The sequence below is a fragment of the Vulpes vulpes genome, chromosome 5 (assembly GCF_048418805.1).
Source record: "Vulpes vulpes isolate BD-2025 chromosome 5, VulVul3, whole genome shotgun sequence".
In the NCBI taxonomy this organism is placed as follows: domain Eukaryota; kingdom Metazoa; phylum Chordata; class Mammalia; order Carnivora; family Canidae; genus Vulpes; species Vulpes vulpes.
The window spans coordinates 118,421,494-119,574,926 of record NC_132784.1 but is presented as its reverse complement, the minus strand read 5'-3'; the positions used below and the strand labels follow the sequence as shown (position 1 = coordinate 119,574,926).

Here is a 1,153,433-nt window from a genome sequence, read left to right as displayed (position 1 = left end):
TAGATGGATTGCAAATTATCTCGTGAAGTATAATACGAGTAAAGGATTGGTCTTCGATGAGTCAAAATCAGCCTTGGGATAATAAAATTGTTCTGTGAACATGATAGTACAGAAAACATGTAAGATTATAAAGACATTACCCCTCATCTTTAAGCTTATGTGTCTAAGCAGCCATGTCTTTAGGATTAGTTTTCAAAATTCATATTAAGTCTAAGGCATCTGATGTCTACTTCAAGTGCTTCATTGGTGGTTTAAAAATCTTTTTATTATTCTGCTACACATCATGAAACATGGATGCGTAAGTGGAATGAATTGATGAAAAGATTGGACAGAGTTATTTATGGACACTTTCTCCCTTCTATTCTTTTACTCATGCATTGTTTATGTTGCAATGAGAGTAAAAAATAGTGTTATAAATTAATGTGATTTATGGATATTAATTCTGGGTTTTTTACTATGGAACTCTATTTGCTACATGTGATAGTTTCAGGAATTTTGATTCATAATCCATTGGGGATTATATTTGCAGGAAATGGTGTCTAGCCAGTTACCTCATTGTCTCTTTAGCCAATCTGGACTTAAATTGGACAAGTTTAATTCAGTTCGTGAAACATGAGTTAGTTTCTCTCCTCTCTACCTGCCCTGAGACAGACCTCTGAGTAGGCAGGTATGGGTTTAAAGATGAAGGTTAATCAGGAGACAATTTACAGCAGTTCTGTTTATTTTACTTAGTCTGGGGTTGGGTTTATTATTATAAGCTTCTTTGACTAAGTCTTTCTACATGTAAGATAAAAGTATTTCTTCTTATTTTCTTTTCTAAGCTTCAAGGTATTATTTACTTACTATAATGTCTATAAAAGCATGGCAAGTGTTAACATATATAAGAAATATATTATGTAAAGTTTTCTCTATATTTATTTTAGTGGCTTATATTGCTGTTTAATTTATAATAATAGAAATATAATTTGCTCATGCAAACTTTTTTTTTTTTTTACAAATTCACAAGCAGGAATAAACTCTTGTTTTTGGTCAGGATTTCTTAATTTGGGTTCCAAATTAAAGCCTATAAAGTTGAATATAAAAGTGTAGTCACACATACATGTGCACATTGTTCTGGAGAGAGAAACCATAGCTTTCATCAGATTCTGCAACAGTTTATGAATCCTCCCTGTCCCCAATTAAGAAGGATCACATATCTTTTGTATAATGTATGATATTGGTTCTTATCAACTACCATCCTTGGCATTGTAAAAATTGCAGAAGTCTTTATTGAATGCCTTTATTAGATTACAATATATGAGATGTCCTGTTTTTTTTTCAAGAGTTTAGAGTAATTTTTGTTAAAAAAAAATCTGCATTTATAGTGGATTTCATGTTGGAGATGCCCCTATAGTACTTATAATATAATTGGATTTATTTTCAATTACTTTGCATTTTTTATTCTCAGACCTTAATTTCTTTATAACTCATAGATGTACATTGCTAGCAATCTGGGTTCAAGAATGTTCTATTTTTGTAATGGATTTTATAGTTATATTTTAGAAGTAGATAAAATTCTGGCAGTATATTCTAACCACTTAGAAATGTTTTTAAGTTTTCATATCTCATTCAACATTCTAAGTTGAAAGATCTGCCTTGTTAAAAAAAAAGTCTAGGGTAATAATAATGGCTAAGTAAGAGAAAATTTCTTTCCCACAATATATTATAATATACAAATTGCAGACACAATAAATGGTGAATATTACTGTTTGTGTATATTTCAGATCTAGCACTTTATTTCCACATGAAGTATCACCACCTTATTATTTTAAGACCTAACTTTTTTATCTGGATTAAAAAAATAAGATTCTAACTGGTTTAATGGGCACTGCTTTCTTTATTCTCTAATCTTTCCTATGTGTATTCTAAATTACTTATACTGTTTGAATGATTCTGATATCCTATCACCCTTTACTTGTAACACTGCTTTTGATCCTTTCTGATTAGAAGATAAAGCCATATCCTTTAGGCTGATATATAGATATCTCCAAATTTTTTGTCCTAATAATCTACTACATTTTTGAACCTTTTTATTATTTCAACCACTTCAAACTAGATATGCTATTATTTATAGCAAGAAGGTTTTCCCTGACTTATTCAGCTTTGTACTCCAACTAGCACAAGGCTTGGTCATAGGGTTGATAGATAGATAATCTAAAGACATAGGTGATCTCCACTGGGTAATTTTATAACATACTCAAATATAAATAATAGCTAGTCAATAATATATTTAAAAAGCCTGTAGAAATGTTATCTTTTTAAAACCTATCTTAAAATATGCAGATGTCTTTTTCTGCTCACTGTCAAGAACATGGAAGTTATGACTTGTTTGGATATCATTTCCCCTTCCTATGCAGTTGGTGGACTGAACTATAGAATTTCTAAGGTTACCTCTGATTTGGTAATATTTTTTGCAAAGAGAAGCATAATATCTCCCTATAGAGATGTGTGTATTATGTAAGTACACATGTAAACATAAAAGCTGGTATGGCTTATGGAAAATAGCAAAGACCATTTGCCACAGTCTTTGGGAGTAATTCGTAAGTCACACATTTGTAATCATTTCCAGGCAGCATTAATTGGTTTGCCTCTTTTAGCAAGACTAATGTAGTTTGTCAAGAGATTTATATGGATTACAGGACCACTCAACTATAAATCTGAAACTCCTTTCACATCTTGTTACAGAATTTGTTTATTCTATTATGTTTTATTTTAGGCATTCTGCTTTGCTAGAGTTTGTTTTCATCAGAAATTTAGATGGTAAAAATCAATGTGTTGATATAAATTAGATTTTTTTCCACCATGGTACAGGCTAAAGTGATCTGTCCAAAAGAAGCAAGATCCAGTAGAGAAGGTTGACTCAAAATAGAGAGATGATGTTCATGTTGAGTCAGAAATGAAAAAAGAATACATTTTAATGGTTGGGATGCTGCTATAACATCTTACAATATTACTTATGTTATAGATTGACCTTGAGTAATATTTGCTTGACTTATAAAATGATTTGAATATATATATTTATGGAACGTGAAAGAAAGTTCCATGGTAATATACTCTAGGTTGGGCTAGGGGCTAAGAATTATTTTACACAGTGACCAGGAGAATATTCATGCTTAAAATAATTCCAGGGTTTGACTATATAAAATATGATTAAAAGCTCCAAAGCAGACAGTTTTAATGAAACTCCAAAAAAAGTGAGAATATTTTAGTCATGAAGGGCATTTGGGGAAAAACTTTCAGCATTAAATAGGAATAGTTTAAAAAAGTACAAAGGAATCTCATATTAATTTCCTTTCAATTATTTAACAACTATTATTCCATGATATCTAACATATATACAGATGTATAAAAAAGTAGTATACTAACTCACCAGACACCCATAACACAATCTCAGTAATTGCCAACTTATTCCCGGTATTGTTTAAACTTACTTACACTTGGTCTTCTCAACTAAATTATTCTGGAGCAAAAGTTACATAATAAAACATCCTACTATTTTATCCATAATAAAAAGTTCTTAATTCTAAAGGATTCAAAAATTTTCCTTATGGCTAGTTGTTTTTCTTTTTTTGGCCTTATTTAAGAAATCTTTCCTTATCTCCAAATTATTTAGATTGTGTCTTAAATTCTTTCTAAAGTGTAGTAATTTTGTTTATTTTTTTTAAGATTTTATTTTTTTTAACTATTCTCTACATCCAACATGGGGCTTGATTTCACAACCCTGAGATCAAGAGTTGCATGCTCTACCAACTGAGCAAGCCAGGCACCCCTAATTTTGTTAACTTTGCCATTTAAGTCTACAAATTCATCTGGGCTTAATTTGGGCTGGGGATCATTCTTGTTTTGTCTATATGCATGACCATTACCCAGTATAATGTATTGAGCCTATCATCCTTTTACCGCTGCTCTGTTATGTCACTTTTGATATAAACTGTTTGTCTATATGTTGTGGATCCTTACCTAGAATTTTTATTCTATATTCTTGTCTATTTGTCTCCCATGAGCCCATACCACATCATCTTGCATCATTGCATTTTATATTAGGTCTTTATTTGAGGTAAACAAAGCCTTCCCACCTTGATTTTTCTTCATCAAACATCATGACAAAGTTATTTATTATATTCTCTTAGGTTTTTCTTTCTCTCTCTCTCTCTCTCTCTCTCTCTCTCTTTTGGAATAGTTGCCACACAGCAGTGTTCCCTTTTCCTTCTGACATTGATAAAATGTAACTTCACTCTTCACCTTCAACCTCCTCAGGTATTGTCATATATAGATTATAGCCTTCAATTATATTTTAACTTAATGCATCTCACAGTTTTATTATGTAGTATTTTCATTCATTCATTTAAAATATTCTTTATTCCTTTGTTTTCTAAATACCTGTTTGTTTTGACCTCTAGTGTAATTTCTTAAAGTCACAGATAATACTTATCATGATTTCAATCAAATGAAATCTGTTCAGATTTGCTTTATAGACTAATACATGATTAATTATTTTTACACATTCATGTGTGCTCAAAAATGTATATTCAGTAATTGTTGATTTCAGTATTTATATATTCTATATATCAATATGGTCAGGACTTAATTTCAGCTATTGTATTTTTAATTTCTAGATATATTTGATATGTCCTCAGATATTCTATATTACTTATATAGTCTCTAATATAACCTGACCAAAGTTCAAACTTGACATTTATATTCCTTGAACTTAATAGGGATACTTATTTTGCAGTTTGTTTTTGAAAATTTCTGTAGTTACTGTGTTTCTGTTTATGCTCTTTGTGGTTTTGTTGCTTTTTGGTTTTGACATCTTATTTTCTCATGTGCCTAGCTATATTTAATCATGTGGTGTTCGCTAGATTGAAAATTGTTAGAAATAATTGGAGGCTCGGGATACTGTATCTTCTCACAGAGAGAATTTAAATTTCCTTCTGCTAGGCCCTTGGGAGCATTACCAGTCCCACACCACTTTAATCCAATGTTTTGTTTTCTTTGGATCAGGAAGATCCAAATTGCATTATGATGATTTTGTACAGCTAATGCAAAACTTCTTGACTATAAAATCAAGCAAGGGAGAAATTTTCTATAACTTTTCAAACAAATGGCTATTTTAATTCAAACATATTTTACTGTATTAGCTCAGTTACATAGGGAGCATCATAGTAATGTGAATGAAGGCATGGATATGACTTCCTATGTGGATTTCAAAGTCCACCTGTTTGAAATCAAACAGTATAATCCACACAAATCCATCCTATACATCATTGATTTTCTCTTTATTTCCATACTAACAAGGTTTATGAGGCATTGTGAAGCAGTCTTCCACTGTTAAACTTAGTAACTTTCTGTTTTCAGTAATCATCCAGACTTCTAATCTCTGCATTCAGGATGTCCCATGCTCACATATTTTACATTATCTACAATGAGCTTCATTTTCCTGACATAAATCTAGCTTCCAGCTTCACTACCTTCTTAGCATTTCCCAGAATAGAGTACATTCTTCCTAAGTAATTCTATACCTTCTCCCTGCAAAGCTTTTCTTCTCTTAAAAAAAAAAATCTGTTCTTAAAGAAGTACATTATCATTTTCCTTCTCGATTTATAGAGAACTTATTGCGTATCTCAGCCCAAATAAATTTTCCTTATTTTCAACCTCAAACTTAAGTAACAATTGGACTATCATTTGACATTGTGTAGCATTTATTTAATTTGTTTTTTTTTTTTAAGATTTTTTTATTTATTCATGAGAGACACAGAGAGAGAGAGGGAGGCAGAGACATAGGCAGAGGGAGAAGCAGGCTCCCTGCAGGAAGCCCCACGCGGGACTCGATCCTAGGATTCCAGGATCATGCCCTGGGCTGAAGGTGGCTCTAAACCGCTAAGGCACCAGGGCTGCCCTATTTAATTTGTTCTAAGTGTATATCTTCCAGTGAGACTGTATGCTTTTCAAGGAAATAAACTTATTTTTGCAAACCTTATTGAGTGCTATATACATAAGGAAACCTTATGAGTGTTCATTTAAACAGAGAAAAGCATCCTATGTAAAAACAGAATTATTAAGAATCTAAACTAAATAATATCCAAAAGGCCTATAAAAATGATTAACATTCATATTTACCTTGACTCAAAATTAGTATCTAACACCTCTAACAAATTTTCCTGACTTTGATGATGGAAATTCTAATTTATTCTAATGTAAGTAACTATTCCATTGTCTTTTATTGCCAAAATATAAAAATAACTCTTGTAAGGGTTCCCAAATATTTTCTACATTTATGACTAATTCAGACTACTTTAGAATTATATTTCATCACTAAATACTTACTGTAGTTGTAGTTTTTGTGGAAAAAGTTGGATGTACTGTGGTTCAAGGAAACATATGAATTATGACTATTGTAGTGGCTGACAGCTGACTAGCTTTATTCCCACCTAATTCATCAGTAACTTCAATAAGTAGCTGGAAAGTCATAGGTTCCTGAATCCCTTGAAACACATCATACTGGAAATTCTGAGTGGTAGCCAGAGAAGGAGGCTCAACACCTAGTCTCTGAAGTACAAATTGATTATTTGTATTTCCTGAGAATGGTGAGGTAATAAAACAGAAATAAAAGTACATTATATATTACTTCTATTGTCTGGTTTAAGTTCTTGCTTTAAAATATGTTTCATGATAATATGCTTCTAACAGTTATAAAATATCCTACATGGGTATCTTGTAAAATAGCACAGAAGTGACTTACTTAAAATCTAATGTCTTACCACTTTCAATTGAATATCTCAGCTGTTCCTGTGGAAAATCTTTATCTGAACAGTTGAGCTGAATAAAAGGAATCCTAGTAGGGGAATAAATCTGAATTTCCAAATGTGGTGGATTTCATACAAGAGGTTCCATTTATATTCAATAATACAAAAATATTCTCTGTTTTAGCTTATGTCTTAAAAATCTTGCCATATCTGTCGATTTCTTGTTTCTTTTTATTACTCATCATTTTCACCTTTATAATATCATTCGAGCTTACTTTTACAATCCATCTTAATTATTTTACATTTGAACACTATATATTAGTGTTTTATCACAGAAGCATTGTTGTTTGGGGTTTTCCAGCAGTATAGTCCATGTTCCATTCTTAATTTTAAGAAATGAGGAATTAATTTTTTTTTTAAAGTAAGGTCTACTCCCAACATGTGGCTTGAACTCACAACCTTCAGATCAAGAGTCACATGCTCTGCAATTGAACAGCCAGATGCCCTATGAATGAGGATTTAATTTTTTTAAAATGTCTATTTCCTGCATAATTTTTCCATGACATGTACTCATGACATTCATGAGATTGCTAAATTTTAAAATTAGATTAGAAACTAAATGCTATTTATTCTGTTTCCCTTTAATCCAGAAGATACATGCCATCAAGTCTCCTCTTAAACAATTACTCAAAATGGGTACTCACTACTTAAAACATATTTCACTATTGGACTTATTGGAAATATTATTTTTTTAACTCAAGCATTTTCTTCAGTTTAGGAAAATGAAGTGCCTAATTTCATTTATGCTTTCCTTCCTTTCCTTACTAATATTTCTTAAACATTCCTGGGTTCCTTCAGTTTGAAGTCAGTTCCCTAAGGAGTCATGGGAGAGTGCAGAAAAAATTCCACTCTCTCTTTTGTCTTTCTTCCCAACGCATTGCAGCTTGCTTTGTTGGATTGTCCAGTGGAGATCATAAAGGGGTATTGTTAATATTTAAACACTGGTTCACTAAGTACTGGTTTCTTTAAAATTAAAGCCTTGATAACCATATTACCCTGTAAATGAATCGTCCTTAGTTTCCCTTTCTCCTTCCAAATATAACCTAAAGTAGGGAAAGATAGTATTGGTTCTTTCACAATTTCTCATAATTCTTTGTAATAGCAACTAATAATAACTATAATTAATACTTATTGAATGCTAGACTCTAAAATACCTACATTAATATATTTTAACTCCCCATGAAAAATGTAGTATTATTATTATCCTAAAATGGAAAGTGAAAAGAGATAAAATCGCTTAGACAGCTTTAAAGTGTATAGGAACCAGAATTCTAAAATATCTCCAGAGCCCAAGCTTTTCACCTGAGAATACTAGTTTTCTATTTAATCATAATCAGTGTTTACACTATTACAATACCAGTCTACTGTGTTATGTGTTCTCATATAAAGTCCCTTCCACTCTTTAAAAGATATTCTGAATGATATTAATTCATTGAAAGAGGATTTTTCTTCATCTTTTAAAGGATCGTTCAGTTTTATGCACTCAAAGTATTTCTATTCTAATAAACTATGGTTTGTGTTTTATAACTTCTTCATAGTTGAGCTGAAATTTTAACAAAATCCCAAATTGAGTTTTCTTGCTAACTGGACATTTTTAATTAGCCAAATGCATTTTAAGTATTATAAACTGAACGTTGGTTATAAAACAATATATTTTGAATATAAATGTAGACATCTGTGTTTGTCTATGAGGGAAAAAGTCATTGTCCAGTATTCAATCTAAATTTTCATTTTTTTCTTTTTGTTTTTTTTTCCATTGTTGTGGACAAGAAAAATATAGAGAGATATATTTGAAGAAAATGCACATATAAAACTGGATATAGAAAAGATATTGGAAGCACAAACAAAAATATCTATATAGTATATATGTGTGTATGTGTATATAGTGTGTATGTATATATGTATATATGTATATATACAACAAATTATATATATACACACAGAAGTACTATATATATAGAGTGTATACATATATATAGTAGTAAATATGCTATATGTAACAAAATATAGCAATATATATAGCTAAACATACACAAACACATGCACACACATACACTCACACATGCATATCTATTCTCAGTGGCTCAAATCCTGTGATTGCCAAATAGCCAAGATAGTTTAGATGCTCAAAACTGGATGTTGGCAGAGTTCTTCACCTCTACAACTTTGCACAACATTCTCTCTTCACAGAAGATTCTTGTTCTACCACTTATTTTCCTATTGGATTTGTTCATTCAAATACCTTTTTTCCTCTATTCTCAAGTTACTCATTTGTGAAATAAAACAGATATAGTCCGGATATACTGGACTACTAATACTATTGATTTGAATATGCAGTAGTACTTTAATAAAGGATAGGAAAATGTATTACTTAACTTTAAGGTGTCTGACAGTAAAGTGGTATAAAATAATACTTAGGAATCTGATGGCTTTATTTTGAATGTCCTAATATAGTACCATCATTGCAGGAATAGTGTGAATTAATGAAGAGACAACCAGGGTCGTTGAAGAATTTTGAGAAAAAAAAGAAGCTCTTTGCGGTTACAAGGACAAGATTAAATGTAAAGACATGAAATAATTAATTGAGTTGAAATTATTCATGAATTTTCTTGTAAAGTTTTTTACCTTTAAAAATTAATCCATCTCACAATATTAATGAAGAATTAACAAACCAAAAGATAGTAAAAGCATTACCGGAAAGGATAAAAGGTAAGGACCAACACACAGTCCAGTCCTCAGATGGAAGCTGTCTAAATAGCTTAATTAAAAAAAATCTTCCCATGATAACCTGAGGCTTTTATTTATTGGTGGTTTCCGAGTTCATCTCTTGACCTTTTTCCTACACCTGCATTTTTCAACAATCTTTGAAACCTCCATTATGTTTTTGAACTTGAAGAACATGTATGAAAGAAGAGTTCTTCCTTTTCAAACATTGTTATGGCCAGCCTTTAAGTTAGTTTTTAACACTGAGCACAGGGGACTGTGCCAAGCTTGAATCATCAGCTCCTATTTCTGGGGTGTTGTTTCTATGGCTTGGCATTTAATATATTATGCCAATGTTCCTTGTCAGAATTAATTTTGGCAAAAGACCATCATTATACTGACTAACTGAATCTCTAGTTACAGAATAATGTAGCACATTCACTTTTCTAAATGTTCCCAATTAAAATATTAGAAGTATAGCTATTGAATTATGGAAATTTCCTCAATCCGAAGTCTACAAGAGAGAGAAAAACTAAGTTTTAGTTGTTTTTATATTTCAAAAATGTAAAATTATTGAGCTTTTAGAATGTAAGAAGCTCTTTCCACTAAGAAAAAAAATGGTAGTTAATGTTTCACCTTGCTCTTAACTTTCAATACAAAAATATAAATAAAACAAGGTAACATAATTCATAACACTATTGCTCATAATCTAGAATTTTGCAATATGTATTTATTAACTAAAATTCAATAACTAAAAACAAACAACTAATTTATCTGGGAAATTCTTCCAAACCTATTCCCAATTATAAAGAAATAAGATTATCTTTAAGAAATAAGGAAAAGTTGGCTAGAAGGCTTTACGTCTGAGGATAACTGCTTGGATACTGTGGGCAGCAAAGATATTGGTGACCATGAGATCTCAGTGGCTGCTCAGAACCCCTTCCCATGTGGTCTACTCCAGGCTGTTTGAGCTCCAGGTGCCAGACTGAGGAGCCTGGAGGGAGCTTCTCCCATCCTGGCAACATGGGCCTGGATGAGAATATAGTGCGTGATCAAGAGCATACCATGAAGCATCTAAAAGATGTCATTAACAAACCAGAGCTGGAGATGTCTCCGCAAGAACTGCAGCTCTGTTATTTAAAATGCTTGATTATGATGGCGATAATTTATGGGATGGCCTAGACCTTTCCATAGCCATCACTCGGGTCCATTAAGACAAAGAGAATGAATAGACACCACCAAAGAGTGAAGCTGAGCTGATTAACTTGATGGTGTTTTGAGAAAGGAAGATAAGAACAATAATGAATACATTGACCATATTGAATTTGCAAAATCACTGCAGGTGACTTTGTTTGGCAATCTAGTTATATGTAAATGTGACCCATTATAGTGTGATTGAACACTTTGGGTAATGCAAAATAATGCATTTGAACTACTGCTACAGTATTTTAGTATAAACCTGTAGCAGTTTATTACACTAGAGTGAGAAAGAGAAATCAAGATAAATAGAAGAGAAATTGGACACATTGTAGTCCTCAAGTACTGTTAAATCTCTTATTGGACAAGGGTTTGGTGAATGAATCCTTTTAAGAATGATGGATAACTGAGGCAGCCTGGGTGGCTCAGCGGTTTAGCGCTGCCTTCAGCCCTGGGCCTGTTCCCGGAGATCCAGATCAAGTCCCACGTCGGGCTCCCTACATGGGGCCTGCTTCTCCCTCTGCCTGGATCTCTGCCTCTCTCTCTCTCTCTCTCTCTCTCTGAATCTCTCTCTCTCTCTCATGACTAAATAAATAAAATCTTAAAAAAAAAAAAAGAATGTTGGATAACTGGATCAGAGTAATCAGGAACTTGACTATGCAATACCCCTCGTCTCTTGGTTTTTATTCATGTTACCTGAAAAGTGAGACAGACTGCCAAGTGGACATGCTTCTCAGTAACAGTGAAGGAATGGTATGGATGCCAAATGCTTCCCCTGGTGTGTCTCGTGTCTTCAGGTAAATGCGGTCAGGATTTTGCAAAGTTCCCTGGGCCCTAGGCAAGTGAGTTTTAGAATATTTCAAAAGCCACAACATAAGAAGAATGTCAGATACCAAGTTCGGGAGCTATAGTTGAAGATTCTGTATCTTCTGGCCCTTTGGAAACGATACACCACTAACCTAAGTGATTAGCATTATTTTAGTTTTTCGGTATTTAATAAAACTGCTGCCTTTTATTTTATTTATTTTATGTCTTCTTAGGAGACATGTCAACTTAGGAGAGACCTTAAATTGAAAAATGTTCTTTATTCTAATCCTTAGCAAGTGTTTTAGCTTTCCTAATATTTGTATTTAACCCTTATTTCTAGGGTTTGTTTTTGTGGTTTAGAAACTATTAGGAATGCAAGAACTTTATCCTTTCCGTTTGGTACAACAGGCGTGAAGCTACTAACTGGTCTTGCCTAAGTGAGTAGGAGAAGATCAAGCCCAGAGATAACCTGATGCAAGATATATTTAGAAGGAATGGCATTTAAAGTACATCTTCTAGCTTAAATATGTAAATTATTTCAGGTCAGGAAAGATTAGAAAAGGCCTGAGAACTTTTAACACTGTGAATCTCAGTAATGGTTGAAACTTATAATTGTAATTCATAATTTGGTTTACTGGTTGTGGTAGACATGCTGTGATAGAAAACCTGAGGGATCCCTGGGTGGCGCAGCGGTTTGGCGCCTGCCTTTGGCCCAGGGCGCGATCCTGGAGACCCGGGATCGAATCCCACATCAGGCTCCCAGTGCATGGAGCCTGCTTCTCCCTCTGCCTGTGTCTCTGCCTCTCTCTCTCTCTCTCTGTGACTATCATAAATAAATAAATAAATTAATTAATTAATTAAAAAAAAATAAAAAAGAAAACCTGAAATGATGGTTGAATGAGAAAAACTGCATAAAATTTTCTGTAAGACATATAGAGACCTATTTTCTTTATTAAAGTATTCTTATAAGTGAATAAATTATTTACTTATAATTATTCTTATAAGTAAATAAAATTGCACAAGTAACTGTGCAATCAGAATTGAATTGTAAACTATTGTTATAATACCTAGTTATTTTGAAAGATGTATATAATAAATCCTGGATGTATATAAAACTGATGAACCAAACAAAAAGAAGAAATAAGAAAAAGTCTTTTTTTAATTACTCTCTTGCTAGTGTTGAAACCAAAGCTATTTATATTTTCTTATTTTTTTATTTCGGAAATTATTCTCAATATAAAGGTTGTAATTCTTAAAGATATTTAATATCTTTATTTTACATTCTAGAGATAGATTTTCCTTAAATGTAGAATGTATATTGTTAAAATACAAATAAGGTAAACTCTCAGACCCTAGCTATGAACTGTTTTCTTAATACAAATTGCAGTTAAATGAAAAATCTCAAATGGGAACTTAACTAAGTTAACTAAGTTAAGCAAAATTTCTAATAGTAACTGTGCTATACTAATAGTAACAGTGACTTCTAATCGTAATGCCATGCTGATGTGGGTGCTATAAGCTGATTCTTATTATGCAAAACAGAATAGTAATATAAAATAATAAAACTAAGAATTAACTCTGCAAGAGGAAATTAAGAGCTTATGTATCTTTAAACGGGGAATTCTCTCACCTTCAGGGAAGGTGTGAGTCTTTAATTTCTAATTTAAAATGCTAGCCAATTATTTGCATGAATATTCATGCAATTCATGGAGAGAAAAACAGTTATGTATTGTCCAAAGTGTTTTTAAAATCTTGCTTTTCAAAAAGAAAAAAAAATAAAATAAAATAAAATCTTGCTTTTCATAGATAGATGAAACAAATAATGATAGTATTCAAGAAATGTTGGGATGCCTGGTTGGGCCTCATTTAAGCAACCAATTCTTGATTTCAGCCTAGGTCACAATCTCAGGGTCATGGGATAGAGCCCCACCACATGGAACCCTGCCTTGGGCTCTTCTCTGGGAATGGAGCCTGCTTGGGTTTCTCTCTGTTCTTCCCCTCATGTGCACATGTGCATGTGTGTATACTCTCTCAAATAAAAGAAAGAAGAAAGAAAGAAAGAAAGAAAGAAAGAAAGAAAGAAAGAAAGAAAGAAAATATGTAAAGACTTTTAAAATATACATTCTGCAAACTTTATCACATGCAAGTTTGTGACAAGTTCTTCAAATTTTGATTTTTAGTCCCTATATATATTTATACACACCGAGAGAGAGAGAGAGAGAGAGAGAATGATGAATTCACCAAATGGGGCAGAGCGATTTGCAAAATTTCCATTTTGTAAAATGATAAATTCTAGTGACAAATTACACTGTGTTTTATGTAATTTTAATTGTATTTTATACAAAGCCTCTCAACAACTAATCTGTCATCAAAAGTGAAGCATACTAATACCTTATAAAGATTACAAACACAATTCTTCCATTTATTTATTTTATTACGATTTTATTTGTTTATTTGAGAAGGAGAGAGAGAGAACACATGCAGGGTGTGGTGGAGAGGGATAGAGAGAGAAAGAGAAGCAAACTCCCCATTGAGCAAAGAGCCTGTCATGGCTCCATCCCAGGGGCTAAATCTAACAACCCAGAGATCATGACCTGAGCTGAAGGAGATGTTTAACCAGCTGAACCACCCAGGCACCCTATTTAGGTAGCTATTAAAAAGAATCATCTGGGACACACATTGAAATGTCTCTTCAAAAAAATAATAATAAAAAAGAAATATCTCTTCAAGTTAACATAACTTACAAATTTAAAAATTTCAAAAGGAAATTCAGGGGGAAATGGTGATGTTTATGCAGAGAATGTTGGGAATAATTCTTAAAAATTTTAATCAAAGTGCATAATTTTTACCCTACAATGTTTCTCAATACCTTGACTATGTACACCAGTAATTCCTCAGTCAGTGAGTTGTTGCAGAATTACCTTCGTAGATTAGTTTAAGTAGTCAAAAAGTCTGCTTGAGAATTTTGCTTTGTGCCATAATCAAACCAGTTTCCCTAAAGGTCTGTGCTGCAGCAAATAAATTGATTTTAGATAAAATATGATGATTAATGCATTCATGTTCTCTACATAATATTTTATGATGAAGACAGAAAGAAAAAGAGAAATTGGTACTCAAATTTATAAGTGAATGCTAAAGCTAGACAGGATCATATCAGCACTGAGGTCCTGAATCTCAGACCTGAAGCTTAAAAAGCTGAACCTAAGCATTGTAAGCCAGGTTCCATGAAGAAGATTATGGTGGTTTTTAATGGATAGTTAGCCATTCCTCAAAGCAGAAAAAGTAAATCTTTTTGGAAGAAAGTGTACCTAATTTTCACTCCAGTGTTCCCTAAGAGTAAGATCATTCACTTTGAGTGAAAAGCAAAGATCACATAGAGAAAAAAGCCTAATGAGAGAGCATTTGCTGAAACAACCAACAAGAGGGCATATCCAATGAACTCTTACTGTTGGCAGAGATCCCCATCCATCCTCAGTGGTGTCTGGTTTCCCTGATGTCGTCAGATAGATTCCTATTCCATCTTGCGGCAGAATGAGCATATCTGAGCTAAGAAATGAAGAATCTGGGTTATTTTCTTCTGTTGAATAGGGAAACATAGATAAATTGCCATTTGTTCCTCAACTCCTGGGGTTCCAAACAAGTATGTCTTCTTAAAAACTTTGAGAGTTCTCTTTTGGTTGCTTCCTGTGTTATTCTGGGGTTTACAATTGTGTTTAAGAAGAGAAGGGCAGGAAGAAAGAGGATTATGACATTTTGACTAGAAGTTAACAAGCCAGTTTTGAAAATGTACCTAATAATTAGTCTATTCTTGAAAATTTCCAGAGACAGAAGGCTGGGAGAACATTCTGGAAGTTAGAGAGAACACCTTAACTTATAATCACTTCCAGGATATGTTTTGCCCAATCATAAATTTCCCATTCACCAAACTTAATTTTTTTCCCTCTCTGTGAAAAAAAAATGAGGCTAACAAATTTATCCTGTTATTTTTTTCACTATAAAAACACATTGAGATTTTTTTTTCACCTTTGTAAAAAAGTTAATTTCATATTCTTTCTACAAATAGTGTATCCTGGGCTTGCAAAGTTTCTGTGAGACAACCTTGGCCAAAAATTGTGTCCATTTACTTTCATATAGTCCTATGAAATGTCTGCTCCCCCCCCCTCAAAAAAGAAAGAAATGTCTGCCCAAACCAGTGACTCTGCCTCAAATGAAATAAAGGAGCTATGAATTGATCTCATTATTGCATCATTTCAGCTATAAAAAGATCTGTATGGAAGTCAAACTTATCCTATTTTCATCCTATGGGAACCTCAAAAAAAGATAGAGATTGATATAAAATTTGATCCAAAACCCATGACAGTCAGAAAGTGCAAAGCAGAAATAAAGGTAAATGTGTTCTAGAGGGATCATTTTACAAGCCAGTCAATGGACTTTTCATTTAGAAAAAAAAATCTCTTCAAAACATGAGCACACAATGAAAAATTTCAAAACACAAACAGAAATGACTCTTCAGGAAATGATAGAATTATCTGAAAGGGACAATATGTAAGTATGCTTAAATTTGCTAAAATAAAATTTTTAAATATTATAAATTATAAGCAAAGCATAAACCCTATTAAAAATACAAGACTTGATAAATGCCATTTTTTTCCTTCATGTGGAAATAATAGTAAAGATCATGTAAAAAATATAATTTTATATAAGGGTAGAGTTTATGCTAATTGTACTTTATGATCTTATCATTGACATCTTCTCTGCCTTAGTAATTATGAGCAAATACAATAAATAAATAATTTCCCAAATATGACCTCTCTATCCTCTCTATATAGAGGCAACTTCTTAGAAATTAAGATAAATTTGCTACCATCGTACAGTTTTACTTGAAAGGAAACATAAACACTCACCCACAATACCACACAATACAGGAAACCAATGAAAGTAATGGTTTTTCTCTCCCCCCGCCCCCTTCTGTCTCATACTGGTTTATTTTGCAAAATAACAAGACAAGGTAAGAATCTGAATAAGGTTTACTAAGAGAGTGAGAAATAGTACTTCAATTATTTGTTAAATCTTCCCCTTTAGTTCAACCATAATTTTTTAGAAATTAGGATAAAAGACTGGATTATAGCCCTTAAATGGCATAGTGGGATTCAAAAGCCATGCCTTTATTATGTTTTTCTTCTTAGTTTATGGGATCAATTTTCCACATGGTATTTGCAGTTCTTACAGGAAAGTTTGTATTTTGGCTTTCTCTCTTGTAAAACACATGTTCTTGAGTTCTTGGAATCTGATTGAACATCCTCTGTCTCAGAGGATGCCCAGAAGGCCGTTTTTATGTTATCTCTGGGGGTTATACACGCACAGCCTCCAGCCAGAGACTGGGCTTTAATTATTTTAACTTAAGAGAGCTTTTCAGTTGTGGGTGGGCACAGACATAATTTTCCCTTTGTCTTTTTTTTTCCCATATAGATTGTTTTTGAGCCAAAATAACAAAAAAAGTAAGAGTAATACTTCCCACCCATGCTTTCATCATGCTGTTAAGATTTCTGCATCGCGAAAAGAAAAAGTAAAGTAGTTTGGATTAAACAACAATAGCATTGAAAATAGAAGCAAATTCATATTCAGGTTCAAAGAAATAACAAAAATAAAACCCCAAACCCCCAGGCTTTATTTCTGCATTTTCTAGTCTTAGCCAAAGAATAAAAAGAGAAAACTCCGAAAGAAAAGCTCTTGTGTGGGTATATGTATCCAACGTTGCTGTCATGCTAATGTTCAGAATCTCATGAGAAATCTTGGTTTCCATAGTGAGTGCAATTGTATGTCTGACACACTGCACTAATATAAGATGGTATGAACGTTGACAGACTATATAGAAAGCGAAAAGGCACTGAAGCCAACATAAGAGTATCTGCTAAATCATAATCTGGAATTTCCTTTGTTATGGTCTGGCAAATTTCCCATTATCAAACTAGAGTAAAAATAGTAGTACTACTGGGGATTATCCAGTATTAACTTGTCCAAATTTTTTTCTTGCCCCTTAAGCTTCCAATACCGTTTGCCTCTTTAAGTATCTGACCCTGTCCATGCTAATGAATAATCAAGAGCATTCAAGATTAAGACCTTTATTTTTTTCCTTTAAATTAAAACTTTATATGGCCATTTGTCCATTTTTAATAAAAATATACTGCATATGTACCATAATTTACCCTTTACAAAGTAGAATTTCTCAAGCATGCTTCAGAGCAGTTGTGAAAGTTAGATGGGAAAGAAACTATTCTGCTTGTTTGATGAAAAAGGCAACAGAGGGGCAGAGTAGTAAATGGCTTGGCTAAGTAACTAGTCTTAGTGATCAAACTACGGATTTCTGCCTACCAGCCTACGCAATCTGGAGTCAGAATTTTGAGTCAAAATCCTGTCACTGTCACATCTTTCTGGGCAAGGAACCCCTGAGTTCCTTAGCTGTAAATTTTTTTTTAATTTTTAATTTTTATTTATTTATGATAGTCACAGAGAGAGAGAGAGAGGCAGAGACACAGGCGGAGGGAGAAGCAGGCTCCATGCACCGGGAGCCCGACGTGGGATTCGATCCAGGGTCTCCAGGATCGCGCCCTGGGCCAAAGGCAGGCGCCAAACCGCTGCGCCACCCAGGGATCCCTTTTTTTTTTTTTTTTTTTTTAATTTTTAATTTTTAGCTGTAAATTTTTTAATACAGACTTCCTGTGTTTAGATTTTTGTGAGATAAACGATTTATGATATGCAAAGCATTTAGGACAGCACTTGTATAGTACATTCTTAATAAATGCTAACTATTATTATTATTTCTTAAGAAATAATGATTTTTTTCACTTGTGTGAAACCGTAGTACTCTTACTTGTAACTTAGATTCCTTCCCCCAAGCCAACAATTTACCCACGCCCTACCTTGAATCTTTTTGTTTTTTTCTACCAACATGATCAGGACTCTCATTATATGAGAAAGTAGTCATTGTTAATCCCTCAAGCATCATCTTTTTCTCCCTCACTTTTACCATCCCCCCCTTTTTTTTCTCAAAAGACACACACCATTTGACTTTCCAGCTGGAAACGACCTGTTAGTTCCATCACTCTTGTTTTTACAGGTTAGGCACATAAAGCACAGAGCATTGAGCACTTTGTGCAAGGAGAAACAAGGCACCAACCTAGAGGAGCAGACCAAAGCCCTGAAACCTGGTCAGGTCCCTTGAAGAGACCAGTGGTCTTTCACACACCCTTACTTTTCCTGCTCCCACTTGTATGCTGCAACTTACTCACCAGTTTCCTGACTTTGGGATTTTGTTCCATAACTAAAAATTAAGACTTTGACTCACTCTTTTCAGCATGTAACACTCTCGATTTTCTTTTGCATATTTGCCTTCGAAAGTAATGCACAATATTGAGTTTCCTGCTTTATTCCTCCTTTTAAAATGCATTCTTTTATGGTTTCAGGTCTCACATTTGGGTCTTTAATCCATTCTGAGTTTATTGTTGTGTATAGTGTAAGAAAGTGGTCTAGTGTCATTCTTTTCTATGTGACTGTCTAGTTTTCCCAACACTACTTGAGGAGATGGTTTTTTTCCAATTGCATATGTTTGCCCTCTTTGTCTAAGTTTAGTTGATCATATAATTGTGGGTTTATTTGTGAGCTTTCTATTCTGTTCCATTAATCTATGTATCTGTTTTTGTGACAGTACCATACCGTTTTGATTGCTATAGCTTTGTAATATAACTTGAAGTCTGGATTTGGACACCTCCAGTTTTTTCTTTCCAAGATTACTTTGACTATCCAGGGTCTTTTACGGTTTCATACAAATTTTAGGATTGTTTGCTCTAGTTCTTACCGGAGCTAAGAGAAAAGCAAAGATTATCTATTAGAGCTTCCAGAGAGAACATGACTCTGGTGACACCTTGATATTGAACTTTAAGACTCCAGATTATGAAAGAATATACTTCTATTGCTTTGGGCCATCTAATTTGCGGGACTTTGCTATGGCAGTCCTAGGAAACTAAAAGCAGTGAACAGTTAAATACAGTATTTAAAACTAATAGGATAGCCATATTTCTCATATTTGCAGAGATATTTACAGATTACTAGGAAATGGTTGATATAGATTATATCTCATCCCCCAAAATTGCAATATAATTTAAAATAATTAACACTAAATGTTCAAGTTAATGCATCTAAAATAAAATATAAAATAATAATAATATATTAATTTATATATTCATATGTGAATATATGAATGAGTATATGCATTCTCATTCAGGAAATAAGTATACATGTATTCATTTAAAAGCATGTTATATATATGCCTATTTGTTATCAACTTTGCTCAAATTGAAATTAAATTTAAAATTTTGCATTTATGACTAACAACATATTATAAGGAATAAATCCTGTGACTTATCCCCTCCAACTTGGCAAAAGAACTACTTACAGAAGATTTTTTTAAATGTCAAGACAGGAAACATCATTTTATGTTCATTTTTATGTCTTCTGTGGTTCTTATTTAAAGTAATCATCAAATCTTCCTCCTGTTCAAAAAATTGCATTTTCCCAGAAATGCACTGGTTTCTTGTAATCATATATAACAATCTTGTATAATATTGAGTCATTACCCCCAGGACAATCATATTCCAGTAAAAATAAAATATGAGGACATTAGAGACAGCCTTCATCTCAAGAAGTTGATCCCATAAATTGCTTAATATTGGAATAAACATACCAATATATATAATCATTTTAACTTTGCACAGATATTTCACCTCAATTTTTGTGATTTTTCAAAGCACATTATTTACTACCTTCTATTATTGTTGAAGTTGAAATAATGTTTACTAACAAATAATTATTAAATTATTAAAGAAACTTGGGTTTCTTTTTATTTTATCATTCAGTGATACTGGAAAAATTATCAAACAATTAGAAAAGCACAGAATTGTAAAGAATATTAACTGGTAAAATTTTATATGGATGATTTTTCCAACAAACAGTTCATCATATAAATATTTATGTACTCAGAATCTAAATAAAACCATAAGAGCATGTAAGAAGTACATCCTAATGTTCTAAAAATGATCATTGGTTACTGTTAAAGCCTTGGAAAGAAATTTGTAAGAATTCCAACTATTTGGAAAATCTGGCTGTCATCTAGAAAAATTCTGCATCAGGCACAATAGGCTAGTTTATGTTGTAGTAACAATTAAACCATGAAATCTGATTGACAACATGAAACAAAATAATTATTGCCTATATCACAATCAGACATGTTAGATGGATCTTCTTGAGACTCTTCCAGGTAGTAGCTTACATTTTGTAATGTTTCTATTTTTGAAAGATAACTCTTAAAATCACCTTGCAAAGGGAAAGTGGAGTTTTTACAGCCACACTTGGGAAAAAGCATCAGCCTACATGTAGTCACATGGCCCTAATCTCACTGAAAATTACCCTGAGCATATAATCTTCCTGTGTACCTAGAAAGTAGATCTGGGAAGCACATGGCAATGTGTCTGCCCTGATCTCAAACTTCCAGCTTACACATTTGAGGAGCCATTGATAATCACATTGCTTTTTAACTTCAATAAGGCAAATATCTTTTGTATAAAGTGAGGGAGAGAGAGAGCGAGAGAGCAATAAGTTCCTGTTAGGTTTTCTCCAACCTCAGATTCCCATACTCAATGACAATAAGTACTTAGATACTGATATATTTCTTCCTACTCATGCTTCTTATCAAATTTATAGTTGTATATATATTCAGTAAATAATTAAGGGAATCTCATATGTCATAAGATGAAATAAAAGGTACTTAAGAAAGAATCTTCCTTTAGACTTAACAATTTAGTATAATATAAATGTTTTTTATGATGTAAGCCACAGAGATTTAAGTGACAAAGTGTAGACATAAAAACATTAGAACACTATAAAAAGAACAATTAATTTCTAATTCAGAGAACTACTAGACCCATGGTGAGATGGTTAATTTTAAGTGTCTACTTAACTGAATTATGAGATGCTCAGATAATTGGTTAAACATCACTTCTGGTTGTGTCTGAGAGGGAATTTTTGGATGGGATTAGCATTTGAATAGGTACATTGAATAGAGCAAACTGCCATCTTCGATGTAGGTAGACATCATCTAATGCACCGAGGTTCTGGGTAGAACAGAAAGGGTGAAGAAAGCAAGAATTTACTCTCTGCATGACTGATGAGCTGAAACACTGATTTTCTCCTGTCCTCAGACTGGGATTTATACCTTTAGTGCTGCTGGTTATTACCTCAGACTCAGACTGGAACTCACCACCAGCTTTCCTGGGTCTCTAGCAGGTCATGGGATTTCCCAGTCTCCATCATTATGTGAGTCCATTTTTTTTATATTAAATCTCTTAGATAGATAGATGGATGGATGGATGGATAAATGGATGGATAAATGGATGGATGGATGGATGGATGAATGGATGGATGAATGGATGGATGGATGGATGGATGGATGAATGGATGGATGAATAGGTCTAGATAGATATTTCTTTGGAGACCTCAATGCAGTGTTTTTGTTTTGGTTGGGTTTTTTGTTGTTGTTTTGTTGTTTGTTTGCTTCTAACAGCTTGCATTGTTTTTTTTCCAAACTGTGATTTCACACATTTTATAAATAAAAGCTGCAGTAAGTTAGTTCTTTATCTATATTTTAAATTTTTTAAAGCTGTGTTATATCTAGTATATGAAAGTAATTGGATTGCAGTTTCAGTTTCATAATAATATAAAATAATTCAAAAAACATTATTCTTTTTTAAAAAAATATGCAATCTTAGTGACTTCGATGCTGTAGCTTTATTTATTCCACAATCTGTAAAAAATAAGAACATTTTGAAGTGCTTATCATTTATATTTAAGTGGTTTCTGGCCTTTGTTTTGATGAGTAAATGATAAAAATCCAATCTTAATCAAGTATGTTCACTCAACAGAACAACAATTACCACCATTTTCTTCTCCAGCTGTGGAAATGGTTTTAGTTTATTTACTTACCAAACACTTATATGGCACTTAAATAACCAAGTCAGTGCTTTACAAATATTCATTTTATAAAACCTATATCTACCTTCAGGGGTAGACACTATTATTAATATTCTATAATGAAGAAACAAGCAGGAGAAGTTAAATAACTTGCCCAGGTCACAAAAACATTTAGTGCTAAAGCTAATATATAGATAATATAATAGTGGTAGAGGTTAGTGGTAAAGCTAATATAATCTGTCTATCTATCATCTATCTATCTATCTATCATCTATCTATCTATCTATCTATCTATCTATCTATCAAGATAGATCGATCTATCTATCTATCAAGAGAGACACAGAGAAAGATCCATTTCTCTGGCACAAAAAACTTTTCAAGGGAAAAACAACCACACAGACAAGGCTTGATAATGCCTTGCCATTTCAGATGGTTATTTCTGTGCTTTCTAATAGGAGTTAGAAACTAAGTTCCTTGTTAGAAATCACATCTAGTAAAATTAACCTACCAAAATAGACAGTTTATTTCTGAAACTTAATAGTATTAGTGTGACCATTACCATGCTTGTGGATACTAGTTTCTTTAGAATCTAGTGAGTTCTAAGAGTTTGGCTACTCTTATAGCCGTATTTAAGGAAGGACAAACATTAATTTTTAAATTATTGACCCTATTAATATTGTAGAGGTTAAGAGAATGACTTATATTTTTACATATTCTAGAAATGAGGTAAGTATCTGGCCATGGAAGAGCCACTGTACTCTGATTTGGAAACAAAGGGAATATGTTTGGTAATAATTTTTTCAAAAGAATCACTGAAGAGACAGTGATGATTTAGCAGTTATCCTCTAAGGAAATTTATCATGCTCTTTGCAGGAGACAAGCAGCCTTCAATTCTGTATGCAAATTCTTGTCAGCAAGTACACAATGGTGTAATAGACAATGTATGATCATGCTAGCAAATTGGTTTTATCACTGTTACTATTTATTTTACATCAGTAAGGAAATTCCTGGTTTGTTTTTCCTCAAATCTAGGCAGGAACAATATTAGTGAACATTGACTCACTTACCTTGAGTGTTCCAGGTGCAAAACTTGTATTTCTAATTAGATACAAGCATATTTCTTTTTAGTCATTTGCTTGGCTGTGGCACAGGCCTATTTCTGTGTTCATTTTCTAATTGATAAAAGGCATATCTCTAACAGCAGACTAAAGCCGCTCAGGCCATATCTACATAAAAGGACAAGTTTGTCTCTCTTTCTAAAAATGTGTTTCAGGTAGCATGAAACATGACACTAGATTTGAAGAAAACAAACCAGGAATTTCCTTACTGATGTAAAATAAATAGTAACAGTGATAAAACCAATTTGCTAGCATGATCATACATTGTCTCATAAATTATTATTTGATAAGAAAACTTGTTGAAATTTCTTTGGCATATCTGGTCTCAACACCATTTTTCAATTGTCCGAAGAATATGTTTCTCTAGCTTTTTAGGTACTACATGAGGCCCCTCGTCACATAAAAACAACTTTGTTGGATGCTTATAATAACTTTGCAACCAACACATTACTAAATGACCTCCAGCTCCTTTGTTACAATAAAACAGTGTCCCTCTAAACACCAGACCACATCTAATTTTCACTAAAATGTGAAAGGTGTCATGTAAAGATTTTGGTCATGAATGCTACCCATTCCCATTGTATACATGATCTATTAACAATAGAGTTATTTTTTATATTTATTCCTTCTCCAAAAGGCATCCCCAAATATGCCAAAATTACTTAGAATTCTTATGCAGATTCAATATAAAAGAAACATGCAATATGTTAATAATTAGCAGCTAAATGATATGATTATTAGCTAACTAATATAAAACAAGACTCTAGCATTGTCATATCATCTTCTGTACATCAGTCAGAAATGGACTCCATGATAGAAGGAAGTTTCAAACCATCTCTGATCAGGGAGGGAGTCACCTCATAGAAGTATGCTTACCTTTGCAATGCACCCAGGCCCCAAATCTCACCACAATCATTTAACCTCACAACCAGTGAATTGGGCATAAAATAACTGTGCATTGGAGAATTTGCTATTCTTTACATTCTGGCCTTTTTCAAAGAGTTTGTGATTTTTAGATTCTGAGCTTATATTCAAACAAGGGTTTTCTATAAAAATCTTCTACAGTTTAAGTGGAGTTAGGCCTCTCCAGAGACGTTTTGATAATGTTTTTTTGAAACCTCATCAAAATAACACACCTAGACTACTTTTTTCTAATGTCTTGTCTTGGGTTTCCCAAATCTTGCAGTATGTATCATCCAAGCCCAATATATTTGCTTCAAATTTCAGAGGATTTATTGTTCCCTTTAATTCAGAGCTTAGGCTGGGATGGACAAGCTTGCTTGTTGCTTTCCTGGGCCAGTACATGAAGGTGCTCTTTCATTTTATCATTGTTAAGGCCCTCTTCTTGTTTTTTTTTTTTGTTGTTGTTGTTTATTTGTTTTTAATTATTATTTTTAAATTTAAAATTGATCAGTAAGCATATAGAACGAACATCATTAATTTCAGATGTAGAGTTCAGTAATTTATTAGTTTCATATAACACCTAGTGCTCATTACATCATATGTCCTCTTTAATGCCCATCACCCAGTTACCCTATCCCCACACTCATCCCCCCTCCAGCAACCCTCAATATGTCTTCTGTAGTTAAGAGTCTCATGGCTTTTCTCCCTCTCTGATTTCTTCCCATTCCATTTTTCCTCCTTTCCCTATGATCTTCTGCACTGTTTCTTATATTCCTCATATGAGTGGAACCATATGATAATTGTCTTCCTCTGATTAACTTATTGTGCTAAGCATAGTACCCTCCAGTTGCATCCACATCAATGTAAATGGTTAAGATTTCATCCTTTCTGATGGCTGAGTAATAAATAGTCCATTGAATCTATAGACCACATCTTTATCCATTCATCAGTTGATGAACATCTTGGCTCTTTCCGTAGTTTGGCTGTTGTGGACATTGTTGCTATAAACATTAAGGTGCAGATGCCCTTTGGATCACTACATTTGTATATTTGGGGTAAATACAAAGTAGTGCAGTTGCTGGGGTGTAAGAGGGTTCCCCTTTCTCCACATCCTTGCCAACATTTGTTGTTTCCTAACTTTTTAAAAATTTCATTAAAACATTTTGACATACATTTCAAAACTAGTTTATCTTGGAAGATATATCAAGAGGTTGCATACATGCTTTTTAACTATTGTGCTGGGGTGTTTTTCATTGTCCTTTTGTTCTGTTGCTGTTTCAGAAACAAAAGACATTTTACATTATTATCATTTTAATTAAAATTTTCAAAAGACATATGTCAAGAAGAATATTTAATGACATGGAAATATGTCCATGAGATATTTTCAAATGAAAATGTATTTTAGAGAATAGTACATTTGCTATGATTTGAGATAATTTTTCGTCACAGGTTATTAGGAGTATAGTCTTTTATGTTTATCCGTTTGAAAAAAGTTGAATTGTATAGGGATTAAAGGTTGACTAAGGGTTGGCTATGCTTTTGGTAATCATGATAAACTGGTTAATTAACCTCTGTAGATACAGCTTCCTCAAACATAAAATGTGAACATTAATTTGTATAGATTGTTTTCTATAAATTCTGACAGAAATTCCTATATTTCTGTCAGAAAACTTGTGCCAATTTAATTTAAATTTCCAGAGGAGTAAATTGTCCACTCCTTATGCAATTTCCAGCACTAAATATCTTTATTTTTTTTTTTGCTTAATTAATACACAAAAATAAATCAGGTGGTTTTCATTTCCATTCCGTTGCTTACTACTAAAGTTACTAGGTTTTTATTTTACCTTGGAATTCATATTGAGATTTTTTTCTTTCTGATTACAAGGAACTCTTTATTTATTGAATATATATTATTTGAAAAATCTGTTATAAAAGCTGTAAATATATTTTTGTCAACTTTTGTTTGCCTTTTAGCTTACTTTATGCTATTTTTTGAAATGCAAATGATTTAAATGTCTTTGTAGTTAAATTTAGCTATCTTGTCCTGTATGATGCCTGCCCTTTTATGAAGCTTAAAGGACCTTCCCCAAATTCAAGATTTCGTAAACACATTTACTTACATTTCTTTATTTATATTTAGAGTTTATCATTTTATATTTAAATCTTTAACCTTTTTAGTTAATGTAGGAAGCAACATTTATTTTATGCCAAAATGGTTTATTAATTATTCTAACCTCATTTATATAAAACTTACCATCTTATATCTTGGATCCTAGGCTTCCTGGTATTTTATTGATCTAGCTAGTATTTATTATTAACTGAGAATATATATAAAATTGTTTTTTAAAGATTTAAAAATTATTTATTTAAAGATTTAAATAATTTTTTAAAGATTTATTTATTTATTTGAGAGAGAGAGAGTAGGGATGAGGAACAGAGGGTGAGGGAGAGGGAGAGCCTCAATCAACTCCCTGCTGAGCACAGAGCCCCATGCAAGGATTGAGCTAAGGACCCTGAGATCATGACCTGAGCTGAAATCAAGAGTCAGATGCTCAACTGACTGAGCCATCCATGTGCCCCAGGAACATACATTTTTATATAGTTTATAACATTTTTGTGTTTATGAAGTTAAATTGCTATTTGTCTTAGCCTGGGCTGCCATCACAAAATACTATAGACTGGGTTACTTAAAAAAATACAAATTTATTTCCCCAAAGTTTTGTAGACTGGAAAGTCCAAACTCAAAGTTCAGCAAGTTTTGCTTTCTAGTGAGGCTCCTCTTTCAGGCTTGCAGATGGCTGTCTCTTTTCTGTATCTTTATATGGCTAAGAGAGAACAAGCTCTCAGGTATCACTTCTTATAATAAACTAATTCCATCCAACCAGGGCCTCACCCTCATGACCTCATCTAACCCTAATTACCTCCGAAAGGCCCCATTTCCAAATAATATTACACTGAGGATTAAGATTTTAACATATGAATTTTGGTGGAAACATAAACATTAGGTCCATGACACCATTCAGTCTCATTTTATACAGTATATGTGTTTTTTATTGTTCTTTCATGCTTACTGGTGAAATATATTCATTCATCTACATCTAATTTAAGTAGAATTGCTATATTGTGTTTATCTTTTATATCAGATTTAATCTTTCTGGGAAAAAAAAGTGTAGTATGAAATAGAATACTGCATTTTCCTTGGGAATTTTAGTCTTGACTCTTTTTCCTAAATACCATATATTGACAATTTCCACCCAAAGCTTAGTTGGAAGTATCTTTAGAGGAGAAGTGTTTGAATTTAATATCAGTGCAAAAGTTAAGCCCACCTGTCCAATAGTGGGGAATCTATAACTTTTTATCTAGTCCCAAGAAAATAAGTAAATATTCCTCAATAAATCTTTCTAACCCATAAAAGAAAGAAAGATGAGTACTTATAAAGCTGAATAGCAAAGATCTTTTGTTCTATCCTGGGTATAGGAATTCACAAAGAGAATGAAAGAAATAATCAGTTATAGAAATACAAATGAAAAGGACATCTACTGAAACTTATAATGTAATTTAGAGTGCACTTGGGGTGTGTTATTGAAAACTTGCATAAAGACAGCAGGTTCATTAACTTATGACATCCTCTGAGTCATGGTTGAAGCCGTTCAAATCACTTTATTAAATTTCTCTCCACAAAAAATTTTGGCCTGGTTTATTGTATTTTCCAGACATAATGAGCCTATAGTGGGGACTGTAACACTGAATCACGGGCACCACTAAGGTTAGCTCAGCAAGAACACATATGAAAGTGTTCATCATATAAGAGTATACACAGACTCTAAACAATGTTTGTGGTTTTAAATCATTTTTATTAGAAGTCATTGCCTGCTTTGTGGGACCCATTGTTGGAATTCTTGCTGCTCTCAAGTAGCAAGATAAAGCACAAAGTCATAAGATAAAGGAAATTTGGCACTATCTATAAAGGAAAAATTCTCCTTTTGTATAGTTCTGCCAATAAAAGTAAATGCACAGAGCTATATTGATGTAAGTCTTGAATAAGCCAAGTCAAATACAGTTTTCCTTAGAATATTTTAAAAAGCATTTATAAGTGAGAAGTTCTTGCCTGTATACTTTATGTTTAGATTCTCTGTGGCTGATCTCTCAGAATCTTTACTAGTGAAAATATTAATTATTTCTTAGGTGAAAATTAGAATAGGAGAGAATAGCCAGATGAGCAGAAACATAGACTTTTAAAAAATATCAGCTTATCTCTAGTGTTCCAAGATGGTGGTGAAGGCAGATCCTGAACTCACTTTCTCCCACGGACACAGGGAATCTATAGCTTCTTGTGGAACAACTTTTTTTGAAAAAGACATGGAGGGGTGTCTGGGTGGCTCACCAGTTGAGCATCAACTAAGCCTTCAGCTTAGGGCGTGGTCCCAGAGTCCCGGGCTTCCTGCACGGAGCCTGCTTCTCCCTCTGCTTACGTCTCTGCCACTCTGTTTGTCTCTCATGAATAAATAAATAAAATCTTATTTTATTTTATTTTATTATTTTATTTATTTTGTTTTTATTGAAGTTTGATTTGCCAACATATAGTATAACACCTAGTGCTTATCCCATCTAGTGCCCTCCTCAGTGCCTGTCACCAGTTACCCCAAACCCCCATCCACCTCCTCTTCTGCAACCCCTTGTTTGTTTCCCAGAGTTAGCAGTCTCTCATGGTTTGTCTCCCTCTCTAATTGTTCTCACTCAGTTCCCCTCCTTTCCTCTAAAATCCCTTTCACTATTTCTTATATTTCCCATATGAGTGAAACCATATGGTGATTGTCTTTCTCTGATTGACTTACTTCAATCAGCATCATACCCTCCAGTTCTATCCATGTCGAAGCAAATGGTGGGGATTTGTCCTTTCTCATGGCTGAGTAATATCCCACTGTATACATAGACCACAGCTTCTCTACCCATTCATCTTTTGATGGACACAGAGGCTCCTTCCACAATTTGGCTATTGTGGACATTGCTGCTGTGAACATTGGGGGGCAGGTGTCCTGCCATTTCATTGCATCCGTATCTTTGGGGTAAATCCCCAGCAGTGCAATTGCTGGGTCGTAGGGCAGGTCTATTTTTAACTCTTTGAGGAACCACCATACAGTTTTCCAGAGTGGCTGCACCAGTTCACATCCCCACCAACAGTGCAAGAGGGTTCCCCTTTCTCCACATCCTCTCCAACATCTGTGGTTTCCTGTCTTGTTAATTTTCACTATTCTCACTGGTGTGAGGTGGTGTCTCATTGTGATTTTGATTTGTATTTCCCTGATGGCAAGTGTTGCAGGGCATTTTTTCATGTGCTTGTTGGCCATATCTAGGTCTTCCTCTGTGAGATTTCTGTTCATGTCTTCTGCCCATTTCATGACTGGATTGTTTTTTCTTGGGTGTTGAGTTTGGTTACTTCTTTATAGATGTTGGATACTAGCCCTTTCCCTGATAGGTCATTTGCAAATATCTTCTCCCATTCTCTAGGTTGTCTTTTAGTTTTGTTGACTGTTTCTTCTGCGGTGCAGAAGCTTTTTAATATTGATTAAATCCCAATATTTCATTTTTGCTTTTGTTTCCCTTGCCTTCCTAGATGTATCTTGCAAGAAGTGGCTGTGGCCAAGTTCAAAAAGGGTGTTGCTTGTGTTCTCCTCTAGGATTTTGATGGATTCTTGTCTCACATTTAGATCTTTCATCCATTTTGAGTTTATCTTTGTGTCTGGTGTAAGAGAATGGTCTAGTTTCATTCTTCTGCACATGGCTTTCCAATTTTCCCAGCACCATTTATTGAAGAGACTGTCCTTTTTCCAGTGGATAGTTTTTACTGCTTTGTCTAATATCAGTTGACCATAGGGTTGAGGTCCCATTTATGGGCTATCTATTCTGTTCCATTGATCTATGTGTCTGTTTTTGTGCCATTACCACACTGTCTTGATCACAGCTTTGAAATACAGATTGAAACCTGGCATTGTGATGCCCCCAGCTCTGGTTTTCTTTTTCAACATTCCTCTGGCAATTTGGGGTCTTTTCTGATTCCACACAAATCTTAAGATGATTTGTTCCAACTCTCTGAATAAAGTCCATATGATTTTGATAGGGATTGCATCAAACGTATACATTGCCCTGGGTAGCATGGACATTTTCACAATAATAATTCTTCCACTCATGAGCATGGAATGCTTTTTCCTCTCTGTGTCTTTCTCAAATTTTTTCAGAAGTGTTCTGTAGTTTTTAGGGTATAGATCCTTTACCTCTTTGGTTAGGTTTATTCCTAGGTATCTTATGCTTTTGGGTGCAATTGTAAATGGGATTGACTCCTTAATTTCTCTTTCTTCAGTCTCATTGTTAGTGTATAGAAATGCCACTGATTTCTGGGCATTGATTTTGTATCCTGCCACACTGCCGAATTGCTGTATGAGTTCTAGCAATCTTGGGGTGGAGTCTTCTGGGTTTTCTATGCACAGTATCATGTCATCTGCAAAGAGGGAGAGTTTGACTTCTTCTTTACCAATTTGAATGCCTTTTATTTCTTTCTGTTGCCTGATTACTGAGGCTAGGACTTCTAGTACTATGTTGAATAACAGTGGTGAGAGTGGACATCCCTGTCATGTTCCTGATCTTAGGGGAAAGGCTCCCAGTGTTTCCCCATTGAGAATGGTATTCGCTGTGAGCTTTTCATAGATGGCTTTTAGGATGCTGAGGAATGTTCCCTCTATCCCTCCACTCTGAAGAGTTTTGATCAGGAATGGATGCTGTATTTTGTCAAATGCTTTCTCTGCATCTATTGAGAGGATCCTTGTTTTTTCTCTTGTTGATGTGATCTATCATGTTGATCGTTTTACAAGTGTTGAACCAGCCTTGCATCCCGGGGATAAATCCCACTTGGTCATAGTGAATAATCTTCTTATTGTACTGTTGGATCCTAGTATCTTGGTGAGAATTTTTACATCCAAGTTCGTCAGGCATATTGGTCTATAATTCTCCTTTATGGTGGGGTCTTGGTCTGGTTTTAGAATCAAGGTGATGCTGGCCTCATAAAACGAGTTTGGAAGTATTCTGTCCCTTTTTATCCTTCAGAACAGCTTTATTAGAATAAGTATTGCTTCTTCCTTAAACGTTTGATAGAATTCCCCTGGGAAGCCATCTGGCCCTGGACTTTTGTGTCTTGGGAGTTTTTTGATGACTGCTTCAATTTCCTCCCTGGTTATTGGCCTGTTCAGGTTTTCTATTTCTTCTTGTTCCAGTTTTGGTAATTTGTGGTTTTCCAGAAATGTATCCATTTCTTCTAGATTGTCTAATTTGTTAGGATAGAGTTGCTCTAATATGTTTGTATTTCCTTGGTATTGGTTGTGATCTCTTCTCTTTCATTCATTTCATTTATTTCCTGGTTGACCCTTTCATCTTTAGCCGGATGCTCTTTAACCTCCACGTGTTTGAATTTCTTCCAAATTTCTTCTTGTGATTGAATCCTAATTTCAAAACATTGTGGTTGAAAATATGCAGGGGACAATCCCAAACTTTTGGGATTGGCTGAGACCTGATTTGTGACCCAGGATGTGGTCTGTTCTGGAGAAAGTTCCATGTGCACTTGAGAAGAATGTGTATTCAGTTGCATTCGGCTGCAAAGTTCTGTTAATATCTGTGAAATTCATCTGGCCAAGTGTATCATTTAAGGCCCTTGTTTCTTTGGTGATGTTCTGCTTAGAAAATCTGTCATTTGCTGAAAGCACCGTGTTGAAGTCTCCCACTATTAGTGTATTATTATCTAAGTATGTCTTTACTTTGGTTATTAGTTGATATACTAGGCAGCTCCCACATTAGGCGCATAAATTTCACGATTGTTAGGTCCTCTTGTTGGACAGATCCTTAAAGTATGATTAGTGTCCCTCTTTATCTCTTACTACAGTCTTTGGGTTAAACTTTAATTTATCTGATATGAGAATTGCTACCCCAGCTTTCTTTTGAGGGCCATTTGAATGGTAAATGGTTCTCCAACCTTTCATTTTCAAACTGGAGTTGTCCTTAGATCTAAAGTGAGTCTCTTGTAGACAGCATATAGATGGGTCTTGCTGTTTTATCCAGTCCAATATCCTGCGCCTTTTGATGGAATCATTTAGCCCATTCACGTTCAGAGTAACTATTGAAAGATATGAACTTGGCGTCATCATATTACCTATTCAGTCCCTGTTTTTGTTGAAAGCTAGTTTGGTGGTCACATATTATTTCAGTTTCTGCCTGTCCTGGAGGCTCTTTATCTCTCCTTCTATTCTGAATGAGAGCCTTGACGGATAAAGTATTCTTGGCTGCATGTTCTCATTTAGGACCCTGAATATATCCTGCCAGCCCTTTCTGGCAGCCAGGTCTCTGTGGAGAGGTCTACTGTTAATCTGATATTTCTCCCCATATAAATTACGGATCTCTTGTCTCTCACTGCTTTAAGAATTTTCTCTTTATCTTTGAAATTTGCAGGTTTCACTATTAAATATTGAGGTGTTGTATGTTTTTTATTGTTTTTTTTTGGGGGGGGGGATCGTTTCTATCTCTTGTATCTGAATGACTATTTCCTTCCCAGATTAGGGAAGTTCTCAGCCACAATTTGTTCAAATATACTTTATGGTCCCCTCTCCCTCTCAGCTTCTTCGGGGATCCCAATTATACATAAATTCTTCCTTCTCAAACTATTATTTATTTCCCTCAGCCTTTCCTCATGGGCTCTTTTATTTTTTTTTAAGATTTTATTCATTTATTCATGAGAGACACACACACAGAGAGAGAGAGAGAGAGAGAGAGGAAGAAACAGGCTCCATGCAGGAAGCCTGATGAGAGAGAGACAGAGGGAGAAACAGGCTCCATGCAGGAAGCCCGACGCGGGACTTGATCCCGGGTCTCCAGGGTCACACCCTGGGCTGAATGCAGCACTAAACTGCTGAGCCATCCAGGATGCCCTCCTCATGGGCTCTTAAATTGTTTTACTCTTTTCCTTAGCTTCCTTCCTTACCATCCACTTGTCTTCTATGTCACTCACCTTCTCTTCCGCCTCATTAACCTTAGCCGTTAGGACATCCAGTTTGGATTGCATCTTATTTAATCTATTTTGAATTTCAGCCTGATTAGATCTCACCTCTGCAGTAATGAAATCTCTCGAGTCCTTTATGCTTCTTTCCAGAGCTACCAATAGCTTTATAATTGTGCTTCTGAATTGAAATTCTGACATTGTATTGAAATCCAAATTCTGTGACTCTGTGGCAGAGAGTACTATTTCTGGTTCATTCTTTTGTGGTGAATTCTTCTTTCCTGCCATTTTGTCCAGTGCAGAGGGGCTGTATGAGTGGGCTGAGTAAAAATATCAACCACGACCTAAGTAAAATACACCCTAGATGATTCTGAAGAGCTCAGAGACCAGAAAATAAAAGAAAAAGAATAACAGAATGAAATAAATCAAAAGGACCACTAAAGTGAAAAACAAAATTTAAAACCATGTAGTAAAAATAAAAAGCCAAAAGTCACAAAGAAGAAGAAAAAAGAAAAAGAAAAAAAGTAAAGAAAGAGAAAAAAATGGGAATCGGGGGATGGTGGTGGTGAAGAAGTGGTAGTGGAGAGAGAATGTAGTCTACCTGAAGGGTCCTATAAGGTGATCCTCTTGGTTCTGAGTATATTTTGTTTTGTATGTAAGAAGATGCTTTTGTATTTATCTGAAGCCCTTATTTTTGCAACTGTCACCTAGAGGATACCTCTAGACTGTCTGGTCTGGAGACCAGGAGGGTTTATGATTGTGGCCCCATAAGACAGTATATTTTGCATTCTTAGAAAGCTGCTATTTGAGGATCTGGTTTCCAGTCATCCAGAAACTAGATATTGAACGAGACCCCCTTTTTTTGAAACACCAATGGGTCTTGTCACAATGGGGACCTAGAAAGTAAATCAGGGTGTTTAGACAAACATCAAGGTTTGACAACAACCAAAATCTAGGACAAGGTTGAAAGATAATGTTCATTTCCTACAAAAGTCCACTCCTTCAAAATCAAGAGGGGTAGTTGTTTCACGTGATACACCAAAACACAGAGAGTCAAGAAAAATCAGGAAACACAAGTATATGTTCCAAATGAAAGAATAAGATAAAACCTTAATAAAATGAAGATAAGTAATTTACCTGATAAATAGTTTAAAGTAGTGGCTATTAAGATGCTCACAGAACTTCACAGGATGGATGAATGCATTGAGGATTCAAAAAGTGATAGAAAATATAAGAAGGTGCCAAACAGATGTCCTAGAAATGAAGAATACAGTAACTGCACTAGAGATCAACCACAGACTAGATAAAGCAGAAGAAATTATCAGTAATCTACAGGACAAGACAGAAGAGCTCACCCAAACAGAGCAGCAAAAAGAAAAACGCATTTTTAAAAAGTAGCTACTTTAAGGGCCCTATGGGACAACATCAAGTGAAATCAAGTGTTGTGTGTGTGTGTTTTGTTTTTTGTTTTGTCCAGCTTGGAAGCCAGTTGAATCTCTGATCCTTATGATTGGGGGGCTGGGCAGGCTATGGCCAGACTCTCTTCATGCTGCCTGGGGTTCCGGGGTATGAGCAGAAACAAAGCTTAAGGCTGAGGTTGCCACTATATACTGGATGCAACAACCTGGAAAATAATATTAATCAAGGAGACAAAAATCTCTCTAAACTCTGATACTGCACTCAAAATCAAATGAACAAAAATAGGATGCCCAAGCCACAGCTCTAAGGATGATGGATCCCTGTCCCTTCCACAATGTTGTTGCTGTCATCAGGAGTCCTCGATCAACCCGGGACTCAGTCATCACTTGGGGTCATGAGGAAATAGTATCTCTCACCTGGTCCCCCCATCCTTGCTTGGTGTGGGTTCCAGTGATATCCCAGGGGACTGGCAAGGGGCTAGATCCCAGTTATCCTTGGATCACAAAATATTAATTTATGTGAAATCACAAACCATATAAATGAAATAGTCACAAAATAACAAATTGAAATGGACTAATACAAATTAACATAGGTTATATATTCATACTCATAGAGTATAATTCATTAGCAAAATCATGGTGGTTGTTAATTCACATACCATTTTAGCCACCTTTTTCACATTCTTAGGTATAAGGAGGAACATACATATATATAGACTTTCTGAAGATCTATATAGCTAAGATCAAGTCTTTGATGATTTTCCTGCAGTAACTAAGAATTTATGGATACAGCTTACAAATCCAGATGAACATTATAGAGTTCAAGAGAAAATTATTTTTAAGATGTTCTTATATCCACACACAATAAAATAAATTTCAAATGAGTGTAGGAACTCTTTATTTGTGATATTAATTGATACAAGTGTTTTTATCGTACCTGTGTTTGGTTTAATATAAAATTTGGGAGGTGATCCCAAATTGCCTCCAACAATGGTATATTTTGTATTATTAAATGGCCAATTTGCATCTGTAAATGGAATTTTCCCAACCAGGTATCAGCTGGACTGTTTCCAAATATACTGAAGATAAATGCTGATGTAGTTCCAATTGGATTCAATTCATTTATGCGACTCACTCTAATGATGATTATAATAATTGCTGTGAAGAAAAAAATACATAAAAATTAAGTTAAGGTGATCACATGTTTTCTATACTTTTATTTTCCCTTTCCTTTTTAATTGCTGTCTAATATACAATTGGCTCTTGAACAACATGGAGATTTGGAGCACCAACCCCTGTGCAGTCAAGAATCCACATATAACTCTTCACTCCCCCTCAAATTTAATTTTAATTCCTGTAGGAGCCACATTCCCATTACATCAACAAGCTAAAAAAGAAAAACCATGTGATTATATCAATAGATGCAGAAAAATATTTGATAAAATCCAATATTCATTCATGATAAAAACAATAGGTAAACTAGGATTAGAGGGGAACTTCCTCAACTTGATATAGAAAATCTATAAAAACCTTCAGCTAATATCAAACTTAATGGTAAAAAGCTCAAAGCTTTCTCACTAAGATCAGATAGATGATAGGGATGCCTCCTCCCACCTCTCCTTTACAACATAGTATTAGAAATTCTAGTAGGCACATTTAAAAAATAAAAAGAAACAGGAAAAATTAATTTTAATAAAGCATTTTATTTAATAAAGTGTATTCAAAACTCTATCATTTGTACATGTAATCAACATCAAAGAAATATTGGTGAGATGTTTCCGATAAATCTGTTACTAATTCCAATAAATCTGTTACCAGATTCACACTTGCAGCATAAAACCATTCAGACAAGCCACAGTTCAGGTGCTCAAAAGGACATGTAGTTAGTGGCTCCCATATGGAGAAAAAATTTTATAAAAAGTAACCTACACACATTGCAAAAGCTGGTATAATAATCCTGTATATTCTCGTATAGGTATATAATTATTACCTTATATTACAAAAGCATACTAAGAGCAAAAATAGGGTATGTTTTAATATACCTTTGTTTACACTGACTCATTTGCCTAGTTCGTCTTTTTCATATTCTATAAGTAGCTGCTATAGGTTTCTTAAGATTTATAAAACTTAGTTGTCATGAGTTTATTTGCACTTTTAAAAAGACTTAGATATGGATTATCATTACCATGAATAATTTCTCAGAAACAAGCTTTAAATTGCCAATTTTGAAGTCATGCAAAAACAGAACCTGAGATCCACTCTGTGAGAGGTCATAGTATCTCATATTTCACTGTTTCACTTTATTCTCTAGGGAAGGATGTGCAGGGTAGTCATGATGCATTCAAGGTCTTTCATTTCATAATGGTAAATGAAAAGAGTGATGGTAAGAGTCTCCACCTTCACAGCCCATGCATAATGACATAATCTTCAGTGTGGTTATAGTTAGAGTAGGTCTGAGGCCATCCAGGAAAAGTAGAAGGAATGTGGTTGTGCACTGTTTCCAGTTCTTCTAATGTCCTTTTTATGCCTTAGCCACATTCCTGTTAGCTATTTTCCTCAACAAAGAGCGAACACCTATTAGGGAGGTAAGTTATGTGTAGCAACTAGGTGATGTGTTGCAGAAAAGCATAGGTGAGTAGAATTGTTTTGTTTTGTTTTGTTTTTAAGATTCTACAATATTCCAAGAATTGCAGAAATTGAGGACGGTAAATTAATTGCCAAATGGCAAAAAAATAGTTCTGCATAAATAGAATATTGGGTGATCTCTAAGGACTTTCCAATTTTGTCTTTATTCTATGTAAGGAGAGGTAACACATAGAACACTAATGACACTGAACCAAATATCAGCCAAGAAGTGAGTAATTCACATTCATAATGCTCCTGATAATAACTGCATGTCTTTCCTCATCCTGCTTATATCTAATGATACAGAAAAACTGGAAATAAATTGATCATTGATATGAACTACAATAAGAAGAAAGTAATCAGAGGTAGATACAAGCATGCATAAAAGTTCCATATATGTAAGAGATGGCATTGCAGGTCACTGTAGAAATACCACTGTGCAAATTGGTATTACAAGTGCAAAAAAAAAAAAAAAAATCAGTCAAGGGACACCTGGGTGGCTCAGTGGTTGAGCTTCTGCCTTTGGCTCGGGGTGTGATCCTGGGGTCCTAGGATCATCAAGTCCCACATCAGGTTCTCTGCAGGGACCCTCCTTTTCCCTCTGTCTATATCTCTGCCTCTCTCTGTGTGTCTCTCATGAATAAATAAATAAAATCTTTTTTTAAAAAAGTTCAATCAAATTCATACTTCACTTTAAACCATGAAATCATTTCCCTTGTATTTAGAAAATTTAAATATGAAAGACTACTTGCTACAATATTTACAGGAAAATAAAGGATATTTTCCGGAATAGATGAACATACCACACAAATCAATAAAGAAAACAAAGCAGAAATGGGTAAATACATGTTTATACTTTTCACAGACACATATGAAAGATTTTCATTTTTTTAAACATTTTTTTTAAATCTTTATTTATTTATGATAGTCACAGAGAGAGAGAGAGAGGCAGAGACACAGGCAGAGGGAGAAGCAGGCTCCATGCACCGGGAGCCCGATGTGGGATTACGATCCCGGGTCTCCAGGATCGCGCCCTGGGCCAAAGGCAGGCGCCAAACCGCTGCGCCACCCAGGGATCCCGATTTTCATTTTTTTAATGAAATTTCTTAACGAATTAAAAGGTAAGCAACCTCATTACTAATCAGGCTAAAAAGCATTTTAAACAGTGTGGGAGTACACAGTTTACAATAGGGATATTGGCCAAGAGGAATGCTTACACATTGCTGGTGAGAGTGTAATGTGATGCAACCACTTTGGAAAACAACTTGGCACCATGTCATATAGCTGACTATTTACATACATTATGATATAGCAATTGTTTTTAGTATATACCTTAGAGAAGGGGTTGCATGTAGGCACCAAGAGAAGCACAAAATAATGTCTGCTACAAACTTAAACAAAATTCAGGAAGAAATACATATCTCTATCCATGGGAGAATGGCTATAGTCACAAGGTGGAATATTAAGGAATATAATGGAACACTAGAGCAAGTAGGTAGGAGGGGGGAGTTGCCATATATAGATGACTTCTCAGGACATAACATAAATGAAAAAATTAAGTCCTAGAAGACTGAATAGAGTATGATATCATTTCCTTAAAGCTCAAGAACTAAGCTAAGTAACACTGTTGTTCAGGAACATATCCAGAGGTGATAAAACTATAAAATTCACTCAAATATGACAAATACAAAATTTAGGATATTGGCTGCCTCTAAATGATGAGAAAAAGAAGGCGAAAGAGTAGTAACAAACCTCTTAATAGTGGTCTAATTCTAAAGGGGGTGATGGGTTCAGGGTTCATTGTATTACTCTGCCATAACATGCAAATATGTTAGTTATGTTATCCTGTAAAAATCAAATATTGCATCATAAAGCAGTATTTAAAAATGATTTGACTAGTAAAAATATATTGGGGTGATTTTTCAGGTCAATGCTCATTAAAGAGAAATGACTTAATAAAATACATGATTAGCAATACTAGTATAAAGAAATATACATTTTATTATTTTATTAATAAATTAAATATATTACATATGAAATGTTTGGATTCATTATCACTGGAACTCTGATGAACATCACTCCACAATGAATTAAAATAAATTAGAGGTAATGGTGTCTGCTAATCTATTAGAGTTTTATTCATTATTTTAAAATAGAACTCTTGGTGCTTATTGTAAATTCTAGTTTTAAATGGCTGTTAGGACTCTTTTCTTTCACTTTTCACTATAATATTTGGCCATCTAAGAAAAAATCAATTTTATACTTTAACATTTAGTGTTCGTATCTTAATTATGCCCTTTGGTGAGTTTAAAACTTAAATATAGGTTTGGAAGCCAAATACACATGTTTTCTGTGCTTTCATAATAAAGATTTTATTCACTAAGCATTAAAGTTGTATCAGTTTCTTGTTTTTCTATAAATTGGCTTCTCCTGCTTGACTTCAATAGAAAGATAAGACTTGCCATTTTAATAACCCTTTCTTAACTTAATCATCTTTTGAGAAAATATGATTATTCTCCTTCCAATAATATTTTTATAAAGAAAACAGGGTTATACCATACATTAGTGAGTTTAATGGATGTTGATATTATATATTTTGCAAGAAAAGGTAGGAAAAGTCATCCTTGGTTACTCTGATTTAGTAACTTTGTTTCTAGGAAATTTGTGTGGTAGGTTTTATGATTTTTTATCAAAATTAGAGCAGTCCCATACAACAACTTGTTGTTGTTTGTTCATATATTTTGTGTGTTTGTTTTGTTTTATTCTTGTTGAAATTTGTTTGAATAGGAGGTATTCAAAGTAATTTTATATAGTGCCATGATCTTCGTATTGAGTATTTTTTATATTGTATTCTCTTCCAAAATTAACAGAGTATAAATTAATATGTATAGTTTATGAGGATCTTTTTTAACATTCTGGTCATATTAACTATATCTTTTAGCTGCAAAAAAATTGTGAAAATGTGATGCTCTGGGAATAATTTGTTACTAAATCCTTTCAACGTCTTACAAACTTTCATAGTTTGATTTTGTTTATTCCTCTCTATTGTAGTAATTTCATTATTGATTAACATATATCTAACAAGTACTGAATATGTGCCAGGCACTAGTTTAATGGCATATTTTTTCTAGTCCTGTCTGTCTTCTCAGTAAGATAAATGATAAGTACTATGATAGAAGAGAAATGAATTTCTGTGAAAACTCAAAGAGAAGCACCTGACCCACAAAAGAGGGAGATGAAATATCAGGGATTGTTTCCTAAAAGAAGTGATGTATCAACAAAGTCATAAAGGCTGTGTGGGTATTCCATTACACAAAATACACACAAAATAGGCAGTGGACATTCCCTAGCAGTGTAACAGTGTGAGCAGCAGGACTAGAAGCCAGAGCTAAAGACAGCATAGTGTCCTCATGTGAAAGTGATTCTGTGTACTCTAGTCACAGAATCTGAGGTAGCAAATGGTAAGGATGTTAGGGTTTGTACGAAATGTAACCTGGGGCTTGAGTAGTACTCCAATTGTAAGGGATTGTGTCCAATGAAGGCAAAAAAAAAAAATCCTGTTTATTACCTATCTATGGGTTACTTATCCAGATCATGTCTAGTATCTTAGCCAATTGGTTAGATAAGCAACTTTTTATCATAACATATAGCTATGATCTGTGAATCCTGGTTAAGCACAAGGCCTTATCCAACCTCGCCTATTCAGTTTAAAAATACGTGAATATAGCAACATGTAGAGATTGCTCTCAAAAATTATTAAAAATAAAATTTAGAGTTACTGAATGGGTAAAATATTTAACCTATTGTATATTCCAAGATACATTAATAATGTATGAATATTTATTCTATTTTTTATAAGGCTCAGTAGTTATTTAATATACTCATTCATGGCGATTATGGTGATTTGAACACATTGCAAAGGAATAGTCAGCATTTCATCATAGAACCATTTGTTCCAGGAAATTTGTAACCTTCCTAGTTCAGTTCTCAAGATCAAAATTGTATTCCAGCAAGAAAGTTTGTTGGCGATTTAAGGTTCATTTGAAAATACAGGAACAAATTTTGCCATCAGCTATTTGAACTACTGTAGTTCAGTAAGAATTTTATAATGATAAAAAATAATTTTGTTTTTAATCTAAGGTTAGTCACAAGGCCACAATTAGAGAGCAACTTTAAACTACTTTCAGTTCATTGTGTGTGAGGGTAAGCGTTTCATTTGAAAAAGTATCTGTAATCAAATGATAAGTGATATTGTTGTTGGGAACAGTTCCATCCTTATCTGTACAAGTTAGAGACTAAGAGAGTTGCAACTGGGGTGTTTTCAGGAAGTTCAATTCTGTAATGAGTAAAATATGAGAAAAATAGGAGGTAGCATGTTAAGGTAGATTTATACAGATAATAATATTTAATTTAAAATGTTTTAAATGTGCTCATATTTTAACTAACCACTTCTTTCATTAATAAAATTATACTGTTGGTGAAAAATTGTGAAAGGTAAGAAATTATTTGGCATCCTTACTAAGGCCTAAGGAAAATGAACTTCTTTTATGTTGGATAATAAGAGGCAAATTTAGGGATCCCTGGGTGGCGCAGCGGTTTGGCGCCTGCCTTTGGCCCAGGGCGCGATCCTGGAGACCCGGGATCGAATCCCACGTCGGCCTCCCGGTGCATGGAGCCTGCTTCTCCCTCTGCCTGTGTCTCTGCCTCTCTCTCTCTCTCTCTGTGTGTGACTATCATAAATAAATAAAAATTAAAAAAATAAATAAAAAAAATAAGAGGCAAATTTAGTAAGGCACATACATATATTATCATTGGAACAATGGCAGTCTGTACATCGGATTCATATTTTTTTAAAATCTACAAATCATAGATCTACAAGTGATCTGCAATTATTTGCTCCATACATTTGCCATTAGGAACATAAATTGTTACCACTTAAAAATAAGGAAACAGGGCAGCCTGGGTGGCTCAGCGGTTTAGTGCCTGCCTTCAGCCTAGGGTGTGATCCCAGGATCCTGGGATTGAGTCCCGCATCAAGCTCCCTGCATGGAGCCTGCTTCTCCCTCTGCCTGTGTCTCTGCCTCTCTCTCTCTCTCTCTCTCTCTCTCTCTCTCTCTCTCTCTGTCTCATGAATAAATAAGTAAAATCTTTGAAAAAAAATAAGGAAACAGAACTAGAGAAGTTAGATGACAATTTAAAGGCACAGGCTGGAAAAATGAATAAACCCTTGATCTCTCACCTCCATGTGCAGCATGATTTTCTTTGTTTTCCTATTATTTAAAACCATCTTTTTGTTATTGGAAGTTTCTCAAATTAATATCAGACTTGAACTACTGCATTGATCTGGTCCAACATAGTTCAGGTTATGGTAGTCCTACTACCATACTATAGGACTTTCTCCTATATCAACTCAAGAGTAGCAGGCACTGTTACATCTTGCCAGTGTTTGCATACCTCTGTATATTATCCCAGTTTCCCCTACAACTTCCACAGTTGGCTCTGGGGTGGCAGGGAGAGGAGGATGTGCTAGCAAATGAGGTGGGAAGTGGAAAGGCTATGTATCAATCTAGGCAAGGTGGGGTACCTTCCACAGGCTCTCCCTTTCTTTAGCCTCTTTACGTGGTGGAAACAAAAGGCAACAAACACAACAAAGCTAAAGAATACAATAAACCAGGACCCCTGAGTCAGACTATAGCTTGCCACTCATTCTACTCTGTCCAGTCAACCAACCTCCACAGCTCTTTGCATAAGGGACAAAGAAATGTTTAGTAGGTTTAGCCACTGATTTTTTTAAAAAATCTTTTATTTGTTTCAGCAACTAGTGTTAAGGAACCTGATTAATAAAGGCAGTTATAATTGTAATTATTTTGTTGTTTTCAAAGAACATTTCTAATTTTAATTACTTAAAATACCTTAGATTTGGGGGAAAATAATAGAATAAAAGTTGAGTTGTCTAATTTGCTAATAGAAAGAATGTTCTAGAGACCAAAACTCATACTATTCCTTCGGGGACAATCTATAGACTACTATCTGAAATAGCAATGGAAAGCAAACTACAATTAGAGTAGCAACAGAATTACTGTTTACAATTTCTGTCCCTTGATTTTTTTAGTAAAACATATCTCTGGCAAAAGTTTTATGAACTAACAGTTTATTTTTGATGTATGACAGAGCAATAGCATTGTTTCTATGTGTGGATTTTGGCCTACATTTTGTTACTACAAAGTGATAAAATACATGCCTGCAAAATATTTGTAAAATATTGCTTTAAGTGAGAGATAAGTTATTCAAGAGCAAACCACCAAACACTTTTACGGCATTGTATAAAACCATGGTTCTGCTATGTAAGTGAAAATCTGCTTGAGGGGGAGCTGTCGTTGCTCAGTTTGCAAGACTATTGAAGTTCCGGTCTGTATAGTTATTTTAGCTCCATCTAAATTGTGTTTGGTTGCTTGATAATATAAAACACACATTACTTTGGTTTTCCTCAGAGGTGGGTTATTACACACACTATTGGAATGAGGTAACGTAACTAGAATGCCAAAGAAGAGTGTGTTATTAGAATACTCCCAGGCTAGGTGAAGAGTTCTAAGCAATCAGGTATTCTATAAAGAAAAATGTACCAAGACTCAGGAAATCTGGGTTTCAAAATCTAGTTCCTTACTAATTAGTTGTATAAACTTTGTGAGTAAATTAAATCTTACATATGTGTTACTCCATTTATACAATGGGAATAACCTAGCAAAACTATGTTTTTAAATATCTAAATAATTTTAAAAATACTGGGAAAGGCATGTTTGCCTGTGGCTTTAGAACTACCTTTAAATTAAAGTCAATAAAATTTTAAAAAATGATTCATAATTTTGCTATATACACAATGTGCATTTTTAAACGTGAAAGTTGCTTTCCTGAAAGCAAGGAGCTAAACAAAGGTGATCCTTTGGGGTCCATTCTAGTTTGAAATTTTCTAATTTTTGAGACAAAATAAGAGAGGCTCAATTGTTGCAGGGAAGAAAAAAAAGAAGGGTTCTTTGACAATATAGTAAGGACAGGATGAAGGGATTATTCATTCCAGGAATAGTATGTTGGTTATCCATTAATTTTACTCTTTTTTTCTCTCTCTATGCCAAAATCTGAAGGCTGTATTTGCTGTAATAACTTACATGTAAATATCCTAAATGCATTGGGATAGGCTGTCATTAACATCTTGAAGAATCAATATGAGTATTTTAGTTGTGGAACGCACTCATCCACAGTCATAAACTCTAAAATACAATATCCACGAATGTGGGATGGCTACATCTTCACAATCAACAAAGGATTGGCGATTGTGACCTCTTCTGTCTCTAAAAGACAATTGCAACTTTGTTCAACGTTCACAAGCTGAATGTGTTAAGGATAAAATAATAATATGGATAAAATAGTTCTAGGGATAAATTAAAGGACATTTCACAGTTGCTGACCTGATGATGCTCACAAGCCAGTTGCCACTGAGGATCTACGGAGAATGGTTTATGACGGAAAAAAGAAGCCTCCTCAACTGCACAGATCAGAAAATATTTCATAGAAGGGTCATGGTGAGTGGAAGTGAGGAATGCACAGTGAAGCCTAGGCTGAGTATTGAATGAGCTCAGGACATTTAGGCAGAGAAGACTGGGATGGAACAAAGGTTGCAAGGAGGAAGTTAGGGCAAAGGGATGCTAAAGAAGAGGAAGACATAGAATGATGGATGCTCTAGGCAGGTGAATAGCACATGATGGAAAGGCAAAAACAACGCAAGAACAGAGCATTCTGAGAAAGGTAAAATGCACTACTGAAGACTGAAAGATGTGGAATACCAGTAGTGATGGAAAGAAAGGATTTTAACTCATATTTAGCAGGTAGAATTGATAAATATTTTTTGGCTAATTGGACATGTGCATCTGGGAAACAACAGAAGTAGAGTGAAGGCAATGAAAGAAATTCTTACTATCTTTATTCTATCAATTTTTCAAATTACATTATTTTAAAGATAGAGCTTATTGCAATTAAAAATATCAATTATATACTTCTGTTATCATGGGGCATAGATTTTCCAGAATAATTTTTTTTTTAAATTTACAAACACCTGGTGGCTCAGGGGTTAAGTGTCTGCCTTCGGCTCAGGGTGTGACCCCAGGGTCTGGGGATCGAGTCCTGCTTTGGGCTCCGTGCGAGGAGCCTGCTTCTCCCTCTGCCAGTGTCTCTGCCTCTGTCTCTGTCTCTCTCATGAAAAAATAAATAAAATCTTTAAAAAATACTTTTATTAAAAAAATAACATGTAACAAAACCAAGAAATAATACAGTAACCTCACATGTTCACATCACTAGCTCCAATAATTACAACACTTGGCCAGTTTTTTCCTCTGTAGCATTGTCTACTTTATCTTCTACCTGGATTATTTATGATCCCAAACATGTTATGTCGTCTGTAATTATTTTCTTATTTACTCTTAAAGGTCAAGGACACTTCTTTTAAAGTATAGCTGTGATATAATTAGCATATCTAAAACATGACATTAATTTCTTATCATTGTCATCATTGCCGGTAATGATCAAATTTATTGGATTGTCTTTGAGGTTTTGATGCATTTCAAATTATCATCTGAGTAAGGCCAAGACTTTATAATTGGTTGATATATCTCTTAACTCTATAAAGTCCTCCCACATTTTAAAACTTTTCTTCTATAATTCTGTGTTCTTTCCTTGATGAATTAAATGGTAACACACTATGCACACTTTTCTCTACCTTTCCCTCCCAGATATAGCTTGGATATTATTATATAATAATTCCAAGATAAATTTCTCACTTCTTTTTCTAGGTACAGATTATTTCATTGTTGAGATGTACAGTTTATACAAACAGTACCCTATGTATATTTTCAGTCTTGCTATTAAATAATGCTGAAATGAATAAAATTTGCATAGGTCTTTCTATTTTTTTCCAAATTATTTTGGGATATTTTCTAGAGGTGGAATTATAGAGTAGAAATGTAAATGTATACGCAATTTTCTTTGATTCTGCCAAATTTCCTCAGCAAGGGTTGTAGTATTTCTCAGTTCTCGCCAGCAGAATATGGAGTCTATTTTCCTACTGTCTCACCAACAGAAGATCAAACATGAAGTTTTGCTCATCTGATAGGTTAGAAACAATAATGTAGGATTATTTTAATTTTCAACCTAACTATGAGCAAAATTGAGCATTTTTTTCATATGGTTGAGTCATTTGCAACTCCTCTAAACTGTTGATTCTTATCTTTTGTCCAATGTCATAGATGATTGTTACTTTTATTTCTTCTAAGATGCCAATATTTTCTCAATATCCTAATTATATTTTTGCTTTGCTTATGGTAATTTTGTGGGTTTTTTGCCATAAAAATGTTGTGATGATGATATGATGATTATGTTAGATTAATCAATTTATTATCATATAATTTCTGGATTTTGAGTTACAGTTATAAAGGCTTTCCTTACTCCCAGATTACAAAGAAATTTATTCGTATTTCTTCTGTTACATATATGGTTGCATTTCTTAAAAAAATATAATCTATTTGATTTTTTTGGTAATCAGTATAAAAACATTACATTTTCCCTAATGCTATCCAGTTATTATATCATTTATTAAAATGTCCGTCATTTCTGCAGTTTTACTGAATACGCATTTTCACGAACTCTTACCAATATTTTATATTCTGGGGGCACCTGGGAGGCTCAGTGGGTTGAGCATCTGCCTTCGGCCCAGGGCGTGATCCCGGGGTCCTGGGATCGAGTCCCACGTCGGGCTCCCAGCAGGGAGCCTGCTTCTCCCTCTGTGTCTTTCATGAATAAATAAATAAAATCTTAAAAAAAAAGATTTTTTTATTTTTATTTTTTTTTGTTTAAAAAAAAAGATTTTATATTTTGTTCCCTCTATCTATTTACCTAATCATTTGTCAGTACCACAGTTTATAATTTAGAGGCACTATGCTTTATATCTACTAAGATCAGTTTCTCCTCATTGCTCTTCTGTTCCTTTCTTTTTGTTTTTTCCTTACTCTAAAAGCTTTTGTTCTCCAGCTCCAGGTAGGGTGAGGATGGCGTAGAGGGCTATATGCAAAGAGAAAATAAAACATAAGAAAAATCAACAAATATAAAAACTAATAATATTTCACTTGCGAATTGCTGGTTAAATTATTTTATTTTATCTATATTTGCGGAACATGCACCATCTATGTGTCTTTGTCCTTTCTAAACATTATTTATTTTTAGCTCTATAAGTAACTATACATTTAATTCTCACCATTTCTTATGCTGATATCTCTCCAGCTATTTTGGTTGTCTGGAGTACATTCTCTAGTGAATTCCTCAGGAAGAAATCATAGGAACAATATTTCCTTAATGCTTTCATATTCCTAAAATTTTATCTGCTTTCTTTATCTATGAGGTAATTTTCTTATGTATAAAACTCCTAAGTCACATTTTGTGTCCTCAAGTTTCCTAACCATGCTATTCTATGAACTTGCAGAAAAGAATACTGTTTATAATTTGATTATCACTCTTTTATGAGCGACTCAGTCTTTCTTCCTAGGGACTCAATTTTTTTTCTCTTTTGTTAATAGCTAATAGCTTGCTAGAGTATGTCTTAGATTCAACCATCTGTATTGGTTTTCCAGAAACTTATTTTGCCTTTTTTAACAGGTATCCTAAAATCTTCTTTTTAGGAACATGATATTGAATGATACTTTTTAGTATTTGTTCTGTCTTCCTGCTTTATGTGTGCTTCTTTGGGAATTTTTAAAATATGATTTAAAATATTATCTCTTCTCTGCATATCTTCTGTATCTATCTTTTTTCTTTCTTTATATTTTTAAGTCTTCATAATTATGAAATATTTTAAATAATCACACATGGGTGGAGATTTTTTCCTCCTTAACCATTTAAGAATAAATTGGTGATGTGATGTCTCATCATCTCCAAATATTTTAATGTACATTTCTTAAGAGCATTCTCCAACATTATCACAACAAAAACAACAAAATCTTGAAGTTGACATCAATATATCTAATTCTAAGAACCTCTGCCTTTCAAGTTTGACCAGTTGTCTCAATAATATTTTTATAGCAAAAAGATCCAGCCATGTCTCTCTAGTCTCCTTCAATCTGGGAAGTTCTTCAATATGCCCTTGTTTTATGAGCATTTTGAAGATTTAAGGCTGATAATTTTGAAGAATATTCCTCAAAATAGATTTGTCTGATATCTGCTAATGATAAGATTTGGTTATGAAGCTTTGTATTAAATACCACAGAAGTTATAGTCTATTCTTATTATGTGCTGTCTCATTACCAAAGCCCACCTTAATTTCTTGACTAGGATTGTGTCTGCCACTCCAAAGTTCTAGTTTATCCTTTTTAATTAATAAATATTTTGTGTTGAGGTACTTATGAAAATATATAAGCATTATTTTACCATCAAATTGTCAATTTATTTCTGTATTTGTATCTATATGGAATCATGGTATCCTATTTTACATAACAGCTGTAATATGCAACTGGTATTTATTTTGGTGTTCAAATTGCCCTTGAATTGGCCAGGGGGAGCCAGTTCAAGCTGAGTTCTGTGTCTTTTCTTAACATATTCTCATTATTATTTTTTAAAAGATTTATTTACTTATTTTTAGAGAAAGAGAAAGAGAGAGAGCACAAGTGGGAGGGGCAGAGGGAGAGGAAGAAAGAGAATCTCAGTTAGACTTCACAATGAGTGCAGAGCCCCACATGGGGCTAGATCCCATGACCCTGAGATCACAACCTGAGCAGAAACCAAGAGTCAGAAAATTAACCCACTAAGCCACCGAAGCATCCCTCTTATTCTTTGAGCATATTCTTTCTTTTTTAAAAAATATTTTATTTATTTATTCATGAGTGACATAGAGACATAGGCAGCGGGAGAAGTATGCTCCTTGCAGGGACCCCGATGTGGGAATCGAACCCGGACCCTAGGATCACACTTTGAGCCAAAGGCAGATGCTCAACCACCGAGCCACCCAGGCATCCCATGTTCTTGCTTTCTGTCATAAGACATTTCAAGTTCATCTTGTAACTCCTGTGATTTCAAAAAAAGCCATTTCTCTAAGGAGCTCCTATAGGATAAAATGGTATTTAAAAGTCAGTATCTGCATACTAGGTGTGTTCATTTCTATTAAAGTATCATCCTTCTAAGCCTTTTCACTCTTGCAGTAGACATAACTACAGAAATGTGTTGTGTGTGTGTGTGTATAAGCATGTACACATACAATTACATCAATATTTTTTATGTAACTACAGACATACACATACACATCTTCCTGCACACATACATACAATCAAAAACTAACATTTACTCTGAAATCTTTGATTTAAATTCATCCTCATATTGTTCATTCGATGTTCATATTTTCTACATTTGTAACTCCCATGTTAGTAGGAGAAACCCGGCTCCATTTATATTTAAGATATTTATTTTATCAATCTTCCAATCTGTAACTCCTCTCTGATTTCTACTGCCCTTCTGTTTTCCTCACTACAAGTTGGGCAGCCTTTTCCCTTTGCTTAAGCTCTGACAACCATAGGTCTTGACTTCCACAGATCACCTTCCTCCTCAATCTCAGAGTCTACTTCTTACATAGGGCTCTTTCTGACGATATAATAGATAATGGGTATTTAATCCTGTTTCTTTTCATGTAAAATGTACATAACCTTTTAAGTCGATGAGAAATCTTTTCTTCTCTCCCTTTGCTTTATGCTTTGGTTGTTAGAAGCATGGACTCTTAACTTTTGGTCATATAGAATGTACCTATATTTGCAAGTATCATAATCAAGCAGACTGATTTTGGTGCAGTTTCTACCATGTAAAGTAGCTGCATGAGCTTGGGTAACTTAAGATCCTGTCCAGGCATCATAACTTAAATGGGGATTAGGAAAGTAAAACCCAAAGAAATCATTAGATATACAAAGTGCTTATGAGAATGTGTGATGAGGAATAAATATTCAGTTTATATGACCAGTATCATGAGTTTCCTGGGAAAATACGCTTCTCAGAGAGAAATCATACAATAAAGTCCCAGGGAACCTTGCTGTGGGTCTAAATTGTTTGGAAATCCACTGGAGCAGACACATTGTGCAGTGTTTCCATACTTGTGAGAAAGAAAGAATGATCACATTTTACCTCATACAAAATATGTTAAATATGCTACTGAATAATAAAAAAAATTTTTATCCTAATGAAAGGTAATCAGGCTTATTATAACTAGTGAAAATATACTTTTTGTTATACTTTATCAAATGGTTAGCAGCAAAAAATACTTTACCTTCATTTATTAAAAATTCGTTTTGTGTACCTATAAACTCAATGTACCGAGTCCCCTATGTCTCTATCGGTTGCTGTCAACTTGACTCACTTTGTTCCAAGAGGCAGATTTTCATAAATATTTATAGGTGCATCTGGTATGTATCTGTGGGACAAAAGGGATTTTTTAATCACTTAGTGTAAACAAATGTCTCTTTTCATCTATGTCACACAATAAGTATTTTAAATTTATGTGATATATATTTTGTAATAGTCTTAGGCCCCTTGCTTTAAGAAATTTCTTTACAAATCATTATATGCGTATATATATATATATATATACACACTATACACATATACATGTATACACACACATATAGATAGATACAAACTATCTAAAAGTCAAGGGCAAAGGGCTATTTAAATGAAAAATCTGTCCTCAGTTTTGTTAATTTTCCCTTTCTTTGACACTGTCTTTAAAAATGGGGTTTCCTATGACAGCATAGCTATTCTGAATTAACCACCATTTATTTATTCATTTTTAGTACATCCATTATCAAACACTGATATGTAAAATAAGTAACACATAGTTTTTGCCTATAAGAGCTTACATCAGAACATAAAAGCCTGAGGGAGGATCATAATAGCTTCTCAGAAGAGATGACAAGACAGCAAGTGGTGGAGCATAGAGTGGTGATGAACCTTACTAAAGTTAGACTGCTTGTATTGAAGTCATGATTCATTCATTTACCAGCTAGATTATCTTGGGTGACTTACTTACTTGGACTTAGTGTCTTCATCTGTAATAATAGTATCTTCTTCATAGGGTTTTCAGAAGCATGAAGTAAATTATTATTTGTAAAGCACCTTATTGGTGCCTAACACATACTCAGCATAATGTAAATATCCTGTCTCTTTAGAAAACAGGTAGAAGACAAATATGCAGTGCTTTAGAAATCAAGGTAAGGGTGCCAGCACAATAGAGGTATACAACAGAGAATTAATAAAATGTTTCAGACCAATGGATTTATTGTTTCCAGCTGTTTTACACCAACAAAACACACAGACCCTTGAAAATGGTATAGTTCATGCTTTCCCACAAGAATATTTCCTGAGCACCGACCATACGATGCATGGTGCAGTACACTAAAGACAAGAACTAAATTAGAAATAACCTTACCTGGGGAAGAAGAGAAAATGAGTGAAAATATCAGTGAGGGAGACAGAACATGGGAGACTCCTAACTCTAGGAAACGAACAAGGGGTAGGGGAAGGGGAAGTGGGCAGGGGGTGGGGGTGACTGGGTGATGGGCGCTGAGGGGGGGCACTTGATGGGATGAGCACTGGGTGTTATGCTATATGTTGGCAAATTGAACTTCAATAAAAAATAAATAAAATTTAAAAAAAATTGAAGGAATGGGGTACAGTATCAGTCCAAGAAATATTTTTCAGTTACATTAAATGATGTAAGATGATTAAATAAATCAGACATGTGAAAAAAAAGGGGGAAAGAAAAAAGAAAAAGAAATAATCTTACCATGGAGGAAATATAATTCTAATGGGAACAGTGACATGTAAACCAAAGGACAGTGAAAGATGATCAAATGAAAATCTTCTCTGAGATCAGGTTGGTGGATAGAATAAAATTATTTGCTATAATGCTTCCAGAGTATCATGGAAATAAAATTATGACAGAGGGAGAAAAAGATTGAAAGAAGAAGGAAAGAGAGAGAGAATCCATAATAGTTAAGACTATACTGATTTGGTCCCAAAATGGCTAAGCCATGAAATTAGTAGATAAACTGTCCTGAGACCAATGATACTTGAGGGATTCCTGGCAGAGTCAAAAGATAAAAACTCCTTTGAAGAGACATTTGCTCCACACTCTCCAAATATGTAAGCATGTAAAACTCTTTTAAAGATGAGCTCATGTGTGGGGAAAACAAACAAAGAAAGAAAAGCATGAGTGAACAAACTGTCTTGAGCTTTAGTCAGCAAAGGCAGGGAGGAAAAAATCAAGATTAGCATCCCAGAATTAAATTAAAATATTAGCAAATCAAATATAGCAATCTATATTGAAAACTACCTTATACAGGGTAAATTATGTGCCAGACACACAAAGATGGTATAATAATAGAAAATATCTTACAGTAACTTAGAACTTTAGTAGATTTTTAAAAATTGTATAATTATCAAAGCAATGAAGTAAAATGTTAGAATAGAAGTAGCTGTCATTTTTCATAGATATTTTATGAATGTTAACACAGAAAATTAAAAAAAATCTATAAATTATTAGAATACATAAGACACATTAGTAAAATTGTTGTTTGCAAGATCAACACATAAAAATCAATGGTTTCCTCTATTACCCTGAAGAATAATTAGAAATGGATAGTTAGCAACAAAATCCAAGTAATCTGAGAATGTCATATATGCAGTATAAAAATACAGAATTTTATGGAGAAAAACACAGATGTTACTGAAGTTTTGAATGAATGAAGAAATCCTCCAGGTTTATGGTTGATAAAGATACTAATTCTCTTCAATCTAATTTTAAAACTCAATGCAATTAAAATCAAAATGTCAACTGGGCTTTTCTCATAGAGTTAATCCTGAATATTATATGAAAGTAAAGAAACAGGAGAGCCAAGGTACTTCATTTGGGAGTGAATGAAAAACAGCAAAGTTGAATATGAGAGATGACCCTAAAATACCAGAGGGAATAAAGTATGATAAGACCTTAGCCAATGGTCATGGAGAAACAGTTGTTGCTTTTTATTTTTTCTCCAACTCTTAAACAGTGAAAAAAAGTCGTCAAAATATTTGCAGTTTATAAAGGCTTGTTCTAGGTAGGATGATACTTTTAAACAGTGCCCAGTAAGTGACCACTGGAAACATTGAGAATTGATTAAAAAAACTGGAAAACATTTGAAATTCAAGTGGTCCCATTCCCCAGAATAATTTGGTAGGAAAAGTGGTTTGTTTGGTGTTTTCTATCCCCTCATACCTGTCTTTTCCAAATGTTTACAAATTTAAAATTTGACCAGAACATTGAGGGGAAAAAAGACAGGCTAGATCTCTACAGGAAAAGCCAAGGATGGAGGCAATTCTCTGCATAATTCATGACTGTAAAAAGTGTAATTTTATTTACTTGATGAGAACAGTAATTAAACAACTCTGTTTTTGGAAGTGGAGATAATTCCTTTCTCCAACTTTTATACATACCTGAAGAAGCAAATACAAAAACGGAAATAATATTTAAATAAAGTCTTATGGGAAAAGTAAATTGAATCAGATAAGCTTCTAAATTTATTGTCTTAAACAGAATTTCTGCTTTTTACCTATGTGAATATGAAAATGAAACTATATGAATTTGATATTTTTAAAATTTCAATTTATGGGTTTTAAAAATTATTCTTATTAAAAATACTGAAAACTATTCTTATTGAAGGATATTTAAATATATTTATTATTTTAGAGTTAAACTTTATGTTACTTTTCACCTTAGGATTTGTTTTATAGTCCAAAAAAGGTTCTATGTTTTTAGAAATAACACCATTATGCAAATCCAAAGCAAAGTAGGCAGTGGTGCTAAGTGAGGATTTAATATTAAAAATTGAAACACATGCACACACAAATAGTTAATACATTATTAGAAAAGCAATGTAGAATAATACATTATTAGAAAAAACTGAACTGACAGTTTTGATGGAGTGATTTGCCAAGACCAAAATTAATTTGGTAAAGACAATGCCCATAAGATAAAAACTAAACGTTCTTGCAGTTCAGACTTTAAACCAATCTGAAAATTCCTTCATAGCTTTAGTTGTATCTTTTCCCAAAGATTTTTATACTTAAGTATTAAGCTTTTTTTTTTTTTTTTTTGGTAAATAGCTATCATTGGTTTTATAATTTTACTTTCTAGTGTTGCATTTATAGATTTTTCTAAAATATAAAAAAATCATTCCCTTTGTATGCTCATGAAATGTATCACAAGGAGGCACATGTACTGAATTATTTGAAAGAAGCCGTTTGATCTCATCTCTGTAATGATTTTCTGTATGGCACAATAAAATACTGCTTTAGACAAAGATTTTTCTTTCTTTTTTTTTAATGGACATCATCATATTCCTCTCTACTATTATCATCCATGCTTATAGCTGGGCTCAGTTTCAAGACAAATATTAAAGATTTTGAAAAGGATTCAGTAAAGACATTATATTTTTAAAGATTTACATCCAGTTTCTGGCCTAAAGAAAAACAATAAAACCAAGGAGATGTGGTATCCAGTGCCATTTCCAAAATCCAGCCATTTTGAAAGGCGTATTAACTGATTTTTACTTGTCTATAAGTGAACAACCAAAGTTGGCTTATGTTTGACTAAAATCATTAAATGTTCCCACGAAAAGAAAAATTTTCTTCTTTTCTTCGTTTCTCCCCTTATTAGTTTACTGTTGGATTTGTTAAAAAATATCATTTCTCAAGATTTTGTATTTCTTTCCCAGTGACTTTTGCAATAAAATCTAGAAATTATAAGTTTTAGTTATGGAAAATATACATGCAAACATATAATTAATATTTACATGGACCCATCCTCCATAAACACATATATATATATATATATATATATATATATATATATATATATATATACCCTGGCCTAAACCCGACCTACACCCACGTACCCTAAACACACACATCTCCCTTCCTTTACCCTGCACACATCCACACGCTCCACACATGGAGCTTCTGAACCTGGTAAACCAGGTTTTAGCAATAAATAGTAAAACACAGTAAATTAATAAATAATAAGTGACAAAATAATAACAGATTAAAAGGTGATAAAGAAGAAGAGGGCAGCCCGGGTGGCTCAGAGGTTTAGTATCTGCTTTCACCTCAGGGCCTGATCCTGGAGTTCCGGGATCGAGTCCCTCAGTCTAAAAATCACATGACAAAAAACCTGAAACTGGGAGAGCTGATCAATCCTCATTACAATCAGGTTACCAGAAATGTATATACAGACTAATTTCTCCAGTAAGCTACTCCTTACACTTTTGTTCCCACCATGTTCTCCTCTCCAAGCTCTTTGTAAGACAGTTGTTAAGGGTAAGTATGAATAAATGGGAAAAAACTTAGTTTGCTTTAATGAGAATTAAAGGGAAAAATACAACATATGGGTCAGAATATTCTAGTGTATTAGTGATTTATAATATATTGTATAATCAAGAAACCAAAATTTGTCTTACAAATTAGAATAGGGATCACGTGTATACCATACTCAGAAAATCGAGAGCGATGAATTATATTGTATTTCTTCTTCTTTTTTTAAGATTTTATTTACTTATTCATGACAGACACAGAGAGAGAGTGTGGCAGAGACACAGGCAATGGGAGAAGCAGGCCCCATGCAGGGAGCCTGATCCCAGGACTCCAGGATCATGCCCTGGGTGGAAGACAGATGCTCAAGCACTGATCCATCCAGGTGTCCCATGAAAAAGATATTTTTTTTAAGATTTTATTTATTTATTCATGAGAGACACAGAGAGAGAGAGGCAGAAACACAGGCAGAGGGAGAAGCAGGCTCCATGCAGGGAGCCCGACATGGGACTCGATCCTGGAACTCTAGGATCAGGCCCTGGGGTGAAAGCAGATGCTAAACTGCTGAGCCACCCAGGCTGCCCTCTTCTTCTTTATCACCTTTTAATCTGTAATTATTTTGTCATTTATTATTTATTAATTTACTGTGTTTCACTATTTATTGCTAGAACCAGAAATAAGATACCCTTAATTCAAGTTATATGTATAATAAAGAAAATACACCTGATCTCGGAGGAGTAAAAGGCAGGAAACATGGAAGGTTATTCTATCCAGTATGTAAATGTCATCAGATAAATGGAAATCAATGTAAGCTCGAGTTTTTCAAAGTGCCTTCAGACTGCTATAGGTCTACTGCTTTCATCTTCAAGTCCTGTTATGTTTACTTTGTGTTATGATATTCAAAGGTTTGAATTTCTTCTTTCACCTCAATGACTACCATAAGATATAAAGAATACTTTAATTCATAGCCTGATTAAATAATTTTTTTTACTCACTGAAAATTTGAGTCCTTTTTTTTTTAAGTCAAATTTGGGTTAAAAATAGATGATTATAAAACATTTACTTCAACTTCTTGTCCTGGATCTGGGTTTCTTGCAAAATTCTTATACGTTAAAGTAGATGCAGGTATATTTTTCAGGAACAGACACTGTAACACCTGCACAGTTATATAAACTATAAACAATAACTTAAATTGAGACATTCTTGGGACACCTGGGTGGCTCAGCAGGTTAAACATCTGCCTCCAGCTCAGGTCATGATCACAGGGTCCTGGAATCCAGCCCCACATCAGGCTCCCTGTTCAGTGAGGAGCTTGTTTCTCCCTCTCCCTCTACCCCTTCCCCTGCTCACTCTGTCACTCTCTGTTTCTCTCTTTCTTAAATAAATAAATAAAGCCCTGAAAAAATAAAAATTAAACATCTTTCATCACCTCTCGCTTCTTATTGGTGCCAAAAATTACAGTTTTCTTAATGATACTTCAGAAAGAGAAAAAAAGTCCCCAAATAATTTTTCTCATTGACATCTATTTTAAGAGAACCGCATTACAGTATCAGTTTCATATTTTTACATTTAAATTTTGGGCTGGAGTGTAGAATGGGATATAATTGCTCAGTATTTGGTGCACTCAATGGTCATTAAGATATGATTTCAACTTTGATTCCCTTATTTTAGATGATTTAAGTCTTTTATATTTTCACACTAATGTGCAAAATAAAAACAACACTGACTGTGAAGTCAGAAAGAAATGTTTTGAATTTCTGATCCATCAATATTCTTATTTGTACAATAGGGATAAAGTACATTTTAAACCTTAGAGTAGTTCTGAGGATTAAATAAAATATATATAACACATTTCACAAGTGCTCTTGAAATGTTAGTTCCTTTTCTTTCTTCAACCATTGCTCCTTATATTTCTTTCAATGTTACCTGTGATTGTTGTGATTTTGTCTCATCTCAAAATTGAACCATAAGCAATATCTTCACCAGCTAGGTGATTCTACAAATGATATTCTTTAAAAAAAAAAAAAAGAGTATTCCTGTTTTCTGTACACTTGAATCTTGGATATCAAGCCCAGGGACTATAATCTAGAGTAGATCTTTATGAAAAAGCTTCATATAGTTTGACTATTTCTGAGAATTAATGAAACAATTTTTGTGTAAGTGGATCTTGCTTGTTTTGAACTTTGCTTCAAACTGAACATATGTAAACAGATTCTCTGTTTGCTGTAGTTTAAGGCAACCGGACAATTTAACACAGTAAGTGAATTGGTTACGTGGGTGTCACATCAGCCACCTGATAATTGTGCAATATCCTATTTGGGGCAACTTTGCAGAGACTCACAGTTACCCTATTTCCTTTCCTGATATCCTGCTGTCCTAAGGATCATAAAATCATATGATGAAAGAGAAGGGCGTCTTGATCTTGATGTTGCCTGAGCAGTTTATACTAGTTGAGCCAAGTGTGTGGTGGAAATCAGGTCAGAACGACCTCCTTGGGACCCATGTGTATCTTTTTAAAACTTTCTATAATTTGGGGGAGACCAAAAGGAAATTACAAAGAACATTAGTTAAATTGTCTCAAAGTGATCCAAAGGATAATGTTTTCATAAACACCAGCCCTATACGATGGTACACTGCCAAGTCCTTCCCGGGAGACTTTTCTTTCTTAACTTTGGCCTCTGTGAATAGGTCCCTTCAACACAAACTCTTATTTCATATAATGTTTTTATTCCTCATACCAGACAGGTAGGCAAGTAAGAGGCTTTAAGGTAAGAAGTGTGTGTGAGAGTGTGTGTGTGTGTGTGTGTGTGTGAGAGAGAGAGAGAGAGAGAGAGAACTTGGAGTTCCCAAAAGAGTGATATTTAAAATAGAGAGGAGATAATGCTGGTGATAAGAAACAGACAGATACTATAATGAACAGGAATCTGGGGGTGAAAAAAGAAAAAAAAAACAATTTTAATGAAGTTTGCCTTTGTTCCATTTGCCCTTTCTCTCATTTTCTGCCCGTTAGCTGGGTAGTTTCTCCTAATAGAAACAGTGAAAAGAAGAAAAGTGCTCAAAAAAACAGAGAAAGTATTTTAATATGAATGATAAGTGAGCAAGTAAGATTAGAAATAAATGGAGGGAGAGGAATGGAGAAATCAAACTAGCAGAACAGATAAAATTGATGAACTCCGGTTGACCCAACTAAATCCCAATCAAGCCAATGCTTATTTTCTGAAATCCTACTATGTGCGAAGTTTCAAGTTCATTCAAATGTTTAAGTTTTTATTTTCAGAGCATCCTCATGAAAAATACAAACAAATACAACTGAAGTCAAGGAAGAGTACATGGCACTAATGAGAAGAACATGCTTTATTATTTTAAATACATGGGTATACTGATTCCAATGAATATATTATGAATCTTTTGAGTAGAATTTTAAAAATGAAATACATATGGCATTTTAATTTATGCCAAACTTTTCAGGAATACCTATTTTACTCATACTGAAGAGTATGAGTAAATCCTGATCCAATAAAAGAGAAAGGAAAAAAAGAACAGAAAGGCAAACAAACTGACAAACAAAAACTGTAAGCTTGGTTACAAAGAAAAAAGAAAAAAGAAGGAAAGGAAAAAAGAAAAGAAGAAGAAAGGAAAGGAAAAAAAGAAAAGAAGAAGAAAAAGAAAAAGAAGCAGCCGCCTAATCTAAAACATGAGAAAAGGAAACAAACAAACCAACAAATGAGCAAAACACTATAAGCCTGATTCCAAAGAAAAAATAAGAATAAAATAAAATAATAAAAAGTAAAATATTTAAAAAAACAAATGAATCAAAAGGAAAGCCTGGTCCTATTTCCAACAGAACTAAAGCTGATGCTTTGGAGCACCGTATAATTGGCAGACTTGGTGGGTGTGGCGTCCTTTGTTGGTCTTCTGAAGGAGAGGCCCACTACTGGTTGCAGTGAGAGTTCCCTAGTGAAGATGCCCCTGTTGGGTGCACGGTGGTGGGGTGTGGTGGAAGGGACTCAGCTTCCCCTGGAGGCACTCTTCTTCTCTTTGAAATCGCTCTGTACTGGTGGGCCAGTGAGGGAAAGGGGTGGTGGTGGATGATGGCATTGCCCTGCCCTCTCTCCCCAGGCAGGGCCAGTCATGGCCACTGCTGTTTAGGAGCCGCTCAAAGAAAAGCAAAAAAATGTCTCTCCTGTGTCCCAGGCTTTCCTCAGATCCCTGCCCTCAACCTGTCCGTGCCTGGGCTATTTACAAGCTCAGTGCCATAATTCTCCTGTGTTTTATCTCTGAGCATTGGCTGGGATTCAAAACTCCAAACCTTAAAGGACCCAGCTCCCCAACCCTGGAGGAGAGCCCTGCTGCCCTGCACCCAGCACCGTTCTCAGAGCAGCAGCCACACACCTGCACGGATGTCGCAGTCTGTGGTGAAGCACAGTGAAGACCTGCAACCAGGCTACCGACCCTCTGTGCGTGCCTGTGTCCCCTGATGTTGGACAGCCGCTCAGTGGTGCCTGGTGGGCCTTTCACCCTTGCAGAGGCCATGTGTGCTCCAGGAAGGGGAATGTTCTCGCCCAAGGTGACCCAGGGGATTCCCCACACCACAGCATCTTACTCAAACCCTATGAGCTGTTCTCTCTCCTTGTCTCTCCCTCTCTCCCTGACTTTGCTCTGTGGAAGGGTTCCCTCCCCTCCACAGCACCATGGCCTTTCTTTCCCCTAATTCATGCCTCTGAACTTTGCATCTGCTACATTGGCTCCCCACTATTGTGCAAATTGTTTTCTTAATCCTCAGATAAATATCCTGGTTGTTCAAAACGATTTGTTGTTGATCTAGCTGTGGTGGTGGGATGAGGCAAGGCCAAGTTTCCCCTACTACTCCACCATCTTAACCCCTCCCTCCTCTAACAATTTCCAAGGTTACCTTAGTTAATTCATATGTTACAGGTAAATTTAAAATAATTTTGTATTATCCTAGAACCAATCTGCCACATAAATAGTTTGAATGTTAATTTAGATTACTCTAACTTATATATATATAATATATATATTCTTTATATATATTCTTTTTAGGAATTTATCTCTCACTTTATTCGTTTTGTATACATCTCTTCTTTAAAACAAAAAAATCATTATATTTTCAAGGTTTAATTTGTTTTTACTTTACCTTTATTTCATGAATGTAATCAGTAAAATTGATTTGTAATATACTTATTCCTGGTAAAAACTTGAGTCACAGACAATAGGATCATCTACATTCTCCACAAAAACTGGTATTATTTCCATTATCTCTTGCTTCAATTTCCAAAGAATAAGTTTTAGGGTTATGTGGATTGTTAGGATTCAAAATCTGAAGAAGAGTGAATAGGCCTTTGACTAAAGAAAAGAAAAAAGTGAAGAAAATTAGCAAGAGCCCAGAGCTGAATGAAGCATATATTAATTTATTCAAATTGATGGTATTTTACTTCACTTAATTATATATGTTTTTAGTGAGTGAGAAAAGTTAATGTTTAACAATCCTACATTAACTGAAATTGTTTCTTTAAAAATGCCCATTTCTCTTATGCTTATTTTAAAAATATAACTCAATATATTTTCAGAGATTTTGTTTATTTATTCATGAGAGACACAGAGAGAGAGAGAGGCAGAGAGATATGCAGAGGGAGAAGCAGGCTCCTTGCAGGGAGCCTGACGTGGGACTCGGTCCCAAGTCTCCAGGATCACGCCCCAGGCTGAAGGCAGCTAAATCGCTGAGCCACCGAGCCACCGGGGCTGCTCTTAATTAAACATTTTTAAAGGTTTCATCATATTTTCCTCCAAGTCTCTCTCTAATTTGCCATATATGGGTTTAGCTAGCATAGAAGCATCTCTATTTTTAAAATAACAGAAACCACTATGATTTTACCACTTTGATTTTAATTAGTAATAAAGAATTATTAGTATTTTTGAGCCTGAAAAAAGAGCCAAGCCATATTAGCCAATCAAATTTAAGTCAATCCTGTTGTCTAAAGAGATGGAAATGAGCTTAAGGGTCAAACTCAGGGAAAGTTGTGAAAATGGAGATGATTATTCATCCTTGGTGCCACCATGAGAGATTTTCTGTTGATTGGGGTGGGAGAAGATGGCAGCAGCAATTTCATCTCTTAGAGATTTTTTTTTTTTTTTTTTGCCAGTCCCCATTTCACCATTGGCTTGAAGAGTCTGCAACTGCTCTACCCACTTCTAGATTCTCTATCAGCTTCTCTGACTCCTGGAATAGATAAGTGTGTTCAACCTTGTAATCAAAAGCCCCAACTTTTGCAGGATACCTACAATACCAAGATCAGACACACACACACACACACACACACACACACACACACACACTGAATAGTGGTTTAGTCCACCTTCGTGGAGTCCAGCACTTAATGTATGTTCAAGTCTACCCTTAATCTTCCCTACTTTATGGGGAGATTCTCCTTCCTTGCTTCCAGTCTTAGCGGGTTTCATGCTCTGGCATTAGGCACAGAGACAGCAGCCTTACAGGGCCTGCCTTAACCAGCTCTCACTGTTACACTCCTGATGATACTTTTGTCTCTGGTTGAATGCTGACCAATCCAATAAGGTACTGTGACAGGCCAAAAGGAAACAAGATCTCAGAGTAGTAATCCTGTTCCCACAGGCAGAAATCTATCTATCCATAATCGAATATTCAAAATATAGATATGAAGGCATCCCGATTTCTACACATGAAATTAAAGAGACAGATATGACTTATGTGTCCTATAGTCTACAAGAATTTTACAGAAGCATTTGTATTGATTGCTTATGAAAAATGATGGCCAGTTACAAAAATAAGGTCCTGTGAAACTCATTAATTCACAAGAATGTCATTTTAACGTATAGAAAAACAGCACCTGTCAAGATCCACATATTTTTAGTGTTTCCTTTTCCATATTTAATTTAGTTTTGAAAGACTAGTTTTTACTTACCCAAGTTTTAAAGGAAATGAGGAGAATAGTGAATGATTAACCAAATTAGGCTAGAAGTATGTGTTTAAAACTTACAAGAGTGCAAACCAAACATTTCCTGCTGAGTTTTAAAGGAATAAGTGATGGGGCTATCTTCATCTTGATCTGGTGCTTTTACTCTTGCCAATACATTTTTTTTCAGTCACATTAACAGAATTCAGAGGAAATGGTCTACACACACAAAAATACAGTGATATAAAATGTTGAAAATGCAAATTTATATACACATATCTACTGACTTATGATAACCTGCAAAAAATATTTTGGGGTTTGTGATGATCCCACCTTCGTCTTGTCAAGAATTTAGCAGTTCCAAAAGCATTCAAATGTTGAGACAAAGATTTTTGGCACAAAGTTACTTAATTTTTGCTTAAGCAGTAATTTTAATCATTTAGTCTCTGGCATCATGCCAGACATCAAAGATATCACATCAAAGAGATGAAAACTGAAAAGCAGATAGAAATAGTGCACCTCTATTATTCCAAATATTACATATATGTAATAGTTGGCAGTTGAACATAAGAGACTTAATATATTCATTTTTATCTTATTATCTGGTGTGATGAAATGCTGTCTAAAATCATAGCTTATTAAAATAAACTATCAGGACATTTTTTTGTGTAAATATATCGCTCATGTCTTTAAATCATACTTAAATTCCCTGATCAATTTCCATAACATTTCTGAAACTTGAATTTATTTCTTATTCAGCCTTCTAGTCAAGCATCAGACATTTATCAGTACATGCATGCATCATTTCAGTCTATACACATATGAATAAGCCTGTTCCTGGTCTTTAGGGTCTCACTGCTAGTAGAGAACACAGATAAAAATAATTACAGTGATCTGCGATAGATATCATAATTTTCCTATAGATTTACAGCCAAGGAAAGGGTAACTTTGGGGTTAAGAAAGATATTCAAGGAAGTTCTCAAAGGAATGTTAAGTAAAAGGGAATGGGAAGTGACTTGGTGACACGTTCCTCGAGCAACCTTCTTCACTACCACAGTCTAATGTGGTTTCTCCTTTACAGTATGGTTTCTCCTTTATACCATAATATAATTTAACTCACAATATTTGCATTATGGACCACTTTAAATAATTTTCTTTTCTGTTTCATTAACTGTAATTTAACATGCTATATCTCCTAAGAGGTAAAAATAATATTTTCAGGCAATATTTTAATAATTTTGGTAATGGTTATAATATCTAGCATTAAATTCTACCAAATTAGTAACAGCAATAATTCATGCCTATTGAAGGCATGAAAGCAGCAGAAAATTGTTTCAAGAAATTGGTGGCACGTCTACTGCAAATGTAGGTAGACAGGACAACTGTCCCCAGAAAAAAGGGATAAACTAAGCTCCATATTTGCTTCTATTGTTCAAATATAAGTTAAAGTGGATTTGGAGAATCAAGCAATGAATTACTCCTCTTAGTTATCTATAGAGATAAAACTTAGTGATAGAAGTAATTTGAATACTACCATTTTTTCTTCCTTTTCTATAGTCCACAAAGTATTTGTTTCTTTTTATATTGTAGTGATATATTTGATTACTACACTTTGAATATAGAAAAATATCTAATACACACTCATAATCTGCAAGTGCCACATTTGTACCTCCGGGTATGGAAGTGAAATAATTTAAATTAAATTAAATTAATTAAATTAAACTATATAAATATTATTATAATATTTGTATATATTATATATGTATATAAACATATATTATAGTGTATATATAGGATACAATGTAATAAAATATAATTAAACTAAAAATAATTAAGTGGTTTAAATTAAAAATTTCAAATTATTTTTAAGGTCTTACTTTTGCCTTTACTTAAAATCAATGTACTTATTAAAAAACAATACAACAACTTTACAAAATCTTTGGGAAAGAAAACAGATGGAAAAATACATGAAAATCCTCTTGTCATATTGCAATGTTGGTCACTTCCATATATATCTTTCAGTATTTTCTAAAATGCATTTACTTTATATTAGCACATGTATCAATTATGGGTATATAATCATATATTTTTAATATAATGCCATAAAATACTTTCTATGTGGCTACATAATCTTTACTATTATTATTTGTAATGTATGTGAAAAGTTTAGTCATTCTCCTGTAGTTACAGCTTAACATAAATATACTTATTCAAATTGAAGTTTCTCATCATTTATGTTTCTAATTGTGACAAATTCTAATTTTTTTTCAGGTTGTAAAGTTTTATTTTTTTAAAAAAAGAATCTGTCATTCAGTTATGTATTTCAAGATATATGACACTGGGACCATCAATCTTTTAAGAAAAATGTAACCCTTCACCTGACATTTGACAAAAACCTTGAGAAATTATTTTAAAAAAATTAAATAGCATAATAGGTTCAGCAACACAGTGTTTACCTTTGCCAGCTAGATTCTATTTGTATGGCTGGTATTTCTGAATACCTCAATCCATACACATTACACAATAAAAATAATTCCACATCATTTTTATATTGTTCTGATTTTTATAGTATATTTAACTAGATACTGAAGTAACCATAATGTATAGCCTCCTTCAGTTCATGTAGAATATTACCCCAAAAGTCCCCCAAACTGCAAAAACGTAATTGTTTAAGAGTAATACCAAAAATATTTTTAAATTTTTGCTAAAAAGAGCCTGCCACATTTGCTATAGCATAAAAATAATCTCAGCCAAGTAAAGGTATGCAGGGTCTCCTTATGATTCCAGCCTCCAAATACCACTTCTGTACAAGAACAGGCAATATTGTTGTAAGAGGTGTGACACTTAATGTCCTTTGACAGAAAAAACCTGTTTTAACAGTTGCTCTCAGTGCAAACTGGAAAACAGTTTTTTAAAATTTTACAATATACTAATTGGTAATACACGTTTATCTTTATGATATGTCTTCTGTTTGTTTTTGTTAGTTTTCCCCAATTAGATGTAGTTTTTAATTTTTTCTTATAGGTGATTAAGACATGCAAATGCTTTCTAGCTAACTAGAATAGCTGTATATTTCAAAATAGCTTCATTCTATACTTTATTTAAATTCATTCAAAATCTGTGTAGCTTGGCTGTATAAATACATGTAGATTAACTTGAAGAACAAAAAAGAAGGAAGGAATTCCAGATTCAATCATAAACTCAAGGTACAATGCACTATTCACAGTGCAGGCTGTTTGGTCCTAATTCATAGAAACAAGACCACGAGTTACTCTTTGGGATCAAGAACAAGAGGGAATTTCTGAAGACTTTGAAATGTCATTGGACCTCAAATATTTTCTTCATCATCCTGTCATACATTTTACTCTTTAGATATAATTTATTCATATATATATTCATATATTTCAGCAAGTGTCCTTCGAAAATCCCACCAAGGCAGTAAAATATCCACTAAAACCTTTCTTCAGCAAATATTCAATAAGGCTTTACAATACATAAGAGCCCCTGCCAAGTGAGGGGGTTGATAGTGATTGTATTTATTAAATCTCTTGGCTGGACACTAACATGTCAAATATAGTAAAATAAATTTCTTAATCAATGTAGTTGAAAGATGAAGTAGGTTTTAAAGGACAAGTAGAAGTTTGGTTGAATGTGTGAGTCAACACAAGAAGGGAAAGTGAGGTCGGGGATGTCAAGAGTGTGAAGCTGAACTGGTAAATATGTGGCTCATACAGATAATCTCCACTTCTTCCCACCTAATTTTAACTGCATTTTGTAGTCCTAATACTCAGATTGCTTAAAACATGTATCATCAGCTTTTCCATCATCCTGTAATATTCAACAAACCCAAATTGAAATAGAAGTCGCTGAATAGTAGTCATTCTTCCACCATTTATCTTATAGGCTAGTAAGTTGATATCATCTTTTATTATCACTGTTTTTTTTCCTCCTAACTATCTATAAGCAACAAATTCTCTATTTAAAAAAAACAAAAACAAAAACTCATGCATTTGTCCCCAAATGGCTATTTTCTTAATCACTTTATTAAGATAACACATGCAGGGGATTTTTGAAAATAGAAATGTTATAATTATTATAGTAGTAGTAGTAGTAATAATAATACAACACTTATCCTTTTATTGCTCAAATCTCACCCCTTGTTTCTGGGTGGACAGATAATCTCAACAGCCCTTCAGCTGCTTTCTTTCCAGTCAGTTGTTCCTACCTATGCATCCTTCGTTTTCCACTGAGAAAAATCTTTCCAACAACGCTTTCCTTAAATTGTCTTTCTCTTGGGAATATCAGAAATTGTTCTTTTTTCCTACAATATTAGTTTCAAATTCATTTATAAGTTGTGTATCGGATCTCACCTTGGCTATGTGTTTGCCATTCTAAGTGGGGTGGAGTATGAAAACTGGAAGTTTCAGTATAAAAACTTGTTTCTTCCATTTCTTTAATGTTCAGAAAGATTTAAATTTTAATGATTTACTGATTTATTTTTTCCTGATTACTAAACTATTTAATGAGATTTCCCAACCCCTAAACTTCTTTAAATAACTCTAAGATGTGATCTCTATGCTTAGAGTAACGACAAAGACCGGATCTATACTTTTGGTTAACTGCACAAATTCTCATAAATGAATCACCCAAAATATTACTATTTTTTGAAATAATAATGCATTTTTAATTTTTGTCAAGAATTCTAAGTTTTAAAAATTCATATCACTCTGTACAACATAATAAATAAATGAATGTATTAATTACATGATATCCAACATCAAAGTTGAGGGATCCTTTCCTCTCAAACTAACAATGCCACTTATCAAACCTACTCCAAAAGATTTTGCTCATTTCTTTGGCCCAGATAACTGTGTCTCATTGGATTACTAGAAAAATAAAATATACATTACTCACACCAAAATAAATTAAAAGTTATCTGTAAGATCATTAAGATATAATAATAGAGTTAATATGTAGAAAGTTCCCTATTTTCACACTAATTAATTTCAGTCTTTATGATCTAGCTTGTGTTAAAATCACTAGCACATACTTATGCAGAATACAGGAAAAATAAGACTTGTTTAACCTGTCAACAGAAGCAAAGAATTTTCTATATTTTTATAGAGCTGTACAATACATATTTTCCCAAGAGAATTAAAAAGCCTTAATCCTGATTCTTCAAATTAATACAATTCTGTATTAAATTAACTCATCATCACTGTTTGTATTTTAAGAAATAACAAAAATTATGTTAGAAACCAACTTCACATTTATATGGTTGAATATGAAGTTTGTAATTTACCTTACATCTTGATTCCACTTTTTTTTTTAATGTGCCACTACTTCTGAGAAGAGATGAGAGTAGATAAATCTGTTTTAAAAAGCATCTGAAAAAAAATTAATTTGAAATGAGGTCAAATTTGATTAAAGAAAAATGTGATTGTATCTGTGCATTTTTTAAAAAATCTGATAAGGATCTATCTTCTAACAATGTAACTATTTCCCAAAACACTGACTTTTTAAACAACCACTTGCTGGGTCCCTATCCTTTTTCCCTGCAAATTACAGACTGGTAATAACTATTTTCAGCTGGATCATAGGTTATTTTTTTAATCTATTAGAAAGACTAATAGATTTTCTAATAGAAAAAAGTCTCATATTTCCTAACAATTTTATATTAATTTCATATTGGCTAGTCTGCAATAAAATGTTTTTGAGCAGGAATTTTGAGTAACTTCACTAACAAGAGCCTGTATATCACTGAAGGTTAACTGTATAAATCAAGGGCAAGAGGGATTAAATAACTTCCCCAGATTGTACCACTAGTTTGTGTTAAAGCCATAAATTGACTCAAGTCACATGATAGCTCCATTACTTCACCCCCATTTAGTGCTCCATTACTCCATACTGTGAGTTACTAAATTAGAACTAGTAAACTCTTTCAATACATGTTTGAAAAGAACAGCTGCAGAGCAAGCATGCTGGCTTAGTCCAGTGTACCACTAAATACTCCACAAGAACTTTATAGGTTCTTTACATTTTGCCAAATTTCTAAAGACTTTACAACCATGAATCAATTATGAGAAAAGCAAATCTCTTACAGTTAGATATCTAGTAATTAGGATACTGAAATATTTAAAAAATAATCATATTCACATGTGTCATTGAAATTGCTAGAAAAGTAAAACAGTTCTGAAAAGAATCCAGAAGGCAAAGCCCCAGTTTCAGCTCAGCATTGACATCTTCCTTTCAGCAGCCCACCTTCATTAGAAGTCATATAATTTTCTTGTACAAATCAAGGAAACATCTTCTAAAAATACTATTTCCAACATTAACACAAATATGGCCCTATAGTGGTCGTCAACTTCATTATATGCTCTTTAGTTATCAAATTAAATGTCAAGTACTTTTGAAAAATGAAGCATAGTCCTGTATCCCAAAGCAATATATTCATCCCACACAGTGATCACTACCTACCATCAGTCTATCACTATTTGAAGTCATCATCCATGGCTGTCACTCTATAAATGGATTGAAATAATGGATGATTCTCATCAATTTCTAAGGTAGCTGTGAAGCAAAAATCAAAATGTATAAAAATTAAACTATATGATGACTTCATTAGATTTTTGTATGATAAAAATAGAATGATACTAATTTTAGATTGGGTGGTAGGGTTGAGATAATAATTCAAGATAGCTATCTATTTTTTTCTTATTTTTTTAATTTTTTCCTTTACTTCTTATCATCTTTCCTACCCTTACAGAGTGTCTTTCCTTACTTCTTGTCATTACATATATGTTGACAGATTGTCCTATAGGGAGCCAGAGGCAACCTCTGTAAGATTCCTATACTCCAATTTCTGGACCTGGTACAACCACGCATGGAGGAACTCTTTCTTCCAGAAACACATTTGTAGAGAACTGATTGACCTCCAACTCCTATATACCTTCTAACGTCTCCCCATAGATCTGACAGTGGGTAAAAAAAAAACCCAAACTACAAAACAATATGGATAAAGCAACCTTAGGAAAGACTTGAGTGAATCATTTGATAGTTTCTTGATGGTTTGTGTGTCTCTCAATGGGTGCACTTGTACATGTGTGTGCCTATGCGTGTGTGTGTGCATGTGTTTCATCACAGCCCATGGAATATTAGTTAAAAGTGAAGTTCTGTGCAAAGAGTTGACTAAAGTGTTAAGTACAAAGAAAAGTTCTTGAAGAAAATTAAAACTGCTACTTCAGTGAACACACAAATGATATGAAAGCAAAATGGCCCTATTGCTGTTATGGAGAAGGTTTCAGTAGTCTGGATAGAAGACCAAGCCAGCCCCAACATCTGCTTCAGCCAAAGCCTAATCCAGAGTAAGACTCTAACTCTCATCAGTTTTATGAGGGCCAAGAAAATTGAAGAAGATACAAAATAAAAATTGGAAGGTAACTCAGTTTGGTTCATAAAGTTTAAGGAAAGAAGCCATTTCTATAACATGAAAGTGCAAGGTAAAGTAGTAAGTCCTGATATAGAAGCTGCAACAAGCTATCTAGAAGGTCTAAGATAATTAATGACAGTGACTACACTAAAAAACAGATCTTCAATGTATACAAAATAGCCTTTTATTGAAAGAAGATGTCATCCAGGACTTATATAGCTGAAGAGGAAAAGTCAATGCCTGGCTTCGAAACTTTGAAGGACTGGATGACTCCCATCAGGGGCTAATGCAGCAGGTGACTTTAAGTTGAAGCCAGCACACATTGACCTAAAAAGGGCCCTTAAGAATTATGCTAAACCTACTCTGCCTCTGTTGTATCAATGGAACAACAAAGCTTGGATGATAACAAATCTGTTTACAACACTATTTACTCAACGCTGAAGTCCACTACTGAGAACTGCTCAGAAAAAAGGATCCCTTTCAAAATGTGACTTCTCATTGACAATGCACCTGGTTACCCAAGAGTTCTGACGGAGATGTACAAGATTAATGTTGTTTTCATGCCTGCTAGCACAACATCCATTCTGCGGCCCATGGGTTGAGGAGTAATTTTGACTTTCATGTGTTATTATATAAGGAGTGCATTTTGTAAGGCTGCCATAGAGAGGGATTCCTCCGATAGTTTTGAGCAAAGTAAATTGAGAATTTTCTGGAAATGACTCACCATTTTAGATGCCATTATAAATGTTTGTGATTCATGGCAAGAGGTCAAAATATCAACATGATCAAGAGTTTGGAAGAATGATTCCAACCCTTGTGGATGACTTTGAGGGGTTCAAGACTTTAGTAGAGGAAGTAACTGCATATGTGGTAGAAATAGCAAGAAAAGTAGGATTAGAAGTGGAGCCTAGACATATGAGTGAATGGCTGTAAAACTTTCATGGACAAGGAGTTGCTTCTTTAGGATGAACTAAGAAAGAACAGTTTCTTGAGATGGAATCTACTCCTGGTTAAGATGCTATGAAGACTGTTGAGATGACAACAAAGGATTTAGGATATTACATAAACTTAGTGGCTAAGGCAGGAGTGGGACTTGAGAACATTCACTCCAATTTTGAAAGAGCTTCAATGTATGTCAAATGCTATCACACAGCATCGCATGCTACAGAGAAATTATTTGTGAAAAGAAGAGTCCATTGATGTGGCAAACTTGGTTGTTATCTTATTTTGAGAAATTGCCACAGTCACCCCAACTTTCAGCAACCACCATGCGATATCCATCAGCAGCCATCCACATTGAGGCAAAATCCTCTACCTGAGAAAAGATACCAACTCCCTGAAAGGTCAGATGATGGTTAACATTTTTTAGCAATAAAATATTTATTTATTTACTTATTTATAAAGCTTTCTTTATTTTAGAGGGGGGAGGAGGCAGAGGGAGAGGATCTTCAAGCAGACTCACCACTGAGTGCAGAGCCTGACCTGGGACTCCATCTCATGACCCATGAGATTATGACTTGAGCCAAAACCAAGAGTCCTTCTCTTAACTGACTGAGCCAACCAGGTGCCCCAATAAAGCATTTTTTAATTAAGTTAGGTACATTTTTTTTTTAGATATAATGCTGTGGCACACTTAATAGACTAAGTATAGTTTAGATATAATTTTACATGCACAGGGAAGCCAAAAAATTTCATTTGACTCACTTTATCGCAATATTTGTTCTGTTGTGGTGGACCAAACTCCCCATATCTTTGAGATGTGCCTGTAATGTCTCAAGCTTCCATCCCACCATAAAGCCTTGTGTCAAGCAAAAGGTGATGCAGGAAAGTTTCCAATAATAAAGGAGAAAGGGAACTACAGCCCTGTAATTGATGTTAAATTAGTACCAGAAAGAGCAAGTCAAAGTGTGAAAAAAACAAAAACTTCTACTATGTTGAAAGTACCCTGATTAGTACTGTAGTGAAATACATATGTGAGGAATGCCTGGGTGGCTCAGCAATTGAGCATCTGCCTTTTGCTCAGGGTGTGAACCCAGAGTCCTGGGATCAAGTCCCACGTCGGGCTCCTCACAGCAAGCCTACATCTCCTCTGCTTGTGTCTCTGCTTCTCTCTCTGTGTCTCTCATGAATAAATAAAATCTCTAAAAAAAAATAAATACATATGTAAAAAAAAGCTTCATCCCCCATTTTTTCTTTTTTTCTTTTTTTAGATTTATTTATTTATTTATTTAGAGAGAGAAGGCACCAGTGGAAGGGGCAGAGGGAAAGGTAGAGCAAATCTCAAGCAGACTCTATGCTGAGCACAGAGCTTTTCCACAGGGCTTGATCTCATGACCCTGAGATCATAACCTGAGCTGAAACCAAGAGTCAAACACTTAACTGCACCAGTCTGGCACTCCCTCCCCATTTTTTTCCCTTAAAAGCAAATAAATAATTTTTAAACATTGATTTCAAGATAATAATTTTTTAACAGAAAATGAAATAAAATGTGTGTTAGAAATATGCTGGCATCTCTAAGTTTTTTTAATTCAAATAATCAGAAAATTGAGCTTAAAAGCTTTTTGTCAATGGTTAGTGTCAGTTTTTGCGACATTTCATAAGTATAAGTCTGAAGTATTGATTTAAAAATATAATAAAGGAATAAATATCTTAGACCCTTAATTATTTTAGGCATGTCTTTGTTGTATTTATTCTTCACCTTTCTACACTTATTTTAAACCTTGCCTTCTTACATCTCACCTTTTACCCTTTCCCTTCTATGTCAATTCCCCCTGTGCGCCTCCCTTCTTACTGTACAGAGTAAATAGAAACCATTAGACCAGTAATAGTTCACCTTTTCTCATAAGATATACGACCCCACTTATATCTGCAATTTTCCCCTCCTTTTAGACTAAAAGGAAAGATCTTCTTGTCATTAACGATAATCCCTTTCCACTGGGATGTATCTCCCCTACTTCTTTCTCAAGAATATGACTTTAAAGACTTTAAATTTATCTTCCATTTTCAAATATTCCTTCACTTCTATTTTCTATTAGCATTTAATCATGCTCAGATCTCTTTAATTAAAAAAAGCACCCTAGCTCCAAACATACATTAACTATGGCTCTCTCTTTCCTACGCTTCAGATCCAGAGTTCTGTATATTTCCTAACCTCCAGCTCAGTCTTTAGTCCACTCTACTAGGGGTTACTGCTGGTTACTGCTCAAACACCAAAGCTTATCCCAAAAGTTATCAAAGGCCTCTATGCTGCCAAAGCCAATCAACACTCAGCGTTCATCTTATTTTACTTCTCTTTAACATTTACAATTGACTCTTGCTTTTTCTCTTGGCAGAAAAAGATTATTGCAAATCTATAGGGTTCACTCTAAAACTTCTAAGTACCTCTGGAACAATTGCCTGGGAAAATCAAACTTGGCAAAGTTCCTGAACAGCCATTAAGTTCTCAGATTGGACAAAATACTTATTATAGCCTTTCAAATCCTAACCAACAACTTAAAATCCGCAGTCTCCTTTGCCTACCACCCTACTCTGTCATCCCTGAGTACACACCTCTTACCACCTCAAGCTGGGACAGAGCCAGCACTGGAAATGGAAAACAGGAAGGAGTCATAGGCCTTCAGTGTGACACAGAAGAGAGCTAAGAGCCCAGGAGAACTTGGATGAGATGACTTACTCCTTGATCAAGAGAGGAAGAAAGAAAAAAAAATAGGAAAAGAGTCTTGTTCCTTATTCATATCCATAGCCAATATCATGTTTGAATCTCTATATATGTGTGTGTGTGCGTGTGTATTTGCTTTGAAAAATAACTATACATGGTTACCATGGAACATTGCCTTTAATAGTGAAAATTGGAAAAATAAATGCTTTTTGTATCAATGTAATAAACATTACATTTTAATGTAATCAGTGTAATCAGCTTTTAAGAAAATGAATGTGGTATTTGAGCACAGCATAACAGAGATACATATAGAACATCTGAGTTTATTTTTATAATGCAATTAAAAGGTACTAAATATGGCAGTTTAATTAACTGCCTAATAGGTTTTGGTTTATATGGTTTATATTAATTTTTTTTAAAGGGAAAGCTTAAGAGAGTTGCTATCAGGGTTTCTTTTTCTTTTTTCTTTTTTTTTTAAGATTGTATTTATTTATTCATGAGAGACACAGAGAGAGGCAGACACACAGGCAGAGGGAGAAGCAGGCTCCCTATGCGGACTCGATCCTGAGTCTCCAGGATCAGGCCCTGGGCTGAAGGCAGATGCTCAACCGCTAAACCACCCAGGCTGCCCTGTTTATATTAATATTAATGGTAACTTAAATTTATTTTATAGTCTTAAAATAAATTTATAGTTTACATTCATGATTTTTCAAATAAAGGGATACCAATGCATATTTTTGAAATTTATATTTCAATTTCAATGATAGAGAAATTATCATTCCAACACTTACCCAAATAAACTGGGGCCCTCAATTCACCAGTTCTTGTTCAGAGATCAAAGTTACCAGTACAGTCTCAAAGGAAAAAACCTAATGCTTCGAAGCATTGTGAATTTGTTAAATATAAAAATAAGTTGAGGATCCAAATATAGACATATAGATGTCTATAAGATAGATGAGGAGATTAGATTGAAAAGTGATTGATAATTCCCCTGGGCTTTGATCCCATCTCTCTTCTACTTTTCCCTTTCAGGTCTTCACACGCCCCGTCAAATGGATTCTCCCCACTTGTTTGTAAAGTTATCTAAGTCTCACTTTAAAACCAAATACACCAGACAAAGCTGTTTCAATTCAATGTTGTTCTGCCAATGCCTTCTCTCCAATTTCACATGCAAATTTCTTTAAAAAATGGTTCCTACTTTCACAGTCTCACTCCTCAATCTGCTCCATTCTGGCTTCCACCCTTGTAACACCAATAAAATAGTTCCCAGGCCCATTACCTATCATTATGCCCACATCATTTGGTAAATGCAGTGGACATTTAATACCTCATTTTACTTGGTCGTGGAGTTCCAGTCTACCACCCACTGGCACTCTCTTCCTTGGTGATGTGGGCATAACTCTCTTTTTTTCTACCAACACTGTAGCTGCTCCTTAGTTTTCTTGGCAGGATGGGCTTCTTTCCCACGTCATTAAGTGTAGGAGTACCTCAAGGTTTGGCCTTTTGTCCTCTTTTCTTCTAATTCTCTACTCTCTAGCTGAGTAATCTCATCCAAATCCATGGTTTCAATTACAAAACATTTATAGCCCTAGGCAGGACCTCTGAGTTCAACTGCTTATTTAAATCTCTCCTTTGATATAACAAAGGCATATCAAACATGACATGTTCAAAAGTGAACTCATAATTTTTGTCTCCAAGTGTGGCGTATTTCTAGATTTTCCTATCTTAACTGAGGATCTCCAAACTAGTATGCAAATCAGAAACCTCAGAGTCCTCCTCTCTTCCTTTATGGTTAATTCAATACCAGATTAATTTACTATTTAGTTTTCTCATGACTATTCTTTTATCTTTATCTCCATCATCTTGTTAGGCCAAACTATACTGTTCCTTGCCTGGATTACTGAAATAACCTGGTAGCTGAGCTTTCCTAATCCGTGGTTCTTCAAACTACTGCCCATGAGCCAAATCTAGACTGCTGCCTGTTTTTGTATGGTCTATGAGCTAAGAATGTTTCTGTACATTTTTAAATGGTTAAAAAAATCGAAAGGAAGAATAATATTTTGTGACGTGAAATTTAAATGAATCCAAATTTCAGTGTTTATAAAGTGTTAACAGAATATGCACATAGCCACTTGTTTGTGTAGTATCTGTTGTTGCATTCTTGTGCATGTGGAACTGAGTAATGGGGATAGAGACCATATACGGTGCTTTCATAGCTTCACATACTATATATAAACTGCAGTAATCCAGTTATAACAGCATTTTGAGTACCATGTCATTTTTTATTACTATGCCTACCCATCATGGCCAAATAAGAAACGAAAGGAAAATATGGACTTTGAATGCCACACTTTTAAGGCATGATAGAGTGTGGATTACTTTAGTATTGAATTATGTGGCAAAGCATCGTGTTTATTATATAAGGCACTATAGCTGTGATAAAAGAATATGATATACATCAGAATTATACGGCTAAGCACTCATCACAATATTCCCATTTGACAGGAAAATAATGGCCAGAAAAAAGAGAAAATGTAAAAAAAATCCCATGATGAAGGACTATATTCACAAATATAAATCAAAATGAGGCTATAACCCAAATAAGATTCTGAGTGGCTCATATGTTAGCCAAGCAAGGAAAATCATTCGAAGATGTTAAGTTACTTAACCCCTCCATCTGATAAAAGGAAATTCTATCTTCCCAACGGTAAAATCTGTTATTTTTATAATTTATATTTTTAAGAAGAGACTTCCATGAAAAATCTATTTTAATGTTACTATTATTGTTATATATTTTTTAAATTTGTAAATAGAACTTTTTTCCCTCTGTTACATAGGTACTACATAAATAATATTCTTGATTTTTCCTTTCAGCCTTAAAAACCCCAAATATTTACTAGCTGGCCCTTTACGATATCTGTTGATACCTCTTCTACCTTTGTCATCTTTTATACTCAACAGGGAGAATCTATTTAAAACACCTATCTGCCTAAAATATTATGAATGATTCCCACTACCCTTTAGGCAAAGACCAAAATTCTTAAAATGCATCATCTTTCAATAATTATTTTGTATTCTCTTTTTTTTTTTTTTAAACCCTACACTCCGCAGGAGATTTTTTTTTTTAAATTTTTTTTTTTTAATTTATTTATGATAGTCACAGAGAGAGAGAGAGAGGCAGAGTCACAGGCAGAGGGAGAAGCAGGCTCCATGCACCGGGAGCCCGACATGGGATTCGATCCCGGGTCTCCAGGATCGCGCCCTGGGCCAAAGGCAGGCGCCAAACCGCTGCGCCACCCAGGGATCCCTGTATTCTCTTTTTCAATTATACTAGACTTTCTCCTTTAAAAAGAAAAAATATTTTATTTATTTATTTGAGAGAGGGAGAGCACTAGCAGGGAAGAGAGGCAGAGAGGAGGGGCAGGGGGCAAGAGGGAGAAGCAGACTTATCACTGAGCAGGGAAGCCCCTTGTAGGGCTCCATCCCAGGACCCTGAGATCATGACCTGAGCCAAAGGCAACGCTTAACCGATTGAGCCACCCAGGCGCCCCAGCACACTAGACTTTCAATTCTTCTTACTCACCAAGCTCTATACTGTCTCAAGACATTTGTACATACAGTTTCTTCTACACAAAATAATGTCCCTTCTCTTCTTGCTCATTTACTCATATTAGAGTTTGGATTTAAAGTAAATTGTCTATTATTTAGAGAAAGTTTCCCTTGTGTCTCTGGCTTGGTCAGCTCCTACAAGCAAACACACACATTATTTGCCTACATAACATGAAACCTTTGAGCTGTAAGGATATTAAAAATAAATTGCTCACTATGGCATTTTCACAAGTAATGACTTAAATTTATATATTAATTACCAAACCTTTTATTTTTTCTCTCTTCTGCCTCATTTTTCTTAGAAGTCTTGAAGGGGATCCCTGGGTGGCGCAGCGGTTTGGCGCCTGCCTTTGGCCCAGGGCGCGATCCTGGAGACCCGGGATCGAATCCCACGTCAGGCTCCCGGTGCATGGAGCCTGCTTCTCCCTCTGCCTGTGTCTCTGCCTCTCTCTCTCTCTCTCTGTGTGACTATCATAAATAAATAAAAATTAAAAAAAAAGAAGTCTTGAAGAATTTCTATTGCTATTTTTAATTATTTGCTTTCTAACCTAAATCATTCATAAGAATTTCCACATGATAACCCCTTTTTCCAATTTCATAGAGAGGTTATGTATTTTCTTATATATGTAAATATCTGCACAAAATTTTTCTACATTTATATAAACACAAATTATATACATAACAAAAGTCACTCCAATATCTCCAACTGGAGAATTTTATATAGTTCTTTCATTATATATAGTCATTGAGAGTAAACTGTAAGAAAATGATGTATTGTACAAGTGCCTGAGGAAAACCGGGGATCAGCAGTACAGTCTGGAGATTCTCGAACATTAATGATATTAATGATCAAAACATGTCTCAAGATCCCTCCGGTATCAACTGTCAGTAAAAACCTTCTGAGATCACTTTCATGGTTAAATATCTTGGTATATTTAATTACAATGGAATCTAGCTAAGAGATAATGCATAAATTATAATAACCATAAGTATATAGAAACATATCTTAGTCTTGAAAGATTTTACATATTTAACTTTTATTTTACAAAGAATGTAAGTGGGAAATAGATGGAGGACAGAGATGGGTAAAACTGGGAGAATATAGTATCATAGGAATCAAAGGACAAGGGTGTTTCAAAAAGTATGCTACTAAATGTTCTAAATGTTAAAGAGAGGTTATATGAGATGAGGGCCAAAATATGGCATTGTAAGACAAACCATGAGAGACCCCTAACTCTGGGAAACAAACAATAGGTTGCAGAATGGGAGAAGAGTGAGGGGATGGCATAATGTGGTGATGGGCACTAAGGAGGGCACTTGAGAGGATGAGCACTGAGTGTTATACTATATGTTGGCAAATTGAATATAAATAAAATATTTTTTAAAAAGGGATTGCTGTGGTTGGCTCCATAGCTCAGGGGTTAGAGCTCTGGTTTTGTAAAAAGGGGATTGCTATGTGTGGTGACGTGTCTCGGTGGAGTGATCAGTCAGTCAACATTCATCCTTAACTTTATTTAAGAATAAATGGACAATGCAGAAGTGGAAAAATTGTTATAGAGAATTCTTTAAAGAGTTCAGCTACTTAGAGGAAAAGTGAGACACTCTATAAAAGGTCAAAGGGAAGACAGTAAAAAAAGAAGGATGTCGATCAAAAGTGAATTTTGTCTAAGGCAGGGAAGGCTCACTAGACTACTTAATAGAAAGGAACCAGCAGAGAAGAAGATAAAACATAGAGATAATGGTATAAACAGTTCAGCACTGTAAGAAGGGGAGGAAATGGAACTCAGAACAAAGCTGAAGGGAACAGAAGTAGAGAAAAGAAAGCAGACGTCAACTGTGACAAGAGAGCAGAAAGAAGGGGTAAATCACAAAGAACTACTCTTTAGGTAATAGCAGAAGGGAATTCTTGCCTGATTGCTTTTATTATTTCTCAAATATGTGAGTTGAGTTCATTTGAAAAGAGAAAAGATTTTAGGTGAGTAGGAAACTTGAGATGAAACTGTAGAAAATTTTAAATAGCCAACTTGGCAAATGAAAGAGTGGTCTAACTAGAGAAATGTTGAATGATTCCCAGAAGGTATAGAGGGCCAAATAAAATTTAGAGTTAACATGCTGGCTCATATGATTTTCCCTGACATTCTTCATCAGCCCAGGCATAGCAGGAAATAACTGTTGGATTTATCTCACACTGGAGTTTTCCTGGGTAAAAGATATAGAAGAATAACAAGGCAAGTTACCTGAGCTATTGTCAAGAAAGGTTTAAAAGATGGACCATAATGCTGTATAGAGAAGTAAAGAGAAAAAGGTGAGTGATAGAAAGAAAATAAATCAATGGATTTGTGGCCTTCATGATGCTGACCAAACCGTGTAGTGGAGACAACAATAAGAGAACTGAAGAGAGGCTAGGAACAAGACATGAGATTAAGAGTGCAGAAATGGAATTGTTCTGGGTGCTGCCGACATTTTGACTACAACCAGGGGGGTGTGTGGATGGAAGTCAATTTTAAACACACAAGGATTTAGGTATAGGAATTTACAGTAGAGAACATCAAGGGATTGAGCATGTGAGGCCCTGGTTGGACCATACTGTGAATATTGAAGTAACCTAAGAGATGGTGGCAAGACTTGAGATGGAGAGAAACACTGGGAGTGATGGATTCAAATGCCCAGGGCTTGAAGGAAAGTGATTAGTGTATTTGGTAAAGAGCCAAATATCCTGAGCTCCAAAAGAGCAAGGGATTTTCCAAGGAAGATTGGTGTAATGGTCAGGAATCAGCTTGGGAAGTGAGAAGAATGCTGACTTCCCACTTCCTGACCAAGAGATATGAGATGTGTGGGTGAATGATTAACATCAGCTTGAGGCAGGCTGTGGTTGTCTCATAGGGCAACAAATTACAGTTAAAGCAAGAGATAGAGAAATGTCACAAAAGAAGTTGCGAAAGTAAGAGATGTATGTGTGTACGTACGATGCATGCATTTGCCACCTACCAGGGATTTACCATAATTAAAAGGTACGAGAATGATGCAAGTATGTGCAGTTAGGTTAGGAGAGAGGAAGGCTTGGAGAAGAATGGTGACAAGAATAGAAAGAGGATAAATTCATATTTGTAGGAGATTTCATCTTAGGCAATTACTAAGGATAACAGGGAAATGAAAAGCAAGGAATTTAAGTGGGCACACATTCTCCATATAATTAGATTCAGATATTTTTATATTTTATTAAGAAAGTAGTGCACAAAGAGGATGGGGAGTGTGTCACACTCCCAGTGAGGGTTAGGTCCAAATAGCAGGTTATCAGGGAGCCTGAGAAGGTGACATTATTGCAGTCTGACTACAAGGAACCAGAAATGTCCCACCAAAGGTAGGCTTCCAGTATTTTGACCTTTATCAGGAGAAAACAGAGGGTCTATGGATGTTCAGATATTATTTGGAATTTGGAGGTGTAGAGCCCAGTCCTGGTGACAGGAAGGGCAACAGGTGAGCCAAAAGAGAGCTTAGAACAGACCTCTGTGGAAAGGAGCTGGACTTCCTCTCAGAGTGGGGGGCTCTGCTGAGCCACAAGCAAGCATTCAAGTCAAGCATCACTGGGTTAAGAGTAAGACAAAAAATTGTCTATTCGTGTTTTAAAAATTACTTTCTTGAGGCACGTGGGTGGCTCACGGGGTGAAGCATCTGTCTTCAGCTCAGGTCATGATCCCAGGGTCCTGGGATCCCACACCACTGCTCCAGCTCTCTGCTCGAGGAGTCTTCTTCTCCCTCACCCTCTGCCCCTCCGCCCCCCCCCCCCACTTGTGTGTGCCCATGCTCTCTTGCTCTCTCTCTTTCTCTCAAATAAATAAGATCTTTTGAAGAACCCCACAATGTCTTAAATTAGAAAAAATCATGTCAGGCAATATTTCAACATTTCCTGAGCATACTACTCAAGCACTTGGCACCCACAATATGACAGCTCTCTAAAATGCCGGCCTTGATTTAAAATGAGCATCTAGTTAATTGTATGTAACTATAGAAATCATAATCTGAGTAAAAGCACCCTGGTAAGAGAATCTACAGGCCCTATTTCAGAGGCATTTAGAAACATAATTTGTATCTGCAGTTGGCCCTGGCTGGATTGATTATAAAAACAAAGGTTCCTTTGAAATTTGGGTTTAATTAAGAGACACTTTTTCTTTGAACCTACTGAGGATCTACTGTGCAAACCACCTGGTTAGGCACAAGTGCTACGGGAAGTGCAGAGCACTGAACATATTATCTGCCTTAACCAACTAATTGATTAGTTCTTCCTTTTTTGGAAAAAAATAAATTCAATTGGCCAGATTTTTTTAAAAATATTTTTCTTGAATTTAGTACAAAAATATGTATTTTGGATCATCTTTCCTATTATTCAAAGAACATTTTTTTTTCTCTGAAAATAATGGGGTGAATCTCATGCCAAATTAACAAGCACGATATTTATTTTTTCAAGAAACCTTTGTGGCAACATTAGAGTATCAGGAATGTGGGGCAGAGTAGTAATGGGAAGCCCCTTTAGAAATTATGTGTTTATGTAACTATCTTCAGCAGGTTTTAACCAAGAAATCTAGTATGACATTTAGGTTTAATTAAATATTTCTGAAGTCTGAATCTTAAAGTTAATCAGTATAAAATACATAAAAATATAAGTGCTAAAATTTATTTCTTTTCATTGATGATAAAATCCTTATTTTACTCAGAAAGTGGTAGACATCTGCTTTTCCAGCTACATCCTTATCATAAGCTCCACTTAGTTGTTTCCCAGGAAGCATATTTTCAGGCAAATTCACTGGGTCAATTAACATCTGAATTTCTGCTGCAGTGTGTGAAAATACTGCAGAAATCACATAGAGACTTTTAAGTAACACCAAGTTAAAATATAAAAATAATTTTCCAGTTTCTTTAACTTCTCATTTCATTTTTTATCATTTCAATCAAATCATTTTGCATGCTCATGTAAGTTATATTTTTCATGTAAAAGTTTGTATTATAATTTTAAATGATAGTTGAAAAATTAGTGAAACATTTTTGCTTATTTATTTATTTATTTATTTATTTATTTTAGTTAGAAAGAACTGAACTCTGTTTTGGCCAAGTTGTGACTTACTGCAAATTGCATTATGGTGCATCTCAAGAGGGAAAGTACACTTTGGCTTATCCAGTAACTCATTCCCAGAGTCTGCAGTCTGATTAAAAAGCAATATAAACAATGTGAAACTAGCCCATAATAAAAGTAGTCCTAAGATAGTCAATATTTCACATAATGGAGAAATATTTTTATGTAGCAAATTACTCTGAGGACTCTAAAGTAAGAAAAAAATACCAAAGTAGAGTCCTTTTTGAAATAAGATTATGTTCTGAGTTTTTGTTCTTTATTCACATACATGGGCAGACACACACGCGTGCGCACACACACACAGAGTAAGAATGTAAGAGTAAGAGAGAGTATATAATACTCAATAAAAGGATCTCAGAAAGTATCAAATTCCTTAACTAATACTTACACTTAAATTTCTTAAAAACCAAAAAAAAAAACCCCAAACCCCAAAATTAAACAAACCTGTGTACCTTAATAAAATCTTGAAGATGCTCATATCTCATTTAGCTTCCCAATTCTCCTACTAACAAATGCAAAGCTTTGGCTATTTATACAAATTCAGTACCCAGAATAAACCAAAGGCCAATAATTGAATAATTGTAGTCAACATTGAAGCCAACTGTTTTATTCTGTTTAATTGAATGATTATGCACATGGGTCATATATCAGCTTGCGTGTGTCTTTCCCATATGCATCTGTCTGGCAAGAAGATTATCCACAGAGCAAGGATCGTTATATAACATCAATTTATGTTTTAAGATTTAGAGTTGATGTGAGGTATCTTCGGGAGAGTATTTGGCAGGCAGTCTATGTGATTTGCTCCTTAATCCTTATTTACAGAGTTATCTCTAACATGAGTGTCACTAGCTGTAGACTCACTGCTCAGTTGATGTCTGAGGAGACACAGGAAAGAACCATTCTTCGGGACTCCTGGATGGCTCAGCAGTTGAGCATCTGCCTTTAGGTCAGGGCGTGACCCTGGTCCAGGGTTTGGGTCCTGCATGGGCTCCCTGCAGGGAGCCTGCTTCTCCCTCTGCTGTGTCTCTGCCTCTCTCTGTGTCTCATGAATAAATAAATTAAAAGTCTTAAAAAAAAAAAAAAAAAGACGGAACCAGTCTTATGTAGTTTGTAGCACTAGGAAATATAATGGATGGATTAAAATAAAATAATTACGCTGTAGCAAAGTGCGTGAGAAGTGTCAGTAAAACAGTGTGAAAGTTTAGGAGAAAGAGACACTTTTAAAAGGAGGTAAAGAGAGAAACCTTTAAGGAGAAGGTAGCTTCTATGAAATGAGGCTTTAAAGCTCCAAAATCTTTTAATTACAGAACCTTAACAGTTAAAATGATTTTCAATAGGTATCTCTCAATATATGTACAGCTATAAATTTATAAATTATTCACATGTAACATGGCATAATATATTACATGCTCATAAAATATAAACGGGAATTAGAATAAATTTAAAAGAACAGTAGAAGGATGGAAAATCATCATTTTTTTAAAAAAAGGTTTTATTTATTTATTTATAAGAAATCCAGAGAAAAAGAGGCAGAGACACAGGCAGAGAGAGAAGCAGGCTCCATGCAGGGAGCCTGACGTGGGACTTGATCCCGGGTCTCCGGGGTCGTGCCCTGGGCCGAAGGCAAGCACTAAACCACTGAGCTACCCGGGCCACCCAGTACATCATTTTGTACTTAATAATCACGAACTCATCTTTCATCAATATCCCTAATTCTTACTGTCAGTCAGATTTTATTTCAAACTAAATGGAAGGTATAACATTTTACAGTTTTAATCAGTTTAAAATCTACTGAGACTTTCATGTGGAAGATTTTTAAACTCATTGGAAAATTCTGTTTTCCAGTACAAGTGGGCTGACATGAGTTTTTGTAGGTGACACACTTGCAATGGTTTGAATCATACAACGATGGAAACATTTTGAAATCTGTCTCTCCGTGGAGTGAGTTTTTTTCAGAAAGCAGTTGCTTTCTTATTCATTGTTAAAGGCCACATTAATCTTTAAAGGACTGATACATTACTTTTTATTATTATTATCTTCCATGAAGAACTTGCATATTATAGAAATGGCAAACAAATTTGGAAGACTTGTCCTTTTGCAAGGGAAAATATGTAATTTGTCCCTAAATTTGACAATTCCTTAAACTCTGTGCTATTTAGTAACAAGTAAATACATATGGTAAAAAATATTTTCATTATCATCGCCTACCTTTTATACAAAACATTATGATTCTTAAAGATCAGTTTTCTCATCCCAACCCCCCAGTAGCCACTTTGACGATTACTTTCCATTTGTGGCTTAAATTTCTCCATTTTCGATGCAATCACTTGACTATGAATAATGCAAGTGAATATATTTTACATATGATTCCATTTCTACAAGCTAATTCCTGAATCCTTTATTTCTGATACAAAACAGCCTTTTCCTCACATCGTTTCCTTAGATTTTTCCCTCATTAATTTTTCTTTGCTTAGAGTAGTCATATTTTCTTTTATGAGAGCCTTTTTTCCTTAGAGAACTTTTCCTTTAGTGGTTTAAGAAGAGTGATTCTTCACACTTCTCATTGTCAAAATAGAATCTGACAAACACTATCAGCTAAGGCATATTTAAAATCTGCACTTTCATCAACTAAACTGCATATTCTCACAGTAAATTATTAGTTCTAATAGTTTTTTTAATCTTTAATATTGCTCTATATCTGCCAAATAATAATTATTATTTCACATGAGCTCTTTTAGCCATTTTTCTAAAACTGTATGAATACCAATTATTACCTTAATCAAATATGGATTTTGACTTTTGCTATTATACTTTTACAGCTGAGTTGGTAAAATTTTCTAAGGTTCCAAATGTACCCCTAAAAATATTGCATCATTTTAGCCTCATGTTGTAGGTACAGAATTTTTTTTTTTTTTGTAGGTACAGAATTTTAACTTTAACTGTGATGTCTTCAAGCTCCCATGATGAGCTAATATCTCCAAGAGAAATATGCTGTTTAGTTGAAGTTCGTCATTATTAATAGTACATGCAAATCCATCCTGCAAATATTTTTTTCTGAATAATATTGAATGTTTTTTTGGCTAACTTGTTGGCAGATCAATTTTTAGTTCCTTATACTAGCAGGAGGCACGCATGTCCAATGTCATTTCTTGCCATCCCTCTACCCCATTTTTTTCTTCATTCTTGTCTCATTGAATTTAAATCTCTCTCTCTCTTTTTTTTTTATTCAGGGAAGAGAGATTTAGTTTAAACAAGATTATATAAAACAAAAATCCACTTCAGCCACATTTACATGAAGCACAAGTGAGTGCAATGTGTCGGACATGAACAAACAACAGAGAAGGCCCTTGTCTGTACAGAGGACTTTCCACTCTGGCCCCAATGTGGCCCATGACTATTTGACCCAGTAAGAATGCCAGGGCCTACATGAATATTAAGGCTTAGTTTCTCTGTTATATTTTATTTTATTTGTTTGTTTATTGATGTATGTATGTATTTACTTATTTTAGAGAGAGACAGAGAGAGCATGCACGAGCAGACGGAGGGGCAGACAGAGAAAGAGAATCTTAAGCAGGCTCCTCATCCAGTGAGGCTCAATTTCAGGATCCTGAGGTCATGACCTGAGCTAAAATCAAAAGTCAGATGCTTAACCAACTGAGCCATCTAGGCTCTTTTGTATTTTAGATTTAAAAAACATAGTAAGTGTAATAAAAGGTTTTATATTACTTTTCACTCTTACAGTAAGATTGTTTTCCACATTCCCTCATGCGTGAGAATCAACACTTTGGAGAATATCACCTTAATTTACTTAGTTTATAAGAAATATTCCAGCAGTAAATATTTGCTCATTTATGCATTGATGTATAGATTCATGTAATAAAGGGAAGAGGAAAGAGGAGCCTGACACATAAATGGAGAGGACACTATAAGCAAAAATAGGATAGTGGAAAATAGTGGGAAAAAAGTTTCTTAATGAAATACACAGCAGTTTCTCATTATATGCTTTTAAGTAAGGCTGTGACATGACTGCAAATACATTTTAGAAAGATCCACATGAAGGGAAATGAAGAGTTGACTAGCAAGATGAAAAAGTAGAAAGTAGAATGGTGAAAAAACTTCTACAAATACCAAAATATGATGTCCAGAATATAGAAAAATAGGTATACTTCATACTTACTGAACAATCACTGGTATGTGAAATATGTATTTATATTATAAATAATCATGTAGGAACAAGGATAAGGAAATCCTTTTTTGTGCAGTATCACAGGACTGTAAAAATGCCTGTGCAAGCTGAAATCAAACAAATTAATCTGAATAATAAAAAAAATCAGAAAAAATACATTTGGTCCAATACGTTAAAAATTTTTGTCAAAATATTAAAAATTCTCTTAATATAGGTTAAAGATGGATAGGGGATTAAAAATAATAAACTAATATTTATTTGATACATTGTAATTTAAATTAGAATGTTTTTATTTCTAGCTAAAAATACTTACTGAGGAGTTTGAATGATGTTTGCCATCTTCTCATTATATGATTTAAGATACAAAGATCTTTTCTGGGCCTTGTAAATTGTCCTGTTCCTTTCGAGGTTGGATCAGCTTCCCGTGTTTTATATCTTGTACTTTCAGTGTCATGACATATTTTGAGATTATCTTTAATGTGAATATTTTAAAAATATTTTATTAAAATTCAATTTGCCATCATATAGCATGACACCCAGTGCTCATCCCATCAAGTGCCCTCCTTAGTGCCGTCACCCAGTTACCCCATCACCTATCTCTTCACATCTTCTGCAATCCTTTGTTTCCCTCTCTAATTTTCCCCGCTCAGTTCCCCTCCTTCCTCCGATAATCCCATTCAATATTTCTTATATTCCCCCATGAGTGAAACTATATGATGATTGTCTTTCTCGATTGACTTACTTCACTCCACATAATACCCTCCAGTTCCATCCATGTAGAAGCAAATGGTGGGGATTCGTCGTTTCCAATGGCTGAGGAATATTCCATTGTATATAGAGACCACATCCTCTCTATTCACCATCTGTCGATGGGCACCGAGGCTCCTCCCACAGTTTGGCTATTGTGGACATTGCTGCTGTGAACATCGGGGTGCAGGTGTCCCGGCGTTAAACTGCATCTGTATCTTTGGGGTAAATCCCCAGCAGTGCAATTGCTGGGTCGTAGGGCAGATCTATTTTTAACTCTTTGAGGAACCTCCACACAGTTTTCCGAAGTGACTGCACCAGTTCACATCCCCACCAACAGTGCAGAGGGTTCCCCTCTCTCCACATCCTCTCCAACATTCATGGTTTCCTGTCTTGTTAATTTTCCCCATTCTCACTGGTGTAAGGTGGTGTCTCATTGTGGTTTGGATTTGTATTTCCCTGATGACAAGTGATCCGGAGCGTTTTCTCATGTGCTTGTTGGCCACGTGTAGGTCTTTGGTCTGTTCATGTCTTCTGCCCATTTCATGACTGGATTGTTTGTTTCTTGGGTTTTGAGTTTAATAAGTTCTTTATAGATCTTGGATACTAGCCCTTTCCCTGATAGGTCATTTGCAAATATCTTCTCCCATTCTGTAGGTTGTCTTTTAGTTTTGCTGACTGTTTCTTGTGCTGTGCAGAAACTTTTTATCCTGATTAAGTCCCAATAGTTCATTTTTGCTTTTGTTTCCCTTGCCTTCATAGATGTATCTTGCAAGAATGGCTGTGGCCAAGTTCAGAAAGGGTGTTTCCCGTGTTCTCCTCTAGGATTTGATGGATTTTTATCTCACATTTATATCTTTCAATCATTTTGAGATTATCTTTGTGTCTGGTGTAAGAGGATGGTCTAGTTTCATTCTTCTGCACATGGTTGTCCAATTTTCCCAGTGCCATTTATTGAAGAGATTTTATTCCATGGGACAGTCTTTCCTGCTTTGTCGAACATCAGTTGACCATAGGTTTGAGGGCCTACTTCTGGGTTTTCTATTCTATTCCATTGATCTCTGTGTCTGTGTTTGTGCCAGTACCACACTGTCTTGATGATCACAGCTTTGAAATCCAGCTTGAAATCCAGCATTGTGATGCCCCCAGCTGTGGCTTTCTCTTTCTACATTCCCCTGGCTATTCGGAGTCTTTTCTGATTTCACACAAATCTTAAGATTATTTGTTCCAACTCTGAAAAAAATTCCATGGTATTTTGATAGGGATTGCATTGAATATGTAAATCGCCCTGGGTAGCTTTGACATTTTCACAATATTTATTTTTCTAATCCATGAGCGTGAAATGTTTTTTCCATCTCTTTGTGTCTTCCTTGATTTCTTTAATAAGCATTCTGTAGTTTTAGGGTATAGATCCTTTACCTCTTTGGTTAGGTTTACTCTTTGGTACCTTATGGCTTTGGGTGCAATTGTAAATGGGATTGACTCTGTAATTTCTCTTTCTTAGTCTCATTGTTAGTGTATAGAAATGCCACTGATTTCTGGGCATTGATTTTGTATCCTGCCACACTGCCAAATTGCTGTATGAGTTCTAGCAATCCTGGGGTGCAGTCTTTTGGGTTTTCTATGTACAGTATCATGTCATCTGCAAAGAGGGAATGTATGACTTCTTCTTTGCCAATATGAATGCCTTCTATTTCTTTTTGTTGCCTGATTGCTGAGGCTGGGACCTCTAGTACTATGTTGAATAGCAGTGGTGAGAGTGGACATCCCTGTCATGTTCCTGATCTTAGAGGAAAGGCTCTCAGTGTTTTGCCATTGAGAGTGGTATTTGCTGTGGGCTTTTCTAAGATGCTGAGGAATGTTCCCTCTATCTCTACACTCTGAAGAGTTTTGATCAGGAGTGGATGCTGTGTTTTGTCAAATGCTTTCTCTGCATCTATTGAAAGGATCCTATGGTTCTTGTCTTTTCTCTTCTTGATATGATCTATACCACACTAATTGTTTTATGAGTGTTGAACCATCCTTGCATCCCGGGGATAAATCCCACTTGGTCATAGTGAAGAATAATGTACTGTTGGATCCTATTGGCTAGTATCTTGGTGAGAATTTTTGCATCCGTGTTCATCAGGGATATTGGTCTGTAATTCTCCTTTTCGGTGGGGTCTATGTCTGGTTTTGGGATTGAGGTAATGCTGGTCTCATAGAACGAGTTTGAAAGTTTTCCTTCCATTCCTATCCTTTGAAACAGTTTTAGTAGAATAGGTATTATTTATTCTTTAAATGTTTCATAGAATTCCCCCTGGGAAACCATCTGGCCCTGAACTTTTGTGTCTGGGAGGTTTTTGATGACTGCTTCAATTTCCTTGCTGATTATTGGCCTGTTCTGATTTTCTACTTCTTTCTGTTTCATTTCGGTTATTTGTAGGTTTCCAGGAATGCATCCATTTCTTCCATATTGCCTAATTTATTGGCATATAGTTGCTTAATATGAAGTTTTTTCACAGTGTCACTGTCTCTGGGACCTCCTCATCTTTTTTATTGTTGTAACCATTTTCTTCATTTATGTTAATATTTTACCTTCACTGAGTTCTTCTGGGTGTTTATCTAGAGTTTCCAAAATGGCAGTAGTCAACAGCTCCCACAATTAGTTATTTCTTCTATTAATTTTATTTCTGTTTGAATGGAATCCTGCAACATTAATTGCACAGTGTGGTAAATGTTTCTCCCGTACCATATACATTGTATTTACTATTTATTCCTTGGGTACTCTCATGATTTCAAATGCATGCTTCATGTCATATTTCATCCAAAGATCAGCTAAGGAAATTTCATGATGTTGTGTCAATAGCCTGTCTGAAAATTCATCTAAAGTCATAGGTTTTACAAGTTGAAATAATCCCCTTTGCATATTGATTGGGATAATGAAGTTTTGTTTAGTGGTAAAAAGAAAATTTTCACATTTTCATTCATGACTCTAAGAGAATTAAGATGACATGGAGCATTATCCTGATTAGAGTACTTTAAAAGTTAAATTATTTTGCCAATAGTGTCTTTCTACTACTGAAAACAAACAATGGTATATATGACTCAACCAGTCACAATCCTAGGAAAATACTTAAGCACATTATTCTTTTTTTTTTTAGAGATTTTGTGTATGTATGTATGTATTTATTTAGAAAGAAAGAGAATGCATGCATGTGCAACCAAGGGGAAGAGGGAAAGAGAATCTCAAGCAGATTCCACGCTGAGCACAGAGCCTCACATGGGGCACAATCTCACAGCCTTGAGACCATGACCTATGCTGAAATCAAGAGTTGAATGCTTAACCAACTGAGCCACATAGGAGCCCCAAAGCACATCAGTTTTTAACTGTGGTATCAAAATCTACCAAGAAGTGAAAGTTTTCTATAATTTGATTACAAATCAAGACACACAGACTTATTAATCATGTAATGAAATCGACAAATTTCTATATGCCCTGGCAGTGGACTCAAACTTGGCTTAAATTATCCAGGTCAAGTTCTAAAAATTGTCTCCCTCTCAAGTCTGCCATGGGATTTCGAGAATATATGGTAGATATGGTACTTGGAAAGACTTCCTTATATACCCTCTAGCACAAATACCTTCAGAGTGAGATGGTAGGAGACAAATCTTCATGGATTTCTTGCATTTCTGTAGGTGTTTGAACTTAGAACCTAACCAACTTTGTTCTATAATATCTTCAAGTATTTTTTTAAGATTTACTTATTTATTTAGAGCATGGACAGGGGCAGGGGGAAAGAGGGAGAGGGAGAGAGAGAGAGAGTCTCAAGCAGACATCACAATGAGCACAGAGCCTGATAGGAGGCCCAATGCCAGGACCTTGAGATCATGACCTAAGCTGAAATCCAGAATCCAGTGCTTAACTGACTGAGTCACCCAGTGCCCCTTCAAGGATTCTTATGTAGAAAAAAGGTTTGAGAGATAGTGATAGAGTCTCCCTCCAGAACGAGGGGCTGATTTGTTTACTGTCTGATATAATGAAGACAAAGTCTTCATCTGAGGCAAAGAGCAGGCAAACATAATGCCCTTTATGAAAGATTGGAATTCACTGAACTCAAAGATCCTCCTTTATAACCCAACCTATTGCATGTCAGGCATCATGTGTCTCTCTTTGAACCCCTCTTTGGCGATGTGGACTTAAGGATCTGGTGTGAATGCTGACACTCTGACCTTTGTAATTCCCTTGAGTAATAACATCCTTTATCTCTAACCCAAGAGTCTCATATCTTCTACTAGTAACCATGAAACTGTGGGAAGCTAACCTCTTTCAATTTGCAAATAAGGCAAAATTGTACTCTTGGCCAATTCTTGCCTTGAGAAACCGCACCTTTCTAGGCACTAAAACAGATTTTAGTGCATAAACTACAACAAGTTCAAAATACTTCAGATGTATGCTGTGCCTTAATGACCACATACTAGAGACGAACATAGGCCATATTTTCAGAAACATAGTATAGCAAAGCCCTTGTAATCAAAAGTACCTGATTGTAATAAAAGCCATTTTATCTATGGATGTTATTGAACGTTCCTAGATATTATTTACCTCATTTATTATATGTGGAAAGCTACAGTAACTACCTCAGAGCCGTTGTGAAGAGTCTATGAGGTAATGCATAAAAGGAACGAGCACAGTATAGGATATACGAGAAGCACTCAACAAATATTTTATATTGCTTTACAGTACTTAGGATACCTCATTAAAAATCTCAAAGTCTAGAATGAAATCTTGTAGACCTTCCTATTGTGTACCCCATGGGATTGTGATTTGAATATTTTCGGAAGTAACCTATCCGTTTCTGAGTTCTGTTCTACATCAACACTAGCAGTAAGATTCCTATGTAATGTTATAAAGATTTCCCTGAAGAATTAAAGCCTCTTTATTCATGTATCTATAGGGATCTCTTATGAACAGCTGGTAACTGTAGATGGTTGCCTGAATGGTGCAATCCATCCTCCACACCCACCATCAAATAGCTCTAACTTACAAACCTGATTATGTCAGTTTTCTATTAAAACATTCTCCTTACAAAAGAGAATCCAAACAGCTTAACACGCAGCATTTCACATTTTGCTCAGTTCTCTTTTTCCCCCTCTCATGTACCATACATCCTGTAATATCATATTCTTTTTCATGTCCTCTTCAGTACTTCCATTTTTACGGATATGATTCTGTGCCCAGAAATGCCTGTCTTTCATTTCTTACTTGTGAAATCTTACTCATTCTTCAGGAACCAAATCAAACATCACTTCCTTCAGTGAAGCCATTTATGACTTTCCCAGGATGGTTAGTCACCCATTCTACTATCATCCAAAAGAGTTCTGTACACACTCTATTATGATATTTATAATGTGGAATGTAAAGATCTGCATACATGAATGTTTCCTTGTTGGCTAACTCATGTTTGTGGTGGTTCTAGTGCTGAGACAATAAAAAACTTACTATTTATCTGCTTGATCTTTGAATGAATGAATGAATGAATGAATAAAAGACTCTATCTACCATGATACTATAGATTAAATTCTATCATGAGAAGGTACTTCCTTTGAGTCATAAGGATATATATTCTCATAGAATCTTATATTAAAATCCAAAATTATCTGGCCCACACATCTTGCCAAACATACTGCTGCTATGGTCCCTTTGAACTGACCATTTTTTCTGTCTGGAATATTCCTTCCCTGGATGTTCACATGTCTTGATCTAGCCCCTTTTTAATATTTTTGCTCAATTATCATTTACATATTGAGGTTTACTTATACCATCTAACTTAAATAGCAATTCATCATTCTCCTCTTTTTTGTCTTTTTTCCTCCACAGTACTCCTCATCTTTTAACATACTATGCAATTATTTAAACTATACCTATTATCAATTTCCATTCACTGCATTGTAAACTATATGAGGTCAAGGATGTATTTTCTCCTTTTCTTCAAGGAGACATCTCTAGTGGCTAGAAGAATACCTCACTCAATGATTATTTAAAATAATTACTAGAAGAAACAAACTGTAGCAAGGATTTTTTATTCACATCACATTTTTCCAGAATTTAGCATCCTGTAACAACTAAGTCAGACTAATTCAGACTTGATTTATGACATTGAGATAGATTTTGGTATATAGATTTCATAGTTCCTTCCAGGACCTGGATGGATGGGATGGATAGTTTAGATAGATAGACTTATTTATTTATATAATGTGTCTTTCCACCTCAGTGATTATGTTAGTCAGATCTTTTTAGAATATAGTTTAATGTATGAGCTGACTGTAGTTTTTTTTTTTAAAACATCTTTGAAAGTCAGAAACTAAGATAAGCAACAGAAGGGCATGTTGAAAACAGTCAATTAATTTGTGTGTTCTGGCTAAGCAGAGAAGAACAGAGAGGAGAGAGGAAAGGAAATAAGAGGACTGGTTCTGTTTGTTACTCATCCTGTGAGTCACTGGTTGCGTGTCTGAAAAATACAGATCTTTCATGAGTAACGCAAGCTCTTTTGAACCAAAGGCTTAAGTAACCCCTGGAGGAAATGAGAGTTTATAATTGGTTTCTGAATTACTATTTAATCTTATAACTGGAACAAACCCATTGGTATATGAATCCCCACAAAGAAGATATCGAGCTAACAAATACAGATTCAAGAAGTGATAGTCTGTTTTTCCTTGGTTTATATGTTTATTTAGGACTACACAATTTATTTTACTAGGACTAAAATGTCATTCAGGTATTTGTTTATTATTTTGTTGGGTGAGGGGAGTTCATTATCTTTTATTCTAAAATCTCCTAAAATACTTAAAAAGCCTAATTAAAAAAAAAATCTGTCAGATTTACCTCTGACAGAAAATATATAAAGTTAAAAGGCATTCTGTTTTTGGCTTTGTTTTTCCTGAATAGAGTATTCAGGTTGACATAGAAAGAATATTTTTTCCCTTTCTGCCTTTCTAAAATGTTCTTTTGGAAATTTTATTGTTTATAAACAATAAAAAGTTTTGAGAAGTAGTCAGGCCTTGAATTCTTAAAATTATCAACCAGTATATGGTTGTGTATGGCCCAGTCAATGCAAAATGAAAATTAGAAATGATTTTGCTGAGATCTAAATAGATACCCCTAAAGAGTCAAAGTTAATTACACTAGTCCTTCAACTTCCTTAGATAAATAAAAATGTACTGTTAATATACTTAAATATATGAACTGAACATATGCTATCTTGGTTGATTTGGTGTCGTACAAAGAGGTGATTAATCTAATAGAATACGAAGCCATGAGGCATTCTTTGGAGCCAGAGTTTTTCAGCATTCCCTTTGCACATAAGAAAATGAAGATCTTGGGTGGATATGTTGGACATTTCACTCTATTCTTGAAGAACTCAATTTATATACATGGTTTGATGGGAGAGAAAACTGGAAAGCTGCTTTGCACTTAGTAGCTCTGTTATTTAAAGCTTCTCCAAACTCCTCACTTTTCTTCTCTTTAAGATAAAAAGAAAAATATCTCTCTTCCAAGTTTTAAAATAATTCTATGTATATATTTATATGACATATATGACATTTCTTGGTTCATAGAGCTATTAAATATGTTCAACTCCATTACGTTTCTCTGTATATTGAGTGAAAACTGCCTCTTTATCTTCCAATTCATCATTCAACATTTGCTCTCTGGAGCTACATTTAGCAAGCCTTATTGCAATTCTTTTTATTGTTTCATGGATTTGAAAAACACTATCATTGTTTTCCTTAATTGTCCAGTTGTCCTATTATATGGGTTAAACATCCCTAAATCTATAATTCCTTATTAGGTCTACAGTTTCAACTGTTCTTCATAATACAGCTACTTTTTTCAAAGGTACATCCACAAATTTCAGAAATGTGGTGCCCCGCTGTCTACTTAGTACCTACCTGCATGAAAACTTGATTAGTTCCCAGCAGAGTACAATTATCCTGAGGTATATCTTATACTTAGATGATAGTGATAAGATTGTAATGAAATTTTATTCTTTACTAAGTTTTGCTTATATTCTTCTATATTTGAGAACAAAATGCTTAGTAATTCTATTCAGAGAGGGGTTCGGGGAGGGGGCTGCTCAGTCCACTAAGCATCGGACTCTTGTTTTCCACTCAGGTCAGGATCTCAGTGTTGTGAGATGGAGCCCAACACTGGGCTCCTCACTGGGCATGGAGCCTACTTAAGATTCTCTCTCTCCCTTTGTTCCTCCTACCTCTCTTAATAAATAAATAAATAAATAAAATCTTAAAAAATATATATTCAGAGAAACTTAGGTTTGAATGCTAACTGGATAACCTCAAAACCTACAATGTATCCCATAATATCTACTATATTATTTTGGAAAATGCTGACTTTGTTTAAGCCTCATTGGTCTTTTCTGTAAAATGAGTGTAATAAAAACCATCATATACATTGTGTTGATTACGGTATCTGGCACATAGACACACACAATAATTAACAGTGATGTTAACAGAAAATTATCATGTCACATTATTTTTATCATCAATATTATAGAGGGCTCTAAGAGGCAACTTTTTAAACTGAACTTATTATTTTCTTGAAGGGAACTAATCTTGAAATTATAGGTTTGAAATACCCCCTTTCTTCCTTAGCCACAAAAATTTTAAGCTGTCAAGACTTTCTCTTGAAGTTGGAGAAGTCCATATTTCTAATATAAAGGAATATATATAAAGGATCTAATATGTTTGGTCACATTAGTGTTTTTGACCTTGACCATGATATACTAAAATAACTTGGTCACTTTTCCCCAAATAACACTAATATTACCTACTTCTTGTTTTTTCAGATTTAAGTCCAATATAACAATTCTACTAGTCAGTCACTCCCTTTTCCTCTTTAAGAGAAGCAATATTAATACAGAATAAAAATATATTAAGTGCTCATCTTTTAGTAAAATAAAATTTATATTTGTTGTCTGGATTATTATATTTCCATATCACAAATAGTTCTTGTCTGTGACTCACTTTTATGATATCATATAGCTTACCCTTCAATTGTTCTTATTTTGTGTTTGAAATGACTGGTACATCTACTTTAATGCCAGGCAGCCTAGGGCACATTCCTTTTTCTTTTTTCCTTTCCTTAGATCTTTACCAAAAGTTTTCCTCACCATCCTATACCTCTTTATGTACATGAATATTTTATTGATAGAAAGTTTTTCAAGTTTTCCAACTATATCCTACTGTTTTAAACCATCTAGGCTTTCTGTATGCTGTTCCTGCCATGTCCTTTTTCCCCTGTCAAGTTTCCAGCCATCATTCCCAGATAGAGTTAATTACTCTATTATTAACAGACCCATCAAAAAACATTTTAATTGATTGTTAATATGTCTCTTTCCTATGTCAAATTATGAGAATGTTGAAGGTAAGAATAATTTGTTTTCATCTTTGTACTGTGTGCATTGCAGGTAATATGGAATTCATCAAATAATGGAATAATGAATGAGTGAATGAATGAATGAATGATTAAGAGTGAGTGAATCACTATATGTGCAGTGGTTATTAAATCTGGAACACAACCAACCATGGATAATGTAAGTCTATTTCTTTCCCATCCATAAAAATAACCGAGAGGCCAAATGGACCTCATTCAGGCATTGCACATTAGAAACCCATTTTGTTTAAAAAAAAAAAAGTGAGCAAAATGCCAATAATTAAAAATCTGGACATAAAAACCAAATTCCTAACTTCCCTTGGAAAATCATAAGATTTGGCAACACATAGTATGCATTCCTATATGACAACTCTTGGCTCAAGTTAGATGTCAGTTGCCCCCTTTAGTCTGGCACATGCACCTTCTGTCCCTATATTCTTATTGCACAGCCTTCTCTCACTCACTACTGGTATATGAACTTCACCTTGGGATTCAGTGGGTTTTTAGAGCACTAGCCTGGGATTGTTCTAGGTTGAATTTTATTCTCATAAAAAAGGAGTGATAAGACAGGGAGGGAAGGGAGAGACAATGGAGAAATATGTAAATACGAGGCACATGTAATAAAAAGAAAGAGAACGTAGAGAGCCTTACGTGAATCTTAAAAGCAGTGTGGTGCAGTGCTTAGGGGCCTGGCGGTTAGATTCAGAGATCTGGCCAGGAATCTCGTTAGATTGAACAAACCGCTTACGTCCTTAGAGGTTAAGTTTCCTCATCTGAGAAATAAGACGGATAGTAGTTCTCTTATTTTAGGTCTACCTCTTAGATTCATTGTAAGGATTAAATATGACAAACTATATGCAGGCTCTGTTGAGCATAAAGAATTTAGTTGTGCCTAGACAGATGCAGACATTTAAAATAGACCAAGAGAAACACCTGAGTCCTACAGAGGGGGGGACTGCAGGCAGAAAGTGAGGGAGATGTCTTGGGCACACAGCAGAAATGCTTGTGAGGAGTGGAGGACTACACAACCCCAAAATACACCACAGTAGGGTAAGGGTTATTTTGAGCTAGATACATCGGATGCAAGGAGGGCACTGGGACCTCGCCTTTTGTTTCTGGAAAGACTACCTCCCTATACCGGGAGGAAAGAAACACGCATATCACCAGAGATAGGGAATCGAAGCCAAAAGAAAGCTGTACAAACAGACCTTGTTAAAATTACCTTTATCTTCCTTCAATTTTCCCATATATTTTAGTTCTTTCTCCACAATTGCTACTCTGTTTTCATCGTAGTATAGAATATCTCAGCATCTGAGTCTATTGGCTTTTTGCATCCTCATTTTCCTGTGGGAGCTCCCATGTGCATGTAGAAATGTACATGCTTTTTTCCTGTTAATCCATTTTATGTTCATTTAACTCTCAGGCTCAGGCAAAGACCCTGAGAGAGTGGAGGTACAATTTTGGCTCTTCTACTCCTGGATACATTTTTAGCAGCCTTTTCCCAATTTTGCAACAGAACATTGTGTACATTGTCATCCCAAAGATCTATACAGTCTTGTCTTCAAACGTGCATGGTGTGCTTAGAGACAGCGAAGCCTGCAGATGCCCCGTTAGGAGATGCCAGTTGGTGTAGCAGGAGGGATACGTGATGAGTGGCGCTGGTGTATCCGGAAGCTGCTAGAAAGTACAAAGTGGTGTGGCAGCGGTGGTTTTGCTCATGAGTGCCTGTGAGACACTTTCAGAAGCATACTTGACAGTTAATTTATAAGTAGCCAATACCCTTTGTGAAAAGGAGAGGCGAAATCCAGTGATATTTATCATAAAATTGTTAATATGACCCTGTTCTGATATTTGTATTATTTGTCTATGACATATAAAATATCACATTTTAATATTTGAATTTTCTACCTAACTACCCCCCCGCCCCCGAACATAGCAGAGATAATTTTGCATCCACCAAAACCCATATTTTTTTTTTCTGGTTCACAGACAGCTAGAGGACATTTATGAGCCTTCCCCTCATGAGGTGTGGCCAAGGAGATGTGGAAGGAAGTGCGATACAGGATTCCAGGCCTTTCACATAAAAATCTTTTATACTCTCTCTTTAAAATCCTTAACCTTTAAATTCTCTATGATGATCAAATACAGAACACCCTTCAGTAGTCTTGGAGCCCTGTCGATGGGGAAGGCCACTGGATTGAAAGGATCTGGATCCCTGGGGGACAACAGGAAGAGCTTCCCACCAAGCAAAACATCTGCACTAGGTTTGAATGAAAAAGAAACTTGTACCGTGCGAAGCCACTGATATTTGGGAGTTGCCTTCCCTCACAGATAAACCTAGTCAATCAGATAGTCTCAAAGTCTATCTCCTCACAACTTTTCAGTTAATTATCTCTCTGAGTCAATGTAAATGAGAAAAAAAAAAAAAAGGTAATGAAAACTAGCTGAAACCAGGAACCACAAGCAGCCTTTGTTCACATGTAAATAGCTATTTGATCTGTCCCACAACCGTCATCCTTTCAATCTTTGCATTGTCTACCTGAGAACTGTCAAAAGCACTGTGGGCCATAGGCTTTCTGTTCCTTGTCTGGAAGAAAGTAGACATGTTCAGTCTCACGGCCATTCCAGCAGTATTGTTAAAAATTCACCACACACTCACAAATCTGTACTTTCCTTCCTAAAATAGGGTGTTGACCTCAAACAAAAAAAAAAAGTTTTAGGCTACATCTACATGGGTGACCATGTGTGGCATAAAATAGATTTTCCAGCATGCGTTTATTTGGCAATGACTTAAAAGTACAACCAGATGTTTTCATGGAGAACAGCTCTTTTAGCCACAAATGTTTCCAATTTAAATACGTTTGTTTTGACTCTATTTTGCTGCAGATGGAAAACATCCATTTTCTCTCTTTCCAGTGGGGATAGACAGTGAACATTGGCACATCTCACAGAGAATGATTACCAGTGTAGACAAAACTTCAGGGAAAGCTCCGTTTCCATACGGATCACTTTTAAAAGTCAATTTTGTATTTTAAACAGGTTGGCTCTTTCAAAAACCATTTTCCCTCTAATTTGTACCATAAGTCTTAAACATCTGTATGTGTTTGATCCACGGGAACTATCTTACTTTTAAGTGATAAGCCAGACGGGTCTATTCAGGATGACAGCGTAGCTCCTGGGTGTGCCATCAATAGCTACTGCACATAGATATTTAAGAATTTCTTATCAAAATGTGCGCTATGCAGAACTTCTTTATCAAATTTACTTGTAATTGGCAGGTGGGGAAATAACGGGGATTTTAAGTATCATACAAAACAACAGAAAAGGTTTTCTCATTTTTTTCAAGAGCAAACTAACATGTACGTGACAGACTATAAAATAATCTTGGCAAGAGCGTAGATTTCTGTTTTAAGAAGCTACTTTTATTTTAAGTCAACAAAGATAGCATTTTTTGACCAAATTATTCTTAACATTTGCTGTTATAGTTTAACTCTGATTTGTGAAGAGCTTCTTAAAAGACAAGATATTTTAAAATTGTGTTCCCTCTCTTATGTATATAAATGAGTTTTTAAAGTCCAAATACTGTTTCGAGCAGCAAAATCATAATTATCATTTTTCCCCTGAAATAGCACAATCTCTACCAGTCAGATTATAATACTTCCATAAACTGAACACTGTGATGCACAAATGCTATTTTGAAAATGTAACACCTTTAAAAGGGAGATAAAAATGCTAAAATGAATATTAACTTTTATGTTAGTCATTAGATTAATGAAAGAACAATTGCTTGTTTTCTCTTGTATATTTTCCCACTCTAGAGTGTTTTCATTTAATATGGCATTCTTTGTGGAAAGTATTTATATTTATGTTACTCCGGGTTTTCTTCCAGATGGCATTAATCTATTCGTTAGACATCTTTCGATTTTTCTATCACTGGTTGTCCAATGAAATTTCAACAAATCTGAACACAGATCACAGTCCTAAAATACATTTTCTATCCTATGCTAACTACTGAAGTCTTGTCACTTAATGTATGAATACTTTGGCTTTGTTTACAGGATACTGGTCTCATGAATAGCTACTTGTTGGGGGAAAATCTGGGGTTCTCCTAGATTCCAGTTAGGGAAAAGAACACTGAGATTTTGGCCTTCTTCCAAAACCTCTCCAGCAGCTCTCCCAGTTTAAGATCACTGAGGGAAAGATTTTATTTTAGGAGGCCACAGAACTAGACAGGGCCCTAAGAGTGTAGAGTAACCATAGATTGTTTGAATGATCAACTGGAAATGGCTTAATATGGATTCGAAGACATTCTTCAGCAGCAGAGTGAAATAGATGTTCTGAAATTATTTGGTATTATGTGGAGAAGGAAGAGCAACAGTTGCACATTTATATTTCTGGTTAATAGCACTATTCTCCTTTATTTGCAGACTACAGTAATAAATAGAAAATATGATCACTTCACTGCTACCTCAATCTGGTAGACTGCATATAGTTGGAGTTTTGATGGAAGAATAAGAGAATAATATCTCTTTGTTTCATTCAAACTAAAGAGATGATTTTATGCTGCACTTAACTAAGAAATCCTACATTTCTACTTTATTTCTAGAAAACTTACTATTTTAAATTTTTTATTTATTTATTTATTTATCTATCTATTTATTTATTTATTTATTTATTTATTTATTTATTTATGATAGTCACAGAGAGAGAGAGAGAGAGGCAGAGACACAGGCAGAGGGAGAAGCAGGCTCCATGCACCGGGAGCCTGATGTGGGATTCGATCCCGGGTCTCCAGGATTGCGCCCTGAGCCAAAGGCAGGCAGGCGCCAAACCGCTGCGCCACCCAGGGATCCCCAAAACTTACTGTTTTAATGTTATTATAAGTTCCTGTCAGTAAGAACACTGCACGTTATCATAAAATATTATTCCTCCCTTTTAAACCTATTGATAACTGCTGATAAATCTATACTGGATTCAAGCAAAGTGTTTTGTATTTCTTTTATGATAAGATGACTTCAAAATTTTGTCTATTTTAAAATTTTATTTAGCATATTTTCACTTTTTATGTCCAAGTTTTCAAATTTACTAGCATAAAATTTTATAATCTTACCTTGTTTCCATTTTCTTTACATAAAATTGACATAATGTGTAAATTTAAGATACAGGCTGTGTTGGTCTGATACACTTATATGTTACAAAATGATTGCCACACCTCCATCATCTCACTTAATACCATTTCTTTCCTGGGTGAGAACACTCAACAGGATTTATTCTCTTAGCACTTTTGAGTATATAACACAGTTTAGTGATCTGTAATCACTAATTATCTATAATGGTATACATTAGATCCCTAAAACGTATTCATTTTATAATGGATGTTTGTACCTTTGACCAGCATCTTCCCATCTCCCCAACCTCCAGTCCCTGGTAATCACCACTTTACTCTCCATCTCTAGCTTTTTTACATTCCTCATATAAGTGAGATCACAAACGATTTGTCTCTCTGTCTACCTTATTTCACTTAGTATAATGACTTCCAAGTCTATCCATATTTTTTTTCTAAATGGTAAGACTTTCTTCTTTCTCATGGCTGAATTATTCTCTACTGTACACACTCCCCATCGCCCTCCCCACATTAAATCTTTATCTATTCATCCATGGACACTTAGATTATTTCCATACTTCAGCTACTGTGAATAATACTGTAATGATATAGGAGTGAATATATCTTTTTTAGATCTTACTTCATTTTTAGACATATTCCTAGAAGTTGAATTACTGAATTACATGGGAGTTTTATTTTTGGGGGGACCTTCATACTATTTCCTATAGCAGCTGCACAAATTTTCATTCCTACCAACAGTGCACAACGTTCCCTTTTCTCTACATCCTCACTAACACTTACCTCTTCTTTTTGATGACAGCCATTCTAATAGGTGTGAGGTAATAATTTTATTGTTGTTTTGATTTGCATTGTCCTGATAATTAGTGATATTGAGCATCTTTTCAGGTACCTATTAGGCATTTGGATGTCTTCTTTTAAAAATATCTATTCAGTTTATCTTCCCATTTTTAAATTACATTGGCTTTTTTACTATTGAGTTGTATGAGTTCTTCATGTATTTTAGATACTAATCTTATCAGATATCTGATTTGCACATTTTTTCCCATTCAGTAGGTTACATTTAAATTTTCTTTATCATTTCTTTGCTCTGCAGAGCTTTTAAATTTGATATAGTCTCACTTAACTGATTTTTGCTTTTGTTGTTTGTGCTTTTGGTGTCATATCCAAATATTATTGATAAGACCTAAGTCAAGATTTTTCCCTGTGTTTTCTTCTGAGATTTATAGTTTCATTTCTTATGTCTAAGTCTTTAATTCATTTGGAGTTAATTTTTCTTAGAGTTGTAAAATAGAGATCTAACTTCATTATTTTGTATGTAGTTATCCAGTCTTCACATTACCATTGATTGAAGAGACTCTCCTTTCCTCAGTGAGTATTCTTGGCTTCCTTGTCAAATATTAGTCGACTGTATGTAGGGGGATTTATTCTGGGCTCTGGATTCTATTCCATGAGATTATGCTTCTATTTTTATGCCACTTTCATAGTGTTTTGATCACTAGAGCTTTGAAGTATAGTTCTAAATCAGGAAAGAGCTGCCTCCAACTTGGTTCTCCATTCTCAGGATTGCTTTGGGTGCCTCAGGCTTTTTTGTGACCTCATGCAAATTGTATGAAGTTTTCTTTCTGTTTTTGTAAAAAAAAATGCCACCAGAATTTGATAAGGATTGTGTTGAATCTATAGATGACTTTGGATAGTGTGGAAATGTTAGCAATATTAATTCTTCCAATCCATGAACATAGGCTCTCTTTCCATTTGTTTAGGTCTTCTTCAGTTACTTTCATCAGTCTTACAGTTTTCAGGGTATAGGCATACATGAGATATCACTGATTTATTTCCAGAACACCACTATTATATGACTATTACAATAAAGTCAATTTTTTTGTTTATTTCCTGGTGCATATAAAATTTATATTTATACTGTATTATAGTCTGAGTGAAATAGCCTTATTTTTTTTAATTTTTTTTTGAAATAGCCTTATGTTTAAAAATGTATATACCTAAATTTAAAAATATTTTATTACTAAAAATTGCTCATTATTATGTGACCTTTTTGCTGGTGGAGTGTCTTGCCTCAATCAATGTTGGTGGCTGCTAATTGATCAAAGTGGTCAGTGCTGAAGATTGTGGTGGCTATGTAATTTTTGGTGTATTACATTTTCTTAAAATAAGACAACAAGGAAGTTTGCCACATTGATTGGCTCTTCTTTTCAAGAACAATTTCCCTGTAGCATGGGATGCTTTTTGATGGCATTTGACCCACCATAGAACTTCTTTCAGAATTAGAGTCAACTGTCACTATTGCACTTCACTTTATTATGCTTCACAGATATTGCATTTTTTTGATATTGCATTTTTTAAAAAGATTTTATTTATTTATTCACGAGAGACACACATAGAGAGAGAGACAGTTAACTGTCTCACACCCTGCCACCACTTTATCAAATAAGTTTATATCGTATTCTAAATCCTTTGCTGTCATTTCAACAATATTCATAGTATCTTCAGCATGAGTAGATTCCATCTCAAGAAACTGTTTTCTTTGTTTACCCATAAAAAGCAACTCCTCATCTGTTAACATTTTGTCATGTGATTTCAGAATTCAAATACAATACTAACAGAAATGTTTGTAATATTGTGGGAATTATCAAAATGTGACACAAACACACATAGTAAGCAAATACTGTTGTAAAAATGGTGCTCGTAGGCTTGCTTGACTCAGGATTGCTAAAAACCTTCAATTTATAAAAAATGCAATACCTGGGCGGCCCGGGTGGCTCAGAAGTTTAGCGCCTGCCTTCAGCCCAGGGTGTGATCCTGGAGACCCGGGATTGAGTCCCACCTTGGGCTTCCTGCGTGGAGCTTGCTTTTCCCTCTGCCTGTGTCTCTGCCTCTCTCTCTCTTTCTCTGCGTGTGTGTGTGTGTGTGTGTGTGTGTCTCATGAATAAATAAATAAAATCTTTTTTAAAAATTCAATATCTGTGAAGCATAATAAAGTGAAGTGCAATAAAGCATGGTATGTCCGTATAGGTGTTTTACCTCCTTGGTTAAATTCAACCTAAGCATACTATTATTTTTGATACTATTCTGGATGGAATTATTTTATTTCTTTTGCAAATAGTTCATTGTTAGTGAATAAAATGCAACTGTTTTCTATATATTAATTTTATATCCTGTAACTACTGAATCCATTGATTAGTTCTAACAGTTTTTTTCACTGAAAATTTAATTCTATATACAAGATCTACAAACAAAGATCACTTTACTTCTTATCTGATATGAGTATCTTTTATTTCTTTATTTTGCCAAATTGCTTTGACTGGGTCTTCCAGTTCTGTATTGAAAAAGAATGATAAGCACAAGAAGCCTTGTTTTGTTCTTCATCTTGGAGGAAAATCTTTTACCCTTTCATTGTTGAGTGTGTTGTTAGCTGTGAGCTTACACATATGAGGTTTGTTGTTTTCATATTAAATTTAACAGTTTTTATCATGAAAGGATGTTGTATTTTGTCAAATGCCTTTTCTTTCTACATCTGTTGAGATGGTCATATGATTTTTGTCATTCTGTGAATGTGGTAAATCACATCTATTGAATTGGATATATTGAATCATATTTGTATCCTAGGATAAATCTTGCTTGTTCATAGTGTGTAGTCCTTTTAATGTGCTATTTATTAAATTTGGTTTACTGACATTTTGTTAAGAAATTTTTACATCTGTATTTATCAAGGATATTGACCTGTGATTTTCCTGTATTGTCCTTATCTGATTTGGGTAGCAGGGTAATGCTGGCATTATAAAATAAGTTTGGAAATGTTCCTTCTTCAACATTTTTGGGAGGAGTTTGAAGGGTTGGTGTTAGTTCTTTAAATGTTTGAGAAAATTCACTAGGAAAGCCTTTTATCTGGTTCTGGACCTTTCCTTCTTGGGAGATTTTTGATTACTGATTTAGTTTAATTACTTATTATTAGACTGTTCAGATTTCCTTTTTCTTCATGATTCTGTTTTTGTAGGTTGTATGTTTCTAGGAATTTACTTCTAGTAAATTCTAGTCTAAAAAATTCTAGTCCAAAGGTTTTTTTTTTTTTGTAGTTTTTGTTTATTTTCTGTCTGAATTATCTACCCATTATTGAAAGTGGAGTATTGAAGTCACCTACTATTATTGTATTGTTGTCTGTATCTCTCTTCAGCTCTGTTAGTGTTGGCTTAATATATTTAGATGCTCCAATGTTGGTGCATATATATTTACAATCATTATGTATGTTTGATAAATTGAAACTCTCTATCATATGTAATGATTTCTTTGACTCTTGTTATCATTTTGGCTTAAAGACTATTTTGTCTGATATAAATATAGCTCCCCCTGTACTCTTTTGGTTTCTATTTGCATAGAATATCTTTTTCTACCCCTTCATTTTGAGTCTCTGTGTGTCTTTAGAGCTGGAGTAAGTCTCTTGTGGGAAGCATATAATTGGATCTTATTTTTAATCCATCCAAGCACTCTATTCCTTTTGATCAGAGAATTCAATCCATTTATGTCTAGAGCAATTTACTTATATATAAAGACTTACTAATGCTGTTGTATTCATTGTTTTGTTTGTTTTGCATTTCCCTTTTTCCTTTCTTCCTCTCCTGTGACTTCCTTTGTGAATTGATGTTTTCTGAAATGATTTTATTCCCTTCTCTGTATCTTTTGTGAATCTAGAATTTACGTTGTGATTATCATGAGGCTTACATAAAACATAGATATAACTCACTTTTGTGCAATAATACTTAATTTTTTTTTTTTTTATCCATGAGAGACCCAGAGAGAGAGAGAGAGGCAGAGACACATGCAGAGAGAAGCAGGCTCCATGCAGGGAGCCCGGTGTGGGACTCAATCCTGGGGCTCCAGAATCACTGTCCTGGGCTGAAGACGGATGCTTAACAGCTGAGCCACCCAGGCATCCAGAAAGCTCTATCATTTCACTCACCTCTCCTTTTGTGATTTTGATGTCACTATTAACCTACTTTTATATTGTGCATTTATTAACAAATTGTTAGGGCTATGGGTTTTGGTTTTTTTTTTTAATACTCTTGGGATTTGTGGATTTGAAGTTATTCTGATGTGAATTAAATTTTCCTTAGAATGTTTGCATTCCCTGTTTCTTATACACTTAATAAATTCGAATGGATTTTAGGACTTCGGAATCTACTTATATAGCTTTCAATTATTTTTGTAAATGTATCTATGCTTTTCTCTAATCAGAAATTCAAAGGCATCCAATGTATTTTGGAATACATTGTATTTTATAGTTACAAATGTAGTCATAAAGCAGGGAAATGATATTTTAATGATTATTTGCATTACAAAAATAATCTCCAAGGAACACAGATGTTGAAAAGTGATGTCCCATGTCTCTGAAAATAAATATAATTTTACTAAATTTAAATAAATGTAAATTTGTGACATCATTGTCCTTTATACTAAGTTCAGAAAACAGTTTTTGAAATATATGTTGCAAAAAAGGCTATCGTGATGAATTTATAAACAATAGTTTCTTTTCATAAGTGATCTCAAGGAACTATAAAGAATTACCAGGCTCTACATCTGGTATATAGTGACTAATACTGAGCAATCAAAATAGCAGAACTTGATTCAATAAAATTGAGTAACCTTAAGGAAGTTAAAACTTTTATTGGAATTCAATGTTAATTCATAAAAAAACATGGTCCTAAAATTAAAACACTTGTCTTTGAAATGTATTTTAAAAATCCTTGACGCCACCAAAAGTCCCTATTACTTTCAGCACAAAGAATTAGTTAAAACTGAATGAATCAGGAACAATAAATTAAAAAATAGAAGGTGGTCCATAACATAAACTCTAATGGATAATTGAGTAGAAACTAGATAAACAATAGACTCTTCTTAGTCACTGATATATAACTATATTTAGATTAATTAAACTTTGCAGTAAATGAGAATAAATTAGTAATACAATAGGTCATTTAGGAGTAACCATGCATATTCATCATATTTTATTCTCCTGTATCCTCTGTCTCTAGATGGAAACCATGGGAGTTTATACCCTTGAAGTCCAGACTGGCCTAGGCCTTTGCCCTCCTTTAACTATAATGATTTCTCCTCTATGAACACATTTCCCTATCACTACTTCCAGAAATAAAAATAATAATAATAATAAGCATTAAAAAGTATATTTGCAAGTTAATGTACATGACATTCTATTTTCATTTCTACATTGGTAAGTCAACCATAAATCTGTATCAACTGATAATGGGTGTGATAATCATTAGAATTTAAGGCAAATAGAGAGCTAGATAATAATATATAATTATATATTGGTTATTTATGAAAATCATAAAACCCTGACTTTAGCCTTGGAGGTTAATTATAAGTAAATGTTGGTAATGTTCTTCCTATATGCAAATAGTCCAAATGACTCAGGACTCCAAGAACAATTTATCTAGTAAACAAAGTGCCTAATTTTTTAGACAGCTTCCAAAGTCACATAGTATTACCTCTACCATACTCTTATGGTCAGACTGTCATAACCAATTCATATTCAAGAGGAGGAGACATAGACTCAACTTCCTAATGGGAGAAATGCTAAAGAATTTGCTGTCATTTAAAAAATTATGCCAACATACCTTCTGACCATAAATATATAATTTCCATGAGCAAAACACTCATTTCCTTCTATAACTCCCCAAAATATTATCCTATCCTATCCTACCCATCATGTTCATGGTCAAGGATACCATCATTTAAATGAGACCCAGGTATAGGTGAAGCTTCTCAGGTGCAATTTTTTAGTTACAATTCTTTTGATCTGCTCATACCTCCTGTCACCACCACCACACCTATCAGTGATAGGACAACCTATCAACCTTCAGTGATAGGACAGCATAGGTATATTATCAGGGTATATCCTGTAGTTTAGAATTGGCTTACATAGCTATGGAGGCCAAGAAGTTCCACAATCTGCCATCTTCAAGCTGGAGAACCAGAAAACTCAGTGGTATAATTCAACCCAATTCAGAAGGTCAGATAATCAGAGTATGTGTGTGTGTGTTGGGGGGAGAAGGAGGATGCGAAAGTATAAAGTCCTAGTTCCAAAAGCCTAAGAACCAAGAAACACTAGTGTCCAAAGGAAGAAGATGGATGTCTCAGTTCAAGCAGAAAGAATTAGTTCACTCTTCTTGCATCTTTTTGTTCTACTCAGACCCACAACAGATTAGATGATGCCCAAGACCCTTCTTTACTCAGTCTACTAATTCAAGTGCTGATCTCTTTCAGGGACATTCTCACAAACACACTCAAATATATTTATATTTTAGTTTAAATAAATATACGTTTATTAAGCATAAATGTATATTTATGTTTTAGTAGCTATCTGGGCCTTAACTCAATCAAGTTGACAAAATAAAGTATCACAATAGGATTATAGCAGACAGTATTTAGAATCTTAAGGTAAATCTTAAAAGTTATCCTTATAAAAAAAATTGTAACTATGTGTGTTGATGGATGTTACTAGATGTATTATAGTGATCATTTTATAGTGTGTGTGTATATATACATATATATATACTGAACCATTATGTTGTATAATTGAAACTAATTGTTTTGTTTTGTTTTTTTATGAGAGTTCCAAGATTTTGATTCCAGTCACAAATTATGTTATAGTTTTCTCATTTTTAATAACAAATCATCAAATCTTAATACCAAAGGAGACTAATTTTAATTTTCTAGTGGTTCTACAGATCATATTTTTTTAAATTTATTTATTTATTATAGAGAGAGAGAGCACAAGTAGGAAGAGGGGCAGAGGGAGAGAGGGAATCTTAAGCAGACTGCTCATTGAGCATGGGGCCTGACTTGGGAGCTTGATCTCACTACCCTAGTACAATAACCTGAGCCAAAATCAAAATTTGGCTATTTAACTGACCCTAGGCACCTGTATGAGTTACAATTTTAAATAGACCTCTGAGTCACAGTATTTGGGATCGTCACTAGAGAGACCAGAACAGCCGGGAGTTACTAAAAAAGCTAGAGATTAAAATGACCTGGCATCTTCTTTCCTCATATATCTAGCACCTGGATTTGGAGGACTCATTGCTTAGGTTCTGCAAAAATTATTGAACAGAAGAGCTACACAGGTTTCCCCATTCAGCATGTGCTTGGGATTACTCACTTTATGTTATATTTAGGGTGGTCAAACTTCTTATATATGACATATCCCTAAGAAAAGCAAAAGATGAAAACCACACAACCTTTTATTACCTACCTTTGAAAGTCACATACAGCAACTTTTGTTATATTCTTGTGGGTAAAGTAATCACAATCTTGGACAGAATCAAAAGGAAAAGCTAAAATTTACCTCTCAATGGGAAAATTATCAAAAAAAAATGGTGCATGTTCTAAAACTACCATCATAATGTAAAGTAGTTTGTTTGGTAATGTGGAATTAATATTTTAAGGGACCTATATTTTTATTATTCATACATTTATGTATTTATTTTTGAAAAAAACTCTAATCTAGATTTTTTACATGAATATCCATTATTAAGATGGATACTTCTTTAGTTTATATATATATATTTTAAAAGATTTTATTTATTTATTCATGAGAATCACAGAGAGAGAGGCAGAGGGAGAAGCAGGCTCCATATAGGGAGTCCACCGTGGGACTCGATCCCAGGACTCCAGGATCATGCCCTGAGCTGAAGGTGGCGCTAAACCACTGAGCCACCCAGGCGTCCCTCCTTGCTTCTATGTAATATTATGCTTGAGGTTTTTCCTAGCCAATGTAATAAAGCAAGTAAAAGAAATAAAGTAGAGGAAATAAAACTGTCATTCCAAATTATGTAAATTTGCATGAGAAAAGTAAACAGAATCTATTCTAAATTATTAAAATAAATAGGTAAAAAATAAAATAATTAGGTAAATCTAATAAGTTCACAGTATATGATAGTTAATTGTATTCCCATAAACCAGTACAAGCAGAAATTCATTTTTAAAAATCCTATTAACAATTAGATCAAAAATATAAAATACCTATTAATAAATCTAACCAATATTTTATAAGACTATAGAGAAAACAAATCATTCATTACAGGGATATTTTAGATTTTAAAATTAATATTAAAATAAAAAGGCCAAAAGTAGAAAATATTGAAGGGAAAAATATTGGAGGACTTAGCCAATAACATGTATATTAATGTAAAAGCATAACAAGTAAGATTTTGCTATATTGTTATAATATTAACTAAAACAATACAGTATCATAGAGTCCAGAAATAGATGCACATAAAACAAAAGCAAAGTAAAGAATAACGGGGGAAAGGATGATTTTTCTAATAAAGAACCAAAGTATCTATTATGATAGAGTAGGTTAAAAATTAAATAAAATAAATGTATTCATTTAATGAAATAGTATACAGCATAGTGGTTCTGAAAAGGTGGTTAGGGGTACCTTAGTAGTCCCTGAGGCTCTTGCAGGTGGTCTACAAAGGGAAATTTATTTTGACAATAATTCTAAGATGTTATGTGCCATCTTCACTGTTATTTTTACATACTGCTCACTTTTCACATACAAAAAAGTTATGATTTAAATTGCTATATTAAATTAATAAATATTGAAAAATTTTAATATTTAACACAAAGGATGTATATGTTTATTTTGTGATAATCTGTTGTTCTGTACACTTATGACATGCTTTGTGTGTATATTTCAACTGAAAGTTTAAGAATATTTACTCAAAAAAAGAATATTTAATTAGGGTAATAATTTTATGTTATAGAAATTTTCTTTTTGTAATATGGTAATATGAATTTATTTTTTATTGGTGTTCAATTTTCCAACATATAGAATAACACCCAGTGCTTATCCCATCAAGTGCCCTCCTCAGTGCCTGTCACCCAGTCACCCCCACCTCCCGCCCACCTCCCTTTCTACCACCCCTAGACATTTTCTAAATCCTTTTCCATTAAAATATCACCCATTTTTAGATTATAAGTTTTTTAAAAAAATCCTTGGATGTTTACCCAAATAATGTAAAAACAGTAACTTAAAAGGATATATACACCCTTATGTTTATTGCAGCATTATGTACAATAATCAAATTATGGAAGCAGCCAAGTATACATCAATAGATGAATGGATAATGAAGATGTGGTATATATATATATATATGTGTGTGTGTATATATATATATGTATAAAGGAATATTATTAGGCCATAAAAAGAGTTCAATCTTACCATTTGCAACAACATGTATGGATCTAGAGAGTATAACACTAAGTGAAGTAATTCAGAGAAATACAAGTACCATATGACTTCACTCATACATAGAATTCAAGAAACAAAACAAGTGAACAAAGGGAAAAAAAAAGACAAACTAAAAAATGGACTTTTAACTATAGAGAAAAAAAAACCAGGTGGTTACCAGAGGGGAGGTGGATGGGAGAGATGGGTGAAATAGGTGAAGGGGGTTAAAAGTAAATTTATCATGACAAGCACTGAGTAATATATAGGATTGTTGAATCACTGCATTATACACCTGATACCAGTATGACCAATTCCAGTATAGTTAACATATATTGGAATTAAAACTGAAAGAAAAAAAGAGAAAGAAAAGAAAGGAAAGAAAGAAAGAAAGAAGAAAGAAAGAAAGAAAGAAAGAAAGAAAGAAAGAAAGAAAGAAAAGTTAGTTTTAAAGAATTCTTGATTACTATTATCAGAAAATAAATAGAGCCTACTAAGATTAGAAACATCAACTTTATTTCTTCTTCATTACTCTTTTCCACAATTAATCAGAGGTAGAGATTAAAAAGTATTACTAAAGCTTTCACAATTTTTCATGAGATAATTATTTGGCTGTCTTTGAACCATTCTGTTATCTGAATTAATAAAATAAAGCAATCATTGTTTTTTTTCAAACTCAATTTCAGATTGGTTACACAAACTGATCTCACTTGAGATGATTACCAGCAGCGGAGTAGTATTTCAGTGCAATCAAAGATTAGCAGTGGAACACAAAACATATCCTCAATTTTTCTAGATCCTAGTACAAAAATGTCAAGGATAATAAACTAAAGTCTTGGAGAGAAAGAAGAGATGAATTGATATTGGGAATGAAGAATAAATATTTTTATCCCCTACTATGTACAGAAACTGTTTATATTTATATCAATGCTGAAAATAACACCGACATAGGTGATTTTCTTTTCCTTTTGGAATTTGTCAGACGTTTTCATATAACTATCAACGATCTAACCAACATTGGTAGTCTTCCAGTTCATCAGAAGTGTATCACAGTTACCAGAAGTGATTTAAATTGGTAAATCTCTAATCATGGCACAGTAAATATTTTGAAGTCAGCAGAATTTGAGGTTTAAAGACGTAGAAACTAGATTGGTTCTGCTTGAAGAAAAAAATATTCAATAAGTCAGCCAATACTGGAGATCTTTGGTGCCCCGCAAATGATCCATAAACTAAAACATGAGAACTAGTATTCTAGAAGATACTTCCTTAGCCAAAAGTCTTTTGGATTCCATATAATCACATTTCAGCAAATTTATCCTTTGGGTGAGTGAATTCTTGTTAGATGTAAGTGACTCTTCACTGTGTCTCTTGATTTGGACACACTTATATAACATATTTCATTTTTAATTTGCAGAAAATTGAACAGATTAAAGAGTTAGAGGTAGAAAATTAAAACAGGAAAGCTATTCTTTTTCCATTTTCTCTCTCTTTCTCTCTCTCTCTCTTTCTATACTTTCAACATTTTCTGTCAGGATCAGTATTAACTTTCACTTAACAGCAATCTCAAAAGTATGCCTCTTAGTCAGTTCCCTAGGGAAAATGGTAAACCAATAAAAACAGAGACAGTACAATCATTTTTGGCATGAGAGCATAACTTATTTGAACACATCAGGAAGCATCAATAAAATATAGTGATGCACAAGACAAATGGAAATATGATATATTGTACAGTTATAGATTAAAGAATGTTTCTCCTAATATACATGTCAGTCTAGCAAGGAGATGGTCTAAAGGTCTCTGGTGTCTGTCAGGCCATAGGGTCACCCTGAGAAGATATAGTGCAGATTATGTAGAGATCTGCAAATAGAATACTGCAGATAAAAGAGGGATTTATGGATTTCAATATATAACATTTCAATTGGAGAATTATAGTGTTTAACCTTGTGGGAAGTCACAGATTACAGATTTTTTAAAATACCTTAGTTGAAGTAGCCATTTATTAGATACCTAACTACTTTATTTTAAATATATATATAAAAGAAAACTCCAGATACATATCATAGAACATCAATAGGAAAGTTGACTAGATCATCTGAGATAATATCTATGTTCTAGATAAACCCTGAAACAAAATGCTTTCTATCAAAGTAATATCAAGCCCCATGTTGAGCTCCATGTGCAGCATGGAATCTACTTGAGATTCTTCCTCTCCCTCTGCCCTTCCTGTTCATGTTTTCTCTCTATCTCTAAAATAAATATATAAATCCTAAAAGAAAATTCTTTTTAAGTAATCTTTTTAAGTAATCTCTATATCCAACATGGGGCTCAAACTTACAACCCTAAGATCAAGAGACACGTGCTCTACCAAATGAGTGAGTCAGGTGCCTCTTGCTTTATTTTGAATATTACAATATCATAACCCACATGAGAAATGACATGCAATCGACCATTAAAAAAAACTGAGGTTTGGGTGCCAATCACCCATGAAGTTGAAAAATCCATGTATAAGTTTTGACTCCCCCTAAAACTTAACCTCTAATAGTCTACTGTTGACTTGAAGAAGCCTTATCCATAACATAAACAATTGATTTATACATATTCCGCTGGTTATATGGATTATGTACTGTATTCTTAGAATAAAGTGAGAGAAAAGAAAGTAACTAAGAACATCATAAGAGAAAATACATTTACAACATTGTACTGTATTTATTAGTGTGGTAAGTTTACATCCCTGTTTACGAGATAGATCATCTGTCAGTCAGTATCTACAACCATATTGTGTTATATGATGCAAAATACTGTAGATATTACACATATTACTGAAATTAGCATCAAAAATGAAAAGATAGTGTGAAAGAATTAATCTTTATGCACAGGTATAACAATTCATGCATTGATAATGAAGAAAAAGCAGTATGATTGCTGGTAGCCTAGAGTAATCTCTACGACTGCTTCAGGTAGCCTCGCCTATATAATAACGAGTGAATTGTTTTAAAATTTTTGTGGCATACACCATTACGGTCACTGATAATAGAGTATTGGAAACAATATTACATTAAAAACATATATAGCTGTGATGTAACACTAATGCGCAGTTTCTCCAAATATTAGGAAAGCTTTTCCTATTAAGAGAAATGCATACTGTACAATAATATAATTCTCTGAAAGCAAACTTATAAAACAGTAAGTAAACCAATAAATTATTGATTTTACATTAACTATCACTCACTTTATGTCTGTATAAGTATAGGCCACCCATTTCCAAATGTCTTGCACACAATTTCTATGCTATGAATACTGAGGTGATAAAGATGATGACAATGATGATGATGATGATGATGATGATGACAGAAACATCGCATACAGTTCTTGCCTTACAGTTATTAGATTTTCATACAAAGACACACATAGACAAGTTTATTAACTGTACAGCATGATGATTATTTACTGCTCATTAAGTGGAAAAGCATCATCATAAAAGTCTTTTTTCTTTTTTCTTTTTAGTGTATCTAACAATGTTTCTTTATGGTACCAATCCTTATTCCACCATCTGCTTTAGTTTTCAGTGCCCATATCATAGAAGAGGCTATGTCATAAAAGAAATCAAAAGCAGTCTTAATAATCAGAACCCTTCTGCCAGATTGTCTAATGTCCATTTGTTTTCTGGCACTGCTTCTTCTATGACTTCTTTCTCATCATCTGGTACTGGTATGAGAGCACTCATCCCCATCAAGTCATCAGTTAATTCCTCTGGTATGGTGTCAGTTAGCTCTCCAGTTTCTCCAAGATCCATATCTTGAAACTCTTCACCACCCACCTTTTTTGTCATATTCACAATCTCTTTCATGATTTCCTTGATTGACTCTGTCTATAAATTTCACGAAGTCATACATAACATCTGGACACGGTTTGGGGTTTTTGTTGTTGTTGTTGTTTTCATAAAGGAAACAACAGGCTTTTGTTTCAGGCTTAATAGCTTTCACAGAATTTTCTGTAACAATGATGGCATCTTTAATGATATCATCCTTCCAGATTTTCATTGGATTCTCTTCCAAAGTGTTGACAATTTTTTTCCATAGAGTATTGTGTATAATTATTCTTAAATGTCTTATTACCCCCTGATGTAGAGGCTAAACTAGAGTCATTGTGTTTGAGGGCAAGTAGACCATCCCAGAAACTTTGGTGTTGAATTCATGGGGTTCTGGGTGACCAGAGGTATTGTCCAATATCAAAAGAACCTTAAAAGTCAGTCCCTAACACCTGCACCCCAATGTTTATAGCGGCAATGTCCACAATAGCCAAACTGTGGAAGGAGCCTCGGTGTCCATCGAAAGATGAATGGATAATGATGTGGTTTATGTATACAATGGAATATTACTCAGCCATTAGAAATGACAAATACCCACCATTTGCTTCAACGTGGATGGAACGGGAGGGTACTATGTTGAGTGAAGTAAGTCATTCAGAGAAGGACAAACATTATATGTTCTCATTCATTTGGGGAATATAAATAATAGTGAAAGGGAATATAAGGGAAGGGAGAAGAAATGTGTGGGAAATATCAGAAAGGGAGACAGAACATAAAGACTCCTAACTCTGGGAAACGAACTAGGGGTGGTGGAAGGGGAGGAAGGCGGGGGGTGGGGGTGAATGGGTGACGGGCACTGAGGGGGGCACTTGACGGGATGAGCACTGGGTGTTATTCTGTATGTTGGTAAATTGAACACCAATAAAAATAAATTTATTATATAAAAAAAAGTCAGTCCCTTACTGGCAAGGAATTTCCTAACTTCAATGACAAAACATCAGTGGAACTAATCTGGAGAAAATATTCTCATTGTCCAGGGCTTCTTGTTGTACAACCAAAAGACTGAGAGCTGATGTTTATCTTTTCCCTTCAAAGCTCAGGGGTTAGCAGCTTTACAGATAAGGGAAGTGATCATAAACCCAATTGCATTTGAATAAAACAGTAGAGTTAGCTTATCCCTTCTTGCCTTAAATCCTGGTACTGACTCTCTCTCTCTTCTCTCTCTCTCTCTCTCTCTCTCTCTCTCACACACACACACAGAAGTGCATGACATAAAGATGAATTATTAAATTCTAACTGCATAAAAATGTAGACTTAACACCTTTATGTTTATTTCTATTTCTCTGTGTGGCAAATGGCACCAAGTACACTCCGTGTGTGTGTGTGTAAGCTTTGATAAATTTTAACTTTTCATAAGAGATTTACGTATATTTTATGGTAGTAAAAGATAAAATAGATTAGTACCTGCACATATTTTATGCATTCATGACATACCTAATTTTTTTCTTTTGTTATTGTTGATATTTCTAGGCCCCATGGTTCCTCTGCAAATTTTTTTCAAATCATTGTAAAGCTCCAAAAATATTTTCCAAAACACTTATTGGAAAAATATCTCTGTATAAATGGACCTGTATAGATCAAACTCATGTGTTAAGGGGTCAACTTTATTATTATTAAAAATCTATAATATAAGAGCAATTAATAAAGATTTATTTTCACTTAAGCTTGAATACTTCGATTATGTATTTTTCCTAAGGTAGTATATAATACATATTTTTGTTTTCTTGATATTCAGTTCATAATGTAAACCTTTATTAAGGGCACATTACCTACCTTACTGTTGAAGTAGTCATCTAAGGAAAGAAAGATGAATAAAATGCCATCCCTACCACAATGAAAAATGGGAATATATGATTTAAAAGCATTTTTTTTTAAAAAGCATGTAAAAAGAATCAGAAGAAAAATTGTCAAAAAGCTAAGGAATAAGAATTCAGCCATTGAATTTGACATCATGGAGGTCATTGGTTAAATTCCTTTGTGAAGATAGTTTGAATGGTAGATAGAAAGGGTGATTATTGGCTCTCTCTAGAAAGAATTTCTCTAAAAATGGAGAGAAGAGGAGGCCTAGGTGCTTCAGTGATTGAGTACCTGCCTTTGACTCAGGGAGTGATCCTGCTGTCCCAGGATCAAGTCCCACATCGGGCTCCCTACATGGAGCCTGCTTCTCCTTCTACCTTTCTCTCTGTGTATGTCTCTGCCTTTCTCTCTCTCTCTCTCTCTCTTTCTCTCTCTCTCTCTCCCATGAATAAATAAATAATTTTTAAAAAGAAGGGGGGAGAGGATAAGAGAAAGGCGGGGGGTGGGGAGCAATACTTAGAAGAGGAGAAACAAGTTACTCAAAATACGAGGAGGTTGAACAATGAGAGAGAAAAGAGCAGATGAGCAGTGGTTCACGTGCCCTGAGATGAAGGAGAGTAGAATCAAGAATTTATTAGCAGAAATTGGCCTCCATGGGAAAGGTCTCTTAAGTTCTGAGGCTAGACAAAGAAATATTACATAAGGGCAATGTAGATAAATTGGCCTGTGGAATGGGAGTAGAGCTGATTTGTTTGTGATCATGAATCTCATTTCTTTAAAGAAAAACATGAGAGACCATAGAAGTTAAAGAGAGTAGGCTTGAGTGGAGGGCTTAAAGAAAGCAATGAAAAGTGTGACAGGGAATTAGCAAAACATAAGAAGGTAAAGAAATCAGGATTTCATGGATATTTAATTTCTCTATTACATATATTTTGTTATGACTTTTGATTCTAATATCAAATTCAGCATACTCCATCCATCCAAAGGATAACTTCATGACATACATAATGTACATATGATTGTATATAGTCACTATGTATATAAACACACACACACAAATGAAAGGAACTATAGAAGTGTTAGAAAAGAGAACCCTAAGCAATATAGAAATTATGAGAAAATGCTGGAAGATGTAAAATTAATGGAATTGAATAACAGGAGAAATGGAAGAAGGAAAATGGCAGCTCAAAATCTAATCTAAGAGCAACAGAGCTCTTAAGAAGCTTCAAGTTGGGAGTCATGAAATTCAAATCTTTGAGCAGACTTTAGGTTAATCATCAGAGTTTAGAAAGGGAAATATATATATACACACATATATGTGTGTATATATGTAATGCTTATAAATCACTATATGTGTATATATATTATTAATATTTTACTTTTATCTTATGTTTATATATGTATACATTTATTTGACAACTCAAGCTCCTAATCTATAGTCATATTATATCCCTTAAACAAAAACAGTCTGCTGTAAAACGTGCATTAAATAACCAGAAATATTACTCGAAATTAAAAATATGATTGAAATTAAAATAAGAATACATAATAATTATATAATAAAGTGAATCAAGCAGGTGATATGCAAGATAAAATCTAGTAATCTTCCCACACATAAATCAGACAGAAAAAGACATGAAAGATATCTGAGAAAATTTAGAAAAGATGGAGGGTAAATCAAGAAATTTAAACAGTGCAGAGACAATGTAAGGGAGGAAATACTCAAAGAAGTACTCCTGAATGAGATTGATTAAAAGGGTCCCCTCAGTTATTAGTAAAATGAATGAAAATAGCCCATACTATACAATTTGAAATGTATCTTTCCCAGCCCATACCTCTGTCCTATTTATCTCAAATTATTTTTTTCTGTTCCCTCCCAAATATACATATGAAACTATTACTTCATGTGTGAATAGTCAAACATTTTGTCAAAGATATTCAATTTAAGAAAAGATTTTTAATTTAGCCATTAAAATTATTAAAAGATAAAGCAAATTAAGATTACTTTAAAAAGGCAACATAACAATAGTTTCCTACAACTTATTAAAGAAAAATAACAAGTTTATTTTCAAAATCAGGAAACAACTGGTAGTGAAAGAGCAACATAAGTGAACATTTCATTATGTAATATTTTATTTGGAAAGAACAAATCTCAACAGATAATAATTAAATGATGAATAAGATATTCTTTTAAAAATTTTTTATTTATTTTTATTTATTTATTTTTATTTTAACATTCTGCATGTCTGTGCTCACTGGGCCTTGCAGGGCGGAAGTTTCTAGCTAACCTAACAACCACAAGAAGGCTCTCAAAGGTATAGGGGATAGTGGATGAGTTGGGAAATCACTGTTGCCTTGCTGTGGCGCGATGAGTGGTGCGTTCATGAGAGACACAGAAAGAGAGGCAGAGCCACAGGCAGAGGGAGAAGTAGGCCCCATGCAGAGAGCCTGAGCCCAGGACTCTAGGAGCATGCCCTGGGTGGAAGGCAGATGCTCAACCACTGAGCCATCCAGGTGTCCCATGAATAAGATATTCTTTTTTTCTTTTTAAGATTTTGTTTATTTATTCATGAGAGACACACAGAGAGAGAGAGAGGCAGAGACACAGGCAGAGGAAGAAGCAGGCTCCACGCAGGAAGCCCGATGTGGGACTCGATTCTGGATCTCTAAGGCTCAGGCCCTGGGCTGAAGGTGGCGCTAAACCACTGAGTCACCTGGGCTGCCCCAAGATATTCTTATATAGGAATTATTTTATAGATACAAAATTATAAATTTGCCTTTAAGTTCAAAGTGAATTTTTTTGATGCAGATAGTATTTAAGTATAGTTGAAGCTAAAATAATATCTAGTTTGAGAGGAATTAGGCATATGTAGAGTTTCTTATAAAAGAAAATACTTTATCAAAAATGTTATTCAGATAGAACAATTTAAATATATCAGACAGTTTTATAACAAGAAAATTTTACGTGTGAGCAACATAGAATGAAATTAGAAATATTTGGTTTTATTGAATTATAGATTTGGTGTCCTCTTAAAATTTGTGTAAAATGTGTGAATAGAATAGAAAAATATTCCTAGCTTATAATGAATATTGCTTTTAGATAGCATTTTTAGGCCTGTGATTTTTTTTTAAAGATTTTATTTATTCATGGAGGCACAGAGAGAGAGGCAGAGACACAGGCAGAGGGAGAAGCAGGCTCCATGCATGGAGCCAGACTGGGGACTCGACCCGGGTCTCCAGGATCACACCCTGGGCTGAAGGCAGCGCTAAACTGATGAGCCACCCGGGCTGCCCAAGGCCTGTGATTTTTAATGAAGCTCATTTGGAATGGTGGAATATGAAATAGACAATTATATAAAGATAGTACGTTTCTTGGAATATCTTTTTTTACTGCATAGGTGGCAATGCTATGTATTATGGCAACGCTGTGTATTTCCTGTTACATCTCATCAGGAGTCATATAATAATCAGGTCGTTCCAATTTTAATGAACTTAGCACTGATTGGAGGAGTTGTGAAACTATATGAAACCCCGGTGCAAGATTTACCAATTAAATCTGAATTTCCAGGCTGAGTAGGAGTCAGACGTCAGTAATTTTTAAAATTCTGCAGGTGATAACAATATGTGATAAAGTTTGGAAACCTCTGAAGTAAAGCGACACTAACTTTATCTTTTTACAGAATTCCCCATTAACCTTTTAGTTAATGATTGCAGTATAATAATCATCAATCCATTATTTCTTTAGGGTATGTAAATGAGGACTATTTAAAATTCTATCATTAAGAGGGCACTGGATGGGATGAGCATTGGGTGTCATACTATATGTTGGCAAATCGAACTCCAATAAAAATAAATTTTAAAGAAATCTATCATTATTTCTGAATTCATTCTTCATCCACTATTTGGTTACTATAAAATACAGTTTCCACAAGAAATCTAGAGAAAATTTGTCATATTTACCTTATTGCTGTATTCTTTTTAAAAAGATTTTATTTTTAAGTAATCTCTGTATCCAATGTAGGGCTCAAACTTACAACCCTGAATTCAAGAGTCATGTGCTTTACCAAACGAGCCACTGAGGAGCCCCATATTTTCTTATTCTTTGGGTAAATATATAGTAGTGCAATTGCTGGAACCTAGGGAAGTTTTATTTTTAACTTTTTAGGAACCTCCATACTATTTTCTAGAGTGGCTGCACCAGTTTGCATTCCCACCAACAGTGTAAGAGGGTTTCACTTTCTCCTCATCCTTGCCAATAGCTGTTTTCTTGGATTGTTGGTGTCAGCCATTCTGACAGGTGTAAGGTAATATCTCGTTGTAGTTTTGATTTGTAATTCTTTGCTGATCAATGATGTTGAGCATCTTTTCATGTGTCTGTTGGCAATCTGGATGTTTTCTTTGGAAAAATGTCTATTCATGTCTTCTGCCCATTTTTTAAAAAGATTTTATTGATTCGTGGGAGATACAGGGAGGCAGAGACATAGGCAGAGGGAGAAACGGGCTCCATGCAGGGAGCCTGATATGGGACTGGATCCCGGGACTCCAGGATCACGCCCTGGGCCAAAGGCAGGCACACAACCACTGAGCCACCCAGGCGTGCCTTTTGCCCATTTTTAAAAAACATTTTTACTTATGTATTTGACATAGACAGAGACAGGGAAAGAGAAAGAGCATGAGCAGTGGGAGAGGCAGAGGGAGAGGAAGACGTAGTCTCCCCATTGAGCAGGGAGCCCGTGTGAGTGTCGGTCCCAGGACCCCAGGATCATGACTCGCACCAAATGTAGATGCTTAACTGACTGAACCACCCAGGTGCCTCTTTTCTGCCCATTTTTAAGTTGGATCATTTGGCTTTTGGGTGTTGAGTTTTAGAAGTTCTTTATATGTTTTGGATACTAACCCTTTATCAGATATGTCATTGGCAAATATCTTCTCCCATTCTGTAGGTTGCCTTTTTTACTTTGTTGATTGTTTCACTGTGCAGAAGTTTTTTATCTTGATGAAGTTCCAATAGTTTTTTTTTTTACTTGTTTCCCTTGCCTCCAGGGACATATCTAGAAAGAAATTGCCATGATCGATGTCAAAGAGGTTGCTGCCTGTGTTCTCCTCTAGAATTTTTATGGTTTCAAGTCTCACATTTAGGTCTTTGGTCAATTTTGAATTTATTTTTATGCATGGTATTAGAAAGGGATCCAGTTTCATTCATTTACATGTAGCTGTCCAGTTTTCCCAACGCCATTTGTTGAAGAGATTGTCTTTTTCCCACTGGATATTCTTTCCTGCCTTGTCAAAGATTAATTGAACATGTAGTTGTGGGTTTATTTCTGGGTTTTCTATTCTGTTCTATTGATCTATGCGTCTATTTTTATACCAGTTCCAGAGTGATTTTTTTTAATGTTTTATTTATTTGCTTAAGTAAACTCTATATCCAACATGGGGCTCATACTCACAATTCCAAGATTGAGTCATGTGCCCTTCTGACTGAGTCAGCCAGGTGCCCCTTGATTACTACTATTCTTCTTATTACTACTACTATGTGATATAGCTTGAAGTCCAGAATTGTGATGCCTCCAACTTTGTTTTTCTTCTTCAAGATTGCTTTGGTTATTTCAGTCTTTTGTGGTTCCATACAAATTTTAGGATCATTTGTTCTAGCTCTGTGATAAATGTTGTCACTATTTTGATAGGGAATGCATTACCTCTGTAAATCTCTTTGGGTAGTATAGACATTTTAACAATATTTTTTCCTTAAATCTGTGAGCATAAAATGTGTTTTCCATTTCTTGTGTCATCTCAATTTCTTTGAGGGTACAGGTCTTTCATCCCTTTGGTTAGGTTTTACTCCTTGGCATATCACTGGTTTTGGTGCAATTGTAAATGGGATTGATTCCTTAATAACTTCATTTTTGGGGTATAGAAATGCAACACGTTTTGATACTTTAGTTTTCTTATCCTGTGACTTTATTGAGTTCATGTATCAGTTCTAGCATTTTTTGTTCGAGTCTTTAGGATTTTCTATAGAGAGTATCATGTCATTTGCAAAGAGTGTAAGTTTGACTTCTTCCTTGCTGGTTTGGATGCCTTTGATTTCTTTTTGGTGTCTGATTGCTGGGGCTAGGACTTCCAGTACAATGTTAAATAACAGTGGTGAAAATGGACATCCCTGTCTTGTTCCTGATCATATAGGGAAAGCTCTTAGTTTTTTCCCATTGGGGATGATATTAGCTGTGGGTTTTCCATAGATGACCTTTACTATATTGAGATATGTTCCCTTTAAACCCTTAAAAATTGAGGCTCTTTATCATGAATGGATGTCATACTTTGTCAAATGCTTTTTCTGTATCTGTTGAAAGGATAATATGATTCTTTTCTTTTATTAATGTAGTGTGTCATGTTGGTCAATTTGGGACTACTGAGCCACCCTTGCAAACCAGGAATAAATCTTATTTGATCACAGTGAATGATTCCTTTTAATGTATTGTTGCATTTGGTTTGCTAGTATTTGATTGAGAATCTTTGCATCCGTGTTCATCAGGGATATTGGCCTGTAGCTCTTTTAGTGGAGTCTTTATCTGATTTTGGTATCAGGGTAATGCTTCCCTTATAGAATGAACTTGAAAGTTTTCATTCCTTTTCTATTTTTTTGGAATAGTTTGAGAATAGGTATTAACTCTAATATTTGGTAGAATACCAAACTCTAATGTTTGGTAGAATTCATCTGTGAAGCCATCTGTTCCTGGATTTTTGTTTCTTGGGAGTTTTTTGATAATTGATTCAATGACTTTGCTGGTTATTGTTCTGTTCAAGTCTTCTATTCCTTCCTTCTTCAGTGTTGGTAGTTGATAAGTATCTAGGAATTTTTCCATTTCTTCCAGGTTGTCTAATTTCTTCACATGTACTTTTTCAGAATATTCTCTTATAATTGTTTGTATTTCTATGGTGTTGGATGTAACTTCTCCTCTCTCATTTGTGATTCATCAAAAACAAAAGAGAAAGGATGTCTATTTACCTGGACTTACACTATTTTAGAAGTGGTATTGGCTAACTAAGCCCCATGGACCACATATGGCTTAGGCCTCTTTTTGTATGACTGATAAGCAAAACTTGATCTTTTTTTTTTTTTACAAAAGTTTGCCAGGGGATCCCTGGGTGGCGCAGTGGTTTAGCGCCTGCATTTGGCCCAGGGCGTGATCCTGGAGACCTGGGATCGAATCCCACGTCGGGCTCCCGGTGCATGGAGCCTGCTTCTCCCTCTGCCTGTGTCTCTGCCTCTCTCTCTCTCTCTGTGTGTGTGACTATCATAAATAAAAAGACTTAAAAAAAAAAAAAAGTTTTCCAGGCCCTGTTTTAGAATAAAGAGTTTGAGAGTTTATGTCCTAGCAAAACTCCAAAGTAAAGATAACCAATAAGTTTTTTTTTTTTTTAAGACACTCATGGTCTTTAACATAACTTGTGGTTTCAATCATTCAAGTGATTATTTTCTTTGATGCTATAGCTGTCTTATATTTGAGTCCAGTGGGAACACTTTTAAGTGGTTTCCTAGATTTGTTTAGTTAGTTGGTTTCATCGTTGTTGTAGTTTTAATTTTAATTGGACTCTAGTGACATTTGAAAATTGCCTTTGTTTCTGATACAAGATGTTCCAGAACCATCTTGTCTTTTCTTGCCCCAGACTTGGAATTAACCATGTCTTCAAGGAGTTCTGTCTTGTTTTAAGTTTGTTTGTTTTATTTTATTTTGTTTTGTAGTGGGAAATCATATTTAAAACGCAAATCTGGATGTTAGAGGTGGTGACTACTACTAAATTGTCTTTCCTTTAGGCTAAGTTGTTATTTTTCTAAGCCTTTTAAATGATCAGAGCTTGAGAATACATTTTAGAAACATAAAAATAAATTAAATATTTCTGATATTTCCAAATCAACTTTAAAAGTATGGAGGTTTTTCTTAATTTAGTTGATTTTATATCTATTTTCTTTTATGCTGAAATTTCAATGCATAACATTAACACAATTTCTTATTTGTTTTATCTATAATACATTGTAAAGTAATAATGACTCTAATTTTAAATTATGTAACATTGCTTTATGTGTATTTCTGTTTAAACACCTCATTTAATAAATATTGTTGATTCATTAACCTTGAACTCACAGCAAACAGCATAATCACTTATTTCTGAATGAAGCTTATCTAACAGAAACATTTTCTCCATAAGGCACATCATAGCCTGCTTGCACTTAGGAACAATCTATACAGCACTTTATCACCGTGATTGAGGTCCACTGTAAACAGCAAAATCACCAACAAAAAAAAAGCACAGAAATATGAAAAAAGTGACACTAAGAGGACATGAAGAGAACACTTGTTTAGAATAACAAAGCTGAAACAAGGCAGAGCATCACCTTCTTTGACCTTCACTGGGCACTCGTACTTTAGGCAACTCAACTTTTTTGCCACTCTGTGCACATCTGTGAATAATTATAAGATCAGTAAGAACTGGTTCAGGGGTTACAAATAAATTTTAATGAGTAGATGGATTATCAAATATGGAATCTGTGAACACTGAAGATTGGCTATATGTGAAACATTCATAGGTAACATACAGGAAGGAAAGAGACATGAGGTTGAAAGATGGGGAAGAGTGATAATTTGTTGAGTTCCAGTTTAGAGGTATTAACCTAGAGGAGTTTAGAAGTATTAACCTAGAGAAATTTGGATATGAGGCAGAAGCATTCAATAATTTAAACTGAAGAGTAAAAAGACCGTATTCTCATTTTGTAATGATCACTTTATATGTGGTAGGATGAGGGAAGTGGTGAGAAAGAACTTGAAGACTGATAAGAACTAATCTTGGTAAGAAATTCTAAGTCCAAAAAAAAAAGGAAGTGACAATGGCATGATCTGAAGGGATGACTGATTCAGGATGAAGAATAAATGAGAAGGAGGAATCAAATTTGACTTTCTGGTGATGGAGGTGTTATATACTAAGACAAGAATTAAGGGGAAAAGAGCCAGTTTCAAGAGGTTAAAAATGGGTAATTAATTTTAGCTAGTGTAGAGGAGGAATTCTTTTTCCTCTGTTCTCTTAGGTTTTAAGAATTACACATAAGACAGATTTGCAGGAGAAAACTATAAATGTTTTAATTATTACTATAATTATTATATTTTTCCCATTTATATTATATATTTCCCATATACTTGAGAAAATTTATCAAAATATAAAGATTCAAAGAAGCAGTTAGAGTTGATTGCTTATACTGAATGGAACAAATGGTAGTAAATTTTGAAAATATAATAAGGCAAAGAGGCTTAGGCTAGGGTAGTTAACTGGATGGAGAAGTGACTAGAAAGATGAAAGATAAAGGTTAGTTTAAAAAATTGATTTAAATTTTTGGTTTAAATTGTTTTAAATAAAATTGGTTTGTATAGATTTATCTTGGTCTCAGTGTCCCATCCTTGGTGAAAAGAATGTTACTTTCCTTCCAGTATAGGAAGGACATGTTTTGCATGGGAATTTCATCTGCTTTTAAGAAAAAAAAAGAAAGTTCAGAGTGTCCTTCTTGCATCTGCTATTTTCCAAATACCTTTAACACATTATAATCAATATACCAGAGTAGCATATTGGGGGCTGATATGTTTTAAACTCCTTCACCAGATTGAGCTTTAGTTGCCTATATAGGATATCCAGATGTAGGTTTTCAGAAAACGTTTATGCTTATGAATCAACTTTTAGATAAAATTTAAGTAAGGAAATCTGTGAAGGAAACTAAAGGCTGAATTAAAAACAAAACAAACAGCAACAGCAACAAAAAAGCAAAATAAAACTAAGATGTTGAAAGAGGTAGAAGAATATGTGAAAGAAACAGAAAAATAAAAAAAAGCCAACACAGAAAGAAAGAAGTAGAGAGCATTTTGTGGAAGCTAAACAAGAGAGAAAAAGTGGACAGTAATGTTAATTATGGCAAAGAAGTGAAACAAGTTAAGCTCAGAAAGATATCCAAGAGATTTGGCAATTAGGAAGGAACTTGGTGACCCTAGCAAAGAGTGTTTCACTCTAACGAAAGCCAGATTGGTTTAGACTGAGGGAAACAGATGGTAAGAAATTCTTGGTGGCCTATTTATGATCAAGCACACACACTCAAGCTTGTCAACATTTAAATCTTAATTTTCCATTTGAAAGCTGGGTAAACTTTGAAAATTTATTCAGTGTCTCTGTGCTTTTGTCATCTATATTATAGGTTTGATAATTACTTAACTTGTGGAGTATTGATCTGAAGGAGAAATGAGTTAATGCAAGTGAAGTGCTTAGAACATTACCTGGCACTGAATAAGCACTTAATAATTTTTTTTAAGATACACTCTGATAACATATTTTTATAATAAACGTACTGGTAAAAGAAACATAATTAAAAAGAACATCTCTCTATTTTTAAATCTGTTTATTGGAGAAGAAGGAAGACCTATAAACTCTGCAAATATCTATAAAATTGGGGAAATCCTTGTTTATCATTAAGCAGAGATTGCAGAAAATTTAATTATGTCGTATACTTTGACTTCACAAAGCTAATGTTTGTTTTTAACTTTAAAATCATGTTCCCTTCAAAGAGCCTTTATAATAATTCTTAGACATACATAACTTTAGCATTTGTCATATTAAAATGCATCCTGTATCCTACCTTATATCTCAGTTTTACTTAGGCTTAAAACATTTAAACTTCCCTAAATTAAAAAAAAAAAAAACGATGAAAAATTGTACATTTATTTTATTTGGTTTCCAGTTTAATCAAAATGCTATGTTTCATTTATTTATCCTTTAACATCGTGAAGTGCTGAAAAAAAATTTTAATGCTGTGGTTTTCTTGGACATTACATTGCCATGAAACTGTAATGTTTTAAGTGTGAAAGCATTAGAGTTTCAAGTTTGATTTGGCATGAGCACTCTCTTTGGCAAACCTTCAGCCTCAAAGACATACATGCCTATTTGTGGTTTCTTATGGTTTAAGACTCTTTGTGGGAAAAGAGATTGGCTTAACGTGGTCAAAAATATCTTTGTGGGGTGCTGGCAGGTAGAAAGGGAAACAGACAAGAAAAAACTGACTACATAAAGGATTCCCAAAAAGATCCCAGGAGGAAAAAAAAAAATTAGTCTCTTAGTCATGTTAAACAACATACCCATATTAGGTACAGTTCATACTTGAGAAAGCTGAGCTTGATATTTATTTTAGCTAGATTTGCCTCGGTGTATTATTCCCAGCTATTCAGTTTTCTATTTCTAGTACTGTTAAAGTTGTCTTTACATAAAAAAGAAAAATCTTATCTCTTCTGAGCAATCCACAGTTGTCCCACCAGATCTTTGAGCTCAATCGCTCCAAGTGCATAATTATCGACTCTATTGTGTTGATCTGCTTCTTCCTATAAAGTGGATTTTTATCACTTTGGGGGGTTTAGGATTCCTTTTATTCTTTTATCATAAAATTTCAATTAAAAAATATTGGGTAGCTCATATGTGTTGTACTTTATTTATATGTGCTGGGGACAGAGAGATCAAGAAAATCTGTTTAAAGCCCAGTATGAGACATTCAACCTACATTGCAGTCAGATCGACAATGCAGGCAAATCTTAGAGATACTGCAGGTTTGATTCCAGACTACCATAATAAAGCAAATATCTCAATAAACCAAGTCAAATTAATTTTTTGGTTCCCCAGTGCATATAAAAATTATGTTTACAATACTGTAGTCTCGTTAAGTCTGCAATTATATATTAAAAAAACAATGTGCATACCTTAATTTAAAAATATTTTATTGCTAAAAAACATTGACAATCACCTGAGCTTTCAGTGAGTCATAACCACTGATCACAGATCACCGTAACAAATATAATTAAAATTTTGAAATATTGAAATATGCATATAATAATGAAAAAGCTTAAAATATTATGAGTTTGAAATATTATCCAAAATGTGACACAGAAACACAAAATGACCAAATACTGTTAGGAAAATACTGATAAACTTGTTCTACACAGTGTTGCTACAAACCTTCAGTTTTTAAAATATGCAATATCTATGAAGTGCAATAAAGTAAGACACAATTAAAGTATGTCTGTAATTATTTATTTCTTTAATTTTTAAAATTTATTTATTTATTTTTGTGTCTGTAATTATTTAAAATCATTATGATCACATTTCTTTAATGAAGCATGATGAAAACAATATATAAGAAGACCTAACCTTGTACTGAAATCAAACAGTAAAGCTAAATCTTGGACGTGAAAGCAGAAGTAGTAGATGTGAAGAACTTAAGGAATAATGACCTCTAGGTATCCACAGAGCTGTAAAAAGCCTAGGCAGATTGGCGTTAAATCTCAATTGGCAGGCAGAGGATTGGGATTGTATTTGGTAAATATAGAGATGAAAACATGAAGTTATCATGCAAAACATAATACCTGTTAAGATATTTATTAATTGCTAGGTAGTGTTCTAAATCTACTATTATTCAAAATCACTTAATTTTCATAATATTTTTGTTGTGTGGATACATTTTATCCCCACTGTATAGAGGAAGAAACTTGGCAAGGAGAATTAAATAACTTGCCCAAAATTACATAGTAAGCAAGAGAGCTAGAATTTGAAGTGACTCCAGAGGCAGCTTGCTTAGCCAAAGAGTTTTACGGTCTCACTAGATGGACTGCGGGGTGATGCTAAGGATTTAACATTAAGTTTACATTATTCTAAATGCATTTTAAAAAGTGGCATGAGAATTTACTAAAAAACTGTCAAGGAGAGAAAAGAGAAACATAAATATTTTATATTAAAAATACTCTGATGACTCATTGAGGAGTGGAGTCAAGAAGCTCAGTATATCTCTGGGTGCAATAATGGTGGCTTAGATTTGGATGCACCGGAGATGTTGTAAAGTGAATAGACCTGAGAGCTACTCAGAATTTAGAATTCAAAATGGTTAGTTATTGGTTAGATTTGGATGAGGGAGATATACAAAAGAACTCCGAGGTTGCTGTCATAAACAAATTTGATTACTAGATTATGCACAATACAAGGCCTTAACCCCCAGAAAGTAAATATTCTAGCATGTACATCTAAACATGGGTATTGTTTTTATACTCCATGGAGCTAATGACTGCATAAAGCATGTACAGTGGACACTCAAGGACTCAGGGACCTCAGATTAAGAAACTCTCTGTATCACAGATTACACAGAAGTTAGCTCCGCTGCTAGTGGAAACAAGTTTCAGTCCTTAGAGAATAGAGTTGGATCATCAGAAATTAGTCCAGATCATGAAAGTAGTGTTCAAGGCAGGATGAAGTATGGATTCAATCCAATAGTAGAAAACTCCTAATGTGAATACAGCGACCCCAAGAACCAAAATCCAAAGAGTAAATTCTGTACTTGAGCTAGCAAGCAAAGTTTAGAAATTAAATGTCATGATTCTAGAAGTTATGTAACAGCTGTGGCAGATACCCAAGAAAGCACATGGGCCAATGCTCATTGGTATTTCTCAAATATCCCTGTAGGTAACATATAGCCTCATACCACAAATTTATATCACTGCACATGATTCCTCTGAAAAGTCACTAAAAATTTGTCTCATTCTTTGCCTGCTGTGACTGTCCTAGTTCACTAGAGCGTAAGTTCCATGTAGCAGAGATTGTTGACTGTTGTTCACTTCCGTATCTCCAGCATTTAGAAGAGTATCCAACCTCCGAGCACTGTAGAAGTCCCTTGGTAATATTTACTGAAAAAAATATGAATTTCCTGCCTCCTTTGTCTTGAATACAATATAGCAAGATAATTTCCTCCTCAGTCACATTTTAACTATACCTTCTGGCAGGTCCCAGAGAACAAGACATGAGTAGATGCTTTCAATTTTTTTTTTTTTTTTTTGTCTTGTCCTTCCAGCTGTTATAGAGTAGCTTGTAAGACACAACCTCTCTTGTTGAGAACAACTATAAAAGCTATATAAAGTTGTTTTAAAGTTATTTTTTAAAGTTGTTAGGAGGATTTAAAAAAGCAACTAAGGCAGACAGGATTTGAAGGGCTAAGCTGTTGAGATAGTAAAACACATTAAGGTAAGCTCCAAATTCTTCAGAGTTTCAACCCCAGGTATTTGTATATATGTAACATATGCAGGCTGATCAGTAGCTCAGCCCTCTTGGAAGCTTGAAGAGGGTGGGTAAACAAAAAATGAAATTGAGAACTACAAATTAGTGCTACAAGTCATAATGATAATTTACAACTGAAGGGCTGAAATTGCAGAAAAAACAAGACTATAGGGAAATCAGCATGAATTCCATGAATTCCGCACTTTTTTCTGGAGGTATTTCCTAATCCTTAGGTTGCATATAGTAAATGGCCAGGAAGCCAGGGTTAAAGCAGTAGAGGATAAAAAGCTAAGCAAATCAGTAGCAGTAACAGTGTTAAGAAGACAAAAATTAGAGCTAAATGCCTAATAGAAAAGAAGACACCTGGAACACAACCCAGACCTTTATCCGACACTTCTGAAGGACTTGACCAAAAAAGGAAAGACAAACAGGATCACTCTCCTCAATGCTGAAATGTAGCCTCGAGTCCTTTGATGTTAATCTGAACCTATTCTGATAAAATGCCAGACCAACAAAGTCTTCCCTGAAATAAGATAATAGGACTCAGAGAATGGATAATTTGCATATACAATAGCTACTGAATCAAGAATAATTGTAGACATATGAGGAAGACCAACCAATCAAAACAAAAAACAAAAAAAAAAAAACCAGGAAGACCTTGAAGTCATTGGAAAGGCGATCCATATATAACTTTAAGTCATGAATTTTAGATGTGGTCAAGATAATAGATTTTTTAAAGCTAAAATATTTCTCCAGGGAACCTTAGACTGACTGTTAAAAAGAATCAAATAGAAGAAATTCTATAATTGAAAAATACAATAATTTTAAATAGGAATTCGGTAGATTGAGGTTAAAAGCCAAATAGACACTGCAAAAAGGCAATTAATAATCTGGGAGGGGGCAGCCCGGGTGGCTCAGCAGTTTAGCGTGGCCTTCAGCCCAGGATGTGATCCTGGGGACCCGGGATCAAGTCCCAGTTCGGGCTCTCTGCATGGAGCCTGCTTCTCCCTCTGCCTGTGTCTCTGCCTCTCTCTCTCTGTGTCTCTCATGAATAAATAAATAAAATCCTTAAATAATAATAATAATCTGGGAGACTGAGCAGTAGAAATTGTTCAAACGAAAGGTGAGACAAAAACCACAAAAAGTTTAAGGGATAGTTGCATCACAGTTAAAAGTTCTGACATCCAGACAAGTGGAATCCTAGAAAATGAAAAAAAGAAGGGGGCAAAGCCAATATTTGAAAAAATACTGGCCAAAAATATTTCAAACACTGAATCAGACCATCAAGCCACAGAGTAAAAAAGCTGTACAAATACCCAACAGAATAAATGCCTAAATCATGCCTAGCCATAGCTTAATAAAACACTGAAACCCAAACACAAGAGAAAAATCTGAGAAGCACCCTTTATCCCTAATGGCCAATAATAAGGCTGCTGACAGTTTAATAGAAACAGTAGAAGACAAAAGAAAATTGACAATTCAAAGTGATAAAAGAAAGTAACTGCCAATCTAAGACTTGATCCAAATGGGGTTTCACAGAGTATGGCGGGAAACCGTAGATGGCTGAGCGTTCTGGGCACCAACACAGATTTTTACCATGTGAAGCAAGTGGCAGCAGAGGCTAGAGGGAGTGGGAGGGGCTCCCTGGGCCCTCACGTGTGCGAGGCCTCATGCTCTCTCTGCCCCCAGGCACTGGCCACAGAGGGACGCCTGGGCCGGGGTTCAGGCCCTACGTAATGGAGTACGGAGAGTTCCCTTCCAGGTGTCCACTGAAAAGAGACATTGTCACTCTGTCCGTGTTTTCCATAAGCACGGCATCCCTTCAGTCACCTCCTGGAGGAGACCCTTTCTGCACCAGCTGAAAGCAGATAGTGTACCTGCTGACAGTTTCTCTGGGTGGGAGCACTCTGGCTTCGTGGGGGGCGGGGGGAGGGAGGGGAATGAATCTATTCTGCTTCCTTGGGCAACAATGCCAGGAACTGCAGACCCATCAGGCCCAATGACCTCCGAGTACCGATTCTAGTTTTGCCAAATTTGGGCCTTGCAACAGTCAACCCTGCCTCCACTCAGGCATTCGCCTTTCCTTCCTCTGCCTGCCTCAGTCTTGCCATCTCTGCATCACCAGTGTCATCACCAGAACTTTTACCATGTGTCCTCCGCTCCTCCAAGCCACGCATCTGCTCATCGTCCATCCCAGGGCAGCAGTGTCACGACCTCCAAGAGGACTAAATGCCATGTACTTGTGCTTTCAGCATTTCCTACTTTCCAGTGAGAGGCCCTTCAGCCTCCTCAAAGGAGACTGACTGAAATCCTATTTCAGAAGGATCCAGCAGGGTGGCATCCAGCAGTGGCCCAGAATGGCTTGTTGCTTACCGATGCTGGGCATCGAGCAGCCTTGACTGTCTGTCTTTGGTCTAAGGTATGGCAGCAAAGATGTCAGTGGGTGCAAACAGCTGTTGTTTGCTTTGTGCTGTTGAAGCACAGCTGCCTGATGTGAACATTCAGAACCGAATATATGGTTAAAACTCTGGTGGGCAGCCCAGGGGGCTCAGCGGTTTAGCGTCGCCTTCAGCCCAGGGCCTGATCCTGGAGACCCGGGATCGAGTCCCACGTCTGGCTCCCTGTGTGGGGCCTGCTTCTCCCTCTGCCTGTGTCCCTGCCTCTCTCTCTCTCTCTCTGTCTCTCATGAATAAATAAATAAAATCTTAAAAAAAAAAAAAAACAACTCTGGTGCTTCAAGGATAGAGACATCATCCTCATTGACAGCCTGAGTTGTGGTCTGGTCAACACTGATGTTGTTTCTGCAATAATAACAGGCACTTTATCAGCAGGAATGTGGTATTCTGTGAGAAGGGCGTCTGAATAGGTTGACTGCCATGTTTTGTTTGGGTAAAGCTGACAAACATGGACATCAGTTAATCTCTGGATTTGATAAGCATTGCGATCCACATGACACGTAAAAAGATATAAGATAGCTGCGCACCATGAGATCCATCACCTGGTCTCACCACTCACTCTACGTGCAGCACTTCTCTCAGCTTCTTAAATAGTTGGATGGCAATTTCCATAATGCTTCTGTACCCGACCTGGGAACCATTAGTGCGAAACTGGGAGGGGGTGCTCCAGACACAATATTTTCAATGGAACACGCACTCGGCCCAGGTATGGCTTTGCTTAACTGATGCAGATAATCTTGTGATCAGCAAGGAATCAGCAGAGTGGTTATGGGAAAGTATCCAGGCGAGGTGGTCATCAAAATAGCTATAAACCATACTAAATCATTCCATTTGCAACTTATCCCCAACAGGTGGTGAAGCAGTGTTTTCCAATTTGAAGATTCATTTGAGGATGGCTCCTGCCACCTGCTAATAGCAGTTCAAACTAAATTTTTTGTATCAAGTCTCCGAATGAACGTATGATGTTGGGTCCCTCTGAAGTTTATTTCTGAGTACTCATTAAAAGAAGTCTGCTTTCATTGTTTTATTTCTTAATTGCTATGCTTCAGAATCCATTCGTTTTATGCGCCTCCCCCCAGTATTGTAGAGCAAGTCTTGTGTAAAAAGCCCAGTTGTGACAGTGTCATGATGTAGTAGTGTCTTACTGGTTTTTTAATAAATCCTTTTGTATAAAAAAAAAAAAAAAAAAAAAAAAAGAAGCACCCTTCAGTGCTCAGGAGCTTTTCTTAGTTTAGACATTGTTTAGCACTCGGTACAAATTTCTGATTGAAGATTGAAGATTCATGTTCTCCAAGGAACAGAAGAGAGAGATAATAATAATAATACTTTGAAGATTTCAGAGACATGATATTCCGTCCCTCCCAAAGCCACACCAATTGCCATCAGGAAAGCAGAACACTCCCTTGGGACCCTCAAAGGAAGAGAAGCTCTTGCTTCCCAGGGAACATCAGGCAATGGAAGGTGCAGAGGAGTCTTAGCTAAGGGTCAGCTTCAGGCCTGCAAAACAAAGCCTGGATGCCTCCGTTAGGAAGGTGGAGATTCAGCCCCACCCACTATGATTTGAGCACAGACTATTGAAGATGGAATTTCTAAAGAAAAGGAGAACATTAAATGCACTAATTACTGAAAAGAGTCTGTATTTTTAATTATTTTGTTTAAATACTTTCTAATATGGGCTGGGGAACATTTTGAACGTATTTATGTTTGGTTGCAAGTATAGTAAGTAATTTCTTAAGACCCGGAAGAAAAGATTAGAGTGAGTAGTGTCTCTGTTTAGTTTTGTTTTGCCATAACAACTAGGAGAGGCAGGGACGCCTGGGGGGCTCAGCAGTTGAGCATCTGCCTTCGGCTCAGGGCGTGACCTCAGGGTCCTGGGATCGAGTCCCATTTGGGGCTCCCTGCAGGGAACCTGCTTCTGCCTCTGCCTGTGTCTCTGCCTCTCTCTCTCTGTCATGAGTAAATAAATAAAATCTTAAAAAAAAAAAAATTTAAAAAAAGAACTAGTAGAGGCAAAATGCCCCCTGGTCAGGGTTTTCTTTCTTCACATAATTGTTGCTAAAATGTGTCAGGAGAATTCAAGACAGGAGTCAGTTGTGTAAACTGAGTCAGAAACCTTCAACTTTAGTTCTGAGTTGGCTTTTTTGTGTGTAAACAGAGTCAGTAAAGGCTATTTCAGATGAAGTGTGTCATGTGTGAAAGGGGCTACAGTTTTCATTTGGGCCTTTATGAGCAAGTTTTATGGTACTACGTAAAAATATTTTTTTTTCAGAATCTGTGATTTGTTCACAGTAATATTATGCAATTCTGCTCCTCAGGAATATGATGAAATATCCATTTATAATATAAAGAATTGTGTTGTTCATTCCTGAATATAAATTTTCTCTTTTGATTTGAGTAGAGGAATGGAATTGCTTTCTTCCAAAAGGGAAATAGTAAATATTTTAGCAATAGGATTTACTTTTTCTTTGTAGTAGTTAATATTTGAGATTACATGGCAATGTTTCAGGGAAGATTAGTGCTTTGCAAAGTGGGTAGATCTACATTAAAATACAACATTTGTAACTTTTAAAAAAAATTACATGCACAAACTTATTGCAGATGTTTTTATATGTTTGAAAATGGTTTTGTCTCATCCCCTGTGTTATGAGAAAAATACACTTTTGTTTAAAAAAAAAAAAGATTGAAGGGGCCCTCGAGTGGCTCAGTTGGTTTAGCATCTGACTCCTGGTTTTGGCTCAAGTCATAATCTCAGTGTTGTAGGATTGAGCCCCATGTTGGTGTCTGTGCTCAGCATGGAGTCCACTTCAGATTCTCTTTCTTTCCTTCCCACTTTTTCTCTCACTCTCAAGTAAACAAATAAAATAAATCTTGAAAAAAATGAACGCAAAATAAAGATTTTTCAGAAAAAATAAAACCTGAGAAAATTTGGTAAGGTAGACGTCTTCTAAAAGAGCTCTTATGGCAGAGGAAAAAATCAACTGTGATGGGAGCATAAAAATTCAGGAATTAATAAATGAATATCAGAAAGGGGAAGTAAGTAAGCAAATCTGAATTAATTTTAATTGTATAAAACAATAATAACATAAGAGTCAATAGACCTGCCAAAAAGAGCACAAAAGACAAGAGATCTAACTGAGCTAGGTCCTGGCTTTGTCTTGGAAATGATGGAAATACAAATGCACTTCCCATGGGCTAAGTCACAGATGTATACTGCTGTCCCCAAGGTGACCGTCAAAACAAACGTTGAAAAGACTGTATCATCAACAGCTATCAGAGGGCAGAGTTAGAAGATAATTAAAAGAGAACCTTCACAAGATGAGGAAAGAAAGGAGCAAAGAAGCAAAGAAAAGGAGCAAAGGAAAAAAGGAACATAGAAAAAAATAGTGCAAGGAGATAAAACAGTAAAGGGATAACTGTACAACTAAAGGAATCACTAACTGCATTACAAGTAAGTAGGTTAAAAAGCCCAGTGAAAAAACAAGATCGTCAGATTGCCCTAACAAATCGACTACGTTGCTTACAATAATACACATTAAATCTACAGATGCAGAGGGGCACTGGGTGCCTCAATCGGTTAAGTGCCCCACCCTTGATTTTGGCTCAGGTCAGGATCTCAGGGTTGTGAGATAGATCCTTGCATCAGGCTCTGTGCTGGGCATGGAGCCTGCTTAAGATTCTCTCTCTTCCTCCTTTTGCCCCTTCTCTCTCTCCCTTTCTCTCTCTCTGCCTCCCCACCCCCATCCCTGTCCTGCTCTCTCTCTTTCTCTCTCTCTCCTTCTCTTAAAAAAAATTTAAAGATTAAGAAACATTTACAATTCAAAAAGAAATATTTAAAACTTTTCCATGCAAACACTAGCAACAACTATTGAAAATTTGTGTAGCTATACAATATTAGACAGACTTGTGGCAAAAAACATTATCTGAGACGGCAATGGATTTTACCAATGATAAAAGAGTCAATCTACCAAAAGATATGAAATTCTAAATTTGCAATTAATAACATAGTCACAAATATATAAAACAAAAATCAATGTAATTATAAAAAACAAATAGAAAAATCAATAATCATTGTGGGAACTTTTATTTTTTTATTTCTTCAAAGATTTTTATTTTTTTATTCATGAGAGACAGAGAGAGAGAGAGAGAGAGAGAGAGAGAGAGGCAGAGACACAGGCAGAGGGAGAAGCAGGCTCCATTCAGGGAGCCTGATGTAGGACTCCATCCCGGGTCTCCAGGACCACACCCTGGGCCAAAGACAGGCGCTTAACTGCTGAGCCATCCAGGTGTCCCATATTGTGGGAACTTTTAATAGTTAATAGTTCAAGTAATTGATGGAACATGTAGAAGAAATAATCAGTGTAGATTTGAATGACATTAACAAACTAGCCCTACTTGACATGTATAAAATAATTGTAGCAAACTCATTATTTTCATGTGCAGATGAAACATTTACCAAAATGCTGGAAGCAAGTCTGAATACATTTAAGTACATAGATAGTATAAAGTATACTTGTAAATCAACCAAATTTAAACAAGAAAACAATAAAAACGAGATGATAAAATTTTTCAAAGAATTTTAAAAAGGGAAAACTTCTCATCATGCTCTATGAGATATGCATAAGTGAGATACCAAAACTTGACAAGAACATCACAAGAAAGGAAAATTATGAGTCAGTCTTTCTCATAAGCATCATCACAAAAAAATCAAAACAAATATCTGCTAATTGAATACAGACATATATGAGAATTTCTGAATACCCAAAAACAAGTAATTAAAGAGTATATTCTTAATCTGAGATAAAGCATGAATGAAACAAAAACCTACAGAAAACATACATATTTATATATTTGTTATTATAACATATAACATTATAAATATGTATGTTTATAATTTTCAAAAACAAATACATATACATTTGTGAAATATTAGAAGTATCCCCCACAGCCCAAGTTTAGAGACAAGGGTACCCATTATCACCATTTCTACTGATTATTGTTCTAAATATCTTAGCCAGTAAAATAAGGAAGAGAAACAGTAATACTGTCATTGTTTATAGTCAACATGGTTATATACATAAAAAATCTAAAGCTATCTGTAAAGTGTATGACTATATCTATAGATATAAAGTCTAGACTTTATATCTATAAAGTGTACGACTGTACTACTTTTCTATAAGAGTACAAACTTAAAAAGTGCTACTTATGGAGCATAGCAATACAATATTCACAATACCTCAACATTGAACACTACACTTCCAAGGAAAATTAATTACCCCGAATGTATAATGGCAATAGATATACTTAATAATTAGCAGAATATTCACATTTGTTTCCTGCTCCATGGAATGAGGACCATTATGATAGCAAACCAAAAAAGTGACATCAATTGCAACCACCTCCATTCCCACTCCACTTATCCCTGAGTCAAAAAACAAAAGCAAAAAAAAAAACAAAAAAAAACAAAAAAAAAACCAGCAATACCACATATCTGGATTGTTCAGGCCAGGATTTTAGACTCTACCCAATTCCCATGTGCACTCTCGGGCACTCTGAGTGAGGTTCTCATTTAAGTCATTAGTGTCTGGCTTGGCAGGCAATGCTAGACTAACTGTTCCACATTCCGCTGGCATTTTCATGTGTAGAGAATGCAGAAGCTAAACCCTAAGATGCATGGGACTTGTCTACAGGATTTTAAGGTTTACCATCCATCTTATGGTCTCAAGTTGCCCCTGGATTTGTGAATTACATAAATTGTGGTAACATCCTAGAAATCAGAGACTTTTAGATCTCGGCTTCACTGAGAGAAATGTTATAGTTTTTATCAATGAATAAATGAAAGGAAGATAAGTCTATATTTTAAAGGAATGGATAGTCTTCTTGGGTTAAAATAGAACTGACAGAAATTACCCAAACTTCCATCTAAGAAGATAATTAAATGGGGCTTTGATGTAACACTGTGCCTAGGAACCAGGTTTCCTCAAAGAGAAAATATAATGGTTTATAAAAGATGCTGTGGAGAGAAAAGACCAGTTGATAATAGAGAGTGGGAGGGGGTGAAGAAGACAGGGTGATTCCGTTGCAAGAAAAGAGATATCATTTGGTAAAAGTTATCAGTTGGACATACAGACTAAAAAAATTACATAATGAAGGGAAAATTCGACATGTCCAGGCCTAATTACTCTTAAAAAGACAAGTAAAGGAGGAAAATGTGTTCGGTGTCACTAAATCATATTGAGTCGGATTGCCCTGTTGGAGCAAAGTCTGAAAGAACACATTGGATCATTCTTTCAAGGCAAACTTAGATCCAAAACATGATTGCAAAGTACCTCATAAGTCTTCACAGCAAGAGCAATTAGGAAACTATATCCTTTAAGACTGAGACATCTAGGCCACATGATTACAGAAAATATTTCACTGACTTGAGAAGGGAAGGCCAGGGATATTGGAATAAAATATCCAAGGGATTAGTAAGGTTACCTTCATATTATAGATGGGGCTACAGACATTACCTATACAGAAGGGCTATATGACATTAGGTCCCTTAAAGAAGTCCAGAAAAAGAGATACGTTGAAGCATAGGAGCTAGAGGTAGGAAGAAAAAGACAGGTTGGTTCTAGACCTGGGTGATGTCCTGATGGAAGGATATCTGCTGGGTGTGACTCTTCTGCATCAAGAACTTTAAGATAGAGAAGATTGACTTGGACAGTAAATGATTTTCAAGTCCTTGAACTAATTTTCTCTCTCTATCCTATGGAAGCTGACACAGAAAAATAAACAGAAGCTATTGGAGTGCAGGGAGGGGCACCTGGGTGGCTCAGTTGGTTAAGCATCTGCCTCCAGGTCATGATCATGATCCCTGGGTCCTAGGATAGAGCCCACATTGGGCTCCCTACCCAGTGGGGAGCCAACTTCTCCCTCCCCCATCTCTCTCCCCCTGCTTGTGCTCTCTCTCTCTCTCTCTCTTTCCCTCCCTCCCTCAAATAAATAAATAAATAAACAAATAAATAAATAAAATCTTAAAAAAAAAAAAAGAAAAGAAAGTGCAGGGAGGAACAGATACCGGGGCAAGAAAGAAAATGAGAGAAAGCATTCTGACCCAGTTTTAGTCCAAATATACTACAGATGAAAAAGAAACAACCGGAACTTGTATTTACTCAGCTAAACCTTCCTTACACAAATAATGGGTACAGAGAAGCAATAGTGGGCTCACCTCGCTGAGGCTGAAAATGACGCAGCTGAATGAATGCTGCTCGAGGCCTCATGCTGCACAAATTTTTCAAAAACTGAAGGAAGTCAGGGTGTGAGGGAGCCAAGCAGCACCATGGGTCTAACATGCACCGTGGAGCCCACGCTGCAGAGGCATCAGCTGCAGACTTGGTTCAGAAGTCTCCTGAGAACAAATATGCAACTGACACCAATGTGAAGATGAGGGATAAACCCCCAGGAGTGAGGTCTGATGCTTGGGATGCCACCTCACATGAGGAACGGGTCAGGTGGGGGGGTCTGAATGTGCTGGGCAGGCACATTTAGTGCAGGCTGCCCAAAATGCCATTCTCTGAGGGGAGAGAGAGTAGATGCATCAATGACTTGCCCCCACCCACCCCCCCAACGGGAAAATGCACAGTGCCAAATGGGCCATTTGAAAAGAGAGTCTGCTAATTAAGTGTAAGAGCCCAAGTTGTAAACTAGGGACAACGAGCCCAGAAAAAAATTTTATTGTTTGAAGCAAAAACTAATTTTCTCCATTTACTTTCTCATGTGAGACACACAGCATCTCCACTTTATATTTTGGAATTACTCTACAGTCTCCTGTGTGCCTGAATTAATTAACTTTAGGAGCTAGGGTTGGACATTTTTATTTTTATTTTTTTATTTAATTGAGTGGGCAACGGGACATGTGATAACCATCTTATTTACTCTGCTGATTCCTGAGCTCTTTTAAAGTGAGGCCCCTGAGAAATGAATTAGGACTCTGAGGCTCTAGAGAGACCCCTCTGATCTCCTGCAAGAGAAGCCAGACTGCAGATGCTTAGAAGTGCTCTGTGCAGGCATTGGGAACATATTTGGCTGAAACTGAGCAAAATAAAAAATCAGAGAGAATTAGTTTTAAACTCTAATTTCAAACTTGACCTCTCATGGCCAAAAAAAATTTAATTTTGTTCTTTAGCCATTCTTTATTTTTCCTTTAGCCATTCCTACTCTTGCAACTAGTAATCGACAACTCAGCCAAAGTCAGCCACCTAAGACTCCAGAAAACTGGCCACAAAGAATTTCTACTCTTGCATGTTTGTGATAGGAAATGTTTGGTAAAGCAGGCAGTTTATTGTGGGTTTTTTTCCTCCTCAAAAAACATTTAAAAATCAAATTTAAAAAATCAATTTTTTTTCTGCTCATCTTACTGGTCTTGTGTGTGTGTGTGTGTGTGTGTGTGTGTGTGTGTGTGTGTGTATGAACAGGATGAAGCAAATTTTTTTCTCTTTTAAAAGATGACCAGCTGGACACACTTATATTTTCAATGTTTCCTGGTACAAATTTGGAAAAAGGTAAGATAGCTCCTGAAATTAATTTAATACAATAATGAACAATAATGGCTAACATTTATTAAAGCACTTATTAGGGTGGCTCAGTCAGTTAGGCATCTGCCTTTGGCCCAGGTCATGATCTCAGGGATCCAGCTGAAATCCAGTTCCTTCCTTGGCAGGAAGTCTGCTTCTCCCTGTCCGTTTGCCCCTCTACCCTGCTTGTGCACTCTCTCTCCCTCTCTCTCTCTCTTTCTCTCTTGCACTGTCTTGTGTGAAAATAAATGAAGAAAATCTTTTTAAAAAAGCACTCAATACCAGATGCTATCTTAAGAGCTTTATAAATACTAACATATCAAATCTTCATTACACCAATATTAAAATTTCACTCTTACCAAAAGCCTCTGTTTTTGAGAAGATGAATATTAGAGTCAGGGCAGTACCTTTGCTGTGCATAGAACTTGATAAAAGACATTGTAATTTTCAGAGCCTGGCTAGAAATTTCTAGCAATGCTATTCTATGCTGTTTTTTGTTGGTTTGCTTTGTTTTTTAATATATGGTCACTAAAAAGAAAATCATCTTGGGTGAGTTAGTGCACATCTAGTCTAACAAATTACTAATTATGAGATCTTAACAAGTTCATGATTTCTATTCTTTCATTCTTCAATGGTTTTATGCAAGAAGGTATTCCAAGCACTGAGGAAATGTCTATGAAAAGACAGAGGTGGGTGGGGCAAGATGGTGTAAGAGTAGGGTCCCCAAGTCACCTGTCCCCACCAACTTACCTAGATAACTTTCAAATCATCCTGAAAATACAGAGAAAAGTCACTGCTCTCTTGGAGACTATATTCTATGAAAAAGATGTATAGCAATCAGACAAAAATACAGTTTCTTTTTCTTAATTTCTTTTTTGATGAAATTTTAAAATGCTACCTACTTTATGGCTGTTGCTGAGTTAAATAATATATGGAAAGCATTTAGTACAGCAAAAATTATAGCTCTACTGTGGCTATTACAGAAATACATATTTAACTTTTGTTTGAATCTCTCTGTGTATACAGCTTTTTTCCTGCTTACAAAGCAACACATGCATACTTTAACAAAATTTAAACAATATAACTGACTTTCTGAAGCATTACACAAGGAGTCTCAGTTTATCTTTGAAATTCTAAGTCCTCAGTGTCCCCAGGGTTCACAATATTCTATTGTCTGTTCAAAATTGTTGCCTTCATTAGTAGTTTTATGGAATTTAAGATAAATATTTGCATTAGAAAGAGTTTTTATTGAAATGATCCCAAATCAACATATGCTTTGTCATTTGTGATATTCCCCCTAGGAAGTAGAATGAATCAAAAACTGCCAGCCAGATGTAGAACTTATTTAGTACTTAACAAAGAGTTTATATTTGAGGCATTTAGCCATAACCATACTTCAGCTGTGTTTTTGTCTTAACACATTTTTTTTCTAACTCTATGCACATAGAGAGCTTCAAACATATATCATCTATTTTGACTCTCCCTCTTTCTCTTTCTCACTTTTTTTTTTTTTTTTTTTTTTGGCTGTAACAGATTTTGGTAGTGACAGCACATATAGTTAAAATATAGTAAAGAAAACTCAGTAAATTTGCTTTAATCTGATAAATGACGTTGCTCATAGGGAACTACCTCAAATTCAAATGGTCATTTATTTATGAGTATAAAAACATAGTGAATTGTAAAATATTGCTAAAGGTACTTTATCCTGGTCAGAATTATACAAAGGACTGTAAGTTTACCCTTTATAAATTAGCAGGTAAGTTTATTTTTAAATTTTTTGTATAAATGAACTGAGTTCATTTTTAAAAACAGATATACTAAAGGTTTAATTTATTAATTTAATAGTCATTTTATGACACTTAGTGTGGACCAGACAGTGTTTTGAACAATTTACAAATATTAAATCAATTAAGAATGAATCTTTATAAGAACCTAAAGAGGAAGGTCCTAACATAGCCCCTATTTTACAGATAAAGAAACTGAGGCAAGAGAAATAAATTTTCCAAGGTTACACATAAGTAGCCATGCCAGATTCAGCACCAGCAAATGGGCTTCAGAGGCAAGGTTTTTAATCAAAGCCCTCTGTTGCTTTTCACTTGAAAATCATGTAGACAAGGTCCCTTATGGTAGTAAAAGAAAAGCCAAAGTTGGTTTTGTTTTATACTATAAACCTCTGAACATTCACTGTCCCTTTTTTAAATTATTATTATTTCCATTAGTAGCCATGTTCTAAAATAATTCTTGTATTTCTTGTTGGGGAGAAAGACTTTCCTTTGCCCTTCTAGGTCCTTCTAGCTGGGCTAAGAATCGAATTGACATGAGACAGGGTAAAAACAGAAAAATGTAATAGCTTATGTATGGGGAATCCATACAGATAAGAAATTCCAAAGACAGTCTGACAAAATGAGGAATATATGTCAATTAGAACTAAGGAGAAGGGGATGAGGGTCTGGGACTTCAAAGGGAAGGAAGTCAATTCACAGGAAGATGAAAAGGAATAAATGTTTGGTAAACAAATGTTGGCTCCTGACTCACAATGAAGCATAGAGGACTGATATCAAGCAGGTCTTGCTAAGTTCCTGCCTGTCTTCCCTATGTAGTTCATAGTATAATGTAGTTACTGATGTGGGAAACAAAGGTAGAACAGAAATTATTAAATTTCCTTACTACCTACAGCCCACTGACCAGTCCTTGAAACAGGCAGAATAACATTCCTCTAGGAGCTCAGCTCCCTTAATGTTGAGACTTTGCTAAGGGCAAAAGGCAGTCCTAGCCTGATCCCCAGGATCCTGTAAGTCTGCTTTAGTATATAAAAATTCCTTTAAAAAAATAAATAAAAATTCCTTTAGAAATTTCCTTTATCTCTAGACGCCAGGATACGTGTTGGCGATCATTCCCTAAGCATATGGCCCACTACATACATCTGAAGGGTCTCATGACTGAGGTTTTTATTAGATGGTAATAAATGACCTTTTCCCAACCACAGCCTCAAGGTCCTAGAAACCTTGCTTCCAAAATCCCTTAGAGATTTACAGTATCCCTGACTCCCTCCCAACTTGAAAGTATATAATGGGCCCCTCCTCGTGACCCCAGCACAGCTCTTTCTGTCCATGAATCCTGTCCCTATGCTTTAATAAAATCACCTTTCTGCAACAAACAATTCTCAAGAATTTTTTCTTAGCCATTGGCTTCAAGCCCTAATATCTTTTCCTATGGTGATATGTGTTTTCCAGGAGTAAGTGCTCTATCTAAATTATTTTTAAACAATTGTGGAAGAGGTAAAGTACTTTTTCTGGATCTGCTGGGTTTTGGTCAGTTTTAAACTCAAAAATAATCTTCATACAAAAGTGGTCTATCTTGGGGCAGCCTTCTTTGGCCCCTATCTTCTCAACAGTTATCATTTGATCTGCATAGTTACAGAACTTGACGTTGTAACTGAACTAACTTGAGCTTCCTCTGGTGAATCACGGATAGAAACTACACCAGGTGGAGTTGTCATACAAAAGAAACTTTATTTGCAACAAATTAGGAGATCATGGGGAATAAGTTCAAAAGCCCTGACTCCCCGAGCAAGTGTAAATGGATTTCTTTTATTTAAGGTTAAAGTGAACATAGATAAAGGAGCCTTGTTATCATATGTAGAGGGAGCACAAGGTGGCTTATGTTCCCTAAGGAAACAGCCTGTAAGTACATTGTGTGTTATCTGAATGAGGGCTGTGCTCCTCCTCGAATGGAGATATTAGTATTATAATGAGGTAAAGGTAACCATTGGTCATTCCATGGGTGGCTCCACAGTCCATCTGTGCAAGAGTGAGTCAGGGATTAAGTTCAAACTACTCTTAAGGACAGGCCTGGACTCTTTGGGCAGTTGTCACTGCTTAAAGGGTGGTTTTGGTTTCCATCGCAGGGTCTTTTGTCTGAGTTAAGAGATAAGCTAGAAAGAAGAGCTTAAGGAAAAGTGTGAGACAAAGGTCTGGGGCACAAGCAGGTGAGCAGTAAAGGTCAGGTCTAGCTGGCGACAGCACGACTGTGCAAAGAGGCATGGGTTGATATAACAGCACTAATTAGAATGTTCAGATATCTACTCTCAGACTTTTTACATTCTCGGTAAAAAAAGGTAGGATGTAAGAATTTTACATGTAATAGCAATTTAAAAATGCACTGTGTGAGAATTGGCAAATAGTATTCTCAGAGATTTGGATTCAGACAACAGTAATTATAAGTAAAGGGGAGCAGAATTTATCAACCCCAAATATGTAACTCTGACAGGAGGATTATTCTGAGCTAAAGGCAATCAAAACCCAGCAGATTCAGAAAAAAAATCTATTTACCTCCCTCCTCACTGCCTACATTTATATTGGAAAGGGATTCTATACCAGGAAGAAACTGTTACCAAAGATACTTTTACACCTGAGAAACTTATCTGCTTAACACAGGAATCTTGGTTTTCTAAATATCTCTTCTGCCTTCCTGTGAGTGACTTTCTTCCCCTTGGAAATCCTGAACCCCTATTTCTTTCCTCAATTCAGTTCACTATATAAGCCTCAATTACCTGACTGCCTTGTGAGTCTTCCTCTCTCCATGGGCCTCCACCATGGGTCTCCACCGTAGGTAAATGTGTTCATTTTTCTCCTACTACTCTGTCTTATGACAATCTAATAGAGCAGCCAAAAGAACCTAGAAAGGGAGAAAGAAAATTTTCTCTGCTCCTACACAAGCTAATTTATCTCATTAACACTATAGCCAAAGGAAGGTTGTATAGGCCTGGATATTGACTTTAAAGTTCAAGGTTTTTTTCTTAGTTTTTGTGAATCATCATAGCTCCCTAGCAGATTTTAGCTATGACATACAGTTATTAGCAATAACATAATAAGATCAATTGCTTATATTAGAAACCAGAGGGTTTTGTAACCCTGGTCCACATACTGATTAGCTGAAAACTTTGGAAAAGAAGAAAAGAAAAAATGTCAAAGAAAAGAAAGGACATATCTCAACTAATTAATAAACTGAAAGCTAAGGATTATTGGCTAAATTATAGGTCACACTAATCTGGATAATTTTGCGATTCTAATGGCAAGAGGAAGGGGGGCAGGAACATACTGTTTCCTTCAAGCTCCTTCTAGCTGGACTAAGAATCAGATTGACATGAGACCAATTAGCAGGAGGAAATGAAACTTAATAGTGTACGCATGAAGAATCCACACAGGCGTGGAAATTCTGAAGACACTCAGGCAAAATGAGGCATATATGTTATCCTGAACTAAGGAGTAGGATGTAGGGCCTGGAACTTCTGAGGAAAGTCGTGCAGGTCACAGAGCAGTAAGAACAGATGTCTGCCCTGCCATACAGATGGGCCATTCAGATAATATTTATCTCTGCTAATAACACTTATTGTGGGAAAGACCCCAATTTTGACTCTTCTATGTTGTAAAGGGAGGGGCAAAAGTTTCTTTTGGGTCCATAGGGTCTCAGTTCCTTCAACTCAGAATAATATTTGTACCAACATGGCCCATTTAGGGGCAGCCTGCCCTTGGCCCCTATACTAAAGAGGAATGAAATAACGAAATCAACATTAGCTATGAATACCTTGGCATTTTTAGCACGGTAATGTAGATACACCATTAATCATTCGCCACTATATCCTCACTTTGGGACATCGTGTTGTTATCCAATGATCTATCATAGCTGCTAACTCAGGAAATGAATGGATAAGACCTAGCACACTACCCTGGCCTACCACTCCATCCTGGGAATCCTGGGGGAATGGGATGGATCAAAAGCTTAGCTCCTGGCTGGGTTTGCCAACACTGTTGCCAAACAAACTTGGATAAACTCATCACAAGAAAAGCCAGTAACTCAAGAGACCAAGATTTGGAAAAGGGCAAGGGAGGAATTTATTTTGGGTGTCACCAGCTGGGGGAGGTGGCAGGCTCCAGCCTTAACCACTGACCTAGAGGTTTATAGGAAGAGGTTCAGGGGATGATATGCCAAAGAGCACGTGATCGTGGGTGGGCGTTGGCCTGTGTCCAGTCCATGATCATGGGCAGGGACAAGGATGTGTGGGGTGTGGTCTTCTAGGCATTTTATTGCTATTGGGGCTTTTCTGGCTGGCATGTTCCCATCACTGTAAAACATCTTCATCAATGCATCAAGAAAGTGCAGTAATAAATAAGCACCATGAGTTAAATGGTCTTGTCTCATTATTGACCAGCAATGATGGAATGGCATCCCAGTCACCTTCCTAAATTGGTCCCCTGATTAATATAGAATCTAGATGACCAGAAAACAGTCTACTTGGATCTTATTAGGTGTATTTTCCCCCTTGGAAGAGTCTCCCTGGAATGTTTTTCATTCAACAGTATTTGTTTAGATCTTAAAATATTGTGAGGAATGAAACTCTTTACTACAAGGATTTGGAGAACAGTGAGCATTACTTTAAGCTATATTTTCTTTATTAGAACACTTAGAACAAATCCTTTTCTGGTTTTGGCATCAAGAAAGCCCTGCCTCTCCTGAGTAATTTTTGAGACTAACCTATATGTCTACCTATAGGTTCCTCTTTGTGTTGTTTGTTAGGAAGCTTTTAAAAACGGCTGCCTCCATTTATCATGCTTCTGAGGCAGAGTTTTGCATGTTTTATGTTGGTCTCAGCTATTGGCTAGGAATGGCAGGGCCACTCACTTGGGCCTGGACTGCTTGTGCTGAGTCCCCATAGACATTTCTCCAACAGGAGACAATGTGCGTGGAGCAGCCCTCGTGATTCTCATTACTACTAAAGATGGACCTCACCAATAACCATCAGGGAACTTTGAAAAAACTTTTATTACTCACAAATCCTGGAAGGTGCATGGCACACCCAGGGTCACACAAAAGAAAATCATGGGTAGAAAGAGAGAGGGCTCTGACCCGGAGTTTTGCTTTTATTGGGGTCAAGGGCGGAGTGCGTAGGATTTTGTGGGTTTACTTTTTATTGGTGAATTTAAAACCTAAGAACGGGAATTAAAATGTGGGAATGGAAAAGTGGAGGTCACTCAAGGGGTGAGTTATCTAGGTCATCCAGAGCTTTCTGAGAGGGACTTCATGGGTGGGGTGGCATGGTTGTTTATCTAGTTGTATAGCTAGCGATGTATTTATTTGAGATAGATGTCTTTGGAATGGATGCCTCCACAGTCAAAGGCTTAATGTCAAACACTTACATTATAATCAAAAAAGCTAATTGTCAGGCACTTATGCTACATTCCACTAACCTCATCTTTGCTAAGTGTTATGTTGTTCTCATTTTCTTCCTTTGGAATTCTCTCTCATCTATTCCTTTTTATTTTTCTTTTTTCCTTTTTTTTTTCTCCCTGGGAAGATTGTGCAAGCCCCTCCAGGGGGAGATATCACAGATGCAGTCTCCATCATAGGAGTGGTGCCCATAGAAATTTCCAGCACTGATGGTATGATGGTAGCACTGACCTGGAGAAAGCTGCCAGATAGAGCAAGGTCCACAGAATGGCCTGGTAAGGAGAGAAGAGAGAGAGAGCTTGGTGATTTAGTCTTTCCTGGACCCCAAACTAGGGGAAAAGAGAGAGAGAGAGAGGGGAGTATGAAATCTGAGGGGAGCCAGTGTATGAGAGGAGCAGGAGACTTGGGTGGCTGGTTTTCACCTTCTGGGCTGGTTTTCAACCCCTGCCCTTCCCTATATTCATCCAATAGATGCCACGATGTTTCTCATAAATGCACATAACAACTCCAGCCAGCCCCGCCAGCCTGGCAGCTGGAAGCCGGCTGTGCCTCTGTGGGGCTCTCACACAGATCCATTGTTATTTTCCCCCATCTGTGTTCTCCACAGAGGGAGACCCCTGCAGACTGCACTTCCCAGCCCGCACTGTGTTGAGCCACTTTTGGAAGACTAGTTGGAGTCCAGGGGATGCGAGAAGCCAGAGGACTTCCCGTGTCTCTCTGTCTCCAGGGATGTCCTCAGTGACCCTTCTTCCCTGTGGCCCTGCTTCCTGCCCAACGCACCTGCAGTGGGTCTAGCTCCTTCAAGACTCCAGTCCTTACATCCCACTAACACAGCCTCATCCCCATGTCTTTCCAGCTGCTTCCTGCTCTTGCTAATTTCTGGGTTGCCTCACTGTCCCCTACCTAGTTGGCTGCCCTTCTAGGTGATCACCTGCATAAACAATTTCTTCTATTAAATTTATTAAAACCTGATTAGAGCCGGTTCAGTTTTCCTGGTAGACCCCAACATTATCTTGCTGGATTTTGTGTATTTCCATATAAGGTAACCTAAATCCTGTTGGAACACAGCAGAATCTGGATAGATAGGGAGAGAGGGAAGAAGAGGATGGCAGAGGTGGGGAGAGATGGGGTGATGGTGGGGGGCAGAGAGACAGAGACGGGGTACTCTACATTTGGGTGTATATAGATTTTGATGGCATAATTGATTTCAGAGCTGCATTATTCAGACTCAGGGTTTTAAATTCATTTATGCTTTCTTCATATTCTTCATAAGGTTGTTTTGAGAGAATGTTAAGAAATCTAACTCATGAAAAGAAAAGATTAACTGTTTTTGCGTGATTCTGAAAGTAGCTGCAATCTTATAATACTTTCCATTTCTCATTTGGATTTATTTTCAGCATTCTTCAGTCTTGCTTAAAATAACATTTCTTGCTTACATACTCTTACACTTTGAGTCAATTCAAAAATTATGTGCAAAATCTGAGTTTTTCAAAGAAAGACACACTTGTTTCTTTTTAATGTCATTAATATTAATCATTCCTAGAAGCTCCTGATATTAACATATGGAGAGCATAATGGAGATATTATAAATCTGTTTAACCTTACAGCAACCTAACAGCTGTCTTATTCCAAATGTAATCCAGATATTTTTTTCAGGATCTTTTAATGAGACATACTTGTATTATTATGTATACATGATTTTAATGCTTTGTTAGGAGTTTACATTTTTTCTTTTTCTTTTTTTTTAACATTCCTTTCTGACATGCCATATGTCAAGAAAAAGCATGTGATGTGTGAGTTGTAACTCTTCAGTAGCAGATGTACGTCCATTGGAGACCTTGGGTTTCCTTTTGTTAAATATTTATGTGACATTCACACTACAAACTGCCTGTCTCAACAGGCAGCACTATTTTTTTTCCCTTTACACAAATCTTTATATAATAAATATATTGACAAAGGCAGCTACCATTTTGCTAAATAATAATTATCAACATAAAAATCAGCAATCATTACAAATTATAATTTTAAACTTTCGAGATAAAGACTCTTTCCTTCTTTAGAAGCAAGGTTAAAGTTTTACAGATTTAGGGACGCCTGGATGGTTCAGTGGTTGAGCATCTGCCTTTGGCTCAGGGCTTGATCCCATGGTCCCGTGATCAAGTCCCCCATCAGGCTCCCCGCATGGTGCCTGCTCCTCCCTCTGCTGGTGTCTCTGCTTCTTTCTCTGTGTCTTTCATGAATTAACAAATAAAATCTTTAAAAAAATAAAAATAAAATAAAGTTTTGTAGATTTAATTATGGTATGTATTTCAACACAGCATTTAATTCTTTTTTTTTTTTCACAATACATGAATTTTTCTCATCTCAATTAACTTACAATATATACTCCGTATCTTCCAGTAAGATTTTGGAAGGAATAAAATTAAATATACAGACATTATAAAATTTTAAAATAAACTTAAGACTATAGATATAGGAGTTGTTAAGCCCTAGACAAACTAATAACCAGTATTAAGTGATAGGGGTGCCTGGGTGGCTCAATCAATTAAACCTTTGCCTTTGGCTAATGTCATGATCCCAGGGTCCTGGTATTAAGCCCCACATTGGGGTCCCTGCTCCGTGGTGAGCCTGCTTCTCCCTCTTTCTCTGCCTGTTGCTCTGCCTATTTGTGCACTCTCTCTCTCTCTGTCAAATAAATAAATAAAATCTTAAAAATATATATATTAAGTGATAAATAATTACTGTGCATTTCCCAAAAATTAAGGCCGAAGAAGGCAAATATTATATCATCCACAATACTATATAATTCACATTTTTTTCCAGAAATCAGCTGGGAATTTACCTTTTATGCCATTTAAAAATAGAGTACAAAATATCTTTAACTACAACAAAGTTATATTAAAATTAATTTTGATTATTCCATTAATACCTGTTTACCTAGAATTTTCCAGAAGATCAAATCACTCTTTTAATGGTAATTATTCCATTTTATAGAAATTCTATGAGGTAGAGGATATGATATAAAATCAACATAGAAGACTAAGATTTAAGGTCCAGGCACTTTACTTTTTTTATGTACTCTTACTTAATACTGGAACAGAACTTGGAAAGTGTATTCAATGGATAGTAAAAATGTCCATTAGGCTGTCCTCATATGTCAGTGTCTTAAAAGAGCCTCTGGCAGGTATTGGATGGCAGTCGAAACATGATTGAATTCTCTGATAATTATATTGAATTTAGATATGTTGCTAATGTGAAATTAAATTGCTGTATATAGCAGAAGCCAGGGAGACAAACTCATCATTCTACTTTAAATTCTTAAGAATTGGATACTTAATCTCCAAGATAATTCAGAATTGTTGCTGACATTAGGTATCAGTAGTTGGATGTTAACTTGTATTCAGAAAAGAGCTTTGGATCTTCTTAAATGCTATGAGAAAACGTCAGAAGTATGAACTTTAAACCACAGGAGATATGACAGTGTGAAACAAAAAATTAGGGGCGTGTTCATAGTTCTGTGGAACTCACAAAATGTCTAAACCACATAAAGAATTATACAAGGCCATGAAAAAAACAAACCATAAAGCTGAAAGAAAGTTTTTTTTTTTTTTAAAGATTTTATTTATTCATTTGAGATACAGAGAGAAAGAGACAGAGAGTACAAGCACGGTGAGAAGCAGAGGGAGAAGCAGACTCCTGCTGACCAGGGAGCCTGAAGTGGGACTGGATCCCAGGAACTCGGGGTAATGACCTGAGCTGAAGGCAGAGGCTGAATGGACTGAGCCACCCAGGCACCCCTGAAGGAAAGTTTTGATGCTATCATTTAAAGTCTATTGATTTGAATATTGGAGGACACGTATGGAATACAACCATTTTTGATTAAGTAGAATTGATACTAAGATGCCTTTGTTTTGTTTTTGTATTTTCATGGAGGAAAGACATTTTTTCAATTCACTAGGGATCTACTGATTATAGATTATACAATAAAAAGATACACTGACAATCATTTAAGGTTGGGATTTTATCTGGGTATAACTGATACAATAATGTAAGTATGAAAGGTAACTAGTAAAAATTAAAAGATTAAATAAAAATGTGTACAGAGGAAAAGAATGAGAAAATTAATGCTAATGTTTAAAGAATTATTTTGATAAATTATTCTGTGTTAGCTAACTCAAGAGACTGGTTCAAGGAATTTCTGGGTGTTATAACTATGCAGAAGATAACAATCAATTTGTAACATTCCCAAGAGTAATTTTGGTTTATATCCAAGGGTTGACATGGTAACTGACAAAAAGTACCTTTTTCTATCAAGCTTTAACTTTGTACTGGTTTGAAGGACTGATAGTTGGCCAATCCATTAGGCTGGCTCCTTTTTAAACTATATTTATTGATAATTTACTTGCAATCCACTTCCAACTTTCCTCTTCAAAGATCTATTTTGCGATATTTTGTGATAAATTTGTGTATATTTAATGCCTACCGAGAGGGTGATTATTCAAAGAATGGAGGCAAAATCTTAAGAAAAAACAAATCCATGTGTTTTGGGGAGATGCCACAATTTAAAGAGGAGAATTGCTTTAAGCTTCAGTATTTGTAACACTAAATCTTAAAGACTTCTCTTTAAGGGATGATTCTAGCTTTCTTTTTCTCATATAAACTTAATTACCTTACAATCAGCTTCTAGTTACCTCTGCCCAATCCTACCGGATCAGAGTGCCCTACTGCTTCACTGCTATCTTTTGTCACTAATAATTTGATTTGGAAAAATCATAACTATGAATGCATGATTGGGACCAAGAAAAATATTTCATAATTTTTAAGTAGTGGTATTACTTAAATTCATCTATTGTGTGTTTATTTCTATTCTATGAAAAGGTGGACCACAACTAAAATACAATACCAGGGGCAAACTCTTATCCAAGGATTGTAGTCTCCTCAAGGACAAAGGTGAGGCAAATTCATAACTTTAACCACATCAACTATGAAGAAGATTGGTTAAGAAGCAAAGCAGTTAAATTTACACAAGAAAACCACTGAGAAAAAGTTAGTGGTTAACATGCAAGTCCAGAATCCTCACATTTCAAATTTCTAGAAAAAATTAACTCTAATCTAGAGTAAACTCTGGAGTTAATTAAAGATGAAATGTGTGCCTTTAAGCCAAAGGTAACAGAGTTAGAGAGTACTACAGGAGTCAAACTTGGTGATTTCTATTCTTCTGAAAGGACAGGAAAAAAAAATTATTCCTAAGTTTAGGCATACTTTCTTTTATTGAGATTTGCTTTACTGTGCTTCTCAGATACTGTGTTTTTTAAACAAGCTGAAGGTATGTGTCAACTGTGCATTGAGCTAGTCTGTCAGCCTATTTTTCCAATAGCATTTGCTCACTTCATGTCTCAGTATCACATTTTGGTAATTCTGCTAATATCTCAAGCTTTTTCATTATTTTTATATTTGTTATAGTAATTTGTGATCAGATGTTTGATGTTACTATTGTAATTGTTTTGAACTGTGCCCATAGAAGATGGTGAACTTAATCTATAAATGTTGTGTGTGTTCTGATTGTGACACCAACCAGCCATTTCCCCATCATTCTCTCTCCCTCTCCTTTGGCTTCCCTAATTTTGGAACTACAACACTTTTGAAATCAGGACAATTAATAACTTTATAATGATCTCTAACTGTTCAAGTGAAAGGAAAACTTACATATCTCTCGCTTTAAATAAAAAACTAGAAGTTATTAACCTTAGTAAGGAAGGCATGTCAAAAGCTGAGATAGGCCAAAAGCTAGATCTCTTGAGCCAAACAGTGAGCCAAGATGTGAATATAAAGGAAAAGCTCATACTCATTTGCTCGCTCTCTCTCTCTCTCAAATGAATAAAATGATCTTAAAAGAGATCTTATATCTTAAAAGAGAGAGAGAGAGAGAGAATTTCTGTAAATCTACCCTACCTGTGTTCTCTAAGTGGAACAATAAAGCTTGGATGACATTACCTCTGTTTGCTGCATGATTTACTGAATATTTTTTTTTAAGGCTGATCACCCTTTTTTCCCCCCCAAAGAATTTAATATTTATTCATGAGAGACAGAGAGAGAGAGGCAGAGACACAAGCAGAGGGAGGAGCAGGCTCCATGCAGAGAGCCCGATGTGGGACTCGATCCCAGAACTCCGGGATCATGCTCTGAGCCAAAGGGTCAGGCTCAACCGCTAAGCCACCCAGGCATCCCAATTTACTGAATATTTTAAGCCCCCCATTGAGACCTACTTCTCAGAAGAAAAAGATTCCTTTCAAAATATGACTGCTAAAAAAAAAAAACAAACAAACAAAATATGACTGCTTATTGACAATGTACCTGGTCACCCAGGAGCTCTGACAATGATGTACAGCAAGTTTAATGCTGTTTTCATGGCTGCTAATACAACATCTATTCTGGAGCTCACAGGTTAAGGAGTAGTTTTCACTTCCATATTGTATTATCTAAGAAATACATTTTGTAAGGCTACGGCTGCCATATGTGGTGATTCTGCTGATGATTGAAATAAACTGAAAATCTTCTGGAAAGGACCATCATTTTGGAGGCCATTAAGAACAATTGTGATTCATGGGAAAAGGTCAAAATAACAACATGAGCAGGAGTTTGGAAGAAGTTGATTCCAACTTTCATGGATGGCATTGATGGGATTAAGACTTCAGTAAAGGAAGTGACTGCTTATGCGGCAGAAACAGCAAGAGAAGCTGGATTACAAGTGGAGTTTAGGGTGTGACTGACTGGCTGCAATTTCAGGATAAAACTTTTACAGGTGAGAAGTTGCTTCTTAGAGGTGAGCAAAGAAAGTGGCTTCTTGAGATGAAACCTACTCCTGGTTAAGATGCTGTGTGAGGATTGTTGTTACAACAACAAGCATTTAGAAAATTACAGAAACTTAGTGGATAAAGCAGCAGTAGGGTTTGAGAGGATTGAATCTGATTTTTAAAGAAGTTCTGTGGTGGGTCAAGAGCTATCAAGCAGCATCCCGTACTACAGAGAAATCCTTTGTGAAAGGAAGAGTCAATTGATGTGGCAAAGTTCATTGTTGTCTTATTTTGAGAAATTGCCACATTTATTGCAACCTTCAGGAACCACCACTTTAATCGGTCAACAGCCATCAACATCAAGGCAAAAAGATTTCAACTTGTTGAAAGCTGACATACATGGTGGTTAGCATTTTTTAGCGATAAAGTATTCTTAAATTAAGATATGTATTTTTTTAGACAAAGTGCTGTTACACACTTAATAGACTACAGTATACTGTAGACATAATTTTTATAAGCATTGGGAATGAAAAAATTTATTTGACTCATTTTCTTGTGGTGGTCTAGAACTGAACCTGCAATACACTTGAGTATGCTTGTGCTATTATAATTTAAGGCAATTTAGCTTAATTTACCACTTGATCTCAAAATGCTTAATTAGGATATATACATATATTTTTATATTAATTTATTTCTGAAGGAAAATAATTTTTGCTCAACTATGGTTATGTTCTCTTCTGACAAAGAAAAGAAAAGAAGGAAGAGGGAGGGAGGGAGGAAGAAGGAAAGAAATGTGAAAGTTGGGTTAATGAAACGACTTGAAAATGTACTAGATTTCATTATATATCATTATTTGTGCAAATGAAAAATTTGTTACTAAAATATTTCCCAAAGTGAACAAGAGAGAGAGAGAAAAGAAAAAGAAAGAAAGAAAGAAAGAAAGAAAGAAAGAAAGAAAGAAAGAAAGAAAGAAAGAAGAAAAAGAAAGAAAGAAATAAAGAGAGAAAGAGAGAAAGAAAAAGAAAGAAAGAAAGAAAGAAAGAAGAAAGAAAGAAAAAGAAAGAAAGAAAAAGAAAGAAAGAAAGAAAGAAAGAAGAAAGAAAAAGAAAGAAAGAGAAAGAAAAAGAAAGAAAGAAGAAAGAAAGAAAGAAAGAAAGAAAGAAAGAAAGAAAGAAAGAAAGAAAAAGGGGGCAGGGAGAAATCGATTTGTGCCTGTAAATCCATCAGGAAAGTCAAAGCAATGAGCTAACTGGAGCCAAGGATAACAAATTGATGTGGCAATCTCAAAATTTAAGATATACACTTCTAAGCCTCATAATGCAGAACTATTTGTTTATTTGCTGCCTTCATCACTGTTAGGATTTATCTTTTTCTCTTCTTTGTTTCTGTTTTGTTTTGTTTTGTTTTGTTTTGTTTTTGCTCCCCTTCTGAAAGGGAACAGGAACTTCACTCTTGAATTGCCTTCCTCCAAGGAGCCAAAATATATTCTCAGAACTTTCTGGGGGACTCCTGGTTGCTAGAACAAGAATAAAATCCAGCAAATGGATTTATCAATTGCTACAAAAATAAAAATATAGATGTTTATAAGCTTAATAGCCACTACAATATTAGCACCACTCCCTTGATCATATTAATTGCATATAATCAACTTTATTGCAATAACCATCTTATTTCTGAAGCCAAAAGAACTTAATAAAATGGCCTTATATTTTTAACAGATAAATGTGCAGTATAGCTGCACTTACACTTGATTGAAAGCTACACTGAATTATATGCCATTCTTTGGAGAGAATTTTACTTTTAGATTTATTTTTTGGAAAAAATCAAACAGCTGCTTTTAGTTTAAATTGTTTATTCTTGCTAAAAGCGATGGCAGTCCAGAAACATTTTTCTATCAAGGTTTATCTCCACTTGTTAAAGTGTAGATAAGAGACTGCCAGATTTTCTGCTTCAAAAGAGATAAGAACAAATGTAACCACAGACACTGCTCATTTATCACTAGCATGTATGGTTTTACAGAACAAAGTAAAAATGTGTCTATCTTTGCTTAGAAAGAGGATACATTTGAATTAGACCAAGGAAACATCAGATATTTAATTTCAAAAGATAGTGGCACAGTTTTTGTACAAGATGAGAGAATAATTCATAACTAATACAATAATGAAATTTTAAAGATAAAGTTGATAAATTAGTTTTGAACTTCACGACACTCAGGTGTTAAGGATTTTTGGAGAAGACTGAATGTTTTAAAACAGTCACTTATTTTTATTCTATTGCTCAGGAGTAAAGTATAGTGTTTTTTTACACAAGAAGGTGGCAAATATTTTTGATATCAACATGGTATCCTTTTTTCTCAGCCTTTTATATGCACTTAAATAAATTACTGAAAACTATTAATTATTAAAGACAAAATATTTCTTGGGAATTATTGTGCATATGATACAGTCTAGGCATGATGTTAAGCACAGAGGATTAAAAGACAGTAAATAAAAAATTCCAGAGGGAGAGGATATTAAAAAAAATAAGAATGTAGTAAGATAAGGATTATGGGAGAAAAATGAGTGATCAATTTCTGGATAAGGCAAGATTCATGGAGAGGAGAACATTAAATCTGAGACTTGGAAAATAATCAGGATTTCAACAAATAAAGAATAAGAAAAGGAAAGGCATTCTATTTAAGGGACATGACCAAAGTCACTGAATCATAAAATATATATATTTAATTTATATTTATTTAATATATTATATAAATTATATTATATTATATATTATATATTATTATATATTATAATATATTATATATTATATTAATATATTTAATATATAAAATAAATAAATATATATATATATATTTAGAGAGAGAGAGAGTTTGGGGACATGAATTTAATATGACTTTTACCAAGTGCTGACAAGATCTAGTAGGAAACAATGTAGAAGATAGAGTTTTGGGCCAGGTAATGAAGATAACTTAACTGAACCTTTGGCACTGTAGCATGATAAATTTCTATCATAGCAAATAGGTCACTATGATAAAATATCGTCGGGTAACCAAGGGAAAAAAAGGCAGATAAAATGACTGGAGAGATATGTATATATACACACAGAGAGAGAGAGAGAGAGAGAGAGAGAGAGAGAACAAACTGAGAAGGGTTTACACATCACATCATACTAAAAAACTTGCATTTAACTTCAATCCATGAAAGACCACTGAATTTAAGCTAGGAAATAACCCTATGATATCCATCATCGGGAAATTGCTGTGATCCTGTAGAGTATAAGAATGTGAAGGAATTGAATTGGACAAGACCAAGAGAATGTTATTTTGGTCTTCTCCTCACTCTTCTTCCCCCTTTTAGTAAAATCACTTTTTTTCTGATTCTGGGAGCGAGGAGCATTCTCTCCTACCTTGGCTCATTTAATGATAGTATCCTTTATCTCTGGCTACAGTGAAAGGACCAGAGAGAGGTATATATGCTTTTGCAAAGAAATTTGGGCTTACCCCTAGATTATTATTGTTATTGTTTTATCTGTTGCTGCTAGGGAATTATTTACTTTCATCATAAGGACAAAACACTTGCAACCTTGGAACAGCCCTTATGGAAATAGCTGCCTGAAAATTAGAGATTAGAGATAAAGAGAAAGAGAGGGCCTGATTCCTAATAGAGCTATATCTTCATAACCAATCTTCTCTAAAAACAGCCCCATTCCATCTCTCAATTTTGTTTATGTGAGTATAGCAGATGGAGTGTGAAACTGGCACCCATTCTTCCTCTGCCTTTACCTGTGGCCTTTGCAATGTGAATATTCAGCCTCTTTCATTAGGAAGTGAGTCTATCCGCCCCACCCCCTTTGAACTGGAATAGCCTTATGACTTGCCTTGGCCAATGGAATAAGGTGGAAGTGACAGTGTGCTAATTTTGAATCTGGGCCTCAAGAGGCATAGGGCAAGTTATTCTCTTGAAACCCTGCCATTCCCTTGAGTACAAACCCAGGGCAATCTGCTAAAGGTTGAGAGATCACATGGACAAGAGCTGAGCCAGCCTTGCTGGTTGGTAGCCAACCTGCCAGCCTACCTCAGAAACACAAGCTAGCCCAGCCAAACCCAGTTCATATCAGTAGATATTGCTCACCTAACTCAGACTTCAGAGAAAAATGCATTTTAGTCTTACATTCCATTGTGATTTTATGGTTGTTTCTGATACAGCATTATTGTGGCAGTACATAATTTATATGATAAGTTAATAAAGTTCCCTTTTTCAATAAGTTAACTGAATTTGAGATTCTGATATGACTAAATGAGCCCTAATATAACTGACTGAGAAGGCATTTTGATACCTAGAAAAGAGTTCAACACTAAAACTCCATGGAGTGCACAAGATATTAATATTAACAACCAATCTGTTAGGTAATACAATTGGATATGGTTTGGGACAAAGGGGGCATTTATTAAAAATGAGGCTAAGATTTCAACCTAGAAAGAAATCTGGTGATTTGTAATTAAAATGGAGAATAAAGAAGCAGAGCAGATAAGTATGGCCTGGAAAAAAAAAAAACATAATTTAGGTATATTGTATCTGATGTCATAATGGACAGAAAAGCAGAAGTGAGGACAAGAGTAAACATTTAATGTTTCAAAGGACTATGGGAAGGTCAAATGCAATGGAGTCTGAGGTGAAGTCATTGGGCTTGAAAATTAGGAAGGCATGGTTGAATTTTCTAAGAACAATTTCAATGAAAAAATAAAGTCAAAATGTAAGAAAAAGAATAATCTGTTTAAATCATCAACAGTTATCATCATATTCTATATATCTACACATAGATTTTTTGAAAGGCAGGATACACATGCATTTTCTTATTAATTAATTCATTTAACATATATTTATTGCCTGTCTTTTGTCATGTTTTTAACTAGCGATGGAAATAGAGTCTCCGATCATATTCTAATGAAGGAGACAGCATGTGTACATATACATCATATGTATATGTACACATGTATAAAAAATACAAAAAAAATGATAAAGGAAAACATTAAATATTATAAAATGCCAGATTATCACAGAGTTAGAAATAACCAACTATACCTTTCATAAGGCTTTTAGAAGGATAATATGCAAATTGTTTTTCTTCGAGATTTCTTTTATTTATTTATTTGTTTGTTTATTTAGGAGACCATGAAAAGGAGGAGAGGGAAAGAGAGAGAGATAATCTCAAGCAGGCTGTGTTGAGCGCAGAGCTCATGACCCTGAGATCAAGACTTGAGCCAAAATCAAGAGTCAGAAGCTTAGAAGCATAACAGACTGAGCCATCTGGGTACCCTACATGTAAATTGGCTTTTGAAATATGAATATAGATTCTCCATTTGAATAAGCAAAATGATCACCCAGGCAAAACAGACAAGCAAAAAAACCAAACCAAAACAGAACAAAAACCAATTTCCCTGAAAGAATAGTTGTCAAATTACAGGGGATATAATCAAGGAATTTAATTATCTTCATTTTTCAAGAACACAAATTGTGCTGTGAAAGTTGTAATCAATGAGGGCAGGGACAAAAACAATGAGGTAAGTAACAAAAGCAGATCATGGAGAGTTTGCACATTCCTAAGATTGAGAGTTGTTCTATAAAGAGTCTTAGGAGTGGAGGATACCTAAGGCAGGCGGCTACAGGATTAGAATTTTGTTTAGAAAGGTAACGCAGAGGACAGTATGAAAAGAAGTAGAGAATAAGGCTGGACTAAAAGACAGACAGTCCAGATAACATTTTTCAAATGTGAGTCATTCCCACAAGTGATCAGAATGCTTTGTATATCAACATATTACGTACATATGTCTCAACCTAATGCTTTGTTTTATATCAACTTGCTTTAAAATTCAAGCCTATTAAAAAAAAAATTAAAAAAAAAAAAATTCAAGCCTATTCAGGGCAGCCTGGGTGGCTCAGCGGTTTAGAGCCGCCTTTAGCCCAGGGCGTGATCTTGGAGACCCTGGATCGAGTCCCACGTCGGGCTCCCTGCATGGAGCCTGCTTCTCCCTCTGCCTGTGTCTCTGCGTGTGTGTGTGTGTGTGTGTGTGTGTGTGTGTGTGTGTGTCTCATAAATAAATAGAATCCTTAAAAAAAATTCAAGCCTATTCATTCAGAATGAAAATTTGTTACCTTAAAATAAAGAATTACAAAATAAAAATATAAAATAACTAGCTTAATTTTTGTGATTTTCTTACATACCATGTAAAATAACCTTCTGTACTACTAGTGGCACCTGAACAACTTGGAAAACAATACCCCGTGTCATTATCAATCATAACAAAAAAGAAAAGATAGACACTAAAAGAGAGAATCACCGAGGCCTGGAACTAGTTGGGAAATGGTGGTAAAATTAGCTAACTTTATGTTGGACACTTTATGTATCCTGAACACAATTGTAAGCACTTCACCCTACGAGGATTTTATTACTGTCCCCCATTTTATGAAATTATAGATGGGAAGTGATCCAGAGAGTCTAGTAGGATGGTAGTCAATTTCTCATACTATTGGTTTTCTCTAAAGACTCAGGTGGATAAAATAAAGAAAAAATCAGTATCACTGTGAATAAGCCGACATTTATTAGGCACTTTCATATTATTATTAGATATTTTAATGGGATATCGATGATATTTAATGACATTAAGCTTAGGCACAAAGAAATAAACATATTCTCCCCTGCTCATAAAAACTAACCCCTTTTTTTCCACTACTACTATGTACATTTCCCTGTGGAATTATTCTTTAAAAATGACAACAAAGTGAGGATTAAAGTGCCCATTGAAACACGATTCCATTATCCCAAGGGATAACTGCTGAAACTGAGTTGGAATGTATCACTTGGGCATACACTCTCCCTTTTTCCTACCTATGGTCTTTTCCCCTCACCCATTTGATAAATAAATATTGGGTACCTACGCTGTGGAAAATACTAGAATTACAGGGTTGAACATACACCTCCCTACCTCCTGGAGTTTACATCTTATTGCTAGAATAGAGGCAATTAACAATTAAGTTAGATTTTTAGTATGTTTGTGATCATAAGTGGTATGTGGTAATAAATAAAGCAGGGGAAAACAATAGGGAGAGCCAGAAGGATGGGAATAGGGTTTGTAATAGGGTAGGCAAAGAGAAGTTCTCATTGAGAGCTTTGTACTTTAACAAAGACCTGAGATCATGAAATAACTGAAGTGAAAGTATTCTTTGCAGAGGTAAAGAGTGAGAGCTGGAAGGCTCAGCTGGGATCTTGGCTTACGAAGAGGAAGAGAAGGATCCAAACAATGACAACCACCCTTAAGTTCTAGTGAGTCCACGTGCTGGTTAATGTGATTTGTGATAACCTGAACTCTGAGCAGTCAGGCCAGCAATAAGCTCCTCATTGAGGAAGACCAGAAATGGGTTTAACAGAAGAAAGCATGGCATGAGAAAAGGGCAAACGTTCTCCCCAATGCCAGTTTTCAGTTACTAATGGTGAATAGAAGACCTTTTTACACATAACTCAAGTGCATGTCAGATCATGTTCAAAGGATCGCTTTTCCAAGCTGATGCGCCTGCGTTATCATCATGTACGCATCTGCCTCACTTAATTCATTGCTGAAAGAAAACCAATACTATGCTTAAACACAACCAAGTCGTTCTGGAATAACTGGACGTTTAGCAGCATAATAAGGTAGCTAATCACTATTTTGTTAGAGCTCACTCATGTAAATGTAACTTATTTTTAATGAAATACTTGACTTTCAGTTTATAAAAATAGCAAGTCTTTGGAAAATAATTTTATGATGGTATAAATATGATTCCAAAGCAAAGTTTCTCATCAGTGGAAGGCAAACCCCAAATACAAGATATTATTGCGAGGAATTTCTTGTATCTCCCATTGGAAAGACTTTGTTTCTAAAATCATTAGAAGAAGACGCTTGTAAAATGAATCAGAAGCCCCTCAAGTGTCAGCGAGATCCAATAAAGAGACACTAGCATGACTTTCCAATGTCAACTTCACCAGAAAGAAAAGATTATAAGTAAATAAGGTATGGCTCTCATGAAGCTACAAGAGGTTCTGCTGCCTTTAAAAAGAGGTCAGAGGAGTCTTCCCTCCTGTCTTCTTCTTGTGACCAACAAAGCAATAGATGTGACTTGGACCTAAAATTATAGTAAACTCTGCAATATCTGTTTGCTTCTTTGAATTGTTGTACAGTGAAGAGATGTCTCTCCTGCATTCGCATCTTCTGCATATCAGCTCTGGGGGGGAACAGGCCACAAAACTGATAAGCTTTAGACCATAATAATATCATCCCACAAGGTACAAAAATACCCTCCCCACAAAGTTGCAGATTTGTATTAAAGCTGAAAGATATTCTCTCTGTAGATCCGATAATTTTTAATTCTATGGTCAGGGTTGGTATATATCCTTTAAGTAAGTATTTTATCATATTTATTTAGCTAGACAGCAGAGAAAACAAACCAAAGCCTCAAACCCAAATCTTACTTTCCAAAAGTTTGTGTTCTAGTGGAAGTAAAAACATAATTGTGCTATATTATGATATGTATTGTAGTAAAGGCATGTCCAGATTGCTCTAGTAGCTCATAGTAGAAAGTGATTATTCTATGAGGAATCCAGGAGGGCTTTTCAGAGGTGGTGACAATTTAATGGGATATGAATATGAACGTGAGTGAACTCAACATTTGTAGAATGGGGTAGCAACTGAGAAAGCATATGCAAAGCTGTGAAACAATGTGTCTGGTTTGAATGAAAATTAGGTCTGCATAACTGTGATATGGGGAATCGGGGGACAAAAGTTTGGTTTTTAAACATTGTTGATGATTTAAGACTAGGTCCTTTTAGAGAGTTTGAAGCCATTGTGGTTCTTAAGTAGGATTACAAAACTTTAGGTTTAGAAAGATAAATTGTGGAGTGATGTAAAACATAGTATTCATGACATACACTTAAAGAGTGACATTAAATGGTTTAATGGAAAGAATAAAGGCAATGTATTTACACAGCCAGGCTCAGATACTTTAGTAATCATTTATCACCTTTACTTTTTAACTGTTAGAACCACTTTTCCCTCCGTTTTGTAAAATGTAAAATGATAATATATTATTACATATCATATAACATGTATCATTATATCAATTTTGTATAATGATAATATATCTAACTTGTGTGATAGTTAAACAAAGTTCACATGGTAGGTATTCAAGAAATGTTTTACCACCAATTTTTTTTTAAAGATTTTATTTGTTTATTCATGAGAGAGTGAGAGAGAGAGAGAGAGAGAGAGAGAGAGGCAGAGACAAAGGCAGAGGGAGAAACAGGCTCCATGCAGGGAACCCAATGTGGCCTGATCCTGGGACAACTCCTTTATAGGGTTGTTACAAAAATAAAAAATAATTTATACACTTATACATTTAAAGTTCCCAGTATTGACCCTGGCACATATGAGACACACTGTTTCATTTCCCTTTCTCTTTATGTTTAAATTGAAATGAGTGTTTCTTGATTTCTTGACGTCAGTGTTAGAAGAAAAGGCAAAAAAAAAATCTCATTTTGAAAATGCCATAAGGATATCTTAGGAATTAAGTAGTATGATTTAAAAAAGTGACAAAAATAAAGTTATGTGATATCCATTCACACACACAAAATAATAGTTTTCAAAGGAAGTGCTGACCTCCGTATGCACTACTAAAATATAGAATGATTTCAGATATGAGGGAGTGAAATGGCCTGTGAAGACGCTCATGGAAAGATGCACATGATACAGTGTTGAACACACAAAACAAATTATAAAATAATATGGACAGGCTGATCAAATTTTAGAAACAAATATACATTATTACAAATAGAATACTATTGGAAAGATATATGCCAGACCATTGATATTTCTATGATGATGTGTTACTTTCCATGTGAGCTTATGCTGTTCTGCGTGCTTTGCATTTTTTATAGTTCTAGGCATGTATCACATTTTTATTATACACACAAAACGTCATCATGCACAGACACAGAGCCCTCAACAAGCTATTTGTTTATTGTGCACTGAGATAATACCCGAAAGACAGCATTAAAGAACAAAATGCCAAGTCCTTTTATGCAGTGACCCAGCTCACAAAAATGCAAAGGGGAAGTGGTGGCTTTACCTTAATGAAGATAAAGCTGCGGCTGAGAAAGCGCAGGGGAGGGTAATTGAGGAGATGGGCAGAGGGGCCTCGGCTCCTGTGAGCTCCTGACTCCCAGCCTGCAGCCCAGCCTGCAGCAGGCCAGCAGAGGCGATCCGGGAGGCTTCCAGCTCAGTAAATAAAGATAAATCTCACCCTTTATCCTACACGGAATGAGAAGCAGAGGGGCTCAGGGACGGAGGTGATAAATAGCATAAAACTAAACTTCAGCATATGGCACCCACAGCCGCTCAGAGACTTTTCAGAGAACCCAGCTAGAATTAAGTGAGTTTGTGTCATTTTCAAGCAATAAATTGAAAATATAAGATTTTGAAATGGATTAATAGGGAGTCATAAAAAGTTTTATTCTAAGTTGCACACACAAAAAAGTTGGCAATCGTTAAGGGGAAAATGCTATTTTTTACGTAGAGGAGATCTCAGATTTTTCTCTTTTTAACACTTGGTGAACATTTTGCATTCGCATATGTTATGTTTTCTGCTTAGATAAGCCCAAGGCTGAGAGAGAGCATTTGGAAAAACACAAACTTAAATTACCTGCTAATTCAACACATCATGTTTAATTTATTTTCTCCTTCAACTAAATCTTGGCCTTCTCCGATCAACCATAACACTACCAGCCAATCCCACTGCCTCTTTTTTTATCTGTATTAAATGTGGGTGCAGGCACATACAACTTAGTAAAGTGGCAAGAATAATTTAAAGTCATTTATCCATGGGGATCCCTGGGGGGCTCAGCGGTTTAGCACCTGCCTTTGGCCCAGGGTGTGATCCTGGGGACCAGGGATCGAGTCCTACATCGGGCTCCCTGCATGGAGCCTGCTTCTCCCTCTGCCTGTGTCTCTGCCTCTCTCTTTCTCTGTGTCTCTCATGAATAAATAAATAAATAATAAAATCTTAAAAAAAAGTCATTAATCCATTATCTTGTGATTATAGATGTTGCCATTTTGATTTCTTGCCATTCTACAGTTTCCTCTTTCACTTTTATTTTCACAGTAAGCACAAGTATTTTATGTGTAACCTCAGCAATGTGACTTATTTTGATGGCCGTAAAATGTATGTGAGTTTATACCCACGTCATTGTAAAGCTGGATATCTATATTTTGCAGTGTTTACATCTTATAAAATTGCTTTGATAAACATATTTGCATGCCTTTTTTTCTCTGTTTATATAATTGTTTCCTTAACACTAGATGAATTAGCCTGCTTGGCCACGCTCTCAAGAATCAGTATAATACAGTGTAATACTCTCAAGAATCAGAATAACAATACTTAAATAAACCCCTGAAGCCACTCACCCTTCCCTAAACCAGACATGATTATAGACTGAGTGGCAGGTCAATTTTCAATCAACGCGTCATTTGAAGTGTCTGTCGGTCTGAATTTTAATTTTGGTTCATACGTGAAAGCACCATTTTTTTTCTCATCCTGCAGAATCTTTTTTCCATCTCTGTTGTCATAGAATCTTAAAGCATATTGTGCACTAGGACTTACTGACCTTCATATAGGATTTATAGTGTGTCTTAGTTGTAATCCTCAGAAGCATAATTATATCAATCCAGATAGGCTAGGTTATAGCAATGGCATGGTAATAGACAACATTAATATTCTAGTGGTTTCTGAGACAAAAAAGGAGCTTTATTTCTTTTCACCCCACATATCCACTGCTAGTAGGGAGGGCATGGAAAGGGCTATCTTCAGGTATTCAAGTTCTAGATCCCCTTGGAAGCCAAAGCAGAGGAAAGCGTCCCGTTATACTATATGAAGAAACCAAAATATATGAAACCAGAAAACCAGCTACTAGGGATGTTCCAATGACACTGAAGCTTTCATATAGTGTGGATGGAAGCTTAAATTCATGCAACCCTATTTTAATGGTAATTCAATTACATGTGTAAAGAGCTCCAGAAATTGTCATGTCAATAATCCTCATCCAGTAATTCTTTTCCTGGGGTTTTAAATAAATGGAGATTTCGACCTATTTGGTGGATCTGTTTGTTTCAGTGAAATAGTTGGAACTTTTTCTTCCTCAAATTGGGAAAGTGTCTTTTAAACAGTATGATTTAAATTTTGTTGTATGAAGTATATGAAATTCATTCAAGGAGTCCAAAGGGCCGTCAAAGTAATAGACAGTCCCTGTGGTAGGTCATGTTATTACTCACGAATGTTCCCTCCCCCTCCCTGAGGAAGGATTACCCTGTCTGTCTCACAGATGCGGACTTGGCCACATGGCACACACTCTTCAATGAGCTGAACACAGAAGTGAGATGTGTTGCCTCTGGGCAGCAGCTTGAAGTCCCTTCTGCAACGATGACTGGCCGTGGGCCCGACTGAGGCTCTTCCATCAAGCTGAGTAAGCAGCTCCTTAGTACATTTAGAAAAGAAACACCGAAAAAGCAAACTCCTAACCAAGGCCTACAAAGTTCTCCCTGTATGATCTGGCTCCTGTCGCTCTCTGGCCCTCATCTCCCACTACCCTTCAACTCTTCTCCAGACTCCAGGCCTCTTTGTGGCCTTCGTTCACCATGCACCTGCCACTCCATGTCATTTATTCGCACTTCTCTACCCATAAAGCATGTTTGTTTTTTCCCCTTGTTATGTTTTCTGTCTCCACTCAAATATCCTCTTTAAGAAGGAAGAGGTCTTCCCTGATCGTAGATCTAAAACCTCAGGCTATTCTTCTGATTCATCTCCCTGCGCCTTTGATTTCACTTCTAAAGCCGCCGTTTTTATATTTTTAGAATTCCTGTCTTGTTTACTGCCTGAATGATTCACTGTTATGTTCTTATTGCTTAGAAAAGTACCTGACACGTAACATCTGTTCAATAAATATGTGCAGGTTAAATTAATTAACAAATATTATAACCTAGAGCAGGGCCAAGTTTTACATTCTTCAATGAATGGCTTGTTGTCTTGCTGCAAGGAATAAATATCAACAAGCGGAAAATGAATTAACCCCTTGAATTATCTATTGAAAAGCCAGGAGTGCAGAATGTATGAAGACAGCAGCAACCCTAGCGCATCTGTCAGGAGAGATGCTTAGCTATTTCATGCTGATAGTATGACAGAATGTGAATGAAGCACATGTCACCGCAGAGCAAGAGAGAAATCTGTGGTAAAGAGCACAGGTTGGATGCAGTTACTTCATAGTTGCCACCACACCTGGTTTTTCACATTCTGTTAACTCGTAGGTATAATGAAGATATATAGAGTATCCTGAAGATGACATTAGAAATCTATATTCATTTCTTAGTATAGTGGCATATAGAAAGCGCTCAAAAACTACTAGCTGTTATATATTTAATAAATATGTTTTAAGTTGTGGGTGTGTAACACATCATTCTTTGGAAGTAGATTCACTTTAATCATAAATATTCTTTAAATGAAATATCTACTTAATAATGAAAAAGTACGGGGCACCCAAGTGGCTCAACAGTTGAGCATCTGCCTTTGGCTCACGGCATGAACCTGGGGTCCTGGGATCGAGTCCCGCATCGTTCGGGGAGCCTGCTTCTCCCTCTGCCCGTGTCTCTGCCTCTCTCCCTGTGTCTTGTGGATAAATAAATAAAATCTTTTAAAAAATAATGAAAATGTAGACATTACATTAGATATACACTGTGAGTTGAGAATTTGGCCATTGTAAAATAAAATCCCCTTTCTCATAAGTACATAAAATCCATATAAGAAATTCCTCTGGAATATCAGGCTTTAGTGGCATTTTTTATGTACTGCATTCTTTATCACAAGAATATAAATATGTTTAATTCAATTTGAAGCATTTATAGAACATGCTTAAAAAGTACTGTTCCACTTTCTGTCCTGCATTAGATCCAACTCTTTCATAACTATCCAGTAGATCATTGACTCCCGTGAGTATTTCCTGAAGTACTCATGTGAGATAAATAGAATTTTGTCTTCCTAATTTCAACAAGATATTATTTTGATTTTTCTTGTCTTCTTTAAAACTCATTGGTAGATTGTATATTTTATGCCCACAAAGTATACAAAATTGGTTACAATATGAGTATATGTAACAACAAGTAAAATATATTTAAATAGCAGGAAAGAGGAAGAAAGAAATGATGGAGGGCCCCCTCCCTTTAATACCGTCCCCCCTGCAGTTCCTTGGCCATAACTCAGTCACATGGCAAACGGAGCTGAAAGGGTCACTGGAATACATGGTGCCTCGGGCTCCTCGGGCCCAGCTAAGTGCTGGGGATACTCCTACAGCCATGGTCTGGACCACGGCAGCCATCCTTGCAGAAGGGACTTAAATCCATTACAAAATGGATTTGGGGGAGCACTAGCAAACTCTGTGATAAAGGAGATTTACTCTTCTGAAGAAGATCTTTAAGTCTTTTTTCCCCCTTCTTACCAACCATTCAAAATTGTTCGCAACTTTGAGGAGAATACTTAGCATGTAGCATCACCCTGTCATTTCAACAAAATGCTACTAGCACTAGGTGAGTTAGAGAATTGCATCAATACTTACTTTAAGTGTGTATTGTAGTGATACTAGTTTGTTATCTCTCCACCCTGTTGCTACAGGGAAAATAGGTTCTTTAAGGATATCCATCTAAAAACAGATGGAACAGATCTAGAGCAGTGTTTTGCTCCCAGACGATGAGGCTGGCAGGAACTGAACAAGAATGTGGGATCCAGCCAGCCAGCTGGTTGGGATAAAGGCCAAAAAGAGGTTACACCTAGGGTCAAACTCAAAAACTTAAGTAGAACATAGCAGAGAGTGGAGATGGGAGGAAGAACGATTTCAGGAAGACAGAAGATTCATGACAAAGTTATTGAGGCAAGAGACAAAGGAACAAATGAAAAGAAACAAACATTAAAACAAAACAAATCCCTTTCTTTCAAGCAGCTAACATGGTATCTTTTTGTCTGAAATGCAGTTAGCACGGAGGAAGGGGGGGAGATGCACTGAGTGAGCTCTGAGGTCACTAAGTGGTTTGGGGTCTGTACCCCGGCAGATGGAGAGCCAAAGAACGACTGTAGGCATGGGCTGCGTGTGTCTAATGTGTCTTTTATGTAGATCATTAAAACAGCACAGAGGATGATGGTTTAAAGGAGAACAAATGTGAATTTGGCGCTTTAGGATACTGTAACGGTCGAGAGACATCAGGAGGGCTTTACCTGAGCAAAAGGAGGTTAAAAAAGAAGAGGAATAATGATTTTTCAAGGCATAATTAGGTGTCAAAATCAGAAGACCTGGCTGGCTGAGCTGTGGGGAAGTGAGAGACGGATGGGGTGGACCGTGGCTCTCACTCTAGTTTCAGGGGTTTGCAGGTGATACTGCCACAACTGGAATATGAAACAGAAAATATTAGAGGAGAATCAGGTTTGGAGGGAAGCCACATTTCCAAACACGTTCTGAGCTTGGAAGATAACATTTGAAGTACCCGTTGGACCACCAGGTGGAGAGGTGCACAGAGACCTTGTCTTCCTGAGTAAAACCCAGGAGAGGATTCGGGATTCTAGATACGCTAACCTCCAAGCATAACACTGTAAGAAAGGTCCAGAAAATTCAACTGACTAAAATGCATGCCACATTATTGTGTGGTTAATAAAAACAACATTTTTTTTCAGTTTGTCTTTGCTTAAAAAAACACACACATGAAAGTCAAGTTTTTGCAACTGTGCATTTTTAACTCCAGGCTGAAGGGATAAAGCTTCAAATGAGCAGAGGCCACATTAACCTTCCTCTTGCCCATCAGAACAATTCGTGAAGGAAAGACACTGCAGTTTGTAGACAGGAGCACTGGACTAAGGGGGGCTTCTCGTTTTGTTTTAAGGCATGCGAATGTCCTGCGGATGCTGATGGTATTCCAGGGCACATAGAGACAGAGTTTAAAGGTTCAAACTGATGAGTGAAGGTGGCTGAGGGATCTACGGATCATGTGTATAACAGCAGGAACTAGACTACTATTGAATAAGCTTTTAAACCCGTGTGTGACCTTATCTTTAGGAAACTTAGAGCTAGACTTTCAAAGTCACAGGTTGTACAACCCCAGGACACCCCTGGATTGATCTGAGGAACAGGAAGCAATTCTAATCTGCAACAGAACCAACCTCCTCCTCCTCCTCCTCCTCCTCCTCCTCCTCCTCCTCCTCCTTCTTCTTCTTCTTCTTCTTCTTCTTCTTCTTCTTCTTCTTTCTCTTTCTTCTCTTTTCAGAAGCAATCTTCTAAAGCTGCTTTAAGAAATAGAATCACCTCTCTGGGTGAGGAGCTTTCGCAGATTCCTGAGTTGGTTAGCCCCAGCAGGTTTACTTCCCCACCACTTGGGAAGTATGGTCCCACAGTCATTCCATTTTTGTGAGAAAATTAATCCCCCAGCTTGTCCTTAGAAGGCTTCTTCCCACCAGGGATGGGATCACATCACAAACTGCACTGGAGAAGGAAGCCAAATGACCTCTGCATTGGCTCATTCCCTGTGAAGGGTCCTAGATCTCTACCTGGGACCCCCTCTCTCTACCAGGCCTTCGCCCACATGCCCTTAGGCGAGAAAGTAAGTTAGACCTCCCTTTTGCTCAGGTAGTATTTTAAGGTTTTCTTTTTAACTCTTCTTTTAAAATTCTTTTTAAGTACTACAGTTCTTCTGAGGTTTTGACCATTATGTTTTTTATATTTACAATCTCAGTTTCAAACTAAGTAAATGATAAAATCAAGGTGTTGAATTAAAAAAGGAGTGCATTTATTTCCAGCACTGGCCGTACCTCTAGCTGTGTGACTGGGCAAGTCATTTCACTTTTCTCTTCCTTTTTTTCCCCCCCTGTAAATCAAAGGGGTGATTTTTAGCATGTCTTTGGAGTTCTCAAAGTCTCTTATTCCATGTAATATAATGCAAAGATAAATATGTAAATCATGGTTTTTATCTGGGACTGCAGTGACCCTATGTAAAAGATTATAAATGGCCTTTGAATGTGTTTCCCTCTTTCATAAAACACCCCTGGGATATCTACAATAAAGGGCAGGCACTATTCTTTTCTTTTTTTTTTTTTTTTTTGCTTCATAATAGGTTCTGGGCTTTTTCCTCCCCATATGGGTGCCCTCTGAATTCTTACCATACCTGTTTCTCTGAAGTTCTTACTATTTGTATCTCACAGGCATGTTGCTTTTCTTTGTCAATAGCTATATCCCCCTCCCCCATCAAAGATAAAGAAGCTTCCCCTTCTAAATTAGCCACCTTACCTTCAAACTTCAATTCCATAGTAATTAGTATTGCAAGCAACTCATACTTTAGCCATTCATATTTGAAGGTGAGAAAGCCATAGTCCTCTAGTTGATGCCTCACAGAACTCTGGGCCAGGAGTACTTGAAAAACAGTTTGACCTCTGAATAGCTTCTTGCTCATATCCTGCACAGATGATAGCAACGTTTTCTTGTTTAAATAAGAATTTCCCCTTTTAGCCTACTTTTTGGGAAAATAATTAAATTAAATGTTCATTCAACATAATGGAAGGAAAGGGTCAAGCAGATTTAATATTAAAAATAAGCCCCAAGTGTGTTCATATTACGGATTATTTGAACACTTCCTTTTCTCTAAAGTGGATATAGTTGTAGAACTTGCCTATGTAACATTGTAATGATGATTAAATGAGATAAAACAGAGCCTGGCAAATAGAAAGCACTGAATAAGCATTATGTATTATTATTAGATCATCTTCAAATATAATTAAAAGCTTATGATGATAAAACATTGATCAGTCTTGTGCTAGCAAAAGAAACCTTTATAATTTCATCTCAAATAATTGCTCATTTTCTCTCTGCTTGAGAAGTTGTGTTATTCTCCTGATGATAAATGTATAAACCTCTCTGAATCTACTAAAAGTGTTATGAGATTCTTGAGAATGTAACGAAGAAAGGGCAGGATTTAAAAGATTAGGAACCTGGAAAAACTGAACCAAGAAAGGGGAAGATAAAAGAAAAGTAACTCTAAACTTAGTTAAACAAATAGTAATGCAATGATGGAAGTGTTCAAAAAAAGAAAAATAATATTCAAATTGGCAGACTTTAAGACTACAGCAATATAGAAGGATTAAGAAAAGACAAAAAGCTCTGCAAAATCTGGTATGTTCCAGAAGCTCTTTGCTCTTCTCAGATATGATTTCATGTTCTTGTTTTGTGTTTGTCTCCCACACTTCTCTGTATTTATAATGAGGGTAGGGGCCCAGTTTTATTTATTCACTATTATACTTCCAGTGCCTAGCACATAGTCAATGATCAATAAACATTTGCTCACATAATACAAAAGTGTATGACGAAAGCTAGTAGAAACCACCTCCCTGATACTACCATGAAAGGACTTTGAAGATACTACTATTTTAATAGTAAACAAAATTTAGAGGTGTATATGTCATTATATTTTGGAACTGATCAGAGGGGAAAAAATGCTGCAAGCAGATAATTACTGACACATTCATGTAACAAATATTTATCATGTAGGGTTTAGGCAGTACGGAAGATAAATATGTGAAGAATTTAAACTTAGCCCTTCATGTTCTCACAGAGCTTACAGCCTAACAGGAGAGAAAAATATATATTTACAAATATCAGTGTGATTAACTGAGGTAAGTACTCCGAAATAGAAGTGTATCATACTTTCAGATGTGTAATGTGTAACTGGGTCAGGAGAGTGGGTGGGGGGACAACTGGTGACATTTAAGCTGAGGATGAAATAGACATTAGACAAAAACTAGTGTGGGGGGGTTGGGGGGGGGTAATTCCAGGCAGAAAGAATAGCATAGACAAAGACTTCAGGGAAGTCTTAACATACTCTTAGGATGGAAAGAGTCTGCTATAGATAAATGTAATAGGCAAAAGGAGAAGTGCTGGGTGAGTCGGACAGTCAAGGACAGTCCATAGAGGTATCAGCAGGCCAGTGGGAAATCCCTGAAGGATTTTAAGCACTAGTATGATGCAGCTATATTTTAAAACGTGTACTTTAGAAACAGGATAGAAAATGGTTTGGAGTAAATATGGAGAGATGTTTTGATATTATTGTAGTAATTGAAGGCAAAAGAGAATTGTGGCTTGGGTCATGGCGGAGCCATTGGAGATGAAGACATGTGAAAGATGAAGCACATATTTGGGAAATGAAACTGATCTCTTAGAGTTTGTTCAGATAGAGAGAGGGAGACACAACACAGGTAAAAACTAACTTTCTGGATCCTGGTTTGAGTAAACCAGATCCATGTGCCTTTTGTGGAGAAGATCGAAGGGACGGAAGGTATTGTTGTTTGGTTTTGGATACATGTTTAGACGGTGACAGCACATCCAAGCAGTGATGTCGAGTAGACAGTTAAGCTCTCGCCTTACATCTCCATCTGGCACCCCAGCTCTTTCGTGTTTAGCTGCGGTGCAGAGGCTCCAGCCAGGTCCACCTGTAAGTTATGGCAACGGAAAGATGCTGATGCCCTTGAAGCTGAGAGCAGTGTTGTAAAGCTTTAGAGAGTGACGTTGATTTGGGACAGCTTTGTGTTTCCCTGTTACTTTGGATCACAGTTAAGATATAATTGATGGAGGCGGCAAATAAAAAAGGTGGAAAGAATGAAAGAATAAAAATCGGACATTGACTGCGAAGGCAGACGATCCATGCTCAGACTCTATGTTTGTTTATTTTAGGATGACTCATTACACTTAGTGATTACGCGTGGATCTGGGAAATGCAGAGAGTTATGACTAAGAAGCAAAGAGCCTAATAAAGAACAATGCTTTAGATCTTTTTCTGACTTTACTTCTGGGTCCCTGTAAAGACCCACAGAAAATGTCGCCCAGCTTCCCTCCAGGTTTATTTTCCTTTCCTTTTCCTCTTTTCATTTTTCTTTCTTTTATAACCTTTACTTACCATTTTCCCCCTTAGCTCCCCTGTTTCCAACACTGGAAATTTCAGCTGATGTGGGGACATTGTGAGGGCTAGCAAGATGGGAAAACACTATGCTGTTTTGGCCTTTTTTTTTTTAACCTTTGGGTGTGAAACAGTATCGCTTTCATATGTTTGTGTCATCATCCTTTTATGTTGATAATATTATATGAGAGGTCAAAGTAGATGGAATACATATGTCAGGAAAAATATGCTTCAACTCTTCCTAAGTGTCTGAATTTTACTCAGATTGAGTGTAAAAAGGCAAAAATTTGCCAAATGGGAAGATTGCTGGGAGATTTTTTTTAAGAAAAGAAAAATCTGGATTATAAAAGACAATAGAAATCTCATAGTATGTAGTTACCACTGACTCCTTTTCAGAAAATAAATATGTAAATCAAGTTTTCCTGCACAGTATTTAGCAGATCTGTAATGCTAAGGGTGTAACTATTGTTTACATAATTTTAAAGGGGTAAAGTTCAAGAATATGTCATACCATGCTCTCTCATGGAGCTTCAGAACACATATGATCGTCCAAAGGTCCCTGAGAACTCTTCAATAAGGTGACCTGTATAAAGTAGCCCAGCATCCCTAAATGTTAGTCAAGCCCCAAACATTTTGTTTTCGTTACGGCTTTAAAGCGTCCTGCAGAATAATGTCCCATGAGAGAAACGTTTGGGTAGAGCTTACCTAAGTCATTGAAGAAATATTTCCATTTTAAGAAATATGCACAGTAAGAGCTTCTATGAGTTTTCATATTCATTTATGCATTATGATGTCTTCAGAATGTGAAGATTCTGAATGGTGCCTAAACTATCTGACTGAAGTATCAAGCTTATTTTCCCCGTATTCTTACTCTCTTAACCAGAAGAACCTGAGCATTTCTTCTTAGAATAACTCTTGGAACAACCAAAGTGCACCTTCTTCTTTCTCCTCTAAAGATCTTTAATGATTTTTATCATTCCATAGTGTCAAATTTTTCATTATTTTTCTTTGATAGGTTATAAAGTTTTCACTTTAGGATATAATCCTATATTCTAAACTATCACTGCATTTGAATTTTAGCAACTTAAAAAAATTAGACTCTGAAAACTGAACATCTTTGTAAAACTTTAAATATGTATGAAAAAATATGAAAATTCATCTACCCTTTCATGTCACTTCGTTGCAACATGTTACCCAAGTTGATTTCTCTCAGTTAAGAAAATTCACCAAATGAAAACCGTTTGCTAATTGAATAACAATATTGTGAAACTACTCAATGCACAGCAGATGGCATATTTGCATATATCTAATGAGTAGACTATTGCTGCCTCAGAATATTTTTGCAATAATTGGTATGATCCTTTTCCCCTCAATGTTATGACATCAGTGCTTTGTGGAAGGATGTAAAGGGGAAAGCATTCAGATGGGAAAACATTCACAGACGTAATCAAAACTGTATCAGGTTTCGTATCAGGTGTTTACATGAAGTACACACCTGCATCCATTAGCAAGCTACAATCTAGTTCTCCATTTTTTATTTTTAATAATTACATTTACAAATATAAAGGTATAAACTCTTCAGAGTTGATAACTCCTCGCTTTTCTAGATGCATGCTCTAGTGTATGAAATACAATAAACAATTGAAAAAGTCTCATTTACTAATTGAAATCTAAATAATGTAATTAAATGTGAAGCCCTAAGATTCTTAACCTCTATTGAAGTTGCCTAATCTTTACAAAAGTTGCACATCTCGGTGTAATACTGATAAACCTTCAAAAAGAGGGTGGATGACAAAATATTAATAATTGCAAAATATTTTAAGATATCATTACAGGTGAAGCATTGTGCAAAATAAGAAACATACAAATATTGATAACAAGACGTTGCTGATGTCTCCAAGCAGCCCAAACTGAGTGGAGACATTTTACACATTAAAAGTTAAGCAGAATAAAACAGGGGCCCCTGGGTGGCTCAGCGGTTGAGCGTTTGTCTTTGGCTCAGAGTGGGATCCTGGGACCTGGGATCCAGTCCCACATGGGGCTCCCTGCAGGGAACCTGCTTCCCCCTCTGCCTATATCTCTGCCTCTCTCTGTGTCTCTCATGAATAAATAAAATCTTAAAAAAATAAAAATAAAAGCAAAACAGAAAACAAAACAAAATAAATCTCATGTGGGCAGTCATAGGCAGACTGATAACAAGTGGAAAGAAACCATCAGCAAACCCAGCAGTAGAGTTGAAGAAGTAATGACTTCTAAATAAAGATGTTGAGGATGGATCACAAGGGAAATTGCATGACCTTTGAAGGTTGGGAGAGTTAAAGAGAAGCCTGGTATTTACAAGAACTGTTTGAACACAGACATGAAGTTTTAAAGTGAAGACATTTATGATGTGAAATAAAATGATGAAAATAAAGTGATGGGTGTTCAGGAGTGTTTGAGAAAAATGAGGGCCCAAAGTCAGTTTGGAGTTAGAAAATACGTCAGATTGATAGGTTTTGTTTGTTTTGATGTTGTTCTCTACCTTTTAAAAGCATACAATAATATATATATATATATATATATATATACATAATCTAGGCGCCGGGGTGGCTCAGTAGTTAAACGTCTGCCTTTGGCTCTGTTGATGATCCCGAGGTCCTGGGATTGAGCCCCACTGGGCATCAGGTGCTCTGCTCAGTGGGGAGTCTGCTTGTCCCTCTCCCTCTGCCCCTCACCCTGCTGTGCGCACGCGTGCTGTCAAATAAATAAAATCTTTAAAAAAATACATGTACATAATCCATAATCACACATTCTTTTGAATTATTTCCTTTATCCAGTATTTTCTGTCTTGCTTAGTGGTGGTTTAGGCTATAATGTATTCTTCATAGGACTGTAAACTTTGCCCGAATTACTACAAATATTCTTTTTATCTTGAAGTTACTTTTAAATTTTGGCTTTCCTAAACAATACGTGCAATTAAGATAAGTTGAGATTTGTAAATGTAAGAGTCTGGATAGATGATAGATAGATGATAGATAGATAGATAGATAGATAGATAGATAGATAGATTATCTGATACTGCTATCAGAAATACTGATACCAGAAATGAATAAATGCATATATTCTTCTTAGATAATAATTATTAGGAAGATCAGATACTATCAAGGGCTATAGAATTAGATACACTAATTATCATTTGATATAGGCATCTATGCCAGAAAATTAATAGTACAACTTTTTTGAGGAAGAGGCAATATAACTTGAAATAATCAGTAGGTTACAGAGCTCTTTTTGGTTAGATTGGTTGATATTCTGTTCTTCCAAACTTGCTTTTGATTTTAATTAGGTGAGTCTGGTAGATTCACATTTATTCTGAATTTAATGCATACTTTAAAGCTATACTACAAATTGATTTATTGAATCATTTACAATTACTTTTGTGATATATAGTGATATAGTAAAGGAATTTAGATGATCAATCATAACAATATTTTGCTTTTATTAGCAAGTTATATCATAGCACCATGCTAAGCAAATATGAAAATGACTAAATAATTATATATTAGAGTGGGAGAAATCAAAATGCATAGATATTAATAGTTTACTGAAGACCGCTGATAATGCCATGGATAGAAGTTGGAATAAAATAATGATTACTTGTCTTAGTTCTAGTCTTCATTGCGACAAAGTATATGCAATTTCTGTCAATGAGATCATTGTTGTTTTCTCCAGTAAGCCCTCGAGCAGATTCAAATATGTCCATGTAGATAATTATAATAAGAGAAAGGAAGCATTTTGATAAAATATTTTATTATTATTAAGAATAATAATATAATCATGGTTATAAAAATAGCAACTTTATTAACTACAGAAACTTTATACACAAGTCATAACCACAGTGTTCCCTTTTTGGGTAAGCATCCAGCTATACCACTCAATAGGCAGCTTATCAATTTCCTATTTACACCAAGACAGTCATAACATCCACAGTATTCCATTTTCAGTTTCCTAAAGAAAGAAACTTTCTGTGCAAATGGAAATGAACCTACTTAAAATACACTGTCAAGATTTTTGGAACTGGAAAATTTTAACATTTTTTTGTATTAGTAAATTTTTAGTACAAAACTCACTTGAACATTGAAAGATAACTTCTTTTTGTACTTTATTGTGAAAAGTATTTACACATAGACTATGTCTTTTTATTCAAGTTAATTTTATTGTTCTCATGAGTTTGTCTATAAAGATGGGACATACTTAAAAGTTTATTTGGACCCTTAGTAAACAATTGAAAGGTTTTTAGTATTAGAGTTTATTAAAATTTTTTACCTCATGATTTCTATATTGCCATACCAGTTTTCTTAAAAAAAAAAAGAAAGAAAGAAGATATTTAGCAAACAACAAAAAATGTCTGACAATAATTTCTCACTTCTTGACAGTGTTTTTTTTTTTTTTTAAGAGAATGTTGTGGCTATAACATTCACTTTGTATAGTACCATTGGTACCAACAAGAAATATTCACAGGAATAAGTGAAATACAATTTTTCTATCACATGCCATTATTGTTATTATCCTTGCCTTCCAGTGTCTCATGGTTCCCATAGTTTGAAACACTTAGATAGCAAGCAAGAGCCTGTTAATACTAGAAATTGACTCAATATAAACCATTTTACTGAGGACCTGCCCACAGCAAATAGGTAAAACTCATTACATATTTTACAATAAAATTAAAGAAGTATACAAAAGGATTATCATCCCTTCTGCACGGCAGAGGCATTATGACAAATATTTTAATTTTACATTACTATTCCTGGCAGACATAAGAAAATGTCCACAATTACAACAGCACATCACCATCATTCAAACAGCCCAAACAAAAATAGCACTGCAAACTTCTAATTTAAAAGATCTTTTTGTCCATTACTCAAAATACAATGGATTTTGGATAAGTTGGATTTTCATTTTTTGTCATTTATTAAGAAAAGAATGACCAGGAAATAGTATCTTTTTGCCAGAGAAAAATGATATGATTATTCATTGTCCTACCACCTAAAAACAGTGATTTTTCATTGTCCTACCATGGATCTTGCTCATCTTGCTTTTATTATTAATTTTACTGATCTCCCTCTATTACAAAGGGAACTTCCCAAAACTAGGACTCCTTTGTGCACCATGTCGATGATTTTATTGGTGGTATGTTTTCACCCTATAATAAAATGGAAAACATTGAGTTCAAAATATCTAAAAAGTTAGCTGCATCTTATGTCTAGGTAATCCCATCTCTCTGTGGAAATTTAGAGGAAAAGACAAAAAAGAAATATTTTAAAATGTGAGTATTTAGACATATTAGAATTTCATAAATGTTTAACAAGTATCATTAATATATGACTTAATCAAATTTTGCCAGTTCAAGAAAAAACTGAAAAATACTCTAATTTAGGAACAATATATCTTTGAAATTCCCAGTGTTTTGATTAAAATGATATATTGCATAAAGAAAGAAAAATGCAATCAAAGAAGATGGTGTGGACTGATGACTTTCTGGATCTCTCTTTGCTTTCACTGTTCCTTGATACCAGAACATATTTTATTACAGTATGTTCAATTTGTATGGCACAATTCAGATATACATTTCTGGATTTGCATAGGCATTTCTGGATTTTCTGTCCTATACTCTATGGACTAAGCTTCAAATAATTTAAGAGCATTTTACTCAAGATCGAACAGTGTCCTTTGAGGCGTTTAGAGCATTGTTTGGATCTCTGGCCTTAATTGATACCATTTAAGAGAAATGAATTAGAGAAATGGATTGGAATCACTCAAATAATTATTTTTAAGTTTGTATAGAATGATTTTGTGAAAATTCACAGCCTATTCTACTAGTCCTTGTCTCATTTCTTGACAAATACATGATTTTTTAGCTAATCATGTCAAACATAACAATAAATATGATAATTTGGTTTTATGAGACAGAATACAAAATTTGAATGGATATTCCCGATGGCATTAGAAAGATCTATGTAAAACAAAATAAGATAAAATGAAGACATCTTGATAAAATATTTCATTCTGCAGATTCAACTCCACTTTAAAAAATAATTGAATTCAGAGTTTAGATAAGCTAGCTCCTTTCCTTTCCTTTCCTTTTACAGTTTTTTCCTTTTACTTGAGTAAAATTTTATTAGGCCAAAAACTTTCAGGTTGATAAATGTATTCTGATTTTTTTCTTCAAGATATACTTTAATTCATAGTTTGATGAAAGTCTATTTACAAACCATTGGGGATATATGGAAATTTTCCTCCAAAATAATTTTAAAAAATTTAAAGAAAGTGAGCTACAAGCCAATCACAGCAGCAAGTCTTAGAGTTAACCTACTTAAATACATTTTTAAGCTTCAATTAGACAATTGCCTAAGAATAATAAAGAAAATACTTTAGGAAAGTGGATATAAAAGTATCTTGCATAAATAAGGTTCCCTAAATTTGAAGGAAAGAAATAATACTGATACACATATACCCTCTTCCCTTTAAGAATTAGAAACTACACAATGACTAGGATGATAAATATATTTAAACACCTAGATTAGATGTTACTTAACTTTGTGGGTCATGACCACACCTTAAATGCCAACCAGTAGAGGTCATCTGCAGATTATTTACAGAGAATGAGCTGATCACTTCTATTTTGCATCTTTCCCTAAAATTTCTACTAATCTTCAGAAATTTCTATTTTTCTCTTAAGGAAAAACTACAAATACATACTTTCAGAATATTTAGAGGTTACATACATATACCATGATTTGAACTCTAGTGCATGCACATTGTACCCAGGTCTGAATATATGGGTACATGATTTTGTAAAAAGTATGTGTACCAGTATTACAGGATACACAGTGAGGAGAAATGAATGAAATATAATGTATGGTATATGAAAGGTAATATAATTTAATATAGAGTTACAATTTAAGGACACAGGTATAAATTGTCTTTGTGAGGTTAAAATAATGTTTAACTTATGGTTTATTCATAAACTAACCTTGGAAAGCAGCGTAGAGAGATTAATTGAACTTTTCTGTTAAATCTTTTATCATCCAGCAATTATACCTTTGCAATTTTTAATCCATTCAAGTATCTTCAGGAGATATGTTACTACACTTGCATGTACCTTAATTCACTTCAACATTTACAAAATAACACTGACAAACAAAACAACAGAAAACACCCATAAATATTAATGAGTATCTTAACAAACATGACACTCAAGTAGTTGTCTTAGGATTGTTTTAAGTGACACTTTAATTCCATGTTCTCCGAAATCTTCATGTAAAAGAGAATTGTATTGATGGAAGCTTCGGACACAGTTACATCAGCTATGACTGTTGTATCTTATACGTTAATATAATTTTGTGTATCCATTTTGCATAATATGCTACTCGGACAAAAATGCCAGGACGATTTGGAATGGCACATCCACGACCAGGAACAATGACGCCAAGAACCATTCTCATTTTATGTTGTTCGCAAACAAGTGGGCCACCATAATCTCCCTAAGAGAAAGACATGCAACAATAACAAGGACAACAAAGTATTATTTTAGAAACAAAAGTTAAGAATTCATGAGTATCTTCTATATAGATTTATATCTCAAATATACACATACAAAAAAAGAGAATAGCTGCAACTGAGATATGAAGACACCAAGAGATGTACTAGACCATTGGTCATCTTTCTACTGAATTACCCAAGTCAGAGTGACAGAAGTACAAAAGTTCAAAGTCTTGTCCTGTGGAGTATTCATTTAAAAATGACTTGCTTAGGGGCCCCTGAGTGCTCTTGAGTTCAGCTCAGGTCATGATCTCATGGTCATGGGATCAAGCCCTGCATCAGGCTCCACACTCAGCACAGAATTTACTTGCCCTTCTCCCTCTGCTCCTCTCCCTGCTTGCACACACACTCATAAATAAATACATACACACATACATACATACATAAAATCTTTAAACAAAAAAGAATGATTTGCCTTATACAAAATATTTACTCATCTTTTAAAGAGGGTTTTTCTCTGTTGAATGCAGATTAACACCAAACAACTAGTAGCTATTTAGAGGGTACACTTTATATTTACTTTTATTTTCTTCTCATGTTCAAAATATGTTCAATATAGAAATTTTAGAAAATGTTGAAAAATATAAGAACTTTTGTATTCTACCTATAATCATACAGTTTTAATGATTAAATTTCATCACAAATTCGCTTATTTCTAAGGCTTTTTGTTTTCCTTCCTTCAATCTTGTCCCCAGAAAGATTTTAGCAAGTTAAATATAAATTCTAATTGATAAAATAATTCTATTTACTGTTGGCAAATTACATTTTCAGGCATAAAGAAAGAGTATTTTTGTATTTACTACTGTATTTGTAGTTAATATACTTATATATATTATATCTCATAGTTCCCTTTGTGGAAGGTAGCCTATAATTTCATGGCATTTCTTATATAGTTACCCTATTTTATCATCAGACACAGATGACAGATGAAAGATGATAAACTGATTGATTTGTGCATATATTTTTATAAACATGTATATACTAATGTATATTATTATATATAATTATTGCAAATATGTTACATCACTTTCATGCATGATGTAACCTTCTAAGATTGCAATGATTGGCTTCTGGCATCCTTGTGTGAGAAGAGTGAGACTACCTTGAATTTTCCCTAACAGTGATGTGATGAGATGAACTACTGCAGAATTTAGTTCTGTAACAAGTGTAAAGAAGAGTGCTATGGGCATTGTATGATGGGGAAAATCAAGGTGCGGGTGAAGTAGGAGATAACACAATAAGGGAAAAGAGTTTATTCCAGAAGACATTGTATGAACCATGCCATATGAGTTAATAAATCTGATTTTTAAGTAAATGCACCAGTGATCACTGATACAAATAATTCTCCAAAGCAATTCACTTTGGCAGACTTTCACCAAATGTGATCCTATTGCTATTAAATAAACATTTGGGAGATTTTCTTCAGTGTTTAGATTTCAGCGGCTTCAGGGATTATATTACCTTATTTGAAATATAAGTGATATTAAGATTTAAAAAAAACATTCTGGAAGATAAATGCATTTCTAGGAAGTGACAGAATCAATTTAAAATTTTCTTGTCAATATGGATAAAAAATAAATATATGATACTATAATAAATGATTCAATGCTAAAATTAGAATTCTAAAAATATACAGATAATACATCACCTTAGAGGCTGTTCCTGCTGAGCAGTTGCTGAAGCATTTTTAGTAACAGCAAAAAGGCCAGAAAAGTGCATGGCCTCTTAAATGATCTTGAAGCTGTGTTGAACTCAAAACTTTATGTTTAAAGGGCTTTTGATGCACTACTGAAAGGGCACCTGGGGGTCTCAGTGGTTGACTGCCTGCCTTTGGCTCAGGATGTGATCCCAGGGCTCTGGGATCAAGACCCGCATCAGGCTCCCAGCAGGGAGCCTGCTTCTCCCTCCCTCTGCCTGTGTCTCTGCCTCTCTCTCTCTGTCATGAATAAATAAATAAAATCTAAATAAATAATAAATAAACAAACAAACAAACAAATAAATAAATAAATGGCTTTTAGTATAAGTAGGTAGGTAAGCAAGATCAATCTATCAATCAATCAATCAAGCTTTCTCCTAGCAGATTTTCAATTCTAATAATGAACATAGTAATACCGGTCTACTGGAAAAACATCAAATTTGAAAGTGGTTATAAAAACACAATCTGTTTCTGACTATATCATTTTAAAGCAGTTTTTAAAACTCTGACTTAGTAATAAGCTTTTTTTTTCAGGAATAGAATCTCAGATCAATATATATAGCACATGCATGTCAGCACATATTTATATTCCATATTCAGAATCTTTTCCTACATGTCAAAAGATATTTCACTATTTATTTTCCTCATTCCATGCCTTACCTCACAGAGTATTCCCCAACTCCATAGCTCCTAGGCTTAGAGACTGTGTCTCTTACATTCAAAATACATCTAAACATTCCAATCAAAAGACATAAGGTAACAGAATGGATAAAAAAGCAAGACCCATGTATACGCTGCCTAGAAATAATTTCACACATAAAGATATGTAGATTGGAAGGGAGAGGATGGAAAAGCATTTATCATGCAAATGGAAGTGAAAAGAAAGCTGGGGTGGCAATAATTTTATCAGACAAAACAGACTTTAAAACAAGAACTGTAACAAGAGACAAAGAGGGACACTATATAATCATACAGGGAACAATCCGACAAGAAGATATAACAATTGTAAATATTTATGCACCCACCATGGGAGCAGCCTAGTACATAAAAAAGCTAATAACAAACATAAAGGAAATAATTGATGGTAACACAATACTAGTAGGAAAACTTTTAAGACCCCACTTATATCAATGGATAGATCATCCAAACAGAAAATCAACAAATAGTGGCTTTGAGTGACACAATGAATCAGATGGATTTAACATATATTCAGAGCATTCCATCCTAAAACAGTAGAATACATATTCTTTTCAATTCTGCATATGACATTCTCCAGAATAGATTACATATAAGGCCACAAAACAAGGCTTAACAAATTGAAAAAGATCAGAGGTATACCGTGCATCTTTTCCAACTGCATCACCATGAAACTAGAAATCAACCACAAGAAAATATTGGAAAGACGACAAATATATGTAGGTTAAATAACACACTACTAAAGAGTGAATGAGTTAACCAAGAAATCAAAGAGGAAACCAAAAATACATGGAGACAAGTGAAAATAAAAACACATGGTCTAAAATCTTTGGGACGTAGCAAAAGCTGTTGTAAAATGGAAATTTATAGCAACACAGGTCTACCTCACAAAGCAAGAAAAAACAACCTAACCTCACACTGAAGGGACCTAGAAAAAGAACAAGCAAAACTCAAACCCTGCAAAAGGGAGGGAATAATACAGATTAGAGTAGAAATAAAACAGAAAGAAAAAAAATCAATAGAACAGTTCAATGAAAACAGAAGCTGGCTCTTTGAAAAGATCAGCAATTTTTTTTAAGATTTTATTTATTTGAGAGAGAGAGCACTAGAAAGGGCAGAGTATAAGCAAGAAGGAGGGGGGAGAGGAAGAGGGAGAAGCAGACTTCCCACTAAGCAGGGAACCCAATGCGGGACCCAATCCCAGGACCCCAAGATCATGACCTGAGCCAAAGGAGACACTTAACTAACTGAGCCACCCAGGGACCCCCTAAAAAGATCAACAAAATTAATTAACCTTTAGCTTCATCATAGAGACAGAGAGAGGACTCAAATAAAATCAGATATGAAAAAGAGAGATAAAAATTGACACTACAGAAATACAAACAATTATAAGAGAATGTTATGAAAAATTACATGCCAACAAATTGGGCAACCTAGAAGAAATGAATAAATTCCTAGAAACATATAACTTCTCAAAACTGAATCAGGAAGAAATAGAAAATTTAAGCAAACCAATTACCACCAATGAAATTAAATCAGAAAAAAAAACCTCCCAACAAACAAAAGTTGAGGAGCAGAAGGCTTCACAGGGGACTTCTACCAAACATTTAAAGAAGAGTTAATACCTATTTGCAAAGAATCCCAAAATAGAAGAGGAAGAAAAGCTTCCAAATTAATTCTATGATGCTAGCTAACATTACCTTGCTATCAAAACCAGAAAAAGACACTAGAGAAAAAGAGAACTACAGGCCAATATCCCTGGTGAACATAGATGCAGAAATCCTCAACAAAATATTAGTAAACCAAATTCAACAATACATTTAAAAAATCATTCATCATGACCAAGTGAGATTCATTCCTGGGGTATAAGATTGGTTCAATATTTGCACATCAATCAACATGATATATCACATGAATAACAGAATGGATAAAAACCATATGATTGTTTCAATAGATATAGAAAAAGCTTTTGACAAATATGACATCCATTCATGACAAAAACCTTCATGAAAGTGGGTTTGGAGGGAACACACCTCAACATTATAAAGGCCATCTATGAAAAACCCATAGCTAATATAATCTTCAGTGGGAAAAAACTGAGAGCTCTTCTTATATAGTCAGGAACAAGAAAGGGAAGTTCACTCTCACCATTTTTATGTAACATAGTACTAGAAGTCCTTGCCATAGCAATCAGATACCAAAAAGAAATCAAAGGTATTCAAATCAGTGAGGAAGAAGTCAAACTTTCACTATTTGCAGATGACATGATACTCTAAACAGGAAACCCTAAAGACTCCACCAAAAAAACTACTAGAACTGACAAATGAATTCAGTGAGGTCACAGTATACAAAACCAATGCATAAAAATCTATTGTATTTCCATATACTAATAATAAATATAATAATAATACTAATAATAAAGTATCAGAAAGAGAAATAAGAAAACAATCCCATTTACAATTGCACCAAAGATAATAAAAGGCCTAGGAATAGACTTAACCAAGGTGGTGAAAGACCTGTGTTCTGAAAACTATAAAACAATGATGAAAGAAATTGAAGATGACACAAAGAAATGAAAAGATATTCCATGTTCGTGGCCTGAGAGAACAAATATTGTTAAAATGTCCATGCTATAGAGGAATATATAAATATAATGCAATTCCTATCAAAATACCAATAGCATTATATACATAACTAGAAAAAAGAAAATAAAACCTCTAAAATTTGTATGGAACCATAAAAGTCCCTGAAGAGCCGAAGCAAATGAAAAATTAAAAGAACAAAACTGGAGGTATCACAATGCTAGATTTCAAGATATATTACAAAGCTGTCATAACCAAACTGTATGGTACTGGCAAAAAATAGACACATAGATCAATGGAACAGAATAGAAAATCCAGAAATAAACCAACAATTATATATAGTCAATTAATCTTCAACGAAGGAGGAAGAAGATGCAATGGGAAAAAGACCATCTCTTCAACAAATGGTGTTGGGAAAACTGGACAGCAATATGCAAAGAATGAAACTGGACCACTTTCTTACACCATACACACAAATAATTCACACAAATTCAAAATGGATTAAGAACATAATGTGAGACTTGAAATCACTGAAAGCACTGGCATTAATTTCTTTGATATCAGTCATAACAACATTTTTCTAGATATGTCCTTTGAGGCAAAGGAAACAAAAGCAAAAATAAATTACTGGGACTACATCAAGCGTCAAAATAAAAATCTTCTGCACAGTGAAGGAAATAGTCAACAAACTAAAAACGGCTACCCAATGAATGGAAGAGGATATTTGCAAATGACATATCTGATGAAGAGTTAGCATCCAAAATATATAAAACGTATATAGGTCAACACTCAAAAAATGAATGATCCAATTGAAAAATGAGCAGAAGACATGAACAAACATTTTGAACAGACACGTGACAAGAGGTTCAACATCACTCATAATCAGGGGAATGCAAATCAAAACTACAATGAGATATCACCTCATACCTATCAGAAGGGCTAAAATCAAAACCTCTAGAAGCAACAAGCATTGGCCACTATGTGGAAAAACAAGGCATTCTCTTGCACTATTGGTGGGAATGTAAACTGGTACAACTACCATGGAAGACAGCGTGGAGGTTCCTCAAAAAATTAAAAAATATAACTACTGTATGATCCAGTAATTCCACTACTGGGTATTTACCCAAGAAGTATGAAAACAATGATTCAATGGGATGGATACGTGCACCCCTATGTTTATTGCAATATTATTTACAATAGCCAAATTATGGAAGCAGCTCGAGGGTCCCTTAATGGAAGAGATGAATGGATAAAGAAGACACACACACACTGGGATATTACTTGGCCATAAAAAAGAATGAAATCTTGCCATTTGCAGGAACATGGATGAATCTAGAGTGTATAATGCCAAGTGAAATAAGCCAGTCAGAGAAAGACAAGTACCATATGATTTTTGAAATCATTTATATGTGGAATTTAAGATACAAAACAAAGAAAAAAAAAAACAAAAAAACAAATCTTAACAATAAAGAACACACTGATGCTTACCAGAGTGGGGTTGGGGAGGATGGATGACATAGGTGATGGGGATTAAAAGTACACTTATCATGATGAGCACTGAGTAATGATGTATAGAATTTTTGAATCACTATATTGTATACCATAGACTAACACTGTATGTTAACCACACTGGAATTAAAATTTTAACAAAAGTGTAAAAAAATGTTCTCAACTTCAGAAATAATTTAAAAATAACAAAATGTGTATAAAAATTGATTAAAAATTGATAAAATTTAAAAAGTAAAGAAAATATTACACATAAAAGAATGGTTTAACAGCTTGTCTATGTACAATAGGGATAGGAACACTGTCAAGTTGAAAGAACAGTTGCCTAACAAATGAAAATGTTCAAGCTCTTAAAGTCACCAACTTTGACCTTTTGGTTTTTTAAAATATAATTTGTTTAACCCCCCACCTCCCACACACACATACACACACAAGCATACACACGCTGGCTTAACCAAAAACACATTTAAAAGTTTAAAATCAGGCATAGAGTTCATTTAGGGAGAACTTGGGGAGATCGGATAACTTTAGAAAACATTAGAAAAATGCAAGCTATTGTATCAAACTACATATTGGAGACTTTTAATTTGAACAGCTTTCCATTAGAGTTCTGGCTGTATTAGGTTATTGCTGTTTTGAGAGACAAATCTCATCATAGCTTGCTGATAATGAAACATGGTTTTTCTTACTATTTAGTTAAAATAAGTGCACAAGAGTAATGAAGGGGATTATCTTTCCCCAATTTCTCTCTCTTAGAACAAGTTGGTAGACAATGATTTTTATTTGAGAAAAATGGACCAAACAAACAAAAAAGAAACATAAGTATCTATGATATTTACTATATACTTCTTATTTTTTAAAATGCCCTTTTTACCTCACATGGTCCTGATACAATATTTTCAGCTCCAGCACAGATTTCAGACTCATTCAGCGTCACCTTCCCTTGATGGTATTGGCTGCATTTCTCATTCCCCATAATATAGAGATGTGCTACTCGTAATAGACCATCAAAGTTGATCGCTAGAATGGGGTAAAAATGTACAGTTAATGAACATAGGGTAAGGTGAGAAAAATGAGAAACAAATAGAATTGTTTTAAATAAAATAAGTATGATGTTGTCTTATCTTTTTAAAAATAGCTTACATCCAGTATAACCCCAGCCATAAACACTGCAAGTGGTTTTTTCAGGAATGGTGCATCCATAATTAGGTAAATCGATTGTACTAACAAAATCATCCAGGATAGCGGGCCTGAAAATAGAAAATGCAATGGTAAATACCCTTGATTGAATTCAACACAGAATTAATAAATTTAAATTAAAAAAAAATAAATAAAATAAATTTAAATTTAGTGTTAATCTTTAATATGATATTGAGAATAAGCAGTCTTGTTTCTCAAAAAAGAAAAAGGGAATGTCTATTATATGTTTGTAGTAGAAGTAGGAGTAGATAGCAGAGAAATGAGTCACTTACTTGTTAATATTACTTGCTAAATGGTCACTGCTTTTTTATGCATTATTTTACCTATTAAAGTTACCAGATGATTATTTACTAAGTTTTGGTTTTGGAGCAGGCTGATCAAACTATTGGTCAAACTTAATTTATTAAGTTTTGAAAATTTTGAAGATGACTCTGTCTCTATGTAATACACACACATATGACATGTGACATATGCTTTTATAATAAATTTACATAAAAAGAGAAAGAATAGCCACATATATAAAGAAAAAGCTTCACTAATTCCATTGTAGGTTAAAAATATAAAGCCTTCTTAAGCAACTAACCTAGCAAGCTTCAGTAATACCAGATCTGATCCTTCAGGCCCATATACCAGCTGGGAAACATTCAGAACCTGTTTGCGTTTCTCATCTCCTTTTCCGTGGACGTCATGAATCCCAAGCCAAGCTTCATAATCTTTCAAGTCTCTGTTTCTAAATTAAAAATTTAAATGTAAAATATAATTTTAAATTGGGTGATATTGTTCACCCATATTATTATTTTAGCTTATAAGAGCAAATAACTAAATTTAAAATTTGCATCAAAATATAATAAAGGGCAACATATTTGTTATGAGAGATCTGGAATGCTACAAGTACACATAAGCAGAAAGAGCCTTTAAACTGCTCAAATTCTAAACAGTTATTTAAAACAAAAAACAACCTTTTGATTATGTTTAAGAGTAAATCACATGAGAAAAATTCTCAGGTAAAGCACATTACATGAATTATAATTTTCTGTAGATTTTCCTTCTTATCTTCGCTTTGTATATGTTTGGCTTATCAATGATGATTGAAAATTTATTCTAACAAAATCCAAGTGACTTTGATGAGAATCTGGAAGTAAGCTTACAAATGCTGCCTCCTTAACTTTTCCTTAGGCTAATTCTCATTAAAAACTATTCCCCGGATGATTTGGAAGCTGTATCTACATAAGAAAGGGGAAGTGAGACTTGAGAGAAATTTGTTGATAATTCAGAAAAGAATTTCTATCTAGAAATGCAGTATTGCAAGGAAGAGGTTGAGGAAAAAAAATTATTTACATAATTCGAGCAAAATTTCCCCCCAAATGAGAATAATGTCAATTGTGGAAAGAAGTGAACAGAAGTAGTATCTAGTCACAGATGTCAATTAAGTCAAAGTGAATTTTGTGAGTTAAATCTAAAGAAAGAAATTAATTTGTTCATGCCGTGCTGGTGAATCTGTTAAGTGAATACATATTCTAAGTCTAAAAGCTAAATGGAGGTTTTACATATTTTTAAGTGCTCAAAACAAATATTGGCTTCAGAAACACTTTACCGAGAGGGGAAACATTGTCTTGCGGTAAGAATCCAACTTTCCTTTATCAATGATCCTCCACAGATATGTTTATTTCTATGAGAGAGAGGAAAGAGAAACAAGTAACATCTGTGCAGAAAGGGTGCCTGCCAATTAATGCTAAACCTATGTCTCCATTTGTTAAAAATAAATGCATTTGAGAGGAAAATTTAAAAATTAACTAGAATAAAATGAATAATCCTTTGACTGGAAAGATGATATTTGAGGATTGTAGCATTAGCATTTTTCATAATGTGATTACAATTTTAGGAAATCAACTTTATTTTTGTTTAAGGAGCCCTGTCACTACACGCCAACATGCACTGCCAACACACACACATTCACCTGTGTGTGTATCTATCCTTGGGAGAGCAAGTATGTACTACAAAAATAGGATATTTAGAATAAACAAAAAAAATGCAAAAGAACAACAAAAACAATGTAGACTTATTTTAAATTCAATGTCTGATTACAAAAACGCAAATTTGAGTTTTTACCTAAGACCCTGAAAAGTATCTGGTGGTAGCAATATAGATCGGTACACTATTCCTTTCTTTCATCACCATTACTTATTTTTGATACATTAACTTAGGACATTGTTGAGTTTCAGTAAATCTGTTTAGCTTAAAATAAGCAATCTAATATTTCACTTATAAAAGAAAACAATTTTGTAAGACATATCATCTAGGAAATTATAAAATATTTATAGAGAGTGAAAAATACTAGTGCATTTATTTGATGATATCCTAAATCTGTAAATGCATTATTTTTTTGGCGGAGAAATAGAAAAAGCACAACTTTTCACAATTTACAGTTCCAAAGAGTATAGATGTTCAGTGCTTCAGAGGGTAAAAGAAGAAGGTTCCCAGACTAAGACCACAATTATTTATGGCCTGTACCACAGAGGAGGATGAGAGTATATATCGAGTTTTAATTTCTATTCCTCTCAGTATGTGTTTTGGAAGAATAACTAAACAGCTGTTTTTACTGAGGACTTGGACTTAAAAGAAAATATGTTTATCTAAAAGTTTATAGTACTCTAATCTGATGCAAAAAGAGTTTCACCTGCTGCTCCAAGGGTGTAGACTCCCAAAGGAGTATTCTTATACAATCTCCCATGGGTAATAATAAATTAGGAAGTATATGCCCCCTTTTTTTTTCCTGGACTTAGGAGATTTGCAAAGAATCACTAATTCATTCAGATATGTGGATTCCTAGAACATTTTCTATAAGGCAAATGAAACACTCTTCCCCCTTGGAGCCTTCATTAAACCTTTATATTTCATAATTGGCTCTAAATTCTGGTGAGTCTCACAAGTCTCTTTCAGTACTACACACCCAGGACAGCTACACTATAATTATTGACATAAATACTTGTAAAATTTGATGGGTTACTCCTTGCAAGGATATACTAAAAGAACTTTAGGCTGTCCTCTACATGGTATTTAAAGTCTTATCTGTATTTATAGTAAAGGATACAAACTCCATGCTTGCTAAGAATTGGCTTATTCATAAAAGAACTTGAGTTTCAAGTGTCTTTATTCGACTTTAATGTCACTGTGATTTAATTGTAGCAAGGATGCACTTTCTTCCTTTACTCTAGGACGTTCTAACTTCTTAAAACTGTTACAGTGATGTCAAGGTATAAGCAGGTTGTCTATGTAGTAGTGCTTTCTTAATCACTACCGAAGCATCACTTGTAATCAGAGATGGAGCCAACACATATGGGACCTCCGTGAACATTTAAAAGGAACTCTCTGTGGAGGCACAAATTGTAAAATCCAGGGCTGTTAACAAGCAGAATAGGTCAGTCTCCTCTTGTATCCTGCTCAAATGAGTGCCTGCTTGTGTGGATGGCACAAACATCCTGTTGGGAATATGATTTTTGCAAGTAGTCCAAATACATCTGATTTGTGTCTATTAATAATTACCTGTATTTCAAACTAACCATCCATCCTACATTAGTCCGCGTTGGAATTCCATTTACAACTCGTAATTGTTTTGTTTTGGCACAAGATATTACAGGATCTAAAAAGAGGACCAAAGATAACATTTTGACAAAACATTCTGAAATAATCAGTGCCTCTCAGTTTTCTTAAAGCAATGGTAATTAAACAAATGTAACTACTACTATAATTTTGTCAGAAGAATATATGGGAGGAAAGAAGGAAGGTGTTATGACTAGAGTGTCACATCAGGCCTAAAATGTTTGCTGTACTCACCTAGGTAAACAAGTAACACAGAAAATGAATCAACTCAAGGTATTGCCATAGTGACAATGATTTTGCTCACCAAGCACTAAGTACAGGCTCTTCAAGTCTAACATTAATTGAATTTCCCTCACAAACCTCAATATAAAACGAAAAAATGTTATTTATAGTAGTTATTTCTACATGCCAATGGAAATCAATAGCCTCAATAAAAAATTCTATTTGGTTTTTTATTACTTCTGAATTTTTATGATTCAGAAACAGGCTCAGAATTTTTATGGTTCAGAAACCCATTTCAAAATGTAGAGTCATTTGGAAACAGGTTACCAACACTATATTGAAATTGTATCCAAGTGACATATTTATTATGTCCAAATCAGTGTACCCAAATGACACAATACCAAGTTCTTTGGAGTCAACTTTTTCCTGACCCCTCTCCATATCCCTTGCCTTATCCTTTCTACTCTTATGTATGGTCTAAAATTTCCATTTGCTTCCTCAACCTGGGACACAGCAGGTGGTTTCTTAAGTCAAAACACTTGAGTATCTTCCTTCAGCCCAAGAAGTATGTGAAAATCAAAAACAAGCTGCTCCAAGAAGATTTTGTTAAATTGAGGATTAACTGAACCTCTTAGTTTATATCATTTTCACCTAGCAGAGCATTTGAAGAGCCTTAAAGATAGAACAGGTTAGAGCAGGTTTTAGTCTTTTAAACTTTAGCATCCTGGTTTAATTTAAAGAATGGTGAACACCCATTACATATATTTTGCCCAAAATCACAAGCAAGATAAATGCTCTTTCCAAAATTAAATATAACTTATATGTTCTGAGAATTGAATATCGATATTAAGTATGTAGTTACCTTTGTAGCCACTTTTACACATGCACATAGAAAAAAATCAATAAAAAACAAATAGATTATTTTTATGATAGAAGTTAATAGAGTGATAATTTTCCATAAAGAAAATGATGACATCATCTCTGACACATAGAGAGTCAAATAAACTATATATTTTAAAAGATTACTGGGTCACCTGGGGTGGTTCAGTGGTTAAGCGTCTGCCTTCCGCCCAGGGCATGACCCCGGAGTCCCAGGATTGAGTCCCATATTGGGCTCCCTGCATGGACTCTGTTTTTTGCTCTCTGCCTGTGTCTCTGCCTCTCTCTCTGTCTCTCATGACTAAATACATAAAATCTTAAAAAAATAAAAAAGTAAAAGATTACTTACGGTCTAAATTGACTATTGTAGGTGTGGTATCACCTTCACCTGTAAAAATAAATATATACACATATACACAGTTCATAATACACATTTCTGTCATATAGAGCCAAAGCTATATATTGAAATGGAAATGTCCATGAATCAGATAACTCACTAAAATTCTTGACATTTATTTAAAGATAGAATGTAGTGGTATGCTTTTAGTAGTTACGTATCACTTTTATGGGGCAGTAATGAAGATACACACCTACTTGCAGTGGATAATGTGGAAAAAGCCCTATTTTATGACTGTGGAGGCTCTCAGGTGTGTGGTTTGCTGAGTGTGCTGGCAGCTTGGATTACACTACTGACCTCAAAGAGCTGTATCCCTCTACCTAGATGCCCAACATGGCACACAATGAACAAATAGCACTAATGCTTATAATAGTTTGCTTGAGCCATTCATAGAGACGGACAATGTGTTATACTGTAATTTGAAACCTTTATGTTTGTTTTCAAAAATCACTTGTATTTTTTTCTATGATTGAGGACAACTGAAACATCACATGCTTCTGAAAACTCTTCAAAAATTCTAGAAGATAGAAATCAATGTCACTAATGGAAGAAGAGAGATAACAAAATGTAATTATATTTTGTTAGAGTATTTCAAATATTATTTTTCCACATGGTAATAAAAAATATGGAAAAAAAAAGAGAACTGCAAGTTGATTCTAACTAAAACTTCATAACTTACTCTTTTTTCATAACATCCCAACTGCGGTTTAATGGCTGCGAAAAGCTTGGAAGATACTAGATTTGCAAATACTTATGCAATAATGAATGAGGCATAGGACATTTCCTGAAGTTTAATGTCTGAGGAATTGATGGCCTGGAAGTTAGTCAGGCACTGTTTAGACCCAGCTGATTATCAAGCCCTGGAAATACCCTGAGCTCAAATAAACTGGCAACAAAACAATAATAGCATATGGATTCCCTTGTAATATATGCAAATTTGATTGTTATTAATAGCGAATCTCATGAGAATTAATATATGCTAAAGAGTCATCTTTATTTATGTTCATTTTCCAGATCACGATATTTTAAATGAATAAGGGTAAAGGAAAACACATAAATTTCATTGTTTCCCTTTCCCTTTAGCTTAGTCTGGGGGAGGATTTTGTCTTAAAGTCAGCTGAGGTCAGTGTTTTAGCTCATAATACAAATTAGAATTGAGGCCAACTATGGTCATTAAAACATCAAGGATATTGGTTTTTCCACTCAAACCAATTACTTGAAAATTCTAAAATTAAAAACTAGATTTTTATTCTTTCTGGTATTGCGATGAAACAGACTAGACTTCTCTATCCTTAATTGTATATCAACTTTCTATTTCTAAGCATCAAGTTAATAGGTCAACAAAATGGTTAGCTCATTATTGTAATGTACTGCAGTTTTTAAATTTTAGAAAATTTATAGATATTGTGTATTTGGGACTTAATAATTTATAATTATTTTATACATATATATTTTTCCTTTGAACTAATATTTCTCACACTTTGGAATAAGCTGAAATATCAAATAAATCAGATTTCTAAAGATTCTGAATTGGTAGATAGATTATGAGTTTTTAAAAAGCATTCTAGGTTATTCTGTTGCACACTTTGAGCCAAACTTTGAAAAACTGCGCTCTAGGATTTTGCCATTTTACCATCAAATACTATTCTTACTTCTTTTTTTTTCTTTCCCCCTATCTCCACCAAAGTACTGAAATCTGAAATGTGTGTATATAGATATATATACATATAAAATCACACAAATATTTATCATATATATACATATATGTGAAACAAATCTTCTGTATTGATTCAACTTGAATTTGAAAGGAAATATGTTGATGATAGAAGTTTTACCTCTGGAAGGGTAGGTAGTGTGCGTGTTATGTGTTTTTATGGCCTCAGAACCAAATATGAGTTCTTACTGAAAAAAACTTTATTTAATACATTCTTAAAGCTTCAACCAAGTTCAAAACCTTATGGACATCACATATTTCTTCAGGCAGATATCTATATTCCTATTTTCATTACATATGTTATTTTGAATATATATTTATTAAACCATTATATTTACATAAATGTCTCTACACTGAAAACTAACCAAAGGTAAAAACATATCATTTATATTGCTGCATATCTAGCAGGTTATAATATAGAGCTTTGCACACAATAGCAACTCAATTTAAAGTTATTAATAAATGAATAAATAATATAAACTTAGATGGAAGTTAAGTTATCCAAGACACTTACAGTGAGAGAACTGAAATTCTTAACTTGGAAATTGGAGTTGAAGCTTTTAACTACTACACTGTAAGTATTTAATACTGAAGATTTTTCTAAGATCTACAAAGTATGTATGTGTATAGATTAATATATAGGCATTTCTCTAGTTTTATTTTTACATATCTGATAATCTTAAAAATGTATACTAAGTACTATTCTGTAAGCATTTTTTATTTTTTATTTATCTTAAGATTTTATTTATTTATTCACAAGAGACACAGAGAGATGCAGAGAGAGAGGCAGAGACACAGGCAGAGGGAGAAGCAGGCTCCATGCGGGGAGCCCAATGTGGGACTCGATCCCGGGTCTTCAGGATCACGCACTGGGCTGAAGGCGGCGCTAAACCACTGAGCCACTCGAGCTGCCCAGTAAGCATTTTTTAAAAAGAAATAAAAACTTTTGTATGATTTGTAATACAAATGTATAGTGTGAAAATGACTTATATAGTCTCTACAGTTAAGTAAGAACTCAAATCTTCTAAAGACAAATTTTATTAGCCTTTCACCAGCAGGAAAATGTAAATATATCCTGGCTATAAATAATAGTTAGAAAAATGACAGTATAAAAATATTTATTGAAATTAATGTTCAGAATGTATTGAAATAAAAATGAGTTATCTGCAGTAGCATTTAATCAAATGCCAGCAACACTCTGAAATCTTTCAATAGCACAATACTTTTAGTTGTAAAATGTTAGTTAAAAATGTTTTGAAAACTTTTAAAATTATTAGAGTCCTGTGTCAGGTTTATAAACCAAATCACCGTTCCCTGAGATTCTACAAGAGCATTTTACTCTTAACTATGTCTATGTTAGACATAGACCTGTTTTAAAAGCCTGACTTTTTCCTTCTTCCTAGACCATTGGATATTTTATTAGCCTCCATTATTCTTAATCATAGAGACTTCACAAAAAGGTATCATCAAGTAAAGCTAATACTTATAAAAATTATCCTTGAACCATTAAAAAGATTTATGTCCCAGAGAGGTAGGTTTCTTTGCTTTGTAATGTTAAACCTAGAAAGACATCTAAAGAAGAGCATTTTCAGGACCTATGCAAACCCTAATATGAGAAAAAAACAAAACTAAGAACACACTAACTAATTTGAATGGCTATGATGATAGCTGATGAAATATAATATGATATGCTATGTCTTTGCAAACACGTAAGGAAGGTGTTTATTTGCCATTATAGATAATTTATTTATTAAACATAGGTTAGGAAGCTCCAAGATGTTCATATTGCCATACTAGATGAACATTATATTTAAGAAGTTTGCTTTTTTATGCTAAAAGTTCACAAAACATAATTAGTGTTTCTATTTACGGCAATAAATTATCTCTTTGATTTGCCACAGAATATGTGTTTGTATTTCATGTTTCAAAGCAAACATGAGGGGTGCCTGGGTGGCTCAGCAGTTGAGCATCTGCCTTTGGCTCAGGCCGTGATCCTGGGGTCCTGGGATCAAGTCCTGCATCAGGCTCCCCTCAAGGAGCCTGCTTTTCTCTTGGCCTGTGTCTCTCATGAATAAATAAAATCTTTAAAGAAAGTTTTAAAAATAAAGCAAACATGATATCTTCAATCTAATCTTTTTAAAATGGGCACTACTTTTGTTTCTATTTTCAAGGTACTTGCCACTAGCTTTTCTCACATGAAAAACATTCTTTTTTGATATATTGCATTTTTAAAATTTTAATTTCAGTAGAATTAACATACAGTGTTGTATTAGTTTCATGTGTACAGTATACTGATTCAACAATTATACATATTACTCAGTGCTTATCATGATATTTACTCTTTAATCCCCATCACCTATTTCACTCATCTTCCCACGTACTGAGAAAAACATTCTTAAAATAGGACTCTTATTGAACTTATATAAATATGTCTTTTTTAGACAGGAGATAGTTTAACATAGTGTTTAAAGATGTTTGTTATAAACACAGAGCTATGAGATACACAGTCTAGTAAAATGGTCTTTTGCTACTGACACAGCTTTATAACAAGCCTTTTTCACTCAATAACATATGGAGGATATACTTCCATCTAAATATATACCAATCAGTGGTACTTAGTAGAGATGACTTTGCTCCCCAGGGGATTTTTGGCAATGTCTGGAGATGTTTTTTGGTTCTCACGACTGGAGGGAGGGGTGGTTTTATTGACATCTAGTGGCTAGAGGCCAGGGACATCACCAAACAGTTTATAGTCCACAGGCCAGCTTCCTACACCAAAGTTTTATGCAGTACAAAATGTCAGCAGTGCCAAACTTGAAAAATTCTGAGACATTTATCCAAATCCTTGTTTGACTTCCAGACAAACTTTCCAATTCATAAAGTTGCACAGTATTGAAAGACCCTGACTATGCAGACCTTCACTAATATTGAGCATTAATGATTATTTTCTTATTTGCCAACCTGATTTATGAAATGATCTTATGCTTCTACAATTTCATTTTTTTCTTACTAATAAGTTTTAATGTATTTTGTTTGTCTATTAATTATACTTACTCTTTAAAATTCATTTTATTCATTGTTCTAAGTTATCTTATTTTTTCTTATTGATATATAGGGGCTCTTTTATATGCGGTGTATCAGAAATATGTATTTTACATATATCTTTTACTTTACACATTGATACTCTTTAAACAATATCATCTTTAAAAAAATCATCTTTGACTCAGAGATGTGGATGGAATGCTCTAGGCTTTCTAGCTTTAGGCTAAGATACTGAGAAGAAAATGAAGGGAACACTATCTCAGGTCTATCACTGGGTAGGGGCTTTGTTGGAGCGCTCCGTTAGTATTGGGGGGTCTTTCTGGTACATATTACAATGACAGCCATTTATTGGTTCTGGACTTCAAATGAGGATTTTCTGAGGAGGAAATCTTCTTTAAAAGGTCAGCAGAATGTCTCCTTGTCTACAAGAGAGATGAAGAAAGGTCTCTCTGGTGTGTGTGTGTGTGTGTGTGTGTGTGTGTGTATTACAGTTTAGAATGCATCCCATTTTAGGATCAGCTCTAACCCTCCTATATTTCCACCTCTGACTGAGGTATCAATTTAAAGGAGATTCAGTGTATTTAAAATATTTCACCTGAAGAAGATCATTAAAAGTACTTACAACGAGAAATAGGACAATAATCCCATGGAATGAGAGGATTTCCCGTGTAACACCAGGGACCATGGGCATCGTCATCAGGATTCCGGCAGTAATTCTTATTCAGCTTACTAGCATCTGGTTCCCAGAAGATATGCCTGCATAAACAACAAACTCTAAACATCACAAGCTGCTCATTGTGTCCAAGAGAAACAAACTGTCACCAAGAAGATAAATCCTAGCATGTAACTTTCATTATAGATACAACACAAGCTTCTACTTCATGTGAATTTTGGTAATTTTGTTTTAGACATATTTTGTTGTTGTTCTTGCAGTTTGGAAGTGTGTTTTCTATTCAGGATTATGGAATAGGGCTACATAATTAGCATAGATAAAATGATGAAAAATTTTGTGATTTTGCTTCTATTTAATGATTACAGTGGCAAGGTAACAATACTTGTAGGCACAGAAATGGAGAAACACTGACAGAAAAAGAGCAGGTGACAAAGATCAAGGTTATAAAATACATAGAAAATGCAAGCTATTGCAAAAGTATTTTTCATGTTTCAGAAACATAAGAAGCATTATTGGCAACATCATTCTGACAAAGGACAGAAAGATACACTGAACAATTAATAATAGTGTGCTAATGAAATAATTTAAATCTAAAGTTTCACTGATCATATAGTTAGAATATAGGAGTTTTTGACAGATAACTGAGTAACACTTTCTTATTTTACATCTTAACTAAGTTTTTTTATTTTTAAAAAAGATATTATTTATTTATTTATGAGAGACACAGAGAGAAGCAGAGACACAGGCGGAGGGAGAAGCAGGCTTTATGCAGGGAGCCTGATGCGGGACTTGATCCTGGGACTCTAGGACCACGCCCTGGGCCAAAGGCAGATGCTCAACTACTGAGCCATCCGGGTGCCCCTTACTAAGTCTATTACAAAAGAAAAGCAAAAATACTGTGCATTATTTTATAAGACTATGCCCACTCATATAACATGAGTATTTATATTTATTTTGATAAGATTAATAAAGCCAAACTCCAAATGACCATCCCAATCAAGTTATGAAAACTATATAAGTGACTGAATTTGTTTTGGATTACTAATTCTTACCATACTTACATGTAATTAATGGGCATTAAAAAACTGGAAAGTTTGGACAGGGAAAGGTGGACTATCTTTCCAAACTCAGTTTCATTTTCTGAACCAATAATAACATTAAATATAGTACTTACTATGTGCCAGATTCTATTATGTGATTTACATATATAAGCTTAAACCAACCTAATGAGATGGGCTTTAAGATTATGCTATTTCATACTTGATGAAATAGAAATCCACAGAAAATGATTTTTCTGAGGTCATATGGCTTATAAGCAGTAGAGCAGAGGTTTGAACAAATACCTCTAGAGTCAATGTTCAAAACCGCCGTTCTATACTATGTCCTTACTTAGTTGTGGTTTCTTTTTTTTTTTTTTTAAGATTTTTTGTTTATTTATTCATGAGAGACACAGAGAAAGAGGCAGAGACTCAGGCAGAGGGAGAAGCAGTGAGCTTCTGCAGGGAGCCTGATGCAGGACTCGATCCCAGGACCTGAGCCAAAGGCAGACATTCAACCACTGAGCCACCCAGGCACCCCTAGGTGTAGTTTATTCTTAAACCAAAGTGGTACCATGCAACTTAATGCAATTGGTACCATGCAATTTACTGCAATTTGTTTTCAAATGACTTTTAACTAGTTCCAAATATCTAACCCAAACTCAGTGAATTAAGGGTTTTAATGATGAGTTCCCTATGTGAATATGCCACGTATTTCAGTGGTATGCTGGTAATGTTTAAAAGAGTGCTCTGAGATGTGTATGAAGACTTATCTGTTGTCCTTGCTAATTTCTGAGGTGCAAATTCTTCCACCACAAAAACATCAAGTTTCCAATGTCCAAATCTTCAGAGATTTCTAATGGCAGAGTTGGTACTATTGTCTCTCACAAGTCCGTAAGAGCTAGATCCACCACATGGCAGTGTTGAAATCAGCATTTCATCTTAATCATTCTAATTCTCACTTAAAATTCTCTAATGAATCTTAATGCTTAGGATAAAATCCAAAGTTCCTAGTCCAGCTTCCAAGGCTCTATATGGTCTTGCAACTAGAGAATTCCTTTTCTGTGGGCATTAACCAAATTACACCATCTTTCAACCTTACCAAAATTATTGCGGGCACTTTGCATTCTCTTAGCATAAAATATGCTATTTTTCATGATTTTTATAGTATGGCATTGGCATTTGCTGTTGGATGGCATTTCGGAGCATGATATCCTGAGGTTGCAATTTGGCTTATCTTTGAAATCCTAGAGCTACAGTGTCCAATACAGTAGCTACTAGCCACAGGCAGCTACTGAAGAATTGGTATGTAGCTAGCCCAAATTGAGAAGTGTTCTAATTGTAAATATACACCAAATCTTGAAGCTTTAGTATGAAAAAAATGTAAAATATCTCATTAATAATTTTATATTGGATACATAATGAAATGAAAAGGCTTTAGATATATTGGATTAATAAAATATATTATTTAAAATAGTCTTGCCTGTTTATTTTCACTCCTTTAAATGTGGCTAATAGAAAACAAAAGTACATGTGCAATTTACATATGTGAAATGCATGTTTATATTGGAGAGCGCGGCTTTAGAACTATCACTGTTTGTGAAGTAAGTTAATTGAAACCATATCATCCACCAGTGAGTACATTTTGGAAGAGAATAAAGTTAAAATTAAAGTATAACTAGAGGCAAAATAACTCAACCTCTCAGAGCCCTTAAATTCTTATTCACACATATAGAAATATCTTCCACATAGGATTATGATGACCAAATAAGATTATAACTCGTGTAAAGAAACCACAGCATAAGCACTTGATCAAATGATACTAACCTTTTTTCCTTCTATTCTACTGCATATTATATTCTGGGATATTTATTAAAATCAGTTTTATGTCACCACTATGTCTCAGATTTCTATAGGAATTTCAAACACACCAGCACTATTCCTAGGGTTGAGTAGCAGACAGTTTTTTTCTGTGAATATGTTCAATGTCAAAATCTCTAATCTTTAAAATATATAGTCTTTTTTTTCAATTGCATATACACTCCTTTGGTTGTAGAAAAATTTAGTGTTTCAAAATAAAGTTATAGCAGGAAACCTATGTCTATAAGTTGTTAATAGTTAAGTGGATATTTAAGATATGTATGTACACTCATGGTCACACTGATTTTTCATAACTGATATTAACAATTAGTAATTAACTGTGAGAACACAATCATATAATGTACTATTTGAAGCACTAGATTAGCCACTTAATTATGCACTGTCTTATCAGGCTGTACAATTGTTTTCTCAATATGGCCATATCATTCGTGATGGTGAAGTCAAAACTTGTGCCCACTTTTTATTAATGTCTCCCATGGACATCTTATCACAGAACAGAACACATAGTAAATATTCAATAATAATGTGCTATATTTAATTGCTTATTTAAAAATTTGGGGGTGCTTGGGTGGCTCAGTGGGTTAAGTTGCCGACTCTTGATTTTAGCTCAGGTCATGACCTCTAGGGTAGGGCTCCAGGAAAGAGACTGCTTCAGGATTCTCTCTCCCTCTGCCCCTCCTCCTCTCCCCACCCCCCTCAAATAAATAAATCTTTAAAAAGAAAAAAAGCTTGTTACATGAAGGGAAAATACTAAATTGAGTTGCATAGAATAACAAATCTAATGTTTGTCTTAGCTTACTATAATATATGAGAATGGAAAGAAATAGCAATGTGCATATCTGTACCAGCAGATGCTGTTATAACCACATATAATGTATTGATAGAAAGAAATCTACACACCTATGTAGGTCTTCCATGTTCTTCTCCCACATTGAACATGTTAGTCCAGATCGTGTTTTGGATAAATTGCCCATATAATTTTTGCCATTCCCACGATAACAATCTAAACATAAAATATATTAAAGAGGACTAATGAATACAAGGAAGTATAGAAGAAAAACATTATTTACAAGCATGAAAATTCATGAAAGTCAACATAAAAATTAAAACAATACTCTGTACAAATATTTCAGATTAAAGTATCTTTATTTTCAGCCACATTTCTTCTTCCTTAAAGGTTTATGTATCTTATTACAAACTCAAAAAAAATCAAAGAAAAAAATTAAACGAGTGGCCCTTAGGGATACCTAAGAAATGAGAATTTTTAGAATCATGTATATATTTCCCAGCATTTTCTTCTGAAAAACTTAGCTCCACAGAAAAGTCAGAAGAATAATATAACAAACACTCATATACTCGTCACATTCGTTGTGTTTGGGTTTTCATCGTTCCCAAGATTAACATTCTGAGTCACCCAAGCCAGCTGTTTTGCAAATGCTCTTTAATTTCATTTTGTCTGATTATTTTCTCATGATTAAAATCAATTTAAAGACAGGATTATGGCATAGATGATATTTTTGTCCTTTTCAGAGCATTTTGTCATATGACATATGATGTCAGTTTGTTCCATTATTTGGGGTGAGTTTGATAACTTGGTTAAGTGATGTAAAGGAAAATTGTCGGGGCCTCTGAGATTGAGTAAATATCTTATTTCCAAATTTTCATAAAATGGTTTAGGCATACTTTGATTACTTTTACATGAATCAATTATGATTCATTGTTTTAAAATAGTTGTTCTTCAATTTCCTACATTTCTTTATTATCATTTTTCTGTAAATCAGGGCTTTTCCTTCTCCCCTACTCCTTCTGTGTAAGTATTCTACTACCACTGGTGATGGTGATGCTGCTGCTGCTGCTGCTAGTAATACTAGTGCCTGTAGTAGAAATGGGAATATACAGGGATCCCTGGGTGGTGCAGTGGTTTGGTGCCTGCCTTTGGCCCAGGGCGCAATCCTGGAGACCTGGGATCGAATCCCACGTCGGGCTCCCAGTGCATGGAGCCTGCTTCTCCCTCTGCCTATGTCTCTGCCCCTCTCTCTCTCTCTCTCTCTGTGTGACTATCATTAAAAAAAAAAAGAAAGAAAGAAGGAAGAAAAAGACATGGGAATATACATAGAGATTCCGAAGTCCTCTTTTTACTCAGGATGATATCTAATCTATTCCTGTTGCTCATTTGGATACTCAAAGTTGTTCCAAAGTTAGCTGATGGAAGCCACTTTTAACTGGCTTCTGTGCCTTTTACTGTGTCCCATGTGGTTTTATTTCTCACTTTTTTTTTAAATGAGTAATTTGTGTTTTATTAAACATTGAGAGAAGTGTCCATATTCCTAATTTTACAATATCATAAAAAGGAAGTCAAGTAAAAAAACCAGTTCTTCCAGATATGTGAGTTGCAGTTTTATATTTGAAAAGAAACACTATTCCATAATTTAAATAATAACACATATTTAAAAAGTGACTATTAAACATTCCTGATTTTTAGATGACTGAGAATTGCAGATATGGCTATAAAATATTACCTACAAACATACATCAAGATTATTTCTGTTTAAAAACTTGGTAAGCCCGGCGCCTGGGTGGTTCAGTGAGTTAAGCACCTGCCTTCAGTGAGGTCATGATCCCAGGCTCCCTGATAAGCGGGAAGTCTACTTCTCACCTTGCCCCTCCCACCTGCTCTGCGTGCTCTCTCTCTCTCTCTCTCTCTCTCTCTCTCTCAAATAAATATGAATGAATGAATGAATGAATGAATGAATGAATAAATAAATAAATAAATAAAATCTTTTTTTAATAAATAAAATCTTTTTAAAATATTTTAAAATTTGGTAAACTGTAGTCTACTACCATTGGCTTTAAATATACTTTAATATCATAATAAATAGATATAAATCTTAATAAAAATTTTTAAATAATTCAATAATTTGTTCAAGAATCAGCTAACATAGTGAAAAATAAATATAATAAGGATACTCAATAGTCAGGTTTTCAAATCCATGCGTAACATTTCATAATAGCACTATAAGGAATTGGGGCTTAAATATAAAAACTCAAATAGGAGAAGACTTGATACAGATAACATAGCAGCCATTCCAGTACACAATAAAATTCTTTTCAGAAAGCATAAACTTGAAAAGTCCAATACTTGTACATAAGCAGAATATACTAATGAAAACATTTTCCTCTGATGGTGCTTTTTTCCTCCATATTAGGAAAGTTTAAATCTTTAGCTGTTAGGTAGTAAATTCTTTAGATGGATTCTTACTGAATAAAGCAATTGTGCAATGTAGGACACGAGTACTGCTCTTTTACGTATTTTTGGATTTTCTGCATATATTTTTTTCTATATTGGTGGAAGAGATCCTCCTCACCACCACTACGCTTTTACTTGAATAAAGCCTACGATATACTTTTTCTTCTAAAACTTTATTTTAGAATAGATTTAATTTATAAGAAAGGAGTACATGTTACAGAGAGTTCTTATATACCACACAGTTTTTCCTACTTTTAATCTTACATTAGTATGATAGCTTTGTCATAACTATTGAGCCATACTGATGCATTATTAACAAGACTGTATTTTGTTGAAATATTTTTAGTTGTTACACTAATATCCTTTTTTGTGCCCTAGGCTCCCACGTGATACCCCATTATATTTAGCTGTCATTTCCTAAGGCTTTTCTAAATATGACAGTTTTTCTGATTTTCTTATTTGATGATCTTGTCAATTTTGAGGAAAATTGTTCAAATATTTTTTGATCATTTTTCAAAAGATTTATTTATTGGATGGGGAGGCAGAGTGGGAGAGAGAGAATCTCAAGTGGACTCTCCTCCTGAGCACATAGCCTTACATGGACTCTATTGCAGGATCCCATGACCCTGAGATCATGACCTAAGCTGATATCAAGAGTCAGACGCTCAACTTACTGAGCCACCCAGGTGCCCCGGTCAAGTATTTTTTTTTTTTAAATGCCCATCAGTTGGCTTTGTCTGATGTTTTCCTCATGATGTGATGTGGGTTATAGGTTTTTGAGAAGACATGAGTTTTTTAGCACTTTTTAACTTGCTGGTGAAAGATACTCCAGCCTCACTTTGTCTCAGGCCTCCTGGAATCATCAATTTCTCCAAGGGGAATTTGTTTATTTTCGTGATGAAAGCTAAGGATGAGATAAGAAATAGGTGCCAAGGGACGCCTGGGTGGCTCGGCAGTTGAGCGCCTGCCTTTGGCCCGGGCCGTGACCCTGGAGTCCTGGGATCGAGTCTCATGTTGGGCTCCCTGCATGGGGCCTGCTTCTCCCTCTGCCTGTGTCTCTGCCTCTCTCTCTCTGTTTCTCATGAATAAATAAATAAAATCTTAAATAAAAAAAAAATAGGTGCCAAGTGTGCTTTTGTTATGTGTGATTTGAAGCATAATTTCCATGTGTTTGAAGAGAATTTACATATGCGTACTTTATTTTTAGAAATCTAGAATTCATATATTTTATTCATTACTTAGATTTTTTTATCCTTCACTTTTTAGTTTTAGAATTTTTATATTTTAAAATATTTCCCTTTATCTATAAGATACATTTTAACACTTACTTTCAAATATGTCATTTGTCTTTTGAATTTAAATACGGGTTTGGGGGGCACCTGGGTGGCTCAGTTAGTTAAGCATTTGACTTTTGATTTTGGCTCAAGTCATAAGGCTGGTGAGATCAAGACCCATGTTGGGCTCTGCACTGGGCATGGAGCCTGCTTGATTCCCTCTCTCTCTTTCTCTTTCCCTCTGCTTCTCTCCCAACTTCTAGCTTTGCTCCTGCTCTTCCTTTCAGACTCTCTTTCTCAATCAATCAATCAATCAATCAATCAATAAGAGGTGTGTGTGTGTGTGTGTGTGTGCACGCACACTTGCTGTGGTAGATTTTTATTTTTTTTTTCTTTTACGGCCTCTAGATTTTGAGTGTTAATTAGATAGCTTTTCACCATATCTAAGTTAAAAAAGAATTCTTCCACGTTTACTTCTAGTATCTATGTGGTTTCCTTTTTTACATTCAGAGCTCCTACACATTTGGAGTTTATTTTAGGGATGGTGTAAGGCATGTATTCAATTTTATCGTTTTTAATTTTACCCATTATTATATTTCAAAAGTTCATTTTTCACCCAGTGATACATAGTTCCACACTCTTAATGTAATAAATCTCTGTAAGAAATCTATTTCTGAACTCTACATTTTTTTCCAATTGCCAATTTATTCATTGCACTAGAACTAAAGTCTTAATTACAAGCTTTTTATAAAATGTTTTAATATCTGATAAGGTTAATTGCCTCTAATCAGCCTTATTTATAAAGATCTTCCATAGTGTACTAACATGTTTATTCTTCCAAGAGAACTACAGAATCAGTTTGTTTGGAATGAGAAAAACAACCTATGGATCTATTTATTAGTATCACATTACATTTATAAATTAACTTAGGCAGGGGTGCGAGGGTGGCTCAGTTCGTTAAACATTCGATTCTTGATTTTGGCTCAGGTCACGATCTCAGGATCTGAGATCGAGCTCAACTTCAGGCTCCGTGCCGAGAGTGGAGCCTGCTTAAGATCCTCTCTCACTATCCCTCTGCCCTTCCCCTGCTAGCACTCTCTCTCAAATAAAAATTAGGTTATGTAGAATTGATGTATTTATGATGCTGAGTTCTCATATCAAGAGCAAGGAATGCTTTTCCACATTAAAGTACACTTTAGTGGCCTGAAGTAGTGATTTTAAAATTTTATTACATAGATTTTGCAGATTTCTTTCTAAACTTATTCCTGTTTCCATAAGTTTTGTTGCTATTATAGATATAGTTTTCTCCTTAATTAAATCTTCAAACTCACATATGAATGCTACCTTAGGGATTTTTTATTACTTGAATTCATTTTTTAAAGTACATTACTATTACATCTTTCCATAAATAAAGATCTTTTCCTTTTTCACCCAATCAATATGTTTTCTTATTTATATGGAATAATCTCTCCAATACAATATTAAAGAGGAATATGTTAAACCATGTTAAATTATATTTACGATGTTAGATAGTAAAAATAGCATACATTGTTGTTTTCTTTTTTAATGTCTATAATGTTTACCATCAAGTATAATGGATATATGTGTTTGTGTATGTGGATACGTCTGTGTATATATATGTGTATATGTTAAAATGTGAAAACATATTTTAGGGAAGTCTCTGTCTCATCTGTGTTTATATAGATAGATGTAGATAGATACAGATATATAGATATAGATATATGGATATGTGTGTATAGTATATATATTCCAGAAATTCTTATTTAGGTATTTTTATGAGAAACTAGTGATTTTTGTAACAGGAATTTCAAAAGCTGTTAACATTTATTATATGATCGTTTTTTTTTAGATCTAAGATGAATGTTAATGGGTATCTAAAACTGAATCATTTTTGTTCTTAGACTCAACTCCATTAAATCAGTATGTATTATTTTTAAATTGTTTTATCAGACTGTTCATTCAAATTTCATTCAAAAATTTTATATTCACAGGAATGCCTGGGTGGCTCAGCCATTGAGCGTCTGCCTTTGGCTCAGGGCATGATCTCGAGTCTGGGGATGGAGTCCCGCATCCGGCTCCCTGCAGGGAGCCTGCTTCTCCCTCTGCCTGTGTCTCTGCCTCTCTCTCTGTGTCTCTCACAAATAAATAAAATCTTTAAACAAAAGTAAAAGTAAATAAAATTTTTATATTCACAAATGAGATGTTTACTGTTTTTATTTGTAGTACTTTCATCATGTTTAGGTATTATAATTTCATCACTACTGATGGAAGCTTTAATATGTGTGTTAAGCTAGATGGAAATTTATGTAGCACTGAGATTAAATGGTCTGTGAATGCACGTAGGCACAGTATATTTTTGATGGAACAGTTTTCATTAATACATTTCTGTATTTCTTCTGTAAGAATAGATCTAATTCTTTGACTAACTGAATTGACCAGCATCAATTCAAATCAAATAATTAGAAATTCCCTAATAAATTATCTATTTTGTTTTTATTTCGAAAGTTTTCTACACGAAGTTAAATAAAATTGTCTTTTATGATTTTTTAAAAAGATTTTATTTATTTATTCATGAGAGACACACAGAGAGAGGCAGAGACACAGACAGGGGGAGAAGCAAGCTCCCTGTAGGGAGCCCAATGTGGGACTCGATCCCAGGACCCCAGGATCATGCCCTGAGCCAAAGGCAGATGCTCAACCGCTGAGCCACCCAGGCATCCCATCTTTTATGATTTTCAATTTTCCTGTTTCAATCCTTATTGCCCTCTTGATAATTATTATTTTCTATTTTTGTTTCTTTTTTTTTTTTTTTGAGTCAACTAGCTGGTAATTATTTATTTTGTTAGTTTTTTCAAAGAACCATCACTTTGCTTTATTCATTATGTCTAATATTATTAGTTCTAGACTTTATTAATGTCTGCTTTATCTCGGTGGTTTTCCTTTGTATACTTCTTTTGGTTTATCTTTTTCCCCAACTCTCAGTTTGTAATTTAATTCACTTGTCTTCATTATTTATGATATTGATATAATCATTTAAAACTATGAATTGCATCCTGCTTACTGCTTTAAGTGTTTATTATATAATTCAATAGTTGTATTTTAAAAGTATTTTTAAAGAAAGCCTATAATTTCAGTTTCCAAGTTTTGATAGTTATTTCACATTCAATCCAAAGAGTATTTGTATATATGCTAATTCAGATGTTGCAAGTTTTAAGAAAAACGTTTCTAATTCATCAGTCCGTATGTGTTTATATTTTTTGTTATATGGAGAAGGATAAGAGCAATATCCTTCCACATGTATGCATGTGCATGCATGCATACATGTCACATACTAACACTTCATACCATTAGCTTGGCAGTATCACACAATGGCATAACTTTAAAACTTCACGGCTATATGTTGAATTGGCAAACAGTGTCTCTTGAGTGGACTTCTTCATTTTTAACACTTGTCTCTCAGAGTCTAGCATACTGTTGCATGCATCAGGTATAATGTATTGTTGAAAATAATATAATATTTTGTTAAAAGTAATGGATAGATCACTTTAAGGAAGGTTGTATTCAATCCTAGCTGTGCTAATTTGAGAATTTAGGTAAGTTATCTAAATTTAATAAAACTAATTTCTTTATCTATTAATTTGTAGATTTATTAGGTAAGCAATACCATCAATTGAATTTGTATAATCTAAAATTTTCATATTCTACTACCTAATCCTTTGGTAAGTGATATACATGTATATAAAAGCATCTTAATACACGTAAGAAGCTTATTAAACAATGGTTCTCGTTTCCTCTATCTCAAATTATCAGCACATGTTTAAATGAACAAGTCAGGGACAAAGAAGATCCAGCTGGTACTAAACCTTCCTTAAACATTGGTTTCAACTTTATTTCCAACTGACCTTTAAAATCTGCCAAATAACAGTGAAATTGACTGAAAAGGAACTTACCCCTTCCTCCCTCTACAACTATTAACAGTTGTTCATGAAAAGAATGGCACTGAGGGAAAAGTTAAAGCATGGACAAAGTATGGATAGAACAATAAATCTATGAAATGGAGCTTTAAATTTGGCTTGGGCTTTTTAGGATGATTTTGGACTATGACCATCATAATTAATTTTATGGGAAAGAATGTGATTATTTAAAAATCATAACCCTCAACTCATTATATGCTAATAAATGCCCACATTCCAACATCAGCATTGATCTTTAGCAAATGATTTCTTTTTAAAACCTATTCCAATCTGACTTTTCTCTACTACTGCTCCCCAAAACAGTGATCTTCAATGGCATCTCTGTTTCCAAAGACAGTTGTGATTTATCCCACCCCCCACTGCTACACATCATCTCCACTGCTGACACCCAGGTCCACATCACTCTTCTCTCTTTCCTGAATTACTGAAAGAGCCACGCAATAGTTTCTCCCATTTGGGAGAAGTTGTCAGAAGTTCAGAAGCTCTGGCTGTTTTTCCATAATGCACCCAGAGTCATCCTGTTAAAATTTAAGCCAGACCGATGATCTAATTTATCTTTTCAAAATCCTACAACAGAATGCTTTCTCTTTCAGAATAAAAGTGTAAATCTTTCCAATTCCTACAAGGCATATTTGATTTTAGACTGTTCTCTAACTGTACCCCAAGGCTCTCCCCCTTGCTCTTTGGCTGGCCACAGTGATAAGCTTGATGTCTCTAAGTGATAAGTGATAAGCTTGCTATCTCTTTCCTTTACCTTTTTAAACACTCTCCCATCTCATGCCATTTGCACTTGCAGTTTCCTCTACCTTGAACGCTATTTACAAACATATGCACATGGCCCGTGCTGCTCCTTACCTCTTCCAGGTCCTCCTTAAGTGTTCCCTTAATATGTCAGATCATCCCACACTATTAAAATATAAAATAACGACACCCTCTCTTCTTACTCTAGGACATTTTTCTCTCTGGCACTTACCACAAACTAATGTAGTCCCACTTCCATTTTGTTTGTTTTATTCCTGTGTTCTGTTTCCTGGACTTATTGGAGTTCCATGGAGACAGAAAATTTTGTTTTATTTACTAGTATATCCCCACTGTCTAAAACTGTGCCTGGCACTAGTATACGCTCAAATAAATAAGTGATTATTGAGCAAATGAATGTATAAAAGAAATGCAATTTCAGAGTTGGCGATTCTGTTTGTGAACCAGTAAAACCAGGGTAACACGAAGTAGGTCTCTCTAAGCATTTCCCCTGACTTTAATCGTGCCCACCCTGCAAAATGTCAGTTATTACCTTGTCCACTTGACACATCACATTTTGGAATTTGGGAGCAGTAGCCAACTCGGATGTTTGGATCAGTGGTAAAACACCAGGGTGACTCAGCCCCATCTGGATTTCGGCAATAATTTTCTCTTAGGTCCCTATTGAGAACAAGCATGTTAATGTAAATTGCCCACGTTCTTACAAATGGGTAAGTTAGCGCTATTACATCTCTAGAATCCAAGAATGCATGCATGTTTATAAACAGCGTTCTAAGTTTCAGATTTAGGATAGTTATAACAATTTAGAGCTCAGTATACACAACTGACACTGCCCATAATACTGAAATAAAGGCTGTCAGATATCAGTATTCTTTTCGTTCCACAGGCCTGGAGTTCCACACAAGCACTACTGCTTCATGAAAGGGAAAAAACAGGACCATTTCATTTTTCTCACTTATTCTCAACACTTGGACTCTCAGCTATTATAATTTTTTAAAACTGGCCTCTTATTTATTATGTTTTCAAGGCCCATATATAATATAGAAACAACATGTATCTCTCTTTGCTGAAGAAAGGCTATTTTTAATAGTTGTTAACTACTCTCATTTAAAATGGAAGTTCTGGATAGTCTGGGTGGCTCAGCGGTATAGTGCTGCCTTCGGCCCAGGGTGTAATCCTGGGGTCTCGGGATCGAGTCCCACGTCGGGCTCCCTGCATGGAGCCTGCTTCTCCCTCTGCCTATGTCTCTGCCTCTCTCTCTCTCTGTCTCTCATGAATAAATAAAATTTAAAAATAAAATAAAATGGAAGTTCCACATATCCAAATATTTGATACCAAAAAAAAAAAAAATGGTAGCTATTTCTTCCTTGAATTCTGTATTTAACTTATTTAATTTACTGCATAGATTTCTTTCCCTTATAAAATACTTCTTTGTTGATTTACAATAGTTATCTGAAAACTTTATGTTTCTATAAAATTAAGGCCTAATTTTAGTATAGAAGACCTAACTAGAAGAAACCACCAATGTAGTACAAGCACATCCCTTACTTTAGCAGTGATTTAATTAGCATTTAAAGTTCTCAACAAGGAAAATGTCTATACTCTCTATATTCTCAGTATGTAAAAGAATTTTTCCTTAATATAGGGCTCACATTAAATAATATGTGTACTTTATAATTCACTTTTCTGAAAAAGGCTCTCTAATTTGAAGCAAGCATGGGTTTTCTCTTCATAGACTCCTGGCTAGTAATTTGACAAAATTAATACCCAATCTATTGGAACTACATTATTTATATTACTTAGGTCCAATTGGAAGTATTACAATTTTATTAATGCCCAAGTTCACCATTGGAAATGGACAAACTTTTTAAGGAAGAAACTTGGGTTTAGTTATTTAGTCGAAATATGTCCTGACATAAACTCTTATTTAAGATTATGAGAACAGTGATGGCCAATAGTTAAAGCCATTGTATAGCAAATGTTCATAGTTACAACCCATATTAAAGTCATTAGCCTTCTTATAAATTATAAAATTATTAAGATGAAGAAAATCTTTTATTCTTTTAACTAATATATACTTATATTTACAAAAATATGTCAATATAAAATATGTGTGTTAAGTTTTACACCAAGTTTACACAAATTTGCTATTTTAGATAAATAATTGCTTAAATTCTTTTGAATATTTGTACATCTACAATTTCTTGAATATTATTACCAGTCATTAGACATTAACAAAATATGTGAATGGCGCTGATACTGTCTCCTTTGTCTGTGTTAACTAATCTTTTCCCATTTTCTTTGCTTTCTCTACTTTGGTATTTATTTCTGAAGTGTGAAACACATGGGTCAGGAACAGAGAGAATCGCTATGAAGGAAATGAGTGAAGCAAACCCACAATGACAAGTAAAAATTTGTTATTATAAGATAATGAAAGAATAATAAAATGATTATTTACTATCTAAGCAAATACACTGAATTAGCTAAAACAAACAAACAACAAAAAGCACCTATAAAATATCTCCTCTCTCCAGTGGATGGGCCAACTAGTGCTCATAATTCTCCATCTTGAAATGTTAAGCTCTCTTATTAAAAGCCAATTACATAAAGCCAATATATGTTATTTATAGGTGCTATTTCAGCAAAGCCACTATGAATGGCACGTCTGTTATAAATTTCAAAAGCAATCATTTTATGTTCCTCATAACAAGGTGGACAATTTAAAAACACATGGTATTGTGGCTGTTCTGTGTAGCTAAAGTCAAGTGGTGAAAAAAAACAGCTACGGAGAAGGTACATAGCAGCAATATAATTGGTATTCAAGGGCGGTTTCTTTGGCTTGATTTATCTAAACAATTGTTTTACTTTCCCACTTTTGAAAGGAAATCTAGAAACAATAGAAAACATATTTAAATTTTTAAAAATAATATTACTTCAAGGCTGAGAATGCATTAGTTTACAATACTGACTGAAATCAAGGTATGCCTCTTCTTGTGAAAGAAAAAATATGTAATCCCCTTAAAATTAATGTGAAATTTTAAGAAGGCACTAATTAGAAACTTGCCTGGTTATCATTACCATTAATGATTTATTAAGTGCACCTGCAAAATCAAAGCTGTGATCAGAAACCTAGAGATGTGTTTTACAAGATATGGTGTATCACCATCTGATTCAAAATCACCTAGAGTGTTCATTAAAATGCAGATTTGAGGTCCAGATCCCAGTCCTTAGAAATCAAAATATCTGGGGGCATGAATCTGCCTTTCAAGTCCTGATTGTCCCTCAGCACACCAAAGTATAAGAATTACTAACACAGAAGTTAGTAAAGAGTAACTATTCAGCTTCATTTCCTGCAGAGTCTACTGAAATGTGTATGTACCTAATATACTCACTTGCACTTGAAATTTTCAGGAGTTATGTCATGCTGGTGAGGATACTGGGAATCCCAACGCTGACATGGAACTCCATTCCAAATGGTATTGATGGTGCCCCGGTAACCTTCTCCTTGACCTTGAATGCATTCAGTTGTTTCCATAGGGACATCTGTATCATTCATAGTACTGTGAGCTGTTGATAAAAAGAAATATTAAACTTAAGCAAAATCTTTCAATTTGTCATCTACCTCAGTGTTAATCTGCATATGTATTACTAGGGTTTTCTGTCACATAGGTTTTTATAAAAATTGAATAGAATAAAAAATTCAAGGGATCAGTATTGCTACCTCAGTCCACCTAAAGGAATGATGGACTCAAGGATTTCTCTGCTCATGAAATAGAAAATTCTAGCTTGGCTTTATACAGATTAGTTTGAAAGAGCATCATTTAATAACACTTAAATTCCCTGGATCTGTCTACTCATTCATTGACATCAGATATAAAATCTTTCTATTTATTAATAAACATTTATTTATAAATATGTTTTTAATTTTTAATCAGTTTTTTTTTTACTTTAGAAATTGAGAAACATCTACTATATGAGAAACATATAGTGATCACATAAGGAAATTAAAAAAGCACTAAGCTGGGATGCCTGAGTTTCTCAGTCGCTTAAATGTCTGCCTTTGGCTCAGGTCATGATCCCAGGGTTCTGGGATCAAGCCCCTTGTCAGGTTTCCTGCTCATCAGGGAGTCAGCTTTTCCCTCTGCCCCTGTCCCTGCCTCTGCTCAAGTTTTTTTTTTCTCTCTCTCTTTCTTAATAAATAAATAAAATCTTTTTAAAAATAAGTAAATAGGGTATCCCTGGGTGGCTCAGCAGTTTAGCGCCTGCCTTTGGCCCAGGGCATAATCCTGGAGTCCCAGAATCGAGTCCAGCATCAGGCTCCCTCCATGGAACTTGAGTCTCTCTCTCTCTCTCTCTCTCTCTCTCTCTCTCTCATAAATAAAATCTTTTTTAAAAAGTAAATAAAAAATAAAAAGCACTATGCTGTAAGGTTGGCCATAAAAAAAGTAAGAAAGGGAATAGTTGATCTAGAGAACATTTAAAAAAATCAATTTATCATTATTACTATCTCTATTCCAATTTTCTTTTCATTCAAACACTAAAATAGTATATTTGTGAAAAATTCTTTAAACACATTTACTGCCATGTGTCACTTATAACTAATATATGCTGAATAGATAGTATTTCTGAATGACTATACAATTAATCCTAAAATCAGTTTGTTTAAATACACATAAAAGTTGATAATGGCATTAACCACAGTTTTCTTCCAATACAATAAACATATTCTAAGCTGGTATGTTAATTTTTTAAATCAGTTTGTTAGCATTAAAAGAAATCAGTTGTTCCTAGGCAGATTTATTTACTTATTTTTCCTAGCCCAAATACAATTCTTACCGCATTTCATACAGATCACAAAAATCTCCATAACAAAGTAAAAAAAGTACAAAACTTAAAATTTTATTACAACTTGGACCTGCTCTTTTGTCTTTAATGATGTTTATTCAAACAAAATGTAACTGAAAACTTTCTAGAGCAACTAAAATTCGTATACCTTCTCAAAACATACTTGAAAATATATATGGTTCTGTAGAGTGAGGTCAATGTATACTCCCCAGTAACCTTTACAATCTAAATGGTCATTGAAAATGCCCCTGGATAAAACTCAAACTGACAATAAAACTCCAAACTCACTAAGACAGTCTAGGATTTGAACAAATGCCTTTAATTTATACATTCTGGAATTTTATGTGTCATTTCTCAAAAGAAGTCAGAATTAGATATGCCTTCAGAGGCTAGGGATGTCTATAAAAGTGTTCCACATGTAATAGTGTAAATTCTTTTTTAAACTGCTCCTCATTTTATTTAAATTTCTTTCTGTGTGGAGCTCCTGCGTGGTTCAGTTGGTTAAGCAGCCAACTCTTGATTTTGGCTCAAGTCATGATCTCAGACTCAAGGGACTGAGATCCATCTGGGACTCAGTGCTCAGCAGGGAGTCTCCTTATGATTCTTTTTTTCCCTCTCCCTTTACCTCTCCCTCCACTCACACTCTTTCTCTTTCTCTCTCTCTAAAACAGATAGATATATCTTTAAAATAAAGGAATGAATGAATAAATACATTTTTTTAACAAATAATTACTCTTTATGGGGCTTAATGTTTTATTTCACTGAGTTCCATGAAAACTAAGTGGAACCTAAGCTTGGAGTTATTTTATGAAACTCAGTAAAAAAGAAGGAGGATTAATCAATGAACATGTCAACCACTGGAATATGTTGTATAAACAGATTTCCAAAAATTGCCCTTAAAATAACTTTTCTTCAGTTCCTTTTAAAATATGTTTTTATTTCTTATGTATCCACTGCAGGGAATGAAAATTTGACTCAGAAATACCTTAAATTAAAAGGAACTTCAAATGAAGATAAGCAAAATGTCCAGAGATCGATTTTCAAAGTGCTCATTGAGAGTTGATTTCTGAGAATTAATATGTTCTGATATTGGTAACATATATCAATTCAGGAAGCACAAAAATTATTGGCCTGGAAGAAATGACTTGTATAGAAAGAGTCAGTGCTAGTTAACTAAGTCCTTTATGATTTTAAAATTAAAGTTCTGGGCAGCCCGGGGTAGCTCAGCAGTTTAATGCCACCTTTGGCCCAGGGCATGGTCCTGGAGACCCGAGATCAAGTCCCACGTCGGGCTCCCTGCATGGAGCCTGCTTCTCCCTCTGCCTGTGTCTCTGCCTCTCTCTCTCTCTCTCTCTCTCTCTCTCTCTGTGTGTGTCTCTCATGAATAAATAAATAAAATCTTAAAAAAAAATCCTAGGCAGTGATAGTAAAGGGGAAAAAAAGCTTTAAAATTAAAGTTCTTAGATGAAATAGAAAAGTAAGATGGATTTCACAGGTCCTCAGGAACTATATATTATTGAAACAAATGTCACCAAGCTACCATTTCTGATGATTTAACTGTTAAATGATCTGGGGATACTGGGTATATATGAAGGGGAACATCTTTAAAGGATGATAACTTTAAAACAGTTAAAAGTTCAAGCTTTTACTGACATATTTCATACCTAGTTACAAAGCTATGATATAAAAAAAGACAAAAACAAGTGTCTCCAGGAACCCATCAATTCATCACCCTAACATTTTAGGAAGAAAAGTTTTTACTCCCCTGCTTCTTGGGCACAAGTTCTTGGGAAGCAAACTGAGTTAGGACTTCGAGTCCAGACAAGGGGAGGAAGGTCAGAGTTAGGACAGCTAGAGCAAAAGCGCTTCAATTAATCTTCTTAGGGACTTCATTGTCTATCTTGGGTACTTCTACTGTCTTACTTTCCTATGTATTTATGTGTGTTTGGTTTTATTTGTTTATTACTGACCCATTTTTTCTCAAGTATTACTCTGACATTGTGAACATGTAATCAAAAAACTCAGTCTTAGTGAGTTTCAAGGTCAATCAAGGCAGCCTTTGGCTAGATATGGGTCCACCACATCTCCCTGAGAACATAGCTAGAGGCTGAGCCCATCGGAGATTAACATGCTCTGCTTCTTGGACACTAAGATGTCAATATAAGATTAAAAATCAGAGATAATTTCTAGAATGTGTTATTAGACAAGAGTAATTGGATTTTCAAAGTAATTTTTTTCATGAATACCTTTATTAAAGCAACATTTTGTAAACATAACTCATGACAATTGAAATTCAGAGCCTTAAACTCAAAACAAATTTAATTGCACTTTTTGAATAAAAGAGATAATTAAACAAATATTATCATAATTCTTGAAGAAATCAATACCTAGAAAACTCAATGAGTAATTACATGTTCATCAGAAAATTTTAAGAGGAAACATAAAATCTTAAGGCTCGTAGAAAATGAAAACTTTTCCTAATTTGAGTATCTGTGAAAACCCCAAGTAAAAAGCCCCAGGTTAAAAAAAAAACTTGAATAAAAATATTAAGGAAAATATTTCACTGTTGATTGATCCACTGAAATTCCAGTGTCAAGTTCAGAGTCCTAATTGTTGGTACTAATTTTGCGCCTCAACTGCAGAGGTCCCCAATAAATTTTAATTAGTGATTCTTTCACTTTTAAAAGTAGCAATCATAAAATCCTCATTTGAATAATTTTGTTGAACAGTTTTTTCTAAACTTTCATTAGTATAATTTAAAATCTTTGATGTAATTTAAGAAATCACTAAATATTCACTTAAAGACAGTATAAGTTAAAATGAGTAAATAAGGGGCGTGTGGGTGGCTCAGTCAGTCAAGCATTTGCCTTTTGACTTAGGTCATTATCCCAGCATCTGGGATCAAGCCCCACATCAAGCTCCCTGCTCAGCGGGGAGTCTGCTTCTCCCTCTGCCTTTATTCCTGCTCATGCTCTCTCTCCCTCTCCTCTGTCTCTCAAATAAATAAATAAAATCTTTTTTAAAAATGAGTAAATAAAAAACACAAGTTTGGATTTACTTTAAGTAATTTGATTCTTTAACAGATTTATTTAAAGATTTTATTTATTTATTCATGAGAGACACAGAGAAAAGCAGAGACATAGGCAGAGGGAGAAGCAGGCAGGGTCCCTGCAAGGAGCTGATGCAGGACTCGATCCCAGGACCCCAGGATTCATGACCTGAGCCAAAGGCAGAGGCTCAACCACCGAGCCACCCAGGTGTCCCTATTTAACAGATTTTAATGTGTTGGTGGAAATTCAAACTTTTTGAAATTAAAATTCATATGTTGAAAACCTGATCACAAATGTGGTGATATTAGGATATGAGGTTTTTGGTGGGTAATTAGGTTATAGGGGCAGATTCCTCATGAGTGGGATCAGTGCCTATATAAAAAAGATACCAGAGAGCTCCTTCACCCCTTCCACCATGTGATGAATCTTCTGGAACCTTGATCTTTGACTTCCCAACCCCCAGAACTGTCAGAAATAAATACTTGTTGTTTATAAGCCACTCAGTCTATGGTATTCTGTTACAGTAGCCTAAGATAGGCCTCAACAAAATATTTAAAAATCTAATTAATAATATTCTATTAACTATTATTTTAATAAGCATCTATAACTTTTAAATACATAATCTCAAGCAACTTGATGATTTATTTATTTTTGTGTTTTAATTCAGTGGAAATATTTCTTATGATTTTAACTACAAAATAGAAGTACTGAGATAATATTTTTCATTAACTAACAAGTGCCCTTCTGAAGTTAGCATGTCTGTATTTACCCGATCTGACATTCAGCTGCTAAAAGTGAACTTATAAACAAAAACTACATGATTTCTGGTGGTAAAATATAGAATAAATATCAAAGGCCAAAAAAAGATATATTAGTACAAGATCACTAGTTTTCATCAGTAATAGGAATTATGAAACTTCATGCATATTATTTGAATACATATTATCTGATGATTTTTCATAGACCCCTCACCTGGGACCATGTGAATGATTTTTATTAAGTCTTTCATTAAGACTCCTTACTTGGGGTGCAAATGTTTCATCTTTGTTACCTACATACATAGTCCCTTTTCAAACACAATTATTCTTGAATTGCAATTAAATGGACTCCTTTATCCTACTGTATAAATAGCAAAACTTGATGCAAAAACAAATGTTTCATACCAGTCAATTTGGGAAAAGCTACTACATTTTGGGAACGCTATTCCTTTGGACTTAAAACTTTGAAGTGGGACCTGAATAAGGGAAGATGTTGAAGTGTCCAGTGGCCAACCGAAGTGTTAAAGATACACAGAAACACCCCTGAATATCAGCTGAAGTTGATCAAGTTGTGTGAAGCTTCATATGAGGCTTCATACATTTTTGCAAGTATGTCTACCAAGCCACTGAAAATACTAGAAACTGACAAATAAGAGAGTTCCTCACAAAAAAAAAAAAAAAAAAAAAAAAATTTGTTCAAGGGTGTCAGTAGTGGCTATCCTTTGGAGCAAATGCAAAAATAGTTATATGATCCTTAGTGGCCTATGAGTGAAAAAGTGTTTTTCTTTGATGATTGACACAAAGTTTTCTATTTGAAAATGCTTTACAAAGAACATGTGCTACTGACATTTTTCACTGTCCTTTTACAACATAATCAAATGGGTGCCTCTTGGAACACGAATTTCACCCTGCTGGTATGGATGTGTTATGATGATTGCTATCATATCTGGTAGGGAACTTTGAGGTTTAAATAGATTTTGTTTTTGAGAGAGAATGAACATTAAACCTTGAGATGAACATCTTGCCACTAACAGAAAAACCACTAGAACAAGATAACTGGTAACAACTCTAATTATTTCTCTATGAAAGGCTAGTCAGATTTTTGCTGAGAAACTACCCGGCCCTGGAAGAGGTCTGTGAAATGCCACTGGAGTGTATGAGTGCACATGTATATTATAGAGAGCCATGCCCAGAGCTCCGTAACCTTTACATGAACAATAAGTAAATCCTTGCATTTATAGTTCCCCATCTGCCCCAGCCGTATCAAACTGTTGCTGTTCTTTTGCCGATAGCCAGAAGCAAGCTGTCCAATAGGCCATTGGACAAATATCTGATTATTCCTTGGAATACTTCAGCCCAACGAACTTCTATTCCCATTTCAGCTACTGAAGAGCCACAGAAACATAGGATTTACTTTATGGAGGTCCCTGGAGATGGAGAACAGTGTGTCAAGCTATTCTCCCATCAACAGACTTGGGCTCTTTGGGCCATGAATGTCAAGATCAGGCTCAATGAAAATTTAAAGAACTTCTGGTTTTAAAATTGACATGCAAAAGTAGTATAAAGACCTCCAAAGGACAAACCTCAAATTGCTTGCACGTTTGGTTTCCATATGGACCTAGAATTACTATCTGAAATTTTTCCTTGGACTTTATCCAAGACTTTTCTGTTGTAAAATGCTCAAGAGAAGACTTTCATTAAAGATCTTCAATTTAGGATGCCTGGGTGGCTCAGCGGTTTAGTGCCAACCTTCGGCCCAGGGTGTGATCCTGGAGACCCCGGGATCGAGTCCCACGTCAGGCTCCCTGCATGGAGCCTGCTTCTCCCTCTGCCTGTGTCTCTGCCTCTCTCTCTCTCTCCCTCTGTCTCTCATGAATATGAATAAATAAGTACAATTTTTTATTTTATTTATTTATTTTTTTTAAACATTTTTTTTAATCTTTATTTATTTATGATAGTCACAGAGAGAGAGAGAGAGAGGCAGAGACACAGGCAGAGGGAGAAGCAGGCTCCATGCACCGGGAGCCCGATGTGGGATTCGATCCCGGGTCTCCAGGATCGCGCCCTGGGCCAATGGCAGGCGCCAAACCGCTGCGCCACCCAGGGATCCCTAAGTACAATTTTTTAAAAAAAGATCTTCAATTCTATACTCTATTCCTTTTTCAAGTTATCTTGAAAAAGACCTCCAAGTATAAGACCTTTCGCTTGAGAGAGTCATTGATGGTATTGTTTTTTCCTGACTCAGAATATAATAAGATTTTATTTCTATGAATTTCTGTTCTAGCCTTGGATAAAATAGTAAACTACAGAGGAATAAAAGCTTTCCTTAAGAAAGAAATAACTAGGGGGAGTACTTGGGGGGGTTCAGTCTGCTAAGCATCTGCCTTTAGCTCAGGTCATGATCCTGGAGTTCTGGGATCGGGCCCCACTTCAGGCTCCCTGCTCAGCCGGGAGTCTGCTTCTCCCTCTCCCTGCTACTCATGCTCTCTCTTGCTATCCCTCTCTCAAATAAATAAGTAAAATCTTTAAATAAAAAAAAGAAAGAAAATAATTTGCTAAAATTATTTTTCCAACATATAAACACACAAGGTTACATATTTTTTTAAAATGACACCAATGTACATTGGTTACTGGAAGAAAGGATTATTTTATTTATTACCAATGGCAACATGCCTGTATTAGTCTGCTTGGACCACCATAACAAAAATACCATAGACTCAGGAGCTTAAATAACAGAAATGTATTTCTCACAAATCTGGAGGTTAGGAAGGTCAAGATCAAGGTGCCAGACAATTTGGTTTCTAGTGAGAGCTGTCTTCCTGGCTGGCAGATGGTCACCTTCTTACCATATCCTCATATGGAGGAGAAAGAGAGAGGTCTGTCTTACTCTACCTAAAAGGCTACTCAATCCATCCAATTAGCATCCCACATTTATGACCTCATTTAACCTTAATTACCTCCTAAAAGTCCTATCTCCAAATATAGTCACATTGGGGATTTAAGCTTAAATATGTGAATTTGTGTGTGGTGGGGGTAGGGTTGGGGGAACTGCATAGTTCAGTCTCTAACAATGGTTTGAATAGAAAGCTATCAAAGATCTGCCTAGGTCTCGTTTCTGAATGGAGAGTCGCTCTACAGGTATAAAGTTTCAGTTAGTCAAGATGAGTAACTTCTAGAGAACTAGAAATCTGTACAACATAGTATCTATAGTTAAACAATACTACATCATATGCTAAAAACCTGTCAAGAGTAGATCTCAAGTTGTGTTCTTAGACATACATAAAAAAAGCGGAGGGCAGGCAGGAGGAAACTTTTGGAAATGATAGATACGTTTAATACCTTATTTGTGGAAATGGTTTCATGGGTTTATGCATATGCTTGATCCTATCAAACTATATAAATTAAATGTATGCAGATTATATCAACTACACTATAGTAATCTGTTAAAAAATTAATAAAATGGTCTTGGACACGTTTGTATCTAGAATTTAAAAATAAAGAAAGAGGAGGAGAAGAATAAGGTAGAACATAATGAAATTTGTCTCTCTTTTGGTAAAGAAAAAGTCATCAAGACAACCAGGAACACTCATTTTTTTCTCCTATCCCCTTTATTCCCCTTCACTATTTTTTATATTCCCCAAATGAATGGGTGGGACATATCAGAAATGAAGACAGAACATGAGAGACTCCTAACTCTGGGAAACAAACTAGGGGGTGGTGGAAGGGGAGGTGGGTGGGGGGTGGGGGTAACTGGGTGACGGGCACTGAGGGGGGCACTTGATGGGATGAGCACTGGGTATTATTCTATATGTTGGCAAATTGAACACCAATAAAAAATAAATTTATAAAAAAAAAGACAACGAGGTACATATGACCAACAGTAGTTCAGGGAAGTGTGAAACCTCAGGATGAGTAGGATGATAAGAAGAAATCTTCCTGGGTGGCAATGTCTGAGAATAAGTAAGTTGTCATATGCAAATCTAGAACCATAGAAGAAACTCCAGGAGACGTACATACCCACACACACAAATTATCACTCTGTAGGAATAACATCCTTCAAGAACAAATGTAAAGACCAGAGTCTGAGAAGTACTTAGAAGGAGAGGTCTATGGTAGTATAAATACATAATAAGGAATTTGACCAAGTCAGGGGAGTCAAATGAAGAAATAACTGAGGAGATAGTAACTGAGTTGAAATTTGAACAATGAGTAGCTGTCAAGTGGGTGAGTAAGAAGAAAAAAATGTTCAAGGCAGAGGATATGGCAGGGGCAAAGGAACTGTAAAGAGAATATGGAAAATATAAAGTACAGGAAGTGAGCGATTCTAGATGGAGTAGATAGAATGGGGGGCATATAGGTGGTTGGGGATAAGTTTTTTTAGTAAGATGATTTTATTTTGTCTTTGTTCTGAGGTCAAAGGAAATCACTGAAGAGTTTTTACCGTGTGTGTGTGTGTGTGTGTGTGTGTGTGTGTGTGTGTGGTGTGCTACGGATGGGAAATGACATACTCAGATTTTTATATCATTCTATTTGCAGTGTGAAGAAGGGATTGAAGGGAAAAACTAGTAAACATGGATTCATCTCCTTTCAGAAGGCCACTTAAATATTCAAGAACACAACAGCACTGTCTCGGATAAAGGAGATAGAGAGCAAAATGGGCAGATTTGAGAGGTATGTACAAGATGAAATGGACAAGTCTTCGTGATGGACCAAATGTGAGAGGTGAAGGAAAGAGCATGTCTAGAATTATTCTAGATTTTTGGTTGTTAAACATAATGGTGGTATAGGTCATACAAAAGAGAGTTGAACCTCAGATTAGACCATCTTACAGGATAAAAGAAGAATACCAGAAACAAGTGACAGGTGACAGAAATCTCCAACTGGATAAGTCACTGGTGGTGAGAGGCGGAAAACAATTGGAGGAGCCAACACGTATACGCCAGTTAAAGTATCTTCCAATGAGACCACATCAGCATTACGTGGCTGACATGTAGGAAAAAAAAGATGTTTGCAGAAGGATACCTGGGGTTCCAGAGAGCCTTTCAGAAGATCAAAGCTACTTTCATAACAATGCTAAGATGTCATTTGTCCTTTAGAGAGTGAAATTCCTAGATGCACTTGGTGTTTATGTTCCAAAAAATTGAATGCAAAAGGAAACACGAGATACAAAGCTATCTTCTTCTAATTAAGTAACACTGAAGAAATTTGCAAAATATCTGAGTTTGCAAAAAATCTAAATACCATTTTTCTCCCAATTTTTCTGAAAAAGTCAGTTATTTTTCACTTTAAATATGTTGTATTGAGTAGCATCCAATGAGATTACTATTTTTAATGAATGAATATTTTTTAATTCATAATTTAACTTTCAATACAGTCAACATTGATTCGTATAGCCCGCATACACAATTTGGGTTCTCAAAAAAGGTAGAGTGTAAAGATATCTTCAGTTCAAGAAGTTTGTGAACAACCGATTTGAATAATCAGTAAGATTTTCTATGACACATCAACCAAAAGATAGCTTTTTAATTGCCAGGGAGCCATTTTCACTTCAGAAAAATAGAATGACTCCCTACAAATATTATTTCTCTCTGAAAAGCCGTGAACTAATCCACAGAACAAGCTGTTATTCAGAATATAAAATTATTACAGAGGAAAATCAAGAGAAACTGAGTACTTCATTCAGGTACTATGCAGGATTTCTGGTCTAGTTATATATTTGCAATGTCTTAAAATTCCATATACCTGGAAATCTGTTAAAGTTTTATAGCCAGGTAGACCCAGACATGGATGGTGCAGAGCAAAGTCACTGTGTGGAGCACATGTGAAAGATGGTCATGGAGTTTTTAAGGGAGAATATCAATAAAAACAGCCCTACTAGTGGGTAGCTAGTAGCTCCTTCAGGCCAGGATTTCAGAGTTCAGTTACACCCAGTTCTGCTCACTGAAGTTTCTCAGCATAACTTAGTGAAATGACTCTCTCTATGGGACTCTGGAGTCTACTTCAACAGGGAGAGATGATGGACTTGACCCGAAACTCTGAACTGGAGTGACACTGACCCCTGAAATGAAGGATTGCCTACTACATGCTCATGTTGCCTGAGGAAGGAGCCCAGTAGGGGAAGAAGAATATAGGATTAGGAGTCCGAATTAGGATGACATTCAGGGGTGGGGCACAGAATTCTCTCAGAAACAACAGGAATGGCTGGACTCTGCTCACAGGGCCTTGGGCAGTGATGTGATGTTGAAGAATGGTAGGAACCCAGTCACTTTGGGTGAGGACCACCAACCTCCAGAGGATGGGATCTGCCCTTGGGTATGTGCATTTTCCCTCTGTGCCTCTAGGGAACCCCACACTGATCGACTGAGATAGAAACCCTGTTGGCTCTGGAATGGAGAGCCTCACAATGCAGCATCTGGACTTTACACTTGCCCCTTCTTCAGACGATCTGCTTACTTCACTCTACATCAGGGGTGGTTCCAGAGCTAAAGTGTGCAAGAACCTTCTGGCAAATTTAAGATATTCAATTCCCTCCTTTCCACCCTTGTCTGTGCTTTTGATTCAATAATTCTTAGAAGAGACCTGAATATATGCATATTATACTGTTCCAGACACACTCAGAAGGAGGCAATCTGTTCATAAAATTTTGAAACTGCTTTTCCCCAGTTTCTTGAGGTATAATTTTCAAATAAAGCTGTAATATATATTTTTAAATGGTATATGGCTAGAATATTTGTGAGCGGTTGCCATCTGGGTAGAAATCATCTTGTGAGGAATATGGCGTGAAGGGTAACTGAGAAGGCCTGCCACTGGACACCATGGCCCACATTTGTCAGGCGACGAGCCACATTTGTCCTGCACTTTCAGGGATGCAATCATTAATTGTAGGATTAAAAGGTTGGATGCAAAGTGCCAGGAACACATCTGTGGTTCATTTGGCTTTTTAACAAATAAAAGGAACAATGGGCAGTATTCAAAACTTTGGCCCTGAAAGGTGTGAGTATGCCATTGTCAAGGCAATGTCAGCTTTTACCCTATTAATTGGAGCCAAGGCCTTGAAATTTTAATTTCATCATAGGCCTTCAAGTGTTTTATTCACCTCTATATCTCCAGACTCTAGAAAAGTGTTTGAGGTGTAAGAACTAGCCAGTAAATATTTATTGAATAAATCCTATGGAAAAGGGGCCGACAATCTGCCTTGTATCTTTTGTACGCTCCCTGGAATTGCTGGCTCCGCAGAGGTTTTTGCTGCCACTATTTACTTATGATTTTGCATGACCTTCAGAGAAGATCGAACTTAGATGTGTTCTGAGCAGAGATTAAGCACCTGCATAAGAAGAACTACACTTTCTTGACTTTCTCCTCAAAGTTACATCTTCCTCAAATAGGCAATGACTCAGGAAATTTTTAAGACTCTCCTCTTTTCCTATCTCGTTTCCCACTACATCCCATTTGTCATTACATATTGGGCACTCAGCCTCTTCAGTACTGTTCCCATCCTTCCTCGCCTTGTTATCCTCACTGCTTGCTGCACTAATTCACATTACCGGCCTGTTTTCAAATCAGCTCTGCTCACACCCACCTGCCTCGTTTCTCAGTCCCCTCCGGACCAATTACTGGGAATGGAAAGGATGCTTCTGGTTCAGTGGTCTTCAGCTGGTGATGGTGTTTTGGTTTTGCTTTTGTTTTTTTGTTTGTTTGTTTCTATTACTAAAAGAATTTTGAAAAAGTATTTTGCTCTCTCACGTGTTTCTAAGTTGACACCTACATTTTTAATGGTAAGTTTAAATAGCTGCAAAAGATGTGATTTCTAGCATATGTTAACTACTGACATTTTTGAAACCAAAATTTTTATATCACACTTTTAAATGGATTAATAGACTCGAAGTAGGAGTGATTTGATACCTACCTGTTCCTAGATAGGTGTACATTATCAAGCTCTTTTTCTCCTGGAATCATTTTTTTTTCCACTCCACTTTACCCATGGAATGTTATTTGAATTTAATGCATTTTATATTGGAGAGATTTTTATTCTTCACCCCATCATACTTTTCTGAAAGATTTTTTTATATTTTGAAATTAATTATTTAAATTTCTGTTGCCACAGAATTCTGAGATAAATACACGTATATACCACACACATACACACACATACATATATGTATATATTCTGGATACAGTTATGTGATTATTAATAACACATAAATGATCAGCAGCATGAATAATATTTTCAAAGGTCCTTTGGCTTAGTGTCCCCAAGGTTTTTATACCCCAAGACAATGCATTGCATTAAAATTCAGGAAGGATGGGCAGTTTGCTTTTGCTCAGTAAAGCAGGAAAGGGCAATTGTGCATGGAAAGGTAGGATTTTGAACTTGACCAACCCCTTAGGAATACATGCATCTCAAGCAGAAGATTTTGGGCAAGAATTCACAGGGAAGTAAAGGCGCTAGAATTTGAACCTCCAAGTTGTCCATGCCCACAGACTCCAACAAGACTCTGTTGTGTTCCCGTGAGTTTCACAGACACGAATTTGGAGACTTCTGTAATTAGTTTATGTCATACAACGGAAGTGAAGAGATTCTGCTGATGCAAGTAAACTCCCTAATCAGTTGACTTTAAGTTAATTAAAGGGAACTTACCCTGGGTGGTTCTGACCTAATCAGGTGAGCTCTTTAAAAGAGAATACAGGAAGCAGAGGCTCAAATCAGCAGAAAGCTATGCTGTTAGCCTTGAAGACGTAAACTCCTCTACTGTGGAGAGGATCATGCAGCAGGAAGGATCAGGCAATCTTTAGGAGCTAAGGACCTCGGCATTGAAACCACAAGAGACTGAACCAGTGAACCAGTGAACTTGGAATGGAATACTGAGTCTTAAATAAGACAGTCGGACTGGTGGGCACCTGTGTCACAGCCCTGGGATGTCCTAAGCAGAGAACCCACCTGAGTCATGCCTGAACTTCTGACCCACAGAAATGATGATGTAATAAGTATGCATTGTTTTAAGCCACTAAGTTGTTGGTAATTCATTATGAAGCGATAGAAAACTGTTACACGGTTGAAACCATCACCACATGTCTCGGTTTTGCATTCTAGGCTGTGCTATAAATGTAAGCCAAACTATTTGGAAGCATACTCATAAAACATTATCTCATATGCTCTCCAGAATTGCCGAATGTCAACCTTTATTCATTTGAATAAAAATGTAATCTCCGTTTATGATTTTACAAACGAAAAGCTTTCCTGTAATGAAACAGTTCTAACATATTCCTGATGCTTAAAAGATTATTTTGTTCTTAACTATATAGGCTTGGCTTACAAACTCTACCACCGTTTTCTTAGAACTAACATCCTATAAACATCATCCTCTGTTTAACAAAGCCATCTGAATCACTGCCTGTTAGTTGCATAATTAGCCAACTCTTCTTTGGACAGAAAAGAAAAAGAAATCTATCTAGTAGTGAGGATGAGTCATATTTATTTTATTTCCTTTCTCTCACAACATCTTTTAAAATAACCAAACACTGGTTGGTAAATTAATAGGCAACAGTGACTGTGAGTATACACGTGAACATGTCTGTGTGTGTTTGTATTTATACTGATTTTATTCCAGAGACAATTTGTAAGAGCACCTAAAACACACACACACACACACACACACACACACACACATGCACACATACACACAGCGGAAGGGAAACATGTTGGTTTGCTGTACCTAAATAGTCTGTAACAATGTAAAGCCTAACAAGATTTTCAAAGTCAATGAGTAAAACTAACCCAATCTATACAGAGAAACACTGTCACAAGAGTCATCTTTTAAGGGACCAAACAGACGATTCAGTGTCCTTGGAACATTGTGTTCACACGGAGAGCCTACCACATTCTGCATATTTCACATATGCCAGACACATCCTCTTTCTACGGGCTTTATTTGAGTTGCCCACAACATTTCCTTATATCAGCAGGTCTCTGTGGAGAGAAATGTACCTTGGCAGTATCACAGTGTGAACATTATTGAATTAAGTTTATTCAAAGGGATATCCCCATCAGGCCGTTCTAGAGAAATAGGCAAATACCTATCCCTATGCTCAGAACTGTCCACCCATCATTTTGGGCACTGGTACTTAATCTTATGTAGACATTTGTCTTTACATATCCCTCTCTATATGCATATCTTTATATCATCAAGCCAATTCATAATGTAATTATTAAATTACATTACTTTACTAAATTTGTGTGATTCTACTGGTCTTAAAGCATTTTAGGATCCAGCTGAAAAAATAAGACCTGTACTCATAGAAATAAAAGCATGTCTACATCTGAGTATCCAGTATTATTTCAAAGAGCAAAAATGTGTAAGTTAACCACAGAGGAGAGGACAAAGTATACAGATCTAAAGAGCTACCACAAAGCCAATGAGGAAGAAGCTTCTATCATAAGTTCAGGAGTGTTGGTCAAAGGCCAGTACATACAAAACAACCACAGCACAGCTAAAGACAGGTTAGAACAGAATACAGGCTGTGGACGAGACAGCCAGGGAGATGGGCATCAGCCTCTAGAGCTTCACGATGTCTGGGAGATTATTCTATCAGACTTACTATTCTTCAGTGCGATTCTATCATTCATCAGAAGAGGTTCATGGTCAGTTGACAGCTCATGTTATGTCTGGGGAGGAAAGATATGGAAAGAATACCAGACTGGAAGGTAAAAATCTGAGTTCCTGGCTTTTATGGCCCTAATGACATTAGGATACTGCACTTAATCCCTGATCTTTTTCTCCCTCCGTGGATATTCTTTTAAATAACATGAGAATGTTGAGACCTTTATACCATAAGTATAAATGCTTTGTGTATATGTGTTCACTGGAGTATTTATCGCTCTCAAAACAACGACTCTGAAAATGCAAAAGATTGGGGTAGAATTATGCAACACATTCTTAAATTAAATCCTACACACAATTAAAGCATCAAGTGAAATAGCTGTTAACCTGTCTCCCTAATAATCGCTTGCTTAGATCCAGTCTGCGAGAGGAAAAGGAAGCAATAAATTTGACCCTAACTTACCACACATTTTAATTGCACAGTACTCCCAGGGGGTGTCAGGGTCAAGAGTATAGCACCATGGCCTCGGCTTGCCATCAGGGTTGCGGCAATAATTATCATCAAAGCCCTTGTTGGGATATCTGCAAACCACACCAAGAAAAGTGTCATGTAAATCTGCCTGGAAACACCACCCACCCCTCAGCTCACAAAATAACTTTCGACCTAGCTTGGATACTACTAGATGGGGGAAGAAGAGAGTTTCTTTACAGCACACAAGAACTGCTAATGATCAACCATTGCATCTGCTAGCTTACCGATCCAGTAAGCACAGGATACATTCTGTTTGCAAATAACTTAGACCCATTGATACCTGTCCACCAGTTGAGGGCCCAAACTGAATCTCCTTCTCACAAAGCCCAATTAAGGACAGATTATATAAACATGACCTCAGGTAGAACACTCATTAAGAAAAAGGGTCCTTTTCTGGGACAGGCTTAAAGTTCAAACTGAAAGTTATGTTTCAATAGTTCTGTTACTAATGATTGCTCAATTTTGAAAATAGAGCCCTTCTAGGTCATGCCCTCACCTCCACCACGGCAAGAGAGAAACTCCATCACACCACTTTCTCTCTACCCTCCTCCTTTTAAATTAACAGGGTCCTGAATTGGTGACTTGATTTTAATTGCTACCATATTCCTTCTGCACTCACTTAAAAGACAAAGAGATACACTGAAACCCACAGCACACAGTTTTAATTTAAGAGAACAACAAATAAACAAAAAGATGAGAAAAACACCTTTCAGAAAGGGGGGGGATAGAGCTTTCCCTATAATCGTTTGTATTTTAATCTTTATAGTAAAATCAGGGAATTTTTGTCAACTAAAATATTTCATATGAAATGAATGAGCCAAAGTAGACATGTTTTTTTTTTTTTTTGAACCATTTAAGCTTAAAACTTATTCCTGAGGAGAAAAGTAGACTTGTTTGCCTGACTTCTCCAGATTAGCAATTTCAAAATACACTAGGATAAAGCAGCCAAGAAATTGTTTGCTCCACCTTCATTCCCTTTCTATGGGCATGACCTAGATCATGGCGTCACACACGTGACCCCACTTTACCTAAGTCACTGAAGATGTGGCTTTAGAAGGACAATGGCTTGTATTTAGCAATAATGCCTCCTCTCATAGCTTGGACTGTGGTCATTACTTAATGAGCCACAGTCGTGGAAGAAAAAGAGGAAGCTTCTGTTAGTGCTCCCCTTCTGCACCCCACTGATGCTCCTGTGTTCAGGACCATTATGACTTTGCGGACTCCATCTACTCAGCAGAGACTAGTCAAAAGTGCAGCCAGTATTCCCATATACCTTATACCTCGTCATAAGTCCTTTTTGCCCCAAGACTATCCAGAAAACATGATATAAAGAGAATTTCTAAGGCAGTTTGTCACGGAGCAAATAACAGTTTGCAAAAAGAATCACTGAAAGCATGATTTGGTAGTGTTTACCTTTCTGGCAAGAATTTGTGCCGGTGCGGTGTCTGATGATCCCAGCGCTGACAAATCTTGCCCGATTCTGTGTGATCCATGGGACCTCGATAACTTTCCCCATTGCAGGTCATGCATTCAACTAATAAAATTAAAGTATGGCATGTTAATTGCTTCTGACAGCAAAATCAAGAACACCACTGTTCCACTGAGCTGTAAGTCACCTGTTTAGCAAAAAGAGTTTTTAGAACAATTTATGTACCATTTTAATGTTGAATGCAGGCCTAATGTCCATAAAGAGTGGCATAAAATACTCCCTGCAGAGCTCTTCCTATAGTTTACCTGGGATTTGTGTGGTTAGTGTCATACAAATTTACCACAGGGCCAGAATGGCTCTGATTTTTCCATAGCTGTCCAAAAGGTGCCCAGAAACTGGAAAGAGAAGAGAGGCCCTTGAGATCTACCCTTTGGTGGTCTAAAATGCACAAGGTTTCAGTGTCAGTCTTGACAGCAGAAGAATTCTCTTCTCTCAACTTACCCCCCCAACACATAAACAGGAAATGCACAACTTAAAATGAGTACACATCACACCCCTATGGTGAATGCCCAAATCAGGACCCGGTTAACTTGAGAGATCAGCTCCAACCATAAGTCTGGTGCTATTCAAAGAACAGGGATATTTTAAAAGAAGTCATAGCTCCTTTCTGTTACTGAGCATCCGTGTTGAATAACTGGGCAAGCTTACGTTCCTATCTAGACTAGGACAGAAGACGCCCTGCTATTGAACTCCTCGCACTCACTGTTTTAAAATGTATAAGCTCGTATTATTATGTAGGATCCTACTGATGATTCTGTGAGGTTAATTCATAGTTCTCTATCGGCCGGCCTCTTATGTCCCACTGAAACCTCTGAATCACATCAGCTCTCTGAGAATGAGACTTCCCCAATGGACAGGTTGATTTGTAGCAGAGCAGGCATCCTGTGGAATACATCACTGCGTGGCTTTCTGACGAATCCGGCTAACTTCCCCACACACATAATTTGTATCCTGTGACTACTGATCGTCTAGCTCTAGCCAAAGCAAAGCCAAGATAGCAATGTTTTGCTTTATCTGCTGCTATCTAGCCTAATAAGCTATTTGTAATAATTTGGAATGTAATATTAGAGTAATCACTTCTGAGCCTTTCATTTTTATCATCTAATAGTAGGACGTTAACTATTAAGTTTCTGAAACAGGAGACTACTTGGCTTGATCCATCTACTTCTTTTTATGTAGCTTAATCTATGAACTAAGACAAGGGACCGATTCAGCTTCCTCTCTTTTGACTCTGAGATTCCCCAGACTATAGTCCGTAAGCACCTGAACTATAAATGAGAGGTGCTCTGTTTGGCCAAGGTCATTATTTCCACATTAAAATGCTCAACATAGGTTATGCTTTATCACATTTCAGCTTTCTGGTCGAATGGGGTACAGATTTACTTCGTTCTCTTTTTCAAAAGAATGCAAGGTCTGACGTCTTCACGGAAAATGATGTGGTACCTGTCATTCTTTGTTCCTTCGTACTGAACGAAAGAGTGGAACAGAATGTTATGGTTACACATGAGAAATAAGTCCTCCACGTGTACAGTCTCTAAGCTTGTAAAGGAGACTATAGCTCCTTTTGCAGATGCAGTTGATAAGACTACATCCCTTTCTAATGAGATTGAATGAAATGATTTTCTGTGAAGCTGTACTGTGGGGATTATTAGAAAGCATTTTTCTTCAAATTCAGAATTTTTAATTTTCTTAAGGAAAAATAGTTTTACAGATGAAATGGATGATTCTATAAGACACCCGCTTTACAGAGTGAGTGTGGTAGGTCAATGCTTCTCCAAACCTTAATGTGCATAAGAGTCACTTTGAGATCTTGTTAAAGAACAAGTTCTGATTCAGAGGATCAGGACAGGAGGGCATCAGTCATTAGCTCCCAGAGGATGCTGATGATTCTAGTCCTTGGACTTCATACTGAATAGCAAGTTTGTGGATAATTCATTCTATTCTAAAAGCTCTAGGTGTTTGGTGGCAATGGCCTTTAGAAGACAACAGATTTTACTTGGATATTGAAGTATGGATGAGATTTGAATAAGTTATTATGGAGCAAAAAAAAAACCCATAAAATGGTACAGAAACATAAATTAGTATGTTATGTTTATAGCAAGGTGAAGAGAGAGTTATGGATGCAGTTGCAGACCTAAGGAGATTTTTTAAAAAATAATAAGTCAGCAAGAATAATGTAAGATTTTGGTAGGCAATGAAAGTTGTTGTTGGGGTAGGGATAAAATGTGTCCTGTGATAGAACTGAGATGACAAATATATTATAGTTATAATTCTTTGATTACTCGGAACTTTTAACATTTAAGAAGTCATTTGATCAATGACTTCCTTGTTTGAGGAAAACAAGGCTCACACAAGTTTTAAGGGACTTACCTAAAACAGAAAATATCAGAGCTGTGCCTGGAACACAGGTCTTCTGACCCACAGTCCAGTGTTCATTCCATTCTTCCTAATTATCTTTTCGTCCCATGTATCTTAATTTGTTTCCTATGCATTCTAATTGGTCATATTTTTAAGACAGACTCCTAGCAATAATTTTAAAAAGTCACCCTCTTGCCTTTTCAACATTGTCTTCGTTACCCTCTGCCTTCTTGTTTACAATAGTAGGTTGCCCTGTTGTATTCTCACCTATTGGAGGATGAGGAGAAGGGAAGCAAGCAGATTGACCATCTTACTCAGGCTGAACAATTTGTTGTTTTACTATTGCATCAAACCATCAGGTTACTCGTAAAAATTACCTTAAGAGAGCTGAATTTTAAACTCACAGTCACTTTCCAAACTTCTGGAATTCTAAGAAACTTCTAAGTTGTCCAAGCTCAAAGTCAAGCAGTAGGGATGGAAATCAAGGACTTGAGTAGGAGGTAGGTGAAAGTATGATCTATAGAACACTGCATAGGGTGAGAATCACCCTTCTCGCTCTATCTCCTTTTGGCTCTATTTTTGCCAGTGTATTATTCGAAGGCTCCACCAAGTTTATCCTTTTAAAAACAAACAACAAAAGCAAAATACTTTGCCAGATCACATAAACTCAAGCTAAATAAATGTTTCTAGTCATAACTAGAGTAGTTTTCCTAAATATATCTCTGGCCTAAATGAAAGTAGAAAACTATATTAACTGCACATGAATTGTACTATAAATAGGATTAATTTAGCATCTTTCTTGTCATACTACCCAACTAACTCAAAAATTATTGTGTTCTGTTTTTCTTAGTCATAAAACTACCAGTGATTTGAGTTTACAGACTAAAATAACTCTTTTGGAAATATCTCTCAGAAAAATCCATGCTGATGATTACTTCAGCAAAACTAAATGTCTGAAATATGAATAGCTTCACAAACCCACATTTATAAATAATTGCTTTATTTAAACCTTTGTTTTTAAAAATCTTTCCCCACAGAATATGAAATTATGCACATAGAGTTATAGCAGTATTATTTGGGGTTTTAAGTGTAAGGTATTAAAAATAATAATTATGGCTTAATAAAATGTGTTTACTTGAATATTTGACAGTCATTTAAAAAGACATCTGTTCCAATAACTGGTGATTGCTTTGTTCCAAATCCCAAGCAAATGTTAAAGCAAGAAACTGGATTTTAGACACTTCAGTTTTTTATAATATTTGAGTTAAACATTAATGCTATTTTCTTTACATATTTTTTAAAGTTCTAAATGTGCTAAAAGTATTCATTTTCTTTTAGAATGCTTCATATGTTTAAAAGATTAAATTATGAAAAGATAATTTCAATCATTGGATATCAGATACACTTCTTTTATGAACAAAGCTCTCTGATAAATTTCAGATGATTATTTAGCCAAGAGCTTAATAGCGTTTATGAGAATTTCAAAAAAGTGCATTTACACTATTTTGCATATTTTGTATTATCCATTTTATAAATAGCTCTGTTTTTCTCTATTAATGTATTGACAGGGCTTCTTATTTTAGAACCTCTTCAGTAAAATCCCACCAACTCATTGTTTAATATAGTATGAATTTAAATATCACAGCTCAATTCACACTTCCTGAAATATGTTTAGCCTATAGGGCAGGTGTTGGTTTACTTCTCTCACAGGACAGTTATTCAACTACTGTCAGATTTCTAATTCCTTCCAGAAAAAGCTTATCTTCCACCGTGCTACGGTGACCAACAGCATCATGTGCCATTAATAGTAATGAGCAATGCCCTTTTCTAAGGGACGTGTAATGACCTCAAATTATTAAAGGATGATAGAGATGTACATTCTACAGAGATGAGGATAACTGGAAATATAATTTTTCCAATTATTTCTTTTCTAGCAGATTTATCCTACATTGTCTAGCCGTCCAGATCTATGCCAGTGTGTTTTGGTGAAGGTTCTTAAAAACCACATTGTTGAGAAATCACATTCCCACATGAACGAGTCAAGTAACATACGTTCTAAACTATTTAAGGTTGGACCAAGTTACTTCCCTCGCAAACACTTTCCCAGGTCAAAAAAAAAAAAATCAATAAACAAAACTCCTTGCAATGACCTCCAGCCTCAGAAGACTGTGATAGTGGAGAGTGCCCCCCAAAAAGTAAGGTTTTTTTCTTCCATGTGTACATTTAAAATATTAATTACAGATTTACTCATACAAAACAGACTTGTTCATAACGTTATCACAGATCAGTTTATTATTTTTAAAAGAGAAGAAAACAATGAAGAAGTTATAGTGAACAGAATATGATATGGAATGGAAAGTAAGAATTTACAAACAGAGATGGAACTGACTCTAGCACATGAAGTCAAGAATTTTAAATTAACTAACAACAGAAAACAAATTCACCTTCTCCATGACAATTCACTCACAATGGCCTTTTCATGTGATAAATATCAACCTAATATTAAATGGATATTTATGGAAAAATAGTTCAAAAAATGTGGTTAATAACAAACAGGTAAGGTATCTTACTATAAAAAGTGGACAGCATTCCAGCAGCCCCCTACCCCCAAGTATTTCCAAATCCTACTAAATTTCTATCAGAACTGAATCCATGTTTCATTTGGATTGTTAGAATTTTAGTTTCCGACAGAACTAAAAAGCCAGCTACTGGGTGGCCAGGTAATTAAGAAAAATGAAACCACATACAATGCTGAAGTGGTTACTCTTCCTTCTTGTCAGGCATTCAGTCTTCCAGTGCAAGAGTAAGGACAGTGCCCCCTTCTGCTGGGAGAGGAGGTCAAGACACACATGGCCTTGGGGGCCGGCCTTCAAGACCCACTGGACTCTACCGCTTTGATCTCTTCAGGTCCTATTCTCAATGGTGTTTAACGTCAGTCTACGTAACAAATCTGCTTTTCACCAACACGCACACAGGGGTAAGGCACTTCCAGCGACCCCTTCCCATATTCTCTTCTGGGCTCAGACACTCTTGCCACACCACTTCAGAGTAAGTTTGACACAAGTTCTGCGGAAGCAGGTGCTGGCTGAATAGAATTAGCATCACTCTTAAAGAGCTAAGCGTCTTTCAGCTCCTCTCAGGTGACTTTTGGGGACGGATTGAAGGATGTGAACTCGGGACAGTAGATGAGGAAGCCCAAGCTTTTGCTCTCCCCAGAGGGATGCCTCAGGCTCTGGTGAAATTCAAACTGACAACCCTTCTGTCTTAATCTGATGAGAATCAGTTTTGCAAACATCGTGTAAAAAATGCTCAAGTAATTGTCTACAGTCGCATTTGAATGAAGGACATATTTATTATAGTTGGATTCGTTTCTGTTAACTTTAATGCGAGTTGCAGTTCTACACAAAGCGGGAGCAGAGCGCCCCCCACGGCATTCAGGCTCATTTACCTTCTGAACACTGAGGAATGTCACAGACTTCGTAGCGTACCTCTGGATTGCTTGTGAAACACCAAGGTCCCCCTTCTTCCCCTCGAGGATTTCGACAGTAGTTTTCCTGTAGGTCTTTACCCCGATAGCTCGAAGGCAAAAAGCTAGTTTTAAAATGATAATCATTACAGTATAAGAGCATGCAACTTTATTGTTGGCCTATTCATTTTACTCATTAGTGGGTAAGTCTTTCCTACAGTACAGAAATCCACTGCTCTCTCTCCACCTTCCATACAGAGTAACCCGAACTGTCATTTTCATCCATTCTTAAAATACTTGAATGTCCTACAGATTGACCTGACCGAATCCCCACGCTCACCGTCATTCACAGTGACTCATCTCTGGATTTGCTAATAGCCAATCATTCTAGAGCCGAACTGTTCAAACCACAATTTCAAAGCTCCATGCAAAGAAGGCACATGATTGAGTGGGGGGCGGGGGGGGGCACTTAGCTGAGAAAGTTAGAAACCCTGCAATTGCCCTTGAAATCTCCTGATTACGCGGCTTCTCCAAGATAATTACTTGTTTTTTTATTGCTATTCTTATAAGGAACAGCCCCCTTTTTCTCCCGCACTGTTTAGAAACAGGCTGATCAAGTGACACAAACAAAAGGTCTAGAATCAAATTAAACCTGGGTTCAAATTTCAGTTCTCTCTTGTACTAACCAGAGACCCCAGCAGGTAAGTTAGACTCTCTCAGCCTCTAGCTTACCTGCACACGGAGTGTGACCGTGACTCACAGTGTCTTACACTCTACATGGTGTCCTCAGGAGTTCATAGACATGACAGGGTAATGGACATTCAATAAATGCTACTTATTATTAACCTCAGGCCACTTAGTAGTCTTTACCCTGTCATAGCAAAACCCAGAATTATTTATTCTTTTCAAAAATTTTGGTAATGTTCACTGCTACTGGGGTTTAGTGTTTCCAAACTGAGTTTGGAACAGTTTGCCACGGGGTGCAGAGACTGCAATGCATTACCTTCACTTGAAATTTCTAATGCCCTAGTTATAGTTTTCTTATCAGCATAAAATATTTCAACACAAACTCAGAAAAATGCAAAAGCCTTCTTTATTCGTCTGTGCTGCTTATGGCATTGACCTCTATGATGCTTTTATCTGAATGCAAAAAAAAAAATCGTAAGTAAAGTAGAATATACATCTGTGGGTAACACTAAACTTTTTTTTTCAAAATCCAGTTACGCTTTCAATATCCAATCCAATTGTTGCTACAAAGTTTTATCTCTATGCTTAACAGTTTTTGAGTTCTAGCTGGCACTTCTAATGAAGTCAAAGGATTTTAGTCTCTAGGTAAAAACCATCCAAATGTGTTTCTGACCCATGGAAACTTATTTAGAAGTCATCAGGTTTTTTGTTGTGTTGTGGCACAAAATGTGTATGAACGGGCTTTGGGTACCAAGCAATATTTTGTAATGGAATTCTTTCATTTGGACATGAAATAAGCCAGAGTTAAGTTCCTCAGAAAACATAAATTATTTTTTTCTGAAAATATAAATTATTGGTCAAAAAGAAAATCTATTCTAAGAGACTTACTACTAACCAAACATTTTCAAGGAAACCGGTATTATAAATACTTTGTAACTGCAAAATGTCTTTAGGTAGAGTTTATATCCTTACTTCTTTAGCATTTTAAATATGGGGAAACAAAAATTAGACTTTAGGCCATATGACCAGCATAAATTATAATATAATTAAAGCGCATCATGCTTTCACAGTTCTTAACAGTATATTTAATTTTAAGAAGAAAAAGAAAGCATCTTTTTTCTTATTTTTGGCCCTTTTATTCCAGAATAGCTTTGGATACTTTTGTTTGTTCCGTTGCTTGAAATTTTCTTTCAATTTTGCCAGTTTTCCAACTTTTCATAGTAAATTTACAGTGAAATAGTCATTTTTCTGATAGAATCAAAACCGACTTTTACTTCAGATTGGTTTTTGTAAAGTATAAATTTACCCAAAAAATGCTCTGATAACTGTATTTTATGAAAAAAAAACAACAAAAAACCTTGGTACAGTAGTAAGAATAAGTTATTGTTAATCACGAAATCTACATTGTTGTCCCATATATATCACTTGGCTACTTATATGACACAAGTCCTTAGTCCCTACCTAATTTATTTACTCTTTGGGTTCTTTACTTCTTCACTTATAAAGTATATGGAATGAATTTGATTAATATAACATCCTCTTGTGTCATTTTATGTATTCAGCCTTCTTAAGAGAAATTAAATACACATGTTATCTATGATTTTAGAGATTGTTGTTGCACACACACACACACACACACACAACACATATTCCTTGCCAGTGGATTTGTAAAGCTAAAAAGCTGTGAAGTAGTGAATGAATCAGTCAATGGCTTAGTAGTAAAAATATAAGTAAGGAAGACAGAAAAAGTAGAAATCAGAACTAGATAGGGCAGAAATATGAATAAAGTTTTCTCACTGGAGTTAATAAAATGAAACTGAAAAGAAAAGGTGCTGCTTTCCATATTTATGTCAAAGCATACGGAATTCCTTTTTAGGACATTCATGACAGTCTAGTCCTCTCTTTCCTTCATTCTTTGGCATGTATGGCTTTTTACCCACATTTGCTGGGGGGTACTTTGTGTGTGTTCTGAAGCATAGCCTGCTTCTCTTTAGTGTGCTATACTCGGCCAAGGGATGAAGCCAGCCTGCTCTTTTCACTTATATGTGTTCATTCAGCAAATGTTTATGAGAAACTATCACACACAAGCCCTTGGCCAGGCAACAGGCTCTGTAATAAACTTTTATTCACATTTATACTATTCATGATTCTTTGTCATTATCAGCCAGGCTTTAAGAGAGAGAAGTAAAGAAATATTTAAAACTTAGTTAAATCCAAAAATACTTTGAAATATAAGTTAGGTCTTTTGGGTGCTAGCCATCTTTTCTTTTCTTTTAATATAAAGTGCATTCATAGGAACCTTGATCTATTCCATCATCTGCTTCATTAATGAATGCTGATGGCCAGTGAAGGATATAGATGTAGATATCAAGTCACCTGATTTTCTGGTTAAGCTTCTATACTAATTTCATCATCTATCATCATCTTCCCATTAAATCACTTGTAAAATATTTCAATTTAGGAGTCTACAAATCACTCCCCAAGACACACATATATTTTTTTTCTAGTTCCCATAAAGTTAATCTTTAAGTGTTAAGTTGTCATGCAGATAAGCCAGTAAGCTGTTAATTGATGAAAATTGTTACCATTGTTATACAAAAAAAAGAAAAAATATTTGATTAATATACAAGATCTTCTCTCAGCCCTAAACCTCTATACCACAAGGAAATGTTTGCTGGTAAAAAAACTGATTGGACTGGGAAGCCAGTTCCCAGGGAGATCTATTTCACATGTACTCTTCTAGCACAGAATCACAATCATAGAGAATTTGGGTTGAAATTAAGACCTCTACTAGGTCAGTCTAGTGAGCTCAACTATGGTAGGATTGATTTCAAATGCTATTCCTTTGTTCATGAAAAACTTAGATCTGCCTACTTAAATAAAATGTTTTCCTCTTATCAAGTCATGAGAGTGACACCATGCAAATCCTTATGATGGAACAAACCAATTATATTGGTTTTTTTGCTTTGTAATATAACATTATGTTTCAGAGGTATTTGTGTATTATTATAAGTAACTAATTTGGGAAAAAATTAGTTGTTTTCTGTCATTAAAACTCTGTAAACTGATCAGCGTGGACACTTACTAGCTGGTGTTAATTAGGCAGGGACCACAGATTTGTTCCCAGTGTAGAGCAACTAACTCCTTTTCTTTATAGTGGGCCAATTAATTCATGTCTATTTATGGAAGTAAAATCATCTTGCATAATTATGTTCCTCAAAAATGAATAATATGAACTTTTAAAAAGTGAATTCATCAAGGCAAAGTCATCACCATTACTGCAAAACAAGTCACAGCATGTGTCCTACTGCTCGTGCCCTGTATCATGCTAAAAACACAGCTTATACACTGATACTGGCTGGGCTCAGATTCTGGCCAGAGCACTTACTAGTTGTGCATGACCTTGAAAAGTCACTAAGGCTCTTTGTTCTTCAGTTTCACTGTATATAAAATAGAATTAATAAAACCACCCACTATGTGGTTCTTGAGAGTATTAAACAAGATAAATAAGAGAGACTGCTCAGCAAGGAACCTGCAGCACAGTAAACTAAATCTTCCTATGCATTTCCTGACCAAGGAGAACTGTTTTAAACTACCTTAGCTCCTGTTGAAATTTTTTCTGAAACAGGTCCTGAAAAGCTGTGGCTACATTTAGTTCTTTAGTGAGTATTCAAAATCTATGTTTCCCTTCCATGATGATTAAGACTCTCAGACTAATGAACCCGTGGATTCTTGTGTTTATCCATTTTTAAATAGCATTCATCTGTTGTAATGAACACAATTCTTCTCTGAAGTGCAGACATTTAATTTCCAAGGAATGAGAAGTTTTCTCCAGTCACTAAATAAGTGAAATGGGAAAGCTGGTCAATCTCTGCCATGAGTTATTAGCAGAGGTTCTAAATTTTGGCTGTACTTGGGAATCATCTGAGAAGCTTTTTAAAAAAAAAAAAAAATACCAGTGCCTGGGTTACTCCCCTAAAATATTCTAATTTAACTGGTCTGTGTTGATGCCTGAGTGGTGGGATTTGTTAAGGGCTCATAGCAGGTAATTCTAATGTTTAAACCAGGGTTGTGTACCAAACAGTCTGGCCCTGGGTCAGGTAAGAATCTGATCCGTCATGTTTATACCACAGTCCACCTCTCCACTCTAGCTCCAAAAGGCATAGAGAGGAGGAGGAAAATCTTTTTTTTTTTTTAATCACATTTTCATTATTTCCTCAACAACACCAAGATGTATAAGCTGACATTTTTGAGGTAAGATACTGTTAGGCCTCATCTTAACGATAAATGTATTCATCTTTGTATATCAGTCACAAAGCCACATGACCCTTGGCTTAATGCAATTCAGCAAAGTTTGCTAAGTTATTACAAAACTGTAGGACTATACCAAAGAACTAACATGAGGTTGCTAACACACATATAAAAAAAGAAAGCCTCCACCCTCTTTTTTTCATGCTTTTCTTACCTGTGTTCATGTGGTATCATGGAATTCCAGGGCTGGCATTTGATGCCACTCTTAGTGATAGACACTGTCCCCTTGTAGCTACCTCCTTTACCAATGATGCAGTTCCTAATGTAGTCTACCAGGAGAAAGCAGAAAAAAAATTGTATAACTATGTGTAACATATGCTACATATTAAAAAAAATCCGATCCAAATCTGTAGGAAATTAACGTATGTAAGTTATCTCAAATCATACTGACATTTCTTGCCTAAAACTTCTACTGTTTTCAAAATCATTCATTTCAGGATAATATAAAACAAAAAAGACTACTGAGAAGTTTTAATTTTGTGAGTATATTTCTAGATAACAGCATATGTTAGTCTATGTTCTTGGTGTAGATTAGTCAATGTACACAACTGGCCAGGCAAACTTAATTTGACAGAATGATGTGCTTACATATATAGACCACTTTAAGAAAATGTTAAGAATAAACATTAAGTAATTGGTAAAATCTATTCAATTCAAAGGGTAACTTCAAGATAATAAAATAACCTGTCTTTTCTCAATAAAATCATTTAAGTTTTTGTATATGCATGTACGTGTATGTTTAGGTGACAGTAATATTATGTCGATTATTATTTTCAATATTTTTGGTAATTTTTCAGCTGCAAAACTACAGGGCAATTAAATTTAAGCAAGCTATGGGGATCTCTGGGTGGCTCAGCAGTTTAGCGCCTGCCTTTGGCCCAGGGTGCGATCCTGGAGTCCTGGGATCGAGTCCCATGTCGGGCTCCTAGCATGGAGCCTGCTTCTCCCTCCTCCTGTGTCTCTGCCTCTCTCTCTCTCTCTATCTCTATCACAAATAAATAAATAAATAAATCTTTAAAAAAAAAAGCTGCATGTTCCTATCAAATAATAGTATATACAGCTGCTAGCAACCTAGAAAAATTCTTAAGATGGTCTTATACTAGGTTTTAAATTATGCTTAGGCTTTGTAGAGTTATTGGGATATATGGAGATCATCTTATTTTTTTTAGGCCATCTTATTTCTACCATAAATTAATTTTAACTTAAATTCTACTCTCCTAATAAAGACATATCTGTGCATATTACCAAACAGAAATTTAATGACATAATATGATTTAAGAAAATAAACTTGAAATACTATTATCATAAATACAATCTATAATTATTATTTTGTGTGATAAGAGATTTATTTTGTAAAACTCATATTTATTTAACATTCTCCAATTATTTCATTGATATAATTTGGCTTTGGATAAAAGTAAATACCTGTGAATATAGTATCAGAGAAACAAAATAAACACATTAACAAATACTATGACCTCAATCTTCTTTTAAAGATTTTTAAAGTAAATAATTAGGGCAGCCCAGGTGGTTCAGTGGTTTAGCACCGCCTTCAGCCCAGGGCGTGATCCTGGAGATCCAGGATCAAGTCCCACATCGGGATCCCTGCATGGAGCCTGCTTCTCCCTCTGCCTGTGTCTCTGCCTCTCTCTCTCTCTGTTGTCTCTCATGAATAAATAAATAAAATCTTTAAATAAATAAACAATTAGGAAAAGATGCAACTAATATTTCAAAATCTCCAAATTTTACTGTCAGCAATCACCACTAAGACAAATCAGTTACCCAAAGTTGTTAACATTCAAAATGCTATGTATTGGGATCCCTGGGTGGCGCAGCGGTTTAGCGCCTGCCTTTGGCCCAGGGCGCGATCCTGGAGACCCGGGATCGAATCCCACGTCGGGCTCCCGGTGCATGGAGCCTGCTTCTCCCTCTGCCTATGTCTCTGCCTCTCTATCTCTCTCTGTGACTATCATAAGTAAATTAAAAAAATATGCTATGTATTAAGCTCAAAATGTACTATAATATAAGGTGTTTTAAACTATGAATTTGGAATCCCTGGGTGGTGCAGCCTTTGGCCCAGGGCGCAATCCTGGAGACCCGGGATCGAATCCCACGTCGGGCTCCCGGTGCATGGAGCCTGCTTCTCCCTCTGCCTATGTCTCTGTCGCTGTCTCTCTCTCTGTGTGACTATCATCAAATAAATAAATAAATAAATAAATAAATAAATAAAATAAAATAAACTATGAATTTAAGGTGGCACCCTCTAAAATGAACATGGACAACATCAGTTCTAGGAGATACTCCTAGAAATAAAGAGGGACAGAGCAATCTGATTATGAAAAATTTGGGAAATGCTCAATTTAAAACTACCATATTGAAAATAGTCAAGACACTAGTATTCTCCGCCTTTATGAAAGAATTGACTGTAACAGAACCAGCATATAATAGAAAAATTACTGGGAAAGAGCACTGTGGCAGGAAAATACATACATTTTATGCTTTATTTTATTATGAAATATTTAGGGAGAAGCCAGTTACCTTTGTTTTCATAGAGATCAAATTCATGACCAAACTCTTTTTTCACTCCACTTGTCATGCTATTGAAAGGGAACCAGAGGCATCGTTTCCTTGCTTTATCAAAAACAAAGGCCCTGAAAAAAATATCTAAATGAAAAGAAGGAATACTACTATTTATACAGTTTTTAAAGAATGGGCACATGGTTTAACCAAGGAGGGCAACATAAAAAGACACATGGTTATATATGCATAATAAAAACATGAGTGATTTTTAACCTACCACTTTGATAACCAAATAAGAAAAAACAAAAATAAGTTTTCATATGTGTGGATTTAAATATCAGAATACTATTTGGAATGTTCTCATGTTATTCTAAATGATGCCTAGAAATGAAGTCTTAAACAAGCAAAATCAATATATAACCTAACTGCTTGAATTATTTCTGAAGACTTTTTTTTTTGTAAATACACAGCAAGTGGGAAGATTTTGTTTATAGTTATATACAAATGATTATAGCTGAAATATCATGATTAATTTCCAAAGCTTGTAATTGTGTAAAGTACATTCTAAAGTGACATTGCCTAAAACACATTAGAAAAAACACAATCCAAGAGATTCTCCTAGCAAAAAAAAATCTGAAATCAAAAGTCTGGAATGTTTTGCATTATATCCCTTCTTGGTGATTTGTAAAGAATGGAAGCTTATTAAAGGCTATAAAAATCTTGCTATCAGGATAACTGTTTATGTAAGGCAATGTTTCTTAAATAGATTTGCATTCATGACATTTTTAATTTAAAAAACCTATTAATATCACATTGCATATGCTTTTGATATCTCTCTCTTGAAGAAAATTACTAAAATGTACCACTCCTACATTCATCCTTCCTATAGCTAAGCATTATATTGAGTTTTCTTGTCCACTAAAAAAAGTCTTTCTAAACAAGATGGTAAGTAGAAAAAAAAAACCTGAGAATAGAAAGAATTGATAAAATTTTCAATATATTAGATGCTACCACGTCTTACAATGTAGAAAATCAAGTGGGAATTCTGACCTGTTCACCTTCCTTTAAGAAATGGTATTAAAACTCCTTCTCACTATGTTCACACTAATTACAATGCCACCAAGTACAAGTATCTAATTAAAAGAAATACACATTTTCTGAGAATAAGGATTTTTCACTTCTAATCCATAGAATATGTTTTGAGAACACATAGTTTTCTTAAAATTTTAGATATTCCAAGCTAGTCATTTATTTTTTAGTAGTTTGCCAATTTATAAATAAGTTTAAAGAAGAGGAAATAACTTTTATGAAACATATAAAAATATAATATTTAAAACATTTTACCTATTATCTCATATTTTTATTTAGCACATTTTATTCTATATCCAAATAACTCCAAAAAATTATACACATAAACTTTGAGCTTTGACTTGAACACAGAGATATTTTTAAATATCTACCTACAAGAACATCTTGCAGCTGAAATAATAATTAAGAGCAAATCATAAAAGTGTATTTTTTTTGCAGTGGTGGCAGATACGAGAGGACTGGCTAATAACAGACTTGAATTTTGGTCTGATGGATTGCAGTCTTATGCAACACATGCTAAATTCTCTATTAAGCTATTGTAGCATGTTGGGGGAGAGGTTGTCAAATGACTTTGAATGCACAGTAATTAGAAAAAGAACACATATAAAGATAAAAACTAAACAAACACCTAAAAACAAAATTTAAAGTTGCCACTTAACTTCACATTAAAATAAAGTGCACCACACATATATAAGCTACTCTTCTATTGATCCTGTGGCTTTGACATGAGAACACCTTGGCGGCGACTCATGAGCCCCATCAGGAACATGCAAGATTTGCCTCCATGAATACACAGGCGATTCCATCTGAAAAGTGGGTAACCAAGCTTCCAGTTTGCTGACCTTACTTCACCCTTTCCACTCATTCCATTACAATGCCATATTTTCTCAGAAAAGTGTTTCCTTGAATCACTTCATACCTCCAAATAGACCAGATCCAGTCAGATTCTAGAGTTACATCTTCTTTTAAGTTTGATTTTAAGAGTCTTTATCTTATCCTTATTTTAATTATCATATTCCTTTCAGTAATTTATTTTGTCTAGAGTCCTAGTTAATTATGGCAGGAAGGCAATTCCAGAACCAGTTACTCAGTCATAGATGGAGGAAGAAAGCCTCATATTTTCTTCTTTTGTGTCAATTCATGGATACCCATTTTCTGAGGAGCTTAGAATCAGGCATTCTGGTCATCTTTCCTACCCAGCAGAAAAGAACTTCAATCTCTGTTAAGTCAATATTGTTGATACCTTCTGAGGAAGAGATGGTGTTTTAGAATGTTCCACCCCACACCCACTGAATCACAGATGCTTTCACACAGCATTGTTGGTATTTTCCAAGCATTTTAGTATATTTGCCATCATCTTTCAGTGATTCTAGTCTTATTATAAGCCTGAAAGAAGATCCTTTAATCCATTAAGAATCTAATTTCAGAGTATCACCATTCAATTCTATGCATTCAATTCTGAATAACTAATGTATTTAGTGATTCCAAACACATGCGCACATAAATTTGGGATAGACAAGTGAGATGGATGACATATTTCCAGGCAGAAGAACTCTTTCTGTACAAAGGTATTACATATGTGGTTTTCTGTACAGGTTGCAATAAAATTGAAGGCTAAATGTAACTCAACCAGAAAATAGGAGGAAAGTATGAAACCTCATATGTAAAGATTTTTAATCAGGTCACATGTGTTCTCTAATGCAGCAAAATTATTTTAGTTCCTCCTTAATAAAACAAAAGGACAGGTTTTTGTTTTGTTTTGTTTTCTAGACAGAAGGCAGACTAATGTGAAAATCAAGAGGTAGGAATACTTTCCTTACTTGTGGATTCAGAAGAGTCTTGTTTCAGATTTAGAATTAAAAATCAATAATGACATGAGATTCTCTTGTTTCCTTTGCCCCACCTTCCCAAGCCTGTGAGGGGAAACTATAATAAATCTAACCTCCTCAATTTTGAGAAGAACATCACCATAAATCTACATAACTATGATGTTGATTGAGAGTAGTTTCTTCTAATTTATTTTTAACAATCTCTAGGCAGGAAAGTCAGGGAAAGAAACAGAATTGTCATAGGGATATACTTGCAAAGTCAATTCCCCACTCTCCTTGCCAGGAAACACCTCCCTGGAAGTGGCAGTTTAGAAATAAAAATACTTCCAGAAGAGTTATGAATGAGTAGAAGGGAGACAGTCTCTCCTTCCCTACATCTGTTGAGGATCTTCTCTGACCAGGTCGCTTCCCCCAGGCCCATAGCACTCATTTCTCTGAAAAAGGTAAGATGAAATTAGGATCGCTTGCCATGGCATTACTAAAATTTGTGTTCACATCACTGCTCAAATGTAATGGAGCAGAATTCAAAACTGACAGGATGTCATGCACAGTCCTGTAAAAAATAGAATGCCACAGAGAATAACCGGGTATAAAGTAAATGAGGGGATGGGAATGTTTATGAAGAATGAGGAAATGCATTTTCTTTTGGGAACTCAGAAAATCATTCAGATGCAATGGTCTCCTTCATGGCCTGAAACTCCCAAGTTTTATCCTTAGATCACTGACAAAGTAGGAAGGAATTCTTCCCTGTGAGGCTGCATGGGGAATTTCAAAAGATAAGAAAACCCTCCATTTGAATCCCCTCCTGCCTCTTTGAATTTCTCCGTCACTTTTCACCTAAAACTTCATCATCACTACCTCCTAACTCCTTTTGAACAGCCTTCGCTGCTGACACCAATCCCTCTACTTTTTTATCTAATTCTCTCAACACCTTTTATTTAAATCCCTGAAGACAATGATGTAAGTTGCAGCAAATTCTGGCCCAACTTATATTCTGAAAATTCCTCCACTCTTCTTGCAAGAAAACAAACAAACAAAAAAATGTTTATTCTAAATAGAATACTTTACATGTTGGATAAAATACAATCTAATGGAATTTTGGTTTCTAAAATTCAACTGTTCATAAGATGAGAAAACACAAATTCCATAACCAAAGGCACTGTGGATTCTAAAAGATATGTTTACGTGCTCTCCCTTACTCATATTTCCATCAGTAGAGAGCTACATTTTCTGTTATGATGAGTTAAAACTAAAGTCAAGCTTATACTCTTAAGGGCAAATTACACTGAATACAAAAAAAAAAAAAAAGAACATGGTAATAATTAGTAGATGCTACATTTAGAAAGTTATCCTAAGAACAAAATGAAGCAACTTACTTGCAAGTGAATGGAAGTCCTTTATTCCTAATACATCTATTGGCACATTGGTCTGCAGTGTTCATTTTTTTTGTTTTTATCTTCAGTAATGGGTCTTCTTTAATTAGAGTAGTCTTTGCTGACTTTTTGAATTCATGAAGTGTGTTTCTTCTTTTCTTCTGTCCTTCTATTAATAATAAAAATTTTTTTTAAAAAATGGAGGAAAAGCTTTTCAGGCTCATATAGAAAAAAAAAAAGTCCTTAAGGATCATCCACAAGATAGTGATTTTATCTGACAACATACCAGATAGATAGATCTCCAAGGGTTGGGGGTGAGGTGAGTTAGGGATTGATACTCTCAGATAGTTAAGAGCAAGAGAAGAATATTGTAATCAGTGAAGAATAAATCACTTGTCATGTACAGTCACTCATCTACATTCTTTAAAATGAAATATGCTTTTAAAATTAGGACAGAGTTCACTGTAAAGAAATAAATGACATGATAGTCTCCAAATGGTATGAAACCAAATGCCCAGGCATGTCATATCATGCTCTATAATTAAATTTGTCATTTCCTTCTGCAGTTGGTCCTTATGAAAGTTATAGTATTAATTAGATAAGTCAATTCAATTACATGTGAGAAACTTCTCACTAAAAATGGTGCAGTGGATAAATTATGCTGGCTGTCTTTAAAGTATTGCATATTATTCATATTTTGGCCCCTCTCATTTCCTACAGAAGTGTTTTCTGTGCTTGGGGGCACTATTTCTTAAGTATCACTGAATTGTTTGTCTTGAGATCAAGCCAAACGCTATAAATCAAAAGTGTGTAAAACTTCAAGCTTTAGTGTAGCAATATCATTTTTCTTCATGAGGGAATTCTACAAGGCCCCTAGATAGCATGAAGCCTCCCATTAAACACATGAAAACAGAGCTAAAACATCCTAAAGGACTTAATCTTATAGATGACTTTAGAGGATCAAGAACTATTTCTTTATTCTCAATGTGCCCGAAGTTACCTAGTTTCTGATGATGGTCACCATCTTCACAATGAGGATCAAAACGTCTAAGGGACTGCACCTATTATACAACAAGGATGGGCATGATTGTGCCTCTCCTCTGCTCTGCTTGCAAGTTCTTTTGAACACCCTTATAACAAAGGCAGTGATAATATATTCATTTTAAAGATGAAGAAACCAAGACACAGGGAAAAATTAAATTGCTTATTTAGCAAACCTCATGTAAAACTCAGCTGCCTAGCTTCAGAACCCCCGGCCCCCACTCTTAAACACTCATGACACCATCTTTTTCTTTTTAAGAATTCTAAGTATGTAGAAATATGGCTTATAAAAATTTTCTGAAGATCTGGTTTAGAGCTATCAGTAGAAAAGAAATTTGGATGGTAGAACAGGAAATGCATTCCTGGTCTTTATATGTGGTGAAATGTGCCAAGAAAAGAGGGTGAAAATTTTTGTGCAGAAAATTTGGAAATATGGCTAGCAGAGTGAGGTACAAACAATGGCATCATACTCTCAAGTTTGCCAGCGACCACTGGCTCCAGCTGGTTTATTAAGCATCCAGACGCTATTCATTAATGTCTATACTAACCTGAAGTCTACAATAAATAAGAGAAAACATGAAGTCCTCTGAATTTCTGGTTCTCTGTAAAACTCCAGAACACAATCCCCCAAAGACTGGTACTAATTTCTGTAATAATGTTTTCATTTTTAACTTTTCTTTGCCCTACAAGATGGAATGGCCATGGTACAACAGATATAATTTAAAAGACATTTTAACATAGAAATTCAATCAACCAAATAATCTATCAACATGTTATTTATTGAGTGTGGAGCAAATGCCTTGCATAACGTTGGCAGACAGATGATAATTCTGGCATTCTTACCGACTTGCCAAATGACTTTGCTTAATTACCTGAAATGCTAATATACCAATGACTCAGTCTACAAAATAAGTTATATTATATTTGCATCTATTTAAATTATAATTATTAAGTAAATATTCGGAAATTAATTCAGATAAAAAACGTTACAAATATGCAAAGTTTTAACTTTGTTTTTGAAATTCCATTCTCTAATTCTGGCAGAGAGAAGAAATTGTTATTCTCCCAAGCAAAGAAGTGGTATAATTCTTTTCACATTTTGGTTTCTGCCACAGGATCACGTTAATGGGAGATATGTCTCTGCATTAGGAGTTTCTCCCTTTGAGCATAGTGCACTATTTCTTAGGTTCTGTGAAATGTTTCACAGAATAATAATCATCTGATTTCCTATATAAATTGGAGTATTTCTTAGAATCCAATACTAGTTAATGGATGCTGAAAATCTATTAAATAAGATTCTTGACTAAAATGGAAGATATATAGATATATAGATCTATATCTAAATCTAAATTTATATATATATAAAAATTATATATATTTCTCAAATAAATTCAGTTAATTAAAAATATAGAATTAAAACTGGCATGATGAACAGTGTGTTTATTATGCATATCTAAGAGCATAAAACTAAATTTTAAAAGTCTGAGGCAAACATTAAATTCAGATATATACTTTCCTAATTATCTAATAAAACAGAATCCCTTGTCAATGGTCTGGTTTCTTGGCTCAGTACCATGCACTATGAAGGCAAGTACTGAGGCCTGTAGAGAGAAGTCGTCTCTGTGGGACTGTTGGTTGTGCTTAATTCTATAGATCCTCAGCTGTCCTACTGAGATGTGTTAATGTGTGGCTGTACCCTCATAAAAGTAGTCTAACTCTTGCTTGCTGCTAAGTTTCTCCATCACTACCTCTCATCTAAAGATCAAAAAGCATTCAGAAAAGCAAATAAATCTATGATTTCCCTTTACTAGATAATAGATAGGAGTGAAAAGCTTGTCTGGGGCTACAGAACTAATCAAAGGCAATGGGAACCAGGTATCAGGATTCCCTTTTCACTATTTCTCATTATTTAGAAGTTTCCCTTTATAATTTACTCATTTCTACTAGGTCAGTAACAAATTACTCAAAAATGTGAAGTCCAAGCTAGTTGTACATCATGTAGTCCAGTCATCTATAAAACTAACTTCTTCTTAACATTTCTTCTCCCTTCCTTTATATTCCCTTTCTTAAATAAAAGAAAAATTCGAAACAGGAGTCTAAAAAAAGCATGTCAAAATAAAACTCCTTTTCTGAAAATAGTTTCAACTTTTTCTTCCATATGTATTAACAACTGATGGTTGTTTTACTGAAAACAGTCAAAAGATCAGCTTAATTTGGTAAGAAACTAAAAAAAAAATATATCTTTGGATCAGATTTTTCCCTACTATTTTTTGTGCATGACTATTGAAGTTTATAAACAAACTAGAAATGAAATCAAAGGGTAAGAGATCACTGCAACTTTGTCATGCTGGCTTGTACTTTGAATTACAACTCCTTTCTCCTCTTCTCTCAGTATGGGAAAACATTCTGGAAGCTATATTTCCTGAAGAACCTGAAATCCCTGTTTTAGAACTGAAATCATTAGGATCTTACTGAAAACCTACAAACACAAAGTAGGGTCAAATGTATCAAGGTGCTTGAAGAGAGACACATTTCTCCCTCTGGTCCCTGGCCTCACACTCATTTCTCTCAGTACCTCATATATTTTCTTCTCTGTATGGACTAAGCATGGACTTCAAAGGAAAATCATGCAAGGAAAGGATTTGCAGGGTGTGGAAAGAAGCAGGAATCTGGCTCCACATATTCTGAGAAACCTACCCACATGATTAGTGATTAACAGCTTGAAGTGGCAAGATGTTAAGATGAAAGTACACAAGTAATTAATGGAAAGAACGGTTGTGACTGGAGACTTTAACCTTCCCAAAGACAAGAATCATAAATACTAGTTCATGGTTTCATGGCTCTTATCTAAGACTTGGATGTCACAGTTGGTGTTCGAGAAGCAAGCAAAATTCTCTCTTCCAAAGAGATTCACACAAGGAAGTGATAGTCAAGGTGAGATTCGGTGCCTCCCTTCTTCACCTTTAATCGGCTTCCTTGTCAGGAGGTCCTTTCATAGACCCCTCCTCCTGGTCTCTTCCCTGACCGGCTACCTCAGAGACCTGGTGCAGGCCTATAGCTAGTGGAGTCACTAACAACTGGTTCTTGCAGAGTTTTTCCAGAAACAACTCTCCCTCCACGCAGCAATCAAAACAACCACACTGAAGTTCAACTTCATTTGGGTCTCTTGTCAACTCGAAAATTTCCAACTGCTACCCGCGGTGTTCAGAATAGTTTAGCACAACATTCGTACTTAGGCACGCTACCCTATCTCATTTTTCTAATCACAGGCCATACCACTCCCCCCTTAGGTACTCAGTAACCGGTCCCACATGGTTACCTGTCCTCATACTTTCTCTCCTCTAGGCCTTTGGCCACTTTGTGGCCACTTTTCCACCTGACTTAGGTACTGACCATGCTACTATCCATTTTTTCATACTCAACTTGGGTACCGTATTTTCCTCAAACTTCTTCAACTAGAAATGAACTCTCAACCATAGTATCATAGTATTTCTAACACAGAGCTTTTCATACATTACTTAACAAAACAGATTTTTAAAAGGCAATTTCAGTTGATTTCACTGCTTCCAGCTTCCATATAAATAGAAGAAGAAAAAACAACATATTTCCTTCTTGTGGATTTGGGTAGAAATCTCAGCTCTATCCCCTATGATAAGATAATTAAGGTCGTTAACCTCAATTTCCCCATGTAAGACAATTTGAATAATGTTGATCTTTTTAGAATTAAATAAGCTCTTTTTTAGAGCTTAGTCCATAACAGTTACTTAACAAACATAGGTTTCTTTCTCATTTGTTCATCTCTATGGCCGCCACAGGTTCCTGGACATTAGATGCTTATTTAATGCTGCTTTTGTACAGGGGATTGGATATTTGTTTCCAGTGTAGGCGGAAGTGGATAGAGGATAATTCTATGTAGACTAACACCTATACGGATGGCTTAGGTCCACTATATTGCATATTTCTTAAGAAATGCTGCAATAAATGATCTCCATGATACATTCTGTTCATAATTGGTTGTCACCTCGTTATAGGATCCACTTCTTTTTGGACATTGTATTATGTCACAAAATGTACAACTACAGACTCATAGGATAAACCTAGAAGTATAACTAAGGCAATTTAACAACAGCAAAAAACTCTAAGTGTTGGCTGATATAAAAAAGAACAAAGTTTGGATGTTCTAAGAGGACTATCCATGTTCTCCATTTCGGAGAATGCTATTTAAAAAAAAAGAAAACTATCAAAATAAACTTGCCACCCAAACGAAGCCAAGCCCTCTTTTGATGACAATTTTAGCATTATCCACTGCAGGAATTATTCACAGCATATCTGTAATTCCCAATTGGCCTCGCCTTGCCTGCCAGCACACTCTTGGGCTTCATTCTCCCTATACTCAGGAAACGCAGTCATTTCAACATTAGCCAAAGTGAAATATAATTACGAATGTATATCTCCTGCCAAAACTTCGTAATGTGTGCCAAAAACAAATAGACATTGTCTATGGTTGATCTACTGTTTGGGTTTTCCACGTTATGTTTCCTTCGCATTAGCACAGATGATTGCAGGTAACAACAGTATTATATTTCAGATCATCGACATTTGAGTCTTTAAAAATGAAAGCCCTCCAAATAAGTAAGTAAGTAAGTAAATAAATAAATAAATAAATATTTTTTAAAACAAAATAAAAATGAAAGCCCTCCAAATAAGTAAGTAAATAAATAAATAAATAAATAAATAAATAAATATTTTTTAAAACAAAATAAAAATGAAAGCCCTCCAAATATTAGCCCTGATTTCAATTTATGCTCAAAATCCCCTAAAATCAGCAATGTCTTATGAGAGTTCATTTCAGCACGATACACCTCAGGCATGACAACCTGCCTGATTGCACTAACTTCTTGTTCACCTCTCTAGAAATCTTACCTAAGTGTTTTCCAACAGGTCCTTCCTGCACAGTGTTGTTTTTCACGAAGACCACTTCGCAAAACAGTAGAAGAAAGCCAGGTGGTTTGAATCCTTTACCTTGTCATTTAGCAGATTCTTGATGTTTTCAACCCTTGTATTACATCAGAAACTACATCAGAGGTCTGATAAATTTCATAGTTAGCTTATCTCAGAAGATATGGCCAGTTGTCTGGTTTGTCTTATGAAAAGGCCACGTCTGCCATGTGGGCATTTGTTCCATTCTTCTACCCCCCTGTGCCTACCCAGGGTGCTCACTACCTTGTCCCCATTGGCATCTCAGCCACTACAATGATAATACAAACAAATACAGATGTTTCCTCTTGCCCTGATAACAGCAGAAAACTTCTCAAAGCGCCAAGTGGAATCTCTATACTTCCAGAAAGGTAGTATGAACTCACCAGCCATCCCTTCCCAACCTGCAAATTCAGGGGAGAACTTGGGAGGCCGAAAGCAGCCGTTGGGCAGCTTGAATCGCTGTCACAGAATTTGCACCCCCCTTGCACTGCAGTTGCAAAGGGCAGGCGCCCGCACCCACAAAGAAGGAGGTCTTGGAGGACAGGCTTTCTCTTTCATTTTGATAATACGCATATCCCCAGAGTTTAATCTCCTTCTCCCAATGAAAACCTGCAGAAAGTCATCATTTAGCCCTGAATGTTGACGGAGCGACGTGGGGTCCTGAAAAGTCACGGAAAACTGTCCTCTGGAAAGAAGTGCGTCCCTGCTGGACTGACAGTCACTCTCCCCCTTTCAGAGCAGACCTTCCGTTCAGCTTTAAACTTGGCCAAACCAGCAAAATCCCAGCCAGTGTTAGCCCTTCATTCCTGCCCCAGGGTCCACGCCTGGGAGACTCTAAGGGGGGGCGGGGGGAGCCCGGGCTGGGGACTGGGGTGGAGGACACGCATTCAGGGGGTGTTAATGATCGTTGTAAATGCCTTGCAAACAGAAACAAGAATGTCACAAGAAAGCCCACGGAGAGGTCTACACCGCACCCAGGCCCCCCGCGGAGCCGGGGCAGGATGCTGGGATGGGGTGACGGGGGTGTGCGGGAGGGAGGCTCAGCCGGGAGGGAGCAAGAGGGCGAGGACGGTGGAGAAGGAGACTGACCTGCACGGGGGACGGCGACGGGCAGCAGGAGGAGGTGCAGGAGGAGCTGCTGCAGCACCAGCAGGGGCAGGAGCTTGGTCACCCACATGGCGCTGCTGGGCGCCGCCGACCCGGAGCCCACGGCCGCCTGCGGCTCCTGGGCCACTCGGTGCTGAGGAACCCGGCGCCTCTGAGCCGCTTTTTATTGCGATGAGCTAAGTTTGTTGTGTGATTAACTGGAAAGATCGAGGTCTGAACTCCCTCTTACGGTAAGAAACTGTTTAACAACATCCCTCCGCTGCCTTCCACCCCTTCCTTTCCCCACCGCCCCCCCCCCCCCCCCCCGCCAGCAGCGGAGGATGCGGGCTCCCCGCCCCCGGCTCCGCTTCGAGGGGGCCCCCCCGCCCCGAGGTCACCGGCCCCGGCCCGCCGCGCGCAGCTCGGCCCCAGCGCGGCCGCCGGCGGGGGGGGGCGCCCCAGGCCCGCGGGGACCCGCTCGCTCAGCGCCCCCGGGAAAGCGCCAGCGTCCGCGCGACGGCGGCGGCCGGGAGGGGGGCAGAGCCGCCCCGCAGTCCGCGTGCGCGGGCCCCACGCCGGGGCCGCGGGTTCAAGGCCCGGCCCCGGCCCCGCGCGACGCTCGGGCGAGGGAGCTCCGGGACCTCGGAGGGGGGCTCGGGGAGGCTGGGGGGGCGGGGGGCTCGGGGAGGCCGGGGGAAGCTGGGGAGGCTCGGGGAGGCTGGGGGAGCTCAGGGGGGCAGGGAGAGCTGGGGGATCGGGGGGAGAGGGGGAGCTGGGGGGACTGGGGGAGCTCAGGGGGGCAAGAGGGGGCTGTGGGGCTGGGGGGGCTCAGGGAGCTGGGGGTCCTCGGGGGGGCTCGAGGAGGCTGAGGGTCTCGGGGGTGCTGGGGAGGCTCGGGGGGACTGGGCGGCTGGGGGGGCGGGGGGAGCTGGGGGGCTGGGGTCTCGGGGAGCTGGGGGTTCTCGGGGGGGGCTCGAGGAGGCTGAGGGTCTCGGGGGTGCTGGGGAGGCTCGGGGGGGCTGGGCGGCTGGGGGGGCGGGGGGAGCTGGGGGGCTGGGGTCTCGGGGAGCTGGGGGTCCTCGGGGGGGCTCGAGGAGGCTGAAGGTCTCAGGGGTGCTGGGGAGGCTCGGGGGGGCAGGGGGGACTCGGGGAGGCTGGGCGGCTCGGGGGGCAGGGCCGGGCCGGGCCGGGCAAAGGGTGAAGGCGCGGAGGCGGGCGGGAGAGCTGCCCCTCGCGCGGCCCGAGCCCCGACGGCTTCCCCGACGCCCGTCCGACGCGCGCTCCGCGACCAAAGCTGCGCGCTCGCCCCGCGGTGTGCGCCCCCGCCCGGCCCCGCCCCGCCCCGCCCCGCGCCCTGCCCGCCGCGCCCCCGCCCCGCCCCGCCGCACCCGCACCCCCAGTCCCCCCGCACACACCAGCCCCGCGCGTCTCCGTGAGGCGCGCGCCTTTCTAAGACGGACTTTCCCCGGAAATCTCGCGCATCACCTTAGTTCCACACTAGCCCGCCTCCCTCCTCCTCCCTCCCCTGCGCGCACCCACAGCCCCCCAGAACCTAAGCGGAGAGATCGGAGATGGGGGGGCTCGTGTCTGCAGAATCTGAGACCCCGGGGCTCAGCCCCAGCCGCTTGCAGGACGTGTCCTCGCACCTTCAGGGGACGCTGGATGCCTCGGGCCAGACCCCGCTCGCCGCGGACGGTCGGGGGTTCCCCGCGCAGCCCCAGGTGGGTGCGCCCAGGGCCCGCCCACGGCCGGGAACGGGGGGTGACGGGCGCAGTCCGCGGGGACCCCCCGCGTCCCCCCCCCCCGCTGCCCCCGGACCCCCCCAGCCCCCCGGGGAACGCCCGGGGCGAGGGAGCGGGGCCGCGGACCTACTTTCCGCCACCGCCTCCACTGCGCCCCCTTCTCTTTAATCACCGTCTCGGCCTGGACGCACGAGCCCGAGAGGCCTTTGCGGCCGCCCGAGCCCCCGAGCCCCCCGAGCCCCCGACCCGCCGCGACCCCCAAGCGCCCGCAGCATCTCTTCGCCTCAGTGGGGATTCATACTCCTCTTTAAAGAAGCTAGATTTTTCTGTGAGTAAATACTTGTAGGTGAAGGATAAGGGAGACCGGTCTTTCCATTTCTTCCCTCTCCCCCCCCCCCCGCCCCCCAGCAGAATCGGGGCCCGGAGCAAGGCCCACCTGCGGAGGGGATGCAGAGCACCACAAGGAACCGACAAGCTCATTTGACAGGTCACACATTTTCACGATCTCTATCGTCACCCTAAATACAGCAAATGCTTAAACCTATCTATTACTACGTTTATAGTCCTCCTTGGACGCGTTATTTAGTTTCCCTGAGTTAAATGATAGCGAATTCGTGTTAAGCTTTCAGTGTATGCAAAGCATTGGGTCAAATGCTCTCTGAAATTTGTCTTGTTTGATCCTTACAATAAATTCATATTAGGAAAGAATTATAATTCCCATTTTATAGTTGAGGAAACTTAAGTTTAAATTATTTCTATCCTAAAATAACTCCCACAAGATCCCGAAGGAATGAAGATCCAGGTGTGGGACTTGAATATGTGGTCATATCCCAGAGAATGGAGAAAGTTCTGTAATCCCCATGAGAAGAACCACCTGTCTTTTGTTTAAGATTATAGTCACCGAAGTTAGCCCACGATGAACATATAAGCCATGCTCAGTAATAACTTACAAAATAAACGAATATATGAATAACTTAAAATCTCCCTAAACTGTAAATAAATATGCACACGGAATAAATCATTAATTGTGCTACTGTTTTACTTTGTCTTGATAACACACTCTCTTTGTTCCTTCTAAATTATAGTAATGATGAATTGCCCATCCCTTGACCTTATCTTTATACTTTTAGTTGTTAAACTGTTTGTATAAATCCCCAAAATGTGTCTGAAAATTTTTCGATGAAACAGAGAATCTTGTAAGGAGGATTTTTAATTGCTACAACCTGTGTTAATTACGTAACTACAGGATGAGTGCTCACAACCAGTACAATATCCTCTTAAATCTATTATAACTTTGAAGTCAACTAGATGGATTGAATGGAAAAGTGTACATTATTGTACTTTATTGTTCTAAAAGGCTGTTCATAGTTCTAAAAATTTGTATCTTCAAAAGCCCCATGTTTCTCAAGCACAAGTGATGTTTATATTTGTGTAAATGGGGAAGAAGCTGATGTGGCTTTATGCTTTGCAGACCACTGATGAGCTCTGTGCTCTTGGGCTAGTCATTTCATCCGTTAGGTGACTGGCACATGTGTGGTGCTGTTCTGCTTGCTGCTCCTACTCCTATACACTCAGTTCAGTCATATACCTGGTTTCAGATCCCAACTGTTTCACAAAATGTGTCACAAACTAAGAAAATTAATCAAGCTCCTTATATCTGTTTCCTTATATCTCAGTTTCTCAGTATCTCAATGGGACACCATGTGCCAGATACTATGTTAAACGTCTCAAATATATTATCTCACCAGTGCCTCCCCCTCACCTGAACAAAGGGGAATATGTATATCTAACAGGTATTTATTTCTATTGTCACTAATTTATAGATAAGGAAACTGAGATTTGGAGGTGCCATGTAACTAGCGTTAGGTTAAACTGTGAGTGCAGTGTGCATGCAGCTGTCCTGGTATCCAGCCGCCACATGGACAGCAATCCAGACTGAGAGATTTCCAGCATCCTTCCCAGCTTTAAAATTTGATTATTCTACTGAATTCTTTAGTGGTCACCTTACTGTTATACAATTCTTACCTTCCACATCTGAGAAAGAAGCACCTGTGTAATTAATTTATGGTGGTGCTTCTCTTTCCCATGCAACCGTATTCTCTCATTCTTTCCCTCTTCATTTGTTCTGCCCTCTAGTTGGTAATTTGTCATCTATAGGCCTCACCACGGAAGAATTCATGTTGACTACCTTTCATGTAGGAAATATTGCAAATATCAATGTAATTTGTATTAATATCCTTTATATAAAACAGCTCATGTCAGAGCATGTGTATAAAATGTTGGTCAATACATTAATCTGCCTTGGTTTAAATCCAAGATGCAATCATCTGAGTTTTTGTGTTCCCCCAGAGTACAAACTTTGAAATCCTAACCCCCCAGGATGACAGTAGTATCAGTAGAGGTGGTTGCTTTGGGTGGAGCCCTCATGAATGAGGCTCCAGAGAGACCCCTTGGTCCTTCCACCCCGTGAGGGCACGACAAAGCACCATCTGCTGGTGCCCTGATCTTGAACTTCCAGGCTCTAGAACTCTAGGGAATAAACGTCTGTTGTTCGTAAACCATCCCTCTGCAGCATTTTGCTGTAGCAGCCCGAAAGGCCTGAGACACGGCATCTACAATGGGGGCTCCTGATGAAGAAGGAAGATATTTTCCAGGGATGGAAATGGCCATTGAGTAGCTGCTGTTCAGAAAACAAAATCTAAAAGTGTGTCTACTGTCTAACACTGAATAGTCGTTCAACTAAAACTTTGGATCAGACAATATTTCTAAATCCATGATGCAGAATAAAAAAAAAAAACAGTATGACACAAGCAGGTATGATGGCATATTTATCTGAGAAGTTGTTGAGGAGTGGGTACAAGGATGGCACAGAAGCCTACATCTGAGTTGTCACTGTGACAGCCGCTAGGCAGTTAGGGCTATGGAAATTCATACTGAAATTTAGTAAAACTAAAAATAAACTTTAAAGTTGTGCTTCCCTTGTTTCAAGTAGTTAATAGCCAAATGTGTGCGGCTACTGGCTCTCCGAGTGCACAAAGCAGATATAGAATTTTTTAAAGTTTTTTATTTATCTGTTTTTGAGAGAGAGAAAGAGAGAGAGAGAGAGAGAGTGTGGGGGAAGGGGCTGTGGGAGAAGCAGACTCCTTGCTGAGCAGGGAGCCCAATGCAAGGGCTCCATCCCAGGATCCCTGGAAAAACCCCAAGACCATGACCTGAGCCGAACATAGATGCTTAACCAACTAAGACACCCACCCAGGCCCCCTAGAATATTTCCACCATTGCCAAAAGTCCTATTGGACAATATTGATCTAGTCTAAGGGAATTACTGTAAATGCCATCTAAATGTGATTACAGGCTCAACAAGAGGGGCACAGCAAGACAACGTTAAGGATAAAATAAGATACTAACGAGTGATCTCTATATGGGTGACATGCAGTTTGAAGAGCCCTCCTTTCTCTCTACTCGTATTTTACATGGTTTGAACATGAATAACAGGACTTCAATTACTTTGTTATTTGAACATAAAGGAACTATGACTGAATACAGCTCATTGTTTGAAGGATAAGTCAAGCACAAGCACGGAGAAATTGGTCACGAGAAAAACTTTTTAAAATGGGCATGTTTAACACAACATCTGTTTTCTAAGGAATCAGATGCAATCTATACTTTCAAGTAGAGGGTCCTGGGAATGTGGCAAGTTTTTGCCTATAATTTAAAAAAAAAAAATGACCTAACTGAAAACAATAGACGTGACTCTAGGACACACTACAGGCATAATGTAAAGTTTTGTTGGCTCTTTTTTTGTTGGTAATTCATCATGGATTAACTAGTAAAAAGATTCTGATGTTTACTCAATCAAATCATAGACTCAACCACTCACTCATGACTTGCCACACTCTCAGGAAATTTGTTGCAGAGTTTGTGGTGAGACCACAAAGCAACATCCAGGGAAGTGACAGTAACAGTCAAAGTACATCATTACAAGGTAGGAATTGTCAAGTGAGTAAAAAAGCAGGGCTATCTTTTCTCTAGAAATATGTCTTGTACACTTTAGCAGAAATCAGCAATTTTTTTTCATGCAGTTCACTCATGGCTATAAAGCAATAGCGGGGTGCATATTAAAAGAAATTCTCCGAAAACCAACAGGACAGTCCTAACTAGAGCTGTTTCTTGCCCTTTGGGAGTAGAGAAGATAGGCGTTGAGAACACCAGGAAATCTGAGCTAAAACTAAACTCTGTGATGCTGCCTTTCGGGTTTCTTTTCTGAGCCACAAGGGGCCATTCTCTGAATCCAGGGGGCCTAGTTAACTAACACTCATCACCTCGCGCGTAGAGGCCAGCTTTTATGTATTTCCAGGTGTTGGCTGCTTTGTTAAATCTGCAGTGCCCCCAAACTTATAAAGCGTAAGCATTCTGCACCTGGTATGCTGGGCACTGGCCTATTAGTAAAATGTATGAACTTGGGGAATCGATTTCTTTTTCCTGTGTTGAGAATCCAAAGAGGATAAAATCATTAGTGTAAGAAAAATGAAATAGTCACAATAAGGCCCTTTTCAAAGCAACTGTTTAATCCATTTATTTAGCATCTTAAAAGCCACATAGTAAAAGTGAGGTTTCCCTTTTATTATATGTACATGTTGCATGTTTATTGTGGTCTTGGGGATATCTGAGGGCAACTCCATTTACCAGATGGCACTCAACACCAGGAATTACATTTCAAACCTGAGAGAAAAAGGCTTCACCTGGTGGAGCGCTGCTTTTATGTGAATCTATATGTCTATATACGTGGAGGGGTGCATGTGTGTGTATGGGGGGTGGTTCTTTATACTATACTGTACATCATCTAGTCTACTGGCCCTATACATGAATTGCTTAAAGAGCTATTTAATGCTATGATAGCATGGTCCCATATAACATAAGAAACCTGGTGATCTTTTTTAAATGACTGAATTTATATTCAGTTTGTTTGTTAGTTCAGTTCAGGCAATATGGTTTAGCTTTTTTTTTTTTTTTTTAATCTTACATTTAAATTCCTAATCTACGAGCCTGGGACTCCTCATTCCGAATGATAGGGTACTTGGCAGACTTCTTACCTCTCTCAAGTTCGGGAGTATTTGTCCTCCCTGGACTCCTGGGACTTTATAGAGCTAAGGGACTATCAAATCCATCAGAAACATCACTTTTCTCTAGCCATGTAGTGTTGACTATGAGGAGGCTAATTCATGGTTCTTGAAACTGTCTATATTCCTTAATTAATCTTGCTACATTTCTATGCTTTTATAATTCACAACAATGTTAGGGAAAAAATAGCAAACTTATGAAAATTGCCAAGCTTAAAGGACAGATGAAGTATGTTGCTCAATGTTTTAATCTAATTCTGAATAAACGGAGAAAAATGAACTCTAGAATGAACAAAATGTTCTCACCCTGCAACTCTAAAACAGAATTATACCTCATATATTGACTAGGTGATGACATTTAGCAGAACACCCACAGTGAAGAACACCAGATTATAACTATCTCAAACTTACTTCTTTTTTTTTTTTGCCCTGATAAAAGAAAAAATGTTCATAGAGTTTTCTGAATTTCTTTTGCATGGTTGGTTTTTTTTATGTTTTATTTTTATTTTTATGAGTAATCAGGTTACATCCTTCTCTTCTAAAAGTAAATAAAATATTTTCTTTAGCTATCTCTATCCTTCCCCAAAAGAACATATTTATTTCTTATGTTTAAAGGTATACTAATATTTTTCCCATGGTTTTTTCCCCCTTTTCCTCATAAATGAATTTCAACTTCCCCAAAAGGGCTATATGCCTTGTGGTTACTCAGCAGGATCATAACAGTTACTTATCAGAAGAAAATATTGTAAAAATTAAAAAAAAAAAAAAAAAAAAAGGGATCCCTGGGTGGCGCAGCGGTTTGGCGCCTGCCTTTGGCCCAGGGCGCGATCCTGGAGACCCAGGATCGAATCCCATGTTGGGCTCCCGGTGCATGGAGCCTGCTTCTCCCTCTGCCTGTGTCTCTGCCTCTCTCTCTCTCTCTCTCTCTCTCTCTTTCTCTCTCTCTGTGACTATCATAAATAAAGAAAAATTTAAAAAAAAAAGAAAATATTGTGTCTTCCTTAATTTTTAATTCAGGATTTCTGTACAATATACAGCTTTAATACCCTATGATTTAATGTTTCTCATTATGAATTTATTTAATTTTCTTAATGTATGCAAAGAGATAAAGTCAAGACCAACTGATTCAAGCCCTACATAAACCACTAACCAACTGAGAAAGACTGAACAAATTAATCCACTTTACTCTTCTGGAAAATGATTATAACAAGGGTGTGACAGTGATTTATAATTATATTTATCTTATAATTATTAATTATAGTAATGATTGGTTAATCATCATACAAAGCACATGGGAAATATTTAAGAACATAATACAATTTTAGTTATTATCCTTATTCGTACTGAAGTATTTAAGGTACTCTTTTGGTCACTTAATATCTCAAATAGAAAATACCTAAATTAGGGCAGCCCAGGTTGCTCAGTGGTTTGGCGCCGTCTTCAGCCCAGGGCCCTATCCTGGAGACCCGGGATGGAGACCTGGGATCGAGCCCCACATTGGGATCCCTGCATGGAGCCTGCTTCTCCCTCTGCCTGTGTCTCTGCCTCTCTATGTGTGTGTCTCTCATAAATAAATAAATAAAATCTTTAAAAAAAGAAAAAGTACCTAAATTAAAATGCAAAATGAAGACATGCTCTTGGCATAATGATATTAGGAAACCCCCTAGTGTTTAACAGTTATTTAATCTAAAATTCTGTTATTATTTTACTATAAATTTTCAGACGCTAAATATGAATTAAAATTTTCCAGATGCATCATTGCATTAACTAATCTAGAGACGTAGGAAAGGCCACAGAATTCCATGTGATAAAATATTGCTAGCGAAAAATTCTACGTAAGTGAAATACTTTGATTTTTTTATTTTTTTTACTTTGATATTTTAAAATGTAAAAATGTGGGGCATGTTCAACTTTGCCTTGGCATCTTGCCTAGATGTATGCCATTAAAATATTTTCTTGAACTTAATTAAGGGAAATATAGTATCCAGAAACTAATGGTATTTGTATTTTGTTCCATTAAATCAGTTAAAAAGGAGATTGAATATTGACATGGTCTATGCAAAAAAAAAATCTTATTGACTCAATTTCTCAATGATAAAGTATTAATTTTTCTTATTTAAAAATAATTCAAGCTAGCCCATCATGTTACGTTCAAGTCTATAAAGCACATAATTAAAGAGATATTGTCCACTTTTCAGTTTATAGCAAGTTGCATCTAGAATATCTTAGTGACCACTAAGAGTAGGCTCTGGGTAGCCTTTGTTCATTTTTCCTTAACATGCCCCAAATGTGTGATGTTTGTCTTCAAGCAATATGACAAGATTAGTAAGTGGCAGCAAATGTACTATTTAATTTTATGCACATAAACGCACATATACACACAGATATGAATTCATAAAGAAAATCTCTTGGTCAAAATCTCCATAAACTACTCTAAAGAACACCAGTTTAACAGCTAGTGGGCGGCTAGATTTTTAAGTGACCCAGGGTGTGTCAATTTGCAAAAGAAGAAATTGAAACTGAAAATAAATACAGATCTACTTTTCCAGAACTCTTAAAAGATCCCTCTATACCCTCATACACATCTTTAGACATTAATTTAAGGCAAAACCCAAGATCCATGTCCATTGATGCTCTATTGAGATTGATTTCAGTTCTAATAAATACCATCTTAGTAATATATAAATTGTAATAGCAAAATCTAGGAGCTATTCACATTCGTTGACATTAGAATTTATTACTGATAGCCAGGCAGCCCAGTGGCTCAGCGGTTTAGCACCGCCTTCAGCCCAGGGCCTGATCCTGGAGACCCGGGATCAAGCCCCACATCAGGCTCCCTGCATGGAGCCTACTTCTCCTTCTGCCTCTCTCTCTCCCTCTCTGTGCGTCTCACATGAATAAATAAAATCTTTAAAAAAAAGAATTTATTATTGATAATTATAACAATGCCCAACAATATCTGTATAAGCATATACTTATAATAAATTCTAAATTGATATGTTTAAGTCTTTTGACTTAGAATCTTTTGATTTCAAACAATTAGATATTTCTGTAGCCATAATCAAGTCCTGTAAATTTATGTACAGGTGCTGCATATTTCCAAATACCTAAATACACTTTCCTTATATCGTCAACACATTGCTTTATGTATCTTTCTATTCGTTCCTTGATTCAAAACACTGATGGAGACTCTGCTAGGTGCTAAACATGCCACATTGATTTTATGTGTTGTGATAGGCAGATGAATGACCCCCCTTGTCCCAATTGCTCCACTCAATGCGTGTTACCCTACAGAGCAAAAGGGACTTGCATACCTGATTCAGGTTGAAGGCTTTGAGGTGAGAGATTATCCTGGGTTGTCAAGGTGGACCTTACTTTATCATATGAGTCCTTTAAATCAGAGAACCTTTCCCAGCTGTGTTCAGAGAGACCTGGCTATGATGGCTGAAGAAAGGTCAGAGAAATGCAAATTGCTGACGTGGAAAATGAAGGGAAGGGCCACAAGCTAAGGAATGGGGCAACCTCCTGAAGCTGAAAGCAGCAGGAAACAGATTCTCCCTTAGAATCCCCAGAAGGAACACTGGTAAGCCATCGTCTTCATTTTTCCCCAGTGAAACCCATGGCAGACTTCTGACCTACACTAACAAAGATAATAAACTTGCATTGTTTTAAGCCGCCGAGTCTGTAGTAGCGATTACAGTAGCAATAAACATCCGCACATGTGTGTCGTCTTAGCTCTCCAAGTAGTTCATAAACTCATTAAAGGTAGAAGTTAAGCCTTACATTCCCTTGAATCTTTCAAATTATCTATTTCTATGCTTTTCACTTAGTAAGTATTCAAGAAATCTTGACCAAATGTTATAACAAGGAAGTTTAAAAAAATTATTTGTACTGATTGGGTTGTGATGGCAATCTTAACCTCACAGCGGTTTCAGTCTTGCCCTGCGCAATGATGCATCAACTGCTGCCCCAGAGAAGCATTTGGCAATGTGCTGTTTATTCAAGTAATCAGGAGAAAGCACAAAAATTACACTTGACATTGCAGGAAGATTAGCAAACAATAGTGTTGTTATGAAAGACAGAGATCTGTATCTTTGAAAGGGGAAGTTGCAAAACTGTCTTTTCCTTTATCTGTTCAGATTCCTAAGGAAGGAGGACTTTACAACCAGTATTATCCTTGTTGGAGGCTCTTTTATATGTCTGGCTCTCCTCCAGTCCCAGTTTATCTGATACCCTAAGGCTTCCCAGAGGCTCCTCTGGGATGCAAATCCAAAATTCTTGTGCAAAATATAGCTGAAAAATTGATGTAGCAGTGCAAAAATTTTTGCCAAATAATTTATTTAAAAGGAGCAGAAAAGTAGTTAGAGGAATTACACAGAGTCTGTCAGCCACAGATGGGTTTTGCTAAAAATCCTGGCCTACATCCTCTAGGACCTGTGGGTGTAAAGTGGGTAATTGAAAGTATTTGTCTCCGCCCCCCCACCGTATTGGCCCATTTACTATTTCTTGGATGACTGTTGTATTTACACATCTTATTACAAACATAAATCATATGTTAAAACCTACTCCAATTCTCTTGCACCTGCCGGAAAATGACATTAATAATCTTTGAGTGCCCAATGTACTAATAGATATGAGGTCATACAAAGAAATAGGAGACATGCTCTCCATCCAAAGGAGAAATTATCTTCCACCAATAAGCCTAACAATGATACCTGTGAGAGTCACTAGAGATATATAAACTTATTTCGTGTATTTTTTACATTTCATTTTGTTTCCTTTTTTTTTTTTTTTTTTGTATTACATTTCTCATGAGTTTTAAGCTGTTAAGTAAGTAGAAGCGGATTCATTCTCTCTCTTCCTCAGGTGTCCTAGTTTTTGGTCATCGTGATGGCTAGTCATTGATGTTCATCTGCTTACAGTTTCTACAACCCTATTATTTTCACTATATTTTTTAAAATTTAAAAATAACTAGAAATACCATCTTCACTAACTTAAGGAATGTGCCTGAGGAATCACCAAGGTATCTCCCTTATTGATTTTTGCTGTAAATAATTTAAATGCATTGACTCCAGATCATAAATAATAGTAGACATTTATCAGAGCACTATTTTAAGCATATTCCACATTTTATACTTCTTAAGTATTTTTGTAAATCCTCACAACAAACATATGGATAAGTACTATTATTACCTCCACTTTACAGATGCAGTGCTGAGTTTTGCTACACACATTTAGTACATGCAAATCTAGGATTGGAAATCAAACCTGTGTTACTAACCTCCATCAAGAAAAAAAAAAAGAAGAAAGAAAAGACAAAAAAAAAAAAGAGTAAACTACTGCATAGCAGCTTACAATAGAGGATAGAGGTTTTCCTTTGATTTAAATTTGAATTAAATGTGGAAAATGAGGAGAAATCTCTTCCTTAATAATATAATTGATTTCTCCATTCGGTAAGTGGCAGTATGGATCCATCATTTCTCTTAATCACAACTGAAGACTGCCCTGTGCCCTGTGTACATTTATGTCATTTTCCATTTCTTCTGAACCCTATTGGTGGTTACAAGTTCCTTGGGCATTGAAATAAAACCTGATTCTAAAATCCTAGTAACTCATTGCCCCAAGTGCCACCTTCAGCTAGTAGTCTTTCATCTTCTCTTATTTCTTCAAAGAAATTTACTATCATTTTAGGTGGTTCTTTCTGCTATTAAGCATTTGCATCATTGGACAATGTTCCTTCTTTCAAATTTTCTTTCCCCACTTTGATCTGAAATCTACCACCTTGTAATTTGCAAGAATTTGGTCCTGATTCTGAGTTAAAGACGATAAGACTATTCTCTTTCAAATACATGAAGATGTGTACCACTTCCAGTGATGAACCTCACCCCTGTCCTTTCAACTACTCATCTTCAGCTCTTGCTTCTGTTCAAATGCTCTCTTAAATCACTAAGTTCAGAGGAGAATGGACACCGGGAACATGACCTAGTCTACACAGAATAGAAATCAGCTTAGTTCTGCTCATGCACTAAAAACTAAAGGGATGTCAATTGGATTCAATTCCCATAATGCAGAATCCGCCATCTATTGACAGGATATTATATGTCCAGGACTGGGAAAGAATTTTCTCTAACATCATGCCATTTAATCCTCATAAAAACCCCCTCGGGTGGGTACTTGGGGTGTGGGGTGGGCAAAGCATACTATTTCGGTCCAGATGCAAATTTTCTTTCCCCACATTTTGTTCAGTGCGGTCTCTCGGTGCCCACCCAGTATCACTTCTTCAAGCAGCCTTGTGAAACTTCTCGTACATATTTTGTAGATATTTAGGAACAATAAAATATAAAATGTACATAAATATATTTTATAGCAGTATTAAAACAATGTAGTAAAACTATTCCCACATAATAAATCCTTACAAATGCAGTAATTTTGAAGTGTCATTTTCCCATGTAATCCATTCTTTAGCTAATGTTTCTGAGGTTATGTCAACCCATATATTTACACATAATTTGATTATGTAATATTTAAAGATAAATATCTGGCCATAGAATTTTTTTTTCAAAATTGAAATCCACTGTAACTAGAAAAAAATACATATTGTTAAAGAAAAGCATTTGGAACATAAAAATAAAAACAACTAGAACAAAAAGTATCCATAAATCACAAAGAAAAGCCTTTGAAATATTTACCCACCTTTAAAACCGGAGACCTTGTTTTTCAAGTGGAATAAAATTTAATTATGATGCCATTAGGATCAAGAGTAACTGTCCAATAATGTGTTTTAAATTAACTAAATGACACCTCACACTCCTTTCACATCTACTCCAGGAACCCCTGATCTTCATAGTTCACGAAAATATAAACAGACTTGTCAGACCTCACTAAATTTATTAAGGTTTGGCAGAGTGCCTATGGGGGAAAAATCATATTTCAGAATAAAGCTTAAAATGAGCTAGAAAAATAACCTCTTGAAAGCTAAGCAGCAGAGCAAAGCTGATTGCAGCTAACTGGTAAAATAATGAGTTCCTTTAGTATTTATCAGTCATATATTTACCATTCCTTTTTTTTTTTTTTAAATAAAGTTCTAAAACAGATTTACTGCAGCCTGAGTTCTGTCATTCTGGTAGGTGCAATCAGGAATCTTACTGAGGTAAATATGTGTCAAGAAAATGAGGGAGCAAGATGAAGATAAGCATATGAGCTAGGTGATGCTGGCACATACCCTGAAGCCTTCAATTTGTTTTCACCTGTGTCTTGAATTTATGTAATAATTGGTAAATCACCCTCTGTTATGTGGGCTTATCAGACTTTAGGTGTAGGACATTAGACTGTGGTTACTTCAAAACAGTAAAACAATGGATAGGTCTTGAATAATATTTATAGAAATCAAATGCATTTAAATTACCATTCTTTAATCTCCTTATAAAGAAATTAAAACAATATTAATGAAAATGAATGCACTTATATGAATATGCATTCCCACGTTCAAAATGTGTGCAGAGAAATTACAAGTAGTAAATTCACAAGTAGTCCTTAAAGTAACTGAGTGTGTAATATCATTATTCTTGAAGGGTTGTCTCCCCAAGACTGTATTTGCTTTTACTTACAAAGATTTTGACTCTATTCATTAAGAATTTCTGCTCTTTAATTTTTCCCAGTCGAACTTCAATAAATATATATATATATTTTTTTTAAAAAGATATAAAAAAAGAATTTCTCCTGGAAAGCCCATTTTAAAGTGTAATGACTCAATATATTTGATTTGAGGATGAAAAACTTTTTCAGTATAGATTACCCAAGGGCGTATCAATGTGGCGCATTAATTATCTTCATGATTAACCTAATGTTCTGCTCCTGTGGTTAAAAGTGTGTGTAGGTGGATACAAGTGTGTTATAGTCCCATAAACATTGGATATGGATTTTTCAAATTGATCTACAATTTAAACTGATTGCGTTTAATGACAGGAAGGAAAATATCTTCTGGGGAAAAAATACAGAATTGTTTTATAAATTCTTCTTCTTTTTTTTTTCTACTTTAACTCCTGAAATAAAAACAAAGAGGAGTCAATGTTCTACCTCCCATCGAATATATCATAACAACAAAGACATTGGAGATAAAATAGTCAAAACTCAAACAAATTTGAAGACTAAACTTCCAAGTATATAATTACCCCATGAGTTACAGATTAAGTGTAAGTTTCACTAAAATAAAATTTAAGTGGTAATAATTAAAATGTAATTTTAATTTTCTGCCAAAAGAAATATTGTTTTCATTTTTGCTAATCTTTTCCAGCTATTGAACTAACACTAATGTTACACTTACCTCCAAATAGGGCCACTGATTTCAGGGGAAGATGGTAATATATAACAGGCCAAATATTGTGTTCTGATGTAGAGAACGGGAATTCCACTTAACCGTGCAGATGTACCACAGACGACTATACTTTTTTCTATTATTATTATACATTCATTATACTATACAAATATGACATAAAAGCACATGCAAATTTGTTTTAAAAATATCACCATAGGAACAGTTTAGAAATGTTTGGGCCAAAGGCAAAAATACTGTAAAATTTTAACTTCTTACTCATCTTTGAATAGGACTACAAGTAGAGTTAATAAGTTAGCATCTAAGTAGGTCCTACATATTTTTTATGATGTCTGAAATTAACCCGCAAATTACATTTTAATTTTTACATCCAACACCACAGTGTTTACCAGGAAGCATTTTTCTCACTCGGTTTCCATGATAACTTTACCATGTGCTTCTAGTCATGTCCTCCACTGCTGCAGTTTGTCCCTCACATTGTACCTTCGGCTGCTCTCCAGAATGTAGTCCTTTATTTTGTTCCTACACCTAAACACCTTCCCTCAGAAAACTGCCCTATTGTCAGAGCTTACTTCTTTCATGAGGGGTAACATGCCTCATGAAATTACAAATCCTCAGTATTTAGCCCAGAGACCCACATACATACACTTGAATTATCTACATTCATTCCTTTTTCCTTTAATTTTTCCTTCCCATGAAAATGTATCAAGTGCCTACTTTCTGCCAATAATAGCTCTAGGCTCTGAAGATACACTGGTGACAAGATAGATGAAGGTCTCTGGTGATGTGGAGATGATATTTTGGTGGGAAGAGACAGTGACAAATAAATAACGACTGAGATTATTTCAGATGTTTAGTGCTATGGAGAACCTAAGCATGGTGATGCAGTGGACTGGTGGGGTAGGTAAGGATGGAAAATCTAGATTGGACTACGGAAGACTACGTGGGAGGGGTGACAAGATAGACTAGAATATCAAAATGAAATAGTTTTGAAAAACGTGGGACAAGGAATTTCAGGCAGAGGGAACAGCAAGTATGATTTTAATGCTGTATTTCCAAAATGAGCTCCCGCCTGACCTACCCTTTCAATTATTTTCTGTTACCTTTTGGTCATTTAATGAATATTTGGACAATTCAGAGTCAGTTTAACCGACCACCATATTAACTAGCCAACCCTTTTAACTTTAAAATGTTTTTGATGACATCTTCATTTTCAGATCACCAGGTTCAGAATCTTGTATTAGCTGAGACCCACATCGTGTTCAGGAAGCATTGGCCATTATTCTTTTAAAATGCTCTCCTGGGTGCTCGGGTGGCTCAGCAGTTGAGCACCTGCCTTCAGCCCAGGGCGTGATCCTGGGATCCCGGATCGAGTCCCATGTTGGGCTCCCTGCATGGAGCCTGCTTCTCCCTCTGCCTATGTCTCCGCCTCTCTCTCCATGTGTGTCTCTCATGAATAAGTAAATAAAATCTTCTAAAAAAGAAACTTGTTAAAAAAATAATAAGATGCTCTCCTATTTTTCTTACTACTTCCCTGGATATGTTGACCTAGACCAGTTACATAAGTTCCTTAAAACATAGTTTCTCATGTGTAAAATAGAGGTAAAATATATACACATTTCTAGTGGAAATAACATGGTTTTAGGAAAGAGATAAGCAAATTTAGAACATGACCCACCACTTATTCACTATGGCATCAGGAATGTGACAACCTATGTTAATAGCCATCGCCTTATAGAGAGAGACTCCATAAAATAAAATTGATGTACTTGGTTCACAGGATTTTTGTGAAGAATAAGGGGACAATATCACAGAAAAAGAACCTAACAAATAATTAATGAGGGTTAAGTAACCTTTCTTTTCCCTTTTGGTGATGGAACTAAAGGAATTAATATAAAAGAGTACTGATGACACAAAGCATTTTGTCAATTTGTTTCCTTAGGGTTTTTTCCCCCTTATAATCTCACCATCTCATCTCTTCCCACTTAAATTTTCACTAATCTTTGGATGTCCATTAAAAAAATCAGAATTCTTCTGCCTTTAGCCTTTTCCCATCAAGCTGATTGAATCTAGGACACTGGAGCATAAAAGTCTGGAGATTTTTCTCTAGAATAGATTATAGGAGACAGAAACTGTCATGAGAGCAGAATCTTGGCAGTTCAAGTAGCATGTGATTCTTGCTCTACCACAAAGTTCCTTGGGAATGAGAGCCTAAGTTTAGGATAAGGTAGAAAGAGGATTCCAACTACTTTATTAGAAGAATTTTCTCCATTAAACCATGCTCTCCTGGAGGTCAAAGCCAGGCCTCATTCATCTCAGTCTCACCAGCACAGTTCTTAGTACACAGTAGGTGCTTAATAAGGGCGTGTATTTATTTTCACATGATGCTGGTAGAGTCAAATGAACCTTCATATAGGAGGAGGATATATCACTGAATATAAAACCATCAAGACTTCATCACACCGCCCGTAATTGAGTTTCTAAGGGTGCTTAGGCTTACATGGAAAAATCTTTGATTCCTGCCATCATGTGGCATGAGTGACTGATTATTCTGAAAGGACTACAGTCAATGAGTCAATTGGGAAGGGAGTCCTCGCCTCCTCCTGTAAACCCCCCCTGCCACCCATGATCAGAAGCCCGGCAGCTTCCTCTGCAGACTTTACCAACACAGTGACTATAATATCAAAGAGCAGGTCCTAGCCCTCAAAAATCAACAGAGAATCTCTTTTTGAAGCTATCATTCCCTGCACTGGGAGGTCCAGCAAAGAGGGTCCTTTGCTGTGGTTGCTATATTTGTTTTCATTTTGGTTTTGTTTTTACTTTTGCTTTAAAAAAAAAAGTTCAAGGCCAGAGAAGTGTATCGCCCATAAAGTAACCCCAGAACTTCATGCCAGAGGAATTTCTGACAAAATGAATGGTTTCAAATGCAACAGCCTGCTACCAAGTTCCCAGCTTGCAATCTCCCTGGAATCTGAAGTCTTGGATTAGCCCTCAGCAAAGAAAGCTCCTCATTCTGATGCCTCTGCCATCCCTATTGTCTGCTCCAATCCTATGGACTCTCCAGGCTGGGCAAGCTAATTTGGACAACTAGATGTGTGCTCATACTCAAAAGCCATTTTGTTCTATTCCTTCCAAATATATTTTTAAATGAATCTGAGGAGAAAGTAGCAAAGCCTCTTTAAAAACCCAAATTTAAAACGCAGCAGAAGGAACACAGGAAGTTTTACTGAGTAATTGAAGTGATTACATGCAAAGCACTTTCCCATAATCAAGGAGTTTCAAAGGAGGGTAGAGGGTGATTGACAGTGTTGGCCACCCTTGAAACTACATCCTGATTGGAGGAAATAATTACAAGCAGGGAGAAAGAGACCCAGTACTCTACATTTTCCTTATTTTCAGATCTAATATGGGAAGAAGAAAGGCAATAGTAGAAAATCAAGTTTCAAAAGGTTGGAAATCTTGTTAGTGGGGAATAAGAGAGCAAGAGACCCTGCTTATACCCACAATAGATTTCTCTCCTTTTATTTATTTACTGAACACCTACTATGCTCCAGGCTGTGGGAAGGATCAAAAGATGTGTTATGAAAACCATTCTTGTGAATTGTAAACTATAAGAAGATATAAGGTGTCATGAGGGATAGTAACTCTTCAAGAAAAGTAGTTAGAGGAAAGTGACGATCTATGATGGCACATGAAGCTCGCTCTCCGTCTGCCAGGGTGGACATCTGTATACACAGACGCACAGATAAATGCAGGGCACTTTCAGTTGAAGCGAGCATGGGGTCACTTGACTCCAAGAATCGCAGAGCTCCAGGAAATCACTTGAAAACCACTGGGCTAGAAGAAAATATTCATGAATTTCGGTCTGCTATTGATGCTTTGGCCCCCCAGAAAGATTCGGGCTCTTTTCCTGGTGTCTTTGAAATGCTTCCGCCTCCTTCCTTCTATCTATCTTGTTCTTTCGCACAAGTGTGCCTACCTTAATTACTGATCTCTTTTTTTTATTCTAAAAAAGCAAAAATCCTGACCACCTTCTTTGAGGATTCCCGATCCCCAGTTTTCTTTTGATTCTCTCCATTTGCCTGTAGCAGCTACAAAAAATACAGTTTTTAATTGGACACTTTATTACTCATTCAATGTATGAGTTTATCATAAGCCCCGAAAAGCTCATGAGATGTTTATCTACATCTTTTGGAGTACTTACCACAAGTGCCCAGTCCTTGGAGTCCACTGTAGAAGGCTTGAAACCTGGTTTTACCAGGTACTTGTACCTGGTACCTGGTTTTACAGGTACTTGCCATTACCTGTAAGTAAGCTACTTACCATTTCCATGCTTCAATTCTTCATCTATAGAATGGTCATAATATTAGTAGTTTCCCTTCATGACTGTTTTAAGTGTTACATAAGATAATGAATGTAGGGTGTTCCCCATAGTGCCTGGGCACATAGTAAGTACTCAATAAATCGCAGCTACTACTATTATTAACAGTATTATATTATTTCCTTAGGAAAGGCTTACTAAACGGAATCCCATTGAATAAAAATTAGAATAGGTCTATGTTTCACATTCTTTCTCAAGGAGAAAAATGGAAACTTTTCAGAATGCCACCCATTCACAAGAATGCGTTGCCAAAGCCAAATGGGAAGGAACTAGGAAATCCTGAATGGAACTAGCTAAGCAGAAAGTATATTAGACTAAACAATGAGCTGGGTGATGTAGGGGAATAAGGCATTTATAAGAAAGCATTGGCTTTGAAATCCCTGGTCACCCATGGTCAAGTTGGATGAGCAGAACGTGATATGGCCCAGCTGTCTTCCTCTCCATGCTCCTTCCGTGTTGCAAGCATTTTCTTATGATAGGCTTAACACCAACAGTATTTAATGCTGCCTTTAGGTATTCTGACCTATTCTATGATTAAATCATTCTCTAAGATTGTTAGTAGATTTTGTGAAATTAATTATAGTTGCCAGAATTTAGTTGGTCTAGAAGCAAGTGCAGAACTTCGATATTTTGAGAGACACACATAGCCAACTACTCTCGGTGTAAGGCTGGACCACTGGTTATGCCTTAGGTCTTACCTATTAATATAGAGAGTGAACCATCACATGCTGAGCAGAACTTTAGATCCTACCAAATAAAAAAAAAATTATGACATTTGCAAAGTGAAACATTTCATAAATAGTATATTACACAGAAAAACACCTTAAAAGGATTTCTTTTAACCGTGTTCATGTAAAATTTTTAGTCTTGTAAATTGTTCTAATTTGGTTGACATATCCTGAGCCATCTTGTTAAGTAAAATATGTTGGCTATTGGTCCAATACCATCTTGTGTATAAAAAAATCTGCTTTGTAAATAACTGATATTTTAACTATTTCATCCTGTGTGTGACATATAAAATAAAAACAAAAAAATAAATAAAATAAAAACAAAATGCTGAATCTCATTTTTATTAAAAAAAACTGTATAAATTGTATAATCCACTGGAGACATTCGTGATCACACAAGTAATTAAATTTTTCTAGGCTCAGTATGCAGTAGTCATTTTGAGGAGCAGAAGAGAACAGATAATATTTTTAATTTTTAATTCTTTAATTATTTTCCTTATTTTAAAGCCTTATTTTAAATCATAGGATAAAATTAAGCCATTCATTTAACATGCATTTGTTGAACTCCTTCTATAGCACTGACAGTTATAATTATCTGGTATACAAAAAAAGTTAACACACCTTTTATTTTATATATATGTAGGTTTACCCACACAACTGTAGAACTCTTTTCATAAATTGCTCAAAACACTTTGCCCATTTAATAATTCAAACAACCCGAAGAAATATATATCATCTACCATTTCGCTGATGAATAAACTGAGACTCAGAGGTGTCAAATGAATGCCTTAAAATCACACAGCTCTTAAGCACCTGTAAACCTAGCCAGTCCAGGGTCCTGGGTGGCTCAGCCATTACATGCCTGCCTTCGACTCAGGGCATGGTCTCAAGGGTCTCAAGGGTCTCAGGGTCCTGAGATAGAGCCCCCCATAGATCTGCCTTGGGACTCCCTGCTCAGCAGGCAGCCTGCTTCTCCCTCTTCCTCTGCCCCTCCCCTCACATGCTGACATGCTCTCTCTCAAATAACTAAAATCTAAAAAAAAAAACAAAAGCAAAAACCTAGCCAATCCGCATCCACAGAAGAACGATGAAAAGAGGAATTTTAACTATGAAAAGAACTTTTGATCATGAACAAAATAGAACATTGAATTTGTTTTTGTGAATTTTTTAGCTGTCTGATGGCAGAAAAGAAATTTTTGTTCTGAGTTTGAACAATGGGAATTTATGTTCAAGAGAAACATGTTATCTATTTATTTTTAAATTTTTTATTTATTTGAAAGAGAGAGAGAGAGAAAGCATAAGCAGTGGGGAGGGGCAGAGACAGAGGGGAAAGCAGGCTCCCTGCTCAGCAGGGAGCCCGGTGAGGGGCTTGATCCCAGGACCCTGGGATCATGACCTGAGCAGAAGGCAGACGCTTAACCAAATGAGCCACCCAGGTGTCCCAAAGGAAACATTTTTTTTTTTTCCAAGAGAAACATTTTAATCATTACTTATAAAGCTGATTTCTCTCTGGTTCTTAAATCACCCTTGCATTGATAATATATTTGGAAGAGGCCTTGATCACAGCACCTGGCATTTATATAAAGTTTATGAAAGATGGCTATCTTTTAACAGTCACAACACTTCAAAAAAGAAGATTTGAGAAAGATTCTTCAGCTTGGATTTGAAATTTTTCTTGCTTTATCGCTTCTCGGCCTTTTGGCCAAGATCAAGTGTGAAATTTTTCTTGCTTTTTTTTGTTGTTGTTGTTCATTACACCAAATTACTTCCCAGGCAACAAGACAAATATTGTTTTGTCCATTTAACAGATAGAAAACTGTACTGTAGAGACTTCAAAAAACTTGCCAATCCCATTACTTTGGGCGAAGATGAGACTAAAAGCCAAGTCTCTTCATTCCTCTTTCAGTTTTTCAGCCATTTCATGCTCCTTCACACATCAAATAGTGCCTAATATTCTACCGACAAATCCTAAAATAAGCACTGGGAGAGATGATAGTGGGGATGCTGCTGCTGCCCCATCCAGTGTTTGCCCTTTTATCTGCCTCCCCATTGGATGATTTTACTTTCAATATCCAGCTCCTGTAACTCTTTCTGAGGTGACTGCTAGGGCTTGGGAAGTTTAGTCCTCTGGAATGGCCTATGAGCAACCACGCTTGCTTGCCTGAGAGAACAATCAAGAAGCAGGATTTAAACTTCAAAGTCCCCCTACAGGGGCGCCTGGCTGGCTCTGTCAAGGAGTATGTGACTCCTGATCTTGAGGTCATGAGTTCAAGCCCTATGTTGGGTATAGAGATCACTTAAAATCAATCAATCAATCAACCAATCAACCAAAGTTCCCCTGCAGGAGAAAGCAACTCTTTGCAGGACTTTGTGATCACTCTTTTGTTTGGCTTATTTTCCTTCCCTGCCTTGCCTTCCCCCTCCTTTGCCATGTTCCCCTAGGGCGCCTCCTTAATAAATTACTCATACCTGCATCCTTGTCTCAGAGTCTGCCTCTGAAGAACTGAATCTGACAGATGGCACCTGTTTATCATTATCATGTTGTTGTTATTACGGGCATAATAACTATATTTTTGCTTTCCATACAGCCCCATTGCCCACAATGCTCTTATGACACCTCCCTAACTGCCCTTGAGATCTAGATTCAGGTTCACCGCGACTGGGCACCATCTATGTGGATATTTTGAAAGTCCTCCCAATGTCCAAAACGGAGTACAAAGCTTCTTCACACATTCTTACTGCCTCTCCTACTTATCTCTGTTAGGGGACATTTCTACAGAAGAAACACCAGTTGTTTCAACTTTTTTTTTTTTTTTAATATTCTTCTATTAGATCTGTCCCCAGTACCTACCCATTCATACATTGTTCAAGTAATTTTTATTACTTTCCTTTTCATTACTACTTAGTTTACATTCTCATCAGTTGCTTCTTGTCCTACTCTAATACTCTTCTACATGTCTTCATTGTCTTCATTATGCATCCTCAAATTTATCCTACACCAGAACGATCTTGAAATGTGACCATGTTAAAAAAAAAATGTGACCATGTTATCTCTTTGCCTGAGGAACTGATGACATTCCAGAGTCTGGGAAACAAGCACCTTCCCAACCCAGCTGTAAGCAAAATCTCCAGTCTCATCTCCTGACAAATTCCTCTACCCTATGCAACAATGCCAAAGCTAGTCAGAATTAAAGGCAAGCTTTATAAATGCACTTCGCACTTTGCATGTGCATGTGTATGGAGTGTCCTCTCTTCCTGGGATATACTTACTTGTCCAGTTCACCCGGCTTATGATTATCCTTTATCATTCTATGTTACAGCCTAGCACCCTCCATTGAACTATCTTCTCTGTCTTCACCAGACAATAGTTCCTCCCTCCTCATGTGTACCATGCACAGATTATAATATCTGTCACATGGTTTTATCTACAGTATCTCTCTCTCTTTCTCTCTCCCATCTTAGGCTCTTCTTAAAGCCTTAAGGGCAAGGTCTGTATTAATCATCCCTGTATTTTCAGTGGGGGACACATAAATGAACAAAATGTGAATGTTAAAACAATAAACGATAGATATTTTATGAATAAAAGACACATATTTTTAAAGTTTTCTACTAAGTCTGAGGTCTGTCTTATAGAACTCTGCTAAGTTACTTTCTTGAGTTAGAACTTGTCTAACCTACATTCCAGTTCCAAGAAGCCCATTAGCAGTGTCCTTAACATGCACGGTTCACTTACAGTGTGCTTGGACACAGTATTCTGAGTTTCACTTCCTTGTCTGAAAATGGGGATAATTATATCCACCTCACAGATAATATGTAGAATAAGCAAACAACAACAACAAAACTCAAGGCACTAATCAGCTTTTACAAGTGCAGACATGACTGTTGGCCCTAAGGAATAACAGCACGAGAAGCGATAACCTTTGAGAGAGTTCCTGCTGAAAGGCCTTTCCAGAAGAAAAGACTTGTATATTATATTTGAACAAACACGTGTTTTTAGGAAAGCTCTAACTCCACATTTCAGTCAACAGTGGTCATCCACTTCAAATGTTTTTGAAAGTGCCAGATAGTAAGCTTTCAAAGGACAAAAAAGAACATTTACATCTCCAGAATTCTTAGAGACCTCTCATTACATCAGATTGAATCATTCAAAATATTTCATTAGGTGACCAGCGGGTTGCTATAGAGTTGGCGCTTTCTAGATTTCTTATTAAGAACTTCTGGGTTACCTCGGGATCTCATCTCATGAAAACAACATATTTTCATTAAGAACCAAGTTAAACATTATAGAGTCTATGTTTTGAAATTTATTTATGTCTAAGGAAATACCATTCTCTTCTAAATATTCTTTGGCTCCATGTAATTCTTTGATCCCTTATAACATAGCAATCGATGTACAAATTGCTCCACTGATTGCAATATTTATATATGTTCTTTGCATCAAAATACATGAGAATACTTAAAATTTCCAGATTTAAATGATAACACATTTAGCCATGCTTATAATTCCTGCAACCCCTACTTCTGATTTTTAAAAAGTTTAAAATATACATATTGACAGGTAGATACTTTTATTAAAATGTCCAGACTGATCTCGATCTCCCTAAGTAATGCCTTAAAGATGTGCATTTCTTTGTTATATAAAAAATGCAAAAATTGTTCCAGTGAATTATATTATGTGTGCTGTTTAGTGAAGTTTATGAAATGGTACAAATGGTAAGGACTTTTATCTAAATTACTCTCGCTGGAAATACTGAGAGGGGTTAGGAAATAGCCAAGGTGCAATAGGAAATGCGTTACCTTAAAACGTAGTGTATATATATTTCTTTATGGGTGGGAAAAATAAGCTGGAGTTACTGCACTGTGCTCTAGCTCTATATTGAAAAAGTTCGTAACAGGCTTCCACTAATTAGATAGTGGCTAAAAAGAATCCTGTACGGAATTTTAAATCCATTTAACCAGTGTTGGCTAGAAAATCTCCACCAGCACCAAAACACGAAATCAAAATGTAAATAAAGATCAAAGGCTTTGCACAGCTGGCGACGGTGGCCATCAATTCACACCAGGCCTCACTGAGCAGTTAGCGAAATCATGGTTAATGGCTGTGCTGAGTGTCAGTGTCACCCTGAAGGCAGTGTATGGCTGGAGATCAGGGAAGGGAAATGGACAGGGGATTATAAAGAAGAGAAGCTGGAAAAATCAGCAAAATCCCCAGGAAAACCTTGCCCCACAGAGAACAAAAATGATTTGGGCTTTAAAGCTTGTTTCACCCTTAATTAAGCAGATTCATTTTGCAGACAATCGTTCTAAACTGTTTCTTGAATCAGTAAACATTTTATTTTCGAACAAAGCCACAGGGCATTATCAAGTAAATTTAAATAAGATTCGCCACACTGTGCATCATCAATCTCTCTCTTTAGATCAGGCATGCAAATTCCAAGTCTCTTGCTAGGGATCGAGACTGAATTATGTCTTGCTTATTTATATGAGGTTGCTTTGTGCATAGACTCTTCATTCATGGAATAATTTCAAAGAGTATAATGATAAAAATGAATTGAATTCTTCCAGACTGAGATTATTATACAAAACAACAATGGGTGGATCCCACAACTTGAGAAATAGAACATTCTCCCCTTGCCTTTATAATGCCCTTTAAAGTCTGTCTATAATACATCTGGTGTTTGTTCTCCTAGACTGAAAATAACTAGTAGACCACCAGTAATTTAAATTGTACCCTGTTCCAAGGATATTTGACATGTGGTCCCTTTGGAAGAACTAATGCAAAAAACTGGCTCTAACCCTGGAAATAAGGTTACTATAGGCTCACAGAAGGTTGTAATTAACTAATATCAAGAAGGTTAACCTGCAAATTTCTCTCTCAAATACATACTAATCTCATTTTAAACCATTTTATGCAGTTACAGAGAATGAAATAATAAGGGTTATAATGTTTAATTTTAAATTTGATTTCTTTTCTCTAGGAAGAAAACTAAGAAGGAAATGTCACATTAAATTAATAGTTACCAGTTCGCCAAAGAACACACACATGGTGAATTTATTTAATGTCTAAAGTTTATAGAGAGAGAGAGAGAGAGAGAGAGAGAGAAATTCCTTCTGAAGACCACCATACCAGTTTTTACTTAAGCAATTGAAAGAAAGAAAGAAAGAAAGAAAGAAAGAAAGAAAGAAAGAAAGAAAGAAAGTGTTTTATACTTGAAGGGCTTCTTCCATCATTCTCCAACATTTCCATTTCCCAGCCAGGAGGGGAAAGGATAGACTCCAGAGTCTACTGGAGCTCCAAGGGTTGGACGTTGTGTCATTTACCCAGTGCACTGCGCTTCACAGATCAGAAGGCAGACTGTCGTCACCGCAGTGACTTGCCGCAGCCAGCACAGCCACTCACTGGCAAATATGAGCTAGAAATCTGTTTTCCTGATTCAAAGTCCAGAACACTTTTTACAATACCATAGTGTCTCTCATAAACTATTCTGCGTGTATCTCCGTAATTGATAAAATGTGGCTGTACTTAACCAGAAGGCTAAAATGGAAGCATATAAAACTTGGTGACAAATTTAAATAAGTTCTTGTATAGAAAAGCTTCTCCTTTAGAATTAAAAAAAAAAAAAAAGAATTTTTTTTTTTTTAATGGAGGAGGGCAAAGAAAGTGACTTTTCCAATGAAAGGAATTCATCCATTTACTTGAGTTTTAAAAAGAAAATAAAGAAATCTAACTATGAAACATTTAAGACTTACCAATAGTTTAAAGAATTACCTTAGTTTCATGGGGACAGTTTGGAACAAAGTGCTTAAACTAGAATAGGGAAGCACATGTTACTCCAGTAGCCTATGAATTATGGTGTGGTCCATCCTTACATACTGTGACCAGGAGAAATCCCTGGGATATTTTCTTTTCTAACCTCTGCTACTTAAGACGCACGTTATAGAACCACACCCCAAGCTTAAAAAAAGCAAAATAAAATAAAAAATTGAAATGGACCTGGAACATTAAGGTATATGACAATAAAATAGAAGATTTGTCTATAAAATAATAGAGACCAATATATAATTATCCCCTGAATAAGTAATTGATCATTTTAGCCATTTATATTCACCCTGTAGACCTGTAGCACACTCTCCCCAATAACCACCCTCTTTCTGTGTCTTCCAGTGCTCTTTTTCTCTTGGCTTCTCCATCTTTGGAAAAGTAGATAATGTATTTGTTTCCCCAATGTAAATATTAAATACTGAAACAACTCATAACATCATTAAAGCTAAAAGCATAAGTTTTTTTTTCATTGAAATAATTCTTGATTTTTAGAACATAGTCAAAATAAATAAAATCTAACAGTGGATTTGACACTAAAAATGTGAACACTTTGGCTGACATGCAGATCTTTAGCATGGGGAGGGAAATGAGCATTTGAAGGACTTATATAACATTATCACTAATAATATAGTTAATAATCCCCATACATAAACCCATCAGTATTTATAAGTGACATTTTTACAAAGAAAAATATTTCTTCTACAAAACTATACAAAGTGAAAATATTAGAAAGTGTTATTTTCTAATCATGAAATTTTGATATATTATTGACAAAATTTTACTCATGGAGTTATGAAAAGTATCAAAAGTCAGAGAAGATTTAAAAATCTGAGAAGATGAATGAATAAAACCAATATTTAGCAATTCCTTCATATATGATCAAATTAATTTCCAAAATAGGTCTAGGTAGTTTTACTCTTGAGACAAAGTTGCTTTAAAGGGAGTATCGAATTTTATCTCGAGTTCCCCTTCAAGGCCTGGAAAGAAGGTCTTCTGGAAGGTGAAGTGACAAAGTAGCTATGAAATCATAGAGATTATCAATGTGGCTCACTGGTTCAATCTCTTAAACCACACTTTCTTCATCCAAAAAATATGGAAACTAATAAATGCCTTACAGAGTTGTGTAGAGTTTCACCGATAGCATATGTAAAATGCCTGGTGCACAAGAGGAGTATAATAAATGATAGCTAGTGTTATTAATGTGATAGGAGGACGCAGGCTCAGCAAAGCATGGGGGAAGCTTCAAACAGAGGAAACGAATAGAAAACACCACAATTTTGCTGGGTTTGGCTCTATTAAACGTCATCTTGGCAAGAACAAATCATTTGGACAATGCAGCATTTTTTTATGCAGGTGCAAATGCATGATTTATGGACTTATAAATAAATCTGGCTTTACACAAAGTTAACTATGTAAAATGGGACTTTTTTTCCTGGGGATTCGTGATCATGATATCTGTGTATAAAAGAAAGTGGAATTGTTGAGAACTCGTAACAATAGGAACTGCGGAAATGATGATGTTAGGAAAGCCTGGGATATTTGAAAATGCATTTTTTAAAATCCTGTTATACCCAAGTCCAGGCTTATGGTTTACTTAAAAAAATAATACTGGTATGTAATGCACTATAATCAGCATCAGTGTGAAAGAAATAATATTCTTCAGGTAACTAGATGAGCAAAAAGAAGTTTATCATTAAAATCATAGGCAGCGTGCTATCACAGAAAGATCTATATGGAAGGGGATCATTGAACCGAGGGTAAAATTTTTGGCTGTTCCATTGCTAGATAAAACACTGCACTTGAGTTTTACTAACAATAATTAAGTGGTGTTGCTGGTTTTCATTTATTTTCCTTTCCTTTTCTTTCCTGACTTTTTTTTTTTTTTGCCATGAATGTCTTCCTTCAGAAGCTAGTTTATGTATTCGCCTGCTATTTCAGGCAGATAAAACTCCATCTTCTCTGAATAAAGCAGAAAGGGTGCCCCGGCATGCTTCCTGCTTCCAGATTGGCCCGCATACCCTCATCCTGACCATTTCAGTGTACCATGGAGCCCATTTGAAACAATCTTTTCAGGAGTCTTTCGACAGTAAAAATGTTTGGCCCAATGGTTCATTTACTACAAATGTTATGCTTTCCTTAAAAGTATAACTCCCTTGGGGTGCCTGACTGGGGAATCCATTACGTCTCACTCTTGGTTTCAGCTCAGGTTGTGATCTCAGGGTCATGAGCCTGAGCCCCGAGTGGAGCCCCACGTCTGCTGAGAGTCTCTCCTTCTCCCTCTGCCCCTCCGGCTGGTGTTGGTTCTCTCCCTGACTCTCTAAAATAAATAAATCCTTAAAAAGAAGAGTATATCCCCCTTTTTGATTATTCAAAGAAGAATAATTAAGCTTTATTTATAAAGATAACCTTTGACATGAGTTATCCACAGTTTTGAAAAGATAGGATGGTATGAAGTAAGTAGCAGTGGGTTTGGAGCAACAAAATTTGCTTTGGTTCCATTTGCCTCCATTTACACCCTGGGTGACCTTGGTCAAATCTGCCTTCTGTGAGCCTCAGTGGTTTCAAGTATCTAGTGCACACAACGATCTCTACTTACCTCAAAGTATTGTAGTGAGTTTCCAGTAAAATAAATATACACAATTGCTTGTGGTATTTATAATATGTGTAGTCTCTCTACTATATACAGTACATTCTGTACATAATATAGTACATTCTGTACTATAACCTCAGATTTCCACAGATTCCGACTATAGATTTGTGTTCAATATTCAAATTGATCGCCAATTCACTTCTCTCTTTAAATCTTGGAAAATAACTCCTTTGGGGGATAAAAATCCTAATTGATAGTTATCATTAATAAGGAAGAGTTGTTCGCTCACAATAATAAATATTTATACTTTAAAAAAATTGTATTTATTTATAAGAGAGAGAGAGCAGAGGGGGGAGCAAAAGGAGAGGAACAAGCAGAATCCACACTGAGTGCCAAGGCCACACTGGGGCTTGATCTCAGGACCCTGAGATCATGGCCTGAGCCCCAAGCAGGGGTGGCTGCTCAGCGGCAAGGCAAACAACTGAGCCACCGGGGGCCCCAATACTTCAATTCCTAGAAGAATTGCAATATGTGAAACACACAGGAATCCTTGACTGGGAGGAAGGTCAGTATTCGGATACGTAAAGTAAATGTTAATGACGTGGCCTGTTTCTTTTATTGACATTGATATGGGCCATGAGATTTCACGGGAATCCAATCACCCCACAGACACAAACTCAGAAATATCATATTCACCGTTTTGGCTTTGCAAAGGCCAACCCTGAAGATAAAGCCAATTAGCACATTTGAGCCAAATTTAAGGCCTGAAGGAGAACTCTGACATGTCTTTAAATACATTTGTATTTAAACTTCATGAGTTCTTTCTTGTTTTCCCTTTGTTCTTTTCTTTCTTTTTGTCTTATTCTTACACTGTGGAAATGATTATCGTTTCAAATCTCTCCCAGGGTAATTTATACAGATGTATTCAGGTTGGCTTCCCTGTTCCAAGAGGGGAAGGCCTGCTGCAAGCATGGGATGTGGGAAGCCTCACAGAGCCCTGGGCTCAGAGCCGCTCTCGGTTTAACTCGGCTGTGGCTATCTTGAAATCTTTGATGAGTTTTGAATGAGGGGACCTAATTTTTTTAACTGAACCCCCAAAATTTCATGACTCTTCTTGGTTCTACTTTCTTCTTGGGTCAACCTTATTTTTCTCATTGTTTACTTCACTCTCTTATTTTGATGTTGTTTCTTCACTGCCTCTCTGTAGACATCTCGGTTGCTAGTCATTTTTTTTTTTTAAAGGAGCCAATTAAAAATATTCTTGGTATTTGTGTGTTAGAGGCAGAGCTTTGCCTAAGGAAACTTTCCCTCCCTGCGGGGGCATTTACCCTGCTCTTGACATTCGATTTCTCCACAGAACAAATTTCTAGTTAAATGTAATACCGATACGGTCACCTTTCAAGTTAGGGTCACTCCAAAGTACAAATGAAAACAGACCCTTCATTATCCTCCCCATCCAGAAGAATACATCTGTATAAAATATTTTCTCAGAAAATTCATTTGCTATGGCTATCTGCTGGTTATTTTATCATCAAACACCTAACAAATGATTTGTTTCAAGAATTAAGCAATATAAAATGTTAAGATTGATTTAGTGGGAGAAATGAGTTTTGAGTGGTTAGAGGAAAGCCACTTTATAAGTGAGGTGGTTCAGGCATAGAAAATACTTGAGTAAACCTCAAGATAAGGTACTTTGGTGTTCCCTGGACGTGAGAAAATGTTAATCCTTCTAAGTCCATGCACATCTATATGGGTACCTCCACCTGCATCTATTTCATAATGGAAAGTAGATGAGTTAGGAGAGTTGAGATGTGTAGAGAAGCCTGAGGAATTTGTAGCAAAATAACATATCATTTTATATGTTATATTATATATATATGGATATGGATATGTTATATATATGTATAGCACAGAAATCATGGCTTATAATGGCCAGAGCTCCTGGTTTAATCTCTCAGTACACATTCCCAGGAGTAAATTCAGAAATAAAAAAATACCAAATTAAAATGAGAGGTCTAATCATAGAACTTGGAAGGCTTTCTGTGTCAATGAACTTCCCAAATTATTTATAGGCCTGTGGAAGGTATATATATATACATGCAAGTGTATCTATATACATATAATATTTTTTTTTTCCTGAGAGGAGGAGACAAAAAAGATTCAGAGTTATTATCAAATTCTTCCGTGGTTCTTAAACTCAACAAAGTTAAAACAAAACAAAAACAAAAACAAAAATGGTAAGACTAAGAATAGAGAGCAGTGAGAGAAATTGGAATATAGTAGAGGAATGTATTTCTCCAATTTCTTGTCCTTGCAACTCTTAAATGATTTCATGATCATTATCTCAGAGAAAATTATAAGAGATATTTAGGATTTGGTGCTATGAAAGTTCAGTTGACAACTTTCTCTTTTATTTGGCTTTAGTATACTTGTTGCCTAACAGAGCACTCTTTCATTTGCCTTTAATTGTTGGCTAGAAATATGACACAGAAGTTGAACAGCCCACTTGCTCTTTGTGAAGAAGGGCATTTTAAAAAATTATACCTTACTACTTTCATCTAGGGAATAGGACTAGCAGATTTGGGCATGAGTGACAAGGAACTTTTGCTTTTTAAATCAGGAATATCTGAATTTTTGTAAAATTATTGGCAACAGATATTTTACTGTTCTTGTGTTTTTTTAATATACAAATAGCAAAACAAAAATAACTAATTAAATTAACATACCTGGACTAGAAAGTTACATTTATCAAAGTACACAGAGGAAGCAGTTACAACCTCTCTATCTAAAAAATAAACAACAACAAAAATCACCTTTATTCTTCCTGAAATAATATTGACCTTCATCTGCATGTATTTAAGTTTGTTTTTGGCATGATCTTGATCCTTCAGGGCTTTTAAAATAACATACTTAACATAAATTTTCACAATATATTTGATTATATACAGAATGTATTCAAGGAGCTCTGATTTTGCATTTATCTTCATGGCCATGGGGATTCTGAGTCCTGAAGCCAGATTCAAATCCCCATTCCATCACTGACCATCTGGGTGTCTTTGGCAAATTATTCATTAAAATCACAATTATAAATCAGTGTACTGCATCATAGGGAGGTTGTGAGGCTGAACAAGTGTAAAGCACGTACCCCGGTGTCTAGCAGGTAATAAGCACCCACTGAACGTCAGATAAGATACTACTACTGTTGTGGCTGCTGCCGCCCTTTGTATAGGACATGGATCCATTTGGGATTGGTGGCTCAGCAACCCATTTCCCCTCGTGTACGAGAACACGGATTCCTTTTAGGGAATTGCCACTCTTCGCTTTGTTGTAGCCTCGGACAGATTGGTAGTTAGGATGCCTCCTTTCCCACCAGGGAAGCCCTGAGGTCCCTGCAGGCTCCTCCTGCTACCCCATACAGCAGCCACAGGGCTTGTGCATCACCCAAGCTCAGCCAACACTCTCTTGGGTGTTGACATCCTGAATATCTTGCGGATTTGGAGCTGTGTTTAAAAATGTCTGATATCCTTTTTGCTTTTTTAGGGGTGGCTCTTTACGTTCTCCTCCCTGAAGGTGGACTCTCCCTCCTTCCTCCTGCACTCTGGCCTGAGGGTAGGGGTGAGGAGGAGAGAAGACTAAGATTCCTTTACAAAGGGCTTCATTTTCTCCTGAGAAACTGTGTCTCTAAGTGCAATGATTTGTAGTCTTACCAGATTATTAAATTTCATTCTCATTTCATTCTCATTTCTCTCTCGCCTCAAATTATTTTGCTGAACCATATGAATCTTGACCCGCCAAGGCCCACTAGCCATTGACATGGTGGGAAGAGGTCGGGGGGACTCCGATGGCAGCAGAAGGACAGCAACTGCAGGCCTCAGGTGACCGGGACAGGTAAATCCCTGTTAGGAGAAGCAAGGGCGACAGAAAAGTTGGGCCAATTCGTTAGGATTGTGCCTGGGAGAAACTGTCAAATTCTGTGATGGAGACACAAGTCACCTTGTCCTAGGAACAGACCCCGGGATGGCAGGGAAGTGGCCTCTTGAAGAGCTATTGCCCATGAAAGACTGTCACACAGTTCCAGCTGCTGAGACTCAAAGAAGCCTGGCTCCTCTTGGGTCCAAGCCTGGTTTTTCAACCTTCCCTTTGATTCTGAGAGCTCCCTCACATCTTTTCAATAAATTTCCTCAAGTTACCCAGAGGTGGTTTCTGCTGTTTGAAACTGAAGACTAACTGAATCAATGCTGCACAATGTCACTTATGAGATAAACTCTTAAAATTTAGTGCAACGAGAAACTGTTTTCCTGGCGTTCTATTATACTTCCCATGAGATAATTTATTCTATTTCTCTCTCTGCTTAGCTGCTACAAACTTAGGGCTAAAAATAGTTCAAAACTACCCTAGCTCTTTTTAATGTAGGGTTTTTTGGGGAAAAAGAAGGCCCTCTTTTTCTCCTATTAGTACTTATTTGCCTTATTTTAATTATGTTTTACCTTATTTTAATTTTAACTACAAATTTACTTTTTATCTTTAATTTTATGCTTTAATTTCTTATGCTTAATTTTAACTACAAGTTGCTTCCCTTATGCTTAGATAGATGAATAAATAAAAAAAATTCACCTTTAAAAAATTAGCAACTCAAAGAGATGGTACATTTTAATTTCAGACTCTTAAAGCATTGCCCCATTTCCATCTACTCTGCTGTTCTCCTACACATAACCCCAAAAGAATCAGCTGTGGATACATAAATTTTTGTTCAATGTAATAAATTAAGTTGCTTTTATCATATTTCTTTTAAACTTGATATTTGCATATATGTATAGGCATGAACTTTTGTGTCATTAAGTCAGATTATCATGAAAATTTGTACAATTTTTTCCATCTGATATTTAATGTCATTGGGCTCTTTTCATTATATTTAAACTCTTCAGTGACACTCACTAATGATTAATGACCCACTGGCTCGTGCTGCCTTATAACATGAAAGTCACCGAAATGCCTTTTCCCTAGAGAGCAATTATTCTATGGAACAATATCCCTTACCTGGTGCATTGAAGTCCCCAAGGCTGGCTGTTAAACTTGCAGTTGTAATTCGTGAAAAAGTCCAGAGAGCCAAGTTTTGAACTGCTGGGGATTTTATGCAGTTTCATTTTACTAGAAAACCTTGTTCCTTTTTTACCTTTGCTTGCAAAGATTTTGAATAAATGGTAGAAATGGTAAAAACTTAAATTAGATGTTTTCTATTTAAGTCCAAGGACACCTGACTGGGATCTATATACCTTTCAGCTTTTTGATTTGTGAAATTATACACTGACATGAAAAAAATATGCAGAAATTCAGGTATGCATATTTATTCAGATGCTCATTAATTTTGATACACAATTAGACAGGATGATGCAAATCAGACATCAGAGTTACATTTTAAAATAGGAAAGAATTTCCATATATAACTCTTCACGGGAACCTCCAGTCCTTAAAGTAAAGGATGTTTCCTATTCTGATACTTCCCTTGTCAGCATAAAATTCAGAATATTTGGCTCAGGATAAGTATATAAGTAAAGCCAAAATTATTAGACTTGTAAAATCTAAAGAAGTCGCCCATTTCCTTGAGATATTTGATACTGAGGGATGCCTGCCTGCTTATCCTGTCTGCTTATAAAAAAAAAATAATGCATGTTCAACAAATCAGCCAGTTGGTAAAATATCCCTTTAATGTGTCTTCAACTGTTTTGATGCTATTAAACGTGCAGGTGATAGTTTTATAGCACTTCTGATAAGGTAAATACGTTATGTCCAATAGGGTACAATGGAGACCCAAAGTCTATGATACTGCTGAACATCATATGAATTCAGGAAATAGAGAAATCATCCTGAACTTTCCAAATTATTGAAGACGACAGACAAGGATTTTGAGCTGAGCTTCCAAGTATGGTTATAGTTTGAATAAAAGAGGAGAGATAAGAGGGAAGGAAGAGAAAATTATTCAAGACAAAGTTTGGAAGCAGAAATAAAGTAACTTGGGTAGGAACGTGGAGGGAAAGTGGCCTCCCTCAGGCTGAGGGTTAAATGTTAGACTGTCGTAGATAACAGACAGATTAGAAAGACTCAGAATCCCAGAAGAAGTGTTTGGACTAGCTAGTGGCTGGGAATATTGAAGGGCCACTGATCTAAGGCCAGAGTGGTGGATGATGGAGTGTAGGCAAGGGAGCCTATCAGTAATTTAAGTCTAAGGTGATGAAAGCCCTGAATATGGGGTAGCTGTGGGAATGAAGCAGGGGAGGCAAAGATGAAGGGATGATAACCCTTGGGGACAGATCATAATTAGACGATGAAGGAGCAGAATGAATAAAAGATGACTCCAACATTTCTAGTCTCATTCAGATGACTAGAAGAATAACAGTATCTGTGAGAGATACGATGCAGTTAGGACTTGATAAATTGAATGCAGTGGCAAGACAGTTCAGTGGCAACACCATAGAAGCAGTTGGAAATATGACTCAGGAGAACTGCTGAAAGATCCCATGCACATATATATATACATGTATATATATCTACCTTGAGATGTGTTTCTATGACACCATGACACTTGGATGAGTGCCATAGACCTTAATAAATGGGGAACTAGGAAACCTAATTTCAATTTTAATATAAGTAAAAATAAAATGCCATAGTAAGAAATCCATTTATTCAAACATAATACCTGGTGACCCCAGATAAGTACCTCAGACATTTTAAATATTAGACTCCCTATCTATAAGCTGGAGTTGATAACTGTGGCTGTTTCTAGCTTAAAAGAAAGTATCTAAACTTTTCATCTGAATTATACTTTATACTTGTAAAAAAAATGCCTTCTTAGTCCATTAGCCTATAAGTAGAAAATCTTTTTTTGCATGCCTATATTTTGTATTATCTCTTAGTGATATAAACGTACATATGTAATATATAAGCTATATTTGACAATTTCTGACTAATATTCACATTGCACATCTACATTTGTTACTTATTGTCAGCTACCTCAACTGGCCAACTGTGGGGCTTACTCTCTGGTTACTATAGACTATATCATTTACTTTCTCCAACTGATGGATAACATGATCCAACCAATGCCTAACAAGCCTATTGCAACTCACCACCATCTGCCCAGCAGCATTTCCTCCTGCTTCTCCCTTTGAAGAGGCCTGTGGGGAGCAGAGAAACATGGTGGCACAGACAGTGGTGTGAGGAGGGGCAAGTCTTGAGAAGAGCATGTACTGTTTCCCAAACACCATCGGGCTGAGAGCGGCCATAGCATTCCATGATTCTCCTGTTGCTGTAGAGAGGAAGTGGAATGAAGAGAAGAAAAAGGCCAAGAGTAAAGTTGAGAAGGAGAATAAATCATGGGGAAAGAAAAAGATGAAATCCTTCTCAATCTCCAGCAATTGTTCTATAGCCCCTCCTTACTTTACCACTTTAATATTTCACCCCTATTTCCTGGCCCCTCACCTCCAATACTTGAATCTGCTGTGTCTCTTCTCTCCCCTATGCAGACCCCTTGCTTTCCACAGTCCTCAGGTCCAGGGTACTGAAGCCATGACGTTAGTCTAGAGTTAGGGACAGTTCTCTTCATCGACTTCTATCAACATCCAGCAGGACACAAAGAGATGGAACAGCGAGAAACAGAGGGATGGATTTTGGTCCTTGGAACTGTTTGTACAATCATAACAGAGACCTTCTTCACCTTGCAGGTCACCGTTATAAAAGAAATTGATGTCACTAAAAATGTGAGGATTTTACTGTCCTTTTTCTCTCCGCTATATTTGATGCACCTTCAAAAGTTTGTTTTTACCTTTTAAGCCTTGGGAATTCTATTTTTTATTGTTCAGTTCATAGGTTATTTATTCCATTTTTTAAACCTCTAGGCTAGATCCATTTATTTATATTTTCTAATTTCTTGACTTTTAATTAAACATTTTAGATCTTCTCTGTAATTCTGTATGAAAGAAAGCACCAAATTATTATTATTTTTTTAATTTTAGGTTATTTTTGTCCCAACTCTGCCTCAGTGGCCTTGGGCAAATCACATTGATGTCAGTCTTTTTAAGTGTATGTCATCTCTGAGATTCAGTTCTCTCAGTGTAAACTTGTGATAATAATATTTGTCTTACTAGGCTCCTGTGACCTTTAAATTAGGTAATGTACTTAGAGCATTTGGTAACTATTATTATTTAGTAATAGCTTTAAAGTTGCATTTCCTATTACTCTTTTTAAAGATTTTATTTATTTATTTGGGGGAGGGAGAGAAAGAGAGAGAGAGAAAGAGAGAAAGCAGAGGGTGAGGGACAAGCAGATTGTACTGTAAGGACCCTGAGATCATGATCAGAGCCAAAAGGAAGAGTCAGATGCTTAAGCCACTGAGCCACCCAGGCATTTCTCTCCTATTGTTTTTAATGAGAGAATCACATATATTTTGCAATATGGGGTGAATTCATTAGTAGAATGGGTAATGAAATTTAAAAATCAAGCCACATTCTGAATTAAACATTTTTAATTCAAAAAATCTTGATTTTTATAAAGATCCAAAAATTGCTTTCAAATTTGAAGGTTGAATTTTGAGACAAAAGAAAGTTGGATAAAAATAGCGTTAACAGATGTCTAGAGCCTCAAACAAGTAGACAAATACCTCTGTGTTCTTGAAAAATAAGGCAATGAAACCATCCTGCTGGTCCTGATCTACTGTCAGCTTGCCTTTTGCTCTCCCAGTTGTCACCTGGTCTGCATTCAAGTAGTGTTTGAGTCCCATTATCAGCATCAGAGGAACAGATATGTAGGCAACGCCAGGTGCCTGCTTACGCAGGTATAGTAGAAAATAACTAGATGGTCTTAACATTGTTGTGAAAGAGCTTGTGAATATATTTTTAAATTTAGCTCTAATTTTGGTTATTAAAATCATGAGGATTAAAAATAGAAATAGAAAATTTGAATTATACTAAAATGAATTCAATACTAGAAATACTTTGAAAGATTTACAACACTCTCTTTTCTTTCACTATATGTTAGTGCATTTGGGTGCCAAGTTCATTTTATGAATAGAGGAATTATAAACTGCATCTGGATTCAATTGACATTTAAATAAATATTTTAATAATGGAAAAAGAGATACTCCATTGTAAGAAGTTCTGCTTCAATTTTGCCAAACTTGTGAGTTTCTGCAGGCATTTCCATATTTAATCAATAAGATGTACAAGTGTCTGTTTATTCATCTGAAAATTCGTAATGTCATTTTCCTCCATTCACATTCTGAGGGAAATAATTGTGTTTTATGTTGTAATATCTATAGTTTGCAAATATCCTACTATCAACAACCTTGAAGGGAAAAGATTAGATTGGCTCTATTCCAAAGTTTGGGACATCGAATTCTCTGTAAAAATATTTATTGATTTCAGAGGTTTGGTCTTTACCATGTTTAGAGATAACATAGAAAGTGGAGTAAAGCCGAATTAGTCAAATATCAGTTCAGCTCTCAGGACAAATCATTTCATTTCCCTTTGCCTTGTCTATGAAATAGGGCCAGGGGTGCATGGATGGGTTAAGTTCTGATTTTTGATTTCGGCTCAGGTCACAATCTTGGGGTCATGATATCAAGTCCCATGTTGGGCTCTGCACTGGGTGTGGAGATTCTCTCTCTCTCTCTCTCTCTCTCTCTCTCTCGTTCTGTCTCTCTCTTTCTCTCTCCCTCTGTCTCTCTACCTCCACACTCTCTTGCACTCTCACTGTGTAAAATAAATAATTTTTTCAAAGGGCACCTGGGTGGTACATTGTTTAACCAACTAACTCTTGGTTTTGGCTCAGGTCACAACATCAGAGTCATGAAGTAGAGTCCTGCATCGGGCTCCATGCTCAGAGTGGAGTCTGCTTGAGATTCTCTCTCCCTCACCTTGCCCCTCCCGCCTGTGTGCTCTCTCTCTCTCAAATAAATAAATCTTTAAAAAAACATAAAAATTAAAAATAAAGAAATAGAGCTAATAATGCCCTTCCCATTAGGTTGTTAGGATCAACGTAGCATGTGAAGACAGCACGTGATCTAGGGAAACTGTTCGACACCCCTAGCATGCTTGGCATTGACCTGGAATGACTGGGAGGTTAAGGGCCTGAGCATATGCACACACAGCACACATCCTTTCCTCCTCAGCACCAAAAGATGCAATGATGTTATTCTGAAAAGCCTCTCTTTTCTTCTCATGAAACCACAATTTATAAATATAAACCCTGTGCACACTAACATAACATGCAACAGATTTGAACTAATTTTCTCTTTGGACCTCCTAGACCTTACTCTACTGATCACAACTCAAACTGCAGTCCCTGAAGTCAGTGAAGCAGGGGCAAGGTGTACTCCTTACACAGCCCTGCACAGTGGGCATGATGCATCATCCCAGCTCCCTGGCAGCTGGTTTGTAACAACCTCACTCAGGTCTCACTTAGAAGAGTGCAGAGCCGACGGAAAGTCATCCTTTTGGGACACTTCCCAAAACATATTAGACTGAACATTAGAACAAGTTTTAAAAGGGAAAGAAATTTTAGGAGGCCCAGCTTGTGTCGCTTTGCTCTGCGGCTCTGGGCCTGTTTGGCAGCCTGCCAGTAGGCACCTTACATGCTCATGAGAGAGGCCTTCCTAGACTTTTTAAGAATAGTTTCATCCTCGAACTGGGATGAGACAATACAGGACAGAGACTTGACCCCTTCTGCAAGAAGCACTGGGTGGGGGAAGTTTAAATAATGCTGTCAGACCAGAAATACCGAAGTTAATTTAAGGAACTTAGCAAGGGATTATGGCAAAAATATATTTCCAGTGGCATAACTTTTACATTTTGCTAGTTTCGAGAGTTGGTTTTGCCATGCAGCAAAGAGCCTGGTTTCAATTTAAACACAAGAGCAATGGTCTTTTGCTTGGGGACAAGGGAGGGGAGTGATACTCTCCGCACAGTGAGCCTCGTCGCAGGGATTCAGGGGTGGGGACAGACCATGAGACTTGCTTACAGTGGTCAGTGCAAGACGCTGAACTTACCCCACCAGGCTGTATGATCATGTGTCCACCAAAGCCTTACGCTGACAACACAGGGATTGCTTGCTGATGCAGCAGGATTATTTTTAAGTATTATTTAATGGTCTTGAGTCCCTTGTTGGGGAAAAAAAAAAAAAAAAAAAAAACAGCAAGTAAGAGAATAATTCCTCTTTTTCTTCTAAGTAAGGCAGTGTGTTCGTGGAGCCTCTGGTCAGATCACCAGGACCTGATGCAGTGGAGCTAAGCCTGTGACACAAAGTGCTGCTTCTCAGCTGACCCCTCGGCTCCCACACAGACACCTCTGCGGGGACAAAGAAGGCAGCGTTTCCTCTAATATTCTTCCAAACACATTCATTTCTGGAGTTCCTCACAGTCGTTTGTGAAGGAAAGAAATCATGGGATGGCAAGCACCTGCGGACTCTGAGGGAGGTGACCATAGCACAGGGCAGTCCCTGGGCCAGCACCGTTGACCTTTGAAAAGAAGGAAGGACTGGGTTTTGCCAGTCACGTGACTTTCTAAGAGGTTTCACAGTTTGGCCATTCCCTAGGGGAATTGTCTGGTCTTTGTCATTGAGAAGTGTGGGAACTTTATTCAGTCAACACACCGTATATCAATCTAGTTTATGGTAAACTCGGGATAGGCCAGAGTGACAACTACCAATTTATAACAAGAAATGCCATTGTGCTGCCCATCTGATCAGCTCGTCCTCGCTCTGTCCTAGACGGGCACGGGGACCCACGGGGACCCAGGCCACAACCCCAGGGAACAGCACAAGATCAGAATAAAGAGCATTACCTCTACCATCTAGACTGGGATGCATGTCTGGATCATAAGCTAAAAATACGGATTATCTAGCCATAGCCTAGGGTGTCCAAGTGGAGCATGGGAATTGCATTTTAAAAGCCCCCCAGATAATTCTGCTGCATTTGGGATCAGTGAAAGGCTTATCTGACGCGTGCTAGACTTGCTCTGGGACAATGAATGTGTTTACCTCCACATCAAACATACCCCGGCCTCTTGACTGAACAGTTCATATCCTCATCTCCTGTCCCCTGGACTCAGGTCTGGAACACTGCCACCAAGTGCTTCTCAAAGTATCTATGAGTAACTGTTCTTGTAACCAATATTTTGTTTATTTACATGTATAATTAACTTCATTTGATTTCGTTATAACCAGGGATCTAAGCTGTTCCTCAAAGGCAGATTTCTCAGAAAATATTAATTATAGAGCACCTATTCATAATGGAAGATCCAATATATTTTACATACAATATATTGTATATTTTACATACATTTTCTCATTTAACCCTCACAATTGCCCTAAGAATTTATTTCAATTTTTCTGATAAAGAAAATGAATTTCAGCTAATTTACCTGATTTTCCCAAAGTAAAAACTCATTTAAAAAATGGTGACACTGGAAATCAGCTGTATTTTGTATTACATTCGATCCCAGTGCCGTAACCACAGGGCATATTGCCTTGTACACTGACTTTACACTTCAACTTGTGAAGGACACTATTAATTCCAAACACTGTGTATTCTCCTGCTGCTTCTCTTTCTCTTCATGTATTGCCTGCCTAGAGACTTGAGATAGCTGATTGTCTAACAGCATTTGCCTGATCCAAACAAAGGAGTCAGGAATTGTATTTTTTTTATTTATTTGGTTCATTTCCTGATTCTATGCATAAGCTCAATGAGAAAATACTTGTATCAAGCTCACATTAGATTTAATGGAATATTGGGAAATATCTAACAATAAGAGATAACCTTTAAATAGGTTGTTTTAAAAATGGAGATTAAATAGTAGTATATTTGGGATGCCTGGGCGGCACAGTGGGTTGAGATCCAGACTCCTAGTTTCCACTCAGGTCATGATCTCAGAGTCATGAGGTTGAGTTCTGTAACAGGCTTGGGCTCAGCTCGAGGTCAGCTTGAGATTCTCTCCATCTCCCTCTGCCCCTCATGCCTGTGCTCTGTCTTAAGTGAATAAATCAGTCTTTAAAATAAATAAATGGGATGCCTGGGTGGGTCAGCGGTTGAGCATCTGCCTTCAGCTCAGGGAGTGATTCCGGGGCCTGGGGATCGAGTCCCACATCGGGCTCCCTGCAAGGAGCCTGCTTCTCCCTCTGTCTGTGTCTCTGCCTCTCTGTCTCTCATGAATAAATAAAGTATTTTTTAAACATTTTTTTATTATTTATTTATGATAGTCACACAGAGAGAGAGAGAGGCAGAGACACAGGCAGAGGGAGAAGCAGGCTCCATGCAGGGAGCCCGACGTGGGATTTGATCCCGGGTCTCCAGGATCGCGCCCTGGGCCAAAGGCAGGCGCCAAACCGCTGCGCCACCCAGGGATCCCTAAAGTATATTTTAAAAATTAAAATAACATAAGTAAGTACATAATAGTATAATTTTAGGAGGAGAATGGGTCACATAGGATGGAATAGGAAATGACTAATAAATATTGAAGAAAATGTGTTCTTAATTCACCACAGCATTCTTGGAAAAATATAAATTGCTTAATCTTGAAATGCAAGAGGTCAGAGTACTCTCCTCCTTACTTTTGTTTTTTTTTTTTTTCTTTTCCCCACCCATGTGGCAAGGTAAGATTAGGGCAAGGTGTCTTGGTAACAGGAGGATAATACAAGCAAAAACAACACTGGCTCCCTGCATGGAGCTTGCTTCTCCCTCTGCCTATGTCTCTGTCTCTCTCTGTCTCTGTCTCTGTGTGTGTGTGTGTGTCTCTCCTGAATAAATAAAATCTTAAAAAAACAACAACAACAACACTTACTTAGTTTTCATGAAACTCCAATTGGAAACATATGAATTATTTAAAACCTCTTCCACCAGTGGAAAGTAAGGCTTTGCTACCTGCCCACAAGGAGCATGATTTAGAGTCTCCATTGCTGCAAGGTCATTTCCCCTTAGGATCACATCATGAACTTCAGGACTTGACAGAGAATTAGAAAGAGTTGTGAGGATGGTGGGAAAAAGACATAAGACAGTAAAAGTTTGTGGTCAAAAGACTTCAGAACATAGGCAAAAAAATTCTAATTGAGCAAAAATTAACTCAGGTAATTTTTGGACATGTGTATTTGACATTCATGAATGTTTGACAGCACTGAACAGCCCCTAGGCGCTCCCAACATCCTGTGTCATCTAAAATGATTGTTTTCCTTGCAAGTAGAAAACTATACCTAAATGTCTTGCTAGATGTTGAAGAGTGCAAGTAAGAGACTGCTTATATCATCCACATTTTCTTCTAGAAGCTTGTCCAGCAATGAAAGTGGTATCACTAAATCTCAAATCCTGCCAAGTTCTACCTTTTAATTTCGCAAAAAGCGTCCATGTACTTGGCTAATGCCCAAAGGAGAAAAGTGTTTATTCTACTCCTCCCTAATTCTACACTTAATTCTTCCCAACTTGATTGGAAATTGTTCAACTTTTATTCACTCGACAAACTTTTATTGAACAACTACTATGATCTAGACACAGTTGTATAGTGATTGATCTGCCCGGCGAGTAAAGTTTGCCACTTGATGAGCTCAGAGCAGATAACTTCCCAGGTTGTTTAGCGTCTTTATACTTTAACTCCTGGTCTCCCTTCTTGCTGTCAGGTCTTACAACTTTAGTCCAAAAATTAAGCATTTTGTTTATATTTTAAAACTTAGGTCAAAGTTTATCTACTCTCTTAAGCATCCCTTGACCCTTCCCAACCCTCTAGAACGTCGAACATCACTTCCTTTGTTCCTTGATTAAGCTCACCTCTGTTTCTACAATGATTCCCGTGTTACATACATACCCTTTTAAATGTCCATAATGGACATATTTTATCTTTCTTGTCAATTTTTGAAAAATTATTTCTTCCCATTTTAGTCCTTGTTTGGGGGGAACTGCCTCCACTGTCCTGCTTGCAGGAGAGACACACAATCCAGATCAAAGCCAATCACAATACTACATTTCCCTGGCTACGCTGAGTAACTTAGAGAAAACAAATGACCTAAGTGGCAAAAACCAGATTCCACTCTGAAATTGATACGGACACTTGAAAAGAAAGTGTCTTTTTTCTAAGATCACGACTGCTAAGCATCCTGTAAGCACTTGAGTAAAGACATTAGGGAGTAAAGAACAACCAAGAAGTCAAGAAAAAGAGGGCAAACCCTAAAAACACTATTCCAGCACCTAGACTTAGCTTTGGCAGAAGCCATTCAAACCCCAGATATCTCAGCTACTCTTGCTGATGCACAATTTTGTTTGAGTTGTTTCATCATTTGCAACTGAAAGAGTCCGCATGAATAGGTCGAGTCTGTCTCTGTCACTCCACTATGATGTAGAAATTGCCTCTTTCCTTTTATGACACATCTGGGAACAAAATGGGCACTAGCTTGTTCATTGATTAAAGAAGCGAAGAATGAATGAATGAAAATAAATAAATAAATGAAGTACAGCCTAGGAATACAAGAAAAATACATCCCTTGCTAGAGTCCCAGCATACCAACACTTTGATGCCATTCTACCAAAACAAACAGAAATCTCCCTGGTAAAAATGAACTATTTTCTAATGATGATATTGCATAAGCCAGCTCATAATGGGTGTCCCCCAAAAAAAGAAAAATTGGTTTCCTCAAAAAAAAATGGTTTTCTCAAACAAAAATTCCTTAATGTGGCTGAGTCAGGTGGGGTGGATTTGGTAAATATCTCGGGCTAAACATGCCCTTTATTTCCGTCCTAGTACCAAATGATACCCTCCAGGTCCTGAAGTTATTTTAAGTGGCACGTGAGATGGTGTGTCCCTCAGTTCCCTCGGGACTGGGTTCCATGGTCTAATCAGCCTCCCCAGTAACAGTCTCCTCCTGGACAGGAGCGGAGCTAATCCAGCGTGATGAGAGAGTGTTGGCCGGTGGCTCAACTGGCTCTACAAGTCTGCACATGTGGATTCTATTTTCGGGCCTATGATTGATTTACTTTCTGACTATGGCAAACCACTCCATTCTCCCATATGATGCTTATCAACAAATGGTGTCTGCTTAACTCATTTATTCAGAAAAATATAACCGCATTTCAAAAATTGGGAATTATTTCCCATGAACAATCTTTGCTTTTCTTACCACCAGGTTGTTCTGCGTGTGTGATTTACTACCTGGTCAAAATAAAGTTACTTTGGGGCAGTTACTTAAAATTTTGGAAATTTATTATTTCCTCCTATAAAGATATTGACCTCTTTTGATAATTCGATATTTCTCTCATCTCAATTCTTCTGTTATTTATGATCTCTATGGTAAAAATACCTTTTGAGTATTTAGCGTTTCTAGAAGTTCTCCAGTTAGTTCTCCACAGATTGTAAACTACTCAGACAGGGAGGGATGAGTACTGAACAAGCACTTGTCGATTTGACTTATTGACTTTGGAGCTTGATGCAAGAATTATCAGTTTCACATATTCATATATAGTGATGTGTGTGTGTGTGTGTGTGTAATTTACAAATGCAAACTACTAGAAGGAAAAGGGACTTATTTGGGATTTGTTTTTTGATGTTACAAGTTTGAGCCCCCTGTGTTGGAAAGAAGTGCCACTGGCTGTGAAAAACACTTAGGGCTCCTGGATTATCGCTACACCTTAAAGCCCAGAGGCAGGACAGATGACCGTAAGGGATACTTTAGAAGTGATCCTCTTATTGGAAAACTGATAGTGGGTTATGGGAGAAATTGTATAACACACTATCATGCATCCAAAGTTTTCTTTCATTTTTTTAAATCTGCATTACTGTATAGGGATTTATGGTCAGAGTGATGCGGAGTTACTTTCTTGTCTCTGTGTTATGGAACACACTAAGTGAGATTACATCATGTCAGTCCCTTCAAGAATTGATAAAGAAAAGCTACTTGGTCATTGTCTGAGCCTGACACTTTGCAAAGAGTATTTTTTTTAAGGATTTTATTTATTTATTTATTCATGAAAGACACAGACAGAGAAAGGCAAAGACACAGGCAGACGAAGAAGCAGGCTCCATGCAGGGAGCCTGACGCAGGACTCGAACCCGGGACTCCAGGATCCTGGGTGGAAGGCGGCGCTAAACCACTGAGCTACCCAGGGATCCCCTGCAAAGAGTATTAACTCGTGATTCTGTGGCCATTTTTTTTCCATGGTGAATAAATGGAACATTTACTTGTTATTTTGGGTTTTGTGGAGGTTTTAGCTTTTTTATGTCTATTGATTTTTTAATAAAAAATGTATGTTTTCTAGGTTTTTGCATTTACTTACCTATACTTTTGCAAAAAAACTTTAAATTGCCTATGTTTGTACTGTCACTTTTGTTTTCTACAATTGTTTAATTTTATTTCTTTATTGTAAATTGATCTAAAAAGTGGCTTTTCACTTTATTCCTCCTTTTTCATCAATTTATGGCTATTTAGTTTTATTTGCACCCTTCATTATTCTTTTCTTGGGTTTCTTTTGTGGTCTGTGTCTTGTTCTATTAAACAATTTTATCTTGTATGTTTATTTTGTATCAAATTAAGTAGGATTAATGTATAAAGCTCTGAATTTTTCATCTGAGTCCAAGTTTAGCTCTACCTCATATATTATTTCATAAGTAATGGTTTCATTTTTGATATTTTCTATTCCAAATATTAAATATATTTACATACATACATATTTACCCACATATATGTGTAAATATGTGTGTGTGTGTTTGTGCTGGATACTCTTTTATTGCATTGGTGTTATTTATTCTATATCACATTTTGCAATGTATCTAAAATATACTACTTGTTTAAATATTCTTTAAAAAATTTCTAAAAGAAAAAGTTTTGTTCCAGTGCCATGGTGATTATTTACACATATATTTGGATGAACCTTAATTACTACATACATTTATATCTTTTTGTCTACTTGATTTATCTTGAGATACAAGATTTCTTGAGTTACTCTCTTAATTCTACTGAGTTTCTCTAGACTTATCTTTGAGAATCTGTCATTCTTGTTTTATATATTTGATTGCTTGCTATTTGCTACCTAATGATTCATTTTCTATTTCAGGAACATTTGTTTTCTATAAGCTTAGAATTAGTTCTGCACCCAAAGAAAAACATCTTTTTTCTAACCACCTTAGAAACATTGTCTTCTTATGACATGATTTTAGGCTTTAAATATGCATATTTTATTATTTCCTAATAGTGCCTTCTTTGTTAATTCCATAATGATATGGTTTTGATTTTCAATTTGTTTCTTTTGTTGCACAGTCTCTAATTTTTAAATTACTCCATTGTTTCATTAGCTCATCCTTGACTTCTTTTGATACATTTTTTTGTTTCACTGGTTTCATGTTTCTTAACGTACTTCTTCTGGATTTCAAAGTACTCTTTAAGGAAACATTTTTCAGTATCTTGTATAAATTCTCTAAGAAGTGTATTTAATCTTATATTGCATTTTATATTCTTAAAATTTTTGTGGCATCTCTTTTAATATTGGTGAGCAGCTTTCCAATTTCTCATATTTAACATGGGTAGTTGTGTCTCAAAATTTTCCTTTAGATTAGATATAGTTTATATGAGCACCCCATGATTCTTTTACTTCCATTTAAAACTTCTTAGTGTTCATCTCAGACTGTCATGTAGTTGAGGGCCAATTATGGCTGGTTTGTGTCTTGTGTGTATTTGAGTGCTCTTATTTTATTTTTTTTAAGATTTTATTTATTCATGAGAGACACACACAGAGAGAGAGGCAGAGACACAGGGAGAGGGAGAAGCAGACTCCATACAGGGAGCCCGATGTGAGACTCGATCCCAGGACTCCAGGATCACGACCTGAGCCAAAGGCAGATGCTCAACTGCTGAGCCACCCAGGTGTCCCATGAGTGCTCTTATTTTAGAAGGTAGACATGGGTTCGTCAAGAGGCTGTGTGTTGACCTGCTGGTGGATTTGGTCTCTGATTTATTTATTTATTTATTTATTTATTTATTTATTTATTTATTATTTATTCATTTATTTATGTATTTTGTCAAAGGCTTTATACCGCTTAGAAGTCTCTTTTAATCTAATAGAAGATGCATTTGAGTTTAATATAAAAGTCAAATCATGAAGGCTTCATCTTTCATGGACTCATTTGGAGGGGTTGAGTTCCTCCCCTTTGCCAACCTTTCCCCAGAGCAACCCATCTCCTCTTCTCGCCAAAGGGGACAAAAAGAGACAAACTTTGTAGACTCTACATAGAACTTTCTTTGAGGCCTTTCCTTTCGGTACTTACACAAACTCGGAGATTCTTGTATAACACCTTCTCCTTTGTGTTTCTGGCAATCCCATCTTTATTATGTCGGCCACTATCATTCTATGCTGTCTCTCCTTCCTATCCTCAGTAGAAATCTGGGAGAGGACAAACTCACCTACTTTTCATGGATCACTCTTAAGATGATGATGATGACATTTGCCTTCTCTTCTTTTTAGTTATCTGTCCGCAGACAATATTAATTATTCTGGAAATGAGGTTTGCCAAATTATTTAACCCGAAGTAATCCCATTTTCCACAGCTCAATCAAAATTCTGGGAGGTAAAACTTCCAAAACGAATTCTTCATATCCACAATGATAAACCCATCAAAATACTCATTTTTTTCTGAAAATATTCATTTTGTTTTCTTCTGTTGATTACAAGACATGCAAGTCCTATAAAAATTTTTCAGATTTTTCTATGATTTCTTCAAGACTAAAGGCAAAGCTGTTTTTTTAGCTTTGCCACACTAATTTGTCCTGGTCAAGCCAAAATATCATTTTAGTTCATGTGGTATTTAATTGTGAACAGCAATGGCTGGAGAATTTTAAGGGTCACTAGGTCCAGATGTTTGGTCATTAGTCACCACCATATAACCCACCTTCAATATAATAAATATGGATAAAATAAGGAAACACTTCAACCGTCAACAAGATTAGTGTTCAAGACTAATAGGAGCCTGATTTCTGCTTTTCAACTTTGTTAACATTTAACCCTTTGAGGGCAGAGGATTTCACTTGAAGTAAATCTCTCCTCACACACTCTGCTCTTATTTTCTGAAGTTTATATACCTTCATTAATGGCACGTCCATTCACCAAAGAAGTGCAGGCATGCTTTTAAGTATTTTAATACTTAACATCACACTTCATATCTTTTTCTTAACAACATATTGGAATGTTTAAGAAGGTGGTTTTGTTGGACAGTCAGGTAATTGTCTGATAAAGTGACCTATGTCTGTGGCTATGGAGCAGCCTATTTAAAAGAATTTATTGGTCATATTGGGCTGATCTGTGCTCCCCCATACAATAAAAAATCCTTTAAAACCTTCTTTGTGTGTTTATTTTTTTGGTAATTATATAGAATGAAAAGTAAATATCCTAAAATCTTTTATCTCTACCATAGTGTTTCTCACCTGGTACAATGGAAATAAAACCTGCAACCATATGTTGCAGACATTGGAATCCCCCTACACCAGAAGCCGTCTCTGTGGGTTCCTCCGTAGAAAATTGGGGATGATGATAATACTAACCAGGTAGAGTTATTGTCTGGGTTTATTTATTTACTTTTAAAGATTTTATTTATTCATTCATGAGGGACACAGAGAGAGAAGCTGAGACACAGGCAGAGGGAGCAGCAGGCTCCATGCAGGGAGCCCGACCTGAGCCAAAGGCAGATGCTCAACCACTGAGCCATCCAGGCGCCCCTGTTGTCTGGATTTAATGAGATTATATAAGTGTCCAATTTATGCTAATTTTTGTTTCTTATTTGCAGAGAAATACAACATATACCTATGCTTGCAAATCAAATAATGTACTTGAAAACAGTGGATAAGATTAGTGACTACAAAGTACATAGTACTCAGCTTGGATCCTTTTGCTGGTATTTTGCTGATAATACCTATGATATCTATTATTTTACATCTAACCCTTTATGAAAATTCTTAAGTTTTAGTATTAGATGAAGTATCTCCTTGACTCTGTACTTGGAAAACTTTCATTCTGTCAAAACAGTCCTCATTCAGTACTATTAATAAGTGCCTGAATTCTAGCTGTATCTTAAAACAAATTCTTAACTGAAAACAAATTTAAAGGAAAATACATATCTTTGGTCAGTTGGTTTGGATTATTAAGATATATTTTTTTAAGATTTTGTTTATTTATTCATGAGAGACACACAGAGAGAGAGAGAAAGAGAGAGGCAGAGACACAGGCAGAGGGAGAAGCAACCTCCATGCAGGGAGCCCGACATGGGACTCGATCCCAGGACCCCGGGGTCACAGCCTGAGCCAAAGGCAGATGCTCAACCACTGAGCCACCCAGGTGCTCCAAGACATATTTTTAATAAAGACATAATAGCAACTGTGACCCCCTTGATTACAGATTACCTTCCTACAAGTCTCTGGCCCCAGAAGCTTCAGCCTGGTCCTGTCAGAATCATAGCTTGCCTCCGCCAGGCTGTTGAGGCCTCCCTGACCTCACAGGACGAGGAGAAAGGATCCAGGGGAAATGAATTGTTCGATGGAAGGAAAGCAGTGGAAAACCACTGAATCACCCAGTCGGAACAAAAAGTGAGAATCCATTTACTAAATTCTACAAAAGCAACAGAAATCCTCTCTTTATGAATTGTAGAATTTTATGTTTTCTTCTAGTTCCTCCTCTCCTTACCCCTACTTCCACTTCTCTCTTTCTATAATTTATTCTTTCCTCTGCTCCATGCTTTAAGGCAAGTAATCTCATACCGTATGGTCTATTCTCGTGACGCAACACATTTTATGAACACATTTTTTATATTTATTTTAAGAAAAAAATAAGGAATTTATTTCCATATCAACTATATGATTGTAAAAAGCCAAATATTTGTAAGCACCTATATAATAATTGATTATTCAATAATTGATTGAAAACTCAATCAGCTTTTGGTCTTATTTAAATACTAATCGAAATTATGTGGTCACTTATCTATATTTGTCAAGAAAGTTTTGCAAGACCATTTGCCAATCAAAATATATAAAATGGTCACATTTAGTATGTATGTATAATACATACCTAAGTATATATTGTTCGCACCAAAATATACATGTATGCACATAAATATGCAAATTAACATTCATTTGCTCTTATAAATCTGGAGACAAAAGTTCCAATGCTTGCATCTATTCCTATTGAATCTGGGAACATTGTCACAATTCATATTATGTGCCACTATATGAGGCTAGGAGAAAATATCTAGTTTCTTTTTCAAATGTCAACCAAGCACTTTATAGATTTTTTTTTCTCCATTGCCTCCTGTAACCCTTTTGGTTAAATTAGTACAGCTGTCTGAAAAATCAGATTTAAAGCCTTCAAATGTTTCCTTGGTCTTAGAACAGATGCCTCAGGAGACTTTCTATCAGAAAGGTACATTGGATTAGCACAGCCTGTTTTCCTACCACATTCTTTAAACAAAACTGACAGCCCCCAAATAAGGAGGACAATTTATTGTCAGGACATGTGTGGAATTTAAAAAGAGGACATATTTTCACTCTACAAAAAATACATTATTTTGGAAACAATTTCATACAATTTTGGTGAACTATGGGAGGTCAAATAAAATACTTAAAACTGGCAGGCTTCCATCAACGAAATGGATGCTTGCAAAGCAAAAAGAGGTTTAATGGCAAAGAAAATTAGTGTTTTCAGCTTAGAAGAGCTATCAGTACAGGCACAATCCTGTGCTAAAGATACTTGACATGTAACAGCAATCTTGAGTGCACACGCTGCGATCTGGTTCTATTGGAAGACACACTTCGATAGAAGCTGTTTGTGTTGATTACGCAGAAATGAGGCCGTGTGAGATCTGAGACGGGATCTGCAACCCCTCCAGAGAACAATGGGTTTAACTGTGAACACAGCACCTGCTGCTTTCCACCAAGTGAGACTTAGGGATTTGTTTTTTGTTTTAGTTTTTGGGTGTTTTTGTTTTTTCCCTTTGTTTGTTCATGTGGGGTGTTTTGCTTTTAACTCTGACCTGAGAAACTCTGTAAACTTTGTATAAAACCTCAGAATTGGGAAACACAACTCTCAGATGACAAGTAAAGGTGTGTCACCAATTATAGAGAGGTCACTCATAAAAAATAAGTAGGAAACATAAGCAAAATAAAAAGAATTTTATTGCACTCTTCCAATTAGGTGAGGGGGGAATGTGACTGAGTACAAACTTGTGTTTGGAAGATCTACAAAGATCTTCCTATTTGGCAAAGAAATTTTCCTTTGTGAAACAATAGCTTTTGTATACTGAATTTTAGATTCTGATTTAGTTTATGCAGATGCCAATCGTACTAATGGTCTTACTCAAACGCTGAAACACATTCCTCCAGATGAAGATCAAGAATCCCCACACAAACAACTGTGTGTGCATTTTCACTTCATTATTTTACTAACAAAATACTCATTTTATACATGTAAGGCAAAAAATGCATCTAATTGTGACTTGGTGTACAAATCTAAATTTTTTTTATTATAGAGCTATACTGAATAGTCTTCTTTTTAAAAATTTTTTTAAAGATTTTATTCACTCATGAGAGACACAGAGAGAGGCAGAGACACAGGCAGAGGAAGAAGCAGGCTCCTCATAGGGAGCCCGATGTGGGACTCGATCCCAGGACCCCGGGATCATGCCCTGGGCCGAAGGCCGACGCTCAACCACCGAGCCACCCAGCTGCCCCTAGAATAGTCTTCTTTAAGGCAAAAAAGGCTACACTTTCAACAACAGCAAACAAACAAACAGATAAATAAGAGGGGACAAAATATTTGTTGAGTATTTTCTATGGGGCAGTTGGCTTCTGACTTCTGATACAGCATGTAAAGAGCTTGGAAATCATCACTCCCATCCAGACATGGAAAATGCCAAATAAGCTGAAAGTCAATAGTTTTGTTATATACCAAAGAATTCAGGTCACAGGTCTAGCTGCTACCCTAAAAACTGAGAGATGGAGAGTCAGACACAGAGAATCCCTTCTTAATCTGAAGCAGAAGCACAGGAGCAGGACCCTACAACTGGACCCAGTATCAGTATCAAGATTTTAAACTATAATTGATGACTTGCTGGAGGCACAGTAAGAGTTAAAAACTCAGATGTGACCCATTCCTGAGGGTGAGGGGTATGGGGATTAATCATAATCACTTTTATGATTTTTACTTCCAGTTGCCTTAACAAATCTAATAGTGAAGATTTAGTTTTTTATAATTATAGTTTGAGATTTTTTTAAAAAAAAGATTTGATTTCTTTATGTGAGAAATAGAGGGAAAGAGAGAGCAGGAACAGTGTGAGGGGCAGAGGGAGAAACAGACTCCCTGTTGAGCAGGGAACCTGATGTGGGGCCGGATCCCAGGACTCTGGGATCATGACCTGAGCCAAAGCCAGATGCTTAACTGACTGAGCCACCCAGGTGCCCCTACTTGTGAAGATTATTTTTTAATTACTTCATGTTTCCAACAGAGGGAGGGGGAAAGTAACCATTTTGAAATATGTCCAGAGCTCTCTGTTTTCAACCAGGTCTGGCCCCAAGGAAATTATTTTACCACAGCCTGACTAGGGTTTTACCAGAGTCTATCCAAACTTGGAAAAGGAAATACCCAACGCAAACCTCTGCTGGTTTTTGATATTGGGAAGGGAAATACCCAACTCGGACACTAAAAGAATGAGACGTTATAATAGTACTAATAGATCACTTTCCTTCTCCTGCATTTTACCATCATATTAATTATGTCACCTGCATAATAACAGGAAAAAGCTAAAAGAACTTCAAACTCAGACCTTTTCTAAATGTGTCTAGGAAAAGCAAAAAAACACAGAGGAGGCAAAAACATGGACACAAAAGAAAAGTTTAGCCTCTGAAAGCCCTGCTACAGCAAATATAAATACACCCTACACTCAGAAAAACATAAAACCTCATACTAAAGGCCTATATACCTCACTTCCTTTTACTACATACCTCACTTCCAATCATGTCTGGCTTTTAACAAAAAATTGTAAGTCATGATTGAGACAAAAACACATTCTGAGAGGCAAAGCATCAGGACCAAAATTAGGTATATTGCCCCTCTCCCCCAATTCACAGGAGATATATTCCAAGATCACCACTGGATGCCTGTGATGGTGGACAGCACTCAACCCTAGATATGCTTTTCCTATACATAAACACCTATGATAAAGTTTAATTTATAAGTTTGATACAATAAGAAATTGACAATAATAAAATAGAACAATTATAACAATAAAGTTATTTAAACATGGTAGCTCTCTCTCAACATATCTTACTATACTGTACTCTTTCTCTTAAAAAAATATTTTATTTATTTATTCATGGAAGACACACACACAAAGAGAGAGAGAGAGAGAGAGGCAGAGACACAGGCAGAGGGAGAAGCAGGCTCCACACAGGGAGCCCGACGTGGGACTTGATCCTGGGACTCCAGGATCAGGCCCTGGGCCGAAGGCAGCGCTAAACCACTGAGCCACCGGGGCTGCCCTGTACTCCTTCTTCTTGTGATGATGTGGGCTGGTAAAATCCTGTGTGATGAGGAGAAGTGAGGTGAATGACACAGGCATTACAACACAGCGTTAGGATGCTCTTGACCTTCTGACGATACATCAGAATGAGGATCATCTGCTTCCGGGCTGTGGTTGACCACAGGTAAGTGAAACCACAGAAAACAAACCCACGGAAACTGAGATCATGGAAAGCAAAACCATGGATAAGGGAGGACCACTATATACAGAGATTTTTAAATAATCACCTTGGGAATTTAAAATCATTATGATTAATATGGTTAGGGCTTTACTGAAAAAGGCAGACAACATGTAAGAATGGATAGGTAATATAAGCAGAGAAATGGAAACTCTAAGAAAAAAATCAAGAGGACATACTAGAAATAAAAAGACTAAAATATAAATAAATAAATGCTTTTGATGGGCTCATCAGCAGACTGAGCACAATTGCAGAAAGAATTAGTAAACTTGAAGCTATGTCAATAAAAACTTGAAATGCAACGAGTAAGAGAAAAAAAAAAAGATGGAATAGAATAGCCAATAACAGAGATGATTACTAAAGATATAACATTTGTATAATATTCTCTCTCTTCCCAGGATAGTACTGTTATTAACCAACTTAAGGATGAAAAACTGATGTCCTCCCGTGGTCTGAAAATGCTTCCAGATCTTACTTCCCAATACAGTGCAAAGGTTCCTTCATTCCTTCCAAAAATTTTATCCACCAGGTAGAGTATGTCCTAAAGGGGAAGACCCTCCGGGATTTGTGTAGCAGAAGAGTTCTGATTTGTTAGAAAGTTCATCTTTACGACATATTAGAAACTACCTTCTTTGGTCCTAACTCTGCCTTTCAAATAAAAACCAGTATCTTTGCCACATGACAGTCTTGGCCATATTTGAAGTACGTCTTATGACTTGTCAGAACTAAACATTCCCATGCTTTCCCTTTAGGAGGAAGAGTCATCACTTCCATTTTTTCTAGCTGTTACCTTGAGGCATGGTTCCAGATTGATGGCCCATGCTTACAGAATATTTTTCTTGGCCCACACAGTTAAAAACATTGATTGCCAAGATTAAAAATCAGAAGATAAACATAATAATAAATCCATCTCACATTTTGAGAAATATCTGAAGGTGCTCAGATCAAAGGCCCCTAAAGTGGTCACCACTTAAGTAGGACATGCACTACCCAGTTCCTCACACCCTTCACCAGTTACTGCCTGAGGCAGGCCCAGTGGCAGCTGCCATTTCAACATTTTGTTCTTTCTTCCTCTCTTTCACACGCTGTCTGCCTCCCTCCCTCGCTCCCTCCCACTCATTTCCCTCTCTTCCTGACTTCTTTTTTTCCTTCTTTGTTTTCATTCTGGGTCCACTTGACACCCTTACAGTACGTGCCTGGCACCATAGGCCAAAGCATTTGTTCCTAAAGCATCATGTAACTATCCTTCACAAAACTTTAGACCCAGAACTAAGCACAATTCCAGCCTTTTCTTAGACCACGCTCTTTGATCATGATGAAGATAACAACTGCATTACATCTCTTGCACTGAATTCACAGTCAAGTCAAATTCTCCATCCTGAAGTGCTGCTCTCTACACAGCTGGAATTCCTTGAAAACCACTTGCAGACTCAACACTCCCCTTCATCCTAGAGGGATGCTTGGAGCTCCAGCTAACGGAGACAAAACATAAGTCACTCCAGCAATGACTCATAGCTGTGTTCCAATAACTCAGATTTTCCCTTATTCTCACTTGAACCTTTATTGTGATGATTGGGTCCCTGACTCTTTAGCTGTGCTGAAGCTCCTGCTTGGAACCTTGCCATTCTAGAACACATGCCTGGTCTTCAGACTTAGACTTTAAATTGATGCCATGACCGACTTTAAATGGACAGCAAATTGCTTGTATCTCAGAATGAAGATACTGTTGGGTTTCCCTGTGACACCAGCACCATCATTTATCATCGTCTCCATTCTAGCTGCTGGGTTCATATCAGCCTCTGCACAGGGCTCTGGTCCGCTCCGTGGCAACCCTATGTCTCAGACACGGTCAGATCCAGGTCCCAGGCACTGCTAGTAGTCTGCAGGATGCTTCTGTTAAGTTTGTCACATATACTTTTTTTTTAGATACAAGTAGTAGTTAAGTAATTCTTTGTCCTGTAATAGTTTGAATTCTAGCGTTATTAGTGATGTAATTGACAGTGTAGCATGTGACTGTTTATACATTAGCGTGGAGTTACATTCACAAAATATTCACAAAGAGCCACATTTCCAATTGTTCTCTATTTACTACCAGCCTCATGTTGCTCACCTGAGCACTAAACCATAAGTTACAGTTGGATTTTTTTTAACCAAATGGTGGAGTTTTATGTCCCTACTGCATTTATCTAGCTAGCTAGGACCTTTCACTTCATTTTATAAAGGTTTACAGCTTTGATTAAATCACTCCATATACTACGAATGCATTCTAGTTGTAAAGCTCTAACTTTAAACATCAATTATCAATTTAAATTGATTATTATCCCTTTCTTCTCTACAAAGTAATTAAAGCAAACTTTGAACACACCAAGTACAATTATGTCCTTAGGACTTGACTTTTAGTCTTTTCTGCTCTTCTTATAACAGTGATGTTTTTAAGAGTTGGAGAATATTCAATAAATAAATGTGGATTATGGTATTTAAAATTCAGAGTTAAAAATTTCTTCACCAAATACTCTAGGTAGAAGTGATAGGAATCTGATGTGTAAAAGATGTAAGTAATTGGATGCAGAGTCTGCAGAGCTTGGGGGCACTTGGGTGGTGGAGACTCCTGGTTTCGGCTGGGGTCCTGATCTCAGGAGGTGAAATCCAGCCCCGTGGGCTATGCACTCAGCGTAGAGTCTGCTTAGGACTCTCTCCGGCTCCCTCTGCTCCTCCCCCACTGCACGTTCTCTCTCTCTCTAAACTAAATAAATGAGATCTTTAGAGAAAAAAAAAAAAGAATCTGCAGAACTTGGGCTAATTCAAAGTGATGCAGGGATAAAAAGCAGAATCAAGGCTGACTCCTAATAAGTCTTTGAGGTGTGATGGAGTATGTGGAGTACACAGCTACTGGAGGCTGGGCCTTAGGAAGGGGGAGAACAGCAAACTCTATTTTAGATGTGCGGTGTGTCAGAGCCCTGTGGGAAATCCAGATACAGATATATAATGCAGATAGACATACTAATCTGGAAACCTTGAAGTCCTGTAGAGGAGGGAAAAGATCTGGAATTCAATAATGAACAGGCATGATGTGAAGCCATAGGAAATGATTAACTTGCTCAAGAAGAATATGCAGATGAGAAAGGGGAACATGCAGAAAAAGAACATTGGGGGACATTACAGGACTTGTTTAAACTGTGACATTAACTACCCCACTGGGTAAACGATATTAAAAAATTTTTGGAAAGCTTGCCAACAACTCCATACCAGTCCACAAAAGAAGCCACGTTCCAAAAGGTTTCATAGGGAAGTTTCCACAAACATTAAGCTTTTCCAAAGCTCACACTGGTAGATTTCAATTGGGGGTGATTTTTTTGTGTGACAAGGGACATTTGTCAATGTCTGGAGATATTTTTGATTGTCACACTGGGCAAGGTGGTGAGGGAATGTTCTATTGGTCTCTAAAAGGCATGAGCCAGGAATGTTGCTAAAAAATCCTACATGCACAGGACAGCCCTCACCACAAAAAGATTATTGGCCCAACATATCAAGAGTTGAGAAACCTTGACATAAAGGAAAAATTTTAAGAAGAAAGTAGCTTATTCTTAGTTTACATTCGAAAGTAAATGAAATTCCACTTGAAAACACCCAAAGAGAGCTATGATAGAATTATGGGTACAGCTTACTTACAATCGTTGATCTACATACATCAATAAAATGTGAGCAAGTCCTGTGTTCTTATTAAAATAATATGCCATGACTGAGAAGGCTTTATTTCAAGTGTACATGGATGATTCAACCAAAGCAAGCCTGATAATGAATTCTAATTTCAAAAATAATGGAGAAAAACTTTATCTCAACATATGCCAAAAAGTGTTTCATAAAATGCAATATCCAACCCTAATTAAAAAATAATAATGCCAGCCTAATGATTAAAAGAATATTTCTTAACATGGTAAATATAGATATAATAAAAAATTATATTGGACAGTGAACTACTAGAAGCATTTCTGTTAGAATCAGGAACAGGAAAAGTGTGACAATCGCTACTGATTAGGTTATATTCTAGAACATAAGAAAATAACTAAAATAAGTGAAAGAGGAAAAAATCATTACATAAAATAGTTTTGAATGCTTAGAAAGTTCAAGAAAAAAGGTAGAAAAATATTCAAATTTTGAAAGAATATTAGAGAACTATATTAAAGGAACATTTTAAAAATCATTGGTTCATTTTACACTGGGACTTAGTTAAGCTAATCATCACAAGTTAAAATTGTCATTCTATTCGCTTGATAATAATGATAGTTTAAAATGGAGGCTATATTTTGGTTTTGGCTACTCACTATCTCTCCCTCCTGTTTTATATAGTGACCTCCCAGCTTTACGGCAGGGACCTGGAGATGTCCATTACATGCTGCCATCTAGGTCCCAGAGCCACTCTGGCCATCTGTTCTTTCTGAACCCATTATTTTCCTTTGTTTATAGAGATACCCTATAAAGGTTTATGATTTGATACTGTTTATTAGAGGAGTTTTATTGCTTTCAACCAAAGAACTAAAAACTGATATGTGGGGGACCAAAAGAAAGAAAAATTTAATCACAAAAGCAAAAGAATATGTGGCCATTAGGCATATGTTGTTCCTGGGAGGGGAGACCTAATCAATAAAGATGTAAGTTTTCTCCCAAATTAATTATTATAGCCCTATGCAATCACAATTCCACTTTTGGAGGTGTGACCCTTAATTAATTAATACTGCATTTAATTCAAAAAGCAAATGCACAAAAATAGGGCAATTTTTACAAGTATAATGCTGTGGCTCTTCCCTTCAGATAAAAAATAATGATAATAAAGAACAAATAGGTCCTGTTTATTTTAGGAAGGAACAAGAATAAACACATAAAGAGACATTAAAGAAATTCTCACAATAACCTCACCTCATAAAATTCTAATTGAAAAGCAGTAAAAAATTATATAGTGATATGCTCTCCCCCTATGTAGCACACACATGCACACAGATTCCAGTTTCATTAACATTTTTAGATTTGAAGTATAAAATTTAAGAAACATTGAAAACACAATTTTCATCCCCTAGTTGTATGATAGGTTTAGGTTTGGGGAAAAAAAACAAACCCAAACATCATAAAGGACTGAAATGTATTCATTTAAGTGAAAATATAAAAATAAAAATCAGTACATAACAAAATTCACCATTAACAAAATTTAAATATATTTGGCAAGTGAAAAGACATTTTACCTTATTAGTAATCCAAGACTGCAATTGTAAGCGAACAATCAAATTAAGATTAAGTGAACAAACCTAGTGAGAGGAGGACTCTGAACACATTCATTGATGTGAATAAGACATCAGTACATTTCTGAAGGGCAATTTGGTAAAAAGAGATTTTAAGTTCTAAGTGCATAACAATTTCTACTCAGCAAATTTACTTCTAGAATTTATTAAAATAAAATAATGTGACAAAAAACCATATATGCTTGGTTCTTTGAACATGATAATAATAGTTTGGAAACAACCTGAATAACCAATGGCGGTGGGTTATTTTTGAAAAAAAAAAAAAGAAAATATAGCATACACACAGAAAAATACTATTCAGTGGTTAAAATGTCTCAATTATAACTAGTGGTAATGAAAAGATATCCACAAGATATCAAGTAAAATAGAGAAGATTGCTATATTCAATATATAAACTCTATGCAGTGTAATGACAAATGATTAGACCAAAGTTTGGAAGAATATACAACAAATACTTAGAGTGATTACTGAGGCATAGGAAATTAGACTTTTTAATTTTTTTCACTTCATACATTTTTGTGCCGCTTGTATTTTCACACTGATCAAATATTATTTTGTAATTGTAACATTAATATGAGTTCGATTTTGAAAGAAAAGTTGGGTCAGAAAAAAATAAATCATACATTTGGACTCAATGATCACACTTATTATAGTTGATCCAAAGAAAATGATTCAAAAGAAGAAAAATCTATAGAGCTATTTTATTGGATCAAAATTTGTAATTGTTCATTATTAAAACCAACAATGTTTCCAACAATAACAATATTCCATTTGATGTAATACTGTAAAGCTATTAAATATATTTATGAAGTTATGTAAGAACTTGACACAATCGGGGCCCTGCGTGGCTCAGTGGGTGAGGCGTCTGCCTTCGGCTCAGATCCTGACCCTGGAGTCCTGGGATCGAGCCCTGCACCCGGCTCCCTGCTTAGTGGGGAGCCTACTTCTCCCTCCCCACCCCACCCCCCGCTTGTGCTCTCTCTCTCTCAAATAAATAAAATTTTTAGAAATGAACTGACATGTTTGACAAAAAGGAGTGACAAGGCAGGACATAAATTGTACGTGTATAAACATTACACTGAGTCCATATAAATGATAGATTTAAACAGGCATTATTAAGGTTGATAAGAATCTTGTTAGTGTATATATTTATTTCACTTTTTCACACCTTCATAAGTTCTACTTTTTCCACTTTTACTAACTTCTAGGCAACATGAAGGCAACTATCATGCCTGTTTATAGGTTTCAAGTAAAATTATTACCCTACTTCCACATTTACACCTAAATGGTACTAATCTCAGAAAAAAAATATCACCCAGACAGGGAACTATATTTATAAAGAAGAGAGAGGGGCACAGTAGGGGGCAGTAGTGGCAGCACCAGTTAGCACCTGAGCAGGTCGTTGCTAGGTGCTGGGCACTGCTGTAAGCATGTTACGTGGATTAACTTCTTTAATCCTCATCCTGGGATGTAGGCACTATTGGTAAACTATTTTACATATGACAAAAGAGGACTTATAAAAAGTGAAGGACTTGGTAAACAGTCCTTAACTGCATATGAACCCAGGTAGTCTGGAACATTCTGGTTCCAGAGTGGGCCATTTTTAACTACCTGTCTTACCTACTATGGCTATCACATAACATTCCTTTTCTTTAAGTCCAAAGTATGACTTAAAATTAAGAAATAAAATTGCATATATTTAACTTATGCAGAATCTAGACTACTTGGGGAGTTTATCAGTTTTCATTGTGTTTTGTTTTTTGTTTTGTTTTGTCTTGTTTTGTTTTGAGACAGACCAATAGATAAGTAGATAAGACTGGCAATTGCAAAATACAGTTGGTCGAATTTTTCCTGAATCATCTTAATGGATCGCTGGCATTGGAACAGGAATTTCCATTATATAGAGAGAAGCAGCCACTGATTCTCCTTAAAGCCAATCGAGTGAAAGATTTTGGTCAGAAGTGTTGTAAAGTCATTTGCAATGCAGTGCTACAAGTATTTTCAGGGAGACAAATGATTATTTTTAGCAGGTAGATTTTCCACCTGGTACAAATGTGTTCCTCGCTTGTACTTCCTGTGCTTTGGTAAACTGTAAACTTTACAGATTAAGCTTTACACCTACCGCCAATGCAGTGCAAAGCCAGCTATTAAGCTGTTTAAACTGTAAGGATGATTTACTTGTACATCTTGGAGATAGTGCTTTTCAAATATAACCGTATGTTCATAGGCACTTTCCCCCCCCTCATTTCCAAATGGTTTAAGGCTATTGTATGGCTATAGTGGGATGGTCCTATCTAGTCTGATGGTATTTTATTGTTTTAGTCTACTCAACAATAAGAAACAGAATTATCTTTTCAACAGATCTAACAATGGTACTGCGAGACATCAGCAATCTACAAAAACACAACAGTTGTATTTTATACCTCTCCCAGGTCGCTATTGGTGACATGGACAATAGCGCTCTACTGCTTTGTAATATATGATAATTTTTGTTTTTTCTCATTTTGAAGTACCTGATCTTCTATAGAGAGTGGATCTTACTCCTCAGAAAGACTGTGAGTTTGAAACAAGATAATATACATAAAAGCACTATGGAAAATAAAAATAGGGCAAACACTCTTCTCCATCGTTCTAAAGTTTAATTCTTATGTCTTTTTTACTGTATTACATCTCATTCTCCCTTTCCTTCAGCCTAAATATCAAACTTCCCTCCTTTCATCTTACATGGGGTAGATTCCCCGCTAGTCATCAATCACTGAAGACATTCAAGTCCACTTGGGGTATGGTCAGGGAACTTATCTCGCATTCCAAAATTTTCATTAACTTCTGTTTAAACAACGGGAGTAGATGAGCCATCAAGTCACCATATTGTCATTAAAAAAATCAAACATATCTAATTAAAGCATCTGGGATTTGATACCTCCTTCTTTGGCCTTGAAATTCCTATCCCCATCACCTCAAATATATCACAGGGAGATTCACAGCAGGAAGCATCAGGTAATACAAAACATGTGCACGTTGATAGCAGACAGAACTGGGTCCCCACCCCTGTCTTGGTATTTCATGGGTGTGGGTTTACCATTGACCTACGTAATCTCTCTAGACATCAGTTTCTGTATCTGTCAAGTGAGCCCACTAATAAGGCCTCTTAAGTTGTTAGGACACTTCATATACATCCCATGCTGCTTAGTGAACTCTCTATGTGTATTTTTTTTCTTTCTTTGAAACTTAAATCAAGTCCTCTCTGGATAGCTATTTTTAAGAGGCCTAAATGGTCTTAAATACCCATATGAGAGGAGGAATCCACTCTCTGCCTCTCCGCTGAACAGGCGTGACCAAATGTTCTGAAGCGTCCCAACCCGATGTGGTATTTGAGAATTAGATGTATCCTACAGACTAATTTGGATTCTCGATGTTTAGTTTTCTCTTTCATTCTGCCTGCAACCAAGATGATAACTGAAAAGAGATAGAAGACATGTTTACAGTTCAGTTTATCCTCTCGTGTTCTTCATTAACTTTCTGTGGGTGTTGTTCTTCTCAAAGGCCAAGGTTCATGGTTCTGTTTTTTAATTGCAATTCCCTCTTTCCTACTTCTTCCAGGAGCATCGGCTTTATCATTGCTTGTGAGATTTACAGCGCTTCCTTCATCGTCAGCTTGCTAATAGGCAGTTGTTGAACTCCCTGGAGTCTAAACTAGGAAATATGAGCAGTATGTAATTGCTACAGCTGGAATCGCATTCCACTTCAGAAGCTTCTTAACAGCATTCTCAGATGTGTGAATATCCATTAGTGACCCAAGGGGATTACTCCCTGGCACCAAGTTTACCTTTACGAGAGGCCTGGATGATGAGACTTTCCCCTCCCGGAAGCAGAAGGTGAGGAGAGGCAAGGGCTAGAGGCTGGTGAATCCAAAAAGAAAATGTGTGGGCAAAGACAGTGCCTTTAGAAGAGAGGAGTTCAAAAGGAAAACTGTAAAATTTAGCCTCGGGGGTATGTAAGTTGACTATTTATATTGAGTAAATAGCTAACATATTTATCAAAACATCCGAGGGCAGTAAGGCTAAGTAACAGGACTTGATCTTCCTGTGTCTGTTTATGTGGATGGTAATTGACAGTAAGCAACACTGAACTTTCACTTCCTGTTCACTGTATCTAGGACGGACAATACTGGGAGGATGACTCAGTTGCTCCAGCAGCAACTGCCCTTTGAGGAAAAAGCTTCCTGATTTCACCATGTCTCTTTTTAAATATTTCTACTCTTCCTGCCCACCCCCAACAGCTCTTCAGCTTCTCTTTTTGTAACAGCATCTCTCACCACTGTGCCCCTACATGTTATAGCAATCCGAAAGGCTCCCTTTCACAGTTTTCAGATGAAGGGAGAAATATTTTTGCACAGATGTGCCTATTTTACAGACGAGGTTCACGGGTTTTCTTGCATAAATGATGTCTGCATTATTACATTTGCGCAATCGGGGTGAAAGTCTACCACGTGCTCAAGAAGTATGCAGAGTGGGAGGAGAAGCAAAGAGAAAACTCTAGGGACAAATTTATGATTTTTAAGGTTTTTTTTTTTTTTTCAAATTTATGATTTAAACCCATAGTATCAACTAAGCAAGGAAAGAGTTCAATTCAGAATCTGGATAGTATCTGGCCACATTGGATAGTTTTCACAATGCCTCATAGAGACTTTTGCTTCTAGTGGTAAATACTATGTAATAGGAGTATAACAAATATAAGATATACTAAGATGTGATTTAAAATGATACATTTTGCATGAATAAATGAATGAATAAATATAAGGATCATTTAATTAGAATTAGAAATTTCCTAGGCCAAGAGTAATGGCTTGAATGGTTCATGAACAGATGGGTATTCAGATTTCATCCATTACAGCATGTTTCACAACCCTGGCTGCACATTAGAATCACCCAGGGAGCTTTAAAAAAAAATGTTGCCTGAGCCCCACCTCCAGAAATGCTGATTTAATTGGTCTGTGGTGGGCCTAGGCATGGGTATTTATTAAAATCTCCCCAGGTGATTCTAATATGCAGCCAGGGTTAAGAATCACTACATTACGACCTTGCAGGTAGGTTCTTAGAATGACTTGCAGGTTAGAGGAATAAACATCTCTTGCTGCTCTATTAGGAAAAGGGAACTATGAAAGAGAGAAGGAGAGAGAAACAGGGAAGAGTATGGGAGAGGAAGGGATGTGGGGAGGGAGGGGGAGAGAGAGAGAAGAAAGAGAGAGGGAGGGAAGGAAAGATAGATTGTTATAAAATATACTGTAACATTTATTCAACAATTGATAGATGATGATAGATGATAGATGATAGAGATTTCTTACTGAGTATCCCATAGTCTGTTAAGTTTTCATCCTATAATAGTGACTATAAACAGACTATTGTGGAGCTTATAATATACAGGAAATAAATAGACATTAATCAGATAAAGCAGAAATGCCTATGAAATTATAACTGGCAAAAGCCATGAAACAAAAAATACAGAGTGTTATAGGAAAAGGATTCTTCTGTATTCTTTAGGAGGCATGAGTTTCCTGATGAAGTGGTTTTGAACTGAGATCTTAAATACAAGCAAAGATGAGGAAGTGAAGTGATATAAGACAGAGGGAACTGCATGTGCAAAGGTCCTGAGCCAATAAGGCTTTCATATAAAGATCAAGGAAGTATTTGATATGTGCCTAGAAAAATAGACAAGACTCATTTCATGTTTGTTGGCCACATAATGTTGGTTCGTGCAACACATTAAGGCTTTAAAAAAAAAAAAAAGATTTTACTTATTTATTTGAGACAGAGAAAGACAGCATGAGGGGTAGGGAGGGACAAAGGGAGAGGTCGAAACAAACTCCTAGCTGAGCAAGCATCCCAATGCAGGGTTCAATTCCAGGACCCTGAGACCATGACCTGAGCCAAAGTCCCAACACAACCCAATGAGCCACCCAGATGTCCCCGCATTAAGGATTTTGAATATTACTCTAAAAGGAGAGGAAATCAATGAAGCATTTAAAAAAAAAAGCGAAGTATTATCAGACTTGCATTTGTAATAACCATCTCATCACTAGGAGGAGAGTGTATTGGAAGAAGATAAGAGGAGATAAGGGAAACTAGCAAATTAGCCTGGGTAAGATAAGATAGATGTTTGGCTTAGGGAGATAGCAGCTCAAGTGAAGAGAAGTAGAGGATTTCAAAGGGCATTTAAAATAAGGAATGTAGTGGTAAGGTAAAAATATGATGGCAGAGGACCATCTTTGGGGAGAAGACCATGAAAGTTTTTTGTACCTATCAAATGAGAGTAACTTTCATATTATCTAAGTGAAAATATGAAGCTAGCTTTAGGTTTTGTGGGCCTGAGGCACAAAGAAAAGTTTTTAATAGGAAATACAAACTTGGGAGTCAGTCATTTGCAAAGAAAGTGGGTTAATGAATACCATCAGATGAAATTCTTTTGGAGAAAGTATAGAGTTTGAAGAGAAGAGAGCCTAGGGCTTGATCTTTAAAAACATCTGGAATTGTGACCAGAAGAAAACTAGAAGAGCATGTCTTACATTTATTTCAAATTTTTCCCCTTTCATTTTCCTGCATTTATGCATCATAATATAGACATTTCCATGAAGTTAGGATTCATTTAAACCAAAACCTAGTCATTAATGTCTTTGTTCCCAATCAAAACACTTCTCAAAGTCCTAGATTCATTCTAGTTTTATAATAAAGACACACTGAGAAAGGACAATCTGTTGCTCAGAGAAAAACAGATGATTTCAAAGGGACTGAGAGCTTTAAAATTATTAAAACAAATTTTATGAAAATTTTATGAAAATCAATATGGATCTAATCAACAGGGTTCTGGTAGTTAGCAACTGATTCTCAAAAATGGAAAAAAAATCTGATTTAGAACAATTGTCCATTTTTATGGTGTAAATATTCCTACCATGGCTTATTTCCAGCTGTAATGTCACTGAAATCAGAGTTTAGAAGAAATTCGCCAAAGTGGTTCTTACAAACCAGCTAGAGCCAGTTTAAGATGAAAAAATGAAATCTCAAGACACCACCCAACTTCCATAATCCCTTAGTCCTTGCAAATGAAACATCTGAAAAAGAACCCAGATCATCTCATGAGTCCCGTGTTTTTCCTATCCCATTATTTGTAATAGTTTGAGAGACCGGTGGTTCTCAAAGTATGATCCTGGGCCTGGCATCCTCAGCAGCATCTGTGCAATTCTTAGACATGCAAATTCACAGCCCTTCTCAGCCCTACTGAACTGAAAGATCTAGGACCAGGCAATGTGTGTTTTAGCAAACCTTGCAGGGGATTCTGATTGCATGCTAAAGTTTGAGAGAATCAGGCCTAGACAATAATATATTGATTTTTTAGATATTTGGTGCTTTCCAAAGAATTATTATTCTCTCAGCCACGTTTCCCATAGCCCTAATTCTAATGACAGTACAAAACTGTTCTTTAGGGAAAATCAGTCTGGCAACTTTCTTAAATTCAACAAAGGGAAATTGAAAATTTAGAAAAAAATTAAGATCTTGATTTGCTGTGCTGTGAACAAGGAATGATCCCAAAGTAGAATCTGTAGCAACATCTTACTGAACGTGAAGCCTAACAGTGAGAAATCTTAAGTCCTCCAAGGTTTCCAGCGTGGTGAGCTGGAGGGACAAGAATTTTACATATTCAGTATGTGTTTAATTTTAGAAAAAGAATGTTACATGTTTTGGGTACAATTGTACTCCCTATATTCTTCTACCCTGAAATAAACTAAATTATATGGATCTGAGTAAGATAGAGCACAGATACTAGAACTAGAACTGAACCAGTTCTGTTACTTAAACTCTGACCTCAGGGAATTTATTTCATATAGGTCTCAATCTGAAAAATATGAGGTAATAATACCTACCACAAAGAAGACTAAAATTTTTCCAAATAAAGAAATCAGCAGAGGACTTGAGCCAATTGCAGCCCAAGCACTTAAAACCTACATAAGAACACTTTAATAGGTAAGAATTTAAATATTTGAAAGCCACTCTGATAAAGGAATTCTTAGTGATTTTTAGTTGCCATAATTACATCGTGGTTATGTTTTTGTTTAGAGTATTTGTCTCTTTAGAGATTTACTGAATTATGTGTAGATGAAATAATATAATATCTCAGATTTGCATGAAAATAATCCAGTGAGAAGCAACAGATGAAACAAAATCAGACACATTGCTGAAATTAGAATATGTACACAGAGGTTTTATTTTACTACCCCATTCACTTTTGCATACATTTTTAAAATGTGTAATAAAGATAACTAATAAGAATAAACAAACTACACTTTCTTGTGCTTTAATTCTTTTTTGCTAGACTTTGAAAAGCTTGACCCTCAAGTAGGCGGCTACCTCGACTGTATGCCCATGGCTTCAGGGGCTGCCAAAATGTGGAAAGTTCACTGAATGGGGAGTGAAATGCTCTCTCCTAGTGGCAAAGTGGAGCATCCCTCCCACCCAAACAAACATACAGATAAAGGGTATTTTCATGCAAAAAGAGTATATATATATATATATATATATATATATATATATATATATATACAAATAAAGTATTTTTTCAGTAAACATGAGTAAGAACAATAAAATACTTTTTTTGTGACTCAAAGATCTAGTCAATTTAGACAATTGTACCGTTGGGTGAGGCATATTTATATATTGAGTAGACAGAAAGGAATAAGGCAATTTCAGTATAAGCTGGTGACACCAGAGTAATGAAAATATGGCAAGTGGTGGCTAAATGACAAATTTACCACACCTATTAAAACAGGGAATACTTTGGGGATCCCTGGGTGGCTCAGTGGTTTAGCGCCTGCCTTCAGCCCAGGGTGTGATCCTGGAGACCCGGGATCGAGTCCTGTATCGGGCTCCCTGTGATGAGCCTGCTTCTCCTTCTGCCTGTCTCTGCCTCTCTCTCTCTCTCTCTCTCTCTGTCTCTCATAAATGAATAAATGAAATTTAAAAAAAAGAAACAGGGAATACTTTTTGAAACTTTTGCAAATCTACCTTTGTGGAAAAGCTTTTTAAGTAACAGATATGCTGTATGAGAATCAAAAGGAAAATGCATTTAACCTAACCAACTCTTACATAATTGATGGATGATAGGTTTCAAATCATCCCTAAATAATGACCTCAAGATAATATACATATAATATGTATATATTAATATATGTATTTTTCTAATATATATATTTCTTCCATTTAGAACTGATTTTGGTAATCTCTCTTATTAAGTTTCCTCTATATTTATCAGGACAAGATTGTTCTTGATCTTTTAATGTAATCCACTGTTAAGTCATTGTTGTGGCAAAGAAGAATGTTTGACTTCCAAGGAATTTTGATAATAAGGAGGTATTGTACTTCAAAGTCACTTTGGTAACTGATATATTTTAATTAATTAGAACTACTCTTATAGGGACACCTGGGTGGCTCAGTGGTTGAGCATCTGCCTTTGGCTCAGGTCTTGATTCCTGGGTCCTGGGACCGGGTCCTGCATCAGACTCACTGCAGGGAGCCTGCTGTGCCTCTCATGAGTAAATAACTAAAATCTTAAAAAAAAAAAAAAAAAAAAAAGACAAAAACTACTCTTACAAATGCCCTAAATGAAACTAAAATTTTAAAATTTTCAGTTTTCTCTTTCATAAATATATGACTTTCTAACAGCCAGATACTGGTAATTAAATATAGATCCAATGTAAAGATAAGAAGCCATAGAAAATAGTATGTTTCATAAAATAGCTTAGTGCATTGTGTATTTCAGAAAACCTGGCACATGTTAAGCTTGCTCAAAACAAAGCAAACAAAACTTTCTTTATTGCACTTGAGGTTTTTTATTATTGTTGTTGTTGTTATAGTCATTAGTGGTTAAGAGAAGCAGCAGACAAATTTCTAATTCATGAAAGCTGAAATTTAAAAAAAACCATCCATTTAACCTCAAAAGAACTTGTTCTGACATTCTTATCTAATAAGCAGACTATTGAAAAGGAAAAGATGAAGTTGGATAATATTATTTTTATCTTTATTTTTATTTTTTTTAATAATTTTGTCTGACAGCAGAGTGCTTTTGCTTTTTCTTCCAAGCCTTTCTTTTTTCTTTCCTTTTTTTTAAAGATTTTATTTATTTACTCATGACAAAGAGAGAGAGCAAGAAAGATAGGCAGAGGGAGAAGCAGACTCCATGCAGGGAGCCCGACCAGGATCACATCCGGGGCTGAAGGCAGCGCTAAACCGCTGAGCCACCGGGGCTGCCCTATTTTTACCTTTAAATTGAATTTATTGATCCTCATGGGAAGAATTCATGGCATTTTTCTACCTAAGTGATTTTTTTCTTTTGCATACAGTCTGATTTAAATGTAAAGAATATGTTGAGAAACCACAGAGGATTATCTTTTCTTTTTAATGTTACATTCTTAGTTTATGACAGTAAAACATCCATGGATATTTCCCTTCAATTTTAGGTTAATGTTAATGACTTGTGGTGTACAGGAAAAAAAGTGCTTTGAGCTTTACAGTTTTGGGGTACATTTTATTTTTTCAAACATGCAAAGTTCCTCCTCACTCACATGGAATTATTATAGGATGTTACTCACCATTAGTGATAGCCCTTGACTTTTGTCATGCTGTCAAGTAGTAAGCTAAAAAAACAAGTAGCCTTAGATAGTGATACTCTTCTCAGCTGAATTTAGACGGTATTAGTGTTAAGTTACCTTGCATTCATCACGATGACATGAGTACACATGGTGTAGTAGAGGAGCAGACACCTGACCCAAACTTCTGAACTCAGTCATCATCCTTTGCAGGCACTTCTTGATCTGCACTCTGAATAACAGAACAATTCTTTCAGTTTGCCTGACAGGCTAATCAAAGCTAAGCATACTATAAATCCATCAGATGGTTCAAACTATACACCAATCGTCTTGTATTTCCTTTTTTATATAGTATTTCCTTTTGCATTTCAGTAGGCAGCGTGTTAGGTTTTTTTTTTTTTTTTTTCATTTTTTTCTTTGTGCACAAATCTCCTGATATGTATTCCCTTTTGGAGTAGCCCCTGAAATCAAAGCAGACCCTTCTAATAGAAGGTGTAATTGGCAAAGAAATAAGCGTGTCTCGTTTTTGTCATATGCATACTTTAGAGGAAATGGAATCCAAATGTCTTAATTCTATTAGACATAAACTATCAAAATTTTGGAGAACTAGCCCAAGAAATGTTTGCTTCGCGCTTGAAAGAAGACTTGTATTAGCACATGTACATCAACCTAAAAGTCATACCCTCTATTTATGAACTCTAAGGAGGATTCAACAAACAGATTACATGTTCTTACCCATATTCCTTTGTTTCCCTCAAATCTCTCTCTCTCTCTCAAACACATACACACACACACTGCAAACTTTCTCAGTATGTTGGTCCTTCTATACATTTTATGGCACAAGGATATTTAGGTCTTTGTAGGTCTTGAGGAAAACATTATCACTGATACAAGACAAAATGTTATTATTCATTTTTTTATAATAGGTGAAGTATATGTTTTAAATTTTATGCTGCTCTCGATACAGGAAGAAAGTATGTAATCTGCTCTTCATTTTTTTTTACTGAGATTTAGGAATAATATTGTAAGGATATTGAACAAAGAAATTGAACAGGAGTCCCATGAGGATAGCAGGAGCCCCTGATTACTAGATTACATGAGCAGATAGAAGTTTTGTTTATTTGTCATTTTATTATTTTTTTATTGAACTATAGTTGAGACAGAAATTTTAAGGTGTGAAGTGAGATAACCAACTGTCATTCACAGTAGTTAAAGGGTTATTGCGCAGTATGCAAAATGGTTCACTTATTTAGTTTTGACTCCTAACTTATTGTGTGACAGGGGAATATATTCAATAGATACTAATAATATGGAATTACTTATGGTTTCATCACGGATCAGAGGTTTTGAGTTTTTTGGGGGGGTTTTTTGTTGTTGTTGTTTACTTTTTAAATTCTAAATTCTTTCTCACTATCCCTGCAAGGTATGGGTAATTTTTCAATCTGATATCTAAAGGCAATAGATATATCAAACAGTGTTTTTTTCATTAACTCCAGAATCCCTCTCCAGTCAGTAAGATGGGTATTTGGTAAGCCCCTTCTCCAGAGGGTAAGTTTTCTAGTCCAATCACTATTGGAAAATGATTCTCTAGTATGATGAGATTTTTTTATTAGCGGTCAAAAGATCAAGAATAACCATGAATCAAATTGAAAATAAAGAACCATTTCTTTGCTTTAAACATTTAAAGCTGTACCAGGAGGAAAATTTTCCATTTGTCACTTAAGTAAGTATTCTTAATAACAGAGCAGTATCAGAGGTCATGTGATTCTACATAATATCATCATCATTTCTATGTTGTGAATTGTAGATTAGTATTATAGTAGGTTAAATGCTGGCACCCAAAAATATATGGCTGCATCCTAACCCCAGAACCAGAGAACATGAACTTATTTGGTGAAAAGAAAAACAAAAAAAAAAAGCCTTTGCAGATGTAACTATATTAAGGATCTCTAAATGAGTTGATTGTGGATTATCAAGATGGGTCCTAAATCCAGTGACAAGTGTCCTTCTAATAGAACTACATAAAGAAAAAATATATGGGGAGGAGAGGAGAAGCCAAGTAAAGACTGAGTCAGAAATTGGAAATGTACAGTCACAAGCCAAGGAATGCCAGAAGTATCCAGAAGCTGGAAGAGGCGTGCAGGATTGTCCCCTAGAGCCTGTGAAGGAAACTTGGCTCTGCTAACACCTTAATTTCAGACTTCTGGTCTCCAAAACTGTGAGAAAATAAATTCTGTTGTTGTAAGCCACCCACTTTCTGGTAATTTATTATGGCAGCCCTAGAAAAATGAATTCAGTATCCAACTGAATAAATTAAAGAAAATATACACTTCAGTTGTAATTACAGACCATTAGATAGGCAGAGGCAGGGGGCAGCCCTGGTGGCTCAGCGGTTTAGCACCACCTTTGGCCCAGGGTGTGATCTTGGAGACCCGGGATCGAGTCCCATGTTGGGCTCCTGCATGGAGCCTGCTTTTCCCTCTGCCTCTCTGTGTCTGTCATGAATAAAATAAAAAAAAAAAAATAAAAAGATAGGCACAGGCATGAACTCCTTTTGGTCACCAACAGACACAGACAACCAGGCACATAGTTGGTGCTCAATAAATATGTGTGCTAATGTTATCTATAATTTCTTTTAATACTGCAATTCATATAAATATGAATTCATAAAATTCATATAAAGATCACAGTTCATAAAATTACATATAAATGTAAAGGACAGAAGGTAAAGATTTCATATCCTGTGGGTTTTTGAAATTGCATTAAATATGTGTTTTCAAATTTTCAGTGTTTCTAATGTTAGTGGGGAATCAGCGGAATTAACGAGCTGAAAGAGAACCTCACAACTATCTTTTGTGAAAACACACTGTGTAACACATCTTTTTTAAAAGGGAATTTTTATATGGAAAGATTGTCAATGTACTATATAGCTTATTTTTGCCACAAAGCCATGGATTGAGCAGCACAAGACTTTTACACCGCTTTCATGTCATATGAGATTTCACACACAGGAGAAGAAAGTATAAAATGTCTTATATATGTTATAAAGTTCAGTGAAAGAACAAAGACAAACCCTCTTCCTCATTCAGTTCAGAATTAGACATCGGGCATGAGATTGGTTTCAGCTTTGTGCTCCTTCTGAGGCTTCATGCCCCTTCCTCTTCCACCCCCCGACCTGTATTACCTTTTTTTTTTCTTTTGCTGCTGAAAAAAATCAACAAATTTAATGGCTTAAAGCAACAGCTATTCATCATTTCGGAGTCTGAGTTCTCTGCCCCAAGGAAGAATAAAAGACTCATGGAGTTGTGCTCACTAAATATACCATTGTATTACTAAAAAGCTTCTGTGTCCCAAAATGCTTGAGCCCCAAATGCTGGTTCCTACAGGCTGATTCTAAGGTTTCTGGCCCAGCACACCCACTGTATTCTGAACTAGTTGAGTAGTGGAACCAGGATCAGATGGAAATCCAAACTTTATCTTTATTTCCAGTACAGCTAGATTAGAAAATGAAGTTTGATTACCAGAGCAAGCACAGATGTGGTCATATTACTTCTTCTCCTGTGACTGAATGTCCCCACCCAGCCAGAAAGAGCAAATGAGAGCCCACCGACCTAAGCTTATCATAGGGAAGAGAAAGCAGAGAAGAAAGTACACACTATATAAAAGGCAATTTATTGATTCATACAGGGTCATAGCCTTTTCACTTATTAAGCCTCCAAAGCAGTGGGCAGGTTGTCGCAAGCCCGGGTCCCATGGCCCTGCCCATCCAGACCCTGGTGTCTGAGGGAACTGCTGCCCCATTTCAGTCTTTCCCACCTACAACCAAGTTTATTGTAATGTCGCCATCCCTCTGTGCCTCATCTATCCAGCAGGTCCTGTCCCTCTGGAGACCATAGGAAACTTCAGCTAGAACAGTGAGATTCTCAGAGAATGGCTGGAGAGGAAGCCATGTTGCTATGTGGGGAAAAAGAATAATGGCCACAAACAAAGAGGTATTTTCAAAGGTCCTTCCAGTGAAGGAAGAAGATACTGAAGAATATATTAACTTGACTTTCTTAATATTTGATTGCTTTTATTTCTTGGTAGATTATTAGCACTCTGTCAACAGTCTATTATACATACGTTTACATGATCTATCACTCTGATAGATTAGGAGCATCTCGCAATAGGGCGTTAGTCTTACATTTCTCTTTACAGTATTCAGTGTTATTGCTGGCTCTGGAGGAACTCAAAAAACAATATATTAGGGGCCTCTGGGTGGCTTAGCTGGTTAAGCATCTGACTCTTGGCTTTGGCTCAGGTCATGATGTCAGGGTCCTGATATCGAGCCCTGTGTCTAGCTCCGCATTGGGCTCCAAGCTTAGTGGGGAGTCTGCTTGAGATTCTCTTTCTCACTCTCCCTCTGCCCTTCCCCATGCTCTCTTTCTCTATTTAAGAAACCAAATAAATAAATAAATAAATAAATAAACAAATAAACAAATAAATAAATCTTTTAAAAAGAATAGGAAACACAAAGGTTCCAAAGGGAAACTTCATCCATAAATGAATAAGGAATGTAAAGGCAAATGGGAAATTCGCTAGCTCATGCTTTGGAAGGAAGACTTAGGCCTTAATATAGAATCTGGCATCTAGGGAGCTGAAGTTTAATAACCAACAGCAAGTGAAAACATGGTAGTGGATCTGAATTCAGGGTAGAGTTGGAAATCAGACTTCTAAATAAAGCTGGGGCTCAGAAGGTTTGACCACTCAAAACAAACAAAAAAATTCTTTAAAAAATAGTTCTTTGTGTCCCATTGTAATGATAGGGAAATCTTGCCTATGTCAGGGCTTTGGTGGGAAAAAGAAAAAAAAAAAGCTGTCCATGAGAAGTAAAATGCCAAGCTTTCACACAGCTCTGTACACATGGAACTCCTTGGTGGTAGTGGTGGGGGGTTATGGGGGGGAACCTCACAAATAAAAATGATAAAACCACAGTTAGAACACATCTGTCTTAAGGAAAACCCAGTAAACGGGTCTGTTAGACCCTCAGACAATCTGTCAGAGTAAGACAACACATAAGAAAAAAGTTTTCTCCTCATTAGTTTTGAAAGATACATATGTGTTAGAGCCCAAATAAGGATGGAATTCTGGAGTGGTTTTTGAGAATATTGCATTAGTTTCCTAAGGCTGCTATAACAAAGCACCACAGACAGGTGGCTTAAAACAACAGAAATGTATTCTTTCATAGTTCTGGAAGCTAGAAGTCCAAAATCAAGTTATTGGCAGGGCCATCCTCTCTTGAATGGCTCTGGGGAGAATCCTTGCTTGCCTCTTTTGGTTTCTGCGGCCCCTTGGACTCCCTAACATTCCTTATCTGTGGCAACGTGACTCCAATCTTTACCTCTGTCTTCACGGGGTCTTACATCTGTGTCTCCTTGTGTCTCCCAAAGCTCCCTGTCCTTATTAAGACATTAGCCATTGGGTTTAGGGTGCACCATGATCCAAGATGACCTCAATCTAATTATATCTGCAAAGACCCTATTTCCAAGTAAGGTCACATTCCCAGACACATGGGATCAGGACTTCAACATTTCTTTTTGGGAGACACAGTTCAACTCATGACAGATATATACATGCTTTTGATCATCCAAAGACATAGACATTCTCATCATTTGCTGTCAAAGATTTGGCAACTTTCCTAGAGGAAATTATCAAGAGATGTAAATAATTATCAAGAGATAGATGTGAATAATTATCAAGAGATGTAAAATGTTTCATTTATAATAAAGGAACATTTTAAAATACATATTATCTATATGAAAGCCTTTAAATTACGTATCAAATCATTTTAATACATAGCAAAATGCTAATGAAATCATTTAAAATAAAAAAAATTATGAACCAAAGTTTTTGAGGTGTATTCATATGTTAAAAGGTAATTTTTTAGGTGCCCATAGTTTATTTTCCTTTTTATGTATCTGTATATTTTTTTAAAATTTGCTCCAATGGGCATACACATGTGTTGCTTTTACAAATCAGGAAAAAAAATAATAAAACAATGTTATTTAAAAACCTAGCTATTCTTGTGGTCATTCCAGCTGCAATGACCTCTCAATCTCCAGTTATAATAGATTGTATCTGTTCATCTGCTTTTCTGTCTTTTGTTTTCCTGAATTGTAATCATGTCTTTCCTCGGGCTCTTTCAATCAATGCTGTTATTGTTTTTCATGTCCTACTGAAATAATAATGTACTGTGTGTGATTGCAGACCTGCTGAGGTAAATAGAAAATGATCCTGAAAAACAACTACTGAAAAAAAAACCAAAACCAGAATACTACAAAACTCTCTCAGCTACACGTTTAGTGAGTCACATAACACTCTAAAAGCATGCTGAAAAATTATATGATTTCATAAACGTGGCAGGGAACCATCAGTGAAAGGGTAGCAAAGGGACCATGGCAAGAAGGAAAAGAATCAAGGAAGACCATAATAATCTACAGATGGGAAACTGAGGAACTAAGTAGCTAAAATATATCTGAACTTTTTGGATTATTTCAATATAATGGAGGACTCCCAAACTTTTTGTATTATCCTTGTTTCAATAAAAGGTACAGCCTGGGGATCCCTGGGTGGCGCAGCAGTTTAGCGCCTGCCTTTGGCCCAGGGCGCGATCCTGGAGACCCGGGATCGAATCTCACGTCGGGCTCCCTGCATGGAGCCTGCTTCTCCCTCTGCCTGTGTCTCTGCCTCTCTCTCTCTCTCTCTCTCTCTATCATAAATAAATTTAAAAAAAATTTAAAAAAAAAATTAAAAGGTACAGCCTAACAAGCAGACTCTCTCTAGAATTCAGAAATGAGCATGTGCTGATAATATTTTATTGTCCAATGTGTGTTGAGCACTCTGGAGACCTATCCAGGCCATCCACTCTATTGGTTTGCAGTGTAGGAATTTATAATCTTGATGTGATCAACAATTTGACATTGGGAACCTGGGGAGTAAAAAGTTAAATTAACTTTGAAGGTAAGTTACCACAGTATTAAACTAACACAGAGCAATGAATTGAGAGCATAAATGTTAACTTGAGTATTGGGGTGAAAGAGAGCACTGAGAAAAACTGGAGCATAGGGAAACCTGAGGGGAAGAGTGAGCTATGACCCAATCACTGGCTACAGTATCTCTGTTGTGAATATGCCTCTTGATGACTTCAGGGAAGGGATTTGGTTGTTAACGAACCTGACATTCAGTAGCAGTAAAATGAAACATCCTGGATTCCATTTGCCATTCAGTCTTCCTATAAAAATCTGATGGATGTTGGGACGGCTGGGTGGCTCAGTGGTGCCTCAGCGTTCGGCTCAGGACATGATCCTGGGGTCCCGGGATTGAGTCCTGCATCAGGCTCCTTGAGGGGAACCTGCTTCTCCCTCTGCCTGTGTCTCTGCCTCTTTCTCTGATAGTCTCTCATAAATAAATGAATAAAATTTAAAAATAAATAAACAGCTCATGGATGAGAAAAGTCTTCAGATGAGTATACATAATATTTTAGTGAACTGAAGTTGTGTATGGAAGTTATAGAGATATGTAATTGCACTGAGATGCTACTACTTTTTTAATAGTTATTTATTTGTTTATGATAGAGAGAAATAGAGAGAGAGACAGAGACCCAGGCAGAGGGAGAAACAGGCTCCATGCAAGGAGCCTGACGTGGGACTCGATCCTGGGACTCCAGGATCGCGCCCTCGGCGAAAGGCAGGCGCTAAACCGCTGAGCCACCCAGGGATACCCAAATGCTACTATTTCTAAATCTATCACATACCTATTCTAACATGAGACTTTTTTAACCACAGAAACTATCAGTAAAAAATTTATTTAAAACAATGTCATGCTGTTTTCTTATATGAGACTGTACACTTTACAAAAATGACTTTGCTGATGGTTGGTCAGTAAAGGGAGATTTTTGAAACAGCAAAATAGCCTAATATCCAAGTAACAATTAAAAACTAAGGATCTAAAAAAAAAAAAACTAAGGATCAATAAACAGGATACCTTATAAGAATTAATAGAAAAATACTTAGTCGCATATTTACTAATATGGAGAAGTATATCTGCTACATGATTTATCAAAATAAAATTTTAAAGAATTTAATTATTAAGATTATTAAGAAATGTATGGTATGGCCCTGTGTTTTTTTTTTAAATATTTATTTATTTATCTTTAGAGAGAGAGAGTCCATGCACACATGCACACACGTGGGGTGGGAAGCAGAAGTGGGAGAAGGAGAAAGAGAATCTCGAGCAGACTCTCCACTAAGCAGGGAACTCCACAAGGGACTCAATCCCACAACCCTGAGATCATGACCTGAACTGAAGCCAAGAGTTGGATGCTCAACCAACTGAGCCACCCAGGCGCCCCAAGATGGCCCTGTTTTGATACATATAGTATGTGATGTGATATATGCCAAAGAGTTGTTACATGTGAAGGATCAAGTGTATGTGTATTTATTTACCTTTTGCTTCCTTACAATATCTAAGATTATACGATAGCCATGTAATACTGACTAGTATCAAAATAAAAGGGAGGAAGCAGGATATTCAATTCTTTCAACTGTCTGAACTGCTAATTTGAATTGTCCTGTATGGTCATCAGTCTTTTAAAAATCTTAAAGAGTTAGCTTTCTAATAAGTCTTGAAACACCAGAGTTGAAACAATAGGCCCGATTGTTACAAATTGTTTGGATGTATTGTGAAAACATTTGTCTTTTAATATTAGGTTGCAAAATGGTCATTATAATTACAGCACAGGACTTAAGACCTTGGACAGTTTTCAAGCATTTAAACTTGAAGTTTTTTTTATGCCTAAAATAGAGTTTCATTCCACAAATGTTTATGGAGTACCTATTATGTGCCAGGCACTACTTCAGGCACTGAGAATAGAGCCGGGAGCAAAACAGGGGAACTTGAGAAAAGTAAGCTGCTTCCATTTAGTGATTTATAGGATATGCAGATAGTTTGTATATATGAATATGCCGAATAGGTGATAATTCCTTTAGAAAAATTCAGGGAGTTTGGCTCAGGTCACGATCTCAGGTCTTAGGTCAAGCTCCACATTGTGCTTTGCACCTTCATGAAGCTCTCCCTCTAGTAAAAAAGATAGATAGTAAACAATAGTAAATAAATAACTATATGGGGAAGATGATATGTGATATGGAAAAAAATAAAGTAGAAAATCCTAAATTGGCAGTGTCAGGTGAAAGGAGTATCGTAGTTTTTATTTTTCTATTTTTTTAAAAAGATTTATTTATTGACTTGAGAGAGAGAGTACATGGGGAGGGACAGAGCAAGAGGTAGAAAAGTAGACTCCATTAAACCCAGAGCCCAATATGGGGTCCATCTCACCACCTGAGATCATGACCTGAGCTGAAATCAAGAGGTGGATGCCCAACCGACTGAGCCACCCAGGCACCCCTTGAGTGTTGCAGCTTTTCATAGAGGGATCAGAGTCGAGAAAGGTGCTGCTATTCCCCATTTGCCTATTCAGACCTTTCTCCACATCTCTCTGTCCTGTGTCCTGGGAAAATGATCTCTATGTACTGCCTCATCCATACTCTCTTGTTCCCTGGCTTCTAATTGAGTTAGATGATGGAAATTGCTAGCAGGAGGTCACAAGTGAGAGAGGCCTGATTATTTCTTTCTCCCAACCGCCCCCCGTGGGACATGGTTTGGTAGTGGCTATGGCTCACTGCTCTAGCCACAGTGACTATTGGGCAACTTCTACATTAGGGACAAAACTCTTGTAAAGTCTCTTAATATTTCTTTCCCTTCCCTTGTCTTTCAAGCCTGGAGGGTTTAAAGGCTTCACATCAGTGATTCTTCCTGGGTGTGTGACCATCCCCTTTTGCTTCTCTTTATTCTGTTCACACCTGTGTAACTAGTTCTTATATTAAGGTGGTGAAATACTCTTTCAAGTGTGCCGTTTGTTTCCTGCCTGGACAATTTCTGATATTTAGTTTTTTACAAACTTTGCTTCCCCAAAATAGACCTTCTACGCTGTTTTTGGAACTGTTACATACATATTTGAAGAATGCAAAAAAGGAATCTCCTTGTTTGAATAGATGGGACACTGCTAATTTGTGGCTTGCATTGGTATTAAGGTTACTCACATTACCACCGGCAGTGGCATGGCATGGAATGCTGCTGGAGGGTAAAGCATTGGCCAATCTAGTGCTAGTGAATCTTTAGTCAGTATGGGGATCATAAAAACTGTTGGGTGAGTTAGCTTTTTCTAAATCACATAAAAGCACGAGAAGTGAGAGACACTTGAATTACAAGCTCAAAACATGGGTGGAAAATTAACTGAATTTCAGGCAATTATAAAAGAACAGGAAAGACACAGCTGAGGCTCCAGCCAAGGACTTGGTTGCTAGAGTTACAGAATTTCAGTTCCAATTAAGCATGCAACACCTTGGGCCTCTCTGAGAGACAGGCACAGCTTTAGCATGGCTAGTACCCTACGATGGAGCATGGAGGCTTGTGGGCAGACGCAGACAAGGTGGAAAGCACTGATCACTTGAATCCTTCTCAATAATCCCTGGAAAAGAAAACTGTTTCTTCCTGCCTCTGTGCCCCCAGAGAACAAGGTTCCCCTTCTAGAAAAAGTTTAAATAACTTCACCCATAACAAGGAGTTACAGATGCTCTTGGTTGCCACTCCCACCCATCACCCTACCTCTAGGCCTCTAGTGAGGCTTAGATCGCAGCACAGCAGGGTTGTACAACTGGAAAACCTGCTCAAACAAAGGATCTTTCCTACTTGCATAGCCAGTAGGTTAGACAACCTAAGTGGAAATCATTGAAACGAATGTGAGACAACAGAGGACAAAATACAAGATTGATTTTAACTGACTTTAGGGAAACCCACCTGGGATGAATTTAAGGTTAGCTCAAGGACTTGCGAGTATAGTTAACAGCGGCTCGGTTCATTAACCAAATGAAAACTGAACTCAGTGGTGAAATACGACCAATGAGGTTGAAATGACACTTCTTGGCACGCTCAAGGAAGGGGCGTTAAGGCCTTGGCAATATTGGGGGGGATCTATTTTTTGCAAGCTTCTCAGCCACCTCCTACTATCTTCCTGGCCAGAAGACACTGTATTCTCCAAAGATTTAGTGAAAGCTCTGGGATGACTGTCTTCTGTAGGCCTGAGGCAATGATGGGGGCGGGGGGGTTGATTGGAGAAAAGATCCTTGAATTTAATTTTAATGATGAATTCCTGGTCTTCCATGCCAGAAGCAGGCCTAAACCATAAGATACAATGTGGCCACAGGCTATCCCATGAATCTTTCTCTACGTCTTCCCCAAATGGAGGAAGGTGGTGTACAACCCTATACCAGCGATGAAAATACACAGACTTTTGGGAAGGTTATTAGAGCTACACAGAGGCTCTTCACTGAGGCAAGTAAGTCCCTAGAAATCAAACCACCACTCACCCACAGATGAGACTGGAGGTTAATTGAAGTACAATGATAGAAGGAGTCTTGGTTTGAGTTTGTCTCATGGTGAAACCAGCAACCCATCCTGTGATTATTTACTCAGTCAAAGCATGCACAGTAAGAATACGTATAATTAATAACTGGCAAAACTCTAGTAAATAGCTGACTAATAATTAACTGTGAAGTAGGAGCTACTACGAGAGAAACATTTTATCTTTAGTAGAAGCTCCTATAAATGCTACTTTCCATCCAAAATAGAACTTTCCAGGCAAAACTGAATCTACAGGAGAATTACAGAGGTTAGCACTCTCATTAGCATCTTGACAAATGCAGGTTTGCAATTTCTCTTCCATCACTGTTTAACTGGTGTCTTTCGCCACTACCAAACCAAATGAGTCTTAAATAATGACTGAATCTTCTTAAGGATGATCAGTAGCTGGAGCTAATCCCAGAGGCGCTTGATACGATTGCTGCAAATAGTCCTTGGTGTTTGATACACAGCTATTGAATAAGAAATCACCTTCTTTTCGATTCCCATCAACAAAGATAAATAGAAGTAATTGACCTGCTCCTGGAAAGGTGGAAGGATTTTGTTTCCAGGTTGTGGCACAGAGAAATAAGAAAAGAAAATTTAAAAAGAGCATATTACATACATTGTAACAGTCTCAAAAAATGTTCTTCTGATGGACCAGCCAAATGATCATAGTTGCTTTGGATGACAACAGGGGGAAGAGTTGACACAGTCCTGAGAAGAGGCAGTGAACATACACCCCTGACTTGTCCTGCTGCCATCCCACTACCCCTACTTATCTTTGTCAATGGGAATGACCTTTAAAATGGTCAATTGTATAGCATGTAAAATATGACCTTGGTAGAGCCGTAATTTAAAAGAGCATGGATTCTGGGAGCATAAAAGGGATGGGAAGTTGTGATTCTTTTTTATTTTACCTACCAGATCTGCTCCCTGCCTTTCTCTGCCACCACTCTGCTCTCAAAGGCTTAGCTCCACAGGGTGTATCTCCCAGACTCCCTGATTCTTTGGCCTGTATTCAGGTGATGTGTAGCCTCAGCAATCACAGGATGGGAAGAGAGAGAAATATCAGTATTTATTCCCTCTACTCACTCCTCCTTGAACTATAGCTTATTAGTATCTGTTTCTTTACCTAGAGCTATGAGCTCCTGTAAACAGGTGACTTTCCTCTCAATATCACAGCCCTCATTCTTTCAGGTAATTGCATCTCTCTTCATGCTTTCGCTCTAGGGGTGGTCATGGTTTCCATGTTGCTAATCTGTGGGCACTTTACCCTGTTTCTAGAGCCCTCCCAGTCTTTACAAATAGTCCCTAATTATCCCTTACACTACACTCTTGAGCATCTGACTCTTCTGCCGAACCCTCAGTGGGAGTGGAAGATCTGACCCAAATGTGAGAAGGTAAGGTTTGCAAAAATATTTTGTGAAGGAACAAACAATAGGGACATACAGGGAAAGAGTGTTGTCTCTTGACTGAGGAGCAGACGCTAAGGCCTTGAGGCAAGAGTATAACCAACAACCTTTCTTAAGAGGCAGAAAAGAAGCAGATTTTTGTTGAAGTAGAAAAAGCAAGGGGAGAAATTGTGTCGCGCGAGGTTGGAAAGGATAGATGTTGGGAAGAGTATGAGATCCCGTCGGAACTGAAAGTTGTGGAGACTCTGGGTTTTTCGCTGTAAACTGGGAAACCGTCAGGAGGGTGAAATGCAAATGTTAGATTGTTTAACAGGATCGCTCTGGCTGCTGTGCTGTGAATTGAACATAGGGGCAAGGGTGGCAGAGATACTTGGAAATATCTTTGCAGTGGTTCAGGTTAGAAACATGGAGGGCTTAGATCAAAGTGATGGCCGTGGAGGTTGATGACAAGGACTCAGTCTGAACTCAGTTTGAAAGTTAAACCAACAGTATTTGTGGATTGGACAGAATGTGAAAGCAATAAGAGGCAAGAATAACTCCAACTCTTCTGATCTGAGCAATGGAAAGACTAGATCCACTATGAACTGAGAGGACCCTTGAATAGTTTCAAAGGAAAATAGAATACACTTTTGATTGTCAATACACATCTTAACTCTTGAAGAAAATCAATATTTTGTCTATTGGCCTTATTTCTCAAGATACAAGAATAGATAACCTATTGTTTTATTGTTGCTTTTATGCAGATGTTGTAAATAACAAACCAGTTGAAATTCTCACAACTTAATTTACTCATTTTAAAAGTACATAGTTTTTATACTCTATTTTCATAACAGTGTGAGACTGCATAAACCAAAGAATCGTTCATTAATGGCTTCTGTCTTTAGAATCATCTTTTTTTTTCATATAAATAATACACTTGTATTACTAAGGAAAATGATAGAAGTGTTTCCTGGGAATGGCTAAGATTGCAAAGATCATAAAACATACTGTCAAGGGTACTTTAAAAAAAAAAAAGAAGAAGAATTTATTACATGTGGTTAACTCACTGACGTCAAAGCAATGATGTCTCTCAAGAACAGATGTAGGTTTTCAAAAATTTCATAAATTAAACACATTGTTTTCTTAGAAGTGTTTCAGTTTCCAATAATTGGAATCTGATGTCTATTTTAAAAATTTGAAGTAATTGCTGTAAATGGTCCTACAATTGGCATGAGATAAAAAATGAGCTATATCAATAAATAGTTAAGACATTAGGCTCCGTATTTTCTTTAAATAAGTTTATTGAAACTTAAAGCAATTTGTTAAATATTCAGACATAATTTAAGTAAGGTGCGATTAAACACTTATTGTCCACGCATGGGCTCATCAAGGCAAAAAATCAGGAAGAGAATGTTGCCTTTAAGTCCCTTTAATGCAAGCTTTTTTGAACCCATTCTCCTTTGGATAGTAGTCCTTTAGGAAACTAGGTAATGATGGACAACTGAAAGACTAATATTAGAAATCTGTAAAATTTCAACAGTAAGTCTAACAAGGGAAAAGGACACAGCAATTATCTGAAGGTCTGAGATGATAATACTAAGTAAAAATCACCATTCCAACAATCACAGTAATGTACTATTTTACTGGGCCTTGAGAATTTTAGTGCCTTTTCATTGAAAATATATTACATGATCCATTTTAAAATGACCACATGAAGTTCCATCTAGTTAACTTGTACATATGGTACACCATGATTCAGATTATGAAAATTTATCTCTTGAAACTATTAGTCTTTTTACTATACATTCACATCTCTCTAGATACAAAGCAAATAGACCAGTTTGGGATGGGTCTTCTAAATAATTCTCACCTGAACTGAATATCTAATGATAATTATCTATTGCTCATTAATCAATACTTACTTAAAAATGAAATGTTCAATCTTCCCAGCATGCAGTTATCAATACTCAAGTAGTATCTGTGTATACTCTCATGAATGATAATAGAATACAACATGCAATGAGATCTTGCTAACCCAGAAAAATATAGAAGGCAGATGTGCATGCATAAACAATTTAAATTACCATTTTAATGTAATTGTATTAACTTGGATGAGTAGCATTCAAAAACTTTAATAAATTGATTAGGTTTATTATTAAACATTTAGGAGGGTTTTTTGCATATAAATAGCACTTCTGTTTTTTTTTTTAAATCTCTCTGCCTCATTTTGTTGGCACTATGAATTTGCACTAAGAAATATTTTTTAAAGCCTATCAAAAGTCAATTTAAGTCCAACTACTAAACAAACTTTCAGAGTCTAAAATGTTGGAATCTAAATTAATGCTGGAAACTGAGTTTTGTCCTTAATTCTTCTTCATTCCTCACCATCCAGTCCTGTTCAGCAACTGCTTTTAAATATTTCTTCAGTATATGCATTGCTTTCTGTATTATCATTCGTGTTACATGATTCCCTAAGAAGCCTATATCTTTTTTTAAAAATTCAATCTCCTATTGCTCTGAGTGATTGCCAATACTGCAATGACAAAGATAGCAAAAATATCTATAATCCAAATCTGATTGATTCATGTGTTTAAAGGCCCACGGGGATTCCATTGTTCCAAACATCATACCAAACCTAAAATCCTTACTAAGCTAATATACTTTTTTTTAAATAGAAGAATTTTTCAGTAATTATAAAACAAGTAAAGGATAAAAAAACGAACAACCACACTAAAGTTCACTTCAAATGCTTCTCTATATGTTAGATAATGTTACTTATTTGTATTGCAATAGGAGTTGAAGCGTTGAGTTGTAAATCTGTTCCTTGAGGTGCAATGAGTTGCCATGAGTGCAGATATCCTTCTAGTTCTCACCATTTCTTTTATGTGTTCCCTCTCCTCCCAAGTGGACTGAACGTTTTATTGTTGGTAGGCGCAGAGGGCTTTTGAGGGCTCAAGTACCTTTGCCATCTTTTGCTTTTGAAAAATCTTTCCCCCTAGTAACTTGTCTGATGGTATTGCCCAAACGGCAAAATTGATTGGGCTTTAGCTATAATTGCTCTTCATGACTCTCCCACTGACCTACACTTAGCTTTCCTTCTTATCTTCTCCAATGTCCCAAACTCTACAGCTCTCTGCCTTTTGCCTCAGCTGTGCTGACTTCCTTAAGCATGTCCTGAATTTTCCACACACACTCTTCCAGTCTTTGCACATGTTCTTTAACTCAAAAGTTCTATCTTTCTGTGAGCTCTGGCAAATTCCCCAACCTTCTTAAAGATGGGTTTAGGTGTTCATGTTGCCCTACAATACCATCCCAATGTATCAATCACTTTGTTGATTTCCTCATCTAATTGGAAGTTTAAGTGTCTATCATTTTATTTCCAACACTTGGTGGTCCTCTCATTTAAAACATAAAATTGATTTGATGCAATGACCTTGAAATTTCTTGCGGGTCATTTATTTTATTTGAAATCACCACTTAAAGGTGGCCAAAACAGTGGAAAATAAGCAAAAATTTATGTATTACTAATCATAATAGTTGGAGGCCCTCCACTTCTCTGCAGGCCTGCTCTCCCAACACAATAGACACCTAGTGGCCATCAAGCGGATTTGAAACAAAAATCAGTGTTTTCATTTTGGACTTTTGATAAAGCCTCACATGATCTGGTTCCAACTCTTACCACTCTGTCCTCCTCTGTGGATATCTTGCAGTTTTCCCCTCATGCTAGATCATTCCTTTAGGCTCCTTAGACCTGTAGCTGTCTCTGCCCTGAGTTACTTGCATGACTCCATCCCTGATCTAAATCTTGCTCAAACAACAACACTCAGAATAGCTGCCCTGGGCGCTCCATCTAAAATATCCATTCCTTGGATGCCACTGCTTGCCTTGTTCTAATTTCTGTGTTTCCTAAACAGCTTTATTCAATACCTGATAGGGATTTGTGTACTTACCCATTTATTGACTCCCCTCATAAACATATAAACTCAATCATAACAAGAGCTTTGTTTTATAAACAGCTGTATTGCTGGCATGTTCAATGAGTATTTCTGGAAATAAGGATGTATTAAACATTTTAACTGTTAAATTCTAAGGAGTTTTTTCAATGTTTTAAACCAACAGAAAAGTTGCCTTTGTCATATGCTCAAAAAGGGTGTATAGTCATTAATCTTCTGATTAATTTCATATAACAGATGGATTAAGTGGCAGATTTGGTGATTGTGTGTAAGTAACCCTATCAGAACTATGTTTTAATATATTGTGAATACAGTGAAAATTTATATAAAAATTCAATAATTAAGGACATTATAGAGAGAAGATGTTTCCTAAGTACTTGGACTTTTTTAATGTTTATATTTTAACAAAGTTGTCTCTGGGGTATTAATTCCATAAATATTTGAGGGTTGACCATTGCAAAACACTGGGGGACATAGGAGGGCCTCCAGCTGGGTCAATAATGATGTTTTCTTCCCCTAGCTATAATGGTTCAAGTGATGGCAAGTGAACCAATCTGGCCCTTCTGAAAAGCAGAATCTTTGAAAGGATTATTTAGCAGAAGTAACCTCTTCTTACCTTCAGAAGTGAGTTTTTGAGTCTAGAGCTGCAGGTGGCTATTTATCCTGCTTTGTGGAGAAGCCCATCTATAGTTACATAAAGATAAATCACAGAACTAGAAACCAGTGATGGGCAAAATTTTGGAGGCATTTGTGGGGTGGTTTGAACTGGTCTGACTGTATAGTTGTCTTCTGATATTTGGGTATGCAGCTTTCCTTCAGTTCTTAATGCTTCCACATGTCTACTACATGGCTTGTTGTTGATGAAACTATTATAAATGGATTTCTGTCTTTGTAACTAAGAGTTCTGATTAACATAAAGATTATTCAGAACAGAATATTTAGAAAGAAAGTACTATACTAAAAAGAAAAAGTAGTATACTTGTACTCTGTGAAATTTGATGCTTTTAAAGAACATGAAGGGATGCCTGGTTGGCTCAGTTGGTTGCACATCTGACTTGATTTCGGCTCAGGTCATGATTTCAGGGTCCCGAGATCAAGTCCTACATCAGGCTCCATGCTCAGCGCAGAGTCTGCTCGAGATTCTCTCTCTCCCTCTGCTGCTCCCCCCACTCATACTCCCTCTTTCAAGTAAATCATTTTTTTTTTAAAGGGAGAAATTAGCACTTAGAATTGGCCTCATGAAACTCTATGAACAAGTTAAAAATAGCATACATCATGAGATACCATGGAGAGAGAACTTAACACATCATATACTGTGCTTAAAATATTCATTATTTTTAGACTTTTTAGTAAAAAAATGTAGAACTATTTAAAAAGGAAGTAGACGATGAACAATCTGTTTACTAATCTAAGGAAGTTAAGCTAGACTGAGAATATAAAGCCTGTACTAAACCACATATGTGTGTTTATTAGCTACAGTGTAGTTCTTAAAAAGAGTACGATGACAATTACATTTTGAACATTTTCCATTGCTACAAACCTCCCCCCCATAATAAGGCAACTCTGTAGACCCAAGGTATGGTTCTGAGATCAAGTCAGGAACTTTACTCAAGTTGTTTTATATATTATTCTACTGCAGGAATTTAACCATGTAGAAGAAGAGGTGTATATGGCCAAAAGAAAAAGAACATTTCTTCCTATAAACAGTTGAGAAAGGAAACCCAGAGCTAGAGTTACATACAGATCATTTCGTGTGGAGACAAATTTTGGACCCGTATCCTTTCAACTGTATTATAAGGCAGAGAGTGAAGCTATTAGCCTTGGGACTCACCTGCTCTGTGGTTACCAACTGGCACACAATCAAGTATTGGTTGGCACTTTGGGTCTGGAGTCTCACAGAAATTTGATGTGACTTTGCAGCTGTTGCAATGAATTAACTTCGTATAGAAAATAGGATACTTCTATCCAGCCAGCCCTGATGCCACGTGAGTATTACTAGAATTAGCTTATGATCCCACAATGCAGGATCCTTTTCATCAGGTAAAGATAATGTATCAAAGTGGAAAAGAGCAGGACTTTTGAGTCGTTCCAGTCTGCATTTGAAATCCTGACTTTACTGCAAAGCTTTGGGAGTTAGACAAAATGATTGTTTCATGCATGTTTTCCTATTATGAGAAATGGGTTGCTAATATGGAACATACAATGAATGAAAACTGCGTTAAGGGCTTCTCACCTAGGAGTCTCTTCATTACTTACAGCCCTTGTTGGTACTGCTCCATCCGCTATCCACCTCAGTCACACTGGAAGGGTATTGAATAAAAGCCTTTTAATGAGTAGTGACAAAATCTTTTAATATTTTTCTATGGGCAAATAATTTAACCTTCACCAAATACACTAATGTATCATTGTTTTATAATTAATTATAATTAATTAGCATTGAATTTAGTTATTAAAATAATAAAATTTGCTTAAGGGTGGCTGAATAGAATCGTCTGTTAAGCATCTGGCCCTTGGTTTTGACTCGGGTTGCAATCTCTGGATTGTGAGATCAAGCCTGGGGTCAGCCTCTGACCTCAGCAGGAAGCCTGCTAGATATCCTCTCCCTTTTCCCCTCTCCCACTGCCCCTCCCACTGGTGTGCTTGCTTGTGCGCGCTCTCTCTCTCTCCCTTTAAAATTTAAAAATAATTAAATTTTAGTTTGCTTAGACTACTATTGCCATGTTAAATCTGGTAGAAATAGGATAGTCATTATGGTTACAGTAAACAGGAGCATGCTTCCTAAACTCTCAGAGATGAGGTCTATGGAAGAATTATCTAGAATTGCACATCTAAAAATGACCACGCTTTCTAGAATGGATCTGAAATGAACTGCCCAAAGTTTGCTGTAAGAATTTACTAAAAGTTCATTTCAATGTATAATTTCCTCAAAGGCTATGTTGGCCTTCAAGAATTTACAGGCCTTAAGTAGTCTTTTGAGACTAGAGCGTTTAAGAATAAGATGATTTAATTGGTTAAAATGCAAGGGAATGAAATAAATGGTTTCTGGGAGAAGGAGGATATTGAAATCCAGGTCTCTCTTGCTTGTTTGCTATAATGTAATCCTAATTACTTGTGTTACAGGATTTTTCAACAAGTTTCGCACTTGTACAAACAAGACCACCAAGTACGATTTCCTTGGAAGCCCAGATGAGAGTATAGGGTCAGTCACACGAGTGACCACTGAAACTAGATGACAGGCCAATAATGGGGGAAAACAAGAGGGAGCAAAGAGGTTTTATGCCTCCATTAGAAATCAACTCCTGATCCTTTAAATATTCAAATATTTCAGTAAATACTGTCACATTTTTTATGTCTTAATAAGAAAAATAGTGATCCATAAAACCTCAAGAGCATAGGATTCATAAGATTTATATAGCATTCAATAATTCAATGAATATTTATTTACAGACTTTAACAAATACTGCTTCCTTTCTGTACTAGGTCCTGGCATCCCTGAACAGATTTTCCAGAAATGAACTTGGCCTTTTGCTTCCTCTAACAAATTGAGAGAACTATTTGTACCAGAGGTTTTTATTTGGATACCAGATAACAGAAAAAATATGGAGACTAATCACTATTCAGAATCCCAAATTTTATGGCTATGCAACATTAATATCCTAATTCTAGAGCATATTTTAATTTTTATTTTAAGATTTTTTTTTATGACCCATGAGAGACACAGAGAGGCAGAGACATAGGCAGAGGGAGAAGCAGGATCCCCTGCGGGGAGCCCAATATGGGACTCAGTCCCAGGACCCTAGGATCACGATTTGAGCCAAAGGCAGATGCTCAACCACTGAACCACCCTGGTGCCCTGGAGCATATTTTTTTAAAATGCATTGCACTATGGGATAATTTACGAAAATAAAAGTGAAGTCTCCTAAAAACAACAACAAAACCATTTTAAAAATCTAAATTTGTTCAAGATTTAGATATAAAAGAAATTAGGAAAACAAGCTAGGAGGAAATAACAATTAAAGCAAGACTACATCATAGCAGTTGACCACACAACTGTCTGTATCAGAAATTATAACTTTGGTTCCTGCAATTTTGGTTCTAGGAATGTTACCAACAGTATGTGTGTGTACACTTATGTACAGAGATGTTTGTTGTGAGTATATTGGTTTTTAGCAAGAAATTAGAATAACAAAACTTCATGCTCAACTGCATGTCTAACAACAGAATGACTCGATCTTTATAGACCTAAAAGGGCTAATACATTTTTAAAGAACTTTGAGGAGATGGGATAATGCTAATGATCCGCTAAGTGAAAACAGAACAGTGGAGTTCCAGTGATGAAAATAACAAAAGGAGATGTTAGTGGTGAGAGAATCAGGATGATTATTCTCTTCTCTATATTCTGTGTTTTCAGTTTTTATAAAGTCAGTCATTTTATGCTTAAGTCAAAATACATGTTATCAAACAAAAACATGGCATATGTACAAATATGACTTTGTCTAGCTTTATATGTAAGGGAGACCCTAGGCATCTGTCTTTCAGGTCATGCTTAGCTTTTCTAATCTATCAGCGAAGAGCTTATTCATAGTAAAACAAATGAAAAACAACTGAGCACTTTCTATAAATGTCCATTAATGAACAATATTAATCAGATCAATGGTATTTAGCCATGACAGATTTCACAGAAGTATCTGGAACATACAACACATTTTTCTGTTCTCACATGTTTTGTTTTGTTTTTCCCTGAGGAGAGCTGGATACCTAACACATTCATTGTAGTGTATGTGGAATAGTTTTCAAATATTTAAAAGGACCTATCAGAATCTCAGGCAGGACAGTACCCCCTTTGATGGAAAGAGCACAGAGGAATTTGGATGCCATCTTCCTCAAGAATGTCTAGCTGCCACCATGGCTAAAATGGTATTTGTTGTTCTAGTTTGAGGAAAGTTAGCATAATAGTTGACAACATAAAACTAAGAATATAGTACAAAATTTAAAATCTCTTCTGTTAAAAATGGCTCCCCGTGCTAGGAAAGTCCATTTTGTCCAATTGTATTCACATTAACCGGACCTTCCAGTCACAGTATTATGACTGATGGCTGTTTATACATTTACAAACACGTTGTACTACTAGTATATTTGAGCCATATTTAAGGGAACCTCAAGACTAATGCCATCTTTTGATAGTTTTATACACTCCATAATATGATACATCAGAAGTGACAAGTTAAAAAAAGTGATGTTATAGCAGTTAATGGCCTACTTTAAAAATAAGACAATAGGTTATTTCCAGGTGTTGTGTGTGTGTGTGTGTGTGTGTGTGTGTGTATGGTTTCTACTCCTAGAACATATAGGAGTTTCTGACATTAGTATCTGACTTCATCTTCTATGAGCCAATGAAAAAAATAATCTCTCTAAATGTGGGCTTTAGGGGCGGCCGGGTGGCTTAGTCCATTAAGCATCTGCCTTCAGCTCAGGTCAGGATCCCAGGGTCCTGGGATCAAGCCCTGTGTGGGGCTCTCTGCTTAGCAGGGAACCAACTTCTCCCTCTCCTCCTCACTTGTGCTCTCTGTCGCTACCTCTTTCTCTCTCTCTTTCTCTCTTTCTCTCTCTCTCTCTCTCTCAAATAAAATCTTTGAAAATAAATAAATGAGGGTTTTACTATGAAAATAATGCATTATTTGAGGGGCTGCAATCATCTAGAAAAGCGAGAAGATAAATGAGAATCAGGGATGGCAATAAAATGAGGTAAAATTGATTCATTAGATTAAAAAGACGATACAACTGACTTTCAGAAATGCACACAGCAGAGTAGATGAAAAAAAGCACAAGCTTGGCTCCAGGTCATCACCTCTCCTTTCTTAATCGTGGATGTGGGGGAAAAGCCTAGCTACTCCTCAGTGATGAGTTACCTTCTCAGGTGCCATAAATATTTTTCCTAATCATCAAAAACAGTTGAAAGAAATTATCAGTGTCCAGCATATACTAAGTACTTAATAAGTATTTATTATTTTTACTACTTTTAAATATTTATGTAGGTTAGAATAGAAAGACTCACATGACACCTAATGATATCAATTTCACCTGCCAAGTCAAACATGAACAAATGTGTTTTAAACAAGTGTGTTTAAACTAGGCAGTTACAATTTTAAACGTTCTCTCCAGCTCTAACAAGTATCTTTCTCATAGAATTTCTTGGCCTTGGACAGTTGTAGTAACATTATTATGGCCTGTCCTCATTTCACTTTGTCCGCAGGTGGAGAGGAAATGATGACTCCTCTCCCTCAACCACAGGTATTTCTTTGGCCTTTGGTCATTTTATGACTCCATCTTCACAACTCTCCCAACAGCTGGTTTTGAGTATCTAGTCCTTACACCACAGTGTAGAAACAGATCAAATACAAGTTGACCATTGAAACAATTTTCATTATTGAAAACCCAAAATAGATTAGAAGTCATCGATGTTTGGAAGTTACCAAAGATAGCCATGAAGATGATACTCAGACTAACCACAGCATTTTAAAAGACTCAACTTGTGCAGATTTTCTCATGTGGGGCTCATAGAAGCAGAGAACTCCATGTTTTATTTATAAACCTAGAGGTAAAACTTACAGATCTATAAACCTATAGATTAGAACTACAGTTATGTCATTTTGAATAGGTTCCATACAGAAAGAAGTTTCCATTTCAAGGCCACCATTCTGCTCCACATGGTCAAAGCTGGTGACAGGGAAGCTCTTGCTGTAATATGTGTTGGCCCAGTCCCATGGCTTATCTTATATTCTTCCAAGTTTTGCTCACTCAGACTTCCAATTTGCTGGAAGTACTGTTTGTTCCAGGACAAAATCCCTGGTCGCCCTGGTCTGTGATAGAGTTGGTATGGCCATGCTTCCTCCAACATATTCCTGCAGGAATCTTGACCCAGGTGGCTTTTAGGATGTCTCTAAATTTCTCATACACAGTTTAGGTTCATGTATAGTGATGTTCCTCAGCTTTTCCTTCCACATGACTTTTGTTCAACATTTGGTGTGTATCATTGACTGGTACATACATTTCTTGGTCATAACAAACTTCTCACAGCTTCCTTTGAGTATCTTTTTCACTACCATAGTCTTGGGCTGTAAATGCCAGCCTGAAGAAGTCAGCCTAGGAAACAAAGCATCATTGCTTCTGAATAGTAAATCTAGGGCTGTAGGGGAAGCTCTGGTTGAATCAGTATTTTTTTTTCAATACATAACTTATTCCCATTTGTCGAGAAAACTGAGGTATGGAAATGTTAAGAAGTGCATCTACATGTACTCAAAAAGCAAGCGTAGCACTCTGATCCATTGTCGGATCGCACGGACTATCAAGGCTCTTCTCTTGACCATCAGGAACTACCATCAGCAACCACGGGACCTTCTTGATCCCAAGTCTGGAGCAGATGCTAATTGATCACACCACCCTTTCCAGCCGACTCTGAACTTAACCCCTAGTCTTAAGAGAAATGTGCACACAAGCACTAGTGATTGGCAAGAGTTGACCATCAAACAGCAAGCTGTTTTCTGTCCCAAAGTTAGAATGCTCTCCCTCTCTCCCTCTCTCTACCTCTCTCCCTCTCTCTCTCTCTGAAATTTGGCTCTTTGTTGATGTATCTGCAGAATGGGAGTATTGGATGAGAAAATTTCTAGTCTTTGGTCATCTTTAAAAAAGTGTGGCAATCTATATATTCCCAGGAAATACGTAATTAAGGAATTCCTAGGTATTCTCCATAAAAGAAAATATATTTGAATTCAAATATGTTTACAGTATAAAAGTAGTATTACCTATGAACTCACATTCATTTTGCTTCCCTTCAAACATTGTTTCCTCAGGGTGGAAATTTCTCATGCTTGATCACAGACCAGAGATAATTTGGTCCTGGAAAATGCACACACCATATCTTTATTCATCTAGACGGCTTATCCTGTATGTGAAGAAAAAGAAAAAAAATGAAGAAGAGCCACACACAGTTGAAATATTCCATGTGTCTGGTCTTCGCTGAGGCATATTCTCCTGAGAATAACCATTTGAAATATGTTTTACAAATTGAATTTTTAATGGAATATATGTAGTATGAGGTCAGGAGAAATTCTTTAGTTACTTCTTTGAAGTTTAGTGTTGTAAAAATAATGCCAACACAGATTGAGGAATCTTTTGAAATTACATAACTGTGGTTTAGTCTTGCTTTTTAACCTAGAGGTATAATCTTTTTTCCCTTTTGAAAGACACCAGCAAAGCACTGCTCCGAGAAATCTCTTTCCCACCTCCCCCTGCCTTTTGGCCATAATTATGCTCCCATCTCCCCCGAGCGGATGAAGTCCCAGCCACCATGTGCAGTCTTTGTGCTTTCAGCCTGCAGCCCAGGAAATTACTACCTGTGTGGGCAGATCCTTAGTGCCTAACTGCTAGATCACACAAAACGCAGGACTCAGCAAGACAGAAGGAATGGGAGAGAAAAGGGAAAGGGGAGTGGGAAAGAAAGAAAGAAACGTCCGCCTCTTCCACCAGAATACTCATTTTTGAGAGTTTCATAGCAAGGTTTACAAGGCAGAGTAGAAAGATGGGGATGTGTGTTCCCTTATAAATGGAAACCAAGCAAAATATATAAAATAACCTTAGTGACCTTTAAGAATATGTTTACTACAAAGAGAATATACTCACCAGGTGAAAACTCTGTGCCAGAGCTTACCATGTTACTCACAACCCCACCCCCACCCCAAGGCTATTTACTACAGATTATTATCTTCACATTATAGGCGAAGAAATTGAAGCAAGGAGTTATTTTTAAAAATTGTCCAAAGTTCTGGGTGGGGCTTAAGTAGTGATTCTGGCATTTGACTCCTGGGCCGCTGACCCCCAAACCCAGCCCCTGAATCGTGCTATCGCATTGCTAGGACAGACTTCTGCATGACATATGCATCTTTCTCAGAGCCTTTATAGCACCACAGAAAATGTGTGATAATTCCTCAGTAATTCTTAATAGGAAAGAACTATGGAAAGACCTGTTTTGAAGGCTCATCAGTTCTGCACAGCTTTTAGCCTGTAAGCAGATGCTATTTTAGGAAGTGCCTGTATCCTTCTCTGCTCTGCAACGCCCCAAGACAACCCCTAATACAGCCTATTAGGGTGTCACATGACGAAGTCATCAGGTAATTTACTCTACAGCATGTGGCAGGACAGGGATAGAGAATCTGGAGATGGTCTGTCTTAGGGGCCGTGCCTGCGTCCCACTGTCCAGAGCATTGGATGGATGACTATGTTCTAGGGAAATGAGACCTAAAGATGCCAATTAGTCATCACATGTCATTATCAGTGTTAACCCCAGAAAACATCGCCTTCAATTCAGTATTCTTTTGGACATAACAAAAATTCGGAGGCATGTGAAAGCAGTCTTGTGTGGTAATCCACATGGGCATTAATACACGATCTACTTACAGAGGCAGGATGTGTAAATGTTTTCCCATTTTGCAGCACCTAATATTTTAACTTCAGTTTAAATATCTGACCCCTCACCAGTAAACAGTAGCCTCAGAGGTATCTAAAAATGAATTTGCCTGTCTCCAGCATCTTTGGCATTCCTCCTCCTTCCTTCCCGACACTGGAAGTGTTCAAGCAGAGGATGGTGGCCCATCTTCCAGGGCAGTAACAGAAATAGTACCTATGCTACTAGAAAGTTTGAATGGGAAGGTTCAAGAGCCCGTCCTGGTATAAGCAGTTATGACTGTGGGAGATTGTGCAGTATTGTTGTACTAGGAATAAGGAAGAATATAAATCTTAATTATGAGTTTTAAACTGTTTAGAATACAATTTAAACCTAAACCAATTTCTATACGAGTGGTGGTAAATTGAATTAGGTTTTTTTTTTTTTTTTTTAATCTTTTGGCTACATTCCCTGCAGCTAATCTATATGGTTATGCCATGTGGTTGGGACAGGAAACACCTGTCTCCCTGCTTGCTAGCACTCACTTAACATGATCCCTGGCAAAACAGTTTCTTCAGGCCAGTCCAATTCACGAGAGGTCATTTCAATATGGACTATTTCAACTTGTATTACAAACCATCAGTGTTTAACAATTTTCAAGCACTTTCTGGATATGAATCATTATATAGTCACTAGAGGTTTTTAACTATTGTCCTGAGGTCCTCTGAAAGAGATCATTTGCAAATTTCAAATTCATTGGGATTTCAATACATAAAATACCTTATTTTTACATTTTTATTGTCAGAGAGAGAATATATCTCACCTTGCAAAATGGAATGTGTATTTCTAGTTCTTTGTTTTTAAAAAGCATAATAAATAAATCCATTGTTAGAGTCTCGAATGTCAGTGCAATATATTTGCCTTATGGCTTTTAGTTTCTTTCTTTTTACAGTGCTCGAAAACAGAATCCTCATATTTAATATCCCACTCAGGTTCTGGCTTTGGATTTTGAAATGCAAAGTTTGACAGTTACCACCAATACAGATGCTTCAGATATGCTAAAAATGTCAGCTTTGGGAATGAATATCTAGGCCTTTTTTTTTTTTTTTTAAACATTGCCGTGGTTTCATAATTGGCAATCTGCCTAGAGTGACCAAAAAAAACAATGAGTTTGGGCAATTGCTTTACCATTCCCTCTGGAGTGAGCATGCTCCTTTCTAAAAGGAGATTGGGATAAAAAGACAAGGCTCGCCCCACCCCCAACATAGAAGAGTTAAGAGGCAAATATGGACTTAAAAACACCAATCAACAATTACTGCGTTAGTCTGTCATCCTGTACGACTCCTGGGTTGCTTGACCGGGCTGTTTTCACCCCTGATTTCACCCCTTTTCCAACTATCACCAGATAAAACTATTTGATATCCCAACTAAATCCCATGTGGCTCCAGCTCTGAGTTATCAGGACACTATGTACCTTACCCTTTAAATCACAGTCGGCTGGATCTCCTGTTTTACAACCAGCTTAGTTTTAAAAAGTCAATTTGACAGACCTCAATATAACACCATGTATCTTCGATGAAAGCAATCAATTTTATGCATAAATTATAATTTGACCTACCTGTAAACGCTCACTACTCCATCAACCTGCCTTGTACACCAGTAAAGAATGAGCTGATGAAGCCTAGATTGAGCAGTCGGGCGACCAGGTAAACCATAAGACCAATGTTTAAGCAGATGAAATTAGAAATGTTGGCAGATGCGCTCACTTTGCAGTATAGCCCAGCCCCATGCCACGACCCCTATCTCCAGGACCTAGAGAAGTTTGTGGACAGTGAACTATTTCAATAATGAGGTTGATCCATAGAGTGGGGGAGGGAAATGAAGTTGGAAGGAATCATCTACCCTGTGTCTCCCTTCCCCCCTCCAAAAAAAAAATATTACCTGGCATGAGTTCTCTGGGGATCAAGGTGTCTATACATGGTAGAAATGCGCAACCAGCAGTGCCTGGGTGGTTCAGGCAATTGTGTCTTCCTCTTGATTTTGGCTCAGGTCATGATCTCAAGGTTGTGAGATAGAGGCCTGTGCACCCCCCACCCCCAATCAGGCTCCAAGCTCAGCACAGAGTGAGAATCCTGTTTTGGATTCTCTCCCTCTCCTTCTGCCCCTCCTCCCACTTCTGCAGATCCTTGTTCCCTCCCTCTAAAAAAACAATATGTAAAATCTTAAAAAAAAAAAAAAAAAGTCCACCATATGTCAACATTTCTCAGGAATCTGTCTCCCTCAATGAACATGTCTGTCTAAACCCAGGGAATTCTCTGCCAGTTCTCAATTTATTGCATAGTATTAAAAAATGCTTTACACTTTGGGAATCCTATCCTTACCAAGAAAACAAAGATAGCTCAGAATATGAACAGGCTTTTTCCTTACAGCAAGAATCTACCAATCCCTACATGGAGATATTTCATAATTGAGATGAGTTCTTAAATTATCCCATGGATGAGGATTCTAATTTGGAGATTTAAAAAAATGAGGAAGACCATACCTTACCAGTTAAATGAAAATGAAAAGGTAGCGACCTACCTTTGCCTTTGAGGGAGTGGCCCACATGCAAGCTGAGCAAAGCTCAGAGACACATTTCCTAAGATACCCACTTCAACTCTGGCCAAATTTTGAACCTTTATTTTATTTTGTTTTGTTTTTGTCAGTGTGACTCAGCACATTGTAGCCAATCAGCAAAAATGTAACTAACCTCATTCTAATCACTGAGACTCCTCCATCAACCCCCTCTTCTGCGCTTCATAAACCTTACTGTAACCTTCCTGAAACCAGCTTCTTTGTGATTTGTAGTTTTGAATTCATCTCTCTACAGCCACAGTTTGTTTCTTAACCAGTAAAATATCCCTGTCAAGTCAAGCACTTGAATTATTTTTTGCCCCCCTTACATATCAAATCTTAAGTCTAGGAAGGGAAGAAGACAAGGAGGAAGGCAAGATATTTAATAGGACAATTCAGATGAAATAAAAATAAAAATTTTGATTTGTATCCAGTTATACCCTGAACAGTGTGGGCCATATCTTCTGGGCAGAGATTTTGTGAGATTTTTCTGCTCTTGAATTGTCCAAGTAAAGATGACTATGAAGACACAGAAATAGTTAGCTTATTATTACCTCCCCGAAAGATTTTAGGAAGGTGTTTGGGAGGAAGTGTTTTGGATTATTCTACTTTCTACTTTAAAAATGCAAAAGGAGATTTGATAATAAAACAATTTCCCTCCTCCACCACCTGAATGCTAACCTCTTCTCTTTCCTTCTACCACCTGCCACTCTGAGTTCACAGGAGATGGAATGCCTTTGACTAAATCTCAGTGTCGATTTTCAGTTGATTAAGTGGTGGTTTCTTACGTTTTAGAATCAATTTGAAACATACTGATTTCTTTTGTGAGAAAAAAATAACATTTTTTTAGTAGTGTTCTAAGATAGACTGGCAAATTCGAATGCTTGTTATAGATTATTGAAGCACCTGGGTAAAATGTTTCATGTTGTAATTTGAAACCCAGAGTGAGATCAACTGTGGCAGGAGGTTTGGGGGACTTTGTTGAAAATAGTGGAATAGTTTAATCTATTTCGTGGAAGTTCTTAAAGGAGTAGACCTCAGAGACTCTTGGTATGAAGGCAGAAATGGAACTTAGTTTAAAAAAACTAAATCTCACAACAAGGTTCTAAAATGACCAATTGTAAAACCAAATCCTGTAGAGCAGTAGCCACTAGCTCTCTGCCACATGCTAAAATTCACAGGGTTAAGGCATGAAATTGGAAATAAAATTGGCTTGTGATGAATAAAGAAGAGAAATGGGAATAGCTTGAATCTTCAGGTACCCCTAAATTAAGTCCTGTGTACTATTTACCCCCAAGTACGTAGTAACATTCTCTCTTCCTTCCCCACAACATGAAGTGGGGTTCCCTGAATGCAGAATAGAGGTAATGGGCAAATGAGATCTGCCTCACATTTGAATAGGGGAGGTAAGAGCTGAGACTGTAGGTTTAATCTGGGAAAACGATCTTTTTTTAAAAAAAAGATTTTGTTTATTCATGACAGACACGGAGAGAGATAGAAGTAGGTTCCATGCAGGGAGCCTGAGGTGGGACTCGATTTCCAGTCTCCAGGATTAGGCCCTGGGCCCAAGGCAGATGCTAAACCACTGAGCCACCCAGGCTGCCCAGGAAAAAGATCTTTTATCCCAGGAGTTGAACAGCAATGCTGTTACTGAGAGTTAGCTTTGTAAGAACACACCAAGACTTGTAAACACAGATCTGTGATTCCTTATAGAACATTTTAGAAGCAGTAAGACTCTGAATCCCTGTTTTTCTTTTTTTTTTTTTTTTTTTTTGAATCACTGGTTCTTTTAATCTATCTGTTCTATAAGCTATCATGGTATACTTTCCAGAAAAATGGGGTGGTGCTTCTCCCTCATCATTAATTTGAAGTTAGTTTCTTCTTCCTCTAAAGAATTGTAATTGTTAAAAAAAATTGCAAATAAAAGGCCATTTTCTGGACAGATACAGATCAACATGGATTTTTGAGTGAGTATTCTTGCTTTGGCCTTATAGGCAATATTACAAAGCCTTCCGAAACATTTAGAAGCTTATTTTTGTAAGCTGCCACTCTAGAGAAGATGGAAGAAAGGGAATTCACAAAACGTGAACTTTCCAGTGCTGGAAAGATTTCTGCAGAATGAAGTCAAGAGTTTATGTATCAGTTTCAGGAAAGAATCTGAAGACACCTGGGAACTTGCAGCCTTCTTTTGAAGATGACTTCTATTCAGACAACCTCAGAATTGAAATGTGGATTTCTTATTTTTTGTCTGACAAAGACAACATCAATAAGGTATACCTTGCCAAAGATGATGTCAGCCTCGAGGACAGAAAAGATTTGATATGATTTCAAAGAAATGTCTTAGAGAATTCTGAATTTCCTTGACATAAGCTGCCCTTATCTGGAGAAGTGGATGTGAAAATTTACTCCACTTCTGTTTGCTAATGCTTACTTTCCTGAATTGGGATTTTCTGTATCCTGCTGTTAGATAGAAAAGGGTCAAAATTGTTTGTTAATAATAGAATGTGTATTACCATGTGAAAGACCACTTGCCAATTCAAATTATTATTCATACCCACAACAGCAGCCTTTATGTTGAAAATTACTTCAAGCAGAATTAAACTAATTTGCACAAGTTGAATTTAGCTCTATTTTTTTTAAGGGAAATGACATTAGGTTTTGTAGCAAAATTCCTAAAGATGTTTAATTTTTGAAATACATTTTTTTAAGTTTCACTGTATGAAGGAAAACTTGAATGCAATACAGTGAATTTTAGATAAACTTTTTGAATGCAAGTGTTAATATAGTAGAATAAACAGAAATGGAAAAAGTTTGTAGTCTTAAAAAGGCCTGTGGTAACAGTATGGTGCTGGCAAAAATAGACACATAGATCAGTGGAACAGGGTAGAGTACCCATACATAAACCCATGCTTATCTGGTCAATTAATCTATAGCAAAGGAAGCAAGAATATACAACGGGAAAAATACAATCTCTTCAATAAATGGTGTTGGGAAAACTGGATCACTTTCTTACACCATATACAGAAATAAACTCAAAATCAGCTACAGACCAAAGTGTGAGACCTGAAACCATAGAATTTGTATAAGAATGTGTAGGCAGAAAAAAAAAAAAAAAAAGAAAGTGTAGGCAGTAATCTATTAGACATTTGCTTAACAACACATTTACAGATATGTCTTTTCAGGAAAGGGCAACAAAAGCAAAAATAAACCATTAGGACTACACCAAAATAAAAAGCTTTTGCATAGTAGAAGAAACCATTAACAACAACAAAAACCCTGGTAAATGGGAGAAAACATTTTCAAGTAACATCTCTGATAAGGAATTAATATCTAAAACATATTAAGAACTTATATAACTCAATACCAAGGAACCCAAAATAATCCAAATAAAAATGGGCAGAGTACATGAATAGATAGGTTTCCAAAGAAGACCTGGAGATGGCAAACAGACCCATGAAAAGATGCTTAATGTCAGTAATCATCAGGGAAATTTAAACACACACACACACACACACACAATGAGATACCACCTCATGCCTGTCAGAATGACTAGCATCAAAAAAGTAAGAAATAATTGTGGGTGAGGGTATGCGCAAAGGAACCCTCGTGTGCTGTTAATGGCAAGGTTAATTGGTGAAATCACAGTGGAAAACAGTATGGAGTTTTCTTAAAAAATTAAAAACAGAACTACCATTAGGATCCAGTTATTCCACTAGTGGGTATTTACCCAAAGAAAATGAAAACATTAATCTGAAAATATCTATTCACCCTTGTGTTTACTGCAGCATTATTTACAGCAGCCGAGATATGGAAGCACCAGAGGTGTTCTGTGATAGATGCATGGATGAGGAAGATTCTGTGCACCCCCACAGAGGTTGATGAATACTAGGATATTACTCAGCCATAAAAGGGAATAAGATCTTGCCATTTGCAACATGGGTGGACCTAGAGGATATCATGTTAAGTACATAAGTCAAAGCGAGGTACCTTATGATTTCACGTAGGTGGAATCTAAGAAATTAAAACACAAACCAAACAAAAATCCCTGATAGAGTAAAATAATGATTGCCAGAGGGGAAAGGGTTAGGGGGTGGGTGAAAAAGAAGAGGAATAAGAGGCACAAACTTCCAGGGGCATCTGGGTGGCTCAGTTGGTTAAACATCTGACTCTTGGTTTTGGCTCAAGGTCATGATATCCGGGTCCTGAGACCAAGTTTCACATCAGCATCCAATCTGGAAGTAGAGTCTGCTTAAGATTCTCTTCTTTTTCATGTCTCTCTCTCTCTCTTTCTCTTTCTCTCTCTAAAAACAAAAAGGGGAGGAGGGTACAAACTTCCAGTTACAAGTCACGGAGATGAAAAGTACAGTATAGGAAATATAGTCAATAATACTGAAATAACATAGTAGAAACAATCAGTAGGTATAAAACAAGGAGCCACTTTTATGTGGTATACTTTTTTTGTAAGATTTTTCAAAGATTAGCAATATATACACCCTTTCCTGCATTTTTAAAAAAGATGTTATTTATTTATTCATGAGATAGACATAGGCAGAGGGAGAAACACGCTCCCTGTGGAGAGCCTGATGTGGGACTGGTTCCCAGGACCTGGGATCATGACCTGAGCCGAAGGCAGACACTTAACCAACTGAGCCACCAAGGTGACCCCTTGCCTGCACTTTTTAAAAAAAATTTCTCTGTAATATTTTTTGACAATCAGTAACAAGTCTTCTGATTTTCATAATATAAAAATAATTTAACATTTTATGAACTCTTAAAATTGGAGCCTCGTTATATTTCTATTGAATATACTTTTTATTTTTAGACCCTGTTTAATAAGGGCTATATCTTTAAATATCCATATGATCTTTGAAAGATACTTTTGTAGTTAGCCCCCATTGGCCATATTTACTAAAAGTATTCAGAAGACTCTGTTTAAATATTTCAACATCCAAGTGCTAGTCCTTTCTATTTTCATTTTCTTAAATATTTATTTGTATATATTGAGAAAGCATGTTTAATATTTCTGAGTCATATTCATACCTGATAATACTATATTTTCAAACAAAACTTACTACAGCTTTCAAAAAATCATCCTAACTGCAAAGGAAGTTCTTATTTTATAAACTTTCACTTTAAAGCAGCAGTGATGTGATGTAGTGGTCTAGATCACCATCTTCAGTTCCAGTCTGATCTTTGCTCAATTTTAAATAACTTATATTTTAAAATTACATTGTACAATGATATAAATCATATTTTTATTCTATTGATTTATGTAAAAAGTATTTGCTAAGCTCACTATCTTCCCATGATATGAGGAAAAGTATAAGGAAAGGAATAGTTGGGTTGTTAGTGGTGGTGGGTTTTTGGTTTTTTTTTATAATATGGAGACTGATTATGTGTTTGGTTTTAGTAGTGCATTCTTTATGACTTTTGTGTAATTTTGATAACTTATCAAGAATTACTAATTTTAGGGGGGGAGGGGCAAGATGGCGGAGGAGTAGGGTCTCCAAGTCACCTGTCCTCAACAAATTACCTAGATAACCTTCCAATCATCCTGAAAATCTACGAATTCAGCCTGAGATTTAAAGAGAGACCAGCTGGAACGCTACAGTGAGAAGAGTTGGCGCCTCTATCAAGGTAGGAAGACGGGGAAAAAGAAATAAAGACACAAAAGGCCTCCGAGGGGGAGGGGCCCCGCGAGGAGCCGGGCTGAGGCCGGGGCGAGTGTCCCCAGGACAGGAGAGCCCCGTCCCGGAGGAGCAGGAGCTGCACCGACCTTCCCCGCGGAAAGGCCTCCCGGGGAATTGGAGCAGGATCCCCAGGAGGGCGGGGATGCCCTCGGGCTCCCGGGGACAGTAACAGAGGAACTGCGACCCCGAGAGTGCACCGAGCTCCCTAAGGGCTGCAGCGCTCGGCGGGACCCGGAGCAGCTCGGAGGGGCTCGGGCGGTGGCTCCGCGGAGGGGGCTGCGGGGCGGGAGCGCGAATCCAACAGCGCAGGCCCCGGAGCACAGGGCGCCGGGACACAGCCCAGGATCCGGCCTCCCCCAGGGACAGGCAGAGGCCGGGAGGGCCCAGGACAGCGAGGACGCTCCTTCCCGGAGCTGAGCAGATCAGCGGCCCCGCCCGGGAGCCTCCAGGCCCTGCAGCCGGAGAGCCCCGGAGCTACTGCGGGAGCTGACCCCAGGGCTCCAGAGCTGCCCCCGCCACTGTGGCTTCCTCCCGGGGCCTCACGGGGTGAACAACCCCCACTGAGCCCTGCACCAGGCAGGGGCAGAGCAGCTCCCCCAGGTGCTAACACCTGAGAATCAGCACAGCAGGCCCCTCCCCCAGAAGACCAAGGAGACGGACCAGTTCCAAGGGAAGTCAAGGGGCTTAAAGTGTACAGAATCGGAAGATACTCCCCCGTGTTTTTTTTTGTTTTGTTTTGTTTTTTTGTTTTTGTTTTTTTTGTTTTTTGTTTTGTTTTGTGCTTTTTTTTTTCTTTCTTCTTGATTTCTGATTACTTCCCCCACCCCACCCCACCCCACCCTTTTTTTTTCTTTTTTCTCCTTTCTTTCTTTTTCTTTCTTTTTCTTCTCTTTTTCCCCCTTTCTCTTTTTTCTTTTTCTCTTTTCTTTCCTTCCCTCTCTTTTTCTCCTTTTCCCAATACTACTTGTTTTTGGCCACTCTGCACTGAGCAAAATGACTAGAAGGAAAACCTCACCTCAAAAAAAAGAATCAGAAACAGCCCTCTCTCCCACAGAGTTACAAAATATGGATTACAATTCAATGTCAGAAAGCCAATTCAGAAGCACTATTATACAGCTACTGGTGGCTCTAGAAAAAACCATAAAGGACTCAAGAGACTTCATGACTGCAGAATTTAGATCCAATCAGGCAGAAATTAAAAATCAATTAAATGAGATGCAATCCAAGCTAGAAGTCCTAACGACAAGGGTTAACGAGGTGGAAGAACAAGTGAGTGACATAGAAGACAAGGTGATGGCAAAGAGGGAAACTGAGGAAAAAAGAGACAAGCAATTAAAAGATCATGAGGATAGATTAAGGGAAATAAATGACAGCCTGAGGAAGAAAAACCTACGTTTAATTGGGGTTCCTGAGGGCACCGAAACGGACAGAGGGCCAGAATATGTATTTGAACAAATCCTAGCTGAAAACTTTTCTAATCTGGGAAGGGAAACAGGCATTCAGATCCAGGAAATAGAGAGATCCCCCCCTAAAATCAACAAAAACCGTTCAACACCTCGACATTTAATAGTGAAGCTTGCAAACTCCAAAGATAAGGAGAAGATCCTTAAAGCAGCAAGAGAAAAAAAGTCCCTGACTTTTATGGGGAGGAATATTAGGGTAACAGCAGACCTCTCCACAGAGACCTGGCAGGCCAGAAAGGGCTGGCAGGATATATTCAGGGTCCTAAATGAAAAGAACATGCAACCAAGAATACTTTATCCAGCAAGGCTTTCATTCAAAATGGAAGGAGAGATAAAGAGCTTCCAAGACAGACAGCAACTGAAAGAATATGTAACCTCCAAACCAGCTCTGCAAGAAATTTTAAGGGGGACTCTTAAAATTCCCCTTTAAGAAGAAGTTCAGTGGAACAATCCACAAAAACAAGGACTGAATAGATATGATGACACTAAACTCATATCTATCAATAGTAACTCTGAATGTGAACGGGCTTAATGACCCCATCAAAAGGCGCAGGGTTTCAGACTGGATAAAAAAGCAGGACCCATCTATTTGCTGTCTACAAGAGACTCATTTTAGACAGAAGGATACCTACAGCCTGAAAATAAAAGGTTGGGGAACCATTTACCATTCAAATGGTCCTCAAAAGAAAGCAGGGGTTGCCATCCTTATATCAGATAAATTACAATTTACCCCAAAGACTATAGTGAGAGATGAAGAGGGACACTATCTCATACTCAAAGGATCTATCCAACAAGAGGACTTAACAATCCTCAATATATATGCCCTGAATGTGGGAGCTGCCAAATATTTAAACCAATTAATAACCAAACTCAAGAAATACTTTGATAATAATACACTTATACTTGGTGACTTCAATCTAGCTCTCTCTATACTAGATAGGTCTTCTAAGCACAACATATCCAAAGAAACGAGAGCTTTAAATAATACACTGAACGAGATGGATTTCACAGATATCTACAGAACTTTACATCCAAACTCAACTGAATACACATTCTTCTCAAGTGCACATGGAACTTTCTCCAGAATAGACCACATACTGGGTCACAAATCGGGTCTGAACTGATACCAAAAGATCGGGATAGTCCCCTGTATATTCTCAGACATAATGCCTTGAAATTAGAACTTAATCACAACAAGAAGTTTGGAAGGACCACAAACATGTGGAGGTTAAGGACCATCCTGCTAAAAGATGAAAAGGTCAACCAGGAAATTAAGGAAGAATTAAAAAGATTCATGGAAACTAATGAGAATGAAGATACAACCGTTCAAAATCTTTGGGATGCAGCAAAAGCAGTCCTGAGGGGGAAATACATCGCAATACAAGCATCCATTAAAAAACTGGAAAGATCTCAAATTCAAAAGCTCACCTTACACATAAAGGAACTAGAGAAAAAGCAACAAATAGACCCCACCCCCAGCAGAAGAAGACAGTTAATTAAAATTCGAGCAGAACTCAATGATATCGAGACCAAAAGAACTGTGGAACAGATCAACAGAACCAGGAGTTGGTTCTTTGAAAGAATTAATAAGATAGATAAACCATTAGCCAACCTTATTAAAAAGAAGAGAGAGAAGACTCAAATTAATAAAATCATGAATGAGAAAGGAGTGATCACTACCAACACCAAGGAAATACAAACGATTTTAAAAACATATTTTTTTTTAATTTTTTTTATTTATTTATGATAGTCACAGAGAGAGAGAGGGGGGCAGAGACACAGGCAGAGGGAGAAGCAGGCTCCATGCACCGGGAGCCCGATGTAGGATTCGATCCCGGGTCTCCAGGATCGCGCCCTGGGCCAAAGGCAGGCGCCAAACCACTGCGCCACCCAGGGATCCCCGATTTTAAAAACATATTATGAACAGCTGTACGCCAATAAATTAGGAAATCTAGAAGAAATGGACGCATTCCTGGAAAGCCACAAACTACCAAAACTGAAGCAGGAAGAAGTAGAAAACCTGAACAGGCCAATAACCAGGGAGGAAATTGAAGCAGTCATCAAAAACCTCCCAAGACACAAGAGTCCAGGGCCAGATGGCTTCCCAGGGGAATTCTATCAAACGTTTAAAGAAGAGATCATACCTATTCTACTAAAGCTGTTTGGAAAGATAGAAAGAGATGGAGTACTTCCAAATTCGTTCTATGAGGCCAGCATCACCTTAATTCCGAAACCAGACAAAGACCCCACCAAAAAGGAGAATTACAGACCAATATCCCTGATGAACATGGATGCAAAAATTCTCAACAAGATACTAGCCAATAGGATCCAACAACACATTAAGAAAATTATTCACCATGACCAAGTAGGATTTATCCCTGGGACACAAGGCTGGTTCAACACTCGTAAAACCATCAATGTGATTCATCATATCAGCAAGAGAAAAACCAAGAACCATATGAAACTCTCATTAGATGCAGAGAAAGCATTTGACAAAATACAGCATCCATTCCTGATCAAAACCCTTCAGAGTTTTGGGATAGAGGGAACTTTCCTCGACATCTTAAAAGCCATTTACGAAAAGCCCACAGCAAATATCATTCTCAATGGGGAAGCACTGGGAGCCTTTCCCCTAAGATCAGGAACAAGACAGGGATGTCCACTCTCACCACTGCTGTTCAACATAGTTCTGGAAGTCCTCGCCTCAGCAATCAGACAACAAAAAGACATTAAAGGCATTCAAATTGGCAAAGAAGAAGTCAAACTCTCCCTCTTCACCGATGACATGATACTCTACATAGAAAACCCAAAAGCCTCCACCCCAAGATTGCTAGAACTCATACAGCAATTTGGTAGCGTGGCAGGATACAAAATCAATGCCCGGAAGTCAGTGGCATTTCTATACACTAACAATGAGACTGAAGAAAGAGAAATTAAGGAGTCAATCCCATTTACAATTGCACCCAAAAGCATAAGATACCTAGGAATAAACCTAACCAAAGAGGTAAAAGATCTATACCCTAAAAACTATAGAACACTTCTGATAGAAATTGAGGAAGACACAAAGAGATGGAAAAATATTCCATGCTCATGGATTGGCAGAATTAATATTGTAAAAATGTCAATGTTACCCAGGGCAATTTATACGTTTAATGCAATCCCTATTAAAATACCATGGACTTTCTTCAGAGAGTTAGAACAAATTATTTTAAGATTTGTGTGGAATCAGAAAAGACCCCGAATAGCCAGGGGAATTTTAAAAAAGAAAACCATAGCTGGGGGCATCACAATGCCAGATTTCAGGTTGTACTACAAAGCTGTGGTCATCAAGACAGTGTGGTACTGGCACAAAAACAGACACATAGATCAATGGAACAGAATAGAGAACCCAGAAGTGGACCCTGAAATGTATGGTCATCTAATATTCGATAAAGGAGGAAAGACTATCCATTGGAAGAAAGACAGTCTCTTCAATCAATGGTGCTGGGAAAATTGGACATCCACATGCAGAAGAATGAAACTGGACCACTCTCTTTCACTATACACAAAGATAAACTCAAAATGGATGAGAGATCTAAATGTGAGACAAGAGTCCATCAAAATCATAGAAGAGAACACAGGCAACACCCTCTTTGAACTCGGCCACAGTAACTTCTTGCAAGATACATCCACAAAGGCAAAAGAAACAAAAGCAAAAATGAACTATTGGGACTTCATCAAGATAAGAAGCTTTTGCACAGCAAAGGATACAGTCAACAAAACTAAAAGACAACCTACAGAATGGGAGAAGATATTTGCAAATGACGTATCAGATAAAGGGCTAGTTTCCAAGATCTAGAAAGAACTTATTAAACTCAACAGCAAAGAAACAAACAATCCAATCATGAAATGGGCAAAAGACATGAAGAGAAATCTCACAGAGGAAGACATGGACATGGCCAACATGCACATGAGAAAATGCTCTGCATCACTTGCCATCAGGGAAATACAAATCAAAACCACAATGAGATACCACCTCACACCAGTGAGAATGGGGAAAATTAACAAGGCAGGAAACAACAAATGTTGGAGAGGATGCGGAGAAAAGGGAACCCTCTTACACTGTTGGTAGGAATGTGAACTGGTGCAGCCACTCTGGGAAACTGTGTGGAGGTTCCTCAAAGAGTTAAAAATAGACCTGCCCTACGACCCAGCAATTGCACTGTTGGGGATTTACCCCAAAGATTCAGATGCAATGAAACGTCGGGACACCTGCACCCCGATGTTTCTAGCAGCAATGGCCACAATAGCCAAACTGTGGAAGGAGCCTCGGTGTCCATCGAAAGATGAATGGATAAAGAAGATGTGGTTTATGTATACAATGGAATATTCCTCAGCCATTAGAAACGACAAATACCCACCATTTGCTTCAACGTGGATGGAACTGGAGGGTATTATGCTGAGTGAAATAAGTCAATCGGAGAAGGACAAACAGTGTATGTTCTCATTCATTTGGGGAATATGAATAATAGTGAAAGGGAATATAAAGGAAGGGAAAAGAAATGTTGGGAAATATCAGGAAGGGAGACAGAACATAAAGACTCCTAACTCGGGGAAACGAACTAAGGGTGGTGGAAGGGGAGGAGGGCGGGTGTTGGAGGGGAATGGGTGACGGGCACTGAGGTGGACACTTGACGGGATGAGCACTGGGTGTTTTTCTGTATGTTGGTAAATTGAACACCAATAAAAATTAATTAAAAAAAAAGGAACCAACATTAAAAAAAAAGAATTACTAATTTTCAAACATTGAATCCTTTTATCTGTCCACAATGTATATTTTCTTTGTTTTTCTAAGTCTAACCTACTTGTCTATTTACACATCATTATAATACTATACTGAACTAATTTCTTAGATGTGTCGTCTACTGAATTGACTGATTTTTTATAGTATCTATTCAGTTACCTAAAATATAATTTTTTACTATGCTACCAGTATTTTAGTTAAAATCATTTAAAAAATCTTATCGATGAGTGACTGTTTTACATCTTTCTTAAATACATAAGACCTATGTAAGACACATATACATATATACATCTGTATCTGTAAAAGGTATGTACATATATGCTTTTTATTACATATATACATCTCTATGTACATCTATATCTGTAAAAGGCACTTTTAATTATTGCCTTATTGCACTGGCTAGAACCTGCGGCCCAATATTGAAGGAAAGTGGTGAGAGAAGACATCCTTATGATGCCCCTAATCATAGAGGGGGATGTATTAGAGTTTTATCAATAAGCACATTAGCTTTAGGTTCTTCAGAGATGCCCTTCGCCATTCTGTGCAAGTTTCCATCTTATTGCTAGCTTATGTAAAGTTGCTATTTCAAATGGATGTTGTATATTGTCTTTTTTTTTTAATTTTATAAGTTTGAACCACTTTAACCTCTGGCATTTTATAAAACCCTCACTTCTGGCAAATACAAACCCGTTCTCTGTATCTATGAATTCAGTTATTAGGTTCCCATATAAACGATATGATACAATATTTGTCCTCTAACTTATTTTGCTTAGCATTAAGCTCTCAAAGTCAACCCACGTTTCACAAACACCAAGATTTTCTTCTTCTTTGTGGTTGAATAATATCCCATTGTGCATGCACATGTGTGTGTGTGTCTGTGTGTATCACATTTTCTTTATTCACCCATTGATAGATATTTATCTTCATGTCCTATTATAAATAATATTGCATTGAACATGATGCTGCAGCTATCTTTTTGAGAGTGATTTTGTTTTCTTTGGATAAATAGCCAGAAGTAGGATTGGTGAATCATGTGGCATTTGTATTTTCAATTTTTTGAGGAGTTGCCATACTGTTTTATATAGTGGCTGCACAATTTACATTGTTACCAACAGTACAAAGAGGCTCACTCTTCTCTATATCCTTCCCAACATGTATTATGTCTTATCCTTTTGAAAATATCTATTCCAGTAAGTGTGAGGGGACATCTAATTGTGGTTTTGAATTGTATTTCCCTGACAACTAGTAATACTGAGGACATTTCCTTGTACCTAAGCCATTTGGATGTCTTCTTTGGAAAAAATGCCTATTCTAGTCTTTTGTCCATTTTTTAAAATTAGACCTTTTTTTTTTTTTTTTTTTTTTTTGCTGTTGTAGGAGTTCTTTATATACTTTGGATATTAATCCTTTATCGGAAAGTTGTTTGAAAATACTCTCATGCCACAAAGTAACTTCAGTTTTTAATAGTTCCATTTACTACACAGAAGCATTTTAGTTTGGGGCACCTGGGTGGCTCAGTGGTTGAGTGTCTGCCTTTTTTCGGGTTATGATCCTGAGATCCAGGGATCAAGTCCCACATCAGGCTCCCTGTGGGGAGCCTGCTTCTCCCTCTGCCTATGTCTCTGCCTCTCTGTGTCTCTCATGAATAACCAAATACAATTTTTTTTAAAAGAAACATTTTTATTTTGATGAATTTCCTTTTTTATTTTTGCTTTTTGTTGCCTTTGCTTTTGGTGTCAAATCCAAAAAATCATTGCCAAGACTGATGTCAATGAGCTAACTTGCTGTATTTTCATCTAGGAGTTTTGTTGTTTTAGGTATTACGTTCACATCTTTCATTCATTTTGAGTCGATTTTTATGTAAGATGTAAGATCATAATGGCCCAGTTTCATTCTTTTGTGTATAGCTATCCAGTTTTCTAAGCACTACTTATTGAAGATAATGTCCTTTCCCTATTGTATATTCTTGGATCCTTTATTGTAAAGTAATTGGCCATATATGTGTGAGTTTATTTCTGGCCTCTGTATTCTGTTCCATGATCTATGTGTCTGCTTTTATGTCAATATCATACTGTTTTGATTGCTGTAGCTTTGTAGTATAGTTTGAAATCAGGAAGTGTGATGCCTCCAGCTTTCTTCTTCAAAATTGCTTTGGTTTATCATGATCTTTTGTGGTTTTCAAAAATTATACAACAGTTATTTCTATTTCTGTGAAAAATGTCTTTGGAATTTTTATAGGGATTGCATTGAATCTGTAGATTGCTTCAGGTAATATGAACATTTTAATATTCATGAGCATGGAAAGTGTTTCCATTTATTTGTATGTTCTTTGATTTCTTTCAACAATTCTTTATACTTTTCAGTGTATAGGTCTTTCAATTCCTTAGTTACATTATTTTTAGGTATTTTTATTTTGTTGTATCAAGATTATTTTCTTAATTCCCTTTTATTATTTAATGTATAGAAATGCAACTGATTTTTGCATTGCATATTGTGATAATTTATTTTGCAATATGCATTATTTGCATTAATAATTGCATATTGCAAAATGCATACTGATTTTTGTATACTGTAACTTTACTGTGTTCTTCTCACAGTTTTTCTGTGGAATCTTGAAAGTTTTCTGTATATATCCTTTGCAAATAGAGACATTTTTATTTCTTCTATTCTGATTTGTATGCCTTTTATTTCTTTTTCTTGCCTAATTTCCCTAGCCAAGATTTCCATTAGTTATGTTGAATAAAACTGGTGAGAATGAGCATCTTTGTCTTGTTCATGATCTTAGGGGAAAAGCTTTCCGGTTTTTACTTTTGAGTTTGATGTTGGCTGTGGGCTTGTCTTGTAGGTCTTTTATTATGCTGAGTTACGTTCCCTGTAAAGTCACTCTATTAAGTTTTTATCACAAATGGATGTTGAATCTTGTCAAATGCTTCCTCTGCAACTATGATGATCCTATGATTTTTACCTTTCATCTTGTTAATGTATACCACATTGATTCTGGATGTTAAACCATCCTTGTATCCTTGGAATAAATCCTTCTTGATTGTAGTATATGATTCCTTTAATATGCTATTGAATCCAGTTTGTTAGTATTTTATGAAAAATGTTTGCACCTGTATCCATCACAGATATTGGCCTATAATTATTTTTCTTGTATTATCTTTCTTGGTTTTGTAATATAAGGGTGAAGCTATCCTCATTAAACAATTGTGGAAGTACTCTCTCTTCTATTTTGTTAGTTTTATTGAAAAGTTCAGTAACAATTGGCATTAACTCTTCTTTGACTATTTGTTATAACTCACTCATGAAACCATTAAGTTCTGTGCTTTTCTTTAGGAGATTTTTGATTACTGATTCAATCTCTGTATTTTTATGATCTGTTTTTATTTCTTACAAATTCAACTTTTGTAACTTGTATAATTCTAGAAATTTCTTGTAGGTCATTCAGTTATTGTTCATAACTATCCCTTATGTTTTTGTTTCTGAGGTATTTATTGTAATGTCCCCTCTTTTATTTCTGATTTTATTTGAGACTTCTTGCTTTTCCTTAATTATTATGGCTAAGGAGCTGTCAAGTTTTTCAGAAAACTACTTTTCATTGTTTTTTTTTTTTTTTTCTGGTTCACTTTTTTGTCCCATATTTATTTCTGCTGTAATCTTTATTTCCTTGTTTCTGCTAACTTTGGACCTAGTTTGTTCTTTTTATTTTATTTCCTTGAATTGCAATGTTCAGTTGTTTACTAGAGATTTTTCTTCTTTTCCAATAAATGCATGTATTGCTATAGATTTCCTTCTTTTGTATTTGCTGTATTCTATAGGTTTTTATGTATTTTGTTTTCATTTTTGTCTCAAATTTAAAAATTTGATTCCAAATTATTGTTTAAGAATGTGCTGTTGAGTTTCTATATATCTATGAATTTTCCTACGTTCTTACTATCATTGATTTCTAGTTTCATTCCATTTTGGTTGGAAAAAATACTTGAAATTATAGGTGAACCTTGAACAATAACTGGTTTGAACTTTGCAGGTCCCCTTATACACATTTTTTTTCAATAAATACAGTGCAGTACAGTAAATGTATTTTCTATTCCTTATGATTTTCTTTTATTTTTAAAATATTTTATTTATTTATTCACAAATAAATATGAGACACAGAGAGAGGCAGAGACACAGGCAGAGGAAGAAGCAGGCTCCTCACAGGGAGCCTGGTGTGGGACTCGATCCCTGGACCCGGGATCACGCCCTGAGCCAAAGGCAGGTGCTAAACCACTGAGCCACCCAGGGATCCCCTAGAAACAAGACTTTAAAGTCTACTTTATCTAAGATCATTATAGCTACTCCTGCTTTCTTTGGGTTGCCATTTGTAAGATGTTTTTTCATTTTCTTTGGGTTGCCATTTGTAAGATGTTTTTTCATTTTTCATTTCCTTATCTTCAGCCTATATATGTCTTCTAAAAGAAGTCTCTTGTAGACAGCATATCACTGAATCTTATTTTTGTTTTTCTTTTCTGAATCCATTCAGCCACTGTATGTGATTGATTGGTGAGTTTAATCCATTTACATTTAAGATAATTATTGATAAGTGACAAGTTTCTATTACTATTTTGTCAATTTTTTTCTACTTGTTTTGCAGGATTGGGATTTTGCTTTTTTGTTTTTGTTTTGTTTTGTTTTGTTTTTTTGGTCCCATTCATCTTCCTCAAATCACTTCCTTTATTATGTGGTTATTTTTTAGGAAATTTATTTTCTTTTTGTGTGTATCTTTCATGCATTTTTTGGGGGGGATTACCCTGAGGTTTAAATAAAATATGTTGTAACTACAACTACAGGTTGACAAATATGTAACTTCAATCACATACAAAACATTATACTTTTACTCCATCCTATACATACTTTGTGTTCTAGTAGTCAGAAGTTGATTCTTCTCATGTTACATATCCATTAAAAAGTTTTTACCTATTAGGATAATATTAGAATTTTAAAAACCTTTATAGTACTTTGTTAATCTGTATATGTCTACAAACTTAGCTTTACCTCTGAGGTTTATGCTTTCATATGCTTTTATACTGCTTAGTAGTTTTTCACTGCAATTTGGAGAACTTCCCTAATAATTTCTTACAAATCAGGTCTAGTGGTGATGGATTTCCTCAGTTTTTGTTTGTCTAGGAATGATTTTATTTCTTCTCTATTTTTTAAAGGATAATTTTGCTGAGTATAGTATTCTTGGTTGGCAGTTTTTTTTTCTTCTTGGAGTACATTAAATACTACATCCCACTCTTTCCTAGATTGCAAAGTTCCTCCTGAGAAAACGGTATATATTCTTAATAGGCTTCTTTATGAGGATTTGCTTTTCTCTTGATTCCTTTAAAATTTCCCTTGACTTTTACAATTTGATTATAATATGTCTTGGTTAGCCTTCTTTGTGTTGTTCCTTTTTGAGAACCTGTAGCTTTTTGAATCTTGATGCTCACTTCCCTCCCAAAGTAGGGGAGTTTTTACCCATTATTTATTTAAATAAGTGTTCTGCCCTTTTTCTCTTTCTTTTCTTCTGGGACTCCTATGATGTACACATTGCTTCTCTCCTTAGTTTCCCACAGATTTCTTCACTATTTTCATTCTTTTCCATTTTTTTCCTGTTTTTTTTCTGACTGGGTAACTTCAAATAGCCTGTCCATAAGTTTGTAGAGTCTTTCTTCTGCTTGATTAATCTGTTGAAGCTCTTTAAAGTACTCTTAAAGCTTTCCATTGCATTTTCATTTCATTCATCATATTCTTCAGCTCCAGTATTTGTTTGTTTGTTTTTTGTAGTTTCTCTTCCCCCTCGAAGTGTAACATCAAGGGGGTTACTCTTGGTGCCTAGCTATGGCAGACCAGGAGATAAAGTGACACAAACAAAATGTTTTCTCTGCTTTTCTGTCAGTCATGCTCACTTTCTATGCTCTACAGTGTTTCTGAATCTCCTTTATTGCATTCTAGAGCTCTCCCAGAGCTATTTTTGTTGTTACATAGTTGTTGATTCCTTGTTTTGCTGTTTCTGGGGGACGAGGGGAGGGCAGAGCAAGCACTGGGATCTCATAGTATGCTATCTTTCCAACTTCACCTGTTAGCTTTTCCTTCTTTATTATCTGTACCATATCTCTCCAATAATAAGAAACCTAGTTCCCATAATCCAGTTTATCTGTGTGTGTGTGTGTGTGTGTGTGTGTGTGTGTGTGTGTATATATATATATAAATTCCTTTTTGTCTTTAGCTCTATAATTTCTAGTCAGACATTTCCCTAGGTTAATTCAGCATATTTATGTCATATATTGGTATGCAATTTATTTTATTTGTTAGAGTCTGTATTCCATTGTGGGCATCCTCCAGCATCTTGGTTGATAATCTTTTCTCTTTTTCTAATATTACATACATTAAATTTAACTGTGGTGTATAGTTCTATAAGTTTTAACAAATGCAGATTCATATATCCACCATTGTAATATAATAGAAGAGCTCCCTTGTGTGTCTGTTTGTAGTCAACTTCCCACTCCACTTGAGTAACCACCAGCAATTACTGATCTTGATTATATTGCCTTTACCAGAAGGTTATATAAATGGAATCAGTTAATAGGTAGTCTTTTCTGTCTGGCTTTTCTACTTAGCAAAATGCATTTAAAAATATCCATGTAACATAAAACAATACCTCCATTTCTTTTTATTTCTAGACCATCTTAGATTATTTGTTTCTCCAATCTCATTGGAAGACAACACACATTGCTTCTAGTTTTAGCTATTTTGAATAAAACTGCTATAAACAGATTTTGTGTGTGACCATAAGTTTTCAAATAACCTGGGTAAATACTTAGAATTGTAATTGCTAGATCATATGATAAGTCTATAATTTTATAAAAAACTGCCAAAATGTCCTCCAAAGTGCCTGAACCATTTTGAATGCTCTAAGCAAGTAATGTCCCACATCCAAGCCTACATTTATGTGACAACTTTTTAAAAATTTTACTTAATACATGTATAGTGGAATCCCATTGTTCTGATTTACATTTCCCTAATTACAAATGATGTTGAGCATCATTTCATGTATTTTCCAACTGTTTATCTTCGGTGAAGTTATGTTCACATCTTTTGTATATTATTGAGTTGTTTGTTTTATAAATATTGAATTCTGAGGGTTTTTTTTATATGTTCTGGAATAAGCCCTTTATGAAATAAGTGATGTTCAAATACTTTTCAAAGTCTGTGATTTGTCTTTTTATTCTTTTAGTGTTCATTGCAGAGCATTTAAAAAAAACAATGAACTTATTGGCAACTTCTTTCATGGATTTTGCTTTTGATGTTGTCTCAAAAATTTTTTTTTTTGTCAAAGACATGGCAATATAGATGATCTCCTACGTATTCTTAGACATTTTGGACTTGTAGATCTTAGATTTTGGTCTATGATCATTTTTTTTTACATAGAATGTGAGCTAGATGCTGGAGCTTAATAATTTTTTCTCTCTTTGGCATATTGATGTCCAATTTTTCCAGCCTTATTTGTTGAAAACACTATCTTTTATATATTGAATTATCTTTGAGTTTTTATTAAAAACAGTTGACAATATTTGCATGTAATTATTGGGATTTTTATTGGATTCCTTGATTTCTGTGTCTTATCTTTCCTGCAATACTACATTGTATTGATAATGAAGTGTTAGAGTAAATCTTGAAATTGAAAAATGTGAATTTTCAATTTTGTTCTTTTATAGAATTGTTTAATCTAGTTCCTTTACCTTTGCATATGAATTTTAGAATCAGCTAGTCAGTATCTAGTAAGTGCTTGTTGAATTTTTCATTGGAATTGTATCAGATCTATTAACCAAATTGGAAAGAACATTATGACAATATTCAGATTTCTAATTCATAGATATGCCATTTTTTTCTCAAGTTACTTGATTTCTTTATTTTGTTTAATCAGTGAGTTAAAGCTTTCCACATATATATAATGGGAAAATTTGATAGGTTTATATCTATGTATTTCATTTTTCAGCTGTTACTGTAAATGGTATTTTTAACTTTACATTCCAGTAATTAATTCCCAGCATATCCGAATATAATTGATTTTAGTAATTGATCTAATATTTTGGAAACTTACTTAAACTCATTTATTATTTCCAGAAAAAAATAAATTCATTGGGATTTACTACATAGAAAGCTATGTCACCTGAATAAAGACAGTTCCAATTTGTATGGTTTTTATTTTTCTTTCTGTATTCATTAGTTAGAACTTTCAGTGTAATACTGAATAATATTGGTGGTAGAGGACATTCTTGTCTTCAGGTATTAGAATGAAATAATTCAGTCTTTCATGATTAGGTAATATGTTTAGCTATAGCATCATAGATACTCTGCATTCAGCATTAGGTTAAAGATTTTGTTTTCTATACCATTTTGCTGAGAGTTTTTATCATGAATGGATATCGCTTTTTGCCAAATGCTTTTTCTACATCTGTTGAGATGGTCATATGGCTTATTCAATTTAGCTTATTAATACACTCAAATTCATTGATTAAAGTTTCAGTATTGAGCCAACCTTGCATTCTTGGGATAAACTCTACTTGGATATGAAGTGTTATCTTCTTTTATTTATTGCTGGACTAGATTTTCTCATTTTTAAGGGATTTTTGTGCCTATATTCATGAACAATAATGGTCTGTACGTATACTGTCTTTGTCTAGTTTTGATAATATGCTGGAGTCAAAAAATATAGGAAATATTCCTTTTGATTGGAATTGACCATGTAGTTCTACCAGTATGTATCCACTATGTAGTTCTACCAGTATGTAGTTCTGCCTTTATAAATAGCTGGCATTATTCATTTTTAAATGTGAGTAGAATTCACTGTTGAAAACATTTGGTCTTTGAGTCAGTTAAAACGGACTTGAAAGATTTTAGGGGTGCCTGAATGCTTCAGTCAGTTAAGCATCTGACTCAATTTCAGCTCAGGTCATGATCTCAGGATCATGAGATTGGGCCCCATATAGGGCTCTGCTTCGGGTGTGGAGCCTGCTTAGGTTTCTCTACCTCTCCCTTCCGCCCTCCACCTCACTTGCTCACTCTCTCTGGAATAAAGGAAGGAAGGATGGAAGGAAGAAGAGAAGCATAATTAAAAAAATAATTTCTTCAATCCTTTAACCACAATTTAATAGACATAGGACTATTTGGTTTAACTATTTCTTCTTCAGTGAGTTTTAATAGTTTGTGTTTTTCAAAGAAGTGCTCCATTTCACCTAACTTATTGAATATATGGGCTTTATCAGCAGTGAGATCTTTATTTGATTCTTGATATAGGCAAATTATGTCCCCTCTTTTGACTCTTAGTTAGCCTGTGTAGATCAGAGACTTCAGCTCATAAAACAATACAACTTACAAGAAATACAAGGAGAAATGGAAACAGCTTCTTAGGGAATTTTAATGTATATTTCTAATAAAGCAAGAGGATAAATATAGTAAGCCAAAATAACATATTTAAGGAGGTAGATCTAACTGACATACATCAAAGACATGATCTTTTCCATGATTTCTGAAATAATCACAAAAATTGACCATATATTACGTCACAAAGGGAACATCCTAAAAATACAAACTAGTAGCACTGCATAAATGACAGTCTCTGATAACACTAAACAAAAAGTCAATATTAATCAATAACAAGTACCATAAATAATTATGGTAGTAAACCCTAGTGATAATAGCCCTATTGGATATTAAGCAATTAACAGGAACTAGGAGTTTCTGAAGTGTAACACAAGACAAAATGAGAGCAAACCAAACTAATTAAGACTTATAATTCCTCTTTGAAAATCACCAATTTAATCAAATTGAATACTGCATGGAATTAACCATGTAAAAATTGCTGTGTGCTAGTAGTATGTAGCATAGTTCAACATTATTACTTCTATTTCATTGTTGTTAAAATAGAAAGTTACTTGAACATCTTTGGTTAGTAGCATAAATATATAATACCTCATTTAAACTTTTTATAAAATTTTTGATCAAATTATACATTATTTCTGAGAATGTTTCTATTTTACTACATAATTTATATAGTGCTCTGAGATAATTCTGGAAACATTAGGAGAGATAATTTTATGCTTTGTATTCCATGGTTTATTTTTACATTTCTATTTTCTTAATATTAGGAGAATTTTTAACTTAGTTATTTATAATGATGTTATGACTTTAGATGGTGGAGCTTTGTACTAATTGAAGATCAAAATACTTTAAGATGCAGTAAATTCGGGATGCCTGGGTGGCTCAGTGGTTGAGGTTCTGCCTTTGACTGAGGGCATGATCTCAGAGTTCTGGGATCGAGTCCCACATCAGGCTTCCTGCATGGAGCCTGCTTCTCCCTCTGCCTCTCTCTCTCTCTCTCTCTCTCTCATGAATAAAGAAAATCTTAAAAAAAAAAAAAAAGATGCAGTAAGTTTTTTTAATCCCATACATTGGAAAATGTGGGCTTTTAAATATATTAAGTTCTTCTTTACTAACACTTGCAATCAAAAAGTCACTTTTCCACACATTAAAACTTCATATTACATAGTATGTGCTACTGAAGGGAAAATAAATCTCTCAAGCTTACTAGAACTTTATGTCTAAACAGAATTGATGGTGATAGATTAATTTCATGTTTAACACATTTCTAGTGGATTTCCATGGTAATTAAATGGAGGTGGTTTTGTTTTGTTTTAGTGGTTATCTTAAAAGGCTACAAAGAGTATCAACAATAGATCTATAGTCCTACAAAGAATTTGTTTGAGATAGGAGATCTAATGATGTATAGTTATGACAAATAATCAGACACTGTTGTCTTTAGGAGACTATTAAGGTTGAACAAAACATTTTTATTGTAAAGTAGGAAATTAAAGGATTTATATCAATTTCATACAGAGATGAGTGACAAAAGTCCCCTCATTTACTTGTTCTCAGACTTCCTTGAGGACTATTTTAATCCTACACATTTGTTCAGTTGAAATGTAAATTTGTTGAGTGTCAAAATGCATATTTGTTTCAAGGAACAAAACTTGAATCCTATTTCTCCTCTAACTTTGTTTCTATAATTATCCCCTGAAAAACCGAGTGGCTCACTAGCAACATAACATATTTGTAATGCCTTTATCTCAATTCCTGCTTAAGTCATTAAAGGGTGGTTTCTGTCCTTAACACTTCATTGCAATCACAGTCATTAAGGTCAGTGGTTTGCTGTCTAATATCTACTTTGTTTAATCTCATCAACACCATTCACCTAATGGGTCACTGTTTGTCTCCCTCCCCCTTTTTCCTCTTTTTCCTCCTCTTCCTCATTTCATGAGAGTCTCTCCTTTTCTTAGTACCTTCCTGATACAGGGCATGAAATCTGCAGTGAAAAAGTAAGAATAATTATTCCATCTGCGGGTAAACTGTGTGTGCACTTTGGCAAAAAACATTACAGAGTATGTAAAAAATAAACTTTTCAGATGACTTGAATGTCATTTCTGTATTTTAGTTGAAACAATATGCCTCTCCTAAAATATATCATAAAATGAACATTAGTGATAAATTAACCATATTGCTCAAAGGGTGTAAAATGAATGACTTCTCCTGAAACAAAAATGAATACATACAATACAGTTGCTTTGTTAATTTAAGCATTTTAGAGGTCATTTTTCAAACTGTTTTAGTGGCCTAGAGCCAAATTCTATGCTTCAGGTGAACAAAAATCTATCCTTTCTAAATGAACAGAATGGACTGGCAGTTTACTTAGAGGACAGAAACATTTAATGTATTTTCTTTGCTAAAACTATCAATAAAAAGATATAAACTATAAAATATAAAAAGAACCTCTGTGTAGAATAAGCATTGCCTACATTTCTGTGTTAAGATAAATGCTATTTGTACTCAGAGAAAAACAAAAATTTAAAATGTAGTGCCATGTCACATCAGTCTTAAAAGGCTTACTTATGTCTCAACCAAATGGATGAACATCAGGAAAAAAAATGTCAACTAGATATATGTTTTTAGCAAAAGAAAAAAAATATATATGTGTTTTCATTTTCTGACTTAAAATATTGCTGTTCTAAATGTTTTCCCCCTCCAAAGCACATGAGTATACCATTCATCTAAAATAATACCAGTGAGTTATGAAACTATAAACTCTCCAGTGTTTCAATAAATTAATAATGGATATGAAATTATGGGATAAATCCACATAGCATCTAGCACACAATTACCTCTTCACAGACTAATAATTTTTAAAGCTCTGAAATCAGACTATTTTCTAATAAAACATGTCATAATAATTTACTTTATGATTGTGATTAAGAAAGTAAAATATAATAAAAAGCGATGTCAAGGTTTATTGACTCAATATGTAAGGACAAGGGACATGATTATATCTTTATAGCAGTAAACATAAGAATGCTTAGTAGCTTCCCATTGTAGTTAGAGTTGCTTAAAACAGCATTTGTTTGTCTTGGAATCTACAAGAAGGAAATGTATTATTTGAAAAACTGTAATTTGTTTTTCTCTGATTTGTTTTACTTAGAATAATAACCTCTAAGATCCACCCATGTTCTTGCAAATGGCAAGATCTCAATATTTTTAATCGCTGAGTAATATTTCTGCGTGTGTACGTGTGTCTGAGAAGAGAGTGAGAGGTGAAGGGAGAGACCTTCTCTATTCATTGATCTATGGACATTGGTTGCCTCCATGTCTTGGCTATGCAAATAATGCTGCAATAAACATAAGGATGTATATATATATATATATATTTTTTTTTTTTTCTAAATTAGTGTTTTCCTTTTATTTGGGAAAAGTCCCAGTGGTGGAATTACTGGATTCCTTGGTAGTTCTATTTTTTACTTTTAGGAAACCTCCATACATACTGTCTTCCACAGTGGTTGCACCAATTTATATTCCCACCAATTGTGCACAAGGGTTTCCTTTTCTCCACATCCTTACTAATGCTTTTTTTTTTTTTTAATCTTTTTGATGTTAACCATTCCAACTAATATGAGATGATATTTCATTGTGATTTTGACTTGCATTTCCCTGATAAATAGTGAGATTGAGCATCTTTTCATCTATCTGTTGGCCATCTGTATGTCTTCTTTGGAAAAAGATCTACTCAGGTCCCTTTTCATGTTTTAATTGGATTATTTGGGGATTTGGTTGCTGAGTTGTATATGTTATTTATTCATCCCCTCAACAGATATGACATTTGCAAATATCTTCTCTCATTTACCAGGTTGCTTTTTTGTTTTGTTTTGTTGATGATTTCCTTGATGTGCAAAAGCTTTTTATTTTGGTGTAGTTGTAATAGTTTAGTTTTGCTTTTGTTTCTCTTGTCTGAAGAGACATATTCATATATATGTTAAGGATAATGATTGATCATAAAAAAATAAAATAAACTAACACACAGACCGTTTTATACAGAAAACAAACTTGTGGTGGACATATGAGGTAGGAAGGGGAGTGGGAAAAATAGTTAAAGAGGATTAAGAAATATAAACCTCCAGTTATAAATAAGTCACAAAGCTGAACTACAGCGCAGGAAATGTAGTATGGTGACAGACAGTAACTATATCTACCATGTTGAGCATCAAGCAATGTAGAGACTTGCCAAATCAATATTGTATACACCTAAAACTCATAAAACATTGTATCCCACTTATATTTCAATTTAAAAAAAGAAAGGAGGGAATCCCTGGGTGGCTCAGTGGTTTAGCGTCTGCCTTCGGCCCAGGGTGTGATCCTGGGGTCTGAGAATCAAGTTCCACATCGGGCTCCCTGCAGGGAGCCTGCTTCTCCCTCTGCCTATGTCTCTGCCTCTCTCTCTCTCTCTTTCTCTCTCTCTGTGTGTGTGTGTCTTCCATGAATAAATAAATAAAACCTTAAAAAAAAATAAAGGAAAAATCATGGTTAGAAGAAATGAGGCCAAGTTAAGGGCTGTGAAAGGGAGACCTCAGAAAAGACACTCAAAAATGAAAAATGTTGGTCAGATGAGGAGAAAAGAGCAATCGCTACATTAAATTTAAAGAAGTGTAATACTGTATCAGGGTTAGTAAGCTGAAAGAAGCTGGTGAATGACTTTAATCCTCCCCATATCAGATGAGCTTTGTAACTTACATTTTATGTGGATTTCACAAAGGCACTGGATAAACCAAGAACCAAACAGCATAGCCCAGACTTGTATCTGCCTTCGATCTGTGACTGAATCACTAGTAGTCCATACCTTCAGCTAGAAAATAATTCCTACCTGGACAAAAGTTCCATGTTTTTTTATAGCCTCCCAAATTCCTTGATGTGGTCTCCACTATAGAACTAAACTATTATTGTTCAAGTTGTTTTAATTTTTTCCTTAACAACAACATTGTTATATATATATTCTTTTTTATTTTTTCATTTTTTCATCCTAAGTGTACTCTTTAATCCTCATGCCTTTATCATCTTTCCCTCCACCCACCTCTCCTCGTATAACCTCCTTTCAGTTCTCTATGGTTAAGGATCTGTTTCTTGGTTTCTCTTTTTTTTTCCTTGCTTGTTTGTTTTCTTTCTTAAATTTCACATGTGAGTAAGATCATATGATACTTGTCTTTCTTTTACTTCACTTAGTGTTGTACTCTCCAGCTCTATCCATGTTGTTGCCAACGGTGAGATTTCGTTCTTCTGGCTGAGTACTGATCCATCGTGGGGGTATGTACACATGCACACACATATGCCACATACATGTCCATTCATCCGTTAGCAGACCCATGGGCTGCTTGGCTATAGTAAATAATGGCATAATAAACATAAAGGTACATGTTGCTCTTTAAATTAGTGTTCTTGTATTTTTTTTTTTCAGTAAATACCCAGTAGTGCAGTTCCTGAGTCATACAGTAGTTCTACTTTTAATTTTTTGAGAACCTCTCACACTGTTTTCCATGGTGGCTGCACCAATGTACATTCCAACCGACAGTATATGAGGGTTCCCTTTTCTCCACATCCTCTCCAATACTTGTTTCTTGAATTTTTGACTTTAGCCATTCTGACATTTGTGAGGTAGAATCTCATTTTGATCTGCACTTCCCTGATGATGTATGATGCTAAATATCTTTTCTTGTGTCTGTTGGACATGTGGATATTTTCCTTGAAGAAATGTCTGTTCGTGTCTTCTGCCAATTTTTAATTGGATTATTTGGGGGGTTTTTTGGATATTAGGTTGTATCAATTCTTTATATATCTTGGATACTAACCTTTTATCAGATGTGTCATTTGCAAATATCTTCTCCCATGCCTTTTGGTTTTGTTGATTGTTTGCTTTGTTGTGCAGAAACTTTTTACTGTGATGTAGTCCCAATAGTTTATTTTTGCTTTTGTTTCTCTTGTCTTAGGAGATTTATCTAGAAAGAAGTTGCTACAGTTAATGTCAGAGAGACTATTGCCTGTCCTCTCTTCAAGGATTTTTATGGTTTCAGTTCTAACATTTAGATCTTTCATCCATTTTAAGTTTATTTTTGTGTGTGATGAAAGAAAGTGGTTCAGATTCATTCTTTTGTATGTGGCTGCCCAATTTTCCCAACATGATTTTTTAAAAAACACTTTTCCCCGTTGCATATTCTTTCCTCCTTTGTTAAAAGATGAATTGACCATATACTGTATTTTTATTTTGAGTTTTCTGTTCTATTCTACTGACCTATGCGTCCATTTTTTTGGCCAGTACCATACTGTTTTAATCACTACTGCTTTGTAATATAACTTAAAATCTAGAATTGTGACACCCCCAGTTTTGTTTTTCTTTTTCAAGATTGCTTTTGACTATTTGAGGTCCTTTGTGGTTCTATACAAATTTTAGAATTGTTTGCTCTAGTTCTGTGAAAAATGTTGGTATTTTGATAAGGACTGTGTTAAATCTGTAAATTGCTTTGGGTAATGTATACATTTTAACAATATCTGTGCTTCCAACCCATGAGCAAGGAATGTCTTTCCATTTCTTTTCATTTTCTCCCATTTCTTTTATCAGTGTTTTATAGTTTTCAGAGTGCAGGTCTTTAACCACGTTGGTTAAGTCTATTCCTAAATATTTTGTTGTTTTTGGTGCAATTGGAAGCGAGATTTTTCTTTTACTTTCACATTCTTCTGCTTCCTTACTATTGTAGAGGAAAGCAACAGTTTTCTATACATCAATTTTTGCATCCTGGAATCTTACTGAATTCATTTATGAGTTCTAGAAGTTTTTTGGTAGAGTCTTTAGGGTTTTCTGTATATATTATCATCTGTAAATAGTGAGAATTTTACTCTTCCTTGTCAACTTGGATGCCATTTCTGTATGTTGTCTACCTGTGAAGGGTAGGACTGCCAGCACTATGTGGAACAACAGTGGTGAGAGTAGACATCCTTGTCTTGTTCCTGACAGGGGAAAAGCTCTCAGTTTTTCACCATTAAGTATAATGTTGGCTGTGGGTTTTTCATATAAGGCCTTTATTATGTTGAGGTATGTTCCCTCTAGACCTACTTTGCAGAGGTTTTTTTTTTTTTTAATCATGAATGGATACTGTACTTTCAGATCCTTTTCTGAATCTATTAAAATGATTATATGGCATTTATCCTTTTTCTTATTGATGTAGTGTATCACACTGATTATTTTGCAAATGATGAACCACCCTTGCATCCTGGGAATAAATGCAATTTGATTGTGGTGTATGATTTTTTTTTAATGTACTTTGGATTCAGTTTGCTAATATTTTGTTGAGGATTTTTGCATCTATATTCATGAGAGATACTGAATTGCAGTTTTCTTTATTTGTGTGTCTTTGTCTTTGTGTGTGTGTGTGTGTGTGTGTGTCTTTATCTGGTTTGGGTATCAGGCTAATCCTGGCCTCATAGATCGAATCTGGAAATTTTCCTTCTTTTCTATTTTTTTGGACTGTTTTGAGAAGAATAGATATTAGCTCTTCTTTAAATATTTGGTAGAATTCACCTTTGAGGCCATCCAATCCTGGACATTAGTTTTGTGGGGAGTTTTATCATTAATGATTTAATTTCATTGCAGGTAATTAGTCTGTTTAAATTCTCAATTTATTTCTGCTTTAGTTTGGTAGGTTATATGTTTCTAGGAATTAATCCATTTCCTTTAAGTTGTCGAATTTGTTGGCATATAAGGTTTCATCATAATATTGTTACAATTGTTTGTGTTTCTGTGGTTTTGTTATTTCTCTTTCATTAGTAATTTTGTTTTTTTTGATCCATCCTCTCTCTTTTTTAATGAGTCTTGCTAGAGTTTTATCAATTTCTTATATATATATTTTTTTCTTCAAATAACCAGCTCCTGGTTTCATTGATCTCTTCTACTGTTTTTCACTATCTATATCATTTATTTCTATATCATTTCTTTATTTCTATATATTTATCTAATCTTTATTATTTTTCCTTTTGCTGGGTTTGGGTTTTGTTCTTTTTTCTAGCTCCTAAAGTTAGGTTGTTTGACATTTTCCTTGCTTCTTGAGGTAGGTCTGTATTACTGTATTCTCTCAGAGCCACTTTTTTATATCCCAAATATTTTGGACTGTCAGGTTTTCATTTTCATTTGTTCGCATATAATTTTGTATTTCTTCTTTGATTTCTTCACTGACACATTTATTGTTTAATAGAATGTTATTTAACCTCCATGTATTCATGCTCTTGCCAGATTTTTTCTTGTGGTTGATTTCTAGTTTATGTTGTGGTCAGAAGAGATACATAGTATGATTTTCATTTTTTTTTATTTGTTGAGACTTGTTTTGTGATCTAATATGTCATATGTGATATATTCTGTAGAATGTTCCTTGTGCACTTAAAAGTGTATCCTGCTGTTTTGAGGGAATGTTCTGAATGTCTGTTAAGTCCATCTGGTTCTGTGTGTCATTCAAAGCTGCTGTTTCCTTGTTGGTGTTTTGTTTGGATGATTTTTCCATCAATGTAAGTGGATCTTAAAGTCTACTGCTATTATCATTTAACTATTGATTATATCCTTTATGTTTGCTATTAACTCTTTTATGAATTAGGGTGCTCCCATGTTGGGTGCATAAATATTTACAATTGTTATAGCCACTAGTTGGATTGTCCTCTTTATTTTTTTAAGATCTTATTTATTTGTTTGAGAGAGAGAAAGAGAGACTAAGTGCACTATTTACAATTGTTATAGCCCCTGGTTGGACTATCCTATTTATTTTTTAAAAAGATTTTATTTATTTGAGAGAGAAAGACTAAGTGTGCACGAGAGAGTGAGAGAGTGAGCATGCACAAGAGTGGGGTAGGGGGGCAGTGGGCAGAGGGAGAAGGAGAGAGAGAATCTTAAGCAGGCTCCATGCCCAGTGAGGCATGATCCTGTGATCATGACCTGAGTCGAAAGAGCGGGGTAGGGGGGCAGTGGGCAGAGGGAGAAGGAGAGAGAGAATCTTAAGCAGGCTCCATGCCCAGTGAGGCATGATCCTGTGATCATGACCTGAGTCGAAATCAAGAATTGGACACTTAACTGACTGAAACATGAGATGCTCCTAGATTTTTACTTTTCATACTCTCACTATTGTCTCCCTTTCCCCTCAAAGAGCCCCCTTTAATATTTCTTGTAGGACTTGTTTAGTATTCATGATTTCCTCTAATTTTGCTTGTCTGAGAAACTCTTCATCTTTCCTTCTCTTCTGAATGGTAATCTTGCCATATAAAGTATTCTTGGCTGCAGATTTATCCCTTTCAGTACTTTGAGTATATCATACCACTACTTTCTGGCCTCCAAATGTCCTGCTGAAAAATCCTCTGATAGCCTTATGGGGTTTCTCTTGTATGTCACTGCTGTCTTTTTTCTTGCTACTTTAAAATGGTTTTGTGCATTATTACTTTTTGCCATTTTAATTACTATGTGGCTTGGTGTGGACTTCCTTGAGTTGAATTGCGGGGAGGATCTCTATGTCTTCTAGATCTGGATATCTGTTTCCTTCTCCAGATTAGGAAAGTCTTTAGCTATTATTTCTTCAAATACATTTTCTGCCCCCTTATCTCTCTTATTCTCTGAGATCCCTAGAATGCAAATGTTTTTACACTTGATGAAGTCACTGAGTTCCCTAAGACTTCTCAATTTGCATAATTTTCTCTCCTCTCCTTTGCTTAGCTTGGTTATTTTCCAGTACTCTGTCTTCTAGATAATTAATATGTATGCTTTGCTTAGTCTGTTATTTATTCCATTAAATATCCTTTTAATTTCATTTGTTGTGTTCTTGATCTTTGATATGTTCTTATATCTCTGGGTTAAAGGTATCAGTGATGTCCCCTAATTTATTCTCCAGTCCAGTGACTATCTTTATGATCATTACTTTAAATTCACTATTAGGCATACTACGTGCATCCATTTCTTTTTGGTCTCTTCTTGTGGTTTGGTCCTGTTCTTTCATTTGGGAAATGTTTCACTGTTTTTTCATTTTGCCTGACTTTCTGTATCTGTTTCTGTGTGTTAGGAAAGCCAGCTACTTCTCTTACTCTTAAATGATAATGGCCTTATGAAGATGAGGTCCTGAGGTGCCATGTCCCCTGTTCCCCAAGGCCTGGCACTTCAAAGAATGTCTGTGTTGTGTGTGCTCTGCTGTTGCGTTTTGGCCTCTGTTTCCTTCAGTCCAGTTGTCTGCAGAGGCTCTCTTTTCCTATCATGGGCAGTGTCTGGTACCCAGCAAGGGGTGGGACATGTTTTAACAAGGGGCACAGTGTTCAGCTTGAGAAACAAGCCCCACCCTACTGCTGCTGAGGGACGCCCCGGCTGGAGATGGACTGTTGGCAAGGTTTTCTTCTGGTCCTCTAGGGGAGAGGAACAGCAGCATTGAGACTAAGGGGAGCATGACTGGGAAGGGAGGATCTGCAGAAGCCAGAGGGGTTGGAGAGTGGGGCTTTGTGAAAACAAGTGAGGTGAGGAGTATAGGTAGCATTGGTTTATGCTGGGGGCAAGGCAAGGAAATGGTGCCAGCCAGCAACTTTTTTCCTGGAGTTGTCCTTATATGATCCCTGTCTGTCCTGGCCATGCTCTGATATGAGCAAATTATTCTCCCTCTCATCTGTCCCCAGCGTTTTTCAAAATGCTTGTTCAATGCTGTATCTGCAAGGGCCATTCATCATGCTGTCTCCTTAAGAGTGGGGACTCTACTCCCAGAGTGGAACCCATTGGCTTTTAAAATTCCAGGCTTTTAGCCTCATTGCTTTTAAGAACTGACAAAATCCAGCAAATAATATGGAGATTCATTCTCCCTGTTAGCTCCCAAGTATGAAAGTCCCCTCCCCCGCTCTTGCCCATGGCACCCGTTCCCTCTCCACTGTAGACAGCCAACATCAGGGCTGCTCCCAGATCTTGTCTTTGTCCTTCCTACCTTTTTTGATGCGGCCTCATCCTGACTTGACTTGTGGTTTGTCTTGCCAGCCTTTGTTGTTTTCTGGGTTATTTATGCTGATAGGAATGTTATCTAGGGTGGTGGAAGGGGAGGAGGGCGGGGGGTGGGGGTGAATGGGTGACAGGCACTGAGGGGGGTGCTTGATGGGATTAGCACTGGGTGTTATTCTGTATGTTGGCAAATTGAACACCAATAAAAAATAAATTTATTATTTAAAAAAAGTGCACCATAAAAAAAGGAATGTTATCTAGTATGTAACTATGTAACTATGAGGCAAACTTAGAATCCTTCAACTCTACAATCATCTTCCTAACTGATCTTATTTTTTTTTCATTATATTCCTTCCTTTATGAACTTTGAAATTAACATGTTTAGTTTTAAAAATACAAATTTTGCTTTCTGTTAATTTTAAAAGTCAATTTTGTGACAATAGGCATCTTTATTATAGATTTGCTAATTAAGCTCAAAGAATTTTCTATTTTAGGGACACCTGGGTGGCTCAGGGGTTGAGCATCTGCCTTTGGCTCAGGTTGTGATCCCAGGTCCTGGGATTGAGTCCTGCATCGGACTCCCCACAGGGAGCCTGCTTCTCCCTCTGCCTGTGTCTCTGCCTTTCTCTCTCTCTCTCTGTCTCTCGTGAATAAATAAATAAAATATTTTTTTAAAAGAACGTTCTATTTTAAGTTCATAAGAAGCATTTTTTAGTTTTCCACATTTCCTATTAATTTTTTCTAAATATTATTTTTATTCCTATTTTCTAATTTCCTGTTTGTATAAAATAAGACTCTTGATAATGTATATTAAATTTGCACACACCACTTTTCTATATAACTTCATGTTTGCAATACCCTCTAGGGTTTAGGTAGTACTATTTCATCAACAAATAATGATATTTTACCTTTTCATTTCCAAATTTTAACAACTTTTTTCTTTCTCATTGCACTATTTACATGGTACTGTTCAAAATGACTGAGCTAAAGTTTTCGTAATAACTTTGTTACAGTAATGTGTAATTTTTTGTGAAAAAAGAATAGTTTTTAGAATGTTTTGAAGTATTGATGATTAGAATGAATGAAGATGTAACCATGAGAGCAATACCTTGTGAAAAATTCCTGAAGACTGATGTGGGTCCTCAGTATTCTAAGGAATAGTTTGTCAACATCATTTTGCAGAGAAAGTAATCAAGGCAGAAGTAGCATTTGCCTTTGGGTGTCCTCTTGCTTTATCTAACACAGCTGGGTTTGCTGTCTTTCTCCTGATTACTGATGCTGATTGGGGATCCTAAGCTACACTGGTTGTCACCTCCACCACTCAGTGGTCTGTCTTCAGCGCCAAGTGCTAAGTGCGGTCATCTTCTGTTGGGGATCTACTTTCCACTTGGTTCCACTGGTCACTTACATTAATCCTGGAAGGATAGCTCTCGTCACTGTACCTTATTCCCAGCACTAGAACTTGGCTTCAGTGCTGAGCCCAGTCCAGTATCTTGAGTGTGACCTATTTCTTCAAGGGCAGACCTTTCAAATGACCAAGTAACTCATGCATTCCCAACCTTGACAACATGTAATAATTATGTAGGGAGCTATAAAAACTTTATGCATGTCTGTTTCAACTCTACATGTCTGGGTTTCAATTCTAGATATCTGATTTCATTAGTCAAAGGTGGCCTCCACTAGTGTGCAGTCAGTTTGAAAACCACTGATCTTATTTGGGTCTAAAATACATCCTGTCCCTCTTTTCTCCTTTTGGCTGATATTCCGTCACTATATGAACAACCGTGGGTGACTAGGGCCTAAAATGGTCTGGGCTTATCAATTTCCTTTGGCCGCGCTTTTCTGTATTGTCCTGTGGTAGATACTCTATTGTCACCTTGGTTCACCTATCAGCCTATTCAAATAGAGTAAACTGTTCCCTCTCTTACCTTGTCTGGGCTCTAAGGACCATGCGCAATTCACACTTCAGTCACTCATACGGGTAGTTAGTGGCAAAGCCAAGGCCCAAAACCAGGTGTACTGACTTCTAGACATCTGCTCTTTGCATTATGCCTGAATGCCTTTAACTTAGTTCATTATTTACTTTGCCATGTTCTAGATTCTCCCTTTTCCCCCTCATTTGGTCCTAGTACACTCAATAAATATAAATTGGTGATTATTTTTTTATTTTTTACACATTTTCTCCCTTTGTACACATATCTCATTTTAGACAATGCTGAAAAGAATATGATTCATTATTCCACATAGTAACTAACAGCTGGAGTCAATTAAAGTGAGCCTAACTCATATACCACATGGTACAGAAGCTGGATGAAGTTTTTATTGAAGCTAGACATTGGTAATGTAATATATAATGTATACAGACTCTTTATCACATTTCACTCCACATGTCCTTGAACCTAGGTGCTATAAGAAGGGCATGAGCAGATGATGAGAAATTATGAGCTCTTCATTTTTTAAAATAATTGTTTCTTCTATCCACATCCTCAAAACTATGCTTTAAATAACTTAGAAATACAAATTATTTTTCACACTAAGATTAAGACGGTCTTGAAATTTTAAAAATGTGACCTAAGGCATTTGATAACTGATGTTTCTTGTAAGGAACATTCTTTTATATATGTATATATATTTCTTTTAAAGGAACAGGCAAGAAGTCTTTTTGCTTTTTATCTTTAATTTTTTTTTAAACATCAGAGAGGGAGACAAAACATGAGAGACTCCTAACTCTGGGAATGGAACAAAGGGGTAGTGGAAGGGGAAGTGAGTGGGGGGTTGGGGTGACTGGGTGATGGGCACTGAGGGGGGCACTTGATGGGATGAGCACTGGGTGTTATGCTATATGTTGGCAAGTCGAACTCCAATTAAAAAATGTACAAAAAATTTTTTAGAGCTTTTATTTATTTATTCATGAGAGATACAGACAGAGAAGCAGAGACACAGGCAGAAGGAGAAGCAGGCTCCCTGCAGGGAGCCTGATGTAGGACTCGATCCCAGAACCCCGGAATCATGCCCTGAGCCAAAGGCAGATGCTCAACCACTGAGCCACCCAGATATCTCACCTTTTTGCTTTTTAAATTGTCATTGATAACTGGAGTTTTCTATTTTAAAGTTAATCAATCCAAATATGGGGATTTTTAAAAATCTGTAAATTAAGCTATATCAAACTTGAACATTACATCATATTGCTTAATACTTCGATCACTAAAATCTTAAAGAGTTATGTATTTGGCCTATGACAAACAATAGCAAATAATAATTGTTCAGTAATAGTTTATCAAATATAGCTGGATCAAAATGAAAAAATCATAAAATATTAAGATATATCTCTTAACCATAGGAAACCACACTCAAATGACATTGTAAGTGAATTTCAGAGACATTCATAGACTTTTAAGCTGAAAACAGAGCTTTAGACCACATTCTCTATATATCAAATCACATTCAGGACTAACATGGATTAAGGCAGTTGTCTAAATAGTGGAAAGAGAAAGTTTACCTACCACATATAATTGAGCAATGAGATAGAGATCTATGGGAAAGTATAAGGCTAAAATAAAAGTTTTTTTCTCGACAGAAACACTGTAGGGATAGGTTAGTCTTTATGGTTTATTTTTATAAATGAAACTCATTTTTTCTCTCTGTATTCCAGTAACTGTGTGATAGACTAATTTTTTTAAATTTCTAAATCTAGTTAGCATCTTCACACTACAGTCACACTACTTATTTACATACTCTTTTAGTATATATCCGACATGGAAATGCGTAGTTGCAACTTAGTTCCGAGATCCTTGGCTGTTACCAACATGAAGATCAGAAAATTTCTGAATGCGATGCAAAATGTGGTTGAGATGGTGAAGTTGGCATGCCTGCTGAGGATTCACAATGGGATTGGGCGAAGGACCCTGTAACTGAGTCTATAGAACAATGGTCCAAGGTGTATTGGGAGATAGCAGAGTTCAGAGTATCACATACATGCAACGAAAACTAAGGTGGGAACTAAATTGACAGAAGAACCACCAAGCTCCACTTAAAAAAAAAAAAAGATATATGCATTTCCTATAAAAGTGGAGACATAAATTATTACATCTGGGAACAAAAATTACTGCAATGGGAAGACATCTGCTTGGTAAAATAATCTTTGGTAACCTCATAGTTGTTATTAAAAAGTTTTAAACTGTGTATTCATAATCATGTATCTTCCCCACCTGATAAATCCTGAGCACTTCAAGACAAGAACCAGTGATCTTTGTAATTCCATTGCAACATCAAAGCTTAAAATTTCTATAAATAAATAAATAATAAATAAATAAATAAATAAATAAATAAATAAATAAATAAATAAATAAAATGGAGGCAGTGGCCAATATCATAGATCAAACATGGAATGTTATCAAGGACAGACATCAGCATTTGGAGCAGACATTGCACTCCTAGGTACCTCCAGTTTCAACTCGTTCCTTCTATCAACAAAAGAAGCAACAAGGGAAGAGAGAGTTCCAAGGGCTCAAGCTTTAAAATCCCACTTAGCTGAGTTACCTTGAATGGTTAAGTGATTATCTCTACTACCAAACAGAAATTGGTATCCATGAGCTAAAAACAAATTTCTATTAGGAACCAATATAGACAATGGACACTGTAATGGTGTTCATTTTGTAACAACAACCATTTAAAGTGTATTGTAAATTCCAAGTACATTGCCCTGCTGTCTTCTCACTTTCAGGATTGATCTTTATAAGTCTGAAAATGATTTTAGCCAACATTTATAAGAGCTAACAGGTCTAGGTGCTGTTTGAAGAACTTTAAGGTCTAAACAAGTATAAACGATAAAAAGCTATGACTATTTTCATTTTATAGTTGAAGTAACTGAAGTAGCAATGAAATAAGTTGCCCAAACCAGTGGTTAGTAAATTGCATTGCCTAACTCTAGAACTCAGGTGGTTAACTACATCTGGCAGCTTTTCATGGTGGTCATTTTATCGTTGCTTTTTGAATAACTTAAAAAAAATCTTTGGAAGCTTTAATATCTTCTCCTTTATTGTTCTGAAGTTTAATGAAAATATGCTGAAGTGTAAGCTTTTTCAAATTTAAAGTGATAGGAATTTGGTGAACTTTTCATTCTAAGTGTTAGGTCAAGTCTGTTTTTTCTTCTCCTTTGTCTTTTTTCTTTATTTTGTGGGACCTTCCAAATATTGGAATGATAGGGGCTTAACTCTGTGGTACAAACATTCTTAGTAAAAAGGCTTGGTTTTCCCATTGTTTGCAAAAAAATTTGGGATAAGAGTATAGGCAAAATAGGATGAGACTAGATTTTTCTAAGTAGCAAACCAAAACCTTAGTGACTTCAACAACAGTGAAGACACTGTTGCTGGCCTGCAAGTGATGGAAAGAGGGTTCTGGAAGGGTAACAAATGATCCTTCTTCAAAAAATGTCACATATTTATCTGATACTTAGAGGTCATAACTATCTATGTTCCTGTACAAACCATCAGTGAATTTCCTTAGGAATAAATATGGATGGCTTGTGATTTGTGTTCAGGATTAGGATAAATGGGAATCTAATGACAGCTATGCCATATCTAAACTTTCTCTAAATATTAGACTTATTTTTCATTTCTACACTTTACATATCCTGAATGAAATGAGAGCTTCTTAGAGCATCTTTGGAAAGATTTGCTTCTACCATCTTTATGGATTTTTCTAGGTCGGGGCCTCTCCAATATCTTCAACAGAAATGTTATTTTTTTTTCTCATTTGTCAGTGATATGCACTCCCACTCCTGTTCTTGATGTTACTTTCTTAATTTCATTTAATTCTTCAATTCATTCCCTTTATTCCCATAGCATTTCACAAAACAGGGGCAAATTGCCTGTTATCTGACATCTATAATCTGAAGTTAGAGTATTTTTTTGAAATTTGTTTTATTCTTACTTTGAGACACACCTAAATATGAGAAAAAAACACCTCAAGTGTTTGAAATCACCAATTTTTTGACAAATCAAGAGTATATTATAGGTCTATTCTTACTAGATTTACAAAACAAATACAGTATCAAAATGTTAAGCTTTTGATGTACAGTGGGATTGTAGAAATAACTGGTCTTTGTCTTGAAGAAGCTCAGGATTTATGAGGGAGGGACTATATATATGCATATATAGTGTTAATTATTTAAATAAATAAAAATACATAGACGTAATATTTGAAATGAACATTCTTCTCCTTCTCTACCCTTCTCTTCTTTTACTTTCCTTTTCATATTCTAATTTTCTTACTCTGAAGTAGGCCCATCTGTACTATGTGTGGGACACATTCAATTCCTGCGTAGGATTTTGGGAACATGCCTATTTAATATTTTTAAGACTATTTATTTATTTATTCATGAGAGACTCAGAAAGCAAGGCAGAGACATAGGCAGAGGGCGAAGCAGGCTCCCGACAGAGAGCCCGATGCAGAACTCGATCCTGAGACCCCAGGATCAAGCTAAGCAGAAGGCAGACACTCAACCACTGAGCCACCCAGGCATCCCTTCCTACTCAATATTTAGGGTATATTTCAAACATGACCTAAAACCTCACACATAATTCAGAACTTAACTTAGAAGCAGGCAATTATTGGGGCATGCTCATGCACATTAATATCTACCTTAAAAACATCTGTTATATTCTTTTAAAAATGTATGTTTATAAGAAATTTAAATTAGATTGGCATAAGAGAAAGTCTAGGAGTCAAAAGATTCATTAGGCTAAATACTTTTTCCCCTCTCCCTGACCTACCACATCTAAACCTATGACCTCGTGTACTATTCATATATTGACTCCAAAATCTGTATAGTTCCCTCTGAAGTTCCCTGCTGAGAAAGAGACTCCTATCCTACAGCTACTCTATACCTATGTCCCAAAGGCACATAAAACTCAGCCTTGCCAAGTGAACTCATTGTTACCCTTTCCCAACCAGTCTCTATCCTGGCTCCCCTTACATAGTGAATGGTTCCATCACATATTTGAGATCATGGTTAACTTTTAGTTTAGTTTGATCCAGTTTGAGTTTTTTGACTCCAACAAACAGAAATGCTGACTAAAATATGAAGAGTTTATTATCCTACCTACTTGGTTATTGTTTTAATTACTTCCTATTCACTCCATCGGTAAGTGAGGGATTCCCCCCTCTAGGATTATAGGGATAGTTTAATGCAGAACATCCAACAATGAACAAATGATCCTGGCAGCAGTTTGTCAGTCACCTAGAGCAACAGCCTGGGGTAGCAGGACACCTTGCACAATCAGAGTGCACGTGAGGGTTATTCTTGAGAATAGTGTGGACAGCCCAGCATACTGGGAGGTTTGGGGCCTCAAAACAGTGAAATGCCCTGTGGTTCCAGTAGAAGGATGTGATTAGCTTACTTCAGTGATTCCATTTGCTAGTAGGGAATGGAAACTTGTCACTTAGGTATAGGCAGAAACTTTGTGTGTTATGTTTTATAAAGACAGATCTTATCCACAAGAGGAGAGTGGGGAAGGAAACTTGTAGTTATGCCACCACAGATTGAGACATCAAGGTAGCACTTACTATTTGGACTTAATTTTACTTAGGCCTCACACTACAGTTATTAAGAGTTGTTTTTTAAAAGGTAAATACATGAGGTGATGGATGTGTTAATTCAGTCTATGGGAGAAGTCCTTTCACATAATATTTCAAATCCTTATGTTGTATACTTTGAATATTTTACAGTTTTGTCAACTGTACCTCAAAACTGAAAAAAAATATTTTTCTAGAGAAAATCTCTTGTGGTCCTTCCTGAGGGTAAGACTATTGATAGGTTTTATTTTTTTTTTTTAGTTTTTAAAGATTTTATTTTTTTACTTTTTGTATATTTTTTATTGAAGTTCTATTTGCCATATTTATAGGCTTTAGCCACATTCATAGAGCTCCATTCACATTAGTGTTCTCCAAATTTTAATGCTACCAGTTTTCCAATACTATCCTTTCCAAGGCCTTGACCATCAGGGTAAATTATTAGCTATTATCTTACTGTAGATGCTAACCTCAACCCATGACTTTCTAGATAAAGTGGAAATTAAGGCATAGTGCTAATTGTCCTGTATACAAAGAGTATTTCTTTATTATTTCATAACTAATCTTGATTCTCAAGATTTATTAATAAATAAATAGATTTATTAAGTCTATTAAAGACTTAATATTATAGATGTCTTCAGTAAGCTGGTGCTAATGAATTGCACAGAACTATCTATGGTGGTTTTTATTTATTTCTCTTTCAAATTGTCCAAAAACAGTCCATGAAGGCTAGTTGGGATAAGTGGAGGAGGGTAGGTATTGATTAGGAACACTGTGAATCTGAGCACCCTGGTCATGCAACATGTTTGTGGCTTCAGAGTGTTCACTGGTTCAGTCCAACATAACACATCCCTTAATGATGGGGTGTCACAAGGTTTGCTTGACCCCCTACTGGTTGAAATAGATGCAAAATTTGGGACACATGATCAATTCATGTCCCAAACACACACACACTTGGTCTGTGCACTGACATATTTCATTTCCTCCAAAGACTTTTCCTCCCCAAATCTGTTAATGTTTGCTTCTAAGTTTGTCCCTCCACTCCTCAGTAAGGGAATTTGCATTCTGTAAGTTAAACAACCCTACTTAACCAACCTGCTGGGGCAACTCACAGTGTCTACTAAGAAACTAAATTGGATACAGGCATTTTGAGCTCCAATGAATCTTGAGGTTTATAAGACTGAAAAACAGGGGTACTTGTACTGGTTGTAACCTAGAACACATGGAACTTTCTTTTGCTGAAAGACACCAGCATGGCAATTATTGAGGCTTCTCCACAAATATTTTAAAACAGCATATCCAAGACATTAGCCCCCAGTAGACAAAGAGGCTATTCAAGCTTGCTGTGTTTTTATTTTGGGGTAGTACCTTCTCTTTTGATGTTGGATGTCCTGACCTCTGTCAGAACTAAATACCAACAAGATCTTCCTATAGTATAAGTTCTGTGCACTTTTGTGAAGCATTTTGCCACTATTGTCATACTTATTTCCACCGTGCTTACATTTGTGTGTACTGCAGATACAGAGTAGGTCATGATGGGAACTGGATTCGGAGAAGAGAGTATATTTTATTAATTATTTTTCAAGTGCTCAGCAGAGTTTCTAAATGACATACATACAATTAAAAGCTTATTGATTGGATGCATGAACAAGAATAAGGCAATGGGAATAAATATAGTAGGAGCAATGTAAGTATAAGCTTTTGAGACAGACTCAGCTCAGTTCTATTAAACTTAAACACATGCTTTCTTCTGGCTACATTAAAACAAACTGTAATCTTATTTGTTGACCTGTCTCCTTACCCTACTGTTGTTAAGAGTAGTGGAAGTGGCTTAATAAAAAGCTCTACATATCCATGATTTGGGATTTAATGAGTTCCTATCTTATAATTCTTATCAAACTCTGTCATGTAAAATGATGTTACCTAATTGATGCTTTTAATGCATATTTTATGTAGAGAAATTCATGGTAGTAGATCATACATTCAAGCCCATGTCTCAATCTTGAACAACACATTTTAACCACAGTATTAGAGAAATCTGAGAATTATTTTCCCATTTAGTCACCACTGGGAACGGGAAGAGATGGACAAGAAACTAAGAGTCAAGTATGTATTTTTGTACATATGTGGGAGTTTTTAAAGAAATCAACCAGTAAGCAAATTCACAGTGGGGGTAATGCCACAAAATGGAAACAGGCCACAATGTGCTTCTGGAATGTACTTCTGGGAGCATCTGGACTACTTGTTCTTGAATTAGAACCATTTAGATAAATTAATATAACTGATATTTAGAAAAAAACTATTTTATAAAAGATGTTTTACTATTATATGTACATATTGAATACTTGAAAATACAAATGTCCTAAAATTCATCTATATGTAATAATATTGGGCAGTTACATGCAATGAAGATGTATATTGTTTGATAGGACAAAGACCACCTTTGGAAAAGTCCACGGTTAATTCTCTTCATTCACTTGTATGTACTTTCCATTCCTCACCATAAAATGTGGCCTAATTAAATTTTAGGATCTTGGGGCACCTGGGTGGCCCAGTCAGTTAAGTGTCTGCTTTCTGCTCAGGTCATGATCCCAAGGTCTTGGGATTGAGCCCCACATCAGGCTCCCTGCTCAGCAGGGAGTCTTCTTTCTTCTTCTCTCTCCGCCCCTCCTCCCTGCTTGTGTGCTCTCTTGCTTGCTCTGCTCTCTCTCTCCCTCTCTCTCAAATAAATACATAAATAAATCTTTTAAAAATTTCAGAACCTTGATAATGAGTGACACTGTAGTACTCATTATATACCAAGTTTTCTTTAACTCTTACTTTCATTAACCCATTTAATCACAGCTATAATGTCAGTACTATTATTACGTTAGTACTATTTTTTTTTTCATTTTATGGGGGCCTACAAGAGTCAAATAAGTTGCTCAAGATCACAATATGAATGACCAGAATAGTTCAGGGAGAGTTACTGGTCACACTAAGAAGGGTGATGATGAACTAGAAAAAGTAGACAGCCAGTATAACTTAGAAAAAAAGTGCTAGGGGTTGCTCAAAGTGGGATATTGGTTATAGAAAAGGGCATGGATTATAATAATTCTATGTTTTGGCTTGAGAATTCTCTATATGATACTTCCATTTACTAAATTGAAAAGGGTGGTGGGACAGTTCTGATGGAAGGAGGAAAGTCAGGGTGATAGAGGTTACATTACAACAAGAGTTGTTTTCCTGTGTGACTCTTAAAGGTGCCTATTTTCTTAGGCTGGGTTCCCAGGGAGACAGGCTCTGAAAGAGACATTTGTATAGAAATGATTTATTAGAAAGTGCTTTTAGGATTCAGTTACAATGAAACGCCGGGACACCTGCACTCCGATGTTTCTAGCAGCAATATCCACAAGAGCCAAACTGTGGAAGGAGCCTCGGTGTCCATCGAAATATGAATGGATAAAGAAGATGTGGTTTATGCATACAATGGAATATTCCTCAGCCATTAGAAACGACAAATACCCACCATTTGCTTCAACGTGGATGGAACTGGAGGGTATTATGCTGAGTGAAGTAAGTCAATCGGAGAAGGACAAGCAGTGTATGTTCTCATTCATTTGGGGAATCTAAATAATAGTGAAAGGGAATAGAAGGGAAGGGAGAAGAAATGTGTGTGAAATATCAGGAAGGGAGACAGAACATAAAGACTCCTAACTCTGGGAAATGAACTAGGGGTGGTGAAAGGGGAGGAGGGCGGGGGGTGGGGGTGAATGGGTGACGGGCACTGAGGGGGACACTTGATGGGATGAGTACTGGGTGTTATTCTGTATGTTGGTAAATTGAACACCAATAAAAATTAATTTATTAAAACAAAAAAAAGAGAAAGTGCTTTTAGTAACAATACAAAGGAAGGAAGAAAAGGAGGAAGGAAGGAAGGGGGAAGGAAAGAAATTAGGCAGAGAGAAAATTGTGTCTACAGTTCTGACAGAGCTTTCCATCGATGTTGTGGGATGCTTGGCGGCTGGGACGGCCCCTTACAGATGGACTGAAGTAAGACAAGTGCTGCAAGCCTCCAAAACCTCCTCATCTGCCACTTTGAGGTGTGCATAACTTAGGGCAAAAGAGCCTTCTTTATTCAAAGGTAATTTCTGGGAAGAGGCTTAGTTATGAGCCACAGTCAACTCTTGTGAACAATGGGAAAATGAATACCTTGGTCAGGAACATAGGATCTGGCTATTGCACCGTATCTTCTCCTACATCTTTAAATACTCAGAAGAGCAGTCAAATTGGTAGCCTAAGAATTTATTCACCCTTTATAGGGGCTAGAGAGGGAAAAAACAGACAGGGGAGAAGGTCATGTAAAGACAGAGAAGACAAGAAATAAGAGGCTGCCACAAGCCAAGGCATGCCTGGAGCCACCAGAAGCTGGGTAAGGCAAGCAAGGATTCTCCCCTAGAGCTCTTGGAAAGTTGCCCTCTGGCACTGATTTCAGACTTCTACAGCTTTGAAAGAGTAAGTGTCTCTCACTGTAAGTCTCCCACTTGGTAGTAATTTTGACAAACCTGAGCAATTAAGTTATATGTAATCAACTCTCTATGCCTACGAGATAAAACAATAAGAAGCTAATGTCCTCTGAGAGTAGTAACAAAGGTAAGGAAAGAATTAGAAGAAATTTTGTGGTTATTTGTGAGTTACTTAGATTGAGTTCAATAATATTTCATATATTTTTAAAGATTTTATTTATTTGAGTGTGAGAGAGAACACAAACAGGGGAGAGGGGGAGAGGAAGAAGCAGACTCCCCACTGAGCAGGGAGCCCAATGGGATCATGACCTAAGCCAAAGGCAGATGCTCAACCAACTAAGCATGGTGGTGCTCCCATATTTTTCTTTAATTAAAAATATGGAGACCAAAGCACTAGTGAAGACTTAACAATAAATTATTTTTATATACAAGAAAGATACGCTAATAAATTTTTGTAATGCATATTTAATAATAGCCAGAAAGAGAAATGTACAAAATAAGTGAGAACTTGAATCTGCTTTTGAAACAGAATAATTATTGGGGCTACAGGAAAAAGAACAATGTTCAGAGAGTTTATGAAATTTGTCTTCAATGTCAGTGTTTGAAGAGCTCCAGATTCATGAAGTAGTTCAGTATGAACTCAAACTCTCAATATCCCATGAAACAAATACAGCAGGGTTGTGACACATTGTAGGGCTACACTCTTTCTGTATTAGAGGGAGTGACTCAAACATGCTCAAATCAGCAGCAAACTATGTCATGAGGCCACGTTCTAATTTAACAATTTAGTATCACCTCCCCAATGTTATAGTGGAGTAGCCCTGAGACATGACTTTTATATGGAGATTTTTAAGATGTGCACTGGGTGTTGAGAAACACCCATTATAGTTTTGATAATAGAATTTTAATTTTTTTATCAGCTTGAAAAAAAATTTCCAGGTTTAGCTTAATATTTTCCTGGGTTTTTGATTGATAATTCCCCTCATTTTCCATTCTTGTTTTACAGCATGGTTAATTCTTTTAATTGACAAGGAATGCAATAAAATAATAGGCAGACCCCACTTGTGGCATGCTATTGTCACTTTTAGAACTGTAATTTAGCCATTTTTGCTGTCACTTTCTTTATATACGCACATACACACACACACACATACACATACAGCATCTAATATATACTTATCTATAACTAATAATGTAAATTTTTTAAGATTATTTTGCATTTATGCTGTTTTTTTCCATTTTATGTCATTTGAGTGTAATAACATTTCATAGAAAGAGGTTGAAATATCAAGACAATATAAACAATCAATATAAGTTGCTTTGGTTTTGTTTTTTTTAAAGAAACATTTCCCATTTTAGTTTTTCCAGACTACAGACTATAATGTTATAAAGACACATGAAATAACAATAGGATTGAAGATTTCCTCCCCCTGCCTGTGTTGGTCAACCTAATTCTTTTTTTTTTTAAGATTTTATTTATTTATTCATTCATGAGAGACACACAGAGAAAGAGAGGCAGAGACACAGGCAGAGGGAGAAGCAGGCTCCATGCAGGGAGTCTGATGTGGGACTTGATCCCAGGACTCCAGGATCACCCACTGGGCTGAAGGCAGGCACTAAACCGCTGAGCCATCCAGAATCTCCAGTCAACCTAATTCTTTAATGATGATGATGATGATGATGATGATGATGATGATGATGATATTGCAATGGAATATTACTCAGCCACCAAAAAGAATGAAACCTTGCCATTTGCAACGATGTGGATGGAACTAGGGGGTATTATTCTAAGTGAAATTAGTCAGAGAAAGACCAAAACCATTTGATTTCACTCATATGGGAAATTTAAGAAAGAAAATAGAAGAGTGTAAGGGAAGGGAGGGAAAAATGAAACAAGATGAAATCAGAGACAAAATAAATCATAAGAGACTCTTAACCATTGGAAACATACCCTCTATTTGTGGAAGGTGGGAGAGATGGAGGGAAGATGATGGGCATTAAGGAGGGCACTTGATCTAATAAGCACTAGATGTTTTGTGCAACTGATGAATCACTAAATTCTACCTTTGAAACTAATAAAAAATGGAAAAATATAAGAATGATAAGGAAAAAATAATACCTAATATATATATTATTGAAGTGCAGTTGACATATTACATAAGTTTCAGATGTATTACTTTCAGGGCATTGATTCAGCAATTCTACACATTACTCGGGGCTCATCAAGGGAAGTATAGTCACCATTTGTCACCATACAAAACTGTTCCATTATTGGTTGTATTCCCTTGCTGTATTTTTTTGTCTCTTATAACTAGAAGTTTGTATCTTTTAATCCCCTTCACCTATTGCATCCACACAGATCCCCACCCACTTCTCCTCTGTCAACCACCAGTTTGTTACCTGTATTGTAGAGTCTGGTTTTGTTGTTGTTATTTGTTTTATTTTTTGGATTCCACATAAAAGTGAAATCATACAGTATTTGTATTTTTCTGACTTATTTCACTTAGCATAATACACGGTATATTATGTATATACATCTATGCTGCAAGATCTCATTTTTATGGCTGAATAATCCATTTGTGTGCATATGTGTGTACACACATGCATGCACAAATACCACATCTTCCTTATCCATTCATTGATCAATGGGTTGCTTTCATATCTTGGCTGTTGTAGATAATGCTGTAATAAATATAGGGAGGCATATATCTTCTCAAATCAGTGTCTTTTGCTTTCTTTGAGTAAATACCCAGTAATGGAATGACTTGATCCTGTGGTAGGTCTATATTTAATTTTTTTGAAGAATCTCCATACTATTTTCCTCAGTGGTTTCACCAATGAACATTCCCACCAGCCGTACATCAGGGTTGTCTTTCCTCCATGCCCTTGCCAACACTGGTGATTTCCTGTCTTTGATATTAGACATTCTAACAGGCGTGAGGTGATAGCTCATTGAGGTTTTGATTTGTATTCTCCTAATTAGTGGTTTTGAAGATCTTTTCATGTGTATTAGCCACCTGTACATTTTCTTTGGAAAAAGATATAGTCAGGTTCTCTGTCCATTTTTAATTGAAATTTTTGTTAAAGTGTACAAATTCTTCATATATTTTAGATATTAACCCCTCATTGGATGTCATTTACAAATATCTTCTCCCATTCACTAGATTGCCCTTTTGTTTTATTGATAGTTTTCTTTGTTGTGCAACAGGTTTTTATTTTGCTGTAGTCCTGATAGTTTCATTTTACTTTTGTGCCCCTGGCCTGAGAAGACATATTCATAATACATTGCTAAGACTGATGTTCAAGAGATTATAGACTATGTTTTCTTTTAGGAATTTTATGATTTCAGGTCTCAAATTTATGTCTTTAATCCATTTTGACTTTATTGTTGTGTATAGTGTAAGAAAGTTAGTATGATTTCACTCTTTTGCATATAGCTGTCCAGTTTTTCCAGAACCACTAACTGAAAAGACCATGTTTTCCCCATTGGATGTTCTTGCCTCCTCTGTCATAGATTAATTGACCGTATAAGCATTAGTTTAATTCTGGGCTCTCTGTCCCGTTCCACTGTTCTACGTATATATGTTTTTTTCACCAGTACCATTCTGTTTTGATTACTGTAACTTTACAGAATATCTTAAAATATGGGAGTGTGAATTCTCCAACTTTGTTCTTCTCTTTCAAGATTGCTCTGGTTATTTGAAGTCTTTTGTGGTTGCATACAAATTTTAAAATGCTTTGTTATGGTTCTTCAAAAAGTACTGTTGGTTTTGTGAGGGGGATCACATTGAATCCGTAGATTGCTTCAGGCAGTATGGACATTTTAATGACATTGATTCTTCCAATCCATGTGCATGGTATATCTTTCCATTTGTTTGTGTCATCTTTTATTTCTTTCATCAATATCTTGTACTTTTTGGAGTAAGGTGTTTGACCTACTTGGTTACATTTATTTCTAGGTATTTCATTCTTTTTGGTGCAATTATAACACATTTTTATAGATGTTAATAGAAGTATATTGGGATGCCTGGGTGGCTCAGCAGTTGAGGGTCTGTCTTTGGGTCAGGGTGTGATCCTGGAGTCCCAAGATCAAGTCCCACATCAGGTTTCCTGCATGGAGCCTGCTTCTGCCTCTGTCTCTGTCTCTGTCTCCCTTCCTCCCTGTTTCTCATTAATAAATAAATAAAATCTTTTTAAAAAGAAACATATTCCACATATTATGGCAATTTGTAGATGGAAAAATAATTATGCTTTAGAACATCATAGAATGCTCCACAGAGGTGGCAGTTTGAATTTGGTGTTGAAGTGTACATAGCTAATAGGGAAGTTTAGGAGCAGTTGTGGGAAGTTTAGGAGAAGTTGTGGGAATCCTAGGTTTGGGCACTGAAACAAATTAATGTGTTACATTTGAAAGCACTATATAGGTTTTTTGGTGAAGCTTGAGGTGAAATTGCAGCTTGTGGTGTTGAGATGGGAAAGGAAGGAGAATAAAAGGTTAGATTTTGGCAGAGGTCAGTTGGTAATTGGTATCATATGTGCTCCTTAGGCAGTTATATTTTATTTAATGAACAATGGAGAGCCACTTTATGTTAATAAATAGAAAAGATGTCATGAGAGGCAAATTTAATAAAAGCAAAATAGCATGGAATATTGGTTAAGGTGAAAAAATACTCAAAATAGGGAAACCATTTGGGGACCATTTAAAGCGGGGAAGATTTGATGCAAGTCTGAAGCAAAAAATTTGCACTGGGCATGAGGAATTGTAGAGAATCAAAAGATAATTAAGAAGTAAGTAGACTTGTCTGGATTGGATGATTTAATGACACTATTCTAGTTTTGTTCACTAGGGCTTTCTGACCAGAACTTTAAAAATGCAGAATCAAACATGAGGGGCATATATTGAGAAATAAAAGTTGTTTTCTTGGCATGTATTTAAAACATCTAGGAATGAGTATCTAGTGGCAATTGGAAATTTGGACCACATAGAATATACAAAGACCCATTTTTAATGAAATCAGATAAGTAAAAGTTTTAAAATGAGATAAATATAGAACTCAGTATGAAACTATACAAACTTCAATATTTCAGGGACAGGTGAGTTGAAAGGTCTTGAGAAAGAGTAGAAAGAGGAAAAAAGTGAGCAGAAACACAGTGGAACACTGGAACCCAGACAAGTCTTGGGTTTTCAGAAGGCAGAAGATGACAGAAAGAATACATGGAAATTGGAATATCATCAAAAGCAGTTTTAGAGGAGAGGTGGAGATGATATTTCAGGAGATTGGAACTGAAATGAACCTGGAACTGAAAATGGTAGTGTATCAAGTGGTAATTAAGCACAGACAAAATTTGAGAAGATTTACAATAAAAAAAGGCATAGAAGATGCATTTTTTTTCTTGAGAGGAACTTGAATATATGCCCATCAGTGCAACAGAGTTCCTTCTTGCACAGCCCAAGTTGTTATCTGAAGTCAGTTTCTCCTAGAGCTAATAATGTCACCATCTGCTTCACCATTACATCTACGGCTGCAATGCGCCAGATGTCTAGTTTTTTCTCTCTTTTTTCATTTGAAATGCATTTGACATACAACTCTGTGTAAATTTAAGGTGTACAGCATGTTAATTTGGGACATTTATATATTATAATATGATTGCCATTGTATCAATATTTGAAACCTCTATCACATAATTATCTTTTCAGTGGTTAGAATAAAGTTCTAGTCTCTTAGGAATTTTCATGATTATAAAACAATATTATCTATATTGTACATTCATCTTTAGGAGTTACTTGCTCCTTGTTAGAGGTTTTTACTCTTTTATTTACCTGTTGATGGACACTTAGGTTTTTTTTCTATATCTTAGATATTATGAATAATGTTGCAGGAAACATGGAGGTGCATATATCTCTTAAATATCCTGTCTTTGTTTCCTTCAGGTATATACTCAGAAATGGAATTGCTGAATCATATGGGAGATCTATTTTTAATATTTTGAGGAAGCTCCATCTTGTTTTCCATAGTGGCTGCACCAATTTACATTCCCACTAACAGTGCCTGAGGGTTCCGTCTTCTCCGCATCTTTGCTAACACTTAGCTCCTGCTTCTTTATGATAGCTGTCCTAAAAGATGAGAGTTATCTCATTGTGGTTTTGATATGCATCTCTTTAATGATAAGTGATGTTGTGCATCTTTTCCTGTACCTGTTGGCCATTTGGATGTTGTCTTTAGAAAAGTGTCTATTTAGTTTCTCTGCCCATTTTAAAATCAGACTTTAAAAACTATTGTTTGTTTGCTTGCCTGATACTGAGCTGTATAAATTCTTTATAGATTTTGGATATTAAGCCCTTATCTGACAGAGGATTTCCATACATTTTCTCCCATTCAGTAGATTGATTTAATTTTATTGTTTCTTCTGCCATGCCAAATTGTAAATTTGATACAGTTTCATTTGTTCTTTTCTTTTGCTTTTGTTTGTGCTCTTATTGTTCTATCCAACAAATCATTGCTGAGATCAATGGTGAGGAGATTCTTTCCTACGTTTTCTTCAGAAGGTTTTGTGATACCAGGTATTATGTTTAAGTCTTTGATCAATTTCAAGGCAATTTTTATGGGTGGTGAAAGCTAGGTGCCTCATTTTGTTGTTCTGCATGTATTTGTCCAGTTTTCCTAGAACCATTTTTTGAAGAGACCATTTTTCCCCCCATTAGGTGTTCTTGGCTCTCCAGTTGAATATTATTGACTGTACATGTGTAGGTTTAGTTTGGGGTTCTCTATTCTGTTCTGTTGGCCTATTGTCTATTTTTGTACCAGTACTATTTTCTTTTCAAGATTTATTTATTTATTTTAGAGAGAGTATGCATGCATGAGCAGGGGTAGGAGGGTGGAGGCACAGAGTTGCAGAGGGAGAGAGAATCTTCAACAAAGTCCCCACTAAGCATGGAGCCTTACTGGGGCTTGATCCCAGGACCCTGAGATTGTGGCCTGAGACGAAATCAAGAGCTGACTGCTTAACTGACTGAACTACCCAGGCACTCCCCCATACTATTTTTTATTTTAGATTTATAATTGAGTCTGAAATTAGGAAGTGTAGTGTCTCTAGCCATATTCTTTCCTCAGGATTGTTTTGACTATGTGGGGTTTTTGATATTTAATACAAAGTTTAGCACTGTGTTCTCCTATTTATGTGAAGAATGCCATATTATTTTGATGGGGATTGTGTTGAATCTGTAGATGGCTTTGGGTAATATGGACATTTTTAATAGACATTTTAACATTTTTAACATGTTTTCATGTGTTTTTTTTTCAAAAAAATAGTATGTGTTTCCATTTGTGTCTATTTTGATTTCTTTCAGCAAAGTCTTGGTTTTTATTGTAAAGTTCTGTCACTTGGTGAAAACTTTTCCTATTTTTGATGCTTTTATGAATGGAAGAGTTTATTTCATTTTCAGATGTTTAATGATCAGTGTAGACACATGTAACCAATTCTGTATGTTAATTTTATATCCTGTAACTTTACTAAAATCATGGATTATTTGCAAGAGTTTTTGTGGAGTCTTGGGGATTGTCCATGTACAAAATCATATCATCTGCAAACGGAGATACTTTTACCTCTTCCTTTCCAATTCTGATAACTTTTATTTCTTTATCTTGCCTAATTGCTCTAGCTGGGATTTCCAGTACTGTGGTGTGAGTTGGCATTTTTGTTCCTGATCTTACAACAAAAACTTTCATTTTTTTTCTCCATCCATTGTAATGTTAGCTGGGTGTTTGTAATGTATGTCCTTTATAACGTTGAGGTATATTCCTTCTGTACCCAATACATCAGAGGTTTTATCATGGAAGATATTACATTTTGTCAAATGCTTTTCAGCATCTATTGAGATGACTATGGGTTTTGTCTTTCATTCTATTAATGTAATGTAATGTGTTACTTTTATTGACTTGTGTACGTTGAAGTATCCTTGCATCCCAAGGATAAATCTCACTTGGTCATGGTGTATAGTCTCCTTAATGACTTACATTCAGTTTGCTAATATTATTTTAGGAGTATTTGCATCTGTATCAGGGATATTGGTTTGTCTAATTGTTTCTAATATTTGGATGAAGACACTAAGGACAGTTTGGATCTTCCATTTAAACCTACTGCAGTTTCTATCAGGCCCTGTTCTCCCCTTAGCCATCACTTTATTACCAAGAACTTTTATCACAAAGTGTTTTTTAGAGTTAGCAGTATGTTTATTTACATGATTTTTAAAAAATGAACTATTTCTCCTACAGCTTGTGTTGTGTTTGTATTTCTCTTCTTTGTCATTGTATCCTTCATGCCCAGAAGAATAATTTGAAGTTCTGGCAATATTCCTCACAACTTAGGAATCTTCTTGATACCAAGTATTTCTTTTTTAATTTGACTTTATTTTTTGATGTTTCAAGTTTTATTTATATTCTAGTTAGTTAATATTTTTTTAATATTTAGTGTAATATTAGTTGCAGGAGAATTTAGTGATTCATCACTTACATATAACACCCAGGGCTCATCCTAGGCCCTCCTCAATGCCCATCACCCATTTAGCCCATCCTTCACCCACCTCCTTCCACTCCAGCAACCCTCAGTTGATGCCAAGTGAGAGACACTTGAGAGAAAGCTGAAATCATCAGCATCAGAATTACTGAATTTCTCAGAATTACTGAAATTCTGAATTATGAGCAACTATGAGATAGTAACTATGACATTATGTTCATATACAAATATTTGTTGAGTCAGTAGTGTAAATTAGACTGACAAGGAAGAGAAAAAGATGATAATACACGCCCAAATTGGGGAACTGGGATGTGGACTCAGGCAGTCTGCAGCCTAGAGTCTCTACTATGTAACACATGGCCCCTTGTGTCAGATTTTTTTGAGATTCTGTGCTTTAGGATGGATAGTCTGAAACCAATCAGAAATAGTCATCAATTAACAGTTTTTTAAAAACCTAATTAGCTTTTTGTTAAGGAATACCTGTTATTAAATAAAATATGTGCAGAAACTGGATTGTCAAGTAATACAATTTCCTTTTGTTTTATTTTCCTAACTAGCAGTATCATTTGCCATAAGGATGAGTGTGATTTGGCAAAGTTCTATAATACAATTTATGGAAAATCTGTTCTTCAACTCTATAAAACATTTGATATCATGAATAAGACTTAAAAGGGAATAGAATCTCCTATAGTAGGAATCGTTCTAATAGTGGGTCCTGATTATCCTAGGCACAGCTACATAATCTGGATCCAAAGAGAAAAATCTAACATTAAGCAGTACAGTCTTCAGGGCACTTGGGTGGCTGAGTTGGTTAAGCATCTGCCTTTGGCTCAGGTCATGATCCCAGGGTCCTGGGATGGAGCCCCGCATCAGGCTCCCTGCTCTGCCCCTCTGCCCCTCCTGCTCTTGGGGGCATTTGTGCGCGCTCTCTCTCTCAAATAGATAAATAAAATCTTTAAAAAATACAGTCTTCAAAAATATTGGAATTGAGGTACGATTGTAGAGTGTGTTTCAAAATACATGTTCAAAAAGGGATTTATTTAATATGGAACAAATAACTTGCATCTGAATAGGGTTTCCTAAAGTATAATTCAGAAATTACCTACATCAGAATTGTACCTGTAGTCTAACATGCCCAGTGGTGTACCTGTAGTCTAAAATGCCCAGCGGTGTAATTCTGGCTACACAGTGAAAACACCTGAGATTCTGAAATAGAGTAGGTTCTGGGTATCAGTGTTTATATCAAACCAAAAGAAATCAAGAGAAATTCCACTAAGAGTTTTTAAATGATTTAGTGTTGAGAATCCTCATCCTGGCCTATATGCTGGTGGGCGGCAGAGACCCTCTCTTCTCTTCGTATCCTCAGCATGTACAGAAACTCATTTACGGTATTTCTGAAGTTCTCCTTCATTATTTCTCTTGGACTTGTCCTGCCTGTCTCATCCCTGCCCTAGTACCCTCCAATGTTCCCTACCTTTGGAGACTGTATAACTCCCCACAATTAAACTTCAAAACCCTGGAAGTAATTCTGAATTTTGTCCTTGCAGTACAACAAGTGAATCATGAGTTCTCTCCTTTTTCCTTTCTAAATCAGTCCACTTTTTAGTTGTCAAGCTTCCTGTGCCAGTCAACATGTTTGTCATCTTGATGAGAGGCTCAACTGGCCTCCCTGCTATATACGTTCTTCTACCAGGATCTCCCATTTCATCCACAATGCATCCATCAATGCAAATCTGATCATACTGTTCTCTGCTTAAAAGTTTTCCACAGCTTCCAATTGCCTGACCCACCACCCACCTCCTGCCACCGTGTATTCTAGAGAGGACTCCAATTTTGTGCCCTTTGCCTCTGTAGACTCCTCATCCATCCACCCCTTAAGCCATCCTCGGCTCATATTCAGCTACTTTCAGTGCCTTGAATGTACCTCTTATTTGCTACAGGACTACTACCTCCTTGCCTCAGCTTGAAATCTTGGCACTTCTCTGTCCAGCTCCTTCTGGCCAGGTTCTCTTACTGTCAGCTCCCATAGTCCCATTTATTTCTTAGATCATAGCACTTTTTCATACTATTGTAAATGCTTACTAGATTTTCAGTATTTCCAGCCGGTACTTCTATAACGGAAGGTACTGTTTGTGTTTTGCTATTTTAATCTGTGTAAGGTTCCATTTCTAACACTGCAGTTGAATAAAAAAATGAGGTAAGCTTTAAATGGCTAACCCTGAAGATAATTAGGGTCTTAAAAGCTCCAGCCTAAAATGATGATTATGATGACCAGGAAGAGGATTGTGATAACACCTGTAATGCTATTGGATGGCATGTGCTTGCTCAGTGCTTTACGGGTGTTTTTATATCATTTAGTCCTCATGGCAACTCTATGATGTAGTTACTGTTATTCTAGTTTATGGAAGAGGAGACTGAGTTTTGGAAACATTGTGTAATTTGCACCTGGTTCCAAAGCTAATAAGTGGTAAAGTCAGAATCCAAATCTAAGCATCAAATTGTAGTGGTTCAACATTTGCAAATCAATCAGCATGTTATGTCACCTTAAAAGAAAGGACAGGAACCATATGATCCTCTCAATTGACGCAGAGAAAGCGTGTGACAAAATGCAGCATCCTTTCTTGATTAAACTCTCCATGGTGTATGGATAGAGGAAACACACTTCAATATTATAAAAGCCATCTACGCAAAGCCCACAGCAAATATCATCCTCAACGGGGAAAAACTGAGAGCTTTTTCCCCTAAGGTCAGGAACAGGACAGAGATGCACCCTCTCACCACTGTTGTTCAACATAGACTAGAAGTCCTAGCCTCAGCAACCCGACACGTGGCAGGATACGTAATCAATACACGGAAATCAGTTGCATTTCTATACACTAACAATGAGACAGAAGAAAGAAAATTGTCCTTCTATCAGTGAAAATGTTAAACATTTAAAATTACATTATGATCCCGAGACACTAAAAAACTATTATGGGATAAAGCAGTTTGGAAAATAACCTACGAACCTAAAAATCTCAAACTTTGAAATTTAAGAGCACACATTTGGTAAATATGTTTTTAAATGTGTTAATAACTACAATTTACAGTGAGATGTTGGAGTCTAGGTTTACACCTTAAAACGTTAGTGACAGAAATAAAAACGGCCTAACCTATCATTACAATAACGGTGAAGAAGTGTTGACTCTAGCATGTTTGACAGCGGTATATGCTGAGGGATTTTATGTATTTCTTTTCATGATAATAGAGATGAAACTGTGGCCTTTCCTACTAATTGTGGCAAATTATATTAGTTGCCCAATTATGGCAGTAATATTAAATCTCCTTATATATATTCATTTTAAAAAAGTAGAATCTACTCTAAAAAATGATATTAAATAAACAGCATTGTTGATTGTATACCAATTTATAGAAAATGAGGTAGGGTCTCTGTGAATATCTCCACTTTAATATAGAAAGCCTTTGAGCATTAAGAAATGGCCAATACCTTTAAGGAGGTGGGTAGGGAGATGGGGTAACTGGGTGATGGGCTTTTAGGAGGGCACTTGAGGTAATGAGCACTGTTATATGATGAATCACTGAACTCTACCTCTGAAACTTCTAGCACACTATATGTTAAATGATAAATTTTTAAAAAGATGCCTAATACTTAAATTTCTTCGGACCTCATACTGGTACCTAAAATTTTCCAGTGGTAGTAGCCCCATGCTAAAGGTCAGAGATAATGAGCCTTCTCAGATCTAAAATTCTAAGTCCTGGTTGTGTAGAGTCCCTGCCGAGCTGAGTTTCAGAAGAGACTGCCAGTATGTGTGTGTCGATATGCAAAGGAATATTTTAATTCTAGGTTTACAACTCTGGGAAGTAAGAGGGATAAGAGGCAACAACAGTAAATGCTTAATTTTTCAGTTTTAAATAGAGGTGTTCCCAATGTGTTCACAGGCAGAAAGATGTAAGCCTGTGGGAAGGGGAGACTGAACATGCTTGAGGAAGGAGAATGGATGCAGCAAGGTCCCAAGGGAAGAGGTGGAGATGGGTTCAAGATGATTGATAGAGGAAATGAGGGTGTCTGGGGAGTAAGGGGATTGATTGAGGAGATAAATTGGTAAAAAAACGAAGCCAGATGTTCAAAACACAAATGTTATCCACCTTACACTTTTATGTAGGCTTTTTCCTGTTAAAATGCCTTGATCAGAAACTGGAGGTCAGCTTTTCCAGTAATCACCATCGTTGGTATTCACGTACTGCATTCCTCCCACGTGTGGTAATTTTTGTTCTCATATGAGGGCTCCCAGAAGGAAAAGCAGGTCTCCGTTACACTAGATTTCACACGGTATCAGGCTCATTAATTTATTTATTAGTTGAGCATATGACGGCAGGTTACAAGCTAGAGTAAATGTAAAAGAAACCTAATAGGTTTTTGTTTGTTTAATTCTTCACACTAGACCTCACTTTGCAGCTGCTGATTGCTCTAACGTAGCTAGGAGAAGTATTTAAAAAATCAGATGTGTAAAAGATACACACATTTTAGATATTCTAATGATCTCTTTCAAACTACTTTCCTAAGGTTTTAGGAGCATGGAAACATTATTTTTATTTCTGCTGAGGATTTTTTTTTTCAACAGAAGTCCAAAGTCTGAATTAATAACTTCCTAAATGCCTTGATGGCAAGAGCCATATGCGGAGGGTCAGAGCTAGAAAAGGAGTCAGAAGCACATCTGTTTGTTTGTGAGCTGAGGTTGTAATAGCAAAAGCACTTGTTGCCTAATCCCAAGTTTTACTTCACTATTTTGAATTCTCTCCTCAGGAAGGCTTGATTAAAATATATTTGCAGTAACTTCTGTCTCTTTCAACTGGATTTTGTGCAATTAAATAATCCAAACCGGTGACTTTAAATGATAAACTTTTATTCTGAATATACTGTTTTTGCACAAGATTTAACACAACATTTTCTGGGATTATAAATATTTTTATAACAGTATTATACAAATTTTTACAAAATGTTTTTTATCAGGCTAATTTCCACAAAAGTGTCAAGAGAACATAATAAAGGGGAGAAAAGATCTTTTGTTCACAAAGCCAATTGGCCTTTTGCATGGATGCACACTGAGCATTTCAATAAAAGTATCCCTAAAAAGCATGATCCAACATCATACAGCACAACAAAAAAGACAGCTTTGTTAGGTCACACTGTAAACTCAACTGGCATCTACACAAGACAGTATCCCATTAGTCTCAGTGGAATTTCTTTGAGTTAACTATGTGAACTAGAAATTAGGTAGAGGAAACTCTTGGTAAGTGTTTTCTGAGTCTTTGAAATTCTGGAATTTATTCAATACTTGATACTTCTGTTGTATTGATGTGTTCTGTACAGAAATGTACACGAAATATTAGCAATATTAACATTCTGCTAATGGGAAAACAATACAAGTTCTAAATAGTAACAAAGTATTTCAAGTTGGGGGCAAGTGAAATCATCATTCTATTCTACGCTTGAAAAAGTCACAGCATTCATTGTGTTTCACAAGGTCAAACTGTCTACCTCTAGATATTTTAATGTCAACTAACGATTAATGGAATAGTTTAGAGTTTTAAATTAAGACATAGAATTTAAGCTTTGGTGGAGAGAAAGATTTGAATGAGAAGTAAAATAGAAGAGAGCATCAAATAAGCAAGTAACACTTGGGTTGCAAAGGTCACTTAAAAGGGATACTGCCTATTTGAACCCAGTAAGGCCAGTTTTAAAGTTAATAAAAGGAATATTCTAGGAAAACTTACAAATGGCAGCAACACTGTTTTGTTGTCGTTGTTGTTTTTCCAAGTAAAGCAATAACGCCTCAAGCATTAGAAACATGAAAAAAGATCATACTAAAGTCTTAGAGGCCCAGGACCTAAAAATCTCTTCAATCAAACTTGCTAACTATGTCATGTTAAAAACCTGTTACAAATATGGACCACGATTGGTGTTTGGCAGTAATGCTGGTTGTTCAAATGAAGAAAATATAAAGAAACCATTAATGCAAAAGTCATTCCTGTTACTCAACACCAATATAAGACTTGTTTTGATTTCGTTTTAATGACAAACTACATAAAACTGGATGAGTAGAGAATGAAAGAAGCCAAAGAGCTTTCTTTTAAGCTTTCTTCTCCATCCCTTGTATCATTTTGTCTTTGAAAATCAATATTTATAACAGGTTATAATTTAAGTTCCTGTCAAGAATTAGAGCTCACAGAAAAATCCTAAATTAAATATAACAATTTGATGGGATGAGTGTTACTGTCTTTGAAAAAATGCAAAAAGTTTTGAAGACTAGTATTAGGCATGAGACCAATTTTGAGTCAGAAAGCACATTTTTACCCAATTTATTACCAGGTATGTGGTTCCCATAAATATAGGCTTATTTTATAACAGAAAATAAAGGATCGTAGCAAGACTCGTGCATGTAAATATATTTTGATGGCAAATGTAATCAATAGGACCCTGCCAAGAGATGCCAAGTTTAACTGTGATTAATGCAACAACAATGTAGTTGATGAAAACACACTATTTCAGTGACATTAGCCATGAAAATATACTAAATCGATTTTAAAGATAATTTTAAGGTAGTTTGTTGTATGCTGGAAGCAATTCAGTTGTTTGAATGTGCGTCATATATACACACGAACTAACATGATTTTATATTGTTATCCCCTTCCCAACACTTTCTTGATTTAAAATAGTCTAGCAAAAGTTAACAATACGTTTTAAATATGTAATCAACAAACAACATGATCTCAACATAGTGTTACTAGAGTGAGAAGTTCTCTATTTTTTTAAATCACTTTGGTGTTTTCTAAAATGTCAATACCAGTTACAAATGAGACTACAAAATCACAACAATGCGGTAGAAATGGTAACTGATGTCAATTCTTAGAACAATAGCTGGCAACGTGATTCCATTCCCACCCCACCCCTGTTTTTAAATAAAAAATAGTTAAATAAGGAAATATACACAAATGGTTCCTAGGGTATATTGGTGGTGGGAGGGAATTACAAATGGATGCAAAGCTGAAAACAAAACAGGTATCTTTTAAACTAGGCTAACGACTCGGGTTCTGTCTTTGACACGCGGAGCATATTAGAGCATGCTGGATGATGTCAGGAAGATATGGACTTAAAAAGGATGTATAAGAAAATTTCCAGCATATACACACACCAATATTTGGCATGTTCAAAATAAGAACAGATGCATTTCACCATAAAAAATATCTGTATACTTCCAGCCTTCGGCAGAATTACTCACATGAACTAGAATTACGCATTCTTTGTTTTTACCCTTTCTTCAAACACTGTTTACCCCTGAAAATTATTTTTAAAAGCATAAATAATAATCTACCATATTTACTCTATAATGAAATATCCGATTTACTACACTAATCATTTTCACCAATGAGGCTGTATAAAAACAACTTTGATTATTCACAATCAAGTATTCATGTGCATACATACAGATTCAAGGTTTCCTATTTGTTCAGGTTAATTATAAAACCCTCATCAAACTGCATGGAAATTTTGGTCAAGTGATCGTACCCTTTAAAACGGAGGGCGAGAAGCAGCAGCAGCAGAAACGTCTGCAGTGTACGTGCTACTATTCAAACGAACAAAGAGGAAACCTAGTGTAAATCTTCATTGAGAACATATATGTACTCTTCAAAAAATAAATGTGTCAAATCTGATTTATGTACTTAAAATATCTGTACATAGGTTTTCAGGCAAAAGCACGAGTCTGTATAAAATCCATGAATTCCCATTTCACCATTTACCTACCCCAGTCATTCGGCATTGACATTGCACAGTATATTCAGAGTAATTTAACGACATTTTTAAAGATGACTTAAGTGCATTACACCGCAAGGTTCAGAGTCTTACATAACAATAATGTCACTCGGTTAACTTTTCAAAGGACTATACTCTACAGTAAGAGGAAAACAAACCGAAAGTTAAAATAGCAGCAGCATCATGCAAAATACCCTTGGTAACCAAAGTTCATTTATCACAAGAGAAAACGTTGCCCCTCCCCCCAACAAGCTTCTCTTAGAGCATTTTGAAATATCTGGCTAGCACTACATAACTTTACTGTGAACAAAAGAAACATTACATCAAAGCATTGATTAAGGGCTTACATTTATGAGGAAATAGGTCACGTGTTCAAATTACATCTTCAAGCACCTTTTAGTTTAATAGTTTATCTTAGTTAGGATTTTCAAACACCAATCCTTTACCCCCGGCAAAACTTAATTGGTCATCATTTGTGTTATACTTTTGGCGGGGAAGCCATTCTTCATAAGGCATTTTATTCATGGCAAATTTTTATTTTTGGTAGAAAATTAGCCATTGTTATTATTATTATTATTTCAACAGATCCCATCAATCTCGCTTTTTCTATTTTGTTTTTCAATTATAACTACTCAGAGCAGGAAATAATTTTTAACAGAAGAATACGTGAAGGCAAAAATCACTCCTTTTTCCCCATCTAGAGATTTTCTTAGTAAAAGAACAAGAATTGCAGCAAGTCAAAATTCCAGGTCAAGACAATTTGTATGATTCATAAACAGTGTGGGGAGCCCTTTTACATATAATCACCAACAACGCAAACAACAAGCTCTCCAATTTTCCAATAGAGCATGTATAGAATTTTGCTTTGATGTTATACATAGATGATGCAGCATTCACACAAGTTTAAGGATCTGAGACCCTGACATGCAGCCAGTGGGTGCCATATGAGTCTGCGCCTTAGATTTATGCCATGGTATGGGCCCAGCTAATGTTCTGCTCGTTCCACAGTTGACCCTATTTTAATGCAACCGAGGGCTCATGTTTTGGCAGGGTCTGGAGTTTAATTATGCAGACTGAGTTTTAGAAGGTCATAACTGGCAGTGTCTGCTGCCAGATAAAAGCCAAAGTAGTACAAACTGGACTCCAATGATGGACCACAGGGAGGGATTCAATCCAGAAACGCCACCACAGTCGGTATAATCCTCCTGTTGGGGGGGAAAAAAAAAAGGAAAAAAAAAATCCTGAAGAAGTATCTAGTAAGCCATCTTTCAGAGCACACGTGTTCAAGCCACTTCTGAACTCACCTGATAAAAGGGCTTTAATTTGAATCCAAAAAAATTATATTACCCTAGATTTTATAGTTCAACAATTTTGAATAAAGTGATTTCCCTAGTACCATTTCAAGAATGCTTTAAATTTTGAGTTGCAGATTCTGATGATTAAGAAAGAAAATACCTTAATAATAAATGCTCTTGAGTAATATACCAGATGCTAAATAAATAAAAAACTTTCATAGTACCAGATATTCCTGTATATTTATAAAAAGAAGGAGTAAAAATTTTCTATCGGCTTAGAATTCCCAAGAATTAATGATTTTAGAACTATTCTCAATAAGATAAAGTTTGTAACTGGTAAAGTCAATTTGAGAAATGATTTTCTCTATTTTCCAAATCTTTTATATCCAATTTCAAAGGTGAACATACCAGGCTATAAATGTAGCATCTGGACCTTTACTAAAATTAAAGAATAATGTATTTGAAGCATACATGCACTGTAAAAATATATTCAAAATAAAGAGCTAAGCTGGCACCAGATGTTTAAATTACAGAATCATGAAATATAAGGAATTGCTATACTTATTCAGAATCCCCATTGTCTGGTGGTAGCTCATGAAGTTCGCTACTAATGCAGAATTATCCTATTCATCCCTAGGTTCTGTATTTTGCAACATTTTCTACATCCTTTAATTCCTTTTAGTTACTGAGTTCATAAAATTGGTTTAGAAAAATAAGTAGATATGAGGCTTTTACAAGGAGAATTCACTAACGCCAAGGTTCATTACAAAGAGAATTCACTAACGCCAAGGTTCATCATCATCAAATAATCAAAATAATAGGCAATGTAAGTAAATAAAGTAGTAGATGTTCAGAATGATTATCCAATGACTGAGCTTGCAGAGAAGAGAATATCGGCTTGTTTTCCCCACTAGGGTTTAATACAGTGCCTGCCACCCAGTAAATTAATAAAATTTCCTCTTGAGCTGCATTTTGAGGCAGAACACCTTTTTCTGTTTGTTATTTTTCAAAAGCTATCTCCTAAATCTACGGAGAAGCATAAGGTGATGTTCCATTCTTGGTCCTCATTCTAGTTGACTTTTCAAGAGCACTGGGCAATGTACAGCATTCTCGTCTTTCAATATTTTCTCCTGTATATTTGCCCAACGTCTCTTCTGGTTCCCCCCAAACTTGTTTTGGGTTCATCTTACTCTCTTTGGCTCAAATTGCTTCTCTTCATGCTCTCCACATGATAGACTTTTCCAGGAGTTATTTCGCTTTTTATATTTTCTTCCTAGGTAATCTAATCCAGTTGTACAGCTATGAATTCTATTCATTTGTTAATAGCTCATACTTTTATCCTTTTTAGTATAAAAATGTTTTTTTTTTCACTTTGCTTTTAAAATTTTGACTTTCAGTTTTAATGGACAAATAAAATTATATTTAAAATCTAGATTTAGGTGATTTGATACACTCAGATGTTGTGAAAGGTTACCACCTCCAAGATAATTAACATGTCAATCGTCCACATATTTATCACTTTTCTTGTTTGGTGAGAATATTTATGTTTTACTTTTCTGGGTAGATTTCAGTTCTACAGTGTTATCAACTATAGGCATCATGTTTTATTAGATCCTTAGACTGTTTTCATCTTATAGCCAAAAGCTTGTATCGTTTTACCAACCTCTCCTTATCCCTCCCTAGCCACTGGCAAGTAGTTTTCTACTCTTTGTTTCTATCAATTTTTTTCTTTCCTTTTTTTTTTAAAATAGAATCCACATATAATTGATATCATGCACTATATGTCTTTATCTGGCTTTGTTTCATGCAGCATAATGCCCTCAGGGTCCAATCCTGTTAACACAAATGACCAGATGTCCTTCTATCTATCCAGACACCACTTCTTTATCCATTCCTCTGTTGATGGACACTTAGGTTGTTTATATATCTTAGCTACTGAAAAAAATGCTGCAACGAACATAGGTGTGCATCTATCTTTTCTCGTGTTTTCATTGTCTTCAAATGAATATCCAGAATTGCCAATTCATATGGTAGTTATATTTTTAATTTCTGAGGCAGCCCCATACTGGTTTTCATAGTGGTTGTACCAATTAATATTCCCACCATTAACAGAGGATTCCCTTTCTCCACATCCTGCCAGCAATGGTTATCTTCTTGTCTTTTTTATAATATCCATTCTAGCAGGTGTGAGGCGATACCTCCTTTAAGTTTTGATTTGCATGTCTCTACTAAGTGACACTGAACCTCTTTCATGGACAGACATGTCTTGGATATACTGCAAGTTCAGTTTCAGATATTCAATAAAGTGAGTATCTCAATAAAGCAAGTAAAATGAATGTTTTGGTTTCCTAGTGCATATAAAAGTTATGTTTATACTGTTGTCTCTTAGTGTACAATAGCATTATATCTAAAATCTGGGCTTTCAGTGAGTCTTTTTTTTTTTTTCTGCTGGTGGAGGGTCTTGCCTCAATTACTGATGGCTGCAGACTGATCGGGGTCTTTTTTTATGTGCACATATGCATGTGTATATATATATATACGTAGATGTATATATATATGTGTATATATGTATATATATTTATTACATAAATTCCTCATAGCACTTCCCCCTGTATTTTTATAATCCAGAAGAAAAGAGATTCCAAAAAGGTTTTCACTGTGCTCAGTTTTTTAAAAATACAAAAACAAACATCAGGATTACAGGAAGCTGTTAATGTACGGAATAGAGAGTGCATATGAACCACCTGGCTATCAAACCCATGACTCAATATCCAGCTTCCACGTGAGGTCCAGGAGGTTCCATGAGCTGAAGGCTGGGTAGATGTGGCCAGTCCTCAAAATAAGACAACAATGAAGTTTGCTACATTGATTGCCTATGCCTTTCAAGAACAATTTCTCTGTAGTCTGTGATGCTGTTTATAGTATTGTACCCACAGTAGAACTTCTTTCAAAATTCAAGTCAATCCTCTCAAACCCTGTCACTGTTTGATCGACTAAATTTATGTAATATCTTAACTCCCCTATTGTCATTTAACAATATCCACAGCATCCTTACCAAGAAGAGGTTCTGTCACCAGAAACCACTTTCTTTGCTCATCCATAATAAGTGAGTTTCATCCACTCAAGTTTTATCGTGAGATTGTAGAGATTTCAGTCACATCTTCAGGTGCCACTTGTAATTCTAGTTCTTGTGCTATTTCCACCTCGTCTGCAGTTACTTCCTCTACTGTAGTCATGAGCCCCTCAAAAGTCATCGATGAGGGTTGGGATCTACTTATTCCAGATTCCCATTCATGTTGATATTTTGATTTGTCATGAACTGTGAGAGTTCTTCATGACATCTACAATGGTAAATCCTTTCCAGAAGGTTTTCAGTAAAGTTTGCCCAGATCAATCAGAGGAATCATAATCCATGACAGCTATTGCCTCACAAAATGTATTTCTTAACTAATGAGACCTAGAAAGGTTGAAATTGCTCCTTGATTCACGGACTGCGGAATGGCTGGTGTGTTAGCAGGCATGAACACAACATGCATCTCACCGTACATCTCTATCATAGCTCTTGGGTGGTTAAATGTGCTCTCCATAAGCAGGTACATTTTGAAAGGACTCCCCCCGCACCCCTGTAGGTCTCAACACTGGGCTTCAAATGTTCAGTAACCATGTCATGAACAGATGCTGTTATCCAAGCTTTGTTTTTTCATTGATAGAGCACAGGCCGAGTAGATTGACTTAGGGGCCCTGGAGTTTTCAGAATGGTCAATGAGCACTGACTTCAACTTAAAGCCACCAGCTCATGAGCTCCTAACAAGAGAGACAGTCTGTCCTTTGAAGATGGGCATTGACTCCTTGGCTCCAGCTATGAAAGAACTAGATGCGGTCTTTTTCCAATAGAAGGCTGTTTCATCTACACTGAAAACTTGTCACTACCCTCAGTTCATTTCTTATATAGTTAAGAGGTCCTGGAGGGGAAGTGAGGGGGGTGATGAGGTAACTGGGCGATGGACACTAAGGAGGGCATGTGGTGTAATGAGCACAGGGTATTATATGCAACTGATGAATCACTTAACTGCATCTCTGAAATTAATAATATACTACATGTTAATTAATGGAATTAAAATAAAAAAAATTAAAAAAAAAAAAACCCTGCCACTTAGTGCTTAGCCATTTTCATTGATTACCTCAGTAATCTGGATAATTTGCTGCTTCCCATTGTACTGTTATATTACAGAGCTGGCTTTGCTTTAATCTCATGAACTAACCTCTGCTACCTTCAAACTTTTCTTCTGCAGCTTTCTCACCTCTCTCAGCTTCTCCCCTCTTTCAGCTTGCATAGGAATGAAGAGAATTGGGGACTTGCTGTGGATTAGGCTTTGGCTTAGGCACTATGGTGGCTGGTTTAATCTCCTATCTAGACCACTAAAACTTGCTCCATGTCAGTTATAATGCTGTTTTCATTTTCTTATCATTTGGGTATTCACTGGGATAGCACTTTAAATTTCCTTTAAGAACTTTCCCTTTGCATTCACATTTTGTCCAAATGTTTGGTGCCAAGATGCCTTGATTTCAGCCTGTGTTGGCCTTTGAAATGCCATCCTCAGTGAGCTCAATCATATCTACTTTGTGATTTAAGGTGACTCTTCTTTTAACTTGAACACTTAGACTGCAGGGTTATTAACTAACCTAATTTGAATATCATTTCATCTCAGAGAATAGGAAGGCCCAAGGAGAGAAAAAGGGATGGGGAAATGGCCAGTCTGTAGAGCATTCAGAACAGACATATTTATTAAGCTTGTGTCCTAAATGAGTGTGGTTAGTGGTACCCCCAAACAATTATAATGGTAATATCAAAGGTCACAGATCACCTTAACACATATAATTATAGTGAAAAAGTTTGAAATATTGTGAAAATCACAAAACATGATACAAAGACACAAATGAGCAAATGCTGTTGAAAAAATAACAGAAGTACGATTGCTTGATGTGGAGTTGACACAAACCTTCAATTTGTAAAACCTTGCAATATCTGTGAAGGTGCAATAAAGCACAGAGTGGTAAAATAATAAATGTCTATACCTGTTGGCCACCTATATGTCTTCAGAAAAATTCTATTCAGATCTTGTGTCCATTCTTTAATCAGATTTTTGATATTGAGTTGTAGGATTTCTTTATATATTTGGGATATTGACCCCTTATCAAAACATGATTTGCAATTAATTCCACCCATTTCACGGGCTGCCTTTTAATTTTGTGGGTCTCCTTTGCTGTGCAGAAGCTTTTAATTTTGATGTAGTCCCATTTTTATTTTTGTTTTTGTTGCCTTTGCCTATGATGTAAAATTAAAAAAAAAAATTGTTGCCAAAACAAACATCAACGAGTTTACTTCCGAGGTTTTCTTCTGGGAGTTTTATGCTTTCAGGTCTTTAAGTTCAAGTAGTTAATCCATTTTTGGTTGGTTTTTGTGTAAGACAGTGTTCCAGTTTGATTGTCTTGGGTGTAGCCATTCCTGGTACTATGTATCAAAGAGACCATTCTCTCTCTTCATTGTATATTCTTGGTTCCTTGGTCATAAATTAATTGGACATATATACACATGGGTGTACTTCTGGGCTATTTTGTTATATTGATCTGTGTGATCTGTGTGTGTCTTTGTGTATGTGCCAGTACCATACTGTTTGATTACTGTATTTTTATAATATAGTTTGGAATCAAGAAAGTGTGATGGCTCCAGCTTTTGTTCTTGTTTCTAAGATTGCTTTGGGTATTAGGATTTTGTAGTTTCATAAGTATATTAGGATTATTAGTTCTATTTCAGGGAATTTTGATAGGAATTGCAGTGAAACTGTAGATTGCTTTGGATGGTATGAACATTTTAACAATAATTCGAATTTATGAGCACTCATCCCATTTATTTTTGTCTTCAATTTTCTGTCATAATTTTTAGTGTAAGGTCTTTTACCTCCTTGGTTAAATTTATTCCTAGGTATTTTATTCTTTTGGATACAACTATAAATGAAATTATTTTTGCAAATTCTCTGATATTTTATTAGTGTATAAAATTCAACCAATTTTTGTACTTCTTTATCTTGCAATTTTACTATTTTATTACAATAGGTGGAGTCATTAGCATTTTCTAAATATTGTATATTGCCTGCAAATTAGAGATAGTTTTAATTCTTACTTTGCAATTTGGATGCTTATTTCTTTTTCTTTGCTACTTGCTCTGCCTAGAACTTCTAGCACTATGTTGAAGAAAAGTGGTAAGAACGGGCATCCTTGTCTTGTTCATGTTAGCTGTGGGCCTTGATTATGTTGAGGTATTTACCTTATATACCAACTTTATTAAGGGTTTTATCAAAATGATGTTACATTTTTGCAAGTGCATTCTCTGCATTTATTGAGCTGGTATGATTTTCCTTTTACCCTGTTAATATGGTGTATCACATTGGTCGATTTATCAATGCTGAACTGTCCTTGCATCCTTGGAATAAATCCCACTTGATGAGGGCATATAGTTTTGTATTGTTGAATTCAAATTGTTAGCATGTTGAGGATTTTTGCATCTAGGTTCCTCAAAGATATTGGCTTATAATTTTCTACTCTTGGAGTGTCCTTGTCTGGCTTTGGGATAATGGTAAGGTTGGCTTTGCAAAATGGGTCTGAAAGTGTTCCCTCCTGTTATTTCTTGAAAGACTTTGAGAGAGCTTGGTATTAATTCTTCTTTGGATGTCTGGCAAAATTCACCAGGGAAGCTGTATGCTCCTGGGTTTTTGATTGTTGGGAGGTTTTTGAGAGCTGATTCAGTCGGTTTACTAGTAAATGATACATTCAGATTTTCTATTTCTTTATGAATCATTCTAGATAGGCTAAATGTTTTAGGAATTTATTAATTTCATCTGATTTTCTAGTTTTTGCCAAGTAATTGTTTATGGTAGTCTCTTAGGATACTTTATATTTCTGTGATATCAATTTTGATGTCTCCTTTCATTGATAGTTTTATTTTAATCCTCCCCTTTTGCTTTTTTCTGTTTTTTTTTTTTAGTAAGTCTAGCTGAAGTTTTGTCTGTTATATCTTCTCAAAAAACCAGCTCTTAGTTGCATTCACCTTTTCTATCGTCCTTTTAGTGTCTATTTCTTTTTTTTTTTCTTTCTGTCATGATCTTTGTTCTTTCCTGCCTTCTAACATTGGGCTTAGGTTGTTCTTAATCCTCAAGATGTAAATTTATTTGAGACCTTTCTCTATTCTTGATATAGGTATTTGTCACAATAAACTTCCCTCTTAGAACTACCTTCTGCTTCCCAATAGTTGTAGCTAAGTGTATTCTACTACTATTATATTGCTGCCTACTTCTGTTAGGTCTGTTAATATTTGCTGTATATATTCAAGTGCCTCTGTGTCAGATGCATAAATATTTATCAATGTTATAGATCCACTTTGATTGAACCCTTTATCAGTGTATAATGATTGTCTCCTATTACAGTTTTTGTCTTGAAGTCTATTGTGTCCAAGTATAGCTACCTCAGCTTTCTTTTGATTTCCATTTGCATGGGATATATTTTTCCATCCATTCACTTTCACATACTTTAAGGTGTGTCTTAAAGCTGAAGTGTGTGGTTTTCATTTGTATTTGCCTGAAGACTGTTCATGCTGAACATCTTTTCATGTAGCCAATGGCCATTTTGATGTCATCTTTAAAAACTTGTCTATAAATTTTTTTGTCCATTTTTTAGTTGGTTAAAAAAAACTTTTCTGAGTTCTTCATATATTCTAGATATTAATTCCTTATCTTCTATATGGTTTGCAATGCCCCCTCCCCCATTCTGTAGGTTGCCTTTTCATTTAGTTGTTTCTTTGGCTATGGAGAAGCATTCAAAGCTGTCATGGTCCCATTTGTTGGTTTCTGCTTTTGTGTTTTCCTTATTGTATCCAGAAATTATTGCCAAGACCAACGTCAAGGACTTTCTTGCTGCTTTATCTTCTAGGATTTTTTTTTTTATCATATCACATCTTACATTAAAGCCTGTGATCCTTTCAAAGTTAATTTTTGTGAGTGTGTAAGAGAAGGGTTCAGTTCCATTTCCCTGCCTGTGTTTATTTTCCCAGCACTGTCTGCCGGAGACCATCCTTTCCCCCTGGGTGTTCTTGGCTACCCTACTGAATATTAGTTGGCTGTATATATTTGGGGTTTCCTTCTAGGCTGCCTCTGTTCCATTAGTCCTTGTGTCTTTTTTTTTTTTTTTTTTTTGTGTGTGTGTGTGCTAGTACCATACTGTTTTGATTACTGTAGCTTTGTTCTGTTTCCTCGGGATTGTCATGGTATTTTGGGTCTTTTGTGGGGCCATACAAATTTTAGAATTGTTTTCTAGATTTCTGTGAAGAATGTTGTTCGAAGTTTAATGGGGAGTACACTGAATCAATCCATAGATAATTCTCAGTGGTATGAACATACTAACAATATTAATTCTCCAAATCCATAAACACAGGAGGTCTGTCTGTCGTCTTTCAGTAAAGTTTTATAGTTTTCATTGTGCAGCTCTTTTAGTTCCTTGAAGTTATTTCTAAATACTTTGTTTTTGATGCTATGGCAAATGGGACAGTTTTCTTTTTCAGAGGTTTTATTATTAAGGTATAGAAAGGCAAATGACTTCTGATTTTATATCCTGCAAATTTACTAAATTCTCCTCTCACTTCCACACTGATTGATCTGTGCCACCTCTCCTTTTTGATGATGTCTTTCGGTAGTCTTTGGGATTGTCTACATACAGAACCATCTCATCTGTAAATACTGGTAGTTTTATTTCTTCCTTCCCTATTTGGATCCCTGTTACTTCTTTGTCTTGCATAAAATTCTAGGAAGCACTTCCACTACTATATTGAAAAAGAGCAGTGAGAGTGGGCCGCATTGTCACATCTCTGAGACATTTTCCTCCAGTGAGAATGTTAGCTGTGGGTTTGTCATACATACACGGCCTTTATTATGTTGACAGATGTTCCTCTAGACCCAATCCGACCAAGGTTCTTATGAAATGATGTTGTATTTTGTTAAATGCTTTTTAAGGTATCTATTCATGTTATTTTTGTCTTTCATGTTATTACTGTTACATTACATTCAGCTCTGTGACCTTTTTGTACTTCATATTTTCTCTTTATTTGAGTTTTCACCAAGTTCATGCATTTTTTTCCTGACTTTGGTAAGCATCTTTATGACCATTATTTTGAATTCCTTAAGGTCTGTTTAGTAGAGTTGTATCTTGTTTTGTTTAGAACATATTTTTCTGTTTCTTTGTTTTCCTGGACTCTGTGTTGGTTTCTGTGCATTAGATGAAACAGCCACCTTTCCCAGTCTTCAACAGCTCCCAATAGATGTGGGTGGGGGATACCTGTCAGTGGCCCAGTGGAGGTGAGATCATACAGCACCTGGATGCAGGCTGATTGGAGCACAGACCCAGGGCAGCGGTTTCTTAGGTATGCAAATGGACCTTTCCATTCTAGGGTATGGCTGACAGAAGAGCATTTTTGTCTGCTTTCTCTGTGCTGAACCCTGGGGAAATACACAGTTAAGGCCTGTTTATTTGCCACTGTCCTGTGGTACCTGAGGACATCAGCCCTGCCGGCCACCAGAGCCAAGGGATAAAGGGGGTGTTCTTTGGGCGGTAGCCTCAAAAGGCAAACGTGAGATGTGTTTACAAGTTCCTTTAGGTCCTGGAGAGTGTCATAGGGTGAAAGTGGAGGCATGTGCTCAATGAGCCTTATTCGCAGGCAACAGCTGTTTAAGGATGCAGATAGCCACTATCAGGGAAAGCATGAGAGTAGGCCATTTCTGTCTGGTCCATCTTCTCTGAGCCCTGGGAGGAGAGCCGCAGTAAGTCCTCTTGAGCCTGATGAGAACTGTTTCTATGTTCCTTTGGTCCTATGGGTCTCATGGACATAAGCCCTCTTAGACTTTCAGAGATAGTGGTTGGGGGAACTGTGCCTTGCATGAAGTCTTAAAAAGTGAGAGTATTAGATTTTCAGAGCAAACCCTTCATTCTGCAGGAAAAAGCTCAGAGTTACCAGTTCCCTCCTGATTTTTAAGTTGCTATGGCACAGACAGGGATTCTGGAAATAGTGTGTCTCAGCCTTTCATACCTGTTTTGATGTGGCTGTTCTCTCATTCACCCAGTGTGTATGGGTCATTCAGTTTCTCAGTTTCTTTCTTTGTTTATAGTTGTAGATTTAGTGTGTCTGTGGGATAAAGTGACTTTGGAACTTCTATGTCACCATCTTGGACCAGAACCACAATAACTCACACTTGCATATCTTCAGACCTGAATGCTCCTCTAACCTCCACACTGATTGATCTCTGCTGCCTCTCCTATTTGACATCTTGGAAAGGTCTCAAACTTGCCCAAAGTTATGATCTGCCTGAATAGATCAGGGCAAATCAACTAGGCATCGGTGATTACTCCTCCTTTTTATTTTTTTGACCATAATTCACCAGCATGTATTCTTAACTTTAGCTTTAAAATACATCCCCAAACTTACCACTTCTCACTATCTCATGTCTAAGTCACCATCACTTGTCTACAGTCCTTCAAAAGCTGCCTCCCTTGTCTCATTGCTTCCAATTCTTGCTCTTTTACAATCTTTTTACCAAAAAGCAGTCTCCTTAAAACTCATAAATCAAGTTTTTTTTTTTTTAAATCTCTCAGAACAAAATCTAAATTTCTTAGCAAGGCCTCTGGAACCTGGCTGCTTCTTTATCCTTCTATATTCCTCCTCCCTCCACAACTTCCTCTGCTCTAATAACACTGTCTGGCTCTGCAGTGGGTCAGTGTGTACTATCTCAGAGACTTCATACTTGCTCCTGTTTACTCAAATACTTTTCCCTCTAGGTAGGACAACAAGATAAAAGAAACAATGCTCAGTTACATTTGAATTCCAGATTAAAAAACTGTTTTTTAGTATAAACACGTCTCAGATATCTCACATCCAGAAGAATGGTCTAATTTACGAGTGTACAGTAAGTGTTAAAGATATATTTTGTCAAATAAATTCCTATATTAGTACTTTTATATTTATAGGTTTTTTTTTTTTTTTTTTTTTGGTTTGTTTATTATTTGCTCAGTTGCAATTCCTGTGTGTGCTGATGTCAAGTCTCGGACGGGGCAGTTTAGATAAGTTAACTGGAGTCCCTCAAGTCTGCAAGTGGATTAACACTAAAAAAATCTGCCTCTTCAGTTTCTGTCATGTTCTCTCATGTGTTTTGCATGGCAACCACATATACTAAGACTTGAAATTAAGAGATAGATGCTAAAACCATTCTAAGTCGCAAATGCATTGATGTAGGAGAAACCTTAGCATTTTCTGTCTTAAAGATAGACCAAAATCTCACAAACAGTATGAGCAGATAAATCAGGCTGATTTTTAACACTGGTACCTCAAAGGAGAAAAAGAATGCAGTGTTAATATTATATACATTATTTTAATATTTTTTCTTCAGTTTTCATCTAGAGATTCTCTCAAAAGACTCTTAATAAGTCAACTGAGAATTTTTTTCTTTTATGCATATGATGTTGTCCCAATTTTCTTTTAAGACCATGTATTGTAGTGGCTAAAATATCTTCGGTTTTCTCTTGTTAAACAAGTATTGCTAAACTCTTAATTTTGCCTTTCTTTCCCAAATTAGAATAAGTAGGTGTGGCTAATTACACACAGTAAGAGCTCAATAATTTGTAACTTATTTGTTTTCTGAATTATAGTCATCATACTCAAAAGTCAAAATCACTGGTGAAGACAGCCCTCAAATAATAGATAACTTTGGAGTTTAAACAGGTTTGTAGTTAAACCACCTATACCCGCTTCAAAGAAAATGTATTTTTAAAATTAGGCAGATGGATATTATACAGTAAGTCTTTTCATAGGAATAAGATGTCTAATAAATAATGTGTTCTCCTACACAGCACTGTAATGCACTTACCACATTAACCCATGAAGTAGGTGATGGATCTGTTCAACTATTTAAATGTGTGTATACCACATACACACATCTGTATATTCATTCTTCATGTACCCAGTAATGTGCTATCATAAATTGGGTTTGCAGTTTGCATAAAATAATGAACTTTCTCAATGGCACATATTACTGGCTTGCTTTACTTCTTTGATAAACTTTCTTTTGTTCTTCTTTACCTCTTTAATCTTCAAAAAGTTCCTGTCAAAAGTTCTCATTTGAACACTTGTGTTTTAATGAAGTCCTCACAGTATGGGGCTTTATAACGGGTTATCGATAATTGAGACTCTTTTTAGATTCCATAGGATACAGGGGTCTTGGCTTTAGGCAGTCATTCTTGAAGTTCTTATATAGAGATGATCCTTTAGAAGATATCAGAGATCTGTGAGCAGAATCTCACCCACCACAAATTCCTAGTTACAATTAGACTGGCATTGAAGCTTAGACTTTGATTTTACTGGTCTTCAGTGTCGGGAACAAATGACTCCGTCTTTTTGGGTGATACTGACATTATTTTTTTCAACTTTGTGTTGTTTCAGAGAAAATGATACTTCTTTTGATGGCATCATATCAACACTCAAATTGCATAAATAAGATTCACTGTTCCATACTGATAACTGTGTTTTTAAAGACTCAACAAGTCTTATTAATGTAAAGTATATGCCATCTACATCATCTTCTCAAGACTATTCATTATATATTGCTCAAGGACACAATAATAATAGGGAATCCCAGATGTGTTCTTTTCATCTTTCAAAAATTATTTCATTAAAATGTACTGATCCCCTCCAGCTGAATCCACAGTAATATTTATTTTCTTGGTAAGTTTATAGTATATGGTGAGAAAGAAAAACACCTTAGAAACATTCACATAAAGATAAAAAAGGGTAATTGACCTATATTTTTGTGTGAATTAGTTGCTTGTATATCTTACCTAAGAATTCTATGATTGAGAGAAGCAAACCTCTAAATCAAAGGTGAAAACAGAGTGAATATTTATACTATTTACACTATTTTCTTAGGTTTTAGTTTGCTTATTTCTATCATGATCACAAATAGGGAGGAGTATAAAAAACTTAACATGGAAAAAATGATTTCACTATATTTTTCATATGTAAATGGTATAACCACTTGGGTAGGGATCAGTAAAACATGACTTCAAGTAGCTACCTCTCTATCAATTTTAAAAATAGGTCCATGGAGAGGGGATCATTTAATTTTGGTCTTTATTATCCAAATCAGCTAGGTTTCTTTCATGTGGAATCTTGAGCCATGAAAACTATGATTTTATGATTCCCCCCCCCCCAAAAAATGTACTTGTTTTCTGAGACTCCCTCTGTCTGCTCTTCCACTTTTCTCCCTCTCTGATGAGCTCACTCCATTCACAGTAATGGCCATATCTCCATCTAGTGGTTCCCTAATCAATGAATACCTGGACAGCAGTGAAGAAAGAACACAAAGTTGCTCCAATAATACTACTCATGATGATTCCAGAGCATCGGAAAAGAAACTGTTATTCGGTCATATGAATGATAGAATTCAGAAATTGGTCAAAAGTTAATAAAGGATCACTTTAGCCTAGATACTGTAATTCTATGTAAGATGAACTTAGAAATTGGAAGCGCTTGTTCTAAAATATTTCAATAAGAGTATCAGTATTTTGGTAATAAAAATATAAAAAGTCGATTAAGTCCCACTTGTTTAAAAAGGAAAAGAAAAAACCAGAATTGTTGACTTAGAAAATATGTTAGCATCTTTTGAAAACAGAGATGACCAACTCAAATAATTGTTCTTAGGGTATTTCTCTTTAGTAAATGCAAGACATCTTGAAGCATATATAATTTTTCCCATACTGACTTAATCTTTATATAAAATCTTAAAAGAAGGTATTGATTTTTAAATAAGCATATCCTTTTCCTATGTTTGATTTAGGATTAGCAACTTAAGCAATATTTGAATTCAACTATTTACAAAGCAGTATAAGCACTGGGATTTGAATAACCTGGTTTCAGAACATTTATTATAGTGGATTTAGGGATATGGATTATTTATTAAAATTTCAAGCCAATGCACAAAAAAGAAAAATTAGAGAAAGTGACTGACCATCCACACCACATGAAAACTTGCAGTACAATGAAGACAGGAGCTGACATCATGGTAGAGGCATGACTTGTGCACATTAGTTGATCCTATTAATAATGGGCAAAGTAGCAAGTACAGGAAAAGGAAAGAAAACACAGAAAAGAAGACATAAAAGATGAGATTTCATGCAGTTTGCTGGCAGTTAGCAGTTTATGCGAGCCTCCATCCAGAGCAGATTCACAGTGACCATTGCAAAATAAGCATTACCAAAATATTTCACTGCGAAAGAAACACGAGACATCATTAGCACATTAAGCTACAGAGCAAGGGTTGTACTTTCACACACACTCCGATGTATAATTCACAAGAACATGAATTATTGAAAATTTTTGTCATAGTCCAAGCTTTGCAGTGCCTTGATGAAGATAGTCTCCTAGGATGAAAATATTTGGGGTAATAGGGTTTTTATGTGATCTTTAAAGTTCAGCTGAGTGAATTTAATCTCAGTCTCTAGTGACAAACAGTTGATGAATGAAGTTTCCCTAATGAGCAACACTCCCCTTAGGCCCACATTCAACATTCTTTGGGGAATGATTTGACATGGGCAAAACTCCTGAAAATATAACAGAGAGAACAACAGGAGTCTTCAGATCTGGGTTTTTATTTAAGTCTAACAGGATATGATGGAAAAAAATAAACTTAGCTGCAACTCTGAATCACTTTCTCCATCAAAGAGAAATGATCAATAGTTCTTGCAGACATAACTGGGAATTACTGGCTAACACATCTTGTTTTTTAAGCCTTATTTCTCATCATTGATTTTATTTATTTATTTTTGTTCTCGCTTTAATTCATCTAAGTGAATAATTTGTATCTAAGTGCATATCATGTATCTGGAAATGTTTTATTTTTTCTGGGACAAATGTAGCTATGTGCATATTTGAGTAAATAAGTACATAGGAGGTAAGTCTATTCTAAATCAATTACCACCTCTGTAAATGCACATTAAACAAGAGGTGGTCTGACATTTTTTAGAATAAACAGTTCATAAGATGATGATCTCTCTTTGCATGCTCCTTAGTGTATGCAAGCCACTTCATGCAAAGTCCACCACGAAGAATCAGAATTGAGGAATATTAAATTGAAATAATTAGTTCTCAAAACTAGACAGGAATGATGGTGTGGCCTTCACATTTGAGAATAAAGTTTCTTAATAATTAAAATTATTTTAAAAGCATACAGCTGATTGCATGCACAGTATGTTGGAATAGCATTTCTTGGAGGAAGACTGCCACCCTACAGGAAAAGCAGTAGTTGTCTTTACATGACCTACAATAAAGATGTTTTGTAAAAAATTTATGAACCTAGCCCTTTGTAACTGACCCGGTCTAATACCACTGCAAGGTAAAAATACAAATCTCTGGCCGAGTCAGAAACCATGTTAAAAAAGTAGAATGATACAATCACAGGACGATAGCTATTTCACAGGTTTTTAATGCACTGAATAAAGACAAAGACTAAGCAAACATAAAAATACCTTTTCTATCTTCAAGATTGGACTATAAATGAAAGGAGGCAACTCACATAGCATTTATTATCAATCACTACTGAAGAGAAAGTGTTTGAAACGACTGCATTTGCGACCTGGGATTATTAGTGAACTGATTGGAATTGTGTTTGAAAGTACAATTCCTGTGGGAAGAACAGAAGAAGCAACTGTGAAGCTTAGGCTAACCCTGAAGAATACTGAAATGAAAAATCAATCTACCAGCGAAGTACATCAGCTATGATTAAGACACTATGTTGGAGTTTTGTAATTTGTCTCCCTAAATTCTTGAAGACAATGACCACCGAGTTCTCATGTTTTAATACAACAAAAGTTTGGCCTTACCAGGGCATTGTTATCAAAGCAGACGTCAGGCCCTTTTCGGTATCTGGGTTGCTTAACCATATCACAAGGATCCGGACCATCAGCTAAAGAAACTTGTTAAGGAATATGAAGTTATTCATTCTTCCCACACACAAAAAATACATTTCCCGAAGCAAGGAACAGACACCTACACCACTAGTCTAGTCCAGCACAACTAGTTCAAGAGCTTAAGGAATTTAAAGAAGTAAACTGCCACAATTTTCTTTTGTCAAACTAATGGCTGCTATTTTTATTTTTATTCTATACAGCATGCCCTTGGGCAAGCACTGAATAGGTATCTGTAAAATATTAAGGGGATGAAATGAACAAACGACTCAGAGTAATACATATAAAGCAGCCCAAGGGAGGACCAGGGTGCCTCCTATTATAAACAACTAATTGCTAATAATAAAAATCGTGTTTTTTTTCAAGAAACACGGGCAAAAGCAAAGGGTATAGGAATTCTGTACAATCCCTGCTGTCACAATGCTTTAATTGCATTGTCAATTTAGCATATTTATATCCACTGTAGACATCATAATCAACTCCATTTTTAACAATCCCAGCTACACAGGGCCCAGCTAACGGAGCCCCAAACCAGTTGCCCCTCCCTCGTCTTGCAAGCCATTTCCAGATCTACTTGGAAACCCTCCTCCATAGAGCCTCAACATACCATTATTCTCTGGTGCCTGTCTAGCATCATCGGTCTGCACATTCAAAGCACATTTTGTGCGAGGGGTCTGTTCTGCTGTGGGAGGTAATCACGGCACTCTGTATGTTTTGCTCTTTGAGCATAAACAACGTGACAAGGTTAAAGATGCCTTACTGTAAGATGGCGTTCTTTTCCAAGCATCGCTGACGTCAAAGGATACAAGTCTGCTCTGCTTGTATAAGCAGTCGTGTGTCACAGGGACAAGTCCCTTTGCTCTCAACCATAATAAATATTAAATTGGTGTTCATAAGTTTTTCTACGTGAAAGATTCTGCAAAACAAATATTTTTAAAAATGAGAGAAAATGGACATTCTCTTCTGGGGGGAAAGAAACAAAAATCCTCCAATTTTACATATTAAAATGAAAGAAAAAAAATCTGACCTCTTGAAACACAAAGCATCACCAATTTAAATAGTAAAACAAAATGAGAATGATTTTTAGAAGAGAAACATGACCATGACCATGTTTGACTCATTAGCATGCACATGTTACCTCTCCCATATAATACTAGAAAATTTAAGTGTTAGTCCTCAATGCAAAATAAGTACGACTGAGTTGCTGAAACTCCTGGAATAAATGTTTGATTTGATATGCTTAAGGAAGTGTGGTACTTATTACTGAAATATTATCTTATTCTACAGATGAAAATATTAGAAGCCTGAAGAGTCTAAGCATCCTGCCTAAGGGCAGAGTAAATATAGATCAGTGCTGTTGACCAACGTCGTAGAGATGGAAAGGTTTTCTGTTTTGCCCAGCATGGTTAACAGCAGCCTCCTGACGCTACCAAGCACCTGAAAGATGACTAATGGGACTCAGGCATAAAATTTAATATTAATTATAACTCATCATTGAAATAGCTTCTTGGGGCTATAACTTCTAACCTGGACGACACAGAGACAGGCTTTGAAGGGCTTTCAATTCCATTCAGTGTTTTTTTTTTTTTTTCTTCTTCCATGTCTTAAGTGGCTTCTTAAGATAAACATGTTAGTCTGTCATTAAAGAGTCACTTCTTTACAAGTATACATTTTCCCAAAAAATTGAATTTCCTTTTTCTCCACTGAACCTGGGGCACAAGGATGAAGTGAATCAAAAGCCACCGTGATTGAGGTTCATATCCTGATTACAAATCGGTACGCTGCAATGTTATTTAGTTTTTAAAGCACAGATTGCTGTTACCGACACCTATTAGTCAAAGGCCAAAGGATTCTGAAGTTTTGAGATAACCATCACAGGTGTTACGATTCTGCTCCCTAAAGTTGATAGCCTCATAGTCTAAGTTCTACACAAGATGCAATGCTTTTTCTGAGTTGATGCCTGACTCTTCTCTTCCTACCCCAACCACCTCCTAGGACACAGAGGTGTGCTAAAGTAAATCAGAAAAGTCCTACTGACCGACCATATCTGTTAAAAATTCATGCTAGTTTCAGCTAACTGCTTCTGCAAAACATTTCTGTTAGAAACGTCTAGATCGCCTAGCAACTATTCCAGCCCTTTCACATGCTCAGATGACCTTACCTCCTCCTATTTCCTCTTTTCTAAGTTAACACTGCTTCTAGAATAACCTGCCCTCGGTTGCTAAAAACAGTGTCCCAAATCTGTGCCTCTCTGCTCCATTATCAGGGATCCTGCCACAGGGAGGATCAATCTCTCTCAAAACTTTAAAAAAATCCCACCTTGCCTTTATCTTCTATCCCCCACAATGAAACTGAATTCTCAATCTCTTTCAAAAACTGTTCAAGATGTTTTATGCCTACTAATTATTTTTAGGAAGTAATATTTTCTCCTAGTTCTTGATTTCAATTCAGATACATCCAATTGTAAATTTCAGTGAAAGGTTGAAGTAAAACTCCTCACCCCCAGAATATCTTTCTTAAACCTATTTAGTAAATAAATGTAAATAGAAATCATATATTTGGCTTAGAATTACATAGAAGTACTATAATTAATTCTAAGCTTATTATAGTTCATAAAATTCTATGACCTTAGCAAAAATTTTTAAGGGATTCTTTTATTTTTTATTTATTTTTTTTAAAGATTTATTTATTTATGATAGACATAGAGGCGGGGGAGAAGCAGAGACACAGGCAGAGGGAGAAGCAGGCTCCATGCAGGGAGCCCGATGTGGGACTTGATCCCCAGTCTCCAGGATCACACCCTGGGCCAAAGGCAGGCACTAAACCGCTAAGCCACCCAGGGATCCCCTAAGGGATTCTTTTAGACAAAAATGTATTATATACCAGATTTCTTTATGTTTTGGCTTAAAGAAGGTACAATTTTCCTGATCCTATTATGATAGTTGAAAGGATTACAACTTATCCAGACAGGATAAGGTCTAAAAAATGTAAATTTTTAAAGCCTACAGTGAAACTAAAGATCTGGAACAACAATCTCCATTACTCTCTGTAATGATTATAAAAGCGAATCCAATTTCTTAGTGACCAAGGATTCTTCCTAAAAGGAAGACACAGATTACCTGGAGCAGTTTCCACAGTCTAACACACCACTGAATGATTTACTATCATTATCGAAGAAATACTGGGTTTGTTCGGTAATGCAACTCTGCTTTGACAGAGAGGCTGTAAAGTCCTCTTCTTCCATCTCAACTGTGGAAAAAAAAAAAAAAAAAGGACACAGGTCACCAGGAGGGGACACTATAGTCAGTGCCCAGAGCCTTCATTTCTCAGCACACCAAGTGTATAAGGACAGGCACCCTGTGGGGCTTATTTATTGCTGGGTAATCTAGGGACAGCCCCTAATAGGTGCCCAATAAATATCAAGAGAAAAAATTAAATAAATAGGAGGTTACAAAATAGAGGCCAATGACATTAAAAAAGAAAAAAAAAATTGTCAAAGCATTAGGAAAGTCATGACAAAAAGATTCCAATCTTTGAAACTACTGAATGGATGGGTGCTCTCTCTCTCTCTCTCATATACACAAATACATATACTTTCTCTGAGTTGGATGAACTCAGTACATCCCAAAACAAAATTTTAATAAAAAAAGCTGAGTGTTCACATACCTGCTTCAAGAAGTCGTGGAAAGGTCAAACTCAGGAGAAACTGCTGTAGAATAGACCTAAGTTGTAAATATGAATAATTATTGATAAAAATATAAATATTTCCTTTATAAGCTATACAATTAACTGAATAATTTTGTATGTACACATACATTTCCTTTTCATCTGTTTGGAAAAAATTGATAATCTGACAATAAAAAGTTAAGGAGCAGTTTTATTTTATATAATTAGGTCCATTTCAGCACATGATGCTTCTAAATTCAAAACACTGTAAATTTGTTTCTGTGAAAGAAGTGATGAAGTCAGGAATGTTCAGGACCAAGAAAGAGGTGCTTAGGTATAAAGAGGCCTCATAACAAATGTGATCATGGAGGAGTGGTAATTGTCAGTATTTTACAGCGTAGGTTTCACATTCAGGATTGCTCCTTGTTTTAGTTTTAAAACTCCAAGGTGGAAAACAACAAAAGATCAAACAAAAACAATTTTGTGCTGTGGGTTTTTAAACTATTTACTTGACAATATAGAATATAGTTGTAAATACATAATGTGACATTCATCAACTATAATATACATAGGGCATATGGTACATTTCTGCTTTATAGTAAATGACAATTGAGCCAAATACTATAGAATAGTATAGAATCATCTGGAACTGAATTTAGTTTAAAAGAAAAAAAAAAAAAGGGTGTTGAGAAGGAGGTAGATTCTGGCCAGTAAATAGAATCAAGGCAATCACATATTCAGGATTACTAGATTTAGAAAACCTGAGTCAATTAACACATAAATACCAGTGTCACAACAGAAAGCAACATTTTTTACATGTTTTTCCCCCAGAAAAAAATAGGATTTTAAATCTAAAGTCTTTGCTACTTTCACAAACTGGTATAATCATTCATTTTCCCTGGGAAAGCCTCACCATTAAATAAACGTTAAAGCTTAATCTACATGCAGTAAGGCTTGCACAATACTGTAGGGTCAGGATACAGAGGAGGTAAGTGAGTGAGGGGGAGAGAGGATCCCAAACAAGCAGGTTAGCAACTTGACCAGAGGCCAACAATGACAAATCTGATCTTGCTGACTTTCCACAGTGCCTCAGTTTACATATCTTGTTTTTGTGGGTGGTACAGTTCAAGTGAGGTGTTCAAGGAGGTAGGGAGGGTGAACCTGTGCCAGCCTTTGGATGAGTAGGAAAGAGGTGAAAGGATGAGTTATGGGGTCTTGGATTTGACCCATGAAGACATCTAATTTGGGTACTGAAGGCAATACGCAGAAACTTCTTATAGGCTAATACCCCTACAATTTAAAGAACTGAGTGTAAAGAGAAAAACACAAGAGTTTCAATAGATCTCTGAAGACCCTGGAGTTTGCACGAGCAAACACTGTTTTCATATGAAAACAACAGCTGCAACAGCTTTAAAAAAAAAAATTTATGAGAGAGACAGAGACGGGCAGAGGGGGCAGCAGGGTCCCGACAGGGAGCCTTAAGTGGGCCTGGATCCCAGGGCCCCAGGATCACGCTCAACCGCTGAGCACCCAGGCGTCCCAACAACTCAGTTGAGCATTTAGGAGAAACTATCTGCAAACATTAGCAGTATGTGATTGGGGACATGAAAGGAAAGTCGTTCCCCCTACTAATGAACCGCATGTCACGAGATCTGTATTGTCCTCACATTCATGACTACTTTGGTACAACCCGCTCGGCATCCCCAGTGAAGCGCAGGTGCCACTCACCAGGCAGCAGCCGTGGCCCACCAGCCGATGTGCAGGATGTCCGCGACCGAAGGCTGCGGGCCAGAAAGGAGGACCTTACAGCGAGGCCCCCGGGGCGGGGGCGGGGCTCCGGGGAGGGACCTCGAAGGAGGGGCGGGGCTCCGGGGAGGGGCGGGGCCCCTGGGGGTGGGGGCGGGGCTCCGGGGAGGGGCGGGGCCTCCGGGGAGGGACCTCGAAGGAAGGGCGGGGCTCCGGGGAGGGACCTCGAAGGAGGGGCGGGGCTCCGGGGAGGGGCGGGGCCCCTGGGGGTGGGGGCTGGGCTCCGGGGAGGGGCGGGGCCTCCGGGGAGGGACCTCGAAGGAAGGGCGGGGCTCCGGGGAGGGACCTCGAAGGAGGGGCGGGGCTCCGGGGAGGGGCGGGGCCCCTGGGGGCGGGGGCGGGGCTCCGGGGAGGGACCTCGAAGGAGGGGCGGGGCTCTGGGGAGGGGCGGGGCGCCCGGGGCGGGGGGCGGGGCTCCCAGGAGGGGCGGGGCCTCCAGGGAGGGAACCTCAAGGGAGGGGTGGGGTCTCCGGGGAGGGGAGGGGCCTCTGGAGCGGGGGAAGGACCTCGACGGCGGGGCGGGGCGGGGCGGGGCGGGGCGGGGCGGGGTGGGGCGGGGCGGGGCCGGGGTTACTGACCACGTAGGCCGAGCGGTGCCCTGCCCCCTGCTTGGGCGTAGCGCCGGGCTCGCACACCGACTGGTAATCGTAAGATTTGTTAAAGGCGTAAACCGAGATGTTAACCAGGTGTCTCATCAAGCTTGGATCGATCTCCCCAAAAAATCTTCCAATCTATTACAGGAGGAAAAATAAGTTTCAGATGGACGCCCGTGTTGCAGCCGCGGCGACGAAGAGGGGGTGGGAGCGTGAGGTGCAAGGGCTCCCGGGGGCGGCGGGGGGGGGGGGGGCAGAGCCGAGGAGATGCGGCCGATACTGCGTCCCCGTCCCCATCCCCATCCCGGTCCCAGCGGCGGGCGCAGGTGACCCCGCAGCCCCTCGGCCTCCTTGTGGGAAACAGGGCTGTAGCATCATTGAGGAGAAGGGCTGGGGTGGGAGCAAGAACAGAGGCCTCAAGGGGCCAACTCGAAGCTCAACTCCAGCCAGTTACCAAAAGGCTCAGGGTTGAGAGAGCTTTCCTGTCTCAGGAGAAACCAGAAATAGACACTCGGAAATGCAGTAAATTGGCAAATGATTCTAATCTGCTTACAATCCTGCATGAGCCCATTAAGCCTACCTGCTGCCAACATGCAGATTTGGAACAGACGTCAAGAGATCACAGCAGCCGCGTATTGAGACACTATTAATACTTAATATGGGAACATTTTCTAAATTTCTGAGAAATCCAGAAAAAAAGTTCCCATCACGTTAACATTCTCAACTATATGTTTTAAAGGTAACTGTTAGTATCAGAAAGGAAATTCCACTAACAAGTATCAGGAGATTATATTCAGAATGTATTTAATGGTGTATCTTACATCAGCATTTTAAAATTTATTTTCTGACAGTACTATAACTACTCCTGAATTTCTATAATGGTTTGAAGGACTTGTGTAATGCTAATCAAGAAAATACACTTTGGAAACTGTACTTTGTCCCACTTCAGGAACCTACCTGGTTTGTATAATCATCATGATTTGCCATCAAAAGAAATCCACCATCATCTAGAATCACGCAATCCATGACCTACCGAAGTAAAAAAACAAAACAAAACAAAAAAAACACATTTTGAGGATGGTTAGTTAGAAGGCGCCATTTTCATAACGTCATTGTATGTAGATGAATTTAACAAAAAAATGGAGAAAATTTAAACATATATAATCAAGAGCTTCTGATGAAATGAGACACACAGATTCATATCAGACTCTCAGGGCTTCTTATCCTCTACCACCCATTTAACTAAAACTGTCAACCCATTTTGAACAAATCCTAAAAACAAATCAGGAATAATCTTTTTGCCATTCCAAATGGCAATCTTTTTCCCATTTGGTCATTTGAATGATCCAGGAAATTGGATAAAACAAAATATTTAATAATGTATAAACACATACTTAATATTTTGACAAGACATATCTTTAAAAGTGCATTGTAATCACCATGCTACATGCTTTTAAAAAAAGGCAGTATGGTTTATATCATGTTTAAATGCATGAATTGGTTTAATTGTTATTGTATAAAATAACAAAAACATTGTTTTCAGAGTTGGGGATATATGCATCCCACTCTCCTAATGTAGAAGCAGCTTGCTAAAAATCATGGCTCTAAAACAGTCTTCATTGTCTATATTTATAAAGTCTATACAAAATGGAGAAACTATAAAAATAAAATTATTGGTTTATAATTGTGCATGATTAGAAATACGATGGTATGAACCCACTGTTTGTCTTAGAAATAAACAGACACACAAAACTAGGAAAAAAAAGAGTGGAAATTTTTTTTTATTCTGGAATAATATATATAGTATCATTCTTAGAGCATATTTAACTTTGGGACAAAGGAAGTTCAAAGAGCAAGAGAAGTAACAGAAGAAAATGTAAAATCTAATCATGGAAGTGGAATTTGATTTAAAAAAATACATAATTCTAAAATTTAGCTCAAGAAGTTTTCTCTTCACTATAAACAGAGTGAACAAATGAAGGGACAGTACCAAAGACCAGGGAAGATTGCCCTCATCAAACTTAAGGACACCTGGGGTAGAAATAGCCCATTCGGAGGGTGCCTGTGTGGCTCAGTGGTTGAGCATCTGCCTTTGGCTGAGGGCGTGATCCAGGATCTGGGGATCGAGTCCTGCATCAAGCTCCCTGCATGGAGTCCGCTTCTCCCTCTGCCTTTTGTCTCTGCCTCTCTGTGTCTCTCACGAACAAATAATTAAAATCTTAAAAAAACAGCAACAAACAACAACAAAAAAAAAACCTCTGCTCATTCGGGGGTGGGGCTCGGTGGCTCAGTTGGTTCAGTACCCAACTCGATTTTGGCTCATATCCTGATCTCAGGGTCATGAGATCAAACACAGCTGAGATGGAGGACAAGAGAGTCCATACCAAGACAGGCTTTTTATGTGAATATTTAAAACAATAAGGTGAGGAATTACAATCATGTAATTCAAACTCTTACATATAAATGATTTCAAAATCCATAAAATAATTTTTTAGTGTTCAAATAAAAATTCCTTCAATTTTAGCACTGATGTGTTTGTAATAGTTAACACAAAAAAATGACAGTTAAAAGTTTTATTTTAAAAAGTTGTCTTACATCACTGTTTCTTTTGCAGTCACAAACTGGGCCAGCACACTGAAAGACAAAAACATAATTATCACCCCACATTTTTAAATAAAAAAGTAATTAAATGATATACTATTAATATGTTATAAATCTTAGAATAATTTGTCAAGTATAAAAGTAAGATTAGATGAGTCTAGTCCATCCCATAAAAATTAATAGTTTTATCTTTATAAAATCTCAATTAATAGCTATCTTGTACTTCAAATTATAACAATGAATTATTTTTATTAACTAATTGAAACAAAAACTTTCCAGAAATAGTAATTCATAGTTCTGCTTCAATTTGGGAGCAATGAAAATTCATGTTGTCAATGTGTAAGACTTTACTTTTACTTTTCTTACTTGCATTTGACAGGGAGTGTAGAATAAACGTTGAAAAAAAATTATCTTACCGGATCCCTGATTGATGTTTTGGTGAAATTCTCTATCCAAGAGTTTACATCAATTTTAATTCCAACAACTGCAAAATGACATTAAGAAAAATTTACACACGTTTCAAAAACATGGCTGTGATTCTAGTTTCTTTCTTAGTTTGAGTTAGTGATGGGGGAAGTCTCTGTAGCTCCACCAGTGAGGGGTAAAACAGCCTGCAGGAGCAGGAAGGCCACTGACCTACGCTCTCAGTCTGAACTAGCATATGCTCTCTGAAACAAATACTGAATCATATAATGAAAAACATAATTTCTACTTTATTGCATCCACTGACACCAGCCTACTGCCAGTTCCCATCGATGCTCAGTTTTATTTTAGTAAAAAAAAAAGTCATTTTCGACTTTACTGTAATTTTATTAAAAAAAATTCTTACCTAATGCATTTCATCAGGCACATAGTATAGATATGCCATAACTTATTTATCTTTTCCTCCAATGATGGAAACTTTTCATGTATAACTTATTACAAAAATTCATATCCTTGGCTTTATATCCTTTTGTATACTTAAACTCATCTGATAGGACATACTTATGGAGCAGAAATGCTAGATCAACCCAGCATTGAGACTTTTGATTTGACTCTATAAATTTGTGTCAGAAGCTGTATAAACATATAAGCTTTAAAACTCATCTCCATACAGTATCAATTTTATTTTTCCCCAGTCTCATAGGTAACTAATTATATTTTATTTTTTAAAATTTCCATGTCTGTCTTTGCCTTTATTTTGGTTGAAGCACCCTGATGGCCTTCCAGATAAGTACTAGAAGATTTTAATATGAATATTAGGTCGATCACATTTAATTTTGGTCATGTATATATATGTATATACATACATATACAAAATATATGTGCTTACCTGCAGGTTTAAGAAGTTTTCCTTGGATATATATTTCTACAGCTTTGCTTACCATAATGCCTGATTCATAAGCACCAGGTCCACTTTCTGAAAAAGAAAAAAAAAACAAAAATGGACATTAGGTCTGTGTAGATAAATAAAATAGTGAATTCCTCTTAATAGCTACAGGTGGATAGTGTTTTGCTTAAGTACTCTAGTACAGAGAGGTAATAGGGAGGTGTACAGTCTTCTCTTCCCTCGTCTTTCTCTATACATCAGACTCATTGGAGTGTCCATGAGTTGCTGTGAATGAACTGATGTTGGGATATGATTTCTTCAGCTGGGCTGCATCTATTTCCACAACATAATGGATGCAGGCTTGCTAAAAGAGTGAGGAGGCTGCTGAAGTGAAGTGGAAAGACTGATCTTAGAACTCAAAGTGGCCTTTGTATTTTAGAAGACAAGTCCCTGGACAAAGCTCCAAAATTCTCTTAATTTCAGTTCCCTCATTTGTGAAAATGAGGATGAATACACTCCATCCTCCACTCTTTGCCCCCAACCCCGAGGCTCAGGGATTAAATTAGAAAAGTTTGGGGACAGAATCCAAGAACATTTTATTCATTGAACTAAAATTGATTAACTGATTAATTTTTGAAAGTCATTATACATTCTTCAATATAGTTGCAGTTTGTGAAACAAGGGATTACCTACCTGTGTTTCTAGGTATTACACATGCCCAGAGATATGCTCTCTCTACATTTCTGGCTGCCTGTTTGCTGGGTATACATTTTACCTCCTTAGTTAAATAGGTGCTTCTGTTTTTCCAATGTCATGCATACAGTACATAGTGAATAAAGACTATTCTGAGCAATTAAGATATATGGTTTCAGGGAAAGTGGATAGTAACAATAATTTAGTTTTTTAAAAAAGGAAATTGAGAACGCAGAATTCCAAATGATACTTACTGTTAAAATAGGGAGCGGTGAAAACATAGTTATCATTATCAAGACTCCTTTTATAGAAGCTGTCCTCATATGTTTCTGGGTTTTCTTGCCAGTTTTCTCCAGCCCTAAGGAAGAAATGGCTCTTCATTTTTATTCTTTAATCTGCCTGATAACCTACTTGCCTGTGAACATCATGAAACTTTACAGATATGTCTATATCTCAGGTATGTCTAAGAAAGTCAGTGGTAATTGATGGTGTAAATGATACTCCTTAGGCTACATATCACCATAGAATGGTGATAGTAAGAGTCAGAAAAAGCTCTTAGTTTTACTCTGCAGATAATGATGTACAAGGTAGTTAACAGGTCAACTAATAGTAATAAGTCTCTCCAGCCCACTTTACAGACTGTTCTGAGGATAAAAGAGATAAGATCCATTAAAAACAGTGAAAACAATGAGGTGCTAGGAAAATATTGCCAACGGGCTGTAACCACTATGTTCATTTAGGTTGGCTTGTGTCTACGAAGAGGAAAAAAAAAATCTCTCAAGTTTTGGAATAAATACCCCAAATATCCAAAGGTACAAATGAATAATCATATAGCATTTTCAAAGAAATAGGCTATTTTAATATTGTAGATATGTTAAATGACTCCATTTTAATCTATTAATCAGTTTCTCTACAGAATGGCTTCCTTATACAGTAATGTACAGAACTATAATAATTTTTTGTCACATACTGATTTCTACAGATGTTATTTGAACTTACTCTTTGGGATAAACTCTGGTAATCCCACCATCAGTCACAACAAACCGTGCTTTCACTCCCTTGCTAAAACAGAAGACAGAAGAAGGAAATTTTTTATTCCACTTACTCTTGGTAAGATAATAATTTAGAGGTTGATGATACAAAGAGAAATAAAACGAGTTCCTAAAATAAGGGAAGACAAAGTAAATATGCAAACTATGATATAATAGTGGACATATCTAAGGGTTATAGGGAGGATTCTCAAGGAAGACACTTGGTAGTAAGGAAGAGTACAGCTGCATTTTAAAGAAGGAATTAACAGAGAAGAAAGAGACGGCAGGGAGATCTTACATGTGGAGCCAAGAGCCTATGTTAAGGGAAAGCTAGTGTGATACCATTTGGTGTCATAAAAACATAAGGCGTAAGGTAAGAAGCAATAGGGAGTAAAGTGTCAAGGATAAGCTTCTTAGGAAATGGTCAGCTCATGAATGATCTTGAAATCTGTGCTGGACAGCTTCACCTTTATCCTGAAACTGGAACTGCATTTTACGAATGAGGCCGGCAGGGGTGAGTTCTATGGCGAATAGACTAGACGAGGTGCCACAGGTAGACGAATTGAAAGCCCTCAAGGCAGGAAAAGCAGCTGCTGTAATTTCTTAAAAATGGGAAAGTGTGAAGATGACATGACAACATTTTTAGAAGAAATATTTAGCATTTGGTGAGTGACTGGAAATGGGGTAGAGACCGTACATGAGAACTGTAATCGGATCTCTCAATTTGTTGACTGGGTGTGTGGCAGTGTTATGAAAAGGCCAATTGAACTGGAAGTCCTGTTCTGTCACAAACATGGAAACACAAACATGCTTACTGAATTTAGTTTGTTCACTCTGCAGTGTATTGGAGGGAAAGCTAACTAATGGCATGGGTTAGTCCTGATAAATGCCCACTGCTGCAAATGCATGTTGTCAACTACTGCAAGATGTTTTTCTCAAGAAATTGTTCCTAAAGATAAATAATAAACTAAAGGTACAAGACCTGTTTTCCAAAAAATTTCTCAGAGAAAAGCTAAACTGAAATGCAGATTATATATATATATTTTTTATTAAGAACACTCACATGTTTTTCTGCTTACTCCAGTAATTTTGGACAAGTTCATTTGTAAAGCCTGCATCCAGCAAGACTCTATTAATCAAATCCGTGTTACCTGACACACAAAAAGGATAGCCTCAATTACAACCACATAGTTTCTTCATTAAGATAATAATGAAACAAATTTAGTCTCTATTTGTAAAAGCAACTTAGAGTGTATAATATTTCAATAAATTAAAAATTAATCCAATATTAATTTTCTGCATATTTTAAAAATATTGTTCATCTTCCTTCTTATTTTTCAGGCTATAGCCAAAATTAGTAGAAAAGCCAATTATAAATGAAAATTATTTTATACTGTTTACCAGAAAGATAGTCAAAATGCGCCATTCAAGAAACATTGAGGAAATAGCCTTTCCCACCCCTCTCTTTTTTTTTTTGTTTTAACAGGTTAGTATGGTGATTGCAAACCATCATAATTTAATGGACAAATTTTTTTAAATTTTTTAAATTTATTTATGATAGTCACACACAGAGAGAGAGACAGAGAGGCAGAGACACAGGCAGAGGGAGAAGCAGGCTCCATGCACCGGGAGCCCGACGTGGGATTCGATCCCGGGTCTCCAGGATCGCGCCCTGGGCCAAAGGCAGGCGCCAAACCACTGTGCCACCCAGGGTTCTCCTAATGGACAATTTTATACATAAAAATAAAACTACATAATATGTATAGTTTTCTGCCAGTGTGCTTTGGCCAAGGAACTAAATAACTTAACACAGACCAGCACTATTCCAACACTGGCTTTTGGAATCAACGGGTAATGCTGAAAGACTACAGGCTTCAGGTTGTCCTTTCTGGAATAACCAAAGAACATTTTAGCCCAAATTCAAAGGTAGTGGAGGGTAAGATGGCAATGACCAAGGGTCAATTCACATGTATTCTTGAACAAAAAACTTCGCCTTTTTCATTTCTCTTGGCTTCTCTATTAAAGCCCATGAAATTCTGAATAACTTACAAGTATACTCTGAAACTTCACATTTATGATAAAATTTCATTTTATTTAGGTAAGGAATACGGGGCCTAAAATCTTATTACTACAAGAGGCAGGGAGTAGACTGGAAAACATTTTAGTTGATTTTTAAAAAAATTTAATATATCTTTCACCCAATTTTAAAGGATCAGTTTAATCCATATTTTAGACTTCATTTTAGGAACTATTTTTATTATAGCAGAAAATGAATCACTTTGAAAGATAGTCCATTTGAAAAGTGAATGATATAATTTACTTGCTGTAAATCTTTTTAGGTAAAAGAAATGAGACTGTTATTCTAATTTCTAATATAAATCAATTTTACAAGTAATTTCATAATTGTATTCATATTTCAATTACACTATAATTTTAAAATGTGTCTTGAAATATTTCCTCTGCTGCATACGATTCATAAACAGATTATATGTGTGTAAAGTGGTAAAGCTCAATACTTACAATCTCATTTTTATATTAGTTCAGAAATAATGAGGGATCTGAAGAAGACAACAGCTCTATAGCAGAAACATTTAGGTAGGCTAATAAATTAACAGTGAGAACTATAATTTGATTAGATTAATTGCTTCCATAAAAGCAAAATTAAAATAGCCTGAACTGTTTTAAAAGAAACTATTTAGATTTTAATCACCGATACTTTTAGTTGTACATATTATTTGATAAAATGAGCTAAAAGATGATTGATGAAATTATAATTTATAACACTTCAGAGAAAAATGTAAATTTTATTTATATATTTTACAGCTTTTTTTTTTTTTAAAGATTTTACTTACTTGAGAGAGAGAGAGAACATGTGATTTCATCTGCTGAAGGCAGATGCTTAACCAACTGAACCACCCAGGTGCCCCCAGTTATCATTACCTTTTTATAATTAAAAATCCAATAAAATCTTAACACTTCACATGGTTATCTAAGAACTGCAAGCATTTCCTATTGGATTACAGGGAGGGAGATTGAGGATGAAGGGAAATGAAGACATTGCAGAACAGACAATGGTATGGATATTTGCACTATGATACTCAAAGTATTTTTGTTTCAACATATTTATACTTTCCTAGGACCTAGATGCATCCAATTAAATGAATATTCATTATCATTATTTCAGTTCTGTTTTGGGACCCCTATTAGTCAAGAAAATGAGGAAGAACACAAAGTAACATTGAAAGGCTCTGGTTCGGTCAGAGTGAGTTCACACCATGTAAAAGGTTTGGCATCACTCTCATTCAGTCGTGATCAGTATCGCTTTCATCTACCCCTGACTGGTTTGCAGAGTAGCTAATTCTAATTCTTTTAGCTAATGTGAATAGTGCTAGAAGTTCCTTCTTTTTATGAGATAAATTTAAATTTGAGAGATGGCTTCAATTCACTTTTTATAACTGAGGAAGTTCTTTCCTTCCTAATGGAAAGGCAAATGATTTCAAAAAAGAAAAGCACAGGAGCACCTGGTTAGCTTATCAGGTAAGTATCTGCCTTAGGATCAGGTCATGATCCCAGGGTCTGGGAATAGAACTCTAGGTTGGGTTTCCTGCTCAGCGGAGAATCAAGCTTGCCTCTGTCATGCCCCTGCTCATGCTCTTTCTCTCAAATAAATAAATAAATAAATAAATAAATAAATAAATAAATAAAATCTTTAAAAACAATAAAAAGAAAAGCACAGGAGAAGAAAGAGTGAGGATGAGAGGAGGAAGAGAAGTGGACATTAAAGTCAGTTACAATTACTTCTTTTTTCCCAAGTTACATACACTAAGGAAACTTTTGCCATGCAGTTGGTTTTCCTCTCATTTCCACTGCATGTTTTCCTGGTAGTACTTTTATTTTTTTAAAGATTTTATTTATTTATGAGAGAGAGATCACGAGCAGAGAGAGAAGGGCAGAGGGAGAAGCAGACTCCCCTCTGAGCAGAGAGCCCCATGCGGGACCATGACCTGAGGCGAAGGTAGATGCTTAACTAACTGAGCCACCTAGGCACCCCTGGTAGTACTGTTATAGAATATTTTCAGGAACAAAACACAGTTAAGATTTTTAAACGTTTTAAAATCCAAGAATCCGTTAATCTCTATGAAGTTTCGTAATATGAATGGTGTAAATCTCTCCGAAAGACAAATGTACTGGTTAAAGCCTAATTATTAAAATTTTTACTTGCTCCCACTTGTTTTACTTCATAAAATGAAAAATTACAGATGCATAAACTATAAAGTTAACTGATCAAAACAGAATGTCAGGATACAAAAAACCCTAAGTGACATATTTTTATATATACCTTGTTTTTATTCTCTTCATCTTAAAACTGTTTATATAAACTGGATAGAGATACATAAAAAAATGTGTTGTAGTGTTTTCCTCTATATATAGCAAGAACAATAAAATGAAAAACCTTCATATTATTAAAATTAAGTTTCTTAAATTTGAAAGGAGCCAAGGTAAGGATGCCCTATTTACATTTAAACACTAGTAGGTATCTATCACCTGGCTTTCAGGATGAAATAAAAATTCTTTCATATATAAAAGCCCAACTTGTTAAGTTTTACTACTAAAAACTCACAAGGTAAATAAATAACCAGCATACCAATGCACTAATATTAACCAAGAGTTGACTACTTTGGATACGATTAGAGTGACACTCAACAGTTACAGCAAATCGGTATATACTTACAGGATGGGTTGTTTGGAGTTTTTCTATCAATAAACTCATTGAAATTTAAAAGAAATTCAGTGTTGTTATCTGATATTTTAAGGTCATTGCAGTAATCTCTGAAAAAAATATTTAAGATATTAGCTATAAAAATCACACCTGTAAAAGAATGAGCTTTCATTATTTTATTTGTATTTTCATTTTATTTCATTTATTATTTAAAATAATAAATGTTTTCACTTCCTCAAAGGAACTGAAAACATTTTCTCTTAACTACCTCTCGGAGTTTGCAAGCTTTGATTTTCTTGTTATTTCTATTTCCTCCTATCATCGAATAATACTTTGACAATAAGGGGTGAGTGGTGTGGATAATATACATTCAGCACTTGTCCTTTGGACAACCGGTGCTTAACAAATGTTAGCTTTTGTTGTTCTTAATACACTATTGTCACTGTATGTTACGTATTTGGAGTTTTCATATAAAAATGAACAGAAAATTTGAAATATTAAATATCAAGAATAAACCCATTCTGTGTTAACATTTATTAATGAGAAATTACTATGTTTAAAAAAAAAAACTTAGTGAAAATGTGGCATTGATTTACCTATTTGCAAATATCTTTAATTCCTGACTCATTAGAAAACCTCTGCATTTAATCAATTGCAAGATTCTATTTGGGCACATGAGAAAAATGTATTCTCCCTAAAGATACATAGCTGGAAAAGACAATTATTTTATATACTTCTCAGATGTTTTTTTTTTAAGTAACACATGAAAATTTGATTACTAGTAATTTGTCAGTAGTTACTTACAATATGGAATCTGAAACACCTTTTGTACTGTTATATTAAAATTCAGTGCACTATCTTACACTTAAATGAATCTGATTTTGTAACATTATGAATTGGTAATTTGGAAAATTTGCAGATCTGACACGTTTCATTTTAAAAATTAAAAATTACGTTCATTAATAACATCACCAGTCTTGCCAGGTAACTACTAGGAAGCAGTAAATTCAAATTTCCCCCAAATTCTTTTTTTTTTTTTTTGAAAGGACAAATTTTGTCACAAGCAACACATACATACTCTACTGTTCTCTTCAAAGTAAAAGTCTCACTTGATTATTGAGAAAATGTTTATCACATACCTAAGTCATTCTGTCAAGTAAAATTATATTTCATGAAAAAAAAGGTGAAGAGCACCTATTTCAACTTGAAATTCAATCACACAAGTGCTTTACTTTGAGACAGCCAAGTTACTCTGGTATGCAGCACCATTCCCATTTTCTTCCCACTGAATATTAAAAGACACGTACTCAAGGGTAAAGCTTCCATAAAACTAGTAATTTTTACTGCTTCCATCAAGGATATTTTAAAGTGAGACCGGCTCCCCCCACCTTCACCCCCAGCCAGAAAGATTACAACAGTGACCAGGAGCTTCACTGCCTGGAGTCCTGCTAAGGTATCAGCTCCTCACAGCTTTTCTACTGTCTTCAAATGTCGACGTGGAAAAAAAGACCAATAATTACTACTATTAGGAAAATAGCTTTGACCTGGTGGGTTCTCTGAAAAGAGCCTCTGGAACCCACAGGGGTTTGAGATCCCTACTTTGAGAAATGCTATCCTAAGTATTTTGGAAATAAAAAATATTTAAAAAAAACAAATATAAGGTTGTCATTAACTAGGTTAATTCAACAGATAGGATAATCAAATACTGAAGACAGAAGTGCAATTATGTAGTGAACATTTTCAGATGCAGACCATCAGCTAAACAGCCTCAGAGAGTAAAGAGAATATCAGAACTTCAAAACACCTACCCACCCCCCCAAAAAAAACAACATAAAACTTCTTAGTTCATGGAAAATTTTAGTTTGGAGGCAGGGTTTAGAAAGGCGGCATGATTTTCACTCAATCATTATTGACAGACCTCAAATGGACTTCTTCCCATAATTAGTATTTAATTAGATGCTATCACACATACTGTTCTTCCTTTCTCAATCTAACTCATCTTTGAAATGCCTTTCTGATTTATGAGCAAGAAAAAATTATTCTATGTTTTAGGCTTTTCATCCCTTTGATGAACAGGTAAAAACAATGCTCTGTGCATTTATATTTTACTCAGACGTGCTGGGTGTTCTTCTGAGATCGATTAGCATTTGATAATCAATGTACACACTTCGATCTTGAAATAGCAAGGAAATTTCCCAATCTGTGAAATGGGATAATACTATTAATTTACTATAGCGTTTGCTTGCTCAGTAAAATAATTATTCATGTAAAAGTTTTAACACATTAGTTGAGATGGACATTCATTGGTTTGTCCCGCAAGCTATCACATTTCTCCTCTAGAATTTACTCCTTCCCTAAACACAGAGGAAATTCTACTCTTCCAGTCAGACCATGAAAATGGTTCATAGGTTAATCCGTGATGAAATGAACAGTCATTGCTTACAAATTGGGAACTGGAAGTTACATTTATCCTCTCTGTGAGTACTGGGCCTTCAACCATATTTTCCACACTGACTAACAGTAAAGCTCAGAAAGCCAGTCTGTGTGGTCTGCTATTCAATAATTGGGAGAGATGAGTGAAGAAGTTGCCTAGAGAAAAAATAAACACGGATCTGAGATGAAAGGAGGGTCTTATCATTATAGCACATCTAATTTCAATCTCTTCTTATACTGTTAATGAATGTGTAAGTTAATATTCTGTGGATATTGTTCTGTCTCTAATATTCTTTTCTAGATAAAACTTCTTTTAGCAGTTTGAAGATGCCCAGTTACTTATGCTGGAAAAAGTGGTAAGATTTTAGGTATTTTTAATAACGGTTTTCAAAATATTCTTTATGTATTTATAGATTCTACAGACACCATATGTATTTATTCGGCACCTATTATGTGCCAGGCAATGGATGGGATGTTGTATTGAATGTAAGTCAAATAGAGTTGTGGCTTTACTGGGGAAAGTAAATGACCTAAAATGGGCCAGTGCTCTAGTAAAGTAAATAGAGTATTCTATGAAGCAGTCAGCAAGAATGTCTAATCCAGTGAAAATGAGAAGGAAATTCCTAGATCAAGGAGCTTTGAAGTTGGGATTTGGGAAGGGTGGGGTGTGTCTGAGTAGAGTCCATAATAGAAGAGAAAATCAGTGGATCGAAAGAGCTAGAAGGGGAAAAAAAACAAAACCCCAACACACATAGAAACTGAGAGAAATTTAGTTGTTTGGAATTCAGAGCAGAGGTTGGCAAACTTTTTGTAGAAGGGCCAGATAATAAATAATTCAGACTCTACAGGCCACAGGTCTAGGCCACAACTAATCAACTCTGCCTTTGTAGTAAAAGCAGCCACAGACAATACATCACCAAACAAGTATGGCTGTGTTCTAATAAAACTTTGTATAAAACAGGCAGTCTGCAGGCTGTAATTTGCTGGCCCCGGATTTAGAGTATAAGGACCACACTGTAAACTGGGATCTAGTAACAGAGCGATTGAAAGTGATGATATAAGATACAGATTGTCACAAGACACTATGGAACTATCGGTTCATATTTAGCAGATGAGAAACACAATTTTATTGAATTACAGAAACTCTCTCCAGTTACAGAAATGAGACCAGACTGGGAAGTAAAGGGGCATTTGAGGAGATAGGACATCAAGTAGGAGGCAGCTATCATAGCTTAGGTCAGAGAAAGCACTGACCTGGATGAGAGCAAACACAGCAGAGTTTGGCAGATAAACTTGATACTCGTAAAATACATTGTATCTGGCAAGACTTGGTGGTTGGTTGAAAGATATAAACGAAAGAGAGGAAAGACAAATGCTTAGTAGACACTGATTTGAATCATGTTTAAAAGATATTCCTGTCAGTTTTCCATAAACATGAATGTTACAGGGTTAGATAAGCCGGCGTATGCATCCTGGGTTTTTATCACAATATGAAGACATTAGAATATAATCAAAACAGTGCAGTACTGGCACAAGAAGAGGCACAAGGATCAAGAGAACAGAACAGAAAACCCAGAAATGAATGCATGACTATATAGACAATCTTTGACAGAGCAAGAAAGAATATCCAATAGGAAAAAGTCTCTTCGATGAATGGTGCTGGAAAACTGGACAACAATGTGCAAAAGAATGAAATTGGACCACTTTCTTATAGTAGATACAACAATAAATTCAAAATGATTAAAAGACCTAAATGTGAGACTTGAAACCATATCTCCTGAGGCAAGGGAAACAAAAAATAAACTACTGGGATTTCATCAAAATAAAAAGCTTCTGCAAGAGTGAGGGAAAGAAACACTCAACAAAACTAAGAGGCAACCTAGAGAATGGGAGAAGATATTTACAAATGGCATATCCGATAAAAGGTTAGTATCCAAAATAGATAAAGATAAAACTTAATGCCCAAAAATGAATAGTCCAATGAAAAAATGGGCAGAAGACATGAGTAGACATTTTTCCAAAAAAGACATACAGATGGCCAACTGTCCGGAAAGATGCTCAACCTCACTGAACTGAGAAATGAACGTCAAAATTCCAATGATTCATCACCTCACACCAGGGCAAGTGCTACCATCAACAACAAACAACAGGTGTTGGCAAGGATGTGGAGAAAGGTGTGGGCATGAAGACTGGTGCAGCCACTTGGGAAAACAGTGTGGAGGTTCCTCAAGAAGTTAGTTAAAGATAGAGCTACCTTACAATCCAGCAATCTCACTACTAGGTATTTACTCAAAGTACACAAAAATACTAATACTAAAGTGATACACGCACCCCGATCTTTACTGCAGCATTATCCACAATTAGCCAAATGACGAAAACAGCCCCGGTGTTCATCAACTGATGAATGGATAAAGAAGATGCGGTGTATACTATGCACAATAGAATATTCCTCAGCCATAAAACAGAATGAAATCTTGCCATTTGCAACGACATAGATGGAGGTACAGAGTATTATGTTAGGCAAAATAAGTCTATTGGATAAAGACAAATACTGTACAATTTCATGCACACGTGGAATTTAAAAAACAAAGGGAAAAATAAAGAGTGAGAGAGGCAAACCAAGAAACAGTCTGAACTACAGAAAACAAAATGATGGTCCCCAGAGGGGAGGTGGGGGGGGATGGGTGAAATCTGTGATGGGGATTAAGGAGGGCACTTGCTGTGATGAGCACCAGGTGTTGTATGGAAGTGCTGAATCACTATATTGTACACCTGAACATAATACTACACAGCATGTTAACTGGAATTTAAAATAAAAATTCAAAAAATTTTAAAAGAACTAAGAAAAAAAGAACACTCAAATTATTATCAATCACATGAAAGCAGAGGTAGGGATAAAGGTGTATCTTAGGGTTAGAGAAGAGGAACTGTATGAGAAATACAATAAGGGAAGAGAAAAAAGAACATTAATCTTAAAAAATTATGTGAGAAAATGTCACTGTATTAAAATGCTTTTCCGGAATGTTGTTAGAGCATTAAACATCAATCATAACCTAAGACATTCTGGCCTTATGTGTATACCTACACAGCTATCTGTGGATCTCAGTAGAGCCAACCGTGTGTATGTGTATATATCCACACCTATATACACAGAGTGTTCGTGTGTACTCACATATGCGAAGACCCAGTTCTTCACTATTGATGGATACACTGGAATTAGTGGTATTTCCACTAAGAGCAAAGTCTACATCTGTCTTATTCACTATTGTATCCCTGAGTCGGAACATTGCTTGGCATAGGGTAGTTCCTTACTGAGTTGAGTGCATGAATAGAGTACAGTTATGGTTTTAAAATTATTGCTCCCTTTGGTTCCATAATTTGGCAGTGGGATTAACTCAGAACTGTTCCTGAAGGCTCACCTACCCATACAAGCAATAAAAAAAAGTAAAATAAAACAAAACCAACCTTGGTGCTATGAACGTATAGCCAGATTCGTCAAAATTATCTGGTTTCAGTGTTTCCGAATCTGCAAAGATAATGTTACAGGATTAGATAAGCCATCCAGAGTATGCATCCTTGGCTTCTAGGACAATATGAAGGCATTAGAATGATAACCTAGTAAGAAAAAAATAAAAAGAGTGTTTATATTCTAAATTGAAATACATCAATGAATATAAAGGTCCTTAACACTGCATACTAAGATTATAAAATCCATTTTAATTTCATAACACAAATTACACCAGTTCTATCAGAAAAATGTGTTCTAAATGTCCCATTTGCTAACCCTGCCATAACCAAGGTATCTCTCTATCAATGTTACATCAGAGTTCACTGAACATCTCAACACAAAATTTTTATCATTACGGTAAAGAAAAATGATTTCAATAAACCCATCGATGCCTTTAGTGAATTAGTAACATTTTTCATTTTAGGTATGAATTAGTAAGTGGAAGGAAAAAACACCCAAGTTTTTAAGCCTCAGAGAAAACCTAAATGTGAAATAGACTGCACATGAAAACACAAGCATATTCTTCCCCCCTTATTGCTGCTAAGGTTTGAGTGATCATGGAGGAAAATCTAGCAGATGAGAAGCACAGAGGATAATATCCAATAGGAATGGAAATATCAGTGGAAATGTCAAGTGTACTAAACAAAGAAATTGAGCAACAAGAAAATACTTGCCCTTCATTTTGCCCTTTTTGGCTGTGAAAATCCATCAGAAAGAGAAAGCAGGGAAACAAAAAAAAAAGAGGGTAAAGCAAAGGGGGTCACAAACAATATTTTATTCAATGACTTTCTTGAATAAAAATATTGTGCATAGATCAAAGGTTTATTTATGTACAACTGTACTCTGGAAAAAAAAGACATCTTTTTGAAGACTGGAAGGTATGTCCTATCACTTACTACTAGAACATCTTCTCTGTACTGTGGTGATTTCAAGGGTCTATTTTGCAAAGTGTTTAACGCAGGTGCAATGGCGACGATGTTAGCCTATATTCAGAAGCATTTACCAACCATCAAAGACCAACTAGTCATCATCCCCTCATTTATCATGTGAAGAACTAGCTCATGCAAAGTTGCTGGTTGTTAAAAAGACCATCATATCTATCAAGTGAAAGTGTAAATATAAAAGTATAAATTTAGCGTAACGAGGATTACAACTAACAGGGGAATGAAGGAAACTGCAGTTAAAGTCAGATGTAAAAGGTATATACACACATACAGACACGCAATTTTTTTTTTACTTCCCTACATATAATTTAGGTTGTTAGTATTAACTGATGTACAAAAGATATGATGGTCATTTTACTTTACTAAATCCAGTCACCCAAAACAAAGATTAATAATGACTTAAAATATGCACTTATGTTAATAATTACTCCACATTCCAAAAGATGCTTTAAAAAAATAATCCATTTGAGTTACTGAAGACATTATTAATTTGGATTATGAGAAGGAAGTTAATTGCCAGACCAAAGCCAACAATCAATGCAATTTAATTTATTCAAACAGAGTAGATGTGGAGCACAATATTATTCTTGCGAAATGCAAAAAAAAAAAAAAAAAGAAAAAAAAAAGAAAAATTAAAGCCTTATTAGCACAGTGCCATGAATAGAGACCATGTGAAACATTTTGCACCAGCTAGCAGACCCTTAAAATGACAGCAACAGAGGACACAGCACTGCAATGATTCTATGAGCACAAAGCAAGGCAGGGTAAGGTGGTGGGGATGCCAGTGAGACTGGGTACCTGCTCATATTCTATCCACGTAGAATATTTCTTGTTCCTTGCATGTTTGGAATGGGTTAGAATCATTGCTGTAGATTTGGTAGTAACACCTACTAAAATGTATAGGCCTTGGGCATTCTAATATCTAGACAAATTTATACAGCTGGTACTGAGAGATAAATAGACTCTGGGGTCGCTTTCATAGTACTTACATCTGGCCTGAGTTATTGTCTCTTCTATTTTGGCTTTTATATAGTAAAAACTGTAGGTTGGTAATACCAAGGCCAAACTGCAATAGAAACAAGAGAAGCATAAACACAAACAAACAACTTAAAAAAAAAAAAAGACACATCCAGTTAATGGAAAATCCAAAGATCTTCCTCATGGGAAAAAAGAGACATATTACTATGACAGGAAAATGCATTTAGCAAATAGAGTACTTTATTGAGTCTCGCCATCCAGAGTACCTCCGTTCTCTACATTGTCGGGAATCAGAAGAGACACAAGGAAAATAAGCTACTGAATGTGCCCATGAATTAGCTGAGAAAGAAGTGCTGTGTATACTGTATTTCCAGAAAAGTGTACTGAAAATACTCTGAGTGTTGAAAAAGATACAGAGTATCAGGGTTACATTTAGAGAAAATAAATAATATACTAATTGGATACCCCTCCTTCCTGAATTATACACCACGTTAAAGTGCTCTGCAGCAAATGTACACTATTTAAAAATTACATTAAATCTTGTCCTTTCTACTACACAATTTGTAAGATTATCTGAAATATACTCCCTGAAGGGGTTAAATACCCCCTATTTTAATACCTTTTAATACCTTGAGGAAAATTCCCTGATGTCTGTTGGTAAGAAAATTCAGATGCCTTTATAGCAGGAAGAAAGACTGCTTGCTCATCCTCTTGGTTCTTAGAGCATAAAGCAGTCAGAATATTTGACTATTAGGCAGTTTCAAAGGGCACAACCACATATGTGTAATTCTTGCACCCTGGAAATGGCTAATATACGTGTGTAGGACTTAACTATTCTGTAGCCACAGTCACAGCTCTGAATGACCCTGAATTAAAGCTCTGCTTTAATACTAAAGGAAACTTATGAACTAGTGGGTACCAAAAATGGGGGTAGAAGATGCCCAGTAAACTGAGTATTTTCAAAGAGCATTCGATTAATGTGACCTACTGAGTCATTAACACTCATTTCTAATATTTAATCCAAAATCCAGCAATGCACAGGAAAAGGTGTGCATTTCTAGGCTTCTGAGTATTTCTGCATATTTCTAGATCTTCTTTTAAATTACTTGTTTCCTGTTTCCCAGGCTTTGAGAAGAATGCCCAAGCTAGATTCTCATTCTCTATTTTTTTTTATGGCCAATACAGAACAGGGCAAAATATAAAATTTCAGGTTTTCCTTCTTATGACCATATATGTTAAAAATTCACTCTACAAAATGGGAAAAATAGCAAGGGTTTATCTCCTACAACTTAATTTTTCAGTCAAGATAGCAAAATGAGTGGATGCTTGTTACCTCCAATTCCCAAATCTTTCTCCTTCATTAAGTAATTCATAGACTGTCCTTATGAGAAAAGGTCAGAGAAATAAAATGTTATGTAGATTTAATGAAAATCTCTCCGTTCATTTTATAGGTAACTTCCTTTAAGGGGAGGCAGAGATGGAAATTAAAATAAGCAGTGCAATTAGTCTGAAAGGAAGATGACCTTTCATGATTCGCTTGCCATTTATAAAATGTAGAGTAGAATTACTGAGCATTTGAAGATTGTCTCCCACAAATTCCTCTCAAGGGAAATTAGGACATTTTTATTGCTCTATCAGCATTTATTGCTAAGAGAAACTTCTAATTAAAACCGATAACGTTATATCATGTGGCCGCTACAGTGTCACTCTCCAAGCTTGGGTTACATCTCACGTACCATAAAAATAGTGTTGGAACTCATGAGGAACACAAGAGAAGTTTTAAAATTGACATATCAAATATACATTTTATTGGCCTGCATGTCTCAGGTTGTTATTAAGAGCTACACTTCATTTTATAGAAAAATACAGTCACACTTGATTTACTTCCATCTCAAGGCAATGGTTATTTCTTCAACTTAAAGCAGATAAAATCTTTACCAACATTTTGAGTTGATGATGTTGTCATATGCAGTGTTTGCTGTCTCTCTCCATATAAAACCAACAGACCGAAGCTGCTTTATTTTCTCCCAGGGATTAAAGCCTAATAAAGCCAGTGGCCACCAGGTGGATGCGAGAGCCCATGCGATGTTTTTGTGACTCACATAAACATGGTTGACTTACTTAAATGGAATATAACATACTTTTCAACTCAATCATGACTCTATAAAACTAAATTCTTTATGAAAAAAGAGCAGTCTATTAATATAATTAATTACTATAATTCAACTGTGATACCTGAAATTACATCAAGGCTTAAGAAGACAGAAGTCACTAAATGAAATTAGATACTTTGTTCATTAAATCAAAACATGCCATTTCTTTCTTCTCCTTCTTTGACATAGTTCAACTATTTTTTTTGTTAATTGTGAATTTATTTACACAGTGATTCAGGGAAGTGCTATAGTGAAAACAGACTGAATCTGGCCTGAAGTTGTAAGTCCAATGTAGAGTACATTTGTGAGACTTTTACAGACATATTTAAGCAAGGTATAATGACAATTTAAAATTTATGACTGCCATTATTGTTGACTCATTGTTAAGGTTAAAAGGATCCAATTGTTCTAATTTACAATTTGTTCATCTAAGAAAAAAGGCAGGAAGCACTATTCCCACATAGTGAAGAGGATATAAACTCAGAACCACATTTGCAAGCTCTTGATTATCAGCTCAGGACCAGTTAAGTAGAGAAATTTGAGAGTAAGCATTTAGAAAAATTTTCAGCAATTTGGCAAAGTCCATGTCTCTGAAAGCTAATAAAAAAAATTTAAGCTTGAATTTTTAAAATCTTTTTTTAAGTTGATTTAGTAAATAATTTGTGTTCTGTTTTATATAAATGTGGGTACATCAAAAATATTATGAGACGCAGTGGTCTATGTAAATGTACGAGTGATTGGCAGTGAGCCAGGAATTGAAATCTTTTAGGAATGAGAGGAAGATGACAAAAGATTCAGAGATGAGGATTTTAGGGAAGACGAAGACAAAATGAGTAACAAGAAGGAAATATTCTGGGCAGCCCTGGTGGCTCAGCAGTTTAGTGTCTGCTTTCAGCCCAGGGTGTGATCCTGGAGTCCCAGGATCGAGTCCCACATCGGGATCCCTACATAGAGCCTGCTTCTCCCTCTGCCTGTGTCTCTGCCTCTCTCTTTCTCTCTCTCTCTGTGTCTCCCATGAATAAATAAATAAAATCTTTAAAAAGAAAAAAGGAAGGAAATATTTCTATCAACCTCAGTATTAAGAGCATGAGGAAGTAGGACCACTGGACAAGCCATGACCTCCAAGAAGAGTTAGACCAAGAAAGTGAAGGGGATGCTTGGCAAGTGAAGAATGGAGAACTTTCAAGGCACTATAGGGTATTTGTCCAGCTTTCTAAGGCCTTCTCCTTTGGAATGACCAGTATGTTACAGACTTGCCATTCATGGGGGAAAGTTATATCAACTGAGCATTTATATCAGATAATAGTATGATGTAACAAGTTTTAAGTTAACTTTCCACCTAAATATAAGTAATATAAACTAAAAATTTAAATGAGGAAATCAGTGATAACTAAAAACTATTAGGGGATTTTGTCATCATTTATTATCACTAACATAAATAGGTAAAATGATACTATTTTTAAAAGATTTTATTTATGTTTTCATGAGAGATTGAGAGATAGAGATATATATAGAGAGAGATAGGCAGAGACACAGGCAGAGGGAGAAGCAGGCTCCATGCAGGGAGCCTGATGTGGGACTCGATCCTGGTACTCCAGGATCACGCCCTGGACCAAAGGCAGGCACTAAACCGCTGAGCCATCCAGGGATCCCCTGTAAAATAATTTATATCACACATCTTCACTTCTAAAATTTATATTCCTAGCTTTTTTCCATTTTGAAAATTAGAGCTATACTTTTAATACATTTTTACACCGGAGAAGATAACTTTTGTTTTAATTACAGTGAAAATAGTTTCTGAAAATGCAGACTTAATATTTATCTACTGCAAAAACTGCTACTAGAAATAGGTGAAAGACACTGAACAGAATACTTTTGTATACGATATACATTTAAATCTAATTAATTACCTGTAATCTGTGCCATTCACAGGAGTCCATGTGTATGTCCTGTTGCCTTTGTCAATGTATCTCTAGAGAAAAAGTTTGATATGGTTGTTACCACCTTATAAAATCTATGTGAATTAATATGAAAAGCAGAACACTAAAATCTATTTATAAATTCTGTGGCCATTCAATACCCTCCTTCACAAATGTCTGATCTAGTCTACATTTACTTGTTCTGTTATGGGGGTGTGTGTGTATGTGTAAGTAAAGCAAAATTTTAGGACATAAATAAGTATCTGCCTCATAACTTTTAAGGACTTTCAAGTACAAAATCTTAGTAATTCATGTGGAATTTTTAACCTTAAAACTTTGAAACTATTTTCTAAGAAATAAATTTTAACAATACAATAGAAGGATATATTAGCTAAGCCTCAGATAGTTCCTTACTAGAATGTGTTTATGAGAAATTGGTAATACCAAGAAGTTAACATATCATTTCTAGATCCAAATGTATGATTAGCATATTACTATTCTTATTACGTCATTGTTATGGCATTTATCATAAGAGACTAATTACTTAGTACCACCGAAGGTCAGAAAAACAACTAAATCCACCAGGGAAAGGAAGCCCAAAGCTCAATATCTTGATGGATAAAGAATCTTTCATATATTGCTACAAATGATAGTAAAGAAATAATCATTCTTTCTTCTATTAGGTACAGTGATGACATATATGCATCTTTATATTTTTTAAGTTGTCTCCAGCTTTATTATCATCATCAGAAGAATAACTTTCACTGAAATGTTACTTGGTCTTAGGCATCACAATAACCACTTTACAATCATTGTCTAATTTAATCGACCCCTGGACTAAATACTATTTTCTTTTTTTTTTTAATACTATTTTCTACAATCTATTGATGAAATAAAAATACCTAAGTCTTCTAAAAAAATTTACAGGATGAAGGATAATGTATGATGCCATATTCATTTTATAACAACCATATATGTTTATATGTTGCCTTATGCAACAAATATTCTTCTGGTTTGCTCAACATGTGTGGAGGACAGAGAGAGGGAGAACAGGGATTGGTGAGGAGGTTTCTGGACTAGAAAAATTCTTAAAAATAAAAAGGAACAATGTTCATGTATTTCATACCACCCATAAAAAAAAGGCAAATTGGTGTCATTCAGTAAGTTAAAAAATAGTATATCATATTAAGAAAATAAACATGCAAGATAATGTTTTCTTGCAAAATTATTAACAAGCGAAGTCTACAGGTGGATATTGGTTAGAGGAATTTACAGTAAATTGAAGGAAGAAAACATCAATGTGACTAAATACAAACAAAATTAATTTCTAAGTTGAGGAAAGAATGTGTAGGTCAAAGAGTTCTTGGCAGAACGACATGGAAAAGTTGGCAGAGCTGTTGAATGATTTACATCTTTCCTCAAGGAGCGAGTGGGTAAAGAGCATGGCTAAAGTCTAAGTAAAGAAAATCGAAGTTTCAACAATGCCTGCAATTGCTATATACCTCCTCCTGTCCTCTGGTAATGGGGACCCCTAATGATATCAAAGTGAGAAAAGCCAAGTGCTAATGAACGGATCCTATTTGGATCCTAGGTCCATCTTAGAGAAAGACCTGCTGAGGAATTCAAAAGAAATGTATACATTTAAAGAGGCTGTTACTGAGGGAAAGGATATAAGTTATCCACGAACACAAATTTCCAGGCTCCAAAGCTTCTAGATTCTATGTATTTTTCAAATACTCAAATATATGAATGTCTGTGTATTTACTCCACACTTGACTGACAATAGATAGACACACTGCTCATAGGCAGAGTTCTTCCGCAACTATGTAAAACAATGTAAGTTTACTACATATTTATACCAGTGATTTATGGGTATAGTTGTGTTACCTCTTGATTTTATTTCAGGTTTAAATGCAAGGCAGTTATGACATATAGTGCATATATAGTGAAGGAACATAAGCCAAAAAAAAAGGTAAATGACTAAAAACCCAAGTCAATATATGAAACTCAACAATTAGAACATCTGCATGTACAAATCACATAACACATACAGCTATTAAATATTTCAATTTTGCATGACTGAACTGGCCTTAAAAAACATGGTAAAACATTAAATTGGGTGCTCTGGGGGCTCCTGGATGGCTCAGTGGTTGAGCGTCTACCTTTGGCTCAGGTTGTGATCCTGCGGTCCTGGGATCGAGTCCCACATTGGGCTCCCTGCAGGGAGCCTGCTTCTCCCTCTGCCTGTGTCTCTGCCTCTCTCTCTGTGTGTGTCTCTCATGAATAAATAAAATCTTTAAAAAAATAATAAATTGGGTGCTCTATTTTCTTTCTTTTTTCTTTAAATGAAGGTTTTTTTTTAAGATTTTATTTATTTATTCATGAGAGACAGAGAGAGAGAAAGAGAGAGAGAGAGAGAGGCAGAGACACAGGCAGAGGGAGAAGCAGGCTCCATGCAGGGAGCCCAACGTGGGACTCGATCCCGGGTCTCCAGGATCAGGCCCTGGGCCAAAGGCGGCACTAAACCGCTGAGCCACCGGGGCTGCCCAGGTGCTCTATTTTCTATGATAAAAATGGAGACATAAAATACAATTTTCAAGAACATACTATTAATAATGTAAAACATCAAGAAACCTGAAGCAAAACATTTTACAGAAATTAAAGAGTTAAGATAAAAAAAATACCCTTCTAGCAAAGGTCTTAAAAACGTGTTTGAGATAGCTGTTTTCTAAATACTGCTTTAATGGGAAAAACAAACTACCAATATCATTATTCACCTTTACATTTTATATAAGAATAAGCCTAACCTGATTCTTACCTCATCTTGAGATTTAACCAGAGTTCGAAATGTTTTTTCTCCACTCTCTCCATCGATCATTTTATTTCGAATCTATGGGAAAATAAAAGAATCACTTTATTGCAAGTACTAAATTGACTACCAAAGTATGACTATGAAAGTACTGGTGTTTCCAAGGTTTATACCTTATTTTAGAACAGCCTGAAAAAAAAAAATAGGGTGGTTGTACTAGTAGTTGTAGTTGTCCTTTGGGAATATTCTTTTAAAAGTTACCACATGATGGTCATTTCCATATTTTAAAATAATAAAGGTCCCCTTAATTGTTTTCACCTAGTCATTAATTTTTGAAATACAATTAATGAAAGAATGGTCAATTACTTTATGGAACCGATGGAAGGGAAACTGAGCCTTAACAGGATAGATAAGTAATATTATTACAGTCACTCAGCAGCGTGAGGGTCCAAGGACCACCTTGGTGCAACATTACATGATTCCGCTCTATCATTTTAAAATAACTTGTAACCAACATTCATTAAACACCTAAGACATCCCAGCTCTATGTCTTGGCCTTGGGTAATAATGATAATTAAATTATATTGTTCTATAATGAGAGAGTCAATGTATAAAACGTATAAAACAAGTGTATATTAAAACACAATGTAACAAATTTTATTTATTTTATTTTATTAATGTAATAAATTTTAAAAGAAATACAGTGGCCTTTGCATAGTTGAGAGAAGTTAATCTCTTACAAGTTACATTTGTACTGAAATACTTGAAACATCTCTACCTAGGGAATGGAAGAAACAAACTCATGTCACACACAACTTAAAATATTGATTCCTTTCCATATGACCATTTGGATGAGAGGGCCCAGGTTCCTGAAATTTTAACAACAATCATCACTGTGTATTATAGTACCTAGGAGAGAAGTGAAGCTGCTCAACGAATACCGTGGAATGGATGAGCCTCAGCACCTACCTGAGAATACTGTTCAGGGGTACACTCACCTCCACCTTAATGTCATTCTCTAATTCTGCATCAAGGAAATCCAAAGTTACTGGCTCCTGAGATTTGGGGTTCTACACAGAAAATAATAATAATTAAGCATATCTGACATTATGAAATGATGCTGTATACAAATAATTTAACATATATTCATATGTAAACAATTCCATAAATGTTACTTACCTAAGGTATATTAAATAGCTATATAAAGGTATCTGGTTTCATATACATATATTTTAAAGTAACAATAAATAGGCTACGAATCTGAGCCTTAAGTATAGCAGGAAAATTTGAATGTACCACCAACTGAAGACAGTCTCAGAGTGCTATGTTAGATACTACATTTATAACTACAAGTTCTGTGGGAATATGACAACTGAAGATCCACTCAACTTTAATTAGGATGGGGAAAGAGCAAAATAAAGCCATATGGATAACATATTTGGCAATTAAACAAAGGTAACATATAAATAATACATATTCTTTATATTTTAGAAAAATAGATTATATGAGGGAAAATCTTTTATAAACTATGAATCTGCTAAGTAAAACACTCTTCTAAGCATATTTTAAGATGCATAAAAAGCCAAGTTTGCTTCATATATATGAATCTCAAAAATTTGACATTATATTTTTATAAGTTAAATTCAGTAAATTTTTATAAGAAAATTTGTGATCAAGTCACAAGCACTTGAATAAACTATTATAATTAAAATCTAACTAAAATAATAACCCTTGGGTTCACTACATATGGTCTCTTGCTTTAACATCTCCTATTGCTTCTTCTTGCTGGTGTGCAATAGGTAAAATTAACTGTGAAATAAAGTAGATTCTTTATTTACACAAATATATCAAATAAAACTGTCCACCTGGCAAATTTACCGCATATGACATTTAACAATTTTTTCAATTATAAAATTAACTTATTGAATTATTTGATAAACAAAAATACATTGATTCTCTTATTACACTGCTAAGTAATGTGACATGCCATGATAGAATATCAAAGTTTATTAGATAATGAAATCTTAATATGCATCTAAAATTTTACAACTATGTAATTTTAGAAATTGATTTTTAAAGTTGACTAAAAATAAATACCACCAAAATGTGATATTTAATTGGACAAAAGTAATAAATATGAATCATGCTGTATCAGTGCAAGGTCACTAGAATTTTAATGATTTCAGCTTCCCAGGCTTTCCCGAAATACGTTCAGATTGTCACTATTTTTTTTTTAATTTTCTTAAACCACAAAATGAACCAGAATATCACTATTTTAAACACTGTTTTAGGAGGACTGACTACCCATAATAATAACAATAATTAAAAATATATGTAAACTAAACACTTATTTCCAATACTGAATGAGATTTTATATGGCATGTACTTATTTTATAATTATGACAAAAATGCCTTTCTTTAAGGAATAACCATTTAAATAATGAAAGTTTATGATTCCCATTGGTTTTAATGAATGGATATTCTTAAAGGCAAATGAAAAAATAATCTCAACTGTAACTGGCACTTCTATTAGAAAAATATTCACTGCTCATGAGCCTGATATCTAGAATCAGAAGTCTCTAGAATATGGAAGAGGAATATTAGATTGCTTAATAGCTGTTAATACTGACCATTGTTTGGACAGCAACATATTGCCTCAGAAGCAAATATTCATTTGAAATGTAGCATATTTCATAAGGAGAAAATAAAAATCAATATCAAAAATAATTGTAATCCTTTATTTAGAAAAACCAAACCAAGGAAGTCACTAATAAAAGGATACTCTACAGTGGACAATATTATTCAGAACTGCTTCTTTAAAGTCCCCTGAAATAAATCATCTTCACACAAACACCATAACAGCATTAAAATTTTAACACACTCACTGCAAAACAAAGTCAAGATAATCAAAATGATAAACTATAAACATAAATAAGAATATTATCTTACATGCAATGGATAATGCATAGCATGACCAGACCCAAACAGCATGCATGGAGGAGGCATTATCAGGACGAATTGGCAATATGAAGATCATGTCCCAATCCAACATATAAAGACATAGAGAAGAAAATGAAATCATAAAAGCAAAATGTCAATGCATAACTTGTACTTTGTAAATGGCAATCTGGCTGACCATTTTTTAAAAGACCGATCACAGGCACAGTGATTAGAAAATTCAAAAGCAGAACCCTCTAAATAAAAAAAAAAGTACCAAGCAAGTCTTGAGAACTGGAATCCAGTCCATTCTATCCCAATACTTTTGTTTGAAATTTTAAATATCTAACATTTCTCATGTGTAAAACTTTAATATCAGCTGATATAAAGATAACACCCTTTGTAAAACTAAAACAATAGGCATAATGCTTTTATACAAATTTTAAATGGAAATACTTAATAGTATTATGAAAACTACTGCCTATTTGAAAAAATATTTCCCAAAATTCAAATGTCTTGTGTAGTCACCAGTTTGCCATTTGAGGTTTCCTTAGAAGGAAAACAAAAATAAACCATTTTTCAGGTTGTTTGTTTTCAAATTATATCATAATATTTACATGCAATATTTGAAAGTACTATAAAAATGAAAACTCATTAAAAGATATAAAATGCAAAAAGTATACTGAAGATAATACACAAAAAGAAGCATGCATGGAGAGCAATGTAAAACAATTTAATAAGTCAAGATATAACATAAACATAATTTTAACCTCTATAGGAATCATAAAAGATATGAAGACTGATAGACATGGAGACCAGATTGCAGAGAATTCTAGAGCTACAAGAAAACTGAAGCTTCAGCATCCAGTGGCCCTGCACTTTAGAACAACCTGGAAAACCTAAAACACTATTCCTTAACTCGGTCATATCCCTGGTCATATTAAATCAGAGTTTTCAGGAGATGGAGCCGGAGATCAACATACATATTTATTTTCCTGGGGGAACATACAACATAGGGTAAAAAAAAAAAAAATCTTAGTTTAATTCTCCTGCTTTTCAAGTTAAGAAAGTAAAATGGGATTTAATGAACTACTCAAAGATACAGTATTAGCTATAAGTACAACTAACTTAGAATCCTGTTTTGCTAATTTATAGTTCAATAGTCTCTTCTTAGTATCATATAACCTCTGCATTATAATGCCACTAACTTTTTCTAAAGCAAAGATAACCTTACATAGAAAACATTAAGTCATACTTAACTTCCTTTGAAATTCTGAAATTCTCATACTGTACTGCACTAAACTGAAGGAAGTATCCTTTCTGCTGATTATTTTTAGTGTGAATACAGAAATATGCATATATAAAATAACATTTAAATTTTGTTGACAGAAAAGATTTTGCAAATGAATTTGTCAGGCAATAAAAATTCACATTTATGTGCAATTCTGGACACGTTTAATTAGCTTTAGGGAAATTTCTCTAACCTCTAATCCCAAAAAACTCTTTAGAAATTCAAAGAAATTTTGGCTTAAATTTTATGGTTTATAGAAACTATCACATCAGAATTGTATATCTCCACTTAGAAGTTAATTTCACAAGCAATTGTTAGGGCTACATGGATTTGACATTAATGTCATAATATTTAAGAACAAATTTATTTTTAGAAGCCATCTCATTATGATTGTTCTGATTAACGACATTACATAATTTACTAGCAATCTTTAGTTAGCAAATGCATACCGTCTGCCATCATTAATAACATTTTTGCTGTAGTTTATTGAGAAATTATGCTCATCTCCAACTCATGCTCTGGAAGCTTGAAGTCAGGAAAGGCAGCATTAATCATATGCTTTTAGGAAGAAAAGCTTAATCTCAACTCTGATTTAGCAAATTTGAAGGCACTGTCAATTTCATTCAGTTACCTGAACATTGGGTCTCCTTTTTCTTAAATTAATTGTTGGTATACCTACACCAATAGGCTGAAGCAACAGAAAGATGGTAATTCATCATGCTTTGTATCAATAGAGGTAAGGCTCCTATCCTACAATAAATTTTAATCAGGTATCATAGTGTTCGTGATGAATCAACAAATAAAATGAAAGTTTAAAAATATTTGCAGTGACTAAGAAAACTTCTGCTAGTAAAAAAATGGTTAGCAAAATGACTGCATATTTTCTTTTTTTCCGCCCAAAGAAGTACATATTTGGGAAGTGAGAAAGGTAGTTTGCCTCAGACAACTTTTATATTGATTTAAAAAATCCAGCAAATTTTAGTATTTATATAATTCAAATGTGTTAAAATATAAATATTATAGGGTACCGAAAAGTGTCAATATTAAACCTTTAAAATTTGTGCCTCTGTTTTCTGAAGTGTTACCCAATGTTGTATCTCTGGAACTGAAAGAGAATTTAATCCTAATACTATAAATTTATTTTATTTAATTTTTTAGATTTTTTAAAATAGATTTAAATGCTGACTTCTAACTGTAGATCATGCACAATTTCCTATACAATAAATATTTCTGAAGATTGACTAAAATTAGATATCTAATATGTTTAACTGATCTGGTGATTTTTATGAAACAAAATGGAAGAAATTTAAAATGCATTTGGGGAAAAAGCAGGATACATAATCCAGTATTTGCCCAAATGTGATCATGGTAGAGACAGTACACTTTGAGAAAATAAGAATGATTCCTTAGAAAATTAGATATGGAAAAGGTTTACAGCTACTTTATTTCCTGATATTCTAGCCCTTTTAAAAGGATTCTCATACTGCCTTCTACAAACTAAAAAATTGTACTGAAATAAATTTAAGATTATGGTTTCAGGAAGAAAGCGTAAGGCATTCAGCAAAGAACACTTGCAATAACACTAGACTTTGACCTTGTTACATAATAAGGGCTACTATGGAAACATAGCATTATCTTCCTTTGTTTTTACTGGTAAATTTCTGAGAAAGAATTTGAATAATTTTGTTAGTATACCAGTTATTACCACATTGGTCCTTTGTACTTGTCAATTTTTAAACCAGTTGTCTTACACTATATCATCCTTTGTATGTGGTTCTTTTATCCACCCATAATAGTATGCACCATCCCCCACAACACAGAAATTATAACGTTTAACCTATTGATGAGAATTCACAAGCATCTTTAATTCACAAGCGTGAATTTCAAAAAAAAGATCACACTGTTCAAACATACTTTAATGGTTTTATTAAATAATATTCTCTAAATATCTTTGTTATATACTTGCTTATAATAATTTCCTATATAAAAGTATGAAAAGCTGACATAATCCTGAAGAAAAATCACTTGGGCTGTATTAAGGGTTTCTACAGAATTTATATTTTCTTTGTAATTTTATGAGTTTTAGTAAATTATTCCAAATCTGAGCCAAATGTATGTTAACATCAAAGAGTAATAAAATTTTTCTCCACAAATACTGGTTATAAAGGGGGAAAACCTTTTTCAAATTACTAACTCTAAATGACAGATTTATATCTGTATATCATATGTGCATTATTCTCATTATTCTTTTTTATTATTTTGTCTCAATAATAAAGTTCCCTTTGGGGATGGGGTTAAGACCTACAATCATAAAAATGGGGATCCTTCATACTCTTCATCACGTTACTATTGTAATAACATCACATTGTTATTGCTTTTACATCACTTCAGTTATGGGAATGCAATTTAAAATATATGGTATATACAAAGACCAAACAATAATATTACAAATTTTTAAAAAATCTTAAAAGAGATTTAAAAAGTAAAAATTTCCAAATGTGACAAAATCATAGACTGTTTAGCTAATCATAAATAACTCTATAAAGAGGAACTTAATATACATGTTTATAAAGAACTGTGTTAGACTCAAAATAATGGGAAAAATGCCTATACCACATTCATAATAAAAAAAACTTGCAAAATAATACAGAGTGATCAGCAGCGACACTTGATTAGCTCATATTTAGATCAAGATGGATTTTATATGGAAGTTCCAAAGTGAGAAGAATTCAAATTGACATATTTATTGTAACCACTTAGTATAGTTTTATATTCAGTATCAACTGTTCTTAATTATCACTGATTTGAATGTTTAAATGACTCAACATTAAATGTGTGTGTTTATGCACCTACTTGTAGATGTCCTAAGATATCACTAACATTAAATACCCATGACTGAGGAAAGGAAGATAACCTAAATTTGGATATAATTCCCTTCAGCATGGGTTAAAGTATCTTCAGTATTGTCTTCCAAATTAAACAATAACCTGAAGATGCTTATAAATTACAATTATATAATAATATTTTGCCAGTTCTTGCTTCTAGACAAACATATATTCACCCCATTTGTGAAGTACTAATGGAAAGCGAAATAAGTTGGATGAGAAATACAGGAAAATATCTTACATCTTGGCATAACAATGAAGATAAAATAGTTAATCTACGGGATTTATCACCTTTTGCACACCTTCCTGATGAATAAACACTTTCCATTTCTGAAGCCCATCCCACAGAGTTCTACTTATTCAATTTCATTCACAGTTTTATAAGCCTGCCCAAAAGTAGAAAGAGAAATCCTCTGGGAGATGAAAAGGGGAGATAATTACCAGAAAATAGGGTGTTGGAAAATGTAGCCTGAGCAGAGAAGAACATTACTTATATTTATCAGGTTCACACCCATCTGGGAACTCTCCTCGTTACCTTACAGCCTTAATCAAAATCCCGAGTGGGATGTGTGAACTCAGGCATGGGGCGATAATGGCTGTCTTTGAGGTGTGAATACTGGTTAGTTAAATATTCGATAGGAATATGGGAGAGCTAAATTGGTAAGAGAAAATGAAAATTTTTCACACTTTCATACATCGTCATCTATTAACATGATAGATATTTAACATTCTTTTATATTTGGTGCTATTTAGTGAATTTAAAGATGAGAAAACTATTAAGAACATTAACCATTAATTTTACAGAACTGTGCTGGTCACTGTAAACAAATTATATACATACCTTTGGCTGAAGATTTGGATGTAGTAAAACATAACCATTAGGATCAATCGCAAAATAATAGCCATTGGGACACAGCTGAAAAAAAAAAAAAACTTTCAAGATCTCTGAATCATAATCAGAAATCACATTCTTAAAAAAATCTGAATATATTTTAAAACATGAAGAAAGATAACATGGTATCTTTATTTTAAAGATTCTTTTTAACATTTAGTTCCTTCACTAGCTTAACTGCACATGATTTTTGAGAATTGCTTAAATGCTTTATAGACAAGCTAAATTAGTACAAAGCTCTAAAATAAGAAAGATGCCCAGAGAATAAATTTCATCTTACTGTAAAACGTGGTGTTAGTCGTTTAATATCTTCCAAAGACACATCAACTCCCATCACACCAAGAATCAGCTGATTCTGTAACAAGACAGCAAAAAGGTAGTGTACTTTATACAAAAATGCATGTTTCTACACAATTATTATATATGCTCAACTTTTTGCTTGACAATAGTTGTACTCCACACTAGCTAAAAAATATATAAGGGCAAGACACTCTTTGATATCAATTTACAGTGATTCTCACCTTCATTTACCCACAATTTTATCATTATTATTTAACTTTAAAAAAATGAGATCTTGATGAGTGGCGCTATAAAAGATGGGAAATTTTTATTTGATGCCTCCTATACTCATTATCCCTGTTATTTACTTTAATTGCTTCTGTACAGTTAGTTGTAGCTGTGTGTATGAGAGAGAGTACTTTGTGACTTTGTGGTATACTATGATTAAAAAAAAACCCACAAAAATGTCTAGCCTGAAGATGTCAGGTAATATGAAATGAGAAAACGATGTATTTTTTTTTTTTTTTTTGCTATTGATAGTGACTGCACATGTGTAACTATTCTGAAAAGGATATGACCTCATTGTGATAAAATAGCAGAAATCCTCAAACCCTGTTTCTCAGTGCTGGCAACTTCTAAATACCAAACAATGGGCATCAAAACTTTAGTTACAAGGCAACAAGGCTATGTGGTCAACTGCCATCATAATCTTCTTTGGGACATTAAAGATGAAAATGATGTTAAATTTAGAATCAGGAATTTTTTTTAAATAGTTATGAAAGTTACAATAAAATAAATTAAAATGCTACAAAGAAAATTATAAAACCCACTCAATAGTTATGAGACCACTGTGAATTTTGTGTAGGTGCATGGGGAGTGAGAAAGTTATGACAACAACTATTTTCTTTTGCCATGGACCAATCCTACTCTGAGCAAAAACTGCTAATTAAAGCAATTCCTTAGTCCATCTGAGGAGTTAGACAATTACTCCTCTATGGGTTAAATTATTTAGAGCCCACAGATATTTAAGAATGATAATGGGTTTCCAAAGAGGAATAGCTAATGTTTTTAATGGCTACATTATTTTGAGAAAGTGTTCAACTGAAATTTATAACTGAACAAATAATAATAAGTGCAGTAGATGTCATTATGCCATAAACTGGAAATAAATTTCCCTCCAATCTGGAATGTCAACCAAAGCATAAAATCAGTATTTAGTATCAAAAAAAAAAAAAGAAAAAGAAAATCTTAAATTCTCCTGCCATTTTAAATTCTTTATGAATTCTTTATGATGCAAGCTAAGAAACAGGAACCCAACGCTACTGCAAAATCAAAAGTATTTTAAAAATAATGGAATTTAACAAGTACAAGATACAGATTTTTCAGAACTTGAAGTTGCTAGTATCTTATTGCATTGACAATATTACCACTGCTACAGAAACCAACACTGTTATGAAACTCATGAAATATTTCTCTTGAATCTTAAAAAATAGAAAAAAATAGCTTTAATTTTAAAATCTGGGGCTTCACTTATGTGATGATTAAAAAAAACACTGTTTGAATAGGAGTAGGAGGCGGAATGATTCAATAAAGATACCTATGTTCACTGACTACAAATGTCACCACGGTTTTGTTCTTTGGATTTTTCTTTCTGAGCTCCATGGATATCTCAGATACATTTTTAAAATGTGCACAAAATAGTATTGGCCATTTATCATGTAATTACTCCCAGAGTCTGAACTTGTGTTCTCATCAGTTCATAGTTACAGAGTTAAGTTGAATCCTGGCTCTGGGGAAGCTGACAACTTGACCTGCATTTCCTTTTTCCCAGGTGGTTATCACAAAGGCAGCTGTTCCCTCTTACTTCTGGTCTCACAAGACAGTTACATTGTATGTATTTCCTTATAGAAATATCTTATCCACACTCAGCTTCAACGTCACCATTTATCATTTATTATTATTAATTTTATCAATTAACTTTTAACCTTTAAGTTTGTCTTATTTTCAACTTGGCCCGTTATGTTGAAGACCGGAAGAGTTCCAGTAATGACAAGTCCTAGTTCCTAAAAATAGATTCAGAAAGAAAAGGCAAATGAGAATTACAACTTAAAACTCTGTCATTCTGCATTAGTCTCTGGTATACCACACTGCATTTTATGGTTACATTATCAACAGACACAAAAAAATGATTAAAGGATATCTCAAGCTTTTAAAAAACTTTTATTTTTATTTTTTTAAAAGAATCAATGAGAAACTCTGGGAAATAATCAGAATCTATTAGGCAGCTATTGAAGCATGCAACACCTAAAATAATACCCTAAGAAGGCACTGCAAGTAACTTAAAAATTTAAAAAATCAAATGACAGTAAATATTTCAGTCACCCTGCCCTTCTACCCTTCTGTTCACTGTGATAGTTTACCTAATATCTTGGGATTCCATGATAATAAAATACTGTTTCATAGGATTTATTTATGTTCCTTTTTGTAGCTTCATTTTTAATTTTTTTTCATGCCCTAAGCCAAAGGTTTCATGTTACAGCACAGATGTATAGCAGAATAAATAAAAGAAACATGCAATCAATACGGCATTTCTGCAATAGTCTAGGTAAATATTATGCTGTTCTAAAGAAGCCATAATGCTCCTAAATACCCTCCAAAACAAATAGTACTTTTTGACAAAGTAAAATAACATAGCCAACTGCAAACATCAAATCCAACAGTCTGGTCATGAAGCAGTTTAGTATAACAAAAATAATGACCTAGTGTCAATCGGCATGTAGATAATTTCATATATTAAATTAATCCATGGAGATTAGTTGAAATAAACTGATTTTCAAGCCAGAGGTTTTTTTCTTTTATTACTTGCTATCTGCAGCAATCATATATATTTTTACCATTATTTCATGGCAAAACTATCTTTTCCAAAAAGTCACACTTTAAAATGATTTAAAAATTATCATTGAAAACTTCAAATTTGCTAGGCTGAGAAAATGTTAGTAATCTTCTTGTGAATAATGACCCCAAATCCAAATCTTGTGACCCTTGTTCTAATTCCAGAAACAGCATGGCTTCACAGAGAAAATGTCTTAGGCAGTAAGTTCATAATCGTGCGTGTGGGAAGCCCAAAAACAATGGGAACTGAATTAATGAGGAAGGACAATCACGCAAAGGCTTTCAGCAGAACAAGATACCAAATTGTTCAGGACAAACACAATTAAGGAAACAACTACACATAATTGGTGCATGATGATACACACGTTGGCTTTCTATTTAGTTCTAAGAATGCTTAAAATGTTAATATTTATAGTTAAATATGCAAATTCATATCTGCAATGAAAACTTTCCACCTCAATAAGTAGATTATAGATGATTTATAAAACTTAACATAATCCAGTAAATGTTCCTTTTGGAGAAGTTTTTGAGTTATAATGTATATGCATAGTTGTTAAAATACTAGTATGATATATGAACAAGTATATATGGATACAATCAATGTCTGCTCATCACTTTTGCATTTATATAGAGTATGGTAATTTGCTTCTAAACATGGGAATATTTGCCCTAGAATGAGATACTAGAATTCTAACATAGGACACATGATCATCAATTAACTCACTGATGTCTATTTTGTCTTCCATTTATTAAGAGGACAAATAATTTGTACTCAATTTCTAGACACTGTGCCAGTCTCTAGAGAACAAAATACAGAAATAAGACAAGATTTATGCTCTCCTGTAATTTATCTGATACTTATATTTTCTTGATTCCATCTTTTTAATCTTTTTATCCAAAGAGCCTCACTTTATCTCTCAAATAAAATGAACTCTCTGCAATACTGTCCCCATCTTGTTTCTGTTCTTATCTCCCGTTAGCCCCAAAAGTGACTAAGGTAGCATTTTTCCAACATACCCAGCACTTGCCCGACTCATACTGCATACTGTGTGTTTTCACTACTCCCCACCAATTACAGAAACTTTATCTGTGCTCACATGTTCAGCTCAACTAGTGACATCTTTTTATTTTTATTTTTTTTAAGATTTTACATATTATTTGAAAGAGAGAGAGTGTGTGTAAGAGCAAGCAGGGGAGCAAAGAGGGACTCCACAGTGAGCTTAGAGCCCGACACATGGCTCAATCCTAGGACCCTAAGATCATGACCTGAGCTGAAATCATGAGTCAGATGCTTAACCAACTGAGCCATCCAGGCGCCCCATCACCATCTTTTTAACCTCACCCTACACCATCCCCAAATATATGGCTTCTTCCTTCTGAATTTCCGAAGTTCTTTTCTTTTTTCTCATTATATTTATTACACTGTCTTGGAATACGTTTCTCTTTTTTCCTTAACGTAACCAGCAAGTACTGACTGGCATATATTGTGAATCTGCTACGTGCAGAGATTAGAGACATGTAATTAGAAACATAAGACATCACCTTTCATTCTCAAATTGGTAAAAAGAACGCTCTCTGTATCCAGTGACTAGCCAATTCCTGTGCCTTTCTTTTTTTTCTTGTTTTATACTTAGCTTCAGCTTATTGAACAGCACGTTTAGAACCAAAATCTCTTCCTAATGTCATTTGTGCTATCAGTAGAACCCTACCGACAAGGCAGACGTGCTGGTGAATGAACTTCTGGTCATAGGAAATCCTCGAGGGCATAATTATTGACTCCTCCTATCATACCCTGTCCTGTGATGGATTCAGAAAAACGAAACATTTTGACCACAGCTTTAGATGACCATGTGACCTTAAATAAATACGTGATGTCAAGAAGGAACACTGGATAGTAATTTTAGCGAGGACTTGAGGTAAGCAAGCTTCACTTTATCTTTCTTAGCATGCAAAGCTGCTGTTAATAGTGCCTATTTTTCTTCCAACTTCCTGTATATGTTTATTTTACAAGAACCAAATGATAAGTAATTCTAAATGGATTGCATTTTGCCCTTTGGGGTCATCGTTGCATTCAGAAAAGTAGTATCAGCATATAATTGTACTCCAAGTAGGAAAAAGGGTTCTTGAATCAGCATTTACTTTTCAGGGCTTAATATTTTGGTTCTCTCTCATATTAATAAAGTAATCTCACCAAGATCAAGCATACAAATAAATCTTAAGTATGATAAAGTATGATATTTACTATTTACAACATTCACACTAGGACACTAAAACTTATATTAAACATGTTTTCTGAACATAAGCTCTAATGCTATTGAGAGCTGGATAATTCTTTGCTGTGTGCGTGGGCATGGGGTGAGGGGACTGTCCTGTGTGATGTTTAATAGCATCCCTGGCCTCTATCCATGAGATGCCAGTAGCAACCCCTCCTCATCCCAGTCATGACAATTGAAAATATCCATAGATATTGCCAAATGACCTGTGCATGGCAAAATCACCCCTAGTTGAGAACCACTAGTTTGAAATACCACAGAATATCTATATTAAAATTTCAGTTGTGCAATGGACAGCTTAACATGTTTTTGTTGTATCACAGCACTTCTGATCATTTCAGAGGCTTATTTCCATAAAAAATCTAGGGTTGAATCTGAAAGAAGAGATTAGATTTTTAAAGAGGTTATTAGGTTTGTGGTGATTTCAGAGTAGGGTGAGATTATTTGCCCATTTAACTGCATATATTCCCAAGCTTTGTTGGGTCTGGCTTGAGTTGTGGAGGCTATCCACACTTCTGCTAGCTGCACAGTCTACTTTAAAAATACTTTCCTCAAAATTTTTGTTCAAAGTCTGCAGTAGCAGGTATTCATTCACATGGCTTTAGTATTTTTTTTAAGATTTTATTTATTTATTCATGAGAGACACACAGAGAGAGGCAGGGACACAGGCAGAGGGAGAAGCAGGCTCCACGCAGGAAGCCCGACGTGGGACTCGATCCCGGGACCCCAGGATCACGCCCTTAGCCAAAGGCAGATGCTCAACTGCTGAACCACCCAGGTATCCCAAACTTTAGTATTTTTTAATATAAATATACAAAATGTTTTTGAAATGCTCATAAATTTAAGATTTGGGGTTCTGAAATCCCACATTCACAACAGATCACCTAAAAATAAAGTAACATACTTTCTAAATTCTAGCAAAAGGGTTGTGATAAAAGGACTTTTAGAAAGCCTTAATGAATTGGAAAAATAAATGTTACCTAGAAAGAAGCAGCAATCAGCTATATGCTTTTGTTAGGACAATCTCTGGCTGAACAGTCAATGTCTTACCAGTGCGTCCAGATAAACATTTGTCCACTGGACTTGCTTAGCTTTGTCTCCTGCTAACACCATTGGTCTTCCCAGAACATCCAAATATTCCTATTTATTAAAAAAAGAAAGAAAGAAAGAAAGAAAGAAAGAAAGAAAGAAAGAAAGAAAGAAAAAAGAAGAAAAGGTCACATGGTTGAAAAATAGAAATCCTGTATTAAAAACAAAAACAAAATAACTCCATAGAATTATCTAGAGTTAAAAATAAATACAGAATCAAATTATTAAGATAGTAAATATATGATCATTTAATTCCCATTTTGGGTATAACATGGATCGTATGTCTACATACTTTGAATCCACAATATTGAACTCATATTATTTATACAATATATCTACCCCGGTTTTTTTCTAATAGCAAAACATTCTTTTTCTGAGGTACAGCCAATGATAAGTGAAATATGTTCCTTGTGAATTGTTTTATGTTAATCTAAACTATTTAAGGCTCTGTGATTTACTGGATGGAATTACACAAATGTGAAATAATAAAGCAGCCACATCCTTGCTTTCATATCACAGATTGTTTGGCTGAAATTCAAAACTACATTTAAACATATCAAAAAATAAATGCAATCCTGTGCCAAGTAAGACATCAGACTCAAGTGCAGCTGCTGTTTCATTTCAACATAAAACACAGTCAGTATTTAGTTCCACAAATGCCATGTTCTTTATGCTAAATTTTGACTTAGTCTATTTAGTGGATCCTCAGTCATGTCTAAAATTGAGTAATGATTTTAAATCGTAATTTATGAATACTTGAAAATAATTTGCACTTGAATTAACTTTATTGCTTCAATTTACAGGTTATTTAACATATTGTAAACTGAATGGTTAAATAGGTGATGGGCATTCAGGAGGGCACATGTTAGGAGGAGCACCGAGTGTTATATGTCAGTGATGAATCGCTAAATTCTACTCCTGAAACCAATATTACACTATACGTTAACTTACTAGAATTTATACACAAATTTGAAAAAAAATAAATAAGAATGCAATTAAGCAGAAAATAAAATAAATGGTTCTAGGAAAATCATCTCCTTGTAAGTTTATTTTAAAATGAAACAAGATTGTTAGTAAATTTTCTTTTTATTTATTTCCTATGATGTTTTTAACATCTGAGAAGAACAACAATACATAGATTTTTTTACCTGAGTTTTGAATATTTGAAAATGCTTGGAACCTTCATGAATTAATAATCACTACATGATCATGATACTCATCATTGTGTTACAAATACAGCATTATGGATAATTTTTTTTTCATTTTTACCTCTTTTCTCTAGTTGAGCATATTTAAAGCAGCAAAGAAACATCTTGTTCTTTGAAAAAATAATCTAAGTAAGTTTTAAATAACCATACCTGAGTATTGATTCTTATTGCTCCAATGGAAGGAATTTCATAATAATAACCTGAAACAAACATACATATTTATTTATAATGTATGGCCACAAAATTATTTTAGATCTTTGGAGGAGAAAAGAGCAATTTTTTTCACTTCTAACTGAGGAAACAGTAACATATCAATACCATCGATAAATGCAGAAACTGTTTGATTAATGTATATTCCTAACAAATGCATAGGCCTTGTGAGAAATTTCACTACCTTTTTTAAACTGTAGCATATACATGTGATTTTTCTACCAAATAGTAAGGAATGTGGCAATCTAAAATATTTTTATCACTGGAGAAATTATTAAAGATATATGATAATGGGAATTATACTGAAAATTATACTTATATAAAATTGCCTAAATATGACTTTCATAATAAATTGAGGTTCCTTTAATTGCTATGTTTTCAGTTTATTTTTCAAACAATATCTTTGTGGGTTTTTTTCTGTGTACACAGGGAACATGGGCTCAGTACACAAAATCTGAATTACCTAGGAATGTGTAAAACATTTAAAAGAAAATTCAACCACTCAGAAAAAAATGCAACTATGTGTCACACTTCCATTAAGTAAGTGTTATGTACTTCAGATATTCTCTCATTCTCAATTTTTCGTGCAAGATTCTACTAGATATGTACCTTTAAATAAAGGATCAAATGATATCAATATATGATATTATATACCATATGATCAAATGTCTGAATTTTTATATACTGTGACAGTAATGTCAAAATTTTTTGTGTGTGGATTTTCTCTGCAAAAAAACACATTCGACATCAAGGGGCCCCTGGGTGGCACAGTTGGGTGAGGGTCTGATTCTTGGTTTGGCTCAGGTCATGATCTCAGGGTCATGAGATTGAGCCTGTATCAGGCTCTGAGCTTATCACTGAGTCTGCTTAAAAGACTCTCTCTCCCTCTGCCATTTGCCACCCCTTCCCCACTCTCTCTCTTAAATAAATAAATCTTAAAAAACACACACATATACACACATTCAATATCTCATTCTTGTCTCTACTCCTGTAAACATTAGCTACACTTTTTTTTTAAAGATTTTATTTATTTATTCATGAGAGACAGAGAGAGGCAGAGACATGGGCAGAGGGAGGGGCAGGCTCCACACAGGGAGCCCGACGTGGGATTGGATCCCGGGACCCCAGGATCACGCCCTGGGCTGAAGGCAGAGGCCTAACCACTGAGCCACCCAGGCGTCCCCATTAGCTACAATTTAATCTTAAATGATAATATGTAGAACTAACAACAACTTCCAATTTTGTTTTAGTACTAAAACGTGGTCAAGAAAACAGATCCATTACCTTTATTTTCACAGGCCATCCACTGAATAGGTCCTCTGTCATAATTATGTTGACCCACTGAAAATGTGAATACACGTACCTGGTGAATTGAAACACAGGGATCTGTTAGGACACAAAAATTTATCTAAATGGCAACACAAAAGAGCTAAAGCAAAAGACAAATACAAGCAGGCTTTTCAGGTGATTAAGATGACAAGTCGAGGCCAGTACATCTTTCAAGAAGTCACCGGGGAGAAACCACATAACCTACTCTCAGCTTGGACTTCAGCTACTAAATTTAAGACAGCCCTTGGGTGCCCTGCACTGTGTCCTGATCCAATGTCAGAATCATGACTGAGGTTTCATTAAGAGAAATGGTATCTTTTAAGCCCAACCAATTTTGCCTAGTTAAAACATCCACATACCTAGTCACTGGAAAAATAATCATAAGTAAAAATAATAATTCCTATTTCTTAAATATCTCTTTATAAGGATGGTCATTATGCTTTTACTTGCTTAAGGCAATTATACTTAGTGATAGTTTCACTACATTCGCACCATGAAAATATTTAGTATGCACATATATGATTATGATGTTGTTATATCACTTTCTAGAAAATATGATTAGCATATATAAATAAGTATGTTAAACTCCTAAGATTTTTAAAGAGAATCAAAATTTCAACTGTCGCTAATGTGGTATAAAATATGCAAATATTTTAAAAATTCAGTTGAGATAGTTTTTAAATTACAGTAATATAAATGTTTATCGGAAACTACTGTGTTTAATTTCGAAAATACTATAATTTCATAATTATATAAGAATATAGAGAATACATGTAGTGTCAACAAATGTTTAATAAAATGGATACTTAGGATATATTGATTTTTACCAAGTTAGTAATCTAAGTAAACCAATATTTTCAGTGAAACATTTTAGCCTTTTCCAAAGATAAACATGGAGAAAATCACTTTTCCATGAATTCATGTTCTGGTTTGAACTATGTTAACAGCTTTTCCCTAATTCATGTCGATTGACTGTTTGAACTGACATTTTCTAATTGTTTCGCCTGTTTCATCTTTGCACATTACCACAGAGTGCAAATCTCAAAAGAGATTTCACATCTGTTTTCTGTTCCTCTACTGGTCTTGGCCACACAGAGATCACTTCATAACAATCCTTGCCCCAAAATGTACATTGGAGATGTTGCTGTTTCACTTATTTTATGTGAGCCACTCTTCAGTTGTCCAGGCTTGCCTCAGCCATTTGGTGGACACATCTGAATTTTAATCATCTCAAATTATAAGGACAAGTGACTCCTGCTAGGTTAACAGAAGTCGGTGACACCTATCAACTCCTCCCAATTCCTTAAAACCCACCAATTTCATTTTCTTAAAATCTAAAAAAATTATTTTGGGGGCTGTCTATACAGCTCATATTTCAATGTAGTGTTACCTCTTACAGAGTTGAACTTACTCCTAAATTGAAATATTTTTGTAAACAAGTATGTCACCCTACTGATAATTCAATTGCACTGCTATACCTTAAACAATTGTCACATGAATTAAGGGCAGGGGAAAAAACCCAGATGCTCCAGAAAGCACATGGGAGATCTCCTTCACAATGAACATTTGAAAGCATGTCTCAAGTTTTCAACTTACAGCACTGCTTTTTCTTAGTGTCTTTCTTACCACAACAGTGTTCTGGTAAAATATTTTCCATGAAATACTTTTCAGTATAAAGAAATAAGTAAGACTAAATGAATTATATCGATGTCCCTGGAAGGCAAGCACTTCTACTAACATAGAGGCTACACTCAGACATACACTATGTGATTTTGACTGATGCTATTCACCAAATAGTCCAAATAAACATAACTCAGCCAAAACACATACTAGTAAGAAAACAAACAAAAACTTCCCCAAATACCAAAAATACTGTTGCTTTGTTTTACTCCAAAAGTTTTGCCTAACCCCCAGATTTGCATACATGAAGATCTTAGAAGTTTTCCAAATTAAAAAATTTAGACTCAAAGCTGGATGTAGAGGTGTAAAATTTTAAAGCACACTAACATTGTTTGTGTGTGTGCCTCTCTCTGTGTTCATTTGCCACACAACTCCTTGGCTATTGAATAAAAGCTGCATTATCAGATTGAATTATTCCCATATTATAAATTTATAATCTGTACCATTTAATTTTATTTGCCTTATTGTAGATGTTGTTTCACACTATATTTCTGAAATTTTCTTTTCCACAGTGACTAAAGTCTTAAGAATTATAAATTCAACTTTTTTATAATTTTTGCAACTGCCTTACCATTACAGTATTTCCAAGATCTTTCTAAAATACCTAAGATGCTATTTTTCTCTTGGTAGATACACACATGTGCACATGCACGCACTACCCCCCCCCCCGCAAACACTTGCATTATATATATTTTAATGATTTTATAGACCACTTAAAATTTTCTGAAATTATTTTATAAATATACACTTGGTTGAGAAAAATTTTAACATAAAGCACCCTAGTTTTTCAATTCTTTATGTAACAATGAGGGAACCAACAGGAAAATTATCTAATCCCAACTGCCATAACTCATGTTGCATTTAGTTTTGCCTTACATATTCTGCCTAATTATGTAGTAAGAATATTAACTTCTTTGATTTCATAAACATGTGCAATATACACGTTATAAGTCATGTTCATAACAAACTGCTGAAATTTAAAAGATTATGTTTGCACTCTAACTTCCCACTTCGAATTTTAAGTAGGTTCATTCTCCTCCTCTATGCTATGTTACTGCCACCCTGTGGAGCAGTGAATGAACTATCTCTAAAATTCTAAATGCCAAGTCCACAGGAGCTGATTGCTATATCCTCATTCCTCTGATGTTTTCCACTTAAAATTTACTATTCTTATTTATCTATAATTTGGGGGAAAGACAAAAAGTAATTCCTTGAAGTATGCACGGTGTAAAAATTAAGGTAAATTACATTCTTAAGGATGTATATTTTTAGAGTTCTTTTCTTCTTAGTATACCTGCATGGTCTAATATAAAAACAAATAAAAAGAGAGCCACTTGGGTGGCTCAGTGGTTGAGCATCTGCCTTTGACTCAGGGCGTGATCATGCAGTCCTGGGATCGAGTCCCACATCAGGCTCCCTGCATGGAGCCTGCTTCTCCCTCTGCCTGTGTCTCTGCCTCTCTCTCTGTGTCTCTCATGGATAAATAAATAAAATCTTTAAAAAAAACAAATAAAAGGACATAAAATAACTAAAAATACTTAATGTGCAGTCACATAAGTTAATTATTTCATCTGAAGTCTAAATTAAGCAAATTACTTACTGTAAACTATGCCTTCATCAGAGCAAAGCCAACTTTTGTGGAGGAAAAATTTCTTTACTCATGCCCAGTAGTACATTTGTAATCACAATACTGGATTCATGTAACATATTCATACAAGAAACTTCATAACTGAAATGTTTCTAGAAAATCTGTTAAATGTTTCTCCACTAATCTGGATTTTAGTTAAGCTCATGTTCCAAAATGCTGGCCTCTTTAGGTTGTATATGAGACATATACAGTCACAGATGGACTTAAAAAATAGTTTTAATCATGCTGGACATCAGGTCTTTAGTAGAAATAACAGGGGGATGTAGTATTGAATACACATTTGACTGAGTTGAAACAGTATTTATCTATTGCATCTATATAGGGCCTCATATATAAATGAAAATAAACATCAAATGAAAAAAAAAGTCAATAGCTGGTTGGGCGGCTTCAACTTTTTTTTTTAAAGACTTTGTTTATTTATTAGAGAGAGAGAGACAGAGAGAGAGAGAGAGCACAAGCAGAGGGGAGGAGTGGAAGGAGAAGCAGACGCCCTGCTGAGCAGGGAGCATAATGAGGAACTAGATCCCAGGACCCTGGGATCATGACCTGATCTAAAGGCAGATTTTTAACTTACTGAGCCAGCCAGGTACCCAAATGGTTTCAACTTCTTACCAGATGGATCTAAGATAAGCTTTGGTGTCATTCAAATTAAATATGCTCATTTTAACATAGAGCCAAAACTAGGCTGATAGTCATTTTGCATTTTGAAAATTTGGGCAGTTTCATTATACTTATGGTAAATTCTGTATCTTTTCATTTTAAGTTATTCAGACTCCTTCAATGAAGTCGAACAAACTTTTTGAAGCAAAATAAAGTATACTTTAAAAAATATTTTTATTTATTCATGAGAGACACAGAGAGGCAGAGACAAAGGCAGAGGGAGAAGCAGGATCCATTCAGGGAACCCGATGTGGGACTCGATTCCAGGACCCCAGGTTCACGACCCGAGCCAAAGGCAGAGAGAACCACCCAGGTGCCCAAAAATGAAGTATACTTTATGTCTATACCTTTTCTGTACTTTATTATTTCTAGAGAATGAAAAATTTCTCCCAAGTCTTGATTCATGCTTAATTACATAAGCATATTAAAAAACACAACAGTAATTTGAGAGTGTAGTTAATAAAGTTAAAATTCTTAAAGTTCTGTCATTATAATTAGTTGCAAATTACATGATTCTGCCTTCAGTTGCTTCAAAAACCAATTTTTTTTTTCTGAACAGAATATTGTGATTCCAACTGTCTAATGTTGGTATGTCAAGGCTGGTCCAGTTGAAAAGAGAAAACTTCCAATTAACAGCATATTTGGTTATTTAAAATATACTGTTAATTTGTTCCTTACAATATACCACTGTTTTATAACTTTATCCTACAATTCTGGACTTCTGCTAATCTGTTTTGTTTTGTTCTGTTTGTTGAAGATGAAAATAGTTGTCTTCAATTAAGATTTTTCCAAAGCCACAGGGGTCAACCTATTTTAAAAAGCCATAGGAATTTTTTTCCCAGCAGAACCCAGTTACTGGAAACTGTCACCTCAACAATTATCAGTTACCCAGAGTTCAAGTTTAATTTACAATAGGCAAATCTCCAAGGAATAATGGAAATGAGACTATGAAGAAAAGAGGCCAATAAAACTAAAATAAAAACTTCAGCTATCGAAACATGTTAGAAAAATGATGTCAGAAATGGGTTTTATTAATTTATGTGTGCACTAAAATTTTTGGCCTTAAGCCTATACAAATACTAGATTGGAGTGGATATTTTAGGAGAAAATTCTACAGTGGTTTCCATAATTCACAAGTGGACCAGGATCCTGAGCATTCAAATAACCCACATGCCTAGTTTCGTGGCATTATGAAATAAATAAAAGTGTCCACATTCACCTTTCACACTTAATTTATTTTATAAAGCCCGACGATCTGAAAGGTACTTGCAGTCTGCAAAGTTTTGATGGCTTAGTTTAATCCGTCTTAACCTCTTAATGCGGCGAGAAGCATGCCTCCCCCCCCCCCCCCCCCGCCCCCTTAGAGCAAAAGTCCTGCTGCTGGACTACAAGGCAGGCTCCTGGGTGGGCAGATGATGATTGGCACAGCCCACCAGGCTGCCCGGGAGACAGAGATCGATGACTGGCGAGGCACGTTCCATGTGAGCTTATGAAATCTGGACCGTAGATCATTTAAATTCTTGACTCTGCCACTTGGTAGCTGTAGGACTTTCAACAAGTTATTTAACTTCCCCCATTTTGGTTTTCTTATTTCCAAAATGGGGATAAGGATGACGGTCATAAAAATATTTTGATCATATGATTATCCCCATTGTAAATGAAATGATATATAAAAAGCTTTTATGTTACATGGAAAAATTTAAGTTCAGTCAATATTACCTATGGTAATGAGGTGGGGGGACTACAACTTCTCTGGTCAAATTATCAGATTTCCGCGGGATCACATTTTTCCACTAGTGAGACATTAGCCTTCCGTACCTCAAAAAGAACTCTAACTCAGAATGACACCTTTCTAGAGAACAACTTTGGCTGGCTTTATTACATTTAGCAATGAACTAAAGGAAAGAGGCCAATATTGTCTAAATTCCATTGTGTGCATAGGAGATAAATCTCTATGAAATTTCCTACGCTGAGACAGGGTCGAGAGTTTAATCCAGGCCTACTGAATCTGTTCAATGAAATAACACCAAATCACTTTATAAAGGGAAACAAAATGCAGTGGTCACATAGGTTTTGCATACATGAGCCTACAAAGGAACTGGGCAGATACTACCCTCCCACGACCTACATGCTGGTGCATAATAACAGGGATACATGCCTTGGGATTATGTGAGTATTTAAAACTTATTAATAACAATTAAAATGAATGAGCCTCACATTATCAGCTAATAAGTAATGTCTAGTTCTCCTTTTCTCTGCATACGTTTATAGTTCCTGATAAAGGAGGAATAAGTATGGGCGCATTGTATTTCCAAGCAATTTGTAGCTCTGCCAAGACTATCATCAGCTAAGACGTCAGAAAATAAGCAATATACTGATTTATTTCAGATATTCTTGGGTAAGGCCAAATACTTCACTGACACTAATAATGAGAACACTCATGAAGAAGTATGTGTTAGACTGATTAAATGGAAAGATGCCATCAATACAACCATTTTTTATATATGCTTAAACCCTCCTTCCTTATAAGATAATATGTACCAGAGTGGAACACAATTCTGCTTCACATTCCAATTAAAAGGAAACAAATGTTGTTTTAAAGGATTATCTTTTAAAAAAAGAACAAACCTATTGGATTTTCTTCCATCTCTGAATTATTTATAGTTTACCACCTTAGGAGCCTATTTATTACACATTTACTGATACTTCCAACATATCAGTAAATATTTAGCCACTGCAGTGCATCAAGCACCGGGCCAGCCTCTAAGGACTCACTGGTACTTTTACAAACCAGCATGAGCCCTACTTCCTAGAGCCTCAAGCCCACCTCATCACCTGATAATGTGAGAATAAGTCACTACAATTGTCGATAAATCGGGGAGCCCGGGTGGCTCAGTGGTTTAGTGCCGCCTTCAGCCCAGGGCCTGATCCTGAGGCCTGGGATTGAGTCCCACATCAGGCTCTCTGCATGGAGCCTGCTTCTCCCTCTGCCTGTGTCTCTGTCTCTGTCTGTCTCTCTCTCTCTCTGTGTCTCCCATGAATAAATAAATGAAATGTTTAAAAAAATTGTCAATAAATGTAAAATACCAACATAACCCAAGGCACGTATCTATGTTATGCACCCACATGTAAGACAGGAAAGAAACATCCGTTCGATTCCTTAGGATCATGTATACGAAATCTACGTGACTACCGCATTTTGCTTTTCTTTTTAAAGTTGTGTTGTGGGCAGCCTGGGTGGCTCAGTGGTTGAGCACCTGCCTTCAGCCCAGGGCGTGATCCCGGATTCCCGGGATCGAGTCCCACATCGGGCTCCCTGCATGGAGCCTGCTTCTCCCTCTGCCTGTGTCTCTGCCTCTCTCTGTGTTTCTCATGAATAAATAAATAAAATCTTAAAAAAAAAAATAAAGTGTTATTCGGACAAATTCCTTCATAGAGGGAAGTGCAAGGTAAGTGAACAGTTAAATAATTAAGATCATCAAAAAAGCAGAATCTGGGAGAACAAGTGGACAGAGCACGCAGAGACACGAAGCTCCAGGGTCTGTGGGAAAGGGGGTGCTCCCTGGAGGGGGGCAGCACGCAGTCTTGGGCAAAGCAGAAGAGCGTGCCTTTCCGGGTGTAACCCCTCCCCGAGGCACAGGGCGGCTGCCAGGTAGGCGACAGCATTCCAGCCCGACAGGAATTCAAGTGCATCCGCCGCACTTGCCCTGTAGGCCTCCCCACGCGCTGTGTTCATGTAACACCTGCCTTCGTCCTCATTAGACCTTAAATATCAAACATTCTGGAAAATGCATGGTCATAGTATCGCTCAAACCTGAAGAGAATGTATCTATCTGATAATATTTTTCCTTAATTCAGGAAACTGTCAATATTAATTTTATACAAAGAGAAACAAATGTAAATGAATCTGTCAGGAGGACACAGGCGCACACGCACAACAGGCCTTTTCAATGGATAATCTCTCTACCGGCAGGGCCAGCGTTACTGGTAATTACTGTTTTCAACTCTTAGTAACTCCAGCCTAAATAACATATTTGATTGTTATCAACAAAGATATTTTCTATTCTAAAGCAGAAAAACCCTTGGTAACTGTGGAAGGTGGCAAAATACCTAAAAGGAAACCTTCTAGAAGCAGTGCATTTGTTGAAGCATTGCCTATTTGAAAATCTGAATGCTGCATATATTCACGCGTTGCTTCCAAAGGCTTCACTCTTGCCCCGATGCAGAAGCCGGCAGACAGTAGGGAAGGCAACAAATATTTTCCTTACCATCTGCTGAAAAAATTAATTGACAATTTTCACTGTTATATATAAAACACACAGGCAGATGCTATTATTTTAACTTGCTTTAGATTTAGGCTACAGATTATTTTCCTCTGGATCTGCAAGAAATTAGGAAACACGCTGCTAATTGTTTTCTAGATAATGAAAGTAACAAGGCAGCTACTGCCAGCCTATCACGATTTTAGCTACGCATTCTTTAGTGTGAAATTAATCTATTGTATTTTCCATTTGTTCTTCTTATTCAATTTATTTTGAAATTTTCATTTTATAAATTCTTGATGCTTTTGCACTTCTTGACTAATTCTGAGAATTAAGCTAAAAATCAGAAGATGATTCTCTGGCTAGAAATCTTAAGTGTGCGTGCTAACCAATCTTTTTGCTATTCTACAGAAAATCAAGTATTTTTAATTTTGCTAGGCCTGGGAATTATCTTTCAACTCTGTGTCTGGTTTCACTTTCCTTTATTCATTTGTTTGGACTTTATGATAGAGTTCATTTCAGTTTTGGCACCATTTTTAAGGAAGTGTCATACACACGGGTGAACCCTAAGGAATGGCATTGCTGCAGGTAAAGATTATAAAGTGAATGTGTTTTAATATGGAACAGCTGTGTGAGGAGATTAACTCGGACTCAGTTTTAAAGCTGTACCTATCTATAATCAGGTAGATTGATTCCCAAGAGTAAGGCATTTCGAAGGAACCCAAACATTTTGTTCTAATTCTCAAACCTTTTGGCCTCATTAAATTGTGCTGTATATCTGCAGCCTCATCCATCAGCTCTCCGGATGTGCCTCATCACACCTACCTGGGTTGCTCTGAATGATTTCTAATGTCATCTGGATGAAGAATGAATGGAAATGAAGCATTCAGCAGCCACATTTATGCCAAGCAAGAGGCTTGGGGGAAAAGACCGAATTCAAAGAGCAGTTTTCAGACCTTTCTTTTAAAGCTCATCGAACTTTATGACTTTGTAATTTTCCTATTTATAAAGCCACAACTGAACTTCTTTAAAGAACATGTTTTAAAATAAAGTGAGAATCAAATACAGAATTTTTAAGAGTAAAGTTTTTATTTTATTAAATCTATCAAATTTTATATTTACCCACTGGCCATCTGAAAGATAAAGTGGCTAGGGAAATTCTGAGTTGATAATAAATTTATTACGCAACAAATTCTAATTTTGCAAGTATGGAACTGGTCTGTCACACATGGTTCTGGATAGTTTCACTGTAAACATATTTCCTGCAAGCAATTTCACTGCAAACATTTCACTGCATACGTATTGGCTTTAAGGCAATTTTACTATAGAAGATAAAATAATGAAAATTGTAGAGCATCATTCATTTAAAAATATAATGAAACATGGAAAATGAGTAACAAATTTTACAAGACTTTATCTTGTGAAATACAAAATACCTGAATACATTCTCCGAGCAATACTACAAAACTCACTGCTTTTATTCTGTGGGTTAAACCTAAGCACTGGTCTTTGAAAGTCTTTCAGTGTTATACTTTTCTGGGGTTTTTTTGCTTGTTGATTTGTCTCTTCCTTTGGCATCATAATTTTATTCTTTTGCTAAAATCTCTTACTTCATCTTATAAAAGAGGAATCAGTTTCCAAACACTAAGATGCATTTTGTTACTGCACTTTGTATTTTTTATGTGTGTATTGTGAAAGCCTTCTACACAGTTGTCTTTCCTTGGCATACTGGTACATGTCCAGTGATAAGACATTCCAAAGTTCTAGAGGAAATGGATATACCCCATTATGAGGACTAACATGCATGTAACACACTAAATGCCCATTTAGTTATAAGGTGAAAATGGTTGCAGTGAAAATGCTTGTGGCAAAGATGTCTATGAGAAAAATGCTTACAGCAAAAATACTGAACATTTTGTGTCATATACATCTTTACATGCCAAAGACAGGCAATTATCTTCCGTATCAGTATCTATGAGCTGCAAATGTCGCAAATTGGGTGGGAGGGTGGAAGGTGGGGAATTCTGAATACGGAAGACAAGTTAGAAAGGATCCTGAAATTCATCCACAACCATTTGAAGTCCTACTGAAGATGGTGAAAAAAATTTTAGATTATACATGCCATTTTTAGCAGGTATATATACAAATTATACACACACATACGTCCTTCACATAACAACTAACTATGTAAATGTTGTCTTGACAAAATACAAATATACTCAAAGATCTGACTTAAAATCATTTTCAGTATTGTGGATACAGAACATGCAAATACCAAGACACAAAATTTTTGTTTATATAGTTTTCCCACATTAGGAAATGTGGTAAGCCATTGAGCAACAAAGCAGAGTGCACAAGAAATGTGAGAGAGCAACGTTTCCATAAATACAATTCCTGTTTGGTCAAATCAGAAATCTATGATCCGTGATCTCTCTGTCACTCCTCTTTCAAGGATCTCCATCAATAATCATTTCCCTGTTTTATATCTGTCAGCTTTCCCTGTGTGTGTATCCCTTTACTAATCTGTAATACAGAATAATAAATTAGCTCTTCCATTCTTTTTTTAAATTTTTTATTTATTTATGATAGGCACACAGTGAGAGAGAGAGGCAGAGACAGAGGCAGAGGGAGAAGCAGGCTCCATGCACCGGGAGCCCGATGTGGGATTCGATCCCGGGTCTCCAGGATCGTGCCCTGGGCCAAAGGCAGGTGCCAAACCGCTGCGCCACCCAGGGATCCCTAGCTCTTCCATTCTTAAAATGTGTGTATGTGTGTGTGTGTGTGTGTGTGTGTGTGTGTGTATACACCCATACCTGTGTGTATATCTAAACAACCTGATCTGAAGTTGAAGATTTCTATTTCCTCACCCCTCATTTACTGCTCAACCACGTTGTTGGGTTTGATTCATACAACTTTACATAAGAAATCTCATGCCAATGTAGCACACATGGTCTCTTGTTCCTGGAGATACACTGGACAGAGGGGACGCCCATTCAAAATAGATATACATATGTGTGGATATATCTGGATATGTAGGTAAGCATAATGTGTACGTGTACTTATTACAGAACTTTGCTATAGCCACTGAGATGAGAATCACAGAACCAATACAGTATCTGATTCCAAGAACACCTTACTTTTTGTGTAAGGCAAAAATAGCATTTATATTGCCAAAACTAAGTGCTAATTAATTTCCAAAATTGCTTTGGCATTTTGGAAGGTGTGTGGCTCTAAGAAAAGTGTGTCCATAGAGCATAGGAGTCAATATGTCAATATGTCAGCAAACAGGAGGATTGTTGAAAAAGACTAGATTCATTAGTTTTACAAAAGTGAATGTGATATGAATCATTTATTATGTGGTTTAGCATGTCACAAAATGCTTTGTTTAAAAAGTTGAGTTCCTATAAAAGGTGAAGGCGATGAGAAGCAGTGTCTTAAGATATTAATATTTAGACTGGAAATTTTTAGAATGTATACACAGAAAAATGGCTTTAAACTAGTAAATTCCTCATTCATTCAAGTAAACAATTTGTGACAAGGTAGAAAACTGCTTTTCGTATGACATAATTCCTCTTGTATTTAAAAAAAAAAAAGGAAAAATAACCCCTTATGATAAATGCCTCTAAGACATATTATTGTGTTAATCCTGGATGCAAATACAATTTCAGAAGAAGAAGAAAAATTACAAGTTTAGATGAAAATCATTTCTCTTTTTATATATTTGTATTCTTTTATTTAAACTTGTTGGAATATAATATAAATGCCTTAAAACCAAGATACATCTTAGATACAAATTCTGATATGAAATGTGAAATTCATTGCTATATTCCTTTAAGAAATTCTTGCTTTACAAAGAGAAATACCCAGAACTGAATGAGATTCCTGGTGGTTTGTTTGGATGATATAATAAAGTAAAAGATGGTTTATCTAAACATGTCTTCATTTAAAAATGATATAAGTAGTGGGGCTTGTACTTACATATTTCTATCATAAAGTAATAAAGTATATTTAAAATTATGAGTAATTTAAGGTGTTAAAAAGTCTCTTCCAAATTATAAGAGTAAGATTACCTAGTAGGATTTTGAGACACAGTAGAATTTTGAGTTAAATTTATTTTATTTTACTTGAGCTCTTCAAAATATGGTAATGTTAGACTTATTTAGAATATTTAAATAAGCTGAATATTCCTTGCCCCAAGTTATTTACATAATTATGTATTTGTCCTATAATAGAAATCATGCTTCCAACTTTTGTTTGACAGTCTCTAAGAATGATTTCCAATTGAGCTCTCTGCTGGGTACTTAGAGTTCAGAGTTAAAACACAGGCCTAGGCTTGTAGGACCTAGTAATCCAGAGAGCAGACAAAGGAGATATCCCATGGGTAGAGTACAGTGTAAAGGACATGTCTGGGCTGATGCCAGAGCACTAGCATGCAAACAAGCCTAAAGGGGAGAGGAGAGTCAGGGACATCCTCTAAGGGGCAATGATTGCTCTGAATTTTGAAAAATGCTAAGTTACTAAATAAGGTAACTACTATACGTTGTCTCTTAGATCCATACACCCACATCTTCCCATTACTTTTAGTTCTGGGAATTTCTAAGAAATATTCGTAACATCAAGTTATCATTTGAAAGTATTCACTCAACAGTTCAATTTATTAACTTTTTCAAAAGAAATTGTTTCTCTCTATAATTTAGGGAAAAAAAGAAAAAAAACCCAACCAATGTATTCAACTTATGTCATAACATAATTACAGCATATGTAGTATTCAAAGAGAAAGAGTTATGTGTTAAAAAGGTTTGTAATTAATTTGAAGTTATATGTGTGGATATGTTTTCAATTCTTCAATCATATTCCCATCACATATAGGATAAAAAACACCTAAGGACATTTCAAAGTGTTCCAAAAATTTTCACCAATACTGTACAAAATTATTCACAATGTTGAGTCTGCAAAACTATCTAAATATATTAATTCACCTTTTTCCTTTCCCCTTTTAATTTCTGAAATGCATATAAAACAATCCACTAGAGCTCATGATGAACCACACCTCTCTAAATGGTGAAAACACCAATCAAAAGCAAAGTGAACTGGCATTTTACTCAGAAGAGACTTCTTCTGGACAAATATATAATTTCTGTTGGAATTTCTGAAACATAAAAAAATACCCTATAAATCTATCATTTCTATCATTTTTTAAAAAAAATGAATCCTTAGCATTTTAATAAAGCAAGTTGAGGATCACTGCAAATGCAAAGAGTAAGAAAGATGCAAATGCAAAGAGTAAGAAAGATGAAATAAGCTGATGGTAGGACTGCTAGAGAAATAGTTACAGTTGATATTCTCCACAATATCAGCAGGTTTAGCTACATGGATGAACATTCAAAATAGTCAGGTCTCCCTACAATAATACTCTTCTCTGCAATTAAACCATCATTGAAACAAATACATTCCAACCTCAAAATACTTGTCTCCACATTTCTCATTGCATATTGGTATAACACACCATTTAAAATGTCATATATAAAAGAATTTGTCTGAACTATTTTCTTGAAACTGTACAAATGAATAAAGGGAACCTCGTTTTCGATGGTGCTGGGAGGCCAGACAGTGAGGGAGGAGCTGTCATGCCCCACTACCCCTCATCAGTGGCAGACCCCAAAAAGGAGAGGCACTTGGCATTTACAACAGAAGACGCTTACTTTACTACTTCGGCAGGATAAAGAGTTTCTCTTTGTCCAGCAATGAGTTCAGCCAGTAACAAAACACCTCAATTCAGCCAACGAGAAACCATACTACCCCAACTCTGACTTTTGCTCAAAGCAGCCCCTTGCCAACTTCCACTTTTTTTCTCTATAGAGTTGTGTTCCTTTCCTTTGGTACGAGTACTATGGCTTACCATGGTTTGCACATCTTGAGTTCAAATTCTTCTGCTATTCCAGAATAAAACCATTTTGCTGGTAAAATAACTGTTTTACTTTTAAGTTAGATACAAATAAACAAGAATCAAAAGGTTTTCAAATGAGGATGCAGTTTTTGCTATTATAAACTGCTTTATTTGTAAATCTACAGAACATTGTGCAGATAATTTTTAGGCATCTGTAGTAAGTTTTATTATTACAATAATCTTTAATAATTAAATGATCATAAATTTATCCTAGAAAAGTTCAAACTGTTCCTATTTTTCCATTCTCTTCTGGTTATTCTCTTCCTGTAACATTTTCTAATATAGAATTTATATATAAGAATCAAATAGGATTCTATAGGCCCAAACTATTTTATTAATAAATTAGACACAAGGTAAGTATGGATCACATAAAATATCACACTTAATAATTCTGTAATTTATTTTTTAAAGGATTTTATTTATTTATTTGGCAGGGAGGAGAGAAAGTGCACAAGTAAGTAGAGCAGCAGGAAGAGGGAGAAGGAGAAGCAAGCTCCTCACTGAGCAGGATGCCAGATGTGGGGCTCGATCCCAGGAACCTGGGATCATGACCTGAGCCAAAGGCAGATGCTTAATCCACTGAGCCACCCAGGTGCCCCAGTAACTCTGTAATTTAGCCAATGGTTTATAATCCATGATCTGTATGATTTTATAATAAGCAACACTAACATCTCCTCTTATTGCCCCTCCCTGATGGTCTCCTTAAAAACCACCTACATTAAGATTAAAATCCTAAAAAATTGCACTCACTTTTTTGTCTTTGTTGTACTTGGCAAATATCTCCTGGGCTCTCTCTTCTCCTCCATCCGTGAACAACATGATAATCTTATTGCAGTTGGCTCTGGAAACATTATACTATAAGGGAAACAAACAAAAAAAGTCTATCTTTCACAATAAAAGGTAAGGAATATAAGACAATGTTTAAAGAGCATGAACAGGTTGCAAGTAGTAGGTGAAAGATTTGTTCAGTAATTATATTCCAAAGAACCACTTCCTAGACCAGGCCCAGCCTGTCCCGACAAGGGCCTCTTCCCATCCGCCAGATACTCATAGGTTTCACTTCCTTTGGGTCTTTGATCAAATGTCTCCTATCAGTGAGGACTTTACTGGAAACTATGTTTTAAATTGCTGTCTCTCTTCCAGGTTGTATTTTTCTTCATAGTATTTTACATTCTTTTATGTACATAGTTTCGTTTTTATTTATTTATTGTTGGCTTCCCCTGATTGAATTTAAGTGCCATAAGGGTACGAAGTTTTATCTTTTTTTGATCTTCAAGAGCCCAGCATATAATAACCTCTCCATGGTTGATTAGTAAATGGAATTTAAATTAATGGTTATTACATCAATTTTATTTCCCTATAATTTGTACCAGAAACAAATAATTTGTATGAATGAAAAATGTGCACGTCCCTCTACATATATTTTCAATACATTTACAAATATTTTTGTTCCCTTTCTTTCTTTTTCATCCTACTTTATTCCCTTTACCTCTCCAAAATTATAAACTCCTGGGTGATCCTTAACATCTGATGTTCTTTGTAAATGCCAATACCTAATCCCAAATATCCTCACCACACATATTCTAATTCTGAAAGACTCGATTCCAATGGCAAATCCTCTCTTAAACTTTAAGATCTCCCAAGAGTCAGATGTAGGGAAACAATGGATTAGCGCCAAAGGGCCACTAAAATGAACAACTAATTTAGAAAGATGGGCTTCCCTGAGGTCTGAATTTACAATCTCAAGCTTCTACTGTTGTGAAAATGTGTTTTCAAATGTGTTAAGAATAAAAGCTTATTTATACTAATTTATGAATGCTCAGCTCCTTTGAATATGCCAAGCCTCCAGGTCAGTGCTGTTCAATGGAGATATAATGCAAGCCAAATTTGTAATTTTGACTTTCTAATAGCCACACTAATAAAAGTATGAAGAAATCTCTGAAGTGAATTCTACTAATGTATTTTATTTCACCCGGTCATCCAAAATATTATCAATTCAACATGAAATCTATAAAATTATTGAGGGAATCTACATTTTTTTCTTTCATAGTAGCTCTTCAAATCTGCTGTATATCTTATATTTACAACACATTTCAATTCAGACCAGGCACTTTTTAAATCTCAAAAGTCACATGGGATTGTGGTTACCAGATTGGCCAGCACTAGCTGTGGCCTTTAAATGACTACTATTTTTGATAAAAAAAATCATTAACTCTCGTTCAGTGTTTAGGCTTACTGAAAGTCTGTACTCTGTCTTTTCAAAGAAGATAAATCACATTTCCCGTTGTAAAAATTAATCAAGACAATACTATACTCTATTGATGAAAAGATCCTGTTTCATATAATCTCACCCCATTGATTAGGCCATTAGAACATTGGCAGTTAAAGCTTTTAACCAAGTATTGTGAAAATGCAAGTATTGACTAATACGATTTGTCACATTCAAGCATAGTTCTTATCTTGGAAGAAAGCCATCTGAAAATTTGGCTATACAAAAACTTACATATTTTATCATCAAAATACTTTTGTGAAAGGCATTGAAATCCCTTAACTAAAATTAATTTCTTTGAGGATTTCTTTTTATCTGGCTATGGAAGATAGGCAAAATAATACGTATCTAAAGGACTATTACATAAAAGTGATTAAGTAAAGATTTTACATAAGGACTTGGTTTCATTTTTGGATGAATGCAAGTACTGGTATAAGTAGGCACACTGGGTCTTACTGATCACTTGTGTAATTAAAATAATTATTTTAATTATAAATAAATATAAAATTTATTAATTTTAATAATTTATATTTATATAAATTTATAATTATATTTTTTAAAATTATAATTATATTTATAATTATAAATAAATTATAAATAAAATAATTATTTTTATTACTGAATGCAAGTACTGGTATAAGTAGGCACACTGGGTCTTACTGATCACTTGTGTAATTAAAATAATAATGTTTCCCAAGAGAAACAGGTATTAGGACATATACAAAAGGGGGAATAAAGAAATGTTTTGTTTTCACCAGGATTTTTCCCAGGAGTAGCCTCCTTACTAGATGTGTGGTAGAGCAAAGTCAGCACCTGGTCAGAGGATTTGCAGTTCTCCAACGGTTCACACCATCACCACAATTAAACCTTAAGGATTTGTAACAAATTAAATAAAGGCAAGAACTTGACTATTTCAATAAAATGACAATTTGCAGAGTTGGTAAATTACTTTACTATGTTATTTCACAACAGATTATATTATGTATATCTCTGTGTGTCCTTGTGTCACCGTGTGGCCAGTATATAGCATGGCATCTATCATATATACACTGAATAAATTTTGTTTTTAAAAAATGCACCTCGGTATAGTTGTAATATTTTATGAAATGCTCCCTGAGGACTAACTCAAATCTTAGTTTAAGGTGTATTGTGGGATAAGCGATACATTTAATTCTATTTGATACTTGGCTCAGGGATCTTAATGATACACTTTACAAGGGCAAACAAAAACCAGAGAAGGACATTGTGTGATTAAGATAGTGACTAGAAGTATTTGAAATAGGTAACAAGATTTGAAATAGGTAACAAGATAGGTAACAAGATATGCTTCAACTTTGAATAAGGCAAGTAATGACATCTGGGAAAAATTCTTGTTTTATTATTATTTTTTAAGAATTTATTTATTTATTTACTTGAGAGAGAGAGAGAGAGCGAGAGAGAGAGAGCACGGAAAGGAGCAGAGGGAGAGGGACAAGCAGACTCCTCGCTGAGCACGGGGCCTGACGCGGGGCCCAATCCCACGACCCTAAGGATCATGATCTGAGCCAAAATCAAGAGTCAGCTACTTAACCTCCTGATCCACCCAAATGCCCCTGGGAAAATTATTTTAAAATGAAAAACTGCAATACATAAGGGACATGTGCAAAACAGAACATCTGAGACTTATTTCGGGAATAAGTGAGAACATATTAAAAATCACTTATAAGTGTGGTAGAGGCAGTGCAAGAGGCCAAGAGGAGTTAAATCATATTTAATCAGCAATTAGTAGTGAATCTGGGAGTTAATGTGGCCTCTCTGATGAGGCAGCCTCGGAAATTCTACAAGAGGCTTGAGGCCCCTTCTCATTTCACAACTGAAAGCTGAATAAGAGTGAACCACTCACATTAACAATATTGAGAATGTAACTAAAATGCCACAACTTAGCAAAACCTAAGTTGACTCAAAAGAAAAAAAAACTGTGAAAAAACCCAGCAACTTCTATTTCTTTACCACAGAAAGAATACATTTTAATCTCATGTCAATTACATCTGAATTCCCAAGTTCCAAGTTTTCATCCTTCTGCTACCCAACATACATCATTTTAATAAACATGCATTTTACCAAAGATAATGCCCCTGGAAAGTGCAAAACTCAACTACTTCTCTAACGCTACCTAATAAACAACACCACCCCCAACCCCGCATACCCGAAATGAACAATCTGTACATCTCCACTCTCACAGCCCCTCTGTCTAGATTCCCGTGTCACCAGCCACCAAGTATGTGAGTCCAGAGCCCCATCCAATTAGTTACCATGTCACTCTCCTTTTAGCATTTCTTTGCTTTGACTCCAACACCAGGACTTACACGACAAATTAACTTTGAACACTCGTTATAAAGTTTTCATTTGCTCCTAAATGCCTCATTAACCGGTATCTAATGGCCTTCTGATTCCCCTCACAGCTCCTGCATTGCTACAGCCCAGGCATGCCAAAGCACCTGCTGTTTTTTTCAATGTGCCATGCTATCTCATATGGCTATGCCTTTGTCCATGTTGTTGTTTTTATCTGAAATGATTTTCCATCTCTCATCTACCTACCGAGATTCTACTCATTCTTCAAAACCCTGTTTTCAAGGAAATGCCACAGTTTCCTGACCCCCTTTGGTGCCACTCAAGTAAGCACACCCTGAATGCCCTTGAATAGGGCACATTATACTAGGAATGGTAATTTACTGTGTCATGCTAGACATACTTGAGATCAGCCAGTATTATTTACCTTTGCTATTCTAGCACTAGTAATGTGGCAGGAAATTGTGAGGCATGCCATACATATTGGCTGAATGAACAAACGGATGAAGCACCAACTAGACATCTTGAAAGTTGTTTTTAGAAGCTTTACTTAGGGAACAACCAAGTCAGATTTGCAGACAAGAGCACATGTAAGGCTTATTCAGTGACTCAGCAAATGTGGTATGAATTATGAGCTGAGTCTCTACCAGACATGTGCTAGTCATTAACGATAGTCACAATGATCATGACTCCAATGCCAAGCCAACAACCCACACTCATATGAGGTTTGCTGTGTGTCAGGTTCTGTGGACAATTCTATCCACAATCCCTCTGAGTATGTGCCATGGTTTAAGGAAGGAAACCAACGTAGAGAAAGGTTGGGTCCATACGCTCAACCACTGCCATACTACTGCTTCATGACAGTTAAAAAACTGAATGATAATTCTTACACTTGAAGAGTTCAAAGTGAAACAGATGACACGGCCACTTGCAAACACTAGTCCGCAGTGTAAGATATGTGCTACATAGTATGGGGCAGGCAGTAGGCACGCTGGAGTCGGGAGTCTAAATGGAGACACCGGTGAGTGACTTGTTTGGAGGGTGATCTTCACTGAAGAAGGAATTCCTACTCTGGCATTGTATGTCCTCCTCACCTTAATGTCGGCCATTTGGACCTTTCTGTACATTAAGAAACAATTTTAAGAACCAAATAGATGTTTAAAGTATTCCCACCGACCACTGGATGACTGGAAACACAAGTATCCAGATAAATACAGTCCCAATTGAGATAACAAAAAGGAAACAATATTCTAAATATGCCAAGTAAGTTGGAAGTGTTCATGTAAAAATCAAATAATTATCTTACAAATGTGCTTTTTAAACAGAGTTTTAAAAGATGATGGAAGAAGGGGTCTAAAAGAAAAAGAATGTCTACATTTTGTATGTCTTTTGAATCTTGGCTTCAAACATAAAAGTGGCTCAAAGATTTCTACTGCCTGGATTTCTACTGCCTGCTTTTAAATTAAATGAAAAGCTGCACTGTTATGTAATTGAAGTCCTGATAGTAGTAAGGACCAGCATATTGAAATTCATATGCTGTGATTCAGTAATAAAAGAGAAAAGAGGGTGGTATGGATACTTACGTTAAGAAGCTGTTCAAAAGCAAAACTAAAGCCTTTCTTATAATCAGTGATTCCTTTTGCTGTGATATTATTCACTGCATCTTTCAGCACTTTCTTATTTCTCACATTGGCTTGGACAAGGTGCTGAAAACAGCTCACATCCTGGGCATTGCTGTTAAACTGTGAAAGATAAAAAAGTAAACATATAAGTGAACACGAAAATCAATCACATCATTTTATTTGAATTTGTGGTTTGTATGTCCCAATCCAGTTGCGTTGCTGTCTCTTTCATAAATGAATAAACTGGTAACAAAACCGCACTAAGGATCAAATAGCCATTTTCCTCTGAGCCCTCAACTCCTACTGTAACCCTGAGCCTGTCACTCACCTTCCTGAAGCTCAGTTTCTCTGATTATAAATTTGGGGCTTGAATTACGTACGGAAAGTCCCTTTCAGTTCTCAGATTTTCTCAGCCTTTAGAGAAGGAAAAAAAAAAAACCAACAAACAATGAAATGTATTCAGAATCCAGAAATGATATGGTAACACCTGGGCAGGTTCAAGGACAAGCTAACCACCTGCTTGCCTCTCTTAAGGAAAAGCGAGGTGGAAAAGTGGCAAAGTCAAGGACAGGAACAGACTTCTAGTAATTCTGAAATGTGATGGTACAACCTTTTCTACCAGGGCTAATCCAGGAGAGTAATGTGAAAGAATCAAGAACAACAGGTGGCCTTTTATTTTATTTTTTAAAAGATTTTATTTGTTTATTACTTGACAGAGACAGAGCACAAGGAGAGGGAGCAGCAGAGGGAGAGGGAGAAGCAGGCTCCCCAGTGAGCAGAGAACTTGACACAGGGCTCAGGGATCAATCCCAGGACCTTGGGATCATGACCTGAGTCGAGGGTAGCCACTTAATGGATTGAGCCACCCAGGTGCCCCCAAAGGGTGGGCTTTTAAAACTGATCACTCTAGGGCTTTCATACAGAAGGCTGAGAAACGTTGGAGGCAAAGTAAAGGGCAGACAGGTACTGCTGTGAGTGATGAAGCCCTGAACAAACAAGGAGGCCACAGGAGCAGAGAATGTCAACCCTGATACCGGCCCCAAGTGAAAATTCAAAAATCCTCAAAGACATAATAGCACCAACCCTATTAAAAGTATTCACAAAGTTCATTGGGTATTTCCAAAAAAGATAAGAACAGTGAGTAGTGCAGTGAGATCCAGGACACTGAGACAGTGGAATCATCCTATCACTTACTAACTCTGCAATTTGTATGAGCCCTTAGACTCTCAGGGCAGAGTATCACATCTACAAAATGGGAATAACAATAAGCCATGCCTGCTAGAAGGTAGGGGCCTGGCGAGATGAAATGTTGGAGATTTTTTCAAAAACATATAATTAAATAATTTTATTAGGTGGATCACAAACTGAAATATAAATGTTATAACTGATCACATATTCTTATAATACATTCCTTTTTTCTCTGAAAACCAATGACGCTTAATTATAAGGTACACTGCACATTTCATCAATTCAATAAGCAAATATTTACTATCAGCTTGTGAGAGGTCAAGAATTGTGGCAGGTGATAGTTTTGTGCCTTTACACATTAAGTAAATTATGCACAAACATATACATATGTATGGATGTAATAAGCACATATACGGTGTCTACTCTGTTGCATTTACTCTACAAATATTAATCATTTCCTCTTTGCCAATGCCCAAAAAGATACATATTATCACTATTCACAAAGAAAAGGAGACACTGAGGGAGTTAAAGAACTTGCCCAGAGTCACACGGCAAATAAGACACAGAGTCAGGACCAGACTAGTGGTGCGACCTAAGGGTCTGGGATTTTCACTACTCTTGTAGGGCCTCTTAACATATTACGACACATGATTAGTTCTGTAAAGCAATACAGTATTAGTGCTTAGGAGACAATATCACAAGTGGGTTCTAGTTTGGACTATGAGTAGTCGGGCGAAAATTCACATGAGAAATAGCATTTCCTGTGATTCCAGAGAAATGTCTCATTGAAGACTACTGCAGAAGAACATTTCAGGCCAACAGAGCAACAAAAGGGAAGTCTTTTAGGGATATATAAAGGAGGAGAGTTTAGCTCAGTCACACATGAGTGAGAAGGACAATGACATAAAATGAGCTTGGGGAGGGAGGCAGGGTTAGATCTTGCAGGGTCTAACAGAAATGCTCAAGACCTGGGATTTGATTTCCTGTCAAATGGAAAGTCACAGAAAGATTTTAAGCCACAGACAAAATAATCAAATGTAAAAATTTAAGAGATCATGCAAGCTGCTGTTTGAGAAATGGATTTAAGGCGAGCAAAATTCGAAGGAGAGAAAATAATTAGGAGGCTCTACAGTAACCCAACTCAGTGTAATAAGTGGCTGTGCTATTGGTGGAGATGGTCAGAAGAGGAGGGGTTGCACACCTTTTCTGGAGGAAGAATCCCCAGCATGTGAAGGTGGGCTGGGGCTGTTGCTTAGTAAGAGAGTGGTGTTGTGAATGCCATGCAGGGGTCTGACCTGGGCATCAGGAGGGCCCGAGGGCTGGAGGAGTGATGGGTTCGGGGGGACTTGAGGAGGAGGTAAGGGAAGCAGAGTCCAAGTCTGAGTGAGGGGGAGTTTTCAACATAAGTAAGACACACAGATGGTGAAGTCAGGAAATCGTAACATTCAAGGCAAGAGGCTCCAAAGTCTTGGCTAAAGACTAAAAAAAAAAAAAAAAATAGAAGGCTTCAGCAAAGAAATTTCCTGTACGTTCATATAAATAAAAGAGGAGTCCTTAAGAAAACTTAGTAGAAGTAAGTTCCCTTGGAGGCAGGAAGGAAATCAGGAGACGAGGCCATTTGGGATGATGAGAGAAGAAAAGAAAGTCTCAGGGAAGAAACCGCAGTTCAGGTACAAAGATGCAGAATTCCAAGTGTCCAGGGAACTCATCGGGCTGCACAGTCATCGTCGGGGAGGGTCACAGCGAAGTGCGGTGGAAGCGGTGGCAGGTGGAGGGGCTTCAGAGCCCGGCTGGGAAACCCGGGTGGAAAGGGGGTGCCTGCCGGGATGAGCCCCAAGGGAAGGGCCCAGGGCAGGGGGGGATGGATACTGAAGCGTGAAGGAAGGAAAAGATGCAGGGAAGAGAAAAGAGGTGCAATGTCAAAGTCTTGTGAAATCAGGGAAGGACAGACAGGGCCGGCGCATGGGGGAGTGACCCCCGAGTGTGGATCGACTCTCGGCTCTGCAGGAAGAGCACAGTATAGACGCGGCTGGGCGAAGACGGCCACGGGGGTTGCCCGGTGACAGTTACTGTCTGCCTTGCTGTTCACTGGGGACAAAAGCCACAATAAAGATCAAGTAACTGGGGAGCTGGAAGGTTTGCAGAGAGTGGAGATAAAACAAGAAGGGAAATGTCCTGAATAGATAAATAATTTGGGTTCTTTCTACTTTTTACTTTAACGTTACTTTCAGGTACATCCTACATATGACTAAGATGATCTGATAGATTTCTTTCTTTCCATAAACTCTAATGTTAGAAATGCAGTATCTCCAGTTCTAAATTCCACTGCCTCTTTTATTCCATTCTTTGATAATCTGACACAATCTGATTCTGCACATTCCGTTTTGAAAACAAAAGTGCGTGAGAACTCTCATGTTAGAAAGTTGGGGGAAAAAAGAAGTTTGCCAACGCATTAAGAGTAAAATATCTGACCTCAGAGAATTATTGGAAATGGTTACAGGAAATGTTATTAACTGATTTAGTTAAACTGCGAACCATGATAAAATTACAAGTTATGCAGAAAATGAGCACTAAATAATGTATTGCCCTGAGTTCGGTTGGCCTTGACCTGCTTTTAACACAGAAAAATGAAGCATCTCATTAAGTCACTTTAACACAAACTGATTAAATGTAAATTCAATTCATTAAATACAAATTCAGTGGTGTATAACAGAAATAGTATGATCATACTCATAATAAAACTCATAAATAATGCAGGGGAAGAAATAGCTTACAAAGTATAAGTCCCCATAGCAAATCTTATTCTCTTAGGAAAGGGATGAGAAATTTCAAAAGTTCCAAATTAGGTAAGTGTGTATTTCACAGACACCTTACAGTCATCTGCTTTTAGAACAGACAAAAAGAACAGGTTTATTTTCACAAGCTTAAACTGCAGTCTTTGGTAACATGTGCCTAAATTTTCATTTATAAACCACATATTTAATACATAAATCACTTATGTATTAAAAATCTTAGGGCAAAAGTTTAAAAATATAGTATTAGCTTAGAAATAGTATATTGTGAGTGAAAACAGATTTAAGGATCCCTGCTTTTCTCAATTATTAAGAACATGCTTTTATTTAAAGAAAAAATTGTATATTTAAATAACCCGAGAGTTAGAAATCCAAAACAATATCACACGGATTCCTTTCCTGATCCCAGAAAATTCAACCGAGTAGGTCCTTTATAAGAGCTGTTAGGAAATCTCTGCTGGAATGCTGAGGAAGAAAGACATATGGACTAAGGTGAGCAGCTGGGGGGGGGGGGGGGGGCAGGGCTGGGTTGAGCGGGGTTGAGCATCTGCCTTTGGCTCAGGGCATGATCCCAGGGTCCTGGGATTGAGTCCTACATCGGGCTCCCCACTGGGAGCCTGCTTCTCCCTTCCTACCTTGTCTCTCATGAATAAATAAATAAAATCTTAAAAAAAAAAAAAAAGAAGTGAGTATCTGGGGTATAAATCATACAGAACTTAGTATCCTTACTCAAGCAAACAAAAATTCTTTCATTTCCTCCTTCCATATAACCTGTTCTGCCTACAACACTTTTCTTCTCTTCCTCAATAGTTTTTCCTTACAAAAGGCTTTCATGATCATTCGTGACTAGGTCAAACCACCCCATTATAAGATCTCCTCATCCTTGGAGTATCTTTTTTTTTTTTTTTTCAGAACACAACTCTGTTAAAATTTCCTACTTTTCTGTATGTATCTTGACAGATTCTTCCCCTGGATCAGAAGCCCACATAGTCATAGAAAATAGCCAGCCCACCACTGTAACCTCAGTACTGGATATAGAATAGTACGCTATAAATATTTAATAAATGTATGTAGGAAGTTTCATAAGACAGTGTGAAATACTAATCAAAATCAAGCTATAGATCCCTAACTATAGAAATTATATTTTAGCTTTATAATGTTAAGCTTATAAATTCATACATATAAATATAACACTATTAAAATGCCAAAAAGAAGATGTATGTAAAACACCTATTAAAGAATCTGGCACACAGCAGAAGCTAACTCAAGTGCAACTCTATCAGAAGGACAATCATCATATGGTTTCACTCATACGGGGAATATAAGAAATAGTGAAAGGGAGTAGAAGGGAAAGGAGGGGAACTGAGCGGGACAAATTAGAGAGGGAGATAAGCCGTGAGAGACTCCTAAATCTGGGAAACAAACAAAGGGTAGTGGAAGGGGAGATGGGCAGGGGTTGGGGTAACTGGGTGACGAGGGAACTTGATGAGATGAGCACCAGGTTTTATACTATATGTTGGTAAACTGAATTTAAATTAAAAATGTTTAAAAAGTGCAACTCTATCATTAAAAAAATATTTTTGTAAAACCATTAGTATATGCTGAAACCAGAATGGACTCCTAGATTAGTGAGAAAGATTCTGATAAACGATACCAGTTTTAGTGACCTTCAATTGAAGGTCACTAACAGGATGATACAAGTATCCTTCAAACATTAGTTTAATGTTTGAAATAGCCTCTGAAATAACCATGAACAGTAAATTTCAATACTTCCAAAGAACATTTCTATTAAATATCGTCAAGTACACACATCATATTAAAAGATACTTCTAGTGCCAAAATACATTGTTAACCTCTCAAGCGAAGTAATTTAAACTCTTAGTTTTATAAAGACAGTATTTGTGTTCTCAGATGCCCTGCTAAGTAAGAAATCATTTCACAAAATATTTCAGAGACAGAGAACTCTGCTGTTCATTGAATCCACCTTGGATAAAAAGGAAATGTTGGTACTGTCTTGATGCACAATCTAAGTCAAAGAAGCGTCAAGTTCATCGAAAGCAGCCTTGTATAGGAATGGCACCCTCATGGGGTGTCCTAACATTTTCACAGGGCACCAAGTCTACCTTTGAAATCCTTAGTGGGCTCAAATAGTTTTCCTCTAGAAATATTAAGAATTAAAGATAAAAGAACTCCAAAGGTGATATTATTACACTTGGAACTGCAGAGAAATAGAAATGGCACATTTAATCTTTGACCACTCAGCTCACCTTTCATTTTTACCCTTTCTCCTAATCAATGTAGTCTAGATCCTTACAAAGACAGACTTGCTGTATGGTACTTTGTACACTGTTTAATTATAAAACATTCTTTAATGGGTAAAATGGACATAACTTATGATTTCTTGGTTTTTGGAAAATTGTAACATTATCTAAATGATTTCTTAGAACTTGTCTTACTGATCTGTCTTCTCTTTGTTTCCATGTAAAAGCAAAATGGTGGGCTCGATAAAACTAGCAAAAACAACTCAAATTCAGATTAGCCTGCTTTAAATATGGATATATATTTTAATTATAAAATATGAGTGAACTTCTTTAAATAAGTATAATAAATAATTTATGTAACAAATTTATCCTATAAAAACTTAATTTAAATGAATTATTTAAATTAAATAAATGATACAATTCTGTGTATCAGACTCTTACAATTTTGGTATGAGAAGCTATCCACATGTTGGACACCAGATGGCGATGCAGGAAAATAAAAGCAAAGTGAATAGCCTGAAATCCTTAAAACCTTGGTTAAGTTTTATTCCTATTAAAAATAGTTTATTTTGATTTTCCTATTATTTATATGTAACTTAGAAACTGGAAATATAAGGAAATGAGATGGTTATCCTAAAACTCAAGAAATAAGTGGTAACGTTTAACTATACACATATGTACATAATATTCCCAGTTAAGAATGATTTTAAGGATAAGCTATTGCCAACTTGGAAATTTTGTGCCAATTTATACTATATTTCTAACAATCTCACTCCATTTTCACGAACACTTAAAAGTTTTATTTGCTAAATTCTAAGTAAAAATATTATTTTAATCTTTTAATTACTTGAATTTCTTTGATGGCTTTCGACGTAAAACTCTTTCTCATTTATCAATTTTCATACAATCTTGTGAATTGTAAGTCTTCTTTCTCTAGTTTGTGGCTTGCTCTCTAATTTTAACCTTTAAACTTATTCTTATGATTTCTTAAAATAATATGCTTACAAAACCATTTATTAATTAGATAAATGTCATCTATAGTATCTACTAACATTTGATGGTTTTGTTTGCTTATTTTACAATGTAGTGTTTGCTTATTTTAAAAACTACACTGTAGTTTGATGGTAAAATTGATTTCCCCCAATAATATGAGGTGACAATTACATTAAGTGGTTTTCCCCCCGAGTAGCCAATTTTCCCTTTTACTGAATACTTCGTGGTTTGTGATCCATTCTCTATAACAAGTGAAGATGTGGAATACATTTCTAGAACTTTTCCTTCACTATTTCCATTGTTTCACTAACTTCTTAACTTTTAATATTAATCATACAATATGAGCTAACATATATGGAGAATCACAAATGTACCAGGCTAAGCACTTTAATGAATTCATTTAATCTTCACCAAGTTTATGGTGAAGTTTATGGTTTAGTTTCTGTTTGTTTGTTTGTTTGAAGATTTAAAAACATGGAACACTTCATGAATTTGCAAGTCATCTTGGCATAGAGGCCATCCTAGTCTTCTCTGTATTGTTCCAATGTTAGTCTATGTGCTGCCGAAGCAAGGGTTTAGTTTTAATAGTTTCCATGACGCAGTTGAAGAAATGAGACTTACTTAGAATGTTAAGCAAAGTGCCCAGAGTCACTGCAAACCCAAACGCTGAACACACTCTACGGTGTCGAATCATTTTCAATTTATACCAAAAGAGTAAGCTGCCACACCTGGTCATGCTTCTTTTTCCACATCGTCTTTCTGTTCAACTATGTAACAATCTGTTGGTCTCATTAAAGTTCCATTTACCAATTAATTTTGGACAAACTGACATCTTCATATGAGCCACCTTCTCATTTCAAGGAGAGTTATTAATTCCATATTTATTATTATATCTCCATTCAACTCTTCTACATATATCTCATATTCTTTTCTCTTTTCTCAAATACGATTCCAAATATATCATTAAAAGTATTGCTAGGTAATTCATGACGTTTTTGAAACACTGTGAACAGGATTCTAATTTGTATTATTAATCTCTGTCCAGAGAAAACCAGAAGGGGGTCATTACCATTGCACAATTAGAGATGCAATCAATTTGTTATTACTACTCTGGGAGTTGAAAACTCTTGTTCTGAAATGGATATTGCTATGCCCTCAACACTGGCTGTTGGTTTATGTTTTCTTTGGTCTAGTATATAAAAAAATTGATTAAGAATTTTCCATTTTTTTAATCCAATTTAGGAAAGTCAAATCTAGCTCAAGCCCTGCTTCTAATAAGCATCAATGGCCACAACGGACTCAACTATGTCCTCTGGCCTTCAATTCTCTCCTTTCTGGAAAAAATGGTGGGGAGGGGTGTGGAGAGGCTTTATACTACATTAACTGGAAAGACCCTCAAATTCTAAAATCTTATCATTTGATCTGATAGAAAGAATCTTAAGCAGGCTCCACACCCAGTGCAGAGGCCACAGTGCTTGATCTCATAATCCTGAGGTCATGACCTCAGACAAAATCAAGACTGGGATGTTTAATCGACTTAGCCACCCAGGCACCCCGACATCATTCTTTTTTTTTTAATTTTTATTTATTTATGATAGTCACAGAGAGAGAGAGAGAGAGAGAGAGACAGAGACAGAGACAGAGACACAGGCAGAGGGAGAAGCAGGCTCCATGCACCAGGAGCCCGATGTAGGATTTGATCCCGGGTCTCCAGGATCACGCCCTGGGCCAAAGGCAGGCGCTAAACCGCTGCGCCACCCAGGGATCCCTCATTCTTAAGGTATAATAAATGCTTTAGTATTATTTCTATTACAAATTGTTGTTGCTGCTGTTGTTGTTGTTGTTTTTCATAGCCCTGTAGAAATTTAACTGTCAGCTTCGAAGGGTGAAACTTTAATGAAAAAGATCATATATTCTGATTTTTTTCCCTCTTTACAAACACTATGATGCAAAACTGAAAATATGCTCAATGTTTTTATGGTTACCTGAGGCTGATTATCTGGAATGTCTTCTCTAGTTGAAAAAAAAAAAAATCAGTTTTGAGTTTGGCTGGATTTGCCTAAATTTGTGTATCATTCAAAGAGAAGGATACAAATGTCTAATGTACTTCCAGAAAAGAGATGCTACAACACAGATAAGTAAAGATGCCTCTTTAAGAATGCAAAAATATTTGATCACTGATTGAAATTCATTATAAAATTCTGACAATTGGGGCATCCAGGTGGCTTAGCGGTTGAGCATCTGCCTTTGGCTCAGGTTGTGATCCCAGGGTCCTGGGATCGAGTCCCACATCGGGCTCCCTGCATGGAGCCTGCTTCTTCCTCTGCCTGTGTCTCTGCCTCTCTCTGTGTGTCTCTCATGAATAAATTAAAAAAAACTAAAAATCTTTAAAAAAAAATACTGACAACTATGTAGCACTCCCCATACTGTTATGACTAACAAACAAATAGACTCAACTAAGGAAGCAGCACTACCAGTCTTGAATTTTTCTATGTACATTTCAGCGAAACAGTGTCTCTATACCCAAGAAAACATCCAATGCTGGAGAGGTGGGAGTACAGGGATACAGAAACTAAACAACAACCATGTATATATAAAGTATCAGGTGGAGACAAATGCTACAAAGAAAAAGCGATGTAAAGTGATAGATACTAATTAGGGCATTAGTGTAAGTAAAACGGGAATGGTACTGGAGATGAGGGGTCTTTCCTAGTAGGGAAGAACTTGAGCAAAGATCTGAGCAAAGAGGGGGAGTAAGCATATATCTATATATACTCAGAAGTATCAAGACTCTGGGTAAACGGAAGTGATTTCTAATCTGTGCATAATTTTAAGATCTGCACCTAACAGAAAGAGCAGATCTGTTTTTTAAGCAATGTTAGTAACATCACCAATGAGTTCTTTTAAATGCAAAATACCATTTGGGATCAACAAAAAGTTACTAACACAAACTGAAGAAATTCAACCTAACTCAATTCCACTGAAGTCAAATATATAAACATATATGTATACTGGAAAATATATTTGAGTAATCTCAATATTTGAAAAATCTACAGTATGATTATGGGAAAAAAACAAAGAAACAATTAAATAAAGAAGATACCTATTAACAGAGCATTTAAGCAGGAGATATCATGAGGAATGCAAAAATTTGTGGAATATGTTTTTAAAGCGTGCAAACATTGGACAAAACATTAGAAAGATGAATTCATTATGAGAAAAAGCAAATGCCAATATTTGAAATTTATAAGAGGATTTAACATGCAAATAGTCACTTTATGACAATGTCTCTTACAATGGAGCATAAAACAAAAAAGATTTTGTGTCTAAGCACATGTTTCCAAGCTCTAACGTAGACATCAAAATTCTCAAAATGCTTTCTAGAACCTTAGGAAATGTGCTGAAATGGGGTTTGGCTACTCACAAATTAGGTTCAGGTCTATACTATATTCTATACTATACTATATTCTCCAAGTACCTTAGTGCAGCATCAACTTATACTTTAATTTCTGCTGAATTTAAACCTACTAAGTAAATAGGAGGAGATATGATAGTTTAAGTAACTGTGAGCAACTTGGCTAAACCTACAGCTTAGTTTAGTCCAAGCTACTCTCTTCACCGATTCTTATAATTAAATGAATACAGGGACTCTAATTTTACCCAGTAAATACTGACACACAACTGTGCTTACTGGGCATGGACTCTTTTCCAAGTCCTTGAAGATCCAGCAGGTAAGTTCTAACTTCTATACCTTATAAATAACTGATCAGGGGCGCCTGGGTGGCTCCGTGGTTGAGCCTCTGCCTTTGGCGCAGGTCCTGGGATCGAGTCCCACATGGGGTTCCCCGTGGGGAGCCTGCTTCTCTCTCTGCCTCTCTGTGTCTCTCATGAATAAATAAAAATTTTTAAAAATAAATAATAAATAAAAACAACAGTCAGTTCAAAAGAGAAGTATTCCTTCTGCATCACCTTATTACTTTGCTATTTCTAAAACTGAAAATGTAATTAATTTCTAAGTACCAAAAACTATCTTTAGTGTACCAGGTAATTAATGGGAAAAATATCATGGTTGTCAACACCTCCTTATAAACTTTGCTTATACTTGCAAAGCAATTAAGTTATCCTCTGGCAATCTTTTTTTTTTTTTTAAACTAAATAACCTTGATTACATGCCCTGTTATAATCTTTCAATTTGTCCTTTGGGAGTCTTCTTTATGTCTTTTAAATGAAGGTAATTTTGAAAAGCACTCATCTTTACCTTTAACAACGCAAATACATATGAAAGAGAACTTTCATTCTTTTAAGAAACCTAACTCTACTCCTTCCTGTTTTAGTAAACCCCTCCAAAATGCAAATGGCTACAATATAATATTCATAAACGTCCATACTACTAGTAATGCTGTGAATTACCAAGATCTTAAAATCTAAATCAATGATAAGCACCGTAAGTTACAAAAAGCTCTAGACAGATGCCTGCTGGACTTTGCTGAAGGTACCTCCCTGGTGGGATTTCCTGATTTCCTCACTGCTTAGGAATCCCTTGAGAGACTCCGGAAGTGAAGATCCTGACTCCTTAGGTGGGGGCTCCTAACCAGCTGCCAGGTGCTGCTCATGCTGCTGGGCTGCAGGCCCCACTACAGGATGCTTGTTGGTTGACATAAATGAGATATGAATCCACGTAAAAATTGCTTGAAATCTAAATGATGATGATTTTGTAAGACATGAAATAAAATTACTCTCCTGGAATTCATGTGTCACCAGAGTGCAGCGGCATGCCAAGCATCTGTGAGTTTATTTGTGCCCTGGGCCTGTTTCCTAAGGATGAAAAACACAAACAAAAACCACTTCTAAATGTAAACTGTGCAACAACTTAACAAGTGTGCTTGTTACCATATGCAGAATAAAAAAGCTCTGAGCTAAGAAAACCGTGCCCTTGTCTGGGAATACGCAAGACCTATTTTGGAGGAAAAACTAACATTTCAAGCACGTGAGGCAAGAGTCTCTAGCACGTCCTTCTTGCAGACACAGTGCAATTTCCTATTTAAACAAACCCGCATTGACATTAGCTGGTGTCGCACCGTCCAGTCACAAACGGGGAAGTGCGTGAGATTTCACACTAAACTTAAAAGCTGATCGGTGAGCCTCAAAGATTGCGCATCATCTCCAGACGGTTCTGCAGGCATCCAGCGGCGGCGGCCGGGGAGGGGAAGCGGACGCGAGCAGATGTGAGCTCGGGAGCAGGTGTCCAGCAGGCCACGTCGGCCTGGCGCTGCGCTGGCTGCTGCTCGCACCGCTCCCGGCACCTGCGTGTGCACCTGTCACCTCCGGCTGCTGCTCACGGACTGGCTGCTGGGCCTCGAGCAGGCCGTGGGTACAGACACTTGTGTCCCACAGCTGACAGCGGATGCTCTCAGAAGTACTGCGACTGCTTCTTCCTCTGCGTGTCAGGGGCCACACTGTTTAAGGACCCCAAGTCAGAAAGCCTTCCAAGAGGACAGGACTGACAGCCCTTCCCGGCACTCCCACACCTGCACCTGCACCTGCACCTGCACCCAGGTCGTGGGCAAGGAGTGTGTGGAGCCTGGAGCAGCTGCCCACCTCCGGGTGCCAACGGCTCACACCCCGGGCACCCTGGCCCGTGCCCCCTCCTCGCCCTGCGCCGGCGTCAGGATCCGACTGCTGCCGCCGAGCAGGGGGCAGGCGCTCGGGTCACCGGGCCGGGCGGTGCAAGGCTCGGCTGCCTGGGTGCGCCCCCGCCAGCAGCACTGGAACCCTCCGGCGTGGGGGGCGGGGCACAGCTGCCGGGGCCACTCCCTGCCTCCCCCAGCTTTCCCCAGGGCCTGGAGGCCTGCGCCCTGCAGTCAGAAACACTAAGTTCTGTCGTTTCTTTCCCAGACTCGCCAACAGCTTCAGAGGGGACAAAAAAGGGGCAAAGATTAAATAAAAAAAATAAATAAATAAAAGAGAGAGAGAAAAATACACACAACCGTGTGCACGTGCACACCTATAGCATGCATGCACACACGCACCAGGACATTAGAAGTATATTTTGAAGGCTTTGCCTTAGAATCTCCATCCCTGGGTGGCGCAGCGGTTTAGCGCCTGCCTTTGGCCCAGGGCGCGATCCTGGAGCCCCGGGATCGAATCCCACGTCGGGCTCCCTGCATGGAGCCTGTCTCTGCCTCTCTCTCTCTCTCTCTCTCTCTCTCTCTCTCTCTCTGTGACTATCATAAATAAATTAATAAATATTAAAAAAAAAGAATCTCCATCCCATTATTCAATTTCTATTTATTAAGAAAGGCCTAGCTGTTAAAGACAAAAGTATATTTTTGCTTTTCTCTTACCAAAACGATGTATAATGATTAATTCTCTTTAAATGTACCAATTTCAGGCATGTTGAAGCCCCAAATATACTATGGTAACTAATAAAACTCAAGAATCTCTTCTGAATTATACAGTTCATGTGGTTGACATTAAATATTATATAAATGCAAATAAAAGCATGCGAAGTTGACAGGAGCAAAGATACAGGATGAAGAAAGAAAATAAACATATAAATTTTGTCAGAATAATCTAATCCGTATGTGCTTTTTCAAGCCAAAATATGGAAACATTTACTAAAAGAATCCCTCCACCAAAACAAAACTGACTTTCTTCTTTAAAATGAATAATAATAGATGGCACAGATGGTGGCAGAGCAGGGGCCGCAGCTCAGCCCCCCACTCCGCCCCCCCCCACCCTCGGGCCACACCACCTGCGCACCTGCCGGGCAGCCCCGGGGGACAAGGGCCCGAGCCACACGCACCTGCTGCGGCTGCCAACCAGGTCGGAGGCGGGGGAATAAAAAAAAAATCGAGGAGGGGGGACCCCAGGAGGAGCCGGGCTACGGGGCGAAGCCGGGGGACAGGAGAGCCCCGCCCCGAGGCCCAGACAGTGGGGAGCCCGGGAGGACGAGGAGGGGCGGGGGCGCCCCCAGGTCCCGGGGTCACCACGGGGAGAGGGCAGGGGTCGGTGGGGGGGGCAGGGGCCTCACGGGTCCACAGCTCCCCCTGAGCCCGGCACCTGGGGGGGGATCTCCCCAGGTGCACACATCTGAGAGTCAGCAGAGCAGCCAACACCCCGCGCCCCTCCCCCCGCCCCAGAGACTAGCTGGAAGGACCGGGCAAGAGCGAGTTCTTGACCCAGCAGCGCTGGAAAGCTCCAGGGGCTTTCATATTTCTTCAATTGCAGGTCGTAGATGTATTTTTCACTTCTGGATTCCCTTCAACATACTCAATTTAATTTTTGGAGATATACGAGATACGGTTTTCTATTTTGGGTTTTGTTTTCTGGTCTCATTTTGTTCTACAATGGCAGAAGTTAGTACCTTCTAAAACATGACCAGCATTAACCCAGAACCCAGGGGAACACCGTGCTGGTTCATTCTGCAAGATTATATTCTCTCTCCCTTCCCATTCTGCCCCCCTCTTTTATTTCCTTTATGTTGTGGTGGTCACTGTGGGGCTCTCTACAAGTATTGCTTGTTTATATAAATTTGGGACTGAACAACTTCTAATATACAGAACAAAATACACTCAGAGGATCACCCACTGGGACACCTCAGGTAGACTACATTCTCCCTCCGCTACAACTTCTTCACCACCACCATCTCCCAGTGTCTGCCCTTTTTTTCTTTTTTTCCTCTTTACTTTTGTTTTCTATTCTTTTTTACTTTTTCTTTTTTCCATCTTCAGGATTTTGGGCCTTTTATTTTTTACTATTTTGTTCTAGGATTTGTTTTTCACTTTAGTGGTCCTTTTGTTTTATTTTGTTCTAATCATTCTTTTTCTTTCTTTCTTTCTTTTTTTAAATTTATATATGATAGTCACAGAGAGAGAGGGAGAGAGAGGCAGAGAAACAGGCAGAGGGAGAAGCAGGCTCCCTGGGAGCCCGACGTGGGATTCAACCCCGGGTCTCCAGGATCGCGCCCTGGGCCAAAGGCAGGCGCTAAACCGCTGCGCCACCCAGGGATCCCTAATCTTTCTTTTCATTTTCTGGTCTCTGACGCCATCAGAATCATCTAGAGTGTATTTTACTAGGTTGTGGTTGATATTCTTGACTCACCCCGCTCATACAGCCACTCTGCACTGAGAAAAATGAGTATAAGGAAGAACTGACCACAAAAGAAAGAAGCAGAAACAGTACTTTCTGGCACAGCATTACAGGATAGGGATTTCAATACAATGTCAGAAAACCAATTCAGAAGCACAATTATAAAGCTACTGGTGGCTCTGGAAAAAAAAGCATAAGGGGTTTTAGAGACTTTGTTACTGCATAATTTAGATCTAATCAGGCCAGAATGAAAACTCAATTAAATGACATGCAATCCAAACTGGATGTCCTAATGACTAGGTTTAATGAGGTGGAAGAAAGAGTGAGCAACATAGAAGACAAGTTGATGACTAGGAAGGAAAGAGAGGAAAAAAGAGACAAATGATTAAGAGACCATGAGGAAAAGTTAAGGGAAATAAATGATAGCCTTAGAAGGAAGAATCTACGTATAATTGGGGTTCCAGAAAATGCCAGGAGGGACAGAGGGCGAAAAGTATATTTGAACAAATCATAGCTGAGAACTTCCCTAATCTGGGGAAGAAAACAGACATTCAGATCCAGGATTTAGAGAGGTTCCTCCCCCCCCCCCCCAATCAATAAAAACCATTCAACACCTTGACATTTAATAGTGAAACTTGCAAACTCCAAAGATAAAAGAGGAAATTCTTAAAGCAGCAAGAGACAAGAGATTCTTAACTTCCAGGATAGGCAGAAACTGACCGTGGACTTTCTTCAGAGAGAACAAATTATTTTAAGATTTGTGTGGAATCAGAAAAGACCCCGAATAGCCAGGGGAATTTTAAAAAAGAAAACCATAGCTGGGGGCATCACAATGCCAGATTTCAGGTTGTACTACAAAGCTGTGGTCATCAAGACAGTGTGGAACTGGCACAAAAACAGACACATAGATCAATGGAACAGAATAGAGAACCCAGAAGTGGACCCTGAACTTTATGGTCAACTAATATTCGATAAAGGAGGAAAGACTATCCATTGGAAGAAAGACAGTCTCTTCAATAAATGGTGCTGGGAAAATTGGACATCCACATGCAGAAGAATGAAACTAGACCACTCTCTTTCACCATACACAAAGATAAACTTAAAATGGATGAAAGATCTAAATGTGAGACAAGATTTCATCAAAATCCTAGAGGAGAACACAGGAAACACCCTTTTTGAACTCGGCCACAGTAACTTCTTGCAAGATACATCCACAAAGGCAAAAGAAACAAAAGCAAAAATGAACTATTGGGACTTCATCAAGATAAGAAGCTTTTGCACAGCAAAGGATACAGTCAACAAAACTAAAAGACAACCTACAGAATGGGAGAAGATATTTGCAAATGACATATCAGATAAAGGGCTAGTTTCCAAGATCTATAAACAACTTATTAAACTCAACACCAAAGAAACAAACAATCCAATCATGAAATGGGCAAAAGACATGAACAGAAATCTCACAGAGGAAGACATAGACATGGCCAACACGCACATGAGAAAATGCTCTGCATCACTTGCCATCAGGGAAATACAAATCAAAACCACAATGAGATACCACCTCACCCCAGTGAGAATGGGGAAAATTAACAAGGCAGGAAACCACAAATGTTGGAGAGGATGCGGAGAAAAGGGAACCCTCTTACACTGTTGGTGGGAATGTGAACTGGTGCAGCCACTCTGGAAAACTGTGTGGAGATTCCTCAAAGAGTTAAAAATGGACCTGCCCTATGACCCAGCAATTGCACTGTTGGGGATTTACCCCAAAGATACAGATGCAATGAAACGTCGGGACACCTGCACCCTGATGTCTATAGCAGCAATGGCCACAATAGCCAAACTGTGGCAGGAGCCTCGGTGTCCATCGAAAGATGAGTGGATAAAGAAGATGTGGTTTATGTATACAACGGGATATTACTCAGCCATTAGAAACGACAAATACCCACCATTTGCTTCAACGTGGATGGAACTTGAGGGTATTATGCTGAGTGAAGTAAGTCAATCGGAGAAGGACAAACATTATATGGTCTCATGCATTAGGGGAATATAAATAATAGTGAAAGGGAATGTAAGGGAAGGGAGAAGAAACGTGTGGGAAATACCAGAAAGGGAGACAGAACATAAAGACTCCTAACTCTGGGAAACGAACTAGGGGTGGTAGAAGGGGAGGAGGGCGGGGGGTAGGAGTGAATGGGTGACGGGCACTGGGGGTTATTCTGTATGTTGGTAAATTGAACACCAATAAAAAATAAATTAAAAAAAAAAAGAAAAAGAAACAAATAATATGTGACCACCAAACCAGCTCTGCAGGAAATATTAAGGGGGACTCTGTAAAAGAAAGAGGAACCCAAAGGAACAATCCACAAAAATAGGGACTGCATAGGTAATACAATGACACTAAATTCATATCTTTCAACAGTTACTCTGAACATGAATGGGCTAAATGATCCCATCAAAAGATACAGGGTATCGGACTGGATAAAAAGACAACACCCATCTATATGCTGCCTATAGGAGACTCATTTTAGACCTAAGGACACCTCCTGCCTAAAAATGAAAGGTTGGAGAAACATTTACCATTCAAATGGTCCTCAGAAGAAAGCAGGGGTAGCAATTCTCATATCAAATAAATTAAAGTTTATCCCAAAGACTGTAGTAAGAGATGAAGAAGGACACTATATCATACTTAAAGGGTCTATCCAACAAGAGGACCTAACAATCATGAATATTATGCCCCTAATGTGGGAGCTGCCAAGTATATCAATCAATTAATAACCAAAGAAAAGACATACTTAGATAACAATATGCTAATACTGGGAGACTTCAACATGGTGCTTTGTGTAAATGACAGATCTTCTAAGCACAACATCACCAAAGAAACAAGGGCCTTAAATGATATACTGGACCAGATGGATTTCACAGATATATACAGAACTTTGCAATCTGAACACAACTGAATACACATTCTTCTCAAGTGCACATGGAACTTTCTCCAGAATAGACCACATAGCGGGTGACAAATCAGGTCTCAACCAATACCAAATGTTTGGGATTGCCCCTGCATATTTTCAGACCACAATGCTTTGAAACTAGAACTCAGTCACTAGAAAAAATTTGGAAGAAACTCAAACATGTGGAGGTTAAAGAGCATCCTGCCAGAAGATGAAAGGGTCAACCAGGAAATTAGGGAAGAATTAAAATGATTCCTGGAAACTAGTGAAAATGAAGATACAACCGTTCAAAATCTTTGGGATACAGTAAAGCAGTCCTAAGAGGGAAATACATCACGATACAAGTCTCCCTCAAAACACTGGAGAAAACTCAAATATACAAGCTAAACTCTCACCTAAAGGAACTGGAGAAAGAACAGTAAATAAAACCTACACCAAGCAGAAGAAGAGAGATAATAAAGATTCGAGCAGAACTCAATGAAATAGAGACCAGAAGAACTGTAGAGCAGGTCAACAAAACCAGGGGTTTGGAAAGAATTAATAAGATAGATAAACCCCTAGTCATCCTTATTAAAAAGAAAGAAAAGACTCAAATAAATAAAATCATCAATGAAAGAGAGATTACAACCAATACCAAGGAAATACAAACAATTTTAAAAATGTATTATGAGCAGCTATATGCCAATAAATTAGGCAATCTAGGAGAAATGGACGCATTTCTGGAAAACCACACGTTACCACAACTAGAACAGGAAGAAATAGAAAACATGAGCAGGCCAATAATCAGGGAGGAAATTGAAGCAGTAATCAAAAACCTCCCAAAGACACAAAAGTCCAGGGTCAGATGGCTTCCCAGGGGAATTCTATCAAATGTTTAAAAAGCAACAATACCTATTCTAATAAGCTCTTCCGCAGGATAGAAAGGGACAGAATACTTTCAAATTCATTTTATGAGGCCAGCATCACCTTGAATCCAAAATCAGACAAAGACCCTACCAAAAAGGAGAATTATGGACCAATATCCCTGATGAACTCAGATGCAAAAATTCTCACCAAGATACTAGCCAATAGGATCTAACAATACATTAAGTGGATTATCCACCATGACCAAGTGGGATTTATCCTCAGGATTCAAGGTTGGTTCAACACACATAAAGCAATCAATGTGATAGATCATATCAACAAGAGAAAAAACAAGAATCATAGGACCCTCTCATTAGATGAAGAGAAAGCATTTGACAAAATACAGCATCCATTCCTGATCAAAATTCTTCAGAGTGTAGGGACAGAGGGAACATTCCTCAACATCTGAAAAGCCATTTACAAAAGCCAACAGCAAATATCATTCTCAATGGGGAAACACTGGGAGCCTTTCCCCTAAGATCAGGAACATGACAGGGATGTCCACTCTGACCACTGCTATTCAACATAGTACTAGAAGTCCTAGCCTCAACTGTCAGACCACAAAAAGAAATAAAATGCATTCAAATTGGCAAAGAAGAAGTCAAACTCTCCCTCTTTGCAGATGAGATGATACTGTACATAGAAAACTCAAAGACTCCACCCCAAGATTGCTAGAACTCATACAGCAATTGGGCAGTGTGGGAAGATACAAAATCAATGCCCAGAAATCAGTGGCATTTCTATACACTAACATTGAGACTGAAGAAAGAGAAATTAAGGAGTCAATCCCATTTACAATTGCACTCAAAAGCATAAGATAACTAGGAAAAACCTAACCAAAGAGGTAAAGGATCTATACCCTAAAAACTACAGAACACTTTCTCAAAGAAATTGAGGAAGACACAAGGGATGGAAAAATCATTCTGTGTTCATGGATTGGAAGAATTAATACTGTGAAAATGTCTATGATACCCGGGGTAATTTACACACTCAATGCAATTCCTATCAAAATACTGTGGACTTTCTTCAGAATTGGAACAAATCATCTTAAAATTTGTGTGGAATCAGAAACAACACTGAATAGCCAGGAGAATATTGAAAAAGAAAACCAGAGCCAGGGACATCACAATGCTGGATTTCAAGCTGTACTAAAAGCTGTGATCATCAAGACAGTGTGGTACTGGCACAAACACAGACACAGAGATCAATAGAATAGAATAGAGGAGCCAGAAATGGGCCCTCATCCCTATGGTTAACTAATATTCGACAGAGCAGAAAAGACTATCCACGGGAAAAAGGACAGTCTCTTCAATAAATAGTTCTGGGAAAATTTCACAGTCACATGCAGAAGAATGAAACTAGACCATTCTCTTACACCCGACATAAAGATAAACTCAAAATGGATGAAAGATCTAAATGTGAGACAAGAATCAATCAAAATCCTAGAGGAGAACACAGGCAACATCCTTTTTGAACTTGGCCACAGCAACTTCTTGCAAGATACATCTATGAAGGCAAGGGAAACAAGCAAAAATGAACTATTGTGACATAATCAGGATTAAAAGCTTCTGCACAATGAAGGAAACAAGTCAACAAAACTAAAAAACCTACAGAATGGGAGAAGATATTTGCAAATGACATATAAGATAAAGGACTAAGATCCAAGATCTATAAAGAACTTATTAAACTCAAGAAACAAGCAATCCAATCATGAAATGAGCAAAAGACATAAACATAAATTTCACCAAAGAAGACCTACACGTGGCCAACAAGCACATGAGAAAATGCTCCGCATCACTGGCCATCAGGGAAATACAAATCAAAACCACAGTGAGATCCCACCTCACACAGTGAGAATGGTGAAAATTAACAAGACAGGAAACAACAAATGTTGGGGAGGATGTGGAGAGAGGGGAACCCTCTTGCACTGTTGGTGGGAATGTGAACTGGTGCAGCCACCCTGGAAGACTGTGTGGAGGTTCCTCAAAGAGTTAAAGATAGAGCTACCTTACAACCCAGCAATTGCACTGCTCGGATTGACCCCAAAGAGAGATATGCAGTGAAACGCCAGGACACCTGCACCCAATATTCATAGCAGCAATGTCCAGAATAGCCAAACTGTGGAAGGTGTCCTTCGACAGATGAGCAGATAGAGAAGCTGTGGTCTATGTACACAATGGAATATTCCTCAGCCATTAGAAAGGACGAATCCCCACCATATGCTTCGACGTGGGTGGAACTGGAGGGTATTATGCTCAGTGAAGTACGTCAATCAGAGACGGACAATCATCATATGGTTTCACTAATTCGGGGAATATAAGAAATAGTGAAAGGGATTATAGGGGAAAGGAGGGGAACTGAGTGGGAAATATCAGAGAGGAAGACAAACCATAAGAGACTCCTAACTCTGGGAAACGAATAAGGGGTGGTGGAAGGGGAGGTGGGTGGGGAGGGTTGGGGTGACTGGGTGACAGGCACTAGATGGGATGAGCACTAGGTGTTATACTCTATATTGGCAAATTGAACTTCAATAAAAATTTTTAAAAAAATAAATAAAAATAAAAATGAATAAGAAATGTAGATTTAAAAACAATTTCTTTGCTTTCATAACCTAATCATATTCTTAGAGTTTCTAACAATTCTAGTATTTTGGAGTTTGATTTAAATATTCAGATTTCACAACTAAATTAGTAAATATATGTTATTTTTCCCTAGCATTCATTCAGCCACACAACTTTGTGGTTACACGTAGACTCACAAAGATGCCCGTGCTCGCATCCTGTGTTTCCCTTAGAAAAGATACTAGAACTCTGTTTCTTTATCTGTAAAATTAAGAATGGTAGTAGTGTCAACCAAACAATGTAGTTGTAAAGACTAAATGAGTCATCACAGAAAACACAGAGAATAGTTTCTGCCACAAAAGCAGCATTTAAAAAAATAATACTAAAAATTCCCCACGACTTGTGATTCATTGAAAGTCAATACATAAATACGATAAACAATGAACACGCAGCTACCTTAGATCTTGGTAGATCTACTGATTTCTGAAGGGCAAATCTCTGGCTGGAATAATAAGATCACTTAAAATCATTCAGTGACTTTTCAAACATGAAAATGTACTCATGATTTTTCTGAAATAACTGAACAACAGTATATAGTTAATAAAAAATTCAGGGTATAGTTGACAAAAATATCTTTTTATGGTAAATAAGGACCATAAACGATGTAAGGAAATTAACTAATATAAAGAAGCTAATATACAGGAGCTGAGACCAGTAATAAATTTTCTGGGAGTAGAGTGGGAAATCAAGATGGCTTCACATTTCAAATATGGGCACAGTATGTGTTTTTCAGAGTTGCATAATTAAAAAGGAGGCTGCATTTATTGCCTTTTCAGGTTTCTCTGTAAAAGTCAGGGCAATGACAGGCAAATATGGGACTGAACCTAAGTACAGAACATCTGGGTAGATGCAACTGTGAACAGTGAACTTCCACATTCCCCTATACTCTCTGAATAGGCTTGGCTCAACACAAATGTCCTACGTGCCATGTAGGGTGTAAAGGTCAGGTGGCGCTTCTACCTGGGTCACAGTAAGAATTTCACTAAACCTAAATCTATAGCTACTCTCTGGATACTTTGGATTTCTCAAGCCAGTAAAACCAACATACAAGAAAAAAATAAATCTCAAAAAAAAAAATAAATAAATAAATAAATCTCCTGGCAGAGTTCCAGCTGACAAGAAGATGGCCTTGAAGGCCGTTGCTACGTAATGTGGGAAAGGAGAACCAAGTGTAAAACTCAGCGGACTCATCCAAGCACTTCCAAGCTGGGTGAAGACTGTGGACAATTACGGGAGTCACCGTGCAACAAACATACAGAGATCATGGATTCACAGGCGTCTGGGTTTAAAGGTTGGGCCATCCCACTAGGCAAGCCACTGGCACTGGAGTTGGGCAAGGGTGCAGGGAAATTAGAAAGGGTATTAGAGGAGAAAACAGATAAATATAAATTATGAACTTGGTCTAACATTAGCAGCCCACCTTCTTGATATATTCTTGTCTGTTTGGTTTTGTTTCAAATTGTAACCAGTCACCATATTTAAGGATCAGTGACTGGATATAGTGGACTGGTCAGTTTTCTATCTATCATTACTGACAACTTTTGGTCTCAGTTTCCCTTCTTGTGGTCAGAATCTATTCTGCCCTCCAATGGGAAAGACTGGTGCTTAAAAGCCTGGCTCCTTGGTCTTTAGGCAGAAGAACTTTCAAATTCATATTCTAAAAAGCTTCTAGGATTCTTTAGGATGATAAAGTTCCTTTAAATGAAGTTGAGATCCTTTAACTGGTTCCACCTTCCTTCTCTTGACACAATTCCACAGTCCTTTGCTGATAGTGTTTCCTGGGATCCTGTCCCAAATAAATTATCACTTTGGAATCCATGATAGAAGAAGCCAGTTTAAGATACTGACTATATTTAATATCTGCTGGCTTTATAAACATTTCATTAGATAGATCAAATCCATACCAAGTTTAATGTTTTTTACAACTTTATCTTTTTTTATGCTTTTGTAATGAATGATAATTTTATGTACAAATCAAACCAAATAACTACTTTTGTGATCATTTGAGACACCAAGCATTACATGTGACCTGTTCACATTTTGTTGAGTACATGGTGAGTTCACACACTGAGCAGAGTGTTAACTGAGACTGGCATGAATCAGATCTTATGCAGTATCAAGTTTTACTAAATAATACCACGGATACAGACAAGGTAAAGGATTGCTAAAGGTAAGGGAAAGCAGAGAAAGATCTAGAACTGGAGAGTGTTTCCCCAGGAATTATGGGCTGAATTGTATCCCCTCAAATTCATATGTTAAAGTCCAAATGCCTTGTAGCTCAGAATGTAACAGTATTCAAAGATAAGGTCTTCAAAACAAAACAAAACAAAACAAAAAACAAAGATAAGGTCTTCAAAGAGATGGCTAAGTCATAATTAGGCTACTAGGATAAGGATATAATTTCATAGAACCAGTGTCCATATAAGAAGAAGAGACACCAGGAATGGGCATGTACAGACAGATGACCACCTAAGGCAGCAACAGGGCTGCCATCTGCCAGCCAAGGAAGGAGGCAGCAGGAGAAACTGACCCAGCCTACAGAACAGTGAGAAAATCAACTTCTGTAGTTTCCACTATGCAATCCGTGGTATTTTGTTATGGTAGCCCTAGAAACTAAAAGACTCAGTCATGCCTTACCATGCTGGAGACACACATGTGGTCCAGATGAAAAGAAGTCTCAAAAAGAGATTTGAAGACTTCCTTGCATATATTACCCATGGGACATATCTAGGAAGTCTTGCCACCTCGATCCTGGGTTCTTTCACTATCTTCAACCAGTGACATCCCGTTAAAAGCATTTTGGTTATAAGTCTTTTTCCTCTTATAAACATCATACATTTAGTTACATGGAACCCTGGTTAACAAAGAGATTGTATGTGCTTCCCCTGACAACTCTGTTCCTAGAGGTGCCCTTCCAGGGAAGGGAAGTTGTTTTAATTTCTCCCCCTCCCATGTGATTTCAGGGACAGAGCTGTTCTTTTATAGTCAATACAAAATGACTTCACCACAATTTGTTCACATTCATCTCTGTGAATATAACCACTTGAAATGCGAAATTATATCCACCAGTAAATGGTCATGAAATTTAGTTATTTATCTGAGACACAGTGGGGTGGGAAGAGGGAAAGGGGCAGAGGGAGAGTGAGAAAGAGTCATAAGCAGACTCTGCACAGAGCCCATTGCAGGGCTTGATCTCACAACATTGAGATCATGACCTGAGCTGAAACCAAAAGTCAGTCATATGACCAACTGCGCCACTCAGGTACCCCTGGTCATGAGATTTCTTGCCTACATTCTATGAATTGAAGTGAGGAGTGGTAAAATTCATTTTTGTCCTATTTTATTTGCTTCAGAGTTCACACTCTTTAGCTCTGCATAGAAGGTCTAATATGGTTCTTGGGAAATAGGACATTTAAAATAGCACACTGACATATCTACTAGTTCTTGCATTAATAAATAACACTTTGAATACATAATACAGTATTATAATTATAAAGATTAGTAGGATACATATTATCCATGGAGTTTTCTACATACCTGGAACAAATAACACTAAAATTTATATGGAATCACAAAAGACCCTGGAGAGCCAAAGCAATCTTGAGGTAGAACAAAAATCTGGGGATACCACAATCTCAGATTTCAGGATATACTACAAAGTAATCAGAATAGTATGGCACTGTCACAAAAACAGACACATGGATCAATGGAACAAAACAGAGAGTCCAGAAATAAACCCTTGCTTATAGGGGCAATTGATCAATGACAAAAGAGGCAAGAATATACAATGATTAAAGAATGATACTGGGCCATTTTCTTGTGCCATACACAAAAATAAACTCAAAATGGATTTAAGACCTAAATGTGAGACCTGAAACCATAAAACTCCTATAAGAAAATATAGGTATAATCACTTTGATATTGGATTTAGCAATATTTTTCTAGATATGCCTCTTCAGGTAAGGGAAAGCAAAACTAAACTGTTGGTACTAAACTAAAATACAAAACTTCTGCACACCAAAGGAAACCAACAACAAAACAAAAAAGCCACCTATTGAATGGGAGAAGATATTGAAAATGATATATCCAATAAGAGATTAACACCAAAACATACAGCATCTACAATCCAAAACCCTTCCCTCCAAAAAGAAAAAGAAATTCACACATAAAAAAAACAAACAATTCTATTTAAAAATGAGCAGAAGCCCTGAATACATTTTTTCAAGAAAGGCATAGAGATGACCAACAAACACATGGAAAGATGCTCAATATCACTCATCATCAGGGAATGTATATCCAAACTGCAATTTTTTATCACCTTAGACCTGTGAGAATGGCTAACATGAAAAAGACAAAAAAAGTATCAAGAAGTTGGTGAGGACATGGAGAAAAAGAAGCCTTCATGCACCATCGGTGAGGATGTAAATTGGTGCGGCCACTGCAGAAAACAACATGGAAGTTCCTCAAATAATTAAGAGCAGAAAACTATAGGATCCAGTAACTATAAACTATAAAACTATAGGATTCCACTACTAGGTATTTACTCAAAGAATATAAAAACACTAATTCAAAAAGATATATGCACCCCTATGCTCGTTGCAGCATTATCTTCAATAGCCTACATATGGAATTAACCCAAGTATCAACCAAAAGACGAATGAATAAGGACAATGCAAGATACACACACACATAACACACACAATGGCATATGACTCGGCCATCAAACAGTGTGACATTTTGTTATTCGGGACAACATGACTATACTTAAAAGGTATTATGCTAAGTGAAATGCCAGGTGGAGAGAAACAAATACCATATAATTTCACATATATGTAGAATCTAAAAAACAAAACAAATGAACAAACAAAAGACAGACTCTTAAATACAAAGAAGAAACTGGTGGTTGCCAGAAGAGAGTGGGTGGGGGGGAAATGGGTAAAATAGATAAAGGGGATTAAGAGGTACACACTTTCAATTATAAAAAAAATAGGTCACAGAGATGAAAAGTACAGCACAGGGAACATAGTCAACAATATTATCATAACATTGTATGGCGACAGATGGTGACTGTACTTATCATTGTGAGCACTGAGTAATGGAGAGAATCGCTGAATCAATATGATGTATGCCCGAAACTAATATAACATTGTTTCTTAATTATACTTCAATTTAAAAACCATAATGCATCATGGATATGTGTCCAGTGTAAAAAAAAATAAGTATTAAACAGAAAATTGCCATATCATTATCCTTCCAAATTGTTACTTATTAGGGGTTACAATAATGTCAGTGAGTAGAGGGGTTCACGTCACCTGTTCAAGCTCCTTTGAGTAAAGGGAGACTATCGGCAGTGTTTTTGTCTTCATTATTACTTTAATTGCTTCTCTCCTAGGTAAAGCCTTAGACATTCAAAAAGGATCTCAGCATGGAAGTTTTTGGAGAATAGGGCAGCTCAGTAACATAGTCTTATAATAGATCGACATATCTCAGCCTATCAATGATAAAACACTATGAAGTATTTAAAATCTGGGGGGGGGGAGATATAAATTAGAGAATTAATTCAGCAAAAATGCAGTCATCTTATACTTACTGAAGCAACATTGACAAAATCGTCATCTGAGAGGGTTTCCAACATTTCGGAGACAGATGTTCGGATCAGTTTAAGTGTCAGTCCACTAACACTTCCACTCCTATATATATAAATAAAAAAGCAGATCCATAAGTACATATTTAAGGAACTCCAGACAGCCCAAGGAGACTTTTGCACTAACCCCAGGTCATTTAGATAATATTTATATAATTTTGACTTTAAAAATTAGTAGAGAAAATCACATTTTAGACACAGTAGAAGTAAATTAAAAAGATTCTTCTCTTTCCTATTAGCATCAGAATGTGTATGTTTCTAACTACAATGATGAAAACTGCATGTCCAGGGCTGATTTTAAGAAACTGTGGATACTCGTGGCATATTTGCTTATTCGGAAAATACTGAATACCAGCTGTTAGCCATGTCAGAAGGAGTTTGGTCTTTACTTCTCCTTTTTAAACATATTTTCTGATCCTCGGCAAACTTACCTAATTGTGAGACTCATCTGAAAGGGGCAGCTAACTCCCCCTTCTTCATCTCTAGAGCTCTCAGCTTTTCCCCACTTGTAGACTTCTGGCTGTTAAACAATTGCAGGTTCAATGTACAAAATGCCAAATTGCTACCAAACATATTTTTCCTATTACTGGTCTTGGTACCAACCAGGCTGGATATTTCAGTCATCCAACTTCCTCCTCCATCTCAACTTTCCTACCCACTCAGACAACTTCCTTCCCTTTTCTACTCCATTTCACAGTTCCCATGGAGGTGGCCTCCTCTCCATCTTCTCTCCACTCTGCATCAGGTGCATCTTACTCAAGACCCCGAGCTTGGGCAACAGCCACTCTATCCAGCTCTTAGTCTCCATGCCTCCCCATGCAAACAGGTGAAAATTCTGGAAACACACCTTCTCCTAATACCATTAATAGCTCACAGTGACCTACTAACTAGCCAGTGACCACAGGAGCCCTGCATTCAGAAACTTTCATTGTCTCTCTTTTCTTCCATCTGCTCAACACAGTTGCCCCAGATGTTCTCACCTAAGCCACTTCATTCCTGTCATTTCTTCCAGTGGAAATTCCCTTCTTTCTCCTCTCCTCTCCCACACCCACCTTGGGAAATCTTAGCTTGAAGGAATCAATTCTAATTTTATCTCCTTAATGAAGTCTTCCCCGACACTTTAAATCAAAGTGCCCTTTTCTGTAGACTCTTAGTGCTACGTCATACTTCACATCTATCACCTTCTACAATTATTTTAGTTACTTGGCAATACGGTTTAGCCTCACTAATACTTGAATTTCTTTTGAGAGACAACTTACTCATCTTTCTCTCTATATTATCCCAATGTATATAGGAGACCCTCCAGACATGTCTGTCAAAATAATCTTTTAAAATGGTATTTCAACTTCATATGCATTTTTGATCCTGGGATATGCATATGGGTTCTGATGATTTTAATATGAAAAATTATTTCTGGAAATTACCATAAATTCAATGAGATTCTAACATATTGAATCATCATTTAGATTTATACCTAAGAAGAATATCAAGGATTAACATATGATAGAAATGCCACAATACTTTAATTAAAATATGTTCTGATTTAAATACATCTTAAGAAATGAAATGGGAATCAGCACGTAAGTTATAGGTGCTGAATTCATTTATCTTCTCTTTCTCAGGCTAGGTGATAGGTTTATAACTTGTTTACTTCAGATCATTTTTTAAATGTTTTCAAATGTTGATTCTAGCTTGTGGTATGGATTCAGCTGCCTACAAAACATTGGATTTTCTTCCAATGTGGCAAAGAATATAAGAAGATAAAGCTTTTCTTCTCAGGGAAAATAAGCATTTTATACCTCATGTTTTTAACTCTTTGGTATTGCTCTTAAAAACTAATTTTTTTCTATGTTCTGCAATTTCATTTTAAATCTTAATACAAGATTACACACAAATACCCCTTAACCTGTAGCAATGTAAAACATAAACAAAATAACCAATTGAAAAACCCATGGAATTTCTTCCTATATATCAGCATTTTCCTTAAATTGGCCTTTAATGTATTTGATATTTATCTTTTTGTGGCCAATCCCTACAAGTTATTTGAATCATTAATGACTAAGTGCCAAAGTCTTTTTTTTTTTTTTTGGTAGTAGGAACTGCTAAATTTTAGCAACCATATACTTTAATCCTGTTTAAAATATAAAGCAAAAAAATTAGAAACAAATGAGTAATTTTTCAAAAAAAGTTCAAAAAATTACTTTAGAACTATGCCATAATTTTCAATTCCAACATATATTCTTCATATTTTCATAATTACCTGGATATAAAAATCATCTTAATTGTTCTCAACCTATTTCTTAGTACTAACACATTACTGTTTTCTTCAAATCCTCCCTATATTTTCAGTATATAAACATAGAACATTGAACTACTCACACATCAACCAGGATAAGCATATCTTTAGGCGATGCAGCTCCTTGGATATACCTGAAACAAATACCATATGAATATTTTTTCTCTTGAAAAATATTAAACATTGGTATGTTTTGAATTGTTATTTATTGATTTCTTAGATATTTTCCAACCAAGACCCTACTTCCATTCTATCTCAGTAGACAATGTGCTTTCATTCACAATTCTACAACGCCAATTTTCAAAAAGCTATATTTAACATAATAGAGATGTCAGAGGCAGAATATTTAAAATATGTTTCACAGATATAACAAAAGATCAAGAAATGTGTTCTAATATTAGAAGCAAAAGAAATTAACTCTTGGATGTAAAAGGTATATGTGTATATATATACCTACATATATATATATATACCTACACTACAATTTATTGACTGTGGGTTTTGAAACTCCCTCTAGGGAATTATAAGATTTTGTCCTAGTTTTCAATGCAAAAAAAAAAACAACACAGAAATAGCCAGGTGGTCTAGGAATGTGAAAAAGCAAATACCAACAGACAAGAGATACTAAAGGGATAATACAAAGGGATAATGAAGTAACTTAAAACAGACTAACATATAATAACATTACCATGAGTTTCAAGTTGTGCCTCTCAGAACTTTAGAGTGTCCAAGAATCACCTGGAGAACCAGTCCAAAATGCTGTTTCTCACACGGAACCCCAGCCCTACAGATTCAGAAGCCCCGCCTAGTAAAGCAAATCTAGGGGAGTTGTGTTCAGACAGTTTAGTGACTGTAGAAGACAGAAACAATTGCAGGCGAATGATTCCCAAAGTTTATGCTGCCTGGACATCGTCTGATGGAGTGTGGGGGGAGGGAGGGTTGACTTACCTACCAGGAAGAGCTGAACCTGAACTGGACTTTTTAGTTATTTCTGAGGCCTATTTGCCCTCGACTAAATCTACCTTTTCAAAAGCCTACTGGAAAACCTGCCAATTCGTTTTCAGACATCCAACACAGTGAGTATCTACTCAGGACTATGTGTTCATGAGACAGTTTATAATGTGCACCAAGTCCCTTTCTCTGCAAGAAGGTGAAAGGGGCCGGTCTGCCAGGATATTCCAATGGAAGGCAAATGTAGTTTATGTCCAGCATCTTAAGTATTCCTGGCATGCTTCTCTATGGGAGATGAGAGGACAGGATAACAGGTTGGCACCTTGGTTCTAAGGTTCCCCCCAAAACAAGTTCCTAAACCCAATCTATGTGATATCATAGTCTCAGTCTTCATTCAGCAACTCAAAGCTTGAGGGCCACCAAACCTAGAGAAATATTTTTTAGAATATTATGTGGATTAATAATATCTAGTACTATTATATGTGGCTAGTGTTCAGTAAATTGCTACTGGAATGCTTAACAGGACATTATAAAAGTCTTAAGTATATTTCTTTGAACCAATCATCATGAATCTTGGAATTTGTTTAAACTCTAGCAAAAAGTTAGAAATAATGAAAATGTCCAATAATAAGGGATTTTCAAAATAAGCTACCATATAATCATGCTTCTAAAACGACGCTAGTTATCTCTCTTAGGCATAAGCATTCAAAGGTGTTGATATGAAAGAATTGGTTACAAAGCAGTAAATTATATAAAATGCGAATTCATAAAAAAAAGACACAGCCACAGACTCAATACATTTTTTAAAAATGGAAATAAAATGAACAAGTTTAATAGTTGTTTCCTAGTGAGTGTAATCATGAGCTATCTGGTATTTTTTTGAGTTATATGTTAGGAGAATGAGTTGCTTTAGTAGTAAGGAATAAAAAAGGCTTCCTATTGGGAAAATGAAACCTAAGCTATGTGACCATAACTAGGGGCAGCTTTTACCTTGGGGCCAGTTCTCATTAGTTCACTGCCAGAGGCAAACTGTCTTCTCCTACATCTAGACACTTCATTAGAGCTCTACACCAAGCAAACTGGGAGCTTTTCAATAGAAATCCCCACCAGCTAAAAGAGATTTAGAGATGACACTGAATATAAAACTTAAAACTAGTCCATTTGAAATCATTTGATAAATCATTTCAACAATTTTCATTATTATTTGCTCACTTAAACTCATTATCTTCATTGAGATTTAACAGTACTTATTTATCAGAAGAAAAAAAACAAACACCAGAGCTCTTTAAAATAATTAGACAATATTATTCTGAAATAGAAAGACGCCTTTTCAACTTTTTAACAAAAAAAAGTAACTTGCTTTTGTCTAGTTTACCTTTTTATGACTACCTAAAAATTCTTACCATGGTCTTCTCCGTACATCATAAAGATCAATCTTGTTTGGAGTTCTACTGTTATCAACCCATGGAGAAGCTAAAAGAGAGAGAAAATGAAACTTAAAAAATAAATAAATAAATCAAAATATTACATATGATCTAGAAAGATATTTTCAAATGTTACAAAACTCTACTGACACATTCCACTTACCAGAGCAATAGTTAAAATATGAGTTACTTAAAATGGAAAACAACACAACAGTATAAAAGAAAGTTAATATAAGTCAATTTTCTTTTTTCACATTGTTTCATAAATGACTTGTAAACACAGAGATTTTCTGGATGCTAACTTACAAGTTTTCCTAGGTGTTCAGAGATTATACCTTTTATACTTTCCCTCTACTAACACAAAAATTTTCCTTAAAAGAAAATCATTTGCCACTAATGGAAACTGTACTTTCAATTACTTAATTTTTATATTTTCATTCAATGTCATACTATCATGATCTATAAAAAGTCACTTGTTTCACTTGAATTGTTATGTAATAGGATGACTTTTAACCTTATTATTCACATGTTTGATAACGGCCAGAACATCTTTGAGATTATAATTAAAAGGTTAAAGTAGAATTAAAATAAATCCATGAAAAACTTTTTTCCTTAAATTTATTTGAGTGATTTGAAATAATTCAAGTACAAATTCAGGAACCCTATGTCATTTTGCAATCATCAGGGAAAAAATTGTCTACCTCCATTGATTTTTAAATGCAATTATTTATACTTATTTTAACCAAATCTAACACTTTAATTAAAATTAAATGCTTTACACACACACATACACGCACAACTTAGACCTAATGGAGAATAATAAATGTTAATAAATCAGATGATAATTTTATGCTGAAAATGTCCTCCCCTTGAACATATGACTCTTAGGAAGATTTCCATAATAATTCTCATGACCTATACCTTCCAATCTATTTTGCGTTTTTCTTTATTGAAAACTATGGAAATCTTTACCGTGAACCAGATTTATTAGCCACCTACGATAATTTGGCCAATTAGGATACATCAAAAAATAACTTCTGAGCCTCTCCTTACCTATAAAATATCTTTCTCATTAGTGACTACATTATAAAATAGCATTCATTTTAAAATACTAACCAATTTATATAAAGCAGTTCAAATACAGCACTCCTCCAACAACCACTTATAATACAGTCAATGCAAACAAAAGGATAAATTTACTTTTATTCCTACAATCTGCACTTGCAAGAAAACTTCTAGCCAGTGAAATAACATTTCACTTTGCTTTTGTTTTTCTGGTAGCACTGGAATAAAGCAATGAGCACGCTGGTAGACATGCCAGTTCACTTTCAACTAGTCCTCTATAATACCTGACTCCCCACGCTAGGGTCTGGGTGATAACTACAAATTGAAGTGAATGATATCCTTTCAGTACAATGTTTTGCCATTTATACTACCAGCTCCAAACTCACCCATTTATCTTGCTCTATGAAAATGGATCTGGGGTCTTTAAATATTTTTTCTTTTACCAAGGAGCACAATTTTAAGCTTTGTCAGCAGATGATGAAAGAGAGACACTCAAAGAGAAAGGTGTTTTTGCTTCCTGCTTCAGATTTGTTTGCTGAAAGGCCCTTGGAGCATGTGAAGCTTTCCTGGTGGCTGGCTCCTGCAGGGCATTGTATTCTCCAGAGCTCAACTCCTGCAGCTTGGGTAACTTTTGTAGGGCTCTCAGATTCTCCAGCAAAAACTGGCCAGCAGTACACCCTGACTACTTTTGTCGTGGGGTGCCTCTGATGAGACATTTTGAACCCGAAAAGATGAATTACCAGCAAACCATTCTCGCATGACACCACAGCAACCTTTCAGTCATTTGGTGGGCCATGACCAGTCTGTATACGAAGATCGGGATCTTGGGGGGTCGGTGGCTCAGTCAGTTAAGGGTCTGCCTTTGGCTCAGGTCATGATCCCAGGGATCAAGCCCTGTGTCTGGTTCCCTGCTCAGCAAGGAGTGTGCTTCTGCTTCTTCTTCTCCCTCTGCCCCTCCTCTGGCTCTGTGTGATCAACGTGCTCTCTCCCAAATAAATAAATAAAATCTGGATTTCAGTCCAGAAGCACAGGGGGATTGAGGTTGCTTCCTCAGGCTCTCTACCTCAATTCCAGGGTTTGTTGTTATTACATATTACATTATATAATACCATACCTGGTATTCCTATTTTATTCAGAGTGATCTTTACTTCTAGTCAATCTTCCAATCCCTGTTATAACAATTCGTTATTTAAAAATATTAACTTTTGGGGCACCTGGGTGGCTCAGCGGTTGAGCATCTGCCTTTGGCTCATGGAGATATCCCGGGGTCCTGGGATCAAGTCCTGCATCAGGTTCCCTGCAGAGAGCCTGCTTTTCCCTCTGTCTGCCTGTGTCTCTGTTTCTCTGTGTCTCTCATGAATAAATAATTTTTCTTAAAAGTTTAAAATCAAAACAAATTTTTTCCAAGTTTCAAAAAAAATTTTTTCCCTGTTTAAAATACTATGTTTTCTCTCCTGATTGGATTCAGACTGTTAGAAATGATTGAGAGAGATAGATGACAGAAGTGACATTAGGCAGCACTGCTAACCCCACAACCACCATGAGCTGGAAATGGTTAAACAATGAATTTGTGAAGTGACTTGAAACTGAAATTTGAAGGTCATGTTTAAATTAGATTTCTGAAATCTCTGCAGACAACATTCATCTAAAATTTGTTTTTGGTATAATTGCTAAGTGAAATTAACTGTGATATGTGGTTCTATGCTCCATAAAATTGGTATCTTTAAAGACAGCAAAAAGGTTTGCAATTTATAGTATGAGCCAGACTATTAAATTTTAATATGGTTTATAAAATTAGATCATTTACATATTAAAAATATTAAGAATATTCTCTTAGAAGTCTTCTGAGATATTTACTATTAGGAAATATCCCTTGATTATACTAAATTAAGATATTTACATTATGATAAAATTAAACAATGTACTTTCTTCTGTGATATTACCAATTAATCTGTTGTAAAATCCCATTGTAGCATTTAAGTGGTACATTATTTATAGAGCCTTAGAATTGCAGATGGTCAAATAGTAAAGAAGATAATACCCATACGCTGAAATTGCCTGAAATAATCAGATTCTTAATGATTCATAATGAAAGATATGTGTTTTGAGAGGAAACTTGAGCTGCTAAAATTCCTGTAAAAAGGCAAAATGGTGTTCATTTTAACTGACTTTAGCTTTCGACTAAGATTTTGGGATGACAGGAGTAAGAAGTAGAGTCCAAAATGTGGGCATCTTACTTTTGAATGCCATGCTTAACGGTGAGGATGTTTATGAGAATGTTTTCTCTATACAAAAATGAGCTGTGGGCGTGTCTTTGGTCAAATCTGTGGGACAATTCTACCTCACATGATATTTGGGGCGTGCTATGCTAACTATTAAATCACTGACTTCAAAAGGTATTTAACTGCATAATTACTCAGAATATTGAAATGTGAGTTAGAGAAATATTCTTGAGAAAGTATGCAGATTGTAGAGCCATTTTCTGGTTAATATGCTCTAAAAATAATATGGGTACAGTTTTTCATTTCAGCTGCTAGGAAATAATAAAGCACATAATGAATTGAGGGCTGATTCTCTTGATAGAAACACCACTTCAAATGACAGCTAATTGCATTTCCCATTAATGAGTGCAACAGCACTTTTCTAATTCTAATATATTGTGCATTTTTGGTCACTTGAAAAGAAAAAAAGTAAACTTCACATATTCAAAAATGCCTTAGAACCCAACCCTGGTCCTAAGGACTGGATCTAATTGGTGTTATGTGGATCATTACTTTGAGCTTGCCTCAGTTATCTCTTACGGATTATTAGTGATGGTTCTGAATTGTAAGCCATGATAATGAGTTTGAACTGTTTTTAAGCCCCAATCAATTAAATAAATGTGTAGTGTATGGCTCATAACATTTCCAGGAATCTGAATGTTGCTGCCCAAATACTACTGTCCCAAAATGAATTCTCCACATTCTCTAATTTATATCATGGCTCCCATATGAGGGTCCAGGATGAGTCTCATTAACAGGCTGAGGGTTATGTGCCCACATGGAAAGGCCAGAGAATCTAGAAAGGCAAATAGCTGGCCTCTTCAGATTCTGTGTTACAAAATGGGCTCTGTTATCCAGTAAAACTTTTAACCTGGGAAATACCCAAAACATGGAAAAAGAAGTCTCTATCCCTTATGGTAACACAAAATAACCTAATGAACATCTCATATCTTGCTTATTAGCACAAAGCTCATCTCATGTGACGACAGCCTAAGTTAATTCCTAGCCACAGAGGCATAGATTCTGCTTTAAGCCAGTATTCAATGGCCTACAGCTGGTGGCACTTCTGCCTTCTTCGGCACTTGGTTTCTAAAGTCACTTAGGAAGTATGGAGAAGGCATACCCAAGTCACAACAATCTGAGGCTTGAGTTGACACCTGTTACTATCACTGATATACTACTGGTGCTGCATAGACACAGAGGAGGTCTGACAACTATTATTTCCTGGCCAGGCATCATTTATTTCCAAAGGAAAAATTTCACAATAGAATGAGAAGACACAACTGTGGAAGGCAGCTAGGAGCCTTGGCCACAGGTGCAGATGGACCACTGAAATATGAGTAATGTCCACTACTCTAACAATGAACTTTCTGTTTTCAGCAGTGTTTTGAGTAAGCCATATTTAAAATGAGAGAGATGAAGACGGGCTAAGGTCAGAACCCAGTAAATATAAAAAAAGATGTTGGATTTAAGAATAATTTCTAGACTGGGGCACCTAAATAGCTCAGTCAGTTAGTTACACAATCAACTTGTGATTTCCGCTGGAGTCATGATCTCATGGTCATGGGATAGAGCCCTGACTCATGCTCTGTGCTCAGTGGGGAGTCTGCTGGACATTTGTTCTCCCTCTGCCACTCTCCTACCCCATATTTTTTTCTCTCTCCCTCTCTCAAATAATTTTTTTTAAAAGAATGACTGGTGTACTACATCTTAGGACTGAGATTGCTAGCACAGGAAACTCATAGAAGAAAATAAGTAGAAGCCAACTCACAATTTTTTTTTTTTTTTTTTTTTTTTTTTTTTTTTTTTTTTGCTATTTGTGTTACCAAAGCTAGACTGCAGAAATCTTGTCACGGTTGTAACCCAAAAGCAAGTTTGGGGCTCTAGACCTGCTGCAGAAAGAGCAGGATATGTGAACTGTCGATGCTCAAGCACGACCCTCTTTGGATGTGTCAGAGGATACAGACAGAAGGACAGACAGAAGGACACCCCCAGAGAACACTACCAGGAGCAGGCACATGGACTAGCCCAGGAATTTTCTTTATCTGAGAGTAGGGGGTCTTTGGGTTTCTTATCCGAGGAGCTGTAAAATATACTACAAACCTGTGACTGCTCTGTATTTCCTACTCTCTCTTTTCAAATGGGATTTTTACGGTGGCCATCCAGAAGACAGTGTCCTTGTGTGTAAGATACCTGGGCAATAATGGCAACAGGGTGGAAGGAATGACTGGTACTCTGCTGTATAAACAGTCCAATTAGGAAAAGTAATATCCACATGATATTTCATGGGAGAATTTCATGTCACCCAGAGATCCTGGGTTCTTACCTGGATGTACTAACTTGCTGGGGCTCTGGATCATCTTCTATGGAAAGATGGTGGGTGTGTTCTATGTGTTGGGGTGAAAAACACACAGATACTGGGATGACAGAGGGACAGCCTGTGACAGGGCTTTACGATACTCTTTTTCCCCATTCTCTTAGTAACAGTACCACCTCAAGTTTTAGGTGATTACCTACAAGAAACTATATTTCTGTGTCTCTTACCACGATGCGGCCATGTGATGAAATTCTAGTTAAGAGCATTGAGATATGATACATTTACAACTTTTATGGTCATGCTGCTTGCCTTCCACAGAGTTTTCCCTTTTTTACCACCTAAACTATAAATGTAGTGGTACCAATCCAGTTTTGGTCATACAGATGAGGCCCAGGACCTAAGGAATGGCAGGTAGATGGACCACACTGGCTCTACAACTCATCTACCTATTAGGTAAGAGTTTAAAACCTGAGAGAAATATACAGTTTCTGTCACATTAGCCATTGTTTGAGTAACTGAATCAATAATCTGAGAGAAGTCAGAACTCTACCCCATTACACAGACCTGAACATAAAGGAAGCAAATGCTTCACAAAGTCTTTGAAATCCACTTCACTGTTTTTTCTTACACTCCTCTATCTTCTTAGAGTATTATTTTGGCTGTGAGGAAACTGCTTATTGCTTGTATATTTCTATTACTAAAATCTAGTTAATTTTCATGTCTTCATCTTTCATCTAACAATATTGAATTTGGGGACACACATTCTGGTCCCCAAACAATTGTCATTTCCCAATCAAGTTTTTCAAAAGCTCAATGACGGAAGCTTTATCACACACAGCCACCAATGAGATGCACAGGCAGCAGGTAGGACTGGGAGGCACAGGAGGCACCATCATAGGAAGAGCCTATTCTCTTAGCTGTCCTTTAAAATGGTCTTGTCTGATTGGAAACAGCCGAGTGTAGAACTTCACAAATGAGTTTGGAGCTAGCCCACCTTGATTTTTCACTGGACACATTACTTAATGTTATTTAGTAAAATGAGAGTAATGATTCCTATTTCTTACTTCCAAGGGTTTATAGTTAAGGTTCAAGGACTTATACACACAACACTTTGAATTAAGTTGGCACACAATGGGCAATCATGTGAATATTAAAAAACGGTATCACTGGGTCACTGGAACTGATTATAGAGAGATTTTCAAAATAGATTATTATAAGATGTACTTGGATTTTAGCTGCTTACAAGCACATTCCTATGACCAGGGCTTGGAACATCATACCATTTCCCAATCCTACTCCATCCCCAATGATGCAGACTGCTGTAATAGTCAATAAAATTTCCTGGAATCTAAAAAAAAAAAGGACTATATGAGGTCATTCCAGAAACCCCATGGAGAACACTGGCATAGATCAAGGGTGTAGATGAGAAAGGTGTACAGGCAGGGACCTAGATAATTGGAACACTATGTTCTTGGTGCTTTCCATCTGTGTTTTGTCTTTGTTTCATTTTATTTAGAAACTTCTCTTTAGTTATATTCTGATACTTGTTTCCAGTTCTAGTACCTGTTACTTTAACAAATACTTATTATTCACTACACACACACACACACACACGCACACACGCACACACGCGCGTGCACATAGCCATTGCTACCAGCAGTTACACTGCAATGTTTCTTAAAAAGAATACATAAAAAATAAATTCAGAAGAAAGATAAAATTTGATAGCTATTATAATAACCGAGACAAAAAACAAGTTCTTTGACAAAACAAAGTAAAGAAGGATTGCTTTTGGGAAAGCTTTCACATGAAAGGTGGTGCTTATAATCTATCTTAAATGATTGATAAGATGCCTATGACCACAGATGGAGCTCTAGCATCAAAGTATTAAGACATATGAAAAGCAAAGGTAGGTTGTAGAGAAAAACAAATAAAGGAGAGAAAAGGGCAATGTAAGAGCACGTGATCAAGGCTGAAATGTATAGTAAATAAAACTGGAGATGGACATTGGGTCAGAGTCTTGGAATGATCTGAAGCCCACAGTCAGAGACCCAGATGTCACCAAGTAAACAATGCCAGACTGTATAATTTTACTTGAGAACTCATAACTTAAATTGTGTTTTAGGGATGCCTGGGTGGTTCAATGGTTGAGCATCTGCCTTCGGCTCAGGGCATGATCCTGGGGTCCTAGGATCAAGTTCCACATCGGGCTCCCTGCATGGAGCCTGCTTCTCCCTCTCTCTGTGTCTCTGCCTTTCTCTCTCTGTCTCTCATGAATAAACAAAATCTTTTAAAAAATAAAAAAATAAATTGTATTTCAGATAACTTGTTAATATACTGATCAGCTATCTCTTTGCATTGCATTTTAATTTAAGGTGTTTATAATTTTTTCTCCCACCTGTCAGCTCCTCCAGAGCAGAAATCACTCCTTCTAGTATTTGAATTCTTAGGATATCTTGCCTTCCTTAGAAACAGGATGTTTGCTTTTCTTACCATTTTCCCCCCTTCCAACCCACACTTGATAATATTGATTCAATTAATGAAATTGTTTTGGGATTTTAACTTAGTGACTGAGCGATGAGACTTGATGTTCAGATGATATCACTGTTTTGGCTTGAGAGTGCCTTTGCTGCCACCATGCAGTATGTCCAGACATTTCTCTAACTTACAGATAAATAAGCAGCACTAACTCGCATCCAGATACAATGTATCAGAGCCCAGGACAAATCACTAGTTTTCAGAATAAAAGCACTTATTACAAAGTGATTCGCTGGTAATTCTACCGATGCCAGATAACCTACGTAAAACGTTTTCATTTAACAAAGAGGGCTATTGGTCAGCAGGAGCAGCAGATATCACACAAGTTGTGCGTTAACTGGAATATTCAATAAAGTAAACAGTACACAACACCTTAATCACTTAGATGGCCCCTAAGTAGTTACTAGCTGTGGCTCAGAAATAAGCTCGAAAACCCAAGTTCTATAAAGACGAATATCTACTGGAGAATAATTTCAGATACATGTTACATAGAGAAAAATGTGAACTCTGACAAAAAATTGCCCATGTTTGTAAGTAAACAAATCCAATGAGATAATATTGATATATTCACAAAAACAAAAAAATATGATTCTACAAGAACAAGTTGCCTCTTGTTCTAAGTCAATAAGTCTTAAATAATGTTGACAATAACATGTTTCTTTTTTTTTTTTTAATTTGGTGTACTTAACAGAAGTGCTTAGAAAGACATCTGATTTTTTACAAAGAGTCTAATTTTTCTTAACATATAGTGAACATGAAAATGAATTACATAGCAAAGATTTTTCTATGTATATAAAAATGGATGGCAGGACACCTGGGTGGCTCAGAGGCTGAGTGTCTGCCTTCAGCCCAGGGCATGATCCCGGGGTCCTGGGATCGACTCCCGCATCGGGCTCCCTGCGTGGAGCCTGCTTCTCCCTCTGCCTGTGTCTCTGCCTCTCTCTCTGTGTCTCTCATGAATAAATAAAATATTTTTAAAAATGGATGGCATATGGTATAGAAATTTAGCGATGTATAAAAGAAAGAACAGAATTCTGGGAGATATCTTTTTTTTTAATTTTATTTATGATAGTCACAGAGAGAGAGAGAGAGAGGCAGAGACATAGGCAGAGGGAGAAGCAGGCTCCCTGCTGGGAGTCTGATTCAGGACTCCATCCTGGGACCCTGGGGTAACAACCTGAGCCAAAGGCAGACACTCAACCACTGAGCCACCCAGATGTCCCACAATTTGGTCTTTTGAAACACACATGTAGTGGCTCCAGTGACGCATCCGTCGTCAGCTCAGGTCATGGTCCCGGGGTCCTGGGACCGAGTCCCGCATTGGGCTCCCTGTGGGAAGCCTGCCTCTCTCTGTCTCATGAATAAGTAAATAAAATCTTAAAAAAAAAAAAAACGAAACACTTATGCCCAGGGTGGCTGTCTCAGTCTTTGAGCATCTGCCTTCAGCTCAGCCTGTGACCCCAGGATCCTGGGATTGAGCCCTGCTCGGGCTCCCTGCCCAGCAGGGAGTCTGCTGCTCACTCTCTCTCCCCCCCCCCAACAAATAAATAAAATCTTTTAAAAAGTTTTTTTTAAATAAAAAATAAAACACACGTGTGCACAGAGTAACTAAGTCCAAGATGTCTCTGTCCCCTGGAATCTCTTCTCCCCTTCCTCGTACAGTGTCTGCTCTTTAGCTGTGCACGTGGCCCTCCTGAACGTAACTGTGCTGATGACAACACTGAATACTGGCCAATGTCCCACAAGAGGGAAGGTTTTATATGACTTCCAGCAAGTATTCTGAGCAAGGGGGAGAAAACCGTTCTTGGTGCCTTAAGAAGGAGCACAAGCAGCAGCGGTGGGCCTGCGGCAGAGGCCACGCTCAGATGACAAGAGAAAGCAGGTGTGTGGACCCCATCTGGGGGAAGTGTCTCTATCAGCTGTCTGCACCCCCGCGTGATACTCTGACTTAGGTCAGAAACAAACTTCCATAGTGTTGAAATCAAATCGTTTTTGTAATTGGTAGTATCCATAACCGGTACACTGGATTTTAATAATTATTAGCACAAAAAAGTGATGATGTCATCATTTCCATTTCAAGTCTATTCATACAGAGATCTGTAAATATAATACATTTATAGTTAAACCTTGCATCCATTCACAAATATCTAAGTAAAAAAAGAATTTAGGAATTTTTAAAAAAGATAATTCATCACTGAAAACAGTTACCTGTAGAAATACCATTAATGCCGAGGCTCAAACACTATTCTATTTTCTTCAAATTGGCTAGAAATCTATCGCAAGCGCTGCCTTCATAAATAATCAAGAGGGGAAAAAAAAGTATTCTTTGGACTACACCTGGTCATGTGCTATTTGATGTTTAAAGCATTTTTTAAAGTACTAAACAACTCAAGAACAGCTGACCAACCATACAGAAATAATAGGTTGCTCCATATACTTTGTACACAGGTTCTTTTGCATTTTATTACAGCAAAATCTTAGCAGATACAACAACACAGCATTGTCTCCCAGAGGTGTACTTCACACTAACTCAACAAGTAATAGGTCACTTTATTGTGATCCGGTGGTTTTGAAATGAACAAATGAAGAAAGGCAGAGAAAGAACAATTGCTTAATGGAGACATTAAGAAAATGTCAAATGGGGGCGCCTGGGTGGCTGGCCAGTTAAGGGTCTGCCTTCGGCTCAGGTCCTGATCCCCAGGTCCTGGGAGGGAGCTCAGCTCCCCTCAGCGGGAGGCCTGCTTCTCCCCTTTCTCCCCTCCTCCCTGCTTGTGCTCGCTCGCTATCTCGGATGCTACCCCCCCCACCCCTCTCTCTCAAATAAATAAATATATATAATTTTTTAAAAAAAGGAAAATGTCATATGAAAATGAAGTAGATATTAAGCTTTTCTTTAAAGATTTTATTTATTCATGAGAGACACACACACACACACACAGAGAGAGAGAGAGAGGCAGTGACCCAGGCAGAGGGAGAAGCAGGCTCCATGCAGGGAGCTGACATGGGACTCGATCCCGGGGCCCCAGGATTAGGCCCTGGGCTGAAGCGGCGCTAACCCGTTGAGCCACCAGGGCTGCCCTTTTCTTTCTTTTTCAAATACAACTAATGATCTAAAAAAGAGTAAGTACTGCCTCCACTGGCATTTCCATGAGCCACTAATTCCTAATTACGATCCCAATTACAGCAGGAATTAAAACAATTGCAGGAGATGCTAACAGGTAAAGGAATGATGTGAACCTCTGTTCATATGATGGGTAAGAATTCACAAAGCGGACAGCTCTGGGGTGTAGTTTAATAGCTTTAAAGTTCATTTATCCAAATCCATTAAGAGCTTCAAAAGCAAGCACTCCTACATTACACTGCCTTGCCGGCCAGCACGCTGCCTAGGGGACTTCGTGTCCCAGGAAACAAGGACTGTGGGCCCAGCAAAGGCTAAACCCTAAACACTGAAGTAGATAATGTTAGTGTCCATACTGGAAATCATCTTCTCTCATCCCAAGTTACTGGGGAAGAAATGGGCTCACAGATGTAGCCCCACTTAGCTGAGGTACACACTACACAGAGGGCAGTTGTCACAAGCATCACAACCATCCTCCGCCCAATATATTGGTCCCTTCCCTTATCACACAGCCTATGCCTCCCATCTAAGTTGGAAGCTGAAAAAGGAGGAAGGGAGGGGGTGGAAGAGCCAAAGCAGAAGGAAGAGAAGAAAAGAGACCTACAGAATCCTTTTTCCAGTTTATATCTATCCACACCAACCAAAAGCAGGCAGTTCACTGAAGTCTGGTTCAAGGACGGATGTCAGAGGTCAAAAAGCCACTGACTACTGACCAAACTGCTTTTCAGAACCAGCTCTGCAGAGGTGTCTTTATACTATATCAGCTCTAGAAACTTCTAGTAGTTCCTCCATGTCATTTAAATAACGGGATAAATGGGGATCTCTGGGTGGCTTGGTGGTTGAGCGTCTGCCTTCGACTCAGGGCATGATCCCGGAGTCCCGGGATCGAGTCCCACATCGGACTCCCTGCAGGGAGCCTGCTTCTCCCTCTGCCTGTGTCTCAGCCTCTCTCTGGCTCTCAAGAATAAATAAATAAAGTATTTTAAAAAAATAGGACATTCACTTAAATTTGAATTTTGATAAAGGTCAGATATGTTTTTAGTGTATTTCCTGAATATTGTATACCTACATTAAAAAATTCATTGTTGTTTGTGTGACATTCTTACTTATCTGGGCAACTTTTATTTTACTCAGAAACCCTCTTGAGAAGTGCCTTAACCAAGGTCAGAGGCTAAAACCCTCCTCTCCCGACCACCTCAACCACGTGGTGTTAACTGGTGGATATTATTTATTAAAAATGTGGACAGAGTTGTAAACAGATGGCTATTTCAGTTTCCTAGTCAACTGACTGTAATCTCAATTATGTTCTTCAATTTCTCACATGAAGAGAAAGATGAATTTAGGCAAAATTATTCTGATAGTCACTCTGGTAAAAATGCCTACTGTTTTCTATTTCCAAAGTACTTTATAGTTTGTAATCTCATCGTTAACAACCTTTAGGGAATAAACTGAAGAGTTATTGTATTTTTTCCAGATTTGATGATTAAGACTGGGACAATTTAGAAAATCCAACCAGTTTCTCATAGCTACTAGAAAGATCTAAGCCTGAGGTACAAATCTTATTATATAAAAATTCACTTAAGTAAAAGTAACATGTTTTATTTCCATTCATAGCAAGGTAATTAACAATATTAAAGACTATTTTTGACCTTTACTTTAACAGATGCTTATTAGACATGAGCCACCCTACATTATCCTGGCCTGTATGAAAATGGTAAGAGAAAAAAGTATGGCTTACTGAGGCATTTTTAAAAATCACTTTACTTGAAAAAAAAAAGGCTTTAAGCTTGAAAAAAGTGTTATATGTGTTAAAAACATGTCAGCATCAACAGAAATATGGTGACTTACTTTTAAATTATAATATTGTCTTAAAATCTTTGATAAAGAGACCTGGTTCTATTTTATTATTAATATAAAAAGAACAGTCCTTAAAAAAAGAAAAAAGGAGAATCTTCGGCCATTTGTGACAACATGTATGAACGTGGAGAACTTTACACTAGGTGAAATAAGCCAGATACAGAAAGATAAATAATACAGGACACCACTTACATGAAGAATCTAAAAGAGTAAAGTCATAGAAGTAGAGTAGTGGTGGGGAGGTATTAGAGGGTCACAGTTCCAGTTATCGAAGAAGAATAAATCCTAGAGATCTTCTGAACAACATAATGCCTATAGTTACAAATACCGTATTATATGCTTAGAAATTTGCTGACCCTCCTATCACAAAGAAATATAATAATAGATAAGATGGGGGCAAGAAACTTCTAAAGATGGATAGGTTTATAGTGCTGATTATATAGTGATGGTATCAGAAGGTAGATTATCTCCAAACTCAAGTTGTACCTATCATGTATGGCTCCTGTATACCAAAAGGTTAGTAAAAACCAAAATGAAATAAAAAGAACTTAGGAAGAGATCACCAAAGTCTCAGTTATGTCAAGTGTGTTTTGTAGCATACAAGAGACCCATTTTAAATAACCTCCTCTAATAGGTAAATGAATCCCAGCCATCAGTCATTCAATGAACCAACTTGTCTGGCACACCTTTGCTCAAAAACTAAGTACTACAAGAAAGCCAAGGGTTGCTTCCATAGCTAATATTGGGGGGGGGGGATTACAAGGATTCAGCTAAATTAAACATTCAAATACCTTTTCAAATTAAAGAAGATGTGGTCTATATAAACAGTGGAATATTCCTCAGCCCTCAGAAAGGACGAATCCCCACCATTTGCTTCGACGTGGATGGAACTGGAGGGTATTATGCTCAGTGAAGTAAGTCAATCGGAGAAAGACAATCATCATATGGTTTCACTCACACGGGGAATATAAGAAATAGTGAAAGGGATTATAGGGGAAAGGAGGGGAACTGAGTGGGAAATATCAGAGAGGGAGACAAACAATGAGAGACTCCTAACTCTGGGAAATGAACAAGGGGTAGTGGAAGGGGAGGTGGGCGGTGGGATGGGGTGACTGGGTGACGGGCACTGGGGGGGCACTTGACAGGATGAGCACTGGGTGTTATACTGTATGTTGGCAAATCGAACTTCAATTAAAACAGATTAAAAAAATAAATATCTTTTCCAAGATAAAGTGGACAAATGTCAGCACATTTAAAAATATATGAAGAAAGTTAAGAAAAAAAAATTAAAGCCATTAAATCAAAGCCATTATCCTTGATTAGCATCCAAAATGAAAGAATATAGAAAATAATCAGTAAGGTTAAAAGCGCTGCTTGTAAAAAGAGCCATCTTTGAAAACTGCTCATAACTCAACCCATCTTTCCTTCCTCTCTTGACCTCATGTTCTCGCTCTTCTTTCTTATGCAGTCTTCCCTCCATTCCCCTATTTCTCTTAGAACCATTTTTTCCCTCTCAGCATCATCAATTTCCCTCTGGTACTGGCTCTTGGTTTCTCATTATTACAGTAATTTTCTCTCATCTTTTCCACCTTTCCATCAATTACTCATATGTGGAATTTGTAAAGAGGCAATACATTTTAACAAACTTTACAATTATATAATGCTATAAGTTATTGATAAATGTATTCTTATAACATGTGATTTACTGAATGGGTCATCATGTATCTAATTACTATGTTTCAAAATGATACTTAAAAATGTTTTGTAACACCTGACATAACTTTAAGGATTATTATATGAGGTTTATTATGTTCATGAGTAGTGGTGCATTTTTTTAATAGGACTTATATATTAAAATTTTCAATCTCCTCATGCAGGACTTTTAATATATTAGTAAATAACTCAAGAATATTTGGAAGGGTTGTACTATACTGAACTGTATTTCTGTAAGTAGAAAATTCTACTCCTGTAGCAACCTATATGATAATATTACATAGATACTCACATTATTTTTTTAATTTTTTTTTATTTATTTATGATAGTCACAGAGAGAGAGAGAGAGAGGCAGAGACATAGGCAGAGGGAGAAGCAGGCTCCATGCACCAGGAGCCCGACGTGGGATTCGATCCCAGGTCTCCAGGATTGCGCCCTGGGCCAAAGGCAAGCGCCAAACCGCTGCGCCACCCAGGGATCCCAGATACTAACATTATTTTATTAACTCATGATTGTTTTCAACAAAGAAAAATGAAGTAGGCCTTGACTAGCCCATTGAGTTTCTACAAAAAGAAATAACTGTCACTGATCTCACCATGTGGATTTGCATCCATGCGGAATGACTACCTAATCTAAGGGCCAATCAGGCTGATGATGCCTACATACTATTATTCATTTTGTCATACAAAGCTAGATATTAGCTTATTTGTATTTCACCCCATTTTCACTGTTTTGACTTTTTATTATGAATAATTCTATTTGTAAAAGATATTTAGAAAACTCAAGTCATAAGAATTCTTCTATATATTGCAATTGTTCAAAGCCAAATTACCTAGCATGTATCCCACAATACTCAAGCACAAGCATTTGCCACAGTTCATTCTAAAAGATGAGGTTAAAAATATCGGCAGACGTTTCTTTTAGTCTTTTCAACAAGTTCTCAGGATCTATACCAGTCATAAAGTTTTGTTATTGATTTATTTCTCCTTAACCTCCTTTATAAGAATGAAGGATATTACATAAGGGTTTATTCATTTTAATGTGTAAAATATATTGCTCTGCACTGAATATATATCATCACTAAAATTCCCTCAAAATTAATCCAACCTGATAATTATGGAAGCTTTATTTTCTCTGAAATTTTATTTTACTTCCTGTCATACTCATTTTAACAAATCCACATTCACTGATTAAAGCAAAGCATCAACACTTTTCTTAGAAGAACACAGACTTGATATCTGGAGAAATATTTCAATTAGCTTCTAAAAGATTCTATTCCATTCTCCAGTGTGATTCAACACTCTGTCCTTGTTGAGCAGATGGACCCTAATCTCAGAATTGTTTTAGGATTCATGAAATCCCCTGTTCCAGGTAACACAGACACCTGCTCACAGCATCACTATAGCCTGGCCTGATTCCAGATGCCAACAGTGCCGGCTGCTCCTGAGGTCTTTTAGTTTAAAGTGACTTGGGTAGATAGAAACCCACGTAAGAAAGGATACTCTTTCCTTATAAAAGTAGTGTGATAGCTTTTTCTCACAATACAGGAGAAGCTAACGGATATTAGCTAATTATTAAAAAATACCAAGAAATATTAAGCCTGGTACTTACAATTTTATTTGATACCCACTGAGTCAGTGAGCACTTACCTGGATAATACCGGGCTAGGCCTGTGGCACTGCCAAACACCTGCCACAACAATGAAGGATCTTCCTCTCGATTTTTTTTGAAAACTTCATCTAAGGCACTTGTCCAGTTGAGTTCATTTAACACAATTGTTGCTATAGAAAAAAGAAAAATTCAAATTTATAATTACTAATTGAATCTGTCTTCATTTATTTGTAGAATATTATACTTTTTCATCACTTTAGCTCTAAAAGTACTCTAATCTGGTGGTTGTCAATAAGTTTAGACATGGAATTATTTCTCCAAACAAATTTTTATATGATGGAGGCCATATTGACATTTTGGGCTAGGTAAGTCTTTGTTGTGGGAGCTATTCTGTGCGTTGTAGAATGTTTAGCAGCATCTATGGCCTCTACCCACTAGATGCCAGTACCAACCCCCCCAACTGTGATAAGCAATATTTTTCCAAACATTGTCAGAATACAAACAAAACTGCTTCCTTTGAGAACCACTGTGATACATAAAACAGGCAATAGCAGCTCTCCCGGTGGAGAAGGGGCAGGAGGCATATTTCCCCTTGAAGCAGCTCCAAAGAAATCTATAGAACATCTGAGGACACAGTTGGATGGCCACACTTCTCTCAACTATTGACGAATCTCTGTAAACTACTAACATAATTTGGTCTGTTAATAGAATTGGGGGAAAAAAGTATGTATTTGTCATTTTACATAGTTTATTAACTGTGTTTACACAACAACAAATGCATACATTTTGACAGAGAAAAAATTTATTCAGAGGCTTGACAATACCAGTGTTAGAAATTAGAAGGAGCTGATGCTTTACTACTATCTTTACTTACCAGCAATAGTTCTTTTTCTCTGGTTAGTTCAATTAAATATTAGAGAATGATGCTATTAAGGGCCAGGTCATTGATTTTGATTCTTACTTGTAACTACTGACTGAATTTGGAAAGGTATTAAAAACATATGCTGAGGATGCCTGGGTGGGTGGCTCAGCAGTTTAGCACCTGCCTTCGGCCCAGGGAGTGATCCTGGGGTCCCAGGATCGAGTCCCACATCGAGCTCCCTGCACGGAGCCTGCTTCTCCCTCTGCCTCTGTGTGTGTGTGTGTGTGTGTGTGTGTCTCATGAATAAATAAATAAAATCTTTAAATAAATAAATAAAAACATATGCCATTCATTAATGAAAGAGAAGCAATTATAATGTGGGATTTAGCATATAATTTATAATTATGGGCCTCCATGATCATAGCATCTTATTTCTAACATATTAAACATTTAATCAGCTTAGAATATTATTTTCCCTTTACACAAAAAGCTGTCATACATCATCTCACATCTCCCCGCCCCCTTTATATATAAAGTATGTACCATGCCCTGAGCAGATGAGGAGATTGGACCACTGTGCTCTTGAGAATGTATGGTCAAGCCTAAACAGTGGAAATGAGTTTGGGATAAGGACTTGGAGATACAGCTTAATTCCTACTCTTTTCAGGGACCACAGCAAGTATAGGAAGCACATGCAGTCACAGTTAAAACGCACCTAATATTTTATAAAGGTAAAAGAAACAAGAGCTTCTATCAAGAAAGATGCCCAGCATATGTGTTTATATTTTAAAGTTGATCGTTTACCAAAAAAATGAAAGCAAGGGTATTGTGGAATTGTTCTGGGACGGGCATCCTAATGCATCTCTCATTATTGAGAACTAACAAGATTTCCATCTTTATGGATGTGATTACTTGCAGAAAGATGAGTTGTGGGTGTGAATATTCATGAGCTGGGTCAGATCCATAGTGCATCTGAGATACTAGTGAATTTATATTCAAAAGCATGATCCAATGAACATTAAGTGGCCCGTTATATAAAAATTTATATTCACATAGATAACCTGAACTAATACTCACTATTCATGAATATTTATAGTTATATACAAAACATCACAGAAAAGAGGAACATTGTACTTTTCTTTAAACATTCATGAATTTTACACTATTATTCTACTGAACAAATAATCATGTTTATTTATGATCTAGATATACTTCATTAATTGCCAATCTATTCCGGCTATCTCTTTAATTTCCGTCACTCTTTAATTCACATTAAGCAACAATTGATATCTAATTATTTTTAATAAAGTTTTATTTGTTTTCAAGGCTGCTGTTTTCTCAGTTTTGTTTGGTAACAACTACTAAGTATCATGCTTTGATAGACTGTGGAATATACTTTTAGGTACTTGGGGGAAAACGTCAAGCTTTGAAATATTCTTATTATTGTGATAGGTCTTAAAGTTCACAGTTTACGTATCTGAAAATACCTTTTGAGATAAGACATTACTGAAGGAGACTTCAAAACGTTTTTCTCAAAATTTGTTCACCTGCAAATGAGCCAAATACACGAAGATTTTGTGTAACAGGCGTTTGAACTGATAAGTTTCATTCAAATGAAAGAAATGGTACCGTATACCTACCACATGTGTAAGGCTTAATCTGAGATTAAGGATACAGATGCTTCCATTTACCCTCATATGTTTATACAGATTTTCTTAGTGCAATCGTTATTCTATTGGTCATTAACTTAAATGTCCAAAGAAATAAAAATCAAAGAATCTGTCATGGGAGTGCAAAGTTAGTAAAGTCTGTAATCAGAAAACTTCACAGAGACATTCATTCAACTATACTGTTCAAATTCCTTAAAACACCAAAAAACCAGAAAGAAAAATAATTGCTCAACTATGATTTTTTTCTCCAACTACACTGAACAAGTGAAAAATATAAAGGGAAATATGTAAAGCATCAAAGTAAATCAAAAAGTATGAATGCTATTTTAAATCCTTCTTGGCTATTTGGTTATATTTTTCTGATCCACTCTATGTATTCCATTTGACTAATAAACATACCTTATTTTGGTTTCCTAAAATGAACAGACTTTTATCTGCTTGTCCTTATAAAATTAAATGGCTTCTCCAAAATCACTACGGTGTCTCATATCTCTCCATTTCTATGCTGTTAACATAACTCAAGATAAACAATACTGAAATAACCGGGTAATCGGCAGATGATAGAAGAGTGAAATTAATGCAGAATATTGGCCATGCTAAAAAGTTTATGTCATTTCCTGAATTTATTTGCTTCCCCTGCGACTTCCATTATAATTACCTACACATTTTTTTTCTCTTTCTCTCTCTCTTATTTAAATTCCTAAGTAGGCTTTATTAGGAAGATGTTTTTAAGTAATTCTTCCGGCTACAACTAGGTAGAAAGCCTGGTATATTAGAAAAGGTAAGTTACCAATAGTTTTTTGTTTTTTTTTTTTTTTTGGTTTCGTTTACCAAGTATTTATGTGGTTAAGCTAGTGCCTTCCTGTCCTCAACCAGTATTTTTAGTCTCTTCTATTTCCCTAATACCATGGTACTGAAAAGATATAAAACATAATCCTTCTGTGATGAAAAAAATAAAAGGAGCCCAAATACTTCCGAAAATCACCTTCAACAAATATCACTGTTTAATATGAATATGAAAATGTATTGTTCTGTTTGTTCTTATAAAGACTTGACACTCAAAAAGTAATTGTGGCATTCCGACTCACTAAAATTAAACAGACGTTGTTTCCATTTGTCATTGTATATTACAAAGAATGCTGAAAGCAATTAGTTTTATGGAAGTCACAATCTTTACTTGAATGTCTACAGAAAGAAATCAAATTTCAAAGACTTTTATTTAATTGCAGAATAATGATATAAATTGGTAGCCAAAAGATGTTTCATATAGGAACTTCAGAATAAATTATTTTAAAAAAAACTTGGAATCTTGGAATATTTCTTGGCCACATAACTTCATCCTTTTATTTAGACAGATATACTTAGGAACACAGATAATAACTCTTCTATAGATTCTTTAGCAATATTTAAAATTATATTGCATTTCTTCTTTTCTTTTTTTTTTTAAGATTTTATTTATTTATTCATGAGAGACAGAGAATGAGAGGCAGAGACACAGGCAGAGGGAGAAGCAGGCTCCATGCAGGGAGCCCAACGTGGGATTCGATCCCAGGTCTCCAGGATCATACCCTGGACCAAAGGCAGCGCTAAACCGTTGAGCCACGCGGGATGCCCCCACATTTCTTATTTTCAATTATACACTGTATTATGTTATTTAACCTATATTATATTCACTCATGGCCTTTTACTCACTGCTCCCCCCGAACTAATACTGTTTTGCATTCACACAACTCTTTAATTTCTTGCTTGAACAGATCTTAGAAGTACATGAGTGGTTTCCTTTTTTTTATTTTTTCCCTGTGAAGACTAATTGGTCAATGATGATCTAGCCTTGAACCTAGTGCCAATTACTACCGAACTTAGAATTAAGTGTCTTATGGCTGCACGAATAGTAAAGTTAGTCTTCATTTTATGTCCACTTTTAAGAAACGGAGATTTTTAGCTGTGTTAAATTGTTGTGTTTTGCAAAACAAAACAAAACAAGACAAAACAAAAAGTCTTTTATAAATGTGCAAGGCTAAGCCTGTTAGAAGCAGTGAATGCTGGAGAAGTCAGCCTTGACTTGGGGGCCTCTATTCTGAATAGTATGGAAGGATTTCACTGTTAATTGATTCAAAATGCCAAGCATACGTCTCTATTCTTCTTATACTTAGTTTTCAAAAAAGTGGCCTTGGTATTCAGCAATTCTCTTTCAGAATATTCTATTGTTCAATCTAGCTTCTCAAGGGAACAAAGAAAAATCTAATTTGAAACAGCACAAAAGGAGTACCTTACATTTCCTGCTAATTCTTCTAAGATACATGACTTAAATCTACATCTTATTTATGACATGGATTACAGAATCATTGACAAGTTCTGAATCCTATTTTCCTCCACAAATTTCAACCCATAAAGTATCACACTGTTGCTCCCTTTTAAATTTGAATATATTTTCTTGACTTAGTCATGGTTCAGGGCCTCACTGTACCTTGAAAGCACAATATGACTATTTGAAAAACCTTAAGATTAATTACAATGCCCATAAAGGTCAAGTACATCTTTCAAACAAAGCAGATAGAAGCTAGCAAGATAAAGAAAAAAACATAGTAGGATTTATTCAAAATATAAAATAACTTTGATAAGTCTGTATCAAAAATGTCTTTTACAAAACACAAGGTATTTGACACGTCTTTGATAAGGCTTGTAAATGTTAAAGCTATGAAACAAAATAGATACTAAAATTATTTTTGTTTCACAATGCTAAACACGTTACAGTTAAATAAGTAAAATAAGAGAACTGAACAAAATGTTTACTACGCTCTTTCCATTTAACTAATAATACTGCTCTATTACAGCCTTGCATTTAGATAACACTGGCATGTAGTACTTAAACTACTGCCACTGATAAAGTCAGTAATACCTCGTAAGCACACACTGTGTGACAGTAGTTGTGGTAACCACTTTCTATGCATTATGTCATTTAACTTTTAGAATGACACTTTGAGTGAGATACTAATATTATCTCCTTTTTTAAATGGCAAAAATAAAACATAGAAAAGGTATTGAAATTGACAGAAAAAAACAGTGAGAAATGTTAGCAATATAGCACTCAAATAATTATGTCAGATTCTAAAATTTGTACTGTTCATGAGCAACTGATTTCTAAGCTTTCATTATATGTGTAGCTCTGGTTACCTAGAATTTTAAAAGTGAAAAAAAAAAAAAACTATGCCTTTGTAGCACACTGTTTCTCATTTGACAGTGATATTTCTCCCAGAGGAATATGCACCAAAGCCTCAAGACATCTTGATTGTCATGATGCATGAGAGATTGCTAGCACCTAGTGGAGAGAGGCCAGGGATGCCCTGAGCATCCTAGGATGCACGAGATGACCCCCACCACAAGGAATTACCCAGCTCAAAATGTCAACAATGCCAGCTTTAGAAATCTTGCTCAAGAAAAACTATAAACACAGGACATCCAATATACTTTTTAAAAAGCCGTATGTACAATGAACAGTGTCAACAAAAAGTCAAAACAAAATTTCTTCTTCACAATGAAAGTCAATATAATTTAAAAATAGTATTTCATGATACTAACGCTTTGGGCAACATTTTCATATCCTTTGGGTGGGACAGATTTTCATGTTAGTCTCAGAAATTCTAACACACTCTTCTCATACCTAAGTAAGGACTTCAAAGCTATTTCTTAGTGCCATTAAATTTCATCCTTTCTTACCCCCTGTTTTTGGACATTCACAGAATATTACAGTTTTGCTTTATTTTTCTTTTAATGAGTCAACACTTACTATGTGATTCTAAACTAAACTGATTTTACCTTTACCGCAAATGTTCATTTTATCCTATAGTACATAAGGTAGTTATTAAAAGTTATATTTGACAGATGAGCTGCGCCAGATGTCACTAATTTTATTCATCAACATCATCTCTATAAAGGAAAAATGTTAATAAGAAGAAGCCCACTGATCCAATTAAGTACACACACAAAAAGAATCCACTTTAAGGACTAGACAGTGTGCATAAATATTAAAATGAATGAATCTTTTCAGTGGATTTGGCTAATGGAATCTCATCTAATCCCAGTGTAAATGAAAGATTAATAAGGTACAGACAGACTGGAAGACCAAATCTCATCTCTCTAATCACATCTCAGGCACCAGAATCCACTACCTCCCACTGCGGACTGGTGAACAGAAGGCTCCAAGGCACACGTGGGCCCTGATGAGGAGATAAGCCTTATTCCTACAGTGAATTTGGTACTAATATTAAAAGGCCCTTGTCCTTGTGAGTTCCCTGACCCCCGTATTACTGAGCTTTCTGGCCTTGCTCCCTCTCTTTAGCTTCCCATAGATTGAGCACCTGGCTAACGCCCAGAACCCAGCTGTTCTGCTTTAATGAAATCTGCAAATTGTGGCGTGCACAGAAAAGCCCAGAAGAAATCCACTTTGTCATTACAGAAAATAAGAATAATGCCAGGGAAATGGAAAACATGAGGATCTAATGTCATGTTTATTAATTGAAGGATTTGAATGTCACTTTCAATAAAATGGTAATTACTTCTAAGATTTTTCTTGGAGGCATGTAGGGATTCTGCTTAAGATCCTAAGTATGGGAAGCAAGGTAAAACCTTTGTTTTATCTTTCAAGCATTCTAAGCTTTTCTGTTTCTAATAGAGTTAAGACCAAATAAATGATTAGTAACTTCGGTAGCCAAGAGCCTGTATCACTGGCTCTTGCTACTTTAATCATTCAACCCCTTGTGCTTCCGCTGTTTTCATCTAAATAAAATAAATAAACACAAATACAGTAAGAATCCTAGATGATCTGCAGGATTAGAATAAATGTCCAAAAAGTTTATGAATAAAAGGCAATCTGTAAACAAGAGCTATGATGACAATCCTTTCCTTAGCTGTTTACAATCTTGTATGGTGTGTATCTCTTTTGGCTGTTTTACACAGAAGCAAGCTTCCTTCTACAGCTCAGCATATTATTTTAGTCTTGTCAGTTATTTCACTTTAACAGGAACATTCCTTTTACATGCAGCAATTAGACTGTAATTCTATTTATTTTGTAATGAGCTACGTTCCTTCTGTCTGCTTTACTTAGAAGCTCTCACATGATGAGGTGCTCTTCACTGGAATCATGCAGTTGAATATAATTTTAAATTTGGAAACACTGTATTAATTTGTAAATATAAACCAGGAACTTTAGTGTCATTACCTGACGAAGATGATCCAATTGCTCCCATTGATACTACTTCAACCAAGTCATTTTTACCATCAATTTGACGGTTTGTAATGAAAATTGTTTTAAAAAGTTAAAAATCTCCTTTCTATATATTAGTGATGTATTTCAGCAAACACAGAGCATGCTAAATTTTGAACAAATGAAAATACCTAAAAATGCTCTAAACATCTTTTATTTAAACTTTAAAAAATGAAATATAAAATAGGGGAATTTTACAGAGAAATAAACTCTGAGACCATTCAAATGGAGTTGGGAGCCATATGAGAATGAATATTCAATTGAGACCAAATTTAAAAAACCTTAAATCGAGGGTTTTTTTAAACATATATAATATTTTCCTGGTGGTACCCTTTCCTCTGAATACTTGGCATTTATGAATTGAGTATGCAGATGTATATAGTGCAAGCAAAGACTACTCTCACTGACTGCCTTCCCACTCATAGACCTCATGGCTTGATGCCAGAAGAAAAGACCTGACCTTGGGAAAAATGTTTCAATCTCCCTCACAGCTCATTTTCCTCCCCTAAACAATGGGTCTTATAAGGGCATCTGCCTCACAGAGTCGTGCTGAAGATTACATGGACTTAGAAAACTGTCACTCAGTAACTGCACAATACATACCACCAGCCCTTATCATTATCATCTTATTTACCTTTTAATATCCAGCATACAAACGATTTTCTAAAAATGTATCTTGAAAGGGGTGCCTAGGTGGCTCAGTCTTAATTTTGGCTCAGGTCATGAGATGGAGCCCCATGTCAGGCTCGCTCTCTGCAGGGAGTTTGTTTGAGATTCTCTCTCTCTCTCCCTCTCCCCTCTCTCCAACTTATGCTCTCTCTCCTTTCTTGCTCTTTCTCTCAAATAGACAAATCTTAAAAAAAAAATACAATACTAAAACTAAAAATATTTTGATGGAACAATTCTGATCGAGCTCCCTAAATGCTAGGATGAGGAATTAAGACCTTGTATCCTCCTCTTGCCTCAGGAACATTTTCTCTCACCTTGGCCCCAAATTAATGGCCAATGGCACTACTTCACTTGATATTACATGAAGAAAACAGTGTGTTAACTCTTCTAAAACCACTGACATCTAAGAATGCAAATTGAAAGAAAAAAAGACTAATGATATCACTCAGTGTTCCATATAATTTGAGGGAGGAGATAATTTTTACAATGGGATACTTCCCATGCTCCTGAAATCAAACCACTTGGGTGAATACAGCCCTGAATGTAGCACGGACAACAATAAAATTCTGGTAGAGGAAATGACATAAGATCTAATATATGTACCAGAAGCAACACATGCACACATGCACATGGAGTAATGAACACCCAGTTCTGGTAGAGCTGAGAGGAAACTCGGATGAGAATTACAGAGCAAATTAGACATGGGAAATCCCTTGCCTTTGCTCTGAGACTGCCTAACTGCATAGGGAATTTAGTGTCTATGTGTCAAACTGAGCTGCTGAATTCACTAGGAAGGATCAAAAAGTACTGGAGCAGACTAACAAGATATGGTTGAAGAAGAAGGATAACAAGGCTCCTGGGGAATAGGGTGATGCTGTCAGTGAGGCACACACTGCCCAGTACGGAGGGTTGTATCAGCCAGTCTTAGAACAGAGTTGCATGGTGATTTTAAGGTGGAAGGATTAGATGCCCTGAAACACAGTATGTAGTAGCTGGCTATAATCAAGAAGACCAATCACTTGGTTTTAACACCACGCACTGCTTCACAGTGAAAACAAACAAATCTAAGAAATTGAACTAGATTGTTACAGACTTGTGAATAAACTCTAACATCATTTCTAAGACATGAGGTTAACGTCCTTACATCTCTGGTTGCACATGAATAGAGATCGTCCCTGTGCATAGAGCATACAAACCTGCAGAACACTTAGTACATACATTGTTATTTATACAAATAGACATCCATAAAAATACATCAACTGTCAGCTTTCATAATGCTTACAACACACTGAGCATGATTTGTTCAGATTTTCATATACTTGTTACAGTTATTTACACATGAAATTTATATTTATTAGTCCTGGCTACTGTGTTCCCCAGCAAATAATTTAATAAAAAATAATTAATTATTTATCTATCTTCATAAATCACGTGTTTAATAATAAATTAATAAATCATAGCTTAATATCTCACAAAAGCTTAAATTTTTCAAGTCAAACTAGGCAAGAAACTCAGGTTATTTTGGCATAGTTTTAAAATATAAACAATTCAAAACCTGATCAAAACAAATCATTTGCACAAACTATTAGAAATGGCTTAAAGATTTCTGATCTGTTAAATGTAACAGAAGATGGTAAAAGAGCAGGACATGTGGGTGCTAGTCCCTACATATTTATCTTCTCTTACTCTAGGGCCACATTTAGGTTTTTAGCAATAACCTTCAAATAGTCTCCCTGTTTCCAATTTCAGCTCACTGTCACCCATTCTTCCTACTGATGCCACAGTATTCTTCTCTGCAAGTACCCTCCCTAATCAAAAGTCTTATTCTCCATAAAAGTTGGTCCCACCAATCTCCCGATTTGGTCTTCCGTTGCTTTTTGTGTGCCATAAACCCAATCTGTGATGAGACTTGTGTCTTACTCAGAGGAAACACCTCCCATGGCACTTCACATACTGTCTTGTCTCTCTGGACTTGGGTCTACCATGCTCGTTTGTCAACCTTCTCCCTTTTTTTCTAGCACAGTTGGCATCACCTTCTCTATAGGGTCTTCTGTGATTTTTCCTACCCCATCTGCTCCTCATTTAGCAGACTATAAACATTTCCACTCTCTTACAGCTTTTCCTGTAGATCTTCATCACATGCTTCCCATATTTCACTATCTTTGTTTATTTGCATGTTTCCTATCAGTTACTAGGGTAGACATTATGTTATTTATGTTTCCTCCAATACCTAGGATATAGTGGAAGAAGTAACAGGATGAGACCGTTCTGTATTTAATACACAGTTATATATCACTTGCAAACTATATATATGTATAGGGTTCTAGTTTTTCAGGTGGAATATGAAGAAAACAGTACCTAGGATAGATAGGGCTGTCAGCAAAATGAAAATAATGCTATATTTAATGCATAATAGGGATTCAAGAAACAGTAGTGACTAACATAGTGAAGTATTCAAAAATAGTTGTAAGTAAATGGAAGATTAAATGAATATATTAATTTTATTCTCATGTGTTAGGTCACCTTTTTAAGTTAGAAATAATTTTCAGTAAATACCAAAACATTTTTAGTTTAACCTTCATTTTGCTACATTCTAAGCAGGTATAGATGATCCAAGAATTCCTTCTCCCTTCAATCCAAAGTGATAGGTGAGGGCTATCATCAACTGAACTGGAGGAATCAAATAATTCTGCTCATTGCTTTGGCTTGACTTCAAGTTCTGTAATAGATCAACCCCCTTTAACACACAAGTTTTGAAAAGTCTGGTATATGTCCCATAGCCTAGTTTTTAGGAAGCCCTTTTAGTCAACCAATTTTATCTAAGAAGCTTCCTATTATGTATTTCCCAATTTGTGTGCTTCATTTTATAATCACCTAATTTCTATCCCGCACTCATCTAACAAATATTTACTGAGTTCCTCCTCTGTATGAACCACTGATCTAAGTTCTTGAGCAGGAGCTGGCAATTTTCTTTTTCTTGAGGGACCAGATAAGAAATATTTTTAGGTCTATGACCTACATGGTCTCTGTCACAATGACTCACATTGGAATGGTAGAAAAAAGCTGCTAGAGGCAACACATTAACAAATGGATGTGACTGTGTCTCAATAAAACTTTATTTACATGACTTAAATTTTTTACAAAAACAAATAAGTCTTGGCGGAGACAGGGAGGAAAAGGAACAGTTGTACACTACTGACAGGAATGTAAATTGGTACAGCCATTATAGAAAACAGTTGGAGATTCTTCAAAAACTTTTAAATAGAAATACCCTATGATCCAATGATTCCACTTTTGGATATTTACCTAAAAAAAAAGTAACACTAATACAAAAAGATATATATATGCACCTCTATGTTTATTGCAGCATTATTTACAATAGCCAATATAAGGATAGAACCTAAGAGTCCATCAACAGAGAAATGGATAAGGAAGATGTGGTACACACACGCACACACACCCATGTATTATATATGTACATATATATTTTTATATGCATGTGTGCATATTTATGTATGTACACACACATATAGTAATGTATATAATGGAGTATTACACAGCCATAAAAAAGGACGAGATCTTACCATCGGAGACAACATCAATGGACCTAGAGAGTATTATGCTAAATAAGTCAGACTGAGAAACACAAGTATCGTATTATTTCATTCATAAATGGTATCTAAAATAAAACAAATGAATAAACAAGCAAAAAGCAGAATCAGACTTTATATATATATAGTTGCCAGAGGGGATTAGGAAAAATGGGTGAAGGAGAGTGGAAGATGTAGACTTCCAGTTATGGAATGAATAAGTCACAGAAATAAAAAAGAAAAGAAAGAAAAAAGAGAAAATCCACAGCATAATAAATACAGTCTATGATATTATAACAGTGTAGTGATCTACAGGGATGGAGGGTAGCTACACTTGTGGTGAACATCACAAATGTACAAACCTGTCCAATCACTGTGTTGTACACCTGAAACTAATGTAACACTATGTGTCAACTATACTCAAAACTAGATAAATAAATAAAACTTTACTTACAAAAGTAAATGGTGGGTCTGTGGGCCAGAGTTAGCAGGGTCACAGGGTCACTCCAACAGTCAGGACTTCTAACATTCTAGTGGAAGTGACACACAATAAATACCTAAATAATAACCTATCAGAGTTGTTTGGTGCTCCTTAAATAATTAAAACTGCTATGTCATAGAGATTGACGAGGTGGCTACTTTAGACTGGGCTGTCCGGAAATATCCTCTCTGAAGAAATACTTAAAGCTGAGATGTGAAGGCAAAGGCACTCACCATGGAAAGATGGGTCTAAAGCACTCCATGAGGATAAGAGACACCAGTGATACTGACAAATAGGAAATTCACAGAGAGCAAAAGAATGGCTTTATGATATAGAATGATTTTTCAAAGATAAAAAGTCACACAGTTTTCCTGCAACACCGAAATATCCAAACAGATACATGTGGCACAAAGGAATATATGACAGATTAGAACTGGTTTGGGCACTTTTACAGTAATAAATGAAATCCTAGAGAGGTGAAGGTCTAAATTTTGGCACTGTATTCAATCATTCAAACAATATTTTTTAATAATCCTTGACTAGGCTCTTGGAATTAAAATCAAATAAATTGTGAAAATTCTTCTCAAGTTGCTCTAAATCTAATAGAGAAGACAGAGAGATAAATCAAAGCAGCTTACATCAAATTGTGCTTTTCTATCACAGACTCTAGTAACAGTAAACCTGCCTATGAAGCTAAGCAAATGTTTTTAGAGTCAGAGAAAGGTGTGGTGGTCACTCTCGAGTTCCTGGAGGAGGTGACAAAACAGTTTTAAAGATGAAGGGAGACGTCATGGGAGGGCTAGGTAGCTGATTCAGTGATCACTCTCACCCTGTACAGAGCACAGTGGTTTGCTTTTTTTTTTTTCCTTTGTTTGCATGATGCTTTGTTTTGTTGTTAAGGACACATTCCAGAAGCTGGATGTTATTCAAAATGGTTGAGTGAAAGGAGGATGTGGGATAACAGTGGCCTATTAGAAATAGAGACAGACAAGTGCTATGATGATCCAACAGTGCTAAACACAAAATACCTTTATTTTAGGCATTACAGAGACATAGAAGGGAATGTGCAAAATAAACATACTTGCCCTTGAGACTTTCCTCAGAAGTCATTATGAAATAAGACTGAATGTAGATTAAAAGCAAGACAGATGTGAATGGGGAACACAAGATAGAAAACTAGTACAGTTAGATGAGTGAGGAATAGCAATGGTCTGAACTTAAAAAAAAAAAAAAAAAAGGTGGTACACATGGGAAGTGCCATGAGACTGAAAAGATGAAGAGAGGGGACTCCGCAGAGCTTAGTTGGTTGAGAGTCAGACTTGATTTAGGTTCTGGTCATGATCTCAGGGTAGTGAGATTGAGCCCCATGTCAGGCTCCACACTCATTGGGGAGTCTGCGTGAGATTCTCTCCTTCTCCCTCTTACTCTGCCTCTGCCCCTCCCCCACTGCTCTCTCTATCAAATAAATACATCTTTAAAGAAGAAGAGGAGGAGAAACAATCTGCAGATTGTAGACAATAGAAAAAGGTAAAAAAAAGAACTGGCTTTCTGGCTTGGGCCTGAATAGCACTATTAACAAAGACATGAGCACTGGAGCATGGGGGATATTTGGGACAAAAACGGTGAATTCAATTTTAAGCATAATGACCGTGCTTGTGAAATATCCATTAAAAAGGGTTATTCAAGAGACAATTAGAAAACTGAATCTGTGGCTTAGCTATGAAAGGTACATGGAAAATCAGGTCGAGGAGTCACTGTTTCAGTAACAGTTGAAAGTATTGCTTTGAATGAAGTTAATTATCGACACCAATAAGCTCTACAGACCCTTACCTACCAAAGAAGCTTTACTTACCAAAGAGAGATTGCCAAAAGGAAACAATGCGGGCCTCTCATAAACGAAACATCTTTCCCTATAAAAAGTAATCAGTGGGCAGGATGCTTCATGTATCTAAAGTTTTCATTTGACAGAAAAAACCTAATGTGCCTTTCAAATCTGATTTTCACATCTGCATTAAAATCAATGCACTGAATACCAATTCCATGTCTCTCTGTATGCCTCACAGTCCATCGAGAGAGAGTATAAAGATACTGAAGCCAATAAAAACCCATCATCTTCTAATGTATTTTTTTAATTTTGCTTTTTAAAATAGTTATTGACTTAAACCGAGTAACCAGGGACACAATGCCTGCACCTCCTGTATGTAGAACACTTTAATGTTTCTGTGCACTTGGAGAAGAAGCAATTTCCCTTCTGCCTCCCTTAGAATGATGAGGTAATCTATTGTGCCTTTACACTTACAGAGCCTCAGGAGGCCGAGGCTCGATGATTACATGGGCTTCTAAGACCATAAAGTTCTACCACAGGAGTCGTAGATGGATTATAAAGACACTTCAAATTGCTGAACATGCTCTTCTCACCATCACTGTGTGGCTCTCTTCCCCAATTCACTTACAACCTTTGACTTTCAGAAATGATTTAAATCAGCATCGGCTCTGAATGCACAAATGCCAACCACCCTTATTCATCAGAGGCAGGAGTGACAAGATTTAATTATGGAGAAACATACATTTTTATTCCAGAAAAGAAAACTTCAATCAACCTTTCAATAAAATGTAAGATCGGGAGGTTAACAAACAGATCAAGATGTTTTAAATATTATATTTCATAAAACAAAATTTGGCAATTGTTAGGGAGTAATAAACTTCATTTCATCTTAAACACACAGTTAATGTCCTAATACAAACATTGATGGCTTACTGAAATGGATTTTCCCATTCTTCCCAAAATGTATTTTCTTTGATATTAATCTTATTCGTGTTTTTAAAAGAAGCCTGTAAGTTCTTGTCACTTTGTGTTCCATATCAAACTGATGGAAGCCAGGATCTTTTATAGTATTTGTCAGTTTCTCTGGCCTTCCAAATCAATCTGAAGCACAGCCTTTCATTTCTTTGATTCAACTAGAATTCTCTTATATTTATCCGACTAAAGTATCAATCTCCTAATTTTTTGCCTTTTATCTGCTATTCCTAAATATGACATTGCCAACATTTTGTGTCTAAAACCAAACCTGTGCGTAAAAGCATACACAAAGATCAACGGAACAGAAGAGAGAGCCCAGAAATAAACTCAAACGTATCTGATCAATTAATTTATGATAAAGGAGGTGAGATTATACAGCAGGGAAGGATAGCCTCTTCAGTAAATACTGTTGAAAATACTGGACAACTATATGCAAAAAGATTGTAACTGATCCAGTATCTTACAACGTAGGAAAATATTAATTCAAAATACAAGTTAAAGACTTGAATGTAAAATCAAAATTTATGTAATTCTTTTTTTTATTTTTTAATAAATTTATTTTTTATTGGTGTTCAATTAAATTTATGTAATTCTTAAAAGAAAACACAGGCAGTGAGCTCCTGATATTAGTCTTCGCAATATTATTTTGAATCTGACTCCAAAGGCAAGAGCAACAAAAACAAAGTGGACTACATCAAACTAAAAAGCTCCTGAACAATGAAAGAAATCATCAACAAAATCAAAAGGCAACCCACCGAAAGCAAGAACCTATTTGAAAATCATGTATCTTGGAAAGGGTAATATCCACAATACTTAATGAATGCAACTACGCAGCAACCACAAAAACAAGAAACAATTCAATTAAAACACAAGACCTAAATAGACATTGTTCCAAAGAAGATATGCAGATGGCTAACAGATACATGAAAAGATGCTCACATCACTCAACGTCAGGGAAATGCAAATAAAAACCACAATGAGATATCATCCTACTAGAGTCAGAAAGGCAAGTATCAAAAAGACAAGAAATGAGTATTAGTGAGGATGTGGAGAAAAGGCAACAGTTGTGTGCTACCGGTGGGAATGTAAACTGATGCAGCCACTATGGAAAACAATATAAAGGTTCATCAAAAAACTTAACTACCTTATGATCTAGGAATTCCACTTTGGAGTATTTATCCAAAAACAAACAAAACAAAAAACAACAACAACAACAACAAAAAACAAATAAACACAAAACACAAAAATACAAATTTGAAAAGATCTGTGTTTACCGCAGCCTTATTTACAATAACCAAGATATGGAAGCAACCCAAGTGCCTATAGACAAGTAAGGAAAAGATGTGGTGTGTGTGTGTGTACATGGAATATTTCATAATGAAATACTACACTGCTATAAAAAAGAATGAATGACATTTTGCCATTTGCAACAAAATGGATGGACCTAGAGTATATTATGCTAAGTGAACTTAGCCAAAGATATATACCATATAATTTCACTTACATGTAGAATCTAAAAAAACAAATGGACAAACGAAACAAAACTCATAGAAATAGAAAACAGATTGGTGGTTGTCAAAGAGAGGAGGGTTGGGGGATGAGTGGGTGAAGGAAGATAGAATCAAAGTTTGAGATATAAATTGAGTTATGAAGGCATAAAGTACACCATGCTAACTATAGTCAATAATATTATATTACATATAGAGAGTGGCTAAGAGTAAATCTTAAAGGGTCTCACCGCATGAAAAAAATTTGTTTTAACACTGCTTAGTGGTCGATAACTAGACTTCATGTAATCATTCTGCAATGTATACAAGTACCAAATCATTATGCTGCATATCTGAAACTAACAGAATGCTATATAACAATTGTAATTTCATTTTTTAAAAATGATTCTGTATTTTATTAACATTTAACACTTTTTTCTGCTTTTCAAAGAATCTATCTTTGCTATCTTTAAAAAAGATAGCAATACCTTTTACAAGAAGGTAGTGGGGTGTGTGTGTGAATCACTATGGGCACCAGATATTATTCTATCATCTATTTAAACTGATATATACACATAATCAATACCATTTAATTCATTTTAAAAGCATTTAGTTATAATAGCCTTTCTAGACACTGTCGAAACTTCAAACAAATTTTCTTTTTGTATGAGGACAGAAAAAAATATTTTTTATGCCTTGGGAAATTCCAAATATGACACTGCAGTTCAACTTATTATTTCTTTATAATTCTCAGAGAAGTTTCTGCTTAATACAAATATATTCACTTGCTTTCCAAAGATGTGCCCAGTGGCCGTTCCATCAATTGGAACCCATCTAATCATTTTATAGGAAGTTTACTATTTTTATACCAAATTTTAAAATCTCCTGTATTGTCTAGAACTTAACATCTTTTATTTAATAAATCTTTCAAAGGCATTATTAGTTGTTTGAACATAAAAATGTGTTCATTAAAACAAAAACTTGGCTAAAATTCACATTGTTGTATTCACTTCTAAACAACTCTTTCCTTTAGTTCAGAAAAAGTTGACATTTATGCTATCAACATTAAAATGTGGACTTTGGGAGTGTACTTTTTTCCTAGCTTCAGGTTATTTATTTATTTATTTTTGGTGGGTTGGAGAGGAGAGAGAGAGAGAGAGGGAGAGATAGAGAGAGAATGTGTGCATGAGCGGGAGAGAGGGGCAGAGGGAGAGCAAATAGCAGAACAGGAAACCCAACTTGTGGCTCAATCCCAGGACCCCGAGATCATGATCTGAACCAAAGGCAGATGCTTAATTGACAGGGCCTCCCAGGGACACCTAGCTTAAGGTATTTTTAACTGAAATTTGAATCAATACAAGTTGCTGGAAAAAGTTCTACACTTGAATGATATACATATATGAAAAACATATGTGTACTTATACAAAGTAAACCTGGGATCAAGTAGAAGATTTAAAATGGTATTCTAAATATTTCAATTTTCAGAATATTTCAGTTTTTATTTTTCTGGCAAATGCTTTATTGTAATTTTCTAAATAGAGCTTAGTAATTTTTCAAACATAATTTTTGAAAAGTATAAGTCATAGTTAAGACCAGGAGTTTGTGGTTATATATTTAAAATAAAATGGAATTTAAATATTTGGCACTCTTTTACATTGAAATCTATATATTACTATTTATACTAAAAACAAATGTAAATGCAGATATAACACATATGTAAATATAACATTCCTTTATAGACTCCTATCTTCAGGGATTCTTCTGTGTATTTATAGGATTATAGGAATAGATTAATTTTGTAGTTACTATACACTAACAAAAATTAAAGTCTATGTATATGTGATACCATACGTACAAAAAGAATTTGAAATTAAGAATGTCTTGGTCACAACACAATTTTCAACTTCCATACCTTTACTACTACAAAAGGTCTGAACTCAGCAGGGCCAAAATCTTGGGGATGTGGACAGGACATGATGGCTCACACACTATGTCTTCATTATTTACTCAGAAATTCAACAAATGAACACCAGTAAAATGCCAAATTAGAAATGGAATTCATAAAACAAATGAAAACCTAAAAGCTCCAAAATGGAGCCTTTATTTACTTATTTATTTAGGAACTTTTAAATAATATACTTCATCATTACAATGAAAATCATGAAGGCATATACTATTCCAATTTGACCCACTTAAAACCCTTAATTTTTTCAATTTTCATCAAGATTTTGTACTTCATTGTAAGAACTGATGGAAATATTTCAATAAAATATTTAAATACATAAATATATAAAGAATACATATTCCTTATAGACTGCTAACCCAGGTAAAACTTAAATCTTTTTGAGAATGTCTCCTAGCCTAGTGATTACAATGTACATGTTAGCTTAATTACATTTTGCCATAAATTATAAACAGTCTAATTGTGCCAGTATGTGTCATCACATACTTTAACAGTTTAATTTTGAGTTTTATAAAGCAAATTAATATATTAGAGACTATCATTTCAACATGTAAGATTTATGTATTTTTACAAGTACCTCAATTTGACTGTTGACTTGGACATAAACAAAAGTGTAGATTTAAAACTATCTGAAATTAATCTATTATTCAGTATGCCAAAAGAAGAAGCTGTGAGCTTTTGTTTTCCCTAAGCAGTCATATTTGAAAATCTAAAGAAAAGCAAAATAAAAGATTGAGAATAAGAGAATAAAAGTGTCCTTTATTTTATAGCTGTAGATAAATCTGTTGGATAAGGGATTTAAAATTTGGTAAATTTCAGGTTTTAAAATTTATTTTGGAGATACACCTTGAGATTAAAATTCTAATTTTCAAATATTTTGGAAAAAGTCCTGAGAAACAGAGGAAGATAGGAGGTTAGTCATTTTATAAAAAGAATGATGACACTAAGCCAAGTAGATGAAGAGTGAGATTTCGGAGCTTAGGTAGATAGAACTATCAGAATATATTTGATATGTGGTTGTATATATAAGTGTATTTACAGCGTACAATATGTACACATTAATCTATTCCTATAATCCTATAAATACACTATTTCAGTGCGTTAAATACCAAAGTAGTTTCTGTGTTCTTCTCACTCATCCTGCAGACAGCTTATTGTTGCTGGGATTCAGGTATAGAAGAGGTGTTACTTTCTGCAGTATGTCCTCATTCAACTCAGGGACCTAGACTTATAGAAATTTCATTCATTTCTACCCCTATGGTTATGGGGAGGGAAGAGACTTCCAGAAAATCTAATGCAAACATTTCAATTTGCCAGCTGAAAAATCACACAAAGCACTTCCACCATAACCCACTGGGCAGCACCAGCCAAGTACCTGTTACACGTAGGAAGAGGTGGGATGCTCCAATTGGTGTAAAAGAGAGACTCACAGACAGACGAGCAATGCAGTCTCTACTTTAGCATATAGCACAGAACACTCATTAAAAAATGCATTCATATAAAAAAATGCATTCACAGAATTTTTTTTTAATTTCATTAAAAACATAACCTATAAAATAGACAATCATGGCTTCTCTTTTAATTATGATTTACATAGAAGAACACAAAAGGAGCAACCTAATAAAAGGCTGAGCTAGGACTGTCTTTCGAATCATCTGTGGAACACAGTTCCATGGAAAACTTTGTTCTGATAAAGAGAGGAGAAAAAGTTGGCCACATATTGCAATTCTTGAAAGGGAGGGAGAAAATATTAAAATACCGTGATTGTGCTTTTATGTGACACATAGTCCAAATAACCCATCTTTGTACCTGATTCCTAATGGTTACCACATATAATTTATACTCTATGTAGTTCACTGCAATACTGTAATAAACTAAAATGCATGAGTCACGGTTATTTAACAGCCTTATTCTCATTCTTATATAATTAGATCCTTGTAAACTAGTATACATTTATTCAGACTTAGTACATAAAAATACAGATCACTTTCAATCTTAGTATATCCTTTTAGAGAAAGATAGAAACAATCTATGTAATGCCCTGAATAAAATATACCTAAATACCCAGATAGGTACTGCTAATGCTACTCATTCGTAAGAATTGGCTTTACGGTAGCAAAATGTTTTATCATTTATGTTTAGTAGACTAACTGAACTTCAAAGATTGAAAACTTATCAATTCAGAAATATACAACTTATTACACAAAAGATGACCTCACATTAAAAATTTCATGTTCTTCAAAGTAAATATACTTTCAAATTCAGAGTTTCAGACTCACAGTCTCATCATTAAAGTACTAAAATGTCAAAATCTGCTGAAGTTCATGTTCACAAGCTATGCAGGATATGTAATAACCTTGACCGAAGAGCTATAAAAAGAAACTAATATCAAATAATTCTAACGTAGTTCACTGATATTAGAATAAATTTAATTCTATCGTTCATCCTCTTTTATTGAATACTTATTAAAACATTGATTTTTTTTCTAAATATTTTATTTATTTATTCGTGAGAGACACACAGAGAGAGAGAGAGAGAGAGGCAGAGACACAGGCAGAGGGAGAAGCAGACTTCCTGCAAGGAGCATGATGTGGGACTCAATCCCGGGACTCCAGGATCTTGCCCTGGGCTGAAGGCAGGCACTCAACCGCTGAGCCACCTGGGCATCCCAAAACATTGATTTCTTTTAACTTGATGAATGACTGAATGAAAAAGAGGATATATGTGTGTGTGTGTGTGTGTGTGTGTGTGTGCGCATGCGTGCGTGCTCAATTCCACATTAAGAACTTTTAGTAGATGACATTATTTTTTATTAGAGCAGGATTAAAATTTTTTTAAAAGAAAATTTAGTTATAAATAAAGATTGATTGATGATTTTATTTATTTATTCAAGAAAGACACACAGAGAGAGGCAGAGAGGAACAGGCTCCCTGTGAGGATCCTGATGTGGAACTCGATCCCAGGACCCTGGGATCACGTCCTGAGCCAAAGACAGATGCTCAACCACTGAGTCACCCAGAGGCCCTACAATTTATTTACTTATTTGGGAGAGAGTGAGCATGCATTAAGGGGGAAAGGCAGACAGAGAGCGAAAGAGAGGGAATTTCAAGCAGACTCGATCCATGCGGAATGTGGATCCCTATTTGGGCTGGGTCATCACATGACTCTGAGATCACGGCCTGAGCCAAAATCACAAGTCAGATGCTTATGCAACCGAGCCACCAAGGTGCCCATATAGCTAAATTTTCTTAGGAAAATGAGAGCTGCTGATACAGGATAGATTTTGCTTAACACTCATCTAACGATGGTCTGCTTCTTTTGTGTCCTTTCTTTTAATCCTCTTGACAGATGTACCATGATATGTATTAAAATATTCTCACAAATGCTAACTATATTTTTGCTAAATCACTGTTTAAATATTCACTGGACTCTTATTTTCTTTTCATAATTTTAAAATTTCCCTACTCCGTGATTTTTTACTTTTGGTGCCATTCTGCTTTTCAATCTAATTTGTACTCCAAATTTCACCATTCTAGGACTTCTCAATTTTTCTACTTTAGAATAATCTTTTAAAAATCTTCAAAAACAATCTACAGCCTCCTTATGAAAATAACAAACATCAGACAATAAGTTGAATAAATTTAGACTCAAGATTTTAACAGGACTTGGTTTAAAAGCAACCTGTAATAGAAGTGAAATACAAATACGATGAGTGACTCTGACTTTACTACAACTAAAATAAAGAGCTGTCTGCATTAAGATGATTATATACCTAATATTCTGCTTGGTCTTAAAATTATAGATGGCTATCACTCAATTATATCAGTTGGATAGTTGAGAGAAGTTTCTAATTCTCCAACATTTTTGTAGATTATTTTGAATTATATTTTAAATTGATGATAAACAGTTTGGCCCTTTCAGGAATTACTTAATTTTCAAATAGCTATCAATCTTCTAGAATTAAGTGTGATGAAAAAAATCTGTTTTTTAACATGGTAATTTTATTCCCTAGGCTAGAAAACTGGTATAAGGTAATTACAAGAAAGGAAATTTTAGGTCAAAATACCAGAAATAATATATATGCAAAATTACTGCATAAAAGTTGCTCACATTTAGAAAGAATGAAAACATTTGTGTGTGTGTTTTTAAGGTTTTATTTATTTATTTGAGAGAGAGAGGGAGAGAGAGCGAGAGAGAGAGAGAGAGAGACCACAAGCAGAAGGGAGAGGCAGAGGGAAAGAGAGAAGCAAGCTCCTGCTGAGCTGGGAGCCGGAGGATGTGGGGCTCCATCCTAGGGTCTCAGGATCACAGCTGGAGCCAGAGGCAGATGCTTAACTGAATGAGCCACTCAGGTACCTCAAGAAAGCAATTTTGTAAGAAAATGTTATTTTAAATTTGATAACACAAAAACTCCAAATGATAAATGACAAAAATACAGGGGATAAAAGATTGTTTCCATTAACCTTTCCATTAGAAACAGGGAAAGGTGCATACCTGTCCTGAAAAATTATTCAAACACTAGTTTTTCTCGTCAGGTGTTTCTTAGCTTCGGGATGGAGCTGATAAGGAAAGACGGTCCAAAAATTGTATTATCCTGGAAGGAGGATGTTTGTCTATTAGTTAAGGACACCCTCTGATTTACAAAAGATCAAAATTAAATAAAGAAGTGATTTTAAGTATTAAAGATACCACTGAGGAGCGCTTGGGAGGCTTAGTCGGTTAAGAAGCCAACTCTTGATTTTGGCTCAGGTCATGATCTCAGGGACTTGAGATTAAGCCCCGGGTCAGGCTCCACATTCAGCAGGGCGTCCGCTTGAGGATTCACTCTCTCCTTCTAACTCTGCTTCTCCTCCCAGGAGAGAGCACACCCTGTCTCTCAAGTAAATAAATCTTTAAAATGAAACATAAAAAACAAAATAAAGATACCACTGAATACAAGATGAGTTTCTTCTAAAAGTAACGCCTTCCACTACTTATGTAACTCTCCTGGGGTCATATGTTCTATATCCCAAGTGGCCTAATAATTGCTAATCATTGCCAAATCATTGGCAGTGATTACCAAGAAAGTACAGAAACAACAACTGTTCTTCATAGACCTGGCAAGGTAGTAATGGAACATTTCCTCATTATGTTTCAGACTGGGAGATATAAGACAAGGGCCCCAGTGCTCATGGGGTTAATAAGGAACTTCTCTCCGCTTCCACTCACCACCAATGACAAGAAACAAAAACAATCTTTACACAGAATTGAAACAACCAGCAAGGCCTATGGTACTATCCTTCCAATGCTATACACCTTAAGCACTATTTTTTGTAAAGGGTCATATATTATTCATTAAGTTAAAATATAACTTCATTTGCTCTACTGATAGTAAATATTGCCTAAATCCAATTTCAATTCTTGTGTTACCCACAGCCCCTCAACTTTTAAAATATGATCTATCTTGAGACAAAATAGTGTTAGAATCTGGTCCATTCAAAATCTTTCTTTTTTAATAGAATTTTAGAAAGATCTTTTAAATGTATTTTATCTCCAGGGAGAAATCTAAGATTTTATACATGAGCAAAATGCCAGATGATTAAAAAATTCTCATCTCAAATTCCAGACCTCCATTTTCTCTCCAATTGTCAATCCCTTTTTAATTTGTTCTGAACAGTACTGTCAGTCTGTTTGGAAAGCTATTCTAATTTAAGATTTCATTATCTCTGTTCTTCAACCTTTGAATGGCCTGTCACTTGTTATACGCATCATAGAAAGCTAGCCAAGTACACTTCTGATTTCCAGCCATCAGACTTACAGAGGAATTGAATTGTACACATATCCTTTCATACCGTACCTCTATGTTCCCTATCAAATTTCTTTTTAGAAGAAAAAAAAACAGTAATTTTTACTTGTTGTTCCCACTAAACAGTAAGCAAAAGGGTAGCAATAACTGTTATAATTATTATAACAATAATATAATTATTATAACAATAATAATTGTTGTTCATTAATAAACTAAAAAAATTCAGAGTATTTTCTTTTTAACTCTGCTCCCAACAAAATATGAAAAACAAAAAGGAATTTAGAACATTTAACAACCATGTTGCACAATATTTGATCTCTCCCTTAAGAAAGGACACTGAGAAATATCAGTTCTGAAAACAAGTGAAGATCTAGGATGTTCCTTCATGAGTTATAGTATGCTAGACCAAGTGCTGCGATTTATGTGACCTAAACATGGGTGTAGCCTTATTAGATGAGGTTTTATATTTAATTCAATACCAAAATTATGGGGCATCTGGGTGGCAAAACTGGTTGTGTCTGCCTTCAGATCAGGTCATGATCTCGGAGTCTTGGGGATTGAGACCCAAGCTGGGGTCCCTGCTCCTTGGGGAGTCTGCATCTCCCTCTTCCTCTGTCTCTGCGTCTGCTTCCACTGCCACTGCCTCTGTTCATGCTTTCTCTCTCCCTCTAATAAATAAATCAAATCTTAAAAAAAAAAATAACCACGTATGTTAAATTCTTTAAACACCTTTCCAGGTACTCTTCACTTAGAGAACATTCTTCATGAAGCTCCTAAGAACAGGAGAATTTCCATTTGGCCAAATACGCAACAATAGGAGAATTTTGTAATGAAATATAGTACAAGAGACATACAATACATCATTATAAGCTATACGACGTTTTATGCCCCAATTTTGGCTGACATGGTAGGATCTACTAAGACTGGCTGAAGTATGTAGATGTTACTATTGTCCTGTAGCACCGTAGGTGGTTCTGAGGAGGCAAATCTGGAATGCTATCCAGGGCTATGGAACAAACTAGTATTAGGTTCTCACCATATAAAGATGTTTGCTAAGTCCAAGGAACTGCAGAAGAGGAGAACCCAGCAAGAAAGGTCTCAAAAACCCATAAAACCTCTCCTCAAAGAAAAAGTTTAAATTATGTCTAAGACCCATCATCTACCTAGCCGGGCCTTAAAGCCATCCAGCGGAGCAACAAAGATCTTCCTTTCCTTCCCCCTCCCCTCCTTGTTTCTCCCTGGGGAGGCAGGGGGTAAAATTCAGAGTGGCTGAGAAATGCCCACCCTCTTGGCCCCTTCTCTACTATGGGCTTTCTCATTAGCTCTCATCTAGGGTAGGGGAGGAGACTTAATACTAAGTCAAATTGGGAATTTGGGCTATCATGTGGCAATACACATTTTAATTTCTGAATTGAAACTTTTAAAACTATTTTTAGGACTTCAGGGACCATAGCTACTTCATTATTATAAAGTCCCCAGGAAAGTCACCATCATCCATAGTCATTCACTGAAAATGTTTAGGAGGCTAACAAAATAAAGTTAGATTATCACAACAAACCATGTGTCACACTTGTACAACAAAGTGATTCCTATAGAACACAAAGTGAGTTACAAATTTTATCAGAAGTATTGTGCCCACTTGTCATTAGTATAAAATTTTCTCAACAAAGAGATGATGTGAATTAAATGAAATATACACTTGTGTTAATGTGACATGGTCATTTAAAATGGAAAATATTGGGTAAAACAAATTTTGTTTAGAACATGCCAGAAAAATTCTGCTAGTAATAATGAGTAGTTGTCAAATAACATGGCAGGTGATGAAAAAGACAGAAGCAACCACCGTCATACGTGTTCACATAAAGGAGGGGAGTGAACCTTATAAATCAGTTCTTGAGATAACTATTATTTCTACCTTATTTTTAATGAGATCTATGGATTATTGTAATTCCAGATATAGTTATGGGTTAAAATATCCCTCAAGTTTCAATTAAGGGACAGAGATCCTTTGCAAATTGAACCAGGAACAGTGTTTCAAAATGTAATCAGACTGTAGTGTGCACAAAACAATATTATCTGCACAGAATGGTAAATCATTTGTCAGCACCATCTTGGACACTGGGCACCATGATTGAATGACTAGACAATCAGGTTGTAATAATAAGTCTTCTACCATCTTTTAAATGTGACAAAACAAAAATGAAACAAAAACCACACTTCACTAACTATAAATTTCAATCTCTACATCTGCAAAGCCTACATATCCACAAATAGCATAGGGAATTCTCTAGGAAAATCATCAATTTAATCATTGCTATGGAGGGTTAGAATTGAAAATTCATTGTTGTTCTAATCAAGTCACATCTGTTGAGTTTAGTGGAAATTAATTGCTTTCCAGGGCACAAGTGCTTCAAAGGGAAGTACAGAAACCACAATTCTGAATTAAAAATGAAAAAAAAAAAGTGGGGGTTGTAAATCTAAATATAGGAGGCAAGTATTTCTCAACTATTGTATTTCAGTACAAAGTATAAAATATCCAATTTAACTTTTTCATAGCTTTTTTTTTTCCTTATTCTTTTAAACTCTGAATTTAAGACTATAGTATTTTTTTTCTCAGGAAATAAATTTGGGTTTTAGGCATCCCTGAGTGCCATAACTAAACACCATTGACTGGGTGGCTTAAATGAGAAATTTATTTCCTCATAGTTCTGGAGGCGTAGATCAACGTGACTGCCTTTTTGACTTCTTATAATGGCATTCGCACTGGGCTTGTAGACAATTTCCTTCTTGTTATGTCTTCACATGAACTTTTGTGTGTGTGCGTGTGCGCACACATGTGTATGCATGTGTGTGCACGTGCATATATCATAACCTCTTTGTGTGTGTGTGCGTGTGCGCAGATGTTAGAACCTCTTCTTTTAAGGCCACCCATCCTGCAAGATTTAGGGCCTCAACTTCATCAACTCATTTTACCTTCATTACTTCCAAACAGCTCCCATATGTCTGTGTCCTCCCAAAATTCCCATGTGGAAGCTCTAACCCCCCCCCCCCATGTGACAACATTAGTAGGGGGGCCTTTGAGAAGTCTTCAGAGATAGATGAGTTCATGGAGACAGAACTTCGACAGTAGATTAGGGTCTTCATATGAAGAGGAAGAGAGATCAGAGCTTGTGTTCTCTCCCCATGTGTGCAAAGAAACGGTCATTTGAGCATAGAGCAAGATGGTGGCCATTTGTTAGCCAGAAAGAGAACCTTCTCTAGGAACTAAATCAGCTAGCACTTTGATCTCGGACTACAGAGCCTCTAGAACTGTAAGAAATAAAATATCTACTGTATAAGCCACTCAGTCTAAGGTATATTGTTAAAGCATACTAAACTACAACAGTAACAGTAAAAATCAGTCTTTGCAGTTATCCATTAGGCTACACGTGACAAGGCCTCTGCTGTCTTATTCACAAGGCCTTCCTTTTACCTATTTTATTTTTTTTATTTTTTTTTTTATGATAGTCACAGAGAGAGAGAGAGAGAGAGAGAGAGAGAGGCAGAGACATAGGCAGAGGAAGAAGCAGGCTCCATGCACAGGGAGCCTGATGTGGGATCCGATCCCGGGTCTCCAGGATCGCGCCCTGGGCCAAAGGCAGGTGCCAAACCGCTGCGCCACCCAGGGATCCCTTTTTACTATTTTAAAATACCAACTCCCCACTCCTAACCCAGGAACTACCTAACACCCTTCCCTGTTTTTATACAAAATATTTATTATTCTATCATATTGCCCATTCTATTGTTTATTTGCTCATTTTATGCTCCACTTCCATCCATTACAGGCAAATTAAAGAAAACATTCTATAATTTTTCTACTCATGATATGTATTGAACATATAAGAAACTAAAATTAGTAAAATTTCACTTAGTAGTTGCTTCTGAGGTAATTCAATAATACCATGTTTAATAAAACTAAAGAGGTCCAAGTTATCTCATCTTGAATGTTCCTAGATTTCTATACATATATAAGACAGTTTATAATATTTTACCTCAAACTTTTAATACTGCTTTATTATAGAAGTGTATTTTGTTTAGTACATATAAATATAATCTATATTATTTGGTATTTTGAGAACAGAGCACTATTTTGACTTTTGTCTATAGGTTATTTTTTTCCTGAGCTATCCTATAAATAAAATATTTGTTAAATAATATGCCAAATACAGATTGAAGATATTATACACTCGTGAGATAACTGAGATTGAAATCTATCAACAATCATTATGGTCAATATAATTTAAAAGAAGAGAATGCATTTTTCAAAACCAAACACTATGTGAAAAAAAACAATTAGGTCTATAGTTGATAGCTCTTGTCCTTTTTAGTTAACTTTTTAAAATCCATCTTGGTTATATTCAAACCAGCTACATTCAAAGTAATCTACCTTATTACTATTAATCATTTTAAGTTACACCAAGTAATCCTATTCCCCAAGGCTGCATTTCCTTCAGATCACTTATTATCCAAGAATTCACAATTTTACTCTTTAATTTTAGGGTTTTTTTTTCTATTATTCTCTTAAAGATTTTATTTATTCATGAGAAACAGAGAGAGAGAGAGGCAGAGACACAGGCAGAGGGAGAAGCAGGCTCCATGCAGGGAGCCCGACGTGGGACTCGATCCCAGGTCTCCAGGATCACACCCTGGGCCAAAGGAGGCACTAAACCACTGAGCCACCCAGGTTGCCCATTTAATTTCAGTTTTTTTTTTAAAAAAAAAAAAGACATATGGGACAAACTTCATTTCTAAAGCTAAATGCAATTTAAAAAATAATACTATACACTGAAAGTGAATATTATACAAATACCATGTAAAGTTTCTTCTCTTACAAAATGTATCTGGTGAAGCAATACTATAAAGTAACATCAGTCTAGTGAAATCTCTTCAAAGGGACTATAATTTGGAAAAAAAAAAAGATAGACTTGTGAGTACATACACTCCTCATGAATCCAGCCTTTTGCCTAAAAGCACCAAATATTTTTTTAAAAGATAGTTTTCATCTATCTTTACAACTGTTGGACCTGTAAAGTCATACAACCTTATTTTGAGGATGCCAATCAACTAAAATATTAAGTCTCTAAATCTATGGAAGAGATATTGCCCACTCTGTTATTTGTTGGAATAACAAAATAAGTTGTTTAAAACAAATGTAAGTTATTAATTGGCACTCTATAATTAAATAGTGTCCATCTCTTGGAACAGATTACTTGTTAAAATTTATGAAAATTGAAAAGCTATCTAATTGTCAGCAAAGGCAGGGCAGCTCTTTCCTCTAATTTTTAAACTGACATTTGAGACACTGTGGCTATAAAGACAAAATCAACATCAAGACAGACTGCAATAGGGATCCCGGGGTGGTGCAGCGGTTTAGTGCCTGCCTTTGGCCCAGGGCACAATCCTGGAGACCCCAGATCGAATCCCACGTTGGGCTCCCGGTGCGTGGAGCCTGCTTCTCCCTCTGCCTATGTCTCTGTCTCTCTGTGGGTGTGTTTGTGTGTGTGTGTGTGTGTGTGTGTGTGACTATCATAAATAAATAAAAATTAAAAAAAAAGACTGCAATGGCAGTATTAGTAATTTTAAGTAGTTCAATTTATAAAAAAATATCATTAGTAAAACAGATGAGACTTTAAAAGACAATTCCTGAAAATTCTGTCTTCCTTTATCAAAATGAATACTCCCTTGTGATAAAAGTTTCTTTCAATTTTTAAAATGGAAATAATTGCCTTGCTTACATTACAATATAAGGACAAAAATATTGAGTACCTGAATATGTTATGCAATTTGGAGTTACTATTTTCTCTTATTACTGTAAATTCTTTTGGAACTAGAATATGTTTATAAATATAAATATCTATTGATAAATGACTAAAGAGCATTCTATGAAGAGAGCTCCTATACCTGAATCTAAAGTGATTTAAGGGTCACCTGAGTGGCTCAATGGTTGAGTGTCTGCCTCTGGCTCAGGACATGATCCTGGGGTCCTGGGATCGAGTTCCACGTCGGGCTCCCTGCAGGGAGCCTGCTTTTCCCTCTGCCTGTGTCTCTGCCTCTCTCTCTGTCTCTTATGAATTAATAAATAAAACCTTTTCAAAAAATAAATAAAATGATTTAAAAAGTAAGTTCTGTGACTAAAACCAAATTGTCATAATATTCAATCCTTCTATTACTAGTTTCTACGTTGTTATTGTTAACAGTCCAACAGATAAATTAGATCTGAAAATTAAGTACGGTTTCAAAGCTCTCTAAATTAAAAGTACCAAAGAGTGAAATTCTCAAAAATGAACACTTTCCAATAGGGTTCTAATTAAATGTACTATTCTAAAACTTTAAATATATCAATGAGCAAAGATAATCACATTTCAATTCTTGGGACTTTAAAAAGTAATTGCCTTTTAGAAATTAGAACATGAAATTCCTTATGAGAATATAGTCACACATTGTCTCAGTGAAAGAAGAGGCTGTTTCCCTTCAGTTAAGCCTTCAATTAAAGTCAGCTTTCACATTTATTAAATTCAGAAACCTAGAACAATCCTGTAAATCTGCTATGTTCCAATGAACTGCAAGAATACCAGTAATTATTAAATTTCAAGATCTTGTTGACATTTTTTATTTTACTCCTGTGTCATTTACTCACACAGCCCATCTCATGGAATATGAATTTTAAAAGAGTAGAGGCCAGGCAAGGTCAGAGTCTTACTGATGAGATTTCAGCAAAGGGGAGAAACCAATATTAAGATAAATGAGACTAAATAAATAATCCAAGACAGAGTTTTTTACCTTCTTCTTTTATTTATTTTAATTTTATTTATTTATTTTTTAATCAAGACACATTCCCAAGCATGTCTTAGGACTTCTGGAAACACGTATTTAAATATTTTATCTTTTTTTCAAAATCAAAGTATTTTGTATTCCCTAAGATTATTAAAATCATCTTCTGTAGATATGTACAGTTTACTCTAAACTGGAAAGAAAAATACTTTTAAAATTCAAAACTCTTTTGCAATACACTAAAAAAAAAAAAAAGGCTTGGCTTGTGTATGCCATGTCACACTTAATATTATTTTAAAAATTATCTTTAGATGAAGACTTTAAATATGAATGCAATATAAAAAGAAAAAATCAAATAAAGAGGGAAAAAAGAGTAAGAAAATAAAGATTCTCAGGCAGAACACATTATTGTGGACAATTCAGGATAACAGAAGAGTTAAAATTAACTCAAATGTACAATATCAGGAATTTCAATTATCATAGTGACTAAAAATATAAAGATGGGAATTAGACTTTATCTGAAGTTTTATCCCATCCCTTACTAATAATATGGCCTTTCCTCAAAGACTGCTTCAGTTTTCCCCTTCTTCAAAATTACCCAAACTGTTATAGTAAATAAGGGAAATATTACATTAAAAACGGTTAGCATGGAGTCAAGCAACTACTCAACTCAAAAAACTGGTGTTATTAAATGAACTGGGCCAACTGAACTGTGGAGTCTTTCAGCCTCTGTTGTTCACAATAGGTATGCACAAGGAAACTTAGTAGGCTGGTAAATTAGGCTGTAATGATCTAGGGGAAAAATGAGATGTATTTTTGCATTTACTTCTCGAACCTGTCATTGAGAAACTAAGCAAGGTCACTTGGTCTTTATTTTGTCTGGGTAACCTACTCTGGAAGGGAAACCTTTCTTCTATTTGCAGTCTTCTTCTAATACTTTAACAAGAATCTCTAAGTTGAGAAATAAAGCAAGTTGAAAAGCAGTGTGAAAAATCTCATTTGGACGATTAGTTCCTGCATTTAAAGTTATTCTATAGGACTATGGCCCCAAACTGTTAATCATGATTAGCTTCAGGAGGTCCTATTTCTGGAGACCTTAATTTTCTATATTAAATATTTATGTTATATTAAAATTTGCCACCATGGTAAATGCTTTTTAGAAAGGGGGGATTTTAAAAAATGTGTCAAATACCCATAGCCTTCCTTGAGAATGCAATGAAAAATTTGAGGATTTCTTGACACTCCCTATTAGATTTCCTGAACCGCAGGGAAATTTTTCTACAGAGAGAGGAAAAAAGAAAAAAAGATTTACTGCTCTTTAGGAATGGGAGTGAGAGAAAGTATGAAGAGCCTCATTATTTTGTGCCTCTGAAGGTAGGGAACTGGCTGAATAGGCCAGTGGGGTAACTGAGTCTGTATAACATACCGGTCTGAAGTGCTGTCTCATGACCAGGAAGTAAGCTCCAGGCCATAGAGGGGCACCTCATGTGCCATACACACCAGGAACTATGCGCAAGGCCTCTTTCCAAGCCTCACCAGTGAAAGGTGTTCATGCCCAGCAAAGAACAGTGCTGTGGCCCACTGGCTCTTGCTGCCCTATCAACCTTGGGGAGAATTAGGGAGAACCAGCACTCAGGCAAAGCTCTCCAAAGCACCCATCCCTACCTCCCCAAACTGCTGGATCCACAAGCAAGCAGATTCAAACCATAATACAGTTAACCTTATTTTTCTTTTCTTTGGGAATGATAAACAGCAATCTATGGACTCGCTCAGAGAATCCATCTTGTCTGCTAATCCTGGACAGACTTCCTCTCTAAGAACGTAGGTGGTGAAGGAGCCAGGGTTCCATTCATGCCCTATTTATTTCAGTCATAGTGGTTCTTGCTTTAGTTTCTTTTACATACAAGTTCTCCATGTAAATATATATTCCATTTTTTTAAATATTTTATTTATGTATTCATGAGACACAGAGAGAGAGGCAGAGACACAGGCAGAGGGAGAAGCAGGCTCCCTGCAGGGAACCCAACGTGGGACTCAATCCTGGACCCTAGAATCACGCTCTGAGCCGAAGGCAGATGCTCAACCGCCGAGCCACCCAAGCATCCCCCAAATAAATATTTTGACAAAGTATTACATAAATTATTTGTGTGCACTTATGCTATGTAAAATCAGTGACTTTGAGTATCTTCTTAATAATACTGATTTTTAGAAGAAAAAAAATCCCCAAATATGAGGCAACAAAACAGAAATACAATAATGACAGCTTTGTAACAAACTGAAAACACTGACCCTGGCCTACAGTTTCTTCAACATAGTAATACAGGTCAAAAAAACAGTACCAAGGATATCCGTAAGAGTAGGACAAAAAAATATTTTGACTCAAAACTTCTATATCCAGCCGGTATGTTTGTTCTTCTAATGTGAATTCAACAGAAAGATACAATCTTTAAGTTATAAGATTATTTTGTTGGCATACCAAAAAAAAAAACAACTGGTGATAAAAAATCTGAAATGAATACAGATGAAATATTTTTTGAAGAATGAGTATCATATAGCTCAGTATGATCTGAATAGTTTTAACAGTTACAAAATGTAATTGCAAGTATCAAGAGAATTCTTTTAAAAAGTACACAATAAGCCAAGTTAAAAGAAAAAATCTGAACTTAAATCCCAGGTAATTCCTAAAAGGAATTCGCAGTAATGCTGTAAGTCTAATGTTTAATTCTCATGTAACAATAGAAACTACCTATACACATCATTTTGTTTCTATTGTCAATAGTGAAAGATCATACATTTAATATCTTAAAAGAACTGATAGGAAAAAAACATTATATATTTTTAAAAAATTAAAAAACAGAACACAATAATTTGATCAAGATGAGATTTGTTATGAAAAGAATGACACATGCACTTCAAATTCTCTTAATCAATCTCAGAGTGAATCCAAAATACAAATCATCATTTATTTTCTTAGTCCTGTACTCAGTCCCCTGTGCTTAAATAAACTTCAATTGTAATGAACAGTAACAATAAACAGTTAAATAGTACCTACTACTAGGCTGGAAAACAAGTGGATTAACTTACTTTAACCTCAGTCATCTTTTAGGTTAGTAATCTTAACCCCATTCTACAGGTGAGAAAACCCTTGCCCAGAAATTTAAAGGATTTGTGAGAGAAAAAATACTGCATGTGACGGGGCGCCTGGGTGGCTCAGGCGATCAGGTGTCTACTGCCAGCTCAGGTCATGATCCTCGGGTCGGGGGTTGGAGCCCCGCTTCAGGCTCCCTGCTCAGCGAGGAGTCTGCTCCTCTTCCTCCCTCTGCACACCGCCCCCCTTCCCTGCTTGCGCTCAATCTCTCTCTCTCTCTCTCTCTCTCTCTTTCTCTGTCTCTCAAGTAAATAACATCTTTTAAAAAGTACAAAGATCTAGTTTTGAACTCAGGCCACCTGGCTCCAGACCCCACGCGGTTCTGGGTATCCAATCACCGCACAGCCTCTCTACTTAAGGGGAACAGAAGAAACACACTTTAAAGATCTCAAGTGGTCCCTTCTTCTTACCCGTTACTTAGGCAAGAAGGCAGAGTAGGAACTGCCTAGAGAATGGTGGACCCGGAACACAGAGGCGTGACTGAACAAGGACCCTGCTCTCTGGGTCTCGGGTGGTCTTCATCCATGCAAACTGCCCTCGGGGCAATTCCTCACCAGCTTCCAGGCTCTGCCCTTACTAACAGAGGGCATCTTGGGCCCTGGCCCAGGCCCTGCCCTGTCCGCCTAAGGAGCTCCTTCCCTCTCTTTCTCTCAGTGGAGCCTTCTCAGCAAGTCTTCCACTCAGTGGTTCTCCACTTCAGTCTTTCTCCCACATTCATCTTGAGCCCACAGCGTATTGGGAGGCACGTGCTTTATCTATAAGCTGCGGTGAGGCAGCCAGACACATACACTTAAGATGTGGGTTTTAAATCTGAAATGTACCGCTCTCTCCCTTTACACTTTGTGTAAGTATACTTGCATTATAAACACTTGTGCTACGTAATTTGGATTTTTTAAAAACCCAATTTTACTAATTTTCAGTTTTGATGGCCATTGGGAAGGCAGAATGACTTCCTCAACAATGGGGTGGAAGGACATCTCCAAAGGATGTGGACTCTCCTACAAATATTCAGGGTGCGGCTACATGAACATAAACTGCTCATGAAAATCGAATTTCTTTTATAGGGAGTTGAGCACAGAATCTTACAGGACACTTAAACAAAACGGTACCAAATCGGAGAACAAAAACAGACAAGACCGCGGTATTCCAACAGCAGTCCAAATCCGTTTACTTACAGCCCTCATAGATGTCAGTGGGGATATGGACTGCTGCATGTTGATAGGATATCTGTCGTCCAAAATTAGCATCATCAATAAAAACAGGTTTTATCCTCTGGCTGCCTGGCTCACTCTCATTTTTTTCAGGCTGTATTAGAGAAGACAGACAATAAAAAGAATGTTACAACTTAAGATAACAGATACTCCACATTCATTCTTCATTTGACAAATGCACAGTCTTCAAAAAAAAATAGATGTATAAGAATATTTAAAAATACAGTACTGGGGTGCCTGGGTGGCTCACTCGGTTAAGCATCTGCCTTCGGCTCAGGTCACAATCCTGAGTCCCAGAATAGAGTCCTATGTCTGGCTCCCTGCTTAGAGGGGAGTCGGCTTCTCCCTCTGCCCCTCCCCTGCTCATGTGCCTCTGCTCTCTCAAATAAGTAAAATCTTAATATATATGTATATGTATATATATATATAGTACCATGATGACATCTAACTAGACTTACTGTGCTACTCATTTTGCAATATATACCAGTATCAGTAATTGTGTCATACACTTGAAACTATTATGCTATATATTAAGTATATCACAGTAAAAAAAAGAAACCCCGTAGAAGAAATATTGTAAAAAATAAATAAATAAGTAGAATACAGTACCATGATGACATCAGGTACACAAATTATATTCGGGCATCAGAATTAGCATTATCTTTATATTATTCACATTAAAATCTAACTTCTCTCCTCATTTCTTCAATGTTGGAGTCACTCAGGATCATCCTAAGGACACCAGAGCTTTTTCATACACGGTACTTATTAAAATATGCATTTACAGAACGGAATTTATTCCTTTAAATACAATTGAATTAAAATTACCCCTCAATATAAATTTCACTATCTATGTTACTAAAATTTTATATGCAGTTGCAGACAATTCTTGGCTTGACCACTTATGGTAAACATGACTGCCAAAAGCCAGCAATGAAGGATTATTTTGTATCATGTTCCCTTGATTTTTGCAAGCTTTCCATTTGTAAATTTTTGTTTTGTTTTGTTTTAAAAATAAAGTATACCAGAAAGGATCTTCTGTAACTAAGCACAATTACATCCTAACTGCAACCATTTCTGTCTCCTGAGGTAGCAGGTAAGCTCCAATCAATAATGATTCAAGAAAAGCCCATAGGAGTTTAAGGTTGAAGATTAATTTTCTACCTATTCAAACTAGGCTTTTGATACTGAATTAGCTTATGGCCCTCCCCTGGCAGGAAAAGAGAATCACATTCATTTATCCAAAATGTATCTCTGTAATGGTTTTGTTGTTTTTGCTAATTATGTTAAATATTTTTTTCAGTTCAAATACAGTTATTTTAAACTCTGCCCTTTTTAAAATTTAAGTTCATACTTTTATTTTCAACTCAATGTTAGACACTGTTTTCCATCTTCCAAAGGTAATCTCCTCAAAACCAAACTGAAAAAAACAAATCAAATTGGACTCTTTTTGGCAGCACACTACAGTGATGATACAAGTGATAAACAAGAGAAAAGACATAATTGGACAACCAGAAAATTTCCTAAGAAGACTGGAAGAAAGTGCCAACAACATGAAGTCAGCAGGTTTACGAAGAACTAAATGCACAACTGTCCATACAGCTCTGAAAACTTAAATGACTAAAGAACACATTAGTATCCTGAGATATTTAGAGAAATGCCATTCACTATCTAAATCGGGAAACAAGTTAAATGTTCAACAATAGCACGTCACAATTATCAGAGATACAATCGTGTGTTATTAAGTAATATAAATGACTGATTACATTGGGAATGCACATATAAACTGTGTAACTTTAAAAAGGAAATGTTAAGCAAAAAGGAGGAAAAAAGATCTATTATTTTGAGAGAAAGAGGTAGAGGGAGAAATGATGGATGAATACAGAGTAAATGGTACAAGCACTATTGTTGGTTTTATAGTTATGAAATATAACTATGTTTCATGTTTGTATTCTCTTGCTTTTTCCAATAATACAATGAACATGTGATTGTAATGAAAAAATGTTAAATTTTGTTTTATGTCCTTTGTAGAGTGCTATTAAGCATTATATGATTATCTTACTAAAGTAAAAGTTGTTTCCTCTGAATCCTCTCACACTTAAAAATAGCAAGTTTTTTATTTTTATTTTTTTAAGCACCAAGTTTTAAATACACTTTATAGAGATTCTTACACTTTTAAATCACCATATAAAGAGCTTTTAGGAATAACTAAAACAATAAGGTAGTTTTCAAAATAATTTTAAAAAATTAATAATGTACTTCTCAATTTTCTCAATTTGTATAATCATGTATCAGGACTAGTTTTAATGCACAGTTGGTAAGTATATAAAGAAAAAAAATAATACAGCTTCTCTCTGTGGTTCTCCCTGTTATAGTCTCCATGAATTATTTTCATGAAGATATTAGACTTTCTAAATGTACCTCATTTATTTTCTTAAACCTACGAAATTACTGTGACTTATGATGATACCATCACTAGCTATGTCTCTGCCCATCTTGATATATTATGGCATTATATGATATAATGAAAATATAGCAAATATTAGATACAAAAAAAGTGAGAAAAGGAATTTGAAGAAAAGCTTAACATATGTTGTTTAATATGTTAATTAAAAGTTTCAAATAAATTCTCCTGCAATTGAAATTTCCTATTTACCAGAACATACAAGAAGAAAAAATAAGCATATCTCTTTCCAACATTTTCCCCCATAAATTTGTCTCTTGAATTCTACAGACTACCATATATAAATGTATACAGAGAAACTGAATGGGCCTACTGTAAAATATAATTGAATGCATTTATTAGAACACACAAGTGAAACATGATAAGTATGTTTCTCATACTATGCATCTCAATATAATTCCAGTCATTAAATAATAGATTAGATCACTCAAAGACCCAAGTACAAGCCAGTTTTGAATGGGTAGGCCATTCAATTTCACAAGCAGTACATATTAGCAAATTTAATTTGGAAAGGCAAAATAATAAGTCTGTGACAGACGCAAAAGGCTCTTGCATATTTAATATATTGATCTCAAATGAAACATTGATAAAATTGGTATTTATACTAATATATTTGTTTTTAATATCTTGTTACCTTTATCACATGAACTTAACATGTAAAAAATATTCTACTGATAGAATGTTTATTTTTTTAACTGATAGCAAAATGTTTAGAAAATAAAAGCTTATATATATTTTACCTAAATTGCAATAGAAAGTATCTTAATCACTGTCACAATTCACATTGCACATGCTCAACTAGAAACTCTGTTCACAATCATACCATGGTTAAGTTCAGCTCCCTTGCTCTCTTATTTTTCTGTGTTCCATAACACTGTGCAAGTATTAGTTGATACTGAGTAAGAATGGTTCACTGAGACTCTCTATGTAAGTAACACAATTGGTATTTCGATCTCCCTAGTGAAAAGAGTTAAATAGATTAGTTCTTGTGTAATGATCCAAATACTTACATAACTAGAGACTAGAGCCTGGTGTACACTTCTCCAGTATGTGTTTTAAAATTTCTGCCTCTAAACACATCTTTTTCTTTTTCATAACTATTTCATAGATATTTTTATAATAGAGATCTGCAACTTTAACACAATGTAGCCATAACTGATTTTAGATATTTATTTATTTAGTTATTTAGTTAGTTGTTAGTTTTACTAGTATTCCCAATATCAAATAAAAATTTGGATATATGCCCTTTAGGCATATTATATCATCCAATATAAATAATTACCATGCATATATTATATTTAAAAAGGACTTTCTTAGTCACTAAATCTAAAAAGTCTGTTATACCAGGATGTTGGCATCAACTCCATGGATTAAAAAGCAATGTTGCCTATGTAACCACTAGTTTACCGTTGGTATCTTAACCATTCTGTGATGTTCCATTAGTTAAAGCTGGGTACCTGTTCTGACCCTACAGAGGAAAGCCTCCTTCTTTTTAAGATTTATTTATTTGACAGAGAGAGAGAAAGAGAGAGAGATGTAAAGGGCAGAGGGAGAGGGGGAGAGAGAATCTCAAGCAGAGTCTGTATGGAGTGCAGAGCCTGACTCAGTGCTCAATCTCCCAACCCCGAGATCATGACCTAAACTGAAACTAAGAGTTGGATGCTTATCTGACTGAGCCAATCAGGTGCCCTGAAAGTCTTCTTTTTAGTAGTAAGTCATTTGCATCAATTAGAAATGGAAATTCATCAAAACACCTGCCAGCTGACCATGCCAAATTAATGAATAATGAATAGAGAGAAAAAGGTGCTGAGCATCATCCAGCCTAATCATTCTGGTCAGGTTGTAAGGCCAAGCTGAATATTAAATAATGAATCCAGTTACAGTGGCAGTAAGAACATTGTTGTGTCTCTTGACTTAATTGGTTTACGTTGCTATTTTCACCTTGAAGATGGTCTGATTCAGGGAAGTATCCCCTGGATGACTAGTATTAGAAAAGAAACACAAATTGAAGGACAGTCTAAATTACATAGTAAAGAATCAATATAACATTTGAACTTTGTTTTACTAAATCATAAGAAGAGCATTTTTAAATTATAAATTTAATAAATGCCCATATTGCCTTTGCAGAAATGTATGAGTTTAGCGAATCATAATATGTTCGATGAAGAAACAAGAGGTTTTAAAAAATGAATTCAGAGGATTTCTCCAGTTCTTCAGGTAATTAAAAAGTTATAATTCCTCAGGTTTACCTTGCAGAAAAAGTATGACATTAATTCTTCAGAAGCAATTTACTCAATGCATTAATAAAAAAGTTTTAAGGTTAACATGAAAAGCAAATTTATAACATTAGTAGTCAAAAGAAAAATCAAAGAAACAATTCTAGTTCTTTTTTTTAAAGATTTTATTTATTTATTCATGACAGACACACAGAGAGAGGCAGAGACACAGGCAGAGGGAGAAGCAGGCTCTCTGCAGGGAGCCCCATGGGGGACTGGATCCTGGACCTCCGAGATCATGCCTTGAGCAGAAGGCAGAAGCTCAACCACTGAGCTACCCAGGTGCCCGAAACAATTCTAGTTCTTAAAGATTATATTCATTGTTAAACCTTTACATAATCTTCTATTACTAATTACAACATACAAAAGAGATAGAAGAAACAGGCTGAAATAATCAGACTTTGAGGGGAAAGGGGAAGAGTAAGCAGCTGAAACTCCACAATAACAAACAGAGCAAGTTAAGAAGTATTGTAGAGGGTATTAAAGCAATATATTGTATTTTATATTATATTATATTATATTATATTATATTATATTATATACACACACACACATACACACTGTATATATACTGTTTCCAAATAGGACAGGGAGTGAAAAACAAGTATGGATGTGAAATAAAACCAAACTCAATTAACTGAAAAAGGGATACTAGTCACTGCAATAACTTGTTTATTAAATTATATTAAAAAACCAAAATAGACATTGCTTAAATGAAGTGTATTAAGGTTCTTGCTGATAAAGATTACCATGATAACATTCAAACAAGCTAAAATACAAAATCTGAGAACATCCTCAAAATAGATTGATGTAATTTTAGTTTGCATGATGGATGAAGGTATGTAAACCACCTATCCCAGGACCTAGCACACAAGGAGAATGAGAGCCCTTGGAATCCCAATACAGGTAAGTGTGTTCACAGGAAGGGTTGCGGCCTGGTTTAAAACATGCCACATGGCATATGAGATTTTCAAACCACCTGCATAAGAAAAGCATGTCATACTATCCTATGTATATATATTTAAATAGTTTTATTTTATTTTAAATAGTTATTTAAATATAAATATTTTATATATAAATATTTAAACTAAATTTTGGGGAAAGGCTGATAGGATATTTTTCTCCACTAAGGAATTATGAAATGGTATCTTACATATGAAAAGAACTATGTGATTTTAGAGAGTCTAGAAGTTCAATACAGCACTTCTCCATGGAAACCATACCGTCTTATTTATATTTCAAAAAGAAAACATTTAAATGAAGCCATTCTACTTCTAAAAAATTAAAAGCACAATTTTATATTCTAAATATTAGAATAGACAAATATACTTTATTAAATATTGTCAGAGCAAAAGGTTTAAAAAAAAACTACAGAGGAGGAAGATCAATCATTTTCCCTTGATATCCAAGGCAAAGAGTGCCTAATGCCATATAATTAAGGTATAATCATAGAGCCTAGACTCCAGGTCTGCAATATCCCCACCATACTCACATGAAATGAAAACCTGCCTATGGCCTGCAAGACTCCATATGATGTATTTCTTGCCTGACAACTCTTCCACTTTTCATATCCTTGCCCATGATGTTCCTACCATACCTGGCCTGTTTTCTGGTCTCTCCACTACCATGCTCTTCCTGGTCCAAATATCCTTGCTGTTTCTTTTGCCTCATGTCTTCCTGACTCCCTTTCACAGCACTAGTGCATTTTTCAGATCACAGTTGAAAAATCCTTTCTTGGAGATCCTCCATCTAAATTACCCCCATAGAATCCTGAATATATTACTCCATTTATCACCTTCAGAGCACTAATCTAACTGCAATTATTTAACCTTTTCTTTGCCCTACATTTGCAATCTCATTACACTAAAATACAATCTCCCTGAGAGCAAGAGACCTCATTGGCATTGTTTAGTTGTATCCCTGGCACCTAGACTATTGCTTAGAACTGTATTAGCCTGCCACATTTTTAGTTTTTCTGAGTGAATAAATAAACTTGAACCTATGTTTCCTGGCCGCCAAACTTATGCTTTTTCTATTTCAGTATGAAGCAAGCACAAAAGTTGGAAGCAATCTGGTAAATGGACAAACAGTGTGTCAGTCAGGAATCTAGGTTCTCATTTTCATTTCAATTCTCAAACCTTGCTCACTCTTTTTCCTTCCTTCCTTCCTTCCTTCCTTCCTTCCTTCCTTCCTTCCTTCCTTCCCTCCTTCCTTCTTCTTTCTCTCTTTTTCTTTTAACAAAAGAGAAGAGAAAAAGATCTGTAAAAATCATTCTAGCTCTGAAATTTCTAATTCTGCAATCAATGAATTTTAACTTAAAGCGAATTATTACAAATTGTTTTTAAATGCCAAGTAACTGCAAGAACATGTAAATGGTGGAATGCTGGTATAGAGAAGCATTTACCAAGGGAGTCTCTCCTTAACCGAAGCCATTGCCCCTGGTGATTTGCACCTTAATTTAGGGCAATACATTTGTAGTGTAGAGCTACAGACATCAATCAGTCAGACAATTTGTAGCCGAACATGAATTAAAACATCAGTTGGACATTAACGCCTCAATTTCAGACTTTATTTTTTACTTTCCTTCACCGTTAATCAAGGCCACCGTTTTGATACGAATTTAAACGAAAATGAATGTCCCATGTGTCCTTGGTCTCCAAGAGAATCATTGGAGGGTTGGAAGAAGACACTAGAACTTACTCCTATTTCTAGCAAATGAAATATGAAAAAAAATTAAAGTCTTCTAATATGGACTATATGGATTGACTTACCACTCCCCTCCACCTGCCTTACTGACTGCTGTGAGCTGGTCTCAGGTCACCTGTCACACTGCAGGTCCCACAAGAAGAGAGAGGAAACCCCTTACACTGACATCTTAAGGGCTGTCTTCTCACTGGATGGTCGCTTTCACTGTAGTACTCTATCCTTGGCATGTATGTTTACGTGTTACCTTCTCTGGTTTAACCTATTTCACATGGGCCAGTAATTCTAGAAGATCTTTGCAAATTCATAATTATCGAAGATCAAATGCTAGTAATGGAAGCTGCACTGAACAAAAAGTTAAGGACAGAGATGATGCTTCTATTTCCAGCACTGACTCTTCTTTAGCCTCATTACAACATAGGAACTGTGGCCCCACTAGTTCAATTAGGCGAGTCAGTCAAAAAAGATACTATTATCAATTTGGATTTATATTTATTATTGAATAATAGTGCCCCATGGTCATGTGACTTATCGAGATATTTCCCATGGTAATATGAGGTCATCATAATTTCCAAAGGCATTTAATACCTAACCATCCCGGAAAAATGCTTATGCTTTTTCTTATAGTGATTTTTTTTATCTTATAGTGATTTTTTAATGCCATATGCCCTTAAACTTATACTTTGTAAAGTCTCACTAAACTTTTAAAGCCTCTTTTGAGCCTTGTCAAAATATATCAGTTGACAGTATTAACTATTAGCTGAACTAACAAACATACTAGTTCAGTAGTACATATACAGAATTTATAAGTAAATATTCTTATATCAGGAGGTGCACTTAATATGTGCAAACCAAAAAAAAAGGATGAAGATACCATTCAAAACAATTCAGTCCCTATCTTTGTGCAGCCTACTAACTTTTACACAGGTTAAATATAAAATGCCCATATGATGCCAGTGAATTTTCCAAACTTAATGAATGTTTACAGAGTTCTAAATAAAGGTACCATACACTACTTCTGAAAAGAAAGAACTGGGGGTGCTGGGGTGACTCTGTCGGTTAAGCATCCAACTCTTGGTTTCAACTCAGGCCATGATCTCAGGGCCCTGGGATGGAGTCCCACATCAGGCTCTGCACTGGGCATGGAGTCTGCTCAGGGTTCTCTCTCCCTCGCTCTCCCCTGACCCCTTCCTCGGCTCATTCTCTCTCTAAAAACAATTTTTTTAAAATAAAAAGTCTTTGAAAAGAAAGAAGTGGATATGGAATCTAAAAGAGAATTATATATGCCACTTCTCCCAACAACTGAGAATCAATGTTTAAACTATCCTTGCAAAAGGAGTGTATGCCCAAGAGCACAAAGCGTTAGAAAACTGCCAAAAGAGACTCAAAAAATTTTAAAACCTTCAAAAACCAAAAGGCAGAAATCCTAGAAGAAACAGAACCTAATCTAAGCTATCTTTTTACTACTTTCATGTTTGTTTGTTTTCTCCCCAGCGAACCTTAATGTGGCTATATTTCACACAGTGGTGCCTGCAGACTTTTAAGTATCAATAGTAAATACCACTTGCAGATAGTGGATCAGATCAGTGAGGATTTATGATGCCAAGTCTAACAATCTTTTCAATCCTACAGCTCATATTTTACCCACTGCAAATCACCTTAAACAAATAACTGTCAATGAGGAAGCCGATTAGATAAAATACAAACCAAATAATTAAACAAGGACAGAATAATGAGTAGGCATAATAAATTAAAATTTTAAATCAAAACTCTCAAAAGATTGTAACCTTCAGTCTTATAACAGCCGCATCAGGGCCCTTTCTCATCTCCCAAAGGTGCCCCAGGTAGAGGCAGGGTGGCAAGAATAGTGACACATGACTCTCGCTATGGATCATACCATCAGCATGACATTCAATTCCCTGCATAATCAAATACCATGTGTGTGACACTGGGCAGGTCTCTTGAGCTCATTAAATTGTATTTGTCTTATCTGAAAATCATTAAAATAATAGTATATGTCCGAATGCATTAGTGTGGACTTTAAAAGGTGCACTGTATATAAAACACTTACTGCCTAGTATAGAATAAGCATATATATGTTGAGTATTGTTACAATCCAAACATATAGCATCCAAAATATTTAAACCATTTATTTTAAACTAATACACAGAGCATTTCTGATTAAACCAATTACTATTCAGAAGCAATTTAATATTCGATTTCTCTGCCATCACCTATGTGAGGAATCAATGTCAGTCATCAACAGAGTCTGAAGTAAAGGTCGCATATTATAAGATAGTGTAAAAAAAAAGAAAAGAAACTTTTGCTTAATTCTTTCATTAATAATTAGAATAGACTGAGTTGCTGTTTGATACATACCTCTACTAGCTCATTCTACAATCACATTTGTCTCTCTAAAATAAAATAAAATCATGAAAGATTGGGCTTTCAAAAAGACATTTAGATACGGCATTATGTTGGAATTAATTTTAATGTAGGCAAGATTCTGCTAAGAAAATAAATAGCAACATAAATATGCAAGGGAATTCAGGAGACCAGCCAAATGTCGCAGACAGGTCAAATTTTTAACACGATCAATACGATAAAATGTACCAAATAAATCAACTCAACTTATCGACATGGGAATTGTGGGGTTGAAATCATTTCATTTGAAATTTAGTCAGAAACATAGATCTTGGAATTAGGTTAATAAGGGTTTGTAATGATCTGCTTTCTTTCTGCTTGTTCTGGGAATTAAGAAAATAGTGCAGCTTGCTGGTACAACTCAAGCCTTCTGGGGAATCTGCTTCGCTAACCTTCAGGGAATTTAAGGATTTGTTGGGACAGATGTCTCTAAAACCTAAACTAAGAACCTCAATGAATTTCAAATTTCAGGAGAACTTGAATGTGAAATTTCATTTAAAAATGTTGCATTAGGAGCATTTTCTTTCATTTTTTGACATTTAATTTTCCTTTCAAATCTGGTTAGACAAAATATACAAAGATATGAAGACAAATCGCTGCATAGTGTTTATATTTTTAAATAGTTTTTTGAAGATTCTACTCAGGTATTTATATTGTTAGGCATTGTCTTAAGTTTTTTATACAAATTCAAGGATTATATATATTCACAACAATAAAATGGAAAATAGCTCAATATAATTCCCCTTCAGTATTGTCAGCAAATACACACATACAAACAGGTTCCACTTGGAGCTGAAATCGTTTCAAATAAATCTTAAATTTATTATAATAAATTAATAATTATTATTTTTTAAATTATGCTCATTAACATTCCTGATTACCTACTATAAGATGGAAAAGTTCTACATGCTTTATATGTGTTAACTAGTTTTCACAGTAACTATGTGAGGTAGTTATTACTATTACCTTTATTTTACAGATCAAGAGAGTAAAACACAGAGAGATTATATGACTGCCAATATCACTTAGCTAGGAAAATGGCTGAGCTGGGATTCAAATCCAGGCAGTGGCACTGCAGAATACAATCTCTTAACCATCACACTCTGCTCCCTCCACTGTATAACACTGTGTATAATGATCATACATGTATGTCTTGTCATTTATTTAAAGGAGAAAAACAAATTGCATACAGAAGTATACAGAAATGAAATGGCATATCTCTAATTTATGATAAAATATTTAAGCAAATAATAGAGGAAGCAATTATGGAGATATTATACTTTCCTGTCTTCTATATATTTAAGATATCTTTCCTGGTAAAAAAAAGTTTAAAAAAATGTTACATAGAGAGGTACCCATTTTAATGCTATCACCTCTTCAGAAATGAAATTGAGCAACTATTACTTATTCTAATTATGTGCAGATTCACCATCTTTAGTTTGATGGAGTAAATGCAATAAGTCTGATATCATCACAGAGATTCATAAAAATTTAGCTTATCAGATCTGCCCTGACTTAGAACCCCAAATCCTGATTCTCATGGCACTTGAAGGAATTGGAAATAAATATTCTAAACCTGTTTATTCCCAACTCAAATCAGTTTTGGATGTGGAGGAACCACATTGCCTTTTTTGACATTACTGCTGGTCCTCATGACTGTTTCAAGGGCCAAGAGAGGGAGGCTTAGATGAGAAAAGATGAGAAAACTGTGTCCACGGTCAAGGCCAGCTTTGCCACTCCCATCTTAACTTGTTTCCACCCAACCTTGAAACCAAACATTTTCACTTCCACCATCCTTGTCAGAGGTTTCCTAGTTACTTTGCAAATAGAGCACCACTTTAAAAAGTAAACACATTTTTACAAATGCTATGTAAGTACTATGGGTATTGAAACATATAAAACCTACCCAATTTAATAGGTATCATCTCAAAAATTACTCCTACTAACTATTACTAATACTAGAGAAAAAGTGACTAAGATCCTTATCTCAAGGTGCTAAAAATTTAAGAGAAAAGTTAATCCCTGTATACAAATGGTGTATTATACCACAAGACCAGACAGGTGTGACAACTAGTTTACGACACTCAGAGGAAGGAAATACCATTCGCTACCTAAAAAACTCAACAAACCTTCCAGAGAAAGTAGTACTTGAATTGGCTTATCAAGAATACTTAGTATTTTATTAGAAAAATAATAGGTGGGACGCCTGGGTGGCTCAGCAGTTGAGCGTCTGCCTTTGGCTCAGGGCGTGATCCCGGGGTCCTGGGATTGAGTCCCGCATCGGGCTACCTGCATGGAGCCTGCTTCTCCCTCTGCCTGTGTCTCTGCCTCTCTCTCTGTGTCTCTCATGAATAAATAAATAAAATTTAAAAAAATTGTAGGGCATAATGATCACATAATTGGAGGAGAGAATATGTTAACATTAATTAGCACACTGGCCATAGGAATAAGTGTCTTAAGTTTCCAGTAAGCTATGTGCTCAGCACGGAACTGTGGCTCAGCAAATAACTTAGCCCAGTTACACCTGCACCTTTAAGTCTCGATTGGAAAATTTGTTTACATAATGATAGTCATAACTTTTCATCATCCATTGCAATCCAAAGGGACATTAATTTTACCCTTTATTCCAGCAACTGCTTCAGCTAAATCTGGCTGTCACGAAGTATTTTTATACCCACTGGTGAATATAAATACCACTGATCTAAGTATGGGAGTACAGAAATCATAAAATGCCCCTGAGGAATGGTCTTATATCACAGCCATTGAAAAGCTTATAACCCGACAGCTCCCCACAAACTGACTAACTCAGATGCAGCCAACTGAAAGGTTATATTCCAAAGGAATAATTGATCACCTCTGAACGCTTGTTCTACCCTTAAGTGAGGCCATGTATCATCATTATAATGAACAAAATCAATAGATTGCACTTGAATATATCATTCTGTATATTCAAATCTTAAGTGCTGATAGACCAGCATGCAAGAATAACAGGAAACCGGAGATTCCAAATTTAATCTGGAATCCAAAATATACTAAATTTACGTCCTTCTTTGTATGATTTATTTCTACTATGAAAGCTACTCCTTCTTCATTTCCAGTTATTCATATCCCACATGCCCACCCCCTTCCCCTCACCTTCCCTTAAATGCTGGGATGCTACAGATTCTCTCCTGTACATTTTTGTTTTATTTTATCTGTTGTGTGCATAGGTGATACAGGCTGAGAGTAAAACAAGGGAGTAACGGGATTGTGGCAAACTGGAGAATGTACCACATTCAAAATCATTCAGATTCATTCTGATCTTAACACTGTGCCAGCACATCAACACGTATCCGTAATTGAATCTGGCTCTGCTATACGCGAGCTTCACACTTGCTGGGGAAATTTCAGCCACCTGTTTTCAAAGTCCACTCGTAAGCTAAGCATAACAGTATTCGAGGCCAAATTAAATAAATAGCTGCCTCCTAGAAATCTCTTCTTGGATTTCCTTGAGCAAGTTTTTGGTATAAATGTTCTTGAGTTTTGAAAATCTTGGCTAAATCCTTTAAAAATCTTTGCTAAAAAATATTCCTATGTCCAGTATCCTAAACATCGTAAACGTATTGTCTCCTCTAATGAAAGAAACACTGTAGCCTTTCAAATCTACAATTATATACAGATTTCTTTGCAAACCTGAATGCTTTCTTCCATTAAGCTTTTTATTTATTTATTTTTTAATCTCTAATCCATACGCTTTGACTTGATCTTTGGGAACACATGACGTATGGTTCACCTCACTGCATATCGTCCCCATCCATATGTTATCGTTTCTCACACAATTTTTTAAAATATTTTTGACATTCTGGGAATATTTCCTCTTTCTTCTGATGGATAATCTGCACTCTCAAGTTTGTTAGTTCATCCAGTGAAATTGTTATTTTAGTAGTATTGATTTTGATTATTTTATTTTAGTCTACTTTACATACAGATCACTAGTTCTTTCTTTAGAGAATAAGCATAATTAATGTTTTCTGTGAAGTAACTGAAAGAATATCTCAAAGGAAACATGTTTAATACTACAGTATTTTTACTCTACTATTATTGATCTCTTCATGTACTCCTCCACTGACTGGTTTCTATCTGATTAGGTTTTTTTTGTTTTGTTTTTAAGATTTTATCTATTTATTCATGACAGAGAGAGAGAGACAGGCAGAGGGAGAAGCAGGCTCCATGCAGGGAGCCCGATGTGGGACTCGACCCCGGGTCTCCAGGATCACACCCTGGGCTGAAGGTGGTGCTAAACCGCTGAGCCACCAGGGCTGCCCTCTATCTGATTAGTTTTAAGTGAAGGAAGACTTTTCCCGTCTCCAGATTAGGAAACAGCAAAATGGTACAGATTTCTTTCCAAGCATTTGTTCTTGCTTCTGTCATATTTGTAATTTGAAGGCAAAGAATGGAATAGAATGTATAGTATGTTTTCTGCTAAAGAGTGGGCATTTGAGAAGGGGGAACATTTTCTTCAGGGTCTTTTGATTCCAATTCTTCAGATAACAGAAACACACAGGCCTGGGCTGAAATTGAGCATGGTGGTAAAAGGGCATCCTTAAAAATGAGACCTAGTATGGAGCACAGAGATGGAATATATATAATTATGACTTTGCTAATCATCAGCCAGTTCGTATTTGTGTCAAGTAAAGCTTCTGTTGAAACTTTGATTCACTGACTTATTGGGGGGAAAAAAACCTCACTAAGTGATTACAATGTGCTGGTTGCTGTAAGAACTAAGTCACCTGCTGTGAGTACCAACAGCTGCCCTCCAGGAAGTAACACTCTAGGGAAGGATCCCAAGGGAATAATTTAAAAAGACTGGTTGTACCTCCAAGAAGAAACTGCCATTTCTTTATAAAATTCACGATGACTTAGGAAAGAACTAGTTAAATTTCATCAGTGTCTCAAATGCCAAACAAAGGCAATAATAACTGATATGAACATCTTGACAATTGAAAAACAATTAGGGATATAGTATTTTACACATATTTACATGTTAATAATATAGATCATTAAACGTACATGGATAATGTAAAAGCATAAAATAAAATGTGAAGCTCTTAAGCTCCATTTCAGGAAGCTCTTAAATAAATATTTAAGAATAATGTCTAAAATCATACATTCATCATGGACATGGAAACAAAATGACTGATGTAAGAGAGGTAGGACATCGAGAAAATGATCACTATACCACTAGGCATGATAATGGAAAAACAAATCCTTTCCTTAAAAAAAAAATCCTTTCCTGCTAAAACAGAAATGGAGAAAAAGTTAAAAATCATAATCACAGGCTCAAGATTTACAATCCTTTGGTCTCCTTCAGGAGGCATAACATTTAAAACAGAAACATAGCTCTCAACCATTTATACTACCACTTAAACAAATGAGGACAAATTTATTAATCAATAATATTGTCTCAATATTACCAATCCAACTAGTTCATTTATTCACTAGATGTTAGCTGCTGATGTGTGAGATGATAAAACTCCCATTCTTTAATTTCCAGTTACCTATTTTTATTACTGGATGTGGTTTTATGGATTTGAGTAATAAAACTACTTTAAATAATTAAATCAGTATATAAAAAGTCCAAAGGGCAAAGAACAGTGATGACAAGCCAATGTGAACCAAAACAATGAGATGACATTATGATTTGTTAACATTTGATATACAAAATGTTAAGCACTACAAGTTGTGAGTATTGGAGCCAATTAAATTCACCTCTATTGCAAGACTTCTGGTAAAGTTTGTAAATTTCTCCATGGAAGTCCAAATTCATCAGATAAGAAACAATCTTCAAAAAAAATGTGTAACTACTGTAAACCAAAATTAGAATATCAAAGTGTAACATTTACTTACATGTCTTAACTTTCTTTCATTGTAAGATAATAAATATTTCCATTGCAGAAAATAATTCTATTATACTGATCAAAACACATGCATTAAGGGGAGACTAAGAGATATTCAATAAAGCACATAATTTTATATACATTGTAGTATAAAAAAGAGTTTTTTGGGGATGCCTGGGTGGCTGAGTGGTTGAGCATCTGCCTTCAGCTTAGGGTGTGATCCTGGGGACCCAGGATCGAGTCCCACGTTGGGCTCCCTGCATGGAGCCTGCTTCTCCCTCTGCCTGTGTCTCTGCCTCTCACTCTCTCTCTCATTAATAAATAAATAAAATCTTTTGAAAAAAAAGAATTTTTCCCTCAGTTCCAAGTTGAAGAACTTGAATGACAGAAGTCACTCAGATAAGTGAGTAGCATTTCGGAATTAACTTCAATAAGTCAAGAAGAGGGAATTGAAGATCTGTTCATAAGCTGCTAATTATTTTGCAATTAGTATTCTCTCTTTAGTAACAGAATCCTCTGTTTTGTTGGAGTGCATGCCTACGTTGGGGAGGATTAAATTCCCACATCCTGATGCAAATCAGCAAGGCTGGTCACAAAGCTGCTGCGGACAAGGGATGCAGATGTGAGCGATGTGTACAATCTGCAAACATACACTTAAAGACCCACGGCTTACCTTCTATTGCCACGCGCCTCCTTCCTGTTATCTAGGATGCAAAACTCAGTGTGTGTGTTGGACCAGCAATCTTGGATCACAACATAGAAAAGCTGTACTGAAGAGGCTGGAAAAACTGAGAAAAGGACCCTGGAGCCTAGAAGATTGAGACTTGCCACATTAGGTCTCATATCTAAAATGTTTACAGGAGGGAAATAAACTTTTGTCTCCTTCAGTTACTTTTATTTATTTACTTTAGTTCTCTCTATAAGAGTCAAACCAATACACCAATCACTGCCCATGGTTCATTTTTATTCAATGTCTAAGGGTTTATTACAAGAGCAATAGAACTATCATTTCTAAAGCACTATAATCTTCCCTAATGAAAAGTTTCATTGAAAAAAAATAAAAATAAAATAAATAAAAAATAAAAAAAGAAAAGTTTCAGTGAAATATAAAGTAAATTACCTTATAGTTCTTAATAAGCTCTCAAAAAATTTGCACGAAATAGTACAATTTTCCAACAAACTTGATCCTGCTACTAGTATTCCGAGAATATTCTGAACTGCAATGAAATCTGTGGATCACCTAATTACCTAGAGCATGTCTTACGTGAAGGGCAAACAATTTTAATGAGCTTTACTGCCTTATAAGTGAGTATGATTTGGGGGTTGGAATGAAGCGTGAAGCAAAGTCTCATTTCTATCCTAACCCTAGTCCTACTATCCGATATTCTTTGTGAATTATTCTCACAGTTATTATTTATATATAAAGAATTGAAAATACTTTCTCTAAATCCTGAGCATCATTTTATTTTTTTCTGTGCATCATTTTTAAGTTTTACATTTTAAAGTTGATATTTTGCTTTTCATAGAGTCTTGATTTCACTTGCTAAAGCTTATCTCTTGGCCTAAGAAAGAGAATGCATCTTTCTTATAGGTACGTTTATAACCTATTGTAGTATTATAGACTTTTGGGGATGGAAGAAGGCAATAAAACATGATGAGTTCAACAGGTTCACTTGTATTAATCCTTTTTTCTCCTACACAATTTTCTTTGGATAAATGAATAAACATCTGTATGGGCAAATGATGTAGCCCTAAGCACTGAGCACAGCTCAAGAAGTAGAAATACACAATCCATGCACACTTTTCCATTTTAATGGACATATACTAACTTTGCAGCATAGTGACTGACTACTATGAATTTTACCTTTGTACTATTCTATTATACCACTGAATACTAACTGGGGAGGCGCTAACTAAAAGGCTGCATCTACATCTATGCATATGGTTGTTAAAATCCTGAACAAAGAAAACCCACTATTTCTATGCAAAATAAAAGAACTTTCTAATTCAGAAGCAAACTTGACATAAGTAAATAAAACTATTTTATTTCACACCAAAAATAGGACTTCTTTATTTGCTTTAAGGAAAAGAAAAACATATTTGCAAACATATTTGATGATTATTTGGTATCATCATCTTTAGGCAACACTCAACTGGGGGATTGGACCAAGCATGTTCATCCAACTACTTTACTTAATATGAAATCTTTGTCATAGTTTTACAAACTACTTGTAAATAGCTATAACTAGTATAACACAAGGAAGGGTGAAAAAGATTTATCATGTATATTTTAAATGACCACATAATTTTTAAATATCAAATACTAATCCATTTAACAGTGAAACAAAATGTCTGCCCCAAGATAATATTCATTCTAATACAAATCAATAAACTATTTTTTAAAAATTTATTCATTTGGGGGATTCCTGGGTGGCTCAGCGGTTTAGCGCCGCCTTCAGCCCAGGACATGATCCTGGAGATCCGGGATAGAGTCCCACGTTGGGCTCCCTAGGTGGAGCCAGCTTCTCTCTCTGCCTGTGTCTCTGCCTCTCTGTGTCTCTTATGAATAAATAAATAAATAAATAAATAAATAAATAAATAAATAAAAATCTTAAAAAAAAGATTTATTTATTCTGAGAGGGAGAGGGGGAGAGAGAGAGAGAGAGAGAGAGAGAGAGAAAGCCAGTGCAAGCGGGGGGAGGGGAGGGTGCAGAGGAAGAGGGAGAGGAGAATCTCAAGAAGATGCCCCAGTGAGCACAGAGCCCGATGCTGAGCTTGCTCTCAGGACCTGACCATCAAGATCATGACATGATTCAAAATCAAGAGACAGACTCTTAACCCACTGAGCCACCCAGGTGCCCCATCAATCAATAAACTATTAAAACACCTTGTGTTAGCTGTTGGTTTGTCCCTAACAAACTTCCTACATCATTAAAATGATGTATAAAATTATTATAAAAGGATAATAATTATCATGAAAGCACTAACAAAATACCCATGGCTAGTAAAAAGAAAACACTTTTTAAAAGAATCCTAGTTCTTCATTTATTAAATGAAGAAAACAGAAGCTCCTTCCTTCATAGTGTCATAGTAGGAATTAAATAAAAGAATGTGTGTAGACTGGTCAGGAGTGTGCAGGCAAGATCAGTGCTCAATAAACTATGATGTGTTCAGCAATAGTAGTAGTGGTGCAGTTTGAAAAGGTGTGGCATCTCAAGCCAACTACCTTGTGTTGTTTTTTAATTTTTTTTTCTAAAGGCCCGCTACACTTGATTTATATATGTTTTTCACTTTCCCGTGAAGTAGCTAGGAGAAAATAGTACATAAATATATTTTCTGAGTCAGATTAAAAAGTGTGAATAATAAATGGTAATTTTTTTTATATTTGTTTGACTTGTTCACAAATCTATCCCAAGTTCTTGGAAGGATACCAAAAATACAAGAAGCCCTCAGCAAACACTTTTGGATAAATAGATGTAAATAAATATTTTTTTCATGATATAAAAGTCAAATATATTAGAATTTAAATGAACTTAAGTGTAAACTTTTTTTTTTATAATTTTGCAAATGCTTCCACTATAACTGAGTCATTAAAATGTCTCCCTCAAGTCTGCTCAAATGTGGCAATATTAGAAGTAACTTATTTGTGCTAAAATAATCCATGTTTGAAAATCACCTGAATATGTACATTACAGTCATTTATTGAAAAAGGCATATTGAAATGAACACCTACTATGATTCAAAAGATAGGTTGGGCAAGGCACAGCTTCCCAGGTGTGGCTCACATTGTAGGGGAAATAAGTGGCCCCCCCTGGAATGTGCAGTTCAGGCCAGAGAAGACCTGCCTAGTAACCCTGGTGACAAGAGTCAGGCCTCAGAGATGGATGGGATCCAAACTCTGTTGCCCATGTTGCTAATGGAGTGTGAGATACCACAGTCAGCGTGGAGGGCTGAGGTCTGCACAGGGCACAGCAAAAGTTCAGATCCAGAGAAACACTTGGCTTTTCCACCCAGAAAGATGCCAAAGACAATTTATTAAAGATCACATAAACCCTAAAATCCATCACTACCTTGTTAGGTCAAACCAGTATTCTGTTTATGCTAGAGAACGTTTTCTGGAAAACTGAACCTGCTACGTCAGCTTGTTCTATAAAGCCAGTCATCCTAGCATAATTCAGTTTATCTCGAAATTTAATGTAAAACTTTTAATACTCACATCAAGATCATCCTTGGCATTGTAGTAGACAACTTCATTGCTCTATAAAAAAAGAAAAGAAGAGTGCTTTATTGATTTGAGTAAAAATGTAAAAATATACTGGATCAAGCACTGCATATATTTTATGTATATTTTAAATAATAAACCCATCATAATATTCCTTTCATAAAATACTCCACGAAGATCCATAAAAATAAGCCAATATTTTCTAAAACCATATTAAAACACTATATCAGTGATACATCTTGCACTGAGAAAAATGTATCTCAGTATAGGTCTGAGAATCATTAGTTAAGAAAAAATAAAGAATGCATAATGCATAGAAGTTATGTATGTACACACTCACAACACACACACACACACCCCTAAATCATAAAATCATAAACAGAATAATTCAAGAAAAATGTACAAATGTGGCTCGCTAATACTTCGCTGACAATGTGACTTTAATATATATATATATATATATATATATATATATCACATGTTGAAATTAGTGAAGAAAGGTATATCTGGACAATATTGGCATAAATTTCTTCATGAGATTCAGACAAGAGATCAAGAATAATTGAATCTAGACAGCAAAAAAGATCAGATTATCTAACACACTAATATTATCATATTCTACCAAAGTGGTGAATGAGCACTGGCTCTTCGAGAATAAATGTATCCAGACATTTCCATCAGCCATTGATGTTGCTCAGCTATGCCATAACTATAAATTATGGATATAAATTGTGTTACAGAATGAAAATGGAAAGGAAAGAATGAACAAAGGACTGTCAAGGAATTTAAAAGTTTTATTCTTTGAGGCTCCAAGACTAGTTTAGTTCTCTGCAATGTTAAAATAACCCACTTATACTGATTTCCTTTTCCTTTCTTCTCCTGATTGGAGATATGATCCATCTTCCCTATGTCTTCAGGAGAAACTGGAGCACTAGGTAAAAATGCATTTTTCTGTGCCTCATTTAATACCTAAAACATGGATACTCTGAAATTGTATTAAAGGAAAATACAGTACCTATTTTTGTAAAAAAAAAATTACTCTAAGAAATTCAATAAATTAGTGCTTCTTAAAATATATTCCACCGCCACTAGTTAGAAATAACTAGTTCTTAAGTTATTCTATGGCCCTATGACTTTAGAATAAATAGTGAAGTTAAAATCATCTCTTTTCAGCTTTTGAGTTTCAGTATATGAATGTACATTATACATCTCCAGGAATAAAACAGATCTTGTTTTGTCTCTCAGATTTATTTGCTATGGAATCTGCCTCTCTTTTTTTGATCTGAGAAATATACCATGTTCCCAAAGTTCAATAGATGATAGATCTGAAGACCAAACTAAAAACTATATTAATAAATAACAGAATGCATAACTCATAATACTGAAGGAAACCATGACTTTGAATTTATTTCATTTAGAATCAACAGCTCTAAAAATTACCATTTAATTAATTCCTTTAAAAAGAATTAAGTAGCTAAGGAATTTTAATATGCATAAAAATTCTAATTCCTGAAGCATTTCTTACAGCATTAATTTTGTAACAAAGCTAAAATACAAAATCAGAATTCATCATATACACAAAGTAAGAGAATCTTCTGAATCCACCAGAGTCTCACATCTAATTACCAGTTTATTGATTCCTCTTGCAACACTGTAATTTATACTTAGGAGACAATTTTCAAATTGGAATGTGGATTCCATCAAAAGATAAAATATCGAATAAGTTTATCTTCATTTTAGACTTTATTCCTGCTAACTTCTTTACATTTACAGAATTTAAATGTAGAAGATAAGATGAAACTGCATTAAATTTCAAGTGATTCAACATCATTATTTTCAACAAACATTCATTAAATATCTATATACACACATTGCTGTGCCAAGAGAGACAAAAAGATAGGTTAAACATAGCTATCCCTAGCTTTTAAATAAAATAACAGACACTGACCAATTACATAAAACAACTAATATATTTAGACTTACATTTGGCCCATGGTAATAGAGCTAACAGACTACATTTTTTTTAAATTTTCTTTCTTATACACAGGGTCACATATAACAAATAAAGAGAATTTAATTAAACCTACAATTAAGAATATCACATACAGAGTCAAAAGAGGATAAAGCATGATAAAGAAACACTAGTTTAACTCAAACTAAGTATTTTGATTCTATTACATTAAAGTGTGGCTGAAATAAAAATAAAAATGAAGAAAATATAAGTTTATTGGAGAGTTTTCAGACGTTTTTCCTTTTGTTACTGTACTATATTTTATACAAAATCCTATTACTTTTCTTCCAGAAACTCTATATTGCTTCTAAAACTTAATGAAAATGTGTATTGCAAATTTTATTTAAATTTTATGCATCTGCAACAGGCTTTCTAGACTCTGGAAGACATAAGATCCCCAAAATTGATTTTTTTCTTCTATTAAGTAAACTGGGAAAAAAAACCCAAACCACCTTAGTCAATAAAATTATACTGCATACACAACAACCATATTTATTTTAACTGCGGTATTTTATTTCTCTACTTTTAAAAAGCTTTCTTTAGAGGTGCTAATCAGTTAAGTGACCGTCTCTTGATTTCAGCTCAGGTCCTGATCTCACCCTCCTAGACCAAGCCCCTGTGAGGCTCTGCACTCAGCAGGGAGTCTGCTTGAGATTCTCTCCCTCTCTCTCTGCTCCTCCTCCCCTGCTCTCCCTCATTCCCTCTCTCTCTCTTTCAAAAAAAAGAAAATGCTTTCTTTATACAACGTTCATTTCTTATATGGTCAAAATATAAATACAAAGGAAAACAGAAGTATGGCTTTCTAATAAAACTCTAAAGTAATTAATTAAATGTGTTCTTAGACAGTTTGTCATGATTTAATAAGAGAACAAAGATCATAATGGACTGCGCAACTGGATGCTACATCCACTGCCTTAACAACAAAATGTCTTCTTCACCAATGCATGTGACGTTGCTTTTGGCTTAGAGGCATTTTTTTACCTCATTTTTTATAAACAGACTTTCTCAAACCCTAAACTTCGCAGTGACAGGATGCACATTTCATTTACTCCCTGATCTTACCTAACAGAAAAGCTCAATTGATCCATTTCAGTAAGCATAAATCTACATAGGACATCAGGATTTGGGGAAAGTATAACTGCATTTAATTCATCAACCAGCTCACTATCATGGCCATAGGACATTAAAATAAATGGCAAACATTCACAGAACGTTTGATTTGTATAATCATCTATGAATAATATTTCCAGTCTCAGTTCCTCATGCTTTCTTACATAAAATTAGAATTGTTTACTTAACCATGGCTTTTGTTTAGAGTTGAAGAGTGGCTTAGATATTATTTTAAATATAAGCTTGAGGAAAATTCTAATTTGGTGAAGTCATAATAATTCTCTTCCCCATCGCATTCATTTTTAGCTATCTCCTCTACTATTTAAAATATATGACATGTGCGGCTATGTTAAACTGAGTCTGAAATCAAATCGCTCAAAATATATCCAAAACCAATCTCAAAGGGATTGGGTTAAAAGACAATTCTCAGGAATAAAGTACAATTCACACTGAATCAGCCTATTTTTATGTTCTGCTGTCTGTCTTATAGGGATGAAAATCAGGAGACCAAACTGTGTAAAAACAGCTACATGGCCTGAGGGGGGCAGAACTGAAAAAGAGGACGTATCAGCTGAGTCCTTTCCTCCTTTACTGGGCCCCCTGCCTCCATCCCACTCAGACTGTACGGAGGGAGATTTGAGGTCTCCCAACAAACAGAGGGAGCCAAGCTCACTCATTCAACGATAGTCTGGCGACCTTATTCTGTAGGGCTTTGGAAAAATAAAAATGAAGACTATCCACACTGTGCCCATAAGAAGCAAGTTTCTCATCCTCCTGGTACACATGTGCCAAGAATATCAGAGCCAGTTGCTCTGACCTGCTATAACTGAAGAGTATCTCTCGTTAGTTACCCTTGGATGGCATGACCACACTGGCCAAAATTTCCCCGGTTTCAAAATAGGTGAGAGTTAAAAACTTCAGATAGTTTAAATATTCCTCCTGCATTTACAATCAATTCAAGCGCGTGTGCGTGCATGCGTGTGTATGCGTGTGTTTGTGATTCATTCACTTATCCTATCTCTCAAAATCCCCTCAGCCCCTCCTCCAGGGAAACACAGTTATATCAGTTATCTTTTAATATTTTAGGACGATGCCACATAAGCTAATTATTACAGGCACAGAATACAAAATTGAGTCATCCTGTTTCTCTACTATGCTTCTGGCTAGATGTTTTCATGCAAATTATTCGACAACATCACCTTGGAAGGTATTTACACTCAAATACAAAGGTTTTTAGTGGGTTTTAGGGTATTACATGCAGTGTGATTGGACAAAGCCAGCAACAGCATCAAACTAGATTCACAGATTAGTTAAACCTTTAGAGAGCTATTTTTCATCATTTGAGCAACACCAGATGACAAGAACAAACTGTTTTGTTTCTGATTTTTAACCAAGTAGTTTAGTTATTTATTATCTCCTTGAAACAAATTTACCCAAATGTTCCATGCTAACATAATACTGCTGCTTACCGAAATTTAAAGCATCTCCTAGCAAGTTGAGAGATGAATTACTTTAGTTTCCCATTGTTTCCAAGGAGTCAAAATTAAATCTGGGCAAAATAGACCATTCCATCTTAAAAATGTATATTGTGAGTGACAGTCCCTTGCATGCCACTCTCCTATAAAACTTGGCCTCTGATGAATAGAATGAATTTATGTTAAAAATCGGAAGCAGAAGTACAAAGCTTCCACATGGAAGTAAGATGGTGCCAAAGAAAAGATTTAAATATTGGAACTGAAAATCAGGATTTTATAGCCAACATCTGAAATATATGACACATTCAAAATTCAAATGGAGATCAACTTCCTGTCCAAATTACTAATTCTTTTTTCTTGGCTGTACGCTTGACTCTGCACATGATCCACAGCCTGACAAATTTTGAGCAACTGTATTGTCTGCTAAAGTTGCTTTTTAAAAAATCACATTCTTAATATTCATTACTTTTCAGTTCCAAAAATGAAGTCAATCAGGTGAATATTAAGGCTACTCTTGTTAAAAATGAGTTGTGTTAATGGTTCCTGCCCACCAAGATCCATACTGTTTAGCACAAATCCATTACAATTCATAAATTCTGATTAATATATTTTTGTCACAATCTGACCTGGTAAACCCACCCCCCACTGCCCTTGACGTGAGCTCCAATCAACCAGGTCCATAGGACATGATAATCAGCAGCTCTGTAGCTCTTTGTGAATAAATGAACTTAGGAACCTATTGTGTCTGTGTGTGCATGCATGTGTGTATGGGGGCGAGAGTGGTGACTATGAGCAAAAATTCCCAAAGACAGCTGAGAGTGGTTGATGCAGTAAACTGAAGACAGGGATTCTGGAAAAACAGTATTTTTCTATGTCATTATATTTGCTTGAGGTTTGGACACATGAGCACGCTGCTGATGAAAATAAAAAAGGAAAACTAAAGATGGGCACATTCCATCGTGAGATCAGTGTCAGCAGATTCAAGGAACAAAAGCATGGGGAAAACCTACATTCACATATATGACAAGAGGCAATTAAAAGAAAAAAAAAATTGATGTAAGGGGACTAGCACAGTGCCTGGCACACAACACATGCCCTGTATGTTATCAACCATCAGGAATATCCATAGAAGTTATATATTAGCATTAGCTCGTAGTTATATATGAATTGATCATTTATTTTTCTTAGACTAGTTAGTATGCTGTGAGTCTCTTTAATTCATTTAAAGTCCTTTCTTCAAGCATTTCACATGGCAGACTGCAAAAGAAATGGGATTACTACTTGCTGTTATTGTTTTTAATCTGATATATTAAGTAAGGTTAATTTATTTTAAAAAGCCCAATAAGGGGCACCTGGCTGTCTCAGTCAGAAGAGCATGCAAGTCAGGGTCGTGAGTTTGAGCCCCACATTGGGTATAGAGATTGCTTTAAAAAATTGAAAATAATTCTAGTACAGATGTAATGTTTGACAGTTCTGTAGGCATCCTGTCCATTAAATATGTTACATCCTTCAAATTTCTCTGTGATTTTAAATACTCTAAATACCATACTACCTGACTTCTCTGACCATAGAAACTAATAGGTGCCTAAATCTATCCAATAATAGTATCTCATTTCCCTATTCCTTTCTTAGAAAGATTCCATTTTTCCAGGTGTAGTTATGGTTGCAACAACTGAAATGCTTAAAGTCTGAATCCTGATGAGACAGAGGCTACTTCCAACCGCTTGCTTTCAATCACAGATCCAATAATTTATTATTTTTTTCTTAAGCTAGTTGGAATGTGTTTTCTGATAGTCCTAAGACAAACACCACACTCCCTATGTTTGTTTGTTTTCCATTCTAATTTCCTGTTACTTACAGGCAAAAAGGAGAGTTTTAGTTGTATAATAAAAAAAATGGAATAACTGTATAAATTTTGATTATATATGATTAAATATAACAATTTCTTTTTTTTGTAAGATTTTTATTTTTTTGAGAGAGAGTGGAGGAGGGGGAGGAGCAGAGGAGGAGAAGAAAGGACAAGTAGACTCTGGGCTGGGAGTCTCACATAGTACTCGATCTCAGGACCCTGTGGATCATGACGTGAGCTGAAAACCAAGAATCAGACGATTAACCAACTGAGCCACCCAGACACCCCAAATATAGCAACCTCTACTAAAGAAGATAGAAGTGTGATATTGTTACTAAGATGGTGTTTAATGGTCAATGATTTTAATAGAAATATGTAAATAACCTATTCTTTCTTTGAACTCTCAGCATTCATTCCTAAGAAATATATACTGGGCTTTATATGCATGCCAAACCTCATGCTGGAAATCTAAATACAAGTGCTTTTTTTAGACTGATTTTTTTTTTTTAGATTTTTTTTTAATTTATTCATGAGAGACACAGAGAGAGAGGCAGAGACACAGGCAGAGGGAGAAGCAGGCTCCACACAGGGAGCCCGACGTGGGACTCGATCCCAGGTCTCCAGGATCAGGCCCTGGGCCGAAGGCGGCACTAAACCACTGAGCCACCCAGGCTGCCGTAGGCTGATTATTAAAAATAAAATAGCGATGGGTGCCTGGGTGGCTCAGCGGTTGAGTGTCTGCCTATGGCTCAGGTCATGATCCCAGGGTCCTGGGATCAAGTCCCACATTGGGCTGCCCACAGGGAGCCTGCTTCTCCCTCTGCCTGTGTCTCTGCCTCTCTCTGTGTCTCTCATGAATAAATAAATAAAATCTTTAAAAAATAAAATAAAATAATGACATATTACTAATCTCAATTTTGCATATTTGAAAGCTAAGACCTACAGTAAACTGAATCCAAAAGTGTTAATATCTAGTCAAGTACTAGTCCCTCCCATGTACTGCTATCCTAAATGCAGATAATCCACCTCTTAGAGACAGTGAACTCCGCAGATACTCTATGAAGTTCACCTAATAATAGTGTCTAGTAATATTTGAGATACATTCATTTGTCTTATCTGTTCGCTTAATGTTGCCTTATAATCGAATATAAATAATAGTGAAAGGGAATATAAGGGAAGGGAGAAGATATGTGTGGGAAATATCAGAAAGGGAGACAGAACATAAAGACTCCTAACTCTGGGAAACGAACTAGGGGTGGTGGAAGGGGAGGAGGGCGGGGGCGGGGGTGAATGGGTGATGGGCACTGAGGGGGGCACTTGATGGGATAAGCACTGGGTGTTATTCTGTATGTTGGTAAATTGAACACCAATAAAAAATAAATTTATTATAAAAAAATGTTGCCTTACAATTTTAACATGTGAATTTAATTTAATACTAATTTCTTTAGCTTACCAGGAGAAAAAAGAACTGGAAAATAACTTTGGCCTTTTTAAAGTTTACTTCTGTTACTTTTAGCAGATAATATTTTACATTTATTCATCAGGTAATTGCTATTATACATTTGTAATACTATAACTGTTGTGGTTTTCTTTAATGTATATATTTATTTGAGAGAGAGAGAGTGAGTACACAGAGGGAAGCAGCAGACTCTCCACTGAGCAGGGAGCTCAAAGTGGGGCTCAATCCACAGACCCCAGGATCATGACCTGAGCTGAAGGCAGGTGCTTAATCAACTGAGCCACGCAGGCACACCTGTTGTGATTTTTAAGCAGCCATTATGTTGCTAGTAAATTGAAGAATCCCTTAATAACTGTGCCAGCACATTAAACAAATCAATGAGCCAAAATCCTCTAAGAAAAGTCATCACAGCAAAAGATGATAGACCCAGGTGTCTTTACTATATTTCATCACCTGATTACAAAGAGGCTCAGAACTCCATCACTGAGCAATACTATGAGGCTAGTGACACGACTGGATACCCTACGCAGGAAAAAAAATTATAATATTCACCAAAGGAAATGTTCATCATTTCTGCATTAAAGAAATCTTAAAATAAATTGAAAAAAGAGGATTGCAAAAAGAGGAGAGAAGATTACATTGTTTTGATTTGAGCAGAGACAGCATTCTATTATGTGTCTATTCAATGCTTGTGCAGTGTCTGCAATGTTGTATGAACTACTATCGACTGGACAGATAAATGAATAAATGAGTAGTAACATTAAGCCATGGAGGAAGTGTTAGAAATTCTGAACTAAAAATATCAACAAAATACACACAAACGTGCATATGTACACACACACACACAATGCATCTGAGTAAACAAAAAGTATATAGTTTTTAAAAAACAGTTCCAAATAAGCCAAAGCGTACACCACTTTCACTCTGAAAGAAATCAAAGAGGAATTCCAATTGGACTGTGATTCCAGAGTTCTTTGCTTGTTGAACTTCAAAGATCAATTCCTATTAAACAGAAAAGCTATAGCAATTTATTTCTTCATCTGATAAACTTTAATAAGAATCTGCCTGTAAGGTTCTTTTAGTGCTCCAAATAAAATTGATAAATATATGATTTAAACTGCAGGAGAAAAGCAAAAGTACAATATGAGAAGATAAATATATTATTTTCTTCAGCTACCAAATCCCCTAGGAAACTCAGCACAGGATTGGACAAACACATCTATAATGTTGAGGAGAACTTGCTTTAATCTCCTTTAATCTATAATTCTAATGAAGCTTTAGGTATAATCATCTAAAACATTAAAATTTAATCCATCAACATATCCTATTTTCTATGCTTCTTCCTATTGACTTTGATAACTCACAGATTTTCTTGACTCAAGATCAAAGTTAACAGCACTTGATCATAACAGTATATGATGGTCTAGGATTAGAGTCATGTTAATTTGTCCAATTGTAATATTAGCACTGCCTTTTCAAATAAATCTTTATCAACCTCAGAAAATTATCCTGCTAACACAAAGTATAAAGACTTGCACTATGGCTAATGAATCACTGAGCATAAAATAATCTGGCCAAAATCAGAGCTCTGAAGAACATTAAACTGGTAACCATTATATCAATGTATCTTTCATTGTGTTTATCGAGAAAGAATGAAGGAGAAAAAATTTTGATTATATGCCCATTACATGAAAGGCATGTACCTATGTTATATCATTAAATTTTATAAATTTCCCTGAATAGGGGCACCTGGGTGGCTCAGTCACTTAAGCATCTGACTCTTGATTTCAGCCCAGGTCATGACCTCAGGGTTGTGGGATCAAGCCTGTGTCCAGGTCTACACGGGGCTTGGAGTCTGCTTAAGATTCTCTCCCTCTCTTCTCCTGTACCCCCCTTCCCTTGCTTGTGGGCACACACATGTGCTCTCTCTAAACCCCTGAATATATATAATAGATATAATCTTGAAAATAATATATTGATAAAAACTTAATTAGCCTTATATCATGGTATCACTTTGCTTGTTGGATCACTTCCTCCTCTCCATCCCAACTCCCCACTATTGAAACAATCAGTCTGGCACTCTAAGGTGAATATTTGGGCTAATATAAATACATCATCATTCAGCTGTGGTATTTTATCAGGTTTACGTTCCTATCAGGAGGCAATAGTCTTAAAAGCCAGTCTTATTAAAGTAAGATTTAGAAGATATTTCTAAATTTAGAAAAAGGGCAACTTTATGTAGAGAGACAAAACTAGATACCCCAACAATAATTGAGAGTTAGAACTCAGCATATGGACTAAGGGAAGTTCCTTCCCATGAGGAAATGACTGCTGAGACTTTGCTGACTTGGTTTTGAAGAGCAAAGAGAGAGTAAAGAGTGAAATATACATATCCTGGTTCCTCTCACAGGTAGAAAAGAGTAAGAAAGGAAAGAGGCATTTGGGAGAAATCCTAGAACAGAGGGGAAAATGTCACCTTTCCTATTTGGGATTCTGGAATTAAGCCTTTTCACACCTTGTGTATGGCCATGAAGCTTTTCTTGTTGTGGAAAAAAATTTCCCCCTCTCCCACTTCAAATCAAGGTTAGGTCCCCCCGTTAATGCCTCTTGTAGCACCTTCTGACCTCTTCCTCCTCCGTACAGCAGGGAGAACAACAGTGGGCAGGCATCTCACTGGTTTACTGGGTGGAATTAATGAGTGAAAGTCAGATCCAGAGATTGGCTAAACCCCCTTCCTCAATCCTTGTACTTATCGTTCTATACTGTGTTCACTTGTCTGAACTCTGTAAGGGGAGAGACAATATCTTGGTCATCTTTGTGCTCGGTGCCTGGCCAGAGGTCCATCAGAAGTTAGGTGCCAATGACTATTGAACAAGCCTGCCTTCCTCACGGAGTTGTTGAAGGACCTGCCTATTATCTTTATCCTCTACAGACAAGGTTTTTGAGAAGAGGTTTCCACCACTGCCTTCAATTTGGTACCCTAGAAGCAGACACTCACTTAGGATTTAAGCACAAATGATCAATGTGAGAGGTGACCCCAGGACATACTAATAATAGGGAAGTGAAGAAGTGAGAGGTGAAGACAAAGGATTTCATGTGAGGTACATTAATGAGCAGGTGGGCAATCAGGGCTCAGTTCTTCTGGGAACCACTGTGTCTCAGGGGTGGTATTCACCAATACTGGTCATCATTGTTTGACAGTGTTCATTACTGCAAATTTCTGTCCCCACTGAGGGCACACAAAGACTTACAGATGCTTTAGAAAGCTACAGGAGTGTGTGTGTGTGTGTGTGTGTGCACGCACACACGCGCTGAGAAGATGTGGGCAGGAAGTCAACGTCTACCACAGGCACATAAAGAGTGTTGTAGAAATATTTACTGAGCACATGGCTAAATCAACAAATGGCTTTATGCACCGACTAGTTAGCAGTGTGACTCTCCTCAGATTGGGCTCCTCAGGTACCAAATGATGAATCAGTTGACAAAAATGGTCTCTAGATTCCTTACACCTATATATTTTGATATTTCCACTGAGTGTTTTGTTTTAGATCACACAAGAAGATTCAGTGGCTTTGTTCATCTATTTTTCAGTGAGCCTTTGATTACCTTCTCTTCTCCTGTGAACATTCAACAGAATTTAAAGAGATATCTTTCAGTTCTGAAAAAACAAAGGCAAAGCTTACTCTGAAATTTTTCTGACATATATCTTTAGAAACATGCACAAGTGTAAAAAGCTCATGTCGTTATTTTTCTTTATATCTAGAAAGATCAAGTCAAAATATATTCATGCATTCCTGAAAAATAATAACTTTCTCTGAGGATGGACATTTTGAGATAGAAACATTCACCAAAAAGCTTGAATGAACCACTTTAAGCTGTAACATGAAGAAAACCAACCTCTTTACTCCTACCAAATAGCAAACCAGCAATCTCTCCATTATAGCATAAAATTAACTGTTCTATATCAACCACTGCTACCTTTCATTAATATAATGAAATGTCATTCATGTGTGTATAACTGAAGTAGAAATCATACTTTTTTTTTTTCCTAGGGGATAGACTACAGTTTAAATCTGTATTACCTCTCTGCGAAAATAGTTTTGCTAACGGTACAAAGAAAGGAAGGCTGTTGCAAAAGAAATGAATAGAATAATATCTGACCTTTTAGAAGCCCTCCATTCTGTCTGCATAATACAGAACTGCTTTGGAAACAAACAGATTCCTACTAGCCTATACTTCATTAGCCTAGCTTAGTAACTGTATTTAATTAAGTTGTATTTCAAACAGCTTTTTTCAATTCAAACTGTTCACTCAGATATAACTTGTCTCTAATTAAAACATGCATAATTGTTAAAGTGTTAATTTATGAAAGCCACAATCCAAAAGATTCTCAAGGAATCCAAGAGACTCAACATACTCCTAGTTGCATTTCGTCTGTTGTCCAAAATTTTTAAAAAGAGGGACAGAGAAAGGAAATTCTATGGACCAGGGTTCTTCTCTCAGACATACTTTTATAAGTTATTCAATTTAATTTTCATAATGTGTAATCTTTTTTCTTGAGTATTAATTAAAGATATTTTTCAAAATATTACAGCGTTGTACCAAGAAGAGGCAACATAATGTAATACACATAATAATCTTAAAAATCTGAATTCCATCCTTCAGTTCAATTATTAGTAGCTTGTTGTGGCAAACAAATTAATCCATCCAAAGTTGTTTGTCTTCTAATTTATCAACTGGACAAAGAACTCTAACTTCAAAGGGTGGCAGTGATAATGTAAAGTTAGAACCCAACCGATAGAACTTTGCAAATTTTGAACACTGACATAGATATATACACAGATATATGTATAATTAATCTTATTATCTAGTATTCAAATTATATTTAGAATGTTTTATACAATTATAACCAACGTCATTATTTAAGTACCCGGAAAACATTTGTTTCAGTAATATAATTCTACAAAAAGAAGAGAATAAGATAAAGTAGAAATATCAAATAAAATTTTCCTAAAACTAAAAAAGGGGGGATTTATCTTAGATTAAGTAGTGAAATTTAGATAGTTTCAAACAAGAAACTGAGGACAAAGTAAGACTGATCGGCTAAAGAACTTGCCTAAATGGGGATCCCTGGGTGGCGCAGCGGTTTGGCGCCTGCCTTTGGCCCAGGGCGCGATCCTGGAGACCCGGGATCGAATCCCACATCAGGCTCCCGGTGCATGGAGCCTGCTTCTCCCTCTGCCTGTGTCTCTGCCTCTCTCTCTCTCTCTGTGACTATCATAAATAAAAAAAAAAAAATAAAAAAAAAAAAAAGAACTTGCCTAAATGAAGATATTTCAATCATAAGAGGCTGGTGTCACTTCAGTGGAGAGTAAAAATCCTGCAGAGAAGCCAAGCCAATTATGGAGTTGTCTACATTTTAAAATATGCTTCCAGATGTATTACTGAACAAAGGAACACATCAACATACTCCTCTTTTGATCTTACTGGCTTCTTTCCTAATGCATAAGAAAATCAGTATGAAAAATATTTTACATTTAAAGAATCAAGAAATTTCAAAGTCAATATCCAGGTGAGAAGTGGGAAGAAAAGGTATTAGCAGCCAATTAACCTTTACAAACACAATTTCCTCTGTACAAAATTAGAAGGCTGTGTTTTTCCTCCAATCTGTTTTATATTTTGGCCACTTTCATAGATTATTTGTTTGGTAAAAATATAGCAGCTCTAGACACATCCAAGAAGAAGACGAAAACTAAAAGCAGAGCTAGTGAAATTATCATTTCTATTTTACAGATTAAAGGTAAAATTTTCAAACTATATACAACAGAGTATGAGAGGAACCTACAAATGATTAATCAAAGGTGATGAATATTAATATACATAATGTTCTTTCCATTCCCCATTAAGTAAATGATACAAAAATCACAGTTATATAACTGACCTAGTATTGTTTACAAACTGCTTAATATACCTCAGAAAAAGAAATCATATCTCAATAAATATAGAAAGTTGAGAAAAGCTTGGGCTAGGTATTTTTAGGTATGAGCTTTAGAAAATCTTAGTACTTTAGTGCTGCAAGATAAAACAGAGGTCAGAGGACACCCAATTAAAGACGAATTTTGAATAATGGCTATTTTCTTTTAGTAAAAAGTATGTTTTGAATCTACACAAAAAATATATTTGTTGTATATCTGAAATTCAAATATAATTGGGCATCCTGTATGTTATGTACCAAATCTAGCAACCTAATTTGCTAAGATACTATTAAATCACTTGAATACATTTTATTTCATTTTATTATATTTTCAACAATTTTAAAATTAAATATTGTTGCAGTCTGTTTTGGAAGAGACAGAGAGCCTGTATCATTGAACACTAGAACACGGGAACAATGATCTCAGAGAAGTGACATCAAAATTACAAACTCTTCTAGCCTTTAGAAGACTTAACTACCTAGTAAGTCCAGGGATTATTTGTTTTGCTAAATTGGAATAAATCTTTAGCCAAATGTGTTGTATCCTTCAGTGATAATTCCAATTTTACATATAGAATTATCTGGCATTATTTATTTAATTTAATTCTCATTTTGAAATACACTAAGACATCGTCAAAATGACTGCATCGATAATAAGCAGTTTGTTATTTATTGATCGTTTGAGAAAAGTCACAAGAGAAAGATGGTTTCATACCCCACAGATCACCTAGGTTAGTAGCCATGACCTGACCAGCCAGGTAGTTCTACACTTAAATTCAAACTTTACCTTATGTAATTCTTCTACTTCACGTACCAGGTCAAAGGTCATTCCTGAAGTCAAAGATACACAAAAATGCTGACAACTCGGTAAAACCCACTAACACAGAATTTTAAGTGACACTTAAGTAATGTGCCACCAATTATTTTGTTGAGATGATCGTTAAGTTTAGCTTCCTCGAGAATTCATAAAAAGGACACAGGACTATCTGCAATACAAATTCTAGACGGTTACAATTTCTAAACTAAAAGCAAACTAGTTTGTATAAACAAAGTACGCTGAAAATACAAGATGATAAATTATATATAATTAAATATACATATGGATTTTTTAAAGATTTTATTTCCCTAAAAGTTAGTTTAATCACTGCAGACTTATTTCCAATTTCCTAAGTATGAGGTAATAGCTCAATCACACAATTGAAAGTTGTTCATTTTCTATTTTTCTCCAATCTTCATTTAAATAACTCTCAGATCTATAGTATCTAAAAATGACAAATTATGTAAAAGGATATAATAGATCACTAGATCTCTCTACGTGTATAATTGTAAATTAGTTTGTGATACAATACCACTTTTACCAATTCCAATGCTTTAAAACTTTTAACCACGGTCTCATTGATGTTTGTATGACCACTTATTGATATTTAATTGACCAGTCATTGATTTATAACTGGGTTTTGTGTAAAGACATCGACAAAGTTATATTTGAAATGCTCTAATGGAGATTTTTCTAAATTTATTTCTCCAACCACTAATACTCTTTAAACATTATTATTCTAAGGTATATGATTCCATTCATTTTTTGAAATTTTATTTCTAAGTAATCTCTACCCCTAAGGCAGAGCTCGAACTCACAACCCCGAGTTCAAAAGTCACATGCTCCATCGACTGAGGCAGCCAGGTGCGTCCATATGATTATGTTCTTAGAGCAAATCACAAAACACCTATTGAACAGCTCAGTTAAACATTTCAGCAACAATAATTTTTTAAGACTTAAAAGTAGGAAAAGGTTAACTGCTACAAACCCTACAATCCTGCAATTAAGCATTGAATTTAGCCATGAACCAACTGGCAGAACAGAAGAAAGGAAATTGTGATCAGTACTATCAGTCTGGTCTGATGAAAAGGATAAATGAAAAAAAAAATAAAAAATAAAATAAATAAAATAAAATAAATTTTTGAAAAATGGATAAATGAGATTTTTTCCCTTTAGCCATAGCTTCTTGTAATCAAAGACTGAAGGACATTGAAAAATACAATGGCCATAGGTCTTCAAAAGTGTTTTTGTAACAAACACAAAAAAATTCTTCAAATCGTCCATCTCCCCACACCTCAGTCTCCATACAGAAGAAGTATTACATGCTTATATGCACAGACAATAGACAATGATCTAATACTATTCTTTCTCTGAAGATTTTTTTTAAATATTTGCCAGCACAAAACTTTGAGTAAAACATTTTAAGAAATGTGCAAGGTCCGAATATACAGAGGAAAAAAAAGAACCTGAGATGGCCAGCCCTCATCTTTCTTCCAGAAAGAATACAGCACATGGAATATATACGCATGCTCGTATAACTGCTGAAAAGGACTCACACACTACACTTAAAATGGAGTATAAGATAGGATTCAAAAAAATGAACGTCGGTTGATCTTTGTAAACCCAGATTTGTAAAACAAGGTATCAACAATAGTAATGACAATGCTGTGTCCATTTATTGATAATTTAATATGGAAAACTATACAATCTCATACTATATTCTCAATTATCTATGAGATGTAGATTATTATAATGTACAGATTAGAAAACTGAGGCTTAGGAAGGTAAGCCAACCTCTCAGAGTTTCTCATGAGTAGCAAAATGGAATTTGAATCTGGATCTCTCTGACAGGATAGGTCATGTAACTTCCTCTAGAGCAAATGAATGTCCTCTTTTCATTTACTAATATCACACTGGTATACACTATGTATTTGTAAATATAATACATACATGAACAGTACAAACATCCTTAGTTTGGGAATAAGATGTCTTAAAGCTCATCATTTCTAAAAAACAATATTCCCTACTGATCAGCTTCTAAAATGGTTATTTTCTGCCATTAGTGAAAGAAAATCAGCTCTGCAAAGCTAAACATTTTCTCTAAACTGGTCTCTATGCTTATTCAAATCTCCCTGACTGCTTATTGCCAAGAAGCCCAAGAGTAAGGCAGCTGACCTAAGAGGAATGACAATCAAAGGGTGAAGGAGTAGACAGGATAAGGTTTCATCACCAGGTAGAAGGGTGTGACAAATTACTGTCTTTGTTACTATGTATTTCACTAGGGGGAAATTGAAAAAGCTAAAATGACTGCATTTTAGTAAAGAACGTCACCAAAACATTATTATCTTTGGAGAGCAATATATTGAGCATGTCATATTTGCTTAGATAATGTCAATATTCACGTGTTAACAATATTTTATTTACCACTGCATCTAATTCTTGAACATTCAATATACAAAAAAAAAGGAATATGAATAAAACAGGTGCAGATGCTTAAAAAAACGCTTAAAACTAAAAATGAATTTTTATCTCATTAAAGATGTAAGATTTTAGAAATTAAACATACACCAAAATGTAATTGCAAAATATCTAATATCATGGTCTAAAAAAAATAAATTTACACAAAATATGTTGGCATGCTGTGCAGTCAACTTTATGCCCACACTTTTGCTTTAACTCAATAAACTCTGCTTTTAAATTTAGCGACAATTAGCACGTACAATGCCTATTTAATTACCTGTTTTGTTGACTTCTCTTCTACTTTTGCTTTCTATGTACTTTTGGTATCATCAGGTATCCCAGCAGGAAACCCTTTGTAACCAAACTGCCTTGAGCAAATAAACCTGCAGGTAAGCTTCTAAGCAATTAAAACTCCTGCCATCATCCCTTTCTTCCAAGGTGGGAAATCAATATCAAGCAACTCAGAAATCAGTTCTGATTTTTCTATGTAATCAACTTGCATTCTATAATCCCACATAATATATTACTACCCTGTTTTTAAATGAATTACATATCGCTCCACTTACATTAACTGCACCTCTTAAAAAGTATATAAATAAATGGGAAAGAAACTATAATTGTAGTATGATAGTAAATAAACCCTCACTTTTCTCCTCATAAAAGGAGATGGTCATATACACAATCTCAAGTAACCGATTCATAGATAAAAATCTCAATAACCATACTATTAACCACGATTAATCACTTATATTTTTTTTTCTTGTTTTTGAAGTAGGATAGAGGGGGAGTTGAAATGGAAAGTCAAGTAGATTTCTCTTTTGCACAAAAATGTGCTTGGACTTTTTATGCTCAAAGACTTTTGTAAACATTCTATAATTTATTGTGTAAATTGCTTAAAATTTATAGTCTCCATATTACCAAGTTGACTAGCATTACAGTGATGACATAGACTTCCTCTGAAAGCACGCAATAGATGTTTGATACCCTTAGAAATCAAAGTAGTTTGATGAATTTAATTTGCTCAACAGTAACCTTGAATTTTACATCTCCTGAAGAACTTTAAAGCTGTTGAAAGATAGGGATTCTTGGCACTCTCAGGCAGAGCTAGGAATTATACTACAATTGCCTGTCTTCATTCCAAATTCACAAAGCTTTCAACATAGCCAAGCGGTGCTTTTGTAGATAGACCTTGGCTTTTCTTGTCATTGCTGTCTTTTTCCTGAGAGTCACAAAGCATGAATCAAGACAATTTATATTCTTCAATGAACTACCCTTGACATTTGAGAGTACTAAGAAAAGAAACAACAGCAAGTAGGTCATACAAAGCCCCCATGCCAGAGAATCTAATGTTCTAAAGTTGCATAACATTCTGTTGGTGTTTATTCCATGTGCATTATATAAGAAAATAGTTTGATGAAAATGGCACATGATGGGAATATTCATTTTTGGACTGAAACCATTCAGTTTTCCACCATTCTGACTTACAACCACAAACTAACAACTAATTATGAATCAGAATATAGAATTAAAAGCCCGCAAGATGGGGTGCCTGAGTGGCACAGTCATTTGGGCATCCAACTCTTGGTTTCTGCTGGGGTTGTGATCGCAGGGTTGTGAGATAAAGCCCCTCATGGAGCCCCTTGTTGGACTCTGCACTTGGCGCCAGTCAGCTTGGGATTCTCTCTCCCTTTCTCTCTGTCCCTCTGGCTCCTGCTTACTCTCTCTCTCCCTTTCTCTGTCTCCCTAAAAATAAATAAAATTTTTAAAAAAATAATAAAACCCTGCAAGATAAAAGAAATGTATTGAGATTAATATCTAGGTTATCAAGTCAAATAGATAATTTCATGAGTCAGAATTTCAGAGAAAGTTCTGGAACCAGACAAAGCTGCTGATTCTCACCACTCCTGTGTAACACAGTACCAGAATTCCTAACTAGAGCAATCAGGCAAGAAAAAGAAATAAAAGGTATCAGAATTAGAAAGGAAAAAGAAAAACTGTCTCTAATGGTAGGCAGTATAGTATTATATAGAGAAAATTCTAATAACTCAAGAAAAACACTGCTAGATCTACCCAAATTGATTCAGTAAAATCTCAGGATACAGAATTAGCATGCAAAAACCAGTACCATTTCCATACACTCACAAAAAAATTTCTGAGAAACAAATACAGCATCAAAACAAAAAAATACTTAGGAATAGACTGAACCATGGCGGTGAAACATCTCTATGCTGAAAACCACAAGATGATGAAAGAAATCAAAGACACAAGTAATGGAAAGATATCCTGTGTTCACAGATTGGAAAATTACTATTGCTAAAATATCAACACTACTGAAAGCTATCTAGAGTTTTGAGTAATCACTATCAGGATTCCAACTGCATTTCCTTAAAGATTTTTAAAATTTGTTTATTTGAGAGAGAGAGAGAGAGACAGTGGGAGTGAGGGAGGAGAGGGGTAGAGGGAGGGAGTCAAGCAGACTCCTCCCTGAGCACAGAGCACCATGCAGGGCTCCATCTTATGACCCTGAGATCACAACCCTAGTAGAAACCAGGAGTTGGATGCCTAAACAACTGCACCAACTACACCATCCAGATGCCACCTGGCTGCATTGTTTTATGGAAGCCAAACAAACACTCTTAGAAGTGGCATGGAACTGTAAAAGACCCCAGAGAGCCAAAGAAATTCTGAGAAAGGAGGACAAAGAAACAGCATCACAACTCCTGACTTCAAGCTTAACTATAAACCTACAGTCATCAAAACAGCATATACTGGCATCAAAACAAATAGACCAAAAGAAGAGAATCAAAAATTCAGAAGCATATGTTGTCAACTTGATGTGGAGAACAAAGGCAAAAGAAATACAGAAAAACAAAATTAAACTTCCTTACAACTTACAGCGCATTGACAAGTACTTGGGACAGGCAGAGTGACCTTCCTCCAGGAACTCAACTGCCTCAATGTTAATGACTTTTGTAAAGGCAAAGGGCAGCCTTAGCTTGACATTAGCCTGACCTCCAGGATCCTGTAAGTCTTCATAAACATATGAAAATCCCGTCGGAAATTTCCTCTACCAGTCTGCCACATGCCCCAGGATACATGTTAGCAATCATCCTCCAAACATATGGCCCATTGATAGACATCTGAAGGATCTTATGACTAAAGAGCTTACTAGATGGTAGTAATTGAACGTTTCCTAAGCTGTAATAAAACCACCTTTTTGCACCAAAGACATCTCAAGAATTCTTTCTTAGCTGTCCGCTCCCAAACCCTAACATTTCAAATCAAACTAATATTTGATAAGGGAGGCAAGATACTCAATGGAGAAAAGATAGTCTCTGTACCCAACCATTCAGAAAAAGTAACTCCAAATGTATTAAAAACTTAAATGTCAGACACCTGGGTGGCTCAGTGGTTTAGCGTCTGTCTTTGGCTCAGGTTGCAATCTCAGAGGTCCTGGGATCGAGTCCTGCATCGGGCTTCCCACAGGGAGCCTGCTTCTCCCTCTGCCTGTGTCTCTGCCTCTGTGTGTCTCTCATGGATAAATAAATAAATAAATAAATAAATAAATAAATAAATAAATAAATAAAAATCTTTAAAGAAAACTTAAATATAAGACCCCAAACCATGACACTCCTAGAAGAAAACATAGGGACAAACTTCCTTGACACATGTCTTGGTAATTTTTCAGATACAACAGCTTAAAGCACAAGCAACAAAACCAAAAATGAATAAGGAACACTATAGCAAACTGAAAAGTCCTTGCACAGCCAAAACAACAACAACAACAACAACAACAAATCATCAACAAAGTAAAGACAACCTAAGGGATGAGAACAAAAATATTTGCAAACCATATATCTGATAAGGGGTTTATATCCAAAATATATCAAGAATTCATACAACTCAAAAGCAAAACAACAGCAACAAAAAACAGAAACAAAAGAATACCCAAAATTAATAAATGGGCAAAGGCCCTGATATCCAAAGATGATATATGAAAGGCCAACAGGTACATGAAAAGATGCTCAACACCACTACTTATTAGGGAAATGCAAATTAAAACCACAATAAGGTATCACCTCATCCCTGTTGGAACTGCCATCATCAAAAAGATAAGAGATAATGAATGCTGGCCTGGATGTAGAGGAAACAGAACACTGTGCACTTTTGGCAGAATTGCAAGTTGGTATAGCCGGTGGGGAAAATCGTACGAAGGATCCTCAAAAAATTAAAAATAGAGCTACCATATGACCCAGCACACTCCCGGAGATATATCCAAGGGGAATGAAAACACTAATTGGAAAAGATATCTGTACCCCTATTTTCACATCAAAATTACACACAATAGCCAAGACACAGAAACAAAGTGCTTGTCCATGGATGAATGGATAAAGACGTTGTGGTATATATGTTCGATGGAATGTTATAAATATTCAGTGGAATATAGTCTCTCATAACAAAATGAAGAAATTCTACCATTTGTGACAACATGGATGGACCTGGAAGGCATGAGCTGAGTGAAGTCAGTCAAAGACAAATACCGTAGGACTCATTTATATGTGGAATCTTAGAAAAAAACAAAACAGCAACCCTCAAAAAACTCATGGAAAAAGACATCAGAAGTGTCATGTTGCCACCTTCCTTTCATTGGACGAAGAAGGTCAAAGGTACCAACCTCCAGCTATATGGCAAATAAGGACGAGGGATGGAACGTACAACATGATGACAATAGCTACTACTGCTGACTGACACAGAGGAAAAATTGCTAAGAGTAAACCTTAACAGTTCTCATCACAAGGAGAATTATGTTCCTTTATTTTATCTTTTGTTGTAATTATACGAGAAGATAGACGTCAGCTGAACCTACCGTAGTACTCGTTTCACAAGACATGTAAAGCATCATGCTGTCTGTGTGAGACTTAGACAGTGATGCTGACAATTATTCCTCAATGAAACTGGGAAAAACAAGAATTTCCAAGAAAACCCTAAAAAACTAGAGAAATTTCTGGGAAGCCTCAGGATTAACATCTATGTTATTAAAATAACAGAAACCTTGATATTCTCTGCCAGGTGGCTTCACTTCCATTTTGGCCAAAGAAACAGGCTGTAGTCATTTCTAGTATATCATTTGGTCATTTTTACTCAGCGCAAGGGTTATGAGAAAAGAATTTAGCAGCTGAACCATCAAACATACATTTTAGATTTATTTCAACTTGGGTTCTGTAATTTGTTCTCTCTTGAGTATATCTAACGCTCTTATTTCAAAACCGAAAACCCTCAGAACATAAAAACATAAAAATGCTTAAGATTTTCAAACAGAAGTGTGGAAATGTAAAATTTATTAGATTTTACTGATTGTGAGCTATAAGGTAATGGGATTCCAACACTGACACAAACACTGGTAGGAATGCAGAAATGCTGTCAGGGTGTTAACAGCTTAAAGTGGCTGTGCTAAAATATATGTATGTGTGTGTTTCTCTCGAAGCATGAATATAATTTATCAAAATCGATATTTTGATTCTGTACTGCTGTTCTCTCTCTTTTTTAAAAAATATTTCACAGTTACTTGTGTTGGAAGTCTTTAAAAATATGTTTCAAGGGACGCCTGGATGGCTCAGTGGTTGAGCATCTGCCTTTGGCTCATGACGTGATCCCGGAGTCTTGGGATCGAGTCCCGCATCGGGCTCCCTGTAGGGAGCCTGCTTCTCCCTCCACCTGTGTCTCTACGCCTCTCTCTCTCTCTCTCTCTCTCTCTCTCGGTCTCTCATGAATAAATAAAGAAAATCTTTTAAAAATATATATATTTCAAAGGGGAAAAGCAGCACATCTGCAAGCAAAATCAATCTCGATGAAACTATTGATTATGCATATTTGTATGTGTTTGATGATGGCAGATGGTCGTTCTCTTTGCAGATTCCCTAGAAACAAGCAGGAGGAATATAAGAAAGAAAAAAACAGACTACATTTGATTGTTAATAAAATTTCAGTTTTATCTGTTTAGCCAACATTGAATGACATCAATTTCTCAATAATGGGACATCATTTATATTTCCTTTATTTAAGCTTGCGCTTACTTCTCAAAGACCTCTGTGACAGCTTCCTTGCACTATTTCAATTAAGTTTCAAAATAACTCTGTGCTATTGGTACCAATATCATTCCCATTTTATTGATGAAGAAACTGTGATTTAGGAATTAAATGAATAACCAAAAATCACACTATTTAAAATAAGGAGATGCTTTCTGGCATCTCGTTGGCAGAAATACTCTATTAATTAGAGTACTTCCCTTTTAACTATAATACTTTCCAACTTATTTAATGGCTCATATAAATTTAGACTTAATATTATATTAGACAACAAAATATTCCATAGAATCAGAAGCATATTCAGAATCAATACTTCTCATGTGCAAAAGGTATCTGTTTATCAGATATTACTTTTCTGCTTTGTAGATTTTTGCACTGATTTACATTACATTTTATTTCCGTCTCTATATTTTCTAATAATTTGTTTAAAAGTAGAATTTAAAATATCCAGCTGGGATCTAGGGGATAGTCAAATACATGTTTGCAGGAGCTGGTGTTGGACATTCCCTATTTTGGTTTTGAAAATGAAATTAATTCTAATACCAGCTAATGTTTTCTATTTTTTACCTAATAAATGATAGCTGTAGAAAAGAAAAGGAAACAAACCCAAGCAGGAAAGAGAAATGCAATCAGCATATTGCTACAAGAAAAGCCATGATTTAATTGTTTTTACCATAAGTCTCACAGACTTCTTAAAGATTAAAAATAGCCTGGAATCATGCAAAATACAGAACATATTTTGGAGGCAGTTCAGACTATTCACCTTAGGAGAAGCCCTAGATTGCCTTGGGAATTCTCCTTTTGATTCTCCTTCATCCTCTTCCATCACATTGTTAGTTTACTCAGAGATTCGGGAATCCATGCATAGCCATTTTTTGGAAAGGGGAAGGAAGAAAGGAAAACTAAAGACATGTGATACTAAAATAAAATTAAGAATTAAGACCACGGTTCGTCAAAGTCTCAGAGAAATTATAAGCTTAGTGTTTAAAATAAGAGGTAGAGAAGGAGGGTCAGGAAAATAATGAGAGAAATTAAAAGATAAAGGAGATCTAAAGATGAGATTATTTATAAACTGCCAAAGAAGCTGCCAGAAGAGACAGAAAAGGAGGAGGAGATGCAAAACAGATTATTTAGAGAAGAAAGCTACATGAAAACAAGGAAAGCACAGATGCATATGAAAAGACCATCATTCCAGACAGGCTTTGGGAAATCGCGCCAAATGAAATGAAAAATATAAGGATCCTTAAAAAAGACTATAATAGAGCACATACTAGTTATGGAAAACAGAAAAGGTGGTCCAATTCACACTAAGTCATATTCCTGATGAAAAGAGCATTAAAAACTATATAAAAATATTCAAAAAGATGCTTAAAGTACTCACCTCTGAAATAAAATTAAAACTTGAATACAAAGACACCAAACAATCAACAACAGAATATAGCATTCTTAGTTCAACCTCAAGACTGAAGAATGTTTTAGGGAAGCAGGAAAAAAAAAAATCAAGTCAATTCAGGATGGGTTCCAGGGGTTAGAAATAGACTGGCTTAAGACTTCTTTAGAGCCACAGAGGACAATGAAACAATGCCTCAAATATTGAAGAAAAAAAAAAAGAAATAAAAGAAAAAAAAAGAAAAAGCATACTTAACCAAAGTTTCTTTCAAGTTCAAAATGAAATCTCAGAGATTCTCAATCATGCAAGAACTCAGGGAATAGAGTATCCCAGGGCTCTTCTTGGTCAAACTACGTAACAACAAATCCATTCACTTAAATTATGAATTTAAAACACACACACACACACAAACACACACACAAAGATATAAGTCAGTATGGAAGAAGTTCTGATGATAGCATTTAAGGTCAGTTATCACAGTCCTGATAATAGCATTTAAACCATCAAAATATAGAACCAGGATTAAACACTGTGGGAATTATGGTTTTTGAGCCTACACCTTAATGTAAAAATAATTTTGTAAGATTGGGGGACGAATAAGGAAGGTGAGAGAACCATGAACATGTTGATTTATTCACAGTAGAATGTATTCTCCTATGACGAGTCTATATGTTCTATTCAAATCATATAACCATGTTTTTGTTTTTGTTTTCCTGGTGGATGTCATGAAACAATACATGACAAAAAGAGATAACAGGTAGACCGATCATAATGCTCACTGAATATAAATAAGGACTATATCTAGTTGTGGCAATTGAGACAGATTTTAATTTTTCTTTTGCAGTTATCTATATCATTTGGATTTTTGAAGTAACGATCCTGAAATAACCTTAGGAAAACAATTAAGGTATTATTCTTTCAGAAGGCAAGTGATTGAACAAGTCTGATTACTGTCACTATTGCTCTCTGGGTGCTAACTGAACTCAACTAGATATTTTTAGAGCATTCAATTTCTTATTACAATTTTCTTTTCTATGTTCAAATTTATTTACCACTCAATCCCTTCTTTCTAAGCTTTAGAATTGCATTCAGACTCTTCATTTATATTTTTATAACTAATAAGTACCAGTTAGTGGCTGTCAACCTTTCTTCAGTCTTAACACACATGACAGATGGGTCACACTGTGTCAGTTAAAATGCTCACTAGAGAAGGGTTCGTTTGGATATAGAATCCAAATACGTGATCCAATTTGGAAGGATTGTTTTGTTTTGTTTTAGAGAAGGATTCTCAGTGTCTTGGCTCTCACCCCCATAAGGAAGGCACTGAGAACTCTGTGGGGAGGACATAAGGGTCAAGACTTTGAAAAACAAAAAAAGCTCCCCAGTGATTCTTATAAGATCTCCAGGAGAACTGTCCATATGGTGGTGAAACATTATAACAAAGTCAAGCAGTTTTTGCAATGTAGCAATTTCATAATTTGGGGAATATAAGAATTAAATTAGCATTTAATATGTCCCATAGCACACAATCCTACAATTCCATGATAACTAACTTTCTATAATATTCAGCACTTACAAGCTCTATTTCTCAGATCAATAAGTTTTTTGATGAAGCAAAAAAGGTATTTGTAACTGTTACGTTAAACCTGAATTCACATACAAAAACTTCACGTTTTTGTGCCACTAATTTAAGATTTTTTAAATGTATTTATTCATGAGATACAGAGAAAGAGGTAGAGACATAAGCAGAGGGAGAAGTAGACTCCTCACAAGGAGCCCAATGCAGGACTCGATCCCCGGATCCCAGGATCATGCTCTGAGCCTAAGGCAGATGCTCTACTGCTGAGCCAACCAGGCATCCCTGTGCCATTAATTCTAACTAAAAGTAATATTTGTTTTTTTTAACTTACTGTTACTTGTGCTGGCTTAATTTTATTGTTGCTGCTATCATAGACAGGCAGCACACTGCTTTCAAAATTCAGGTTTGAGGCACCCACACTACAGTGTTCCAATATTTGGTTGCTTTATTGTTTAAAAAATTTAAAATTTGTTAGTCTTACTTAATCCTACTTAATGTCTGTGCCAGAAGGGTATGCAAAGCAATATCTTCCCTATCTTATAAAACTCTCTATTGATAAAGGCCCTATCATTCCATTTAATTGAAAGTCTAAAATCTTATTTAACTATGCATCTGAAATAAATTTGTGGATACCAAAGGGCAGTAGAGCAGACTCTGATTCAGAATTTGATTAACAATTTCAAGATTATTCTGTAGGATGGGGGCGTGGACAAAGACGGGTGTAAAGGAGATGAAGGGAAATTGGCGCATGATGTATTTGAAATTGATAGAATTTACACATGGATTATATGAGAGGTTATGGCAGAGAAAAAATTAAAGATCACTCTTAAATTTTGGCTAAATTAACTGGGGAGAAGGGGGATATCATTTGAGATGGGATAATTAACAGATGATCAGGATACTAGAGGAGAAAGTCATGGAAACAGCAGTTCATCTGAGCATGTTAGTAACATGCAGGCAAGACATCTAACTACAGACTCCAAGTGTTCAGTAAGATAAATGAGCACAGAGCACAGTAAAAAGACTTATGTAGAATTATGTTTAAATCCAATGAAATGGATGAGGTGTTCTGAGACAAAGTATGACATTGAAGACAGGAGGTCTCTGAAAACCCAAAATGCAGACAAGATCAGAGCCAATGTAAAGAAACAGGTACTCAACAAGAGAGTGAGAAGGAACAGATAGCGAGAAAACAGGAGAATGGGAGTAAGTGGGGTTTCCTGAAACCTAAGTAAAGAAAGTGTTTGAACAAGAAGGAGCTAGTAAGCGGTCCATTAAAATGATATAAACAGACCAATTATGAAGGTAAAGGAAGATGGCTATAAGACTGGATGACAAGGAGGTACACGTGAACTACAAAGAACCATGGATGGAATGTGCACTCAGACTGGAGCGAGATGAGAGCAAAGGGGAATGGAAACATCATGAAGGTCTACATTTCTTCTGAGTTTGCAGTATAAGTGAGCAAACGAATAAGGTGCTGCTAAAAGAGGCAAGATATAGATGATAGATACATAGATACACAGATACAGATACATAGATATTTTTTAATGGTAGAAGATACTGGAGCAAGTCTGGATGTTAATGAAAATGTAAAAGGGAAAAATGTTGATTAATTAGATGACAGTATGATGAATAAATCCATTAACAGGCTGTTTTGGAAAGTTAGAAGATGACAAAAGGCATAAGCTTTAAAAAAAAGTTGGCAGTTTTGCATGGATGGGGATAGCTTTTCATTCCCCAAAATTCCCATAACATTTTTCTCATATGTATTTGAATCCAGTACTAATGTCTAGTTACATAATTTTTGAAATTTGTAGATAAATATTATCTAGGTTTTTTTCCATTTTGTTTTTAACCTCTCAGGTTTAAGTCTGAGAAATCTCAAAACTTTCTTCTACTTACATTTTTTTTTTACTCTCAGCATTATCCAAACCCCTGTTTGAGTAGCTTTCCTACATTCTGGACGCATAATATCCCTCCAGCTAAACCAGTATACTAAATCTTACGGTGGTTAACAGGGGTTCAGGAGAGAGAGAGAAATGGCAAGTGAATAATCAATAGGCATTAAATTTCAGTTAAGCAAGATAAATAAGCCCTGAAGACTTGGTATACACCATACCTACAGTCAGCAATACCGTATTGTATTACATTTTGTTAAGAGAGTAGATATCATGTTCTGTTCTTCCCACAACACATTAAAAACTTGATATTTGGTTTAATGGATTTTTGCATTAGCTTTTCTTTTTAAATGGTGCAAATATAATTTATCTAGGTTTTTAAAAACCCCTCCACAGTTAGGAAGGGAGTCATTCACCCTATTTCTGAAAAGGCACACTCTGAACAGAGCTTGGAACACGCCGTGTGACAACCACCTGCGCAGAACCATATTTTTCCATTTGAGCAATGATGGCAAATAGAAAACAACAGCCATGGAGCTAGCAGATGCTCTCTAGACGAGGTGAACAGCCATCCAGGGACCTCTGTCAACCTGCTTGTGAACACGTGGACAAATCATGAGATTTCTAGAAAATATTTTCCTTGGTAGAGAGATAGGGCTGACAGGAGCACAGAGAGACAATTACTGAGCAACTAACAGAAATAATTATAGTGGTAGAGACTACAAAACTAAGGGTTTTTAGAAAAAGAAATGATATTCAAAAGGCTATTATTTTCTGAAAATTGTATTGCAAGGTAGTGGCAAAGACAAAATTTGAAACAGATTTGCATAATTCCAAGCCCAGTGTTCTGCAACTATGCCATGGCTGTGGGCAAATATAATCAGACATAAAAAGTGCTGCTCAAATACATTTTTCATTATATCTCCAGTATAACTGACCATAATGTTTAGAGTAAAAAGAGGTATCTCAAAACTACAAGTAATTAATTTTTAATTTATAGTTTTAATTTGTATATATAGGCTACTGTGTGTTATGTGTTGCATACTAGACTACAATTTTCTTAGCAATGCATCAATCACAGTTCTTATCCCCAGAAGTTTACATTTTAGTGCTGAAAGTAGATAAAGGAAAATAATGTACTGAGTACATATTTGGAATAAATACTGGGAATAAGGGAATTACATAAAACAGACCACAAATCTAAGATTAGAGGAACAAAAGCAAGAGGAAATTGGAGACGGAGGGGGACACTTCTAGGCAGATACCATCAAAATGTCTGAAGATGAAGTAAAGAATAATGTCTTAGAGAAATGGCAAATAGTTCACTCTGTTTCACAGGCTCAGAAGTTTAGAATGATAATAGCTACTGGGGAGATGTTGCAACAGAACATTTAGGAACAGTAAGACTGGGCAGACAATGGACTGCCATTGATGCCAAATAGAGAGTCAATGAAACTTTTTAAATAAGGAAATAAAAGGACAGAAGGTTAGAGAGCAAATCTTTGCAGACTATGGGTTATGTGTAAATTGGGGTGATGACTCATAATGCTTATACATTTTTCTTCACCTTTTTATTTCTTTCGTGGCTCAAAAATTAATATAGTAAGTCCCACCTTAAGGCAAATAAGTGGTGTCCAAAAATTTTAATAAAATGCCACTTAATTATAGAGAGGTTAATGACATCACTAAGTTGGAAAACTCTCTTGTGACAGCTACAAGTTGGCACCAGCTGTGGCAGGAATCAACTCTAACTTAAACATCAATGAGGATGATTCTGGGTGCTCTAGACGGCTGCAAGTTTCAGAATGATGGCACCAATTGCAGGAATCTCCCAATAATTTAGCAATATTTCCATCAGCTCAAAGTTAGGACACTGTGGCAGCAGACTGGTCTGGAAAAATGCAGAGACCCACGATGTGCCTCCCCATTTCCTAAGTAAGCAATAGCTGTCCTTCGCAACTTCTCTCTCCCTTCCTGAGAGAGGGATGAAAAAGAAAGAAAAAACTTTATACAGCCATATTTAGATCTAAGTTTGCATTATCCCAAACATATTGTCATGATGTCTTACTTTAGGGGGTTCTACTGTACTATAGACCATGTGACCTTGGCTTTAACAGAAATAATAGAAAGTGAAGTTAGGAAGATTATTAGTAAATATTAAAATTATGAAAAATGAGGGTGCCTGGATGGCTCAGCCGGTTTAGGGTCTGACTTCAGTTCATGTCTGGACCCCTGGATATCGGCTCCTTGCTCAGTGCAGAGTCGGCTTCCCCCTCCCCTACCGCCCCCCCATCCTGCTCATGCTCTCACTTGCTCTCTCTGTCTCTCTCAAATGAATGAATAAAAAATATTTTTTAAAAGTATGAAAGCTTAAACCAGTGTTAATTTATAGGTACTTAATGTATAAATATTAGCTTCTATTTTCAATAAAAGAAACAAAAGATAAGAGTTACCACCTCGAATAACTAACAAGTTAAAGCCCGTGGTTATTACTTTCAACTCTGCTCTATTATAGTGCTCTACCTATGGATATTCATATATATGCATAAACAAACATAGTAAAACACCAGAAAGATGCTTCTTTGCTACGGAACTAGTTTCCCAGAATCTGGGGGGAAATCAGTTTTTCCCTGTAGCTCCTTTTCATCTAGTTTCACAATGAGAATAGATTGATAAGACTTAAAAGAAAGTAGGACTGAAAAATTGAAAGACATGTAGCAAAAACATTAAGATATGGTGTTTTTTTTCCAAAAGGGCAATTCAACCAAAGATAGAATATAAATAAATAAAGAAACAAACAAACAAATCCATTCAGAGCCTAAAATCATTTTGGTAATCTACTAAGTTCATTCATTTAATCACTAATATAGCATGCCACTCCCCCAATTTTTATCGCTAAAATGTCAGCTCTTTCACATCCAGAACTTCTACCAATGCATAACTCAGTACAGTGTTTATCTTTATACAGTGTAACCGAAATAAATATAGTATTTTTTACAGTTCACATATTCACAATTGTTTGTGCCTCAATCAACAGAAGTGATGCATTTCCATGGAATGAATAAGATAGACGAAATAAATATATAACACCAGTACCTATTAATTTGACTCCTATAAACATAAAGCTTGTAAAGCAACATTGCAAAATACAATTTGAAAAAGTGATTTTTTAAAAAATATATAAAAATAACACTAAATTAGGAGAACCAAGTTAGCATGATTGACACTCAGTAACATTCAACTTCACTAGAAAAAATTTCACCTTCTAATTTAGTTTCTCTGTAAAGCTGAAGCTAAAAAAGGCTCCTCAAATGTTTTATTTACTGGCCAATTTCTAGACGTCTGTACTCAGTCTGCACAGTAACAAGCTGATGCTAATAAGCCATCCATAAAGATCCTACTTATTAAAATACAAATTAGGCACCCCTTATGTTTATACATGTGTAAGTACAATTAATTTCTCAGGCTTAGTTGGAAACAAAATTGCTTAAGTTAACCAACCATTGCAATGTAATCAAATGAGATTTCAAACGCAATTGGAAAAGATCTGTTCGGTAGAAATAACAGCAATTATTGCATGCAGAACAATTAGTTTTCTAAGCTCTCCTTTTGCTTTTCCCACCTGCTCTTAATAATTTGTCCATCATAAGTGACAGGAAATGTCACCTTTAACACTGGTAAGTTGCGTGGAGACCTGAAAGGCAGCTGGTAGATCCGGTTTATTTACAAATATTGGTTTGAACTTGTAAATGCATGACCGCATAAATCTTAATCCATTTAGAGTGTCCACCCTGTGTTACCTCAATTGTAGATTCCGTTGGGAACTGAGGGCGCTGAGGGAGAGTGTGAATTACATGGGCCTTTCCTGGCTGCCAACATTTTTAGCATTTTAGTGCTTTGCCTTTTGTTCTTGCCTTTCCTGAGATTTCTCTACACTAAAGAATAGGAAATGTTAATCAGCATTTTACCTAAGTAATATTAATGAAATTTGCCTACTTATACTTGAGGGAAGAATCAGAATATTTTATCTTTGGGAAATGCTAACGTACCTTTTAGGAAATTATTTCTTTCTTCTAAATCATCCTAGTGTTAAATTAGTAAAGGTTCCCCTAAAGAACTATCCGACTGATGCAAGCATTAAATATCTTAAAAGATAAAAGGATTATAATATTTAAAAAGACGACCTTTTGGAATATGGTAGCATTTACTTACAAATTAAACATTTTTAAGTACTGGTTAAAGTACTTATGTAATTTGCAATTATTTTGTGTGGTCTCCTAAAATTAAAAGGAGATTCAATGTTGATGATTTCTTGTTTCGAACCACAGATTTAAATTTGATTTGTTTTATGGCTTCAAAACATTTGTTTATCTTTGCTGCATACTATGAATCGAAGCATCATCTGGTTTATTGGGGGGAGAAGGAAAAAGGAAAAAGTGCACCTTATTTTTGCAATATTTGAGTGTAGGCAATCTGCATTCACATTCTATTCTTCAAACAGAAAATAACTTATGGTATTTCAAAGGGCTCTTGAAATAGGAAGGACTATTGTCAAGACTAGGGATGGCTGGCACGGTAAGATAGGGAAAATATCAATTCTCAGTGTGCCAGCTGGGACAGATGCGTGTTCTGTGAACACCGCTTACAGTCCTTCCAGAAGGGTACTCAGGAAATGAGTTGACAGAGCTTTAAAGTGGACTAACTTGTTTTCCCTTTAACAATCTCTTTTGATGTCAATCAATATTTTCATAGGTCCTAAATAAATTGTGAGGTAATCTAGGGGGAAATTAAGAACAGAATTTGTTCAAGAATTCTCTCACACGCTGGTCACTGTTTGCTCAGAACTCCTAACACTTACTGAGAAAACCATTTACTTTCTATTTAACCACCTACGATTTAGTAATGGCTTCTGTGTCATTGTGGAGCCCGTTTGTCCTCTTGTCTGACATCCTAGCGGGGCTACTGTTTGGGTACAGGCACTGAGAGAGTAGTAAATAACAGGGGTCACAATTCAGGGTAAATTTTTTTCACACTTTGACATCTGACAAATAAGAATACATCTTAAAATTGCTAATGCATCATAACTTAATCGGCTTCTTTTTTTTTCTTTCTTGGCAATCCATATATGATAGGGTGCCTTACAAATGATGATGGCTCAGATAAGGTAAAATATGGTAACAGCCATTACACATTGAGAGTTATTGTGTCATGTAGAATGGTTGCCCATTACTTCTGCAAGGAGAAATAAATCATGGCCAAAATGCTAATTTAGTGTTAATGACACCAATGTGTAACAGCACCAATGATATAAATGGCATTACTACATCCTTGCTTGCTACTTTATTCTTTACCACTTTATTTCTCCTTAGGAAACTGAAAAAGACATATAACTAATAAATGACTCTGAGAAATTTTGCCAAATTCCTTAAATGCAAAGAAAGTTTACAAACAGCAATGGAATCTATATATTATGAAAGCTGATTCGTGTGAACTTAAGGGTTTTTTTAGTTCCAAGAATTACTCAAAATTTAAACTAAAACACCACCATCTGGTACTATCCCAACACTAAGTAGAATAGTTGTTCTAGCTGTATACCCGCTATATCTTTACATTGCTTTTACTATGCCATCTCTGACATGAGAAGCAAAGAGCAATTTCCATTTAATATTAATTAATCAGAAGGATATTTACTTGGGCATATTAGTTGGGCTGCTTTTTGTCTATTTGAGAAACAACAAAAAAATTCAAGTTTGTTTCCCTTTCATCTAAAAGAAACTAACAACATCGTAAACCCGGTTCACTGCATGAACTTACAGTCTGCCCTCTATACCCAAACTTATGTTTCTAAGTTAATCACCAATTTTTTTATTTATATATTATGAATGACAAACTGATCTTTCCTAACCTAGCTATGATAAACAATTATGGACTAAGCCAGTATCTACATGACACCAACAACTCAGGCAATATGCCACTTTAGTAAAAGAATCAAATAGGTAATAGTCAAATACAGGCTCCAGCTGGCAGACTGACTACTGGTTTAAGAAATACAAATTTGTGGAAAAGATAGTAAAAATAAATAATATCAGAAGCATGAAGCAGGGAGGACTAACCATTATCATATAAGTGAATGACATATGATGGAATGTATTTTCCTTTGATATACAATATAATCATGCTTACACAAAGTAAAAGTGCTAATTCCTAAGCCTCAGTTTTGTGTTCTTTGAAGCACAACTCTCTTACCTTCAAATTTGAGACTTTTATTTCACAAAACATTCAAAACCAATTTAGTAGTATAATCAAGCTGTCACTTAAACTCTAGATCTATTTTAAACATTCCCAAAATTAGTTATATGGAATTTTTCTACGATCAGAAACTAGAGATTTTTACTATAAATTAAAAAATATGCAAGATAAATATTTTAACTACTAAAATAGAGCAAACTTTTTCACTGTGCCCCTCACTGTAAAAAATATGTAAGATAAATATTTTAACTACTAAAATAGAGCAAACTTTTTCACTGTGCCCCTCACTGTAAGACTGACTGATTGATACAACAGACTGAAAGACTGGATACACTGATTTATGTATGAACAGATGTATGGATGGAAACACAGATACGGGGATAGAGAAAAGAAAATGGATGGACAGATTGATGGATAGATGGATGGAATGATGGACAGATAATTGAAGGATGGATAGATAGATGATAGAGAAATAGACAAAATTCAGTATAAGGAGAATTTCTGCTCTTTGTATAATTAGCTTAACAATTCTTAGGGTACAAGTTTATCAAAAATATATATGGAAAAGCTAATATTAGCTGGAACTTCTAAAAGTAGGCCACAGTAAAAGAAAGATTGTTTCTAGCTAAAGTGGAGCAAATTAAAATTCAGAAAGTGTAATACATTCATTCTTACTTCGATCACATTTCCTACCACCAAGGTGACTGTAATATGCATATCACTTCTTACAAACCCAAAGTTGTTAAATGCAACTTGTTTTTCAACTAGTGTATTCATAACATTTACAATGATGGTTCAGATATTATAATGCAATTCTATTTAAATGTAATTAATTTTACAAATAACCGATTATAGGAGAACATTTCAAAAGATTTGGGGTTTTTTTGGTTTTTTTTTTTTTTTTGAAGACTTATTTTAATATGGAACATAACAAGGAACATTTTGACTAACTTGCTCGCCTGATTACCCAAAAGCACATTTTTTAAAGAAACAAAATATAGCCAAAATATAGAATTTTGATCTTATAAAATCTTAAGATTGTATCATTAAAAAATGTTAATGTGATCATAACTATCAAGCACAAAATGTCACTAATTCAAATGGTTATAAAGGGGTCCTTACCGCAAAATCCTCTCTCCACTGGTGGGCTGCTTGAACCTTCTCTGCTTCCAAAGCCAAGCGCTGGAAAGGAAACATTATATCTTAGAATTCAAATGACCACGTGAATCTATACTTGCGAATACATAAAGAGCTGGGGTTTTCAAATCAATTATAAGGACATAAAAGGGAAAGAAACTCCTTACTTATGATTCATAAATTCCCAACCATTTAGTAATCTAACCTACTAAAGTAGATATATGTGTATTTACTCTTAAGTAATATGAATAACCTACTATTCTTGAATACCCTGGTTTAACTACCTCTGTTGTCATCAGAGGATGTGGACACCTTGAGTGCTTTCTTTCAATGACTAACATTTCAGTTTCAGATAAAGCTTTAATAAGCAGAGTATATTCATCTTGGTAGAAACATGTCTTTAGTGAATACCTTTATATATTTCTATATATGTAGAAAGGAAATGATATTGAAATGTCAATCAATATTTGCTAAGCACTATCTTAGGCACCTTCTTAACAGCATACTGAGGGTTGTTTGTTTTTTACCAAAAGCCATACAAATGTAGTAATTTCCTTCTTGCTGAAGTACATTGGTTCTTTCAGAGATAATCTATGATACTAAACTTACAATCTGCACATCTGAAAATGGCCTTATGTCATATTCACTGTTGTATGTTAATGTAGTTACAGACTTCTACACTGATTTTTCCTTTAGCATTTTGAAAACGTTATTCTGTTAAGTTCAGTTGGAGATAAAATGTCTGTTGTCAGTCTGCTAATCACATTTGGTAAATAAATTCTATTTTTTTCTTTCTCTAATAGCTTTCAGATTTTTCTCTTTGAACGTCTCGGTAATACTCTCATATTGTCTGTGTGATAAGCTTTTACATTTAGTGATGAAGAACACCGATCTGAAACCAGACTACCTGGGTTTAAATATCAACCCTAGTTGTGCAAACCTGGGGAAAGTTGAAACTCTTCTGTATTCTCAGGTGAATAATGTCAAAGTAGGCCTCATGGATTAGAGAGAGAATTAAACAAGGTATAAACTGTGAAGTGCTTAGAACAGTGCCTGGTAGACAGAATAATAGATGTTAGTTATCTAACTTAACTTAGATAATTATGATTCTATTTGCACTTTATGTATCTTGGAGAAGAAGATGGCTCAATATTGAGCAGCTGTGGCCTGCTCCCAACACAGCTATTAGTTAGTGGCAGAAGCACAAAGGATGTAACAGTAAATAGAATAAATATAAATATTAAACTCATTTTTAAGAGACCGGAATAAGCAGGTTAGGTTTCAGGAAAGTATAAACCTTGTAGTGGGTTACTGGTTCATGTTTTGATCTCTCACTATGAACTATACTCCAGTGAGTGCTCTTCCAAAGTAAATCCAGACTGCACTAGATAACGGAAACATGTCTTCATGTCAGTTTTTACATTAGTTACTGAGTTCAATGCCCTGTTATTTAATACCATAATCTGTACACTCTTAAACTATTAAGTAGGCATTACTGATCACTATAAAATACTGTCTAATAGGAGATGTAAAGTTAAGAGTTCCTGAACTGAATTTAAAAGAAAAATCCTCCAGTGTGTTCAACATGACAATGGTTTCAGTTTCTCAGCCACTAGGCAAACACAGATTAAAAGGAGAGCAGTAGGGGCACCTGGGTAGCTCAGTCAGTTAAACATCCAATTCTTGCTTTCAACTCAGGTCATGATCTCAAGCCCCATGTCAGGCTCCCCACTGACTGTGGAGCCTGCTTAAGATTCTCTCTCTCCCTCTCCCTCCTCTCTTTCTCTCCTTCACTATCAAAAAAAGATAAATAAATAAAAAAAAAAAGATAAATAAATCAATAAAAAGAGCTAGTAAATGTTAGAAACTGGACCAGGGAGAGTAACCAAAAGATGCTCTCTATTCCTAACAAAAACAATAAGCTAACTATAGTTAAACGAAGGGAAAAGCATATGCCTTTCAGTAAGATTGCAACACAACATTTCTGAAAATTAAAATTCAGTGTGAAGACGTAGTAAAAGGTGCATAAAGTGGCAAATTAAGTAGAAATGGAAGTAACGTCTTTGTAGGAAAACTTTAGGATGAGAAGATAGAGAAAGAAAAGACAAAATAAGAAAATCAACAAGAAGGCATATTATAGACAAAATTCAGAATCCAACTCTTCATTTTTAACAGTCAATACAAGACCAGCTAAAGGTTCATATGTATACAAAAAATAATAAACTTAAGCATTTTAAGAATTTAAACAAAATACTGGGTAAAACATACATCAATTAAATAACGTTTTTGACTAAGAAATATTAGAACTCTAAAATGTCTTTATGTCTTGGAAAATGAATATTAAGGTTTTCCCTTGGACAACACACACAAGGAAGATGCCATCCCCACAAACAAAACACACTGGGGGACATTCTCACCCACAGAGGCATACATGCTTTTCAAAGTTCCAGCTCTAACTACCACGTTGTTCTCTACTCTGGAGAGCATGAGAAAGTACAACGTAATTGATCTGACCCAGAATCACTGGCTTATGATATGAACATAATCCATGTTTAATAAGCCATAATGACAGTAATTATCACAGTTAATTATTTCTAGAAAAAAAAAGAAAGGTTAAGAAGGGATGAACAATGGTAACAAACTTCCAGAAGAAAATTCTCCTAGGAAGAGAGTCCAAATCACCTTTATCTTCTTATTGTCTATATCGATATCCATATCTATCTATATGCAATTATTTAAACCCTAATTTTATGAAGCAATGTCACTTACTGCAAGATTCTGAAATGGTTTTAGAAACTTAAAGAAAAAAAATGCATACTTTAAAAGCTTGGTTTGAAGCTTAAAAAGTTGCTAAATTTTATAGCCCCAGCTTAGAAATCTATAAATACATAATCATGAAAATACTCTACTATTGACTTCTTTGTTCATGCAAAAATTAATGAAATATTTTTTATGCAGTGAATTCATAATAAAGCATAAGACTGAACTTTACACTTAACGAGGCTATCTTGGGGATGAATAGAAATAGTTGCTGATGGTGCTCTTCCTTGTGGCAAAAGACCAGCTAGCCACATCTTATAGAAAGCTGACATGTCTTTTGGACACTTCAAGTCCTTAATTAACTTCTATTCTGGTCAAGTGACATTTTATTTTTAAAGCCAATGATCTACTGTTAAATGCCATGGGCAAATTGTGTTAAGACTGATAACATTCCTACCTAATAAAATGTGAATATTTGCTCAGGATAGAACTATAGTTATGGCTAAAGTAGCCATAACTGGCTACATAAGTATATCCTGTTACAATAACTTAATTCAGAATAAGGAAAATGTGTTTTTTTCTTAATTTATGATACAGTTTAATCTATTATCAAACCTTAAAACCAAACCAAGTAAAGATACAAAAGACCCAACTCAGCAAAAATACCTATGAGAGAAAATGGAAACTTAATTCTGTTCTTAAGCCAGATAGATTCATTAAATGGCTTTATCATAAATGAAACAGCATACGTGTATATGAAAATTCTCTGGGCATAGAATGATAAGTATACATACATACAATGTCATAGATGTATAAATAATGTATACATCCCTACCTACCTATTGGTTTGATCATTTAAAACAGAAAACCAACTCAAGACCAATTTGAGGGGATCCCTGGGGGACTCAGCAGTTTAGCGCCTGCCTTCGGCTCAGGGCGTAATCCTGGAGTCCCAGGATCGAGTCCTGCATCGGGCTCCCTGCGAGGAACCTGCTTCTCCCTCTGCCTGTGTATCTGCCTCTCTCTCTCTGTCTATGCCTCTCATGAATAAATAAATTAAATCTTAAAAAAAAAAAAAGACCAATTTGAAGACTCCCAAGTTTAACAAAATGGACTTGAACTTAAGTCTTCTAACTCTAAAGCCTGTGTTCATACTACAAGACCAATATTTAGTATCCCTTAGACCCATTACAAATATTAACATCACCAGATATTCAGATAATATAGAAAGATATAACAGTATCAAAGCCAGAAACACTGGTGGAAAACTCAGGCTAATGGAAAATTCCCAGAAAATTTTTAGAAATCGCTGAAAACAAAAACAGCACACACAAAAAAATCCTATGTCCACTGAGGAACTGTTTTTACACAGGTCTTGCCTTCAGATCCTGAGAGAATACTGCTAATCAAAGAAAAAGCTTTTGATATGCAGTGATCTGTAAGAAGAAGAGGAAGAGGAAGAAGAAACAAATAAGAATGGGAGAGGTTTATGAGAGCAGAGAAAGATCAGCTCACTTGAAGGCCTATTCATTCCCCACCCTCACTTACTGTCATATCCTTATCTCTTCCACCAGCACCGATTTCTGTCAGGTGATATGAAAGTCTAATAAAAGCAATATAATTATACAGTGTATACTAAAATAATTCTATCATTCTCCTTAACAATAATACCTAAATATATTTTCTCTTGGAAATAGACTATTTTCCCAACCCATATCCTATATGCTTCTTAGATGGCATGTTAATTGCAGATCAAAAATAAAAGTTTCCTGAAACATTTAATTAGAAAGAATTTTCTTTTAATTATAGCTTTGAAAGGAAACCTTCAGGGATCATCTGACCGTTCAGTTAGACTCCAATAATGTCTCTATTCAATGTTAATACCAAGAATGGCTTAGAAACATCAGTCAAAGAAACATCTCTAATCCAAAACAATTTCTTTGGCTAGCGTATGTCAAGATTTTTCTTTCTAATAAAGAGGCAACAGACATACACAATAGCCTAAGTAAAATATGCACGTTAATGTAATTAATGTACAAATAGTTAACACCCAAGAAGGATTAACCATTTATTGTGTAATGCCCACGTTGACAATTTTTTAATTACTCTAATGAGTTTTGCTTTTTTTTCACCGAATGTTCTTAACGTATCAAAAGAATCAGGATAATCTTTTGAATGGTCTAACAATACCTTCTGAAAATAGCAGACTTGGGTGAATGAACAGAGAAGTACGTTTTGAAGAAAAGTGTACAGGTACAAGCAATTACTTTGGAGGTGTAAAATTATAATGGGCAACCCACTTTTCACTTTTAAACTGATCTGGTTTTCACTCCTAGTGCTACTATTCACTAATTAATGGGATTTTAGGCAATGGGCTTAACATTTTTCAGCATCTAAGAATAATATCTATCTTTACATTTTCTATTTGTATGCTAAATACCTAGCACATTATAAACTAAGTGGTTTGCTTCTTTTTGAATCTTGTAAATGGAACTTCATAGAATAGCCTGTTAGAACTATAATCACTGATGACCACTTCTACATACATATATATGAGTGAGATGACTGTAAGCATCTTAATAGTCCCTACATTTCACTGATTTTGCCCTACATAAAAGCTCTTGCCTATAGAACTGCACAACAGTCCAAAAACAATTCAGGGAATATAGTGGTTTAACATAGCAGACAATAAAATTAGCTCAGTTTTATTGTATTTTATTATTACCATAAACACAATGAGAAAAGAGAGCAAATCGTTAATGTTCTGCTTTCTCACCTTATTTTCTGAAACAGTAAAAAAGGACAGTGAGGTGTAACATTTCTTTAGCATTCTTCATTCTAGTGAGAAATTGTGAAGACTTCAAGTAGACAACACCTGACTTCCGTATCTATTATAGTGTTGCATCTAAAAGGTTAAAAAAAAAAGTACTCTTCCCTTTCCAATATCCTTAACCAAATGAGAAACAATGTGGTGTTTCTTTGATTCACATAAAACAATGCATAAATAATTGTTATTTAAATTTACATAAATATATATGCCCAGCAGAATTCTATCAAAAACTTTTAGGCAACTTGCTATATCCTAGTGAACCACGATACCACTATGAAGATCTTAACATGGAGAAACTGCTTTATATGTGTTTTTTAAATCAAATCTATCTTACTTACATATTACTTAAAAACATTTCTATAAAGAAACATTGGTATTTTGAAAAAGATCTATTGGCTAATGAAGTCAGGCTGGAAAGTGGGATTTGATATTAAAAGGTTATTAAATTTGAATAAGCTAACCAGGACGAGTTAAATATGGCACCTTTCGACACTTGGTAACTGCAATCACTACGTAAATATAGTGTGTTTACTTATATTCAATAAATATTTACTAAATACTTGCTATATGGAATTGTCAAGGGAGTAAAAGTATAGCACACAGTCCCTGCTTCTTAAAGGTATTTATATACACCCACATATCATATACTATAAAACTAGCACATACACACACATACCCACAAACACACACAAACACATCATGTGATCAGTGTTTGGCAGATGCTTTCCTAATGGTTAAAATACACATGCTTTGTTTATTTTACTTTATTTCAGTGGAATTTGCCACATGAATAACAAATTTTTTTAAAGTACTGGTTTTATCAAAAATGGAAATACCTCAAAATTAAGTAATGGGAAAGATTCTAAAAAGTGTGTGTTGCTGGCCAATGACACTTTTAGCAACAGGTCTTTTTATTTGTTTGATCTGGGGGGAGACCAAATTATTGAAAAGCATAGAAAAAAATAGCCTGAAATCCATTAGTCAGAATTCATCTTTATCTTTTTTGTGTCTGTTTCCTTTGAAATTTTTCACATACAAACTGAAAATTACAAGTAACCTTGAAGTTCTCCTCACTCACCTCCCGTGATCAAGTGCCCTACTCAGAGCAGTCTCTATAATGAATTGGTCTGTATCCCTGGCATTGTTCGGCATGTATTTTTTTTTAATAATGTAAATGTTATCTGATGTTGACACTGTCGATTCTTCTTTCTAATTAATACATGTGTGCAGATTGAATGCCAAAGAGAAACTCCACCTGCTTCAAGGGGGTAGGGTGGGGGATGATTTGTCTAAGGAGAAACCCATTACCCTTGCAAGGGATGCTTTACACTGAAAATGAGAACCAATTAATGCCAATGAGTTTTGAGAAATGGTTTGCTAAGAGTTTTAGAAAGTAAAGATAATGCCTAGAGGAGAGAACAATGTTCAGGGAAACAAAGCTGGAACTCTTTCTAAGACCACGTTTTAAAACCAAAACTCTGTGCATTTAATGAATCTTCATGATCAGAACACATTTATTCCTTCTCTCCACCAAGGAACCATCATTCCTTCTACACAAGAATTATGTATGCATTTTGAAAGAACCCAAATGAACACTCAAGCAAAACTACTTATCTGGAGATGTCGACTCCCTGTCACTATGGAGCTATGGGTTACTAAGCCCACGTTTACAAAGATAACTAAACGCTGTTTTTATGTTTTACTTGTGCTTGCTTAAAATACGCTTTTGCAGACTTTCTGCTTTTGTTTAATGACATGAAACATGAGCACATAATTATAATCATTATCTTTCTTTTTCTCAACCTCACTTTTGTTTTTCTAGCAGAGCAATCTCAAATTGATCCCAAGACACAAAAAAATTATTTTTAATAAAACCCTATTTTAATTTAGAAAAATATATCCAATGACTTAAAAAATTCCAACAGACCCTGATAAAATATCTTAGCACAAGCCCATCCATTTGAGATTATGGAGGAGGAAAAAAAGGAGTTTATCATCTCGAGTATTATTTATTAAGAGAAACAGAACAGGTTACATAATATGTGACTTTTAATACATACTTCGATTAAAATTATTCATAAAGTATATAGTCTTATTATTTTACCTATTCAAATAATTTAAGACTTCCATAAATACTGGAATTATGACATAAAGGAATTATGAAAATTAATAGTAAAACATTACTTTGTAATTATATTAAGCCAAATCCCATACAAATCTTATACTGCCTAAGATGCAAGTAAGGCTAACAGATTAATTCTTTTTTGATAGCCTATCATTTTCTTACAATTGATTTGATTTCAGGTTATGTAAAATAAAAGTTTCATAATACAAACACTATTTCTCTTCCAGGCTCAAGCTTCAAGGGAATATAATGTATGCAAAACATATAAATAAAAGCTGTTGAAATCAAGCCAGTCATCATTTATTCTTCTATTAGTGGGTCCAGTGAAAAATAAATCTTTTGGAGCATGCCTTCTGGATCATGTTGTATAGATTTCAGTCTGGATGTGCCATATTCAGAAAATGCCTTTGAAATTAACCACAAAGCTTCAAGTCTAATCTTTGGAGATGTAATTAGCTCCAAATAAATTGGCAGACTCTTGGAATACAGAAGCCAGGGTAAAGGAGATGTCATCTGGTAATAACAGCAAAACTCCTTTTAGTTGTTGTGAAAGTAAACAATATACAACTGGTAATTGTCATTACCTTTCTTTTCTTTGGCTCTATAGCACAAAACAATAAAATAAAAAGGTTGTTCAATTGAATTAATTTCTTTTTTAAAAGATTTTATTTATTTATTCATGAGAGACACAGAGAGAGAGGCGGAGACACAGGCAGAGGGAGAAGCAGGCTCCACGCAGGGAGCCCGATGTGGGACTCGACCCCGGAACCCCAGGATCATGCCCTGGGCCAAAGAGAGGCGCTCAATCGCTGAGCCACCCAGGCGTCCCAAATGAATTAATTTTCTATATCAGCTCTACACACTGACACCTTCAAAGACACCAGATGAGCTTGTTCAACACACCCCATACAAACCCACTCAATCCCACTGCCATCCAAAGATTCTGATTTCTATACCTGGTGTCATTACCAGAAATCTCCATGTTTAATATAGTCCGTCCACCTTTTCCTGGGACTAAATAAACCTTGCAAACCCTCCTCTAGCAGGTAACATTTTTAGCGTCATTAGACATATGGATTTAATTACTCTTGGAGAAAACCTGTTCTAAATAGAGGAGTATTTTAATGAAATCAACAAAAATAACCCACTGCCCTTGATTAGTGCCACACAATGCTGTACTCGTCCTCCCTCACTTCAACAGCCCAGAAATGTGAGTTCATTAGGTGTCAGATACAGGTCTTTCACATCTGTACACCTCCAACATCTCACACAATGTGTAGCAGGAGGAGACATTTATTTGAATGTGTATGAAAATATGGAAATAATCATTTCCAGTATTTTTGAGATTTTATCTCAGTTGCAACAAGACTTATAACTAGGTTCACTAAATTATCATCATTCATTATCACGATACTTTGAGATGCCACAAAAATTGTCTTCCTATTTGACAAGCATCTTGCTGGACAAATTCATCACTACCTAATTCTCAAAAATTGCTGGATTAATTCATCATCACCTAGTCCTTAAAAATATTAGAATTTGGCTGTGGATGTGGCAGGGATCCAGGGCAATCCATGGGATTGCCTTATTCTCTAAATGTTGAACACCAATATAGCTTCAGAAACCCAGGAAAGAACCAGTGTGGAGAAGGAAGAGAATCAGTGTTCCAGAGGGAAAGAAAACAGCAGCAAGACAGTTTCTAAAACTAGTCTAGCCCTATTCCTGCTGATAATCTGTTCCAGGGTCCCACACAGTTACAATAACAAAATACTGCCATGAGGAAATCACATACTCAGGTAATACATCTCCTCAGGTGAGAACTGAATTCTTTAGAATACATCATGTTAACACTTTACCTACCAACAAATTGCCTACAGATCTATCAAATACCAAATCAAAATTGTCCTAATTTGCTTGTTTTACTTCCCTATGTGACCATATAATTGCACACACATCTGCATTTGCTTTTTACTACTGACAACAGAAGAGCACAGTATAGTGAAATTAGCCCTAGCTCTTGCTACGCATGTGACCAGCGCTAACTTAAATAATACCTTTTACCTCAATTTTCTAAACTATAAAACGATGATTGTATTGTAAGGGTGACTGTAAGGCCCTCAACAAATAGAAGCTACAACATATTAAAAAATGAGGTACATGGGATCCCTGGGCGGCTCAGCAGTTGAGTGCCTCCCTTCAGCCCAGGGCCTGACCCTGGAGACCCGGGATCGTGTCCCGCATCAGGCTCCCTGCATGGAGCCTGCTTCTCCCTCTGCCTGTGTCTCTGCCTCTCTCTCTCTCTCTCTCTCTCTCTCTCTCTCTCACATGAATAAATAAATAAAATCTTTAAAAAAAAAAAGGTACAAAGAAGTGACTAAAATTATAAAGTTAATAAGCTGAAAATCTTGAAGCTGTTATCGGCAAGAAACATACACATTTGAGTACTTCAGGGTGAAAAATCCAACTTAAATTCTCTCTGTAATAAAGTCATCAACAAGGAAGACAGAGGAGTGCCTCCCTGCAGGGTGGGAAACATCTGCTTGTTGCTCAGCTTTGCTGATGGGCTCCCTTTGGGAGATGAGGGTCCCAAGCCAGGGCCTCTCAGCTGTACAACAGCCCAGTGCACCCGGGCTACTGAGCAGCAGCACCCCCCCCCCCACAATGAAGGACCAGGCGTAACTCTTGTCAACCAGCAGCCCACGCAGTCCGCTGTGCTGGGAGCCATCCGAGCCACGGGGTGGGCCCCGAGGAGTCTGAATTCCTGAATTTGTGGCCAGCTGGCGTGTTAGCTTGCAGAAGAGTGAAAATCTCTGAGCCTCTGCATTTCTCGCCCCGCCACCTCTGGCTGAGCCGCTTCCACAGGAATGGTCACTGATCCACCTGCATACCTTGCACTCAATGCGCTGGCATTTAAACGATGTCATATTTATTTTATCCTCCGGGCTTAAGCTGAGCATGCATCTTCGCCCTGCCTCAGAGTCTTGGTGTCTCTAAAACTGTGCTTCTCAAAGTGACCCAGACCGACGGGGCAACATCACCTGGGAACTGATTCCATGAGCAAAGTCTTGGATCCCACCCTAGGCCTATGGAATTAGAAGCTTGTAGGGCGGTCCCAGCAATCAAGGGTTCGACAAGATCTCCTGGTGATTCCACTGGAGACTCAAGTTTGAGAAGCACTGCCCTAAAATAAAAATCCACAGCCTTGTTCAAGCACAAGTTTCTGTGATCTTAACATCAAACTCTTACAGCCGTGAGACAGAAAACCACGATTTGCTCTTAACTCCCTTTTCTGACAAATAAACCTGGTGAATCAGACTTAGTGGAGATGACCAGGTGAAGCAGAAGTCCCTGAGTGGATTGGTTTCTATTCAGAAGGTTAAATATGATTTAGAGTCTGACCAAAACTTATGAACTTTGAGACAATTAAGATTAACTTAAAACAGTTAAAATAATAAGAAAAATCGGGGATCGAGGGGTGGCTCAGTGGTTTGGCGCCTGCCTTTGGCCCAAGGCGTGATGCTGGAGACTGGGGATCGAGTCCCACGTCGGGGGAGTGTCTGCCTGTGTCTCTGCCTGCCTCTCTCTCTCTCTGTCTTTCATGAATGAATAAATTTTAAAAAATCTTTAAAAAAAGGAAAATCATATTTGCCTTTTTGACAAAACAAACGCAAAATGTTATAAATGCAATATTAAATGTATACTGAAACCATAGAAATGTTATCGAATCCTCAAGAAAACGTCCTAAAAATAACTGGCATTGATAATATTGCATTTTATAACTTTTTAAATTTTATCTTTTTATATTTCTTCTTTGAAATATATTATTGAAACATACTACTCTAAATTATAGTCTTTATAATTCCTTTCTTCCTTCTCTCCTTCCTTCCTTCCACTCTTGAATACAGGACACTATGAGAGCTCAAACTTGCTTAGTTCTTGGGAGCCCGCCACTTAAATCTACAGGCACTTGTGTAGGTTGCAGGGTTTCATTTTATTTTCAATAGGTTAATTGTCAAATAAAGCATAAGGCACAAAATTTTATACAAGGTAGAAAGGGGAAAATTACCATAATAAGAAAATACTCAAATCTTTGTAGGAACCAGGTAATACAAAAGAACTGATATAAAAGAGCAACCACTTTAAAAGAAGAAAGAAGGGGTGCCTGGTTGGCTCAATCGATGGAGCATGCAACAACTGATCTCATGGTTTCAAGTCCTATGACAGGGGTAGAGATGACTTAAAAAAAATCAAATAAATAAATAAATAGATAGGGAAAGATATGGAAAGGCCACTTTTCACAGTCAGTTTGTGAGAGGGAGGCTCCACCTTCCTTTAAATCTACAAATTTATCAAAGTTCATGTTGATGACATTAGTTTATGAAAATACCAAAAATACAACTTAATTGAAAATGATGCAAATTGATGTAATAAAAAGTTTATACCAGATGAAAAATGTCCTTGAAAATTATTTTTTGGTACTTTATTTCTACCTTTTTTTGTTTGTTTATAAGGAAAAAAACGGAAAGTGAATCTAAAGACTTTAGTCCTTCAAAGACCATAACTAGAGGCAAGAATATAAATACATACATCAAAAACCCATAAATTTATGATTTACCATTAGTTTCATATACTCATACATATAAGTTTATATATGTTATAAAGTAGGAAAAAAAAGATGAACAGGAAGGGCAGATAAAAAAGTTTACCAAATTAGAGCACCTGGGTGGCTCAGTTGGTTAAGCATCTGACTTTTGCTTTGGGCCCAAATCATAATCTCAGGGTCATAAAATAGATCCTCAGGGTGGGTGCCGCACCGCACATGGAGCCTGCTGAGGATTTTCTCTCCCCCTCCCTTCAACTCCTCCCGTTCCCCTGCGTGTGCATGGGCATGCACGCTCTCTCTCTCTCTGTCTCTCTTTAAAAAAAGAAAAATTACAAAATTTATTTTGCTATCTTATAGTGGAAACTAACCTAAAAAGGTTCATCCTCTTAGTAAAGGATCATTTCTTTTTGCATATATAATTTACTTTTCAACATAATCCCTCAAGTGTTTATCACTATATTTCCCTTGTCATAGTTTAGGAGTTTTGAAACAGTCTGATTTATTAACTTCCCAAATCAGCTCACAGATAGACACCCACTACCTTCGACTGCCCCCGAACTGCTCTTAGAACAGGTAACGACCAGGGCAGCTATCACACATACATTTTAATTACCAGTGAATGCAATAACATCTTAGTATTAGGTAGTAACAAAAAATATGACACAAGTGCCCCTTCAGCTCGTCTGGATATCATGCTGAAATTAGTTTTCATTTCCAATTAAAATCTTCTGCAAGGCTTGTTCAAAAAGAATTCAGGAAGCCATAAAACATGTACTGATTTTGAAAATATGGGACAAGTGACTTAATTTCTCTACATTTCTGTCTTTCATCTGTAAAACAGAAATAATAATACCCATTTCACAGAATTGTTTTAAGGATTTCATGATTTTGCAAAGGCAAATACAGCGGTGACATCTTTGTCAACATTAGCTATTATGAATCATCAGGAAGGGGAAAAAGGAGGAGTTCCTTTATTTTACTGAAGGTTATAATCAAACAGGTGTGCATCACTATGGCCTAAGTATACTGCAGTGCACCCCAGATCCTGTCAGATTAGATCTCCCTCAGCCACCTTCCATCCTTTTAATTTTACCATAATAATTTGCTATCCCCAGCTCTCCTCTTCTGTTAACCCTCCCTTTGATTCATATTATATCAAGCTATCTTTGACGGGTTGTAAACAATTTACCATTCCGGCCATGTTATCTTAATTTCTTTTCACTTTTAAATAATTTATCTTTGAGTTTAATTAATTCTCACAGGCTTCCAAATTGGTGAGTGGGTGGGCTTTTAAAAATGTGATCTTAGACAGTAGGCAAATTTTGTTTTGCTAATGTTGCTATGGAAACTCTCCCCTTTCTTTCATTTTTGTTAATACACTGGAAGTGAATATATCACATTCTGTCGTGGATAAGAGTGTGTACCATGTGCTCCTTCCTCACTTGTATAATTTTTCCTCCTAGGACTTGGAAAATCACTATGATGTGTAAATCAGTCAATCACATTGGTAAATACTCAATTTACTAGATTTTTAAATATCAGAAATATCATCCATGACAAATCTTAAAAAAAAAAAAATGCCATTCCTGATTCCTCCTTTCCTAGAGAATGTGCTTTAAAATATTCAGTAGTTCTTTAGGTTTTCACTTTTATTTGAGTTCTATTGTTATTATTTCTCCATGTTCTCAAGTGAGTTTTTAATGATCTCAGTAAAAAGCTTCCAGTAACTTACATTATCAAAATTCTCTTAATAATTTGCACAATTATTCTATAATTTTCTGCTCATATTTCTTAGACATGAACTTCCAAGAAGTGACAAAATTTTAAACTCTTGGCTGTCAAGTGGAAAGCTCAAGGTTTCTTTCTTTTTTCTTTCTGGGAAAAATTAAAATTGGATATTCATTATACAATGCCCATATGTCATCAAGAATAATGATGGTTAAGATGTGTGTCACTTGTACAATTCACAAAATTCCTTTTAAAGACTGTATCTCCATTGAATATCATACTGAGACTTAAATAACAGTAAGGGATAATATCTTTTCAGTGCTTATTCTTTGTCAACCACCTTAGAGGAATTATTCCATCTCTTTCTCAAACTTAGTAAATGCTGCTTTTATAGAAGAGTAAACAAACTTCCAAGAGCCAGAAATGAAGGTCAACTTAAATTCTCTAAAATCTGTTCACCCATTTGTAAATGAAGCTAATGATAATATCTTCCAAGGAAACATAGAGGGCATAATTAAAAAAAAAAAGTGCTTGGCAAAGAGAAAGTGGTAGAGGAGTAGGCATTTGAATACGGCTACCTGGGACGCCTAGATGGCTCATCAGTTGAGCGTCTGCCTTCAGCTCAGCGCATGACGCTGGGGTCCTGGGATAGAGTCCCACATCATGGAGCCTGCTTCTCCCTCTGCCTGTGTCTCTGCCTTTCTCTCTGTCTCTCATGAATAAATAAATAAAATCTTTAAAAAAAGAAATGAACACGGCTACCTTTTCCAGAACCCTTGTTCCTATCCCACCTGATGAAAGAAGTTATACAACTTGCTGAACATCACATAAGTAGAAGACAATTACAAAGAATGAGTAATTAATTTCTATTGATTCCATACACAGTAGAGTAATAAGATCTGTATTAAACGATTAAGCACTTGAAAAAAACCTCTCATAGCATTTATTTGAATTTTTTGTTCATTTTCTAAGTTAGTAGAATCCTTTTATGTCTGATTATTTTTCTCTCCCCATCCCACCACACTCCACTGCCTTGCTGCAGCATTCACATGCTAAGACATAACAGGTCAAATGAGATAAAGCTGTGTTGCTAGAAATTAGAAAAGCATTACCCATCCTGATAATTCAAAAGTAGCTGTCAATTAGAATGACTATCAACAATGGGACAAAGAAACAGACCATAACAAATAAAAAATGCATGGTGGAGGTACGGTTTTCTCCTCTAAAACTACTGGCCCTCATCCTTCCAGAGAGATCTATGATATCTATGATTAAAAAGGCAAAAAAGGAGAAAGATTGTACCTAAGTTTGGACACATATACTGTATTCACCCTGGCAACGTTTCTTGCAGAGATTTATTACCCAAAGTATTTAGGAGTTTCCAAGAAAATAATTTATCCTAAAGAAAGGGGAAAATAGATGCAAACACATTTGCTATAAAAAGAGGGTGCAGAGGCTGTATTTGGGAAAGGTGGTAAAGGTTAATTCTGAATGAAGCCTCTTGAATAACAGGCCTCTAATTGTCCTTATCCACCCCAAGGACTCTTGGAAAAAAAATAGTAAAAATTACTTGACCAAAATCTATGTAAGAGACTAAAAGCACAAGGCAGTGTAACTTTGATGTGTATGTCATAGAGCAAAGCAAAGTGGCAAGTGCAGGGTATTTCCATTTCCTCTCATCGTCAATCTGAGACATGCACAATCCACAGTAGGTTCAGAAGTTCGCCAGATCTGCCGGAAACAGAAGGTTATTATCATATCCGTGGGGCACCTGGCTGGCTCAGGTGACTAGTGACCTCAGGGTCATGAGTTCAAGTCCCACCCTTGGGTGTAGAGATTACTTAAAAATAAAATCTTAAAAGAAGAAACAAAGATTATCATATCCAGAAACTGTCACAAAGAAATGTTTGGGTAAACATACTTTTAAAGTTTATTATACCTTATTTTTATTTCTAGGATGGGGAACAGGTAGGGGAACACATTAGGACAATGGGAATGGAATGAATAGAATGGAAAATTTCTAGAAAAGTGATCTAATGAACCACAATAGCTAAAGAGTGTATATCTATATATGGTGATGAGATATCTGAGAAAGATGCATCATGCATTCAGACACAGATCTTAATTCTAACCTTAAATTTAGATTACTAAGTCCTATAGTTTCTTCTCCTGTAAAAAAAAAAAAGATAATGATCACCCTCACAAGTTTATGGTAGAGATGTAATGTTGCAACAAACATAACTCATCTAAAATTTAATGAATTCAGTAAATACTAGATCTCTAAAGTTGTCTTTTCCTTCTATAACACCTGATCTTTCAAGATCACAAACAATAACAAATGATTTTATAAAACCCATGTATTTAACCCTTACATATATCTGGCTTTAAATACATACCAGTAATAAAAAATCCGGCACAATAGGGAAAAAAAAAAAAAAAAGATGTGGTGAAACTTAAAAAAAAAAAAAAAGCCTATTTTCAACTGAATGCAAATGAAACCGATGTCTCTACCCTCCATCAATCTCAAAGGCTGAATGTAAGTAGCATAATAATGCACAGAACGAGTACATTTCCAAAAGGATTACTGATTCAAAATTACACCAAAAAACTCATTAAACTGGAATTCTTTCAAGCATCATAGAACAGCAAACCCAGAAATGATCTAACCTATAGAGCCAGGTATGGGAAAACATAGACTAATTTAAATTTATCTGATAGAAAGTTAACCTCAGAAATACAAAAAATGTCCAGTAGTATTTATTACATTGTGTCAGCAATTTGTGTAGATGAGAATCATTTCCATTGCAACATCAGAGAAGATCAAAAGATGGGTAAACATAAGAAAGAAAAAAAGATAGTCAAGATTTCCGAGGAAATAGCTGAGAGCCATCAACAAATCAAAATTGATTTAGTTAATGAACTCAATTAGTACATATTTATGAGCACCTACTTTGTATACATAGAACTTGATTTTAGAAGCTTGATAGAAAGCTGTGATACCTATAAGCTAAGCTTCATGCTCAAAAAAAAAAAAAAAAAAGCCAAACAAACATGGAACATCATTATCTAACAGGAGAGAATATCAAAGAGGAAAAAAAATATAAAACAGAATAGAAGTATACTAAGAGAAAAGCAGTCTTGATTAGATGGATTTGTAAAGAAAGAAGGAAGCAAAACAGGATTTTAGCAAACAGGGAGAAAATGATATCTGGTGGGTGAGACAGCGAAAACAAAGTAACGTCGTGTTCATATTTAAGGCATAATGTACTCGTCTGGTTCACCGAGTGGCAAATAAATTGACGTAGCACGGTTTTGTGTCAGAAGATAAGATAAAATGCTGCTGAAAAGTTCTCCCTGGTGGCACTTAGTACGAGGTCTACTTTCCAAATAGCCAGTAAAGAAAATTAGGGTTTTCAGGAATCCACTACTTCCAACACTATGAGAGGAGCACAGGGCACCGGTGCTCGGGCCTTACCCCCACTTGGGCAGACGAGGCACGAGATTGATGGTCAAGCAAAGTAACAGACACTCAGGGTCCGGCTCCAGAAACAAGGAGCTCGTGTATTTTCGCTCAATTTTCCTGGTTTGACCAAGAGAGCTCAAAAGTTGCTCCATCCAAGATTCACTCCCCTTGGCCCAAACATACACTAGCAGTTCCAAAAGTGCTTTCATTTATTCTTTATTTTATTTTCAAAAGTGTTTTCATTTATTTTTTATTTTATTTTCAAAAGTGCTTTTAAATCAAAATATCCATGGGAATAATCAGAGGTTTTCTTAACATGCAATTACTACAAATTAAGTTCTATTGGTTTTAGATGGAAGACAGAATAGCAGAAAATGGGCAATTTCACAAGGATTTAAAAGCAAAGAAGAACAAAAGGGTTATTTTAGAATAAGAGGCACAACTCGATTACGGCACGTGCTTAGAGGTGCCAAGCAACGGACCCTGGAGACTAACGGAAGCGAGCAGAACTGGGTTCTTACAGAGGAGAAAACGGGAAAGAGAAGAAGTCCCGCCACGAAATCTTTCCGTGGGAAAAGCCTGACTTTCATTCTTGGGGTTTAACTGAGCTTCTACTAGGCTAGCTGCTGGGAAAACAAAGAGAGGAATGAAGAGCCGTGGCTTCGTTAGGGATACTGCAAGGGATGGATAGAATTTTGGTTTAGAGGAATTTAAACTGATTCTTTTAAAATTTGAAAATTGTGGGCATATTAAAAGTTTACATTAAATAAATGAAAACAATAGTAGCCACAAACATTATTATAGATATACTTCAAAGACAAGTAATTTTAAATGAATGGATCATTTGAAATAATTAGCTAGACCCTACCTTGCCTTAAAAAAAAAAAAAAATCCCCAAATGAAGAGTTTGCAATCAAACAGCATACTGTCTGGGAAATTGCCATTTTTGGACACATTAGTGAAAGCTTTTAAAGAGTTAAAGAAACAAAATTCTGTAACTGAAAGTAACCATTTTATTTTATTTTTTTAAAGATTTCACTTTAGAAGCCAAAATGATGTTGATATTCACATCCACAGAATCACCCCACAGCAAGACTGTACTGCTGTTGCTCTATGCATGAAGAATTCAGTTTATCAATTAGTTTTTCTTTATTCTGAATATAAGCCAATGTTTAACTGCTTCATATCCATAATTGTATTAACTGTGAATAAATTGTTTTAAATAAAAAAAATTTGTTCTATGGCACAAAGGAGATTAATTACTAAAAGACAGTAGCAATCCTTTGCTATCAATCAAACATGAAGAAAAGCAGGGCCACCTAATAAGGATTCAGCTTCATTAATTTTCATCAAATTTCATTTGTAATATAATAGATCACCATAGATTCAGTTTTCAGAAAGATAAATTTAATCAACCCAATAGTGTTGTGGATTTGTTTACACCACCCTTACTCACGATCCAACTGCAATTTCATGCTCCCTTCAAACTGTAATACCATCTTATTAAATATTCTCTGATACTGCTGTTGTTTATGTTCAGCTAAATAAAGGAATCCTCTCAATCTCCTTAAATCCATCACCATTTTCTCTTACCAAACAAAAAACATCAAGTCATAAAATCATACGTTGTCAGAGGTTAGAAGCGATCTTTGGGTTCACTGAGTCCATCCATCTCACTTTACAGAATGACAAAATGGGTAATATAAAGTATTTGGGGCACTGAAAGTCAGTCAGAACCACCCAGAAATATTTTTGTTGGCAAGGCAGGCATGCTATTGAATGATGCTACAGAATAACAAAATGTATTCTATTGCATTTACAGGTAAACAACTCACATCTAATAAGTATACTTCCAATGACAGCAATAATAAGACACTATGCTCACAGAGAAAAGCTTTCTGTACCACAAGCTATAATGATTTGCTTTTCTTTCTTCATCCGCATCTCTATACAATCCCCTTAATATATAATTACTAAGAATTTGTAAAGAGAAGTCTGAGATCTAAGGGGTCATAAAGTAATTAATTTAATTTGTCTTACCTATTATTAGAAAATATGTACTGGCACACTTATGGGCTATAAAATCTAATACTTTTGAAGATACATTTTTGCATCTGTTCAATGTAGGATTCTAGCATGCATATTTATTTAAATATTTTTATAAATTATTTTCAGTCTGGGAAATAATTTTTCAAAAGCTATTAGTTTAAAAGACTTTTGCAGTATTAGCTTTCTGATAAAAGCTTTGAGAGGTTCCCAAAGCAATCTGGATTTATCGAGCTGCTTTTCAGCAAAAAGGTGTTTAATTAGGTTGTCTCACACTTCTCTAAATCTGAAAACCTAATCACCACCTTCAAACTCAAAGAACATAGGCAAGTTGCTTTGAATATTATCCTGTATAAAACCTTTGGTTTTTTCCTTCCACTCGATTCTACTTTTTATCTGGGAAAACTTCGGCTATACAATTTTTTTTGTATTTTTTTAAATCAAAGAAAAAGTTATATATATTTTAAAAAAGTCATAGTCAAAACATGAGCATACCCAAATAATTTCCTTCTTCTCTTATTAAGGAAACGTGTGTGTGTATGTGTGTGTGTGTGTGTAATCAACTTCAAGCACAAATGGGTATTTAAAAGCAGCAAGTCAAAAGAAAGGAACAAAGAAAAGTAAAGAAAAATGGAAAAAGTGAATTACAGTATTAATGGATATATTTCAAAGGAACAAGCTGCAATATACCAGCTTAGTTAGAAATACTCTCTCAATTAGGACTCACATTCATCCTAGAAACCCAAAGAAAGATACAACATAATGAGAGTTTGGGCCCCACACCTCTCCTCAAAAACCTCACCACATACTACAGGGTAACTTCCTTTTTGTAAACATGTTTTTTAGGTACTAGTATTTTTTTTTAATTGAAGTATAATTAAGATGCAGTGTTTCATCTGTTTCAGATGTCCAACATAATGATTCAACAATTCTATACTTTAGTGCTCACCATGATAAGCGTAGTCACCATCTATCACCAAACATCATTATAATCTTATTGACTATAAAGACTTACTGCTTCAGGTAACTTCCTAAAGTAATATTCTTAAAAATTCATGTATTTGAAAAATGTTTGACTCTTATCACTGTCCACTATGCTCTTTAAGCACCAAGTTAAAGTTCCTGCTCTTAAGAACTTTACAATTTAATGTAGAGAAACAGAAGAAAATTAAAAAGAGAGAGGATGATCATCGTAATGCCCTAAAGTCACTTAATACTCAATGGGACTCCAAAGAAGAAAATAAGGAATTATTATATTTAATCACTTAGGACTGAGTGCCCAGCATGGTGCAAGGTAACTTCACAAAAACCCTATCAACAAGAATTACTATGACTGCAGTAAAGGTACAGAATCTTTTCTCAGAACAGGCCCAAGGTCACCGAACTAATTAAAACAAGAAATCCAGAAGTATTTTATTCAATAATAAATGAAGTGAATGAATCTCTGAAGATGGAATAAAAATTAAGAAATCAAAGTCCAGGTGGTATGTGGCTCACAGAAAAGAGAGGCCAAAAGAGAGGTGATTTCGATTAATAAAAGTAAATGGAATACGGGGACTGCTTAGGGAAGAAGTAAGGAGAGCTGATATTATAGAAAACTATTCCTACAAATCATGAATTCTTCTCCAGAGGCTAAATCCTGTGAAATAGAAGCCTACTGTATTCAGGGGTGCCTCTCACTGGCTTTGGGAGTCAAGCTTAGGCAAGTGGAATTACTCTGCATAAGGGAAAATGAAACTACCAGGGAGAAGTTCTAGAAGGTATGAGGAAAGGAAGAAAACAAGACACTTCAGTGTGGGCTCTGAATGGAGAATAGATGGAATGAGACCAGTGACAACTTATTTTTGGATAGTCAAAAAACTTTTTAATTAACTGGGAAGCTTAGTTCTAAATTTAGTGTTATTTTTGTGACAGAGACTTAAATCCCTTTTCTAAGTTTTCCCCTAAATCTTTAGTATGACACTCATGACCATTTCAGGAAATCAAATAAATGTGTTTTGTTTATTTGAGGCCAATAGGTGTGTAAGAAAGAGACCACAATTGTGCAAGCACAGTTCAATACAAAAATGACATTGCTATTTTGTCAAAAGTACAAAAATACTGAGAAAGGACTTTCTAAGACAAATATTAAATGTTCAGTTTGGAATTTTGAGATGCATATGGAAACTGGGAATCTAGGTAGAGATTTCAATGTTTGGGGAAAGGGAAGTACAGGTTAAAAAAAAAACCTAAATTACCTATTTAATAGTCATCTTCTTATATATGAAAGAAAATATAAAGAGAATAGCAAAAAGAGTCGGGAGCCAGTTCTTAAGAAACATGTTTGTTAGGGAGAATGATCAACCAGTTAAGAAAACAGAGAGTAAGCATTCAAGATGTTTCAGAGTCAGTTCCATTATGGACATGTGATTACATTTTAGATAATAATAATGGAGGTAATAACAAAAAATAATCAAATAATCAAATAATAAAAATATGGGGTGTAAGTATTAAATCGACACCCTTTGGCTGAGGGCAAACTGCCTAGATTTTTCTATGCCTTCTATTTAATACTCTCCATTGTTTCTATATTTTCTACATAGGTTTTCAAATGCTAATAACTGGAGCAGTGATCTCTTTTCTATTTTAATGTATTGCAACACCTACCTTAAATACTATACGCACACAACACAAACCATCCTTTCTCTATATATGTTTGAAATGGGCCCAGGAAATATTATTCTCTTGTACAATAGAAACTACCCTGACCTACAGAGAAAATATTAACATTTTAGTCATAATTTCCTTAAAACAACAACAAAAATAATTTTATCAAAGTCACCTTCAAATCATCAGTTGAAGTGTAAGTAAATTCCACGTGCTCCATTTGTCTGATGCTTTTTTCTGCCGAACTAACCTGGTGAGTCATATGCTGATCTCAAAGGGGGTACACAGGTGTGACACAGGCTTCACAGGTAGACATACAGAGAGAACTACATTTTACCTGAACTCCACCTCTTCACAATCCAAAACGGCAAACAAGGCCAAACATTTGGGAGAAATGCTTCAATACTATTAATGTTAGACACAGCTGGAAATATTTCTGAAGTAACTTCAAACAATACCCCTTAACACATTATCTGGGTTTTTTTTTTTTTTTGATGACTAATGGCCATATGACAATAGAAAATTAATCTCTTCTACCATTTGTGTCCAAAATAGTCCCAGGCAAACTGACAAATATCTAGGATATTTTTGCAGTCTTTGAAATTAACAATAATTGCTTTCATTGAAGTTTGCCAAATCTTTTGAGATGTGTGGGTACGTGGGGGTATTTTTAAGTCTAAAAAGATTTAGTGTGAACAAACTGAAATGTCTCATTTATATAGTATATTAAAAAAAGAATCTAAGCAAAATATGCACTACACCTGAGCCTTAATCTTTACAAATGCAAATAACATTAAAGGGAGTATAACAAAGTAATATGCGCTAAACTTCATAGAGTTCTCCAAATCATTGTGGCAACGTTTTGGAAAACTTGTAGAATGCTTGAGGTTTTAATCCTTCCCTCAACTCCACTCAAAATTCAGGGGACACCTGGGTGGCTCAGCGGTTGGATGCCTGCCTTCAGCTCAAGTCATGATCCTGGGATCCAGGATCGAGTCCCACATCAGGCTCCCTGTGAGGAGCCTGCTTCTCCCTCTGCCTGTGTCTCTGCCTCTCTCTCTCAGTCTGTATCTCTCATGAATAAAAAATAAAAAAATAAAATTCAGTACTGGAAGAGGGTGCATTGTTAAAAACAGATGTATTTGACATGCCAGCTAGGGATAACACTTGGTATGCTTCACCTTTGTCTTTGATCAGCTGCTCTACAACCTGAAAATTCATTTGGCGGTCCTGAATGAAATCTAATTACATATTTATAAATGCTTCCAAAATATTCCCTTTATCTATCATGTGTATTCTGTGAACTTTATATATATATATATATATATATTTAATAAAGTATCACATCTGCATAACTGCTTTCAGAGCAGACCGCAATCTCAGTAAAATAATTCTGGCATCGAAATTATAAGACTATGTTGTTGTTTAGCAAATACCCCCTAAATGAGGAAGCCTGTGTTAAATTAAATTTCCTAAACTAATCAACCTTATTAGAGTAAGATTTCAAAGTAGCTGCTAAAAGCCCTCCATGGCTCCACATGAGCTGGCACCAGGCCCTGGGAGAGTCCACACCGTTCTCCGTGAGGGGCTCGGCAGAGCTGGGACTGGTCCCTGTCCACAAGCACCAGCGGAGGCGGCCTGCTGACGGGGTTCTTGGGGTCCTGTCAGGCACAGGAGCTCCCTGATGGTCTCCACTCGGCCTTCAAGCTGACAGACTTCATTATGCTTTGTGCCAAAATCACAAAGAATAAGCCTCTGCAAGTTCACGCAGGGTCAGGAAAATCCCTTCCTATGTTGGAAGAACAAAAATTGAACATTTTTCTTCCCCTTATGGTTTTCCCTCATGGGAGTGGGTCCATGGGAGGGCTGAGGGTTGGCAAGGTGGCCCTCACCCCAGTTTCTCCTTAAATCCCTTTTGAGTTTCTTTGTTTTTTGTTAGTGAATTATGGCTAGTCAGCTAAAGTCCTAGCAGAAACCTTAGAAATCCGAATGAGAAAAGTGAGCAAACAAAGCCACATCCTGTTTTTATTCATATAGATTAAGGTTTTAAAGAAAACTTAATTCTGAAAACACTTTGAGAGGTGGGGAAACGGCCAATAACTACGTCTGGCAAGGGTCAGATCAGGGAGCAGGGCGAAGAAAGTAAAAGTATCAGCAGGGAAGGACTGAAACTCCTAGAATGAAAAGGACCTCTCAAGTGTATTTTGTAATGAAATAAGCGGCCGAAAATACTTGACGGCTGAAGGGTGAGCAGTATTGTACATATGCATCTTCCCAGCCCAAGGACAGAGTGACAGACAGACAGACACAGAGACAGAGACATGCACGCACAAGAGAGAGCTTCCAAGTGGTTACATGATGGTATTAATAATAGGCACCAGCAACATTCTGAATTTTATCTTTTATGGAAACTACTTTATCTGCAATCTTTTAAAAAAATTCCAATTAGTGTACTACATTTGAAGTATTTTTTTAATTTATATTATATCTCAATTTAAGCCTAACATTATCAATTAATTTGCATTTATAAAAATTCTTTGAGTCTATTAAAGACACAGCAACCTGGGTCAGGGATGCAGCTATAAAAGAGAATTACATGGTCTCAAAGGAAAGACAAATAAGGCCACCAGGTATGATGGGTGATGGGATGGAAGCTAGTGGGGTGCCATAAGAACATGTAAGGGAGCACCTAACATGACATACAGTTGGGTAAGACATTATGGGAGGCTCCATTAAGAAGATCATTCCTGAACTGAGTCTTAAGATCACTTTTTTTTTTTTTTTTTTTTTTTTTTTTTTTTTTTTTTATGATAGTCACACAGAGAGAGAGAGAGGCAGAGACACAGGCAGAGGGAGAAGCAGGCTCCATGCACCGGAAGCCCGACGTGGGACTCGATCCCAGGTCTCCAGGATTGCGCCCTGGGCCAAAGGCAGGTGCTAAACCGCTGCACCACCCAGGGATCCCTGAGTCTTAAGATCAAATAGGAGTCAGTTGAGTCAGGAAGGTGATGAACGGTGTTCAGAGTATTTTGATAAAACATAGAGTTTAGCTAAGAGACAACCTACAGAATGGAAGAAGATCGTTGCAAATGACCTATCAGATAAAGGGCTAGGATCCAAGATCTATAAAGAACTTATCAAACTCAACACCAAGGAAACAAACAATCCAGTCATACATGAACAAATTTCTCCAAAAAAGACCTACACGTGGCCAAGAAGCACATGAGAAAATGCTCCGCATCACTTGCCATCAGGGAAATACAAATCCAGACCACCATGAGATCCCACCTCACCCCAGTGAGAATGGGGAAAATTAACAAGACAGGAAACCACAAATGTTGGAGAGGATGTGGAGAAAGGGGAGCCCTCTGCACTGTAGGTGGGAATGTGACCTGGTGCAGCCACTCTGGAAAACTGTGCGGAGGTTCCTCAAAGAGGTAAAAATAGATCTGCCCTACGACCCAGCAATTGCACTGCTGGGGATTTACCCCAAACATACAGATGCAGTGAAACCCCGGGACACCTGCACCCCGATGTTCACAGCAGCAATGTCCACAAGAGCCACACTGTGAAAGGAGCCTCAGGGTCCATCGACGGATGAATGGATAGAGAAGCTGTGGTCTCTGTATACACTGGGATATTCCTCGGCCCTCAGAAAGGACTGATCCTCACCATTTGCTTCAATGTGGATGGACCTGGAGGGTATGCTGCTGAGTGAAGTAAGTCAATCGGAGAAGGACAATATGGTTTCACTCATATAGTGAATATAAAAAATAGTGAAAGTGGGATCCCTGGGTGGCTCAGCGCCGCCTTCAGCCCAGGACGTGATCCTGGAGTCCCGCGATCCAGTCCCACTTCGGGCTCCCTGCATGGAGCCTGCTTCTCCCTCTGCCTGTGTCTCTGCCTCCGTGTGTGTGTGTGTGTGTGTGTGTGTGTGTGTGTGTCATAAATAAATAAAATCTTTTTTTTTTTATTTTTAAAAAAATAAATAGCGAAAGTACCTTAAGGGTAGGGGAGAAACTGAGTGGGGAAAAAATGAGAGAGGAAGACAAACCATGAGAGACTCCTAACTCTGGGAAACTAAGGGTTGCTGAAGGGAGGTGATTGTGGAGATGGGGTGACTGGGTGATGGGCACTAAGGAGGGCATTTGATGGGATGAGCACTGGGTGTTACACCACATGTTGCAAATTGAATTTAAATAAAATTTTTAAAAAGGGAAAATAAGAGTTTAGGATTGGAGGGCTAGTGATGAAAGATGAAGATAGATAATAGAGAACAAATATTTAAAGATCTTGTTTCCTACTAGACCTGGAGTGATTTTCTTTTTTAAAAAGTCTATAGGACACTATAGGCACAAGTAGCTGCCTCTCTTCCTTGCAACATCAAATCTCCTTCCCCTGACCCTGGAATGTTACCTCCTCCAGATTCTCTAACTTTCTAATCACTCTCCGGTATTTAAAAACAACAAAACAAAACATACCAGAACCCTCTGACCTAATGAAATCTCAATTATACTTTCAACTCTCTTTCTTATAGTTTGTCCTGACTCAAGTAAAGGACTTGAAGAATAAGTCACAGTATTTCTTAACCAGGCTCTATACCTTTCCTCTGCCACTTGCTGCGACCATCATTAGTTGGCCCAGGAGAAGAAGTGACGGCACAAAGGGTCTTCCCGGGCAAGGTAGCTACAATCCACTGTGCGTGGCTGTGAAGGAATCCTAGTGCTAACTCTGCTTCCTGGGAAGCCCTCGCAATTCCACAGAAATTCTCCTGCTGGAGATTGCTAAATGGGACCACCCGCGAATGGGGGTTCATTCCTTCCGCAGTGAACCTGGGAACCTCCCCATCCCACTGGAATTCAGGTAATCCCACAGCCTGGCGCTTTAGCTGGGGACAGCTTGACTGCCACCAGGGATCCTCTTTGCTTTTTATTAACTAACCTAAAGGTGAGACATTAGCAAAAGTTAGAGCTAGATCAGGGAACTATTCTGCAAATCTACCTGCAGTCTCCTATCTCGCTGTAGAACAGAACAGGGATACTTGGCATTCACGATTCTTTGCCTTGAGGTCCAGCAAAAATTTCCAGACAGTTAGAATCTCATGTTCACAACCAATTTAATATGTTAGGAGGTTTGGGTTTTATCATAAATGCACCTGAAGCCTTCTATGATGGGTGCTGGAAAGACAGGCCAGATATTCCTGAGGTAGGGATTCCTGTTGGATCGTTACAGCACTAATAGAATAGGAAGAAAACAGGGAGATCCCACATTCAACTAGGGCCATTAGGAATGGTGATGTGAAGGAGGTTCAAGGAGTAGAAAAAGGTTCATATTGAGGGGAATTGGCCCCACATGGCCTAGAGATAACGTTTTTTTGTTTTTGTTTTTTTTTATGTTTCATTAGCTGGTCTGTTCGTAGATTTGTTTAAAGAAAGAACAAGACAAAACAACAACTGATGGAGGGGAACAAAGTCATTAAAGAGTGGAGAAAGATGTCCAAATGACAAGAGATTGGTGGACTCGCACCAAGGAGACTCCAATTAACCTGGGTCAGAAACAAAGAGAAGGACAGAGATGGTTGCCAATGAGAACAGGGAGCAAAGAAATGAGGAGGTTCCCACCTGACATCCTCTATTTTCTCTCTAAATTTACAGAGGTCAGTTGTTTTAAAATGAAGACAGGTGGGGCAGCCCAGGTGGCTCAGTGGTTTAGTGCCGCCTTCAGCCCAGGGCATGATTCTGGAGACCCGGGATCGAGTCCCACGTCAGGCTCCCTGCATGGAGCCTGCTTCTCCCTCTGTCTGTGTCTCTGCCTCTCTCTCTCTCTCTGTGTGTCTCTCATGAATGAATAAATAAAATCTTTAAAAAAAAAAATGAAGACAGGTGGAGTGGGAAGAAAGTAGTACAATGTTGAAATAATACTTTTTTTGGGAGAATGAAATGAGGGCATTTTCCAGAGATAAAAAAACACAGATTATATAATTTTTGATGATTTTTTAGAGGAAAATATCCTTCTTGTATGTGAATTGAAAAAAACCAAAGTATTGAGTAAAACCAAGTTGATGAAAAATTGTGGCTACTTTAAGTATATAACTATCATATATACGATTTGATTATAATACAGAAAAGAAAAAAGTTACTTCATTAGAGATTTAAATGTATATAAAGATTAATCTTTATTAATGATCATTTAATGAAAAATATCATTCATGTGGCAGGATACAATTATTGGTGATATTCAAAGAGAGCACCTAAAACATAAAGGTAATTTGTAAGATGAATAGAAAGGGGTATTTTAAATTTCACCTGTCTATGGCTCTTTGAATAACATATCTGATGTCTTAGGGGCTTCAGAACACATTTCTAAAGTGGGTTGATTATTTATAATTCAAGAATATTAGAACTGTTTAAAATCACATATGTGCTCTAAGTCTGTAAACCATAAATCACAACACAAATGTAGGGCACTCCACTGCAAAGACTAGAATTTAAAGGCACATAACTTCCTAATATATGAAGCATAATAATGAACTACAAACGTTCCTTTTATTGTGTGATAAAAATTACTTTTAATGCACTGTAATATGTTACAAGCACTTAGGAAACCTAATGACTTTGTTAAACGTGGCGATTCTTCACAGATTACATGGATGTGCCATAGGCATGACGCTGACAAGGTAGAAAGGATTTTTCAGAAGACTTAAGCATTCAATTATAATTACCTTTAACACATTATGGACTAAACTAAGATTCAAGAAGAAAATTAAGTTACGTATTTTATCCTTCTGATATCTCTTTAAAAATCTATCTGCTACCACATGATTCCAACTACATTTTAACTTAGCTTATTAATTTCAGTGATGTCAATAGGCAATTTTATATATATTATATAATATATTGTAGAAATATATATGTAAATACATAATAAATAAAAATAAAGAAATATGCAAATACATATATTTTAAATAAAGGGAAGGGACTTTTTTCCTCACGTTGAAAAAAACTTTTTTAAAAAAGATTTTATTTAATTGTGAAAGAAAGAGAAAGTGAGTGAGAGAGTGAGAGAGAGTAGGGGAGCAGGAGAGGGAGAAGTGGGCTCCCAGCTCAGCTGGACTGGATGCGGGACTCCTCCAGACACCCTAGGATCATAACCTGAGTCAAAGACAGATGCTTAACAGATTGAGCCACCCAGGCGCCTCCACATTGAAAAACTTTTATTAAACGTCAGAGTCTATACTGAATGCCAGGTACAAAGAGCAGACTCTCAGTCCCTGTCCTCACTGTCCTTTGGGCAGCTCATTCGTTTCTGTGCCCCCAGAACAAAACAGCAACGACCACTATAAATGGATGTTGTGTGCTGTAAATCAAGCACCATGCTAAGCACTCCGGAAACATCATCTTTTTTGACCAGCACAACCACCCTACCAGTATGTACCACTGGACCCTCATCTTACAAATGAGAAAATCAAAGCACAGGGAGGTTGATTACCTAGAGAAGCAATAGGATGGGAGGGGTATATCAGTGGGGTACACAAATACTATAGCCAATCTTGGCTCTGCCACAGATATTGTGTGAACCTGGGCTAGTCCTTTCCTTCTTCTGGGACTCAGCATTTCCACCTGCAAAATGAGCACATGGAGCATTACGAGCTACAAGGCTCTAACAAGGCAGTTCCCAAAGGCTGCTGCACATGAGAAATACCAAGGAGCTTCCAAATATCTTGAGACCATATATGGATCCCAGGCCAGTGAAGTCAGAATGTCTGGAGTGGGAACCAGGCAGTGGTGTTTATGCAGAACTTTGCCCAAGTCTGTGTTACTATCTAGTTTGGTATGAAAGTGAGAAAACAAGTTGATTCCTTCTATTTACATTCAAACCAATCAAAGGGATATTTGAGATTTAAGAAAAAGAAAAAAGAAGCAGCATGCTCTTGCCCTCTGGACTGCCATCAAGGAAAGGGATTTTAAAAAGGAAATCTAACAAAACCTTAATCCTTTGCTCCTTTAATACTATGCAGCTCCAGAGATTTTTTACCTTCCCTTTTATTCAAAACTAATGACTCACAATTTTTGTACCTTCAAATTACTCATAGGCTTTGTGAAGAACTTTACTTAATACCTTGAATTGGGGCTATGATCATTTCTTCTTATTTTTTGACATTCACAAGGAAGAGCCCGGATTTCCTTTGCCTCTGTCTTAACAGAAGAATCAATGTGCGGACATCTTCCCTCCCAGACATTCATGATTTTAGTTTAGAGCTGTGATAGTCGCAGGCATTGTTCCCCCAATGATGTCAACTTGTTCAAAGAGTAAGATATCATTTACATATTTGTATGATTTTCACTAATTTATTTAGCTTTTACTGGCCTGTATTTACTTACTTGCACCAAGTACCAATTATTTGCATCAATGAGTCAATTACATAAATACCGATTATCATATATGTTTTGTCTCTGAATACAGCCTTGATATACAGCACGTTACAAAGGACAATAGCAAGAGCAGGAATCAGGTATTTTAGAAAAAATAATGAAAACAAAATGTCTTAAGTTATATTATAACTATGTAATTACATTTGTTTTAGCATAAAAAAGCATGAGTTTGGGGGCTCTGGAACATGTAGAAATGTCTTAAAATAATTCACCCTAAAAGCTTACATTCACTAATGAATTATACTGGCCTTATGAGAGGCAATTTTATATGACTAATACATCTATGTACAGGGATAAAGATTCTAATTGCTTCTGAACACTTCATCTTTAACCCTATTTATATCATGAGAGATGTATTAGACATAATTAACATTCTTTTAACCAGAAATCACCTTCATACTGAGTTTTCCTCTTTAGCAGTTTCTTATGAAATCACATATAGTCCCATCTTATAACCCAACAACTTCACTCCTAAATATACAACCCCACTCAACTCCGACACCAAACACACACAAGTTAAAAACATATGTCCACAAAAAGACTTATAGAAAACTTTTCACTGGAGTTTTATTCATAACAGCAAAACAAAAAATCAGAAACATAAAAGTACATCAATAGGAGAATGGATAAACAAATTGTGGTGTATTTATAAGAAATTACCACTATACAAATTGACACATAAATGAATCTATAAAGTAGTATGCTCCGTGAAAGAAGACAGATGCAAAAAGAATGCATACCACATTATTTCATTTTATGAAGCACAGAAAAATGCAAAACTGAAAAAAAAAGAATAAGCAAAAGTTATCTATAGACAGAAGTCAGAATGGTGTTTGCCTAGGGTTGGGGGCAAACTATGAGCATCATTAAAAAGAGAAACATACCTAAAACATGTTTGAGTGTGTATGTACACACATACAACACGCACATATATATTACAAAGACAATACATAAAAATAAGGTTCAAAAATGGGGCATCTGGGTGGCTCAAGGGTTGAGCGCCAGCCTTGGGTTCAGGTCGTGATCCCAGAGTCCTGGGATCAAGTCCTGCATCAGGAGGAGCAGGAGGAGCCTGCTTCTCCCTCTGCCTGTGTCTCTGCCTCTCTCTCTGTGTCTCTCATGAATAAATAAATAAATCTTTTTAAAAAAATAAAAAGGTTCAAAAATTAGTGTCTTTTCAAAATTCTTTTCTTATAAACCCAACTAAATGTATATTATGTATTGTTTATCAAAAAGAAAAGTGTAAATCCTTTTATCTACCACATATATATCCATACAGATATTTATGAAATATTCATATATTGATGAATCACAACATTAACAAGGATATACCTTTGGATGTTAAATAATTCCATCTTTTTATTTTTGTCCTAAAATCTTCCATACTGTCCTATTTTCCTTAAATTGTACGCACATATTTTTATTTTAAAAGAATATTTTGAAAAAGAATAAACACAACAGTTGAGTCTAACCTTATTTCTATCTTCTTGATGAGCAAAAAACATAATTTATTTTCTTTTTTTTTTAAGAATTTATTTATTCATTCATGAGAGACACACAGACAGAGACAGAGACACAGGCGGAGGGAGAAGCAGGCTCCCTGCAGGGAGCTCCATGTGGGACTTGATCCCAGGACCCCAGGGTCACAGCCTGAGCCAAAGGCAGATGCTCAACCACCGAGCCAGCCAGGGATTCCAAGACCATGATTTCTTATACATTATTTGCACGCCTCTGAATTAGAACCATGGTACTATACAAATTTTTTCCTCTTTATTTCTTGATAAACTTTTCTCTTTAATGCCGTTATTTTGATCTTTCAGCACCTTACCTTTTCCATCATAAAATGCTGCCTGTTTGTGAACACACCCTAATCACAGGCTCTTCCATACTTTTTAACATAATGACCCTAAAAAAGAATCTGAACACTGATCATGCAAAAGAACATTGCTGGAGGAATGATTTGTGTAAAGCTTGCGTATTCAGGAATGTGAAGGTGTTGAGATAAGCTGTTTGGCTTCTCTAAGCGAAGGCAATCACCAAGTAAGGAAGACAGGGAGTTATGCAGCTTTAGGACTAGCAAACGTGCTGCAGGAGAGTGATGGTGCGGCCTGTGCTCTCATGCACTTGTGAGCTATGCACAGAACAGAGGTGTGCCCTTTACGAGGGGTTTTCAATGGACATAGTTGACAAAGAATCACAAAGAGCGTATGTTTATTCATTATTCTAGGATCTCTAATACTAGGTGGCTCCATTCACATCCAGTGTCAGCAAGTTCACAGGAGGGACCCTGAAACACCAGGCCTGGCACAGGTGCTGGTAGCAGAGCAGTGCCAGGCTCCCCGCCCCGGGGTGGGGGGAGGTGCTGTGGGCCGTCCAAGCCTGCGTGCTGAGAATGACAGGGGACAGGAGAGGGTGTGGGGGGGGGGGGGAAAGGCTAAGGGGTACAGAGAAAGACGGGGGGCGGGGGGCTCAGCAGTTGGGCGCCTGCCTTCGGCCCAGGGCATGACCCCAGGTCCCGGGATCGAGTCCCCGTTGGGCTCTGGGCATGGGGCCTGCCTCTCCCTCGGCCTGGGTCTCCGCTTCTCTCTGGGTCTCTCGTGAATGAATAAATAAAAACTTTAAAAAACTTTAAGAAATGCAAGGGCCTGCTAGCTGACACTGCAACCTCAGAGAGAACCGCCGAGAACTCACGCCCTATCTGGTTCATCCTTCGGGGTCTCTGGGTCCTAACCCTACTCCACACACACTGTGGAGCACAAAGGTGCTTCCAAGGACGTGCATCAGTGACTTCACCGGGCCTGCAGCCTCTGGGAGACTACTCCAAGTATTTCCAGACTTCCCAGCATGACTTCACCAATGGATCAGTCTCCGTGGACGTGCAGGTGGCCCAGCGGCGGGGCCTGGCCTAGCCGAGTGATCTCGGGCCTGTGTGAACCAGCCCGCTGCAATGGCAGGCCTGACAGTGGGGTACCAACGGGCCATCAGAACCAACCTGTACGGACTAATAAATCTCTTCCACGGTATTTGGTCTTCTAACCTCTTGCTCTTGCACACTGTGCATATTTTTTTCACTCATATGTTCATTTACAGCAGTCTCTGCTATTTTTTAAAGATGTATTTATTTGACAGAGAGAGAAAGAGCATGGAGGGGGGAGGAGCAGAGTAAGATCTTCAAGCAGACTCCCCACTGAGCACAGGGCCCAACATGGGGCTCGATCCCAGGACCCATGAGATCATGACCTGAGCTAGAACCAAGAGCTGGATGCTCAACAGACTGAGCCACCCCAAGTGCCCCAATCCCTGCTATTTTAAGGGTCCCAAATAAGTGATTTATCCTTTTAAGCTGGTCACTATAAAATCCCTCAGTGAGATTCTGATATTAATTTCTGGGCAGTTTGTTCCCTATATACCACTGCAGCAATAATTAGGACACAATACATTCAGGTTTCAACAATAACGAGGATAGTGTAGGTGGCAGGGCAAGGAGGTCAGACCTGAAACCCAGTACATGGGCCACAAGCGCAAGCCCCGCTCCTAGGTGGTTTGCTTAGGTTTGCTTTGCATAACTTTCCACCATTAGAAGAGGACAGAGATAAAATAAGGGAATAACTGTATGGATATACTTTTTAAGAAATGTCAACTAATCTTTCAGATAAAAAAAGGAATTACAGCCAAATGTCCTTAGTTACTAGAAGAATGGATACAGTCACAACTAAGTAATTTCAAATAATAGATTTCCCTATGAAAATTTTAAAAAATAAAAACAGGTCTACACAAATATAAATCCAGCCCATATCATTTGTAATTGTTAATACTCTGAAGTATTAAAAAGCTTAACCATGGAAACCAGAGAGCTATGATATACTTTGAAAGAGTTCCCATAAAATAGACTAAATCAAGTTCAGTTGATTCCCTCCAGCAATTTCAATCCTACTATATATGATGTAATCATATATAATCTTTTTTATGTTGATAAATATGCAACTTTAAAAATACTTTGTAAAAAAAACTCAGCTAAATAAAAATTAAAGAAAATTATAAGCACATAAAATGGAGGTCTCCTAATAATGTCTAAAGGGTCATTTGTTTCTGAGGTATATGGTATGTCTATTAATTCTAACTTTGAAATATGTATTTAATAAAATACGACATGAATGTGATTTTTATGTGTTCTTTTTCCAACTTATTAACTAACTCTTGATCTATTACTTTTGGAAGCATATTTATAAGTTCTATGTTAATCAACTGCACACAGGCCATATGTCTTATTTATGGCAGATAAGTATATATCTCTCTATATACATATATTGTATTCAAAGACTATGCTTTTAATAGGAAAAAACTATTAAAAACTTACCCATTTTCTCATCCCCTTTTATGAATGAGAAGGGCAGAAGATGGAAGTCTACTGCATCCATGAAACCAAATACTTATTTTACCTAATTGTAGTTAAGTAGCAACACACTATGGTATTTTATTTTTATTACTTAACTTGTCAAATGGCAACAATACTACTACTCTTAACATTCCAAAAGTCAAATTAGATATTTAGGAAATAAAATAGTTAGCACCTTTCAAATCAAATATTAAATATATGCAAAAAAATGCAAATTTACTTGCAAAAAGAACACTTGCTGCTGTTTCTTCAGGCAAAGCCTGAGGCTAATTACCCTTCCCCTTGGTCTCAGAATAGCAGGAGCTAACCAGAGCTTAGGTGATCCGGCATAGTAGCAGGATACCAAATTTAAAAGAGGTTTAAAAATTATTGTTCCAATAGGGACATTACTAACATGGAAGGATAACAGCTAAACAAATACACTAGATACACAGGAAATATAGGTATGTTTTTATGTGCACACGTTCTAGCTGAAAGCCAAACCGGGGATGAGGAATTACAGCTATCCATTTATTATTTTACTAATTCTACATATAAATTCTTCAGAAAATAAGCATTTTTAATCATATAATCTTACATTTTTTATAAAAGCAAATGAAAACAGGAATAAATGTCCTACGTGGAATTAAACACGCATATAAAATTCTAAGAATCTCCTTTCCTCGCATGCATAGGGATTGTAAATATTTCTCCATAGACCTATTACAAGATTTGAGAGCAGAAAAAGTTTACTGTGAAACTACCCCCAACCCTCCACCCAGGAAATGTCACCAACTGTTGGGGCGCCCTGAGTGGCCCAGTCAGTTAAGCAATCGACTCCTGGTTTCGGCTCAGGTCACGATCTCATGGACCTGAGATCAAGTCCTGCCTGGTGCTCTGTGCTAAGCACAGAACCTGCTTCAGATTCTCTCTGAGGCCCCCTTGACATCTCCCCGCAATGTTCTCTCCTGCCCTCTTTCTCTCTAAAGTAAGTAAAGAAATAAAATCTTTAAAAGTAAGTAAATAAATGCCAGCAACTATTATGTGACAACCAAAACACCCTTACACAATTTCAAAAACTCCTTTGGTGGGAGGGCGTGAGGGAGGGTGATGAGGGGCTGTTATATCAGCTCCTGGTTGAGAAAATGATCCAAGTGCTCTACAAGACAGATAGAATTCAGTAATGGTGAATTTAGGAGACAAATTATCAAAAACTATGATCCTATCCTAGTAGCTATGAGATCTTAGGCAAATTACTGTTCTCTCTGTGCCTCAGTTTACTTTTTTATGATGTGAGTTTAATAAGAGCTGCCCTGGAGGCTCACAAAATCAATGTACAGATCAAATGAGACAGGGGCAATAAAAAAAATTTGTACAATGTCTAGTGCCTCCCCAAACTGTAACACTTTGTTCCATTTAACAATTATCCAACATTGTACTTTTCATGGTTAATTAGGGACGCTTTGAGATTTTTGTAAAAAGTATGTAATACTGTCTAATTTGAACGCAAGTGTAGTGATTTAAAGGCTCTGATTTTTTCAGATATCCCAGCCAGAAGCAATTCTAATCCTTGACCCTGTGTTGCAGCCTTAATGAGGCTCCGGTCACCTGCTGGTAGCTCCAGTGTCCAAGGAAAAGAAGCTGGTACTTAGCAGGGATTTAATAACCTCGTTAGGGGATGTTCTGAAAAATCCAGTCTTTTTTAACTGACAACAGCAACAATAAGCCTGTTTTAATTTACTTTATGGATTTAGGAAACCACAAACTTTTCCAGTCCATGCTTTTTTTTTTTCCCCTAGTGTTTTTACAAATATATACAAAAAACCACACACAGTATATATATCACTAAGGAACAAGTGTATACCTAAGTACAAAACCCTCTCTTCATTGCCAAAGAAAACTTCTGGCCTCATAAAAAACTTATAAGGCTGACAAATTATTAATGGCAAATAGCAACATGTCACATTGACTTGTTGTGAACTTGTGCCATATACCTTAAGGGTGAGAAAAGGTGGCTGTCACTTTATAGAAAGAATAGTGCTTCTATAATAGCAACAGAATTCACAATCTAAATGTGATAATGCAAGAATTACTAAAAAAAAAAAAGACTCAATTTTAGATTTGCTTACTAAAATTGCTTCTTACTTTTTAAATGTTAAATAATAAAAATGCATTATATATGTATGTATGTATGTATGTATGTATATAATATACATGAAAGACACTACTTAGATCATATTCTGTGACATAAGCTTTCATTTCAAACAAATTATTTATATCAAGTCATTAATCAGAAGCCAACAAAATTTACATTAAAAATATTACAGGCTAATTGTTCAAGCTATCAAACTTATTTTTTTTTTGCTATTTTTGTATCGTACCAGTTTTATGCAAATAGATCATATTCAAATATATAATTACAGTGAGACTAGTACAGGTAACTTCTCAGACACTCAAAAATACTTTTTTTGATAAAAGAATCACTTAAAATGAGTGACCTATTCTTATCATTCAGATTTTAAAGCCATTAGTCATTCACTCATCTCAAATTGCTTTCTTCAAATGTTAATTTCAAAAGATGACTGAAAGTGATTTCTAAATCACTGTCAAGCATTTAATCAAAATTTTCCGACTTACTATTATGCAATTTTATTAGCTTGTATTTATCCAAAAAAGCCCAACTTAAAAAAAAGAATGATTTTCAACAGTTGCTTTGTAAAGTCTTACCAATGAAGTCACTGCAAATTCAAACACAGACAGGTAACACACACACACACACACACACACACACACAGAGCTTAAAAGGAAATCCTGCAGAGCACATTTCAACCGAATATATCTAGGGAAAATTAAACTGGGAAATAGAGACCATTCATAGATTTTCAAGTGCACTAGCAAACTCTCCCTGCCACTACTTTTCATTCGTGAAAGCTGTCATAAATCTCTGTCCACTGATCCACTTGCATTTGGCATAGGGCTTGGTAGATTATTTATTGAAAGAATTTCTGTCATACTGGGATTAAGATATCCTAAAAATTCCCGAGTGGGCAATTCATCACAACACAATTTAGAGAGCCACAATAGACCTTGGTAACAAAGTGGAAGTGAGTGATAGGTGAATCAAAACCCCCAGCTTGATCTAAAGAAAGCAGACAACATATACCAATGGTGTCAATCAAACTGCCTCCTGAGCAGCCTCATGAATATGAAATAGGGAACAAACAGATTGGTTTTTCTTTCCTCGTTCCCAACAGTTATAAGAAGATATTCCAACACTAATGAGCTCATTTCTGTCTATACGCCAGGTAAAGTTCTATCTCTAATTCTTTCTTACAATCATAGAAACAAAAACAGGCATTGTTTCTGAAATAATGGAAGTCGTGAAATGTTTTACTGTTGCCAAACTGCTCCCTATATAACGGTGCCACATTTTTGCACTGTGTGAACAAAAAAATCTCGCCTCTTTGTTTCTAAAAATTAACAAACTGAAGTATATTTTTGGCACTTTCAGACCAACATTTACAACACAATCTAAAAACATCCTCAATGTAAGCGTGAATCTTAAATCACCATGTTAATCTTTGGATTTCAAAAAAATAAGAGCTTCCAACTATCAAGCAAATGGCCTTATGCACCAGAATTCTTTTAAGATCAGCAGTCATTAACTTAGTCAAAATTTCTCAACTTAAATATAAAATCAATTTTCACAGATGCTAATACAAAATTACAGTCAACAAGAACACTGCCTAGAAAATAGCATACACTATACAAATATTGCCATATAAATGAATCAAAAAGATAATTAGTAATAAGTTCATTGTTTTGTTTGTTGACATGAAAATAGCTCTCTTTAAAATTACACTAGATATGCAATGGTTTGAAGCTTTAACTCCAATTTAATTTGAAGTGTTCCTCATTCATTGTATCTATTGTCTAGGACAGATACATTTTTTGCCTATGTTAACATCTATATAACCTGGGTGGGTCTTATAATGGATAACGAGTCCTAGCTTATAGACCTTTTTTTTTAATGCAATATTATCCCATCCTACAATCAATGGCATCTCAGATTTAAAGAACATTAGTGAAACTAGTTTTTCCCCATCATTACTCTGATCTCCAAACATCTAAATTATCTGTAGCATCCACTGTAATATTAACTACTAATTTCCTTGTATTATCCTTGTCTATATGCTTTTATCTCCTCAATGAGACTGTGAGCTTCTCAGAACAGAGATTAATTCTTATATTCCTTTGTGACCTTTTTAATGCCTTACACGAGGCTGGCACATATAATTGTTCTATATGTATGTATCAACCAAACAGTAATGAGATTAGTGTTCAGCGTGGAAACTTCCCTTGCCTTTCTGCTCCAGCTTTTCAGGAATTTCTCAGTCTTGGATCACCACAACCTCTTATCTTGTCTGCATCTACACCATTTTATAAACTGGTACATGATGTGGAGTGAATGTTTGTGTCCCCCCAAAAATTCATATTGAAATCCTTCGGATTATATGGTATTTGACTTGGGGCCTTTGGGAGGTAATTAGCTTGGGAAGGTGGGAGTCACCATGAATGGGATTACTGCTCTTATAAAAGAAACCCCCAGAGAGCTGTCCTGCTTATTTTCCACTTTGTAAGGAAAAAAGAAGTTGGCTGCAGGGAACCTGGAAAAGAGCTCTTACCAGAACCCAACCATGCTGACATCCTGATCTCAGACTTCCAGACTTCAGAACTGTGAAAAATAAATTTCTGTTGTTCATTAGCCACGCAGTGCGATATTTTGGTACAGCTGTCCAAACTAAGATGATACATAATCATAATCAACCAAACTCATAGTACTGCTTGCCTTTAAATTTATCCGCATTTGCCTCCATCCTTTCCACTCCCTTTATCTCAGAGGAAGTTTCCTCTGAGATGAATCTCTCTTCACCTGTGCCCAGAAGCCTCCTTGGGATTGTTATTGTTTGTTTTCTCTCTACCTATCCACAGACCTTTTCCCCTTAGCATATGAGTATCCTCCAGGCTTCCCTAACTTAAAAAAAAAAAAAATGTGGTGCACTTTTCCCTCTCTAGCAATGGCTAGCTAAGATGCATACGAGATTTAAATGAGTTAATGTTTGTCAGATGCTAAGTTCGATGTCTATCACACCCAAAGTGCTGTATAAATGGACATTATCACTATTATAGGTACTAATAATGCGCTTCTCATACATTAGCCACATAATGTGAGGCACCTCATCACACAGCACATACCTATTCTTGCAGAGAATGATGATTAAAGAAATGCAATACAGAGTAATACAATGCTGCACATAGGTTTCCTCTTCCACATAAATGCAGTTATTTTACCACAGTATGGGATAAGAAGAGCCTAAATATTTGGGGATGATGGAATTAATTTTCTAAATAAATTAATGTATATATGTATGTATCTGTTTATTGTTAAGTTTCAAAGAAGCTGAGTTCAAAGAACTTGTGTAATTACTTAAGCGCAGATTGAGAAAAAGATGATCTTGGTAGGACTGAGATTTGTTAGTTAAAAGAACATTAGATTAAGACAGTAACTGTTGTCTGAACTTTAGATATTTAGCAATTTACTTTAAAGAGATAAATTTCTATTCCTTTTTAGAGGGATCTGCAAAGCAAGTCAGGAGATCTTCTTGGCTGGCCCCTTGCATGCACCCAGAATGGAGAGTTAAGGTGTAAATATACCTCCCCAGTGTGGTTCCAGTTAGGTCTTGTTAGGGGGACTTTTTACTTCCAGTTTTATCTTTAACAGACAAAGTTAAGCATCAGTACAACTATTCTTCCTTGACCTGTCCATAATAAATAAATACATAAATACAATAAGTGCAATCGTGGTTAAATTTTATCTTTGATTTTCTGAACAAAAAGAACTGGAGTAAACGATAAGTGGGGAGAACAGTTCTTTGAACCACTCCCTTCATGAAAAGTAAATCAATTTGATCAGTTAGAATGATTAGAGTCTTCATTTTTCCTCCTCAAAAGGTCATTTGAGCAACTTCACAACCCTGGTTTTTCTCTAATATTAGGTTTAGTTGGATCCTCTTTCCAAAGAAAGACCTCTAATGTACTCTCCACTTTATCTATTGTGTGAATTGTATACGAGGACTGGTTGACATCAGAAGACCATAGACATACTGGTGGAAGTTACCATAAAAGAAATAAAGAGCTCTGGGTAAATAGTAATAACATTGAATTGTCTGGTCTCCTGAACAATCTGGAAGATGAGACCTCCTTTGCCATCGGGTGGTATTGAGAATGTCTCTACTGGGCTACAGACCTATAGAAGTAGTAGTTTTTAACCTTCACTTATGACTTTGGTAGTAAAGAGATCATACGAGCTGCACATTGGAGACAGAGTTTGGATTCCTACATGGGTAAGTGTAGAGGTTACAAGAAATATAGCTGAGTCTCCGAGTAGAAAGGAGACAACCAGCAGCATTTGTGGTTGGAAACATGGATTTCTGCAGAAGTATCATTAAGAGTCAGCTCAGCATAAATTATCTGGGGACGTAAAATGTCCTTTCCCTTTGAGCTAGCAATTTCTTCCATTCCTAGGAAAAATTATATTTAGGGAGAGGGAAAAGTCCAACACATGAAGATTTTCAACAGAATTCTCTCACCATTGTCCTATTCTTTCCTTTATTCCTACATGAAAATTATGAAATAATACAGAAGTACCCAGTACCCGTTCGCTTAAAGAATGGAGGAATTACTTATGTCTTAGAATCAATAGACTAGTAATAATACATACAGCAGAAAACATTTACTAATATTTCTATGTGCCAGGCGTTGTGCTAAGAGTTTTCAAAGAATTATTCATGTGACGTGATCTTCACTGAAGTTCTATTAGAAACCATATTTATTGGGTTATATGTTTTTGTTTACTCTCTGCACAGCATCTCTTCTTTGATAACAGCATCTCAATTTTTGTTGTGGGGCTACTTCTCCCCCTTTCTCAATCCATTTGCTTTGTTGCAGGGGGAGATGTTAGCTAATAAGGGCTGTGACCAGGCCTAGTGGACTCACCATCATACTGATCAGAGTGAGCGGTGCAGGAAAAGACAAGGGTCCCAAGAAGAGTGTCTATCACTACCAAATAAAAATACAGGAAAACCAGTTCAATTTTAATTTCACATACACAACAAATCATTTCTTGGTGTAAGCACATTCTATGCAATGTTTAAGTCACAATTAAAAATAAAATGATTCACTGCTTATTTGAAATTCTAATATATTCAAATTTTATCTGAAAATGCTACAAGGAGAGATGATGTAAGACTCAGGCCAGCACTTACACTGAACCATTGGATGAGAGACACTTCATGTTTTTTCCACAATTGCTAAATTTGTGGAACATATGCCTAGAGTTGCTGGGTGCCATCTTCTGTTCAAAGTAGGGGGGTCTGCCTGGGAATGAAGACTTCACAAATTCAAGCAGAGCCAAGGTTCTGATGACATCACTGGAACTCTTGCATCCATTAGGGCCTCTGGATTTTGGATTGGCACAATTCAAAGTTAGTGTGCCAATATCTATCGATTTCTTTTTCTTTCTTTCTTTCTTTCTTTCTTCTTTCTTTCTTTCTTTTCTTTCCTTCCTTCTTTCTTTCTTGTGTCTTTCTTCTTTCCTTCCTTTCTATTTTTGAAACTTGTTTTGGTTTACATCACATAGAATTGAAACATTCTCACCTAATATGTCATTATTATTCCCATAAAGACACAGGAATTATTTTGGTAGATTTAAGGTCTCAGAGCAAGTATGTGGTAGATCCGGGATTTAAGACATGTAGGTCTGGGTACAAAACACAATTTTCAGATTGTGTTTGTTTATTTGAGAGAGAGAGAGCAAAAGAGAGCACAAGGGGAGGGGAGTCAGAGGGAGAGGGAGAAGCAGACATCCTGCTGAGCAGGGAGCCTGATGTGGGGCTCAATCCAGGACCCCAGGTTTATGACCTGAGCCGAAGGCAGATGTTTAACTAATTGAGCCACCTAGGCACCCCTGTAGTTCTTTTTTTTTTTTTTAACTTTTTGAAGTATGCTCCATGACCAGTGTGGGGCTCGAACATACGACCTTGAGATTGAGATTCACATGCTCTACTGACTGAGCAAGCCAGGTGCCCCAAGGTTCAGCTTCTTAAACCACATTTTAGACTGTCTTACTAAAAAACAAATAATGCTTTAGAAAACTGCAGAGTTCTTCAAAACATGTATCTACACACACAAACTCATACAGACACTCTTGAGGAGCCAGTCCCTTTTAGGTTGACAGACTGCAAAATCCCTTGGGTATAATGCATATATATGGCTAACATATCGAGGGGCCATGTTGTTTCTCCAAATAACACAGAAGAAATGTCTCTCCCTCCTCAGCTGGTTGTACTTCTAGAAAACTCTATTCTTTCACTTTAAACCACTTGGCAGATTTGAAATCTAAGCTCATTAAAAACCAAACACAAAACAAAACCTGCTCACAATTAAAATTATAGAAGAATATGCCTCTAAAACTTACACATCTAAAATTTGATCATGTCACCTTCCTGCTTACAGGCGAAGTGCACTTTCACTGTGTTGACATATATGAATTTTAATTACCCTGCCATGGCCTGCTCTTCTGTCCTTATCTCTTGTCATCCTCTACTTGCTCCTGCTGACTCATCATGATGAGCTGCTGGCAGTTCTGTACATGACCCATGTTTTTTGTTTTTGTTTTTGTTTGACTTCCAACTGGCCTGCGCTGTTGTGTGTATGTACCTGCTGGCCTCTTCTCCTCTTTCTCACGTTTGGAAAGGAAACTAACGGATCTCCTCCGAGAAAGCCTGCTACCACCAGATCATCGGTAAGGTAACGTCCTTCTGTTCACGACAGAACTCAATGGGCAGCATGCCTCTTGCGTGCTGTATTTACCCTCTCGTCACCCACTTACACTGACTGTCTCCCTAGAGAGGTCTAGACTTGGAAAAGGTGGCTTTCTTGGGCTGTGTGCCACCACTGTCAAATCTCTCAGCAGCTCAGAGAATAAGGTCCTCAGTCCTCAAGGAGAGGTTCTAAGTGAGGATTTCTTTTCCCCCTAAGTGAGGATGTAAGTGGGGCAAAAAAGCACATGGTGCCCAGTCTGCAAGTTAAAGGAGTCTGGAACGAAACTAGATCACCAGAAGTCAGACAAAATAGTCTATAATCTATAAAAATGAGGGGCACCTGGTTGGCTCAGTCAGTAGAGCACGTGAGTCTTAATCTTATGAGTTCAAGCCTCATACTGGAGATAGAGATTACAAGAAAAAAAAAATCTCAATAACAAGCACAGTTGACACACCCACTTAAAATGAAAAACAGCATAAATGACTGCAGCAAATACAGGGTACTCACAGTGGTTTCTGGTCACAATACATTAAAATTATTCCTTATAACAAGCTAATATCAAAAAAACCAATTAACTCTTAGGGTCTTAATAATCTAGTAAGCGAGGGGCACCTGGCTGGCTCTGGCTCGGTCAGTAAAGCATGTGCTTCTTGATCTCAGGGTCATGGGTTTGAGTTGAGTCCCACAGTGAGTGTAGAGACCACTTAAAAAGAAAATCTTTAAAATAATAATAATAACTTAATAAGCTAAAAAGCATCCATAAACTTCCAAAGGATTTAACCACTATGAAGTAATTTAAACAACAGAATGTGTAATTCCAGCTTTATTCAACAGTCTCTTCTTCCTTTCAGGGAAACATCAGAAAGAAAGATCACTTAAGTCAGCATTCCAAAGAACAATGAATTTAAAGGAAGCTTTTATAAAAAGTACATGGGAAAAAAAAAGTAGTTACATGTATATTAGAATCATAGTAGCAAGCAAAATTTCTTACAATTTTGTTCCAAATACATCAAGAATCTGAGCCCCAGTACTTACATTTCATTTTCTGTGAAAAGAAACACAAGTTTCTCAGAATGTTTTAGCAATAAATGATACATATTAATTCAACATAAAATATAATTAATGTGTACTATAATTCATGTGCAATCTCTTATAACTGTTTTAAAAATCACTGGTAAACTTTTTCATTTATTCAGTGTGTCCTAGGTAGTAAGCATTTAAAATAATTTTAATTAATACTCCTTTAAAATCCAATGCCACAATCTTTTAATTAACATTATATTTCTTCTTCACCATGAGTTCTTTTATGCCAAAATCTGACAGCAATCATTTTCTTAAAACACTAAAATCCAAAATTTCCTTTACCTAAAAATGTTTTTCTGGGGGGCACCTGAGCGGTGCAGTCAATTAAGTATCCAACTTGATTTCAACTCAGGTAATGATCTTAGGGTCATGAGTTCAAGCCCCGTGTAAGGTTCCATGCTCAGAAGAGAGTCTGCTTGAGATTCTCTCACCCTCTCCCTCTATCCCTCCTTCTCACGCTCTCACTCTCTAAAATAAATAAATAAATATTTTTTAAAAATGTTTTTCTCATCAATATCACTAAAATTTTTGCATTTTTTCCTTAGAATCAGTTACATTTTCTCTGGTACGTCATGAAAAATTTTGCACAAGATAAACATGTCCTGTGTCCAATTTAATCTAACGTAAAAGGGATCCCTGGGTGGCGCAGCGGTTTGGCGCCTGCCTTTGGCCCAGGGCGCGATCCTGGAGACCCGGGATCGAATCCCACATCAGGCTCCCGGTGCATGGAGCTTGCTTCTCCTTCTGCCTGTGTCTCTGCCTCTCTCTCTCTGTAACTATCATAAATAAATAAATTTTTTAAAAAAATAAATAATCTAACGTAAAAATAGCAAACAATAAATCTTAATTGTGCCTTTAATAGAAATTAGTCAAAAGCCATTTTGCCTCAAACTGAGATTTTTCAGCTTAATAAAGCACTTTTTCACATAAATTGTAGGTTACTTGGCCATGCTGTCCAATTACAAAACTATGGCTCTTCATTCTTTCAGTACGTACTGTCCTCAAGATGAAGAGATGTTATATTATGGTCTTCAAAAGCAGACCTTTTGGGGCGCCTGGGTGGCTCAGGAGGTTAAGTGTCTGCCTTTGGCTCAGGTCATGAATCAGGGTCCTGCAATCAAGCCCCACATAGGACTCTCTGCTCAGTGGGGAATCTGGTTGTCCCTCTCCCTCTACCTCACCCCCTGCTTGTGTTCTCTCTCTCTCTCTCTCTCTCAAATAAACTCTTTTAAAAAATTTTTTTTTAAATGTTTAAAGTAGACCTTTCTATGCTATCGAGTTACAGAGCTTCAAAAATACTTATTCATACCACATATAGAGGCTTGGAGATAGGCAAGGGCATTTTTTAAAGCATCTCAAATGAGCGCTGTGGTTGAAATAATTTTTCATAAACAGTATGTCAGCTCCGGACCAATTTGAGGAGAGGTTCCCAGGTCTAGAATAATCTAATAGAAAAGTCCTCAGAAGGAAACCACAGTGAGAATCCACCAAAATGGAGGTCAGCAAACTATTTCTTGTCTTGAACATAGGCAAGTCACTGCAAAGCACTTCTGTATTGATTTTTTCCCAGCATATTTTAAAAGTAATAGCTTCTTTTTTTTCCTTTTATCCTCCTGACATTCACGCCTCTTTTTGTTTCCAAATATTCCTTATATTGTTTAAATTTCTCAGCACACAAAGCAAATATTTTAGACAGACTAATAACACTAGAATATGAAGCAGTTTATCAAAATCAATTTGGTTTGCTACATATTCATGAGATATTTCATAGTAAATATTCTAAACTTTGCTTCCGGAAAATTAAGCTACTGATTTATTCTTCCTTCTATGAAACATTCTGGAACTTAAAGCATCACAATAAGACAATTTACTCCTAAGAATGGTTTGAATTTTCTCAAATATTTTAGCTATGCAAAGACTAGACTCCTGGCAAAATCAAGTAAGGAGAGTACAATGAATCCAAAAGTAAACAAAAGGAGATGATGTTCCAAATAGCAAAAACTGTCCGTAAAAAGGCAACTAAATGGGGTGCCTGGGTAGCTTGGCTGGTTAAGCATCCAACTCTTGATTTTGACTCAGGTCATGATCTCAGAGTCTTGAGATCCAGCTCTGCATTAGGCTTCATGCTCAGCACGGAGCCTGCTTAAGATTCTCTTGCACTCTCTCTCCCTCTTTCCCCAACACTGCTGGCTCACTGCATTCTTTTCTAAAAAACAAAAACAAAAACAAAACAGAAAAAAACCAGCAATGGACTTAAAACCTCTTCATCTTCAAACTGGCTATAAACCTAAATGATTATCACTGAAAGTTTACACAGCTGAAATACTTAAGGAAGGAAGAAAGAATGGTGGGGAAAAGAAGAAGCGATGGGGGACAGAGAGACAAGAGAAAGCTCACAGTCACTTCCTATATAAAGTGTGATTTCCCTTCTCTTCGTAATGTCTGACTTTCTCCATTAACGACAGAAGCTCACATTCTTTTATTCATAACACCCATCTGACTGGCCTAGCTTGTGAGTGATTTTTAATTTACTCCTCTCAACCACCTCTCCTCTGACCCCTTTAAACAATATACTTTGAATTAATCGCAAGTCACACTCACAAGGTGACAGCATTCTGAAGCTATAACATCTAAACTAGGAAGCTAATCAGAGCAAGTAGAAACCAAGATTTGTACTCCACATTACATTTACATCTGTTACATCTATTTTCTTGTTTTGTTTTTTAAATATCAGGAAAAGACTATGTCTTTGACATAAAGAACTTGCATTGCCAGATTTAAATAAATTAGATACATTTCCAAATTCAACTAAGAAACTATTCAAAAAAAATAAAACAGAGGCAGGAAATCACATTTCAGATACAGATGCAATTGCAGTAGTTCTACTGCAGCTATTATATTATTGCCACAAGCAAGATCTGCCAAGTTATGGTGAGGTTTCACACACATACACACAGAAAAATATTTTTATCATGAGAGTGACCAGATGTCCATCTCATTAATTTCTAATAGAGGAAAAGCAAAAATAAATTTCAAAGCTACTAAAATTCAGAATAGTTTCAGGGGCAAAAATACCACCAGCTAATCTTTCCTTTTGAAAACGTTTCTAGCTCTTTCTTCACCACTAGTGTCGTCGTCATCATCATCATCATCACCAGTGTCAATATGGACAACACCTATTTATTTCGTTTTCTCCACAGTGGCTGAGAAATAGTCACAACACACATCTAGCTTGGTCTCATATGTATACTTGCTTTTGGTAGAAAGTAATCTATTTTTCTCAAGAAATGTCAAGCAGTTCAGCTGGTTTAAGTAATGCCATGAGCCAACTGGAATCTGGAATGGTTACATACTTTGGATTGCTTTTTTAAAAACATTTCTGTATCATCAAAGTAAAGAAATCAGCTTATAAATAGAAGAAAGGAGCATGGGTAGCCAAGTTTTGCCTAAATGGTCTCCATGGAATCCTCCATTTCAGGTCAGCTCCTTTTCCTTCCTACCCTGGTGTGGATAATTAATTGTAAATTTTAAACATTTATCAGAGATGTTTTTGAAATGCATTCAGTTGTAAAATCACAATGGTATAACATAAGGAACTTGACAATTGTTTGAGGTAGCTGCCTAATAAGTATCTAAAAAAAAATGTGAGAAGTGTTTTTGAAGGCAAAGTCTTATAAGACAGAGATCTACACAATGTAAAATCATATGGATAAAAGTAATATAGGTCAAATGTTTATGATTTTGAAAAAAAGTAATTGACAGCTTTATTACTGACCATCATAATACAATATACTTCACAAGATTATTTTATAAATATTTTAACTTAGAAAAGAGTACATGTATTTATGAGAATATGAACTGATGTTTCTCAATTTCTATGACTTAAATGAAGGCATCATGATCCCTTCCATGTCTGCAATTATGTTTCCAATAGCAACCGACAGTCATACATTTTGAGCTATTCAATATTTTTGCTATTAATATGTGACTTTTAATGTATAACAATTAAAAGATTTCCCACTACCTATTGTATTTATTTTTAAACAAAGAATAGTAGCTAAAAGTGATGTAATGCTAGGTGATGTTACATTTTAGTATTTTAGAAATATTTTCAAGGAAAGTCATTTTCTTTGGATTAAAAAAAAACATGTGCTTTCATAGTTTTCCCACTGTAAAATTTTATAAACGAGAAAACTGTCATAAAAGTTGAGTAACTTTAAATCTATTTACACTTAAACAAAAATTACAAACTTGATCCTTATATTCCAACTGTGTTTTAGTTACAAAAATACTGAGCAACTTTCTCATCTATGACCTATGATTTAATTTTATCTTATTCTGACATAAACATTTAAAAATCAATATTAATGGTACCTACCAAAGAACAGAATATCCATGCAAAAATACTTTAGACATTGAAGAAAATGCACAATGTTGAATCTTTTCATATTTTCATATATAGAATCTTTATGAAATGATTACAATTTTTCCTTGTCATGACATAAAGATTATTGTAGGTTTGTTAATTGGCTTCCTCTTCTTTAAAAATAGAAAGCACGGGGGATTCCTGGGTGGCTCAGTCAGTTAAGCATCTGACTCTTGGTTTCAATTCAGGTCATGGTCTCAGGGTTGTGAGACGAAGCCCCCACGTCTGGCTCCATGCTCAGCAGGGAGTCTGCTTGAGATTCTCTCCTCCTCCCTCTCCCTCCTTCTCTTCTTCCTGCCCACGTGCTCGCTCTCTCTCTCTCTTTCTCTCTAAATCAATCAATGAATAAAATCTCAAAAAAAAAAAAAATACAAAGCATGGTTTTGAGAATGGCAAAAGCCAATCTTAAGTGAAAGGTCTGCATGAGTATATGGGTCATCTTGGACTACTACTTACTATAAATCATCACAGACTGGGTGGTTGAAACAACAAATTTAAAGTCTGGAAGTCTAGCAGTTTGAGATCAGGGTGCCATCCTGGTTGGGTTCCTAGTGAAGGCCCTGTCTGGTTATGTCATCACACAGCCTTTTCTAGATTCCATGGATCCTACTCTTTCTCTAAGGGCATTAATACCATCAAGAGGGCTCAATCCTCATGACCCCCTCTAACCCGAATTACCTCCTGAAAGCCCCACTTGCAAATACCAACACATTGAGGGTCAGAGTTTCTATATATGAATTTGAGGGGAAACAAACACCCAGTCCATAACAATAAAATTAGGAGTGACAACTTTGTTTCCACTCCACAACAGAGATCACTGAGCACGCCTTTAGTCTTGTCAGCATCTGTTAAAAACCTACACTGAATTCCTGGCTTGTGTTGTCTTATCAATACACAGAGGAGTATGGAAAGAAAATTCTTTTGAGAACTTCATATTACAGGTCTGAGAAAAATCAAGAGAGTGACACTAATTGCTGTAAAAATCCGTAAGATGCAGATTTTGTATTCGAATATCAATGTGAAACTACTTTAAAAAATGAGCAGCCTAGATTTAAAAGAATCTTTTTTGTATTTTGTTGAAGTCAGTGCACATCTTTATGTCATGGACAACAATTTTTTTGTATCAGTTATTTCTCAAATGTTTTGGTCTCATGACCTCTTTAAATTCTTAAAAATTATCAAGAACCCCAAAAAGGTTTTGTACATTTGGGTTATATCCATTAATATTTACCATAATTGAAATTAAAGTGAAAAATTTTTAAATCATTATCTATTCCTTCATTTAATAATAATAATTCTATTAATTTAAGGATATATTTTTAATGAAAAATAACTACTTTTTAAAACAGTGAGAAGAATGGAAGAAGTATGTAGTTTGAAAACAAAGGAATATTTTAAAGTCTTTACTGATAATGGTGGTTAATATTTTGTGATAACTGCACCCAAAATGAACAAATGTTTCTTAGTTTCCTAAAGATTAGTACCATCAGTGGAATCCGAAATCCTACCAATGAAGTTTTCATTCTCTGTTAAATTAAATCCTTTTGGTCTGTCTTGCACATGGAATGTATCCTTTACCTATGTACGATTTGTACCTTGCAGACCCTCTGAAAGGGTTCTGAGACTTCCAGATGTCTTTGGAACATACTCTGAGAACCAAAGCATTTAAGAATTTTAATAACAGACAATTTCTAAAACACTGCTGCATTATAGACATATCAAATAAATATTATCCTCTAGTATTGAATATTACAGATGACTCACTCCTAATAGTTTTTCTACAAGAGGTTCTCAAGAATTCTATTATAGCTACCACATGGCCTAAGATTTCCAACCTCAGAGTGAAGCAACTAACTGTTGTTAAATCAGTTCACTGTTACAAGATTATTAGTTTACTAGACTTCTAGTGGTATGTCAAAGTGGCTTAAACACAAGTTACAGAATATTTTTTTTCAGAATATTTTATATAATGGTACTTTTAAAGTAAATAGCCATGATTTTGATTAAAAAAAAAAAAAACTACTGTAGTCTGAAAGCTGAGCAGTTTGGGATGATGAACACCTGCCAGATGCAATGAAATGAAAATAAGAGATTCCTTTTAATCGAGTATAATGCCTAAGTTTGTTTGACCAGGATGTGAGGAGTCCCAACCTCCACTGCAAAGTTAAGACCACTTCTTTAGGTGCTAGAAGAATATCATTAAAAAGTGAGCAAAATGAGGACTCTGATGGGGGATGGGAAGAGATCAGACCACGTGCTTGTGAAATGAAAAGCAGCAGCCCAAAGATGCAGCTCAAATTCAAGACCATAGGAAGCGGAACGGCCAAGGAGTTAGTGCCGCACAGGGAGTCAGGCAGCGCTGGGCCAGGGAGGGGCCCTCTTCAAGGCCCCCCTGGAGAACACTGACCAGAAGCTAATGTGATCCATGGTCAGGAGAGATCTGGGGACCAGAGGCAGGGGTCTGACACCGCGCACAGGTTCATACACACTTCTCCCTGCACCCGGATGGCCCCGCGACTGCATTTGTATGGCTCTCCATAACGAAGAATGAAGACGGTACACTCCATAGTCAAGTGCACTGTTCAGTTGTGTCCAACAGACAATGACCTATCACCAACGCTCTCTCCTACCTGAAGATTTTCCTGTCACCCTCAAGTCACATAAATGCTTTATTTCCCACCTTCTAACTTAGGATAGAAACTTTATCTTTTGCTTGGATCTAGGCTATTATTATGTATTATACAGCTAAACTCTTGAGGGTAGGTACATCTTAGTCATTGTTTATCCCAAGTATCTAATATAGTTCCTGCCACATACTAGGTATTACATAATTGTAGTGATTATTTATTCAATAAATACCTACCCAATTAAAAGTTAAAAGTTGTTTCAGGGCTTTTTGTTTTTGTTACTTTTTGGTTTTGTACTTTCCCTTCTAGTGCTTTATCTTAAAATGCTAAATTACTGTTCATCTTGTTCTGAAATAAGTTTTGTATTTTCCTTTTTTTTTTTTTTTTTTTTTGGTTCTTTTATTTTCAATGCCTTGGATCTCAAAACATTAAAAACTCCAAAGCCTCAGCAGAGGGACAGAAGGAAGCACAGAGGAGGAGGAAAAAGCAAAAACAAAAACCCCTAAACCTACTCCAGGACCTCTTGGAGATTCTCCTCAATCTCTCACCCCTACAACCCACCCCCGCCTCCTGCCCCCGAGGTACCCACCGGGCAGGAATTTATAGTAGGTGTGCAAAAAGAAAGTTTAAACTTAACCGGATAATGACTGATGTGCTGTACCTGTCCTTTTTTCTTTTTCCACTTCACCTGCAACGACCTTGGGCAAAACATCCCTCTAAATGGCAATAATAGTTCCCTTTCAGGGCTGTTGGGTGGGCTCAACAATATATATGTAAAGCTTCTGGCTACAGTAGGTATTTAATATATTATTGGGCCTTTTTCTACACCTTCACCCACCCTCAGGCTAGCCCCAAACTCCACCCTTTCTAGCTTAAATCACTGCAGTAGTTCCAAAATAACCTTCCTGATTCCATGCATGCCCCCCATGCTCCACGCAGTAACCACAGTGAGGCCTCTCACAACGTAAATCAGATACGTCACTCTGTTGCTCCACCGGTGGTTTCACTTCCCCCCACCCATGAAGGCGACATGACACGCACCCCCCCCACCACCACCACCACCAATCTCATCTCTGTCTGACATTCCTACCACTGGTCTCCAAGGGGCTCCTTGAACATGTCAAGCACACTGTGGCTTTGGAGCCTTGCTCTACCTGAAAACCCACCGCCTGGAGCTCTCATCTGTTCCCTTCTCATACTTGACTTCAACTGTCTGCTCCCAAGTGCCCTTATCAGCCCTGTTAGCAGCCTCCCTCAGCCCTATCCCACCCATGTTTCCTTCATTGCTATTTGCCCAGGACCTAGAGCAGTGCCTGGCACATAGTGAGCCCTCAAAAATAGTCACTGAGTAAGTGAATACATTACTGGTAATAATTTCTAAAGCTTCTAGGTAGCATTGCAGCAGAATTATAAAATCATGGAGAAACATTTTTCATTACCTTAAATTTAAAAATAAGAACTGCTTGTATTAATTGGGCGCTTATTTACTATCCACAGGCATTAACTCATTTGGTCTTCACACAAAACATAAAATATGGGTATACTCCTCGTCCCCATCTGGCAGATGAAAAAGCCAGGGTTCAGCCAGTTACGTAACCGACCCAAGGCAGCAGTAAGCAACAGAGTCTAGTTTTGAATCCCGGCACGCCAGCCCCAGAGACGATCTCAGTCGCACACTAATTTCCAAAACGAACTTCACAACAAAAATACTCTGGTCTCCTCGCAACATTCATTCTCTTGTAGGGTTCATAAAATCATTTTGATCTACTGTTACTAGGTGTCCAATGATTTGTTACAATTCAAAGAGCATTTTTTCCTGTCATGTTAGGGAGGGTAAGAAATAAGACAGGACCTATTTCTCAGTCAGCCCACACTTGAGAGTTCACATAGGGCTGAGGAGATGTAGCTCCCTGTCTTAACAGAAGCTGTGTGAACTGCTCCTGTTCATCAATCATGTAGTGGCTGTTTACTCGTCCCCAGGCCACATTTCTCTCCGTGTGGCATCTGGGTCTTCCCCTCGGCAAAGCTAAAATGTGCGATGTCATGACAGATGAAATTTCTGCTTCTATTTGGATGTGAAATTCAAGACCTAAGTCAGAATGTCCCACTATTGGAAAACAAACTTGATCACTAAGGAGATGCAAAATTTACGTTTGATACAACAGTCCAATGTAAAAACACATCAACTACTGATAATCAAGACAAAAAGTTAATACTGAGATTTACACAAAAACTGTTTCCTTTCTCACTTAGCTTTTCCTATTTTCTCATGTCTACATTTTACATTGTCTAAGTGCCCTTGATACTTCGCCGAGAAAGTGGGTTAAATGTAGAAAATAAGCGGACAGAAATAATGGAAGGAACAGTAAGAATTATGAACAGAAGTTTTATGTAACATTGAACACATGCTACAGACTCCGCTGATTATGGAATTAAATCACTGTGGACATGGCTAGGAAATAAGGGAAGAAAATGCCAAAGAATTACCAAGTAAGCCTTTTCCACCCATGAAATAAAGTAGCTGATTGACTTACCTACTCTGAACTTTAATAAACTCATTATAAAATTAAACAAATTGCTTAGATTTCCCTTAACTCAAGGTGACTGAAGAACAGTGCTGACTTGGAGATTCATGAGCCACCTACCAGAATTAGATTCAGGGGTTCCAACAACTTCTAAAAACCATTCCTAAAATTTTGTGTATGTATTTATATATCCAATTTCCTCTGAAAGGTTCCCTATCCCACACCAATCTTTCAAGGCAATCCATGACTTAAAAGAGGTTTTGGAAAAGACTATTCACTATGATTGTTACACAAGAGTTGATATTTTATATCTGTATATCTTGTACGCAGGCACACATACACATATGGACTTATATATGGAAGAGCACGGAAGACATGCAATCAAGCCTTTCCTTTGGGAAAATAGTCATCGACATAAAGGAATGTCAACCCTTCCTCTATCAGAGGACAGCTTTTAAACTGTTGGCTTTACCACTGTTTAGTAAACAGAGGTGCTCTTTCTGATTCTTGTTTTCTTTTAACATGAGGGTCCTTTAAAATGGCTGTTTAATTGAGCACGTACACATATTAATTAAAGCCTTCCATGCAAATGTAGAACTGGATTAGGACTCATGTCTATAAAGAAACTAAATGCTATGCAAATTATCATTCACATATCGATCAAAACAAAACCAATTACAAAATGTAAAATGTATGTTAGAAAACCCAACATAATTCTACTTTAATGTTGTTTTCATACCAAATACGAAGTTATTTTTTCTTTAATGTGTCCCAGGTGATTGAGTTCATTTACTAGGCATTCAGTTCTTCTCCAACATCTTCTGCAAAAGCACAGGTGAATAACAGTCTCACTTATGGCCAAGGAACTTTCTTAAATCAAAGATGCATTGATTCTCGTTGACTCACAGAGGTGCTAATAGCTCAAAATACTATCACCAACATGACCACAGCCGCGTCATTTATTGAGGGCTGACTCACTCTGCTAGGCATTTCATTTTCTCATTTGTCCTCACAAAACCCTTCAAGAGAGAGATTGAGCTGCATGATGATGTAAGCGAGTATTGCCTTGGCCTCCTTTCTGAGATGACTGTTTTTCCTATTGTCCATTCTTTTCATTGAAAGGAAGAACTGATTTAACTTCTCAGGCAGGTGTGCAGGCTCTGAGACACTCTGTCATCCTGCTAGCATATTGGCTCTTCAGAGGGATCGATTAAAAAGCAATTGAGCTACAGGACCAACAGAGTAGGCTTCCTGAGTACAGACAAGGAAGGAGTGCACTCAATCATCCGTTATATTACAAATTACAACAGATCCATTGACCAAAAAAAAAGCAATTAATATCTTAAAGGAAGAAGAAATATAGGATTCAGAGGCTTAATTCTGTTACCATAGACCTGGAAAGTATCTCAGTATTTTGTACTCCTCAACTAAACCCCAAATAGTGTGCTTTAATATACTTTATTATGTACCGAATATATTCAACATTCCTTCTAAACGAAGGATCATTTAAGCCAGACACAGTGTGGAGTTTAACCTGTAATATAAAACCTGTCTTAAAAGGCCCTCATTTTGCATCTCATAAAATACATAAAATATTACAATTTATTTGTGCAAAAATGAACAAATTTATACTTCCTTGTTACTTTTTACCTTTTCAAAATCCAAGTTAATAATTAAAAATATAATTATTTTAAAATCTTAGATATAGAGTAATAAAATTAAAAGATGTTGCTATAGATGTCAGTATAGCCTTAAGATATAAACAGCTGAAAAAATAATAAAACAGATCAAAAGGGAGAACAAATTTATTAATTCTAAATGAACTGAAGACCTTCAGCCTAAAAGAACACGGCACAGGCTAGGAAAAATTGTAAAGATTAGTCAGCTGAAACTATTGTCATGGTCTTAAATCACTCATGGAAAAGAATAAAAGGTCTTAAAGAGCTGAGATATACAAGTGCAACTGACCTGAAAGGAAAAGAAAATATACTGTATAAGCAACAAAGCTGACAGTTTGCTTGTGATTCTGGACAAGGCTCTAGGATGGCCTTGGAGCTCTGAGAAGACAGAGCAGAGTCAAACATCAGGTTAGTGAATGGCTTAGCAATCAAGCTGTTAACACCTCCTTCAAGCCTGAAATTACAGAGGTATCCATAATAGGGACTGGTTTGGGGGTTTTTTGATAAACATGTTCTTAGAATGAAGAAGGGAAATTCATTAGATTAGCACAGCTTAATAAAAATCAGAGCTGGTGGTTAAGAATGATTTCTCTGGATTTCATTAGACCTACTTCTGTTCTGCTACTTATTCCAGGTCCATAATCCTTCACCTAAAATCTTGAGGCCAGATGGTTTAGAATTTCCGTTTTTTTTAAACTCTAGAAAGGAACTATGATGTATATCCTGTATATCATATTAACATTTCCAGCATCCAGTAATCAAACATCGTGAACTGTCTGAAAACTCATACTAAGTAAGATAAAGGCTACATATAGCCTGACTCCAGTTTAAGTCAGATTCTTTCTCTGTAAATAAGGACTCATGTACCTTGTGTAACTTAATATAAATTATTAAATTGCTATAGGCAAAGTTATTTAACTACCAGGAGTTCCAGTTTCTTAATCTTCAAAAGAAAGATAATCATAGCAACTACCTCATAGGATGCTGATGACAACTTTTAGATATATAAAACATTTCATACAATACCATGAACAACCACACAAACTTTATAGATATGTAGATATAGATATTCATTTTACAACCTTCACTCTAAACCGGTGGATCTTAACACAAGCCACACATTAAAATTACTAGAGGATCTTTAAAAGAAAAATAGCAATACTTGGGCCCCACACCCCATCAATTGCATTGGATTCTATGTCTGCTGTTAGGGACAGTACCATGTTCAATGTTCAGCCTGATTAAGAACCACTACCCCAAATATATGGTCATATAGAATCCAGACTTTTTTTTTTTTTGCCGGGGGGGGGGTGGTGGTTGTTAGCATTTAATGGCTATTTCTGAACAAACTCACCATCAAGAAAAGGAATGTCCCAACTGTTGGACAAGATATGACAACCTTCATATAAACAAACTGTCTTTCCACCTCTTACATTAGCTCAGTAGGTATGGGCTTAGGTTAGTGTAGTAGGTATTTTCTCATACCCTATTACTTTGAGGAGACCTAAAAGATGACAGGTCTAGTCCCCCAAAATATAAGCCATCAAGAGTCAGATCCAAAGTATACCAAATGTGAGGCTGTGACGGAGTGTATCCTTTTCCTTGTGTCCTGCGTGCTGATTCCACTTCCACATGGTTCTTTCTGCATATCCAAACAGACTGCTCGGATTGTATGTGACAACAGGACTCTGACCCACAACTTCTGAAACAACCAACTTGGAGGCCAAACCACAACTCTTCAGCAACTTCCCCAGAAATAACAGAACTTGGTTAAAAGCTTCTCTCCCCCACCCCCTACCTTGCTTCTAACTCAGGCCAAACCACAGAAAGCTAATTATGCTCCCCAAACCAATCTCTGCCTTCTTCCCAGCCCACCTCCAGCTTCCCATGCCAACATCCTCCAACCAAGCATAACTGAAGCTTTGATTTTTTCCACGATGCTTGCCCACTCCCTGCGTACCTTTGAGTCTCTGCCAAGTCCAAGTGATGGTGGCTGCTATAGGAAGCCCTGAATAAACAGCTTCTGTTTTTGTTGCGGGTGGTATGATCTTCATTTATTTCCACAAACAGTATAATAGATAAGGAACATGAATGTTAGGAGTACAGCTCCATTTCCTGTCACATTTTTCCAGCTAGCTAACTGATGCTGTTAATTTTTAAATTTTGTATTGAAGTATATAACATCATACAAAAAAATAAGTATCAAAATCAGTGAATTTTCACAAACTGAACACACCTGTGTAATCAGCACACAGGTGAAAAAACTTCATGTAACTAGCAGCCCCCCAAATCCCCTTAAGCTCTTTTCCAGGAACTAGAGTCTCCCCCAAAAAAGAGCAACCCCTATGCCGTTACCACCATAGACTAGTTTGGCCTGCTTTATACTTTACTGATCAGGAATCAGACAACAGTATCTATACTTGGCGTCTAGCTTCCTTCACTCAAGGTATGTTTCAGTTTTCCTTACTGTTTTCACTGCCATGTGATATTCCAGTGTAATAGATGCCCCGTAATTTATGTTTCCATTTTACTATTGGTGGACATTTGGGTTGTTTCTAGCTTGGGGCTATGAAAAATACTGCTGCCATGAACATTCCACTGCATGTCTTTTGGCAATGTACATATTTCCCCTAGGAATGTATCTAAGAGTGGAACTGCAAGATGATGGTGTGAGCACGTGCTTCACTTTGATAGATACGAAAATTACTCTTTAATAATAAAAATCATGGTAACCATGTATTTGTGCTCAAGTAAAGAAGGAATTTACTGTCCAAAGAGGCACAATGCCAACCTTGTATTTTCTATCATGCTAAATGTTATTTTTAAAAATGATATTTTTCCCCAAGGGGGAAAGAAACCCACAGATATTATGCCAGTTTTACTTCTAGAAATATATAGGCTATGTGAAATGTAATTTACATCTACTGGAAATATATATATCTGAGAATACCAGTGTAATAAAAGCACTCTTGGCTTTCTTTTTGGGGAGTATAAAAAGAGAAAGAAGCTGCTTGCATTTTAGGGAGCCTTGAAATTCAGCAGGACAAACTTCTCCCTTATATAAACTGCTCGAGGCAGGGAGCAGGCCAGACTCCTCCACACCCCCCTACATCTGAACCTCAGGGTACAAGGGAGGCTCCGGCTGAATGTTTGTGGAATAAATGAATCTGCAAAAAGCCATGTCAGCAAATGTTCCCCTTGAAATGTTTCTTCTAATGAGGTGATAGGACACTTGATAAAAGTCATGAAATCTGCCTTCCGCGCCCTCCCTTCAGCGTCTGTGCTCCTGAGACCCTGCAGCCGGGCCGGGCCTCTCCCTGCAGCCCCGGACACTGGAAGGGCCTGACCCCCAAGAAAGGGAAGTTTCGGTCCCTCCACTCACACAGCCTGCTCACCTGGGCACTCACCTGGGCGCTCGCACAGGTGCCCTCCGACCCCAAGGCCGTAGGAAGAGACATCCCCTCTGCGTGGTAACAGCTGGAGTCGAGCGCACCAAGGGAGAACAGCAAAACACATGTGTAGCTTGTGTTTCCTGGAAGCTTCCAGAGATCACGGCAGAGTCACGGTCTCCAGTAACTGTGCTTATGGAATAATTTATATTTTCCTTTAAATTTCTAAGACATGTTTAGGTCAAATTTCAGTGACCTGTTTTGGAGAGAACCAAACATAGAACTCCAAAGCAAACACCTCAATTTGGAAAGATTGTGATACACGGTCACCAAAAAGAGGGGAAAAAATTACACTGTACGGTAAACAGAAATCAGCGTGCCAGGATAAATGTTCTTGGACTAATTAAAAAGCAACTGCTCTCCTTTACACCCTGTGCTCTCCCTTGCCACCTCACCTTATCCCAAATGTAAAGAACAAAATTATGACATTAAAGGAGCACTGTCACCCCAAATTCTACGACCTTATTTCACGTGATGTCAACATTTCCCTAATTCCATAGCCTTTGTGCAATTATATAATTATAATAAATAATGGGAATAAAGATATGCATGGACTTTTTAAATTTTGCTTTACCCCATGAAACACTATGCACACTAAGACACTTCAAAATATTTGTTTTAACCTCAGATACTATTCTACCCACCAGATAAATTCAAATTCAAACTATTCTACTGCATGAGATTCAGACCACAATCTTTTACTATTCCGGGAGTGTGACTTTGCAGTCTTTTTTCTACTTTTTAAATTATTTCTTGAGGATACGTACCCAGCAAAAGGAGTTCAAAGAGAATGAACGTATTTATTGTTACTAAAATAATTTTGCCAGTTTTACATATTACATAGTCACAGGATTAGAATGTAAAACCAAGTAGCAGATGAAATTAAAATACCATGTCCATTTAGCCCATACTCAACACATTGAGAAATGCCATCTACAACACAGATTTTTCATCTGGCTAATGCTTTTATAAAATGATGCATATTTCAAAGTAACAAATGTTCATTTCTTTGTATTGCCAACAAGCCAGAAAATCCACCCATTTCCAACAGCAGACTGAAATAAGATCTCCACAGAGGAAAAGGAAAAAACAAAACACAAAAAAAAACAAAAAAACCTGACTGTTACTGAAAATACATCACGTGCCACACCTTACGCTACAGACTTTTCTCATATGTCATCTAATTTAAGGCTGACAATTATATAGTAACTGCTTCTATTTTTACAAAATTCGGGGTAAAGAATAGCTCATGTTATTTCTACTATAACAGCCTAAATAAGCAAGAAAAAAATTAATAAACTAATTACAAAGATGCTTCAGGACTGCTTTCAAGCAGAAGTGTTGAAACATGTAAAACCAGTTAGCTAATTTCTTATGACATAGAGGCATTTAAGTGATCATATGAAGACAACGTTTTCTTTCCTGGCTTTTAGCTAATTATAGGGGAAAAACACACTTTGTAAAAAATTTATTTCAGGTGAAATAATCCTAAAGCCTCTTAGAGTGAATACTTTTTTTTTTATTTTAATTTTTTTTTTTTTTTAATTTATGATAGTCACACAGAGAGAGAGAGAGAGAGACAGAGACACAGGCAGAGGGAGAAGCAGGCTCCATGCACCGGGAGCCCGATGTGGGATTCGATCCTGGGTCTCCAGGATCGCGCCCTGGGCCAAAGGCAAGCGCCAAACCGCTGCGCCACCCAGGGATCCCCTAGAGTGAATACTATATAGAACTATGTTTCAAAGAACATTTTAACCTCAACATATCAATATTTTCATAATATGACCAATTCTATAATTTTATACAGGTGTTTGCAACTTTTTTCCTAGTTTAACCCTCTGTTGAAAATAGCATACATACAAAAAGTGTATGAATCATGATTCTAACAAGGTAGAAGTTTTCATATGATGCATATAAATCAAAAAACAGAAATTACTAGCATCCGCTAACATCCCTTGTGCTCTAACACCAGAGATGAGTTTGGCCTTCACAGACGTTTTTTAATCTAGCAAAGCTCTGATAAATTTATTGTGACCTTTACTGAAGTATTCATTTCATTTCTGCTAGCTCTTCCATTTCTTCACTGAAGAGACAAGATTATCCCATGCGATCAAGGAAAGTGAACCTGATGAAAATAGTAATATCAAATTGGCACTCATCGAGACAGACTTTGAATGTCTATCACGGGCACACACTATACATCCATTGTGAGACCCTTATTTCCTCTCCACTCTTACAACCACATCAAACCCAAAAAGATTGTTTCACTAAAACAACTCAGAGATAGTAGTTATATTTGCATAACACGATTTATTTCTGCTTAGTTCACTACCATCTGTTTTCATATTTTAAGTAGAAAGGTTTATACATAAAACAATCTTATATAACTTTCACATGCTATTTTAAAGAGCAATTGGCCCAAATCTGCATTATTTTTTCTACGTATATAAAGTTGTTTCCAAAAAGTAGGACATAAACTCTCCACATCAGTATTTTTTCAGTAAAAATAATTTCTTTTTTTTTAGTAAAAATAATTTCTTATCACAAATTGCTTATAATAAATTAAATGAAATTAATAAATTAATTATAATAATAAACTAATTGAAATATGCATAAAGATATATACTTCCTGCCATCACGAATGTTTTAATCCCTAAGTAGTACATAAAATATACACTGAACATAGGAGAAAAAAAAAAGTCAAAAATCTATTTTTATGTTTATTTTCTATGAAACAGCTCAAGATTCTTTTCCTAATCAAGAGTAAAACAGAATTTTGTGAGAAACTAGATAATTATTTTAATAACAATGTTAGAATTTAATTACCAAAAGCATACACATAATATATGCTGGTTCATGTCCTCTACTATCTTAATAGGTTTTACGTATTAAGTGACATTGAGTTAACAAATTCAGTATCATAGGAAACATACTTTTTTAAACTGCTTATTAACACATCTACACTAAAATGTCACAGAGGTTGGAGTAGGGAATGTAGTGATTTCAAATGTTTTATTTACATAAACCTGATCATTTAACTAATTTAAAAAACTAGATATTTGACCATACATTAAATATCTATTCAACCAATTGATTTCCTTATTATATATTAGACTATTTTGTGATTTTTGAAATCATAGCCTTAGAATTTTCAACAATATCATCTTAGAAAAAGATAATGAAGTATTCTTCAATCCTGGGAGTTTTTACATTATTTGACCACAAGGGGGCCATAACTATCTTCGAATTTTTTAGATAACCCAACTAGTAGAGAAAACTGAAAATGCAACCAATCAATTCAAGAAAACAAAGTAGTTAACATAAGAAAACATTTATTAACATAAAAATACAATGTTTGAAAGTGAAATGAATATGAATTACTTTGATTTGTCCCATATATGCGATGCATTTGAAGAGAAAAACTTTTTCCTATTTCTCTTTCCAAATCAAGCAAATCTCTTGGACTTTTTTTTTTTTTTTGTATGTTTTTTACTGGAGTTCGATTTGCCAACATAGAGTATAACACTCAGTGCTCATCTCGACAAGCGCCCCCCTCAGTGCCTGTCATCCAGTCACCCCGTCCCCCCACCCACCCACCTCCCTTTCCATTACCCCTTGCTCGTTTCCCAGAGTTAAGTGTCTCTCTTGGATTCTCGTAATAGACCTTCACTTTAAGCAGAATTAGTATTAAATATGATGGTTTATGAGAATAACTCATAAAAGTGTAATTTCTCAAGTGCCACAACTTATCACTTGACAAAGAATCTCTACCCAATACCTAACTCAGTGACCAGAAGTGAAATGAAAATAAAAATTACCAAAACATGGTCACCAGTCTAAAGAAGCAAACTAAAAGATTAAAGTACCAATGATGGTATGCTTTAATTCTGTTCATCTTTTCATTAAAATTAGTCACAAGGGGCTCCTGGGTGTCTCAGTCGGTTAAGCGGTTAAGCGTCTGCCTTCAGCTCAGGCCATGACCCCAGGGTCCTGGGATGGAGCCCCTGCCCAGCGGGGAGTCTGCTTGTCCCTCTGCCCTACCCTTGCTTGCGCTGGCTCACGCTCTTTCTCTCAAAAAAATAAAATATTTAATAAGTAAATAAAATTACTCACAAAACAGGTAAAATGGTAAACTACATAAAGTAACTAAACATTTTGCTCAAATATTCTCTATGGTGCAATCGGCAAAATCAACTCTTCCCTCTGTGGATAAAAATACTATACTAATCCTTATCTCCTTAAAGAAACATCCTGAACTACTGCTAATATAAAATAGAACTAAAGTAATTATCTTTTAATCCTTTATTTAGTGCCTGAGAAAGTGTTTTCTGGCATACCGACTGACAACAGTGTGAATTCACCATATCGAATGATCCTGTAATTGCCATTAACTCATTCTATTATCACAACTTAAGTTTTGTGATACCAGAGAAGTGCAGTGTTGACAAGAATGACGATGAGGATGGTGATGATGATAATAACAATAACAGCTGGAATAACTAAAACTTAGTCATCTTAAGAATACTGACAGACCTACTGATGATAGTTCTAACTATCTTTTATATTAATGCTCATGGTTTCAAAACATTTAAATTCATAACATTTCATTCTTCTAGATTTTGCCTAAAATATCAAGTAGCAATGCCAAACCACCCTGGTGGCTGGATATTGGAGTCTGGAGCAACAATGTCATAACAAGTCAATGGGCCACAGATTGGCTCATTGTGGGTGATTCCTATAACGTCACTGTATATGAGGCCCAATGATGTCTCTGTACTAAAGAATTGATATTTCCATGCATCACACTTCTCATCTACTTAATGGAAATATACCCACCACCTATCCTACTGATGAGTGCCTGTGTGAGCGGAGCTGAGTAAGTGCCTTACATGAAATAACACTATTAGCTTTCCCACTTAGGTAAGTGAAAGGCTTAGAAGTGAACAGAAAGAAGCAAGCTAACAACATTTGGCAACATTCTCAGTCCTGCAGCACCATGCTAACTAAAGATACTTCTTCGTTAAGGAGAACGAGTGTTAAAGAACAACACAGAGGAGAGGAAAGGCCTCTCTAGAAACTCCGAGCAAGTTACCAGATAAATCTCGAATTACGGAAAGTGAAAACCAAGCTCCTAAGGCAAGAACATTATTTTCAACAGGTTTTAAGAGGCTTTGGATCCATTCTGTAGCAAAGGCTCATTCTCTTCAAAAGGAAAACAGAAACAATGTGATTCCATGAGCCAACTTGAATAAAAAACAGCAGTGATCAATAGCATACTTGGCATCTGTATTCCAAACTGGTAGGTACTCTAGGCATGCATAACTAATACACAGTCGTTCCTACTTGTTTTTCAAAAGACCTTCAACAAGTTGCACTTGACATTCACAAAAGTGCACATTGTCTGTGATGCTATTTCTCTCTTTAGTTTTAAATTAAATGTGACATTCATAATTTAATTTAACCTCTACACTAACCAATTGTATATCAGAAAAAGCTGACTTGGGCAAGCATTTGCTTCATTGATTTAAGTTAGACTGAAGAATTCAAACAATGGTATTAGAAGTTTTTCCCTTGCTTTTTAGTAGTTTCTCATATTGGGCTTTTCTAAAAGCGTCTAACTAGATACGACACAAATGAGAGAAAAACCTTAGTATTTTTAAGTTCTATTTGACTGATACGTTGGGCTTTTTTAAAGATTATTTATTTGAGAGAAAGAGAGTGTGAGTACAAGTCGGGGGAAGGGCAGAGGGACAAGCCAACTCCCCAGTGACTGCGGACTCTGGCTGGATCCCAGGACCCCAAGATCACAGCCAGAGCCAAAGTCAAACGCTTAAGGGACTGAGTCACCCAGGCAGCCCTGACTGCTTTGGTTTTACTAATGCTTCCTCACTTATAGCGGTTTCATGCCATAAAACTAATTTATCATCTACTGAAGGTGATTTTTATTCTAAATTTTAAATTTTGTATTGAAGAGTGAAATAAATTAATCAGTTAGCAACAACTTGCTAGAGGAAATCTGTTTCCTCCACAAATGTTGAATCCACTTACATTTCTGCCTAAGTATTTTAGTACTTATAAATAAAAATGTCCTTTATTTTAATGGTCCACCTACATCACTAGCAGCAGTAAAAATAAAAATTATTGCACTAATTCTATGACACTTTGCCTACAATCAATATATTTTAAAGTGACTTTTTCTAATAGCTGTTTTCTCATTTAATCGGAGCTTATGTAAATTATGCAAAAACTCAGAAACAGAAAAAAGGAATATGTTCTAAACTCTAAAAACATTTTTTTAAGTCTCTTCACATGCTAATAATCCTCTCCTCTCTCTCTCTCTCTCTCTCTTTTTAATACGGGGTAAGATCAGGAACTAAAGAGAAAATCTCATAACTAACATTTCTAAAACTAAGTGAATTTTTACTGAGCACATGATAACAGAATTGTGTTACTGGAAAAACATCAGTCCTATGCACACAAACAGACAGATGCATATTTCTGTCCTGTTTCTTGGTTGTTTTTCTCCCCCCATCTTTTTTTTCTACTAGAATTATCAAGTATAAACAGGTTGTCTCCAACCTTACTCATGTAAGTACTTTTGATTTTACAGTTGAGTCACGACCAATCATTAATCTCACATTAACATTTTGATCACCAAATGGGATTATTTTCTGAATGCAAAGCAACTGGTGAAATCGGCAGCTTACCTAGAAACGAAAGATGTCAACTACAAAATAGGAAATATGAAGCACCTTAGAATGATGGAAACATCACTTATTACTACTGTTACTGATAAGTATTTATAGTTAAATAGTAATGCCTTTTCAAACACTATCTCCTATGTAGTCTGACTGCATCCTATCAACCAACCCGCATTTAGATAGATAAGTACTATCTTCCTTTTGTGGTTGATGGAACCGAAAGGCAGATGTTCTGATTTTTCACATGCAGTAAATCACACAACAAATTCACGCTGAAGAAGAGAATAGGATTCAGGTTGTCTGTATTCTAGTCCAGGTCCCAATCACTCTCTAACATTTGTCAGAACCTACGTTTTCTCATGTTCACCATTAGCAAGTGGACTTCTACTAACCTTCCGAATAAGTTCCCATTTTTGACACTTCAATTTACTTAAGTCCAACCTAAAGGAAAGCAGCAAAATTACATCACACCAGTAGTCATTCCCAAATGCGTACTGGAGTTATTCATTAGTCATAAGAGGGAGAGTCCAAATAAAATCAGGTCTGAAGAGAAAGCCTCAATGACTTGAAAATGCCTTGAAAATGGACTTAAAAGAGCCTGAGTCTGAAGTCTTTGCCTTAACATGTACTCCAGGCCAGGCCCTCACTAAGACCAGAGGAGTCTAGGAACACGTAACTAGCAGCTGGGTATGAAGACATTAATGCCTCCTCTGGAGTGATTTCCATAATCTTTGCAAACATATCTGACCATCTGAATATTTTGGAGACTGTCCCATTGTAGAGCTCTTAATAATGTGGATTGGGAGAATAAATAACAATAAAACCTTCTATAAAATCAATAATTCTTTGAAATGATTTTCTTTTCTATTTATCAGAAAATAACACTCATTTGAAACACAGTGGCACATGTAGGAGTGTGTCATCTACTCTGTCTGCAGCTAGTCTATGGCACACACTGGGCACCTCCAAAGGTCCAAGGCTCATAGGCCCACTACACTTTCATACATATTTCATTTTTTTCTATAGCCTCTCTTCTATAATCCGTTGCTCACTAAGGATATGACATGTAATTTTGAGATATCCATTAAATATAAACCAGTGAAGCCAGTGTAATGAAATTGAAAATATACATATTGAAAAATTTAGGAAGTGTCTTCAGTAGGTCCAGCATATGCAAAGATCATCTCTAACAACTTCAGGGAGGGTGACTATAAATCATTTTTACACTTGTCTCCTAGAAAATGCCCACGTTATGGTCTCCTTACATTCTGAGATCTCAGGAAATTATAGGTACTTAAAGAATCTTATGGAACAAAGGACTGCCAGTTGTCAATAAAGAGCCATTGGCCATGGGTCCTTAACAGTGAAAGTGCTTGTTAATGAGAAGTTGTCTCACCACCGGCCTTAGTCAGTTTATACTCCCAGGGTCTGTATATTTAAAAACCAGCGTGATCCACTAAATTCCCTCTGTTGCTGCCTGTCATTTTCAAGAAAAATCCCAAATTCTTTAACGTGGTATTCTGTGTTACCACCAAAAAGACAGAAGAAAAAATAATTTCTTCTGTGGGGTTTCTCTATTTCAACCAAATTATTTTCTTTTTGTTTCCAAACATGTTTTAATTTCATCATCCCCTAGGGCAGGCAGTAGTAGTACTACTCTTACTCCCGGCCCAAGACAGGTAATCACTCCATCTGCACTTCCAGAACCATTAACACAATTCTGGCCATAGCCAATATTGATACATCTCTGTTTGCCAAAAGAGTCTACGGGTTCTTTCTCAGGAGAAATCTTGACTTAGACACTTTTGTATCTTCATGATGACTGCTATATAACAGACTTTCATTAAACACTTATTAAACCAAAACATTAAATAATACCAAGCATGTAGTTGGCTCTGATGGATCTGTCTGTTGATAGACTAGATGTTGCTTGAAGACAAACATGGTAATTGAATTCATTCATCTTATTCTCAAAACTCATTATAATATCTGACACATGATAGATGTGCCAAAAAAATCTTTGTTGAATGAAAAAAAAAATCACTGAGTAGATGAATGATGTAATAGAATATGGACATTTTGAAAGAAGTGAAATATTACTAAATAATATATTCTTAGGAAGTTCCTTATAACATGTTGGGAGCAGGGCAGCCCGGGTGGCTCAGCAGTTTAGCGCCTGCCTTCAGCTCAGGGTGTGGTCCTGGGGACCTGGGATTGAGTCCCACATCGGGCTCCCTGCAGGGAGCCTGCTTCTCCCTCTGCCTATGTCTCTGCCTCTCTCTGTTTCTCATGAATAAATAAATTCTTAAAAAAATAATAACATGCTGGGAGCCAATATATTTAACTGATAGAAAGGAAAGAGCAATGCAGGAGAGGCTCTAAGTAATGGCTATTTTAATTTTTACAGCAGTATTTTGGTTATATCCATAAATTTTTCCCTTTTAAGAGAAACAGAATATGAATTTAGAAATATTACTGTGTCCGGAAAACAAGACATTAAAGAGGATGCTGCTTGTAGAAAGCTAGTTCTTCCTGCCCCTAAAAGAAACTAATAGTCAAATAAAGCCATACATGGGCCTAATATGATAAATTCAGAATATTCTCTAAAAAAGGATCAAGCCCATGTGAAGACATAAGGGAAATAAAATTTTAGCTCTACTCAACATGATTCAATGGACCAATAATTTGATATATTCAGTAGACCCAATTCTCTCCTCAAAAAAACCCCACTGCTATAGTGATGCCTTCCTTGTTTATTCCAAGTTTCTCATTAGTAATGATACCAGTAGCAGCTAAAAATAATCATGGGGATGAAAAGTACCGTAATATTGTAATAATGTTTATGGCAACAGATGGGGACTACACTGACCATGGTGAGCGTTTCATAATGTATATAACCATTGAATCACAATGCTGTATAACTGAAACTAACATAACATGGTATGTCAACTACACTTCAATTAAAAGTAATTTTTAAGAGGTGTTTTAAGGTGTAGTTATTGAAATATTTCAAGATTAGAGCTGAATTAAGAGTATGCAAACTTGGGGCACCTGGGTGGCTCAGTCAGTCAACCATCTGACTTTGGATTTCAGCTCAGGTCATGACCTTAGGGGCATAAGATCAACTCCTCCATCAAGCATGAAGTCTGCTTAAGACTCTCTGCCTCCCTCTTCTTCTGCCCCTCCCTCCTAATCTCTCTCTCCCTCTCTAAAACAAAAACCAAAAAATAGTACACAAATCTAAGGATTCAAATCAGTCCTTAAAACATCTATAATTCGGTCTCAGACTCTCAGTATAATAATTCTACCAATTGTATATAGTAGGACTGATGTAACTCATACATCTATTGAAAAGGACATTTCAAATGTTCTCAGTACTTATTAACTTGATTATGAATCAGATACCTTTATAAGCTTTATTAATGGTTTAGATTAATATATTATTGCTTATTAAAGATAAAACTATGTGTTTGTATTTCAACATTTGACCTAAATATTTTTTTTTCTATATGCTGCTCTCTCCACCATGTAGAAGCTGCAGAGAGAATTCTGTTAATTGGGACTACATTTTTTTTTTCAGGACTAATTTTGCACGAATTCACGACTTCTGGGGCTCCAGGGAACCGCTGTTCAGACCTCCTCAGGGTCAGGCAGCTGAAGAAAAGCTGGTACCCCACAGTGAAATTTCAAACATCCTGGGAATCCTTCCTCCGTGGGATCAATTTGGGGATTCAGGACAAAGTCCCAGGAGATCTTCTTATACCATCTCACCTTTCACATTTTAATCTCTTAATCATTCTATAATGCTGAAGGAAAGAGAGGGAGAAAGAGAATGAACATATGTGTGTGAGCATGCTTGTGCTAATGATGAAAGGAAGGGAAGGGATGGGGAGGCAAGGTTGAGAAGGGTTAATGTGGCCCAAACATATATATGTGCAATTCATTTCTAGGTTTAGTGCAAATACTACTATATCAAAAGTATGAATTTAAATAGTATATATAGATGCAACTATCTTCAACTCCTCCAGGAACAAAAATGCCTCATTAGCCACCGTATTGTTGTATTGAAAGTCCTGGTAGAGGAACAAATAGAATTTCCTGGGCTGTAGGAACAGAATTATGGTGACACCTCTTTAACTGCTTCTAATCATTAAAAGAATGTACATTTCTAAAATAATTCTCCAAAATTCCTTTATCCTCATAAAGAAGATAAAATCTGTCGTCAAAAGGTTACTATGAGGCTTCAATAAAGGGAAAAAAAAAGTGAAGATGTCTAGTGTAGTGCATGACCCAGATTAGGGATGAAGTGACATTATGTGATTCTGAATACTCTTAAAGTCACAGTAAAGGAATTTTATTGCCAAGAATGAGAAATAATGGATTAACAGCACAGAGTAGTCTATGACACACTAGACCAAAAGAATTAATAATGAAAAATACTTTAATCAATTATCTAACCTATCTGAGACATTATTTTCAGCAGACAGTATTTTAGGATGTAAAATAAAGAAACTTAAAACAGATAAAAGTGCTCATGGTACTCCAAACAATCCTCATAATGTTACACTACACATGTCATTTGTTTCATATTCAACTTCACTACAATAACTTCTTTATCTCTTAGATGAAGAATTTTATTTGTAGGTTTTACCTAACTTATACTCCTCCTAGTAAGATTTTTGGTGTTGCATGTTTTTTAAAAAAAATTCCACTTTCTTATGCTCATATACTAGCTGGAAATAAGTCATGTATAGTGGTAATTGCTGAAAGAACATGCCTCCGTCAAATGCAAAAGATCCTATTCAATAAAACAACACTGCACAACACAAAAGTGATTTTCATTATATGAAATAGAAAACTTTCCTTCTCCAAACAGACTAATTGTGTTGATTTTTTTTCTTGATTTGTTTGTTTTGTATTATACACAGCCACACATCCCAAATCAATGTTGAGTCAGGCTCATATTAAATTCATTGCAAAGGGAAAAAAATATTTGGCCAAAACAATGAAAATGTATTTCGTTCGCATTTTATTAAAAATAAAGAGTGTGCCTTAGAATCATGTAGTGCCAGAGTTAAGAAACAAGTTCCTTGTGCTATAAAAGCCAATCTTGTTCTAAAACCACAAATCGAATTTTCAAGGAATACTTTAAATTATTTAGAAGTTGTATATTTAACTCTGGATAGTTATGATACTAAAACATTTTGGTATATGTTATATAGATATTTGTGTTTCCAATATCTATATAAATTCCGTACCAAAACATTTTAAACTGTACTGCTCTGGTCTTACATTTTACAATAAAACCAAGCCTTTACACGTGGCATATGAAACTGAACTGGTTCTCTCATTTCCTCCACCAGCCCACCTTCACAAGCACAGCTAAAGAAAAAAATCTTACTTATGATATGCCTTTCCAAAGAAGAGAAGCAAGAATCCTGGCTGATTTTAGTTAAAAATCATTTGAAATTCAATTCCACAGTAGATTTCATGCCTTGTAAATATTTTCAGATGTTTTCAAATATACATATTGGACATATAATTGGTTCCTATCTTTTGCTTCAATAAGGAAACAAAATTTCCAATTGGAACAGATTAGGTACCCAAATATTTACTTGTTATTGCCAATAATTAGTATTATCAATTCATGATTAAAACAGCCGTTGATGAATAAATGCTATTTGCCAAGCAATATGGTATTTTACACACGGTATCTCTTTTAATCCCCACAACAGGCCTGTGACCGAGGTGCCAGGCCCACGTCAGGGGTCAGAAGGCAGAGGCCCTGGGCCATTGGGCTCACACCCCCTCACACAACAGTGCATGGCTGCAGCCGCAGCAAATATCCTACGTGCTCATGATACTACAAGCTAGACTCCAGGCCCCAGGCCCTGAGCCTTTATATTCTCTATAACCTCCAAAGCGAAATCACAGAATTATTTACATTTAGCTCTAGCTTTTGAATTTTTAAAAGTACGGTTTGTAGTTCCTGCATTTAAATGTCAAAATTTCCATTTTCAAAGGTGACCAGAAATCCCATATTGGCTTCATAAAGGGAATAAAGACCAAAGACTTTTAAGAATTCTCTGGGCTGAGCTCAGTGTTTTTTCAACAGACTAATTTAGAGGTATAAAGCCTTTCATATTTCACCTTGATTTGTATCTTAAAATGAGAGAGTTTTCATTCATTAATTAATATTCACATTAATGAGATAATTTGGGGGTTTTATTATTTTTCAAAGGCACTGAGCTTCTCAAAGGAAAATATCTCACAGAAACAAAGTTCGTTCTTGTTATTAAAAATGCCATTTTTATCTCAATGGATAAATACTTCATATGTATATTCATTTATTAGGATTTTAATCAGCTTTAAATTCAAATCCATCACGACACTAAGGGATGAAGTATCCAAACCTTACACACAAATCCTTTTATTTATCAAAGAGGTTTCCATAATCCCATAAGACAAAAGGGAGAAAGTGAGAGTTTGAGAAACAAAGGAATCTAAAATAACTATTAACCATAATTGCATTTTCAAATGGTCTTCACAGACATTTTCTTATGTGCATACTGGATGTTTAGTTTTAGTTTTCTACAGTGGACCAAGAGCCCTAACCTATGTCTAACCGAATCAAGTAAGAACTTCTAACAGATGTGCTTAAAGGCCATTTGCAAGTAAAAAAATAGCATTGCCAAATGTCTTCACATCGGTTGATATAAAAGAAAAATGAGAGCAGCCCCAGTGGTGCAGCGGTTTAGCGCCGCCTGCAACCTGGGGCGTGATCCTGGAGACCCAGGATCGAGTCCCATATCGGGCTCTCTGCATGGAGCCTGCTTCTCCCTCTGCCTGGGTCTCCGCCCCTCTCTCTCTCTGCATCTCTATGAATAAATAAATAAAATCTTTAAAAAAAATAAAAGAAAAGAAAAATGAAATTAAACAAGAAACAAAGCAAGACATAAAACACGGAATGATCATGAGTAAAGGAAGCTAACAGCCACAGAAAAACAAGGTCACATGAAGGAAAATTTTTGTCAGTAAGAACAAAGTTCTTAGACCAATATCCCTGATGAACATGGATGCAAAAATTCTCAACAAGATACTAGCCAATAGGATCCAACAACACATTAAGAAAATTATTCACCATGACCAAGTAGGATTTATCCCCGGGACACAAGGCTGGTTCAACACTCGTAAAACAATCAATGTGATTCATCATATCAGCAAGAGAAAAACCAAGAACCATATGATACTCTCATTAGATGCAGAGAAAGCATTTAACAAAATACAGCATCCATTCCTGATCAAAACCCTTCAGAGTGTTGGGATAGAGGGAACTTTCCTCGACATCTTAAAAGCCATCTACGAAAAGCCCACAGCAAATATCATTCTCAATGGGGAAGCACTGGGAGCCTTTCCCCTAAGATCAGGAACAAGACAGGGATGTTCACTCTCACCACTGCTGTTCAACATAGTTCTGGAAGTCCTCGCCTCAGCAATCAGACAACAAAAAGACATTAAAGGCATTCAAATTGGCAAAGAAGAAGTCAAGCTCTCCCTCTTCGCCGATGACGTGATACTCTACATAGAAAACCCAAAAGCCTCCACCCCAAGATTGCTAGAACTCATACAGCAATTTGGTAGTGTGGCAGGATACAAAATCAATGCCCAGAAATCAATGGCATTTCTATACACTAACAATGAGACTGAAGAAAGAGAAATTAAGGAGTCAATCCCATTTACAATTGCACCCAAAAGCATAAGATACCTAGGAATAAACCTAACCAAAGAAGTAAAAGATCTATATCCTGAAAACTATAGAACACTTCTGAAAGAAATTGAGGAAGACACAAAGAGATGGAAAAATATTCCATGCTCATGGATTGGCAGAATTAATATTGTAAAAATGTCAATGTTACCCAGGGCAATTTATACGTTTAATGCAATCCCTATCAAAATACCATGGACTTTCTTCAGAGAGTTAGAACAAATTATTTTAAGATTTGTGTGGAATCAGAAAAGACCCCGAATAGCCAGGGGAATTTTAAAAAAGAAAACCATAGCTGGGGGCATCACAATGCCAGATTTCAGGTTGTATGACAAAGCTGTGGTCATCAAGACAGTGTGGTACTGGCACAAAAACAGACACATAGATCAATGGAACAGAATAGAGAACCCAGAAGTGGACCCTGAAATGTACGGTCATCTAATATTCGATAAAGGAGGAAAGACTATCCATTGGAAGAAAGACAGTCTCTTCAATAAATGGTGCTGGGAAAATTGGACATCCACATGCAGAAGAATGAAACTGGACCACTCTCTTGCACCATACACAAAGATAAACTCAGAATGGATGAGAGATCTAAATGTGAGACAAGATTTCATCAAAATCATAGAAGAGAACACAGGCAACACCCTCTTTGAACTCGGCCACAGTAACTTCTTGCAAGATACATCCACAAAGGCAAAAGAAACAAAAGCAAAAATGAACTATTGGGACTTCATCAAGATAAGAAGCTTTTGCACAGCAAAGGATACAGTCAACAAAACTAAAAGACAACCTATAGAATGGGAGAAGATATTTGCAAATGACATATCAGATAAAGGGCTAGTTTCCAAAATCTATAAAGAACTTATTAAACTCAACACCAAAGAAACAAACAATCCAATCATGAAATGGGCAAAAGACATGAAGAGAAATCTCACAGAGGAAGACATGGACATGGCCAACATGCACATGAGAAAATGCTCTGCATCACTTGCCATCAGGGAAATACAAATCAAAACCACAATGAGATACCACCTCACACCAGTGAGAATGGGGAAAATTAACAAGGCAGGAAACAACAAATGTTGGAGAGGATGAGGAGAAAAGGGAACCCTCTTACACTGTTGGTGGGAATGTGAACTGGTGCAGCCACTCTGGAAAACTGTGTGGAGGTTCCTCAAAGAGTTAAAAATAGACCTGCCCTACGACCCAGAAATTGCACTGTTGGGGATTTACCCTAAAGATTCAGATGCAATGAAACGTCGGGACACCTGCACCCCGATGTTTCTATCAGCAATGGCCACAATAGCCAAACTGTGGAAGGAGCCTCGATGTCCATCGAAAGATGAATGGATAAAGAAGATGTGGTTTATGTATACAATGGAATATTACTCAGCAATTAGAAACGACAAATACCCACCATTTGCTTCAACGTGGATGGAACTGGAGGGTATTATGCTGAGTGAAATAAGTCAATCGGAGAAGGACAAACAGTGTATGTTCTCATTCATTTGGGGAATATGAATAATAGTGAAAGGGAATATAAAGGAAGGGAAAAGAAATGTTGGGAAATATCAGGAAGGGAGACAGAACATAAAGACTCCTAACTCGGGGAAACGAACTAGGGGTGGTGGAAGGGGAGGAGGGCGGGTGTTGGAGGGGAATGGGTGACGGGCACTGAGGTGGACACTTGACGGGATGAGCACTGGGTGTTTTTCTGTATGTTGGTAAACTGAACACCAATAAAAATTAATTAAAAAAAAAAAGAACATAGTTCTTCATCACTTAGGAATTCCTGATGTAGTGTCCTCTATTACAAATTTCCTCCATGCGTAGTATACTCAAATTTTTAAAAGTATCACCACATCTGTTATCTTATTTGATCTTAAGGACTTTGTGAGTAGCTTTCATATGTTTCCCCAGGCCATACATGAGCAATTTACTTTTACACAATGTCACATGTGCAAATAGGTAGCAAAAGCAGGCATATCATCAGTCATCCCATTAACTAAATGTTCCTGTAGTATACTTAGTTTAAAAATGTGTGTTTATGTGTGTGTGTGTGTGTGTGTGTGTGTGTGTAAAACTGTAGTCTGATTATTGGTAAGTTACACCTATTCCTTTATATAAGAACTCTGAGTGTCTCTCTTCAAGGTTCATTTATAGATTAGCTTATTTAAAATGTATCTTGGGGCACCTGGGTGGCTCGGCGGTTGAGTCTGCCTTCGGCTCAGGTCGTGATCCCCGGGGTCCTGGGATGGAGTCCCGCATCAGGCTCCTCACAGGGAGCCTGCTTCTCCCTCTGTCTATGTCTCTGACTCTGTGTCTCTCGTGAATAGATAAATAAAGTCTTTAAAAAACAATAATAACAAAATGTACTGTAAAAATTTATTTAAAATCTGTTGGAGAATCTGGAGGGCAGACATAGACAGCTAAATTGAAGTGCCAGAGTAACATAAAGAGATCTCAGAAATAAATACAGGTAATGAAAGTGCAATGCTGGGCAACAGAATATATGAATGCACAAGCATGATTTGTATCTGGAGATAGATCGTGTATTTCTTACATTAGAATAAGTGCTAAACTAAAGGAGGCAAAGCAGGAGTTCAGAAGTACCTTACAAGTTGTGAAGAAGGGAGGGGCACGTGGGTTGCTCAGTCGTTGAGCATCCTACTCTTGGTTTTGGTTCAGGTCATGATCTCCTGGGTATGGGATGGAGCCCCATGTTGGACTCCATACTCAGCAGGGAGTCTGTTTGGAGAGTCTCTCCTTCTGCCCTCCCCCCAAGTAAATAAATAAATCTTTAAAAAAAACTTGTGAAGGGCGTGGCTGCCTGGGTCATAAATGCAGACCACAAGTAATCCAGAAATTTCACCTTCAGTATGACACACAAATGGATGGCTTGATAAAGTACACCCTCAAGGTCTGCATTAAAGAGCAGCTGAAAGATCAAAACACTAAAGCCTTTGGAAAATCAATTTCCAAAATCTTTCCTTAACAGTCCCAGCTTTGCAACTTTCATATACATAAACACAATTACCAGGATTATTTTAATTGTCTAATTTTAACCATATTCTACTTCTGTAGACAATTGCAATATGCTTTCCATCAAAATCAGATGAATTATACATGGGAAAAAAATCTTTGATCATTATTGCCTCTCACACTTGGGAAAAGTGTAATAAAATTGAAAATGTCGCAAGGCTCAGAGCTGATTTTCTAACAAAGCATAAAGCATCCTTCAGCATGTCCACTCAAATGTAGCGAGCAGCACTGACTCCAAGCAAGAAATAAAATGTGTCAGGTGCACAGCAATTCCATGGCAAGTCTTATGCTGGCCACTGGAACATGAAGGTTTCATAGTATCAATGATTACAGTCTTACCCAAATCAAGGTTCTCATAGATGAGACAAAATTCTCTGAATCTCCCTGGACTTGCTCAGCCCTGCAGTGATGCAGAATTGTTTTCATCTTGAATAAACCTTTGAATAATCCTCTATTCATGCAAGAGTCTCCACTATGCAATTGAAATTCACCTTTAATGGCTTCCAAGGAGAAAAGAACTCTTTGGTTTGGTATTTTTCAAGGTGGAAGAAAACGCAAATAATGGCATAACTAAACACGCTACATGGTAAAACTTGTTGAAGACGCTTGTTAAATAAATAACAGCGGCACCCCAAATCTGCTAAAAGACAAGCATTCTTAAATATTCGGTAATTTGACTTGTTGCATATTCCTTATTCAGCTAAACACACACCATTTAAAAAACGCTTTTGTTAGTTTTGCAAAATTCACTTTGAAGAAAAGGTGGTCAAATCTCCATTTTCACTTATTAGAAACTGGCAACATTAGAAAATAAAATACAAAAAAAAAAAAAAAAGAAAAGAGAAGAGAAGAAAATACACATCCATGGTTTCCTATAAAAATCCTGATAATAGGGATCCCTGGGTGGCGCAGCGGTTGAGCGCCTGCCTTTGGCCCAGGGCGCGATCCTGGAGACCCGGGATCGAATCCCACGTCGGGCTCCCGGTGCATGGAGCCTGCTTCTCCCTCTGCCTATGTCTCTGCCTCTCTCTCTTTCTCTCTCTGTGACTATCATAAATAAATAAAAAAAAAAAAATTAAAAAAAAATCCTGATAATAATAATAAAAAAAAAAATTCTTGGGATGCCTGGGTGGCTCGGCGGTTGAGCATCTGCCTTTAGCTCAGGGCTTGATCCTGTGGCCCTGGGATCAAGTCCCACGTCTGGCTCCCTGCATGGAGCTTGCTTCTCCCTCTGCCTGTGTCTCTGCCTCTCTCTGCGTGTGCGTCTCTCATTAATAAATAAGTAAAATCTTAAAAAAAAAAAAAGAAGAAGTCCTCATAACTTCACTCTGCAGCAGAGCATAAGCTATCGAGTCACATTTAAACATATTCTCTTTGGCAGCTGTAAGTACATTAATGAGCGCTATGCATGGGCTCTACAGGGCGTACGTCTTGGCCACTTGGCCTGACTGCAGGGCAGTACCCTGCTGTGCGATCGGAGCCACTGCCTTCAGGATAAACTCATTTCAGGCTATCCCAGTAACGGCGGCCCTTCAGAGCACTAGGCCTCTGTGTCTGGAAATTACGATGAATCACTAGGTTCAAAAAAATAAGTACCAAAAACTGTTATTTTTTAAGTGCCTCATGCTCATTCCAAGGAAAAAACTAGAAACCACTGATAAGCAAAATAAGCACATGCCCTACAGGCCGCTCAGTCAATCTTAGAGTACGTATTACAGGTATATATACACTTCCACATCTCGTGCATAAATAGAGCTATTAATTTACACATTTAATGTATAAATATCTTATCACCTTAAAAAGATATTTGCATAACTCTGTTGCTCACATTATAGTAGAATGTGAAGGTATTTTCCGGTCTATAAACAAAAAATGGTTCTGTAAATATACATCATTTTTAATGAACCAATCCACTATTATTTACACCAAAACATCTGAGAAACATTACAGACCCTTTTTTCAAACCCTACATAAGAAGATTTTGTTTCAGAAGCTGCTCTATGGGTGCAGGTGGGCTGCCCCCTGGGTCACGCGCGGGCTGCCAGCCTGGGGCAGCAGCGCCGAGGAAAGCGACAGCCCCGACGAAACAGCTAGAATAGCTGTCCGCGCTCCTCCAATTGGTGGTTGTTCTATAAAAGTGTTTTAAACTTATTTTGGAGAATATTCAGACAGCTCTGATCTTTATGAAAAGGGCAGACCATCTCTTGCTCGTGACACAGACACACAGACCTGTGGGAAATGAGACAGATTTCTGGTGCCCTTTTGGCCAATTCTGTCGGCTTTATGTATCAACACACTCTTCGTTTTCACTCTCTACACCCCCACCCCAAGAGCAGAAGAGCCACAGAGAAGGCTCCCACCCCAAAGGTCCTCTTCCGGGCCCTTCAGCCCACAGCTTATCCCCCAGAGTCACCAGTGTCCAGAAGAAGGGAAGCCACAGTGTGCGGCACACAGCAAGCGGACGTCCTAGGACTGCTGACCAAGGTAGTTTTCTCTTCTTACAGCCTCTTGGACATTTTTTATTTTAAGTTTTTTTTAAGATTTTATTTATTTTTTCATGAGAGACAGAGAGAGAGAGAGAGAGAGAGAGAGGCAGAGACAGGGGCAGAGGGAGAACCAGGCTCCACACAGGGAGCCTGACGTGGGACTCGATCCCGACACCCCAGGATCATGACATGAGCCACCGAGGTGCCCCCTCTTGGAAATTTTTTATTTTTTTATTTTTTTTTAATTTTTTTTTAATTTTTTATTTATTTATGATAGTCACAGAGAGAGAGAGAGAGGCAGAGACACAGGCGGAGGGAGAAGCAGGCTCCATGCACCGGGAGCCTGATGTGGGATTCGATCCCGGGTCTCCAGGATCGCGCCCTGGGCCAAAGGCAGGCGCCAAACCACTGCGCCACCCAGGGATCCCTGGAAATTTTTTAAATGGGGATTTGGAGCAGGGCAATAACATATCATTAACGAACTAATTTGGAATTAAACTATACCCATCTTTTTTTTTAAGATTTTATTTATTTATTCATGATAAACACACAGAGAGAGCAAGAGACAGAGAGAGAGGCAGAGACACAGGCAGCAGGAGAAGCAGGCTCCATGCAGGGAGCCCGACGTGGGACTCGATCCCGGATCTCCAGGATCACGTCCTGGGCCAAAGGCAGGTGCTAAACTGCTGGGCCACCCAGGGATCCCAATACCCATCTTTTTTTTAAGCCAATTTGAGCATGTAACCCTGCAAGTGAAAGCAGAGGAACCAAACTCTCCTCACAGGCCCAATGAGCTCTGCCCTGAAACATATCCACTCATGTGTTGTTGGGATTCTTGGTGCTTCGTCATGGAAACAGAGGCTCAATGGATTTGATGGCATTAGGTAGACAAACACATTTTTTTTTTCAATTATTAACTATAAGGAGAGAGCCTCCATGACCATTTCACCTGATTTGTTAGATTTCTTTAGGATAAATCAAGTTGGTGTTTTAACACTAAAGATGTTTCAACATTACAAATTAATTCTTCAGTAATCCTGAAATTTGGAAAGAGAATATACAAAGAACAAATTTGACCTCTATGAAATACACACACACATACACACACACACACACACACACACACACACTGAGAGAGAGAGAGAGAGAGAGAGAGAGAGAGATGAGCCCTGAGCTCTTCAAATAATAAGCTTCCTATTTTATAGAAAATGAACTTAGGTAGTACTACAAATGTGTGAAAAGGCCCTGGTATAAGCAATTGACACTAAATGGTTTATAATGTAACTAAGCTACACCTGAAAACACTGAGCAGGCCAAGCAAAGAATGTAAATATTACACAGGCTCTCTGGCAGATTCTAAGATGCCATAGGTCATGACCATGTCTATTAATAATAATCATCATCACCACACTAAAATAAAGGTGACAAAGTACTCATGCTATATAGGTTAGTGATGGCCACTCAAGAAGTCAGCTGACCCCATATAAATGAATGTTCATAGTGGGAAGGTATTTTGTTTCTTAAACACCATAGAAATGAGGACTTACCATTTCCTACTGAGATATTTTGAAAATCATTCTCCTCTTTACCTCATCATGTAAATTAGGACAGACAAAGTAATTTTTAGGGGCCCACAGTCAGTGGCATTAATTATCTTCTCTCTGAGAGTGATCACTATGGCAAAAGGAGTCCAAGCTTCAACTGTTCTTGTTTAAGCAATGACCTTATCTGTGAAAGATCTCGCTTTTTCATAAATATCAATTCCTAACTCACTATAAGAAGACGTTTTAATTTAATCTTATATTCAGCATTCTGCTTTTAGTACACAGCATTCTTCTAGGAAATTAAATATTGGCTCTTTTGTGTGTTCTTGTCTTTTTAAAAAGATTTATGGTCCACTGGTAATTTCCAACATCTATCAGTTGAAAATTTGTTTTCCATCAGTATCCTTTTTTCCAAGACTATCAGCAACCAAAACTCACTTCCCACTTTACCACAAGAATATCTCAGGACTTGGTTTATATAATTTTTAATAATCTTTTTCCAGATATTTTTAAATGTTAAGAAAGTCTGCCACACACATTTATCTATGTACTGAAATAAATGAAGCCAGGAACAAGAAGGAAAAGTCATAAGGAACATAATAAGTCAGTTATCTCTATCTGTATTCAAAAATCTTCATTAAGTCAGGGGATATAACAAAGAATGTTGATCTCTCAGATCCTTCCCTATCTTCCATCTCTCAACGCCATGCTGTCATAAGAAGTTACTGAACAATATTAAACAAAGCCAGAAATACCACCTGCTTCTGCCACCTGCATAATTTCCACATTTTTAAAAGGCTTATATAATAGTTTACTAGCACCTAAAATAGGTTGCTGTTGCGATATCAGAAAACTAAGAGATTTTAAATCATCCACTAAGGACAATCAGGAAAGAAGGCACAAAGGCCTTTTTGTCATACTGGAAATTTTATCTTCACAGGAGTCTGGGCTACATTGCTGTAAACATCTGTCAACACTCATTTAGTTTCACACAAAATTTGTGTATTTCATTCTACATAAATTATACCTCAAACTAAGTACATAAATACAGATACATATTAAATAATCCAAAAAAAGTACAATTATATTTATCACTGCAACGTTGCAATTAGATCCTTATAAAGCAATCGCTCGATAGCCATGCCCATGAAGGACAGTATGGATGTGCAAGGATTGGGCTGTAATGCATTTTTCCATTTTCCTTCTAGGCTTTGAAAGTGATTTGGTGCTGCTATGCCTTCTGTTCTTTTTCTTTTCAGAACTATACATTAAAAACACTTTTTCAGCTTTTTATATGCCACATATTAGGTTCATTAAAATAATTTCCAAGTTAATTTTAAAAATGTCAAGAAATCCATTAGCGTTTACACACCTGGGAAGGCATGGGAGACGGCACGCGCACCTGGACCTGCCTAATGCCAAATGCCTAGTTTTCTAAAGGCAAACATTTCTGGTCAACAAACAGTTATCAGTTGTAGAACTACAAAGCACAGACAAGATTAAAAAGTCTAGGGACACCTGGGTGGCTCAGTGGTTGAGCGTCCACCTTAGGCTCAGGGCGTAATCCCAGATCCAGGGATCAAGTCCCACATGGGGCTTCCTGCGAGGAGCCTGCTTCTCCCTCTGCCTGTGTCTATGCCTCTCTCTCTCTCTTTCTCTCTGGATCTCTAATGAATAAATAAATAAAATCTTTTTTAAAAATCTGGCAAATCATCATTTCACTACTTGAATTAGTGCATCCTTCAAAATGCAAGAGTATCAAGTTCATTATGTCCTTTACTATAGATTACTTACTAGATACTACAAGATGACCACTTTCTAAATATGTTTTGCCCTATTCTTACTCCTACTCAACAATGAGAATGTGAACATGCTTCAGAAGAGACAAAATAAGGATACTGTATACTGTAATAAGCTTCCCTCCTTTGCAATTAAAATAATAGGTAACATTCCTCTGAGCAACGATGTTGTGCAAAACATTTTGCTGTTTTATGTAGTTCTCAAAACCATGGTCCAAGGTCATTATTCTTGTAGTGTTCATTTTTCAATCAGGAAAATAAAGCACAGACAGGTTAAGTAACTTGCCATTAGTAATAGCTGATAAGCAATGGAGCTAGGACTTGAAAAGCGACAGGGCTGCCTGGCCTTATCACAACTACACCAGTCATACTTCCTCTCTTAATTAAACATGGATTTGGTCATTCATTAAAACTATATTTGCTGAGTGCTCAGTGTACTCATCAATGGAGATAGAGAGCTCTTGTGCGTGAGGATTACAAAACAGAGGACACCACAGCTCTAGAACATGTTACTGCAGTGTGGTAAGAACTCAGCTGTTTAAGCAAAAGGAGCTGCCCTTAACCCCAATACAAAACAGTGAAGAGGGTGAGTTGGAAGAGAGAGAAAGCAGACTAAAATCTAGGAAGGTTTTGTGGAGAAAGCCCACTTTTCAGGATGAGAAGTTAAGAAGGTAAAGCATACCACGAAGGGTGTTGCAAGGTCAGAACACAGCGTGTGGGCAGCCAGAGAATGCAAGTGTGAGCAGCTACAGAGACAGGAGGAGGAGCGGCCAGGAAAACAGGGCTCCTGCCAGAATGCAAGCTCTGTTTGGCTTTCAAAATAATTTGAGTTACATCCTGAAGGGAATGAGACATGAGTATGGAATTTGGGGTAGAGAAATGAAATACATTTTGAATTTAAAAAAGATGACTGGCCGTAGTGTGGAAAATCAATCAAATCAAAGGGTATTAAAACTCTAAAGCAAGAGGACAGTTGCAAAAAAACAGATCAGAAATGATAAAAGGCATGAACTGAGGTAGGGATGATGGCCGTGGCTAGCAAGACTTCTGGACTTGACTTAAAAGGGGAAACCATAAAAAGGAACTGTGTAAGTACAGTATTGTTATATTTTATGTATAATATAATGTCCAAGAACATTAGTCAAGGACATAACGATAAAAACTGTTGGCTATGGAAGATGATCTCATTTTATGAGGAAGTCTGAAAGATACTGATAAATATTTTAAGACGACCAAGAAAAATCTGGTAAGATGTACAATATTAACATACAGAAGAAATGCACATTAAGGTTGTATATTAAATCCTTCTCTCTCTTATTTTTCATTTAATAAATATCATGGTCTGACATAATATATTGTTATCACATGAATTTCAACAGAAATAAAATGCAGTTAATATTTATTCTCCAGAAATTTGCGAGGTTTTAGAACAGATTCCTTGAAGCTACTAAACCATGAATTTACCATGTATATTCCCATATGGCTAAGAAACATAAGGTTAAAAATATTTTTTAAGTGGCACAGGTTTGGGGAAAAAGACAAAAACAAAAACAAAAAACCTCTTTTCTTCCTTGACAAGTCAATTTGATGAGCAACTTCACCTTCCCCCTGACTCTGTGCTTGGGGAGTGTTTCTATTCTGATTTAAAAACTAATATCAAAAACTGATGCCACCAGCAGATTATTCATCTGATCTTTATTTTACTTTACTAATAAAGAAAAACAAATTACATTTTTTCTTTGCCACATACTAAATAGGGGGCTTCTAAAAAGTGGATTATATATCATTAAGGGCTTAAAAAGATAACATTTTTCCCTCCTCTCACCTTATTCCATCCCTGAAATTTATTTTGGTCAATTCGTATGGTGTCTTTCCAAAAATGAATAAACGAACAAATAAATTAACATTCAGCATAAATCCCTTGGAAATCCTGTGTTTTCCTGAAACGTCCTTAACGGGGAAAAAAAATAATAATATATACACAACTGTGGAAAAAGAAAGCCTTAATGATTGCTTGTTTTCATATATCTTTCACTAGTTCAATTTTCTTCAAATTTTCATTTGTTTAGCCCTATTATTCTGCTTTTAATTCTTCACGTGCCTTTTTGGCAGACACTCCTTGTGTGGGGAGGACAGAATGTGTTCAAGACCTATAGGAAAACAGCATTATTTCCCTTTCCAAGGCTGGGTGGTCTCTCCTTGCCCAAATAAGCATAACATTTTCTGAATTAGTAAGATGGGTCAGTCATATGTTTTGAAAAGTAATTACATAACATTATGGATATTATATAATATTATGCTAGCATTCGTCTCTTTGCTAGTATATACAGTAGAATTTTTCTCAGTGTTAATGTATCTTGTCTGTAGAATATAAGCTTTTTGAGAACAAGCAACTTGCCTTTTTTGTTCACTGATTTATCCCCAGAGTACAAAATAAAGCTTATCCCATTAGCGAGCTCTTGATAAATATTTCATTAAGGAAAAAATTAACCCAGTTCATAAGATAGAAGAACTATCATGTTCTGGATCCCTACAGTTGGCATAACCTATATGTCTTCTGCCTGAGGGTGAAACTTCTTAAAAAGCCAAATGATAGATATGCCTGGGTGACTCAGCGGTTGAGCATCTGTCTTCAGCTCAGGGCGTGATCCTGGGGTCCTGGGATCGAGTCCCCCATCGGGATCCCTGCATGGAGCCTGCTTCTCGCTCTGCCTGTGTCTCTGCCTCTCTCTGTGTCGCTCATGAATAGATAAATAAAACTAAAAAAATTAAAAAAAAAAAAGCCAAATGATAAACAGCTTCTGAGCATGTGATCAGAATAAGGTGCCTTAGATGAATGATATACTCAATAGTAATGAGTAGAAGACACTGATTTTGCATCTAAGGACAGTCTTTTCAATGGTTCCTAAATGTCAAAGGTCAATAGCTAAATGTCTCCCTCTACAGGTAATGCTTGGTCACTGCTGAAGGCTTTCTCTACGGTCTCCCATCTTTATTTAAACTAAATAACCAAGTGCCCTTCAGCTTAGTACTTTAATTCTTTAAATAAGTGAATGCATTCCATCAAATTACTCAAGCAATCATTCTGGATTACTAAGACTCATACTTCAGGCTTCCAATATGAGTATGTGCCTGCATATCAATTAAAATTTGACTATCACAGTTTGATTTTTCTTTCCAAGTTGCTGTCGGATGCTTCAACACTAAGCTTCCAAGTATGGAAAAGAATATATGAAAGTATAAATGTACTCTTTCCTTGCACAATTCACTATGTGTTTTCTTTTTCTTTTTTTTTAAAGACTGTGTGTTTTCTAATACATTTTGCTAACAATAACATTAAGTTGGACCAGAGTGTAATACAGATTATGTAGAGCATATAATCATTTATGGGTACAGAAAAGTATAGATATACACCGGTATTTTACATATATAGCATATGCTTCAAAGAGAGAATAAAGATTAGTGGTATAGAATTATAAAAACTGTTTTAAAAGTGTATTTGAATCTTTCAAAATGAGTTTACTGTTTTGTTTAGAAAATGTTAGTTAAAACCTAACTTATAAATTAATGCTTATGGATGAAAACCCTTAAGTCATTCAGTAGAGGATACTATGATAATATTATTTTGACAAAATAGAAGCACAGAGAACTGAAATAACCTGAAACTTTAAGTTATTTAAAATCTGAAGCAAGGGACGCCTGGGAGGCTCAGTGGTTGAACAACTGCCTTCAGCTCAGGGAGTGATCTTGGAGTCCAGGGATACAGTCCCATATGGGGCTCCCTGTGTGGAGCCTGCTTCTCCCTCTGTATAGGTCTCTGCACCTCTCTCTCTCTCTCTCTCTCTCTCTTTCTCTCATGAATAAATAAATTTTAAAAAATAGAAATAAAATCTGAAGCAAACTTCATTGGGAATAATGTCAACAATGAAGGTGGCAGAAACAAATCTCATCTGAGTTATTATAATTTGGAAGTATTCGGTTTTGCTCTGCAAACTAACCAGATTATACTATACCATCTTTGTTTTTTGTATCGGTATCAAATGTTAATACTTTTTATAACAAGGAAGGAAGGAAGGAAGGAAGGAAGGAAGGAAGGAAGGAAGGAAGGAAGGAAAGAAAGAAAGAAAGAAAAGAAAGAAAGAAAGAAAGAAAGAAAGAAAGAAAGAAAGAAAGAAAGAAAGAAAGAAGGGGGAGAGAGGGAGGAGAAAAGAGAGAGAGGGGAATGAGGGGGGAGGGAGGGAAGGAGAGAAAATAAGCAAGTTTCTGTAGGTTTCAGTCAAGAAAACAGTTCATTTTTCCCTCCTTTTAGGACACTCAGTATGGTATCTTACATAAGGCTTTACAGTCGAGCAAATCAGCTCTAGTCAGCTCCGCTCCTCGAAGGGACTGGCACAGGATACAAGACAGGATTCTGGCCCCAAGCCTGTAGCAGTCTATATTTTACCACCAATCATATACATTACCCCTGGCTTGACACTAAAAACACACACTCAGTGCCAGTCATCTATTTTCAGGGAAAATGCATATGCATCTTGGGATAATTTCCATTTACAACTGGCAACTCAATCCACTGAATTAAATCACACTCCTTGTTTTGATATAAAGCCAATGTGGTGATGCCTAAAATATGATTCCAGGCGCTGAGTTACAACAATGAGATCACAAACAAAGACATGAAGGGATTAATGAGAGTAAGAATTCTACACTCCAGGACTTAAATACACCTGAAAACAGGTAGTCAGAACAGAATAACCATAAATATGTCCTTTTTCTTTTTACTATGTATAACCTCTCGTTTAAGAAGTTAAGTTGGGAGACAGTATTTTATTATACATATTAGATTATTAGACTATTTAGACAATTTCTCACATTAAGAAAAAAATACTGGTCCATGAAATGTGAAAATCTGGGAAGCTCTGGTATGAGTTTGGCTATAAAGAAGAGAAGACACACATTAGCTGGTGGAAAAAGAGGGCTTAAGAACATTTATTTTGTTTGTAGCTTTATCTTATAAAGATGGAAAAGATTAGAGTATGCATAAACTTGTAAGCTTTGAGGCAGGAGCTGGCAAAATGGAAGAGACTGCAAACAAACAGGAGCAGAGATTGTTGTGGAGGGAGACTCCAATGTTGAAAGAGATGGGAGGCAAATGTTTTTGAAACAGGTAAAGCCATTAGCTTCAAGCAGAGGAAAGAACATTTTTTTCTGGGACCGAGGAGAAAGAGGTACAATGGATACAGATAGAGTTTGATGATATTAGAGCTGAAAAGGGAAGGAAACCCAGCCCTCACTCATGAATACAGTACAATAAATATTCCCCATTCCAAAGAGTTTAGAGTCACAGCACCCTTTTCTTCCCCATTTCATTAAGCAATTATAGTCCTGCAGTGCTGTTTTCACTCACTCCTTCTCCCCGTGGAGAAAGAGGAAAATATCATTTCTGTGAGTTTTAGCCAAAGATACAGCTCCTTGGTCAATCTGAACACATGTAAGACTGTCCAGTTCAATGGACAACAATGGTATACATTACTTTCCCTAAGAAATTTCTATTCCTGGGACGCCTGGGTGGCTCAGTAGATGAGCGTCCGCCTTGGGCTCAGAGTGTGATCACACCGGGATCCCTGCAGGGAGCCTGCTTCTCCCTCTGCCTGTGTCTCTATCTCTTTCTGTTTCTCATTAATGAATAAATAAAATGTTTTTTTTTTAAATTTCTACTCTTGAGCATTTCTGACAGGTCCATCATTGGAGCCCTCCGGTTTTGGATACTTTTTTTTGAGTCACCAGCATTTACACACCTAAGGCTTGTAAGTCATAATCACTATTGCTCTGAAAACATGAATTTCTAGTTTAAAATCCAGAATGTCACTTGAAACAGTTTAGGATGACAAGATGAAATACATCACCAAGAAAGCTAATCTGAAGGTATTTAAATATTAATCACACCCCCATGTGATTTCACTCAATAATCACTCATTCAGCCTAAGAGAGGAATACATAAGCCAGTAATTTTCAAAGTGTGTTTTCTGCCTATTTGAAGAAAACTGTAATTACTTAAGAAAATAAAATCCTATACCTGATTCCTAAATAAACACCGGCATAGAAATGGGTAGGTGCATAGATGATGATGATGATGATGATGATGATGATGATGATAGGTAGACAGATAGATCATACATAGACACGTAGACAGACAATATAGTCGGATAACAGGCTCTTTTGGAGTTGTCTTCTATCCAAGAAAGGATCATTATGTAAAGGCCTCAATCAAAATAGTTTAGGTGGTTAGAAGGTTTAAATACAAAATTTGTTTTTTTAATTTATTTTAATGTATAGATATTCCAGTGTCCTTCTGTTGTACATATACAGCATTCATGTCACATGTGGTGTTTGGACTGTTTGTAAGCATCCAAAGCTATAATATGAACCTCTTTGTGATATTTCTGTGGTACACAATTGAGTTATTATGGCCATGAGCCCAAATCTGAATGTGAATGATTCTGTCATTGAGCCTACCTAAAGGCCCCCTTTGCTACTTACAACCATACCATTCCATTTATAAATAGCAACAATGAGAGACTGGAATGGCAAATGCTCTTAACAAATCTGGAGATTTCCAAATGGTCTCTGGATATACATGTTTTGATGGTCAAATGCCTAACGAATACCATATGAATAAGTATTTTAGAGTATTTTAGGAAACACTCCACAACATAAGAAATAAAATTCATCTTTCCTAATTGAGAATATACTACTTTCAGTCCTAAATACTACCGAGGTTCAAAGTAGGTAGAAAAACATAATCATAACTATTCTGGAAAACTGATATCGAAATGCTAAAGAACTGGAAAATCATGATTGGATCGGGTCATATGCTCACGCAGGTGGGAAGTGAGAAACAAGGCCCTGCGTGAGGGCTCTTCTCTGTATATGAGGTGGTGGGTAAGAGTCCAGACTCTGGAGCCCTATTGCTTGAGTGTGACTACTAACTCAATCACTTATTAACTGTGTGACCTTGAACTAGTTTCTTAACCTCTTTCTGTCTCATTTGTTATTGCTGTTGTTATTGCTGTTGCTTGGGGGTGGGGTGGGGAGGTCGGGGATCTATAAAATTGAGATGATTATAGTAGATATGTTATGGGGTTGGTATAAGGTTTAAATGAGTTTATATATATATATATATTTAATATATAAAAATATAAGTTAATGTAAGTACAATGTGTCATCATCATCAACAACATCTCTATTGACAATCCCACCAGGACCACACAGAATACAGTATTTTTTTACAAGAAGCAAAAAGAAATATCAAGAAGGTAAAAGCAACAGATATTGACTATAGGAAACTACAGGTTTCCTTGAGGAGTAATGCTATGTCCATGAAATAATATGCAAATAATTCAAGCAACACAATTACAATAGGTTAACCCTAAGCAACTATTTGAAATGGGCAAATATGACTTTAAAGATATCATTCTCTCCAGTGTATTATTACCTAATGACTATATGATAGAACTTCACTAAGAGTTCTACACACATTATGGCATTCTCTCTTCAAATACAATCATGTGAGTAGACATGGCTTTTAGCAGTTTACAGGTGAAGACGTAGGCTTCAGAAAGATTCAGAAACTTGCTCCAAGTTGCTTAGTTTGATAGATGCAGATTCTTCTCTAGGCTGTTCAACTATAAAGCCTGTTTTTAAAACCTACACCAGTAGCTCTCAAATTGCTCGAAAATGTATCCAAGGAACATTAGTTCCAATTGACTTATATACTACATACTCAATCTATCTTATGCATGCATACACAATATATGCATACACAATATTCAAATGACATTATAATGACGTGTTATATATCATTCGGATATGTAAAACATTGGACTGAAGAAACATAAATAGACTTGCTAAATATAGACCTTAGTGTGTCTTTTAAATACCCTAGTGTTTAGTTAGGTTCACGAGGAGAGAGATCTACTCTAAGGCATGTCCAAAATTCATTAGATCACGGCCCACTTTTCCCAGCATGTCTCTCAGAACCTAGGTGCTACGGAACACACTTTGGTAAGCCCCACATTGTACCATAATCCTTCGTTTCCTCAGCAGCACGTGTAGCTCTAAGAATCCTGTTATCTGCAGACTTCTCAGACCACTCTTTTCCTTCTTTTCCACAAAGCCAAGAGTGACTGAGGCCAACCTACTATGTAATCCACTATCATGGTATTTCCATTTTAATAAGCCCCCCTTAGGCTGATGAAGTCTCATATCAGGTACTAATCAATGACAGGATACACATGGTCTTTTGAAGTACTCCAGACTATCATGAAGATGGTAGGCTCCACCTGTATTAAGGACGGTATCCTACTTAATCATTTCTAATCAAATAAAAACCACTGTATGACAGAGATCATAAGCACCAAATGGGGAAAAGAGAATATTAGAAATAGATAACATTTTCATTCTAAGTAGAAAAATGGGGTAAATTAATGCCTTTTGGTATTGGTAAAGCCTGCTGTCTTACTGGTACTTTTCATTCAATGACCTTGGCATTCAAGGTGTTAGAATGGATTAATTTTTCCCTGTGAATGACTTATTTGGAGGTTTTTTTTTTTAATTTTTTTTATTTATTTATGATAGGCACACAGTGAGAGAGAGAGAGGCAGAGACACAGGCAGAGGGAGAAGCAGGCTCCATGCACCGGGAGCCGGACGTGGGATTCGATCCCGGGTCTCCAGGATCACGCCCTGGGCCAAAGGCAGGCACCAAACCGCTGCACCACCCAGGGATCCCTATTTGGAGGTTAATACCAATTTCAAATGCTAATGAGGAAGCAGACAAACCTGTCCTTTTTTACTGAAAATGACAAAGTATAGGGTGTTCCCATGCTAACAAGTAACAAGAAGCATTAAGTTTATTATTTTTATTGTTGTTATTGCTATTGTTATTATTTTATCTTGCAACACTCGTGGACCTACATGTAAAAATCTGAAGGAAATTTAGTGACACCTAAAAGAGAGAACACAAGATGAGGAAGACATATGTTACTGTTTTATAGATATATACACACCAACCTGCTGGGAAAAACATCATGCGCTGGTCATTTGGCTCCAGACAAATAGAGAGAATTTTAATCCAAATTTAAATAGTTAAACCTGTATGGTGATACTTTTAAAACACCATTCCCAGAGCACCTGGGTGGTTCAGTTACGCATCCGACTCTAAATTTCAGCTCAGGTCATGATCTTAGGGTCATAAGATAGGGCTCTGCACTGAGTGTGGAGGCTGCTTAAGTCTCTCTCTCTCTCCCCCCTCCCTCCTCCTCCTCTGACCCACTCCCAATATGGCCCACTCTCACATGCACATTCTTTCTCTCAAAAATAACAAAAATACTGCTATCATCACAAACAAAAATTACGAAACAAAGAACAATTTTCTGCTCAAAAACAATAAAACCCATAAAAGTGACCCTATCCAGGGGCGCCTGGGTGGCTCAGTCAGCTAAGTGTCTGACTCCAGCTCAGGTCATTGATCCTGTGGTCCTGGGATCCAGCCCTGAGTAGGGCTCCCTGCTTCTCTCTCTCCTTCTCCCTCTTTCTGCACTCCCTCCCACTCGTGCTCACTCTCTCTCTCTCTCTCAAATAAAAAAGGTAATCTTAAAAAGAAAAAATAGACTGACTCTATCCAGAGAAGTAATGCTGAAACTAGAAATTAATGTAACTGAATAAGTATTAGACAAAAGTAATTGTATCAATGGAGCATTAATATATTCTGCATATGGGCATCTTAAAAGAGATATTAAAAATGAAAATAAAGGTATGGATATATTTAATATTTTGAAGAAAATGGCTAGGAAAGCAAAGGTATGTTTGATTTTCACCTAAATGGTACAAATAAAATCATGGGTATGGTAAGCAAAATAGAGAGGTTTGCCTCAATCACTATGCAAAATGAAACGTATCACAATATGCTTTTTCCCCCAAGACTAGGATGAGGCTGTAAAGGAACACATCATTTTTTTCTCTCTCTCTCTCCTAATTTGGAGAATATTCCAGTTTAACATTATTAGGTAGTCTCTTACTGTTTTCAAAAATTGCATTAGGCTCATAAACTCATTCTAATTGGCAGATTAAAAAAAAATGATGTTTATGTTTACAGATCCTAATGCTTTGGAGAAAACAGACACCCATTTCCATTTCTTTGCTTCTCAACATATCATGCTGGTGACAGATGTTTCTGAACTGTTTCAATGTCCCTGTCCAAATATAAAATGCGCACTTAATGATACCCATGTGTGTATATTTATAGTTCTAGTCATACCTTAATATATCCACAAAAAAACTGTTCCCCTTGGTAATTATATTTCTATTCAATATTAATGAATTATTGGCAGAGAAGCATCTTTTATGTATGTATGTATGCACACACAAAGACCTGTTTCTGCACATTATAATGATTATAGATACACAGTGTTCGCTTCAGTGTAAAAGGTTACAGTGTTTTATATATTTTTCTTTTAAAAGCTTCAATGTCATATGCTTACTTTCAAGGCATATAGTCAAGGTATCATTTATTGTGAGAGAGTAAAAGAAATGCAGCTTGGTGTCAGCTCTGCTGTCTTTGACTAATCTGCAAGCCACCCACTTTAATGGCTCTTCATAAATAATTCAAATTTTAATTATGCTGCCAGACTCTGACCTGAAGAGAAATGAAGAAAGAAAAGGAAAAGAATGGACAAGGGAAAGCATATCAGTTGAATCAAATTTTGCCTCCAGTAAATGACGGCATCTCTAAGCTCCACTTTCTTACTCAAGATGCACCTGCTTCCTCATCTATGATTGTTAAAAATAAAATTAGTGTCATCCAAGATACACCACTGATGATGGGGTCATTTACTCCAAAAAGAAGCATTCTTGCCCTTATTTTAAAAGCTGTATCTCTCTCCATCACATATAGAGACTTACAAAGCAAAATATCTACCTATATTAAAGCAGATTCTCCCAACTAGATGTGTCCTGTTTCCAATTTCAGTCTCTATCTTCCCTCCTGAGAAGTCAGTGTGATTCATCCCATTATCAAGCTTGTTCATATCACTGCACTGACACATCTGATCTCTGCTATATTAAAAAAGAGACACGTAAGTCTTCTTCCAAACCCAGGTCTTATAAGTTATTGTTGGAGAGACCACTGCCAAATTAATGGCTGGCTGAATAGACTTAGGAAAAACTAACTGCATCTGTCACAAGGAAAGCTGGCCAAGGCAGCGCTGACAGGCGATCCATGGCTGAATGATCTCCTCCCACCTAAATACATCTTTTAATTGCATCAGGTCTCTCAATACACAGTTGAGCATCTGCTCATTAGAACCAAAGTGCTATTCTCAAATTGAAATGCTAAATTTCACCGTACACTTCTTATCTAAATATTGCCTTACAATTTTCCTAAAGCAACGCAAACCCAATCATATTTCATCTCAGATCTCCAGGGCCAAATCTAACCCATGCATATTAATGTGTGTGGGGTTTTGGGGTTTTTTTTTTCTCTTTTTTTGGTGTCTGTGTAGTTTTTGTCCCTCTATTTAACAACCACCACAAACACACACACACACACACACACACACACTATTTGGATTTCATTCAAGAAATTCACAAATCCCATTTGCAATAGGTTATTCTGGGGACTCATAGCTGTATACTCATAAGTTTATTTAATTTGCTCTGCGTTCCTTTTCTGGATATCTGCCTTTTACCACAAACCCTTATTAAAGATTTGGAAAGTCTGCTGTGCCCTACATAAACATAGAATGTTGCTGTCTCGAGGATAAATCTATCTTAAAACTATACGTAAAAAAAATAAAAATACTATACCTTATTCTTCAAGCACCTGCCACTATTTGCAGCCCATTTTCCATTTCCTTACACATTAAACTTTTGATTTTTCAATCATTCTTTTTTATTTTCCTTCTCCTTTATCCAGGATTCGATTCCGAGAAGTGAGAGGCAATACAGAATCTTATAACTGTATTTTTAGTTAGCTATTTTTAATGATTCTAGCTCTGTCTATATGATGATAAAACACTAAAAATATATGTAATATATTTAGATGGAATCTACATGGAAATATATTCTTCCTCATTCAATCATCTACTTGATCTACCAGATGATGTATTTCTTTGTGTGTATCTAATGCATTATTTCTTATAAAATTATAGAGAGACAGTCTTACAGGAGCCATTCAATTACCTTGAAAAAAAAAACCACAAGAGCATTTCTATTCAATAAACCAATTTGAAGAGTGAAAGAAAAATTGCCTGGCCTTTGGGTAATAATGAGGTACATTTCCTTTGTCTATTTGAAATCTGGGTTTTGACTTAAGATTTCTAAGTGCAGGGCACTCCTGGTTATCAATGGACAGACTCCTTCGCAGGCCTCCGCTGTTGTAATAAGCTTGTGCTTCCCTCACATTTAATAAGTATATGCTTCTCCAAATACTCTTGAGTTCAGAAGAACATTTTGTGAAAATGGTTATATATTTACTATCACTTACATGAAAGTAAATTGTAACAGCTGTAGAAATGAACTCATAAAGAGTATCTTATGAAACCCCAGAGCAGGCCAGTGCTTGAAAGCTTTCTATCTCTGTCTATTGGTGGACAAGCCCTTCAACTAATTCTTAACAAAAATGTGTTTGACCTTTTATGATGTCCAAATAAACTGGAAGAACTATATTGCTCTAAAAAAGGATGAATCCAGGAAGTATTTGATTTGTTCTATACCTACATGTCAATCACAGCACAAACTACTTCTGAAATACATTTTCCTCCACCAAATTAGCCACTCGGAATCTCCCAATGAATGTATCCAGAATCTAGACTTCATAAATAGACAAATTAATTTAGAATCAAATAGATTTAAGGCAAATTACCAAAAGCCTCCTCAAAAATCCTTTATAAATAAACCAAAAAAATATTTTTCAGTTAAAAAATATGTATTTGTGAACAAAGGCTCTACCAATAGTATGATTTACATTTCTCTGGGAAGAGGATAAACACCTTCACATGTTTATTGGTGTTTATGTGTGTGCGTATGACACTGACATGTTTTTTCTTATACTTTGCTTTTTATGTTGTCAATTTTTGCTTATTGATTTGTTGAAAGTCTAACTTTTTGATATTGATACACCAACTGATATTGAATCTAAATAGGGAAACGGCTTAGAATAATTTGTTTGCTAACAACTCATCTTAAGACATTGGATTACAGCACCTGAATGTCTAGTATGGTACTGACGTGAATGTAATTGGATACTTGTCTGTTCCTCCCATCAGCCCATATGTTCCTGGACTACAAGTACTGCTTCACATTTCTTTTAAGATTTTATTTATTTATTCTTGAGAGACACAGAAAGAGAGATGCAGAGGCACAGGCAGAAGGAGAATCAGGCTCCACGCAGGGACCCGATGTGGGGACTCGATCCCGGGACCCCAGGGTCACAACCCCAGCTGAGGCAGATGCTCAACCGCTGAGCCACCCAGGCATCCCACTTCATATTTTTTGTATAATCATCCCTTCATACTCTTCCCCATACACAGTATCAATACGTGATTGACTTGCTGAATTGAAGAAACTAAAGGTTTTAAAGCCAACTTCTTTATGGATTCTACAAGTTTTTCTATGTGAACAACAGAAATCAACAAATAAGAAATATTTTACTAATTCTAGTGAACTCAGTCTCTTAAATATTTTATAAAGCACAGAAAAAAAACCTTGTTTTTAACATTGTTTTAATTTGTTTTTAATATATTTCACAAAAACTTTCAGTGAAATATACAGAGTATGGGAAGATTAGAATCGATCAAAGGAAATACAGTGATACAAGTGCACCAAAGTTAAAATTTGTCTTTTAAAACAATTCCATAAAAATGGCAAAGATTCAATGTTTCAGATATTATCTCTATAAACAGTAATACTTAAACTGAAAATGTTCATAAAATATTACAAATATGAAAGCCCACCCCCACCTCAAATTCGTCATGTTTCTCTAGAACGTAGCTCTCCTCTATAGTTTCCCCTTACTATTCTAAATACCACTCTTCTTACAGCCATTCGATCTCAAAAGCTTGAGTCATTTATTTTTACTCTAGTTTCTTCCCTATACATAATAACTAAATGAATGATCTTGATTCCTTCTCATACTTTATATCCAACCTTTATTCCATAAAACATACTTATTCCATTAAAATGGAAATTAACCATTATAATTTTATGTACCTTTTACCATCCATAAATGAGCCTGTTCCAACTGGCCAAATTTCACACAAGCCTGCTAATTTTCAATTAGTTGATTTTTGTCCTCAGATTATCACCACTACTACCACCAACAACAAAGCAATTACTAACATATCATAGCTTTGAATATACATTCTTTCCCTTAAGCACCATAACTACCTGTGGATAAGATTCTTTTATTATCCCTATTTGGAAGCTGAGAGAAACTGAGCTTTAGATAGACAGTTGTTAATGAGAGCCAAAGAGATAAAAAGGCTTCGAAAGGACAGTCAATGGCTAGAGCCAGGGAAAAAAACTGTAATGTAAGACTCTATTTAACATTCTCTTCTATCTTGAATCTAGCTTATTTGAAATAAATAGTATTTACAATCCTAGACAACAAATGATAAACTAACAATACAGAGGATACACATGAAAAAACGGCAGATTTACAGAAGCCCAATTTCATTTAGGCAGAAATTCAAAATGATCAATTTATGAGACAGAATCTATGACAAAATTTTTCCCCTCAATATAATCTCTACAAGACATATTATTCTATAAGAAATGATTATAAGCTAACTTTCCAAATTCTAAAAAAAATAACAATTTGGGCAGCAAGGTCATTAGACTAGATGAGAAACATATTTAAAAAGCCCTTGTGATAATGAGGTGATACTTTAGTTACCCAAGAACAATAATAGAAATAGTAACATGGTCAATGCCTTCTAATATGCCAGTAAGGAAGTGGTAAAAAAACTATCATGTGCCTTTAAAATATGTCTATAAAGTCTCTGATATTCCTTTCCCCAATCAGTAGTCCTGACTTTGTAATTCATTTTTTTTCACATTTTATTTATTTATTTGTGGGGGGCTTGGGGGAGCAGAAGGGTAGGGACAAGCGGACTCTGCTGAGCACAGAGCCGAACACGGGGCTCAATTTCATGACCCTGAAATCATGACTCAAGCGGAAATCAGAAGTCTGATGCTTAACTGACTGAGCCACTCAGGCGCCCTAGTGACTCATTTCTAACAAACTGCCTAGAGTAGAAGTTAGTGTGCAATGTAAGCGACCAGGTCATGAGAGATACTGAGAAGTGTTCCTCAGGCTCTCTTGCATCGCTCACAGTGGGGCAAGAGAGCTATCACAGCCAAGCAGGCCGCAGACAGGCCCATGTAACAAGGCAATATTGTCTCCTGCCAATGGCCACGGGCTCAAGATCCCTTACTGGCAGAGCCTCCAGCGCCAGTCGAGCCTGCAGATTACCTTGATCAATCAGAGACTGAGATTACTCACATAGGCAATGCCTGAATTCCTGAGCCCTGGGAACTATTAGATGACCAATGTTTGCAGCTGTATGTCACTGCGTTTGGGGGTAATGGATCATGCAGACAGAGATACCCCAAACAGTATAACAAACAAACTTGACTTCATGTTCTAAATAAAACCACCAAAGAAAGAGATAAAAGTGAGATACCATTTGTGGTCTGGCAATTCAGATGTTTAAGAAATAGTAATAACCAGTGTTTCAAAGGAAGTAAAGATGAAGACACTCTCGTACACTGCTTACGATTTCAGGGGAAAATTTTGGCAAGCTGTATTCATAATAATAATAATAATGATGTCTGATAAGTTTCCACCTTAGGAAATTCTGCTAAGATTTAGACACATATTTTTATATGCAAATGTTTATGGAATTCATATTTGTGATGCTAAAAAATAGTAGTTTTAGAAATAAGCCACAGACCTTAATATATCCATATGATGTTACCATTAAAATTATATTTCATGTTTATTGTTACATAGTATTATGTATTTTATATATTATGTAATACCATTTTTTTATCATTACATTTGATGATCTTCGTAACACATCAAGTGCCAATAACTTGTTTTAAACATGTAAGGACTGTAATTTCAATTTAATAAACACCTGCGTGCACACATGTGTCTGTGCCTGCATGTATGTGCATGTGAGAGGATAAGGACAGAAGGGAAGAGAAATAAAGCACCACAATGTTATTTATTCCTCAGTGCAGAATTAAGAGTATAGAGCTAACCCTTGATGAACATGGGCTTGAACTGCCATGGGTCCATTTTCACAAGGATTTCTTACAGTACAGTACTGTGAATGTATTTTCTCTTCCTTACGATTTTCTTAGTAACATTGCTTCTCTAGAGCCTACTGTATTGTAAGACTACATACCAAATACATATAATACTTAATACACATAAAACACAAAACATACAAAATATGTGCTAATCAACTGTTTATGTTATTAATAAGGGTTCCTGCCAGTTGAAGGTAGGCTATTAGTAGTTAAGTTTTTAGAAAAACAAAGCTAGATACAGATTCTTGACTCTGTGTGTGTGTGTGTGTGTGTGTGAGAGAGAGAGAGAGAGAGAGAGAGAGAGAAGGGGGTAGTAGTCAGCACCCTTAAACTCCTGTATTGGTCAAGGTCAACCATATTGTATTTACTTCTACTTATCAATTTCTCAATATTGAGAAAACAATTCTTCTAGTGAAGAAAGTAAAGAAATAGTGTCTGTCACACACATCGCAGATGCTCTTCTAGAAGACCACATGTCTTCTGAATCTGGCTACCTCTCTGAACTCTTCTTGGACAGTCTCATACTTGCTCATTAAGCTCCAATCATACTGGCCCTTCTGCCCCTGAAACACAAAAAGCTCCCTGGGCCTCAGCGCCTTTCCATTAACCACTCCCTCTGCCTGGAGTGGTCCCTGCACACAGCCGCTCCCTCCACCACACTTTCCTCTTCCTTCCTTCCTTCCTTAGAGAACCTTTCTTTTTTTATTTGTTTTTTTAGGGGACCTTTATTAACCATAATATTCAAAGCAGCCTGTCCAGGCAACAGATTAAGAATTGTGTTCCTCTGGTTACCAATCGTCAGAGCATGTTTTACTCTACAGAAATCTCTCTTTGATTTTCTTTTGGTTTATTGTGTGTCTCCCTTGCTTTATAAAATATAAAATTACAGCAGAAAATTCATCTCTCTGGATAACTGCTACACCTCTAGTCCCTAGAAAAAATGTCCACCAAATAGCAGGGATTCAAATCCTGTTTTCTGAATGAATGTTGCAATAAATGCCTCATTTAATGTTGACCATCGCCTACTCTTCTTACTGCCCCTCCCCTTTTTGGCTTATAGGTACTACGCTTCAATTTTTTCTCCTTCATTTCTAACGCATACTGCTTCCTCATACCCATCCATCACTGCCAGGTTATCCTTACTAAAGCATGACAAAGGGTCAAGTGAGGTGAAGAACACTACATGAACATCGTCAAACGATGTGCAAGGGCTCACATGAATGCAACATACTTCCACGCTCACAGGGTACTAGAAGACAAGCTCCATGAGGGGGCAATTATTTCTTGTTTGTTGGTTCTAGGCCCTACATCAGTGCTTGATATATATTAGGCACTCGATAAATAATTGTCAAATGCCTGTATTTCTGAATGACTGAATGAGGACTAGCCATCCATAAAGACGTAATGTAACGGAACAGGAAAAACAAGTCTAAGAAAATTCTACACAGGGGCACCCACACACACTGTGATCTAAAGCACATGGCCATAAATGTATGCTGAATGCAGACCCTTGCTCGGAACCAGTCTCACATGAGGTGAAATATATACACTGCTGCACAATGCACAGCTTCCTCCATCACGCACCAGGCCTCTGGCACTGCCAATTAAATCACAGTGTAAATTTATTATTTCAGTTAAACATCAAAATTTCCTTAGGACCTAAAGCAAGATCCTTGGCTCTGCCACGTGTACTTTCCTGCAAAGAAATGGAATCAAGGCCACATTTGAACTGTTTCCCCAAGTAATGAAAATTTCGATACCACTCCCACTTTTATAACATTTCTTTAAATTTAAATGCATCTCAGAGCATGTACCCAGCAGTGTGTGCCCATTATTTAATATTTTCTTAACTTCTCTGATCTTCTTGAATAGACAGCACAGCTGTTCACCCAAGGTAAAGGCAGCACCCCTATCAGGTTGTTCTCCGATTCTACCAGTGTGGAAAGCAGCCCTATCATTATCTCCGGAAGGGGTCTTTCTACAGAGAGCCCACGGTTGGTGTATGTGTTTCGTACACTCTTCAGCATGACAACCACCATCTAGCTGGCTTTACACTGTCATTTCCACTGAAAACCTGTAATTACTTTCCACAAGCAACACTTCATCCTGCCAGCCTGATTAAAGGCAATATACACTGGAAGCCGAAGAGCAGCAGTACTCAGACATCGAAGTGTGTATCTTGCAAGCAACAGTGCGGTGGCGTGCACACAGTAAGTGCTAAATAATTGTTTAAGAAGATACTATATTTGCCCCTTGACACAGTAAAATTAATGATTTTCTGTTGAAACATAATAGATTTTTAAAGAGCAAATTGAGCAGACCATAATAGGCTTTGAAGTGTCACCCATTAAAAATATTCACCATAAAAGATATGCCATTCCAAGGTCTCCACTCACACCATCTCATTTATATCTTCACCAATTAATTGTTTAGCTGTTCCCACTTCTTCACGGATGAAACAAGCAAGCAATTGCAGTTGTACTTTATCATATTCTCAACCTGAGGTGAGTTGCTTGATTAATCAAATATTCCTGAAGTGTCAAATCATTTAAGAGAGGAGTGTTTAGGGACGCCTGGGTGGCTCAGCGGCTGGGCATCTGCCTTGGGCCCAGGGCGTGATCTTGGGGTCCTGGGATCGAGACCCACATCGGGCTCCCTGCATGGTGCCTGCTCCTCCCTCTGCCTGTGTCTCTGCCTCTCTCTCTTTGTGTTTCTCGTGAATAAATAAATAAAATCTTTAAAAGAGAGAGAGGAGTGGTTAAAGATAGCATCCTCACGAGGTATGCATAGTGCAATTAGCTCAAATTTACCCTGGACATTTGTCTCAGCCTTTACTTATTTGGTTTTGATCACTGAAACATCTCCTTGGTGAATTTCTCAAGATAAAAACTATGTCGGGAAAGAGTGGCCACATCCAAGTTTAGAAATCAAAAGCTTGTAAGGCTTGCATTGCTGGCCCTGGGACTTGGCCAACCACTTTGACTCAACCAACGAGATGCACCTGTTCTGGACACTGAATGAGAAGCAAGGACAGTGATAGACCCTCCTGGCAGGAACATCCAGGTGTAGGGGAAGCAACGGCAGCCCTGGGTGACCAGTGCTGGCGGAAGCAAGGCAAGCCATGATGCCTGTGTGTGGGGCTCGTGGCCAATAGGTGGTCCCCAGCCCAGCCCTGTACACAGTTTCCTCAAATCTGTGAATTACCCAATATGCTCTTCCTATAAATACATCCGCTATTTAAATCAGCTGATCTTATTATTTGGAACTGTACAAAAAGTCTTAACTAAGACAATCTCTGGGATCCCTGGGTGGCGCAGCGGTTTGGCGCCTGCCTTTGGCCCAGGGCACGATCCTGGAGACCCGGGATCGAGTCCCACATCGGGCTCCCGGTGCATGGAGCCTGCTTCTCCCTCTGCCTATGTCTCTGCCTCTCTCTCTCTCTCTGTGACTATCATAAATAAATAAAAAAATTAAAAAAAAAAAAAACTAAGACAATCTCTGAGTAATGGATACTTACACACGGATGGTTACATGGATGGTCACAATGATACAATGATAGATTACACACTGACATCCTCTTTTTTTTTTTTTTTTTTTTTAAGTTCTGGGCCCAATGTGGGGCTTGAATTCACAATTCTGAGATCGAGAGTCACAAGCTCTGCCAACTGAGATAGCCAGGCACGCACACACCTCCCCCTCACCTTTTTTTAACATCAAGTAATGTTTGAACATGTAGAGCTGATTACATAGCTTAGCTACTACCTAAGAGCATGGTTTTACTGGACAGAGTTTTGACGTTTATCTATACAGCAGCAATGTCGTCCATATAATTCTGTATCGGATTCTTTTTAATTTTTTTTTTTTTTTATTTATGATAGTCACAGAGAGAGAGAGAGAGAGGCAGAGACACAGGCAGAGGGAGAAGCAGGCTCCATGCGCCGGGAGCCCGATGTGGGATTCGATCCCGGGTCTCCAGGATCGCGCCCTGGGCCAAAGGCAGGCGCCAAACCGCTGCGCCACCCAGGGATCCCCCTGTATCGGATTCTTAATTGCATTTAGTCCTCTTAAATCTTTTTTCTTTAAAAGATTTCATTTATCTAGAGAGAGGGAGAGAGAGTAGAAGTTGGGGAAGGGCAGAGGAAGAAAGAGAATGTCAAGCAGATTCTGCGCGGAGTGTAGCCCAACTCGGGGCTTGATCTACAACCCTGAGATCATGACCAGAGCTAAAATCAAGAGTTGGATGCCTCATTGACTGAACCACCCAGGCAGCCCTGTCCTTTTTAATTTTATATAATCACTGTAGACCATAAAAGTAAAATTACTGATACTGGGGACATAAGCATAAGTATCGTTACATTAAGACTTGGGACAATGATGGGGGCACCTGAGTGGCTCAGCTGGGAAAGCGTCTGCCTTCAGCTCAGATCATGAACCCAGAGTCCTGGGATCGAGCCCCTCATCCAGCTCCCTACCTAGCAGGGAGTCTGCTTCTCCTTCTTCTCTGTGCTCCTGCTGTTTCTCACTATCTCTGTCAGTATCTTTATCTTTCTCTCTCCCAAATAAATGAGTAGAATCTTAAAAAAAAAAAAAAAAAAGAAAAGAAAGAAAGAAAAAAAGGAGGGGGGGTAAAGAGTTGAGACAATGATGGAAATCTGATCCAACAAAAACAGCCAATCTCTAACCCCAATTGGAGATACACCTATATCTATACACACATAATCTCTATATCTATATAGAGACACACAAACATCTGTTGAAAAATATACAATGAAGATTGTGCCATAAAAAAAGGAATACAGTAACAATATTTCTAACTTTCAGCTCTCTGAAACAGAGTTCCTCTCCCCTTTAATGTGTATGTTAACGTTCATACATACAACTTTTAGTAATGTACCATATACAAAAACAGATTGCCCGTACATGTCAACCTATTATTATATTGATATGATTTATACAACAGATAGAAGGTGATTGTTTTTTTAAACAGCATTGATAAAGGTAATATAGTGATATCAACAAGCAAAATTATACATCTTCCTAAGAAAAGAAATTCCCATATTTGGATGAAGCCAACCAAGTTCCAAAAATAGAACTTTAGTAAAATTTACCATAACTTTTCATGAGTCCTCTTATTTCTTTGGCGTAAGTAATTCAAATAAAAATTAATAATAAACTACAATATTGCCATTTAATCCACATATTTAAAGTTTTATTAGTTTCATTCGTAAAGGGCTTCCAAAATTTAACACTTAGTAGCACTGGAGGGAACGCAGGGCATTAAGACCTAGAAGGCGACCCTATGTAAGGCTCTACTTGATCATCACAGATATTCTTGTAGAAGTATCAGTTGAAGACCTGCATTGGATTCGAAGTTTTCTGGGAATCTAGGCAAAATGATCTGACTTCTTTTCTAGCTCTTGGCACTCCTACCCTTAGCCACTTAATCCAAGATTGCTGGCCAGAGAAACCCCAGAGAAAAAGCAGCCCTAGGGTTTTCCTCCGTTTTCATGAAAAATTTCATTCCATTTTGTCAGCCAATTACACAGTCCTCATATTTAAAAAAATATTTATATGTGGTCTGCTTATTAAGATAGTTCTTTTGTGACAGATAGCCTTAACTGTTCTAGGAAAGTAACTGCATTTTCAAAGAGGAACAATAAACCGAATTGAGTATGTTCTGGAAAAATATGTGAGGACAGGATGCTTTCTGCTCCTCTTTTCCATTCCAGGATGCAATTTACCCATTCCAGCAATAGACCACCAATGGGGCAGTCACTTCATAAAAGGTGCCAATCCAAAATTTATGAAAATTTGTATTTTGTAGATGAATAGGCCATTTACATTTACAGAATTTGATTATCAATCAAAGAGTCTATATTTCTTAGAAATCAAAATAACTGGCCAATAACAGTCCCTCTAAGATGTTTCCTCATTAAGGAATATTAATGATTCTAAATCTCAGAACCCACAAAGAGATGAAAACCTCTTCTTCAAGTTTATTCTTATCTGAATACAGATAAACGTGTATGAGATCGAACCTGAACTAATTCTTTAAATAACAATCAATCTCCTCTTCTTGCCCAACTTGACACACTTGTTATCTCCTTAGGCTGTGGACACTGCTCGTAATCAAGTGTCCTTTAACAGTTGCCTCTGAAACACTAATCTGTTGTTAGAACCTGGGAATAAATTAAATTTCCCTAAATAATTTTTTTTTTTATTTTTTATTTATTTATGATAGTCACAGAGAGAGAGAGAGAGAGAGAGACAGCAGAGGGAGAAGCAGGCTCCATGCACCGGGAGCCTGACGCAGGACTCGATCCTGGGTCTCCAGGATCGCGCCCCGGGCCAAAGGCAGGCACCAAACCGCTGCGCCACCCAGGAATCCCAATTTCCCTAAATAAATAAAATATAAAATGCTTATTACTGGTAACTTGAGGCTTTATGTTATAAAAAAAAGAATTAAAAATGTTAGGAGGTTGTGTCTTATGACAGGACTAAATTTAGTTCAGCTAATTTTCATGCAATCTGGTCTCTGCTCACAGCTTCAATGATCAAAGGTAAATTATACTTGCACACCCATAAAAAAATAACAAACAAAAAAATTTTAATAGCCATGACATTTTTCATGTCTTCATTTTTAAGCAATATGAAAAAAAGTCGGGGATTTAGAGAACATAAAATATGGCCTTTATTAAAGTAAATCTTGTGAATCAAGGGACACCTGGGTGGCTCAGCGGTTGAGCGTGTCTGCCTTCGGACAAGGGCGTGATCCTGGAGTCCCTGGATCAAGTCCCACATGGGGCTCCCTGCATGGAGCCTGTTTCTCCCTCTGCCTGTGTCTCTGCTTCTCTCTGTGTGTCTCCCATGAATAAATAAATAAAATCTTAAAAAAAAAATCTTGTGAATCAAAAAAAGCAACAATTAAAATATACTGGTTTTAAATAGAAAAAACGTTTTATCATGAACCATAAGTGAAAACAAATACTACTTGTAATAATTTTTTAATGTTAGGTTTTGGCTAGTTTCTAAATCATGGCATTAGTGAATATGTAAAAATAGTAGGTTGCATGTATGTGTACATAGGCTGACATACATGTGCACATATATCATATATATGGTACAGAAACATTTGAATAAAAAAGAACATTTGAATGACAAAGTACAGAGAAATTATAATTTTTAGAATGCCAGAAATAAAAGATCTCAGAGAAGCAAAACTCAAGGTTCACAGAATTAATAAGAAAATTCTGTGGCATTTTTTTGCTCATGGTAACATTTACCCAAATGAAACTTTGATATGTGTCATCTTAATATATCTCACAGAGCGTACATATCTGCCATCCTACTCTCCAGGTCTATGCTTTGCTCACAAGTGCCTAGAGGTCTAGTCTATAGCTCTAAAAGAAATTAATCATCTTCATCATTTTTTTTAAAAGATTTTATTTATTTATTCATGAGAGACATAGAGAGAGAGGCAGGGACACAGGCGGAGGGAGAAGCAGGCTCCCTGCGGGGACCCCCATGCGGGACTCGATCCCAGGACCCCAGGACCATGTCCTGAGCTGAAGGCAGACGGTCAACCACTGAGCCAACCAGGTATCCCAATCATCTTCATCATTAACCAAAATCCACATGTTGTTGTTTTTTTTTCCCCTCACTTTTAATTTGGAAACCAACTTAGGATCATAAGATTCTAGAATTATAGAGCTACAGGGAGCCTTTTATGTCATCTCGTTCTACTCCTATATAGAAATGACTTACTTGTTTCAGGTTAACTGCAAGTAAATGGAAAAGCTAAGACAAGAATTTAGGTTCTTAATTTAGAATCCAGGTCAGAACTATTTCCATGAGACCAAGTATATAAACCAGGTTTCTTTCAATTGCAAATAACTGAAAATTGAACTCAAACTGACAAGACCAGTAAAAGGATTTATTTGATGGTAGAATAGGAAGTGCAGAGGTAAGGTATAACTCAGTGTTCCTTGATTGAGCACCTCAGCATTATCATCAAGGAATCAAGGGTCCCATGATCCAAAGCCTCCTGTCTTGTTCTAGTTAGGAGAGCCAGGTTCTGGATCAGTGGGAATGAAAGAGGTTTCTCTTCCTCACAAAACTACTGAAGAGACAACCTGAATCAGTCTTCCTAGACAGTAGAAGCTCATGTGTTAATTAACTGAGTTCTAGCGTGTTACAAGAACCAGTCACTATTTCAAGAGGTAGCGTATGTGAGAAACTGGTAGCATCCAGACAAAACAGATGCTACACAAAAGAGAGGGTGGACTGGATGTTGAAGAGACAGTCACATCATCTATCACACAAGAGAATGTAGACACCTAACTTTATCACGTACACAATTATCTCCTAATTGCCATCCCTTAGACAGTGAACATTCTCAGTTGTATGAAGTTTCAGAGAGATTACTAAGCAATATTACCCTCAAAAGCTTTGAAAAGCTGTAATGTGCCTTTTGTTTTGCGGATATATTCTAACAAGAAAGGAAGGATCACCAAAGACTGAAGTAAGTATATAGTGGATATTTTATAAAGGGATGTGCTATTTTTATATAGATTTTATAACAATATGACAAATGCAATATGAATATAAACATTAAATGCAAATATATGTCACTATGAACTTTTAATTAAGTGTCCAAAAAAATTCTAAATTCAAAATGTTTATTTAAAACTCCCTAATTCTGGGGATCCTGGGTGGCTCGGTCAGTTAGACATTTGCCTTCAGCTCCAGTCATGATCTCAGGGTCCTTAGATCTAGTCTTGCATCGGGGCTCTTTGCTCAGCAGGGAGTCTGCTTCTCTTTCTCAAATAAATAGATAAATAAATAAATAAATAAAATATTTTTTAAGAAGTAAGATAAAAGTCCATAATTCCATCTTATAATGGCATTACCTCCTATGAATATAAAGTCATACCTACTGAAACAACTTAACGGTGATTTTCTTTTTGTGAGAGCAATCTATAAAATCTTTCATAATATTGCAAATATCAAGAAAACCAAGCACGTAAACTCCATATACCAAAGCTAAATCTAATCTGTCATCACAGTTGTGTTTAGATCCATGACTGTTCTGGGGAAGTTGGAGAATGTCTGAACCAAAAAAGAATAGCAAGATCCAGACAGAAAATCTGTATAAGAGTTGAGACCGATGCATGCTGGGTAACACCTGTGAGACAGGGTGGAACTGGGGGCAGAGGGGTTAGCGGGACTTCGGAGGAAAACTCTCGGCAGGCAGAGATGGCATGTCTGATTTTCTCAATAGAATTGGGCCAAGTCATTATCCTATTTTCTTATAACTAATTCCCATACTGCCAACAAATAGAATCATAATTCCATTTTATTGAAGAAACTGCAGCATAAATTAAATCGTAAAATGGGAGAAAACTCAGAGTGGGTATTCTATAAGGAGATTAAGTCAATAAAACGGATTGCAAGGTGAAAACACATTTCTTGGGTTATTTCTGATATGCTCCCTTTGGTTCCAATCTGTTACATGGATGTAGGTGGGGCAGGGGAGCAATGCAGGTGTACCACGTGACTTTCCTGTGACATATTATAAATTTCAACGTTGAAATTCCTCCAATGTAAGAACCAAACAAGTAAAATTGTCAGTGCTGTGGCAGTGGTGACCGTACTTTCAGAATTTTTTGAGTGTCTTTAACTTTATAAGAGAAACTTAAACATCTTAAACAAGACACAGATTTTTGTCTCCCACACTTCCTACAAAGTATTACAGAAAACTCACTCCTACAATTGTGTTTTGACCATATTAGACCTTCCCTGAAGAGTATCAATCTACCTGCTGCTAGAAAAGAATTGAAGTTAAAAAAAATATATCATTTCAGAAAATAGTGTATCAATCTTTTCCAGTCCGTACTCCAGAATTCAGGCTGAACTCCCTCAAACTGTTGGATGGCTTATGATACGTTTTCAAAGCTCCCTGCCCCAAAGGTCCCTTCTAGAGGTAGAAGAGGAGCATGCGACGTTTACTACATAGAAGGTGAGGGCAAGGTGAATAGAAAAGATAAGCCGGGATGGAGCTAGCATCTAAAGAGCCTATGATTTTACAAAAGGTTAAAATATACAAAGAGAGAATAGATATTTATTCATGCATCATAATACACAATAAAATGTCACAGATACTGGCAGACTTGCCAACAAGAATTGGACTTGGGGTTTAAGACATTAGAGACTTTTTTCGACATTAGAGGCTTTTAAGAACAATATCTATGAATATGGGAAGCAAGATTATATACAGTTAGGGATTAAAATTATGTATTTTGGGGAGGATAGGATAATGATAAAACCCTACTCACAATCCTCATGAAAAATATCTGATTTTTAAAATAAACAAGGTTATATGTGGACTGCCAGGTATTAAATTGCACAATAAAGGAAAAAAAATAACATTGGTCCATGTTACTAGTACAATACAAAACAGATTAATGGAATAGAACTGAAAGACTAGAAACAGGTGTCATTTTAATTGCAGGTTTATGATAAATTCTTTAATAAATGGAGACATGATCCTGGAATCATTAGTCAACTGTCTGGATAGGAAAGAAAGGGGGAGGGGAGGTGCCGATTCACTGCATGTGCCAAAATCCATTCAAATGGATGAAGAGATTAAATGTACAGAGGGAAAAAAAGGAAGGGGGAGCAGTTACAAAAACAATGTAAGAATAAATTTGTTAAAAGAAAAAGAAGAGAGCAAGTTAGAGTTTTTTTCTAAACAAAATGGCAAAGATAGAACCTAAAGAAAAAGACTGATAAGGACACCAATTAAAAAAATGAAAGGCAGAGGTAAGTTGGAATAAATATGAGCATCATGACTGGGTGTTCATAGCTGTCCAAGCACGGTGCCCACTCAGGCTAATAATGCAGGCACTGTGTCCTACTCATCAGAACCGGAACCAAGCTGACGAATTTTAAAGGAATGATAAGGCAGTGTGAAATCATAATATATAAAAGCTCATACAAACAAATTATTAAAAGTAAACCCATGAAATAAAATTTGGCAAAGACAGAAAAAGGAAATTTACTAAGAAGATGAAAAGCCAAGTAACAAAAAAACAAAAATGATCAATCACACTGGTCACCAAAAAAATAAACAATAAATCGTTTTCTTTTTTTCTGACAACTAGAACAAAATTTAAAAAGAAATGCAAAAAATAATAATAATAATAATAAAATAAAATAAAAAATAAAAAGAAACGTAGATAACTCAAGTTAAGATTTGGGAAAGCAGGAATTTGAGTCTAAACAAGTGTGTCAGAGGCCTGTTTAATAGTAAAATGCATCAAAGCCTTGATTTCAGGGCAGCCCTGGTGGCTCAGTGGTTTAGCGCCGTCTTCAGCCCAGGCCTGATCCTGGAGACCTGGGATCGGGTCCCACAACGGGCTCCTGCATGGAGCTTGCTTCTCTCTCTGCCTGTGTCTCTGCCTCTCTCTCCCTCTCTGCATCTCGAATGAGTAAATAAATAAAAATCTTTAAAAAAAAAACAAAACAAAAAACAAAGCCTTGATTTCATACAGAATGTAGCCATTTAAAATATTCTAGAATACCAAGCTTTCACAACATCACTATTATAATTCTAGAAGAAAAGATAAACCTTTATCTTCAAGCATATTTACTATAATGTTTTTAGAATAATAAAATACGAAAACAATGCCAATATGTAGTAAATCCTATTACGTCAATTTAGCATGAGAGTGATCTTAAATATTCCAGAAAACTATTAAATTCTTACAATATAGTTATAAGGGAAAGAAGAAAACTGAAAAGTAATAACCACAGTATGATGTAGGATCCACGCCCACCAGCATGGTATTCTCTCTCTCACCTCATGTTCAGCTATAACTCTAACTCAAACTTTATCCTTGTCTTTCTCTCTCATTTCCAACTTTCCTACATATATAATATTCTCTCTCTCCCCACTCTCCCCACTCCTGGAGCCATAGGCATGGTGACTAGGGAGCATAAAACAATACACTGGCAGTGGTGATCTTCAGGTGAGAACTTTGAAATTATTTTTATTCTTTTCTCTTTACTGGAATTCCACAAAATTCTAGTAGGGGAAAAAAAAAAGAATGAAAAATAATTTTTAAATAATTAAGGCTGATGATGACTGAAGGTCAAAGAGAAAAGGAAGGTGAGACAGTAGCTCCCGTTACTCGAGAGCCGAGGCAAAGTGCATGTATCTGAGCATATTACCAGCTTACAGGTAAGGCTGCGTGCAAGAGGGAAGAGGCGTGTGTCAGGAAGTTTGCAGGAAGGGACATGGCAATGGCTGCGGGTTGTTTTGCAGGAAACGCCGAGCTCGTGCACAGGACTTAGGGGGCGGCTAGTCTCGGGCCGCTCCACACCCCACACCCCCGGAGACTCAAAAGTCTCTGCGCTCCTAGAGAAGAGACCCAAGATACCAAACTGAAGTGGACGCAAAGTTTTCCTGCTCTTAGGGCTCCAGCTCCTCGATGCTGACACAGAGTTGACAGTGTGAGCTTCTATTCTGGTCTCCACGTCCTTGGAAACCGTGCAGGGGAGCGGCCTTTGTTGAGAATGGAGGAAAGGCACAGCCCCGGAAGCACGGCAAGAGCCCAGAGGTCGGGGCAGGTGAGCGGGTAGAGACGATGGCACACCGCGCACGCGCGACGGCCACCACGCGGCCAGCAAGACAAAAAACAAAAAAATAAATAAAAAATAAAATAAAATAAAAAAACAAACAAAATCTTGCCATTTGTAAGAACATGGGTGGAACTAGAAGGTATGTGAGGAGAAAGAAGTCAAGCCCAGAAAGACCATTATCACATGGTCTCAGTCGTGTGGAATTTAAGACGCAAAGCAGAGGAGCCTGGGGGAAGACCGGAGGAACTACGACAGAATCGGAGGGGACACCCCACAGAAGCCGCGAGCCGGGGGAGTCCGCTGAGGGCCGCCGCGGCAGGAGGATGGACGTGAACGGGCCCGAGGTGCGTGGGCCCCGGCGGTGGCGCGGCTGGGGCCCACGGGCTTTGGCTGAGCGCCGGAGGGGGCACGAGCGCGAGCACCAGCAGCTCTGACGACTGCAGCGCAGGTGAAGGCCGAGGCCACGGATCCCCCGCCCCCCCCGCCGCGCTCACCTCCGGGCGTCGGGCCGCGGACACACGGACACGCGGACACACGGCGGCGCCCACGCGGCCCCCGCCCGCCCGGCGCTGTCCCTGCTTCCCCGCTCACGCCTCTTCCTCTTGGGCTTCCGTGTGTGTGTGTGTGTGTGTGTGTGTGTGTGTGTGGACTCCACATTCGTTGGGGGGGGGGGGGGCTTGGACCCGCGACCCTCAGGTCAGGTTGAAGTCGCAGGCCGAGCGGCCCAGGCTCCGGGCCCCGCCTTCTTGCTCTTCTGAGGAGGAAACGGGCTTAGAGGGGCTCGGGGAGAGCCTGGCCCTCCAGCAGGGCGCGCGCGCACACTCACACACACACACACACACACACACACATTCTCACACTCACACTCTCACATAGTCTCACACTCACACACTCGCTCGCACTCTCAGTCTCAGACACACACTCAGACTCACACACACTCGCTCACACTCTCAGTCTCACACACTCGCTCACACAGTCACTCGCACACTCGCTCACACACTCGCAATCACACACTCACGCTCACACACTCTCACGCTCACACTCGCTCACACACACACTCAGTCTCACACACTCACAGTCTCTCACACACTCACACTCGGTCTCACACTCACACACTCGCTCACACACTCAGTCTCACACACACACACTCTCTCACAGTCACACACACACTCTCAGTCTCATACACTCACTCGCTCACACACACAGTCTCACACACTCACACTCGCTCACACAAGTCTCACACACACTCGCTCACACACACACTCGCTCACACACACACACTCGCTCACACACACTTGCTCACACACAGTCTCACACACACTCGGTCACACTCACTCTCACAGTCTCACACTCACACACACTCGCTCACACAGTCTCACTCTCTCACAGTCTCACACACACTCTCACACTCACGCTCACACTCTCACGCTCACACTCGCTCACACACAGAGTCTCACACACTCACACTTGCTCACAGTCTCACTCACACACTCTCTCACACACACTCTCACACAGTCTCACACTCACACACACACACTCACACGCGGGCTCTCCAACCCTCACGGAAAGGGACGCAAGTTCCCGCACAGTCTAGAGAAGAGAGCGGCCCCGCCACCCCAGGACAGCAAAACAAAACAGGACCCTGATTTCCTCAGAGCCCCACTTCTCCGGGTTTGCTCGGCCCCTCCTCGGCTTCCCTGCTTCCACCGCCTGGCTCCCCGGCTCTGATTGCTGATGCAGCACATGCGTGGATCATGCCTTGGCACCTCCTCTGGCCTTAAAAAGCTCTAGTTTGTTCTAATAATAGAGAAAGAAGGAAGCAAAAATAAAAATGCTTTATTAGAAAAAATGTCCCCTGACGGGTTTTTACTTCCTTAGCCAAGCGACTTTGTCCGGTTGCCTACTTAAGTGGGTGTGGGTTGTTCTTCTTCTTCCTCTCCTTTTTCCCCCGTTTATAAAGATGAAATGGCCTCCGAGGGCCGCCAGGAACACACCGGCCTTACCTATAGGTTTCAAAAGCACAGCAGGTCCAGGGCATGGAAAAGGCGGGCAAGTGCTTTCTGCCTTCTGTATCATTTAACAAGCGCATATAGATTAAAAAGAGTGGTTTCTTTTTTAATCCTCAGATGATCCAATTTACAGTTCATTTACGATTTATTATCACTGTCCTCTGAACACGCTTTTTCAATGACATAGGTCTTCAACCTAGGGCACTGACAATTAGCACCAACGTATTTCCTTTTCTTCATCAAGGATTTCCAGAAAGTGACTTCGACATCAACTGTCCAGTTACGGGCATATAAATCAATTAACACGTGGGAAATCCAGCCTGGACCTTTTCGTGCTCACTTTTCCCCAGCGAGTCCTTTCGTTTGTTTGTTTCTGTGCTTTAAGTAGGCTTCTCTCCCAGCATGGAGTCCAATGCAGGGCTTGAACTCATGACCCCTGAGATCAAGACCTGAGCTGAGATCAAGAGTTGGATGCTTAAGGGACTGAGGCACCCAGGCTCCCTCCCTTCTTTTTCTAAAAAATACATCCTACTAATTTAAATTCTATTTAGGCAGGCAGTTAAGCAGTAAGGCAGCCTCAAGAATGGATGCTATCCTTGGTTGGGATGTTCTAGAAAAAAATCCAGACTGAATTCTATTACATCTCCTCCCAGTAGCAACCCACTGCACAGTTGTGTTTGCTTTTTGTTTTCTTTCTCATACGTAACATCTGTCCTATATGCTTCAGTGCACTGTCTTTTCAGTGAAAAAAATGCAGCTGAGAGAGGAAATGAATATCAAATGCAGAACTCCCAGGAGGGCTGACCCAAATTCTCAAAAGATAGCATTAAAATGCACTTTCTACTTTCAGATCTGGGATATCCTAATAGGATTCCTTAATGATTCAAATGTCATGTATTTTGGCAAGCTATCTTTGATAAGCCTTTTAAAAAATAATGTGGACAATTAAAATAATGAGAAAACAAACTGTGGGCTTTCTAATGACATAAATATAAAGGGATAAAGCTCTGAGAGTCAGAAGGACTAAGAATAGAACTTGTTTATATTCTTACTTTTACCTTGGTTACAGCCGTTCACACTGTTATGCTTTTCTCATACGCGGAGCAGAGCAGTGGATGCTGGGTGCTTGCTAATGCTGCCTGTCTGCTGCAGAAGCGCCATGAACGCCCGACGTATGCACTTCCCAAGTGTCTTATGTACCGGTCTTCAAGCACCAGAGTAAACATTCTCACAGTCGTCTTCCTGACCTTCATTCCAATATTAGAACCTGTTTTTGTCATTATTTCCATTAAAAATGTCTTTCTGGGGGTGCCTGGGTGGTTCTGTGGGTTGAGCTTCCAGCTCTTGGTTTTGGCTCAGGTCATGATCTCAGGGGCTCCAGGCTCAGCAGGGAGTCTGCTTGAGATTTCCTCTTCCTCTCCTGCCTCTTCCCCCACTCGCTCTCTCACTCTCTCACTCTCTAAAACTAAAAAAAAAAAAAAAAAAAAGGTTCTTTTTTCCTGGCTCCCCTTGGTCCCATTCTTTCCACCAAAAGTTATGCTGTAAATGATTTAAAGGAAATTGAAGGGAGGCAGGACTGCTACGGGGTTAAGGAGCCCAGGGGTTGATGGAAGGAGCACTCCTATCAAAAGCTGGCTTCTTTGGATTCTCTACCTAATAAACACACACACACACACACCTCTGAAGACTTAGCTTCTCTATTAAGAGTCATTGAATTGATATATTTTGTTAAGTAGTCTAGGCAGATTGAAAATTATTCCTACTTAAATATTTGTATCTCACAAGCGCACACTTGTCTCATACAGACACTAGCTTAATATTCCATATCTGTAAGGAATCTGATGCTAATTGAGCAGGTTTTCTTCGGGTATTAATTTTAATTATTTAGAGCAGCATGAAGCTCTTCGTAATTTCCCACCTGACAACTGGGACCCAAAAGAACAGCTGCCTATGGTTTTATGCTTCTATGAACACACTGGATATCAGAGAGTCAATAAGCTTAGGCATGAATTCTCGGTGTGTTCCATTGAGGTTATGAAAATGAATCCTTTTGGAGGAGTTCAGAGGGACCTGCAACTGAGAATGATGTCCAAGCCACTGCGCAAAGTGTGATGACAGTCACAGATCTCAAAGGAGCTGCAGGAGGAGAGGCTCCCTGCTGAAATGAACACAGCCCATAGTTAAATAATAAATCACAGTCATGTAGCCAGCCTGCAGCAGCCACTACCTATCGGAAAGTCACTATGACCACACAGCACAAATATTTAGTTCCACACGGTTGTATATCTTGATGGGATCCAACTGAAGTAGTTACCTGTCTGTCCTTTCTAAACGCAAAGAGGAATACTATTTGTTTATGATGAATTGAGATGAAATGATATTTGAATTCATCCAGTGCAAAAAAGTACAATAAAACCTCGTTATATATCCCCACATTCAAACATACCCCCTAGCAGGACTGAAAGAATCAAATGCCCAACATATACATAATTTAGCACAAACATCTTTTGACACTCCACATATTTTTTTTTCTTCCCTTGCAAAAGAACAAAAAGGCTTCCTGCACGAACACAAGGTATTATATTTGCTCTCAGATATGCCGATTCAGGATACAATGAACCATATGAATTATTCATTTTGAAGTTGCAATTGTTTGTGGAGAGGAGTATACAGAGGCCCAGAATAGAAAGGTAAGTAACAAGAGGAACAGAAACGGACATGGAGGAAAGGGACTCACCATTCCAAAGAATGGACCAGCTCCATAATTAATCTTGAAATTTGAAATATGACGAATGAAAGGGCTGCGATTAAAAAGTAGTAGACATTTTTTTAAAAAAATAATAAACATCATTCTCAGTGAGTAAAGATGTACAGGGGAAAGAATCACCATTTAACCTATCATAGCGGAGGTATAATTCATTGATTCTGACTCTCCTTGGCCAAGTACTTGGCCAGACTCCATCTCTGTGCAGACATTACCACTGACAGCATTTCCCCCGATGGGCCTTAAAAGAGAAGCGGCTGCCTTCCTCATACGTAGAGCCTCGGAGCTAGTAGAGCGCCGGCCTGTAACACAACCAGTCAACACCATGACCATGAAGTCAATCGCCTCTCGGTGGCACCAGGAAACCGACGTCCCATAGGGCCTTCCTCAAGACTATTCTTTCCCCCCTGAAAAGCCTTTGCCTCATCAGTCCCTCATCTCTTCGTCGTTCCCTGAAAGAACTTGCAGCACCGCTGGACAGTCCGAAGCCGATGCTGCCGGCGCTGCGGGACACACTGAAGCAAGGGGGACTCGGAGGGGGAACAGCATTTCAGAGGCTGCCACTGCATTCCAGAGGCGAGTCCGCTCCCGGACTGAGCAAGTGCCTGGCAGCGGCGCTAGAGGACAGCGGCCCGCAGGGCAAGGAGGGCTCCGAGGGATGCGACACATGCCAAGGCCCAGGAGGATGAATTGCTGCTATTGCAACCTGAGTAAATGCACAACTAGAGAATTCACGGAGAAAACAGATACACGTTTCAACAATATTACACCGATTAGAAAGAGGCACAAACAGAAGCAGCAAGAGTCCAGGCTAAGTTGGAGAGGGAGCGCGTGACTTTCTGAAAGGGACACAAACGGATATACTCGCTTCCCCGTGGAAACCGCGTACAGCATTTTCTTGTTACTGACATTTTACTGTTCCCAAGCAATACAGACAGATGCTTAATTTAAAAGTCAATCAGTGTCACAGGTCAGACAGGGAAGAGAAGGCATTATTTTTAAACATCCCGCCACGCCCTTTTCGACTCCCAGTGGACTCCCAGGCTGACCACATTCCATCATATGCAGTAAGTCAGATTAACCCTCTTTCGTTACATGACTTTATTTTTAAATCTAACATGCTAAAATTGCTGTTTTTGAAATTTAGATAATTTCTATAGAATTTCTCCCAAAAAAAGTACTCAGTTATCTTCTATGACTTCACCTTCCCCAATACACACATATGGAAACGTTTTTCCCCTCCTTCAGTTTTTCCAGCAAAGAGAGTCACAAGTTCTAGGTAATTCAGTACGCAGAGTGGATATAATCAACGATACTCTCAGTATTAGGCACAGCCAAGCCACGTAGTTCACCGTGGCGACATGGTCTTTCTTTCACAACCTGTTGATTTCCCTGGAGTTCTGCACTGCCAGGCTCTGGAAAGAAAGAGTCAATCCCTTTGGTCAGTAGACTGAGCTTTGTGCTTTCCTTGGAGACATCACTCCAGAACCCTCCATCCTCTTACACCTGTTTGGACTGATTAATTCCTGGCCGTCACTCTGCTAACATCCAGCAATTTCCGTATCTTTTCTATTTTCAATTCCTTGTCTCTGTTTTGTTTTGTTGAATCCATGTATTCCTTTTATTACTTGCTTCCTCATTTTGCTGGAGTATTCCCACCAATACTTTCCTGAGAAACGGTGTATGGGAGAACAATTTTCTGAGACTTTACTTCCCCTACCTCATGCTTGACTGACACTTTGACTTGGATAAATAATCTAGTTTAGAAATATCATTCCTCAGAGTTTTGAAGTTTTGTTTGTTTGTTTTTAATTCATGAGACACACAGAGAGAGAGAGAGAGAGAGGCAGAGACACAGGCAGAGGGAGAAGCAGGCACCATGCAGGGAGCCCGACGTGGGCCTCGATCCCGAGACTCCAGGATCTCACCCTGGGCTGAAGGCCGCGCTAAACCGCTGAGCCACCCGGGCTGCCCATTCCTCAGAGTTTTGAAAGCAATTTCCATTTTTAACTTTCAGGATTTTTTTTTAAAAGTGCCCTTTGACTATCATTCCAGTGTAGTGTCCTTTATTTCTCTCCCAGAGCTGTAATATCTTCTCTCTAAAATCCTCAAACCTCTTGCCAATGCTTTTCTTCTTTGTATTTCATACTTAGAGATTCTTAACAACCTGGGTTTCATGGCCTTATAGGAAATTCTACATTGTATATATAATTGTGATATATATATATATACATTTATAAGAATACATGGATATGCATTCATGAGGTACATAAAAATATATAATAAAAAATCACACACATACTTACATATACCTATTTTTCCCCATCCACTTTCTTTTCTTTCTCTTTTGAACTCTTACTTTATTTGGGATCTCCTAGACTGATTTTCTAATTTTCTAAGACTTTGTTTTCTATTCCCTTGCCTTCTTTTTCCATAGGAAAGTGTTCTCGACTTTATCTTCCCTCCATCTACTTAATGTGTTGATTTCCTTTTTTTTTTTTTTATTTATGATAGTCACACAGAGAGAGAGAGAGAGGCAGAGAGAGACACAGGCAGAGGGAGAAGCAGGCTCCATGCACCGGGAGCCCGATGTGGGATTCGATCCTGGGTCTCCAGGATCCAGTCCTGGGCCAAAGGCAGGCGCCAAACCGCTGTGCCACCCAGGGATCCCAATGTTCTGATTTCCATTATCCATTTTTATATGTTCTCTGAATTAGATATAGCACTCTAATCTTATTTCAAAACTAAAAGCTCTCTTAACTAATGATTTCTTTTAGTTTTTCAAATTTTTCCTGTTTCCTGCACTGTTCCTGTGGTCTCTGTTTTTTATTTTGTCCTTCTCTTCTTTGTATCCAGTGTGTTATTTTGACTTTCCCATTATGTTCAAAACTTTCCTCAAATACTTGTAATCTTTGCCTATCCATATTTAAGAGTAAGGCATTGAAAAGTTCACTAGAAGTTCTTGGTGCATGGATTTCCTTTCTGATATGTGGCTTTACCACAGGGTAATCAGTTGGTGACCTGGCCATTTTGTTAGTGAATCCCAAAATGTCAATCTCGGTAGGACTCACCTCTTGGGCCAGTATCTTCAGAAATTAAAAGTGTCAAAACTTCTAGTTATGAGATCAAGAGGGAAGGAATCTAGGAATTTCCCCTAGGTAGACTTCATTTAATCTTTGAAGTTTCCTTTTATAGGTTGATGATATCTCTTTTAGAGTGATGACACATTTCATATCTCCTGGTTTCTCTGAGTCCAGAGCTTCTTAGGTACAACGAAGGCTGAGATCAGTGAGAAAGGGATTGGGATTGAAACTTCTTCTAAACATTCTCAAACAATTGTTGTCTTCAGTCCTACCCTGAACCCAACCTTTCACAGTCACCTGTGACTCCAATTTCTAAACTCTTCCAGAGCTCTGACGCACCAATGGGATTCTTCCTCAATGGGGTATCATACCAATGTAGGCACTTAGCTTTCAGCTCTTCTAAGTAAATGACCACTCCACTCAACTTTTGTTAGCAACCCTTATCTGGCATTATCTTCTCGTCTTACAATCTTTGTCCTCAGAGATTTAAGCCTCATTATTCCTTAATTTTACTTTAATGGAGTTTTAGGAGGAAATAAAGATAAACACATTTGTTTAGATATGTTTAATCATAACTCTAGTAGCTTTAAACCATTATGTTCAACAGCAACATAAACTGTAGGAGCTATATTTTGATACGGTTAAATATACTAGGAAATTTATTTTTTACTATTAGAAAGAACTTATTAAAACCAACAATAAAATACTTTGTGTTTGCTTTATAAAATTAAAGTTTTTTTTGTTTGATGTGAGTTAGCTACAACATAGAAGCATGATAAAAATAATTTTAACTTGATATCAAGCTCCTTTATCCCAGGTCTTTTTCTCTTGAATCTAGGAATTCAGAGTTACTCACACTTGAAGTTTATATAAGGTGGCCTGACTCATCATTCATTTTTATTATAATTGGATTTTCTGACACAACATAAATATGACTTTTTGTACTTTGAGATGAAGTGTTTTAATTCTTAGGAGAGAAGTATATTTAAAACTGAAAAGACTGACTAAAAGTTAATAACAAATTGTATCATTAACAATCTCCTGATTATTAAAAGCCTATTTCAGAAGTCAAGGAATCTAGTATGCTTAAAATAATTACATTGAAATCCCTTGTAACAAAACAAATGATTACTCAGATGCAGAGTAGTTGTATCCCTGAAGCCCAGCCATACACAACAAAATCTAATCTAAAAGTCTAGAAACTATCAACACTAATTTTCTGAAACTTCATAAGGGGGTTACACTAATAAATTCGGAGCTAATTTTTTAACTGTATATTTTCCACCTACATTTCATATTGCTAAAACAGTTCTACTTTGTTTTTACAAGATGATATATTCACTTTATAAAAATCTAATTAAGAAAAGAACAAAGAAAAAATTAAATCAGTCCAAAACATATCAGCTGAAGATAATAAGTATACAGAGACTTAGAGTTATCAGTATTTTGCTAAATTTTTGCATGCTAAATTTTTGCATGCTATTTTGCATGCTAAATTAAACAGGCAACAGAAGGAAGCCTTGCCACCTAATTATCAGTTGCACAAAATCCTTCAGGAAAGGAAGTAAAACACAAGACATCATTATTTGGGAAGAAAAATATGTATTTCTAATACTCCCTTTGCCATTTCCTCAAGTATCCTATAAAGAAAAAAAATTTATAACTGAATGTAAAATGTTCCTCATTACAGCAAGGAACAAATATCAGAGGAGAAAAGATTCATCTATTCAATCTCAGTAACAAGAGCACCTGGCCCACCTACTCCTTCGCCTGTCCAGAAAGGAAAAATATACATATATATGTCTCGACTGTACTGGGACTCAGACACTGTACTTGGATGGATAGTTCAAAATCTAGCAGGTCATACTATTCAGTGTATGATGAACATAAATGACTCACTACTATCACACAGGATAACTTTGTGACAATATAACTAAAGGATAGGGGGAAATGTGAGATTACTATGTTAACATGCAGATATTGAACAGGAAGAGCTGTTTCTCTAAGTGACCCTTTTAAAATGGGGTTAACATCTCAGAGCATTGGTGACATCACAATCAGTCTGCTCAATGTGTCAAGCTACACTTTCGCAGCCTTAGGAGCTAAAACTGTTACAGGAGACGAAGCTTTGAGCTATCACAATTAATTAGCAGAAAGACACATCATTAGAAACCTTCTTGGAGTAGCAGGGAGGATTCTGATGAACTGAGAGGAACTTAGACCTATGAGATCTAACTGTATATTTTATTTTTACAAGAATGTCTCTTTTTTAAGCCGTCAAACTCTTATTCACTTCAGTATATACTGGGTTACAATGCATCTATAGCATTGCCTGACCCCATCCCAACCCCAACAAGGTAGAATGAAACATTCCTCCTATGTACGGTCATTGTACTTGTATGTTCTTCACAGTTTCACATCTTGTATAGGATCCTGATCAACTGTATATAAATGTGAATATGAATTCTTGTATCTCTAATATCTATATGCCTGGCTAATAGTCTATATCCAATAAATAAAATTCTAACACTTGACAGCAAAAGGATTTGTGCATGTAGTTGAAGACTGATATGCAAAGATCATTTTAAATTTCAAGGTCTAGGATACTGTGTTTATTCACTTAAGAAAACTGTATTAGATGCATTACTCCATTCAATAGTATGACAACATCCTTGATAATCGATATGATATAAATGTCTTCTGACAGCTAATACTGAATAAAAATATCATCCCCCGTTTAATTTGGGGGGAAGCAGATTTGAAAAATAACCTATCACTTGTTTTCCACATGTAACTTTATCTAATTAAAGGTATAATACTCCTTATTGTAAAAGCTGTAGCATAACAGAAAGAATGTGCAGTATTTAGAAGGTTAGCAAACCCCAAGCAAGGTCAACATTTATTTTCAAAAGAAATGAAGATGTACAGAAGTCTTACTGTAATTAAAGAATAAGGAGGGGCCTATAAAAAATCAAATACTTCTAAGATATTGTGGCTACATTTATTTCTAAGATTACCTTTAGCCTTTTTAATCTAGCTCTGGTCTTCACTAATATCTGTGACTTATGGCTTTGTTCAGCTCATTCTACATAGCGTTACCTCTCAGGAATGTATTTTATTTAAGGTGCTGGAGGCCAGTAATAAAGAATTTTGCTGCTATATAACAGAAGGAGTAATAAGTAATCTTAAAAATAATTATGTATGCATTCACCATAAACAACCTTATTACCAAATGAGACCCAACCATAATGTTTTACAATTTCTCTTGTACTATGGATATATTAGAAGTAGAATTTTTTGCCAAAGGGTAGTTTTAATTAGAATCAAGTAGGGTAAGGGTACAACTGAGGTTTAAATTTAAAAAAATAAAATAAAATAAACTTTCCTTCTTAAATGCATTAAAAAATATATTGTGAAATGCATGAATAATTAGAAAATGTTTAAAAACCCTTCAATTGGATATAAAGAAATATTTGCAGCTATTGCAGAACATAAATGTTAATTAAAATTACTAAATGACATTTGGTATGGATTATTTAAATGCTCTAATAAGTAATAGCTCTAAAAAGCTGTATCACATAAATATTTTCTATGAACTGGGAATGCAAGGACAATGTGGACATTCCCATCTTTTATTCCTGTATTTACAAATACTTACTAAAGAAAAGGTCTATAACTATAGTTGCTACTCAAGGTTAATACTACTGTAATGTTATGTCCTTTGAGGTTCCACTGGTTTCCTTTCTTGCTTATATATTTCAGGAGTTGCCAAAATCCAAGTTTTCCATTCATTTATATAATAACTCTCTAATGTCTGGATGACAGTATCTTCTGTCTTTATGTCAAACTGGAAATTAGAACTCATGAATTAGTTCCCCTTGCTTTATTTTAAATTTCATATTTGTAGTTCAATCACACTACGGAATTTATTTAAAAGGAAGGCTCCCACAAATGGTTCTTATAATAGTGTAAGCTAAAGTAGGCACAACTTAATTAATAAGAAAAACCATGGTAAATGCCAAATCACCTTTATTCAACATGGTGAACTGGAAAAAAATAATTTCTCTCTGTATCATATAGACATGATATTGACATTAAAGAAAAATATAAAAGTTGATCTCATATCAAACTATTCCCAGTAGTTGTAGTTGGTTGTCTTTTTTTTTGTTTTTGAGGGGCCATGTTAAAGTTGGTTCTTCTATTTCCTTTTCTTTTTTCTGCATTTTTTGTGTTCTCAGAAACAAAAGCAAAGATTGTTTCTTGTAAAAAGTAGAATATAACTATATGATTTCAATGTGTCCTCACTATCATCATTGCAACTTTCAGTTTTATTATTCTATGAGCAGCAAGCAAATAAACGTGATTCAAAGTCATTTTTAAAGCCCTAAGTGAATAGGATTACAACAAAACAAGAAGTATTAGAAAGACCATTAGGGAAACAGAGCTATATTTTAATCAGTAAGTGACTTTTTTACTCGTAAATATTCTTTGAACAGTCCCAGTATATCAGGCACTGTGTAAGGCAAACATAAAGAACAGGAACCGATATGGGCATCTATGGACATTAACACTTAAGGAGACAATGTCATAAATGAACAAAAACTTAATATCAGTTTGTTATCACCACTGTAAAGATAATATAGGAGTCTGTAACTCAGAAAAACAATTTGGGGAGGGGGGGAGTTCTGATTCAAACAATACAGTCAAACCGTCTATTTTAATCAACTGACCTTCACACTGAAATCTAAGGAATGAAGACGAAGCACTGACCTGGGAAAGGAAACACAACATGCAAATATTCTTACAAGAGAATGAAGATAAAGAAGGCTCAAGAGCTGAAGCATTTTGAGAGGTCTATAGAAATAAAATGAAATCAAAGAGGAAAAGACAAAACAGATCATACAAAGCCTGACAAGCCTTGATAGAAATACAGAGTTAATTCTAAATGAATAATATTTTGTATAGAAGTAAATGGGAACATGGCTCTTCTGTGATTTCCCATACAGATCATGTTGTCCACATAAAACAAAATTGAAAACACCAATTCATATAAAACTAGAGTTTTATCCAGAATATGTGTGGGGTGGGGGGGTGGAGAGGGAAGCATTAGTGTTTTGCTTGCTTTAGCCATTATAATTATGCAAGAAAGGCAATTTTTTGCAGTGATTATTTCTTTTTTTTCCTTTTTTAAAGATTTTATTTATTTATTCATGAGAGATACACACAGAGAGAGAGGCAGAGACACAGGCAGAGAGAGAAGCAGGTTCCACACAGGGAGCCCGATGCGGGACTCAATCCCTGGTCTCCAGGATGACGCCCTGGGCTGAAGGCAGCACTAAACCGCTGAGCCACCCGGGCTGCCCTGCAGTAATTATTTCTACCTTCATAAGTATGGACACTACCCACTTTTTTTTCCTACTAAGAGCAATTATTAAGTGATACTAAAAAACGTTATAGATAATATAAATATATAATATACTCCCTAAAGTTAAAATTACATTACATCCATATAATCTCTCTTTCAAAACAGAGCTAAAATATTTCAATATAGTAATAAGGGCCTAATATCTGGATTACTAATTTTAACGGTTATAAAAAAAGAGTTGATGGCAACTTTCAAACTTACATTTTACAGAAAAAATAAGGTGATAAATAACATCCAAATTTAATTAATTTTACATTGCAATTTAAATTTACAGATTGCAATTTATTACTGCATAAAAGTTGCAAGAGTAGGAAAGTGAATAGCTAAAGGAAGGTTTGTTATGTGATTACTTTGGTAAATATTTTCTTAGTTTAATGAATCTAAATATGCAAATATTTTATATGTACTACAAAATGTTACTTGTTGTCCCAATTATACATAATGAAAAAACAGAGTTACTGAGAGTAGCCTAACAGGGTTTCATTTATTTCGACTCCCATATTAGATGACCAAAAAAAAAAAATCTGGTATCTAATTTTCAAAAATTTCATATCCTAATACTTTTTTAGTAAGTTTCTATTTACATAAATGAGGAGTGTCTGCATTAAATTGTACATTGTGTTTGATAAATTATATACAAATATATTCTACAACGAGAATATATTTAAAATTTCTTTCTTAAGAAAAAGAATGTTCCATGGACATTTAAACTCTATGGAAAAGCAAAATTTTCATATAATTGTGCCCATTATTAAAACTCTAGATTTCAGGGTTTTGGTAATTCATATCATAAAGAATATTGTAATTAATGATAAAATTTTCATTTATGTAGTCACTATATATTTCTAATGGTAATATCCAATGAAAAATGGGTACACTCAAATGGTGGCACAAACTTTCAGAGCTCAATCTGAGGATAAGTAATAAAAAGACCTGAAATGTGCACACTCTCAACTCTATGGCATCTAACCCATATAATTTATCTACAGGAATCATCGATGATTTGGGCAATAACTATCTCCAAGAATATGTACCCCAGCACTACTTACATATAGAAAAGCATAAATCAAACCTAATTGTCTACTGACAGGGGAATGTTAAGTAAACTATGTCATGTCCAAAAGATAGTTTAGACAACTACAAAAAGCATTTTATAAAGGAATAGTCAGTAATACAGGAAAATGTGGGAATTGCGGTGATATGTTAGGAAAATGATACGACACAACTTTTAAGACCCAAAGCATCAGTGGTTACCAGTTTCAAATGGTCCTAACTCTACCACTAATTAATGCTATGACTTTGGGGGTGCCTCAGTGGCACGTGACACTTGGTTTTGGCTCAGGTCATGATCTGAGGGTCGTGGGATTCAGCTCAGCATGGAGTCTGCTTGAAATTTTCTCTCCTTCTCCCACTGTCCCATGTGCTTGCACTCTCTCTCTCTCTCTCTCTCTTTCAAATAAATAAATAAATTGTTTAAAATATCTTATGATTTTGAAATATATATTTATCTGAGTTTCAGATAACTTCTCTCTAAAACGATCATTGTGAAGATTCACTGAGACAATGAATTTGAGATATTTATAAAGCAAGAGTCTGATTCATGAATGTACATGCGGACAAACTATGTTGGCATAATCTAACTTTTAAAGTAAACATTTTTACAGAATTAATGGAATGATGATATACACCAAAAATATAAATCATGACTATCTCCAGATGATAGTATTTAAACTTTTTTCTCATTCTCAAACTTCATATCAAACCTGTATATTTTGTAAATCAAACAATGCATATTACTGTAAAATAATAAATACTAAATAAAAAATAAAACTATAGTATATATTGGGTCAAAGATGTCTACCAATTGTTTAAATACATTAAGTAATAAATACCCTTTTCAATTATTTGTATTATATCCCATGTTTTTATGAAAGAAATAATACCATTCTAAAGGAATTAGATGAATGAATAACATCTAAGCCATTACATTTTTAATCTTAATGTTTGGTTTCTTTTCTATCTGAATCTCAAAGTACCAAAGGTTGCCACTACAGACTGGTAAATACTTTTGGCTTGCTTGATTTTATTTTTTTTTTCTATTTGTTATATAGTTGCCATCTTAGCTTAAATAAAAATTGAAGAAAAAAAATAAACTTATATTTGTCTTCATTAATTTTTTATAGACACTAAAGGAATTATACTTGTTCAAAATACTAAAAGCATTTATTCTTCCAGTCAGCCGTATGTGCTGGGTCATTAGAGAATGTGAGAAAGCCAGGGAATATTGTTTTCATCCAACCCTTCCAAATACCAAGATAATGAGACTTTTGGCAAAAAAAAAAAAAAAGTCTTAGTTGTTCCCGTATTCAGCATACCAAATAAATGTAATGAATATCAATAATATGTAGGAAGTATTACAAAGAAATTTAACTTGAGTGAGGTATGCTATCGGCAATCCTATAGCTCCTGAGACAAATATTTTGTTCCAACTTTTACATGTCAACTTTTTCTTCAAAAAATATTAGAACCTCATTTAATTTACTTGATTTGTATTTAAATACAAAAAGAAAAAATAATCACCTATTTTATTTTGCAAATTCAAACAAATAGGACTTCTCTCCTGACTCAAATGTCCAATCAACCTAGCAGCAGTAATAATGACATTTTAATATGGTACAGAAATGCAGGAGATAAACTTATTCATCATTACACCCTTGATAATGTGAAGATTCAGAGCAAGTCTAAGTGATAAAGGCTTCAGCACTCTGTACTCCACCATTCTGCTTCATATTACCCTGTGGGGGAGGAGGGGGACGAATAGCTTTTTATCTCTTCTGCTCTGGGTTTTTAAGCTTATCATGTTTTTATAAAAAAGTCCATTACCTCTGGATCACTAGATCTATTGAGATTTGCATTTATTTGCTAGGGCTGCTATAACCAAGTATGACTCTTCTAGATGCTAGAAGTTTGAATACAAATTGTCAGCATGGTTGGTTTCTTCCGAGGCCTCCCTCCTTGATTTGTAGGCGGCCATATCAGTATTGCCCTTGTGTCTTCAGATCATCTTCCCTCTGTGTGCTCATCTGTGTCCTAACCTCTCCTCCTAAGGACACCAGCCCTATTGGATGATGGCCCACCCTAATGACCACCCTTCAGCTTAACTACCTCTTTAAAGATCCTATCTTTGGTATGCGTAGGTGGCTGAATCAGTTAAGCATCCAACTCTTGATTTCAGCTCAGGTCCTGATCTCAGAGTCAGAAGATGGAGCCCCACCGTGGGCTCCATGCTGAGTGTGGAACCTGCCTAAGATTCTCTCTCCCACTCCCTCTGCCCCATCCCCTGTGTGCCTACTCATCTGCATGCTTTCTTACTCTCAATAAATAAGTAAATAAATAAATAAATAAATATCCTATGGAAAAACAGTCACATTCTGAGGAACTGGGAGCTAGTCTCTAACAAATGAATTTGAGGAAGCACACAAATCAGCCCATAATAAGATCCAAGAGGAAAAAACTAATACAGAGCCTCTTTCCCCAATGGGGTAAATATGTACTGGAAGTTGTACAGACACCTCATATGAGAACTGAAAATAGAAGATTCAGGAAGAGTCGGAATTTAGCATCTATGCTGCCCTCACCCTTACTTGCCCAAGTTGGATGTTGTCCCCTGTGACATCCTAAGACCTCAAAAAGCCATGAAGGAGAATTTCTGCAACTTGTTCTTTGTGTGGGTGTGATAAAGCACTTTAGGGAAATATGGGTGAATGATACAACTGCATTTTTTTGTTACTGATCTTGCAACTTTGTGTAAGTTTAAAATTATCTTAAAATTATTTTTAAATTAGAACCAATTTGAACACACACACACACACACACACACACACAAGAAGGAAATTAGTTGAGTGAAGTGAGTTTTCCTTGCTCTTGTGGTTCAGAATATGCAGGGAGATTCTAAATAAGGGAACTGATTAAAAACTCTGTTATAACATGGACCAAAGAATTCTTTGTCTTTCAACTCCCGTGGGATTCTTGCATTAGCTTTATTTCAATCACTAGACCTAGGAGGCACAGATAAAAAAAAATGTTAAGTCCAGAGAGAAGATCAAGTAAAATGATCAGAACAGACTTTAGTGAAACAGAGCATATAAAGGAGAAAGATGAGTTCATGAAAAACAATAAAATAAATGCAGAAGCCACCCCGGTGGCTCAGTCGATTAAATGCCTGACTCTTGATTTCAGCTCAGTCCATGATTTCAGGGTCATGAGATCAAGCTCTGTGTTGGGCTCCAGGCTCAACAGGGAGTCTGCTTGCGATTCTTTCCCTCTGCCCCTCCCCCCATGCTTGCACACTCGTTTTCCCCCAAAAGTAAAAAAAAAAAAAAAAATCTTTAAAAGATAAATAAATAAATGCAGGGAGTAACATAAAATAAAATCATGAGTTTCCATGAACAAAAAAATTGAGCAGATGAGTTAAAAGAGGGGGTAATCATTATGGATACCTGAACTAGGAGCCTGAAAGCTCAAATGCAAGTTCAAACTGAAGAAAAAAGAAAGAAATGCTAATAAAAGTAAAGCTAAAAGATGTGGAGAAGAGATCCAGGCAACCAATCTACCATGCAAATACTAAAATATTTTAAGACTATAGAGTATAAAGTAAACATATCCTAGAAAGAAGAGCACCTGAGTTGGAAAAAGACCTGAGTCTAAAGATCAAAATGGCTTTACAGAGTACAATGAATGGATCAGAAATGATCCTCACCTAGGCATATCCTGGTAAAATTCTTGAAACCCAATAAGTAAAGCTTGTACAACTTTTGGGACATAATAAACATGCTACAGATCCAATGGTCCTGGGACCAAGCCCTACGTCGGGCTCCCTGCTCCTGGAGGAACCTGCTTCTGCCCCTCTCTCTGCCTGCCACTTCCCTTGCTTGTGTTCTCTCTCTCTCCCTCTCTGTCAAACAAATAAATCTTAATCTTTATATATATATATAAAATATACATAAAATTTGTTTTGTACTATGGGAATGCCAAAATCAGAAAAAGTAAACAAAGAGACTCTCAAAAATCAAAAACCTAATATATATTTTACTTAACAAACGACAATATTAGAATCACTAAACATTACAAAGGAAACAGATACTGAATAGTTTTAATCAGTGTATATAATAATTTAACCATTTAAAATACCTGCTTTAAGCATATTTAACACACTGTTCTAATCACTGATAGGACACAACAATTCAAGTTTTGTCTCTCACTGAATACAGCTTATTGGTTTGCATACGTTCTCGATAACCCAATAATTTCCTTTCATTACGCTGTCTTTATAAACATGGTCAAATTGTTTATTCTCTAATCAAAACTGGGGTAAAAAAATGATATCCAAAATCTTCATCACTGCTGTTTCTACCTGCAACCCCTCTTTCTTTCACCACCCTCATTTATCATACAGAGAAAAACCCAGCTCCTTGCAAAGAGATAGGCCTAGAAGATCTTCCCCCCTCTCTAATAACGAGAACTAAATGTAATGGAATGGCTTTGTCATATGAAGCATAAGGAAAGAACTAAAGTGACTGAATCAGGATTTAATATGTAAATCAAAACACTTCCTCCCATGGTTCTTGAACAGGTAAGACCTCGTGAATCAGAAAAAGGAGAGACTAACGTCACTGAGGGCACACGGGGCCAACTCCAGTCTTTTACTAGTTAATGTTAGCTGAATATTATCCAACTTTTTTTTAAAGATTTTATTTATTTACTCATGAGAGACACACAGAGAGAGAGGCAGGGACACAGGCAGAGGGAGAAGCAGGCTCCATGCAGGGAGCCTGACGTGGGACTCGATCCCAAGACCCTGGGGTCAGGCTCTGGGCCGAAGTCAGGCGCTCAGCCACTGAGCCCCTCAGGGACCCCAATATCATCCAGCTTTTAAACATCAGCCATACCATCCATACGGTCTTGCATTTGTAGAAGCTATGAAGAGGCTCTGGGAGCTCAGTGCTTCTTCAAATGCGTACACTATTTTCCTTTCTCAACACTGTCACTCAAGGGGAAGTGGGAAATTACTACTGTCACACAAACACGACAAACTGGACGGGCCAGCTCCTGTGCGATGCATGCGGTAAGCCACTGGCAGGTGGCAGGGCTAATTCCATGTGCGGGGGGCTGAGAGGAAAGGCCCGGCCCGGCCTGCCTTGACAGGAACTGCCTCTAAGCCTCCTTCCAGAATTTACTCAGTGTGCTCTCTCCACGCAGCCAAGAACCGCTGTTTCCAACCGCAGAGCCCGTCTGAGACCCTTCAGGGGCGGCAGCTGCGGCCCGCGGTACCCAAGGGGGGCCACGGTGAGGGGCCCATCGCTGCTGCCTAACACGCTGACTTAGCTTCCAGAGCGGGGGGCCCACGGGAGTGAACGGCCAGCCGAGGACTAGGGACTACCCTTTAGTGTCAGAGGAACTTGATCACCCGAGTGCCCCACCAATAGCAGCCCTGAACCCCCAGGCCAGAAGACTGGCCGACATCGGACACCAGTGAACCTAAAGAAAGATTCCCAAAAGGCAACATCGTTCCCAATATTACGAAACAGTCTGAGGGCAAACGAGTAACAGTGACTACAATAAACATCTAGAATGTTTCTGAAGCATAAACATTCTAAGAGAGCTGTTGCAAGTTGTTTGTACTCTACTCAAGAATTCAGTTGGCCTCCAGGTCTTACCTTCCCACTCTCATGATGCCTCGGTCTCTCTCTCTCTCTCTCTCTCTCTCTCTTTTGAAATGAGTAAGACGTCTTGTCTTTTAACCGTACACCATCTCCTGCTTCACTCTTTCTCCTCCTTTCTCCTGAACTCTCTCCGTCTCTACGTATCTATTGATTTCAAAGATGACTGCCACATGCGGTGCCTCCTTGGGATGTGTCCGCAGTCTCTGAAGCTTGACCACTCTATCTTCTCCTACAAATGGAACTTAAGAGTTGGTTTGCAGCTTCCAGCGGGGGAGCACAGCTACTCAGACACCGTGACTGAAGATCCAACCTCTCTTTGGCCTAGCATGCGGCTTCAGGAGGGTTACACACAGATCGTGAGGAAGGGCACACCACCTAGCCAACCAGATCAGCCAAGTCAACCCTGCTGATCAGTGGGCTGACAAATGCTGGAGCCAGGTGCCCCTCACATCCATTTTTTCACTAACTGTACTTAAAAGTTGGTCACTTAAGTATACCTGAAGTGTAGAACTGCACGTGATCCAATTAGCTCTGCATCTTTGCTTATCATCTACCAAGGCTTTAGGAGCCAGTAAAATTTATTTGCTGAGATGTCAACTAACTAGGCAATATTATACATGTGTATGTGTGTATATGTAGGCATGGACATGTGCGTATGTACGTGCAAAGGTATGTATGTACGTATGGATGTTGGTTTCATTGATCATAATGAGAGTGATTATCTGCAGGGTATTTAAGCACAAGTTTAGAAATAAGTACAATTATTTTTTTATCTTTTACCACAACTGGTGTAATAGTCAGACCAGAGTCTCCCTAAACCACTCCCAGACTATATTTATTTATGGGCATAAAAGGCTCAGCACAGTCTGTGACTTGTAGATACTCTTAAATGGTTCATATTCCTATATAAGCCCAAGTAACTACAACTGAACTTAATAAAAAAAATTAGGATTTTGTGATCTCTGCCTCCATCAGCCAACACCCACACAGTTTTACATGAGTACTAAACGCATGACAGTCATGGAAAAGTCAGATCCTCTCTCTTTTGTTCCCTCCATTCCTTCTTTCTTCTCTTTCAGTCCATCTCTCCTTTCACATACACTGCCACTAAAATTAAAATAAGGAACCACTGTCAATTCTTGTGTGTAGCACATCTTGTATAAAATAAAGAAAATAGGGCAACCCCTATGGCTCAGCAGTTTAGCGCCGCTTACAGCCTAGGGCCTGATCCTGGAGACCCAGGATTGAGTCCCACGTCAGGCTCCCTGCATGAAGCCTGCTTCTCCCTCTGCCTGTGTCTCTGCCATTCTCTCTCTCTCTCTCTCTGTGTGTGTGTGTGTCTCTCATGAATAAATAAATAAAATCTTTAAAAAATAAATAAAAAATAAAGAAAATAATCTTATTTTGAAAGAAAAATACCAACTTAGAATTATATGACTTCTGAATATACTTCAAACTTTCCAATTCTATACTTCTTCCCCTTATCACATTATGTAATAGTGAGAAGAAGAGAAGGAGGAAGAAGAACAAGAGTAGAAAGAAGAGGGGAGAAGGAGAGAGGAAGAGAGAAGAAATTATTAAATGGCATAATACTCTACTCAGTAGAGTATCTGACACATAGGAAGTCAAAGCAGAATGAGAAGAAATGCTATCAAGTTTGGGAATTACATGGATCTGGATTCAAATCCTTAGGCAAAGTATCTCCATAAAATAGGGATTATTTTAACACCAAGAGCAAAAGTATGTTGTAAGGACTAAAAAAATAAATGCAAATAAAGTCCTTAGCACAGTGCCTAGAATACAGTGACATTTAATAATTATTGTTATTACTATTATCCTTCTATTTAAGGTGTTATATAAGGTCTTTGTTAGTTTTAAAACACTGTAATATTTGAACTTAAAAATGTCATCACTCTCTACTGAGAAATTGTGGGGATTAATTTCATCCCAATGGATACAATTAGAGGGTCAAACTATAGTTACTAAATAAAGGCATGAGAAATTATATACTCTATTAATGTGTTTTGATCTCCTAAGTCTAGAAAAGCCCATTCGAGTGGAGCAAGTTGATGTGTGCAAAGTCATTTAATGAAAATGGACATTTCTGCAAAAGTCAAACTCATTATGATTAACTACTAGCAAAAATGGCTATTGCACATTCACATCATAAAGAAGCATTCTGAGCGCATAAATATCATACAAGATGATTTATTTAATTCTCTTCCTTTTTAAGAGGTCACATTCTGTTGTGCAGAAGAAAAAATGGCATAGGCAGTAATGTATATAGGGCAATAAATTCTCTGTAAGGCCTCTTGTAGAAAATGAGTCATTATGATGTGTTATTGGACTTTGGAGTCAGCTGACCTAGAATTTCTGAGAAAAAAACCAGTACAAACAATGAGAAGCAATTGGACTGTCAGGCAACAAGAGACCAACATTTACAGGAGCAGCTGCAATTGGGGAGTAATGAGTCCTGGGACTAAATGAATAAATTAGCCACAGAAGGCGTGGACAATCTTTTGTAACTAATGCCTCGCCTGTCAAGACACAACTTGGTTTTTGCTCTTAACTGGGCTTCGATGGTGTCAGATGCCCTAGAATACAAGGTCTGCCGACAGCAGGATCACTCACGCACAGTGCGGCGTGTTGGCATGCTGCCTGTGGCTGAGATAATGCACGCGAGATAGAGCATATGAGCTGGTATGCATAATCAGCAACAGCAACTCTTAGGCTGATTTTTTTTTTAAATAAATCTGGAAGACAGATGTTTGCCCCAGCCAGCCTGTTAATTTTGCACTGATTATGTTGCCAACAACAAAGGCACTAATCTGTAGAGAACAGTATGAGTTTTTGACATTATTATAATAATTAAAAACTATCATTTAAAATTAAGTCTTGTTTAAGGAACCGTATTTAACTTATTATACTGGGCTAAAGGCAACCTTATGACTCCCACCTGAGTCTATCAGAAGCCCTGTTATTTAAAAACAAATATAAAAAAAGGGAAGAAGAAATTGGTGGAAAGATTAAAGATGTCTATTTTCTTAAAAGAAAAGTATAAATGCCTAACATGTTTTTTGACTCATCCATCCTTCTATATGACTTAATTCTAAGAAAATAAAAATCAAAAATTTCTCCGTATGTAAAGATGTGCTATAGACAGTGTTAGTACTGTCTATGTTAACAATATAGAAACAAAGTCTCTCAATAGGAGACTGGCTAAATAAACAACAATATATTAATATAATAAATACTACAAAGCTATTAAAATAACTATTTGCATTAGAATCCAGTGACATAAACATCTCCATAAACAATATTGGTAAATCACACACACACACACACACACACACACACACACACAGGATGGGTAATGGGTAATCACCAAATTGTGTAAAAAAAAAAAAGTCATTTACTCTAGTGGATTCTAAAGAGAATTTTGATTTTCATCTTACACTATATTTTTTTGCTGTTTAAATTATTTACAAGGATATTTATCAACATAAGTTAAAAATATATCAGAATCATCTAACATACAACCCACAGAGAATAAATAACACCTCTTGCTGCTGGATCACATGTAAATGAAAAATGGTTAACTTGCCGTTACACTGTGATTGTTCTGAGGGCTCCCTTACAAATTACCATCTTCAATTCTGGCCTCTATGTTTTAAGGAAATTGGAGAATAAATATTTGATAAGTTCCAGAACACAGCACAAAATGAAAAAGGAATAGAAAACACGTCCATATACATATACAGGAACACTAAAGAAGCTACAGCTCCTTAGGTTACAGAGCCTGACTTATTAAAAGGCAGAGGTACCAAGAGTCAGCGATGCCCAGGATTAACCTGTTCCACTTGGTACTGAGTTAGACAGCTTTGCTTCGTCAGGGCAACCCCTCATCCTCAGACACCATAATGTACCTGCCACGTAAGATTGTTCTGAAGCTTGAATCTGATAACAGGTAAACAATTTAAAACAATGCCCAGCAATGATGACTACTCAGCAAACAGGAATCATCATTATTTGTTAGGAATGCTAAGCCATGATGAGTCGATGGTTCTCACCAGCCTCAACCCTCCCAACACACACACACACACAAAATTAGATGGTCTTATAAGGATTAGGCCGATCGAAATATAATGCACACAGAGAACAGAAAACAAAATAGTTTTAAATGAGACGACAAGGACATGGACGTTAGAAATAATTTCTTGAAAAACAAGCAAAGTAACAACAGCAAGGTATTACAATTAATGGGAAGTTTCGTCGCCAAAAATATTTGAGAAAAGAACGACACCATCCCTAATCTTGGTAGTTTAGACATTTACCTGCCTGAAAGGAGGCCAGAAAAATGAATTCCCCAAATTCCTACAAGATTTATGGTTCTATGATATTTTAATTAAAATTAACGGGGCTTTCCGTCATTCTGATGGTAGACTGTGTCAGGGGATTTTAAGGAAAGCAAAGACAGCTCATCTTTGCAAATGCAGTTCTTGATTTTATAACCTCTAAAAAATCACTGAGAATAGAATCAAAAAGAATCCTCATGTATATCAAAAAAAAAAAAAAAAAAGCTGGGATGGCACCGCCTATCACATAAAGGTCTTTCACCTGCGTTTTCACCTGCGTGTTATTCAGTAAAAGCTAGAAAATGAATTCACCAAAGAAGTTTAGGGTTTAGAGTTTATGTAATTCTGCAATAGGATAACAAGGGGTTAATGGGTAAAAAGATAAACACTGGATTAAAAAAAAAACGAAGTTAAGAATATTCAGGAATCAGACCACCACTGGAAGTTCAAGTCATTAAACAGTTACAACAGTGTTTAGAGTAAACACTGCTTGATCAGATTCTCTCCAAATACATGGCATACTATGAAGTTTGAGCTACAAATCCTATTATATGAATCAAAGAGGGTGGCCTTAGATTAACCCTAGTTTGTCTAGATTTATTTTTATGCAAACCATCATACTATTAGCACATTTAAATCGGAGCATTTCTATCATTCTATTGGGACAAGTTTATAATTTCATAAAAAAAAGTAGAAAGAAAAATGGATTTTTTTTTTTTGCCTCACTTTGAGGTAATCTTTTAACAATTGTTACAGGTTTTATAAACTCTCAAGTCACCAAGTGAAGACTGCTGACGATCATCATAGAAATAGGACTGGACAAATCCCATGTCCAGGTCCAGTCGTCCCATTAGTCACCTGGGTGCAAGGTTGGCCAGCTTCATGGATGTGCCACCTGTGTAATCGAATTGAGACTCTGCTCAGGAAGACCCGAGAACTGGTGCAACACTTGGCTGCTGCCATCTTAAAAATTCGTAATCGCTTTTTAAAAAGTAGGGCCACATTTTCATTTTGTACTGGGCCCCACAAATTACATAGTCATTCCTGCCTACATAAGCTTTGTAAGTCCGTTCATGTATCAAATTCTCATTTACTAAATGCAATCAACAAACCCAACACTCTTTTACACGAATTTTTCAAGGGCTGTGTTATCAGAGCACACGTTACTTTGGTCAAATTGCCAACAGAGTAAGGCTCTTACTGATATTTTAAATATTACTTTTGGATCCTATGGAATTAAGGCAACTCAAGACTATGAAAATCACATTCCCAAAAGACATTTCTTTGACCATAAAGAGACTACAACTGTTGCTTGAAACCTACACTGTTTGAATACCTTCTGTTAAAAAACTAGGCTCTCTATACCTTTCATTGTGCCCTGCCAGTTAAAGGCAACTACCTTTTTTTTCAAAAGTGTCTTTGTTTAGACAGTCACTTAGCACAGACACTACTTAATGGAATGAGGGACGGAGAAAACTCACTCTGGCACCAAGTCATCTACAACAGAAAGTACTGTTTCAAAACACTTCACTGCTAACCTTTAAAGAATATATTAATTAGAACAGAATACAATCAAAATTAAAACACTGAGTTGGTAAAGAGTAGCCACCTAGTTCCAGGGCATATGGATCTGTTTCCCTTGTAGTGTCATTTAAGAAGTCCAAAACATAGGTCTGGGTGCTTCACCATCCCTTCTATTTGGCCCCCAATTCCTATCGTTATGTTAGATTTAAAAATCTATAAAGCTGCCCCTACAGTGTGTAACCTGAGAGAGGAAATGTGATGGTATTGCTAGAGATTTCCATTTGAAACATTAACAAATAGTATCAAGAAATACAGGCATCTCCCATTTAACCCAGTAATCTGCTTCCCAAAAACCTGATATATTTTGAGTGAAAAATTCTGATAGTCTATCATTTATTATGTTGAATGGAAAAAATTCATAGTGTATGTATATCAATCCATACCCCTAACCAACTGTTTAAAACCTAAGTAGAACAGTATAACATGCACTTACTGAATATAAGAAACTCTTAAACGAGAATGTAAAAGCACTACAAACACTGCTTCCTGATGAAAAGATAAATAGGATTGTTAACGGACAATCAGCCTGTGTGGCCTCTCAGTGCCAACAGCAAACACGCACATCTCCATGGTTGGCACCTGGCCTGCTCTTTAAAGCATCTACACAGGATTCTGATGTGCTAATTGAATTTGGAATGTAAATTAAGACTCTTCCCAGATATCACATTATTTAAAAAATATAAATAGTTACCTTATAGGAATCAGCATAAAAGAAACCAAGAAAGAAAAATACCTTACTGAGAAATCTGTCTACTCTGTGAAAACTGGATTTCAAAACTCAAGAGTCATTTTATTGCAAAAACATTAACTGAGAAGACATTCTGCAGGTTATGTACATCCGTATTTTATTTAGTAGCTAACTTCCACTTTAAGTATGTGTTAGATGCTATGGGCCAAACGAAACAGATGAAGATGCTGACATGCCAGGAGTTTAATCCAAAGCTACCATGGGACTCCATTAAAGGCATAATGGCACCTTTAGGGAGAGATCTCAGTTGACTGGACAAATGACACATAAATATATTTTGGCTAAGATTGTTGAGATGTCACTGAGGTGAGAAATATGGTGCACTGAGCTAACAGCTATATAATCTAAAAACAGGAACTCAAGCCCAAATATGCCACTCTTTGTAAGACTTGGGCAAGACCTTCAATTTTTCTAAGTTTTCAGGTGAGTTTTCTGATGCATTGTGAAGACTAAATGAGTTAATGTTGTATGTTTTTAAACTAATGGAGGCACACAGGAAACACCAAGTATCCTGTAGAAATACGTAAGTGGGTCAGATTTATTCGCCAGCTGTGTAAAATTGAAATTTTTTAAATTCTCTGAACTTTCCCTTTCTCATCTGTAAAATGAAAACAGTTATACCAACTTTGTAGAATATAAGTTGTGGTAGACATATATAGGAAGAGCCTAGCAAAGTGTTTGGACCATAGTATATATTCACTAAGTGCTGATTATTAACTTGCTCAGCACCATTAAAACTCTAAAACCTTTCACTCTTTTCCATCTTAGTAACCTGCTCACTCACTCATGCTTCAATCTTGTCATCACTAGAACTCTTCATTTCTCAAATTTCCAACATTTACCACAATGTCTTGTTTCTCCAACGTTCCCTATAATCTTACACTTTATCCACATAAAAATGTATCCTCTCTTGAACCTGGAATTCTTGACAATTACCAGACCACGTACCGTGGCTCATGATTTCAAACTTTTCAACTACTGCTAATTCTTAAGTATCCTTGATGTTTACAAAATATATCCTGCCAATTTTCAACCCAAGATGGATTTGACAGTCCTTTCAATACTACCACCCATACTGTGCCAACGCCTTGCTAGAGAAAGCTGATTTGGTTGTTCATATAATGATTATTTTGAAGGAGTGGGACTCTACATACACACATACATCCCAACAATGTTTTCCTCTCTTTCCTCTGCTTCCTTAATTTGAATTTTCTCTAGACATTCTTCCCTAAAACACACTCTAAATCTTGAAAAGGTCTTCATGGAGACACCGGCTGGATGGATATACATTGTAATTAAAGGTACCACATTTCTTGCTTCCTCTTGCAGCCAGAGGTTACCGAGTGAGATGGACAAGAAATAACAGAATGGGACTTCCAAAAACCTCTTGAGCTACCTACCTCCAGGTTTCTTGTTACATGAGAGAAAACAAACCTGCCATCTGTTTAAATCGCTCATTAGTTGCCTTGAGTATTAATCATATTTGAACATAACTTCAAGCCTTACAGAGTCTGTAACTTTTCCATTCAGCATTGTATATATTACTTCTATCCCTAAAAATAATCTCAGCTCATCAATTAAAATATCTAATCTAGGTTAAAAATTGAAAGTCTAATAAGCCTAATTTAAAATTTATTTGTAATCCCATTACTAGCCTGGTACTGGTTTGGGCTAAGAAATTTCAGGAGATTCAGATTAAGAAGTATGGGAGAGATCTATTTCCACTCTCTGAGCTTTTTCTCCTGATCCCATCTACACCCCCCGCCCCTTACCAGCTCACAGGTGCTGATTTTAGCAGCATCACTATGAGAAGCTGGCAACGGAAGGCCCTTTCTTGACTGTAATTATGTGTTGGTCCTCTCTGAGAGAAGCAAATGTTCCCTTCTTAGGAGGTGCTTTTCTGCATTGCCTGAAGCCAGGCAGTTCATACAATTGCAATCCCACACTTCTGGCTGCCATTTACTGCTCTACCCCTCAATTCCCATCTACCTCTTTCTGCTAAACTGGCTTTGGCCTTGGCAGGAAGCCCTACTTCCTGGAGTTGCAGACCAGCTCTGTAGGTAGCTGTAGCCTGTCCTACAAGGCCTACCTCTTCTGTGTGTAAGCTTGTACCGAGTGAAGCCACCTTTCATTGCTCAGCCACCAGGACAGCATGTCTAGCCTCAGCACTGCTTGTTTAGCATCTAGAGGCATGTATCAAAACCAAATAAATAAAAGTAATCTCAGCTTTGCAAAACACATGCAGACTACCTGGTCCCTTTACCACTTGCAGAGTCAAAGGGATATATATATATATATAAACAACCTGAGTAATCCTCTCAAAGACATTTATACTAACAAAAGAAGAGTAAGCATACTCGTCTTCTGGGAACACAGACATAGCACATTTCATACTCTTTCCAAAGTAATTTCTCTCGTTTTTGTCAATCTGGATAAATTTATAACTACAAGACAAATTTTGAACTAATGGTCAAAACACACACACACACACACACACACACACACAGAATTTCAGAGAGCTCTTTCAAATTCATATGCAGCCCAAGACCTCATTTTTAGAATATGAAGGTATTTTGTGCCTTCTGTTTTTTCTCAGTGCTAGGTTTTATTTATCAGCCACTTCACTTACCCACAGCAAACTCTCCACTTTTTCTTACTCTCATCCCCCAAAACTTTAGTATGGTCCTGAAGTTCCCACAGCTCCTTCATTCTTCACATAAAATATTAACGTCTACTTTACCAAGAGAGAAGCAGTAATTCAGTGGGACTTTCAGATTTTCTCTATCTGCAAAGTCTTTATTCATTTTTAATATCCCTTTTGTCTCAAGTGAAAAATACCACTATCTTTTCAAAGACAAATGGCATGACTCTGATCTTCTCTGTACCTGTTTTTACTGGAGTCAATCTTCAACATTCAGGTTGTTTGTTTTTTTTGGGGGTTTGGGTTTTTTCCCCCAAATGTTACAGATTCCTCCCTTTCAGTCTATAAATATGCTTATATACCCTCCATTCTCAAAAACAAACAGAAAAGAAAAACAAAGTATTTAATAAGACTCCATGTTTCTGTTTCACTGTCCTACCAAATTTCATGAAGACACAAATTTCTTGACAATTTCTCAAGTCCCAATCACTTTTTAACACTGTAGTCTTTACTCTGTTCCAACACATTCTAATAAATCTGTTTTCACAGAAGTAAAACATTGACTCTTAGTAGCCAAATACAATACATTTTTTACTCTTCTTTGAGTCTCTGAAGAATTTCACATTTCCTCCTGTATCTCTTTACCATCTCTTTGGACCTAAATTTTCTGAGATTTCTTCCTATGTTTCCAAGTTAAAATCTCTAGAGATAAAGGCCGGGAACCTGCATTTTTAGCCAACTCTAGAGGCATTTCTGACAAACATGAAAGAGGCAGAACCATGGGTTTAGGAGCTAAAGAAACATTAAAAAAATAAAGAAAGAAAAACACAACCAGTTTGATTAAACAACAGTAATCTAATCCTCCAGAAAAAAAGACCCTACTTTAAGAATCATTGAAAACATTTGTCATTTTCTTCTTTTCATTTTCTAATCATAAGGTCAATATCAAGAATGGAAAAAAGGGTTGGGCATATTACAGTATTTAAAGCTTTGTAATAAACTGAAATAGTTTTAATTAAAGTTACCAGGACACCAGAGGGAGACAGGATACACCATAATTGCAAAAGTGTCACCACAGAAATTCAGTTATTATAACCTTGATCCTATTTTCTTTTAGCAAAATATCTGGAAACCTTCATTAACTCAGCAAATTTCTTTAGCCAGGCAGGTTAGTGAACCATGCATGAGACCACTGATTTTATTCACCTCCATCCTTCAGAAGGCACCACTAGAAGTTGGAACATTGTGCTGAAGAGCCTCCTCCCATGAGCTATGTGTGCATAGTTGCAGGTTTTTCCAGCCTAGTTCAGGCTAAAATAAATGTGGATAATAACGATGTTAAATGTTTACTGTGATTTTGGGGTGTTTTGTGGAGAGAGTTGTTGCTTGTAAACATTCTTTGATTTGAGACTGTTTAAGAATAATTCAATAATATTAGCAATTAATAATGTTAATATTGATTAATGTTAATAATCATCCCATTAAGCCATTTTCTGAGACAAAGATGTAACAAGTGCCAGAAAAATAGTCATTTAGAAATAATTTTGGAAATAAAATGTTTGAAATTACCTGCTTGGGCTTGGAAGGAAAACAAAAAATAAAGACTGTAGACTGATACCCTCAAATTGAATTGCACCCCTACTTCATTTCATCTAAACAAGTCTTGAGCCAGGACACTGATCTGTCTGAATTTCCTCATTTATGAAACAAGAATAAGTAGATGGTTAGTGTCCCTACTTCACAGGCTATATGTAAGAGCCTAATGAACATCAACCATCAGAAACATGTTTTTATATAGTTGTAAAGACAAAACAAAACCAAAAAACCAATCATTTAACTGATTGTTTTTTTAAGCAAAAGTCTGTTCTGCTATAAAAGAGATAGTTTTAGGGCAAAAGTAACTAAAAATGAATGATTTCTCTTTCAGCTCTAACGCTGGTTGAGGGAACAGATAAAAAGACCACAGCATTAAATAAGTGTGAATAAAAAAATAAAAAAATAAATCTTGGTAGGAGTAGTTTAGAGTCAAACACTTAAGCAAATGAAAGATAAACAAAAAGCAATACAACAAATTACAATTCCGTTTTAAATCAACAGGCTTTAACAGAATTTAAAATCTAAGGTTCAAAAACATAAAATCTGTGTATATGCATGCACAATAAAAAGTATTGCAGATATTGAAAAGTAATCATTCCACTAAAAGGAAGGAAAGAAGGAAGGGAGGGAAGGAAGGAAGGAAGGAAGGAAGGAAGGAAGGAAGGAAGGAAGGTTAAAGAAAAACCTCCAGCTGTTCATTTTCTTTAAAAAATAAAACAAACTGAATTATTAACTATAAACCGGCAATTTCTTCAGTACATATGTGAGTAAAAAAAACAACTGAATTTAGTTCTTCATCTTAGGTTCCAATCTCGATACTGAAGAAGAATAAAGGTTTAAAATTTTCTCACATTTAAATAAAAAAGAAAAAAATTTCAATATTCTATTATTTTCATTTAGTCATTTTTTGAAGATGGCTAACTGATATAGGAGTCACTAAAAAAATTCATAACCTTCCAGAATATTCTATCAACTGGAATATCCAATTCTTAAGTAATCTGAATGAACAATAGTTTATAGCATACTCCTTACCCTTCATTTCCTCTATGATTATAAACTTTTCATGCCAAAAGATGTATTTATGTAGTAAGAGTGCAGAGCTTGAAGTCAGACACCTTAATCTGCATGCTCTTCCATTCTTGCTAATTCATAGTTTTTGTACTGGAAGTATCAATATCACCTGGGAGCTTATTAGAAATGTAGTATCTCCGGCCAGGTCTACTGAATAAGCTAGGACATTTTAACAAGAGCCACAGCTGAACTAATGTTCATTTAAGAAGCACTGACATACATTAGTTATCAGATAAATTTCTTTGAGTAAGTTAGAGGATTTCTCAAAGACTCAGTTTTCTCACTGAAAAAATGACACTAATAATGATATCAAGAGCTTAGTTCACTATGAGAAATAATTAGATACTATTACTTACTAAATGCTCATAAGGTCTAACTGGTATTAAATTTTATCATCTACCTCAAATTTATATATTCATTACTTTTCCAGTATATTTACTTGTGGAATTACACTGGCAACCTGCTCAGATAAATTAAGCTCTTTTAGTCAAGAAGTCTTCCTGAGTATAAGCCTACAACAAAAATAGAGCTTAATTAATAATGCTATCTTGCATTCATTTACAGTACAATGTAGCACCTGTTTTTCAATTAGCTTCAAAACATTTCCCTTTGAAATAATGTGTTTTCTGTTTTTGTAGAATCAAAAAAGTTAAATAAAGAATTTAGTTTGAAAACAAACAGGACTCTTTCTCCCTGACATATAATCTAATTCCACAATTAAACAGTCATTGTGGTTTCTGTACTCTGCCATTCATGCATTAGGATAGTCACTGATCCCCCACAGGACTCAAATAATGCACCAGGTGTCTAGAGCTTCAATTCCAAATGATAGAAAAGAAGGTCTCAATAGGCTCCATCCTAATCCAATTAAGGCAAGATACATCCTATTTCATTCTATGGTCTTTTTTCATGGGACTTTGATGTCCGGATTATCTACTTCTTACTTTCGCAGGAAAAAGGTAAGCTGATAAAAATTAATATAATTGGAATCCTTTCCAGTTGTCATTGAGTGAATATTAGCCACCTAAGTAGAAAATATGCATCTTATTTTTATTAAATAAACTTTAATTAAAAACACACTTATATCTACAAATGATGCTTAAAAACTGAAGGGAAGAATGAGTTGAATCTTCCAGTAATGAAAACTTCTCTTCTCATGGATAACTCATTTATATATTTCTTAAAAATTAAATGTTTCAACTTCTGGCAATACGGTATTTTAAATATTCCAAAGAACTCTCCTGTTACATTACAACAAGATCCTGGATAGTTTAAGAAACATAAAGATTTATAAGTGTCAAAAAAGCAGGCAAAATTTCTGAGTGCCAAGATATACACATAATATAGTAAGCTAAAAATCTGAACTGTGAGTGATAAGTAAACAGGAAATTCAGAGTTGTCCTGGGACAAATTCTTGTAACAATGCTGTGATTTGTAGACTAACAGAAGCTAAACGTAAGCTCCAGCATTATATCTAACAGAAGATGTATAGGAACTCCACGAAGAAATTTTAAAATGTTGTTGAATGGAATAAAAATTTGCTCAACGGTGAGAATAGTATATTTATAAAGTGAAAGCAAAACATCATAATAATATCAGTCTTCCCAATTTGGTCTGAGTCAATGCAAATCAATCAAAATCCCAGTAAGGATTTTACTGGGTAATAACATGCTGAATCTAAAATTTAGATTACATCTGAAAGTACAAGAATATTCAAGATCTGGGACACCTGGGTGGCTCAGTGATTGAGCGTCTGCCTTCAGCTCAGGGCATGATCCTGGGGTCCTGGAATCCAGTCCCATGTCGGGCTCCCTGCAGGGAGCCTGCTTCTCCCTCTGCATGTCTCTGCCTCTCTCTCTGTGTCCCTCATGAATAAACAAATTTTTTAAAACCCTTTAAAAAAAAACATTCAAGATCCTTCTGAAGAATATGGTGAGGGACTGGACCTACTAGATATCTAGCTTGATAACTGGAGTCCACTGCAGTAATGGAAGCTAAATAATGGCCCTGGGAAAATTGGTTAGGAAAACATTTAATTTAAAGTGCAACATAATACTATATACTGACATTAGCTGCAGGTAGATTAAATAAATCTTAAAGATACAGAATTTTTTATAATAAAAAATATAACAGGGATGCCTGGGTGGCTCAGTGGTTGAGCCCCTGCCTTCGGCTCAGGGCATGACCCCAGTGTCCCGGGATGGAGTCCAGGATCGAGTCCCACATTGGGCTCCCCACAGGGAGCCTGCTTCTCCCTCTGCCTATGTTTCTGCTTTTCTCTCTGTGTCTCTCATGAATAAATAAATAAAACTCCCTAAAAAATAAATAACAAATATTTACAATCTCAAGATGGGGAAGGATTTTTTAAAACACACACCCTGAAATACTTTTTTTTAATAAACATTTTTTAAAGGTGACTTTGACTACATTAAATTAAGAACATCTTTTATCAAAATACACCATAAGGACAATGAAAAGGTAAGTCACAAGCAAGTCACAAAAAGTTATTTGCATTATATAGAACTTAAATGAGCTACCATCAAGAATACTCCGCCTACAAATCAATTTAAAAAATTAAAATGTCCAAAAGATATGAACAGATATTTCACTGAAGAAACAAAAATGCCTAAAGAATATAAGATGTCTGCCCCATTAATAAGAAATAGATACTAGTTTACACCCATTTGATGGCCTATAATTGAGAAGTCTGACATGGCCATTTATTGGCCAGAATATGGATTAACGGGGACTCGTATGCAGCTGGCAGAAGTGTAAACTGATACAACCATTTTGGAAAACAGTTTTCATACTTTTGTAAAGCTGACTTCGTAAGCCTATTAATTCTACTACCACATACATAACACCCTACAGGTATCCCTGCACATGTGTACCATTGTCATGTTCAAGAAAATTCAGCAGCAGTATTCATAGTAGTGCTCATCTAGAGATAATTCAAATAATAATTTACCAAGAGGGAATAAATGAGCCAATTATACACCCTCATAAAATAATATTTAGCTGTGAATAAGAGCAAATTAAAGCTAAGTGCAAACCCCCAGATAAATCATACAAACGTAACAAGGAAGAAAGCAAGTCGCTGATGGCTACCTACATTACAACATGATTTTCATAAAGCTGAGAAACAAGCAAACTAACCACCATCATGTTTCGCAATACATTTATGTGAGGTACTTCTATTTTTAAAAATAAAAGAAATGAGTAACCAAATATAAAGCAACTTGGCTGCCTCTGGCAGGGAGGAAGGTGAAGCAGAGGAGAATACTGCAAAGGCAGCTTTAAGGGTACTGGCAATATTTGCGGGTTTTATGCTGTATGACAGATCTAAACATTATTATGCATCATAACTTCTACATGTATAAGTAGATGTATGTACCAATTAAATATGCTGTTCCTATGTTATAAAGCCATCTAACATAAAAAATAAACTAATAATTAGTAATCCACTGATCATTTTGAGTTCACAAATGAAACTATGATATCTTACCTTTTACAAACACATTACATGGACATAGTTTCTGAAGTAAAGAAAGCACACAAAGGAAAGTAAAGGTGGAAAAAAAAAAACAAGTAATGAAAATAATAGAATGAGCAGATCCAATTAAAACTCACCACCAAAGCTTTAGATCTGTTGCTTAGAAGTTTCTCAATATCCCTGGCTGCAATTTCCACCAGCTGCCGTGCATTATTTGGTTCCACAGTATACAAATCTTGATACTTTTCATAAATCTGCATGAAGAAAAAAGAAAATTAGTATAATAATTGCTGATGTGGTTCATAAGTTCACAGTAGAATGTATTTTAAACCATAAACAATGATTAGAAAGGCCCACTCTTTCCCTTCTTCACTTTGATCTTTCTGGAATTTGAATGTGTCAAAAACATGTATATAAATAAGAATTTGCCTTATGTAAGACCACCAGCTAGGCAAAATAGCAATGTCATGTTAACAGGCTGTAAAATATCTTGTACCATAATGATTTGTGTATATAATTTTGTGACTTGAAATTGTACCTCCCCAAATTCAAAACCTGGTATTAACTGCCATCAGGATTTAAAAACGAGAGAGAGAGAGAGAGAGAGAGGAAAAGAAAAAGAAAGAAAGAAAGAAAGAAAGAAAGAAAGAAAGAAAGAAAGAAAGAAAGAATAAAGAAAAAAGAAAAGAGAGAAAGAGGGAGGGAAAGGATAGGAAAGGAAAGGAAAGGAAAGGAAAGGAAAGGAAAGGAAAGGAAAGGAAAGGAAAGGAAAGGAAAAAGGAAAGAAGAGGAGAGGCCATGCTACAATCAGTAGAACAGAAGCACTACAGGTCAGACTTGGGAGGATGTGTGCAGTGAGCCAAGGTGGGAGGAAGGACAAGCAATACTGTATTGAAGGAGACCTCCTACGGTTAGCCCTAGCTACAACCCTACAACCCTGGGATTAAAGTGTATCCTGCTAAATCTTAGGAAGAGAGAGAGAGAGGAAGAAGGGGAGAGGGAGGAGAGGGAGGAAGGTTAAGAAGGAGGAGGAGGGGGAGGGATAAAGACCCTGCTACGGTTCAATCCATGTAACACCGGAAGCTTTATTACACAAACAGAGGGGTTAAAAGTCGATGATAGTTTGCTTCAGTCTCTAATAGTATAAATATTTTTCATTAGCAAACTGTATCTTTGAGGTTTTATTTGAATCACTGAATCAAACTAACTATGCTGCAAGGAAGCTAGGCAGCAAAAGAAGACTATAATTTTGCCTCCCAACAGTGTCTACCGAAGGATTTCCCTGGAGTGACAGGAGACGCACCTGTTCTGCAGAGCCTGTACACTCCTGGCAGGAGAGGACGGATTAAAGAAAGGGGGAGGGGGGAGGCAGCAACCATGCTTGTGGCTACAGGGCTGAGCCGAGTAGGAAATCCCTTATGCATCCACCAGATGGGCCGCACATGCATGACTAAACCATCTTTGAAAGCCAGGGCCTGGCAGGTTTTTACCGTCTTAGGAGAAGTGAATCCAGGCACATGCAAGAACCAGTTCAACCCTGCTTTTTCTGGCACAACTCCAACTTTCTGCAATACTACCAACAGGTTCTATAGCCAGGTCTCAGCTGGCCACGGAGACTACTGGTGAACACTGGTTTCAAACATACATAGATGCATATGCTAACATTTATTTATAACAGAACACAGTAATTTCACATGAAGTTTTAATTGTGTGATTCAAAATCATTTTAAAGGATTTAAATCAAACTTTCACTCCTAAAATTTTTTGACTTATTCAAATTATGAAGTTTTTCTCATACTCATTTGAATTTTGACCCTGTGGGTTTATCCTCCCAACCATTCAAGGCACAGAAATCTAGTCATATAAAATCCCCATATTCAGTTTTATTTGGAATTCCTGCATATTACTGAATTGCTTACACTTTCTGCTAAGAGGCAGATTACGGAGTCCTATTTTAAAGACCAGATTGTCCATGAACAACTCCATCCAGCCCAAGGCTCTTTCTCATCTTAGCCAAAGATGACACCCAGGAACATGAACTAGAAAGATTAATTGATTTGGGGTACGAACAGATAAACCTCAATATCACTGTAATTGATCCAAGACATTTAGTTCTTTTGCAGTAAAACCAATAAAACTAATTGGTGGAAAAGGCAGTTATGCTTTGTGCCATTAATATTGTGTTTATTTCTGTATGAAGTCTGACCTTCTTCCTGTGGTATGGAGATCACACCAGCACTCAGAGTTCGTAGAGATCAGTTCCAAATACACAATGTGTGCTTTGCATTATGTACTAAACATAATGTCACTTACTAAGGCACTACCTGTGTAGGCCAGATGCATTAGAAGTTCTTTATGGATTATGAATCAGGAACAATTCAAGTAGATAGAGATCCTCTCAACTATAGATAGAATATTCTCTCAAATGGACTCTAATTTTTAAATGCTTAGGAAATTAAAAAAATAGTATCTAACTCACAAATAAATTTTAAATAAATGAGGTCAAGGAAGCTTACATCCACAGCCCCAATATAAATATCTTGCTGAATAAAACCACATTTGAAATGTTTTCTTGGTAATAAAAATGAATTAAAACCATATAACTGCCCCATCAAAAAAAAAAAAAAAACAGCTCTTGCTTCTGGTTTTAAAGAATGTAACATTCTTTGTTGTTCCAAGAGGTACTGTGAAAGCTATCAAAAACTCTCATGATGTATGTTTAGTAAAAGTTTTCAGAGGAGAAAGGTTCAAGTGGATTTTTAAGATTATATATTTTTCCAAAGAGCATACATTTATAATTTTTCCTGTCATTAAAATAAACCCCATTTCTAAAACACTTAACATGTTAAAATGTTTTTTAAATAGAAGTAGAACTTTAAGTATATTTTCTTTTTTCTCTTCCTAGTATTTTTTTCCTAAAAAATAATTGTCTGTCTGACCATTTTATCCACTCTCTTTCCAGAAAAATAAATAAATAAAACAAGAACACAGTGTAAGTAACATGAGTTCTTGATACAAGAGCTTCATTCAAATCATGTGTCAATTCCTCTTATGCTGTGTGACACCAGCTTCCATTTCTTCTACTAGAAAGAATGTAGCATATAAAGAGAATCTAGATAGGATGTTTTTCCTCCTGACTGATATACTAATATGTTTTAATTTTTCTGTAGGTCAAATCCTCTCATTTCCATCCTTGCCACAAGTCTGGACAGCCAAGAATATGTGTCAGCTGTCCATTCTTGCTTTCTTATAATCTTAATTAACTGGCTTTAATGATTATTCACTATTACACTCATAGACAACAGAGAATATAGCTTTCCTTCCTTTTTCCGATGGAAACGTCTATGTCTCTTTGCCCCAAATCCATAATTCCAAGATAATCTTCAGAATGATACATTTAAGAATACCCTCAAGTGTAATATTTAAAAAGTAACACCACTGATTGATATATTTGCTTACCAAACAGACCTAAAGAAATGTTTCAGAAATCATAATATTTACTATGATGCCATGGAATAACAAAGATACCCCAGAGATGCTTACTGAAAGCAAGAGGCTTCCAAGTTTTGCATGACCTGGAAGATTTTATTAGCGATCACTTTTAGGCATCTGCTCCATACCAGTCTGAGATGTTTCACATACATTATATTATTTACTTACTTTAAGAAACCTAAAAAATGCATTTAATTAACCATTATATCAGTGAGAATACTTAAATGCAGGCTTTGCAGTATCAAAGTGGAGGCGGTTTGGGTCCCATTTTACATGGTAAAGGAGCAAACCACTGCCCAAAGCTGCGGAGGGTAAAATGCTCATGTGGCACGTTTATACAAAGTGGATCCACAGTACCACTCTGCTGGGGTCTCCCTTGGCTTCAGCAAGATGTGGAAAAACAGAAAAGCCCATTGGGATGAACAAAAATGGTGGCTTAGAATTAATCTGTCTGCTAGGACGCTGTGTGAGTGCACAATCAAGGGACTCCCAATGCAGAGTTTGAAAAATGGACAGTGGAGGGAGCAGGGTTCCAGCGGAAGGATGATGGTACCAACCACCCAGAGTTGAGGGGCCCTACATAGGCTGTAGAGATTGGCCACATCCTTAGTAGCAATCATATTCTATATCTATGCCAAGAGAACAGAAAAGAGCAAATACACTACACATCTCATCAATGTTTCTGCTTGCGCTCAGATGCCAAGGAGCAAAGTCAAGAACATTAGAGATTATTGGAAGGGATTTGGAACAAAATCTTTGAAATACTAAGATGGTTTTCCCCCTGGGAGAAAGAATGGCAGCTCATGAATAAATTAAGTTCCCTAAAGAGAAACAGAAATTTCTGCGTAATAAACCTAATGTAAATTTTGCCAACCCCTTCCCTTGGTCCTTAGACATTTACTTCCCTCCCATGGAATTTGTCCTGAACAAGCAATCAAGAGTCCTACCATGCCCACAGTCATCTTTCTGAGACAAGATTTCCTCTTGACTCACCAATGTAATCACAAGGGTTCTTCAAAGTGGAAGGGGGAAGACATGACTATGCGAGAGGAAACCAGAGAGATGGCAGCCTGAGAAGAAATCCTCCCAAAGTCGCTAGCTTTGAAGACGGAGGAGAGGAGCCATGAACCAAGGGAAGGACTTCTAAAGGTTATAAAATAATCTAAAGGTCATAAAATAATAAATTTGTGTTTTAAGCCAATACATTTTTGGTAATTTGTTACACTAACAATAGAAAATTAAAATAATGACCTATTTGTGAAGAGCTCCCAGCTGAGAGGTAACAATAATAATCAGCCTCTGGATAGTAATTCTATAATAACCTCCTCCAGTGATTCACTCTTCCAAAAAATAAAAATGCTAAGAAAGGCCTCATGCTTTGAAAGTTGTGATTAACATTATTAATTACTACTTTGCACCTTCATTTCATTACTCATTAGATTCATTTCATTCATAGGAAAAATGAGCTCTATTGTGAGAAATGTGCAATTGTCGTTCGACTTTACAAAATAATGAAATTATCTTAGAACTCCTATTATGACGCTCACAATAATGTGGGATTCTGAGAAGAAATTCTACAGAGAAAAGCTAAAAATATCAAAATAGATGTGCATACATTGTCCAAAAATATATATGAATTGGATGAATGAATATGATTCTACCTCATAATAAGAGGGATTAAAAGAAAATGTGACATAATTCCCACCATCATTCTCATTTCACTGTCTTTATTGGCTAACAGGGGTAAACTCTAACATCTTCAATACTAATGCGGGCAGGAAAAGAGATGCTTTGTCACCTCAACTGCTTTACAGACTCACAAAATCAATTTCACTTACTTTTACTTGAATTTTGCAATGTGGGATGGCTTGGCTCTATTTTTTTCTTCTTTATTAAGTCTTTTGTGGGCTTTTGAACTACTTGTTCCCTAGCAACTGAGAATCTCTTGTTTCTGAAAGATGTATTAACACAAAAGAATGATACAATGTTCTTTCGTGGTCACTTTCAAAGATCAAAGTTCCCTTACCTTAAGAAATTTTGCAATGATTCCCAAGTATAATAAAGTCTTTCTTTTTATTTATCATAAGTTACATCATCAAAGAAGCTGGCTAACAGAAACAGATATTCAGAAATGTGAAGAATCCTTTATCTAAAATAAACAATAACTAGTGACACTAGATCTGAATTGACATTAGAATGAATAAATTACCAATAACAAAGAACAATTATTTTTTAAAATTTTATTTATTCATGAGAGACAGAGAGAGAGAGAGAGAGGCAGAGACCCAGGCAGAGGGAGAAGCAAGCTCCATGCAGGGAGCCCGATGTGGGACTCGATCCTGGGTCTCCAGAGTCATGCCCTGGGCTGAAGGCCGGCACCAAACTGTTGACCCACCCAGGGATCCCCCAACAAAGAACATTTTTAAAAAGTCTATGTTCCTCCAATGAAAATTAGGTGAGTTTAAAAAAATGTTGCTATAAAAGAATATGCAATATTTACCAATTAACTTCCGATTTCTTTAACACTCACCTCTTTCCCTTTTATTAAAATAATAAATGTTACAATCTCAGAAATATCAAGCTTTAAAAATCATTCACTCTTTAATACTCTTTAACACACTGTGATCGTGTTTAATACAAATGGTAAAAATCACTTTAAATTACAGCTTTTTGGGGCACCTGGGTGTCTCAGTGGTTGAGTGTCTGCCTTCAGATCAGGGCATGATCCCAGGGTTCTGGGATCAAGTTCTGCATCGGGCTCCCTGCAGGGAGCCTGCTTTTACCTCTGCCTGTGTCTCTGCCTCTCTCTCCGTGTCTTTCTTTATTAAATAAATAAATACTTAATTTATAAATATAAATTATTATATTTATATATTATATTTTAAATATTTATAAATACTAAATTTTATATTTATTTATTTAATTAATAAATCAAATCATTTAATAAATAAATAAATTACAGTCTTTTGTTTCCTTTTCCTTATAATCTAGCTTTCTGAGATAGGAAACTACCTTTGAATTTTTTATGGCTTGAGATTTCTATTCAGATACCTTTAAGCAAATGCAAACATCATCTAACATAATTTATTAAGTTTCACATTTGTTATATATTTCATATTTCCTTTAATCAGAATGTAAATTTCAAGAGGACATTTTGTTCACTGGTACAGCTCAGCTCAGCACATAATACAATGCCTACACTGATACTGGTTACTAGTACTACTAATACTACTAGTTACCATACCTAGGCTTTGCTAGGAATGTGGATGCTGACTTATAACAAGTTCCTCCTTGTATTTTAAAATTAATTATTTATTTTGAACCTACAAAAATAACAAAGTCATGGAAGGCGCCATGCAGTTAGATACTGGAATCTAAATACAACACCTAGGGGCAGCCCGGGTGGCTCAGCGGTTTAGTGCCGCCTGCAGCCCAGGGTGTGATCCTGGAGTTCCAGGATCGAGTCCCACGTCGGGCTCCCTGCATGGAGCCTGCTTCTCTCTCTGCCTGTGTCTCTGCCCCTCTCTCTCTCTGTCTCTCAATAAACAAATTTAAAAATCTTTTAAAAAAATAAAAATAAAAAAAATAAATACAACACCTAAATGATAATTAGATCTTAAAAAGAGAAAATACACAAAATAAGGTAATGATCAATATGAAGAATATTAGTGTGCCGCTAAAGAGGTACAGAAAATTGTGCTGTCAGAATTCAGGGCAAACTAAAACCTTATGGGTTATGATAGATGGGATTGTAGTCACACTTTGAAAGAAATACGTATTAATAAGGGAGAAAAGAAATCAGAAGGTGTGTTATATAAGGGGATTATTGGAAAATACAGACTGAAAGGCAAAGTGAGAAACTACATGGACAGCAATAAAATTCAGGGTACTAGTTTGGATCTTCTAATCAACTCCAAGCTGTCCTGCTCAGAACTCATAGTAAAATTAGCACATAGGGAAGAACTCAAGATATGGCATAGGCTTACTAAGAACCTCATCTGAATGTATTTATACACACCATGTAATTACATACCTACACACACACACACACACATACATACACATACATACACATAGGTAATTGATCATGTCCTTGAATTTATAGGGTGTATTTTTCTGACAACTACATCAAATTGGCATTCAAACATCAAACTCAAGTGTTCAATAATATATTCCCTAGTCCTTCCATTCTTTCTATTTGGTGTATCTGTTTAGCTGAAACAGTATCACATTTCAGATGAGACATTTTCTTTAAGAATATTTAGGAAGGGGGCACCTGGGTGGCTCAGTCAGTTAAGTGTTTGCCTTCAGCTTAGGTCAGGATCTCAGGGTCGTGGAATTGAGCCCCACATCAGGCTCCCTGCTCAGCAAGGAGCCTGCTTCTCCCTCTCCATCTGCCCCTTCCGCATGCTTGTGCGCTCTCTCTCTCTCTCTCTCGTGCTCTCCTTTCAAATAAACATAAATAAAATCTTTAAAAAAAAAGAATATTTAGGAAGAATGAAGTCAGAATTGGAGAACCTTCCACAGCATATATTGCTACTTGCCCTAATTCCTATTAACAAGAATTTAATGGTGACACTTTCAAGCTTGCATTAAAAATGCTAGAAGGGAAGAAAAAAAAAAAAAGATGATAGAAGGACCAGAACAAGCAACAACCATCCATAAACATATGTTGTCTGTGCCTTCTCCATACTATGCACAGGAACAGGCGCTACTATTTAACTACAAATGCAAGTGAAATATAAGGGCTTCATTTGTGGAACACAATAACTATAACAAAAACTAAGTTGGGCAAAAAAAAAGATTCATAGCAAGAATTCTTCAATTTTTAAGTTAGAGACATTTCACACGTAAGGTAAACTGTAAGTTTATCTTTAAGATACTCAGAATTAGGGGAGCTTGGGTGGCTCAACCGAATCTGGGTTTTGGCTCAAGTCACGGTCTCAGAGTCCTGAGATCAAGCCCTGCATTGGGCTGCACGCTCAGTGGGGAGTCTGCTCCTCCCTCTCCATCCCCCTCTGCTCGTCCCTCCTCAAATAAATAAATAAAATCTGTAAAAAAATAAATACTCAGAATTTTAAAAGAATACTGATAATTAAAATATGAAAAGCATTAAACATAAAATAAACCACCTACTAGGGGGTTTTTTGTTTGTTAATTCCAGAGATTACATCTTAATCTAGCCTCTTTCACTCTGCATATCTGGAGCTATATAAGACTTGTATATGTATTTTGAGCAGCAAATTCATATGCAATTAAAAGTGGAAGAGATCATACTAGATTCCATTAAAACCAAATTAAAAAATAATTAACCATAGGCTGACTGAGCTGCTTGCTTAATGTCCCTAACCCCAAATGACCCAAATTCATTTCTGCCAACAAAACAATTTTAAAAAGCAGTGCTGTTTAATTTGCTCTTACCCCTTATACCCCTTATACCTTACTAACAAATGCTTTTTCTAAAGCAAAACTCCTACCCACCAAGGCAGACAGACAATTTTACAAATTTATATTCATTGAAAGAATCCCGTACATTTATCCTTGCCTCAAATGTTTCGGTCCTTCTAGAGCAGTTTTTCAACCTGAGCACTACAGACATTTTTACCAGGTAAGTCCTGGTTGTGAGAAGGCGTCCTGTGCATTGTGGGATGTTCAGCAGCATCCTTGGCCGCTACACACAAGGTGCCAGGAGCAACCCCCTCCCCCAGCTGTGACAATCACAAATGTTTCCAAGCACTGACAAATGTCTCCTGGGGAACAAAACTGCCCCTGGCTGAGAACCACAGCACAGGATATAAAGACATTAAATGTCTCCAGGAAAAATAAATAGTAAGAAGCTGTATGTTGTAGCCTGAGAGTGTGCAGTAGCAAATAATGGTCTTTTATGCCATTCATCTTCATTCTAGACAAACTACCGCTGGGCTACATCATTTAGGGGTTCTTAGCTTCCATCTTCATTGTGGAGCTCAGAGACAAGAAAAGAGTACAGGCAGCATTATATCATCCTCTCTGTAATTAGTATTACCAAACCATTAGATTACTATTTGGAAAAACAAAGAATAATCATTTATCCCTCAAGTACTAGTATAACTTAAGTGTTAATTATTGATAATGAAAGAGCTCAGTAAGGTAAAAAAGAAAATATTTCCATTTCTTTCACAATTAATGTTTGTGAACCCATAGCACTTCCTTCAAAAACCTGTTAATAAAATATTGAAAGTTGCCATCAGATTAGAAATCCCCTAGAGTTTATTCCATACCTTTCAAAATGAAAGTAATTAACTACCATTTTTTTAAAAATTAGATTCTCCAAAAAAATAAAAATAAAACATATAAAAATAAATTAGTTTCTGAAACTTTAAAATCTCCAGTAGGTGAGTGAAAGGAATCCAAATTGTCTACTGATAGTACTTTCAGTGGCCAAAATAGATTTCATTCTACTTAGAGAAAAAAAAGTTTTTATTTTCCCCTAAAATAACTACAGTCTCAAATTGCCTATGTAATTATCGCAGCTCATTTAGTTACAACATTTCATCACTGAGAGAATATGGCAACTCTAAATAAAACCAGAATGTGAATAACAATAAATAGTTTTACTTGAAAAGTAATTATGCTATTCTTACAAAGTAGTTCTATTACTTTTATAAAGTAATATGAACATATAAAGCTGTATTTTAAAATATAAAGCTACATTTTAACATGCAATAAATATTAATTTTTCATAGCCTCTTTCATTGCTCTCACATTTCATTTCATATTCCCTTTTACCCCTATAACATTTCTATAAGGAAGAGTGTTAGGACCTACCTCACTTGACAAGCAGGAAACAGGGAATCTAACACCTTCCAGCTACCTAGTAGTATTCTCCAGAGGGGGATAAAAGATACCAGCCCTTGCTGCCTCTGCATCTTATGGATTCCCTAGTCAGAATCACCAATGATTAATTATGTTCGGCTCTAGAGTATCTTCTTTTGTAAACAGATTAATATCTTAAACTCTCCACCACATAGAAAATGAATATGCTATTTAAATAAATGACGTGACCACAATGTCAAAGTAAAAGCATCAGTCTGCTAATATCATGAGTTACTAATGAAATTATTCACTTAAAACACTTAATGTAAATACTAAATTAAGAGTACTGAATGCTCAATATTTAGACACATTTCATATTGACAGCTTTGAGAGCATACTGAAATGTAAAGTATTGATTTTAACCTAATTTTAACTTATGAAATCACAACAGTGAATCAAAAACCAGAAAGTTCTATGATAATGCCATCGCAGAATGATTTTTACCTTTTTATCTATACTTTTTTTTTTTTTTTAGCTATACTTTCAGGGGGGTGGGGAATAATCCACAAATTTTCTTAAATACATTTGCATATTCTAGGCTAACATGTCAGAATTTGCATATTCTAGGCTAACATGTGGAATTTGCATTTAAGAAAGCCTTAAAATAGGGATCCCTGGGTGGCGCAGCGGTTTGGCGCCTGCCTTGGGCCCAGGGCGCGATCCTGGAGACCCGGGATCGAATCCCACGTCAGGCTCCCGGTGCATGGAGCCTGCTTCTCCCTCTGCCTATGTCTCTGCCTCTCTCTCTCTCTCTCTCTCTCTGTGACTATCATAAATAAATAAAAATTAAAAAAAAAGAAAGCCTTAAAATAAAAAAAATTTTTTAAAAAGAAAGCCTTAAAATAAGGTGACAGGCGTTATTTCAACTCTCTTAGAAAGCTAAAAGAATACAATCAACTCCGTTAACAAAAAATTTGGATGGTCTGGGAAGACCATCCTTCATTGTCAGAAGATATAACCCAACACTAGAATTGAAAGAGAAGGGGAATATGGAGCGCTGTCAGATAAGGTGGGTGATGCCTATATTGTTAGGAATAACTATAGAAATAGTGCACCTTACAAAACACAAGATGAGTCTGGGAAGCTTACAAAGCATCAAAAAAAAAAAAAAAAGCTATAAGGAAGACCTGATATCATATGTAGGATGGGAAAAGATCAGGGAAGAGAATGTAGCAGAGAGGCTGGGATCAGTGTGAGGTCCAGGAGGCTGCAGATGCCTAGGTCTCCAGCCACAGGGAGCAGAAGACACAGACTGAGTCAGGCTTTTAGTGTCCCTGTGCCCCAGGGTGAGCCCTCGGGTGACGCACACAAGGACGTAGGGCACAGAATTTCAGGAGCTCCTCACTCACTCTGAGAGTGAGGGCTGAACTCTCCAAACCAACACCTCCCTCAATTCTGCATCCTCTGAACATCATGCGCCTCACCTCAGTGCAGGTTCTGCAGGTCCCTTGGCCCCATCTGACCCTAACCAGGAAAACAGACCTATTTGGAATGACCTACTTGGAAAAACTCCACCTCTTTCAAAATATAGTCTTCACACCTGCTTCCTAGTATCAAATATGTTCTGTGTAGAGACGAAAGAGTTACTACAGATGTAACAAACAAATGTGAATGATAACCATCTGTCCCTTCTTATTATTATTATTTTTTGTAATAAAAAGGCCCTCAGAAAGTCTTGGATACCTAAATCAAAGGGTAACTGCAAAGAGTACAAAAAAGACAACAAAACTCCCAGATGCTTGTGACTTGCCTATATTTGTCATGATTTCCTTTCCCCAAAGCAGGGTCAGTCAAGTGGAGCAACTGAGGATCTCTGACCTATTTGCAGAGCTCTGTTTCCTTTCACTACAATGTTTTGCAGATTCAAAAGTCTATTTTTACAAAGAGTAGTTTGTATTTATCAATTTATTTTTTAAAAACTTTTCATGGGGCACCTGGTGGCTCAGTCTGCTAATTGACTGACTCTTCCCGACTTCAGCTCAGTTCCTGATCTCAGGGTTGGGAGATCAAGCATCTGGATCGTGCTGGCCGTGGAGCCTGCCTACGATTCTCTGTCAAGGGCACCTGGGTGGCTCAGTCAGTTAAGTGCTGGACTCTTGATTTTGGGTCAGGTCATGATCTCAGGGTCCCAAGGATGGAGCCGTGCATCGGGCTCCATGCTCAGCACGGAGTGTGCTTTTCCCTCTCTCTCTGCTCCTCCCCCTATTCACTCTCTCTCTCAAAAATAAATAAAATCTTTTAAAAAATTCTCTCTCTCCCCCCACACGCATGCACATGCTGTCTCTCAAAATAAAATTATTTTTTCATAAAGCTAATTCATTATTATAGAACCCACTAATTCAGAATATCTGATAATTTATATATTGAATGAAGTTTAGGTATAGCTCTACATGAAATATTTTATCAACATATTACATGAGAAAATGGTTGCTGGTGAATGTTTTATAAACTTAAAAACTGTGTTTCCAAGAATATTAAGATTACCTTAAATTTTTTAATGTTATCTATTCATTAATATATGATGATCAGCCTCTCCATTTGCCAGCTACAGGAATTTGTATGTCTATGTGTGGGTTTAAAAGTAATAAAATGTCAAATAAATAAATAAATAAATAAATAAATAAATAAATGTAATAAAATGTCTTCACTTTGCTGCAAGATTTCAAAGAAGATGCAAGCAAACAAAAAGACATCCTGTGCTCATGGACTGGAAGAATTAATATTGTTAAAATGGCCACACTGCTCAAAGCCATCTGGAGATTCCATGTAAACCCCATCAAAATATAAAAGACATCTCTCAAAAAACAGAAGAAACAACCCTAAAATTTGTGTACAATCTGTTAAAAACAGACAATAACAATGAATCATAGGTATCTAATGTGATAGATATCATTACAACCAGATTGCAATATATAAATGTATCTAAGTAACACAAGGTACACCTTCAATTAACACAATGCGTTAATCATTATCAACCCTCCCTGGGCTACTGTCTCAAGATGCCATAAAGCCATTTTTACAAAATTGGAAAGATGTCTTGTTTTAGCTATGTGGCCTCATTTTAGTTGCTTGAGCCTTCAGGTAAAAAGCTAGCTGTACCCTGTGATGCCAGCAAAAATAATTCCATTAAATAATCTAGAAAGAATCGTCATTTCCACAATATTAAATATCAACTCAGAAATCTGCTAAATTTCTCTCTTCAAATTCTGATCATCACTGTGCATCCAATACCCCCCAAACTCAGTATGAAGTTCACTCTCAACTCTGGTGCCCTTCAGCTACTCTGCACTTTGGGTTCCTATGGCCAAGAAGAAATACAACCCTTTGGCCCGCATGATGGACCTCCGCTCTTTAGGCAAAAAGAGAAGGACATATGGAATCATTTATCTATGTAAAATAACATTCTTCATGTGCCCCAATATTTAAATTCCTTCTCCAATCATAGATTCTGCTCTCTCTCCCCCTCTCTCTCTCTCTCACCCCTGCCCCTTGCCTCATTACATAATATACAATTCTTTTATTTGTATTTTTTTCTGTCACTTAATTTGGTACATGTAACATAAGCAGAACATTGTGGGGATTTTCTTTCATCCTGTCCATTCTAATTTTTTTATCCTAATTCAGACGAGGCCACTTATTGATTCATCAATATTGGCATTGTTCCTAGTAATCTATACTTGATAAAGCATAATGGAAATCAGGTGAGTTTTGGTTTTTTTAAGTGATTCATTGCAAAAAGCAGGTTTGTTGAAAGGGCTCACATATTAACACCCAAAGTAAAAGTGAAGCCAGCCAAGAAAGTGGTTTTTGAGGCCAGAGAAACAGTGGAGACAAGAGAAGAAGAGCTCCCAAGAGCAGTTTATTTTTAATCTCGAGCTGTCAATAAAGCGAGTCATATAACGTCTAACCAGAATCTGTCAATTCTCATTTCTTTTCTTCTTATTTCACAAACTCCATCACTTTCACAGAGGCTCACCTTATTATCCTGCACAACTGTGTATTTTAATATCTTTTTCTATATGGAATCATTGCAGACCTCGAGCATCAGCATACAGTGGCTTTCAGGAACCCCTGTACCCTCAAAATGGGGACTTAGGAGTCGTACAGCGTCAGTCCTCTAATGAAAGGAGCTGCTCTCCGCCAACCTTTGGCAGCCTGGACAGTGCCTGGGACATATGATGTGCTTAGTACGTGTTGATTACAATTAAATTTAATCATTGTTATTCACAAAGGACAGTTCTCATTTCCCAATACATTCCTTATCTCATCTCACAAATCTTTACACTTCTTCAACATACATTGGTATGTTTCTTTATGAAGTTTGCTCACTACACAAGGTATCCATACATTCCAGTGTCTCCCAGGGAGGAATACACACAAATAAATAAAGGTCCATGATAAAGGTCCATATGTCATACACAAACTTGCTTTTATACCATATCTCACCTCTATGACTCATCACATTTTTGGGAAACGAAAGGTCTCCTTACATCACTAGGAACACAAGATAAAAGTACTTTCAAATTGTTACTTACATGGGAATGGAAGTGAGACTAAAGAAATAACATTTGCTTTTCAATAAATCTTATGGAGCCTACACATGTGAGTGCTCTCATCCAAGGAAAATCATCTATTTAAGAGGCTATACGAATATTTATACGTTGCTATCATTTTCAAGAATCATTTTGGAGTGACTTTCAGAGCCATTTCATAAATCGTAAGAAAAGCCATATTTTAGAGTGTCTCCTTTTCTTGCACAAAAATCTTTATTACCCATCTCAATGACTCACTCTAGTCTCTAGACATGGCTATAAACACTTTCCAACCATTTTTAAAAATAAAATCTACCCTCTAAGAGAGAACATGTGTTCCCACTGAGGATATTCAAAAGAATCCATCACAGGACTTAGAATCACCACTGTGTGAGAGATTCTAAAATACACTCTGAAGAACGGGGACATCAAACCCCAAGATGTATTCTAGGAGAATCTACACATCACATGAACTCATCTACAGTGAGGCTGTGTGTAAATGTTAACATGTGGTGAGAATACTACGTTAATTGTTCAGGAATGGCATTCGGTGTTCACAGTAGCTAGCAGTACCAAGGCTCCTTCTCCAAATGTCACTACCTGATTAACATGAAAAATCATGTCCTATTCAGAATACAGAAATGCAGTTTCCCAGAAGATGGAACTGCATTTGAATCAAAGAAAAGCTGAACAAACATCTTGGGATGTTACTCACATCAACAAGCTGATTGACTCCACTTGCTGTCTTTGCCAGTGTGACAAGATCTTCTTGCATCTTATCCACCCATGACTTGATACTGCAGAAATCAGAAGAGAATGTCCCATCAGATCTCTGGCAAATTAAACCCACATACTATATTCATGCTGTAGATAATTCATTAGATTTCTCCCCCCTCCAAGTTTCTACTATGTCCACCCTCCCAACCCACTTTCAAATGACAAAACCAATGATCCTGTAGTGGTCAACTTCTTAGGATGCTGAGATCCCACAAAATAAAAAGAGAACACAACATAGATGTCTTGTCCAGTATAAGGGTACATGTTTCCTTAATTCTTATGAGAATTCTATTAATAGTTACTAAATAGAATATTCTAAACTAAACTTCATCTTTTAGCTGATAAGTCTTCTTAATCCTAAGAGTGTGCTACATATAGGATACTTGAAAAAATACATAAATTGGAAATTTCTCATAATTCCATAACCCAGGGATAACTACTGTTGATATCATTATGTATTCACTTCTAGTCTTTTAAAATTCTCTCACATGGTTGAAAGCATATTATGTAAAATTCACATTTCTGTTTGCGTAAGTCATGAGAAATACTCTCCCATGCCATTGCAAATATTTTATAAACTTTGTATTTTTAATGGCCAATTCCATTATCTCTATATCCCATAATATATTTGACCATTATTTTTTGTAAAAAGAGTATCATCAGCTTTAACCACTATAAATTACACAGTAACAAATATCTTAGTGCATAAAGTTAAAAGTATTTCATTTCTTTGGCTAGACTCTTAGATTTGAAATTCCTGGATCAAGGCTTAAGTCTTAAACAAATGGTTCTGAGCATTAAAATTATGACTGAAAGATTTCAGTTCAAATCCTTTTCGTATATATATTTCAGATTAATGAAATGGACATCGTAAAATATAAGTTATGGATGTCAAGACATTTTAGAAAAGCTTAAGTCAACGGTCTTACTTCTTCCTGGCATTAGAGACATTACCACAAGCACGCAACGTTCCCTATTCAAATCAATATAGTTTGTAATTCCTTCATATATTTCATTTATTCATCCTTATTGATAAAAAGACATACAATGTGTATCTTGTTCTGCCCGTGCAAATATAAGAAAACAGTGAGAATGATAGGAAATGATTTATATTTGAATTTGAACTTCTCCCTACACATATATGACATGCACCTATCCATTGTTTGTTTATCATACTTCTTCAAACTTTATTAGTACCAAATGTTCCCCCACCTTTTAGAGACCATGTCCAAGAGTGGTTTAGAAAAGTGCTGTTTTGAAAATCAATTGTGCCTTTCCTAAGAGTCCCATCATGAGACTTAACCATGTTTGCCTTTCTCTCCCTTGGATAGATAAGAATTCAAATAGAACTGCAGTGTTACCAACTTTTTGTCAAATACATTTAAATGTAACAGAATTTTAAAAATGTGGGGGGGGGGCGCATAACACAAAAAAAGGATTTAAATGAGGTACATATGAACCTATAAAAAAATAATAAGCTGATAAACTAAAGAGACAGGAAGAAAACTGAAGTCAGTCACAAAAAAAGGATAAGGGCAGCCCAGGCGGCTCGGGGGTTTAAGCAATGCCTCCAGCCCCGGGCCTGATCCTGGACACCCAGGATCAAGTCCCACGTCAGGCTCCCTGCATGGAGCCTGCTTCTCCCTCTGCCTGTGTCTCTGCCTCTCTCTCCGTGTCTCTCTTTAATTAATTAATTAATTAATTAATTACAGTAGGGAGTGGGCAGGAACACATGGATACCATTTTTTTTAATGATTTTATTTATGTATTTGAGAGTCAGAGAATACGAGTGAGGCAAGGGAGAGAGAGGGGCAGAGGGATAATCAGACTCCCCTCTGAGCAGGGAGCCCCATGCAGGGTTCAATCCCAGGCCCCTGGGATCATGATCTAAGCGAAGGCAGATCCTTAACCAACTGAGCCACCCAGGTGCCCCTACACCATTTTCTAATTCACATGAGACTACCTCATTTGTCCAAGCAGTTACTGAACAAGTCCTAAGACCCAGAGAAAATAAATCAGCTCTTCTCAAATATAATTCCCAACACTGACAAATAGTAAGAAGTGTTATATATCCCCTTAGCTAAGAAACTGAGAGACAAAGAATATAAATGAAAAAAAAAAAAAAAGAACTTAACTCATGCCTGAATTCTGATTTATGCTAAAGTGTTTCTAAATGTGTTTTCTCACTTGACACCCGAATGTACTGTCACCGCCCATGTTCACTGAGGTTAACCTGCTTTGGCTGAAGAATGGAGGACCTACCCAGTCTCCTTGTCCCTGACCCGCTGTCAAGAACACTTTACAGGAGCAAGGATAATTTTTCATAGATATGGGGTGCTACCTGGATTTCCAAAAATTCATAAGTACTATACCTTTTAAACCCGGAATTAGAAGATTACAATGGCCATGAAGTTAGCAAAGATCCCATTCATCACGAAAGTGAAAAATTGCACAAGGGAAAACACTCAGAGGTGCTGATTCTGTCTCCATCTTTCTCTTTCTAGGTAAATTGTCAATCACATATGTATAATCGCTAAGCCCTATTTTACTCAATATCCCCAGAAGATACTAAGAAAGTTTGGAGAAACTTATAGAGGATATATCCTTTTCATGGAATAAGAAACTAACAGCACTCCTCAAGGAAGAATATGTTGTTTGCTCTTTGTTAACTCATTCAACAAGAACTCGTACCTGCTGGAGAAGATACTAAAAACTGCAGATGCAGAAATGAAAGATAAATGCCTTACAACTGGCAGGAAAAAGGCAGACGAGAACAAACACCTGGTAGTAAAGGGGAGGAAAAATATCTATTCTTCTACCCTTTTAAGTTCTTAACTTAGATATAATACCTGGACAGTAGAAGGCCCCTATAACAAAAATCAGATTAAAAAGGAAAAGCCTAGCGGATCCTCAGAGGTTTAGCACCGCCTTCTGCCCAGGGCGTGATCCTAGAGACCTGGAATCGAGTCCCACGTCAGGTTCCCCTGCAAGGAGCCTGCTTCTCCCTCTGCCTGTGTCTCTGCCTCTCTCTCTCTCTCTCTCTCTCTCTCTCTCTGTGTGTGTGTGTGTGTGTGTGTGTGTGTCTCATGAATAAATAAAATCTTTAAAAAAAAAAAGGAAAAGCCTACACATTTTTTAATACACATTTTATGGGCACCTGGGTGGCTCATTTGGTGACGTGTCGGCCTTCAGCTCAGGTCACGATCCCAGGGTCCTGCGATCCAGCCCCACATCAGGCTCCCCACTGGGCAGGAAGCCTCCTTCTCCCTTGCCCTCTGCCTGCCACTCCCCCTGCTTGTGCTCTCTCTCTCTCTCTCTCTCTCTCTTTCTCTGTGTGTCAGGTAAATAAATAAAATCTTTAAAAATAATTATAATACACATTTTGCATGACACAAGAACCTTCATAAGGAAATGAAGACCGAAAGAAATGGTAAACCTGAGTGTTCTTATGCTAAGTCTGATAAAGATTATAGCTTTGCAAAAGATATGATAGAGCAAAGAATATGAACTAAGTATAGTAAACTAGCAGGAACTTAACAAAGCCTATTCATTCAGATTCTTCTCTCTGTCCCTATCTTCAAAGATAAGGATGTTCCTTCCCTCTGCCTTTAGGGAAGGCACTTTCATATGAGAGGAAGGTCAGAAAGTACTTCTTGCACATGCCATTTCTCAAACTCCTTCAACTTAAACTATTCAGTATCATTTTGGGGTAGTGTGTCTTGAATCCCATGGGTGGGATGTATTTCAATATATTTTTATTATGTAGTAGTGCAGGTAGACAGAGGAGGCTCTCTGGACTTGAAGTTACTTGAAGTGAGATTTGAAAGACAAGTGGAATTTGATAAAATTGAGAAGGCAAGTAAATAAGAATAAAGGCAGAGGGCATATGCATCATGCCACACAAACATGGCATATGCATCAATTATAAGTAGTCTCAATGGCTGGAGTCCAAGTTGGTTCAACAAATGGCACTGAATGGGAATAGACATGGCAGGGACAAAATTCAAGCAGACAGATATGCCAGACCAAAGGTCTTAAATTACATTCTGAAGCATTTATATTGTATTCCCAAAATAATGGATAATAGAAAATGTGAAGTTAAAGAGTAACGAGATCAATTAATTGTACATAAACACGATGAAACCATTTTTCTGACCGCCAAGTAGATGGTGGCACAGAGGAAAATGAAAAGTAAGAAGGGAAGGTCTAGATAAGTAAGCAATGAGAGGGATTCAAACCAGCTCAGTAGAGAAAAATGGAGAAGAGGCCAAGTATAAGAAACTATGAGCTCGACAGAAATTCTGAAGTATGGACAACAGGCTTTCATGTACTACTGGATATATAGACAGTAAATGGAGGAAGGATTTTGGGATGATTCACTGAGTTCCTCAGTTAAACAATAATAGGACATTTTGATACAGAAGGCACGGAAGAAAGAACAATGTAGAGGGATGTAGAGGGACATTTATGAGTTTGTTTTATTGGTTCAATTAGACTTGTTATTGAGAGATCCATGTGTAGATATTCAGTAGGCAATTGAATCTACCTGGATTTTGGAGTCCTTAGAAGTTTCAATAGGAATATAAAGATTTGGTGTTTACAACACATATAAAGGACATAGGTAAATCAATGTGTGACTCCTAAAGGACATTATATAGGAGGAAGAAGGAAATACACAGTACTAGAACTCTGGAAAATAATAAAGAAGAGACAGAGAATCTGAGTAGAGGCAAAAGAAAAGGAAACCGAAGAACAAACGATATCACAAAACCCAGAGAAGGGAAAAGTTTCCAGAGAGAGGATGTAGTTATAGAGTCATTTAATAAGGTGGGAGAAATTTATTCAAACTTTATGTGTCATGAAAATGAGAGAAACAGTGTGGAATCTAAAAAAGTATCTAGAACAAAGAGCACAAAGAGCATTTTTTTATTTCTTTTTTAAAGATATTTACTGATTTATTTATTTGGGAGAGAGAGAACACAAGCAGCAGGAGGGGCAGGGGGAGATGGACAAGCAGACTCCTCACCTAGCATGGAGCCAGATACAGGGTCAATCCCAGAACCCCAAAATCATGACATGAGCCAAGTCAGACACTTAACCAACTGACCACTCAGGCACCCCTATTTTTCTTTTTTAATAGGAGAGATTTTGGCATGTTTCCAGGTATAAGGAAAATGGCAAGAAGAAAAGGAGAAACTAAAGATTCAGGAGAGAGCACATAATTTTTGACAGAGCAAGGTCCTTCAGAAGCTCTAGATTAATTAGGCCTTTTCTTGCCCTGTCTTCCAAACCTAAGGGCAGAGAATGAATAAGAAATAAGCATAACCTAGGAGAAACCTAATCCACGGCTAGATGGGAGGATACCTCTTTCAGAGAGATTGGAGGGAAAATGTAAAAGCTTTTAGATAAATGGAAATAAACAGAACAACTTGAAAAGTTGAGACAGTTCTACTTACTGGTGTCTATTTCTTTTGTAAGAAAAGAGACAAGTCATCTGTTCAGTGACAAGCAGCATTAAGGTAGGGCAGTTGGAAAGAAAGTTGGAGATTTAAAAAGAGCATGAGCTGGAGGGTATTTAAAGATGTGCCCTAGACTGGAGGTCATCATTTTTTTCTGGTACTAATCAGCACAACTGTGTGAATCTCTTCACCATCTCTTGACCAGAGATGGAAAGAGGAAAGCAAAAAGGTGTTCCGATGAATGCAGGGCAGATATCAGCAGGCAGGAAAGAAGGTAAGGAAAAGTGAATTCAAGGACCTGGGAATTTCAAGATCTCTATTCATCCTAAATAATGAAGACAACCAAAAACCTCATTAAAATGTTAGAGTACTGTATTCATACACAATGCTTATTTTCTAAATTTCTTTTCTATGAAACAAAAAATCATATTAAAATATTTCTAGGAAATGTGAAAACACTGTACTGATCAAATTTTAAATCTTTCTCATTATTTTTTTCCTTTTTAGTATGCTGGCAGATGGAACTGAGTATCCACAGCACACTTCAAATCACTTACATATATAATTTTTTTAAAGAACAAATTTCTAAAATCATTGTAAAATAGAACGAATTGCTCCAGGGAGTTTAATAGTCTTTTTGAAAGTCCTTCTCTTAGGAATAACCATATACTACAGGCTCCGACCAATGTATATCTGATCATATAGATATGAATGAACATAAGTAAAAGCTATTTCCATGAGAAAACATTGGATTTCCAAGTTTTTCAAACATGAGCACACTTACTCTGCTCAGTAGAAATGAAACTCAAGACTCAAGTGAGCCTCTAACAGAGGCTTCACTGTTAGGATGATAGCTTTTTGTTTCTCACTCTAAAGATCAGAAACGTATCACCAACAGAACTATTTCCCATCCCTTCACTACCCCATCTTCCACTTTTCCACGGCCCTCTTGAAACCCACTGTTCCGTTAGCTCCTGAGACCCTATCTCCTAATATTTTGTCTACATTATTGTCTGATTCCTCTTCATCCTCCTAAGATCACACACTGCTATTTCTCAACTTCTGTGTTTGATCCTTTCCTCCTTTCTCTCTTTTCTTTATTTGTACTCCTTCAAAATCTCATGACTTCAACTATCAGCCTCACGTATATAATCCCAACATGTCAGCTCCAGTTCTATCTTGACCACCCTTTGCTAGACCATTCCATCTTGATCTACCATCACTCTTTCTCAAAATATCTATAACCTGAACTCATGACCTTTCCTCCCCGAAGTACTGTTAGTTATGTTCCTTCTCATGGGCAAACCATCTTCTCAATCCATCCCATCAATTTCTTCATCATATTCATCCTCCAATCCTTTGTTAAATAACAGCCTTTCTGCATTTTTTTCCGCAAAACAGTTGAAAGATAGCTAAATGCATTGAGACTTTATATTTAAGCCAAACTCCATACCCAAGTGATTAACATTCACTCCCATCAGATCTCACAAAAACTAGTGTTCATTTTTCACAGATGAGAAAAGTTAAAGTTTAGAAAAATTAAACCACCCAGCCTTCCAGCTTCTTTTTTTCTAAGACCTTTCACTTAAGCCAACTTTGTGCATTTCCATGTGTGCTGTCCTTTCCCAGGCTCTGTGTTTGCTCTAGAACCCCTCCCTGAAATTAACCCTCTACCCCATTGTGATAGAAAAAATTCCACAAATACTCGAATATCACAATCTCCCAAACAAAAAAATGTTCTCCTCTATCCACTAACCCAAAGCTTTTTAATTGTGCTTTTTGCTTATTCTTCTGTACACTTTCAAGATTAAATGTATATACTTTTATTCTTATTCATCACTGAATCCTCAATATTTAAATACAGTGCCTTCGATATAAGTGGGCACACAAGTATTTATTGAATATATAGAAAATGTGTCAAAATGAAATGTAATTGCATTACTGTGTTTTTAAAAAGCACAATTATCTTTATTTAAGTAGAATAAGTGATTGATCTACTAAATATCTTCTCTCCACAATCCACATCAGAAAAAATGAACTGCTAGACCCATGCATCTATAAAAAGCCCCCACTTTTCAACAAGAAGCAAATTTTCAAAATATGACTTACTATTGTAAGGGGATTATTAAATCTCTAAAGTGACACGTTATCAATCCAAATCTTTCAATTGTAGAATAAATGTCATAGAAAAAAAAAAGTCTTGTAATCTTTCTCTGCCCCTAAAATAACTCAGAGTCAACTGACTATGTTTCCAACTATTTGATGATGTCTGCAGACTCAGGGTAATTTTGAGAATTCACTATGAGATCTCTAAATACTCAAATATTTTATCGAATAATTAAGATAATCTCTTAATTATTTCACTTTATGGTACAGAAAGAGCCAAAATTTTACAAGCAAATACAGAAAATATTCAAGTTTTCACTAGATTCAAAAGAAAAATATTTTCCATGCATTTAATACTCTTCCTTTTGAGGTCAGATTTCCCTGCTTTCAGAAGGATAGTGCAGAGTTCAGGAAACTATTTAATACAAAAAAAAATGGCAATCCATTTCATTTTCCATGCCTTTGAGGAACATCAAATTCAGAACAGCACAAATTACACCCTGTTTAATCTATTGTAGTGTAATGGTTGAGTACAAAGTGTCAAGTCTACATAGTTATCTATTTAATTGTTTTAAATGCTACAGAGAGAATTTGCCTTTTTGAACAATGGACCCAAAGTGATAGCTAAGAATTGTTAAAATAGATCCTACCAAAGTTAACTGTCCTTCCTAGCTATATTTGATGTGGTAAGTCCTCTAAAAAAGAGAAGGATGTGTATGAACCCACTGCTATTAGCAAGGAGAGAGTAGTAAAACAGACATCTTTCTTCCACACCCTCCTTAATTATCCCACTAACAATTATCCTAGGGACTAAAGAAAAGAGAACAGAAAAAAAAGAGAAAAAAAAAAGAGAAAAGAAAAAAAAGAACAGAAGATCCAGAGGGGAAAGGGAAAGGTGGGGGCTGGGAGGAGGAGCCAGGGAGAAAGCAGCCTGCACCCTTTAAAGCCCTAGTCCTGAGCATTCTCCGCCTATGCCACTATTCTTAAGAAATAATTTTATTTTTACCCCAAGGAAATAAGAGACATAGTTACACCTTGTGGACCTAGGAAAAAAATTAAAATATCAGAAGATCTGACCATCTGACCACTTCAGTTGTGTTGATATATATAAAGAGCTGATTCATAAATTTAAAGTAATAAGATCATATATTTCAAAAGTGTTCTGCTTGCTATAAATAGCCCACCAATGCCACACTGCTTTTTGTTATGTAATAAACCACCCACAGTGTTCCTGTAGTCGGATAAATATAACATAAGTAAGCCAAAGATGTAGATGGCCCAGACACACTATTTTGCTAAATAGGCATTTCTTATAATATCGTAGAAGACTATATCATGAAATACTTTTTTTTTTTTAATTCTGGTGTAACAGGAGTGCTTGATATCTACATTAAATCTAGGATTGTTTGTGAGATGGGTGTTATGCCAGGAATGTTAGTTCCTGAAATTATTCTCAATTGAAACCATTTTCAATAACACTGCTGCTCTGTTTTTAGAAAGCTGTTTAGACTTGTGAAATGCTTTAGTGTTCCATTTTTATCTAGAGTCAATCCTGTAAGAAATGCAGAAAGAGATGTGAACATGCTAATCAGAGTGGAAAGGTAAAAGTCCTTGAGAGTAGGGGGGAAAAAAGGGAGAGTTATCACTAAAATCAGATTTTAAGCTGTTCCTGTTCCTCTGCCTTCATTTTCTGTTAGCCTCTTGCTGCTCCTGTGTGTGTGTGTGTGTGTATGTGTTTAATCTGTGTCATAAATACATATACTCCTCATTCTCAAAGATCAAAGATTCTTCGTTCCTACTTTTTATACCATCTTGGATTGATTTTTGTTTTATCCAAGCATTTTTTATTGTTTTTTTTTATTGTTTCTTTAGTTAATATTTTTTGCCTCAGCTCTAGCAATCTGCTTGCAGCCTCCGAGACAACAAATGAGCAATACACTTTAGGGCTGATATTAATGTAGTTCATGGTTAGCTAGAAGGGGGAAGGTTCCCCTGTAGGGATTTGCTCCCTCAAGGCCCTGACAGCTTTGTCTTGTAGCCCTCCACATCACAGTTAGTTACAACCTCCAGTACAGGCCCCTAACCTGGTGCCAAAAGAGGTGTCCCACATGGCCACACAACCTGCTGCTGCTGTTTCTATAAACTAAATGAGCCGAATTCCTATTTGCTTATTACAAAACCTCCATTCATTTTATTGAAGATCTTCCCTTGCATTATCTGTATTTCTTCCAGTCATTGCGGATTGTTCCCAAAATTTATTTTAGCCTAATTCAAGCATGTGGATATAATGTAATGTCCTGATAAAAATGTCCATACTTCCTTTCTTCTCTGAATTATTAACTGCACATTCATCAAATTTTCAATACTACCGAATACCCAAATGCTTATTATATTTAGATTCTGATCTAAATGGCCAATCCACTTCCCCATATGGATCAATATCTGCAATCAAGCCAGTTAGCTGCTTCAAAAATATGTCAGTTTTTCATGTTAGGTAATCATGTTTCCTGCTCACCTGAAATTACTTAAGTCCCCTCAACTCCCAAAAACCATCCTTCAAGTCTGTGCACTTAGCTTAGATCCTACTTCCAGGCACTCCCAAGTCTTCACACCCTCAGAAATTGTTTTCTCCTAAATTTCTAATATACATATAGCCTGCCCTACAAAATGTCCATGTGGTATTGATACAGGTGTTCTGTTAGTATTATTTTTCTCCAGCAATACTTAATTTCAGTGAGTGGATAGGCCACAGTCCTGTATACTGAGAATGTGTAACACAGTTCTAAGTATACTGTAGATACTCAATGGATAATAGATAATATCTATTGAGCATGCAAGTGTGAGAAGCTGTTCTAAACATGTCATGTGAACATCCTCTCACCCTTACAAAAATCTATTGAGGCAGGTATTGAGTCCTACTTTACAGATAAGGAAACTGAGGCATAGAGAGGTTAAGTTACTTGCCCAAGGTCACAGAGTTAGCAAAGTTTAGGAATTTGCCCCAAGAAGCCAACAGAGTATAGGATCTTAATAAATGCTAATTGATAGGATGGTCTGAAACTTGACTTGGCTCTCATCAATAAATCACCAGATAGGAGTCCTCAACTCTTCTCTCATCAGAACTTACAAAGGATTCATGTCTTTTATTTTACATACTGTCAGAGTCCTGGGTTCTAAATTTGCTTCACTGATATAAGGAGAAAAAATGGCAGAGAAGTCTTAGTTTTACATGGCAAGAGAAAAGTTCTAGTTAGGAAATGAGGATTTAAATAATTGGGGAAACTCAAATATTTTCTTCCTTAAAAAAACTTTGTGGAGGGATGCCTGGGTGGCTCAGTCGGTTGAGCATCTGAATCTTGATTTTGGCTCACATTGTGACTCAGAGTTATGAGATCTAGTCCCGGGGCAGGCTCTGTGCTCAGCAGGGAGTCTGCCTGAGACCCTCCCCCTCTCCTCCCCCACTTTCTCTCTCTCAAAATGAATAAATAAAATTGTAAAAAAAAAAAATCTGTGGAAATACGTACATGATTACTGAAATGCTACAATATTTCCTCACATTAAGTTTTTAGGTTTTCATTCATATTATCAAATAAACAAGCACTATTTGTTTTATTTACAAACCCATAAATTTCACTGCTTTCACTGATTGCACAGCACCATCAGTATCAGGTACAGGGCCACAGACTCTACTATTATTCACAACATGCACACAGATTTGACATCAAGTAACAGGTTAAATGTAGAGTCAGCCCTGATATGTTTATAAATATAAAATATTCTAAAAGCGACATTAAATCTTTCAAATATGAATGGGAGATATGACTCTCAGCTGGCCTTCATTGTCTTCATAATGCAGGTTCAAATAAACAATCCAATGCAAGGATACAAATGCATAGGCCTAGACTGACTTGTGTGGCCCACAGTATTATTTGTCTGCCACCTGTTCCAGGACAGAGTTTATTTCACAATCAAAAAGCTATCAATGAAATGTATTACCTTGCAAATATGAAAAATAACGCTCCTTCTAAAGATCATCAGAAAGGACCACTGTAAGGGTAGCCTATCCCCAACAATTTTATTCCTTTATTTACCATTGGTGTAGAACTCTCAAAAAATTGGAATGAAACCTTTAAATTTGAAATGGTAAATATCTTTTCAGCTCAGAAAATACAATTTAATTGCTTTCAATCTTTTTGTGGTTGAAAAGTTCACGTGGTTCTCTTTCACCCTCTAGGCCTGAGCAATACGTTCACTGCCCTTGTGCTCCCCTCTCTTGATGGTCTGAGCACCCTGAGCATGCCAAGCACAAGACAGTTTCTTGGGGAGGAATTATAGCTCAGTGGGGTGCCTGTTTCTCCTTCTGACATTCTCCCTGCTTATGCTCTCTCTTCCTCCCTCTGGAAAATAAATAAATAAAATCTTTTTAAAAATTAAAAACAATTTTTTTTAAGTGGCAAGCATGTCACATGCCCTAGTGAAAAGAGAAAAACGCTTTGGTAAGATGGCACGCCCATGTAACCCATCATCCCTAGGAAATATGAAGGAATCATGAAGCAGCCAGTAACATGAATTAAATATCAACATTCAGGATAAATTGTTACAGAATTCTAATTTTTTAAAACAGTCATCCTGTCACTGTTCCTGGTGCTCTTTTCAGAGTACATCCCAATGTGAATTTCAACAAGCAGTTATAAAATGGACCACCTCATACTGTAATGTGGAAGTCCAAAGATTTCTAAAGCCAGATGTGTGAATCATATGTGACTCAGCGGCCTCCCACAGGTCTGACAGCCTATAGTGTCTCTCTCCAAATGCTCCTTCTGTATACGAGAGGCTGAATGGATTCCTCTTGCTATTCAGAGAGTACAAAAGGATTTGAGTATAGGCAACCTGTTAGAATTCACACTACCTGTTTTAGGTCACCTGTAGTAATAGAAAAAAAAAGTCCACTGGCACATCTCTTGCTGTTTGGCAAGCTGTCTTTTCCACTGTCCCTGGTGTATCTCCCCAAGGGCCGGATCATCATCTCCTATCTCTTGATCACATCAGGGAGATGGTGGCCTCATGGGAATTTACATTACCTTTGAATACCTTGCCACTAAATTTCTAACTGAAGTTATTTATCCAATGACTGTTGGTAATAAACATTATTTTCAGTCCCAGAAAGTGCAGAAGGAGGAAACCTTCTGGTCTTGCTGTCCAGCTTCCTATTTAATGGAAGCTGCCCATATATATTACCCCTGAAAAATTATCATGCCCATTCTCCCAAATATTTTCTGTGACAGGCATTTATCACCTTATTAACAACCTTGTTGTTTGGAGGCAAAACAATTGGAAAGTTCTTCTAGGTGTGGCATATCTGTCTTATAAACTATTAGGTAATCATCTAAATAAGATTTAGTTTTTATATATATTCTATATGGCTTGATTTTCTAATGATGATTATTGATTTGGAATTTACAACTAAAATTTTAAAAATTTCAGAAAAAAAATTGTCTTTAGACATCCAATTCCTAGTGCCTAGACAAAGGAAAATGGATTTAACTGATTAATTGTGGCCATATGACTGCCATTTTTATTTGCTTATGCTCTGTTTAAAAGAGTGAAAGTGAATAAAAATATATGAATATCATGAGCAAAATAAGAATTTATATATTCTCCCTGTTATTAAGAGAAAAGCAAGAATCAGCAAACAAGGGCAAACAGGTGATAATGATTAATAAACATCCATGTAAGTTTAATAGAAACATCTTTCTGACCAAGCGGTAAGTTCTAGGACCTGGGTTTGGGGTTTAGGAGTGGATTGGGTCTGCCCTCCATTCAGGTTCTTTGGACTATGTATCTAAGGAGGATCCAATAAGCTAGTGTCCAAAAGCAAAGTTGGAAGCAAGAGTCAAAGAAGTAACTCACAGGCATAATGGTTCAAAGGGGCTGGGCAAAAAGAATGCAGAGCTGTGGGAAGAAAACAGCAACTGGAGACAAGGACACAGCAAATTTCAAAAAGGAGTAAGTGACCTCAGAATTATGGATCAAAAAAATACCCCCAAAACTTCATAAGGTAATTGAGGACCTATCAATAGAGTCCCTGCTTTCTTGTCTACCTCTGGATACAAAAGGAGCTACTAGAAACCCAAACTGGTTAAGAGAAATGGCTATTAAGTTTTGTTTAAAGACCTCCACTCTATATAATTTCTAGCATGTCATGCAAAATACTACTATAATATGAAATTAATTTGGTTTTCCTATTTCTTTAAGACAACTAATATTAAGTAAATAAAGCCATTTTCTTTATGTTAACACGGGGGCTCACATTACAACATTATGAAAACAACCAAATTGTCCATCGATGAATAAATGGATAAAGAAGTTGTGGTATATATGTGAAGTGGAATATCATTCAGCCATAAAAAATATATATAAGAGAAATTCCTGCCATTTGCAATAACATGGACAGATCTTGAAGGCATGATGCTATGTGAAACAAGTTGGAGAGAAAGACAAATACTGTATGATCTCACATATGTGGAATCTAAAAACAAAAACAACAAAAAACCAAACTCCTAGAAAAAGAGATCAGATTGTAGGTACTAGAGGCAAAGACTGAGTGGGAGGGGGAGTAAAAGGAAGGCAGGGGGAAATGGGGAAAGGTGGCCCAAAGGCACAAATTTCCAGTCATAAGATGAGTAAGTACAAGGGCTGTAACATCCACCACGATGACTACAGCTAACGCTGCCGTATAGTATATAGGAAGGTTTTTAAGAGAGTAGATCCTAAGAGTTCTTACCATAAAGAGAAAAGTTTCCCTCTTTTTCTTTTTTTTTTTTTTCTGAATCTATAGGACAGGATGGAAGTTAGCTGGACCTACTGTGGTAGTCATTTCTCAATATATATAAATCACACCATCATGCAGTACGTCTTAAACTCTTACAATGATACAGGTCAATTATCTCTCAGCAAAACTGGGGAGAAAACTTAGTACCTTATTCCTGAATCTCTCAGTCAGATTGCTCCTGCTAGATTTTTCAGAAAATCCATGGAAATCACTCTGGATAAATTCAAGAATATCCCTGTCAGGGTTGTGGTTAAGGTGTTCAAACTTCCATCCAAGGGGATCAAGTTCTCTAGGTTTACTCTTTTGACTTAACAGAAGGGCAGTCTGTGAAACGAATGCGAAGACAAGAAAATTAAAGGAAGAGACTACATGGGACCCATCACAGTATCTCTCCTTTTCATTAGAGAAATCCAGAGGAGTGAACAGAGCTGGGAAGCCCAGGGGAAATAACACGCTCCTGATTAACCAACTCTCCCTGAATTTGTACCACAGCCACCTGGTAGCAGATAAGAATAAATGAAGGAAAATGAAACTGAAGAAATTGAAAGAGATTCAATGGACCCAAAGGAAAAGAAAGAAATCAAGAGAAGGGATGAGGAAGAGGTACACATGGAGTTGGGAGGAGTGGGGAGGAAAGCAGAAAACTAAAGGAGACCAGAAATAAAAGCACATTTTAAAAAAATGAATGTGAAATTTCTTTTTAAAAGATGAAAATTTACTTTAGCACATTTGAAAAAATTTGGCTCCTCACCAAAAACTTTAGACAATGCACTGCATATTATTGTTCAAATAATTGTTGCAACTTTTAAGATATGCAATTAACAGTCCTAGAGACTAAAATGATATATAGCCTTTAATCCAATTATGATGGAACATATGGTCGCTTTCGTCTATTTCACACAGAACTGGGAAGGCAAATCTCTCTTAAGACTTTTTTTTATTTGTAAGAATATTTTTGTTTATATTTAATTTATTGTTAAGGAAAGTAATATTCCTTGATCTTTATGGTTCGAGTATCTTTCTATCCCCATATCTTTTCAGTGGGGATGAGGGATTTGAATAACATTGATTTTTGGTATACAGATCAAAGACAGACCAATAAATGAATGGTGATTTGTTTATAACAGTCATTATGTTGGCTCCCTGCAACGGTGCTCACATTTGTGCATCTTTACATTTTAGGCATTCTTATATTTAAACATTTACATAAAAGACACAATTTTAAACTAGTTCATCGCTCTAAATACTGAAAAACTATAGAATATGCTATTTCTAAACCTTGGGCAGCCACCTTTCACATTCTCTTCAGGCGTTCTATGTACTAATAAGGAGAGGTTTAAAGAAGGGCTGAAATTATATTATTTGATTTGCATGACCCTATTTTCTGTGGAACACAGCGGATCAAATACGAATAGGGTAATCAAGCTACTATGCGGAGGAGTCCTTGGTGGTTCTCCACAATCCTAACTGGGGATTTCTTTACTCCTTAATATTTCAGCTAATAAGCCAGAGAAACTTTAGCACTCAGACTCAATGGAGAGAAAATGAACCCGAGAAAATACCCCTGAGCCAGCCATCGTTGTACACAACTCACTCATTGTCCAGCACAGATGTAGAGCCCTCTGCATTCACTAACATTTTGGGTAAGAAGAACAGATTGGGATTTTCATCTTGCCACTCTATGTGGAATTTGACACCATCACCAAATAGCACGTTCTCACCTGCTGTTTCTTCTGCCTACCATGTTTTTCCTTCTCATTTCTTCTCACCCCTTCAAGGCCCATGACAAATGTCACCACCACACAGAAACCTCCTAACCACACTAGCTAAATCTATCACTTTGTCCTGCCACCTATACTTCACATCGGGCCTTTACGGTTTCTTCAGGACACTCACAGGCTTGCAATGATTATGTTTTCTTATTTTTAGTCTCTTTTCCTCTATCAGAATGTAAACAATATAAGAGAGGTCTTTCTTACCTGAAATCAAAAGCACATAGCTTTGTTGGAATAAAATACTTGCCCAGTAAAATATTTTTTTTTCCAGTAAAATATTAATTAAATAAATAAGTGTATAACTCTTTGGCGGAGTTTCTATAGCAAAAAAATTGGAAAATTCAACAGGGATGAAGCCAATGCATCAGCAACTGCTGATAAATCAGAGAGTAACAGTTTCTGGGCACGGTCCACCTCTATCAGCTTTGATCCAGGGCTCCATACCACTAGCAATTTCCTCAACTACCTAGACTTCAACTAGAATTTGCCTTGATTATGGGAACACACTGCATCACTTGCTGAAACTTCCACCCAAGGGGCTGCAGTTACTTCCCTATGAAGCTAAAGTATTGGCATACTAAGGTAAATATTTAGATTCTTCAGAGAAAAGCTGCTACACAAATTGTGTGGAAATACACCAAGGTTACTACTTAACACTATATGGCTTTGCCAATTGTTAAAATTACTTTTTAAAGCTCATTAAGTTCTATGAGCCAGGAAAAAATGATTCCATAGCTGATTTCTCATTCAAAGTCAAAAGGAGATTCTGAAATTAAAGTGCAAATAGAATATCTCTATTTCCGCATTTTTAGACTTTAAGCAAATCGATGGACCATTTTACTTTAAATTGTCAGAGAAAATTAATTCCAAGAAATATGTTATTTTACATATGATTTAATCTAGTCTCAATTTTCTAGATAGCTGCTAAGGGACTGCATTCCCTCTATTATTAAACAATAATAACAAGAACCAAAAAGTAAAGCCCTGAGAATATGTTACTCAAAATAGCCAGATCCTATCTATCATTTTACTCCCCGTTCAGAAATTTCCACATATCAGTCAGTTACACTCCAATGTTTTACAAGCAGCTTCCAAGAACTAGCACTTCCTGTATTTCCAATCTTACCTTCTATTGATATTTTTTTCTTTTGACAACATATCAAGGATCCTTCTACCAATCTTACTCAGAATTACACAAATTCATCTTAAGATTATTTTGTATAAAAATTCAGAAATCTGAAATAATTTGAGTATAAGACATTACTAACATCATCACATACTGGTTGTTTTTTTGTTTTTGTTTTTGTTTTCCCCTAACGTACCAGTTCTCCACACTGTAATTCCCTCTGCTGGAAATACCTCTTACTTGAAATCTTTCACCTAGAAAATCTCCATTTATCCTTTAAAGCGAAATTCAAATATTTACTTCTCAGTAAATCTTTCCAGGAGCCTGTATAATTTACTTACAATATCAAAAGGGTAATGTAGTTCATAATAATTTGCCAAGCTCTCCATTCAACTTTTACCTTCACAGTGTCAATGACAGTGGCTAGGGTTTGACACATAAGAGGAATTTGCTAATTGTTAATATTAACTCTGTTACAATCAAAACTCTTTGTCATCTCTCCCTCTCCATTCAGTCACTGCTTTGAAAGACTTTTTCATCTAGTGTACGGGCTACTGCATGAGTTGCCTGCCTGCTAACTGAACAGTCTGACTCTAGCTTCCTCTGCCATCAGTGCTTTCACAATTATTGTTTCAGAGCAACTATAAGTGATCTTTTGAAATAACATTACATTTTTTCGGGTTATAAATTAATATACACTAAGAGAAACAGCCAAAAGTTATCCCACTACAAGGCCCCCAAAAAAGACTGTAAACTGATCTCACCTATGAACATAAGCAAAAAAACCTCTATAAAATATTAACCAAATCAAAGAGAAAATGGTAAAAAAAATAGTGCACCATGACCATAAAACATATATTCCAGAAAGGAACACATGATCCCACATTAGAATATACCAATACTTGCACATATTAACTGTGTGAACTTGAAGAATATAAATAACATTTCTGTGTCTATTTTTTCATCTCACAGGGTTGTAAAATAAAATTCATTATGACCAAAAAACCTACTTAGAACAATCCCTAGAATATATTAAATAAACAATTAATGGTTAATATCAGATTATTTTCAACTTATTATTATAGGCCATTAAGTTAAGTCATTAAATGATCTGATCATTTCAATAATACCCCCAAAAAAATGCTCTGGCTAACATTTAATTTTTATTCTTGCTAAAAAACAGTAAGTTATGAGATGCCTGGGTAGCTCAGCAGTTGAGCACCTGCCTTTGGCACAGGGCGCTATTCCCGGGTCCTGGGATCCAATTCCGCATTGGGCTCCCCACAGGGTGCCCTATTTCTCCCTCTGCCTGTGTCTCTGCCTCTCTGTCTCTCATGAATAAATAAAACATTTTTTAAAATAAAATTTTAAAAAATAAAATAAAAAATAAAAAACAGTAAGTTAGAAAGAGTAAGAAACCAGGCACCTGGATGGCTCAGTTGGTTAAGCATCAGACTCTTGGTTTTTGGTTCAGGTCATGATCTTAGGGTCCTGAATCCAGCCTCACTGCAGGCTCCGTGCTCAGCAGAGTTTGCTTGACTTTCTTTCTCCCTCCCTCTCCATCCCTCTCTGCTCCTCCCACTTCTCGATCTTGCGCTCTCTCTCTCTCTCTCTCTCGAAAATAAATATACATTCTTAAAAAAGGGGGAGGGAGAAAAACTTCCTTAATTTAATAAACATTATTTATCAGATACATGAAAAAATATTTGAAAGTAAAATATTCAAAACATTCCACTTGAATCACGAACAAAGAGGAGGAGGAGAAGGTCCACTCTCGTTGATACAAAAATGCTTTAACAGAACTCATAGTTAATTTACTAGGACAAGAAAAGAAACAAGAGGCATAAATATTGGAAGAGAAAAGGGGAAAATGTTTTCATTATATGCAGAAAATATGACTCTCTACAGAACAATCCAAGAGAATAAACTGATGAATTACTTAGCTAACACATAGTCCAGCATGAAATTTTACAAATTCATAATAAAAAATGTAAACAATGAAATAGAGTAACACACAGAGACTAGAAAATACCAGGGAAAAAAAAGACTAAACCTATTCAAAAGAAACTCAGCCTCATCAGTAATCAATTAAACTCAACATATTAAAATATTTGATCACACATCAGAGCAATAAAAATTTTAAAATACTGACAATGACTGGGAGATACATAACTAGATAAATTTACAGTATGTATCAAGTATTTCCTGGTTTGCATTCAGACTGTATGTGTATATATATGTATAAGGCGTATATACAGTAAATACGTATACATGTGCATATACGTATAGGAACATAGGTGCCTATGTATATTTTTTGCATATATATTCTTTGAAGGCAAATCAGGAAATGTCTTTCAATGTGAAAAATACCCATTCCCTATTCTTCTTTAGGCATCTATTATAAGGAAATTCTCCAAGATATCCACAAAGTGGTGTGGACAAGGATGTCCACTGGGACATTTTTAGTAATAGGAAATAAAGAAAATCAACCTAAACCTATAAGGACCCCTTAAGAAGTTGATGACAGATATATCAGTTCCATAGACTATGCAGCAGTTAAAAGACTGAATGAAAAAATAAAGGAACAACAAAATAATGAATGGAAAGATCTCAAGATCTTTGGGGGAAAAACAAGTCCTAAAAATGCAGAGTGTGAACTTATCCATAGGTCTATATAGATAAAAAATATATATTTTTTTTCTCTAAGCATTCACACAAGAAGTTCCATAAACAGTGGACATTACCAGAAATATACATATCAGACTGTTACCAGGCAGTGGAAGCAGGGAAATGAGTCCTAAGATGTGGCTTCTATAGTTTGTTTTGTACATAATGTCTGTTTAAATCGCTTGCAACATGACATATTAAAAGGTAGTAATTACAGAATTTTTATTTTTTTATTTTCTTAAGGGTTTTTTTTTTAAGATTTTATTTATTTATTTTATTCATGAGGGACACACAAAGAGAGAGGCAGAGACACAGGCAGAGGGAGAAGCAGGCTCCCTGGGGGGGCTCGATGTGGGACTTGATCCCGGGTCTCCAGGATCGCGCCCTGAGCCCAAAGCAGATGCTCAACCACTGAGCCACCCAGGCGTCCCAATTACTGAATTTTTAAAGGCTAATTCACATGTCTCTTTAGAGAGATATGGTCTGCCAACGACTAACAAGATTTAGAGCAATTCTTTCCCAGTCAGCAGTAGCACAGTAATTGTGTTAAGTTCTCGGGCCCTTGGTCAGACTTCTTGGGTTTTAATTCTCATTCAGCTGTTTACTAGATGATGTAGGATAGTTGCTCTATCGCTTTAAAAACTAGGCTAGCAATGGTACTTAACTCATAGGGTCTTGTTGGAATTAAAAAAGATCTTACCCATGACGGGCTTAAAACAATACCTGCAACATAATAAATCTTCACTAAGTTATTGTGGTTGCTCTACAAAGTCTAGAATATTAGAACTAGAAACATAAGGTTGAGAAATAAACGTATTACTAATTTATATCCTTAGTTTTTTCAAGATGGAACATTTGTTTACATTGGAATTACTGTGCCTTTGATATAAAACTTTACTGAAAAAAATCACTTGTTCTGAATAAGATTTTAAAAATAACTTTCACTATAATCAAATTCTGAGATGCTTAATGTGCTATTTCACTACAAGACTGTAATCCTGAAATGCAGTACAACTGTTTGTCATTTTCATGCTTTTATTAAAATTCCCCTCTGTAATTTTTCTTTTTCCCCTCTGTATTTTCTACATTTAATAAACTTTTTTATTATTAGAAAAATAAAATGAAATTAACTGATCTTTAATTTTATATATTCAACAAATAGATCAGAAGCTTAAAAACTAGAGTTATTTTGCTCATATATGTAATATAAAATTTTATATAAGATGAAAAGTGTGCTTAATTATAGCATTAACTTACATGCAGCTTCTAAGATAACACTGTCAAAAATAAAAATATAGCAAACAAATATTAACACAAAAATAAACTGTAAACGTTAAGATACTGTGTAACATCGTGATAATATTTCCAAAATTACTGCGTAGTTTTAACATAATCGTTCCTCAAAAAAATTTGTCAGTCCTCTGGAACTTAATGTGAGATTCCTCACTGCATTTAAGACATACAAGAATTAGTTCCCTAAGAAATAACTTAACAGAACTGATTAGTACAACAAACAGAAATAAATTTAATAAGGCAAAATCTCATTATGTATTAAATTACAGCAATATATGTTAGAAAATAGATTTTCATCTTCTACTCTCACCTAAAACATAAAAGATCCTTTTATTCAAATTTACAATATAGTTTGCAGAGAAGAATCTAGTTAAGGTTTTAGAAAATCTTAAATACTGTTACAATTGGGAAAAGGGGTCTTGCAAGGAACCTTCAACAATGGATAATTAGATATTACTGTGTCTAAAAGAAAGAGAATGGCTGATGGTTTCCTTCATATATTTCTGTATTTTACTATCTTAAGGTGTAGTCAGAAAAAAAGAAAGATCACCAATATGTACAAGAGCAATACCAAATTGAGAAATTGCCAGATTGTTCTTATACTGCCATAAGCCACATAAGTCCTTTTCTTTGGGAAAGAGGCGCCTAATTGAAGTCACTACAATCAACAACTCTTTATTGCTTTCTTGAATGTAATATTAATATCCTTCTCCTTTGTTAAGGAAAACCACACAGTCCACAAAAACACTCCAAACGCCTATAGACAAGGTGATTAAACAAGATCAGTCCTCTACTCAAGCAAGCCTCCACCATTGTGATTCATTTTTAAGAACTTAATTTTCTGTGCTGTCAATTCCCCCTTTTTAATTGTTACAGGATCTCATACATAATGCATAGTTTTATGACAACACATCGTACCGCCCTGTGACATAGCATGAGTTGTCAAGTAAAACGTAATAATCTTTGGCCTCAACCCACCCACTGACATCAATAAAAAATGAGATACACATACGAACTGGCTAAGAAGGCTTTTATACCATGGCATCCGTAACTCCTCGCTAATGGAAGGAACACTTAGCTCCTTAGCCACTCTACTCTCTATTACAAATCTTTTCCTGTTCTGTTTTCAAGGGTTGGATTTATAAATACTCACTGTTCTTCACTGAACACAAATCTATGCATTAGCCTATAATCTACAAATAGGTTCAGTGTGAGCATACCATTTAAAAAAAGAAAATATGCAAATAGTGTTTCATTTGCTTGTATCTAGATACATCTAGGAAAAAAGCAAGTCATAGTTTTAAACAGTATAGCCTCAATTTCATTTAGAGCCATATTTTCCAAAGGAAATCCTCTCCAAGAAAAGGCTATTTAACAAAAATTGTATTACCCATGGGAAGCCCTCCTTCTGCTGCCAGCTAAAGGTTGACAAGGGTCACTCCACATGAAACTGGACATGAGTGACATTCAAGGCAGGCCAGTTCCAATATAGCCCATTTCCCAGGGAACATTCCACTTCTTCTCCAAGACAGGGTAAATGTTTTAAGGTCAGAAGAACACAATGCCTGTCAAAGTGCTCCATGTGTGTTAAAAAGACAGGTAATTTAGGAAGAGTCTCTGACATTTAAAAGGGAATCATGCTTTCACAGTCCCCCCCCTCCTCCAACCTGACACGTAATTAACCATCAATACAAAACAATATAATTGAACAGATGTACTAGTCATTAACAGGAATTACCCATTCTCCTATCAAATCACAATGTACGGAGAGGGCTCTATTTGCAATAGGTTGACTTAATTGCCTGAAAATTCCCCAGAGAAATGTACAAATGGATCAAGACGTCTAACAGGCACACTCACACACACGCGCACACACGCCCCACAGCAAACACAGGTGCTCCTTCTAAGCTCTGATCCATGCTTTTGTCGTTGTTCCATCCATCTTTGCAAATGAGAATTTATGGTGGCTGCAGTCAGTACTAGGAGATCAATTAATAGATGGAAAAAATAAATAAAACTAAATGAAGGGTAACAGAATTCAGATTTAGCAAGAGCCTCACAAAAATATCCTATATGGCAATGCTTTCCATAGAAGTTTCAAAAAATTTTTTTAGTAAAAACAGAGCATCACAGACAAACAAAAACATCCAAAAACCAAAAAAAAAAAAAAAACCACACACACACAGAGTGAGGAATTGCAACTTCTGGCAATTAACTGTACAACATTGGTTCCGTCACAAGGACGTGATTCACAATTGTTGCAGTTGCATGGTTTGTTGACCAAGTTACCTTATAGCATCATTAAGGGGAGCACAGGAATCCTGAAATGGGCCCCGTGGTCCTCCTCACTCCGTTACGCAAGGCAGAGAATCCAGAGAGTTAACACAATTATGATCTTCTGTCCCTTTTATTAACTGCCCTTGAGGAGACGTATATAGTATCTGCTGACTGATGTGACTCAGTTGACCTTTATGAAAGTATCTCTCAACAAAAGCATTTGGAGGAAAGTAGAAAATGAGACATTTTAATCAAAGGTTAAGGAAGTAGCTGAGTTGTACAATTTGCGATTTAGAAGTCACGTTCCAGTTTTCCAATCCTCAACAAACTAAAGGCATAAAACTGATGGACTATAAGATAAGAGCTTTATTCCAAAGAATATTATATTGGATCTGAATTTCTCTAGATAACTCAAATGAAAAATTAGCATTCCCTACTGGGGCCAGAGATACATAAAGAAAAAAAATGAGCAGAGAAGACATAGGAACACAACTTTCAGACTGAATGCTCCTAAGACATACACACACACACAGAACACTTCGGTTTGCCACCATTCTATCCACCTCACCCTGTCATCCATGGGGTCTGCAGTGGTACCCTACCACCCCACCTGATACCCTACCATCCCACCTGATACCCTATATCCGCCCTACCCCCTTATCCATAGGGTCTGCCGTGTACCCTATCACCCCACCTGATACCCTATCACCCCGCCTGGTACCCTATCACCCTTCCTGATACCCTATATCAGCCCTACCCCCTTATCCACGTGGTCTGCCATGTACTCTATCACCCCGCCTGGTACCCTATCACCCCGAGGCCCACCTCAGGCCATTAGAGAACCCAGAGGCACAGATGGCTGCTTGCATTCCAGAAGCTAGAAATGACCCTGTCGTTGTTCCTGGGCATTTTCAGTGACACAGGGATTTCCTACCAAATCATACAACCTCTCCCGACTGAAACTGCAAGTGCCTCGATGAACCTCCCAGCCATCTCGATGGCATATGCCAGGGTGGAGTGTGTGCCCTGCTCCAGCCTCTTCGTGTGCAAATGTTCCCAGTGGCCCCAGTGCCATGCCCCCCCACCCCCACCCCCTCCCAAGCTCCTCTTCAGACCACATATTATCGACACTACTGACTTCATCGGGTACTGCTTCCAACACTTCTTACAATTCTGTATTTGTTATTTCGTGTCGTGGAAGTTAACAAGCTTCCCATGTGTAGTTTCTCCTCCATAAAGATGGACAGTTTCGAGGCAGGACACACACAAGTGTATCTAGCACAGTGGTTAGCAAATACACACTACACCCCCCAAATATTATCGATTTCCTTGTAGACTATCTTAATTGCCTACAGGCCCAAACAGTGTGTCTATGAGGTCCCTGGAGTAAAAAATCAGTTACTGGTGATTGCCTCAGGCTCCCCTGGCTCCAGGAGCAATCCTAATGACTGAAAACACATTGGTTGCCCGTCAGTGCAAGGGACGTGTCACTATGACTCCGTCACCCAGGGCTGGGGGTACAGAAAATAGGTGTCACGAAAAGGATCTTTAGAGCACTGGGCACTCTACCTCTTATGAAATATCAGAAAACTGTGTGTGTGCACGTGTTCACCAGCTTAGGAGGTCAGTTAAAAAACAACAACAACTGTGGTTGGATCTCAAACATCAGCAAATTTAGTTTTAAATTCTTTAACATATATTTTTAAATGACTAGGAGCTTTTAAAGGGTATTTTTTCCATCTTGCCTCATGTCTTAAACAGCTCAATGAATGCCTGTCACTCACACCCTAGAAATACAACAAGCCTTAATGCACAGGGCACCACTCTCACCGTCCCCCTTATTGTTATCACGCGTATAAAACAGCTGCGAACTTGACAACGCCAGCAGGACACTCATGATCTTCAGTCATCTGTCCTTGGTTTACTTCGCTACCATCTTCAAAGAGAATCAACCAAGATGTAAAATATAACCTTTGAATATGAGCTGTATATTCTTTTCACAGCTAAGTGAAGGATAATCCAAAGCAGCAAGTATCTTATTAATCCAGTAGTGTCAGCAATGGTTAAACTCTTCTCATCTGAAAAGAACAGCTCCACGCTTCTCTTCCAAATATACAGCTCTGTATCTAATTTAGAAGAATTCATGTGGGCTACACTCTTGATTCTATATATGCACACAATCTCCATATAGTACCTAGCCCAATTAAATTTTTCCTCACGACTAGCCTTCTCAGACACGGACAAGTAAAATATTTGGCTTTCAACAGCATTTCAGCTCACTGTTCATGAAAGTTAGCTGTATTGAGCAATATCAAGTTGCTACTTATAAGAAAATCTCTTAGGCAATGAAGGAAAACAGAAATAAAACCAACACAAGTTTAGAACAAAATGCTGAACAATGAAATGGCGGGTTATTAATTCTCTGCCACTTGAAGATTGTTTTCCACCCTTTGGTGTGCTGAGATAATTATATACACATGACAGTATTGTACGTGCTCGTTGCTTACTTCAAAACTGTTCTCCAATGCAAGTATTATTGATTGAGGCTTCTTGTGCATTATGTTAAAGTCACAAGAAATTACCTAAATTCCAGTGGAGCTAATTCATTACTCAAATTTTGTCAAGGAAATTCTGGATGTATTGTGCAAAATTATTAGGTTCCATTCCTAATAAAAAAATTGATTCTTTTTTATCGGGGTCATATAGTCAGCTTTAAAAATCTAGCACCTCTTCCTTTGCCAAAATCTAACATTCCAGTTATTGATTAAAGCTTCAGAGTTGCCCTGGAAGGTATTAGATTCTCTTTTCCATTTAGACTGGGATTCTTATATTAGATCAATACAGCTGTGACCATCTGTTGGATTCAGGTCTTCCCATCAGCTTGTCTCAGCTTGTAATTTATTTACAGAGTTGGTATGGTCAGTAAGGCTCTTAGGAGGTTTGGGAAAACTGTCCAGAATGAAGGCTGAAAAATCCAATTAAGATTGTAAGAGAGGAACAGTTTTGCTTTCTGTCCATAACATGAAACACTGGTCTCCTTCCTCCCAGATGGAAGCACACCTCCTTACCTAAGGGAAGGATTGCATAACCTCATCACAGTTCATACTTCAAATACGGACTGGTCTGTACAGGAGTCACTGTGGGGCAAGGATGCTTCAAGAGAAAAGATCTCAGGGCACCTGGGTGGCTCAGTGGCTGAGCACCTGCCTTCAGCTCAGGTCATGATCCTGGGGTCCTGGGATAGAGTCCCACATTGGGCTCCCCACAGGGAGCCTGCTTCTCCCTCTGCCTGTGTCTCTGCCTCTCTCTGTGTCTCTCTCATGAATAAATAAATAAAATATTTTTTAAAAGATTTCTCTCTCCATCTCTCTCTCTCTCCCCCCGCTCTCTCTCTCTCTCACTTCTGCTTTTTTTGCCTCAGGATTATCAGACCTCAGGAATATCAGATTGTATTATTCACATTCTCCAACTTCTTCACTCGTGGACCTGGATTTCTCTTTCTCTCTTGGTCTTTCTATTTTGGTCTTGCTTTAGCTCTCATCATTTCCACAAATACAGGAGCATTTGGGACCCAAATTTTAGATTCACAAGACATTATTTATGGCTAAGTCGTTAGCTCTAAAACCACTGCACTAGGCTATCAATCACTTGGGAAGCATCTATGATAGTACTTTATTCCCTGAATTATGTTAACTATGTATATAACTCCCCTGAAAAAAGCAAAAAACAAGAGCAATGTATAGCAGGATTTCAGGTATTTCTAGATCTTTCTTTTAATAGCATCTAATTGCACCAAAACACTTTCTTATAATGTCCAGAAAGATCTGATCTGATGTCCACCTGATGAGAAATAGGACTGTTCTTCTTACCCTACGCCATTCAATACTACAACCGTAACTACTAGAAAGTCATGTCAGGCTGGATTCACATAAGATCAATGAAAATCATTAAAACACAGAGTTGACATTAAAAACAAAACAAAACCCCCTCAGCATATCTAACTCAGACTCTCTTCCAAATATGTGTAATCTAAATGTATTACATTTACACATGATCTTTTTTAAGATTTTATTTGAGAGAGAGAGAGAGAGAGAGAAAACAAGCTGAGAGAGATGAAGAGTGATAGGGAGAGGGGGAAGCACACTCCTCGCTGAGCAGGGAGCCAAAGTGGGCCTCGTTCCCAGGACCCTGAGATCGTGACCTGGGCCTAGGCTTAACGAACTGAGCCACCCAGGTGCCCCTAGATGTGATCTTCTTACTTGGCAATTCAAGGTTCAGAGTCAGAAGAACTGGGATTTCCTGTCACATACAGCCTGTAAGATCCTAGGCAAGACAGTGTCCTTGAATCTTTACTTTCTTACCTGTAAGATGAAGCTACTTAGCAGTACCTTTCCCTTTTGGATATCGTGAGAATTAAATAAAATAACAGATTAAAAGCATATAAGAGTATTTAAATAGTACACAAGTGCTCAATGAATAGCAATGATTATAATTGTACTGAACATCATGAGTTATGACAAGCTCAGCTTCTTGAGAGTTCCATTTTATTTTCATTTTTTTAATTGACAGAAGAAACATCTTTGAGGTGAGCATATTCCGTGTTCTCTGTAATTTTTACTCATTAGCCCTGAAGTTTGGATGCCTTCATTCTACTTCTGTCATGAATTTTCTGGGCTTTCTAAAAATATCAAATTATTATTCTTCTTAAAATATGATTCCTTGCTATTTTAGTCTCCTTGAAAGTAATCTAATTTGTCAACAAACTCATTACCTGAAATTTTGACTCTGAGACCTGAAAACAACATTCAAGTTGTCATCTGACCAGAGAAGAGTACTGGGTCTCAGGAGCAAGCAAGTTTTGCTTACAGTCAACTGGTTACTGTTGCTGAGGGTGTATCTGTGTCCCTGACTGTGTGTCCATGCGCCTGTGTCTGTGTGTCTGTGTGTCTATGTCATACTCAGGAGCTGTATCCAAGCCAGTTCTTACTCTGTCTATAGACTGTAAACCGAAACTTACAGATTTCTATTTGTTCCCGTTAAACTATATTTTCCTTAAAATGGGAATATGGGAGGGTCCTGGGAAAGGAAGTGGTACTTTTTTTTTTTTTTTGTAACCTGTATCAGTTACTTTTTACCGAAAGTTTCTCAATATTTCCCCAACTACTTGCCTAACAAATTAGATGCTTTCCAGCCCCTTCTCTGGTGAATAATGAATTCCAGACCATGGGTCAAAAGAATTCATGGAAACATAATTAATAAGACTTTTTTTTCTCATAAAGCTATTAAACATTTACTTCTTCCTAGAAGTACATTTCAAAGACAAACTTCATAAATAATAGAAGCACCTACCATTTTTAACCATTTAAAATTTGCAAAGCACTCTAACACTTTCATGATTACCTGTAAAACAACTATGTGCTTATAAAAATAACCATCCATATCTAATTTATTTGCATCTATCTGAAATGCTTTGAAAATAGCATTTAGGGGGTGCCTGGGTAGCTCCGTTGGTTAACTGTCCAACTCTTGATCTCCACTTAGGTCTTGATCTCTTTTAAAAAAAAAAAAGCATTTAGGAAAACGTGTGTGTGAATGTAAGTTGTACTGTCCTCAGACATATTCAATTATTATTGACCACTCGGAAAATTTCCTAAAATTTCAAACTTAATGTACCCAGTGAATCCCTCATTGCCTGTTTAAAAATATAAAACTAAAAATAAAAATAATATTCCATGCCTAGTTCTATTTCATTAAGGTACAACAAATTTTTCCAGTTTTTCTTTACATTTCCTGTTTGGGTCATGTTCTTTCTTGAAATAATCTGTTTTCACCTTCATTTCTTAATTCTTCAGATGTAAAAAGGACCTACTCAGTCCTATGAAATACATGGAAATTAACTCACCTGTACTACTTCCCTATCTTCCTCCATGTACCAATCTCTCCTCCCTTCTTCCAACTTTTCTAAGTCATATATTTTTCTATTATTTTCATCCTTAGAATGAGATAGCATCTTAAGAATCTATTGGACTGGGGTACCTGGGTGGCTCAGGGCATGATCCTGGAGTCCAAGGATGGAGTTCCATATCGGGCTCCCTGCATGGAGCCTGCTTCTCCCTCTGCCTGTGTCTCTGCCTGCCTCTCTCTCTCCCTCTGTGTCTCTCATGAATAAATAAATAAAATCTTAAAAAAAAAAAGAACCTATTGGACTATCTGTAGGCTTTAGCCAGTATTTCTTACTCGCTTAGTATGAGAAGTAGAAAAAAAATAATGCCTTGCCACATCCCTTTACCACTTTCCCTTGAAACCCAGCTTCTTCCCATTACAGTATTACCTTTAAATTGTCAACATTTATTACATTTACATTCTGTTCTAACTATAATGTCTTCCATTGCATTATCCAAGAAGCAAAGTTTTTCGTTTTGACATTAAAGCATGGGTCAGTTCAAACCCCATATTTTTCTCACTTCCAAGAAAAGATGATGAAGTAGAAAAATTAGTGTTATGACTGTTTGGAAAGGTATAAGAACGTCAAATAAGTCTACAACAACTTTGGTTTGTGCTTTCAGATAATCCATAGCATCAACTTTGTGTCAATACTTCCTTTGGATCAAAGCCCATATATACAGAAAGTATCTTATTAGGATTATTGGTTGTTTCAAGGAGAAGTTTAGAGAATTGATCATTTGGTTGTTCACGTTTTGGAGTAATCAAGAACTATTACATAAAGAAAAGCTCACTGTAACTCTAGATACTCTCCTAACACACTTTATAGAGAGCCTGGTGGAGGGAAAAATATCCATTTAATAAGCATTTTGGTCAGATAAACTGAATTTTCACCAAACTTTCTAACCTACCAACTACTACTCTCTCACTGTTAATGTAGTATATAAATATGTCTCTAAGAAGCAACAAAGACCATCTAGACTCCAGGGTCCTCAGAGAATATATTCTCAAATTATTTGTGACTGCTTTTATCATTAGCCTAATGAAGTGAAACAATATTTATGGAAGACTGTTTAAAAACATTCCTCTGGAGTCTAGATCTTATTTGTTGATCAAAGCCATGTTGTTCTTGGATCATGTCATCTTAAAACCCCATAAAATTACTTTTCCTAAGTTTGATTTTGCTATTAAACACTTAGCTAGGGACGCCTGGGTGGCTTAGTGGTTGAGTGTCTGCCTCTGGCTCAGGGCGTGATCCCAGAATCCTGGGATCGAGTCCCACGTCAGGCTCCCTGCATGGAGCCTGCTTCTCCCTCTGCCTGTGTCTCTGCCTCTCTCTCTCTCTCGCTCTCTCTCTCTCTCCCCCTCTCTGTGTCTCTCATTAATAAATAAATAAAATCTTTTTAAAAATAAATAAAATAAACCCTCAGCTATAATGTAGAGAAGTTTATAAAATCCAGTCTTACTGTTACTAATCCTTCAATAATTCATATATTAAAAACCCATGGATGAATTTCTTTCAGACCTAAGTACCAGAAAAAGGATGCTCTCCCCTGTAAAATTAGTACATAGAAATCTATTTCTATATATAGATTTTATAAGAGATTTATTTCTCTTCTTACTTTAGCCTCTGGGAGACTCAAGAACAAAATCTATAGGCCGATTTTTTAATTTACAGTTTATATATTTGGGTTTAAGGGCAGCCCCGATGGCCCAGCAGTTTAGTGCCGCCTTCGGCTGAGGGTATGATTCTGGAGGCCTGGGATCGGGTCCATCGGGCTCCCTGCATGGAGCCTGCTTCTCCCTCTGCCTGTGTCTCTGACTCTCTCTCTCTCTCTCTCATTCTGTGTGTGTGTCTGTCGTGAATAAATAAAAAAAATCTAAACTACTCTAGCCTGTTATTGACATTTACCCTTTCCTTATCTTTAACTCTGCATTATATTTATATTCTACTGTATTATGTCCTTATAAGTGTATAAATACAAAAATCCTAATAGAAGTACAGTTTTTCCTAATAGATTTATTTTGCCCATATTACATATGAGACTATTTTAAAAACCATACATCAAGCAGATAAATAAATCACCCTGACTTGAAAAATGAATCCTCCATAAAGACAGTTTGAACCCCAAAGTAAGAGAAATAAAGTTCAAGTTGAAGCTGGGTTATCCGCATACAGAGTACTACTAAGAAAGCAGACAAACATGATAAATAACTGTGCACAGCAATTACTTTATATTTAAGGAAATCTCCTGATTTTCTAAGAGCCTGAGTTTGGTCCTTCACCTTAAAAATTCAGTAGAACTAAAGGAAAAGGAAAACATAAGCAACTAGTCCTGACATGGCTTCTCCTCCTGAAGCCCTCCTCTGTCAAGTGGGTGATTTAGACCCTAAAGTGTTCTTTTGTCTTCTTTGTCTAAAGTCATTGCCAGATTAGTTTGTGACTTGCTTGAACATGTTTCCCAGCAGTGATCTCAGGCTATCCCATTCACTTCTGACCTGCACCTGCTCTTTCCCTTCAAGTGCTGCACCATGAGTGGCACAGGCCTAAACAGAGGCGTGCTGGCCCATTCACAGAGACTATTCAGATGACTGTCAGGGGAGGGGCAGTGGGCGGGATAGAGGCCCTCCACAGAAGAAAGGAAAGTGACCTCTTAAATCAGAAAATGACCTTCTATTTGTCATTGGTTGTCTAAGTAAGTGTAAGGGGACCACCTCCTCCATAATACGCTTTGTGATACCGTAAACGTTACATGCCTAAAATGGTGCTTCTGAAAAGATTGGATGAATTATTGGTATTTAAGACTAATCAAGTGACATGTTTAGATATACAGAAAGAGTATAAAACCTATTCTATGACTGGCATTCATAAATATTTACTGCCTGTTCTAAAAACAAAGCATAAATCTATTTGGAGATATTTCTGCACGAGAACATACCATAAGTAGCCAAGTACGTGCGGATGACTTAAGTCTCTCACGGTCTCTGGTTTGGGATTCAATCATTCAACTGCTTCTATTGAAATAGTATTGTGATTCTTCTAAACCATCAGTTCCGCAGTAGGAGAAGAAGGACTCACACTGATATTTTATCTAGCAACCTAAAAGTCAGCAGAAGTTGTACAATTAACCACTAGGGATGTTTACACATTTGCCATTTAGAATACCAGCCTTGATAAGAAAGCAGATCTTAATTCATGTTAGGTATTTTTCTCCACTAGACAAGCTTACAGAACTTGTGTTTCAACTTCTTTGACCAAGATTTTTGGGCCACTGATCTATTCCAAAAGAGAAAACTTGGCCCTAGGCTATACTTTTCCATCCCAAGGATGTTTGTAGGCAAGACTGCCAGCTGTACCACTGCCACTCTGAACTGAAAACTATTTGCCATTCAATTATTCATAACCAGCCCTTGTTTGGAAGAGAAAGCACCAAGGAGAAATAGAGCAGCAAATATGTAGACTGAGAAGAAAGAGGATTTTTAACAGTTATGATGAAAAGGAGCATCACAGAAGAATGATGATATTTCAACAGGGGATAGAGACAATGTTCTCAGATATTCTAATAAAAATGGACAGCACCCTCGGTCTTCAGATACACAAATAAATTAGTAGCATGTCTGTACGAAAAATTCAATGAAATTTTTCATTGAATTTCAGCTCAGAATGAGCTGAGGCTTTCAGAGCATGAACAAGTATGGTACGTATTTCTATTGTTTTGTATTTATCCCTGAGCTCTGCTCTCCCTGCCCATCTCCACAAGAGATGGGCTTAAGTCCATCCATTTTGAATTACTTCTATTTGATATTAATGCTTATTTACTAATATACACATGCTAGATCCCTATTTTATTCAAAGTTCTTTCCACACAAATTGAAGTTTCTGATGTTGCTGTTAGTAAATATTTATACAGTACCTCTTTACACTCAGGCATGTAGATGACCAAAATTTTACCTATTTGAAAAGCCAAATGATTTTTTTTTAAACTAAACAAGTCAGAAGCAGCTTCTGGAAAAATCTGCAAGTCTATATGAAGTCTATATCCACTCCTTACAGCCAAATGAGTGCTGAAAATATGAAATGGTGAAATAATACAGAAAAACCAGCTTCTTTTCAGTCTTACACTTAAAACTCTCATTTACCAAGTTTCATGTGACAACACTAGAGAAAAAAAAAAAAACACTAGAGAATTAATGTAGCAATTGAAAAAGCTCCAGGGTTTTTAAATTTTTTTTATTAAATTTCAATGCTATGGATTGAATTGTGTGCCCCGAAAAGTCAATATGTCAAAGCCTTTCTCCCTACTGGAACTTCTCAGAAGATAGGACCATAGGGAGATAAAGTTAGATGAGGTCATGAGGGTAGGGCCTTCATGATGGAATTTGTGGCTTTATAAAAAGGAGAGATGTTCTCTCTCTGGCAGGTGAGGACACAGTTAAAAAGGTGGCAACCCACAAACCAGGAAGAGGATTCTCACCAGGAACCAAATCACCTGGCCCCTTGAACTCCTCAGCCTCTACAACTGTGAAAAAGAAGTATCTACTATGTAAGCCACGCCATCTATTACCATGTTTTGCTGTAGCAGCCCAAGCACACTAATACAATTCATTGTAAAAAAAATTTTTAAGATTGTATTTATTTATTCATAGACAGAGAGAGAGAGAGAGAGAGAGAGAGAGGCAGAGACACACAGAGGGAGAAGCAGGCTCCACGCAGGGAGCCTGATGTGGGACTCGACCCCGGGTCTCCAGGATCACACCCCAGGCTGCAGGCGGCGCTAAACCGCTGTGCCACCAGTGCTGCCCCATTGTAAAATATTTTGAAATTAAAATAAAACAGATCACTGATAGGAAAATGAGTAAAAAAAAGAGAGAGAGAGAGAGAGAGAGAGAGAGAGAAAAGGAAAAAGAAAAAAGACACCTTGGAAAGAATTTATGTTTTACAATATGAAATGAACATTCTATTAAAAGCCTAAAGATAAAAGAATGTAAAGCTTATTTGTTTGTCTTGTACAAAATGACAAAAACAACTGGTTGAGGAAGAGAGATTTTTCACATAATTTGAAGTCAGTAGAAGTTAGGGCAGAAATCAGCAGAAAGTGTATTTCACTGTTGAAAATAGCAAAGATGGAATTGTTTTTAACTGAGTGTTGATGCAAGACACTAGGGAAAAGGCGCATGATGTAAGAATCAATTAATGCACGTAGATGCAGCATAAATCACACTAATGCACTGAAATGCTCCCATACGGTTAGCCCCTCCTGAAATACTGGGCCCAACGCAAATCTTTCTCCTCGAAAATCTTTCTCCTCCATCGGCATTAATAGTTCCCTCCCCCTCTCCTCCTCCTGGCGTCATCTCCTAAGAAACGTCACCACTTCACAAGACAAGGAACCGAAGGATTTTCTGCCTTCCCTCTGGATGGCAAGCTCCCCGAGGAAGAGGATCACATTTTGCTCAGCTTGTGCTTTGCTTATCCTTCTCTTTGCAGTCCTGCCACTGGCTATCCCAAGAGGCTAGAGAGCCTTCACTCCCATTGCTGAAATAAGAAAGAGACTTCAGAATCTCAAATAGGAACGGATTATAAGGAATCAGTAGATCTTTAGAGAAAGGGACTTCTTTATAAATATTTCTTCTGCCCCCACACCTCTACCCTCCACCCCTGATGTCTACAAATGTCTCTCACTGATGCCCATGATGAATAAATAAGCATGAAAGCCTGGTGGTCAAACAGAGTTGAAATAGTTCTATTTTAATTTATCCAGTACATGTGGGTTAAATGGGCTTTACAAACTGACCTGGGAAACTGTTGTTCTTTTAATGATAAAATATGCTATTTGCTTTCCAAAGAATTCGCTTACAAATATACTTTTGGAACACTACAACAAAATACCACCTATGCTGGATATCTTTTGACATTTGTTTTTTGTTTTTTGGATATTTTTTAAGATTTTATTTATTTATTCATGAGAGGCACAGAGACACAGGCAGAGGGAGAGGCAGGCTCCCTGTAGGGAGCCCTATGTGGGACTCGATCCCCCAAACCCAGGGATCACGACCTGAGCAGATGGCAGACACTCAACCACTGACCCACCCAGGTGCTCCCATTTTATGTTTTTTTTAAAGATTGTATTTATTTATTTGAGAGAGAGACAGAGAGAGCAGAGCAAGAGAGAGCAGGAGTGGGGAGGAGGAAGGGCAGAGGGAGAAGCAGAATCCCCACCGAGCACAGAGACCAAAGTGGAGCTGGATCCCAGGACCCTGTCATCCTGACCTGAGCCAGTCAGATGTTTAATCTGCTGAGTCACCCAGGTGCCCCTTATTTGTTTTTTCACTACATAACATTAATTACATCCCAGCATTAATTTTTAGATTTAGAGTTGTAAATACATCTAAAAACACTCATGCTAGAGTTTTTCCAGGTAATTTCAAAATATTTTTGGCTCATGAAATCACTATGCCTTCTGGAATCTTTTGCGAAGTCCCCTAGAGACCACCAGCTACCATTAAGTAAGTGGCAGCTTCTGCGTGTTCAAATAGCAGTAAGCACTGCAATACGCACACTCAGCAAGAAAAAAAAAAATGTAGCATTGAATACCCTTCTGTTTTAATCAACCAGATTCCCAATTCTTATTTTGTGCTGCATACTCCTGGGAAACTTTGATATCAAATGCAATTGCACATCATTAGAAAGTGCAAAATATACAATACGTTAGAGATACATTTGCACATGAGATTGAGGAAAGAAATTAGTTCCTGTTCCAAATTACACTTTAACATAATCATAACCTTTTGAAGCCAAGGGAGTACAGCAGAAATAAACAACGCAAGTATGATGGGCGAGGTAAAATATCGTCCCACACCATTTAAGGGCTCTATATGCAAAAGTACCCAATCCATTGTTCATTGTTTCATTGTAAAAATAAACTGCGATAATTAAAAATTGTTAAATCTATCTCAAGCAATTAGATAAGCACCCCTACATACATACACACACAGTTAATGTATACAATATAAAATAGTGACAATTTAAATGTATATCATGTGGTTAAAGAATAGTTTTGACAGTTTAATTATTAATTATTGCACTTAAGGTAGCTGTTTGGAAAAAACCCATTTCCAATAGCCATACGTCCTTTATAAATCATTAAATGCCTTTACTATGATGGCAAGTGAAGTAATCTGTATTGTTAGCCCTTCCCAGGTCCGAGTTTTTATAAACAACCATTAGAAATAATACTAATGAAGACATAAATATTCGTGAAATAGCTTAGAAATAATTACAATATTCTTATCCTGCAAAATTTTAAAGCATTCTTTGCTGCTATTCCAATCCCCACCCCACCTCTCTGCCTCACATTAAAAAGGGTATTTTCTTTATTATTATTCTCTATGTGAAACTCAAGATCACTGCTGGATCAGGGAAGCTCAGATCTGAGTCAAAAACATACATTTTTTAGCAATATTGTTAGCTTATTTTGTGCTGCCAAATTTAATGTTTCTTCAAATTCACAAATGTTTTATCATGCTTGGAAGTGCCAAGGGCGGCAAATGTTATTTATGAAGTTATCATATATTGATATGATGATCCAACAATAAAAGTTACCATGAAAATATCAGGTTTCACTTTCCTAAATGACCCCTTAATTCTCTAAGGTACTCAGATGACCAGGAGGAGTCACCAATGAAAAAAAAAACTACCTTTCCTACAGGGTTTCTGACATTCTCTATCTCCAAATATCTGAGACCAGAGCAGTAACAGTTTTGTTACTTCCTCAGCTAGATACAAATGGGAAGTAGCCAAGAAAACGAAAAATACATTAGAATAGCATAAAGTATTCACATTCGCAGTGAAGGTTCCTCAGTTCATATTAAACCAGAGCTAATCTCTTCAAACCTAGGCCTGACTTTCCACTGGCAGAGGAAGAAGTATATGAACACAGGGAACTTTCTACTCACAAATGCACTTTTCTTCCATTAATTAGCAAATGCTCTACAAAGTTCTTTATATTTGACAATCAAAGGAGGTGGTTATGGTTTTCTTTTGTGTTGGCTTCCTTTACTAATGGTGAAACGGAGGAACGCCTGGCTGGGAAAACAGATTAGAAAATAAATTGCAGATGTTCTAACCAGCCCTACACTGTGCTGAGAACGGAATAAACAAAGCCACGAGAATATATTCAAGTTGGTTGTTCATTCCTTAGAGTATCTTCCATGGCACATAGGATCCATGAAGGGCAGGGCATGTATGCTGGGAGCAGCTGGAGGGCACACAGACAACAGAGGCAGGATGTAGACTGAAGAGAACAGTCAGCAAAACTCAGGGGCATCAGAGATCACCAAACTTGAGGCTTCCTTGCTTCTCCAGGGTGGTGTTTTCTTCTCCAGAAAAGAAAGAGGAAAGAAAGACTAGCTTGAAATTAGTGTGAGGCTCCCTATAGTTTCACCCTTTGCAGACAAGATGAGAATACATAACTTTTTAAAGGTAGTATGTTCATGATCTCACCTCATGAATTGATAATCTAAACTGTTTGCCAGAAGAAGTTAAAGGAAATTACACAAACATAAAAAAAAATTAAGGTAAATCAAACAATAAGGATGGAAGATTATTTTTAAATCCCTAAACTGTTTTCTTCTACAGACAGCTACCATTTTGGAAATCATTTGTACCCCCAAACATTTTAATGCACACTAGAGATTTGAATACTCACAATGGGTATATTCAACAAACTGAATTTCAAATTTTATTTATATATGACATATGCTCTGATTTTTTTAAAAAGATTTCCTGGTCCTTTACTGCATCTCCATTTTTAAATATGCAAACTATTAATATAGCTGTATTAATGTGCACAATAATATAATGTACTATCTCTACTAGAATAATCTTCTAGTCTCCCTACCCCTAGCCTTCTTTTTTTTAAGATTTATTTATTTGAGAGAGAGAGTGCCCAGCACACATGAGCAGGGGGAAGGGCAGGAGAGGGAGAGAGAGAATCTCAAGCAGGCTTCATGGGGGCCCACACAAAGTGTGATCCCATGGCCCTGAGATCACAACCTGAGTGGAAATCAAGAGTCTGATGCTTAACTGACTGAGCCACCAACGAGCCAGTGCCCCACAGCCTTCTAATCGTGCAGTTGGCCTGCTCTGCTGATAGGATGGGTTTGATAGATGCCTCATTCTCATTTGATGTGCGACCACAGAAACTCTCAGCCCGGGTTACCCAGCTTTAAAATACAAGGAGCAACACCTAACTTACTGGGTTGTTGGAATTACATAAACTAGTAAAATGTAAATGTAAAAATAAGCAAGCAGATAAGTTAATATATCTCACAAGCTATTCTGTATTGTTATTTAAGCTTAAAAAGATGTACGTGCATCAGGATCTCAGAGGAGAAGACCGGGCTGGCAGGAATGTCTGTAGGATCTAAAGGAGCAGGAAGGACAGTACAAGCAAAATGAGGATGAACTAGCATTCCAGAATCTGCAAAGGTTTACAGAAAGGGCAATGTGGGTGTGGCTCATCTGAAGGGCTATCAGTAGAACATTCTAATTTACCCAAAGTCAGTAAAAGAATCTGTAGACTAAAGACTGGAGAGAGCAATTCTTCTCTTAGGTCTTGACCTTCTTTAACAGAAAGCGGGGTCACTGGCCCTTACCTTCATATTCTCTTGGAGTAAAAGAAAGCCTGATGGAAAAGTTGAATATTCATTCTCTGCTTTCAAGCACTTGTGCAAACTTATGAGTTGAAATACAGTGGAAGCCTCACAGACTCTAGGATTCCTTAAATCAGGTCTTACGGACTACATCATCAACAAGAAATAGCCAGTTAGCAAAAAAATGAATAGCAAAGATGCAAAATTCTCCTTCTAAAAAAAAAATAAGGATTTATTCAGTAATTGCTGTGAACGTGTACAGTTCCAGAGATCTTGGGGAACCTGGTCCTCGCCTCCCCTACACAAAGGCCTTAAAAGACATCTTTTTTCCCTTGACACACTTACCACTGCTTATGGGATGGCACCTCCCACACACACACATAAAGTACAAAACTACGTATCCGAATTTGAAAATGTAAGTTACTGAATAGAGTAACACAGTTATAAAACAGAAATAAATTTTGTAATGTTTGTCATAGAAATTACATTATTTTGAAAGAAGTATTTCTGTACATGGTGCAGTAACTCCTTTACTAAGGGGGGGAGGGTTTCTAGGCTATCCTGACATTCACTTTTTTCCTCATGAAAAAAACGTAAAAGGATCTTTAGAAAACCAAAAAGGACCTCCTTCCAAGGTACACCGTATAAAAAAGCAGGGGGTAAAAAAAGCCAAAAACTGCCAAAAAGCTGTACTTCTAAGCAAGACAACTGGCCCAAATGTCTCCATCAATATCTTACCATCTGCTGTTTGCACTGCACTTGTCAATATTGAGCATCACTCACAGTTCATATGACCATATAAAATCCCTGAAAGCACAGAGTACCAAGGTAAAAAAAGAAAAAAAAAAAGCTAATTCAAAATAGTTTTAGAATGTGAAGACACATTCACCACGCAAGTAATTATAATTAGATGCTTAGGTAGTGTGCATGCTTTATGTGTCAGGAGGAAATTCCTCATAATATCTAACAGTGGATAGAACAGGACTGGCAAATTATGCAGTACAATCTCTCCTCCCTCTGACTCACCTGACTTTTTTACCCACTCATACAATTCTGAGGCCTCAGATGATCCAGACTAACCAGCTCAAATTGAAAACACATTGAAATTTTAATTACTGACATCAAAAAGGAAAACTGATATTATGGTAAGCCAAGAAAGCATACCACACAAAAATATTGTTATTTGGTCTTTAAATGTCTTAACTATTGTCATATAATAGACTACTTTTCCTTAAGTTTTGCTTCTTTTCATAGATGCAAATGGAAAGCTGAACCACCACCAACTCAGGAAAAAAAGGGAATTCTTGCACCCTGTCTCATGTTAATGCAAAAACTCTAATTGTAAATGTTTTCCCTTGGATTTAAATATTCAACTGCCTCTGTAAGTCATTAGAAAACAGTAAAGACAAGAAATAATTAGCCCTTTATCTTGAAAGATAATATTCCTCCTTTCTTAGTAATATTCTGGGAGTGATATCAATTTGATTGTATTATCAACACCATGAGTTTTATAAATGTGAGGTTATAAGGTAATCAGTCTTCCAGCTCATTCCTCAAAGATTCAATATGATGAAATCTCACACCTACTCAGGAAGGAAGGAAGGAAGGAAGGAAGGAAGGAAGGAAGGAAGGAAGGAAGGAAAGGTAGGTAGGTAATATCACTTGAATTACCTTGAAACAGCATCTGCATGGAAATTTTTCATCTATATACAAACACGTACTATTCTAATGAAGTAATGGAAATGAAGGTCATCTTACAGAAGAAAAATGCTGAATTCTTACACAAAGAACAAATGCTAAGTATGTTCTTGAATACAAAGAATGTATAATCCATGCTGGAGGCTACACAGATGTGTTCAAGTTACACTAAATGGCTCAAATAATAGTCCTGAATCCATATTAACAAAAATACAGACAAATAAAAAGAGGAGCTAATACAATATACATTTATATTAGTAATTCAGATTAAAATAATTTGAATTCCTTGGGTATTTTATTCCAGTATAACCACAAATAAAAAAGATGTACTTTCTGTACATCCTTAAAGTATTTTAATGTAATCAAAACTAAGGCATGAAAAAATTTTTGCAACAAGTAAAATCTATTTGTAAGAATAACTGAACTCTCTTGGGCATAACTACTAAATGCTGCATTGCATGTATACGAAAGCTTTCATTTGTGTTCTCATGATATAAAAAGTAAGACTTAAAAATAATAGTAAATATAAAGAAATATTTATTCTTGATATCCAAAAATGTAAAATCAAACAAACTTGCAAAATAACTAGGAATTTGAGTTACTTATATATGTATATGTATGTGTGTGTGTATATATATATAAAATTAATATACAATTCCTTATTTATAGGTAGGTATCTTATAGATCCCTAATGGAACATCAATGAGAAAATAGTAGAAATGACTCTTTATGGAAATAAGAACTGGGGGACAGCAGAAAGTTCAAGTGAGAAGAACTGGAAAAAACTGCCAAACTTCAAGGGTGAAAAATAAACTTACTTAACCTTTGGTATGTGCCAAGTAAGCAATGCAAGGAATCAAAGAGATTCAATTCTTACTCTCAAATAATAGAGAAGAAAAACTGAATAAACTAAAGTATATTAAGCACATCAAGAGACACAAGTACAAGGTGGAATGGGACCCAAATGGGGGTTTGATTAACCCTGGGTCCAAGTGGAATGAGAGGAGTCAAGGATAGAATTCTGGACATGTCTACCTGCATTTACAATCAGAATTCAGAGATTTGATCATAGTACCTTCACACCTCTTTACAAATTTCAAACATCTTACAAGAAAAATGGCACAGGAAAAAAGAGAAAGAGAGAGGTAAGGAAGGAAGGAAAGGAAAAAGACAAAGAGGGAAGGAGGAAGAGAAAGAGGAAGAAGAAAAAAGGAAGGAAAGAAAAGAAAAGGGGAAAAACCAAAGTTATACATATTAAAATATCATAGATAAATCTATCATACATAGATAGATGATGGAAAGATAGATAAATAAAGTAGGTAGGCAGACCTCAGGTGGGGAGAGAAAGAACAAGAGACAAACAGGTAGTCGAGATCCAAGATCATTTACCAGTTAGTCTGATTCATAGACTTTTTGAGAGCAGTATATCTTATATATGAAACAAAGAATAAGGGATCATGCCCAAAGGAGTAACATGTACAAGGTTTATTTGGGGGAGCTTTTAGCGGCACAGTTTTTTGTTTGTTTTTTGTGTGGTTTGGTCTGGGTTTGGGTTTGTTTGCTTTCCTAGAATCCTTTCTATTTAAAAAAAAGATTTCTCCAAAAAAATGACAAACATTTCTGGCTACTATTAACACTGAGTATATTATAAAGCTCCTAAGCCCTGATAATCTTATACTGGACCTGTGAGCTTCCCAATCAGTGTTATACTTGGAGGAGAAAAATGACAAGATTAGCCACTACAGTTAATTAGCCAGAATTATTGCATATATAATAGGAAGAGGTAGAGAAATAATTAGGATGAGCAAAACCGAGCCTTAACACCAACAGCTCGAGTTACCAGCCTCAAATTCAGAATAAACAGAAACATCAAAAGTAAAAGAATCAAAGGCTATTTTTCTGTAAAAGGAGACCAAAAAGGGGTAAGCATAACAAGAAAAGAATCGAAGGGGTTCAAGGCCACTTCCAACCCTTATTAGGAGGGAAACATAAATCTATCCTCTCTTCTGTGTGTGACTAAATAGAACTAACTATCAGATACCAACAGACTTTCCTAGAATGGAGAGCCCTTCTGCAAAACATTGGCCCTCTTACTTGGAACAGTTTAAATTTTCTTATCTTTTAAACCTCTTTCACCCTCAACCACAATAATAGAAACTAACAATGATATTAAGTGATAGCAACAACTAGCATTTCCTATTTATGAGGAATTATGGGAAATGCTCCACCTTTCAAGCACCCTCTTGGCAGAGGATACAAGCTTCCGCTTTGAGATGTATTCATTGAATGCCTACTATATATGTAGGCCATTATTCTAGACGTTAGGAATACTGTATCGAACAAAAAAGACAAAAACCATGACTCTGATAGATTGCACAATCTGGAGAAGTAAACTGAGTTATGGACAATTTAAAGGATACTTGCCTGACATTGCACACTGAGTAAGTGACAGGGCAACATCGAGCAATCTAATCCCAGGGCCCATTCCTTTGTACCAGGTGCTTAACTCTATGGAAGTAAAATCATATTTGCCAGGGAACATGCCTAGCATTCTGCTTGGAAAAGCAGATTTTTTCCACTTAATATTGAATTAGTAGTAACTTAGTGTAATTAGGTTATAGTTTAAAAAATAAACCTCTCAGCAGAAAACTCATATTAAGTAAGAAAGGCAAAAATATTTATTCTAAAAATGTTTAAGGAAATAAACTGAATATTATGTTGTTCATGGATGTGAGCTGTTGGTTACAATCAATAGTTCACTTGACTAAAATTAAGAGTCTAAGAAGTTAGAATAACATGCCTGTCTGTCTGTACTTACAATACAATACTTCAGACTTTGGTCAGTGTTTAGTAGTAAGTACATATATTCTCAACCTATAAAAATATTTTGTAGCAGAAGAACGTAAGTCAGGCAGACAACTCAAAACTTCTTTATTTCAAATAAAATTATTTGGACTTTCTTTTTTTTTTAAGATTTTATTTATTTATTCAAGAGAGACACACAGAGAGAGGCAGAGACACAGGCAGAGGGAAAAGCAGGCTCCCTGAGAGGAGCCTGATGTGGGACTCGATCCCAGGACCCCAGAATCACGCCCAGACGCTCAACTACTGAGCCACCCAGGTGTCCCTTATTTGGACTTTCTAATATCTTTTATTAATTTTGGCAATTATTAGTCAACATTTTTCTATGTATAATTCAAATAAAAATACTCCACCCGTAAGCGCTTACCCCAACCTCAAGTTTTAAAAGGTATTTTTTTCTCAGTTGAAATTACCTTCTCAACTGCCACATTGGCCCTTTACTCTCCAAGCTTTTTCTTTCTTTCCAACTTTTAAGTTGCGTGTAATTTTCAAGTAATGCAGACCTCCGGGTATCATCCTATGGGTCTCATAATTTGGGTCTTTAAAGACGAAGATGAATATCTGGATGGGCTTAAATTAGCTAATGTTAATTAGCTCAATGTTAATTAGCTCCTCAATGTTAACAGTAGCCTTTCTCACAGCTGATGTGCTTCTCTGTGGCTTCGCAATGTATTTCCACCCTGGGGATTCCCTGCACTCACTGCTCCCTTACCTCTAAATAAGTATTCCTCAATTTGTGATATTCCCCTTTATTTCTATTCATTATCCACACCTTTGTATGTGAAACTATTTTTCTGTAGCTCGGTTTTCTTGCCTGTGGTCCTGCTACTTCTGGTATCCAATTAATGAAAGAAATTGATGATAAAACCAAGATCTGAACTACTACTCAAAATACTAAAATATGGGTCCACAGATTGGCAATATAAAAGACATGAAAGAAATTAAATGTCTTTAGGAAATAAAAGTTTGATGCTCCATAATAGATGCTACAAAATAAGACTCATTCATTCTAATTTGTACTCCTTAACTGAAAACAAAGTCTAACAACATCCCAAACCATTCACGTATTTCTAACCAATATCTGATGCTGTGAACTTCAGAGCTTTTCTTTTTAAAGTCTGACATTGAGTTCTTCATATTTTTCATCAACTTCCAGATTTTTCATAAAAGTTGCATGGTCCTCCTCTCCTCCCTCATTCCACAATGGATTGCCAACCATAGTCATTCAGTCTTAGAAACACAATCCAGAAAGAAGAGGCATTCTTTGACCAACCTATTTTCTCCTCAATTTGTTTTTGTTTTTGTTTCTGTTTATCATTAGCATTTGGTCTTCCCAACTAACAACCTCCTTGCTGTCATGTGGATTACCCTTATCATTATATTCTTGAACTTTTAACAAATATTAATCTTATGATGACATAACAACACATTTATCTGAATATGCTTGCATTTAATAGTTTAGTACTCATTGTCTTTACTTTTTGGCATTCTTTTGATCCTCTCTTTTCTCCTTTTATAAATAGTTATACATTTTATGTATTTGTATTTACAAATTTTTAGATTGCAATTATTCTTTTTTTTTCAAGACTGCTTTCACTGAGCAAGGAGCTCAATGAGGGGCTCAACTACTATCAACCCCAATATCATGACCTGAGCCAAAGGCACCCCCTTAACCTACTGAGTCACCCAGGTCCTCAGTTTGTGATTATTCTTAACAATATTCATTTTGTCTAAAATTGAGCATTTCAAAAATGCAAAAGTCTGTGCTGATAGAGCCCACAAACTAGTAGAGAAACATAAAGGCATGTGAGTGATTACAGTTAATACAGTAAGTGTATTAATGAGGTATCTGCACAAAGCAAAGAAAGAGCAATATTAGCATAGAAGGTGGCATTTTTCTGACCACCAAGTGTACTGTCATATGAAAGACCGTGCTAAGCACATATGGCCTCAGTTCACCACCAGTGCCATGTTTTGTGACAGGCACTGTTATATAAACGGGACATGGAGGTGAAGTAGCTCACCAAAGTAACACAGTAGTGGAATAAAGATTCGTATTGCTTACTAGATAAGACTTGAAACTGGGTCTTGAAGGCTGAAGTGTTTTACTAGATGATAAAGGGGGCAGGGGGCAAGCCAGGGGGTGGAAATTAAGTGACCCACAGCCAAGAGTCCCGAGTGGGGGAAGGGACTGGTGAGACCTACCAGTGGGACAGGATTAGAAGGTGGACAGAGTGGCCAAGGGCAAGGCCTCCAGGAGAGGCTGTGTCCAACTGCTCTTTCCCCTAAACATCTAGAGAGGATGTCGGTCTTTACACATCAGGACGGTAGTTGGTGGAGAGCAGAGCGTAACCACTGACGTCCAAGAAAGGACTCGATGGCTTTGGCGCCCCAGTCCTAACAGCCCCTTCCCAGAAGGGAGGAGAGAGATCTGCAGAGCAGAGAAGCACAATGAGCTACAAGAGAAGGATCACGATGGCTTCGTGATGTTCACTGCGGCAGATCAGCTCCTCTACCACCGCCATAACTTGCTGTCTTTGCCACAGTGAGGACAAGCATCATTCTGTTCAGAGAAGATTAGTTTTAACCTTATAGTTTTCAAATGAAAACAAGGGGTTTTTTTACATTTATTACTTATTATGTGTCAAACTGCTTACTATAACATAACTATACATGTGTTTGCACCTGGAGCCACATGAATACGTCCAGAGAAGCTAAATGCTGCTGTTGGGACACAAGTAAAGTAAGTGTCATTTTAGAATTGCTTTCCTCAGGTCGGAACAAGTCTCACTACAAAATCACAGCTCTCTTCCCTTCTTTGCTTCCATCCCCTCTTCCTTCTTTCCTTTCACCCTTTTGTTCTTCCTTTAGTTCTTTCATTCTTTCTTTTAATTATAAACTGACAGTTACTTGGATATTGGAAAAGAGAACGTTCTATATTTAAATCACCAATTCCAGTCTGACTGACACAATCGCCAATATCTGGCCAGATTCCAAGTATTATAAAATCAAGTTTTCAGTCTCATAAAAGCCACAATCAGCACAGAAAGGCACTCGTGCTTCCATAGTTCTGTTCATCTCTGTTGTGATTTAACAAAACTGTGTGTTTTAAATAGCTATGTACGAACTGAACTATTCTCACAAGATAGAAAAATAATTCAAAAAAAGAAATGTCGTTAGGGCGCCTGGGTGGTTCAGTTAAGCCTCTGACTCTTGGTTTCAGCTCAGGTCATGATCTCAGGGTCATGAGATCTGACCCCATGTTCAGCTCCACACTCAGCGGGGAGTCTGCTGGAGATTCTCTCTCTCCCTCTGCTCCCCGCCCCCCCAAGATAAATAAATAAAATCTTTTTTTTAAATGTTAACAACAAAAGTTTTAAATTTACATTTCCATTTTATAAACTGGCAGACAGGGAAGCTGGTGACACATCCATGTTACAGCTGTAATTCACTCTCCATGTAAATGAGTAAAAATTAACAGGTTTCATATCCCTTCCCACCTTCTTTCTTTTCATTTTATACCCTCCATTTAAAAATATATTTTTTTTAATCCCAAAGGGGGTACTGAGGAGATATCACTACAATTCACCCCTCTCTTCTCCCTGTTAAATGCACCTAAACCCTAATAGAGAACCTTCTACATTAAAGTCACTAACACACATTCTTCCAGTTTTCCAGATCTATAGCATAATTCATTCATTTATTCAGCTATATCTCTTTGGCACCTGACATATGGCAGATAATGTTAGGCATTAGAAATAAAAGAAAAATGAAAAAAAAAAGAAATAAAAGAAAAATGAGACGCTCATTCATTCATCCCCTCAAACAGGTTACGGCTTTATCCTATAAGCAATGCAATGCACTTTTTTCTTTTTTTTTAATAAAGAAGAGGCATGGTCAGACATCTACCTTTGCTTGCTTGTTTTTTAATATATTAAACTGCAATGTGGAAGCAGAATGTTATGGTTAAGGGACCACAATGTTAACAGATTATTATTTTTTAATAAATGCCAGGTGGAAAAGGCTTGCTCTAAGCCATGATCAATGGGGACAGAAAATGGAGTAAGAAAAAGATGTGATAGCCAATTGATTCTTGGTGTGAGGGGGACAGAAGAGCATCAGAAAGGAAGGTCCTGAGATGATTCTAAGTTTCCTAGCTTGGAACACTCAAAGGGTGATGCCATTAGCCAAGAGAAAAGAAAATGAAATCTGGGGTAAGGGTAGGGTGGAAAGTGCTCTGGTTTTGAGCTTGGTGATACTCAAGTCAAGATAGCCAGATGATGACCAGACTCTGACTGGAGGAAGGTCCTAAAGGCAACATACTTAAGAATTGCCAACAATCATCTTTGTATTAGTGTTTTCAGTGGTAAGAGACAGAAAATCCAAATTGCTAGCTCATTTACTAGAATTATTTTTACCTTGTTAAAAATCTTTAAAGGTAATATGGACTTCAAGTGTGGTTTAATTAGGACTCTAATTCTCTTTCTCTACAGTTATTGTCACACTGTCTTCTTCCCCGTATCATGTCACGATGGTTTCACCTGGGGGAGCAAAATAGGTAACAATCCCCAACTTTACATATATCCTACAAAATCCAGAAGATAAATATTCTTTTGCCTACCTATTGAAAAATAGTCCCAGACATCCTCCTAAACAAACTAGGGGGTCATGCCCACTACTGTCAAGAGGGATGGGGTTGTACTGATTAACTTGGAATGGGAGCCCACCAAAATTCTATAGATACTACATAGTGGGTGAAAAGTGGAATGCATGCTGGGGAAGCAATCCCAGTGTTCCTCAATTCCCTTCCAAGGCTGACAGTGCTTTATTTACTCCACTACCTTGAAGGATTTTTTTTTTAATCACAACTAAAAAACACGGTATTTTTCTAAGATTTCTAGACTTTTTAGGATTGTTTGAGCTTCCAATATCACCTAAATCCAACCACACTCCCTTGCCAGATGTAGTGACAATGGAAATATTCAAGTTAGATGACAAGATATATTAGTAATGTAAATGCTGAAGGGTTTCCATGTGAAAGGATAATATCTAGTGCTGTTAACTGAGAATTTACTTTCTTCTCCCCTTTTCTGGCCCCCACCCCTAACCCTATACTGAGTCAGTGGTCAAAGAAGGATGCCAAAGTACAGACCAAAGAGTCAAATCCTTGGATGAGAGTTCTAAAAAAGTTCTTGAAAGTCTGGCCAAAAGAGAGCATGGAAGTGGCTGATGGAGGCCAGTGACCTGAAGGAACCTCACAGTTGCAATGAAGAGGACACAGAGTGACATGTGCAGGAACATGCAAATCTAGGGATCTGCAGGAGGGACAACAGTTAAATCAGATTAGCTGTTAGATTAGATTATCAAAGCACACTAGATGAACCCTTGCTTTCCGAAGCCTAGAAACATAATTGCCACCCCCGGTTGTAATGGATTAGTGAAGAATCCTTAAATTGACTGAGGTTGGTTATAAGTAACTGGCTTACATTTTCTACTATCATTCTTAAGACTCAAATTTAAAATTTAATTATAGAGGAATAAATACAATTATATTTCTTACATACTTTTGTAGGCATTACAGAATAATTAATGCCAAATTCTTTAATTCCACATTTGGCACCATTAGATAACTTTTAAAACTAACTCATTCCTCACACTGTGCCGTCATCTCATGTAGTTTGCCTCTGTGGGCAACAGAAAAGGTATTTGCTGGATCAGTGAAGTCCAGAGAGAGCAGTGATTTGCCAAATATGACCTATCAGAGCACTGAGAACTCAGGATTAGGTTTCAGCATTTGTTGCTGTCACTCAAGTACTAAATCTATATTTACTTGGGGCAGTGAGTGGAGATTTACATAGAACAATCCAAATCATCCAAGATACTTTCCTGACTTAGCTGATTTTGAGAATTATTCTCATTTGAGCTAGAGTGTTTCAAAACCAGTTGAATAAAATTCTATTTGTATTATAATAATTTTTTGAGGTAATATGGGAGGGTTAGCAAAAAATACTGATAATCTAACATTTCATTTCTCTTTAACATTTTTAAAATTATCTGATTAGTCATTTCATATCACCATTTTCAGGGGTTCTGAACATAAAATATGGTCAAAGGCTTATGTTTCAACATGTTAAAAGGAAACAAGTGCTCTCAATTTAAAAGCAAAGATGTATGGCTAATTAAGATCATCATAACATGAAAATAGACCATTAATACTTATTCAATAAATATTAATCTTATGTGTATTTATGAAGTACACAAAAATTTAGCAGAATGGTCTAAAAAAGACCTAAAACTAAGGTTTAAAATCAATATACAAATAATTTAAATTTATGCAAAAAGAATCTTAATTCTTTTTTTTTTATAAGATTTATTTGAGAGAGAGAGCGAGAGAGAGCATGAACAGGTAGGAGAGGGAGAAGCAGGCTCCTCCCTGAGCTGGGAGACCAATACATCACTCGATCCCAGGACCTGGAGACCATGACCTGAGCCAAAGGCTGACACTCAACCCACTGAGCCACCCAGGTGCCCCAAGAATCTTGATTCTAAACCTGAGGAAATTACTTCATTTCCAAGTAAAGACACTGCAACACCCCTGGCCCAAAAAACAATACAGAAGCTGGTTGGTAAGAAAATGAAGGACAAAGTCCAAGGAATTCATGCTGTGGCTCAGTGGCCTGTAGAAATAGTAGCAATGTTGTCTGTGAAATTCAGAGGGGATTCCAAGGGACATGGCTCAGCATGTACTTCTGTGTTTATATAACACAAACTGTCAGGTCTGCACAGCTGGAACTACTTTTCAAATATAGAGATTATAGTTTGAATTGTATTTGTTGGAAGACATTCCCCAACCTACCGTCAATAAACATCATATTCTCAACTCTGTTCGCAATTGGGCTCACGGTTTGGATTCTCCAGCTATATATAAAAGGAGAAAGATGTGGCTAATGGAAGAGTCCATGCATGTGCAGACACACAGGGAACATGTGAAATCTAGGTACTACCTTTCTCTCAATTTTGCTGTAAACCTAAAACTATTCTAAAAAATAAAGTCTTTAATTTTTTTGCCCACTTTGGAGAAGACCTAGCTCAGAAATCATAGTTTTGGTGTTCAATGCACTGCTTCTTTCTTTATATCCTTATCTGTTTGAACCTTGGAAGACTTCTCTCTCTCTCTCTCTCTCTCTCTCTCTCTCTGTCTTTCTCTCTTGGCTCAATCTTTTGTTATTTTCAGACTTTAAGATTTCTTTTCAACTTTATCCAGGTGCTTATTATTTTTTAAATTCAGTAATTATAATGAGTCAACAGTCATGTTGAAGTAATTACAAATGACAGGCCTACAAACATAAAAACAAATTTCAATAATCAAATATGCTATTTACTACCCCTCAGAAAATTATAAAGAGGCCAATAAGGCAGATCCATTGATGGGAAATGTCTTCCATCCAACTGAAGAATGTGACTGGCCCACACAGAACTCCAGCACAGCTTAGCTTAGCAGCTGCCTGACAGCTGTCTTCAACTCTTCGTTCCAGGGTTTTCTGAGGGCTCCGCCTGCCACCTAGGCTATCACAAGAGAGCTAACGTTGCCAGAGCTATGAAAATAAATTTGAAATTCAAAAGGCAATGGGAAATGGGTGCGGCATCCACATTTGAGTACCTTTATTTTGGACAGCGGTTTTCATATCACTAGATAAGTAAAATAAGTGTGCACAAAACGTCTCATAATATTTCTGTACAAGATGCGTACTTCCTATACTCCCCCAATATTGAAAGATTACTGTAGTTTTAATTTACTTAACTGAATTTTTTTAATTATCTGCATGTTGGCCACAAAAATGACTAAGAGCAAGGCCTGCTAAAAATGGGTTTAATTGAGATATAATTGATATACAACACTGTTAGCTTCAGGTATACAACAAATGATTCCAAAATTGCAACACTGCAAAATGATCACCACAATAAGCCTAGTCATCATTCATCACTATAAAAAGTAAAAAAAAGTTTCTTCCTTGCCATGAGAACTTTCAAGATCTCTCCCAGCAACCTGTAAATATACTACAATCCCACGGACTATAGTCACTATACGGCAACACACCATAGCTCCAGGACCCATTCATTTCATAACAGGAAGTCTATACCTCATGAACCCTAAAAGTATTTCACCTACCCCTACACCTCTCACCCTGGCAACTGCAACTCTGCTCTCCATATGCAGGAGCTCTGTAATGTTTGTGTTTGTTCTGTTTTACAGATCCCACAGGTCAGTGAGATCCTATTTGTGTTTCTCTCTCCAACATTTCACTTATCATAATGTCCTCATGGTCCATCCATATTGTCACAAGTGGCTAAAATTTTTGAACGAGGATTTCTTTCAACAAAAAAATAAATGAATTTTGTTTTACAAAATATAATTTATTTTGCAATAATATACTTGCAAATATAATTTATTAATAATAACAGCACTGACATAGAATTGAGACACAGCAATAATATTATGAATAAGACAGTTTCCACATCTAGGCCATAACATCTGGTGCCCATAAGGCTTTGAGGATTCCTGGGAAACAACTTCATGGCCCTCTCTTTTGCTCCATCAGGGGTGGAGGACACACAGACTAAGTCAGAGCATGGTAATAAGAAAGCCCAGGAAGACGGTCTAATGCTTGATGAGGTCAGTTTTACCCTGCGTTCTGGCCACAGTACTGATACTTTTCTTCAAAGAGTGTCAGCCATCAAGAAAGACAATTCAGGGGCACCTGGGTGGCTCAGTCGGCTAAGCATTCAACTCTTGGTTTCAGCTCAGGTCATGATCTCAGGCCCATGTCGGGCTCCATGTTCAGTGTGAGGTCTGCTTGAGACTCTCCCCCTCCTCTTCTCCCCCAAGCCCCCTGCTGCTACACATGTGCACACGAGAGCTCTCTCAGATAAATAAATAAAATCTTTACAGCTCAAAAAACATGTTGGTCAAATTTAGTAAATCATTAGCTCTTTGCCACAAAGAATGATATATTTTAATATATAATTTGCTTTTCTCTTGCTTTAGATATTTCCTCTCTCACAACCTCTCAAAATGTGAATTCTCTTTATGGCCAACAGTGGTATCTTTCACAGTTCCACGTATCAAACATTTCATAAAAAGAATGGTGTGTACAATGAGATGAACTTATTTCCACACTCAAAGCAAAAATTAACATTTGGAACATTAGGATATCACAGCATGCTACCTATTAACTCATGGGGACAGAACTATTTTTAAAAAGCTTGTGTGAACCAAAACAAAAGTTCAAAGAACACAGCCAAAAAGTAGCAGAAAAGTCTTTTAAATGCTCATTCCTTTTCCATGTTGGCAGCTTGTGTGAGTAGATAGGAAATTTAAAAATGTCACCCAGACAAGTACTTCTGATTCAGTTTCTGTCCTTTCTTCTCTCAAACACGTCATGTGACCAAGCTCTGCTCATCTTCCTTCCTATTATTCCTTCCCTCCATCCTTCCCTGCCACTTCTTCACCCCCCTACGCTGAGATCACCCGGGCCACTGTCTCTCGGGAGCTGCCTTCCCCTAGAGTCCATCACTGCTCCGGCTGGGTGTACAGAAAACCCACACCAGTAAGGACCCAACTGAGGCACCGCAGGGCCTGACCGTGGGTCCCCTCAGCACCAAGTCCAGCACCCTCTGACTGCCTCTCTAAAGGGGGTGCGGGGGCTAAAACTCTAGGCCTTTGAGTGGCATGTCTTGCAGGAAGGCAGAAGGAGGATGCTTCCTGAAAGAGGATGCTTACCATAAAAACTGGGGGAAACCAGACCAAAGCAGCCTGAGCCCAACAGAGAGCCCAGGGCGGGTCTCCCACCAACCTCTCCCCACGCTGACTGCAACTCACACCGGGTGCAGACCTAACGTGCAAGGGAACGGCGGGACCCAAGGGAAGGAAGCACGCTCAGTGGGCCTCCCCGGGCACCCAGCGTCCTGCTCCCCGTCCCCACGCGGGCGGCTCCACAGCCCCCCAGGAGCGATCCCCGGCCACTGTCCCCAGAGCCACACTGACGCTCGGTGCCAGCGCTGTCCCCAGAGAGCCGGAGGGCCGGGCCTGCACCTGCCCCCACTCCGGCCGTGCCGGCCCTGGGGCCCGTCCTGCAGTCACCGTCCTGCAGTCACCCAACGGGCTGCTGCCACAGGGAGGTCAGGGAGGGGCAGATGCTGGGTCCCCGCCCTACCTCCAAGTGGGAGAGTGCCAGGGTCAAAGCACGCCCTAACCCAACTCTGCCCCAGGGACAGCCGCCGCGCAGAACACGGCATGCACTCAATCACCTGCTCTCACTGAATAAGCATTTTTACTGAACTGATATAATCCAAATATCTCGGCCATATTAATGTTCCAAAATAACCGAAAATACAATCCCCCTTCAAAAACCCTCAATGGCTCTCCACTTCCATCGGGATGAAATCCCCCCTTTGGACTGACATTCAACCCAGCTTCTCCCTCCGACCTTCCTCTGGCCTCTTTACACCAGGCAGCAGAGCAGGGCACGGAGGACCCTGCTCTGGATGATCCGAATGCTTTATGGACGGTCTTTGAATTTTGGCTTGATGACTTATTAACGTGTAGTATCATAAACTCTTTGGATCTCTTTTTTTTTTTTTTTTTTTTTTTTTACTAAATAAAAGTAATACCTGACAGGAGCTGTAAACATAATCTGATAACAAAAATGCCCTTGGCAGATAGAGCACATGGAAGATGAACTCGATGAACTCTATCACTACAACAACAACTTTCCTTCTTCAATCTTTACCTTTGTATAACCTGCTCCTCCTGCTAACCCGACGTGGGAAAACTCAGCATACCAACCTGCACCTATAGTCCGCTCATTCTGTTAAGGCCACCTCAAAAGCTACCCTGGTCTAAGACAAATATCATATCCAAGCACCAAGCAGTTGTAAACACAAGCAGTAATCAGCTAATTAAGGATGGTCCCAAGACAATGTGATTCAATGAAGAAAATTTATCTGCAAGGGAAAGACAAAACAGGTCTGAGTTAGTGATCTGATCTCAGCACTTTTAAGATACCAAGAAAACTTCAGAAGGACCGAAATTTTAAAAGAAGAGCTGTACTGGGGAGGACTGCACACCGACCATCTGGTAAACCTACAAGCACACGCCTCCTGTGGACTCTCCAAGACCACATGAGCCCAGAGATGGGTACTCCTGGGTTCACTGTAGCACTGCTGTGCTGAGAAGCACACATAGCTTCGGAAGGTTAAGCAGTTCTTAAATTCTACCTATTAGCTCCCCCTAATTGCACATAAATTCCTTGAGAACAAATAAAATGCCAAATCCCTTAGTCTCTCCATCAGTCTCCTACATAGTAGATATTAAACAAATATTTGAGTGGCTCTTATGCATACCTTGTTAGGTAATGAAAGACTTATTTTTTAAACTAATGCTAGTGTACTTTAAAATGTTATTTTCAAAAAAAAATAAAAATAAAACGTTATTTTCTGCGACTTATGCAAACCAAATATACTTGGATATATATACTTCTGAATGCACCTTACAGAGCTCTCCGGTGTTTAAGAGATGTCATCCCTTCCATAGCTTTTAAGACAAGAAAGTGACATATGAAGAAGTGGAATGTGGAACTCCGGATAACTTATGTATGGGCAAAAGCAGAACTAATTACTGCTGATTCCTCTAAGTCCGTGGTTTTCAGCCATCGCTGCACACACGCACGCACACACACACACAATCACCTGGGGAGATGTGTTTTAAATACCAAATGCCAAGCCAATTATCATAGTCTCTAGGGCAGGACCTAACCGCTGGTAATTTCTGAAAACTTCCCAAGTGATTCAAGTGTGTATCTGTGTTACTAAACCACTGTACCTCTCTAACTCCAATGAACAGCAGGACTGCTGACGGTTCCTGAGAAAGTTACTGTCTAAGATCTCTTCTGCTCACTTTGTTTTCAGGGTTTTAAGTTTTTAAGCATTTGAACCTGTCTCTCTTAACAATACCTTTTAAACTGCTACTTCTACTTTGGTCTTGAGTAAAGAGCATGTTCTGGATAAATCTTTAAATAAGAGTTCCTACAATTACACATGTGCACAATTTTAATGAGGAAAAAGAATGCGCTCTGCTTTTATTGCTGCCTCCCCCCCCTCCCCCCCCCCCCCCCCCCCCCGTAAAATGGTATGTCTGTGTGGTTTGGGACAATTATGATAGCTTAGTTGTATAAGGGAGACCCTGAAATATTCTTTTTCATCCTCTCCTCATGAATCAATCCATCACAGCAGTTTAATCCATTCTTTGTTTATTTTATTTTATTTTGTTTATTCATGAGCGACACAGAGAAAGAGGCAGAGAGAGAAGCAGGCTCCCTGCGGGGAACCCGATGCGGGACTCGATCCCGGGACCCCAGGATCACACGATCTGAGCCAAAGGCAGGCGTTCAGCCCCTGGGCCACCCAGGGGTCCCCGTTAGATATCTCTTAGTCACTCCTGGACCAGTATCTACCCAGTGCCCTTTCATTCTGATTGACTTTGCCTTAAGAAGGAAGTAACACATGTTAACAGGCAGGAGAACAATTAGCTCTCTTAGGAGCTCAGTGGGCTGAAGAAGCCAGCTACAGCCGGGGCTGACCCGGGGGCCTGGCGTGTGACATCAGCAAGTCCCTCACGCCTGTCAAGAGAGGCAAAGCCCGCAGGAGAGGGCGAGTCTCGCTGAGCAGGCCCGTCGAGGCAAACCCTGCTCCCAGACGCCCGAGCAGAGCTCTAAAAATAAAGCGACAAAAGCACCGGGAAGGCAGGATGAATTCTTAACACTTGTTCACTTCTATTTCAGTCTCTAACGAAGCAGGTGACCTCGGTGCCAGGCGATGGGTCTTTTAACTTCCTACCTCCCTCGCTTTCAGAAACGATCCTCAGTTATGCTCATCATGACTGAACTCATTCCAGCTGGTTCAAATTCATAATCGTAAAGAGAATCTTTTCTAATCTTTAAGACTGCTCTCAGAGGATTACATTCCGAAAGAAGCTTCTTTGATATTCATTTGCCCATTTTACTTTGAAGATTTCTTTCACATGTATTATTCTGGAAAAATGTTTATTCCATTAATACTTCATGTATTCTTTGGGGGACTCCTCTCTAAGAAGCAAGAGTTAAAAGAGTCATTAATTTATCCAGAGAAAGAGCAGCTTAAACGTCCTTCGTTAAAAAATCACTGGTTTGGAGAAAGAAAAACTAGTCTTCCCAATAATGTTAATGATACTATATTTAGTATTAGGAATCTACAATTCTACATAACAGCTATATAGTAATATTATAGTAACTATGTTTATGTAACCATATAATACAAATAATTATTAATATATGTTGAGATATTAATAAATAATATGTAATAACCCAGATAAGGTCATGCTTATTTTAAATGCTTTTTTTTGAGAGCTAGAGAGAGATCAAGCAGAAGAGGAGCAGACAGAGAGGGAGAAAGAGAATCTTTTTTTTTTTTTAAGATCCATTAATTTATTTGAGATGGGGAGAGAGAGAGAGAGCACACGAGAGAGCACAAGTAGGGGGGCGGGGCAGAGGGAGAAGCAGGCTCCCTACTGAGCAGGGAGCCCAACGATGAGCTGGATCCTAGGATCATGACCTGAGCCAGAGGCAGGTGCTCAAGCAACTGAGGCACCAGGTGCCTGAGAGAGAGAATCTTAAGAGGCTCTATGCTCAGTGCAGAGCCCAATGTGGGGCTCCATCTCATGACCCTAAGATCATGACCTGAGCCACCTGGATGCCTGAGCAGTTGCCTGAGAAGACGACAGAGTGTTGTGGCTGAGGGCAAGTGTGGAGTCACATCGGAGGCATATCCCTGACCCACTATCACCAACTGTGTAGTACAGAAAGTGATATTCGCAAGGCCTCAGTTTCTTCTTCATTTATAAAAGAACAACATAATGCCTACCCCTATTTTAGAAGGTTGAAATAAGATTGAAATAAAGTAAGTAAAACATTCGCATACTGCCTGGCGCCTAGCACTTAATAAATGGTTATTGCTAATAAATTATTTTTCACTAAGCAGCTGATGATCAAAACATCAAGAGGCAATACTATTTAAAACGTGTTAATGTTCTTAAATAGACACATAACATTTACCTCCAAGAATCCAAACTCTTAAAGCCTTTTTTTATTTTTTTCATAACAGGCATGTAGATATCTTGCCATTACCAATTTTTCTGGCATATAGCTCAGAGGAGCTAATGGGTAGAAATTATGTTCAGGAATTTTTTTTTTCCTGAATAGTAAACCTCACTGGAGGTTTACATTTTATTTTAGTACATTTAGTACATTTCTTGCAACGGGCATACACAAGAGAGGTCTAAATTTGACCAAAAGTTGAAAAGTTTCCTAGAAGTGCCTCAAGACGGTAAACTCCTCACCTCAGGCCAAAACATCCTCTCATTCATACATTCATTCATTCTGTTTCTCTTGCGCACACACACCCACACAATCTCTATTTGAAAAATCTCCAAAATATCCTAGGTCAGAGTTAATCATTATCTGTTTATCTAAATTTCGAACAACGTAATTGAGTTACCACCCACCTAAGTGTCACTGAACACGAGAAGTAATTCTAAACAGTAACCATAGATCAAAACACGGGCCTCACTTCACAGGCCTTGTCTCTGGGCTCTTGATCAGCCTCCCCTGAGACAGCTCGGGCCTTCAATTACATGTCCCTTCTTGCATATGAAGTTATCAGTGCAGGTAACTGTTCCAAACCATTTCCTCCGATTTGCTTCTCAAAAAAATAAAGGAATCAGCTGTTAATCTCCTGGTAAGTACTAGCTTTATTTTTGAAATATACTGAATTGTTCCTTGCCTTACCAGAAGTCATCAATTCTTGGTATAAATGTGGAAAATTATGCAGAACCTGGGCTAAAAAGAATATTTGAAATTCAAAAGGTCTATTTAGAGTAAACATTATACATATCCCTTGGGATTTTCAAAACACTCTTAAATTCAGAATTAACTGAAAAATTTCACAAGTTGTTTCAAAGATGTAGAATGAGACAAAAACCTCTAAAATGCTTAGAAACCACTTAAATAAGGATTAACAGTTTGCTAAAGGTGAGGTATTTTGTTCACTAAATTACTTTAACCATAATCATTGTATCTTAAAAATTAAAGAGACAGTATTTGAATTAATCTACCTATCTATTTGTATCTGTTACACAAACTAAATAGATTTCCATTCGTGTTTCTTGGATGACCTTTCTGAGCAATTCTTAAGTGGACATTTCTTAGCCAATCACTTTTTATCTTTCATAATTTGACTGCAGAACCACTTTTATATCTGTGCAAAAGGAACTTTGTATTGACTTATTTGATTTTCCCTCTGTAACATCTAACATTTACCCAAAGAAAAATGGGTCATCAGCAAGTTTATTTCTACTCATGCCCTGATTTCTCAGCCAGAGAAGTGATGTGTCTGCATTTTCAGGCCTGGGCAGAGAACTGGCTCTTCACAGGTCTCATCTCTGCCTGGCTGCATGGGTCTCATACGACCAACAGCTTTCTAGGGGTTCCAGGACGGTGGCTGACATCGGTTTGGCTCTAAAGCCTCATTATTTCTTAGGACAAGAAATGGAGCTTGTTCTATTATTTATACTTTATGGAATACCTTTCTGAGTATTTTTTTAATTACAATCAAAATACTGGTAAACTCAAAATAATTTAGAAGAAAATTTAATAAAAATAAAGTTTTAAGATAGCAGATAAAAATAATAAATATTAAATACTGTTGTAATTACTCTATAAGTTATCTAAGGCCTGATCTTGTTCTATTGACTTTGTTCCTTCAAGGACTAATATATTGCCTGGTAATATTTATTAAATTATTTCACTAATTTTATTAATGAGTATATTTATTATATATACATAGTACATACATGTATACTATGCAGAGACACATCCATAGAATGATAGTACACATCAAATTATTTTATTAATGAGGATATATTATCATGAATAACATTTATAACTTAATTTCCCCTAACCTATCTGCCAGAATTTTAACCAGTAAAATACCAGAACAATAAACCAGGATATAATTGTATCGGGATTACAATTTTAAAATCACAGCATATAAACACTGCTGTCTAAACTGCATTTCAAATACAAAGTGAACTCAGAAAAAGCTAGATAGTGAAATAGAGTCCAACCACCAACCTTAGTGGTGAATGTAATGTTCTACAAATCCAACAAACTGGCTTAGCGAGGAAAATGAATACCCTAACATCACTTGTCAATACTGAGCTCCACAGTTCTCAAAGTATTCACATATATATTACCTCATCCAAATCTCACAACAACACAGTGAGCTCACTAAGAAAGAGCATTTTGAAAGCATAAACCCAGGAAATGGAGAATGAGACATCACACACTGTACTCACGGACCCATGCCTAGCATAAAAGCAAAAATCACAAAAGATCCTACACCCAGGTAAAATTAAGCATCAGACAAAGCAAGAAAAATAAATAGTGAGAAGACCTACTACACATAACTCCAGGCAATGAAATATTGAGTACTAATTTGTGGGAAGCAGGAATAGCCAAGAGTGTTACAAGCACATATCAAGCATTCTAGCCAGGGAGGCCAGAGTGAAAACAGGGTCAAGTCCTGAAAGAGAATACACACAGTATCGATTCAGCCTACAAGTGATTTTTATCCATTCTAGGCAGGTGTGGGAGTCCAGAATGTTTACTACAAAAATTTTCTCTTCAAGAAGGTGAACACGGTACTGGCAGTAACACCTCAAAGTGAGTCTGACCTCTGATTCTAGAAAAATGTATATCCTGGGAGTGTATGCTTCTGTGAAACGCTGTATTTAATGCACTGGTTATAGCTAACCACTTATATTTATAATCATATCATTAGCATTCTTAAAATGTACATGTTAACCAATTCATACTATTCTAACTTAAAATGTCCCAAAGTAGAAGGTACTATTATCACATTACCTTATTTTAAGAGAAGAAAAAGATCTTCAAAATTGGCTTCCTCCCCACCCCCCACCCCATTAAACAAATCTTTAAATGCCTAAGAGTTTTCTTTATTTCTTGAAAAGTCTGTCTGGCAAGAATCATCCCATTTATCCATCACACATTTTCCCAAACCTGGAGCAGATCCATTGGTATTATGCCAGAGACGAGTACAGGACAAAACATCAGATATAAGTCTCTGTTTGTAAGAGAACACTAGAAAAAAAAAACCCTTAGACATGAAATGTAGGAACTGCATGAAATTACCTGGAATACTTGCCTTTAAGACCTAAGAGATAAGCTACATTGCACACAACTTCATTCTAGTTAGGTAGGTTATGCGTGAGTCTTACCCACCACATAGGTTCTATAGACTTACACTTCATAAGACTTTAAATTTTTTCTTTTCGCTTAAATACTCTGCACCTTATCTTTGGGAATATCAGGCTTATAAATCTAGATTTTCTTATAAGAGAAAAAATATCCAGAAGAAGAGCAAGATGGATGGGTGAGTATATGTAGGATATGATACATGTACCCAGTAAAGGACCATTTGTCTACAAGTATAAATACAGAAAGCATCTGTGACTGAATGTTCTAAAGGAATTTTTTCTAATGATGCCCTATTTAAAATGAAACTATTGCAGCAATTGTGGTATATGATGACAAGTATAATACACCAGCCCTTAAATAATTAAATGCAATGTCATAAACATCCCTAGAGAGCAGCTCAGAGTAATGGTGTCTGCATTAGTGTATGACAGCTGTCATAACAAAGTACCACAAACTGGGTGGCTTAGAATAACAGAAATGTATTGTCTCACAGGTTGGGGGCTAGAAGTTGAAGATCAAGATCAAGTCGAAGGTCAGCAGGGCCATACTCTTCTTGAAGAAGGTAGGGAAGGATCCGTTCCATGGCTCTCTCCTAGCTTCTGGTAGTTCCCTGGCCTGCAGTAGCATAACTCCAATCTCCAAGTGACACTGTCCTGTGCATGTACTGGGGTCCAAATTTTCCCTGTTTGTATGGGTATCGGTCATACTGGATTAGTCCACCCTATCCAGTATGACCTAATCCTAGGTAAGTATATCTTCAAACATGCTGTATCCAAATAAGGTCACATTCTGAGCTCATGGGAGGGTTTGAAATTCAACACCTATATTTTGGGCAAACACAAGCCAACTAATGACAGTGTCCCATTCAGGAATTTAAAAGCAATCTCATAGGTAATGCATAAATTAGGATTGCTCCTTACATCAATGATTTGCATAACTTGGTAATTCATAGCTGTTTAAAAACTTTAAACTGCTATTGTAGGATGTATAGTAAATATCCCATTCCTTAATGCATTTAAAGGAAAGAGTATACCTAGGATATGAATAGGCTAGATCAAATGTTTCTTTCTCTTTTTTCCTAAATTTTTATTTAAATTCCAGTTAGTTACATATAGTGTGTTATAGTGTACTTAAAGAGTAGGATTTAGTGATTCGTCGCTTACATAAAACACCCAGTGCTCATCACAAGTGCCCTCCTTAATGCCCATTCCCCACCCACCTCCTTCCATCAACCTTCAGTCTGTTCTCTACTATTAAGAGAATCTTATGGTTCACTTCCCCCCACCCTCTTTTTTTCCCTTCTCATATGTTCATCTACTTTGTTTCCTACACTTCCCTTCTCATATGTCCATCTGCTTTGTTTCCTACACTCCATATATGAGTAAAATAATATAGTACTGTCTTTCTCTGACAGATTTATTTCACTTAGCATAATACACTTTAGCTTCAGCCACACCACTGCAAATGCCAAGATTTCATTCTCTTTGATGGTTGAGTAATATTCCAATGTATATATACCACATTTTCTTCATCCATTCATCAGTCAATGGACAGTGAGCTCTTTCCATAGTTTAGCTATTGTTGATAATGTAGACCAAGAGTTTCTTGATAACTGTGATGAAAGCTTGATAGCTTTTTTTTAGAACATATCTACAATCTAGGCATATGTTTAGAAGTTTATATATACTCAAATATTTCTACTATATATCACATTATACAATAATAATCTAAATTTCCTAACAATGGAACCATAAGTTGGGTCACTAAGACCTACTGGTGAAATAGCCTGAGCATAGGGTATCCACATAATTTGTTATCTGAATCTGGACGCTTTTGAGAGTGAAAGAGCATTCATCATTAGGCTAGACAGGTGGAAACCAAAATGGTCTAAATCAAACTCAATGTGAGAGTAAACAAAACGAAGAGCTGAGGTGGAATAAAATGAAGCAGGTATAGGATAGATTTCATCATGTTTGTTTGTAGTACAGAAAAGGAAAGGCAGTAATTATTTTGCTCATTTATGAATAATAAGCATCCCCCAAAAAGGGAGAAAAATATGTGGAAATGCACTAGATTTTTCATACAGTAAGAGTGCAGTATATTTTTTAATGATTTGGCTTATTTATTTAAGAAAGAGAGAGCACATGCGAGGAGAGGAGCAGAGAGGGAAGGGGTAGGAGAAGGACAAGCAAGACTCTGAGATCATGACCTGAGCCAAAACCAAGAGTTTGACACTCGACTGACTGAGCCACCCAGGCACCCCAGTATATTTTCACTTTTGTTAATAAAATGATATGTACAAGAGAGGTACCAGAGAGAAGACAATATAAAAAGGAGATACTACTCACTAAAAGTGAATCTTTCTAGCTTCTCCCAAGTCAGTCAGTAGAATGGATCTGAAATACTTCAAGAGTCCCACTTAAGCCAATCAACTGAAGAGGTAAAATATTGTACTATTTCTCTGCAGCCAGAGGAAAAAGAAGCAGAGAAATTATTTTGATCAAATAATGGAAAAAGGTTATCGTGGCCCATTCTGGGTTTCCATTTTCCCTCATGTGCTACATTCCCTCCTAACCAGGGACAGTGCTCACTGGGGCTGCGGTTTCGATGCTCCACCACTCCGCGTTGTCATTCTAAGTGCACTGTCCTAAGAGAGAACAAGCCCACAAGGGCTGCTACCGTTCTCTGTTTACAGAAAAAGTAGATGAGCAGAAACACCTGGTATTCTTTCCATACTCATCAAGATATTTTTGGTATGGGATCAGTTCAGGCCAGCCCTATACAATTTCAAAGCCACGTATAAGCTAGAACATTATTCACCTACAGATGTACCTTAGTCGTACAGTGAGTTTGTCCCAATAGTGTTCTCATTGTTTTGGCTTCTCTGTTAATTGTTCCCCTCTGAAAAAATGAAGCACTTTTAGCCAAGAAAACCTTCATTAGTTTTCTGCGCATCTTTCCCAGGTGTAACAAACACCCCTCGCAAGAGTGCGCGTGTCCGTGTTAATCACAGTTGGCCCACAGGCCACCCTGGCAAGGGTCCAGCGTTTCTGGTATCTACAAAGCAGTTTATGCAGTGCGACAAGGGCAGGATGGATTGTCTCATTTCCTCTCTAGACCCAGCAGGAAAGAGCAGACACCAGGATGCTTCTGTTAAGGACATGTTTTCCTGCAAAATTTTCCTTTAGGAAATTCACAGATCTCCAGGAACAGGGGAATTGTACCCCCGTACATTTGACTATATGTTAAATAATTACGCTTCCTGCTTCATAAAGCACTAAATTTAACAGCTTAATTTAGAAAATATTTTGAACTAGCCAATTTACCTTTTATAATAGCACACTTATTATCAGGGATTAATGAATAAAACTCACCGATGTGACAAAACGTTAGCGAAAAGCAAACCCCACATAAGTATTGTGAAACCGAGCCAGAAATAGACAGCCTTGGCAACACGAACACCTATCATGGGCCAATTTATTGTGCAGATTTCACTTAGATCAGTGGTTCTCAACCAGGGGTGATTTCACACCTCAGGAGACATTTCACAATGTCTGGAGATATTTTTTATTGTCAAGACTTGGGGATGGGTTGCTATTGGCTTCTAAGAGATGGAAACCAAGGATGCTACTACCTATACTACAATGTAAAGGACAAGCCCTCATTACAAAGAATGTTGTGTCAGAGAAAGACATATTCTATATGATTTCATTCATACATGGAATTTAAGAAACAAAACAGATGAACATAGGGGAAGACAAGGAAAAATAAAAAACAGAGAGGGCAGTAAAGCATTTAAGACTCTCAACTATTGGAAACAGATTTGTGGAAGGTGAGGTTGGTGGGGGGGATGGGTGACTGGGTGATGGGGATTAAGGAGGACACTTGATGTAGTGAGAACTGGGTGTTATATGCAATTGATGCATCACTAAATTCTATCTCTGAAAGTAACACTACACTATACGTTAACTAAATTGAATTTAAATTTAAAAAATTTTTTAAAAGAAAGGATAAACAAACAAAGAATGGTCTGGTCCAAAATGTCAGTAACCCCAAGCTAGAGAAACGCAGCCTTAAATTGTGTGGAAAAATTAGCAGCTTGGTATAAATCCCACAGGCTGACACTATCTTTCCCTAGGTGCATTTCAATAAACTTTAATGGTTATTTTCAGTCTAATTTCTCTGATTTGATCTTCCTAACTTGTCAAAATTATAAACTATTACCAAACACTATAAATTATGAAATATAAACAAATATTATAAAATTAAAATAAAATAATTAAGCCTCGATCACACCATACCTGAATTTAGGAGAGACCAAAGATTGGAAAGAAATCCGCATGAGTTCAAACTGAACCGCATGTAATATTAATTGAAGATTCCAAAAGCCTCTTTCCAGTTTTCAACCCATTATCAACCTGTGATTTTGTTTTCTTTATAAGATAAAACATCGCTTATAACCCTACCCCATCTTGGAGGCCAGAAACAGAACCACCGTCACTGTCAGATAAAAGCATGAGAAATGTATTCAGAAATGTACCTAACTGGATAAAAGAGGAATTCCAGTTCTGACTCTTAAAAAATGCTAGGCCATCTTCTTTGTAAAATACTACAAGGAATTAAGGGTTTTGAGGTCGTTTCCTTATTCTAAAACAACTTTGCAGAGTACTTGTCTTTGATAAATTTATATTGCATTTTCTGCAGAGTTAATTTTCAACTGTCAATTCAGAATGACACAAAATAGAAAAATCAGAGCAAGAAAGAAGAGACTGCATAGAAAGAAATCAAATCACACTTTCCTCTCATGTTGGTATTATCACTTAGTTCCTTAAGTATATAACTCAATTATTCTTTACAATTCTTTAAGTGCACGTCCTTAACATCTTTGTCGCTCTTATCCTAGTGGTCTGCCCTTTTTCTTAGTCTATTACACTGGTATTCTACTACCTGTAATTTTATAAAATAGCACTCTCATTCACCTCTTATAAAATACCACACATATCCACAGTAGTTCTTTACTGGCCATGCTCAGCTTATTATCACTCCATATGTGCCGCTGATAGCTATCAAAAATGATGACCTTTTTATAATAATATCAGATATTTAAGGGACAGAATCTGAAGTTAGGCAGAAAATCCTAAGATTGCATAGTTGCTGGTACAAGACAGAAGAGAACTATAGAAAAGTCGTCTCTTTAAAAATGTGGTCTGCGCTGATATGGCATGCACATTAGAGGTTTATCTGTGCTAATGAACTCTGTTATGAATGATATCTCTATAAAGATTCCGTTTATTCAGTGGTTTTGGAAAGAGTTCCTTTGAGATTTGTTTGTTGTTGCTTTAAGAGAGTAGGAGGTCTCAAATCATGGACGGAAAATAGAAGCAGGAGTTTAATCGTGAAAGAAGAGCTATGGATACTTGATCCATCAGGAAAAGAATAAATATCGTGGCAGAAGTATAGAGAAAGAAACGCAGATGGACACAAAACCACATTTAGCACAGTTGGTGACTGCCTCCTACACTACCAACCATAATGGCCATGTCATTTCCACAGTGTTCACCGGGAGGCAGGTCTGGCTCAGGTATGCATAAGGGTGCCTTAATTCACAATCTAATTAAAAATGAAGATGGTCGGAAAGAGAAAGAAGAACCCAAAGACTTTCATTTCAAAACCATCTAAGGTCAACAGAATAACCTCATAGATAATTTGAAGTTAATGCCTTGACCTCACAAAAATCACATGATGCAGCAACAGCATAAGCCTGTTGCTCTACGTAGTTCTAAGAAAAAGGCCTCACCAAACCCTAACCAAACCTGCTCACAAAGAAGATAATACTTTATTTTTAGACGTAAAGTTTTTAAGACAATGACATCTGGTTCTAAATTCTTACCCACGTTTCTGGCCAAATTGCAAATGCATGAAATTAAATTAAAACATTCATGTATGAAGGTCATCCTCGCCAAGATGTCTTAAAAAATGTGCACATAATATTAATAACAGATAATAATGTATTATAATAATTAACTATAATGGTTACTTAGGGCGTGGGCAATTTCCATTGGTAAAATTTCAGATTTCTCAATATCATAGTCTTTGTAATGCTCTGTTAGTGTTCTCTTTCTTGAAGAGGATTATCAAACTACAAAGAAAAAAGCCATAGTTCTTAGGATGTAAGATCCATGAAATTATGTTATAAGAGAATTTATCAATAAGGTACCTTTTTGTGAGCTTATCCTGAAAATCACTTAAAAGGGCTAGTTGCTCTGGGAGGGTTAGCAAGAGTTTGTCTAGCACTGTCAATATTGACATTATTCTTGGCTTGCCACCCTACGTATTAGCTGGGAGGTGCAGCATCTTTATAAAAAGAGTTGTTTAATTCTATTAGTTTTAAGAGACCTACTGAAGAATTGAGTAAGAACCCTTGAGTTCAATTGAGTGAGATTCTTAAAATATATAATTCTGCTTTCTTTAGGAAACTGGTTTATCTCAATAGTTGTGATAAACTCTATAAAAGTCCTCAAGATAAATGTTCAGGAATAAGTATATTGTGATAGATATAACTAAGAAGAGACTGCATAGAATGGCATAAAATAAAGAGCAGCTTATCTTGTTTTACCACTCTCTTGCTAGAACTTCATATGCTTTGGTTTTGTTAGGTAAAATCCTACAATTTGAGAACATCTTTGGCAAAAGGTTTTCAGAAAAATCTCTAGCTGAACCAGTAGAAAACAATAAAAACTTTGTCAAAAATCAACAATTTCTTTTCATATATTATAATTTCTTTTTTTAAAGATTTTATTTATTTATTCATGAGAGACACAAGGAGAAGCAGAGACACAGGCAGAGGGAGAAGCAGGCTCCACACAGGGAACCCGATGTGGGACTCGATCCCAGGACTCCAGGCTCATGCCCTGAGCCAAAGGCAGACACTCAACCACTGAGCCACGCAGGCATCCCAATATATTATAATTTCAACACACACAAATGCATAAGGAGAAATTGGGGTCTGCAAAATGAAAAGATTTTGCAATTCTCACTACTAAGTGAGCATTTGAGTCATTCTTTGAAAACTTTTTTTTTCTTTTATGCCTTTAAGAGAATCATATTGTTTGTTATGGATGTGTTTCAACACAGTGAGAATGTTTATACTTTTATACTTTGGCAGACACTGTGATGTGTGAAGTATCTATGGGGCTTTTCATATACCCTCAGCCTCATAGGCCAAGTACACTTTATACAATTAAAAAAGAAAAAAAGGTCAAGAAAAAAAATCAACCTGCCCCAGGTATGTACCAAAATGTTTTCATCTTGATTCTAGGACATAAGATATTTGTGGAGTAACAATATCGGATCCATCTGTTTCTTGAATATATCCAAGAATCCATCAAAAGGGATTAGCTACCTTCCCATTAGCTCTGACTTACAGGAGCAAGTCAGATAAAGAATATACAGTCTTCCTCTTTATTGCAATACCAAAATATTTGCTCTGCCAAAGCAAGTGTTTTGGCTCATTTGAATAGTAAATGACCTAAAGAGAATACACTAAAAGTCCAATTTGCTTGGAAGTGACATAAAATTCTAAGAAACTATATTAGCATGTAGCAATCTGAAATAGGCAGCTCCTTTTAAACCAAAATATTATGTTTATTTTGAGGAAAAAAGGCCACAGCTATCCAGTAGCCAAAATAAAAAAAGTAGGTTATATCATTTAAAAAATGATTTAATCTGAAAATCTATTTTTTAAAGGCCATTTTTAAACTGAAAATAGCCATTTTTTACCTTAAACACCCAAACCAAACAAACCAGTGTCACTCAGATTGTGCTCTGCAGATCCCACTCAAGGAAAAGTACAGAAATTGTTTAGATATTTTTGTAAGAGTTTTTTTTTTTTTTTTTTTTTTTTTTGTAAGAGTTTTAAAAAGTAATGTTACAGCTATTGAATCTAATTATTTAAAAACAAGGTTCATATCTTTTTAAATTCCATTTTTCCACTCATTGATTTTCATTGTATTCTACAAAAATAAACATTTGCAATGCATATAAAATTTACCCCAAAAATGAATAAACTCTATTCCTTTAGCACAGTTAGTGTGAAAAGCACTGCATTAGACAATTACTCCCAGTGTTAGTAAATTAATTAGTGCTAGATGTATAACAAGAGAAATCCCGAACAAATCAGGCAATCAACAGTACTTTCAAACTGAAATAACTGGGTAAACAGGGCAGCGCACCCGCATGCAGGGATAGTGGGACCCCTTTTATAAAGTAAACTTACTGAGTACCCAGTACTTAAATACAGTGAGGAAGCATTTCATGGTCATCTTCCTCTCTGAAAATCAGAAGTCACAGTATTCACCGAAATCTGTTCACTGAATAGGAGAAATTATATATGGTATGGTTGCATTCAGTTACATATAAAGATTTCTGCATAATACTTTATAATTGGGGCATTCGTTAGAAACATTACCATTCCATACGGATGTATAAAAAAATGCTGATGAGGATTAGAGGAAAACACTAGTTTATACAGACAGGGAAATGCACAGAATTCAGGAGACCTAAGATTTCATAAAATATAAACCTTAACTTGGAAGTAACTTAATCCTTTACATTTCAAGAGAAATGTCTTACAATTTTCCACATATTTATTGACGATAATTGTGTAAATTGGCTTACACCATAACATGAAGAACTCTAGTCTTTGTAGAGGCTGAAAAGTTCAGCCAACAGTAGTAAGGAGCTGCTAATGAGCTATTGTAATTTACTTTCCTTACCAGATGGAGCAGAACCAAAGTGGCAAAGCGGTTTGCCTGGAGGCAAGAGGATGCCAGGTCATGTATTTCAGAGCATTTCCAAAGTCTGTGAACATCTACAGTGGGCAAGGAATGCGTATCCTATGTTTGAGGTTTTGGTGTTTTAATGACTGATAGTAAAACCTATGGAACAAAGGTTCTAGGTCGGTTCCCATGTATTCCCCACTCTCCCGTAGTCGGGGTGGGACGTGGGAGTCTGAAGGGACATCATTCCCACGCTGAAGCTGTTCTGGGGCAAAGGGGCTGGGATCCTGTAGATGTAAGATCCCAAACCACCTGATTCTGAACTAACCAAGTGTTCCCTTGGGTGTTCTAGTGAGTCAGTCGAAAGTTCTTAAGATGAGACCGGGCCCCCTTCAGAACAGAGAGATTTGGGGATCCCTGGGTGGCGCAGTGGTTTAGCGCCTGCCTTTGGCCCAGGGCGCGATCCTGGAGACCCGGGATCGAATCCCACGTCAGGCTCCCGGTGCATGGAGCCTGCTTCTCCCTCTGCCTATGTCTCTGCCTCTCTCTCTCTCTCTCTCTCTCTCTTACTGTGTGCCCATCATAAATAAATTTAAAAAAAAAAAAAAAAGAACAGACAGATTTTCCTGCTGGCCTCCAGAGGAGACGACGGCTGTAGGAGAGAGAGCAGAAGTGAGTGGCCTCTGGGAGCTGAGGGCAAGGGCAAGAAGGGAGGAGCTACTCCTCCAAGCACAAAGAACTGTGAAGAACCACATAAGCTTAACAGAGGAAAAGATAGCAACCCAAGAAGGGAGAGCAGGCCAGTCACCACCTACTGCAGCTCGAGAGGCCCTGGGCAATGAAAGGATCCAGCTAGGCCACGGCTAGATTCCTCACCAAGAAAACTGTGACAAAATATACAGTGTGTGAAACCACCAAGTTTGTGCTAATATATTAGAGAGTATTAAAAATACCAAACCAAGATAGGGACGCCTGGGTGGCTCGAGGGTTGAATGTCTGCCTTTGGCCCAGGTCATGATCCTGGGGACCCAGGATCGAGTGCCGCACTGGGCTCCCCGCAGGGAGCCTGCTTCTCCCTCTATGTCTCTGCGTCTCTCATGAATAACTAAATAAAATATTTTTTAAAAACCAAGATAAATAAAGAAATCTAGACTAGTAAATTCTAAACAAGGGATCCATGGTATCTAACCATCTTCACGTAAAACGCCTTTATGAAGATTCTATTTTGCTTCCATTTAAATCAGTGGTCAGTACTTAATCTCTTTTATATAATTTTATATAATTTTCAAATCTTCTTGGCATAAATGTTGAGAATTTAACAAGTACCTTGACTTCTCTCATTTAATCACACAATTACACTAGGAGGAAAGCCGGTCAGCTTTATGTGATTCTATACACACCCCAATGAACTTCAAGACGCATGATGAGCTCTACTACAAAATCTCCTTGAAAAATCAGAATGGATACTTTTAACAGTATGATATAAATGATGTATGCTATGTAAAAAAAAAAAAAAAAAAAAACTTCGTAAGAGGGGCGCCTGGGTGGCTCAGTTGGCTGGGTGTCCAACTCTTGGTTTCAGCTGGGGTCACAGACTCAGGGTCACGGGGTCAAGCCCTGTGTCAGGCTCCACACTCAGTGTGGGGTCTGCTTAGGATTCCGTCTCTCCCTCTGCCCCTCCCACACCCCACGTGTGTGCACAAGCTCACTCATTCTCGCACACTCTCCTCCACTCTAAAATAAAATCAATCTTAAAAAAACTGCATACTATTTATACCTCAAGGTAAGATATATTTATCACTAGTCTTAAAAGGGGAAGGGGGACACGATTCTATGTTATATATAGTTTCACAATTATTGCTGATACAGTTTTAGAGTTACCAGCTTCAGATAGTTTACAACTATTAGAAATCTATTATCAAGAGATGGGGATCCCTGGGTGGTTCAGTGGTTTAGCGCCTGCCTTTGGCCTGGGGCATGATCCGGAGTCCCTGGATCGAGACCCACATCAGGCTCCGGGCATGGAGCCTGCTTCTCCCTCTGCCTGTGTCTCTGCCCCTCTCTACCCCCCCGCCCCATGTCTATCATGAATAAATAAATAAAATCTTTTAAAAAAAAGAAATCTATTATCAAGAGAGAATACCTGGGACCTCTTTCACAGAACAAAATCCTCAGGTGGCAATGGGCCACTAACATTATTTTTCTGTACACAAAAATGTACAGAACACACTAACTTCATTACACATCTTCAATCAGATACAGGAAGATGCCTGGTACCAAGCCGTTAGGAAATAGTCAAGTGCTGAGCAAGTAGGTGTTAGAAGGTGCTAAAACCAGGAATTCTTCCTCAGGTCCCACATGATTAGTGGTAGACACAAAGAGGAACTCAAGTCACCTGACCACGAAATTCTCCTGTTTCTAATCAAGTTCTATTTATTTGGTGCTTTCTGTGTGCCATTGCTTTACATCAATTCACATTCTTCATTCTCACAACATTATGAGATTTTACCAACTGTTCAAGTTACCCAGCCAATAATGGGAGAGCTGAGCTTTGAACCTACACTCTGAACCAAGCAAGCAAGCTCCATCAGGGAATTAAGCCCTAATGTTCCAAAGCATCCATGCTTTAAGAGTTAAATTCTCTATGCTTTTAGAATGGTATCAATAATGAACCATTTTTGAGAGAACTGAAAAATACTCTCTCAAATTATAATCTGTGTTCTGTGGTTCAGATGAAGAAGCCCAATTAGAAGGGCTACAACCACACCATAAATGAGCACTTTTTAGAACTGTAAGTACTTGGTAGTCAGGTACAAGAATGAAGCTTTAATGATACTTAGCACAAATCCAACACCCAAATGCATTTAAAATACAAAAGACCTGTGTGTCTTAGAAGGAATCTGTTCTAATTTGGTAAACTGAGAGGGTACAGCCCCAACTGGCAGTTGACACAGCTTGTCATCTGTCTCAGTGACATAGAACCCAACTTGAGACAACAACCACGACACAAAGCATGAGGAGCCTTACACCCCACCTCAGGACACTGAACAAGGTCTGGTGTGTTTCATTTTTGACCGAAGTCCTCCCATTTCCATGCCCATTCCAGGGAAGACTTTGTCCCAATGCTCTCATCTGTTTAACATGAAGAGAATAAGAGACTATTTAGAAAAATCAAACAATCCCTAGTAATGTCCAGAGACAGCCCTAGGAGTGGATTAAAACTGGGAGAAAAACCTCCAGTTCTATTGGTTTCACAGGAAATAGGATGAAAGAAACTAACAGTTTCCACCCTTTGCTCAACAAATTCGGTGGAATATACATATACCAGGACTTGATGGCCTGCCATCTAAGCCTCAGAATTTCCCCTAAAAGGTATGGAGTATGATTCCTCCTATACAGAGCATGAAATTGAGACTCAGGGAGGTTAACCTGCCACGATCACACAGGCTGTACCAGAGGCAGAGTTTAACCTGCACATTACCTGACTCAAAACTTCTGGTCCTTTCAACCATTTGCCTACCTTGAGTCCTTGGGACGTTCAGAAGACAGACTAGTCTGGTTCTGGCTCTGCTTAAATAGCTATCAACAGGCTTCCTTGCAACTTCTGGAGGCAAGTGCAGTAACATGGAATCACTGTGGGGTTTGGAAGAGGTGCAAGAGTGGGATCACAGGACTCAAAGCCAACAAAAAATTAAAATTATAATCAGTAAGATGCCTAGGTGGATCAGCTGGTTAAGCAGCTGCCTCTGGCTCAGGTCATGATCTCGGGGTGGTGGGACTGAGCCCCGCAATGAGCTCTCTGATCTCCCTCTGCCCCTCCCCTGGGTTTATACGTGTGGTCTCTCTCTCAAATAATTAAATAATTTTTTTAAAAAAATCATAATCAGGGACACCCGAGTGGCTCAGCAGTTGAGCATCTGCCTTTGGCTCGGGGCGTGATCCAGAGTCCTGGGATGGGGTCCCACATCAGGCTTCCTGCATGGAGCCCGCTTCTCCCTCTGTCTGTGTCTCTGCCTCTCTCTCTCTGTGACTCTCATGAATAAATAAATAAAATATTTTTTAAAAATTAAAAATAAATTAAAAAAATAAAAAATCATAATCAGCAAGTATACATCCTATCCCCATCCATTTGATGTTTCAATTATTTCTAATGAAATGTGCAATCCTTCATAAGTATGATAGCACTTCTGGATACTAGAGAGCATTTTCAGGTTTTATAAAGTCTTCTAAATCTACATTCTATATGCATGTAATGCATCAGAATCTATAGGCAGACTTTACTAATGTTTTATTTTCATTTCATATAAATTATGTTTATATTATATATGACATTAATATGTTTACACGTTTACATTATATAACATCTGTAACATTACATGTTATTTTAATGTACTGTTATATTGTTACATGATAATAAACATAAATATCACATATAACATTTATTTTAATGTACTGTTATATTGTGTCACATAATAATAAACATAAATATCATATATAACATTTATATAAACCATATTTATATACGCCATGTAAATATAATCCCCTGCAATTAGTAGGGGTGGAGATGCAGAGGAAACAAAAACGAAAAAGACAAGATTCTGAGCGGCCCGTTGATCCCTGTGCATATTCTAAAAACAGAATCCCAGGGGCCAATCTACTTCACATGCAGAAAAACCCAGAAAGGGTAGGACCAAATCCAAGGCTTGCAACCCTCAAGCCACCCCTCTGTCACGGTCATTTACACCCAGGGACTCAGCTGGCTTTTAGACACCACACAGACAGGTTGTGTCACATCTGATAATTTAAGGAGATGAATGACCTCATCTAATTATCATACATGGTTTGCTCTGTGATGAGTTACCATTCCCCTACGTTTATTTATTACCATAGAGTATTAATATAAATTTTAGACAATTACTCACCAGCAGACCTTAACCCATGTATCAATCCCCTGGGAACTGAGCTACACGTGCACAATAAAATTTTACCTCATGAAAATTAATTCTGATTTTTACATTTATATCGACAGGAAAATCAGGTGTTTTGAGAAACAACCAAGCAGCACTCTGCATGTTTCATTTAGAGCAATCCCCCACCCTCCATTGTGCCCATCCTCCTGAGCCTTCACGTGGCCCATTTGTTGGTCTCCCCTAACATTTTCACGGATGCAAATTTAACTCAATTCTAATATAATGTCAAGGCAATGAAGGGTTTGGTATTTTTAAAGTGACGAACATCATAAGAATTTTACACGTCCCTTTCTGTGGCAAATGTCAAGATGCTGCCATAAAAAGGCTGGTCCCTGGCACTCACAAACGAGCTGCGCCCATGGTATCACCAAGTCCTGCTCCTGAGTCACGTTATTAATGCACGGTATAGTCTAAAACATCGCTTTCCTCCAGGAATCAATTAAATATGCACAGTGACAATTGTATTTAGGTGTTTTATTTCTACCAACGAAAGATGAGGGTTTGTGACAGGCTGACCCCCATTTATACTACAAAGTGAAGGGGTGGGACTAAATGAGTGTAACTAATCATCAGTGGGATGAGTCAAATGGAAATTGGCCTTTTTCAGTACGCTCTTGGCAGATTTCTAGTGACTTCTGTGTTGGTTGCTAAAAATGCAACGGGTCTCAATTTTACTACTCTGTGCTCACCCAATTTGGAGGGTTGTCTGGACTCAGTTCTGTAAGCATCATGGACACATGGCTTTATTCACTTTCCAATATTCTGCCTTGAGGCCGAAAACTCACATCTTCGTTTGAAAATGGGAGGTTATCAGCAAAGGGAAGACTTTTAAAAATAGGTTCCGCCTCCTGTGGCACAGTTCTCAGACAACAGGTGCCGGCTGAAATGTCAGGATAAAACACGTCAAGTCCTTTGTGGTTCTGCTGTCTTCACGGTCCCTTTTAGGACACAGGTTGTGTCCTTCACCCGGAGACAGAACACTCCACTCACTCTAGTCCTTTCATTTCCTCTTTATGATTAAAGTCTACACAAGTTTTAGGAAGGGACATTTCTCGGGCCTGCTAAGCATTCCTTTTCCCATTCATTTCAGGCTTTTCTAATGGCCCGAGTGATATATTAGCACAATAATCTAGCTCACTAAACCTTAGTCATCAATTCATGATCTCTTGAAGGCAGAAAAATCACAAGTGGTACAAATAATAAAGCCTGCCCATTAAACAGTCCTTCAAAGTTCCCCGCGCATCCTCTCCTTTGATCCTCACCATATAACACTGTGATTCGGGATTAAGTTAATATTATCCTTGCTCCGCAGATGGAGAAATTGAAAGTAAGAGTTGGCTTTGCTCTGCTTTACAGTGACTCCTCTTTCCAGTGGACATCCCTGCTGGACTATGCAGCCACCCACAACTGGACCAGATGAGTCCGTGGATGCTAACCCACTGAACTCCCGCCACCACAGGGCAGCAGTTATGGCAGGGAAGGGTAGGATTCTGAATCAAGCAGCTTGGGATCAAATTCCAGCTCCTGAGATAATTCAGAAAAGTTCTTCACACTCTAAAGTTAACTTTCCTCATTGATAAAACGGGGAAGATACTAATACTTCTCTCAGGGGAAGGGCTTGAAGATTGGATGGCTTAAAACCACGCAGTGATAACTCACAAGGACCACAAAATGATCAGAAAGCAGGGTCATAATCACTGGAAGAGAGTTGTTAGTAATTATTAGTGTCCAAACATCCTGCAGGAAGAGACATCAGAATAAACTCAAGTACACTGTGAACACCTACGGGGGATAAAAAAACAGCAAAGTCACAAAAGGGAAATAAATAGCCCACTCTTCCCATCTGATTCTTCTCATCTCTTGTTACAAACCACAAGGGTGGTTTCTCCACACTGAGCTGGGACCAATGAGATCAAGATTGATTCTTAGATCCAAAGGCATGTGCGATCCAAACCATTCATTCAGTCATCTCGGAAGCACAGGGAACCGCTGTGATGGTAGCTGCCAGTAATTTCCAGACCTTCAAGAGACCTGAGATGCCTTTGTAAGGGGCGACTAGGGATGGGCTTTGCAGGAATATTCTATATGTCTATATTCTATATGTCTATATGTCTATATTCTATATATGCTTATCTTATCAAAGTCATTATTTTGTTTTCTTCACAAGGATCCGTTGCAATTCAAATTTCTGCCCTGTGCTCAGGATTGCCTATGGGGTAGAGTGGGGGAGCACCTATAGGGTGGGGCAGCAAACTACCCCAAACTGCCAAATAACAAAAAATTTATGCTAAATTGGCAAAAGAAAGAACTATTTGCTTTTTTTTCCTCTTCATTGATATGGCTAAAACATCTTCCTACCATAAACGTATGCACATATTAAAATCTACAAAACTAGGGGACGCCTGGGTGGCTCAGTGGTTGAGTGTCTGCCTTCTGCTCAGGGTGTGTTCCTGGGTCCCGGGATCGAGTCCCACATCGGGCTCCCTGCGGGGAGCCTGCTTCTCCCTCTGCCTGTGTCTCTGCCTCTCTCTGTGTGTCTCTCATGAATAAATTAAAAATCTTTAAAACACCTACAAAACTACACAGACCTTCAAGGTAATCTACCCCCTCCCCCCGGCAAAAAAAAAAAAAAAAAAAAAAGGCAAAAGAAAAAGACAAAAGGGAACCAAATACTGCTGTGACCAAAGGGTGAACTGGAGTTTTGTTATTAGCAAATAAAGAAAAACTCTAGTTGGTGCATCTCAAAATTTGAACATTGCTAATGTATTACTTTTCTGAATCATGTCATTCCTTCTTGAAAATGGAATCTGTAATTTGGAGCTTTCCTCCAAAAGCATCTCCAACAAATTAAAAGTGTGTCTCTCCTATATTCCAACCATCTGCTTTAATTCTCAAGGCTGTTTCATATTTCAGAAGTTACTTTGTAAGACATTGTTCTTCCTCCTGATTCCTTCCTCACCTGCCTCTGTCAGAACATTCACCCATCAATCACGGCCTCTCTCATCTCTTTCATCTCTGCCATTTGGCCTCCTCCCTCTGAGAAGCCCAAATCTTCCGTCTGATAACACTCCCTTAGTTGTCCCAAAACCTTCCCCACACTCCAGGGGCCTTTTTCTAAGAACTGCCGCTTGCTCTATTCATAGTAATAACAACTGGCCTGTTGCAATGTAGTACCTCCCAGTGAGAGTGTACCAATGTGTGCAGAAGTGACCCACGCGGAGGCAACCAGTCCTCTTTCCAAATCCCATCGCCCGGTCACAAGTGAATGGGCTATAGGTAGCCAATCTGGCCCATTTTCAGAATGCCAATATACCTTGTTTAGGAAGCTATGTTTCAGAGTAGGATTCATGTCTCAAGGTGGTTCAAAGCAACAGTGGAGAAAACATAAGCCCTCACATCCATTCAATACCATGAACACTGGGAAGCAGAGAAAGCCAATCTGCAGGGACAAAGAATGAAGACTTAGACAAAGAAAACCAGAGACTGGAATGAGAGATGGTCCTGATGGCAGGCCCACCCCTTCCTGCAGTCACTGGCACGTCCTTGACCTTAACTCCCACGATTGAACATCCAGCACCACTGAAAAATATTTCCCCCTTTGGCTTAAGACCTTCCTATGAGTTTCTACTATGTGCAATTCCAAATAGCATAATATGACTCTTAATTCTGTAAACAAAAGCTGGCCAAATCCCTTAAACTTTCTTTCCGGAACTAATTCTCTATATCTCTGTTTCCTCTCACTGCCAAGTTCCTTGAAAGGAAAATCTGCACTTGCTGTTACATTCTCACCTGCTACCAACTCCTCAAGGCACTGAAACCATGCTTCTGTCTCTAACACTCTACTGAAACTGTTCTCTTTTATTATCCAAATCCCCTTCTCATACCTCCTCCTAATGGCCTAAAAGTCCTCTAGAGAGACCCTGAAAACTCAAGATGTCCAACAGTGAAACTACTACTTTCACCCCCAGCGCTCCTCCTGTGTTCTCTAGTCTACAAAGCTCAATGTAGCGTGGCTTACCTGATAGAGCTCTCAGAATCCTGACTCTGATCTCTTCCTGATTCCCCAAATCCCATAACCAACAGCACCTGAAATCTTACTTCCATCTTATGTCTCACATCAGCGCTGCTCTCCCCTTGCCACCATTCTGTTTAGGACCTTGGCCATCTCTCATTCTGGGGATACTGCAATGTTTCACTAACTGCTCTCACTGTCTTCGCTTCAATTATTGGCCCTCTTGACTCTATCATCCACATCCTATGACTCAAAACGTATTACTTTTACTTTTCAATTTAAAAAACCCTAGGATGAGGGCCAACATTGTCCGAAAATGCAGAGCTAGGGCACCACAAACGTCCACATTGTTGTGAACACTGCCCATCGCCACTTAGGTCATACAGAAAACGGCTCTGGTGCAAACACTTTATGACATAGACTCAAACCAATGGCCCAGTCCCACCAACATCTCTTCCCACACCCAGAAGCCCTATGCTTAACATAAAACAGACAGTGTTTCTTCAACATGCTCTGTGCTCTTCCTCAGATCCTGCTGCTTTATAGAGGCCTTGGAGATGTGAATGTCTTCCTCGGGGACTCTCTCCCTCACTTTGGATGCTCTGCAGTAGTTCAGTGCACTGCATAATTCACACTGAATAACAATACCTGCATTAATCATTAAATTACATTTGATGTTAAAAATAATTGAAGGAGACATTAAAAAAAAGACGGTGTAAATTAAAACATAACATGTACCATGTACTCAGAGGTCCAAAGTCTTAAATGTACTACCTAGAAGCCAACCTACCTGTGAGTTATTTCATTCCTTATAATCTAATTGAAGAAATTTACTTATTTTTTGATGATCGCCACTTAAGCCTCTAATAAAGTGTCATGCTAATATTTATCTAATTATCCATTATCCTAAGGTTTCCCTAAAAAATACTGCTTAATTGCTTCTGTTTTTTGAGACCTAGACAACTATATTTTCTTTGGTTTCTAAGGTGAATGTCCATAATATAAATATTTAGTTCTCTATACATAAATCTGATGTTCAGTAAACATAATTTCCAGAATAGCCATGCTCACTTGGGAAGTGGGAGAAAAAAGAAAATTTAAAAAATGACCAGCTGCCCTTTTAGCATCCTTAATGTAAATCTACACCACGTAAATCAGAAGGCTCCTTTGTTTGCCCCACGTGCACTTGCATCACGTCTCATGGCATTTTCACCACAACACCTCTTGATCGCATTCCTAAAACAGATTTTCTCAGTGTGCCCGAGTCCATTTATTTTACTAAGCCATTCTTCTTTTAACCCTCAAAATAAGACATCATTAATGCCTAACCATCCCTTTCTAAAGCCTGACAGTAGGCACCTTAGACAGAGAACAATTTTATTAGCTCTTCCTCCTTTCCCCTAATTATCCCCCACAGTAGGTGGGGAAATGTCAAAAGAAACAATTGTCTAGACTGTTTGACAATTTTGGTAGAACTGTTGATCATGTATTACAGATTTCTCTCCACATCAAAATTCCTCAACAATTTCCCTATAGACAGAAATGTCCGAGGGTAAGAGAAAGGCCCCTGAAACAGTCAAAGAAGATGCAAGGGAGAAAGTCCTGAGGTCTGGTCACAGGTTACTGGGAGAAAGCAAATCAAAAACTCCCCATTTGATTTGATGATATATGCAAATAATAAATCATGATTAACAGTAACTGTGTATGTAGGTGTATGAAAGAGAGACAGAGAAGGAGCAATTAATTATCTGAATAAAAGAATACAGGAGTTATTTTTTCAGTTTGCCCAGAGACAACTGTAATACATTTTTAATGACTCAGGAAAAGGAACTTCAAATTAACAATAAGATTATCTCCAAATCTGAAGCCTTTAAAATGGGCAACACCATTATTATCCATTGCCATCATTTCTACTTTAAGTTGTTCTTCCATTTGTGACACAGAATTTAAAATGTATCCTAATTTTTTTAATCCAGCAGAAGCATATGGTTAAAAAAAAATCAGCAGAAGCAAATGTTAAAATAACATTTAGCCAGAAATACCCCGCATTCATATTCAAAGAGAACTTTAAATATTGCTTCATATGTAACAACCTGATCCTGCATTATTGAAATTAACTGTAAAAGTGTGCCAGTTCGTTGAGGCCACAATGTCAATCTTTTCCTTGTTTATTATCTTGTTAATATTTGTAAAAACGGCAATTTTAAAGGAGCAATAATGCTGAATTACTACAAGTTATATAAACCTATAAGAGAAACCTAACAGTTTATATTGCACAAATATATTTTTAAAAACTGTTCATGTTTATCCTTTATTCTTAAAGCATGTCACACCAAATATGTTTAATTCTTACAAATACCTAAGTATCCCATATCTAAATGGCCAAAATGAAAACTGCTTAGTATGCAAAGGCCTTTTAGCAGGTGCCCAGCATTTCAAATGCAGTAGTTTCTTTCGCATACTTATTTTGCTAAAAAGATGGCAAAATCATACTTCATTTGCTACTCATCGATTATGTTAATGACTCGTCTCTACAGGACCTGAGCTTTTCAAGCTGCTTTTGTATACAATAACTCATTTGATTCTCTTGACGAATTATTCTGAAATGCTAGTGTTATGAAAATATTTTGAAAGAGATTCAACCACTAAAAACAGTTGTAGATTTGCAGGAATCTTCAAGCATATATATCTGTTAATAAATTTACCTTACTGAGGTTTTTCTACCATAGCAAACCACTTGAAGAAGGTTAAAAGAAATACGTGCGCACGCACCTGTGTGTGTCTGTGTATATGTCCATATGTAATAAAATATTACCTAATGAATAAAATACTGTGATGCAAAGTAAACAAATTATCTAACTATGCAGTGTTAATATTTTAGACCCTGAAGGAAAAGGTAAGTACTATATTTTTCACAAAGTACTACCATTTTTATTTCAATTGACACTAAAGTCATTTGCCTTTTTCTCTCAAATCTAGAAAGAATATGATACAACCAGTTCCATGATTTTGGACACAGGCACACACAAAATAAATCACCTGTAAGCCGCACGGTTGACCATCTTGACGCAGTTCAGAGTTTACTGGAAAGCAAGCCTATGAAAGGCTTGGGGACATTCGCCGTACTAGACATAAACAGTCCAGGAAAAGAAAAAGTGGCTGACACGGTGTCTGATGCACACTACGAGCCTTAAGTAAATGAGGGCTGGATGCGATGGAACTGAGTTCCTTCCGCAGGATAAGCAGCTTATACGCTTTTCTGAAATACTACTACAAATGATGGAAAAGCTGACACTTTAGTTATAACAAAATGTTACTTTATAGTAACAATGCAAAAAAAAACTGATTTTTTTTCAAACTCCTAAGTACATTAATGATAGAACTGATTGTGTGTATACATGTAAGATACCAAAGGAAATCAGCAAAAAAGATGATTTCCCTAAAATATACTTTAACCATTTAAGTATCCAGTTTAAGGTTATAAATGGTCCAAAGACATGTATTAGAAAACAAGATGTGAATTGAGAAGAACAGATTACTTTCCTGGAAATCTATATCCATATTACAAAACAGGGAAAAGAAGAGAAATTTCTGTGTATGTGTTTAAATGATACTCCAGAAAACATACCAATTAAGTAGTAGTTTGTTACGGATTCAATTTTAAAGTCATGTAAAAAAGTCCCAAATGCACTGTTATTTCTTATGTACACTCAAAAATCTAAACAGTAAATGTGAATACAGAATGTACACGTGTTATTTATATTTTTGCAAAGCCTTACTATGTATAAACCCGAAAATGAAAAGTATTTTATTATTTCTTTTAATCAGTGTTGGAGAAATAATAGAAAAGTGTCTACACAGCCAGATTTCTTTGAATAAAAAGAGTGGTCAAGTTTCTGTTTTCAAAATGAACAATTTGCTATAGATTTTATTTTTATATGCACTAAGTTAAAATTAAACGAGTGAAAGTCATACACAATAATAAAAGTACGTTTTATTTCCTTTAGTCATAATAAGCTCAGATTGCTTAGATTCTTGTACCTTCCCAAAATGTTTTTTTAGATTACATCCTTTATGGTCTGCCTAATGCTCACTCAAATGCCAATCCAAATAGCTACACTTATACCCACCTGTACATATTAAGAAATTTAACACCATGATACTACTTTTCTGAAAAATAGACCTACTGTTGCATATTTTAAACATACACCTGTAGAATAATAAATGTTGTCTCACGGTTAATCTCCTGAGAACAAATTAAAGATCTGAGAACGGGACTTATTAACGTTCATTGTTTTTAGGTTCTAATTTACACAATATTTTACCTCATATTGTATCTTAAGGTACATTTCCTTGCACGTGTAGTATGTGAAAAGAAATTGTTAGAACCAAATGAAAATAATTATGTCACTTCTAACACATGAAAAAGATATCCATTCCAATGTCATAAACTTATTTTCTACAACCTTTAAATGTAAATTTGTTCAGTAACAGAAAAAATATTCATATCTTAAGTATTTAAACCCCAAAGCACTATTCTTTCATGAGATTGATCTATTTCCCAAAGATATCTATAATTCTTATTAATATATGTATCCAATTACACACTTTATATTAAAATCCCCCATATACCAATGGGCTCTCAGCCAATTATTCTTGACTGATTGGTATTCTGATATGACTAAGAGTTTAACATTAACAGTAGTTATAACTACAGTTGTTGTTGTTTTTTTAATCGGGATTTGTAAATAGATCCCAAAATAAAAAGCAACAGATTCAAATTAACATTACAATACTGGCTAACATACATATTATTCTGAGTTTTAAAATAGAAGTGTTTTCATTTATGAGCCAAGAAATTATTTCTAGAACAAGCAAGAACTCCCTCTTTGAAAAGTATATCTTAAACTACCAGTATAAGCTGTGCATACTATATAACATGAAAATGATGGGATTTCCATTTATATATAAACCAACATGCATTAGGTGGTGGCTACCATATGGCATATTTATGATTCACACTTTATTGAGACAATCATTTTCAAAAGAAAGGCCTAGCCTAGCAAAAAAATTGTATCAAAATTGCTCTCTTAAAAAAAAAAAAATTGCTCTCTTGGTGGGGGGAAGGGAACCTTGTTATTTTAGTGTTAAGTCTTAGAACAGTTTAACTATACCTAAATCCAGAAGAAAATGCTATTTGAGAATATATACTAAGCCAGAAAAAAATTTAAAAAGAAATGTAAAATGATACATTATTTGTTTTATTATACTAAAACTTAAGCCTTTAATATCACTATAAACACTACTTAAAAGAAAAATAAAGCTCCGTGTCAGTAATTTTAATTCTAGTGGAGAGGTCCCACTCCAATGAGTGCACAATTAATCTTATACTCTGTTGATGGCATGTTCTCCCTCTAAAACTACTGATACCACTCGTTCTGGGAAAAATAAAATTGTCAAAAAAAAAAAAAGAAAAAAAAGAACTTATCAATGATTTCCAGAGAAATTTATACATAGGACTGCAATAACTTGCCTTTATTGATACCACAATCTTTGTACTGAATGTTTATAAACTTGAATCCTTTTTCCAAAGATTCGAGATTTAGCATGATAAACACCCCGTATGAATTCTTTTCTTGCAAGAAAGGCAAATGGCATATCTCGACAAAATTAACACTGCACTTTTTAAAATTTCATAAAGTTTATTCAGAAACCTAGCAAGAAGTACAAATGTCAACTATCATCTCTCCTCTCCTCAGAAGATGGTATTTTAACTTTTGAAATAAATTACTGAAGACGCACAAGCCTTATCCAAATAGCGTTAATGTTACCTACAGGAGACTGACCTAGCTCTACAAGGTCTTTTATTAAGCTTTTACTCTACCAAATAATTAATATTTCATGTTATTTGAGAATGTCTTAAATCTCTATTGCTAAAAAATAAATTTCAAATCGTTTCAAAGGAAGGAAATTGCGGTTTCCTAATTCCTATTTTTCTTCACCTCTTTATCTTCTTTCTTGTCTCCAGTGAATTTCTGACCATAAACATTAAGTCACCTGAATTTGAGGACAGCATTTTTTGCAGACGTCCTTCTCACAATAAGGACTTGTACATTAGTATTTTATAACGGCATGTTCAGGAATAAAAGGCTATTATTTTGTTGCAGCTTTAGAAAGTCACAGTTTCCTCCACTGGGGTGATGATGCATTCCCTCCAAATGAAAGAAATATTGATAAATTCCCTGTTAAAAATAACACACTGAAAATATGTAAGCTGCACACGCGGGCTCCTTTTTAAAGAGCCACTTCTTTATCTGACAAAAAATGCAAGCGAGTCACTGGAGTTCTCGTTTTATAGGCCAAGCGGCAAAACGGATAAAGAATTCCGTCCCTAAAAGTGTAATTCCCTAATAAGAGTGGGCGATTCTGAAGCACCTTCAGAGGAATCCTTACTCTATACATCTCAAAATCTCCGCTTGGAACATCCTGCCAATTAAACGACGATCTACAGATGGCATTTACCCTTTCGCTTCGTAACAGAAAGGATCTGCAATCATTCCTAGGGAGGATCATCTAAAAAAGGGCCAGGACTGCACATCAAGGACAGAAACTATGCGCCGCTCCCCTTCCCCGGGGTAGACGGCGCATCCCTGGGCTTGCTGCCCCGGCCCCGGCGGCAGGGAGGCCTCGGGGCGCCTCCGGGACCCGCGGAGCCCGGGAGCGTCGCCCAGGCCGCGCGCGGAGCCCACAAAGGGCAGCCGGGCCGGCCCCACGGCGGGAGCCCCGGGAGGCCACCTCGGCTCTGTTTCCGTGATGTGAAACGCGTTCAGGTGACTCGTCCGTTTAAGATCACCTGCTCCCGGGAGCCTTCAGGGAGCTCCAAGAGGCGGCACCAAGGCTCTCCCAGGGCGCCCGTTCCGAGGCGCGAGCGTGTCTCAGGAGCTACGGACTTTGCCTCTTTTTTCCCAGCCTAAGAGGAAAGACAACTATGATTTTCCCTTCCCTCCCTGCCGCGTGACTACAGTTACCTTTAAATATTCTATTTCCAGAGCAGCAGCGGATTTTTTTTTTTAAGTCATTTTAGAAATGTTAAAAATAAGAGGAAATTGCAGGGGGCTCTGGAGACGTTGCTCCCTCCCTCCCTCCAGGGACGGGCCGTGTTCGCCCCAAGGGCGGGGGCCGGGGGGCCGCGGGGGCCGCGGGGGCTGCGGGGGGCGCGGGACCCGGACCCGGACCAGGACCCGGACCGCGCGGCCCGGGGGAGCGGCCGCAGAGCATCGCGGCCGGCGGGCCTCGGGGCGCCCAGCGTGGGACGGCGGGCGGCGCACAACTTTTCCCGGACGGGCCTGGAGGGCCGCGCGTGCGGCTGGACCCCCCCCCCCCCCCGCCCCCCGGCCGGGCCTCCCAGCTCGCGGGGGCGGGGGCGGGGGCGGCGGCCGCGCAGGGCTGGGGCGCGGCGGGCCGGGCAGGGCTGGGGCGCTGCGGGCGTGTCGGGACCGCGGGGCCCCCCGCCCGGCTCTGCCGCCGCCGCCGCCGCCCCCCCCCCCGCGCCCCGGCGCCCCGGCGCCCCTCCCCGCCCCCCGCGCCCCTGCCCGGCCCCGCCGCCCGCCCCCCGCGCCCCTGCCCGGCCCCGCCGGCGACTTACGTGACGGCCGAAGGGAAGGGCTCCGCGGCGGCGGGCCGGACCAGCGCCGCCTGCACGAGCGCCAGCGCCAGCGCCAGGGCCGGGGCCGGGGCCAGCAGGCGGCCCGCAGCCATGCTCGCGGTCGAGGGGCCGGCGGGGCGCGGGGCGCGGGCAGCCTCGGGCGGGTCGGCGGGCGGGCGGGGGCGGGGCGGGGCGCGGGGGGCGGGCGGACCCTCTAGCGCGCGGCTCCGGCTCCGGCTCGGGCTCGGGCTCGGGCTCCGGCTCCTGCTCCGCGCCGCGGCCGCCGCGCCTCCGCCGCCATCAGCGGCGACTCGGGAACAGAGGCGGCGAGTCGGCCGGCGCCCGCGCTCGCCGTCGCCCTGCCTCCCGGTCTCCTCCCCGATTTATGCCCCCGACCGCGGGGGGGCGGGGGGAGGGGCCGGGGGCGCGGGGCGGCGGCGGAGACGCGGCTGGCGGCGGGAGGCTCGCTCCGGCTCCTCCGGGGGCGGGCGGGGCGGGGCGGGGGCGGCCCGGGCGGGCGGGCGGGGAGGGGAGGGGAGCGGGAGGGGAGCGGGGAGGGGAGCCGGGCGCGGCGGGAGGGGAGCGGGCGGGGAGGGGAGCGCGGCGGCGGCTCCTCGGGCTGCACCGCCCTGAGCGGCTCTGCCCGCGCCCGGGCCCCCCGCCTCCCCCGGGGCGCGGAGCGGTCCTCCGGCCGCCGAGGCCGCAGGGTTCGGTTCGCCTCCTGGAGCACCGCTGTGCCCGCTGCCGGGCGGCGCCGCCGAGCGCGGGGGCCGGGGGCCGGGGCGCAGCTGCCCCGACGGAGCCGCGGGGCCCGGGCCGAGGACGGTGCGGCCCGACCCGCCGGCCCGAGGGGCGCAGCGGCGACTCCCGCCCCGCCCCGAGCCCCGGCCCCCTGCGGGGCTGCCGGCCCGGGTCAGGGGGCAGGCCCGCGAAGGGGAAGCAGCGGGAACAGGTGGCGACGGGCGCTCGAGGTGTGCGGGGGGTGGGGGGCCGGGGGTTTGGGGGCTGGAGGTGTGCAGGGGCTCGGGGGGTCGGGGGCTGGAGGTCTGCAGGGGCGCGGGGGGTCGGGGGCTGGAGGTGTGCAGGGGCGTCGGGGGATGGGGTGTGCAGGGGGTCGGGGGCTGGAGGTGTGCAGGGGCGTCGGGGGATGGGGTGTGCAGGGGGTCGGGGGCTGGAGGTGTGCAGGGGCGCGGAGGGTCGGGGGCTGGGGTGTGCAGGAGTCGGGGGCTCGGGGCGCGGGGCTCAGGCCTCCCAGGAGGAGCGGGGAGCTCGGCTCAGGCCTCCCCCGGGGTTCGGCCTCGGCCCGGGTGGAAGCGGGGCGCCCCGTTGTTAGGGCCCCCCGCGATGCGCTGGGGCTGCCTTCGGCAGCAAGTGAAGAGAATAGCATTCCTGATGGGAAAGAACGACCAACCTGCCTATGCGTAAAAGCGGCGATTGGCGGCGGCTATAAGATTTCTCATGAGCTCTTTTTTTTTTTTTTAGTTTCCCGAGGGGTCTGTGGAGGGGCCGCGACTCTTCCCACTGCGGAGCGGAGGTCCAGCCCCCGAGGGCAGCCCCCGGGAGCAGCCGGAGCGCCCAGCGGCGGAGCCAACTGTCGGTGTAGGCCGCTCGCTGCCTCTTGACCCCGAGCTGTTCCCTTCCCCCGGACTCGCACCCTTCCTTGTGCCTTATTTGTTTTCTTTATGTTCTCCTCATCTCGGGCTTGCTCTTTGTTTCCCTCCTCCGCTTCGGAGGGGCCTCACAAAAGGCGCCCCGCCGTGACTTAACTTAGTTTGTTTTTTGCCCGGCAGAAAGAGGGAGGCCGCGGGAGCCAGCAAATGGGAAATGAAGTGGGATGTAATGGCCTGAGAACCGGAGCCGGGAAGGGTATTTTGCATAACTGAGGATGGCTCCTTGCCGTCCAGATTTAGGTAACCGAACAGTCAAGCCCATCGTTTTTGTTTCAATCTCTAATGATTCAAAAGCAGATTTTCTGATTCCGAGTAGCAGGACGAGATGCCCATCACTGTCTATGTCACAGGCTGCCACCCTAACAGCCTCCCTCCGTAAGAATTCTGTACTCTGTCCATTATTTCAGTGATGCCTCCAGACTTCCTACGAAGGAAGTGCACCATTTCCAATTTATATCTTTAAGACAAAGAGCTTAAAGACCAAAACGGATGTAATAAACTTCTAGAGAAGGTAAGTCAGCCTTCATTATTTGTTGGCCTTTGAGCCAAATCTCAATTTCTTTGGATCCCTCGGATGAAGCCCTGTGTTCTCTAATATCTGAAGCTGTTGAAGAAAGATATTACTTCTGCAGTTCTTCCTGAAAGTGCTGGTTATCAGCCGTAGCCTAAATCATTGCTTCATCCTCTGTTGTGGAGCTTGCGATTAAATGCTTCATTGACCTAGACCTTTCTAACGAGGATACTCAAAATGTGGCTTTTATTTCTTACATATGATAACTAAAGCAAGGGCATTTTCACAACATAGCATTCTGTGTCTGTTGGATTATCCATAGGCCCCTACAATGCATCGTTTAAACTCAGTTCAGTTATTTTGAAAAATTCCATAAAAACCAGATCATAGGGCAGCCCGGGCGGCTCAGCGGTTTAGCGCCGCCTTCAGCCCAGGGCGTGATCCTGGAGACCTGGGATCGAGTCGGCTAGGGAGCCTGCTTCTCCCTCTGCGTCTCCCTCTGCCTCTGTCTCTGTCTCTCTCTCTTTCTCATGAATAAATAAATAAAATCTTAAAAAAAAAAAAAAAACAGATCATACACCATTAGTAGTAATAAAATTTTGCTTATTCACCAAATCTTGCCATTCCAGATAAAATGTTTATAAATCATAAGGACTGATGACATAATTTGTGTTATGGGCCATCATAAATAAGAAGTCACAAATCAATAGCTACTATTCATTTAAGAGAAAATAATCTAATAAGAAAGATTAATGAAGATCTGATGCCTGTATTAATCATTTCCAGATGAAAGTTTAATCCAAAATATTTAGTTCACACGAAGCACTGACTTTTTACTCATGACCAGTTTGTATCTAACTTTTGGCTCTCATTTGTTACTATATGTAAATGTTTAATGTGCTCATAAACATTTTATTTTTATTAAAAATGCAGAAAGAACAAATGAGCCTAATAGCCACGAAATGACTCCTCTTACTCCTACCTGGTTTTAGGTTATATTATACGTATCGGTAGCATAAAATTCAATTTTGGTTGCATTTTACTGTGAGTGTATTTCTGTGTGTAGAAGCATTTTTGTAATGATTTTTTTCAGTAAATCAAATCTAATTTCTTCAACATTTTTGCTTTAAGAATAAGACAATGTAATTAAGATGTTTTGTTCTGTTTTTCTCTTATGTACAAACACACACAGCACTAGAAAGAAAAATGGTTTGTGGCAAAAAAAAAAAAATTGAACAGGCAATCACTCATTTTCTAGGTTTTTGGTATCTGTTAAGAAACTAAGAGCACAGTGACCACAGGCCTTATTTATTTACATGCAAATGGGAGGCTAGGACCTGTCTCTGAGAGATACAGCGTTAAGAGCCAGAAGAAGACAGACCTGCGATTTGAGGCAGTATATGCAGGCACAGGGGTGTTCCAGACAGAGCCCAAGTTAAAAACAAATGGACAGAAAGCCTCAACTATCTCTGTCCTTTGGGAATGTTTTCAGGAGATGGGAATATGAAAAGAAAGCAACTCAGAACTACCAATTCCCAGGAGAATGGTTAAGGGAATGTGTGAGGGTTCTTACATCAGTGTTCACATTCAGTATTTTTAAACTAAAGCAGCACAGAGAGGCCATTATAGAAAGCACCATGGAAAAAACACGACCTTAGATCAAAAAATATGGTCACATATTCCTACAAACAAGACATATTTGGAGGACATTTTCCCCTGGCCCAAGCCATACAGTTACTGACAAGGCATTAAACTTGAAAGAAGGGACACCAAGTGACACAAGTGCTAATGGATATAGCTAAATGAAGACAAAGTAACATTGAACAATAGTTACTAATTGGAAGTTTGTTGTTTGCCTATATTGGCAAACTTCTGCTGATTTAAGTATTTAGAAATATTACCGGTTATATTGAATCCTGTCAAATCCTCAGCCAAGCCATGGCTTTTACGGTACTGTATTTTTAAATTTCTGCTAATGACAGATTTCTTCACATTTCTTTCTCCCTTCCCTAGTAAGTATAAGCACATCTCCAGAAAAAAAAAAAAAAAAAAGCACCCACATCATGACTTCCCATTAAAGAAGAATTATTAAACTTGAAAATCTAGATTTCATTGTAAGATCCTCTTCACTCCACAGAATTGGAGTTTTTGTTGGTTTTTTTTTTTTTTTTTTTGAGTCTTAAGGGATAGTTCAAAGTATGGGGAACCCATTTACTTAGGCCTATACAAAGGGAAGAATTCAGTTATGTATGCAAGTATTCAATAGCACCAAAAATATAATGGGCATGGTTAATAAGAGATGGAGGATAACATTTGAAATGACCCAAATTAACAACTGTTGTCACTCTTTCCAGTGTTTGGATTTTTTTTTTTTTTTTTTTTGATTTTATGGATGTAACCTCTCATGAGAAAGAAAAAGAAAGATGGTTGACTGATACTATTCTGATATTAGGTTTTTAATATACTTTAAACACAATAAACCACCATTGAAACCTAGCATATTTCTCTAAGACTATAGGTATGTTATGGATCAAATTCACTGCCTACACAGATTATATAGAATTCATCTATAAAATGAGTGTCCATTGAAGCACCACAAAGGGTGTTGCCAGGAATTTCCCCCTCTGCAGTAATGGGTAATGGAGAGAAAATAAAAGAGCAATCATCCTATTTTTATTTTAGATATGATTAAAATCCCTGCTCTTTGGATACCTGGGTGACTCAGCGGTTGAGCATCTCCCTTGGGCTCAGGGCATGACCCCGGGATCCTGGGATCGAGTCCCGCTTTGGGCTCCCTGCGAGGGGCCTGCTTCTCCCTCTGCCTGTGTATCAGCCTCTCTCTGTGTGTCTCTCATGAATAAATAAAATCTTTAAAAAAAAAAAAAAAAAGAGTTCCTGCAAATTATTTGCAAAGAAAACATGACTACCTGGACATATCAGTAAACGTAGAATTACAATCCTACATTCTATTGGGAGATGACAATAAGATGACCTCTATTTTACTCACCTATCACAGATGGAAGATATAATCTTATAAGCTTGATATTTGGAAGCATCAGAAAACCAAGACAGTACAAATATTTTTATACAGTAATAACTTCTTAAAAGGTGGTGGGGTCCTAAAGGTTTCTGACAATTTGGGGGGGAAAAAGATACTGTGATGCTTAATCACCTAAAGGATATTGTTATATGCTATCTAATATCCTACTTTTTTATGTAATTAATAATATGCCAACATTTTATACCTTTGAAACTGAGATTAAGGATCTAAGCATCTCTATAAATAGCTTGCATTGTCTACAACTGGAATCTATACACATTTCTTTTTCTTATTCACGGTGCCTTAAATTTTACTCTAAGGTGACCCATTCATTAAGAATATGATTCTGTCAGAATGTCCATAGGTGGCTAGAAGGAAAGAGTTGATTTCATAAATTTGCCAACCTGGGTGAAGATAGTCCAAATTTAAACAGCAAACTGAGTCTTAAGTTTCAAGCTAAGTATATTTATTACCTGGATGTCACTGCAAGTCGTTCTGTTACACACAGATCGGTCTATTTTTACCAAGATGTCTTCATTTTAGTGGATAGAATTTATACTAGCAGGACTTGGCAGAGTAAATTTCAAACAAATGCATAACTCTCAAATATCGAGTGGATAACTTCAAAATGAAAGTTTTCATTTCTGTAATATCGTAAAGACATTTACTAATCCAGCTTCCATTAATAATGATTTAACTTTCTTTAATTATGTCATTGACAAGAGTTAGTAGTCATTACCTGTAATAAGAACATGCATGAAAACGTTTTGATTGGGAGAGCTTATAGACTTAGTCATCTCTGTCTCTTTAATAGTACCTGAAATTCCTTACATTCAAGACCTCTTGTTTCCAACAGTAGAGTGTTATGCGATTTCCTATATATACTGGATTGATTATACAATTCTTTTAAATTTCATTTCTATTTCTCAAACTATGTACAACTTCTCCCTTTGAACAACACCACAATACCTATCAAAGATGAACTGTCATCATAAACTTATTTACAACACAGTGACAAAACTTCAATTCAAGCCTTAACAAATGTCCATGATTCATCAGTGTTCGGGGACAGAACCCAGTTCTGCTGTTTCTTTCCCCTTTTCTTCCCCAAGTTAACTAGCCAGCCCCACTCCGCCCCTTCTCCACCCCTTCTTTTGATTTTTTTCTTCCCCAACAGACAATAGTTAAGTGTCCTTAACACGTGACCAAAAAAGGGATTTTTTTTTTTTAAAGAAAAGGAAGTAGAAAAAATTTGAAATGCAAAGTGGAATTATCCAAAGAAAAGGAAAATGGAAATATGAAGGTGGAACCATGTGCAGGGGGAAAGGAGTTCAGTCATACAATGCAGATAAACACAATGCAAAGAGGTAAAACAAAAACAGCAAGAAATGTGAAGACCAGAACTGCCTCCACAAAAAATCAGTAGCATAAATGAGGCAAAAGAGTAGGACAAGTTTACTTCAGGATTCAATCAACCAAAGTTGTTATTGCTCAATATATATAATATTCAATATCTCCCCACTTGTACAAAATATTAATAACCTTTTAAGGTTGTCTAAAAGTGGAAGAGGTTCTAGAATCTTCATATTTCACCACTTTTTTAAATTTAAAAAATAATATCAAGTATTATTAGGTACATCTACCATGACATAAGTTTGCAAATTCCCTTTGCATTTGAAATTCCCATAGGCAGCAATCTGATCATTTATCATGCAGGATTTTTATATCAACTCTAGTGAAAAACATCATAAGCCACTTCATATAAAATATCGATTTGTATGTAACAAACATTTTTATAGTCAATCATTCATAAAATTTAGTGAACCTACTTTCTTTCCATGGGCAACCTTCAGAACCACTTCTTTTCTCCTAATACATTTTCTCAGGAAAAATTCATCAACCATCAGAAGGTGTAAATGGGATTAGGAGGGGAGAGCAAAAGTGATTTAGCTGCTTCAATGACTTTGTTCTCACCTGAAAAAGTGTTCACATTCAGAAAATGTTCCCAAGCCCTGAACTAAGTTAAATGTCATATGTCCTAGGCTATGTCCATGTCTTACATTAATCTGTTCTTAATGAGAAAACTTGAACTCATTAATTTCTAAGACCTCCATCAAATACTCAAATTCCTGACTCCAGATACTCTGTCGAGTCTTGAAATCATTAGAAACTCTCAGCTAGAGTAAAGTACAGTCATATGCAGTGATGTGCTAGAAATGGCGCAGACATACCTATCTACAAAGCCTAGCTCTGTAATTTAGGAATTCAGAGAGGTAGGCCAAATTACTTAGCCTTCCTGAGCCTCAGTTTTAGATTTTTAAAGTTGAAGATAATCCTGCGAGAATTAAATGATACAGTGTTTTACTCATTCATTCCATTTTTTCATTAATTTGTAACCACACCCCAAAGGAGTGATATTACAGGACAACAGATAAACCATTTAGACATGCAATGTGAAAAATATCTCCCTCTCTACTGACTTAAGACTTGAAAAATCTATTTATAACAAATTATTTTTGAGAAATCTAAACAATAACCTGTAAAGACAATTAACTGACATGTAGTATACATTTAATGAACTTTATGGTAGACACATGCTCTAAGTAAGTATGTACCATTATTTTTCTCATTCTTTTGTAATTTGTGTCCATGCTGTAAAATGTACATATTATGTTAGCACACTAGTGATCAATACTGGTAGATTCTATTGCTCTCATGTGTAACAAAAAATGAGAATAAATAAATCCTTTTCAAGGCTCTATGTATGTAGGTAATTTTAAATGGGAAAAAAATAGTTATTGGAAATATATAATAAGGTGTCTTCCCATTTTTTTCTTTTTTTAACAGTTTTATTGATATATAATTCACATATCATTCAAGTCACCCATTTAAAGAGCATGTTCTAATGGCTTTTAGTATCATAGAAAGATTTCCAATATCATTTTTATTTAAAAAGATCAATTATTACATATTTGAACAGGGATAGTGTTTAGTGAGACCCACAAGTATTAGCTATGTAGACAGACGTGTGGCAAATGTTAATTCTTTTTTTTTTGCAAATGTTAATTCAACTTAAGATTAATGTTAGACAAATTTTGATGACCTTGATACCTAAATTATACAAATTTTTGATGGTTAGCGTTTTTTCAAATAGACTTTAGCCTATATCCCTAACATAGTTTACTTCAAGCAGTTAATCACCATAAAAAGTTTTTATTTAAACTTCTATAAAAAAACAATAATTAATTGGAAACACTGTTATTATATATACATATATACACACAAATAGGTGTATGTATACATATATGTGTACATATACACATACATATGTATGTATATGAATACAGTAAAATTGTAATTCAGATTGGCATATGTACCTCCTTCTTATTTGTATCACTTAGGCATATGTTATAGAGTTTATTTTGTGTTGTCATCTTGTACTTATACAATGAGAAGAGTATTTATGATATTGAAGTATGTGAGACTATAAATGACATTTGCATTTATCGAGTACATCAACTCTGCTTTTACATTTAATCACTGGCTAGAGCTATTTACTGCTTCATGTACTGTTCTTCCATAAACAGCAATACCTCAGTAGGACACCTTCAGAGTACTGATTCTTTTCCCTTTCAATGGAGATGAGGAAGAAACATGTTATAGAAATAAAACATCCTCACCTTGATCAAGTAAATGAGAAGCTTTAAAAACTGAATATGAAACCAGAAAAATTAGATCAATAAAATCTATAAATGCATTTCATTTTGATGACTTCTATTAGATCTGCAAATAAAGGATTTGCCATTTTAATTCTCAATGAAATATTAAGACAACTAACTGAATTTACTGCTTTCTCATTGCAGTATTTTTTGAAATTTAAGTAAAAGTATCTCTTAAAGACTGTAATAGTGATGGTAATCCATAGATATAGGCAATCTTCAACTTACAGACGTGTTCCAAACAGTGATTTTTTTATATCACGGTCTTGAAACACAAGCTTGCAGTTTCTCACAGAAAGAACATGTCGATTTTAGTCAGCAACCTGAGCATGCATTCAAATTTCTGCTTAGCTTCAATTGCTAGGGCTATAATCACCATTTCTAATAATAAAGTCTAACAGACTTCAAATAACTTTTAATTTAATAACCTTGGAAATATCAATTGATTAATGTAGGATGATGGTCATCACTTAATCTCATTAAGAGCATTAAGAAAAAAATTATTATATTTCATGGAGAAAAAAACACTCAAGTGTTTTGTCTTTCACACGTGAAGCATCTATGTGTAAGTGCATAATGGAAATCACAGGAACTTACCATATGTTTGGATACAAACTAGAAATTTATATGTGTCTTCATTCAGTGAATTACTATTTCAGTGAGTCATCTATTCACTTGTTATTAAGAGTATCCCAAGAGCTTAACATTCTAATAAGAATCATGTACTTCATAAATTTATATATTTCTACTTGACACCCACCCCGAAATTGGATGAAATGTGTGTTTGTCATATATAAATGTTTATAGGAGATACCTACTTCTTTTCTAGTCTTAGGATGCAAGAAGAAAGTTTTAAAACTTGCAACTTGTATCCAGAATACCAGGTCAAAAACTCTTAGAAACTACACTGCAGGTGGCAATGCAAAATGGGGCAGCTGCTTTGGGAAAGGTTAAATATACAATTACCATATGACCCAGCAATTCCACTCCTAGGTATTGACCCAAGAGAGACGAAAACTTACATACGCAAAAACCTGTACATGAAATGTCCATGGAAGCAATCTACATAAGAACCAAAAAGCAAAAAACCAAACGTCCGTATATAAATACAATGTGGTATCACCAAGCAAATATTATTTGGCAATAAAAATTAACGAAGTCCTGACCTGCTACAACATGGATGAACCTCGAAAACGTGCTGGGTAAAAGGAGCCAGTCAGAAAAGATCACCTATTATATGATTTATTTATATGATATGTCCAGAAGCAGCCAATCCATAGAGACAGAAAGTATCTTGGTGATCGCCTAGGACTAGGCCGGATTTTCAGCAGGGGTGGGAGGGTGTGTAGTAGGTAGGGGGATGGGGAGTGACTTCTAATGGGTATGGGATTTCTTTTTGGGGTGATGGAATGTCCTAAGTTGGGATGGTTCCACAACTTAGTCAATATACCAAAAACCCTTGAATCATACACTTTACATGACATACCAACTATATCTAAATTACATCTCTGCTACATACAGTAATGTCTAGTGCAGTTTACTCGACTGCAAAATGCACATGCAATACTGCTTCTCATCAAGTACCTGGGCGGGTAGTAGGCACTCTATAAATATATTATGAAAGAAACAAGACAAGGAAGTAAGCAAGCCAAAAGCATTACATGTAGAAAAATTAATTGAAATGAGGTGTTGTATCTGTTTCAAGTAAACCCAGTATTACTGAAATCTGTTCTAATTGTCTTCCTAAGAGCCAATTCATGGGAGAGGTGGATCTGTAGACAGGAGTGTTTTTCCTCCCCGCTAAGCAGTTTCAAAGGACACAATCAGTGCCAGGATATTGAGAAGAGGCTGGACTGAGGAGCGGCTGCTGGAAAATCCTAATGACAGGAAAAACCCAGAGCTCTGACTTGAAGCTATAGTATCATTCATACCCATTGGTGCTGCTCACGTTGGAGCATGCATCCTAACACCCCGAGGACCTACCAGAACACGGATCACTAGCGAGCCCTGAGTGTCTGGCTGGTGGATGCAGGTGGACCCTAAGAATTTGCATGTCTGACAAATTTGCAGATGAGACTGAATCTGCAGGTCTGCGGAGTTCTGCTGGTTCTTTACAAAGAGAATAGTTATCAGGTGGAGATGATGTGAGGTGGGCTAAGGGAAGGCAGGGCAAGACATTTAAAAAATGACACGATGAATACAAATTTTATAAATCAATAGCTGAGAGCAAAGCTTCCAAGCCGGTGGATTATCCCGGTACATGGGGAGAATGGTGATTCGGTGAGGTGAGTTTTATTATCAGGTGTTACCGTTAACACCAATTCCCGAGTAAAATTGCCTGTCAGACGTCCCGCTGCCTTTCATGTATCAAATTCCCTGGAACTGGCGGGTCTGAGAACAGCCCCAACAACGCATGAGGCCAAGTGGAGGCCTGTTCTCCAGTACGAGGGGCAGGATGTGTTAAGGACCTGATTCTTCCCCAAGCATGCACCTCTCAGGGCCATCTTCCTCTCCTACTTGGTGTAAATCTCCATTATCTAATTTATTGCCTTGGGTTAGTTACAAAATGCATTCACAGGCATAAGCACCTCTTCCACTGACACATACATAGCCATCTGTCATTATCAAAAATCAGTTTATCAGACGAACTAGCTACACCTTGAAAGAAGATTTCCAGGCACAATGAGAAGTTATTTTGGTTTTGGTTAAAAAAAAAAAAGTCAGAATGATAATCAAGACGAAGGCATTATTAACAGAGTACTTTAGAGCCTTAGATGTTTCTTTGATATACTTTGTGTGACACTGAAGGATACTTTCATGTGTTGTTGTTTTTTTTTACTCTTCCTTATAAGTCTTAAACCTCATATAGGTCACAGACTCCTTTCAGAGAACAAAAGCAAAAAATAAACAAAACTCTTTATAGGTTAAAAAATAGAAGCTGGTCTTCCAGCCTTGGGCAGAAAAGTATATATTACAATGAAAGTATGGTTATGGAAATAAAAACAATTCAATAGAGAAAGTATAGAATTGTAATCAGCCTTCCTCCTCTTTCAATTACTTGAGTTTTCCAAAGAAATCTGTATCATCTGGAGACAGATACTTTGCTCTTTATTTCTATTATGCCAGCGTGAATAACCAGCACTAGTACAGAGATTAGCACTGGCGAGTACATGGACTGGGTCACCCTGTAGGTTTAGGAGTTTAAATTAGAATTTTATAAGCATAGTGACTTTTGAAAACAATTTCCAAAGCCATGTAATGTTTGAATTTATATGAAATATTGCACTGGAATTGTAACTAATTTGATAATTCACTATTACATTCAGTATCAGACTATGAGATGGAGCAAGCTAATTCTTGAGTTTAAATTAAAACATAAGTGACATGACTAGACCACCTTGATACCATAAAGGGAGTCAAAGTCTGAAATGTTATGGAAAAGGTAGTAGTGATTTGCAAAACTAAATAGGTTAATTCTTGTCATGATACACTCAACATTCGCAGGTGTTATTACCTATAAAATTTGATTCTATTTGAACTCTTTTTCTATAAAACAGTAATTGTAGTTAATAGACATATATGTTTTTTCTCTTTACTATAAAAACTGTTCCAACCTTAAAGTTGATGTGACAAGATTATATTCATATAGACTTAATATCACCAAGACCTTTAAAAATAAAAATAGAAGATTATGCTAAATTATATCAAGGAATATATTTTATCTACTTTTTTAAAAAAGATTTTATTTATTCATGAGAGACACAAGAGAGAGAGGCAGAGACATAAATGGGGGAGAAGCAAGCTCCCCACAGGAAGCAGGATGTGGGACTCAATCCCTGGATGCGGGATCACACCCCAGGCTGAAAGCAGACGGTCAACCAATCAACTGCTGATCTACCTAGGCATTCCTTATCCTCTTACTTTTAAAGGAATAGTCAACAGAACACTTTTTGCTATTTTAGGCATTCTTTTTTACCTACATAGTCACAAATTTTAGCACTGATTAAAATATTACAACTAATTATTTTCACACTTATGCTATGATTTTCATAAATATTGGTGTTTTAATAAGGGAAAGATTAATCTAGAGTTAAATTTTTGTTTTATAAGATTAAGGGATTTTTTCCACCCTGACTATGTAGGTAATTCTGTATTAGGGAAATAGTGTTTTCCCTGACAAATAATACCTTACTTTTTGAGAACTGAACATAAAAAAAATATATCTATTGCCCATTTAGTAACCTAGTGCAGACTTGACTGTCACCAAGCAGATTTCTCCTAGTGGTCATTCAAGAAGCAAGGTTTTTTTTCCTTCTCGTGACTCCTCTGTCTCTTAAGGCTCTGGAGTCTTGAACCCAGAATAAAGAAGAAAGGGACACCAAACAAGAAATCTCTGAGTCTTCATAGCTTGAAATGTATCATGTCTACTCTCATTCCCTCATAGTAAACTAGCCAAATGGCCCTACCCAGATGCAAGAGGAGGCTGACAAATAAGGTCCCTGTCTGGGTAGCAAACTTCCATATATGCAACAGAAGCTAGCGCACAAATTTTGGTAGCAAGTTGGTTATCTTCTGACCATCAGGTTATCTTCTGACCATCAAGTGTCTGTGCTTCCTTCTTTCCATATATAGAACCTTTTTCTCTCTTCTAAGCTAAATTCCTGCCCCTTCCCTTAATCCAGCCACATGTCAAGGAACTCTACACAATTCGAATTCATTCAGATATGGCTTCCCAGGACACAGCAACCACCGAAGAGCAAGTTTCTGGCCCCTCCCCTTACCACACACCAAAGTGCAAAGAGCACGGTCGCAAAAAAAATCCCTATTTGCAAAAGGAAGAATGGCATACACACAACAGTTACTGTTCCTCAGCAATGACAAAATCCAGCTGACCAGAAAGACGTGGTGAAGAACACATACCCTTAAGAAGATCCATGATAAGGCCCTGATTTCTGACTCTGAGACACACTTCCTTATTTATTATTTTCAATGGCTGCTGCCTCCAGCCTTGTCCATTATTCTACAACACTGTTTCTGCAGTGAATAACAGTAGTAGTATACCCACTGTGATAGGAAGAACCATATCCTCCCAGAAATGTTTACGTTTTCATCTTTTGAACCCTTGAATATGCTACATGACATGGCAAGGGAGAATGAAGGTTGTAGATGAAATTAAGGTTGCTATCTAACCTCAAGATGGAGAGATTATCCTAGATCATCTGGGTGGGCCTAATATAATCAGAAGACTCCTCACACATGAATAAGAGAGGCAGGAGAGTCAATGTCAGAATAACAGGACCTGAGAAAGACTTAACCAGCCAGTGCTGGCTTTAAAGACAGAGGAGGACATGAGCTAAGGAATGCAATGGTCTCTAGATGCTGAAAAAGGCAAAAGACAAACAAACAAGAACAAAAACAAAACAGTACAAAAGTCTCATGGAGAAAGAAACACAGCCCCATTGAAATTTTAAGTCTAGCACGCATTTTGAATTTCTGACCTCCAGAACTATAAGATCATAAATTTGTGTTGTTTGAAGCCACTGCATTTGTGCTAATTTGTAATAGCAGTAAAAGATTTTGGATCACAATTCCTGCTATAAATTTGAGGGGACAGAGATCTTTTTTTGAACAGTTGTAGGCTTTTTCTTTTAGGTCATGGTCATGTTTTGGTTTATTTGGTTTGTAACAATAGAATTCTCTAAAAAGGTAGAGGCTTCTGATCTGATCACTTCATCGGTACCAAGTTATATTAACCACACTCAAAAGTTCTTTCCTAGACTGAATAGTCAAATCTGCTTTAGTTCTTGTATTCCTCTTCCTCCTTCTCTCTGTTTCTATCTCTTAAATATCAGTTTCCTTTGTGCCTTTTGAAATCATAAACGTCTTTGGAATAATAGACTTTTAAACCAATCTCTGCCATAGGGCTGAACTTTTCATCCTATTCTTACATGAGCCTTTATCTTTCTTGTAAAATTCTGTGAAGTCATGCAAGAAACATCCAACATGCACTATCTTCACTGTGTTTTTTTTTTTCCTTTTCCTTTCCCTTTCCTTTTTTTCTTTTCCTTTCTTTTCTTTTTGACAGAGTTATAGTTTTGGTGCTATGGAGTGTCTTTATAAAGTTCTGATGGTAACAATTTGATGAACTGTTTTGACAGGGCAGAATAGGAGTCTCTACTTTCCCAGCCTATTAGATCATCTCCTTTCCTGGACACCTCCTGACCATTGAACCAAAGCCACATATTTTAAGTCTTTGTTCTGGTATCACCCAGTTTAAGGAATCAATTTCTATACTAGTTTTGGAATGTTAGCTGTTGGGGATCCCTGGGTGGCTCAGCGGTTTCGTGCCTGCCTTTGGCCCAGGGCGCGATCCTGGAGGCCCAGGATCGAGTCCCGCATCGGGCTCCCAGCATGGAGCCTGCTTCTCTCTCTGCCTGTGTCTCTGCCCCTCTCTCTCTCTCTCTATCATAAATAAATAAAAATAAATCTTTAAAAAAAAAAAAGGAATGTTAACTGTTGTTACAAATAAACCCATGTTTCAGTAGCTCAACAAAATAGGCATTTCCTTCTTATACTATTAATAGTAAAACATTGGGATTCAGCCATATAATATTAGCAAAAAAGATTCTGTTAGTCATGTGGCCCCAAGCTCCCTAAAACTCACCATCACATGCCAAAGGAGACAGAGAAGAGAATGCAGGCTTCCTTTTTTAAAAAAGCTGATATAAAAGCAACTCACAGGGCATCCTGGGTGGCTCAGCGGTTTTAGAGCCACCTTCACCCCAGGGCATGATCCTGGAGACCCAGGATCGAGTCTTGAATCAGGCTTCCTGCATGGAGCCTGCTTCTCCCTCTGCCTGTGTCCCTGCCTCTCTCTGTGAGTCTCTCATGAATAAATAAATAAAATCTTAAAAAAAAATAAAAGCAACTCACAGAATTCCTATGAGGAGAACTGGTAACATGGTCCTATCTAGGAGCAAAGGGGTTAGGAAACACAGACTTTTTCCGCAGCATGGGCTTGCCAAAGTCAATGTTATACTATAGGATGAGGGCTTCACATTTGTTAGACAGTTAGTTGTCTTTGCTACTAATACATATTCATCATACCCAAAACAATATTTTGAAATTTTTCTTATAAAGGTTTTGCTAACTAAGACCAAGTCCTCAGCCAGGATGGAAAACCACTGCTTTAGCAGTATGATGCTACATCCCAGAAGAAGGAACAGCAACCACAAAAATGCTGATTAGTTGAACTGAGTGAGTGAATAGCTCATGGAGATACAGGTCCTAGATACACAAAAACTGTAAAAGACTCTAAGAAAGAGGAGAGGGGGAAAAGAGGGGGCAAGAAGGTGGGGGGCTGGGAGCAGTACAAGGGAGTAAGAGATGAGGGAGGGAAGCAGGAGGAGGAGGGGGAAGCAGAAAGTGAAGGAGGTAAGGAAGAAGAAGAAAGTACAATGGCCCCAATACTTTCGGATCTTAAATTTTTTTCAGGGAAAGGCAGTAAGCAAAAAACATTTAATCATAAAAGGTGAAAAGTAGAGAAAAACTATGTGAAAAAGTTGAGGCATATTTCTTATTCTGATAGAATGGGATAGCTGGTAGCAGACCAAAGCTTCTTTTGGGAATAATTAGAAAAGTCACACAAAATATGAAAGAGTATCAAGGAACTCCAAAGTCAGCCAGAGTAGAGGGCCAGAGAAAGGAAGACCATAGAAAGGTGAGTGAATATTCCTCAGCAAATGCTTGAGACATGGACTCTGCCTGGGCAAAATATCACCAATGGAAGGAAATCAGAAGATATTTCAGCACTCTCATAAGGCTGATGAGGAGAGAGGTTTGGAGAATTATTCCTGACACATGGCTAGTTTAATACCAAGAAGTAAGCTCTTGAAAAGCATAGCAGAGTTATCAATAGTTGCACTTTGCTGGGAGGTGAGGGGAGTGGGAGAAGGAAAAATTAGGATTCTGAAATTCCAGAAAAAGGGCTCAGATGCTTTTTTAAAAAAACCCTAGAGGGGAAGGCCCTCAAACTGGAGAAATGCAGAAGCAGACAAAACATTACAGAAACCTCAACCCAGAAGTTACTAATTATATTAAGGAGATTAGTCTCAATACATTTTTCTACAAGGAGAAAGAGAAAAATAACATAATTTGGAACCTCCATGTTTTGTTCTGTTTCATTTTTATGCCTAATGCCCAGAATTTAGTCAGCGAGTCTAGGGATGCTAAGAGACTGGACCACAGGATCAAACATTTATAAAACTTAAGAAAATAAAAATAGACTTACAGGAATCCAGAAAGTGGAGACAGAAGACAAGGACATGCAAATAATTATGATTACAGTGTTCAAGAAAAGAGAGAAAAATGTGGAGAAATAAATGAGGGAAATGAGGGAAAATTTTGTCAGAGAACTGAAAACTATCTAAAAAAAATATGAGAGAAATTTTAGAACTGAAAATAGTTGTGTTTAATAGCATCATGGACATGCAGGAGACAAGATTATGGGATTAGAATAGAGATTTATTCCAACTATCCAGACTAAAGAGAGAGACAGAAGAGAAAAAAAAGAGAGAAATGCAGAAAATTGTGTATAGACACGTGGGATGGAGGGTAAAGGTCTAACATACATGTAATTGGAGTCTCACAAGGAAAGGAGAGAGAACACGCAGAAGCACAGAGAATAGTTGAGAATTTCTAAAACTGACAAAAGAATGTCAGCTCAGAAATTTAGGAAGCACTGTGAAACTCAATCTGTAATACAAAAAAAAAAAAAAGTCACATTTAAGTATATAACAGTCAAATTGCTACAAAAAATCAGAAATGATGAGGAAATTTTGAAGGCAGTCTGATGAAGCAATAGGGCCAGAGGCAGGAAAGAGTTTGTCACATTCAAGAAAAAAAAATCTAAAGCTAATGTTGTTGGACTTTAGTTAAACAAACAAAAACATACAAAAAAAAAATAAAACCACAAACAAACAAAAAAACGAGTGCTTCTCTAGGAGGCTACAAAGGGGATAAAGAGTGAAAAATATACAGAATCTTCAAGATCATGTTAACTTTTGATCTTCAAGATCAAGTTTAGCTTTTATTTTAGGATTATGAAAAATCACTGAAGGATTTAACTGGAGGATGACATGAACAGAGATGCACAGTTAACAATTCATCTTTGCAAATCTGAGGGGAATAGATTTGGGGGAGGTGAAGGGATAAATAGGGGAGATCAGGAATCTGGTTACCAGAATTAGGAGCAAAAGGTATTAAAATAAGTTGAGACACATTTGGAACAACTAAGGCACAGGTTAAGAGGACAACTATCAGCGAGGCTTACTTGATCTTAGGTCTCTATGCACTGAGTGAGATCTTGTAAAAATGCCTCCATCTATGGATACCAGCAAGGCTGAAAATCCTGGCAGAGTCCAATGATCAACGATCAGAGCTGAGGAGTCCTGAAGGCAGCGGGACGAGGATCTGAGGAATGTGATATGGCTCATATGCCTGAAAAGGTATTTTCTCTATTATTTTGGTTTTATCCATATGATTTTAGAGATATTGAGGCTACATATATTCATAATGGGTCTAAAAAAATCTACTTGGGTTAATGGAAGTTCAGGACACTAAAAATTGTTAAGCACCTACTAGCATGAGATGCTGTTGTATATTTTTTATATATCAGCTCACTGAATTTTCACAACTACCTTGTGAAGGAGGTCTAACTCCCCTTATACAAATTGAAGCTAAATTTAAAGGATTTGTTGAGAGTGAAAACAAGATTATGAAACTTCTTTAGGAAGGCACACTGCCAGGCTTCACTGACTCTGAAGACTGTGGTGTTCTTGCTGTATCCTGATCTGGAAAACTCTTTAGATTTTCTTCACATTCTCATCACACTTAAAGCAAGGACTAAGGTGGAGGGTAGGTTTTGGTTCCATAGAAAGTTGGGCAGGGAAGGATGTAATCACTGCTGTCTCAGGTCGTGGAACCACAGGGTAAGAGAATAAAAGGAAGGTGACTCACTTTTGATGACTATTCTGAGCTTTTCCCCCCAACTTGATGAGTCATATGTAATTTTGTTTTATGATGACTTCTCCTAACTACAATGATAAAATATTAATAAGCATATATCATTCCACAAAATAAGGTCATCACAATGATGTAAGAAATTAAGAGATGGTTATAACATATACTAATATTTTAGAAAATACATAGAATCTTATAATTTTTCCTTGTTTCCTTTCCAAAAACCACTTGTGATGGTTTCCGGCTATAAAACTCTACACGTGGCACTGCTCTCAGTGAGTTTTCAATTAAGACTAGACTGAAGAAAAAAAAAAAGACTAGACTGAAGATATGGAATATATTATTCAATTTTATTCTTGAAGTAAACATTATGTACTGGATGAAAAATCCTATTTTCATTATATTCATTTTATAAGACTTACTATTTCTCTGGGAAGAAGATGAAAGATTGAAATAGAGGAAGATACAGTAATGCATGAAAATGCATCTAATAAAAGGGACCTAATAATGCCTCTGCTACAGATTCCAAACTCAGTATCTCACGCAGGATGACCAGTCTTGAGAAGAGGCAATAAACTGTAGAATTTCTTAAAAGGTAAAGGTAGAAACTCAGATTTTAATCTTACAACTCCTGAAGCAAGTTTGCCTGATTTCCACAAGACTGAGCAAAAGTCCCATAAATGACCTAGCTGTATTCTAGAAAGGACTGGGGGAATTTCATGGAGGTTTTGCCAGATAGGTTTACTTATTCATTATCTGGGCACCTTAATTCTCGGAGGCTGTCTGTAATGGGATTACTCAACTCTGCCACTTACCAAATATGTGACTTTTTCAAGTTTACCGGGATTTTATTTCTTTTAGTTTAATACTGTGAAAACTGAAAACAGCAGTAGAATGTCTCCCATGAAGTAATCGTAATGGTCAAATCAGTTAATTCATAAACTGAGGAAACAGTCTGGAAAATATTGCGTAAACATTAGATACTACATCATCATCATGCTTATTTCAATTTCACTGTTAACAGGGAAATTAAATCATAACCAACATTTCTCTATTCTTTGCAACTTTCTCTTTGGGATTTCCATTTTGCTCAGATAGACTGGTTTTATTTTATTCCCTCTTTCTTAGTCATTATTTTTCCCTGTTTATTTTTTCATGTTTTCCTTTCTCCTTCCCTCCCTTCCTTTCCTTTTTAACCCTGTGTTTTAAATTATTTTACATTAACTATTTGATATACACATATATTCATAACAAATTGTAAGTTTTAATGAAATTTAATAACTTGTCTTTAGATAAAATATAATTAATAAATTAAATACTCCCATACCCATCACTCAGGTTAAAAAACAGAGCATTTCTAGGATACCTTGGAAGCCCTTGCTTGCCCTGCCTTGCTTTCACCATGAATTCATTAGTATCTTGAGCTTTCTGTTTGTCATGACTTTTTTTTTTAATGTATGAACATTTTTATCTCCTATATCTGTATTTCTAATCAATGTATTGCTTAATATTGCATATGTCAAACTTTATATGGATGGGATTTTACTGTATGTAGTCCTTTATGTCTTATTTTTCTTCTCAACCTTATGACTCCAAGGTATATTTATGCTTATTTTACCTACAGATCATTTTTCTTGCTGTCTAGCATTCCATTTTATAAATTTGTCAGATAGACTTTTGTGTAGCTCCTAATTCTCTGCTGTCACCAAGAGTGTTCCTGTGAACATTCTTGTACCTATTTCTTGGTTCACGTATATGAGAATTTCATTAGGACATGATTCTAAGAATGAATTCTTGGGTAGTGGGGTAGACGCAATTTTACTACATAATGGCAAGTTGTTTTTCCTAGTAACTACCATCCCAATTAACAATATGTAAGAATATGGGTTATTCCAGAGCCTCACTTAATACTTGACAGTATCACTCTCTCTTTTTTTCTTTCTTGCCGCAGCAAAAAACTTAAAAGGAGATTGACTTGGAATTCAAAACATAAGGGCTTACTGCATTTTGTGGGGCCAAAAGAATTGCATCATTTTATCATAGTCATTGAACAATTTCATCTTTGAAAATCCAATATTTTCACAAATTTGGTAGAGGAGAATATTGGTAAGAGTAATTTACCATCAGTTAAAATTTTCAGTAACATAATTGGGCCTCCCATGATCAAGCACATAAAAGAAAAAAAAAAGAATATAACTCAGCAGGCCATAATGGCTAGACAGTTGAAAACATATCATTGCTATATGAACATGTTGACAAGCTGGAGGGCATTCTCTACAGAAAGGTTAGGGATCAAGGATACAGAGATTAAATTCCTCTACCTTGTGCTTTTGGAAATGGCATTGAGTCATGCCAGCCAAGCTCACTGTGGAGGTTGACTTATCTCAGGAAGTTTGCATTCTTTAGCTCTGCAATTTCAATGACCATAGCAAAAAAGAAAAATCAGATGAAATAATTTGCTGTTATTAAATATTAAAACTATATATATGCTATGCATGTTTCTAATAATTAAATGCATAATGAAAACCAAATTTATTTATCTACAATTAAGATCCTTTTTAATAGACATCCCTGTGGTTTCTGATATTAAAAGTATAAAGTTTGGTCGCATAAGCATAATTTTGAGAAGGATTCTTTTGGTCTTTGAGAATTGCAATATAAAAGATTTCCAATGGAGAGAGTTAAGATAACTGTGTGTGTGTGTGTGTGTGTGTGTGTGTGTGTGTATGTTGGGGGTTTGGGGGATAGACAAAGGCTTCTTGGGAAGCAAGAAGTCTTGCAAAAATTATCAGGCCTACAAAAATTCCATTCGGGCTGCCAAATTTGCATTAGTCCCGCCCACAGTTTGAAATGTCACCCCACCCTCTCTTTGCCATCTGCACCACCACCTACTGATTCCTATGTCTCTAGTCTTAGAGAACAGAAGCATCTGCCTATGACAGGCACATTCTGAATTGCCCCCCAAACACAGATTCAAATGAAAAATTGAAAGTATATATTAAAGTCAGGATGTACATTTTAGAGTCAAAACTTTACCATTATAAGGTTTTCAAGCTGGTCTCTTTTTCCCTGATTTCTTCTATATTACAAAAATATAAAGAAAAGAGCACTGTTAGGATGAATCTAAAATCACTTGGATTAATAACAACCTGTGTAAACTTGTTTGCTTTTGATATTGCTATTTTTCCACTGATTGCCATTTATTAATTTATTAATATGTTTATTTATTTATTTATTCATTCAATACGGTTTTGAGCCATACAAGCATATAAAGAAAATCCAATAAAATATATTTTCCCCATGTTTGAAGACCATGACCTAGAGTAGTGCTATCCAGTAGAAACATAATATATGGCACATATGAGAATATTTAATTTTCCAGTGGCCAGGTGAGAAGAAGTAAAAACAAAAAAAGTGAATTTAAATAATTTTTTAGCTCAGTATGTCCAAGATATTATCATTCTAACACATAATACATATACAAAATTTTATTGTGATACTTTATATTATTTTTTTGGTTCTACTTTCAAAATCTGATGCCTATTTTATAATTACAGCCCAACTCAACGGAGACCAGCCACGTTTTAAGGGTTCGTGAATCACCTGTCATTAGCAGCTACTGTCCTGGACAGTATAGTTTGAGCCAAGAGAAGAATTCACTCATCATTCCGGAGTGAGGAAAATAGCAAATAAATAAATACAATGCTATCAAGGGCTAATGAGAATGAGAAGGGGTATTTATCGGGAGACCAGCTAACCTTAAGAGACTGGGAAGGTTTTCCAGAAGAATTTTAGGCCAAGGACTGATGATGAACAGGAATTACGTTTGCAAAACAGAAGCACAAGGAGAGAGGGAGACAGTTTTCCAGGCCAAGTGAATAACATGTGACAAGTTATGGCTCTGAAATAAGTCTACTCCAGGGAAGCACACTGCAAAAGAGATGGCAGCTGAGTTTATATAATGCATGAACATTCAAGATGTAATGGGAGTAAGTAGAACAGAATACTGTTCTGGGATGGGGAAAGATGTGGATGCGGAAAGACAAGGAAAGACGACAAGACTATAGCCAGGGCTTGAAGAAGGGATGGCTGTTTTAAAAATGGGGGAGAAGAAAAATAAATAAATAAATAATAAATAAAAATGGGGGAGAAGGATTGGGAAGGAGAGAAGGCTTCCAGGCAGAGTGTAGAGTTTGAAGCTGTGAAAATAGTATGGGAACACGTGACATTCGACACTGTTCTTTTAGGCCAAAAATTAGAGTGTTAGTGTTAGTGGCAGGAAATGAATCAAAAGTGCAGCACGGGGGCCGGATCATGTAGGGCCTCGCTCACCAGGGTAGGTAGGAACCTTAGGCCATGGATGCTGAACCGTCATGGACAAGCTCGCCAACGTCATGACCAGGGATCAGGTTGGCCGTGTAGGGCCAGCCCTTTGCAAGGTGGAGGCACTACCCGAGGGCAGGAGGCTGCGGGCAGAAGCACCATGGAGCAGGTCCACAACCTCTCAAACCACCTAATGTCTATTATCCGGGGATTTCCATAGGCAGTAACACTGAAATTCTGATTTGACTCTTGCCTGGTCACTTTGCCAAGTGGTAGTCGTGAACTTGTAGACCGCTGCTGGCTTTCATGCATTAGGTTAGGCTGCGGTAAGAAAATACCGTAGATGGAGGTGCTGAAGCACCCGAAGTTTACTTTGTTAGAACCCTGGAGGCTGGGAGAGCTAGGAGCAGGGAGCTAGCGTGCTGGCTTTCCCGTAAGAACTCTCCCCCCAGCTAACTGATGGCCACCTTCTCCTGCGTCCCCACATGGAGGGAGAGAGAGCTGTCTGTCTCTTCATATCAAGACTTCAGTTCTGGATTAGGGCTCCACGGTCAGTTAACCTGAATCACCTCTTTAAAGATTCTTTTCCACTTAAGCCATATGGAGGGTTAGGGCTTCAACCTATGAATTTTCGGAGGACGCAATTCAGTCCATAGCACAGCCTACCCAGACCAAGACACTTAGTCCCAATCTCTAGGTCCAGACCACCTTGGATCCTGGAAACCATCCTGCTCCCTGGCAGGGGCAATATTGGAAAAGTCTGAAAAAAATGAGCACAGCAGCCTAAAACCAGCCTCAAATCTGTTCTTTTCCCACATAAACCTATAAACTCAGCTATGACCTTCTAGGCACCAGAGTCCTACAAACCAAGAAAAGGCTTGCTTCCGGATCCCCAGATTCTTGCCTTGGTAACTAAGAGCTGCTAGGACTTTTGCTCTGTGACTTTGCCTTTCCCCATTTTGCAACTGCAGTATAAGCTGGTCTCTCATAATGGAATCCAGTATCCTACAAGCAGGACGCTGATAACTTGTCATCACGTCTGCAATCCATTGCTTGGATCTAACTCGCTTTCAGGTTCTGATTGGATCCTAAGAAACCATATGCATTCTTCAAGGTCTACCTTAAATGCTACCTACTTAATAAAGATTTTTGTTTACATTTGTTTTTATTTAAGTTTGATTTGCCAACATATAGTATAACACCCAGTGCTCAACCTATCAGGTGCCCTCCTCAGTGCCCATCACACAATCACCCCATCCTCCCACCCACCTCCCCTTCCACAGCCCTATGTTCCTTTCCCAGAGTTAGGAGTCTCTCATGGTTTGTCTCCCTCTCTGATATTTCCGACTAAGTTCCCCTCTTTTCCCCTATAATCCCTTTCACTATTTCTTAAATTCCCCTTATGAGTGAAACCATATGATGATTGTCCTCCGATTGACTTATTTCACTCAGCATAATACACTCCAGGTCCATCCACGTCGAAGCAAATGGGGATTCGTCCCTTCTGAGGGCTGAGGAATATCCCAGTGTATATATAGACCACATCTTCTCTATCCATTCATCTGTCGATGGACACTGAGGCTCCTCCCACAGTTTGGCTATTATAGACATTGCTGCTGTGAACATTGAGGGGCAGGTGTCCTGGTGTTTCACTGCATCTGTATCTTTGGGGTAAATCCCCAGCAGTGCAATTGCTGGGTTGTAGGGCAGGTCTATTTTTAACACTTTGAGGAACCTCCACGCAGTTTTCCAGAGTGGCTGCACCAGTTCACATTCCCACCAAGAGTGCAAGAGGGTTCCCCTTTCTCCACATTCTCTCCAACACTTGTTTCCTGTCTTGTTAATTTTCCCCATTCTCACTGGTATGAGGTGGGATCTCATTGTGGTCTGGATTTGTATTTCCCTGATTGCCAGTGATGTGGAGCATTTTCTCATGTGCTTGTTGGCCATGTCTATGTCTTCCTCGGTGAAAATCTGTTCATGTCTTCTGCCCATTGCATGCCTGGATTGTTTGTTTCTTGGGGGTTGAGTTTGATTAGTTCTTTACAGATCTTGGATACTAGCCCTTTATCTGATCTGTCATTTGCAAATATCTTCTCCCATTCTCTAGGTTGTCTTTTAGTTTTATTGACTACTTCAGAAGCTTTTAATCCTGATTAAGTCCCAATAGTTCATTTTTGCTTCTGTTTCCCTTGCCTTCATAGGTGTATCTTGCAAGAAGTTGCTGTGGTCAAGTTCAAACAGGGTGCTGCCCATGTTCTCCTCTAGGATTTTGAGGGATTCTTGTTTCACATTTAGATCTTTCATCCACTTTGAGTTTATCCTTGTGTCTGGTGTAATAGAATGGTCTAGTTTCATTCTTCTGCATGTGGCTGTCCAATTTTCCCAGCACCATTTATTTTTTTAAAGGATTTATTTATTTATTTATTTATTTATTTATTTATTTATTTAGAGAGAAGCAGAGACACAGGCAGAGGGAGAAGCAGGCTCCATGCAGGCAGCCTGACGTGGGACTCAATCCCGGGTCCCCAGGATCACACCCCGGGCTGCAGGCGGTGCTAAACCGCTGCGCCACCGGGGCTGCCCCCCAGCACCATTTATTGAAGAGACTGTCCTTTTTCCAGTGGACAGTCTTTCCTGCTTTGTCGAATATTAGTTGACCATAGAGTTGAGGGCCCACTTCTGGATTCTCTATCCTGTTCCATTGATCTATGTGTCTGTTTTTGCGCCAGTACCACACTGTCTTGATGAGCACAGCTCTGTAGTACAGCTTGAAATCTGGCATTGCGATGCCCCCTGGTTTTCTTTTTCAATATTCCCCTGGCTATTAAGGGTCTTTTCTGATTCCACACAAATCTTAAGATGATTTGTTCCAACTCTGTGGATAAAATCCATGGGATTTTGATAGGGATTGTGCTGAATGTGATGTGTAAATTGCCCTGGGCAGCATAAACATTTTTACAATATTAATTCGCCCAATCCATGAGCATGGAATACTTTTCCATTTCTTTGTGTCTTCCTCAATTTCTTTCAGAAGTGTTCTATAGCGTTTAGGGTATAGATCTTTACGTCTTTTCTTAGGTTTATTTCTAGGTGTTTTATGCTTTTGGGTGCAATTGTAAATGGGATTTATTCCTTAATTTCTCTTTCTTCAGTCTCATTGTTAGTGTATAGAAATGCCACTGATTTCTGGACATTGATTTTGTATCCTGCCACACTGCCAAATTGCTGTATGAGTTCTAGCAATCTTGGGGTGTAGTCTTTTGGGTTTTTTATGTACAGTATCATGTCATCTGTGAAGAGGGAGAGTTTGACTTCTTCTTTGCCAATTTGAATGCCTTTTATTTCTTTCTGTTGCCTGATTGCTGAGGCTAGGACTTCTAGTACTATGCTGAATAGCAGTGGTGAGAGTGGACATCCCTGTCGTGTTCCTGATCTTAGGGGAAAGGCTCCCAGTGTTTTCCCATTGAGAATGATATTTGCTGTGGGCTTTTCATAGATGGCTTTTAAGATGCTGAGGAATGTTCCCTCTGTCCCTACACTCTGAAGAGTTTTGATCAGGAATGGATGCTGTATTTTGTCAAATGCTTTCTCTGCATCTATTGAGAGGATCATATGGTTCCTGTTTTTTCTTTTGTTGCTGTGATCTATCATGTTGTTTTATGAGTGTTGAACCACCCTTGCATCCCAGGGATAAATCCCACTTAGTCATGGTGAATAATCCTCTTTTTAAATTAATTAATTTATTTATTCACGAGAGACACAGAGAGAGAGAGGTAGAGACCCAGGCAGAGAGAGAAGCAGGCTCCATGCAGGAAGCCTGACGTGGGACTCCATCCCAGGACTCTGGGGATCACGCCCCAGGCTGAAGGTAGATGCTCAACCACTGAGCCACCCAGGGGTCCCAATAATCCACTTAATGTACTGTTGGGTCCTATTGTCTAGTATCTTGGTGAGAATTTTTGCATCCGTGTTCATCTGGATATTGGTCTATGATTCTTCTTTTTGTGGGGTTTTTCTCTGGTTTGGGAATCAACGTAATGCTGGCCTCATAAAATGAGTTTGGACACCTTCCATCCCTTTCTTCCCTGTGGAACAGCTTTAGTAGAATAGGTATTGTTTCCTTTTTAAATGTTTGGTAGAATTCCCCTGGGAAGCCATCTGGCCTTGGACTGTTGTGTCTTGGGAGGTGTTTGATGACTGCTTCAATTTCCTCCCTGGTTATTGGCCTGTTCAGGTTTTCTAGTTCTTCCTGTTCCAGTTTTGGTAATTTGTGGTTTTCCCCGAAATGCATCCATTTCTCCTAGATTGCCTAATTTATTGACATATAGCTGCTCATAATACATTTTTAAAATCTTTTTTATTTCCTGGGTATTTGTTGGAATCTCTCCCCTTTCATTGATGATTTTATTTATTTGAGTCTTTTCTCTTTTCTTTTTAATAAGGCTGGATAGGGGTTTATCTATCTTATTAATTCTTTCAAAGAACCAGCTCCTGGTTTTGTTGACCTGCTCTACAGTTCTTCTGGTCTCTATTTCATTGAGTTCTGCTCGAATCTTTATTATCTCCCTTCCTCTGCTTGGTATGGGTTTTATTTGCTGTTCTTTCTTCAGTTCCTTTAGGTGCAAGCGAGGTCAGCTTGTGTATTTGAGTTTTTTCCAATTTTTTGAGGGAGGCTTGTATTGCGATGTATTTCCCTCTTAGTACTGCTTTTGCTGTATCCCAAAAATTTTTAATGGTTGTATCTTTGTCTTCACTAGTTTCCATCTTTTTAATTCTCTAATTTCCTGTTTGACCCTTTCGTCTTTTTTTTTAAGATTTTATTTATTCATGAGACACACACACAGAGCGAGAGAGAGAGAGAGAGAGAGAGAGAGAGAGAGAGGCAGAGACACAGGCAGAGGGAGAAGCAGGCTCCATGCAAGGAGCCTGATGTGGGACTTGATCCTGGGTCCCCAGGATCACACCCTGGGCTGCAGTTGGCGCTAAACCGTTGCGCCACTGGGGCTTCCCTGACCCTTTCATCTTTTAGCAGGATGCTCTTTAAAACCCACGTGTTTGAGTTTCTTCCAAATTTCTTCTTGTGACTTTTAGTTTCAAAGCATTGTGGTCTGAAAATATCTAGGGGCCAGTCCCAATCTTTTGGTATCCGTTGAGACCTGATTTGTGACCCAGTATGTGGTCTATTTTGGAGAAAGTTCCATGTGCACTTGAGAAGAATGTGTATTCAATTGCATTCAGATGCAAAGTTCTGTAAATATCTGTGAAATCCATCTGGTCCAGCGTATCATTTAAGGCCCTTGTTTCTTTGGTGATGTTGTGGTTAGAATATCTGTCATTTGCAGAAAGCACCATGTTGAAGTCTCCCAGTATAAGTGTATTATTATCTAAGTATGTCTTTATTTTGGTTATTAGTTGATTGATATACTTGGCAGCTCCCACATTAGGGGCATAAATATTCATGATTGTTAGGTTCTCTTGTTGGATAGACTCTTTAAGTATGATATAGTGTCCCTCTTCATCTCTTACTACAGTCTTTGGGATAAACTTTAATTTATCTGATATGAGAATTGGTACCCCTGCTTTCTTTTGAGGACCATTTGAATGGTAAATGGTTCTCCAACCTTTCATTTTCAGGCAGGAGGTGTCCTTAGGTCTAAAATGAGTCTCTTATAGACAGCAAATAGATGGGCCTTGCTTTTTATTCAGTCTGATACTCTGCATCTATTGATGGGATCATTTAGCCCATTCACGTTCAGAGTAACTATTGAAAGATATGAATTTAATGTCATTGTAATACCTATTCAGTCCCTGTTTTGTGGATTACTTCTTTGGGCTTCCTTTTTCTTTTATAGGGTCCCCCTTAATATTTCTTGCAGAGCCGGTTTGGTGGTCACATATTCTTTCAGTTTCTGCCTGTCCTGGAAGCTCTTTATCTCTCCTTCCATTCTGAATGAGAGCCTTGCTGGATAAAGTATTCTTGGCTACAGGTTCTTCTCATTTAGGACCCTGACTATATCCTGTCAGCCCTTTTTTTTGGCCTGCCAGGTCTCTGTCGAGAGGTCTGCTGTTAACCTAATATTTCTTCCCATATAAGTTAGGGATCTCTTGCTGCTTTAAGGATTTTCTCTTTATCTTTGGAATTTGCAAGTTTCACTATTAAATGTCGAGGTGTTGAATGGTTTTTATTGATTTTAGGGGGGAATCTCTCTATCTCCTGGATCTGAATGCCTGTGTCCCTCCCTAGATTAGGGAAGTTCTCAGCTATGATTTGTTCAAATATGCTTTCTGTCCCTCTGTCCCTCTTGGCACCCTGTGGAACTCCAATTAAACGTAGATCTTTCCTTCTCAGGTTGTCATTTATTTCCTGAAGCCTTTCCTTATGGGCTCTTGTTTTTCTCTTTTTCCTCAGCTTCCTTCCTTGCCATCATCTTGTCTTCTATGTCATTCACTCTCTCTTCCACCCCATTAGTCCTCATCGTTAGGACCTCCAGTTTGGATTGCATCTCAATTAATCGATTTTTAATTTCAGGCTGATTAGATCTCAATTCTGCAGTAATGAAGTCTCTAGAGTCATTTAGGCTTTTTTCGAGAACCATCAGTCACTTTATAATTGTGCTTCTGAATTGGCTTCTGACATCGTATTGAAATCCAGATTCTGTAACTCTGTGGCAGAGTGCTGTTTCTGATTCTTCCTTTTGTGGTGAATTCTTCCTTCTAGTCATTTTGCCCAGTGCAGAGTGGCTATATGAGTGGGCTAAGTCAAGAATATCAGCCACGACCTCAATAAAATGCACCCTAGATGATTCTGAAGAGGTCAGAGACCAGAAAATAAAAGAAAAAGAACAGTAAAAAATAAAACAAAAGGACCACTAAAGTGAAAAACAAATTTTAAAACAAAGTAGTAAAAATAAAAAGCTAAAAGCCAAGCAAAGAAGAAAAAAGAAAAAGAAAAACAAATAAAGTGAAAAAAGAGGAAAAAAAAGGGGGGGGAATGGTAGTGGTGAGGAAATGGTAGTGGAGAGAGAATGTAGTCCACTGAGGGGTCCTAGAGGGTGATCCTCTTGGTTTTGAGTGTATTTTGTTCTGTATGTTAGAAGATGCTCAGCCCCAAATTTATATAAACCAGAAATACTTGGAGAAAGCCCCACCACTGACCACCACAATATAAACCAGATAAAAGAGGGGGGGCAGAATGAGAAGGAAGAGAGAATATAATCTCACAGAATAAACCAGCACGGTGTTCCACTTGGTTCTGGTGCATGCTGGTCGTGTCTTAGAAGGTACTAACTTCCACCATTGTAAAACAAAACGAGGCAGAAAAAACAAAAAACACAAAACAAAACCCCATTTCTCATATATCTCCCAAAATGAAATTGAATGTGTTGAAGGGAATCCAGAAGTGAAAAATATATCTAAGATATGTAATTGTAGAAATATGAAAGTCAAAAAGGAAAAAAACTTAAAGATGAAGAGTTGGTAAAATATTGTAGTGAAGTTGGGAAAAGAGAAAAATATTGGAAATTTTTAGTCTGATACAGAAATGAGTTGTAATGGAAAAAAAAAAAAAAAAAAAAAACAAGACCCTCTAGTTATATATACTATTTTCCCTCAGTCCTGGAGCTTTCCAGTGCTCCTGGGTCACGAACTTGCTCTTTCCCTGTACTTCCAGCTGGTCTCTGGGAGCGGGGCTGCGTTGCTGATTCTCAAGTGTGTGCACCTGGGGAGATGCCCCGCCCCCTGCCGGGTTCCAGGTTCAGTGGGAGCTGTGTAGGCCGTGAAGGCCCCTGTCCCCCCCACCCCAGGCACGGGGTGACACCAGGAGGAACAGCAACACTGGTGGTGGCCATCTCCTCACCCTTGGGTCAGCTTCTCCGGAACACACCACCCTCCCCCCGCAGCTCCCAGTCTGCACGGGCCTAAGTGCTCCCGGTATGGGGGACGCTGACCTGCACAGCTCGGGTGGCCCCCGCAGGAGGAGCCTCCCTATCCTGGACCCTCCCCGCCTCCACTTGTCCCAGGGGAGCGCAGGATCAGGAGCCTTCCCTGGCGCCTGGGGTTCTGAGGCCTGTGGGCTGGACCCGCTCCTGGGGCTCAGCCCCCACCCCTAGCCCCTGCCTGACCCCTGGCTTGTCCCTGAGGCTCTGGGGGCTGCACTCCGGCTGTTTACGGAGAGGGGCCCGCAGGGGCACTGCACTCCACCCGCTTCTCCCGCAGTGACCCCGCGGATCTGGGGGCATCCCTGCCCCTCCACGTCCTGCCTAGGTTACAGTGAAAGATCCGGATATTGTTGTTAGTGCTGCAGAAAACCTCTCGTCAGATTCAGGTAGCTGAGAGACATAATCTGACTTTTATCTTAAAAGTATCACACCAACACGTGTGTGTATACAAAATAGAGTTAAAGTTGGCAAAACTAGAATGAGGGAGAGCAGTTAAGAAACTATCACAAATGTACAAGCAAGAAAGGATATTGGCTTAAAGTGGCAGTAGTGGGGATGAATGGAAAGTACTCATATTTTGATAGTATTGTGAACTCAGAGGTGGCCAAATCTGCTGATGGATTTGAAATTGAGTATTAGTTTCAGAGTAAGGTAAAGACTGATGTTCAAGATTTTAAACTCCACAACTGGGTAAGGTGAACATTATTGAAATGGAAAAGGCAGAAGGAGAAGCAGGTGTGAGGTTGTAAACATAAGATTTCTGTTTTAGGTATGCTAATTTTGAGGGAGTATGCTAATTTTAAGATTTTAATTTGTCATGCCAGTAGAAATGTTGAGCAGGCAAATGGGTAGGTTTGTTAGAATTCAGAGGTGATGGGTGTCTGGTGGCTAAATCGATTAAGTGTCTAACACTTGATTCTGGACTCAGGTCAGGATCTCAGAGTTGTGAAATCAAGCACTGACTCAGCTCCCTGCTCTTGGAGTCTGCTTGGGATTCTCTCCTTCTCCTTCTGTCCCTCCTCTGCTTGTTCTCTCTCTTTCTGAAATAAATAAATACTTCTTTTTTAAAAAAAGAATTCAAAGGTGAAATTTGGACAAGAGATACACATTTGTGACAAAAAGTTAGCCTATGTATATTCAGATTTATATACTGTTCCCTAGGTCCTCATTGGCTTCCATTGTTTTGTGGTTCCTCTCATCATTTCTGTACTGAAATGGCTCAGATTCTTTGAGGTGTCCTACTGAAACTTTCCAAAGCTCTTTCCAGGCATTTGTACTTTCAGGTGAAAGATTTCTAAGTCTCTACTTGTCCCACCAGTCTTCCACTGCCTCAGTGCTCCTCCATCCAGGTATCTCCTTCCTTCAGGGCTTGGAAAAGATCAAAAAGATTTCTCCATCTTTCAGCCTCTTCTATGATCTATCCAGGAAAGTAAGCTACCAACTTCAACTATTTTTTGTTTCCTCTGATATAGTCTTAATACTTCTATAATGTTCTTTAAACTCACACCTCTCACAGAGAAGGGAAAGATATTTTTGCCTTCTCTCTATTGAAAGAAGCTCTTTCTCCCTTCTCTCTATTGTAGAAACCTCTCGAACCACCTTCTTCCAGAAGTCCCAAGACCCATTTTCTTGATGTTTCTCTACCTCACTGCAGATGCATCTGAGCACTTCAACTGGGAGGACTGAAATCTTAATATGCTAATAGAGGCTTAAAGAATTTCGAAAATCTCTTTTCTTTTTCCAGAATCACCTGGAGTAAAGACAATTATCTTGTAAAACACCCCTCAAAAATCCTACTTTTGTTCTTCAAAGGCAAAGAGCTTTAACAGCTCTAATTCTGCCCCATTACTCATGCACACAGTAGCTGATTGTTGAAAGATTACATAGTGTAGACAGATGAAGAGAAAGCTACATTAACATATTTCAAAAGATTATTATACCTATTACATGTGTGATGATTTATTCCTTTCAATATATTATGAGCTCCAATGGACATCAGTTTTGTTTCTCTAAGTTATTTACTAATTTAAAAATATTTCCTGAATATGTATGACACTATCCTGGTGCTAAATAAATAAGGATGAACAAGAAAGATGAGGTCCCTGGCCTTATTGCAGGAAGTGCTAGGAAGAAAAAAATAGGATAATTGGCTATCTAATGTAGCAGCGTGGATGCTACCTGTCTGAAGTTATAGAAAAAAAAACAAAATAAAAATTTAAGAAGGACATTATCTCTCATAACATGAAGGTAGAGCTAGAAAAGTTCCTGGTTGATTAATTCAAGAGCTAGCTATCTCACCATTTACAGAAATCCTTCCTTCTTTGATAATTTTCTGCATCTGGGCCAGTCCCTTTTTTGCCTGAAATCTATCCTCAGGAATTCCAAATTAGCTGGCAGTCCCAGGTGACAGATATCCTTGGGTAGTAAAAGGAGCACTCTTTTTAAGAGATACATTTTTCTAGAACTGCCATGGCTTCCTGCATACTCAAAGCATCCTCTGAATTTTATGACAGATTTATGCCTAAACAGATCAATTGTTAATAGTCTGAGATAACCATTCTTGCCTTAAAATAACCAAAAGTCATGCCTTGGGGCTGAGAAAGGTCTGGTCTCCCTTGAAAACTCTGTTCTTCTACGAGATGTGCATAAACTCAAAGCTCTGTTATCAAAGAAAAATGACTGTATAATAAGCAGCTAGAAGTGTCTGCTACAGTGAGTGACTGGTTTAGGAGTGGGAGCTCTGAGAAATCTCTTTGAGATAAAATTGAACTACAATGTGACTGATGACAAAGACATGACCATGCAGAAATCTGGGGGAAGAGTATTCTGGGCAAAGTGAAGACCACATGAAATACACCCAAGATGGGGAAAGGTTTGATGTACTTGAGGCACAAGAGAAAGACCGCATGACTGAAGTTCAGAGAATACCTGGGAGAGTGGCACAAGATGAGGGCCAAGGAGTGAACACTAATGAGAGCTGCAGGGTCTTTAGAGGCCCTCAGAAGAAGTGGTTTTATTTCTATTCAAAAGTGAAAGTCATTGCAGGAGTTTCAGGCTGGGAAGATTTTAAGTCATCTTAAAATGTTCATTGTGGCTGCCATCTGAGAATGAACTACACTGAAGAGTAAAAGCACTTAAGAAAGTACAACAGGCAAGAAGTGGCAATAGCTAGGACAATAGTAGTGTCCTAGAGATGGTGAGAAGGAGTCAGATGCCAGATTTATGTAGAAGTACTACTGACAGGACCCACTAATGGACTGATTGTCAAGAATATGGAAAAGAGAGAAATCAAGCACAACTTCCGAATTTGAGGCCTAAGCAAATGATTCAATATGTTTCTCCTTGAGAAACTGATCTTGTTGGCCTGGGGGAAATCCAGAGTTCTTTTTTTGTACATGTTGAGTTAGATATGCCAATTCCACACTGGAAGAAGTATGTATCGTTAGTTGAATAGATAAGCCTCGATATCTGGACAGAGTTTTCCACTTGAGATATAATTTGGGTAATTCGAATACAGATTAGATTTTAATTTGGGGGACACCTGGCTGGCTCAGCAGTTGAGTGTCTGCCTTCGGCTCAGGGCATGATCCTGGGGTACCAGGATCAATTCCCACCTCAGGCTCCCTGCATGGAGCCTGCTTCTCCCTCTGCCTGTGTCTCTGCTTTTCTCTGTCTCTCTCCTCTCTGTGTATTCTCATGAATAAGTAAACAAAATCTTTTTAAAAAAGATTTTAATTTGGGGGCCTGAATGAGATCACCTAGGAAAAAGTTTGATGGAGAATATGGCTAAAACTTTATCCAAGGACACACTACAATGCATAGTTTTGTGATAGGAGTAAAGTTTAGCAAAGTAGCCTAGAGAGGAGCTATGAATATGGGAAGAGAAAAACCAATATGCTGTGGCATCTCAAAAATCAGGGAGGAAGTACTTAAGGATTGAGAAGTAGTCATCTTGGGGAACCCTGGGGGGCTCAGTGGTTTAGTGTCTGCCTTCGGCCCAGGGCGTGATCCTGGATTCCCGAGATCAAGTGCCACATCGAGTTCCCTGCATGGAGCCTGCTTCTCCCTCTGCCCGTGTCTCTGTGTCTCTGTCTCTCTCTCTCTCTGTCTTTCATGAATAATAAATAAAATCTTTAAAACAAAAGAGAGAAGTAGTCAACTTTGTCAGTGCTGCGGGGTGGTCAAGAGAAGGCTTTAGGTCTGATCAAGGACTTCAGCAAAATGGAGATTGTTGGTGACCTTGATAATAGCATTTAACATAGTCATTCTAAATAAAGAATTGATGGGTAAGATACAAAATCAATGTAGAAAAATCTGTCACATTCCTAGACACTAATAATGAAGCATCAGAAAGTGAAATTAAGAAAACAGTCCACTTCCAACTGTACCAAAAATAATCATGAGTCTAGGAATAAACTCAACCAAAGAAGTGAAAGACTTGTACTCTGAAAACTATAAAACACTGATGAAAGAAATTCAAAACAATGCAAAGAAAGGGACATTCCATGCTCATGGGTTGGAAGAACAAATATTGTTAACATGTCTACACTACACAAAGCAATTGACAGATTTAATGCAATCCCTATAAAAATACCAACAGCATTTTTCATAGAACTAGAACAAACAATCTGAAAAAAATAGCCAAAGCAACCTTGAAAAAAGAATAAGAAACCTGGAGGTATCATAATTCCAGATTTCAACTTATAATACAAAGTGGTAGTAATTAAGACAGTGTGGTACTGGCATGCAAATAGACACATAGATCAGGGTGTCTATGTGTCAGAAATGAACCCACAATTATATGGTCAATAAACCTTCCACAAAGGAGAAATGAATATACAATGGGAAAAAGACAATGTTTTCAACATTTGCCATGGCAACATTTTTCTAGGTATGTTTCTTGGGACAGAGGAAATTGAAGCAAAAATAAAGTATAAAAAGCTTCTGCACAGCAAAGAATACATATCAACAAAATCAAAAGGCAACTCCTGAATGGGAGAAGATATTTGCAAATGACATATCTGAGAAGGGGTTAGTATTTAAAACTGTAAAGAACTGATACAACCCAATACCTAAAAATCCCAAATAATCTAATTAACAATGGGTAGAAGACATGAAGAGACATTTTTCCAAAGAAGACATGCAGATGGCCAACAGACACACGAAAAGATAAACAACATTACTTATCATCAGGGAAATGTAAATCAAAACTACAATGAGCTATCACCTCACACCTGTCAAAATGACTAAAATCAGCAGCACAAGAAACAACAGGTGTTGGCGAGGATGTGGAGAAAAAGGAACATTTGTGCAGTGTTGGTGGAAATGCAAAGTGGTAAAGTGGTGCAGCCACTCTGGAAAACACTGTGGATATTCCTCAAAAAAAAAAAAAAAGATCTACTCTATGACCCAGTAATCATACTACTGAGTACCCCCCAAAATACAAAACACTAATTTAGAGGGATATATGCACCTGTTTATTGCAGCATTATTTACGATGGCAAGACATGGAAACAGCCCAAGTATTTATCAGTAGACGAATAAAGAAGAAGTGCTTTATATACACAATGGAACATTATTCAGCCATAAGAAAAGAATGAAATATTGCCATTTGTAATGATATAGATGGAGCTAGCGTATAATGTCAAGCAAAATAAGTCATTCAGAGAAACACAAATACCGTGTGATCTCACTCATATGTGGCACTTAAGAAACAAAACAAATGAACAAAGGACGAGAAAAAAAGAGAGAGAGACAAATCAAGGAACAGATTCTGACTAGAGAGAGCCAACCGGTTACCAGAGGCGAGGTGAGGTGGGGGGATGGTGAAGCAGTTAATGAGGGTTACAGAGCACACTTATCATGATGAAAAAAGAATTATTGGGTTAAAATGAGATTCTGGTTTGCTTTATTTTCTATCTCCCTGTTGTCCCAAACTCTAATTTTGATTGATGTCTAAAATGTAAACAGTTTTATTATCATATATTACATATTCTTTACTTTAAGGTGGTCTCTGTGATTAGGCATTCTTAAACAGCTTGATTTAACATATTGCTGGGAGTAATTCTCCACAGGTCTCTTGGATTTCTGTACGACTTGCTAGTAGAGGAACTCAACAACCTGTGCTCTGGACTATCTTCCCGAGGATGTTTGTATAAGGAGCATTTTTTTATGATGAAAATAGTGTCTCCCTCTGGAGCAAAAGCTGGCTTATTGTTGTGCATAAATAAATACCAGGTCTTCTTCTGGGGCAAAGGTCAGCCAGACTTGGTGCCCATTACAAAGGATTTAGTCCCTCAACTCAAGACTCTTCTCCAGTAACGTAACCCACGCCAGCTATGGGTAACATTTGTCCCTCTTCAAATCTTTCTGTGTAGATTGGGATGGAAGCTTAGATGCTGACACACTTTGTTATCAGCTGATACAATGAGAAATCAGGTATTTTTCTTTGACCCAGAAGACTCTTTTGTCAAGAACCATGAAACTACGGCAAGCCAACTGGTTAGCTTGCAAGTATGATAAAATTTCCAACACTGCTGTGTGTCGGTCATCTAAAACAACGATTTCTTTCCAGAGTTCAATAGTTAGCTCACAGTTCACAGCTCACTCTCCAGGTACATAGGGTTTTTTGGTCTATGACAATTGATAAAAACTATGCCCTTCAAGTCTTAACAAAATGATTCTGACGGCCCTTTCTACTAGAAAAAGAGCTGTTACTTGCAAACATCTAGTTAAATGAGATCTCTTAGGGAATGCATATTAGAACAGGATTTCTAAAGCTCTCCGCAAATGCTACCAGATTTTGAAGTTTATATTGTACTTTTTTTCCCCCTCCAAAGTGGAAATAGAAATTGTGATGTTTTGAAAAGGACACATTAGTTTCTGTGAAGAAGCAAAACCAAAAGCGCTGCCCTTGTTGCCTAACAGGTAGGGCTTTGGTAATATACGAGGATTTATCTCAGCTTCTCTCACACACTCAGAATAATCAACTACAGAGCTGGAAGAGCATGATTTCTAACTCCTACTTTTGCAGATGAAGAAACAAAAACCCAGACAGGCTAGGGAACTTGCTTTTGTTAGTTATAATACCAGGAATGAATTCAGACCTCTGATTGTCAGGTAATTTTTGCTTTCCCTATGCTTTATATATTTGTTGCCTCTCTTCTCTGTTCCCTGTTAGTCCCTCAGCACCGAGGACAAGGAATATTTTGAAAAACAATGTAGACTGAAAAAGGGAATAACATGTCAAGCAAGGGAAAGAATGATGGTGAAGTTTATAGCTCAGGCTCTGAGTCTCCTACAGCCAGCCCATTGCTAGAAAATTCTACTGAAAATAAAAGGACCCAAATTGGAATTTCATAATTTTGCTCACTTAAAGAAATCCTACTGGCTAGGAACTCCGAGAAATTGTTATGAACTAGTCATCCACAAACAGATTTCCACCATCCCAACATCCACTTATACCTTTAATTAGTTCTCTGGGCTAGTTAAATGAGAGAATATGTCACTTTTATGAATATTTCCCTTGAAAACTCGAGGCTTGATATAAAAACACAAGCACCCTCTAATTTTTCTTATACAACAGGTTTCTAGGCAAATAGAGACATGAAGTAAGAATCCTTCTGCAACTAGAGACACCATGAGACTTTTTACGAGACTATGACTCAATTTAGATTAGGTCGTGGGTCTATATTTAGTTGTTCCTGCAGAGAAGGTACAGATTTCAATTTTATATTTATCCTTAAGCACAATAACAACCTTTGGTTTATTTGGAATTCTACAGCAGATCATAATCTCTCTTTTGAATCCACTAAAAAAGCACACAGAGAAACTTCCATATCGTTTTTTCCTGGTATGTGTACTCTTGTTTATGACCGCGGAGTCAGCTTAAACTTAAGAGTGATTGATCGCTATCTCTAACCAACCATGAATTTGGTTTTAAATCAACTCCATTGAGCTTCTGATTTTACTCTTACTTCAAGCTATAAAGCCCATACTATCTTATTAGCAACAGAAATATTATCTATCAAGTTTCTGATATTTGGCTACAAACTAGGAAGTCTATCTGCTGCCAGCTAACCAGTGAGAACTATTTTTACTGACATCACTCATTTCTATGTTTAAATGAGAAGCAACAGCGTGGAGAGTCTGAGCACAGCAGTTAACAGCTGTTACCACACAGCCATTTTTTCTTTAAATTAGCATCAGCATCATATCTCATTGCTCGATAAGACCACTTCTGGTGTTTCCCAGGTTTGTAAGACTTTTAAATGTACTTGAGCGTCATAGTTAAGAAAGCAGTGGTTAACAGAAAAATTTCTTATTTAAACCAACATATCCTTGAACTCATCCGGCTCTATAGAACAGCAGATCTTTCAGGAAATATGCAGAGTTGTCATGTTTCATCTAACAGAGTAAGTACATTAACATGTTTATTCCTAAATTTGCCAATAGATGCCACTTATTATTTAATAAGTGGGATTCAATTTCACAGCCCAGATACATTTAGATGCAGTTTCATTGCTCATGAAGAGACAGACAAACCAAAATGAATTCCTCATGAAGGGGTAGCCAAGTTAAAGTGAGTCTCTGTGTGATCACCATATCACCATAAGGGATACCTTATCCCTGCAGCTTACAAGCCGTGACAAAAGCACAGGGTTTGTCTTGCGATCATTGTGTGCTTCATTCAAAGACTTGCTCTTTCTGTCTTGTTGGGCTTGGGATACCCCTTGCTTTCTTGATTGCATTCTGATGCCTTACTCATACCAGCCTATCATTTCTTCATTACCAAATGTAAGTGAAAATATCTTAATATTATTCTTCTGGCATTTTCTAGGAAAATCTTGGCCCATTGCTTCCATTCTTAGACCATTCCTTCCTTCCTAGCTGCTGTGATTCACTTGCTGGTTTCATGTCACTCTAGTACTAATAAACAAAACCGTCCACAGCATTACCACTGACTGTTGTGTGTATTCACATTTATATTTTAAATTTTCTTCTTTTTAAAATTTTATTTATTTATTCATGAGAGATACAGAGGGAGAGGCAGAGACATAGGCAGAGGGAAAAGCAGGCTCCCTGTGGGGAGCCCGATGCCCAACTCCATCCCAGGATCCTGACCTGAGCCAAAGGCAGACACTTAACCACTGAGCCACCCAGAACCCCCATATTTTAAACTTTCTTGATATTATGGGCCATTGTTAAACGGAAGTCAAAAAATTAATCTCTATTGCACTGCCAAGTAATGATTAATTAAATTTCTACACGACTGATAAGTGGATAATATATTGTACTTAGTCAAAACATTATTACTCACTTATGGAAATTTATGTAAGTGCTTTTTCAAAATTAAATGATCAAAGGAATTCATGAAAATGGGAGTTAGGAAATTATCTCAGCAAACCTGTTTACAATTTAGTAGGATCTTTTAATAGAGCATATAACTGCTCTAGACAGCTTGCTTTTAAAAGTAGCTTGAGTTATTTGCAATAAACAAAAATACGGACTCAATTCAAATTTCCCTCTTTTATTTATGTTTATGTACTAACATTAATTTTTTTTCAACTTTGAAGCAAATTTTTAAAAGTCATGGTGTATACTTTGCAAATATTTGCAGGCATTCTTAATCGATTACTTATTCTGTTACAATTGGCTTTCTTCTCCATTCTTACCTAACAGTTGGTCCCAAATGTTGCTGTAAAATCAATGTCCTTAAATTATGGGTCTTGTATCATGATTCTGTGAGAAAACATTCAGTGAGTCCAATTTTCTCTTAGATTAAGGTCAACTGTTTTAGATATTAAAACCATCCATAATTTGAATCTAAGTTCTTTTTAAACCTTATCCTTTTTTTACATTCTTTCACAGAATCTAAGAGTGAACAGAACTAAACTGGAAGCTATTTAGTGTTTGGGTTTTTTTTTTAAAGACTTTATTTATTCATGAGTGACAGAGAGACACAGAGAGAGGCAGAGACACAAGCAGAGGGAGAAGCAGGCTCCATGCAGGGAGCCTGATGCGGGACTCGATCCCGGGACCCCAGGATCACACCCTGGGCCCAAGGCAGGCACTCAACTGCTGAGCCACCCGGGAGTCCCCCCCATTTTTTTAAATCAAAAACACTTTCAAGAATCTTAATTAGAATCTATCTTACTTAAACAGTACTTTTAAATTGTGCTATACACTTTATTTTTAAAGTAGGCTCTATGCCCAGTATGGGGCCCAACATGGGGCCGATTGGGGGCCCAAATTGGGCAAACCCACTACCCTGAGATTAAGACGTGGGCTGAAATCAAGAATTGGTCGCTTAACTGACTGAGCCACCCAGACGCCCCAATGCTATTCACTTCTTATAAGCTGTCACATGCTCCTTTTTCATCTCTTGATATTTTTTTGATCTCTAACCAAGGTTACACTAACCACAGCAACGATAACGAATACACCACTGCATGGTTTCCAATCCACAGGGTGTTGTCTAGCACACTCACTTTTCACTTTCTGAAAACTGTGTGGTGCTACCTCATTTGGAATTTTTTCAGTTTTCAGATGGAGAAACTGAAGCTCAGAAAGTTGCCTTTTGCTTGATAGAAGTTAAGTGGCAGTGACAGAAATAGAATCTCCACCTTTGAGATCAATTCAATGGGCTTGGGTTATTTTTTAGACTTGCAAACTGCCTCGGTATCATGTCATCATATGAACATTGTTCAGTATCATCCACATTATTATTACAGAAAAAGGAAGACAGGCAAGGAACCAAAATAGAATGAGATTTATTAATTAAATGCTAAACATCACTAAATCAATAGGATTAAATAGTAATGGTATAAAATTGAGTACATACTAATATAGCTTTTACAAAACAGCAAAAGCAAATGTGATTAAACTGAGATTAAAAATGTAAGTTTTTTGACACCTGGTGCAACATTTATATATTATTTAGACACAAAATGAAACCTAAAGAAGATGATGTTTTGACCATCCAGAAAATATTTGTTATGTCATATCATTGCTAAAATTTAAGATCATATAAATTTAAGATATAGAAATGAACAATAAATAACCAAAAATGGGCGTATACTTCAAGGTTGCATGGTAATAGATGAGAACTTGATGACTTCTAACAATCTGTTGTTTCCAAGTAGCAGAACTTAATTACTTCTAAATAACTATCAACATATTAGGAGGCTCATCGCCTAGCCGCACTCCTTACTGGCATGAGATAGGAGGCAAGTTACTAAACCTCTGTTCCTCAGTTTCCTTATCTACAAAGATAATGAGAGCATGTACCTCACCGGAGCTTGTTTTGAGGACTGGATGAGTTCATTCATTTCACGCACCTAAAAAAGTTTTTGGTGCATTAGACGAGATCATTGTGGACTCTGATCAGTGTCTGGCTCAGTAACGTCAGCATTCAACATTGTCATCATGTTCATAACTAAAAACGGTAATAAGGAGTCTAATGAAATTAATACTTGTAAAATTTGAAAAAGAAACATACACTCAAAGATGATACATTTTCCAACAGCAGTTTTGGGTTAAAAAAATAAAAGAGCTAAACTATATCTAGCTGGAAATGTTTAACCAAGTTGATTTGGATAAATCTAACCTATGGCTAAAATGGAGACACTCTGAAGGAGCTACTGGGCCTTTGGGATACTCAAAAAGTGAATTTAGGATTTATCAGGAATTATAATCATTCTAAACATTCTTCCTAAAATGTACTGCCAGATTTCTGTTCTATCACAGAGCGTGTGATTATGCCCGAATAGCAGCCTTTGCATGTTTCACGTAAGTGTTGGTTTATTTTTGGAAATTAAATCTATCAAATTTATCTAAATGATAAAAAATACTCACTAAAACATAAAATATGAATGTCATAAGTCTTAACTTTCAGTTTCTTTTCTAATAAATCATAGGAAAGACATAGGAAGACTCAGTTTCCAGTTAGTTGGCTCAAATCATCAAATCACTGTGTTTATAAATTATCTCAAAGTTTAAGTATGACTTCTTATAATGAAATTCTATGAAGATAAACAATACTTTTAAATATAAATTGCCACGTATTGAAATGAAGTGTTGTTTTGCAGAGATACTTGCAAGTTTGGAACTGTGGCTGTGTTTTTCAACTCCCCCTCTAGTGGCCTTAAACCACTATTGCATTATTCCTTTCCGCTGGGGCACCAAAGCCTCTCTCTCTGGTTAACAACTATTTCACAGAACAAAGTTAAATGATTTGAGTCACATCTCCAAATTAATGTAGAGCAGTTTTTTAGTTATAGAAGGAAAATGGATTTACTTGATTGTCTTAATGATGTTAACAGATTAAGGACTCAAATCATGAGTTGTGACACCCACTTATTCTTTTCTGAGTAAGGGTTTTCATTGAGGGTCTCATACCTCCAAAAGTACTCTCTCAAGATCCTCATGGAAGGAAAAAGTAGTTTACGTTCTTCTAAGTGTTGACATTTATTTATTTATTTATTTATTTATTTATTTATTTATTTATGATTGTATTTTTAAGGAACCTCTATACCTAATGTGGGACTAGAACTTACAAACCCGAGATCAAGAGCTGCACGCTCTGCTGATTGAGTCAGCCACCTACCCCTGAATTTTCACCTTTAAATCAATTTTAAAATCACAAGAAAGTGGTAAAATATTATAAACTTGATGAAAAAGGGTAAATTTGCAGATTTTATGAATCTTATTTGAAGTTTGGAATATATTTCAGTTTTCCAAAACGTGGCAAAAGACTGAAAAAAACTCCAATTTTTTTTTGAAGTTCAATCATTTATGTTAATTGGTGCTGATTTTGGTTTTGTTTTTACTGTAATGTGGAGTAAGCAAATGTAAAATAGTCTTACTAGAATTACATGGATTCCCAGCAATGGCATAGAGTACACAGCTAAAATGATGATTTGCAAACCACCACCCAAATAACTTTTCATTAAGACCCATTAAGGAGAAAATCAGGCTGCAGAGATTTTTTTTTGCAATAACTCTTTTTCTCCAATCATTTTATGAGGTAATTCAGAATTCAAACATTTATTATTTAACAGAATCATTGACAGCATTTTCAGAAGAGGTGAAATGCAAACCAGAGCTTGTTATCTGAAGTTTTTTACACAAGATACCCTGAAACAAAGGGCAGGACTTATGCCCCGGTTTTGCTTTACATCTGTTGTTACAGATTAATTTTTAATGATGCTCAGTTTTACTCTCAAAAGTGTCCCAGTTTAATGAATTATACTGTCCTGTTAGCACTGAGACACTAGCAGGTCCAAAATAAAAGCTGTCAACTCATGCATGTCATGCTAAAATCTCCTAACCGTTATTAGAAGGTGCCTGGTACTAGTCAGTATCATCAATTACAAGTCATAAAAACTCCCTGTGGGAAACATAAGGAAAAAACCAAAGCAGAATTTCTTGGAGGATGGAAGAGCAAACTGAAGGAGAGCTTGTGTCCCGGTGCAAGGACACAGAACAGCTCCTGGAGGCTCCGTCAGAAACCAATACTCCTCCTTGCTTGGCTGCCACAAATGGGGATATTTTGCCTCAGTTTTATGTTTGTGGCATTCTGCTGGATTTCGGTTCCAAGATCAGGGAATATGATTCATCTTCAGTCATACATCCCCCCAAGGCTAGGGAAAGCAGCTACACTGGAGCAAGCAAAGCTGGAGTGAGTAAAAGGAAAGAATGCTGGTTAGGCAAATCACAAACGTCCACCATGTATTGTTGGGGGGTATTAAGAAATCAGCTCAGGGCCCCCTGGGTGGCTCAGGGGTTGAGCATCGGCCTTCGGCTCAGGTCGTGACCCAGGGTACCTGGATCGAGTCCCACATCGGGCTCCCTGCAGGGAGCCTGCTTCTCCCTCTGCCTGTGTCTCTGCCTCTCTGTGTGTCTCTCATGAATAAATAAAATCTTAAAAAAAAAACAAGGTCAGAGGAGATTTCAACAGTAGGAAATCCTACTTTATTATTTTATTTTATTTATTTTTTGAGAAATCCTCTTTTAGAACTTGAATTCATACTTAAGACTGACAAAGATAGTTATATCACCCTTTTATTCATTTATTTATTTTTTAATCAATGGTTTTAAGTTTCTACATCAGTTTGCTTCTGCAGAATCTCTCAGGTCAGAGAAAAGAGGTCTGTAATGAACAATTGCAATTCTTAGGTAAGCAAGTTCATCACTTTTTAATTGATCCACATCTGAAGTTTGCATTTTGATTTACAGATGAAGTGACTCATGAACCAAATGAAAATATTAATACAATGTTTGGGACCCATCCTTCTTTCTCATTCTGGCATTTAATACCCTCCACAACCCGGGCCAATCTTATTTTCACTGCTCTGTCACACACATTGACTATCCCAGGAACTAAAGCTCTTTGCCACTTTCAAACATGCACAGCATTTGCTTGATCCCCTGCCTTACTGGATCCCCTTATCATAGCCTGCTGTGACGTACCCTCCAAGGGCCAGCTCAACTTCTCCTTACTGCGAATAACTTCATCTTACTATCTTCGGTCAGAGATAGTTATCTTATAACTTCTGACAACTGCAGCGTCTTGCACAAATTACTTTTCTTGTGAATACATCCTATACTTCCCACAACAGCATATACATTTCTTAAGGGCCAGAAATTATTTCTCATCATTTTTTATATCCACAGCAGTGCGCCTTGTCATTTGTTGATGGAACACCAAACTAGGTTTCAAGTAGCAATAATCAACATCTACAGATAACCGAAATAACTGCTATGCTCTATGCTTTTAAAGTATATATATTCAAAATTACTTTCCTACCATCTTTAATAAGTTTATTTGAGAAAGTCTCCATATCTTTTAAATAACATTGGAATCTTAGCCAGTTAGGTCAATGAGCTCATATCTGTTTACAGACTCAGAATGAGGGCACTCCTGCATGACTCTAGTTGATGTAATTTAACGTCCTTTTATGACCTGAAAACCAGAGTGCTGATAATTTTAAAAATGACAAGTCCTGTAATTCCATGCATTTGAGTCATTCAGTTAATTTCAATGTTTGCATTAAACATAACGCAAAAGAACATTTTCCTTTAGTTCCTTTATATTAGATAAGCTCTGTATACTGCGCCTAAATTTTCTGCAGTATAGAGTTGCTGACAAATCATCAAGCATTTGGCTGGTTTTATATAAATCTTTGAAAGAGCTTGGAAAAAATCCAAAAGCAACATACAATTCTCTTATTGAAAACATCTATTGCTGTCTGAAGTTTACACGCATGACTACAGTCATGGTATCTTCAAATGCTAGAATTTTTACTAAAAAGATGATACTATAATTGGTATCATAGATTCCTTTCTATCACCTGTAATGGAGTTGTCTGCTGCCCTAAAAAACTATTTTATTCTACATAGACACAAAGAGCTCAAAGATTTAATTAATCTAGTTCTTAAAATAGATGATAGACAGATAGATAGATTGACAGATAGATAGATAGAGGTCATAAATTGTCCTTTGCTTTTAATTAGTGATTCTCAATTTTTACAGTAGTAATTTTAAAATGACATTGAAAAATCTGTCTTTTTTTTTTTAATCACTAGCTACTTGTATTTGTTTATCCAGTGCTATTCTTCTACCTGTAAGGATTTTTTCAGTTGAAGTTTTGCAGTCTATAGTTTTTTTTTTTTGTCCAAATTAAGATCTACAGATTCTTTGAAGCCATATGTGCTTATTTGAACATCTAGTCTACCCAATCACTTCATATGAGTACAGTTCTTTGTGATTTGACACATACACATGAAACTGTTTAAAGCTATGGCATTGCCAGGTCAGAAGAGCATCCAATTCCCTAAGTTTAAGTGACAATGTCATTACTGGAAAGCATAGTGTTCATTTAATCTTCTATAAAAGCAAACATATATGCTTCAAGAGTCTGGGGCACCATAACGTGCAGAGATGTGGACAGGGTCACACCGGACTTACCCCAGTATTTATTAAATGTTAATATCAATATGCAATATTGTAGAAGGTTCCCACATCCACATAAGTGTTATAAACTATTTTATTTTCATGATCAACAACATGTCAAATATAATGTCTTGCTTCTAAGGGAAAACGCATAATATCAAAAATAAATATGACTCCTCAAACATGGCAGCCAACCTTACTTGCCCAAGTGGTATTTGGCTTCCTTTCATAAAATGTCTCTGAACACAAACTCTGTATCTGAGCTTTGGTATCCAGCTTCTTTACTGGAGTTTCATTACAGGCACAATTGACAGAATCATTGCAGACATGAATGAACTCAGTCTTCAGAGCCCTCTCTTCTCTAGGGGTCAGGCTGATTGATATGGGCTTCAAGCCCCAGCCCTCTAATCGTAGAGTTGGTCTCTCTGCCGTTCTGAGTCATCTTGTCACTGTGCAAGGGATTACCACGAGTCACCTGGTTAGCATAAATTATCAGAGTCTACCATGAAAACAAAACATTTCTATCACACAGGAAATTCCAAAGATTTGAAGCTACCTCCCAGGAACCAGAGAGCAAGGTCAATCAAATTCTTACTATCCACCACTCAAGCCCAAATCACTGTTCTCTCTTGCGTGGACTATTGCAGTAGTATTCCTCCTACCCTTCTACTTCCTTACACCTCATTCTCCACATATCAGCTAAAGTGCTCCTTTCAAAATTTTGGTTCAATCGTGTAATTCCTTTCTCTGCCCAATACCTCCCAGTGGCTGCCCAGTTCATTCAGAGAATAATCTAAGGTTTCATCATGGCAAAAGAGGTCCTACGTGACCTGGTCCACAGCCACCTGTCTGAACTCAACTCCTATCAATCTCCTACTCCTTTATTCTTTGGCAGCCATGAGAGTTTCCTAGCTACTCCTCAAATTTAGGAAACACAGAAAAGAATTTCACAGTTATGCTCATGTCTTTCTCCCTTACTTCACTTTTGACCTATTTCTCACCTGTGGCAAAAATGCACTTATTTGCATGTTGCTAGGAAAATGCCACCGGGTAATCTAAAGTCTGAATCCTGCAATCTTTTAATGAAGATTATAAAGCATAAGCAATTAAACAAGTTTACAATCATAGACTCAACATATTTTATTAGGAAATTCTGACTTTAAAACTGAGACATCTATTATTTTTTAATTGGCAATATTGTATGTGTCAGATTAAGGAAAAACAACCTAAAAATATTTTTCACCAATTAATAAATGTTTAAAAGACTAAGGGCTCATTTACTGGCTAAAATAATAATTATTGAGTGTAGTTAGTAATTCATTTTTGAAATAAGAATAGTCCACTCTTTCTCATCTCAATTTCTGGACTAGAGTAGTAGACTAGTGTTATAAGAAGGTAAAGTAGGACATTGTAAACAGGAATTGACAAACTTTTTTTTTTTTAAGATTTTATTTATTTATTTATTTGAGAGAGAGAGAGGCAGATTGTGCACAAGCAGGGGGAGCAGCAGAGGGAGAGGGAGAAGCAGGCTCCCTGTTGGGCAGGAGCCCAACACTGGGCTCCATCCAGGACTCTGGGATCATAAGGCAGACGCTTAGGCGACTGAGCCACCTCAGCGCCCCCAAACTTTTTCTTCAAAGGCATAGATAGTCATTATTTTCAAGGTTGTACAGCACAAAGTTTCTGCCACAACCACTCAACTCTCCCATTGTATGGCCAAGTAGCCATACACAACAGGTTAATAATAGCATGAGACTGTGATCCGACCTTGTCTACCAAAACAGGCAGTGGGTGACATGCGCCTGTGAGTCCTAGGTGAAATAAAAAGGATATCATGGTAACTGATTATTTGTGTCAAGCAGAATTTTCTCAATTCAAAGCTAAAAAAAAGAAGAAAATTTTTTTCTCAAAACTACCCAAATCAGCTGGATGCTGAGGGTCCTATGAGACTTCTATCAAATAGTCTTGCTGCCCTTCTGATAAAATTTATGATAATTAAAAGTTATCAATTTGAGGACTGCCTGGGTGGCTCAGCCTTTGAGCATCTGCCATTGTCTCAGGGCATGATCCGGGGGTCCTGGGATCGAGTCCCTGCATGGAGCCTGCTTCTCCCTCTGCCTGTGTCTCTGCCTCTCTGTCACTGTGTCTCTCATGAATAAATAAATAAAATCTTTAAAGAAAAAATAAATAAAAAATAAAATTTATCAATTTGAAAATATAAATTTATTTTCAGATTTCCACTTTCAGGATGATGGAATAGATGTGGTTTTTTTTTTTCCATATTCCTCCCACTAATTACAACTAAAAATCCTAGACATTATATATAAAACAAAAATAACAAAACTCAAAGGCAGTGAGAAGAAGGCAGGCCAGCTTGATATCTTGGGACCAGAATATAAAGCATGATGTTAAAGAGTGGGTTTTCTCTTTGCCTCATATATCCCAGACTGGCTGCTGGAAAAGTGGCAACCTGGAAATACAAATGGGGCAGACAAAAATAACTCCAACAAAAGCCTGCTCTCTCTAGCCAAATGACTAGGAAATGGGCAGCTTAGCCAGAGAGAAACATTTTAAGCAATAAATAACTGCTCTACTTCAGCCCAACACCAGAGGAAGAACTATGGCTCCCCCTCTGCTGCCCACATCAGCCAAGGTGGAGGAAAGACTGCCTCCAGGTTATAACAAGGTTCCCCACCCGCCTTCTGGGTGGTGCCGGGGGCTGGGAGCTGGCTGGTCCATGCCCACTGGGCTGTGGAGACTGGGGGTGGGGGGCATGGCCTTCCACTACCAGCCACAGTGAGTGAACACTCCTTCCCTTCCCCACCGGGGTGATGTGAGACAGGGACGAGAACCAGGACTTTGCCAACATCCAGGGATAGTGAGGTCACTCTTCCTGCCCTGCTGTCCCTGGGGGACACAACTCCTACAACTAACAGGGCGCCTGGTGGCTCTGTTGGTTAAGCTCCTGACTCTTGATTTCAGCTCAGGACGTGACCTCAGAGTCCTTGGATCAAGCCCTGCACTGGCTCCTTCCCACTCCATCTGCCCACTCCCCCCTCTGATAACAAAACAAGACCCAACAGAGCTTCAGGGACTTGTCGGACAGTAACAGAAGATCTACCACTACCGTCGTTCCAGAAGTCCTGAAAGGAAAGATGGAGGGAGGAATGAGCGAGTATTGAGGCTTAATGACTCAAAAGTAGAACCTAGAGCAACGAGGAAATCTCAGATCTCTGTAGTAGGTAACTAAACAATCAGAAAATGAGCAAAGGGAATGAAAGCTACGTGAAGGTGAATTTCAGAAAGTTTAATGTCCCAATCCTGTTGGAAGTGAGAATGCCCATTAACCAAAAAGAGGAACTCTTTCATTCATTCCGAGTAACTTGGGAGTCTTTTAAACTCATAAAAATGTACTGGGTCAAATGCACCTGCAGAGAACAGCTAATGATGAAAAGCCAACATGTGACTTAGAGGGCGGCCCTTCTGCGTGTCAGTTACTTTTGTTAATACCACATTTAAATGCTGTGTTTTCCCCTGGGAACTATTTCCTCTCAGAGAATTACTTCTACTGAGTATAAAAGGCTGATGACGCTAGCAGTAATAATAGTGATTCCCACCATCACATTTGCTATGACTCAGTGGAAAAAAAAATTTACCGAGAAGTATTTATTTTATACACAAATGTCCAAGACTGCGTGGCACAGTTCTGGTTTCATATCATTCATGTGAATGGATAGCCCTGCTAAAGACCACACAGCTGGTAATCTTTATGGGGAGCAGCTATTAGTAACATTTAGCAATGATTTCTTTGGGTAAGTTCAGCCACTAAATTTAGCTTTTAACAAAGATTTAGTTAATAAACATGCTGACAGTTCTCCTTATTTACAATAAATGATCTAAATTAGAAATGTCTATCACACATATACCAAAGCGTAGTTTTTTTGTTTGTTTTCAAGACACCCACTGTCCCTTACTCATGTCCTCTCGGGGTTACTCAGAGTACTCTCCACCTAGTAGGCTTTCAAAATATTTGTCAAGTGAATGCATGAGGATGAATAATTATTCTCCTTGAGATGTTTATCCTAGGTTATTTACCATTTTTCAGGACAATATTCAGTATTCTGCAGATTTATCACTAGAGTTAAAATAAACTCACTTGTGGCTATGTGTTGAGCATTCATTGAAAAGAAAACGAAACATCACAAAAACTTCGCAGGCCAGGAGGCAGTGGCGTGATAAATTCAAAGCACTAAAAAGCAAAAATCTGCAATCAAGATTATCCAGCAAGGCTATCATTCAGAATAGAAGATAAAGAGTTTCCCGACAGTCAGAAATTAAGGGAGTTTTCATCATCACTCAACCAGCCTTACAATACATGTTAAAGGAAGTTCCTTGAGTGGAAAGTAAAGGCAATAAGCAGGAGCAAGAACATTATGAAAGGAAATCTAGAAGTGATATGGACGTTAAAGCACAGAAGCAGTAAAATCAAGTATATCTAGGAATATTAGCCAAGGGACTCACAAAATAAAAGGATGTAAAGTATGACATCATACACACAGAACACGGTGGGGGGGGCGGGGTTGTAAAAATTAGTGCTTTTAGAATAAGTTCGAACTTCAGCCACCATCAGCTCAGTATAGATCGCTACGTGCATAAGATGTTATATATGAACCTGATGGTAACAAATCAAAAAGCTGTAAGAGAGACACAAAGAATAAAGAGAAAAGAATCCGAGCCTAAGACTAAAGAAAGCCGTCAAACCAGAAGGGGAGAGAGCATGAGAAGAAAGGAACTAAGGACAGGAAGGAAGGAAGGAAGGAAGGAAGGAAGGAAGGAAGGGGAGATGGAAGAGGGAGGAGGGAGGGAGGGAGGGAAAGAGGGGGAGGGAGAGAGGGAGGGATGGGGGAGGGAGGGAGGGAGGAGACAGGGAGGGCCTGGCAGGGAGCAGGAAGGAAAGGGCTTCTGAGCACCTTCCGACCTCTGCCACCCCTGCTGCTGGGACTCTGAGCTGTGAGATGGGGCCTGTCACTCACAGCCCAGCCACGATGTTGTCCCATTGGAAAACATTTTCAGAGAACAGCATCATCAGACAAGTTCACTCTGAGACAAAACAAATCTGCTTTATAATTTTATTTAAATAGACAAAAACAAGGTCATCGTGTCACCTACAAACTACTAAATACTTTTCTTTCCCTCAAATATGAGTGACCGCTTTTTTAAAACAATGAATTACAGCTTTATCTTCATTCTACTTGGCTCTCTCTGTATTTGTATTTATATATATTTATGGAGATACCCAGTCTTAAAATTCTCTCCCTATTTTATCTTTTTTGAAGTCACTCTTAAATCAGATATGTCTTGGGGTTGTCTGGGGACTGAAAAAGCTCAAGAGTGCCTTTCTTTTGAAAAATTTTAGACCTATAGACAAATGGAAAAAACAATAAAAAACAACCATAAATTCTCCATCTAGATCCAACGGTTCTTAACATCTTGCTACATTTGGCTACACACACACACACACACACACACACACACATACACACACACCTTGCAGACTTATTCCTGAATAGCTAAACATGCTTCTCCTAAGAATGAAAGTACTGTCCTAAAGGACCACATACCACTGTGTTGGGGAGAGTGATGCCCTACCTCCTACCCCCTCCTACCCCCTCCTACCCCCTCCTCCTCACGGAAAGACCCACCTCCCACCTGGCAAACCTGTGAATGGTTACCTTTGCTGATGCAGAAAAGTAGAAAATCTCCCATGCCATGATCCCAGGGACCTGGGAGAGGGAAGACAGCTTAGAGAGAATGCCACCAACCCAGCCAGTGGGATTGTGGCCTCTGACGCTGAAAGAGGCAAGGAAATAAGTTGTCCCCTGGAGCCACCAGCAAGGAGTGCAGCCCTGTCGGGGCTTGGATTTTAGCTCCTGTAGACCAGTGAGGGACTTCTGGTTGACAAATCTTTAACAAATTTGTTGTTTTCAACTAAGTTTTGTGCAATATTGTTACAGCAGCAATTAAGAAAAAAAGACTGTAACTCTTTTCATCTAAGAAAATGGACTATAATTTCATATCATAAATATATACAGTCCACATTACATTTTTCTCCAATTTTCTACAAAATACCTATTATCCCTATTTTTTTTTTCAGATTCAGGATCCAGTGGAAATTTACATATGACATTGGCAATTTTGTCTCTTGGATCTCTTTTAATCTAGAACAGTACACTTACCGTTGTCTTTCATGACATTGATTTACTGAAGGGACCAGGCCAGTTGTCTTGTAGAATGTCCCTGGTCCTGAATTGGTCTGAGTGATTTCCACATAATTAGATTCAACTCTGATAAATTCTTGGCAAAGACACTTCATAGGCAATGACGTATGCTTTTTTTTATTGCCTGAAAACTTTAGGAACATCATGTTATATTGTCCAACTTTTGGTGACACTAAATTTGATCCCTTGGTTGAGACGGGGACTGCCTCATTTTCTTCATTGTAAAAAGCTACTCATTTGTAATTGTTAAGTCATCCATAGACTAGCGTTTTGAGAGTTGCAAATGTCCTGTTCCCCAACAACTTTTCACCCAATGGCTTCACCATTGATGTCACCAATTGATGCGAGATTGTTATTTTCTCACATTATGAGTCTTTTATTAAAAGAGAGACATTTTTCTGTAAATCTAAGATTTCCCATTTTCACTTAACCTTCTTCTCCCTCCCTCTCTCTCCCTCCACCCCCCCCCCCAGTAAGATTACTTAGGGAATTCTTAATTCAATGTATAAAAATCCACAAGCCTCTCCAAGTCAAATACTGTGTTCTTTGGAATCCCACTCATCTCAGACAATTTCCTTACTTTCAGGCCTAACAGGATATCCCAGGTTTACCACGTACATTTCCCACTTCTAAACTACAATCGAGCACTTCTACAGGGAGAGGAATCTGGTTTCTTTTACGGTCTGTACTGCTGAAGTGAACACTCTGCTTTCTTTTGAAAAGGAATAAAATATAGAACTTGAGACCTGAGCGCTATATGCACTCCTTGCTTCTTGAGATGGATGCCAGGTTATTAATTTTTCAGGCTTTTTTCTTCTCCATACATTTCTAAGTGTGGCTTTAGCAGCATCCCATATGTTTTGATAGGAAGTATTTTACTGTTGTTTCATTTAAAAATTCTTAGATTTTCTAAATACTGTGATTAGGTCATTCAGAGGATTATTGTTTAATTTTAAAACCTATGGGGATTTTGGTAGGGCGGGGCTAGCTTTTGTTTTTGTTTTTTGTTTTTTTTTGCTTTTGATTTCTAGCTCCATTGGTCTGTGATTGGAGAAAACACTTTGTATTGTTGTAGTACTTTGAAGAATGTTGAGATTTGCTTGACCAGCAAATAATTAATTTTGTTAAATGTTCTGTGTGAACTTGAAGGTGACTTAATATTTAGTGTAGATGTGATGCTTATTAATATGTTAATTAGGTCAACTTTGATAGTTCTGTTGTTCAAGTCTCCTAGATCCCTATTGAGTTTTATCTCTTCTGTTAGTTTCAAAGGGGCTTATGTTAAAATCTCCAGCTCTGAAAGTGGATTTATTAGTTTTACATGTTTTTGTTTTATATATCTTGAGGAAGTGTTATTAGGCATGTAAAAGTCGAGGATTGTTGTATCTTCTTAATGAATTAAATCTCATGAAATATCTTTTTACTGATAGTAATGCTTCTTGCCATATATAAATAGAGCTATATCAGTTTTTAAAAAAGTGTTTACATACTTTAAAAAGTTCTTTTACTCCTGGTCTTTCTTTATATGAAGAATGTCTTTTTTGTAAGCAGCAGAGTTTTTCTTTTTAATTTTTAAACAGTTCAGTCTGGGGCACCTGGGTTGTTCAGTGATTAAGAATCTGCCTTTAGCTCAGGTCGTGATCCCGGGGTCATGGGATTGAGACCTGCACCAGGCTTCCTGTGGGGGAGGTTCCCTTAAAAAAGTTCAGTCTGAAAATACTTGCCTGTTAATTGGAGTGTTCAATCCATCAATATTTACTCTACCACTCTATTTGAATTCAAATCTATCATTTTGCTCTCTGCATTCTATAAGTCTCTTTTGTGTGCCTTTTCCCTCATTCCCTGACTTATTTCTTCTTATTTTATTATCTGCTTTGTTAGACTTATAATTACATATTCTTTCAGTGGTTACTCCAGTGATTACATTGCTGACTCGTTCAAGTCTAAGATAAGCCAATACCTATCATTTCCTAGACAATGCAAAGATACTGAAACATATTAACTGGATTTATGCCATCTTGCTTCATGTATTATTATTAAAAGTATTTTAAACTCTCTAAGACATTGTTGTTACAGCTTTATCAAGTCAATATTTATTCAGATTCAACCGTATTATTTAGGTATCTCATTATTCTTCAATTCTCCTGTATCTCCATGCTGCCTTACTGGATCACCTTTGTAGAGGCAGACCTTTAAAGCATATATTTGAAATAATGACTGAGACAATATTCCATGTAAAAAAAATGATTGTGAGGGAGGGATATTATTCAGATATTCATAATATTATTCATAATATTCAGTAGGGATACAGAAAACTAGTAAGATGGGAAGCGTTAAATTTGAACACCTGGTAAGACAGCCACAGAAAGGTTTATTTCTAAGATGGCTTCTGATTCTCTGAGACTGACCGTAGGATTGTGAGTTTAAGACACTTAAATCATCTAAGAATAAGAGCCAAATTTAAAACTTAGATGAAACCCTAAATTGTAATGAAACTGACTTTGAACCATGAAAGAACTTGATCCAAAGATAGTGTTATGGACTGGTATGTTACGAGTAGAATTATTCCATGTAGATTGCCCTCTACTTTCTAGAATTTACACATGACTCCAAAGAAGGGAAGAGCTAGGAAAGAAAAGACAAGAGGTAGTATATTTATTTTAGCTCCATTTAGAGCATGGTTTCTGAGACAGGCCTTAAATTTGAATCTCAGCTTTTATGCTTCCTAGCTTTTTGACCTTAATTCTCTCTCTTTTTGATCTTTTCATTTCCTCAGTTAGAGAATGATGTAATGAAACTGATTACCTTACTGGATTCTGAGGAATAAATGAGATTATCCATCTCAAGTGATAATCAGTGTCTTGTGCTTCATAGAGCCCAATAATGTTATCCTACCACATTCTTATAAATAAATGGATATGTATGTATGTGTAACCTGAATATAGCAGAAGTCTTTTTCTTTTTTAGCTCATAAGTGGTCTAGAGGAGTAGAGGGCAATATGAATGAGAAGATCCTAAAACACAAAGAAGTCATCAAGTATGGACTGGATGGCAGTGGTATCTTTCTCAGACCCCCTGTACTGGCTAGTACCCCCATTCAACAGCTTTTGTGTGGTTTAGCTGATAGCAATTCACAGCAGCCCCCCACACCAAAGAGTTGCTAAACTATAGTTATTTCACCTCGAAGGGTGTCCCTCACCCAGACCTGGGCAGACTGGCATGAGAACACACAATGGCTGCTTCCCTTGCTCAACATGTTGACCTAAACTTCACTCAAAACCTTCTTGAAGTCTCTGACTGAAACTAGTCTATAGCTGAGACCACATTCCAGCTCTATCCTGCTCCCATCACTTCCCCTTTTCTAAGAGATCACTTGAACAACAATCCTCATCTCAGGATTAACATCCAGGGAACCTAACTTAAGACAAAAGGAGATACAAAACAGCTCTCAGTAGCCTTGAGAACAAGTGAACATCATTGGAGAATTTTATTTTCCAGGCTCCAGATTAGGTGTTTTATGACATTAAGCATGTAGAAATGTCCTAAGAACTATTTAATGGACATTATTTCTGCTCTTCAACTAAACAGTTTTGCATGTTACTAAAAATATCTTTTTCTTTCTTTTTTTTTTAAGGATTTATTTATTTTAGACAGAAAGTGAGTGTGAGCAGGGAGAGGAGCAAAGGGAGAGGGAGAGAGCGATCCTAAGCAGGCTCCATGCTGAGCTCAGAGCCTGACATGGGGCTCCATCCTAGGACCCTGAGATCATGACCTGAGCCAACCAAGAATCAGAGGCTTAATTGACAAAGCCACCCAGGCACCCCATCTTTTGCCTTTTCTTATTGAAATTACTATTCTTATTAAATTGCACTTTAACTCCCTTCAAGGTTATGCTGCAGCCTCTCCCTTTGGAAGCAACAGCTTCAATGTCTCTACAGGCTTGTCTAATGATCATAATAAAAACAACAAATGCTGCCACTTCTTAAATACTTCTACTTTCCAAAAGCTGTTGGAAGTCCTCACATGGATTGATACATTTAATCCTAAGTGCCTCATGAGTTCCGGATCATTATTATCCCAGTTTCAAAGAAAAGGGAAACTAAGGCACAGAATTATTAAAGGCAACTTCTCAAGGTCAGAGCTAATAGAAATGTAAGGATTTACACTCAGGCTTTCTGAATCAGAGCTCCTGTTTTTAAGCACTGCTCTCATACAACCCATATACTCTCACGCAGTGGGGGTGATATAATGGCTCTTCCTGGGTGCTGGGAAAGGCAAAACAACAGATTACCTCTAGAGTTTATAAAATAGGAATACAGCCCTGCCCACACCTTGATTTTAGCCAGTGATATGCATTAGACTTCTAACCTACAGAACGGTAGATAAGAAATTTGTGCTATTTTAAGTTGGTAATTTTGTGGTCATTTGTTACAGGAAGAATAAGAAGCCAATAGGAGATTGAGCGAGATGATATGCATAAGGCATGGATCCAGGTACATAGCTGGAACACAGACCTAATCTCCCACTACTAAATATCATTATTATTGCTGGTACTGTTATTATTTATTATTAATGATATCATTCTGAATGTCTGAGAAGGCCTCAAAGACCAGTTGTAGCATGGATTGGGTCTTGAAATATTGATAAGCAGTAAACAAAGGGAAGCGCCAGATAGAAGGAAAAATGTTGGCAAAAATACCGTAATGGAGTAACACAAGATTTACTAAGTACCAGGTTTTGGAGGTCTTTCAATGACAAACTTCATTGTTTTGGAAACGTCTACAGTTGGTGATGTGTTGGAAAGTGTTTTCAAGAGTTTAAGCTGGCACATAATAAACTGACAGCAGGAAAAGTTTGGGAAAAGGATACTAACTTTGGTACTGAAATAAGAGCATGAGCTAAGGAAGTGCAGTGGAAGGAGAGAGAAAGATATGGATAGAATAGGAATTTCCTGAGGACTGACATTGTGTCTACCTTTCTTGGGCACATCTAAGACAGTGTGTTGCAGTACTGGCCACTGGGTATGTACTAGTTTATTAAGGAAAGAAGCCATTTATTAAAAAGACTCAATAAGACATGGCTCATGTCTCTAATTTAATTTTAAACCCCCGAAGCGCCAGATGAACATCTAACGTATTTCTTTTATCCTCAGTGTTTAGGTCATTCTTTCCACTTACACTCAAAAATATTTATTTTTGGTGGATTTTATGATATTATCCCATCTCAAGAATGAACTAGAGCTCTGTAGAGAAGCCAGAAGGGGAGACACTTGAATACCTTAAAAAGGTGATGAGGAATCCTTAAGTGTGAGTCAACATAATGTTAGGCTATAGTCTATATAATGAAAAGCCATTAATGGTTGATCCAGTGATTTCTCAGTTGCCCAGAATCTGAACCTTAATCTTCTCACTTCTTGACGAGTGCCTTAGAAATATTAAACTAATAATTATTAATAATTTACCAGAAAATAGATCTACCTCCACACTTGCTGTGATTATTAATTACCAAATGTAAATTTTAAGGAGGCAGACACTGAAGGAATGAAAGTATCTGGAATAATGACTTAGAAAGCATTAAGATGTTATTTTTGTACTAGAAAGGATTTGTATGCTTTTTATTTGTTCCTAACAAAAGAATCATGATCTCTTCCCACATGTTAAATCATTTGATTGTATACTTGGTCTTTTAAGACTCCCTAAATGTCATGCAGTTTTAATATGATCTTTGTGTGCGTGTGTGTATTTTGGGAAAGGTGTGTTTGCTAATAAATTTAAGACAGCATGGCTGCATTTTATATGGCACATAACCTCAGTACTGGGAAGCATTGTCATGGTTACCTGCGATGTAGCAGGATGTATGTGGGTGAAATACAAGGTTCAAACAGTGTAAGAATAGGCTCTTTAACAGAAGCCAAAGATTATGGACAAAGAGAGGAAGGTGGAGGAAGGTAGGAGGATGTGTGAGCCAAGCGATGTTCAGCTGCTTTTAAAATAAGAAATTGGCTAAGGAATTGTTTTCTGTAGTCATGATCTAGTAATTATTAGTTTCAAATGGCTCTGTCTCAGAAATTGCTTTCCTTATGCAAAGGGCCCCACAGAAAATTTAAAGAAAGTGAGAATAAAAATATAAGTTATGAGAATAAGAGAAATGGTTAAGGAAATTTTAATGCGCTCATGAGGACAGGGGGTGGTCTGCTGACTTCAGACATTTTAAGATTACTGAAAAGCCTAATAATCTAATTTGCAAGCATAAATACATTTACCTAGAATATTTAGCCAGTTTGTGTTTAAAGAGCTTTGTTGTTTATAAGCCTTCTACTAAAGAATAAAATTTCCTTTGATAGATATTAAAGTCTTAATTATTGCTCAGAGGTATCAATATCTAGTTTGATTTGACTTATTTGTAATGATTTACTCATCATTTAGTTTCTTACTTTGCAGCAGCTTAGTCAAAGAGCAATATTCACTTTTTTAGACTCTTCCATGAATTTAAAGGGAAGGCAAAAGAATAAAAAGGAACCAGTTTATTTTTATTTATTTTTTAAATATTTTATTTATTTATTATTTGTTCATGAGGAACAGAGAGAGAGGGGCAGAGACACAGGCAGAGGGAGAAGCAGGCTCCATGCAGGGAGCCCGACGTGGGACTTGGTCCTAGGTCTCCAGGATCAGGCCCTGGGCTGAAGGCAGGCGCTAAACCGCTGAGCCACCCAGGCTGCCCAAAGAACCAGTTTATTAAAAAAACTAGATAATGTAAATTCAACAACAATCTAGCCCTTAGCAAGTAACAACCTAAGAGTGGGAACAACAACAAAAAATAGATAAGATATGATCTCTGTTATTGGGAATCTTATAAGAGTGAGAAAAATGCAACATGCACAAAACAGATCAATAGACAAATGTAATGAGGCTGGTGTTAGGTTGAGGAACAATGGGGCTCTGCGGTCCAGAGAAGAAAAAACAATTAAAAAAAGACTAAGTTTGTCAGCAAGGATTATTCAACACACAACTATGACAATGCTTGATTATACCTAAAATGAATAGGAGACTTAATATTTAAAATGATTTTCTCAGAATCTCACTTCAGTAATAAAACTAGAAACATTCTCTCACTCAAAGATAGCAACAAATCCTTTATGAAAAATCTAGATTTCTTCAATCTTGTGATTCCAGTTTAACATGGCCATATAAATAATCTCAGATTAATGCTTTATAACTGGAAATTAATTTTTCTTCCAATTGGCTTAAAACTGTCTTTAAAATATACATCACATAAACATAGGTTGAAATGCTTAATACAATAAACATAATGCTTGCCAAAAAATACACAACTGCATGATGTAAGATCGGATTTATGAAGGTATTACTTCCACGAAGTTAACTTTTTTCCTTAATAAATATTTTAGTTACTATCAACTCTGCAGTTTAAATTGATGCTCAAGATGCACAGGAATGAAACTGGTAAGAAAGGAGCTATGGTTTTCCTATTCCCTGGGAGAAAATCCTCGAGTTGCAGAAGGACAGTATTTCTCAAGGGTCCAATTATAACACAGCCAATTATGTTTTGTGATGCGTTTACAATTCTCCTGTATGCCCACAGAGTAACACTTGCCACTTGCATGTACTGGAATTTGCTAATGTGTATTCCAAACATTGCTTCATTCATCGACAGCACTTTCTCTCCGAAGGGGAAATGGGAACTAATACGTGCGTCCTGAGCTTTCCAAATGGTGTTCCATACAGACATGTTTAAGAGCAGCCTGTTAACCCAGATTAAGCCAGAGTCTTCAAAGTAAGAACTGATGAAGATACACAGTTTCAAATAATGGTATGATTTTGTTCTTAAAAAATATTACAACTACTTTTCTGCATCTTCCTATCTCTCAAGTACTAAAAAAAAAATATTTTAATAATAGGAATCTGCAATCTCTTTTGCAACCTATTGACCCCCAATCCCTAACATTGTTGTGCACATGCCGTGAGGAAAGGCCAGTGTATCTCTACCCACTAGATGCTGTCTGGTTGCCACAATTAGAAAAAAGATTCAGAGAGCAATATGAACATTTGCAAAGGACAGAATCTTGTCTTATGAGCTTTTGGTATGACTTCTCCTTAAAGTAAATTGAGCTGTCATTCTTTTTTTCCTATAAATAAAAACTTACTGTTTTGATGCCAGCTGGTTCCCCCCCTTCAGAATTTATAATAAAAAGAGGATTTTTTTTTTGAAGAATGAAACTCTTTTTTACCCTCTTTAATAACACTATGTCTTCTAATGCTTTTTTTGGTTTTTCAAAATATATAGTCAGAAAGTATTCTGTGACAATTAGAAGTATTTTTAAACTTATTAATAAACATTTTTATAATAGACTTAGAATCATAATTTTATTTTATTTTTTAAAGATGTTATTGATTTATTCATGAGAAACAGAGAGAGAGAGAGGCACAGGCAGAGGGAGAAGCAAGCTCCATGCAGGGAGTGGGACTCGATCCCGGAACTCCAGGATCACGCTCTGGGCTAAAGGTGGTGCCAAACTGCTGAGCCACCCGGGATGCCCAGAATCATAATTTTAGAAGTAAAATAAGTATAGAAATTTTTCCATCAGAGCAGATCAACTTTATAAGCTTGGCTTGAGGTCCATAGTAGTTCACTGGTCAAGGTCTCCTACGAAGGTCAGGAATGATGGTAGGCCTAACACCTTTTGATGAGCTTTTATTTTTCCTTAGAGGCAGAAAAACATTTGAATCAAATATTTTGTTAAATCAAAAAAAAAAAAAAAAGGCAACAACAATACATTAATGATTCTGGGCCAACAGGGTAGGCTGAAAACTTGGCTATGTTCTTCTTTTCCCCACATCACATTATAGTGATAATGATAAAAAGTTTAGATTACATCCCACTACACCAACAGAGAGGACAGGAAGGTGGAGTATAAAGCACACAAGAGCTTTTGTCAAATATCTAGAAAACTGTGAGTGGAACGAACAATGCCAGTAGATAAAGCAGGCTGTGGGAATCCATTACATAGTTCTGACAGAGGAAATGAAGAGGGGGGAGACCAGATTTGAACATGGAAATATTATGTATTACTGAGCACTAGGTACTTGACACCCTACCCCCATGCCTCCACATAAAAAACAGCCTGCTGCTGGCATGTACCCGGTAAAACCTACAACAGAGTGTAGTTCTCTAAATAACTCAGTGGAATTCTGGTGAGAAGAAAAGGAATAAGAATAGGTGTCATCATCCCAGTGTTAGTTTTGGAATTTAAGGCAAACTCAGCATAAAAGTCTGGTCCTTGACTTACCTTTAAGAGAGTCGGTAAACATCCTCAATGCATAAGATAAATAGCCCTCTTTCCTATTATTTATAAATCCATAATTGAGATGTTAATAATATTATTCTATGAACTGATAATCAAGATATTTAAAGTAAAAGACCAAAATAAAAAAAAATAAAGAATCTCCTAAGAGGAAACTAAGGTAACTTGAAGGACAGAAGATAAAATGATTGGTTGCTGTCTTCCAGAAGATAAAATGATTGGTTGCTGTCATGGAACACATTCACTAGCATACTATATGTCTGGAGAGTTAGTTATAGGTTGAGCAGAAGTAGCAAGGAAATAAAGAAAAATCTACTGGAAAAAAAAAAGAAAAATCTACTGGAAAGAACATGCACAATCGACAAACATAGATCCACATTAACTTTAAAAATAGAATAAATAAAATCTCTCAGAATGTAGACCAAAAGAATGTAGAGCAAGAAAATGTAGAAGAAGAATTTAAGAGAGAAATAATTCATCTAAAGATCCCAATACCTGACTAAATGGAGTTCAGATAGAGACTAGAGAAAATAGGAATGGGAACAGGAGGAATTATCAAAGAATAAAAATATATAATAGGCACAAACACATGTTCAGATTGAACACTCCCCTGGAGGCTAGTGCAGAAGAATCAACAACGGCCTAAGGATAATGGTAAAATATTGGAAATTGAGAGGGAGAGCTCACTCTAGAAAGTGAGAGCAAAAGGATATACTTCAGCAAAATAATGGACTAAGAATGATCACGACAATGGATCTAGAAAAAAGTGAATTTAACCCATAACGGAAATAAAGGTGCATCCTATGGTGATAGCCAGAGAGCAATCTGTCCCAGGTAGAGGAGGATGGAAGGATGGTTCTTGGAGGTAAGCTTGGGCCAGAGGAATGAAAAGTTCAACAAAGACAATATGCCTACAAATTTATTATAAATTAACGATAGAACAAGGTAATAGCAGTAATCTAGATAAGAAATGAGCATGGTACCGGGAGAGTTGAGAAAATGCTGCATTTGGTTTTGCTTCTGATGGTAGGGCTGACAGCAGTTGAGAGAAGATTCCATGTTCAATGTGAAAGGAAGAGCAGGGTCAAGTCATGCCCCATGCCTAGAATTCTCATTGTAACAGCCGAAGGGAATAAAACTGGTCCTTCGAAACCTAAGGGTCAATTAAATATCTGTACAAGAAAGTTCGGCCTAAATACAGAGACATAAATCCCCAAATAAGAGCCAAAAATCTGTGGCCTTTAAGAAAAGCAAATGTTGCTTTTCAAAAAAAAAAAAAAGCCCCCTAAAATAAAAACAAGAAAGCCAGAAAATCCAAGAAAAAAATTAATAAAACTGTTGAAAATATTCATGGACCAAATATAACACTAACCGGAATGTGGCATTAGTTTGAGTCATTCATTTGCCCATTCTTTTATTCATTCATTTTATTTGACAAAGAGCTGTTATATACCAGGCACTATTAGATACAGGGAAGAAACACCAGTGAACAAAACATAAATTTTTTCTAAGCCTTCATTAAGTGAGGGGTCAGATAGCAAGAGATAATATACTTAGTTCTGCAGAAAACTAATGCAAAGTCAGAAAACAGAGAGTAATGAATATACTTTTAAAAATGATGGTCAAGAAAGGTTTCCTGGAGGACATGACATTTATGCAGAGACAGGAGTTAAGCAGGAAAGTCGCCTAGAATCTACAGGGAAAAAAAGTTGTCCCAGAAAGTACAAAGGTCCTGATGCAGGACCATGCGTTAGTATCAAGAACACAAGTGTGGCGCGAGTCCAGTGCATAAGAGGAAGGGCAAGAGGACAAAAGGTTGTATAGAAAAAGTTGCATGCCAGGTCGTGTAAAGAATTCGTATTCTCTTTCAAGTGGGATGAAAAGTCCAGGGAGAGTTCCAGACGGGATCTGCCTTACATTTCAAAATGATTGGTCTGGTTAGCACAGAAGAGGCAAGGGTGGGAACACAGAGTTTAGGAGGGGAGGGCAGTAATCCAGGGGAGACACAGGCCGGTAGTGGTGGTATTGAGAAAACACTAGTTTTGGGTTATATTTGGAAGGTAAGGCTCATGGAATTTGCTCACAGATTGGCTGTCTGAGGTGAAAGGAAGAGCAGAGTGAAGTATAGCCCGAAGATTTTCATCTAAAAAATTCAGTACATGGGATGGGGCGCCTGGCTGGCTCAGAGGGGCGACTCTTGACCTCCAGGGGAGTCAAGCCCCATGCTGGGCGTGGCGGTTACCAGCGATGGGCGGCTGGTTGGTGGGTGTCAGGCTCTGTTTCAGCTCGTGGTCTTGGGGGTGAGCTAGAGCCCCACAACCAGCTCTCTGTGCAGCGAGGGCCTGCTTCGGATTCTCCCTCGGGCCTTCCCCTCTTTGCACATGCCTGCTTTCTCTAAATAAATAAAATCCTAAAAAGACAAATAAACACAAATTAAATTAAAAAATAAAACAGCAAATGGTGGGATTTACTGAGACAAGGGAGAATGGGGTGTGGCTATGGCAAGTGGACGCCTTTGCTGTCAGGATGACTTCCTCTACGGCGGGTTTCAAGGGCTATTTGGAAAAGCATAGAAATGATGTGGGCCTAAGTCTAAGCTGCGTCCAGCTTTCCCCTGTGGCAGTGTACGCAGGACGCTCATGCTGCTGCTTTGGTGCCGAGGGAAGGAGCTGAAATAGGCCTACCCTGGGCGATGCAAGCTCTGCTGCTACCTCAGATCATGGGTGATCAGTCCAAGAGTTCGCATGAATATAGAGGCCTGTGTGCGTAAACACAGATCTTATGTATATTCTTTTTTAAAAATATTTTATTTATCTATGAGAGACACACAGAGAGGCAGAGACACAGGCAGAAGGAGAAGTAGGCTCCATGCAGGGAGGCCCATGGGGACTCGATCCCAGGACCCCAGGGTCACGCCCCAGGCTGAAGCATACGTTCAACCGCCTGAGCCACCCAGGCGTCCCCTTATGTACATATTCTTGTTAAGCATCTGTGAGGCACTTCTAAAAAAACTGATCGTAATATGGTATCCTAGAGCATGAAGTAGGAATGTGGAGGCCTGTAACTTCCTGAGGGCGTGCCTTTCAGGGAGGAAAAACCCTAACCAAGGAAGGGAGCAGAGGAGTAGGCTAGGAATGGGGAAGGAGCTAAGCAAAAAAGTGCTCTCAGGAATTTCTGGACTTAAGCATGATGGAGGAAGGGATCACTGGAGGTAGTTGCACCTGTAATTCCTTTCACTCTGAGATTAGGGAGCTCAACTTTTTGTGCCTCTCTATCAATCATTGAATGATTATGGGCTGCCCTGGAGGGGAGAGACCTAACTCTTGGATGAAGCCAACCCTGTTAGCTAGAGGCAATTCTCTTAAGAAAAGGAAAACTATGAGCTCTTAATTGCCAAAAATCACAGCAGCTAGGACCTGGGTACACTGGCTTGGTAGAGGTGATGTAGACTAAGTGGGAACAAATACAATTCTGAACAAATTAACAAACGACATACAAGATTGCAGGTTAAGATTATCTACCCCAGGGCAGCCCCGGTGGCTCAGTGGTTTAGTGCCACCTTTAGCCCAGGGCCTGATCCTGGAGACCCGGGATCAAGTCCTGCGTTGGGCTCCCTGCATGGAGCCTGCTTCTCCCTCTGCCTGTGTCTCTGCCTCTTTCTCTCTCTCTCTCTCTCCGTGTGTCTCTCATGAATAAATTAAAAAAAAAAAAAGATTATCTACCCCAAAGGCAATGTCATCATCGCTACTAAAAGTTTCACCCTCTAAATTATAAAATAACTTTTCTAAAGAGCTATAAGGTGAAGGCGAGATTCAAGACTAAAATTACAGATTAAGTGATCAAAGCTATACTTAGAAGCAAATTCATTTTATGAAGTGTTATCATTACTAATTTGGTGAGGATAAGAGGTGTATTAAGCATTCAACTCAAGAGGTCTGAAATGAAGACAAAAATAAGGGAAAAAAAAACCAGAATATCTGTTAGGATACAGAATTTTATAAATAAATCCATTATCTCCAGAGTGTTTTCTTCCACTTCCATAGCTTTATTAAGGTATAATTTACATACAATAAATTGTACATATTTAAATGTACAAATTGATGTTTGGACATATGTGTACACTCATGAAATCACTGCCATAATCTAGATAACAAACATCTGCCACCCTAACCTTCTCTCATGTTATTTTGTAATTATCTCTGATCCTCAACCCAAGCAACTGCAGATCAATTCTCTGTTACTGTAGATTTGCAATTTCTAGAATGTTATACAACATGAGCCCTTTTTGATGTCTGACTTCTTTCACTCAGCATAATTATTTCAATTCTGTCTTGTTCTATCTGTTGATTTGTTCCTCTTTATTGTTGGGTGCTATTCTATTTTATGTATATATTATAAGATGCTCATCTATTCATCTGTGCAGGAACATTTGGGTTGTTCCCAGTTTTGAGCTACTAGAAATAAAATTGCTATGATCAGGAACAAGGCAAAGATGTCTGAACTCACCACCTCTCACCACCACTGGATAAAACGTTTCATAAGGCAGGGAGACGACCAAACTTCGGGTTACCCGTCCCTGCCCTGCACCCCGGCCACTCTCTTCAGGCAGTAAGCTGGGGCAATGGTAGTGCCCCCTTTGTTTGTCTTCCCTCTTGAGATACACTTTTCATAACATTTCTATATGTTTTGTGATAGCTTTTGTCCTGGAGTAGTTTTTCAAAGATGTTTGTAGCAAAGAGCCCTAGAAAACAGAGGTTTTGAACAAGTTGCTACAAGTATGCAACTGTCCAGATCCAGTCAGACACCCTCCTTGCTGGCCCAGTCTATGGAACTTGGCAAATCAACCTAGCAGCTGCCCCCATGATGCTGCTTAGCAACTACCTGACTACACAACGTCTCCTCTTTCAGGTGTCGCCTTCTTGTGCTGCCTGGTGTCAAAAGTCTGAAAATCATTAATATATTTTGCATTGAGTTTTAACTGTTTCAGGCGAGAAAATAAGCCCAATTACTCTTCCTTTAGCATAGTTAGAAGCAGAAGTCCCTTATACCAAACATTTTTTCAAACAAAAATAATAAAAAACAGAGAGATACTTAGCAGTTCTATTCAAGATAAAATAGGGGAAACAAATTCACAAGATGAGAAATGAGCTTTGAATGTATCCCCAAACAACTAAGTACTATAAGATGATAGTTAAGGCAGATGCCATTTATGGCCGATCTAAGATAAATCCTCCCAACAGAGCACTGATCCAATAAGGAAATAAGTTGAAACATTGCAGGAACCAGCTTCCTCCATATCATAGAAGGGAATTGGAAATACGGAAAGGGAGAAAACTAAAATGAACCTTGTGGTGTTGAAACAGAACTACATTTATCAGGGTGAACTAAGAGTTTCCCATATATAGGTAGATACAGCAATCAACACACTGTGTGTGTGTGTGTGTGTGTGTGCGCGTGCGCACATGTGCATGGATACCCACAGCCACTCTCTAGCTCTGTTCACCACCTGCGATCAGTGACACCTCCATTACCTAAGCCAACCTAGAGCTCAGATCGTGGCTTCTCAAAACCATTTCTACTACAAGTAACCAGGGCACGTGGAAGAAATGGCAACAACACGTTTGCAGCAAGGAAATCACATGATGAACCTGGAACATCTTGTGCCCGAGTAAAGGCAATGCTCAAAGACAAGAAAGAAAAGAGCCACCCTGAAAGGGCTCCCATTGGTCACATCAGAAGCAGCATTAACAACCCCATGATGGTAGTGCTGGATTCTAACCCACTGAATAAAAGGAGAAACCACGAGTCCATATGAAAATAAGTACAGAGTGGAGAAATGGAAAGTTCAGTGAGGAAGAAGATATATAAATAGCCTCAAACTATCTCCATGCAAAGGAGATACTAATTTCAAAAAGAAAATAGTGACCTTCTGGTGGGCAATCCCAGGAGGCATTGTCTTAACCAAGGGGTCAAAGTGAACCACCAAGAGTGCTGGGGAAAGTTGAAATCCTGTGTCACCCAAAAGGATGCCAAGAGGAGGATGCAGCCATTTCTGTCATATTCCTACCAAAGACATAATCGGAATCGAATCATGAAGTGACACCTGAAAACTTCAAATGGAGAAGCATTCTACAGAACACGTATGAGCAACAGCAATGCCAAGGTCACAAGAATCAAGCATGGAGGCGCTCCTCCAGCCTGAAGGCTAAAGAGATACGAAAGCTAAGCACAGCCAGGAATTATCAACTGAGTGATTGGGCAGAAAAGATATTGTTTTGAACAAGTAGTGAAATTTGAATGGGATCTGAAAATTAGGTGGGAAAGTATATCTGTGCTAACTTCCTGATTTTGATAATTATATTATTCTTACATAGTGGGAAAACCCCTGTTTATAGGAATTGCACAGTAGAAGTTATTTGAGAGTGATATGCTATCAGTTTGGGAACTAGGTTTCAAATCATTTATTAAAAAAACTCAGGATTCTGCAAATTTGTGATTATCCTAAAACAAAAATTAAAAACAAAAAAAATATATTTGGACTAAAGATATTCTCAAAGTTACTCTGCAACCAGGTAATTTGATTCCATGCTTTCAAAATATATTATTTTGTGGGAATATATATTTTATGGGAATATATGATCTTCACACTATTAACTAGTGCAAATTCTAGCCTGAGAGGAATAACATTTCAATTTGGTTTATGAAGCTATCATCATTCTGACACCCAAATGCCAAAACATAGTATATATGAGACAGAGAGCAATCATTTCTGTGACTATAATACAAAATCCTAACTAAAATATGACCATTCTAAATTCCATAGTAAATCATGAGCAATTAGTAGGGATAGAAGGTCTATATAAAATGTAACGGGGGCACCTGGGTGGCTCAGTGGTTGAGCGTCTCCCTTTGGCTCAGGTCGTGATCCTGGGGTCCTGGGATCAAATCCTACATTGGGCTCCCCGCAGGGAGCCTGCTTCTCCCTCTGCCTGTGTCTCTGTCTCTATCTCTGTGTTTCTCATGAATAAATAAATAAAATCTTTTAAAAAAATTTAAAAATGCGATGATTAAATCATGAGCGTTGAGGTAAAAAAATATGGCCTTGAGGTCTTGGGCTGTCACTGACCAGCTGGGTGAACTTAGGTTAGAGGTTCTTAGAGAGGTTACCTAACCTCCTTAAGTCTCAGTTTTTCTCTTATAACTTACTTCATACTGTTGTAGGAAATAATTGAAATATACTTTAACACTTGCTAATTATTAAAAGTAGAAAATACATCAGTATTTATTTAAAAAATGAGTAGCTTCCAAGAACTCTTAATAAAGTATAATACCTAATATATCTAATTCAGGATATGTATATATATATATATATATATATACACACACACACACACACACACGCATACATCTAGCAATAAAGTGATTTTTGACAAAGAGATACTATAAATCTATATTAGCTATTTATTGCTGCATAACAAGTTACTTCAAAATTTAGTGGCTTATGGCAACCATCAACTTACCCCTCTCCCGGTTTCTATGAATCAGAAATTCAGAAAAGGCTAGGCACTTCTGTCTCAGAGACCTGCATTATATCGTAGTCAAGATATTGGTCGGAGTTGGAGGCATCTGAAGGCTTATCGAGAGCAGAAATTTGTTTCCAGCGTTGCTAGAGGCCAGGGCTAGCAAGATGAGGCTGGCTGTTGGAGAAAGGCTTGTTTTCCCCCATGTGACACGGGGCCTGGCTTCCCCTATGGCGAGCAACCCCCAAGAGCAGGGCTGAAGCTGCAGTGTCTTCCATGTCGCCATCACCTCTTCGGTACTCACGTGGAGCAGGTGAGGTGTCAACCGTCAAGGATGAGGGGTCACTGGAAACCACCTTGGAGCCTGTCCACTAACTTGAGCCAAGAGCCACTACCTCCTCTATGTGGAGGTATGTGGTTGATTACGTGGCCCTCCCACAAACCTCCTTTTTTAGTGATATCCACAAACCCCAAGCCCAGTGGTGCACCAGATACTTCCTGCTTCTTGGAACTGACCCAAAGCCATGGCCACATTTATTTGGTCATATGACTGAGATCAAGGCAGGCAGTGTCCTTTTCCTACAAATTTCCTGAGGACTGGCAGCTTCCAATATAAGTCTGGCTCTCTTACAGGTAGGTGTTCTAGCCTAGGAAATAGTCACTTGGTAGCGTAAGGAAAAAACGGAAGGAATGTACAAAGGAATGTACAAATGTACAAAGGAATGTACAAAGGAGAAATTTATGAGAACTGGAGAGAAAATATATCCTGCAGTGGTTCACTGCCTATGAGCATCAATGTCCACTTTTTAAGTTCTCGGCACATCTATGTGCCCTCTAGGTAGGGTCAGAGATGCTCGTATCGCTCCTGGCTCGTGAAGCAAACCACAGAGCTAAGGCGTTCCCTCTTCTGCATGGAACAACGGCCTGCGGCCTTGGGAACATAGTGAGCATTTGGTCTCCGTGAATCTCAGATTTTTAAAGACACTTGCTCTTTCCTGAAGGAATAAGAATACAGATATCCTTCGGAGGTGCTGGGTGTCGTGTTGGAATCAGGTTCAGGATAAAGTGGAAGACAGAGGGGAGAAACAGTAAAAAAAAAAAACAAAAAAAAACTTACTCCCTGTTAATATATATGAAGAATTATGCTCAGCTTTTTTTTTTTTTAAGATTTTATTTATTTACTCATGAGAGACAGAGAGAAAGAGGCAGAGACACAGGCAGAGGGAGAAGCAGGCCCCATGCAGGGAGCCTGACACGGGATTCGATCCCAGGTCTCCAGGATCACACCCCGGGCCGAAGGCAGGCACTAAACTGCCGAGCCACCCGGGCTGCCCATATGCTCAGCTTTCTATGAAGCCTCACCTACCTCTAGATTTTTCAGTTATATGAGCCAATAAAGATACTGTATTGTTTTAAAGCCACAGGCATTTTTATTTTGCAATTATCAGCATGTAGGAACACTTCTTTTTTCCCCTTCAAAGATTTTCTGAAAGGAAACAATAATTTCTAGAACTCTAGAAATAACCTCATGCGAAAGTATTTTTTGGATCTGACAGTATTTTCACATTTCTTTTATTTACAGAGCTTCTTTTCTCTCCTCTTACACTTCAGTGATGTTACACCTCTCCTAGTGCAGGCTTTACCCACAATGGGATACTTTTCTCCTCACATAATCATCTACCTATCGAAAAGGCTTAGTTCTTTCCTCTGGCCTTCTTAGTACAATTTGAAATCATGTCCGTATTGCACACAAGATGGTTTTTCTTATTCCTATGTGTTTTTTTCTCCACAAAATTGTAAAGAATTTCAAACTCACAGAAATATTGAAAAAATTTACAAAGAACAACTATAAATATTTTACACAGGTTATTGACCAATTGTTGCTATTTTTCCCATTTGCTCTTTCTGTCTTCTTGCTCGTGTGTGTGTGTGTGTGTGTGTGTGTGTGTGTGTAGATACATAAAAATCCACAAATACACAGATTTTATGTTACCTGTTTCTGGGGTTTGTGCACCCTCAAACATAATGGCTTAAAACACAACTGACTGCCTTTCATGATTCTGCAGGTTGACCAGGCTCGTCTGGGTAGTGATTTTGCTCAGGGTCTTAATGTGGTACATATTACCTGGTAGCACACATTTTTAGCTGAAGGTTTTAGTACACTGAACACAGTCTGACCCACTCGTGTGGCCGTCATCCCTTGGCCAGAGTGACCTCCTGCATTAACTACGTTCTCTTATTTTCTGTATTTCTGGCTTGTGAGTCCTTGTAGAATAGGGAGGGCTAGCCAATTCTTAGAGATAACAAATGACTTACCAGGGGGGATGCTTTTTTTTTTGCATGTAAATGAACCAATCAAAAGTTCGTACTTTTTACTACCTCCTCTATCTCTGCCTTTTACACTTTGGGCAGCAATATGCTTCTGGCCTAATCATCACAGCACCAGGTACTAGATCAGCAAAGAAGCTCCTAGATCCCAGAGGCTGCTGAAATGACCCTAATTAGCCAATCCCAAAACCACCTATTTGGGCTCGCCTTTCTCATGGACACCACAGTAAAGACTCCTACGCCATACATTCCCTCATATGTTCCTTCCTGAACCTGTGAGTGATTCTCTGAGTGACCCTATGTGGTGTGGTGTATCCTCTTCTCTTGGGAATTATGAGCAACAAACTATTTTTTCAATGGCAGTTGTTTTTTTTATCTGTGGCCCCACCATAGTTGAACAATAAAATATATATGTAAAAACTCTTCTTGATGTGGCACAGAATAATGAGCATCCACAGGAAGTAGATTCTTCTAGTCTCTTAATGCTTGAACCCAGAAGCTAGCACAAGCACCACTACTGCCATAATGTATTGACCAGAGCTGTAACAAAGCCTGCTCACATTCAAGGTAAAGGGCACATGAACCCCACCTTCCCCTGGAATGATAAAAAAATTTGTCACTGTTCTTAGTCTGACAGAGCCCATCTTCTATCCACAAACTATTTATATACCTGTCATATAGAAAATATATAGCCTCTACCCTCCTCCCAAGAACTCAGCCTCATTGTTGTTACAGCATCATTCTAGGACCTGGTCCTCTAACTCAGGTCCAGGTCCAGGGGAAGCCACTGAGGTGATGCTCATTGTGTATGGTAGCTTTCAATCTGAAGGCCTATTGACTAAACAGCCAAGTTACCTGAAGTCCACAGACCCAACATGACTGTGAAGCCAAGATACAATAATCACAATAGATATTCCCATTGAAAGGGTTGTGAGAATTGGAAACAGAGTTGCAGTAGTAACTGTTCCACAGCAATTCTGAAATCTAGTTGAGCACTTGTGTTAACTAATTAGGGACTAGTTCTATTCCCTGGGAATGATTCTTTGATATATCTAGATCTAGACTCCTGGGTGCTATGGCGGAGTCATCTTGCCATTTTGGTAAAGAACAACATGTATTTGCAGCTGAAGAGATTTCTGGGCTTTCTAGCTGCCTTTGGAACCAAAGGCCTCTTTTTCACTTTCTGCTGTCTGTGTCTCATTATTTTCTATGAATCATTATGGGATTAATTCCATTATCTACAAGTCATCCCCCCCAGATCTCTTCAGACAGGCCTTCCTCTATCTGTACTCAGTGTGAAGCTTTTGTGGGACAGGACCCCTGAGACTCCTAAGTGTCTTAGAAAGGGACTACAAGGTCATCTGTTCAGATCTTTAGAAAGTGTTTTGCTTAACAGCAACACTCAATTAGATCCTTCTAAATACAGAAACAGAAAGTCCTACAGGGACACCCTGGATTGATCTTTGCCCTGAAGTCATTAATTATTTTGTGTATTTTTTTTCAGAGAAGGGCTGGTAATATGAAATCATTTTATTTTTAAATTCTGGAAGTCCCAGATCCTTTATATTATTTTATAAATTGTCAAAAATCAAATAGGCTCATTGCTAGTTCATCTCTATCTTCTCATATTTTTTCATAATATTGAAATATAGAGCTGCCATAACAAGTTACCACCAACTGGGTAACTTAAAACAAGAGAAATTTATTCCCTCACATATCTGGAGGCTACAAGTTCAAAATCAAATGTTGGTAGGGCCATGCCCTTTTCAAAAATTCTAGAGAATAATCTGTTCCATTCCTTTATCTTGCTACTGGTGTTGCCAGCAATCCTTGGTGTTCCTTGGCCTGTAGGCACATTACTCCAATCTTCGCCTCTATTATAACATGGCATTTCCCTGTATATCTGTGTGCTTATGTCTCTTCTCCTTGTAAGGACACCAGTCACTAATATTTTCAGATTTTTATTAATAATATCCTTAAGGCTCTTCCAACTTATATCACTCAATCCTAAAGAAAATGTTTTTAGTAAACTGAACACTGTCTGACCTAGACAGTGTATTAAAACTGTTTTTAATAAACAGCCCCACCAACTCCCCACCCCTGCAACATAGTGAAACAAATTTTCAGAAATCATGATAGTACAGATCATGTTTTAGTACTTTGGCAAATGTCTCCTAAGAATTAGGTTGTTCCCTTTTACTACCACAATTATGATTACTTGATTCAAGAGATTTAACTTTGATACATTTATACTTAATCTTCAAATTTTTCCACTTTACTGATTTTTAAAAAAAATCCAGAGTCCAATTAAAGATTGCATATTTCAATGATTTGTTATTTCATTTAAGTTCACTTTAATCAATAATCATTTTCCAACTCTTTTTTGTTTTTCATAATATAAACATTTTGGAAGAGTTTGGGTCAGTTGTTTGCAGAATATCTCATGCATAAAAAAACTAGGTTGAATCATACAGCTGCTGCTATTTGGTCACTTTTAACCTACAAAAATGAGATTTTGTATTATCAACATAATAAATAGGTGATATTGTCTTTAGACAGATAGTATCATTATTTGTTTTATTACATTTAATAATTGATTAAGGTGAATATCTATAAAAATTTTCCATTGAAAAGTTTATTTTTTATTTAATAAACAATCTCTGAAGTAATATTTGAAATTTTCTGTTATTCAAAAATGTTTCATTCAATGGTTTAAGAATCCATTGAGAATCTTTCTGGTTGCAATTACTGTAATGATTTGTGGAAATGGGTGATTTCTAAATTCCCTTAACATTTAATAGTTGACTTTTTTCCTTTTCCCTCCAAATCTATCTGTTCATATTATAAATTCATTTGATGATAGTTTTGTTGTTGTTGTTGTTATGGCCACTAAAAGCATCCAAAACTATAAAAAATATTTACCTTTTAAATAATAATTTTGAGGAAACTAAATGACCAAACACTAGACAGACCTGAGTGTGTCACTGTGATTTTGGCCCCTTGGGATCACATCCTGTATAATTCCCTCTCCTTGAGTGTGAGTAGGACCTGCAATTTGCTACTAACCAGTAGCATAATGGTAAATGTGAAGGAATTTTACAGGTATAATTAAAGTTCTAAATCAGTTGGCTTCGAATTAATCAAAAAGGAGACTATTCTAGAGGAGCCAGAGTTACTCAGGTGAGAGCCCTGAAAAGAGGGTCCCACCAAGTTGAGAGACTCTCCCTGCATACTGAAGTAAATGGCCCCATGTTATAGAGAAGTACATGGCCTTCCTCCCCAACCAAAAAAAAAAAAAAAAAAAAAGAAAAACCCCAAAACCAAAATAAAACGAAAAAGCAACCCAGAGAAATAAAGAAAAGTAAGCACACAGCAAGAAATTGCAGGTGGCCTATAGGATGGAAAGGCAGCCTTAGCTGACAGTGAAAAAGCTTTCAGCTACAAGGAAGTGAATTCTGAATGAGTTGGGAAGAATATCGTGCCTTTGTCAGGCCACCAGATAAGAGCGCAGCCCAGCTGACACGCAACAGCCTCCTAAGCCACTGAGCAGAAGACATAGTTACATTGTACTTGGATCGACTCATGGAAACCATGAGGTAAAGCATATATGTACTTAATAAAACACAACTAAAGAGTAAGTAAAAGAAATTAGTTAGGTGGGGATCCCTGGGTGGCTCAGTGGTTTGGCGCCTGTCTTCGGCCCAGGGTGTGATCTTGAAGTCCCGGGATCCAGTCCCGCGTTGGGCTCCCTGCATGGAGCCTGCTTCTCCCTCCTCCTGTGTCTCTGCCTCTCTCTCTCTCTGCCTATCATAAATAAATAAATAAATAAATAAATAAATAAATAAATAAATAAATAATTCTTTAAAAATAATTAGGAAAGCTGCAGGAACAGGAAGATCCTGAGCTCATCTCATTTTGCAGACATTTTGTGGCAACAACTATATTTATAAATTGCCTGGAAATAACCTGAAGACTGGCAGGACAGAGCTTTCACAGCTAGTTCTAGAAAGAAGGCCACACCATCAAGGGTAGAAGGGACCCAGAGGTGGTCAGAAACTAACCCCCCCAGCACGACTAACCACAAACAGGAGGGAGATCACAACACAGAGAAGCAGGGCGACCAGACAACACGTCATGCACCCCGAGGCCTGGGAACCCACACCGGAAAGACAAAGCATCCATGTCTGTCTTTGGAAACCAACCAGGCTAATTTCTGGGAGAGCCAGAGGATGATAGCAAACTATGTTTCTGCCCTTAAAAAGCTAGGAAGCTAAATAACAGTCTGAGACACAGTACAGAAGCAGCAATTTGAAAAGCACCACGGGTAAACGTGAAGATTTATCGACTAATCTTAGAATGTGTGCCGGAGGGGCAGGGATCTTTGGATTTCTCAGGAAACAAAAGTGCTGGTAAGCACCATTTTTCTAGCCTTCCCCTGGCCTAGCTGGTCAGACGTGGGAGGCAGTGCTAACTTTCTCATCTCCTGCTAGCAGGGAGTGCCCCTCCCTAGCATTCTCCTGTACCCTTCCCTCATCCAACTTGCTTGCCTCTGCTCCTGCCATATATGACAGATGGCCCCAGATGACCTGCTCCACTCCAAGGCGATTCCTGCCCTGGGGAGTGGGAAAAGATAACCACATACACCAACATGCACACAGTTCCTGCAGCTTGGCCTCTTAGTTGCATAGGGAGCAAGTCCTGCCCTTGAGGGTGCCTGCAGCTATACCAAAGAGGCTAACTGCAGAGGCCAAATGCTGGCCCCATTCACCACTGACCTTGTGATGGCTATAGCTGGGCTTTTCAACAGCACAGGGAGCAAACCTTGCCTAGTGCTCTCACAGAAGGCAAAGCAAGTCACTGTAACCAGATGGGCTGAAGGCAAATGTGGCTCAGCCAAAAAAGGATGGTGCAAGCAGCCCACATGCAGAGCCCCTGTGGAGCACCTGGGTCTGGTGACCAGGGTGGGGTTGCATTACTTGGCACCAAAGGACATTTTCTATATAAGGCCATTATCTCTCAAGACCATGAGACAGAGGTGACCTACTTTACACATAAAAGGAAATACAGAAAGTTGGGCAACATGAGGAGACAAAAGAGTATGTTCCAAATGAAAGAACAGGAAAAAAAATCACAGAGAAAGAGCTAAATGAAGTGGAGATAGGCAATATGCCTGATAAAGAGTTCAAAATAGTGGTCATAAAGATATTCACCAGACTTGAAAAGAATGGAATGAGCTTCAACAAAGAGTGAGAAAATAAAAAACCAAATAAAACAGAACTGAAGAATACAATAACTGAAATTGAGAAACAGACTAGAAGAAATCAACAGATTAGAGGAGTCAGGAGAACAGACCAGTCATCTATAAGAAAGGGTAATAGAAAGTAACAAGATGAACAACAAAAAGAGAAAAAGAAAAAAATGAGACTAAGTTAAGGAAACTCTACAACATCATATGTGTAGTAATATTTGTATTATAGGGATTCCTGAAGGAGAAGAGAGTAAGAGGTTGGCAGAAAACTTACCTGAAGGAACAGTAGCTGAAATCTTCCCCACTCTGGGAAGGAGACACACATCCAGGTCTAGGAAGCACAGAGGGTTTTTAACAAGATGAACCCAAGGATGTCCACACCAAGACATGTAGGAATTAAAATGGCAAAAACTGGTGATAAAGAGTCAACATTAAAAGAAATAAAATAAAAGTTATATACACGGGAACTCCATAAGGTTATCAGCTGCCTTTCCAGCAAAAACTTTTCAGGCCAGGAGGAAGTGGCATGATATATATGAAGTAGTGAAAGGAAAAACCTACAACCAAGAATACGTAGCCTGGCAAGATTATCATTTAGAATTGCAGGAGAGGTAAAGAGTTTCCCAGGCAAAATAAATAAATAAATAAATAAATAAATAAATAAATAAATAAATAAAAAGAAAAATTGGAGAAGTTCATCAATACCAAAAGAGCCTTACAAGAAATAGTAAATGGAATTATTTAAGTGGAAAGAAAAAGGCATAACCAGAAGAAAATTATGAAAGGAAAAAATTTCACAGGTAAAAGAAAACATACAGTAGAGATAGTAGATTAATTACTTGAATAGCCAATATGAAGGTTCAACCACAAAAGTAGTAAAATCAATTATATCTATACAAATTAGTCAAGAAATACACAAAATAAAAACAATACAATATGATGTTGCATACATAAAATGTGAAGGGAGAAGTAAAAATTTAATGCTTTTATAATGTGTTCACACTTAAGCAATCATTAACTTAATAGAGACAGCTATCTACACAGGATGTTTTATATATGAACCCAATGGTAGGGGCATGGTGGCTCAGTCAGTTAAGCATCTGCTTCCAGCTCAGGTCTTGATCCTGGGGTCCTGGGATCGAGTCCCTTGTCAGGCTCCCTGCTCAACATAGAGTCTGCTTGTTCCTTTCCCTCTGCCCAGCCCCACTCATGCTTATGCTCCCTCCCCACCCCAGTAAATAAATAAAATATTTAAAAGAAGATGTTTATATATGAATCTAATGGTAACCACAAATCAAAAACTTGTAAGAGACACAAAAAATAAAGAGAAAGGAATTCAAGTGTAACATAAAAGAAAGCCATCACACCACTAAGGAAGAGAACAAGAATAAAGGAACAAAGAGCAACTTCAAAAACACCAGAAAGTAATGAACAAAATGGAAATAATTTATACCAATCAATAATTACTTTGAGTGTAGATGGACTAAATGCTCCAATCAAAAGAATATGGTGACTAAATAGATTTTAAAAAACCCAAAAAGATCCATCTATATAGTACTTATAAAAGACTCACTTCAGACCTAAAGACACATACAGCCTGAAAGTGAAAGGATAGGAAAAGATATTCCATGCATTTGGAGTCCAAAAGTAAAAAACAAACAAACAAACAAACAAACAAAAATAACACCCCTCCAAAACAAAACGAAACAAAAACAAAAAACAAGGGTAGCAGTACTTGTATCGGAAAAAATAAACTTTAAAATCAAATTGGTAGCAAGAGACAAAGAAGGGCATTAGATAATGATAAAAAGATCAATCTAACAAGAGGATATAACAATTGTAAATATGTACACAGCTAACACAGGCACACCTAAATACATACAAAATGAGTGACAGACGTAAAGGGAGAAATTAACAGTACCACATGATAGTAGGGGATTTTAACATTCCACTTACATCAATGGATAGACAATCCCAACAAAAAGTCAGCAAGGAAATAATGGTTTTGAATAACACATTAAATTAGATGGAACTAACAGATTATACAGAACATTCCATCGAAAAACAGAATATACAGTCTTTTCAAGTGCACAGGGAACATTCTTCAGGATAGATAAAATGTTTGGCCACAAAACAAGTCTCAGTAAGTTCAAAAACACTGAAATCATATCATGCATCTTTTCTGATCACAACAGTATGAAATCAGAAAACAATTACAAGAAAAAACTGGAGAAAACAAGAACACATGGAAACTAAACAATATACTGCTTAGCAATCAATGAGTTAACAAAGAACTCAAAGAGGAAATAAAGAAAATATGTAGAGACAATAAATAAAAACACAGTGGTTCAAAATTATTGGGACGCAGCAGAAATAGTTCCAGGACAGTAGTTCATAGTAATAGAGGAAGCAGGAAAATCTCAAATAAACAATCTAACTTTACACCTAAGGAAACTAGAAGAACAGACAAAGCCCAATGTTAATAGAAGTGAGGAAATATTAAAGATTAGGGTGGAAGGAGGTGAAATAGAGACTATGAAAATAAAAGAACAAAACAAAAACAAACGAAAACAATAAGAAATATAAATGAAACCAAGAGCTGCTTTTTTGAAAAGAGGAAAAAAAATGACAGATCTTTGGCCAGATACATTGAGAAAATGAGAGGGCTCAAATAAATAAAATCAGAAATGAAAAGGAGAGATAACAATTGATACCACAGAAATATAAAAAATTATAAGACGATACTATAAACAATTATATGCCAACAAATTGGACAACGTAGAAGAAATGGAGAAATTCCTAGATGCAGTCTTTTTTTTTTTTCATTAGATGCAGTTTTCTGACATTGATTCAGGAAGAAATACAAAATCTGAACAGACTTATTACTAGTAACAAAATTAAATCAGTAATGAAACACATCCCTTCCCTCCAAAAAAATCCAGGACCAAAAAGTTTGACAGGTGAAGTCTACCAAACGTTTGAAGAAAAGTGAATATCTATTCTTCTCAAGCTGTTATAGAATAAGAGAAGAGGAAGAAAAACATCCAAATACAGTGAGGCCAATGTTCCTTTGATATAAAAACTAAACAAAGACACTAACAAAAAAGAGAATAGGCCGATATCACTGATGAACATAGATGTAAAATGCCTTAACAAAATGTTAGCAAACTAAATTTAACAATATATTAAAAGGATTACTCACCATGATCAAGTAAAATGTATTACAGGGATGCAAGTATGATTCACTATTTTGCAAATCAATTAATGTAATACATGATATTAACAAGAAGAGTAGAAACCTTGTGATTATCTCATTAGATGCAAAAAAAATATTTGAGAAAATACAACATCGATTCATGATAAAAACTCTCAGTAAAGTGAGCTTAGAGGGAACATATGTCAACATAATAAAGGTAATGTATGAAAACCCCACAGCTAACATCATACTCAATGGTGAAAAACTGAAAGCTTTTCCTCTGAGGACAGAAAATAAACAAGGATGGCCACTCTCACCACTTTCATTCAACATGGCACTGTAAGTCCTAACTGCAGAAATCAGACAGAAAAAAGAAAGAAAAAGGTATCCAAATTGGTAAGAAAGAAGTAAAACTGTCACTCTTTCCAGATGATGTGATTCTATATATAGAAAACTCTAAAAGTTCCACCAAAAAAAGATGAGAACTAATTCAGGAAAGTTGCAAGATACAAAATTAACATACAGAAATTTGTTGCATTTTATATACTAATAAGGAAGTAGCAGAAAGAGAAATTAAGAAACAGTGCCATTTAAAAGTGCACCAAAAGAGCAAAATACCTAGAAATATATTTACCCAAGGAAGTGAAAGATCTGTATTCTGAAAACATGAAGACAGTGATGAAAGGAATTGAAGATGACACAAATAAATGATATACCATGTCATACCATGACACAAAAAGATATACCATGATCATAGATTTGAAGAATATTTTAAAAATATACGTAGTACCCAAAATAATCTACAGATTCAACAAAATCCCTATCAAAATACCAATAGTATTTTTTTTTTAAAGAAATAAAGCATGGCAGCCCGGGGGCTCAGTGGTTTAGCGCCACCTTCAGCCCAGGGCATGATCCTGGAGACCCGGGATTGAGTCCCATGTCAGGCTCCCTGCATGGAGCCTGCTTCTCTCTCTGCTTATGTCTCTGCCTCTCTCTCTCTCTCTCTCTCTCTCTCTGTGTGTGTCTCTAATAAATAAATAAATAAATAAATAAAATCTTAAAAAAAAGAAATAAAGCAAACAGCTCTAAAATTTATACGGAAGCATAAAAGACCTTCAATAGCCAAAGAAATCTTGAGAAAGAACAACAAACCAGGAGGTATCACAATCCCAGACTTCAATTCTTCTACAAAGCTGTTGTAATCAAAACATTATGGTCCTGGCAGAAGAGAGACATGTAGATCAATGGAGCAGAATAGAGAGCCCAGAAGTAAACCCATATTATATGGTCAACTAATCTATGATAAAGGAGGCAAGAACATGCAATAGAGAAAAGATGGTCTCTTCAGTAAATGGTGTTGGGAAAACTGGACAGCTACATGAAAAAACATGGATCACTTTCATACACTATAAATAAAAATAAACTCAAAATGGACTGAAGATCTAAAGGTGAGACCTGAAACTTTAAGACTCCTAGAAGGAAACATAGACAATAATCTCCGAGACACTGGCCTTACCAATATATTTATGTATATGACTCCTCAGGCAAGGGAAACAAAAAAGCAAAAATAAACTACTGGGACTATATCAAAATAAAAACTTTTGAACCAACAAAATGAAAAGATAACCTACTGAGAGGGAGAAGATATTTGCAAAGATTTATCTGATAAGGGGTTAATATCCAAAATATATAAAGAATTTATACAACTCAAAACACACAAAAATAATCTAACAACGGGCAGAAGACCTGAATAAGGATTTTTTCCAAGGAAGATATACAGATTGTCAATAGACACATGAAAGGATGCTCAGCATCACTAATCATAAGAGAAGTGCAAATCAAAACCACAATGAGATATCAACCTCACAACTGTGAAATATCTAATATCAAAAAGACAAGATGCAACAAGTTTTGGTAAAGATGGGGAGAAAAGGGAGCCTTAGTGCACTGTTGGAAGAATGTGATTTGGTGCAAGTAGAAATACTGTATGATACAGTAATTCCACCACTGGGTACATAACCAAAGAAAACCAAAATGTTAATTCAAAAAGATATACGTACCCATATCTTTCTTACAGCACTATTTACAATAGCCAAGATATGGAAGCAACGCAGGTATCCACTGATAGGTGAATGGATGAAGAAGATGTGGTATGCGTGTGCACATGCACACACCCTGGACTATTACGCAGCCATAAATAGAATGAAATCTTGCCATCTGTGACGGCATGAATGGACGTAGAAAGAATAATACTAAGTGAAATAAGTCTGCAAGAGAAAGACAAATACCTTATGATTTCACTTGTATGTGGAATTTAAAAACAACAACAACAAAAACAACAACAACAAATAACTGATAAATAAACCCAAAGAGACTGAAGTACAAAGAACTGATGGTTGCCCAAGGGGAGGTATACGGGGCAGACTGATTTGCAAAATTGGTAAAAGAAATTAAGAGGTACAAACTTCCAGTTTGTAAAAAATAAGTAAAAGCAAAAATGAAATCAATAATGCAACTTTATATCTAATATAATCTTATTTAAAAGGTGTATATACTTACATAATGAAAAGATTGAAAGAAATGCGGGACACCTCGGTGGCTCAGCGGTTGAGCCTCTGCCTTGGCTCAGGGTGTGATCCTGGAGATGAGAATTTCTAAATAGAAAGAATGTACCATAGGAGATCTTGAAATATTTGGATCTTTTGCATACCTTTTCAGTACTTGGTACAATAATTTTGTAAGCTAAAATTACAAAGAAGAAGAGTACTTATATCAGTATACAAATGAGGGCCATGCTATCTTGTAATGAATGAACTTGATTTGACTCCAGGGAATTAATTATTCTGACTTTAAGAGCCCGAGTGATTACCTATTGTTTATTACATTACTTAATTTAAAATGCTAAGTAAGGGGTATGGGGTGGCTCAGCTGGTTAAGCATCTGACTCTTGATCTCAGTTTAGGTCCTGATCTTAGGGTCTTAAGTTCAAGTCCCATGGCGGGCTCTGCTGGCATGGAGCCAACTTTAAAAAGATAAATAAAAATAGAAAATGTTTTTAATAAATAAAAATGCTAAATAGAATGCCATCTATTATCTTCAATTTGCTTTTTAATATTTATTTGGCATGAGAAGACTCCAACGTTCCATGTAAAACTATGAAATGAGACTATTAATCTATGTGTTGGTTTATGTACTACAGATTGCTCCTGTAAGAGAGATTAGCAAGGTCATATGTAGGGTCATTTGTGATATTTTTTTCACATTATTTTATTGCAATAAGTGATGAAAATAACATTGAATTATATATGTACATTCTATTCAAGAGACATAGTATATAGTATTTTACAAAATTTAAACCATATTTTAAAAAAATTTAGCCTATAGCTATATTAAGAAAATGTTTTCAAAGAAAACTAAATGTATCCAGAATTGTTGAGGTACCTTAAAGATTAATATTTATGCTTTATTTCTTCACATTTTATTGAGTTCACACACATAAAAAAGTATCTTATTGAAATTCACTGTAAAATTAGTATAGAGACTCAAGTAACTTATTTTTTTATTTTAAACCAAAATAGCCATAATAAACTGCTACCTTTTTGACACGGATAAGGTATTTTTCATTTATTTTCTCCTTAAGATTACTTTTCATATCAGAGTTATTACAGAAGCATTACAAGTAAAAACTATATAACACATATTTTGATCCAAAGTTTTTTTTTTGTTGATCCAAAGTTTTATGAGCATTTTAGGCATGCTGAATTTATTAGTGATGGCTCCCACACCGGAAAAGTATTTTAGTTTATAGTATCAGAGCTTACTTTCTTCTACAACGAGGGCCTGAGGTCTTCTATTAATTGGCAGAATGGACAAAAGTATCATCTGGGAATATACGACACGCAAAAAGTAGATAATTAAAATGGAATTTGTAACATCCACATAGAAATGTGCAACGCATAATATCCAAGCCTTAGTCGGCCTGGTCTTAAACTAAGCAGGAATAATACCGAAGCTTATTAATCATTCAATTTTCGCAGCAGTGCATCACCATGAATTTATTTAGCACAGACACTTGCATTATTTTGACACATTAGAAAAAAAAAAGCTCCATCTAATTGGCCTTCCAACTCTGACTTGCACCAGGACGTTGTGCTAATCTGTTGTTAATTCCCAGGATCTGGGCAAGGTGGCACGTCATGCCTGCGGCCTGGCTTCGGGTCTGCTGACCAAGTGTCATCGTGCCATCCCTGAGTCCCCCTGAATCTCCGCCTCTGCTTCTGTTGCACTGATCAGCAAAGCAGACATCTTCCAAGTCATGAACTAAAGTCAAGAAAGGGCCGCCAGGCGCAGCAGCCCCTCGAGGGCAGCCAGGGCAGCGGGTCTGAGGCCTGGAGAGGCCCGCAGGCCGCAGGCCCTGCTCGCCTCACTCCCTTATCCTCCAGCAGCTTCAACAGAGTCTGGCACGGAGAACTGTTCACTTCCCTGATCCCATCAATGTCAGGATAAAGTGATTTCACAGAAAAAAAATCATCTGAGAAGCAAGGTGCTCGGTCCTCTCACGACCACATCGCAGCCGCCCCTGTTCATAAACAAAGGCCTTCCCTGAGATGCGTTGGGAGAGACAGAGCCGCCTGAAAAACACGTGCCGGGTCTCCAGGACTGCCTCCCGTTTCTCTTTTCTTGGCTAACTTCTTTTGGTCCCTCACTGTTTTCTGAATCTCACTTATTATCTTGCCTTATATTGGATTCGTGAAATGAGAAGCATTCATTTAGGAGCTGTGAATTCCTCCCACTGAGTACCAACTACGCACATCTGCTCCCAGCGCCCTACCTTCTCTTTTGGCCAAAGGCTCCCTGCCCTTAGCAAAGGTGAACTTGGACTTCTCTGCTTCAGTTCTGGGTCCCTTCCCCTTTCACCGCAGCAACCTCGCCCGCTAGTCCTCTCTGCCCAGCATCATCAGTTTCTCCCTGCCCCCTGGATTCTCTCATCAGCCGCAGAGAAACCAACCTCTCCGTCCCACACCCTCTCCAACTGTCTCACCCTTACTCTTCCCAACAAAACATTTTGAAAGAGATGTCTAGAGTTATGCTCCACACTGTTTATCAACATTTATTATCCAAATTTTGCCATTCTTGCTTCTTCTAACTTGGCTCCTAAGTTTTCTATGCTTACATATTTTAAGGTCAATCTCAGACATCTTATCTTTTTGTTCATAAACACATCAACATTTATCTCTCAGATAAAGTCATTCAAAAGTAAGTGAAATACTAATGCCATACTTAATAAAGTAACAGTAGTCCGGAATGATTTAAAATCCAGCTAACAGTATTAACTTCAAAATATTTAAGTGCTTGCAGTTATATTCCAAAGAAGAAATGCTCAGATCCGGTTATGGAAACTTAATTTTAAAATATCCAGCTAATGCTCGATTTTTCCAAATTGTATCACAAGTATGGTGTTCCCCTTATCCTTTCAAAATGCCACTGATTTGTTGAAGCAACTGGATCACATACACCATGGAATTTAGCTGATTACATTTTCTGGATGTCATCTGACACGTCCCTTTATCCTCCATATTTCTTGCAAGTTGACAGATCTAGAGGTTTAATTTGATTAAGGTTTGATTTTCGGGTTTTTTTGATTGAGATATCTATATTGGCTGTACCAGTTACACTGCCAAGGATTCCCATCTGAAAAAATAAAGTCCCCTTTCATCCCTAATTCTCTCCTTTTATAAAGTTAATATTTTTTGAGCTTCTAACAGGGCCAGTTTATCCCATCTCCTATTTCATATTCAACAGATAACTTCTCTGCTACTTCAAAAGGAAAAATGTTAGGAGGAAAATCTCCCAACATCCTGCTACTGAATTAGTAAATGTACCCACATAAACATTTGAGTTTGTTTTTGTTAAAATTGGAAGTGAGTCCTAAGACTCACCCAACTCTTAGAGAACATGCTCCATTAACTTCTCTCTTCTAGTTCAATCTATTTTTTTTCCTGCTTTTACTTCATTAGCTTTTTAACATGCTCCCATTTAAAAAAATAATCAAAGAACTCTCTTTTAGTCCCTCAACCCTTGCCAGCTAATTTGTTCATCCTGATTCATAACAAAACCCTTTGAAGGAAATTTTTACACTGATCATGAATTCTTTCTTACCTCCCACTCATTTCTCAACCCATGGCAATCTGGCTTCTTCTTCCCAACAGTTCCACTGAAATTGCAGTTGCCAAGGAAATTAGCAATTTCTACATCACTAAATCAAATGAGCATCTTTCAGCCTTACCTTGCTTCAGTGTCTAGAACTATTTGTCAGTCTGGATGACTCCTCCTTTCTTGAAAACTTTCTCTGCTTTGTTAAAACATAACATGCTTTTGGCATACCTCAAAAACCAACCAACCAACCAGCCAACCAACCAACCAACCAACCAATACTGAGCACTCTCAGCTACTTAGGAGGCACCCCCAAAGGAATAATTTTTAGCTAACTGCCACTGCTGTTGGAGTGACACAATTACCAGTGGAGCTCTCTAAACTGATACCTCTGGAATATAGTATGATCATAGTTTCAAGATTTGTTCTGCCTCTATTTTTTATAATTTTAATCTTTGCTATAAAGAACCCTCATTAATTCCTAATGCCCATTTCCTTCACTTAGAGAGTTTTAATCAGACAGTTAACTACTTAGGAGAAAAGTGAGTCTTAAAAGAGCACTTTTTATCTTACTCCAGGCAAACAAGGTTTTCTTTCTTTCAAAATCAGCTAATTAGAATGGGTGAATGGAGTCTGGAAACAGAATTCCTGATCACTGTATCTAAGAAATGTTTATGCAGTTGATAAGGCAGTATTTTTTAAATTCTAGAGCCCCAAGCATTTAATTAAAAGTGGATTCAAATAATGAATAGAAGGGCGAGATGATCTTGTTGGACAAGCCACTTTTATTTTATTTTATTTTATTTATTTTATTTTATTTTTTGGACAAGCCATTTTTGTAATAATCAGCTACATTTTCACAATTCCATAATATATATTAGAGCATCCTCAGATTAGATGCTCTAACATATACATATATATGACGCTCATTGATCATTTGTGAGTAAAACATTTTCTAGCCAAATAATTCATTAAAATAATCATATTGAATATATTTTCATAAAGATATTCTTATAGATTTTTGAAAATATTTTTAGTGATTTTTTTTATAAAGATACTCCCCTCAGATACTGTAATACTTTATTAAGAAGAGACTAACACAATTATAACTGGATATGTGACACTGACTTACCGTCCTTGTTAAGTCTATTCAGTGACCACATTGGTCTTAGTTCTATTGTACTACAGAGAATTTTATTTCTATTATTAAAGCAAATACTGTCTAGACTCTTTGTCATGTATTATCTGACATCATACATGATAATGCATTGATATTGGAAAAAAAGCTAATTACTTAGTTAATATTACCTGGTAGTTTATCACATAAAACTTGATTAAAAGTCAAGATAACTATGATAACATCAATTCTGTCTTATTTGTGCATAAATTATTAGATTGTGATCTAGCTGTACTTCCTATTGAATTTTTATTAAATTAGTTCAAAGATAATTAAATATTTTGGAGTACTTATTCCATAATCAGGCAAAACATTATCATTGCACAGTGAGTTATACAGCTGAATATGCTGTTAGCTTCTACTCATTCAAATAAATACAGATTTAAGTTTACCATTATGCAAAACTAAGGAATATTTTTGATAACATATGGCATATATATGACCAAGCAAACTCAGACCAAGGGTTCTGGAAGTCTAAGGATCTCAAAGAATCTAAAATGTGAAACTGCACTATGTAAAATGCAAATGTAAAACTGGTTGTATTGATATAAAGATTGTAATTTGATTCTTTATTTAATGTAAGTAGTATCCAATTTTCACAAGGCTTTAAGCCGTGAAATAATAGCACTTTACCTCACATATGTGTAGATATGTTCTGTCGATTTATTATTTACCCATTGCACACGCATATAACAGAAACTTATGGTTGTGTATGAGAAGATAGAATTTTATATTCCAAAGCACTACAAAATATTAGAATTATTTCTTTGAGTTAGTTAAGATAAAAAAAAAAAACTTCATTTATGCAAAAGAATGTACCAACAGTGAGGACTGACCCCAAATTACAGAAAAATTTTGAAAATATTCTAAAATTAGCAAAGATTATTTATTCTAATAAATTAAAAATAAGACAAGTTCTAATACAATATATTTTTAGGTTATTGGAGTTATAGTGCCAATTGTGTACGAGGTTAGCACACAACAGTATATGACTGCGGAGCATCTCAGTTTATTTACTTTTTGGTTCTTAACTACCACCAACTGATAGTAGGCAGCTTCATCATTTCCAGAAGGAAAATTATCCTCTTCATTCATTTCCCATGAAATGAAAATCCCATGAAAAAGTGACCAAGGTTTTATATTTATTCAACTCTAATTCAACTACACTAGTAGTCATTTATTCAAAAGCAATTATATTAGTAGATATTTATGCAGGAGAAACTCAAAGGAAATGAATTACCATAGTAGATGTTAATTTAGGAGAAATTTAAGTAGGTATTTGTGTCCACTCAATGCCTCTGAATGGGCACTGCACACTCCTTTACAAAAGCCCAAACTGAAAAGAATGTAAATATCTATCAAGAGGTGAATGGAGAAACTATGTACATCCACACAATGAAATGCTACTTGGCCATCAACAGGCATGAACTGCTGCTATCCACAAAATAAATGCATCTAAATACCATTATGCTAATCGAAAAAATAAGACATAAAAGACCATATACCATATGATTCCATTATATGAAATTCTGGATAAGGCAAAACCACTCTATGGGTCAGAAGGCATTACATTCGCCACTTGGAGCCAAGTATTAGAAGGATTAACTTTAAAAATGTGCAAGGAAAATTTTGTGGGTAATAAAAATACTCTGTATACTTCATCTTTCAAGGTAGATGTCACTTCCTCAGGCAAGACATTTCTTGTTCAGGGGCTTTTGTTGTTCACATACCATAATTTTCTTTATCATCTTCTGCTTTGATTACCAACTCATTCCTGCATACTCGGCTCCAAGCATACCTTTTTGGGGACAAGTGAATTACTTTGTTTTGCTTTTCATGGAATTTTATTCTTCAAGTCCACACTAACCAATGGAAATTTCTTTGATGATATAAATAATCTATATTTGCATAAGCCATATAATAGATACTAATGTTACATAGCTACTGAGCCTTTGAAATATGGCTAATAAGACTGAGGATGTATAACACCCAGTGTGTTATACTATATGTTGGCAAATTTAATTTAAAAAAAAAGACTGAGGAAGTAAATATTTGTTTTCAATTGATTTCATTTTAATCAATTTAAATTTAAATAGCCATATGTGGTTTGTGGCCATTGCACAGCACTGATCCAATGACATCTCATATTGAATCAACCTGAAAATGCAAAATGAGTAAAATATATGACTGCATAAAGAAATCATACTTGTTGGGGATCCCTGTGTGGTTCAGCGGTTTAGCGCCTGCCTTTGGCCAAGGGCGTGATCCCGGAGTTTCGGGATTGAGTCCCACATTGGGTTCCCTGCATGGAGCCTGCTTCTCCCTCTGCCTGTGTCTCTGCTTCTCTCTCTCTGTGTGTCTCTCATGAATAAATAAATAAATAAATAAATAAATAAATAAATAAATAAATAAAATTACACTTGTCATATTTTTATAAATTTGTCTTGCAGAATTGAGAAGTTTTTTTGACATAAGATTGATTTGTCAGTGATTCTGGACTCTTTTATCATGTAGTCACTTTGTGAGGGGGTGAAATGAATGCCAATTTCGTTTTTATTTTTGTAAAGATTTTATTTATTTGTTCATGAGAGGCACAGAGAGAGGCAGACACAGGCAGAAGGAAAAGTAGGCTCCCCATGGGGAGCCCGATGCGGGACTCGATCCCAGGACCCTAGGATCACGACCTGAGCCAGACAGAGTCTCAACCACTGAGCCACCCAGGCACCCACCAATTTTTTTTAATGGTACTTTACTCTCTCAGGTATTGTTAGGGTGCGGCCTTTCAGAGCTTCTCCACCCTACAATCCAGTGCCCCGATCTCTGGACAAGTGACGGTATTATTCCCTTGTTATAATAAAAGACTTGAGATTTACTCTGATTCGACTGTTTAGGTCAGGTCCCACTCTAATTAATTCCAAAGACCAGTGGAATATGGTGTATAGGACAGAGGGGTACTTTACTCCTCTGAGAAACATTTGGAGAGCAAGGTATTTTCCAGAAAAAAATCAGGGTATGAGTACTAAAAATGGGAAACATATAACAAGTGGCTGAAAAATCATTAATGTTCATTGAGAGATGCTTTAAATATTTTGAACTCTTTGCTTCTTTTGAACAGAAAGGATTTAGAAACCTTTTAGTGAGGAAGAACGTGTTATGCCTTTTAGTGTCATTCAGAGTAATCAAAATGAAACTCCTCTAATGTGTCCCTCAAAGAAATTACTGTCCACTGTTGTATTTATTCCATTAATTCTAAAATAAGTAAACTTGACCTCTGACTTATTACCTCATCTTTATTACTCATACTTTCTTTTTTTAATTATTTATTTATTTATTCATGAGAGACACACACACAGAGAGAGAGAGAGAGAGAGAGAGAGAGAGGCAGAGACACAGGCAGAGGGAGAAGCAGGCTCCATGCAGGAAGCCTGATGTGGGACTCGATCCTGGGTCTCCAGGATCAGGCCCTGGGAAGAAGGCGGTGCTAAACCGCTGAGCCACTGGGCTGCCCTATTACTGATACTTTCAACAAATATTGATACTTTTGTTGGTTTTTCAATGGTAAGTCATAGTCATTTTGTTGGTTTTTCAGGGGTTAATTATGCATTTCACCAGAACATAGCTGACTTATAAATAAAATCATGGCAGCCCCAAAATCTTAGTTCTGGGAAGGACTAGAGAGTCAAAGCATTTAACTGATCTATTTTCTAGGTGTAGAAACTGAATTCCACTTAGTCTAAGTGGTTGCTCTGGGAATAAAATTCCTTTATGTCCTATATCGATATGCTTTAGGATCTCTCAACAGTCAATAATTCTCATGCATATTTCTGTTAGAAAAAAAAGATTTATTTTGTTAAATGTATTTATGATAATTAATAATATTCACACATCTTGAGGTGAGGGATGGGAATAGATTAAATACAAATAAAACAAAAGCAGGAGGTAGGAGGGAAGAGAGGCAGTCACATAAGTTTAACAAAGGTTCAAAGTATGAAATTTTAAAGTGAACTACATGTCACATGAGCAAGAGGGTCACATATTCAAATGACAGAGGCTAGTGTACTTCCTCTTCTGATGGTAAAAGAAATGACATCTAAGTAAGTGGAGCTCTGGGTCATGTGTTACTCTGAATTTTAAAAGCAGCTTCAGTAGGATATCACATGAAGGCTATAAAGTAGCATGTGTTCTTTTTTATAGATTTTTTTTAATGTAAGGTACACAATAACATATGGTAAATGGGGTGGAGGAGGTTATATTACCATTTTCTTGTTTACTTACCCTGAGGTCTCTTTCCAGTACACGTTTTCTTTACAAATACATTTCTTGAAATTGTTTGAGTAAATACACTTTACAACATTGTAAAAACATATTCTTTTCAGGCTTCTCTTTGAGGCTTGTTTTCTTTGAGGTATTTGTTGCACAAGAATATCAGGGGAAATACTCAAAATCAATTCTATTCCATTGCAAGACATAAAAGGACAAAAGATATTTTAGTATAATTTGAGAATACAGTGCTTTTCTTTAGCATGGCATAAGGCCACTTTTAATCAGGTCATGTTTAACTTCAGGTCCATATCCATCACTTATTTTTATATATTCTGTAGCCCAATCATAATAATAACTATTAGGTTGTTTATTAAGTGGTACTTTGCTAAGCACTGCAGGGATTATGTTAAGCACTTTACATACATGATATGAAACTTCACAACTCTGTGATAGAGGTCTTATATAATCCTCATTTTACTGCAGACAAAGCAGAAACTTAGGTAAGTTTAGTTAAGGTTGCAGGGTCAATATTGGTAGCAGATGGAAGGATTCTAATTGCCGTGAGATCCTAAAGGCTATGCTATTACACCCGGTGGCATATAAACTGCCTCATGTTTATTTCTCATAAATCATCACATTATTTAACATTCTTACGTTTTTATGTATTCAATTTTCATTGCCAGAAACGTCTTTAATGCTGTCCATCAAAAAAAAAAAAAAAAGACCTGTACATCCTTCCACCAAAATCTCAGATGAAGCGTCAGACTTTCTTGTCCCTCTACTCTACACCATGAGACTTGTCACAGGCTACAGTAATTGCCTGTTTTCTAATAAGATTTTTCCTCAGGTCGTGAGACCGTTGAAAGTATATTGTGTATTATAAGTCTTTGACCCCGCAGTCCATCATATTGCTTAGCTCTACAAAGGGGATATACAAAAGTGTCTTCATACAAAAGAATAAAAATTAAAAAAATGGAGGATACATAATCAACATGAGCATACCTCATCTTATATAAATCCCTGACACTTTATCCTACTGTGTACAGGACAGGTGGTATAATCTGTGAGTAAAATATCTTATTGTTACCTCATCAGGCACATAGTAAAATCTAGAAAAATGTTAAATCAATTCTTTTTTGTTTGTTTTCCAATTTCTTTCTTAGCTTTAGGTGCTAAAAATATAATTCAACCCTTACTGAATCTACAGTGTAGCAGAGATTTGAGAGCAGCTTTTCTAAGATATTAAACTGGTCTCTGTTGGGGAAAGTGTCTGCAAAGGGCAGAGAGCTCCATGTTCAACTGCTTTTTCTCTCCTTTGCCTTCTCTCCAATTCCTTAACCTATAAATCTCCTAAGACTCTGCCTTCAGCTTGGGTTGGCAATAAATCACTACTTGATCCTGTTTTGCTTGCAGGAAAGTAACAGGGGAATGTTGCTCCTGGGGCTTCACGTGGGGCCTGAATGATCAGAAACCTCCCTAGTGATCAGCGCTCCAGAACACATAGCAAAAATAAACTTATATGGGGATGGTTCAAAGTGGCAGCACAGAAAGATCCTAACTTCCCAGTCTCCAGTGGACACAATAAAATCTGTAAGTACATATCTAATAATTCCCTGTGAAGGGGGCCCAGAGAGTGAATTAACAGAGTACCCATAACCAATGACAGCACCGGGATGGGTAGAAGAGACAAAGGTATGGTTCTGCTTAGTAAAAACCACACCCCAGGCTTGGGGTTCCATAATCAGAAGGGATCTCAAAGGTATGGAAATTTTCTCTGAATAGAAAGAAATCGGAGCTTCCCATCAGACATCCTTAGATCATAGACAGGAGAGCTAAGGCTATAAAACCCCTGGCTTTGAAAATCAACAGGTAATACATTCAGGAAAGCTATGGAAGTGTAAGGAAAAGAACACCTGCTCTTAAAGGGCTTGCACGCAGATTCACTCAACCTGGAAACCAGTGCGAAAATACCAGATCAGAAGTGCATATACCACATGGAAAGGGGAAATGCTTACTAATCTTAAGAGGATGCTAGAGAGGCAGAAGGCAGCTGGGCCTCTCCCTGGGGAACAAAGACACTGGTGGGAACCATTTGTGCTCTGTCATTCTGACATTCCAATCCCAATGCCATTTAGGTATTCTCCTTTAATACTGCTGGTGTGCCTGGATGGTTCAGTCAGTTAAAAGTCCAACTCTTGATTTCGGCTCAGGTCATAATCTCAGGGTCTTTAGATCAAGCGCTTTGTCAGGCTCATATGCTGGGCATGCATCCTGCTTAAGATTCTCTCCCTCTCTCTCTCTCTCTCTCTCTCTCTCTCTCAAAAAAAAAAAAAAAAATACTGTTAATGCCAGGGGGTGCATCCCACTGACAGCCCCATACAATCCTGCATATTAGCTGGACCTCACAGCTAATTGGATGATAACCCCACCCATCAGCACATCACCAGGAGACATGGCCCTGCCAACATAGGACAGCAACTGTAGCCCACATAAGAAATACCCCTAGAGAACCTGGCTCAGTGGCCAGGGGTGTTTGTGCTTCTGAGTTTAATTTAATGGGACAGGGATCCCTGGGTGGCGCAGCGGTTTGGCGCCTGCCTTTGGCCCAGGGCGCGATCCTGGAGACCCGGGATCGAATCCCATATCAGGCTCCCGGTGCATGGAGCCTGCTTCTCCCTCTGCCTTTGTCTCTGCCTCTCTCTCTCTCTCTGTGACTATCATAAATAAATAAAAATTAAAAAAAAAAATAATTTAATGGGACAGCTCCTACACATGGCTGCTCCTTGAAGATTAGGAGACATACCTGATTTCCCTAATACACAGAAACAACCACAGAGAGGCAAAAAAAAGAAAGAGAGAGAGAGACAAGAGTATGTTCCAAATGAAAGCACAACGCACATGATAAAATCTGAGAAAAAGAACTAAATTGAATAGAATAAGCAATCTACTCAATAAAGGGTTCAAAGTAATGGTCATAAAGATGTTTATCAAACTTATAAGAATGGATGAGCACAGTGAGAACTTCAACAAAGGGATAGAAATGTAAGAAAAATTACCAGTAAGAGCTGGATAATACACTCAAGGGAATAAACAGCAGATTAGCTGATACAGAAGAATGTAATCAGCAATCTGGAAGACAAGGTAATTTTGCTAAACTGAATGGCAACAAGAACTTTTAAAAAATAAGGATAGTTTAAGGGACTCTGAGACAACATCTGGCATGCTAACATCCACATTATAGGGGTCTCAGAAAAAGAAAAGAGAAGGAAAGGGGTAGAATATTTATTTGAGGAAATAATAGTTGAAAGCTTCCCTAACCTAGGGAAGAAAACAGACACCCAGTTCAAAGAAGCACAGAGAGCCTCAAATAGGATGAACCCAAAGAGATCTACACTAAGAGGCAATATAATTAAAATATTAAAAATTAAAGATCAAAAGGGCATCTCAGTGAAAGACTAAGACACCTGCACCCGAATGTTCACAGCCGCAATGTCCACAATAGCCAAACTGCGGAAGGAGCCTCGGTGTCCATTGACAGATGAATGGATAGAGAAAATGTGGTCTCTGTATATGATGGAAGAGACCAGCCATCTGGTCTTCTGACTCAGCCATCAGAAATGACAAATACCCACCATTTGCTTCGAGGTGGATGGACCTGGAGGGTATTATGCTGAGTGAAGTAAGTCAATCAGAGAAGGACAAAAAAGAGAGCATCTTAAAAACAGCTAGAAATAAGCAATTAGCTATGTACAAGGCAATCCCCGTAAGATCAGCTGCTTATTTTTTAGCAGAAACTTTGCTGTCCAGAAGGGGTGTCAGGAGATATTCATCATGCTAAAAAAGAAAGAAAAAACTTCTAATAAAGAGTACTCTACTTGGCAAGATTATCAATCAGAGTTGAAAGAGAGATAAAGAGTATCCCAGACAAGCAAAAGCATCACTACTAAACGAACTTTATAAGAAATATGAAGGTCTTCTTGAAGCGGAAAAGGCCGTAAGTACAATTAAAACACATGAAAGAAAAATGTCACTGATAAGGGCAAACATTTAGTAAAGATAGATCAAAACACTCATAAAACTAGTATGATGGTGAAAAGAGTAATAAAATCAACTGTATCTAGAATAGTTAAGAGATAAACAAAATAAAAAGACGTAGATATGTCAAAACGGCAAATGTTGGGTATCCCTGGGTGGCTCAGTGGTTGAGCATCTGCCTTCAGCCCAGGGCCTGATCCTGGAGATCCGGGATCGAGTCCTGCCTTGGGCTCCTTGCGTGGAGCCTGCTTCTCCCTCTGCCTGTGTCTCTGCCCCTCTCTCTCTCTGTGTCTCTCATGAATAAATAAATAAAATCTTAAAAAAAAAAAAACAACAAAAGCGGCAAATGGTGGGGAGGGCAGTACAACCACAGTGCCTTTGCAATGCATTCACACTAGAGCAATGACCATCTCAAATAGATGGCTATAAAATAGGATGATCTATATGAACCTTATAGTAGTCACAAACCAAAAAGGTAAAATATACGCACAATTAACAATAAAAATAACCCAAATATAACATTAAAACAAAAACAAGGGCAGCCCGGGTGGCTCAGCGGTTTAGCGCTGCCTTTAGCCCCGCGTTGGGCTCCCTGCATGGAGCCTGCTCCTCCCTCTGCCTGTGTCTCTTCCTCTCTCTCTCTCTCTCTCTCTCTGCCTCATGAATAAATAAAATCTTAAAAAATAAAATAAACAAAACAAAAACCTACCATCTAATGATGTACTATATGTGGGTTAATTGAATTTAAATAAAAAAAAAAACCTGCAAAAAACCCCCCATCAAATCACAAAGGGAAGAGACCAAGGAAGAAAGAAAGGAACAGAGAAAAACTATAAAAAACAACTGGAAAACAAGAAACTGAAAGTCCATTTTAAATGTATTTAGACTAAATGCTCCAAACAAAAGACACAGGGCAGCTGAGTAGATAAAAAAATAAGACCCATTCTGCTCATAGGCTTGCCTACAAGAGACCCACTTCAGACCTAAAGACACATAAAAACTGTAAGTGAAAGGATGGAACAAGGTATTTCCATGGAGATGGAAACAAAAAGAAAGGTAGTGGAGCAATACATCTCTCACAAAACAAACACTAAAAAGAAAGACTCTAAAAAAAGAGACAAGAGAGAAGACAAAGAAAGGCATTACGTAATGATAAAGGCATCAGCACTGCAAAAGGATGTAACAACTGTAAATATCTTTTCACCCAACAGTGAGACCCTCAACTACATATACAGGACATATTAATAAACACACAGAAATTGATGGTAATACAATGAAAGTAGGAGATTTTAAAACCCCATTTACATCAATAGATAGATCATCCAGGCTGCAAATGGATAAGGAAACACTGTCTTTGAATGAAGCATCAGACCAGATGGACATAAGATAACATAACAAATATATACAGAACATTCCATCCAAAGATGACAGATTGTTTCTCTTTTCAAGTGCACATGGAACTTTCTCCAGAATAGATCACATGTTGGGTCACAAAACAAACTTCAATAAATTTAAGAGAATTGCATCTTTTCTGACTGTGATGTATGAAACTAGAAATCAAGTACAAGAAAAAAAACTGAAGAAAAGCACAAACACAAGGACACTACACGACACAATACTAAACAGCCAATGGGTAAACGAAGCAATGACAGAAAGAATAAAATGCATGAAGACAAATGAAAATGAAAACACAATGATCCAGAATATTTGGGATGAAGCAAAAACAGTTATAAGAAGGAGATATATAGCATGACAGGCCTACCTCACGAAATAAGAAAAAGCCTGAATAAACGATCTAAACCTACATCTAAATGGACTGGAGAAAGAAGAACAAACAAGGCCTCAGGTGATAGGAGGAAGGAAATAATAAAGATCAAAGAAGTAAATGAAATGCAGACTGAAAAGACAATAGAAAAAAATCAATGAAATCAAGAAATTGTTCTTTGCAAAGAGAAAAACTGATAAACCCTTAGCCAGATTCATCAATAAAAAAAAAAAAAGAGTAAGGACTCAAAATAAAATCAAAAGCAAAAAAGGAGAAGTAACAACTGATGAAACAAAAATACCACGGATTATAAGAGAACACTAAGAAAAATTATATGCCAACAAATTGGGCAGCCTGGAAGAAATGGATAAGTTCCTAGAAACATACAATTTTCCAAAAGTGAACTGGGAAGAAATAGAAAACCTGAAAATCATTTACTAGGAACAAAACTAAATCAGTAACAGAAAAACACTACCAAAAAATGAAAGTTCAGGACTTCTGGGGAAGATGGCAAAGTAGGAGGATCCCAAGCTCACCTTATCGCGTGGATACAACCAAATAACACCCACATTGGTGTAAATAACCCAGTAAAAAACCTGAAAATGGTAGAAGAGATTCTCCACAGCTAACTGCAGAGAAGAGCCACCTCAAGGAGGGTAGGAAGGGAGAAGACACAACTGTGGGCATTTAGCATATGCCCACGGGCATAGACCCGTGGGCCTGTCTGTGGGAGGGAGGGATGCCACAGGCATGCGGAGGAGACAGACACATGACCTCATGTCAGGAGCCACAAGCACGGGGAACCCATATGAGAAAGACAAACGCTCATATTTGGCTTTGCAAACCAGACGTGCATAATTTTTTATATTTAGAGATATTTCTGCTGCAGTTATAACATCAGAAAAATTGAAAGGAAGCATTCTATGTGATACACCTGAGAATTTTGGTTTTCTTTCTTCTTTTTTGCTATGTCTTTATTTTTTAAATTTAAGTTCAATTAATTAATATATAATGTATTATTAATTTCAGAGATAGAGGTCAATGATTCATCAGTCTCTTATAACACCCAGTGCTCATTACATCACATCAGAAGTGCATAATTTTTTAAAGTTCTTTCACTCATCCGGGCTTAATACCTGGACCTTTAAAAATCAGCTGGCTCGGCTGTGGGAGAAGAAGAGGATGGAGTCTCTGCCCTTAAAGAGATAGCACAACAGATAGCCCCATAGGGATACGGCACAGAAGCCACAGTTTCAAAAATGCCTGGGGAGTATTGGAGGGAGATGTGTTTATTAACCTCAGTACAGGCACCAGAGGGGCAGAAATACTTGAGAGACTTCTCCAAGAACAAAGGAGCTGGCAGGAAGCATTTCCCTCCCCAACCGCATAGCCTATATACATGGACACCTGCAGGAACCAGGAGAGCACCAACACTCTCCCTCTGGCTTACTTACAGCACATCTCACCCCGACATTCCCCTGTGAAAATGCCTCATTTAGCCAGGCCGTGGTTCCTGGCTTCCCTCCACAGCAAACAGCTAGATAGCTACATGAAAAAAGAATTAAACTAGACCATTTTCTTACACCATAAACAAAAATAAACTCAAAATGGCTTAAGGACCCAAATGTGAGACCTGAAGCCATAAAAATTGTAGGAGAGAGGGCAGGCAGTAATTTCTCTGACATTGGCCGCAGCAACATTTTTCTAGATAGTTCTCCTGAGGCAAGGGAAACAAAAGCAAAGATAAACTATTGGGACTACATCAAAATAAACAGCTCTGCGCAGTGAAGGAAACAGTCAACAAAATTAAAAGACAACCTGCTGAATCGGAGACGATATTTGCAAATGATGTATCTGATGAAGAACAAGTACCAAGATATATAAAGAACTTATACAACTCAACACTAAAAGGACAAATAACCCAATTACAAAATGGAGAGAAGACATGAACAAATTTCCAAAGACATGCAAGTGGGCAACAGACACATGAAAAGATGCTTGACACCACTGTTCATTAGTAAATGCATATCAAAACTATAGGGAGATATCACCTCACAGTTATCGGAATGGGATTATAATAAAGACAAAGAAATAAGAAATGTTGCAGGGGATGTAAAGAAAAGGGAACTGTCATGGACTGTTGGTGGGACTGCAAATCAGTACAGTCACTGTGGAAAACAGTATGGAGATTCCTCAAAAAAATTAAGGATAAAAATACTATATGATCCAATAATTCCACTACTGGGTATTTACCCAAAGGAAACAAAAACACTAACTCATATAGGATGTGTGTGTGTGTGTGATGGAATATTATGCAACCATAAAAATGGATAAGTGAATGCCATTTGGGAAAACGTGAATGGACACAGAAGGTATTATGGTAAATGAAATAAATCACACAGAGAAAAATGAATACCATATGACTTCAATCATACGTGGATTCTAAAAAAACAAAAGAATAGACAAACAAAAAGCACAATCAGATCTGCAAATACAGAGAAAAAACTGATGGGTGCCAGAGGGAAGGAGGGGGGTGGAGGGATAGGCACAATGGGTGAAGGGGAGTAGAAGATATAGGCTTCCCTTTAGGGAATGAACAAGGCACAGGAATTAAAGCCACAGCATAGGGACTACAGTCAATGATATTGTAACAGTATGTATTTTGCCAGATGTAGCTATCATTGTACTGAGTATAACATAATGTATAGAAAACTTGAATCACTGTACACTTGAAATTAATTTAACATTGGGGCAGCCCGGGTGGCTCAGTGGTTTGGCGCTGCCTTCGGCCCAGGACACGATCCTGGAGTCCCAGGATCGCGTCCCACGTCGGGCTCCCTGCATGGAGCCTGTTTCTCCCTCTGTCTGTGTCTCTGCCTCTCTCTCCTCTCTGTGTATGCTCATGAATGAATTAAAAAAAAATCTTAAAAAAAAAGAAATTAATTTAACATTGTATGTCAACTATACTCAACAATTTTTTTTTTGTTGTTGTTTAAAAGAACTATATACCATGATCAAGCGGAATTTATTTTAGGGATGCAAGGGTGATGTTTCAATATCCACAAGTCAATCTACATGACACAACATGTTAACAAAATGAAAAATAAAAATTATATATGATGGTTTCAAAAGATGCAGAAAAATCACTGGACAAATTTCAACAGCCATTTTTGATAAAACAGGTATAGAAGGAATATATCTCAACATAATAGAGGCAATATCTGACAAACTCACAGCTAACATCATGTCCAACGGGGAAGAGCTGAAAGCTATTCCTCTAAGATAAAGAACAAGAGAAGGATGGTCACCACATCTAGTTTTATTCAGCATAATATTGGAATTCCTAGTCAGAGTCAAGAAGAAGAAATAAAAGACATCCAAATCAGAAAGGAGTAAATAAAACTGTCACTGTTGGGGCACCTGGGTAGCTAGCTCAGTGGTTGAGCATCTGCCTTTGGCTCAGGTCATGATCCTGGAGACCTGGGATCGAGTCCCACGTTGGGCTCCCTGCAAGGAGCCTGCTTCTCCTTCTGCCTGTGTCTCTGTCTCTCTCTGTGTCTCTCATGGATAAATAAATAAAATCTTTTAAAAATACTGTCCCTATTTGTAGATGACAAAATATGTAGAAAATCCTAGAGATTTATGATAAATCGATATGACCACAACCATTTTAAAAGAGAGTCTAGGCAACCATTGCTGAGAAACGGCCTTCGCCCCATCTTTGAACTGGGCCCAAATCTTTGGACTGGGCGAAACTCCAACTGCTTCAACAATTGTTTGAGAAGTCAGTGGGAGAATGGATAGTCTGATCACAAGACTGATGGCTGGAGACTTTCTGAAGATAGAATCAGTATTTAATCGATGTATAACTCCAAGTAGTTCAGCTTGTTACCCCACATAGAAAACTTTCCCAAATGGCATTCATAGAAAACTTTCTTCAAAAAGTTTCTTCAAAAGTTTTGCTTCCTTTTCCTCATAAAAACCTATTACTTTCTCCTTACAAGTGGGACGGTAGTTGGGTTTCCACTGAATCTGTGCTTCTTGGATTGCAATTCTTTGATCCCAAATACATGTATGTTTGTCTTTTGTTTTGGCTCTTTCTTTATCTGGTGTTGGAAGAGATTTCACCTTCATGGACTGGCATCTTCAGGGTATGGTACTTACAGCGAGCCCCTTGCGCTCAGCTGCTTCTTCAGATAGACTGACTCCTCCTATTGGGAATTTCCCCAGTTTTTTTTTGCCTTCTTCCTTTTGGTAGAGGTTCCTGCCTTTTTTTTTTTTTTTCCTAAATTCTGGAGATAATACCTCAATGTGGGTGTGATCACCCAAGGAGACAATGGGTCTCTGCTGGTTCATCACAGGACCAGCTGGAAGTGTTTCCCTATATGGTAAATATCTGGGTTCATCTGGAAGAGCTCTCCTTGGTAGAGATTCCCCTATTCATTGCTCACTTTACCTTAAGAACACTTTGAGTTTCTAAAAAAATCCCTGAGAAATTCATCCTGCTGAGTTTATGTTCAGAAGTTATGGCCCCTCTTCCTGTAAATGTTTATTTGAAAGGACAGAAATTAGTAATGATGATTTAAAACTACTAAGGCCACTTTGGGGCTCCATTGAGCTTCCATAACCTGTCTTTTTGTGCAGTTGGCTTGAAAAACTTCAGATTTCACGGCACCTGGGTGGCTCAGTGAATGAGTGTCTGCCTTTGGCTTAGTCATGATCCCAGGCTCCGGGGATTGAGTCCCACATTGGGCTCCACAGGGAGCCTGCTTCTCCCTCTGCCCATGCCTCTGCTTCTCTCTCTCTCTGTGTCTCTCATGAATACATAAATAAAATCTTTAAAAAAATAAAAGGAGAAGAAAAACTGCAGATTTCAAATGAGATCTTTAATTCTAAGAGGAGGGCCATTTTCCAACATACTTGCTTAAAGAACTACAGTCTCAGAAAATTGTAATTATCTAAAAAATGACAGTCTTGTTATTTTATTTTGTGTCCGGAGAATTTAGCTTAGTAACTTGGGACCCTATGATTGGACAGAAATGTGGGTTATATCCCTTTGTGGCTGGATATGGCTAAACAAAAATGTGGGTTAAATTTAATTTGTAGCTAGGGTCCTACCAAACTGCTGCCAGCCCTCAGGACACATATAACCTAGAATAACTATGACCATTATGAAGAACATTGAATTTAGGTAAAATCAAATAGGAAGTACACTTAAAAACACACTTTGAAATTCCAGAATAGCTTTTAAAATTATTATTATTTTAGATTATTATTATTTTTAATAGCTTTTTAAGTTTTAGTGCAAAAAGTTAATGAGAAATTAAAGATATAAGAAGCGCCTACAAGATAGCCCCTGTAAACAGAGGCTGCTAAATTAATGACCTTACAGACACTCCCGTATCTACCTTCAAAGTAGAGTCCCCACATGGACCTCTCCTAAAGTCAAGGAGATTCAGAATGATTTTCTCATAAACTGCTATTCCCTAAAATAAGCCAAAGGAAAACTAAAATTAAAAATTAAAGGGATTATTCAATACTGCCAGCAATATTTGCTGTTGGTCCTCGTTGACACCTGACAAGATATTTGGAAAAATTGAATAATTCTATGATTGAAAATTTAGCCAGAATGAAAGCTGACTTTCAGAGCCTCCTCTAAGTATACATTAGAGGTTTATCCCTGTAACTTTAAGACAAAAATGTTAACTAGCATCCAGATATTTCTTTAAAGTACAAACTTGAGGGAAATAATTCTAGTCAAATGGAGAACAGAAAGGGAGAAAAGGTCATTTGAAATTTAGAGGGGGGGGAAAAACTCTCTAAAAAATCTTCTAAAATTTTGTCCAGTATGTCTATATGTCATGTGTGTCCTAGATGCATGAATATTAAATTTTGATTGATTAAAGGCAACCGTTTGTAAGGATTGGGCATACTAAATTCTCAGGAAAAAAGGAAAAACTAGGCCAAATGTTCTTCAAGTTCATGTGATCTGGAAAAATATTCACTCTTAAAGCTAATTTGAGTATATCTGTTTAATTGAAATAGAATTGTCTTTGGAAGTATCAGCATTCAATACAAAACTTTTAGTCTACCTAGGTTTACTAAAAATAAATGTGTTCTCTCTGTTACAAAATTTGTCAACAGTAACTTAGTTTGATGAAAGTTTTCTTAAAGATAGCTCCCAAAATCTTTCTGGTAACTTAAAACTTTGGAGATTTATTGGGGCGCCTGGGTGGCTCAGTCAGTTAAGCATTGGCCTTCAGCTCAAGTCATGATCCCAGGACCCTAGGATGGGGTCCCACACTGGGCTCCCGGCTCCGCGAGGAACCTTCTCACTCCCTCTGCCCACCCCCATCCCGCTTGTGCTCTCTCTCTCTTTCAAAAAAATAAAATCTTAAAAAAAAAAAAAAAACCAAACCCACAAAACTTTGGAGATTTGCTAAGTTAAATTAATAGCAATTTAAATAACTAGATCATTTCCAAGTAAGATAAAATATTAAATATTAACTATTAAACACGGGTTTGTCTACTTTGGCTTCTTTATTACAGGCAAACTAAAGATAAACTTAGATCTGTTAAATATGTTTTGTACTTTGTTGAAAGATTATACTATGTAAACGAACATGTTTCTAGAAATTATGAAGTATATTCATAAACTTGGCAATCTTAAGAATGGTGGTTTGCCACACAATTCCTAATTCATTACTTAGTTTTTGCTAGAATTAAGTCTTCTAAAAGTTAAGAATTCTAATAAATATAATTAACACTACTATAAATATTAAGGGAAATATCTCTAAATACAAAAAGAATATGTGTGCTTTTAGTAAATGAAGATATGAGAAAACAGAAATTTTTTTTTAAGGAAAAGAAGGTAATTTTGTCCTAAAGTAAAGTTGGTTATTTAAAGAGAGAAGGCTGAGTAAAAAATATGAACATAAAAGAAGTTGCAGAAAGTTTGTGGGAAAAAATATTTAAAAAAGAATCTTAATGTTTGGTCAAATTGGCTAGGATTAAAATTTATTTAAGAATGAGTTTTAGGGCAGCCCCGATGGGGCAGCGGTTTAGCGCTGCCTGCAGCCCAGAGCCTGATCCTGGAGACCCTAGGATCGAGTCCCATGTCAGGCTCTCGGCATGCCTGCCTCGGCCTGTGTCTCTGCCTCTCTCTCTCTCTCTCTCTCTGTGTGTCTCTATGAATAAATAAATAAAATCTTAAAAAAAAAAAAGAATGAGTTTTAATATCAAAAGTACACTGCTGTGAAACTACAATTTGATTTGCTCTGTCTGAAAAGGACTGTTTCTTGTGCCCTTGTTCTGCTCTTGATAAAAGATTGTAAAAGATTTTTCCTTAAAAATGGCTTCATAGTTCTTTGGATTACTCTAAACCAAGTCCTCCCTACTGAAAGAGCTTAGGTTCCTGTAACCCATTAGCCTGGATTTGAAAGTTTTCTCAATGTATTGTTGGATTCAGTTTGCTAGTATTACATTCAGGATTTTTGCATCTATGTTCATCAGAGATATTGACCTGTACTTCTCTCTCTCTCTCTCTCTCTCTCTCTCTCTCTCATTCTCATAGTGTCTTTATCTGGTTTTGGTAGCAAGGTAATGTTGACCTCATAGAATGAATTTGGAAACATTTCTTCCCCTTCTATTTTGAAAAGAATAGGTAGTAACTCTTTAAATGTTTTTTTTTTAATTTTTATTTATTTATTCATGAGAGACACACAGAGAGAGGCAGAGACACAGGCAGAGGGAGAAGCAGGCTCTCTGCGGGGAGCCCAATGTGGAACTTGATCTCAGGACCCTCGGATCACAACCTGAGTCAAAGGCAGATGCTCAACCGCTGAGCTACCCAGGTCCCCTCTTCTTTAAATGTTTACTAGAGTTCAACTGAGAGGCCATCTGGTCTTGGCCTTTTGTTCATTGGGAGTTTTTTGATTACTGATTGAATTTCATTGTTGGTAATCAGTCTGTTCAAATTTTTTATTTCTTCCTGACTCAGTTTTGGAAGGCTATATATTTCTAGAGATTTATCCATTTCTCCTAGGTTGTCCAGTTTATTGGCATATACTCTTTCATAATATTGTTTTATAATCATTTGTATTTCTGTGATACTAGTTTTTCTTTCTCTTATTTTATTTCTGTTTTACTTGAATCCTCTTTCTTTTTTTTATGAGTCTGCCTAAAGGTTTATACATTTTGTTGATCTTTTCCAAGAACAAGCTCCTGGTTTCATTGATCTGTTCTATTGGTTTATTTATTTATTTTTTTATTTTATTTTTATGATAGTCACACACAGAGAGAGAGAGACAGAGACAGAGACAGAGACATAGGCAGAGGGAGAAGCAGGCAATCTGAAAGATTGTAGTAATACTATGCATCTTTTACAATCACAGGACCATGAAACTAGAAATCATCCACAAGAAGAAATATTGAAAGAACACAAACACATGGAGGTTAAATCACATGCTACTAAACAATGAATGGGTTGATCACGTAATCAAAGAGAAAATTTTTAAAATGCATGGTCACAAATGAAAATACAACAGTCCAAAATCTTTAGGATGTAGCAAACATCTTGTGAGAGGGAAGTTTATAGCAATACAGACGTCCCTAAAGAAGCCAGAAAAATTTCAAACAATCTAACATTACACCTAATGGAACTAGGAAAAGAATAAACAAAACTCAAAACCAGTAGAAGGAAAGACATAATGATTAGAGCAGAAGCAATCTTTCTGAATTTATTGAGAGTTGGTCTATTGTCTAATACGTGATCTGTTCTGAAGACTGTTCCATGTGCACTTGAAAATAATGTGTATTATGCTGTTTTAGGATGGAATGTTTTGAGGCAAAACATCTGTTAAGTCTATCTGGTCCAATGTATCATTCGAAGTCACTCTTTTCTTGTCAGTTTTCTGTTTGGCTGATCTAGCCTTTAATGTAAGTGGGGTGTTAAAGTCCCCTATTATTACTGTATTACCAGCAGTTACTTCCTTTATGTTACTAACTGTTTTACATATTTGGGTGCTCCCAGGTTGAGTGCAAAATATTTATGATTTATATCTTTGTGTTGGATTGTTCCTTTTATGATTACATAGCATCTTTCTTTGTCTCTTGTTGCAGCCTTTGTTTAAAGGCTATTTTGTCTGATATAAGTATTGCTACCCTGTCTTTCTTTTCACTTCCATTTGCAAGGTAAATGCTTTTCCATTCTTTCATTTTCAGTCTGCGTGTGTCTTTAGGTCTAAGATAAATCTCTTTTGGGTTTTCTTCTTTAGCCATTCTGCCACCTATGTCTTTTGATTGGAGTGTTTAGTCCATTTACATTAAAATTATGGCTAGGTATATTCGTATTGCCATTTTCTTACTTGTTTTGTGGTTATTTCTGTAATTCTTCTCTGTTACTTTCTTCTCTTCCTCTCTTCTCTCATGATTTCCTGGCTCTCATTGGTAATATACTGGATTGCTTGCCCTTTTTTCCCCCCTACCTATTATTGGCTTTTGATTTGAGGCTACCATTATGTTTGTATATAACATCTTCTATTAGTAGAAAACTTCCCTACCCTAATACCCGAGAATTTTTCAAAATGTTGCTTTTATGCTGTATCTGCTGTGGTGTCTCTTTAAGGATGGGCACTCAGTTTCCTATCTCCCTAGGTATTAAGTTCCACCGATTTTAAGAACTTATGAAATTCAGCCCCTCCGGTTTTCAAAGCCAAATGTTACCGATATTCATCCTCCCCATACAGATTCCCTGTGCCTGGCGTGTTGGGTAGGAAGATCATCTTTCTTCCCCTTTCTGAGTCAGCAGAGCCCCTCTCTCCTGCAGACATTCCCATGGGTCCATTCAGTTCATTTAGCTCCAACCACATCTCCATTCTTCATACTCCCTTCAATGTAGCCTCTTCTCTCCATTGAGCTGTGGAGTTTGTTTTTCCAGTCTTTAAATTATTTTCTGGCTTATTTACACTGGTGTAGGTGTTACCTAGTTGTATCCATGGGACAAGGTGAGTTTAGGGTCTTCTTCCTCAGCCATCTTTCCCAGAAGTCCAAAAAGTAATCTTAAAAAGAGCTGATATAGTAGTCACTATTCTTGCTGCTTTTAGATAATGAGGCCAAGTTTAAAATAAACAAATTATTTTTGTTATCTTTGATTTAAAATGGGGTAATTATAGAAAAAATATATTTACACTTTTTTCTATGTTAGATTGTAGTCCTATAGATTGTCTTTGAGGTTTTGTTTTATTCCTATACACAGGACTGGATCTTAAATTTTTCCTAGTTTATTCAAATATTAGTCTATGGCTTTCCAAAATAATGTTTCCAATTTTCTTCTACCTTTCTTATTTAAATCAATAAGAATAAAGACTGCCCTTAAACCTCCCTGGGGAGACTATACCAGGTCTTCCTCACTATCCAGATGGCAGCCAAACATCAGGGAGTTGAGCCTTGAGTATAAATCACATAGCTGAAGAAGTCTCCATCTCAAATGTAGCCCTATGCAAACACTGGGGAATCCCCAAATCAAACCAAGAAAATGAAACAGACAACATCTGATATGGATAGCTAACCCAAAATTCTGAACCGGGCCTATGCCCTTATGTATGTCTTAATTATTCTCATGTTAGATCTACCTTACAACACTGACGAACTTCTTGAATTAGTAACTCCACATTTCTCTGGCTTGCCCCAGATTGTTTTTAAGGATTTATTTATTTATTTTAGGGGATGGGGAGAGGCGGAGGGAGAGGGAGAGAGAAACCCAGACTCCACACTGAACATGGAGCCCAACGTGGGGTTCGATCTCATGACCCTGAGATCATGTTCTGAGCTGAAACCAAGAGTCACATGCTTAACTGTGTCATCTGGGCACCCCTGGCTTGCCTCAGAATACTGATTCTCTCTTGAACAATAAAAGGAAGTCAAACATTTTCTACAATAACTTGTTCCCCTCTTACCTTTTTATAAAGATAAATCAGCTTGGAAGGCTGATTCCACTGTGTGTATATATCGCAATCCCTTCTATAAGGAGGAAACTTAAATTGTTAAATTGGTCATTGGAGGCCTTACTCTGTAAATGAATCAGGAGATCCATTAGTACATCTAATTACCAATCTTTGTACCACTCTTCCCCTAACTTTCTGTGTTAATTGTACTGTTGAGCTTTCATATAGAGTGAGGCTTATATGGGCTCTTACTTGGACTCTTAGGACTCCTTGCCTGACCACTCAGACCAAAGACTTGAAGGATGATATTTATGAACAGAAAAAATTAAAGGCTACCTGATTTCTACCAGTTTAATTATTAGCTGCAGATAACCTTCTCCATTTTTCATACTCTTTAAAGCTTTGGTTTGATTGTTTTCATTCTGATGATTCCATAATTTGTGCCTCACTAGGATTTATTTTCACTTGTATTTGGCAAAAAGACCTGTGGGGAAAACATTGTATAAATCCCTCCCAAACTGAAAGTCATTGTGCAGCGTATTAACTGGTTATGTCCATTTCATTGTGTATAATCAACCAGAACTCAGCATTAGACATCACCTTCAAATTTACTGCACAGATTAAAGTGTGACACTGGCTGCATAAGAATGTTCAGTGCATGGCTGTGTCAATCCCACTGCAGGTGCCAGGTTTGGAAGATTACTTTTTCCCTGGGGAGGCACTGCCATAAACAAATACATGATCAGAAATCTGTCTAAAAGCCTGGAGGATATTGCTAACTTTTGCTAACGCAATAACTGCCCAGGAAAGATTTCTGGATTTCCTTGCAAGAGTAGTATTAGATAATAGGATTGTTTTTCATTACCTCCTAGCTGAAGAGGGTAAGGGTTGATCCATGATAAACACCTCTTATTATACTTGGGTAAACACCTCTGGCAAAGTAGAAGCCAAACTAGATAAAACCCAGACACAAACCTGATGTTTAAATGCAATACCTACTGACACTCCATGGTTCCTTTTTAGCTGGTTGCCCTCAGGAATTGTTTCTTGGTGCAAATCAGTCCTCCAACTTGGACTCAGCATTTTGTTTACTGTTATTCAAATTGTTGTCATTATAAAACTTCATCTCTTTTGTACAGCTTAATGTTATTATTTTTTAAAGATTTTATTTATCAATGAGAGACAGACAGAGAGAGAGACAGAGAGAGAGAGAAAGAGAGAGGCTGAGACCTAGGCAAAGGGAGAAACAGGCTCCATGCAGGGAGCTCGATGTGGGACTCGATCCCAGGTCTCCAGGATCACGCCCTGGGCTGAAGGCAGCGCTAAACCACCGAGCCACCCAGGGATCCCCCATGTATAGCTTAATGTTATAAAGAAATCATCCAAATAATAGTCACTCAGCGTTTTTAAATTTCTAAGGCTTATGAAAGAGACATTTGGCCTTAAAGGAACTTGACAGTAAAGCCTTTCCCTGCTCTGGCACTCGTTACTCATATATGGCCTATGGCTCCTAAGGAAATAATTTTCCTTCTCTTATGACATACTAGGAATGAGCCTTCCTGGCAATGAGGGATCAATAATGTTTGCTGACCGGTATGGCTTACTAATACTCAAATGGCGATGCTTACCAATGTTTGATCAATGGTGCCTTCTAATGGTTAAACAGTGATACTTTTAGAGACTGAGATCAAATAAGGGCAAAGTGAAGAATTGACATGACTGGGGCTATTTTATTTTATTTTATTTTATTCTATTCTATTTTCTCCAGGATCACTCCCTGGGCTGAAGTCAGTGCTAAACTGCTGAGCCACCCAGGCTGCCTGACTGGAGCCATTTTAAAATAGAGCCAGAGTAGCCACTGCAGAGAAATTGCCTTAGCCATCTTTGACCAGTGCCAAAACCCTTAAACTGGGCAAAATGGCAATTGTTTTTAGTGATAGCTTGAGAAGGTGGCAGGAGAACAGGTGTCCTGATTACAAGACTGATGGTGGTGGACTTTCTAAAGATAGAATCAGAAATCAATCAATGTTTAACTCGGAATAGTTTAGTTGATAATGCTCACAGAAAACCTTTTCTTCCCCCTTCCTTTTCTCCAACTCATGTAATTGCTTACCTTTCTTTTTCACATAAAAAAAAATCCCTGCTTTCATCATAGAAACAAGACACTATTTGGGTTTCTACTTGTATCTGTACTCCCTGAAGGGCAATTCATTGATTCCCAAATAAACATCTGCTTCCCTCTTTTGTCTACTTTTTAGTTTCAAGTTAACAGTCTCCACCAAAAATTACTAAAATTAACAAATGAATTCAGTAAAGTTGCACAATACAAAATCAATATACAGAAATCTCTTGTGCTTTTAAGCAATAATAATGAACTATCAGAGAAAGAAATTAAGAAAGTAATCTCATTTACAATTGCATCCAAGGAATAAAATTCCTAGGAATAAATTTAACCAAAAAGGTAAAGACCTCCGAAAGTACTCTGAAAACCATTAGACACTGATAAAAAAAAATTGAAGATGATACAAATAAATGGAAAGACCTACTATCCCCATGGATTGGAAGAATATTGTTAAACTGTCTGTACTATCTAAAGCAATCTATAGATTCAGTGTCATCACTCTTAAAAGAGCAATGGCATTTTTCACAGAGCTAGAACAAATACTCCTAACATTTATATGGAATCATAAGAGACCCTGAGTAGCCAAAGCAATCTTGAGAAAAAACAAAGCTGGGTCTGTCACAATTCCAGATTTCAAACTATACTACAAAGCTATAGCAACCCAAACAGCATGATACTGGCACAAGAGCAGATACACTGATCGATAGAATTAAGAGCCCAGAAATAAACTCATGTCCTTATGGTCAATGAATCTATGACAAAGAAGACAAGAATATACAATGGGAAAAAGATAGTCTCTTCAATAAATAGTGCTGGGAAAACTGGACAGCTGCATGGACATGAATGAAACTAGATCACTTTCTAATATCATATACAAAAAAAAAACTCAAAATGGGTTAAAGACTTAAATATAAGACCTAAAACCATAAAATTCCTAGGGAAAAGCATAGGTAATAAGCTCTTTGACATCAGTTTAAGTGATTTTTTTTTTTTTGGATTTATCGTTTCAGGACAACAAAAGCAAAAATAAACTATTGGGATTACATCAAAATAAAAAGCTTTTGCATAGTAAAGGAAATCATCAGCAAAATAAAAAGGTAATGTACTGAGTGGGAGAGGATATTTACAAGTAATATATTCAATAAGGGGTTAGCATCCAAAATACATAAAGAATTCATAACACTCAAAGTCAAAAATAACCTGATTAAAAATGGACAGAGGACCTGAATAGATTTTCTTTCAAAGATGATATGCAAATGGCAACAGCACATGAAAAGAAGGTCAACATCACTAATCATCAGAGAATTGCAAATCAAAGCCATGATAAGATATCATCTCACACCTGTCAGAATAGCTATTATCAAAAAGACAAATAAAAAGAGTGTTGGAAAGGATGTGGAGAAAAGGGAACCCTGGTCACGGCTGGTGGACTAGAAATTGGTGCAAGCACTCTGCAAAATAGTATGGAGTACCTCAAAAAATTAAAAATAGATTTATCATATGATCCAGCAATCCTATTTCTAGGTATTTTCCAAGGAAAATGAAAACATGAATTTGAAAAGACTAATCACACTACTACTACCCGCTAATCACACTACTACTTACAATAGCCAAGACATGGAAGCACTCTAATGCTCATCAATAGATGAATGGATACAAGATGTAATAAACACACACACACACACACACACACACACACACACACACAAACACACAAACACAGGAATATTACTGAGCCATAAGGAAAGAATGAAATCTTGTGATTTTGACATGGATGGACCTGCAGGTATTATGCTAAGTAAAGTCAGCCAGAAAAAGACAAATACAATATGATTTCATTTATATGTGGAATTAAAAAAAAAAAACAAAGAATAATACAAGTAGGTTCATAGATTCAGAGAACAAACAGATGGTTGCCAGACGTAGGGGTGGTGGTAGGTTGGCCAAAGTGGGTGAGAAAGAGGATGAGGTACAAAATTTCAGTTATAAAATAAATAAGAGGATACAATGTGCAGCATAGGGAATATATAGTCAATAATATTCTAACCACTTAGTATGTGACAGAGGATCACTAGGCTTATTGTAGTGATCCATTTGTAATGTATATAAACATCAAATCCCCATGTTTTTCACCTGAAACTAAGACAATCTTGTATATCCGTTGTTCTTCAATAAAAAATAAAATTATATTATTCATACTGGAAAGACCAGGGTGGTAGCATGGCTCCATTGGAAGCAGATATTGTGAAATTTCAGGGCTTTATGGATATGAGGTACTTAGTAAGTTTAATCAGTGTTACAAGCAATAAACATAGCTTCGATGTCAACATTGAACATATAAGTGTGGCAAAAGGCAAGCAGCAGATAATGACAATAGAATTCTGTGAGGTGCATTTATCTAAATAAAGTTATAAAATGCATCAAACCAGGAGAACACTAATATAATGGCAGAATTTTTTTATACTTTTATCCTAATTTCAAATTTCAAAAATTCTCAATTTAATTGAACACGCAATATTTTTTAAAAAATCCACTTTCCTATATTCTTTTAGCGTCAGTTTCCATTAACACCGAAGTATTATTATTTGCATTTTAAGTACCTTTTCTAAGAGCAAGCTTCCTTTATACAGGTAATTTATATATCAGTCAAAGGGAATTCAAGTCTTCTAAATAACAATTTACGCTGCTTTTGGTGATATAACAAACACTGGATTCTAATAAAGACCTTTCTTGATTTTAATAGATGCCATAAAAATTAGAACTACTTCGCTTATTGGAGTCCCACTTTAAAGTCTTCACCTACTGATATTAAAAAATTTGTCCTGCAATCACGGTCAAGAGCTTTCATTTTTTTCCCCTTGAAATACTTATTAGATCTAGGCATTCTTAAGAGGGTCAGGGAGCTGGAATGAACTTCTAAGGGCAGAGGGCAACTGACACGTATACAAACAGTAGTGAGACTCCCCTGGGATTTTAAAAGCCATTTCAGTGGCTGGTTTTAATTCCTGACAGTTTTATTTCAAATATTATCTGGTTGACATAAAAGAACCTCTGTCAGTTTTGAAAATGAGGAGAATGGAAATAGAAAACCTGTAGAAGGGTGAACTGTAATGCCACCTGGGATGGTAGTTCTTTGTTAATTGAAAGGAGAAAGGAAAGCAATTGGGCCTAGGAAAACATTGACTTTTGAAATTCCCAATTAATAGTAAATACCTACTTGAAATCCTCTTTGTCCTGTTTTGCACATAAAAAATGCAGTATTGTCTTGTTAGCAGCTTTCTTGTGATGAAACATTTTATTTTTGGCACATTTTATTACAGGAGCGATGCGCCCGACCAATGGGTTTCGGTTTCTCTGTCTTGCAGACAGAAACCGTCTACACTTCTCTGGGACACACTTTTTTGCAAAGTCATTAAGAGGAAGGGGGTGGCCAGAGACACCTCTGGTTTGCGCCGAAGAAGTCAATGAGACAACACGGGCAGGCCATTTAATATAGTTGTGATCGATCGCTGCTCCTGCCCCCACGGCCGAGCTGGTGTGCGGGAACAGATTTTTAATTAAATAAAGAGCTGGGTCGACAGGCAGGTGCGGCCGCCGAGCAACCTGCCCCGGGATTTGGCTTGCAGCCGTTGCTTGGCAACGCAGCCAGCCGGCCTCCGAGCAACAGCTGCACCCTCTGCGAGCAGCTCGCAGATGCTCACACCTCAGAGAATGGCAGCGGAATCATGGATTGTGAATAATAGTTTGTGGAGCTCTCTAATAAACAAGGAAAAAAATAGCTCAAATGATAAAGGGCAGAGATATTCCAGACTGACAGTGAGATGGGGAGTCTGGACCCAGTGAAATTATTAGCAGATAATGAAGATCAACTCTTATTGGGTCTACTGTAGCTAAAAAAGAAGAGAAACTTCTAGTATGTACAAGGCCAAGTGAGAGGGATTTTCATATACGCCTCGTTTAATCTCCTCAGGAACTTGGAAAGTAGTATTACTATCTAGATCTCTCTCCTCTGCTGCATCACCTAAGAAGTTCTCACGATTATTGCAGGGTGCTGATTTTAACTTGTGTGGAGGTAGAAACCAAAGATGCAACGTTTAACGCAATACAAGGGGGAAATATGTGCCTCCTGGAACAGCTGTCACTGCTAGCAACTGGTAGTCATGTCAGTGTATAACTACTTCCTCCTGCTGGGTCTGTAGGATCAAGCTGAATTTTAAAAGAAATATTTAAAATTGTTTGATTTGCACTTAATTAAAAAATATTATAAAATGTGGAAAGGAAATTCTTCATCTCAGGACTCATAAGAACATATAATTAAGTTCAGGCGAACCAGAACCTCCTACTACTTTATTCTTATCTGATTATCCCATGCCGTGAACATATGGCCCCAATTTTAATGTTCCTTTTGGTACAGATTCAGTTGAATGAGAACGAGTATTGCCTATTTGCATTTTGGTAAAATCTAAAAAAACTGCTTTCAAATTTATTTTAAAATTTATAGCATTTGTGTTTTACAAGAGGCTTAACACTATCTTCAGGGAGTGTGTGAGCAAATTTCTCTCTCTCTCTTTTTTTTTTTCCAGTCCATCATCATAAACATGCATGGGATATGAGAACCACAGTACCATATAGGCTATATAATCACACAGAAAAATCTGTCTCCTTTGAAACCTCACGCACATGCATGACATGCCCTTTTAATTTACAATAAATGGGGATTAAGTAATAATAAGGAAATTCTATTATAAAAATATAAGAAGTAGAAGTTTTCATCGCACTTGTTTTTAGTAAACAAAGTATTTTCTTTTAGAACCATGCTTAAATAGAAAACTGCTTCACAAATACTTTTTGTTCATTGTAATAGTTTTTCTAGGACTCTTTGGATGAAAAAATGTTTATTCATTTTCCTCTTTAAAACCTTACAAACGGGCAGCCCCGATGGCCCAGCGGTTTGGCGCCGCCCTCAGCCCAGGGATCCTGGAGACCTGCGATGGAGTCCCACGTCGGGCTCCCTGCATTGGGCCTGCTTCCCCCTCTGCCTGTGTCTCTGCCTCTCTCTCTCTCTGTGTCCGTCATGATTAAATAAATAAAATCTTTAAAGAAATTTTTTAAAAACGTTACAAACTGAAGTTATCCAAATAGCATTTATAAATTCTCACATTTTGTGAATCAATAGCTACACCTCTTTTAGAAGAAAGAAAAAAAAAAAAGCTCATGGCAACAATTGAATATATAGTTTTGTGATATAGCACTTAGAGTAATTTAAAGTATAGTAGTACACTAAATTAATCCTTGTAGGGCCAACAAATAGGAGGTTGCAGGTAATATGTGTCTAATCTTTCCAAGATATAAACAAATTCAACAAATCAGGTATTATACACATAAAGAAGAGGATATCCTAAAAAGTAGGACTTTTAGGAGTACATCCTTAAGAGAAGAGTAGTACTTTTTTTGAAAAGGGCAATGTTTACTGCTTTGCTATATTATTGAATTCCAGGGAAAAAAACCTCCATTCTCATTTACCCGGGACGGACTTAAACACTCCATACATTTTCTACTAATACTTAAAAAAACACTTCATTGACTCATGAGTGTCACATAGGTATTGAGGGCTAGATGTAGGAAGTGCCCTTTTCAATTGCTGGTTCAGCCTGAATTTTTAGATAAAGTAGATCATGTAAAGAGTTTTTCAACATCAAAGCTGACCACGCTGCTTTATACAGGTAAATTTAATTTTTTAGTGAATTAACTGTCTTCATAGTCAAACTCCTCATAGGACGGCCATATAATATGTGGGTAGGACTATCACTGCAAAATTGAAGAGTGGACATTTGTCTTTGTAGCATCATTTAAGGAGTCCTGTGACTGTTGCCTAATATGAAGTAATGAGCTTTCTATATTGCTTCTATTATTGCTAAAAATATATGGCCCAATGTAATCATGAAAAAGTATAAATTGAAACTGAGGGATATTCTAAGACACAATTTGCCAATATTCTTCAAAAGTGTGAAGGACTTTGAAGGACATTTCTTAGAAGAGCTATTCCAGAATTAGCGGAGACCAAGGAGAAATTATAACTAAATGCAATGTGTGACTTTTTATTGGATTCTGGGCTAGAGAAAGAACACTGGGTTGGGGCACCTGGGTGGCTCAGTGGATGAGCGTCCGCCTTCAGCTCAGGTCATAATCCCAGGGTCCTGGGATCGAGTCCCGAGTTAGGCTCCCTATAGGGAACCTGCTTCTCCCTCTGCCTGTGTCTCTGCTTCTCTCTCTTTGTCTCTCATGAATAAATAAAATCTTAAAAAAAAAATAAAGAACATCAGTGGGGCAGTTGACAAAATCTGAATAACGTCTGTAATTAGAAAGTGTATTGTATCAATATTTATTTCCTGCTTTCTGTCATTTTATTGTGGTTCTATGAAATGTTAGCATTTGGAGGATCTAGTTGAAGGATCAACAGGAATATTTGAGATGATCTTTGCAAAATTTTTGTATGTATAAATAATTTCAAAATAAAATAGACAAATTTTTAAAAACTCATTAAGCCATTGGTAGATACAAGTCAATACCTACAAGGAAGAGTCCTATATTAAGTCCTTTTTAACATCAACACTATTTTCTTTGTCAGGGTGACTAACATCATGAAAGATAAAAAGGGAATATATAAATATACATGCAGATCAAACCAGATTCTTGGAGAGTCAAGTGGCTCTCACCAGGGTGTACAGTCAGCCTATTCAGAGACTCTACTGAGAGGAAAAACTGGGTTTACAGAGCAACAGGCTGTAAGGACAATGACTCATCCATCTTTGCCTGCTAACTATTTAGTACAGTGCTTTGCACAGTAAAAACTCGATACATGTTTATTGACCACACAGGAGCCTGGCAAAGAAGTTGCTTCTTTTAAGAAGACAATAATAGACAATATTTCATCTGTTTTACAGTTTAATCTGGGAATAGCTAGCCCTCTCAGTAACGAATGTTGGGGAAGATGCATTTCCCGCCTTGTTAGGTTTTCAGAATTATTAACATCCTTTATATTTATTACCACATCTAGGATACAAATCCAAGACCCAGTTGGCCTTGTAAACTCAGGAAAGGGAGTCTATGAAAGAAATGAATGAACTGCTAGGATGGTCAATAGAAATCCTAGGAATTTCTGAGGTCAAAGAAAAAATGAGTAATTTTTACCTCTTTAGAAAAAGCACAAGAAATGAGTCATCATGGACTAGAGAAACAACTTGGTAGAGGGCAATCTAATTGTTGAATGTGCCCCCTGGTGGTGTAAATCAGAAAAATCATTGAATACCCCTAGTTCCCAAATTCTCTCTCATCACACATAAACAACAAAAACTTCGATAATCAATCAAGGAATTCATTCAGAATCCGGAGGAGGGGGTGGCAAAGATTGCCAAATGCTAGTTATTATGCTGAAATACCCTTCAGTAAATAAGAATGCAGGTTTTCTGTTTCCCTTTTATAGAAAGCATATTTTAATACCTACTTGCTGTCTTCCCCAAAGCCTTGAATCACTTTACACCACCCTAAGACAAGTCAGTGCATTCCCCTTGATGAGTTATAAGTCCCTAGTAATAATTCTACATTTACATATTGCTAATTTAAAGGAGTGAATGTTACTTTTCCCTCACGGATGAACTTTCTCTAATTAGGGAATAGCTAATAAAGCTAATATATTTCTGCTGTCAACAATGAGAACATGGAAAGATTATTTTCTAGGTTCACCAATTTAATCGATAACTCAATGTCTTTCTACATATTGAAATGTATTTATTTGAAAGGCAAAATGATTGGGCACCTGGGTAGCTCAGTTGGTTAAATGTTTGCCTTTAGCTCAGGTGGTGATCCCAGGGCCCTGGGGTGGAGTCCCGTGTGGGGGCGTGGGGAGTCCTGCTGGTGGGGGGGGGAGTCTGCTTCTCCCTCTCGCTCTGCCCCTCCCCCACCCCGTGCTTGCTTGTGCTCTCTCAACTAAATAAATAAAATCTTTTTTTAAAAAAAGGCGTAGTGATTTATGAAAAGCATGAGGAATAGATGAGGATGGCAGGTATCGTTAAAGTGTGGTGAACTTAGCAAAAATTTAAACGAATTTGTTGGTTCTATTTAGGAAAAAACTCCTTTAAAAACACAATAAAAACAATAAGAGAAACTACAACATTTAGACTAGGATGTTTATCTGAAATATGGATATAGTTGCTGATCTCACATTAATTCTTATGATTTAAAAAAGCTTAAGTGATACTTTACTATTTCAGGAAAACAGCTTCTCATTTCCCCTGAAGAAAAAGAAATTAGAAATCAAGCAGCCCTGAGTGCTTAGGATCTCCCTTGTACACGTAAATCTCAGAAATTACACTGAACTGTAAGGATAATATTTAAAGAAATCTGAAGGGCAAATGGAAGGAGGACTAGAAAGTATTAAATATGCTACACGAATAGTTCAAGCTACAAAGGAAATTAATGCATTAGAAGCAATGTAACCAGAGATATTAAGAAGCAAAATATTTTCTCCATTATTTTTGAGAGGTCTTCACAATGTCACTCCTACCTTTTACCAATACGTGTCTCTGCAAGCTTAATGGATCTGTGACCCCTCAAAACTACACAAAAGTTCACAGATCGGGGATGGTAATGAGAGAGTAGGAAGTGGAAAATAAAGTTACGCATTATTTCTTGTCTCATTTGAGAGTCGAGACACAAAAGAGAAGACCAAGTTTGTACTAGTCTATACTCCTCAGAGACAGAAACTATGCAAGTGAATGGTATTTTACTGCTATTAAATTTATATGGGCCGGGTACAAATCTTGCATGGAAAAAAGTCCCATTTTACTCTCTGTTTAGCATGAAGAAGCAGCTACAACGGAGTCATTTGCAATTATTTAAATCTAAATACCTATGCTCTTGCTGCCCTCCGTATCACAATTAGGTGCATTCATTGTTTCATGAACCCTAGCCCCATCTCCAATCCTAGCAAATATCATCCATAACTTAAATTTATTATATACATATATCACAATGGATTGTCTTAATAACTCTTTAAAAGTATTGTTTCGTAGTGAAAATATAGAAGCCAATGAGGCTTTGGAGTGAGCTCCTTGTTGGATACTCAGAGCCTGGACCAGGTAATTGTTGATTCTTTTGCAAATAGGTGGTTTGATAAGAAATGCATATTCGAGCCACCTATAAAGCTTTCAAAAATGCTGATGTCCAGGTCCCAGAGCAGACCATTTAAACCAGAATCTCTGGTCTGAGCCCTGAGAATTGTTTATTTGTTTGTTTGTTTTTTAACAACTCCCTAGAGGTTCATGCGAAGACAGGGTTGAGGAACATTGATATAAGTGCTTTAAAAAGCATTAGGCAGGACGCCTGGGTGGCTCGGGGGTTGAGCGGCTGCCTTCGGCCTGGGCGTGGCCCCGGGGTCCCGGGATCGAGTCCCGCGTCGGGCTCCCTGCATGGAGCCTGCTTCTCCCTCGGCCTGTGTCTCTGCCTCTCTCTCTGTGTCTCTCATGAATAAATAAATAAAATCTTTATTAGAAAAAGGGATTAGCCATTCCCAGTTGTCTCCCTGCCTCCGCTCCCCAGCTTTGTGATCTTGGCCCAATGTCCTCAACTACAAAACCAAGCAGAGAAGAGAAAGTACCTCACAGGATTGTCAGACAAACTAAGAGTCAATATTTGTAAAGCAGTTGGGACAATAACAATGACTTTATAAATGTCTGTTAAATAAACATCAAAAATAAATCAGGCTTTGGGGCCGGTGGGGAGTGGGGGGGGGGAGGTTTTAGGGTAGCAGGGGAGGCAGGGTGGCAGTCTGGTGTCCTTAGGGGTGGCGTCCTCAGTGTGGTGGGCACGTCATCCCAGGCTTCCTCAGGGAGTGCCATCAACTAGAAACTGGAATTCCTCGATGCTTTATGTAGTTGTCAGTAACAAAACCAAAGCTGACCAAAAAGTATTCCTGCACGTAGCTGCAAAGACCGGCGGTGCAAACGAGATGATGAGGATTTGTAAACACCTTCTCCTGTTTCTTGTCTTCACTTTCCTTTCCAGGCTCTATCACGGGACATGCTGCTCCTCTTATGGCAAGTGATTGATTCTACCATGTGTCCCACTCAGCAGCTCAGGAGAGTGGAGACCTTCCTTCCCCCTCTAACCCCAGGCAAAGTCCCAAAGCCCTGAGTTCCATGGTCCCGGCCTTGCCCTGCCCAGACCACGTCAATGTGCCTCTGCTTCCCTGACTCTTCCTGTTTGCCTGCTGATGAATTAATTGCAGAATCTGGGAAAATTTGACACTCAAATTAATTAGGCTGGAATCGTAGGCTCCTTCTGGGAGCCAGGGTTGGAGTTACCCCTACCCAAACCACAGAGTGAGGGGTTAGCAATCCTTTAAAGGAAAAATTGGGTGCTGTTGCGAAGAACAGGAAAATGGATTGGGGGCAGGTTATCACTAACAGGTGGCACCACTGCTAAAGAACAATAATTCTCTGTTCCTATGAGACTTCTTTCACTAGCAGGTTCCTAAATTCAGCTAGATTTGGAATCTATGGGGTGCACGACTTTGGAGACCCTGGGAAGTATCTTCTCTGACTGTACAAAGCTTTCCTACTTGTTAATTCCTGAAATTCTCTGAAGAACATTTATGCTCAGACTCAAAATGTAAAGTAACCCTGGGCTAAAGAACACACTTATCTGAACTCAAATTAAAATATAATTGACTGACATGAGGCCTTCTCTGGGGAAGAAAAAAAAGGTTTTGACAGGAGGAGAGGAGATAGAAGCCAAAGAAGAAATAAATGGGCACAGAAGGGTGAAGCCTCGGGCACTCTGGGCAAGCAGCCGACTTCACGTGGCTGCCAAGGCTGGCCATGTCCCCTGGAGGAGCTCTACAATCTAGACGCTCGGCGCATTGCATCCTGGCAGCATCGAGCAGTAAATGTAGTTCACAATTTCACGATCTGCCTAAAGCACCTCTGATTCAAAATCAATTCTTTGGGCGGTTGAAGATGGGATGGATCCCGGATGCCAAAACGTTCCCTCCATTCAGTAAAAGACTTGATGGTTTGACATTATGTGGATTAACTACTGTGGTTATTGATTAATTGCTTTCACATTTAAAGATATTGTTGGGACCTCATGCAGACAAGCCAGTTTTAGCTCAAGCAACTGCCAGAAGCGACATTATAATCTTAAGACTTAAAAACTCTTACCTTGGAAATCTGGCCACTAGAAGGCGGAGAAGGTCTGCTTTTCTTTCTCTGCACTCAGAGTGTTGTATCCATTTCCCTTCCTGTTTGGCTTGCCCTCTTTGTCCTCTACCTTCCTTTCCTTCTGGTTAACAAATGTCTTCTAAGGAAGGGATCCCTCAGCAGATGGCTTCTCATGCAATACTTCGTGCTTGGTAATAAAGGTTTTCAAATCAACTTCTTCGTGACCTCTGAGGTCAACGTGTTCAATCTCTACCTTTAAATTTGGTTTTCATTGTTTTTCTATGAATCTGGAATGCTGATTTTACTTTCCCATTTCTCTTTCTCTCTTCTCTATTTTTTAAAATTGTATTTATTTATGTACAGAGAAAGACACAGAGTGAAAGCCAGGGGAAAGGCAAAGGGAGAGAAAATCCTCAAGCAGACCGCTGAGTAAAGCCCAACATGGGGCTCGATCTCATGACCCCGAGATCCTAACCCAAGCCAAAACCAAGAGTCAGACATCCAGCCGACTGAGCTTGCCATTTCTCTTAACTTCTGCTTCTGTTTTTTCACTTTGTTGTCCAGAAACAGAACCATGGGTCTTTACTTCCATGAGGCCTCAGATTTTCCCTAATTCCTTCCTCTTGGCTCCTTCACCATCTTCCTCATCCGCTATGTGTAAGTGTCCTTTTGATCAAATTTCCTTACTTCCTAAGCTGGGTTTCCTGTCCTTTCTACATGTTCCCATATGCCCTATTAAAGAAGTAATCACACTGCACTGCAATGAGCTGTTTGCATGTTGATACCCTTCCATGAACTTAAACCCGAGAAAAGAAACTGGCATCAATCACTATTCTAACTCTACTCCCCAGCCCAGTGCCTACAACTGCAAGTAACCTCTTTGCCCCTCATAAAATATATCTGAGATACTTTGCCTGAAGGAATTGTGTACTTAGAGAGGCTCAGGCCACTCTGTGTGCAAGTGATAGTGAAATTAGAGATAATGCTTTATGGCAGCCGTTCCTGAAACCAGAAAATTATGGTGCTCTTCTACTCCAGCTCTATGCCGTCAAAATCTTGGTCAATCACCAGACAGTTGTGATAATTTGCAAACCAATATTCTATATTTGTAGTTATGTATATGCTTAGACGCAACTCAGAAATAGGACAGTGACTTTCTCCATGCTTAAAAGCATGTTAAATCTCAACACAGATGGATTCTGATACTAAAAGAATAACTAAAGATCCAAGATTTTATGAATGTACACGAACAGTGATAATTATTGAACCATTTCATTAAAAAAATATATATTCGCCTGACCCATAAACTTATTTGTAGACATGTATATGCTGATGAGAATATCAAAATATGGAGAAAACAATAGTGCAGGAAGCGGGTACTGCTGAAGTGATATCCCTGGGGTGTCAAGAGGGGTTGGGCTCTTGACCAAGAAGGCAGGTTGGCTACAGTTAAGAGCACAGAGAGTCCCTCCATGTAACAGGAGAGAGGGTATCCTTCCCGCCAAGGCCCAGATGGGATTGCCTAAATGGTCTTCTCTCTGTTTCTGTGTTCACATCGAAATAAGTAGCAAGTCATTAGGTGAGAAAGAGGAGGTATTTGTACTTTTTTTAATTTTAATTTATTCATGAGAGATGGAGAGAGAGAAGCAGAGACATAGGCAGGGGGAGAACCTGCTTCTCCTGGAGGAGGTATTTGAACAATGAGTTCCCTATCAGAATGGAAGGCAGCAAATGACGTGCACCTTGCTGAATCCCAGTTCGTTCTCAGTTGGCCAATTTGAATGACAGACGATGGCATTTAACATGCTTTGTCACTCCCTCCTTAGAACACTTCAATCACAGGCTTTCTCAATTTTCTCCCAGCTTCCCAAGGACAACCTCTCAGCCTCTTGGGCTTGTCTCCAAACTCTCAGAGTTTGAAGAGCCCCACACCTCAGACCTTGAAACTCTTTCTGTCTATCCTCCCTGGGTGACCTTTTCCATTCTTGTAACTTAAGAGCCACCTATGTGTTGTTGGCCCCCAAGTTTAAAGCTCCAGCCTAAATTTCTCCACTGAATTCTAGGTTTACATATGCACACCCTGCACCTCCACTTGGAATTGTACTATGCCTCTCAAGCTTAACCTATTCAGAACGGCGCCCCTGATATCTCCCCGAACCTGACCAAACCTGCTTCCCCTGTATTCTTTCCAAACTCAGCAGATGGCAGCTCCAGTCTTCTGATGATCCACACACAAACCTTGGAATCACACTTGGCTGCCCTCTTTCAGCACACTTCATTCTGAATTCACCAATAAGACTTTTTGTCTGTAATTTCAAAATATATCAAGTTATCTATCCCCAAAATATCACAGTTCTCCCGATTCCACTGCTCCCACTCTAATGTAAGCTACCATCACCTTCAACTGTCTAACTAGCTACCTTTTTTTTTGGTTTGCACTTTTTTTTTTCATCCATCCACTCCCACTACATTACATACCTCACTGTTCCTAGAACATGCTAGGCATGTTCCCAGTTTAGGGCTTTTGCACTTACTGTTTTCTCTCCCTTAAACACCGTTGTCTTTGTTAGCCATATGGTCCACTCCTTAACTCTCTTCAAATCTTTATGGATGTATAGATAAAAGTATGAAAGGATGTATATCAAACTGTTATCTTTAAAGTTTACGGAGCATACATGCACACACGCACTTAACTAGTGCTCTCCAGATGGTGGAATTTAAGGTAACTTTTAAGTTTCTATATGAATATGTAAATATTTTCTTAGTGTATTCCAATGAAAATAAAATAAGGAAATTTAAATGCTTCAGAAACGTTTTTTTAATGGAGTGAAACAGTCTTACGCATTATAAGCCATTAGTGTAAATTAAATTTACTGAGTCCCAATTCACTACTAATGCACTAATACATTCTTTCCTCACTGACATAGCTATTTGTAGTAAACTGTTTTGCTCTATTTCCACCAGTGCAATCTTCTCTCATCCATTACTCAGTTTCATTGTGTATATACTTGTGAGGATATAGAGATTGAACACTTGAGATTTACAACCTGCCTTTGATTTTTGGAAAGATTTGTTTTAGAGAGGGGGAGAGAAAGAGAGCGAGGAGCACGGGGGTGGGGGCAGAGAGAGAGGTAGAGGATAGATAGATGCAGAACCCCCGCTAAGCATGGAGCCCAGCAACGCAGGGCTCAATCCCAGGATCCGGAGATCACGACCAGACCCATGACTTCCACCGATGGAGCCACCCAGGCACCTCCACAATTGCATTTTAATATTTTGTATTCACCTTGTACATATTAGACACTATAGTATAAGCACATGAGCCCTGCAGGGATGATTGGGATCTCAGTGAGAGAATGATGGTAACTAACAGTGTCATTCCCTAGGCCTCATCCTACAATAGAAACACGCTAGCTGATTCAGCCTCAAACTAGATCCATGAAAGAGTTACCGCCACTGTCCCCTGCTAAAGACAAACTGGGATGCGAGAGATTAATTTGCACAAGATATAATAAAACAAGGAGCCTAAATTGAAAATGAGGTCTGACTCCATTGGCTTTGATCTTGACCAATGTACTCTGCGGTAACAAAAAGGTCATCTTTCTGATAATTACCTCCACAAGGTGGGAATCAGAGCAATTTAAATCTAGAAACAGGCAGTGGAGAAAGCTAGCAGAGGGATTTTTCTCACCTGGCATCAGATAATTCCTGAATCTCCCCAAAGCCTCCTGATAAAATGAGCTGTGAAACTATTTGTTAAGACAAAGGGTATAAGGAAACGCGAAGAAGTATTAACTTCTAGTCCTTTCTCCTTTACGAATTGGGTATAATTTCAACAAATCCTATCTACATCACAAATTTCTTATTTATAAAATCAGCGTTTTAGCTTTATTTTTTTTTCTCTAATGACAATTTAAGTCTTAGCATTAATTTTTGCACAAAAAAATTAATGTAAATGTCGACCTAACGTCAACAAGGTCTGCGGAGCAGCGGCTGACAGCTGGAAGCTCCCCGTGGCCTAGAGAAGGGCTCGCGCCCCCGCCCCCAGAACCGAGCAGGGCGCCGCCCGGCACCCGCGGGGCCCTCAGGCACGGCTGGCTCTGGGACTCGATCACCGCCATCCTGGAAGCTTTAGCATTTTTTAAAAACTAGAGAAGCGGAGAGAATGGAAAATGGACTTGATGCAGTCCTGAGGTCAACAACATGCGCGTGAACGAGCCCTTGGAGCCGTGGCCGACCTGGGCGTCTCTGTGACCGTCCCCACTGGGAGGCCTCGTCTGCAGGGCGGCACGTTCCGGAGCCGCCGGGGAAGCCTGTGTCTCAACTAAAGGACATTCTGCCGTCACTCTTGGGAGTTTGCTTTAAAAATACAACCGCAGAGAGTGCAGGGTGGCTCCGTAGCCAGAGCAGCGAGCGCGGCGGCCGTGGCAGCCCCGGTCCCCGGTGTGGCAGCGACCTGACGCCGCCCCGCGACGGTCGGGCGCCCCCTGCTGGAAGGCGGGACCGGCCGCGGACCGAGGCCTTTGCAGCCCGGCAGCGCCAGCGAGCTCCAGGCCCCCACCCCCTCCCCGCGGCCCACGGCCTTGCAGCCCCCCAGAGCTCCAGGCCCTGCGGCCCACGGCCTTCCCCATCCTGGCAGCGAGCTCCAGGCCCCCACGGCCCACGGCCTTCACAGCCCCCCAGAGCTCCAGGCCCCCGCGGCCCACGGCCTTTGCAGCCCCCCAGAGCTCCAGGCCCCCGCGGCCCACGGCCTTCGCAGCCCCCCAGAGCTCCAGGCCCCCGCGGCCCACGGCCTTCGCAGCCCCCCAGAGCTCCAGGCCCCCGCGGCCCACGGCCTTCGCAGCCCCCCAGAGCTCCAGGCCCTGCGGCCCACGGCCTTCCCCATCCTGGCAGCGAGCTCCAGGCCCCTGCGGCCCACGGCCTTCGCAGCCCCCCAGAGCTCCAGGCCCCGCGGCCCACCCCGTGTCTTCTCCTCAGGAACAGCATCGAGAGAATTTGACCCTTAAAATATCGGAAATGAGGCAAGCCACTGTGTGTCTTGCTCCCGGCATGAGGTGGGGAGGAAGGCAGCCGCCGGGTCACACCAGGTCCCGACTGGCCTGGGGGAGCATCTTGGAGCCCTGAGGCCGCCTGTGACTCCTGGCTCAGCCGAGTCTCCCCGCTAATGCTGAAGTCACTAACTCTTGCAGAAGTCATTATGTTTTTCTCTTCTTCTTCTTTTTTTTTTAAATTTTCATTTATTTATGATAGTCACACAGAGAGAGAGAGAGAGAGAGAGAGAGAGAGGGGCAGAGACACAGGCAGAGGGAGAAGCAGGCTCCATGCACCGGGAGCCCGACGTGGGACTCGATCCCGGGTCTCCAGGATCGCGCCCTGGGCCAAAGGCAGGCGCCAAACCCCTGCGCCACCCAGGGATCCCATGTTTTTCTCTTCAATTCCTAGCTGGCCTTCCTCCCAGTTTCCAAGGTCTCTAACTTGGGATTAGTTGAAGGGTCTCCCAGGGTGTCTCAAACCCCATTAATTAATTAATTAATTAATTAATTAATTAATTTTTTATTTATGATAGTCACAGAGAGAGAGAGAGAAAGAGGCAGAGACACAGGCAGAGGGAGAAGCAGGCTCCATGCACCGGGAGCCCGACATGGGATTCGATCCTGGGTCTCCAGGATCGTGCCCTGGGCTGAAGGTGGCGCTAAACCGCTGAGCCACCCGGGCTGCCCTCACACCCCTTTTAAAGTCCATTTTAGGACGCCTATGGGTCATGATCTCAGAGTCCTGGGGTCGAGCCCCGCATGGGGCTCCCTGCCCAGTGGGGAACCTGCTGTCCCCCTGCTTGTGCTCTCGCGGGCTCTCTCTCTCTCTGTCAAATAAATAAATAAATAAATAGATAAATAAATAAACAAATAAATAAATAAAATATTTAAAAAAATAATTAAATAAAATCCATTTTACCTGTAAGGGTTGCAAGTTTCTCAGCTTAGTTTTCCTTCATTATCCACTACTCTGCTTTCTGACTTCCAGAATCTCTTACCATTCTTTGCTGTTGGTGGGAGTGATAGCTTGGATTTAGCTTTGTTTCCGTTTGTTTTATTTTTAAGATTTTTATTTATTTGAGACTGAGAAACTGTGCAAGCACAAGTGGGGGAGGAAGAGCAGAGGGAGAGGGAGAAGCAGGCTCAGACCGTGTGGGGCTCAGTCCCAGGACCCCGGGATCATGACCTGAGCCAAAGTCAGATGCTTAACCGGCAGAGCCGCCCAGGCACCCCTAGCTTTGTTTTTTTATGTGTGTAGTTTTATCTTTTATAGTCTTCCAGTAATAAACTGAATTTTTAATATTTGTATTTCTTTGATCTTTCATAGAGGCTTAGAGAAGGAAAAGTAAATGTACTTGCTAGGTAGTCACCCTGATAGGGACCTTGTGTTCTTTTTTAATAGACACATTTATTAATCTCCATTAAATTTCAATAGCCAATCACTATTTCCCATTGTTATGCACTGTGATGGTGTTTCTTCAAAATTCTTATGTCGAAGCTCTAACCACCAACATGATGACATTTGGAGATGGGGCATTTGAGAGATAATTAGACTTATTATTTTTTTAAGATTTTATTTATTTATTTATTTATCTGAGAGGGAGAGAGAGCCCATAAGCAGGGGAACTGCAGGCAGAAGGAGAGGCAAAAGCAGACCACACCCCACCCCGCCCCACCCCCACCACCACCCTGAACAGGGAGCCCGATGTGGGACTGGATCCCAGGACCCCGGGATCACACCCTGAGCCGAAGAGAGACGTTCAACACTGAGTGCCACCAAGGCTCCTCAACCTCATTCTATTTAAACAACACAATTCCTACACAAATATTTGTTATCTCGTATATGGGGCTTCCCAGTCTGGACAGAAGAGTAGCACTTGTAACCAGCTGTCCTAATATTCAGTCGTTCAGAGCACATTAGCCAAAGTACAAAAAGCAAGGGCTGTCATTTTAAATCTTGTAGATATGATGAGACAATGTACTGGCACACACAGATGATAGGCAATGATGGCTTGTATCTATTTTCAAATTTCTTTTTATTTCATGTTTATTGGGAATCTTTGTCTCACTTCACTCCTCTATGACTCAGTTTTCTTTTATGTGAAATTAGGACATTGGATTAAATATTCCGTATTCTGTCTGGGACCAACACTAATAACAGCGATACGTTATTGCCACAACATATTAATGTAGCACTTTCTTACCTACGGAGTGCTTCCACATGCTAGCACTTAAATTCCCAACAGCCTTGAAAGCCAGATATTTTAATTTACCATTTTACAGAGAAGAGAAATCAGGCTTTAAATTATTTATCCAAGTGAGAAAAATTGGTAGGTAACAGAGTCAAGATTCAAGCTGGAATCGGATTCCAAATGTCAAGTTCTGTCTACTGTGCCACAATATTTCCTCACTGGGGAGCTCAGTGATGTATTTCATTACCCCCCCCCCCCCCATTAAGCTCTCATTTAATGACTTCTTGAATATCAGATTAGTCTCATTTTGTGTCTAGGGTGACACAAAATCTACCATACACATTGTTTCTCTCAAACCATTTCCAAAAGCCAGTTCTAATTTCAAAGAGATCCTCAATAAACATGCAGGAAATCCCAGACTACTCTACTTCCCATGGCCCTTCTTCTTTCAAAGCGGGAAATTTATGAATTATGGAAAACTCCCCAGATCACTACTGGGGAGAGATGGTGGCAGGTATTTTAAGAAAGTGAAACCAGGTTACCACAATAGTGTGATTTTTAACTTTTTAACTCCAGAAAAGCCCAAACAGCTCTGTAGCCTGAGGAGAGAGACCAAGGCAGGCAGTGTGGGGAATAAAAGGAATATAGGGTTTGATGAATGGGGTTCATGTCTTGCCCTCATCCGACAAACTGGGTAAACTTGCTTGATCTTGCTGTTGCATTAAAGTCTAGGATTTATCTCCAAAATACCTACAGCACGTGGCACTGGGTGGGAAAGTTTACAATGCTACAACTTGTATAAAAAGTACGCAGTTCAGTGTCAAGAGCATCAGTGGAATCCTATCATATTATGTCCGATTGTATATGAGACAATTCAGCTGAAATGAATTCATTAAATCACTGCACGCATTTATAATTCTGTCAACTAAAACATATTCTGGACTATGATTTTTAAAAGGTGTGTTAGTAGTACCTGGTTGGCTCCGTTGGTGGAGCACGTGACTCTTCATCGCTGGATTCTGAGTTCAAGCCCATCATGGGCAGAGAGATCACTTAAAAATTAAAAAAAAAAATCTTAAAAGAAGATATTTTAATGCTACCATCACAGTAATGTAAATCATGTCAATCTGTATGCTTTGACTTGAGAAACCTATGCCTCTATTGAACAAAAATAATCCATTAACTATTATAGAGCATCTACTCCTGCTCAGTACTGGGGAACAAGACAAGTATTTTCTTGGTACTCATAGAGTTTATATTTTATTTACACTTCCACTTAATGGTCTACATAAGATGTGGATGCACTTTTTAGAAAATCTTGCCATTGATAAGTCAAAATTTACTTTTAACTTTGGTATAAACTTGCCTTGACAACTCTAACTCCCACGGTAAAACAAGGCAAGAGATATGTTTGGCAGAGCAACTATTTATGTCCTGTCTTCTGTGTTGCCAGGGTGATGGTAGCAATATTGAAAACATTGGAGGTGGTTGTTTTATTGGCAAGGATCCTGACTTTCACTTCCAAATGGAAGGACTGTAAAAAGCAAAATGTAGGCTGGAGTGTAGGCAGTGGACTGGCCATGGCTATACATCAACTAGATGAATGGATTATTGGTGATTAACCAAATGTGGATGCTGTTCTTGGAACTGTAATACTAATAGGCAATATTTTTGTAATAATATTTTAAAACACGAGATTTTAGTGATCACCTAAAATATTTGGAGTTTTTTTGAAAAGCTAAAGCCATATCTTTGTATACTTTCAAATGTTATGTTTTTTGCCCACATTTCTCTACCTCTTCCTTCTTTCAGTGGAAAACAACTCAAAGCGTATACTGAGCTTTTGATCTAGCCTCCAACTAAAAATTGAAATGTTGCCACAGTCCAAGTTCAACTTCTAAAGAATTTTTTAAACATACTGATTATGTACTTTAAAGGGAATACATTTATATACCAATGCTGAAAAGAGAAAGTCATCTGTTAGGTCAGCTTGATTTTCTGTCTTACTTGAAAGCGTAACGTTTATGTAGACACATGGACTGGGGGTAAGCAACTGGTGACTTCTCTCCCTCACCAACTTCATTTAAATCAATCTCTTAACTTCAAGTCAACTGGTAAATTGACAATGAATTAAAAACAAACAAAAAAACTTCCTTGAGAGGTGTTGTGGCTTGACCCTAGCAAACTCCACGTCTTCCTCCCAACAGTGTGGTGAGACAAACTATAGTATGGAGAGACAGAGACTGAGATAAGCCAAGACTACATTTCTTAGATTTCTTTGATGCTAGTTTCTTTAAGGTTTCAAATGTACTTTATTGCTTCAATTATTCTATAATAAGTAGTAAGAGTGCTTAGCTGACAAGTTGGTTTTGTAACAATTCTGTGTTACAGGGACTATAATGGTTACTAATGTTTTCACTCCTTTGTGGTGACTCTATCAACCGAGGATAGGTTCCATTCTATTCCAATCTGTGTGTTTCTAAATATCCATACAACAAAGAAAGTAGTTCTGCTGGCTAGCACAGAATTACCATATTTGTCATGAAAATCCAGAGAGTATTTTATGTGGCTCCGTCTTGCCATAATTTGCTGCGTGCTTCTATTCTTGAGACAGTGTATTCTTAGTATATTCCTGGCCAAGGGAACATCATGAAGGTGTGACAGGATTGCACTGGATTGCAGCTGCTGGTGTATTTAATTGCAAGAAGCTCTGGTAGGAACTCATATGCTTTTCTCAGAAAATTCAAGATTCAGCTTGTATTATCAGTTTATTATAAAGGATACATTCCAGGAACAGCCAAATGGAAGAGATGCGCAGTGTAACGTGGGGAGGTTGGGGGAGCTTCCATATCCTCTCTGGGTGCACCCCATCCTCCTAGTACATCATGTGTTCAACCAACCAAGCTCTACTGCTGGGTTCTTTGATACATATTAGGTTTTGCCAATTATAGGCAATAATGTGATATTTGAAAAGCAGGAATAATGTGGAGACATTATATATGTTTAACCTGTTTGGTTTCTGCTTACAATCAGTCATATTGATGTGAATTTTTTTCTGCACCAGTTTTAAAACTTTTCTGCAGAGTTTGTGTCTATTTTCTAGCTTCTTGGGCTTTGAGGAACATTTTACAGCCAGCTCTGGAGGCCCAATATGGAGCTCACTTCTCCAACTCTTCCAGCAATTTTAAAATTACCTAATCCTCTGTTAAGTTACTTTCTGCTCAAAATAACGAAACTAGTTTTGGTTTTCTATACTAAACCTTGTCTGATATGTATCTCATGCCCTTCTCAGCTTAAAAACTGCAATATCTAATCATTCTCTATGGGAAATTATCCAAATAATTAGCATCACATCGAAGGGGACCTATTATGACAAATTCCTCACAATTATAGATGTATCTTTTCTTTTTCCAACCAATCTACTCTCTTCTTTCCCAAATTCACTTATTCACAATCCAGTATATTTAGCACACATACGTTTTCTTAGATTTCTCTCCCCTTCAATTTGTTGATTGCCATCTATCTTTCTTCAAATTCTCATTCTAATCCTATACATATCTCATAAACCTCCTATGATCATTTTACCAGAATTAATATTTTTCTTTCATAGCTAAACTAATCTAGTACTGTGCTTCTTTTGGATCATGGGAACCTTTTCAACACAGGAGCATTGATTTTTCTATCTTGCAATTTGTATCATTTATTTACCCAAAATTTATCAAATACTTAACTAAGGGCAAGTCACTGGGCTAGACACTAGAAATACGAAAATAGACTCTTTGTCTTAATGAACCCTATGTCTTGTTAAGCTAGATAATCATTAAACAAATAGACCCAAAATAAATATGTAAGGTCAACTCTGGTAAGGTTTATAAAGAAAAGCAATGTGCGCCTATTCAAGAGATCTTATGTGGTTTGAGAGTTAGGGAAAGCTGGAGAATCATTGGAGGTGATACATAAAGGATGCTCAGACACTGAAGGGACTGGGGAAGAATATTGGCAACATGGCACATCAGCAAGTCTTTTGCTAAACTAGCATTCGCTAGGGAAATGGAGTCCCTGCCCCTTCTGGGGAGCCTTCATCTCTGAGTGATTCTAACGGAGCCCCCCTTTCAATCTGTTTTGCGGGTGGATGAACAACTTTTCCCTGTGTGGAATTATTCTCAGCAAAGAACACACTTCTCTTTCCCCAGGGCTCACCACATCCGCACCTCCACTGCATCTCTTTCTACTCAGTTTTTTACACATACTTACACACACGTGCACACACACAAGCACGCGTGTGGCGTGATGGTTGTATGAACTATGGACGGAATAATGCATTTATTGCCTACTCACTAAAGGCCAGGTACTTTTATATTTATTCAGATCTATGTTGGCCCTTAATCTTTACAATAGCCATGTGAAATAGAAATTTAAAAAGGAAGACCCTGAAGCATAGGATGTAGTGAGTACTTACAAAATGCTAGATATAAACACCACTGAGCATTTACTATGTGCTAAGTGGAACTGTTGAAGCACTACTCTCATAGTCACTATTATTCCAATTTTACTGAGGGAATGAGAGACGGGGAGGCCAACTTGCTCTTGCTTCCACAGCCGTGTGGCTAGGTCTGGATATTCAGCAGGCTAAGGCAATGCTGTGCTGTTACTACTCTGCAAGCCTTCTAGGGCTAGTTCTGATCTCTTAGGAAATCTTGCAGAGAGGATTCTGATGTCATTTGGGGGTTATCTCTTCAGAAAGTAGGAGCTTAGTACTTCTTTGATCTCAGCTTTGGGATCTAGTCACCAATTCTGGGACAACCAGAAAATTCCCACTCACCCTCCTGTCATACATGTGAAACGCCTTCCATCTTTCAACACACTTCTGTCTCTTCTGTGGTGATATATGCTGAGAAATGCACATAATTTAACAGTAATAGTAATTAAAATACAATTAGGGTTTAAATTGCTTCCAACAGATGTCATGTAAACTTGTGAATACTGCCTTATTTTGGATGATCCACAGTATCACTTACTTCCGCTGTTTGAATCAGTGAGAACTAGACTAGAATAAAAAGATGTGGTTAATGTGTATTCATCCTGGGGCACCTGGGTGGTTCAGTCAAACATGTGCTTTTGGCTCAGGTCATGATCTCAGAGTCCTGAGATCAAGCCCTGTGTCTGGCTTCCTGCTTCTCTCTCTTCCTCTGCCCTCTCCCCTCACTTGTGTGAGCTCTCTCTCTCTTAAATAAATAAATAAAATCTTTAAACATATATATATGAACATATATTCATATATATATTTATTAAATATATATATATGTATAAATGAATGAATAAGAAAATAGCAGCAAGATCATTTTCCTAGCAGGGAGACCAGCATAATGAACAAATTAGAGATGTATCATGTAGAGAAAGGATATCCCTACACTCAGATTCCTTTGCCATTAGATGAAATTGTAGAGGAAGCAGGGTTTTCAAGAGTTTCCAGCTTGAACTCTAAGGGTCCTTCTGGAAGAATATTGGGGTGTCAGTAGACACCTCAAAAGTCTATGCAAAATTTCTATTTGTGTACTTTTTTTTTTTGAAAGAGTACATAGCTTTTACCAAATTTCAGATGATTCCCCAAAAAGGTTAAGAAACATTGATGCAGGAGCACCTGCCTGGTTCAGTTGATAGAGCATGTGACTCTTGAACTCGAGGTTATGAGTTCAAGCCCCACACTGAGTGTAGAGATTACTTAAAAATAGAATCTTAAAAAAAAAAAAAAGAAAAAGGAGAAAGAAAGCTGACACAGACACAGTGATAAAATTATCAATGCTAAGTAGATCTAAGAGAATGTGTTCTACTTATAATTATAAAAAAGCACTCATTATTCCCTATTAAATAAAAAAAAACATGATTATAAAGACAGACTAAACAAATCACTAAAATAAGCATTTATTAATACACCTCTGCCCTGGATGAAGTAAAAATTGGCTTCAGGCCAATCAGTTCCCTGGAACTGATTTCCTGGCAGCAGACTTTTTTTCTTTGTATCAACAACTCATCTTAACCTTATTCTTACATCTTCATTTTTATTTGAGGTCATTACAAGTGAGATAAAGTTCTGATATCTAATATTTATTCAAGCTTAAATGTTCTGATAAATAAAAGCTTATAAAAATTGATTCCCCCTTCCACCATCTAACTTACAGAAGACACAATTATTTGGGTCTCACTGGTCATAGCAGAGATATTACAGTAGAATAATCTGATGGATAGCCATCTTCGCTGCACAAAATTGCTACTTCTGCCTGGGTAATATTAGAAGGTCACCTGATAATCATATTGTGGGTTTCAGAGACTATTTTGTTATCTACTAATTTGTCTAAGTATAGAAAAGTAAATCTTTGTGATTTAGAATCAAAAGCAAAAATAAAGTAAAAGTAACATATGCATGTGCATATGTATATACATACCTGAGATAAGAAATAATCTTTTCAACGATTTTATACAAAGTTAATTTCTGATTTGACAAATGGAACACTTATTTCAAGAACTATTTTACCTAATAAAATTTCAGAATAATAGACCAACTTGGACAATACACAGGATCATATATACTTGCATTTTTCTTACCTCTGAATAATCTCCCAGCATTTGTTTGTATTATATGATGCTTAAAATGTCTTCCAAGCAAAACCCGGCCTCATAGATGCAGAACAGACTGGCAGATGCCAGAAAGGTAGGGGTTGGGGCAAAATGGGTGTAGGAGATTAAGAAGTACCAACTTCCACTTGTAAAATAAGTTAGGGGGGGATCCCTGGGTGGCGCAGCGGTTTGGCGCCTGCCTTTGGCCCAGGGAGCGATCCTGGAGATCCAGGATCGAATCCCACGTCGGGCTTCCGGTGCGTGGAGCCTGCTTCTCCCTCTGCCTGTGTCTCTGCCTCTCTCTCTCTCTCTGTGACTATCATAAATTTAAAAAAAAATTAAAATAAGTTAGGGGGATATCACATACAGCATAGAGAATATGATATTGTCAATGATATTGTATTAAGTTTCTAAGGTGACAGATGATAAGCAGATTTATTGTGGTGACCTTTTGGCATTTCACACTTATGTTGAACCCTGTATTGTACACCTAAAAGTAATACTGTAGCCCAATTATACCTGGATAATAAAAAAGCGTTTAAATTGTGTAATTATTGCACCTTGAAGTACAACTTCCTCTGAAAATCCTAGTATTCTAAGATTTTCCAATAGATTGAGAGAGTACCCAGAAGAAACAGATCTGCAAGGAAAATTGACTTTAAAAACAAAATAAAACAAACATCACACAAAAGGGGGAATGGGAAGGAGAAATGTGGGGAAAGTACAGTGTGTCCTTTGTGGCAGAATCTGCTGGTTGTCCTCTCTTTTTTCATCTTCTTGATGCATGACTGGGCTACATTTGTCCTGGTCTCCTGAAGTTGGTGTCATCCTGTGATTGATTTATCTCAGATGGAATGACTGAAGTACTATGTGTCAATTTTCAGGCCTGTCTTCAGACCTCCACACTTTTTTCCTACTTCTATTTTGAGTGACCCTGAATGAAAATCACATATATGCCCTAAAGCAGCAGCAGCTTTTAGCCCTTAACCCAACGGTGACCGTTGGACAGAATTCAACCTATCTGTGAAACTTGGATGGCGAAAAATTTATCTTTGTTTTTATTAATTGAGGGTTTTCTTCTGTTGAAAAATTGATAATAAATCATAGCAGAATTAAGAGTATTTATGGTTTTGGCAAATACAGAAATCGTAGATGTTCTCAAATCGTATTACAGACATTGCAGATATCTCAAGATATTGCATGTATGCTCACAACTGCATTAAAATTATGCTATTTATAGCAAAACTGTAGGATTTAAAAATCTTATAATTTAAAGTCTTAAAGAAGCATATATTTATACATTTTGATCATGGTATTTCAGTGTTATCTGTTTCCTGAAGCATTTTATTTGTTCAGTAAACATGACACATAAACATGATCCATGAATTTCACCAGATTACTGTAGAAGTCCATGGCACATAAGTGCTTATGAATCTTACCTGCCCTGAAGGATGGGAGAAGCAAGAACTTGGAAAGAACTAGATTCCCTGAATGACTACAGAAAGAAAGCTTCCTGATGGCTTGAAAGATGCAACTCACATTTTTCCATGGGAGAAGGCAAATCTTTGTTATTTACGCCAGTCTACTTGTGGGTCCTTTTTATGGCAGCATTCCATGCATATATTCACTAATGAATATTAGTGATTCACATTCACTGATATATTCTCATATCATCAAGATATGAGATATATCCTGATATCGATGTATATCTTACTATGTATACTTTCTATATATTCTCATATCATCAATTTTTTTATGTATTACAGAAAAGAACACTACAACTTTCTATAAGAACTAATAGAATAATGCTTAAGATTGCCAATCAATAGGGGAATGCAAAACAAAACTACAATGAGATATCACGTTATACCTGTCAGAATGGCTAGTGGCAACAACAAACCCCCGCCAAGATCCAAATGTTGATGAGGATATAGAAAAAAGGGAACCCTCCTGCACTGTTGGTGGGAACATAAATTGGTGCTGCTACTGTGAAAAACAGTATGGAGATTCCTCAAAAAAATTAAAAAGAGATATGATACAATCCAGGAATTCCACTACTGAGCAGTTAAAAGAAAAAACACTAATTGGAAAAGATGTGTGCAATCCTATGTTTATTGTATTTATAATAGCCAAGGTATGGAACAACCCAAGTGTCCATCAACAGATGAATGGATAAAGAAAATAGGATACATGTAGACACACACACACACACACACACACACACACACACACAGCAATATTACTCAACTATAAGAAAATAATAAGATCTTTTCATTTGTGACAATATAGATGGACCTACAGAGTTTTATGCCAAGTGAAATAAATCAGACAAGAAAAGACTAACATCATATGATTTCACTTATATGTGGAATCTAAAAAAAAAGTAACAAATGAATTAAAAAAAAAAAAAACAGAAACAGACTCATAAACACCAAGAAGAAACTGTTAGTTGCCAGAGTGGGGGGGGGGGGGGAGATGGGCAAATGGATCCAGGGAAATGAGAGGTATGGACTTCCGGTTATAGCATCACTAAGTCATAGGGATGAAAGCAACAGCATAGGGAATATAGTCAATTGTACTGTGATAACCTGTAGGGTGATAGATTGTAGCTACACTCATGGTGAGCACAGCATAACATACTGTTGTTGAATTACTGTTTTGCACTTGAAATTAATGTAACATTGTATGTCAACTGTGCATCAATTAAAAAATTAAAAGAAAATAATTTTAAGACTTAAAATAAGAATTTGCATATAGCATTAGCATACTCAATTGCTTAATACAATAAAATGCCTATGTAAGCAGTAAACTGTTAACTGTAAAAGCTAAACAAAGTAATAATTTTTGAGTATGTTATTCTCAGAAACACATAAAACAGTGCAGACCACTGAATATAAGGATTTAAAGGTGCCTATCAACAGGCAAAGATCAACAAATGTGCACATCCCTTAGGACTTACCAGCAGTCACTGTAAACCCTCATCATCTCCACTTCAAGCACCTGCCCTCAGGTCAAACAATCCTTCAAACCCCTGTATACAGTCTGTTAATCCCTATACCAATTTTCCTTTTTCCTGCTTCTCTCATGTCCTCACTTCCCTGATCAGTTTACAGTTCACAGCCACATTTTAATCATTCTCTTGCATCTACCCCAAATCTCTTCCGTCTCTCAGTTTGCATAGAAGAAAAACATGCTGCCATAATCATCTCTCTGATTTAAACTCCCTGACCGCTAGCTTCAAGTGGACTCTCGGAGCAATAGAAGCAATACTAGTATCACAGATTCCTAATCTATGTGGTCTTCTCTCAGTATCTGTGATTCTTGGTCATGAAGATTTTGCAGAAAAACCATCTTTTCCAGCTCCCTCTACCCAAACTGCACATGTTCCATCAGCAGCAGCATCCTAGACTCAACCTTCACTCTTGTAATCCTGCATGGTCTTTGCACCTTTGGGAAGTCATCCACTTGTACATCAGACTCCATTTCCTCTCCCACTCGGGGACATGATTCATGCAATCAGTTTCTGTACTCAATCATTCTCATTGCCGTATGTAATACGCTGTGATTTCTCCCATTGCTAAAAAAAAAAAAAAAAAAAAAAATCTCCACCCCACATTCTTCTGTAGCAACTGTCTTATTTCTTTTCTGGTTTTATAATAAAACTCTTGGTGGTTGTCTATCTCCTTTGTTCTCAATTCTTTCTATTTTTTCCCCCTTGGATCCATTCAAAATAGCTTTTGCCAAACCTCCTCCACCAAGAGAATTATCAAGGTCACTGATGACTTACTTCCAACAATCAATTCTCAGTCCCCATCTTACTCTACTTTTGAGCACCATCTAGCACATTTGGTGACTCTTTTCTTGTTTGAAATATTTCCTCCATTTCCTGGACAAATCATTCCTGGTCCTTCCCCAGTCTCCCTCACCAACCACACTCATTCTTTTGCCTTTTTTTTTTCTCCAGACCTCATAATATTGGAAAACTCCAGGGCTCAGGCATTGTCCCTTATATTTTTTTTATCTGCTCACACTCCCTTAATGACGCCAGGTATTATATATTTAACTGACATTTATATCTTTAGCCCACACTTGTCTCTGAACTCCAAGTTCACACATAAATCTCAAACTGAATAAAGTGAACTCATGATCCTTCTCTCTAAACAAGCTCCCCTTATAGTTTACCTCACGTGAGAGTAGAGGAAGGGCAACTCTAGTTTTCAGTTTTTCAGAAGAAAAGCATTGGAGTCACCCTTTTGATTCTTTTTCTCTGACATTTCCATACGAATTCTGCAAATCTTGTCTGCCTTTGTTTCAAAATACAAAACTCACATCATCTTCCTGCTAACACATGACCCAAAGCACCATCACTGCTTACCTGGATTACTGCGATGGTCTGATTGGTCACCCTGTTCATCTGCCTTGCCCAACTTCAGTTAATTCTCCTTATCTCCTTCATGAGCCTGTTACAATGTATGTCCATAAAATATAATTAGAGTACAATTTGTCAGTTTCATTTAGAATAAAATCAAGGTCTCTTATCATCATCTCTAAGTCTTATATGATTTACCCCCTCTCTGATTTTGTGTCCTACACTGCTGTCCTGATGACCCTTCTCCATCCATCTATGCTGCCCTCGCCATTTCTCATCCTCACCTCGGAGCCTGTAACTGTTTCCTTTTTCTGGTTGTTCTTCCCCCAGGATTCCTATTAACATTCCCGGTCACCAGCTCAAGGGCCAGCTTCTCAGGGAAGCCTTTCTTAATCATTCTATTTAAAATCCACCCTCCCCCTACCTCTGCACTTCTTTGCTCTTTCCTGCTTCAATTTCCTCCATAACTTTTATCACCTTCCAACATATTATGCTTATATCCTTTTGTGAATGGCTTTCTCCTCCCCTGACAATGTGAGATTCTTGAAGGTAGAGATCGTTGTCTGCTATGTTCTCTCCCTTAAAAAAGGTACCAACACATAGTAGGTATTTGGCAAGCTTTAACATCTCTTGTAATTTTTGTTATGACTGATTTAATTACTTGTTAATACATTCCAGCCTACCCTATGTAGAGAAGGGAGGAATCAGTTTCAAAGTTTGTATGAATCAGAAAGCTAATGGAAACATTTTATAGCATTAATAGGACTTATTTTATAACACATCCCTCATTTCTCCAGGGAATGTTACATTGGCTCCGTTTAAAAAGCTTTCTCCGGGCAGCCTGGGTGGCTCAGTGGTGTAGCGCTGCCTTCAGCCCAGGGCCTGATCCTGGGGTCCCGGGATAGAGTCCCACATGGGGCTCCCTGCATGGAGCCTGCTTCTCCCTCTGCCTGTGTCTCTGCCTCTCTCTCCCTGTGTGTCTCTCATAAATAAATAAATAAAATCTTTTAAAATAAAAATAAAAAGCTTTTTCCAATTTTAGTTCAAAAGCAGTTAAGAATTTAACCTTTGCAAACCAAATATTAAATGAGGCTCTATGTATCTCTAAAATGGAACATGTAAGATGACCATAGAGTATAAATTAGATGGCTAAACATATTCAATACTTTGTTACAATTTTATATTATAAAATATACAAAAGAATTTACATAATGTTCATCATTGTTAAAAAAAAGATGACCTATCCATGATGAATCTTACAACATAGAATATTTCAATGTTTGAAGTCCCTATGTGCCCTTCCCCAATAACTTCCCTTCCCTGCCTCTAAGAAGTAAACACAAGAAGTTGTGTTAATCATTCTTTGCTATATAGTCTTGCCATATCTGTTTATTTCCACTAATATGTCTTCTTTTCCTTGATTTTGAAACCAATTTTAATGTAACAGTTACTATAGGCTTTCATCTGTAACTTTCTTTGCATACATAGTGTCACGCTCCTGAGATGTACGCATGTGAACTTGCTTCGCTCTAACTCATTTAAAATCGTGATCTTATGAACATTCCTGCTATGACTTGAGGATCATATATTCAAACATTTTATTAGGCGTCATGGTTTCCTTTTCAAAGCAGTTATATATCACTCTCAACTCCCATGTGACCATTGTTCCACATCCTTGCTATTATTAGAAATTGTCAGTTTCTACTTTGCCTAATGAATGTGAAAATAATATTGTGAATTTAACTCATTCATTCTTGATTACTAATGAAGTAGACTCTTAGAATGAAATTAAAAAGTTGTTATAGTTGCATTTTTAAAGCCTCCTTAAGAAACTGTTTTGGTTTTTATTTTACTTTTTTAAGGATTTTATTTATTTATTCATGAGAGACACAGAGAGAGGCAGAGGGAGAAGCCGGCTCCCTGGAGGGAGCCCAATCTGGGGCTGGATCCCAGGACTCTGGGATCACATCCTGAGCTGAATGCAGACCCGCAACTGCTGAGCCACCCAGGCATTGCAAAATTGTTGCAGTGTTTAGTCCTAATTTGTTCAAACCACAATTTCATAAAGATATGCCCCTATATTGTCGCTTCAAATAATTTGTCTTTTATATTTAACTCCTTGATCCATTTGAAATTATTTGAGTATCTGTGAAGCAGAGTTCTATTCTAGGATCATTAATCAAACAAGCTATTCTTTCTTTACTTACTTGGCTTCTATATATCTTTGGGTATATTTATGGGTTCTCTATTACATTTCTTTGTTTGCCAGACACCAGTACAAGACCACCTTACTAGTGTAACTTAAAATGGTCTTAATATCTGATGGAGATCAGCTTTATAGTGCATATGCCTCTGCCAGTAATGAGTTAGTTATTTTGATCCACTTCATTTTTCCCATATATTTTAGAGTAAATTAGCTGATTTTAAAGAAAACTCCATTTTAACATTGTAACCTGTCCCAATTCCGTCCCCACTACTTTTACTCATTTAGTTGCCTTTACTTTTTGTTTGTAGTCAAGTATCACCTTCTAACGTACTATGCGGTTTATATATTCATATGCCTATTATTATTTTACTTCCCTCTCACCTACCCATCCCCTACCCAGATGGATTATAAACTCAAAACTGACAGTTATTTTTGGATTTGTTCACTTGTACATCTCAAGCACCGAAAACAGTTGTTCCTTGGGCAAAGATAGGTACTCAGTAAAAATTTGCTGAGCGAATGAATTTAACTAGAATTTATGACTCAGTCAGGGGAAGTGGACATCTTTGTAACATTAAATTTTTCTTAGCCATCAATATGGTGTCTTTCCATCTATCTACATCATCTCTAAAAATATTTCAATAAAGTTGCAAGTTTCTTACATGAAGTTTTTATACATCTTTGTTAGATTTACTTTTCTATAAAAATATTTATATTTATAAGGTTGAATATAACATCCATGTAAAATATTTTGTCACTTTTACTGAAGCATCATTTTCACATTGTAAAATTTACCCTTTTAAAATGGACAGTACAAATAAATACATATAGTAACCACTATCACAATCAAGGTATTGAAAATTTCCCATCACTCCAAAAAGTCCCTTTGAGCCTCGCTATAGTCAATTCCATTCCTCTACACCCAGCCTCTGGCAAACCCTGATCCATTTTCTGTCATTAATGTTTTGCTTTTTCTAGAATGTCATATAAATAGAATCATGCACTATATGGTCTTTTGTGTCTGCTTCTTTCCTCACTGTAATGCATGTGAAATTCATCCATATTTTTGTAATTTTAGGAGGTTTCCTCTTAATTAAAGATAGCATCACATTGTAGGGATGTAATTCAAACTGTTAATCCATTCATCTTTTGATGGACATTTGAACTTTTTCTAAATTTTATTATTATGAATGAAGCTACTGTGAACATTCATTGAATGGATTTTGTGTGAACAGAAGTCATTCCTCTTGGGTAAATTTCTAGTGGAATTGCTGGAGCATGTAAGAAATTTTCTAGTTTTATAAGACATTCCAAACTCTTTCAAAGTGTAGCATTTTTTTTCATCCCCACTAACAGAGTAACATAATTCTGGTTGCACTACATTTTCATCAGCAGTCAGTATTAAGAGTCTTACTTTTATCCATTCTAAAGAGCATGTAATGTTATTTCCTTATGATTTAAATTTACATTTCCTTAATGACTTATCATGCTGGCCATCTTTTCATGTTTTGTCATTTATAATTCTTCTCTCAAGATGTGTCTTTAAATCTTTTGCTAATTTAAAAATTTTTTTTAAATTTTTTGCCAATTTTTAAATTGGGTTTTTGGTTATTGAACTATAAAGATTATTTATATATTTTGGATATGAGTTCTTTTCTCCCCAGCTCTACGGTAGCCTTGAATATCATCAACTCACAACCATGGGAGTTATGAAAAACAACAGCCTTCCAGACATTAGAAGAGGCAGAATGAGTTTGTGGCTTCTCAAAAAGCTCTATCCTTAGAGAATATTCATTATTTAAAAATGGTCTTGAAGGACACCTGGGTGGCTCAGTGGTTGAGTGTCTGCCTTTGGCCCAGGGCGTGATTCCTGGTCCTGGGATCGAGTCCCGCATTGGGCTCCCTGCATGGAGCCTGCTTCTTCCTCTGCCTGTGTCTCTGCTTCTCTCTGTGTCTGTCATGAATAAATAAACAAAATCTTTAATAAAAATAAATAAATAAAATGAATAAAAATGATCGTGCATCCTTCTAGAAAATACTGATTGATGGAGTATTGTCATTTGATTTGACAGAGAGCTCACTTACAAGATATATCTGGTACAGAACTTGTATCTGGAAGGCATAAAAAATTTACAACTGAATGATAAGAAGACAAATCTAATGAAATTTGGATAAAGTATTGAATAGGCATCTGTTCAAAGATGATACACAAATGGCCAGTAAATATGTGAGAAGACGCTCAGCACTAGTCATTAGGGACATACAAATCAAAACCACAGTGAAATAACCAGCCCATACCTACAAGCATGACTATAACCAATAACATATACAGTAAGTGTTGACCAGGTTGTGGAGGAATGGAATCCTCACACATCTGCTGGTAGGATTTAAAATGATGCAGCTCCTTTGGAAAACAGCTTGACAATCCCTCAAAATGTTAAATAAATATGGTGTTACCATATAACCCAGCAATTCCACTCCCAGGTGTATATGTAAGATAAATAAAAACGTGTCCATGTCAAAGCTTGTACACAAATGTTCATATCAGCATGATTCTTAATACCCAAAATGTGGCAACAACTCAAATGTTCATTAACTGAAGAAGGGATAAACAAAATGTGGTATATCCATACAATGAAGTATTATTGAGTAATATAAAGAAATGAAATACTGCTTCGTGTGAACACTGAATCATCCCTGAAAACGTTATGCTAAGCAAAATAGGCAATCATAAAAGACCACATATTGTGTGGTCACATTTACATGAAATGCTGGGAGTAGGCAAGTCTGTACAGGCAAAATACATTAGTGGCTGCCTGAGGCTGTGTTGGAGGGCGCGATGTGGAGTAGCTCCAGGATGTGGAGTTCTTTCTGGCATGATACAAATGTTCCTAAATTAGGTTGCGTTATGGTTACATAACTCTGTGATTATACTAAAATTAACCAAATCGTATACTTAAACACATCATGCAGAATGATATACCATTTTGACGGATTAGAAAAATTAGAACGTGTGATAACGCTGCCAAGTTTGAGGGATCATAGAGCAATGGGAACTCTCACCCACTCCTGGTAGAAGGTCACATTAAGATTGCCAATTTGAAAACCAGTTTTGTGTTTAGTCATCAGTTGCACTCCTGGCTATAGAGAGCAGAGAAACTATGGCACACATGCACTGGAATACCATGCTATCCCCAGGAGCCCTCTTCTTAAAGATACACATGGAAAACAGAACAAATATCCACAAGAGAGTGAATACAATATAACATACTCCCACAATCAAATACCATTTCCCTGTGTGAATGACAGAGATCTAGCTCACACATGAATACAATTGATTATTTAATATATAATTAAATATAAAATTAAGTTGAAAGGACCTATGGGCTAATTATATAAAGCTTAGTAACAGAAAAGTTAAAAACTTCCCCCTAAAAAGCCTATTTCCCAAATACTAAGGTTGCCTCTCTAAATGTATATATGTATGTTAAATATAAAATTATGCATATAATTTAACGTAAGTATATATATTTATTTATATCATTTTATATACCTATTTGAATATGTAATATATACAAACCTATGAATATGTATATGTAAAACACACATATTTGAAATGAAATCTCAGATGTGTTTTTTATGCAAAATTTGTTTGTGTTAAGAGCATTTTTGGTATGGTTTGGTATTTTTTTTAAAGAACATTTGAGTTAGCATCATTTAACTATTCTACTGAAAAAAAACAAAATGTGTCAAACATAAAAGCTGAAAGCAATAACACTATTTTATTATGTAATTTTCTATTAGACCTTTAAAGTATTTTTATTCCTTCTCTTGTCTTCTGATAGCTAAATATTTTCTTGATCATTATTGATTTTTATTTCTTATCTTGGGGGGGATTTTTATTGTTATATATGTGTTTTCACATTAAAATCACACTTGGTGAGATTTTCTTTCTCTCGAGTAAAGCACGAAAGGGGAAAGAGCAGTCTACAATAGAACAATGCAGTGAAACTATAGCTGAAAAATCTCTGGCAGAAGCAGAAGCTCGTCTCCAAGAGCTAAAGGTTACCTTTTCTCACCAAGCTGTCTATTCTCCACCACGAATGAAACTGAAAAAGAGCTTTTTAAATGTACTCTTTCTTATATCAAACTGTTTATAATGACACTAATACATGCATTTAATACACATGTCAAACATTATTATTCAATATATCCTTGCTGGCTCCCCTCAGGGAGCCTGCTTCTCCCTCTGCCTATGTGTCTGTCTCTCTCTGTGTCCCTCATGAATAAATAAATAAAATCTTTAAAAATATTAACAATTCCTTGCTGTTGGTGTACTGACTGAAGGCCTAAGTTAAAGGTGTACACCAAGATCTTAAATAGCTTTGTCCCCTAGTTCACAGACCTATCCTCTTACTGGGTAATTAGAATAATGAACTTCCATCCATCCATTTAAAAGCTAATAATTTATTTTTTCCTTTCTTCCTTCCTTCCTTCCTTCCTTCCTTCCTTCCTTCCTTCCTTCCTTCCTTTCTTCCTTCCATCCTTCCAACAAATATTTACTGCTTACCTCCTGCCTGGCACTATGCTTACTTCTAGAGATAAAATAAGGGTAAACAGATAAAGGGTCCTTATCTTCATGGAACTCAGAAACTTTGTGTGGAGACAGGTAACTGTAGTTACTATTTAAAAACTGGAAGCATTGTGTTTAGCGGTAGAGACAGAAGTGTTTGGTGGTGGGTTGAGGAATCTGAGGGAGAATTGACATGAGGAAGGGTTAATAAAGATAAAAAAAAGAAGAAAAGCACATGAAAAGCCATATGGCAGAAGGACTGAAGGTAGTGAGGACAGAAAGACTGCCACATAGAGATCAAGAAGGAATGTGAGCTACTGTGCAGATATAAAGGTTAAGAGATTTCAAGTCAGGCAGGATTTTATCACCTATGTATTTTTGTTTGGGGTGTGTGTGTGTGTGTGTGTGTGTGTGTGTGTGTGTTCCTGCTTCTTTATGTTCTAAAACAATGGAAAGATATGGAAGCAACAAGCAAGGCAGAGACATTGCTTGTCTTGCATTTTGAGATCACTTGGCTGCACTATTCAGCAAGAGCTCCTTCGTCTTCAGTCTCCACCACTTTCTATCCACTTTCTTGGTGAGCTGCCACTTATCATCATAACCACATGTTCATGCAGTGGTTTTCCAAAAATTTAACTCTTAGAGCAGCCTGCCCCCTTTGCATGGATTGCAGTTTGTGGACTCTGCAGAGAATTTAAATTCTTCCAAGATTCGTTACATTCTAAATGCTTGTCAAGTCTAATGGGCAACCAATACCTCTAAAGACACACTTTATGATCACACATATCACACATATGAGGTGATAGGAAACGTACACAAAGTGCAAAGGGTAACAGTGGGAGGAGTCAATTACTCTGCCTGGAAAACCAGGGAAAGCATGAGAACAGGTACATCCTATCTGGTTGTCTAAGAAGTGTCTAAGAGGTTTTGTTGTTGCTGTTGTTGTTTTTAAGAGAAAAATGGGAACATTTGGAGAAAAGGGAACTTTATGAAATCATAGATGTTTCCAGGGAGACGAATAGAAATTTTATGTATGGGAAAGGACAGAGTGAATTTGGGAAAGAAGCTCAAGATGAATTTGGAGAGAAATTTTATGACAGGATAAAACTAAGATCCCATCCTTTAGGCACTGGAGAGCCACAGGAGTTAAAAAATGAAGCTGGGGAATGATTCTCTGATGGTTAACCTTAGCACTGTTGTATCTGCTTACAAGATTAGAATTCATCTCCTTGAATCTCCAATTACTTTATGTAGCTGCCCACCCTTATTTTCTGTGGTGTGTGAAGACCAACTTCCGAATATGTTTTGGTTCAGATACCAAAGATTTTGCTCTCTCTCTATGTCACCTTCATTCTGGGAAGCAGACCAGGCATATGGAACAGAATTTATGCTGACCCAGAGGCCATGCATTCATCCAAACTAATAGGCTTTCTTCTTTAGTTTGACTTCCAAGTCAAAAAAATTGGGGGCCTTCTCTAGAAACCAAATATTTTCCACTTCTTCAACATCTTCACCAAATAATTCAAACATGTATTTGTTTCTGTGAGATAATAAATATTCCCACCCCTAGTTAACAAATTATAGTTATAATTTTAAAACATCTGGCTCATAAACACATAGTATGTATTTTATTAAGACAAACTGATTATGACTTGTAAAAATAAGATGTAAACATTGATAGAATGGGAGAATCAATGTTTAAGCACAAGGGCAAATGCCAGTTTTTGAATTATATACAGTGATGACTCATGGGCATAGCCATAAATCTTAAATAACAGAGCACATCTATCTTGGGGGATTGTCAGGAGCATATGGAACCTTCAGGTGCTGTGGTGACTAATGATTATTTGTAGACAAGAGTGAGATTCCAGCTTGATGCCTGTGACTATGGAAGTACATGATAAAAACTACATTGCTATTGGGCATTTTTTTCACTTATCTGTTGTAGACTCCAGAGGAGAAAATTATTGCCAAGTAAATAAGACATCAAATGATCTATTTATTCAAAAGATTTTTCCAAAAAATGGAATGGTCACATTCAAAATTACGGCCTGTGTACACAAGTATATGTGTTTAAATGTACAATCTGTAAGCTGGAAAGTCTTTGTGGACATTTGAAACACCCTTTTTTTGTGGTGACTTCATACACATACATACACAGAGGTTTTTTGGGTTTTGCTTTTTTTTTAGAGGAATACTCAGCAAAAAGAAGCAGCAGGATAAAAAGAGAGAAGGATTTCTGATATGGGAAGATACAGTCCAGTATAATACCTCCAGTTTTGATCTGGATGACTAACCATGAGTTATTTTAGATGTTAAAACTAAAAGTTAAATTTAATCAGAAGCTACCGCTAATGAATTGTGAGGACAGGAATGATTTTTTTTGCTTTATTTATTTGTTTGTTTATTTTTGTATACTTTTTTATTGGAGTTCAATTTGCCAACATATAGCATAACACCCAGTGCTCATCCTGCTAAGTGCCCCCCTCAGTGCCCGCCACCCAGTCACCCCCACCCCCCCACCCTCCTCCCCTTCCACCACCCCTTGTTCGTTTCCCAGAGTGAGGAGTCTCTCATGTTCTGTCTCCCTTTCTGATATTTCCTACTCATTTTCTCTCCTTTCCTCTTTTATTCCTTTCACTATTTTTTATATTCCCCGAATGAATGAGACCATATGATGATTGTCCTTCTCGGATTGACTTCCTTCACTCAGCATAATACCTTCCAGTTTCATCCACGTCGAAGCAAATGGTGGGGATTTGTCGTTTCTGAGGGCTGAGGAATATCCCACTGTATACATAGACCACATCTTCTTTATCCATTCATCTGTCGATGGACACCGAGGCTCCTCCCACAGTTTGGCTGTTGTGGACATTGCTGCTGTGAACATCGGGGTGCAGGTGTCCCAGTGTTTCACTGCATCTGTATCATTGGGGTAAATCCCCAGCAATGCAATTGCTGGATTGTAGGGCAGGTCTATTTTTAACTCTGAGGAACCTCCACACAATTTTCCAGAGTGTTTCCATCCAAAGAATGAATTTAAATCCATCTATTCCTCCAGTGATCTCTATGGCCAGGACAGAAAGTTTTTATTTATTTATTTATTTATTTATTTATTTATTTATTTATTTATTTATTTATAAATAGCCACCCAGGTGTTCCAGAACATCCATATTTAAAAGCTGATGTGATTTTTAGGGGGATGGGGAGGGAGAGGACAGCAGTGCTCAACAACACTGAAACAACAGTGCTCAAACCCAAAAAAAAGGAAAAATCCTCCCCAACCCCTTCAGCATTTAGAGAGAACTGCCAATGTGTGATGATTCCTGCTAGGTTTTTCTGTTCTTTGTAAAACAGCTTCGAGAAAGCTGCCTAGTTTTGTTTTTTTTTTTTTTTAAGATTTTATTTATTTATTTGAGAGAGAGAGAGAGACACAGGCAGAGGGAGAAGCAGGCTCCATGCAGGGAGCCTGATGTGGGACTTGACCGGGGACTCCAGGATCACGCCCTGGGCCAAAGGCAGGAGCTAAACCGTTGAGCCACCCAGGGATCCCCTGCCTAGTTTTTATTTCTTTTACTCCAGTGGATCCCACTTGCATCAAGCTTTCAATATTGAGGCAGCATGAGGGACTCCATTTCTAACATTTCCTTCAGAATTATTCCTCCGGGGAAACCAGCATACTGTTTCCAGGTCTTGTGAGCCAAAGTACCAGATGAGCAGCAAAAACAGACTAATGGGTTGGACTTTGGGGAGTTTTTAAATCCAGTCACTAAGAACCAGATAAGCAGAATTAATTATGTATACCACTTCCCAAATTAATTAATATTTTATTTATCTGAGAGCGAGCGAGCATGGAAGGGAGCAAGCACAGACAGTGGGGAGGGGCCGAGGGAGAGGGAGAAGCAGACTCCTGGCTCAGTAGGGAGCTGATCCTAGGACCCCAGAGGAGTGCTGAGCAGAGGGCAGACACTTAACCAACTGAGCCAACGAGGTGTCCCCCACCACTTCCCAAATTTAATTTCATTTAAATTCTATTTTAAATATTTGCTTAAAATAGAATAAACCTTTCAGAGTAGTTTTGTATGGAGAAAAAGAAAGCAGAGAAATTTAGAAAACAATTGGCCAAAAAAATAAATAAATAAATAAAGTTGTCCTGGCGGGTTTTAAACCTCCTTTAAAACCAGGTTTCATTCTATCCTCTAGGAAGGAGTCAGATAATTGTGACAGAACAAAGTGACTGTCTTTGGCCTTAGACCATTTCCTTCTACATGTCTGCATTTGATTTTTGTTGATTTCTCTAACTGGGAATTTTCCTGATGAATAATTAATTGTAGTCCATATCAATTTTCCATAGCCATTGAGTTATGTAGAAATCTTCCTACAATAAAACTTTTGATTTGTTAAAGTGATTTGGTACATATTCTACTCTCCTTGCAATTTTAGGGTTGATTATATCCATGAGATTTGTCATTAAAAACTCAATTAGCGGGGATCCCTGAGTGGTGCAGCGGTTTGGCACCTGCCTTTGGCCCAGGTGTGCGATCCTGGAGACCCGGGATCGGATCCCACGTCGGGCTCCTGGTGCATGGAGCCTGCTTCTCCCTCTGCCTGTGTCTCTGCCTCTCTGTGTGTGTGTGTGTGTGTGACTATCATAAATAAATAAAAATTTAAAAAAAAACTCAATTAGCTTTCAAAGTATAATCCCTGACACACTTTCCTTGTTTTACTCTCCCCTTTATCATGGCAACAACACCCCAGGAAACTTTTATTATAGCTTGAATAGTTTGTTTTATCGATTTCAGTATGATGCAGCAACCACTTAGCATCCATGATATATTAGATTATAAGAATATGTAGCTAGTTTATACTCACATGGAATTCTTAATCTGTATTTGAAGAAAACATTTTAAGAACTTATGTACCAGAAAACAGCATGCAAACAAATGAATATACAAATAATGGAATCAAAGAGTTAGAAATATGAGGTAAGAAACCACAAAATCCATTTGTTGTTAATTTTAGCTCTAAAACATGGATAATCCTACAACTTTCCTCAGTGATCTTAAACATCTATTTGTACATTAAGAAGAGTTTATTCCCAACTAATGTTTTTTCATACGTTAAAAAAACATTCTCCTTTCTCAGACTTCTTAAGAAATATTTCCTTTTTGGGCGGCCCGGGTGGCTCAGCGGTTCAGTGCAGCCTTCAAGCTCAGGGCCTGATCCTGGAGTCCCAGGATCGAGTCCCACGTCGGGCTCATTAATAAATAAATAAAATCTTAAAAAAAAAAAAAAAGAAGTATTTCCTTTTCAGTCTCACTTTCTAAAATTTTCTCTGATTTTGACCTTTGTATACTCTTTAAGTCTTCAAGTTCTTCCTTAGATAAATGAAATCAAGCTCAGTATAGTTTCAACTGACTGTGAATCTGAAACATTCTATAATTCATTTCATTCTTATGTCACAAACTCTCCCACATATCTTAATTCTCATAAAAATAATAAATATAATATTGCTGACTTGGATTCAGTTAAGTTCATTAAAGTATGTAGAAACTCATGTTATGTAGCCTTTTGTTAGTTTTCCTGATTTTTCAAATGTATTAATATTGACAACAATCATGATATTGTCCACTTTTTCAAATGCAAGATTTTGGGTTGAATGTCAGATTGCAAGTGAAAAACTGGAGACAGAATTTGAGGCTCTAATTTTAATCCCTGTGAAGGCTGCTTGGTTTTCGTGCTACTCTTAGTGAAGTACTAGGTGGCCTTTTAGGTTGTAAACAAAAGCCTCAGCAAGGCTTCAACACAATTTTAACTCCTCTGTCCCATGAGTCAGCCAGTTCTGCTCAGCCTCTTGGCTGCTACTTGGTGCACTGTCTTCCACAGAGCACCACTGGTGGAAATGAAATGGGCTGTGAAAGCGGCTGATGCTTTTTTTATTTTATTTTTAAAGATTTTATTTATTTATTCATGAGACACAGAGAGAGAGGCAGAGACACAGGCAGAGGGAGAAGCAGGGTCCCTGTGGGGGCCCGATGCTGGACTCGATCTGGGGACCCCGGGGTCACCACTTGAGCCGAAGGCAGACACTCAACCACTGAGGCACCCAGGCATCCCACGGCTGATGATTTTAAACAGTCAGACATGGTGTCTGCGCTGAGCAAGCTGTCATATACAGCTTGTTAGTTTTTGAGCAAGGACAATGATCTGTGGGGTCCTAATGAAGAGCTGGGGCTTCCTGGAAGGACTGATACTCCTTCAGGAAAGTGTTGGTCTTTGAGAGGATGAACATCTCACATCTGCAGCATGGACTTTGCTGTGGGTTCAGGTCTCATGGATAGAGCTCATGTGCAGAAACTTCTCAGTTAGGAAGTCATGAAGCACTGACTTCATCTTAGTCACCTAAAATGGCCATTTCTCATCACCTTTCTTTCTCCACTCCACACCACTGCTAGTACAATTAATACCTACAAATGCCTTCTTCTAGAGACCCAAGAAGGTAGTAAAATCCCCTTGCTCTTTTTGTTTCTCTCACCTTATCCAGTGACCTACCACAAGTTGGAATTAGATAAAAGGAGATTAAAATCTATCTATACTTCCTCCTTTATTCTGGCTATCTTTTATGCTTGCTCCTCCCACAACTTCCCAGAGGACCACAAAGGACAGATTTCCCCCTTCCCTGCAAGTAACTCTTTCTGTCACCAGCTGATCTTTACACCCTACCTGTTTGTACTCATCAATTTTTGTTCCACATTTTTGCTTAAATTCTTGTTTCCAGTTTATCTCTTAACCTGCAAAAGACCCAGTGGGTATAGCATCCCTTGATGGAAACCCAACCTGGCCCTCAAGCCATAGTGACTACCCTAAGGATGAGTTCTGACCCACCCATTCCAGTTTGACTCAACCCTCAAGTCACACCTGTGCAGATGGATCACACAGTGACCTACAGCTACCTTTCCCTCATTAAAATACTAAAATCTCCTCCCTTTCCCCTCTCTCACTCGAATAAATACATCCTTTTTTAAAAATGTCAAAATCTCTACCCCAGGTGGAGCACAAGCCTCATTTACTTAACATACAGTGCATGTGTAAGCAAGCATGTTTCTTTAAGGCACATGTGCGACTTTAGGCCTACCTCTACATTCGATGACAAGGCTCCTCTAACTAAACATTCACCACAACCCTAAATGAAAGGAATCCATTCTTCCTTGCTTGGGAAATCAGTTTTGTAGGTTATTCCCTGAGATTTCCTTATTTGTTGTGAATAAAGTTTCCTTTATGCGACAGCTCAACGTGGGAGTTTCTACCTGTGATTTACCAAAGAGCAAACTCAGGTTAGTTGGTAACATTTCTTTCACAGGTTTTGTCTCTAAGGTGTTGGGTAAATACTGTGGAAGAATTCAGGGTGCTGGTTCTTTAAATTTACTTAGCAAATTACCTTACCATGAAACCAAGACTTGCAACTATTACCTTGGAAAAGTGGACACAATTTTACCCCTCCACCCTACCTCCTCATTCTGCAGTGATAATCCTCAAGATCCGGCTTTAGAAACTGAAGAGTGTGAAAGGATCCTTATTTCATGAGAGAAATTAAAATACATCATTTAGGGGATCCCTGGGTGGCGCAGCGGTTTAGTGCCTGCCTTTGGCCCAGGGCGTGATCCTGGAGACCCGGGATCGAATCCCACGTCGGGCTCCCGGTGCATGGAGCCTGCTTCTCCCTCTGCCTATGTCTCTGCCTCTCTCTCTCTCTGTGACTATCATAAATAAATAAAAATTTAAAAAAAAAGATTCTTAAAAAAAAAATAAAATAAAATAAAATACTCAGTTTAGTTTTTATAAAACATTAGCCCTGATAAACTAGGTAAATTCTTTTACCAAACAATGCCCTCATAAATGTGGCTCCTTAGACTTGATCAGATTGTGCCACGACCACTGTTTCAGCAATTAAATCCCAGTAATGTACGTGAGAAGTGACATTAGCAGAGAATTTTATCACCAAAGTCAGCCGGAAAGCAGTAGTTGAAAAGAAGTCATCATGTCCTAAGTATTCTACAGACAAATGCTTATCTAAACATTCAATTTTCCCCCCAATAGGATTTAAAAGATTTCATCAAACCTCGATGAGTCTAACTTGGTACAAAGGCAACAGGTATCTTTCAGTGATTGGTTTTGTTTCCCAGATTTGCCTACAACCCCCAGCACCAGGTGCCCAGTCACCTGCACAGTGGTGGGGCTGAAAGCAGATGGCTAACCTTATCAAATAAAACTGCCACTTATTTTACCCACAAAAGATGGATTCATTTGGGAATAATAGAGAATTGCAATCAGGGATAAGGAAACTATGGTGAGACCATAGGCAAGTCCACCAAAGGAGAGGAACATGCTCTATTAATGAGGAAAGCAGAAAGTTGGGAAGGCCCAGAGCTCCGATGGAGTAGACTGGGAGTTCTAGGTACAGTGGCTCTTCATTGGCTGAACTATGGCTCTCATTGGCTGGGCTGTTGCTAGATGAGAAGGAAGCCTTCCTCCCTCCTGCTGGTGTAGAACCAGGTGGGCAAGGCCCATCTCTTCCTGTTGGGTCTCCAATTGATTGTGAGCGGTAGGGCATGAGAGCTCCCCTACCGAACCTCCCCACTCCATTTTAGCGAAGTTTCCCTTTATTGATTTTCACAAGAGTCACTAAATATTTTCTATAGATTTTTATGATGATAATGTTTTCCACTCTAGTGCAATATTAAAGCTCTAGCTCCATCATTAAGAATTTACTGAGTTGAAACAATGTCTCTCCCACTGAGGAGAAAATAAAGAACATACAGGCTTCTGCAGGGAATAGACGACAAATCAAGAGGCATTTGGGAAGTGGGCAGGGAGACTTGAGGGCTCTGAATTCTGAGCCAAAAAAAACAGAAGTCAATGACTTCCGGGAACAGGCGCTCTTTCCATGTTATTTTAAGAGTGTAGACCCTGGAGGCGCCTGGATAGTACAATCAGTTAACGTCTTACTCTGGGTTTTGGCTCAGGCCCTGATCTCAGGGCCTGCATTGGGCTCCATGCTCAGTGTGGAATCCACTTGAGATTGTCTCTCTCTCTGCCACCACCCCTCACTTGTACTCTCTTTCTATAAAATAAAATAAAAAAAAAGAAAGAAAAGAAAGTGTAGACCCTGGAGGAACACTGCCTAGGTCAAAAATATCTCTGCTATTATTTTCAGTGATGTGACTTGGGAGAGTCACACAATATTCACTGCTGTCCTAGAGATCGTCTTAGTGGATAATTTGCTTGTAAGTGCAGCTCCTTCAGATTGGTGCGATCCTGCCATTCCCACTTAGGACACTATTTCAACAATTAAATTTCAGTAACTTCTGTGAGAATCTAGCTTCAGTGCACACTTTTATTTTCTTCTTATGTCTGTACGCCAGTTCTCACTTGTAAAATAGAGATAATGATAGCTCCTGCCTTACCGAGTTAGAAAGATGAAATGAATCATTGTTTATGAAGTACTTAGAACAGCCTGGAACAGATTACACTAAATAGATGAAAAATCAACAGATGCCCAGGAGCTGTTTTCCTATTAAAAACTCCATATTATATGGACTTACTTTCTAATTCCACACTGGACAAGATGGAAGAGTTTGCAGACCTAAAAATTACATAAAGAATACATACCATTTCCTTGATAACAAATAACTGTAGAAAGTCTTTCTCCAAGTCCATGTTGAGGGAGTTGAACTTCCTTAATTCTAAGGGATTCCTAGACCTTTGCACAACTAAATATAAAACAGATAAATTCTGTAAACAAAGTCTCAACTGTAGACAACTGAGTAACTGATAGTAAACGTCATCACATCAAGACACAACTATTTCATACCTATGTGCGCATATATATGTATATATGTCACTGCTTAAATGACTAAGTTGTTTTCATATTACAAAGCCCTTCAGTCACTTTTAGTAAATACTCTTGAATAACCAACATTTCAGAGTAATTTCCTACAAATAATTGTACAGATGGGAGTCTAAATAAGGAGCACTCCAAAAATAGTGCAGATAGACTTTATAATACGATGCCTTACTGGTAGGATAATACCACATGTAATCATAAGATCACAAACATTCATAGGAACTTTTTTTTTTTTTTGGAACTTCAATGTATGGGGAGAACACACAGGATTGTGATGAGGAACACATAGGATCTTTTGTACATTTCTATTCCTTTATAAAAATTTTAATTCCAATATAGTTAACCACAGTGTCATATTAATTTCAGGTGTACAATACCAGTAATCCAACAATTCCATACACCACCCAGCGCTCATCACACGTGCCCTCCTTAATCCTCATCACCTATTCCACCCATCCCCCATCCTCCCTCCCCTCATTTTGCAGATATGCAGAAATGACCACAAAACTCCTTTTTAATTTTATGTATATACCCCTTCCCCCTCTTTAAAAATCAGCACCATAGGCTTAATATATTTATTTTATTTTCCTGGACCCATTTTATACATTTCTTACTGTCATTCTTATTTTCATAATCTCTAGAGATTCAGTGATGATGTTTTGATTCCTTCTGAGGGTTTCAGTAATGATTGCAGACTCCTATCCCCTAAATAATACATTTCTGAGGTGCAGTGAGGTACAGATCTGGGTAAAAGATTGCTCAATTCTATTGGGAAAATGATATTTTTTTTTGAGTGGAGAAAATTAAATTGTGATGGTGATTATGCAACTCTGAATATAGTAAAAACCCCTGAATCATATACTTTAAATGGGTGAATTTTGTGTAAGTGAATTATTTCTCAATAAGAAAAAAAAAATCGACTGATTCTTAGTTGTTTTTCCCAAGAAGTTTCAAGAACAAGGCACTAGTCTGGCTAAACTTCCTTTCAGTAGCTAAGTTTTGCTTGTTTCATCAAATGTAGTTTTTAAGTACACACTTTTTATATGTTTTTTGATTCTGAACCTGATGTGTTCATCACAAAATGACTTTTCTAAAAAGATTTTATTTATTTATTCATGGAAGACAGAGAGAGAGAGAGAGAGAGAGAGAGAGAGAGGCAGAGACACAGGCAGAGGGAGAAGCAGGCTCCATGCAGGGATCCCAACATGGGACTCCATCCTGGGTCTCCAGGATCACACCCTGGGCCAAAGGCGGCGCTAAACTTAGCTGAGCCACCCAGGCTGCCCTTCCCCCCCCCCCCAAAATGACTTTTTAAAAGTTTTGGCCACTGTATGAAAATTATAATTCCTTAAAATTATTTTAATTCATAGGAGCATCTACGGTCTTTCCTTCTGAAACCTCAGGAATGAATCGCAATAGTTCAACTCAAAGGGTCCCTGTGAAATATTTAATTGTGTAGAGAGGTTAAGCACACTGTCCTGGAGTCTAATTACTAGAGTTAAATCACAGCTCTAACCTTGTTAATTATGCGATCATGAGCATATCACAGAACCTGTGTGTTAGATTCTAGCTGTAAAATGGGAAGAATAATAACATCTAACTCACAGAGATATTATGAGAATTGAATGGGTTAGTACATATATATAAAGTACTAGAATGTAGTAAAGATTATTATTAGCATGAGCTATTATTAATAATAAACAATTACTTTCTTTTTTTAAAAAAAAGATTTATTTTAGAGAGAGAGTGTACGTGTGCAGGAGGGAGAGGGAGAGAGAAAACCAAGCAGACTCTATGCTGAGCACAGAGCCCAACATGGGGCTCCATCTCACAACTCTGAGATCAGACTGGGGCTGAAGCCAAAAACTGAAGGTTAAACCAACTGTGCCACCCAGGCGCCCCTAAATAATTCTTTTCTATCCAGCATCACTTTACTCTCTTTTTTGCTTATTGTTTTCTGACCACTGGTGTTGATTAATCCTTCCTGTTCTCAATGTAGCATCTACTTTCCCAGCACCATTTGGTTTACTCATTATGCCTTCTGTTTGTTCTTCCATGAAACAGAAATTTTTATTTACATTTCTGCAACTGACATACAAGATGATATATGTATAACAACGAACACTCCACCTTACTACATTTTGAAGTGAATAGAACTAGTCATCTCCTATTACATTCTAATTTTGTTTGATCTTACCTTCTTACACACTTTATCCTTCCTCTTGAATACTATAGGTCTCTTATAGACTCAGTATGTTCCAGTTGTCAACTTTACTACCATTATAATCAACATTTTTAGTTTTATTTTAATGCTCAAATTATCATATTTGACCATTAAGAGCTAGTTTAATATTGATTCTTTTTAGCATTGCCCCTAAAATTGCTGAAGGGTCTTTAAGAGAATGGTCAGCATCATTCTGTTCACTGGCCATCAAATCAGTCAGCCTCTAAAAAAGCACTAATTCAAGCAGCCCTGGTGGCCCAGCAGTGTAGCACTGCCTTCAGCCCGGGGTGTGATCCTGGGGTCTCGATATCGAGTCCCATGTCGGGCTCCCTGCATGGCGCCTGCTTCTCCCTCTGCCTGTGTCTCTGCCTCTCTCTTTCTCTCTGTATCTGTCGTGAATAAATAAATAAATATTTAAAAAACAAAACAAAACAAAAAACAGCACTAATTCTTTATAGGGAAAGAATAGGACAGAGCTCTAAAAGGGCTCTAGAAGTGCACTGGGGGACTTGGGCAGGAGGAGTGGACAGACCCAGTTCTTGGGTTACTCGTAGCTGGAACAAAATTGAGACATAAGCTCCATAAGGTTGTAATTTGTCTCAATGGTAATGGGTTCATAATGGTCATTCCTTTTTTTCTCCTGTTTATATGTTACATTGCTATTCCACGCTCAGTATCTAACTGCATCTGCCACTTAAACTTACTTTGCTGACAAAGTAAATTTTTATGTTTAAATATCAAGGCCCTTAGGCTGTTTGCTGCCTAATAAGCACAAGTTTCAAGTTTGGCCAACAGCTTACTACTGATAAGAACTTTTCTTTGATGTGTTTCAGCTCTAGCAGTTAAAGTACAAAGTGCAGATAATTTCCTTTTTAAACAAAGAATGTCTTATAAATATAAAAAATACTAATTTCTGTATTAAACCCCTCCTTTCCTTCTTTCCTTTTTCACAAGCTCAAACTCTTCCATGTTATCGTTTCATACACCTGTTTTGTCTTAAAGCAATTTATTATATAAATGTTGAAGACCTAAAATCTTGTGTACTGGTGTGTACATATGCTAATACATCCAGTCTCACGGACTTGTATTATAAAACAATCTAGTGATGTGACAAGTCCTTGGAAAAGAGAATTCCACTTTGAAACTCCTTTTCCTTCCTTAGTGAGCTCCTCACCCTTCAGGCCCTAGGAACAAACCCGCATACAAAATTGACAGATTCTGATTAACTCCAGTTGAGGATGATAGCTACAGGTCAGGTTCCGTGACAAGTACTCCACTTCAACACGGCACCTAGCCATTTTCATTTTAAATCAATCAAGTGAGGAATTGCAAGTAAATCTAACTTTTAGGATTGGTGGAAAAAGACACTGTTGTATTTCCTCTGCAGAAACATACTTTTGTACCATCCCTGAAGAAAAGTTGATTTGGTAAGGTTATTACTACAATAAAGACTTTAGAAAAAATCTTTCAGGATACCAATTTGGCAACAATCAATGTGATAATAACATATTGGAAGTCAGAACTTTGAAAAAAGACAGACTTTTATCGAAGTCCTGGTTGTAGCGCCTACCAGCTATAAGAACCGGGCCAAGTGTACCTAATTGCTATAAGCTTTAATTTCATTGCATTTAAAATAAGAATAGTATTTGCCTCTTTAATTGTGAGAATTAAACAAAAAGAGATTTAGAAGGACAGTGAACCTTACCAGCAATCTGTTGAAGTTACTGTTAAGTGGGTTTTCTTTATGGGTTATATGATTCCTCTATGCCTTTCTTCCATATTCAGAGTAACAATCTTATTATATATAGATTTTTCCTGAAACATAGTGAACTGTGATGATCCTCAAGACCTAGCATTTCTGGAAGGCACAGAGCAAGAATTCCAGGTGGTAGTGGTAGAGATGAGAGCTCTCCATAGAGCTCAGGCTATAGCCTCTCTAAAAAAATTCACTTGATGTTAATTTGAACCCGACCTTCTAAGCTAGAAATATTAAGTAGAGAAGAAAAGATACATGGGATTATTTGATCTAATATATACTCTCTTCAACACAGATAACATAGAGCATTTCATTAATGTCTCATTCAGGCTTTTCAAAATTTAGACTAAGAATTTCTTGTTTGAGATTTAATAAGATGTTGCTATGTGAATTAATTTGTGTAAAGCTCTTAATGGATATTAATTTTAATGACACTAATAAGATTTCTTTGGTGTGCCTGAGTTGGAGCTTCAAGGACTGCATGAATCTCTGGGAGAAATATTTATGAAATAATGATGGTCCCCATTTAGTATCACAAAAAAGGGGGTTTATACTGGGAAATGACACTCATACTTGAGGTTTGAGAAGTTCTTTGTATCTAAAAATGTGGTGTTATGAGCATGGTCCTGGCGCCCCTTAGTGTACAAATGGATTATTACAGTTACAGTAATCTGTCTTTGGTACTCTTTAAGCACCAAATAAAACTCCAAAGATATTTAAGAGAGGATGCTCATATGGACATCTGGCAGGCTCAGTCAGTAGAACACTTGACTCTGGATCTCATGATTTTGAGTTTAAGCCCCACGTTGGGTATAGAGATTACTTTTTTAAAAGGTTTAAAAAAAAACAGAAAAGATGCTAACACAGATTTCCAAAATATGAGTATTAATATTATCTATATCACCCACTCTCTTTATGATGTATTTAGCAATCCTTTGCTATTTCTGTATTGCCAAATATCTGCTATCCAATGATCATGATACTGAATTTAGAGGTTCCTGATGCCATATTTTGGGCCTATCATTGTGCCATTTAGGTAAACTAGGATAAAAGAGATTTCCTCAGCATTCATATATGGCCTAGACTGCATATGGTACATAGGTAAGGCCATTATTTTAAGGTATGTTTTCTAATTCAAAATATGTTGTCTAATACATGTTGTAAATGTTCTATTATGATTGTTCAGAAAAAAAACCCAATCAATTCTTGATTCACTATAATCTGAAAGGAGTGAACTAGATTAAGAGAATGTAAAAGTTTGTCATTTGTGCTTGAATATTTTTTCATTAGTAGCTTTTTGGAAACTGAGTTAGCCAAGAAATATTTTTTAACAGTTTTTATTCACCTCAAATTCAACACTAAATTCTCATTACTCTAATTCTTTTCATGGTTTCTTTATATTGTTCACTGTAGTTTTTTATTGAAGATGTTCACCAAGTAATTCTAGTTCTTCTCTGGGCACTTAGAATTAGACATCTCTGATCCCATGAATTAGGCAGTGGTCATGTAGCTTGCTTTAGCCAATGACATTTGGGTGGAGTTATGTTTTACTTTGGGAGGTAGTATTTAGGAATCAACTATTTGCCTCTCTTTTTAAAAAAAAATTTTTTGGTGGGGGAGGGAGGGAGAAAGACAATGAGAGTGGAGGGGAGGGACAGAGAGAGAGAGAGAGTCTTAAGCAGACTCCTCGCTGAATGTGCAGTCCAATGCAGAGCTTGATCACATGACCCTGAGATCATGACCTGAGCCAAAATCAAGAGTTGGTCACTCAACCAAAAGCACCAACCAGGGGCCCTAACCTCTCTCTTTCTTTATCTCTTTCCCTCCATCCCCAGCCTAGCCATGAACACAATAGTCTAGATGGAAGCTGTTTAGTGTCCCAGGAGGTAATAATGCAGTGCAGAGACTCCCGAGGCCTACAATAGAAATGGAGCATGAATGAGAATTTAAACCTTTAGTGTTTTAGACCACCAAAGAGATGTGTCTACAGCATGATGTAGCCTATCATGACAGATACACTACTCTTTTCAGATGTATCTTTTTAGAACTCCCTCCTTTGTTAAAATTAGTTTGATTTACTGATAGCTTCTGTATTCTTTAAAATACAATGCATAGGGGACACCAGGGTGGCTCAGCAGTTGAGCACCTGCCTTCAGCCCAAGGCATCATCCTGGAGACCCAGGATTGAGTCCCGCATCAGGGTCCCTGCATGGAGCCTGCTTCTCCCTCTGCCTGTGTCTCTGCCCCCCTCTCTCTCTCTCTCTCTGTGTGTGTGTCTCTCATGAATAAATAAATAAAATCTCTAAAAAAAAAATACAATGCATAGGAGAGAGAAAATAGTGTAGAAAATGCTTTTAAATGACCATAACTTCACCACATTTTGTGAAAGATACAATTTGCAGAGCTAACAAATCTCAGGTTTCAACCGTCATCTGCAGGCAAAAGATAGATGGTCCAGTTTGGACAGTTTGTGAAAAGGAACAAATGAAGAAAAAGACACAAAATGTACAGGTAATTTAAACAAAACTTGATTGCATCCAGTAACCAAATAATGCCCTAATGTATTAGAATAATATAAAACTGAATTACAGGATGACGGTAAGTTTGGGAATAAACTTGTATTCCAAGTATGGGAGGGGGGGATAAAGTAGTGATTACCCTTAAATGTTGAGTTTCATACATAGGTAAGAATTGAAGTTATAGATATATGGTATATAACATTCATAACAGGAGAGGTAATACATAGGAGCATAGCAAATAATCAACCTAGAATTCTATACCCAGAAAATTTATCAAACAAATATGAAGTTTAAATACAGATATTTTCAGATAGGCCAAAAGCCCCCTCCCTCCACCCCAATTCACTCTTTTTCAAAAAACACCTGGAGAATATACTCTGTCTAAAAAGTAGAAGGGTGGGGAGGGAAGGAATCAAGAACAATATACAGGTGTTATACTATATGTTGGCAAATTGAATTTAAATTAAAAAAATTAAATTTTTTTCTAAAACCTGTTTGCAAAGGCCTTTAAAACCCTCAAGTCAAACATTTGCTCATATTTTATTGTAATGTTTTAACAGTTTTGGTTTTTACTAAAATTTACTTTTGTGAGTCCTAAGGTAGGACTCCAACCTCTATGGTTTGTTTTACTCTTGGAAATGTGCAGCCAATTGTTTTGATACTAACTGTGGAATAGTCTGTTTATGGCAAGTCTCTCATATAACACAATAAACCCCTTCTCTAATGGGGTGAGGGAAAGAACAATATAAAGGGTTGTGTTTGTTTACTAAGCTACCCTAACAGAATGGTACAGACTGGGTAAAAAAACAAATTTATTTTCTCACAGTCCTAGAGGCTGAAAGTTCAAGGTACAGAATTGGCTTCCTATGGATTGAAAAACGCCAGCCTTTTGCATGGTTGCCCCTCTGTGCTGTGTGCCCCTGGTGTGTTTCTGTCTTAATTGTTTCTTGTGACAACACAAGTCAGATTGGATCAGGGCACACATTAGCAACATCATTTTAATTTCATTACCTCTCTAAAGCCCCTAGGTGTAAATATAGTCACATCTTAAGATACAGGTTGCTAGGGCTTCAATGTATCAGTTTGGGGGAAACAGTTCAATCAATTATAGGGGTCTATGAAATGAGGGTAGTAGAAAAGCATTATTTTCAGGGATGGGGCTTTGGTTAAGTCCCTAACATGACAGCTTATGGCAGCAACAGGCCAGACAGTAACCAGTTCAACTTAAAACCACTAGAGGATTCTCACAGCAATATTGAGAAAAAGAACCAAAAGAACAAATTCATAAATTTAACAAAAATGTTTAAAAATATTGCGAGGATATTTATTCTCTTGATAGCCATCTAAGAATGAATTGGTGATAGACACAGAAAACTAAGCAAATAGGGATCCCTGGGTGGCTCAGCAGTTTAGCACCTGCCTTTGGCCCAGGGCATGATCCTGGAGTCCCAGGATCAAGTCCCACATCATGCTCCCTGCATGGAGCCTGCTTCTCCCTCTGCCTGTGCCTCTGCCTCTGTGTGTGTGTGTGTGTCTCTCATGAATAAATAAATAAAATCTGTAAAAAAAAAAAAAAAAAGAGAGAAAACTAAGCAAATAAACAGAATGGTAGCAATTACTCCATGAAGAAAGAAATCCAGCTGTACAAGAGAGGAAACAAGCATAGTACATTATAAGAATTATCTATAAATAATATTTTCATAGTCATAGTAAAATAAAAACACTGGTAATTTTTCTAATGTAAACTGACATAAGAATTTTTTAAAAAGCCAGGGAAAATGTAAAGGAGGAAAACTCTCAGCTTGTGTAATTGGAAGTCAATATATTACCTAAAATGTGAGGGGGAGAAATGGTTGTAGAGCATGTCATTGAGAAATGAGGTGAGTAAGATAAAAAGGAGCTGGGGTTGGTAGGGGAAGTTTGTGCCTGGGACTGAAATCAAGGAGAGAGGTGGAACTGAGGCAGGACACTACTTTTTTGGGTTAAAGTCTGATAAAAAATGACTTTTGAAACTATAAATGTATTAATACATTTTAAGGTAAATAAAGAGATTCAAAGTTGAATTTCCACTTAAGACCTCTATGTTAGTAATTGCCAAACTAAAATTCCAGTCCAGATAACAATCTGCGTACATCTGTCTTAGCATTCTCAGTAACCCCGCTAGGTATTTCATAGGTAGTTCTAACTGAGCCCCTAATTCCCCTGGGCTGCTACTTGTTTTTCTCCACTTTCCCCTGACCCCCTCCCCACCTCTTGTATTTTTCCAGACAGAGAACAGCACCAGGATACAGCCAATCACCCAAATCAGAAAACTAAACATCACACTTCTCTGATTTACTCTCAACACATCATCACTGAAACCTAACAGTTCTGTGTCTTTAACGTATCTGGAATTGGTCTTCTTTTCTCCGTTCCTGCTGATTCTGGCTTAGTTCTGGTATTACTGAACTTAGTTATTCGTAGATGTGTCATATACTCTCTTGCCTTTAGTTCTAACCATACATTGGTCCTTCTGCTTGGATCAATTTTCTTTCTCTTTTAGGGATCAGCAAAGGTATTTCTTCTTTCATAAAGTTCTCCCTGATGTAATCATCCCATTACTGGTTTTAGCCTAGGTATTACATTTGGGCTTATCCTAATGACTGGCATCCAGAAGATAATTCTCTTTCAAGAATGAATGAGTGAATGGATCAAATGAGTTAGAATTTATAAATTTCAAGGGAATGTGTCTTACTCTTCCATCACTGACTAGGAGCCAATTTTAGGTTACCGAAGTAGAAGTAAAAATTATTGCAGTTCTAGTCCATCTAAGTTCTATGGTGCCCAGAAGATTAAGCATTTTGATGAGACGTCCAAATGTTCTATCATCTACAAATCCCAACTTCATGGCTTTTATACAGAACACAGGAGACTGCCTGTCAGTGTAGGTATTTTCTCTAACACATAGTGTGGAAGAAAGGTCTTTCTATATAAGGAGGGGTCTTCTGTTTGAGAGGTTAAACTCAATGTTAGAACACTGTCTGCTTAAAAGACATGGATGTGAGATTTAGCTGTGCCTTTCCCCCCTTTCATCTCCTAGTAGAACAACTGTCAGTTTGCTGGGAAAGACCGCAGCCCTTACTCTGCTAGGTTGTCAGAGAGATGCATATTCATCTACCACTGCTAGGGACAGGGTGAACTTGGGTGGCTGCATTTATTTTTAGAGAAAACTTATTTTAAAATAAAAAATGTCTTCCTCACATTAGGATATAATTTTGACAGCTCAGGGGGTAAACAGTCACAAGAGGTTGCCAAGTGGAAAAACTCCAGTAGCACTAACTTCAGGAAGAATTTAAAATCAAAGGACTGTCATAGATGCAACATAATTACTTTTGTCATCTCCTTCAACTTTTCAATATTGGAACTTTCCAGTAGCTAAACACACAACTAGAATGAATCTATTTTCATATTTCCTCATACACATTTTTAAGTAGGAGGTGGCAAAATACAAATATGCTGCTATGTCCTTACCCCACTTTGTTACTCTGTGAATGTGATTTGGTAGAGAAAACAGCATGGGGAAACAGAATCATGTGCTCTATTCTGGTTCATTCCTTGTGACCTTGGACAAATTATTTTCTACAAAATGGGGATATTAAGTCTTGCCAAATACAAGGTTTAAATAATATTTATATTGGGGATCCCTGGGTGGCGCAGCGGTTTGGCGCCTGCCTTTGGCCCAGGGCACGATCCTGGAGACCCGGGATCGAGTCCCACGTCGGGCTCCCGGTGCATGGAGCCTGCTTCTCCCTCCGCCTGTGTCTCTGCCTCTCTCTCTCTCTCTGTGACTATCATAAATAAATAAAAAAAATAAATAATATTTATATAGAAGGATATTATAACTGTAAAAGTGCTTTAGTAATGCAAAATATTATTCTTGTCTATGATTACTTTAATATTTTAAAAAATATTACAATTGTATATTACAACATTATTTACAATTTAGACAATTCTATATGTAAGGCTTTGTAACTTACATATATTATAGTTACATAATTATATATTAAAATTATATGATTATTAAAATTTCCAAGTGAAATTATAAGCTACTGATGTAGATCATACTCAGTATAAATCTGTTGTTTACATGATTTGTCCATAGGGTAAGTTTAGTGAACATTTTGTCAAAGCAGAAACAACTCTATAGAGTCGGTGACGGATGAGCTATGAAAGGGCTTGGTACTATGCTTAGGTGGTCAGAGATGATTTGTTTTCAAATGGAATGGGATAGTTGTCACTTATGCTTCTATTCATACCTACTGGTTCTCTAATACAGTCAAGCTACTGCTAGGGGTTAAGAACAGAAAGATGACTATCATTCTGTCAGTTATCTGTGCACAGTCTAGCAGGGATACAGAAAGATAAAATTTGTCAAATATTCTACACATGGTACAGAGTGCTGTGAAATCATAAAGCAAGAGCATTAACTTTGAATGAAGAGCAGGTCCAGAAATATTACACAGAGAACAGTCTAGAAGGTGAAGGATGAGTAAAGGGAGAAGGTAAGAAGAGATTTTAAGAGGCAAAGGAAAGAAGCATAAAGTAATCTAAATGCAGGACAAGCTGGTGCCCTAAGATTAAGGCACGTGGCCAGGAAAAACTGAGGAGTAGAGAAGGGATACAGATGAGAAAGAGCATCTCATCATGCTACGAAATTTGAACTTTATTCTACAGATCCTGGGCTACCTTAGAAAATTTCAAGCAGAAATTGTCCTCATCAGACTGTGAGTGTGTTTGTGTGTGTTCATTTTTTCAAGTAATGGGAGACTTTACTGCAGTATAGAGGCCAGGGTATAGGAGAGTATTTTACCAGATTCCTTAAAATGTTGAAGCTGTGAAATAAAGTGATCTTTATGGAGATAAAGATTTGAGGGCAGTGTGGTTGTGTATTTTAGAAATGTTTTGATAAAATAAGGATGAAATGGGGGAACAACATCCAAGGTAGGGTTATGTATGGATAATAACTGTGGAAAAAAATAGGTTGGGATAAAAATGTAGTTTAGGGTATGTGGAGTTTTACTTTTAGATCATTCAAATAGGAAGTCTTTCCTAAGAAGTCATAAACACAAATCTGATTTCTGTAGAAAATTGACAGGTATGAGAAATTTTATCTATAGATTTCCATTTAATAAACTTACTTGTACTTACTTATTAAAAAAAGAAAAACAGGGCACAGTCCTGTAATTTGATTTATGATTTTAACATCCTAGCTCAGGGTGGCACAGTTGGTGGTGTTCAACTCTTGGTTTCAGCTCGGGTTATGAGATTGAGACCCATGTTGGCTCCACACTCAGCATGAAGTCTGCTTGTTCTCTTTCTCTCCCTAAAATAAAATTTTAAAAAATTCTAGCTCAAAAACAGGTTTTTGGTTTTGACCTAGTCTTGCTAAAGTGGATAAAGTTTATATATATTCTAACTGCTCAAGTTATTGTCAATGGGTTTTCAAGAATATGATTAAATATAAAATATAAATACCAAATATATCTTTGTGTCACCAATTTTTTAGAAGTGAAATATACAATATAAATTGTCTAAGAACAGAAGAAGCACCAATTTTTCTCTTTATTTCTTGGCAAGTTATGTTCTTTAGAAATTTTCATCTATTGTTCCTTCTTTAACATTCTGTATGACTATTTTGTCACCAATACTTATCTACATGTGCCTATTAGTCATTAAAAACCGAAGAATTGTGCATCCTATCTTGACAAAAGCTTTGTCCTTTCTATAGAATTTATCATTATTTCTTCTATTTTTGAAAATATTCAGGTTTTTATTTTTAAATATTTATTTTCAGGGATCCCTGGGTGGCGCAGCGGTTTAGCGCCTGCCTTTGGCCCAGGGCGCGATCCTGGAGACCCGGGATCGAATCCCACATCAGGCTCCCGGTGCATGGAGCCTGCTTCTCCCTCTGCCTGTGTCTCTGCCTCTCTCTCTCTCTCTCTCACTGTGTGCCTATCATAAATAAATTAAAAAAAAAAAAATAAAAAAAAAAATATTTATTTTCATTACATTCATATAAAACATTTGATCTTCTCATCCTTCAGAATCCTTCAGTATTAATATCCTATTTAATAATTCTGTATTATTTGAAATACCTACAGATATATTTGGTGCAATATTCAGAGCCTTGATATAAGGTTTTCATACGTTAAAAGAATTTTGTCTCAAAATTGAAAATTATCAAGGTGGATGTGCTTCCAATAATTTATTCAGGACAGAATCCATGAAATTCAAATATACTAAAGATTTATTTTCTTGCTCACATATTTTCTTGCTCACATAACCAAATTTGCCACATATACCACCTACTTTTTAAAAGATTTTAAGTAAAATAAAAATTTTTCTGTGTTTAAATGTATAATGCACAGAAGGTAAACTTTCTTTGATGATTTTTAACAAGGGTCAGTAAATTTTTCTGTAAGCCTACATAATAAGTAATTTTGACTCAGGATTAGAGGTAAAATTGAAGTTACATAGTTTCTTTTTAACAGAGAAAAAAATCTTCTGTATTTTTTGACAAAATTAAAAATATAAAAATAATTGCATATAATATTTGTGTAATATTGCTCCACTAATGAGAATAAAATTATTTGGGGGGAGGACAACATTTTGCTTAACTAGCGGTAGAATTTAGTATAGCCCTATTATCAAATCAACTGAAAATGTTTTTAAGAAATATTCTCAGACTGAAGTTCATTCAAATTTAAATGGTGGGATCCCTGGGTGGCGCAGCTGTTTGGCGCCTGCCTTTGGCCCAGGGTGCGATCCTGGAGACCCGGGATCGAATCCCACGTTGGGCTCCCGGTGCATGGAGCCTGCTTCTCCCTCTGCCTGTGTCTCTGCCTCTCTCTCTCTCTCTCTCTGTGACTATCATAAATAAATAAAAATTTAAAAAAAAATTTTTTTTAATTTAAATGGTAGGCCAGTTGTGGCCTGTGGGCTACAGTTTTTCAACCCAAGTTAAAGGACTCTTAAGCACAAAATGAATGTTTTAAAATGTGTTAAGAGAATTTTGGAAAAATTTTAATTGTAGCTACATGATTTAATGAACAATAACAGAAATGAAATCCACTGAAATGAGCTATCGATGTGTCTGGAAAATCATGATTCATATATTGTACCTTTTTATAAATTTCATGTTTGATTATCCTCATTACGAGTCAAAGAGCGATTGCTGACAAATGATGGAGGAGTCTGTGCAGAGGAATTGCCCTGCTGTGAATGCTATGTAGTCTTTACTCTCCAGTGGGAGCTGTGCCAGGGCTCCTTTTGAGGACTTACAAGCAGTTTTGTTTTACTATCTCATAGACAGAAACATTGCACCGAAACATTTCACCAAGTTTTTTGAAGAGGTAGGAAAATGACTACAAAGAGGCTCCCCGTACTAGGGTCAGACCTCTCCATGCCATCCCTCCATGTGGTAAGCTGCAAGAAGCCCTGCTCCCCAACTCCGTCTGCAGAGCTAGGGACATGACCACCATGTAGGGAGACAGCTCTAGCCTCAGTGATGAGAACTGAGTGTTTCATTCTCAGTAATTTTTTAAAAAGATTTTATTTATTTATTCATGGGAGGCACACAGAGAGAGACAGAGACAGAGGCAGAGGGAGAAGCAGGCTCCCTGCAGAGAGCCTGATGCAGGATTTGATCCCAGGACCCCGGGTTACACCTTGAGCTGAAGGCAGACTCTCAACCATTGAGTCACCCAGGCATCACATCATTCTTAGTAATTTTAAGCCTGCTACTTATTTAGAAATTTAGACAGCTCGGGGTTAAGATTCCCTTTTGTTCCATTTTTTATACCACTACTATTAGCTGAGCTACACAGTTGTTACAGACTTTTGATCCTTGGCCTAGGGACTCGGTCTCAATGTGTTGGCTTTCAAATCTGAGTCGAACCTCAGTAACTCGGCCAGCTTCTATCTTCTCTAAGGCTAACCTGCTTCCCTCAGGATTGGAGACTATTGTGAATCCCAGCCATGTGACCAACACACTGCTGCCTACTTTGGACCTCTGGACACTCATTCTGGTCTGTCTTTCTGCATCTCCAGAGTCTGGCCAATACCAGAATCTTTATTTGCAGGGTGCTGCTGCCTCTCAGGAGTTATGTTCCCCAAATGCCTGTCCACTATCTGGGGCCATCAAATGATGAAATCGTCTGTATTGAAACGAAATTAAGAAAAGTATAGTGAAAAAAAATTGCTTAATATTGTTTTTTAGTTACATCTTTCCCAATCTTGAAATTGAAATGTCCTTCAACCTGTAGAATTATACTGACTTTAAGTGTTTGTTATCTGTCTTCAATAGAAAAACCTAATGATAATCATATGCTTGCTGAAGATTTGGAATTTTACTAGGTCATAAGGTCCCTAAGTGTGGATGCCGGATAGCTACAGTTTGCCCCTCTGTAGGTTTCCCACACATTGGTGGCCTGTCCGCGACCTCATATTGCTAATTAATCTGCTAATTGGCAAGATTTCCCTTTCTCCCATGGCCTGAGTATCTGTCCCCAGGGCTGACTGTTTGGTAAAATACATAAATCATTTCTTGCCAATCTATACATCAATGACTACAGGGTTCAAGTGACTTGCCTCAAGTGACAGTGCTACATGGTCAATCAATGCCAAAGTGGGGGCTAAAATGAATGCTAGCAATTCGCCAAGTGACTGCAAATCAGAGTGACTGAATCTATTCATCACATCCAATTCTGTTACAGGAAACAGGCTTGATGAAACACAATAACTTAATCCACACGGAAACAACTGTCCCTATCCATCAAGCAAGCGAGACAACACCTTCATACTTTTTGCTTCCAAACCACTTGAGTTTCTCATAGAAACTTTCTAGATTTGTCTGCACATCTCTTTGTGTTTTACCTTCCTGTAAATGCAACCTATGGTTGCCCTCATTTAGTCACTCAAGAGAGTGCAATATCAGGATTGCCTTCACCAAGCACTAACAAGGCATGTATGTGAACTTACATTTATACACATTTTTGCATCATGCTCATCAGGAAATTTTATTAATTATTATCATGTTAAATTTAATATTTGACCTTGCAAAGAGGGCTTTTTTTGTTATGTAGGCAACTGAAAACAATTTTAACTGGCTGTATTTTGGAACAATCCTTCTGCTACATTTTCCCACTTATGCAAATGCATTATGTAACAAGCGTCATCTTAGATGTATATTATGCAACCAGGTCACTACTCAAGAACTGAAAATACCACAGAGATGGAAATAAATTTTGGAGTAAAAAAATGTTTTAAGACATGCCAACACTTCCAATTCCCCAAGAGCCTCAGCTTAATCATGATCAGCTCTGTAGTGAGAGACCGAAGGACAATTGCAGGAGTGTTGTTTATCTACTTGGAGAAAATTCATTACCTCCAACATTATTTGACATGAAAACAGATGTACCTCTGTCACTGCTTTGACCTCTCTAATAAGATGAACAACTAGGCTGAAACATTTATTGATCAGAGCGAAACCCATTCTACCGGAAATAGACAATAGATGCACGCCAGTATAAATGAGGATTTAACATGTGTTCCTAGTAGACTGGCTATTAATCTGGAACCCAAAACAACACAACTAGCTGTTTGGCAATACTACCTTTTATTGGAGGTACACGGGGGTACACTTCTTGTATTACTCAGCAGGAAATATTTCATGAATATGGGTTATTGTATATGAAATTAGTAAATCAAGTATGCCAAATTCCGTCTGCATTCTAAGTGTGTTGAATATTGAAAGTGTTTATCATTTTGCAATTAACTTGTCTTGTTCTCCTTTCTAAAGGTAGCCAGAAGTATTTGTGAATGTTAGTGCCTACTGAACAACAGATTCAAGTGCTCTTACACTGCTATGATATTTACAGTGTATATTTATATAACTATCTTACAAAAAGTGATATGCTAGCTATATGTTAAAATAAAGCTTAAATGTGATAAGGTACAGAGCATTTTGAATGAATGCTTTAAACACTTAAATTTGTTTATGTTAGTTGGGGGCAATTTTGTAAACTCTACCAGAACCAAATTCTTTTCAAGTCCTTGCATGGGTTCCATTTTTCATGGTTTCTAAAGACTTCAAAAGTATTGAAAAGAACAATAAATATTTAATATAAGTTTTATATGAATGACTACGTAAGGACCAGGAATCACCCAGTAATTTCTTTGGTTTGACTAAAATAAGCCATGTATGCGTCTTGGGAAAGAGATAGTTGGGAAAGCAAGAACGACTGATTGAATCTAGATATTTCCATGTATTTCCTTTTCTCTTGAGATACCCTTTCCTGTCATAAAGTAAAATAGAACTTTATTTAAACTTTATGTTGGGTGAATATATATTTACCTGATTAGACTTTCTGCCCATTTAGTCAAATTTATAAAGAAGAATGAAGTATGTTTACTGAGGCAAGTAATTTGTAGCAGAGAAACATGAATCATTCAATATATTTTTATATGATCTCAATAGAACTTTTGTGACAACTCATATGCTATATATCTTAGATACGCCCTACTGAAATTGCTCTTCTCCCTACAGAGATTGACTTACAAACTCTAACCCCTCAACATTCCAAATATAGACTTAATGCAATGATAAATGTCATTAACCATTCCACTGTCACTTAGTTGTTTGTTTAGTTTTTGGCCTATGGAACTATGCTCTTTTACTAGATGTCGTGAAGAGTTCTCAAGTTGTCTCTGTTGAAGAGCTCAATTCTTTTTCAAGCCATAGAATTTGAAAGTTGCTTAATTAAGACTTTTGGCTTCTGCCAAACCTTCATTCCAGATTCCAGATTATAAATTTTTGAATGAAAAAAAATATAAAGACAATGTTCTCAGACACAAAAGGCCATTCCTGAAATCTGAACATGCTTTTTTTCAAAAAAGATTTTATTTATTTATTCATGAGAGACACACACAGAGAGAGAGGCAGAGACACAGGCAAAGGGAGAAGGAGGCTCCATGCAGGGAGCTCGACCTGGGACTCGATCCCAGGACTCCAGGATCATGCTCTGGGCTGAAGGCGGTGCTATACCGCTGAGCCACCGGGGTAGTTGTCCTGAACATGCTTTTTAATATTTATAATTTGTGATAATTTCTCCATCAGTATCCAGTTATTGCACTTCTTTGAATAGTCTGCTAATTTGAAAGTATAAAATAAATTACATAATCAGGACCACAATTATAAAAATGGACCACAAAGAGCTCTCACTCCCTGTAAGTCAAACTTTCTTGTAGGTCAACCAATTTATGTGTGTCGACCTTCTTAACTCTTCAAGTTCTTACTACAGTTGCTTTAACCACAATTTTTACTAAGTATTTTAGATCTAGGAGAAGGAAATGAGTACACAGAATGATAAAATACTTGTGGTGCTTTCTTTGAGGCAAAGGTATATTGGTCCAAAGATACGGAATCTTGAGGTTACCAGAATTACTACTACTTTTAATGTTTTATTTACAACATGTCAAAAGAGAAAAATGTTCTCATTTAGATTTTTCATTTGATCTCTAACCTGATTTTAATAAACTGATAATATACGTAGGTAGATGAATAGAGATATTTCTCATCATTGATAAAGAAGTAGGGAAATGGAAACAGATGATTTCTGAGACTTGTCCAAGGTTTTATTTTGAGCGGCAGTAGGCCAGAGACTCAAGTAGTGGCCTTTTGATTCCAGCTCTAGTGTTCCTATTATGCTGTTACAGATAGAGTTTATTTATCTCATCCGCTTTATGGTTTAAAGGACATTTAAGCACTGCTCTTGCTTCTGCCAAACCTTCATTCCAGTAATATGTACCCACTTTTAACTTCAAAAAACATGTGAGATAATCCCTAACACTTTTCATTGCATTTAGTAGAGAAAGGTGACATCCAGGGAAAAGTTTTAGGATTGCATATAGAATTATTACAAGTCTGGATTGTGTGCCAGGAGATTACTATAAAGTTGAAGTACTTGAAATTTATTTTTCATGATTCTATGGAAACCTCTAAGTTACTTTTTTCAAAATTTCTCTTCTTATCCCTACCCCAACACTTTTCGGAAAAGACATCTGTTTATTAGGTCTCCTTGACTTTTCCTTCACCTCTGCACATAAAAACTTTAACACTCATATCTCACTCCCTTCCTCATAGCAGCCTTATTAGTGACCAAATGAACTTTCTGGGAGCACTAGTAGAGTTGCAGATAATAGGCTAAAATTCAGGGAAAACACTTCCCATAGATGGTATCTTATTGATTGTTCATCATCAACATAGTCAATTTTATATTCTCAGTGTCTAGCAATTAGTCTATCATATAGTAAACACTCACCGTTATTTCTCTGTTAATGAGTGAATACTGGTAAGAGCCATGGAAGAGGAACTGCTACGAGTCAGCAATGTAACCACCACAGACAATTAGAAGATTTTAAAAAGAAATTACTCATAGTAATATCATAAGCTAAATTTGAATTCAGATTGTTTTCTTTCATCTTTTTTTCCTTCTATGGATGCAATGCACATATCCTTTAATAGAACATATGTACAGATTTTTATCCCAATAGTTCTGCTTGACACTTTGAGAAGTTATTTATACAGTTATTATGTTCCTATGCATATTTTTAAATGTCTAACTAATGGTTCCCTAAAAGGGTACAGGAATTTACCTCAACATTTCTCCACCAGATAGATGTGTTTTAGGTTGCCAAGATTATTTTGGATTTTTAAAAAATAAATGTCTGTTTATATTCATAGCTGTTTAACACATTTGGATTATTTCCTTAGAATAAACTCCCAATAGAAAAGTTTAAAGTAGGAGGATATAGTGTATAGGGATGAAAGGTTTTCTTAAGGTCTGGCTCAATTTAATTTTCACAAGCAGTTTTGAATATGCCAATTTCTCTATGACTTATTATATTAACCTTATTATATTATAACTTTATTATATTAATGTGAGGAAAGAATATGTAAACTCATCTAGTTAGTTGACCTTTCTTTTATGCTCGAGTTAAAATTTCTGTTTACTAATCAATAATTAATATTTTCCCACTTGTAATACATTATCTCTCATGAATTTATTCCTTCATTCAACAGAATTTAGTGAATGCTTATTCTTTGTCCAATACTGGTTAACACTAAGAATTTCATGTTGAGAACAAAGTCTTTACTTTCAGATAGTTTACAGTCTATTACATACAGAAAACCCAGAGGGACAAAAAATAATTTGTTGGTGTTCATCTTTTTCCCTTTATAAATTGTTATTAAGTAGTTCATATTATCTGACAAAATGTAATCCAAGAACTTTATTCTTGAGGCACAGATAAAAAAGCAGATAAATCACATATTGCAAATGTAAACTGAAATGATAAAATGAACACAAAGGTGCTGAGATATAAAGCATAGGAATTTATTGGAAAATGTCAAATGAGCCTTTTAGTGAAACAGAAAACGCAAACTTGCTGCACACAATTTAAAAATGCAAACAATTAATAATATCTTCCCTTTTATAAAACTGCTGTCTTCTCCAGTGATATTAGATTAAAACGCTACCTTTCTCAAATTCTTTCTAAAATGCTTCACTACTATCGCATCTATTTACAAGAACTACCATCAGCATTCTATTCATTTTATTTAATGATCACCTTTAGGACATTATAATTTGGAAAGCTAGGATAATTACATAACCTATTAAAGCCTATGGAGCTATCTTGGAACCTGTTGGAGCACCACTTAACGTTTGTATCATTGTTTGTAATTTACAAAACACATTCAGTGTAATACTTTCTTGGAATCTGCTGCAAGGCATGCGAGGGAGAGATGATGAGTCAGTTCTCTTTCAGGAACATGGTGTGGAAAGAGCCAAAAGTGTCTAGCAAAACACCCAATCCCCCAACAACACTCATTGTAAACCTTCTTTTCATTTATCTGCAGCATTTTCTCTTTAAATATCTTTGTGCCTCACAAATGTTCAACGAACATTTTTTTCTTTTTGCAACTAATGAATTAGAACATTTCTACCAATCCCAAGGTTCATATCTAATTTTCCTTGTCTCTGTCTTCATTCATGCTCTAGGATAATTGGCTTCTTTCTTTCTTTCCTTCCTTTTCTTTCTTTTTCTTTCTTTCTTTCTTTCTTTCTTTCTTTCTTTCTTTCTATAATTGGTTTCCTATTTCTGTTTGTTCTCATAGCATTTTCCATTATGCCATCCATATATGGTAATATTACTATTTTCTGTTTGTCTCTCTTCCTCTCCAAGAATTCAGCACCTGGGGCAACTCCTGATTTGAGGACCACTGGCAGCAAGTTGGAGTAATTAACTTGTTTGTACTTTGGAGTATTGAAAGTAAGGGTAGTGGTGCCGTGCATTTGGATTTATCTGCAGCACTGTGTGTAGAGATTCTGGTGAAGGCAAGGAAATAAAATAGAGTGGAATCAACAAGTCTATTTAAGATCTCATCTGTGTTTGTAATAATAAAATCCTTAATATTTTTTTATAAAGTTCTTTTCATTTTACCTGCATTATATTCACCTGAGCTCTAAGGCATTTTAACAATGTCTCCTAACTGAAACATTTTCTGTATAGTTAATTGTAATATCTTAATCCCATATGAAAGAGAATTTAGTTTTTACACTAATTTTAATTTTTGAGGAAGAAATAATTGTTCACACTTTTTATAATAGAACATTTAAAAAGAAGTAGATGAAGAAAGAAAATATATCTTACCTTAGAATATACTTATTAATATCAAAAGTAACAAAATAAATCTATCATATGTATTTGTTCTATAGGGCAAAACTTTAACAGAAAGATAGGTCTACAATCCCTTACCAGAAGTTCTGGGGGCTACATGTATTTTGGAACTTAATATGGCCTGGATTTCTGAAAGGTAGAATGTTGATGATACTCAATGTTACCTAACTCCCCAGAGGGGTCTGAAACAGCACTTCAATTATTTACAGGTATGTTCATATTTCTACAGTAAGTCTTATGAGTATTTTTTCTCTGTATTACTGATTTTGAATAAATAATTTTTCTCTTTTTTTCTGGTTAAGGTTTGCAGCTTGATGAATTAAGAACAAATTTTAATTTTTCAGAACTTGAATTTCATCACCATGGATAGGGGATAGTATCTGTTTTTGAGCTTACAATATATGCTGTTTATGTCAGACTATAAACACTGGACCATAATTCCTGAATTTTTATACAACAAACCTTAGGATTAAAAAATTCTAGCTAGGTACTACATTGATCATATTCTTGGTTCCTAAATATTTAACTTGAATGAGTAAATTTTGCTTGCATAAGCAGTTCCTCTTTGCAAGTGCTCATACAACATGCACATATATTCATCCTATAATGGCTGTAATATGAACATTAATATAAGACCTAGAAGCTACAGGGAAAACATTTTTTGATCACATTTTATATTAAAGTGGGTATTACCAAAAAAAAAAAAAAAAACTCAAATTGTAAAATTCCTATCCTTTTTACATTAAAATTATAAAAAAAATCTCCATAAAAATTCTTACATCAAAGAGGAATTAACACCTAAAATAAAAAATTTCTTAGAAAAAGTGACATGAAACTCTATATACGAAACTCTTGGATTTAGTAAGAACAATAAAATCAGAAGCTGGAGGAAAAGATAGGGACTAAAAGTCACCTAGTTTGTGAATGAAGTATTAGATAAATGAATTAAATCTTCAAATCAAGAAACAAACATGAGAGTAAAAAGTCTCGTAACCCCCTCCCGGTACCAAAAAAAAAAAAAAAAAAAAAAAAGTAAAATGTCAAATAGGCAAAGAATGGAATCAGATAAGATAAATTAGGTAATTAAACCAACTGTTAAATAGTCCGAGAACTTTTTTTTCAATGAATAATTAAATCATTTGTAAACCTTTTTAAAAATAGGAGGATACAAAATAAGCAACAGAATGGGAAATAAAAGTACTGTGGGAATTAAACTATGAACTACTTTTTCAAGTCTTAAAAAAAGGTACTGGAAAAGAGTGATTTCTAGCAAAGTATGAATTAAAAATATTGACTTTAGGAAAGATATAAATTCAGACCAATTTTTATACAAGGAATTGAGAACGTAAACAAGAGCAATTTCTCTTCAAGTGCCAGACATGTTGGATCTTATAAAATACTTAAGGAAAAAACCTTTCTAGATTGTTTAAACCATTCTAAAGCATATAAAGGAAAACTTGAATTTTTTAATGAAGCAGACATATCTTTAAAATAAAAACATTACAATATAGAACTACAGAATCCCATTTTTGTCTATTAATTTAAAGAATCTTAATACTAGGGAAAAACCATTCAGCATAACCAAGTGAGGTTCAATTTAGAAATGCCAATCTGTTTCAATGATAATAATTAACTTGTAGATAGACCAAAAGGGAAAAATCAGAGTCTTCTTCTTTGTTGTGAAAATACATTTGCTAATATTGAACTTATCAATATTTAATATGCATTCTTAACATATAAATATATAGGTTGATAGCATGACAATATTTAATAATAATGGGGAAAGTTCCCTTAAAATTGGCTACAAGAAAGTCTGATATCACTTCATTTAATAACTTCAGGGCTCTACTTGCAGGCTCATAGAAAGAATGAAAGAAAACTACAGAATTTCCACTTTCAACCAAGAACAAGAAATAAAGATGAAAGTGGCCACGTGGTCTCGGTAAGACATCCCTAGGAGTACTCCCAGTGAGTTGTATCCTCAGCTTTCCCTCCTTTATGTGCAGGTTCGATGGGAGATCTGCTTTTAGCCCATAGAATATGGCAAAAGTGAAGGAATTTCACAAACCTAAACTCCCAAATCAATTGATTTGGAGTTAATAAAAAAAGTAGATTCTTATGACTGGACCTGGCTTTAAAAAGCTGGTCTAGACATAACTAGGTATCATGTTATAAAAGGGCAAGGAACTGCACGTGGCCTCTACAAGCTGAGAACTGCCCCTGCTGAGGGATGGCAAGAAAAGAGACCTGACACCAACGGCTGCAAGGAGCTGACAGGTGGCCGCTCTGCCAATAACCACGAAAGCTTAGCTGAGAATTCCAAGGTCCAGAACTAACTATCCTGCAGACACCTTGATTCCTGGCTTGTAAGACCCTGACGAGAGGACCCAGTTATGCCATTGTGGGATTCCTAACCTGTGGAAGCTTGGAGACAGTAAATGTGTTGTTTTAAGCTGCTAAGTTTATGGTGATTTGTCATGCAACTACAGCAGTATACACTTTAAATAACTGGAAAAACAATGTATTAAACAATAGTTTTTAGATGTTGAATAGCAAGTGGTAAGCAGGTATGATATCAGAATGAGGGAAATAAAGTGAATTTTATGATCTCACCAGCTTTCTGCTTGGAGTGAGTGTCAGGTTGTAGTGCTAGGAGGAAGAACCTAAAGATGCCTGCGGTCTCGCTGGGTTAAGGAGGCTGAGGTCAGAACTCAGAAAGGGGGATCCCTGGGTGGCGCAGTGGTTAGGCGCCTGCCTTTGGCCCAGGGCGCGATCCTGGAGACTCGGGATCGAATCCCACGTCAGGCTCCCGGTGCATGGAGCCTGCTTCTCTCTCTGCCTGTGTCTCTGCCTCTCTCTCTCTCTCTCTCTGACTATCATAAATAAAATAAATAAATAAAAATTAAAAAAGATCGTTTAAAAAAAAAAAAAAAGAACTCAGAAAGGCCCAAAGAGTTCCATTTTATGGGGCAGAGTCAGTCCTAGAAAAACAAATACTACATGGAAAAGGAGAGGGATCTAGACATTTGTAGGAGAGGGCTTCATTTTTTTTTTCTTCTTCTTCTTCTTCTTCTTCTTTTTTTTTTTTTTTTTTTTTTTTTAGGAGAGGGTTTTAAATCTTTGGCTGAGCATGAATCTGTTCGTACTGAGCTAGGTATCTTTTGTGCTCCACAGTGGAAAGACTTTTTCAGGGTACTAGCCAGTAGTAATGGGGCCACATTAGCCCTGGGATATGGCTACTCTGGACCTGTCCTGACAAAGCCTTAAAGGGTTTTGCTGGTCTTTATTAACTGTTTATCAAAACTAAACCTAAAATGATTTTAAGAAGTGCAACAAAGCCAGCAATCTACAGAGTTCACAAGACATTGTCTGACATCCATTAAAAAGCCCAGAGGTAGGCAAGGAAGCAAGAAAATATATTCCTTAATTAGGAGAAAACGTGATAGGAACCAACCATGAAGTTACAGAGATGTCAGATCTGGCACACAGGCAGAATCGCAAACTGTTACTGTACATATGCTCTATATGTTCGAGAAAGCAGAGGGAAACAGGAACAGATGAGATATGGAAGATATTTTAAAAGACACAAAAGAAATTTCTAAAAATAAAAAAACACTATCTTAAATGAAAAATACACATAGACACTGCAGGAAAAAAAATCAATCCATAAACTTACATAAAAACTGTCCAAAACAAAGCACACGAGTAATCAGGCTCCAGGTTAAAAACCTGTACCTGTTTTCTTAAGCCTGACCATAAGCCATTAAGACTGTCTGAACAACTATAGCCAAACTGTGGTAGGAGCCTCAGTGTCCATCGAAAGATGAATGGATAAAGAAGATGTGGTTTATGTATACAATGGAATATTACTCAGCAATTAGAAACGACAAATACCCACCATTTGCTTCAACGTGGATGGAACTGGAGGGTATTATGCTGAGTGAAATAAGTCAATCGGAGAAGGACAAACAGTGTATCTTCTCATTCATTTGGGGAATATAAAAAATAGTGAAAGGGAATATAAAGGAAGGGAAAAGAAATGTTGGGAAATATCAGGAAGGGAGACAGAACATAAAGACTCCTAACTCTGGGAAACGAACTAGGGGTGGTGGATGGGGAGGAGGGTGGGGGTGGAGGGGAATGGGTGACGGGCACTGAGGCGGACACTTGACGGGATGAGCACTGGGTGTTTTTCTGTATGTTGGTATATTGAACACCAATAAAAATTAATTAAAAAAAAAAAGAAAACGGTATTTCCCAGGAATCCTGATAAAAAAAAAAAAAAGATTGTCTGACCACCCAAGTGGTGGCCAGGAAGGGAGGGCAGTGGCTGGCAGGAAGCTTCCTTCCGCGGGGTGGACTTGGTACACATAAAGAGCTTGGTACACATAAAGAGTCTCCAAAGAGAATGATGGTCAGGGACTCAGGCCCATGTGGCCAGACAAGCCCTTCTCATATTTGCTTTCCTAGGCCAGAAATCATCCTGATTTCTTTATCCATCTGCAGTGATCTCTCCTGAGGCCTCCTTTCGGGGGGACATGGGGTGTGGTGGAGGGAGGGGACAGGGAAGACTGGCCTTGAGGACAGGGGGAAACCCTGAAGACACCTGCTCCTACTCTGATTCAGTGCTCAGTACTCTTCTCCTCTGAGCCTCCCCCATCCAGACCACCGCCTTCTCTCTGATCTCAGCATCCACAAAACTGCCCAAGCTTTTGTTGTTTATATGTGGTGGAGGGACCATCAGCTAGGAGATGACTCTGCCATGCCTATGCTGAGCCACTTTACCCTCTTCCAGATGTGTTGCAGAAGGGACAGTGGAACAGGGGAAGTGACTGCATTCTCCTGCTCTAGCCTCCTGCTTATACCATCACAGAAGGTGACAGAAGGCTTAACTCTTATTTTGGGCTACTTTTATCAGCTATTCCGATACCTGGTAGCTCAGTGCTCTCTCCCAGCTCAGATGAGCTCCTGACAATTCAGAAGAAAGAAGAAAGAGAAGAAGGAGAAAGAGAAAAAGGAGAAAGAAGAAAGAAGAAGAAGAAGAAGAAGAAGAAGAAGAAGAAGAAGAAGAAGAAGAAGAAAGAAGAAAGAAGAAGAAGAAGAAGAAGAAGAAGAAGAAGAAGAAGAAGAAGAAGAAGAAGAAGAAGAAGAAAGAAGAAGAAGAAAGAAGAAGAAGAAAGAAGAAGAAAGAAGAAGAAGAAGAAGAAGAAGAAAGAAGAAGAAAGAAGAAGAAGAAAGAAGAAGAAGAAGAAGAAGAAGAAGAAGAAGAAGAAGAAGAAGAAGAAGAAGAAGAAGAAGAAAGAAGAAGAATCAACATTCATCACCTAAGAAAAAAATAGCAAGTAGTTTAACATTAATGCAATTGGAGACCCAAAAGAAGCAGGAAGGGGTGGCATGCTGAACAGAAACATAGAAAAATAGCCCAAATTGTCTAACTTTGAAAATTATAAGTCTACAAATCCAAAAATTTTAATGGATTCCAAGAATAAGTATTTTTTAATCTGTTAGGATAAAAATTGTCATTTTTTAAATAAATTTTTATTTATTTATGATAGTCACAGAGAGAGAGAGAGAGAGAGAGAGAGAGAGGCAGAGACACAGGCAGAGGGAGTAGCAGGCTCCATGCACCGGGAGCCGGATGTGGGATTGGATCCCCCGTCTTCAGGATCGCGCCCTGGGCCAAAGGCAGGCGCCAAACTGCTGCGCCACCCAGGGATCCCCAAAATTGTCATTTTAAGTAGTATGATTATATAAACTTTTCATGGAAAGGTATTTTAGTGACAAAATAAGTAACATGGAAAGTTATGCAGTTATCAAATTAGCCATATAGTAGAAAACATCTGGAAGAAAAATATTTACAGTAGTAAAAGAGAAAAAGCAGAGTTAAATTTCTAGAAATAAAATTTACAAGATCTGTGCAAATCAAACTTTTGAAAATGAAGAAAAATATTTATTCCCTTTTATGTGATGTTCTTGAATGGGATAACTTAGTTATAAAATGGTACCAAGTTACCCTAATACTTTTTATTTAATCCCCCCAAAACACTCAGCAACTTCAATTGCCTAGAGAAGACTAAATTTCATACAAAAATATAGAAATCATGTTCTATGGAGAAAAAGACAGCAATAAGGAAAGATTAGCTGTATTATTGCATAAAGCCACAAGAACTAACAGTTTCGTACTGAGGACAGAAGGGGAGATTTCAAAAATAAAAACTGATGTGAATAATCAGTGTACGACAAACCCCTATTTCTGATCAGAGGTGAAATACAATGAGTAAGTTAGCTAATAGTAGTGTAATAACTGTTAGGGATTCAGGTGAATGACTGCAAAACAAGCTGAATCTCTTCTGTATTCCTTTTATCTGTGAGAATTCCAGAAGAATTAAAGATAAATATGTAAAAAATTTTAAAGGTATAAAAAAATGGAATAAAAATATGAAGAAAAGAAAAAACTTTGGAGTATTTTTAAAAGATTAATTTTTTAAAATGATCTTGAATACCAAACTAAAAATGATCTTGAATACCAATAGGAAGCATTATACCAAAACTTGAAATTACTGATCTGTTCCCAAATTTGATCACCTAAAAATTTTAATGTGTATGTAAAAAGTATATTGTAAACAATGAACAAGTCTAGCTTATGTTTTGCAAAAAGCATGTATTTCACAAAAAAAGCATGGTAGGGTTGTGTATTAAAAAGCTCATAAAACCAAAAAAACTACCGGCCAATGCTAGAAAATAGAGTGCGTGAACTGGCAGTTCACTACAAAAGCCTGTGAATTGATGCTCAACCCCACCCTTAAGGAAAATGTAAATCAAAATAACAAAGTGGAGGTATTGTCCACCTAAGGAATTAACAAAGGTAACATTTAGAACCTCGACCTGTATAACGTGGGTACTTTTCACACATTCTTTTTAGAGTGTGGTCAACTCTTAAGAAGGAAATTTTGGAATTACCATCAATAATAAAAATGGACTTTTTCTTTGATATAGCAACTCAATTTTTAGGAAGCTATTTAAAAAAATTCCCTGGTATGTTACAAAAAATTTGCAAGAATATGCAGTACTGTATTTTCACATTAGTGAGAGAAAGCACGCAACCAATGGCCAAGGAGGTACAGACTGGTATAAAAAATTATGTTACAATACAGGGGAATGTTGCACAGTTGATAACAAAATAAGATATGGGATGATCTCCAAAACATATTTTAAACTTTCAAAAGGAGCATAAAAAGGTATATGCTGTGTTTAAAACTGTGGAGGGTACATTTATAACACATCCATGGTACTACGTATCCACATACTATGTATACGCAATGCATAGACTATATTTGGGGTGGGTAGCTATAGTTGTATCTGGTCTGAGAAAGTAGGAGCCTAGAAATAGAAGGACAAATATACCCCATACATCTTAAACTTTGAAAAAAAATCATTAAAAATTCTTTGCAAAGTAAGAAGTTTCAAGTTAACAAAACTATTCAACATTAGCTAGCTCAAGACTTTTTTTTCTTAAAATAATTTCTTATGGTTTCATACGGGCTAGGAGTTATTCTTGTAGTCTATTTTCAAAGTACAGAACTTTGGTTTTCAAAAATTAAAGAATTGTAGTTTTCAAGGAGTTACCTGGAGACCCGTGGCATAGGTAATTTATAGTCTTGCTCATGTTTTACATTTAGTCAATTAACTTACCACTTGGAGCCTAGCCATCTGTACACCATTTATGATTTTTATTTTATTTAGATGTGTTGGTCTCTGATTTATCTAGTAAATGCTAATAATGTGATAAAAAGAGCATATAAAAGTCAAATAAAAATTCCATGAAAGATTGTCTGTATAGGCTACTGTCGGTGATAGAAACCAAAAATATCTAAGGAGCTGCAACTGGGCAATTTTATTTGCAAAAATCAAGGGGAGGAGCTTTCTTAGATTTATTCCCTAAACACAGTTTCCTAAACCTATACAGAGAAATCAAGAGTGTATGTGGAAGGGCAAAATGACCTGCTCATTTTTCCCTGTATGGATTTAAAGTCTTTACGGGAACTTATTCTACTTCATATGCTATTCATGTTCTTGTATATTTCTAAGTCTGGGGGATTTACAGAGATCTCAAATACATCCTTCAAATTGTTAATTTTTTGTCATTCCTGGATTAGGCACTGTTTTCTTAGTTCACCAAAGTTCAGTTTTGTTTTGTTTTGTTTTTTAATATTTTACCTATTTAGAGGAAGAGACAGCGCAAGCATGAGCAGGGGGAGGGGTCAAAGAACGGAGACAAGCAGACTCCCTGCTAAGCTTGATCCCAGGACCCTGAGATCATGACCTGAGCCGAAGTCAGATGCTCAGCCGACTGAGCCACCCAGGCGCCCTCAGGTCACCAAAGTTATTGAAGCAAAACCTGTCAGCGCCTTTGTCTGGCTGCCTATAGGGTGAATGCACGTGAGGGAAGCATCACATTTTTCATTATAGTTTGAGGATTATGTGATGGAAGCTAATAGAGTATCTTTCTCGAGTAAATGGTCTCTAAGTCTAGATGTTTGATGCTAGGAATCTTTGCAGGAAGATCACTAAACAGCATATAAGGAATTAAAAACTTGCTACCTTAAGACACTATTTCCTATGTATCAGCTTAGCATGAACAAATTCTAAATCATCATCTCCCAAAGCTGCCACAATAACATATAGTGAGTATGGTGCACGCCAAACACTGTTACAGCACCGAGAGGACTTCATTTATAGGGCCTATCTATGCAGATGAAATATTTTTTGCTGCATAAAAACAACATTACAGCTTATTTATGCACCTGTAAAAATAAAAATACAAACAAATATGTGAATAAAGGTGCCAACTGCATCATTACCAGGTTTTTGGAAAAAATTGGAAATAATCCAGAGACAATTCCATAATCACTACCTCAAGATAATGTGACATTATGCAAACACCTCAACATGGAAATGCTATGAAATATTTTTTTAATGCTATGAAATATTAAGGCAAAAGCACATAATGGTATTGATCATAACTCAAAAAAATAAGGCATTTCTGGGGCTTAAACTTGTGCCTTGCTTTACTTTCGGAGACCACCTCCTTCATTCAATATGCATGGCTTTTCAAAGAATTGGTGCAGTCATCAAAACTTACTAGGGAGAAAAATGTTTTATGAAATGGGCATGGATCACACAACATATTTCGTCTTCAGTGCGCTGCTGTAATTTAGTGCTTGGAAGAGGCTCTGCTGAAGGTCTGCCCTGGGAATGAAATACACTCCATTTATTTTCCAAATGTAAACAGCTGTAAAACTAGATGGCTATGCAGACTGGTGATGACATCAAAATATTATCCTGGCCCTCATACCAGTTTCATTGGGCCCAATGGCAAGGATAGCCTACAGATATCTCCTGAATCTTATTACTGAACGTGAAAATCTAAATTTATATTCAGAGAAATTTGGATCTAAGTATATGGTTTAACAAATGATTTTCCACAAGCCATCGCCATAGATATTCCTTAAAAAGCAAACTCTGTTGCATTTCCTATTAATTCACTGGGAAAATTTAGTTTAAATAAATGCTTAACGTGAACGTCTGTTGCATAGGTTGAGACATACCTGTGGCAGGAAGTAATTTTTGAATTAACACAATTCATTTAACTGGTCATTATTCTGTTCAAGCTCGGCCAGATTAGTAGTAGTTTCTCCATGATATTGTTTGTTCTTTGAAAAAATGACAAGATTTGTTTTTCTTTTTTAAAATATTTATTGATTTGAGAGAGAAGGAGAGAGAGCATGCAAGCAAGTGGGGTAGGGGAGGAGCAGAGAGAATCTCAAGCAGGCTCCCCCTAAACACAGAGTCTCCTGGACCCCGGAGACCATGACCTGAGCAGAAACCTGAGCTGAAACCTAGAATTCTGTTTTTCTCAAACAGGTATTCTCACTGCTGAAATTATGATTTACATTTCAGTCTTTGTTCTCTGCCTTCTCTTAAGTATTACTTGCTCCTGAGAAGAGAGATCTTCTGTCCCTGGTGGGCCAATAGCTCCTAAAAACCTCTCTTGGGCAAAATACATGAGCAAACTAATAGTCTGGCCCATGATCGACTTCCACAACTTAGATCAACTCACATCAGCTTCTTTTCTCCTTCCCAGAGCAGTGCTGCAAGGATGGCCATTGACTCACATGAATGAGACAGCACAAGAATCCAGATCGGACTTTTTAGCTGAAAAATATGTGACTTAGCCTCTTAGCTGCTTATTACAGAGGCACAGATGCCTCCCTGAAAGCTTAACAGAAGGTGGGAAACTTTATTTTAAAGCTTCATCTGTGCAGAAAGAAAAAAAAAAAGTAAAGCATATCCCTTCAGTTTATTAAATTTGTTTATTCAAGTAGGCAGTGTGGCAAAGGATGGAGTAAAAATCTTAATAGAAGTTTGCATTTTACTTTACCTATTACTTGTAGGTACATTAAATAAAAGGATCACAGACTTAGGAAAGATAGTCTCCCTTTAACTTATTAGGTCTAAATTATTTACCGGATATATTTTATTTATATTCTAATTGAATAAATTCAGTTTTTCTTGCAATTTAACCATAGCTACACAATATATACCTCAATTATTCAACTGTAATCAAAGGCATGTATGTTTAAACACATTTTCTTATTTGAAAACGTGTCTCCTAAATAAAATACACAGTAAATATTTGTGTATAGATGGAAAATGGTACACAGTTTATACCTAATGAATGACTATGAATTTTTAGTGTAAGCACTTATAACACTCTGTCCATATCAAGTTTTCTATCGGATTTGAAGTTTTAAGAAAGATTTGAAGTATATATATAGGATAAGTGACTCAGGGAGGAGGAGGACATCAGTCTGGCCAGATGGATCAGGTAAATTAATTCTGGCCATAAGTAAATAAAATAAAAGATGTAACCATTGGACCATCTTACCTTTTAACCAGATTTGAGGTCTTTAGCTAATAGCTTACAGGCTGGCATATTTATTTATTCCACATATTTTACTGAACATCTATGGCAGGCATGGAGTAAGATATCAGGATTTAAACTGCTATCAAGATTTTAAAATATCACAGCTCTTTCCCTATGAAACTTTAAGTCTAATGGGCCTAGGAAGGCCTGCCAGTTAGTCATGAAAATACAGTACTACTTGCAATGTAATAGAAGTAGGTACAGTTTGTCATAGGATTTAAGTAAATACTCACTAATTGCTCCAGGTAAGCTAAGAAATATTACCTCCCCCCGCCCCCCGCCCAGATCCACCCTTCACAACATTTGTTTTTGCTCAACGAACAGATATGTTTCTTTGTGACCTCAGGAGAGAGCATTTCACAAAGAGGACACGTTTTATGCCAAAGCACGAACACCAGAAGGGACAAAGGTCTTTGGGGCCCGAATGTTCAAAGCAGCCAGAGTACGGGGTCCTCTTGCAAGCATTGCAAGAAGTGACGCTCTTCCCACAAATGTTAATGCTTAAATGATTAAAAGGAAACTCAGTCCACCTTGTAGGAGAATTTGCAAGTTTGGAGAATGACATGATCAGCTCTTCCTTTTGGAAGAGGAGAGAGGGTTCTGTTAGCACACTCAGCCTAGCACTGGGAGAAGAGTGTGTGCACAGTGTGGGGCATTAAACAAGGGTAGTGCATGAGCCAGGTACTAAGAGCCAAAGGAGGAGGGGAAAGAAAGGTCATAAGAACTTGGGTCAATATACTCATGCCAATGGGTGGCTTTAGAAGGAACAGTGACCTTCTGTCACAACACAGTCATCCTGGAAGACCTCACAGAGAAGGAACCAGGGGATTCAATGCCTGAACCTTTCTTCTCATTGCCACCTCTTGCTGAGGGTTTCCACTGGCCAAATCCCGCCTGAAGCCAGAGCACAGAGCCAGGTGGAGGCAGCTAGTGAGTGAATCTTGAAGGGCAGACCAAAGGTATCTAGTACTGGAGTGATTCTAATTTAATAACATAAGAGTTGGGGATAGAGAGGAGGGTGGCATTTAAAAACTATTTAAGAAGCATAACCACTAGGATGTGGCCTAACTCTACCAAATGAGTCCTAAGTCATGGTCAAGTATGACTCCAAGGTTTCCAGCTTGGGAAACTGAGGAGAAGCAAGTGATCATGCAGCTGATACACTACTGGGCGTCTGGCTTCTTCTGCAGATCTGAACCTTTTCACTCCCAATTCTAGATCACCACCTGCCCATCCCTGTGGGTAGGCTCCTCCTCTTTTGAAGTTCCTATTAGTGACTAAATCATGGCCCTCCTTACCCTGTTATAAGCTCATGACCCCAACACTTCCCTGTGCCTCTCCAGCAGAGTCTTAACTTGGACTTATCTTTGCCCTCTCCTCGGTCATTGCAAGATCCATCTGCGTTAGACTCCTTAAAAACTAGATTGAGTTTCAGCTCTACTGTCTGAGTCTTGCCATCACCCAGCACCTCTCTACTTAAAAAAAAAAATTTCTTTCTTAATTATGCATTCTTAATTCTGTCTCAGAAACATTGCCCATCAGTGCTAACTCTCACGAGCGTTTGTCCTCCCAGCCATCTCCTTTGCAGGTCTTGCACATATTTTCTGAAGTCACTAATTAAATGACATACAAGGGACACAGGCATCTCTGAGGAAGGGGCATTTATTCTGCCTATGAGGTTAGGCTTCCCAAAGGGTGTAAATGGAGTAGTTCACTTGAACGCTGGAAGCTTACAAGTTTCTTAGCTCTGCAAAAGGCAGAGGAAATTCTATAAAGAGAAGATCATGCTTAACCATGTGAAGGTATGAAATACTATGCATGTTAGAACTTGCAAGTAGTTCCTTGCTAAATAGAATGATCGAGTAAAGGATCGCAGAAACCCAAGGGAGAGATAGTGAGAGAAATTTATCTGGGGTAAGTATCGTTTCTTTTTCTTATAAAGGCTACTGGAATGATACATTAGGAAAAGCAATTATTGCTATCAGTGAATCAATTCAAGAATCGATAGCTAATAAGATTGATAATATCCACTCATGAACACATAGACTGACATATAAAACAGGCATCTATATCCGCATGGCCTTGCCTATCACTGGAGTTGGCCTGACCTGCCATAACAAATACCATCACAGGCTGGGTGGTTTCAAGACAGAAATTTATTATGTTAATGGTTTGAAGCTGAAGAGTGCGAGAGTGTAGACCCAGACACCGGCCAGCTTTCTGGTGTCTCTCCTTATATGAACACTAATCTTATGGGATCAGGGCCTCACCCTATGACCCCATTTAACCTTAATGGTTTCTTTAAGCCTCAGCAGAGGTTAGAGCTTCCACACAAATTTTGGAAAGACACCAACATTCACTCCACAGCATTCCACCCTGACCCCAAATTGCTTGTCCTTCCCTCATCTACAGTACCTTCATTCCATCCCAGTGGCCTCCAAAGTCTTCACTTATTCTCCCATCAGCTGTCAAGTCTAATGGCCCAAGTCTCGTGTATGTATCACTAAACCAGATATGGGGCAACTCCAGGTAGGATTCAACCCAACGTAAAAACTCTCTGTGAACCTGTGAAACCACACAAGTTATGTGCTTCCAAAATACACTTGTGTGGCAGGCACAGGAAAGATGTTTCTATGCCAAAAGAGAAAAATTGGAAGGAAAAAAAGGGGTGACGAATCCAAAGCAAATGGAAAATCTAGCAGGGTAAATTCCATTAGATCTGAAGGTTGAGAGAAATCCTCCAGTTTGATATTCTGTCCTCCAGGCCCCCCGGCCTGGCTGCATCACCCCCCCACCCCCACCCTTTGGCTCCCTGGGGCAGCAGTGCTCTGACAACTATGGCCAAGGCCTGGCCCCTGAGGCACTGGAGAGTGGCATTATTGGCCCTCAAAGCTGAGGCCCCACTCTTCGAAATGAAGGGGAAACCAGGCTTCCCTCTGGCATGTAGGGAGGGCAGCCTTGCTGATCTCTGAACCACCTTTGGGGTCGTTCTTCCTTTTTCCTAAAGGATAAAACATGTTTGACCTGAAGAGTTCTGTGGTCCCATCCTGTAGACCAAAAAACAAAAACAAAAACAAAGACCCAAGATAGCCTTCCTTCATTTCAGCCTCTCTCTGACCCCTTCCAGTTCAAAACTGGCTGGGTTTCTCCTGATAAAATTCCACCTCTATTCCTGGCTTCTGTTAAAAATAAATGATCACATCAGTGGTTTGCATCCAAACCAGATTCTTAATCAAGTGTTTGCTCAGCCACACCCTTAGTGTGCTTTTCAGAAGAAGCTTTCTCAGGTTTTAGAAGAAGTCTTCAAGTTCTGGTTCCTTTGCTTAATCATTTCTTCAAATCAATTCTCTCCTCTTGGGCACCTGGGACTCACTGGTTGAGCCTCTCCCTTTGGCTCAGGTCACGATCCTGGGGTTCCAGGATCGAGTCCCGCATTGGATTGGGCTCCCTGCATGGAGCCTGCTTCTCTCTCTGCCTGTGTCTCTGCCTCTCTCCCTCTCTCTCTGTCTCTCATGACTAAATAAAATCTTTAAAAAAAAGAAATTCTCTCCTCTTGCATTGTACTGCAAGTAGGAAGGGAAAAAAAACCCAAGCTACTTCACTTCTTTGCTAAGAAACTTCCTCAGCAAAGTAGCTCATTTTACTGCTTGCAAATTCTGAATGCCAGAAAACACTACAACACAACTCAGACAAATTCTATGCCACCAAGGACGTTCCTTCCTCCTGTTTTCATTAAGTTGCCCATTTCCAATACGAGGGCCTTCAGTGTCCTTATTTCTACCTACACCCTGTGGATCCTAGAGGATGATGCCTGTGTTCTCTAGGACAAAAGCTTTCTCTCTGGCTCTCCTCTTTTCTTTCTGCACCCTCACCAGAATCATCCTGAATGTCTGTATTTCTATCAACAGTTCCTCCACAACAGCCTGTTTTCCCAACATGGACCTCTGCACTCCTCCAGGCTCTTCTCATTACCCAGTTCCAAAGCTGCTTGCACATGGTTAGGTATTTGATATAGCAGTACCCCACCTCTCTGTACCAAGATCCACAGTACTCAGTTGTAGCCACCTTGACAACAGCAACCCACAGGTTGAGTGGTTTAAGAACACACACTTATTTTCTCATAGTTCTGGAGGCTGGAGGAGTTTTTTGTTTTTTTTTGTTTTTTTCAATGTAATGTAATTACTTTAATACTACATTTCTTTAGATTTAGAATTGCTCTTCTGAATTTAAAAAGCTTGGTGGACCAATCGTTTGGCAGTCTTTTCTTCCCAAATTTGAATCATTGCTTATTCATCTACCATCTTGAATTCCTTGACCAATGCTGCCTTGCTGAAGCATTCTTAGTTCCTTTTTTTTTTTCTCCAACAGATTTATTTGGAAAGGAATGGATTTTGAGGAGAAAAAACATGGGGCAGAGGTATGGAATAGAAAATAAATACAAATGTTAGCTGTTTTGCTAATTGTTTTATAACCACAACAAATTTGTACAGGGAATGCCCTGTACAAAACAACACTATAAAGGTTCAAAGATCGAGGTGTTCCCCTAGGCAAGGCTGAAGATTTCAGTCTCTGGTATTTGGAATTTAGGTCCAGTCCTTGGTTTTGGACGGATCACTGGGTGTGTGACACAGTCCATGCTTTTAACCAGATTTGAACAGAAGAATGGCCACTTGGCCCAGGTAGAAGTAGAGGAAGTGTTTGGTTTCATGTGTCACGTAACTACCGAAGTTCAGCTTCTGGCAGGATGTGGCTCGTGGTGGGGACGTTCTCCCTGGCTTGGAGATAGCCATTTGTCCTCACGTGGATTATCTACTGGGGATGTGCGGAAGGACTGTGAGCTGTCTGGTGTCTCTTATATGGACACTAACCCTATGGGGTCAGGGCCCCAGCTTACTGACTCCTTTTCTCTTTTTTCCTCACTCTAAATACGGCTAACCAGACTGGAGGTTAGGGCTTTACCAGGAGTTTTAGGGTACCGTCCATGACACCCAGCTACATCTGAGCTATTGAAATAGTGAAGCCATTGGCCACTTTCCTGGAGGCGCTGGCCATTCTGTCAAATGCCAAGCCTCACTCTGTTTAGCTTCAAAACTAAATACAATGTCTACTCTTTATTGTTTATGATCAGAGTATATGGAGTTGACTTTCAAAATTTCTCACATCCCTCTTTCCACAGTTGAGTTCTCAATGCTTTTATGTTTTTGTTTTTGTTTTTTTTTAGTCAAAAATTTCCCTTAGCAGATGTCCATGACAGATTGTGTGAAATGAGAACATTGATAGGCGGATGCTATGGAGCAGAGGGCTGCCGCTCTTCCTCGAGAATTTGCCAGAACCAGACCAGCAGCTGAACAAGTCCAGGGACCAGCTGAAACCTCTGGAGTGCTGAACGAATCTAATAGCCTGAAGCGTGGACCACACGGCCTCACAACGTCCCCTAAAATGCCCGAAGAGTTTCCAATCCAGCTCTTTAGCAGAATCTTGACTTAAGATGCAACCAGACTAACATCGCCACTGTGCTGCTCCCTGCACCTCATGGATTTCACAGGAAGGCTGGGTGCCCTCCAGCTCATACTTGGTTTTCAGGACCAATTCACGAATTGACTTGAGATGAATGGAAGATTCTGGGTCGCCTACCCTAGCCTGGTCCCTCTGACTTGCCAGCCAAGCACAGTGCTCGGATGTCAAAGGCAGAGCCCCGATTGGAGCTCCGGGGGCCTCAGCAGCTCCGGAGTTTATCCAGATGGAGCTGGCTTCACCCAATGTGTCATTTTTATACTAAATGGGCAGTTTTCACCAGTAAGCACCAAGGGAAAATGAACTCGTTTTCATTCCTTTGTGAATGAATTCAGGCTGTCTCTGAAGCACTAAAAAAGTTTGGAGAAAGAATTTGGGGTGTTAGGATCAAGATCCCCCATTTTGCAGAAGATCTCTTCTAATATATTAATTAAAGCTTATGTTTGATTTTTCTTTTTCCTTTTTAATTTATGCAGTGAGTTCCCCGAAGTCGACCATCGACATTGAGGATTCCATTAATCAAATTAGAATAACTGAGGAGAATTTCTCCCTCCTCCAGGAGGTACATCTCAGATGTTAACTTCCTCTCCCCCCCTCGCCCTATGCTCCCTGGCAAAGGGAGGGTACGGATCCTGGAGTTCAGAAGTGTACTTGGTGATTAATGATCAGAAGGGAAGTACTTCTAATTGCTGCTAATGAGCCCTTCATGCCTCTTTCTGAGCACCTTAATCCAGACACTATCATTTTCTCTTTTCGTTTGTCTCCACTGTTAAATAAAGCTCCTTAGGGCTATAATGGGTCTTATGTTGTTTTACATTCTTCAAACCCAGGACATTGATCAGCTCATAGTGAACAGCAGAAACATTTAATTTCACGTAGTATTTGGGAGTACTTAACATGCCTTCTGAGTTAAACAGATGGGCATCTTTAATAGGAGGCGTGGCTCTACCACTGGACACTGGATGACCCCAGGCACATGCAGTCAACACCTATTATTTTCAGTCCTACCATTCTTCCATTCTTTCTGTTCAAGAATCCTGAGTTTTTCATGTCCTTCTGAGGTCAGAGGATGGGGATCAGTTGTTCTGACTCGATCTGTTGTTGGAAAGATGGTCATGTGATCCAGACCAAATGATATGTAATTGGCTCAAAGACAAGCACATCATCCAAGTCAGGCTTTTGTGGGTAAGCCCAGGGGCTGAGGTTCCTCAAAAAAATCCTACACTAGGCTTACCATATAATCCAGTAATCCCACTGCTGGATATGTGCCCTAAGAAAACAAAAACACTAGTTTGAAAAGGTCCATGCACCACCTCTATGTTTATTGCAGAGTTAATAGCCAAGATTTGGATGCAACTCAAGTGTCCATTGGTAGATGAATGGATAAAGCTGACACCGTGTGTGTATCAAATGTAATATTGCTCAACCAGCCATAAAAAAAAGGATGCAATCTCATCATTCCTGACAATATGGATGGACTTAGAAAGTGTTACACTAAGTCAGAAAAGACAAATACCATATGATTTCACTTATGTGTAAAACCTAAAAAAAAATAAATGGATAAACAAAAACAGACTCATAAATATGAAGAACTGCTGGTTGCCAGAGGGGAGGTGGGTAGGGAAGAGGGGATTAGGTCAAGGGGATTAAGAGGTACAAACCTCCATAGGTACAAATACTAAGACACAGGATGTAAAGTACAGCACAAAGAATATGGTAAGTAACATGGTAGTAACTTGTGTGTGGGGACAGCCGTTTACTCCACTCGCTGTGTTGTCTTGTATAATGTATAGAATTGTTACATCACTACATTGTACACCTGAAACTAGTATAACATTGTGTTGTCAATTATAGTCCAATTAAAAAATAAAACTCAGGAAGAGAACCTCCTGTCAAATGACAAAACCAAAACAATTTGTTACAAGTCTGATGTACGTCCTTATTCCAGGGAAACAGTCCAGGGATGGGGACAGGCAGCACTGAGGAGTACAGGGCCCCACAGCTGGTTTTAGAAGCGATGCAGAAGCCGGGCATGGTTGGCTAGGAGGTCTGGGGATTTCCTCCCACAGCTAGCAGGTCCTGGGTCCTAAGGTTAGGCAAATGAGCTAAAGCTGAGTTGGAGGATTGTGATTGGAGTGTGCTAGGATTCCTTGACAGGTGTTTCCAGTAAGTGTAGGCTGACTGAGGTTTTGATTTGCGATGTGGGTCTCTGAACAGGAATAAAGTCTATCACTCACTTTACTGGGAGGTAGCAGAAGGGATGAGGTGGAAAGAGGGTGTAGAGTTGCCCTCTCAGGAGAAATAATAGCGAAAGAACACAGGTGCCGACACAATGACTTGAGCACCAAGAATGCAGACATTGTCTAGATTCTCTGGAATGTGTAGTAGCTATGCGGATCAATACATTCCCCTTAAATTTTCAAAGCATTTTGATTATATCTTTGCTACTAGTAATTGCAAGGATCCTGACTAATCCATCAAGTTATTTAAACTCTTTAAGATGCACTGTCTATAAGTATAAAGAAAATAGTGAACTTACCATTGGATTAAGGGGTTTTAATATAAAACTACACTTTATATATTGAGAAAATACCAGATACTCGTAGAGCTCTCTGTTCCAGGCACTGTTCTAAATGCTTTACACATATTAACTCCTTAATCCCTGTAACAAATCTTGTGTTAGGTATTTTGCAGATCAAGAAATGGTTTACAGCCATGGAGCTCTTAGATGGTAAAGGTGAGGACTGAAGCCTGGAGAATCTGGCTCCAGCTTATGCTCTTCATCGCTGTGCCATACTGTCCCACAGCAATGCTCACGAAGACCCCCCCCCACCACCACCACCACTGCTGCCGTGTTCTCTAGAGACCCAACGCTTGTCACAAAGTGGGGGTTCTGCAGCCTTTGCCCCTGTTATTTGTAGGTGTCCATTTTATGTGAATAGTTTGTTCCTACACCAACTGTTCCACCTTCCTACAGTTGATGTTATTTTTTTAAAGTGGGCTCCATGCCAGGCATGAGGCTTGACCCACAATCCTGAGATCAAGAGTCAGATGCTCATCTGACTGAGCCACCCAGGTGCCCCAGCTGATGTTATTTTAAAGCATTTTAAAGCAATGATTCTCACGTGGAGTCTGCATCCAAATCAGTTGCAGATGTTTAAACTCCAACTACTAGACCCACCCCCGAGCTGCAGATTCCTACAGATTGGACGTGGGCAAGTCATTAGCATTTCCAAGGAGTTTCGGAGTTTCAGGTGATGCTGATGCAACTGACCCACCCACCCTTTGAAAACCACTGCTACTAAGTTACCTGGCGCAAAGTGTGGCCACTCTCTTTTATTAATCATTATCTTTCCTTTCTCTCCCCCTCAAAGTCAGCCAATGAAGAGACTGAAAAATGATAAAAATCTGCAATAGCAGCAAATTCATCCCATTCTGTAATGCAGTTTCCTGGTAGTGCCGCATCAGCTCTTACCTCCCTGCCTTCTCTAGAGATTCAAGGCTTTGAAATGGTTTCCTGTATTGACATGAGAACACTCCTTAGGAAAGCGCCATCATGTCCTGCAAAGTGTCGCTGGAGTGTGGAGAAGACTGTTTATTTTTCCAATTATGTGTACAGTATGATTTTATGTTATTAGGAGAGGGTAGGGGAAGAGATTAATACTGCCTTCCTCAGTAACCCCGGACTCTAAAACTCCTTCAATGGAAATTTAAGACTTTTATTTCTAAATTATGGTTATGACTAATGCACAATATCATACAAAGAGATGACTAAACTTTCAAGTCCAGACTTTACAGTGCTATGATTGAAAAAAGTTTACTCGATAACCCCAAATTCCTGTTTTAGCTCCTACCTGTAGGCTAGGACCTCCCATTCTCCTTGAAAAGCTCTGCAAAAAAAAAAAAAAAAAAAAAAAAAAGTTCTGCAAAGACTGGGACCTCCCAAAATGGAAAGCATTGTGCATCCTGGGACAGTGCACCTTCTGAGAAATTTCATGTTTCCTACCTTGCTCTCCCATGACTCTCCCCAAAATTCCACTTCATCTGATCTCAGAACCCAGGGAAAATGAAGGGTGTCCATGTAGAGGAAGGGATGTCTGCCTTTCACTGAACACTAGATCAATTCCTATCACCTAAACACAAAATCAAACACCCAATTTTTATCTTAAAAAGTTCATGAAGGTAATCTTTATCTTCTGTCCTAACAGCGCTGTATCTTACACAGTGGTTCTCAGTGCAAATAGAGGAGAAAGAAGACTCATCAGTCTGAGAAGCTTCCTTAAAGCTCTGCAAGGTGAAACCAACACAAACATTTGAAAGTGGGAAGAGGTAGGAGATTTCATCCTTTGTTTTTCATACATTTTAGCTTCTATATCACTCACCTCTGGCTGCCATAACAAAACACAATAACCTAGATAGTTAAAACAGAAAATGTAGATCTTTCCATTCTGGAGGTTGGGAAGCCCAAGATAAAAGAGGCAGGTAAGGAAGCATTTCTTTTGAAGCCTCTCCTCTTGATTTATATAGGTGGTTGCCATCTTGCTCTGTACTCACATGACTTTATCACATACCCACACCCTCTGGGGGAGAGGAAAAAAACAAGCTCTCTGTTGTCTCTTCATTTCGGGGTACCAATTTAAGGGTACCAATCCCATTATGAAGGTCCTGACATCATGACCTCGCATAACCCTGATGACCTCCCAAAAGTCCCAGCTCCACAAGGGGAGCTAAAGCTCCAACAAGCAAGTTTTGGAGGAAACAGTTTCCACAGCTTCCCAGCTGGTTCCAATACACTGTCAGAATACAATGGCTCTGCTTCGACTGCAAACCAATTGTTGAATTGTTTTGTGTTTTTAACTTTTCTGTGGACCCTCCAATTAGGCAATACGAAGATTCACCTGAGGAAGGTACTCCATAAGTATTTGTTGAAAAATTAAGTTGTGCCATATAAGGCAGAGAACTTTCAATAATATTCTTGGCATGCCATTGTAATATTATGGAAATCACTAGTTTAGATTTCTGAATCTTACTCTGGGTTGCTAGAGAGCATATCTCTCTACTTTCACTACCTAATTTCCAAAAGGATAATTTTACATTTAATAAGATCATAACCAGAAATATCAAACAAAATCATCAACCTTGCAAAAGGCAAATTTAGTGAGTGCAAAAATCTTAACAGTTACCTACGTATCAACAGTTACGTGATTTATAGATTAAGATGAGTTTCAAAATTATACTTGCATTTTTGAGTGGTCCAGGAGGTATCACAAAAGTAGCATATAGGCCATAGTCATTACATCAAGAGATCAGAAGAGACAAGGTCCATTCAATTGTTTCTCAAATGAGGATTCTTTTTTTTTTTTTAATGTATAGAAACGAGGATTTTTTTCTATGCATGGAATTGGCTTTTAGTATATCAGAGAACTTTCTTGAACTTTCTCTCAATATCACATATTGAGTGATGCTAGATTTTAAATCATATCCACTAAGTAACTAGGGATGGGTTAGTGTGTCCTTCATTCATGTATGGAAGTTCATAGATGCTTATTATCCTTTCCTGATTCTAGTAATGTTATCACAAATAAGAGAGAGCAAGATTCAGGTATTTTATGGACACAATGTTTTGGTTCTTGGATTCAAACATTTCTGCTGCAAAAAATTACTTTATTCCAATTTAAAAAAATCAGTAGGAAACTATAAAAACAGCAGATATGAACTTAAGTGTTATTTTTAGCTTCCTGAAAATTAATATATTGTTTTAATAAACTCTTCCTACTACTGAATGTCACTATAAAGAATCATCTGCCAGTGTTCACACGTTCAAGAGAATGTATTAACATTTATTACAGCAAATGTCCTCATTAATATTTTATAGAATGGCTGGCATAGAAAGTGGCATTAAATCTCTGAGAGGCTGCTGTCTTGTTTATTTTATGCCTTTACTTGAATTTTGTAGTAGCAGTAGAGGACCAAAGTTTGTAGGTGATTCCACTGTGCATCCTGGGACAGTGCACCTTCTGAGAAATTTTAGACAAATTTAGAGTACACTCACTATTTTTAACTTACTCATTATTTGCTCTTTCTCATTCTAAAAATGTTAATCAGTAAGGGGATAGAATATTTGGGTTACATACAACAGAAGTAGATAAGTAATTATTAACCTTTTAGAAGAACCGTTGAACATGGGCCTTCCCTATGTTAGACACCTTGAGGCATGATGGAAGATTGGTAGAATTTCATCCCTCTTGCATGTCTTTATCATAGAGCAGTACTTTTTCACAGAACATTCTGTGGTGATGGAAATATTCCATATCTGCTGCACCATGCAATATGGCAGCCAGCAGGCACATGTACCTTCAAATATTTGAAATGTGCCTACCAAGAGCCAGGAACTAAACTTTTAAATATTATTGAATTAAATGTAAATGTTGTGGCAATGGGCACAAAACTGGACAGAGTGGCCATGGAGGTTATAGAGGTTAGAAAGCCTAAAACTCATTTGCTCTCTATGCCTTTACAGTTGAGTGTGGCCATGTATCATGATTATGATTGATGAGACGATATTTCCAAGTGTAGTCATGAGAACAAAGCCACTTGATATATGATGATGATAATACTAAGATGATGATGATTGGCTACACAATTGTTGGAAAGGCTGAGTGTCCTAATTTATCAGTTAGGAATGTGTTCTGTAGCAAGAAACAGCTTTCAGGAAATCCATAAAGGATGGCATTATCAATGGAATAGGTTTGCCCAGAAAAGATTTACCTGAAAAAAAAAAGGTAATTCCTTATGAATCCCAAATAGAATTCAAATAAAGAAGAAATGAGTCTCTACCATTTCTAGAATCTTTCCCAATGACAAGTTTCCATTTCTATTTTGGACTTGCTTACTATTGTGCTTTTGTTATTATTATTATTATTTTTTTCCTGTCATCTTTCTCCCTGAAACACTACCTAGTACACTGTCACTGGCAATATTTCAACAAGAAGTAAAAAGCTAGTGCTATTCAGTAAGGAATAATACCCTCTTACTCTACTTTCAGGATCATACTTCTCAAAGTAAGAAACTCAATGTTAGAAAAGTTGAATGTCAGCTTACTGTAAAAACCTCTATTCTTTGAGTTTGTTCTGAGAAATAAGACATTTAGACACAGATACACATCTTTAAATAATGTTACAAGGCCATTAAAATCTTCTAAACAGGTGAGAAGTATGGACAGTCAATGATACAGTGAATAATATAGGACATTATTATTCTACTGATTAGAAATGTTTAATGTTTTCCTTTTGTCTAGACAAATAAATCCCAAATTTCAAAATGCAGTCATCACTATTTCTATAAAATATCGATGGCATATCCCTCTCCTGTATGTATATATTTATTAGAGAGAGAGAGAGGTGGAGAAGGGCAGAGGGAGAAGAGAGAGAAACTCAAGCTGACTCCACACAGAGCTCGGATTCTGTGCTTGATCTTTCAACCCTGGGATTAGGACCTGAGCCAAAACCAAGAGTGAGAATCTGAACCCACTGTACCACTCAGGTGCCCCCTCCTCCCGTCTACACAGTCTGCATGCCATATCCTCACCTAATTCTTCCCTATTAAAGGAAAATGCTCCTTGTTTGCATGCTTCCCTGCCCTGCACTTCCTTTAGCCTGATTCTTCTTCTGTTCTCTATACTAGCAATCTAGTTGACCTTGAGTTTGACTTGAAAAGGCACTTCCCTTTCCCTAACAAAGGCAGCCTCCTTCGCATTCAGGTCAGCTAATTTTGTCATGTTATTTTTTTTCCTTCTTGATCATAGAATCTACGATATAAAACAGCCTGGAAGGGTTTGCTGATCTCTTTATCCATAATACCACATCTGGTATGTGATAAGCATTCAAGAAATGTTTGGTAAATTAGCTTATCAATGAGCTCCAGCCAAGTTAGGCTGATTTAAAAAAAAAAAAAAGGCACACACACACACACAACTTAGTTTCGAGCTCAAGTTACATGTCTGCCACACATTGGCTATGGTTCTGTTCCATGTTGTCTTCATTCCAGGTCTCAGGCTGCAGGAACAGCCCCCGAGACATTGCTGGTCTCAAGGGAGAGCCAGGGGAAGGGCGGTAAAATCATGCAATGGTTTTTATAGCTTCTTGAAAGTGGCCACTTTTACTCACAATTTATTCGCTAAAGCTAATCATAGAAGACACACGTGGAATGGAAATATAAAATCTTTCCATGAGGAAGGAAAAGAAATAATCATAATGCAATTTAAAATAATCATCCATAAAAACCCAAAACTTATTAATAACTTGCTAGGTGCTAAGTACTTTATGAAAATTATTCCCGATACAAGGAACTTGAGGCTTCTAGAAGTCATTTATCAAGTCATGCAGCTAATAAATGGCAGCCTAGTGATGAAGATAGTTTAATTTGAAGATTAAATATATGAGTCTCTATTTTCCTTCCCCACAAAAGATAATAAATAAATACAATTCCCAAGAAAAAGAGTAGATCCAAAAACAGGAGGCTGCCTGTTAAAACCATGGTTTTGGCTATTAACTAGATTATGAGGTACACATGTTCGCACACAGCCTGTCACATATCTTTGTCTTGGGTCGTGGTTCTTAACTGGGGCCAATTTTGTCCTGCAAGGGACTTCTGACAATGTCTAGAGACATTTTTTGTGTGCCACTACTGGAAAGGGGAATAGGGATGCTTGCTACTGCCAATCAGTGGTAGAGGCCAAAGATGCTGGAAAACACCCCACAATGTACAGGATAGCCCCCCAACCAAGAAGCATTTGGCCCCAATACCAATAGTGCCAAGGTTAAGTCTAGAGCATGGATAAAATAGTTATTTAGTTATTTATTTAGTTATTTAGTTATTCATTCTCCTTTAAATATGAAAGACTTTATTCTTAAAGTAGATAATTATAGGAAATCATTTTCTATCTTGATGAGAAGCATATCATTAAATTTTACTCTGTATCAATTTAAAACAACACCTAAATTTTTGTGTTCACATTTTGTATAAATTATCCACAATTGATTTAGAAACAACTGAGACTCTACACATTTAGAAGGACGATGCCATTCAGCAGGAAAGTGACATTTGGAGGAGAGGCTTTGAGCACCCCAGGATGGGGTCGCCAGTCAAGGACCTAAAGAGGCGGAAGCTACTAAGAGCTCAGTCACTCTTGGAACCACATCACTTTTGACGCACTCCAGCGACATTTTTCCTCTCCTCCATCTCACAAATGCACTTTACGCTAATTAGCTAATGACTCAAGTGTTCTAATAATGATAATTCAAATAAATAATCAGTACCACTGAAGTCCATTTGGCCTTCTCTTGTTGAACAAGAGTAACATAATTTACATAGTAAATTTATTATTTCCTTATATTAGATGCTTGGATTTTTATTCTTGATATATACCTTGGGTTACTTCTAAATTTTTTCATATTAGTGCAAAATTTAAAAGAGTGGTTTTCAGAGTATTTTATCACATATTCAGGCCTTATAAACAACTTCATTGATCAATTTATGTTTGACATATCTTTTATTTACTTTTCTGAATGCATCAAATGATTTAAGTTGTGTCATTATAGAAAAACAAAATTAAATAAATACCAATTTTAGTATAAAGATGCCTCAAGCAATTTTAGATGGTGACATGGGTTGAAGAATCAAATAATCAATGTTGAATCAATGTTGAAAATCCTTTTCTGACGTTTTATTCATATAAACAAAATTGATCTGTTTAGCAGGTCAGCTATTGTGACATTTTGCGAAAATATCCTAGGATAAGGGTTATCAAGCTTTTTCTACAGAGGACAGATTTTTAGGCTATTTAGGCATGCTCTATGCAACTATTCAACACTGCATTGAAGCATAAAAGCAAACAATATGTAAACAACTGGGGGGTGCCTATATCTCCCTAAAAGTTATTTATAACAACAACAACAACAAAAATGGGCTGGTCAAAATTGCCCTGTAGTAAACACTTGGCTGACCCTTGCACTAGTCAAATTAAAAGAGCACTCACAACTGCATAGAAGGAAAAACTTTCCTTCTAATGAGACCATAAATACAAAACAATCTCTCTAGCCAGGTAATCAAAGCTCTCTACCATCTGTCTCAAACTCCATTTTGAGGTTTTATTTTTCTCAAGTTCCTTTACAAACCCTATCCGCCAACCCAAACAGTCTCTCTTGTCTTGCAGATTTAGGAATGCCATGCTGGTTACTCCTACCCCCGTTCTAATATTTAGCATCCTACCTCAAATTCCAACTCTCTATGTGATATTTAATGCTGGAGGATGACCCTGGCACCGTGTGTCCCTGACCCTGAATCTCAGATGAGATATTGAGACTTAGGGTTGTGGAAGAAGCATAGGCTTTAAGATCAGACACCTAATAGGTTTGAATCTCAGCTCCGCCACTTGATAGCTATGTGACTTTGTACAAGATACTTGACCTCTTCGAAGCTGATTTTTTTTCTGTCATATTGGATAATTAATACCTGCATAGAAGAATTATGGTTTAGGAATCAATCAAACAATTCAGTGAGGTGACATAAACAAGTGCTCAGGGAAAGTCAGATATTTTCCACCTCCACTCACTTCTAGGGAGTCATAATCAAAAAATCAATTGAATAAATGAAGTGTTTCAAAGCAAAGTCACCAGGTAAAACTCTTGTATTCTTACTGAAAATACCTACGGCAGTATAATCTAGGGGAAAAAAAGAGTCCAGGCAATGAAACAGAGACTTAAATATATAGATCCAAGCACCTAGAGGCATTAGACTGATAATAATTATGGCATACAAATTTTCAAGTACAAAAAATTATTGTTCAGTGTTATAGAAAGTACTGCTAATTGAAACAAACAACAACAAAGAAGATATGTTCCTAATGCTCAAAGGATTAAAACATAAAAAAAAAAAACCTGAGGTGATTAGTAAAACTGAGGAAAGTATGAATGTCTATAAATAGAATTGGAACAGGGAAAGCCTTTTGGAATAGCCATTAATTAAAAGATTGAAAAATTTGACCTTACAGAATTAAAAACAAAAAACTCTAGATGACAATATATTCCAAAAAAGAAAACTGAAAAATAACAAGCTGAAAAAAATTATGCATATGACAAAAGGGTAATTTTCTTAATTTACTTAAAGCTTATGCAACTCAATATGAAACAAACCCGTTTCTTTTTAAAAAATTTTATTTTAATTCCAGTATAGATAGCACAGTGTTATTTCAGTTTCAAGAGTACAATATAGTCATTCAACAATTTCATACATCACTCAGATCCCATCACAAGTGCGCGCCTTAATTTCCATCACTTATTTCACCCAACCCCACCCCACATCTCCCCTCAGCAACCCCTAGTTTGTTCTCTATAGTTGAGTCATTTCTTGGCTTTTTCTGTAGTTTGGTTATTGTGGGCATGGCTGCTATAAGCATTGGAGCCCAGGTGTCCACTGCCAGATTAATGGATAAAGAAGATATACACACACACACATACATATAGTACCACTCAGCCATCAAAATAATATGAAATCGGGATCCCTGGGTGGCGCAGCGGTTTGGCACCTGCCTTTGGCCCAGGGCGCGATCCTGGAGACCCGGGATCCAATCCCACGTCGGGCTCCCAGTGCATGGAGCCTGCTTCTCCCTCTGCCTATGTCTCTGCCTCTCTCTCTCACTGTGTGCCTATCATAAATAAAGAAAAATAAAAAAAAATATATGAAATCTTACCATTTGCAATGATGTGAATAGAGCTAGAAGGTATTATGCTAAAGGAGATAAGTCAATCAGAGAAAGACAATTATCATAGGATTTCATTCATATGTGGAATTTAAGAAACAAAGCAGAGGATCATAGGGGAAGAGAGGGGAAAAATAGAATAAGACAAAATCAGAGAGGGAGACAAACCATAAGAGACTCTTAACTATAGGGAACAAACAGGGTGGCTGAAGGGGAAGGGGTTGGGGGGATGGGATAATTCGGTGATGGACATTAAGGAAGGCACATCATGTAATGAGCATGAGGTGTTATATACAACTGATGAAGCACTGAACTCTACCTCTGAAACTAATAATACACTACATGTTAATTAATTGAACTTAAATTTAAAAAAAAAAAAAAGAGTCGCTTCTTGGTTTGTCATTCTCTCTCCTTTTTTCCCTTGTTCAAACAAACGAGTTTCATAAAAAAAGCAAGGTGTCCTCCAAAAAAATACAATGACCATAAAGTGTATGCAAATGATGTTCTATCTCGATAACAATGGAAGAACAGCAAATTATGAAAAAAATACATAGTTTTCTCCTACTAAACTTAGAGGTGTTAAAATACTTGATTTTTTTCAGTGCTGGCCGGGGTCTCATACATTGTTGTTGGAAACATAAATTGTTCCATCCTCTGCAGGACAACTTCACAGTATCTGTCAAAATGTAAAATACTTACACCTTTGGCCCACTGTTAGATTTAATCTATCAGTTTGTCCAAATTTATGTGCAAGAATACTCAATGCAGATATTTTTATAAGAGTAAATGCTAAAAACAACCAGAATATAATTGATGAAAAGGAGACAGATTAATACATTACAATATATAATATAATGGTATGATCTGCCATAACAGTAAATAATGAATATTGATATACGTACTAGTAGGAAAAGATATCTAAGATCTATTTTAATGGAAAAAAGAAAGATTCAGGGTAATATGTTAAGATCTCTTTTGTGAAAGTAAATTTAAAACTGACTGTGAGTATATGAATAAATGTATATTTTGGTGAGGGGGAGTCACAATAAACTATTAATAGTGGGTGTTTTGAGAAGAGGAACAGGTGGTAAGCATTTTGTAATTTTCTGGAAAATAAAATTTTTCTAACACTACGTAATACTTTATATATCTTTTGTTATTACATATCTTTGTCACAGCAGTCAAGAAGGTGGTAAGGATGCAGTACCACAGTCTTCAAAATTACCTAGAGTAGATCTTTAGCATTCCCACCAAACACACGCACATGCAAACACACACACACACAAACTATGTGCAGTGATGGATGTGTTAATTATCTTGATCTTGGTAATTGTTCCACATTGTATATCCATATCAAATCATCACCTTGTATACTTTAAATATAGATAATTTTATTTATCCATTATTCCCAAATATTCCTCAATAGATAGTGTTAAGGATATGGGCTATTTTAGTTTCTTCTGTATTTTGAGAAAAAAAATGAATCAATATTTTATTTTATTATCATGTGGGTTTGATTTTTATTTTGTTTGTCTTTTGTTTTGAGAGAGAGAACGCTCATGAGCAGGGGAGAGGCAGGAAGTGAGGGGGAAAGAGAATCTTAGGCAGGCTCCACTCTCCGTCCAGAGCCCAATGTGAGGCTTGATCCCATAACCCTGAGATCATGACCTAAGCTGAAATCAAGAGTCGAATGCTTAACCAACTGAGCCACTCAAGTGCCCCAAAATGAATCAATATTTTAATATGAATATAGAACACACACAAACACACACACACATATATGTTTTTAAAGGTTAACCTATTCTCAAGAAACTGTTTCCAGTAAGAGTCTGTGGTTTCTACCAGAGTGTGTTAAACATAGGTAGATATGGAGAGAACAAGATGCTAAAAAACAGGGAAATGATCATTTAACAGCTTGAGGATAAATATATCTTGGTTCCTGTCGATTTTTCTTCTCTCAACTACTATTTCGTGAAATATTTCTCAACTCCTAAGCACATGTTGTTGAGGTAATACCAGCTCTACATTAGTTTTTCATTTATGTTTGATTTTGTAGGACTCTATCCTTTGTTCTTTTCCTTTATTTATCTATATTGATTCCATTTTTGTTTTCAGAGAATGTTAATGGCAAGATTTGAGTGTCTACATGATCAGCACAATACTTAACAAGAGTATGAAGAGCTTGTTCATTGATATTATACAACATGTTTTTAACCAATAAATGGACTGGCTTACTTGAAATGTCAGGTTGGTATTTTAAATAAAGACAGAGTCTCAAAAATAACTTTGGTTTAGAGACTCTGTCTCTAAAATAATTTTTCATAGTATATTGAAAATCTAACCACATTTAATATATGTAATCAACACTGCTTTCAAAATGTTTTTAAAGGCCAGTTGTATAGTTTGTAGTGATACTGTAAGATGCTAGAGAAAATTATAGGACAGATGCTCCCCTACTCGTGCCTGCCCTTACTGCTGTTCCACCACTACTGTGTCTGTCTTGAGTCATTTTCTCCCACTCCCCACATCAGCTTTCCAAAGTGACTGTTGTATTTCTAACAACTTGTAATATTAATACATCTCTCCTTTCCTTTCCTTTTCCTTTTTCTTTTTTCCTTTCCTTTTCCTTTTTCTTTTTCTTTTTCTTTTCTTTTTCTTTTCCTTTCCTTTCCTTTTCCAGAAAATGCACAAGTATCCATCAAGGGAACTTATAAGGGTGGATGGGGATAGGTAAAATGAAGATAATATGAAGTTCCATCTGGGGGTCTGACATTGAATATCCCAAATCTACTTCACCATATCCTCTAATGACACCCCATATTCCATATATCTCTGTATCTCTTTTATTGTCTTCTTTCCTATTAGAGCATAGAGTTGGGATTTTTTAACTTAGCATATCTGCTATATAGGCTTTATACAAGTTAATGTTGGCTTATTATTTATCCATGGACATGCAACTTCTGAAGCACAATTATGGTTTCTAACAATAGGACTAGTACCAAAATTTTGAAGAGGACTAATTTAAATGGTTATTTTCAAAAGCATCCCTCAACATAGGAAGGGTTTAAAGAGTAAATTAAAATAATCACATGAGTTCCTGAAATCAAAGAGGTTACTTCTTTAGATGCTCATGACTGTGGCCCATACATCTTACTTTAGATATTGGTACTTACAGAGATGGAAGGAAAGGTTAATGAAACAGTGAAAAATGTTACAAAATGAAGAGGGACTTGGACCAATTATAATTTTTTTTTTATGTGAAACTGACCTCCTATGCTTGTGGCAGTGTGATAAGATGCATTCTTTATGCCAGATAGTAGATACACATCTCAAGAGAGAGACCAAGACTGTTGGCCAGTGCAGCCTTCACCACGCTTCCTCAGTGATTGCAAGTCACAGCCACTCAAGGACTGTCAATATCCTACTGCTCAAAGATTTGAGGCTTTCAAATGTGACTTTGTCTTTCTTCCCCTACATCAAAATACCTATACCTGACAATTCCTTTCTCTTTTTCCTACAGTCTTATGGGGAAAAGTTATTCCTTTCAAGGCTCATCATCTCAAATATTGAAGAGGCTTGTTTTATCAAGTATTCACGTTTTTTCTCCTTCTTCTACTTTTATCTTTCTCTCTGATCTTTCTTCTCTACATATAAATATACTCATTTATCTTCTTGTCTAATAAATAAAAAGAAAGAGAAACAAAGCTTTTTTCATTTTAATCTTTTTTTTTTCCCCGGCTATTAGGATATCTTAAGTCTTACCCTAATCGGTGAACATTTTAGAAGAGTGTGTTTTTGCTTCCTGACTCTGATTCATTACCTACCACTCCTCAATCTACTGCAATCTACTTTCTGCCTTTTTCAGCTCCCAAGGCAGCATTAATGTCAAAGTAGCCGCGGTTGCCAATGCTGGAAACAATTGACAGTCTTAGTGATTTATTTGACCTCTCTATAGCATTCAAAGAGGTTGCCACTCTCTTGTAGTTTTTTTAAAGGTTTTTATCTACCCTGCTGCATTCTAGAGCTCATCTCTCAACCACTTTTACTGGATTTTTGCCTTTTGCCTACCACCTGCTCATAAATGTGGCCCTTACTAGAGCTCCCCTCTTTCCTCTTTCTTTAAGCAAACGTAACTAAGTTCACAACCTCTACCACCACATTTAACTTCAATTTCCAGACTATTATCTTAAACTCTAACTTCTCTCAGGCTTATATTCAACTGCTTCTATGACATTTCTGTTGGGTGCCTCACAGACTATTCAAACTCCACACAATCAAACCTGAACATTGCCTCTCCTTATCTGCTCCAAAACTGAACATTCTTTCTCCAAATCTGCTTATAATGGAAGACTTCTTCTTAAAGTCTGTTTCTCCTCCATACTCTTTACCTGTCATATCCAGATGTATATCTGCTTTGGTCAAATGTCACCATTTAAAATATCATTCCATTACCTTTCATACTGGCTGTACTGACAACGTGGCGGAAGCATCTCAGTTCAACAGGTGAGGCAGTTGCTTCTTGGCAGCCTGCTTTGGTGGTGGAGCTCTGAGAATTATCTGTGAAAGCTCAAGTTAGGACCTGCATCTTCAGCTTTCCCAATTATAATACTTGTCCATAATAAATCTCTTGCTGCTTATTTTAGTGAGAGCAAATTCTATTCTTTGAAACTGGATCTTAACCAAGAGAAACTACCAAAGTCATTTTCCTGTAATAACACTTGTTATTCTTGATCATGTATTTTGTTGATGTTTCCATTTCCTCTATTTGACTATGAACTAGTTTACATAGGAGATAATCAAGATTCATAATTTTAATGCATTCACAAACAAATGGTATGTCTATACAAAGATAACTTCATAGTAATTTCCCTGTCTACTAAGGACAATTGAATTAAATTACATTATATTTAAAATGTGAATAAAAATATGACTTCCACTCAATATGCTAAAAATATCTTTTTGTAGCAAAAATTATTTCCTGAGACTCAACAATTTTTTCTCTAATAATTATATCTCATTTCCAAGTTTTCTTTGATCAAGAAAATTTCTTTTGTTGTTCTAGATGTTTTCATGCGTGATTTCATTTTCTTTGTTGCACTTGAAAATAGAAATTGAAGTTATAAAGTTATAACTTTAAGATACATTGATGCTGTCAAACTGAAGGCCATGTAATTTATTCCTTGCATTTCTCCCTGGTTCTTAGCATGTCAAGGATGACTAGTCACTTTCATTAAACACTATGACCCGAGTATGAAAATCCAAAGATATTGCAGGGCTTGTCAAAACAGCTTAGCTCTTTTAGTGTCTTCTATGCCATTTATTTTAAAGTTTAAGAAGGAGAAAACAAAGAGTGTTATTGAGTAATGACATAATTACAACTAGTAATTATGAATAATAAGTTATAAATGCCATTTAGGAGTGCTTATATTAAATAAAGTCAGCTTGGAATAAAGGATACAAAATTAAATGTCTGCAGGAATGGGGAAGGTTATATAACCAAGTGAATTGAGCTGGATTGAACTTAATGAATGGGGAGGACTGAGGGAAATTAGATCATATTAATGGTCTTAAGGGGTTATCACTGCTCAGGAGGAGAGACTTGCTGCCTTGAAGAAAGGTGGGCTCAGTGTGGCCTGATCTGATTTTTAGACAAGAAAGCAGGGACTATAGTTTGTATGAATTCTCCTGAATTTTAAATGTTGCCAAATATATCAAATTTACATAAAAACAAAACTAAACCAAAACTGTGCGAGTCAGTTATAGCTCACTGGTTCCTGGGTGCCAAGTTGAGATTACAATCTATTAAGAGGAGAAGAGTTCATCAGCACATGACGGTTTCCTATAATACGTTTTCATTACATTTCTAGGAATAAATATTTATTTTTAATCTCATATGTAACAAAAACAAAGGGACTTTGGACAATGATTTCTGAGTTTGTTTTTTTAATGTTTAGATCACTATTTAGAAACCTACTTAATGCTTTAGTTAGACTTATTACACAAATGAAAAAATGAGTGAATGAATAGCATATGTTCTCTTTTTTTTTTTTTAATTTTTAATTTATTTATGATAGTCACAGAGAGAGAGAGAGAGAGGCAGAGACACAGGCAGAGGGAGAAGCAGGCTCCATGCACCGGGAGCCTGATGTGGGATTCGATCCCGGGTCTCCAGGATCGCGCCCTGGGCCAAAGGCAGGCGCCAAACCGCTGCGCCACCCAGGGATCCCTGAATGAATAGCATATGGAATAAGAAAGAATGTGGAGGAAGGCCTCATCATTACTTATTTTTATTTTTATTTATTTTTTGTCATTATTTTTTTAAATCATGAATCTTGATATCAGGGACTTTACAAAGCCATTTAAAAAAAAAACATGAGTATCTAAGCACAAAAGTTAATTTAATATAGAAAGCAATCAATCACAGCAAATTAGCAAATTGTAATTAACCATTCATTAAATGTAGATTAGGCAGGTGTTCATTACTATACCAGAGCAAGTCTGTTCTTAAGGAAAATAATACTAAGGATAAAAGGAAAATACAAAAGAGGAAATTATTCACAATGTTTGCATAAAAATATAGATATGTAGCTGTGGTTTTATAGAGACATGTGCTATATAGATCCATGAATGGCTTTTATATTTATCACTAATATAACAAAAAATAATATTAGTTTAATTACTCAAGCTTTGTAGGCAGACTTCCTGGACCTAAATGTCAGTTTTACTGCTTACTAGCTGTGTACTCAAGTACATTATCTGGCCCAACCCTCAGTTTCCATATGGGGAAACATAGGGTTTTTAGGAAGGTGTAATGAGAAAAGCACATGAGGCAGGGAATGTCATGTCATAAGGCTCAATAAACATTAACTCTTATTATTATTATTATTTGGTTGGCTAGTGGGCTGCTTTATTTCTTGATTCTCCAAATTTTTCATCTGCTGAACAAATATTGTAAGTGCTTGATATTAGGGCAAGAATAAATGAAAGATGTAGCTTTTATTCTGGAAGTGCTGAATTATAGTAGAAGAAACAAATATTCACACTACAAGTTGCCAAACTCTGTGACTTATGCTAATAGAGATTTTTTATAAAATATTAAGAACTATATAGGGACCAGGAAGAGTCAAAAAAAGTTTACTATAGAGGTGATATTTTAAGATGAGCCAGTGTTGTAGGATGTAGGATGTACAGAGGTTGTCCAGATGGAAGAAAAGAAGGAATCCAGAGTGAAGGGGTAAACAGGGCATCAATTATGTGACAGGAACTTTGTTACTCTCAAGAGCATGCTCAGTGTAAGGAGGAAATGAGGAATAGTTTTGACTTAGTGAATTGTAAGAAGCTGAGAGATCTGGGTCATCTTGAAAGCCATCACAGATCAATCTAATTTGCCGAAAGGAAAGAAAGAAAAGAAAGAAGAAAGAAGAAAGAAGAAAGAAAGAAAGAAAGAAAGAAAGAAAGAAAGAAAGAAAGAAAGAAAGAAAAAAGAAAAAGAAAAGAAAATCCTGGGTGGCTCAGTTGGTTAAGTATCTGCATTCAGCTCAGGTCATGATTCCAGGGTCCTGGGATTGAGCCCTGTATCCAGCTCCCTGCTCAGCATGGAATCTGCTTCTCCCTCTCCATCTCTCTCTCTCTCTCTCTCTCTCTGTGTGTGTGTGTGTGCTTTCCCTTTCTCTCTCTCCCTCTCCCTCAAATAAAGCAAATTTTAAAAATCTTTAAAAAGGAAAGAAAGAAAAGCCTCATATAGAGTTTCTCATGCTCTGATCTCTAAGACTTATACTTACATTGACTTTTCATTGTCAGAACTCAATGAAGTTAGTACTATTATCATCATCCCATTTTAACAGATAAGAACAATAAACACAATTATGTCACACAGGTAGTAAATAGCAAGATTGGATTCTGAATACAATTATTCTCAGAAAGTCTTTCTTCTCAACGGTAATTTTCTCAATGTAGGCTTGATAAACTGGCTAGAAGTGTTTATATGTTTGAAGACAGTCATTTTACATGTAAGAATATAGGAAAAAAGTAAGGTCATTAAAATATTGATTTCATGCATTCATTTTGCCAAAATGTTGTTTTCTAGAATTATTATTCAGTAAGATTAATAATATATTTTATCACAAGTACATAACAAATACATAATAAAGTTGATTTTACAATGTGTGAACTACTAGTACCAGTTAAACATAATAAAATAAACATAAATAAACATAATAAAATATTAGCAAGTAACACAAGTATGTATCCTTTTCTTTTTTTTTTTTTTTAAAGATTTTATTTATTCATGAGAGACACAGACTGAGAGAGAGAGGCAGAGACACAGGCAGAGGGAGAAGCAGGCTCCACACAGGGACCCCGATGCAGGTCTTGATCCCGGGACCCCAGAATCACGCCCTGGGCCAAAGGCAGGCACTAAACCACTGAGCCACCCAGGGATCCCCTATATCCTTTTTTTTAAATGAAGGACTTGGGGTGCCTGTGTGGTACAATCAGTTAAGCCACCCACAGCTCTTGGTTTCAGCTCAGGTCATGATCTCAGGGTCAAGAAGTTGAGCCCTGAATCAGGATCCACACTCAGAATGGAATCTACTTGAGTTTCTCTCTCCCTCCAGCCCTCCTTGCCATGAGTGCTCTTTCTCTAATAAAAAAATAAATCTTAAAAATAAATAGTGAAGGACTTCACCACGCAAGCCAAAGCAGATACCAAAAACGTTGAGGTCAATTAAACTTCATACTCTGGGCTCTACTTTCTTCTCTTCCAGAAAAAAAAAATATGGTGGATCACATTAGCCCTTTTCTTCTTACTCACTTCAGCCTTTCTTCCACAGCTGATTCCTAAAAAATTTGCAGAAAACTATGCAGGTAGTATCCCTACAATCCTGTGAACCATAGCCTCCTCTGAGCCTCTATCCAGCACTGCTTGGTAAGTGTAGATTTTTCTTTGTTCTTAAAGCCATTCTTTACCTTAGCCACTTTCTTTCCTTATTTCTTCAGGTCCTACAACCTCTCTTCTCAGCATCAAAATTCTTTTTTTTTTTTTAATTTTTATTTATTTATGATAGTCACACACACACACAGAGAGAGAGACAGAGACACAGGCAGAGGGAGAAGCAGGCCCCATGCACCGGGAGCCCGACGTGGGATTCGATCCCGGGTCTCCAGGATCGTGCCCTGGGCCAAAGGCAGGCGCCAAACCGCTGCGCCACCCAGGGATCCCTCAGCATCAAAATTCTTAAGTAAGAAAATAAGAACATTAAGCAAGAGGAATTTTACCTCCAAATAACCTACCTACAAATTTCTGTGTGTCCATAGCCACACTTGCCTATGTAGGCAAAGAATTGCTCTCTGCCTCAGAGGTCCAGGCTACACTTTCTCTGATGTGAGCATGTCCTCTGCATAATGCTCTCCCTGTGGCCCATCTTCCACTTCACCTTCAATCTCTACCTGCTACAGGTGAGCACATTCCCCTTGATGGTCTGTTTTTCTTCTCCACAAGAATCATCAAAGTAGTGGATATGAGGCAGATTTTCAATCCTCTTTCCTTCTCTGTGCATTTAGAATCTTTATCATTAACCCATAAAGCTGAATATGAGGATAAGCTGTTCTTTAAGAAAATATCAGACTAATGAGACTATCACATAAGAAAGAAAATTGTGTCAAATGTGACTTTTTCTACCATAATTTAAGGGAAAAGCATTTAAGAAGTAAAATGTTCTAAAGAAGATCTTAATTCAAATGGAAGCAATAAGAGTTTTCTAGACATCTAGAATTTGGAACTGTGATGTGCTAAAGCTGTAGAATTGAGTCACCTAACTGTCAGCTCTATAAGTACGAAAAAGATCTCTTTGTACATTTATACTAAAAGATACCAGAGATGCTCTGGATTCTTCTTTGCCTAAACTCAATTGTACAACTTTTCTTAGATTTCTTTAGTATTCTTTGAATAAAGTGCCTTCTTAGTCAAAACAATCCAGGTGAGTTTCACCTGCTTGTATCGGAAGGTAGCTTATCTACTAACACATGATAGGTACATGTAGGAAAAAAACTAAGGGCAAAAGGGAAGGCACATAATAAGCACAAGAGGAGATGCTCAACGTCACTAGTCATCAGGGAAGTGCAAATTAAAACTACAAAGAGATACTACTACAGACTCACTAAAATGTAAAAATTCAAAAAATGAGATAATACCAAGTGTGGGTGAGGACATGGATTAACCGGAAATCTCATATACTGCTTGTGGGAGTGCAAAACCCGCATAACCGGTTACTCTGGAAAATAGTTCTGCAGTCTGTTAGAGAGCTAAATGTATACTTAACATATAACTGGGTAATTCAATTACCATCTATTTACCCAAGAAAAAAATAAAAGCACGTCTAACATAACAAGTCCATCTTTTGCTCTGCATTTGGGAAGGCTATTTTTGAGGATTCTATAGATAGGACATCTTAGAACATTACATGAAGTGCATTTATCTCTACTTGTTGTGTTTTTTAATTGATGAGAATTCTCCTTATCAAACACAAAATAAAGGGAAATATGGCTAGGTTTCTCTATGAACACCCAAATATTACTATCAGAGATGATGAACTAATAATTGTCTCAGAAGTGGCCTGAATGAGATTAGAAAATGATCTTTACTGATTTGCATATTTGCCAAAATTTAAAAAGTTCTCTATGATCTGTATGCATATTCCTTTAGAGATCATTCTTGTTTTTCATTGGATAAAAATCGCCTTTTTCTGGAACTGAAGTTGCTGAGTACAGCCTGTAATATAAGGCTTTATAAATATTCTATTCAGATTTCTCAAAAGATTTAGTTGAAATTTTACCTCTGATGACAGATGGGATAAGGAAGACAGGGCAACATTCTTTACTCTGCCTATATTTTGGACAGACAGGATTTATGTTCTTGTTTTTTTACAAAGGATAGAAGATGCTGGGCTTCTCTCATAAATCTATTTACATTTGCTGTGGAATAAATGCCAGAGCCAAATGTTTGAGTGGATTAATTTGGGGTTTGAAAGAGTCATTCTGTTTCAAAACAGGGAAAAACATGATATGACAAAATCATGGTATCGGTGGTGTGCTACTAAGTCTTCAAAAGTCAGCTCTCTAAAAAAATAAGAAAAAATAACCCCAACAACCCTGATTTGTGGCATTTATTGATTTCCTTGGTGTAAATATTCCCACCACTTTCAATTTTGAGTCACCAGCGTGATGTTAACTGGCATACAAAGTTCTAAAACTTCAACCCTGGTGTTCGCAATAGTCATTATAAGCTGGCTGCAGCATGCCACTGAACGGAATGAGATTTATTTCTAGCAAGCAGTTACAAGCTCATTAATGACATGATCAAAAGAGGAATTACAGTTCATCTTTTAAGTACAATAGACTGTAGTCTTTATTACACCAAACTTGAAAGTGTTAATGTATTATTGCTTTATTATAGAAGAAAAATATGTATAAATGATCTTTGAAAAAAATGACACAAAGATATCTCTTTTTCATACCGTTTTGGGTGTGGGCCTCCTGCAAGTACCATTATCTTGGAAATCTACATTTAGAAAGATAAACCATGGAAATTAGGAAGTGAATACAAAGCAATGCTACTCCACTTAAGGTCATTACCAAGGTACATAACAATTTCTTGGACTGACATCACAATAGTATGTCAAGAGACCTGAATAATTATTATCTACAGACAAGGCCAGGAGTAAAATAAAATTAATGTAAAAATACATCTAAAATACATGCAATGCATATAAAAATTAACTATTCATAATACAATGTAATATTCTTATAAATCAAATGAAGAACTCGAAGGAAAAAAAGTCCCATCATATAAACTGGGAATTCTCATGAGTTAAGCCCTATTATCATTTTACATATAAGGAAACTGAAATATAGAGAGGTTAAGTGATCTGCCTCAGGCTACACAGCTGGTAAGTGGCAGAACCAGGACTCAATCCCAAATCTCTGCTTTTAACTATTTATGCCCATTTCATACTGCTGTCTACCAATATCCCTTTGACATGATAGTTTTGGATCATCTATGCACTGGCTATTAGCAGGCGGGGCTTGCTTAGGTTTCCTTAAGTAATATGGGAATATTAAGAACAGGCATTGTATTTTGTGTGTCAAGTTCGTTGGGATTGAGAAAAAAAACCACACACCTCCACCTTTCAGGGAAGAGTCAAGAATTGCTACAGCCATACCTCATAGAATATTGCAACACTATTCTGAGTTCAGTGCAACTCTGGCTCTTGTATGATTTTGTTGCCCTCTGCAGTAGGAGTTCATTGATCTCTGCTATTGTGTTCTGGAATTGATTTGACTCCACTGCTTTTTGTGTTCTTCTAAATTCCTTGCTCAAACCGTAGAAGAAGAAGAAAAAAAACCTGATTACTCAGCCAGTTAGCAGTGTCCCTGTGTAAGCAGAGCTTTGTGCCATGCATCTTCATAAAGGACACTGGATTAAGGAGAAGAGAGGAATAGGAGAAATAGGGACTTCGGGCTTTGACAACTAGTTGCAGGTCAGTGTTCTTCATCACAATAGCGAAGACAAGAGAGTGAGAGGATTGTTGAGTTCAGTGTTGGTTGACCTGAGTTTCAGTACCTGCAAAATCCATAGGAGGCGCTACTCATTAGCAAGAGAACTTGAGTGGTCCATGGGTGAGGAGAGCTCCCTGCACAGTGACAGAGAGGTGGACTTGTTGTGGTTAAATCAGAGTGTCATGCAATAACTTAGTTTCATATTCTTTTTTCTTATCTTCATTTTAAAGTTGTGTTTCAATTAAATATTTAAATTAAATCCCAATGCATTTTGGGTGTGAAGTTTTAATTAAAAGTCAGTACACTATGGTTTTCTCATGTAAATTTGTTGCTTGAAGCCTGCCTGGCAAATAAAGAAAGGATAAAACAGAAAATGTCTTTGAGGTAAACTCAGCAAAATCATAGATGAGAGTCCTCTGAGTACTGCTGCATTGAAAATCCCTTCAGAGACAAGGGAAAAAATATTCCTGTCTGCAATACTGCACATTCCCCAAACTATACTCCTTTGAAGCCGTCATTAACATCTGCATCCTCCGTGCATAGTGTTTTATGGCCTCACTGTAAGTGACAACATTAAACATCATTAAAAAGGGTAATTAGAATAAAAATGGAAAGTTCCATATATCTTTTGAAATACATCAGATGTAGTCTGTCCTTGAAACAAAAAAAGGGCATAGTAATAAAGTTATCTTTTCTGCCTTCTAAAATACATGGACAGAATCAGAAGGAAGTCTCCAGATTGCTTTAAAAGACAATTAGGGGCACCTCGGTGGCCCAGTTGGTTATGTGTCTGCCTTGGGCTGAGGTCATGATCCCGGGATCCTGGGGTTGAGCCCTGATATTGGCTCCATGTTCAGTGGGGAGCCTGCTTCTCCCTCTGCTGCTGCCCCTGCTTGTTCTCTCTCTGTCAAGTAAATAAATAAAATCTGTAATAATAAATAAATAAATAATGCAAAACAGTAAATTTCACTGCTTTAGAAGATCCTTGAGTGAAATAATGTTTTTAAGGTAACAACTAACTGAGTAATAGGACAAAGAAAAGCAAAACATACATAAATATCTCCTTGAAGGAACCACAGAGTCAAGCAGAAAACATTTATTGCTAAGAAAACTAGAAAAAAAAATCATAAATATCCAACCTAAATATAAAACATCCATGGAATGGCATTCCATGTGAACGTTATCAAATGTCTTCAAAATGTAGTTAGTAATTAAAAAAAAAAATCCTTACATTGTAACTATAAGTAAAAGAACTCTATAAAGAGGAATGATTTAAAATCATAAAATCAAATATTTAGTAACAATTGTCTCACTATGTATGTGTCCTCCAGAATCATTATTGAGAAACAAATAATACTAATAATTTTTAAATTATTTAAGAAAATAAGTTAGTTTCTTAGGGGTTTCTAGTGAATTTTTCTCGCAGGTAAACAAAATACCATCCTAGAGTTCCACAGAAAATCTGGGTATGGAATGCAAATTTTGGGGAACTGGTTATCATCTGCGACTCTACTGAATATAAAGTAAGCCCTCTGCTCCCACATAGGGAGATGGAGGTTGAATTTAAAAGATCATTCTTGTTTTGTTTAGGAAAAATGTATGCTTTAGCTTTGGGTTTAGGGAGAGCTGAACAGGTATGAGTATTTTTTTATTATGCCTAGTTCTGTGTAGCAATTGCTTTGTCTAAACCTTCTGAAAATTAGTAAACAGTTAAATGAATGCACTATTTCTAAATAGGTTTTTAATAAAGTACATAAAACTATGTTATAAAAACCGAAAACATTAAATTAAAAACATTTAAAAATCCCACGCAAAATATTAAACCTGTGTTTCTGATAAATAGATGAATCATTGTGAGAAATTCCTCCTAAATTGGTTCAAATATTGACATGCTAGAAATGTTTTATGGATTCACTAAGGCACTGCGAGATTGAAAGCCCTGATTTCTATTAGGAATGAATTTACATTCTGCTTCAGGGGAACAAGATGTCTTTCACTTCTTCATCATTCCATGTTAAATACTTGGTTAGTCACAACTCTAGCCTCAAGCCTATAGGGGGATTAGCAAGTAGGCACCAGAAAAGATTGACAACACTAAATTAAAAGATTGGCAAAGTCCTGACTTAATAAACAGGGACTTCTTTTCCCCCTCGCTGAGTTGAAAATTGTAAGCAGGATCATATTTTTATATTTAAAAAAAAAAAAAACACTTTGAGAGTTAAAGGAGACAAAATAAATTTCAATTTTAATGCACATATGGAAAAAACCCTTAAACATGCCGTGTGATGCATGCTAGGCCTAGAAATCTTAGGCCTAGAAACCAAAGAAACTCTGCAAAGATCCTTCGTTGTATAAATCCAGATGAAGCCTAGACTTCTGGTTGATGATCAGGGGTCAAGTTCCTGGTATCACTTCCCATTACTGCTGAACATCAGTGTCCTTAGGGTGTCCTTGCAGACATTCCATGTGACCTTTCTTACTCATAGTGTAGACCAAGAACCAGCAGCGTGAGCATCACTTGGAAGCTTATTAGAAATGCAAAATCTCAGGTTTTACTCAAGACTCAGGGGAGAGGGCGCCTGGATGGCTCAGTCGGTTAAGCGTCTGCCTTTGGCTCAGGTCAGGATTGGAATCCAGCCTTAGGTTGGGCTCCCTGCTCACGGGGAGCCTGCTTCTCCCTCTCCTCTCTGCTCTGCTCTCTCTCCCTGTCTTTCACTCTCTCTCTCAAATAAATAAATAAATAAAATATTTTTTAAAAGATTTGATAAGAATCTGCAGTTTAACCAGACCTCCAGGTGATTTATATGCACCTTATACTCCAAAGCACTACTTTAAATTCTCAAGGGTCTCTAGGTGGGATCCTCGCCTTCCTTAAAGATCCACCCTAAGCTCACCGGTCTTTTTAAAATCACAACTATTTCCCAAGTACCCTCTCACCCCCCACTAAAATTTTAAAAAATTTTAAATTCCCTTCTGTGTTTTAAAGTTCTCCTACTAAATTGTCCTTGGGTTAAGTTTCTTCTGCTGAGGAGTGGGAAGTTTGATATTAAAGTGCCTTGGAAAGGAGACCAATGACCTAGAGTTTCTCAGATTCTCCAGTTACCATTAACTTTTCCCTTGAGTACCTCTAAGAGTAGATGTATCCTAGATTTTGAAATTTTCCTGCTGAAACCCTCAGTTGGTCCACATGAGATATGAGATTCCCATTTTGCTTATAACTTAGACCCTATTTTCCTAAATGAGAATTCCCCACCTGGTCCTACCCCAAACGGATGTAAGTTTTGGAAGGAGTGGTGACTTACATAATGGGTTTTTCCAAATGTTTCCTTTTCTTAAAGGAGGTCAAGTTTCTTTCAGTTTCATTGGACTGAAGTTTTGGAAAAGCCCTCTTGAATAAAGTTAAACTGTTTTTATACAAACAAACAGTTTTTTTTGACTCACTGCCTCAAGGAAGAGTACATTACACTGACAATTCCAAAATGGCAATCATTAGGGGAAGTAAGAGCAGGTTTTTTATTGTTTATGCATTGAGCTTTGGAGTTCTTAGGGCAGGATATTAGAAGCAGGGCAAGTCTTTGCATTGGCTGATTTCTTAAGTTATGAGAGTCATCAGACGTAGTGAGGGTGCAACCACAAATCTGATAATGGTATTCGGTCTTTCAACAAGATGAAGGAGCAAAGCAATTAAACTCTAAGTTTACATTTTCAAAAATTAAAATCTCTATTTTGCCATTATTCACTACATGAATTATACTTCAACAAAACTTCAAATGCATGAGATAAAACACCAAACGAAATGCCATCTTGCCCTTAACAGCTAAAAAATAGGGTAAATCAATTCTATCCATATGCTATGTGTTTCTGTAAATACCTTGTCTTATTAAACCAAAATATTTCAGAATAGGAAGATAATTATCTAAATCCTTCAGTCAACTGATGTGAAAACTGAGGTATAAAGTTTCTTTTAACTATTGTGAACGCATTTGCTCATTCTTTCCTTTGTATGCTGGTTAACACCCAGCCCACTTGACTCTGAGATTGTGATGTGCAGCAAAAATGGACTTGGCTCATGTTTCCTCATAACATAATTTAATGGGTGAGATACACGTATGTCAGATAGTCATGCTGTTGAATGTATAACATAGGACGGTGTTGAAATTTACTGGAGCACAGTGATGCTGAAAAATAGCCCCAGTTAAAGAAATCCCCTACCCTCTATGTCTAGGAGATGGCTCACTGCAGATAACCATGCTTCCCTGTATGATTTAGGTAAGACATCGATCTTCCAAATTCTCTTTTTTTTGCCTCATAAAGGATTAATTGAACTGCTTGCTCCCACTGATGAATGCGAACAAAATGACTGCTAATTTAACTTTGTTTAAACTTCTCTGGTTGCCGGCGCCTGAATTTTGACCCATTCTCAGCTTGAGCTAGCAATACAGCCTCTCTAGGGTATTGTTGGTCTTACAGCAAAATGCTCTTTGATCTGTGCAGTTGTTAGGGAGAAGCTAGGTACTAGGAAGAAGAAACTCCCTGAGCCAGAGTTCCTAGACCTTGAGGCTAACAGACTCAGGGCCACACGTGCAGAGCCTGCTCTGTCCTTTTCCATCTCTGCCCCAGGGTTACCCCTAGGATCATTAGAATGTATTTGCTTGTGGTTACAATGCAACCTGCCCCCCTAACCTCTATGGACAAAGGCTGCCACGAAGGTTCCAGTACAAACATGGTAGGGTCAAAACCCCTCCTCCCAACTTGTGGGAAAAATTCCAAGTGATTGGAAGCAGCCTCCGTTAGAGACCACCAACCGGACATTGCAGCTCCTCCCAGCCCAGAAAGATCCAATAAAATCCAATCCCAAAACAGCTTGGGGGTGGGTTCCACCTTGGGGAACCTTCCGGGTCTCCCACCTTGAGAGTGTATTTTGGCTGCTTTGCTCTTGGTACTTTCCATCTGGCTATCTTTTCTTTTTCTTTTTAAAAAGATTTTATTTATTTATTTATTTATTTATTTATTTATTTATTTATTTATTTGAGTGCAAGCATGAGGCGGGGCAGGCAGAGGGAAAGAGAGCGAGAGAATCACAAGCAGACTCCAGGCAGAGCTCAGAGTCCAACGGGGGACTCAGTCTCATGACCCTAAAATTATCACTCCAGCTGAAACCAAGACTCAGAGGCTTAACCCACAGAGCCCCTCCATCTGGCTGTCTTTACTGAAGCATGGATCCTCACATGAATCTTTTTGTGGGGAATCTACCAAAACCTCCATTCGCACATGCAGACTTTTCCATGGCAACACAATCAAACCACTCTTTCACCCTGCTTCCCCACAGTGTTTCTTCCCAGCCTTATTCCTCTTGCCTAACCCGTGAGAAGCTTGCAGAACTTCTGGTCAGAGCTCTCCTTGGTTTAATCGTCCTTTCCTACCTCCCTCACTTCTGCTCCTTGTAATAATCCTTTCAAATAAAGTCTCTCTTTGTTTAGTTCAATGTGTTTTGTGTTTGACAAGTAAGATGATGAAAGAAAAGCTACTCTTGAGCTTCCCTGACCGAGGCCTGGGAGGGTTTCCAGTCTACTGGAGAGATGGGGGGCTGAGTTCTCAGGGCAGAACCAGGCACAGCCTGCGGAGAGAGAAAGTGAAAGGGGAAGAAGGCTGAACTGCCCCTCAGTTTGGGGGGGGGGGGGGTGGTGGCAAACATTTAAAAGAGCTACATGATATTGTATTATAAATATCAAACTTGCTAAGAGACTAGATCGCAATTGTTCTCACCACCAAGAAGAAATGATGAGCTGTGATGTGATAGAGGTGTCGGCTCTCCCTACCATGGCAATCATACTGCGGTACATACATGTATCAAAGCCACATGTTATATACCTTAAGTTCACATTACATATCAAGTATATTTCAAAACAAAAAAAAGAAAGAATGAAGAAAGAATAAAGGAAGAAAGAACCATGTCTTGGGATCTTTTATTCTGCTTCCTCTGGTTTTTTTCGTCATTGTCATAATAAATTTCACATAAGTAGCATATCAGCTTGATACTTTAAAAGTCTATCGTGTTACCACTGAAGACTCACTCGATTTTTGTTAGGTTTTCACATTCTTGTATTTCTTGAAAAGAAAAGAGCTGACAGAAGGACAGCCACACAGCGTTTATATTCTGACTTTAATTTTACAACTCAAGTTTTCCATATTTATACGTTTGCATTCTTTGTCCTCATTTTAACTTCTGTGAATTATTAGATTCAAATTCCCGCTCCAGCTATATTTTTCTAACATGAAAATCTTCAAAAGAAAAATTGAAAGAGGTGTGAATGGAGCACCCAAATACTTGCCAACTAGATTCTATGATTAATATTATATTTACTTTTTAGCATATACCTATGCGTATCATTAGCTAGAAATCCAATACTTGTTTATATACGATGAAATATACGATCTTAGGTGTAAATACCACTGGAGTTCTCTGAAAGTTTCAGATGTCCTTTCCAGTCATTTCCTACTCTGTTGTTTTCAGAATTAAAGGACATTCTGATTTTCCCCTATAGCTTACATTTGTCTGACCCAGAACTTCACATAAATGGAATCTTCCATGTGTTTTCATATAAATAGAATTATGTACATGGCCTTTGTGTCAGCCTTTTTAAAAAATTACTGAGCATATGCTTTTGAAACTCACTCATGTCGTGTATTAGTCATTCAATGTTGGGTGTTTCATATTCCATATAATGGATATGGCACAGTCCATGGTTCTAATAATGGACACCTGGAACATGTCCAGTTTTTTGTTGTTATGAATAAAACTGCTATGAACATTCTTACATGATTTTTTGTGAATATATGCTTTTGTTTCTGGGTCATAAGTTACACCTAGGTTAATTTTATAAGAAATAGCCAGGTGGTTTTTATAGTTATGCCATTTAATACTCTCACAAACAACATATGAGAGTTTGTGTTGTTCCCAACCTTGTGAATATCTGTCATTGTCACTGTTTTAAAATTTGAGCCCCTCTAGTAGGTGTATTCATATTTAATTTGAAGAAGTACACAAATATACTTTTTCATTTATTATGCAATTTTCCCATTAAGTATACTAAACTATTTTATTTCTTTCTGAACCTTCCTTAAATGGTTGGAGATACCAGTATGGATTAACATCTGGGAAAAAGGTACCTTATTTTCACAATGAGAGATCTTATAAATTAGGGAAAATAACCCTTCTGTATAGATATAATGAAAAGAAACTAGACTTCTTTTTCATAACCAGAATCCTTTCTTAAAACAACATTGGCAAGTGGCCATCTAAATTCTGGTTGACATCACCAATAATAGAATTATCTGATTTTTACATGACATCCTGTTCCATGTCTAGATGTTCATGCTTAGCTAATATTGAATAACTCCAATATGATCTTTAGTTTTTATAAAATACATCTGATTATGACAATGTGGTAAATCATTTATTCATAAGTATATGCACTTTAATAAAAAAGACAGCCACATATTCCAGAGAGGTTCTAGACAAGGTATTCAGGATTCAGTAGAGAATAAAAATCTCCTTACCTTCATGAGACTTCTAGCCTAGAAAATAAACCATTTGTTTACAATGCTAATTACTTGGTTTTGGCTGTCTCTTTTTCAAAATGCTAACTAGCACTTCTAGGTGAATGCTGCCAGCTATACAGATGTATTTATAGCAATACCAGGAAGAGATTTTTTAATCTATGTTTTGATTAAAACAATTTATGAAAATAATAAAGTACTGAACATATAGAATTTATACGATTACTATAAATTTAATTATAAACAATAAAGTATCCATAATATAGAATGGGTGTCTGATAACAATTTCCAATTCTTTCTCACTGAAGAATTAGTAAGACCCATTGATGAGGTGTGGATCAGAGCACTGCTTTGGTTATGGTTCATTTGAATTTCTCTTCTGGAGCCATCATATTCTGCTAATCCTATTCTGAACGCTTCTATCATTTTCATCTCTTGCTGTTTGAATGTCCTTGTCCTGTACAGATTTTCTCTAATAACCCAAAAGACTAGATTTCCCAAAACCCTCATTATTTGAGAATACCCCATTGATAATTTAAGATGTCATAGGTAAATTGCTATTTTTAAAATATTTTAGAATACAATATAATGTACATTAAATAAGAAGAAATACTTTTAATTTATAGGAATTTGTACTAAATAATAGGAAACAAAATAAGGGTTGCTGGAGGGGTGATGGGTAAGGGCATAGGGAAACTGGGTGATGGGCATTAAGGAGGGCATGTGATATAATGAGCACTGGGTTTACATGCAAATGATGATTGACTGAACTCTATATCTGAAACTAATGATACACTATATGTTAGCTAATTGAATTTAAATAAAATAAGACAGAAAAAAGAATAAATACTTATTTGAAACAAGAATATTGTTTTCTTCACTCCTACCCATTTACCATGTGTAGCATGTTAAATATTTTTTAATTAAAAATTCCCTAAAATACCAAAGCTTTTCTAGCTCATGTTGTACTTTCTGCAGATAACAAGTATACTAAAATGCATTTTCTATGACTTGTCTTATGCTCTATGAACATATTTATAATAGCTGATTTAATGTCTTTGTCTAGAAAGTCCAACATCTGGGCTTCCTCATAGATGGTTTCTATTGGCTGCTATTTTCCTTACGTAAAGGCCATACTTTCTTTATTCTTTACGTATCTCTTAATATTATTATTTTTTAAAAAACTGGATAAATAACATAATGTTTCAACTGCAAATTAGATCCCACTACACTGATTCAGGTTTGTTATTTTGCTTTGTTATTCCTGTTTACTTAGTGAATTTCCTGAACTAATACTTAAAAGTGTCTAATCTTTGTTGTGTGTGCTCATTGAAATCTCTGCTGTTACCTTAAGTAATGATTGAACAGAAATTCCTTTAAATACTTTGAATAAATAAGTCCCCCAGTTTTTGCCAAAGAGCTGTGTGTGTGTATAGGTATGTTTTCAATGCTACAGCAAGCAATTTGGAACTCTTCTTAGCTGTCACTTAGCTGTCCAGAAAGAACTTCAAGGTCAGCCAGAAGTGAAAGATAGTAGCCTTCTTAGGTGTTTTGTAATAAAAAACACAGCCATAATTATGCATGTGGACTCTGAAATTTCCAGGAACATAACAGAGCCCTTATGGACTGCTAAGATTTCCGTCTTTCCTTTTAAGTTTGTTGGTCAGCATGTTATGAGCCCCAAATGGCAATGCTATTTCAGGCAGTTCCAATGTTAAACAACTCCACTGGTTGTTTTCTACTAATGTCCTGGGGTCAGTGCTGTTCAGCAGAAGAATCTCTGAGCTGAATCAAATAAAAACTAGTCCTGAGGCTTTTTAGCATGCTGCCAGGTAGGTCAAATAGTAATAGTTCTTTGGGGATGGGGCTTTTAGGATGTTCCAAACCAATCTGATTTTTTAGGGCCTGACAGGCTGCTATTTTTTATGGTTATTGTAGTTGTGAGATTTTGGGTTTTCAAGGCTACCACAGAGTAGGAGAGAAAAGATGGGATGAGGGCAAATTAAATGCTATAAAGCTCTGTTCATACTAAGATCCAACTCTTTTTCTTGAATAAATGTTCCTTGGCTTGTTTCATCACTTTACTTAATTTCCAGCATTCTGAAAATGTTTATTTTGCATGTTCTTATTGTTTTTATGGAAGAATAGATTTTTGGAAGTCTTTACTATTCCACAAGTTAGCCTTCTAAATTGCAAATTTTATTATTACAAATGGAAAAGTGCTGTCATCTCATGACACTAAGAAATCAATTTACATGTTTCTAAATGCTTTTCTAGCCCTCATTCATAGGAATGCATTTATACAAGTATAATAAAATCAGGATTTTAAGTTTGATTTCTTTTTTCTTTTCTTCTTTTTCTTTTTTAAAAAGGATTTTGTTTATTTATTCATGAGAGACAGAGAGAAAAAGGAGGTAAAGGAGAAGCAGGCTCTGTTTTAGCAAGAAGCCTGATGCAGGACTTGATCCCAGGACCCTGGGATCACAGCCTGAGCCAAAGGCAGATGCCCAACCAACTGAGCCACCCAGGTACCCCTGATTTCTTTTTTCTTGATACCAAGTCATAAACATGTTCTATTTCTATACCTCTAATTTTGTATTCTATGCTATCAACATCTTGCAATTTAATGCTTCTTTACTTCTCAGATTATTGGTCTTCAGTTAAAGTTTTCAAAGAAAAATCTGTGATGTCTATTTTCATACATATGACATGTTTCTTCCTTTGAATCTTTTCATTATGAAAAATCCCTAGGGGGAATCCCTGGGTGGCTCAGCGGTTTGGCGCCTGCCTTTGGCTCAGAGCCTGATCCTGGAGGCCTGGGATCTAGTCCTACATCGGGCTCCCTGCATGGAGCCTGCTTCTTCCTCTGCCTGTGTCTCTGCCTCTCTCTCTCCTCTGTGTCTTTCATGAATAAATAAATAAATAAAATCTTAAAAAAAAAAAAAGAAAAAGAAAAATCCCTAGGGAGCAGAATTATCAGATGAATAGATTCTGACCTAACTCTTAAAAAGTACACTTACCATTCAAGGCAGGACTGTATTAATAGTTACTTATTATTTATTTCTTCCTTTTGCTTTTGCCCAGGTGTCTGCCTTGTAAATATCTTTGTAATCTCTTTATTTTGTGAGGTTTCAAGACCTGACAATCACAATTTCATTGGTATACATTTCAGAAGCATTTATACATCTTATCTATTTGTAATTTTCTAATGTTTCATAAAATGACCACTAGGACTAAGCTAAATGAGGTGTTTTTGCTATTTAAACTAAGACAATCTTTATTAATGTAACATTTATATCAAAAATTTCACTAGGTAATTTTGAATTTCCTTAAATCACTGCTTCCATAACTTTATTTTGGATATTCAACTGGAGACTCTTGTTCAAGTGCAGATTTTGAATTAACAGGTCTAGAGTGGAGCCCAAGACACTGCATTTCTAAGTTCTATCAGCTATGGACTACACTTTGAATAACAAGACCTTAGGACACTCTTGTGTGCTTGTATTATGGACTTGTATTATGGACCTGTAAAAGGATGAATTTATATTTTATTTTATTTTATTTTATTTTATTTTATTTTATTTTATTTTATTCTATTCTATTCTATTCTATTCTATTTTATTTTATTTTAATTTCAGAAAGAGAGATCATGAATGAGGTAGAGAGGGGGGAGGAAGAAAGACAATCTTAAGCAGGCTCCATGCCCAGCACAGAGCCTAACATAGGGCTCAATCTCACAACCCTGAGATCATAACCTGAGCTGAAATTAAGAGTCAGATGCGTAACCAACTGAGCCACCCAGATACCCTATAAGAGGATGAATTTAGTCAAGTCACTTAGTCCTGGTCGGATCTTATCTTGAAATCTTCATTTTCTTCAATGGAATTTTTTAAAAGTAATTTCTGTACCCAAAATAGGGCTAAAACTCACGGCCCCAAGATCAAACGTGCATACAGTACTGTCTGAGCCATGAGGTGCCCCCAAAATCTCCACATTCTTTTTGGAAATATAATAGGATTAGGTTATAAATGGAGGGCAGATATAACAGTGATTTCTGCTGCATCTTCATGAATCTGACATCCTCCTCCTTATTAGCTTCTTATTCTTCTAAAAACAGCATCCTCTCCTTTCTTGCATCTATCTGCTCTCCAGAAGCTTATTTTAGAAGCCATCCCTTAAAGTTGAAAGCTAGCTTGTTATTGTTCACTATTCGTTAAATTGTGTCAAGGATATAGATTGTTTTAAAGAAAAATATATTTTAGTATTACTACTTACTTGTTTCTCTGATTTTTAAACCTATAATTGAAACTAGGATCACAGCATACTCCCAGGAGGTATATGCCTTGCAACAGTAGGCAATGTTTTCAGTTCCAAAGACATTGTGTTATGCCTATCATTTTCTATTCTTTTATTTTTAAATAAAAATGCAGTCAGATGGCTATTTAGATTCAGTAAATGGAATAAAAACATAAAGGACATTTATAAGGATGTGCGCTGTCAGTAGGATTTAGAATAATAGTTTATTTATTGTTTGATTTCTCAAGTATTCTATAAGAATTCTTAAATGGAACTGAATAGTAATTGAATTGGATGAAAATAATTTTATGTTTAGTTAAAAAATTAGCTGCTTTGTATGGCTTAGTAATATAAAGTAAGCATTGTAATATCAAGTAGGTCACTTATATCCATATTTAAACAAACCAGAAGGACCGCATGACAACCACATTGGAAAAATGTAGGTCTGAGACAGGAATGTCTTAGAAATATGGTACCCTAAAGGAGAGTGTGAACCAGGTGTGGAACAGATAACACAAAATTATAGTCTGTTAAAGTCTCCTGGGATGCGTACAAAATTTGTGGACTTTATCTTAGTGTAAGATAGTCTTAAACTGATAATAACCTCACATATCAAGCAGGAGCAAACAAGTATCTTATTTATTGCATTAAAAGCTTTAAATTATCTCTTTAAATAATTGAATGTAGTCACAAATGAATCCAAAGATAACTAGGCACAAATGTAGGTAGATTTCAGGAGACAGAAATGGCAAAACAGTAATTACAGTAGTGCCAGAAACTGCTCTTCAAAGGCTTAATGTATGGGAATGATCATATTCAAACTATAAAACTATTATATCAAATATATTTAAAGAAGCAACACACAGGCTCAAAGATGCTTGCTGAAAATGGGAAAGTAGTCAAAGTGATGAAATTATAAAAAGTAAACCAAAAAATTATAGGAATAAAAAAATGACATTAATAGAAGATTTAAAAATTAAGACATCAGTTTAAGTGTAGATTAGATATAGCTAAAGAGAAAATTAATGAACTAGAATTTATGTCAAAAGAAAACATTCCAAGTATAGTTAACAGAGAGAGAAAAAAAGAAAAAGAAAAAGAAAAGAGAAAGAAAATACAGAAGAGCAGAGAAATGACATAAAGGATATGGCGAGAAAGAAAGAATAACATAGTTTAATCAGGATTCCAGCAGGGGAAAAGAGAGAATGAAACAGGACAATGTTAAAAAAGATAGTTGTTAGAGTTTTCTAGAACTGATGGTAGACTTTAATTAAATTCAAGCAGCCAAACAAATATGAATCTAAATAAATAAAGGAATTCTATACCTAGATATATCACAAAGAAACGGAAAAAAAAAGGAAATGACTTAAATCAATCAGACTAAAAATGACAGATGATTTTAAAAGGTATTAGGTAAACTAAGAGAGGAGAAATTATTTACAGGTGAAAAGAAGTGAGATCCTGAACATACATGGATCAATTGGTCTTTTTTTAAAATATTTTATTTATTTATTTATTCATTCATGAGAGACACACACAGAGACAGAGAAAGAGTGAGAGAGAGAGGCAGAGAAACAGGCAGAAGCAGAGGGAGAAGCAGGCTCTATGCAGGGAGCCCAACCCGGGACTCCATCGCGGGTCTCCAGGATCATGCCCTGGGCAGACGCTCAACCTCTGAGCCACAGAGGCGTCCCCCAATTGGTCTTCAAGTAGGAGAACATGTTCTCTGTTTTAACAACTGGAAAAAACAGTTTTAGTTGAAGACATGTCTACAGACTCGCCTATAGTTAAAGACACATCTATAGACTCATGGATGAGATGAGAGAGTTTCCATCAATAAAGTATGAGCCAGAGAGTAGAAGACAAGAAAAATACTAGGATTTGAAGCATTAATGGGTGATATTAAACAAGAATTACTGAAATGTGATACATTAGACAGTAACCCTAGCTTGGGAAAAGCAGATCACTGGATTATAGATCTTGCAGCAGATTGGATCAAATGATTGGAGGCAGGAGGCTGGCCAAACTAGCAAATGACAAACAGGATGAATTTTAGAATATATTCAATTTTCTCAGCAATTTTCACAAATCCTTAGGAGGGGGAACCTGGTAAAATATCATGCTGCATGAAATAAAAACTTCTGGGGTTTCCAGAAAAACATTCAGTTCATATATGATTCCAAAGCCTGGTTGAATCTGAGTTCTCTAGTTGACATGTCCAAGAAAATATCTATACTAGAAAACACTGACCTCTGACTCCTGTCTATGTGGACAGAGAGTTGTTCTATCACATTATCTTGTTGGTGTATGCAGCCAGAAAGTCCTACCATATTTGTTTTCAGAGTCACCTTAATATAAGGTTGTAGAGAAGCTCAAAGTCTGTGGAAAAGCTCAGAGATCATTCCTGGGCATTACTGTATCTACTCTCATTTGTGAAATGACAATAGTCAAACATATTGGAATATTTGAATTACCCTACTCATACAATCACTAATTTAGTTGGAGAAAGAAAGAGAGTAAGTAATTTATGAGCTAGTGTTCCAGTTACAGCTTATAATATATTTGAACAGCTGGGCAAACATTTCTTAAATGAATAAAGAGTAGGTAAAGGCAATTAATCACTGGAATGATGGTATGTAAATGGCTTCAACAAAAGCAATAGTGGTGATCCTTACATCCTAAGGGAACTCCCAAGTACTTACTGTCATTAACTACTCTGGGGTTGCTTAGGAAGAACCATTGTGAGTATGAAGTAGCTCCAATCAGGGACTAGACTGAATGCTTACAAATTCAACATCCCTCAAGGTAAAACAATTATTTAAAATATCAGTAAATAATTTTTTCCCAATAATAACAGATTTTTTTAAAATGTTGTGATATTTAGATTTCTGCTGAACATTCAACTTATGCACACATTTAGAATTGTCCTAAATCCCCTGATATCTTCTTACAGATTGTAAAATGGTACATTTGCTACCTGCATGGAGTAGCACCTCAATATTGAATGCCAATTTCAGGGCTGAATGGAGTTATTATTTCAGAGTTGTTGTTTTTTTTTAACCATTGTATTTCTAGCACTGAAATCAGTGCCAGCCACTTAAATATATAATAAGTATTGTTTGAATTAAATTTTATTTAATTGTAATAATCATATTAAATGCTCAAGGTCAAAGTTTGGAGTACAAAGTAAGTGTTTGCAAAGATCTTTACCTAAAATTGGAGTAAAGATGAATGCTGTACTCTATATTATCATGTGTGTCTGTCATAGTATTCTCTCTCTATATGCTATACATTATGTCATTTAGTATTTCTCTCAGAAAAGCATTGCTTGTCACTAAGTCCAGGCCTACTCCTCAGTTTACACAGACTTCTAAAACTTAAATTCTGCCTCTGTGTGTATATGTGTGTGTGTGTGTGTATGTGTTTTAAGTAGGCTCCACACTTGGTGTGGAGCCCAATGTGGGGCTTGAACTCACAACCCTGAGATCAAGACCTGAGCCCAAACCAAGAGTTGGATGCTTAACCAGCTGAGCCACCCAGGCTCCCCGTGTGTATGTGTGTGTGTGTGTGTGTGTGTGTGTGTGTGTGTGTATTTAATGTATTATTTAACAAGAAATATAACTGCTAGGTGGAATACGGTAGTCTTTGAATAGGGAATAAATTATTTTCACATTGATTTTGGTGAGTACTGGATCTTTGTTTAGATATTTTAATGGATAATTGTAACCAACTAAAGTATCTTGCTTCATTATTTCCCCTTAAAGGGTTTGCTAATCACAAGGGTTGGTTATAACAAAATTTATACTTTGAGACTCCTCCTAGAACAGTCAGTAATAATGCTTGTATGTTTGTCTTTTTAATTTTTTTAATGCAGACCAAACCATCCACCCCTTCTTCTCTTAACCTGGCGTTTGAACAAATTAACTTCATTGTTCAACATTAGATAAGCTAATAGGACTAGAATAAAGTTACATCCAGATTTCGAGTTTGAAATGTTAGTACTCCCAGAAATTCTTAGAGACTCATTTGATCTTCACGCAATGCTTTTTGTTTTACATATACTTTTCTGCCTCTAGGCACTTCTGACAAAATAAGGCATAATTGCCCAAGCAATAGAGGCAAAATTTAAGTCTAGAAACATCATTTAATATTTTTTGCTTCTAATTCAGGTTGCTCAATAAATGGAATGGATAGAGAGGTTGGTGAAATCAACTCAGTAATAATACCTTATATTCTTATGACATGCTATTTTATAAAGCATGCTTATAAACATTACCTCAATTTAGTTATCATCCCAAATCTTCTTGACTGGGATTAGCCCACTTTTGTATGTGTGTCACCGAGGCTCGGAGAGGTTGTGTTCTAGCTAGCAAAATAGAAAATGTGGAGAAGCCCAAGGGCTATGGGTAATAATTTTCTGCCTATTATGATGAATGCTAGTAGATAGTAATCAAGCTGAAAGATAACGTCTGTCACATGGAAATAGAATGCACCAATAAGTAGGTGCTTAGAGGATTGCCAGAAGTTAGTGGCTCAGACAGTAAGTGAAAAGGATATAAAATAATATTGTGAAAAAAAATAAAATAATATTGCAATAGGAAAGTAATAGAGATAGAAACTGAGTGAGTCACTTTTGTAAAGATGGCTATTTTTGAAGCCACACAAAATGAAATTTAAAGTATTAAAGTAAGCTTAAGCATATAGTTCTCAAAATTCATGCCATATATATTTGTTCTTTGACCCCTGGAATGTTCTTTATTTATTCAACTGAACTTAAATATTCTGACACTGTAGCTGAATTAACGGGTGTTCAAATTTTGCCACCCTCTTTGTAATTTTTCTTGCTCATATTCTAAACATTATTTTCTTTTGACCTTTTGGTTAGGAGATAAATATCTAGCATGAACTTTGGAATATGAGTTTGAGTTCAATACATATTCACCAAATATATCATACTTCTACTGGTACTATTATTTTTGTTTTATTTTGTTGTTCTCACAGAGCAAACATCATAGAACTTGTGACCAAACGTTATCCTAGAATATCATTCAAGACACTGAGAGTAAAAGTACTATAAAAATATTAAAGAGGATTTCATAGCTAAATATCATTTTTATAATTCAAGCCTCAATTGTCCCATATTCTCCATTAAAAAAGTAATCATTACCTAATGTTTTAAATGTAATAATAATATCCCAAATAGGACATTAATATGTATGGCAATTTTATAAATCTTTTATAATGCAAATTTTCTCACAAAAAATAATTCCTGAACTCCTTTCCAGTTTGGGTCAAAGTTTCATGTTTCTGTGAAACCTCCTGGGTAGCAGTCTAAGAAAACGCATGCATCAGAGAGTTACTGGATATTTTCTATTTCCCTTGATTTCAACTTTTACTCATAGTATAAAATACTATGAATAACTCAAAGGGTTAGAGTTTCTAAAAGCATTTCTTATAGCTCAGAATATAATTTATCTAATACTGTTTAATTTTTTGGTTACCAGAGTCTGTGAAGTATAGCATTGTTTTATTCTAATTTCTTACCATAACTGACATGTAATAATCATTATAAAGCGAATTTTAACAGAGACAGTTTGATCAAGGACTCCTGAGGTTTGAATCCTAGTTCTACTGCATCATTACTTAGGAATGAATATAACCCTGAAAAAAATGCAACTCCCCCATCAAAAAAATATACCTATATCTATATATAGATACAGATTCAGTTATAAGATATATAGAGGTGTGCATATATAAATATATGTATATATGTGTGTATATATACATATATATATATCATAGGGATGTTGTGAAGAGGGGATGAGGTATCCAAAACAATCTAAGTAATTAATAAATATTTGTTTTAAAATAGCAATGATAATTGCTAACCTTTATTGAATGCTTAATACGTGCCAGACCCTGAAGATAAAATAATGAACAAAATAGTCAAAATAGATCAACTCAAGGAGTTTATAACCAGTGGGAAATGAAAAGACAAAAACCAGGTAAAACAATAAATAAAGATGATTTAAATAAATTGCCCAGTGATACTGTGGAAGGTATCCAGTAGAGAAAGTGATTTAGAGGGTAAGAACAGAAAACTTTTCCAAAGAGAAGCCATTTGATCAGAGGCCAAATGAATGAAAAGTCAACTACATAAAGAGCTTGGGTAAAGGCCAAAATGTACTTAGCTAGCTTGAGGAAGGAAAAACAGGCCAGTTTAACCAAATATTGTAAGGAGGGATTGTTTATAGGATAAGATCTGAGAGGCATGCAGGAGCCAAGTCACACGCACTGCTGTAAATTATAGTAAGGAAGTTGGTTTTTTATTCCACAGTGTTCAAAAGCCACTGAAGATTTCTAGGTAGGAGAGGTGTTGAGATCAGAATTTACGAGTTTACTTTGGGTGCTGTGTGGAGAATGAACTGGAAAGAAGTAAGAGTGGCAGTAGGAGGGGGATCCCTGGGTGGCGCAGCGGTTTGGCACCTGCCATTGGCCCAGGGCGATCCTGGAGACCCGGGATTGAATCCCATGTCGGGCTCCTGGTGCATGGAGCCTGCTTCTCTCTCTGCCTGTGTCTCTGCCTCTCTCTCTCTCTCTCTCTCTCTCTCTCTCTCTGTATGACTATCATAAATAAATAATAAAAAATAAATAAAAAAAAAAAGTGGCAGTAGGAGATCAACCTGGAACCATTGTAAACTCTTGTAGTAAGGTTGTTTAGATTAGGATGGTGCCAGTGAAGATGGAATCCATCAAATGGATTCCAAGCATATGTTGGCTGTAGAATCAACATGAATTGGTGATAAATTAGCTTTGGGAAAGGGAGCTTGAGAAAAAGACAGAAAATTAGAACGGCTTCCATGTTTGCAGCTTAAACCACTGAGTGATTGATGGCTTTATTTCTTAAGATAGAAAATAAGTAGAAGGGATTAAAAAAAAATCAAGAAGTTTGTTAGCACCCACTGGATTTGGATGTCAAGTAAACATTCTGAAATGTCAAGTAAGATTATGGAGTGGAAGGAATGAGTCTGGGCTAAATATTTGTGACTTGTTAGCATAGAGTTGATACTTAAAGCCACAGGATGAGATGGAGATTAATCTAGATTTATTTAGAAAAAGAACAAAAAATAGATTTTCATTAATGATACAATTACAAGGTGCTATGATCATATATCATATTTTACTAAGATAGTCTCAACTGCTTCCAGAATTTTGCTGGGAGGATGAGAGGTGTTAGGAGGAAAAAAAAATGTATGAAATTAAGAGATAGTGTAGTTGTTGACTGAACTGACAGAAAGGATTGGTTTGTCAAATAAGATTCATTAAAATTATAGATTTTACTATTAAGCTTCATATAAATAATCAAGAAGCATAGGAAAAGATCCAGAGTATGGCTCCTCAGCATCTTCCTCCATGCATCGGACCCGCCTTCTGGCCCAGAGTAATAGATAAAGCCTCAGAATGAGCTGTGCTGCTTACCCAACAGAAAAAGGAGTATTTCAAGTTAGGAAATACATCCATTCTGTAATTGCAGAGTTACACAGCTTATATAACATTCTCCAGGAAGCTTTCCTGGATAAACTTAGAGATTTTGGCTTGTCCTGACAAAAGCCTACCCACATACCAATGTTTCCCTCCTAGAATGCACCAGCTGATTGATCATCTGAGAGTCAATTATTAGCCTTTTTACATTGAGATATAAATTATTACAAACTATTGCAATAATTACAAAATTATCTGGGATCTTTCGTTTCTGATAATGTTTCCTCCCTACTTCCTATAAAGGGTGAGAAACAGACGACAGACTAGCTGCTTACTACTCCCCTGCCAGCATCAGAGGGCAGGGGGTAGTGGGGAGTTAGAGCAGGACCGTGGGAATGGAGCATACGGGTGAGATGGAAGGAGATGTTTTGGAGACAGAGGATAAATAAGCAAAGGAATCAAGAGGGGAGAATACAGGTTTTGTCATTTATGTGAAAGCTGTGGTCATGAAAAATTGGGAAGGAAGTAAGATTAAAATGAAAGACAATATAGTAGAAGTCTTTTTTAATGAGGGAGAATGACTGACAGGTTATAAGATAGAGAAATTGAGAAAGTGTAAGGACGATGTCCTTGACGGATAGTCAGCTTCAAAGGAGGAGAGATTTTTGATGGGGAAGAAGAAAATTTTGTTTGAAAGAGGGCAAGTCAGAAAAAGCATATGGATACTCTGTCTCCTGCCTTCCCAATGATTGGATGTCAGAGAGAAACAGGCCAACAATTCGGTCTTTTTTAAAGAGGGCTAAAGGGAAAGTGGTATCTTTGGGGATTTAATGTAAAGGGAGGGAGATCAAGAGGAATTTCATAAAAGAGGGTTAGGACAAGGGAAAATTTGGGAGGACAGATTATTGGGTCAGATTTTTGAACCAGAAGCATGGGGTTGAAATTCTTGGCTATTCTTAGCTGTCATGAGGGTCCTTGATAGCACTGTGTTTTGATGGGATTAGTCTGGAGATCCTCTTAAAAGTTCAGTGATCCAATAAGTCTTATTCCCTAGTAGGGTTTCCAGGCAGCTTTACTTCTATTTCCTCAGGCTCACTACACTAAATCTGAGTGAGGAGGGTCAAATGAAAGGAAATCACTGTTTAACATTTTACATGTTTTTAAAATTTATTTTTATAAGGTTTGTTTTACTGTAAAATCTCATCTAAGGTGGATGAACTCAGTTGACAATACATAGTTTTTAAAAACATTTCTTAAATTGAATTAGTGAATTAAAATTAGCCCAAAAACTGGAAAACTTTCTAAAAAGTACCTGAAATCTGCATAAATCATCTGAGAAACTAGATTGTTTTCTGGGCTCAGATTCCTCCTCCTCCTCTTCCTCCCCCCTTTTCTTTTTTCTTTATCCATATAGGGGTCAAAAAATATTTAATACTTTGAGAATACTTTGTTTAGAATTTACTTTAGTTTGAAATTCAGTTCTTTTTATTAGAAAAAAATCCCTGATGAAAACATCAGAAGCTGAAATCCATTCAAAGACAAATCTGGTTAATAAAAATAAGACCAAGTTGAATGATACTGTTTTTGAGGGAAACAAAATATGGCTATAACATATGCAATTTAAAAACAGATGTTAAAGATAATTCCAAAAGAGGTACTCCAAAAATACTTTAGGAAGTTATAATATTAAAGTAAGTGTTTGACACATTAAGGATAATACACAGTTATTACTATTATTTTTAAAAGATTTTATTTATTTATTCATGAGAGACATACGGAGAGAGGCAGAGACACGGGTAGAAGGAGAAGCAGGCTCCTCGCAGGGAGCCCAATGCAGAACTCGATCCCAGGACCCTGGGGATCATGACCTGAGCCGAAGGCAGATGCTCAACCACTGAGCCACCCAGGCGTCCTGATGATACGTATTTAAATAGAAAATCTCTGGAATTTGTTAAAACAAATGCAGACTATTAATTTACATGCATGCAATATAAAGTATGCCCCCCAAAACATATTTTCTTACAATCCCGAATTTTAATCTCTTGAACTGTTGGTTCCTAAGGAGTAGCAACTGGTCAGCTTGCCATACTTCCCATATATTTGGTTGGTAAGGTGAAAACAAGCCCAAAAAGCTTTAGATCATCTCTTATTGGAGGCAAAAAAGACAGCATATACTTCATGTTCCCATTGCTTCCCAAGTCCCATAGGGGGTAATGTGGCAGTGGGCCAAGGTGCCTAATGCACCCACTGCAGATCTGTGGCACAGCTGAATAACCTTGAGACTTAGGGGATCTTGGTCTTGTGTAGGAGTTGTTGGCAGACCTGCCCCTCCTACCTTCCACAAAGAGACATTAATACCCTGCAATGCCTCCAGGAAGGAAGACTTTAGATTTATTACCCTGTGATGTAAGCCAGTCTGATTTGGAGCAGATTTGAACACATCCTTGAACACAACTGTCAATGCCTTTTGTTGAGAAATGCTGTAGAAATGCCAGAATTAGTTCCCAATACATATATGATGAAAATTTTAAAGGAAGCTGTGGTGGAAGCTTAAAATAGTATAGTATAGAAAATCTCAAATTATTTCAGCTTTTAAAACTCTTGCATTCCTCTTGCTTTCTAAAAACTATTTGCCAGTCCCAAATGAAAACAATAAATAGAAAAAACGTCAAATAGAAATGTCAGAATTAATAAGAAAAAAGCTAGTGTTCTATACTATCATTGAATATATAATAATTGTATTTTTCTAACATTGTCAGGAAATGACCCACTTAAGTGAGTTTTCCAAATGATTAAAAATTAATGCCTTTTCATGAATAAAATATTTCTAAACATGTCTTAAAATTTGGATTATTTTAGTTTCCTGATCTGTTACATTTAACGAAGCAGGGACTTGAAGTTCTCCCATTGTTTTAGGTCAGTTTACAAGCCCATAAACTTCTAAGTATATGCAAGTGAATAATGGAAGATTCTAGTTTTGAGGGTAAGGCCTTTATACCTCTTATTTATTTATTTATTTTACAAGATTTTATTTATTTATTCATGAGAGACACACAGAGAGAGAGAGAGAGAGAGAGAGAGAGAGGGAGGGAGAAGCAGGCTCTTTACAGGGATCCAGATGTGGGACTCAATCTCTGGACCAGGATCATGCCCTGAGCCAAAGGCAGATGCTCAACTGCTGAGACACCCACACGTCCCTATTTATTTATTTATTTATTTATTTATTTATTTATTTATTTAGACCGTGAGTAAGGGGTGGCGGAAGAGAGAGAGAGAGAGAGAGAGAGAGAATCTCAGGTGGACTCCCTGCTGGGTGCGGGGCCTGTTGCTGGGGTCAATCCCGTGACCCTGAGATCATGACCTGAGCTGAAATTGAGAATTGGACATTCAACCAACTGAGTGACCTAGGGTCCCTGCTAATGATTTTCAGAGGGTTGAGTTGCCGATTCTGTTACTCCTGAATAGCTTTTGACAGAAATCATATTCCCTCATCATTTTGACAGTAAGACTCATTAAGACTCCACTTAAAAGCTACAAGAAGCCAAATGTGTGACTCCTAGTGAATGTCTAGCAGCCACAGACTGCAGACGGTGAGCATTTGGGAGCTGAGACATTAACACAGAATTGCTAACCTAGGAAGGTAAAGTCCCCTACAGGCCACTCAAAGCACTGCCACCTTCTCCAGCAGGTCTTTTCATCTAGCCCTTACTACTATACACGATAGAAAATGACACTCCAGAAACCCGTGACCACTTTTTAAAATAGCCTCTATCATCTTTTCTTCATTAAAGATATGCTGTAACAGATTTGACCATAAAAAGTGTAAGCAAGGAAATGAAAATCATATATAAACTTATTACCCACATAGCACCAAAATGATCACATTTTGGCTTTTCTATGATGGCCTTCCCTCCTTCCTCTGGGTAAATATGTGTGGCAACTAACAGTGTTGACCCGAAGCTCATAGTTTTGTACTCTCTCTCTTTTCATTTGTGATATATCATGACCATTTGCTCATGTGAACATTTTTTAGTCACTTTCAATTTCTGAATTTACCCTCCACTTTTGTGCCTTTAATCCCATTCTTGCCCTGTCATCCCTGGTCATGCTGAATTGACCACTTCCTTGTGTTCCCAGGGACTCCTGCAACAGCTCCATCCCAGCACATTTGGTGGACTTGCCTTTGCTATTTTCATTTCTGCCTTTAGAATGTACGCTTCTTGAAGCCAAAAGCAATGTCTTTCACCTTCACAGAGCATGTTACATTTTACTGGAAAGGAGTAGAAATGCACTAAAAGTTTGTGGAATGAATTGATAAACAGTTTCAGGGTCAGTTCAAATGTTACCTTTCTCATGGTAATTACCTCCATGGGAAGATACTGTCTCTCGTTTGGGGGTCTTTCTATCACTTTGTTTTTCATGGTTATTTTTTATTTACATATTTTTTGTCATGAAAATGAAATCTTCTTGAGGGCAGAAGCAATGCTTTGTTTAATGTCACATACCTACCAAGGCCCAGTCAAGACCTTACAGAGAAAATTGTCAAATACTTAAACTAAATCAGAAAGATATGTCTGACTATTATTTATATTATTGATTATATTTAATTTAAAATTTTCCTTATGAGAGGAGATTTTTATGAAGATTACTTAGTATGACTTTATAAATATTCAGAGAAAGCATTGTTCGTTCCCTTGTATCTCATTGTGGTATAGACAAACATGTCTGTAAAATTGGTTTGTGACTATGGTGGCACGTGTATTTATTTATTTTGAGAAGTTCTAAATGACTTCAACCAAAAGTCACTTTCCTAAAACCTTTTCATGAACAACTGTATGATTTCTCTCTCTGTCTCTGTCCCTGTCTGTCTGTTTTTACATAAAATGAGGGCATTATTTGGCCAGATTTTTAGAATTTATCTTCTGAAAGACAGTGTAAGTTAATGCCAGATTGTGTGATGTTCTGTCTTGTTCTACAAATGCACATTTTTGAAACTGTAATATAAATATTATGATTCATAAAAATTGAAAAAATATGGCACTATTATGACCTGCTGTGCTCCTTTTTCTAAAAATAACTCATATTTATTACATTTTGTTATTGAAAATTTTAATATCTGGATAGTATAGTAATAAAACTGTTCCCTAAGTATATAATGGGTGATATAATTTTGTTAACTACCTACTTTACATTACTGTTATACGTAATTTTGACATTCATAAAGGTGATTGAATATTATAATAAAGTTTAAAGCAGTTATGCCATTTTTCAGTTTTATTTCAGGTAACAGAATATTTTGTTCCAAGCATGTGGTAACCATAGTATTTGAATATCTAGTCCTATATATGGTGTTCAAGCTGTCATGTTCCATTAGAAATATCCTTGGACTAAAATTTAAAAACTGAGGTTTTTCAATCCAATTTCACTATTACACCAGAATCATTAGAATTTTAACAAGTTCTCCTCTCAAGTCCAATTTCTTTTTCTGCAATATTCACTTCAAACTCTTAATAAACATTTCCTGAGCACCTGCTATATTTCAAAGATTGACTGTAAGGTTGAAAGGCAGAGACTCTAAGAGATTAGTGGTATCAAAGTAGAATTTTCAAAAAGTTGAATATATAACTGGTATATGAACCTAAAGTGAATATATGTCAAATCTTTAATTGGAGAATTGGAAAAGAATGAATACTTGAACAAGATTACCAATTTAGATATAAACCTAGTTAACATTGTACAGGACAACAGGACTGCATTGCTATAGGACAAGCATCATTTCAGTCTACCAGTTAACGACTATCTTGACAGAGTCATATATCCTCTAAATCAGTAATAGGAGAGCAAGTTAACAAAGACACAAACTCCCAGGAATCACATAATCCCTAGTTGGGCCTAACAATCCTCCACCAAAAAAAAAAACAGAAAAAAAACAGAGCAAACCCTCTATAAGTTTTACATACTTTTCTTAGCAGAGGGAAAGAGAAATCGGGTTCTCAATGATTAAAGCATAAGTACTTTGATGTAGGCAGGAGCAAGTTACTATCAAATTACTGCAGAACAGCACCTACTGGGGACTGTGGGATGGAAGCAGAAGTGTTTTCAAGGAAGATGCTAGAATGCTAGGAATATTTTCTTTGACTTGAAAAACAAAAAGAAACAGACAATGAAGATTCTTTTAAGAAGAGAAACAGGAAACAGAATGTAAATGAGAACTGTGCCTTTGACTCTTGAATAACTATTGTGTGTAGCATAGGAGACCAAAAAACATTAGGAAAGAATCTGATTAATGAGCATATGCAGGGGTGGGAAGCAGATGTTTTTTCTTTTTTTTTTTTTTTGTAGATTAATCTGACTCAGAAACACTAGAGCAAATTAAATAGTCAAAAAATAAAGGACATAGCCTTGGTATCTGCAGGAATGCTTCAAATACATTGGGAAAGATAATCAATTAGGGACAATTTTTGACATCTTGACCATGGATTACCTGCCATTTTCATAGAGTACTAGTACTGGTACTAAGTATTATCATGTTCTATTTTCATGGTTTCCCTACAGAAACAGCGACTGTAGTTTGATGTCATGATTATAGATTCCACAGGGACACCTTTTCAAGTATATAATTGTTCTCAGTGGTGGACCAACATAATTTTATCATCTGACATTCCTGTACGTAGAAGGGAGTTGCTTAACCCCATTCTGCACTTTCTTCTTCAACCATAAACCTTGGAAACACCATTGCAATCACTAAATTTTTATTTGATTACATTTAAGTCATCACACTTCCTATAATTTTCATATTCATAATTTTTTCTAAGTCATTTTTCTAAGATTAAAAAAAATTTTGTTGAAATTCCTGCTATGCCAGTTTTGGGGAACAGAAACCTGACAGTTAACAGTGTAAAGTTCTTTTGTTTCAACTATCTCTCATTATCTTTTAATCTAGGTCTTTAGAAAGCCAAACAAAAAATAATTTTAAAAGGTCTATATTCACATTATTGAGTAAAACTATGTTTGCAATGATAGCTTATGTAAAATTGTGCATAATAAATCTGTATAGTTTATACAACAGAGTCCTAAGAGACAATTTTCGACACCAACATCAGACAATATCACAGATGCCACCAACATCTGTGACTATAAATGGATGCAGACCAAAATAAGACCACTTCATATTAATGTCTAAACAGATAAAGATGCAAAGATTGTCAAAAACACAAAAATATCCAATTATCCTCCTATCCTAGTTAATATGAGTTAGCACTACTTCTTTATTACTCATAGCTTTAGCTGTGCTCTATCCTTCCCTTGTCCTAGGTAAGATTCCTTAAGATGCCTGAAGCAGAATGACTCCAAGATGGCCCAATTATCCCTCCTCCTAGCTGTCACACCTCTATGTAATTTCTGTCCCTTGAATGTAGGCAGAGTCCCTGACTTGCTTTGAACCAGTAGAATATGGCAAAGATGATGAGATTTTACTTCCATGATTCCATTACATAAAATTTTAATTCTCATCTTGCCAGTAGACTCTTGACTAGCTGTCTCTTGCTGACTTTAATGAAGTAAGCTGCCATATGGAGACACCCATGTGGCAATGAACTGAAGGTGGCCTCCAGCTGACAGCCAGCAAAGAACTAAGGTCCTCAGTATGACAACTCATAAAGAACTGAATTCTTCCAACAAGCTAAGGACATGGAAATGAATCCTTTCCCTAGTGATCCTTGAGATGAGACCACAGGCCCAAGTGACACCTTGATTGAAACCCTGTGAGAAGATCTAAAGCAGACGATTCATCTCAGTTATGTCTAGAGTCTCAACCCACAGAATGATGAGACAAATGTGTACTGTTTTAAAGCTGCTAAATTTGTAGTAGTTTGTTATGCAGCAATAGAAAGCTAAAAAAAAAAAAAAAATAGCCAACTCTAGAATTGCCTCCAATTCCTGACAACATCCAATCCACAAACAACATTCAATATTCAATCCAAATCTTCCTTCAAGCTGTCTCAAAATCACCTAATAAATGCCCCAATTTTATAATGTATTTCTAACACACTCTTTTGGAGTCACACTCATGAATACTCATAGTGTGTGGTTTTTTGTGGTAATGATTATTGCCCCTCATTCCCCAATTTTCTTCAACCTTAATGTATTTGGAATGGTCTTAGCCTACTGGACATTGACTTTGTACTTTGTCTTTCAACACTGAGTTAGTTTTATCTGGTGAACACTGTCCTCCCCAAAGACCAACAGAGGCACTCACTGATTAAGCAAAACTAAGTTTATTAGACCTATTGCAGAACTCCACCTTGAAAGTCTTTTTTAAAAAAATGATTTATGTATTTGACAGAGAGAGATCCAGAGAGCACAAGCAAGGGGAGCAGCAGAGGGAGAAGCAGGTTGGGATCATGACCTGAGCTGAAGGCAGATGCTTAACTGATTGAGCCACCCAGGGGCCCCCCATCTTGAAAGTCTTAGTAATATCTTAAATTGAAGAATTTTTAGGGGAGAATATTTTTTAATGTTTTAGGGCCTTGGCTAGGGGACTTTAAAGTGGGCCCTTCAAGGTGGAGAACTGGTTGGGACTGAGTTGAGTTTATGGTATAATAGTTACAGATTAGTGAATACAGTAAGGTGATGATCTTGAAATGAGCCTTGACGAACAAACACCTTCATTTTGATAATTAAGCTATTTTAATTTATACTTTGCTACTTTTTAGAAGCAAATATTTCCTGGATCAAATAGCTAAGTTATTATACCTACTCTTGTTTATTGCTTAGTACAGGGATGTACATATATGTGTTTGTCTCAATATTGTTTAGCACAGGGACAAGGAATTAGATAGGTTTCAATTTTCATATCATTGTATCATGGCCCTTGTTGCTAGTTTCAGGTAATGAACTGCTTAATAGCATAGTTCAATTTTTACTTTAAATGCAGATTCCAACTGTTCTGTTGCTAAGGAGGATTGGCCTAAACCTAGTTACCCCAAATTCAATTCTATTTACATCTCTTTACAGCTTCTCTCATTCTCTATTTCCATCATAGGGTTCTATAAAAATGTACCAGCAGGATAAACAAAGGAAAAGTTCTTAACCTGTTCTTTTTTGGCAAGATCTTAGTCTGAAACCTGAGCTATGAGTATACTCTAACCTAGGGATAGCGTGCATGTTCTAGCTTTTTTTGAATAATATTATTAAAAATCATTTCTAAAAAGATAAATTAAATAAATAAATAAATAAATATCATTTCTAGGGGCAATATGTTAGACTTTTACTACTTAACAGCCTCTTATGCTTTATCCTATGATAATATTTAAATTTTTCCAACATTGAAATAACAGCTTATTTGATAATGTGGGACCTTGTCTACCAATTAAACCCTCCTTTTACACAATCCTAAATAAGAATAAAAATCTTTGAAAATACATTGCCTTGTGGTAATATGTGAAATTTGGATCTTCTTAATAGTAAATCAGTATGATCTCGACTCAAGGCAGGGGTTCCTCTTTGGTTCTTGAAGCTTTCAGTTTCACAAGTCCTAAACTGCATCTCCTCTGGATTCTTTTTCTTTTCCATTTTCTGGCTAATATAGAAAGGCAGTTTCTTCCCATAGTCTTAACCGGAAAGTAAGTGCAAGCATATCAAATATGTGAACTACACATGTACATTATGGGTACAATACAAACTATCATAATAACTGGTGATGTATAGTGACCATTGATTTAATGCACATCCAATGCCGGGAGAAATATAATATAGGTCATGAATTTGAAGCAATTAATGCTTCTTTAATTCACTGGAAGAAAATAACTTCCTTCCCCCCCCCTTCTGTACAAGACCTAGACACATCATAATAGGTACACAATTGTTGTTGATTGATTTTAAGTCAAATAAATCCAACAGATGTGATAGAGATCCTTTTACATGCTCATCACTTTTCTAGGTGTTTGTAATATATCAATGAGAAAAAAAGCCCCCTGCCTTGTGAAGCTTACACTCTAATAGGTACAGCCAGACAATAAGTCATACAAGAGTAATTAAACCATGTGGTTTGTTAGAAGGTGGTAAGTACTATTGTCAAAGAAAACTAGAGCCTAAAAGCAGGTAAGTGGTTAAAAATTTTTTTCAGAAACTATTGCAATAGGGGAAAAACATGCCTACAGAAATGGGCTCAATACTGACTACAACAAGGAAAGTGTGAATCTATAGCCAAGCTGTGGGGTGGAGGGTCAGTGGATTGAAAATTACTAAGAGAAAACATCAGGAATAAAGAAGGAATTTCTAGTTAAACCAACTTGACAGGATTCTTAGTGGAAAAAGAGCTCAGTGGATCATTCTAGAGTTTGGTCAAGAAGGGAGCTCTTGTCACTATGTAAAAAGGAAAAAAGGAAAGTAGAGAAATGAGGGAATGGTGGCAAAGGTGTTGTTCTATTAGAACAGTTAGGCTTCTGTGAGAAGGTACAATGTGGCAAGCCACATCTCAAAGGAGAGTTTTTCAGTCAGAAGAAACAACCAGAAGAAAGGTTTCTGGAGAGTGTCCCTAGCAAGTTACAAAATGAGAAAGCCCATCTGGCAGGAGCAAAGTGAGCAAAGAAGAGCAGATGGAGTCAGAGAAGGGACTTCTTCACTTCTTTCTTCAACTCTTTTAGAGTTAACAAGACTTAATTGATCAAATTTCTCTTTAAAAAAGAAAAAGATTTTATTTATTTACTCATGAGAGAGGCAGAGACACAGGCAGAGGGAGAAGCAGGCTCCCTGCAGGGAGCCCAATGCAGGACTCTATCCCAGGGCCCGGGGACCATGACCTGAGCCAAAGGCAGAGGCTCAACCGCTGAGCCACCCAGGCATCCCAAATCAAATTTCTCTTTGTCGGAAATCACTTCCATGAATAGTGATAGCTAAATGAATATAGCAAATATTTTGATATTTATTATTCCTTATAATAATGTTAATGGTAAATGGCATTTATTTTTAAGTATATTATTTCATGATCGTGGATCTCATTTAGAGTTATAAAAGGTAAATGGACAAGCCCCAACCCTATGCAGTTTACAAGAGACTCACTTAAGCCTTAAGGACACATGCAGACAGAGGGAAGGATAGAAAAAATATTCCATGCAAATGAAAACCACAAGAAAGCTGAGGTAGTATGCATATGTAAGACAAAATAGACTTAAGACAAAGACTCTAAGAAGAGACAAAGAAGGTTATTATGTAATGATAAAGGGATTAAGATAGCAAGAGGATATAGCATTTATAAATATTTGTGCATCCAACATAGGAGGACCTATGCATCCAACATAGGAGCACCTAAATATACAAAGCAAATATTAATAATCCATAAAGAGGGAATAGAAATCAAAACAGTATTAGCTAAGGATGGATCATCCACACAGAAAATGAATAAGAAAATTTTGGACTTAAATGAAATGTTAGACCAGATAGACTTAACATATATTTACAGAACATTCTACCTAAAAGCAAAAAAATATACATACTTCTTGTGCACACACGGAACATTGTCCAGGAGAAATCATATGTCAGACTACAAAGGAAAGTCCTAATAAATTTTAAAAGATTTAAATCATATGAAATCATATGAAATAAATTTTAAAAGATGATATCATATGAAATCAATCATATTTCAGTGATTGAATCATTGAAATCTTTTTCATATGAAAAATATTGATTTCATATGAAATCATATGAATCATCACTCTTTTCCAACCACAGTGCTATGAAATTAGAAGTCGATTACAGGAAAAACAATGGAAAACTCACAAATATGTGGAAATTAAACATGCTACTGAACAACCAATGAGTCAATGAATAAATCACAAGAGAAATTTTTAAAAATCTCAACAGAAATGAAAATAGAAATATAACATACCAAAACTTATTGAATGCAACAAAAGCAGTTCTAAGGGGGAGGTTCATAATACTAAATGTCTATGTTAAGAAAAAAGAAAATCTTAAATAAATAACCTAACATTACTCCTCAAGGAACTAAAAAAAACCCATGATATACAAAACTAGAACATGTAATTCTAAAATTTGTATGTAAGCATAAAAGATCCCAAAAAGCCAAAGCAATTTTGAGAAACAAGAACAAAGCTGGATATATCACAATCCCAGATTTCAAGATATACTAAAAAAGCTCTAGTAATCGAAACAGTATGGTACCATCACAAAAACAGACTAAAGATCAAAAGAACACAATAGAGAGCCCAAAGATAAATCCATGATTATATGGTCAATTAATCTTATGACAAAAGGGTCAAGAATATGCAATAGGAAAAGATAGTCTCCTCAATAAATGGTGCTAGGAACCTGGACAGCTACATGTGAAAGAATGAAACTGGACCACTTTCTAACACCATACACAAAAATAAAATAAATATGGATTAAAGACCTAAATATGAGAGACCTGAAACCATAAAAGTCCTAGAAAAGAACATAGGCCATGATTTCTCTGACATTGGCTGCAGCAACATTTTTCTTTTTTTTTTTTTAATTAATTTTTATTGGTGTTCAATTTACTAACATACAGAAAAACACCCAGTGCCCATCCCGTCAAGTGTCCACCTCAGTGCCCGTCACCCATTCCCCTCCAACACCCGCCCTCCTCCCCTTCCACCACCCCTAGTTCGTTTCCCCGAGTTAGGAGTCTTCATGTTCTGTCTCCCTTCCTGATATTTCCCAACATTTCTTTTCCCTTCCTTTATATTCCCTTTCACTATTATTCATATTCCCCAAATGAATGAGAACATACACTGTTTGTCCTTCTCCGATTGACTTATTTCACTCAGCATAATACCCTCCAGTTCCATCCACGTTGAAGCAAATGGTGGGTATTTGTCGTTTCTAATTGCTGAGTAATATTCCATTGTATACATAAACCACATCTTCTTTATCCATTCATCTTTCGATGGACACCGAGGCTCCTTCCACAGTTTGGCTATTGCAGCCATTGCTGATAGAAACATCGGGGTGCAGGTGTCCCGACGTTTCATTGCATCTGAATCTTTGGGGTAAATCCCCAACAGTGCAATTGCTGGGTCGTAGGGCAGGTCTATTTTTAACTCTTTGAGGAACCTCCACACAGTTTTCCAGAGTGGCTGCACCAGTTCACATTCCCACCAACAGTGTAAGAGGGTTCCCTTTTCTCCGCATCCTCTTCAACATTTGTTGTTTCCTGCCTTGTTAATTTTCCCCATTCTCACTGGTGTGAGGTGGTATCTCATTGTGGTTTTGATTTGTATTTCCCTGATGGCAAGTGATGCAGAGCATTTTCTCATGTGCATGTTGGCCATGTCCATGTCTTCCTCTGTGAGATTTCTCTTCATGTCTTTTGCCCATTTCATGATTGGATTGTTTGTTTCTTTGGTGTTGAGTTTAATAAGTTCTTTCTAGATCTTGGAAACTAGCCCTTTATCTGATACGTCATTTGCAAATATCTTCTCCCATTCTGTAGGTTGTCTTTTAGTTTTGTTGACTGTATCCTTTGCTGTGCAAAAGTTTCTTATCTTGATGAAGTCCCAATAGTTCATTTTTGCTTTTGTTTCTTTTGCCTTTGTGGATGTATCTTGCAAGAAGTTACTGTGGCCGAGTTCAAAGAGGGTGTTGCCTGTGTTCTCTTCTATGATTTTGATGGACTCTTGTCTCACATTTAGATCTCTCATCCATTCTGAGTTTATCTTTGTGTATGGTGAAAGAGAGTGGTCCAGTTTCATTCTTCTGCATGTGGATGTCCAATTTTCCCAGCACCATTGATTGAAGAGACTGTCTTTCTTCCAATGGATAGTCTTTCCTCCTTTATCGAATATTAGATGACCATACATTTCAGGGTCCACTTCTGGGTTCTCTATTCTGTTCCATTGATCTATGTGTCTGTTTTTGTGCCAGTACCACACTGTCTTGATGACCACAGCTTTGTAGTACAACCTGAAATCTGGCATTGTGATGCCCCCAGCTATGGTTTTCTTTTTTAAAATTCCCCTGGCTATTTGGGGTCTTTTCTGATTCCACACAAATCTTAAAATAATTTGTTCTAACTCTCTGAAGAAAGTCCATGGTATTTTGATAGGGATTGCATTAAACGTGTAAATTGCCCTGGGTAACATTGACATTTTTACAATATTAATTCTGCCAATCCATGAGCATGGAATATTTTTCCATCTCTTTGTGTCTTCCTCAATTTCTTTCAGAAGTGTTCTATAGTTTTTAGGGTATAGATCTTTTACCTCTTTGGTTAGGTTTATTCCTAGGTATCTTATGCTTTCGGGTGCAATTGTAAATGGGATTGACTCCTTAATTTCTCTTTCTTCAGTCTCATTGTTAGTGTATAGAAATGCCATTGATTTCTGGGCATTGATTTTGTATCCTGCCACGCTACCAAATTGTGCAGCAACATTTTTCTAGTTGTGTCTAGTCACAAGAATAAAGGCAGGGCATAAGGAATATAATCAACGATACTGTAATAGTGATATACTGGGGCAGATAGTAACCACCCTTTGGTAAACATAACATAATGTAGCAGCCCTGGTGGCTCAGCGGGGCAACCCCAGTGGCTCAGCGCTTTAGTGCTGCCTTTGGCCCAGGGTTTGACCCTGGAGACCTGGGATCGAGTCCCACATTGGGCTCCCTGCATGGAGCCTGCTTCTCCCTCTGCCTCTCTCTCTCTCTCTCTCTCTCTCTCTCTCTGTGTCTCTCATGAATAAATAAATAAAATCTTTAAAAACAAAAAAACATAACATGTATAAATTTGTCAATTCACTAAGCTGTAGATATGAAACTAATGTAATATTGTGTGTCAACCCTCCTCAAATTTTTAAAACATGAAAAAAAGAAGTACCCCAACATTAATAGAAGGAAGGAAATAACAAAGATCAGAGTGGAAATAAATGAAGTAGACTAAAAAGAGAAAAGTAAAAAAGATCAATGAGACTAAGAGCTGGATCGCTGAAAAGATAAATAAAATGAAACTTTTAGCCAAACTCACCAAGAAAAGAAGTGAGAAGACTCAAATAAATAAAATAAAAAACAAAATAGATATTACAACTGTTACCACAGAAATAAAAAGGTTCGTGAGACCACAATGAACAGTCATGTGTTGACAAATTGTTCAATCTAAAAAAAAAAAAAAGAGATTAATTCCTGGAACCATACAATCTACCAGTACTGAATCATGAGTTAAAAGTACTGAGCAGACGAATTATTAACAAGAAAATTGAATCACTAGTCAAAAATATCCTAACAAACATAAGTGGATGACCAGATGGCTTTCCTGGTGAATTCTACTAAATATTTAAAGAACACCAATTCTTATCAAATTCTTCTGAAAAATAGAAGAGGGTGAATTACTTCCAAATTCATTCTACAAGGCCTGAATTACCCTGATAACAAAGCCAGACAAGGATACTACAAAAAAAGAAAATCACAGACCAACATCCCTGATGAATATGGATGCAAAAATTCTCAACAAATATTAGCAAACTTAATTCAACAATACATAAAAAGGATCAGACACCATAATCAAGTGGGACTTGTCCAGAAATGTAAGGATGCTTCAATGCCCATAAATCAGTCAATGTGATATATCACATTAATAAAATGAAGAGAAAAAGTCATATAATCATCTCAATAGACGCAGAAAACACATTTGACAAAATTTAACAGGAATTCATAAAAACTCTCAACAAAATAGGTATAAAAGCAACATATCTCAATATCATAAAGGGCATTTATGACAAGCCCACAGGTAATATCACACTCAACTGAAACTTTAAAACTTTTAAAATCTGAAATAAGACAAGGGTACCTACTATTGCCACTTTTATTCAGTATATTATAGGAAGTCTTAACCAGAGAAATTAGACAAGAAAAAATAAATGAAAGACGTTCAAATCAGAAAAGTAGAAGTAAAACTGTCTCTATTTGTTTTTGTTTTTGTTTTTAACTGTCTCTATTTGAAGATGACATGACATTATTTATAAAAAACCCTGGAGTCCATAGAAAATTGTTAGAATAAATTTATTTAATTCAACAAAGTTGCAGGATACAAAAATCAATATAGAAAAATCAGTTGCATTTCTATACACTAATAGCAAACTATCAAAAAGGGAAATTAAGAAAATCCCATTTATAATTGCATGAAAAACAGTAAAATACTAAGGAATAAATTTAATTAATGAGGTGGAAGGCCTATACATTGATAACTATAAGACATTGATAAAAAGCAATTGAAGATGA

General features: G+C 36.7%; 3 protein-coding genes, 1 non-coding gene and 1 pseudogene across 14 annotated transcripts; 2 read left to right on the top strand and 3 right to left on the bottom strand.

Annotated features, from left to right (window-relative positions):
- Positions 1 to 10,613: 10,613 nt before the first annotated feature.
- LOC140599132 (multiple coagulation factor deficiency protein 2 homolog pseudogene) lies at positions 10,614 to 18,774 on the top strand (annotated as a pseudogene).
- Positions 18,775 to 181,288: 162,514 nt separating this feature from the next.
- Positions 181,289 to 261,788, bottom strand: HGF (hepatocyte growth factor). Of its 4 annotated transcripts, none has more exons than XM_026006117.2 (18): positions 261,465 to 261,788; positions 254,358 to 254,523; positions 250,082 to 250,194; positions 247,698 to 247,812; positions 242,528 to 242,655; positions 236,646 to 236,766; positions 235,164 to 235,282; positions 218,842 to 219,016; positions 215,982 to 216,109; positions 207,075 to 207,177; positions 203,206 to 203,339; positions 197,780 to 197,818; positions 196,273 to 196,369; positions 194,324 to 194,398; positions 193,313 to 193,459; positions 192,673 to 192,779; positions 192,404 to 192,549; positions 181,289 to 184,991 (listed from the first exon to the last, which is right to left on the bottom strand). In XM_026006117.2, the coding sequence occupies exons 1-18, from the start codon at positions 261,550 to 261,552 to the stop codon at positions 184,815 to 184,817; spliced, it is 2,178 nt and encodes a 725-aa protein (XP_025861902.2). In that variant the 5' UTR covers positions 261,553 to 261,788; the 3' UTR covers positions 181,289 to 184,814. The 4 variants fall into 4 exon arrangements, with proteins under 4 accessions (XP_025861902.2, XP_025861901.2, XP_072615918.1 ...); XM_026006116.2 differs by having other exon boundaries at positions 242,528 to 242,670; positions 261,465 to 261,767; XM_072759817.1 differs by lacking the exon at positions 261,465 to 261,788 and adding an exon at positions 260,319 to 261,062 and having other exon boundaries at positions 242,528 to 242,670.
- Positions 261,789 to 419,538: 157,750 nt separating this feature from the next.
- CACNA2D1 (calcium voltage-gated channel auxiliary subunit alpha2delta 1) lies at positions 419,539 to 898,492 on the bottom strand. 8 transcript variants are annotated; one of them, XM_072759815.1, is made up of 40 exons: positions 898,118 to 898,492; positions 811,591 to 811,672; positions 796,134 to 796,250; positions 648,456 to 648,515; positions 612,968 to 613,009; positions 592,973 to 593,102; positions 557,308 to 557,439; positions 540,769 to 540,838; positions 538,498 to 538,548; positions 536,065 to 536,164; positions 508,639 to 508,797; positions 503,209 to 503,313; positions 488,217 to 488,295; positions 486,873 to 486,922; positions 485,476 to 485,565; positions 481,246 to 481,323; positions 479,262 to 479,336; positions 478,931 to 479,005; positions 475,836 to 475,892; positions 471,975 to 472,046; positions 470,986 to 471,057; positions 468,159 to 468,220; positions 464,107 to 464,183; positions 462,848 to 462,868; positions 462,131 to 462,191; positions 456,245 to 456,342; positions 452,576 to 452,663; positions 451,481 to 451,543; positions 450,736 to 450,839; positions 449,792 to 449,878; positions 448,896 to 448,963; positions 448,474 to 448,512; positions 446,836 to 446,907; positions 445,864 to 446,016; positions 445,208 to 445,260; positions 443,480 to 443,535; positions 442,933 to 443,062; positions 440,620 to 440,729; positions 439,730 to 439,812; positions 419,539 to 423,673 (listed from the first exon to the last, which is right to left on the bottom strand). In XM_072759815.1, exons 1-40 carry the CDS (start codon positions 898,228 to 898,230, stop codon positions 423,557 to 423,559), a joined length of 3,351 nt encoding a protein of 1,116 aa, XP_072615916.1. In that variant the 5' UTR covers positions 898,231 to 898,492; the 3' UTR covers positions 419,539 to 423,556. The 8 variants fall into 8 exon arrangements, with proteins under 8 accessions (XP_072615916.1, XP_072615909.1, XP_072615910.1 ...); XM_072759808.1 differs by having other exon boundaries at positions 471,975 to 472,031; positions 898,118 to 898,349; XM_072759809.1 differs by lacking the exon at positions 462,848 to 462,868 and having other exon boundaries at positions 898,118 to 898,349.
- Positions 516,380 to 516,482, bottom strand: LOC112925423 (U6 spliceosomal RNA). Its single transcript, XR_003236117.1, has one exon. It is a non-coding gene; the product is annotated as a U6 spliceosomal RNA (small nuclear RNA).
- On the top strand, positions 898,373 to 902,350 carry LOC140599097 (uncharacterized). The gene is made up of 2 exons (XM_072759816.1): positions 898,373 to 899,088; positions 899,600 to 902,350. The coding sequence occupies exons 1-2, from the start codon at positions 898,503 to 898,505 to the stop codon at positions 899,737 to 899,739; spliced, it is 726 nt and encodes a 241-aa protein (XP_072615917.1). The 5' UTR covers positions 898,373 to 898,502; the 3' UTR covers positions 899,740 to 902,350.
- Positions 902,351 to 1,153,433: the final 251,083 nt, after the last annotated feature.

Bases quoted from the DNA above. Each gene is read 5' to 3' on its own strand.
- HGF (XM_026006116.2), bottom strand. From the start codon at position 261,552: ATGTGGGTGACCAAGCTCCTGCCCCTGCTGGTGCTGCAGCAGCTCCTC. The intron at 207,178-215,981 runs GTAATAACTGAC...TTTTATGTTTAG, and splicing joins TGATGTGTCAAGTGGACAAG to ATTGTTATCGTGGGAATGGC. The intron at 192,550-192,672 runs GTAAGCTATTTT...ACCCCATTCTAG, and splicing joins TGGCTGGGGTTATACTGGAT to CGATCAACTTTGATGGTCTA.
- CACNA2D1 (XM_072759815.1), bottom strand. From the start codon at position 898,230: ATGGCTGCGGGCCGCCTGCTGGCCCCGGCCCCGGCCCTGGCGCTGGCG. The intron at 448,513-448,895 runs GTAAGATAATTT...TTTGTCTTTCAG, and splicing joins AAACATCAATCAGGGATCCG to TGTGCTGGCCCAGTTTGTGA. The intron at 423,674-439,729 runs GTAAGGCCAAAC...CCCCCCCAACAG, and splicing joins GCTTTGATAACAATGCCCTG to GAGGATTATACCGACTGTGG.
- LOC140599097 (XM_072759816.1), top strand. From the start codon at position 898,503: ATGCCCCCGACCGCGGGGGGGCGGGGGGAGGGGCCGGGGGCGCGGGGC. The intron at 899,089-899,599 runs GTGTGCGGGGGG...TTTTTTTTTTAG, and splicing joins GGTGGCGACGGGCGCTCGAG to TTTCCCGAGGGGTCTGTGGA.